This window comes from Ursus americanus, chromosome 3, assembly GCF_024610735.1.
Source record: "Ursus americanus isolate L20-20 chromosome 3, mUrsAme1.1.p, whole genome shotgun sequence".
NCBI classification, from domain to species: domain Eukaryota; kingdom Metazoa; phylum Chordata; class Mammalia; order Carnivora; family Ursidae; genus Ursus; species Ursus americanus.
In genome coordinates, this window is record NC_142129.1 from 85,314,645 (window position 1) to 86,244,664 (window position 930,020).

Genomic DNA, 930,020 nt, shown 5'->3' on the forward strand with positions numbered 1-930,020 from the left:
AAAAAAAAAATGGTCTTTTCTCATGCCTAATAAATACTCAATTTTGGGTGGGAGGCGGGGTATATAAAGGAATTGCAACCCTTGTTTTATAATTAGAATAAGAGAGGTTGACAGACTGGCCTGGCCTGGCCCCGTGCCAGGTGGCATAGTAGTTACTTTGGCCAGGGAGGAAGACATGTGTGTAGTCAGTGATTGGAGAACAGGATAGGCCTTGAGAAGGTGCTGTTCCGATGTGCAGGTGACAAAGGTCGTTGGTGCCCGAGCAGGCCAGGGTTGCTGCCACAGCAGCGGAGGGCTCAGGACACTGGAGAAATTTGAGCTGGGCTGGGAAGGGGGGGGGGGAGGACATGAATAGCCTGTGGGCAGAGTATGCATGGGAGACAGTGGCCTTCTTAAGTGAGAGCCTCAGGTCACATAGACAATAATTCCCTACAACAAAGCCCTTAGTGGAAAATAGGCAAGTCACAAGGGGATTTGGAATCAGAAGGGTTTGAAAGTGTTACACAACGTTTCCAAGATTAAAATCTACAGTATGAGATAACTTGAGTATAATACTGTGTGTTCTTCGGCAAGTGGCAGATTTCTTCGAGAAATACTCTTTGTCAAGAACGAATCTCTAAAATGAGGGCTCTGCGGATAGGAGCTCATCAGGTGAGAAACTTGAACTTTTTAAGATTCTTTAGCCATCTGGCCGGCATGTTTAGAAATGACACCTGACTGTACTTTTGATAAAAGGGAACTCTGTGTTTGTGATTTACTCTAATACTCTAACCCTGGGTTGTTTTCAAAGGCAAGTTAAACAGATTTTTCATCCTAAGTAGGATGACGACATGGCTGAGTTTGCCTGGGGAGTCCCGGATTATACAAAATTATTAATAGCTTGTCCTTTCAGTCTCAAAAGTGTCCTGGTTTTGGTGATAAATTATATGGCTACCCTAATTCTAAGTGATTCATTACGGACTACTTTTGCTTAGTCTGCGAATCCTCAGTGACCAAAAGGGATGCTTCCACCTTAATGATATTTGCCCACATGTGCGTTCTGTCTTTTTGAAATGGTTGTATTTTTCTCCTTGCATATAAAGTAATTTTTACAAAGCATTTGGAAGAAAAACAAGCAGCATAAATGAGTTACCACAAACATAGAAATAAGTGTTAATATTTTGATCTATCTATATAACTATATCTGTCATATATTTATGTATTTTTAGATCCCAATCTCCAAACTAAATGATTTTACTCAGAGTAGCATTCCATATATACATACATAGATATGGATACTACATAAAATTATATATATAGAACTATATAATAATGTAGTCAACATATATAGATGAAATCACCCTTTTAAAATAACTTTTTAAAAATTTATTTATTTTAGAGAGAGAGAGCACGTGAGCATGAGTAGGGGGAGGGGCAGAGATAGAGGGAGAGAGAATCTCAAGCAGACTCCATCCTAAGCACAGAGCCCAACTCGGGGCTCAATTACACAACCTTGAGATCAAGATCTGAGCCGAAACCAAGAGTCGGACACTTAACTGATTGCACCAGCCAGGTGCCCCCTTTAAATAACCACTTTTAAAGACTACATTGTATCCTAGTTCTTAAACTATAATATATTTAAATCCTCAATTTGGGGCATTTAGTTGTTTCATTTATATATTTTATTAACAATGTTATAATAAATGTTTTCTAGCCAAATCTTTTCTCACATTCATGGTTATTTGGGAGGTTTCTTATATATGAAATTGACAAGTCAGAGGGGATATGCATTTAAAATTTTGAATTTGTCAAACAGTGTGTGTGAAAATTCCCACTCCCTGCCTCATCTGGGGTGTATCTTTGATTCTTTTTTCATTTTTCAGCCCAGCTGGGAAGAATTTCAGCTCTTACTTATTTTGGTTGTATCTCTGATTATTGATGATTATTTCTTTTTTAATAAATCACTTATTTTTCTATCAGAGTGTTGAACTTTCTCTTATTGAATTATGAAAGCTCTTTATATATTAAATAAAGTAAACCTTTGTGTTTAAGCTGCAAGATTTTTTTCCTATACTATTTGTCTTTTAATTTTATTTCTGGTGGATTTGTGTATGCACATGTGTATGAATGGATTCAGAAGATTTTTATGCTGTTACACCTATCAGTCTTTTCCTTTGTGGAGTTATATACTTTTTTAAAGGACCAAGTTTTCAGGAATTAACCCGTGAAATTTTCATAATCGGATCTGGTGCTCTCAAACCCCTTGAGCTCCTTGTTTCAAATTTACCAGTGTGGGCATTATATCAGATGAGGTGCAGTGTTGTTTCCATTTCTCCAGTTCAGGCTGTCTCCCAGAAGGGGTTCAATCCCTTCATAAACTCACAGATAAGTTACTGCAAGTAAGAACTGGTGATAGGCATTCTTTTTCTCAACCACAAAATATGTATGCCTCCCTTCAGGAAAAGCCGTAATGGGAATTAGAAAGGACTAGTTTGTTTAGATTCTTTGCGGAGTGAATCATCACTGCCTCATTGATATGCTTTATAATTGCACTGATGTGTTCTCAGGAAAACTGTGGCATCAACCCTAAGTTCTAATTACTACGCAGACAAAGAAACGCCATGGCCTGCCACAGCTCCCTCGAAGCAAGCAGCTTTCCATGGAATGATGCCCCTTCATGGCAGCGTTACTACTCTGATGAGGAGGGCATCGCCGGCAAACACACATCTTGTCCTAGCTACTGGGACTGTTGTGGGCGAGCTGGTCTCTGGGCTGCTCTGCTGGCATGCTGGGCTGAGCCACATGTGAGCCTCAATCCCTTCTTCATGCTTCAAGTTAGACCTGTGCCTCCTGCTCTCTCCCCGGCCCTCTCGCTTGCCTGTTTGGCCCTCTCGGTGTTTATTCCAGGGAGCAGGGAGAGAAGAGAATCCTCTTCCCTTACAGACCTCAGGGAAGTCCCCTTGATTGTCCTCAACCCCACACCCCTTTCAGCCAAAGTCCTTCCTGCAGGGTGATGCAGGGGAGGTCTTGAGCACCACTGAGGTTGAGCGTAAGATCGGAAGATCGATGATCCCCATCACCACGATGGTGCCATGGGACGACCTGTCTCTGTTCTCAGCTGTCAGAGCTTTTTCCCTGCTGCTTAGCCAGGGTGCATCCCAGCCCAGATGCAATCTCAGGCTACCAAACCCCACCAACTGACACCTTCTCCAGAGAACCCTATCATGGTGGGAGTGTGGGGATAGGGACCAAGGCCCTACATCAGGAGGTCTTTGCTCTCTGGTTTTGCCAAGGAAGTATTAAAACATAATACATGCAGGGCACCTGGGTGGTTCAATTGGTTGAGTGTCTGCCTTCGGCTCAGGTCATGATCCCAGGATCCTAGGATCGAGCCCCACGTTGGGCTCCCTGCTCAGCAGAGAGTCTGCTTCTCCCTCTCCCTCTGCCTGCTGCTCTCCCTGTTTGTGCTCTGTCAAATAAATAAAATCTTAAAAAAACAAACAAACAACCCTAATACATGCAATAACTGTAGACTAGCCAGCTCCTATCAGCAGGGAGTCAGGTGTATGGTACCACACTGGGAGCCAGACCAGGGACTTGAAAATAGTTTTTACTATGGAATGACCCTCTTATGGATCTAAGCAGCCCCTGCCCCAGAGGCTGCCCTTTTAGATGAAGTCCATCGGGGGTCCCCTCAATTTGGGAAAGACACACTCATTTCCCTTCTGCCTCGTCAGTGCCCTTTGGTCTCTCCCTGTTCTCTTATCCAATATCACGAAAGCCAAAGAACTAATTTGGCTGCAACACAACCCTCCTCAGAGTGCTGGAGAGGGAGAGAAACCAAATGTGAGCACAGCCCAAACCCTCTTTAGTGGGCAAGGCTCATTCGTAAATAATTTTAGTCTTGTTACCCATTCAGTAATCATATATCCTTCCCGATGGGTATTGGCAGCATGTCAGATGGAGCTCACTTATGAAAAGACTCCAGTTTCCAAACCCATTCTGGCTTCTTGAGAATCTGTGAATTGGGGAAACCAGCTCTACTAAAGGAACTATAAGCCCATTTTTTCCCCTCCTTTTGAGGGCTGGGGTGGGGAGTGGGTGAGCCGAACAACATCTATACGTTTATTCATTCAGGAAACATTTACTGAGCTCTCCTCTGTGGCAAGTGCCACCAGAGGAGCGGGAAAGAGAAATCCTGGACGTGTGATGCGGCCCCATTTTGCAAAGGCATTTCTCAGAGTCACTAATGACACCTGCAGGGGGCTGAATGGTGGTCCCCAAAGATACTGGGTGCTAAACCCTGAAACCTATGAATGTACTACCTATGGTAGTATGTGGTCAAGTCTTGCAGATGTGATTGAGTGAAGTGTCTTGAGCAGGAGAGATTATCCCGGATTATCCAGCTGGGCCCTAAATGCCATCACCTGGATCCTTTTAAGAGGGAGGCAGAGGGAGATGTTACAAGGACCCAAAAAGGGAGAAGGTGATGTAAAGATGGAACAGATAAAGATTTGAAGGTGCTGGCCTTGAAGATCAGGGTGATGCAGCCCCATGCCAGGGAACACGAGCAGCCACCGGAAGCTGGAAGAGGCAAGCAGCAGATTGCCTCCTAGAGCCCCCGGAAGGAGCGCTGCCCTTTTGACATCTCGATTTTGGACTTCTGGCCTCCGGAATTAGGAGAGAATAAACTGTGGTTGTTTGAAGCCCCCAGACTTGTGGTAATTTATTACAGCAGCCCCAGGAAACTAATAAAACATCCTCGCAGATAAAATGGGGACAAGGGTCTACAGGACAGTTGTCAGGCAGCTGGAGTCACAGGTATCTGACAAGGTCTGTTTATTCATTCCCCTGGCAAATATTTATTGAGTAAGTACAGTGTTCCAGGCATAGGAGATAGAGAATAGGGCTGACGATGTCCCCTCTGACACCAGGTGGAGGGAGCGAGCAGGTTATAGAGAGGTAAATGAGAAATATGAACCAGGTTAACTTTAGGTATTACTAAGTGCTTTAAAGAAAACAAAACAAGGTAATGTGGAGTTGAGGAGGGAATTATTTTAGATTGGGCAGTAGGAGAGCCTTTCTGATGAGAGCTCTTAGAGCTAAGCCCTGAATATCAAGAAGGAGTTACCATCTGGACAAAGCTTTCCAATTGGCAAGAGTTGTAAGTGCAAAGGCCCTGAGGTAGGAACAAGCTTAATTGTGCTTGAGCTTAACTGTGCACAGAAAGACCAGATCCTTCCATGTCAACGTGGAGAGCCATCTCTCACAGAGGGCTGCAGGGTTCTGTTGGAGGCCCTGTCCTGTGCCGTTTTCTTTATTTATAACTAAATTGGAAGTAAACATGTAAGTCATATAAATTGTAAAATCAAGTGTGGGTAATATAAAGCTAGTAGGACTTATATTTAGTTAGATGTCAGGAATTGGGTTGTAAAATACGTTGGCAGGTGTGAACAAAATGTTAAAGATAAAATCTGACAGTGACAAAATATAAAATTATGTGCCTAAATCAGTATTCGTGTGAAGGCCCTAAAGCTCCATATCAGCAAACAACTGATGGTGAAACACTTTTACGGCTTTTTACAGAATGGAGTACAGCTTAAGAGAGGAGGCAGCCACCGGTCTGTTTCTGGAGTATTGAGTGGGCACCACGTTTTATGGGGCCACAGAAACAGTTACATTCATTCATTTATTCATTCAATGAACAAACGTTTAGTGGTCACCTTCTATGTACCTGGCCCTGGCTAGGCTGTGGCGGAACAACACTGCATAGGATAAAGGACTTGCTGACCTCAGAGAGCTTACACTCTAGGGAGAAGAGTCTAGATTTAATTATGTAGCTGTGATTTTTCTTTCTGCATTAAATATTTTTTCAGATTATAAATTGTGGTAATAAAAGAGCAAAAATCAAACATCGCAGAAACATATAACATAGAAAAGAAAAATCCCCTGTTAACTCATCTTGCTTCCCCAGAGATAGCCACTGTCAATAGGTTTGTGCATTTTCCCCAACTTTTAAAAATACAGGTGCCTTATATTTTAAAAACATAAAAATGGAACCATAGTCTTTTTAATTTTTTTTAGCTTGATATATCTTAGACATCCTTTCCCATGAATACAAAGAGATCTACCCTGTTCTTTTAAATGGCTGGCCGAGTCATACTCCATTTTATGAACGTACCACAGTTTAACTAGTGTCTCATTGATATGCGTACTGTTTCCACATTTCACAATTATAAACAATGTTATAAACTTGTTCTGCATAACCTTCCCAATGAACTGGTGGGAGTATTTCTTTCTAAAGGATAAATTTGTGGAGGTGGAAATGCTGGGGCAAAAGGTCTGCAACATTTAAATGACAGTTGTTGCCATACTTCCTACCATTTAGGTGGCACCTCAATGAGAGTGCAAATCAGAGTGCATGTTTTCTTGCAGCCTCAACACAGGATTTTATCAATAATCATAATCTTTGCCTGTCTGATAAGCAGAAGACAATCCTATCTTGTTTGCACAAACCATGTTCAGCCTACAACTGAGATAACAGGTTTGCAGGGATGTGCAGGTCACCTGTGTACGTCAGAGAGGCCACACTGCTGAGGCCTGAAATAAACCAGGTGGGGTGTGGTGACAGGTGACCACAGCACAGCTGGTCAGCTCACATCGCAAGTGCAAAGGCCCTGTGGTGAGAGCGTGTCTGGCCTGTCAATAGGACTGGAAGGGTTCCCAGGGGAGCAAAGAGCAGGGAGCAAGGGGAAGAGAGGCAAGGGTTTCAAGGTAGCCGATGGTGGTAGTCTGCCCTGGGGCAGAACCTGGACTAGGGTGGAGGCCACAGTGTGTCTACCCTAGAGAGAGTGGGTAGACTTAGGAGAGAGATCGGATAGGGTTTGATAGGAATTGATGAGAACTGAGGCTTGGGTGGCTTGGGTGGGCTTGGGTGGGGAGTGTGGCATCCTGGAAGACACCCAGGAGTGTTGGGCAGACTGATTGGGATGATGTGAAAGGAGCAGGCGAGGGTTAGCTGGAAAAGCAAAGGTCGGGAGGAGACAGCAGCTTTGCAGAGCAGTCTCTCTGCTGAGTTCCCATATGCCCACGGCTCCACCCGAAGCAGGCTGACCCTGTGATTCCGCCACTCTGGCCACAGGAGGACTGGGAGAGCACTGGAGGCCTGGCCATGATGTGATTGGTGTGAAGCCCACCCATGATGGGGACAGTGCCAGATGGAGCTGACAACCTCCTTCGGGGAGTGACGACATCTGGAACTAGGGACATGGGAAAGGTCACACGAGGAGAGGGCAGAAAGTGGAAGCCATCAGGAAGGAAGAAGGAATGAAGAGAGGCGCAGGGGCAGAAGTAGCAGAAGGACTGCAGAGCATGGGAGAGGACTGACAGACCACCACCACCACCCCACAACCCCCCACGTGTGGCCAGAGAGCAGAGCCAGGTTTGCTTGCCCAGCTGTGAGGGTGATTCGCAGGGGGACCCCAGACAAGGCAGTGACTTCTCAAAGGCTCAGTTCTGTCTCCTCAACCATGAAACAGATGCCATAATATCTTTTTCTTCAGCTTGTGAGGATTAAAGAAGCACACGAGAGAGTGAAAGAAGGTATTTGCAACACGTAAGACCACTAGAGAACCAGGATCTAGAATTGAACTGGGGAAAATCAATAAGAAAAAGATAGCCAACTCCATGGACAAACAAGCAAAAGACTTGAACAAGAGCTTACCAAAAGAGGACAGAGCGTGTCTCGAAAATATATGGAAATACCCTCAACCTCATTAATGAGGGAAATCCAGTGAGGTTCCATATGCAACAAAAAAAGATGAATCCTATAAACACAGTGCTGAGCAAAAGTAGCAAGATTGAGATGAATGTATGAAGTAGGAGTCAATGTATTAAAACTAGGCATAAAAACTATAATTAAATACTACATATGCATGTCAGATTGGCAAATTTTGAAAAATCTGTTAATACCAAGTGTTGATGAAAAGCATGCAGAGAACCAGAAATCTCAATGCTGCTGGTGGGAGTGTAGATGAGTATAAGCATTTTGGAAAACACTTTAGCATTATCTATCAGCCTGAAGGTGGGCACATTGCACAACCCAGTAATTCTATTCTTGGAGATACACCTCTAAGAAGAACTTCTCATATACACTGCAATGTATACACAAGCTCGTCTATAACTTTGTTCATCACCTCATGCTAGGAACAACACAAAGATCCATCAGCTGTAGAGTGGATAGATTGCGATATAGTCATATGATGGAGTATTATACAGCACCAAAAAATGAACGGACTATGCTATGGGGAACAACATGAATGAATCTTACACACACAGTATTGAACAAAAGAAATAATACACACCATATGATTTTACTTTAAAATTTAAAAATTGGTAGCATGAAACTCTATATAATGGAGTTTATATTGTGTAGCATATATTGTTCAGCAAACAATCAAGAAAGGGAAGGAAGCGATGATCACAAAAGTTGGAAAGCTGGTTGCTTCCGGGGAGGGGAGCATTCTGGGATAGACGGGGATGCTTAGGGCAGGTGGGTCCTGCGGTACTTGAAGGTATTCTATTTCTTGACTGAGGAGGTCATTATTCTAGTGTTTGCTTTGTGATTGTTCATTATACTGTACATTTGTTTTGAACACTTTAATCTAAGAGTATTTTATTTCACAATTTAAACAGGTTTTTAAAAAAAAGATAGCTAACACTTGTAAAATGCTTGGCACAGTGCCTAGCCCATATTAAGAGCTCAACAGATGGCAATTTTATTTACTGTTAGAACCCAGTTGTTAGAGCCGCGTTGTATCCTAAGCAACCTTCCAGCTCCTGGATTGAGCGCAAGTCGCCATGAGGCCTGGCTTTGAGGTGGAGATTCTCGACTCCTCTATTTCCCAGGGTGGCCTCCAAATAAATCTTGTTGCTTAAGACACCACTTCTCACTTGATGTGGGGTGGTTTACTGCAGTGCCTCAAACTCTACCAAAGTGCGCTGCCAAATTTTGGCAAGATGTAAAATTTGTGTGTGTGTGTGTGTGTGTGTGTCTGTTGCTGTGCAATTCCAGAAAGTAAGACTGCTGAACTGAGCACCATGTGATGTGGTATACAGCCAGAGTCCAGCCTGGTGCTGGTCAGAGGTCAGGGGTCAAAGGTGGACCTGACGGCAAGCTGGTGCTAAAGAAATGAGGACATGTGAGAACTTGGCCTGCTGAGAATCCATCCGGGAAGAAGAGCCACACCCAAATAGTGCCGATTCAGGTGAATCCCAGGATAACCGTGGATGCCGTTTAAACCCTTCAAGCATGTGGCCCCCAAATCTAGTATTCCACCGGCAGGTTGACAGGCACTGATTTAAAGGAATCTGAGACTGTCTCTGCTCCTTGCACGCCTAATAATGGAATCACCATTTCATGGTTAAGGGAGGGGCTATTGTGTCTAATAGCTAGTTATATTAACAGCTAATAATTATGGGGTGCTAATCATATGCCGGGCATGGTGCTAACATTTCAGCAACTCAGTAACTTGCTGAAGGTCACATGGCTGCTAAGGGCTGGCGCCAGGAAGAAGGACCATTCTTATTTTCTGGTTCTAGAAGGAAGGCATAGCCCGATGTTTAGAAGTTACATAGGGGGCAGGTTTTGGTACCCAGATGCAAAACAGTGAAAAGGGGAGTTTGAGGGCACAGCAAATTCTCTCTCTCTAAGCAGAGGCAGCAAGTATGTTTCAGAAGAGATTCCTGCGTTGGATGGCAGGTTGGACTAAATGCCTTTCAAGGTCCTTTCAAAGAAGCCATAATCTAAGTTTGGGTCTTGGTAGAGCTTCCCATAGGGAACCGTGCTATATGCTTATTTTCATTTAAAATAGGAGCCTCCGAAGTTCAGTGCATACGCTGATGTGTAAGCTGTTTGAGCACACTTTCATGTGGATGTTCCCATGAACTTCCTCAGAACTGTTGAGGCACGGGAAAATGATTTTCCCTATGGGGTTGTTTTCTTTTCGTCTTTCAGCTGACAGTAGTTGTAAAGAGGCTCTCTGACCGACAACGAAGTAGCTTTCTTAGCTTTAGAAGAGAAAGAATTTGCATTCAACGCTCTCCCACACTTATTTCTTTAATTTCAGACCAGAGGTGCTGATCTTTTCATAGGGACTCTCCTGGTGCCCCTCCTACGGTCCGTGTGTGTTGTGTGAGGACGACGTGTGTGGCATGAGCAGTGGCGTTGGATAGCATTAGGGTTGCTTAGAATCTGCCCTTTAGAACTGAAATGATATGTCTGGCTTTGTTTCCAGGGTTACAGAAACTTCTTTGGTCTATTTCCATGACTGTGTCCAGTGGAAAGGCATTACTTTCTGCTTTTCAGACTGCACGACCCCCCTCCAGGATAATGGAGGCATACAGTGGCATCTCGACTTGGGAGTTGGCTGAGGTTGAGCCTTTGCCATTACCTGGCAAAGCCAGCTTTATTTTCTAAAGCAGTTTGAGGTTCACAGAAAATTCAGTAGTAGAAAGTACAGCGTTCCCAGCTACCCCCTGACCCACGCATGCACAGCCTGTCCCACTGCCAACATCCTGGACCAGAGTGTGCATTTGTTAGAATCCATGCACCTACGCTGACACCTTATTGTCATCCAAAGTCCGTAGTTTACATTATGGCTCACTCTTGGTGTTGTGCATTCTCTGGGTTTGGATGCTGATATAACGAAATGTATCCACCATTGTAGTGTCATACAGAATAATTTCATTCGCCTAAAAATCCTCTGTGCTCTGCCTATTTATCCCTCCCTCTTCCCAACCCCTGGTGATCACAAATCTTTTTACTGTCTCTGTGGTTTTGCCTTTTCCACAATGTCATAGAGTTGGGATCCTATGGTACGTAGCCTTTTCCGATGGACTTCTTTCACTGAGTAATATGCCTTTCAGCTTTCTCCATGTCCTTGTGTATCTTAACAACTCATTTCTTTTTAGCGCTGAATAATCCTCCATTGTCGGGATGTACCACAGTTTATTATTTATCCAGTCATCTACTAAAGGACATTTTGGTTGTTTCCAAGTTTTGGCAATTGTGAATAAAGGGGCTAGAAGCATCCATGTGCAGGTTTCTGTAGAAACGAGTTTTTAATTCATTTGGGGAAGCACCAAGGATCCTGAAAGCTGGATATATGGAGATAGCGTATTTCATTTTGTAAGAAAGTGCCATCCTGTCTCCCAGCGTGGCTGTACCGTTTTGCTTTCACATCAGCAATGAATGAGAGTCGCCGTTGCTGTGCATCCTCGCCAGGATTTGGTGATATTATGTTCTGGATTTTGGTGATTCTAACAGGTATATAGTAGAGTCTCATTGTTTTAATTTGCAATTCCCTCATGACAGAAGATGTTGAGAATCTTTTCCTGTGCTTATTTGCCATCTGTATAACTTCAGTGAGAGGTCTATTCCTATCTTTTGCCCATTTAAAAAACCGGGTTGTTTGATTTCTTATTGTTGAATTTTAGGAGTTCTTTGTATATTTTGGCTAACAGTCTTTTATCGGATATGTCTTTCGCAAGTATTTTCTCCCAGTCTGTGGCTTGTCTTCTCATGCTCTTGAACATACACTATTTTAACAGTGCTCTGCTAGGTGTTGTATGAGCATATAAAATATATTTAAGACAGAATTTCATGCTTTTAAGTTGCTTCTTGGGAAGTACCTATTTCCTGGATACCAAAGGATCCCCATTGCTTCTTTTATCGGTTACTAGTGAAGCTCTTAAGTGGATTGTGGGAGTGGGAAACACCCTGGAGAATCAGTATATTTGGGAAACTTGCTTGGATATTATTTTAGGCACCAAGAGTTCCATGGTAAATTATACTGTGGTGGCTTATGTATAGAAAAGCTGGAGCCTCTGACTTGTCTGGGCAGACAAAATGTTATCAGCATTCTGAGAAATGTCAGCGACTGATATTTATATATTCTTGTATAGGCTCCTTTGACGATATTACCTCACTGATGGTTGCACAGTGACTTATCCAAGGAAGAAACATGGCAACTGGGCCAAGGGAAAGAAATTTAATTCTATTTATCTGACCTTTTTAAAACTTTTGAATTATTTGAAAATATTTAACCAAAGGGGATCCTTTCTGCATAGCATAGAGTCACAGGTAGTAGCCCTCACATGACTTCACGTTTGGAGACAGCCTTTGCTTATACAGAATTACATAATGTCAGAAAATGAGCAGGACGTGCTCTAACTTCAGTAAATATTACACAGAACTCCTCAGTGTAGTCATTCGTAGGCACACAAACCAACAGAACGAAACAGGACCCGAAAACCCAGGGTGGACTGGATGTGGGGTCGGCTCAGTCTGGATACGCTGTCTCAGCACTGGTCCGCCGGTGCCAATGCCATTCTGGAGCATCACGTTCAACTGTACATCTTAAACGAAGAGGAGACTCAAACATTCAGCAGAGGAGTGGCACAAACATTAGGGAGACAGAGTAATTTGTTAAGGCAGACAACGAGCCGGATCCAATATCCAGGACAGATGCTCTTCACAATTGGTCCAGGCCCGAAGAGGAAGAGCGTCCAAGTGTCCACATGTGCCTGCCATTCCCCAGAGAAAGCCAGAGAGTGAGAGAGGGCAAGGCAAGGCAAGAAAGAGAGGGCACAGTAGTATCTCTGACCAGGAAGATATGCTGGGTCACCCAACTGCAGGCCCCTCTTCGTGGTTTGATATAAGTCTTCTTCAAAATTGCCCAAGCTGCGAGGTTCCCAAAGGCAAAGATTAAAAACAGGAGCTTCCGAACATTAATTAGGACATGTGGGATCTGCGGTCGGGGCTCAGTGTGGTGCAAAGCTCGTGGGTGGGGGATCTCTGCAGGCCTGGCTCCCAGTCTCAGCTGTGTCCTTATGAGTTACATGACGTTGGGCAACTTATTTAAATCTCTGGGCCTTGATTTCACCACTTGCAAAACCAGAATAATTATTTCTTCCATTCAATACCATTGCAGGGATGAAGAATAATTTACGTCAAATACCTGGCTCATAGCAAAGGCTCAGTAAAGGTTAGGTGATTTAAAAAAAGTCATCCACGCCTTATTCCATGTGTTTAATGAGTCCACTGTAAGGAAAGCCCAGATGCATTTTAAATACACTTCTGCTTCTACTGTTTCCTTTGGAAATGAAATACTGTGTACTAATGTATTACCTCCTTAAGAGTATTGGTAAGTATATAGCTACTAAGATGCTTTTGGTTACAAGTAGCAAACCCCTCACTTTAAATAAGCTTTAAAAATAAAGCAATTTGTTCATGTAACTGCAAAGTCCCATGATAAATTCCAGATTCAGGAAAAGCTTGATCCAGCAGCTCCATGATCTGTTGAAAGATCTGGTTTCTTTTGTTTCTGCTCTGCTACCATGGTATCAGCTTTATTCCAAGTGTGCCTTCCTTTGTGGCTACAAGATGTTTGTCAGCAGAAGTCTGCGTCCATCTATCAGAATTGAGTTTACTCTATGTGATGGGAAATCCACTATTACAGTGGTTATAACAAGAGAAATGTATATTTCTCCCCCATGTAAGAGAAATCCAGACGCAGGCAGTCCAGGGCTGGAATGGTGGCTCCCTCATGCCATGGGCCCAGATGTCTAACTTGAAGTTCCACGTCTCAGGGCATGGCTCCCTTTCTCAAGGTCTCCTCAAGGTCCAAAATGACTGTTGGAACTCTCACCATTATCTCTGAATTCTGGGCAAGAGGAAGGACCTTGAGAAAGTCTTGCCCCCTCACTCGTAAGGAGACTCGTTGGAATTACCACACAACCCTTTTGCTTGCATTTCATTGGCTGGATCGCAGTCACATAGGGCTGTTGCAAGACTGGGAAACAGAATCTTTTGCTGTACTCAAGTGTGCCTAGTCAGAAATTGAATCATTCTTATATCCAAGAAGAAAGGGAGAATGGATATTTGAAAGCTCCCATTAGTTGTTACCACTCAGGGCCACATGCTTCCTTATTCAGCCCCAGTGGATACAGTTATTATTTGGGGGCGGGGGGGGGGGAAGGGGTAGCTTCCATACAATGGAAGAGATTTTTTTTTCTCAGAAGACCCCAGGAAACACGCCTCATATCTCACTGGCTCAAAGTGGGTCTTACACTCACCCCCCTGCACGACTCACTGCGGGGGAGCATGTGTGGGAGATGCTCAGTGCTGACTGGCTTGAGCACATTAGCGCCCTCTCCTGGAACTGAGGGTGTGGCGAGCTCCCCCAGCCACAACCCGTGCGACACTCAAGGACCCATTAGGAAAAAGGAAAGGGGGCAATGAATATCACTACAAAGTTTTCCTCCCCTCGACACCGGCTCCCCAGCCCTCTTTTCACTACACTGAACAATTCTAGGATTTCTAGCCTCTTGATAAAAGCTGTGAATTTCAGATAACCTCTTTATCTTTATGGATCTTTTGTGAATCTTCTCCAGTCTTTCCTGACTCATACTGGGCACAGTGATGAGCAGGCAAATCTCCAAGCCTCTCTAAACCTCAGTTTCCCCATCTATAAAGTGATGAGGATCATAACACCCATCTTCAAAGAGCGAATGAGAGGATGCATGTAGGTTTGGTGCACAGTGAGCATTTTAAAAAGGTTCAGTAATGAACATAATAATACATCCTGATTCTTGGATCCTATTCTCCTATGTTTTTCTCTATCATGCTTGTGTTTCTTCACCTGGAGCCTTAAAGTTCTCTTTTTGCTCTGCTCCAGCTTCTGTTTCCGAAGATGCTTTCCTCTCCTTTGAAATTCTTCTCAGTAACAGCCCTGTGTCTATTTCTGACCTCATCTCTAATTTGCCAAGGTACCTTTCAGTGCCTGGAGGTATGACAATAAGAGAAAATGATTCGGGAGTGCAGAGAGGAGAACGGGAGCTGTGAGGAGCAGGTGGTGGGAAGCCTGGTATGGACCCCACCTGGGCGGCCGCCTCACCCCTGCTTAACCAGATGTTGACTGCTTGTTCCCAGGCTGGATTATTTGGAAAAGGAAGAAGAACGTGTCCTATTTGTTCACATGGATTTACATAAGAAACACATTCTCAGTCTTCAGGCCACAGAGCTCATTTGCCAACAGACGGCTGAAGAGTTGAGCTTGTGGGTTTATTTAGTTTGGAAATTCAAATGTTGAGGCTCTCTCTGCCTTGAGAAAGCAGGTGCATCTAAGATAGTTCGTCCTCACCCTCTTCCCTCCTTCCAGCCTTCCCTCCTTGCTTCGGCTTGGAGGGGGCTTGGGAGGACTCACGCTCAAGTTTCCCACACAAAGAGCTGCTCACAAATTCTTGCCCTCGCCCACCCTGGGGGAGACTGAAGTTTCCCAGAGTGCGGCTTGCTGCTCAGTCTTCATAATTGGCAGGCGGGGGGGGGGGGGGGGATGATGATAGCCAGTGGCCATTGCCGGCCACTCCAAGCATTTGCACGTAGAATAATAGCAGTGGGAAGAGCTGACGGTTAATACGGTGCTTCCCATGTGCCAAGCTAGTTGAAATCATTCAATCGTATATTAATTTATGTTATTTCTCCTCGAAAGGAGTAGCTACCAGCATCCTTATTCTACAGATGAAGACTTAGGCTCAAAAAGGTTAAAAAACTTGTTCAGGGGGCGCCTGGGTGGCACAGCGGTTAAGCGTCTGCCTTCGGCTCAGGGCGTGATCCCGGCGTTATGGGATTGAGCCCCACATCAGGCTCCTCCGCTATGAGCCTGCTTCTTCCTCTCCCACTCCCCCTGCTTGTGTTCCCTCTCTCGCTGGCTGTCTCTATCTCTGTTGAATAGAGAAATAAAATCTTTTAAAAAAAACCCAAAAACTTGTTCAGGTCATTCAGCTCATGTCAGAGCCTGGATTCGAAGATGGTTGGGCTCTGCGTTCTTAACCAGTACTGCACTTCCTTCCCATGAAGGGAGGATTCTCAGCATACCCATTTTATAGATAAGGAGACTGAGGCACAGTGAGAAGAAGGCCAGAGACTGCAGAGCCTGGGTCTTATCTGCGATGTCATGCTGCCGTCTCCAGGGAACATCTCCCGACCCCACACTTCACGTGGGAAGTAAGCGGAAGATATCACTAGGCCGGAGCAAGTAGTGGCAAGGCTGAGAATGCAGACCCCATCAGTCCTGGTACTGCTTCTGAGGCCCTGTGATCAACAAATCATGTCCCAGGCACCAGGAGCCGCATTCTCCTTGCTTTTGCTGCTTCCTGATCTCTTCATTTTCACCAGGGCTGTTAGTCAGGGTGTCCTGGGATCCTAGTCCCACCGGTTAAATAAGGGAACTAGGAAGGGAAGGCATCTTTTAAAATGTGATTCGCTTATTTATCCCATGACTTGTTCCTCCAAGGACTTGTGACAGTACACAAAAATGCCTCACCTTCTAGGAAAGAACATCAGTTAGGGGTGTGTGATGGGGTGGCTGGAATCCCAGCACTCCCATTCCCTCACCAGAGACCTGGATGGATCCCACCCTCTCCCTTCCCTGGGGTTTCTTTACTTGGAGATTGGCGATCACGTATCCCTGGTGGATTTGGGCGAACATCAATGACAGTTCACATAAAGCTCCTAGCACTGGCCTGGCCTACAGAAGGTGCTCAGTGGCTCAGTGGATCATGATGATGATGATGATGATGAATTATCATTCCCAGGCAGAGAATGATGCCACATAAGGAAAACAAGGGGTAGGCTCATAAACCGAAGCCAGCCATGAGGCCCATGTGAAGATACCTACTGCAAAGTTGTACTTGCTTTCTCAGGGCCCGGGTGAGGCCAGACACCTGATTGTTAAATCATTCATGGCGCTCATAAGATGAAAAGAGCGCTCAGGAGAGGCGACTTCCCAGACTAAGGTGGAAAGAAAGATCTCTAGAGCCCTTCTAAGGAGGACACGGCAACGTTATAAACAGTGCATGGGGGGAGGGGCAGAGGGAGAGAAACAACTTCTTTAGAGTAAATGCAGTACCAAGTGCCACTGGTTGTCCCTTAACAGAGGCTAATGGCAACAAGGCACAGCACAATCCAATAGAAAGCATTCCACTGAGAGCCAACATAATAGAGTCCTCGGCTGTAGTGGCTTCACCAGAGGCAGTAATTGCTAATGCTTACTGGGCACTATGAGGGGCCAGTGAGGGCGCTGAGCCCTCTGTGTGGATCACCTCACTTACGTCTCTCTGCAACCATGTGAAATTGGTACTACGATAGCCCAATTTTGCAGATGAGTAAACCGAGGCCCAGAAAAAAATGTTAAGAGAGCTCCCCAGGGTCACAGAGCTCATAGCCAGGCTTCACACCTAGGCAGGCAGGCTCCTGGGTCCATGCCACTGCCCCTCTCGCTTTGGAAAACTTCTTGGACTCAACATCCTTGTAATGGTCCTTGTCAGCTGAGGCTTTGACAGATCTTGGGCAGCAGTGAATTCAAGGGAATGTCTAAATCTTGAGAAGTTCCTACGGAGCAGACATTCTGTGGGTTGGGTGAGTGTGGTGCAGTGTGGTTTCTCTGTTGGCCAAGATGGGATAGAACCAACAGATTCAGAAGGGCTTGAACTGAAGGTGCTCATGACCTTGCTCAGAAAAGGGGAGAGTAAACAGGGGAACAGGTCCAAGATCCACCTTAGCAGGGGATCTTCAGGGGTGCCTGGGTGGCTCAGTTGGTTGACCATCTGACTTTTGGTTTTGGCTCAGGTCATGGTCTCAGGGTCATGGGACTGAGCCCCACGTGGGGCTCTACACTCAGCAGAGAGTCTGTTTCTCTCCCTCTGCCCCTCCCCCCATGCACAGGCTCTCTCCCTCTCTCTCTAAAATAAATTAATCTAAAAAAAAAAAAAGAAAGAAAGAAAGGGATCTTCAGTCCACTTGAATGCGCAGACATATGGATGACGAAGGACCCAAAATTCTCTGTATATCATGGCTGTAATAATTTTAGTCTGAAAAAGTGTCAAGGCAGTGAAGTTCCTGTTTTGGCTATTTCAAAAAAATGAATATACGGCACCCATAGGATACTCAATGCACATTCCTTTTATTGTGATTTTTGCCTAAGATATTGGCCTCCTACACTATCTGGTGGGAAGCACTCCTAAACCCCCCCGCCCCATCTCAACCACCATCACAGCAAAATGATCCAGAAAGGCCAAACATAGCATTTGTGCTGTTTCTGCACAGTAGACATTGTGTGATCGTAATTGTAAAACAAGCAGGATTCTAAATGGTCCAGCCTCCTGGGCTCATCCTCTTTTTGTGATCCAGTGCAATTAGCAGAGTCCTGTCTCGCCTTCTGGGCAATCCAGGCCCTCCTCAGGATTTCCAGACACTCTCTGAGGGCTAGTGGTCTCCTGCTCAGCGCACTGGGGCTTCTCAGTCCCAGGGGTGACTGCGTTTTCCTTGCCCCTGTCACCCTCTGCTGTACAAAGCCCCAAGTCCCTTGTCCTTTGTGCCTTAGGTTTTGTGCTTGGTCTAAGCAGAGGAACTGGGGCACAGCAGATAGAGGCAATAGTAGAGAGCCGACTGTCCTGTCCCTTATCAGGATTACTGACCATGTTCCCTTAAGGCCCTGGCTTAGCATCATCTTCACGGGCTTGCTCTTCCTCAGGAGCTGTTGTCGGCCCAGCTGACTAGTTCCTCCAACCCTAAATTCCAGTTACTTCCTTACAGAACGGAGTTTAGCTCATTCTTCATTTTCCCCTTTACTTCCCAGGCCAAGCCCAGAGCTTGATTTTCTCACCCCAAAAGTCTCATCAAGGCCCATATAGCATGTTTCTTTTTTTTTTTTAAGATTTTATTTATTTATTTATTTATTTGAGAGAGAGAGAGAGGGAGAGAGAGCACAGAGGGAGAATGAGAGGGAGAAGCAGACTCCCCCCTGAGCAGGAAGCCCAATGAGGGACTCGATCCCAGGACCCCGGGATCATGACCTGAGCCAAAGGCAGATGTTTAACTGACTGAGCCATCCAGGCACCCCCAGAGTCATGGTTTTAAATAACATTTCCCCCCTGCTATATCATACACATCAGAGCTTACAGAATCGTTGGGAATTAAATTCTTACAAAGTAAAGACAAAATAAGAATATAATACAAATGATCAGAAATGAGCTTGTGAACCATGAGAAGTTCCTAAGTGCATGTTCCTAAGTGAAAGAAGGCAACCTGAAAAGGCTACATACTGCATGATTCCAATTCTGTGACATTCTGGAGAAGGCAAGACTACAGACACAGTGACAGGATATGTGCTTGCCAGGGCTTGTGGGGAGGGAGAAACGAACAGGTGGAGCACAGGGGAGTTTTAGGCCAGTGAAACTGTTCTTGATGACGCCGTAATGGTGGATACATGGCATTATACACGTGCCTGAACCCATAAAACGTACAAGAACAAACTCTAATGTAAAGGATGAGCTCTGGGTAATACTGATGTGTCGCCGTGGATCCTCAACAAAGGTCTCACTCTGGCGGGGGACACTGATAATGGGGGCGGCTGTGTGTGTGAGGGGGGCAAGGGGTGGAGGAGAAATCTCTGTACTGTCTGCTCAGGTTTGCTATGAACTGAAAACTGCTCTAAAAAGGGTGTTGATTTATTTATATATTTTTTTATTTTTTATTTTTTTTTAAAGATCATATTTATTTATTTGTGAGAGAGAGAGAGAGCACGCACAAGCAGGGGGAGTGGCAGGGAGAGGGAGAAGCAGGCTCCCCGCTGAGCAGGGAGCCCGATGAGGGACTTGATCCCAGGACCCCAGGATCATGACCTGAACCAAAGGCATATGCTTAACCAACGGAGCCACCCAGGCATCCTGGTGTCTATTTTTTAAAACAATGATCCCAAACTGATGATGGCCATACGATATGACTAAATAAGGGATGGGGGCACTGGAAACCAGGGGGAAGAGATGGCTGTTGGCTGGCATGGCCCCTCCTAGGCTTTCAGGAGAGAAGGTGGAAGTGGGGCTGAATAAGGAGGGACAGATGAGATCAGATGAGTGGGGAGTTGGGGGGGCGTGTCACAGCCTGAGCAAAGGTGCAGAGGTGCCATGACCCCTGGCCCCCAGGATGGACAGGTGAGCAGGGGTGCGACTGGCGGGAAGAGCAGGGACCCTCCCAGGTGGGAAGGAGAAGCAGAAAGCCGAGGACTGTGGAGCCCCTGCCAATTGTTTTCTGGTAGCTTCTCTGAAGTGAGCATGTTGATTGCGGTTCCCTGTGTATGAGACACTCAACAATGTAAACTGCTAGGATGCAGTTCTCTAATTAAGTCTATTTCCTTACAACATGTGTTTGTTTATTACAGAGAGCTGTGATAACACAAGGGAGTCATGTCAACCTTGTCTCATGCACCAGCTGAACTCGGTGACACTAGCAACTTGGATCCCGACAGGCGGGGTGTTATGACTGCACCATCAGGGCTGGACCCCACTGCTCTGAAGGTGCTTCGTGTGCAGTGTGGGGCAGCTTGACCTGAGCGAAAGCAGCAAATGCGCCTCGAGTTGGAACCCCAGCCAGAGTCAGTAACACAGTGGTTCTCAAACTTCAGCCTGTGTCTGAGTCACCTGCAGAACGTGTTAAAACATGGAGTCTTATAACCACTTCCCCCAGAGACTCTGATTCAGTCAGTCTAGGGCAGGGATGGAGATTTTGCATTTCTAGCAAGTTCCTAAGTGCTGCTGGTTGGGAGATCACACTTTGAAAATTACAAGCCTGCTCCAGACCCTTCACTTAGAAAGCTCTTCCTCTCTAGGTCTTCTGTGCCCTAAAGGACTTCAGAGCTGCGGAGAAAAGTGAATGGAAGCCAAGAGATGGAAACAACTACAGCATGCATCAACAGGTGAATGGATAAGCAGAAGGCAGCATATCCATACAATGGAATACTATTCTGCCAGGAAAAGGAATGAGATACTGACACACGCTACAACATGGATGAACCTCGAAGGCATTATGCAGAGTGGAAGCAGCCAGCTGCTGGGGCCATGCAGTCCATGATTGCATAGGTAGGAGATGCCCAGGAAAAGCACATTCATAGAGACAGAAAGCAAATCGGTGGTTACCAGGAAGTAGGAGGGAATGGGGAGCTGCTGCCGATTAGGTTTCCATTTGGGATGGTGCAAAGGAACACAAGCAGGGGGAGTGGGAGAGGGAGAAGCAGGCTTTCCGCTGAGCGAGAAGCCCGATGCGGGATTCGATCCCAGGACCCTGGGATCGTGACCAGAGCCAAAGGCAGATGCTTAACAAACTGAGCCACCCAAGTGCCCCTCTTTTCTCCTTTGGAAAGAACACATTCTAGAGGGTTTTTTGTTTGTTTTTTTAAGATTTTACTTATTTATTGACAGAGAGAGACAGCCAGTGAGAGAGGGAACACAAGCAGGGGGAGTGGGAGAGGAAGAAGCAGGCTCCCAGCGGAGGAGTCCGATGTGGGGCTCAATCCCAGAACCCTGGGATCACGCCCTGAGCTGAAGGCAGAGGCTTAACGACTGAGCCACCCATCTAGAGGGTTTTGTGAGGCTTACATGACACAGGCCAGTTTGCCAGTTATAACAAGTGCCAGACACTGCTTGTATCTCCTTCTAGACCGGAATGGAGACACCATGCCTGATTTGTGTGAAAACCCTAGCATTGCAGTGTCTTGTACTGTGAGTTCAAATTTCTCCCTCCCCCTGAGAAGAGGGACATGTTTAGATTGAGAATTCATGATAACGGCCTCTCAAATCCATAATATGCAAGTGGAGGCAGAAATCCTCCCTGTGCTCACGTTCGGACTTTCTTTTGTGTACCAAGCTTTATCATGATGTAAACATACTCTAGGATAAAAACAGATAAATTCACACAAAAATTCCTAACAATAAATAAAATCCTTTGGATTTTTTTCATGTTTCCATACAGCCCTTATCTGTAGGTAATATAGGTAATATATTTTTATTCCTCTATAATTATGGCATTGATACATTCACATATTGCTTTTTTTCACTCAGTACTTTCTCTTCTGCATTCGTCACGTTTCTATATTCTTTATTATTAACATTTTATAGGGTACATAGTATTTTGTTGAGTAACCTTACTATGATTTACCTTTATATTCCTCTATTGTTAAGCCTTTTGATTGCTTCTAAAGTTTCAATATTAGAAATGGTGCACCATGAAATTATTTCTGCATATAACTTTAACTTCCTTTGGCTTATTTACTCAAAATAAATTTCCCATAAATGTTTGGATCAAGGGGCCTGAACATTTTAAGGCTCTTGAATGCACCATTAAATTGCTTTGGTAAAGGACTCTATCAATTTAGGCTGCCAGCATGGGGGGGTAGGGGTGGGTGCATCATTTTCAACAATGTGCCAGCACCGAATTTCATCATTTGAAAAAGGTTTCCAAACTGTACAGCTAGAATCTAATTTAATAGAAGCTAATAAGTTACTGGGTCCGACTTTGCGCATGCATAACCTTTCTTCTCCATTCCCACTCTTTTGTAAACTCCTGGAGGGCAGCTTACAAAGCTTGCACATCGTAGAAAATCAATGATTACTTTTTGAAAGCGATGAAGGATTCAGGCAATCCTCTTCCTGATAATTCTTTGTTTTCTAATAGCTGTCTTTTTAAAAAATCAAGTAAATTACACTTTATTTCACTTATGTTTGTAGCCTCAGAGAGCTGTTTGCTGGAAAAACGTATGAAGATTTTGACTTGGTGGGAAGCAGACCTCCCCACCACAGAAAGAAGGTGGCTATATCCACGCTCTTTTCTCCAGCCCCTCTTTGTGTCTCCTGTCTCCCAACACCTGAAGAGCCGGCTCCAGGTGAAGCCAGAGAAAGCTATTTGCAGAGTGTATGGGAGGAAAAGGAACAGAGACAGGCCCCTGCTAAGCTATGGAGCTCAGTTTTGACTCCTGCAAGCAGAAAAGGGTTGGTGCATGTCCCCATGTACTTGTATTTGGTCCCATCGATTGAGATCTTGGGGATGAAAAACTGCTGTGAGTTCAGTAATGTTTTTAAGTAACTACCTATGTATTCTATTGATTACAATAGGGTCCACGTCAAGTTCAAAAATAGTAGTAAAAATCTGCAGGAGGCCAACTTATGCAGCCATGCACACAATGTTTGGTGTACATTTGCATTCTCGAGTTCTTTAGGTGTCCTTCTTTGCCCAAGTTGGGAAATGCTGCTCTGAGAATAAGCCAATGTCTTAATATAATGGAGAGGTGCTTACTGAGTTCAGATGACTTGTAACCAGTAATTGACTAGTATTTAATACTCTAAGCTACACCCTCCTCCCAAGCCTAGGAGCTCCTCCTTACTCTTTAATATTTATTTATTTGAGAGAGAGTGAGCAAGAGAGAGAAAGAGAGAGTACGAGCCAGGGGAAGGGCAGAGAAGCAGACCCCCCACCGATCAGGGAGCCCGACGCAGGGCTCGATCCCAGGACCCTGGAATCAAGACCTGAGCTGAAGGCAGATGATTTACTGACTGAGCCACCCAGGCACCCAACTCAGCATATATCATATCACAGATTCTTAAACTCAAGGAAACAGAGAGGTCATAATCCAGAGGTATCCAGGCCTGGCTCTCCATCAGTCTCTTGGCAAGCTTTACTAACAGACATATTCTGACCCCTGACTTGTCCAGACTCATCGGGACTGCATGTGGACCTGAAACCTGCACGTGGGAAAGCTCTCCTTGTGCCTCTAATGATCAGCCTGGGTTCGGAACCACTGACCGCCCCCAACTCCCAAGGCCGGCTTCCCTTGACTATCCTCTCTGGCGGGTGGTTGCACAAGCGTCACTGCATGACCTCTGACCCTGGCACACTCACAGCTTTTCACAAGTGGTCGGAGTTGAACCAGTTCTTCCTTAGGGCAAATTGAAAGACATTTCCCCTACAAACGTTTCTATGGATTGGTCTCAACGGTACCTTTTAGAGCAACACAGAAAAACGTTTCTCCTGTTTTTTCCCCCAAACACGTAAAGATAGCTACTGTTTTCCTTCTCAAGATCTCTGTTCTCATTTCTGGGCTCTGAGTCCTGATTGCTCTGCCCTGAATATGGTTAAAGTGAGGCAGTTTCAGTGACAAGGTGGGTGGCTGGTTAAGTGCATAAGCTGGACTGGTTAATTAGAGTGGATACTTGACTAGCAGTCAGTGGGATGAGCTCAAGGATCCACCCTACAGATGCATCAAGGGGCCAGGACAGATCAAGAATGGGACAAAAGCAGATGTTCCTTCAGGGAGCAAAACCGGGAAGCAGGAGAAGACTGGAGGCTGATGTTTGATTGAAACTAAGAAGCCTAGAAAATCTAAGAGTCGGGAGGGTGAGGCTGATGTGAGTTAAGAGTGGGGATGGAGGGGCGCCTGGGTGGCACAGCGGTTAAGCGTCTGCCTTCGGCTCAGGGCATGATCCCGGCGTTGTGGGATCGAGCCCCACATCAGGCTCCTCCGCTATGAGCCTGCTTCTTCCTCTCCCACTCCCCTTGCTTGTGTTCCCTCTCTCGCTGGCTGTCTCTATCTCTGTCAAATAAATAAATAAAATCTTAAAAAAAAAAAAAAGAGTGGGGATGGATCTTGGAGGAATAAGCTGCCTCCTTGGGTCTTGTATAATAGGACAACTTCATTCCCTGCCTCAGCAAATGACACCAACTACCCAACTGTCCAAACCAGAAATTTGGGGGTTCTCCTACAGTGCCCCTGCTTCCCATTGGCCAGTTTAATCACCAAGCCCTATTCTTTCTACCTCTAATATTTCCCCAAACTGCCTGTTTCTCTCCAGTGCTCTGTCTTCACCCTGGCCATTGTCATCTCACTCTGGTTTTGTTTTTGTTTTTTTTAAGTAATCTCTATGCTCAATGTGGGGCTTAAACTCAGGACCTCAAGGTCAAGAGTCAAGTGCTTTCTCGCTGAGCCAACCAGGCACCCCTGTCATCTCACTCTTGAATCACTACACAGCCACCTCATTGGTCCTCTTGCCTACAGATTTGGCTTCCTATTAAGTCTCCACAATGTGGATTCAGTCCTTATTTTGAAACACAAAGTGGATCATATCTCTCCCCTGCTTCAACAGCCTTCATTGGTTTTCCTATGACCTTCAGAATGAAATCATGCCCTTTAGCATGAAATGGCTGCTCCTCCTTGGGGGTACCTCACGTCCCATTTCCTCCCACCTTATTTCACCCACCTCAGGCTCTGGTCATCTGTGTTCTGGGTGGTCATTTCATAGATGCTACTGAACATATTGCCCCTGGCACCAGAAATACCTGCCCCAACCTTACCCCCATGCACCTGACTCATTGCTAGTCTGCTCAGCGTGCCTCCCCTGCCTACCACCTGCTCCCTCTCCCCATTATAAAGAACGTGACCCTCTCCAAGTGCCCTTATCTTATTTCTTTCACAGGATATAGTTACTGCGTATTGTAATAATTGGTTTATTTGCTTGCCTCTCCTCTACAGTGTGAGCTTCTTGAGGGCCAGAAAACATCTTGGAATCCCTAGTGCTTAGCACAGAGCTTGGCACATCAAGGTAAATGAAAAATATTCATCAAATCTAGGCACTCATACATTCACTATTAATGAATGAACAGTCCCTTTGAAATACCAGCCCTTTAAATGGTCTCTATCTTGAAACATTATGTCCCCCTATCCAAGTTCAGTCTATTGGGTCATGATACTTATTGGTGACAGAGGGCATTGTTATTTAGAGGTTATGTATGTAGAAGGTACAATACCAGGTCACATCTCCTAGTTCACCAGGAATTAAAACTTTTTTGGAATCCTTTCATATCTTTCATCAGGAGCGGAGGCAGCCAGGTGCTATGGGCATGACATGGAATCAAGCTTGGTTGCCAAGAGGAGGGGATGATGAAGAAGCAGATGAATTTGAGGGGTAAGGAGGATCTATGGCCCCAGTCCCCCAGAGTGGATGACTTAGGCAATGGGAAATAGGACTAGAGAAGAGTCAGTCACCATCTTAGAGTTTTGGGTACATAGCAGAAATGGCAGAATTGGAGCATTTTGGTGGGTATCTGCACTAGGTTCCTAACATGGAGAATTTCTCCAGAGAGACAGTTTGTTCACCCTAATCTCATAGACAGACCTGATCTGGTGCAAGATTATGTATGAATTGGCCTGGCAATGGGACATTTGCACTGGCAGTTATTTTTAACATGATGGCTTTAAGAGATCTGGGGGCTGGCAGGAACTGGCATAAATGTAGCAGAACAAATGGGTATGAGAGGGGAAATTTACCTGTGGGGAGAAGGGATAGCTTGGTGATGGTGGTAGTGGAGCATAGAGAAAAAGTCATCTTTAATTTCTGCTTTGCAACAATTGGGGTATAAACTGAGGCTACAGTACAGAGGAACCCACTTGGGAGGATTCATGAAAATGAAATGCATTTCACATACGCATCTGGGCAGTCATAGCTGCCGTGGGTTTCTTGTAGGCCTGATAGAAAATGAGCTATGTTAGTAGATGCATTAGCCAATATGATGAATAGTGGTGAAAGACTCTGCCTTGGGGAGCTCGGGATAACACCAGTTACACCCACAGCCTAGTTACTGGGTTAAATTACTGGGAATGTGGCAGAGACTCAATGAAGAGCTGACCCAAGAACACTCCTTGAATATGTCCATTTTTTGTTGGCATCTCCTTATAGAACTGCCAGAAGGTCCAATTTATAAAATATAATGGTGGTGCCAACTGAGAAATAAGACACAGCCATGGTGTCTGGGAGTTAGAAAGTGCACCCTGGGGGTACCTGTGTGGCTCAGTCGGTTAAGCATCTGCCTTTGGCTCAGTTCATGATTCTGGGGTCCGGGGATCAAGCCCCGCGTTGGGCTCCCTGTTCAGTGAGGAGTCTGCTTCTCCCTCTGCCCCTCTCCCCACTTGTGCTCTCTCTCAATCTCTCTCTTAAGTAAATAAATAAAATTAAAAAAAAAAAGAAGGTGTACTCTATGGTTGCCTCAGTGGCCAAACAGTGGCCGCTGGTCTGTGCCTTTTGCTGCTGCTCTCTGCTGAAAAATGCAAAGACAGCAAGGATGAGTTGTGACAAATTTCTGGGCAATCTTGTGCATTGAGCCTGCTGCCTTGAACTGGCCGGGGAGGCAGTCCTCTGGGCCAGAAGAGAAAACCTATGTTTCCGGACGCTCAGGATGCTGTGTGTGGTGATGTTGAAACAGTAGGTCTGATGCTTGGTCTCAGCATCTTAGACTCTGGAAATGGGTTTGCAGTGGTCCATGCACAGTGGTATGATAGACTGTCTGATTCCTATCCCTCTAGGTGGGATCTACAGCATCAAAATGTGACCTTGATGGCCAAGTTCTCCTTTTTCCCAGATGGTCTCAACCTGCCCTGTCCAATATGGAAGCCAGTAGCCACATTTATATTAAATTGAAATTGATGAATCAAAATTAAAAATTTGGTTGCTAAGTCACACTAGCTGCATTTGAAATGCTCTGTAGCCACATGTGGCTACTTGCTCCTGTATTGATCAATGCTGATTACAGAACATTTTCATCACTGAAGAAAGTTCTGTGCGACAGCATTGGTCTAGATCTCTTTGAAGGAGAAGAATTTGTAGAAAGTCATGCTCCTGCAGGGTCGCCATGTTGGTGATATCTAGACCAGGAAAGGACAGGAGATAGGGAAGGGGTTCTCCTTCTCCCTGGAAAGGTTGCTGTGAGTCAGAACAGAGGTAAATAATTTCTTCAGGTCTTTAAAGATCCAGTGGATAACTCCTCAAAGGTATAAAATTTTGGTAGCTGCTTTTTGTGGAAGGTCCTCAAAATATAAACACGGCTCATCTTGGAGCTGAGTGGGATAGGTGTGTAGGGGATGGTGTTGATCCATCTGGATGCCATACTTGAAGTTGATACGATCCAGAAATTTGACTCCCACCAGTGAAAAAAATGTATTTCTATAGTTTTGTATTTCACCTGTAAATCCAGAGGCATGTCAGGGCCTTTTAGATAAGGGGTGAGAAATTAATAGATACTGAAATCGTTTCCCTAAAAGATCATGCCTAGATGATAGCCCTCCCTCACAGTGTGGGTCTCAATAAATACTCTTTGATGAATAATTTGTTCCATAATGCTATTAAGCCTGATAAATGAAAGATGGCCCTTCCCTTAAAAAATTGAAATAGATGATACCAATCTCATAAACTCTAATTCACAAACCCAGGGATTATGAGAGGCACTGAAAGTATGAATGGCGTTAAGATTACTTTTTATCTTTGGGGTAGGCAGAATAGTGGCCCCCAAAGATATCCATGTTCTAATCAACAGAATCTGTGAATATGTTACTTTACATGGGAAAGCAGACTTTGCAGATGTGATAAAGTTAAGGATTTTGAGATGGGGCAATTTTCCTGGATTATCCAGGTGGGGTCAATGTCATTACATGAGTCTTTAAGAGCAAAAGTGGAGAACCTTTCTGAGTTGTGGCCCATAAAGAAATGTGACGAACACAAGAAGAATCAGAGAATTGTAACATTGCTGGGTTTGGAGACAGAGGAAAGGGCACGGGCCAAGCAATGCAGGTGGATGGCCTTTGGAAGCTGGAAAAGACAAGGAGACAGATTCTCTCATAGAGCCGCTGGCAAAAATACAGCCCTGCCCACCTTGATTTTAGACTTCTGATCTACGGAACTCTAAGATGATAGCTTTGTGTTGTTGAACTTGCTACCTTTGTGGTAATTGTTAATAGTGGCAGTAGGAAACTAATTCATTTTGTATAGAGTAGATTATTAAATAACTTATTTTGAAAAATATAACTGTTAAGAAGATAGAATATTCATGTTCACTAATTAGTACATTCTTAGCTTGTAACAATTATGTATGAAGCCAAATTATAATACAATCATTGCTTGGTGAGCACAGAAAGCTTGCTTAGTGATTAGGCTGAGCCCAGAGGCTATTATGTCTGCTTCTATCCTTTACTTATCTGGGGTATAAGGCCTCTGAGAGTGTAATCTGGTAAAGAACACGACTGCCAAGACCTGGCCTGGTGAATTAGGCAGCAGCCATGCATGACTGTGGCATTGAAAGCCTTCTACCCGTTTCATAGCCTTAGCTCCCTGGTATTATTTTTTTCACAAAGATGACCAAAGAAGATAGATGGCAAAACTTGGTTTTGATGAACTCTTCATGGCGGTGGTGGGTGGGTCGCATGGGATCTGCGTCCCAGTGCACACCAGTGTGACCTTGGTAGTAATGTTCATCATGGGCAACAAAGTCAGGATCATGGCTTCTGAGGACTCCGCACGTTTCAGTTCCCACACACAAAATAATTAATAAAATTGATATTCATTCTTAGCCTTGGCTCAGATGAGAATACCCCTGAGCCTCCTAGGCTCTCCAAGTGTCCTCGATAGACCATGGCTACGACTCAGGGAGATGGAGCTCAGCAAATGATCCCTTATTTTGCTATGGCACAACCCCTGCTTGACTTCCAGAAGGCATCGCTTCACCTTTGTGGAGAAAAGATGTGATAGCTGCCATGAGGGACTCAGGAATTCCGCCCACCAATTCCAACTTCTACTGGCTGGCTGACCATTTGCCCGCTTTTTTCCCTGTTTGTATGTGAACTTGACTTCACATACAAAGTTAGAACGGCAATTATACTTAAAATGAACGCATTAAAAAGTTGAAATATCATCTTATAGACAAGCACTCTCCAAAATTCCAGAAGGTATTTAAATAGGTAACAGATATTGCCACCCATCTCTGGACAGAGAGAATAACAGCATTACTGAAACTGGCTCCCAGACAAGTATGGACCATCTGCTTCCATGTCTTAGCAAAGAGACGAGGTCATGATGTAGGCATTGTTGGTGCAGGAATTCATGGATAGTGGTTCCTTATAACAATGCAAAATTGGGCTCGCATTTTTTTTTTTTTTACTTTGCAAGGGAGCTAATGACTTTTGTCCTGTCCCTTGAGAGCTACCACTTAGAGTATTGACATTATAGCCATTTATTCCAAAAGACACCAGAGCTGGGGATGAATATAAGCCTCTTCACAAAACAAGGCACCTCAAGTTCATAAATGGTGTCCGATGTTGGTCTACGACTGATCTTAGTTAATATGACAACATCACTTCCTGAAAGTGATGAAGACTTGGTCTCCTTTACCTCTGGCAGGGGGGACCAGGAGTGCTTCCATTTCATGGCTCAATCTGCTATGCCTGGGGCTTGAGCCAGGACAGGGTCCTGATTCCTGCTGCGGGGCTGGGCTGGGCAAGGCACGGCTGGGTATACAGATGAGAGGAAGGCAGAATTGAGGCTGCAGGTAGGAGTGGTGCTGGGTAAGGGGCTGGCTAGCTTAGAAGGAGGATGGCAAACATTCGGTCAACAGGGCTGGGAATTAAGACTGAGGACTGGACTGAGGGTAGGTTAGGGGTCCCGGCAGCAACACAGTCGGGACGAGGGGAGAAGCATGCAAGCAAAGCTAGGCTGAAAGAGGTCTGAGATGGAGCTGAAGCTGGCTAAGTAAGTACACAGCAGGTAAGCTGAGGTGGCAGTAGGAGGCGGTGGGTGGGGTGCCATGGTCAAGAGCATGGGTTTTTCATTACATGGAAGACTTGAGCTTAATCCTGTCCTGCCAGTTACTAGCAATGTGATTTGGGTCAACTTACTTAAATCTGTCCCAGTTAAATCATCTCTAAAATTAGAATAATAATACATATCCTGCTGGTGATTTTAAGAATTAGAAATAATGCAGGGCGCCTGAGTGGCTCGGTTGTTTAAGCATCCGACTCTTGATTTTGGTTCAGGTCATGATCTCAGGGTTGTGCAATGGGGCCCCATGTCAGGCTCTGCACTGGGTGTGGAGCCTGCTTGGGATTCTCTCTCTTCTTCTCCCTCTGTCCCTCCCACCCCCTCTCCTCCTCTCTTAAAAAAAAAAAAATTAGAAATAATGCATATGAAGCCCCTTACACACTATTTCTTCAACTGGGTTCATGGTTGTACTTTTAGGAGTCCAAATGTTCTCTACAAAATTTTTGTTCTCTGTTCTTAGCTTATTTTTTTAAACACAGACTTTATTTTTTAGGGGACTTTTCAGTTCATAGCAAAATTGAGCAGAAAACAGAGTTCCTATATACCCCTACCCCACACATGCACGGCTTCCCCCAAAATCAACACCCCCCAGCACATTTGTTACAGTCAATGAACCTACACTGACACATCAATATCATCCAAAGTCCCTAGTTTCCATAAGGGCTCACTCTTGGCGGTGGCGCGCATTCTGTGGGTTTGGACAAGCGCACCATGACGTGTATCCACCACTGAAGTATCACACATAGTCGTTACACTCCCCCAAAATCCGCTGTGCTCTTCCTATCCCCCTTCCTCCCCCCAACCCCTGGCAACCACTGATCTTTTTACTGTCTCTATAGTTTTGCCTTTTGCAGAATGTCATATAGTTGGAATCATATAGTATCTAGTCTTTTCGGATTGGCCTCTTTTTACTTAGTAACATGCATTTAACATTCCTCCATGTCTTTTTGTGTCTTGATAGCTCATTTCGTTTTCAAACTGAATACTATTCAGCAGAATACTATTCTGCTGTCTGGCTGTATTTAGCCACTCACTACCCAGTGCTTTGCAAACAAGCAATCTATGGATCTCTGTCTGGGATGAGTGTGGATTCTTGAGGACTCAAGAGTTTAGAATTTGAGAAACACGAGCCTGGCATATAGTAGGTACTCAATAAATGTAAATAATTAACAGCAGGATTATTACTCCTATAAGAGAAGCTAAAGGTATAGTGAAGCAGGGCTGGGCCGAGACCTGCGTTCATAAGATCTAGCCTGGCAAGGAGAGTCTTGTCAACTGGGTTTGTAGGCAGACCTGCTTTTTTGTGTGCAGGGCGGGTTTGGGCTTCCCTGGACAGCTGCCTCAGGCTGCCCAGTCTTCAAGGGGCCCATCCCCGGGGCACATGCGGGACACTGCCATGACCTGACGGTTGCTGACAGCCCTTGCTTTGAAACTTGGAGCATTTTTTTCCTCCTGGGTTTTCTGGCCATGTTCCCTCAGTCCATGATTTTCAGAGATTACAGTGTGATTCCTCAATTACCCCTGCGAGGTCTTCCTGTTCCCTGGACTGTAATTCATGAGGCCTGAAAACCTGAGCTCATTTAGAGCTGCTCGGGGCTGCCTCTCCGTGTCCCCATCCATCTTCAGCTGCCGGTCCCTCTTCGCCGCCTGTGTTCTCTTTCACTGGTGCTGTACATTCTGCTTCCAGATGGCAGGGGACAGAAGGACAAGCGTGCCTGGGCAGATCCGTCATCTGTTCCTCATCTACTCCAAGCCCTCGTCTTTCTTGTTCATCTTCTTGTCCCAAACACCATGTTACAAGGTCCATTTTTTGCTCTCTGGGTGTTTCAAGGAGCTGTCAAGCCCACAGCCTCTTCCGCCCCGTCCTCCTTCTGTACCCCTCTCCCCACCCCCTCACCGAAACATCCCCTGCACTGACACAGGGGGTTTTAAGGTATCTCCTTAATGCTCATTTGGATTATGCCGTGTTATATTTCCAGAATTTCATTTTTTAGAGCCCTCTATATTTCGAGTCGTATTGCCTCTTAGTGCTGGTGTTCTCGACCTTGGCTGTACATGGGAAGGATTCAAGCAACCTTTCAAAAGCACCGATGCTTGGTCCCAATCCAGACCAATTGAACCAGATCTCTCGTGCCCGGGCATGGGTATTTTTACTTTAAGTTTGCCCAGACGATCACAAAAGAAAAAAAAAAGGTAAAAATGGACTTCGTCAAAATTAAAAACTTCTACTCATCAAAAAGACTGTTAAGAAGGTATAAGTCACAGACTGGTTGAAAATATTTACCACATATATCTGAGAAACAACTTGTATCCAGCATATCGTAGCAATTCCTATAATTCAGTAACAAGACAACCAGCGGCCAAAAAGCTTGAATAGGCACTTCACAAAGGAAAATATGTAAGTGGCCAATCAGCATGTGAAAATGTGTTCAGCACCACTGGGCATCAGAGAAGGGCAAAGTAAAACCAAAATCAAAAGCCCACTAACAGTTAAAGTAAAAGACAAACCTGACAACATGAGGATGGAAAGTGCTAGACCCCTCACAGGCTTCTGCTAGGGGACCAGAATGGTGTGACCATGTTGGTCTGGCAGTTCCTCACAGAGTGAAACACACACCCACCTCAGGACAGAAACACAACATCTGTTTTTATCCAAGAGAAACCAAAACACACGTACACTCAAAGACTTCACAGCCACATTAATAACAGCCCCAAATTGGAAACAATCCATATGTCCCTCAACTGGAGACAGAAGGAGCAAACTGTGGTCTGTCCCCACTGTTACAGAGAAGAGGTCCCGATTCATGTGACAACATGGATGGACCTGGGAAACATGAGGCCGAGTGAAGAAGCCACACACAAAAGATGACCTACTCTGTGATTCCGTTTATATGAAGTTCAAGAACCATCATAACCAAGATACAGAGAAAGGAACAGAACGGACGTTGCCTGTAGGAAGGCACAGCCCATTTGTGACCAGGAAGTGAGTGAGGGATTTTTCTGGGGTGACAGACATATCCTATATCTTGATAGCAGGATGGGTGACAAGCATATGCATTCATCTAAGCTCATATGCAGTGTGGGGTCTTAAAGATTGTACATTTAGTTTATTTAAATTTTACCTCAACCAAGGAAATTCGATGAATAAATATTCCCCACATGATTTTGCTGCTCAGGAAGGGTTGAGAGTCACTGCTAGGCCTCAGTTCATAAAATGTCTTCTGTCTTTTCCCTACAGTGTGAAAACCTTCTTTCTCCAGGCCCCTTGTTTGCCAGCACCCTGCATTCCAATCTCTTGTGCTGGGGAACCCCGGACCACCATGAGCATCAGACAGGAGAGGTCTCTCATTTCCAACACATCAACTACACTTCGTTGTTGGTCAAAATGAAATGGAAAATGGGGTCTCCTTGCTGAGAGAGGGAACTGTCAGTAAGACAACAGGAAAGGTGACCACCTGCTCTTCATGTGGGTCACCGAGACGTTAACAGATGTCTGGGGAGTCGAGGCCCTCTGGCCTCTTTATGCAAAGTTTCGTATTATGTTTTAGGAAAACATCTTTCATTCACTTCATCAGATGAGCATTTTTTCCCTCCTAGACTTACTGATTTTTCTGAACGTGTTCTTATTTAAAGTTCTGTGTCTCTTTTTGTTAGGTGCACTTCTCTAGAATAAAACGTGCTTTTAAAAATGACCATTTCCACTCGTGATTCTTTCCCACCAAGATCCCGGGGTGTCCGGGAGGATGTTTTTACCATGGTGTGCTATATTTTCGGGCTACTTAATGCCCAGCTCCTAGGTCTTGCCATATTTTCTGATCTCTGGAAAATGCTGAGATCTGATTTAGGATCTTTTTTGATCTTTTATCAAACAGCTGTGAGCAATACAGAAGTAATACATCATCTACTCAACAGCCTTAACCGCCCAGGATTCAGCTAATAACTAAAAAGTAAACCACAACGAGGCTTTGAAGACGCAAAATAGGTGGCACAAATTCCATACACTGTAATCAGAGGTGAGCCCCTTGGATTCTCATGGCCAATTGACTCTTACCTGAGACACAGGTGTAACAATCTTCACAGCCGGGTTAGAAGCGCCAAGTCAGAAGCAGAACAGAGGTACACTGATGGCTGTAAAAAGCTACAGCTGATGGGAAAGAAGATTGTCTTCCACTTTCATCTTATCCTGTTAAAAAAGAACAATCTAGTGACCATCTGGCTTAGGAGCACACATGTAAAATAATTCCCAAATCTCTGGAGGCATGACCACATTTGAGCTCAACCCAAAATTGTCCCTGATGACCTTTAAGTCATCAGGAAAAGGCTAAATGTACCTTGCATTTCTCTCCTGAAAGAGGCAGAGGAGTGTTTCTAACAAATTGGTTGGAAATAAACGTTTTGACAGTTCTCGTGAACCAATTTCAGGATCCCAAACCTTGCCTGTACCGCGCGGCACCCTCCCTGGCAGCGCTGACGTGATGACGTCACACCGCCCAGGTGGCGCGGCTCCCTCCCTGGCAGCTCTGGCCTGATGACGTCACACCGCCCAAGTGGCGAGAGCAGAGGCCAGACGGGTTGACCCTGTTCTCCTCCATAACCAGCCCTTCCCCCACTCTGGACATCAGCTAGGGACCTCCCCTTCCTGCGACTGCAGCCCCCAAGTATGGCTCTGAGCCTCTAATCTGCCATTCTCAATGGTTACTCAACACCTGCTGCCTTTCTTCCTTGCAGCCTCCCCAACTGCCCTCCCCTGTCTCCTTGTACCTCCAAATCCGTGAGATTATCTCTCGTTGTCTCTGGGTGGACTCTTCACTCTACAAATCCATCTGAGGCTCCTGTTAATCCCCTGAATCTGAAAGAAAAATATGTGATGTACACAGAAATTTTACAAATGAAATGATGATGCATGGATTTTTTTTTATTAAGTTTTAAATTTTAACTCTAGGATAGTTAACATACAGTGGCATATCAGTTTCAGGTGTACAATATAGTGATTCAACAATTTGATACATTACTCCGTGTCCATCATGGTGAGTGTTGGAATTTGTTTTTAAATAATCCATCAGGAGTGGGGGAAGGAAAGGCATAGATAAGACAAGATAGTTATTGAAACAGCCGGAGGTGGATGTCATGGGAGCATGTCATATCATGTGCTCTCTTAGTGTATATTAGGAAAGGCCCATCAAAAAAGTTGCAAAAGAAAATATGTGATGTCATATAACCTAATTTAAAGTTCTTGTTCTCATTTTCATGTGAGGCCAGAGAGGGAGCATATATTGACTTTACCATTAGCCCAAGATCACCCAAAATTGTTTCCCCGAGGACTTCGTCCAGGAAGCAAAATATTAGAATTATTTTTATTTTAAAAAGAATCTCATCATAATTATAACAATTTTTAAAAGTTTAATTATGGACACTTTCAAACATATAAATGTCTGTCTAATATAAGGAACCCTTAGCCTCAATGGATGTTCACATGTGACCAGGCTCCCTTTATCTGTCCCCCCCAACTCCACATTACATTAAAACAAGTTTAAGGCATCATATTGTTTCATCTGTAAATAAGTCAGTAGTATCTCTAAGAGATAAGATCTGCCTTTCCTTTTTTAAACATAATCACAATACCATTATCACATCTAAAAACATAAAACATTAATTTGTTAAAATAAAATATCCAGGAAGCGCTCAAATTTCCCTGATTATCTCGTGATTTCTTTTTATTCTTAGTTTGCTTGAGTCAGGATCCAAATAAGATCCACACTTTGTATCCAGTTGAAATGTCTTGTCTTTCAAATATATAGGCTTTCTTGACCTCGTTTTCCCCCCTTTTGGTATTTATTTATTTATTTATAGATTTTATTTATTTATTTGAGAGAGAGAGAGCACAGAAGGAGGGGCAGAAGGAGAGGGAGAGAAAGACTCCTAAGCAGACTCTGCTTTGAGTATGCAGGACTCTATCTCAGACCCTGAGATCATGACCTGAGCTGAAATCAAGAGTTGGACACCCAAGTGACTGAGCCACCCAGCTGCCCCTACTTTGGTATTTATTTATTGAAGAAACTGGGCTATTTGTCTTGTGTAATTTTCAACATTCTGGATTTTGTGACTGCATCCCCACGGTATTGTTTATCATGTTCCTCTATTACCTGTAATTCCTGTAAACTGATAGCTATACCTGGAGACTTGTCATCATTATTGGCAATATCAAAAACTTCACTTCCAAGACTGACAATTTCCATGAAATGTCAATTGTATGACATCTCACCACAGTGAGTAAGGTAGGTTCTAAACTCTCCTGAGGCAACAGAAAAGGGGGTAAGTCTCTTGCAGTAAGGTCAAGTCTAATCCCCGTTGCCTTAATGAAACACATCTGGCCAGAATCCATCATTAGCTCTAGGGCGACTGTCAACTAGAACATGTTGGGCCTCTGTTCTATGTATTTGAGTGAACACACACAGGTGGAGAGAATGTGAACTTGGGAGTCAGCCCTAGGTTTGAATTCTGGCTTTATCTTTCATTAAGTACATGCCTTTTCTAGTTACTTAATATTTCTTAGTCTCAGATTCCTTCCATATGAGGATAATGTCTATCTTACCAGGCCACTGAGATGCACTTGTTGTGTAGTATGTGTTCAATAATTGCTTGTTTCTTTTCCAATGTGGGTTAAAAATGAGAATTTGTGTTGAAAACTACAATTCTATAGAGTTTGTTTAGATCCAAATGCAAATATGGCATTTACCAGCTTCATAAATTATAGAGGCTTTCAAGTAAACCTTAAGGAAGGACATGCAGAAAGAGGAAGGGATATGAGAACAGGAAATATTGCTCTCTTCCCTCCTTCTCGTACTCAGAAAATTCAGGAAATTCTTCCCAAAGAAAGCATGACCTATTTCAGCCTAAAACTTTGCTATTCTCTGGACTGTGCTGGCTTGAGAACATATTTCTTTTACCAAAAGATGAGTTCACAGTAAATGACTCAGAAACATATGGATGAAATTTCCCTTAAGCCACTCAGGGGATTTGAAATTAAGGGAAAGAGTACTTGGCAGAATGCGTTTGGGGTTTTGCCAGACCCAAACCAACTGAGAAACAGTTAAGACACAAGGCAGATCTCGAATGCTGCCAAGTTTACCCATCTTAGCAGGACAGGGATTTATAATCAGAGCTGCTCAGAAAAGCACTGCCTCACGGGTGGCAAAGGACAGAAAAGCCTTTGTCCTCAACGTCTCAACTTGGGTGCTATTTCCCAGACAGATCCTCTGCGATGCACACACCCTCTTAATCATCAGGATCCTCAAAGCCCCCTGGAGGCCACAGGTTCCTCTTGCACACCAAGCCCCTGACTTCTCTCCAGGCCGCTTTTGTTTCCAGGACAGCCTGGATGTTTCTCACTGTGAATTCCTGAAGGAGAGAGAACAGCTCTTGAGGAGCATTCTGTAATCACGGTGAAGGGCTGAAAGGGGAAAATGTGACAAAGCACTTTCCTTCTCTAACATATACTTTTTTGTCTTCATCTCTTACCTTTGTCACCTTTCCACATTTCTTTGCTTTCCGTGGGGTTCTTTGTCTGTAAAATGAAGGGACCGGATGAGCTGTTTTCACACTGTGCTGCTTTGAACCTTTTAAAGTCTTGCCAGGGCCCAGGGGTTGGGGTGAGGAGGTAGAGAAAGGGGGTCTCTTCGTGACGGTGGAGGGTCTCCAGCTTAATTAAGATCCAGTGACCCAAGGGCTCTGGGAAAACAGTTGGAGAACCGTGACACCAGTCAGTGTTGTATGCAGTACTTCTCAGCCTCCACGCACTGCATCAAATATCACCATAGATGGGCACCAGTTTTTCTCTCCAGCATTTGTCAGAGGACTCCTGTGAGCCAGGCATGGTGCTAGGCACTGGGCATTTAGCAGTGAACAAAACAGACCGGGTCCCCACGCTCATGGAGCCAACAGACTAGTTGGGGAGATTGGCATCAAGGAAACAAATGAGTATGTACATCTAAATCAAGATATATCCACCCCGAAAGATAAGGTCATGGTTGACGTTTGAGCAGGCCTGGGGTTTGAGAGAAACTACAGAAAGCTTCCTGATCAAAGCAGCTCCCCCACCAGCCTGGCTTGCCACTTGCCCCTCGGCAGAGTCGCTAATCATTGTGAAGTCATTGAGGGTTTCTGTTAAAAATATGCCTCTTCTACCTGACAGGGGAGGTCAAGGAACACAGACTACAGTGTCGCTGATGGATGTAACTAGCTGTTACTGCAGAAAGTCAGGGGGATGAACTTGAGAGAACAGACCGGGGGCTTTCCGTGGGCGAGGCTGGGAGGGTTTACAGCTTGGTGGGCCTGGAGGGGTATGAGAGGTTCAGAAAGGAGGTGACCCAGAGTGCAAGGTTCAGGCCATGCTATGACTCCCCTTCATGCAGTTCACTGTTGTATATAGAACTCTCCTTAATTTCTTTTCCCCATTCCTCACAGAGTTCAATATGTTCTACACAGTAAATGTTAACTCTGGCCTAAATCTTAATTCTGTTACTGTTCTTGCTGTATCTAGCTCTTTCTCTTTGTGCATTTTGTAAAGAGAAAAGGGATTAAAAAACTTCTGGAGACACTTCCATAATTCCTCCTGTAGGTAAGGGGACTGTGCTCACCAGTCCTGGCCTGCGGTGTGTCTGACCTCTGGTCTGGGAGAGGGGGGGATGAAGCTGGGGGAGGCTGGTTTGTTGTCTCAAAGAGTGAAGACTCCTATGGGGCACTAGATGGCAACATTTCTCCAAATCTAAACTCGGCAAAGGCGAGGACCTGTTGACAGAAGGTCAACCCTGCACAGCTGCCAATCCCAACACATTCGATGAAACCAGAACTTCTGGAGATGAGAGGACTGAAGCCAGATCTGGTGGAGGGGGAAGCCTCCACAGCGTGTCTCTCAGGGCTGGTCCATAGAGGGGTTTAGAGGTGTACGCTCTTCTTTCTACTACTACCTCTCTAACCACCACCACCTGCACCAACACCGTCATTGTCTCCACCTGGAGCACCCCCAGCTTCACCTCCTCTGCCTCCACTCCCGGACCTCAAACTCCCCCTCACCACCACCTGTACCTCTTCTACCACCTCCACCCCCTCCTCCACCTCCACTACCTCCTCTACCTCTGCTACCACTTCCACCCCACCACCTCCTCTGCCTCCTCCACCATCACCACCTCCTCCACCATCATCACCACCTCTTCTGCCTCTTCCACCTCCGCCACCTCCTCCACCATCATCACCACCCCCGCCACTACCTCCACCACCTCCTCTGCCTCCTCCACCTTCACCACCTCCTCCACCATCATCACCACCCCTGCCACCACCTCCTCTGCCTCCTCCACCTCCACCACCTCTTCCACCATCACCACTACTGAGTCACACAGGTTGCTATTGTTTCTGTAGGTGCTGAAAAATGAAAACTTCACATAAACCAATTCTGGGAGGAGAGATTTAATTAGAGATACATTTCTTTTTCTTTTTCTGCATATCTATGCTACAAGTATATTAGCAAAGTGCTGAACGGTTTAGAAATGGAGGAGAATTGCTTTAATGAAGAATGATTTGTACTTGACACACTAGTTTTTTGGTAAATAGGTAGTTGCTTCTTATCTAATTAAGCAATATTTGAAAACAGAGTGTCCTTCTATGTGGACTTAAAACATCCTCTGGAGTTTTGTTTGCTTTATCAATTTATTTAGTGTACTCTTTCTGCTTAGCAGTCACCCCCACTCGCCAGGCCTTGTCCTTTTAATTAGCAACCTGTCACTATATTTCAGTGTTTCTGTTGAGAAACACCAACTAACCCATGAAGAATCAAAACATACCCCTTGACATAAAACAACATCTACTGAAGTTCTCATGCAATTGGACTGGTCAGATGAACTATTTCCTGGGGACCAGAAATTGAACCTTCTTTATGTGGAAGACCAAGGATCAAGATGCTTAAAAGGGTGAGAATGGCAAAGGTTAGGGTGGTAAAGCAGGCTTACAGACCAAAAGTTGACAGCTGACCACTTGTTTTTAAAGTATCTCTTTTGTGCCTTAAAACCCCAGTGTCCCATAGCTGCCACCTGACAGGTGTAGATCTTCTGCATAGGTCCGTTCATATATTCGATCAACACATAATGATTAACTTCTAACATAGGCCCAGTATGGCTCCATGCTCTAAGGACAAAGCTGTGAGCAAGGCATATAGCCTACTGATGCTCACATACTGGCAGAGGAGGAAAACAAACCAAATAAAAAATTGCTAAATATCATTCAGGTTTGATAAGTGCCATTAAGAATAATGAAGCAGGATTTGGACATAGTGACAGATAATGGCGTATGTGTGTACTCATGTGTGTGTATGCCCAATGGCTAATGTAGTTAGATTCACCAGGGAAGGCTGCTCAGAAGGGATGACATTTGAACAGTAAGACCTGAATGAAATGAAGTGGTGAGTCATGGGAGAGTCCCTGAGCTAAAATGAAGCTACACATCACTGTCATTATGAACTGACCTACGTCAACTTGGTCATGATGCCCTTAGGTTCTTGGTAGTGATGACAGCTATTAAAGGAGATCAAGGTAAATAAAGGTGAACTGCTCCCCTATAACTTTGCTCCCAGTTTGTAAAGAGACCAAATCTTCTACCAAATTTGGTCATGCATAAGAAATGTATAAAATGCTTTTTTATTAACAGGTTCAAATAGTTTACACAAACTATTTGGTAAACTCAATGGAGACTCAACACTCGGTTCTTTTAAGAGCTCTTACCACCGCCTTGCATGAGAGGGTCATTCGAAGTGGGGGAACAATACCCCAGAGGCAGGATTCTGTTACGCTGGGACTCAGCAACAGGTGGCCAGAGCTCCCCTGAACCAATGCACAGACACTGAGCCGTACTGGAGCAAGCCTCAGGGGCCATCTGTCAGGGCACACATTTGTGATGGTTAATTTTATGTGTCAACTTGGTTAGGCTATGGTGCCCAGTTGTTCAGTCAAACACCAGTCTAGATGTTACTGTGAAGACATTTTTTTTAGATGTGATTAACACTTAGATTAGAAAACTTTGAGTAAAGTTTGAGTTAAGTAGATTACCCTCCATAATGTAGCTGGGCCTCATCCAAACAGTTGAAGGCTTTAAGAGCAAAGACTGAGATGCCCCAAAGAGGAAGAAATTCTAACTCCCGACTGCAAATAGAGATACAGCTTGAGTTTCCAGGCTTCAGACTCATCAGTTGACTCAAGAGTTGCAACAATAACTCTTACTTGAATTACCAGCCCCCAGCTTGCCCTTTGAATTTTAGATTTGCTACCCCCACAACCATGTGAGCCAATTTCTTAAAATAAATCTCAATCTCTCTATATCTAGATCTTTATCTCCTATTGGTTCTATTTCTTTGGAGAACACTGACGAATACTGGGAAGTGGGCCGCAGGTGTAACAAATCCCTTAAAATGTGAAAGTGGCTTTGGAATGGGGTAAGGGTAGGGAAATGGACAAATTTAAAGCACAGGACAGAAAAAGCCTAGATTGCCTTGAAGAGATCATTTGTGGAAATATGGGTGTGAAAGTGGTTTGGGTGAGAGCTCAGGAGGGAAAGAGCTGGAGAGCAGTTTCTATTGTCTTGGAGCATACACATACCATCATGAACAGAATGCTGCTCGGAATAGGAATGTTAATGGTGCTTCTGGTGAGATCTCAGACAGAATTTTGGACACAGACATAGACACGCATAGAGGGAAGATGTCATGGAGACACAGGGAGGAGACAGCCATCAACAAACCACGGAGAGAGGCCCGGGACAGATGCTTTCCCTACAGTCCTTGGAAGGAACCAACCCTGCCAACATCTTCATTTGGGATGAGCTGTGTGACAGTTACTATCTGTTGTTGAAGCCACCCAGTCTCTGGTGCTTTGTCATGGCAGCCTGAGCGCGCTAATACAGGGCTGTAAGCCTCAGTGGTGCCCTACACCATTTGTCACCATTCAAGCTCTCTGTGATCAGGTGCTGAGACAGAGTTTGGGGTGGAAAATATTTGTTAGGGACTAAATCCCATAAAAGAAAGGGGGGAAAGAACCATCATCAAAAACAGAATGGAACTGACATGAAATGAATTAACATACAGGGCTGGCTTGTTTGGCTTTTTAAAAAAAGCTCAAAATTGAATATCGCAGAGTATCGATTATACTTACTGCATGTGTTTTCCCTTCCTAGTTTATGAAGAATATGATGTAATCTATTTTCATATTGATGGAGCTTTATAATCCACAAATTGAACAGCATTATGTCAATAACTTAATATAGTATGAATGCTAAAAAATAATAGTTATTATTTACTAGTTAATAATAACTGCTTTATTTGAATCTACTTCAGTTAGAAGGATTTCAATTCAATACAATTTAAGGTAAATTTTTTTAGAATGGAGGGTGAAAGAATAGAGACTGAGCAGAGGGAAAATATGAACATATGTACATCGGAGGAGGGATCAAGCAACCCAGTGTTGAGCTCTGGACTGAAGGCTGCCCATCAGGGTTGTCTTGCCTTCTGTCAAAATGGCTGGGACTTTATCCCTACCAGGGTCAATCAATCCACTGGATAAGGGCTGCCCCAGGAGGGTGGACTCCTGCAAGGAGGCTCTCTACAACTGAAGCTGACCCTGAGGGAGTGGCTGGAGATGTCTGCCGACTGCACTCCTTGCAGCAAGCCCTTCCTGGGAGGGGGACCCTGGGCACACATCTCCATGTCTACTGTGCTGCTCATGGAACAGTGAAGGATGGTACAGGACTAAAATATTTCAGCCAATCCACCTATCTTGAATACCTTAATTTCACCAACGAGAGTTCATTTCTAATATTCATCGTACCTATTAACAATGTACTAATTTAAACAATAAAACTCCATTTCTGACATTCACTATGCTAATTAACAAAGCCTCAGGTATTCAGTGAGACATTGATCACAGAAGCACTTGAAGTGGCTGCTTCTGGAGTGTGGCTTTTCTGATAAAATACTAGCTGACTGCCCTAGAGTGGAATTTTCCATTAGAGCAACTGACAGCCCTTAGAGAAAAAGCTCAAAGCTTAAATGAACCGGCACACGTGTTGTATGACTGACTCTACCTTACCAAAATCAGACATCCTAATGATCCCCATATAGGTACGCTTGTCTTTGTGGTCTTGGACACCTATCCTCTCATTTTGTCCAATCATACTGCTTTAGGGATTATTTTGTTGCAAGAAACAGAAACTACTCAAACTGGTTTGAGTTTAATGGGGGCTAAAGGTTTGACACTGAGATTAGCAATGAAGGCTCTTTGGATCACTCGGAGTGGACCTGGGGTGTTGAGATCTCAAGCTTCCCCTGCCTCTCTCACAGGTCCACAGACTCTTCTCTTCTCTGCTTTCATCTGAGTGTCTGCTTCTGTCTCCTGCTTCTCTTTCCTTTTCTACTTACTTATCAGCCCACTTCCCCAATCTTTTCTTGAGATTTTATTGTTAAGGGGCGCCTGGGTGGCTCATTTGGTTGAGCACCGGACTCTTGGTTTCAGTTGTAGTCGTAGTCTCAGGGTCATAGGATCGAGCCCCGGGTAGGCTCCATGCTCAGCAGGGAGTCTGCTTGGGGTTCTCTCTCCCTCTCCCTTCCGCTCTGCCCCTCCCCTTGCTTGTGCTCACTCGTACATGCATGCACACCCTCTCTCTCTCTCAAATACATACATACATGCATACATAAATTCCTTTAAAAATTTTTATTTTTAAGTAATCTCTATGTCCAACATGGGGCTCGAACTTGCAACCCTGAGATCAAGAGCCACATGCTCTACCAGCTGAGCCAGCCAGGTACCTCACACTTCCCCTATCTTGATTCTACATAACTACCATCATTTGACCATGTCCATGTCTCTTAGGTCAATGTCTTGAAAGGAAAAAAACGAAAGAGCAAATATGACTGGCACAGCCCTGTCTATGGCCTGGGGTCCTTTGAGTTGGTTGAGCACTGTGCTCCAATCATCTGTGGCTATGGGTGGTATGAGCAGGGTAAATGAGGCTTCTCCTTCTGGGGATCATGGGAGGCCAAATTCCCCAAGAAGATGAAGATGGGAAGGCTGTGACCAGCATCTCTCCCATGCCCATCCCAATCCTACTGACCGGTAGTGTAGTATCTTGCCAAAAAATTCCCTTGTATGCATACTGTGTGTGTGTGTGTGTGTGTGTGTGTGTGTGTGTGCGCGCACACACAGGTACATGCACACATACCACATATAGTTGATTAAGCCGATCCAGGAGTTACTGCCAAAGGCCATGTATTCAAATTAAGATATTCAAACATACACATACTGTGTCTTCTTGAATCAGTTCATGAAGAAATGTCTTCTTGTTATCATTTTCTGAAACCTCACCTGCTACAAATATCACCTTCTTGGAGCACCTGGGTGGCTCAGCTGGTTAAGCGTCTGCCTCTTGATCTCAGCTCAGCTCTTGATCTCAGGGTTGTGAGTTCAGGCCCCTGCACTGGGCTCCACACTGGGTGGAGAGGCTACTTAAAAACAACCACCACAAGCATCACCTTCTCAGCTGCAACCCAAGGAGGTCTGAATTGGTTCCTCGTCAGTGATGGTTACTGCCACCACCTCTGGGTGCCGCCATGGCTAGAATGGCGCTGTCTCTCCCTCACAGACCACACATTGTCAAGGCTGTGAGTCATAGAACCTAGTTCTATGGTGGACTCTCCAAGGAAACTCTGGCCTCCATCTCGGCTCTAACAATTAGACCTCAGCATAAGTTAGCAACCCACGGATTTGATTCACGAAAGCAGAGCTGTCCTCCAGGCTGGGTACATAGAAACCCCAGATCGTTCTCAGTTTTCTTTCATGCTTGCTTGCATTGACTTCTTGGAGTTTCCCAGGGACACTGGTATGTCAACTAATGTATCAGCCAGGCGCCCTTAAGCAGACACAGTGATGAAGCGAAGAGAGCCCTGTGTCCAGCTTACTGCAGCTGCTCACTTCTGCCTAGGGCAGACTCTCTCATTCCCCATGCCCTTTCCCCCTCGCCTGGTACCCCTTTAACAGAGGCAGAGGAAATGCAGAGAAAGTGGGAGACATCTCAGGCAGAAAGGACCTTGCTGAATCAAAGACCTCAGAAACACTTAAAGAGAAAAGGCTTACGGTTCCTTCCCAGTCCTCCCTTGTTAGGGTAGGAATAGGGGAAATCTGAGTAAAAACCTCTATTTGCCTGATACCACTTCCCCCTACTCCCCTCCAGTTCATATGCCTGGAGAACTTATTGACTCCCATGAACAATTACGTAAGTGTTTATTAGAATATTCTCTCCTGAAAGCCTGTTGGAGAAGTGTCCCAAACTGAGGGCACTGAATAAAAACTTTCTTTTCAGTTTTGCCTCAATCCAGCTGCTCTGATGAGTACTGTCAAGTGCCAAGGGTTAGGCTGGTGTACTGTCCCTTGCCACACGGCCAGGAGCCCTCCACCTGCCATGGAGCAGGGCCATGGGGCTCTCTGGCTGCTGCCTAGGTGTATGGCTGATTCCACTGCCCACTTGGCCATAGTGCCACTCACTTGTAAAGGGGTCCCATGGCTCTCAGATCAGCCATTGCCCTGAAGGGTCCCCTCAAAGCAGAGGCACTGACCTGGCTGACTCCATACCTGCTTTCACAGCCTCCTATCCAGGCCTTTGCCTCGGAGACCCCCAGGAGTTGGGGCTCTTCTTATCTCCGCAGACAAAGCCCACAAAAGGCATTCATTCATCTTGCCCCTTTTTCCCAGGGTCAACCTGGATGATTCATCGATAAGTGCCAAGTGGCCCATTCAGGAGGCCCGTGAGCTTAAAATACCAAAGAGCCTATCCCCTCAGTCTGAGAATCAGGAAAACCCAGACCTCAGAAACCCCTTCCGTTCCTTCCTGACGACCAAACCGCTCCACACCCCACCTGCTCAGTGATTGGCAGGGGAACTTCTTGTTAGAGCAGCAAACAACAAAGAAAGAACAAACCCAACCTAAACCAGATTTAATCTTGGTTCTTTAGGCTCTTCCCCTATACCCTGCCCCCCCCCCCACAGACGCCCTCCGAGTTACTTTTCTTTCCAAGGGATATGGGGGCAGGATTGAGGAAGAGGTGGTAGGAGAGGGAGGCACCATTCTATTTTAGAGGACCCATGTGCTATTTACATATGTGGTGGTTCTGTGGAGTTCAATAATTGGGACACACAGGCTGTCAAAAGAGTGCTCTGAAACCCAGACACTAGCGCCAAACTGCTCAGGTTTGAATCCTGGCTCTATCACTTCCTAGATTTGTAACCTTGGGCTGGTTACTGAACTTCCTGTGGCTTGCTTTCCCCATCTAGCAAAATGTCGGGATAGCATTTGTACAACTGTCTCACAGTGTAGGATTCATATCAATTTTTGACGCACAATAGAGGTTGTAAACAGTGAGCCTGACTTTAATTCAAACACTAAGTGATTATGTTTGACAAAGAAATGTAAACAGGGCTTTAATTGATCCTTTGCTTACAACCGGTGGTTCATTTATTACTGTCTTCTCTGTGAGAGCGACTGTCCGTGATCTAGGGCCTGGGTGGCTACACAGTCTTGCCCCTGGCTTGAGCTCAGGTCCAAGGCTCCTCTGTGGACTGACTCATTTGGTTAACAAGTTAATGGTGCTGTGACTCACACTGGGGTACAGTCGTGAATGAAGCAGATGTGGGCCCTTCCTCATGGCGCTCACAGTCTGATGGGCTGTTGGCAAATGACCTCAGGAAGAAATACACAGTGAAGGGGCGCCTGGGTGGCTCTGTTGGTTAAATGTCAGACTCTTGGTTTTGGCTCAGGTCATGATCTCAGGGTCGTGAGATTGAGCTCTATTGTCAGGCTCTGCACTGGATGTGGAGCCTGCTTAAGATTCTCTCTCTCCCTCTCCCACTGCCCCTCTCCTGCCCCCCACCCTGGCTCCGCTCATGTGCACGCATGCACACACTCTTTCTCTCTCTAAGAAAGGATACACAGCAAAGTGTGGTAAGAACCATGAATGAAAGGACCCAGGGTGCTTGGAGGGAGAGTGATTAAGGAAGCTGTCTTTGAAGAGAGACATTTTATCAGAGATCTGCAAGTTGAAAGTGGAGGGGAAAGTTCCAAACAGAGAAAGCAGCATATGCAAAGGCCCTGGGCCAGGAAGAGCTTGTATCTTGAGCCGATACAAAGCCAATGTGGCCGGAGGGAATGGAGGAAGGGGGCGAGCTGTTTGAGATGGGGTAGTTAACAGGAAATACAGGGATAATAGAAGCATTTTAAACAATACAATAAACAATACATTTTAAACAGTACTGAGGCTGGGTGGCTCAGTCATTAAGCGTCTGCCTTTGGCTCAGGTCATGATCCCAGGGTTCTGGGATTGAGCCCTGCATCGGGCTCCCTGCTCAGTGGGGAGCCTGTTTCTCCCTCTCTCTCTGCCTGCTGCTCCCCCTATTTGTGCTCTCTCTCTCTCAAATAAATCTTAAAAAAGAAAAAGAAAAACAAACAAACAAAAAAAACCAATACCTGTGAATATAATCATTAAAATAGAAACTGAGGGAATACCCGCAGGAAAAATGACCTAGTTTGACAAATGACAAATAATTTACAAGAGGAAAAATGGTAGAAAAAGGTAGAGGGGAACCTATAGATTAAGAGAGTTAAGATGACATGCCATGGATGTGGAGAAGTTGGAACCCACACGCATTGCTGGTGGGACTGACCAAATAGCTAGTGACTGACCAAATGGTGTTGTTGATGGTGACAACAGTCCTGGAGTATGGGACGTGCATAGCGTTAGTGGAAATGCCTGCCCCCTCATTGTCACACACACCATTCACTTGTACCTTGAATGCTTATGGATTGAATTCTCCCCCCAATAAAGATATGTTGAAGTTCTTACCCCCCCAAACCCCGTACCTCAGACTATAATTATATGAATACTAGTCAGTTTCTTCAGAGAAACAGAACTGATAGATATCTGTCTTTCTATCTGTATCTCTCTCTCTTTATCTATGGAGAGAGAGAGGTGAAATTGATTGATTTTAAGGACTTGGCTCATGTGGTTGTGAAGGCTTGGCAAGTCCCAAATCTGCAAAGGAGGCTGGCAGGCTGGGGACCCAAGGAGGAGTCATGGTTTGAGTCCAAAGGCAGGTTGCTGCCATATTTCTTCTTGCCTGGGGAAGGTCAGTCTCTTCCATGAAGGCCTTCAGATGATTGGACGCACCTCCGACACACGCATCATGGAGAGTCATCTGCTTTACTCAAAGCCTACTGATGTAAACATGAATCTCCAGTTAAAAAAAAACCAAACAAACCTTTGGAGAAACATCTAGCCTAATGTTTGACCAAATATCTGGATTCCATGGTCTAGTTAAGACATAAAATGAACTGTCACAGTGACCTTATTTGCAGATGTAATTAAATTAAAAGGGTCCTAATCCAATACAATCGGTGTCCTTATAAAAGAGGAAATTTGGACACAAAGACAGACATGCACACAGGGAGGAAGCCACATGAGGATGAAGGCAGAGATGGGGGTGGTGCCAGCAAATCCCCAGAAGCTAGGAGCGGGGCAAAGAACAGATTCAACCTCACAGCCTTCGAGAGGAGCCAACCCAGCTGACAACTTTGATCTCCTAGACTTCCAGCCTCCAGAACTGGAGGATAATAAAATGCCACCCAGTCTGTGGTACGTGGTTACATCAGCCTTTGCTTCCCATAATCCAAACTGCAGAAATCGAGAACAAAGCCTCAGAAGGCCTTCTCCAGACATAGACAGAAGGAAAATCTGAAAGAAGATGTGAGCAGAGAGCACCCATTTTTTCCCTGCCTTCTCTTTACTCACATCCTCCCTACTTCAGAGGCAATGGGTGAAACCCTTACCCTGAGTGGGGAAGGGAGAGCTGAAGGGGAAATAAGACAATTGGATGCAGTGTGGAAGTTGTGCCCCCTCCCGGTGCCCCCACGCTAGCCACCTTGCGGATGTGGGTGTGTCTGGTGGAGGCACACAGGGAGCTCCTATTGAGTTTGGACATCTGAGACTGGAGAGGACCTGTGCCCTGTCCAGAGAGATGGTAATCGGATCCATTGTTGTGGATCAGCCGTAGGGTAGAAATGGCAGCACGACATACAGGGCCAGAAGCTAGCCTGAGTTTCCTGTATTTCTGAAAGTGTGTGGATGGCTGTGGAATATGCCCAAGGCTCCTGAGTAAGACATGAAAGATATCTGGGAGGGAGCAAGCCCATGGAGCCGTGAGCCCAGAAGGAGGGAACACTATGTCAGAAAGCTGTAGCCCATGGACAGGACTGCAAAGCACCAAGAAATAGGTGCCCAGCCACCACCTCTCTCTCAAGCCCTCACCGCCATGTTGGCAAAAGTGAAAGTAGTTGGATATTAGTGTCAGCCTCAGGGATAAGGAGAAAGAGGGAGAAGAAAATCATGATTATGACTCGGTTATGAAACCAGAATGGCTAGGAAGTCACTGAAGTTGGGTAGATTTACCAGAAAATAGCTAGATAAGGTTTTCTATGTGAGTTCAAATGGGAATTCAAGATGAAAAGTCTCATTTCATGGCAATACCTTCACACACGAGCTGGTTCATGCATATACATTTGAAGGGTCCTTTTAAATACCTGTTGGCAGAGCCTTCTCTTCCTTCTTGACCATTGTCTTCTGGGTCCAAGCTCTCCAAATCTGGGAACCTCAGGTAAGCCACCCATATGCCATGCCCTGGGGAGTTGTTGATGCTGGTGATGATAATGTCCAAACAGCTAGTGACTGACCATCCATTCTCACTCCTCAGGCCCTTCCTCAGAACCCTGTTCAGCCGTGGTTCTTTGCCTACTAGGCAGCCACTGTTCTGCAAGCCAGATTTCTGTGGCACAATATCTATATTCTCACATTATCTGTTGAGGGAGACAGCCAGTAGCTTGAAACACTTAACTGGCAAATTCAAAGCATTGGTCAATGAAGTAGTCATAGCAGAAGGCATTATCTGCCCATAAAAGTGCTTTCTATGATGTAACACACACACATCATTTACTGCTGCTGGCGTGCTCTTCCTACTATTATCAACAACATTTTTAGAATGGGAGAAAGGCAGCAGGGAGAAGAACACAGAGGCCAGGCATCCGTCCATTCCTGGACCTCTACTAGCTACTTTGTGAGTTCGGGTAAGGCATTTAAACTGTTCTCCTAACCAGAAAATGCAAAGCTTATACAGTACCCAACTAGAAGATCTATGTGGCCCTTTCAGCCTCTAAGATTCTATAGTTCTAACACAGTTTTTACATTTTCTAGTCGTTTGAGGAAACTTCATGAATATAATCAGCTAAATGTCCAGAAAACTTAACAAGGGACAGATCTTAGCAGCTCAGAGGCAAAGGGTTTTCTTGTTTTTAATATAGTCAAGGCTTTAAATGCAGGTTATGGAGGGCCCACAGAGGCACAGAGGGCTGTTTATAGCCCAGCTGCTTGAATTGGAACTTATTTTTGAATGTGGGTTTATCCACCACACAAACACAATCACTCACATGCATGACATACGTACACAAAAGAATCTCATATTAAGAAATAATATGTTTCTTAAAAGATGCATATGAAGCTAAATTTTCATAAATTGAAATATTTAGACTGCACAAAGAAAGTATACTAATGTTTTTAAAAGGGTAGAAAATCCTAATAAGTCCTCAAAGTTAAGCAAAAACAAACCAAACTGGACCAATACAACTCTAAATTGGTCTTGTAAGAACGCTTAGTATTATTTATCTTTTTGAAAATTCAGATTTTTTTTTCCTTTGGAGATCAGTTTTCTTCATGAGACATACCTATACATGAGTATCATGAAACAATGATTTTCATATGCTATTTGCAAATTGTGCTATTTTAAAGTTGGGTTTCATATGTAGTAAGTGAGGTTACCTGACATTAAGCAGGAGTCTTGATTTATAGCCACTTCTATCAGATCTATTTAAGTGCTTTTGAAAAGACAACATAATGAGAAACTCTTTGATAATAATACTATCTGACTCAATGAATATCTTTTTCACTTGACAGTAGACCATTTGAGCTTTCAAAACAGTTTTCAGCCTGTTAGGTTTTCAAAACCAGGAAGTGGTAATGCATCTTCGAGAGCAGCTAAGCTTGTAGTCTCACAACAAAATTAGAATTTTGTAATTGCAGGACATGGAGGGTAACATGAAAACCTTAAAAGTCACTGGAAAGAAAAGACAGATTCCTCAAAACAAAACGCAGAACACCATTAGATTAACAAAAAACTACTATGGGTAGGACCTGATGGCAGAAGACAAGAGAGAGAGATATCCTCAAGGAGAGGAGGAAGAGTAACTGTGAAGCTAGACTTCTATACCCACCTAAACTATTATTTACACGTGAGGATGAAATAAACAATATTTCCAGAAATACAGAGCACTTATTGCTTACCGAGTCAGGCAGAACAAACTGCTAAAGTATTAAGTACGAAGAAAAATGAATCTAGAAAAAAAGCATTGAGATGCAAGAAGCAAAAATGTGAAAGGAATCTGCAGATTATGTGGGTAAATGTAAATACTGACAATATTGATGGTTAAAAATCATTTAGAAACAAGGAGAAACTTAACTTTAAATAACATAAAAAACAGACAAGATGGGAGAGGAAGTTTTAGAGAAGAGCTAAAAGAGCTAAAAGTAGCTAAGGTCTTTGTTCTGAGAGGAGGAAGATAAAAATAAGAATGATCTTCAGCTTTTGGGGAAAAATATAAAGTTATGTGTTCTATTAAAGTAAGCAAATCACCAAGTTAATGGGGTGGAGGAGAGGAAAAGAGATCTGTCAGGGGAAAAAAAAAACCAGAAAAATCTTGATTAATAATAAAAGGAAGAGTAGGAATGAAAATTGTCCTAATTAGTGACAATAAATGTAAATGAAATTATTTGTTAGAAGAAAGGGATTTTACGTTGAATTTTTAAAAACAAGATATAACTTACTAATCAGGAATCATGTCTAGGAGTGCCTGGCTGGCTCAGTCAGTGGAACATGTAACTCTTGATCTCAGGGTTGTGGGATCGAGCCCTACATTGCGTGTAGGGATTACTTAAAAAAAATAAAATCTTTTTTTAAAAAAAGAATCATGTCTAAAATTTACACAGAAAGTTTGAGAATAAAGAGATAGGAAAAGACATACCAGGGGCACCTGGGTGGCTCAGTCGGTTAAGCATCTGCCTTCAACTCGGGTCATGATCCTGGGGTCCTGGGATCGAGCCCCGCATCAGGCTCCCTGCTCCGTGGGGAGCCTGCTTCTCCTTCTCCCTCTGCCTGCTGCTCCCCCTGCTTCTACTCTCTCTGTCAAATAAATATATAAAATCTTAAAAAAAAAAAAAGACATACCAGAAAAACACTCATGAAAGCGTATTTGTTTCATTGCTCAAATAGCAAAATATCAGCCTTCGAGCTAGTTTGTTAGCTTCTTAAGGGCTTTTTTCATTCGTGCACTTCCCCTAATTAGCACAGGGCCTTACACATAGTAGGTATTCAACAAATGCTCACAGAGGGGTTGATAGGAAAGATTGGGAGAGTATTCGAAATGGCCTAGTCCCACCACTTAATTTTACATGTAAACTGATTATGGGGCGGGAAGTAGTTGACTTTCCCCAAGTTCCTCGGGTATTCCTACCGCTCCCAGTAAATAAACACCCTGTGCTTTACAGTTTACAGTGCACTCTTAAAATGTTTGTTTAGGTGTATTTATGTAAAATGGACTGTGTGCATTCAAAGTGTACAACTTGATGAGTTTTGACAACTGTATCCCATGAAAGCACCACCACGGTCAAGATACAAAACATTTTTATTACCTCCAGGCGAGCGTTCCTGCCTCTTTGCAGTTTACCCCCCTCTTCACCTCCAGCCCTGTGCGATCACTGATCTGTCTTTTGACACTGTAGGTTGGTTTTCATTTTCTGGAATTTTATATAAATGAAATCAAACAGTGCATACTCTTCTGTGTTTCACTTCTTTTGCTGCACATGATTTTGAGACGTATCCATGTTGATTGTATCAGTAATTCATTCTTTTTTTTTTTTCCTGAACTGTATTCTGTTTGTGGAATTGTGATGTACCACAAATGTTTATGCATTTGCCAGCTAATGAACATTTGGGTTGTTTCTAGCTTGTGGTTGCTATGAATAAAGCTGCTATGAGCATTTATGTGCAAGTCTTTGGGTGGACATACGTTCTCATTTCCTTTGGGTAAATACTTAGAAATGGAATGGCTGCATTGTATAGTGGGTTTATTTTTTAACAGCTTTATTAAGATATAATTCACATACCATACCATTTGTCCATTTAAAGTGTGTAATTCAGTGGCTTTTAGTGTATTCACAGAGTTATGCAACCAACATCACAATCGATTTTAGAACACTTTACCACCTCAAAAAGAAGCCCTCTGAGCTGTTATCCCTCCATCCCCTCAACCCCCATATTCCCGGCCCTAAGCAACCACTGGTCTACTTTACAGCTCTAAAGATTTCCTTATTCTAGAGTTTCATACGAATGGAGTTGTATAATATGTGATCTTTTGTAACTGGCTTATTTCACTCACCACAATGTTTTCATTGCTTCATTCATGTTATAGCATGTATTTTCATTCTTTTCATTTTAAGACTTATTTTTTATTTTTCTAATTTTCATTTTTTTAAAAGTAGACTCCATGCCCAGCATGGAGCCCAACATGGGGCTCGAACTCATGACCATGAGATCAAGACCTGAGCTGAGATCAAGAGTTGGACACTTAACCGACTGAGCCCCTTAAGACTTATTTTTTAGAGCAATTTTTGGTTCACAGCAAAATTGAAAGGAAGAGATTTCCCATATGTCTCCCAGCCCCACATATTTTCACCCCCATTATCACCATTTTTCACCAGAGTAGTACATTTGTTATAATTCATGAGTCTACACTGACCCATCATGACCACCCAAAGTCCATAGTTTACCTTAGGATTCACTTTTGGTGTTTCTTTGGCCAAATAATCTTCCACTGTGTGTGCATACCACATTTGTCTATCCACTTATCAGTTGATGAACATTTGGATAGTAGGTTTATTTCTAAGAAACTGCTGAACTCTTTTCCAAAGTGGTTGTACCATTCTATATTCCCACCAGCAGTGTACGAGCTTTCCAGCTGCCCCACATCCTCGTCAACACTTGTTATTTTCAGCCATTCCTGATGTTGTGAAGGGGTTCATGGCCGGAATCCTAACTTGAGGGCCGTGGGTCCTCAGCCGGAGGTCAGGCTCTCTCTGTTCTTGCGGCCTGGGGGCAGGTAAGTGGAGGAAGGACATGACTTCCAGCTGAGGCAAAGGTAGAGAGAGGGCCAGAGAACACTGAGTACCTCAGCCCGAAGATTTAGACTCAAGGGAGAGTTATGGACACTGATGGCCCAGTTCCCTATCTATTCAGCCCAATGCTTTGCATAGGATAGGATTGCTATGTACAAAGCTGAGGTGCCCAGAGCTTCCAGTCACCCACACTCATGCAAATGAAGGGAGAGAGGCCAGGAAAAGCAAGTAATGGCTTGATTCTTTCCTGCAGGGAGAAAGTCTCAGCTCTTTCAAGATCGACCCGTTCTGGGCTGGGGGAATCTCTCCCCTTCTTTTCTTCCAGGCATAGTGTGGAGCAGGCTAGAGGCACATTCCCTCAGCTAAATAGTTCTATCTTAAGCATAGCCACTCTTTGTATATGAAGAAAAAGGCATTCCAGTGTCCTTAAGTCTTTCAGCAGATCAGGAGGGTTCTGGCTAAGCTGCTTAAAGAGAACTCTGAGGCACCTGCTGGAAAGAGAAGATCCCTCTGGATCCTAACTCACACCTGAAGGAATTATTCCAAAGAAAGCAGAGGCCTGCATTTGAAAATAAAAATGATAAAAGTATGTTTTAGTCTATTCAGGCTGCTATAACAAAAAATACCACAGACTGGGGGGCTTATAAACAACAAAAATTTACTTCTCACAGTTCTGGACACCAGAGGTCTGAGATCAGAGTGCCAGCATGCTGGGTGAAAGCCTCTTCTTGTTGTACTCTCATTTGGTGGAAAGGGGGAGATAGCTCTCTGGGGCCTCTGTGGGGTGTCTTTCATGAGGGCACTAATTCCTTACATGTAGGACCCCACCCTCATGACCCAATCACTCCCCAAGGCCCTGGCTCCTAACACCATCATAAAACCTAGAAGCCACAGAACACAAGATGGTAAATTTGACTATGTAAAAACCTGAAAATTTTACATGGCAGGAATTCCTATAAACAAAGTCAAAAAATAAAATGGTTAGCTGGGACAATATTTGTAATGCACATTACAGAGTGCTAATTTCCTTAACCTATCAAGCCTTTCTAGAAGCCAGAAGGAAATATAAAAACAACCCAGTAGAAAAGTGGTAGAAGTTAACAAGTAATTCACAGAAAAGGAAACACTATTGATCCTTAAATATCAGAAAAAATGTTCAACTTCACTCATGAGAAGGGAAATGCAAATTGAAATGAGACACTGTTTTTTACTCAACAGATTGGCAAAAAGGAAAATGTCCGATAACACTGTGTTGGCAAGGGTTTGGGGGACTCTCCCATACACTCTCCATGTTGGTAGGAGCACAAAACGAAACAACCATTTGGAGGAATATTTTGGCAACATCTATCAAAAGGTAAAAACCACATTTTCTTCAATTCAGCAATTCTGTTTTTTTGGAATTTACTGATATAGTCTCACAGGTGTGCTATTAGGTATGTTTAAGGATATTTATTGCAGCATGATTTGTAGTAGAAAAGGATTGGAAACAAAGCAAATATCCATCAAAAGGGACTGGACAAATGATATATGCCAGATCCATACAATGGACTACTATGCACTTATCAAAAAGAATGAGACTTCTCTACATGCATTGATATGTTAGAATTTCCCAGATACAGTAAGACAAAAAAAGTAGGCAAAGTCCAGAGTAGACAGTATGCTTTCACTTGTACTAAAGCAAAGATAATGCAGATGAGTATATGTTTGTATATGCACAGACTGTCTCTAGAAGGACCACAAGACTCTGACAACAATGATTGCCTCTAAGGAGGGAAACAGTTTCTGGGGAACAGGGTGGTCAGGAAGATTTACTTTTCATTTATTATTCTTTTGAGCACTTGGAGTTTTGTACTGCATGCATGTATTACCTACCCCAAAAGAATTTGTTCTTCTTAAAAGTTGATCTCCTCCTGGGAGCTAGCACAATCTCATGGGGGGGAGTCATGCTATTTCATATCTCTACACTGTTTATTCCCTTTGCCTGGAATCGCCTTTCCCCTTCATTTCTCCAGTTCACACCTGCTCTTGGAAAACTTGTAGCAGCCTCCCTCCCATTCTGAATTTGATTCCATTTCTCCCGTGCTGCCATGCCTCCAGGGCCCCATGCATGCCTCCAGCATAGTACTTGGTCCACCTGATTGTAAAGGGGACTTACAAAACCAGTTTGTCTTTGCACTAGGTTTAAGCATCTCATTGGGAGACCCATGTCATATCAGACCTTGCAGTCCTAGCGCCCAGCACAGTGCCTGGCGCAGAGTAGGCTTCTAGAGGAGTGGTGGCTGATTGGATGGAAGGAAGGAGTGGTGCTTCTAGAGTGTCAGTTCCTTATGTACAGGGATTTGGGTCTGTTTTACTCTGTGCTATAATCTTAGCTTGCACAAAAGGCTCTGTCTCCCAGTAGCTATTCGGTATTTGCTGAATGAACACAGGAATGCCACCTAGAGGGAGGAGGGGGAAGAAGGGAGCAGCTGGAGGGATGCTCAAGCACGGTGGCAGAGAAGTTAGGTAGGAGGAGGACTACAGCTTCAGAAAGGGGCTCTAGAATTCTGCCCCCACTCAGCCCCCACACTGACCACGGCATCATGATCAACTAAGCCACCCAGGGCCCCTCTGAGATGATGGCAATGTGCCCCACATGCCAGCCACCCTAGGATCCCCCGGGGTCCAAGCTTGGAGAGGCTGAAGAGACTATGAGCACCTCTGTTGACAGGAAGAGGGCCCCCTTCCCTGTCAGCGGCCCCTATAAACATGTAAAAACCAACCACAGGAAAAAAAAAAAAAAGAGACAATGATGTGGCAGAGTTACCATATGACCTAGCAATTATACTCCTGGGTATATATCGAAGAGCAATGAGGACATATGTCCCTGCAAAAATTTAGACAGGAATGTTCATAGCATTTTTCATAAGAGCCAAAAAGTAGAAAAAAACCCCAAATGTCCATCACTGATGAATGGACAAATTACATGTGGGATATCCGAACCATGGAATATGATTCAGCAATCATAAGAAGTAAAGATTCCTGCTACAACAGGGATGAATCTTGAAAACATTTTGCAAAGTGAAAGAAGTCTGTCAGAAAGGCTACATATCATATCATCCCATTGATATGAAATGTCCAGAATAGGAAAGTCTATAGAGGCAGAACGTGGATGAGTGGTTGCTGGAGTGGTGGAAGGGAGCTGGTGAAACATGGAGAGTGAGAGCTAAGGGGTGTGGGGTGATGGAAGTGTCCTCAAATTCATGATGGCGATGGTCGCACAACTCTGTGAATATACTTAAAAACAACTGAATTGTACATATTAAGTGGGTGCACCATATGGCATGTGAATTATATCTCAGTAACGCTGTTATAGAAAACAAGAATGATCTGGAGTATCTTGCGGGTGAGAGCTGAGCCCAGGCCCATGTTGAGCTCCCTTGGAGCCAGGTAGGGCTAAGCTAAGGGAAGTCAAGCTCATTCACTCCTCCAGCCCTGGAGCCAGGCCTGCAGGGTGACAGACTATGTCACCCCAAAATATGACTGTAGAAGTTCAGGACCCGCGACCCCAAGAAATGCAGCTTTGGCATATTGATCATTTTGAGATGAGCTTGAAAAACAGCAAATACGGGGAGAGGCTTTCTTTGAATTCTCCTCATCTGCCTGAAGACAGATTCTCCAAAGAAACTCAATTGTCATAAATCCTCTCCCTGGGAGTTCCACCAACCATGGAAGATTGCTCATATCACAGGAGAGGAGTCTGAAGTCAACCCCACACCAGACAAAGTAGGTCACATACCTCTCATCTGTTCTTTTAAGGGCCCATTCATCTTGCTGAAAAATCAATTTCCTTCCCCTAAGATCATGAACATCCCCCTTCCCCTTTTCCTATTAAGATGGTATTTAATCCTGAATTCTGAGCCCCCTTGGGGAATTATCCATTGTTCCCCAGAAATCTCCCGTGTATCCAAGAAGTATATACATTAATAAACTTCTATTTGTTTTTCTCTTGTCAATCTGTCTTTTATCACTGGGGTCTCAGCCAAGGGCTCAGAAGGGTAGAGGGAAATTCTTTCTCCCCTTCTGCAGGGCCTCCGCCTCAGAGGAGCCCCTCCCATGCCGTTCACGGCCAGGAGTGAGTGCTGCTGGGGTTCTAGAAGTGAGGAGGGCTGCGGCACTGTTTTCCTTCTTTCCTCTGAAAGGCTTTCCCTGGATAGATGTTTGGAGGGGGGGGGGCGGGGAGGATGGCACAGGGCAAGGGAGTATAAAGCAATTTGGGGAATTTCACAACTTCTTTGGCACGTGCACCTGGCACGGGGTGACATGCAAACCAATTGGGAAGCAATGAAGTAGAAGAGCTTCTCTGGCCTGGAAAAGCTTGTGGGGACTGGCTGGACACCGCCAGTGAGAGAATTGAGGGAGTGTGGTCAGAAAGAGGGTGTGCCTGCTGGTACGCTGACCTGCACGGAAGACCTGGGAAGGTGGGTGTCCACTCCTACAAGGAGCTGCAGGCCATCAGCATGGCTACCGTCGCTGGGAGTGTGGGGTTGGCCTCGAGGATTCTCTTCCTAAGGGGGATCCACCATGCAGAGGTGCTGGAACAGTGGAGCCTGGGTGCCGTGTCCCTAAGTTTGGATCCCAGAAGCCCAGAGTTCCAGGACTGGATAAATGAGAGTTGTGGACAGAACTTGCCCAGTGATATAAAGGTGACCGGGGTCCCTGACTGGCCCCCAGTGCCCACGGAAGTGCTGAGGGGGCTCAATGTTTAAAAATCACAGCAGTGCTTCTCTGCTGCCTCTCAAGTCTATCATGTTTCCAGTGCATCATAGCTTACGCAAGGGTTTCTGGGCTGTGAACAATTAATCTGTAGGAAAGCATGTTCCAAATTCTAAGTCAACAAATCTTTGGAGCACAACTTCCTTGCTGGCAAATCAGACATTTGCAGTAGCTGGATCCCAGAAAAGTTGCTTTAAATACTCGAAGGACCTGAACCACTGCTGGGCCAGGCACAATGTAGGAGAAGGCTCCCAGGTCTTTCATGGGAAGCTGGACGGGTGCCTGCCCCAAAGGTTCCAGCCCCCTTCAAGTTCCTCTCGTTTATCTCAACTGGCTACGACCCTGGTGGGACTGGGAGGACTCAGCATGGCCACAGTCAGGAGCAGGAGAGCCAGGGGACTCAGGGTCCCGCCTCCACGTGACTCTGGTCCAGCTGGGTCCCTGGTGCCAGGACCACATGCTTAGAGAAGAAGACAGGAGCTGACGCACGGACCACAGAACATCATAATGGCAGAAACAACCTCAGCGCTAAAAACAGAAGCTGTAATTACAGGAGAACAAACCCACAACAAATTCTGAAATGTGACCCTTACGATCCCCGGACCAGAAAGGGGGAAGTTAAGTGGAGGTTCTCTGTATCCTGGTGAAAACAGCAGCATGAAGAATGCTGTGCAGTCAGGCTGAAAATTAAACAGATGTGAGTTCCTTTAATTCAAAGGCTTAATTATTCCGACGTTTTCCATAACTTAATCTGAGCCATCACTTCAACTTTAATTATGCATAATGAAATGGATTATTTACAGTAACTAATATGACAGGAAAAACTGAGAGGTGAGAATTGGTAACTTGGCAACTATTTATTCTTATGTTTTCAGCCTGTGTTTATGGAGTACCTACTAGGTTTTCCCCTTTGCCGTGGTCCTAGAGATGTCCTATTAGGAAAAAACAGTATTGTCGAGCATATCCAAGGGCCAGTTTCTACCTCTTCACTATCTTATGTGCCACTTGCAAGAATACTGCAAGACAGGCATAATCCTCCCTGATTTATAGAAGTCAAACTGAGATTCTGGAAGGTTAGGTAATTTGCTTAAGGTCACACAGCAAAACCAAGGGTTTTGTTTGTTTGTTTGTTTTTTGCCATCTACCTATTTCAGACAGAAACTTACAGGCTGACATTCAAATCTTCCTGCCTTACCCAGGAAAAGTCATCTTTTCCTAAGAGAAAGTTTGCTTGCTATTTTAAGCGGGAGAGTGAGTGACCAAAATTGTACTTCTGGGAAATGAACCTGAGGGTTTCCTCTAGGGTGCACCGGATGCTAGTGAGACAGTCCAGGTCAGAGGCCGGGACCTTAAGCCAGACTGGTGGCGGCAAAATTGGGAAAAGGGGCTGCAGGCAGACGGTGCTGGAGGGGGCTTGACGAAGGTTTGGATGCAGTGGCGAGGAAGGAGGCCGGCCTTGGTGCCCTAGGTTTGGGACATAGGAGACTCGAGTGCCAGCTTGGCCACGGACTGGCAGCTTGACCAGGGGCAGGCCACTCAGCCCTCTGAGTCCTTGCCCCATTGTGCCTGGAAAGGGCTGTACCAGCTTAGTTAGCGGTCTCACGTCGGGGGCAGATGAACTGAGATGGCCTACTGGCCTCCATGAAATCTCCCTTAAGATCTTACTTCCCAGTGGCTTCTAACTATTTATAGTCCATCATACTTCTATTTCCATCTCAGACTGGACCGAAGTCTCATTTCAAGGCAGGTGCAGCGTGAGCTGGGACTCCGAGAGACTGGGGCCTGGACGTGGGGTATGGTCAGGCTTCCTGCGTTTGCTTGGGGGCAGAAGGACGGGGAGGAGGCAGAGGGGAAGCCCTCATTGCTCTCTCTCTCGACTGGCCTTCCTCTGGCTCAGACTGACTAACTGGACAGTGGGGACCTCTGAGTGGCCAAATGCTGGTTCACTGGTGGGGCGCCCCCACTCCTGCCACCAGCCTTGGGCTCCTGGGCCCCCATCCAGCAGTGGGCAGTTCTTGCGGGTGAGGAGCAGGAGGGAGGGTCCAAGTCTGGCTTCCTTCCCATGTCAGCTTCTATTCTTACGGCACCACGTTGAGGGGTTGGGCCTCTTCACCCCCACCCTCCCTCTGCGCTGCCATTGCTTCTTCTCTGAGTGGAGGCTGGACTCCAGCCCAGTTGTGTTTCGCTCACAAGGACTTGCGGCCCCGTCTGGGGCCACATCACTCCCCAGTGGGCAGAAGCCTCACAACCCCAATCATCTTCCTCCACAGACTTCACTGGAGGCTAGAGGGCCGGTGGTGATGGGTGGGGGTCTATCACAGCCAGTTGGCCTTGAGGAGGTTCTGGTCCCAATTCTGAGCCCTGCTCCTCAATTCAGGACAGCAGAAAAATTTCCACTCCCCACCCCTGCCTCTGGGAGTGACGAGATACCTGGGTCCAGGTCCGTGGAGACCATCATGGATGTTGATGTCCTGCTTTTACCACCATCTCCGGGCCTCTGTTTTCTTTGCTCTTGTGGACTGTTAAGATAGACTCTGTGAGCCCACCAGGGCTGGCTGGTTGGACTCTTGGGCACCATGAGGTCACAGAAGCAGGTAATCAAAGAACAAACAGTCCTGTGGTGTTTGGAATCTCCCTGAGTTACCAGCAAAGCCTCTGTTTGATTTCTCACATGGCAACAAAACCAGGAGCTGAAGATGAGTGGCATCTGGAATAAACTTTGGGTGTGGGGTGGGACTCAGCTACTGGGTAGTATGCTGGATGTGCGCACAGAGGTGAACTCTCCAAGATGCAGGGAACAGTTTTTCTCCTGGTTCTCCTGGGTGCCATGTCAGGTAGGGAATCCATGTTGCCACCTTGTGATAACGTCCCCAAAGAAGAAATCGCCTTTGGGAGGTCTTCTTCAACTGTGAGCTAGTAGGCACTGGTGAATGAGATGATGCAGCAACTGGGAGCCCTTGGAGGCTGGGCGGGGGTCCTCTGGAGAAGAGGAGTGCCAAAGGAAGCCACAGTCTAGTCTCTGGTCTCTGTACAGACTTCACTTTCTCTCCTTGCTAACTGGGGGTCTAGGTCAGGAAAATGAGTTTCACAGCAGAGTTTGTGTGAATATCAAGTCAGTCTTTGTGGAGTTCTGGCTTTTCTCTGGAGCCTTCTGGGGGCAACGGGAAGTTGGCAAGTCATCCTATGGGAAAACCGAGGTATCAAGGGGCTATTGTCTTAGTCTTGAACAAAGAAAACACCTTTTGATTGAAGAACCGGATTCAACCTAGTGCGTCTTATACTTGCTCTTCCTTACCCAAGAGCTTGGAGAATCTTGGGTGAACCTTTTAATGTCGTCAGCTTGGATTATGGAAATTGTGCTTTTTAAATTCAATCTTATTTTTGAATAGGTAGTATATGCATAATGTATGGAATTGAATCATGTGAAATTTGCAGATTAATTTAGGGATAATTTACATATTTGATGAGTTATATAGTAACACACTTGGAAGAATATCTGGTACATGGTAAATGCTTAGTAAATGTTAGTGATTATTACGTAGGACGTTGAGCCTTTCTGTTCAACAGTTCTAGATACTTGTTCAAGTCTCTGTTTTCTTCCGGAGTATTTTAAGATTTCCTTCACAGAGATCTTGCACATTGTGATTATGTTTATTTCTAGTTCTTTCTTTTCCTTTTTCTTTTTCCATATTTGTGAATAGCATCTTTTCTTCCCTTGTCTGTTTTAATTGATTGTCATACAATGGATGGAAGTCTACTAATGACTTATCTTATTATTTGTCATGGTTTTCCAGGTGACTCTCACACATTTTCCAAGTTTCCAAATGTTGAAAATAACCAACATTTACACTTTTCCTTGCCTGTTTTTCTTTTTCTTTTTTTTAATAATAATTTTTGTATTATGTCATGTTAGTCACCATACAGTATATCCTTAGTTTTTGATGTAGTGTTCCATGATTCATTATTTGTGTATAACACCCAGTGCACCACGCAATATGTGCCCTCCTTAATATCCATCACCAGCCTATCCCAGTCTTCCCCCCCGCCCCGAAGCCCTCAGTTTGTTTGCCAGAGTCCATAGTCTCTTGTGGTTCATTCCCCTTTCTGTAAACTTGGCTCAAAAAAATCCAATCTCAAGAATGTAGATTACAGGAGATTACTGACTCAATGAAACGTTACAAAGTCAGAATCATCGGCAATCCCCGAGGGAGTGGAGAAAGAGAGAGGTCTACAAGAGATATTTGAACAAATTGTAGCTGAGAACTTCCCTAATCTGGCAAAGGAAACAAGCATTCGTGTCCAAGAGGCAGAGAGGACCCCTCCCAAGATCGAAGAGAACAGGCCTACACCACGTCACGTCATAGTGCAATTTGCAAATATTAGATCCAAGGACACAATATTGAAAGCAGCCAGGGGGAAGAAAATCCTTACCTACAGAGGGAAAAAATATTAGAATAATGTCAGACCTGTCTACAGAGACCTGACAGGCTAGGAAGGGTTCACAGGGTATTTTTAAAGCTCTATCTGAGAAGAACAGGCAGCCAAGGATCCTTTATCCAGCAAGGCTGTCATTCAGAATTGATGGAGAGATAAGGACCTTCCAAGATAGGCAGAAACTGAAGGAATTTGTAACCACCAAACCAGCCCTACATGAGATATTAAGGGGGGTTCTATAAAAGTAAAAAGGCCCCAAGAGTGATACAGAACAGAAAGTTACAATCTATAGAAACAAAGACTTTACAGACAACATGACATCATTAAAATCATATTTCTCAATAATCACTCTCAATGTGAATGGCCTAAATGCTCCCATAAATGCCACAGGGTGGCAGATTGGATAAAAAAAGATTGCTGTCTTCAAGAGACTCATTTTGAACCTAAAGATACATCCAGACTGAAAGTGAAGGGGTGGAAAACCATTTTTCATGCCAATGGACCTCAAAAGAAAGCTGGGGTAGCAATTCTCATAACAGACAGATTAGATTTTAAAGACTGTAGTTAGAGATTAGAGAAGGACACTATATTATTCTTAAAGGATGTATCCAACAAGTGGATATGACAATTATAAATATCTATGCCCCCAACAGGGGAGCAGTTAGATACATAAGCCAACTCTTAACCAGAATAAAAAGACATATAGATAATAATACGTTAATAGTAGGGGACCTCAACACTCTGCTCTCAGCAATAGACAGATCACCTAAGCAGAAAATCAACAAAGAAACAAGAGCTTTGAATGACATACTGAACCAGATGGACCTCATAGAACACTACACCCCAGAACAACAGTATACTCATTCTTTTCAAATGCACATGGAACTTTCTCCAGAATAGACCATATACTGGGTCACAAAACAGGTCTCAACCGATACCAAAAGACTGAGATTATTCCTTGCCTGTTTTTCTATCTTGTATTTCTTTCTCTTATCTAATTACCAGGCCCATACCTTCAGGCTGTTGTTGAACAATGATAAGAATGTACACTCTTGTCTTATTCCCCATTAAGCACGATGTTAACTTTTGGTATGAAACAGAAATGTTTTATATGTTAAGGAGGTAACTTTTATTTTTTTTCAGGTATTTCTTTCTGAATCACAGTGGATTTTTAAATCAAAAATTTTTTCAGATTTATGGAAATGACCACTTAATTTTCCCCTTTGATCTGTTAAGAACATAAATAAATGACTGGGTTTCCTAATACTGAACCCTCTTTAATCTTGGGGTCTTCTACCTGACAGAGGGTGAGAGGAGCTGGTAATGTGAGGCCGGTCTTGAGCAGCTCAGACTCTCCCTTGAAGTAAACATTTCAGATTTTCCCAGAATTATAGGCTTTTTGGACCACAATCATTTGAGTTAAGAGGTGATATTTGTTGCCACTGGAGGAAGAGTGAAGTTAGGAAGAAACCAGTGTCTCATGCTGAACATTATCATTTGGAACTTTATCATCAGACGTGTGTGTGTGTAAGGGACAGATCACAATGGTTTGCAAGAAATATTTGAAATTCTCTGTCAAAACCACACTCATATCCCTCCATCTCCAAAAGACCATGCACTGTACCCTGCTTTTGCTTCCATGGGGCAAATCCTGGTTTCCTGAAGGTCTGCTGTGATGCAGACTGTTTCCCTCTCACCTTCTCTTGGAGTCTGAGAACCTGATTCTTATCCTGGCTCTCCAACACCAGAGTCACAGGGCATGAAGGGCAGGGGTGGGCAATGACACTAGTAGCTGCCTTCAGGCTGTTGGAAGCAGGCATCACCGTAATAATTTCAAACAAAGTAACATGCTCCAGTATCCTCTTTCCTCTCATCTGGTCTAAGTCCTCTCCATCCTTTAACACCCAAGTCAAGTGCCACCTCCCCCACGGAGCCTGCCTGGATTGCCCCAACTCCTGGTGGGTGTTCTACCCACTGCACCCTGGAGCTCCTCTTGTCCACATGCGGAATGTATGCCCAGGTTTGATTACAGTGCCCTACACAAAATAAGCGCTTAACAACAGGTAGCATTAGTTATTCTGTAATTCAACTGCTACGTGTCTGTCATGTTTCCTCAAGGGGAATGTCAGCCCTGCAGTCACGGGTTTGGTTTCTCTTCCTGCTCTGTGGTCCCTGCGTGCCACACATATATATATGGGAGCTGATAAATATTTGTTGTTTTCATTGATCATCATCCCTTTTGGGATCTTTTTTTTCATATTTACTGATACCCCTCCAAATGCAGAAATTGAGATCTCATGTCTGCTTAGATTGGCATTTAAATGAGCTTCTGTCCTTCCCACCACCTAGTAAGAGGAGAGAAATGAAACCATTTCTCTTCGGGATGCTCCGGATGCCACAGTGTCCCATTCCCACAACGGCTTACCCAGGAAGACCCCAGCAGAACACAAACTAGACAGACTGCCCAAGCTCACTGGTGGAGGAGTGGAGATAAAACAGTCTTCTGGTTTCCTCCGTACTGAAGGACCACGCATCGTTCCTGAACCTGGAGGACTTAGCAAGGACCCCTGGGTATATTTAAATCCACTACATACTGGAGTCGTCTACATTTTGAGAAAGTTCCTCCAGGGAACTAACTTTGGTATTACTCTCTTAGAAATGAGAAATGCCAAGGAGTTTAATGCAAGAAGGGTTCCTTGATAGCTGGAAGATCCACGTGAGCCTGAAAAAGGTACCAGCCCCACTGGCCTGAGTTTTCTCCGCCAAGCACCAGACAGGAGGCTAACTCATGTCTCTGTAGGAAGATAGCCCTCCCCCAAGCCTGCCATCGCACCTGACCCTCTGCAAGGCAATGTCGGGAAATCAAAAAGAGGCCCAAGGCTCAGTGTCTCAGGCTCCTTGAGGAACTAGGTACAACCCTTCCTTATCCAGGCTCTCATCATTTGAAAAGGCAGGAAGACAGAGTCCATCTCCAGAAAGTCTTTCAGTTGGCTGATTAATCCTATATAGGGAGTCCAACACACATTGCAAAAGGTTTCTACTTTTCCTATAACGTCAATTTCCTGTTCAGAGTCGACGTCAGAAAAGCAAAAGGTGTCCCTCCTCTCAGTTCTCTTCCCATCCCCTTTCCCGTGGCAATCTGGCTGTCTTCCTCTCTCCAGCACCACTCTCCAAGCACCCAGTCTCTGGAGCCCATCTGTGTTTCCACAGAAGAAGTGGAAGAGGTTTGCAAGAAACCATCCCTTTTCAGGCCAACACCAGGATGCTGCTCCAAGACAAACACATCTTTCTCCTGCTACCTATGACCTAGTGTAATGTACAGAATTGCAAGTCGAGTCACCTTTTCTTCTGTGTCCTCCTAAGGGCTCCCTCCCATTAGCCTTCCCTGGCATGGATCGCCCCCCCCGCCCCGTCCCAGACTGTGGGTGAGCATCCCATCCAGGGAAGTATACATCATGTAAATTAAAGGTATAGGAAGACACTGCAAGTAATGAAACCGCATTCTATAATGTTTTATGGTTTATTGAGTATATGCAGGTTTAGTATATGGTATCCATCCTGTGAGAGTGAATTCTAGTAAGCCTGGAATTAGCCTGAGTTGCTTCGCTGAAGTTTCTGCACAGAACTGACTTCTGGTCAAGGCAAGAAGCACGCCAATGAACAGTGGTGCTTTGGAGCCAGGGGTCCGGGGAGTTTCGGAATGGTTTGTGTGGGCCTGTAAGCATTGTTCGTGGATGACAGTGACATTGATGATTTGCACCTGGCTTGGAAGGCTCTGCTGCTGAGGCTGGTTACATAACAAGGTGGTGCTGACATGACCAGCAAAATATAAAAACGTCCAGCAGAGACTCTATTCTGGGTTCCCAGTTGTGAGGCTACATCGGTGGTTTCTGATCTGAGCGAGTGCATTCTGATATGGCCCCTAGAGAAAAGAGGATGATGGAAGCTGACCCCCAGCCCCTCTGGCCCTCAAGCTAGGAGGCAGTCTTCAGCTGTGGTGCAATCTGTAATATTGCTGTCAACCTGCCCCCTTTTTCTGTAATAAATCATAGATTTGTAAGCTTTCCCTTCGGGTCCTAGGCACCTTCTTTAGCAATTGAATTCTGTTCAACGGCCACTGGTAGTGTGGCACCACAGCCCTGAATGGCAGGGCCCCAGAGAGGCTAAGGGACCAGCCCAAGGTCACACAGTCAAGTGGTGGCAGAGCTCAAACCTAAAGCAAAAGCTCTGATTGCAAATCCTGTGCTCTTTTCACAACACTCCCCGATCTCTCTCACTACCATTTTTATTAGTTACTGGAGAGAATGAAAAGGTATTTATTGTGGGACAGTCTTGGGCGAGGACTGCCCTGTGTATTGAAGTCACACTTTACAGCATGAGAGCAACTGCATCCCTAAAGGGAGAAGGTCGCATCCCCCACGCTTTCTGAAGCACATCACCACTTTGGTGTGGGAGGCTTAGGCTGGCCAGCTTCTTCCCCCCCAGCTGAGGCCGCAGAGGCCTTAATTATGCCAACACAGGCTCCCAGGAGGAGGCCTTGTTGGTCCATATCTGGCAAGGCGGTGATTTTGCCCGTTTTGAAACAAGCGAGCCCATCAGGCATCCAGATCTCCACCGCAAGCAAGATGTTTCAGTGGGCTCGGTGACTGATAATAAATCTTCTGCATGCTTTCTTTTTCAAAGCGTACGCTTCAAGCAATTCTAATCTGATCCTTAATTAAGATGCATGTGTAAGTCAAACGCCATTAAAGCCTCCTTCTTGGTCTCCAGCACTCGGACCACTGGAGAAAGTTCGGAAGACCAGCATCGGAATGCAAGTGTGTAGGGTCTTAGAGCCATTCCCTGGCTTCTAACCTTCCCTCTGCCACTGACTAGCTGAGTACCTTTGGGCACATCCCTTAAACTGATCTGTATAATGAATTTTGTGTCTTATTAAATGTTCTATTTTTAGGGTATGGACCCTAGCCATCAGTTATTATTACTATGGCTATTAATATTGCTATTACTACTTTTTTAATAGCAAAAGAGCTGGAAGAACTGGTTGTTGAACTGAGTTGGGAGATCCCAGCTTGACTACCTTTCTTACCAGTGTCCCTGGAGTATCTGCCACAGAGTTTTTAGGATTCAGTGGCACACCCCTGGTGCACGTGACCTTGCCTTGGGAACAGAGGCCACTGAATAAAGCACAAAACATCTCCAGCAAGAATGTCAGCAGAGGGCTGCTCGGTGGCTCAGTCGGTTATGCGTCTAACTCTCGATCTCAGCACAGGCCTTGACCTCAGGGTTGTAAGTTCAAGCCCCCAAGTGTACTTAAAAAAAAGAGAGAGAGAGAGAATAATGCTGGCAGGAAGGACCTATCCAAGGACACAGCCTGGCCTTAGCCATACACAAAACAGGCAGTTCCTAGCACAAATTGCTTGAGAAGCACTAAATATATCCACTTCTGTCTCCAACATATCTCCCTCACTGCCATGCAAAATATGACCATTCAAGGAGGACTATGAAAAGGTCTATAAATACAAGGAGGAAAAAGTCTATAAATGTCTGGAGTGGTGCAAGGAGCCCTGGCCTTGGAGTCAGATGCCTTGGATTGGAAGGCTGGTTCTTTCATGGAATCAGTTTCTGGAACCCAGGGCTTACCAAAGTTAAAATGAGCACAACAAGATCAAAGGACACACTCCCTGCAGAGCAAACTAGGAGCTATTAGCGGGGGTGTTTGAAGAGCACGGCTTGGCTAGCCTGCTCGGTTCCTCGAAGGAGACACACCCAGGTTGGTGGCCCTGGGAAGATGCCTGTTCAGGGCGAGGCTGCAGAAAGCCTCTCACACCCGAGCCCACATCAAGCTAATACTGAGGTGTGATTCCTTATCTTGTTCCCCCAAACAGCCTCTCACAGATTGTATCACCATGACCTAACACCTGGGTGGAGGGGCCGATGTCTTACCAGACCCCAGCACCATCTGGCTACCATCTTAGAATAACCATGAGGCATTACGTGTGCGTGGTCACCTGACAGGCACGCGACACACTGTCTGTAGTAGGTACATACACCTGTTAGCTAGGTCTAACAGGCCTACCACGGCATCTCGCTGAGTGTGCAGCCTCGGGCGTGTGACATGGTGACGGGGACAGCTCTACCACAGGGCTGTGTTCAGAAGGGCTGAGAGCAGGCAGGAGAGCCGCACAACGCCTGGTGAGTAGGAGCTCAGTCAATGCAAGTGGTGACTCGTTTGGGTCTGTTCGTTTGGGCTGGGCACGTACCTAACCGCAGGCGATTGAGAAAAACCGAGTAAGTTCTGTCTTTGCTTAAATATGAGCAGAGGCTTCCTTGCTTCCTTCCTCCTTGACTGGGGGTGGGGGACGAGTCACGGGGGTGAGTGGGAGAGGGCAAGAGAAGGTGAGGGTTTCCTTGAAATTACCAAGCTCCCATTTTGCTTACGACTGCCCCGTCCTGCTGAACAGAGAGGAAGCCGTCTGGTGAACAGCTCAGGGGGGCCCTGATGACTTCCGGTTGTGGGAAAAGAGGGCGTGAGGGAATGATGCCTAAAAAAAACCCAAGCACCAAAGCAACTGATTAATTTGCTCATTTTAAAAAACTATTTTGGGGGACTTTTTTTTTTTTTTTTTTGCCTCTAAATAGCTTACTATTTGGCTCCTAATTTTTATCAAGAGGATGCTATAATATTAAAGTCAATTTTACTAGATTAAAAAAAATCTATTCATATCCATGTCACCCTAAACCTCCGCTGTTTTGTTATTTCTGAGCCCTTGCTCCGTCTGTGTCCACAAAACTGGAAAATTCTGGGAGCAAAAATAACTTATGCATAATGAACTTTAGTCTCTAAACTAAATAAGATGATTTTAGATTTATGAAAGCTTGTACAAATGTGTTTGTATTTCAGTTTTTTCTACATTTGCACCCACTTCTCTGCATCCCCTCCCCCAAATCTGAAATAAAAACATTCTCTTACAAAAGCCAGCACTTCCCCATGGCTTGTTTGTTTCCAGAAGTTCTACACCTTTTGGTAGGACACATCCTTTTCCTGTCCCCTGTACCTCCCTCCCATTCCAAGTGGCTTGTCCCCAGGAAGCTGGCTGAGAAGTAGGACTTCAGTGTAAATTTTGGTTTTGTTACTTACTATTATTCAGGTCTGTTGCCTCATCTGTAAAATGGTGCCACTAATACCTATCTGAGAGGATCGTTTTGGGGGAGTAAACGAGAGAAAGGATTTTACATTGTGCACTTACTTGGAACATGGTATAAATGGTCATTGCATTGACTTCCCAGAGCTCCCATAATAAACTCCCACAAACTGGATGGCTGTAAGCAACAGAAATGTATTCTCTCATAGTTCAGGAGATCCGAGGTATGAAGTCAAGGTGTTGACAGGGTTGGTTCCTTCTAGAAACTCTGAGGGAGATCTGTTCTCCATGGACTTCCTAGCTTTTGGTGGTTGCTTGCTGTTCCTTGGCTCTAGCTGCACCAGTTCAACTTCTGTCTCTATCGTAACACAGCTTTCTTCCTCCTCTGTGTCTCTGTGTCCGGTCCTCCTCTTAGAAGGACACCATTTGGTGGATTAGGGTCCACCCCAATCCAGAATGACCTCCTCTTAACCAATTAATCTGCAAAGACTCTATTTCCAAATAAGGTACATTCTGAGGTTCTGAGTGAACATGGATTTATTTTGCAGGGGAACACTTTTCACCCCCCTAGAGTAACCATCACTATGGAAGCGTGAAAGAACATGACCTGCTGCTCTCCTCTGTACCGGCAAAATCTTGCAGAGAATCAAGGAGACCGTAGAATGTCCCAAGGCTTTCTTGGAAGAAACACCCTTTCTCTTAAATTGTAAAACACCCCGTCTGAGACGCAGCCCAAGGCAATGGGCATGCCCTCCCTGAGTCTCTTGTTTCCTTCCCTGTGAAATGGGAGTTAATCTATCAATGAAGATGTACTGATGGACCCTCTACATGACACCCCCCCCCCCCGCATCCCATAATGACAAACAACTGTCCTTGAGATCACTTACAGATGCGGGGAGATCTACCATGATTTTGGAGTGTGGAGATCATGCACACTAATTTTTTGGTGAATCGCTGAATCAAACGCTGACGCAGACAAGGAAAATAAACTCCTGTAAATTCCTCAGTCTTGTGAGACAGGATGTCATCACCGGACTTGGTCCTTCAAGTGGATGTCTGTCCCCTGAAGCATCACGTTCATCTTTCCCTAGCTCTTCACAAAGGCTTCGAGAAAAGAGAAGGGGTGCAGGGAGACAGGAGAAAAGCAGCAGCTTTATTTACAGAATGACAGAAGCAGATTTCATGGTTGTTGGGTGGTGGTTGTTTTCTTGGCTCCCAGATGATCTATTTCCATTTCCAGTCCTTGGCAAGGGTATTTGTTCTTGGGGAGTGACCAGGTTCCATCAGCACTCCAAGCTACGGGTTGAAGCCACAGACCAAGCTGTTAAGTCCTTGTTCCCAGCACAAGGCTTTATGTTCATGGCATTTTGCATCCTTCTTAAACCCACAGGGAGAGAAGCGCTACGCCTAATCCACTTGCCTGCTACCAGCACTGTGGCCGAGAATTCTCCACCTGAGACTCCAGTGCACAAGTTTTCCGTGAACTTATCAGCCTCGCTGTCGCCTGTGATCCCAGGGTTGCCCCTGATTATCAACACAAGTCCCCTCACTGACGGCTTCAGGGTGAACTGGCTGTCAGGCATCGACTTCGAGGCAAGCCCATCTCCTTGCGAGTTGTTCACCGAGGGGGTTCCTGAAGATGAGGGTGGATGGGATTCTAGATCGGTGACCATTTCCTCCCCTTTCCCTGGTCCACTCACCCCTCTAGTAAGACCCAGAAGGCCCGTCTGGGGCATCCGAGAGCCCTCTGTGCGAGAGGCTCCTAAACACTTTGGACCTTCTTTCTCCACTTAATCCAGTGCGATGAGTAATATGCTCCAATTGTTACAAATCAAAGTCCTGTTTCTTATTGCCACCCGTGGTCACGTGACGTCAGGTGTCAGGTGTGCGCTGACAGTATCGAAACCCTTTGGGTGGCATAGTATGGATATTCATCTCCTCAAAATCCAGGCCCTGATGAATTTGTGTCTGGTGATTCTGCTTTTCTCGAATTCTGTGATTTTCCAGACGGAAATCTGAGGAGACTTCTAGAACACACCCTTCATAAAAATGCAAGCCTGAATGTCCAGCCACGCTGCGTGAATGTTTCTTCTTGGATAATTCAGACCCAGTCATTCACATTGAGGAGCCCTGCCACCTCCGCTCTTTTTTCTAGTTTGTCACTTGAGTCTTTTCCAAAGCGGGCATTCCTCCTTGGGTAGGACAGACTTACCTGCGTGTTTTCCACTGTACCTTCGAGGCCGTTCCAGGGATGTCTTTAGGATCCAGGTGTTTGAACCACCTCCCCCCCACCCCTGCCCTTCCCTCGATCGGCTTAGGAACCTCTGGTGGTTATCATTAGCCCTGACTCGGGTCCTCCCTGCCATTGCCCTAGGGATCTGATGGGACCCCATGGGCTCAGCCTGCTTGGTCGAGGCTCGGTTGCCTCCTTGAGGTACACACTAGGTGTTCCTAAACACAGCTGATCATGAGAGTCCCAAGGGGAGCTCTTAAAAAGTGTGCATGTCTGGGCCCCAGAGCAGACCTGGAGAACCCAGGAGGTGCAGGCAGAGCTCAGGAAGGCAGTATTCTCAGCACCGCTGGGGGCAGGTTTTTCGGTGCATACGGAGCACACATTAGGACAGGCTTCACCTCAGCATCCAGTGTAGAGTCCCCGGCCCCCGGGGCCGGGTCTGCGACTCATCTGCCCTATCTCCCTGGCCCCAGACATCTGGCTTGTCTTCCACAGCTGCTGCTCATCTGGTCCTAGAAGCCCTGCCAACGGCTTGCACGTGTACAGCATGGAGTATATGCTGGATGCCGTGGAACACGCGTCATGTGTGTCTCCTCTTGTAATATTCAAACAATCTGATGATTCTATTTCTATTTCTATCCCCTTTTTACAGGTGGAGCAAACTGAAGCAAAATTTGTTAAATATCTTGCCCTGGGTTGCGCAGCTCTTTGGGGGCTGAGCTGAACCTGGAACCCAGGCAGTCTGACTTCAGACCTCTGCCTATTTTTGGAAACAATGTAATTCATACAGCACACAATTCACACCTTGAAAATGTACAATTCAATGGTTTTTACTGCATTCACAGACCATCACCACCATCTAATTTTAGAACACTGTCCCTATTTTCCCCCAGTGCCTGGCACCCACTGATCTCCTTTCTGCCTTAATAGATTTGCCTATCCTGGGCATCGTCTATGAATGGATTCACATTGGACGTGGTCTTTAGTGACTGGCTAGTTTCCTTTAAGCCTGGATCAACACTTCCTTCCTTTTCATGGCTGAGTCATATTCCACTGTATGGACAGACCACGTTTGTCTATCCGTTCAGCAATTATCAGACATCAGGGTTGCTCCCCATTGAGAGCTCTCACCCTCAGCCTCTAGGGTCTACTGCCTTTGATGAGGAGGATGGTGACCATGTGGCATCTGGTGTGTGGAGGTCCCATTGCACATTCACATCCTGACCTCTGGATTGTCACTACCGACACTGACACTACCATCACTGAAAGGCTTTATTCCTATTTTCGAACTAAGATCACAGAGAGACAGCAAGGTTAGCTGGTGTGTCCGAGATCACGTAGCCATAGCAGATGAAATAAGAACTTAACTCAGGTCTTCTGACGGCCAGTCCTAGGCTCTTTCTCCCACATTGCCCTGTGCATCTGTTGCTGGTTTGGTGAGTCCCCAAATCAGGTGGAAGAAGCTAGCCTTTCCACATTTGATGTGATTCAAACAGGGCTGACAGTCAAGGATGAATTCCATCCTGTGTCTGACCTCTAGGAACGGTGACTTTCTTAGCACCTCAGCTGACATAGGCTCCAGTGTTCGGTGTACTGTCCCAGGCCTGGTGCCCTCCTGGACGCTGTGTCGCTACTAGGATGGGCCACACGTTCATGGGTCCTGAAGCATTGGTTACTTCTCCCCAGAAACCACCGAATACCATCAACTATCCCCTCCAAAAAGATCCTATTGTCCAACCCAAAATGCTCGCAAGAGCTGCTTCTGCTGCCTACAGAACAGGTCAGTGCCATACCCGTGGCAGAACCTGACTCCTCCTTGGGCTGACTTGACAATCTGCAGGATAAAGCTAGCGATGAGGTTTTTGGGTCTCTGGCCCAGCGGTCTGGTCACTGTTGGCCTTGGGACTCAGTTGTACAAGGCTTTCTGAGGGTAACCTCTGAATCATGCCAGGGACCAGGCCTCTCTGGTTTCAAACACAGCTTCTGGGACTTCTGGGGGCCCTGGGAAGGTAAGGATGGTGAACAATGATGATGCTAATGATAACAACTCCTATTTATGGTGCATTGATCATATACCAGGAATCCCCCTAAATATGTTGTGAATTCATTTATTTAATCCCCATAACAGCACCACGAAGTGGTGTACTACTATTAAATACATGTTAGAAGTGGGGAACCGAGGCATGGAGAGGTCTCACCTGCCACATGCCAAGCATGGAGACAGGTCATCTCCACATATGTGGGTGCCAGGCTGACCCTGCCCACAGGTAGAGACGAGACTACCTCATTTCCTCTCTCAACCCTCCTCCACACTTTCTCCGTCCACTGCATGCACTCATTCCCATCTGTGGCTGTCTTCTCGCAACTGGTGGAGAGCTTGCAAAGCCTCCTCCATGAAGCCTTCCCTGACTACACACAGCTCACAATGAACTTTGTCCACAATACCCTGATCTACTGTTTTGTTATAGTACCCTGTATTATGCTTCATCTGTTTAACTAGGTCAAGGAGTATTTACCTAATTATAATCATGTGGAAACAAAATCAGGGAAAGGTAAAGGACTTTCCCAAGGTCACACCAAAGTTCAGCTTGACAGTGTGACTGGAGCTAAGCACTCTCACCATGAGAGACTGAATGCCACCTGGCCCCAGTCATATTTATAAACAAAAAGTTCCATTAGCATAATTAAGACACTTATGAAATTTAGTCCTTGAGGTCCCAAAGGGCTCTGGGCGCTCCGTGGTCTAAGCTGGTGGCAGGAGTTGCATGTAGGCATGCGAGGTCACAGGTTGGCCTCCAGTTAGCCTCAGCAGGACCCTCCCATCGTGGACCAGCCAGGTTCCCGCTGATTCCGGTGATGTTTCTCTGGCCCTGGTTCTTGATGTCTCTCCCACATCTCCAAAACACTTATAGTGCAGGGGACAAGTTTCCACCAGTGGGAGAATGTGTGGAAATGCACAAAAACACTGAACCGGCTGTTGATGTAAGTATATATTGTTCCTTATTTCTGCAGATGTATCCTTCCCTTGTTTATTCACAGACATGGCCTTGGGAAAATTACCATGGAGCACCGAGTCAAGACAGCAATCCCAGGAAAGTGCAGTGGCTTCTTCTTAAAGCCCAGAAAGTCCAACTATCTTCAGGGTTGCTAAGGAACTTGTCTAGGTGCCTCCCCCAAGTAGTGATAGGGTTTTAATTCCCGGCTTTCCATCTCCGGTCGTTGGAAACAGAATGTTGCCTAAATATTTTTCTTTCCTCTGAAAAGCAGCATCACGTGCAGGAGTCCCTTTGGTGAAATGTCATGGGGCTTATGTTGGAAGAACTAAGGCAAAACAACCGGTTCCTCTGACGGTGAGGGAAAGATGGTTTCCAGGATTCTGGCTGCTTCCTTCCTAGTAACATCCCTTTGCAAAATGCACGCATACAAAACAGATCTCCTTTCACATGGTTACTAAGAATTCTGCCTTTGCTCTTAGGTTGTCACCACTGGCAAGGAACAACTAGACTTTGAAACTGGACCAAACATATTTGATTTGCAGATTTATGTTAAGGATGACGTCGGTGTCACTGACCTACAGATCCTGACTGTCCAGGTAACAGATGTGAACGAGCCGCCTCAGTTTCAAGGCAACTTGGCAAAAGGTAAGATGCACTGGGCTGTGCAGTGCAGCCCAGACAGTGGCATGAGGGGGGGTACACTGGGGGACAGAGGGAAACAGAAAAGTAAGTGAACCAGCAGCTGTTTGCCTGGAAAAGGCAGCTGCTTAATGAGCAGGGAATAAACGAAATGTCCTCCAGCACAGGACTCCCCAAAATGATGCCCAACAATTTACAAAGCCCCTCACCTCCGTGGTTTCTCTTGGACCCCTCTCGGTCCTGGGGAGGAAAATGAGGTTCAGGGACCTTGAGTGGGTCATTCTGGAGGAAGCCAAGCCGAGCCCATCAGAGGTTCATCCCTGTGTGCTGTGGTCATTGACTGACCTGTTCATTCTCACCATGGACCCCTGGAGGGCAGTGTGTGACTGGGGTCTGCTGCAGAGCAGGGACAGTATAAAGGACTGGAGCATAGGGTGACTTCCTGCATGATCTCTCCCGGGCTCCTGACTTTGACCGCTATCCATACTGACAACGTCCAACTCTGTCATTTTAGTCCACCTTCTCCTCTGAGCTCCTGATTCAAATATCCAGCCGTCTTATCCCACAACTCTGTCTGCTATGTCTAATAGGCATCTGGGATGTGGTGAGGTGACTTTTGGAATGCCCTCAGGTCGCCTAAGTGTGAGGGTTGGTTGCCAGTGGAGCCAACCATGTAAATAGAAGGTTGGAACTTTCAGTCCCCCACTCAGTCTCACCCCCACCTCTGTGGAGGGGAAGAGGGTAGAGATGGAGCTCAACTGCTGATGGCCAATGATGTAATCAATCGTGCCTATGTAATCAAGCCTCCATGAAAACACCAAAGGATGGGGTTTGGAGAGCTTCCAGGCTGGTGAACCACCTCGCCCTTCCAGGAGAGTAGTGTGCCCAGAGAGCATGGAAGCTCTGTGTTCCTTTCCCTTCATATCATGCCCTATGCCTCCCTTACATCTCTCTGCTCCTGAGTTATCCTTTTGCAATAAACCTGTAATCTAGTAAGCAAAGTATTTCCCTGAGTTTTGAGATCCCCTCTAGCAAATTCATTGAACCCAAAGAGGGGATGGTGGGAAACTCGGATTTATAGCTCATGGGTCAGAAGCATGGGTGACAACCTGAACTTGAAATTGGTATCTGAAGTGGGGGTTGGGGGTGTCTCGTGGCAGTGAGTCCTTGGTCTGTGGAATCTGAAGGCTGTCTCTGGGTAGACAGTATCAGAATTGAGTTGAATTGCAGAACCCCCAGCTGGTGTCGGAGGATTGCTTGGTGGTGTAGGAAAATCCCCCACACATTGGAACTGGTGTCAGAACATGACATCTCAAACTTAACATGCATGTTAAGATCAAACTCTTGACTTCCACTCCACCCCCAGCCCCCACCATCGCCCCCCCAATCTGCATCTCTCGCCTTTCCCATTTTAGCTAACGGCAACCTCACCCTTCCAGTGGCTTGGGCCAAAACTTCGAAGTCAGCCTTGACTCCTCTGCCTTTTACACCCAACATCAAATCAAATCCATGAGGAAATCTTGCCACTTCCAAATCTATGCAGTCTGACTGCTCCCTGGCATCTCCATCGCGACCCCCACGGTGCAAGCCACTAGTCATGTGTCACCTGGATTACTGTGATGGCGGGCTCACTGGCCTCCCTGCTCTGCTCTTGCCTCCGTCAGTCTATTCTCCACATAGCAGCCAGAGGAGCCTGTTGACTGTCAGTCAAATCAAGGCACTCTTCTGCTTCAAACCCCACAAGAACTTCCCATCTCCCTCAAGAGGATAGCCAGAGTCTCCTTAAGGCACCATCAAATCTGGCCCCCTCCCACCTACACTGTGTCCTCTTCCACACACTCCCCCCCCCATATGGCAGTCCTGGCCTCCTCACCGGGCTCTGAACGCCCCCTGTACAACCCTCACTGGCATCTTCACAGTTGCTCTTTGCCCCATCCCCCTTATCTCTACAATCCTCATTTCTTTAAGAATCTAGACTCAAGTGTCGCGAATCTTCCACGACCACTCCATTTCACACTGTAACCTAACCCACAACATTCCATTCCCTGATTTTCTCCAGGACATTGCTCAGTAACGTGCACATATTTTGCTCATTTTATTATCTGTATCTTCCCACTACCGTGCAAACTCCACAAGAGTGGGGTTTCCTGTTCGGTGAACTGCTGTGTTCCCAGGGCGTGGATAGACCAGTGTCTGGTACGGAGTGAGAACTCAGTAAATGTCGTTTTGAGTGCAAGCACGAACAGTGATAAAGGTGAATGAGAGCTGGAGCTCAGATCTAACATAGGCAGGACTTGAATTTTTATACTCTCACCTCCTTCCTCGCTGAGACAATCTCCTAACTTCCCCGAGGCCGTTTCCTCGTTTGTGAAGTGGAGAGCATTACAATACCTGCGTGCAGGGGGTTATGGTCATAAAGGAGAAAACATAAGCCCTCAGCGCAGTGGTCCCAAAGAGTGAGCTGCCGTGCACATTCTCAGTCCTCACGCAGAAGGACCAGCGCTTGGAGAGAGAGGCCAGAGCGGAGGGTGACGGCCCCTCAGACCGGGCTGGTGGTGCCAGGTGCCCGCTGGCTGCCCAGAACTCCGAAGGAGATGAAGGCAATTTCTGGTCCCCTTCGTGAGCCTCTGTAGCCCTCTCCCTTATTCCTGCATAAGTCCTTTCGGCTGACATGCTAAGTGCACTTCAATAGGTGACCTGGGCTCGGTTTTGGAGGAATTTGCACGTGAAAGTGAATCAGGCACACGGAGCAGCCTCACGCGGAGGTTCCTCCCCTAGATCATCTCTCAGCAGAGGAAATGTGGCAAGATGTGATGCCAGCTTGGCCACCCGAGTACTTTATAAATTCCCATAAGCCATCAGCTCACGCCAGGCAGCCTGCGGGCTGACGCCCGGCCTGTATTCCCGCAGCCGTCCTTCCCATGATGCCCATGCACTTGGTTCTCCTTGGCTGGGTACGGCTGTCCTGGTTCTGTAATTCCTCATTTGTTTGATCTAATAAAATTCCTCTTCTTCCACTTTGGACGCTGATCTAAGGTCTCGACCTCTACATACTGGAAGGAGCAAACCCGGGATTCATTTACCAGGTGGAGGCCTTTGATCCAGAAGACACAAACCGAAATATACCCCTCAGTGTAAGTCTCCTTGATACATGGGCTGGGCTTCTCCGTGCTGCCTTTGACACGGTGGACTGGAGCCTCAGCCGGGGGCTTGGGCAGTGGTGAGGGGAGGATTAGGTGTTCCCCCACCATAGCATAGAGTACGGGGGATGTTGGAATGGGTGAGGGAGCTCCGGACGTAGACACCCCAGATCAGACCCGTGGCTCTGTGTGATCTTGGACATGGTCTTAACCTCTCTGAGCTTCCATTTCTTCATCTATAAAATGGAAGAAGGGCACCTACAGCTGGGGGATTGTAAGTATGAGATATGCACGTAAAGCCACTTAGCACAGTGCCTGGCATAGTAAAATTGCTCAGTATTTTTAATTCTAAGGTGATAAAAACCCAGCTGTATTCTTTTAAAAGTAAGCAAAAAATGTGTACTCCAAAGGCCGGCATTACCACTTCCTTTTCAAGACACGATGTCAAGCTGCCTGGAGCCAAGGTAAAGAATAAAAAAGTTAAAAGAGAATCCCAGAAATTCCAAAGAAGCGGGGGGGAATCCCACAGAGAAAAACAGGAGACTAGGTCTGGAGCCTTCCTTCACAGTTCGGCCTGTGACAGCTGATCTCTCTTCTCTTCCTTCTAACTCCATTTCCTTCATGCAGTAATCAGTGGAGCTCTTGTAACCACGAACCCTCAGGCGAAGGAGCCTCTTGGCTTGTCTGGGCCAGGACACCGTGGCTCCTAGCTCTGTTCCCCCAAGCAGCCCATGCACCCTGCAGCTGGGCAGCCCAGGCTGGAGAAAAAAACCAAAGCTCACACCAGCCAGACAACTAACCTTGGAGCAGGCATCCCTCCTGCAAAGCCCGCCTTACAGAGAAGCGGGTACTTGATATACGACACTCAGGGAATTGGTAACACCGGGAGGCTGTTTCTGCTGTTGGGGGCTTGATTTGCAGCTTTAACGGGGCGACTTTTTCTAACAGGAGGAAGTGAGCCTTGGAAATAACATCCATGACCCATATAATACGGTCTGCAGTGTTTGAAACAAAACTGTTTTCAAATTAGCAGACACATCTTGAGTTAGGGAATAGTCTGTTCTTATCAGAAGATGACCCTTCTGTCCTCAAAATCATTTATTCAAGGTTCTACTTGCATGAATAAATGGAAAAGGCAAACACTTAATGGGTCCCTACTATGTGCTAAGAACAATACGAGGTGCTTTAAATGCATACTTATGAATAACATCCTTGTTATATCACTTATAAGTATGTTTGACTGAAAATAACAGAAACCCACAGTGGCGGATGTGGGATTTTTCTTTTTTCTCTCCCATGACAAGAAGTGCAGAGGTTGACAGGTGGTCCAGGGCTGGCACATCTGCTGCTGTCAGAAACATGGGCTCTAGCTTTCTGCTCTTCCACCCACAGTATGTTGGTTTTGTCCTTTTTGTTCACCTTATGATTACAATATGGCTGCTGCACCTCCAGACTTTACCTTTAAAGTTCCAGGCACGAAGAAGGAAAAAAAAAAAGCAGGAAGGGAGCAGGCCAGTGCAGTCAGTATCTCAAAGATCCTCCTGGAGGCCCTATCCAGAGGACTTCTGTTTACTACTCACCGGCCAGAATGGTTGGCCACTGTTGTTTGATGGTGACCAGGTGAAAAGAGATTCTGGATGGGCCAGCAACACAAAATACAGTACCTCGTTTATACATTTAGTTCTTTTCAACATTCACCAAGAATCCACTATGTTCCAGGCTTTTTATTAGATACTTTGGGCACAAAGATGAGTAAGACACATCTTTGTACCTCAAGAAGTTTATAGTCTGGGTGGGAGATGATCATGCATACACCAAATTATTATAATTCAATAAGATAATTACTATAAAGTTCATACAAGATGCAGTGGGGGCCAAGTGGAAGGACACTCAAGTGTCAAGAAAAATGTTTGTTTTTAAATCTCCATCTTTAAATTATGCAGAAGGAATAATGTCAAGGCAGCCCCTTTAAAAACACCTTGTAGATCAGGTTGTTACACTTTCTGATGAAGGGAAGCGGCGGCAGGTGGGGAGCAAACGCAGCAGCAGGCCTTGTTCCTTTAAAAGAAAATGTACTGCCATCCAAAGAGGTCTGAGAGCAGCTGCAGGGCGTGGGACCTGGAACCAGGGGGCTGCGCCTGTGGTTTCTGCCATGTGTTTAGGAGTTATTTGGGGAGGGGGCGCTTCCCCACGCGGCAGAGAGTGTTAATGAAGTCTCTCACACCTGCGCTAGAACATACAGCTGCACAGAAAGTTAACAGCCAGCCTGCAGGGGCAGTGAGCACAATCTAGAAAGAACCTTTCTCAGACTAGAAAAACGTACTAACAGTTTAGGAAGTGAGGCCTCTGTACTTAGACATTTTATTCTGGGTGCTCGGGAGGCACGAAAGGACATATTTTGCTCTATATAAGGAGAAAGGAGATGGGTTGATTTACTATGACCAAACCCGTGCTTCTCACTGAAGCCTGTGGCTGTAAATTGAAACCAGCAGATGAACTTTAAAAAACAACAGATATCTGGGTCCCCCCCGCCCAGGAGTCTGATGTGATTGTCCTGGGGTGTGACCCAGGCCTCAGGCTTTTTGAGCCCCGAGCTGAATCTCTCGCACAGCGGGCACTGAGAACCACCACTTGAAGACATGGTTTCCCAAATTTCCCAAGTCTCTCTCAGACTTTCCAGTCCTGGGGGCCTGGTAGGGGCCTGGGAGTCTGCATATTTGCGGAATATCCTAGGGCCGGTCTTTTGGTCTGAATGGTTGGGAGGGCTTCTCAGAAGGTGTTCAGGCCCCTGCATGAGAATATATTTAGGCTGCTTTTTAAAAAAACACAGATTCTGACGGTTCAAGCAGCCGACTCTGATCTCAGCTCAGGTTCTGACCTCAGGTTCTGAGTTCAGACCTCAAACTGGGCTCCCTGCTAGGCGCGGAGCCTACTTAAAAAATATATTAATTAATGTAATTAAATAAATGAAAAAACACGGATTCCTGGAGCACAAACTTCCCAGGTGATTCTGATGTTCTATACCCTTCGAGAACCACTGAACAGAAGAAACAAGTAGAGGCTTTAAGGAAACACCAGAGCAGGGCCAGGAGCCATGGCATGGACCCACTGCTGCTTCTGCTGCTATTCTGGCTGGGGCTGAGCTGCCACTGGCCCTGCGGGGACCAGCTGTCCAAGCTGGGGCTCAGGACAGACTCCACGCCTTATGAGTACCTGTCCTCATCGCATCTGCCCAAGAGCTGAGACTGGTGCAAGGTAAATGGGGTCACTCTGCCAGTGTCCCCGGAACCACCCCATCCCCAGGACTGTGGCTCCTGCTGGGTCCACGGCAGCACCAGCCCCACAGCGGAGAGGGTCAACATCAAGAGGAAGGGGGCGTGGCCCCCACCCTGCTGGCTGTGCTCATGGGCTCCCACAAGCATGGTGGGCACCGACCTGCCCATGTGGGGGTCAGCGCACAAGCTGGGGGCGACATGACCTGCAACAACCAACAGGCCAAGGACCAAGAGTAGGACAAGTTTAACCAATGTGGAACATGCACTGACCTCACAGCGCCATGCCGTCCAGAGCTACAGCCTCTGGAAAGCTATGGCTCCCTTTCGGAGGGGGAGAAGAGGATGGCAGAAACCCACTCCAACGGCCCCATCAGCTGCTGTTAGCGGCTCACTACACAGGGGGCGTCTACGGGGAGCACCGTGGCATAAACCATGTCATTTCTGTGGTTGGCTGGGTTGTCAGCCATGGCACCGAGTACTGCATTGTCCGGAATTCGTGGGGAGAACCGTGGGCTGAGAGCAAGGCTGGGTGAGGATAGTGACCAGCCCCTATAAAGATGGGAACGGTGCCCACGACAACCTTGCTGTTGAGCAGTCCTCTCTGTTTGCGGGCCCCATCCTTTAAGACACAGGTCTTCCGAAGAGCGGTGTTTGAAGAAACGGTATTATGAGCCATCATCAGAGGGGATCCTACTGTTAGGGGCGCTGGGTTGGTACTGCCACGGTCTGAAGGATCCGGCGGCTGGTCTGGTCATGGCACTTCGCAGCTAGTGGGTGCTGCTGTGGTGCTGGCTGCAAGGGGAGTCCTGAGGGAAGAGTCTGAAAGGGGATGGCGGAGACTCCTGGCTCCCCTGCCACTGCGACGGCAGCCAACCCTCTACCCGGCGAGGGTGTGATCCGCAAGGCAATTATGTGACCTCTGTTCTGACCTACCACCAGTTCCTGTATCACCTCGGAATCACTGGTGGGGGTGGAGAGAGAAGATGGCCATTTCCGATTGCCCAAAAGGGGTGAATACAATACGCGACTTCCCACAGGAAGAGCACAAAACCAAACCAGAACAAGAACAAAGCACCACAGCATGCGCGGGAAGCCACCTTGGCTTGGTTGGCACCTAACCGTCTCTCCGGCGCCTTCCAAGGAGTTGCCTTGCCGGCGGGAACCACAACAGAGGGAGGATGGATTAAACAATAGCTCCAGGACGTCTCCAGAAACCCCTTAAACAACAAACCCTACAAGCCCTATCCAGCTTAACAAATGGAAACCGTGTCGCAGATAAGGTAAAAGTGGGGCTAATGCAGAAACCACTGGTATTCGCTCCCTCCTTTCCAAAGACGTTTTAAAAGCGTGTAGTTGTATGTTGTTTGGACCGGCAGGGCCCCACAGAGCTGGCGCGCGAGCCAGGAACGACGGCTGTGTCTGTCACTTAAATGTCCCAGTAGCCGCGGGAAAAAGTACACTGGAACAGGGGAAACTAGTTTGAATATACTTTTTAAATTGTAAATACTCTTACCCAAACTACTATCCTTTCAACACGTCATCACATAAAAACGATTCACGAGCTAGTTTACCTCCTCTTTTAGTCCCACGTCTCCGGCCTCACTGGGTCCGCTACAGTAACTTAGAGCTCACCTCCTTTCAGACCCGCCACGCTGCGAGCGCTCGGTCGTCGCAGGGGCCCGTGGCTGGTGGCTCGTGGTGCAGGGCGCAGGCCTGGCTCCGGCAGCAGCGCCCCTCCCCGGGCGCCTTCCGTGTTGTGAGGGGGGCGGGGGGCGGGGGTCCTCAGAGGTGCGCAGTAATACTGCGCTCAGATGGGTTTGTCTGCGAATAACCCTATCGACTGGCATTTCTTTGCTGGGCCCCCTCCCCCAGCGCTCTCCCTACCTCTTGAAGGGGGTTCAGTGAGATCCAACCCCCTCCCACCCAACTCCCACACTGCACCTCCCCCGGCTCGGAAATGGCCGCCGCGACCGCCGCGAAGCCTCCGTGGAGACTCTCGGGACGTTAATCAGTTTCGCAGCTGGAGGCAAAGTGATCCAGTGCAGCGATTCCTCCATTAAGGAGCTTTCTCCCGGCCTTTCCATTAGGGAAGGACTTTTGCATAAAGTGAAACGTACTTTGTCTCCACCAGGGCAGACAAAGGATTAAATTAAAAGAGCAATAACCTTGCTACTAGCTGGGCTAGCAGGAGGGCAACAGGGGAAGTCATGGTCTCCCAGCCTCTGTCGTGCACGTGGCTCTGAGACTGGGGCGAGCTGTTGTCTTTCTCTCTTCTTGGGTATAAAGTGGTTTAACCCCAGTGCTGGCTGGTTGGGCCTTTTCAGGTGCATTGAGCAGCCCCTTGTTTCCAGATGAGGGAAGGAGCTGAGGCCTTTGCCTGGGTCCTGGAACTCTAGTGAGAACCGAGGTCCCCTGGCCCAACCCCTGCTCCTTCCCTTCTACCTTGTTCTGGCAAATTCCTATCCTTGGTGTCCCATCCCTTGATTTCCCGAGTCACAGCACCCTTCCTGCTCTCCACATGTCTCTACCCCCACCACACACACACAGATGCACACCACTTGTTCAATGCCCCCTAGCATCTGCCTGCTAACTCAGGAGTCTTTGCAAAATGCTTTCTACTCCAGGTTCTTCTTGTTAAAATGCTCCAGAAAGGAAAAAGGCGTGGTATTGGACAATTCCCATTCCAAATACATCACCACTGATGAGTGTTCATATGTTGGGGGAGACACTTCCTCAAATAGCTGGAGATTGTTGTCCTTAAGATCAGTGAAGCCTGAATCAGAGACTAGGACCCAGGCTGATTATGGAAAAGGAATGACAACATGAGAGGGTAGAATCCTTGGCAGCTTTACCAGTAAAGGATTACATACCTATAGCATTTTCATTTGTAAATGTGGCTCTTCTTAAAAACATTCAAATACTTCCCTATCATCCACTTACCTCACCCTCATAACAATACCTCACAAGCCAAGCCAAGCCTTTGCTTGCAGCAGGATTTTTTTTATGTTTTTTTTTTTTCTTTTTTTCTCCTAGGCACCATTCCCTCCTTCTTCTGTCCCTCACTTCCTATCTCTGAGCTGGGATAGGGGTGGAACAGGGGAAGAAAAAGGAATTAAGGCTTTTATAAAATAGTCACCTTACACTGAAAAAATGCAGTGGGAATGTGGCCCCGTATTTATAACCTGCCACAGCGGTTAGAAGATGATGTCATGGGCTGTGGGTCCTCTGGGTGGGTTTGGGGGCATGGTCTCTGGGGCTTGCTGAGCCATTGGCACTCCTGGCCTTCGGAGGCATAAGGGTCCTTCCTCCCCCCTGGACACTTGGCCCCTGAAAGCTGAAGGCTCTGTTCTCGGGAGACTGGAGGCTGAATTCTTGTCACTTGATTCCACGGCAGGCCCGAAAGCCACGGATGGCCGCCACCCAGCACAGGTTGGATCACGATTTGCCTGTGGCTCTGGCTGCCGTGAGCGAGCCCCACCGAGGTGGCATGCTCTCCCCAGGGAGCTTGACATTTCAGGAAACTGGGCCAGCTTCCTCTCACCCTCCTTTCTCCTGACACTAGCGACGCAATAAAGGGGGAATGGGGCCGGAAGCTCGGGCTCTGTTGTCTTGCACACTGAAGCCTTTGTGTCCCTGAGCAAACTGTAGCCGGCAAGGGGCTGCAAATAGAGAGACCTGGGGAGGCCGTAAAGGAATATTCCCAGCGGGGACACTCCAGCGCTTGTCTGGCAAGCATTTGTTCACTGAATTGATCTGATTACTCAGGACTTTTTCTTAGCCGGTGGTGGAGCAGAGAGGGGCTGCAGTGGCTTCTCATTCTATTTAATTTCTGTTTTCCAAGAATGAATATCAAGGGAGCAGCTTTGATTAAACAAGCCTTTAAAAAGGGGAGAGAACGCCAGGTTTTACAGAAAGCTTTACCGAGTTGCTGGCAAATGGCCACATGACACAATATTTTTAGTCTATGGATATTATCTCCTTTCTAAGTACAAAACTGCTATTCCCATTAACACAGGCTCGAAGGTTCAGGGATAAGGAAATTAGCCTGGTGTTAAAAGAAAAAAAAAATCAGGATTCCAGGAAATCAGCCTCTTAATAAAAATGAAAAAGAAATTCCCCAGGTTCCCAATTCTATAGTGGTCCGCCCTTTCTGTCTGCTGCTGTTTCGTTTTTCTTCCTTGCTGAGACGTAGGCAGAACTGGGGGAGCTGTCAGAATCTAGCCTCGCCTTACCAAAGTAAAACAGATTTTTTTTAATTCGACAAGATTTTCATTGTTGCCATTTTGTTTTGTTTTAAGATTCTTAAAGGTGGGAACACTGGAATCTGATGGGAAATAGGCAAGAAGAAAACCCTGATACTTAACATTTAACAAACATATATTGATTGAGAAAAACATTTATTGAGCACCTATTATGTGTTAGGCACTACAGATGTAGTAACGAATAAAATGAAGCCCTTTACCTCATGGATCTTACACTCTAACCGACAGTGGCAGTTAACCTCAACTGAGGGCTTGCCATGTTCCAGGCACTGTTCTAGAACTTTATGTGATAACCCCTTGGACATGCCCTATTATTATTACTCTTTGTTGCACAAGCTCTTACAGATGGAAAGTAGTAGAACCAGGGTTCAGACTCAGCAGTCTGGCTCCAGAGGCACCACATTTAACTCAACCACCCCCATTCGGGACCCTTCTATTCTAGATGGGGTTAAGTCCCCCTTCTCTGTTCCCATCATATCCTATGTTTGTCTCTCTCTGAGCACGTCTCCCACATTTCCCTTGTATGTTCCATCAGTTGCCCATCAGCTTCTGGAGAACAGGGTTTGTCTGTCTGTCACCTCTGTATCCCAAGACTTTCTCCTGTTTGAGACTAACCAGAACTGGAGACCTATCTCCTAGAGCATTAAACACATTGGAAAGGCATCCCTATCCAGGTGCATATAGTAAATGCCCCCCATGGGTCTATAAACCGTGCCATTCCATCACATCCAGCTTGAGCCTCTGATCTATGGCTACGCGAGGGTTCTCTGCAGGGAAGGCTCAGCTCAAAGGCACAGAACGGCGCTGCGTGTCTAGGCAGCTGCTGCCCAGGCTGTGAGCTGGAGAGACAGTGGGGGGCCTTGGGATTTAAACATCGTAACTTTGAGTGCTGCCAAGCTCTTTATACAATTTGGGGGGCTGGAAGAAGGGTGTTCCTTGGTGTTGCCCAAATATTCCCCCTTAAAAATGGGTAAGAACCACTTAAGTGACCAGCAGGAAAGACTCAGTAAAGTAAGCCCTACAGTAGAAGGCTGTGCCATCATTAAACAGCCAGGCAGTAAGATAAGAGTTAAGAATATGGGGATGTGCTCAGGCTACAAAGGAAAAGAACAAGAGAATGGAATTTTGACTGGAGCATCATCTCAATTTGTCTGGAGGGTATCCATTTGCATAGAAAAGAACAGAGGGCTATTCGTGAAAATCATAAGATTTTATAGGTAACTAATCTTGAGGGTTTTTTTTTTTTTTACATTTTTCTGTCTTTCCTAATTTGTATGTAAAAAGTATGTTTTATTACAATTAGGAAAATGGTTAAAAACCTTATAGTGGCCCCAAATGAGATCTTTAATCTATTTTCTGTGCATTCTGTCTTCTCCTATGGGGGGCTTAGCTGCGATCACACAACATAGGAAATCGCTGGGTTGGAAGCCTTGGCTGGCGTTTCCTTTGATTCTAGACTTCAGGGGCTGTGGCTCTGATTGCAAAATTTCCACTGATTATCTGATCCAGAGATCTAAGGCCTTGAGGATAGATCATCTCTCATCCTAGTAGTTAATAACGAAACCTTCGAAACTTAAAGCCCTTTGGAACAAATGGCTATAAACATATAAGCCTTGTGTGTTGCTGTGGTGCTTCGCATTTTCCGGTGTGCCTTCTGATTTAATCCTCACAAAAACATGGAGGAGCAGTTGGTGGTATCGTCCCTATATTACAGGCAAGGAAGGGACTTGTCCCAGATCCTGTGGTGAGGACAAGAACTTGGACTCAGCTCTTCTGATCCAGGTCCTTCGCCTGCTTCGTTGATGCCATCATGGCAGCAAGGAAGCAATCTTGATGAGCACCCATGGATAGCACAGGGGTGGTCCTCCCATGGGCTGCCCTTAGTGGGCTGTGTAAATAAGCCTGTGATCCCATCAGAGCAAGTGGGCTAGGCAGGGGGTCACCAAGAGAGCCGGGATGGGCACTGGGAGCCATAAAGGATTAGATTCTTAACACCCCCAAGATATGGAAAGACTTGACCAGTGGCCATAAACCTGAGATCAGATTCTAAAACAGCCCTTCTGTAGCTCCAAACCAGCCCAACTTGGACTTGAGGCCCTGCTAAGTTTCTTCTCTCTCATGCCTGTCCCTTTCCTTTTCTCTCTCATCATGTCAGTGAATGATGTTTGTGAACATTTTTGCACCCTCCTATATCATAAGTTCTTTCAATGGTAGAGACCAGGTCTTATTTATGGTAGTATTGACCTGTTGCTTAATGCATGGTAGCCATGTTTAAATAGCGTTTGTCAAGGCCAAGACCTGGACTTAACCCCAAAAGTCATCCTGAGAAGCATAAGTGAGAACATGGTGACAGGGAGAAGGAGACTGGACTCAGAAGCAGGGTGCCTCGACAGGGGGCCTTTACACTCGCTCTGTCATTGAAGCAGGACCCAGTGACCAGCTCCTCAGGGTGTGGCTTCTCAGATCAGAGGCTCAGGCCAGCAGATCCAGAACTTTCTTGCTTCAAGAACCATCAAGTCTGAGAACTGTGCATTGGGCCTCATCTTGATGCATCGAGGATGTTCCATGGGCCAAGAATATAAAATGGGAATGGAACAAACTAGTCGCCTGGCGAAAGATGAATAGGTACTCGCAGTTACATTCTTTTTTTTCCTTGTTTTTTAGTATTTCCTGATCGTCCCCTCAGTGAACTTCAGACTGTCTGCTAATGGGACCCTCTTCTCCACAACAGAATTTGACTTTGAAGCAGGACACAAAAGGTAGCCTTTGCCAATGACCTTGGTTGAAGTACCGTCTATCTGAGGGTTGAGGAGCAGGCTTGGTGCAGCCCGTGGGCAGCGAGGGAGGCCCCGAGTGTTTTGCTGCCCTCCTACTGAGTTCAGAGGGCAGTAAGCCCCCCCCCCCAAAGGAAGAGGGACTAAGGCAATTATCTGGAAGGCCTCCTTCTCCCTTCATCTCCACATAATAAGAATGGAGGGATGGGAGAAGTCTCCCCAGGAATCTGGAGAATTGCCTCGGAGCCTTTCTGGCTTGGGAGAGGCAGCTGTCAGAGCTGCTTGCTAACATCAGAGCAGCAGGGTGGAGGCGAGCAGGTGGCTGAGGAAAGAGGTGAGGAGAGACCAGGGTTTGAGGATGAAAACACACAGGGTGACCTTGGCTCCTCACCTCACCATGCTGGTTCCTTGATCCCTGGCAGCCTTGGTCTCCTCACATGGGCGTAACACACGTGCGCAGGGATATTGTGAGGAAGGACACAGAGACATGGTGTATAACATGGCGGATGTGAGCAGCCATGGGGGAGATGATGGCCAGGAATAACAACTATAGGGTGAGAGAAAAGTGGAGGGGTGGGTTTGCAGAGACGAGGAAGGAAGGGCTGACATGGCAGTCCTGACTCTGCATGTTTGTCTGAAGGAGGGTGGCCAGAAAAGGGCAGACCCTTCCCTCTCTCCTCCCCCCCCCCATTTTTCCCCACTCCATTTTGAGGTAGTGTCAGCAAAGCCTGAGTCCCTCACTTGGGGGGGTTCCCTGACAGTTTCCATCTGGCTGCGGGAGTGAGAGATAGCCAAGGGCTCGGAGCCGCCACGACGATCCAGGTGAACATTGTGAACATCAATGACGAAATCCCTCGCTTTACCAGGTAGGCCTGAGGGCGTGCTGGGCTCCATGGGGTGCAGCCGCCGTCTCTCCTGGGGGGCCCGGCTTTCTCAGATGCATTTAATACAACACAGAGGGATGCCCTTTGCCCTGGTCCAGAGGAGAGACAAGAGGCCTGAGCTCTTCAGCGTCCTTTCTCTGAGCCTCCGGATGTCCCCCTGCCAGCTTCGCTCCCCTTTCCTCTGCACCATGGGATTGTGGGTATGGTGGGGAGTGGGGAGAGGGGCTGGACATGACAGCCCTGGGGCGGGGTGGCTGCTGGGCCTGTGTAGAAGGTAAATATAAGGCAGGTACTGTTATAATAGAGTGTTCAGCATGAATAATAGCAAAATCCTAGGGCACGCGCCACCGGTCAAGGCTCTATAAAGCCCACTCTCAGAATGGTGTCCTCTCTGACGGAGGAGAGGTCTCTTTTGACGGTGCCTAAGAAGCGTGCCCACTGCGGGGTATTCTAGATTTCTTCCTGCCGTGGTGGGTCCAGGAAAGAGGACTGGCTGTGTCTGGCAGCTCCTACATCCAGCAGGGGTGAGGAGGGTGAGTGAGTCTGGTGCAAGCAGCCTCTGGGAATGGGCCTGGCAGCAGCCCAGGCACAAAGGGGAGACCCAAGCCCGTTCCAGGTCGGGCTACCGGAGGGGAAGATGGGATTCTGAGCCAGTGTGCGACCCTGCAAACTGCCCAGCTTCCTGGGTACCAGACTTTCCCTGCCCCGGTTGCTGAGGCAGGCTCAGGAGCCAGCCCGAGCAAACCGGCAAAATCACCTGCCTGGTAAGTGATAGTAACTATTTCGTGAATAAATCCAGCTCCGGAGACTCCACCAACAGAAAGCCCCGGGCCCAGAACTACAGAGAATGCTTGCAAAAGTATTCTGAGAGTGGGAGTATTAAGACCACCCTATTCACAGGCTACGCTGCTGCCGCTTGGCCAAACACACCACAGTTGTGCAATTCTGGATGTGCACAGTCTCCAGCCCGGTGGCTGGATGTCCACGTGGAGGAGAGAGCAGCAGACACACTCCCCCATCACGCTTCCCAACGATGCCCGTTACCACGTGAAGCTCGCAAGGATGAGGCAACGCGTTCCTGCCCACGGGTTCCTCCAGGAGCACAGCACGGGCAGTTTACAAATAGCTGTGACACCCCAGCCTGGGTTCAGACTCCAGCATTTGCCGGCCCAGCGATGCAGACTCATCAGTAACCCCGGGGGCAGGCGACGGCTGCGGGGCCGGAGCCCACGCCGTCTGCCATGTTGCCCCCACGTTCCAGTCTGTGAGGTGGGGACGCAGGCTAACGGGGTCGCAAAGGGGAAAGTAAGTTCTCCCAAGGGGCAGACTATCTGGTTTGGACGACATCTTCCAAAAACAAGCAATTAGCCTCAGCACAAAGAGAACATGGCCTTGGCTGGTTGCTGGGGCCCCCAGAGATGGGTCTGGAACTCTGGTTCTCCTTTCTGGTTTGAGAAATAATCCCGTTAGGCCCCATGCCAGACAGAGGGTCTGAGTGACCTTTTAACCATTTCATACCAAATCATGAGGCTCTACGTCTAACAGCGATCCGTGGGTGTTGACAGGGATGAGTCTGCAAGAGCCTGACCCTGGAAGCACTGGGGCAGGGGGGCGGCCCTGACTTCACCCACGTGCTCAGTTAAAGTCGACCGCGTCCGTCAGTCACCCGTGGTTTGCAAGCGTCCTCTCGGTTTCAAAGCAGGTACTGATTTTGAGGGCTTTCATGGTTCCCTTGAGCCATGATCCTTCTTTTCCTTCCAAATCAGTGCCAGGACGAGCCTTAAGTTCTTCAATTCAGAATTAACACAATTAAACCCTTGAACTGATTCAGCTACACTGAGCTCGAGGGTAAAGCGGAACTGCAGAATGTGGAAACAACTCTTCTGTCTTTACTAGTTGGTAAAGTCCTACAATTAATACAGCCAACGCGAGCGCTATTTCTGTCGTTGAGAGCTCACCATTTTATCCCTGGGTGGTGGCAAACATCTGAATGCTTTGTGGCCTCCCGATGTGTACTCGAGGATTCTGCTATTATGACAGTCGAGCACCTCATTATAGAAGTACTTGACTTATATTTACTCTCTACCTAGCAAGCACAATGCTTGCTGCTTTGACAGAGCACTTTACCTTACACTCTCTCCCACAGCTCGTTTCTTCTGCATTTACCTGCCATCCTTTTCAACCGGGTGCCTCGCAGTGCATACACACTTTTATGCTCCTACTGCATACTCCTTCATAACACTGAAGCCATCCTCCGGGATTCATGCCCTTCCCCATGAGTGTGGCCACTGGCCCTTGTCTCCCCCTTGCCCAGGGCCCTGGTAATCCGGTGTTATGTGTGGGATGGGTGGGGGGGGGGATGTAATTGATATCAGACCTTGACCCTATCTGGTGGCTGCAGGGCCCCTGACGGAATAGATCATAACCGTGGGCCATGGGTCACACCTTTATGTTAAATGATATTTTACACACACTTGGGTTTTGGGTCCCCAGGCCAAATAAACCGAAGATTTGTTGCCTTCTGCCAGGCTCACTATCAGGTGAGCCAAGGAGAGAATGGTACACTCGAGGAGCCGTGTACTCACCAGTAGCCTGACTGGTTCCCGTCACAGCGCCCTGATTTCCTGGAGCGCCCGGCTGGGCCCGAAGAACCTGCAGAATGGGGTGCTGTAAACAGTTGCACTGAGGATGTTCCCTGTGGGGGGCGCTGACCTGTGCGCTGTGGGGGGTAGAGGGAGCTGCCTCCCTGGGCTTTACCCCCTGGAGGCCAGAAGCAGCCCCTGCCTCCACTTGTGACAACCAACACATTCACCCCCAGCTGAGAACTGCTGTTTTAGAGGAAGGGGATTCTCCTCCCAAGGGGTCCTCTGTCCTATGACAGCCTGGGTATCTGTGGTTGTCACCTCTGGTGAATCCTTATAGGAGCTCTTCTCACACTTTCAAAGTGCAGACAGATCCCCTGGTCATCTTGTGAAAACACCGATCTCGATGTGGCAGTCTGGAGCTGGCCTAAGCTCTGCGTTCAGATCCAGAATCCCCAGGGAGCCTGTGAAACATGCGGGGACCACACTCGGAATAGCAGGGCCAAGGGGTAAAGGTAGCACAGAAGCCTTAGCAACCTCTTTGTTCCAAGTCGACGGAAGCCACTCAAAGTAACCAAAACAAAAATAGAAAGCGTTGGAAACAGAGGCTCTCCCATAACGGACACAAGGGCTTAGTCTAGCTCTGGGAGCTGGTGCTACCTTCCTCTCTCCTCCGGCTCTGGGTTTGGTGCCTGCCACCCCTGCCTCCTTGGCCCCACCCTGCTTTGCCTATTCCTGTCCCACGATGGGCCACAGACCACAGTCCCCTAGAAAGGGTCAGGCAAGTAAGTGCATCAGTGAGGAGCCCCAGTGAGGCTGCATGGGGAAAGGAACAGAGCCCCGGGGTAGCCTCTTGGCCTGAGCGAGATTACTGTCCCCCACACTGGGGCACACCGACAGGACGTCACCTCAAGAACAGAGGGCAGACCCAGAACCCAGGCAGGAGCCCCGGTGAGCAAGGGCCTGGTCGCAGTCTCTGTCTGCCTGCCTGTCTGATGTTAGCTGGACGTTCCCTCTCCTTTCTCTCCCCTCTGGTCCCATCTACCCTACGAGGAGGACGAAACAGAACTGCAGAAAAATTCTGAGCTCACAAAATGCATGCGATCATTTAGACCTGAGATATGCTTCCCTTAAGGAAGGGAAAATCCAAACTTAGGAACCTAGTAAATCAGAGGGTGATGATTTGCCCCACTGAAATGATTTTCCCTCAGCAGAAGGATCTCCTGCAGGGTCATTCTAAACAATAAGCCTCATTTGGTGCATTCAAAATTCCTCAGTTGACCCAAGTTGTGTGGTTAAAACTTTGAACCTATCTGCCTTGTTATCAGCCTGTTCCCAAAGCACTGGAGGCTGAAGGAAGATGGCTAAGTTGGCGATTCGGGGTTACCTTGTAAGAAGTCACCCTTGGAGGGCAGTGACCTTGGCTTCTCCGTGCAGAGAGCTGACCTTAATGATAAATGCAGCTCAGGAAGGTGTACAAGTTCTGCTCCCGCAGGCAAAAACAGAGCAAAACAAAAAGACAAAGAAGAAATAAAAAGTATTTATAGTTTACTACCATAGCTTCTGGTGGCCGCCAGGGGATGGGAGTCAGGAACCTGCGTCCAGATGGATTTTTAAAATCGCTCAGGGAGCTTTTGCACAAGAATTGGAGAGGGAAGGGAGATGGCTGGATGGGCCAAGTACCCTGATTATAAGAGATGTGAAAGCCCCGGCCGATCTGAATCGGAGTCAGAGGCCCAGGCCCCTGCACACGGTGGCATCCGCGGGGACGTGATCTTTGGAAATACAAAAGCCGGTCCCCCCTCCTTTCAGCTGCTGGGCTTTCTCGGAGCATGTGGATGCAACTTCAGAAGCTCAGTGCTATATTTAGCACTAACCAAAATATCCGCCTTGCAGGCTCCACCCTCCCGTGCCCCTGAAAATGAGCTGTGTCTGCTGTATTTCTGCTCCAGCCCAGCGCGCGTGTACACGATTCCCGAGGAGCTGGCTTCGGGCACCATTGTGGCCAACATCACAGCGGAGGACCCGGATGATAAAGGTTTTACCGGCTTCCTTCTCTACAGCATCACGACCGCTAACCGCTATTTCGTGATCAACCAGCGTAAGTCACACACACACACACACACACGCACACACACACACACACACACACACACACCCTTCTGTGCATCCTTTAATCCAGCCATTTGGATTCTTTCACAAATATGTGATCTGTCTTCTGTTCTGGAGCGTGCCTTTCTGTCTAGAATATCATGACTTACCGGGTAATAGATGCGTTAAAAGCAGCTGATGTTAGGGGTCTGGGAAACTGAACAGGGTCCCAAGGTCACCAGCCAAATCACTCCTTCATCCCTAAAGCAGGTGGCTCTCTAGCAACGGATGAGTTCACTATCCTGGGGGTACCTGGAAGTCTTCTGAAAAGAGGATCCAGACCAGTACTGTCCAAAAAATAAACAGAGCGGAAGCCACATCTGTAATTTTAAAGTCTAGTAGTCTAGTATTTTTAAAAAGCAACAAGAAACAGGTGAAATTAACTTCGATAAGGCATTTGAGTGACCCCAACATGTCCAAAATATTGTCATGAACATTAAAGTTATTAGAGACATATTTGATGTTATCATTTATTGTACCAAGTCTTTGAAGTTCGCTGTGTGTTTTATATTTACCACACATCTCAGTTTGGACTGGCCACATTTCAAGTGCTGAATGGCCACATGTGGCTAGTGGTTACCATACCGGACTGCATCAATCTGGAGCCATCTGCTGGGCTGCTGGGGGTTATCTTCCCATCTAAGTATGTCAGGGCAGAGAAGGAGAGTTCCCCCTCCTAGAACAGCCATCTTTTATGGGGGTCTTAGCATATAGCAGGTGCTATCTAAGTGACCCACTTGTATTCCATTTCACGTACTCAGCACAACCCAATGAACTATTTTAATCCACACTTTATAGATGAGGGAACTGAGGCTTAGAGAGAGACTTGGACAAGACAAATGACTTGTCCAAGGCCTCGCAGCTTGTGGGTGTGAAGCAGATTCAAACCAAAGACCATGACCCCAGGGACCACTCCTAGGCAATACCACCTCATAAGTTCCTATCGCATCCTTCCAAAGGGCTTTGCTTTACATGATGACTTTGTGGAGGCGAGCATTGGACAATCCCAGAAAGACAATGTGTTATTTGCCCCATTGGCTTTACGGCAAAGGACGCCTGGAGGGCTAAGGTCATAATTGTGCTCTATCTCTGAGCACTTTCTAGTGTCCTGTCATCAAAGACCTCACTGAGCTAACGGTGGAAGGATGGACAGCCATGGTTTAGAATTCTGTTCACTCTACTATTGCAAATGTAACTTCTAAGAAATGCAGTGGTTTTTGGAGCATATTTATTAAGACTCTGGTCTTAAGTAACAGAAATGAAGGCACGCCAAAGCAGGCACAGAGAAAAAAAAAAAAAAAAGATAGGGGATACCTACCAGCAGGGTCCTGGGGATCCCATGAGAACCAGTGGGCGGGTCACAGGAAGGGTGGGATCCGGGCCTCAGCCAGCGTCACGGCGGAGGTGCCCTCCCACCCCCATGATCCGGGCCTCCGGGCAGCGAGAATTCGGGCCTCTGATCTGTAACTCCACTGATAACCTGACTTGTGTCTCTCGGTGACACACTCTCCAGTGAGACAACTCAGAGGGTCAAGCTGGAGTCAGCTGTCTACCAGTCTCGTCACTCTGGGCAAGGCCTGCTGCCAGGGGCCCAACCCTGAAGTTTGAGGTGAGAGTTCTGGAAGGGTCAGCCCGGGCATCCCAATCAATGTCTAACACAGGAACTTACACGAGTTTTTTAAAAATGTGTTTGTATAGAAGGTATTCTCCTGGCAAGCCAGTCCTCACACCAGAACAATCTTTCCAATTGCCTCCAAGTCTCCAAGAGTCGTGTTCTCCCTTTGCCTTCTCAGTGACCGGTACGCTCCAAGTGGCCCACAGGCTAGACCGAGATGCAGGTGAATTAAGACAAAATCCCACCATTTCTCTGGAAGTTCTGGTGAAGGACAGACCCTCGGGGGGTCAAGAGAACCGCATGCAGATCACCTTCATTGTGGAGGACATTAATGACAACCCTGCCGCGTGCACCAAGACCACCTTCAGGTATATTCACGTGCCGGGTGCCCCCCCCGCCTCCGTGCTCGGTGGGCCTACACTCTTCGGCTTCTTTGGCAGGAACCGAAGAATCACGGGCAGCCGGGACATGCCTCAATAACAGAAACCCACCTGAGCTGTCCGATTTCAGAGACAGGTTTTCCTTTCTTGATCCTTTTCTCTTCCCTGTCTTCATTTTCTTTCTTTTTCCTTGTTTCCCTTTTGTGCTTTTGCACTCTGGCAAAAAATAAAAAAAAATATATATATATATATTGCTCTCTCCTATAGCATGTCCATCTTTGTTGGTGAAACGTACCATGGAGACTTGTTAGGCCCTCTCTGGACTTTGCCTTTTCTTTCTTTGTTGCCACCGGTGGCAAGACGGTGCTGCTAGTTAGCAGTTATAATAGATACTCGAGACTTAGGATTAGCAGCTGGGAGCTCCCCGAGAAACACGCCACCCGTAATAGGAATAAATCACACCACGTATTTACTTAAAATAAAACAAAGCCTCGAATTCACCTTACACAACTTAATTGCCAGTAAATCAAAGGCAACAAAAAGGGAGAAGATGCAGAAACAAGTTATTTTGTCCATTTTGACTTATTCTTCGTGTCACAACCTCTTTGGTGTTATTTAAAAATAAAGTCCATCGTGGTTCTGCGTTAATATGCCTTTTGGCAAACAGCACTGTGTCTCTACTAGCAATTCTGTCTAAATGCCACACGAGTCGCTGCCAGGGTTGGTTTCATCTCTGTGGCTTCCCGCTTGCCAGTCTCCTGCTTCTCGGGACCGTGACGCTGGCTGAGCGCATGCCTGCTCTGGAGCGAAGTTCAAGACCAGAGCATGTTCCCCTTTCAGATGTCCCCACGGAGAGAGTCATCCTCGGAGGTCACCTTTGACAGGTTCTGCAAGGTCACTTTTTAAGCTCTAGGTGACTTTGGACACAGATGTAATCCATGGTGTGGCCATGCAAGGGACCCTAGGACAAAGGACAAAGACTGTCGAGGGTTGGCAATAGAACTATTGCTTATACTTATGAATGTCTCCCTGTTTTCTCAATTGGCGTGCCCAGCATGATGCTAAAACTCAGTGTGGCCTGGAGTCTGATATTGAAACAGTTAAACCCAGTTTTGGACGGACCCTATTTGCCCACTTCGGATCCAGCTTCCAGACGTCCCCGCCCTGCTCTGTGCCCCAGGGGTATGGATATGACCTATAAGGTTATCCACTGGCTCCCTTGCCCTGCACCTTCTGGGTGGCCAATGGGAAGACCTAGAATGAAGGTGAGAGTCAAGTCAGGGTATTTACCCTCCTGGCTCCCTGCCTGTCAGCTGGAGAAATCCCTCCACCTCCTGCAGTTCCCAGATCGCACACAGCAATCTCTGTTCCAGCTTCAGGAACTGCTCCCTGCACCGGCCCCTCTGGGGCTAGAGGAGGTAAGGGAGCTCCACTCTTACTTGCCCTGAAACACTGCACCATCCCTTGAGATTTCCATATACCCTGTGTGCACCTCTGTAATAGTCCCTTTACTAAACCCTTCCTAGAGTCTTCCTAACTGTTCATCTGCTTCCCGCTGAGGCCCTGATCAAGTCAGTACGAGCCTTGACCGTGTGATAGGTTTCTATCCCGTAACCATAACCTCAGAGTCCGTTTGATGGGTGGGGCTGATTGCAGCGGGTAGTTCGGGTTCTGACTTCTACACTATTACACGCTTAAATGGAACCCACCTCTGTCAACTGAGCCTGGGCGGTGGGGATGGAGTCAAGATGCCATGTGCAGTCCCACTTCGATTTTCTTTGACAATCTAAATCTAGCATTCTTGGGTGGCTCTAGTGGCTGGGGGCGATGTCCTGTCCTCATGCCCTGCCCTTCCAGGCCCGCCTGCTCTTCTTTGTTCCTCCACCCTGAGAGGTGGAGGGCATGGGTTGAGGAGTAAGAACTCTGGGAATCAATGACTGGCGAGGACCGTGCTGTCTCCAAGTTTCCTTGTCCGTTTCCTCACCTCCTGGTCACTTCTGCTGAGTGCATACTGTGGCTTGCTGTGGTCTAGGCTCCCCCAATGTGTGGCATGACAGCTTGCAGACTGCATTCCATATTGGCTGGGAAAACCACAGTTTGATGATCTGAGACTGTCCAGGCAAGGCCACACAGAGTCCCACTCTTGATAATCTCTCCAAATTAGCCCTGAAGGTCAACGCCAGGCAGTAACTAGACTAATTGTACTGATTACTGTAGGTAACTCTAAACAGCGTTCAAGTCCCGCTTCTGGCTTTTCCATCTTGCAGGCATCCTGTGAAAGCCACGATCTGAGGAGGGGAAACAAAAGGGCTCCTTCCTCTGCAGCTGCGGGAGGTGGAAATCTTTATTCCAGAAACCCAGCCTCATTTGCAAACTCCAGGGGCTGGGAAACCTGACCCAGTATCGCCTGCCACCGATCCTTACCACCTTCCCCGTTCCCACCATGCCAGAGCACACGGGTGCGTCCAAACCAAACAGAACAGGACTGGTGCTGCTCCCAGCTCAGACAACACGCATCCCTGAATATTTATTCCTTCTTCAGGGCTTTTGGCATGGTCCCTGCCAGGGAGTTTGGGAGAGCAGGTGCAAGAGAGGGGGAGGGCGCCAGCACCCAGTGGGTTGGAGGCAGGTGGCTGCGTGCCCGGCCCCCTGCTGCCCCCGTGGGTCGCATGGGTCCTGTAGGCTCTCAGGCCAGCCTGGTGATGGAAGCAGCCCTTAGCACTGAGGCCCCTGCGGCTTTCCCAGGCTGGTGATGAATGAGCCCAGTGCCTGATGGAGGCATCAAAGGCACCGTGACAGCCCCCACTCTGGTTGTAAATTGTCCTGCGCTTGGCTGAAAGCGCTCGGCAAGCTGTTTGTGAGCCAGAGGCGGAGAAGGTCAGCCGGCTCAGACTGTGGCTGGGCCAGTCACCTTTGCGCGGGGAGGGAGCATGGTCAGATGGCTGGGAGCAAGGGCAGCCAGCCTTTGAGGCTGGGCCTTGATGAATGAGGGGGAGTGGTTCTCCAACTCATGCGTTTGGGGGAAAAATAGCAAGCGTCGGGGAGGGAAGAATGGCAAGACCATGCTAGGCAGCCCCGGGATGCTGAAACGAGCCCCTGGCTGCAGGAAGCAGGGTTCTTTGGATGATGCAACACTCTGGCTTCCAGAGTCGGAATCAAGGTCTGGATCCCCAAACTGTCTGTAGGCCTGGAGATTCATTGCCGGAACTTACAGCCAGATTTACTAACACAGACAAGAGAGAAGCGTGCCTGCCTGCGCCAGCTTTCTTGGACAGGTCTTGAAACCACTCTGAACCGCTCTTTCTTCACCTGTGAAATGGGGACAACAATCCAGAGCGCTTGAGGATGAGGGAATTAGAGGTAGATTTTCAAGTGTTTCTTTTGTTACCACACGTAGTGGTGTTTAATAAGTGATGTCTGTTCTAAGTACTTAGGAATGACACCACGACATGGTAGCCAAGGCAGGAACGGGACCCCAATCCCGCTGAAACAGAGGCTGTCTCTGCCGAAGAGGCACCTGTCAGAAAAACCGCTTTCCAGGAAGCAAGCCCAGTTATCCTCAGCAGCCCAACGCCCTCCTTGCTGTCAGACGTTGGTCTGCCTTCGCAGAGCCCAGAGCCCACGTTAGCTGCCCTGAAGAGATGACGTGGGATATAGAAGGGACCGTAGTTTAGTGCAGAGAGAGGTGATCGTGCGGAAGATTAGGCAACATAACACATGCTAGTCTGGTGTTCTGAGAACAGGACACCAAGACAGGATAAATGTGTGAGGCTTTCATTAGGGGACACGCCTGGGGAGAAAATGGGGAGAGGCAGACAAGGCTGAGCAAGTCATCAGACCACAACACAAGTCTGACCTCAGTGAAGGGAAGAGGGAAGGAGGGTGGGCAGAAATGTTCTAGCCTGCTGTGTAGTCTCTGGAAGGTTTGGCTAGGGCATCAAGGAGTCCTAGTGCCAGCGTCAGCCATCATGGGACGGGAATGAGCCTGCCTTAGTATGTCTGCGACACCAAGTCGCAGGCACGCGGCCTCACAGCATACGAAGCAATGGATTTCAGAGCACAGCAGCACAGGGTCTGTGATCAGTCACGTTCCTCGGCTGAGGGTCTTCCAGACACATTCTCACGGCAGCCACGATGTATTTTTGTAAGACAGAAATGATTGAGGTAGACAGCAAAAACCAAACCAAACACCAGCCACAAATTCCTCTCTGTCTGCACCCACACCCCTTTGCAATGCGATTCTGCCGTTGCTCCCATCAAGAGATGGGTTTCTCTTTCTACTCCTTGGATCTGGACCTACCATGTCAGTTGCTTTGGCCGCTGGAACACTCACAAATGGGATGCAGCAGAGGATCAAACGGGGTGCATGCACTGGGACTTGCCGTCTTTTGCTACTTTTGGGAACCTGAGATGTCCATGCAAAGAACCTGGACCTGTCTCGTGGAGGGTTATCGACAACATGAAGCAGACACCTGCTGCCCTCCCGCCAGCAGGCATGTGATCGCGGCCATCCCAGACCAGCCAGCCCCAGCTGAACGGCCAGATAACAGGGATCAGCCAAGCCAGACTAGAACCCAGAGAACGCATGGATAGCCCTTAGTATTGCAAGAAATAATAAGTGCCTTGTTTTAAGCCACTGCATTTTTGGGCCAGTTTGTTATAAAGCAAAAGCTAACTGACATGATTTATGTCTAGATTATAGATGGAAAACCTGACACCTGGAGACACAATAAAGTTCCTGAATGAACTGAAGCCTAAAAGTGTTAATCACGCTTCCTCAGGGCCTCCCACACCGAGCTCAGCTGGACCAGATGGCTCCGAGTGTGGCGGCAGCTTTCCTCGTTTGTGCTACTGGAGTCAACTGAGATCGGGACTCCCAAATTCAACCCTTAATAAAGCTCTGTTGGGTGAATGACACTAACGTGTCAGGGGGCCCTTTTATGACGTCAAAGTCCATTAGAACACAAGTGGTGGAAATCCTGAGTTTCAAAGCGTGGGAGGTGAGGAGCTTAGGTGCCCAGTGATTTTCCCTAACTAGGTCATAAGCGCCTGGCAGGCAGGGCAAGATTTCTGTTTCTCTTATATTCTTCTTCACGGCTGTGCTAGTCTCATAAGTCACCATTCACTCATTCGACAGACATTAGCGAGCGTGCCAAGAACAGAGCAAAGATTTCTGTCCTCTTGGAGCTTACATTGCAGGAGGGAAGCAGGAGATAAACAGGATAAATAAGTAGATGGGAAAGGGTAAGTGCTAAGAATTTAAAATAAAGCAGGGAGCTGGAGATGGGCACCTGGGTGGGCTCCCGAGGAGGCGACCTTGACTGGAGACTCAAGAAAGTGAATGAGCAAGCCGGGTGGGCATTTGTGGGGAGAGCGTTTGCACAGCTAGTGGGATGGCCTGAGGCCTGACTTCCAGGAGCATCGGGAGAGTTCCAGGAGCACCGGGAGGCCCGATGGCGGGAGCCGACAGGGAGCCTTGCAGCAGGACCTGAGTTCAGACAGGTAAGGTGAGGCAGGGCGCACACCTCCTGAAGACCCCCTAGATCAAAGGGAAATAGAAGCCATTGGGATTTAGGAGCAGAGGAGTGGCGTGACCCGACAACGTTTTAACGGGATCCCTCTGGCTGCTGTGTTAAGAAGAGTCTGAAAGGAGGCAAGGGCAGAGCAGGGAACCCATTAGGCAGTGACTGTAGTCACCGTGGACTAGCTTTGAACTGAAATTAAAGCAGAGGTGTCTAGCCTAGGGCCTATGTCAGGAGGAACACTCAATCACCATTTGTTGGGGAAAATACTGAATCGTGTCTTTTCGCCAGCATTATGGTGCCTGAAAGAGCAGCCAAGGGGACGTTGCTTCTGGACCTGAACAAGTTCTGCTTTGATGATGACAGCGAAGCCCCAAACAACCGATTCAACTTCACCACGCCATCTGGAGTAGGGAGCAGTGGCAGATTTTCACAGGATCCAGCTGGCTCTGGGAAAATCGTGGTCAGTTAATGGTCATTGCATCATTGAAAGGGCATTGGGGAAGCTGGTGTAACATGCATAGTGCTTTTGCTGCCCCGCAGAGAGACATTTCCAAGGTAACTCCCTCTCAAAGCGACTGTAACTGACAAACTTAATAGTGACTCTGTTCTCCCCGTTCGCTCTTTATTTTACCCAAGTTCCGGGAATCATTTGTTCTGCATAGTTGTGCCTGGGGCGCTAAGGACTGGATTCTTTCCTGCAAAGCTCGCAGTGTGCCCATCACGTCCCATTAGTGCCCTCTGGCCTCAAGCACTTCTGTGTACTTGAGTGCTCATCTCTGGCCCGGAGAGGTGTGAGGTGAGAGAGAGGCAGCCCAGCGCCCTGACTGTGGAAGCCCTGGAGACCCAGCAGAGAATACGGGAGTGGGGGTGTGTAGGTGTCCCCCTCCCCAGCAGCTTCACAGGGGCATAAAAGCAGGATTGGTAGGTGGGTGGGTCTAAAAGGCAGGTCCCAATGAGCTGTGTGAGACCTTTACCTACAGGGTTCCCCCGGAGGGTGATGAGGAAGGAGGAGAAGGAAGTGGAAGGGCAGAAGGGTCTGGGAGTGGGGGGAGGTCTTGGCATTAGGGATAGAGAGTGGCCCACCGGGCATTCTCTCTCCACCTCCCATGCCAAGCCCTTCTTCTACCCCCAAGAAAGTCTTGCCAATTTTATGCACATGTATCAACTAAAAAATAATTTCTATTTTTTCTGTTTAGGAAATGAATACATCTTCACTGTAGAACGTAGAAAACACAGAACAGCATTACCATTCAGTGATAACCACTATTAACGTTTTGATATGTTATGGATTTTTATGTATATTCCATACATAGATGCATAGATATTTTAAATGATGGACATATCCCTGCCTATAGGATTCTATAGCATGCTTCTCTTCAGCTAACCTGAAGTCTTAAGCCTATGCTGTTGGGCAATAGTGCTTACTGAACATCTTTAAACACAGATTCTCTCTCCTGGTCAAGTCCTTTGAATAAATTCTCTAGCAGTGAGCAAAGGTATGGATGTAACTTGTTTAAAGCTCCTCTTATGGGCAAAATGCTTTGCAAAAAAGGTTTTGCAATTTACGTATCCCTTAACAGTACATGAAAATGTCTCTGTCGGTTTAATTAAAAGGATTGTTTATTCTGTGTAATATGATATCTCTGTTTTAATCTAGCTGATTGGTGACCTAGATTATGAAAATTCAAGTAATCTAGCCGCCGGCAATAAGTACACTGTGATAATCCAGGTGCAGGACATTGCCCTTCCTTACTATAAAAGCAAGTATTATTTTGATTCATTTCATGAAGTATCTCCCTTGAGTAGCAACAGCTAAACTGTACTGGGCAGCCTCAGTATTGGCCTAGGCATTTGTGTTCAAAAGGAGACTTCAAAAACCCTAACACTTGGGAATCAGCCCAGCATCCTCCGGTCATTTGCCAGGCACTTTTGATCTGTCTCTGAGTCCTTTCTTCAACTAAAATCTCAAGGATCTGCGGCCCCTCTTGCCCCACCCCCCTCTAGCAGTAGGGCTCGAACACAGGACCTCCCCTTTCTTGGCTCAATGACAACACTCAGAGTCTTCTAAGGATCTTTCTGTCTGGCTTTTGTCTTGCCATTTTCCAGTGCACCCTCCACATTCTGACAGTGATTTTCAGGAAATGCAAATACCATTATATTACTTCTTCGCTGAAAGCCCTCCGCGTGTCTCCCCGTAGCTGTCAAGTTTAAGTTCAAACTCGGACCTGGCACACAAGGACTTTCATCTCTGGCCCCTGCTTAACTCTCTGCCATCAGCTCTGGTTGCCCACCTCTAAGTTCCCCTTTTTCCAAACTGCAGTTTCGCTGAGACGGTCATGCCGTTCTCTACCTCGGTATCCTCACACGTGCCCACAACTCCCTCCCACTCCACCCTGGCCCGTTTGTGTAACTCTAAATATCCCTACAAGCCAGCTTCTCCCGGCGTCCGCAGTGACCTGCACACGTGTTCAGCCGAAGGCAGCTAACTACTCTAAGCATCGTGAAGGCAGGACCTACCAGGTCTTCTCCACCTTGTATCCCCTCCATTCTGCACAGAGCCTGGGACACAGCAGGTGCTTTAAAAATGGTGAATAAACAATGTGTCCTGAGTGGGGTGTTGCAGTTTAATTTTTTTTCTATCTCTGCTTTCAGACAACATCTACATTTATATCTTCACAAAGCCTGAAAATGAGTTTCCTCTTACCTTTGACAGGCCATCCTACGTATTCGAGGTGTCAGAATTAAGGCCAGGTAAGGAGCCGACAGGGCACAGATCCCAGGGCTCTTGTGGACTCCTTCATCCACACGCGTGGTCCACGGAGCAGAAGCCGCCTTCAGCTCAGGGGGTCCCGAGTGGCGTTGTGCAGGGCAATTCACAGCTCATTCGTGTTTACTGCATCTCTCATTTCTTTTGAAATTGTCCTCCCTGCTGAGGAGCTCTTCAGGTGAAACCTAAATTTTGAAAACTGTTGTTTAAGCTGCGTTTCTCCGAACCCCTGATCGCTTCCTTATCTGCGTGCCTGATTCTGCTCATCTTCCCTTTCTGTGGCCTAAGTTTTCCCTCGGTCTCCACTGTGATTTTTATCCCACTTGCGCAGAGAATTGAAATTTAAAAATAGAGAACAGATTTCCCATTTGTAGATCTCCTTCATTTAAAAACAAAGTAAGGACATTTTCTCGCCCGTAATGGGAGTCCCTGGAGGCCTCTTGTGCCCTCTGCTGACAACTCGATTTCTGTAGGTTCTTCCCCTCTTTCAGCTTCTCCCCATCTCCCCTGACTTCAAGGTGGGACCGTTAACTCTAGTATCATCACACTTCAGCCCCGCTTTTGATCCTTTACTCATGGCTACGTCCTCTTCTCTGTTCAACCAAGCAACCAACCCAAACACTCCCTCTAAAAGGATCTTCTCTCCATATTACTTTCTGTCTTGAGGATGGTCTCCATTTCCTGGCCTGAAGTTTTAAACAAAGCACAAGAAGAGGCTCTGAGGAGAATGCTTTTAATTCCTTATACCTTATCCAGTGAATAACACATGCCGCGGAGATTGGGTTCATTATTCTTCACAGATCTTTTCACGATTAGCGATCACCTACTTTGGGTCAAGCACTTAGTGCTGGGGCTGTACAGCGAAATAAGAGGTTCCTGCCCTACAGGAGTGCGATGTGTGAGAAAGACCCACGGAAGAAGCCAGCCAGAACTCCAGCAGCCCCACCAACAAGCTTTGTAAAATGAGCAAAATGCAACAGTCTTTAAAACCCTTTTAAAAACTGTTTATTTTTCATCTTGTTTATAAGAGCAATTCACGCTCATTACAGAAAATTTGAAAGAGACAAAAAGACAAAATTTGAAATAGACAAAGCTGTGGCAAACCAAGTATGTGTGAGGATGTTCTTTGCAGTGTTGCTTACAAACACGTAACATGAGCACGTAATTGGCGTGCTCGGAGTCCATATAAAGGTATGAATTGTCTTTCACGCCTTACAATTCACGCCTTACTCTATAGCTTGGATCATAGGGCCAGTTACCCGGTACGTGCTCATTAGCATAATTTGATTTTAATAGACTTGAAGACATACACCGTACAGAGTTTGAACAGCAAAGACACCTCCAAAAGCCCTTCTGCCGGTGATGGTGGGAATGTCTGCTCCTGGAGTCTCCCCCCCCCCCAAGTAGGACTAATCGCAGGTACTTGATTCTTCCAGCTCAAACCCGAGTTGGCCTAGTGCACGCCGCTGATCAGGACCACCCCCAGAAAAGGGTCGTGTACTCCATTTCCACCGGAGGAGCCAGCCCGCAGTACCCAAACATATTTTGGATCAATCCCCAGACGGGAGAACTCCAGCTGGTGACGAGAGCAGACTACGAAACAACCCCCATCTATATTCTCAGAATCCAGGCCACCAACGGCGAGGACAGCAGCTCAGTCACTGTGAGTGGGGCTGTGGGTGTGTTCACACCAGCCCAACTGTTGACTTAAGATCTCTCTGGCATTTTCCAGGTGTGGCTGTAGCGATAAGGAATCTTAACAGGGCATATCCCACAGATGGAAATGACTAGTGGTGTCCAGGACAGCACATTTGGACACACCTAGAGCCTAGGAAGTAAAGATGGGCATCTGTAGGCCCAAGTCTGTGGGTGTCTGGGGGGCGTGCCAAGACTGATGACCGCTCTGCGCGGCCAGCTTCCTCCCGTTACCCTTTAGATCTCTCTTCGCTTTGGCAGTGGCTGGGGTGAGATGCATGCCTCCAGAAGTGGGGTGTAGTTTCGTAGCTATGCATTTCCCCCTCCCCAGTAGTTCTGCCATGTTTCTACCCCACCCGCATCACATCAGGTAGGGTAGACTTTCACACGATGTGGCTTGAACCAGGGCTCTGCTGCTTCTCAACCTTGGTGTTGCTCACCTGGTTAAATGCAGACGCTGAGTCGGGAGGTCTGAGTGGGCCTCGGAATCTGCATTTCTAACACGTTTCCACATTTCCACTGGTGCAGCTGGTCCGTGGCCACACTTTGAGTAACAAGGGTTTAACAGGTCTGTGCTGTCCATGGTTAAGATGATCTGAAGGTAATATGATGGCCACAAAGATGGAATTATTTCTTGGTCTTTCTCATTAGTAAAGTGAAGAAGCATAAGGCAAATGAACTCCTGGCTAGCGGTAGGCAGCCCCGTGTGATACAGAGAACGACTGGTTCAGTCAGGAGACGGAGTTCATTTCTCAACTTTGATCCCAATTTTCCAAGGGGGTCTGAGCAATGCTCATCTTTGTGTCCCCATTTCTCTCTCTCTTAAATGGAGAGTCACCTGATAACCCATCGCCTGAACAGTCCAGTTCCTCTGATGACTGGCTTTGAATTAATGGGACATTTTTTTAATGAGGTGTGAGGCTCGACATTGCTGGCTGAGCAAAAGACGTGCTAAGTTGAAGATAATTGTCGTGTTTGTTAGGCTGGCTTTTTGAGAAAAATGAATGGACTCCACTTTGGGAGCTAACTGGAGTGAACATTTCAATTTATTCCTGGGCTCAGAAATAGCTGAAATCCCCAAATTTCAAAGGTAGAATGAATACGACTCAAAATTCATAAGCCTTTAAAAAGGGTGATGATCACATAAGTCCCTTTCAGGGCTGACGTTCTGTGATTCCGTGCTGGCAGGCGTCCCAGTCCATATTCCAATTCACCACGCATAAAAGACAACGATGAAACAGAAGAGGCCGGCTCCTGCTTGTGGCAGTTTAGGGCACTGGCTTCATGCGGTGCTAATAGCCCAGGTCACAGATGAGATCCCGGCTTAGCCAGGTCGACTCCTTCTCTCCCAGTGGTTCTCAACCCTGGCTGCATATTAGAATCAGCTGGAGAACATTTACAGAAGTGCCTGGACCCCACCCTCCCGAGAGTCCAAGTCATCTGGTCTGGAGTGGGCCTACCAAAGTGGAACCAGAGCCAAGAACCATTGTTCTATATTCCAAAGTTCAAGACAGAACTTCCAATTCACAAGGGCAATGGGCAAGGAACTATAGGGGGTCACCATAAATTCATCATCATCCCTGGGAAAACAACTCCGCATCCTGTGGGGATGAGCCCATGTGTCTAGATGCATGTGGGTGCGTGGGGGGGATGTGAATGTGTATATTTATTCACACTAGCACGCGCGTGCACACACACACACACACACACACACACACACACAGAACAGAGGTTAATAGCCCAGGACTTGGAGTAGGACAGACTTGAGTTCAGATTGCCTGAACTGTGCCTCTCACCAAATGGAATGACCTGAGGTCTACTACCTAATCTCCCTAAGCCTCTGTTTCCTCGTCTGGAGAATGGGAATAATCATATCGTCTAGCTCAGAGGAGGTTCCATGAGCTGGTCCACCAAAAGCACCTAGCCCAGGGTCTGGCACACAGTAAATTCTCTGTGAGCTCTAGCTGTTATTCCTGGCTGCCTTCTTGCTGTTCTAGGTAACTGTGAACATCCTTGAAGAAAATGATGAAAAGCCGATTTGTACCCCAAACTCTTATTTCTTGGCCATCCCAGTGGATCTGAAAGTTGGCACAAACATTCAGAATTTCAAGCTGACGTGTACTGACCTTGATTCCAGCCCCAGGTCGTTTCGTTACTCCATGGGCCCAGGTACACAGTTTCCAAGGGCCCTTGGTGTTGGAGGCCTTAGCAGCTGTTTAGGGGGAAAGGGGTCTCTTTTCACACACTGATTGGAACACAGTGTAGGGGGGGTGGGGGTGAGGGGGTATTTTGAATGAGGGAAGCAAGGTTGAGGAGTGTAATGGTCCTGTGCCTCCAAGCCCTCTGGCTTCCCCGTCTCACCTAATGCTTCCCAGACTCCCATCCGTGGTTGCCCAAAGACCCAAGGAAGAGTGAACCCCACGGATGGCACCCCCACCCTCCACAATTCCCACCATCATGGTGCATGAACCATATTAGTGTAGTTTAAATTTTTTTAGTCCCCCTCCTCAACCACCTCTTTTCCTGCCAGCTTGTAATGGGGGCGGGGAATCCCAATCCTCTCTCTGGATAATAATAGATTAAATAGATTAAATGCATTCTGAAACGTGTCCTCAGGAATTCTCTTTTACTCCACTCACTTTCTCTCTTTAAAAATATACCACTGTGGGGGGGAGGAGAGCACCCCTCAATGGAAATGAGACCAAAATAGCTCATCTAATGAAGTGCTGGGGCCAGAGATTGAAACCCAAACAAGCAGAGCAATTCCATGTGAAAGAGTGAAAATCTATCCGGGCTGCCCGCTGAGCCCTGGCGGAGCGGGAACTCCAGCGCTAGGGAGCCTCGCGAGCAGGCTGTGTCACAAACCCAGGGGCAGAGACTGCCTCCAAACAGCAGTTGCCGAGATGGAAATAATCCATACTGAGAACCCTCAGGCCTTTACGGAGCTCTTCGCTGCTAAGGGAGTAGAAATTACATCATCTCCTGCTCCATTTACTGGTTTGCCGTTGGTAATGAGTTTGGAGCCACCAGAGAACTGAGCAAGGGCTGCTTGGGTGGCAGCCTTTCTGCCCCGGGCACTCTAAGCTGTGAGCCTTGAGCCCCAACCAAGCCGTGGGGGAGGCGGGTACAGGGTGGATGCAGGAGGACCTGGGACAGCGATCCCGGCCGAGCCAGGAGGTACCACCGGGGTGGCCACCAGGGGGGCCAGCCAGGTTCCACCAAAGGCAACGGAGTGCATTTGGCCTATGGCTGGAGAGGCGGCCTTTCTATCCTCTTCCAGCCCACCTGCTGGTCTGAGTGTGAGTTACCCACTGTTTTCAAACAAACGCTGTCCAGGAGGGTGGGCTGGAGAGGCTGCCCCCGGGATTATTAAATCTCTGGCTGATGCCCAGAAAGATGGCAGCCATTCTCCTGGGATGGGCGTGCTGCTGTTCCTTTCTACCTCATTCTTGTTACAGCCACACTGTTTGTGAGCAAGAGTTCTTCTTCTTATTTTCTTTTTTAAGATTTTATTTATGTATTTGAGAGACAGCATGAGCAGGGGGAGAGGCAGAGGGAGAGGGAGAAGCAGACTCCCCATGGAGCAGGGAGCCTGATGCGGGGCTCCATCCCAGGAGCCCAGGATCATGACCTGAGCTGAAGGCAGACGCTTGACCGACTGAGCCACCCAGGTGTCCCACAAGAGTTCTTCTGTGCCCATGAGATCTCTGGTGTAGTTATGGCCCATATCATATCACTGACCTGGCTCTGGTGTGTCAGAAACACAGCTGATACCTGAGGCATGGATGTTGGAGGAAATGATGGAATACAGTTTTCTTCTAAACCCTTATCTCATTCTCTTTTCTTTCTTTTCCCCCAATCCTTGTATCAAATCACATTTAGGCAACATCAACAGTCATTTCACCTTCTCTCCCAACGCTGGGTCCAACATTACAAGCCTGCTCCTCGCGACACGCTTCGACTATGCCGGTGGGCTTGACAAGATCTGGGACTACAAACTACTTGTCTACATAACTGATGACAACTTGCTGTCTGGCAGGAAGAAAGCTCAGGCTCACGTTGAAACAGGGACGGTGACACTGAGTATTAGAGTCATTCCTCACCCCACCACAATTGTCACCACAACCCCCAGGGTAAGGGCTTTGGGACCTGGTCTCCCCAGATACCTCCCTTGTGATGTACATCGATGGAGCCCCTTAACCCAGGAGAAATATGGGATGGGCTGAAAAGAGTTGAGGGGTTAGGATGTTGCCAGGAAAGCTAACTAGGGGCTGGACTGAAGTAGTCACTGGGTGGTAGACAAAGGTCTGAGTGAGACCTTGGATTTGGGGAACCACGAACTTTTCCTATGCTGCTAAAGAAGAATGTGCATTTCTGCACCGACTTGTGACAGGTCAGGTACTGAGCACATATGGTGCTTGTGGCACAGGAGCCAACCTGGACATGGGGCCAGCAGCTACCTTTACAACCCCCTTAGGAGCCTTTGCAAGTCAATGTCCATAAAGGCAGGTAGCTGCTTTTATGCTCTTCTCCACTTCTTTTGAAGAATCCCTATGCATCACTCTGTACCCTACTTCCTACCCCCAATCCAAAAAATTCACTGGTTCCATCTACAAATATTGATTGAATACCTATAATATGCCAAGCTCTTTGGTGAACAAGCCAAAAATGATCTCTGCTGTCGTGGAGCTTCTAGTAGGTCAGTGGTCCCCAGACCATCAGCAACCACATCACCTGGAAACCTGTTAGAAATGCAAATTCGTAGGCTCACCCCAGAATATTGAAGTTGTGATGACCATGACCTCTAGGGAAAGATATTGGAACCCGGAGTCCCCAGCCATATCCCCAGAACTACTGGCTCAGAAGCTCTGGGAGTGGGACCCAGCAATCTGTGTTTTTAATAAGCCAGCAAGGGGATTCTGATGTGCTCTAAAGTTGGAGAGCTGCTGATCTAGAGAGCGAGACAGATGACAGGTATCTAAATTCACGCATTAACTTCAGATCGTAGTAGATAGTAAGAAGCAAACAAGCAAGTGCCCTAATCAGACCAGGGTGATGAAGGAAGGACGAGGCTTGGAGTCTGTCAATGGGATTATCTTCCCTTGGAGGGACTGGCTTATATTTGTGCTCTTTTGTCCCCTTCCTTCCTGCTCCTAAGGAAAATTGTGCCCTTAGTAGGCAGCCCCACACGTGCAGTGAGCTGGAGGAGAAGTCACCAGAACCTTAGCTACCTGTGACAGGTGGTCAAATTTTGCTTGTCAGAGTCCTACCACGCGCTGGTGGGTGCTCATCTCCCGTGTGCTGGAGTCAATATTACCCCAATGAACAGAGGCACAAGATAATCTTAAGAGGCTTTCTGTTGTGGTAGGAGCCAGTAGGCTCCCTTGAGTAAGGAGCTGCCACCCTTCTAGGGCTTACATGACCCGACGGTGACATCTCCGGCCCCTGAATCTCCATACCTTGTTTGGTATCTGTCTCCCTCTCTAGGAAGCAAACGCCAAGCTTGAGGTTCCACGGCGCTATCAGCCCTGTGTGATCTGGCAGAGTCGCTTGTAGCCAGGGAGCACTGCACAGCCTACAAAGTGTTAAAAAGAACAACTTTCGTGGCACATGCCTTCCCAGTGAGAGACAATGGCTATATTCGTCCCAGGGTTATGCCATGATTTGGCAGGGAAAAAAGCCAATGGGATTTTTAGTGTTTGGGAAGGGGAAGAAAGAGAGTAAAAATAGGCCTGGAGTTGCTTTTCAGTTCCCTAAATTTTCTGGGTTTTGATCTCCTGGGTGCTTGGAAAGACTATAAATAAGGTGATGGGTTGAAGCAGCAAGAAATGTGAGCACATGGCTGCCCCGGTGTACAAAGCAAGAACAAAGAGCAGAACCAACACTTGACCTGAGAGAGTGCTGATGTCAAAAATGGCTCCCAAACCACCCTCCACTCACCTGCCCCCCTCTGTCATTCAAGCCCAGGGTCATCTACCAGGTCCTAAGAAAGAACATTTACTCTCCATCAGCGTGGTATGTGCCTTTTGTCATCACTTTGGGCTCCATATTGCTTCTGGGCCTCCTGGTGTCCCTGTTTGTCCTGTTGGCCAAAGCCATCCACAGACACTGTCTCCACAAGACTGGGAAGCACCAGAAACTTCCGTAAGTTGTCAGTGGGCTGGGCCCTTTCCATCACTTCCTTTAGGACATCGTTTCCAGTGATGTCAGGAGAGGGAATGAAAGGAATTAGGATTTCTCTCCAGTGTAGAGAGGGAGCCTGGAGTGAAGGAAGGAGAAGTGGGTGGGGGGAAGGAATCCCAGCTCCCCTCAGTCCTGGTACCCTCTTCATCACCTGCTGGGCCAGGAAATGGCTCCTTTGGTTTTCCCGGGCACCTGCCCTGTCCTTGATACATTCCCTATGAAACTGGGGCTTCATCCTCCGGTGACCCTGCCCTAGATAAACGCTTCAGGAAAAAAAAGCCTGGTTGTGAGTAGTGATAGAATATGCTGTGCTGGTATTTGTAGAATATTTAAAGGATGGGGTGGAATTAGAGGAAGCACAGAAAACTGATAAGGGAATTAAGCTTTTGGCTCCAGTGACTCACTGGGCTTTTGTGTGACTAAATCATCATTGTTCTTTTGCATGTGACCCCAATCTCTCACTCTCCAGGGCTGGAAGCAGAAGCCTGTTTCCCCTCCCTCCAGTTCCCTCCTGCTCACTCACGTGCCTCTCACCATGTACTCCGTGGAGTGTCTTTTACTGGCTGAAGTGAGACACCAGAGTGAAATGGAGAGAGCGCTTCATTGTTCCAAGCTTCCCCAAGACCCAGTTTCTTGAGTCTCAGAGGCTCCCACCATGACAGCATGATGGTTCTGAGCCTGGGCTTTGGAGAGAGACAAGGCCTGGTTCGGATCTGGGCTCACCGTGTTCTATATGGCCTTAGACAGGTGGCGACCTCTGGGAATGTCAATTCCTTATTTGAAAAGTAAACAATCAAATGAGCAAAGGCAAAGCAAGCACTTAGCACTGTTCCCCATGTTGAGTCAACCCTTCATATAGGGCTTGTTGAGTCTTGTTGCATTATTTTTTGTGGCTGAGTCCTAGTGAGCTCAGAATTCTAGATTCCAAGCTTAGTTCTATGCTCAAGTATCTTGGGATGTTGGAACCTGAGTTTTGGCACCACGAGGGAGTGACGAGACTTCATATACCTTTTAAAGGTATTCTGAAGATGAACTAGTACTGTCAAATAATTTAAAATCGATGGATGAAGAAAGCCTGTACAAAAGTAGAAGGCATTAGCATAAGGATGTGCATTGCATTTTGCCATATTTATCGGGGAAGTTTGTTGCTATTGGCAACCTTGACTTCAAGGTAAGAAATCCTCGAGCATCTGCTGAAATTAAAAGAGGCATTTTTGTTTGGGCTCTACTCACAAATGGATTTGGAAGAAAAAATTGGCTCCAATAGAGTGACGCTTAAGCTTGTAGGGATGGTGGTGCTCCGTAATGGGGTTTAGAAGTCCGTAAAGGAAGGCATCCACTAGACACTGCAGCCGCCTAGCCCTTTATGGTTCAGTGCACCTTGAACCCGACTGCCTTAACTTACAGCCTAAATATTAACCATTTCCAACATGGTTGACTTAAAAAAGAAAAACTAGCCATTAATACAGACTCAGGCCTGGCCTCTCTGGAAATTAGGTGTACCATATGGCAGCCAACATTTGCACAACGGCAAAGAATAAAATTAGAGTCACAGAATTACGGAACCCAAGGTTATCATGGGAAGGGGCTTGGCCTCCAAATCCAGGTCTTCCTGTTAAAGGAAAACTGGGTTTCACTGCCAGCCCTTGAAGCTTCCTGCTCTGAGCCAAGCCTTCTGCTCAAGCTGACTACTGGGGAGAAAGAGGAGGCAGGAAGAATTGCCAGGCCCGCTGGTCATGCCCTCACCTGTGCTGTCAGAGAAAATACATTCCCTCAAGTTCTCTAAGGCAACAGTTTCAAACTTAGCACACTCCCAGAACCTCTTTAGTCCCACACCAGCAGTGATGGAGCTGCTCCGTTTGGAGCAGGGGTGGGAGCCCAGCCTTCATTTTAGTCCCCATGCGTGGCCCCTCTTTTAATCAATCCCTGAATCCCAAGGAACACAGTTGACCAAAGGCCCTAAGTTATCGTGTGTGAACCAGAGCAGAACACTCTCAGGTTAATTCCTGTCCTTCTCTTGTTTTTCCCCATAGGGTGAAGAAAGGAGGTATGTACCATGCCTATCCCCTTTGTTTGTGGCTGTTGTGGTTGGGTTTTGCTTGCTCTCTTGTACTAAATAAAAGGGTTCCAACTCAGCAGAGAATCAGGGTGCAGTTCTGTCTCGGTGTGTTTCCAGTCGCGGCTTCTGCGGCTAAAATGACGCAGAGGTCAGCTGTAGCCGGAGAAAGAGAAGGGCAGGGCAGGGCACATGGCGCCATTAGGGCGCTCGGATCTCTCCTCTGAGTCCTGCCTGTTCCCTACCCAGACTTGCCTCCAGCTGGCTGAACTGAGGCACCTAGAGGTCTGCTCCCCGCCAAGGGCGCCAGGAGGGAAGAACTCCCCATGAGAGAAACACAGACAGTATCTACTTTCTGTGGCACGTGGAGGGGTGGGACTGCTCCCGAGGACAGCTGAGGCTCTGTATTGGACAGATGCCTCTTTTGCAAGAACAAATGACACTTTATTCTCAGATTGTAATGGATTTGATCATTTTCACAAGTTATTTGGGTCAGGCGAGTCGGAAAGGGGGGCGGGGTGCAGTCAGATGGGTGGGGAGAGCTGGGGCACTGGTGAGTTGAGCAAGTTTCCATCTGAATAACAATGCCAAGCCCAAGGGGACGTCAGCACCCACCCTGAAAGTTGCTGCCTCGAGGGGAAGACAGGCTATGGGGAGAGACAGGACAGAGAATTGGAAAGTGTGTTTAAGATTTTATTTATTTATTTGAGAGAGAGACAGCATGAGAGGGAGTAGGGTCAGAGGGAGAAGCAGACTCCGCACTGAGCAGGGAGCCTGATGTGGGACTCAATCCTAGGACTCCAGGATCATGACCTGAGCAAAAGGCAGTTGCTTAACTGACTGAGCCACCCAGCACCCAAAAAAGATTGCTTTAATCACTCAATCCATAGCCATGCGAGTCTGACATGCACAAGGCACTAAGCGGGGTTAGAAATTTGATTATAATGGTTATTGATCATATCAAGTGAAATGATTCTAATGAGGTCTTCACAGACGGTCACCCACCCTAGTTACTTTTTAAAAAGGGCATAGGGAATGGATGCAAAGAAAATGGCACATTACAAACAAAGGTATCAACTGGATCTTTCTTATCTTTCAGTAAAAAGCTAATTTCCCAGGTCCAGTAATAGCAATAAATTGGGAAAAGAGTAACACTTAAAAAAACTTCTGTATATTATTATTATGTGTGTGCATGTACGTGTGTGTGTGTGTGTGTGTATTTTTCTGAGAAGGTAGAAAACTGTCAATAAACATTTCTACAGAGAGAGAATTCTTGTTGTGTCAGCAATACTAAGTTCAAAGCCTGTTTAAGAGAAATCCCATCGCGGAGGTAGGATTTTAAGGTCAATTTGGTGTCCAAGGAGCTTCACTTCTATCTGTTCTGTTCCCTGCAGAAATGAAGACTACAAAGACAGAGGTTTTGGTGGTAAGTGTGGTGGCCGCGGGGCATGTGGCTTGGGTGGCGTGTGGTGGGCCTATCCCGTCCCCTCTCAGGCAGACCCTGCCACAGCCTCATGGGAGTGTTTATCATTCAGGGAGATGCTTGCATTTGGCCACTGGAACAGATTGCTGTGTGACGAGCTCCTGATAGAATTTGTTCCCTCCACTGAACATGTCTGCTGATATATTTGCAGAAGAAGTGGATTTCATAAATATTGAATAGTGGCGTTTATTATCTACACCAGCTCTCTAGGAGAGTGGGTTGGAGGGAGAAGGGCTTAAAGACCAGAACTCGAGCCTCAGCTTTCGGTGGGACTTATTTTTTCTTTGCTGTTTCACAACCTTGCAGAGAAGCGAGGAAGACAGGTCACCTCTTGGGCCAGGGGTGGGCTCTGCACACTTGGCAGACTCCCTCAGCCTCTTTGAGCCTTAGATTCCTCATCTGTAAAATGGGAGTAAGAACACCTGCCCTGGGGTCGCAGGTGGGGAACTACCTTGAGAACTGTTAAGAGTCACACAGATGCCAAGTGTAACAAGATAGCTGGAGAGTCTCCCCGCCGCCCCCCTTATCTCCTTTTTTTTCTTTACTGCACCTGATCTGCCTCCTGGGAAGTGACAGAACTTGAAGGTGACCCCTCCCCATCTCCCTCACCCCCTGATAGTAAGAGTCTGTGATGATCCAAGACCCACCAATCGGGGGAATGATATGCACAATGACGAACACAAGGCCGGGCTCCAGAACTTCTGCTTCAGGTCCGTCACCTAAGTGCTTATCCAGACGGGCCTGTCTACACTCAGGAGGAAGAGGGGATCTCTTATCTCCTTAGTCGTAGTGTCTAAGGCAAGAACCCCCCGTGATGCCACTCAGAGAGCACCTCAGAAGTATGTACTATTAAATTAATCAATTAAATAAGTAAATCCCCATGACCATGAAAAGCGCAGCTGCTGAGCTGTTGGAATGGATAAAACCCATCTGGTCTCCATTTCCTCTGTCGTGGGAGTTGGGGAGCCGTGGGCCAGTGCGTAGACGATGGCTGGTGTGATGTGAACCGGTGCCGGAGGGACCCCCTAGACTCCAAACACTATCCTCATCAGCGAGCTAAAGAAGGGCACCTCTGGAGGGCACCTTGTGAGACAGGGGGTGTTCCTTGGGGACAGAGCTCAGGTCCCGGAGGGTGGCACAGAGAGCAGGGGAAGGAGGGGAGGTGGAGCACAGGACGTAGGGAAGGCAGGCCAGGCCCAGATGCGACCCTGTGTTGGCCTAGGCAAGGGGACACAGCCAGAGCCCATGGGTGGGAGCACGTGAGTGCCACTCTCTGCCTGCCTTGCCCACCGGCCTGACAGGGGGTCTCAGCCAAGGTCGTGTGGCATTTCTGCTCTTCTTTCTGTGCGGCTTACACAGCATTCACTCGGGATGCTTTCCTGCCTCCCAAGCTGGGTTAGCTGTCCTCCTGGCCCTCCTGCGGCCCCCGAGCACGCCAGCGTCCCTCGGTCCGCCTCACCACTCTATGCCGTGCACCTGTTGGCGGGGCTCTCACTGCCTGCAGACTTTGTGCAGGCAGCCCCCGCGCCTGCCGTGCTCCCTGCCATGCCCCCAGCATCTAGCACGGTGCCTAGCGAGTAGACAAGGGTCAAGAAGGCCCTGGGTAAGGAACGCAGCCCGTTGTGAGGAGGAGAAGCCTGGCCCGTGGCAGGTGTGTCAGGATTGTGCCTGAAGCTGTCTCTTTCCCCCCCTCAGGAAACGATTCACATGAACTCTGTCTTTGACGGAGAAGCCATCGACCCAGGTAATTAAGGGGCAATGCCATCCATCCAAAGGTGTTTTTCCTTTTCCAGGCGGGTAGACTCATAGAGGACCCTATGCCAGGTCCTGCCCTTAACTCAGTTTGTGCCTTCATCTGAATATGTGGCCTGGCCCTTCCTGCCGCTGTCCCGCGGGACGGCACCCCGAGCGGGCAGACGCTCAAGCCTCGGGCCACACGTGAGGCCCCGGCGCATTTCCACCGAAGGCCTCGGCCCTCGCTAGGCGCCCTTCCTAAATCCCAAGCCGGCTCAGGGGATTGGTGAATCCTGCCTGCTCTTTGGAGCGCAACCTCCCCCCGCCGTCCTTTCCGAATGCTGCTCACACCGTCCTGTGGGTAGTGAGCGCGGTGGAGAAATGGCAGGCTTGGCTCCCTTCTTCCCCTCGATCGGGGCCAAGAATTTCTTCTTGGTCGGCGAGATGAACATAAGGTAAAGCTGGCCTCCAGAGCTCCCCTCACCCCCATGAAATCAGCTCCAAATTTAGCTCCTTTACACACATCCCTCCACTTACAAAGGCTCAATTATAGATGTGAATAAAGGGAAGGAAACCAAACTCGGGAGGCAAGTGTGCTGGCTGCCTGCCACCCTCACATGCAATCGACTCGGTCCTTCTCGGAAGGATGGCTCCTCTCCAGGAGAGGCTGCTGCTGCTGCTGGAATTAAATTTCCCTCTATTATTAGGTACTTGTTACCATAATGTGCCCACATTAGCATAAGTGCTGGTGGGATCTTCTGCCGAGAGCCACTCATGCCGCAGGGAAACGGCAGGAGCGGGGCATCGCCTGGGACTCCATCTTCTGGGGCAAAAGCCAGGGAGGACCAAGGCTGTGATCCACATTTATGTGCTTGAGAGAAGGAAACAAGGAAGAAATGAGCCAACTGCACTAACGGGAACAAACACACCAATTAGTGCTGGCCGCTGACACAGTCAAGATGGCTCCCTCGCGCCGTCTCCACAGAGGCCCGACTCCCTGTCCGCGTCTCCGAATCTCCGCTAACCTAACCGAAATTAAAGTCAGAGTCCTTTCCTCCTTCCTCGGTGACTTTCTTCTTGTGTCTGGGATGCAGGGGGTTTTTAAAACAAGCCCATCAGGGGTGCCTGGGTGGCTCCGTCAGTTAAGCGTCTGCCTTCGGCTCAGGTCCTGATCTCAGGGTCGTGGGATCAAATCCCACTTTGGGTTCCCTGCTCAGCGGGAAGTCTGCTTCTCCCCCCACCCCACCCCCCAGCTTGGGCTCTCTTGCTCGCTCTCTCTCTCTCAAAAAAATAAATAAAATCTTTAAAAAAAAATCAGAACATAATGGGTAACCCCATTAGAAACTGAACCAAATTTATCCAAAGCCAATATGTAATTCAAGACTTCTGTAGCTTTTTAATCTTGCAACCGAGAGCCTGTCCTAAGCCTTTCTATCCAGGGGGGCATGATATTTGCATGTGATTTGCATGATACCTGTGTGGCCGGAGCCCTGTAGCTCAGAGAAAGGGCAGGCTGGGGAAGATGGTGCCATTCACCAGCCTGCTTCCTCTCTCCATGACTCACCCCTCCTAGGGCCTTTCCTCTTTCCCTGGGGGTAAGAACGGAGCGGGGTGGAGATGGGAGAGGCGAGCATTTGAATTCCCTCATTTATATGGCGATTGTGTATTTTTTTCCCCTAGTTACTGGGGCAGTATATGAATTCAACTCAAACACAGGAGCCAGAAAATGGAAAGATCCCTCAACCCAAATGCCAAGATGGAAAGAGCCCGGCCCCCAGAGAGCTGCTCCGAGTAGAGCTGTCACTGGGGAAGGGACCAGGCCACCAAGGAGCACCGGTGAGCAAGACGGGCTGAGCAGCAAAGCGCTGGCTGAGGACACAAGCCCTGGTTCCAGAAACCAGGATGGCAAGCTGGGTACCCCAAAGAGCAGAAACCCAGCCCTCACGAGCTGGGCTTCCCCCAAACCGCACCCGGGAAAGTAACAGGTATCTGGGTGCGGGCCCCACAGTGCAGCACGTGGGAGGGGCCTTGAGTATCCCTGGGACACTGCCTCGCCCTATTCCCTTGAGGGCAGGGGTGGAAGCACCAGGGTGAAAACATGGGTTGAAGGACTTGGAGAGCCAGGGCCCCAAACGGGAGAAGTTTCTCTTGGGTCTCTGTCCTCCGATCAGATGAACCGTTAACTTTTGGATGTGGAATCATGTTTCTTCCTCGTGCTGACTGCTGGGAAGCTCCGTAGGAAGTGCTCAGGACTTCCTGATATAAATACTGAGGGCTCCCCTCATAGCGGGTTTCATCCAGATCCCCTGCCCTTAGTGTAGCACCGCTCCGATTTCTTCCCTGATGAACACACTCAAAGCCACACACCTTTGTAAGTCCCCTCAAATCTTTCAAAAGAAGCAGAGCAGTGAAAAAAAAATGGATGAATACATAATGAGTTATTCATCTGGGAAGAAGAAAACACAACGGACACCTTCTTGTATTCTTTTTTCAGGGAGGTATAACTTACATTCTATCAAGTGCACAGATCTAAGCTATTCCACTCATCATAGGCTCCCCTCCGAGGCAGCCACTATTCTGATCTTTATCATCACAGATTAGTTTTTGCCTTTTCTGAATTTCATATAAACACAATCACACAGAAATGTTCTTTTGTGTCTGGCTTTTTTTTTTTAAGATGTAGTTATTCTAGAGAGAGAGAAAGAGGTGGGGAGGGGCAGAGAGAGAGAGAGAATCTCAAGCAGACTCCCCACGGAGCTCAGATCTGGACTCGGGGCTCGATCCCACAACCTTGAGATCATGATGGGCCGAAACCAAGAGTTGATGCTTATCCGACTGAGCCACCTAGGCCCCTCTATGTGTGGCTTCTTTTTCTCAGCAATATGCCTCAGTGTATTTGTCCATTTGCACTTGGGTGGCTGCTTCGGTATTTTACTATTATAAATCCCATCGCTATGAACTTTCTCGTGCAGGTTTTTTGCTGAGCACAAAACCCTGTTTCTTCTGAGCATATTCTTAAGAGTAGAACTGTCAGAGCCATTGGTGGGATCGGCCAAGAATCCCAAAGTTGGTGGCTCTGATGTACAACTCCACCAGCAGTGACGGACAGTTCCAGTTGCTTTACTTCCTTGCCCACACTTGGTGTTGTCAGTCCTTTCCATCTTAGCCATCCTGGTTAAAATTTCTCTTGAAATGAAGTCACTCTTTCTCAAAGCTCAAACAGCACCCACCTTACCACCTCCCTGCCTGTTCCTCCCCTACCTCCTGCCGCTGGAGGGAACCACAGGACCCAGAGCGGAGATACAGTGGAAAGCGCTAACCAACCAAACAATTGGGACTTTCCCCAGTGGGCGTGAACAGTACGGAAAATAAACGGTAGCATGACGGAGCAGAAAATGGAACTTTCTAGTGTGTGCCTAGCGGAGGCTGAGCGGGTCTTGCTCTAGCTCTATGTCCTGCCCGCCCCCACCCCCCGCCCCCAGCTGCTACGTTCCTAGTCCAGTAACCACAAGAAAGGCCCAGGCGAGAGTCTATTAGAGCAGCAAACCCCCTTCTCGGTTGGGGAGCCAGCTGAGAACTCCCCAGGCCCACAATTCTGCAAATGCAGAACTTTGAGGGAGCAGCTGTGTGTTTATTGTGTGCCTGTGCGCCAGTGTGACTTCTCAAGAGAAAGAAACGTTTAAAAAATGCCCTGTCCTGGCCTAGAGCAGGCGTGATTTATTAATAAGGGTTGGTTGCCAGGGAACTCCCTTGAATGGATTTAAATTTTGCAAAAGGAGGCAGAGCTGTTCATTTGTGGAGGTTAAAGTGGGTGAAGTGGCTGATTACCCATTTAAGACTCCACAAGTCTGTGGAGCCCTGAGTAAGACGCCTTCCTCAGAAGCTCTCAGCCTCAATGCAAGTAAAATGAGGCTCAGGGAAGGCTGAAGGGGGACCTAATAACTGTTTATGAGCCCATTAAGGATGATTAAAAGGAGAGCAGCGAGCAGCTGTTCCCCCTTCTCCAGTGATGACAGGGCAAGGGGGAATTGGGCTTCTCGGCCAGAAGAGATTTAAGTCAGACACAGGGAGGGACTTCCTGAAGGCTGGGGTCTGTTCAAGGGGCTCAGTTTCTTCCCACGATGGGAGCCCGGAGGAAGCCAAGACAGGGGGGCAGGAGCGGCATGAGGTGAGACGTTCTTTGGCCAAGAGAAAATCTGCTTTTTCCTTTGCATATTTAGCTCCCGGGTGAGAGGAAAGCAGAACTCTGAGGTCCAGGGCTGAGGCCATTTGTTTTCTAACATTTACCAGGTTTGGGGGAAAAAAACTTATCTGAATAAAAGAAAGCCAGGGAGTGCTATGGATCTTGTGAAAATTTTCTCACATTTCCCTTTCAAGGCCTTAAACACATATGGACTTCTGCAGCTAATGTTGAGTTGCCTGCCTCTGAGTCATAAAATTGGGACAGAGACGTTCAGGGATTAGACCACAGAGGGACCCATAATTGTTGAGGGATTTGAAACCACGTGGTGAATTCCAGAGTTCAAGCTCTCCGTGGTGCTCCGTGGGAAGCGTGAACAGAAACCGGGCAGGGACACTCACTCCTCAGAGCCCTCTTTCGCATCTGTACTTCTATCGTTTGCCTTTTTTTTATGTAATGTGCGTTGTGATGGCTGAGAAAACCAAAGCGACAAAATGAGTGAATATTGAAAACAATCCCTATTGAAACGTGGCGTTTCTCATTTCAAACTTAATGTGCGTGTTTGTAACTCCCATTCATTCAATAAATATTTATGGAGCATCTACTGTATGCCAGGTGTTGATTCAGGAGTAAACACAGCTGCCCCACATCCCTGCCCTTGAGGGGCTTACGTTCCATCTGCCACTCTGACCTTAGCCTGCTGATAAGCACCCCCCAAAGATTCTGCTCCCTGTACCATCCTGGACTATTCGTTTCTTGGTTCCTCGAGTGTGTGTGTTTAAGATTTATTTATTTGAGCGACAGACAGAGAGAGCGAGAGTGTGGGAGCAGGAGGACGGGCAGAGGGAGAGTGAAAGAGAGAATCCCAAGCAGACTCCATGCTGAGCACCGAGCCTGACTCGGGGCTCGATCTCACGACCCTGAGATCATGCCCTGAGCTGAAACCAAGGGTCAGGATGCTTAACTGACTGAGCCACCCAGGTGCCCCCGGCCTAGAGGGTTCTGTCTGAAAGATAAATTAACTCAAACCTTTCTGGAAGAACAGGTAACTCAGAACTATTTAAATATTTCTGTAAAAGACTTCAAGGGGAGCCCTTGTCAGAAAATAATTAAGATGTGTGAGTAGGGGGCCCCAGCCATGGGCTGTCAGGCCAGCATACATGTCCGAATGGCAGCGCTGAGCCAGGGGGGATTTCGTGCGTGGAAAATGGAAGTATCCCGGGGCCAGTTAGACACCTGATCCGGACCTCAGGGGAAAAAAAGGTCAAACATAGGAGGGGTGGGGGGATGGGCAGAGACTCAGACCCCCAAGACTTTCCTGTGTGTCACCTGTTTTGGGGGTGAGAGGCAGCTTCTGCTCTAAAAGGGAATAAATAATCCAACTGAGAAGATCACCATCTCCTTAAAAACACAAGCAGCTACCACACGGGCACGTTGTGGGGACTGAATGAGCCTCACCGGCGGTCCGTGCTGGAGAAAGCAGGGGTGGCCCCAGCAGTCTCCGAGGATAATGCAGGACCTAGAACCCGTGGGACCTTAAAGGTAGAGAGGAGTTCAAACTGGGAGAGAAGAGAAGCTCCGAGCAAAGGCGAAAGCACTGGGAATCCCGGTCTTCGATCCACGCTCAGCCGCCGCGTGTGCTGTGTAAGCTGAGTAACCACAGCCCACCAGAGCCTCCGTTGTGCAGCGAGCGCTCAGCGAACATTCGCACAGTGGGACTGAACTCTGCACGCTTGCTCTGGGCTTGCTCCCCAGGCCACGCGGCACAGCCACGGCGTTTCCGATGAGATCCGGACCCGGACGAACACTAGGACAGTCAACAGCAAACAGCCACCGCGTGCCTGCGAGGCACCAGATGCTATTTCAGGCTCTGGGGATAGAGCAGTAAATAAAACAGTGTTCTTACCGTGTATATCCTCGTGAAGGACGAGAGACTGAATGTACACACGAACAACGCTCGGACCGTGGATAAAAACAGAACTCTGACCCACCACCTGCAGGAAACCAAGGCCTGATCCACAAGGAGCGGCCCAGGAGGCTGGCCTTTTGTAACTCAGGCTCGCCGGAAGCCAAGTCGCTCTCTTTAGTCTCAGTCTAGGACGGTGAGCGATAACTTCTGTAACAGGCTGCCCGGAATGGCCAGGGCCTGATGAATTACTGAAGCTTCCCTAACTTGATGTCCACTTCCAACTGAGGTCCGACCACAGAAAGCCAGGTATCACTCCCCACCAATCGCAGAAGATGCGCCCCCTCCAGTGAGCCTGCTTACGGCCTCCCCACGCCGGCAGCCTCCCCACGCCCGCAGCCTCGGGTCAGACCATACCTGAAGCCCTCCCTTTGTTCCACCTACAGCTTTCCCGCTCCTCTGCCTGCCTTTGAGTCTCTGCTAGAATTCGAGTGGCCTGGCGGACTACCTTGCTGGAGTGAGCTATGAACAAGTCGTAGCTTTTGCTCTTCTCATAGGGTTGGTCTTCGTTTATTTCCACAGGAATGATAGACAAATGGATTCTACACATTACATATGTGTATCTGTAGACACATAATCCACATGTATATGCATGAAGTGTTGATGGTGGCAAATGCCACTGAGAAGAATGAACAGGGTCAGGGTTACGGAGGGAGGGGACGGCCACGTGAACGAGGGTGCTCAAGGAGCGCCCCCACGGTAAGTGAGGTGAGAAGCAGTGGCTGCAAGTGGGGAAAGAGCCACGCAGGGAGCTGGGAAGAGCCTCCAGGCTGGAAATACAAAGGCAGGGGCAAGTCGAGGATCGGTAAGAAGAACAGGGTGATGAGCATAAAGACTGCAGGTGACTGCAGAGGGGTGTTTGTGGGGGAGGGAGCATGTATCTGTGGGGACAGGCTGGGAATGTGTGTCTGTGGGCGTGTATGGGGAGGGGTCGGGGGATCGTATAATCATCACGTAGGGTTTTGGGGACGCTAGTAAGGACTTTGGTTCTTACTCCAAGTATGATGGGAGCCCTTGCAGGGCTTTCAGGGGTGATACCATTTATGTTTTAAAAGCATCTCTCTTGGGGGTGCCTGCGTGGCATAGTTTGTTAAGCGGCGGACTCTTGGTTTCGGCTCAGGTGGTGATCTCTGGGCCGTGGGATTGAGCCCCGAGGTGGGCTCTGGGGGCGTATCTGCTTGTCCCTCTCCCTCCCCCTCCCAGCTTAAATAAATAAATAAATAAATAAATAAATAAATAAATAAATCTTGAAAAAAAAGGCATCTCTCTGCTGATTTGAGAATAGACATATGGGGGGCAGGGAACAGGGCTGGAAGTAGACCAATGAAGTGGCTATTGGATTAATCCAGATATGAATGTCGGTAGCTTGGTCCAGGGTGGCAGAGGTGGGGGATGGTGGGTATAAGGAAACTTCTTGAACGAGTGTCTCAGATAGGAAGGAAGTTCTGAGTTCTCTCAGGCCCTATTCCATATTAGAGAAAAGGGCCACAGCAGGGGTTAGTGGAAACTACCAGCCATTTCAGAGAACACTGAACAGTTCCTCCCAAATGTAACTGCCCCCATGCCTCATCTGTGACATCTGTCACTACCAGGGGATGGTGGTCATGTGTGTGTTGGGGAAGTAAAGAGAACCCCTCAGCATTTCTGCTGCACTGAACTTCCTGTCAATATTCCAAACAGGCTTGGAGGAAACAGGAAACATGCATAGATTTTCTAGGTCTGGAGTCAGTGCCCTGCCACGGGAGAGGTTACAGGCACCTCATTCAGCCCAAGCACTGCATTACATTTGCTCCCAGTCTAAAAAGTACAGTAGTCCCCTCATCCATGGGGGGTACATTCCAAGACACCCCACCCCGTGGATGACTGAAATGGCAGATAGTACCAAACGTTATTTGTACTATATTTTTCCTATACATTCATAAAGTTTATGATGAAGTTTAATTTATAAAAGAGGCATAGTAAGAGATTACTAACGATAAGTAATAATAAAACAGGACAATTATATCAATATGCACATCAATAAAAATTAGGTGAATGTGGTCTCTCTCTCTCAAAATATCGTATTGTCCTGTACTCACCCTTCTGCTTGTGATGATGAGAGATGATGATGTGAATGGCATGGGCACTGTGACACTGAGGTACCACCGACCTTCTGGCAACATGCCAGAAGGAGGATCATTGCTTCTGGACCGTAGTCAACCGCAGGTAATGAAAATCTCTGAAAGCGAAATCACAGATAAGGGTTGACCACTGTCCAGTTCTGATTAAACACCTTTCCCCAGGAGACCTGAGTTGTAGGAAAAAAATGTTCCCTGGGACTCCCCAAAGGGTCTAAGCTCTTAGGAAACCTGTCTGCTTAGAGGGGAAAAAGGCAGATGAGTGTGTCCAGGAAAACTGAAGCCTTATGATCAGGTCTGGGGAGACGGTCCTACCTTAAAATGGTATTTCCTACTGTCCCCATGAGCACAAACTGTAATTATCAGTCCTGATTTGGAGTTTGGAAAACATGATCCTTGTAAATCTTAAGACCAAAGCAAAGCACGCTTAGGAGCTTTTTTCTTCCTATGTGTTTCCTGCTGGGTGGGGCTGGCCCAGTGCTTGGAGGCGAGCCTCCTGCTGCCCCCACGCTGAGCCCCAGCATCCCCGCAGCTCTTTGATTTCTGTGGTGTTGAGAAAACGCGGAGGCAGCCCTAGCCCCTTCAGAGCCAGGCAGGGCTGAGGGAGGGAAGCTGGTTAATCTGATTTATAGGCAAGGCTCTCTAGCCCTCCCCGCACTGCCCATCTCGTTTCTCCTTCCACAGTAAGAGCACACTCCAGCTGGCATGCGAAACTGTCCCTTTTTTTTTTCGGTAACCATTTTATTATCCATATTGTGATTTAATTCACATCCCATAAAATTCAGTGGGTTTTTAGTATATTCACAAAGTGGTATGACCACCAGCACTACCTAATTCTAAAATAGTTTCATCTTCCTCCAAATAAATCCCAGTCCCATACGCGGTCATTCCCCGTCCCCAGGCCCTGGTACCTACGAATCCATCTGTCTCCATGGATTTGCCTATTCTGGACGTTCCACGGAAATAGAATCCTAGAGTATTTGTCCTTTTGTGTCTTGGCTTATTTCATTGGACATAACGTTACCAAGATCCGTTTCGGCTGCAGCAGGCACCGCACTTCTTTCCCAGCCATGGCCGAGGGACGTTCTCCCGGGGGAGCACATGGCGCTGTGCTTATCCATTCATCAGCTGCTGGATCCAGCTGTGTGCGCCTCGCGGCTATTATGAATGATGCTGCAATGGACGTTCACGTGCAAGTACTTTTGCAGGCCTAGGTTCTAATTTCTCTTGGACTGTCTCTAAGAGTGGACTTGCTGGGTCATGTGCTAATTCTGTATCTTTCTGAGAACCTGCCAGAGTGTTCCAAAGGGGCTGTACCATTTTGCCTTCTCAGCACCAAGGCATGAGGGTTTTCCAAATTTGTCAAAGAAAGCGAGGCACCCTCAGTCTAGGCCGTGGTGTGGGGCATTCGGCCCTTCCCAGATCCTGGGCAGGAGGAGTCTAAGCGTGCTCTGGAATGTGGGTTGACCTCACCGAGCTTCTCCGTGGCGGCTTCCTCTGCACCCCCGGGGGGTCTGCAGCTATCTCTCTACCAACCTCAGGACGGGACCGTGTGTCTAAGATGTGCTGGGCACTGCTTTGCGGCTGGTCCCGTCCCCTGCATTTTACAGAGGAGAAAGCTGAGGGCTGGAGAGATGAGGGGACTTGCCCAGAGGTCACAGAACCAGGACAGGAACCTGGGGGTTCCTGGGGGTGCCTGCTCCGAGCCTGAGTGGGAAGAGTTCAGTGATGCCCCTTGATTTGCATTCCGGTGGGAAAAGGTGTCAGATGACTGAACACTCTGGTGGATCCTCTGACCGAATAACTCTTTTCCTTGAAAGTCCAAGGCTTCTTTTGGCTGCAGAAATCAAGCTGTCACAGGTACAGTGTCAACACCAGCTTCTGGACCAGGACATACACCCCCAGAGTGTCTGTCCTCTTCTGCCTGCCTTGGGTTGGGATCTGAAATGGCCACTGGCCTCCCAGAGTCCTGCCAAGCTCAGAGCACTCAGCGTTGGGCGGCATAAAAGGCAGTCTACTCTTTCCTCCGTTCTGTACACATTCCCGACCTGTCTGCGGCTCAATGAGACAGGCTCATCTTGGCTCTGAGTATTCCAGGGCCTTCCAAAGACAGTCAATCAAGATCTGGGTCACTCAGAATGAGCCCCCTCTTCCAAAGGCGGATGGATGGGGCTGCAGTTACTAATCTGGACCAGCAGGGGCTCTTTTTACCATTTAGCTTCTTCCTCCAGTAGTCTAGAAACGCCTCCGGTAAAAGACCCGGCTCTGCCTTCTTTCCACCTTTCCCCCAAGCTCTCCAGGGTGTGTAGCCTCAGGGCCTGCAGAGCTGCCACAGGGCACCCACAGTCGGGATTCTGCCGTGTGGTCACCCACGAAACCCCACAGCAGCAGTGTGGTAGCTGGAAGCCAGGGAGTGGTGTACCAAACCTTCGGGAGGGGGGAGGGAGGGGCGGCTCCGCCCACAAGTGGCCTTTTCCCAGAAGGCCCCAGGACCTCGATCAGGGCATTTTGCCAAGCAAGCTACTGCTATTGACCAAGACAGCTCCCAGCTGGGCTCAGAACAACTTCATCACTGTTGACATGAGTAGAGAGGGTTAGAATCAGCCGCGGTGCTTGGCATCTCTGACCAAGTGCCCCCAGATTTTGTTTCCTTAACACACCATCTTACCACAGGTTCAGGAGAACGAGGGCCTAAGTTCTGTACCTTTGGCTGAGTGTGTGCTAACGCGTCTGCATAAGTGTCCATGCAATAATAATTAAAATCACTTTGCATTTATAGAATGCTTGCAGTGTGCAAGATCTCACGGGGCCCTTTGTACTTATAATTTTATTTAATGGATGCATCAGGAGGTACTATCTAATTTACCTCTGAAGAATGGAAACTCAGAAAGCTCTCACAGCTAAGGAAGGCCAGAGGTCTCACGGTTTAGCAAGTGGCAGAGGGAGGTGGGGGGGTCTGAAAGCAGGGGTGGCTTCCAACCCCTTTACGCCAGGACTAGGGTCCGAAACTCACAGTAAGATATCTTTGCGTCTTGTTGCTCCCATTCCAACACTGCCTTAATTTTGTGGCTGCTTTGGAGAAAAGGGGCAAGGCCAGGGGTAAAATCAAAAGGGGAAGGGGAAGGTGGAATGTGAGCATGGAATTTGCAAGCTAGTTGATGTGGGAGCTGGTGTGCGTGCCTTGAAATTCACCAGGACAAGGCTTCTAGCATGAGGCCCTTTGCACAGAGCCCCTGAGGGCTCATTAGTGTCACTGGGCACCGGGAGAGAAAGATAAAAAGAGGAGTGAAGAGGCAGAAAGGGAGGGGGAGAGCAAGGCTGAGGCCAGGGTTGTTCACAGGAGGAACCGGGAAGGAGTGGCACTGTAGCTGGTGGTCCAAAGACCCTTGCCAGGGGGGCCCCAGCCTGGGGGGCTGGGAGAGCAAGCACAGTCTTCATGTTCTCAAGCAGGGCCAACAAAGGGCAGCTGAATCGCAGGATTTCTCAAGAAATAAAAATTCCTAGCACACCCCTGGGGCCTCGCGGAGGAAAACTGACAACGTGTTGATTGAAAACAGACCAAGCTCAACTGTGCCCGCGGCGTGAGGCCCGGCTCTCGCGGGTTCACAGCGACACCTAGCGGTCCTCGTGGGCACCTGCCGCCTCCGTGGGACCGGCCAGGCCTCTGGTCAGAGGAAAGTATTTGGGGTCTAGAGCAAACATTTCCCCTTTTCACTTGCTCTCAAAGCCCGTATTTTGCTTTGTGGAACATTTCAATACTCTGAGGGGAGTTCCACACACCGCCAGGGTGGAGGGCCAGTTATGTGTATCCAGGTGACTGCACTGGCTGGGTTTTCTCAGGTGGTCATTATTTGCTCCAAGTTTACACTTTTCATTTATTATAAAATTAAATATATTTAATGGTGAGAACTTTGAAAGACTTTTACACAAAGGAATGATCTGATCAGAGACATTTCTTTGTTAGACTCTGTGTTTGGAAAGCATAATGACTATACTCCTATATTATTATTATTATTATTATTATTATTATTATTATTTTCTTTTTAAATTTTAGACGGGGAGAGAGAAGGGTCCAGGGGCAGAAGGAGAGGGAGGGAGAGAGAGAATCTTAAGCAAACTCCACGCCCAGGGCAGACCCCGACTCAGGGCTTGATCTCAGAACCCTGAGATCGTGACCTGAGCCGAAATCAAGAGTCAGACGCTCAGCTGACAGAGCCACCCAGGTGCCCCTATGTGCCTGTATTATTAAGTCAAAGACCTCAGCTTCTGAAGTGACCCTGATCAATAAGTCTGTAAAAATGAAAACCATGTCTCTCTTTCTGGATAATGGTGCTTGAACATTTTCATTCTCATCCTTGCCTCACGTTGCTGCAGTTAAGCTTTGGCGAGATACTTGTCTGAAGTGTCCCTGGAGGCCGCGTACATCCAGGGTCAGTACAATAGTACAATGCCTGGCACATAGTTGATACTCAAAATCTATATATATTTTTAAGTTTAATTAAGTAATCTCCACGCCTGTTGTGGGGCTCGAACTCACAACCCTGAGATCAAGAGTCGCTAGCTCCACCAACTGAGCCAGTCAGGCGCCCCTCAAAAATCTTCTTAATTTAATCACTTGAGCTCCTAAGAGCAGTGGGGAGCCACAGGAAGGAGGTCAGATAACCCAGTCCCCTGGGAAGTGCTGCTGTAGGATTCCAAACTTTGAAGGACATTTATCACATGGGGAAGGCCTTGCCAGGGAGCCCCCTCCTGGCAACCCGTTTCTTACCAATGGCTGGGGATGGTCTGTGGTGAAACAGTGGCCCAGTGTGGCATTCGTAGAGTTCTGGAACAAGGCCTGTTAAATGTCTGTGGGCTGGCACTCCTGGGAAGGCTCCGCGTGGCCATGCTTTGCAGGCACCTTCAGAAGCCCCACTGAAGACTCTCCTCTTGAAGAAGAAATCTCAGCATTAGTGATGCAATCTGGCTGGGAAGGAAACACTCCCCCAAGCTAAATTTTCTCCAAATTGCATTGGCCAAACTGCTTGCGTTAACGGCCTTCCATTGGTTGCAAAGATCAGAGACTCACAGATTTATTGGCAGGACACATGCGGAAATAAAGAGTCTTGACCCCGTGACTTGATCTCTCCGGAACCCAGAAGACATATAAGCCCCGACTGTTTGAAGTGTGGCCTCGTGGATGTGGGTCATATTGGTGCCAGTCCGGCATCATTTGAACAGCCTTTCTAACTTAGGAAAGTAGGCCGTGTTTCAGGCATTACTTCACCGGGGTGGAGATCAGAACTCAGTTTCCCAGACTCACTCTGCAGCTAGGACACGGGCTCTGCCAACTGGCCGTAGCAACACGAAACTTCAATCAGGAAGAATGAAGAGCGAGGAAGCCGCTGCGGCACGGGCTTGCGTCTTGGCGACAGAGCGGAGCGCGGCAGTGGACGTGCAGCCCCTGGAGGCAGCGGGGACAGAGACGCTCCCAGGAGCCTGCGACAGGGGTGGTGGGCTCGAGCCTGTGCCCGGACGAGTGGGCAGTGGGGTATTGTTCGTGGCAGAGCCTCAAGCCCCATTCTCTGACTCTGCTGGAGATTCTGGGAGCCACTAATATCCTTTAACATATTTTTTTCTGTTTAAACAAACCAGAGTGGATTCTTTTTGTAGGTAAGAACCTAATAAACCCGTTATTAATAAACCCAAAATATTGTTTATCCTCCCTCACGGAACTGGGAACAGAAAGTCATTGAGCATTGGCTATAGGAGGTTAACGTCAGGAGTTCAAGGCTCATGACTCTGGAGAGATTGAGCTCAGCCATTTTGTTTGGGGCTAAGGTGGCATCTGTTGTCACTGCCTGTTCAACATCCATCCCTCCAGTAACAACCATTTTCTGTAGTAGGCTCTGTGCTCCGGTAGGATGACGTCATTCCCTAGCGCGGAGCTGGACACGTGATCCAACCCAGGCCAATCAGAGCGCTGCTTTTCCCTGGTCCCAGTGATTGGTTCAGAAATCAATCCGTGTCCCAAGGTGGACCACTGAGAGCTGTCCGTGGGACGTAGGTAATACTTGTAGGCATTACTCTTTGCCTACTGAGGCTGCTCAGCGGGAAGGAGGGAAGCATGAAGTATGAAGTCAATGTTGGCTACCTTTTTTTTTTAATTTTTTTTATTACATTATGTTAGTCACCATACAGTACAATGTTGACCACCTTGTCAAGTGTGGGAAGAGCCTACCAACCAAAGCAGAGAGCCAACTGGAGGAAAGCGGAGTAAGAGAGAAGGGGTAACTCCTAATTTTGCACATGTGGATCCAGGACTAAAGTCAGTTCTGTCTTTACGTTTTTCAATTATATGAGCCATCTAGTTCCTTCAAAAGTTCATTTGAGTTGAATTTCTGTCACTTGAAACCAAAAGAGCCCTAATACAGTGGTGCACGTTCAAATACTAGAATTTTTGTCAAGTCTTTAAAGGAATTAAATCCCATCCCCACTTGTCATCCCATTCACTTGGTTACTCTTCAAGCCTTCAGATGTATTTTATTTGAGGATAAGTATTATGGCCCCAACTGCTGTCTTCTATACTCAACAGGACCAAACTTGCACACCTGTGCAAAACACAACTCCATTGCACACTTTGTCATTATGCTCCAGCTCTTCCCTCCAAAGCACCCACTTGGGGTTCTCCATTCTGCCTGAAGCACTCCTCTCAACATCCTGTCTGACAAACACTGTTTAACAATATACATCTTCAGTTGCAACAAAAGGTACATCCTCCACCTTGTGCACAATGTGGTCGCCACCTGTGAGGGTACATTGCCAGCCCGCGCAGGGAGACATCTGTGTTAGAACTGGTCCTGGTGCTCCCCGGCATCAGGGTGACTTGGTGACTGCACTCCTCACTCACCTCTTCTAAGTGTTCCTTCATGATTCGTGTCCTGCTACCAGCCGGCTCATTTTCTCTTTATTTCCAAAATCAATTCCCTAAGAGAGAAAGATATAATTTGGTTGATCTACTTGCTAATTCTCTCATTTGGGTAGGGTCAGTTGACATGGGCTTCATCAAACAATACCAGCCAGTTCCCCATGGGTGGCACGTCCTGGGCAAGGCATCCACTCCTGTTCAATCACATTTGGCAAAGAGACGGTCACGTGGTAAAAACAATCAAACATTGGATCAGGAACAGCTGGGGACAATTCCCTCCTTGGGCGCTACGACTGGGGCAGTTTTTCTTAGCCAGGAATCATGGGTATGATAGCTTCCATGATCGATGTGTCTGGTACCTTCTCCTATCCTAAAATCGTGATGGTGATTGGAGTGGGATGTTCCTAATAATTGTCAAGGGTTGGCTGCACCTTGAACACCTCTGTTCTCCCTGCATCACGCTTACTGGCTATCTCTGTGAATGTTATCCATTTTTATTTTCCTATAAGCCAAAGGCTGCCTGGGCTCATGCTCTTTGAGGGACTCTGCGGAGAGAAGGATTACTGAGCATCATTTTAATACTCCTTTTCCCTGACACAGAGCACCCAGCTGCCACCTGGTTTATTCTGGAGTGTTGTGTCAACTCTCTAAATGCCAACTCCGGAGCCTCCAGCTACAAGCCTAAGTGCTTTCAAAAAACCAGGAGGGAGGTGCCTGGCTGGTTCAGTTGGTGGAGCAGTGGAACGTGTGATTGTTGATCTCAGGGCTGTAAGTTCAAGCCCCACGTTGGGTGTAGAGAGTCCTTAAAAATAAAATATTTTTAAAAAATAACAACAACAACAACAAAGACACACAGAAAACTATAAAATAGGAGGTTCATACCTGGGAAGCCCCAGACCAGCCATGCATATGGTGTATTGGAAGCTCTGCCATTATCCCGCCGTGATTTTGTCAATCACCAGAATGCCTCCCTTCTTGATAGAATGACATAACCACCACGGTTGGCAGTGGCAGACAATCTGGTGAGGAGGTCCCTATTTCACCTAGCACAGTTCAGCTGGAGCGTTAAACTGGGAAAGCCACCTCTCTGCCTGGACTGACTTCTTCCCAGCCCTAAAAAGCTGTCCCTAAGGTCTAATTCCTCCTCAAAGGCTCCTAGAATCCTAGAGATAAATGACTTCTCAAACCTCAGTAGCTCATTTCTCCAAAGCTGCCAGGTCTTTGTTCGAGTTTTATTTATTTAACCCACCAAGTTCTGGTGACTCTTTTGACTTTGCTGCCAAACAGTGTCTCAAGACAGAACAAGATCTCTGGTCACATGAAGGCACCAAGCTGACCTGTCCCTACTCTGGGGAAGGCATAGTAGAGTGTCGACTCTGATAGTAGATACACAAATACTGGTGCTTTGTGACCTTGAGTAAAGTTATTTAACATCTTTGTGCTTCCATTTCAATGACGGTGATGATGATGATGGTGGTGATGATGATGATGATGTGATGACCATAGCGGCACCAGCCTGCCCCGTCGTGGGGTGTGTATATTAAACAAGATCATGTACATAATAAGCAGCCAAAATTCAGTTTTTTCTAGCTAGGTGGGGTTTCCTTGGGGAGCATCAGCCCTTTTTCCTAGAGACCTTGCTGGGGCTTGTGCACTTGGGGGCCCCTTTAGGTGAAGGTGACAGAAACATCATAGCTGGGTGCTATGGGATCCTCCTCCTGGCTCAGTTCCTCCTGCCTCTCCAAGGACCTCAGGCCAAACATCACTGGTTCCGGAGAAGATGACCAAGACAATGGCCGACTTGGAACATGCAAGTCTGGACTTGGGCCATTCACCGAGTGGAAAGTGTGCTAAGCACTGAGTGACCCACCACTCTTCAGTTGGGGGTCTTCTTTTAGTGCATAGTGCTTGCTGCTGGATGTCACTGGGCATTCAGTACAGGATGGACTGGGGGAGGAGCCCCCACCACCTGGTCTGTGACTGTCACCGGGCTCCGAGAAAGTGTTTCAACAGAACAGGCCCCAAGTCCAGTCTCTGAGAAACCGAATCCAGGCTCAGCCAGGCTTTTGTTAACTCTCTGATCTAAGAAGCTGGAAAATCCATTAAGAACAGTATCTGCGAGGTGACGGCCCAGGCAGATCCAGAGCTCACAGACTCACCATCATCAGAAGAGCTAATGTGTGTGGTACCTTTCCGTTTGCAGGGGGCTTTCACACACCCAGTGCCAATCTCCGAATGATCCCATGCACTGGACAGAGTTTAGAGAAGACACAACTGTCCATGGAGTTTTATTTATTTAACTTTATTTTTTAAGATTTATTGATTTATTTGAGAGACAGTGAAAGCAAGACAGATCACAGAGGGAGAGGGAGAAGCAGACTCACCAGTAAGCGGAGAGCCCGATTCGGGGCTTGATCCCAGGACCCTGAGATCATGATCCAAGCTGAAGGTGGACGCTTAACCCACAGAGCCACCCAGGCGCCCCTGTCCGTGGAGTTTTAAATCTACAAAAAGCTTTGAGGTCATCTGCGCCGACCCCCCCTTTGTTATGCAAATAAACAGAGGGAAGCGCAGAGAGGGCAAGATGACTGAGCCAATTAGGAGCAGTGCTAGACCCAGCACTGGGACCTCTGTCCTTCCATCACATCACGTCATACCTGAGCCGGGGAGGCCTGTGCTCCGCTGGGAAGACAACTGCCCCAAAAGCCCATGTGAACATTTGGGCTGCTTCGTACCTTAGCCCACACCCCTGTCCTTGCTGGAGCGGTGGGGGTGGGGCTACAGCTGTCCTGCTCCAGCTTCCAGCTCCCCTAAGGAACATCTCTGGGTCTAGGCAAATCCCAAACTGGGAATGTGTCAGGCAAGCATTCTTCAACCCTGAGGATGAGTCAACCCAGGCTTCGAGAGCATTCCTTGGCCTATCCGGCTCTTCCCAGAATCCCCAAAAGTGCTGGAACTACGTTTGGCTGGAACTTGAAAGATTCATCCCTGGTTTTAATCCATCAGAATTGTTAAGCAAAGAGTATTTTCCCAGCACTGGACTGGTGCGTGCCACTCGAGCTCAGGGGCTGTCCTTGGCGCCACGTGGAGGGGACGGAGACAGGTGGTGTTTTCACATTCAGTTCCCCCGAGAGCTTCTTCCAGGGCACAACTTACAAGGTTGGCTGTGCCTGTGGTTTGTCTTGGGGTCCCGCCGGGTGGCAAGGCACGGACTGGAGGTGCCTTTCGGGCGATGTCGCCTGTATAAGCACGTTTCCTCAGACACACATCTGCTCCACTGCATAAAAACAGCATCTTTGCTGACTTACTTAGTGTCCATTAAGTTCACATTCAAATGAGCCGGCAGGCTAGGAGAGGGGCGGGGTTACAACACCCACAGGAGGTGGCGGAGACATTTAAAATGTGTGAAGATCTGTGTACCAGATGTTTGTTTCACCCAAAGAAAATAAAATAATAAAACAAGCCAGAACACAGCACCACAACCAAACACTGAGAGCTGGAAGGGAAAGTTTGGGTCTCTGCAACCTGCCTCCTTGGGGTCCACTGCAAGTCCACACTGGGGGCCACCACCTGTCTGTCCACTGGTGGGCAGTACACAGTCAGGAGTCCCAGCTCTTACTAGGATGTGTCAGGTCTGAGGCCATCAGTACACACAATGGATTTTCCAAAATCTTGAAAGACTCAGGAGGTCCTTGCACATGGAGGGTCTCAAAGAATTGGCGGGCTATTCAGAAGGCTGGGCGGGAGGCGGACGGAAATACTGAGGAGCACGAGGTCTCCCCTGGGTTGGGCAGAGCAGGTGGAGGGGATCAGAGGGAGCCCCTGGGAGCTCTCTGCAATGCTTGGATGGGAGCTAGCTGGGACCCCGCCCTGCCCGAGGGGCTGGCCCCAAGCTCGCCAGACCGGGGGCTTCCTGTCTGCCCTTCATCGGTGCCTAGGGAGCACTGAGCACCCACGACAATGCCTGTGTACCTCCTCCCTGAAGCCAAGTAGCCTGTGTACTGCCCCAGCCAGCCCTGGGGGGGCCGGCCCTCCGCTGGGAGGACACCTCGCCTGGAGGCCCAGCTCACCCTGCCCCACGAAGGATGGCAGAAGGGTGCCTGCTTGTTTCTTCCTGCTCTCCTTTGGCCTTGTGACTTTCCCCTCTCTCTTCCCAAAGCCTATTCCCTAGTCCCTGCTGTGTGGTGTTATGCCATTGTCTCAAATCTGGTTCATGAAGGGAGGAGACCCAGAGAGTGGCAGTCACCCTCTGGGGCTGCCTCCAGCCACCGCACTTAGAACCACCAGTGCCTGTGAATGTCAATGCCACCACTGTGCCTGGAGGCCCAAAGCCAGAGGAAGGCTAGAGATCTGGAAGGAGCTTGCGGGGAGGACCTCTGCAAGCAGCAAGGGCAAGGGTTGTAGCTGCTTCTGCCAGCACCCCTGGGACAGTCCTCCTTGGTCTCCCTTCTAAGAGCCCCCTGCCCCACCCGGCCCAGCCCCGCCTGTGAAGGCACCACTCAGCCCACCTCAGCCTGCTTTGCCATTCTCAGTCTCCCGGAAATGGGGAATTCTGCTGGGTTGCTGGGACGCACTTCTACATCTTTCTGAAGCCTTCGTGATAACTAGCATTTCTCACTGAGTAATGCAGATGGCCCTCTCTTCATGCCAAGGTGAGCTCTTCCAAATGTTTGCACGGACCTCATGTCCCTTGGAGAATAAGCCCCTTTGCTCCCTGACAAAAGGGAGGAGGCATGTGCTCTGCCTCAGACCCCCTACTAGGCCCTAATGCGCAGTGCGTGTAAGCTGAGGCGGCGGGGGGGGGGGGGGTAGCTGGCAGAACAGCCACTAAGTCTCTCTCACTGAGTTTCTCTCGGTTCCGCAATTGCACTGTGCTCCCTTCTGCCACAGAGCATTTGCACCTGCAAGCCTGCTGTCTGGAATTCATTCAACAAACATTTGCCGAGCTTCTCTTAGGCACCAGGCACTCCGTCTCCACGGTGTTGAGTGAGCGGCACTCAGTGTCGTGGTGGGGTGCAGAGGAAGGCAGTGAGGTGTGGCCTGTGTCTTCTTCGTCTCTGGTACCCCATGTGCCAGAGCACCACGGTGAGGACCCCTGACCAGCGGTTCTCAGGGTCGATCAGCAAAGAAATCCACAGGGATGCAGGAGCAGAGAGAGAAATGTCAGACTCGGAGGGCTGGAAATTCAACCTCTCTCTTTCCCAATATTCACCAGAGTGTGGTCTTTTTAACCATGATCCACTATCAGAAATACATCTCCCATTACAATCCAGTATGCACATAGGCGTGTAAGTGCAGATGTATCAGTATACACACCACTGGCAACATTTTATAAGGTATAATCTTTGTTACGTGCGATGGACTCTGCTATATTTTTTATCCTAGTCTAGCCTATTCTATCCTATGTTTTCCAAAATGCCGTTCATGAATTTTGCATCCCACTAATGGACGACAAATGTCAGTCTGAGAAACACCAAAGGAGGGAAAGGAAGAAAGGTAGCCGTGAGTGTGGCAGGAAGAAGTTGCAATCAAATCTTATTTGAAATGCACTCAAGACATCCTCTACTTAGATTCTTCTATAAATCAAATCAACCTCCTCTTAATTTGCATTTATGAAGTCCCAACCTTCTGCTTTGGGCTTTGCTTAAAGCAAAGTATGGCCTGTCAGCCAAATCCAGCCCTCTGTCTGTTTTTGTAGGCCTGTGAGCTAAGAATGATTTTAAATGGGGGGAAAAAATCAAAATAAGAACACTTTCACAACATATGAGAAGTATATGAAATTCAAATCTCAGTGTCTCTAATTATTGGCTCACAGCCACACTCGTTCCTTTGCATGTCGTCTGTGGCTACAGTGGCAGACCTGGGCATGGCCTGCAAAGCCTGAAATATTTGCTCTCGGGCCCTTTACAGAATGAGTGTGGCCACCCTGGGCTCAAAGCACAGCATTTCTCATGCTAGTGATGGGCTGACCCCAAAAGGAATGGTTTTGCTGCCGTGGGGCCTTGAAAAGACCAGCTGGCTGGGAACATCTGGCTTTGCTGCGGTCTCCCTCTCTGAGCCTCTCTCGGGCCGGCAGGAGCGTCAGGCCGGCGTGGCGGGCAAACTTGAGCCACCCGACAGCCTGGGCAGTGACCATCTGGCAGCTGCTCCGAGACTCCTGACTCTCAGGCACCGCGCGGCCGAGCCTGGGGCCTGGGGCTGGGGCTGGACTGGGGCTCAGAGAGAGCCGCCTTTGAAAAATCAGCCAGCCCTGATCTCTGGCTTCCCCACGTGACCTTTCTCTTCCCTCTTTGCCTTGCTATCGACACTTTTCTCTAGTCTTGCTCTATCTTACTTTGAGCTCATGTGACGTCTAGGTCACCGCTTCCTAACGAAGTATGCAGCAAAGCCAATTTTTTGAAAGATTCATAAATGCCTGATTCTCCTTGTTCTTTTTTTTTTTTTTTTTTTTTAACCCTCCTCTCCTCAAACTCCCTGTCACCCCCAGGAGCCAGGCTGTTCTGTGTTCTTGTCTCAAGAGAGTTGGGGGTGGGGGGGACAGGGACTTTAACTTCCAGCATAGGGGAGGTATTGAAAACTCTCAGCAAAATCTGTTTCAGGGGAACAGGAAGGGAGAGAGCAAGGCTCCCGCATCTCTGTTCTCTGGTGCGAAATAGAATGGGATGCTGTGTGTGGAGACACCAGTAGGCTGAGGGAGGGAGACGCGGCCCCTGCAGGCAGCACTCGGGCTTGTCAGCACAAGGCCACCTTGACCTTAAGCCTTCACGGAAGTAAGCACCACTCAGGGCCACTGGCTGGCCTGCATTCGCCTCTATAGTGCACGACACCATCCTAGCTCCACTGTAGCTCTGTGTCCTTCCCACCCGCCCTAAGAACTCCCTGCCTGGATCTGATTTAGTTCCAGATCCGGGGGTTGGGGGGGCTGCTGGACGTGTAGTGGGCTAGAGTCAGCCCGAGAGTTCGTCCGACCTGGGAAATTCTTGGTGTCTCGAGGGGACCGCATATCCTGGGGCTTCACGGTTCCCATTGCCAGATTTGGGACTGGATGTGTGTGTGTGTACGTGTGTGTGTGTGTGTACCTGTGCACTCATGTGAGTTTGTGTGTCCGTGAGGGTATCTGGTGGGATCTGGGGGAGGACGAGAATGAATGGATGGAGGGACAAGTAGCCGGACACATGACCGGGAGGAGCAGAAAGGATGGCCGCTCTCCATACAAGTGTCCAATCTGCTGGGCCTGGAAGGTGCTGGGCCCAGAGCCCCTCACCCTGGCCTCAAGACACAGTCCCTGCTTTTTCTGCTCCATTCTTAATGTTGGTTCTTCCCACTTCTCCGGCCCCACCTGTGGTAACTTTTTCTAATTTGAGAGGCAGAGAGCTTCTCCAGCCCTGCTCCTGCTAATGGACAGGAGGACAATAGGCAAACTTCCTTCCTCATCTGCCAGGGTTTAAAAGCTTGACCTGCATTTCACAGAAGTCTGCTTGAGTTCAATTACAGTAGATCGCCTGATCTCATTTAGTTTCTCCTGTATACTTGAAGTTAGGACAGTTTTAATTTGAAATGGAAATTTATGCAAATGATATGTAAATTAGGTCATTCCCAGATTAACTGGGGGAAAAAATCTGGTCGCCTTAGCAGGCACCATCTGTTCCCTCCTCATTCTTTCCATATCTGTACCCCACCCCCCTTTTCCAATCCACTTTGAAACTTGTTTTCCTGGGGCTGAGAAAAGAGATCTTTCAAGAGAAGGAAACAAATCACCCAGCACTTTTCTAGGGGGGCCGCTCGCTTGTCCATTCCTTCCCTGTGGGAGGTGTGCAGGTGAGGGTAGGCAGAGCTTTGGGGGTAACTGCAGGCTGCTGGCACTTCCTTTAAGAAGAGAGCCCCTGGGGCTGGCCGTGCTGGCCGGTTTGTCCCGAGGGGCAGAAGCCCGGAGTCTTGGAGCACACGTGTGCCAAGCCCCCTCGTTCCCTCTCTCTTCCTGGCCTCCTCTTCCCCTAGGATTCTCCCGGTCCTCTTCTTTGCCTTTGCCTGAAGCTTTCTAATGGCATCCAGAAGCCCTCTTACTCCCTTTTGGGCAGTTGAGGTAGGAAGGTTTGGGAGCTGTTGCAGTCTTAGGCACTTTGGGGTCCAGGTGGATGGTGTTTGGGACGCTCCCGTCCCTCCCCGATGGCCACAGCCCACTCCTGCTTTAGGGCAGTGATCATTTTTCCGTCCTGCTCTGGGGAGACGGCGCCTAGTATCCTTACAGCTGGAGGAAGTTTCTACTCCGCGACCCTGCAGACTTCCCTTCCTCATGAAGGTCGTTAATGGGAAGGCAGTGCAGGGGCTCCTGGCTCCTTGGTTCAGTGTCACCCTCTCCTTGAAGGGGGTGAAAGAGTAGACTGAGCAGCAGTCCCTTAGGTCCTCCTCCTGCCATGAAGAGGCGTCAGGGGCAGAGCCACAGCTGATTCGCAGGGAATAAACAACTCTGTTTATTTAACAGAGTACTGCTGTTGCTGCTAGCCACTGTGACTGTGAGGTTGGTTGTCATTGCAGCCACATGTAATGAGAGCTGACTAATACACCCTCTATTATCTGCATTAAAGCTCCCTCAAATTTCAAAAAATTCTTTAATGTGCTCATTGTGATATTTTCTCAATCTAAGGCCAAATAAGAATGAAAGCATCCTCATAAAAATTTACACTTTTTGGACTCATAATATGACAATACAAACTGCCTTTGCATAAATGGTTTCAAAATCAGACCTCCAGGCAGTAGGAATAGTAATGCAAAGGCCTTGAGGCAGAAATGTAAGGAGCTTGGTATAGTTGGGTCAGAGCAGGCAAGTGGGAGAGTAGTAAGAAATGAAGTCAGAACACGAGACAGGGTGGCTTTATACCACTCCTCACAGTCACGGGTCCCCACACATGCGAAGGAAGAGGAGGAGACAAAGACCACTGCCCCCACTCAAAGCCTGCTGCCAGGGAATCAAAGTCCAGCAGGTGCTAAGCAAATCATAAACCACAGACTCTTAGAACTTGAACTTCCTGAGATCTCTTGATCTAGCTGATAGCCAACATGGGCTCCGTGACACCTGTGGAGGGACTCCAGGATTCTGGGAATCCCTTGAATTGTAAAATTGTAAAATGCACTTTTCATAGGAAATCTCCAAAGCTTTACTCTGGAGTTCTGCATTCCAGCAAAAGGAAAAAAAAAAAAAAGGGCAAAGAACTTCTGATCCAACCAGTCCACCATCCAAGACCAGACTTGGCCGGGAGCCTGGGCTGAATCCACATTTTACCACATTTTACTGGGCACCCTGGAGACCCGGATCTCTATGCCCTGTCCTCTCTGGTGGAGGAACCCGGAGAATGCCCTGAACCTCCAGGCGGGGGGACACTGGGGTTCCCTTCCAGAAACCCGAGCTTTTGTGAGCGTCTTCAAACTCACAGGCATACTCCCCACTGTCCTTAGACCAAACAGACAGCAAACTTGCACCTACTGGATTGTTGCTTTTCAAAGGTGCCCGGATGGTCCTTTGATAAAGAAAATGTCGATGCACTTCATGGGGTTACTGAATTCACAGGCACTTTCATCAGTATACAGTTTCTCACCCACTGGATGCTCTGTGTAAGTCTCGTCTATGATTAGTCTAACATACAGATTCCGTATAAGTCCATTGTAACAGGGTGGGGGGTTATTTTGAGCTAGCTGGGAAACTATATTCAAAATGGTCAGAACCACAGTCTGTGGCCAGAGAGAGGAGGGGTGGTGGAGTCTGATAAGCACGGGCCGGGCAGAGGATGGCCCCCCCGGGGGGTAGCTGCCGTGGGCAGCAGCGGAGCGGGAAGGCAGAAGTGAGACTTGGCCCAGAACTGCTCAGATGGGGCCACAGACAGAGTCAAAGCTCCCTCCTCGCTCGTCTGATAGGAAAGATGCAAATTTTTAATTCAGCATCTTGTGTTATTTTTTTAAACAAAACCCCCAAACCCTGATACTTCTCTATTAGTTACTGGTGTTTTAAAATACCAATTGAATACCACATGAACCAGTGTTCTGGAAGCCCGACTGCCCCTCCTCCCCTGAGAGCAGGGCTCAGAGAACCCCAGCCTCAGGTGGTCAGACCTGCAGGTGGATGGTTCCCCCGGGGAGGCTCTTAAACCAACCTCCCCCCACCCCCAGCAGAAAGGAGAGGCTGAGGATGGGCTTTCCTCTCAGGGCCTCCTCCTGGTGTCTCCTTACTTCACTGCTGAGGCCTGTCCCCTGGGAGAAGGCTCGGGGGGGCTGACTCTACAAGGGCTTCCTGCCGGACGTGGGAGACCGAGAACAGTCAAGTCAGGCCCAGGCCGGTGTCTGTGGAGCCTGCCTGGGTGCTCGCCAGATTCTCAAGGTTCAGGTTGTCCGGTTTACTCTGGGGAATCATGCCCCGCCTGCCACCCAGCTCGGGAGGCATGTGCGGACCTGGCCGCTGCTGCCCAGCTGGCGTTTCGTTGCCATTCTCCACACCGACCTCACTGCCAGCGCGGCCCCGTCTGTGGCTCCATTGTCCGCCGTGGCCTGGGCTGACCAGCCGGGCCTGGAGCCCTGCCCTGGGAGGACGCGGGCTACTGCAGCATCACAAAGCGCAGCTTTGTGGCCCTGACAGGAGGGTTTGTCATTAGCTGTGAGATGGTCCCTGGCAGATCCTGGCATGTGGTGAGCAGACAGCTCTGTGCTGGTCACAGTATTTCCAGCACCCCCCCGTTGGATGCAGCGTCCAAACCATCCACAATGTGTTGCCTCTACCTCCCCGTGGACCCCTATGGACTCCAATGCACTGGCCCCTTCGTGCTGAGCCGGGGCAGGGTGGGGGGAGGGGGGCGCGCAGGAGGATTGGTCTGTGCCCAGTGCCCATTGTCATGCAGGTAGACGGCAGGGGCACCATTAGGATGGTACAGGGCCCTTCCTGATGTCAAGGTATGCCGAGAGCCTGCCCATCCCCACCTTGGGGCAGGGGCACAGGTCTCACAGTGGCAGCAGCTTCCTGAGGGTGGGACATCCAACCAGAACAAAATGGAACAAGACACACACAGGCAATCGCAAGCCATGAAAGATTCATAATTTCAACTGCATTAAGTTTAAGAATCTCAGCTTATCACAGATGTTTTCAAGAATTTCAAAAGATAAGATGTATATAACCCAGAAGTGACAAAGGATTAGAATCAAGAATAGATCAAGGGTCTGCGGACTCCAGGAGGGACACAGGGAGCAGGAAAGAGACCAGCAGTTCAATAGAAAAATAGGCAAAAATGATACACAGGCATGTCACAGAAGAAGAAACACAGAGGGCCAAGTACACATATGGAATGCTGACCGTGGCAGTGTCCAGGAAAATGCCATCCCAGACCATTATGGGATCTGTTTCTTCCAGTGCAGGCAGGCATCCTGGACCCTCCCTGCCTGGAGAGCTCTCCTGGGATGGTTTTCAGTGACCCTGGGCCCTTCCCCGGAAGCCTGGCCTACTGGGCTCTGCAGAGCCTCTGTTGACCCCTGCATTTTCCCTTCTTCTCACCACGGTGGGGGGTGGGAGGCAGAGATCCCTCCCGCACCCCCACTCTCAGGGCCCTCCCTTGGCTCTTCTCTCAGGTTTCAGCCTGGCCAGTGGGGCTGCAAGGACAATTTTTGAAACCGAAAATCAGTCCACGTCACCTCACAAGCCCATGGGGAACTGAGGGCAGACTATTTACGACAAGGTAAATCCGCCGACAATTAGCACCTTCTAGACCAAGTCCAGGTGAAAGAGGGGCTCCCCCAACTGGCCCCCAATACCCCCTCCTCCCCGTGGGCAGCGGGGTCATGCCACTGGCTGAGGCGGGCCTCGTGTGACAGGGAGCACGGCAGCCTGGGGCCGGCCTGGAGGAGGCCCCACCCCGATGGGCTGCCGCCTTGCTCTGCCCACACAGACTCTCACTTACACTTTTCCCTTGGGGCTTACCTGGCTCAGAAACCTTTAAGAACTAAACAGGCCGCTGAAAGAATATCCTGAAATGACTGAGCCCACACTTGGAATGAGAACTCGATGCCGCTGAGCCCATCGGGAATTTCCGCATAATTACATGTTCAACAAATAAACACTGAATAGCGGGTTCGGCGCCGCTTCCAGACTCGCTGGTGAGACCTCACTCAGGCGTGACCGAGGGAGTGCCGTGGTCACCTTCTGCTCTCCTTGCTGCTCTGCTCTCAGAAATCTGGACCGTGGCCCTCTGCCCCCTCAGAGGGGGGGCACCCCCTGTGCATGCCCTGTGCATGCCAAGCCAGCTCAGGCCACCGCGGCCGCCGTGGCCTCTGTAAAGGAGGCAGGGAGCGTCCAGGTAGCGAACGTACAGAGATTCGGGGAGAATGGGGCACCTGCCTGCGCTCCGCACCCTGCCCCCATACCTTGCCCTGTGCATCTCCTCCCTCTGGCTACTCCTGAGTTTTATCCTTTTATAATACATTGGTGATCCAGGAGGCAGCTCAGAGAAGGTCAGCCCGAGTTCAACATCAGGAATACAGCCCCAGTGACCGTCCGCTTTGGCTTGGCTAGGATTGCAAAGGCAAGCCTCTTACAGAGCAACACGACATAACACCACTTAAAGAAGATGTAGGCCGGAGAGTGACAGTGTCAACATCCAGTAGTGAAGACGAAGTGGGATGACCTTCAGCCTCAAGCTGAAAGAATGAAAAATCTAGAACTTGACAGCTTCATTTGATGAAAGTATTTTTACCAGCGGGATCTCAACAGAGCAAACAGGAGGCAAATCATCTCCTGATTCTTATTCCAACGGCAAATGTTTCTAAATACATCATTAGTTCTTCTGTCTAATATTCATGATTTTTTTTTTTAAGCCAAATAAAAAAACCCAAATCCGAAAACAAAACCAACAGGCAGGGTAGCTCTTTGATCCGCAGTGGTTCCCCTGGACCATCGTCAGCTTCATTCCTAAAGAGATTTTACTTCTTTCTCTCAGTCTCTCACTCTCTTTTTTTCTGTCTCTCTTTCAGCCAACAAACCGAGCTTTCATTTTGCACCAGATGGTCTTCTAGGCACCGAGGACACATCGGTGAACAGTCACAAATCCCTGCCCTCATGGAAATGCTATTCCAGCAGGAGAGACAGGACATTGAACGGTGAAGCCTACGACATGTTATGCGATGAGCAGCTCTGAGAACACCTTCTATTTGCACCGCACAACAGCTGTGGGAAGAGTTAACTTTGCTGACCTTGGAGTGACAGTGAACGTGGACTGAGCAAACACCAGAGCAGCACTGCCACGAGTGACTCAGGTGCATTATCTCATTTAAATTGCTTAGTAACTCCTGTAGTAGGTGCTATTTTTTTTTTTTTAAGATTTTATTCATTTATTTGAGAGAGAGAGAGCATGAGCAGGGGTAGGGGCAGAGGGAGAGGGAGAAGCAGATTCCCCACTGGGCAGGGAGCCTGATTCAGGGCTTGATTCCAGGACCCTGAGATCATGACCTGAGCCAAAGGCAGATGCTTGATGGACTGAGCCACCCAGGAGCCCCTGGTAGGTGCTATTATTATCCCCAGTTTCCAAATAAGGAAACTGGAAAATAGGGAGGTTCAGTGACTTCCCAAGATCACCCTGTTGCTAAGAAAGGGAGTCAGGATTTGAATCTAAAACCATGGGACTCTGAGATCTGTTTTTATGCCTCTTGGCTCTGCCCTGACCCTCCTCCACACTCTGCAGCCTGTGGGCCGGGCCACACCACAGTGGCGGGGGAGGGAGTAGCCCCTGAACGTGTGGGTGCTGAGAGTTCACTGGGTCTGAAGTGACTGCTCTCCCCCTTCCATGCAGAAGGCCTCGCCTGGTCCTGGCAGTAGCTGCCCGGTGGTGCCCTCTACCCCTGCCCGGTGTGTTGACCTGGGCCCTGGCTTGCAGCGGCCTGAGATAGGGCACCAGTCACAGATGTCTCCCGTGGCACCATCGCCCAGCACCTCACCAAGCAAGGCCTAGGGGAGACCCTGGCTCTGTGGGGACAGCCTGAATGGGTCTAGGGCCAGGCTCAAGGCGGTCTCAGACTCCAGAGAAGCCACCACCGCCGCAGCCCCTGCATACTGTTTTTCCAAAGTGGACTGTACAGTATGGGGGAGGGTCCTCTCCATGTCCCTTCCCTGCCCTTGGTGACAGGAAGCGGAACCTTGGAAGAAACAGAGCACGTGCGTGTACCCATGTGCCCGTGTATGTATGCAAATGTCTTGCCAGAGCTCAGAGCGTGAGGCTGAACAACGAGGCTCCCTCCTCTCTGCCTTTAACGGGCCAAGTCTGCACAAGGGAATGCGTTCCAGTCCTTCTGCTAATAAGCCATGTGACCTCTCTGGGACTCAATGCCTTTGTCCATAAAAAGAGGAGGACCCTTTCCCTGCCCGCTCCCTGGTTTACAGTGAGGAGCGCAGGAAATAGTGTACTGAGTGGGCTTTGTCATCACACTGGTAAAGTGACAGGCGCATCCATCCACCTCGTAGGGTTGGACACATGGAGTCCCAGCAGCAGGAAGCACCAGGAGGCCTGCTGAGGGGCAGGACAATCAGGGGTTAACATTCCCTCTCACTGAAAGGCGTGTGTTGGAACGCCTGCACTCTGTTCTAAAGCACTGTGTCAGACCTGTCCCTCTCCTTGCCAGCAGGTGAGAAGCTGGGCAGGTAGGAGAGGCCAGCGAGCTTCAGAGAAGCCGGAGGTCTGTCTTCCACAGGGGGGGTCCTCACTCCCTGCTGTGTTTAAACAGGGCCCTCCTGCACATGTCACCCCCGTGGGGCCCCAGCCTCAGCATGAGGCCTCTTCCCAAGCTAAGATGTGCCTCCTTGGCTCTCCAGAGTGACAGATGTGACCCTAAAACCAGCGAGGTCCTTGCTCCGACCAGGCTCCCCAGCTTCTCACCCCTTCCCTAGAGGGAAGGAAGTGATCAGGGATTCCAGGTGCTTGGAAAAAGAGAACTCTCGTTTATTTATTGGGCCCCCCTCCTGCTTCCCATATGCTGCTTGGTTTAACCCATCCATGGGCTCTGTGAAGTATTCGCCTCATTTTCTCTCCGAGAAGCGGAGGCGGGGAGGGCCCGAGGCATCTACCTGGGCTCCAAAGAGCCCCTGGGAACCCCTCTGGACCTCGTCGTGGGCGCTGACGGGGCTCATTATGAACCAGGCAGTAAATACCTCCGAGTACCTGTTGGTCCCGGAGCTGCGGAGGCTCTGAGCAGGGGAGGGGGCAAACCCACAGCCCAGACGAACCCCTCCAGGGGCTTGCGGGTCCTGCAGCCCCCCCGCTGTGGCCAGCCACGGGCGCTCACGTGAGGAAGGTTCCGCCTTCCGCTGGGACTTCCACTCCCAACCCAGTGCTGTCTCTCCTCCTCCTCCCACCTCAGGGAGCTGGGCCTTCGAGGGGTGCGGTGGGCGTTGTGGCCACCGAGGGACCAGGGCCGGGGTCGGGGTGGGGGGGGCAGGGCCTGGGGCTCCGCCTCTCGCTCTGGCCGTGGAGCTGACCTGCGCTTGCCAAGCCCACTGGCCCGGGTGAGCGGCTGTTTCCACTTGGGCCGCAGCCCGGCTTCTGGGAGCCAGGCCAGCATTCACAGCCTTTCCCCTCCTTTTCCTTTCTGTAAAAGGGAAAACGGCTCGGGGCTGCCAGAGGCAGCAGCTTGCTGCCGGGTGCGTTGCCCACCTCTTGGCTGGACTGGAGGGTGAGGCCTCTTGGAAGCCCCTTTCTCTCTGGGTCTGGCCACGTGAGGCCTTCCCCTCCTACAGCAGCTGGAATCCACTCTCTGTGGCTCCCTACCCTTACGGGGCTCTCTCTTCCCAGTCCTAACCCCTGTGTCCTTTGTCCCTGAAAGCAAGCAGGCTGATATCTCCAGTGGACAGGGGGTCTCCTGGTAGACTGTCCCCAGACAGGGCCTACTGACTATGGTGACCTGGGTGACTTGACCTGAGACACTCTGAAGTATGTCTGAGAGCCGAGTCTGAAGCACCCTCTTCCTCTATCTCCAGGGCTCACTGCTCCTATTTGAAATCCAGTGTCCTGGGGTTCCTTTCTAGAATGATCGGGGGCCCATTTGTTCACTCCTCTGGAAGGCTTCTCACAACCTGAGTGTCCCACGCTAACTACACAGAGCATTCAAATGTTCGTTTACAAGTCTTTTGTTTTCTGACGTGATTTTCTATGACTTTCCCAGGAGGCTTTTATCTACATAAGCTATTCTTCTAGGCAAGCAGGAGGGGAGACGGATTCACTACCCTCAGAAATTAGGAAGCATGAAATTATTCAGGCTCTGCTACTGCAGGGCTCCTGGGAGAGGGGAGACGCTAATCACAGCCCTGTGGGGCTGTCACAGTCCGAGGGGTCAGGCCCCAGCTGGTCTGTGCCCTTCTGCACCTTTCTGACAGTTGGGGAGATCCCTGCCCCACCCGCCCAGCCCACCCGGAGAATGCAGGTTTTCCTTGAGGTGAACAGGCACTAACTCCTGTCCCAGGCCCCTCTGAAGGTTAAGAAGTATGAGAGGAAGGCCAGAGAAGCCAGCCCTGGGCAATTCTACGCTTTGAATAGAATGTTCTAGGTTTTGACAGAATTCCCCCAAAGGGAACCCCCTTTGGCCTGCAGGTTTGTGGAAGTCCCCATCATACACTGGTGTCACGTTAAGCTTTTTAACATTGGGCCATGTGTGATTCTGGGTTGGTGTTACTTTAACCTCAAGATCTATGATTATTTTCCATGTAATAAAGTTATAAAAGGACAGTAGAATTCCACAGAGCTATTTGAAAGCACAGCACTGTTTTTAGACCCAGAAACAGTGTGATCCAGGCGAGGAGGTCTGGTCAGACACACACAGTCCCTAAGGGGCCGTGTGTTGGACAAGAAAGAGTCAAACGTGTCTGAGATCAGTCCTGGCTCTGGTGTGTGATTTGGGGCAAGTTAATTAACCTCGCTGCACTTCTGTTTCCTCTTCTGTCAAAGTTGAACGATGACCCCCACCTCCCTGTGTTGTTGTGAAGATTGAATAAGAAAAGGGATATAAACTCCCCCACACAATACCTGGCACATAGCCAGGCTTGATCAAGAATTCCCTTTCTCTTCTAAAATGCCTGAGGAGTCTAGCATTAGGAATCTCAGCATTTACTGGTGGAGTTGTGGGAGAGATCAGAAGTGTTTGGGAAGCGGCTTAGAAGGGAAATAGGGTCTATGAGAATGTCATGCTGTCACCAGCAATCAGGGGTGCGAAAAGTCCTTTAGCAGAAATGAGGAGATGGCCTCTTTCATCTGAATCCTCATGATGGCTGCTTATACTATGAGCATGATTACACAGAAGTGGAAATATTTTTCATTTATGATATGGGAAAACCATCTCCTTGACTTAGGGCCACAGGCTGTAGGGAGCTCAGTGCCACTCTCCAGGTCCACAGGGCCCCATCCTATATCCTGGGTCCATCTCCTTCCCCAGCTCTGGTCCTTGGGAAGTATATAAAAGTCTCCTAAGTGCATGAAAACAGTTGCTCAAGACCACTGGTATGTTTCCCCCAAATCCCCATGATCTTTGATAAAACAGAAACAGTTGAGGTAACATGACATTACCCCCAGTCACTGAGAATTGAGTTCCTGTCTGGTGTTTTTTAGACCTGCCGATCCCTAACACTGCCCCAGGCAGAAACCCACAGCAAGTTCAAGGCCTGGTCAGGAAGGGTTTCCTTTAATAACACCCACTCATACACAGGAAACACGGGCTTCCCTGGAATTATCAAATGAGAACGGACACAAAAAGGCTTAAACAAGAAAGTTCTTGTAGCTTTACTCCAAATAACCCAAATGCCCACCAACAGGAGAGTGGAAGGCAAACTGTGGCATATTTACACAATGGAGTATTACACAGCTATAAAAAAGAGCACATTTCTGAAACACGCAACAACATGAACCTCACAGTCATGCTGAGAGAAAGAAGCTACACACAAGAAAGTAGGGTTCCAGAATCAGCAAGAATAATCTCAGAGAACAGAGGTCAGAACAGTGGTGAGTTGGGGTGGATTGTGACTTTGGACTTGGAAGAGGCACAGAAAACTTTCCAGGGAGATGGGACATTCTGCATCCTGGTTTGAAGGGTGGTTATAGGAGTGTATACAGAGCTAACAATTCATAGAGATGTGTACTCAAGAACTGGGCATTTTAGTGCATGTAAATAAAAGTTTAAAATTTTCATAATGTCAATGAAAGTATTTTTAAAAAAGATTTTATTTATTTGTTTGACAGAGAGATAGAGAGAGCCAGAGAGCATAAGCAGGGGGAATGGCAGAGGGAGAGGGAGAAGTGAGCAGGGAGCCCGATGCGGGACTCGATCCCAGGACCCTGGGATCATGACCTGAGCTGAAGGCAGATGCTTAACTGACTGAGCCACCCAGGCGCCCCATCAATGAAAGTATTGAAAAGAAAAAGAGAAATTGGAGAAGGTATGAAAACGCCAAGTTAAATGGGGACTGTCTGGCCTCAGTCATCAGGAAGCCCTGTAACCTGCTTCTCCTTGGGGGTCTCCCCTGCTGAGTCACATTCTGACCTTGGAGACAGCAACAAACCACTTGCCATTGGATTTATGTCAAGCAATGTTTACAGGCTTTCCCCACAGTTTAAGCCAAAATTTTGCCACTTTGAAACTCTCCCCTGAGGAGAGCCCCATTTCCCCTGAACTCCCTGAACCAATCACCTCATCACCCTAATGGCCACCTGTGACCTTCACTCACCTGCAGCCCACATCCAATCAATCAACAAGTCCTGTCAATTATACATCCTTCGTAGCTTTAACATTCATCCATTTCTCTCCACTCCTAATATCCTAAATCCAGATTAGCACCATCCTTCTAGACTATGCACCAACCTCCTATCTGGTCTTTCAGCCTCCAGTGGTCTTGCTCTCTTTCAATGAACTCCTCACACTGCTAAAGGGATCGTTACTCTAAAATGCAAACACAATACTTTAAAGGATCTCGATCGCTCCCAGATGGACAGGACGGTCATAGATAGGACAGTCAAGGAAGATCACTCTACTGAAGTGATATTTGAGCAAAAGCCTGAAGGAAGAAATTACTTGCCACCCCACACCCCAAGTGTATGCCATAGTCATGCTGATCTGGCAATTCCTAGAACAGGCTGTGCTCCCTCAGGCCTCAGGACCTTTGCATATACAGCTTCTTCTACCTGCAATGCCCTACGCTGTCAAGAACTGTGAAGGGCCTGGGATTTTGCCCTCCTTATAGGCTAATAAATCAGTGTGCCACAACTGCATGGATGTTGGTGGAAGACATGAGACTCTTGGGCCAGAGAAAGACAGTTTCGTTACTCCTAGAAATAGTAGTGGCCAGAGTCTCAGCATTTTTCCCCCTAGCTTTCTCACCCCAGATGACCCAACGCCACCATTTGGTAAGGTAGATGAAATAAGTACAGGGCTGTGGAAGGAATTGAGACCATAAAAAGTAATATGAGAAAAGCTGAGAACAGAGTACTTGGAATTGATTACAGCATTCCCAGTACTTGGGTATTGGTAGAGGCCTCGGTGTTAGGTGATGGACACCCTGCACTGAACCATTCCTGCCCTGAGAACCTGCTCAGGGCCTGGTGGGGAGAAGAACAGGTCCACAGATAAACTGCGAGGCTGTGCTCTTAAGCTCGGTGGACATATGCACACAGGATTATGGAAGCCCACAGGTGGGATAGGAGGAGGCCACTGAGGCTCGATCTTGAACAGATGGTGGAATTCCTCAGGACTTAAATACTGGCCTTGAAAATGGCACTGCCTGCAGGAGGAGGACAGGAGCCTTTCCGAAGCCAGCCGGAGTCGCTTACGTTTCACATCTACATAAAATGGTGCATGTGTTTTGGTGGGGGGCAGGGTGCGAGGTGCCCACCCCTAGCTGCCCAGATGAGCTGACATTCCTTTCAGGGACTGCCAGCAAGGAACTGGGAAGAGGGGGCTGCGGGGGCTGGGGCAGTGGGGCAGGCTCTCTAGGGTGGGTTTGGCTGCCGTGCTCACCACCCCGGAACAAATCTTTAGCACCTTTGCCACAGAGAGAATGGACCCGGGTTTGTCTGGTGAGAACATGCCCTGAATTCCACCAGGCCTGCTCATCGCCCCGGTTGGCAGGATTTCAGAATCAATGCTGCCAACAGCCTACGGCCGCCCATCCCCCTCCCCGCAAGGCAATCTCTGACCGTCTGAGGCCAGCAGGCGCTGCTGTCGGTTCCTAGAGCGTCAGGACGGCCTGGCTTACCCTCTACCCCCCACCACCTGAACTGCCCTGGGGCTGGGTTCTGTCTCCTGAGAGCAAACAGCCCTGCACAGGTGCAAGCCAGCGCAGGCAGAATCCAGAGGTCCCCTGAGCCTCTAAGCCCTTTACCCAGCAGGTGAAGAAATGGAGGCCCTGGGAGGACAAGGGGCCTGACCAGGGTAGTGTAACTGCTTACTAAGCCAGCTGTCTCCTGACCCCAACGCCATGCTCTGCTCCCTCTTTCCAGCTCCTCCTAAGGTCCCTGCCGCCCTGCAGAACCCAGTCAGAGCCCCAGCCTTTCACAATGAAGAACCCTGTGAACTCGCCTCCACCTCGCTAGGCTGGGAGCTCCCTGAGCAGAGCACCCCAACTTTCTGAGCAGGCCTGGTGGAATTCAGGGCATGTTCTCACCAGACAAACCCGGGTCCATCCTCTCTGTGGCCAAGGTGCTAAAGATTTGTTCCAGGGTGGTGAGCGCGGCAGCCAAACCCACCCTAGAGAGCCTGCCCCACTGCCCCACTGCCCCCAGCCCCCGCAGCCCCCTCTTCCCATTCCTTGCTAGTCAGTCCCTGAAAGGAACGTCACCTCATCTGGGCAGCTAGGGGTGGGCACCTCACACCCTGCCCCCCACCAAACAAGGGCAGCACTGTCACTGGGTCATTGCTTCTTAAACACAGACGATGGGGGGCTTAGCTGGACCCAACTTCAGAAAAACAAGGGTTAATTTAAAAAGTGACATTACAGGTTTAAAAACTCAATCTTTCCTCTCAGAATCTTTGAGTAGAATTGAGATGATGCCACTTCATTCTTCCCACCCCACTCATCCTCCAGCCCCACAGTCTGTCCTCCTCCATACTCAGTACCCCAGCTTGAGGAGCAGGGTTTGGGGAAGCTGGGCTGGGCAGGTGACTTATTCACTCCATCCTTCTTTCACTGCCTGTTGGTCAGAGCTCCCCACCCCCATCGGTTCTCGGCTGGGCTGGTCCATTTGGCCTTCAACGGGAAGGAGGGAGTAAGAAGCTCAGGGGCCGGGTGGGGAACACGAGCGAGGGAAATCCAGCAGTGTCTGGCCTCCTGTGCAACATGGCCTGGAGCAGTTCCCCAAGGAGCTGGGACCCTGCCCCCTGCCTCTCCATCCCTGAGCAGACAGCTTTCCCCCGGGGAAGGAGGGAGGGGGAGCAGGGAGGGATCGAGCCCCTGCTGTGTTGCCCATCCTATCTCTTTTTGACGCCTTAGCCTTCCCCCCTCACCTTAGCCTTCCCCCCTCATTGACACCTTCCACACGGCTGTGGTGAGTTCTACAGGAAACAGGAAACTTGGTTTAGCAGACATCCCCTTATGCCCCAGGAGTAGCCGGCTGTACCGCAACCGTTAGCTACAGGCTAGAATGAAGTTTTGCATAATAAATGAACACCAGATTCCACCAGAGGGTTCTTGCCCCCAGACACTTTCCGTGGTTGGCAGCCACTGGCACCCCGAGGGCACGTGTACGTTCTGTTCTTCTGACTTCTTAGGAAATGCACTTTGTGGGCATTAAAAAAGCAATACTTCAAGTTCCTTTTCTGAGCCTCTTCATTAAGCGGCATGAAAAACTAAAGACCAATCCCAGGAACGGGTGCTGGTTGGTTTCCCCCAACCAAAGGTGGGCCCTGCCACGCTCGCCCAACCCGAGGGCCCGAGGAGAGGGTCACCTCTGAGCCGCACCAGGCCGGCGGCAGGCATGGTGCTCACGGTCAAGCACAAAGGTAAACAGAACAGAGGAGTGGGTAAAGGGATCCTTTATCTTCCTGCCGATGACAGACATGAGCTTTGGCCCGGGGCCCAAACTTCTTATCCTTGAAAAACACATTTTACAGATTGCTGGCAAAAACAGCCAACCCAGATTAAGCTGCCAGACCTAACTATTTTCGATCTTCCTCCTACTCCTCTTGAAAAAATAAGAGAGAAAGATTTTCTAGGATGCTTCTTCCCTTGTCTTCCCCGAAAAACAGTGAGATCAACTAAAAGAAATCGGGGAGGGGCCGTATGAGGGGTTTGCTGCCTCCGAAAGCCCCAAGAGCCCCTTGGGTAAAACTTCAGGCCGGCTCCGTAACAAGGAAGGTATTTGCGTTTCGGAAGGATTCTTCCGTTTCTGATAGGATTCCTTCACGTGGCGGATCCCTGAGGATAGTTAAGGATTTATTTACAGATCGTTAACTTACTCGTCAAGAAGCTGAAGAGCGGACATTTTGGGAGTGCCGCCCTCAAAGAGAGATCAAGCAGAAAGAAAGATCAAGTGCTTTTGAAATGATAATGTGAAGTCGTGGGGACAAGTGTTTGCTTCAGAGGCACCGGTTTACCCTCCGTGGCGTCAAGTGAAGCCCACACTCATTGCTCCACATAGACTATTACTATTTCAGTGACCGGCAATCCTCGGGGGTCGCCAAAACACTTTTCTAGAAGCCACCACGTGAACTGGATCATCATAAAACAGGTTTCTGCAGAGTGGATTATACTTTTTATCACAGGGACAACGTTCTAAACGCGGAGCCACACTCCTGCTTAGGGACTTGACATCAAACATATCGGATAGGATTTGATGAGTTCCGTTAGAAACGCAAAAATAAATGAACTTCGAACTCCGTGGTCATTATACACAGTAACATCGTGCTCCAAGCGCGATAAAGTGGGTGTAAAAGAACTATGCACCCCAGGGGTCTGCCGTTCTTCCTCCTTGACTACTGACTGTCCACGTGTAGAACCATGTAGGCATCGTCACGCTGACCGGGAGGCAGGGAAGGCAGGTGCTGGTGCCTGAAGTTCACCAGATGGGGAAGTGGGATTCTAAAGGCTCAGCGGATTGGACCCACAGCAGGGACTTACGGTATGGGGTTCCTTTCTTTTCCTAAGTGCAGTCACTTCGAACCGTAGCACAGAGTTCCCGAGAGATGGTGGACAGTGTGTATTTGCTTGTTTGCCCTCTTGGAGAACAGAGTGCTTACTGCTTTAAATGCACCTATATACTAGCCCCCCAAACTCCATTTTTGGTTGCTCCTTCTAATTTTTTTTTTTTTTTAATAAACTCTATGTGCAACGTGGGGCTCAAACTCATGACCCAGAGATCAAGTCACATGCTCTGCCGACTGAGCCAGCCAGGTGCCCCTAGTTGCTACTTCTAAATCAAAATGCCTTTCTATGTTTTTATGAGGAAGCCAAGGGCTATATAAAGTTATAAAGAGAATTTTAATAATGGCTCACACAGAAGGAAAGTGCAAGGCGTGTTACAATATAAATGTGACCTGAAACTCTGACATTTAAAATAAACATTGACTTTGCAATACTCCTATTTGTTTTTTCTAGAATTTAAATGAGACTTTTGGAACCAGATTTTTAAAATAAACTGTGAACTGTCCCTAGGGAGCCTTCGCTGACACCTTTTTTTGTTTCCTTCCTAAAATTCCCAGCCAAGGTTTTCAGAATCATTCCCCTGACCTTCGAGCTGCTGGAAATGCAGTTTGACAGTTTGTTGACAAGAACAGCAACACTTCACACTTCATTGGAAAGCCATAAAAGCATGTTCCAGGTCATTAACTGAGACTTTTAAGAGGAGTTGCTTGCAGCATTTGGGTAGTGGGATTAAGGAAAATTTCTTTTACGGTTTTCATGGCCTTCAAAAAAATAAATAATTTAAAACATGGGTTTCACATGCGCAGAATGCAATTAAAATCCTGGATTTATGGCACACTCTCATCATGGGTGCATGCACGGCCCACTTTTACTTCATGTTATTTTTCTTTGCTAATCAACACCTGCTGAAACTAACACCCAACCAAGAACTAGCATATCACCAGCGTTTTTCCTTGACCTAAGTAAGGGCGACACCTCTGTCCTGCTCTCTGCTTCTTACCCAGATCATTCCTCTCCTAAATTCGGTGTTTGCCATTCCTTTGTCTTTTGAAAGGAATTTTACCAAATACGCTCGTACACCTAAATAAAGACATAACTGGGCTTGCTTGGTTAATAAAATTAGTATCGCACTGTATTTACTTCTCAGTGCTGTTTCTCAGACATCTACATGGTTAGTAAAACTGCAGTTCATTAATTTTCAACTCTGTATTATAGTTCATTGCGTGACTCTACCAAATTGTATTTATGTTTTCTCCTGCCAGTAGAGAGTTGGGCTATTTCTATTTCTTTTTCTAATATAAACTTTCTGGCTATGAACCTTCTCCTATCTATTTTATATCACACAGGGGCTAATTTTTCATGGGGGGCAAATACCTAGACTGGGTCCTAAAGCATGAACAACTTTACCAGATGGCAGGCTAATTTTCCAAGTGGTTATATTAAGTTTACATTTCTACCAGCAATGTGATCACATCAATTCATATTCCCTTCAAACTTGTTGTTGCCAGACTTCGCCATTTTTATCGATAGTCGTATAATGATACCTCTGTGTGGTTTTGACTTACATTTCCCCAATAACAAGGTTGAGAGTGTTTCATGTTTATCAGCTGTATCTGTTTCCTCTTCTGTGAAAGGCCTGTTTGAATCCTTAGCACAGTTTTCTATCAGGTTTACTCTTCTTTTTCTTATTTGTTTGGTAGGAATCTTTATATATTCTGCGTGGTAATTCTTCTACTTGCAACTTTTAGCTTCTTTACGGTATGTTGATGACATGTGTTGATGACTCATTTTAATGTCTCTGAATTTGTTACTAATACCTTTTATGATTAGTGTGCTTCTGTATGTTGTTTAGAAAACTCTTCCCTATCTTAAGATCAGAAAGATTTTTGCTTACATATTCTTCTAAAGGCTAAAGTTGGCTTTTGACATTTAAGCTTTTAATGCCTCTAGGTTTGATTTTTGTATAAGATGTGAAATAAGTTCAGATTTCATTTTTTGGGCCCCATTTGTTATTCAGTGTTTCCTTTTCCCACTTTCTACTTCCAAAATGTCTTAAAAATTCAAATATGCATGGGTCTGATTGTGGGCTCTCTATTCTATCCATTGGTGAGTTTCTTTTTTCCTACATCAGTACCACACTGTCTTCATTATTATAGCTTTACAATAAATCGTTATATCGGCTAGGATAATTCCCCTCATTATTTTTCTTCTTCAAAAATATCTATCCTTCGCCTTTTGCTCCTCCATATATATTAGAATCAACTTCTCATGTTCTATGAAAAACCTTGTTGAGATTTTTTACTGTAATTGATTTGCAGTATATGTGAAGATCAATTTGGAGAGAACTGGCATATTTATGCTAAAATCTTCTTATTCATAAAGATGGGATATTTCTCCATTTAGGTATTCTTTGATATTTTTTTGCTAAAATTTTCTAATTCTCTATGCATAGATTTTGCACATCTTTTGTTAATTTTTCCCCTAGAATTTTTCTAGTTTTATAGTATTGTAAATCAATAATATTGATATTAAGAAATAAATTATTTTTTAAATTGTGTCTGGTATATGGAAATGAAATTGAATTTATCATATAAAGTTTTCTTTTATGTTTAATAATTTATTTTAAAATTATTTAGGGGATTTCTATCTAGATAATCATATCGTCTGCAAATAATAAGAGTTTTACTTCCTCCTTCTCAATCCTTAATGTGTTTAATTTCTTTTTCATGACCTTTTGTGTTGCACAGGATCTCTATAAAGTGCTGAACTGAAGCGATAAGAGCAGGCACCTTTACTTCATTCCCGATTTTCAAAGGAAAATTTCCAATGTTTTCCTACTTAGCATGATTTTTATTGTAGGAGTTTTATTTAAGATTGGACTTTTTAAAGTTTGTTTTTTTTTAAGATTTATTCATTTTAGAGAGGGAGAAAGAGTACGAGGAGGGGTAGAGGGAACGAATCTCCAACCAGACTCCCCACTGAGCATGAAGCCCAGTGTAGGGCTTGATCTCATGACCCATGAGATCATGACCTGAGTCAAAACCAAGAGTCAGACGCTTAACTGACTGAGCCACCAGGCACCCCTAAGATCAGATTTTAATGAGACTTTTGGAGTCTGATAAAACATTCTGTTTTCATTTCATTGGCCAGAATTTAGCCATCAAGCTGCAAGAGAGGCTGGGATATAGTCTTTTAGTTGGGTGGCAAAGAGCGAATGGAGTTCTGTTAATTTATTTATTTATTTATTTATTTTATTTTTTTATTTTTTTTAAAGATTTTATTTATTTATTCGACAGAGAGAGACAGCCAGCGAGAGAGGGAACACAAGCAGGGGGAGTGGGAGAGGAAGAAGCAGGCTCATAGCGGAAGAGCCTGATGTGGGACTCGATCCCGTAACGCCGGGATCACGCCCTGAGCCGAAGGCAGACGATTAACCGCTGTGCCACCCAGGCGCCCCGAGTTCTGTTAATTTAAGATAGAAAGGAAGGAAAGGATATTTGGTCTTTACCACATCTTGGGGATGTGGTCCAGAAACCAAGATGGGCAGTTAGGCTAGTATCACACGGATATCTTGCAAGATGGAAAAATGTCTTATAAAAATGTCTTTCCATGAAATTATAAAAATAAATAGTAACACTACAAAAAAGCTGCAAGCCATTTCTTTAACCCACAGGTCAACCTTATCTACTTCCTGATCTCAGAGCTCCAATCTAGGGCAAACCCAAGACTCTTCTCTTGTCAGAGAGGGCAGAATTGAAAGCATATCACTGTTCATTTATTTATTTACTTACTTATTTACTTATTTATGTTTGTTTTTACTGTTCATTTATTTTAAAATGCTCAATGTGGGAGCGCCTGGCTGGCTCAGTCGGTGGCACATGAGACTCTTGATCTCAGGGTCATGAGTTCAAGCCCTTCCCGATTGCTGGTCCTGCTGGTCTACCACGACTTCCTCATAGCACCAGTTGCACAGGCGACCTTCCTCCCCAGGCTTTGTCACCAGCTTCCCAGACTGCACGGGGCCCAACCCTTTTAACAAATCCCTTTGGATGCTGATACACTTGCACACGTGAGACGTGTTCCCCCCTCAGCACCTTTGTCCTAGCTGTTCCCTCTAGGTGCTGTTCCCTGATAACCTCAGGACCAACACCCTTGTATTCACGCCACCTTTTCAAAGAGGCCTGTCTTAACCACCTAAAAATTTTAGTCTCTCTTCTCCAAACCTCCCTCAAAGTTTTGAACCAGCTTTGTCTTTTCTCTTCTGTTTCTGTCACAAAATTTTACCTAATTGGTTGGTAACACACCTTTTTTATTTACTGAGATTAGGTGTATTCTTTGTTGTTTGTCCTTCCTCTAAAATATAAGCACCACGAGGCGGTTTTTCTGTTTGGCTCACTGATGCATCCCCGGCACAAAGTAATACTTAATAAACATTTGTTAACTGTATCAGTTATTACAGTATTATGTTTATATTTTTAAGTTAATTATGGGGGACATAAAAACATGTCTTTTACTGAAAAAATGAAAAGCCATGACGCTTTAAAGAAGGCAATAACTGGTTGAACAAACCAATATAGGACTTTTTCCTGTAGGTCTGTGTTTCTTCTGGTAAATCATCTGATTTTGCCAGCCAGGCAGCATAATTAACTGCAACTAAAACCTCACACACATATATGAGCAATTTTCCTTTTTTTCTCCAAAATAAATTACATAGGGTTTTTTGTTTTTGTTTTTTGCAGTGCGGGAGAGATGGGCACAGGAGTGACTGTGATGCTTTGCTCCTCAGGGCAGAATTCCACCTGCAGTGAAGGAATTACTACATGTGCATGTGAAGGAAGAGAAGGCAGAGCTAAGTTCCTACTGTCACTAGTGCAGCCAGAGAAAAACACTGTAACTCAACCCTACTGCCAGGAACTAGAGTGGTTTTGATAGCAATGAGGAGGTTGAGATGAAGGTGGGACAGATAGAGACAGGAAGCCAGTAGGACGACAGCTAGTACCTTGCCTTGAACAAGATGGTAGACATTGAGAGGGGAGCAGAGTGGGATGCTGTTGATTAGACAGTAAACAATGAGTTAAGCTGAGAAGAGCCATAGATGCCTCTATTCACAGCCATTGTCTGCAAGTCTTACTGTGCACATGTTACCATGTATTTTTTTCTCCCTTAAATGTTTTCCTTATGGGGTATTTGATACATTTGAAAGAGTGTATGCAACAGCCTTCGTTATGAAGTATAATAAAACACTAAACACACAAGAACCCGCCACCCAATTTGTGAACTAGAGCATTATCAGTGCTTTTGAAATCCCCATGTGCTCCTCCTAGATCCCAATCCCTTTTCTCCCTCCAAGGTTATCATGTTTTAAATTTTATGTTTATCAATTCCCTTGCTTCTTTAGAAAGAAAATGTTTAACCATGTATCACTGTATACCTACACAAGTTTGCATTGCTTCTTTCTGAGCTTAATAGTATCACATCAATAGCCTTCTATGATTTGCTATTTTTACTTTGCTTTGTTTCTAAGATACACATGTTGTTGTATATAGACGCAATTTATTCATTTTCACAGCAGCGAAGTCCCAAACTTTAATATAGTTGAATTTGTCAGTTACCTCATTTATAGTGAACATTTTTTGTATCTGTTTGAGAAATCCATCCCTACCCTGAAGTCTAAAAAATATTGTTCCACAGACTGTTCTAAAATTTTTAAAGTTTTACCTTCACATTTAGGGTTTGGTTTTTTTTTTTTTTTTTTAAGTTTTATTTATTTAAGTAATCTCTACATCCCATGTGGGGCTCCAACTCATGACCCCAAGATCAAAAGTCACAAGTTTTTCCAACTGAATCAGCCAGGTACTCTCTCATTTAGGTTTTTATTTGATCTGAAATTGATTTTAATTACAGTCTGAGGGAGGAATCTAATTTTTTAAAATATGGATAACCCATAGTCCCATCATCAAATATTAAAAAGCTCATACTTTTTCTACTCACTCATTTATCTAAACATTAATTCAATGAATATATACTGATCACCCATTATGTGCTAGGCATTTTATACACACTAAATCTGCAATATCTTCTACATCATGCATCAAATTTACTTATTTGCATAGTTTCTTTCTTAAATAATTTATTTTCTTCTATTGGTCAGTTTGTCTCTCCTTCACATCATACCATATTAATTACAATAGCTTTACACTAAGTGTTACTACTTAATCCCCTCTAGGAGTGTCTTGGTAATCTGAGGGCTTTTGCTCTTCCATAAGAATCAGGTTGTCAAGATTTTCCATAAACTTTGGAATTTTTATTGTAATTGAACAAAATCTGTTTACTCAACAGAGCAGTTTTACAGTTTTCTTACTAATAATCTTGCATATTAGCTTTATCTCTCACTTCCTAGCTCTCTGTTACTTTAGATTATATGTTTTCTTAAATTATGTTTTATAATTGTTACTCTATATAGAAATGCAGCTTTTGTATATTGATCTTATATTCAGTTATCTTCCTAAACTCATTAATTCTAGTACTTAGTACTCATTTTGGATTTTCTATGTGGATACGTGTTAGGTATTAATAACAGCTTAGTTTCTTGCTTTCTTATATGTACAACTTCTTTCCTTATCTTACTGAATTGGCTAGGATCCCCCTACAATACCATTTCATTTTTATGCACTCTATTTCATATGTTCTCCCCTCCATTCAAACCTCTACACCTCCTCTCTCCTCATTCTCACTTAGTGACCTTGCTTTTAGTTCATGTTCAGAAACAGGTGCAGGGGTGCCTGGGTGGCTCAGTCAGTTAAGCCTCCAACTCTTGATCTCAGCTCAGGACTTGATCTCACGATCATGAGCTTAAGCTCCACATTTGGCTCCACGTCGGGCATGGAACCAACTTAAAAAAAAAAAAAAAAAAAAAAAGAAACAGGTGCAACCAAAGAGAAATTCTTCAGTCTAATTACCAAAATCTGTAAACAAAACTTTAAAAATTCTGTTTTTCTCTCCTAATATAATGGATGAACTGTTTGCTCTCACCAAGATCAGCCTTTGCTTTGGGTATCAGATCCCTTCTTCTCTTACATTCGCAAGGACTCAGCTCTTCAATCATCCCTCCTCTCCTTGCATCATCTGTTTTTTTTTAGTCCTAAAGTGAATCAATCCTCTCAGCTTAAAAACATGTTGTAGGGGTGCCTGGGTGGCTCAGTCAGTTGAAGGACCAACTCTTGATTTTGGTTCAGGTCATGATGTAAGGGTTGTGAGATCGAGTCCTGTGTCCTGTTCTGTACTTGGCAGGGAGTCTGCTTGAGATTCTTTCTCCCTCTCCCTCTGTCCCTCTCCCCCAGCGTGCTCCCTATGGCTCTCTGAAATAAATAAATCTTAAAAGAAAAAAAACCCACATGCTATAATATCTTAAATCTTAAGGACACAAAAATGCCCCACATCCACCTTCAGCTCTTCCAGGTCTCTGCCCAACTTTATAGCAAAACACCTCAGGAGTCATCTATACTTGCTAGTTTCCACTCTCACCACAAATCATTCTGTTGGACTACCTAGGCTGTTCCCAGAACTCCACTGAAATGGACTTAATCAAAGGCAATACACTCCACATTGTCAAATGCAAAGGCTGATTCTCAGTCCTCATCTTATCTCTCAGCATTTGACAGTTGATCTTGTGTGTGTGTGTGTGTGTGTGTGTAGGAGGTATAAATACATGGGGTTTGTGCATTTATTCACAATTTATTTTTTCAAAGAGGTAAAGCATTGTATGATACAGACCACCTCTACTTAAACCACTAAAGGATGGTTTCTGTTATTTGCAACCAATTGTATTCCTTGCTGATTTATATAGTTTTCTTAAAAATCCCAATAAAAGAAACCCTAGAAGCTAACAGTTATTAAGAGCAAATAGTACAGTGGAAGGAAAAACTGAGTTGAGAGTCCAGATTTACTTTCCTTTTGGGACCAGAGTGGATGTTACTTCCACTTTCAAGCTTGCTATACTTCACATCCCATTTATAAAGTGACTAAGTTCTATCTCTAAAGCAATGATTTTTAAAATTATCTCCTCTCAGATCATGGGTAAAATCAGGAGCATGCACACGACCTCTGATTTAAAATGAAATTATACACTGACTATTTGGTTTGAGTTCCCGGTAAAAGGAAAATTTATGTCAAAACGATTTCTATACCTTGATGATTGTTCCAGCACGTCTGGTCATTGTGCTAAGCAGGAAGAAAACAATTACTTAGGGAGAACAGTCATTTTTTCTCTACTGACCTTCCCTCCTCTGACTAAACATGTAGTTTGACAAATAAGAAAATAAGGAGAATTTCTGCTTCCCATAAGACGGAAGAGATGTACCTTTCCCTATTTCTCTAGCAAAGAACAACTAAAAACCTGGAACATTATATATAAAACGATCGTAAGAAGTTTCTGAAAGATGGAGAGATGATCAAACAGTAGCCAGGGGCCTTGGGACCCAAGGAACACACAACACAGTGGTGCGTTCCCTGGATTTTCTATTTACCTCATACATCCCAGACTTGGAGCTGAAGAAGCTGGCAATCTGGAAATGCCAACAGGTGCAGACCAAAAAAAAAAAAAAAAAAAAAAAAAAAAAAAATCCCAGCGAAAGCTGGCTTTCTCTAGTCAAAGGATAAGAAAAAGGGTGGTCTAGCAAGACAGAAAATGTTCAGACAATAACCACTCTACTCCAGCCAAACAGCACAGGGAAAGTCTGTGGCCCTACCAATACCCACACCAGCAAAAGAGAAGGAGGAGCCAACAGCTGCACCCGTGTGAGGTGATCAAGAGGTGGCCCGACCTCTCTCTGCTGGAACAGAGTCAGAGGAGGCCTGTTAAAACAGAAAGCTGACAAAAGCACCAGAGTCTCATAACGTGATGCCCAAAATGTCCAGGTTTCAAGTAAAAATCACTCATCACACCCAGAACCAGTTAGATCTTCAAATGAATGAGAAGACAATGAGAACTCTGAAATGATAGAGATGTTAGAATTACCTGACAAAGATTTTGAAGCAGTTCTAATACAGATGCTTCAACAAGCAACTATAAACGTTCTGGAAGCAAATGAAAAAACAGCAAAGAAGTAGTAAGTCTCAGTAAATAAGGACCTAAATGGAAATTTTATTCTTTTAAAGTTTATTTATTTAAGTAATCTTTATAACCAACACGGGGCTCAAACTCACAACCCCAAGATCAAGAGTCACATACTCTTCTGAGCCAGCCAGGCACCCCCCCAAATGGAAATTTTATTTTTATTTTTATTTTTTTTAAAAGATTTTATTTATTTATTTGACAGAGAGACAGCCAGAGAGAGAGGGATCACAAGCAGTGGGAGAGGAAGAAGCAGGCTCCCAGCAGAGGAGCCTGATGCAGGGCTCGATCCCATAACGCCGGGATCACGCCCTGAGCTGAAGGCAGACACTTAACGACTGAGCCACCCAGGCGCCCCCCAAATGGAAATTTTAAAACTGAAAAATACAACATCTGAACAACGGACGGACTCAACTGCAGAATCAAAGACACAGAGGAAAGAATCAGTAACCTAGAACACAGATGTTACACAACTTCTAGGGAGAAAATAGACTATACAAAGCAAAACAAGAACAGATCTTTGATACCTGCAGAACTGCAACAAAAAAGTCTAACATTTATGTCATGATCATCCTAGGAGAAAGAGGGCAGAGCTGAAGAAGGACTAGAAGAAATAATGGCTGAAAACTCCCATATTTTGCAAAGGATATAAACCTATAGATTTAAGAAGCTGAGCAAATCCCTAACAGGTAAACTTGTTTAGCCTGATCTTTTTTTTTAATCATTGTTTTATTTTTAATGTATTGTATCCTATTTTACATATGCTTTAGTTAACATATAGATTTAAATAATAAAATTAATAACCTAATACATCAGGCAAACCATAGAACACCACACTCAATAGAATATACGTTCCTTCAAGCACATGAAATAACATTTTTGATCATAAACTAGGTCAAAAAGCAAGCCAAAGCAAATGTCAAAGAGGACTGATCATTGCAGAGACTGCAATGCAATTACCTTAGAAGCCAATAAAAAAAGAATTAGAAAAATCCATTTTGGGAAACACATTACCAAATTACCAACAGATCAAAGAATTGTAATGTAAAATGTGAATACATTTAGAACTAAAATGATACAAATACCACACATGGAAAACTTGTGGGATAAAGCTAAAACAGTGGAAAATATAAAATCACAAATGTGCCTATTAGGGAAAAAGGTAGAAAAATTAACGAGCTAAGTAACCACTTCAAGTTAGGGAAAAAAATACAGCAAAGCAAACCCAAAGAAAGTAGAAGGAAAGGGCTAATGAAGGTAAGAGCAGAAATTAAAGAAAACAAACTAACAAGGATCAATAGTCAAAACTGATCCTTTAAAAATATGAATCAAATTCCATGCTAATGAATTTGAAAACTGAGATGCAATGGAAAAATTCCTCAAAATATTACTGATTCAAGAAAAACTTAAAAACCTGAATAATCCTATAATTACAAATAAGACTGAGACATTGATTTAAAAATAATCTTCTCACAAAGAGAATTCTAGGCCCCAGTGATATTACCGGTGAGCTCTACAAAATATTCAAGGAACGAACAATCCCAGTCTTACACAAATTATTTCAGAGTAAAGAATAAAAGCAAACACTTCTTGACTTATTTTAGGTACCTAGGGAAAAGTATTTGTGAAAGGAACAGTATCCAGAGTGTTACGGAACTATAACAAATCAGTAAGAAAAAAGGCAGAAACAACAAAAATAGTAATTTTACAGAAAGGAGAAGAGCAATGTTAAGAAGGGATGCTTAAGCTCATTCATCATCAGGGATGTTAAATCCAGTGTGAAATATTTCATAGTCACTGAACTGGCAAAAATTGAACGTCGAAACAACTCCAACTGTCTGTAAGACCATGAAACAATGGGCTCCCTCATCCACTACCAGAGGAAATGTAAACTGGTGTAACCATTTTGAGAAATGGTTTACCTCACTTAAGTTGAACAGGCATCTACCCTACAACTCGGCAATTCACTGTACCACGCATAATAGCAAAAGCTCCCAATAATCCAAATGTCTACCAATTTGGTATATTTATATAATGAAACTATACTGTGAGGATTAATAAACTACAGCGAAATTCATCGACAGGGATAAATTTCAAAAAAATGTCCAAGAAAGTAAGAAAAAAACCAAACCAAACCAAAACCCCAAACCATTTTGTTTTTATAAACTTCAAAAGCAGCAATCGAAACCGCATATTCTTTAGGATGTAAAAGCTACCAAAAAAAAAAAAAGAGGAAGAATTACTACAACATTTGGAATTGAAGATCCAATCAGGGAGGGGAAGTGAAAGGAATTTGAGGGGCATCGATAACATCCTGTTTCTTGGTTGGACAGCTGTGCATTTTCATATACTTTTATATGTGCTGTATTTAATAACAGAATTATTTTTGAATGGTATAGTAGGTTGAATAATGGCCACCCCAAAATGTCAAATCCTGATCCTTGGAGTTGTAAACGTTACCTTGGTAAAAGGGTCTTTGCAGCTGTGATGAAGAATCTTGAGATGAGATCACTTTGGATACTTAGTGTGCCCCAAATGCTGTCATAATTAGCCTTAGGAGAGGCAGAGAGATTTCACAGACATATAAGAGAAGGCGACGTAACTGTAACTACGTAGGCAACGATTAAGAGTGATGGAGCCCCAAGCCAAGGAAGCTAGGAACCACCAGAAGCCATCTGGCAAAGAGCGGATTCTCCCTGAGGGCCTCTGGAGGGAGTGCAGCTCTGCCTACACCTTGATTTCCCAGAGGAAAACAGATTTTGGCCTTCGAGCCTTCAGAACTGAGAGAGAACAAATTTCTGTTGTGTCAAGAAGTCAGGTTTGTAGCGATTTCTTCTAGCAGCCTCAGGAAATGCATACACATGGAGAATGGATGAGAGTTGCCTGGGAAGGATGGCTAAGGAGACCCAGCAAAATTCTACATGTTCAACGTCATATGAGTCTGCACAGCTGAATGATTTTTCCAGCAGTACTCAGCAGTCTGAAGGTAGGACTAGAGAAAGCCGACAGAATAATCTGTGGTTGGGAATCTGCTAGGCAAGGAAGTCAAGAATATTGGCAGGAGGGAGGAGTCGCCAGGTGGGGAAGAAAGTCAAACTAGAAGCAAAACCAGAGGAGATGAGGAGGAAAGGAAGGACTGGCCAGCAGTCCTTGTAAGCTCAGAGAACAGATGCAGTGGGAAAGATGGCAGGTTTTGTTTGATCAGAAAGAAATCAGAGGAGGGGCGGTCAGAGTAAAGAGGTCTAGGGTGTGGTTAAGGAGGTGAGTGAAGCAAGTGTAATGGAGACGAGGGAAAGCAAAGCACTCCCTGCTTCTTGAGGATGGTATTGTGAGTAAGGCCCTATTCACTTATCTGAGGTCTCTACCTGGGTCTTACAGCCTCCTTCTCAGTTCTGACGATAGGTCAATACATGCTGTAAAAAGACTAAAACGTATGTAAATCAATTTCTCTATTTCTTCAAACAACCTAGCAACGGGCACAAAAGTCTTTATAGTCCTTTTATGGGATAATGGCTTGAAATTCCTTTCGATAAATTACACACAAAGCTAGTTTTTCAGATCTGCCCAGAGTAAAGGATCTGCAAGGGCGCTTTTTGTCGACAGGAACCAATGCTATTCAACCTTTAATACGCATGCAAATCATCAGGGGGATGTTAAAATGCAGAGTCAGGGTCAGCAGGTGTGGAGTGGGGCCTGAGATTCTGCACTGCTTCCGGCTCCAAAGTGACCCTGATGGCTGCTCATCAGTGGATGAATCAGACGAATTATTCTCCCTCTAAAAAAGGGATCCTGAAAAGCACGTCCCCTTTGAAAGTTATCTTCCAATCAAGGAAATACGCTTCAGCAGAACCTATGATGAATCTGTCATTTTGATCTCCTGGGATGATGATGATGGCTAATGGGATTGTGACAGGTAACCAAACTGCACCTTGGAATGGAAACATGAGATTGCTCCTATCTACTAGTATAAGTCAGGTTAGCAAGGTTATAGCATACAACCTTAATATGTGTAACAGACATATTAATATGCAAAAGTAAATTATATTTCTATATAAAAATAATGACACAAAAATATTAACTACTGAGGGATAAATCTGACAAAACATGTAAGACTCTGTACACTGAAAACTACAGAACACTGTTGAGAGAAATTAAAAACCTATACAAATAGCATTCTATCATGTTCACAAGTTGAAGCCTCAATATAAGATGTCAATTCTTTCTGAATTGTCTATAGGCTCAACACAATTCCAGTCAAAACCCCAGTAGGCATTTTTGTAGAAACTGAGCTGATTCTAACATTCATATGGAAATGCAAGACCTCTAACAGCCAAAACAACTTGGAAAAAAAAAAAGCTGCAGGACTCACACTATCTGATTTCAACACTTATTATAAAGTTACAGTAATCAAGATAGTGTGGTATCAGCATCAAGATTGACAAATAGGTCAGTGGAACAGAACATAGTGCAACTGACACACGTATACGGACAGCTATTTTTTTCTTTTTTTCTTTTTTTTTTAACAACGGTGCAAAAGCAATTTGGTGGAGGAAGGACAGCTTTTCAACAAATGGTGCTGGAACTACTGGATATCCATATGCAAAAAAAAAAAAAAAAAGTAACTTTGATCAATATCATGCACACTTAAAACTAAACTCAAAATGGACCATAGTCCAAAACGTAAAACCTAAAACTACAAAACTTTTAGAGAAAAAAAAAAAACAAACACCAAAATATTTATGACCTCGAGTTACACAAAGATTTCACAGATGCAACACCAAAAGCACAATCCATAAGGAAAACATGATACATTTGAATTCATCAAAATTAAAAACTTGTGGGACACCTGGCTGGCTCAGTCGGTAGAGCACGCGACTCTTGACATCAGGGTTGTGAGTCTGAGCCCCATGTTGGGTACAGAGATTACATAAAACAAAACCTTAAAAAAACAAATTAAAAACTCATGCTCTTTGAAAGACTGAGAATTAAATGACAAGTCCAATAACGGACTTGTGTCTAGACTATCTAAAGAAGTCTCAAAACTCAGTAAGAAAAACACAATCAGTGGGCAAAAGTTTTGAACAGATACTTAACTAAAGATATACAAATGGCACATAAGTACATGAAAATATGCTCCACATCACTAGCCATTACAGAAATGCAAATTAGAACCATGATGAGATCCATGCCCATTAGAATGGCTACAGTTAAAACACTGACCATACTAAGTGTTGATGAAGATAAGATGTGAAGTAACTCAACTCTCATACACTGCTGGTGGGAATTTAGAATTGTGCAACCACTGTGGCATTTCTTAAAAAGTTAAATATAATCCTACCACATGATTCAGCTATCACACTCCTAGCTATTGACCCCTGAGAGAGACATATGTCCATAAAAAGCCATTTATGTGGACATTCACAGCAACTTTACTTGTATTAGCCTCAAACCAGAAAAAGCCCAAATATCTACCAGGTGAACATATACACCAATTGAGTACAACGGAACACTCAGCACTAAAAAGGAATGGGCTGTTGATATATGCAACATGAATCTCAAAATAATCATGCTGGGTGAAAGAAGTCCCACAAAAAGAACAAATACTGTATGAATCCATTTATATACAACTCGAGAAAATGCAAACTTAACAGCGACGAAAATCCATGGCAGCTGGGAAATAAGTGGGATGGATGGGTGAGAGAGTCATGAGAACATTTTGGGTTTGACTTATATAATTACCTTGATGTGGTGACAGTTTCACAGATATATATAGATTTATTAAATTGTATACTCTATATAGTATGTCAATTATACCTGAAACTTTTTAAGAAAGTATATTAACTGTATTTTTCAAATGTGACTGGCAAGCAAGGTTTCATTTGTAATTACTATTTTTGTGCAAGCAAAATTCAAATTCTAACAGTCAGAAATTGACTCTGATGGCAGTATTGTAAAATATACCATGTAATAGTACTGTCTTTTGATCAATTTAATTTTTTTTTTTAAGAATTATTTGAGAGAGAGAGCGAGCAAGCATGATCTGGGGGGAAAGAGGAGCAGGGTAGAGGGAGAAGCAGATTCTCTGCCGAGCAGGGAACCCAATGAGGGGGCTCAGTCCCAGAGTCCTGGGGTCATGACCTGAGCCAAAGGCAGACACTTAACTGACTGAGCCACCCAGGTGCCCCCTAACTGGTATTTTCAGTTTGTCTGTTCCACAACATAAGAATTGTTGACAGTGATCGAATTTTATACATTACTAGCATGACCAAGATACAAGATGGTATAAATTTGCGGTTAAGTTTGCTATCCTGAAACAAAATGGTAGCTGTTGTATTTTCAAATGAACATATATTTTCTATTTTTCATAGATTTCAATGACAATCACCATGCAACTATAATTAAAGAAAGATAATAGGAGAAAAAAGGCTCAGCTTCCAAACAAAACGAAGAAACTATTATTATTTATATATGGCATCATTTGCCACATAAAAAGGAGAATCTACAAATTATCAAAATTAACTAGGCTTAGAAAGGTTACCTTATAGAAAAATCAATAGAGAAAAGTCAAAAGTCCTATAGACCAGCAACGAAAATAATTTGGAATATAACTTAAATGTTACTATGTATAATAGTAACAAAGGCCACAAGGCACACAGATATAAATCTAAATCTTTATGTAGAAAATTATAACTTTGATAGACATGAAAGACCTAAATGGAGAGATACACTGTGTTCATAAATACAAAGCCTCAGTAATATAAATATGATCATTTCCCCAAGTTGACCCATTAATTGAATGCAATTCTTTACAACTGAAGTCCCACAAAGGTTTTTAAGAACTTGACCAGCTGATCCTAAAATTTATACAAAAGAGTATAGGGCTCACAACAGCTAAGACAACTGAGTAAAAATAATGATGGTGCTCTGGTACTTATTCTATCAGACAGTAATTCTTACTGGAAAGTTACATATAATTAAAGAAAGATAGGGGTAAATACGGTGCTGGTATAGGGCATACAGAAGAGTTACAAATTAATATGGAAACTTGATATATGACAGGTGACTAAAAGACGAACTATTATTTTTAAATTTTTTTAAAGATTTATTTATTTGAGAAAGAGAAGAATGCATGTGCATGGGGGCTGTGGGCAGAGGGAGAGAGAAACTCAAGCAGACTCCATGCTGAGCATGGAGCCTGATGTGGGGGCTCCATCCCAGCACCCTGAGACGGTGCAGCACCTGAGCAGAAACCAAGTCAGACATTCGACTGCATCACTCAGGTGTCCTTTATTTATTTATTTATTTATAAATAAATTTAGATTTATTTATTTACTTTAGAGAAAGATATATACTTTATATCTTATATATATATATCTTATATATATTATCTTATATATATCTTATATATATATCTTATAAAGATATATACTTTAGAGAAAGAAATAAGCGGGGGTGGGGGGTGGGAGAAGAGGATGGAGAGGGAGGGAGAGAAAGAGTCCCCAAGCAGACTCCCTACTGAGCATGGAGCCCAAGGCAGTGCTTGATTCCAGGACCCCGAGATCGTGACCTAAGCCAAAACCAAGAGCTGGCTGCTTAACTGACTGAGTCACCCAGGCGCCCCTAAAAGATGAGCTTTTAAATAAAGGGTACTCTGAAAATTGGGTACGAGTATTGAAAAATATAAAAATTAGATCCCTACCTCAAAATACATTGCCAATGGCTTAAAGACCTAAAAGTAAAAAACAAATCTAACGTATTCAGGAAACAGAAGTGAATATCTTTATGACACTGAGAATTTCTTAAGACACAATAAGCACAAACCATGAGGAAAGTTAAATCAGGGTTAAGATAAACTTTTGTATGACAAAAAAATATTAAGTGAAAATACAAGCCATGGACAGGGAGAAGACATCTGCAATCCATATACGTATCAAGAAATTAGTATCCAGAACAAAGAACACCTCAAATCTACAGGAAAAAGAAACACAATAGAAAAACTGGCAAAGGATATGAACAGGCAATAGAGTAGGAGAAAACTAAATGTCCAATAAATACACAAAGATCACGAAACTCTGTAGTCATTAGAGAAATACGAATTAAAAACACACCAGAGACACTATTTCAAACCCATCAGATTAGCAATAGTCCAATAACATCAAGTGGCAAGAATGGGGGTCACATATTGTTGGTGGGAGACGAAATCAGTACAGGCACTTTATTGACCAATTTGAAATACCTAAGTTACAACTGAAAATGTGAATTATTTCACATTCCAACAGTTCCACTTCTAGTGATACGTCCTAGAGAAGCCTTCATATGGTTCACAAAAATGTTTATTTCAGTACTATCTTGCAAGAGTAAAAGTGCAAAAAAAATCTAACTGTATTTCAGTAAGGAAAAGGCGGTATCTGTATCTGTAATGTTTTATTTCCTTAAAAAGTCAAAACCAACAAATCTGACACAAATAAAACAAAATGTTAGCATTTGTTCAATCTAGTGGTGGGGGACTTCGTTATATTCTATTTCTTATACTTCTCTATCTGCAATACTACGTAGTTAAAAAATTTAAATTAAGTGTGAAACATAAAGTACATAAGAAGCACCACTGCCCTTAACATTTACAGCAGGTTAAAAATTACTTTAAGTATCCTTATCCAAATGACCTGAATTCACAAAAACATTAGTAATGATGCTGTTTATAAATAATTCTCTGCAACCTATCACCTAGAAAGTCGAAGCTTTTATTTACTTTTTAAAAAAAAAAAGATTTATTTTAAGTAATCTCTATACCCAACGTGGGGGCTCCAACTCACAACCCCGAGATCAAGAGTCGCATGCTCTACCAACTGAGCCAGCCGGGTGGCCCAGAGCTTTTACTACTTCTGTCCTAGAAATTATCCTATAAATTGCTTAACCCTGTGATGTTGACTCAAAACCAGAATCAAAATTGCAAAGTGAAAAAGCAACAGAAAGGACTCCTTCCTGGATTTGCTGTAATCTCAACAGCTATTAACTTTCAACGTCATTAACTTTAAGTACAACTACCACCAACGAAAAATAAATGCTAAAACATCCAGGACTCTGAGGAATATAAAGGGAGAGCTATGTAATCCTGAAGCATACCTTGCCTTTCTGCTCAAGACCACCACATTCCCCTCTCCAGCTCTAGAGACTCCAAAATTTACAAATAAGCATTTTTAAAACAAGACTGAAAGTAAAAAGGATAGAACCAGGGTCTCCAAAGAATTTTTCGTCTTTTATTTCTTGCCAAACATTTTAAAAAAATTATTCCTACTTTGGAAATCAATTCCATTTTGCATTGCTCCTGCCTTTAAGATGAAGTTTCTCTGTAATATAACAATCAGTGCACTCTTTCTTTTAACTTCTTTATTAAGTTTGTTGCATAAAAGATATACATTCTCATATTGACAATTCTTGTCATGAACAAAAGCAACAAAAAATAAGGCAATAGCAAGATGTGCTTCACATATAAACAATCATGTGGTAAGAACAAGAAATCTGGCCCTGTACAACAAAAAGATTAGGAAGCAAAATGTGAATAATCCCTGTATTCAGAATATACCCAAATGTGCGTGCAAAGACAGTGCAGCCATAATACAGCTCACTTAAATTCCTGTTTATGATGCATAATTCCTTAATCATCCATTGTGAAATAAGAATGAACATTAAGAAACATGAAATCCAAATTGCATTTATTTTCACAATATCAATGCTACACTCAAAATAGCAACTTCATTGAATCTAAACGTTAAATGTTTCCAAAGTAAAAGGCAATCTTAATTTTTTTTAACCCTATGAAAGGGTCTGCAAAAAACAGGTGGTTTATTTTATTCCACTTGCAAGGAGACTAGGTCTCAGCCTGCACTTAAGTAGGATGAACAAAAGGACAGCAAACAAATACCACTAAGAGTAATGCCCATACATATCAAAATATCTAGCTGAACCATGTTCTTTCTTATACAGCAAGTCTATTAAACGACCAGCATAATGGAAGCTTACACCTCATGCGACAGAATCACTAAATTAACTATACATCTATCAGAAATTTCCGAACCGCATTCCCAAAACAGTTTTAGTACACCTATTAAGTACTGTAGGTCACTTAGAAAAACAGAAATAAAACATACAACCAGTCTTTGCAATTAAAAAATTTTCATAACATATAAACAATGTTCAGATACAAATTCTGAACTAAATATGTTTTTCTAAATATGATTTATGTAATCAAGGCTTTCTTAAACAAAGACAGGTCTTAGGTATGTGATCTGTACAAACTTACAGTAGTGTATATTCCAAACAGAGATTTTCTTCCTATTATGATATGAAAATGTAACTCTTTTCTGAGTGAAGATATATGTTAAGGCTTAAGGTGTAAACACTTTGGAAGGCAAACAACTTAGTAAAGAAATAACCAATCATTTAAAAATGTGTATCATCTCATAATAGGCCCCTGAATTTTCAAATTTACATGTGAGAATACACTTACATCTTAAATTTCTAGGAAAGGCACAGGCTTTATATAAAAAAGCAGCAAAATTTTAAACCCACCAATTTATTGAAAAAGCCATTACTTTTATTAGAAACAAATAATGCTTCTCAAGATGTTGGCAACAGGTCATAGTATAGACATGTATTTCATACAGTGTACTTCTCCCTTTAATTATATTCCAGAAGGAGGTGGAATACCTCCTTGGCTGTGGGAAGTAGAAGTATTTGATGGACTGTGTAAACTGGTCTCCTTGTACACAAACCATGCATTTCCTCCCCAAAGTATCATATTCAGAAAGCCAAAGATCTAAGAAAGAGAAAAAAAAAACCATGAAATCTAGTATCTACTTAAAAATTTATACCCGTCTTAGTTTTCCTTTAAATATTTAACACTTCTAGGCAGTATACCATTATTTCATTTAAAATGTAAACTACATATAAAGTAGAATAAAAAAGGAAGACTTTCCATTTCAATGCCAAATTTGTATACATAATGATTTATTCCCAATGAAATAAAGCTAAAATCTCTAAATCTGTAACATACAAATCATGACTAAAAGAAAGCTTACCTTTGCATGCTCAACAATACCCAGAAGATGGGATTAAATTTGAGAAAAATAAGTAAAACCCTACTATTACTTTGTAATCAGACTTTAGTGCTTTCAGGTGAAGAGGAACAGAAATCCATGCTTCCTTCTTTGGGGGCTTTCACTTTTCTCCATTTGAATGGTTATTAACTGGCCCTGGGTATCTTTTCCTATTTCCCTTCTATCTCCCCTACTACTTACTATCTCTCCTACTCCAACAGCTGCAGCCAGAAGAGAAAAAGAGTCACACAAGAACTTTACATCACATCCTACATTAGTCAATGTAAAAGAAATTAGTCTTCCCAGTTACAAATCTGACAAGATCGAAGTCTCAGAGATAAAAAGTCTTCAGCATAAACTGAAGCTACCCTCTTTTCATATTTTTTTCCTCCAAACATAAAAACAATAGTGACTTATATGATGTAAGACTGGGGTAAAGAGCTTGAGAGTGGTATCATATTACCAAAGGCCAAATTCTTTGTATTTTTTGCATATTTGCGTAAAAGACAACATTTCTGAAATTGTCCATCTCAGATCATGATCAATATAAATGCAAAAAAAGACTTTAAAGCTGTAACACAAAAACTTGGCCAAATTTCTCTACAAGGCATGCTAACTTCATCCACTGGAAAAATATTTTCTTGAAAAGACAGAAGACTTCCTTAAACATAATATATGCAGTATATTAATAACATATTTACTAATACATTTATCTGTATTTTGGTAAAATAGACTAAATATTATCTAAATTTATATATACCAATTTTTTTAGATAATTTAAGAAACCATAAAAGTACTACTTTCATAGACCCAGAGCAAGTCAGACCAGAGAACGGGCCCTAAGTCAGATCTGGTCCACACACTGACTTGCCAACTTACTAGCTATGTTACCTTGAACAAATTAACGCATGAGCTACATTTTTTCCCAGTTGTGAAATGAAGATAATAATACTATCTCCTGCATTCCTCTTAGGGTTACTGGATAAGTTAAACAAGATGAGTGTAACGTAATGCCCTTGGCACAATGCCTGAAAGGTAGTCTTTATAAATGTTAGTGACTACTATTAGTGTCTTTCCGGTAAAAGTCTTGCCTAGTCAATGTTAATGAAAAGAAAGGCTCAATCACGATCTTGTTCAAACCTGTTAACAAGTAATAATTTTCCTGACAAACTTTTCTTCACTGTTATAAAGGTAAAGACTATCTGGTAGCTAGGATTCTGATAGCTTAGTAAAAATGAAAACAATACGTTCATCCAGAGATTAAAAACTATTGCTTTCTTATATCACTAGTAAGGTTTTTCTACGTGAAATAAAATACCTCATAAATACTGCATACGTACCACAGATACATTTAGGGATCCCATACTAGTCACAGAGCCAAAATAACACATCACTTCTTGATTACAAGGCTGAAGTTCCTTGATAATACCGTGACCGGTAGCTATTTTAATATCTGTAAGAGCTTTAGCCCAGGCTGAAGTGCTCACCAACCACAGAAAAGCGGCAACAAGAGTAACAACAAAGTCCTAAAGCAAAAATAAGTATGAGTTAATAATGAAGAGTTAATTTAAACATATTACATTTCAGATCCATGATGAAGGAACTGAGATCACATTGAACTTATGGTACTGAGAAGTGACCTGCATGACATTCTTTATAAAAAAGGCCACAGTCAGCAGCTGTTTACCATCACTAGCCCTGTGCCTGAGCAAAGCAGTGAACAAGACTCAATCATCTATGCAGCAGCCTATGATTTTGACACAAGAACTCAGTTTCACATAGCCCTCACCACAACCCTGACTAAGCCACTCACTCCCACTCACACCTCAAACCCTGTTATCACCAGTAACTATCCCCTCATAATCCCAGTTTCACTCCCCCCACTTCCCAATAGCATCTCTCTTATCAGCGCATGCTCCTTCAGGCACCCCAACTTCAAAAATCCTTTGACACCGCTGAGACCTATAATCTGATTTTACCACTATTTTACTGTCTCTCAACCTCACTCATGCTCTCATTTCCCCTTTAATTTCTATTCTAAGGTCCTTCGTTACAACCCCTTGCACACACTCAACTCCCTCACCTTCTCCTGCTTTCTCATACTGTTCTGGCAAAACTCTAACTTCAGTTAAATCTAATCCCCCATGACTGGAAGGAATTAAAATAAAAAACTTAAAAAAAAATCTAGCTGTCCATGATCTGGATAATGAAATGGCGAAAAGCATGCATCCAGGATGACTTGTTTCTTTTAAAATTCATGACCCTAAAATTTTAAGAATACTCATTATATTAAGGACAAAAAAATAATAATCTCTCAAGGCATCTTCTCACTAGTAATTTTCTTCTGAAGTCTTTGCTACTTACTACATTTCCAAGAATAGCACTAAAGTTTTAAATATTCTGGATAGCTTCTTATTGAATAAGATGAAGAAAGAAAAAAATGTATTCTCTTTACTCCATCTATTCTGCTGGGGAACTAAAATTTTGTTAACTAGCATGGGTTACAAAAATCTAAATAAGACTTTTTAAAGAATGCATTTGTATAATATAAAGTGTAAGTCCCACCTTGTCTGGTTTTCCTTTAAATTAACCGCCAAAGTGGAAATAATGTAAAATTTGTCTCTTTTAATGTTCTGTATTCTTAGCATTCAGGTACACCCAAAGCTACGGTTCTTACATATCTGTAGCAAAAAGCTCTGCAAACTCAGAAATGGGTTTTGGAGCTTATCAGAGAAGTGTTCCTCCCCCCCCCCCCCCGCAAATAAATGGGATTGGTTTTTAATTACTTTTTCCAACCAGCTTTTAGTCATTTATTGAGACCAAACACCAGTAACCACTTATGACATACAGAAACTCTACTATATATAGCTTATCCACCAGGTCAAAATGGCAATGAATAAATGCCTTGTGATCACAAGGGACCAAAAACAATGACTAATTTTACAAAGATGGAGGTATTTGCATTCTGCATTTGAGCTTTCCACTGCTCCTGGTCTTCTTTTAAAAAAATGTAGATCAAAGAAAAAAGGACAGAAATATGGCTTCCATGTTTTGCCCTGGGTGGGGGGTACTCTCCTTTTCGCTTCTGCACTTGGCTGCACTTTCGCTGCAGGTAGGTATTTTCTAAACACTTGCTAGAAACACAATGCTTTTGGAGAACTGATAAATAGTACAAGGTTATCACACTTAAACAAGTTCTCTCTGGGCTAAAGTTCATAGCTTTGATCCATATATGTCAAATCCTTTAAATTTCCAGGTTTCTTCCTTCCAACTTCCTAATTAAAAAACATACCAATGTTTTTCTGATTATGCTCTTTTAAATCTATTTTGCTGCTGGCATGACAAATTATATTTCAAAAGCAGGGAAGTTTTCTGACAATGATGCACAAAGTAACCTCCGGGGGTCGGGAGGTGTGGGAAATGAGGGCCTCTGAAATAATCTCTGCCGTACTCAGGACTCTGTTTTTAGGGTGTGGCCCACCCGCAGTTCTGCAGTGCACAACCTTATTGGCCTGTGGCAGCTTTGGTCCCACCAATGAGTTGGGATAGGATTCCTAACAGATTTTTAGAATTTGGGATACTTTATCTTTGTTTGGTTTCAGTTTTTTGGATATTTCGGATTCTCCACATGTCCTAGAACCCTCAAGTTCCTGCTATTTAAAACCAAAAAAATGCTATATTTACTTAAAAAGGGAAGTTGATTTTAAATGCCACAACTGAAATGCTCCTAGAAATACCTTAGTAGAGAATTGAGAACATTGCCAGAAAGGCACGTCCTCATTTACAAAGAGTACTTTAAAAAAAAAACCAATGTCCTGTTTGGCTATATTTTAAATTTGAGTATCTCAAGAAAACTTTTTTACATTTATATGGTTAAATTAAAAGTAGAATTCAAAATTTAATTTAGAAGCTTGAATTTTTACAGACAAGAAGCATCCTTTATATATTGTATCACCACCACCAACAAAAAACATCTAAAGGGTTAGTGCTGGATTACCTATGACCACTAATTGATCACTCCGAGATGGAAAATTTCTTTTGACTTCCTGAATGATGCACCAAGATCAGTTTTTTGGTTTTTTTTTTAAAAGATTTTATTTATTTGTCAGAGAGAGCGCGCACACGCACAAGCGGGGGAGTGGCAGGCACAGGGAGAAGTAGGCTCCCCACTAAGCAAGGAGCCCCAAGTGGGACTAGACCCCAGGACTCTAGGATCATGACCGGAGCCGAAGGCAGACGCTTAACCGACTGCGCCACCCAGGCGTCCCTAGATCAGTTTTATAGTTTTAAGAGAAAAACCCTCTACAAAAATAGATTTAGATGCTGCCTTAGAAAGTGTCATTTTTTAAAAACTCACTAAACAAAATATGAAACATAAAGGGCTCATTGTTAGTTAACTTAAAAGTTTGTTGGGATAATGACAAAATGGCGAGAACTGTCTTTAGTATTTAAATTATAAAGAATTTTAATAAAAGATAGTATCTATATGATTATCATAGTTCCTTTTTTTTTTTTTTAAAAGTAGGCTCCATGGGGGCCTTGAACTCCCCTCCAATGAGGGGCTTGAACTCACGACCCTGAGATCAAGATCCGAGCCGAGATCAAAAGTTGGATGCTTAACTGACTGAGTCACCCCGGCACCCTTCCACAGTTCATTTTTAAGTAAGTCTTGGAAAGTCTATACAAGTTACAGATTCTTAATTTCTGGTGATTAAGCACTGAAAATTAAAATAATTGATGTTTATCTCTTTGAAAGACGTCCAAGAAAATATTTCATGAAAACGTCAGGTTTGAGAATCTCTTTTCAGATACAAGAAACAAAATAAATAAGAATTTTAGCAGACTGTTTTATTCCTTACTTACCATTTGTATTCTTATGATCCAGGCAGCAAAAATTAAAAATAAATAATAAATAAAACCTGTTATCTTATTTAATAATTTCTTCATACCCAAATAGCCTTCCCTTTAAAGTAACTTCACAAATTATCAGCAGGTTACAGGGTTTTCTCAAGATATAAATGACTGGTATCTCAAAAGCACCTCTGTTCTCCCTTTAAGTCAGTAACACCTAAAACTGACTTTGTAGTTATTCTTTTGTTGTGGACGTCTAGCTTAAAACCATGGCTTATCTCTGCATTTGCACCAATAATCCAGAGATTCTACTACCTAAATCTCGAGATTATTTTTATTTCTAGTTCAGAAGACTCTGAAGCCAAGAAAGGTGTTAGGACTTCAAATCCAAATCCTTTGTTGCCATCTCCAAGATTCAAAATTAGCTCATGAACATCACTAGCGAGAATTCTCTAATTGTTACAGAATTATCTGGGTCAGATTTTAAATTAAGGAATTTAGGAATACAGCCCCGGAGTCAGCATTTTCCTGAAATGGGCCAGACAGTAAATACGTTTGGTCTCTCTCACTAAACTCTGCCACTATAACACGTGAGCAGTTATAGACAGTATGGAAATGTTTGGGTATGGCTGTGTTATAAAACAAGAAAACAAAAACCCAAAACTTTATTTAAAAAAAACACAATGAATCAGATTTGGCTTGTGGGCCATAGTTTGCTGATTTCCGATACTGGCTATTAAGCTCAATAAAACATTGCAGAGACATAAAAAGGGGGTCTTTGAGAAAAGAGAAAAAAGGTAAGAAGTAGGAACACCATCATAAGACTACTAGTATGGTCAGCAATTCCTCAAATTAAAGGCATTAATTTCTACTTAATTTCTCTACTTGCAACCTAATATGCTCTATATGTTTGAGATCTTTCCAGGTTAAAGTAAGATTTAGAAACAAACAGACTTCTGTATTCCCTAGAGTACAGAGAAAGCGTTGCAAACTGGCTCAAATAATTAGGTTCAATGTGACAACCAGAGAAAGCTCAACCTCAGATCAAACCTCTAACACAAACTCAGATCAAAATATGTTTACCTGGTTTATGCCAAGAATTTTGATTTCCAGTGTAAGAAAATCTATATTTAACTCCAAATATAAGGTACACTTGTACAAATGATTTTTGTATAAAAATAAAGTATTTACTTACAATCATGGGAAGTTTTCGATTATCCCGATACAGGCTCGTATAACCAACATAGAGCAGAAGAGCAGCAATGCAGTACAGGAAGACAAAGACTGCAAAGGTAACATAAAATTGTGCAGAAGAAGAGTAATCTCCGATAAGGACATAGCTTTTCCAATTTACATTACACACATTTACATCTGGATGTGCCTGAAATGATGCTTCGTTCAACCTATTAAAAAAAGGCTCAAATAAATTTGTGAATTACTTGGGACTCTCCCAATAGAGACAGAAATACATAAGCAGAATACTGAAATGACATTTCAAAAAACACTCCCAAAATATATCACGGACATTTTCTTTTGGGGAAAAAAGGGGGAAAATTCAAATATTTAAAGTTTCCTAAGAAATGTACATAAATTATGCCTTGTAATTGGTTTATGATAGACTGAATATAGATTGCATTAAACACTTTCACACCCAGCTACTATCTTCCTATAATAAGAATTTAGCAGATTAAGAGAGCTGATACAAAATAGTTTGCAATTTGAGACATGATATTCCATTCTAGGAGGCAGAGTATGTGTGACTAGCACCAGGAGAGCCAATTATGATTCACATTTTAACCCTAGATTAACTAGCTGCTAACTTTAGATTGTTTTTAAATTTCCTTACCTATAAATTGCAAAAGCACTTATCACTAAATGTGCCATAACAGTTCCTCATATAGGAACTTTATAAGAGAAGGGCTGGGAAGTGGAGAGGCCATGATTCATAACCAGGCCCTTGCTATCTGACATATTTTTAGTGTAAGGGTTTATTTGATCATCAAAACAACCCTAAAAGGTAAGATTTCCAAGTCAATGGATAGAAATTTCAAGTCCTAGAGAGGTCAGATAAGTAGTAAGTGAAACAAGATTTATACCATGGCTTAAGCACAGGACATATTCAATAAACTTTTCAATAAACACTGAAGATAAACAGAAGAATTCACAAAATATTCATTTTAGTCTGAGTAAGAAAATAAACACAAACTCCTTGCTTTAAATACATGTCTTAAAATGATATAAAGAATGCTATTATTTAGTAATTGCAAATACATGAGAAATTTGAATTTTCTTAAGCTGTGATTGCTTCCACATCATGGCTTCTCCCACTAAGGTAATAGAGCAGTCTCTGTTTTGTTTTTAAATTTTCGATTCACTGTGAGATGACAGAATAAAAATGTCAAGGCAAGGTCATATAAAAGTTTCTAAATGCTTACTCTTGTTTTCTATACTTAATTCATCACAGGCCAGGAACACAGTTTGCAGACAGACTCTGCTCCATGTGCCACAGTTTGAGGAGCAATGATCACCACTTACAAATGAGCATGTATGCAATTTAAAATATTCCCCCCCAGACTGCTGGAAATCTTACAGTCAATATGAAAGTAAAAAGTTTTTAACCATAAAAACAAATAAATATCTTACCTGAATGGATAACCAAAAGCAGCTGTGATCGTTTTATTTTCGTTAAGTTTAGGGCAAGTCACTTGAATTTCTGTTTTGCCCTTAAAACCTCCACAGGTGGCAAAAGCAAAGATAGAAGCAATCTATACAAAGTGAGACCAAAAAAGGGGGAAGAAGCATTACTGTACCCAAAATATGGGTCATTAAAGCCTAAATATATTACCAAAAACTGGCTCACTAACATTCTAGAAATTCTTACTTACAAATTAAATGCAGATGGTGAAAAACACTTAAAACTCACTTCCAACTGTCAACAAATGATTTTCTTTTCCCCTGAGTATAATACAGAAGTTAGTATACCAGTCCATAGAATACTTCTTTTGCTCATACTGAAGTGTACCTACTAAATATTAGTATGAAATTCAAACGAAGTCTTATTTATTAGTATCAAAATCAAAAGGGGTGATTTGGAGGTATATTTTTAATGGTAACTGTTAAGCCAAGAGACTGGCAAGCAAAGAGGAGATGCTATTTCATGAGCTTGTAGGACCTCATTTTTGAGTATTTCAGTATTTCCAGGTCTCAAAAAGTACTTGGAAATTTGTTTTCCTGATCAAGCACATACTTAAAAGAATGCAATATTCTCTTAAATGCTATTAACAGGAAAAAACTGGGAGCATCCTAAATGTTGATATGGAATCAAATGAAATGTAATTCATTCATAGGATGGAACATTACGCAGTCATTAAAATGTTGGCAAATATTTAATGATACTGAAAAACATTCATTACATATAAAGTTTGTTTATGGGGCGCCTGGCTGGCTCAGTTGGTAGAGCATGCAACTCTTGATTTCAGGGTTGTGAGTTTGAGCCCCCTTTGGGGGTAGAGTTTAATTTAAAAAAAGTTTGTTTACACATGCATTGTGCATGTCTACGCTACACATATGAAGCACACTACAAAAACATTATACATCAAAATTTCAACAGTGGTCACCTCTGAACAGAAAATAAAGATAATTCTTTTTTCTATTTGTATCTTCTAAATTTTCTACAAAACAAAACAAACAAAAAACCCCACATACAGTGCAGTGACCAAAAGCTCAATCATTCAGCAAATTCTGATAGCTCTATTTAAAAAACATATTTGGGAACCAATCACCACCATCATAACATCCTGATCTAAACCACCATTATTACCTCTTGCCCAAATTATATTCTAACAGCCTTCTAAATAATCCTGCTTCTGTCCTCGTCCCTCCTTCAGTCTACTGTCAATATACCAACCAGGGTGGTCTTTTAAAAATACAAGGCAAAAAACTTTATAGCCTTTGCTCAAAATTCTCCAACGGCTTCTGAGTTCTCTCTGAATAAAAATCAAAGTTCATATAATGGTCTACAAGATCCTTTCTTCCCTTAATAATTCTGATCACACATCGCCACCTTTCCCCTTGTCAAATCTCTTTACATAAAATGGTCTCCTTGCTATTCCTTAAAGATAAGGGGTAAACTTCTATAGAGCCCTGGCACTGGCTACACTCTCTGCCTGGAATACTTCCTACTTCATAGCTCCCTGTTCCAATAGGACTTTTATCAGAGAGGCCTTTCCTAACCACACTACATTAATAATGCCCCAACACCACAGTATCTATTCCCTTAATTCATGCTGCTCTGGTTTTCTGCCACTGTAATTACCACTGCCTATCAGTACTCAAGTATTTGTCCGTTTTTCACTAGAATATAAACTCAAAGGCAGGGACTTTGTTTTGTTCAAGGTTACATTCATCTAGCGAACAGACAGAATACAGTGCAGGTCGGATATCAAAGCCTATACTGTTAAACACTAATATACTGCCTCTCACAGATTAATACAGGGTGTTAAATCAGGCCATAACCAGGATCATAACTATCAAGAGTTTTTTTTTTTTTTTCCTGTAAAGAAGAGATATATGAAAAGGAATGTGGTTACAGATATGAAGAGTCTGAGGACAGCACACAGTTTGGAATCTTCAGTTAAGAGTTCACAGGTAAAGACAGAATGGATATTCTCTACACATAAATGTTCATGAATAAAGAATGAAAACAATAAAGGATGAAAACAGAAGGCTTGAAAATTGGGTATACACCCATTTAGGAATAGAAAAAAGAAACAGGAGACACAAATTTAACCGATGTACAATAAGGAGGCCAGAAAGAGACCTGTGTGTAACTAGATAAATTCTATCTAACAAAGCTGGCATTGCAGATCACCAAGGAAAGGAGTGTAGTGGTTTGAAAGATATGCCCACAAAATCTGATACTCCTCCCCTCAAAAGGCAAAGATTAATTTTCCTCCCTTTAAGTGTGGGCTTCTTCTAGTAAATTGAATATAGTAGAAGGAATGGAACATCCTTTCTGAGACTAGGTGATAAAGAGACTACAATTTACCTTCCTTTCTTTCTTCAATCACTGGCTCTGGAGGAAGCCAGCTGCCATGTTGGGAAGATACTTAGGCAACTTACAGAGAAACTCTTATGTTGAGGAACCACGGACTATCAGCAACCATGTGAGTGAGCCTGGAAGTGTATCATCTGAGGCTTGCCAAAGACCATGTGAATGAGCTGGGTGCTAGAGATGACTCAATCCCAGCCAACAGCTTGACTGCACACAGGGAGACTCTGGGCTGAAACCCCTCAGGCTAAGCCACTCCCAGATTCCTGACCCACACTAACTGAAATAATAAACCGAGTGCTGTCTTAAGTGCTAAGGTTGGGGTAATTTATTATGTAGCAACAGATAACTAATACAGAGAAGGACTTCAATAAATGGTCCAGGGGCGCCTGGGTGGCTCAGTTGGTTAAGTGGCTTTGGCTCAGGTCATGCATGATCCCAACGTCCTGGGATCAACCCCCACGCTGGGCTCCCTGCGCAGTGGGGAGTCTGCTTCTTCCTCTCCCCTCTGCTCTTGCTCTCTCTCTCAAATAAATAAAATGAAATCTTAAAAAAAAAAAAAAAGTCCAGATAGGCTAAAAACAAATCCAAAATGCAAGTCTTTAAAAATTTTTTAAGACAGTATAAAAGAAAATTTGTGACCACAGAGAAAGGAAAAACTTAAGATTAAAAATGAAAACACACTACAAAAGACTGTTAAATTCAACTACAGGAAAAGAACTTTTGAAATCAAAAGTCAGCTTTTGAATGTAAAACAAGCTACAAACTAGGCGAAAGTATTTGCAATAACGTCACAAAGGATTAGTATTTACTAGTATATATAGATCTAAGAGCAATTCTTACCCATGTGTACTACAGAACATGCACAAGAATGTTCAGAGTGACATGGTTTATAGTATCAAAATATAGAAAAAGTGGGAGCACCAGGAAAATGGATAAAACCTAATAGTATACACTTACAATGGGCAGTTTAATAGCAATAAAGATAGAGGAACTACAGCTGCCCACATCAATATGGATGAAACCTAGAAATTTAATGCTGAGTGGAAAAAAAAAAGTTGCCTAAGTCTTCATACAGTACGATGACATTCTTTTAAAAGCTTTGGTTACTTACCTAACCACTCCTGCCACTATTTTTGTTCAGGCCTTCACCATTTTTCACAGGGATTAACCCAACAGACTCTTCCTCTTATTTCTAATCTCTTCTGTAGCATGGGCTCATCTGCTCTCGAGCACTTTAAAAATGTCTCGTCTTGGACTGCCTGGGTAGTTCAGTCCTTTAAGCAACTGGCTCTTGATTTTGACTCGGGTCATGATATCAGGGTCCTGAGATTGAGCCCTGTGTGTGTTGGGGGGGGGGAGTCTGTGCTCAGCGGGGAATCTGCTTGTGATTCTCTCCCTCCCGCTCTGCAAATTGCACACCTCCCCCATGCTCCCTCTCTAAAATAAAATAAATCTTTAAAAAAATAAAATAGAGGGGAGGGGGGTGGGGGAATGGGATAGGCCGGTGATGGGTAGTAAGGAGGGCACATATTGCATGGTGCGCTGGGTGTTATACACAACTAATGAATCATCGAGCCTTACATCGAAAACCGGGGATGTACTGTATGGTGACTAACATAATATAATAAAAAATCATTATAAAAAAATAAAATAAAATAAAATAAAATAAAATAAAATAAAATAAAATAAAATGGCTTGCCTGAATTAAGATAGCTGTGAGTGTAAACCAGACAATGAATTACAAAGATTTACTATACAAAATGTAAAATATCTCATCAATAACTGTTTATATTGACTACCTGTTGAAACAATATTTGGATTTATAAATAAAATATACTATTAAAATTAATTTCACCTGTTTCTTTTCACTTTTTTAGTGTGGCTAGCACACTTAAAAATTATTGTGGCTTGCATTTGTAGTTTGCATCTGTTTCTACTGGACAGGTGCTTTACAGTGATGTCACACCGATCTGAAATGAAGATCTGGTCACATTACTCCCCTGTTTAAAGGGATTTCCGCAACGACCTTCCAGAACTAAATTTAAGAAAAGAAAAAAACCCCAAACTTCTAAATTTGGCCTAACAGGCATGGCTGAGGTACCCTCAACCTTATCCTTCTAGATTTATACGCACTATACTCCCTGCCAGGTACTGTATGACTCTGTCACACGGTACTACTACTTACCACTGCCCCTGAAACACATCATGTATTTATGTCTCCAGTGTATTTGTTTCTTCTGCCAGGAATTTTCCACCCCCAAATTGTTCTCCAACAAGCTCACCTTAAAAAGCCCTACCCAGTTTCTTATGGCAGAACTGTTCTGTCTCCTGGGCTGCCACGGACTTGGGTTCATTAATTCCACTATAGGCATTTTTCTTGTGTCTTGACTTACTTAAAAACAAAACAAAACAAAACCTGAAACAAAAATAAAAACTAGTTCTAACTAAATACAAAAATTAGTAAATAAATGGCATACTGGGGGTGCCTGGGTGGCTCAGTCGTTAAGCGTCTGCCTTCGGCTCAGGGCGTGATCCCAGGGTCCTGGGATCGAGCCCCGCATCCGGCTTCCTGCTCTGCTGGGAGCCTGTTTCTTCCTCTCCCACTCCCCCTGCTTGTGCTCCCTCTCTCGCTGGCTGTCTCTCTCTGTCAAATAAATAAATTAAAAAAAAAAATGGCATACTGTACTTATTGCTCTTAAGCCTAATGCCTTTCCCTGTCCCTTGGCAGACTGTGATGTCTTTGCACTTGGTCTTACTCAAGATTTTCTGTGCCTACCTAGCAGAAGGTCTGGCACATGGCAAATGCTCATTAAATAACAGCTAAATTAAGGGAAAAAAAACCAATTTCCAATAATCTACAAATAAAATCATATTTCAAGTCTTACATAACCATCATTTCAAAGCTATCTTTTTGTTGTAATAAATGTCATCTTTGCAATTCTGGTCTTTATCTCAAGGGAAAAAGAGACAAGATACACACTTTTTACTACATGAATTACAAAACAACCTGAGGGTAAAGTATCGGACTATCTCACTTCTCCCTATTTTCTACTGCTATTTTGATTTAAATTCGAAGTTATATATTGGCAGCCCACGGTGAAACCTGGCCTGAAGGTAATATTTGTGTGATCTTCCCAGAATCCATAAAAAAATACGAATTTGTTGTTTGTATTTTAATACCAGCATACTGCTCATAAAAATTTGATTTCCTGCTTTTCCTTACTGGAGGGAAACTGAAAATATGGCAGCATCAGACCCATAGACCCATAAAGCAACAACCGTGTGGAACTGAGTGACAGATGACACGTAAGATGGGGCATGTGCTTCTTCCAGACTGTTGCCACTCTACTGTCTCAACAATCCTCAGGATGCATGTTAGTTACCAGGAATCAATGAACTTTTACCATTGTTTTTCTTCCAAACAGCTTGTTTCACTCACTCACTTTATGAGGATGGTTCTTATGTGCACTTACTTCAGTCTGTATTCCTCGTCTAAACAAGGAGCACTGGCATGTTCATTTCTATTGCCTTGCCACTTATGAAATTCATTTTCCCATTCCTCTCTATTCCATGAAGAACGGCTAAAACTGCTAATATGAAATTCCATCTGTATAGTAGCTAGTAAGAATCCAAGGACAGGATGATAGCAAGCTTCTCTTCAGGTCAAAAGGTTCCATATTTCATTATGACAGACTCAAGTTGCCAAAGAAACAGTGCCACTTAACTCTCTACCCACCAGACCAATACTAGACACATGGTAGATCCCTCAGGAATTCTGAGGTTTGTAACTTTGAAGTTAACATTTCAGCTTGGTTCTCTAGAACACCACTCTGCAAAATAAACTGCAGTAGTCAGTTAATTGGTATATGAGAAGAAAATATTTGAACATCTATTTACTTTTAGACTTAAACAAGGAATTAAAGCGTTACTGAAATTAATACATCACTGCAACCCATGCTGGATCTGTAGGCCTGAGTCACATGCCAGTGCAGCATGCTGGGTATCCTGAAGGTAAGAGGAGTCCCATGACATGCAAGGACAGTGATACCTTCACCTATTCTTTCCCTTTTAGTGTTCATGTATTACAACGTGAGTGTGCCTGGCTCAGTGAGTTTATGGAACAAGTTATCTAGTTTTAACCAAACCAACCTTTGCAAAACAGACCAATGGCTTAAAAACGTCTTCAAAGAAACTATAGACTAATAATACAAAAACTCATGTCCAAAAGAGAAAATAGAAGCATTAACCACCCTATAAGCTATATTCATTCATTAGCCACATTCCAAAGAAAAACAGATTCTACTTAATCAGATCACAAGAAGATGGCATGTATATCTATATATCTATGTATCAGATGAATGTTTGAAATAAGGATTTAAAAACATGAATGAAATTTACCCCAAGCATATAATATGCCTTAAGATACTGACATAGTGGGGTGCCTGGGTGGCTCAGTCAGTTAAATGTCCGACTCTTGATCTCAGCTCAGGTCTTGATCTTAGCTCAGGTCTTGCTCTCAGGGTCAAGAGTTCAAGCCCTAAGTTAGCCCACTTGAAGAAAAAAAAAAAGATACTGACATAGTAAAATATCCATCTAAGTTATGGATGCATATTGGGGTTCTATGCATAAAATTTTACACTGACAGGGATTCATGATTTAAAAAAAGTTTGGAGACCCCTGGTATTTTCAATGAGTTATTTAGCCTATAGCCAGAGTCGCGGTCCTTGATCCTATTTCTAGACACTGCTCAGCTCACTGATGCTTCTATTGCGAACACTGGTAGTCATCTATACATGGGTGTCTTTTACAAATTTCTGCCTGCTATTTGGTTTCATCATTAATCTGATGTCATTTACTTAAATTTCTTTCTGTCCAAGGTTTAGTCTAGAAACTGATATAACTGAAATCTTCAGAAAGAGATCTACAAGAAAAAAAAAGAAATAGACCTAAAAGTATATTGTATATGAGTGTTTACATGCAAAATCAAATGTATGCTGTTTTACTAAATCAAACAACCACTCAGTGCTGAAAATGAACTATCACAGCATATTTGCCTTTACAATCAGTAAGATTAGATGCCTAGAACCAAAGCACTGATTTTCATGAGTTAAAGTCCTCATGCATTTACTAAAGTCATTCATTTTTAAAAAAATTTTTAAGAGATTTATTTGACAGAGAGGGGGGAGAGAGCATGCGCACACGCTCACAAGCAGGGGGAGCGGCAGGGAGAGGGAGAACCAGGCTCCCCGCTGAGCAGAGAGCCAGATGAAAGGCTAACCCTAACCCAGACCCTGGGATCATGACCTGAGCTGAAGGCAGACGCTTAAGCGACTGAGCCACCCAGCCGCCCCAAGACATGCATTTAAAAAAATGTTTTGTTATCGATGCTGCTATTTCAGTTTATTCCCACTGTGCAGCAAGCAGTGAAGTCTAGTACAAGGTGCTTCAGTTTCATTCTTCTGTTGATCTCCCTCTGCTTGCAAAGTACAATCACAGAAAGTTCCAAACAGCTTGCTAGTACAGTTCTATAACCCTTATAAATTTGGATCATGAGAAGTAAACTTGAGCTCCTGCTGGAAGAACAGAGGTTTTTTTGCTAACTCTTAACTATTATATGTTGAATATATCTTTTTTAAATTTTATTTTTAAGTAATCTCTATGCCCAGCATGGGGCTCAAAATCACGACCCTGCAATCAAGAGTTGCATGCTCTACCCACTGAGCCAGGCAGGTGACGCTGTTGAAAACACCTTTATGTCACCTTCATCCTTCAATAATTGTTAAGCTATTGAATACAGAACTAGAAATCTCTGAGGAACTTAAATATATTTATTTAAAAATCATTTCAGACTGTCCTACTTTTATGTTTTTTGGAGTAAATCCATATCTTGATTGTTGATCTGGCTAGCTGTCCTGAAGTGTATCTGTACCACTGATTTTGACCTTTTAAGCGAAAATTAGTTTTCTTCATGTGTTTTAGGATATCTGATGAAGGCGCAGATTGAGTTTATTTTTTTCCCCTTTTTCTATCCCTGTCTAGTAGTTTTACATTCATTTCTACATGGCTGCAAATACCACATCTTATGATGGGACCCCCAAACTACCAACATATGAGCATACTGAAGTGTTCACAAATTCAGATCTCGAGCTAGCAGGTAGACTGATTCAGGTCCTAGTTAGAAGGCTGTATCTCTCTCTTTCCACTTGCTTAAGTACTTGGCTCTATGTAAGTCATAAATACAGACAACAGGTTGAAGCTTTTATCCAGATCTGTTTCCCAGATCATGAACACTCCTTCTTCCATCCACATTTTGTTTCATTTCTGATCCCCAATGATGTTTACTGCATTAGAACAGCAATTCTCCACGTGTGGTCTGTGGTGCCTTGGGAGTACCCAAGACTCTTTCAGAAAGTCCATGAAGTCAAAAATATTTTCATATTATTAAGACATTATTTGCCTTTTACACTGTGTTGACATTTGCACTGATTTGAGCAAAAGCATTTGTGGGTGACACTTGTTGGGCTTCAGTAAGAATAAGCAAGAGCATCGAAGTTATTTCATTGCCATGCACTTGCAGTTTAAAAAAAGCCAGTTTTACTTAAGAATGTCTTTGATGAAGCAGCAAAAATTATGATTTTTATTAAATCCTGACCCTTGAGTCTTCTTAATATTCTCTACGATGAAACAGAATGTGCAAATACTTTAACCGCACACAATGGCTGTCTCCAGGGAAAGCATTTAAAATAACTGAGTTATACGCTGAACTTGTTTTTTTTCATGAAACACCATTTTTACTTGAAAGAATAATAGACAAAAAATAGTTACTCAGATGTGGGTATATGGCAGATACTTTTCTCGAAAACAACTGGCAGCATTTGTTGCACTGCTGCAATTCAAGTTTTTAAGTGAATTATTATTGTGTTTTAAAATAAATGTTCCCTTAAAAGCCTCTGCTTAAATTTCTGATGTGGTAAATATCAATAGATAAAACCCACATAAACCAAAGCTCTTTGAGATCCTCAATATTTAAAAGCATAAAGGGGTTCTGAGACCAAAGTGTTTGAGAACCACTGTATTAGACACTGTTCTGTTATCTTAATTTTCCCTTTTATATTTTATCAGAGATTGCTATTTGTATGTGTGGGTGAGTGTGTATGAGTGTGTGTGTATGTTCACAAAGCACATACAACATATATATGTTGTCTATGAAAATTATATCTGATCTACCTTACAGGGGTGCTCATGGTAAATAATCAAGAATCAGGTAGAAGAAACAGAGAGCAAAGGCACAGGGGTGAGTCTGTAAGTCTATTAACAAGCTTTAAGTACAGAGAGTCCTAGTAGGCATAAAATGCTATCTGAAATCCTTTCCATTATGGGGGCAGAATGGGGTGGGGGGAGGAGGAAGTATACCCAAATGGCAGGGCTAAGAGAAAGGTAAGTTTCCTAAAGAGTAGTCTTCTACAGACTGATAGCCTGAACATGTAAAAATTAAGCAAACGGATGAAACATCAGTTTATATATGCCCTGTCCCTCACGCCATGCAATACAAACAATCTATTTTCTTGAGTGCTCCTCTGTGCTATTTTTGAACCAAAAAATTAGGATAAAACATGGCCTGCTTGCAAAAATTTTATAGGTTACTTGGGATGACTAAATTTTAAGTATTTTATATAAGCTACTGTGTATATTTGAAAATGTGTTGTTTAAACAAGTTGGTATGTGCAATACTCAAAGAATTACAGGTTTTCTTGTTTACCATTTTTCACGCTAATTTTCTTGGATAATAATTTGACCCAAAGTAATGTTTTTAAGTGTCTTTTGAATTTGCACATTAATTGTAAGTATAAAATCAGAAAAAAACATTCAAACTTAATAAAAGAATCAAGAACATCCTACTTGTTAATTCCTAAGATCTTTTTATAAACATGCATCTAACAAACAAGAAAAAAAGCACTTCAGGTACCTTAGGCTTTTGTTTCTTAAGCCTTTGGTAATCTTTTTATTAATTTATTAAAAGGCCAATTAGAAACACAAAGGTAGTTATCAAAATGACTAAGAACAGAGTGTTAGAGTCCTGGATGTAGTAATCATAATCATGGACACTGTGTAAGTTACCTCCTTTCTCTAACATGGAGATATCAACCCTCATAGGTTGTCAGAGGATTAAATGAGAAAATACAAGTAAAGCCCTGGCACATACATGTCTATTCAATAAATATGTTAACACCGAGGATACATTCGACCAGCAATTAGTGAGTAATTCCTTCTATACTCCCCAAACAGTATCTCTTCCACAATTCTGTGTGTGTGGACTGAGGAAAGCATACTACTTAGATTCATTAAGGGCTAAATATTTGTTCAGCATCCACCCTACGAAGGATAGCAACAAGAAAGTCCAAAACACAGTGTTTAATATTTTAAAAGGATAAAATCATTTCAATGAAAAACTTTTACCTAAATGTTAGGGATATTTGGCCACAAATGAAGAACTAAGTTAAAATTTACCAGAGAAATTTTAAATACTTTAAAAAGCTGCTTTGATAAAATTAATCTTTGACTTTTACTTCTATGTTCTACTTCTACACATGGGGCATTTATTCTAACCTAAATTTTATATTGTCACCTTGAGAGGCTTCTAAAGGCCTATCAAAACATGCAGACAAGTGAAAAGCATGCAATACATCATTTCTAAAGCTTAAAATATGTGATAGGGAACTGAGCAATCTTGAAGGACCAGGAGATATGTATGTTAATCATACGGGGCTCAAGTCTATCCACTGCCTCGGTCTAGTCTTTTGGGGGCGGGGGCGGTCCTAGTGTTCTTAGAAACGCAGCATCTCAGTGCTGAAGAACCTATTAAGAACTATTCAAGCACATTATAATCATTCACATAATTAAATACTAACTCAATCATTCCAATAGCCCTACAAATTATTGCTATTCCCATATAAGTGCAACAAAAATTCAACCTTCACTGAGTACTTACTACACAAAGAGAACTAAGACAACGTCACTGCCAGGCACTATAACTAGGTGCCAGGGGTAGTTTAAAAAAAAAAGAAAAAGAAAAGAGAAGGGATACAAAATGTACAACATGATGGCTGCAGTTTAGAAGCAAAGTGCAAATACTTCTCTGCTCTGGCGATTGTATTTTTATTCTGTCAATAAATATTTATTGGGCATCTAATCCCTTGAAAGTTACATATCATCAGGTTATATCTTAGTCTAACATATTCTAGAACCTTGCTAAAGATAAGCTGACTGAGGGGACTGTTGTATTTAGTTATATAGATGGTAAGCAGCCCTTATCTAGATTTTAGATTTGTTTATAAACTTATTTGTTGACTGTTTTTAGAAGTAACCTGCCACACCTCAATCAATGCTTTATGAAACTTGAACAATTAATACAGATTTAAAAATTCCTACGATGGGCCCTTCTCCTCTAGAACCTTGTTTTACCATTTTTCCCCTCTCTGCCTCTGTTTTTAACCTCCAACAATTCTATTCACAAGTCTCTTCTCTCAAGCCCACGAACACATTCAGTCTTTCCCATCTTTCAGATGGATTACCACCAAATCCCTCCCACCTTCAAGGTCAAATAGTGGTTTACTCTCACTATTTTCACTTTCTTAGCATTTCTTACCACATCCATTTGGCCTACTACCATCTGGTTTCTGAACTTACTGACGCTGCTCTTACAAAGCCACCAATAGCCTCTGGATTACCAAAACCAAGGTGTGCATTTTAGTCCTTATTTTACTTACCTTGCTCTTGCACCTCTTGATACTGATGAACAGTATTCTTTTCTTTAAATTCTAATAGTGATGCCAAGATGTTGTTTTTCTCCATTGTCTTAACCATTTCTTCTCTCCCCTGCTGGCAGATATCTGCTCAATCTCCGGCCCATTCTTGCCTTTTTATTAAACTCTATACCCATATAACTACTTGCCTAAAGGATATCTCCTTTTTATGACCTAGAGACCACAAACTCAATACATCTAAAACTGTACTGAGCTTCAACCAAAAATGTGCTTCTTCTCTTTAGTGATGTATCTTGGACAGAGGTACCACTACCAACCTGTCAGAAATATGGCAGTCATCTTAGAGTCCTCCCTCTTCTTCACCCTCCAAATACATTCTAATTTCTAAACCTCTCTTCTCTATTCCCACTGCACTTAACTTCAGGCCCTCATAATTTCTCAAGCAACACAGCTCCCTTCCTTCAATTATGACCTAATCCATCCTCTACACTACTGACAAAATGAAAATTTCTAAAAAATAAATCTAATTATATTATTCAATTGTTTTAAACCCTTAAATGAGTCCCCAGTCCAAATGGTAGACATTCTGGGCTTAAGTAGAAACTATCTGATAAACAACTCCAAATTCTGTACCCTACAAGTATGCATTTTCCTAAAGAAAGGACAAGGTTAACCCCACAGGATTAAGATTGGCCCACAGGATAAACTCCTAACTCTTCTGCAAGCCCTATGAAATCTTCCAGAATAATCTCAAACTACACCCTCTTTCCCAGTATAAGCTTAAGCCAACCCCAACTACTTTAAGTTCTCAAATGGGGCTATGCTGCTTCAACTTTCCACACCACTAAACTTAAGTTTCTCTTTGCCTGGAAAGCCACTCCCCACATCCTCCCCAAGTGAACAAGTATTCATTCAAGTGTTCTTCCATCTAAGAAATCCTCCCTAGTTCCTCCAAACAACTGATTTCTCCTCTCTCTCACCTACTACACTTTGCCTATACTTTTATTAAAATATTTATCAGGCTTTCTTGTGTAATGATACGTCGTTCAAACTGAAAGTAGTATTTCTTTAAAAAGCTTAAACAGGATATTTTGCAAAACATATCAGACCTATGATCACTAATAAGCTTATCACTAATGTTTTAAAATATTAAGGAAAAAAGTTATATCTATGTTTTATTTAAAGAAGACTGACAATGTGAGCACAAACATAAACAACGGTCTCATTAAGTGAAAACTTTAATTATAAATGTAATTAAAACCCTCAATAAGATTTTTTCTTAACCTTTATATTTGATAAATCTAACTAAACATGATTTTCCTCCTGCAATTTCAAATTTTTATACACTCAAGTATTTTTCTTTTATATTTTACAGAACCCTAAGTGTGTGTATGTGTGTGTGTGTGTGTAAAATATATATAACATATATTTATGTGTCTTCAAGTAGACATTTGTGTGAAATCAGCACTATTTCAGTTTTCAGAAAACAAGTAAAACTTTGGGGGAAAGGTAGGCACCTTTTTGAAAATCAGCTTGAGTACCCATTGGGGAATTCGAGTTTCTGTGTTACTTTTAAAATAAACATCCTCAGTAAGTTATTTAACACAGAAAATTGGAAGTTCTCACTCTTCACCACTTGATCACTAAAATATAGGGTTAAAGAATTACGGATGTAAATGTTGCTGGCCATAAAAACAACTTGCCTGCACAGTGGACAAATGCCAGCTGCCTATTAATCCGGGCCTGAAAATCAACACTGAAACATGTTACTAGGCCACGAAATCTGAAGCAAATGTGCAGCGCTTATGTATTCGCTAACTCCTCCAAGTGACTGATCACTGCCAAGGTCGAATTAAGTCTCCTTTGATGTTAATGATTGAGAGTGCTCCCAGGAAAGGACTAAAAGCTGACTGCGGGATGTTGTTTGGAAATACCTAAATAAACTTGATGGCGATTCTTACCCTGTGCTTGAGTGGACAGGACTGATTAGACGCGTTTTGTAAAAGACCTTCTCCCCCAACCTCCGTCCGCTTGCCCGACCCGCAGTTTATTTTTATCCATTTTTAACTTGGAGCCATCTCAAAAGCTAACTAAGAAATGATTGCTCGTCAGGTCACTTGGAGAAGGCACAACCAGCTTTCGACGGAGCGCGGCCTGCTGTCAGTACCGGGCAGAACACAGGACCAGCAGAGACAGCGCCGGCCGGGGCGCGACTCCGGCCCCCCAGGTTTCGGTTAGACCGCAACAGGAAGTTTTCTTTTCCCTTGCGGGAAGCTGTGCAACCAAAGAGAAATTTGAACTCCCACTCCCACGGGAGCACCCAGAGGTGAGTTCGGTGTGGGAGCGCGGCCTCGGCCGAGACCGAGGCGGCCGAGGGACTCGTGATTCGACGCGGAGCGCGGCGTCCCCGCCCCGCGCAGGCCCAGCCCGCGGCCTCCCGTCCCCGACCCTCCCGGGGGCGGCGGCGGCGGCCTCGGGGCCCGCGGTGGCCCGGCCGCCCCTGCTCTCGCTCCCGGGGCCCGGGGCCTCCCAGCCGAGGGCGCCGGCCCGGCCGGAGCAGGCGCGGGCGCGGTCACGGTCACGGCGGCGCGATTCCAGGCCTCGCTGGCGCGGGCTGCACTCACCCACTCGAGGACCTTGATGAAGCCGAGCGGCTCCTTGAGCGGGTTAATGTTGAGCTGGAAGGAGGACATCCTCTGAGGGAAGGAGGGAGAAAGAGTCAGGACTGCGGGGAGGAGCAGGAGGGGGCTCGACGAGACCGAGCAGCAGGGCAGCGAAGAAGGCCAGGCGGGGCGGGCTCTGGGAGGTGGGTCCGGGAGGCCGCGGGGCGGGGCGGGGCGGGGCAGCGGCAGTTGAGCCGCTCGCCGAGGCTCTGAGGCGGGGACGGAAGAGGGGCGGTGCCGGGAGGCGAGGGGTGGGCAGGGGCTGGGAAGGGGAGGTGCCTCTCTGGGCCGCACCTGGCCGAGCCGGCTGATCCGCTGGCGAACCAAGTAGATATTGGACGCCATGCTGCGTGCGCCGCGCCCCCTTCCTGGATGCCGGGCCCCCCGGCGCTCTGTCTCCTCCCGCGCATGTGCGCGCCCACCCCCGCACCTGCGCAGCACGGTCTGCTGCCGCGCGCGAAGTCTACGCTGCGGGGGTAGTCTCGCGCCCACTGCCTCGGCCGGGGCTTTCTTCCAGCCGCTTCCGTTCACAGTTCTCAATTTGTAGATGGACTTACAAAATATTGTTACAGATGAAGCCACGTTTCAACGATGGTGTTAGGGGTCTTTTACTAAAATGGTGGAAAGTTGTTGCAGAACAACTCGGAAGCGTGATTCATCACACATTCTTACAGAAATTGAGTTTATTGCGAAAATTATCGCTGGAGTCAGGGTTGAAGGATATATATCGAATAGAAAAAGGCTTGGCCGGACAGCCTCCTCCTGACTCACCTACCCACCGCCTACCCTATCGGGCATGTGCTCAGCTTGGGGGGGCTCTAGGTGTTTTTCTACAGAAGGCTAATTCCTGCTCCGTTTTCAAGATTCGGCTCAGGTGACGGTTACCCCTTGGCACCCAGTCATTGGAGTCCCTAAGTTGTGATCTCCTTGGAGGCTTCCCCAATATCTTGAAGTTCTTGGAGAGCTGGAATGGTGGCCTGTTGCCGTATATGGTAAGATGGTTAACACCATATAACACTTAGAAAATGAAGAAATCAATTTAGCACAATAGGATCCCAGTATCAACTTTCAAGCACTTACCTATGAGTTATTATTCTAGGAGGGTTAAAGTTATTCTAGGAGGGTTTGACAACTGCTGTTGGGCATCTTTTTAAGTGCACCTGAGACCACTATTAAGTGGTAGTCCCAAGTCTTCCTCTGCTTCTTTTGTTTTTCTTTTCTATTCCGTTTCTGCACCTTTTCTCCTGGCACTCAGTTATCGGAGCTCGAACGTAGTGATCTCCTTACTGGCTTTCTTGCTGCTCTACTCTTTGTATTCTCTTTAGTCCATTTTTCTAAACTTTTATTTCCATTTTGTTGAGGCCTGAGAGTGGGTTGTGGATAGTAGTGCTATTTTGGCTTGGGTTTCATAGTCACAAATACTCAGTGTTAGGTTAGACGCTAACATTTCCGAATGAGCTATACACTGCCAGATCAGAACGCTGTTCACTTTGCAATTTTATTTATTAACTTTAAAAATCTAAAATAGACTGTAATTTAGTAACCCAGTTTTGGCATTTCGTTTTTCATTTTTTGAAGGTCTAAGAAATCAGAATTGGACAGACCCTTTCTCAGCTTCTGAGAAGCTTGATTTTGTGTTTCCTCTTTTGTGTCCCTCCTTGGTTTCTCTCCTGCTTCTCCTTCACACCCAACAGTGGGAGGCACGGTTGTTTCTCTCCAGAAAACCTTTAGTGCTAGAACTTTCACCCTGAACTAAGAAATTCTCTTCCTTGGCTATGTGTTGCTGGTTTTGAAAAGATAGAGACTGCTTAATGAGGTGAGCAGAAGAGCAGTATCTGGTCACTTGCCAGGACTAATTCACAGGCTCTGACCGGGCCACACAAAGGAGTTAAGTATTACAGTTACTTTGAGTTATGTAGAGCTTAGCACTGCTATTACCAGTCATCTCCGTTCAGAGGAACTCCCACTTTCCTGAGACGGAACTGGTAGTGGCTGGCAGAACAAGTAAGATCTGATTAGGCAACCAGATAGTTGTAAATTTTTTTGATCCTGGAAAAACAAGAGTGTTTAAACAACAGCATCTTCATTGAAGGCACAACTGTTCAAACTCTGGGAAGAATGTTCAGATGACTATCACATTGACTCCAACACTGGTCATTTTCTGATTTGTTCTTCAAATCTGAGCTAAGAGCCAGGAGCTCTGAGCACAACACGTTCCACTCTCTACCAGGGCTGTTATGGAAAATAATACTTGTAATGCAAAATTGTCCTGTCTGAGGTAGTATTATTATGGCTGAGTTGTCTACCTAACTTGTCATTATTTTACTTCTCTTCGCTGTTTATAAAACATGTACCAGGTTATGATACTTAGGATTTAAGGATGTCAAGAGGTGGAAAGGAATCTGTGTTAGGGAAATTATATTGTTGGCAAACTAGAACATTCCTTCGTGTTTGTCAATGGTAATACCAAGTTCTGGTCATTTTACTAGGAAGATGAGACTTTGTAACTCATTCTCAACCAATATCTGTCTTTCTCCTGAAAAGATAGTGTTTATTACTGCTGAGTTCAAAGCCTGAATTTTGCCAGTAAATACAGTTCTTTTCTTTTCGCTGATGTATTTAACAATCATTTTAGGAAGATGTAAAAGTTGGGGTCCCTGCGTGACCCAGTTGGTTAAATGTCTGCCTGTGGCTCAGGTCATGATCTTGGGGTCCTAGGATTGAGCTCCACATTGAGCTCTACAGTGGGCTCCCTGCTCAGCAGGGAACCTGCTTCTCCTTCTCCTTCTGTCTCTGCCTTGCTTGTGCGCTCTCTCTCTCTCTTATGTAAATAAATAAAAAATCTTTTAAAAAACTGTTTTAGAAAAATGTAAAAATCATTCTTTAAATTGTGCAATAGATTAACTCAGTGGGCCCAGTAAATTAGTCTTAAAATAATTAAACTGAAGTCTTTTTTAAATTAAATTTTATTTTTTAAAATATTTTTAGATTTACAGAAAAGTTGCAGAGTTCCTATATACATTTCACCCAGCTTCTCCTTATGTTACATCTTCCATTACCAAGAGACATGTGTCAAAACAAGGAAATTAACATTGGTGTATTAATATTAACTAAGCTACAGAATTTTTCAAACCTCACCAGTTGTCCACTAATGTTTTTTACTGCCTCAGGATCCAATCTGGGATACCACATTTAACCCATTGAGATCTTTATTGAAGGGGTGTTCAGGAATGGAGGGAAATGAATAAGACAAAATCATTTTCCATTCTGTTGAAGACTGAACAAAATGCATGAGGATTCGGTATATGGCAAATTGCTTTGACCCCCGTAGGCCCCTGCTCAGTGGCTACCTGGGTGTTAGCACCTGCCTCCCCATGGTTGTCTCCCTTCGGTATCCATCTCCCAATGGGTGGCCATGACCCACTGCGACATATCATTGATCCAGGTGCACGCCTAAAGCCTGGTGTCTGCTCTGATAGCCTTGGGCTCCACCACCCATTGCACTAAATGTAAGTTTCTGGAGTGCAAGGGAGCCTTCTTGCTGCTCTGAAGTCTATTAGAGCAGTGGTTACTATTCAGTGGTCAGTAGCAGGGCTGTGTTGTCAGACTCCTGGGTTTAAGCCCTGCCTCTACTTTGTGACTTTCAGCAAGGACTTTAATGTTTAAGTTTCCCTTTTCTCATTCCCATTTTGCAGAGAGGAAATGAGAGTTGTAGTGAGGTTTAAATTTTATAATTTTCAGAGATCATAGGGAAGAGTGCCCAGTATAGAGTAAGCACTTAGTAAATGTTACCTGTTACTATGACTATGTTCCAGAAACCGTGACTGGCCCAATCTACCAACTGGGTGGTAAAGAAGTAACCGAGACTCAATTTTAGAGCAAAAGCATAGGGAAATCAAACTTTTATTTATTGTCCAGAAGAGGATGAGAGTTCTAAGGAAGACTATTCCATTGATAAAAGGAAAGAAATATGAAACCTGATAATAGGATTTTAGAAAGCAACGAAAATGAAAATTTTCACTGCTCCAAACATGTGGCTCAGAGGTCACGCTAATCCTCTTTGCGTGGTTCCAGTTTTAACCTATTGTGGCTGAAGTTGAGCATAGTTCTCATCACCATCTTAAGCTTAGCTCACATTTAAGCAATGAATAAGCAGGAAAAATGACCTAATTTGTAGAGGTTAATTTTATAGTGATCATCACAAGCACTTCAATTAGGTTTCTAAAGAAAAAAAGCGTATTGTATAATAACTTTTACAATAACATAACTCAGAATTTGCATAGCGTTTGGCATTTTTCAGAGACCTTTCATATTCCCATTTTCATGTGACTCTTGAACTAAGGGTCGGTGTAGAAATTATGGCATACGTTTTGTTGAGACAGAAGCTCAGAGGGATGAAAGCATATCAGAAAGGACCTCTTGGCAGAAGTGACGCAGCTCCAAAGTTTGAGGGACGTGAAGGGGGTTCTCCAGGTAGATGGGAGGGGGTCCAGATAGAAGTGCCACAGAAGGTAGGGAATGGTGAGACAGGAGAGGGGAATTCTTTGGTGGTACCAAATACCTCAATATATCTGCTGCTTTGACTAAGGGGAGCAATGTAGAGGCAGGGCTTTATATGTTTGGTCTTTATTCTCTGGCAGTGAGTTGCTTTGAGGCAAAGGACAATAACACGCTCAGGTTTCGGTTTAGGAATATCACTATGGCAGTAGTATAAAAGATAAACTCAAAAGATAGTTAGTGGGTAGGTTCAAGAGAGCTGATGTTTTCTAAACCCGTTGGTCATGGAATCTCAGGTCCCCGATGGGTGACAATGAGCAGAAGCAGCCAGCCAGGTTAGCACCAGCCTGCGACAAAAGCAGGAGATTCAGGTGCAGAAACCACTCGCTCCTGTTCTGGCTTTGTCGGGTTTAGAAATTCTGAAGCATTACCATTTAATTTCCTTCTGCTTACCCCTGTGTGATGAGAGTGCAGTGTTTGTATCGTATCAACCGAAGGATGTTAATTAACATCGATGGAGTACTTCCAACAACAAATGAGGACTTGGGAATGAAGGCAAATGTAAAAATGTCTTAGGCTGGTCCCAGAATCCTCTCCAGGATAGAGGGTTCAGCAAGGTGCCTAAGCTATATAGCTGGGTGGATATGGAGAGTTTAGAATACCATTTTGAGCCGCTTCTCTCATAAGTAATGATTCAGAGAACTTCCACGTTTTATTGTCTTCCTGGAAAGTAGAGTGGCCCCAAAGAGTTATACAGAGATTTCAAGTTTAGTGTTGTGTTATACCCAGGGATCTCTCTTGAAACCTGGTAGGAAACAAAACAAAATGTCTACTAGTTCTGTATGGATGGTTTGTTTATTCTGTTTGCAAGTGCAGAGAACTGACTTCCTGCCAGTGAGAGAACAGGGTGTGATAGATCTGGGACAGTAAACGGAGCAGATGAAGTGCTTTGTTTTTAGCATGCTGGACAGGATCGCCCCAGGACCTGAACTTTCTGTATCTAACATAGGAAACCCAAAGAAATGCCCTTTCCTCCTGATTCTGGTCTTGTGGATTTTGTGTCGGGACCTCCATGATCTTGTGAGTGACTTTGCAGCACTTAGTAAGAGAGAACAGGCTACCACAGGGGACCACTTTCAAAGCTGAGCAGTCACATGCCCGGAGGTCTGTCATCTTATCAACAAATAAGTCCATTTCCTAACATGATATGAAGAGGGTAAATACAGAAATTCCCGAGTAGAGGCTGGCCAGGGAAATTCTGATGCTGACGAAATTCTGGCAATGGAAGTTTGTTTACAATTTCTCTTGGAGGCAGAAGAAAGTATTTCATACAGTAGGATGGTTTCTAGACAGTTAACTGTAAATGTAATTTTTGCAAGTGGAATTTTACTTTAAATGTACTTCAGGAGTTAGCTGTTTTAAGGATTGTTTTGGAGAACCTCCTCGTGATCATTCTTTATCCTTCATAGGTTTATATTTTTTATGCTCTTTGCCCATCTGATTTTTCTAAAGCAACAATTATTTGTAATTGTCTTACAAGCTCATAAATTGGTCTTGGCTTTCTGAAACAATTTCTTTGGTCTTTTCTTTTTTCCCCCTTTTTTTAGATAAAAGGAAGGTTTTTTGTTTGTGTTTAAAATCCTGTTTTCTTATTTCTTTTCTTTTCTTTTCTTTTCATTTCCCAGGATGACCATATGATAAGAAGTCTAAGAATTTATTGACTTTGTCTTTTTTATCAAGGCAAAACCCAAAGAGAAGGAGAACAGCCCCAGCCACCCTACCACCCGCCTATGGAAATATACATGCATCCTACTGCCTTGTCATAGGGATCCTGAAATGCCATCCCAATACTTACCTTATGTTTACAGCTTTGTATTTTATCTTTTAAAAGGATTTTATTTTTAAGTGATCTCTACATCCACCTTGGGGCCCGAACCCACAACCCCAAGATCAAGAGTCACACCGTCCACTAATTGAGCCAGCCAGGCACCCCTAGAGCTTCATATTTTAAAATACCAAGACCCTGGAGAATTATTGCACTTAATGGTCTATTATAACATAACACTTAATGGAAAATTATCACATTTCTTTTTCTCCTGGCAGTGAGAAAAATGGGAATTTTAATGGGAGTGTAGGGGAAAAAAGGGTAATCTTGGAATCTGGGGCACCATCCTAGAAAGACAGGTGTAACTAAAGGAGAAAGTTCCAGGCTGCCAAAAAGCTGCAGAAAGGATACTGAGTGCCTGGGAAGTATGCTGGAAAAGCTGTTCAGTATGGAAGAAAAGGAAAATGGGAGGCAGAACTAAAGTAAACTTGGATTCCTGCACAGTTTAATTTAAGGAAGACTGGATTTTCTTTCTTTTTTTTTTTTTTTTAAAGATTTTATTTTATTTATGTGACAGAGACAGCCAGCGAGAGAGGGAACATGAGCAGGGGGAGTGGGAGAGGAAGAAGCAGGCTCCCAGCAGAGGAGCCTGATGTGGGGCTCGATCCCAGAACGCCAGGATCACGCCCTCAGCCGAAGGCAGATGCTTAACGACTGCTCCACCCAGGCGCCCCAGGAAGACTGGATTTTCTTAGCACATTTAATTTCAGTAGTTGCCAACCATTTGAGAAGAAAGAGAGACCTGAATAGAGACCTATTCTTTCCAATATTTATTGATCACCCATATGGACCAGGCACTTTGCTAAGGCTCATCATACAAAGTAGAACTGGATATTTTTGTCCTCGGAGAATTTATATCCTATTTTTTAAAAAAGATTTTATTAACTTATTCGACAGAGATAGAGACAGCCAGCGAGAGAGGGAACACAAGCAGGGGGAGTGGGAGAGGACGAAGCAGGCTCCCGGCGGAGGAGCCTGATGCGGGGCTCGATCCCATAATGCCAGGATCACGCCCTGAGCCGAAGGCAGCTGCTTAACCGCTGTGCCACCCTGGTGCCCCAGAATTTATATTCTAAAAGGAAAGGCCAAAAGTATAAAAAACTAAGGGAAAATATATTTTCAAGTTGCAATATATGCAATGAAGAATACAAAACCTATGCTTTTTGTATTTTTTGTCTTCCACTCTACAATTTGACTACCTTGCAAAATCTGTGGTGCAACACAGATAGGTTGGCAATGGCTACAATCTTCATGATTTACATCATCAACTACTATTGACGTAGGTACCATGTAAGAAATTCTGTGTAGGATTTCTAGGGATAATCTTAGGGCACTCTCAGAACCCTTTGAAATTCTGACTCAACATTCTTAGCACTGAGGGGCTCCCCAGAGCCAGCTATAATCCTTAAGTAGGTAAGGTGGACCACTGTCTATGAGGTTTGATTTCAGGATTTCTCTTCTGTCTGCTATCCCCACCCTAACACAGTGCCCATCCTTCAGCTGCATCTCCAGAAATTCCAGGGTTGAGAATTCTAATAGACTGGCCTATGGAAAAGAAAACAGAGAAAAGCGATTAGTTATGGAGCTGCTGATTATAAGAAGAGAGAGGCATGAGGAATATACCGAGAGCCCCAGAAAAAAAGGTATTGAGAAAACTGCTGGAAAATGCTCCATATGGGAGAGTGGACTCAGGACACTTCCAGATCAGTAACTCAGGTAAAGAGTAGAGTGGGGAACAACATTCCTCCTAAACTTTAACGGTAGAGTGGGGAACCACTTGAGGTCCCTGCTTGCTCAACTGTTAGAGGAGACTGTAAATCTCTATTTTGCTAGGCTGCATGTGCAGTCCTAAACATTCTTTTATGCATGTGATTACTAAAGCCACTACAAGGAGAAGCCAGGCAGATGACTTAAGTTATTTCTCTGTTACAAGGATCATTGTGCTACAGTTGATAGAATACCGAGGGACAACGTAAAATATGGTTATGCCTTGTCTCTCACTAGTGAAAGACGTAATAAGAGGAATGTGAACTAGAGTCATCAAGTAAAACTGCTTCTTGAGCCTTTCCATGGGCACCCATTTTTTTATCTGCCTGGCATCCTTTTGGGGGAACACATTCCCTTCCCTCTTTCCAAAGTATTCCTCGTCAGGTGGTTTGGCCCAAGGACGGGTATGTGATCCAGATTCAGTCAATCAGGGTATTTTATCTTTCTAGTCACAGTGATTAGTTCCTGAAAGGGTATTTAGCCAGAAGTCTCTCTGGTAATTTACCAGCTATCCAGAAAAATACCCTTTTTCCAGGATCATGGGCTCTAGGAACTCCAGAGGTCTGAGGCAACCAGAGTCCATCTGACTGACACATGGAGTCAGCTTGAAGATGAAGCCAAGCAGAGGCAAACGGGGTAGGGAACGAGGGCGGAGAGGTCCTAACCTATACTGTATCCACTCTAAGAGATCCTTGTGTGGGTGAAGCTGAGTAGAAGGACAGGTTTCTACCAGTCTCTACAAATGGGGCAATCAGGTCTCAGACTCACCATAGAACCAGTTGTCCTTGTCAGAAGGTGACAATTTCTCCTGAGATTTTTTTGTGGAAGGGGACTGATGATATCAAATAACCAGGAGGGACTATTTGAAGCTATTTGCCTTTGGGTAACTTCAAGTTTACTGTATACCTGTCCGCTCTCTCTGAAGCCTTCTGTGTACCATACTCCCACTCCTACCCCTGCCCCGCTCTCTTCTGTCTACCCGCATTACCATTCACCTAGGGGAAAAAAGAGTGAGGAAGAAGAGTGAGAGAGCATCCAAACCCAACATAATTAGTCTTCTTGTCTATCTCAGACATCAGACTTTAGAATGTTTGAAGGCAGAGCTGTGTCTCCCACTCCTGGATCAAGGTGTTACACAGCCCCAGAACTTAGTAAGCGAGTCAGTGAACCTGAGTGAATCTGGAAGGGCCTCTAGAGATAGAGACCCTGCAGTATTCAGCCTGAGAAAGTCATTGCTTTGGATGAAAGCACTGCCTCTCCAAGCACCCTCTTAAATGCAAATACTCAGAGGAAACGTAAGGTACTGCCCTGTTGCCCAGCAATTCTTGGTTTTGGCAGCTATCAGAACAAGGGGAAGTACAAACATTGGATTTTAGAGAAGAGTCTGAGTATGATAGGGCACAAATTTGGTTAACTAATTTGGAAAATGGTTTGGCGTACCTCCTAAAGTTGAACATTTGTATGGGTATAATCCAACAATTCATTCCAAGGGATGGACCCAAGGGAAACTCATGCAGATTTGCAACAGGACACATGTGCAAGAATGTTCACAGTTGCACTGATCACAGTGTGAAAACCTGGCAACAGCTCAAATGCCCATCAACAGGAGAGTGGATAGATGAATTGTACTATATTCACGTAGCTGAATATTACATGGCAATAAAAACAAATGAACTATGCTAATTCACTATGATGTGGATAAATCCTAGCAATGAAACAATAAAACATTAAGTGAAGAAAATAGATGTTCTAAAAGTATATGCTATCATATAATTTGTATAGACTTGCAAACAACTAATATAAGAATATACTTTATCATCTTAAATCTTAGTTCATTCAAACACTGCCTGAAGTCATTGTAAGGATTGATAGAAGAGGTAAAACTTGAATCATAAATATAGTTGGATTGACAGAAAAGGAGTGATCTGTGCCAGTGTGTGATTAAGCATAGACTGAGGTGGGAATATGTTTGGTGACTAAGAGGATAAAAAGATGATACTATCAAGAATACACCTAGACTGTGAGCTTTCTACAAGCTGGTATTGTATGTTATTTATCCTTGTATCCCCCGGCCTGGCACGGTACCTAGAAAAATAGAGTTCAACAATTGTTTGTTGTTTAAGTGGATTAAATAAATGAATAAAAGCATAACTTAAAAGAATATACTTTATAGAAATGCATGTAGATGCAATAAAACTACATGTTTAAAAAGAAAAGGAATTCTGGATGGTGGTTGTATTGGGTGGGGACATGAGGGGAGTGGGATGGGGGACCGCATGGTTAGATGAAGGTTATATCAAGGTTCTAGCTTTAGTTTGGGATTGCAGGTACCAAACACATTATTAAGAACAACAAAATAAGACAGAGCTGGAAAGCTGGGTCCCAGGCTTGCTTTATTTAGAAAGCACAATCTGTGAGCAATGATGATGAGGGAAAAGTGAAGGGAGGTAGGGAAAGGTCCTGGGAGTAATGCTGGGGATGAATTAGCATTGCTTCCCAAAGAGCTCGGAAGACACAGGGCTGGTAAGTGGACAGGTGTGTCTGTTCAGCCACGGGGGAGGTCTTCAAGGAGGATGTTTAGAGAGATTGTGCCTTGGAGGTGTCCTCGTAAGGGAGGAGGGTGAAGAACACTGTCTGACTGGTCTCTCCCATGCGGAGATAACTCACCCTGGACACCTCTTCTGGGCTGCTTCTGTGGCTCCTTTTGGTAGCAGTTAGGGAAATCAGATCGCATAGCCTGTGTTTCAGCTGAGCCTGGACGTGGTGGGAGAAGCCACAATGTCAAGGTATGTGGCTTATCGGCCTGACTGCCCAGCAGCAGCAAGGGGAAGGTCCTGACTCTCCCAGGCACGACTCCAGCTGGCTCCAGGTGGTGGAAGTTCCTGGGCTGTGGAGGCCACTGAGCCAGAGCTGGGGGTAGAGGGTCCAGGCCCGAGGGGCACCAAGGGAAACAAAGAGGAGCATAAAATGTGTCCTGTGTGAGCAGGGGCTTGAGAGGTCAGACCCAGCCTTGAACCCCCGTGTGAATTTGGATACATTTCTTAATATCCCTCACACCTCATAGGGAATGTGTGAATGGTGAACACTACCACTGTGGGCTGTGAGGATTCGAAAGAAATAATGTGTATAATGCAACCAGCAGTCTTTGGCACCTCAGAAGTCCTCAAAAAATGGGATTCCCCTTTGTGCCGCCCCATGCCATGAGGCATAAGTGAGACGGTACTGGATGGGGGAGCAGGCCCGGCTTCATTATCCTTCTCTTCTCCTTGTCCCACCTCACCCTTTTCCCTACCCGGGGCAGCCCGGGGGCACTAGGCGCCTGTGTTAAAGGATGAAAGAGAGAAGACAGTGTTTACCCCCTTCCCGACCTTGATGGTCCCAGCCTGTACCTCCCCCTGTGCTCTTGGCTTGTGAAGCTATTGGGTGTGAAGAGGCACCCCAAACAAAATGGGTGCTTCGGGCAGGCAAATAATTCGCCACCCCCCCCTTGCAATGATATTCTTTACATACTTGTCTAATATTTACTTTGGTTGGGGGCAGAGCTGGCCCCAGCAGGACAGAGGCACCTTTTTATCAGTGTGTCAGGAGTCGGGCCTGGGGACTGGAGGTCACTGATGCAGATTTCCATTCCTTTCAGGAATGTGTTATCCTTGATGACTTACTACCTGACGACCTGGTCGTTCCTTTACGAGTCTAGAGCCCCTCAGAGGGTGACTGGACCTCTCAGTGCCTGATGGAGGTCATTTTAATCAGAACCCCTTTTCGCTTTGGTCCTTTAAGAATATCCATTTCCTGGTTTGTTGCCTCACCCAATGATGTGACAGTGCCTGTCATAACATCCCCGCACATTCCTGTGCCTGAATACTTGCCAGGTACTAAAATAAATGCACAGTGCTATCTTCGCCCGTGAAAGGTAGTATTGTGTAAGTGGAGCTTTCGATTTGGCGGCTCTGAACAAGTGACTTAAAGTTTTCCTTTCTTGCTCTTAATTTGTTGTCTAATTTGGGGGTAAAATGAAATTATATGGGGATTGGAAGAAAGCTCTCAAAAGGGGCACTCCTTATCATTAGAGCCTATTTTACCCACGCCCCAACTCCAAGACATGCCTCCCCAAGAGCCCTTCGAGGACAGAGAACATTCCTAATCACTAGATTGCCTCTCTTCCCTTTGAGTTATCCCTGTGTCCCCCACAAACATGTAAAAAATTCTGGAGGAGTGGCACTCCTGTGCACTCTTTGCAAATTTTCTTTGGTCTCCCTCCAATGTCCACAGATTCAGTTGGCCCCAACTTCTTTCTAATGGACAATGGGCAAGGAAGTAGGAAGTTATCTAAAGAATTCATAGGGGCACCTGGGTGGCTCAGTTGGTTAAGCATCTGCCTTCGGCTTGGGTCATGATCCCAGGGTCCTGGGATCGAGCCCCACGTCAGGCTCTCTGCTCAGTGGGGAGCCTGCTTCTCCCTCTCCCTCTGCTGCTCCCCCTCCTTGTGCTCTCTCACTCTGTCAAATAAATAAATAAATAAAATCTTAAAAAAAAATTCATACCACTGACTGCAAGTGTTACTGGAGAAATAACCTTCTGCCTGCTCCCATAGTACCTCTTGGGCCCCCAAAAGCGAAGCCTGGAATTCTACTATTAGAATTTCTTTCCTTTGGCTAAATCTTGAATGTTCCTAAAAGAACACTGTATTAGAGGACTGGCATTTTAAGGTGTCCTGAGTTATCTCTATCTTTAATGTGAATGGGGAGCAGCTTGGAGCGGAGGCTCGGAGGACAGCTGGAGGATAGAGACAGCTAAAGGATGGAGGAGGAAGGAAGTCTGTAATCAGGTAGCTCAGGACCCAAAGAGAGCTTCCACTTTGATAGGAGCCGTCCAGGGCCTACTTACAGGTGGCAAGTAACATGTTGACATAAATTCCCTCTCTCTTGCTGGCAGAGGTGCTCCCTGCCTTCAACTTTCAAATTAGAAATGTCTATTTATGGTAGAAGTGGAAAATTGTGTAGGCTAGCAAAGTCAGCAGAGTTTGAAAACCCCTAGAAAAAATAATAGGAAAGTGTCACCCAAAACCCAACTTATTTTTTAAAAAGTTAAACACCAAAAAAACCGTGAGAGCCAAGAAAAAAGGCTCCTCGAAAGACAGAAACACTCACTGACATTTTCTGCCCTCTATCTTTTTATGCCCTGTGATATTAGGCCATCTTTTATGAAGGTCATCGTTTCTGAAAATCAATAACTTTAACTAATTGTTGGGATGTCTCCTGAGGCGATAGGAGATAATATGGTAAGTAAACACTAGGCAGTTGCTGAATCAGAGGAAGGGATCATTCCAGACGCAGTTAAAGCCCAGCACAGGTGCCCCCTTTTAATCAGGTCCCTCACTCTCTGTGGGGCTCACCCTTTGGCCCAGACTTCATTGAGTTGCTGTATTAAAGGCATGAGAGTTGAGTTTCATTTTGTTTCATGTCTAATTTTAGAGAAGCCATTTATTCCTTTTACCAATTTTCAGGACCAGTTCCAGGCAGTGTTGAGAATTGCGTGTGAATCGTGATTACTAATGTTATATGGTTCTTTGCAGTTTGCAAAGCACATTTATATGCATTGTTGCATTTGGTCCTTCCAACCAGTCTGCATAATTATGTTATTATCATTGTCACAATTTTGCACCCAGGAAAACAAAAGGCTGAAGAGATTCTGTGACTGGTCTAAAATCATAGAGAAAGGGATGGTTCTAAACTTGGGTTTTCTCCCCCAGGTCCTGTTGCCCTGCAGTTCACATTGATTCTGAGGAGAGGCCAATTGTCCAGCACACTCCTCACTCCTAACTTTATTAATAATAACAGTGGCAATAGTGACCGACACCTGGGATGGTCACATGATGCCAGGTACATCTCATTGCATCCTTGTACCAGTCCTATGCTATAGATTTTATAACTCAATTTATTTTACAGTTGAGTAAACTGAGGCTCAGAGAGGTTAGGTATGCTATCCCAGGTGCATAGGTAGAAAATGACGGAGACAGGATTCAAATCAAGGCCTGTTTGACTTCTCAGCTCTTAACCACGCACATTACTATGACCCTGCTGTGTCCTTTGGTTGCTCTTTCAAGGTTTCCGCCTCCTTCCAAATGTCTGATTCAACAGAGCAGAAGCACACAGAGTGCTTTCAAGGGCAAAGAACAAACTACAGGCTATAGGAGGACATGGAATGAACATGAACCATGGGCCTTCCAGGACTTATTCCAGTGGGAGACATAACTGATTTGTGGAGCAAAGCTGTAACAACAGATGCTTTAGTCTGGGGGGTGGGCATGGAGCTCACTGGGGGTACAGGGAAAATGGGACTGACCAACCCACACTGAGGCATTAAGTCCCTCACTAAGGGACTCACTATGGATCCTCTACCCTGAATCATTCACTTTTTATAACATGATGGGGTGCTTAACACCCCAGGCATCCTTTACTAATAACAACCTATGGCAAGGCACAAGGGCAGCGTCACCAGCTGGGTGTGAAGGCAGCAACCCATTCTGAACACATGGCACACACCGAGGACTGTAAGACCCTCTGCTTGGTGACAGATGCTCCGGGGCTGAGTAAATCCTAAAAGATAAACTTCGAGGTAAAGGCCATAATACACTTAAGTGCTGCTTAGGGTTTGACTTCAGTTAAACACAATCCAAAGTTCCCGGCTGCCTTTTCAAGATATTTAGCTCATTTCCTCGCTGAACGATGCTGGCAGAGGGGTACGGGAAGTTGGTGAGAGAAGGTCTGGGAACAAGACAATTTGTCCAACCCCATGAAAAGAAAGCCTTTGAAGATTTGGAGGAGGTGGGAGAATCCATGTTGTCTTCTATCTTCCGCCATTCCCTGGGGAAGCAGTGGAGTAATTCTTCTCTCTGTCGAGGTTCATGGTTCTCAGCCCTGGCTGCACATTAGAATCACCTGGGGGACTTTTTCAATCTACCCATGCCTGGGACCCACCACCCCCAAATCTCCGGGGGTGTAGCCCAGGTACTGTCATTGTTATAAGCGCTCCAGAGGATATTAGTGCTCTAGAATACCAGAATCAGAAACAAAAGAACTGACACAAGTGTCCAATTAAACGTTCTACTCTTCTGCTGCGTTTGGAAGGGAAACAGTCATCATAGGTTACTTTTAAAGAGGGCAAGAGAGGCAGAAAGAGGAGATGCAATTTGTCAGGACGGAGGGCTGGTGAGGGTCGGGGTGGGGTAGGAGGAGCCTCCTTTTCTTTTTGGTCTCACACATCCTTTTTTCTAGTAGCATATTACAATATCAGCAGTCCTGACAGCTTAGCTTTATATGTTCCCAGGCAGGAGGTCTCTACTCCTTCCCTGGCGTGACCTTTCCAGTGAGAACTATACTACTGTTCTAATGTGTTTGTTGGTAAGGAAAACCCACATCTTCCTTTTCTAAATCTCAGCTCTTTGCAAGCCCAAGCAGTGGGTCATGAGATGCCTGCATCGGTTTAGAAGGAGTCAGGGACCACGTTTAGTGGATTCTGTGCAGAGTGCAACACGTGCAAAGGCAGTGAAAACACATTCAGATCTACTCCGGTCTCAGCTTCCCATGCAGCTGTAAACCCAGCGTGTCTGCCACTGAATGGACAGCAGCTAATTCGTTTAGAGCGCAGAGCTAATCTCCCAGGGGGCCCAGCCTGTAGAGGCCGCCTGGATTGCTGCCTGCTTAAAGGTGCACTCGTGTTTCTTGATTTAACCGGGTCAGTTCAGTTGTTTATTTCTGCCATTCGGTTTCAGGGCCGAGCTGGCTTCTGCGGGCTGGCAATTCCCACAGATAGCGGGCTCTGAGTGACTGGGGCAGGTGTTCAGTAACCCCCCCATGAGTATTAGTTAATTTTGTTCCTCCCCCAGGCTCACAGTTTATGTATGAGTTGTCATGTGACCGAGTTCTATTTTTAACTGCAAACACGCTCTGTTCCACGGGAATCATGTTCTTCAGACACCGCATTATGCAAGCTGGCTCCACAGTTTGCCAGGAGTGCTCAGCTAAACTGTGACAATTCCCAGCCGTCGTCACTGAAACCCCCCCAGTGACGCAAACAGCAGGCTTCCTTGCTGCAGAAGAGAGTCGCAGTTAAGGAACTGCCCGGCGCTCCCTGATGGGAAGGCCGCGTCTGGCCGCTTCGATCAGCTCCTCTCATCTTGTCTCCTGCCTAATCCCAGAATAAATCCTGCGGGTTTTGCGGGGAGGGCGTTCACAGGCTGCTGGTGAAGAAGATGAAACGTGAAACCAATCGTGATGAGGTGCAAGCATCGTCAGGCTCATTGTGAAGAATCTCCTCGGGTTGCAATCCGGGGAGGAGAAACGGCGGTTTAGATGGAGGGCATTCAGCGGAGAAGCCGCTCTCATGGAGGTGTTCCTGTTGAGTCCTTCATTATCCTAAAGGGAGTACATTAGATAAGTCCCAGGTTGTTTTCTCAGGGTAATGAGAGAGAAGTGGCCTTCGAGAGTTGCACAGAGCCTGGGGGTTTCCCTCTGACTTCTTCTGGAGTACCAGCATCTGGCTTACCCAAGATGACCTAGAGAAGGGGCAGAGCCAGCAGTCTCTGAAAGGGAGAATGTTAGCATCAGTCAGGATTCTTTGGTGGCAAGCAATAGAAGGCAACTCTTTAATAAGAATTAGCCTCCTTGAGAAGAAAAGGACTTTTTAGAAAATAGGTTCTAGGAGAGCAGGGTCACCTTGTTCACAGCTGCCTCCACGGCCGAACAGACCTTGAACCTAGTAGGTGCTCAGTAAATGTTTGTGTCCTGAAAGAAGATATGGGGTGGATCAAAGAATTGTTAGGAAAAGCTGAGAACCAGTTTCAGAAATGGAGAAGAGTGAAGCATCTCTGGAGGAGTTTAGGTAGCAGGACTGAGGTCCCTGACGGTTTCCTCGGGACATTGCTGCTTAAACAAATGCTCCCCAGCTACTTGTATGTTTTTGAGTGTGTATACCCATGCATCAAAATCCAGAGGAGGAGAGGGAGAGTGTGTTAGAGTTTTCCAGAGGAAAAGCAGAACCAATAGAATATACACAGAAAGGGGTGGGGGACAGGGGAGAGAGAGAGAGGGGGGGAGCGAGGGAGAGAGAATTATGATAAGGCATGGGCTCACACAATTATGGAGGCTAGCAAGCCTAATCTGCAAGGTGGGTTGGAGTTGGAGATCCAGGAAGAGCTGATGTTTCACTACAAGGTCCATCAGGTAGGAAGAGCTGATGTTGCAGGTGAAGCCCAAAGGCAATCTGCTGGAGAATCCTCCCCTACTCAGGGGAGGGTTGGTCTTTTTGTTTGATTCAGACCTTCAACAGATTGGGCAAGCCCCACCCACATATGATTAAAATGTAAATCTCATCCAAAAACGCCTTTGCAGAAACTCCCAGAATAATGTTTGACCAAATAGCTGGGCATCCCATAGCCCAGTAGACACAGTAAATTAACCATCACAGTGAGCAGGAGAGAGAGAGAGAGAGAACACATCTGGCCTAGTTTGCATCATGGGACCATCCCTTTGGCCAGTAGAAGGCAGGTTGCTTTGTTGGGCAATTCCAGAGACTTTGCACAATGGAGCAGAACTTATTTCCCAAAGGGAAAGTGGGGAGCTATTACCAGGCGAAAGGGGAATGGATACTGGAAAGCCACAAGACAAACAGCTGGCTCTTCTTCAAAGAGTCTTACTTCATCACTTGCTTCTGTGTGGGTTAACAGCAAAACACATCTCTCTGCTTTGACCGCCTCTTTCAGCTCCTCTTCTGTGTGTGAAAGGGAGACCAGCTGGGATGGGTAAAGAAAGAATTTCTGTCCCTTTGCTCCTTTACCTCCAGTCACGAGTAGACTCAACTATTTGAGGATAGACCGTCAGCTCCAGACCCTTACTCTTAAAGCTTTGTTCTAATGCTTCAGTGCTCAAACGCTGGGTCACTGAAAAGGCTCCCCAACTGTAAAGGGTGTTCATAAGACAGCTCTGTCCCAGAAGAAGTTTGAATCTATTGTATTCTGTGTATTTTCCTTCTTTTCCATTCTTTAATACAAGTGTCATTAGCTGTGGCTGCTTCTAAGCCATGTAGTACATTTGTGGAATTAAAAAGCCACCCATTCCTTGATGCTTTACATCCATTGGTCAGAAATTGTCATAATGGACTGATTTTGTTAGAACATGATCCTGCTATATACCAGAATATTGTCACAATAAGTCTAACATGCATACAATGTCAATGATGCCTCCCTAGGTATGGCACTCTTGTGCAGTGTGCAACTTGTCCACCCATACATGGCAGGCCTGAATAATCAAGGGAGAGGTAGACCACCAGAGACCAGGAAAGCACAATTTGTTCAGTGCTCTTGTGAATGGGGTATGTGTGTGTGTGTGCAAGGACGGGGTGTTCCTTTTTTTTGGGGTTTTGACCAATAGCTGAGCCACTGATCAGATTCAAGATAGAATTATGAATCTAAGACTCCTCTAGCATGGCAAGTCCACCATACTCCCCCAAAAAATTGCCTGCAAGGAATTAGGGGCTTCTGCTCTCCTACTAGGAGAGTTCCTAAGAGACATACATAGCTCAGACCACACCAGCAGGGAGAGTCAATGGACAGATATTGCCACTCAAGGGCACATCCTCTGGATAACCTTTTCAGAGGTTTATAAACCTGACCTCTGATTAGCATGAATGGACTGACTCATTGCAAATTCCATGGATTCATAGTGGGGTAGACAAGATCAATAGTCCAAAATGAAAACAGAGAAGATAAAAATAAAAGAAATTCTAATGTGGTTCACCCCTCCCCCATATCTCAATGGATCATATATACATGCTGAGATAAGCATGGTCCACTTTGTGGATCACTGATCTAGAACAGGTTACCCTCCCTTACAGCACCTGTGGAGACAAGGCTAATTACAACACTACCCCTGAGCCTGAAGGCATCATTATACTTCCTTACAACACAGTGGTCTTTAGGGTAGGGGTTGGCAAGCTATGGCCCTCAGGCCTGCTGCCCATTTTTATAAATAAAGTTTTATTGGGACACAGCCACAACTCACTCGTTTATGTATTGTCCCTGGCTGCTTTCATAATCCGATGGCAGGGCTGAGTAACTGGCCACAAAGTCTAAAATACTTACCGACCTTTTACAAATATGAAATCCAACTCAGGCTCTGGGCAGTCAGTATTGATTCTTTCCTGTTGGAAATGAAAGGTCAAACTTGTTTGCCATCCCTGCTCTAGAGTTAGGCTATTGTCTGGAGAACAGTTCACTGTGCTAAGGAGGCCAGGTTAGGCCTTGATTTCTTTCCTGGGTATCTAATCTTTGCTAGCTTCGTTAGGAATCTAATCCCTTGGCCCCAAGGGCGCAGAGAAGCAAGTGTGGATGCAACTGGGTCCCTAAAGCTCACATCCTGCACAGTACGGTCAGCAGCGTCCACTCCCCCCTCAGCCCCTAGCGATGGCCTCCAGGTGGATGTGTGTGCTTCTGCTCACGGTTAACATCAACCACCCCGCTAGAGGGCTGCAAAGACGCTGCACATCACCAAAGGGGCGTGGGAATCTGTGTCGAAATGTTTGAATTTCTCAAAGATTTTTTTTTTTTTTTAATTTCAGGTTTGAGTTGGCAGATGGGGCAGGAACTGAAATGGCTTAGTTTCTGCTGATCCTGACAATTGCCAACTCTAAGGACACTCCCTCATCCCTTCCTCTTTGGCTTCGGCAGTAGGAAGGGAGAAAAGGAGTCCGAGTTGAGAGAGGAGGGCAAGAGAAAAGGCGGGCAGGATGACGGGGTAATTATGTTCTGAAATTCTCAAAGTACTTAAATACACCGCGGTGGTTGAATTTGAAGCTTAATCAAGTGCCTCCCCCCCCCCCCCCCCCGTCAGATTCGGGCAACTGTCACAAACGGTGAGGGAGCAGCCGGGGCCCTTGAGGAGGGGGGGCGCTGAGCGGCGTCTGGGAGGAGGGGCCGTTGGACCCCCGCCCACGGCTCGCCCGGGCCCGCCCCCTCGCGCCGGCGCCGAGCCCCCCCAGCTGCGCGCCGGGCCGGCTGGCAGGAGAGAAAAACGGCAGCCACCGGCTCCGGGTCGCTCTGCCAAGCCAGGGTCACGAGGGCGCCGTCTGGTCCCGTCGACGGGGCTGCGGCACGAAGAAGGCAGCGGCGGTCCTCTCTCGTGGCCCTGTGGCTTCGGCTGGCCGCCTGCTCAGAAGGCCCGACGCGTGGCGGGCGCCCCGAGATGCCTCCGGCGGCAGCCGCAAGGCACCCCCACAGCTTCTCGGGAAGACATGAGGAGAGCCAGAGCAGGACGAGGGAAACGCGGACCCCCGGCTTGCGGCGTGCGCACGTGAGTACCGCGGGCCGGGTGATGCCCAGCTCCAGCGAGTTCAAGGCCGCCCACCTGTGCTTTGCTTCTTATGTCCACATTTTTGTTTATCTCTGCACCCCTGTGGTGGGAACTGATAATTTCCCGCTCCAGAAGGTTCTGTGGAGCTGTTAACGATGCGGCTTTGGCTTTCTCGCCACAGAGGTGGTCCCTGTTGGGAGAGAGCTTTTAGATGCCTTGCGTGTATGTTAAAAAGGCAAAATCCTCATGGCTCTATGCTGGTGACCATGTGTCAGGTTTGTTGATGCGGCCCGTAACCTTGTGAGACAGGGTGCTGTCTCCTGCGGACAAAGAGCAGGCTTGCTTGCTATAAAAGCAGTGGAGCCCCCCCAAGCTCGGTGCACCTGTGCTGTGGGGCACACTCTATGTGTATGGAGTATCTTTCTGGGTTATGCGGTCGGGCTGCTCCGGTGAGGCTCGGAGTGAGGAGGACCCACGCAAAGACGCTGATGTTCCCGCCGGGTGCTGTGCTGTAAGTAGTAAGACCTCTCTTCTCTGAACTATCCCTTCTCTTTGGCAGCTTGCAAGAAACAGCCACGGGCCAACTGACTAGCTTGAAAGTAGGGTAAAAATCTAAGTACAAACAGGGTGGACATTTGGTTTCCATAAATGGACCTAAACGGGGCTTCTGTAAGGTCCTTTTTAGGGATGGATGTGGCTCTCGGAGAGAAAATGGTGTGCATTTCCCCAAGTTTGCCAATTGTGTAGACAGTGAACTGGCAGCTATAAATGTAGGGGCTTGATTCATACTTTATAAGTGCAGTTACTGCACCTGTTACCCACATCCCCTCTCTTTAGGACTTTGGCGTGATGTGAATTGTAAATATTAACCCGGATTCAAACGCTAACCTGCTGTGCGCTCTCCTCTCCACCTGCTGGCGATGAAAACCGCTCCCCTTCTCACTTTTTCCTGTCAGCTGGGGAAGTGTGTTTGGGTGCAAGTGAATTTCTCACCCTCAGTTCTGAGAACAAGTTGACCAAAAAAGTGAAAAACTGTAAAAGTGAATGCCACAGTAGAGCAAACAGTTTTGTAGTCTGGGGCCTGGATAGCCTAGGGTATATGTCCCCAAGCACTGAAACTGCCATGGCATTGAACCTGTGTCTGAATGGTTCAGCACCTGCCTCTCTGCCAGGACACTTGCTCTACGCCCCCTCTAGCTGTATACCCAACTTGCAGGTGAACTCTGTGAGCCCATTGGATGCATTGCCTGGGTAGTGCCACTAGATGGGCCTCTACCTATTTAATTTCCAGCTGTATGGTTCTGGGTGGTGGTTTTTACTTCAGAACCCAGGTCCTAGGCTTTCTGTAATTGAGATTTCAGTACTGTGTGGGAAAACTGAGGTTCATTTGAGATGTCCTGACCCACATTTGTATGTAGAGACAACCATAAAAATCTACATTTTGTTGGTGGGGGTGTCTTTTAGTAAATTGTTCACCCAGGGATGGAGTGAGTCCTGTTGGATTTCGCTTGCTCAGGAGAGTGTCTTTTTGTACTTTGCACAGGAGTGCCACATGTCCTAATGCTGGCTCTGGTTTGGGGCCACCGGGAAAAGGCCAAGAGAATCACAGAAAAGTCTCGTGCTTCTCCTCTGCCCCCTCCCTTCCCTTCCAATCACTGAAGCAACACCAGCACTCACCTTGAGATTCATTGTTAGAGAAAATGAAAACCTCACCTTGTTCTCTTGGGTTCTATTACTCACAGCTGAATGAAATTCCTTACTGATGAATGAGAAAATTAAGGAAAAGCGCTAAGTGAAGGGAAACAGCTTTCCTTCTAGGAACATGGAATGATGTACCTGGCCTGGGTTGAGGTCCAGACCTGTGCCCCGAACCAGTCACTCTACTCCCAGGTCTCAGTGTCAAGGCAGGACGACTGTGCTCTGAATCCTCCTACCCCACCCCACTTTGTGATGTTCTCGATGTATGTTCTGCCTTGGACTGTAGGTCCTCGGTGTAATAAGGACAGGAGATTTTTCACCCTCCTTCATGGAGTTTACAGGCTGGGGGAATAAGAATTACTTCTCTGGTAGGATGAGCACATTTCCAGAAAGAAACAAATACTTTAGCTTTTTTCATGGACACTGGAGCTCGGGGTCTGATGACAACTCACTAGTCCCTTTGCAGCAAGGGCAATGGAAATCCACAGAGGCTTAAACCTATTTCATTTCAAAGGACATCTTCTCCCAGGTAAACATGGTGGAAAGGAGTCGTCCCTGATAACAATGAGGGGTTTCAGGCCAGATTTTTATTTTTTCTGCTGATTGTTTTTGACATTTATTTTAACTCTTGTGAATTCTAACACCATATAGAAAAATAAATTAATTATAATGTATACTTGAACGTTTTAAAACCTAAAATAAGCCTGGGATCAAGCCCATCATTAGGCTCCCTGCTCAGCAGGGAGTCTGCTTCTCTCTCTCTCTCCCTTGCCCCTCCCCACACTTGTGATTTTTTTTTTCTCTCAAATAAATAAAATCTTTAAAAAATTTCAAACATAAGGAATAAAAGAACACCCACATACCTACCACTAAGTCAATAATTAACATTTTGGTGTCCTCCTTTGGGGACAGCCTCCTGGAGGGAGAATGAGCTCTGGAGTCTGATTTTTGGGTTCAGCTTTGGGATATACCATTTACTAGCCTATATCACTTACCAGCCGTGGGACCCTGGGCAAGTTAGTGAACCTCCCTGGCTTCAATTTCTGTCTCAGTAAAATGGGGTATTAGTATCTATATCATGGGTGTTGATAGGGATTAAACAAGATCATATGTAAAAAACGCCTGGCATCGAATAAGTGCTTGGTAAATGTTAGCCATGATTATTCTTGAGAGGAATTCCTCTTCCTTCCAAGGGCTCTGAGACTTACCAAGGAGAATGACAAAAACAACATTCCTTTTGCATTTCTGAGATGCAGGAGGCTTTACTCCTTGCAAACTCTACAAGGTGTTCCTAATATAATTACCTGCCCCTCAGCAGTGTGAAAGGAAAACAATTGATTTGTGTCCTTGGCTGAAAATCACTTATTCTCAACTCCTCTAGTTCTTTGAACCTAACATTTTTGAGATCCTGGATAGTACGACTGGAGAGAGTCAGAGTCACACCCAGGGTCCTGTTCCAGATCTATTCAACAGCAGTTTTAAATCCGCCTTTGCCTGCTTGCTGGCGTAGAGAGGTTTTTACCACCCTGTGGACCTCTCTCAGGTCAGGGGTGTGTGCACACAGCATCAAGGAGCGTTTGGTTCTTAGGGCTGCTGTAAATCCCACCAAGGAGAGTTTGGTTCTCAGGGCTGCTGTAATGCAGGGAGAAACCTATGGTTTGTTAGTTGAGCAACCAAAATGAAAGAGCCCAGTGGAGTGGAGCAAGGAGTTGATGCCTCTAACAGACTGGGAAGTGCCCGGAGAGAGAGGTACCTCCAGATCACACTGGATGGGGCGAAGACCTGGGGAAGAGTAGAGCGATGTGGTCTTGGGAAAGTCGAGGGGTTGGGGTGTGGGAACCTCAGGAGGCAGTTGGTGTCAGGCTGGTCTGCACACCCAGGGGCAGCCGGCCAACCCGCCACTGTCCCAAGCCATGGCAGCCGATAGCAGTGTAGAGAAGTGGCTTCTGCTCTCCTGGCCCCAAGGCCATCCTCTGAAGGGCGCCACCACCTCGAAAGCCTTTCTAGAAACAGGGAAGTGGGGATATGGGAGGGACAGTCTTAGGTCTAGTACCTGTGTGAAGCTGGACAGGGGGCAGGCCACCCTTGTTATATTGAAATGGAAAGATGTCTCTGATGCCCTGTAGAGAGATTGCAATTAGAGTTGCATAACTGTACCTATGGTATGATCCCATCTAATAAATGCATGTATGTATGTATGTATGTATATCTGCCAAAAAGGACCTGGGTGTTTACTTCCATAGGATTAAAAGTAATTGTCTTGGGGTGGAATTATTGTTTTTTAAAAAATATGTCTATTTTCTGTGTTTATCTGCACATTTTCCTGGTTAAAGGAGTTTTTGTATTTTGTAATTAGAATAAAAAAAGGGAACATTACTGGGATTGTCTCCTTTAACCTAACTAACTCTGCAGATAGGGGGAGGGAAATGAATTCATGAATTACCATTAGAATCAGCATTTATGATCAACCCACTCATACACATAATAGTATCATATACACCTGTAACATGTAACCCTCCACATGTTGGTTACTAATCAGTTGCTAAAATGTGAGGTTCCCTCTAGTTTGAGGACAGGACCAGAAGATCCCCTTGCCCCCCGCCGCCGAAGGTTCTGGCTGAGGTTATTTCCATAGCAGTATGGGGAATAAATTAGAAGAAGTCTGTCTGGATTGGACAGAGGAGGTATGAGGGCATTTTTCTTTCTGGTTTTCGTCAGTGTCTAGCAGTGACATATCCTTGGTCAAGGTTGGCTCCTGTAGCCTATTGTGGGGATCAGTGTCACTTCCTTAAGAAAATTAGGGATTTATCCTCTCAAGTACCAGAAGGAAGCAGGAGTCCGGGGCTGATAGGGTGGCTTCTGAAGGTTGTTAGTACCCAGGGTCCTCCAGTCCTTGCCCTGCCACTCCTGGTGGGTGACTCTTGGCACTGAGCTCACAAGACCATGGCCGGACCTTCAACTGTCATGTCCTTGTTTCAGCTGCAATTAGAGGAGAGGTGGAGGTGGGCCTTCCAAGAAGCCTCACCTAAGGCTTGCCCTCCTTTTCGGTAGCTCCCAATTTGTACAAGAGGCTCTGAATATAGCTTATTTTTATTCTCTTTATTTATATATTTATATGTTTATGAATTTACTCATATATGTGCACATCTATACAGAATCTGGCACATTGCCTAAGAGTTCTATCACTACAAAAAAAGAGAGAAAGTACCCTGCGCAGGCAACAAGCAATCTGTCTAAAAGCTCTCCTTTTTTTTTTTTTTGCTGTGAAGTCCATAATTTACACATGCTCCAAAGATTTCAGGATCAGACGGGATTTTTGAAAAATTGAAAAACCAGAGGTGCTCTAAAGACTCCCATGGGAAGATCTGCTCACCAAGACGGTTCTTTTGCTGCAGTTAATCAGCCAGGCTCTTCTCTGGTTCACGTGAGGGCTCAGCGTAGCAGATCCGCCGCTTGGCGCCAGTGCCCAGCTGTCTCAGCACAGCTGACCCATGGAACCCTGTATTTCCCTCTGTCCCTGTATGGCTGGGTACACTCGTGTTCTTTTGATAGTCACTAAAGTCACAGACATGCTTGTCATTCGATTTTTCAGAAGGAACCTTGGACCCTTCTGAGGATGAGGAGGTCCATGAGCAGTGAGGGCCAGAGATGGGCTTCGTGTAATAAGACAAATGCTTAGAGTAAAAGTGTCATGGAATTTCCTTTTTAAACACGTACTCCTTCAAGTTTGAAATAAAATTTGTGCTAATATGTTAGCTGGGCCTGAAACAAGGATGGTCTCTTTCAAAACCTGAGTGGGTCAGCCTTTCACTAGAAAGGATCTGCTGACTGGAATTAGTTAAGGCAGGGGGCGGTTCACAGATGAGAACCCACAGCTGCCTCAAAAACTGGCCCTGTTCTCGGAGAACAAAGGGGAAATCGCCTCTGGGAGGAATTCCTGGAGAGAAGTAGTATTCAGCAATAAGGTGGTTTTTTCAGGAGGCTGATTTTGTTTCCGGAGAAAGGTCACTTCTGGATATTTCGTAAAAGGAAATGGAGCCCTCTCACTTCCTACCCTCAGCCCCCTTAGTCTAAACTTTAGACAAGTGCAGATCCCACCAGGGCTGTGGTCTCTCTGGGATCCAAGAGGCTTGTGGAACATACTAGCTTTGCTTAGTCTCTTAACTCTGGAAACCTGCTTTGAAATGGGAGCTTTTCCCAGGCCCACCTGCCCTGACTCAGCCCAGAAATGCATCCTGGAGCCCTGAGGCAGGTTGCCGCCCTTCCCTTGGCTCTCTGCTGCCCTCTGATGGAATGGTGCTGCCAGCACCACTAGAATTTATCACCAAAGTTTCTAGGGCTCTCAGCCAATTCTTGTTACGTGCAGAGATGCTGACAAGCAAGTTGCAGACTTTAGTGACTTGTAACTGGATCCTAAGGTACAATCAATATTGTGTTATCACAGCATGAGCAACATGGCGGTTGTAAAAAGTAACCGATGAAGATAGTTAAGTCAACTTAATTATTAACCAAGAAAGAAAAGACATTTCTTGTACATAAAGTGGGGGAAAAGCCCATCGATGACTATACTGTCTAAGATATTGTGCTTATCCTTTACACATAGAATGAGTTACACAGTTTTTCTCTATAGTGAGTTTATAATCCTATCATCCAGGAGGAAGGGAAATAATTATAGAATAAGACAGTTTAAGGTAAACCCCACAAAGAGAGTAGCAGAGAGTGATGGGGCTCTGATGAGAGCGAGCTCTGATTCAGTTAGCCATCAGGGGAGGTCTCAGAAAAGCAGAGTGCGGCTGGCTGTGAGGAAGTCTGAGTATTCCATCAAAGGAACAGCAGGAACAAGGTCTAGAATGGAGGGAAGGAGAGAGATGGCATTTGGGATCGGGGAATGGTCAAGTGTAGGCAGAGATTAGCGCATACGTGCTTTGGCACAAGGAAGCTGGGGGAGGTAGGTAGGAATTTAGTTCTTTTTCCCCTTTATTCTATATTCTGGTACTGTTGGAAGTTTCTTACTGTTACTCTGTGTGTGTGTGTGTGTGTATATATATAAGTATAAAAGACTATATCTATAAATCTGTACTTATGTTCATTTTACGAACAGGAGAGTGGTATGTGGTTTCCTTGGGCTTCTTGGAGACTTGATACTGAGATCTATCAAATGCTTCACGTGGAATTGGATCAGTAAAGACTGTGGTACAATAATAATTTGAGGGATGAATCCTTTTTCCTCTACCTTTTTTCATTTAATTGTAGAATAATACCAGATATGAAAACTACAGAAAAGTGAACATCTGTGTTATTTTAGACACTGTAGTTTAGCAGTGTCCCCCACCCCCAGCTTCTTAAAAATGATTGATTCCTTCAAGTCACTCTACAGGTGCCCCCTCCATCCTTTTATTTTCCTTAAAATTTATTGATAGCCCAGGGCAACTTGACCTGGGCAGCTTGACCTTTGATTTGGATCTTGTGATTGTGCATGTTTGTCATCTCTTGTGTTCCTGTGTTTCCTGTAGATTGAGAGCTGAATCACACTTGGTTTGAGCCTGTTGGCAAGATACTAGGTGATGAGACTTCTTTTATCTCATAACTTCTGTGATGTTTGCAGCCATTGATTCTCGATGTCTAGATCCACTAATTCACTGGGCTTTGAGAAATGGTGACATTCTAAAACTATCATTTCCTTTTCATTTCATTTATTAGACTACATCTGTAAGGAGCTGTTTTCCCACGGCAGGAGTTCTTTAGAGAAACGTAATGCTAACATCCTACGCAATCCTGGGATACTCAAACCTTCCTAAGCCCGACCCCTTAGCCGTCTGCTCTCTCAGGACTTTACAAAACCCAAGCTGGCCCCAGAGACATTGGCCCACTTGTTCTGGCATTGGACACATGTAGACTTAGAATCAAAGGCCGCGTACCCTTCCTGGTGACCCCCTCTCCGTGGAGTAGGATGGCGTTTTCTGTTCATATGGCAGACTAGATAGTCTGAGTGAATGCTAGGTAAATGTTTTAAAGATGGGTTAAGCTTCTCTAAGATATGCAGAGGTCAAAAACGAAAAAAGAAAAGCAGAAACCGTATAATGACAAAGCTGGCTTGTGCGTAGAGGGTTTTTGCTGAAGTGAGGAGACCATGAGCTTCCTCTTTGATAGTTGCAGGGAGCTTGGGGGATAGCAGATAAGACTAGGCCATGCCCGAGGAGAAACCATTCTGCATAAGGATGGGGATCCAACAGGCTGCAATCTGAGGGTAAGCATGAGCAAGAAATAAACCTGGTGTGTTGTAGAGGACAGTAAGGAGACTAGACTAATGCAAACTTGACACCAGATGGAAGGAATAAAAAATCTCCCCTGAGAATTTGCAGTGACAAGCTGGCTCTCTTAGTTGTGGTTCAAATTTATGTAACATGTGTGGTTTAAAAAAAAACCTCAAACAGATCATTAAATTTAGAATGGTTCTCAGTTCATAGTACCTCCAGGGAAATGGCAGAATCAAACAACCTTTTCTGGAGGAGTGCAACCTCAGCAACGGCTTCTTTAGCGGCAACTTTCTATAGAGAATTTCTTCACTTCCAAGTGAGCGAGTAGTTTCAGATAGAAAATTTAAAGTTGGGGGTGGGAGATGAGGCACATGGCTGAGACCCAGTTGAAAAAAAGAGATAACAGAAATAGACCCTAAAGACTTTTGATACTAGAATTATCAGATCCTAACGATAAAAAGGGACATATTTAATGTGTTCAAAGAAAAGATTGGAAAAGACTGTTAAGGAATATCCAAGTAAATTTGAAGAAATGGAATTTCTAGCAATAAAGTATTAATTGAACATAAAAATCCCAAGGATGGTTTAAATATCAGATTTTAGGTGAAGCTGAAGAGAGAAATAGTGAACTAGAAAATAAATTCAAAGAAATTATCCATAATGCAGATCAGAGGGACAAAGACAAAAGAAATGAGAGAGGTAAGACTTGGAGAAAGATGATCTAACAGATCTTCTAGCCAGAATTCTAGAAGGGAGATGTGTCAGTGAGGGCAACATTCAAAGAGACAATGGCTAAGAATTTTCCAAATCTGATAGAAGCAACCAATCTTCATATTCAGGAAGCCCAAGAAATCTCCACTAGCACAGATAAACAGAAATTTACCAAGATACATCAGAGGCAAACCATAGAACATCAATACAAAGAGGAGAGCTTAAAAACAGCTATATTAAAAAGGAACAGCATTATAGAACCTGGATTCTTAACAGCAAAAATGGAAGCCCAAAGACAATGGCATAATAGCTTCAATTTATTAGTAGAAAATTCAAACTAGAATTCTTTACTCAGAATGTTTCTCAGGATATTTCTCAAGGGGCGCGTGGGTGGCTTAGTTGGTTAAGTGTCCCACCCTTGGTTTTGGCTCAGGTCACGATTTCAGGGTCGTGAGATCAAGCCCCGTGTTGGGCTCCCTGCTCAGTGGGGAGTCTGCTCGAGATTCTCTTCCTCTTCCTCTCTCTTTGATAGGGATTGCATTGTATTGTATCTACAAATGGCTTTGGGGTTATACGGACATTTTAACAATATTCAGTCTTCCAATCCATGAACATGGAGTATCTTTCCATTTATTTGTGTCTTCAATATATTTTATCATTGTCTTACAGTTTTCAGAGTACAAGTCTTTCACCTCTTTGGTTAAATATATTCCTAGGTATTTTATTCTTGTTGTCAATGGGATTATGTACTTCTCTCTCTGGTAGTTATTACTGTATAAAACGTAACTGATTTTGTATAATGATTTTTGTATCCTGCAAGTTTACTGAATTCATTTACTCTGATTTTTTTTTTTTTTGGTAGAGTCTTTAAGGTTTTCTATATATGGCATGTCGTGTAAATAATAGTTTTACTTCTTTTAAAATCGTTACCAATTTGGATGCATTTTTTGGGGGGGATGTCTTTTATTTCTTGTCTGATTGCTGTGTATAAGGCCTCCAGTACTATGTTGAATAACAGTGGTGAGAATGGATATCCTTGTTTTGTTCTTAATCTTAGAGAAAAAATTCTCAGCTCTTCGTTGTTAAATATGTTAGCAGTGAGCTTATCATATGAGCCTTTTGACATGGTGAGATGTATTTCTTCTGTGCCCACTTTGTTGAGAGTTCTTTTCATGAATGGATGTTGAATATTGGCAGGTACTTTATCTGCATTTATTGAGATGAACTGAAGATTTTTAGCTTTGCTTTTGTTAATGTGGTGTATCATGTTGATTGATTTCTTGGATACTGAACCATCCTTGCCTCCCTGGAATAAATGTCATTTGATTGTGGTGAATGATCCTTTACTGTATTGTTGAATTCAGTGTGCTAATATTTTGTTGAAGATTTTTGCATCTGTGTTCATCAGGGATACTCGTCTGTAATTTTCTTCCTTTTTCTTTTTTCAGGATCTATGTCTGGATTTGGTATCAGGGTAATGTTGGCCTCATAGAAGGAATTTGGAACCATTCTTTATCTTCAACTCTTGGGGAATAGTTTTAGAAGGATAGATACTAATTCTTCTTTAAATGTTTGGTAGAATTCCCCTGTGAAGTTGTTTGGTCCTGGACTAATGCATGTTGGGAGTCTTTGATTACTGATTCAATTTCATTAGTAGTAATGGTCTGTTTATATTTTCTATTCCTGATTCAATCTTGGGAGATTTTATGCTCTTGAGAATTTATCAATTTCTTCTAGATTTTTGTTGGTGTGTTTGCAGTAGTCTATGACAGTCCTTTGCATTTCTGTGGTGTCAGTTGCAACTTCTCTTTTTCCACCTGATTTTGAGTTCCCTCTTGGTAACTTGAGGAGTGTGGCTAAAGGTTTATCAGTTTTGTTTCAAATAATCAGCTCTTGGCTCACTGATATTTTCTATTTTTTTTTTTTTGTCTTCATTTCATTTATTTCTGCTCTGATCTTTATTTCCTCCTGTATTTGGGCTTTGTTCTTTTTCTAGTTCCATTAGGTTGGCTTTTTGAGATTTCTGTTTTTCTTGAGGTAAACTCTTAGAACTGCTTTTGCTGCATGCCAAAGATTTTGGAATGTTGTGTTTTTATTTTCATTTATCTCCAGGTATTTTTTTGATTTTCTATTTGATTTATTCATTGACCTATTGGATGTTTATTAGTATGTTGTTCAATCTCCGTGTTTGTGTTTTTTCCAGTTTTTTTTTTCTTGTAATTTTTAGTTTCATACCCTTATGGTTGGAAAAGATGCTTGATAAAATTTCAGTCCTCTTAAATTTTTTGGGACTTGTGTGGCCTATTATGTGATCTATCCTTTGTGCACTTGTAGACAATGTGTTTTCTGCTGTTTTTGGATTGAATTTTCTGTATATATCTGTTAGGTCCATCTGGTCTAATGTGTCATTCAAAGCCACTCTCATGTGTCATTCAAAGCCACTGTTTCCATGTTGATTTTTCTGACTGGATGACCTATTCGTTGATGGAAATGGGGTATTAAAGTCCCCTACTGTTATCGTATTATACTGTCAATCTCTCCCTTTGTGAATATGTGCTTTGTACATCTAGGTGCTCCTATGTTGGGTGCATAGATGTTTCTAATTGCTATATTCTTTTGTTGGATTGATCCCTGTATCAATATGTAGTGCCCTTCTTTATCTTCCATTAATGTCTGTTTTAATGTCTCTTTTGCCTGATAAGTATTGCTACCCTGGCTTTTTTTTTTTTTCCCCACTTCCATTTGCATGGAATATGTTTTTCCATTGCTTTGCTTTCTGTCCATATGTGTCTTCAGGTCTGATGTGAATCTCTTATAGGCAGGATATAGATTTTTTTTTTTAAGTCCAGTCACACTATCGTTTGGAGCAATTAGTCAATTTACATTTAAAGTGATTATTGATAGTTATGTACTTACTGCTAATTTGTTAATTGTTTTCTGGTTGTTTTTCTGTTTTTTTTTTTTCTGTTCCTTTTTTTTTTGCTCTCATTTCTTGTGTCTTAACTTCCTTTAGTGTTATGCTTGGACTCCTATTTATTTATTTATTGTAATTATTATAGGTTTTTGGTTTGTGGCCAGCCTGAGGTTCATATGTAACACCTTATGTATGTAGCAGTGTATTTTAAGTTGGGAGTTGTTTAAGTTCAAACACATTCTAAAAGTACCACATTTTTTAGCTCCCCACCTACATTTTATATATTTGATGTCTTATTTAAAATTTTCATTATTGTTTATCCCTTAACTAATTAACATAGATATAATTTGTTTTACTAATATTGTCAACCTTCATACTACCGTTATTAGTGATCAGTCTACTACCTTTAGTGTATGATTGCTTTTAATAAGGAAACTTTTTCTTGCTTAATCTTCTTCTAGTCATTGTTTCTTCTTTTTTGCTTAAAGAATCCTTTTTAACATTTCTTGTAAGGCTAGTTTAATGGTGATGAACTCCTTTATCTTTTGTTTGTCTGGGAAACTATCTCTTCTTCATAGAGAGATATGATTCCTGGACCTGGATGTCTGTTTTCTTCCCCAGATTGGGGAAGTTTCCAGCTGTTACTTTTTGCAATAAGTTTCCTGCCTTCTCTCTCTCTTTCTTCCTTCTGGGATCCCCATAATGTGAATGTTTGTTAGTATGTTTAATGTTGTCACAGAGGTCCCTTAACTTACCCTCATTTAAAAAAAATTTTTTTTCTTTTTGCTGTTCAGTTTGGATGACTTCTACTACCCTACCTTTCAGATAGCTGATCCATTCTTGCATATCTCATGGGCTGTTGATTCCCTCTAGCATAGTTTTCATTTCAGTTATTTTTCAGCAGTGATTGGTTCTTTCTTGTATTTTCTGTCTTTGCTGAAGGTCTCACTGAGTTTATCCATTCTTCTCCCAAGTTCAGGGAGCATCTTTACGACCCTTATTTTGAACTCTTTATTTGGTAGATTGCTTATCTCTGTTTCAACTCCGTTCTTTTTCTGAGGTTTTTGTCTTGTTCTTTTATTTGGAACCTATTCCTCTGTCTTCTTAGTTTGTCTCTGTTTCTGTGTATTAGGTAGTTCACCGGCCTTTTCTGTTCTTGACTGTAGGGGCCTTATGGAGGAGGCATCCTGTGGGGCGCACTGGCAAAATCCTCTGTCTGCATCAGAACTAGGTGCTCCAGGGTGAACCCTGTATGGGGAATACGCAACCTCCTGTTGTTACTGGGCTGTAACTGCTGTGGATACACTGGTGGGTGGGATTTGTCCCCAGAGTGGCTGACTGTGAGGCCTGGCTGTGACTGTTTCAGGCTGGCTGGTGGGTGGGACTGCAAGTCACTTGGGAAGGGCACTGGTCCTGGCTGAGTCCTGCTTCAGAGAGTGTCAGCTGGTGTTTCTCATCACTGGGCCAGCTAAACTGAAGGCAAGAAAGATGAAGCCCGATAACACTGCTGTTCCTGGAAAAAGTTCCTACAGATCCCTGCCTCTCTGGCACATGCCCGAAAATTAAATAAATTCGGTAAATCTCCTTCACATATAGCTCAGGTGCTTTTCAAACTGCTGCCTTTGTGCTGGGTCCCTGAGCAAGCCATAGTGTATGCTGGCCCTTTACAAGTAGAGTCTTGGGTTTCTTTAGCCCCCTGGCTCTCCTGGAGTCCAGCCCTGCTGATTTCCAAAGCTAGACATTATGGGGGCTCATCTGCTTGGTGCAGACCCCCGGGATCAGGAGTGTCCTATGTGTGGCTTAAATCCCTTGCTTCTCAGGACTTCCGTGCCTGTGATATTCCTCCTGCTTGTGGGTTGCTGCACCAGTCGCATCTCTGCCTCTCCTACCCTTGGGGCTTTTTTTTTTTTTTTTTTTTTTTTTTAATCTTTAGCTGTGGAAAAGCTGCTCTGGTAGTCTTCAGGTCTCTTTCAGTGAATTGCACTCTAAGTAGTTGGAGACTTGGTGTGTCTGTGGGAGGAGGTGAGCCTGAGATTTTCCTACTCCCTCATCTTCCCCTCTTTCTGTGAAGTTAGTTCCATCTAGGCAGCATATAACTGAGACTTGCTTTTTTTTTTTTTTTTTTTTTTTTAATAAATCCATTCAGCCGCTCTGTCTTTTCATTAGAGAATTTAGTCCATTTACGTTTCAACTAATTATCAATAGGTATGGATTTACTTTGCCATTTTATTAATTGAGTTCTTGTTTTGGTCTTTTCTTTCTTTCTCTCTTCTTTGTGATGTGATCATTTTCTGTGGTGGTGTGCTTAGATTCCTTTCTCTTTTTCTGGTGTATCTACTATAGGTTTTTGCTTTGTGTTTAACGTGTTTACATAAAAACAGCTTCTATTTACAATTGTCTATTTTAATCTGTTAACAACTTAACTTAGTAGTCATAAAAAGCTCTATGTTTTTACTCTCTACCTACCCCTACATTTTATGTTTTTGAAGTCACAAACTATATCTTTTTACTTTGTGTATCCATTGATAAATAATTAAATTAGTTATTTTTAATACTTTTGTTAATGTTTAGACTGGAGTTATAAGCAATTTACCCACCACCTTTACAACATTAGCATATTCTGCATTTAACTATACATTTACCTTTGCCAGTGATTTTTATACTTTCATATGTTTTCCTGTTACTGATTAGCATTCTTTGGTTTCAGCTTTGAGTGTTCCCTTTAACATGTCTCATAAAGCCAGTCTAGTGCTGATGAACTCCTTCAGCTTTTGCTTGTCTTTAAAATTCTTTGTGTCTCCCTCAATTCTGAAGGAAAACTTTGCTAAGCAGATTATTCTTGGTTGGCAGTTTTTTTCTTTTAGCACTTTGAATATATCATCCTGTTCCCTTCTGGCCTGCAAAATTTGTGATGAGAAATATGGCAATGGGGTTACTCATTGTATGGTACGGTTTGTTTTGTTTTGTTTTTTACTGCTTTTAAGATTCACTCCTGTCTAGCTTTTGACCATTTAATGTATCTTGGGTCGGGTTTGTTTATGTTTATATATGTGTTATGTGTGTGTGTGTGTGTATAATTTTATTTTTACATAATCTCTACACTCAGTGTGGGCTTGGAACCACAACTCTGAGATCAAGAGTTGCAGGCTCCACCGACTGAGCCAGCCAGGCACCCCTTAGGTTGGATCTTTTGAGATGAATCTTATAGATAATCTTTGGGTTTGGGATGTCTCTTTTTTTCCCCTAGGAAAGGGAAGATTTCAGCCATTATTTCTTTTAAAAATCTTGTTTGCATCTCTCTGTTTTTTCTGGGATTTTCACAATGTAAATCTGGTCTTCTTCATGGTATCCCAAAAGTGTTCTTTTGTGTTCTTCCCTCTTTTTCATTTTTTCTTTTTGTCCCTCTGCTTGGATGAATTTTGCTGCCGTGTCCTTGAGTTCACTGATCCATTCTTTTGTTTGATCTGTTCTGTTTAAACCTGCTATTGAACTTTTCAGTTTAGTATTCTTCAGCTCTTCGATTTCTGTTTGGTACTTTTAAACTGTTTCCTTTGTTGAAATTTTTACTTTGTTCGTGCATAGATTTTCGTGAGCATCCTGTTGACCATTACTTTGAACTCTTTGTCAGGTAAATAACTTCTCTCCATTTCATTAAGATCTGTTTCAGGAGTTTTATCTTGTTCTTTTGTTTGGAATATGTTCTTCTTTTCCTTCATTTCCTTGGACTCCTAAGTGTTGGTTTCTGTGCATTAGATAAAATAGCCACTTCTTCTAGTCTTGATAGAGTGGTCTTGTGTAGGAGATAAACCTCATCAAGGATCGTGGCTCCTGGGTGTCTCTCAAATTTTTGTGGTGTCCAAACTGCTTTCCTTGTTCTTATTGGCTCCAAGTAGTTGAGGATGTGCCAAAACCCACCAGTGTCCTAAAGAGGGGAGGATCACAGTCAGCATCTAGATTCAGGCCGCTTGGAAGCCTGACCGACCTTTAGGCAGCAGCTGGAAAAATACGTAGGCAGGCCTCTTCCAGGGAAGAATTGTCAGACAGGCATTTTTGCTTGCTTCCTGTGCACTGGGCCTGGGCATACAGCTGTGGAAAGGTGCTCCTGAGCCTTTTAAGAACTTCTTGCTTGCTGTAGTCCTTTGGGACTCCTGAATGCAAACCCCATTGGCTCTCAGAGCCAGGTGACCCAGGAAGCTGCTTTTCAGGTGGCAGCAGCAAAAACCGGGGCGTCACGTGTGTATACGAACTCCTTCCAGGGAGCTACTGGTGACCTGGAGTGGGCTAGAGTGAAAGAGTAGGGGAGCTGTCCACAGACCTCCCTGGTCTCAGCTGAGAATCACAGTCCCTAGATACATGCTAAAGTAGAAGCCTGACTGTCAGACAGCAGCTATTCCAGTATGCAAATAGACCCCTTTCAGGAAAAGGCTGGGAGATAGGCATTTCTGCCTGCCCCCTCCGCCCTTAGCCCCTGGGGGATAGCCATGGCAAGTGCTAATGCCTGTTGCTATCTGCTTCTTTGCTTACACTGGTCTTAGGGATCTCGTGGATGCAAGCCCTTTTGGCTTGTGGAAGTAGGTGTTTTGGGAACCTGTCCTTCACATGGGAGTCTTAAAGTTGGGGCTGTAAATGAAGAGTCCAAACACTTTACTGATCGGGAGAAGCTGGGATTGTATGGCACTGGGCTGCAGTGGCGTTTGTGGCCAGAGCGTGTCTCGGCCTTTCCTACCCATTTGGTGCAGTATTTTTTTTTTTTTTCCATTTGCCCCATGTGTAGGAGTTGCCCAGGTAGTTTCTGGGTTTCTCTCAGAGGGAATTGCTCCATGTGTAGTCGTTCATTCAGTGAGTCCATGGGAGGAGGGGAGCCCTGGAGCCTCCTGCGTTGCCATCTTTGAAGACTGCCTTCGATGATATTGACTTCTGTTCCACCTTTTAAGTCATGTATAGGTGCTTCCAGTGGAAAAACGTAATTCACTTTCAGCTGCAAGGGGATCTGACCTATGAAGCTTTTATCTTTTCAGGCTTTGCTGGATTAGAAGGCAACTAGAAAGAGACTTGGCATGGATGAGAAATGCCAACTTCCCAAATCCTCCACAACTCATGGGTCAAAGAAAAAAAGGTTGTAAATTTAAAATTATTTAGTATTGAACAATAAAACACTATGTATCAAAACTTGTGAGGTACAGTTAAAAAGACACTCAGAAATTGACAGCATCAGTGTTGTCAGGAAAGATCAGCATTGGGGCGCCTGGGTGGCTCAGTCGGTTAAGTGTCTGCCTTGGGCTCAAGTCATGAACCCAGGGTCCTGGGAAAGAGCCCCACATCGGGCTTCCTGCTCAGCGGGAAGCTTGCTTCTCCCTCCCTCTCTGCCTACTGCTCTACTTACTTGTGCTTTCTCTTTCAAACAAATCTTTAAAGAAAAAAATCAACATTAATGTTATAAGATTCCAACTTGATAAATTAAATAAACTAGCATATCCTACCCAAAGAAATACAGCAATTTAGAAATAATAATATTATTGACAAAGGAAATAAAGCTACAATAGAGAAGATAAATAAAACCAGGAATTGGTTCACAGCAATAAAGTAGAGTTCAGGGAAAATTTTCCCATACAAGGGAAAAAAAGAAGATACAAATAAGTAGTAGGAATGAAAAGGGGAAAAACTATAGATGCCGTAGAATTTATGATGGTAAAGGATTATTATATAAAAAAACTTTTTGTTAATATGTTTTGAAGACGTAGTTTAAATTATTACTTTCATAGAAAAATATAACTTACTTAAATTGACCCAAGAATAAATAGAAAATGTTTTATGTTCCTTAAATAAGTTGAAATCTGATCCTTTAAAGAACATCTTTAACGTGATCCTTTAAAGAAAACATCAAGTTCAGAAGGTTTTATAGGTGACTTTCTTCAAACTTTCAAAGACTAGAGATAATTCTAAGTAAACCTTTTCACTTATTTCAGCAAGAGCTGGGTTTTTAAAAACATATAACTATCCCTATTTTTACGTGTTGGCAACTATTGAAACATTTTTGTTGGTACAGGCAAAACAAAATATGTCTGTAAGCTGCTTTTGGCCTATAGTCTGCCACTTTGCAACCCTTGATCTAAATTTTACAGAGAGAGCTGATCCAAGTCATAGTGCAATTAAATTGGACAATTTAGTTCTAACAAAGAAAACTCACAGACAGAATCATGAGACACTGACATGCATTGCCAGAAGAGGTTGTGGAAATATTCTCTGAAGACTAAAAATCACAGCTGAGTATGGTATTCCTAATAAGGCTGGTATGCACCCCTGCTTGGAGGCAGAGGGATGGACAAGACGACCTTTTGTTTCATGGACGCTTTTAGCTTTTCTAATAAATGCAGTTTTCTTAATACTACTTATCTGTATTTCCACCTAATCCAATAATGAACATAGTGATTTGATGCTTATTCTAGACACTCAGGCTTCAGGAAAAAAGCCATTATTATTTAGGTCTAATTTAGAGCCCAGTATCTTCTAGCCCATCCAATTACTTTCATCTCTTTTATTAGCAGAGGTAATCTAATGTAGTGATTAATAGCATGGACTTTAGAGCCAGACTTTTAGTTCAACTCCTGGCTCTACCATTTCATACCTGTGTGACCTCTCCATACCTTAATTTCCTCACCAGAAAAGAGTAAGACAGACAGGATCCCTATTTTTAGAGCCTTCATGTTTTAGCTGTGGGAGACAATTTAAAAAGACACGTAGTGTATGTCAGCAGACTCTGTGGTCCTGTCTTGGAATCTGGACTTGAGTGTGTGATTTGGTTTGGACACTGGAATAAGGCAGAAGTGATGGTGCTCCGGTTCTAAGCCTGGGCCTCAAGAGTTTTTGTGTGTTTCTTGTACTTCTGTTATTTCCATGAGAGGCATATGCTGGACTTTCTTGCTAATCCCAGGAGAAGGATGAAACAGTAGGGGAAGCAGAGCTAAATTCAGCTAGACTACTCAGTTCTTAGCTGGCTATCCGCTGAGACCAGCAGAACTGCCCAGCCAAGCCCGACCGAGATTTGCCATCTCCCCAGCTTAACTGGCAGATGAGTGAGAATTAACAAATGGTGGTGGTTTTAACTCTGAGTTTTGGGTGTTTTGTTACACAGCAATAGCTGACAGATAAAAGGATCTAGGTCTACTCTAGGTCCTTTGGGCCCAAGACTCATTTGATTAAATAATATTTAATATTTAATGGAATTTTGATATAGTATAATAAAAATATTAAAGTCTCAGTTTGTGTGGAAAAATTTGAAATGAAGCAAATATCTATATCACCCCACCTCCCCTCAACTCCAACCAAATTTTGTCAAGAATCCTGTAACTTCAAGGTTGGTTGGTTGAATGCGTTGTGAACTATGCCAGCTTGAGACAACAGAAATGCTTGATATTTGTCTGGATCAACCTTCAAATATTGAGTCTTCCATAATGTGAGGCCACCATTGAGCCCATCACATAAAATGCAACTACCTTGGACTGCTGTCATTATCTTCAGATGAGGAAACTAAGATGTGTACAGGTTGAGATCACACGGTAAATGGCAAGTGCCTTCTAGGATGATGGGCAGTACAGAAAGTTAGAGCAATCCCGATTGCCCAGAATGTGTGTTCTTTACTGCAGGACTCCGTTCAGGAATGTATAGTCACTACTGGTGGTTTGAGTCCGTTCTTTGCTCTTGCCAAGTGGGGCAGCCCAGTTTAACGGACTGTGTGCCCTCTGCTTACTGTATTCAGAATCTCAAATTTCTAGTGAATTATGACTTCGGTTTCTGCATATTTTTTATGGTCCTTGATGTTTCCAATCTTGCATTTAACATTCCTAGGAACATGTTCTCTGATCCTTGTATCCATGCCTTTTAAGTGTTTCCTGCCTTATCTATTCTCTGCTGCTCTGGATCGACATTTTGTACTTCCCCAGTTCTATCTTTATCAGTTCTTTGGAATAAGGTTTCACCTCTGCCTTTTGGGTCATGCAGACTTGGCCTAAATAGGAGTTAGGTCATTCCTACCCCCTCACTAGACTTTGTTGGCTCTTCAATAAATTCCCGGCCCTTTGTGGCCCTCTAGTGGCTTCCTGATTTACTGCTTTATTTTATGACCTGCTTAACCCTCTGTTAACTGAAAGGAGTTTTTGGGACCAGCGGTTTTAAAGGATGTGGTTAATGACTGCCATTTCATCTTTGGCCAGATTCTGCCCCCTTCATAATGCTGTTATGTGACTAGAGAATGTATAATCATTTATATTCAAGATTTGAAGAAAATTAATGAAAATTATTGCTGAGATCCCAAGGAAAAGTCTACTCTAATAATGTTTTGACCTCCATTTGATCCCTATTCTAACAGATGTTTTCCTCTCAGTATTAAGGAGTCAGGAAGTCAGTCAACAAACATTTATCAAACATTTACCAAGTACTTCACACTCTTCTTGGATACTAGGATCCAGCTGGAAGAAAATGGTCTCCATTGTATTTCAAAAACAATTCTGTTAACATCATTAAAACAACAGAAACCCCCTCCAACAACTTACATGACTTATGTGAAGAGATGTTCATCTTGTCGTTCCGATTCCAAGTGAATCTGTGCCACTTTTTTTTTTTTTTTTTTTTTTTTAAGATTTTGTTCATTTGAGAGAGAGAGAGAGGGAGAAGCAGGCTCCTCACTGAGCAGGGAACCCGATGTGGGGCTTGATCCCGGGACCCTGAGATCATGACTTGGGCTGAAGGCAAATGCTTAACTGACTGAGCCATGCAGGCATCCCGCCACTTTTTATAGTGCTGGCCTGGTTTGTTGCAATAAGATCAGGCATCATAGGTAGCAGTATGAACAATACAAGATTGATTGCAAACCAAGTTTTCCACAACAAATGTGCAACGAGTAAATTCAGTTTTTTCCAGCAAAACCTGAAACAAATGTTGTAGGTGAAGTATCCAGGTTAAGGGTTATGTAATAGTAAATCTCTGCAGGTAAAATAGAATTTCACAAGAACACTTGTAGCAAACCACCCAATTTTATCATTTGGCTTTAAAGGTCCTTCATTCCACCTTGGCTAAGATTTCTATTTTTGGTGTCTTCAAGACTTGCTCTGGGCTTGGTATTCTCAAAACATTTGTGATGATAGTATTATCCTTAAAGTTCCTTAACCATTTTTGGAATGTGTAATCTCTGATTTCAACTATAATCTTAACCAAGATTGTATCAGGTTTCCAAGTTGTGTAATTTTCTGTTTTTGCACAGATGTAACACTGATGGCCAAAGTTGCTGACCTCAAGGAGTCTATATCCTTGTAGGGGAGAGAGCTGATGAACATAAAAATAAATATATAAGTCTTGGGGAGCCTCCTGTGCCTGGATGAAAGTCATTTGCCTCTAGTCAAAGCTGGTCAGACCCCACCAGTTTTCTCTGTCTCCATCCCCAGATCCTTTTGCTTCCAAGGAGAATATTGAAAATACTCCTGGATTCAACAGCTGCTGTGGTACAGGCAGCGGCTGTTGTTTCTTATAAGCAGCTACTGACCCTGGCTGGCTTCATCCAGCCCTCAGTCCTGGAGGGAGTAGAAGTCGGGGCTCGTGGGAAGGCCACTTCCTCATGCCATCCCTGAGGGCCTACAACTTTCCCCTGGGAACTGAGCGCTTTGAACACTTTCTAGAAGGTCAGAACCTTTCAGTGAGTTTCTGCCCATTTGCGAGAGGTAGGAGGGGGGGAGTCAGTCTCAGGACATGTTGACCCCTACCCTTGTATTGCCTTCTCTCAAGGCCTTTCCCATGAAGGCTAATACCATGGGGGCAGATCCAAGTGTTGTAGACCCAGAAACTTAGATAAATTGTGTGTGTGTGTGGGGGGGGGTGCAATTTGAGGATAACAACACAAAATAGTTACTAGATATGGAAGTATTTAGAATGAGAGGTCATAACAAATTAAACATTTTTTGAGGCTGGCCAATAACAGAAATGTCACATAAATCTAGCAAAATAACAAAAGACATTTATTACTTGTCCAACATCCCTGTACAGTACTTTTTCCCCTATGTTCGTGGCTGCGTACTCTTTGAGCACATCTCCCTATGTAAAAGATTTTGATTTCTAAGAGACGGCAGAAGGATGGTGCTATGGACTGAATGTTTTTGTTCCCCTTAGATTCAGGTGTTGAAGACTAACCCCCAATGTGATGGTGTTAGGAGGTGATTAGGTCTGAGGCCAGAGCCCTCACTAATGGGATGAGTTCACTTAGGCCTCAGAGAGCTCTCTTGTCCCTTCTGCCCAGTGAGGACACGAAGAAAAGACGGCCGTCTATGAACCAGGAGTCAGGCTTTCACTGGACATGAATATGCCAGCATTTTAATCTGAGACTTCTCAGCTTCCAGGACTGTGAGAGACAAATATTTGTTCTTGAAGCCACACCATCTCTGTTTTTTTATTTGTTTGTTTTGTTTTTGTTTTTGCGGTAGCCTGAATAGGCTAAGACAGATACATACATACATCACTCCTTTTAGCATGGTTAGATCAAAATTCCTTTAAAAAAAAAAGAGTTTAGAGAAGTTATTTATAGCTTCATAATTCATTATTGGTAATGTAATTTAGAACTTTAGAATTAACCTATAAAATTTGGGAAATCCTTGAACAATTTTCTTCATGTATGAGTTATGAAAGTTGGAAGAATTTTCCATAGTTTAGCTTCTGCTTCTCTACATTTCAAGTTCAGTTTCTCCCTAACTATCCACATACTTCCAGAGCTGGACACCAAAAGGCATGATCATACGGTCAAACAAAAGACCTTTGGGCCCCCAGGTCATGACCCTGGTTAAGTAGTCAGGGTAGATGGTCGGAATGTTCCAGGAAGATATTCTTATATGGGGACAGTTAACAGCTGAGCTCTGTATGGAAGTAACTGTAAACCACCTAAGTGTATCCCACTAAACTCAAACCAGGTTCGTTCTCAACTTCTCTTTAGTTGGATCCCCAGAGCCGGTGTTCACTCCAACATAACTGGCAGGAGAACTAGGAGGGGAAGCCAGAAGTGGAGGCGACAGTGGTCTTAATCAATTGCAACTCAAATATCTTTTGCAAATTTTACAAAAACATGCCCATGTAAACCCATTACTGGGGCCTCTCCCAGGGCCTGGCAGGGTCCATGCAGGTGAGAGGCCTGAAGACTAAGATTTTATTCATGGTAAATATTCCTCTGCCCTTACCTGCCCTTATTGAGGAACGTTTCTTCCAGCCTGGAACGCTTTTTCATCATCTATTTAGTCTGGAAAGAATTTCTCTCACCTCCCATCCTTGGAATCCTCTTACAGGTACTCCCCAGCTCTGGCCTTGCGCTTCCTCATCTCTCCACCGACACCACCTCTGTGAGGCTGTCAGCAAATTCTGAGTTGTAACAACTCTTTCCAGGCTGTTTTACTGGCCCTCCCCACTGTATATTACACTGTTGAGAGTTTTCCCTTCTGGAAACACCTCCTTTGGCTTCTGTGGTGTAACCCTTGCCCTTCACCTGCTCTGATCTACTCTTCCACCACTCTGTTCTCTGTTCCTAAAAGTTGGTGTTCCTGCAGGTTCCATCCTTTCTCAGCTTGTCAGTCTACGCAGAGCCCCAGAGCGCTGGCATCCATTCCCATGATGGCAGCTGGTACTCCTGTGCTCTGGCTTCTGAGGCTGGATCTCAGCCTAGGCCTCTGTAACCATCCATTTGTGGCTGTCTCTTTCCCTAGACTGTGGCCTTGAGGCAGGAACCATATATTATTTAAGTTTGCATCCCCAGTTCCTAGCAGGTACTTAATAAATGTCTGCATGAATGAATGAAGTAGGGAATGCTGTCTAGTGAGACTTTGGTTACAGGTTAAGTTGGGATGCTCAACCATGTATGGAGCACTATATGCAGAGCGGAAAACACAGCCATTCCACCCAGCGACTTGCAGTCATCCCATTTCATTCTTCATCAGAGAAGGGAAGCCCTAACACAGGAAGAAATGAAAATAAAAGAAGCCAGCAGCAGATCAATTCTATTTCAAATGGAGATCAAAATAAAGATGGCAGTATTTTCATTAGAAACCCATGGAAACCACTCTCTACAGTCTTCTACTCTGAGAGATTCTGAAAAATTTGCTTTAGCAGTCTGGTGAATGAAGGCAAAGAAAAGCAGCATTTCTTTAAACACTTTTTTTTTTTTTTCTATTCATTTACAGTTGACAACAACTTCAAATTTTCTTAGCCTGACATAGAAAATTGGATGGTATTTCTTTGTGCAACTAATAAAGTAAATTATTTCATCTGTTCTGAATATATTTTCTCCTTGAAGTCTGATTATATGCCTAGGCTCTGTCTAAACACAAATTGCAAAAAAGAAAAAAACATACTTAAGAAACCTTGTCCCTGAATAGCACTAAAATCTTGTTTGTTTAAATTTTTTTAAACTTTTTCCAAGCAATTGTTTACTACAATTAGAAAATTGAACTCAGTTGAATTAATATATCTTTTAGGTAATAAAATTCCCTTAGGCTATATAATCAAGATTCTAATCTCTTGCTAGTACCTTAAGTTCAAAGATCTAGCCCCAATTTTGTTACTCCTTCAACAAGAGGTCAGATGGTACCCATACCCTCACTTTTTAAAAAATTTAAATTCGATTAATTAACATATAGTGTATTATTAGTGTCGAAGGTAGAGTTCAGTGATTCATCAGTTGTATATAACAGCCAGTGCTCATCACATCGCATGCCCTCCTTAAGGTCCCTCACTCAGTTACCCCATCTCCCCACCCACCTCCCCTCCAGCAACCCTCAGTTTATTTTCTGTGGTTAAGAGTCTCTTATGTTTTGTCTCCCTCTCTGATTATGTCTTGTTTTCTTTTTCCCTCCCTTCCTCTATACTCCTCTGTTTTGTTTCTTAAATTGCACATATGAGTGAAATCATATAATTGTCCTTCTCTGATTGACTTATTTCACTTAGCATAATACCCTCTAGTTCCATCCACGTCGTTACAAATGGCAAGATTTCATTATTTTTGATGGCTAATATTCCATTGTGTGTGTGTGTGTGTGTGTGTGTGTGTGTGTATATATACCACGTCTTCTTCTTCTTCTTCTTTTTTTTTTTTTTAAAGACTTTGTCTATCCATTTGCCAGAGAGAGAGAGAGCACAAGCAGGGGGAGTGGCAGGCAGAGAGAGAAGTAGGCCCCCCGCTGAGCAAGGAGCCTGATGTGGGATGCGGGATTCAGTGTGGGGTGTGGGACTCAGTCCCAAGACTCTGGGATCATTACCTAAGCCGAAGGCAGAGGCCCAACTGACTCAACAGCTCAGGTGTCCGTATACCACATATTCTTTATCCATTCATCTGTTGATGGACATCTGGGCTCTTTCCATGGTTTGGCTATTGTGGACAATGCTGCTATAAACATTGGGGTGCAGGTGCTGCTTTGGAGCAATACATTTGTATCTTTGCGCACTTTTTAAAGTGAAACTGTAAAAATCCTTCAGTGACTGAGAAATCTAAAATTCTTTGAGGAAGTTAGTAGCATGCACAGGTTGCCTTTCTTGGAGGCTAGGAGAAGTGTCAGGAGTGGAAAGAGAAGGGTATTGGATAAGAACTATGAGTTCTTCGTGCCCAGAAGGTGGGAGCCTTAGAGGCTGTGGGAATCAGCACTGTGCCTGTAAGTAGCTGTGGAAGGAGCCTGGTTCTCAGGGGTGGTCCCCGATCACCACCAGAAGCATCACCTGGGAACTTGATAGAAGAGCAGATTCCAGGCCCTCACCCCAGACTAACTTTATCAGAAATTCTGGGGGTGAGGCCCAGCCATCTGTATTGTAGCAAGCCCCTAGATGATTTGGAAGTATGGTCAAGTTTGACAGTACTTGATTTAGAAGGAAATGGAACACCTCTGTGCATGTGAAAATGTTCTGTTAAGAAGATAGTGAAATTTTTTTGTTAAAAATAATAGGCAGTACTATACAAGTTATGTTTTCTAAAGCAAACTGATTTTTTAAATAATTTTTTATTATGTTAGTTACCATACAGTACACCCCTAGTTTTTGATGTAAAGTTCCATGATTCATTACTTGTGTATAACACCCAGTACACCATGCAGTATGTGCCCTCCTTAAAACCCATCACCAGCCTATCCCAATCCCCCCCCCGAAGCCCTCAGTTTGTTTCCCAGAGTCCATAGTCTCTCATGGTTCATTCCCCCTTCTGTTTACCCCCCCTTCCTTCTTCCCTTTCCTCTCCTACTGATCTTCCTACTTCTTATGTTCCATAAATGAGTGAAACCATATGATAATTGTCTTTCTCTGCTTGACTTATTTCGCTTAAGGGGATTCCTCTTACATTATTGGTGGGAATGCAAGTTGGTACAGCCACTTTGGAAAACAGTGTGGAGGTCCCTTAAAAAGTTAAAAATTGAGCTACCCTATGATCCAGCAATTGCACTACTGGGTATTTACCCCAAAGATACAGATGTAGTGAAGAGAAGGGCCATGTGCACCCCAATGTTCATAGCAGCATTGTCCACAATAGCTAAACTATGGAAGGAGCCGAGATGCCCTTCAACGGATGACTGGATTAAGAAGATGTGGTCCATATATACAATGGAATATTACTCAGCCATCAAAAAGAATGATTTCACAACATTTGCAGCAACATGGATGGGACTGGAGGAGATAAAGCAAACTGATTTATCTGACAGTTTTTCTCATGGTTGAGTGACATCCTCTACCATGACTGGTTGCTAAATAGAATACAGAAGACCTCCCCACCTTATCCACAGGGGATACATTCCAAGACCCCTCTGTGGATGTCTGAAACCATGCAAAGTACTGAACCCTATGTGTACTACGTTTTTTCCTATACCTGTATACCGTGATAAAGTTCAATTTGTAAATTAGGCACAGCATGAGATTAACAACAACAAGAATAAAATAGAACAATTATAACACTATTCTGTAATAGAAGTTATGTCAGTGTGGTCTTTCTCAAAATGTTGTGCTGTACTCACACATGTGATGATGTGAGATAAAATGCCTGTGTGGTGAGATGAGGTGAGGAGAACGATGTAGGCACTGTGATGTAGTGTTAGGCTACTATTGACCTTCTGACAATATGTCAGAGGGTCATTTGCTTTTGAACTGCGTAACTAAAACCAAGAAAGTGACACTGGGGGGGGGGGACTACTGTCCATTTTAAGGATGGGTTTAGAAGGAAAGATTCCCACTGACTGTTGTCTACATTACAGTTTCTCAGCCACAGACACATGATAGCTTGTCTTTCCGGTAAAATTATGCAAGTGCTTATCAGATTTTCACATCATTTGTGTATAGGTACTATTTTCGTAGGCACTGCAAACAAAAAACCCCGTCAAATTTGAGTTTGTTTGCCTTTAACTGAGCTAAACTTATTTTTATTTTAACTTTCCATTTTTTTCAAGCTTTTCCTTCTGTGTTCATGGTTAGAGTGTTAATAGGTCAAACTAGTTGCACTCCCGATGGTCTAATTCTATTCACCATCATTTTTTGGCAGTGAATTCTGATTTTGGCATGCTCTCACAATGACACAAGCATGCTAAATTAGCTAAGAAGAGCATCAGAATGCCAGAATAAATCCAGGCAGAATAAATCCAAAAATATCATCAAAGATCGCAAGGACATTTAAGAATACTGGTTGGCTTACATATCCACTCCAAGGAAAACTTGTTTTGATGACTTCACCGTTGCCACTTTGGTTCTGTTGATGATGGTGTTTGTTTTCAGTGTGTATACTAACATATTAGTGAAGGACCCCTTGGGCTACACGTGAGTTGACCGAAACCCTACTCAAACTGATTGCAGCAAAGAGAAGTAACTCTCATAACTGAAAAGACCAGAAGTATCTGTCTTCAGGCATGGCTTGGCTCCAATCCAGGGTCTCAAATAATGTGTTTAGGCAGTCTCTAAAATGTTTCCTAATGATCCTTTCCTCCTGGTATTCATGCCGTGTGTAATCCCTTTACCTTGAGTGTAGGTTGGATCTAGAGACTTGCTTTCAACAGGTAGAAATTGGCGACAGGAATGGGGTGTCATTTCCAAGATTAGGTTGTAAAAGGACTGTGACTTCTGTCTGGCCTGCCATTGCTTGCTCACACTGTCCTAGAGCTCGTTCTCTGGGAGAGTCAAGCTGCCATGTTGTGAGTAGCCCTGTGGAGAGGCCCAGGTGGCAAGAAATGAGTGTTTCCAGCCAACAGGAACCTGAGACATGCCAAAGGCCACATGAGTGAGCTTGAAAGTGGGTTCTCTGTGACCTGTGGACATCCATGTGAATGCAGCTCTTCCCCAGTGGAGCCTGCAGAAGACTGTAGTCCTGGTCATTATCTTAACTGCTGAACTAGAACCACCCAACTAAGCCCCACTGCGTTCCTGCCCATCAGCTACTGCAAGATAATCAATGGTTGCTTTTCATTGCTATGTTTTGGGGTAATTCATTATATAGCAACAAATAGCAAGTACAGGTATCATTCACCCTAGGATTTGCTCTCTGGCTCCCAGCAACGCTTTCCTCTGTGTGGCCTTTATTACCAGCTAGACCTTCCTTATGTGGTGGCAGATGTGCTGGTAGCTCCAGGCTCATAGCCTAGCTCCCTCAAAGAGTAAGTGTCTTTCTCCTTTGCAGTGGATAAAGGAAAATTCCTGGGATTCAGCCTCATGAAACTGACTTGGATCATTTCCTGCTGGAGCATTTAGCAGTACTTTTTCCTCATGCTGCTCCCTCTGGTGGTTTGGAAACACCTGAGTAATTATAACTGGAGAGTAGAGTTCAAGGTTGATCTACCTACCTGCTCCACTTTCAGCCTCTCTGAGTTTGAGTTCTACGTTAGGCCAGAGGTGACCCCAGAGTATCGTCTGCTTGTTTTTTGCCATAGGTGAACTTCCAGTAAAATCTAGGTGGTGGAACAGAGCACAGATGACTCAGACGGGCAGCGGTAAGTGTGTCCACAAGATGTCAGTTTATGTATAGACTATATCTATTAATAGCCATTATATGACTGTTAAGGTGTTCATAGTTCTCATTTTATAAAATTTATTTAAATTCAATTACCCAACATATAGTTTTTGATGTAGTGTTCAATGATGCATTAGTTGCATATAACACCCAGTGCTCATCACAACACATGCCTACCTTAATGCCCATCACCCATTACTCATTTTTATTTTCTATCTTCATGACCAATTGTTGACTTGTTTATATCAGCTTTCTGGGCCCAGTTCAACTCCTGAAATCCTAGGAATGTACCACGTGTTGTTTGCTGCAGGAGTTCTGTTCCCAGTGGTTCTCACTGTTGGAACATTCTTCTCCAGCTTGGTCTTTCTTTGGCCGCCCTTCAGTTGGGAGTGGTAGAATGTCATAATCAAGAGCCAGGGCTTTACATCTAGAGACCTGGGTTTGAGCCCTGGCTAGGCTGTTTACAAGCTGTGCTGCCATGTTTTCTCTGAATTGTAGTTTCTTATGAAGTGGAGCTTTTAGTACCTGCCTCATAAGAACTAACGTTACAATGTCCTTCTTCCAATGCAGAAACCAGATTGGAACATGGTACTTCAGATAACCCAATTAGCTCACCATCTTCTGAACTCTTGTAATGATATATCTTAGTCTGTAATAAATCTTTTTTTCGGTGGGGGGCAAGGGGTAGCCACATCATACTGCTCATTTGAATTGATCTTCTAAGGAAAAAATCCTCAGTTCTTTTTCACACGAACTGCTAATAAACCACATCCCTCCTATTCTGTACTCGTCCCACTGAAAATTTGTACTTAAACATTTGGCTTCATATTGATGCCTATAATATTGTTTTGTTGTTCTTTTACCTGCCTAGTCTCTTTGAGTCTTTTGCTTCATTCAGTGAATCAGTTGGATGGGCACTGTGTTGGGTGATGGAGTTGCCCACTGGGTGAGTAGGGTGTCTGTTCTGTCACTCAAGATATTGACGAAACACAGTCTACACTCCTTTTGCATGGTATTGGCTGATTAATCAATCTGAACTCTTTGTTTATGTAGCTAGCTGTGAGTGCCCTAATTGTTCTAATTATCAATCCACATAGCTTCAGATTCTCCTCCTGGATGTCATGAAAGTCTTTTTCAAATACTTTGTTAAAAATCATAGCCTATGTGTGATCTACATTATTATAACTTTATCAAAAAAGAAAATGAAAGGTCTCCTCACTTTCATATCGTCAGCTGTCTCTTGGTCAGTAAGAAGTCCTGAGAGGCGGGTCCCTTTTTTACTTGTGAATAATACTATTGCTGATGTGTAAGAGTTCCAGCTCTTCTGTTTTTTTTTTTTTTGCCAACACACAGTATGATCAGAAGTCCTTTTTGTCAGTTTTCTGAGGGTGAAACAGTTTCTTATCATTATCATTAGAAATCCTTAATTATTGCTGAGATTGACAGTTTGGGTTTTCTTTCCTATAGTTTCTTTGCCTCTTTGTATTTTTTGGTCATTTTTCTGAACTTTGATTTTTTTTTAAATTTAAGTTCAATCTTGGAGATCTTTCTATACCTGTACATGTATAGAGTGTAATTTCTTTTTTAACGATTGCAAAATGTCTCATTTCATGGATAGAGCATGATTTACTTAACAATGTCCTAATATTTAGGTTATTACCCATTTTTTAAAAAAATATTTTTTTTTTATTCGAGAGACAGCACACAAGTGGGGAGGGGCAGAGGGGGAGGGAGAGAGAATCTGAAGCAGACTCTGCACTGAGCACAGAGCACAGGTCGATCCCATGACCATGAGATTATAACCTGAACCGAAATCAACAGTCTTAACTGACTGAGCCACCCAGGTGCCCTGGTTATTACCCATCTTTATTTCCTACAGTAAACACTGCTTTGTGATTTGCTTAGTACACTCACAGATACAATTCTAAGAGACAAATTGTCAATCAAAAAGTATGTGCATTTTGCTTTTAAGAAAAAAAAAAAGGTTTATTTGTCAGTGCAAGGGGGAGGGGCAGAGGGAGAGGTAGAGTCTTTTTTTTTTTTTTTTTTGCTTTGAAATGTTTTATTGAAGTTTTTTTTTTTAAAGAGCAATAATTTATGCCGTGAACCGGAAGAGTAAGACGGCGTCTTCCAGCCCCACCCGTCACCCCCAGGGGTGGCCTACCGACCTGGTTTGGGGTCCCCCTGGGAACAGGACAGTGGGCGGGGGCCAGGACCCTGGCGGGAGGAGGCCTGCGCTGCTGGGGCGGCTGCAGAGTCAGGGAGAGGTAGAGTCTTAAGCAGACTCTGTCCTGAGTATGGAGCCCAACATGGGGCCTGATCTCATGACCCTGAGATCATGACTTGAGCCGAAACCAAGAGTCAGCCGCTTAACCTACTACTGCAGCACCCAGGTGGCCCTGCATTTTGTATTTCAATGAGTATTGCTGAACAACCTTCCAAAAATGTTGTGCCAGTTTTATTCTTCCTTCAACAAGACTGTCTTCCACTGGGATCAGGAACATGCTCTGTGTGCTCAGCTGACGAGGCCGTTTGTTCTACAAGCCTTTAGCATCATCATCACTTCTGTCTCTTCCTTTATCATTACCTGAGTACCCTCCAAGGGGAGATCATCCTCTTGTGCCTAGCTTCCCACATGATCGGGACAGATGACCTTTTTATTTAGCAAGTATTTATTCTTCCTTCATTCCTACCCTTTCTCCCCACGCCCCTCACATCCTCATAGGAAGAGTGTATTTCCTTATCCCACTAATTTTGGACTGGCCATGTGACTTGCTTCCAGCAGTGGAGTGTGCATGTGTGAGACAGGTGCAGAAGTTTTTTTCTCCTGTTTCTGTTTGCTTTTTTTAATTGAGATTATTTTTTTATTGAGATAACTGATACATAACATTGCATACGTTTAAGGTATACAGTGTATTGATTTGATTTATATATTGCAGTATGATTACCACTGTGACATTAGGTAACACCTCAATCACAGACCTAATTTTCATTTCTTTTTTCGTAGTGAGAACAATTAAGATCTCATCTCTTAGAAATTTGAAGTTCAGAATACAGTATTGTTGACTTTAATCACTTATGCTGTGCATTAGATCTCCAGAACTTACTTACTTACTAGTTGCAAGTTTGTACCCTTAAACAACAACTCCCTCATTTCTCTACCCTCCAGCCCCTGGTAACCACCTGTTTTGTGGTGATCTCAGCCTGTCAATAACCAATATTGTGGCCAGACCAAACTTTGTGATTCTAATGATTTCAAGATGTTCTTTTGTAATAATGACCAGGAAACTTTATTACTTACAGGACCTGGAAATTGCACAGCATTCCTGGGGCCACACAGTGGGGCTGCGGGTGGAGAGGGTGTGCGTGAGCCTAGGGGTGTTTTTATTGGGATGGAAGGTGGGGGACTAGGGTTTTGCGCACTCCCTCTTTATTAGTGAATTTGAAACAAACATCAGAGCAGGAATTTGAAACTCAGGCGGGGAAGAAACAAGTTGCCCAAATGATCGTGTAGAAATTAACCAGGATCTCTAAAACAAAGGAGCCTCAATGGGGACAGGTGGCCTGGCTCTTGATTTGGTGATGTAATTGGCAATGTGTTTATTCGGGATAGCTATCTTTTAAGTGAACTCCTCTCTGAAGTGGATGCCTTGGCAATAAAAGCTTTAGTCAGACACTTGAAATTACAAAAAGGAAAAAAAAAACTGTTAGGGTCTACACTACAGTCCACTCTGATTCCAAGGCATAAGAGTCAACAGTGAGGATGTTAATCTCCTGGGTAGTTGATATGCTAAATATCAGGAAGAGGGCACTTTGTAAGCCAGAAAGTATGTCTCTAAATAGGATTATAGTAGTGAATCTTACGATAATTATATAGGCAATAGTCTGAAATCCAGTCTAGATCTGTTGTCCCAAACTTGAAAGGTCCTGCAGTAAAACTAAGTCTCAGGGACTCTAGGAATTTCTTCAAAGATTTGGGTAGTATTGGGAAATATTTTTTAATTAATTAATTAATTATGAGAGATGGGGAAGGGGGAGAGGGAGTGAGAGACTCTTAAACAGGCTCCATGCCCAGTGTGGAGCCTGACATCGGGTTTGATCTTATGACCCTGAGATCGTGACCTGAGCCGAAATCAAGAGTTGTATGCTTAACTAACTGAGCCGCACAGGCACCCCAGCATTGGGAAATATTTTAACATCTTGGGCCATTTGGTGTAAGTCTGAACCTGTCCTGAGTTGGTAGATTGTTCCATATCTCATCGAACTGGTCTCTTAGTCCTGAGGATAGTTAGTTAAAGGTTGTGTCTCCTTTCAGGAGGTGGTGATGCAGGGGGGCTCCCAAAGTTAGGCTTATTTTGTACAAGTATTTGCATTAGGTATATAATAAGAGACATTTCTATGGAAACCAAAATCAAAACACAAAGATTAATGATCAGAGCAAGTTGTAATCCCAGTTTCTGTGTTCTGAAGGCAGCCACTCAAGAAGATTTTTAGATATTGGGCTGGAAGCATCTTCAGATGGAGGGAAGGCAGATAGTGACAATCTGATAGATTTTCCTGGTCTGCAGCTTGAATGTCCCTGATGATCTTTCTCAGTGGCCTGCACAGCAGCAGGTGTGAAGATTGTCCATACATGAGCTGTTGTGATTTCTCTGACGTTTATATCAAATTGTCCAGTGTTAGCTTGCATGGCTTTGGGTAAAGGGCAGTTTTAGTGCTCAAAGATTCCAAGTCAGAGGGTGGGAGAAAAACTGGAGATATTAGTTTGGAGAGTTAGTCAGATATTGGAGCAAATGTGAAGAATTTAGCAGCCAGTCTAGTTTGCAGGTAGAAAAAAACCCTCAAAGACAATTAATAGGACCAAAATCCGATATCCACAAGGGTGTACTATAGTTTTCCACTGAAACATAGTTTTTTTTTTTTTCTCTAAAATTAGTCCTGTTTCTATCAGAGATTAAGTAAGACTAATTTGTTATCAAAGTAAGTCTAGTCTCATTAAACTTGGCCTGATTATTTACATAGGTCCTGTTTTGTGACCATACAGGCTCCTTTAGGTCTGGTTTGCTGGAACTTTTCATAAATCTCAGATTGAACTTTTGAAAATTTTGATTACTGTAACTTTGTAATGTAGCTTGAAGTCTGGAATTGTGATACCTCAAGTTTTGTTTTTCTTTAAGATTGCTTTGTGGTACCATACAAATTTTAGGATTGGTTGTTCTAGTTGTGTGAAAAATGCTGGTGATATTTTGATTGGGATTGCATTAAATGTGTAGGTTGCTTTGGGTAGTATAGACATTTTAACAATATTTGTTCTTCTAGTCCATAAGCATAGAATGTCTTCCCATTTCTTTGTGTCCTCTTCAGTTTTTTTCATCAGTGTTTTATAGTTTTCAGAGTACAAGTCTTTCACCTCTTTGATTAAATTTATTCCTAGGTACTTGATTATTTTTGGTGCAATTGTAAATGTGATTGTTTTCTTAATTTCTCTTTCTGCTACTTCATTATTAGTGTATAGAAATGCAACAGATTTCTGTACATTGATTTTATATCTGGTGATCTTACTGAATTCATTTATCAGTTCTGGTCATTTTTTGGAGGAGTCTTTAGGGTTTTCTATATGTAATTTCATGTAATCTGCAAATAGTGTATGTTTTACTTATTTCTTATTTGGATGCCTTTTATTGCTTTTTGTCATCTGATCGCTGTGCCTAGGGCTTCCAGTACCATGTTGAATAAGAATATGTTTGCTATGGGTTTTTCACATAAGGTCTTTTTTATGTCGAGAAATGTGCCCTCTAAACCTACTTCATTGATGTAGGTCAACAGGGATGTAGGTTCCCTCTAAATGTAGGTTACATCATGAATGGTTGTCGTACTTTGTCAAATGCTTTTTCTGCATCTATTGAAATGATCATATAGTTTTTATCCTTATTGATGTGATGTTTTACGTTGATTGACTTGCAAATATTGAACCACCCTTGTATCCCAGGAATAAATCCCACTTAATTGTGGCAAATAATTTTTTTTAATGTATTGTTGGATTTTAGTTTGCTAGTATTTTGTTGAGGATTTTTACATCTATGCTCATCAGAGATATTGGCCTATAGTTCTCTTTTTTGTGTGGTGTCTCTATCTGGTTTTGATATCAGGGTAATGCTGGCCTCATAGCATGAATTTGGAAGTCTTCCTTCTTCTATTTTTTGGAATAGTTTGAGAAGAATAGGTATTAACTCTTCTTTAAATATTTGGTAGAATTCACCTGGACTTCTGTTCGTTGGGAGTTTTTTGATTACTGATTTAATTTCACTGCTGCTGATTGGTCTTTCTAATTTTCTGTTTCTTCCTGCTCCAGTTTTCATATTTTATAAGTTTCTAGGAATTTATCCACTTCTTCTAGGTTGTCCCATTTGTCGGTGTATAATTTTTTACAATATTTTCTTAAAATCGTTTGTATTTCTGTGGTGTCAGTTGTTATTTCTCCATTTCTCCTCTTTCATTTGTGATTTTATTTATTTGAGACCCCTCTACTCTTTTTTTTTTTTTTTATGAGTCTGGCTAGAGGTTTATCAATTTTGTTGATTTTTTTTTTTAAGAATTTTTAAAAAATTGCTGAACTCTACCTCTGAAACTAATAATACCCTATGTGTTAATTAATTGAATTTAAATAAAATAAAAATATAAAAAATAAAGAAATTTCTTTTTTTAAAAATATATTTTTAAAGTTTTTATTTTTAAGGAATCTGTACAGCCAACATGGGGCTCAAACTTACAACCCCAAAATTGAGAGTTGCATGCTCTACTGACTGAGCCAGCTAGGTGCCCCAATTTCGTTAATCTTTTCAAAGGACCAGCTCCTGGTTTCATTGATCTGTTCTATTAGTTTTGTTTTCTTTTCATTTCTATATCATTTATTTCTGCTCTGATCTTCATTATGTCCTTTCTTCTGCTTGGTTTTGGGTTTTGTTTGTTCTTCTATCTCCTTTAAGTGTATGTTTATAGCATAACTTCTTATTTGACAGTGCTTCCCATGTAATTTAACATGTCAAGTAAGCCTAATTTATCTTTTCTCTTTTTATGGAAACAAATATTTTTAGATATATTAGGGACCCTCTAAGAAGTCCCAAAGTTAATTTGAGGTCAGAAAGACTTCATTTAGAATTTGATTTTTGGAAAGTTTGTCAAAAATATCAAAATGATTTAATACACTTGATCATAAGTCACTGTGAAATGATACTTATCCTTTTAACCAAAGTGACAGACTTCTCAGGCAATTACAGGAAGTTACATAGCTGTAATGGTACTGGCACAAAAACAGACACATAGACCAATGGAACAGAATAGAGAGCCCAGAAATGGACCCTCAGCTCTTTGGGCAACTAATATTTGATAAAGCAGGAAAAAACATCCGGTGGGAAAAAGACAGTCTCTTCAATAAATGGTGCTGGGAAAATTGGACAGCTACATGCAAAAGAATGAAACTTGACCACTATCTCACACCATACACAAAAATAAACTCCAAATGGATGAAAGACCTCGATGTGAGACAGGAATCCATCAAAATTCTAGAGGAGAACATACGACATCGGCCAAAGCAACCTTTTTCATGACACATCCCCAAAGGCAAGAGAAACAAAAGATAAAATGAATTTATGGGACTTCATCAAGATTAAAAGTTTCTGCACATCCAAGGAAACAGAAAAACTAAGAGGCAGCCCACGGAATGGGAGAATATATTTGCAAATGACACTACAGATAAAGGACTGGTATCCAAGATCTACAAAGAACTTCTCAAACTCAATACACGAGAAACAAATAAATCAAAAAATGGGCAGAAGATATGAACAGACACTTTTCCAATGAAGACATACAAATGGCTAACAGACACATGAAAAAATGTTCAAAATCATTAGCCATCAAGGAAATTCAAATCAAAACCACACTGAGATACCACCTTACGCCAGTTAGAATGGCAAAAATAGACAAGGCAAGAAACAACAATTGTTGGAGAGGATGTGGAGAAAGGGGATCTCTCCTACATTGTTGGTGGGAATGCAAGTTGGTACAGCCACTCTGGAAAACCGTGTGGAGGTCCCTTAAAAAGTTAAAAATTGAGCTACCCTATGATCCAGCCATTGCACTACTGGGTGTTTACCCCAAAGATACAGACGTAGTGAAGAGAAGGGCCATATGCACCCCAATGTTCATAGCAGCAATGTCCACAATAGCTAAATCGTGGAAGGAGCCGAGATGCCCTGCAACAGATGACTGGATTAAGAAGTTGTGGTCCATATATACAATGGAATATTACTCAGCAATCAGAAAGAATGAGTTCTCAACATTTGCTACAACATGGACGGCACTGGAGGAGATAATGCTTAGTGAAATAAGTCAAGCAGAGAAAGACAACTATCATATGATTTCTCTCATCTATGGAACATAAGAACTAGAATGATCAGTAGGGGAAGAAAGGGATAAAGAAAGGGGGGGTAATCAGAAGGGGGAATGAAACATGAGAGACTATGGACTATGAGATACAAACTGAGGGCTACAGAGGGGAGGGGGGTGGGGGAATGGGATAGACCGGTGATGGGTAGTAAGGAGGGCACATATTGCATGGTGCACTGGGTGTTATACACAACTAATGAATCATCGAGCCTTACATCGAAAACCGGGGATGTACTGTATGGTGACTTAACATAATATAATAAAAAATCATTATTAAAATAAAAAAAAAAAAAGGAAGTTACATAGCTGTAAAACAAAACAAAACCAACAACTTCAGCTCTTAATTGAGAAGACTTAGTTTTCTTAAGTAATCAAAGACCTGATAAAGACAGCATGAAGCACAGGGAATTATTTTGATTAAACAAAGAATCTCTGTTTCTAGGCAGATTACTTACAAGATAAAGAAAAACTTTTTACATTCTTACAAGAAGACCAGTAGTCCAAGAAAACACTGTCCTTGTAGCATAGGAAAGAAAATTAGATTTTTGTTTATATAAGTACACTGTTGATAATGAAAAGTCATTTTAAAAATTCTTGTAATAACAATTCAGTTTTAGTTAGCTTGATTACACAAGATAAAATTCTTTTTTCCCCTGGCTGTCTTTCCCCAACTTCCTATACCATTTTGTACTTCATTTTCCTCTATCTCATTCTGAAATAACCAGTTTTACTTTAGGACAAATTTACTTTCTCTTCCCTTAATAACAGGCATCTCCATACCTCATACCCTTTCTTAGCCAAAATTACATTCTATTTTCCTTGCAAACAGAGTTTTTCCCCCTTATTTCTAGAAGGTTTAGTTATGTATATTAATTAGAATTCTTAACCTTGAAACCTTAATTTCTAATGAAAACTAAAAATTTCTAATGAAAACAATTGTGAACTGTCAGGCCAGCATCTTTTAGATTGGCAAATTTATGAATACATTTCAAAATTTCTAGGAAAACGCATTCCCTCACGGTACAATATTTCAGTGTGGCACAAACATGTTTACTTATAGACCCAAATATTTCTAGTTCCTCTGAATAAGAGATTTAGAGTAGATACACTTGTTTAGTAATTAATGTTTCAGTATTTTATCTTATTTGGAAATGATCTAGACATTTAATGAATTTCCACCATTTAACTTAGCAAAACACTGAGATTTGGGAACCCATTTAAGTAGACCTATCATAACACATAATTGTTGGAAAGTTTACTTAAAAACTTTTATTTCACTTACACTTATTTAATGTACTTTTTCTTAACAATTATATTTAGATTACTCATGAAAATCTGGTGAGACATTAAAAGAGCTATCCATCAGCTTATTTTTCTTACTGACAAAATTTTTTTTGCAACAGAGATAACATGAGCAATATTATTTGGCTTATGAACCCAGGTAGAATAAAAGTTGTATGTCCCCATTTTATTTCTCTGAAGACATGCTTATTTTAATTATACCAACGAACTTTAGCTTTTATTTACCAAAGATTCTCCTAGATCATGTGAACTTGAATGTTTCTATTACATTTCTGAGAGTCTGGAAATATTTAATTTGATAAGTGTTTATTTTTCTTTGAGCTAGTTAGATGGAGCTGTTTTACAAATTAAATTTGGCAGTATCATCCACAGGTAGAGAGGAAAAAAAATCACCTATACACAGTATAAGTTTATACATATACATAAACAAGCAGACAGACACAGACCCTGTAGCTTTCATTTTAAATTTTCAGCTGTGGATCGGGTTACAACAACATAAAACTCAGTAGTTTATAAATAACATTTTAATCCAAATTGTGTCCGGCAGACAGAACCAGTAAAGGTTACCCAATCCAATGGCTAAAACTTTTTACTAATACTTGTGGAGAAGATTTTTAAGATCTGTATTTGTCCTTGACAAGTAACCTTAGGAGGCTAGATTAAGGTGGACTAGATCTTGGGCAAGAGATCTCTTATAGCACTTTGTATTTTAAAAGGCTTCTCCATTCATTGTATTTCTTTAGTCTCAGGGGATTGTGGGCAGTTTTAATTACTGCCTGGGTGTTTACATTTCAAAAGCATGGCAAGATTTACATCTTCAAAGGACAGAGAAAGTTTTTTCCTAGGAGTTCTAGTGCCTTTTGGATGATTCTGGCATTCCCAATTAAAATGTGGTAGCGCCAGCCAGTAATTAGGGGGAGAACCTTAGAAAGAATAATTCTCTGGACTCAGGGTCAAATGGGGTCTCTTCAGGGTTGGAAATGAAGAGGCAGTCATTCGGGTCACTATGGTCATGGAAGTGATCAACCTATTGAACCACGCCAGTTTTGTGTAGCAGGAGATGGGCCTCATCTAATGTTATCCACTTACTGTAAGCCTTAGCAGTGATCATTATGATGGAAGGATGGGCACAGCCCCAGGCAATAAATATGCCGGTTAGGAGAGGGAGGGCCCTGCTCTGGGGGCCTTTGCCTTCCCTTCCCCCTCTTCATCCTCTCTAGAGGCCTTGATTACCCTGTCAGCTTTTCCTTTGGTGGCAGGGACATCTTGTGAGGCATTATTTTTTCGTTCTGCCCCATTCATGGGAAAGCCTAGGGGGCTCAGGATCTATGGTATCTCAGAGGAAATGAGCACACAACTTTAAGAAAGTGAAGGGCTTCAGGGTCTTTAGAAATACCAGCCAGATGATGGATTTTGCCTGCCATGGAGGACAGTTCAGAGCCCATTTCAAATAAGCAAAAAACCTGAAATAGCCAGTTAGCTCCCCTCTGTCCTTCCTGCTGCATGAAATCTTTAAGGAAGCTTTGAATTTCAGATAAGGTAGTTTTTGATCAGTTTCAACTTTTTGATTTTCTCCTGTTAACTTAATCTTATGTGTTACTGGAAAATTTGGGGTAATGTCACTGTGAGCCCTCTTCATAAGCGGTCACTTTCCTTTACAGGGTGTCCTAAGCGACCTCTCTGGGATTGGGGACCACCTCCACTAGTGTGCCACACAAAGAGTCTTGGGGAAAAGCTCTTAGGCCTCTGGAGCCTAAACTAGAGTCTTGGCATGGTATGCATGGCACTGAGCAATGCCTGGGAAGCTTCATGGGGTTTGCATTTATTAGGAAGCTGGGGTACCTCTTCAGGGTTCTTAGGAGGCGGTGGGACCAGATGTTCAGGATATTTATATTTGTCCATTAATTTTTTTTTTTTTTTTTTTTTTTGCGATATCACACCAGGGATTGGACCCATAATATCTCATTGGGTCAGGGGACAAGGAGTGATAGCAGTGAGTGAAGTGGTGACACAGACCATAGGCTTCTGTTGCATTTTCTCTCCGGTGGCTATTCCACTCTTCTGGGTTAGGACATGTAGTCCAGCCATGACCGACTGACTCAGTGATTGGAGGCAGAGGTCTCCCATGCTCCTCACCTACTGCAATCTTTTCCTTGTACCTTTACCCTAGAGCCTCACCTTGCACTGTGACAGTAGCCTTGCAATCCAGCGCACCCTTCTTAGCTGTTCTTGGCCTTGAGGAGTGAAGGGCCCTCATGCACATTAATAGCCAATTCAGGTCTCTAGAATTCGAGAGTAGTGGGCTAATCACCTTGTTAGACTACATACCCTTGATCAGGCTGCTCAGGGGAGATTGCTGGACTATTATGGCAGCTATGATCTTTTGGGTTGGCTGCTGCAGGCAACCTGTGACAGGGGCAATATGCCAAAGCGCATAGCAGAGCCGCAGACCCCCAGCAAGTGGTGCTGGTTTTCCAGATGGTGTTACGCACCTGAGTTAGGCGCTTAGTAAGCAAGTTGCAGCTATAGGGCATTCCCCTTGGTGAACTGAAAGGGCAGTATTCATTCATGCTGACTAAGGCAGTTATTTTGTGTTGCTGTCAGCCTGGCAATAACCAATGTGGTGGCTGGATTAGCTTTTGTGGTTCTTTTTTTTTATAATGATTTTTTATTATATTATGTTAGTCACCATACAGTACATCCCCGGTTTCCGATGTAAGGCTCGATGATTCATTAGTTGCGTATAATACCCAGTGCACCATGCAATACGTGCCCTCCTTACTACTCATCACCGGCCTATCCCATTCCCCCACCCCCCTCCCCTCTGTAGCCCTCAGTTTGTTTCTCATAGTCCATAGCAGAGAAAGACAACTACCATATGATTTCTCTCATCTATGGAACATAAGAACTAGAATGATCAGTAGGGGAAGAAGGGGATAAAGAAAGGGGGGGTAATCAGAAGGGGGAATGAAACATGAGAGCTTTTGTGGTTCTTAAATTGCAAGATGCCCTCCAGCAATAACCAATCAGGAAACATAGGAAAAAGAGGGTTTATTACTTACAGGGCCTGAACATGGCACAGCACACCTGGGGCTACACAGACACACGCACACACGCACACAGCGTAAGCACACAGGCATAGGGTTCTGCTTTTATTAGAGGTAGAGGATGGGGGCCTAGGGTTATATGGGCTCACTTTTTATTGGTGAATTTAAAGTGCAAGAAGAGGAAAAATAAGTGCCCCAAATAGTTATCAAAATCACCCAGGAACTCTAAGACAAAGGAGCCTCAGTGTGGGGAGGTGGCCTGTCTCTTTATCTAGACCTGTGGCTGGCAGTGTTTTTAATGAGATAGCGATCTTTGAAGTAAGTGCCTCTTTGAAGTGGATGAGTTGGCCATCAAAACTTAAGTCAGGCACTTGCTTTACAGAAAAGAAAGAAACCTCAAATGTCAGGGTTTATACTAAACCACCATTTTACTCTTCTTTGAGTTTGTTTTTCAGATTCCACATATGAGATCATGCGGTCTATGTCTTTCTCTGCTGACTTATTTCATTTAGCATAATGCCTTCAGGTTCATCCATGTTGTCACACATCGCAGGATTTCCTTTTTTCTCATGGTCGAATAACATTCCATTGTGTAGTGTTGTTTCTGTATTTTAGCTATTGTGAATAATTCCACAGTGAACATGGGGTGCAGATACCTTTTTGATGTCCTGTTTTCATTTCCTCTGGATATATACCCAGAAATAGGATTGCTGGGTCACATGGCAGTTTTATTTTTAACTTTTTGAGGAACCTCCCTACTGTTTTCCATAGTAGCTATGCCAATTTACATTCCCACAATAGTACACAGAAGTTTTCTTCACATCTTTGCAAATGCCTGCTGTCTCTTTTCTTCTCCATGATAGGTGTTCTAACAAGTGTAAGGTGATACCTCATTGTGGTTTTGATTCTCATTTCCCTGATGATTGGTAATGTTGAGCACCTTTTCATGTGCCTGTTGGCATTTGTACTGTCTATCCACTTCCTCTGCCCATTTTTTTTTTTTTTTAAGTAGGCTCCACGCCCAGCATGGAGCCCAGTGTGGGGCTTGAACTCATGACCCTGAGATCAAGATCTGAGCTGAGATCGAGTCGGTCGCTTAACTAACTGAGCCACCCAAGCACCCCTGCCCATTTTTTTAATAGGGTTGTTTCTTCTTGTTGTTATTGAGTTGGAGGAGTTAATTACATATTTTGGGTATTAACTTCTTATCTGACACATGATTTGCAGATATTTTCTTCCATTCTGTAGGTTGACTTTTCATTTTGTTGATTTTGCTGTGCTGAAGCTTTTTGGTTTCATGCAGTCCCAGTTGTTTATTTTTGCTTTTGTTGCTTGTATTTTTGGTGTTAACCAAAATCATTGTTAAGACCAATGTTAAGGAGCTTCTTCCCTATGTTTTCTTCTAGGAGTTTTATGGTTTCAGGTCTTATGTTTAAATTTTTAATCCATTTTGAGTTAATTTTTGTGAATGGTGTAAGATAGGGGCCTAGCTGCATTTTTCTGCATGTAATTATCCAGTTTTTCAAACATCATTTGTTGAAGAAACTATCCTTTCCCCCTTGAATCTTCTTGGCTCCCTTGTCAAATATTAGTTGACCACATGTATATGGGTTTATTTTTGAGCTCTCTATTCTATTCTGTTTGTCTAAGTGTCTATTTTTATGCCAATACCATGCTATTTTAATTATTTCAGCTTTGTAGTATAGTTTGGAATCAGGAAAAATGGTGCCTTTGGCTTTGTTCTTTGTCAGGATTCTTTAGCTATTGGGGGTCTTTTGTGGTTCCATACACATTTTAGCATTTTTTTTCTATTTCTGTGAAAAATGCCATTGAAATTTTGATAGGGATTATATTGAATTTATAAATGGCTTTGTGTACTGTGGACATTTGAACAATATTCATACAAAACATGAACACACAATATCTTTCCATTTATTTGTGTCAGCTTCAGTTTCTTTCATCAGTCTTGTGATTTTCATAATATAGATCTTTTACCTCTCTGGTTAAATTTATTCCTAAGTGATTCATTGTTTCTGATGCAATTGTGAATGGGATAGTTTTTAAAAAATGTTTTTCATTATTAGTGTATAGAAATGCAATTGATTTCTGCATGCTGGTTGTTCTATCCGACTCTACTGAATTTGATTAGTTTCAACACTGTTTTGGTTGAGTCTCTGGATTTTCTCTATATAAAATATATCAACTGCAAATAGTGACAATTTTATATCTTCCTTTCCAATTTGGATGCCTTTTATTTTTCTTGTCTGTTTGCTCTGGCTAGGTCTTCCAGTACTATGCTGAGTAAGTGGTGAGAGTGGGCAACCTTGTCTTGTGCCTGATCTTAGAGAAAATGTTTTCAGTCTTTCACCATTAAGTATGTTAGCTGTAGGTTTGTTGTATATGGTCTTTATTATGTTGAGGTATATTCCTTCCATACCCAATTTGTTAAGGTTTTATTTTTTTATTTTTTTATTTATTTTTATAAAAGATTAATTTTTCTGAGGGAAATAGAGCATGTGAGTACAAGAGGGGAAGGGGCAGAGGGAGAGGGATAAGCAGACTGCCCATTGAGCAGGGAGGCAGGGAGCCTGAGGTGGGGGTCGTGGGGGGGATCATGACCTGAGCCGAAGGCCGATGCTTTAACGTTAACCGACTGAGCTACCCAGGCACCTTATTGAGGGTTTTATAATGAAGGGATTTTGTATTTTGTCAAATGCGTTTTCTGCATCTATAGAGATAATCATATGATTTTTATCTTTCATTCTATTAATGTGGTATATCACACTTATTGATTTGTATATATTGAACCTTTCATCCCAGGGATAAATCCCATTTGGTCATGGTGTATGCTCTTTTTCATGTGCTATGAATTTTGTTTGCAAATATTTTGTTGAGAATTTTTGCGTCTTAGGTTCATCAGGAATATTGGTCTATAGTTGTTCTTCTTGTAGTGTCCTTATCTGGCTTTGGTATCAGGGTAATACTGGCCCTGTAAACTGAATTTGAGTGTTCCCTCTTTTTCAAAAAATTTTTTGGAAGAGTTTGAGAAGGATTGGCATTAATTCTTCAGTAAATGTTTGGTAGAATTTGCCAGTGAAGCCATCTGGTCCTGGACTTTTTTTGTGTTGGAGGTTTTTTGATTACCGATTCAATCTCATTTTCTTTATTGGTTGGTTTGTATTTTTTATTTCTTCTTGATTCAGTCATGGTAGAATGTATTGTTTTTAGGATTTTATCCATTTCTTCTAGGTTGTCCAGTTTGTTAGCATATAATTGTTGATAATTTCTTACAATCATATGTATTTCTGTAGTTGTAATATCTTTTTCATTTCTGATTTTGAGTCTTCTCTCCTTCTTTGTTTTGTTTTGTTAGTCTAGCTAAAAGTTTGCCAACTTTATTCATCAAAAAACCTAGTTCTTAGTTTTGTTGATCTTTTCTGTTATTTTTCTGGTCTATGTTTCATTTATTTCTGCTCTGATCTTTTTTATTACCTTCCTTCTCCTAACTTCGGGCTTGGTCTGTTCTTTTTCTAGTTCCTTGAGGTGTAAAGTTAGGTTGAGATTTTTTCTGTTTTCCTAATACATTTATTGGTATCAGCTTTCCCCTTAGAACTGCTTTTGTAGCATTCCATAGGTTTTGGTGTGTTGTATTTCCATTTTAATTTGTTTTGAGGTAATTTTAATTTTAATTTTTAATTTTTAAGATTTTATTTATTTATTTGAGATAGAGTGCATGCACAAGCAGGGGGTGGGGGGAGAAGTAGACGGAGAGGGAGAAGCAGGCTCTTCACTGAAAAGGGACCCCGATGCAGGGCTCCATCCCAGGACTCTGGGATCATGACCTGAGCTGAAGGCAGATGCTTAACTGACTGAGCCACCCAGGCGCCCCTTGAGGTAATTTCTTTTTTGACTTCTTCTTTGATCCATTGGTGGTTTAGGAGTGTGTTGTTTAGTTTCTACATGCTTATAAAATTTCTGGCTTTTCTCTTGTCGATTTGTAGTTTATAGCATTGTGGTCAGAAAAAGATACTTGGTATGATTTTAATCTTCTTAAATTTGTTAAAACTTGTTTTATTACCTATTGTATGAACTATCCTGGAGAATGTTCAGTGTACACTTGAGAAGAGTATGCATTCTGCTGTTATTAGATGGAGTGTTCTGTAAATGTCTGTTAGGTCCATTTGGGTTAATGTATGGTGCTAGTCCAGTGTTTCTTGAATTTCTGTCTGGTTGATCTGTCCACTGATGAAAGTGAGGTATCGAAGTCCCTTGATATTATTGTATTGTATTATATTATTTCTCCCTTCAGATCTGTTAGTATTTGCTTAATATATTTAGGTGTTATGATGTTGGGTGTGTGTATATGCTTATGATGGTTATATCTTCTTGATGAATTGACTCCTTTATCATTATTTGGTGACCTTGTCTTTCGTTACTGTGTTTTTTGGCTTGAGGTACATTTTGTCTCATGTAAATAAAGCTACCCCTGCTTTATTTTGGTCTCCACTTGCGTGCTATAAATTTTTCTATCACTTCACTTTGAACCTATGTGTATCTTAAATCAGAAGTGGGTCTCTTGTAAGCAGTTTATAGTTGGGGCTTGTTTTTTAATCCATCTAGCCATTCTGTGTATTTTGATTGGTGAAGTCAATCCATTTATATTTAAAGTAAGTCTCTCTCTGTGTGTATGTGTGTGTGTGTCTCTCTCTCTATGTATGTGCGTGTGTGTGTGTGTGTGTGTGTGTGTGTGTGTATAGGAACTTATTCTTACCATGTTATTGCCATTTTGTAGTTCTATTACCTTTTTCTCTGTTTCTGTCTATCTTTATAAATTGGTGGTGTTTTTGTGGTGGTATGCTCTGTTTCCCCTTTATTTTTATGAATGTAGTCTGGGTTTTTGCTTTGTAGTTATCATGAGGCTTACATAAAACATTTTATAGATAAAATAGTCCGTTTTAAGCTGATAGCAACTTTGCATACAAAACTTCACCCTTTTACTCTCCCCTTTTATGTATTGGATGTCATAATTTACTTTTTATATTGTGTATTTGTTTTCAAATTATAGTAGCTGTAGTTATTTTTAATATTCTCTTTAACCTTTACACTACAGTTAAGTGGCTAACATATTATCCTGTTATAGACTTGGTTTTCTAAATCTGACTATATGTTTACCTTTGCCAACGTGTTGTATACTTTCATATGTTTTCATATCACTATTTAGCTTCTTTTTATTTCAGCTTGAGGAATTCCTTTCTGTATTTCTTGCAGGTTAAGTGGTGAAGAACTCCTTCAATTTTTGTTGTTTGGAAAAGTACTTCAAATATATAAATATATATGTATATATAATAGATAATATTTACATTTATATTATTTTTTGTATGCTTTATATGACATCTATAAAGGATAATTTTGGATAGAGTATTGTTGGCTGGCAATTTTTTCTTTCAACACTTTGAATATGTCATTCCACTCTCCTAGCCTATAGGAGTTTCTGCTGAGAAATCCACTGACAGGCTATTAGTCTTTTCTTTTTTCTTTTCTTTTCTTTTCTTTTCTTTTCTTTTCTTTTCTTTTCTTTTCTTTTTTCTTTTCTTTTCTTTCTTTTTTCCCTTTCCTTTCCTTTCCTTGCCTTTCATTTCCTTTCCTTTCCTTTTTTTGTAAGTTACAATCTTTTCTTTCTCTGGCTGCCTTTAGGGTTCTTTTTACCTTTGGTTTTTGACATTCTCATTATAATGTGTCTTGGAGAAGGTCTTTTTGCATTGAGATACTAAGGTGATCTATTAGCTTCATGAACTTGGATGTCCATGTCTTTCCTCAGGTTTTTGAGTTTCTTAGCTCTTATTTCTTTAAATAAACGTTCTGCCCCTTCTCCCTCTCTCCTCCTCTGGAACCCCAATTACTTGAATATCTGTGTTTGATGGAGTCCCGTATATCATGTAGTCTCTCTTTGTTCTTTCATTTTTCTTCTCTGATGGGGCTGTTTAACACTGTCTATCCTCTAGCTTGCTTTATTCTGTCTTCCACTTGGTCTGCTCTGCTGTAGATATTCTCTATTGCACTGCACTTCTCATTTCATTCATTGAATTCCTCAGCTCCAGAATTTCTTTGGTTCTTTTTTTATGATTTCTATCTTTGTTAAATTTCTTATTTTGTTCATGTATTGTTTTCCCGATGTTGTTGACTTGTCTGTTTTCTTGTTGCTTATTGAGTTTCCTCAAAAAATTTCTTTAATTCTTTAACAGCTAGATCAGAAGATACTGTGCCTTTGAATTTGCTTATTAGAGGATTATTATCTTTGGTGATGGCATGCTTTCTTGATTCTTCATGTTCCTTATCGTTTTGTGTTGTTTCCCTTGCATTTGAGGTACCCAGTATTTTCTCAAATCTTTACTATCAGCTTTCAGGTGGGATATATGATTTGTTGGTTCCGTTAAATCTGGGGTTTTCCTCAACCTTGTATCAATACACCTGTTCCATACTTCTTGCTCGTGACAGAATTCTTAAGCATGTATATATCTTCCCTCATTCTTACAACTTACCAGACTGGCAGCTGGAAACCTCTCTTTAATTTTCCAGAAGGTGGTGCTGCAGGTCAAGTTTGTGGTTTCTTCCTTGCTCACGAGGTCTGTTTTTCTGAGAGCACACCATTTACTGGATTCTTGCAGCTGCACTCTAGAGCACAGATAAGGAGCTGCCTTCAGAATTAGGGAGAGTGTGGGTGTAGCACTCAGGATGCTGGGGGTGCCCCTGGGCCACTGGGCAGGTCTTCAGGTCAGGTTCACCCAGAGGCTGTGGGCAGACTTCCTGCTCAAGTCCTGAGCACTGTCAGCAGAAATCACATCCCTTTACTACCCTTTGGCATTCTTACCTGCCTCTTTTCTGAACTCCTCCCTCCTGCCAGTCATAGGAGGTCCCACCTCAGCAGTCTGGGTGTTGCTAAGAAGGGGTTTTTCTGGCAGCATCCAGCATGGCTGGGGAAGCTGAACCCTTACTCGCTGTTCTTTTCTTATCCTGTGGGGGAGGTGGTAAGGGCTCTTTAGGTCAGCCCTGCACAGTGTGGCCTAGGAGCAGGGGTAGTGCTGGTGCAATTCCTCGTACCTTCTCCAGTGTGGCAAAACTTGTATTTTTACCCCCAAAGCCATGCTGAAATCCCCTCTGGAAGGCTGGACTTTTACAAAGTCTCTTTTGTTGTGGGTTTCTGTCTAAGTCAGCACTTTCTAGGTTTTCCAGACCACAGCCTAGAGGGGTTGGGGCAGACTTACTGGCTCCTGCTGGTTTTACAGTCTATGCCAATGTCTCTCTGCCTGTTACTGGCTGCACAGGTGGTGAGACTTCTTCGGGGTCCCTTGACATAAGGTGCTGGATCCCACAGTTCCCACAGAGGCACTCTTCATGGATAGATGCCTAATGAGTTGTTAAAAAGTGGGACAAAAAAAGAAGACATCTTATGCTGTCATGATAGTGACATCAGTCCATGAACAGATTTGAATGTGCTTGCATGGGTTAGCTTGACCTCTTGTGCTGCTGTCCTTATCCATGAGAACCACATGTCCCAGATAGTTCTGGTTTCAGAATGAGAGTCACAGGGAGCTGACCTACAGCCCAAAGGAGTTATACTTGTCTGTCCATAGATCTATGAGTGAGAAAAAGATGCCTTTTTTTGTATGTCATTGAGATTTTGGGTTTGGTTTGTTATACAACATTATTACAATGTTGACTAATAAGCTCTTAACTGTTTTATATATATATATATTTAAAGATTTTATTTATTTATTTGACAGAGAGACAGCCAGCGAGAGAGGGAACACAAGCAGGGGGAGTGGGAGAGGAAGAAACAGGCTCATAGCGGAGGAGCCTGATGTGGGGCTCAATCCCGTAACGCCGGGATCACGCCCTGAGCCGAAGGCAGATGCTTTAACCGCTGTGCCACCCAGGCGCCCCGATATATATTTTTAAAAAGATTTTATTTATCTCTTTTAGAGAGAGAGCACAAGTCGGGTAGGAGCAGAGGGAGGGAGACAAACCAACTCCGTGCTGAGCTCGGTGTCCGATGTGGTGCTCTCGATCTCACGACCCTGAGACCACGACCCATGCAGAAACCAAAAGTCAGGTGCTCAACTGACTGAGCCACCCAGGCACCGCTTAACTGTTATATTTTACGAAATTCTGTATACACAGAAACATATATATAAATTTTACGTAAGTGCATAGCATAATTATGATTGTTTCACATTTTTTTTCTTGTCCTTATTAGGTTGGCTACCCCTCTTTTTCTCCCCCAGGTCTACCCAGATAAGCCACCTTTTCCTTCCCAAGTAATCTATGTTAAGAGCCTAGTTTGTACCTGTCTGGATTTTTCTCCGTATTTCTTATGTCCTCCTACACAATAACATGAAGGAGTACTCATACGCAGACATGCAGGAGTGCCATTCGAAACATGTAGCAACCAGTATCGCAGAGTACGAATCAACATTCAGTGTGGCTCCATCAGTGTATACTGGCCGAATGTGAACTCTGGCCGTGCATGTATGCACACACACGTGTGCATGCCCACAACACATACACACGTGCGACCAAAGTTTTTGTCACTGTTTTACAAAAATGACAATATTATAAACATTTTTTGCCTTATTTTTCTACCACAATACCTAATCCCTAAAATTTGAATGGTGATATGGCTTTTATTCATTCTTCCTAATTGCTGTATAAAATCATATTAAGTGGGCTAGATGTATCAACATTAATTCAGTAGTGCTATATTAACAGACTTTCCCTTTATTACCAATGTTTTTGTTACCACGAACAATGCCATAGTTAACATTCCTGAACATACATCATTATGTACTATTGTTTTCAAGCTGTAGGGCATCAAGGCCCAGGAATGGAACAGGTGAATTGAATGATGAGTGATAAATTTTGTTAGAAGGTATCAGATAGCTTTTCAAAGTTCTATGATAATTTACATTTTTACCATCAAGATTTAAAGAAATCCGTTTTCCCTATATCCTACCAAGCAGTAGGTGCATGGTTTTCTGATTTTTGCCAACCTCATGGGTTTAAAGTAATAATCTGCATTTCCCAAACCACTAGCGAGCTCACCCACCTTTTCATGTGTTGGCTGTTTAGGTTATTTCCTCATATCTTTGCTCATTTCTCTATTGTGTTGTTTGTGTCTTTGCCAATATGTAAGAGGTTTTGCATATCGTAGATGATAACCCCATGCCTCGACTGAAAAGGTTTTTCTTTACCAGGGACTCGTCCATTGATTTGGTTTAGGTTGTCTCTTGCCATACCACAATGTTAGTCCAGTCATGAGAATGTGCCTTCCTTCCCCATCTCTGTTTCTCCCCCATCTTTCTCTGTGTGTGCATGAGCATGTGCGTGCCTCTGTTTCCCTTCCCCTCTTTCTGCCTTTCTGTGTGTTTCTTAGTCTCTCTTTTTCTCTTGTTCTCCGTCTACTCCCTCTTACCTGGCTCTTTACCCCTCACTTTTTCAGCTCTGCGTGAACACTAATTTTCAGTGCAGGGAGCACTTTTTCTTGCTTGCGTTGTTTACAAAGCTAAGATGGACCCAGGAGGTGACTAGAGCCAGCACAGTAAGGGATAAAGCAACGTGTTTTCAAAATTGGCTGAATTGGGGATCCCTTGAGGTTTTTGGTTTTTTTTTTATATAGATTTTCCAGTCTATCCTCTGAGATTCTGTCTGTAGGTCTGGAGTAGGGTGTGATATACAAATGGCTATTTATTTTAAAACCCCTCCAGGGTATTCCAGTACACTGTCAGGGCTAGAAATCTGTGTAAATGCTGGATCCGAGAGGATAACCAGATGCCCCCCAGTGCAGGCAGCTTGCTTGGGTGATGGGACAAGCTAGGGCATTACAGTCTCAGGTTACCCTCAACAACCACCTAGCTCAGCACAAGACTGCATGAGGGGCTCACGTGGAGTAGAAATGATGAAGTAAGTCTACTGGCCTCATATTGCAGGATCTCAAATGGCAAAAGAGAAAAAGGCCAGGGGTGAATCAGTGTAAGAGCGGCTGCAGTGTGGCAAATGGACACTGGGGGGCAGTGTGGCCCCATGTGGCTTGGAAACCCTCTAACTCAAAATTGGGGCAGTTCTCAGCTTCCAGGAAGGCTCTGGTGGGTGAAAGGCTGTCCCACCACCTACCTCCCCTACTACTCTTTGTCCCTGTCCTACAGAACTTGGCTCTCAGATGATTAAAGTTCATACAACATTTACTGTGTATAAATTATCTCATGTTCAATACCGTCCGGAGTTATTTAATCTCTATAGCAGTCCAAGGTAGGCATATTATTTTTCTTCTACCAAAGAGGAACCTGCAGCTTAGGGAAGGAAGTTAATTTCCTAGTGGGTGTTCAAAGCCAGGGTTTAAACTCAAGACTTCTGACTCTAAGCCAAGTGTTCTTTGCAGTCAACAATTGCTACTTTATACAGCTAACATTTAATTCGTTCTGAACATATTAATAAATGCTTATTTACCAATTAATTAATTTATATATGCTGATCATTTCTTTTCTTCTTCCTTTCTTTCTGAAACAAAGGGATCAGTCAGGATAACTGAGTTAGCTAAGAAATCTTAAAGCCCATGACCATTGGCATTTTAACAAGAGACGGAAGAAAGAAAGAATGAATGGCCATGGGGTTGCCTACTCCACACAGGTAGACCCTGGAGTCACACTGAAAGTCGGCAGACATAAAACAGGATTTTATTTGGCTAACATGGCTAAATTTCGGTGGATTTGGAGGGGACATTGCCTTGCAAATAGGCACGGTCACCACCATCTTCTTTCCATTTTTGTGCCTCACTCATCTGTGTTGATGGCAGCACCGGGCTGATGGGTCCTGGCAGGGCTACCTCGAGAGACCTGCCTTTGGGCCTCGAACCTCCCCCCACTCCATCTCCCTTCCCTTGCTCTCCTTCACACTGGCTGTTGCACGTAGCTGGAGGTTCTCACACCTGTGATGGGTGCATTCGTGGGTCCACTCTGCTGCTTCGAGCTCCCAGGCTGCCTGGGTTTGCCAGGGCTAAATTTAACTGCAGCTGCTCCATCACATGCTCTGGTATTTTCAGCCCCAGGAACACAGGATGGCTGAGCTGGAAGTTCCCGAGGGCAGCTGGCCAGGGCTCACCAAACCCACTGTTATGAGAAACAAACTGAGGGCTTCAGAGGGGAGGGGGGTGGAGGAATGGGACAGACTGGTGATGGGTAGTAAGGAGGGCACGTATTGCATGGTGCACTGGGTGTTATACGCAACTAATGAATCATCAAACTTTACATCAGAAACCAGGGATGTACTGTATGGTGACTAACATAATATAATAAAAAAACATTAAAATAAAAAAAAAATTAGCATCCAGGTTTTCCAAGGGCTTGGTTCTCCACACCCCTGCCCCCTTTTATTTTCTTAGTTGGAGTGGAGAAGAAAGGAGAAGGCAAGAAGTGATAGAGAGTAAGACAATACAAGATAGACCCTGGGGGCCCTCTGAATTTGCTTGGTCATTTCTCCATTCTTCACAACTGTCACTGTTAGGACATGTGAGTGCTGGGAGGTTGTGAGCTGGACACCATCCTTTCCAGCTAAGCCCAGTGAAGGTGATGGACGTGGCCAGAGTCACCCTTGATCGGTGGCCAAGAGGAGGGTATGGTCTGCATTGCACAATGATGGACTTTCTGCTGGCCTGTTTTTACCCTGCCTGCTACCTCTGAGTCACTGTCCAAGGAATTGCCAGCCTTGCTCCAGTGTTCTTCAAGTGTCATCCAGTGTCCTTTCCTGACCTGAGTGTTATTGGACAGAGGGTACGTTCCCGAAAGCCTTGGCCCATAGCCCCTGGAAGTTCCCAGCGAGCGTATGCTGTGGTGCTGGTAGTCTGTCTGGCCAAGAGAGCAGATGTATGTGCAAAATCATAGGCTTTTAGTGGCAATTACAAATAGATGAAAATGGGCCCAGAGATGGAGCTGGTGGCATTGAGGGTGTGGGGAGGAGAGATGCACAGAAAGGGGGCATGTGACTCCTCCGTGCTGAGGCCCTGGGCAAGGGGGAGGCCTGCCGGATCACGGGAACCACCCTGGTTGTTCTCAGTTGGTGCACTTGGCTGTGAGATGTCAGACCTCCTGTGAATCCAAGTGAAACTGTATCCTCCCCCTCTCTCTAACTCACACATGTCTGAAGCAGGAGAAATTCTGACTACTTCTTGGGCCCAGCTCCTGGCACTCAGGGTAAGTAGTAGTTGTCCACTAGAAGGCACCTCTAGCCCATGGCTCTCCTACTGGAAGGGGCCCTGGGATCCTCTGTTTTGATCTGCTCATGTTACAAAAGGCAAGCTGCAGCTCTCAGAGGTGGTTAGTTTTCTGTCTGGCTTCCTGACCTCTCCCTGATGTCCTCTGAACCTTTCTCTTTGCCATGCCAGTATGAACAAGAACTAACAATCAGGACTTGGCACCAGGCGAGTTTTAAACACTTTGCATATGTTAACTCATTTACACCTTCCATCAGACCTATCTATGGGGCAGGCACTGCTGTTGTTCCCCTTTACTGATAAGGGCATGGAGGCCCAGAGAAGTTAAGTGACTGGCCCAGAGTCACACAGGATTTGAATATGTGTGTTCCGGCTCCAGAGCTTTTTGCCCCCAGCGTATACTGCCTCGTATCATCCTTCACTGGGACTGCCTGTTTGTTGTCCATCTCCTACCCCAGACTGTGAACACCTTGATGCAAGAGATTGTTTTAATCTCTTTCGATCCCAAGATCTAACCCAGAGCCCAGCACAAAGAGAAGCTCAAACAAATATTTGTTGAATGAATGAAAGAACAAAAGCGCCAGTGAAACCACTGTTTCTTGCCCTGCGTTTTGTAGACCTAATGTCTGAGGGGTTTGCAAGTACTGAGTGGGAAACTCTAGCCTCTGGGGTGGGCAGGGGGGCACTGGCTGGGAGATCCCAGCAACCCTTACTGGTCCACCTGTTTTTTTCTCTCCAGCCACTACCTTCTCACCCCACCTGCCGTGCAGCACTCATCCCTGAGCGCTGTAGGTCTTCCGCTGCAGAGCAGACCCACAGACTGATTGTTCTGGAGACTGCCTGCAGTCTGACAAGCCCGCTGGGCGTCTGGCGCACAGACCCTGGCAGTGGTGGCAGCAGCCTCCTCAGTGATGAGCCAGAGGCAGGGAAGGCAGTAAAGGCTCCCTGCTTCCTTACCTCACTGGTGCCTCAGAAAGTGATCTGTGTGTTTGCTTCATTCTTGATGCCCAAGTTGCCCTGCAGGAGGTCTCTGAGTGTGCCGGCTTGTGAGGCCAAAGCACTCGCGAGCTGGGGAATGAGGTGGGGAATGAGGGAGGCGGCACCACATGTGCCACCAGATTTGTTAAATCCCCAAAATGGCAAGAGAAGTGACTAAAGCCTGAAGATGTGTCTGTGAAGCTGAAACAGGTGAAACAGAAGTGGTTCTCAAGGTGTGGTTCCCCCATCATAGCTTGTGGTGCCTGGGAGCTTGTTAGAAACACGCATCCTCAGCCCCACTCCAGACCTCCTGAGTCAGCCACCCTGGGGCCGGGACCCAGAAATCTGTTGTAAAAACCCTCAGGTGATTCTGATGCGGGCGAAAGTGTGAGAAGTGCGGTTCCAGACTCTCATTGGCAGGAACAACTAAGGACTTCGATGAGTATTTACTGAATTCTGCCCTTCGTAGGGAGCCAATCAGGCATGTCATCGATTGGACACAATCCTTGTTTCCCTCTTCCCCACCCTGGTGGGTTCTCTGGACTGAGGATGAGAGCAGTAACGAAGGACAAATTACAGAGCCGCTCATTACATGGCCCAAAGAAAGGGGGAATCACAAGAGAGGTTTCTTATCCAAGATGAGTCACATCTGTTGTCTGCCAATGTTTAGCAAAGGAAGAATACATTAAACCCATGTCCTCCAGTCTTCTTCCAAATGATAAAATGCTAGTAAGTCATGGGTTAAATTACAAATCGCCCCTTCCCCTGGACTCTCAATACATAGTTACTTAAGAGCAATAATTTAGAAGCCTTGGGTATAAAAGATTCTGGCTAGCACAATGTATCATTCAACGAGTACCTCCAAGCAGGTAGTTTCATTCCAAGAACCTCCAAATAGGACAAGATGCTTATTTAAAAAACTCTTAATTTAGATAGATTATTAATTTAAAAATTAACACAGGATTCTATCTTGGATCATCATTTATGTAAAATTACATCAGTAAGTATCCCAGGTTTTAACTCATACCTATTCAAGGCAGATCATTGATTTACTAACATTATAATTTTTCCAGATCAGGCAAGTTTGCCCCCAGTAGGTCTCTTTTTGTTTGTTTTAATTAGCGTGCTTCCTCCACTTTCCCTTTATTTGCATATGCCTGGTATCCCTTGCCCACTCCATTATTTGCAACTTTTTTTTTTCATACAGTACATGACTGTTGTGTTGTTGTTGTTGTTTTTAAGATTTATAGATTTATTTTAGATAGAGAGTGCGGGAGGGAGGGGCAGAGGCAGATGGAGAGAGAAACTCAATCTGACTCCACACTGAGTGCGGAGCCTGACATGGGGCTCAGTCTCCCGAGATCATGACCTGAGCCAAAACCAAGGGTCGGATGCTTGACCAGCTGAGCCACTCAGGCCCCCCTGGATTTGTTTTTAAGGCAATTTGATAATCTCTGTCTTTTAACAGGTTATTTCAGTTTATTTACATTTAATGACAGTTGATAACGCTCATCTTCTGCCAACTTACATTGTTTGTTATTTTATTTCGCTGATTCCTCTTTATCCCTTTTCTTACTTTTACTGGTTTAATCAAGCTAGCATTTATTTTCTTTTTGCCTTTATTTTTTTGTTTTTTTACCAACTCCACTGAGGTATAAAGGACCTAGAATAAACTACACATTTTAGAGCCTTCAGTTGAATGTTTTTGTCATATGTATATGTCCACGAAACTATCACCACCCATCTGCACTTTAAGAATTTTATAGAAACAGAATCAAAGTTTTTTTTTATTACTTCTTGCACTCAGCATTATTATTTTGAGATTATATTTGAGTGTTGTACATATCAATAGCTCATTCCTTTTTATTACTGATGAAGAGTTTTGGCTCTTACACATTGAGCTGCTGTGAACACTTATGCACCATGGATGTCTGCTCTCATTTTTTGGCGAAATATTAGGAGTTGAATGGTTGGGTCATATGGCAGAGTATGTTTACCATTTTAAGAAACTAACATATTGTTGTCTAATGCAGTTCTCCATTTTGCATTCAGTGTATGAGAGTAGTAGTTCCTTTACACCACACCAAGTTCAGTATGTTTACTTTTTAACATTTTAGCAGTTCTAGTAGGTGTATAATGGTGTCTCACTGTGACTTGAATTTGAGTTTCATGCCTAATGATGTTGAGCAGTTTTTTTAAATGTGTTTGTTTGCCATCTTTGTATCATCTTTGATGAATTGTCCATTCAAATCTTTTGCCCATTTTTTTATGGTTTGTTGTTCTCTAGCTATTGAGTTTTTGCAGTTTATTATATATTCTGGTTATAAGTCCTTTATCAGATGTGTGATTTGTAAATAATTTTTCCAAATATGTGGTTTGTCTTTTCATTCTTAAGAGTATCTTTCAAAGAGGGGTGCCTGGGTGGCTCAGTCCGGTCAGCATTTGACAGGCTCAGCAGGGAGTCGGCTTCTCCCTCCCCCTCTGCTTCCTTCCCTCTGCCCCCCTATACTCTCTCTCTCTCTGTCAAGTAAATAAATAAAATCTTTTTAAAGGGTATCTTTGAAAGAGAAGTTTTTATTTCTAATGAAGTCTGGTTTATTAATTTTTTCTGGTTATGGATTGTGCACTTAGTATTATAGCTAAGAAATCTTCACCTAACACATGTCACAAAAATGTTCTCCTAGGTTTCCTTCTATCAGTTTTATAGTTCCAGGTTTATATTTAGATATGATTCATTTTTTTATTTTATTTTATTTTATTTTTTAAGAGGGAGAGAGAGAGGATCGGGGGGAGGGGCAAAGGTAGAGAGAGAATCTTAAGCAGGCTTCACCCCCAGCGGGGAGCCTGACACAGGGCTCCATCTCATAATCCTGCGATCATGACTTGATCTGAAATCAGGAGTTGGAATACTTAACCAGTTGAGCCACCCAGGCGTTCCAGTTTTGAGTTAATTCTTAAATATGTGTGATGTATGGATCAAAGTCTCTGTGTGTGTGTGTGTGTGTGCGTGTGTGTATATACAATTGTTTCATCATCATTTATTGAGAAGACTATCCTTTCTCCTCTGAATTGCTTTCGTACCTTCTTTGAAAATCAACTGTTCACACACACATGTGTGATTCTGTTTCTGGACTCTGTGGTCTTCCATTGATCTATTTGTCTATCTTTACACTAACATCACGCTGCCTTGATATCTGTAGCTTTATAATAAACATTGAAATCAGGTGATATTAATCCTTCAGTTTTCTTTTTCTTTTTCAGAGCTGTTTGTCTATTCTATGTACACATTTCTGTGCGAATTTAGTCTTACTCCTCATCTGATGTTAATGATAGGTTTTTCATAGGTGCTCTCTATCTGATTAAGAAAGTTACCTTCTGTTTTCTTCTTTGTCTAGAGTTTTTAGCAGAAGTAATGTTGGATTTTTTTTTTTTAAAGATTTTATTCATTTATTTGACAGAGATAGAGACAGCCAGCAAGAGAGGGAACACAAGCAGGGGGAGTGGGAGAGGAAGAAGCAGGCTCATAGTGGAGGAGCCTGATGTGGGGCTCGATCCCATAACGCCGGGATCACGCCCTGAGCCGAAGGCAGAGGCTTAACTGCTGTGCCACCCAGGCGCCCCATAATGTTGGATTTTATTACGTGTTTCTTCTGTATCTATTGAGATGATCGTGTGGTTTTTAAATTTTAATATGCTAATATGGTGAATTATATTTATAAAATGTTGATTGATTCTTCAGTGTTAAATTAACCTTGCATTCTTGGGGTTAAACTCCACTCCCCTTGGTCATGAAATATTATCCATTTTAAACAGGGAATTGTCTTAAAGAGTTAGTAAGCAAAAAAAAAAAAAAAAATCTTAGGAACATATTTACTGTTTCCCAGGTGTTCAGTCTTTAGTATGGATTCACATTTCCAAGTGACATCATTTCCTTTCCATTTCTTCCCTTCCTCATTCTTACCTTCCTAAAGGACTTCCTTTATCCCTTTTCTATGTCTCAATGTCTATTTCATTTATATTCTTAAAAGAGATTCCCACGGAGTGTAGACTGTTTTCTTCTTTCAGTACTTTAAAGACGTTGCTTTGTTGTTAACCTCCTTTATTTCTTACAAAAAAAATTCATGCTTGTCTTTGTTCCTCTGAATGTAAGGTGTCTTTTTCTCTATCTGGTTTTGAGATTTTCCCTTTAACACTGGCTTTCAGAAATTTGATGTATAATATGCCTTGGTATAGTTTTATTTATGTGTCTTATGTTTGTGCAGAAGTTTGAACTTCTTGGAATTTTGAAAAATTAAGAAATTTGGAAAATTTGAAAAAATGCAGGTGTGATTTATTCACACATTTCTGTTTCTTCCTCTCTTTTGTCTCCTTTGGAGACTGTAATAATTATATGTATATTAGGCTCCTTGATGTTTTCCCACAGTTTAATGATACTCTGTTCATTTATGTTTGAGTCTTTATCCTCCCTGTGTTTTATTTTGAATAGCTTCTTCTGGTGTGTTTTCAAATTCACTAGTCTTTTTTTCTGTAATGTTTAATCTGCTTTAAATCACATCTAATGTATTTTTCATCACAGATGTTGTAATTTTAATCTCTGGAAGTTGAGTCTTTTAAAAATATCTTCATGTCTCTCCTTTAGCGTGTTCAGTATGCTCTCCAGCTTTCTGCACATAGCAATATAGGTATGATAACTATTGTAAACTACTTTTCTGCAGCTGTAGCAAGTGTATCCATTCTGGGTTTGCTTCATCTCAGTGTTTTTTCTCCTTATAATGAATTGTAGTTTTCTGCTTCTTTTCATGTCTAGTGATTTTGATTGGATCTTATAAGATTTACCTTGTTGGATACTGGATATTTATATATTTTTATAAATATGCATGAGCTATGTTCTGGGATGCAGTTAATTTACTTGGAACAGTTGGATCCTTTCAGAGCTTGCCTTTTAGATTGTTAGGCAGAGCTAGAACTGTCTTTAGTTTAGGGTTAATTATTCCTCACTACTGATGCTCAGCACTTTTGAGTATCTGCCACGCAGCCCGTGAATGATCATGTTTTCTGGTGTGGTTGGCAGGAACAGGCACTAATCCTGGGTCTGTGTGTGTGCCAGGCACTGTTCCCTCTGACCGTACGGGCAGTTCTCACACTCATGCTCTTATCAGTACTCTGCTGAGTACTCCAGGGGAACTCCCCCTGCAGATCTCTGGAGCATGCACTCGTGCTCTCCCTCTTTCTCTGTGCAGTTCTCTCCTTAACCAGTGTGTTCTGCCCTGTGCACAGATCACGGGCATCCTGGCTGACATGGTCTTCTTGGCATTTCAGCTGTGTTTCTTTGACTCCGAATCTGTCACGCTTGCCTGGGTTCATTTCTTGTTCGTTTCCTCTCTTTAAGGGATCGCTTTCTTTGTTGCATATGGTGTCCAGTGTCTTGTAAACCAGAGTTTCATATATATATAATTTTTTAAAAGTTTTTTCAAGATTGAGAATAAATACATTCCCTGTCACTCCATCTTGGTGAGAAGCAGAAATTTCCAGATTCTGTCACTAAAGTCAAGGCCTTGATGAAATCTGGGGAAAATTACTTCATGTATTCAACTTCAGACGGAAGGTCTTCCTACCATCTTCCCTTCTGGCTGAATCGGGGCATCTGGGGCTTTGACTCAGCTGGGGGCTTGGGACTGGGCTTGGGGTGAGGAGTTGCAAAACCCAACCCTTCCTGTGGGGTGAGAAGGGGCAATACTATTTATATTCCAGATGAGTGAGCATCAGTCTAGGTATAATTTTTTTCTTTAAAAAAATAACTTTTTAAAAAAGTTTTATTTACTTATTTGAGAGAGAGAGAGTGAGTGAGTGAGTGTGGGTGCACGAGGAGGGAGATGGGCAGAGGAAGAGGGAGAGACAGAATCTCAAGCAGACTCCATGCTGAGCGCAGAGCCTGATGTGGGGCTTGATCCCACAACGCTGAGATCATGACCTGACCTGAAATCAAGTGTCGGACGCTTAACAGATTGTACCACCCAAGTGCCCCTAAAGTATTACTTTCTATATTACTAAGTCTAACATTTCTTTAGGCCCTTGTTTTCTGATTCAGTACTTGCAAGTGAAATCCTGCTTCTCAAGTAGGAAGTCCGATGGAGAAGGAACTCTGGGTAGATTAGAGGATTGGGCCCGAGGAGTTGGTAAGCGAAACAGTACAGCTAATTAGAAACTTTTCAGATAAGCTTGGAAACAGAAAGCACTTAGCAGGATGAAGTCCTGGCCTATATTTTGAAATTATAACATGTTTGTGTGTTAAAAAAATTCTTTTGAGCCAGTTAGATTTCCAGCACTTCTCTTCTATGTAATGCATTCCTCAAAAGCCTCTGAACACTTTTTATTCTAATTGGTCTTCAGGGGTAGTTTAAATTGAGAACTGCTACTTTAAAAGTTGTATAAATGTTCCTTTTTCTTTGTCAGACAGAATATCCTTAGACTCCATGTCTGTGTCTTCTCCATTTATGCCTCAAAGCAAATACATCAATAAATGTGACAAAGTCCTTGCCTTCCAGAATGCTGTTAGAGATTTATTATTGGCAGAAACAAAAATGGATCTGAAACTTCAAACTCCAGGGTATAGGTCTACAGACAGAACAAACAAAATAGAGCAAGTGGATTTAGGTGAAGAGAAGTTTTAGATTTCTGGAACTGGAGGGCTGTGTATGTCTTGAAGGTACACGTCCGAGTCTCAGAGGGGCTGGAAGCTACAGGATGAACACCACGTATTGTAGAACATCAATTTTACCAGTTGGTGAAAATTTAAAATATTGTTTAAAAGCACAGACATATGATATAAACTGTAAATTTTCTTGAATTTTAAAATAAAAATCAGACTTAGAAAAAATACTGCGCTTGGGTTACCTTAAGCCACGCCCCCAGACTTTGGAAGGGAAGGAAAGTTCTGACCATTCTCCTGCATAGAAAGGGTGCTTCAGTGGAAAAAATTGAGAAGTCTTGCTGCTCTAAAATTACAGTGCCCCTAAGAAAAGGAAAGGGGAGTGGTGTCCCTTATGGAAGACTCGCAACTGTACAGTGGGCTTGGAGAGAGATGTTGATGGGCCAGGCCCATGGAGACACCAAGAGCTTGAAATGGAGACAAGACCATCACTCCATCCCTTCCTCCACCTATCCATGTATTGTATAAGGCTAAATTAAACGCCTTCTATATATCTAGGAGAGTAATAAGCAATGAGGACAAAAATAAGAAATAGATGGTGATCTCAAAGAATTTAATGTCTAGTGTAAGAGTTCTCAAAGTTGCTCTTGCCCCAACATATATAATTACAAAAATATTTGCTGGATCTATTGAGCAGTGCCAGACACAATTCCAAGTGACTTATATGAAATAACTATTTTAACATTTAAAGTAACTTTATGGTGTAAGTACTATTATCGTTTCCATTGTATAACTGAGGAGCAGGTGGACTGTGTTCTGCAGACTGAGTCATTGTCTGGAAGGACAGACATGTTTATAAATAATTATAATGCTATAAGTGTGATTGGAACACAAGAAGAGTGAGGCAGTGGAGATCCCTGATTTCAGACGGAAGACCAACTGAGCATGGAAACTTCAATATGGAATTCCTTCTTTTTCCTGCCAATTATCACAGAATCCAGAATTTCAGGCCTGATATATGACTTTTCACAGCATCTGGCCTGTTTTGAACAACTTCGGTGGCACAGCACTCCTGACCTCACAAGACAGCTCATTGTCTTTGGCTAGCCTGAATGGTAGGAGATATTATATACTGTATCAAAGTCCACCTCCTGGTAATTTCAGAAAACCAGCCCCAGTTTGGTTTCTTAGGGCAGCTTTTCCCAATGTTCTGTGTATGAGATGCTGGTAGGCACTATATGCGGAAATGAAAGAGAGGATTGTAGTGCATATTAAGGATGGTAAGTAAACTCTGACAAAGATTTCTTTATAAGAGGATTTTCTCAGAATCTTTTGTATGCTAACGTGCCTTGTGAATCTCAGAGGGGGATTGCCTTTGTAGCATTTTCCAAATGTATTCACCCACGCAACTCTTTTCTTGATAGCCACATATTAATATTCCATTGGCAATGGCTTGCGAGAGTAAGGCTCGGGTGTCCCTCAGTTAGAATGAGCATGGTCCTCCTCTCCCAGGACAGCTTTTCAAATCCTGAGCATGCGCTCCAAGTATAGTCTTCTCCAAACTGAACGTCACTGCCTCTTTCAGTCTGCTGCATGGTTGGGTTTTCAGACCTTTCTCTCTCGGGTCGCCCTTCCCTGGGCAGCTCCAGTTTGCTGAAGTCCCTCCTAAAGTGTGGGGTTCAGCACTGAATAGAGTAGTCCTCCAGTGGTTTTTGGCGTGGTTCCACTGGGCGCAGTTAGAACCCTTGGAACACTATCATTCTGTCTATTTCCAGCCTGACAGGGTGGGCTAATCAACTCTCGGCACAGAAATGATGGGTGCCAGAGGCAAGAGAAGCTTGTGGAATTTGGAGCAGTTCAGAGAACAAATAGAAAGATTTTTATTTTTGAAGGTTTGACATGTCTTAAATAAGCAAACATTGGCGAGCCTATTACATGCAAGGCACTACGGAGGGTAGAGGAGATGTAAGCCATTAGTCTTTCACTCAAAGAACTGATCATTGAACTAGGGTGATGGTTAACAGAAAAGGTCAAAAATACAAGATAGTATCAACAAATGCCAAACTATGCAGATTAACTACAGTGGTGGGAATTCAAGGAAGATTAACCACTAGCTGTTTGCATATTGCCTCCACAAAATTCCATACATCCATTGAGGACAAATAAACATTGCTGATGGGCTGAAAGAAGTGCCTTGTCTTGAGGAGTCTGTGGGCCTCCAAAGAGCTTGGCAGTGAAGTTTTGATTACTGAATACTTTTTCCCAATGATATTTTATAATGTTAGAAGTGTGTTTCCTGGAAGAAAGTAATGTTTACTCTACGTCAGAAATCATGTCCTGAACTGGAGTCAACTTCTAAAAAAGACCTATGCTTAAATGCCAAAGAGGGGAGGAAATTTTTTAGGGTACAAAGTATTATTCTGAGTAAGTTGAGAAATACAGATACTTTCTTCTCAAGACAACTCCCACGACCAAAGCCAAGAGCACAGACACTAAAGCCAGATTGCCTTGTTGCCATCCTTGCTTTTGTACTCAGTGAGTTAGTGGCCCTGGCTAAGCACTTCATTTTGCACTGCCTTGTTTTCTTTTGTTTTAAATATGGGGCTACTAAAAGAAAATACTGGCAGTAATCTCTTTGACATGGGCCTTTGTAACATTTTTCCAGATATGTCTCGTCAGGCAAGGGAAACAAAAGCAAAAATACACTTTTGGGGCTACACCAAAATAAAAAGCTCTCACAGCAACAGAACAAAAAGGCAACCTACTGACTGGGAAAAGATATTTGCAAATGATATATCTGATGAGGGGTTAGTATCCAAAATATATAAAGAACTTATACAACTCAATAACAAAAACCCAAATAAAAAATGAACAGAGGACCTGAGTAAACATTTTTCCAAAGAAGACATATAGATGGTCAACAGACACATAAAAAGATGCTCATATCACTAATCACAGGGAAATGTAAATCAGAAGAACAGTGAGATACCACATCACACCTGTCAGAACAGCTAGAATCAAACAGACGAAAAAAAAAAAAAAACCACCAAGTGTTGATGAGAATGTGGAGAAAAAGGAACCTTCATACTCTGTTGGTGGGAATGCAAACTGGTGCGGCCACTGTGGAAACAGTATGGAGGCTCCTCAAAAAATTAAAAATAGAAATACCATATGATCCAATAATTCCACTACTGGGTATTTACCCAAAGAAAACAAAAACACTAGTTTGAAAAGATATCTGCATACCTGTGTTTATTGCAGTATTATTTATAAAAGCCAAGATATGGAAGCAATCTAAGTATCCATTAGTAGACACACCCACACCCACACACTATTATTATTAAGGACTATTAAGCCATAAAAAGGATGAGATCTGGCTATTTATGACAGCATGGATGGACCTAGAGGGTATTATATTAAGTGAAATAAATCAGAGAAAGACAAATGCCCTATGATTTTACTTATATGTAGAATCTAAACAAAAACGAACAAAGAAAGACGAATAGACTCTGTCATTAAGACAGAGAGCAAACTGATGGTTGCCAGAGGGGAGGGGAGTGAGGGGTGGGCAAAATGTGTGAAGGGAGTGGGAAGTATAGGCTTCTAGTTATGGAGTCAATAAGTCACAGGGACTAAGGTACAGCATAGGGATTATAGTCAATGGTATTTTAATAGTGTGTGGTGACAGATGGCAACTACGCTCATAGCGACTGTAGCACAACGTACAGGATTGTGGAATCACTGTGTTGTACACCTGAAACTAATGTAACATCGTATGTCAATGTTATCTTCAATTAAAAAACCAGCTATTAGAGAAAAAAATCAGATGTTAGTGTGGGGAAATAATCAAATATGAAGCTATACATCAAATTCCTGTTCATTCATCTAGGTTAAATCTGAATAGAAGAGTACAGTTAATTTAATATTTTTACGAGATGGAAAAAGGAAGTTGGGCAAACACCAACTTCAGGAGTGAAAAAAAAACAAACTTGTGTTTGAACTCACCTCCACCCCTCACCTGCTGTGTGGCCTCAGACAAGTGATATAACCTCTGAGTCTTGGTTTCTTATCTGATGAATGCTGATGATAATTCCCAACCAATAGGGTTACGGTGATTGTGAAATTCAATGGTACTTATGTACCAGGGATGGCGGGTGCTCAATAAATACATTCATATTTTAATGCATGCAAAATAGCAGAAAGCAAGGATGAGCAAAAACTGTAGCCCTCAGAATCAAGTTCCTTGAGTTCAAGTCCTAATGAGTTTCGGGAGCCCACTGTTGGTCAACTACACAACTGGGAAATGTTCACAAGGCTTTAAAGGGAGGGAGGGCCAGCTTGTGGTTGTTTACAGCCAGTCATTGCTGATTATGTGTGTTCAATGGCCACCTAGGTTGTCTTTGAACGTTGATCAGAATTAAAGAGAAAAAATCCAGATGACAGGACAGTCTAGAATCTTTTTTTTTTTTTTTCAGAGAATACTGGATCATTTTCAGAATCTTTAAATAGACCCTAAGAGTAAGAAATCTGAAACATGGAAATTATATACGTACATGATAGGTGTTGCATAATTATTTTTTTACCAATGTTTGTGCTACTGTGGGTCAAGTTACTTTAGAAAAATTGTGTAATTGAGGTGGTTTTGGTGGCAAGTTATTTCATAAGTAAATGCACAGATTAATAAATCAACTGAAATGCATTTAAAGGATGGGCAAGGGGGCTCAGTTTCCTCTTGTGGTAACCTGGGAACAGAATCAGTAAGTAAGGTAAATGCTCCCAGGGGCACAGATGACTGATTCATTGACGCAAAGACAACGCAAAATGCCAGGGACCAGAAGATGGAACAAAAAGGGCAGTGTTATCAGGAGGTACCCCAGGAGAGGAGCAGGGGAGGTTCTATTTTGCAGAAAGCAAGAAACCACCCTGGCAATTTCCAAACCAAAAAGCTGGTGTATCAGGAGTGACATAAAGCAGTGCCAGAGGATGCCTCTGTGGAACCCAAGTTTATGTAGAGTGAGGCACACTCCACACCCACAAAGATGTGAACCCAGAAGACCAGAGCATAGGAAAAGCAGTTGAGATTTGGCTTAGAATCCATTTATCCAAGTCACTCCTCACCCGACTTTTCTTTTTTCAAATCCTGAATTACTCTTCAACTATTAAGAGATGATATTTTGCTTTTAAAGAGAGATACCTGATAGCCACTTACTAAATATTTGTTTTGCCCTGTCAATATCTGTGTCTGTTCTCTTACGTCCCTCAAGCTAATGTTTAACCAGCAGCCCACTCTTCCTGTCCTAACAAACACCCTAATTTCCAAAGTTTGGCTAAGTCTTCATTTTTTATTTCTTTGTTTTACTCTTTAAAGTGGAGGCAGAACCTACTTAGTTAAATAGATAGACGTATAATAGTAGAATGTGAATGTGGGAGGGAGCCCTGCTTGTCACCCAGCTCAAGTTTTACAGATAAATAAATGGAAGCTCAGGAAGGTTTACTTTCTAAACATTCTCAAGGCTGTTAATAGACTGTACTCATCTTACTACATCATGCTGGGGCGTTGAGCAAAGATTTTCCCTGAGGGAATGGAAAAAATATATATTGGGCTACTAAACTGTGCTTACTCACACTATTGGTATGAGTGTTAATGAGTTTCTATATGTGAAGCTGTGAGAATATTCAGAATCTTCCTTCTTATTATTTATTTATTGCTGTATAACAAATGCCAGCACTTAGCTTAAAACAAGAATCATGTACTTTCTTTCACAGTTTCTGAGGGCCTAGAATTCCAGAGCAGCTTAGCTGGGTGATTCTGGCTTGTGATTTCTCATGAAGTTGTAGTCAGATGTGTTGTGGGGCTGTGGTCTTCAGAAGGTCTGATTCAGGCTGGGGGACCCACTTGCACACACATGGCTGTTAGCAGGAGCCCTCCGTGCACTTCCACATGGGCCTCTCCACAGGACTGCTTGAGTGGCCTCGTGACGTGGCTGTGGGCTTCCCCTAGAAGGAGCGATTAAAGAGACCAAGGTGAAACTGTGATGGCTTTTATAACCTGGCTTTGGAAATCACTCACGGTCGCTTCTCCTTTGTCCCATTCATATTCATTGTGGGAGGGACTACGGAAGGGCATGATTACGAGGAGGTGACCCACAGTGGGGCAATCTTGGAGGCTGGATACTACACTCTTCAAGGAAGCACTGGGTATGCATACTTAAAGATAGAATATTTTTCAATTATGCACTGCATATGGACACCCAGCATTGTTTTCTCAAAGAAGAGTTTTGTTTCCATGATTGCATTGCTATAACTTCTATAACAAGTGTTTTGGTTTGGATTCTCTTGAAAGCAGAACATGAGGCAAGGACTTGGGTAGAGGGAGTTCATTTGGGAGGTGATCCCAGGAAGCAGGAGGGAGGGAGTAGGAACAGTGGGGCAGGGGAGAAGGGAAAGCCTGTCTAAGGGTGCATTGTGGGGGGTGTTGCTATGACCATTTCATTCCTCTGGGACCTGCTAAGAAGGCTACAGAAGGAGGCTGAGACATTTATGCACTAGCTCAGAGCTCCCAGTGACTGAGCATTTTCACCTGGGAGGTAAGCATCCCCTACATGTCAGATCTGTGCTTGCCTTCAGACCAGGGGCCCTTGTGGTGGTGGGGAAGGCTCTGAGATACAGTAGAAACCTTGATTCTTGCTTGAGGCAGGATGCTGTCAGCACCTGGTGAGTGTGTGCTCACACAGGTGGGCTGAAGGATGTGATGTAGACACTGGAGGCATTTACTACATCAGGTTTACAGGAGGTGGGCAGCAAGCAGGTGTGTTAGTTCAGCCCCACCAAGAAGCAGATGTTGAGATAGGATTAGAAGTGCAAGGAATTTGGGGAATGTGCCTTGAGGAAAATGGGGAGGGAGCTGAAAAAGGCTGGGAGAGCAGTCAAAGTGGTAAGTCTGACCTGGGGAGGAGAAGGGAAAGTGGGAAGGTTGGGTAGAAAGAGTCTTAGATTGTGCTGCTGCTCTAAGAAGGCTTCAGTCAGGCTGATGTGGACGCCTCGAGCCAAAACCTCCCATTGAACAAGCCCCGGGTTTCACACGAATGGGCTTTCCCTTATGTCCAGTGTATGTGAAGCATGGCCTCAGTGCAAATGCAGTGGTGGGTTCACCTCCGCTCAGGCACTTACGCTGCCTGCAGTCCTAGATCCGGGCGGCATGCCCTGGTGACAGCCACAGTTGGCAGCCCAGTTACTTTCGTGCATGGACAGCACAGGGAGTCACGACAAGTCTTGTATTGGGTGAACCATAGGTCATTCACCCCGAGATACCAAGAGTTCCTTCCTCCTGTCTGCCACACTGAAATCTACCATAAGAGAGTCATCCCTTTGTTTAATTGTTGTCTTCTTTCCCGGGTCAACTCTGGGAAAAACAACATTTGAGCCACTAACACTTTACTGTGAACAAATTGTCCAAAATATTTTCTGTGATCAAAGGGATCTGGGGCAACATGAGGGCATGTGGCATTTGGGTGAATTGCGTTTAAGGAAAAGGGCACAAATAAGCGGACCACACTGGGTCGGCTTCCCTGTGGTGTTACTGGCTTGCCCCTGCTAGAAATGGAACAAAACCGACAATCAGACTCTCTATAGTGAAAAAACAAGTCAGATGTGCCTGAAACACATGTCACCACCATTTGTCCAGTGCCACTTTTCCCTACTTCTGGAGTATTTTGAAGGAGGGTATATTTTTCTGGATGATTTGAGAAATCAAGTAAGTGTTGTCCAGGTGGCTGGAATATTTGAGTTGGGAAGGAGGGAAGACACCCTAAACTTTTTCAGACCTTGGTTCAGGAGTCACCTCAACAGAATCCCTAGAGCTCAAGAATGTGTTTTTCCTCCCTCCCCAACCCCCATCCATGTTCTTTTAGCTAAGGGTTTCTCCTGACACTTGTAGGAGCACGTGCTCTTAGACTTGCATGCTTCTGAGATTTCAGACTCTGATTAGTTGGCTTTGCAACTTTGTAAAAGCTGTTGAAGGAATTTCTGTGACTTCAAAGACCCTTTCCTCTATCCTTTCACTGGACTTTCAAAACTCTTTAGGGGTCCATCTGAAGACACTTAGCATGACGTCCCTCTGAAGACGGGTAGCATAGGCTCCCTTACAGTATTCTATTTCAGTCAAGCCAGCAGATTTCTTAAGTATCTCTGTGCTCTGCTTGAGGGAATAGAAGTAAAAGAGATAAAGGCTTGGTCTTTGCCTCTCAGGCTTTTGGTGGAGCCACGAGCTTGAGGCCTCCATCAGAATGATAAGCAGACATAACACCAGCGGAGACTGCTTCTCCCGGTGGGGCTGACCAGCCAGGCTACAAAAACAAGGTGGGCTGCAAGGAGGGTGGGATGAGTTTCCCTGCAGGAGGGGAAAGGGAAGAGGTTCCTCAGGAGATGAAGTCTGAGGTGGGCTGGACCAAGTGCTGTGTTAGGGGTGGGGAAGGGAAAAGCTATTTTTGCAGCAAAGAGAGCTCAGGCTGTGGGCAGGGTGAAGTCACACCTTGTTTATGGCTTTTGGAGGAAGCTCCACACGCTGGAGGTGAGTGGGGAGTGCTGGGGGAAGGGTGGAAATGTAGGAAGAGTCAGGATTAAATGGAGAGGACTTTGTCATACTTAGGGAAAGGTTTTGAAGGAGGGGCTGCATGACCTGCTTCCAGTGATGGTCTGCCGTGGTGTGGGGGTGGGCGGGAATCCTAACCCACCATCTGGTCTGATCTAATCTGCTTTTCTAGAAGGAAATTTCTGCCTGGAGCTGACCATCTCTCATTTAGCTTTGTGTGCCAGGCTGTGCTCAGCTTAGACGTTCTGTAAACAGACATTGAATAAGTGTTTATACACACACCCACCTGTATACACACCAACTTATTATCTCTCTTTTTCTTTTCTTGGGTGTTTTCTTTTAAGTAGGAAATTAGGAATAGATTGCGGTCCTGGGAGGAAATACTCTGATCTCACACTTCTTGCGGGCTGGCATGAAGTTGTGGAGGGCATGCTCCAGTCTTTGCACATTGGTTTACTCATTGTAAGATGAAAGCCTTTCCTCTTCTTCCTCTGTCACAGGTGCCATCAAAATTTTGACTGCTCCAAGCATCTTCCGGTCCAAACACATGCATGGTCCTCATGACAACACATTTTAGGAGTGGATTAACACAGAGATCCATATGGCCAGGTATTAGGGATGCCGTGCTCCAGGCTGAGTAGCGGTAAAAGGGAAAAACAGATGCATTTTCTGGCATCCTGGATCTCTTTCAATTTTCTCAACCGTAAAACAATTCACAAACTCAATAGAAAAAAGCATATTCTTATTTTTTAACTTTTTTTTTCTTAAGTTTTTATCTTAATTCTGGTAGAGTTAACATGCAGCGTTATATTAGTTTACAATAGAGTGATACAGCAATTCTGTACATTACTCAGTGCTCATCATGACAGGTGCACTCCTTCAGTCCCTCACCTCTTTCACCCATTCCTTCCCCTCTGCCCTTCCCTCTGGTTACCATCAGTTTGTTCTCTATAGTTGAGAGTGTTTCTTGGTTTTCTCTCTCTTTTTCCTTTCTTTGTTTGTTTTGTTTCTTAAACTCCACATATGAGTGAAATCATATGGTATTTGTCTGACTTAATTTGCTTAGCATTATACTCTCTAGCTCCATCTATGTTGTTGCAAATGGCAAGACTTCATTCTTTTCTGTGGCTGAGTAGTACCCCATTGTATATATACACTACATGTTTATCCATTCATCTATCAGCGTGCACTTGGGCTGCTTCCATAGATTGGCTGTTGTAAATAATGCTGCAATAAACATAGGAGGACACGTATATCCCTTTGATTTAGTGTTCTTGTATTCTTTGGGTAAATATCCAACAGTGTGATTACTAGATCATAGGGTAGTTCATTTTTTAATTTTTTCAAGAACCTTCATACTGTCTTCCACAGTGGCTGTGCTAGTTTGCATTCCCCCCAACAGTACACAAGGGTTCCTTTTTCCCCAACTCCTCACCAACACTCATTGTTTTTGTGTTATTTATTTCAGCCATTCTGACAGGTGTAAGGTGATACTTCATTGTGGTTTTGATTTGCATTTCCCTGATGTTAAGTGATGTTGAGCATCTTTTCATCTCTCTGTTGACCATCTGTATGTCTTCTTTGAGAAATGCCTACTCATGTCTTCTGCCCATTTTTAATTGGATAGTTTTCTGGGTGTTGTATAAGTTCTTTATATATTTTGGATACTATCCCTTTATTGGATATGTCATTTGCAAATACCTTCTCCCATTCAGTAGGTTGCCTTTTATTTTTGTTGATTGTTTCTTTCACTCTGCAGAAGCTTTTTATTTTGATGCTATCCTAATAGTTTATTTTTGCTTTTATTTTTCTTGTCTCAGGAAACATATCTAGAAAAATGTTGCTATGGCCAATGTCTGAGAAATTACTGCCTGTGCTCTCTTAGGGGATTTTTATAGTTTCAGGTCTCACATTTAGGTCTTTAATCCATTTTGAATTTATTTTTTTTGTGTGGTGTAGGACAGTGGTCCAGTTTCATAATTTTGCAGGTAGCTGTTCAGTTTTTCGAACACCATTTGCTGAAGAGACTGTCTTTTTCCCATTGGATATTCCTTCCTGCTTTCTTGAAGATTAATTGACCATATAACTGTGGGTTTGTTTCTAGATTTTCTGTTCTGTTCTATTGATCTACGTGTCTATTTTTTTGTATCAGTACTATACTGTTTTGATTACTGCAACTTTGTAATATAACTTGAGGTCTGCAGTCATGATGACTCCAGCTTTGCTTTTCTTTTTCAAGATTGCTTTGGCTATTTGGGGTCTTTTGTGGTTCCATACAAATTTTAGGACTGATTGTTCTTCTGTGAAAAATGCTGTTGGTATTTTGATAGAGATTGCATTAGATGTGTGAATTGCATTGGGTTATATAGACATTTTAACAATATTTGTTCTTCCAATCCATGAACATGGAATGTCTTTCCATTTCTTTGTGTCATCTTCAGTTTCTTTCATCAGTGTTTTACAGTTTTCAGAGTACAGGTCTTTCACTTCTTTGGTTAAATTTATTCCTAGGTACTTTATTATTTTTGGTGTAGTTGTAAATGGAATTTAATTTCTCTTTCTGCTGTTTCACTGTTAGTATATAGAAATGCAACAGATTTCTGTACATTGATTTTTATATCCCGTGATCTTACTGAATTCATTTGTCAGTTCTGTTAGTTTTTTGGTGGAGTCTTTACTGTTTTCTATATATAATATCATGTCATCTGCAAATAGGGAAAGCTTTACTTCTTCCTTACCAATTTGGATGTCTTTTATACCTTTTTCTTGTCTGATTGCTGTGGCATGGACTTCTAGTACTATGTTGAATAAGGGTGGTGAGAGTGGACATCCTTGTCTTGTTCTTGACCTTAGGGGAAAAGCTCTCCGGTTTTCCACATTGAGGACAATGTTTGCTGTGAGTTTTTCACATAAGGCCTTTATTATGTTGAGGTATGTTCCCTCTAGGCCTCCTTTGCAGAGGGTTTTTATCATGAATGGTTGTTGTACTTTGCTAAATGCTTTTTCTGCATCTATTTAAATAAGCATATGGTTTCTGTCCTTTCACTTACTGACGTGACATATAACATTGATTTGTGAATATTGAACCACCCTTGCATCCTGGGAATAATCTCACTTACTCGTGGTGAATGATTTTGTTAATATATTGTTGGATTCGATTTATTAGTATTTTGTTGAGGATTTTTTCATCTATGTTCATCAGAGATCTCGGTCTGAAGTTCTCTTTTTTAGTGGTGTCTTTATCTGGTTTTGGTACCAGGGTGATGTTGTCCTTATAGGATGAATTCAGCGGTTTTCCTTCCTTTTCTATTTTATGAGATAGTTTGAGAAGAATAGATAACTCTTCTTTACATATTTGGTAGAATTTGCCTGGGAAGCTGTCTGGTCGTGAACTTTTGTTTGTTGGGAGTTTTGTGTTACTGATTCAATTTCTTTGCTAGTAATCAGTCTGTTATAATTTTGTTTCTTCCCATTTCAGTTTTGGTAGTTTACATGTTTCTAGGAATTTATCCATTTCTTCTAGGTTGTCCAGTTTGTTGGCATATGTTTTTCATAATATTCTCTAAAAATTCTTTGCATTTCTGTGGTGTTGTTATTTCTCATCTCTCATTTGTGATTTTATTTATTCGAGTCCTTTCCCTTTTTCTCTTGATGAATCTGGCGGGAGGTTTATCACTTCTGTTGAGTTTTTTCAAAGACCCAGCTCCTGGTTTCATTAATCTGTTCTATTATTTTTTAAGTTTCTCTATCATTTATATCTGCTCTAATCTTTATTATTTCCTTCCTTCTGCTCATTTGGGTTTTGTTTGTTCTCTTTCCAGATCCTTTGGATATAAGATTACGTTGCTTATTTGAGATTTTTCTTGCTTCTTGAGGTAGGTGTGTATTGCTATAAACCTCCCTCTTAGAACCACTTTTGCTGCATCCCAAAGATTTTGGTCTCTTGTCTATTTTCATTGTCATTTGTTTACATGTAATTTTTTATTCTTTGATTCGTTGTTTAGTAGCATGTTATTTAACTTCTATGTATTTGTGGTCTTTCCAGATTTTTTCTTGTGGCTGATTTCTAGTTTCATAGCACTGTGGTCAGAAAAGATGCATAGTATGACTTTGATTGAAAAAGTATATTCTTAAAAAAAAAAAAGAAAACAACAACAAAACAATAAATACCAATTGCAGTTTCGAGGAATGGAAATGATAGATTTTTTCTTTTTCGCTTGACATAATTGTTATTCATTTTTAGAAGTGTGAACCCTTGCTTACCACATTTTATTGATGTTGATAGATTTATTTTCAGAGAGAGAGAGAGACTGAGAAACCTTCAGATAGTTAGCTATTTGTCTGCACAAGAGAGTTTATTGAGATACAGAATAAAAATTAGCAGGAAGCAAATATTATCCAAGTGCCAAAGCTTAATCCATGGCCAAACAACTTGGTTTGGCACTTAGAGGTAAAGGTTATCTCCTTTCTCCATATGCTGAAAGCTGATCTATTTCTCCATTTTCTTGGCATCATTTTCCCAAAGCACATACACTGCTTCACTGATGGTTGTAGATGGAATTCTGTCCTTCTACCCAGCTTCAACCCAAGAGATTATTAACCATTTTAAACTTATTCAAGAATAAAAAATTCAGCCAATGGAGAAATAACTTTATAGGTCTTTATTATGCTCTATTTATATTTATTAAGTCCTCACTTATCCTAGGAAAATGATGAAGTCTTACATTTTTGTATTTTAAAGTTTACAAAGCATGTTTCATCCATTACCGCCATGAACATCTTACTGTATAAGAGAAGACATTTTTATTTGATTTTATAGTTTAAGAAACCCAAGCTTCTGATATTTCTTGAGATCACTTGCTAGCACTCGATAGTCTTTATATCCTGACTCTTAAGCCAGGATTTCCTCCCAAAAATGGACTGACAAGATTTGCAAGTGTACTGCATTTTTTAAACAGGGAAATCAATTGTGTTCTAATTACTAAATATAGTTGACCCTTGGATAATATAGGGGTTAGGGGAGCTGACTTTCATGTAGTTGAAAATTCCTGTTTAACTTTGGACTCACCCAAAATTTAATACTAATAACCTACTGTTGACTAGAAGCCTTACTGATAAAATAGTCAATTAGCACATATTTTGTATGTTTTATGTATTATATATATTCTTAAAATAAAGTAAGCTAGAGAAAAAAAATGTTATTAAGGAAATCATAAGGGGGCACCTGGGTAGCTCAGTTGGTTAAGCGTCTGACTCTTGATGTCACCTCAGTTCATAATCTCAGGGTTGTGAGATCAAGCCCTGTGTCAGGCTCTGTGCTGGGTGTGGAGTCTGTTTGAGATTCTTTCTCTCCCTCTCCCTTTGCTGCTTCCCCCACCTCTCTCTCTCTCTCCCTCTCAAAAAATCATAAGAGAAAATACATTAAAAGTACTATATACTGTATTTATTGAAAAAAATCTGTAAGTGGGCCTGCATAGTTCAACCCTGTGTTGTTCAAGGGTCAGCTATACTTGATTTGAGCAGAAATTGAAATAAAAAGTATAAAATGAAAGTTAAAAAAATAAGCCACTAACATTTATTGAACACTTACTAATGTGCTAGGCACTGGAGAGGCCATGCATTATCTCATTTAATCCTGCCAACAGCCTTAAGAAGTGGGGTACTATAGTCCTATTATTACAGATTTAAAAAAGGGCTCATAGAGGTTTAGAAAAAAATCAAAGGTCACATGGTTAGTGAATATCAGAACTGTATTTGAACCCAAGTGTGTGTTAGATGCCAGAGCTAAGGACTTAACCACTCTTCCGACTGTCAAGGAGAGTCCATCAAGATGTTTTTTTCATGACACACAAAACAGACATAGATCATGTTTACTGAGTGTTTCCTCTGTGTAGACCTAGTGCCACATGTTTTACATGTAGTTTCTCATTTGCTTCTTAAAACAAACTTGTGAAGGAAGCATAGTTACTGCTCCCATTTTACAGAGTACAGGGGAGGCACAGAGAAGTGAAGTATCTTGCTCATAAATGGCAGTTTGGATCTGAATCCAAATAATAATCTGCCCAGAATCCGAGCACTTCCCATCTATCTAATGCTTCAACTCAGTCTTTTCTCATTCTGTTTTGGTCAAAAGCTGGGAAGATGTGTGATTGTTCAGAGAGCTCACGTTCTTGGGCACGTCAAGGGAGCAACTTTGTCTTCTTGGAAGCTGGTAATAAGCAAACTTTTGCTATAAGAAAATAGTTTAGTAGGAGCTTTCTATAAGGACTCAGCATGAAGAATCATCTGGAAATACCACATTTTTGTGCTTTCGCAGTAAATATGCTTCAAAGATTTTACTGTAAGGCAGGGGTTTGCACAAGTTAGAAGTGTGTTTACTCCCATGAGTCTGAAAAGAGAACAAGGTTAGGTTAAGTAGCTATTAATAACAGATGATAAGAAAAAATAATTTTGAGACTGTGGTTGTCAGTTTCTTAAATAGATTATTGGGGTAATACTTGCTCCTTGTTTATTTTGTATTAATTTCAGGCGCACACAGTTAGATTAATAGTCTTAATTACATACTGTCTACACTGGTCCTTGTGACTTGTTCATACAGACTATCAATTTAACCCTATTTTAAAGCAAATTGAGAACCTATTCTAGTGGATGCTCCCAGAGCTATAGCTCTGGCGTGTGGTTTATCTGTGGAATCTTTTCTCACACTTCACACACAAGACTAAGAGTGAAATGGCTTTGGAGGGTCCACCCTGAAGCCCAGAACATGGTGGCAAATGACCATGTCATTGATAAGAAGCTTCTCTCCTTTCCACCAGGAGTTAATAAGTAAGATTTCAGGGCAGAGTCAGCCACAGGCTTGGTGAGAACACAGTATTAATGACATTCTCTCCAAATTCTAAGGAGATAAAACAAACAAGTGATGATTTCTCAGGAAAATTGAGGCCATGTTTCTAGCGCCCTTAGAATCTCGTAAAGTACCGCTCCTCTGCCAATTAAAAAAGTTGCTCACACCATCAGTGCTTTTCCTTGGGAGGGCCAGTTGGGGTGAGGCCAGAAAACTGCTTCTGTTTGGAAACTTGGGGAACCTTATCTTGTCTGTAGCTTGTTTGGAACTCTCTCACCAGGAATTTACAGAAAAAACTTGAGGTTGCTTAGGAGAGAAATCTCTTCCCAAGCCATCCATCCAGCAAAAACTTTCATACTTGTCTCTTCCTCATCATGACTTCCTCTTTCTGTTGCTATGGAAAACGTATGTATTCCAACTTCCCTTCCCCCAAGGTGGATTTTAATTGTGAAACCAAAGCGGGGCTGGACATTTTGTATTTCTCGTAGTTGATGTCATTGTAAAGACTATTCCTCTGTCGAGGGCATTTGGGTTAGTTTTCTCTTTTGGTTTATTTGTCTTTAGTTTGGCAGAACATTGCAGTGACTAAGAGCGTGAACTCTGCAGTAATATTGACAGTTTCAAGTTCCAACTCCAACATTGACTAGGACATTTCAAAACAAATCTTTGGTAACTACCTCCTAAAGTTGTCGTAAGGATTAATTCGGATGTCCTTTGTAGCACATTTAGCACAGCTCTTGGCACATAGTAAGCATTCAGTAAATGTTAGTTGCTGACATTATGAAAAAATGCTATTATGATATCAGTATGAAATATATATAATTACTATTATATATCTTAATAAATTTAGACTTTTTTTTTTCTCCTGGCTTGATGCCCTGAAGTAGGATTTTGGGTCCAAGAGTGTATAGCTTACAATTTTTATACATGGTGCCTAATTACTATCTAAAAAGTTTACAGTTCTACTGTTACTGAATGGGAGTGGCCTTCTTACTAGCATGGGAGATTAGAAATCATCTCAGTTTTGGCTAATATGATGGTTAGATATGGTTTCTTTACCATTTTAACTTGCAATTTACTGACCTCTAAAAAGACTTAGCATCTGTAGCTTTTTGGCCATTTTCAGCTTTTCTTCTAGGTCTGAACAGGCTGTGTCTGTTCATAGCTTTTGTCTGTGGGATTTTACAAATATTGCTATTTTGAATAAATATTGCTAATTTATAAAAACTTGCCATGAATTAAGGATATTATATAAGTTGAAAATATTTCTCTCATTATTTGTATTCCTTTTCTTTTGTGACTTTTTGCTATACTGCCATTTCTATTTTTCATATAGACTGATATAACTTTATGTCTTCTGGGTATTCTGCTATTAGACACTTTTGAATGCTGTGTATGTGCTAGAATCATGTTTTTTTATTTTGTCCGTTTTTCATTTTGTTACATCAGTGGCTCTCAGTTTTCCGTGGGCATCAGAATTACTTGTGAAACTTTTTAAAACTAAGTTTTTTGGGGGGTTTGATCACAGAATTTCCTGAGGTGGGGCTTAGCCACAGGTCCATTAAAAAGGAGAGTCTCATTTTGAAAAATGAGTGCTGCTTTAAAGTAGGTTTTTAAACTGTCAAAACACTAGTGTAGCTGTTGAAGCTGGAATATCTGTGTCTCCTCAAACTGATGTGTTGAAGTCCTGACCCCCCAGTGTGTTGGTTTTAGGAGACTGGGCCTTGGGGAGGTGATTCTGTTAGGGTCGATTCTTCCTGAGAGGGATTAGTACCCTTATAAAAGAGACCTGAGAGAGTTCCTTCACCCCTTCCCCTATGTGGGGACACAGGGAGAAGATGGCTGTCTTTGCACAAGCAAGAGGGCTCTTGCCAGAATCTGACCATGGTTGCACCCTGATCTTGGCCTCCAGAGCTGTGAGAAAACAAATTTCTGTTGTTTATAGGCCACCCAGTCTGTACTATTCTGTTATAGCAGCCCAGATGGACTCAGACATGGGGTGACAGGCGCACGAGGGCTCATTATACTGTTCTCTTTACTTTTGAATATGTTTGAAGATTTTCATAAGTAGTAGCTTTAAAAGAAAAGGTTCTGATAGCATGCAAAGCCCATCAAAATTGCTGCACTAATCAGAGTTGGCTAAGTAGCAGAGATGTTGTGTGTTAAATCGACCTGGAAGGCCAACTAGGAAGGGGCATGGCCTTATCATGGTGGTGTTGAGCAATAGGGCAGGCTGCCCAAAGTGGGAGCAGAGCCAGAGCCCGAGTAGCCTGCCAGGACTGTGCTGTACCCTTGGACCCTGCACAACAGGCCTCTCCCCTCTCAGACTGCTTTATGGCTTCTCAGTTCTGTAGGACCCCATGGAGTGGCAGGAGCAGATATTTCTGCTTCTTCGGGAGGCAAGTAAAACATGGAAATCAGCCTACATGTCTCTCTGGGAGGACAGCAGCAGGTGGTGGTGCAGGGTCTTTGGTGATCAGTAAGTTGGAAGTGTTCCCATTTCCTATCATACCGACATATCCGCCGCCCCCTTCCCATTAAAAATACTTTGTCAATCACCATCTTAAATTCACCCTAAACCTTCCAGTTTTATCTCTCTCTTTTTTTACCCCCAGCACAATACTTTTTTCCTAGTCCTACAGAATTCTTTGCCTTGACTGTGATTTGCTTACTTCTGCCCCCACAATAAGCACAAAACAATCAACCTGGGATGCCTCACTCAGACTTTGCCAATCTCTAGTCCTCACCTCTCAAAATACTGCTCAAAGTGCAGCTCAGGGGAAGCCCAGGGCAAACTGGTCCTCATCTAAGGACAAAGGTAACCAGGGAATTAAAGAAAAGCATCAGCACAAAGGAGTCAAAGAAATAGAAAAGCCTACCCTTAGGGTAAATGGAGAGAAGGCTGGAAGGAGGAGAACTTTTAAGGTCTCATTAGAACCCAATGAGAGGGGCGCCTGGCTGGCTCAGTCAGTAGAGCATGTCAGTTCAAGCCCCATGCTGGGTGCAGAGATTACTTCAAAATAAAATCTTAAAAAAAACACAACAAAAACCCAAAGCTGTGGAGAGATTGAAGAGGATTTTCTATCTGTACATTGAAAATATGTGGCCATTGAAAGGAATAATCAGAAAACCAGAATTCCTCAAAGTGGAATCTTGAAAATATGATTACCAAAATTAACTTTGAAATTTCATGGAAGTCTAAAAACTAGAAGCAGCCAAGGACTGAATTAGTAACCTGGAAGATAAATTGAAAAAAAAAAATTCCAAAGCTTAGATATGCGATGTAAAAAGAGATGAGAAAGAGAAGGAGGCTGAGGAGAGATCCAAGCAGTTTACCCTCTGTGCGCTCCAGTGGGAGTCTCAGGATGGAAAGAACGCAGAGGACATAACTTTTTTCAAAATAGAAAAATGATTCGGGTTTTCAGATCGAAAGGGTCCATCTGGATACATACTGGTGAAATTTCTGCCCTGCAAGGATAAAAAGAATATCCTTAAAGTTCTCAGAGCAAATACAAGCTTGTCTGTGAAGTCAAACTGGATCAGACTCCCATCAGCAATGCTGGATTTTGAAAGACAATGGGGTGGGGAGTTCCACATTCTGAGGGAAATGATTTGAACACCAAAATATATCCCAGCGAGACTAAGCGTAAAAATATTTTCAGATGCAGGGAAGGAGTCAGAAAGATTGTCTTTTAAATACTTTTTCTGGGAGAGTTACTTACAGCCATACTAGAGCCAAGCAGAAACAGAGCCGAAGAAAGAGGAAAATGGGGGATCCGAGACACCAATCTAGGAGGATAGCCTATGACGATGACAGTTGCTTCACGTGCTTAGACAGCAGTGAGTCCAAATTAGAACAGGAAATCAGAAGGATCCATGGAAACAGTCTTCAGGAAAAAGTGGGTAACACTACACAGACCTTGTGATTAGGATCTGGAAGTGTCACTATAGCTTGTTATCAATGACACAGTGGTGTAAGTCTATCTTTTTTTTCCACAACAGAAAGAATGGCCACTACATCATCTGAGAAACAGAATAAAACGCTCTACAGGAAAGTCATGGTCCAAATATGAAGCAAGCTGGATTTTGAACAGTTGGTGTAAAACAAAGTGGTGGACTCTCAGAATTAAATGCATTTGAATTTGTAATGAGTAGAGAGTATAAACATTTCCCTGTGTTGACTGTGGTTCTTTTACTCCTGAAACTGGATTGCTGTTTTTATAGCACATTATTCTTTAGAGATCAGAATTTCCCCCCAATAATTCTTTTGAAGAATCATCCAGGGAGTAAACTTAGATATAAAGTTTTGTTCTCATTTTCTCTTTTGGTTTCCCTGTCAAAAAAAACATATGATTTTGTTGATTTTAGCATAGCAAAGGTGACCTTGGATTTTGACCGAATAGTCACCTAAACCTGAATATTTGGAAACAAACTGTGGCCATTAAGAAGCATAAGCTTTAAAAAACATGCATTGACACTAGTGTCAAAGCTTCATGTTTTAGCAATTTATTTGAAGAGTTCCTTAGTAACTAATAGCTTGTTTTGAAGAAATATGTACATAAAATTCAGCTCCTTTAGTTTCACTTCATCTTTTTTTCCTGCTAAATCCAAGTAAAATTAAATGGAATAATTTTTAAAGAAATATTTACAACAGCTTTCTCTGTATTGTGGGATTGGAATGATTGGAATATATACGATTTTCCTGACTTTCCTACCAAGAATATGTGTTGCTGTTAATATGAGAACATCCCATAAAATTTAACAAGAATAGACTTTTTCTGCTAAGGAAGACCTTGTTCATGCCCCACTTTCCACTAATCATTACTATCAGTCTTGCAAACTCATTTTTGAAAGGAGCTCACCTTCTTACTGATAGCAGGTATAGCTTTGCATATTGATTGCTCCTACCTGTAAGATTTTTGGTTTCTCAAGGACTAGGCCTGGGTATCTACACCATTGCTAGTCTCCTGATGGGCTCAGCACAGCCTCAGGCTGCTCCCACTGGGTCCTGGAAGGCATCCTGGGTAGAGGCAGAGCTGCTTGGCCTGCACCCCAAGCTCTTTCCCAGAGCCCCCTGTGGGGTGAAAGAGAAGGGAAGGCAGTAGATTCAGGCTCACGCAAGCATGGTAATGGAATCCACAGGGCAATAGCTTCAAGTTCTCCACACCAATCATTAGGCTTTCAAAATTGCATGGAGTATAAATTAGAAGCCCAAATCCTTACCTATGTGTTGAATCAGCGCAATAAACAAATAATCAAATGGTAGGAACAGACTAAACTCAGAGCCTCTTCCCATGAATAGTATTTGTGGGCACAAAGCATTTTTTGGAGAAGTGGAGCAGCTCCCATGTTTGTAGAGATTTAGGAAATGGTCACAAGGGAGTGAGAAGACAGCGAACACAGGAAACTCTGAAATGCTCGTGTTCTCATGGAAAAAGCCTTTCATGGAAAACAGATAATTACACAAAATTTTCTTCCTCCCCTTAAACCATGGACCCTTCTCCTTGCCACGCTTTCCTGCAGACAAGGAAGACCTCCAGAAGAGAGTAGGAAGAAGGAAAGGAGAAAAGGGAGATAGGGCCTGGGAGCTTGAGATGAGGATGAAACTCTGAGAAACAGGCAATACTTCAAACTGGACAGTGAGTCATGCAGGGTGGAGCAGGTCAGAGCTGCTAACTTACTGTTTGAAGGGCTAAGAAACTTCAAAATGATTCAGTTTTAAATTAGGCTATTTGTGAATCTCCTGTTTCCTTGCTCAGACCCCTGGGGATCAGTTGGGGCAGAGGATGAAGATAGGACCCAAGCCAAGCCCGTTTGCTCATGACTTTGAACAGGCACATCTCTCACTAGGACACTCCAGTTCATTACAAAGCAGCAGGCAGCAGGTCACGGAAGGAAAGAAAGAAAAGGAGGAGAGGAGCCAAGAATTAGAAAACCAATGACTTAAACTTCCTGTGCTCGCTTGGCCAGCATGCATACTAAAATTGGAACAATGCAGAGAAGATTAGCATGTCCCCTGTGCAAGGATGACACACAAACTCATGAAGCATCCCATATTTTTTCAGAGATGATGAAAACGTTCTGGAGGTGGACAGTGGTGGATGGTTGTACAACAACGTGAATGCACTTAATGTTATTAAACTATACACTTAAAAATAGCTGAATGTGATGATCACTGGGTTTTATATAAAATTAATGAATCACTGAACACTACACCATAAAGTAATGTACTGTATGTTGGCTGATTGAATTTAAATTTAAAAAATTTTTTTAAAAAGTTCAAAAAAATAGCTGAATGGTAAATTTTATCTTATATTTTACCGCAATTTATAAAAAACAAACAAACATGGCCCCTAGGATTGGATAAAGATGTCAAAAGGAAAAATCAGCAAGTAAAAGTCATGCAATTAACAAAATAAGAGCAGAAAAAAATCTAAAACACAAATGCAAGCCCTCAGTCATTGTGGATACCACGGTATCAGCATACACTAGTGGAAAGAGCTAACTTGGCTATTACTTGATTCAAAGTCTCACTCTGCCACTTACTAGCCATGTGACCTTGGACAAAACACCTAAATGTCCTTGAACTTGTTTCTTGCTTAAAATAATGAAATGACTTTGGACTCACAGACCTATTGGGAGGATTAAGATATTATAGGCAAGGCATTTAACATAGTAAATGACTCGTACTAGGCATTCACACTGTGTTTCCTTTCCCTTTCTGCATGTGGAAGATTGCAAAAGCAATGTGTTGTGGGACACAGAATCTAACTTGAAAGATGGTAAGGATAAATTTTTAAAAAATGAAATTATACGGAGATAGTATTTGGGCAGTAGTTCCTGAGAGAGGCAGACCAGGTGTAGAAAGGACCCTCTCATTGCTGAAAAAGACTTAAGACTTGTTACTAGAGTACTGAGTTAGCTGTTGTAACTAAGTAACCACCCCCCCTCCAATACGGTGACTGAAATAAGACGGAAGCTTATTTTTCCTCTGTATAATACTCCAGAGGTAAGCTATTTAAGGCCGACAAAGCAGCTCTGTCATTCTCAACACACAAGATTTCCATCATTGGATCCAAAGTGGTTGCTTTAGAGTCTTGACATCATCTGGGTAGTGGAAGGGTTTGGGGGGAAGGGCCAGTGGTGGCATCTACCTTTCTTTTTAAGAGTATGACTTAGAAATGACACACCTCATTTTTCCACCCACACCACATTGACCAAATCCTTGCTGTAAAGGATGCCAGGGGAAGTAAACTCCAGCTTGAGTCCTATTACTAAGAAGAGGAGTTTGGATGTCGCTGTATACTTAGCCATCTCAACCACATAGCTCACATTATATTTTCTCTAGTTTGCAACCACCGACTTTCAAAATAACAAAGCTAACACATTCCCCCAAATGGAAGCATAATTTCTTGCTTATTAATATATTCAGTAAATATTTATAGACTACTTCTATGTGTTAGGTACGATTCAAAACATCACAGATACAGAAGACTGCAAAACAGATGAAGTTCCTGATGTCATTAAGCTAAATTTTGGGGTGCCTGGCTGGCTCAACTGGTAGAACATGTGACTTTTAATCTCAGAGTCATAAGTTCAAGCCCCATGTTGGATATGGAGCCTATTTAAAATAAAAAAAAAACCCAAATGTCATTAAACTAAATAGGGGGAGAAAGTAAACAAAAATTGGTAGAAAAACACTAGATACCAATAAGTGCAAAGATGAAAACTAAGGGATGTGGGAACAAGCAACCAGATGTTTATTTAGATGGGGTGGTTAGGGCTGCCCTCGCTGGGGAAATGATGTATAAGTTGAACCATTTGAAGAACAGGAAGCAAAACATGCCAGGAATGGGGAGCTTCACGTGCAGAGGTCCTGATGGGGGAAAGATCCAGAAGGGTTTGTGGTACATAAGGGCCAGTGTGGATTTAGCAGGAGAGGGACAGAGAATGTAATGTCAGGAAGGAAGGCGGGAGCAGTTTGTTCTTTGGCATTTCCCAGTGCTGAGGACAGTGCGCATAGGTCGGTACACCATGAGTGTTTGATAAATGAATAAGCTAGAAGATAAAGATCAGAGGCTGTTGGCAAGTAGCCTCTAATTCATAGCTGTCCTCTGCTATGGATTGCCCTCTGCTTATGCTACACCCATCGCTCAGCCCCTGTCTCTCAGAATCTCAGACTCTTTTTATCCTTGGAGTTGCTTCCACTGTCTTTGGTAGCCTGATGTCCTCTTATTAAAAATGGAGTTAGGGAAGGAATTTGGGAAGGAGATAGATATCTGAATACAAAGATTACGTCTCCTTTTTGGCTTTCTCTGCTCTTTGCTAAATAGCTCTAGTTCTCTTAATTTTTCTCTGTGTGGTTTTCCAGATCTGGAACCAGCCTAACAACCTGATACTTACAAGTGTCACGTTTGGAGAGATGATACGATTAATGGAGTGCGGAGATGGGGTGGTCGTCAAGGCTGTAACCTTTGGAGCCAAACTTCCTGGTGTGAATCCCAATTGTTATTGTTTGGGTCACTCTGAGTAAAGTACTAAATCACTCTGGTCATCTGTTTACTTTCTATTAAGTGGGGGTTAATGGTGATTTCTGACCATGAATTGAAAGAATTAATATTGTTAAAATGTCCATGCTACCCACAGTGATCTACAGATTCAGTGCAATCCCTATCAAAATACCAACACTACTTTTCATAGAACGAGAACAATTAATCCTAAAAAACTGTACATAATCACAAAAGACCCCAAAGAGCCAAAGCAACCTTGAGAAAGAACAAAACAGCTGGAGGTATCCAGATTTCAAATAGGACAAAGCTACAGTAATCAAAAAAGTATGGCAGTAATAAAAAAAAAAACAGACATAAAAGATGAATGGAACAGAGTCCAGAATTAAACTCGTGCTTATATGGTTAATTATAACAAAGGAGGGGTGCCTGGGTGGCTCAGTTGTTAAGCACTTGCCTTCAGCCCAGGTCATGATCCCAGGGTCCTGGGATCGAGCTCCTCATTGGACTCCCTGATCAGCGGGAAGCCTGCTTCTCCCTCACCCGCTCCCCCTGCTTGTGTTCCCATTCTTGCTGTGTGTCTCTGTCAAATAAATAAATAAAATCTTAAAAAAAATTATAATGAAACAAGAATATGCAATGGGGAAAAGATAGTATCTTTCCATCTATTTTTGTCATCTTCAATTTCTTTAATCAGTGTCTTATAATTTTTGTATTACTGGTGTATCACCTCCTTGGATAAATTTATTCTTAGGTATAATTATTATTTTTGATGCATTGTTAATGGGATTGTTTTCTTAATTTCTATTTCTGCAACTTTGCTGTAAGTGTACAGAAACACAATAGATTTCTGTACATTAATTTCATTTCTTGCAACTTTATGGAATGCATTTATTCCAATAGTTTTTTTAGAGAGTCTTTAGGGTTTTCTATGTAAAATATCCTGTCATCTGCAAATAGTGACAGTTTACTTCTTCCTTATCAATTTGAATGCCTTTTGTTTCTTATTGCTGTGGCTAGGACTTATGGTACTATGTTGAATAAAGGTGGCAAGAATGGACATCCTTGTTTTGTTCCTGATCTTAGAGAAAAAGCTTTCAGCCTTTCACCATTGAGTATAATGTTAGTTGTGGGCTTGTCATAGATGGCCTTTATGATGTTGAGATATTTTTTCAATACTCTCTTCATTGAGTTTTTACCATGGATATTGAATTTTGTCAAATGCTTTTGCTGCTTCTGTTGAGATGATCATAATTTTTATCAATCATGTTGATTGATGTGTGGATTTTTCAGATTAAACCATACTTGCATCTCTGGAATAAATTACACTTGATTGTGGTGAATAATCCTTTAAATGTATTTGGTAATGGATTTGATTTTCTACTATTTGCATCTATGCTCATCAGGAATATTGACCTCTAATTTTTTTATTTTTTTTATTTTTGTATTGTCTTTGATTTTTGTTTCAGGGTAATGCTGGCCTTGTGGAATGTATTTGGAAGCTTTCCTTTCTCTTCTATTTTTTGGAGTAGTTTGAGAAGGATAGGTACTAACTCTTATTTAAATGTTAGATATATTTCACCTGTCAAGCCATCTGTTCCTGGACTTAGTGTTTTGGGAATTTTTTGATTACTGATTCAATTTTGTTACTAGTGATTGGTCTATTCAGATTTCCTATTTTTTCTTGATTCAGTCGTAGAAGATTGTATATTTCTAGGAATCTATGTCTTCTAGGTTGTCCAGTTTGTTGGCATATATTTTTTTCTAGCAGTCTCTTATATCTTTTGTATTTCTGTGGTGTAAGTTGTAATTTCTCTTACATTCCAATTTTTAGTTTTCTGGTGTTTTTTTTTTTTTTTTTTCTTTATGAGCCTCACTAAAGGTTTATCGTGTTTATTATTTCAAAGAACCAGTTCTTGGCTTCATTGATCTTTTCTATTTTTCATTCTCTTTTTATTTGTCTCTTTTTATTTAGTCTCTTTCATTTATGATCTGATCTTTATTATTTCCTTTCTTTTAACTTTGGACTTTGTCTTTCTTTTTCTAGTTCCTTTAGGTGTAAGGTAAGATTGTTCATTTCATATTTTTTTGTTTCTTGACGTAGGTCTGTATTGCTATTAACTTCCTTCCTAGAACTGTTTTTGCTGCCTCCCAAAGGTTTTGAACTGTAATATTTACATTTTCATTTGTCTCCAGTTATTTTTTTTATTTCTCTTTGATGTATTCATTGATCCATTGGTTGTTTAGTAGCATGTTGTTTAGCCTCCCTGTGTTTGTATTTTTTCCTTTTTTTTTTGTTTTTGTTTTACTGATTTCTAGTTTCGTACTGATGCAGTCGGAAGGTTCTTGATATTGTCCTCTAAAAGTTTTTGGGAATATTTCATGGTCTAATATATGATCTATCTTGGAGAATGTTCCATTTGCAACTGAAAAAAATGCATATTCATTTTTGGATGGAATGTTTTGTATATATGTTAAAACTCTCTGGTCTATTGTGTTGTCAAAGCCTCTGTTTCCTTGTTGATTTTCTTTCTGGATGATATATCCATTGATATGAGGTGGAGTGTTCAAGTCCCCAACTACTATTGTATTACTATCAAATTTTTCCTTTATGTCTGTTAATATTTGCTTTATGTAATTAGATGCTCCAATGTTGGGTACATAGATATTTATAATTGTCATATACTTTTGTTAGATTGATCCTTTTATCTTTATGTAGTGCCCTTCTTTGTCTCTTGTTACAGTCTTTGTTTTAAAGTCCATTTTGTCTAATATAAGTATTGTTACCCTGGCTTTGTGTGTGTGTGTGTATGTGTGTGTGTGTGCGTATCTGTGTCTGTGTGCATTTATTTGTATAGTACATGTTTTTCTATCCCTTCACTCTCAATCTGAAGTGAGTTTCTTATAGGCAGAATACAGACGGATTTCTTTTTTTTTTTTTTTTTTTAATCTGTTCAGTCACCTATGTCTCTTGGAGCATTAGGCTGCTTACATTTAAAGTAGTTATCCATATTGCCATTTTGTTGATTGTTTTTTAGTTGTTTTTTGTAGTTCTTTTCTGTTTATTTTTATCTTGCTCTCTTCCTTTGTGGTTTTATGGCTTTCTTTAGTTATGCTTGGATCCCTTTCTCTTTATTTTTGTGTATCTGTTATAGGTTTCTGGTTTGTGGTTACCATGAGGTTCATATATAACATCTTAAATATATAGTAATCTATATTAAGTTAATGGTCATTTAAGTTCAAACAAATTCTAGAATCACTACATTTTTACTTCTCCTCCTTCATGTTTTACGTATGTGATGTCACATTTTACATCTGTTTATTTTGTGAATCCCTTAAAGCATTTTTCACAGATGCGTTATTGACCCTTGAACAACGAGGGTTTGAAATGCATGACTCCCCTCATATGTGGAAGTTTTACACTACAGGACTGTAAAGCATATTTCCTCTTCCTTATGATCTTTTTCTTAAATCTAAATTTTAGGTAGTTAACATACAGTGCAATATTGGTTTCTAGAGTAGAATTCAGTGATTTATCTCTTACATACAACACCAAGTGCTCATCATAACAAGTGCCTTCCTTAACACCCATCACCCATCTAGCCCACCCCCTACCCACCTCTCTCTATCAACCCTCAGTTTGTTCTCTATCATTAAGAGTCTCTTATGGCTTGTTTCCCTCTCTCCTTTTTTTCTTTCCCCTCTTCCCATATGTTCATCTGTTTTCTTTCTTAAATTCCACATATGAGTGAGATCACTTGGTATTTGTCTTTTTCTGACTGACTCATTTCACTTAGCATAATACACTCTAGCTCCATCCATGTCATTGTAAATGGCAAGATTTCATTCTTTTGGATGGCTGAGTAATATTCCACTGTGTATATGTCTATGTGTGTGTGTGTGTATACACACACACACACACACACACACACCAACCACATCATCTTTATCCATTCATCAGTCGCTTAGTGGACATATGGGCTCTCCATAGTTTGGCTATTGTTGATAATGCTGCTGTAAACTTCAGGGTGCTGTATCCGTTAGAATCTGTATTTTTGTATCCTTTGAGTAAATACTTAGTAGTGCAATTGCTGGATCATAGGGTAGTTCTATTTTTAGCTTTTTGAGAAACTGCCATACTGTTCTCCAGAATGGCTACAACACTTTGCATTCCCACCAACAGTGCAACCAACAGTGTCCCCTTTCTCTGCATCCTCACCAACATCTGTTGTTTCTTGTGTTGTTAATTTTAACCGTTCTGACAGGTGTGAGATGATATCGTGGTTTTGCTTTGTAGTTACCTGATGATGAGTGATGTTGAGCATATTTTCATGTGTCTGTTAGCTACCCGAATGTCTTTTTTTTGGAAAAGTGTCTATTCATATCTTCTGCCCATCTCTTAACTGGGTAATTTTTTTGGGGGGGGGGTGTTGAGTTTGATTAGTTCTTTGTAGATTTTGGATACTAACCCTTTATCAGATATGTCATTTGCAAATATCCTTTCCCATTCTATTTTGTAGGCTGCCTTTTTGTTTTGTTGATTGTTTCCTTTGCTGTGCAGAAGTCTTTTATCTTGGGGTGCCTGGGTGGCTCAGTCGTTAATTGTCTGCCTTCGGCTCAGGGCGTGATCCCAGAGTCCTGGGATTGAGCCCCACATCAGGCTCCTCTGCTGGGAGCCTGCTTCTTCCTCTCCCACTCCCCCTGCCTGTGTTTCCTCTCTCCCTGGCTGTCTCTTTCTCTGTCAAATAAATAAATAAAATCTTTAAAAAAGAAAAAAAAAAAGAAGTCTTTTATCTTGATGAAGTCCCAATAGTTCATTTTTGCTTATGTTTTCCTTGCTTGTGGTGATCTGTCTAGTAAGAAGTTGCTATAGCTGAGGTCAAGGAGGTTTCTCTCTAGGATTTTGATGGTTTCCCATCTCACATTAAGGTCTTTCATCCATTTTGAATTTCTTTTTGTGTATGATGTAAGAAAGTTGTCTAGTTTCATTTTTCTGCATGTTGCTGTCCAGTTTTCCCAAACACCATTTGTTGAAAAGACTGTCTTTTTTCCATTGGATGTTCTTTGCTGCTTTGTCAAAGATTAATTGACCATATGGTTGCAGGTCCATTTCTGGTTTCTCTATTCTGTTCCATTGATCTATGTGTCTGCTTTTGTGTCAGTACCATACTGTCTTGATGACTACAGATTTGTAATGTAGCTTGAAATCTGGAATTGTGATGTCTCCAGTTTTTTTTTTCTTTTTTGGAATTGCTTTGGCTATTCAGGGTCTTTTGTGGTTCCATACAAATTTTAGGATTGTTTGTTCTAGCTCTGCGAAAAATGCTCGTAATATTTTGATGGGGATTGCATTAAATGTGTAGATTGCTTTGGGTACTTATAGACATTTTAACAATGTTCTTCCAATCCATGAGCATGGAATGTGTTTCCCTTTCTTTGTGTCCTCTTCAATTTCTTTCATAAGTGTTCTATATTTTTAGAGTATAGATCTTTTACTCCTTTGGTTAGATTTATTCCAGTATTTTATTGGTTTTGGTATAATTGCAAATGGGATTGATTCCTTGATTTCTTTTTTTGCTGCTTTGTTATTAGTGTATAGAAATACAACAGATTTCTGCACGTTAATTTAATATCTTGCAACTTTGCTGAATTCATGTATCAGTTCTAGTAATTTTTTGGTGGAGTTTTTCAGGTTTTCTACATAGAGTATCGTGTTGTCTGCAAAGAGTGAAAGTTTGACATCCTTCTTGCCAGTTCGGATGCCTTTTATTTCTTTTTGTTGCCTGATTGCTGAGGCTCAGACTTCCAGTACTATATTAAATAGTAATGATGAAAGTGGATATCCTTGTCTTGTTCTTCACTGTAGGGGAAAGGCTCTCAGTTTTTGGCTTCGTAGAATGAGTTTGGAAGTTTTCCTTCCATTTCTATTTTTGGAATAGTTTGAGAAGAATAGGTATTAACTCTTCTTTAAATGTGTGGTAGAATTCCCCCAGGACATTAGTCATCTGGCCCAGGACCTGTTGTTTGTTGGGAGATTTTTTTATTTTTGATTACTGATTCAATTTATTTTTCTGGTTATGGGTCTGTTCAAATTTTCTATTTCTTCCTGTTTCAGTTTCGGTAGTTTGTAAGTTTGTAGGAATCTGTCCATTTCTTCTAGGTTGCCCAGTTCGTTGGAATATCATTTTTCATAATATCCTCTTATAATTGTATTTCTGTGGTATTGGTTGTGATCTGTCTTCTATCATTCATGATTTTATCTATTTGAGTCTTTTTTTCTTTTTGATAAGTCTAGCCAGGGGTTATCAATTTTATTAATTTTTTCAATAAACTAGCTCTTATTTTCATTAATCTTTTCTGGGATTTTTTCTTTTTAGATTTTATTTATGTGAGAGAGAGATAACAAGAGCATGTGGAGAGCGAGGGGCAGACGGAGAAGCAGACTCTCCGTTGAGGATGTGAGTCTCAATCCTGAGGTGAAGGCAGATGCTTAACTGACCAAGCCACCCATGTGTCCTGGTTTTTTGTTTCTATATCATTTATTTCTACTCAAATCTTTATTATTTCCCTTCTTATGCTGGCTTTAGGCTTTATTTGCCATTCCTTTTCTAGCTCCTTTAGGTGTAAAATTAGGCTGTGTATTTGAGACTTTTCTTGCTTCTTGAGGTAGGCCTATATTGCAATATACTTCCCTCTTAGGATTGCTTTTGCTGCTTCCCAAAGGTTTTGGCCTGTCATGCTTTCATTTTCATTTGCTTCCATGTATTTTTTAAATTCTTTTTTAATTTCCTGGTTAACTCCTTCGTTCTTTAATAGGATGTTCTTTAACCTCCAAGTATTTGAGGTCTTTCCCAATTTTTTGTGGTTGACTTTAAGTTTCATAGCACTGTGGTCTGAAAATATGCATGGTATGATCTCGATCATTTTGTACTTGTTGAGTGCTGATTTGTGACCCAGTGTGCTATCTATTCTGGAGAATGTTCCATGTACACTTGAGAAGAATGTGTATTTTGCTTTAGGGTGAAATGTTCTGAATATATCTCTTAAGTTCATCCAGTCCAGTGTGTCATTCAAAGCCATTGTTTCCTTGTTGATTTTCTGCTTCGATTGTCTGTCCATTCTTGTAAATAAGGTGTTAAAATTTCCTGCTATTATTGTATTATCATCAATGGGTTTCTTTATGTTTGTTATTAATTGATTTATATATTAGGGTTCTCCCAAGGTGGGGGCATGAATATTTACAATTAGTTAGATCTTCTTGATGGATAGAACCCTTAGTTATGATATAATGCCCTTCTTCAGCTGTTGTTACAGACTTTGGTTTAAAATCCAGTTTGTCTGATATAAAGTATGGCTACTCCGGCTTTCTTTTGACATCTACTGGCATGACAGATGGTTCTCCATTCCCTCACTTTCAATCTGCAGGTGTCTTTTGATCTAAAATGAGTCTCTTGTAGGCAGCATATAGATGGATCTTGTTTTTAATCCATTCTGATACCCTGTATCTTTTGATTGGTGCATTTAGTCCATTTACATTCAGAGTGAAAGATATGAATTTAGTGTGATTGTGTTACCTATAATTTGGTGTTTCCGGTGATGTTCTCTGGTCCTTTCTAGTTTTTTTTTTTTTTTTTAAAGATTTTTATTTATTTATGTGACAGAGAGACAGCCAGCGAGAGAGGGAACACAGCAGGGGGAGTGAGAGAGGAAGAAGCAGGCTCCCAGCGGAGGAGCCTGATGTGGGACTCGATCCCAGAACGCCAGGATCACGCCCTGAGCCAAAGGCAGACGCTTTAATGACTGCGCTACCCAGGCGCCCCGGTCCTTTCTAGTTTTTGTTGCTTTTGGTCTTTTTTTCTCCACTCAAGGAGTCTCCCTTAAAATTTCCTGCAGGGCTGGTTTAGTGGTAATGAACTCCTTTAGTTTTTGCTTGTCTTGGAAACTCTTTCTCTGTCCTTCTATTTTGAATGACAGCCTTGCTGGATAAAGATTTCTTGGCTGTATATTTTTCCCATTCTGCACACTGAAAATTTCCTTCTATTCCTTTCTGGCCTGCCAGGTCTCTGTGGACAGATCTGCTGTGAAACTAATTTGTCTTTCCTTGTATGTTAAGGGCCTTTTTTCCCTTGCTGCTTTCAGGATTCTTTCCTTGTCTATTTTGTTGAATTTCATGGGAGTTCTCTGTGCTTCCTGGATTTTGATGTCTGTGTCCTTCCCCAAATTAGGAATTTTTCAGCTATAACTTTTTTTGACTTAACCTTCGGCCCCTTTATCTCTCTCTTCATTTTCTGGGACTCCTATGATACAAATGTAACTACATTTACCAAGTCATCGAGTTCTCTAAGCCTACCTTCGTGGTCCATTACTTTTCTCCCCCCCCTCCCCCCTCCTCTTCCTCTTCTTTTTAAGATTTTTTTTTTTTGTCAGAGAGAATGCACAAGCAGGGGAAGGGGCAGGCAGAGGAAGAAGCAGGCTCCCCGCTGAGCCAGGAGCCTGATATGGGACTCAATCCTGGGACCCCAGGATCATGACCTGAGCTCAAGGCAGATGCTTAATCGACTGAGCCACCCAGGCATCCCCATCTTCCTTCTGCTTTTTGACTTCATTATTTTCCATAATTTTGTCGTCTGTATCCCAGCTTTGCTCCTCTGCTTTGTCCATTCTTGTTCTTATAGTCTCCATTTGTGTTTGCATTTTGGTTATAGCATTTTTAAAATTTTGGCCTGACTAGATTTTAGTTCTTTTATCTTTGTAGTAAGGGATTCTCTAGTGTCTCCCATGGTTTTTTTGAGTTCATCTAGTATCCTTAAAATTGTTGTTTAAAATTCTAGTTCAGACATCTTACTTATGTCTGTATTGATTAAATTCCTGGCCGTGAGTTCTACCTTGTGTACTTTCTTGTGGGGTGAATTTCTCCATCTCATTGTTTCATCCAGAAAAGAAAGAAAAACAACAAGTAAAACAGTAAAACCCAACAAAAAACAAACAGCGAAGAACAGAAAAAGAAAAAAAAAAAAAACGAGAAAAACAAAAACACAAAACAAGAAAACCAAAAACCAAAAACAACAAATAGATCCCGAGTGTGTTTGATCTGTTGTTAAAAGAATTTAGATATCAAAATAAAAAATATAAAATAAAATGAAAGTAGACAAAAAAAATCTATATTAAAAGTATGCATATAAAAATTAAAATTAAGAAAAATTTTAAAAGGAATTGGAAAATATAAGAAAATAAATGAAAAAATAATAAAAATAAAAGAAAGAATAAAAGTAAAAAGGAAGCTCAGGGGCGCCTGGGTGGCACAGCGGTTAAGCATCTGCCTTTGGCTCAGGGCGTGATCCCAGCATTATGGGATCGAGCCCCACATCAGGCTCTTCCGCTATGAGCCTGCTTCTTCCTCTCCCACTCCCCCTGCTTGTGTTCCCTCTCTCGCTGGCTGTCTCTCTCTCTGTCAAATAAATAAATAAAATCTTAAAAAAAAAAAAAAAAGTAAAAAGGAAGCTCAATCCTATTTCCCCTAGAGCTGAAGCTTTGCAGCACTTTATGATCAATAAACTTGCTGAGATCTAGTTGTTTGTGCTGGTCTTCTGGGGGAGGGGCCTGCTGCACTGATTCTGAGGCCTGCTTGTTTCAGTGGAAATGTTCTCCAGGGCTCTGGGGGGTAGGGGTTTGTGTCAGCAGCTTGGCCTCCACTAGGTGGGGTTGTTTTGCTCCCCAGAGTCTTTCAGCTCTGATGCCCAGGATGAAAATGGCTGTGCCCAGCTGTCTAACCCTGGAGCTGAAAGTTTGTGCCGCCTAATCTTCATTGAGACCTCACAGAAAAGCAATCAGTGACCCTGTTTTTTTCCTTGGTTTCCATCTGAACCCTGCATTCACCCTGCCTGTGTCTGAGCCTTTTTATTTCAGGTGCATGACTGAGTTTCAAAACTCCAAATTTCAGGGATACCCTTGGTGCAGACCTGCACTGTTCCTCTTGGGAAGGGTATCCCCACACTTGCTGTCTCGTCCCAGAATGTGGTCCCGTGACCACACATTGCTTTGCAGTTTATAACAGAAAGCCTGCACCAAGACCCACTGCTCTGGGCCAGCTTCCTGGTCTTGTGACTGGGAGTAGCGCTGCACTTTGGCACCACCCATTATTTCCGCAAGCAGGGTATCCTCAGAGCACCCTGTCACTCCTCGGATTCTGCCCCTCTTCAACACCTGAGCACCTTTAATTCAGGCATGTCCCCCACAGTAGTGAACTTAAAAGTTGAGATTTTGCACTCAACCAATTCTAATACTTTGTCGTAGCCTCTGTAAGCAGGCTCCCTCCACGCCGCCCCCACAGCTGTGTCTCCCCCAAGTGAACTTCCGCACTTTCTACCTTCCAAAAGGTGGTTGCTTTTCTACTTGTAGACTTACAGTTTTTGTTCTCTCAGAACTCTGATTGACTTCTGGGTGTGCAGAATAATTTGATAACTATTTAATGCTGTGTTCAAGGGGTGAGACAAGCTTAGGGTCCTCCTGTTTCATCATCTTAACGCCTCTCCCTCTTCCTTATGGTCTTAATAACGATTCTTTTCTCTGGCTTACCTTATTTTAAGAATACAGTATATATACATACAATATACAAAATGTGTGTTATTCAACTATCTGTGTTATTGGTAAGGTATCTGATTCACAATTAGTAGTGGAGATTTGGAGAGTAAAAAGTTATATTCAGGTCTTCAGCTGCACAGGAAGTATCTCTAACCCCTGCGTTGTTCAAGAGTCAACTGTAATTGATTTTACTATTTTTGTCTTTTAATCTTTATACTAATTTTGTAAATGATTGATCTACTTTTACTATATGTTTGCTTTTACCAATGATGTTTTATTTCATTTCATAATTTTCTACTTACGGTGTTTTCTTTTCCACTTAAAGATGTTCCTTTGACAGTTTATTGTAAGCTAGTTTAGTGGTGAAGAACTCCTTTCACTTTTATTTGTCGGGGAAACTCATTATCTCTCCTTCAATTCTGAATGAAACCTTGTGAGATAGAGTTTTCTTGGTTTTAGGTTTTTCCTTTTACCACTTGGAATATATCATGAAACTCCCTCTGATGTATAAAGTTTCTGCTGAAAAATCAGCTGACAAGTCTTATGGGATTTTCCCTGTGTGTAACGAGTTGCTTTTCTCTTGATGCTTTTTAAGATTCTCTCTTTATCTTTAATTTATGTCATTTTAATTATTATGTGTCTTTGGGTTCATCTTGTTTGGGGTTCTCTATACTTCCTGGACTTGGATGTCTGTTTCCTTCCACAGGTTAGGGAAGTTTCCAGCTATTTCTTCAAATTTTTTTACCCTTTCTTCTTCTCCTTCTGAGATCCCTATAGTGTGAATTAACATTACTCCTGATGTTGTCCCAGAAGTCCCTTCATCAATCTCATTAAAAAATTTTTTTTATTGCTGTTCAGTTTGAATGCTTTCCATTACCCTGTCTTCCAGATTACTGATCTGTTCTTCTGCATCCTCTAATCTGCTGTTGATTTTCTCTAGTGCATTTTTCAGTATCAGATGTAGTGGTCAGGAATTCATCAGTTTCATATAACACCCAGTGCTCATCACAACACATGCCCTCCTTAATGCCCATCACCCAGTTACCCCATCTCCCCACCCACCTCCCTTCCAGCAACCCTCAATTTGTTTCCTATAGTTAAGAGCCTCTCATGGTTTTTCTTCCTCTCTGATGACTTCCATTCAGTTTTCTCTCCCTTCCTTTATGATCCTCTCTGCTGTTTCTTATATTCCACATATAAGTGAAACCATATAATAACTGTCTTTCTCTGATTGACTTATTTTGCTCAGCATAGTACCCTCCGGTTCCATCTACGTCAGTGTAAATGGTAGGTATTCATCCTTTCTGATGGTTGAGTAATACTCCATTGTATATATATTTACCACATCATCTTTATCCATTCATCTGTCAGTGGACATCTTGGCTTTTTCCACAGTTTGGCTATTGTGGACATTGCTGCTATGTGCAGGTGCCCCTTCAGATCATTACATTTGTAACTTTGGGGGTAAATACCTAGTAATGCAATTGCTAGGTTTTAGGGTAGCTCTATTATTAACATCTTGAGGAACCTCCATACTGTTTTCCAGAGTGGCTGTACCAGCTTGCATTCCCACCAAGAGTTGTAAGAGGGTTCCCATTTCTCTGCATCCTTGGCAACATATGTCATTTCCTGACTTGTCAATTTTAGCCATTCTGACTGGTGTAAGGTGGTATCTCATTTTGATTTGTATTTCTCTGATGGCAAGTGATGTGGAGCATTTTTTCATGTGTCGGTCATTTGTAGGTCTTCTTTGGAGAAGTGTCTGTTCATGTCTTCTGCCCATTTTTGACTGGATTTTTTTTGGGGGTGTTGAGTTTAATAAGTTCTTTATAGATCTTGAATAGTAGCCCTTTATCTGATAAGTCATTTGCAAATATCTTCTCCCATTACATAGGTTGTCTTTTAGTTTTGTTGACTGTTTTCTTTGCTGCGCAGAGGCTTTTTATCTTGATGAAGTCCCAATCATTCATTTTTGCTTTTGTTTCCCTTGTCTTTTGAGATGTGTCTAGCAAGATGTTGTGGAGGCTGAGGTTGAAGAGATTACTGCCTGTGTTCTCTAGGTTTTTGATGGATTTGTATCTCGCATTTATTTAGGTCTTTCATCCATTTTGAATTTATCTTTGTGTATGGTGTAAGAAAATGGTCCAGTTTCATCCTTCTCATGTGGTTGTCCAGTTTTCCCAACACCATTTGTTGAAGGGAACCAGCCTTCAGCCGTTGGATAATCCTTCCTGCTTTGTCGAAGATTAGTTGACCATAGAGTTGAAGGTCCATTACTGGATTCTCTATTCTGTTCCATTGATCTGTGTGTCTGTTTTGTGTCAGTATCATACTGTCTTGATGATTACAGCTTTGTAATATACCTTGAAGTCTGGCATTGTGATGCCACCAGCTTTAGTTTTCTTGTTCAACATTCCTCTGGATATTTGGGATATTTTCTGGTTCTGTACAAATTTTAGAATTATTTGTTCCAGCTCTGTGAAAAATGTCAATGGTATTTTGATAGGGATTGCATTGAATGTTTAGATTGCTCTGCATATTATAGATATTTTAACAATATTTATTCTTCCAATCCATGAGCATGGAATGTTTTTCCATTTCTTTGTGTCTTCCTCAATTTCTTTCATAAGTGTTCTGTAGTTTGTAGAATACAGTCCCTTTACCTCTTTGGTTGGGTTTATTCCTAGGTATTTTATGGGTTTTGGAGCAATTGTAAATGGGATCAAGTGCTTAATTTCTCTTTCTTCTGTCTCATCGTTAGCGTATAGAAATGCAAATGATTTCTGTGCATGATTCATATTGCTGAATTCCTGTGTGAATTCTAGCAGTTTTGGGTGGAGTCTTTTGGGTTTTCCACATAAGCATCGTGACATATGTAGAGTGAGAGTTTGACTACTTCTTTGCCAATTTGAATGCCTTTTATTTCTATTTGTTGTCTGATTGCTGAGGCTATGCCATCTAGTACTATATTGAACGGCAGTGGTGAGAGTTGTGTTCCTGACCTTGGGGGGAAAGCTCTCAGTTTTTCTCCATTGAGAATGATATTTGCCTTGGGTTTTTCATAAATGGCTTTTATGAGATTGAGGTATGTTCCCTCTATCCCTACACTGTGGAGAGTTTTAATCAAGAAAGGATGCTCTATTTTGTCAAATGCTTTTTCTGCATCAGTTGAGAGAATCATATGATTTTTGTCCTTTCTTTTATTAATGTGATGGATCATGTTGATTGATTTGTGAATGTTGTACCCTTGTAGCCCAGGAATAAATCCCGCTTGGTCTTGGTGAATAATCCTTTTAATGTACTGTTGGATTCTATTGGCTAGTATCTTGATGAATATTTTGGCATTCATGTTCATCAGGGATATTGGTCTGTAATTCTCCTTTTTGGTGGGGTCTTTGGTTTTGGGATCAAGATAATGCTGGCCTCATAAAAAGCGTTTGGAAGTTTTTCTTCCATTTCTATTTTTTTGAAACAGCTTCTGAAGAATAGGTATAATTTCTTCTTTAAATGTTTGGCAGAAATCCCCTGGGAAGCCATCTGGCCCTGGTGGACTCTTGTTTGTTGGGAGATTTTGATTATTGCTTCAATTTCCTGGCTGATTATGGGTCTTCAGGTTTTCTGTTTCTTCGTGTTTCAGTTTTCACAGTTTTTAAGTTCCCAGGAATTCATTCATTTCTTCCAGATTGCCTAATTTGCTGGCATATAGTTGCTCATAATATGTTTTTAAAATTGTATTTCCTTGGTCGTGATCTCTCCTCTTTCATAATTTTATTAATTTGGGTCTTTTCTCCTTTCTTTTTAATAAGTCTGGCAAGGAGTTTATCGATCTTATTAATTCTTTCAAAGAACCAGCTTCTAGTTTCGTCAATCTGTTCTGTTCTTTTGGTTTCTATCTCATTGACTTCTGCTCTAATCTTTAGTATTTCTCTTCTCCTGCTTGATTTAGGCTTTATTTGCTGTTCTTTCTCAGCTCCTTTAGGTGTAAGGTTAGCTTGTGTATTTGAGACTTTTCTAATTTTTTGAGAAAGACTTGTATTGCTATGTACTTCCCTATTAGGACAGTCTTTGCTGTATTCCAAAGGTTTTGAACAGTTGTGTTTTCATGTTCATTTGTTTCCATGAATTTTAAAAATTCTTCTTTAATTTCCTGGTTTGACCCATTCAGTCTTTAGGAGGATGCTCTTTAACCTCTAAGTGTTTGAGTTCCTTCCAAATTTCCTCTTGTGTTTGACTTCAAGTTTCACAGCATTGTGGTCTGAAAATATGCAAGGAATATTCCCAGTCTTTTGGTACCTGTTGAGACCTGATTTTTTACCCAGTATGTTATCTATTTTGGAGAAAGTTCCATATGCACTTGAGAAGAATGTGTATTCTCTTGCTTTAGGATGGAATTCTCTGTATATATCTGTGAAGTCCATCTGCCCCAGTATGTTATTCAAAGCCCTTGTTTCTTTGTTGATCTTCTGCTTAAATGATCTGTCCATTGCTGTGTGGGGTGTTGAAGTCCCCTACTATTATTATGTTATTATTTTTGTGTTTAATTTGGTTATGAATTGGTTAATATAATTGGCTACTCCCAAATTAGGAGCATAAATATTTATACTTGTTAGATCTTCTTGTTGGATAGACACTTTAAGTATGATATAGTGTTCCTCTTCATCTCTTACTACAGTCTTTGGTTTAAAATCTAATTTGTGTGATGTGAGATTTGCTTCCCCAGCTTTCTTTTGAGGTCCATTAGCATGATAAATGATTCTCCACCCCCTCACTTTCAGTCTGGAGGTATCTTCAGATCTAGAATGAGTCTCATGTAGACAACATATGGATGGGTCTTGCTTTTTTATCCAGTGTGATACCCAGTGTCTTTCGATTGAAGCATTTAGCCCATTTACATTCAGAGTAACTACTGAGAGAGATGAATTTGGTGTCATTGTATTACCTGTAAAGTCCCTGTTTCTGTAGATTGTTTCTTTCTGGTGTGTTACTTTTGGGCTCTCTCTTTGCTTACAGGATCCCCTTTAATATTTCTTGCAGGGCTGGTTTAGTGATCACAGATTCTTTTAGTTTCTGTTTGTCCTGGAAGCTCTTTATCTCTCCTTCCATTCTGAATGAGAGCCTTGCTGGATAAAGTATTCTTGGCTGCGTGTTTTTCTCATTTAGTATCCTGAATATATCATGCCAGCCCTTTCTGGCCTGCCAGGTCTCTGTGGATAGGTCTGATGCCAGTCTACTATTTCTACCATTGTAGGTTAAGGAGCTCTTGCCTTAAGCTGCTTTCAGGATTGTCTCTTTATCTCTGAAATTTGTAAGCTTCACTATTACGTGTCAGGGTGTTGATCTATTTTTATTGATTTTGGGGGGTGTTCTCTCTACCTCTTAGACTTGAATGCCTGTTTCCTTCACCAGATTTGGGAAGTTCTCAGCTTTGATTTGCTCAAATATACCTTCTTTCTGCCTCTTTCTTTTTCCTCTGGGACCCCAATAATTCTAATATCATCTTGTTTTATGGTATCACTGATTTCTCAAAGCCTCCCCTCATGGTCCATTAGTTGTTTTTCTCTCTTCTCCTTGGCTTCCTTCCTTTCTCTCATCTTGTCTTCTATGTCACTGACTCTCTCTCTTCTGCCTCAAGTATCCATTTTAGACTGCATCTCAGCTAAAGCATTTTTAATTTTGGCCTGATTAGATTTTATTTCTGCTCTAAGAGATTCAGTAGTGTCTTTTATGCTTTTTTCAAGACCAGCTAGTACATTTATAATCGTTATACTGAATTGTAGCTTTGACATTTTACTTATGTCCATATTGATTAGATCTGTGACAAAGAGTATTACCTCCTGTTCGTTCGTTCTTTCTTTCTTTCTTTCTTTCTTTCTTTCTTTCTTTCTTTCTTTCTTTCTTTCTTTCTTTTTAAGATTTTATTTATTTGAGAGGGAGAGAGAAAGCACTAGAAGGGGCAGGAGCAGAGGGAGGGAGAAGCAGACTCCCCACGGAACAGAGAGCCCAATCCAGGGCTCAGTCTGAGGCCAAAATATAAATGTGAAGATGAAAATTAAGGGATGTCTGGGTGGGTCAGTCAGTTAAGCGGCTGCCTTCAGCTCAGGTCATGATCCCAGGGTCCTGGGATCAAGCCCTGCATCGGGCACCTTGCTCAGCAGGGAGCCTGCTTCTTCCTCTGCCTACTGCTTCCCTGCTTGTGTGTGCATGCGCTCTCTCTCTCTCTCTCACAAATAAATAAGTAAATAAAATCTTTTAAGAAAAAGAAAATTAACAAAGACTTAAAAACAAATCATTGATAAAAGAAGAAACTTGTTGAAAGGGAAAAAAAGGAGAATAGGAGAACTCTCGCCTGGATCTAAAGCCTGAAGCTAGAGGCAGGAGCCCTCCGAAAATCTCGACAAGTCTTGTGTGTACCTCTCGCCATACCTCAGCTCCAGACATGCTTCTTCACTGACAAGAAATATGCGGTAGATGATATTCCCTATTCAGTTCCTGCATCCTCTGAAGTTGCGGACTTTAGTAACATCAATAAATCGCTGGAGGCCAAAAATGAGTTCCACAAACACGTGGAGTTCGATTTCCTTATCAAGGGCCAGTTTCTGCAAATGCCTTTGCTGAAACACATGGAACTGGAGAACATGCCCTCAGAAGAGGTTGTGGAACTGGAATATGTGGAGAGGTACACTGATGCTCCGCCAGGGCAATGCTGGTTCCTTCTTGACTGGATCTGTTCATGCTGAGGCGCGGAGGAATGGATCTTGACTGGTTCTTATGATAAGACTTCTCAGATCTGGCCCTTGGAAGGAGAGTCAATAATGACAATCATGGACCACAGAGACATTGTAAAAGATGTGGCCTGGGTGAAAAGGGAGAGTTTGTCTTGCTTACTACTGAGCGCTTCTATGGCTCAGACGATTCTCTTATGGGAGTAGAATGTGGAGAGAAAGTGCAAGCCCTGCGCTGCTGCAGAGCTTGTGCTGGAAGCGCAGATTCTCTAGCTGTTGGTAGCATGGGAACTAAATTTTGCAGTGACTCCTGGGATAAGATGCTAAAGATCTGTTCTACAGTTCCTACAGATGAAGATGATGAAGTGGAGGAATCCACAAATCAGCCAAGAAAGAAACAGAAAGCAGAGCAGTCAGGACTAACAAGGACTCCCACAGTGACCCTCTCTGGCCACAAGGAAGCAATTTCCTCGGTTCTGTGGTCAGATGCTGAAGAAATCTGCAGTGCCGCTTGGGACCACACAGTTAGAGTGTGGGATGTGGAGTCTAGCAGTCTTAAATCAAGTTTGACAGGAAATAAAGTGTTTAATTATGTCCTCTATTCTCTCCTTTGTAAACGTTTAGCATCTGGAAGCACAGATAGGCATAACAGACTGTGGGATCCCCGAACGAAAGATGGTTCTTTGGTGTCGCTGTCGCTCACCTCACATGCAGGCTGGGTCACGTCATGAAAGTGATCTCCTGTCCATGAGCAGCAGCTGATTTCAGGTTCTTTAGATAACATCGTCAAACTGTGGGGTACAAGAAGTTGTAAGGCTCCTCTCTCTGATCTGCTGCTCACGAAGACAAAGTTCTGAGTGTAGACTGGACAGACACCGGGTTACTACTGAGTGCAGGAGCAGACACTACTCATGTGGGGCATGAAAGTGAATGGTACATTTGACCACAGAGATTGTTTCTGTAAATGAAGTTGATAAAAAATCCTCAGATTACATCAGCGATGGTTCAGGAAGCAGCTCAGCCTCTTTAAGTTTCTGTAGTGTTTTTATCTTTGATAATAGCTATCACCGTCTAGTTCTTTACTTCGTATTCATTATATAATAGTTTGTGTTATTAAAATATAAAATGTGACTTGCCTTCTCTGCCATATGCAGACTCTTGAAACTAAACTGATTTTTTTATTTCCTTTTCTAGGTATTCGTTTGAATTAAGATTTCTTTTGAAATGCTGTAAAAGCATTTATTAAAAATATAGTAATTGTCCAGATTTTTATTTCTAATGGGGAAACTTAAGTTTTCCTACGTTAGCTGTTTTAAAAAAAGTATCTTAAGGAAACTAATAAATTCTAATAGAGAAAAAATTAGAAATACAGTTTGCTTTGGGTAAAATAAGTGATGTCTAACTATAATAAGGCTTTGTGGGTATTCAGAACATTAAAACATGTAGATGCTGCCAACTGAGAGTTTGTTGAAATATTTTAAGTGAAGTACTTTGTATTAAAGATATGTTACAGTCCTTTAGAAATTGCATACACATTTCATGGTAACCAGGAATCTTTCTCCCCAACCTGTCCTTATAGAGAATAGAATCTTTAGACAAAACCTTTCAGTCAGTATTAGATAATAAACATTCTATAAATTAAAGGAGAAAAAGAAAATTTTAAACTGAAAGACTAAAGGCACATGCAAAAAACCCTCTACTTCTAAATAATATTTTCCTCTAGCGCAGTTTTTCGGTTCTGAGTAATTTATAAACTTGGTGTTTGCCTGAGGAGCCTGCTGGTCTTCTGGGGGCGGGGCCTGCTGCACTGATTGTCAGGTGTCTTTGCCTGGGCAGAGTTGTCCACCCCTTGCCAGGGGGCTGGGCTCAGTGTAAGCTGCTTTAGGTTGCTCTGTGTGGCTTTTGTTCCCTGAAGGCTTTTCAAGCAGCTTGAAAGGCTGGGGAAAAAAAGTAAAAAATAGCAGCGCCCTGATCTCCAGGCCTGGAGCTGAAGGATCGCAGCCCCCACTCTTCAGTGAGCCCTCAGGGAAAAGCAGTCCAACCCTTTCGTGTTTGCCAAACTCCCCAGACTCCTGTGATGCACACGGGCACCAATCCCCCCCCAGGGGAGGGAGAGGTGTCTCACCGCAGCCCCGCTGCTCCCTGGGCCCCTGTTCCGGCAGGCAGCGTGGCGTTTGCCTGATCCTGTGCCTGCCCATACAGCTCCTCCTGGGGGAAGGAGCTGGAACTCTCAGCAGTTGTTGCTTGCTGAGCCCCTGCTCGGAGAGCGGTTGCCTGAATGTGCTGTGGTTCATGGTTTATGGCATCACCCGGCTGAGAGGCCACTTGGGAGCTTGCTAATTGTAGCCAGCTTCCCTGCCCCAAAGCTTGTGAACTCTGCTGCACTCAGGCACCCCCGTTCTTTCTGTGACCTTGGGCATCCTGAGACCACACTGTCCCACCTAGGATTCCGCCCTGCTTCACCACCTGAGCACCTTTCAGGCGGGGACGTCTCTCACTGCGGCAGACTTCTAGAAGTTCCAATTTTACCCTCCGCTGCTTTATCACTCTCCAGTGGCTAGCTTATGGAGGCTTCCTCCCCCCGGGCTTATCTTCCAATAGATCCCCTCGGATTCACATCTCCACACCTCCTACCTTACAAAAAGTGGTCGTTTTTCTATCTGTAGACTTGCAGCAATTCTTTTCTTAGAGCTCAGGTTGAATTCACAGGTGTTCAGAATGATTTGATAGGTACCTAGCTGAATTCAGGGACCAAATGAAATGTGGGTCCCCTACTCTTCCACCGTCTTCCTTTGAGAGCTAGAAAGCATCTTCCTCATTTCAGTTATTGTATTCTTCAACTCTGGGGTGTGTGTGTGTGTGTGTGTGTGTGTGTGTGTGTGTAGAATATATGTGCATTTATTCTATCTTTATGTTGAAGTTCTGAGTTCATCCACTCTTATCTCAAGTCTGGTGAGCATCTCTATGACCATTACTTTGAACTCTATCAGGTTAATTGCTTATCTCTGTTCTGTAAATTTTCCCAGTTTTTCTTGTTCTTTCATTTGGAGTATAATCCTTGGTCTCCTTACTTCATTTGACTTTCTCTGTTCGTTTTACTGTTTTAAGCAAAACCTCTACCTCTTCCAGTCTTGAAGGAGTGGCCCTGTGTAGGAACATCACTGGTACAGACTGCGTGTGCCTGTTAGTGCTGGCTGGCTGGTGCTGGCGCGGCTGCAGGCCAGGAGTCCTGAGACACTCTGCACTGGGACCACCCTCTTGGAATGGCTTGAGTTGGAATGGGCTCAGGCCAGGTGTTCCCAGGGTGCTGTGCACTGGGGCTGCCCTAGTGGGAAGGTAGAGCTGAAATGAGCATGGGCTGAGCTCTTCATTGGGGCTACCCTAATAGGATGTCTGGAATGGGCATAGGCCAGAGATTTTCATACGGGGGGACACGCTGGTGGGATGGCTGGGGCTAGAGAAAGTGTGGACATGGGGTCCCCTTTGGGGGATTGTGGGAGCTTGTGTGGGCTAGGGTCTGGGCTCACTGAGGTGGCAGGCCAGCTAGAGCATCCAGATCCTACTCTGGTCTGTGCTATCAGAGTGGAGGCAGAATGTAAACAGTGGTGCTTGCCAGCACCTCTGACCCCAGAGATACTTCCAGCAGACACCTCACCATATGGCCCATGCTCTAGGATTAGTAAATGGGTTTCCTTCACATGTAGGCTAGTTGCCCTTTAAAAATTTGGTGGTGGTGGTGGTGGTTGTTTTGTTGTTGTGGGTTTTGTTTTGTTTTTTGTTTTTTACTGTGCCCCAGGCCAGGCAAATCACATGGGCCCCTCAGTGCTATCCCCACTCCTGCAGTTGGTAGCATCAGGAGTGGGGTTCCTGTCATAACTATGTCTCTGTCTTTCCTGATGCTCTCTATGTGATCCCTCAGCCCTTTGTTCTGCCGAAGCTGTTCAATCAGCCCTCAGTTCTTCTTCAGGAAGTATTGCTCTATGTGTGGGTATAGATTCTATATGTAGGACGTTCTTCCTACTCCACCATCTTGAACCCCGCCCCTGAAACGAAGGTTTCTACTAAATCGCTTGAGAGCAAAATCTTGCCTGAGTTGACGTGAACCTATTTGGCAGAAAAACTTGATATGAAACTATTAGCTTCTTTAACTCACTTTTAAAAATATTTGTGCATTTTCCTACAGGAATATTAATGTGTTTGATTAGCGGACAGCCCTAGACCCTGCTAAGGGTGTTATGTAATTTATAATGAATGGGTCATACTTTTTAAAAATGAAAAATTTTGAGTTCTAAAAGCATTGGTCCTCAAAAGGATCAGATAAGGGACTGTGACCTATTACTGTCCTTAAAACATAGCGGCTAGAATGAATGCAAGACGGGTTGTCATCAGTGTACCAGCTCGAAGTGAAGTAGTGGTGATCAGAGTGTTTGGGTGTCATCAAGTCATCCTAGAAACTCAGATTTTAGCCTTATGAGCAAGGCAATAAAATGTGGCTGGAAAGATACAATTAGGTAGATTTGCAGGGCTTTCTGGGAGATGCTTTCAGGGGAGTCCCAGTGGTTTCATGGATGGTTTCTGGTAAATGAGGACGTCTGGCAATAAGCAACAGAAGTCTATGTGAGCTAGCTCAAGCCAAAGGGTTCTCAAGGAACACAAGATGAAGGGGCAGCTGGCTCTTAGAGACGCTATGGAACCAGGAATTAAAGCCCCAGTGGAATTTAAGGGTTCCCTCACTGTCTTTTTTCTGCTTGTCTGCAAGTCCACTTTATCCATCTCTCTTGCTAACGAGCAGTTTTCTTTACTTTCCAATCTCCTTGGCAGAAAATGACCATTGCCAACAGCTCCTGTGCTGTATCTCCTCCATTTACCAGCACAGCCTGCTTGGGGTCTAGCGTCTCAGTTTAAATTCCAAATTCCTCAGGAGGGGACGTTGTCAGGTCCAATAGGCTATAGGGGTGTTGTGGCTAGAGGAACAGGGGTATTTTGTCCAAACATGGGTCCTCTCTCAGTTAACTATGTGGATGAGGAGGAGATGGGCAACTCCTGGTAAAGTGTGTCAAGGTTGGAGAATGGAAGGTGGGGCAGATACTGCCCTCTGCCACAAAAAAAAAAACACACACACACACACACAAAAACACACACATGCACACACGCATGAGATGCGTGAGCTTGGGCTGCTATAACAAATACCATAGCCTGGGTGGCTTAAACAACAGATGTATTTTTTCCTCACAGTTCTGGAAGCTGAAGGTCTGAGATCAGGGTGGCAGCATGGTTGAGTTCTGGTACAAACCTTCTTCTTGGCTTACAGACAGCCGCCTCCTCACTGTGTCTTCACATGGTGGAGAGAGATCTTTTGTCTCCTCTACTTAAAAGGGAATTAATCCCATCATGAGAACCCCACCATCATGACATCATCTAACCCTAATAACCTCCCCAAAGCCCCATCTCCAAATACCATCATATTACACAGTGGGTTGGGCTTCAGCATAGGAGTATTTGGGTATACAGACACTCAGTCCACAGTGTGTGTGTATATATGTAATATATTAAGTATCTACCTAAAAGACATGGCAAGGATAGTTATTTACTTCTGGACCCATGTAATCCTCTTTGAAGCCCAGAAATGTACAAAGTGACTGGGAAGGTAGGTCAGGCTACAAGCAGAGAAAACTCTTGAAACAAAACAGACCACACATTTGCCTTCACTGCCATGTCTGCACCAAGCTGAAAATAGTGATTTAAAGAAGGCAAGGTGTGGGACACCTGGGTGGCACAGTAGGTTAAGTGTCTGACTCTTGGTTTCCACTCAGGTCATGATCTCAGGGTTCTGAGATCGAACCCCACGTTGGGCTCTGAGCTCAATTTGGAGTTTGCTTGAGATTCTCTCTCCTTCTGCCCCTCCCCCACTCTAAAATAAATTAATCTTTAAAAAATAAAAAAAAAAAGGCAAGGTGAGAATCTGATTATTGTTGGGGTAGGAGTAGGGTGTGAGAAGGCATAAGAAGGATGATAGGTCAGCAGCTCTGGAGAAAACAGGTGAACTCTGCTTCATGCCCTCAGTGCCCAAATTGTGCCTACTTTCCTTCCGAGGTCCTGTGTCTGAGCATCTGAACCAAGGACTGGTGCCCTTCTGTACAGATCCTTCCAAGATCCAAGACCCTTCCTTGACCATGCAACTCTACAAAACTAGCTCTGCCTTCTTCTTCCTGCTGCGAGACCAAATAAAGAGAAACTCATCAGGGAGACAGTAGGAGAAAGAGTCCCTCTCCTTTTTTCCTTCACTCTGAATTGGTAGTGAAAACCAAAACCATGCTTTATTCACCAGGGTTTTACTTAACTGCTGCCCCTTTAAATGTGTAATTATTGGGCACTCAGCATGTTTACTGGGAGGGACAGAAATCAAGGGTCTGCTTGAGCCAGCCCCCTTTGTGAAGTTGTTTTCCTCTTGTACCTTTTTTTTTTTTTAAGATTTATTTATTTATTTTAGAGAGAAAACACATGAGAGGGGGAAGGAGCAGAGGGAGAGAAAGAATCTCAAGCAGACTCCACGCTGAGCATGGAGCCTGCTGTGGGGTGCGATCCCATGACCCTAAGATGATGACCTGAGATGAAACCAAGAGTTGGATGCTTAACCAACTGAGCCACACAGGCGCCCCTCCTCTTGTACTTTTTGAGGACTTTTGGAGAGGAAACTAACCTAAATGCCTGCTGACTTGGAAGGACAAGCCACTTAAACTCCAGGCCTCTGTTCGGCAATCTGAAGGCTGGGGATAAGTAGCACAGTACTGTCTTTTCATATAAATGTAGAGGAGATGAAAAAAAAAAAGCCTCCATTCTTTAACATTTACCTGGGCATCAGAAAGTTATTCTCAGCTGAATTCCATAAGATCTAGAAAATACATGTTGTAGTCACTGTTATTTTTTTTCTTGGCATTTGAGCTAATGTGAAATCCTTTCCAACTCTCTCAGTTCCATTGTCTGACCATCTGGTCAGGGTTACAGAGAAGGGAGGTGGGGAAGGACCAGCAACACAGCGTGTCTGCAGACAGCAGGTGCTTCTGGTCCTCCCAGATGTGGCCTTCCTGATGCAGTGCTTGGTTAGATTCTCTAGAGAATAAAATGACATGCCCCGCCAATTGCCATGCCACTGAGATATAACTAATTCCAGCCTAAGGTATCACCCTTAAGATGTATGCATCAGCATGCCGTTATTCAAGAGCTGTCTTTGCAGTTTTGGTACCTTCAGGTCTTGGTGGAAAGAGCTGGGGCCTGGAAGTTAGGATGCCTGGGTTTTAGTTATGTCTGCCACTGTGAGAACTTGGGCAAACTGCCTACTCTTCCTGACTTGCAGTTTTCTTGCCTGTAAAATGAAAGTTGTATTCAGTGACCTCTGTGATTGTCTCATGCTCTGATTTGATTTTGAGTTTCGTAATAGAGCACTCCAGACCTTTATTAGAAAGTGTGTATCAGGAAAAGGGTGAAACTCAGAATAGCCAGTTGTATTAGTTTGCTAGGGCGACTGTAACAAAATACCACACACTGGCTGGCTTAAAAAAATAGAAATTTGCTGTCCTATAGTTGTGGAGTTGCAAAGTCCCAGATCAGGCTAACTGCAGGTTTGGTTCCTCCTGAGGGCTTTGAAGGAAAATCCATTCCCTCACTCTTTCCTAGCTTCTGGTGGTTTACTAGCAATCTTTGGCCTTTCTTGACTTATAGATGGATTACGCAGATCTCTGCCTTTGTCGTTACATAGCATTTTCCCTGTGTGACTGTCTTTGTGTCTAAATTCACCCCCCTTCTTTTTTTTATAAAGGCACTAGTCATATTGGATTAGAGTCCACCCTGATGATCTTACTTTAACTTGGTTACCTCTGTAAAGACCTTATTTCCAAAGAAGGTCACATTTTGAGGTACTGGGAGTTAGGGCTTCAACATGTCTTTTTGGGAGGACACAATTCAGCAGCCCATAACACCAGTTTTAATGCTTGGTTAAATATATCTGCATGGAAGAAATTTAAAAAATGGAATAAATATAGGTCTTTGAATTATTTTCGATTAGGTGATACCTTTCTCTTATTTTTATGGAATACTTGGAGTTGAGTTTATTAGGTGTTACCAAGTTTACGATGTAGTGTCCCTTCAACTAGTTCTCAGGAAATAATATGTTCCTTTTTGTGTCTCCAATTCCAGTTGTATTAATTCCTACTCCATTTCCCCTCCATTCTTCCTACCTGGATCTTGGAAAATAAAGAAAAATCCATTCTTAATTCTCTAGTTCACTGTCCAGAGTAAACATGCAGCCATCATCATCACTGAATCATCACTTCCTCTTTCACAGCCTCTTTCCTTCCTCCCACTTTTCCAGGGACTTGGAAATTTTGGGATTAGAAGGGAGCAGATATGTTTTCTGAGCCCGTATGTGGCTTGAGTCTCCTTGAAAGGCCTACATTTTTAGACCATCTCTAAGGTGACCATCTCTACTTCTGAGGCATATGATTGATGACTTCTTTTATCAAGTTAAAATCCATTTCCACATTCTATCACCAGTGAGCTCTCTAGAGCATAACAGATCAAAGTCATTTCGTCTTCCATGGGAAGCCCTTGGAAACAACACCAGCTACTCATTTTTAGACTCCTATTAACACTCAAGAGGCTGATTTCTCTTGTTCTAGTAGTTAATCTGTCAACTTCAAGCTGGTACAGCCACTCTGGAAGACAGTATGGAGGTTCCTCAAGACATTAAAAATAGAGCTACGCCACCACCCAGCAATTGCACAGGTAAATACTGGGTATTTGCCCCAAAGATTCAGATGTAGTGAAAAGGGCACCTGCACCCCAATGTTCATAGCAGCAATGTCCACAATAGCCAAACTGTGGAAGGAGCTGAGATGCCCTTCAACAAATGACTGGATAAAGAAGATGTGATTCATATATACAATAGAATATTACTCAGCCATCAGAAAGGATGAATACCCACCATTTGCGTTGACATGGATGGAACTGGAGGGGATTATGCTAAGTGAAATAAGTCAAGCAGAGAAAGACAATTATCATATGGTTTTACTCATATGTGGAACATAGGAATAGTGCAGAGGACCACAGGGGAAGGGAGGGAAAACTGGGAAGAAATCAGAGAGGGAGACAAATCATGAGAGACTCTGGACTCCAGGAAACAAATTTAGGGTTACAGAAGGGGGGGCAGGAGGATGGGGTAACCAGGTGATGGATATTAAGGAGGGCACATGTGGTGATGAGCACTGGGTGTTATACGCAGCTATGAATCATTGAACACAACATCAAAAACTAATGATGCACTATATGTTGACTAATTGAACAAAATTAAAATACACAAAAAATATATAAATAAAATACACAATTTTTAATATCAAAAAAGTGTCAACTTCAGGGTCTGCAACTAATTAGTTGAGATAACTTGGGCAGATGATGAAACCTCTTTGAACCTAAGAATCCACATCTTCGAATTAGGTTATAACAAAAAGACTTGAATTTCAAGGGCTTGCTCTTTCCATTTCTAGCTTCGCTTTAATGAATCTTAATCTGTAAATCTATAGAAAGACCATAATACTTGCATTCTGTCATAGGATTACTTGGAAATCAGATGTGATAATTTTTGTCAGACTGATTTGGTGCCTATTACTGCTGTTACTATTATCAAGGGCCTGGGTGGGAGGTCCTTTTTCTAGACTGGATTAAAACAGAAAGTGAATAAAAAAACTTGGTACAAGACACCCTGAACTTCTAGGAAGTATTTGTGGACAGGATGTTTGGGAAAGCCAGAAGCATTTTTCAAAGAATTATTTTCCAATCTGTGTCCCAAGTTCTGATTTTTAGGTTCTGGAGCTGCCTGGGAAGTGGCCAAGTTCGCTTAGAAGATCAAATCAGTGAGAAGTACACTTATTGTTTTGGGAGAAATCAAGCAAAATGTAGGAGGGGTAGGCATCGTTTTGATCCCCTCCCTCATCCAAACCAAGAACTAGCTTCTTTTGATTTCAGAAACTCTAAGAAAAAAAGTATAGAGAAGAATTATTTTGTAGTGAATCACAAGAAAAGAAAATGATGGATGTTTATTTCTTCCTGGCCTGCCCTCTTTCTCACACATATCTCTTCTGACATTAAGCAGAATAGAACCTTGTGTGGACAAATTACAGTGCAGTTATCAGTAGAACTGGAATGGGCTCTCCCTCACAGCTGTAGTCCAGAGGCTCCCACTGAACTGTATTGATGGCCAGTTAGGTCCTTTCCAAAGAACCACTGAACCTTCTGTTTCATCCTTAGGCCCCGTAAGGTGCATTGTAGCTATTCTGGGCCTCTTGTTGCCCTGATCTAGTATCTAAGAGAGCATTTAGTGGTCCTTTCAGCCCCTCTAAGGGTGAGAGAAAGGTTGCTTCAGGAGCCTGAGGGCTTGCCATCTGCCATGCTTATACGTGAATGATTTTAGTATCCAGAGAATCACATCAGGAGCTAATTAGAGCCAATTTTAAATTATTTATCAAGGTCAGCTTTTTGTTTACTCTCTTATTCAATACAAAGGATTATTGCTTTGATAGTATTATTAAACATTGTAATGAATCTTAAATGTTTGATTTGTGCCTCTCTGGTATCCTAATTGTTAATTTTTGTTTGGGATCTGACCTTGGTATAAAAGATCTACAAAATTTACCCCAATCCTTGCTACCATGGGTGTAATCAACTGAAAAATTGTTAGATTGCTTTGGTGAAATCATCTGGTGGTGGTATGAGTGTATATTTAGAGATGACAGAAATAAGGACTTTGAACTTTTATTATTTAAAAAACAAAATATAAAAGGTTAAGGTATCCATATTAAGCTTTTCTATTTATCAGGGTTACTATGGTAGGTCCATGATGCAGCCTTTCAAAATTTGCTTTTTAGAAAAGCTCTACTGGTGGTTCTGATAGGCTCCATTCCACAAACCAGTCCATTTATATTTTTTAAGTTTAAACCTTACCAGCAGGGGCCCATCAAAGTATGATAATTTTGTTCTCACTAACCCAATTATTTTTGTTAATTTTAGTTACAAACATAAGCTGCACTTACTTAGCACATGCTTTAAAACTTTTACACTAATTTACAGAATCTTAGGTACAGTATTCTTTTGTTCACAAAGTAATTTTGCTTATATCCCTTGTTAAGCTTTTATTTCTTTTATTGGTCTTTAATCCCCTTATAGCTAAAAAGAAAAAAAAATAGACTTAGTAGGGAATAATTTGAGAAAAATCCTTTAAATGGCCATGCACGTGTATTTTCATGAATACAACTCTGATTTTTTTTGGGGGGGGTTGAAATATCAGAATCCACCTTAAATGAGCTCAAGCAGAGAAAAGTGGATTTATTAGAGTAAGATTGTAAAGTGGATTTAACTGCAAAATCCAGGGATGCAGCTGTCTCTAGTTGATTCAGAAGTTTCATTAATTACTCCAACTTCCTTCAGAATTTGAGCCTCTTTTCCTCTCATTGTAAACAGGTTTCCTTAATGTGACCAAGAGTAGTGGCCACCAGCCACCTGACATCCACAGCTAAGCACTCCAGTAGAAAGACCTTTCTCCTAATATCTGCATATCAACTCCAGGAAAGACTTCAATTTATTATCTTCTGCTTGAGTCACATCTCACTGCTATAATGGTACATAGCACCACCTAGACCACATGGAATGGGGAGTAACCTCTAGACAAAAGGAGTTACTTATAGGACAGGCTTGATAAACTTTTCTGTAAAGGGCGAGATAGATAATATATATATATTAGGCTTTATGGGCTGCATACAATCTCTGCTACATATTTTTTTCTCCTATTAGACTTTCTCAGTACCACACTGAGGAAAGAAATACTGGGAGTAGACTAGATATTGAGCAGAAACAATAGTGAAAAGGAAAGATAGAATGAAGAAAAATGGACTAGGGTATGTAGAAACATATTTCAGAAAGTATTAAAGCCATATTATCACAAAATGACAAAACAGAAGGAGCTCTAGAGATGTGAAGCTAGAAAAACTGTTACTGGCTATCCATCCTTTACAAAAGTAAAGGGAAAATTCATTTCACTTAATTACAAGCAACGAGAAAAGGCCGCAAAGTCCATACAAAATTCTTATAAGAAGAAATATAAGGAGCACAATAACATTCCTTCAGACAATGAAACACATAAAAAGGACATGCTCATAAAAGAGACGAAAACTCTAAGCTAATATTTAAAATAAGCTAAAATAAGAAAATGATAAAAACTAGGAAAGAACAACATAAATCTAAGGTAGAGACTTAAAAAGCCAATAGGAATACCTGAAAATGGAGGTGACAGAACTACTTCAGACAAGAATTAGAAATTTAGAAAATTATTTCAGAAATGAAGATTAAACTATATTGAACATAAGAACAAATAAACACATTTAAAAAATATTGAAAAATTTTGAAATTAAAAAATGGCGTTAGGATTCGGCAGAAAATAATAGAAGATATGTAAAGAAGATCAAACACATGTATAATAGGAATTCCTGTAAAAGAAAACCAATCAATGGAAAAGAAATGCTAAAAATTATAATTCAAGAAAAACTACCTTAAAAAATAAACCTCAAAACTGTATCTTGAAAGAATGGCTTAGTACAGATTTAACTGAGACATACACATAAAATTATTGGAATTAAAAAAATTATTGTAATTAAAAATATTTTTGGATTTTCAGATAAAAGGACTAAGATATTTCTTAAAGACTTAAATTATCATCACATTTTCTGACAGCATTGTTTTATGTCAGCAGGGAAAATAAAACATGAGCCAAAGACTCTATCTAAATCACGCTGACATTCAGTTTTAAAGTCTTCAGGAAAATTATTTTAGGGATGTGAGAACTTAGGAAATACTATTTTAAAGACATTTCCTGAGGAAACTACTAAAGAACAGTTTTCAGACAACAAAATGAAGGTGGAACAATGACATAAATACAAGTGGTAAGCATTAAGTGCGTGTCTATGGCACTAAATCTAAATGAAGATTATAAAGGTATATGTGTAAGTATGATGTGTGATAGCTATGGGTTCTGATAGTGTTATAGAGTGCTGCTTATAGAGTAAGAATAGGGTGAATATATGAAAAACAGATTAAGCTCACTGATCACCTTATAGGTATTATATGGAAGTAAAACAGTATTACTTCAAATTAGGTGCTGAGGGAGAAGATTTATTTACTTGAGAGAGAAAGAGCATGCGTGTGTGAGTGAGTGGGGGGAGGGGCAGAGGGAGAGAAACTCAAGCGGACTCTCTGCCAAGCAAAGAGCCCAACATGGGGCTCAGTCCCACAACCCATGAGATCATGACCTGAGCTGAAATCACGACTCCACTGCTTAACCAACTGAGCCACCCAGGTACCCCCCCCAAATCTGATATTTTAAGTATTAGTGTGAATTCATGATTTTCTCCTATAAAAATGTTTCCAGAATTCCAGCTTCTGGAATGGTGGATTAAAGCTCTCCAAAATTTTTCTTCTTTATAAAAGCAATAGGAATAGTGACAAAAACTGTCAAACTTTTTCAGGACTCTATAAATTAAAAGCTTGCAACAATTCAAGGAGAGTTTATTAAAAAAAAAATTACTGGGGGTGCCTGGGTGGCTCAGTGGTTAAGAATCTGCCTTTGGCTCAGGGCGTGATCCTGGCGTTCTGGGATCGAGTCCCACATCGGGCTCCTCCGCTGAGAGCCTGCTTCTTCCTCTCCCACTCCCCCTGCTTGTGTTCCCTCTCTCACTGGCTGTCTCTATCTCTGTCAAATGAATAAATAAAATCTTAAAAAAAATTACTGACTTTTGGTAAGAACAGTGAGCTATGTGGCATTTAACTTGCCCTAATCCCGTCCCCCTAACCCCTGACTCCATCGTAGCTTGCAACTGTGATAGTTTTGAAGACTAGCAGGCACTGGAAGAGGCAGAACTGTTCAAAGCGTCCCAAAAACCCACACCCAGAGAATTGTCCCTATTTGATGTGTTTGGAAACTCACTGGAAAGCTCCATTTTCAGAGCATGTCTTTATTTGACCTGACTTTGCTTTGTGTGAACAGCTCTGTCCTTCGGATATTTGTTTAAAACAATCATCAACAACTGTAACAGTTCACTTGCCCAAAGCAGCATTGCTAGTTGGGGCTAACAAGGCTGATCAAAAACATAAGGAGAAACTGGGGAATGAGATTTCCATAGGGACTTTGAAAAAGCTCCAACATGATCGGAAAGCTGTGTGCTTATGCTTATGTATGCCTAGCAAAGATCAGAGGCCCTACTCTCTGACCTCTGGCTGACCTGAGGTGTTGCACAGGCAAGAGTGAAGGTGATGGAGCGTTGAAGGTGTGTCCCAACACACACAGACAGACACACACAGAGTTCTCAGAAAAGGGTGAGACTGCTGGCTCAGGCATGAAGAAATCTGTGTCCTGTTATTAGCTGATCACTAAGTGAAATGAGCAGATTTCAGTGGCCACACTGAAGATCAAAGAATACAGATTTTTCAGAATTTGTTCAGAAGAACCACTAAATAAGAACACACCATCAACAATAACAATAAATAACAAAAAAATCATTGGTGGGGGGTATAATTTCCAGATGTGCCACATAATATTATTTAAAATGCCTATTTTTCAACCAAAAAATAAGATATGCAAAGAATCAGGGAAGCTTCCTACTCTGTCTATTGGAAGGCCTAGAAAAAATGATAAATCCAATTGCAATGAGTACCCTTAGTGCCAAAATTGTGGTGTCTAAATATGATTTCTTATGTAAAGGAATAAGCAAAAACTAAGGCTTTTTGGAGAAGTGGTTGATCCCAAGTTGAGGAAGTACATACACAAAATGAACCTGAAACATCTTGTCATATCAGAAAGAAAGAAAACAGTGTCGTGTCAAAGAGGCTCAGAAACAGCTTGAATAGACTCCTACTGACCATAGATGGGATCATTAGAGTTTTCTATAAAGGTAATAATTGCAGTAGGTTAAAAGTCACTAAACACACCTGAGTCTATCCTAAGTGGGGTACTCCCCCAAAGCAGAATATGAGACATAGAATTGGATACTGGTAGTTTGTTTGAGAAGTTATTGCAGGCAACACAAATCAGAGAATGAGGAAAATAAGACAGAGAAGTGAAAATAGTGAATCAGATATACGTATATCTCAATGAGTGGAAGACCCTCTCATAAGTTATGTACAATATCTCTTAAGAATTGTCCCACCAAGGGGGAGGGGAAGCAGCCCTTCATTGGTGATTAAAGGTTGTCTCTTGAGGCATTAAATCTCTGTCATTTCTGGTTGTTCTATGGGTGTGCTGAGCAAACTCCGATGGCATTGGAGAAAACTCTCAAAAAAGCAAAGTGGAGAGTGACGTGGGAAGCTGTCAGCATGCATAGTTACTGTTTACTATAAATCTGACAGGATACAAACATCTGCTAAAAATCTTTGAGTTCTTAATGATAATGATAGTAAAATAACAAAGACTACCTCACTGGTTACCTTTAAAGAATTAAGAAAAACGGCTTATTATTTTGAAAACTGGTAAATGGAAAGACTCAAGCATTTATCCTGCTTTTCCTATATGAGATGTACCGTACTCAGGGAAATCATGTGGATGATGAATCATATGGTTGATTCTTGTATAGATGCATCCCTGATAATAAATGACATATAAATATGAGCGCTAGAATATCCCCAATTTTTAATGCCAGTTGAAGTAATGGATGTAGACATAGATCATAAATGTCTGCTACCATTACAAAAAGAGACAGCTGAACATTATGCACCTCTTCATGAAAGCCCACAAACTACCAATGAAGGGGCGCCTGGGTGGCACAGCGGTTAAGTGTCTGCCTTCGGCTCAGGGCGTGATCCCGGCATTGTGGGATCGAGCCCCACATCAGGCTCCTCTGCTGTGAGCCTGTTTCTTCCTCTCCCACTCCCCCTGCTTGTGTTCCCTCTCTCGCTGGCTGTCTCTATCTCTGTCAAATAAATAAATAAAATCTTTAAAAAAAAAACTACCAATGAAGTAATATTAACAAAAATATTAAACCGAAACATGATCAAGCCTATAGATTGAATGCCTGTTTACAGAAAATATTGCATTTTCTGTAATGCAGGGAAGAAACAACTACAGGGAGATAATCAACAAATTTGTCAGACTGTAGGAAAGTATCCAGGACTAAGTTCATTCAACAAAATAAATGCAATTAAAGGATTTGGGGGAAGGGGGAGGTTGAAGAAACCTCCATAGATTAAAATAGCATAGAGACCTGGACAGCATAGACATTTTAACAGTGTTTGTTCTTCAAATCCATGAGCATGGAATGTTTTTCCATCTTTTCGTGTCTTCAATTTCTTTTGTAAGTGTTCTGTAGTTTCTGGAGTATAGATCCTTGACTTCTTTGGTTAGGTTTATTCCTAGGAATCTTCTGGTTTTTGGTGCTATCGTAATTGGAATCGATTCCCTAATTTTTCTTTCTACAGTTACATTGTTAGTGTATAGAAAAGCAACTGATTTCTGTGCATTGATTTTGTATCCTGCCACATTACTGAATTGCTGTGAGTTCTAGTAATTTGGGGGTGGAGTCTTTTGGGCTTTCCACATAAAGTATCATGTCATCTGCGAAGAGAGAGAGTTTGACTTCTTCTTTGCCAATTCAAATACATTTTATTTCCTTTTGTTGTATGACTGCTAATGCTAGGACTTCTAGTACTATGTTGAGGAATAGTGGGGAGAGTGGGCATCCTTGTCGCGTTCCTAATCTTAAGGGAAAAGCTCTCAGCTTTTCCCCATTGAGAATGATGTTCACTGTGGGCTTTTCATAGATGGTTTTTATGAAATTGAGGAATGTTCCCTCTATCCCTACACTCTGAAGAGTCTTAATCAGGAAAGGATGTTGTATTTTGTCAAATGCTTTTTCTGCATCGATTGAGAGGATCATATGGTTCTTGGCTCTTCTTTTCTTAATGTGTTTTATCACCTTCATTGATTTGTGAATGTTGAACCACCCTTGTGTCCCAGGGTGTCCCAGAATAAATACCACTTAGTTGTGATGGGTAATTCTTTTAATGTACTGTTGGATCCTATTGGCTAGGATCTTTTTTTTTTTTTTAAAGATTTTTTATTTATTTATTTGACGGAGAGACAGCCAGCGAGAGAGGGAACACAAGCAGGGGGAGTGGGAGAGGAAGAAGCAGGCTCCCAGCGGAGGAGCCCGATGTGGGACTCGATCCCGGAACGCCGGGATCACGCCCCGAGCAGAAGGCAGATGCCCAACGACTGCGCCACCCAGGCGCCCCCCTATTGGCTAGGATCTCGTTGAGAATTTTGGCATCCATATTCATCAGGGATATTGGTCTTTAATTCTCCTTTTTGATGGGTGCTTTGCCTGGTTTTGGGATCAAGGTAATGCTGGCCTCATAGAACAAGTTTGGAAGTTTTCCTTCTGTTTCTATTTTTTGAAACAGCTTCAGTAGAATAGGTATCATTTCTTCCTTAAATGTTTGGTAGAATTCCCCTGGGAATCCATCAGGCCCTGGACTCCTGTTTTTTCGGAGGTTATTGATCACTGCTTCAGTTTCATTACTAGTTATTGGTCTATTCAGATTGTCATTTTCTTACTGTTTCAGTCTTGGTAGTTTATAGGTTTCCAGGAGGGCATCCATTTCTTCCAGGTTGCTTACTTTATTGGCATATAGTTGCTGATAATAAGTTCTGAGAATTGTTTCTATTTCCTTGGTGTTAGTCGTGATCTCTCCCCTTTCATTCATAATTTTATTAATTTGGGTCCTTTTCTTTTGGATAAGTCTGACCAGTGGTTTATTGATCTTATTAATTCTTTCGAAGAACCAGCTTCTAGTTTTGTTGATCTGCTCTACTATATTTCTGGTTTCTAATTCATTGATCTCTGCTCTAATCTTTATTATTTCTCTTCTCCTGCTTGGTTTAGGTTTTATTTGTTGTTCTTTCTCCAATTCCTTAAGGTGTAAGGTTAGCTTGTGTATTTGGGATTTTTCTAATTTTTTTTTGATTTTTTATTATATTATGTTAGTCACCATACAGTACATCCCTTGTTTCCGATGTAAGGCTCAATGATTCATTAGTTGTGTATAACACCCAGTGCACCATGCAATACGTGCCCTCCTTACTACCCATCACCAGCCTATCCCATTCCCCCACCCCACTCCCCACTGAGGCCCTCAGTTTGTTTCTCATAGTCCATAGTCTCTCATGTTTCATTCCCCCTTCTGATTACCCCCCCTTTCTTTATCCCTTTCTTCCCCTACCGATCATCCTAGTTCTTATGTTCCATAGATGAGAGAAATCATATGATAGTTGTCTTTCTCTGCTTGACTTATTTCACTTAGCATTATCTCCTCCAGTGCTGTCCATGTTGTAGCAAATGTTGAGAACTCATTCTTTCTGATAGCTGAGTAATATTCCATTGTATATATGGACCACAACTTCTTAATCCAGTCATCTGTTGAAGGGCATCTCGGCTCCTTCCACGATTTAGCTATTGTGGACATTGCTGCTATGAACATTGGGGTGCATATGGCCCTTCTCTTCACTACATCTGTATCTTTGGGGTAAACACCCAGTAGTGCAATGGCTGGATCATAGGGGAGCTCAATTTTTAACTTTTTAAGGGACCTCCACACTGTTTTCCCGAGTGGCTGTACCAACTTGCATTCCCACCAACAGTGTAGGAGGGATCCCCTTTCTCCACATCCTCTCCAACAATTGTTTCTTGCCTTGTCTATTTTTGCCATTCTAACTGGCGTAAGGTGGTATCTCAGTGTGGTTTTGATTTGGATTTCCTTGATGGCTAATGATTTTGAACATTTTTTCATGTGTCTGTTAGCCATTTGTATGTCTTCATTGGAAAAGTGTTCATATCTTCTGCCCATTTTTTGATTTGTTTATTTGTTTCTCATGTATTGAGTTTGAGAAGTTCTTTGTAGATCTTTTTGAGTGAGGCTTGGATGGCTATGTATTTCTCCCTTAGGACTGCCTTTGCAGTATCCCATAGGTTTTGGACTGATGTGTTTTCATTCTCATTGGTTTCCATGACTAGTTCAAGTTCTTCTTTAATTTCCTGGTTAACCCAACATTCTTAAACAGGATGGTCTTTAGCTTCCAAGTGTTTGAATTCCTTCTAATTTTTTTTTGTGTGTGTGTGATTTTCAGTTTCAAAGCATATCTATGCTGCCTAGAGCAATCTATACTTTCAACACCATCCCAATCAAAATACCAATGGCATTTTTCAAAGAGCTGGAACAAACAGTCCTAAAATTTGTATGGACCAGAAAAGACCCTGAATCACCAAGGAAATATTGAAAAAGAAAAACAAAGCTGGGGGTATCATGTTGTCTGATTTCAAGCTATATTACAAAGCTGTGATCACTAAGACAGCATGGTACTAGCACAAAAACACACACATAGGTCAATGGAACAGAATAGAGAGCCTCAACTCTATGATCAACTAATCTACAACAAAGCAGGAAAAAATATCCAATGGAAAAAAGACAGTCTCTTCAATAAATGGTGCTCGGAAAATTGGACAGCTATATACAGAAGAATGAAACTCGACCATTCTCCTACACCACACACAAAGATAAACTCTAAATGGATGAAAGACCTCAATGTGAGACATGAATCCATCAAAATCCTAGAGGAGAACATAGGCAGTAACCTCTTTGACATCAGCCACAGCAACTTCTTTCAAGACACATCCCCAAAGGCATGGGAAACAAAAGCAAAAATGAACTTTTGGGACTTCATCAAGATAAAAAGCTTCTGCACAGCAAAGGAAACAATCAACAAAACAAAGAGGCAACCCACGGAATGGGAGAAGATATTTGCAAATGACATGACAACTAAAGGGCTGGTATCCAAGATCTATAAAGAACTTCTCAAACTCAACACCCAAAAAACAAATAATCCAGTCAAAAAATGGGCAGAAGACATGAACAGACACTTCCCCAAAGAAGACGTATGAATGGCTAACAGACACATGAAAAAATGTTCAACATCATTAGCCATCAGGGAAATTCAAATCAAAACCACATCGAGATACCACCTTCCACCAGTTAGAATGACAAAAATTAACAAGGCAGGAAACAACAAATGTTGGAGAGGATGTGGAGAAAGGGGAACCCTCTTACACTGTTGGTGGGAATGCAAGTTGGTATAGCTACTTTGGAAAATAGTATGGAGGTTCCTCAAGACGTTAAAAATAGAGCTACCCTGTGACCCAGCAATTGTACTACTGAGTGTTTACCCCAAAGATACAGATGTAGTGAAAAGAAGGGGCACATGCACCCCAATGTTCATAGCAGCAATGTTCATGATAGCCAAACTGTGGAAGGAACCGAGATGCCCTTCAACAGACTAGTGAATAAAGAAGATGTGAGATACACACACACACACACACACACACACACACACACACACACACAATGGAATATTACTCAGCCATCAGAAAGGATGAAAACCCACCATTTGCACTGATATGGATGGAACTGGAGGGGATTATGCTAAGCGAAATCAGTCAAACAGAGAAAGACAATTATCATATGATTTCACCTATATGTGGACCATAAGGCATAGCATGGAGGACATTAGGAGAAGGAAGGGAAAAATGAAGGGGTTGGAAATCAGAGGGAGAGATGAACTATGAAAGACTATGGAATCTAGGAAACAAACTGAGGGTTTCAGAGGGGAGGGGGAGGAGGGGATGGGTTAGCCCAGTGATGGGTATTAAGGAGGGCACGTATTCCAATGAACACTGGGTGTTATATGCAAACAATGAATCATGGAACACTATATCAAAAACTAATGAAGTACCATATGGTGACTAACATAAGAAAAAATTTTTAAAAATCCATCCATGGAAAAAAAATAGCACAGAGACCAATTGGAATTTATGAACTTATCTAAATGGTGACTCCCAATAGACTTAAAAAATTGAGATATAATTGACACATAACATTGTATTGGTTTTAGGTGTATAGCATAATGACTTGGTATATGTATATATTGTGAGATGATTACCATAATATAATATCCATCACCTCAAGAAATTATAAATTCTTTTTTCTGGTGCTAAGAATGTTTAAGTTTTACTCTTAGCCACTTTCAAATATACAATACAGTTTTGTTAATGATAGTCACTATACTGTATATTAAATCTCCAGGACTTGCTTGTAACTGGAAACTTGGTATATTTTGACCACCTTTACCTATTTTGCCCACCTCCATCCTCCCCAACCTCTGGCAACCACCAATCTGTTCTCTATATCTGTGGGTTCAGGGATTTTGTTTTATCTTTATGTGTGTGTGTGTGTGTGTTTTGTGTTTAGGTTGCACAAAAAAAGTGATACCACACCACTTTTTGTCTTTGTCTGACTTATTTCACTTAGTATAATACCCTGAAGAACCATCTTTGTTATCACAAAGAGCAGGATTTCCTTCTTTTTTGTGGCTGTATAATATTACACTCTATATATTAGTATACAACATTTTTAAAATTCATTCATCTGTTGAAGGACCTTTAGGTTGTTTCTATATCTTGGTTATTGTAAATAATGCTGCAGTGAACATGGGGGTGCAGATATCTTTTAGAAGTAATGCTTTTGGGGGTGCCTGGGTGGCTCAGTCATTAAGCGTCTGCCTTCTGCTCAGGTCATGATCCCAACGTTCTGGGTTCGAGCCCCGCATCGGGCTCCCTGCTCAGCGGGAAGCCCGCTTCTCCCTCTCCCACTCCCCCTGCTTGTGTTCCCTCTTTCGCTGCCTCTCTCTCTGTCAAATAAATAAATAAAATCCTTAAAAAAAGAAATAATGATTTTGTATTCTTGGGATAAATACCAGAAGTGGAATTTCTGGATTATATGGTAGTTCTATTTTTAATTTTTTGAAGAATCTCCATACTGTTTTTTGTAGTGGTTGCACCAATTCACAGTCCCCCCAACAATGTACAAGGCTTCTCTTTTCTCCACATCCTCAGTAATGCTTGTTACTTCTTGTCTTTTTTTAACAGCCATTTTTATAAGTGTGAGGTGATACCTCATTGTGGTTTTGATTTACAGTTCCCTGATGATTAGTCAAGTTCAGCATCTTTTTATATACATTTTGGCCATCTATATGTCCCTGGAAAAATATCTCTTCAGATCCTCTTACCATTTTTTAAATCAAGTTGCTTATTTTTTGTTATTGAGTTGTGAGAGTTCATGTGTGTGTGTGTGTGTGTGTGTGTGTGTACGTATAGTTTTTATTTAAATTCCAGTTAACATGCTGTGTAATATTAGTTTCAGGTGTACAATGTAGTGATTCAGCACTTCCATACAATGCCTATGCTCATCACAGCAAGTGTACTAGTATATATTTTGAATATCAAACCTTTATCAAATAAGTGATTTATACACGTTTTCTCTCTTTTTGTAGGTTGCCTTTTCATTTTGTTGGTAGTTTCCTTTACTGTGCAGAAGCCTGTTAGTTTGATGTAGTCCCACTTGTTTGTTTTTGCTTTTGTTTCCTTTTTGCTTTTTGTTGCCTTTGCTTTTGGTGTGAAATTGAAAAAAATCACTGCTAAGACCAATGTCAAGGAGCTTATGTTTTCTTCTAGGAGTTTTATGGTTTCAGGTCTTATATTCAAGTCATTAATGCATTTTGAGTTGATTTTTGTGTATGGTGTAAGATAGTGATCCAGTTCCATTCCTTTGGATGTGGCTATCCAGTTTTCCCTTCACCATTTATGGAGGAGAATATCCCTTCTTTATTACGTATTCTTGGCTCCTTTGTCTTAAATTAATTGACCATATATATGTGGGTTTATATCTGGGCTCTGTATTGTGTTCTATTGATCTATGTGTCTGTTTTTATGCCAGTACCATTCTGGTTTTATTACTGTAGCTTTATAATATAGTTAGAAATCAGGACATATGATGCTTCCAGCTTTGTTCTCTCCAAAGATCGCTTTGGCTATTTGAAGTCATTTGTAGTTGCTTAAAAATTTTAGGATAGATTGTTCTATTTCCATTAAACAGTACCATTGGAATTTTCACAGGGATTGTATTGAACTTGTAGATTGCTTTGGGTAGTATGAACAATTTATGAATATTAATTCTTCAGTCCATGAGCACAGAATATCTTCCCATTTATCTATGATTTTCAATTTCTTTAATTGTGCTCCTTTCAATTTCTTTCTTTTCAGTGTGCAGATTTTTCACCTCCTTGGTTAAATTTATTCCTAGATATTTTATTCTTTTTGATGCAATTGTAAATGGGATTATTTTTTAATTTCTGTTTCTGATAATTATTAGTGTATAGAAACACTACTGATTTTTTTGTATATTAACTTTGTATTCTGTAATTTTACTGAATTCATTGATTAGTTTTAATAGTTTTTTGGAGTCTTTAAGGTTTTCCATATGTAGTGTCATGTCATCTGAAAATAGTGACAGTTTTACTTCCTCTTTTCCAATTTGGATGCTTTTTATTTCTTGTGTGTTGTGGTTAGGATTTACAGTACTACGTTGATTAAAAGTGGTGAGAGTGGAAATCTTTGTCTTGTTCCTGATCTTAGAGGAAAAACTTTCAGTTTTTATTTATTTTTTTACCATTGAGTATTATGTTTGCTTGGGCTTGTCATATATGGCCTTTGTTTTGTTGAAGAACATTACCTCTATACCCATTTGTTAAAAGTTTTTATCATGAGTGGATGTTGAATTTTGTCAAATTCTTTTTCTGCATCTGTTGAGATGATCAGAGGATTTTTAGCCTTCATTTTGTTCATGTGATAGATCATATTGCTGTGTGGATGTTGAACCATACTTGCATCCCTGAAGAAATCCCTGCTTGATCATGATGTATGATCCTGCTAATGCACTTCCGAGGCTGGTTTGTTCACATTTGGCTGGGCTGTTTTACATCTGTGTTCATCAGGGATATATATAGGCTTGTACTTTCCTCATAGTGTCCTTTTGGGGTTTTGGTATCAAGATAATGCTGGCCTTGTGAAATGAGTTTGTACGTGTTCCCTCCTCTTTAATTTTTTGGAAGAATTTGAGAAGGATTGATATTAATTCTTTAAGTGTTTGTTGGAGTTCACCAGTGAAGCCACTGGGTTCTGGATTTCTCTTTGTTGGGAGGTGTTTGAATACTGAATCAATTTTCCTTCTAATAATTGTTCTATTGAGATTTTCTATTTCTTCATGATTCATTCTTCTTAGGTTGTATGTTTCTAGAAATATATCTGTTTCTTCTAGGTTGTCCTGGCGGTTGGTGTATAATTCTTCATAGCAGTCTCTCATGATCCTTTGTATTTCTGTGGTATCAGTGGTAATACCTCCGCTTTGATTTCTCAGTTGAGTCCTCTCTCTCTTTTCCTGGTGAGTCTGGCTAAAGGTGTATCTATTTTGTTTATCTTAAAAAAAAAAAACAACCCACCTCTTAATTTCATCAGTCTTTTCTGTTTTCAGTATTTCATTTATTTTCATTCTGATTCTTGCTGTTTCCCTCATAATAACTTTGGTATTAATTTGTTCTTTTTCTAGTTCTTTGAGGTATATAGTTAAGCTGTTTGAGACCTTAAGTAGGAATTTATCTCTATGGACTTCCCTTTTAGAAGTGTTTTTACATGCTGCACATGTTCCGCAATAACTTTCGATTTCTCTATTTTTCCTTTTTTGTCTGATATATTTTGTATTGTATATTTTGAAGCAATGTTTGTAGAAGCATACAGATTAATAATCTTAGTACCTTCCTATTAGATTGACAATTTTATCATTATAAAATATATCTATCTCTAGTAATAAAAAGAAGTGTTTTTGCTATGTCCAATAAATTTTGGTATATTGCATTTCTTTTTTTCATTTGTCTCAAGATATTTTTTTTATTTCTCTTTTGATTTCTTCTTTGACTCACTGGTTTTGTTCAGTAGCATGCTGTTTAATCTTCACATATTTGTGAATTTTCCAGTTTTCTTCTTGTAACTGAGTTCTAATTTCATACCATTGCGGTTGGAAAAGATGCTTGATATGATTTCAGTCTTCTTAAATTTATTAAGACTTATTTTGTGATCTAACATATGATATGTCCTGGAGAATGCTTCATGTGCACTTCCAGTAGACTTGTAAAAATTATGAGACAATTGAAATTTGCACACTGACTCAATAATTTATATTAAGAATTGTTATTTTTAGGTGTGAAGAAATAACTATAAATAATGAAGTTTGGATTTCATTTAGAATGGGATGAAAATGAACCCTTTCTCAATTCTGCTGTCATAGGAATCAGCTCATAGATAATGCTGAAAATGTTTGGAATAGATGTTACTGCCCCTCATCAAGAAATGTGTCCATAGATAAATGGATTATTTGTCAAAAACTTTTGAAACAGAGCTAGCTGTGAACACAGACACATCAATTTTCAGATTGTAAAAAGCTGAACCATTGACTATACTGTAAAACGTTAATATTTTTCTCTTATTACTCTGAAAAGCAGAGAAAGGCTAAAAAACTATTTCCTGTTAGTCTATGGCAAGGCAAAAATACCTGTTCAGATTATTTGGAAAAGCCTCATTTGTTCTTTTTGGCTAGAGTCCATTTGAGCAAAGTTATGAATTCATACAAAAGAAGAACTGTGAAAGACAATTTTTCTCTAAAGTACTAATTATCATTCCTAATGTGTGGGGATGTATTTAGAGTGAAAACATTGAGTATAATCTCTCTGATTATTCTACATAGCCATATATTTTTTTCTGTATGTCTGTACATATCTACATTCTCTCTACATATCCTTAAGCCAGTAGTTATAGAAAAGTTTTTAAAAGTGAGAATGGATCAGGATGCATGCCACACTGGCACCTGGGCAGTTAGACACTTGGAGTATTACCATCTGAAGAAGGACATATTCCAACAAAAGGAATTTGCCTCGTTTCTGTTAGGCTGATCCCCGCATATACCATGATATGAGTGCAGAGTGCTTCTCCAAGTGTATAGCCTAGGAGAGTTGCTCTCAGTTTCCCATGGTGCCATGGATACGAGAAATCCTTTGAGGAAAGCTGAAGGAGGAAGTCAGGGAGGGGAACCAATCTTTGGTTCTGTACGTGGTTTTGCTCTTAGGGGTTGGTTGGTTGCTAATTTGTTTAAGAGTGCCATCCTTCCCTCTTTATAGTCTTTGCTTTCTTTTCTCCCACCGCCTCAGCTGGCTGAGGTGGCAGTCTGGATTACGGTGGGCAGTCTGGATTGCTTGCTCTTTATTTCCCCACTTGGAAAGCTACGCACATATGATTTCTTATTTTCAGTCCTTGTCGCAAAACTGCAGACAGCTGCCTGAGAAGTCATTTTGATGAGGCTGATACAGCCCTTCCCATCTTCTCTCTTCAGTGAACAGTCTAGGTCAGTGTGAGAAGGAACTAAAAATAGCTACAAATGGTCTAGCGAGTCCTCCTTAAGTCACTGGGTCCCGTGAGGCACCGGAAGAGAGAATCCTGGAGTCTGATGTGCAGCTCCAAGAGCTGCAAGTGCCTGTTCCCTGAAAGCCTGTGTGTGGTTTCGACAGAAGAACAGTAGCTGCACACACATGTGCGCACACACTGGTATTGTGTGCACACTGCACACGCAGTGACCAGGCACTGCAGAATCTCATGGAAAAATAAAGTGCCAGTCATGTATCTAGAGGCTGACAAATAGTGCCTTCTTGGAGGGCTCTGCCTGGGGAAAGGGATATAAAGCCAGATCTGGGGGTACCAGGTTGTCTGGCTTAGTTGGTAGAGCATGCAACTCTTGATCTCAGGGTTGTGAATTTGAACCCCATGTTGGGCATAGAGATTACTTAAAATCTTAAATAAAGCCAGAGCTGGAATGAGAAGCCATATGTGGACAGACACAAGGGAAAATATCCTTCCCCTCGGCTGATGCAGGGCGTTCAGGGAGATGAGCGTGGTAGCCCGTGGAGTCACATAGCCCTGGCTGGACACCACACCGGTTCCCTGCTAGCTGTGTGGCCTTAGATATGTTGCTTTTTGTCTGTGCTCATCAGTTTTTTTCACCTCTGAAGTGGGGGTGCTTCCTACCATAGAGAGTTGTTGAAGAGCTGAAGGAAGACCATTTATGCAAACTACCTAGCATGCCTAGCACAGAGTTGGCAAGCATAATTGTTCATTTCTTTCCCTTCTAGTCTCTCTTTACCTGGAAACGGCGCGGTGAGAAAGTCTGTTAACTCACTACGTTACTGGAGCTCACCTGGTTATACTTGCAGCCCCTAAATTTGGCTTAGGAGCTGCTTGATGCGGTGATTTTGTGAACGTAGGCCCAGGGTGGGTGAGTACTTGGGTCAGTGGAGGTCAGTGTTTTTCAGTCGCAGGTCATGACGATGAGTGGTTCGAGCTGGAACCAGCATTGGAGTACCGTAGAGGAGAAGAGACCCAGACAGAACGGAGCAGCAGTGTCAGAGGCAGGGCGCGAAGGGAGGGTTTCAGTAAAACGTGTGTGTGTGAGCGGCTTGTACTTTGGGAGCTCTAACTACCCTGAGAGGTCAGGCCTTCTGAACAGTGAAATCCTGAGAGCTTCATGCCACTTGTAGTTTTGGGGGGCTGTTGGGAAATGATCAAATTTGACCTTTTCTGGGTAAAGGAGATGGAAATGCTAGTCTGAAATTCCCCCACAAGATACAGATAATCAAGAGCTGCTTGAATGGTTGACCAGTTTCCACCGATCACTTTTTTTTTGCCTTAAAAAACATCAGCATTTGGCCCAGGTTAATGAGAATCTGGAGGGGTAAGCAGTGGAAGAGGCAGCCGGGGAATGAGATGTGGCTCGACAGCGGAGGGGTGGTGTGAGCTGGAAGTGAGGTAGGATGATGAAACTCCACCCGCTCAGCATGTAATCGTTCCTGTCTGCTGTGCCCCACAGAAGCCTTGGGAAGGTAAACAGGTCAGGCATGTTCCTGCCCTCAGAGAGTGCAGTATCTGGGGGTGGAAACAGATGAGGACCTGCCAAAGAAATTGTTTTATCCAATGAATCATAGTTTTTGCCTATCAAGATTTGGTGGCAAACCTTCAGTATTTGGTGGTCTGAAAATGTCTTTATTTTATTCTCATTCCTGGATACAACATGGGATTGAAACAGCTTCTTAACTGTTTGTGGTGCATATATTGATTATTTTGTTTTCTGTTTTTAGTTTCAAAGCTAGCTAAGGAGGAGAGGAATGAGTCTATGTGCATGCTTATATATGTATATAAAATGTGTGTGTATATATATACACACACATGCACATGTATACATGTATAAATACACACGTATATATGCACACATACGTATGCACACAATGCTAAATTAAGTTGCTTTTCAGTTACATCGTCCTGTGTTTTTGTTTAATGGGCCAGTGGCCCTTAGTAGCTGAAAGCTCTCCTTACCCACCTCTGGCAGTTGGAAAAACTCATTTCCAAAGGAGTCCTGGGTCCGGCACTGTCTTGTCTTAGGAGGCCAGTACTTGTAATTCCACCTATCAAAAATGCTTGCCTTTCTTGATAATAACAGTTACACTTGCCCCTTTTACAGAATATATGTAACAGAAAAGTATATACTCAGAACTCTTCTGTACGTGGAAATTGTTGCTAGAAGTCTCCTTAGAGGTTTATTTTTCCAGGTTATCATATCTGAAGAGGAGTGGAAAGGACACATTTTGACATGTTAATAGATTTTCAGAGCCTGGAAATAATTTGAAATGTGTCGTTTTCCCAGAGCTAAGTCATTCTCCTCTTTGCTACCTGTAGGAAAAATACGGTGACACTCCTTCCTCCAGCAGGGTAGGGTGATGGCAAGTTGTATAAATCTCACAGAGCCGTTCTGGGCCATCTTTCACTCTGCGTTGCTCTCTAAGCAGAAGGGAGAACACTGCTGAAGGTTTAGAGTAGAGGTGATACGCTTTATAGGAGCACACAGGAATAAAGTCCTGAATCAATATTTGGGCACTGTTTTATATAGTGGTTCTCAACCAGAGATGATGGTGTTTAAGAATTCTCTGGTGGTTTATCCAAGTTACCCAGGCCTTTTCTGCTGTCATATCGTGGTAATTATCAAATGTTCAGGAATAAATATGGTTCAGAAAAACCCCACAGATAATTCTCATCCTGTCCCTTTCCCACTCCACCTACTTACACAAAGTGTAATGCCCGTAAACCCTGCTGAAAGGTACAGAGAATGCATGTAAAAAATATAAAAATTGGATACAAAAGAGTCTAGAGAAAGAATGAACAACAGGCACTATTTCTCAGAATGCATTCTTTCCTGCGCTAAAATGTCCTCTGGCATTCCTAACGCGGCTTCCTGGGCATCACCACACTCTGGAGGGAGACCAAAAGAGCTCTTTGCCAGAGGCACATGTTATCCACAAAACTTGTAAATAAAGCCAGGAGCACATAGCTGGAATGCTGTGTTCCTTGTGAGTGCCGCTTAGCTGGCACCATTCCAGAGCCCAGTGATGCAATGTGTTGTTTCAGCCTGCCTTGGTCAGCAACGCTGAGCAAACAGGCCATCTGATTAAAAGGAAAATAGCAATTATTTTTTAAATAAATTGCTAAATTTCGAAAATATTTTCAACATTTTTGCATCTTAAACTTTAGATGTGTCTCTTATAAGCAGCAAATACTTAGATTAAAAAAAAACCCAAACCAGGGGTGCCTCGGTGGCACAGCGGTTAAGCATCTGCCTTCGGCTCAGGGCGTGATCCCGGCGTTATGGGATCGAGCCCCACATCAGGCTCCTCCGCTAGGAGCCTGCTTCTTCCTCTCCCACTCCCCCTGCTTGTGTTCCCTCTCTCTCTGGCTGTCTCTATCTCTGTCGAATAAATAAATAAAATCTTAAAAAAAAAACAAAACAAAACCATTCTATCAGTTAAAAAACTGATTTTATGTGCATATAGGATATATGTATATATAATTCACATGTTACCTATATATAGAATGTATCATTCATCTTTTAATTTTGCTATTTGTCTTGTTTTTATTCCTTTTTCTTCCATTTCTAGCTTTCTTCTGAAGATGTTAACCTTCTCTGTTTGAAAGTAACATACTTTGTTCCTATTCCTATCAATTCAGTATATATACTTAACCAAGTCTAAAATCAATGAATACATTTAATCTCCTCTGACAATTCAAGGGCCTCAGAACACCTATAACTCCCATTTACCTTGTTCCTGAGTTAGGCTATACTTGAGATTTTAAGTATTATTTAATTTAAATCCATAAGACACTATCTTATTTCATATAGCCAGTTTCATTTAGCTTATCCATAAATATTTACTACTTTTATTGTTATTTATTCCTTCTTCTCTTAGAATTTCCCTTGGTGAAGATATGTTGGTGGCAAACCTTCAGTGTTTGGTGATCTGAAAATGTCTTTATTTTATTCTCATTCCTGAAAGATATTTTTAGTGGGAATAGGGTTCTGTGTTGGCAGATATTTCCCTTTAAGACTGTGGAAGGAGGTGAGATGTCCTTCAACAGATGAATGGACAAAGAAGATGTGGTTCATATATACAATGAAACATTACTCAGCCATCAGAAAGGATGAATACCCGCCATTTGCATGGACATGGATGGAACTGGAGTGGATTATGCTAAGTGAAATATAATAAAAAAAATCATGCAAACCGAGAGTGGTATGGAGAGGGCGAGGTGAAATAATGCAAGTAGAGTGCACGCACGCATACACACACACACACACACACACACACACATATGCACAAAGTCGTCCTTTTGGGACACAGCATTATCTTCTGGCTTCTATTGTTGAGAGTTCAGCCTAAGTCTCTTTCCTTAGAATGCCAACTTTTTTCCTCTGGCTGTTTTTAAGATCCTTTGTCATGTTGATTTGCAGTTTCACAGTGATGGGTCTGGATGCTTTTGATTCATTGAGCTTCTCTAATCTTTCGATTGTTGTTTCTTTCTTATAAATTTGGATAAATTCTGAGTGCTTATATCCTGAAATGTAGCTTCTAGCCCATTTTCTCTCTTCTTCTGCAGCTCTGATTAGACACATATTTTAGTCCCTTTCACTCTTCCACATTGCTTAACTTCTTTTTGATTTTGTCCATTTTGAGAGAGAGCAAGAATGAGAGAGTGAACAAGTGAATGGGGAAGGAGGGAACAAAGGGAGAGGGAGGGAGAATCTTAAGTGGGGCTCTATCTTACGAGCCTGAGATCATGACTTGAGCCAAAATCAAGAGTCAGATGCTTAACCTCCTGAGCTACCCAGATGCCCTTGTCCATTTCTTTTGTGCTGATTCTGAAAAATGCCTTCTGAGCTGTCTTCCCTTCAGTTCCCTCTGCAGCTATCTAATCTGATTTATTTCTGCATTTTTCATTTCCATAAATTGTGTTAATCTATTAATTTTCAAATCTTCTGGGTCATTTAAAAAATTTTCTGTTCCCTGTAGATATTTTCAAGCTATTATATTTTTAAGAAAACATCAAGCATAGTTATTTTAGAAAATCTCATAATTTTAATATCTGAGCCTTTTATGGATCCATTTTCTGTCACCCTCATTCATGGTGTCTTGTTTCCTTGTGTAATTACTTTGTGAACTGCTCATTCGCCTTGGAAAACTATTCTGGCAATTCTTTGAGACTTAGGATGAGAGTCCTATCAGAGAGGACTTGCATTCTGTCAGGCATTTAGGGAACTCTACCAGTCTAGTTTAATCTAAATGTACAACATGAGGTTTCTGTAACATGCAGGGGGTGTGGACTTCAGTCAGATGCAAGGGCTAGCTTTCAGCAATAACTTCTTAGGGATTTTTTTTTTTTCCAACCCTGCCTACCTAAAGCAACTTTTCTTGCAGTGCGCTCGTGGTGCAGTGGTAGATTTACCGTTGATTCATCCTCATCCTGAAGTGTAGCTCTTTGGGGGCCTGCTTTATTGACGGAGGGTCTTTGATTTCTGTTTACCATGTCCTGTCAGGCCCTAAAAACTGAAGCTCATAGTCCCCAGGTTTGGTAAATGCTACAGGACAAAACCACCTTTAGTGCTTGGTTCTTTCTCCAGGGTCCCGTTTTCACTTGGATTTTGATCTGGTCATTTCTTACTGTCCTGTTAGATCATTACTTCTAAAACAACAATTAAAAAAAAATACTCATTAGTTTTTGTTGTTTTCAGTGGTAGGAGGATCAGAATTAGCTAGCTTGTTAACATTTCTGGAAACAAAATCTTCTGGTGATAAAATACAAAAGAAGCTTTTGTCAAAAGTTTGAGGCTGCTGATTTGGACGGAAGATTCCTGGGTTTTCTTCTAAATCTTCCCACATCACACGGTCAGATTTCTTAATTTTGCTTCCTAAACTTCTGTTTCTATATCCAAAAGAAAATAAAATTTTAAATAGCCACCAGTTTTGGAATCTGCATCAGTGAAGTCTGCAGAATCTTGTTAAGAAGGACACAGCAGGCCCAAAATGAAGTCATTTGTGTTAAACCCTACATCAGCAAACCAAGACTAAATGCCCATCCTTTATTTAAATTAAATTCTAATCAGTTGACGTACAATTCAATATTAGTTTCAGGAGTAGAGTTCAGTGGTTTATCATTTACATATAACACCCAGTGCTCAACATCACAAGTGTGTTCCTTAATATCCACCACCCGTCTGTCCCATCTTCCACCCACCTCCCTCCATCAACCCTATTTGTTCTCTGTAGTTGTCTCTCATGACTTGTCTCCCTCTATTTTCTCCCCCTTCTGTAAGTTCATCCATTTTGTTTCTTAAATTCCACGAGTGAAATCATACAGTGTCTTTCTCTGATTGACTTAGTTTACTTAACATAATACACCTAGCTCCATCCACATCGTTGCAAATGGCAAGGCTTCATTCTTTTTGATGGCCGAGTGGTATTCCATTGTATACACCGCATCTTCTCTATCCATTCATCATTCGATAGGCATTTGGGCTCTTTCCATAGTTTGGCTATAGTTGATAATGCTGCTATAAACATAGGGTGCATGTACTCTTTCAAACGTGTATTTTTGTATCCTTTTGGTAAATACATAGATAGTACTGCAATTGCTGGATCATAGGGTAGTTCCGTTTTTAGCTTTTAGAGGAACTGCCATGCTGTTCTTCAGAGTGGCTGTGTTCCCACCAGCAGTGCAAGAGGGTTCCCTTTCTCTGCATCCTTGCATTCAATTCCTGTTGTCTCCTGTGTTAATTTTAGCCATTCTGACAGGTGTGAAGTGTTATCTCATCATAGTCTTTTGATTTGTATTTCCCCGATGATGAGTGATGTTGAGCATCTTTTCATGTGTCTGTTAGCTATCTGGATGTCTTCTCTGGAAAAATGTTTATGCATGTCTTCTGCCCATTTGTTAACTGGATTATTTGTCTTTTGGGCGTTGAATTTAATAAGTCCTTTTTGGATTTTGAATACTAACCCCTTATCAGATATGTCATTTGCAAATATCTTCATCCATTCTGTTCTGTAGGCTGCTTTTTAGTTTAGTTGATTTGTTTCCTTTGCTGTGCAGAAGTCATTTATCTTGTTGAAGTCCCAGTAGTTCATTTTTGGTTTTGTTTCCCTTGCCCCCAGCAACGTGTCTATTAAGAAATTCCTACGGCCTAAGTCAAGGAGGTTTCTGCCTGTGTTCTTCCCTAGAATTTTGATGGTTTCCTGTCTCACGTTTAGGTCTTTCATTCATTTTTAATTTATTTTTGTGTATGATGTAAGAAAGTGATCCAGTTTCATTTTTCTGCATGTTGCTGTCCAATTTTCCAAACACCATTTGTTGAAGAGACTGTCCTTTTTCCATTGGATATTCTTTGCTGCTTTGTCAAAGATTAATTGGTCATATAGTTGTGGGTCCATTTCTGGGTTCTCTCTTCTATGTGTCTGTTTTTGTGCCAGTACCATATTGTCTTGATGACTACAGCTTTGTAATGGAGCTTGAAACCTGGAATTGCGATCCCTCCAGTTTTTTCTTTTTTGGAATTGCTTTGGTTATTTGGGGTCTTTTGCGGTTCAAATTTTATGGTTTGCTTGTTATAGTTCTGTGAAAAATGCTGGTGGTATGTTGATGGGGATTGCATTAAATGTGTAGATTGCTTTGGGTACTATAGGCATTTTAACAAGGTTTGTTCTTCCAGTCCATGAGCATGGAATGTGTTTCTCTTTCTTTGTGTCCTCTTCAATTTCTTTCCAGAAGTATTGTATAGTTTTCGGAGTACAGATCTTCCACCTCTTTTGTTAGGTTTTTTCCTAGGTATCTTATGGTTTTTGGTGCAATTGCAAATGGGATTGATTCCTTGATTTCTCTTTCTGCTGCTTCATTGTTGTCATACAGAAATGCAGCAGATTTCTGTTCATTGATTTTATATCCTGCAACTTTGCTGAATTCATGTATCTGTTCTAGTACTTTTTTGGTGGATTCTTTCAGGTTTTCTACATAGAGTATCATGTTGTCTGCAAAGAGTGAAAATTCGATTTCTTCCTTGCCAATTTGGATGCCTTTTATTGCTTAATGTTGCCTGATTGCTGAGGCCAAAACTTCCAGTACTATGTTAAATAGTAATGGTGAGAATAGATACCCACATCTTTCCTGACCACAGAGGAAAAGGTCTTAGTTTTTTCCCATCGAGGATGATATTAACTGGGTCTTTCATACCTAGCTTTTATGATGTTGAGATATATTCCATCTATACCTACTTTGTTGAGGGTTTTTATCAAGAATGGATGCTGTATTTTGTCAAATGCTTTTTCTGCATCTATTGACAGGATCATATGGTTCTTATCCTTCCCTTTATTAATATTGTGTATCATGTTGATTGATTTGTGAATATTGAACCACCCCTGCAGCTCAGGATTAAGTACCACTTGAACATGGTGAATAATTCTTTTAATGTAATGTTGGATTTGACTTGCAAGTATCTTGTTTAGAATTTTTGCATCCATGTTCATTGGGCCTATTGGCCTGTAATTCTCCTTTTTAGTGAGGTTTTTGTCTGGTTTTGGAATCAAGCTAATGCTGGCCTCATAGGAGGAGTTTTGGAGTTTTCTTTCCATTTCTATTTTTGGAACAGTTTGAGAAGAATAGGTATTAACTCTCTTTTAAATGTCTGGTAGAATTCCCCGGGTGAGTGATCAGCCCAGGACTTTTTTGTTGGGAGATTTTTGGTTACTGATTCAATTTCTTTGTTAGTTATGGGTCTGTTCAAATTCTCTATTTCTTCTTGTTTCAGCTTTGGTAGTTTGTATGTTTCTAGGAATTGCCCAGTTTATTGGCATATAATTTTTCATAATCTCTTATAATTGTATTTCTGTGGTGTTGTGATCTCTCCTCTTTCATATGTGATTTTATTTATTTGGATTCTTTCTCTTTTTGATTAGTCTGGCTAGGGGTTTATCAATTTTATTAATGTTTCTGAAGAACCAGCTCTTAGTTTCATTAGTCTGTTCTACAGTTTTTAAAAATTTCAATATCATTTATATGAGCTCTAACTTTCTTTCCCTTCTGCTGGCTTTAGGCTTTATTTGCTATTCTTTCGTAGCTCCTTTAGGTGTAAGGTTAGGTTATGTATTTGAGACTCTTCTTGCTTCTTGAGGTAGGCCTGTATTGCAATATACTTCTCCCTTAGGACTGTCTTTGCTGCATTCCAAAGGTTTTGGACTGTCGTGCTTTCATTTGTTTCCGTGTACTTTTAAAATTTCGTTAAAAATTTCCTGGTTAACCCATTCATTCTTTAGTAGGATGTTCTTTAACTTCCATGTATCTGTGCTCTTTCCAAATGTTTTCTTGTGGTTGACTTCAAGTTTCATAGTGTTGTCATCTGAAAATATGCACAGCATGATCTTCATCTTTGTGTACTTGTCGAGGGCTGATTTGTGACCCAGCATGTGATCTATTCTGGAGAATGTTTTATGTGCACTGGAGAAGAATGTGTATTCTGATGCGTTAGGATGAAATGTTCTGAATATATCTAAGTCCATCCAGTCCAGTGTGTCACTCAACCATTGTTCCTTGTTTTCTGCTTCAGGGATCTGTCCGTTGCTGTAAGTAGGGTGTTAAAGTTGCCTACTATAATTGTATTATCATCAATGAGTTTCTTTGTTATTAATTGATTTATATATTAGGGTGCTCCCAAGGTGGGGGCATGAATATTTACAATTAGATCTTCTTGACGGATAGAACCCTTAGTTATGATATAATGCTCTTCTTCATCTGTTGTTACAGACTGGTTTAAAATCTAGTTTGTCTGATATAAGTATGGCTACTCCGGCTTTCTTTTGACATCTATTGGCATGACAGATGGTTCTCCATTCCCTCACTTTCAATTTACAAGTATCTTTAGGTCTAAAATAAGTCTCTTGTAGGTAATATATAGATGGATCTTGGTTCTGTTTTTTTTTTAAAATCCATTCTGATACCCTGTGTCTTTTGATTGGCACATTTAGAGTGATTATTTACATTCTTGATCTTTCTTTTGGGGAGAATTCCTTTGTCTTCCACAATGTGGTGGGGTTTCTTTTTTTTCAGCTCTAGTTGTTATTTCTTGGGTGTTCAAAATGATTTTATGTTTATCTAGCTGTGTTCAAGGGATGAGGCAAGCCTAGGGTCTCCCTCCTCCTCCACCATCTTAACTCATTGCTCCTTAATGCCTATTCTATCTGCAGTTTCAACCCCTCAGGAATGAAACATTTAACCAGTCATTTTGAAGTCACGTGGCCAGCACTAGTGAAGTGTTCCACGTCATAGGCCCTTCTCTTCCCCTTAGGAGAACGACCTTGCCTTGACACAGTGCATTCTTTGCTAGTAATTTTTTTCTGCCCCCTTTCTGCCTTTAAAGAATGTTGACTTCTCTAAAGCTCCGTGGAACTCCTTTCTCTGGGATGCTGCCTGCTTTCCATGAATTGTTTGATCTTTAAATTTACTCAGTTGAATCTTTATTATTCAACAACCCTCGAGAGTTGAGTTAAAGTTATATTTACTTTGCCTTGTTACAAAAACAATTGAAGGTGATTAAAATCTTAAAATTCCTAAGAGCACCACTAGAAGTTCTAAGAGAGATAAGGGCATTTGGTAGAGCCTTGAATGCTATCTCTGCTCTGCAACTAACCAGAGTTCTCAGTGTGGAGTCTGTGGAACAACCTGCTAAGCTCTGTGCAAATTGTTTATTTGCAAATAAGAGTTTTTCTGCCAAGAGAGTACATAGCTTTAAGGAAATTCTCAGAGGTCTAAGACCCAAGAAACATTAATAGTTAGTGAACTACATAAAAAAAAAATTGTCCTTTTTATACCTTAGTTTTTTAATCTGTATTTTGTTTTATTTTTTTATTTGGGGCTTTTAAAATTTTTATTTTAACTCTAGTTAGTTAACATAGCTAACATAATTCTAGTTAGTTAACATAATATACAGTGTTATATTAGTTTTGGGTGTACAATATAGTGATTCAACAATTCCATACATCACTTGGTGCTTATGACAGGTGCACTCCTTTTTCCCCACCACCTATTTACCCCCCCCCCCCACCTCCCCTCTGGTAACCACGTTTGTTCTCTGTAGATAAGAGTCTGTTTCTTGATTTCTCTCTTTTTTCTCCCTTTGTTTTGTTTCTTAAGTTCCACCTATAAGTAAAATCATATGGTATTTGTCTTTTTCTGACTGACTTGTTTTGCTTAGCATTATACTATACTGTCTAGCTCCATTCATGTCATTGCAAATGGCAAGAATTCATTTTTTGATTGCTGAATAATATTCCAGTGTGAGTGTGTGTGTGTGTGCGCACACACACCGCATCTTTATCCATTTATCAATCCATGGATGGACACTTGGGCTGCTTTCATATCTAGGGTATCGTAAATAATGCTGCAAAAATTTTTCTTAATTTCTCTTTCTGCTGCTTCATTATTGGTGTATAGAGATGCAACAGATTTCTGTACGTTGATTTTATATACTGAAACTTTACTGAATTTATCAGTTCTGGCAGTTTTTTGGTGGTCTTTTGGGTTTTCTATATAGAGTATCCTGCCATCTGCAAATAGTGAAAGTTTTACTTTTTCCTTACCAATTTGGATGCCTTTAATCCTTTTTCTTGGATGATTGCTGTGTTTGTCTGATTGCTAGTACCATGTTGAATAAGAGTGGTGAGAGTGGACATCCTTGTCTTGTTCCTGACCCTAGGGGAAAAGCTCTCAGTTTTACACCATCGAGGATGATGTTCACTATGGGTTTTTTATATTAGGCCTTTATTATGTTGAGGCATGTTCCATCTAAACCTACTTTATTGACTTTTTTTTAAGATTTTATTAATTTATTTGAGAGAGTGAGAGAAAGCATGAGAGCGGGGAAGGTCAGAGGGAGAAGCAGATTCCCCACTGAGTGGGAAGCCTGATGCGGGACTTGATCCTGAGACTCCGGGATCACGCCCTGAGCCAAAGGCAGACACTTAACTGACTGAGCCACCCACGCGCCCTGAAGGTTTTTATCATGAATGGATGTTGTTCTTTGTCAAATGCTTTTTCTGCATCTGTCGAAATGATCATATGGTTCTTATCCTTCCTCTTCTTGATGTGATGTAACATGGTGATTGATTTGAGAATATTGGACCATCCTTGCAACCCAGGAATAAATCCCACTTGATCCGTGGTGAATAATTTTTAAATGTATTGTTGGATTCGGTTTGCTAGTATTTTATTAAGGATTTTTGCATCTATGTTTATTAGGGATACTGGCTTGTAGTTCTCTTTTTTAAAAAGTGGTGTATTTTCCTGGTTTTGGACTCAGGGTAATGCTGGCCGCATAGAATGAATTTGGACATTTTCCTTATCTATTTTTTGGAATAGTTTGAGAAGAATAAATAGTAACTCTTTTTTAAATGTTTGGTAGAATTTGCCTGTAAACCCATCTGGTCAAGGACTTTCGTTTATTAGGAGTTTTTTGATTACTGACTCAATTTCTTGCTGGTTATTGGTTTATTCAAATTGTCTGTTATCTTCCTGTTACAGTTTTGTAGTTTCTGTGTTTCCAGGAAGTTATTCATATCGTCTAGGTTATCCATTTTGTTGTCATATACTTTTTCATAATACTCTCATAATTGTTTGTATATCTGTGCTGTTGTTGCTGTTTCTACTCTCTCATTTGTGGCTTTACTTTTTAAAGTCATTTCTCTTTTTTTCTTTGTGAGGCTGGCTAGAGGTTTATCAATTTTACTGATCTTTTCAAAGAACCAGCTCCTGGTTTCATTGTTCTGTCGTTTTCTTAGTTACTGTATCATTTAATTCTGCTCGAACCTTTATTATTTCCTTTCTTCTGTTTTGGGGTTTTGTTTGTTGTTCTTTTTCTAGCTCTATTAAGGTGTAAAGTTAGGTTGTTTGAGACTTTTCTTGCTTCTCAAATGAGGCCTGTATTGCTATAAACTTACCTCTTAGAACTGCCTTTGCTGCATCCCAAGGGTTTTGGACCACTGTGTTTTCATTTTCATTTGTTTCCGTGTACTTTTAAATTTATTCTTTGATTTCCTGGTTGACCCATTCATTGTTTAGTAGCATGCTGTTTAACCTCCATGTATTTGTCATCTTTCTAGATTTTTTCTTATGGTTGGTTTCTAGTTTCACAGCATTGTGGTCAAAACGATGCACGGTGTGACTTCAGTCTTCTTGAATTTGTTGAGGCTTGTTTTGTGGCCTAACGTGATCTATTCTGGAGAATGTTCTGTGTGCACTTGAATGTGTATTCCGCTGTCTTAGTATGAAATGTTCTGAATATATCTGTCAGATCCATCTGTTCCAGTGTGTCATTCAGAGCATTGTTTCCTTGCTGATTTTCTGTTTAGATGATCTGTCCATTGACGTACCTGCAGTGTTAAAGTGCCCCACTGCTATTGAATTATTGGCTAGTTCCTTTATGTTTGTTATTACCTGTTTTATGTATTTGCGTGCTCTATGTTGGGTGAATACTTAAAATTATACCTTCTTGGATTGTCCCTTTTATCATTATATAGTGTCCTCTCATTTCTTGTTATAGTTTTTGTTGTAAAGGCTATTTTGTCTAAGTATTGCTACTCCAGTTTTATTTTGCCATCCATTTGTAGAATAAATGTTTCTCCATTCCCTCACTTCAATCTGTCTTTAGATCTAAAAGGAGTTTCTTGTAGGCAGGACGTAGATGGGTCTTGTTTATTTTATCCATTCTGTCACCCTGTGTCTTTTGATAGGGGTGTTTAGTCCATTTACATTCCAAGTAATTACTGATAGGTATGTATTTATTGTCACTGTATTTTTTTGTGTGTGGTTGTTTCTGAGGATTTTCTCTGATTTTTTGTCTTTCATGGTTTGCTGATTTTCTTTAATGATATATTTAGATTTCTTCTCTTCATTGCATATTTATTAGTGGTTTTTGATATATGGTTACCATTAGGTTTGTATATAAACTCTTTTGCATATAGCAGTCAATATGTTAAGTTAATGGTTGTTTAAGTGAACCCATTCTTTACTCCTCCCACGTTTTAGGTATATGTTGTCATGTTTTACATCCTTTTGTGAGTTCCTTTACAGATGTTTTAGAGAAATATTCATTTTAACTGCTTTTGTGTTTCCTACCTTTATACTGTCATTTTTGGTCTCTCCTTTCTGCTCAGAAGAGTCCCCTTTAATATTTCTTGCAGGGCTGGTTTAGTGATCATGAACTCCTTTAGTCTTTGTTGTCTGGGAAACTATCTGTCCTTCTATTCTGAATGATAGCCTTGCTTGATTAAATATTTTTGGCTGCAGATTTTTCCCATTCAGCACTTTAAATAGTTCATGCCACTCCCTTTTTGCTTGTTAAGTTTCTGCTGAAAAAGCCCTTGATAGACTTATGGAGTTTTCCTTGTAAGTTACTGTCTTATTTTGTGTTGCTACTTTAAAAGGTTTTTCTTTGTCACTATATTTTACTAGCTTAATTACAATATGTCTTTGTGTGGATCTGCTTTTGTTGATTTTTGGGGGGGGGTCCTCTGTGTCTCCTAGATCTGGGTGTTTCCTTTGCCAGATGAGGTAAGTTTTCAGCTATTATTTCTTCAAATAATTTTTTCCTCCTTTTCTCTCTTTCTTCTGAGACTCCTATAACATGAGTCTTATTACATTTGATGGAATCACGGAGTTCCCTAAGTCTACTGTCATTCTGCATAACTCTTTTTTCTCTTTTGTTCAGCTTGATTACTTTCCATTACTCTGTCTTCTGGCTTATTAATTTATTCATCTTCTTCCAGCCTGCTGCTCATTCTATCAAGCAGACTTGTCATTTATGTTTCTTAAGCCCTTTATCTGTGCTATATTATTCCTTATCTGTGTTAACGGTCTAATGATGCCTTCCACTCTTGAGTCCAGTATCTTTATGAACATTACTTTAAATTCTCTATCAGACATGTTACTTACATCTTTCGCTTGGATTTCTGCCCATTGCCTGTCCTGTTCTTTCACTTGGGACAAGTAACTCTGTCTTCTCATTTTTTCCTAAGTCTCTGTGCCCATTCGTGTGTGTCAGGAAAGTCAACTGCATCTCCTGTTCTTGAGGGCGATGGCCTCAGGAGGAGGTCCAGTAGGGCCGTGCCATGTGGCGTCCTGTCCCCAGGGCCTGGCGCTTCTGGGAGTGTCTCCGGTGTGTGCTGCGCGCGCAGCTGTTGTGTTCTGGCTGCTTTGCCCTTCAGGCCACTCATCTGCAGTGTCTGCCTTTGCCTGTTGTGGGAGCTGTTTGGCTCCTGGCCTGAATATGGCGTGTTTTAACTAGGTGTGCTCTGGTCTGTTTGTGAAATGAGACCAGTCACCACCACTGTCAGAAGCGAGGCTCCACAGAACTCCCATATAGGTAGACACAGTGTGAGCAGGAGTTTGGGCAAGTCTTTTGGTGGAGGGGGCTGGCTGTGCTGGGACTGAAGTAAGCACAGCTGGGAAGGGTGGTTGCCCGACAGCATTTGGTGGTAAGGCTTGGGGTAAGTAATTTAGGTAGGGAGAGTGGATGCTGCGCTGGTTCCCACGGGAGGTCCTGTGGTTAGGCTGAGCGGTGGCAGAGAGAAATGGCAGTTCCTTTGTTACCAGAAAGGTCTCCACAGATTTTGTCTCTCTGGGATGTGCTCCAAGATGAGCAAATAACCTCCCCACAATGTGCCCCAGGTGCTCTTCAGATCACTGTTTCCAAGTTGACGTTCATGGGTTGTTTGACTACATTCTCTCCAAGAGCAGCACAGTGCCCTTGTGGCTCTGTATCAGCCAAGCCCGCTGACCTTTAAAACTCCAGGCTTTAAGTCCTGCTGGTTTCAAGAACTTACAAAATTTGGCCCTTCTCACTTTTGAAGCCAGTTGCTGTGGGGATTCATTTTCCTGTGTGCTCTCCTGTGTGTTAGTCTGTCTCTAGCCTTTCTCCTCAACCACAGCTCCCTCCCCACCACATTGGCCACAGTCCATTTCTCTCCCAAACTGCATCTCCCCCCTTCCCACCTTCTTCAATGTGGCTTCTATTCCTTTGGTTGTAGAGTTTGTTCTGCTAGTGTTCAGGTCAATTTCTGGGGTATTTAGGATGATTTGATAGTTATTTTATTCATGGGATGAGGCGAGCCTAGGGTCGTCCTACTCCATGCCATTGTCCAACCTCTGGGGTCTAATCTATATTTTGATTAAACACCTTGTTTCATGAATGTACTGTAATGACTTTTCAAAAAGACAGTAATATGTGAACATGCTTTGAAAGTTATCAATCTTTTAAAAAAATGGTAAAATGTTCTTTTTTTTAATACTTAGTAAAATGTTCAGGGTATCAGCGTTACATAGGGTACCAAAACATTACAGAAAAGTGTTTATCTTAATGACATTTATTCAACAAAGATTTGTATGTCTACTGTGCGCCGAATGCAGGAAAGAGGGACGAGTAAAACACCACTGCACACATCCTACACCACAGGACACAGACCATGGACTGCAGCTGCATCCGAGAAATACACTCAGTACCTATGGAGCCTAGAGGAAGGGCGTATGGAGTGAGGGTGGCAGATGAGTGAGCTGCTGAATGCTTCTTGGAGGCGTTATCACCTAATCACCTAAAATGAGTCGGCCAAAGGAAGGCATTGCTGACTGAGGAGTCAGCATGAGCAAAGGCAGAGAAAACAGAACACAGTGTATTGTGAGCATGTGTGCATGAGTGTGTGTAAGGTAGAGCAAGTCAGTTAATCCTGGCACAGAAAATGAAAAGTAAAACAAGAGGCTGTCTGTGTCTCGTGGGCCAGATCAAGGAGGGTTTTGTGGGTTAGGCTGGATTCTGAGCATTATTTTGGAGGCTAGAGGGAGCTTCAAATGTTTTAAGCAGGGGACTGAAACTACTGGATTTTGTTAAAACTATCCTGGTAGTACAATGGGAGGGGAGGGACTGGGATAGGAAAACTAGTTAAATTTTTTTGGCATTGTTTCAGAAGAGATTTGCAAGTCTGAAATGGGAGTCTGAGGGAAGACAGGTCATAACATTTAGTAGGCAAATTAACAGGACTGTGAGTTTGATCACATGTGTGGGGTGGGAAATCTCAGTTGGGTGGCTGGCTGAACCCCCAAATGAGGTAGATCTTCAAGAATATGCTAAGTTTGGACCTGCTGTATTTGAGTAGCTAGTACCCGGGTGACAAGGCATCACAGATAGAAAAATTCAGAGATCTGGGCTGGAGATATCAATGCATAGCTTTAGTAGATAGGTGACAGCTGAGACCAAGAGAATGGCTAAGATCAACCAAGATGAATGTGGAGATAAATGGGACAGGACAACATTTAAAAGGCTTAAGTGTGTGAAGAAAAGCCCAAGAGAGAGAAGGGGCCCCCATCATATTACAACATGGACAACAAAGGAGTAGTTTTAATTATTAGCAGTTGCAAATAGAGGCAAGATCCTCTGGTAAGAAAAGAACTAAACACACTCAGGTGGCAATCGAGAGGTCACTATGTATGAGGGATGAGGACCAGATGGGATAAACACGGAGTGAAGCGGTAATGCGCACAGCTTGAGAACTCTGGATATGAATGGGAGAAGGGAGAGTAGAGCTAGTGTTATCAAGGGACTTAGTGTTTTTTTAAAAGGATGAGAGAAATAGGAACATGTTTGTTTCTGAGGAGAGAGTAACTGAAAGTCAGAAGCTGAAAATAAAGAGTTATTCCCCCCCGCCCCCAGCTCAGAAATCTGGTAGAAATCTTCAGGCTACTCAGGAAGACCTCATCAGAATTAAACTTGTAGCCAGTTAATTCATCAGGATTGCTCATAAGCACAAGAGCTAACCCATCTTAAGTTAAAAACTATGTCTTCCCGAAGTCAAAGAAGTAACAGCTCAGTGACCAATTACAGAATAAAACAAAAAAAAATAAAGTTGGTGAGGATAACTTTTTAAATTGAATTTTGTTGTCAACAAAGAATGGCGCTTCATTTCTCCGGGATGAATATAAATCAGTGTAAACCAAATTGTGTTTTTCTGCAGAGACAATGCTATAAACCAGTAGAAAAGTCAGCTGGCAGCTTCTGCTCAACAAGAGAGTAGCCCAGGCCCTGTAGCATGGTCAAAGCCCCCTGTCACCTGTGAAGACTCGTTAAGTCACCAAGAGTCTTTTCTGTCAAGGCGAAGGCTCAGTTACACCTGTGGTAGTCTACAGGCAAATCTCCTGATTATCAAGGACCCACTTCTATGTTCACTAGATTTTGGTGAAGTTGGTAATTTGATTCTAAAATTCCTTTTGAGAACATATTTCTCTTTGCTAGAATAACCTGAACAAATATTTTCGTAAGTTTTAACAGAACAAAGAGCTGTGAACCAAATTAAAGATGGAGTTGTCTCGGGGAACAGGTAACAATTAGAGAAACTTAAAACAGTCATTTGAAACGAGGTGGGAAGAACCAGACTACATGAGAGGTGACTGGTTTTATTTGGCTGCAGAATGCTTTGGCTGCTCTTTTTAAAAAACTAAACAAAATGTAAATCGTAAAACGTTCAAAACAAAACAATTTCAAAAATGCATTTAAAGGCTTGAACACTTGGGCCTGTGTCAGTGGAAGGCGTGTTTGTAGCACGCTAATGAAATCAAGAAATTTTTTATCGAGATTATTCCTTCCCTTCATTCATTACGTCAACAAATATTGACTGAGTACCTGGTAAAGGACATCAAACCTTTGGCAATACACAAAGTGCTTTTTATCGGTTTGTACTTGTCCGGGTGTGCGTGGACACTGGCTGAGCTCCTCCTCTTGCGGGCTGGCCTGGGTCGGGGTCTCACTGCCCCATCCCTTTAGGCGCACACCACTCACTGCTGCAGCCTCCTCCTGACCTCCCGGCTCCTTCCCTTCCTTCACTGAACATGCTGGTGGTGCCCGATACAACTTCTGCCATCTTTCTGGATGATTTTAGTGTCCACTGTCCAACCCAACTGCCCTGTCAGGTTTCCTGATCTTGTTTTGTGTCTCATGATCTTCTGCATTTAGCCACTGCCAAGGTCACAGCTTGCAAAGTACGACACCGTGAACTTGCTCCTCTCTGATCATTAATCCAAGCATCCCGGTCTGTGACTAGTGTTTCCTGTCCTTTCAAACCTGCCTGTTCCAGCAACTCCCAGCAGATCAGAGCTGCTATCGGCCTGTCCATCCTGCCTTCCCAGGGCTCTGTGGCTCCTCCTCATGTCCTTACCTACCCGGTTTAGATATGGAGGACCATTATTTCAGCAACTATTCTATCAGCACCCCTTTGTTTTAGCAGACTCATCTGCCACGCACCACGTACCTCCCCGTCCTCTGTGTAGGGTGCTCCTATGGAGGGAACAGAAGGATCACAATAGGCCAACTCTCAAGTTCTCAGTCACCAGACAGTCGGGTCCTCCACAATGTCCTACAGTCCTACTATGCCTCAGGTCACTTTACTCTCCACAGAAACTATTTTAAAACCTCCTTTTTCAAAAGCCCAATTCCCCTTGGTCTCTGACTTCACAGAGAACACCACGGTCTGCGTGTGCACCTACCCCGTTCCCATCTGAAAGCCTGCCAGTCTCTCCACCAGTGCTTTGGACCCCATCATCTTCCACCCTCTTTGGACCCCAACACCATCACAGATTCCTTCTGCTCTGTTATCTTCAACTTCTCCCTCTTTCCCGAGTCCTTTTCAGATATAAAGCAGTAGCTAAAAAGGGAAAGGAAGACACATTGTTGCCTCACTTCTTGCCTCCTTTTCACATCCAGAATTTAGAGTTTTGTAAGGCAGCTGCCTGCTGCCATGTACTGCGTCTCCAGCTGCGGAGGGAATGTTTGTAAGCTGCTAGTTATTTCCAGGTTCAACCCAGCTGATGCTCTTACTCCCTCCTCACTCTACTTGGTCTCTCAGCAGCATTCGACACCGCGCAGAAACACTGCCTTCTTTCATCCTTCCTTTACTCCTCCGGCTTTCCTTTCATCTCTTTAGCTACTACTTGTCCGTCTTCTTTGCCGTAGCTTCTGCCACTTAACTTTTTTGGAGCTCCTCTGGGTTTGCCCTCAGTCCTCTTTTCCTGTTCTATCCTCCAGCAGAGATTGGCACATTTTTTCTTTAAAGGGCCGTAAATTTAGGCTTTGTAGGCCTTAAGGTCTCTGTTGCAACCTCTCCGCTCTGCCCCTGCAGCATGGAAGCAGCCGCAGGCACTAATCAGACTCATGCACGTGGCTTGTTCCGATCAAACTGCATTTACAAAAACATAGTCTGTCTCCCTAGAGAAGTACCCTTTCCTGTGTCTCTCATGACCAGCTATACATCAAATTCATACCTGGAGACCCTCCAGTCCCCAAGTCTGTATATCGAACTACCTAAATCAACCACATTTAAATGTCTCTGTGGCATCTCAGATCTTTACCTAGGAATTGTGCCCTTTCCCCCAAATCTGGTCTCCCTCTAGTGTCCTTAGTAAGTGGCAGTGCCATTCAGATGGCTGCACAAGGCAGAAAACAGAGGAGTCGTCCCTGATGCCTCTCATTTTCTAATTCTTTGAATTGGAGGAATTCCTAAAAGAGGGTAAATCTAGAAATGGCCAGTATTTGAAGCACACAGTCAAATTTAACATTTCACTAATAGAAGCTAAACTTTATTTCCATATTTATTACATGTTTATCTTTGATGTTGTATACATATTAGACTTAAACATACAACTTGGGAGAAAAGCTGGACATTCTCCACTGAATGGGTTAAAAAGGAATGTAAAACTATAAAATACTTGTTTAAGTGTTGAATTCTGAATTATGGCAAACAGAACAATAATTACCTTGCCATTTTTCTCTTTCTAGTTTTCCAAGATGAATTTCATTATTTTCGTAACATTTATTTCAAGAAAGGAAATTAGGGATAATCATTAAAACCATCTGACTTGAAGTACAGAGTACAAATAAAGAGTCTTCAACACAGAACTCCTACCTTCTATTTAAAATACAAATACTTCAGGATATTGTGAATCGAGAGGGATTAATTGACGTCAACTGCAAATCTAATGACTTAAGCAAACCCATACATGCCATTTGCTTTTGTCTGGAAGAGTCAGGCTGATTTAAAGGTGACACAGAGCAGAATTCTCTTTGATAACTATGTCAACCATTTGCTACTCAGAATGGGATGGCCAAATATTAAGTGCTTAGTCACAGAAATTCAGATTAATCAGTTCCAAGTGGCTAACGGAATTAATCATCCCACCCCCTCTCTAATCTATGGCCATGTACTAACGTACAGGTTTTAGCATTCACTGCTAAGTTTTAAAATAACACTGCTCTAGCTGCTCTGAAACTGCTGAGATTCACAGTACACAATACTCTGTGTAGTAGAATTCCAATGTTTAAACAAAATCAAACTTATAGGTGGTTATCAAAGTTATTTGGTAATAAATATGGTTTTTTAATTCTCTATAAGCCCCTTAGCACATTTTGTGAAGACAGCTGTGTTTTTAATAGTACTAATTTTTACTTAGATACATTTAAAAGAATCAGCTTATTTTCCACCAGGAACTACAGGATGAAAACTCTTCAACAAGTGTTTAGAATCACCTGCAAAAACCATGTTCTTTAAGAGACGTTATTCTACTGATAAATACCTTTCTCATGTAACTGTTTAGGACAGATGATTTATGGCTTTTCAATTTTTAAAATTTCACATTTAATGTCATGTTGTTAAAGCTTTCAGAATCGGTCTTCCAAGATCAAATTCTTAAATAAGAACAGAAATGACAAAAGACAAGCTCCTTATCAACATTTCTCTTAAACTTCAAGGCACACACTCCTTTTCTTAGACCCCAAGGGTCGACAAACTTTTTCTGCAAAGGGCCAGGTAATAAACTTTTCAGGCTTTCTCGGTCATATGGTCACTATGTAACTACTCCATTTCTGCATTGTCCTGAGAACACAGTCATAGACATAGACAAGTCATTTACAAAAAGGAGAGAGCAGTCTGAACTTGGCCTGTGGGCCATAGTCGGCCAACTCCTACCTTAGAACAGATGTAAATAGAATCATGAAACAAATTGACTCAGAACCTAATCACTCTAGAACATTTTGATGTTGAACACTTTGAATATAGCCAACTTACGACTCTTGGTTAAGATTCTTCTATTCAAACTCATATCATCATGCTTTAATTTATCCTCATTTATGAACTTGCTTGAGCATTATTTACTGAGGGATTCAGTTTAAAATTAATTAATAAATGATGTCCATACAATTTAATATCCAATTTAATTTTTGAAAAACTTAATGAAAAATATAACAGAATCAAAACATTTAAAATAAGTACACTCACTACCCATTCCAGTAATTCATTTAAGTCATATCAACTATAGAATAGGAAAAATAAATTCAGAAGTGTAATTACTTTAAAATACACTACTTCCACTTTTGTTAATATTTTACATTTATGTATATATTCTATAGTGGAAGCAGAAATTCTCTCTAAAAACATCTCCTTAAAATCTTGAGGTGCATGTTAGAGCCACAGGCAATATCTGACATATAAAATTGCAGTACAGGCCTTCAGATTTGGCATTTCACTGGTACAATACAATGACCAACGTATAATCACTGTACAGTGCCTAGACATTCCAGTAAGAACCATTATTTTCTTTAATGTAGAATGATTAATACATATTCTACAAGGGGCAGTGAGGTTAGTAATTCTATAGGGTATGTCCCGACATAATTTTCAAATTGTACAATAACACAAACAACTCTGTTAAGGCCATGTTTTATTTGCTGATTAATGGACAAAAGGCAATGTAATTTATTTTCAAGTATTTTCTTGAAAGTCTGTGCTCATAAAAATCATGAAAAGTTGGAAAGACTGTTAAATCACTGAAACTTTAAATATATCTTACACAATCTTGTTTGTACAAAAATACAAGTTAAATATAAACATAAAGCAATCAATGATAATTTTATGCAAATCTGTTTTATGTGATCTTCAGTTATATATAAAAGTTTCTGGGTTCTGTTATTTGTGAAAAGATCGATACCAGATTGAATTACTATCTATTGGCAAAGGGCCCTAAAAAGCTTACTTTAGCATTAATCCTTTACATGGTTAAGTGCATTTCCTAATTTGAGATCACCTAAACACTGGAAAAAAAAAATGAAAGGGCAGTATGTCCATAAACCAACAAATAATTTGGCTGTAATGTATCATAAAACACAAGGAACCCCCACACATCTGTACAATAAACATTACATACTCACACGCAGGTGTGCAGGTGCGTGCATGCACGTACACACACACACACACACACGCAGTCATAAAGCCTAATGAGGTGCTACTTCCAGTTCGATATTCAGCTCTGCGTTTTTTCGTATTTCATCAAATGAATAGCTTTTTGTCACCTTCCCATTCTTGAAGACCGTATGGAGAAGATCCTGCACAAACATAACAATACTAAGATGTAACGGTCATATTAGACTATCAAGCACAGTACTTCAGAATGCTTTGATGAATCAGACTGACTAGTCAAATAGACGTCCGATGGTGTTCAGATTATGAAATGACTTGGTGGAGCAGGCAGAGCGCATGGCAGTATCCAAAAAGGCTATGTAAAAATATTTAGCTTTCAAAGCAGCAATGATCTAAATATTCTTAAAATTTTTCCTTGAAGGGAAAACAACCCCACTAGCTGATCCATCTCTGTCTTCAGGTAGAAGATGCTTGTTGCTCAGCTGCCTGGAAGAGTCATGGCTGACAGTGAGCAAGGGAAGCCTGCCAGACCTTCCCTTGTTCCTAGACAACAGGTTCAACACTGATTAAACTTACCAAACCCTGGAATTTAATAAATTTCCTAGTCACTGAGTTTTGGACTAAAAAACAAGAAACCAAACCAGAAACAAAAGTAAGTATTGATTTCTTGATGAATGCACAGTGACCGATTTAAAAACTGTGTATACTGCAGAAGTGACTGATACATGTAATCCATTTGATCTATGCAGGGCTACCAACGGCCGAGATTAAACCTACACCCCCTTTTGAGTCTGGTAAATAAGGAACTATCCGCCTGCCTTCAGTTTCTCTTTAAAATACCCACAGACATAATCTGTCATGCCTAAGTTTTCCATCAAGATTGAGGTGCATGACCTTTCATAAAGTTAAGTACTATGAAAGAATGGTGATTCCTACTCTTAAATCAAAATGCCACTTAGGATTATAATTGATTACTGCCTCAAACGTTCTAGAGTATCATCTATATACTCTTAAAATCAGTGCCTTTTTAAAGTCAAGTTAGGACTGCGTCTTAAGTGACTCTAGTCCATCTGGAATTCAGCAAACTCTTGGGAGCTATAAGAGTGAAGTGAAGGTTACCAAAGCCCTACACAGCAGGCTAGACCTAAAAGTTTAGGGACTAATACTTTTCATTAAAGACAAGAATATCAGATATGGTATTAAGAATCATAGTGATGTGTAAACTTTTTTTTTTTTTGGTACTACTTCTGAGAACATGAACGCTCATGAGTAGTTGCCCTCTACAAGTGAATGTTTTCAATCCAGTGGCTTAAAATTTTGTAACTTCTGAGTTCACAAATATAAGTGTACTTCTGCATGTTAAGGACCATTAGATCACATGGCCCACTTCAGCACAATATTAATTTTTATAGTTTGGTTGATTTGAATCAGAAAACTTGGTTAAGTCTAGGTTTCACCAATTATTATAATGCCATCAGAATCCAGTCCTGAGCTTTTCATATCGTAAGATAACTAAGATAACATAATTTGCTTTTTTTTTAATAAGCCCAGATTTGCTCTGAGAATCACAAGACTAAAGAAAACCATCTCGACTGGATTCTGTTAAGTTTAAAAAAATGCAATTATCTTTAACATCTCAGAATTTGGACAGCCCTTCCTTTATTAAAATTACCGAAGTTTTACTATAGCATAAATAGCTTCCTTTAAGTATTCTTGGCTATTCCTCTTCAGAAATTATTTGCTGCTAAATTGGCAGTAAGAGTAAGATCAAATACACAAAACCTTGTTGAAGATATCAATCACTACCCTGTGGGTCACTACCTGGAAGAACTTTTATCTTTTTTTTTTTTTAATGTTATAAAGTTTTTCACCCATTGTATGCACAAACTCACTTATGATCTAGCCCCTTCATCTAATTTTGGTAGGCTAGGTCAGCATTTGTACACTTTTTACAACAAAAGTACTTTGTCCTTCAAGAAAAAATTTGTTCTGAAAATTTAAAAATACAACATAAGAGTCCCCTTTAATTTGGAAAGCTAACCTACTGTTAAAAAAAAAAGATCAGCATAGATAACATACATGACCGTATTCCTCAAGGTCTCCTTTTCCTTCCTCAAGTGTAACAAAATTCCCTGCTGGTGTCCTATGTAAAGATAATCGACCCTTTTTGGATCTTTTGTTGGGATCAGCAACTGGGTCCTTGAAGACATTAATCTGGAAGAAAGAGAAATAAGGAGACTACTCAATTGCCATTAAAGAAGAAAGCTTATACATAATTCGTACATAAACTTCAGGTACTTTTTGGTATAACGAAACAAATCTACATCCAGCTTTTAGAAGTATACCTCCAGCCAGTGTTGGAGGACACAGTGTTCTGTTACGTACGTACGAACAAAATCCAAGTCTTGAATATCCTTCCTTACCACTGTAGATACCTACTACTCTAGCTGTAGGAAGTCGCTGAAGTTAACATGTGACCCTTCAGGGATCTTTCATATTTTGAATTACCCTTAAGTGACTCAGGTACAGCACATGCATGCTGCTGGGGGGAAAATAACTATGTCAACTGTACATTATCTGTGGCAAGGGAACTAGGATTTTTACTAAGGTAAAGGCTTCCATTCCATTACTTGATAACCTTTCCTTTTGTTACTTTAGTCTTTGTTACTGTGAAAAGCAAAGAGGATCTAGAGAACCTGAAGAGAACAGAAGGTTTGTTTAAAGATCAGAAAGGTAGGAGGCCAACATAACATAAGCAAGTAGTGAATCAACCCCAGAACTTTCCAAAGACGGGCAGAATGAGGTAAAGCAGGGAACCAGCCCAGGTGTCCTGAGGAGATCTTAGTCTCCCCCACTCCCACCTTTGGATTTTATAGATTCTCAAGAGTCTATGAAGGGCCAGGGTGACTGCAGTTCAGATGCCTGAAACAGGCACGTTGGGTTCTCCTGTTTTAAGGCTAGTCGAACAGGATTCTGGTATCACAACTCCAGCTTCATGCTCCACCTTCCTAAACCACTTGACAGTGCTTACACACTCACTTATCTTTAATCTGTGATGGCTAGGTGAGCTGACATTCCCACTTGAAATGGGTCAGCTTTTGGACTCAAAAGTGTAATACTGAAGCTGTAAGAAATGACTGGACTGCCTCATCTCTCAGATGTTATTTTTCCTCCTCTCTCCAAGTCCTGTCTCTTTTCTTTCCTTGTTTAGAGTCAAGGTCAGTGGTACATGACAACATATTATGAGTTTAGGACCATATCCTTTGGTAGAATGCAGGTATTCAATGCAATAGACACAGAAAGAAGTTACTAACGGGTGTGGAAGTCGGAGGACATACCCCAAGGCCGTTGGTTACAACGTAACTACACTTGAAGGAACAATTCAGGAGATCTCTCGTTAACTTCTGTAGCAAAGCTCCACCAGAACCGAAGGCAATGTTTTCAATACTCCATTTTTTTTGCTTCATGCCTTCTACAATCTAGAGGATTAAAAAACAAAAACTAAGTGATCTGAAAGAGGAAGGTTATTTTCCCTGAGCCATACTGATGAATAAAAACATCCTAGAGCCATTTTGTAACACCATACATGGTGAGGTAAGAGTAAGGCCTATAGAGTTACACTCCAAATTTTCTCTTTTAAAAGAAAAGGTGTAAGTGTGAAAGGAGGGGATTTCATTCCAAGCGCCTGCATGTGTGGTGTTTCCACCGTGACTGTGGTTAGGGTTGGGGGAATGAAAGATATGAGGGAATGAGAAACAGCTGGTGAGAAAACATTTCAAGTTTCGTGTCTATCACAAAAGGGGATTCTGCCTCTTTTCCTAAGTAAGTAGACTGATTCCGGTATACAGAAACCTAGGGCAGGGTTATATCATCAACTCCATGAGACGTTACAGGGAAGACTGACCATGAAGAGCCAAGTTCAAGAGTGAGGCTGACAGGGAAGTCTGTTGTTTGTGAAGTTAAGTTTTTCATCATTTTCAAAATTAAGGCGTCTAGTGTATGTAGAAAGCAAAACTGCTACAATTCCTTTTCCTGCTTCTGAAAACTTATTTCAACCCCCTCCAAGATGAAGAAAGCAGGTATTCCCCTCTAGGTCACACAACACACAAGTGCATCTGCATTAACAGACTACTCATCTCTGACCAAGGCTGCACCAAGGCCAAAGAGTATCTGTCTCGATATTTAACTTCTTGTTCGTAAAGTTAAAAACAAAAAACCAAACCTCAAGTTGATTCTCAAAATTTATTTAAAAAAAAAAAGAAAACTGAAGAGTTTCAGTTTTTACAGGGAAGTTCACAAACCCGACTGAACAAGCTAGCTGACTGCCGGGTGTGAGCCATGGGAAGGACCCTGCGCTGATGGGCTCTCTGGAAATGGCACAGGCCCCTCCCTGCCCATGATTTTTCATGTAAAAAGGGGAGAAATGTGTGTGAGGGCACCTGCTAAACTGGCTAAAGTGTAGGTATGGGGAGCAGCTCTTAACCGATACCAAGGTAAGAAACCTTTAATTTAGCGGAGCTAAGGAGACAAGAGCAATTAAAAATGCCCGCTGAGATCTCTGTACTCAGGTCTTCCTTCTCACTGCAGACTTCTGTCTTCCTTCCTTTTCACAAGAAAGCCCCTAACATCCCCACACCAAATGTCTTAGAGTTGTTTGGGGAGTTTCCACTTTCATTTAGGTAAGGCAGTTTGGGAGAGCTGGTGAGAAAAACCCTCACTTCTGTAACTGCAAGAGATCTGTTCCAGAAACCTTGCTCTGGAACTCTGAATGCACATCACCACAGAACTACACTTTGTTATACGCCATAGCTCTTTCTTTTAAATGGATCTTTGGGACACAAACTAGTTCCAATTTGGGTACTGACCTTACTCTCACCACACCAAAATTCTTGCAAACAAAAAAATCCTTTGGTAGACTTGTGGGTGCTAGCGGAGATGGATGGACAGTAAAACACCAGTGCTTAACAACAGCGGACAGTGTACAGCATGGCATCAGTGACAGCCTTCATTTTTATGGAGTATTTTAGGTATTAAAGTTATAGCACTTTAAAAGCTTATTTGAGCAAAAAGGCAAAAATGTTAAGATAACAGAGGCTACATCTACCAATAGTGATGACAGTCAATGCTTAATTTAGAAGAGGTGACAAACCATTCTGTACTTTCCGAGAAAGCACATAGTAATACCACTGGAATTTCATAGTCTATTCCAATAAAACACACCTTTTCAAGCTGTGTCTAGACTTTTCATTTTATATACAAGGAAGTGTTCCTTAACTGGCATTTTCCTGTTTCATAGTGACACTTCATTAGTCACAGCATCAAGGATGCCCAATGAGGACAGAGAGTAGTAAGTGTGGTCTGGCTGCTACATCTAGACTTGTATTTTCTCTTCCTTATAATTTTCTTAATATTTTCTTTTCTCTAGGTTATTTTATTCTAGGAATATAGTGTATAACACATAGAATAGAAAAATATGTGTTCACTGACTTGTTATTGGTAAGGTTTCTGGTCAATAGGCTATTTGGAGCTAAGTGTTGGGGGAGTCAGGAGTTATATATGGATTTCAGACTGTGCTGGGTGGAGGGGGTATCGGCACCCCAACCCATGCATTATTCAAGGATCAACTGTGTTTATAAATAAGCACTTAACAGAAAAGACAGGATCATAAACATTTATGAAAAGAATCAGAGCTGTACTTAAATTATTAATGTGCTATTTATCAAACTGGTAAGGAACTTGATTGCTTTATTGAAACTTTAATATAAAATACATACCTCTTGTAAGGTATTAATATCTACTCCGTCCCCTTGAATAATTCGAAGATAAGGTGGCAGCAACTTGTAGCCCTTTGAGTTCTCAGTAACAGGGAACTTCTTACCCAAAATATCCAAAACCTGTAGGGGAAAATACACACCCAACATAAAATAACTAAAACTGAAAAAAAAAAAAAAAAAAAGTATAGAAGCTTTCCACAGTTAAAAAAAAATGACTGCTTTCTAGACAATCTTGAGAATATAAAAATGGATCAAATTACTTAAAAAGTTTTACAACACTATATACAAGCCTTCTAAAATTTAGTCTCAATTCCTTTTGATTATATTAGAAACAGGCATGCTATTTTTCTGTCATGTCAATTTATACCATAGAGTTGCTCAAAATACAAGTTTTCTACTTCCCATCTTTCAAATTGTACAGATTCAAGAAAAAAAATCTTTAGGAAATTAAAACAGTAAATATAAGTGAACAGAGTGGCCCAGTCAAAGCATGCTGGGCCTGTGACCCAGAGGTCAATGAATCAAAAACAGTAAATACCATATTTTTAATAGGTATATAATACATCATTTGACAAACCTATAATTATGATTTGGATTTATTCTGCCTATGCCCAACAGTTTGTTTGGCTCATTTACTTTTTAGATTTATTTGAGAGAGCGCAAGCATGAGCAGGAGGGGCAGAGGGAGAGAGAGAATCTGAAGTAGACGCCGCACTGCGCGAGGATGCAGGACTCCATCCCGCGACCCTGAGATCATGACCTGAGCCGAAATCAAGAACTGGAGGCTTAACCAAATGTGCCACCCAGGTGCCCAGTTTAGCTTCTTTCATCTGACAGAACCCAAGTATGAATCCAACCGAATTACAAACCTCAAGGAAATTATCATCTACAAAGCTGAAAATGAAGCGTATACAACCCAAGTTTCTCTGAAGTTCTCATTTAAAGGTGATACCCATTTTTTAAAGACAAACTGCATATTATGCAAATCATCCCACTCATTCATTGCCTACTAAGTTTTAGAACAGCTGAAATTCCTAAACACTGATCTAAAATTTCTCAGAAAGCTTGGTCAGAGATACAAAGACCTACCAGACACATATTTACCCCCAATCACTCCTTTTTCCTAAATAAAGATTTTACCAATGAGAAAATTCCATATTGATGACTTGGTTTATTCTTAACTAGGTCAGTACATTTTTATTAGGTAACAGGGAAAACATGAAACCTGTTAAGTTTGCTAAAACCAAATCTGTTAGTATTTCAGACTAAGACCTTCAAAATGGCCTGTCACTGAACGGGATAGGAAAAGACTTCCTTGGTTCTATATCCACCTTTCTCAAGGGGTAAGTAATTTATCATCTGATCACTTAGCTGGGAGAGTGTGGTAAGAAAGCCAGAAAGATCTATGTTGGACACTTGGCATATTTTACATGTTGTGTGACCTTTAGCAAGTTATTTTAACCTAAGCCTGTTGTTTTGTCTATAAAAAAGAGTACTATTTATCATAAGGTCTTCATAGAGATTAAATGACACAGCTTAAGTAAAGCACCTAACACAGTATTTTTCTAGTGGTAGGCATCAAATAACCTCTTACTAATGATTTTCAGAGAAGGCAAACTAAGTCGACTTACTGAACGCTAAAAAAAAAAACCCAACAAAAACAAAAAAAGAAAAGAAAAAAAATGCAGCAACGCTACATTGAGGGTCAACAGTATCTCCAAAGAATCACTACCTGAAAAGTATTTTCGAGTTCTTTTTATTCCATGTCACCTTGCATGTATTTCTTCTGCACTAAAAACTTCAAAGGTATAGCAATGATTTGTAGGTAAAGAAAAACCACAAACTTGATAACCAAATCACAGGATTAATTTAATTTTCAAGCAGAAAATATCTGTTCGATGTTATTATCTATTTGATGATACAAAAATAACCCCAGAACTGTGGGTATCCTTGGACAAATTTATTACTCTCCCTGGGCTGCAATTCTAAAATAGACAGTTCTGAAATGGCATGTGCACAAATGAAATTAAAACAGTCCTGATATAGCTCATCTACAGGCATTTTAATAATCAAGTTATGTGTTAAAATTTACCTTTAATACAGTGTCCAGAGGATTTCCAGAATCAGGTCTGATTATTAGTGGTGCCTCTGTACTTCTTGACAGTATTAAGTGTCTTAGGTCTTCACCCCATATTTTTTCACATGCGTTGTAAATGTCATAGCTATCACTGACCACAGATACAGGCACTGATGAAAACTGTGTTACTATATGTTCAAAAGCATCTTTTTCACGGTCTTTCCCCCAAGCTGTTATGGTACTAGGAAACAAAATGAAAACAGAGATTTACTTAGGCAGACACATTATCTATTCCTGAATCACATCTCATGTACTATATTTACACCATCAATCCCACAAAGAAGGTGAGTGAGCTTAATGAATACACATCATAAGGTTCACTGACTATTTGGGGCACACCACCCCTTGGCTGATGTTTAAGACTATAAGAAATCTTATTCCTGTCCCATAGTTATTTTAACTCTTAAAGTCATAGTCACCCAACTTTTTTTGTATTCCTAAACCTACTCATTTAAAATCAGTTCACTAGGGGTGCATGGCTGGCTCAGTCAGTAGAGCATGTGACTCTTGATCTCAGGGTTATGAGTTCAAGCCCCATGTTGGGTGTAGCGTTTACTTAAAAAAATCAAATCAGATCAGTTAACTACAAAAAGCCCCTGCTGAATGCATGCTGTACATTATGCCAAGATGTCAGAAAGAATGGACACATATTCCTATTATTTTGCTAGACAATGCAAGCATTTGGCTCCCTTCTGTGAATTTTCAAAACCATACACCAATAATAGCAGGGACAATATGTCTTTTTCAACTTTAAAAATCTTAAAGGCAATTACTTAGGCAATTATTTGTACTGTACCATATATACGTATAGTCAGCTAACCCTTTACTGGTTATATCTTCAAATTGCCAGTAACAGGCAGCCATTTATTTCATCTATAGAGTATCCACTACTAATTAATACATACCCAGGGAATGTAAGAATTTTAATACTTAGCTTGGGCAAAACATAATTAAGATGGGAAATAAAATGTGAGAGTTTCTATTAGGCAAAAACTGCTGATTCTTCTTATTGACTAGAATAATATGTAACAAGTACTTCTTGGTTAATAAATGTAAGTCAAACAATTTAATAATGAATCTGAAAACTGTTAGCAGCTCCTCATGCCAAGAATTTTTCCTTCTCCCTAATTTCCTAGTTTTCATCTCTACCCCGTCCATTTTTCTAAGTAAAATAAGGGGAAGACAACCCATTCATTTATTGTATAACCCCATGCGGGTACAAGTTTATCTCAAAACTGTTTGAAGAGTCATACTAATCTATGATTGAAACTGTCATTTCATCACGGGTTTTGTTTTTCCCTCTAAAGGACTGGAGTAAACTATTTCCCCATGCTGTCGATGAAATGCTGGTGCTAACAGAGCATGTACACTTCAGGGTTAGAAAGACTTAGCGACCCAGAGACTATTTTGTCTGAAATGGAGAGACAGCACGTCTATTCACATAAAACTCATTTTAGAGGGAACACTCTTCCTGACCAGGACAGAGGCTGCCAGGAGCTACGAAGCCAACTCCCTACTTCATGCCAGCATCTGCAGACTAAAGGGAAAATTAAGACATGGATAAAGACAAGTCCCTTCTTCACATCAAGAACTACTGTCTTTTTAAGGATGGAGAGAATTGAGCTCAAAGAATAATACCAACACTAGAGAGCTTTGCAATAGGAGGATGAACTCATAGAGGTAAAGCTGGTCACCTACACAGTGATGTTTTCGCAGTGTTGTTATCAATACAGTTACCTAACTCTGCTCTTTGTATCACCCACCACACTTCACTGTTCGTTTTTAGTCTTTTATCTTACTTGCTTTCTCTTTGGCACCTGAACTTTCTTGAAGCTTTCCTTCCCACGACCTCAGTGACCTCTCCCCCATTTTTATTTTTTTCCTATTTCTATGGTTCCTCTTCAGTCTCCCTCAGAGGCTGTGTTCTCCTTCAATCTAACCATAGGCTCTGATCCCGTGCATGCTTTCCTCCATCTATCTCCGTGTGAAAAACACTCAAAGCTTAAAAAAAAAAAAAAAAAATCCCTTTGTGGTAAGGGTTTCCAAAATCTATATCTTAGTCCATATGTAGACATTTCCTCCATAATCCAATTATAACACCTTTTCTTCTGATAATAGTATTTGGTATATGGAGCTCATAAATATTTGTTCAGTGAATTCTAATGCTATTATTCCAGTTTCTAGCATCAAATCAAAATGATATCTTTCCAAAGTTGAGGGAAAGGTTATGTAATACCATATTTATTTATTTTCCTCCTTAATGTTCCATTGATTTATTTTTGTTTTACTTATATAGTTTAACAAGGCAGTTTTACATAAGCTCAAAAAAGTAAGCATTTTCTTAACCACATGATGTACAATTTTAAATTGGGTTCCACATTAAATAGTATAATACCTCTTAAATTTTTTGGTCAACCAAACTTTCCCCACATCTTTGGGTTCAGTGGGGTTTTTAAAAATGTGTTATTACTGGCTATAAGAAAGCATGGCTTTGCTTTGGTCACTCTCAGAGTAAGTAAATCAGGAATGTGAAAACCATTATATGACCAGGGCAAAATTAGAATCTGAGTATGTGAACTGACAGTGTATTGGGAAGAAAACAGAAAAGTCCTATTAAAACAAATGATAACAGCATATATTTAAGTCCAGATTTGTACATTCCTTAAAATATTTGTAGCAACAACGGCAATGCTCTTTTAGAGTTCTCTTATTGTGAAATTATTTCACACGTTAGCTCATTTATCCTCACTGACCTTCTGATGTTGGAGACCTGGGGTTTTAGCTCTTCCTTTTGTTTGGCTGGCTGGATGAACTGAGGAAGGGAGAGAGAAATGACTTGCCCAAGCCACCCAGACTGTCAGCTGTAGGGTTCACTGGGTCACTCAGATTTCCCAGCTTTCAGTCCAAAGCTCCTTTCACTATACCATGCTATTGTTTAAGAGACTTTTCTATTTAAGACCACCTGAAATATTCTTATAGATTAAAGAGTCAAATACACAAAAGTAGTAAATATTATGAGACTTTAAAATGGATTTCACCCTGTTTTAACATGAAAACCCTAAGGAAGACATATCTATCTTTATTCTCAGATTTATAGTATCACACTCGTGATGTTACTGCTGTGGAAACCAAACCATCAGTGAAGAGTCTAATATATGCATACTACTTACATTTTTGTTTTTTTGGTGTTTTTTTTTTTTTATTTATTTGAGAGAGCATGAACAGGGGGAGGAGCAGAGGGAGAGGGACAAGCAGACTTCCTGCTGAATGCGGAACCAGACGCAGGCCTTGATCCCAAGACCCTGAGATCATAACCTGAGCCAAAACGAAAAGCCAGCTGCTCAATGCACTGGGCTATCCAGGCACCCGCAGTATACTAAAAACTTAAGTTTTTAGAAGATGTACATACATCTAGGTCCAAAATAAAAATACTGTAATCCTAGAACCTTCATCTGTTCATGACTTCCCTGTGTTCTCACTTTCGTGAGTCTTGACTGTGAGAGTATTTAACAAGGCCCTACTGATACAGCAATGCCCCTGAATGTTTGCAGAATCCACCTTCTACCAGCCCCAATCCAATCATCAAGTTCTAGCACTTTCATCTCCCAAGCCATTGCTCAGGTTTAGCCACTTCTTTCCGATCACTGAGCCACTGGGTTCTGCACCTTGTCATCTCTCCAAACTATTGCAACTGCTTCCTATTCAGCCTCCTAACTTCTTGTTTCTGTCAATTCATAGGCTATCCTGCTATCTAAACAATCTTCCTAAAATATTTCTCTGATGACAAAACTCCTTATGCTCAAAACTTCAATGCTCACTTCCCATTTGAAGAAGTAATGAGATTAACCTAGCATCATGTGCAGTTAACATTCAATGTCAAATGAATTTGAGGGCTTTTACTAACCTGTCTTCTGAGTCTACCCTATGTTCCCAACAAAATCCCTTTTATGTTTCAGCCTCTAAACACATTCACTCGACTCTTTCAGGACAATGCTTGACTTGTAGTAGGCATGCAATAAAGATTTACTCAGAGAATGCTCAATCTCCCATGTCTGCCATTAAATTCTGCCATTCCTTCAAGAAGTGAAGATTTCACACAACCATCTCTACAAAAGATTTCTTTCTTTCTTTCTTTTTTTTTTTTTTTGAAGATTTATTTGACAGTGAGAGAGGGAACACAAGCAGGGGGGAGTTGCAGAGGGAGAAGCAGGCTCCTCGCTGAGCAGGGAGCCCGATTTGGGGCTCGATCCCAGAACAGTGGGATTATGACCTGAGCCGAAGGCAGACACTTAATGGATGAGCCACCCAGGCGCCCCTACAAAAGCTTTCTTGATCCTGCCAGTGAGATAACACCTCCCTTTCCTTCCCTTGCACCACTAGAGCACTTAAACCCCTTTAAAAGTACTACATCAACAGAGGCAGAATGTTGCTAGTGTAGTATTTTTATACTGAAGATATGGTCAATTTCTTGTATCTTTCTATCCCTTATAGCACCCAGTAGATTGCCTTGGATAAAAGCTCAGCTTTATTCTAAAACTCACTGCTGGTTTTAGCACCCTGTGAAATCCAAATATCAACAGAACTTAATAAACTTTCCCAAACTGATTACAGTAAATAATTTTTGTTATTAAGAACCAGAAATCAGGTTTGGCATACACTGTAAAAACTCCACTTTCAATACAGTTACTCTGGGAGCAGAGCGGCCGCACTCTGGGTCATAACTGCCTTCTAGTTTAACTTGAGCTGGCTTAGCCATAACCGATAAGGGAGCATAAAGAGAATCTCAACTCTCTTCCTTTCATCAAAGGGCCTTGCTCTTCTCCAATCGAGGGTACTGCATCCAGGTGGCTACTTGCAGGGCACGTAGAAAGCAGGAACCGGGAAAAAGTGACCAAGTTTTACAGGGAGTGTTCCTAGATTTACAAATAAAACATGTGGCAATAGAGCAGCTGAAAAAGTTCTTGAAACTTACATGCAATGTAAGTCAAAAGAAAAGCTCTTTAATAGTTTTTATTAGGATGGCTCAAAGTTCTCTACCTCTCTGATACTAATCTTTAATACCTAGTATAAATACTGAATTTGTATTGCTTACATTTGTGAAGATTTACTATAGTTCCTGGCTTATAAGCAAAACATCACTGGATCATCAATACAAAAGTGAAAAAAGTCATTTTAGAAAACAAATGTTTAGGAGGACAAAAACAGACTTGTACCTGTGTTCTGCTGCTGGAACAGAATAGCCTGGAACAGGATCTTTCGTTCCATAGTATTTTTTAACAAAAGCAATTCCCGCTACTGTATCTGTTCCTTTGAAGTTAACCAAATGAGCAGATGCTCCTATGCCAGCAGTCTGGAAAAGAGACCACAAACCAAAGTCCAACAGAAGAAAAAGACCTATACTTTGAGGTATAGAGTGGATCTCTCAAAGGAGTTGCTGTCTTCATCTATTCTTGGAGAGATATTTAACTATTATCAGAGGTAACAGTTCCTATGACAAAGATTCAGTTTTTCCTAAATATTTAAGGAGTCAACTGTTACCTCCTGCAAGAGACTTACTGAATAGTGACCCACCCTCATTTCCCACCAGCCTCTTTTCCGTTACTCTGCCTTGTGCTTTTCTGTGTTATCTGACACCTGCTATATTTATTATAATATATAACATTATCTTACTGTCTGTCCATCCATTCCAATATATTAAGGATAGGGACATTCATTGAAAGCTTCATTCCACATACTGTGAACAGAGGCTCTAACACATAGGAGCTACTAAATGTGCATCTACTGACTGAATGTTGGAATTTCAAAATGTAGCCTATTCAGAACCAAGATCAGTATCAGTAACTTCCCCCAAATTTATAATGGTAATCTTAACCAACAAACCACATTCTATTAAATGAAGTTCATTTCAGTTTCTTACCTCTTGGGAAGAAACTCCTCTGTAGCCAAAATCATGTAACTTGTATTCCAGACCATTTAAGTTACCAGATGTCTCCAGCAAATATTTGGCCAATATTTTCTTCTGCTCTCTAGAATTTGTGGCCACTGTGATTGGATACCAGGACTGAACAAGAATAGTCTGTAGTGATAAAATTAATCATAAGTATTAGAATATAAAATATCGAGTTCTTTCTGAGGAACACCCCTGCTTTCTCTGGAGGTATGTCCCAGACCTCCATACTACCTGAAATGCCAGCTAGACATCTGAACTGTATAGCAAGACGCCCATCATGTGTGTTCCAGATACAGTGCATTTCTTAGCTCTCAAATTAGCAACAAAGGATAAACACGGCAGGACCTCAATAGTAGAGAACATCAGATTACCTAGTTTCTATCCCAAAGTGCCAATGAAGCAAATAATATTTAGAAAAACTTTCTGTGATAAAGGACCTTTTTTTAAATTTTCAATCTGTCATGGACAAATAGTTTTATAAAATACACTCGCACTTAGGTGTTGAGGGAATTACCATGAAAGTTTCTAAAAAATTTGGTTATCCTCAATTTCTTTATTTAATGTGGACCTGCATCAAATAGTTTATGGGCCAACATGGGAATACACTTTGAATAGTATGGGTCTAAAGAATTAAGCATTTACTCTTCTACATAGTCTTGGATCTAATTTTTCCTTAGATCGATTACATGACTACTGGTAAGTTATTTAGTTCAGAGATGCTTTCGCTTGGCACTAGAGAATTCTATTCACTGAGTTATGCTTTATGTCCTTGGCTTTTATCAAGTCATTTTAAGAAAGCTACATGAAACATTTCTGCATACGCTGTAAAACTGTGAGGTCACTATTTTATAATTCTTTCTAACAGCAAAAAGGTTTGGTTTTGCTTTTTGGTTGGAAGAGATGGTTACGTTTAGCCCAATGTGTTCATTCCTCAGTGCTCTGTATGTCTGAGACATCTTTGCAGAACCCTTGAGCTCTTCTAAACACGTTTTGAAATCTGATTTAAGAACTAAGTCTTCTTCTAGCACCAATATTGATGTTGATAAAGCTATTCAATAATTTTAGTGGGTTTTAAAATTCAGTGTATGGTGAATAGCAAAGGATATTAGCAATAACTTTGAACACACACTGGGAAAGGTCATTGTAAGGAATACTATTTAGTACTATTTAAAATGTTTTAAATCAAGGATTGCCTGGAGACCATCTTTAAGTTTGTAAGTAACAAGTTTGCTGGATTTGGTAACAGACTTCATTTATAAGGTGGTAAACTTGGGGATGGATAAGATTAGGATAAACCTCCTCCTACCCTTGCAACAGAAACCCAGGAAGGATGCAAAGTTACTATGTAGAAGTCTCTTCTGGAGACTTGGTATTTAAACAGTTTTTTATAAAACACAGGATCTATCAGAAACTATAACAGGGATTGTGTCAGACCATAAACTAGTGTGGCTTAGATAAAAATAGCTAATAAGGACTGAAATTATTTAAGATCATATATATTAATAGAGTAGAAAGTAAATTTGACAGAAGTTCTGTTTTAGGTTCTAAACAATTAAAACAAGGAACTATGTAATTTGTCTTCCCCTTCAAAAACGAACAGTCTCATGTTGGATTTTACATTTAATCATTTTTAAATTAAAAATGGTATTTATTTGCTAACAAACTACGGCTCTACGATGTCTATATGTAACATTTTAAACTTTATAGTTTTTTAGTGAAATACACCAATATAACGATTATTACAACAGGGTTTTTGTTGTTGTTTTTAAAGGTTAGTGTTTTTTTCACTTTCTGAAGAAGATAAAAACATACATGAAGCAAGGTGAGCTGGGAATTAGTCCTCTATGTCCATAAGTATCTGCTTTATGGAAGTTCAATTAGACACAAGGAACAAGAACTTACAGACTAAATGAGAAAATAAATTTAAAAAGTGAAAAAAATTACCTAAAGATGATGATTTTCAAAATAAGATGTATCTGTTTGGGATCTTTTGGCATTGAAGGTAAAAGGATAGATGGATAACTCTTTCTCTTGTGTTTTTATAATACCATCCTCTTAAAATCTATTATTTCCCAATATAAATACTATAACAACTGTACAAAAACTAATCGTAAGTTTTGAGCTCACAGTTTAATTCAAAGTTTTAAGACAGCAGTAAAATATTTAAAGTCTTCGTTTTGGGTAATTGGATATTTTTTTCTGGGCCTATTAGCCTACTATAAGTTGATGTCCCATAAAGAGTCTAATTAAGAGCTTTAAATTGTGCCAACTTAGAAAATGTATTTCAAACATATTCTTGGACCTCTTACTTCTTCTAAATTTTCCAGTCCTTATAAATAACCCCAAATGTATTATTTTACAATATAACAAGTTAGTTTAACCAATAAACTACTAAGATAAAGAGTTCTAAGCACTGGGTAAACGCCTCTCACATAGTAAGGTGGTATTTCTATAGTCACTTTCTAAGGTATTTCCTCTAGTAGAGAAAATCTAAATTAAGCCGTTGAGAAGCTAAGTAGATTATTAATGTCAAAACTAGGAGCATGTGAAAACAGGACTCCTTCGGTACAGATGAAAGGAAAACAAAGAGCCCTGCAGTATAAACTCAAGAGTTTCTAGTGTATCCATCCTCCTTTTTAGGCTTAGAAATTAAACAAAATGATCAGCAAGTCTTGAGTGTGTTTAGATGAGAAATATCAGGTGGTAAAGCGTAGGCTCTAAACTGATTAGATAATGAAGAAAGCTGTTATTAAAGATCTGAACAAAATTCCTTTAGAACAGACTATCCACAAAATAAATCTTAAGTTACTAAAAATAAACCTGTGTTCCTTTTCTCAGTTTTCTCTATGATAATATACATTTAGGATTGCAACAAACAAGATGGAAGCCAACTGAGATTTAACAGTAATAGTTCTTAATAATTTCACTTAGATAAAGTCTCAGAACATGAAATTTCACTGGAAGGAACCTTAAAATTATTTAATCCAACTGTCACTTTATAAATGAGAAAACTGAGGTCTGGAAAGGTTTAGTAAACTGTAGATTACACAACTTTATTAGTAGCAATTTTAAAATCAGAATCCCAGTTGAATGGTTTTTACATCTTCAGCTGATGTTAAATAATAATTAAAATAAAACAATTCACCTCAATCCAATTTGTAAGCCAGTAACACTCTGGATCTGTGTTTTCCACTGTGAAGAGAACATTTCCTCGGGGAATGACATAGCCCTCAGGAACAGCTTTTATTTCTATTGGAAGATGCCCATCATATTTCTGGTAACAGACAATAATGAATTTATTCATTCAACAGATGATATGCAGTTACTTGTTTTAATAAGGTTCTTTATATTTTACAGAAGCTAAACTTACTGTCATAGAAACTGCAGTTGTCCATGTTACTATATTGCTAGTAACAGAGTCAGAAAATCCTTATTCTCTTTAAAGAAGATTAGCTAAAATGATTTACAGTTTAGGCACTGATATTAATTTTTAAATATTATCAGAGTACTTCTGCTAAGAACATTTCTCACTAGAAGATAATCTCAAACTGATCCAAAGGAAAAAAAAATTTTTTTCCCATTCTTTCAAAAAGAGTTTATTCTGATATGTTCCAAAAATATTCCAAGAACACTATCTTTCTTCTAAGTAGTCATTTTCATAAAAGAAAAGCTAAAGGCTAAAAGACCAAATAAGGGATTGCTATTAGCAAGACAAACAAAATAACAACAAACAGAAAAGAAAAGAGAGGATGCCCCGGTGGCTCAGTGAGCTAAGTGTCTGCCTTCCGGCTCAGGTCATGATCCCAGGAACCTGGGATAGAGCCCCGCATCGGACTCCCTGCTCAGTGGGGAGCCTGCTTCCCTCTCCTCCCTGCTTGTGATCTCTCTCGCTATCTCTGTCTCTTCCTCTCAAATAAATAAGTAAAATCTTAAAAAAAAAAAAAAAAAAAAGAAAAGAGAGAATTTTAAATAGGTTTTCTCTTTATTCTGATAGTAGACCGAAACCACTTTAGGAAAAGATCATTAGGTGTACTTTCTAAAGCTTTGGCAATCAATATCCAAGTGCAACAGTTCTTTCCAAAATTAGCCTGAAATATACTTGCTATGGAGTATGTTATTGGATATTTAATTATACCTCCCTTCTTTAAAACATAAAAGCTGTGGCTAAATTTTGGCTAGGAAGGCAAATTATTTCAGAAAGTCTAATAGTTTTTATGTGATTTGGGACAGATAACTAGATAACAGAAAAATCTGTTTAATGAGAAGCATTGGAAGGCTTCAGGATATAGCAGAAAGAACACGGCCTTAGAAATCCTAGCACGGACTCAAAAATACTGACTTGGACTTTGGGAAAGTCATTTAACATCTCTAGGTCTCAGACTCTATTCTTAAAACAGAATTAGGTAAGACTAGATTAGATTCCTAAAATTCTCTGAACGTAAAATCAAAAGATTTATCACCCTGGCTACTGGGAATTATATTAATAAGCTTAACATCTATTACTGTTCTCTTCCCAACAAACGAAATGGGGTGAGTGCAGGAGTTAGCCAACAGATTTTACTGACCTTACTTAAGATACAGGGAAGTACAGCACATAGTGCTTATGTGACTCTTCAAAGACCCATAAGTAAAAAATAGTAAAAGTCAGTATTACAATATAGGCCTGAAAGTTAAAGTACTTCTAATTATTTTGTATTTGATAGTCTACAATGGAAAAGACATTTGTTTTTAAGACATAAATTAACACTTTACATGGCAAGATGCCAAAAGATCCCATTCCCAATCTATCATCGTAGTAGAGACCTCCACCAGAGGACATTCAACTCTTATAACTCAGTTGCCAGGTCTTTGGATGCTCAAAAGGTTAAGTAATCGATCCAAACATGCTAGGTATGACTATTACAGGACGACAAAGAATAAAAATCGACTTTATGGATCAACATGGAACCATTCCAATGATTCAGTCAGGGAAATTTCCCAAATTATTGTGTAGTGATTGACACACTACATCTATTCCCTTAAATAATCTATAGCTAAGAGAAAAGACCTAAATTTTAAAACTGTCAAATAACCATGCCCTTTCTTAATTGCAGTGCATTTTCAAAGATTAAATCACCTTTCTGAAAAATGCTAGTGATTTAAATTGTAATTCATTAATACTATAAACAACTATTTAGACCTGCTATAGAAAAAAATTTAAATGTCACCCTTAACTTTTCACAAGAATATCTAAAATAGCCATTATATTTGGGTCACAGATGGAAAAAAAGTTGTAATTATAGTCTTCTATTCAAATTCCTTTGTAAGAAATTTTGAACTAAAAGCAAAACATAAAAACCATTTTTTTACCTCAAGAATGTAGTTCCATCCCTTTTCATTAAAGACATCATCCTGGAAATGCTCTCTATACACCTCTTTGGCTTCCTGGATCTTCTCTTTGGTCACTACTTTCCCTGAAAAGACAAGTTTCTCCTGTTTACATTTCTAAAGGCATTCCATAAATTGCTAAATTGCTGTAGGATTAATCCCTCTAGCTATTTCACCATTCTGTGGATAAAAAACCAAGAACTGAGAGGTTAAATGATCACCCAGAGTCAACAGCACAGCCAGGAAAGGAATTTGCTCTTCTGCTCATTCACCCTAAGCATATATAATAAGCTCTTATTTGAAAAGCAGATGTGCAGAAGAAATTATTACACATGTAGTATTTTTTTAATCACAGTAATGTTAAATTCTAAGATATTTTTTCTATAATTATTAATATATATATACTCTTCAAATTTGATACAAATAATCTTCCAGGTTAACCTTTTTACTTTATTCAAAAGGGTGTCTTCAGGGCTGATAATTGATAATCCAGTAATTTTCACAAGGACTAAGTTTTGGCTCCTCAAATACACTTTTAGTTCTCTTTAGCTGTAAAATGAGGATAATAGTAGAGCACCTACTTACAGGATGACTGTGAGGACTAAGTGAGTTAAAATATATGAAGCATTTAGCATAATGCTGGCCTATAATAGGCAATTAATAGATTTTAGCTATAATTAATAAAGTTTTTAAGCTGTAGAACTGAAGTATGACATCAATCTTTAGTAACTTTTTCTATGTAAGGTCACTTAGTAAACTCGTTTAAAATATCTCGGTAAGTCTTACTGCAAAGTACTTTGGATACTCAAGTAGGTTTTTAATGGTGTAACATATCTGAACTATCTGATCTTAAATGCCGAGATTATGGGAAAAGGTTATTATCTGTGTAAAATTCAACTTAATCTGTATTCATTTCTGAGACTATTTTTATTTGAAAAGGCTTCAGAGATGAAATTTTCCAAAATGTATAAAACCTCTGTGAACTGTTTTTGCCCAAGAAATACCATCATAAAACAAACTAGACATGGACTTTCAAATACAAAAGCACAGAAATTATTTTGGGGGTTTTTCCATTTTAACACTTGAGACTAAGGCCACAGTGTCAGGCAGTTCTGAAAAATAGGCTTTTAAGATAAAACAGACTATGACAAAAATATTCTGTTACCATAATTCAAAATGAATTCCCAGATGAATAATGAATCCTTTACTGTGAATGACTTAAACCTATTAACATACCAAATTAGCCTCAGAAAATTGACTTTTCTAAACTTATTCCCGAATTTTTTAGTTTCAGAAAATCTTTCTCATACTTGGAACAATAAGCACATACACCAAATTATAAGATTTAATGCATTCAAATTAACAGATTTTTTTATAATTCTAATACAACCCCTAAAATAGTCAAAGTAGTTAAGTAAATATCAAAATTAAACTTGAGTTATTTCAAATCATAGAATATAATATAGATAAAAAATTATGAAGCATTACATAAAAGCAGCATTTTAAACATACTAGGAAAAATAATACCTTTTAAGTACTTATTAAGAATGTACTGCAACCCGTAAAATACTGTTTCCTCGTATTTCACTTTCTTTATTTTGGAGTTTTCTGTCTTCTTTTCACGGCATTCAAAGTAGGAATAAACTTTGCTTGTATTGGGTGGGTACTGTTTATAGTGAGTAACCTAAAGAAAAGAGAAATACTTGAGTTAGAGAACATAAGAAAAGAATATAAATCATGACAGAAACCAGAGAAATTACACTTATTTCCTCTGATCAGCTTCTTTTCCTAGCTGTAAAGAATACAAAAATAAGCATCATACTTATTAGGATACTTTTTTATAGTTCAGTATCTTAATTTCAAAACCACAGGAGACTATTAAATTAACAGAACTTAACGAAGTATGAGGCCTCTAAGGGGACAGACGGGCACTTCAAAGTTCGAACGAAGAGAGGTATCTCATTTGGTCTTGAGGAATGGTCTTCCTTCAGGGAAAGGGAGATGTAGCTGCCTGGGGGGGCATACCCATGTTATAAAAAATGAATTGGAAGCAGAATTTGGTAGTGTTACTATCCAAATGTACCATGTTTGGTAAGTCAATAGTCAATGACTTCCCATGGCTCTACTTCATCTGTATAGTGAGGCAGTGAGAATGACTACTTCCAGCCTTCATTGTAACACTATGAAAACCTGGATGAAAGCAGCAGCAGCAGCAAAAAAAAAAAAAAAAAAAAAAATCCTGTTTTATAATATTACTTTTTCTCAAATTTCCTCTGAATTGGGAAATAAATGTCCAGGGCATCATCAAATCCTTAGGAGTTGAAATACATGAAGAAGTATTATTTCTTTTCCATGAATTTGGGTTAGAGTCACTGTTGAAAGTTAGTATGTCTTTGTTTTAAGAAAAAAGTGAGTTCATTATAATTTGTATTTTCTTATATTTTAAAGTGGTTAAAACATTTTACCAATAGAAAATAACTGGAAGAATAATATGTATGTGCTCTGTTGAAACAGTAGGAATGAAAATGCCTTAAAGCTTAAGGGAGAGGGCGGTCAAGCGGGTAATGAAATGATCGTTGCAGAACAAGTTCCATGGATGACCACTGTGAACATAAACCATTCTTCCTGTTTAGCTCTGATCCTCAGTTTAGGGAAACTAATGCTTTTCTTGTTTGGATGCACAATCTTAAAGTAAAACTTGGCTTTAATCTAAAAAATCTTTGTAGCTTAGCACAGAAATTCTAAAATAAAAATACTCTATATAGAGAGCAAAAAAAAAAAAATCACAAATGTTTGATAAATGTTTCTTCTCCAAAAGAAGCAAATTGCAACTCTATGAAAACAGCACCCTTATGCTGTTTGAAGGCAACCTGAGAGAAGAATCTTAAACGTAGAGGTAGACACCAGGGTTTGGTTTGGGTTTTTATTCTTGTTTTTTTTAGGTTAGAACCTAGAGACTGATACTACTACTGGAAGCTGAAGTAGTAGCCCCATGAAATAGCTAAAACAAAACCCAGGGCAGTTCAGTCTATGAACCAATTCATCAAAATGCAAAGACAACATATATATATGAATAATACCCTAGGAATAAATCACTACTATTTCAACTACTCAGGAAACGAATTAGAAAAAGGTAATACCACCTAAAAACATACCCAAGATGTACGTAAGAATGAAAATGTCCAGTTCACAATATAAGTAACTCCAACTCCTTTAGTGGGAATAAGCAGTGAGGTAGAAGAAAAGTCAACTAGGATGAAGTAAAAATCAAGTAAAGGTCTGGATCACATTAGGCAAGTTTACAGAAGTCAGATTCATAGCTGTGACTCTGTTTGTTTGACCTTTTTGCAGTTCAGATACTTAAGGGTGCATCTTTATAAATTAACTTTTTCTATGTCAGATTTAAAAGTATGAGAAGGCAAATAAATAATTTTCGTCTTCCGAGTAGACCAAACAGTCAAAAGCTGAATGGAAATGTTCCTAAACTATTTAACTCCACACTGGTCTAAAAGTATACTAAAACTTTTCGATCATACAAATACAGTTCCAGTTCTGGACAATGACTGAATATGTTTATAATTTTAAAGCTTTACTTCTGTCGTGTTCTTTAATTATATATTACAACCTTTGCATAAGTATTCAGAATGCCTCCTCTGAAAACAAATGTCATTAAAAACACAAAATTGTCTAGGCTGCTTAATTAGAAATGAAGTGTGACTTCTAAAATCTTCTTAGGAGAACTTTCGAGAACTAGTCTAGAATTTAGCTGAAGATGCTAATTCTCAGGCAATTAACCACCTACCAAGGAACACCCAATATATTTAAAGAATCAAATAGTATGTTCAGATCTATTTATATTGGCTTATACCATTGTTTTAACGGGAAATTTTTTTCCAAACAGAGCTTCTTAAGAAGTAAATACTATTCTAAGAATATAACCAATAGAAAATTTATAATGGTTTCAGTTTTGCTAGGTTTACTACCCTTTTCATTTTACTTTCTGGTAAACCGCTCTCTCTGAACCACTTGGAACCTTCACTAGAAAATGAGGTGATACAGCAGAAAATTAAATTAATAAACTGTTATTTATTTTGTAAATAGTTTATTCATAAATATATACTGTGTATCCACTATGTATCAGGCACTGTTTCAGGTACTGAGGATGGGGAAGTAAATGGGCTAAGGTGGTTTTTATTCTCAAAGGGCTAATGAGGACTGGGAGGTCAGAGAAAAACATATAAATCAAAATAACTTCAGATCTAGATGTAGGTTTTAAAAATTAAAAGAAAATGAAGGGCTACAGGGGGCCTGACACACTGCTGTAAAGAGAGGGCCAGGAAGGCTTCTCTGAGATGGTGACAGGACCTTAAACTACAAGGAGATAGGAAATACACTGATTTAAGGGACAGAACACAACACCAGTGTGGTTGGCGCATGAGAGAGTGGGGAGGAGGAGTCCCAAGTACATGGTAAGGTTACAGAGAGATGCAGGGACAAGATCGTGTAAGGCTTGTATGTTACTGCAAGGAGCTTGAATATTAAATCAAGTGTGAATATGATCTTCATATTTTATGAGGATCAGCTTGACAGGTCGAGAATGGATTACAGGGTGACCAAAGAGGAAGCAGGACCATCAGGTGAGAGGCTAAAGACTAGCTTAGATGATGGAAGTGGCTCATTTGGAGGTAAAGGAGAATTAGGCTAATAGATTATAATTGGGGGATGGGAGGGGGGAGGAATTAATGTTTCCTACATTTTTTGCTTGAGCAACTGGGTGAATAACGGTGCCATTTCCTGAGATGACGAAGGCTGTGGAAGGAATGGATTGGGAAATCAAGAGCTCAGTTTTAAATGTATCAAGTAATACTAACAAAATTCCATAGTATTCAAAATTAAACTGAACTACAAAAAGGGAGTTATTAAACATGTTGGTTTTATTAGCACTACTTTGCCTTCTATCAATAGAGAAAATGGTTCTACAATAAATTTAACATTATCTGTAAGATGAAAATAGCTAACTTCTCATAATATCCTCAGCAAACCTTATCTCTAAAAATGTTTCCTAAACTAGCATGATTTTCCTACACCTGACAGAGCACACTACCAGTATGTGAATACGTGTGTGGTAAAGAACACAGGCACACAGGAGAAATTCGCTCTTTTAATAGAAGTTAATTTCACAGTCTTGTGATTGATTTACTTCATGAAAAGCTAAAAATTATAATCAATCCCTAGGCTACATATCCTTGTCCCAAGTATGACATTTCAATAGAAATATGAGGAGTGCTTGGGTGGCTCAGTCAGTTAAGCATCCGACTCTTGGTTTCAGCTCAGGTCATAATCTCAGGGTCATAGGACTGGGCCCTGCACAGGGCTTGGCGCTGAGCATGGAGCCTGCTTAAGAGTCTCTCTCTTTCCCTGTCCCTCTCCTCCTCCCCCCACCTAAAAATAATTTAAAAATGAAAAGAAATAGAAGTATTTAAGTTGCACAGAATCTTTCTGTGAGAACAGACTTTTTCCTGAGCCTCTTCAGATTTCCCATGAAGCTGATCTGATGTTTTTTCAAGAGCTTTTCTTTCTTTTCTTTTTTTTTTAAAGATTTTATTTATTTATTCGACAGAGATAGAGACAGCCAGGGAGAGGGAACACAAGCAGGGGGAGTGGGAGAGGAAGAAGCAGGCTCATAGCGTTGGAACCTGATGTGGGGCTCGATCCCGTAACACCGGGATCACGCCCTGAGCCGAAGGCAGACGCTTAACCACTGTGCCACCCAGGCGCCCCAAGAGCTTTTCTTTTACAATGGGATCACAAGACCAAAGGCAACCACTACTAACATACTTTATCAGTTATAATTTTAACAGATAGGAAATAATCATAAGCCAACATTTTAACAATACCATGTGTATATAAGAGCACATGGGAAAATATATATAATGTCACAAATAACTTATATTATCTATATAATTTATAAGGGCACTCAAAAGAGGATCCACTCAGCCTTACAATGGCTAAGACTTTCTGCCTCGTGAATGCTAATGTACTAAAAATAGCAAAAAAGTTAACTGATTCTTACTTCTTAAAGATTTTTCAAGCCTTGGAAATACTTCTACTGCTGAAGAAAATAAATAGTTTTTTGCTATTTGGCTTTTGAAGCAACTTCAGAACTTTAAAATAACTTCAAAAGTATGGCTTAAAGATTTTTGGTTTGTATTTTGGGGAAGAGAGGAAATTGTTAAATCAACTATAATCATACTGCCCCTTCCCCTAAACCTCCTGGCACAGAGTTCCTGATAATTTGTACCTTTTTTTTTTTTGGCACACCTTTGAAAAAGATGTAGTCAGCTAACAAGAGGACACCAGCTTCTGGTATCTTTGTCTTGCAAAATATTATATAACTACTACTGATCTGAGTTAATCTTCTTATGAAGCACATTCATGATTTACATATAGAATTTTATTTCTGTTGCCTGAGCTTTTCCTATAATTTATAATATAAAACTCACTGGAAAATTGCATCATGCGAATGCACAGGTTATCTCGGACATACACACAAACTGTAACAGTACTCCACTCCTCACAAGGCTCAGGCTGCCCTGAGAGTCGCTGTGACATAACTTAAGTGTTTGTTCAGAAGCAACGAAAAAGCAGCAACCATGAAAAACAGGAACAGCTCAGACACTGGGTAGCTAAAGTTCCAGCCAGGACTAACTTGCCAGTAAGATCTGTCCCCAGCTCTCTTTCCAAAAAGCCCAAACCTTTAAAGTTTGTTAATCTGCCATTAATGCGGCGGCAAAATCTTTTTTAAAAAAGCTACCTTGGGTGACTAATCACCATACATAAATTATACAACCTTCTGTAACTTCTCTAAAACCAACTTTCACCCATGCTGGATTTTAAGAGACATCTTTTGTCTTTTACAGTACTTAGGAGATCTCCAATATTTATTAAATGAATTAATGAAAATGGGCTGAGTTCCAGATAACCAGTTTACAAATGAACTTTTGAGAAGCAACACACTGGATAGCACAATTCATAACAAGGGGTGATGTGTAAATTGCTTAGAGATTACTATCGTACACTATATATATTTTTCAACTCAATTGATAACATCTTCCATTTTGATCTGCTAATTGGTAAAATGTTCAAAAATAATAAATCTATTCTCTGCTATAGTTTGTTACTAACATTATCTACGTAGAAGCAAGGGAAAGGAACAAGGAACAGAAATGCACCTCTTAATGAGCCAGGTATTTGTAAACTTATCAATGGCTACCCCAGGGGTAGGTGGGAAAAAACCCTCAAAACAAAAATCTGATCTCCTTTACAAAAAGTTCCAAATGCTTTTTAAGTACTGCAATGGCTAAAGCAGCCCAATGCACCTTTCCCTAGCCGGCATAGCACAACATAAATACAACCCACTACTTTATGCCATTTTGAAAATGATTAAACAAGAACCCAGGATGAAAATGGAAGAAACAACCACATTTACCTGTTTCTCAGTTCCTTATTGTGTATAATATAGTATAGATTACAGAAATGAATATATATTTTCAAAGCTCCTCCTCTGGTCCAAATTGTCTTGAACCCTCCAGAGAGGATACAAGTAAAAACAAAATAACCATGTTGGCATGTGCCTGGACACTACTCTACTACTTGCAAAAAACCTTTTTGTAGTCCTCAGACAACCAACTATTCTTTCTTTGGTTTTAGAAAGAAGAAATCCACAATATTCTCTCTCCCATCAACACGTCTAAAACCACTAGGTTCCCTACCTACTTTAACTGGCCAGTAGTTTGTAAGTATTGATAAGAATATGTAATAGTTTCATGTAATTGCCAAATAAAAATTTCATTACTTCTAACTTCAGGATTATCATTTCTATCTCTTCTTCATCTAAGAAGATAAAAAGGTAAAAATGGAATACTGGTTATAAGGACCACAAAATATGTAAGACAAATGAAACTTAAAAATGTCAGTGTGGAATACACCATCCATTTTAGTATACTGGTATAAAACACATCAACCTGACTGAATCCTCTTGAGGGATTTTTGGGGAGGAAAAATGAAAAATCTTTTTTTTTTAATTTTTAGTAAGATTTTATTTGAGAGAGAACATACAAGCAGGGAGGGGGAGAGAGGGAGAAGCAGGGAGCCTAACATGAAGCTTGATCCCAGGACCCTGAGATCACAACCTGAGCCGAAGGCAGATGCTTAACTAACTGAGGCACCCAGGTGCCCCAAGATAAAAATCTTCTTAAAAGGTTTTATTTATATTAGACAAACTTGGAAGATGGTGGCAGAGTAGGACGACACAGGCTTGCCTCATCCTACAACTTAGATACTAATCATCCTAAATACCCTGGAAATCCACCTGAAGACTGTCAGAACAAATTCCACAACTAAAAGTCAAGAAGATGCCACATTGAAGGAGGCAGGAAGTACAGAGACCAGGTTTGGAATGAAAAGATCACGGCCACTGCAGTGGAAGAAAGAAGGGCTAGAGACAGACTAGCACACAGGGGAGCACACTGGAATAAAAATCCCCATAGCATCTTGCCTGGAAAGCAAGAGGAGCCAAATTTCGTGAGTTCTTGCAGGTAGCAAGAGTTTTAAAGACCCGAGTTTTAAAGGTCAGCAGGCTTGGCTAGGTTAGAGCCCAGAGGGCATTGCATTGCATTGCTCTTGGATAGAAGGCAAGTCAAACAGCCCATGAACATAGTGTGGAAACAGTGATCTGAAGAGAGCGTGGGGCACACAGTGGGGAGGTTACCTGCTCATCTTGGAGCATGTCTCAGAGGGGCAGTGTCCACGGAAAGACCCCTCTGGGAACAAAGGAACTGACAGGAGCCATTTCCCTCTCCCTGCCCCTCATAATAAGCATAGGACCACCTATGGGAACCAGTGCAGCATCCACATTCCCTACCTAACCTGATTACACCCCCTCCCCCCAAGCACGCTTGGATGGAACTGCCTCTCCTGCTCACATTTGTCTCAGTGCTAGCACTGTGGGCCCCCTCACGCAGACCAGCCCAAATGCCTGCTCACACAGTGCCTTCAGAGACGGAGATTTGCAGGGCCTCGGTTCCAGTGGCAGTGGCAACAGGCCTCATTCCACAAGCAGAACCAAGCACACCTAGTTAAAACATGCTACATTCAGGGCGGGGGACAAAACACTGCCCAAAACAAGTAAAGACAGCCTCTGCAGATAACTGGCCTAAAGGATAAAGCAGCCAGGACACAACAGCTGAGCACATGTGGCACACACTGGAGACACTCTCAGAAGTGCCAGATCCTGGGGAACAGGGGACACTACAAGGCACGGCACTACAGAACCTCTGTTTCATTACCTTCAAGAACAGGACATGCAGCTGATTTTCCCAATACACAGAAGCAGGCACAGATACTAAGACAAAATGGGAAGACAGACGAACTTGTCCCAAATGAAAGAACAGGACAAGGCCTGGGGAGAGATCTAAGTGAAACAAATATATGTAACATGCTAGAAAGAGAATTTAAAGTAATGATCATAAAAATACTGGACTTGAGGAAAGAGTAGAAGGCATCAGTGAGATCATTAACACAGAGTTAAGGAATAACATAGGAGAGATAAAGGGCTCGATAAACAAAATAAGAAGCATGCTTAATGAAATGAACAAGCTGGAAGAAGCAGAGAAACAAATTAATGACCTAGGAGACAGAAAGAGAGAAAAAAATAATTACCCAAAACAGGGACATAAGGAACTCAGTAACTCCATCAAACGTATTAACATTCATATTCTAGGAGTTCCAGATGAAAAAAAGAGTGAAAAAGGGGAAGAAAATTTATTTGAAGAAATTATAATAGCTGAAAACTTACCTCAAACTGGGGAAGGAAACAGACATTCAGGTCCAGGAGACACGGACCACCCCCCCCGCCCCCCCCCCCCCAAATCAACAAAAGCAGATCCACAGCAAGACATACAGTAATTAAATTGTCAAAATATAGTGATAAAACATTTTAAAAGCAGCATGACAAAAGAATATAGTCACGTACAAGGGAGACCCTATAAGTCTATTAGCAGATCATTGAGCAGCAACTTTCTAAGCCAGAAGAGCACAATATATTCAAAGTGCCTGAATGGAAAAAATCTGCAGGCAAGAATACTCTATTCAGCAAGGCTATCATTCAGAATAGAAGTAGAGATAGTTTCCCAAAGACTAAGGGAGCTCATGATCACTAAACCAGCCCTGCAAGAAATATTAAAGGGGAATCTCTGAGCGGAACACAGAGACCAAATGTGACAGTATAAAGGTACAAAATACAAAAGCAGTAAACAGTTCTGGAAAAAAATCAGTCGAGGAACTCACAAAATAAAAGGATGGACAATATGACAACATATACTTAAAATGTGGGAAGAGGAGTAAAGAATGGGTTCAAACTTAAATGACCATCAACTTAATATGAACTGCTAAACGCCAAAGAGATTACATACAAACCTAATGGTAAGCACAAACATAAAACCACTAATAAATAGGCAAAGAATAAAGACAAATAAATCCAAATATATCACTAAAGAAAACCAGCAAACCATAAAAGACAAGAACAGATCAGAGAATATTGTCAGAAACAACCACTCCCCAAAAATAAATAAATAAAATGGCAATAAATACATATCTACCAATAATTACTTTGAATGTAAATGGACTAAACACTCCAATCAAAAGGCAGGAGGTGACAGAAGGGATAAAAACACCAGATCCATCTACATCCTGCCTATAAGAGACTCCTTTTAGACCTAAAGACACCTGCAGATTGAAAGTGAGGGGATGGAGAGACATCTATCATGCAAATGGAGGTCAAAAGAAAGCCAGAGTATACTTTTATTGGGCAAATTAGACTTTATTTTTATTTATTTATTATTTATTTATTTATTTTAAAGATTTTATTTATTTATTTGACAGAGAGAGAAACAGCCAGCGAGAGAGGGAACACAAGCAGGGGGAGTGGGAGAGGAAGAAGCAGGCTCCCAGTGGAGCAGGGAGCCTGATGCGGGACTCGATCCCAGGTCCCTGGGATCACGCCCTGGGCGGAAGGCAGAGGCTTAACGACTGAGGCACCCAGGCGCCCCTGGGCAAATTAGACTGTAAAACAACAGACAAAGAAGGACACTATATAATAATATAAGGGACAATCCAACAAGAAGATATAACAATTGTAAATATTTATGCACCCAACATAGGAACACCAAATACATAAAAGTTAATAATAAACACAAAGGAACTAATGGAAAATAATACAATAATAATAGGGGACTTTAAGAGCCCATGTACATCAATGTACTGATCATCTAAACAGAAAATCAACAAGGAAACAATGGCTTTGAATGGACAGATGGATGTAACAGATGAATTCATAGCATTCTATCCTAAGACAGCAGAATACATATCCTTTTCAGGTGCACACAGAACATTCTCCAGAACAGATTACATATTAGGCCACAAAACAAGCCTCAACAAATTCAAGAAGATCCAAGTCACACCACGCCATCTTTTCTGACCACAACACTATGAAGCTAGAAGTCAACCACCAGAAAAAATCTGGCAAGATGACAAATACATGGAATTTAAATAACAAGCTACTCAACAATGATGGGTCAACCAGGAAATCAAAAAATAAAAAGTACATGGAAACCAATGAAAAAACAATGGTCCAAAACTTCTGGGATGCAACAAAAACAATTCTGAGAGGCAAGTTTATAGAAATACAAGACTATCTCAAAAAGAAAAATCTCAAACATCCTAATCTTACACCTAAAGGAGCTTGGAAAAAAAAAAAAACCTACAAACAACACCTAAAAACAGCAGAAAGAAGTAAATAATAGAGATTACAGCAGAAATAAGTGATACAGAAACTTAAAAAAGCCAATGGAATGGAGCAATGAAACCAGGAGCTGGTTCTCTGAAAAACTCAACAAAATTGATAAACCTCTATCAAGACTCATCAAGAAAAAAAGAGAAAGGATGCAAATAAATAAAATCACAAATAAGAGAGAAGAAATAACAACTGACACCACAGAAATACAAGCAATTATAAGAGAATACCATGAAAAACTATATGCCAACAAACTGGACAACCTAGAAGAAATGGCTAAATATACGGAAACATCTGAAGTACAAAACTGAAACAGGACGAAATAGAAAATTAGAAAAGAGTGATTATTAGGCAAAGAAATTGAGTCAGTAATCAAAAAACTCCTAACAAACAAGAGCCCAGGATCAGATGGGTTTACAGGCAAATTCCACCAAATATTTAAAGAAGAGTTAATATTATTCTTCTCAAACTATTCCAAAAAATAGAAAAGGAAGGAAAACTTCCAAATTCATTCTATGAGGCATTACCCTGCAACCAAAACCAGATAAACACACCACTAAAAAAGAGAACTACAGGCCAATATCTCTACTGAACATAGACAGAAATCTTCAATAAAATACTAACAAACCAAATCCAACAATACATTAAAAAAATTATTCACCACGATCAAGTGGGATTTATTCCTGGGTTGCGAGGGTAGTTGAATATTTGCAAATGAATCAACGTGTGATACATCAATAAGAGAAAGAGTAAGAACCATAGGATCATTTCAGTAGATGCAGAAAAAGCATTTTAACAAAGTACAACTCATGATAAAAAGCATCAACAAAGCAGGTTTAGAGGGAACATACCTCAACATAATAAAGGCCATATCTGAAAACCTACAGTGAACATCATCCTCAATGGGGAAAAACTGAGAGCTTTTCCCAAACCTAAGGTCTAGAACAAGACAAGGATATTCATCCACTCTCACTACTTTCATTCAGCATTATTACTGAAAGTTCACAGCACAGTAGTCAGACAAGAAAAAGGAATAAAACACATCCAAACTGGTAAAGAAGTCAAATATTCACTATTTGCAGATGGCACCATTTATAGAAAACCCAAAAGACTCCACCAAATAGCTACTATAACTGATAAAAGAATTCAGTGAAGTCTCAGGATACAAAATATATGGAAATCCTGCATTTCTATGCATTAATACTGAAGCAACAGCAGCAGGAGAAATTAAGAAAACAATCCCATTTACATTTGCACCCAAAATAATAAGACACCTAAGAATAAATCTAACCAAAGAGGTGAAAGACCTATACTCTGAAAACTATAAAACACTGATGAAAGAAACTGAAGATGACACAAAGAAATGGAAAGACATTCCATGTTCATGGATTGGAAGAACAAATATTGTTGAAGTGTCTATACTCCCAATGCAATTCACACATTTAATGCAATCTCAATCAAAATCCCAAGAGCATTTTTAAGAGAAACAGAGCAATGCTAAAATTTCTGTGGAACTACAAAAGACCCTGAATAGCCAAAGCAATCTTGAAACAGGAAAGCAAAGCTGGAGATATCACAATTCTGGAGTTCAAGATATATTACAAAGCTGTAGTAATCAAAACAGTATTGTACTAGCACAAAAGTAGATACACAGATGAGTGGAACAGAATAGAAAGCCCAGAAATATACCCGTAACTACATGGTCAATTAATCTTTGATAAAGCAGGAAAAAACATCCAATGGGAAAAGACAGTCTCTTCAACAAATGGTGCTGGGAAAACTGGATCGCTACATGCAAAGAGTGAAACTGGACCACTTTCTTATACCACACACAAAATACATTCAAAATGGATTAAAGACCTAAACGTGAGACCTGAAACCATAAAAATCCTAGAAAAGAACACGAGCAGTAACTTCTCGACATCAGCCGATGCAACTTCTTTCTGGGTATGGTTCCTGAGGCAAGGGGGAAAAAAAGCAAAAATAAACTATTGGGACTACATCTAAACAAAAAGCTGCTGCTTCTCTTTTTTTTTTTTTTTTTTTTTTAAAGATTTTATTTATTCATTTGACAGAGACAGCCAGCGAGAGAGGGAACACAAGTAGGGGGAGTGGGAGAGGAAAAAGCAGGCTCCTAGCAGAGGAGCCTGATGTGGGGCTCGATCCCAGAACACTGGGATCACGCCCTGAGCGGAAGGCAGATGCTTAACTACTGCACCACCCAGGCGCCCCTAAACAAAAAGCTTCTGCACAGCAAACAATCAACAAAACTAGAAGGCAGCTTACTGAAAGGGAGGATGTCATTAGCAAATGACATGTCCTATGAAAGAGTTAGTATCCAAAATATATAAAGAACTTATACAACTCAACACCCACAAAACACATCATCCAATTTGAATAATGGGCAGAAGACATGAACAGACAGTTCTCCAACGAAGAGATACAGATGGCCGAAAGACACATGAAAAGATCCTCAACATCACTTACCATCAGGGAAATGCAAACCAAAAACTATAATGAGCTATCACCTCACACCTGTCAAAATGGCTAAAATCAACAACCCAAGAAACAACAGGTGTTGGCGATGTGGAGAAAAAGGAACCCTCTTGCACTGCTGGTGGGAATGCAAACTGGTGCAGTCAATCTGGAAAACAGTATGGAGATTCCTCAAAAAGTTAAACATATAACTACCCTACAATCCAGTAATTTTTACTACTGGATACTTGCCCCAAAATACAAAAACACTAATTCGAAGGGATACATGCACCCCTATGTTTATAGCAGCATTATTTACAATAGCCAAGATATGGAAGCAGCCCAAGTACCCTTGACTGACGAATAAAGAGGGGTGGTATATATATAAAATGGATTACTGAGCCATAAAAAAGAATGAAATCTTGCCATTTGCAAGGACATGGATGGAGCTCGAAAGTATCATGCTAAGCAAAATATATCAGTTAAAGACAAATACTGTATGATTTCACTCATATGTGGAATTTAAGAAACAAAACAAAAACGAGCAAAGGGGAAAAAGAGAGAGAGACAAACCAAAAAACGGACTCTTGATTATGGAGAACAAACATAGTTACCAGAGGGGAGGTGGGTGATGGGATGGGTTAAACAGGCAATGGGGATTAAGGAGTACACCTGTCCTGATGAGCACTGGGTGATGATATGAAGTACTGAATCACTATATTGTACACCTGAAACAAATACTACACTTTGTTACCTAACTAGAATTAAAACAAAAACTCAAAACCACATATAAGAAAATAAAAAGGTTTCACAGGAGAAAAATAAAACATATTGGTCTGATTTGAAAATGGGCAGGAATAAACTTTATTAAACAGATGCAAATTCTAATAGTGCATTCAGTATGCCCTGTTAGATGAGAAAACTTTAAGGTAATTCACTCTTCTAATTAAAAGCATCCCAGAAAACTGATGTTAAGGCAATTTTACACTCCTTATGTATAAATGCTAGAGTAACTACAAACTAAAGGAATTTGTACTTCTTTTGTTTTTAAAAGTTAGACCAATCAACCTGTTTACATTTCCCATTTCCAATCAAATAATTAATTGCCACATTAAGAAAACTTCTGGAAATCATTTTAAAGATTTAGTTAGGAAAAAAAATTAGTAAAAGAAATTTAAGAAAAAACTATGAATGAGACCATTCTAAAATCACTACTGAAGATAAAACACTAGGAGCTAAGTAAGACAAGAGAAAGTTTTAAGGCCAAGTAAACCATACTTGATAATACTTTGATCTCCTTGCAATGGTGTAGATTTCTACTTTAAAATTCCACTTAAAGACCAGTTGTTAATGAAACTTAGCTCTAATTTAAATAAGTACCTGTCTAAATTATCTTAAGTAGAATCTTAAAGCGAGAGAGATGAACAGAACCTAAGTAAAATGGGATTCTCCAAAATACTTTCTCCAAATATTTAAGGAAAGAAACAAAAAGCAAAAATTCACAACCAAAACCACAAATATGAAAGCATTATGCTTTCCTTCATATTCCAAACTACCATGTTGTCAAGTAAATACTAAAATTTATTTTGTTCAAGTGGGGTGTCTGGCTTGACATTTCATCTTTCAAGTGCGTTGGCCAAAACAGCTTAGCAAAGTATAGTTCAGTTCACTTCATGTAATTTGGAAACTAGGGGAAAGAACATTCGCCAGATTTTCCTCTAATCACCCCGTCCTTTACTAATTTGTGTGAGTTTCAAACAAAACTAATGGGGCAGCAAGACATTCACGTGTCCAATAGGCATATGAACATACATGTGTCATTTCTCTGTGAGCTCTCCAGGGTTAAAACTACAATTCATTCAACTCGTGTTTTCACTTTCCTTTTCACAGAAATCCTGTAGTAGCCCTAATGGAATAAGGGCAGCGTATCGGCCTTTACGACAAGGGATAAGGAGTATGGGTGATCACTAGGAGCCATGGAGTTTGAAAGGGAGCCCAGGGGAGTGGGTCGAGGGAATCCAGCACTTCTACCGAGGGCAGATAAGTGTCCTCCACACCCCGGCCACAGGCAGAAGAACGTGGCTGGCTGCTGCGGCACCCCTACTAAGTCCTCGCCCACCTCTTCCTTGGGAAGGGACGTACCTGCCCAGCAAGGGGGGGGGGGGCCGCACTCGATTCAGCTTGGCGAGAATACCCACTTCCAAACCCCATTCCCTTTCTCCATGGCGGAGCCCCAGGGGCCGTTACCTAACTGACCCGCCCCTCTGGCGACCTTTCTCCCAGGCCGGCCCAGCCCGGCCCGGCCCAAGGCCAAAAGGCCGCGCTCCTGGGGAAGGCGTGCGCTCGGCCGGGGACGCCTAAGCTTCCCTGGCCCCGACCCCGCCGCGGCCTCCGGAGCCCAGAGCCCCGCGCCCCGCCGCGGGCAGGCGGCGCCGGCTCAGGCCCGCCTCAGCCCCTCGCCGCGCCCCCCCCCACCACGCACCCTAAAGCCCCGCCTCCTGCCGTCCATCCCTCCATCCCTCCATCCCTCCTCCATCCACCTCCTCCCCACTGCGGCTCCAGCTTCACCTGCCTCAGCCCGCCGTCTCCGCCGCCACCCGCCCGCTCCTTCCCTCGGGATCGTGCCGCGCCACGACCCCAGAGCGGTGCCCCCCGCCCCACAGCTCCGCGCTCGTCCCGGACGCGCCTTCTCCTCCTCCTTCACCTGCCCCCGCCCCGAACCTCTACCTTGTAGGAGTCGGTGGCCAGGAGGATGTTGAACTCGGCGTCTGCCGCAGCATTCATCTCGGGCGGGAGTGTGCGGGCCACGCGCCGCGAGCTGCCCGGCGCGGCGGCGAGGAAGGAGAAAAATGGGCTTCACCGCGCTCCGTTGCTTAAGTCACCGCTCGGTCGGAGGGGCGGGGGAGAGGAGGGGGAAGCGGAGTGGGGAGGAGGGGCCACAGGAGGGCGGGCCCGGGAGCCGTGACGCGACGGGGGTGGTGGCGCCGGTAGCTCTCGAGCTCTCAGCCCAGGGACTCCGACCGACTCCTCACCTCGGCTCCCCGCCCCCGCCCCCATCACCCCGGAGGGGACGCGAGGGGCGGGGCGCCGCGGCGCGTGCGCAGCGCGCGGGGGGCGGGGCTGGGCGGAGAGGACGTGAGGCACGCGCTCTTTCTCCGGGACGCCCGCTTCGGGAAACCGGAGGCTTCCGGGCAATCCCGGCGTGGGACCCTCGTCCCTGCCTTGATTTCATTTCCCGGCACGGCGGAGCGGAGAGGGGCGGGGAGGGGGGATTCCCAGCCTCGTCCCTCCTGCGATTAAGCAATTCGCTCGCCCGGCTGACACCTTCCTGTCCTGACTCATTTTCTGAGTCCTGAAGTCACGCCACCCGGCTGGGGGCAGAGAAGCCTCTCTCTGCCGGTCTCCCCATCCCTCTCGCGCGGTTCCTCACCTTTGTCTCCGGCTGGGATTGAGGAGCGAACCTTTAGCCTGCATCCCTCTTGTCCCTCCTGGTCCTCCTAAGCCTCTCTTTAAAATTCGAAGAGCTGCGGTGAGGAAGGTCGGAGGGGCCCTTTTGCTCTGCCGCATGGACCCCGCTTTCCTCTGCCTCTGTGGCTGAGCTCTTTGATCCGTTGAATGATGTTCTGACTTTCCCGGAGAAAACAGCCTGCACGTGAAGGCGGGGGTTGAATTCAGTCTTCACAGATAATGAAAGTACGAGGCCTAATTGAATCTAATACTGCCGAGAAGTAAACGGCAACGGGCCAAGTTTTGACACGGTGCAAAACTGTTTTCGTCATTGTTTTAATCGTTAAATCTTGGGAAATGGTTTGGTAACCTCCAAAGAAGAAGGGAAACGACGTCAGATGACTTCACCTAAGTGCAGACCGTCCACTTATGCAATTCTCATACGTGATTTCATTTTTGCGTAAAACTAAGATTTCCTTTGTCCACATGGTCAGTAGCTGCTGCTGCTTCCCCCTTTTTTTTTTTTTTTTTAATTCCAAGATTTAGGTTTTACAAGATACAAGTAGCTGGGGAAAAAAAGCGGTTCAATGAAAAGTGGTGCAGGAACTTTACAGACTATTTTTAAAGTTAGTGAAAATCTCATTTTATCTGGGGGGTGGGGTGGGATGGGAAGGGGTACGCTGTGAATTGAGAGATTCATTATAACAAAACGGAGACCTCTTCAATTAAAAGCAACCTGGGTCCAGACTGTGGTCTTGGAATAAGTACAGACTCTTGACAGTTGCCTCCACTTATACATGCAAAGATCACGGAAGTGGTGAGATACCAAGGTGGTAATAATACACTCACCAAGGTAGTAAATAATAATACAGAATAATAGAATAATTTTAAGCAAAAAGGTTGAAAACAAAAGAGGCTTTTTTTTTTTTTTTGGTTGATCCTGTGTTTACTGGGCAAAATTATTTTTTAAAACAAGTAGGTAAATGATTTATTTTTTTTATTTTGGCATATTTTATTAAGTCAAGCAGTGTGATTCAAAGGAAGGTGATCCTTTATGCCTCTCTTGATTTGGTGCTTTTTTCTTGATTTAGAATTTCTATAACCTACCTTACTTAAAAGACAAATTCTTTTGGCTTATCTTCCTGGAATCTGTGTATGTATAACTGACCATTGTTCTGTGCTGCCTTGTGCAGGAAAAAAAAAATGGGTTCTGATTACAAAATGGGCTTTGTTTATGGTAGCATTTTCTTTAAAGCAAAATAAAATTTGATCTTGCAGTCTTTGAGTTGAATTTGCATTTTTAAGGTGAAAACGTTTAATATCAATACAAGCAAAAATGTTAATATTGCATTGACATTGTTTGTTAAATGTAAGAAAGTCACAAGCCCTGCACGCATATTAGTGACTTAAACCCTCACAGCTATCTCCATAGGAAAAGAAGTTATGTTAGCAATTTAAAAAAAAAGTCACCATTTGCCTAAGAATCAGGCACACTCTATGTAACTACCTACATGCTTAACACTGGACCAATTTTGAATTAATTGGACTTCAGAACTATGAAATGATCACCAAATACAAAGTTAAGATTTCATCTTTAAATGGCCTCCCTCAAAAGTTTAACAGCTAGCATTTAGTATGGTTAGTAGCATGTAAAAGTTTCTGAGAAACTTTCTCATGGGTACCCACACATGACAAATAACGTCATTACAAAGACTCAATTGGGTCCCCTCACTTTATTCAAAGCCCTGGAGTAAACTACCATTCCTACCAAATGGTGAGTCAAGCAAGGTAAATCGGGCATCCAGCTTCTGATTTATATCCCTCAGAGTGCTAGGAAAGCTTGCCACTCATATATTTGATCAGGCAAAGTGGGGGTTACTGCACCACTCCTGTTTCCACACACTCTTCCAGACAGACTTTGGTACACGTTTGTATTTCAGAGTTGCCTGAGATATTCCAATCTGACCTGGTATCACTTCAGTAAGAAACACAGTTTAAAAAAAAATTTAAAAAATTTTTTAACCTAGAGAAGTAGGTGTGGGATTCACCCATCTGCAACTCCTGACAATGGTCCTATCCATCCCCCTTTATACTTCATCTAGTTCTACCAAGCAGCAACAACTGTCACGAAGACAAATGTAAAGAAGAACTTTTTCATTAAACTTACGCCTTTTTTTAATTCAAACTTCCATGGTGCTTTGGGGACCTCTCAGAATTGTAATTTCCCAAGGAAAAGGACTCATCTACAGAAAGATGTGGGTCTTCATGGATCTGACTGCAAGTGCTGCCCACCCTTGACGCACTCTTGATGACTCAGTCTGCTGGGTCCTCTTCCGTCACACAGAAACACACAGAAAATTGCTGAGTCTTCTGAAAATACAGAAGTGATAGCGTAAGAGTAATCCACAAACAGGAAGGATTAGCACATGGACTTGTTCACAGAATTGCACTGCAAATGTCCTTGTGGTTTGACTGCTACACCCACCATATACCTGGACAATGCTGGGTTCATCACCCATCTGATGTGAAGCCCTCTTCAACTCTTACATCCTTCAGGAAGTCTCCCCAGCCTCTGTATGCTGCCTCAGTTTTCCCATCTTTCTTAGTTGTGTTGTTTCCCATTGTATCCAAACATAAATGTTTCTAATTCCAACCATATAAAGTGGGAAGTAATGGTAGAGAGCAAAAAGAAAAAGGTTTGAGTTTTTAAAAGTAAGACAGATGCGCACAAGTTTAGATGCTATGTGTGAGGATTTGGGTGTCATAATTACTTAAGCATTTTCCCAACAGTCACCTTAAGACTCGATGGCCAAAATCAATGACTGAGAGAATGAGACCACTAGAACTATAAAAACTGTCAACATTTTTTTAATGCAGTATTTTCTTGAGTGTGGTTTGCTTATCACTGGTGGTATATGAGATGCGTGTCAGTGGTACGCAGATAAACGCTTCTCATTTCAGTAATGATGTATTTATTTCTAATGGAGTTTAGAAAAATATAATTAGCATATAAGACTCGATTTTTCTTGGGCATTAATACTGAGGATGAAGCCAAAGTAGGTGCACAGACTGGTGAAACTTACTATTTTCCTTGCCTTTCCTAACTTATGACTGAGGATTTTCATATCCTCGCTATAAGACCGGTTTTCTTGAAGAAAGCTAAGCATGAAAGGCTACATACTGTATGATTTCATTTGTATAAAATTTTAGAAAGGCAAAACTATAGTGAAAGCAGATCCATGACTGTTAAGGGAGGCAGACTGACTGTAAAGGGGCAAACTTTGAGGAAACTTTTTGGGTTGATGGAAATTATAAATGGGTTAGTGATTCTACAATTGTATACATCTGTCAAAATAAATTGCATTCTATACTTAAAATTGGTGAATTTTATCATATATAAATTGTATCTCAATAAAACTGAATTTTATAAGAGACTGGTTTTCTTGAAACCATTTTAAATATTTTCCTGTTCCATTTTCTTATGTTTCCATTTACAGGTTTTATTGCTTCCATCTTACTTTACATGATTTAGGGATGCGCTCCATTTTACCCTCCTCAGAGAAAGGATAGTGTTGAAGCTGGTGAACACGTAGAATGCTCAAAGGGAGTTTTCCTGCTGTTGAGCAGGAAGCAGGAACAATAATTAATCCCAATGTGATTCGATTCAACACGAATGTATACACACGCCCAAAGCAGCATTGCAGGACTTCAAGAAGAAATGTCATATTTATCCTCAGTTCTTTTCCAAAGCAGCTATGAAATCACTGGGATCTGGTGTGAAGGGAGACAAAAAAATATTGGTAGTTACTTCGTTATCCCCAGCAAACTCAGCATGGGCTTGTGAGCTCAACAGCAAGTTGCCTGTGGACATGACCCCGAGCTGCAGGGACTACTGCAGAACAAGGCCCGAAGAAAGACCTACCAGCGCCACCCACGCCCAGGCCCTGGAGTATATCTGTACCAAGAAAGGCTCTACCTGTGAAACCTTCGATCGCAGACTTGCATTCTGGGCCAGTACACCTGCCTTTCTAGTTCACTCACTGTCCTCCTAAACTTAGCTCTCAGGACCCAGCACCTGCCCGGATGACTTTCCTTTTCTCTTTATGGAGACCAAGTCTAGACCCCATTCCTTCCTATTATTCACATCATCCCTGGCTCTTATCACCTCCCAGCTGGTCCCAAATCCTAACCTTTTCTGCTCCGAGAGCATCCAGGCAACTGAGTGTTCATGGGAAACCACACAGCCATGAATTTGCATCCACAGAGGGACGTGTAGGGCTGCTGTTCCATGCCGTTCCCTCCATTCAGCTTTCTTTCCCATTTTCCTCAGAGGCTATCTGAAATGTTTACCTCTCTCCTCAAACCTATTACCTCGAAAGAACTCCCTCCCTCTCAGATGGGGGGTCCCCTGTGTCAGTGAAGCAAAGCAAGGCCATCAGCAGGAACTCCCTAAATGGCCTCTGATACGACAGCACGTCTGTCTTCTTCGGAGAGCCGAGTGTAGCAGCAGGCACACAGGAGGGGCTCAGCAAACAGTTAATGAATGAAGGAGTAACTTCTATCAGCTTGTACTGTTTGCTCCAAATCAGCCCTTTTTCTGTGTCCCTCTTGTGCTGAGCTCAGGCGTGACGATGGGAGTTGCTTTAGCCATGAAACGTGCACCGAGCGAATGCGCATCACTCCCGGCAGAAGCTTCAAGAGCTCGGGCACGGTTCGTCATTCTCTCTTCCTTCTGCCCCTAAGTCTGCAGTTTTCCGCACAGGGCCTGATCCATGTGCCTAAATCCTGAAACGCAGACAACCCAGAACCAAGTCAGAGCCAGCTGGCGCTGGACACGTCGTGTGAGCGAGAAATAACCCTTTCCCGCCGTGAGCCGTGGAGATTTCGGAGGTTGCTACCACAAGCACCCCGGGTTTACCCTGATGGATACAGGCCTCCACTCGCTGTGTTTTCTTTTCTTCTCCAGGCTCGGGGAAAGAGGAGGCCCTCCTTCCGCCTCAGGTGAATCTCTTTCCTCGGTATTCTGGGTCCACCCCTCCCTGCCCACCCCCACTCAGTCTCCGCCGGTCCTGCTCAACTAGACATCACCCCTTTCTCTTCTGAACCTTTAAACACCCCCTTCCTGTTGACTTCTTCTTGGCACATGCGCATGTTTGGATTTCTCTCCTCTTAAAGAACAGAACTGAAAGAGCCAAACTTCCTTTTCCAGTTATCACCATATCTCTCTCCTTTTCCAGAAAAAGAGGTCTCTGCCTCCCATCTCTGCTTTCTTTCCTCATCTTACCCACCTCAGTCTGTGTGGCACTGACCCTTTGGCCAGACAAGCTGGAGACCCAGTGGTTATATTTCACAGATACTGGCTAGTAACCCCAGTAAAAAGAAAAAAACAAAAACCTTTCTTTTCTTCCTTTAACCATCATCCCTCTTGTGTTTCCCTCTGACACCAGGGTGACAGCATTTTCTCCAAAGAAGTCTGAACCTATCATTCCACACTTCCTTTTGGCACGGAACTTGACTATAGGTCCCAGAAGAAACCATCTGCTATCTACCCCAAAATTTACCTGGGCCTGGACTAGGGGCCTCTTTCTTTCCCAGGGGTGAATTTTCTGTTCACCTACAGCTTCTGTTAATTAGAAGATAGGGAACATTTTGAAATGAATAAATAAAATCTAAAAAAAAAAAAAAAAAAAAAGGCAGCAGCAGCAGCAGCTAGGGAACATTTTGGATCCCATCTGTATCCAGGGGTGTTAATCATACTTACCTGGGGCCAACTTCAGTCCCAAAGAGCTTTTCCCTATTTTTCAGAGGAGGCCGAGGGGCTCCTTGTGCATAGTGGAATCCCTGTGGCCTTCTCTGAAATCCAGAATTCTGAGTTGGGCACATGGACTGGACTTCCCACAGACACTTCATGCTATAAGCTGCATATAAGGATATTAATCTGCTCTTCAAATTCATCCGAACTCAGTAAGAATGAACATGGGCACCACCCCGAAAACTGAGCAGTGCGTCTGTATACACTATTCAATTAAAATAATCCAATTTAATTAAAGCTCATGGTGCTTGCCAAGGCTTTTTAAGTGTTCTGTTCTGCTGAACCACACCTACGATACCACAGACGCTCACACAATAAACTGTTCTAGATCTTCTTTTCTTTCTCCAGGTCCCACCAACCTTGTGGGATAATCAAGAACTCATGAAACAAACGTGGTTTAGGACTTGAAGTCTTCTCTTCTCTTCTCTTCCAAATGGTCCCAGATCCTCCCTTCTCAAGGTTTCAGAGAGACTCACTTCAGTGCACTGATTGCTCTTGGATTTTGGGGTCACTGTCTCTGCTCTTTGGTATGGCTGGTGGTGGACTCTTCTAGCCTCCTTGTCGCCCTTCTTCAGCCACATGTCCTGCCCTCATGCTCATTTGGTGGCTTTGTACTTCTGTGAATTGTGGTGCTGGGTAAGGCTCTTGGACCACCAGTGATTATACCTCAGAATAGACCCTTAAAAAGAATTCTGGCTTTTGCTGTTTTCTCATCTCAGATACTTAGGACAACTTTTCAAGGGCTTACTTACCTAGAGGATATTTAAACGGTACCATCCTTTCTTAAGAAGAAGGTCTCCTTCACTTTTCTCAGAGAGAATGTTTTTGGTTCCAGGTAACAAAACTATTAAAAGTGGCTTAAGGAATAGGGGTTTAATTTCATCCACAACAGGGAGTCTTAAGGTAGGTTTTTCTAGGGCGGGCTCAGTAACTCAAGAATATCAAGATTCCTGGCTCTTCTTCATTTTCTCCCCTGTTACTCTCAAAATATTGAAGATGTGTCTTTGTTACACAAGTCACAGGATGACTGCCATGGCTCTAACTATTACAACCTCACACAAGAACACACAGAAGCAAGAAGAGAAAGTGGGGTTTTGTTTTGAACGCATCTCTCTCTTTATTAGATACAAAAACCTATCCCAAGAGGCCCTCACAGACTTCCCTTGGGCCCTACTGGCCAGAGCTGGATGTATGCCCATGCCCTAGCTGTAAGGGAGGATGAAAAAGTGAGAATGCTGGCACATTCAGTCTGTACAATGGGAGGAAAGCCCCACCTGCAAGAAAGAAGGGGGTTAGGAATGTCTGTTGTGGTGAGGCACCTGGGTGGCTCAGATGGTTGAGCATCCGCCTTCCACTCAGGTCATGATCTCACGGTCCTGGGATCGAGCCCCACGTCAGGCTCCCTGTTCAGAAAAGAGCCTGCTTCTCCCTCTCCCTCTGCCTCTCCCCTCTGCTCATGTGCTCTCCCTCTCTTTCTCTCAAATAAATAAAATATATATTTTTAAGATTTTATTTATTTATTTGACAGACAGAGAGAGAGCCAGCGAGAGAGGGAACACAAGCAAGGGGAGTGGGAGAGGAAGAAGCAGGCTCCCAGCGGAGCAGGGAGCCCAATGCGGGGCTCGATCCCAGGACTCTGGGATCACGCCCTGAGCCGAAGGCAGATGTTTAACAACTGAGCCACTCAGGCGCCCCAATAAATAAAATCTTTTTCTAACAAAAAAAAAAAAAAAAAGAAAGAAAGAAAGAAAAGGATTGTCTGTTGCATGGGTAACAACAGTAATCACCATATCACTAGCAGCTAGGAGCCCAGATGCCTCAGAGGTCTTCTGTCTCAGGGTGAATTAATTGCTAACCCCCTTCTTTCTTGCAGGTGGAGCTTTCCTAGTGGCCTTCCTGGTACTCTAGAATCAACCTGAGTAGAATGTGTAGAATGAATCCTATCTCTGTCACTTATCCTCCCATGCTGCCCTGCCCCCTGCCTCTGGTTTTGCTACAGTAAAGCAACAGAAGGCCATGTTTACTCCTTATGCAGGCTCAGAAAAATGTGTGTGGGCTAGCAAAAATGTTTATACTTTTTTCTAGTGTGAACATTACAATCTCTGAGGAGTAAGCACAAAATAATGACTTACTCTCATAGACATTTATTCAACTAGTTTCATTATAATCTTACATCATGTGCCCACTGTATCATTACACTAAATCTACCACAGTATTGGCTCTCATATTGTCAACAGTAGTTTTTAGGTATCACCTAGATACTTGTTCATGTATTAATGCTTAGACTTAAAAATTAATGTGAGCTTCTGTTCAATAAATTGTTATCACTAGCATCCCAAAGCATTTATGAAAGCACTGAATTCCATGTAGTATTATTCTAGCTGGTATATAAACAAAAAAATGCAACACATTTACAGAAAGGTTTTTGGTTTTTTTAAGATTTTATTTATTTGACAGAGGGAGAGTGAGAGAGCACAAGCAGGGGGAGCAGCAGAGGGAGAGAGGGAGAGAGGGAGAAGCAGACTCCCCACTGAGCAGGGAACCTGATGTGCGGCTCGCTCCCAAGACCCTGGGATCAGGACCTAAACCGAAGGCAGACGCTTAACCGACTGAGCCACCCAGGTGCCCCTATGCAGAGGTTTCATACTGAACATAGGAAAGTAACTGATCGAGTTAAAAATTCATCATTTTCACTGACAAAGAGGGAGGCCAAGCTCAGGTTGGGCTCAAAGGGATGGCTGCCTCTCAGGCCTTTACTGAACGCCATCGTTTCATGAGCAGCTACTATGCCCAACACCTTGTTGGACCTACAGGGATTTATGTGATAGAAACTGCCTTCTAGAGGCGAACACTCTTACGGGGAAACCCCAGAATCAGTTTTGCCTCCTTCCCGTCCCCTCAGAAATGGCGCACTTGAACCTTGCTCTGCGGACACCCCACCTCCAACCATGGCTCACTTGCTCCTCCTAGAGCCTGATGCGCAGACTACGGCCTCCTTCTGCGCCACGGGGCCCTGTCTGAAAGGGCCACCATGGAAGGCCGAGAAACATGGGCTAGGCTTTGCCTCTTTGAAAGCATGTCCCTTGTGAGAGCACATTATTCCATCTGGAGTCTGTATTTGGATGCAGCCACACTCGGTTGGACCAGAAACCAAAACCAAACCAAAGCAAACCAAACCAAGACAAAACCCAATAAACAGTGCCCTAAATAAGATGTAAGTTTACTTCTTTCTCTGAGCATAAGCAATGCAGAAATGACATAATGCTTTGGGCATTCATGCTCTTTCTCTGACCTCCTGCTCTGCTATCTTCAGTGAAACGCTTTGATCCTCGGGTCTAAATCGGTCGCTTTACCTCTGGTCTTCCACTTGGCAACGACACAGCTGCTGGATGCAGAAGAGACTATAAGGGATAGGAGAGGAAGTGTGGAGACCAGCTAAGTGGTCACTGCAGTCCACATGAGAGATGGTAGTGGCTTGGATTAAGATGGCAGCCATGGAAAGAGAAAAAAAAAAGTGGGCGGATCTGAGATCTTTGGAAATAGAGCTAACAGGACTTGCTGAGACATAAGACGTCTGTGGGGAGCAGGAGGAGATTCATGAGAACTGGATGGAGAAGAATGGAATCAATGATTATTCTTAGGTTTTGGCTTTAACTACAGGGTAGTTTCATTAAGTGAGTTGTGGACAACTTCAGAGAGATTTAGGGGATCAAATTAAAAGTTCAATTTGGGCTTTAAGCTTGAGATTTCTATTAGGTAATTATAGGATTACCTGCTTGCTTACTGAGTTTTTGACTACTTGGATTTCTCCTTTCTATGTCCTGATGGCTAAATGGATACCTGGTCCTAAAGGCTTCCATGATTATGAATAAATTTGTGCGCCTATCCATTCCTCAGTTGTTTTTTCTGGACCTTCCTGGCCATTTGTTTTCAGACTAGTCGTTGTTGTTCTCACTGTTCCAAGCTCCATTCTGCCTGGTACTGGTTTTCTGTCCCCAGAGTGAGCTCTGACCCTGTTGTTTCTGTAGTCACAGAATACCCTGGGACTATGCAAATCAAGTCTACACAGACGAAGCTGCTAGGGATAGACAAGTCATTTTTTCAACTGAAACAAGATCTTGGAAATTTTTGTCTTGTGTAATTTTCTTCTCCTTTTGTCCATTCAGTGGGTGTAAACAAAGAAATAAAAAATATTTTTAGAAAATGGCCAAATACTAAATAAATATTAGTAACTTGGATATTTATTATTGATATTTTCTTATTAGAGAGTAAATATCTATTGCAAATGAAGAGAGAAACACCAGAAAAGCCATTATGTTCTTCATATAAAAAATATCTGAAGGGTCTCTACATGGTCCTAGAGCTGGTCCAGAAAGAGTTCTATCAATTACTTGTTCAAAACTGATTAAACTATAGAGACCATGAAACACCAACTAAGCTTACAAGCAACTTCAAGGTTGGTCACTTCAAGGGAAAATTTAATAAACCGCAATGTGAAACAAACCTGACTTGACAATGGGATTCTGTTATCTGTATAGCAGTTTCCCCTGAAAACAAGTTTACATATTAGTAATTTGGTTGGCAGATACAGAATAAGACACAGAGTGTTAGATGCTCTCAAAAGATATCTTCACTAAGCCATTTAAGTCTGGAAAATTAGCTTTCTTTATTCTGGCAATAATATGGTCAGATTAGGGCTGTTGGTCTTCTAGAACCAAAGCGCCTCCTGGGTAGTATCAGAAAACAGTGCAAATCCCACAGGTACCATTTCAGTGTGCCAGGCAAGCTACAATGCAGTTGGAGAGGGGGAACAGTTTCGTTTTACATCAGTGACATATGAACCGTGTCTTCCTGACACAGGAATTAACCATTTTCCAAATCAGGCAACACATTTGTAAACCATTTTTCAGCTTTTAGCGTTATGATTACATTGCTTTCTGTTTTCACTTTCAGGTGATTTTTTCCTTATGCTATCCCCATATTCTAGATATTCTTGTGTAGTCCTTCACGTGCCAACAGTTTTTAAATTTTAAGAGTGACTTTAAAGCTCTGTGCCAGATTACATTTACTGAAAATTCACAAGTTTCTTCACAATGGAATGATACAAACTAATTACTGATGTATATGAATCTGATGAAATGTGACGACTTACTTAATTTGGGAAGGCATAAATAGGCAAAAGTGTTCCATGGGTCCCAAATTCTAATTGGTATATGGATATGTGTTGAAAATAAAATAGGAAGTAAATTTATACAGATTATATCTTTCCAATTATTTTTACACATTTAGAAGTTTGTATTATTTTTGATCACATGATAAATGCTGGGGTGACAAAGATATAAAAGTAGTGAACTGGAAAATTATGCAATAAATTTGATCAATATAACTTATTGATCATCTATGCATTATTTAATTTTTTTAATTAAACAACTATTACAGTAGGCAACAGTGGCTTTGAACAACACATTAGACCAGATGGACTTAACGTATATATAGAACGTTCCATCCCAAAACAGCAGAATCTACATTCTTTACAAGTACACATGGAACATTCTCCATTACAGGTGACATATTAAGCCACAAAACAAGTCTCAATAAATTTAAAAAGACTGAAATCTTATCAAGCATCTTTTCCGATCACAAGGATATAAAACTAGAAATCAATTACAAGAGAAAAACTAAAAAACCTCATAAACACAGAGAGGCTAAATGACAAATGGGTCAATGAAGAAATAAAAAAAGAAATAAAATATACTTGAAGACAAATGAAAATGAAAACACAAACGTTCCAAAATCTTTGGGACGCAGCAGAAACAATTTTAAGAGAAAAGTTTATAGTGACACAGGCCTTCCTTAAGAAACAAGAAAAATCTCAAATAAACAATCTACTTTATACTGAAAGAAAACAGAAAAAAAAAAAAAAGAATAAACAAGCCCAAAGTGAGTAGAAGGAAAGAAATGCTAAAGATCAGAGTGGGGATAAATGAAATAGAGACTCAAAAAAAAAAAAAAAATCAATGAAACTAAGATGGTTCTTTGGAAAGGTAAACAAAATTGACAGACCTTTAGTCAGATTCATCAAGGAAAAAAAAAGAGAGAAAGAACCTAAATAAAATCAGAAAAAGAGAGAAGGTGCAATTTCCACCATATAAATACAAAGGATTAAGAGACTACTATTAAAAATCATATGCCAACATATTGGACAACCTGGAAGAAATGGATAAAGTCTTAGAAACATACAATCTTCCAAGACTGAATCGGGAAAAGAGAAAATCTGAACAGACGGGTAACTAACAATGAAATCGAATTGGTAATCAAAATACTACCGACAAACAGAAGAAGCCTAATATCAGATGGCTTCACAGGGAAACCGTACCAAACATTTAAAGAAGAGTTAATACTTATCCTTCTCGAACTATTCCAAAAAACTGGAGAGGAACGGCTGCTTTCAAATGTAATCTATGAGGCCATCATCAACCCTGTTGCAAAAACAGACAGACAGTACGAGTCCAATATCCTTGACAAACATAGATGCAAAAGTACTCAATATTCAAAATATTGGAAAACCAAATTCAACAATACATTAGAAGGATCATGCACTAACGTCAAGTGGGATTTATTCCAGGGATCCAGGGATGGGTCAATATCTCAAATCAATCAATGCGATACACCAAAAGCACAACATGAATGATAAAAATCGTATCAACAGGGGCACCTGGGTGGCACAGCAGTTAAGCGTCTGCCTTCGGCTCAGGGCGCGATCCCGGCGCTATGAGATCGAGCCCCACATCAGGCTCCTCCACTATGAGCCTGCTTCTTCCTCTCCCACTCCCCCTGCTTGTGTTCCCTCTCTCGCTGGCTGTCTCTATCCTGTCGAATAAATAAATAAAATCTTTAAAAAAAAATGAAAAATCGTATCAACATCTCATTGATGCAGAAAAAGCACGTGACAAAATTCAACATCCATTCATGATAAAAACTTCAATAAACTTGGTATAGAGGGAACACACCTCACCGTATCAGGCCATATATGACAAACTCACAGACAGCATATTCAATTGTGAAAAGCTGAAATTTTTTCCGCTGCGATGAGGAACAAGACAAGGATGTCCACCTCTCACCACTTTTATTCAACACAGTACTAGAAGTCAGAGTCAGGAAATCAGGCAAGAAAAAAGAAAGAAAAGGCACCCAAACTGCTAAGGAAGAAGTACATCTGTCACTCCTTGCAGATGACATGATGTTACACATAGACAATCCTAAGAAGTCCAACAACAACAACAAAAACTATTAGAAGTAATAAAAGAATTCAGTGAAGTTGTAGGATACAAAGTCAATATACAGATCCATTGCATTTCTATATACTAATAACAAACTAGCAGAAAGGAAAATAAAGAAAACAATCCCATTTACAGATTGTACCAAAAAGAATAAAATACCTAGGAATAAACTTAACCAAAGAGGTGAAAGACCTGTCCTCTGAAAACTAAAACACTGATGAAAGAAACCAAAGAGGACATACATGAAGGAAAAAATACCCCATGCTCATGAACTGGAAGAATTAATATTGCTAAACTGTTCATACTACCCAAAACAAATACATATTCAATGTAATCCCTATCAAAATACCAACAGAATTTTTCACAGAACTAAAACAAGCCTAAAATGTGTACGGAGCCACAAAAGACATGAGTAACCAAGGTAATCTTGAGAAAGAACAAAGCTGGAGGCGTCACGATCCCAGATTTCAAGCTATACTGTCAGGCTGTTGTAATCAAAACAGTACAGTATTGGCACAAAAACAGAGACATAGATTAATGGAACAAAAGAGAGAGCCCAAAACTAAACCTGTACTTATATGGCCAATTAATCTGTGACAATCGTGGCAAGAATATGCAATGGGAAAAAGGCAGTCTCTTCAATCAATGGTGTTGGGGAAACTGGGCAGCTACATGTAGAAGAATGAAACTGGGCCACATTCTTACACCATGCACAAAAATAAACTCAAAATGGGTTAAAGACCTACATGTGAGACCTGAAACCATTAAACTCCCAGAAGAAAACATAGGTAGTCATGTCTTGGACATCAGCCTTAGTAGTATTTTTCTGGATTTGCCTCCTAAGGCAAAGGAAACAAAACCAAAAATCAACTACTGGGTACACACCAAAATAAAAAGTTTGTGCACAGTGAAGGAAACTAAAAACAAAATAAAACGGCAGCCCACTGAATGGGAGGAGATATTTGCAAATGATGTATCTAATAAGGGGTTAGTATCCAAAATATATAAAGAAGTCCTGCAACTGAACACTAAAAAACAAACAATCTGATTAAAAAATGGGAAGAGGACCTGAAAATACATTTTCCCAAAGAAGACATTTAGGTGGCCAACAGATACATAAAATGATACTCAACATCACTAACCATGAGGGAAATGCAAATCAAAACCACAATGAGTATTGCCTTAACCTGTTGGAATGATTAGTATCAAAAAGACAAGAAATCAGTGTTGGCCAGGATGTGGAGAAAAAGAGCTCTTGTGCACTGTTGGGAGAAATGTAAAATGGTGTAGCCACTATGGAAAATAGCATGGAGTTCTTCAAAAAAGTTAAAAACAGAAATACCATATGATCCAGTAATTCCAATACTGAATATTTGCCCAAATAAAGGAAAAACACTAATGCAAAAAAGACATATGCATCCCTATCTTTATCGCAGCATTATTTACAATAGCCACAATGTGAAAGCAACTCAAGTGTCCTTTGACAGATGAATGGATAAAGAAGTAGTGTACACGTAAACACACACACGCACACACACACGCACATGTCGGGATATTACTCAGCAGTAAAAAAGAATGAGATCTTTCCACTTGCGGCATCATGTAATAACACGTATTGGGTATTATGCTAAGTGAAATAAGTCAGACAGAGAAAGACAAAAACTTCATGATTTTATGTGTGGAATTTAATTATTGTGTGTGGAATTTAAAAAACAAAGAAACAAAAAAACAAAAAGACCCATAAATACAGAGAATAAACTGAAACAAGGGGTTGGTGGGATGGGCAAAATGGGTGAAATGGGAAATACAGGCTTGCAGTCATGGAATGAAGAAGTCATGAGCATAGGGAATATAGCAAATGGTATTTTAATGGTGTTATATTGCCACAGGTGGTAGCCACACATGCAATGAGCATAGGATGTTTTTAGAGAGTTGTTGAGTCACTACGTTGTACACCTGTAACTAATATAACATTGTGTGTCAGCCATACTTCAGTAAAAAACACAAATATAGATAGATAGACAGACAGATAAAGTCACAGAGATGAAAATTACAGCAGACAGAGTATAGTCAATAATCCTGTAATAATATTGCCTGGTGCCAGGTGGTAACTACACTTATGGTGGTGAGCATTCTGCAAGTATATAATTTTCAAATTACTATGTTGAACACCTGAAACTAATATAATATTATGTGTCAACTAACTATTCTTAAATTAAAAATAATAAATTACATACAAAATGGACCAAACCTTGGGCTCTGTCTTACACCCTAGGAGTGGAGCAGGTATCCATTTTTCTTTCCTCTTCTTGCTCTGCCCTCTTTGAAGTAAGAGATAGTGTCACCACCCATCTTCACCTCTGCTGAATTTTGTTCTCTTCCCTGTCCTTCACTGTTCAGTTGCATTGGCCTGTGCTGGGCCTGAGAACTTCCCACCCTCCCTACCAGGTATATTAAACCCATAATATTTATAGAATTCAGGACTATATATGGTGAAGAGTGTACGTTGATTTTTTTTGAGTATTGCTGATACACAATGTTACATTGGTTTCAGGTGTGCCACTTAGTGATCTGACACATTTCCACATCATGCTATATTTACCACCAGGGGAGCTACCATCTGTTCTGTTACATTGTAAATTGATTTTTATGTTCTGGTTTGCTATGCATTTGTTTCTAAAACATGAATAGGCATTGACTTTTCTAAAATACTTTTTGGTATCTGGTGAAGTGGCTTTATCTTTTAATCTTTCAGAGCAATAAGTTATACAGAATAATTTCCTAATATTGAACTGACTCTGTTTACCTGGAGTAAACCTTACTTATGTATTATTCTTTAATATATTGCTACATTCCATTTGTTAATATTATACCTAGGACTTTCACAATTGTGTTCAGGAATGATATTAGCCTAGAGTTGTCTTTTTTAATACTATATCCTTGTGTGGTTTTAATATTAGAGTTATACCAATCTCAAAGAATGAGCTGAGAACTTTGCATCTTTTCCTGTGTTCTCGAAAAGTTTATACAATGTAACAGTTCCTTTTTGGAATTCTTCTGTGAACAGACTTGGCCCAGTACATTTCTTTCTTTTGTTTGTTTCTTTTAAGTAACTTTGTAATTGTAAACTTCAAACATACACAAAAATAGAGAGCATGGCATTATACAACTTGATGCACACACCACCCAGCTCCGACAACTGTCAGCTCGGGGTCAATCTTATTAAATCTAACACTTTCAATATTATTTTGAAGAAAATCCTAGATACTACACCATTTTATGTATAAATATTTCAATAAGGATCTCTAAGAGATGAATACTCTCTATTAAAATATATCCACAATACCAATATCAAACAAAACATAACGACTCCTTAGTATAAAATCAGTGCTCACATATCCAATCGTCTCATGAATCAAACTCTCAGTCCATTTTTTTCAGTTTTCTTAAAGAATCAATTATTGGGAGCTTTATCTTTCCAGATTAAATCTATCAGCACTGCAGAGGACATCGCAGAGTTCTATACTCTTTCCCAACCACCTTTTGGTCATAAAAGGTTCATAAACATGTCACTGGAGATTTTATTTATATTGATTTCTTTCCTCCTCTGAGTCCTTTTATATTTATTACATGAGACATAGAATTAATATCTTTTTTTACCTCTTACTGCCTGCCTTGCACAAAAAAACACCATTACTGACTTGTTTATTCTGCATCGACTTTGTATCAACTGCTGTGCCTGGTGCTTGGACTATCCTGCTGATGGAAACATTGAAGCTGCTTCTGCTCTCATGGAGTTTACAGTCAGTCTGGGAAGCCAGAGGGATCAAACACTGAAACACTAGCCATGGAAAGTGGCGTGAAAGAAAGATACAAGAGGCTGAAATTATGTCTAAAAGACGGTCCTGACCTGGGTGGTAGTTCTGGGAATGCTCTGCCGAAAGAGTATTGTTTGAGTTAAAATCTGCAGGAACAGAAGGAACTAACTTGGTAAACATGAGGAGAAGAAAAGTGTATTTGGGAGAGAGAAAACACTATGCAATGCCTTGAGGCAGGATTGAGCATGGCATATTCTGGGAACTGGAAGAAGGCCAGAATGAACAGAGGTCTGACAGTCACTCCCATGCGGGAAGAGTATTGAGAAATGAGGCTGGAAAGGGGACAGGGGTCACATTATGTATAACGCAAATTTTTTCCTAATCTTTAGAATAATTGGAATCCACTGATAGGCTTTTAAGGTGGGAAATGACATGCTCACATCTAGATTAAATTAAAGAGAAATCAATTTGCCAACAAAGTAGACAATTGGATGGAAGATCTGAGGTGACCAGGTAAGAGGCTGTTACAATGGTCCAGGGGAGAGCTGGGGCTGGACTGGGCAAGAGACGAGATAAAACGAAACTGACTGAGATAATCAGAAGGTAACATGAACAACTCTTTGTGGTCATTTGGATATTGACGATGAGTAAGTGTTGGGTAGAAAGGACAAGCCCCAAGCTTCTGGCTTGCTCAGTTGAATGGATTTTGGTGCCATTTACTGAAATATAAGACACCATAGATGAACTAAGTTGGGGGATAGTTCATGCGCTCAATTTGGAACTAACTGGACTTTTTGGACCTGGGTGTCTGTTTCCTTCCCCAGGTTAGGGGACTTTGCAGACATTATTTCCTCAAATAAGCTCCTATCTCTCTCTCTTTTCTTCTGGGACCTCTGTGATGCAATATTGGTCTACCTGATGTTGCCCAGTAAGTCCCTTAAGCTATCTTCACCATTTTTCATTCTTTTTTCTTTTTGCTGCTCTGGGTGATTTCCTCTGCCCTGTCTTCAAGTTCACTGATGCTTTCTTCTGCCTCATTTAGTCTTCTGTAGAAACCCTCCACTGTTATTTTTCAGTTCAATTACTGTATTAGTCAGCTCTGAGATTGCCCTTTGGTACTTTTTAAAAAAATATATTCCCTCTCTTGAAGTGCTGGCTGTGTTCATCCATTCTTCTCCCAAGTTCACTGAGCATATTTATGACCACTACCATAAACTCTTTACCAGGTAAATTACTTATCTCCATTTTATTAGGTTCGCCCCCCCACCCCGAGCTTTTATCTTTTTCCTTTGGAACATATTCCTCTGTTTCATCATTTTCCTTGACTTTCTGTGTGGGTTTCTTTCTTTTTTTATTTAAATTCAACTAGCCAACATACAGTACATCATTAGTGTCAGATGGAGTGTTCAATAATTTATCACTTGCATATAACACCCAGTGCTCATCACATCACGTGCCCTAATTAATGCCAATCACCCAGTTACCCCATCCCCTCGCCAACCTCTCCTTCAACCCTCAGTTTGTTTCCCACAGTTTAGAGTATCTCAGGGTTTGTCTCCCTCTGGTTTCTTCCCATTCAGTTTTCCCTACCTTCCCTTATGGTCCTCTGTGCTGTTTCTTATATTCCACATGAGTGAAACCATATGATAATCGTCTTTCTCTAATTGACTTATTTCACTTAGCATAATCCCCTCCAGTTCCATCCATGTCGATGCAAATGTTGGGTATTCATCCTTTCTGATGGCTGAGTAATATTCCATTGTATATATGAACCACATCTTCTTTATCCATTCGTCTGTTGAAGGGCATCTCGCCTCCTTCCACAGTTTGGCTATTGTGGACATTGCTGCTATGAACATTGGGGAGCAGGTGCCCCTTTGTTTCACTACATCTGTATCTTTGGGGGTAAATACCTAGTAGTGCAATTGCTGGTCGTAGGGTAGCTCTATTTTCAACTTTTTGAGGAACATCCATACAGTTTTCCAGAGTGGCTGCACCAGCTTGCATTCCCACCAACAGTGTAACAGGGCTCCCCTTTCTTTGCATCCTCGCCAACATTTGTTGTTTCCTGACTTGTAAATTTTAGCCATTCTGACTGGTGTAAGGTGGTATCTCATTGTGGTTTTGATTTGTATTTCTCTAATGACAAGTGATATGGAGCATTTTTTCATGTCTGTTAGCCATTTGTATGTTTTCTTTGGAGAAATCTCTGTTCATGTCTTCTGCCCATTTCTTGACTGGACTCTTTGTTTTTTGGGTGTTGAGTTTGATAAGCTCTTCATAGATCTTGGATACTAACCCTTTATCTCGTATGTCATTTGCAAATATCTTCTCCCACTCCACAGTTTGCCTTTCAGTTTTGTTGACTGTTTTCTCTGCTGTGGAAAAGCTTTTTATCTTGATGAAGTCCCACTAGTTCATTTTTGCTTTTGTTTCCCTTGCCTTTGGAGGCATGTCTAGCATGAAGTTGCTGCAGCCAAGGTTGAAGAGGTTTCTGCCTGTGTTCTCCTCTAGGGTTTTGATGGATTCCTGTCTCACATTTAGGACTTTCATCCATTTTGAGTTTATCTTTGTGTACTGTGTAAGAAAATGGTCCAGTTTCATTCTTCTACATGTGGCTGTCCAGTTTTCCCAGCACCATTTATTGAAAAGACTGTCTTTTTTCCATTGGCCATTCTTTCCTGCTCTGTCAAATATTAGTTGACCATAGAGTTGAGGGTCCATTTCTGGGTTCTCTATTCTATTCCACTGATCTATGTGTCTGTTTTTGTGCCAGTACCATAATGTCTTGGTTACAGCTCTGTAATATACCTTGAAGTCTGGCATTGTGATGCTATCAGCTTTGGTTTTCTTCTTCAACATTCCTCTGGCTATTTGGAGTATTTTCTGGGTCCATACAAATTTTAGGATTATTTGTTCCAGCTCTGTGAAAAATGTTGATGGTATTTTGATAGGGATTGCATTGAATGTGTAGATTGCTCTGGGTAGCATAGACATTTTAACATTTATTCTTCCAATCCATGAGCATGGAATGTTTTTCCATCTCTTCATTTCTTCTTCAATGTCTTTCATAAGTATTCGGTAGTTTCTAGAGTACAGATCCTTTACGCCTTTGGTTAAGTTTACTCCTGGGTATCTCATGGGTTTTGGTGCACTTGTAAATGGGACTGCTGCCTTAATTTCTCTTTCTTCTGTCTCATTGTTAGTGTATAGAAAAGCAAATGATTTCTGTGCATTGATTTTGTATTCTGCCACATTACTGAATTGCTGTATGAGTTCTAGTAATTTGGGGGTGGAGTCTTTTGCGTTTTCCACATAAAATATCACGTCATCTGCAAAGAGTGAGAGTTTGACTTCTTCCTTGCCAATTTGAATACCTTTTATTTCTTTTTGTTGTCTGATTACCAATGCTAGGACTTCTAGTACTATGTTGGACAGCAGTGGTGAGAGTGGGCATCCCTGTTGTGTTCCTGACCTTAGGGAAAAAGCTCTCAGCTTTTCCCCACTGAGAATGGTATTCGCTGTGGGCTTTTTGAAGATGATTTTTTTGAGATTGAGATATGTTCCCTCTATCCCTACACTGTGAAGTTTTAATCAGGAAATGACACTGTATTTTGTTAAATGCTTTTTCTGCATCAATTGAGAGGATCATATAGCTCTCATCCTTTCTTTTATTAATGTGATGTGTCACACTGATTGATTTGTGAACATTGAACCACACTTGCAATCCAGGAATAAATCCCACTTGGTTGTGACAAATTATCCTTTTAATGTACTGTTGGATCCTTTTGGCTAGTATCTTAGGGAGTATTTTTACATCCATTCACAGGGATATTGGTCTATAATTCTCCTTTTTGGTGGGGTCTTTGGTTTTGGGATCGAGGTAATGCTAGCCTCATAGAACGAGTTTGGAAGTTTTCCCTCCATTTCTATTTTGAAACAACTTCAGAAGAATAGGTATTATTTCTTCTTTAAATGTTTGGTAGAATTCCCCTGGGAAGCCCTGGCCCTGGACTCTTGTTTTTTGGGAGGTTTTTGATTACTGCTTCAATTTCTTTGCTGGCTATGGGTCTGTTCAGATTTTCTATTCCTTCCTGCTTCAGTTTTGGTAGTTTATACATCTCTAGGAATGCATCCATTTTTTCCGAATTGCCTAATTTGTTGGGCATATAGTTGCTCATATTACGTTCTTAAAACTGCATTTCCTTGGTGCTGGTCGTGATTTCTCCCTTTCATTCATGATTTTATTAATTTGAGTCCTTTCTCTTTCCTTTTTGATAGGTTTGGATAGGAGTTTATCGGTCTTATTAATTATTTCAAAGAATCAGCTTCTAGATTTGTTGATCTGTTCTACTGTTCTTCTGGTTTCTATTTCGTTGACTTCTGCTCTCATCTTTATTATTTCTCTTCTCCTGCTTGGCTTAGGCTTTATTTGCTGTTCTTTCTCCAGCTACCTGAGGTATAAGGTTAGCTTGTGTATTAGACATTTTTCTAATTTTTTTTCAGAGAGCCTTGTATTGCAATGTACTTTCCTCTTAGGATCGCCTTGCTGTATCCCAACGGTTTTGAACAGTTGTGTTTTCATGTTTCCATGAACTTTTTAAAAATTCTTTTTAAAATTCTTTTCCTGCTTGACCCGTTCATTCTTTAGGAGGATACTCTTTAACCTCTAATTGTTTGAGTTCCTTCCAAATTTCCTCTTGTGTTTGACTCCAAGTTTCAAAGCACCGTGGTCTGAAAATATGCAGGGAAAAATCCTAATCTTTTGTTATCAGTTGAGACCTGATTTGTGACCCAGTATGTAATCTAGTCTGGAGAAAGTTCCATGTGCACTCAAGAATATGCATTCTGTTGCTTTAGGATGGAATGCTTTGAATATATCTGTGAAGACCACCCGGTCCAATGTGTCATTCAAAGCCCTTGTTTCCTTGTAGATCTTCTGCTTAGATGATCTGTCCATTGCTGTGAGTGGGGTGTTGAAGTCCCTACTATTATTGTATTATGATCTATGTATTTCTTTAATTTGGCTATGAATTGGTTAATATAATTGGCTGCTCCCAAATTAGGAGCATAAATATTCATAATTGTTAGATCTTCTTGTTGGGTAAACCCTTTAAGTATGATAGTGTCTCTCTTCATCTCTTACTACAGTCTTTAGTTTAAAACTGAATTTATCTGATATGAGGATTGCTACCCCAGCTGTCCTTTGAGGTCCATTAGCATGATAAATCGTTCTCCACCCCCTCACTTTCAGTCTGGAGCTGTCTTTGGGTCTAAAGTGAGTCTCTTGTAGACAACCTATGGATGGGTCTTGCTTTTTATTCCATCTGCTACTCTGTGTCTTTTGACTGGACCATTTAGACCACTTACATTCAGAGTAACTATTGCAGACATGAATTTAGTGCCATTGTATTACCTGTAAAGTCCCTGTTTCTGTAGATTGTCTCTGTTACTCTTGGGGTCTCTCTTTGCTTACGGGACCCCCCCTTAATATTTCTTGCAGGGCTGGCTTGGTGGTCATATATTCTTTCAGTTTCGGTCTGTCCTGGAAGCTCTTTATCTCTCCTTCCATTCTGAATGACAGCCTTGCTGGATAAAGTATTCTTGGATGTATGTTTTTCTCATTTAGTATCCTGAATATATCATGCCAGCCCTTTCTGGCCTGCCAGGTCTACGTGGACAGGTCTGATGCCAGTCTAATGTTCCTCACCATGTAGATTAGGGACCTCTTGTCTCAAGCTGCTTTCAGGATTTTCTCTATCTCTGAAATTTGCAAGCTTCACTGTTACATATCAGGGTGTTGATCTATTTTTATTGATTTGGGGAGGGGTCCTCTCTACCTCTTGGACATGAATGACGTTTCCTTCCCCAGATTAGAGAAGCTCTCAATTATGATTTGCTCAAACACACCTTCTGGCCCCCTCTCTCTTTCTTCTCTGACACCCCAATAATTCTTATATTGTTTCATTTTATGGCTTTGCTGATTTCTCATAGCCTCCCTTTAGTCGTCCGTTAGTTGACTTTCTCTCTTTACCTCAGCTTCCTTTATTTCCATCAATGTGGGTTCTATGTCACTGACTCCCTCTTCCGCCTCATTTACCCTAGCTGTTAGAGCATCCAATTTAAACTACATCTCAGCTACAGCATTTTTTTCAGCCTGATTAGATCTCATTTCTCCACTAAGAGATTCTCTAGTGTCCTTTTTGCTTTTCTCACGCCCACCCAGTAACTCTGTAATTGTATCCTGAATTCCATCTCTGACATTTTACTTGTATCTATATGGATTAGATCAGTGGTAGACAGTATTACCTCTGGTTCTTTCTTTTGTCGTGAATTTTCCTTATAGTCATTTTGCCCAGAGAAGAACGGCTGAATGAGTGAGCACCATCAAAAATACCAATTATGACCCAAGCGAAATACACACCTGACAAATCTGATGAGGTCAGAAATCAGTAAAGAACAGAAAAAAGAAAAAAAGGTGGAGGAAGAGAGAATATAATTTCACAGGGTAGATGAAACAAGGTGATCCACTTGGTCCTGAGTATATTTAGGTCTCTGTATTAGAAGACATTAAATTCCAAAATTGTAAAGAATGCAATTTTTGTGTGTGTGTGTGTATACCATATGTAAATTTTATATAATAAATTGAATAGTGAAAAGAAGCCAAAAATGAAGAATATATCTATAAAATGTAAGTGTAAAAAATGAAAGCTAAAAAAAGACTCAAAAACAAAGAGTTGATAAAATAAGAAACTAGTTGAAAAGGGAAAAAAGAAATTGAGCTACCCTATGATCCAGCCATTGCACTACTGGGTGTTTATCCCAAAGATACAGACGTAGTGAAGAGAAGGGCCATATGCACCCCAATGTTCATAGCAGCATTGTCCACAATAGCTAAATCGTGGAAGGAACCGAGATGCCCTTCAACAGATGACTGGATTAAGAAGATGTGGTCCATATATACAATGGAATATTACTCAGCTATCAAAAAGAACGATTTCTAACATTTGCTGCAACATGGACGGCACTGGAGGAGATAATGCTAAGTGAAATATGTCAAGCAGAGAAAGACAATTATCATATTGTTTCTCTCATCTACAGAACATAAGAACTAGGAAGATCGTTAGGAAAAGAAAGGGATAAAGAAAGGGGGGCTAATCAGAAGGGGGAATGAAGCATGAGAGACTATGGACTCTGAGAAACAAACTGAGGGCTTTAGAGGGGAGGGGGGTGGGGGAATGGGATAGACTGGTGATGGGTAGTAAGGAGGGCACGTATTGCATGGTGCACTGGGTGTTATACGCAACTAATGAATCATCGAACTTTACATCAAAAACCAGGGATGTACTGTATGGTGACTAATATAATAAAAAAATTTTTTTTAAAAAGGAATGGAAAAATTTAAACTGAAAGATAAACGAATCATGAGAAAAGAACCTCCAATTCTATGTACCATTTTCCCCTGGCGCTGGAGTTTTACAGTCCTGTGTGGTCCATAAAGTTGCTTTCACCTGTTCTTCCAGTTGGTCTTTTGGGGGAGGGGCCTGCCGTGCTGATTCTCAGGTGTCTTTGCCTGGGTGGAATGGCATCACCCCCTTGCCAGGTGGCAGGCTCCGTGTAAGCTGCGTTTGGTTGCTCTGTGTGGTTTTTGTTCCCTGAAGGCTTTCTGTGCCTCTTTAGAGAATCAAAAAATGAAAATGGCTGTGCCCAATCTCCAGCCCTGGAGCCAAAAGATCATGGTCCCCTCTCTTCAGTAAATCCTCAGGGGGGAAGGCAGACAGTCACCACTTTCCTGTCAAAAATTCTGCAGGGCTCCGGCACTAAGAGCTGTCCCCTGGTTGTGTGCACGCCTGCTCCACCTCTTCCAGGGGAAGGCAGAGGGTCCCTGTGTTCCTGTCCTTTGCAGGGTCCCCATGCAGAGCAGTCACCCGATGGGACCACAGCTCACAGTTCATGGCAAACTGAACTGAGAGCCCCCTCCTGGGCTCACTGACCGTAACCATTTTCCCCACTCCAATTCTTGGGAACTCTACCAGCTCAGGCACCCCCATTCTTTCTCTGACTCCAGGGATCCTGAGACCACACTGTCCCACCTAGAATTCTGCCCTGTTTCACCACCTGAGCACCTTTCAGGCAGGGATGTCTCTCACTGGAGCAGATTTCTAAGGGTTCCAAATTTTGCCCTCCAGGGATATATCACTTTCCAGTAGCCAGCTTACTGAGGCTCCCTCCCCCTGCCATTTATCTTGTGATATATCCCCTCAGAATCACTTCTTGGCATGTCCTACCTTGCAGAAATTGGTCGCTTTTCTACTTGTAGAGTTCCAGATATTCTTTTCTTACATCTCAAGTTGAATTCATGGGTGTTCAGAATGATTTGATAGTTATCTAGCTAAATTCAAGGGACCAGATAAAATGAGGCCCCCTACTCTTCCACCATCTTGCCTCAGAAGCCCTCTGTGTTGGTTTCTATCATTAAATGAATAAGCCACGTCTCCTACTCTTGAAGGTCTGGCCTTGTGTAGGAGATGAACCTTATCACTCAACTCCAGCTTAGCTTCTGGTTGTCTCTCAAGCACTTATGATTTTCCAAGCAGCCTATTTTATTATTCATAGCTCCCAGTAGCTGAGGGTATGCCAAGACCCGTCAGTGTCCCAAAAGGAGGATTTCAGTGAGCACCTAGACTCAGGCTGATTGGAAGCCAGACCAGCAGGCAACAGCCTTTAGGAATTCAAACACATAGTCCCACAGGACCACAAGTATAAGCCCCAAGGCCACGAGGGCCAGCATATCTGAAGGGGTCTCCTGTGGCAGTTGAAAATATCAGGGCTCCAGAGGAGTGTATAAATTCCTTTCTGGGGGATACCAGTGAGCTGTAGTGAAGAGCATGAAGATAGCATCTTCTGGCCCATGCAGCTCAAGAGCGGCTCCATCGCCTCCAGGTGTGTGCCAAACCTGAAGCCCGCTCCTAACAGAACTGCAGGACAAGCAAGAAGGCTTCTTCCACAGAAAGGCTGGGGGCGTGTCCTGGTATGCTCTCTCTGCGGAACCCTGGGAACTGCAGTCTGTCAAGAACTGCCTCTTTGATTGTTACAATCCTATGGGACCCTGGAACGCAAGCCTCTGTGGTCACCAGATGTAAAATCTGGGGCACCAGCTGTGAGCAGAAGTCCCCCTCTGGGAGATCTTTCACTCAGGAGCACAGCAGAGGGTGAGCGTGACGATGGGGCCACTGGCTGGTGAAAGGCAGAGGAGACGTGCAAAGATGGCATTTGCTGAATAAAGAAAAATAATTTTAAAAGGGAAAAAAAAGAATACTAAAGAAAAAGAAAAAGATGGTGTCTGCTGGCTTTAGCAAGGCAGAGAGAAAGCAGGAAGATGGCTTGGAAAGTAACTCCCAGGCCCCTATGCCTCAGACCAACACTTCAAAATTAGCAAATGAGTTTTTCATAGTAAGTCTGGGTGCTTTTCAAAGGGCTGCTACAAGATGGATGGACCTAGACGGCATCATGTTAAATGAAATAAGTCAGACAAAGACAAATACCATGTGATTTCACTTAGACGTGGAATCTAAAAAACAGAACCAACCAACCCACCCACCCCAGAAACAGACTCATAAATATAGAGAACAACTTGGTGGCTGCCAGGGGAAGAGGGCAGCAGATTGACAAACTAGGTAAAGGGGATTAAGAGGTATACACTTCTAGTTATAAAATAAATAACTATCAGGCATCCAGGGATGAAAAATACAGCATACTGTAATAACTTTGTATGGCGACAGATGGTAACCACTTTCTGTGGTGAGCATTTTGTAATGTATATAATTGTTGAATCACTATGTTGTTCACCTGAAACTAATATATCAACTATAATTAAAAGCAAAAAAACAAAGTGTTATCCATAAAAAATGATCTATGGTAATTATGATGTGGGACTGCCTAACAAGGTATAGTAGTCCCCACCTTGGCCAGGGGAGGGGTACGTTCCAAGACCCCCAGGGGATGCCTGAAACCATGGACAGTACTGAACCCTGCATACACTATGTTTTTTCCCTATACATATGCACATCCACGCAAACCTACGTATATAAGGAAATGGCGTCAGCGCTGTAACCAATATCTTTGATAAGTTTGGTGGTGAGGGAGCATCTTCAGAAGGGAAGTGAATTTAAAATTTTTTTTCTTTTCTTGTTTTTATTCTTTATTTTTAATGTGAGAAAACGGAGTGTGCTTAAAGGAGATAGAAAGATTCAGAAGAGACCAGTAAGTTAAGATCCTGGAGGGAAAAGAAAATAGGCCTGAAGCCACGGAAAGTCACTGACCTTCCATAGTCGCAGCCCTCAGAGTGCTTAGGACAGTTTATCTTCTGCAGCACTACTGTTCAGGGGGAGGTATGTCCATGACTACTTTCTGCTTATTGTTTTTGGCTCAGTGAATGATAATGAAATGGAACAGGACCATTTAGGTCATTTGTTCTTGACATCACTCTAACATTATGCACACAGTCTTTTTCTTTTTAAAATACCTTTGTGGCACGTGCTTTTTAGGGCATGAGGCCCCTCCTATCAGGACTCTTTGCCAATGTTGTTTTATATCTCCCCTAGCTCCCTTTGTGGGATTCAACGTATTGCCTAAAGTCTGGTTCAGACTGAAGATTCACGGGGAAGATGGGGTACAGAAGGTTCTTTTTCATCAGTACTACTGGCTTATTGGCACTACCAGTACCTCCCGCCTCTCTGTAACCCTGCAGGCAGTGGTTTCTGTGGAAGTCCAAGTGGTGCAAACATATGAACGACTGGAGTACCGCACGCGACTGTCAAGAGTTTAATCTCAATGTGAGGAAAGGCTTGGTCTTCAGGATACATTACATTTAAAGCCTCGTTAATCTGTAACTGAAGATGGGTATCTCATCTTTTATCAGCTAGCAAGAAATCTAAAGTCCCATTCCATATTAATTAGATTAGCTATTCTAGAATTAAGTAGAAAAACTAAGCACTTGAAAAAAAAGATGTCATTCTTGTATCTTTTTTTTTTTTTTTGGCATATTACTTAGTGACATTATTCAGCTAAATAAGGGTGAGAAACCAGGAAAAAGTGTGAAATGAAAGAATTAACCTAGTAATACAATTACTTACATTTCTTCTAATCATTTTTTACACAAAAAAAATCTCAGAATGGCAGTTGTTTGGCAGGCCCAGAAAGCAGTAATTCAAATTAAAAAGGAAATCCAGTGTTCTTTAAGAAGAAAACTGGAATGACCTCCATGTAATAGCATGAGTAAGAAGCTGACATCCGTTCATAACACGGAGAAGGGAAATTTTTATTCTCTATACGAGAAAACGCAATCAGAAATACTAGAAACACAAAAAAACTCTACAAGAAACTCAAAGTCCCAACATGCAATCTAAAATGTGTAATGCTTTTTAATAATTGGTGGAGAGGAAGAAAGAAGAATTCATTCGACCTTGACTCTAGCACATGCTTTTCTGAGCAGCACTGGAGTTAGGGTGTTGGTATCATACAGAAGAAAGGCACACTTGACCATGACTGTGCTTCTCTCTATCAAAGGTTACAGTTCATCCCTTCAGCCACAGCTCTCCCTGAAAATTCTGGTAACTACTCTTACCCTTGTCACTTCTGACTTAGAGACAGCCAACTGTGGGGAATCACCATTCCTTGCTGGTTTCTTTTAATCCTGCCCACATTTTTGTAAAGGGATCCTTCACTAATCTCTCTTAACCACCCCTTTTGAGAGTATTTACTAGTACCCTAGCACCAAGGAAGAGTGGAGTAAGACTTCAAATTCCACCCACTGGTGATTGCAGGCCATGAGTTAAGCGTAAACTGAGATGAGGGACACAAATCTCCTGGGGGCACCTGGGTGGCTCAGTCAGTTAAGCATCTGCTCAGGTCATGATCTCAGGGTCCTGGATGGCCTCATTCAGGCTCCCTGCTCAGTGGGGGCGTCTGCTTCTCCCTCTCTCTCTCTGTCCCCCCACCCCCATGAGCTCTCTCTCTCTCAAATAAATAAAATCTTTTTAAAAATCTCCTTTTCCCTTTGTCCCATGCCCATGACTCTTGCAGCGTGCTCCTCTTGTGCCAGGTATGGTTCCAGTGTTAGGTACAAAAGGCTTCTGAAACAAACATACTTGGGCTTAAGCGAATTCCTTAAGCTTAAGTGAATAAACAGATCAATTCCCACAGCCATTATCAACTCATTTAGAACAGCTGTGCAAGTTACTAAACAGCTCCTCTCCTGCATCCTGGTGAGATCAGGCTAGATCTGTCCCCACTCCCTCCCCTGGAGAGCTTGTGTGGGCAAGGCACAGCCTCCATTACCACCTGCGGTGGCCCTGCCTGTCCCTATGCCAGAGGAAAGACTGGTTATGTTGAACCCACGGAAAAGCCGTTCAGTCTTGAACTTTCAAGGCTGATGAAATAAAATACCGAACTCTCAATAGCCCCCAAACCAAGGATAACCTTCCAAATCAACCTGGTCTAACCATGTTGTGCTACAAAAAGGGATTTGTCAGATGTTTCCATGTGATACGAACACATCTCAGCAAGAGCCCAAATGCGGGCATAAGGCTTACTGGCGAGTGACTGAATTTTCTGTTTTTCATAAAGATGGAATTTCTTGGTGTTCAGGTCAGTTCAGATGGTAAAGAGCACTGCCTCTCCTTCCTCCCAACTACAGATCTACTTCTATTTTGGCAGCCTTTCTCTCACTTGCTCAACGCCAAGGCCCTTCCGCGTCCGTTTCACTCAGTGACCCAGAGGCAACCACACTGAACACATCAAAGTTTCTTCCCACCCTGCTTTCAAATGCCCGTGGGAATCGTGACTCAGTTGTGACATGGACGGCATGCACTTCGAATCTGCCCATTCTGGGTCCTTTTCTCCTTCTTTGGTGCTCCCTTTCCCCGTCTCAAGGTTTCAAGCTCTTTTTGCTTGGAAGCAAAACCCACTCTGCCTGAAAGGGCTTAAAAAGTTATTTGTATTTAAGTCTGAGTCTCTAATAATGATACATCTTCGCATCAAATACGTAAGGTTTGCTTTGTGGTACTTCCATGTGGCTGCGGTGCTATCACATGATTATCATTTTTGAGCCCGTGTGGGTGTGGTCAGACTCCGCTGCTGGCTGTTCACAGAGCATAAATCATCTTTTTTTCATTGAGAGCAATTAAAGGGCTCATTTCTACCCAGCACCAACCTAGTGCTTACCATTAAGTATACGGGTCGGTGTGCGCCAGGCGCTGGGTGGGGTACTCGGTATCTGCCGGCCCAGTCAATGCTCGCAATCACTTTGCTGCTTTCAGGATCATCACTGTAAAAGAAGAGACTAAGGCTCTTCCTTCTTCCTAATACTACGAAGTGTCCGTTTCCTTCTTTCTCTTTGGAATGTAGCCTTCTTTTGTCTTTAGGACAAAGGTTATTCCAAATAAAAAGAGGAACAATTACTGCTATTTATTGAGCACTTACTATGTACAAGGCATTGTGGCAAACATTTTACAAAAATAACCCAACTGTACTCTTTTTTTTAATTTCAAGTTTATATTTAAACTCTAGGTAGTTAACATGTATGGTAAAATTGGTTTCAGGAGTAGAATTTAGTGATTCATCACTTACATATAACTCCCAGTGCTCATCACAAGTGCCCTCCTTAAGACCCATCACAGATTAAGCCCATCCCTGTCCGTCTCCCTGCAGCAACCCTCAGTTTGTTCTCTATTGTTAAGAGTCTCTTAGGGTTTGCTTCCCTCTCTTTTTTCCCCCTTCCCCTATGTTCATCTGTTTTGTTTCTCAAATTCCACATATGAGTGAGATCATATGGTATTTGTCTTTCTTGGACTGACTTGTCTCACTTAGCGTAATAGATTCTAGCTCCATCCATGTCATTGCAAATGGCAAGATTTCATTCTTTCTGATGGCTGAGGAATATTCCATTGTATTTACACACAACAACTTCTTTATCCATTCATCAGTTGATGCATATTTGGGCTCTTTCCACAGCTTGGTTACTGTTGATAATGCTGCTATAAACATTGGGGTGCAGGTGCCTCTTTGAATCTGTAATTTTGTATCCTTTGGGTAAATCCTTAATAGGGCAATTGCTGGGTCACAGGGTAGCTCTATTTTTAACTTTTTGAAGACTCTCCATACTGTGGTCCAGAGTGCCTGCACCAGTTAGAATTCCCACCAACAGTGCAAGAGGGTCCCCCTTTCTCCGCATCCTCACCAACATCTGTTGTTTCCTGTGTTAACTGTAGTCGTTCTGACAGGTGTGAGGTGGTGTCTCACCGTGGCTTTGATTTGCATTCCCTGATCATGAGTGACGTGGAGCACCTCTCCGTGTGTCTGTGAGCCATCTCGGTGTCTTCTTTGGAAAAATGTCTATTCATGTCTTCTGCCTATTTATCAACTGGATTATTTAGTTTTTGGGTGTTGAGTTTGATAAGTTCTTTATGGATTTTGGATAGTAGCCCTTTATCTGATATGCCATTTGCAAATATCTTCTTCTGTTCTGCAGGCTGTCTTTTAGTTTTGTTGACTGTTTCCTTTGCTGTGAAGAAGTTTTTATCTTGAGGAAGTCCCAGAAGTTCACTTTTGCTTTTGTTTCCCCTGCCTCCGGAGACATGTCTAGTAAGACGTTGCTGCGGCCGAGGTCAAAGAGGTTGCTGTCTGTGTTTTCCTCAGGATTTTGATGGTTTCCTGTCTTGCATGTAGGTCTTTCATCTGTTTTGAGTTTATTTTTGTGTGTGGTGTAAGAAAGTGGTCCAGTTTCATTCTTCTGCATGTGGCTGTCCAGTTTTCCCAACACCATTTGTTGAAGAGACTGTCTTTTTTTTCCATTGGATATTCTTTCCTGCTTTGTTGAAGATTAGTTGATCATACAGTTGTGGGTTTTCTATTTTGTTCCACTGATCTGTGTATCTGTTTTTATGCCAATACCATACTGTCTTGATGACTTTAGCTTTGCAATACAGCTCAAAGTCCAGAATTGTGATGCCTCCTGCTCTGCTTTGCTTTTTCAAGATTGCTTTGGCTATTCAGGGTCTTTTGCAGTTCCATACAAATCTTGGGATTATTTGTTCCAGCTCTGTGAAATATGCCGGTGGTGTTTTGATAATGATTGCACTAAATGTGTAGATTTTTGGTACTACTGATATTATAACAATGCTTATTCTTCCAATCCATGAGCATGGAATATTTTTCCCTTTCTTTGTGTCCTCTTCTATTTCTTTCATTAGTGTTCTATAGTTTTTAGAGTACTGATCTTTCACCTCTTTGGTTAGGTTTATTCCTGGGTATCTTATGGTTTTTTTGGTGCAATTGTAAATGGGATCGATTCCTTGATATCTCTTTCTGCTGCTTCATTACTGATATATAGAAAGGCAACAGGATTCTGCACATTGATTTTATATCCTGCAACTTTGCTGAATTCATGTGTCAGTTCCAGTAATTTTTTGATGGCGTCTTTTTGGTTTTCTACATAGAGCCATCCTACTGAACGTTTGACCTCTTCCTTACGTCATTTACTCTTTATACCAATCCTTTGAGATGGGGATTACTTTCTAAGAACAAAGAGATTGTATACTTTGTTTTGAATTTCACATCTAGCAAGTGGTGCAGTGGGGTTAGAACCTGGAACAATCTGGTTCTAGCCCTCTACACTAGTGTCGCCCAAGTTACTACGTGGATCACTCAATAAGAAATGAAACACGATGTAAGTTATGAAGTATGTCATAAAAATCACTTCATCTTGGCTAACTGCATAATAGAGCATCCGTGGAGCTGGAAAAGGAAAATTTCAAGTTTTGCAAATAGCACCTACTAAGAAAATGGGAAACATAGCACTCGGGATTTTATTTGAGTTTAAAGTACACAAAGTGAACACAAAAATTCATCAGTGCCTTCGGTCTGTGTTGTGTTCCCTTCCTGATTTGTCACTTTTCTCTGCGAAATATTAACAAAATCTCCTACAGCATCTCCTTAAAAAAATGGTTTACCCAATAGATTCTTGAAATTCTATATAGGAGCACTGGAGGCTAATTACTTGGTTGCTTGCCTTACAGAACTTTTATTTTCCCTCCTACGCACAACTCCGATGTTCATAAACCAAATTTTGTGCAACTTGCACCAGAGAGAGGCTGGTCTCAGATACTCAGGAGATACGATGTCCTAAATCGAAAGAGCCCCTCAGTCTGTACATTTCATGCTATTCTTTTCTTTCAACTTCTTTCTCCAAAGTTTCTTTTCTCTTCTTGAAAAGTTCCTTAAACTTGCTACTTAATTCTTCTTTTCTGCTGCTTCTCATATCCTTGCTCACTTCCTCAAAAATTAAATTAGAGCCATTCCCCAAGGGTTCTTCCATGACTCTGTGTCTTTAATTCCATTTTAAGTCAGCAGTCCCTTGCGTAAATTCCTGTACCCTGACTCTGACTTCCTAGAACAAGCTCTTTATTCCTCTGTCACTTGCTTTCTTTTATTTTTTCCACAACACTGATTGTTTCTGTTTTATGTTCATTTGCCTTTTTCAAGCTTTTTGCTCTACTCTCTGATCCTTTCATTTTTGACTATTTGACTGGCAAGACCGAGTAGCCCCTTTCTGCTTTTCATTTCTGTATGATCCAAATTAAAGAAGTATTGATTTTAAGCCCAATTGCCCTCTCTCTCTCTCTCTCCTCTTCTCCCAAGGTTAGAGTCCTGGCTTCTGTTGGCTTATGAAACACAGTTTCTTCCTGCATGATTGTAGAACAGTAGTTATCTGATTGACCTGGGGGACATTCCTAAATAAGTATATCTGACCTTCCCATTTCTTCTACCCTTCCTCTGATATTCCAGGATTGAGGTGGTATGGGGGATAGAAAGCAGGTACAAGGGTTTTTGTTTTTGGGTTTTTTTCGTTTTGTTTTGTTTTTTGACAAAGTGCCACATGTGATTTTTCTGCTATGACCTTCTAGCTTGCAGTCCTGCCTCTGACTGATATCCTCCACTCTAGAAGCTTCCATTCCCTGGGTCAGAAATAGATACATTTGTTTAGGTAGCATTTTTTTTTATTATGTTATGTTAGTTACCATACAGTACTTCATTCGTTTTTGATGTAGTGTTCCATGACTCGTTGGCATGTAACACCCAGTGCTCATTGCAATACATGCCCCCCTTAATACCCATCAGGCTAACCCATCCCCCCACCAACCTCCCCTCTAAAACCCTCAGTTTGTTTCCCAGAGTCCATAGTCTCTCATGGTTTGTGTCCCCCTCTCGATTTCCTCGCCCTCTTCATTTTCCCCTTCCTTCTCCTGATGTCCTCCATGCTATTCCTTATGTTCCACATATAAGTGAAACTATATGACCATTGTCTTTCTCTGATTGACTTATTTCACTTAGCATAATCCCCTCCAGTTCCCTCCATGTCAGTGCAAATGGTGGGTAATCATCCTTTCTGAAGGCTGAGTAATATTCTGTTGTATATATGGACCACATCTTCTTTATCCATTCATCTGTTGAAGGGCATCTTGGCTCCTTCCACAGTTTGGGTACTGTGGACATTGCTGCTATGAACATTGGGGTGCATGTGTCCCTTCTTTTCACTACATCTGTATCTTTGGGGTAAACACTCAGTAGTGCAATTGCTGGGTCACGGGGTAGCTCTATTTTTAACGTCTTGAGGAACCTCCACACTGCTTTCCAAAGTGGCTGTACCAACTTGCATTCCCACCAACAGTGTAAGAGGGTTCCCCTTTCTCCATATCCTCTCAACATTTGTTGATTCCTGCCTTGTTAATTTTTGCCATTCTAACTGGTGGAAGGTGGTATCTCATTGTGGTTTTGATTTGAATTTCCCTGATGGCTAATGATGTTGAACATTTTTTCATGTGTCTGTTAGCCATTCATATGTCTTCTTTGGAGAAGTGTCTGTTCATGTCTTCTGCCCATTTTTTGACTGGATTATTTGTTTTTTGGGTGTTGAGTTTGAGAAGTTCTTTATAGATCTTGGATATCAGCCCGTTTTCTGTAACGTCATTTGCAAATATCTTGTCCCATTCTGTGGGTTGCCTCTTTGTTTTGTTGACTGTTTCCTTTGCTGTGCAGAAGCTTTTTATCTTGATGAAGTCCCAAAAGTTCATTTTTGCTTTTGTTTCCCTTGCCTTTGGGGACATGTCTTGAAAGAAGTTGCTGTGGCCGATGTCAAAGAGGTACTGCCTATGTTCTCCTGTAGGATTTTGATGGATTCCTGTCTCACACTGAGGTCTTTCATTCATTTAGAGTTTATCTTTGTGCGTGGTGTAAGAGAATGGTCGAGTTTCATTCTTCTGTACATAGCTGTCCAATTTTCCGAGCACCATTTATTGAAGAGACTGTCTTTTTTCTATTGGATATTTTTTCCTACTTTGTTGAAGATTAGTTGACCATAGACTTGAGGCTCTGTTCCATTATCTAAGTGTGTGTTTTTGTGCCAGGACCATGCTGTCTTGGTGATCACAGCTTTGTAATATAGCTTGAAATCAGGCAACATGATGCCCCCAGCTTTTTCTTTTCAACATTTCCTTGGTGATTTGGGGTCTTTTGTAGTTCCATACAAATTTTAGGATTGCTTGTCCCAGTTCTTTGAAAAACGCCATTGGTATTTTGATTGGGATGGTGTTGAAAGTATAGATTGCTCTGGGTAGCACAGACCTTTTAACAATGTTTATTCTTCCAATCCATGAGTGTGGAATGTTTGTCCATCTCTTTGTGTCTTCTTCAGTTTCTTTTGTAAGTGTTCTGTAGTTTCTAGAGTATAGATCCTTTACCTCTTTGATTAGGTTTGTTCCAAGGTATCTTATAGTTTTCAGTGCTATTGTAAATGGAACTGATTTCCTAATTTCTCTTTCTACAATTACATTGTTAGTGTATAGAAAAGCAACTGATTTCTGTGCACTGATTTTGTATCCTGCCACATTACTGAACTGCTGAATGAGTTCTAGCAATTTGGGGGTGGAGTCTTTTGGGTTTTCCACCTAAAGTATCATGTCATCTGCGAAGAGAGAGAGTTTGACTACTTCTTTGCCAATTTGAATACCTTTTATTTCTTTTTGTTGTCTGATTGCCAATGCTAGGACTTCTAGTACTATGTTGTTGTGTTCCTGATCTTAAGGGAAAAGCTGAGTGGGCTTTTCATAGATGGTTTTTTACGAAATTGAGGAATGTTCCCTCTATCCCTACACTGTAAAGAGTTTTAATCAGGAAAGGAAGCTGTATTTTGTCAAATGCTTTTTCTGCATCAATTGAGAAGATCATATGGTTCTTGTCTCTTCTGTTATTAATGTATTCTATCACACTGATTGATTTGCAAATGTTGAACCACTCCTGCATCCCAGGAATAAATTCCACCGGGTTGTGGTGGATGATCCTTTTAATGTACTGCTGGATCCAGTGGCTAGGTGATGAATGGGTTATCAGTTCAGTAATCAGCAAGTGGAATGCTTTTGGGCGCAAGATGTGAGTGGCACGTGGAAAGGATCAAAAGGTCCTTTTCCATCTGCTGCAGAGTAATTCACTTGTTTGATGCAAGGGTTAAGGTTGGGCCAGGATTCATTTTATTATAATTAAAAGTAATTCTATACATTGCAATAGAAGTTACTTATATTTTGATTGAGTAACTTATTGAACTTCTGGCTCACATATAGAATCAGCCCCAAATTCTTCAAGAATTGAAAGTTTACTGAGTCCAAAGAAAAGTACTGAAACAGGGATGCATGGGTGGCTCAGCCGGTTAAGTGTCTGCCTTCTGCTCAGGTCATGATCCCCTGGGATCAAGCCCTGTGTTGGGGTCTCTACTTATGGGGGAGCCTGTTTCTCCCTTTCCCTCTGCCATTTACCCTGCTTGTGCTTGCTCTCTCTCTCAAATAAAGAAATAAATAAAATCTTAAAAAAAAAAAAGAAGAGCACTGAAACAAGTGTTCTTCAAGCAATATCTAGAGGTTTTCTACAAATAAAAGAATGCAAAATGACATTTATTGATTGGTCTGATCATGATTCAGATTGTGAAACTGATGACCACAGTTTAAAACAAGGTTTTGATTATAACTGAGATACCACTTTACCTGAGAAAACATCCTAGATGAAATCAAACAGGCAACCACAAGTCTTAGGCAAAAATTACTTCTAAAATTGCTAAAAGTTATTAATGACAGTTTATATTATTATGAACAGGATTCATGAAGGGAAAAGGATGAAAACAAACACACGGCCATAAAGAACTTGACAAGATGATTCATATGGAAATTCAAGGTACCCAGAACTGCCAAAATATTGGAAAAGAAAAACAAAGTTGAAGGACTCACGCACTCTACAAAGCTACAGTAATCAAGACAGTGTGGTACTGGCATATAGATAGCCATTTGGATGAATGAAACAGAATTGAGAATCTAGAAAGAAAACTTATGTGATCAGCTGATTTTTGAAAAGTGTGCCAAGTGTTCCCACTCAATAGGGAAAAAAATCGTCTTTTCAACAAACGATGCTGGCTAGCCACATGCAAAAGAATGAAACCGAACCTTTATCTCACACCACACACAAAATTTATCCAAAATGGATCAAACATTTAAATGCAAGAGTTTAAAACTATAAAGCTCAGAAGAAAACATAGGCATAAATCCTTGTGAACTTGGATTAGGCAATCATTTCTTATATGATATCAAAAAACAAGTGATGAAAAATAGTATACTGAAGTTTATGAAACATTAAAACTTTTGCATTTCAAAGCACACCAACAAAAAAGGAAAAAGACAACCCAGAAAGTGGGAGAAATATTTGCAAATCATATATGTGATAATGAACTTGTAACTAGAATACATAAAGGACTTAAGTTGCTACTAAAAAGACAACCCAATTTTAAAAATGGGCAAAGCATATGAACAGGTATTCCTCAAAAGAAAATATACAAATGGACAATAGCACATAAAAAGATGGTTGACATCATTAGCCACCAAGGAAATGCAAATAAAAACCCCAGTGAGATACTACCTCACACCCACTAGGGTGGTTATAGTCAAAATGACAGATAGTAACAAGTGTGGAGTTCATGACCTGAGCTGAAATCAAGTGTCAAACGCTTAACCAACTGAGGCACCCAGGCGCCCTGAATTGAACACTTTAAATGGATGAATTATATAACATGTGAATTTTTATTATATGTTAGTCACCATATAGTACATCATTAGCTTTTGATGTAGAGTTCCATGATTTATTGTTTGCATATATCTTGATAAAGCTGTTATAAAAAAAATTGCTGTTCTGTTGGTACAGAATAAATCCCTTAAAAACTAGTTCTGAAGACACTTTCCTGCATAGAACCTCAAGGCAACACTAGTGACAGCCCACTGACTGCGAAGTTCTCATGGATGTTATGACAGAATGCTGGAGGAAACTAAGGAAACGGGGCAAATTAAACAGAGCGTAATTGAAAACGACCTCTTTCTGACTTCAAAATTTCTATTCTCGGTAGCAAGATTTTCTTCCTCAGTTTTCTTACTTCTGCTTTTTGAATTGCAATTTATAAGAAAAAAAGAGAGGAAAGAGTGGAAATGCTATTCCATCATGGTTTGGGGCAAAGAAAATGAACTTTTGCATCAGACGGACCCGTGTTCCAATCCCGACTCAGCTTCCTGTAGGGCAACAAATGACAAAGTTACCAGCTAACTACAGTCATGGCTGAGAAAGACTTGAACTCTGTTTTCTCACACATAGTCTAGGGATAATTTGCTATTTATTGTTTAGCTAGCTGGTATCCATTGGCCCTTCTTTTCCTATCAGTATCCAGAAACGTCTCTGGTGGTGGTGGGGAATATCCTCTCCAACGCTTTTCTATCTGGTATTTTGATTTCCTTCCTGATTTTCCATAGATGTGCCTCTAGCCTGGCTGATCAGCACATTCCATGTTTCAGGGTTGGGAACAAATCAAATTGAGCCACTGGGATTAAGCTTAAAACCTTTGTTCAAGTTGTTGAAGTGGAGTTTTTTCTCTGCTGCTGCTGCTGCTGAATTGATTCGGACAGGGTACATGTATGGAGCTGCTCTACCTTTGTGCCCGTATGAGGCCTGAGAGTGTGGCCAGCACGGAGATGACAGAGTGGAGACAGGCAGAGGTCCCGGGCCTTGGGGACATCATATACGGCTCTTGTTAAAAGCATGGCAGCATCAACCCTGGACTTTTCAGTTATATAATCTGATACCTTTTAAGCTTAAACAAGTAAGTTGACTTTTCAATTACCTACACCCCAATGAACCCTAAGAGTAACATGATCTACTGTTCTAGTTACTATAACTGTAGAACAAATGACCCCAAAGCTTCATGGTTTAAAACAAGAAAACGTCATGGTTTTAAACAGGAAAACATTTATTTTGCCAAACCTGGGCAGAGACTGGAGGGTGTGGCTTGTTTCTGCTCTATTTGGTGTCGGCTGTGGTGGTTTGGAGACTGGGGGGCTGGAATTATCTGGAGGTTTACTCACTCACGTGTCTGCTAGCTCGGCTGGGAAGACTCAGCTGGGACTGGAGAACTTAGGCCCCTTAGGTCTCTCTCTTTTCCTTCCTCTCTCCATCCCTCTCTCCCTCCCTCCATAGTCTCTCCATGTGACCTTTCCAGCGTGGCCACTTTAGGATAGTTGAAATTCTTACGTGTCAGTTGAAGGCACCCAAAGCACTTGTCCCAAGGGACAAAAAGCTGGGGAGAGCTCTACTGCCTTTTGTGTCCTAGCCTTAGAAGCCACACAGGGTCACGTCCACCATAGTTCCAGGCCCACCCAAATTCAAAAGGAGCAAACAGGACCCCACCTATTAATGGAGTCAACATCATGCGATAAGATGAACATATGGATTGAGATATATTGATGCGACCATCTTTGAGAATACAACAGGCCACACATTGTGGGGTATTTGTGAAGATTAAATGAGAAATATCTCAAAAGACTGTATTACAAAAAATATAATATAGAGCTGAAGATCTGAATGGGCTGAGGGGCCCCTAAGGAGATCAATGTGAACTAGAAATACTTCTCTAGTCATGTCAGGAAAATACTAGTGAGGACAGAAGAGAGGTGGAGTTGAGAGGGAGATGAGTGGAGAAAACAATCAGCCAAATTTTACCATGTTGAGCTTTAAAGGCAACATACACAGAAACTTGAGAAAGGAAATGTGAAAATAACATTTATGTCATGAATCTGCTGTTGTTTCTACATATGCTAGTATTTCTGATTAAAACTGTGTATTTACTAGGGCTCCTGGGTAGCTCAGTTGGTTAAACACTGGACTCTTGATTTCGGCTCAGATCATATCGCAGGCTTGTGGGATTGAGCCCTCTGTCCAGCTCTGTGCTCAGCGGGGAGTGTGCTTGAGATTCTCTCTCCCTCTACCTCTGCCCCTCCCCCAACACGGGCACATGAAGGCACACAAACTCTCTAATACATCTTAAAAAAATAAAATAAAATTGTGTATTTACTTATTTTTGCAATCATGCTTGAGTAATAAGAGATGGCAGGAAATGGAGCCAGCCTCCTCTCCCGGTTCAAAATTCCTGTGACCGAAGTTTTACTCTATTAATCCCATGACAAGAGCGAGCTGCCAACATCAGTGTTCCTAAAATGTATCTATGATACTTTCTTGAGAAGTCAATATTAAGTATTTTGGAAGCTAATGCTATCAAATTAAAGTTACATAATATCAGCCAATGTTAAATACGCATATAAAAATTGAATCAGATAATTGCCTAAGATTAAAATAGAACGATAAAATAAGCAAAACCACGGCAAATATAAAATTTACTGATGAAGCAATTGCAATTAAACTGACCAACTAAGTTACAGTAATAACAAGCCCTTTTAGATTTGAAGTCTAAAATAATCCAAAGGAACTAGCTCTCCAATTTTGCGAAAGTTCGACTTCTTTATGGACAAAATGAGGGAGTTGGGTTAGAGATTGTTGGCTTTTGTAGGGAGGGTGTTAGAGTTCTTTCATAATCAGATGGAAGTTCTGGACCTTCTTCCCAGAGATGCACCGACACAAACATTTTCCATATGGTATTAGTGGTACGTTCTCGAGTCCAACTTTAAAACTCCTGGATTGCTTATGGTCTTTTTTTTTTTTTTTTAAGATTTTATTTATTTATTTGACAGAGAGAGAGACAGCCAGTGAGAGAGGGAACACAAGTAGGGGGAATGGGAGAGGGAGAAGCAGGCTCTCAGTGGAGGAGCCCGATGTGGGGCTCGATCCTAGTACCCCAGGATCATGCCCTGAGCCAAAGGCAGACACTTAACGACTGAGCCACCCAGGTGCCCCACTTACTGTATTTTTTAATTCTAAGTTCTGTGAGTAAGGATAGTTGATTTTAGCACTACCTTCATACATTCTCAGGCTTGGGAGGAATCAAAGCCCTCTTGAGTTCACTGTCAATTCTCTGACCCAGGGCCAGCTACCTCAGGTGTTATCTGGCAAGAGCCTCACTCTATTGTCACCATCTTGACATTCTTAATTTGTGGACAAAGAGCCCCATATTTTCATTTTGCACTGGGACCCACAAATGATGTAACTGGACCAGCTCGGGCCACCCTCTGAGACGCTACTCTCCCTTTTTACATTCTTGAGAAGTAGGCATCTGGTCTGTGTGCACTCAGAGAGCAAGGAGGAACTAGACACTTTTTGGGGCAGCCTATGTCAGTCCTGGAATCTACCTCCTTATAACAACACCCATCAGAGTCTTCTGTGTGGGACAAGTTTCTTTTAACATAAAAATGCCTTACATATTTGAAGACAGCTACCATTCTTCACCACCCCAGAAGAAATCTAATAATGAATTGAATCTTCCCTTGTTTGGTTGATCAACGGAAGAAGAAAGGCTGTCAAAACCTCACATGAGATGAAAGGGCCAAATACAAAAAGGAAATAAAATGATTAGGATTGATGCCCTAGGACGACAAACCAGGAAAAAAATATTAAAGAGGAACAGCAGGGTTCGTATTTCTGAAATGGAAACAAGCCTTAGGTTTTTTTTTTTTTTCCCCCATCACACACACACAAAAACCCCCAAAGAATGAACTATGCTAATGCAATGTACTCTCATTCTGATATTGGTAAGAAATATGACTGAGCTTCGGTTGTCTCCGAGGCTTTGTTTTTAAGTATGTATCTCAAACAAACAAGTAACATGAAGGACCAGGTTTAGCATCATCATGCCAAAATATGTGTAGGCATTTCCGGTCTCCTTAGGGAGAGACTTTGATTTTGTTTACCTGTTTTCCTTCTTTCTTTCCTTTTTTTTTTCTTTTAAACCTGTGTTTTGTTTAACTGTGTAATCTGGTACATAGCACAGTGCCCGGCGCACAGACGGCTGTCCATCGTGTATGTTTCTGTGTCTGGAGAGAGAAGGTGACCCTCCTGCAGGCACAGGTATGCAAAGATGACTCTGCACTGAGCGGATGGAGGGGCCGACTGAGTACCACACGCCTAATGACCCCCTTCACTGGGCATCAGTTCTGAGCAAGTAGGAGGCAGACAGGGTGCGGAAGCTGGAGATCTTGGAACAGCTTTAAGGATGACTTTTTCCTTTTTATTTGGTTCTCATTACAAAGAGAAAGGCAGAATCTACTGTTGATATGCTTACTGAAAGTGTTTCTGGGAATATAAATTTGGACTAGTATTTTAAATAGAGGCATCCTTGGGACGCCTGGGTGGCTCAGTCAGTTAAGTGTCTGCCTTTGGCTCAAGTCATCATCCCAGGGTCCTGGGATCGAGCCCTACATCGGGCTCCCTGTTGAGCCTGCTTCTCCCTCTGCCTGCTCTGCCTGCCAGTCCTCCTGCTTGTGCTCTCTCTCTCCGACAAATAAATAAATAAAACCTTTAAAAAAAATAAATAGAGCCATCCTCACATCTAAATTCTGCATTTTCAAAATAACCTTCTTTTTATTATAAAATTTATACATAAAGTCTGGCCAGAAACCTGTGTCCTATTCATTCTTTTTTCCAGCTATCACTTAGTGATTTTATAATTTTAAAATGTTTTAGTAAGTTTTACTTTTTTACAAGGTGTCATATGGGTCAAAATGTAAAAATATAAATGAGCATATAGTGAAAAGTTTCCCTCTAACCGTTGTACCCTGCCCATTCAGCTTTCCTGCAGGCAATCGGCATTACTGCTTTCTTGTCTATCCTTTCTTGATTTTTTGTGAGAGCTTGAGTGATTAAATCTCAATTCATTTCCATTTTACTCGGAATGGGGCCGTTACTAACATTGTTTTGTGTGTGTTGGGCAGAGAAGGATAAGAACTTAGCCTAGTCTTTCAAGATTTTCTGCTTTGATCTCCTATCTTCAGAATTGTAAAATTAGCCCCGAGCAGCCAGTGACCCATTACCATTGTGCTCTCTACTCCTCTGTCCCAAAAGAGCATAGCTAGAATGTAATAAAGTCTTCATGAAGCCACAATAAAGCAAATATAACTGTATTAGGGCAGGACCACTCTGAGTTATTTTCTATTGCTCTCTCTGATATGATTAATCTTCAATGGCTACGGCAAAATGTTTCCCTGGCAAGATATCAAGAGATAAAAATCTTAGCTTGTCCCTCACTCAATTTAGGGAGCTCTGTCTCTTGTTTCCCTCTCTTCTGAAGAGTGGGGAAAAAAGAATGTTGCCTTTTAAAAAGTTCACTACCAAACAATGATTCAGAGTTCGTAAGCCTGCTTATGAGGAGAACTTTCTATGCTTCATTTCTCTCTACACTTGCCCTCATCAGGGTTGGAGGAAAGACCTTGAGTGGGTTTGAGGGTTTTAGAGAAAAATTTTACCACTGGGTTGTTGACTGGATTCCATTATTTTGTGCCCCCAGAACTCACCCACTTCCTCTTCTGTGTACTGCCTCCTTTTTCTAGGAATCATCCCTTCTTCCTGTTCACTCACATGGTCAATTTGGGAGTGGCAATGTTGGTTCAAACGCAGTTTACGCCTTGGCCAAAATTTATTGGTCTAGAGATGGACACCAGATCCAATCTGGGCCAACACAGTTGCTTTACAGGATATTTAGACTTTCATCTGAGACTCAAGTCATTATTTTTCCAGATGGTTGAACCTGCCAGTAACATGTAAAGTTCAGGATCTTCAGGCTATGTTTGTTGTCATGAGGACGAAAGAAATAGAGGCAGATAGTCTAAAGAGAGGAAGAAAAGGAACAAGCAGAGATAAAATGGAGAGTCACTGACAGCATTCCTGTTTCTGGATCCAGCTGTTGCTGCCCTTGCTTACCATGAGACATCTTAATTTTCTTTTGGCATAAGCTATTTCAGGTTGGTTTTCTGTTCCTTGTAGCCAGAGTCTAACAAATAAAGAGGAATGTGGACACAATTTAGCAAGATGGTGGAGTAGGAGGACGCTGAGCTCCCTTTGTTCCACCCACACACTGAGACAACAACTAGACGTACTGCAACTCTTCCTGAAAATGACCCAAAGACTCAGAACAGATCTTCCATAGCTGGTCATAGAGAGAAGGCCACATCCAAAAGGATACAAGGGGTGGAGATGTGGTGGGGAACCAACCCCCCAGTATGACTAATCACCAACAGGAGGGATATCACAAGCATGGAGGAGTGAGGGGATCAGACCCCAACCTGGGCATCCCTGGTCCTGAAGATCAATATTGGAAAGACAAGTCCCCATAACGTCTAGCTTTGAAAATCAGCAGGGCTTAACTCCAGTAGCTTTAAAAATTAGTGGGGCTTTACTCAGGGAGCTTTAAAAACTAGCAAGGCTGAACTCTAGGAGAGCCTAAGGGCAAAAAGGAAACTGAGTCTCCACCCTTAAAGAGCCAGCATGCCACGTAGACTACAAGCTGATTTTTTAGTAGAAACTTTGTCAGATAAATTCAAAGTACTGAAAGAAAAAAACCTACAACCAAGAATGCTTTCCCTGGCAAGACGTTCATTCAGAATGGAAGCAGAGATAAAGAGTTTTCCAGACAAACAAAAGTTAAAGAAGGTCATTACCATTACGCCAGCCTTACAAGAAATGTTAAAGGGACTCTTCAAATATAAAGAAAGGGCCACAACTGGAAGTAAGAAAATTATGAAAGAAAAAAAAATCACCAGTAAAAGCAAACAATAATAAAGGTAGATTACTTACTTATAAAGCCAGTATGGAGGTTAAAAGCCAAAAACTCGTAAAGTCAAGGGATGCAGAGAATTAAGATAGGACATCAGATACATAAACCATGGAGGAGGGAGTAAACACTAAATAGTGCTTTTATAATGGGTTCAAACTTAAGCAACCATCACCTTCACATGGACTGCCACAAAGATGTCACATATTAGCCCTGTAGTCACCACCAACCAAAAACCTATAATAGATCAACAAAACAAAAGGAGAAAGGAATCCAAGCATAACACTAGAGAAAGTCACTATGTCACAAGGAAAGAGAGCAAGAGAAGAAAGGAATATAGAAGAACTACAAATACAACCAGAAAACAATGAACAAAATGGCAGTAAGTACATATTTATCAATAATCACTTTAAATATAAGTAGACTAAATGCTCAATCAAAAGACATAGGGTGACTGAAGGGATAAAAAAGCAAGACTCATCTATACCTGTCTACAAGAGACTCACTTCAGACTTAAAGACATATACAGATTGAGAGTGAAGGGATGGAAACAGATATTTCATGCTCATGGAAGCCAAAAAAATGCCGGGGTACTGATACTCCTATCAGAGAAAATAAACTTTAAAACAGACTGTAACAAGAGACAAAAGTGATCATTACACGATGATAAAGGCATCCATCCATCAAGAGGATAAAACAAATATAAATATCTATGCACCCAACAACGTAGGAGCACCTAAATATATAAAGCAAATATTAACAGACATGAAGGGAGAAACCGACAGATATGCAATAATTGCAGAAGACTTTAACACCCCACTTACATTGATGGATAGGTCATCTGGTGAGAAAATCAACAAAGGAACAGTGGCTTGAAATGACACATTAGATCAGACGGACATAAAAGAGATATATAGAACATTCCATCCGAAAACAGCAGAATACACTCTTTTCAAGTGCACATGAAATACTTTCTAGGATGGATACATGTTAGGCCACAAAACAAGTCTCAATAAATTTAAGAAGACTGAAATCACATCAGGCAGCTTTACTGACCATGAAAGTATGAAACTAGAAATTAATTACAAAAAAAAAAAAAGGAAGAAACAGAAATATGTGGGGACTAAATAACATGGTACTAAAGAAATAATGGGTCAACACAAAAGTCAAAGAGCAAATAAAAAAATACCTAGAGACAAATGAAAATAAAAACATAACAGTTCCAAATCATTGGGATGAAGCAAAAGAGGAAAGTGACTAGTGATACAGGACTACCTCAAGAAACAAGAAAATCTCAGATTAAAATCTAACCTTACAACTGAAAGAAACATATAAAGAAGAATAAACAAAGTCCAAAGTTAACAGAAGGAAGGAAATAATAACGATCAGAGCAGAAATAAATGATAGAGACTGAAGAAAAAAATAGAAAAGATCAATAATACAAAGAGCTGGTTCTTTGAAAAGCTAAATAAAAATGATAAACCTTAGCCAGACTAAACAAGAAAAAAGAGAGTACTTAAATCAATAAAATCAGAAATGAAAGAAGAGAAGTTATAACTGACACCTCAAAAATACCAAGGATTTTAATGGATTACTATAAAAAAATGACATGCCAACAAACTGGACAGCCTAGAAGATACAGATAAATTCCTAGAAACATACAATCTCCCATTACTAAATCAGAAGGAATAGAAAATATGAATGGAGCAATTACTAGTAATGAAATTGAATCAGTAATCAAAAAGCTCCCAATGAACAAAAGTCCAGGATGAGATGACTTCACAGGTGAATTCTATCAAACATTTAAAGAAGAACTGAACTTCTTAAACTATTCCAAAAAATTGAAGAGGAAGGAATGTTTCCAAATTTATTCTATGAGGAAAGCATTGTTCTGATACAAAAACTAAACACACTACAGAGAAGGAAAAATACAAACCAGTATCTTTGATGAACACAGATGCAAAAATACCCAACAAAATATTAGCAAACTAAATTCAACAATACATTAAAAAGATCATTCCCCTGGATCAATTGGGATTTATTCCGGGGATGCAAAGATGGCTCAATATATGCATATAAGTCAGCGTGGTACAGCACATTTAAAAAATGAAGGACAAAAACCATATGATCATCTCAACAGATGTAGAGAAAGCATTTTACAAAACTCAACATCCATTCATGATAAAAATTCTCAACAAGGTGAGTTTAGAGGGAACACAGTAAAGTCCGTATATGACAAACCCATAGCTAACATCATGCTCAAAGGTGAAAAACTGAGAGCTTTGGAAAAGACATCCAAATTGGTAAGGAAAAAGTAAAACTGTCACTATTTGCAGATGACATGATATTATATATAGGAAACCCAAAAGACTCCACCAAAAAACTGTTAGAACTAACCAATGAATTCAGTGAAGTGCCAGGATACAAAATCAATATACAGAAATCTGTTGCAGTTCTATACATTAATAATGAGTTAGCAGGATGGAAAATAAAGAAAACAATTCCATTTACAATTGCCTCAAAGAGAACAAAATACCTATGGATGAATTTAACCAGGGAGATGAAAGACCTGTACTCTGAAAATTATAAGACGGTGATGAAAGAAATCAAAGGTGACTACAAATAAATAGAAAAATATACCATGCTCATGGATTGGAAGAATTAATATTGTCAGAATGTCCCTACTATACAAAGTAATCTATAGATTTAATGCAATCCTATCAAAAAACCTATAGTATTTTTCACAGAACTAGAACAAAAAATCCTAAAATTTGTATGGAACCACAAAAGCCCCTAAATGGCCAAAGCAACCTTGGGAAAGAAGAACAAAGCTGAAGGTATCACAATCCCTGATTTCACACCATACTATAAAGCTATAATAATCAAAACAACATAGTACTGGCACAAAAAAGACACATAGGTCAAAAGAACAGAACTGAGAGTTCAGAAGTAAACCTACCCATATACGTCAATTCACTTACAACAAAGGAGGCAAGAATATACAATGGGGAAAAGACAGCCTCTTCAATAAATGGTGCTGGGAAAACTGGACAGCAATATGCAAAGAATGAAATTGGACCACTCTCTTACACCAAACACAAAAATAAACTCAAAATGGATTAAAGACCTCCGAAAGAAAATACAGGCAGTAATCTCTTGGACATTGGCCTTAGCAATATTTCTCTGGATCTACTTCCTTAGGCAAAAGAAACAAAAACAAAAATAAACAACTGGGACTATTATCAAACTAACTGAAGGAAATCATCAACAAAACAAAAAGGCAACTCACTGAATGGGAGAAGATATTTGCAAGTGATATATCTGATAAGGGGTTAATACTCAAAATATATAAAGAACTTCTACAACTTAACACCAAAAAACCCAAATAATTTGATTTAAAAATAGGCACAAGACCTGAATAGACATTTCCCCAAAGAAAACATGCAGATGGCCAACAGACAAAGGAAAAGGTGCTTAACATCACTCATCGTTAGAGAAACGCAAATCAAAACCACAATGAAATGTCACCTCACAATTGTCAGAATAGCCATTATCAAAAAGCCAAGAAGTAACAAATGTTGGTGAGGATGTGGAGAAAAAGGGAACCCTTGTGCACTGCTGGTGGGCATGTAAATTGGTACAGCCACTATGGAAAATAGTATGGAGGTTCCTGAAAAAACTAAAAATAGAAGTACCATACAATCCAGTAATTACACTTCCGGGTATTTACCTGAAAAAAAATGAAAACACTAATTTGAAAAGATATATGCAGCCCTATGTTTATTGCAGCATTATTCACAATAGCCTGGATATGGAAGCCACCCAAGTGTCCATCAATAGATGAATAAAGAAGTGGTCTATATATACACTGGAACGTTACCCAGCCATAAAAAGAATGAAATCTTGCCATTTGTGACAATATGAATAGATATCGAGGGTATTATGCTAAATGAAATAAGCCAGACAGAGAAAGACAAATACCATATGATTTCACTTACATGTGGAACTTTAAAAACAAACGTCCAAAGAAACAGACAACAGCAACAATAAAAGAGAGAGTAACAGACTCTTCAATATAGAGAACTGGTGGCTGTCAAAGGTGAGGGGTGTGTGGGGATAGGCAAGACGGGTGGAGGAGATTGACAGGTACAAACCTGCAGTTATAAAATAAATAACCCATGGGATGAAAAGTATAGCACAGGGAATAGAGTCATTAATGCTGTTACACATCTGCAGGGGTGAGCACTTCACGACGTATGTAATTGCTGAAGCACTATGGTGTATGCTGAAACTAACATGTCAATTCTACTTCAATCAAAAATAAAAAATTTAAAATAAATATGCAAAAAGGGGTGTGTGGCAGCAACAGCTATCCCTGTGACCTACCTGGTAGGCTCTGAGATCTCGCATAATTCTCTACAGCATCTCCTCTGCCGTCTGAAGTCTGTATTCTTTTAAAAACTTACTCAGATCACGTGTCTAACTGAAATATCTACCTGAAATGGTTCTTCTTGTATACATGTTAATTACAGTAGACTAACATTGACACTTTGTTTATGTGACAGGAAACACGTCTGAGATCTTTAACTTGTGCATGTTTTCTCTTCAGTATTTCCCCTTCTCCTGTTCAAGCAAAGCTTTAGCAATGTTCAGAGAAAAGCTACAGAATCTCCTGACTCTTGGGGGTGAAAACCTGAGTCCATAAGCGAGGTCCTTCTGGGGAAATTTGTCAAAACCAAGCGGGGACTCCCCACCACACCCCAGAGTATCCAGGAGCAGAGAAACTAGTTAACAAGCAGAGCCCCTGGGAGGTGGCAATACCCCAGGACAAAATGTGGAAACGGCCTATCTGGGTAGACAGGCAGGCGTAGACAGCTCTGCTGAGATCTGTATGCTCCAGAGAGGCAAAGAAATAGCAGAAAAATGCCTGTGCCTGTGCTCATCTCAGGAAGTAGGGCAGAGGAAGGCTGGACATACAGGGGCTGTGACGAGAGGAATGGGGATCTCAGTCCTGACCTGTGAGGGCCATACCCAAGACCACACATGTAGATGTCTCAGTGGACACTGTGGAGATAGAGAACTGGACAAGATGCCCCCATCTCTGCCACACCACCCAGTGCGTTGGCTCCTCTGATGCCTCCTGGGACTTAATACAGACCTTGAGAAATGGAGACTCTAAACTGACGAAGTTTCCATCACCCTAGCAGAATATAAGCCAGAAAGAGGAATTAAGCAGAATAATAGAAAAATACAGCTACTTTTATGCTTGAGTTTCTGGACTGTGATTCATACATGGATACCTGTCACTCCATTACTTTCCTTTATATTTAAGGCAAACAATATATTTCCAAACACAATTCTATTCAGTTAAAATCTGTAGTGACAATCTAATAAACTGCTGTTTGTTCTGTTCACAATAACCCTCAAGCACTTCCATTTTGCCAAGCATTGTGTTAAGGACTTTAAATTCATTATTATATTCAATATTTGTAATAAGTTTAAAGGGTAGAAATTTTTAATATTAGTATTTTATAGATGAGAAAATTTATTGAGTGAATAAAAAACTTGCTCCCTTAGGCATAAAGAATTTCATCCTATCTGTGGCCATGGCTTCTTTCAAGGGACTATTTAGATGCAATATTTATGCTAGAATAAGAGCTCTCTAGGGATTCCAAAGCAACTACATGGTGTAGGAAGCCAAGATCATCAATAAGTAGCTTTTATAAATTGTTCTTAGAATGGAAAGGCATTCACTGAGGGCCAATCTGAACTGGAAACCACGCCAGAACTAGGGTTAACGATGGCATCCTCTCCTTCAAACAAGCCTGGCTAACATGGTGTTATTAAAAAGCTTGTCAGGATACAATCTAGACCTAATTTCTCAAGCAGACTAGCTGTTCTCTCAGGAAACCACACAACTTTCAGAACTTAGAAGGATCACTAAAAATCAGCTCAGCAAGCCTGGAACCTCAGATGGGCAGGGCACCACCATCCTACTTCTACTGGTGCCACAATCAAGTCCCTGAGTGATCAAGGCGTGTAATGGGCACTAATTGTCTTGTCTCTTGATACGGCACTCTTTCCACACTACCACCTTGTCCCTCACTTGCTCCAGAAGATAATTATTTCTTTTGTGACAAACCCTTGAGAGGATTCATATTACATGAGATGACAAAAGGCAGACAATGGAGATTTACATACTATTCTCTATAGGTATCTGGTTCAATCACACCAAAATATCAGCACATTTGTCAGGGTTGTCCAGAGAAGTAGAACCAGTAAGAATCTCTCTTCCTCCGCCTCTCCTCTCCTTCCCTTCCATCTATCTGAGATTGCTTTATTTTAAGGAACTGGTTCATGCCACTGTGGGGGCTGGCAAATCTGAAATCCACAGAGGGCGTTGGCAGTCTGGGAATTCAGGTAGGAGTGGATGCAATTTTGAATCCAAAATACACATGGCAGGCCATGAAGGCTGGGAACCCAAGCAGGGTTTCTATGTTGCACTCCTCAGGCCAAATCCCCTCTTCGGAAAACCTCAGCCTTTGCTCTTAAGACATTCAACTGTTAGGATGGGGCCCACCCACATTATGGGAGAATGATCTGCTCAAACTGGTTTAAATATTAATCCCATCTAAAAATTACCTTCACAGCAACATCTAGACTGGTGTTTGACAAGGCCAACTAAAATCGCTGACATATGAAGCTAGAAAGACTCCTCTGGTTCAAGGTTCCACCTAAAAAAGACTGCATGGATTTTTATTAAGTATTCCACCCAAAAGATATCCATGCCAACACTTTTTTGGTTTAAACGATGTCAAACACATTCATTTATTACAGAAAGCCTTTATGCTGTTCAATATACTGGGAATCCCCTAAGTAGGGACAACAGTTTGCGGTGATCTCTGGATCACATAATCATATAATCTTTTTGTGTGTGAAAGTCAGCTCTGAACCAGTGTTTCCTGATGCAGACACGATGATCAAAATCATTCTCTCCTTTTTTGCAGCTGAGGAAACTGAGGCACAGAGAGGGGGTGAATGTCCTTGGGTCAAGAGAGTTAGTGGCAATTATAGACCCAAGTTTACTGACTTCAGTGTTCTTGCCAAACGTAAAAATATAAAATATACTAGCTGGCAGTTAAGTGGTGCATTTTGGAGCTTTTCCTAGGTAGGTGTTTGAGCTGGGAAAGGCAACTGTGACTGATTCTGTAACTGTCCAACATTTCTACAGAGCGGAAGTTAGGCCTGATTAGAATAGATGGTTACATGGCAGAAATGACAGCCCAGCTGGCTTTGTTTGAATGAAGATTGTGTGTGTAGATTACCAGCTGGTAGAATCCTCTTCTTTTCCTGGGGTCTATTTCTCTAGTGACAGCCCAGTGGCCAGCAGGGGGTGGTGGGAAGACAGGAGAGGGTGAGTGGATCAATTCTGGGGTTTTAGGCAATCGCCTCCATTTGCTGTATTTTGAGCATGAAGATGATAGGAATTCCCATGTAGTTGAATACATGGTAAGAAAGGTTATGAATTGATAATGGCATGTCGCTAAGAGAAAGCTGTCAGAGTTAAAATTAGAATATCTCCAGAAGTTCTTTACTAGGAAAGTAAAAATCATTCTTATATTGATTCTTTTTTCTTGGCCATGGACTTGGGCAGAGGATACAAAAGCTATGATTTCAGATTTGTCATACACACACACACACACACACACACACTATATTTATATGTATATGTATACATATATATGTATTATACATACATTATATATATGTACATATATATGACATATGTACATATGTATGTATAATGCCCCAATGTGTGAATTTCCTGGACTCACTTTTATCTTTACATTAAAGCTTCCTGGGAACTCTTCAGGGATCCCATGTCAGATAACACCATATAACCCTGTACATATTTTCTTCTTTGATAGAACCATCAAATATAGGTGCATTACCTAATTTATTATGCCATGTGTCCTAACGCTCTCAGAAAACTAGTTAGGACTGAGACATATACTAAAACCATAAAATTATCCCATAGGGTCAAACTAGTGTTGCAAAGAGTCTGAAATGACTTATAGTAGTACTTCAGAAAATAATCATGAAAATAAGGAGATAATCATCTATGCATCCCCCTTTCCTCTCTATGACTGGTACGGGACCATGATTTGCCCCCAGATCTTCATGACTCTCAAGTTTTTCTCTTAGGGTTAAGAGAATTTACATACTTAATAACCATGCCATATTCTTAGTGGGGTTCTCACCACTGTACCCTATCTGAGGCAATCATGGTTTCTGAAAAATGCAGTGGGATAGATGCTGCAGGCATATGTGCTTTCCTTAAACCTGGTGTCTTAGGCTGGGTTTCCTCGTAGCAGAATCTGTGGCAGGGATTCTTGCCCCAGTGATCTACCGTGGGAGTGATCTCTGGTGAACTCTGCAGGGGAGTAAGGGAGGACAGTACAGAGGAGAAAGCTAAACGAGACGTGGTTACAGCTGAAGTCTGGCCTGTCTGATCCCACGGCGGAACTCTGGGGCAAGGATGGCACCACAAAAATAGAGGCTTTGGGTTTTGTTTTGTTTTTGTATTCCCTACATCACTGAGCTAACGGCTGCAGGTCGTCTTTGGGGAAGTGTAACCCCTCGGCCGTTTGCGGGTGAGGGGTGTCACAGCAGTTCCCTCGAGAAGGAGCGGCAGCTAGGGAAACGTGCATTGATCCAGTAAAGGGGATCTGGCTAGGTCACCAAGAACGTCTGTTATACCTAGACAGCCTTATTGTCCTGAATCCCTGCTTCCCTTCTTATTCTGCCGGCCTGAGCTGAACTGCCTGGAAAGAACTGTAAAGGCATCATACACGGTACTCTCTTGAGTTTAGGGGAAAAAGCCAGCTCTTGGCATTCAGCTCTCCCCTGTACCCTGACCCACCAACGAGAGGTCCTAACTTTGAATCCCAAAGTTAACCCTCACATCCTCAAGCCTTGAAACCCGTTTATCTTTTCTGGGTTTATCAGCTCTTCACTTCATTGACGAGAGTTTCTATTCACCAGTCTCGGTCCTGGTAGGGCAGTATATTAGTTCCTGACTGCTAGGTAATAAATTACCCAAAAACTTAGTAGCTGAAAACAAAATGTTCACCTCCTTATAGCTTTCGTGGCCTGGCTGGGTTTTTTGGCTCAGGACTTTTTTCTTGTGAGGAATTTTATTCAGATGTTGGCTGGGGCTGCAACCATTTGAATCCTTCATTGGAAATGGAGTATTTCTTCAGAGGCGGCCTGCTCATATGGCTGGCAAGTTGCTACTGGTGGCTGGTGGGAGGCTTCCATTACTTCCCATGTGGCCTTGGACAGAGGGCTGCTTGAGTGTCCTTTTGGCATGGCGGCTAACTTCCCCAGAAAGAGTAATCCAACAGAACAAGGAAAAACTCCAATGGCTTTTATGCCCTATCCTCAGAAGTTGTGTACTGTTGTTTTAACAATCGGTCCCACAGTCCAGCTCTGATTCAGTGGGGAGGAGAGAGCACAAGAGTGTGAACAGAAGAAGGCAAGGATCAAGGGCCGTCATAAAGGTAGGCTATAAGAGGGTAGTATATTTTTCTATTCCTTCTCAATATTTTCCTGCCTTCCCCCTCTGCCTGTTTGCCAAGAATATGGTGGCTCTTTACCTCTCTACCCATAATTTTTCATTGTGTATCCCTGGTATTTCTCAAGACTGCTACTTGAATGGAGTCATACAGAATGTGAAACCAAAAGTTTATTTAAATTAATTTCTAGCAATTTCTAAGCTTTCAGAGCTGTCTACTAACATTGGAGGAGTTGGTGCCAACCCCATATTCTCCTCATCTCTAAGCTTCATCATTATATAATCTTCAATTATCCCTACTTCTGGCCTTCATGATTTCCTGGAAAGTCCTCAATTATAAAGCATATCTGTCCTCTCGTAGCTATACCTCTGTTCTCTCCCTGGGTCTTCAACCATCCACTCTAGTTCTTTATCTACTTAACCGCAAAGATTCCACAATAAGATCTCCTTCCTGCAAGGTGGCAATGCTGAGGTATGGCTGTAGTTGAGCTTGAACTGTAATTGCAAAAGTAGGCAGGTTAGCAGGGGAAAGCTAGTGCTGGACAGCAGAGAGACCCAATCTCTGAAGGGAGCAAAGCTTCTGACCCAAAGCTAGCTTCTGTGATGTCAGATGTCAAGGGAGAGTGATTTTTTTCTTTCACGGCAGGGGATCTAATAGAGTTGTAAAATTCTGACTGTACAGACAGGAGCACCACAAACAGTTTATATGAGCCTCTTTGCTGATCCATACGGGCTCTGAGTCATTAATGAGAATTTGGCGAAGCCTGACCACTCTACTGTCTGTGGGCCTCATTCTCTTCCCACTTTTGTGATACTTTTCGACTGTCCTGAGACAGAAGAACTGTTCTACTGACACAGGCAATAGTCCCAACCCTGCCAGCTGGCTTACAAAGTGTGTCATTGGTCACTAGAGGAAATGAAAGGAAGCATATATATTCTTTCTTGGCTCAAAACAAATTTCAACTCAAGATAGTGAATATTTTAGGCTTTGCAGACCACATATGGTCTTTGTCACATATTCTTCTGTATTTGTTTGTTTACAACTTTTTAAAAACTTAAAAACCAATCTCAGCTCTGAGGGATGTATAAATACAGGCTTCTGGAGGGATTTAGCCCATGGACTGCAATTTCCTAACCCCTGCTATGTCAAACAACTTAAATGTGGCAATGGCTCCTATAAAATTGGGGAAAAAACCCACTTAAATACAAGTCACAGCCATTTGAAAAGAAAAGGTGCTGATTACTTTAAACAACTATTATAATCCAAAATAAACAGGAAAACGTCTTGTTAAAAACACGTTCATTCAGTGAAAAGGACGAGGAAGTGAATTATTCGTTAACAGAACTTATTGCCCAAACAGGAAGTCACACAGTTGGTCACATTATTAAGATGTGACCACATTATTAAGATCATATTGATGTGAGCATGTACAATTACTGTACATAAAATGCTAGGACAACAAGCAGGACCAGAAACGGAAAAGGTTCCACAGTCTCAAGCAGTGTGACAAGTTGAAGTACTGATGACACATTACATGAACTTGAAGAGGTTTTGTGAAATAAACTGCAAGGCTACACAGCTTCTTTATTTAGACTGATGAAGCAGATTTCCCCAATAAATGCCATGCATTGGTAAGATACACAAGTAACTGTGAAATTCAAGAACAGAAAGTATTGCCGACAAGAAGTGAAGGCCAAGATATAATTAATGTTTAGCCTTCATATCTACAAACAAAAGTTCTCTCTTGGGAGAACTGTGTTGATTTTTGTACTAATGATCCCTTGTTAATGGTTGATTTTTACATCTTGCTAAAAAAAAATGTCCTCACATTGTCGTAACACACTACCTTCTTCACAGCGAAGTGCTATTACCAAACATTCTTGGTGACGAAACAAAAGAAAGTTGAGGATGCTGCTATGAGATGGCTAACTTTGATATACAAAACTATTCACCTGAGAATATAAAGTGTGGGAAAACCTGGACGGCCTCATAAGTATCATGCTATACACATAAATTTGGTGATTTACTAGAGGAAGAGTTTTCAACAAGGTTTTTGAGCTTAAAGATGAAATTTAGAAGTGCTTTCAAGATAATATGGGCCAGATTTTGCTAAATGCTTTGAAGAGGAACAATGGCTACACAAACATAGCCTTCTCAGCAGATACTTTTCATTGTGTGAACCAGTTGAACAAGTTTCTGCAAGACTCTGAAGAAAGTATTTGACCTCAAGTGACAAGATTCTTGAAATTAAAAGAGGGATTTCTGATTAGGTGATGATGGAATAAGACTGTTCTGGAAAAATTCCCTGCAATAAATAACTATAAAACCTGGACACAAAGCAAAAAACCCCCAATGATTTGAAGACACTGGAGAGAGAACAGAAGCAGACAGACACTGGTGAGGAATAAATACTTGGAGGAGGGGAGCTGTATGAAGTAACTTTCCAGTTATCTGTTGCTTTTAGCCTGGTTAGATGGCCAGTGCATGGTGGTGAAGGTGTCACGAGGAAATCTACTCCCTTTAGTGGGGAAATCATAGATGATGAAGAGAGTTGAAATATCCCAGGAGAGGAGACAGAAAGAACATTCATAAATTCTATCTACCAGATTCTCTGGCATATTCCTCAACCACCTATACGTAAAACAGACTCAAGTCATCTGAGCTAAAGACAGATGATTTGAACTGAGACTGGAGTTGCCATGCAAGAAACAGAGTTACATAAGCAAAAGAAAATCACTGGTCAGAGAGAACAACAAAATAAAGAATTTATACAACTTACCATTCACAAACTCCAGGATAAATCCAAAATTTCCCAACATAAAAAGAACCATGAAAATTAAACACATTCTCAGGAGAAAAGAAAACCAATTGAGTCAGTACTTTAGAGCAACTAGATATTAGAGATAACAGAGACAAGGACTTTTAAACAGCTATTATAATGGTTCTCAATGAAGTAAAACAAAATATGAGCTCAATAAACGAGAAAAGTAGAAAATTTCAAAAGAGAAATAAAAATAAAGAAAACAAAATGAAAATTCTAGGACTGAAAAATACAGTATCTGAAATAAGAAATTCACTGAATGGACTTAGCTGGAGATGACAGGGTACGTGATTCAATAGTAATTCTCATTTTTTACTATTCTTTTCTCTTTTTGCTGTTCAGCTTGGTTGCTTTTCATTATTGTCTTTCAGGTTGCTGATCCATTCATCGGCCTCCTCTAATCTACTACTGTATTTTTTTTTTTTACAGTTATTGAGTCCTTCATCTCTGTTTTGTTTTGTTTTTTTTTTATTTCCTATCTCTTTGTTGAAGTTCACACTGAGATCCTTCACTCTTTTCTCAAGTCCAGGGAGTATCCTTATGACCATTACTTTGAATTCTCTATCAGGCCTATTGATTATCTACATTTCATTTAGCTCTTTTGCCTGTCAGAATGGCTAAAATAAATAACGAGTGTTGGCAGGGATGTGGAAAAAAAGGAACCCTCATGCATTGTTGGTGGAAATGCAAACTGGCACAGCCACTATGGAAAATAATATGGAGTTTCCTCAGAAAATCAAAAATAAGATTTACCATATGATCCAGTGATTTCACTACTTGGTACTTACCCAATGAAAAGAAAACATTAATTCAAAAAGATATGTGCACCTCCATGTTTATAGCACTAGTATTTACAGTAGCCAAAAGAAAGAAGCAATACAAGTGTCCACTGACAGATGAACGTATAAAGAAGACGTGGTATATACAAACAATGGAATACTACTCATAAGAAAGGATGAAGTCTTGCCATTTGCAACAACATGGACAGACTGAGAGGGTATAATGCTAAGTGAAATATGTCAGTCAGAGAAAGACAAATACCATATGATTTCACTCATATGTGGAATTTAATAAACAAAACACATGAACAGAGAAAAAAAAAGAAACAAAAACCAGACTCTTAAATACATAGAACAGACTGGTGGCTGCCAGAGGGGAGGTGGGAGGATAGATGAAACAGGCAAAGGGGATTAAGAGTACATATATTTGATGAACACAGAGAAATGTATAGAATTTTTGAATTATTATATTGTACACCTGAAAGAAATATAACACTGTCTGTTAATTATACTTCAGTTAAAAAACCCAAGTAGTTATGATCCAATGTGAACAAAAAAGAAAAAAGATTGAAAAAAGAAAAAGAACAGAAACTTTTACATAAATACAAAGTGCTCTAACATCTGTAAAATAGGAATCCCAGAAGAGAGAAAAAAAGTTTAACAGAAAATGGCACGTGTTGTGATGAGCACTGGGTGTTATACATAACTAATGAATTGTTGAAAACTACGACGTGAACTAATGATGTACTATATGCTAACTGAACATAATAAAAAAATAAAGTTTAAAATGTTCAAAGTTGGGGAAGAAATATTACACTTTTGGTATTTTTTCTATGGTTTTTTTTTTAACATAGTATAAAACCAAAAAGTCATATATCACAGCAAGTCATAATTGATGGGAAACCCAAACTGTGAGTAACTTGAATCTATATATTTTTATTAAATAAAGAAATACCTGATTAAAAAATGGCAAAAAAAGAGGGGCGCCTGGGTGGCACAGCGGTTAAGCGCCTGCCTTCGGCTCAGGGCGTGATCCCGGCGTTGTGGGATCGAGCCCCACATCAGGCTCTTCAGCTATGAGCCTGCTTCTTCCTCTCCCGCTCCCCCTGCTTGTGTTCCCTCTCTCGCTGGCTGTCTCTATCTCTGTCAAATAAATAAATAAAATCTTTAAAAAAAAATGGCAAAAAAATTTCCCCAAATTTGATAAAAGGTAGAAATTTATAGATAAAACATGTTTTGAGGGACATCAAATAGAATTAAGTATTAAGAATCTGACATTAAAACACATCATGGCCAAACTGTTGAAAGTCAAAGAGAGAGAAAGTCTTTAAAGCATGCAGAGAAAGACAGCAACAACACATTATATAAAAGGGAACAATAATTTAATTAATGGCTGTGTTTTCATCAGAAACCACAGAAGACGGAGGAGGGTGAACTATCTTTAAAGTGCTGAAAAAAAAAATAATCCAGTTTCTATCTCCAGAGTAAAATATCCTTCCAGCATGAAAATAAAAAGAAGATATTTTCAGAAGAAGACGACTAAAAGTATCATCACCAGCAGACATGAACTATAAAATTGCTAAAGGAAGTTTCTCAAGCTGAAGGTAAATAATACTAGATGGATATTTGTATCTCTACAAAAGAACAAATAACATATACTTGCAAATGTAAAAGCATATTTTTTTGTTTTCTTAATTTCTTTATATGAATCACATAACTCTATTTAAAGAAAAATTATAATGGTGTGTAATTTATAATAAACATAGATGCATTATATATAATAATTGTAACATAAGTCATGGGGACATATGGAAAAAATGGCTTCAAAATTTCTGTTGAGTGGTATATTTAATGTAAGTGGATTATGAAAAGTTAAGAATGTAAGAGCAATTACTAAAATAATAATACAAGGAAGTATAGCAAATTTTAGTAAGATGGAGTACTAGGACAGGATATACCTTCCTGTCTAAAATAATCAGAAAACTAGGAAAAGGATACAATCATAAAGACATTGGATGGCAAGAAATAAAAAACAGCGTTCTCTAAGAGATGGGAAATAGAACAAGTCTTACAATTACCTCAGCTAACTATCTGGAGAGAGTTTCAGGTGATAGTGCAGAGAAGGGGAAGACAGAAAGAACCCAGTTACTTCCTGAGTTGAAGACTCAGAGCTAGAGAGTGGAGAGATGAAGGCAGCTGGAGTTTGAAGGGCAGGATGGGCAGTGGAGGGGGACAGGGAGAGGGAAAACATGAGCACATTCTGGAGATTGGCACTGGGTACCCTTAAGTCTTCAGCTGAATACTGATCAGTAACTGCATATGTCTGAAACTAGCTGAAGTTGGAGAAAAAAACTACCCAAAAGGAATCAGAAGGAATAATATCTAGAGATAGCACAGGGCCTGTTCCTGTTCCCAGTAGAGTGGGAAATCTCATTATTTATGGAGAATCAGGTAAGATATTAGTCTCAGTAGCCAGGAAAAAAAATAGTCTTAGACTAAACACTGCTCCGATTCTGCATAAGAAAGCTTTAAAAGCATCTCCTAAAACGATCGAATTGTTGCCAAGTAACCAAACTGTGTCTGAAAGGACAAGGTCAAGAATATTTTCAGGAACAAAAATTAAGCAAGTTAAAATTAATAATACCTGGCATACAATAAACCATTACCAAATATATTAATTTTCTATTGCTTCATAGCAAATTACCACAAACTTTCTAGCTTACCACAACACCCATTTATTGTCTTATGGTTCTGTGGGTCAGAAGTCTGGGAAGGCTCATTTGAGTTCTCTGCTCAAGTCTCACAAATCTGTAATCAAGGCGTTGGCCAGGGCTGAAGTCTCACCCGAGGCCCCGCTCCTTTTTCAAGTTCATTTGACTGTTGGCAGAATTCATTTCCTTGGAGCTGTAGAACTCATGGAGACTGTGTCTTCTTCAAGGCCAACAGAAACAGATCTTTGTGACTTCTAGATTCCTTGTTTGGAGCTTAACTAAATAGGTCAGGTTCCAAAGACAATTTATCTCTTGATGAATTCAATTGATTTGGGATTTAAATTTCATCTGCATTATAGGAGTCCAGAAGGAAAAGAGAAATGGGCAGAAAATTTATTTGAAGAAATAATGCTGAAAACTTCCCAAATGTGGGGAAGGAAACAGATATCCAGGTTCAGGAAGCACAGAGAATCCCAAACAAGATAAACTCAAAGGAGTCCACAACAAGACACATAATAATTAAAATGGCAAAGATTAAAGAAAACGAATCTTAAAAGCAGCAAGAGAAAAGCAACTACTTATTTACAAGGGAAACTCCATAAGGCTATCAGCTGATTGTTCAGGAGGAACCTTGCAGGCCAGAAGACAGTGGCATGGTATATTCAGAGTGCTGAAGGAAAAACCGAGAACCAAGAATATTTTACTTAGCAAGACTATCATTCAGAATAGAAAGAGAGATAAAGAGTTTCCCAAACAAACAAAAGTTAATCACCACTAAACAGCCTTGCAAGAAATATCAAAGGAACTTTGTTAGGCAGAAAAGTCCACAGATAAAAGTGAGAAAATTATGAAAGGAAAAATTTCACTAGTAAAAGCAAATGTATAGTAAAGGTAGTAGATCAATCACTTATGGAGTTAGTGTGAAGACTAAAGACAAGAATAGTAAAATCAATTATATCTACAATAATTAGTTAAGGGTGAAACCATATAATTGTTTTTCTCTGCTTGACTTATTTCACCTAGCATAATCTCCTCCAGTTCCGTCCATGTTGCTGCAAATGTTGGGTAATATTTCTTTCTGATGGCTGAGTAATATTCCATTGCATATATGGACCACATCTTCTTAATCCAGTCATCTGTTGAAGGGCATCCTGGCTCCTTCCACAGTTTAGCTATTGTGGACAATGCTGCTATGAACATTGGGGTGCATATGGCCCTTCTCTTCACTACGTCTGTATCTTTGGGGTAAACACCCAGTAGTGCAATTGCTGGATCATAGGGTAGCTCAATTCTTAATTTTTAAGGGACCTCCACACTGTTTTCCAAAGTGGCTGTACCAACTTGCATTCCCACCAACAGTGGAACCTAAGATACAGCAGGAAGATCGGTAGGAGAAGGAAGGGAAGAATGAAGGCGGCGGTAAACAGAAGGGGGAATGAACCATGAGAGGCTATGGACTCTGGGAAACAAACTGAAGGCTTCAGAGGGGAGGGGCGTGGGGGATTGGGATAGGCTGGTGATGGGTATTAAGGAGGGCACATACTGCATGGAGCACTGGGTGTTATATGCAAATAATGAATCATGGAACACTATATCAAAAACTAATGATGTACTGTATGGTGACTAACATAACATAATCAAAATTATTAAAAAAACTAGTTAAGGGATACACAAAATAGAAAGATATAAAATATGGTATCAAATACATAAAATATGGAGGGGATTAAAAATGTAGAGCTTGCAGATTTGTGTTCAAACTTGAGCAATCACTAACTTAAAATAGTCTTTTATATAGACAGGATACTAACTGTGAACCTCATGGTAACCACAAACCAGAAACCTGCAACAGACACACAAAAAATAAAGAAAAGAATGGCAAATTTACTCTCTCACAGTTCTGAAGATTAGAAGTGAGAAATCATTGTGTCAGCAGGGCCATGTTTCCTCTGAAACCTGAAGGAGAGAATCCTTCCTTGCCTCTTCTAGCTTCTGGCATTTGCTGGCGATGTTTATTTACTGTTTGGCTTGGAGGTGTATCGTTCCAGCCTCTGCCTCTTTAATGACATGGCTGTCTTCTCCAAACATCTGTGCCTTCACACGGTACCAGGGGTTAGGACATCAACATATCTTTCTGGGGACAGAATTCAACCCATAGCAGTGGTCTGTTCATACAATAGTGTATAAAGATTAAAAACCATTCCGGTGTGCAGTTTTTTAAGAAATAGCTTTTGTGAGGTTGAACTAATGAATCTCAATGAAGTGCACAATTTGAATGCCCAGTTTGATCAATTTTGACAAGTGTACACAGTGATAACCTCACCACAATCGAGATAACGAGCACGCTCATCACCCCCAAGCTTCCTCATGCCCATTTACAAATCCTCTAGCATCCCTAGAGACTTTGATCTGCTTTTTGTCACTCTAGATTACTTTGTATTTTTTAGACTTTCATATAAACAGAATCATACAATAATGTTTCCTTTGTTTTAACTGACTTTTTAACTCAGCATACTTATTTTGAGATCCATCCATGTTGTTGCCTGTGTCAGCAGTCCATTCCATTGTACCTTTGAGTGACGTTCCATTTTAGGGGTATGCTATAATCTGTTTAGCCAGTTGCTTGTTGGTTGACATTTGAGTTGGTTCCAGTTTTTGGCTATTACAAATAAAGCAGCTGTGAACATTCTTGTACCAAAAAAAAAAAAAAAGGAAAGCTAAGCATAACACTAAAGAAAGTCATCAAATCACAAAAAGAGAGAGCAAGAGAAAAAAGGAACAGAGAAGAACTAAAAAACAACAAGAAAACAATTAATAAAATGGCATAGCTACATACCCATCAATAATTATTACTTTTTATGGTGAAAAAATTTAGATTTAGATTTAGTCAATTGGACTCAATTTAGATGGTCCCAATTTTGTTGGCAACATCCAAAGCATCATATGCCTTGCAATGATGTGGCCAAGCAAACATATGCCTTCTTCTCTCCATCAGGACTGATCGGGGTGTTGACCTTGGTCACATCAATGCCACAGAGCTTCTTCACAGCCTGTTTGATTTGGTACTTGTTGGCCTTGACATCCGCAATGAACAAAAGTGTATTACCTTCTATTTTCTTCATGGATGACTTGGTAGTTAGGGGAACTTGACGATGGCATAGTGGTCAAGCTTGTTTCTCCTGGGGGGGTGCTCTTTCCAGTATATTTGGGCTGCCTTCAGAGACATAGTGTCTTGGGCCATTGAAAAGTAGGTGACTAGGGGATTTGTTTTTTGTGTGACTATGGATGCCTAAGGGCATCACTTTCTTGGCCTTCAAAACCTTTACTTTGGCTTCAGCTTTGGGAGGGGCAGGAGCTTCCTTCTTTGCCTTTGGTGCCATCTTTGTGAAAGGTCAATAATTACTTTAAATGTTAATGGACTAAATGCTCCATAAAGAAATGGGGTGACTGAATGGATAAAAACAAAGACTATATGCTGTCTACACTATAGGCTGTCTACAAGAGACTCACTTCAGACCTAAGGACACATACAGACTGAAAGTGAAGGGACAGAATTAGATATTCCATGCAAACGGAAGCCAAGAAAAAATAAACAAACAAGACAAAACAGACTTTAAAATAAAGACTCTAACAAGAGACAAAAAAAGGCATTGCATAAAATAAGGGGATCATTCCATCAAGAGGATATAACAATTGTTAAATATCTATGTACCCAACATAGGAGTGCCTAAATGAAGAAAATATTAACATACATGAAGGGAGAAAGTGACGGTAATACAGTAATAGTAGAGGACACCCAACTTAACATCAACAGACAGATCATCCATACAGAAAAACAGTTAAGAAATAGTGGCTGTAAACAACACACTAGACCAGAAGGAAATTAAAGATATATACAAAGCAGCCCATCCCCAAACGGCAGAGTACACCTTCTTTTCAAAAGCACATAATACATTCTCCCGGGTAGGTCACATATTAGGCCATAAAACAAGCCCCAATAAATTTAAGAAGACAAATTTCATCAAGCATCTTTTTCAAACACAACTACATGAAACTAAAAATCAATTACAAAAAAAAATTGGAAAAAAACCCATAAACATGTGCAGGCTAAACAACATGCTACTAAACAACTAGTGGGTCAATGAAAAAACCGAAGATGGAATCAAAATACATCTTAAGACAAATGATAATGGAAACTCAATGGTTCAAAATCTTTGGGCTGTAGCAAAAGCTGGGTTTTTTAAAAATTTTATTTATTTATTTGACAGAGAGAGAGAGAGAGAACATAAGCAGGGGGAGTGGCAGCCAGAGGAGAGGAAGAGGGAGAAGCAGGCTCCCTACTGATCAAGGAGCCTGATGTGGGGCTCGATCCCAGGACCTTGGGATTATGACGTGAGCCGAAGGCAGACGCTTAACTGGCTGAGCCACCCAGGCGTCCCAAAGCTCTCATACGGAAGTTTACAGTGATATAGGCCCACCTCAAGAAACAAGAAAAATCTAAATAATCTAATCTTATACCTAAAGGAACTTAAAAAAAAAAAAGCGCAAAGTTGGTAGAAGGAAGGAAATAATAAAGAACAGAACTGAATAGAGACAAAAAAAAACAGAGAAGATCAATAAAACGAAGACCTTTTCTTTGAAAAGATAAACAAAATTTATAAACTTTAGCCAGACTCATCAAAAGAGAGAGAGAGGGAGGAAGGGAGAGAAAGGATGGAAAGGACTCTAGTAAGAAAAATGAAAAAGAAGTTACAATGACACCACAGAAATTCAAAAGCTTATAAAAGATGACCAGAGAAAATTATATGCCAACAAACTGGACAACCCAGAAGAAACTGATAAAATCCTAGAAACATACAATCTTCCAAGACTGAGTCATGAAGAAATAGAAAATCTAAACAAATTACCAGTAAAAAAAGTGAACCAGTAATCAAAAAAAAAACTTTTAACAAGCAAAAGTCCAGGACCAAAATGGATTCACAAATGAATTCTAATAAATATTTAAATAAGACTTAATACCTATCTTCTCCAACTGTTCTAAGAAATAGATGAAGAGGGTCCATTTCCAAAGTTGTTTTACAAGGCCAGTGTTGCCTTGATACCAAAATTGGGCAAATACATTATCAAAAAAGGATAATTACGAGTTCTCAACATTTGCTGCAAAGTGGACGGCACTGGAGGAGATAATGCTAAGTGAAATAAGTCAAGCAGAGAAAGACAATTATCATATGATTTCTCTCATCTATGGAACATAAGAACTAGGAAGATCGGTAGGGGAAGAAAGGGATAAAAAAGGGGGGTAATGAGAAGGGGGAATGAAGCATGAGAGACTATGAACTCTGAGAAACAAACTGAGGGCTTCAGAGGGGAGGGAGTGGGGGAATGGGATAGGCTGGTGATGGGTAGCAAGGAGGGCACGTATTGCAGGTATTGGGTGTTATACGCAACTAATGAATCATCGAACTTTACATCAAAAACCAGGGATGTACTGTATGGTGACTAACACAATGTAACAAAAAAACATTAAAAGAAAAAAAAAGGATAATTACAAACCAATATCCCTGCTTTAAAGAGATGCAAAAATCCGTAAACATGCTGGCAAACCAAATTCAACAACACATTAAAAGGATCATTCACCACAATCCAGTGGGATTTATTCCAGAGATGCAAGGACAGTTTAATAGCTGCAAATTAATCATTTTATACCACATTAACATAATGAAGGATAAAAACCATATGATCATCTCAAAAGATGCAGAAAAAGTATTTAACAAAATTCAACATCCATTCGTGATAAAAACTCTCACCAAAGTAGGTTTAAAGGGAACACACCTCAACATGATAAAAGCCATATATGACAAACTGATAGCTAATATCATACACAATGGTGAAAAGCTGTAAGCTTTTCCCCTAAGATCAGGAGCAAGACAAGGATGTCCACTCTTGCCACTTACATTCAACATTGTATTAGAAGCCCTTGCCATAGAAATCATGTAAGAAAGAGAAATAAAATGCACCCAAATTGCTAAGGAAGAGGTAAAACTGTCTCTAATTGCAGATGACAAGATACTATTATGTAGAAAATCCTAAGGACTCCACCAAAAAACTATTAGAAGTAATAAGTCAATTCAAAATTCAAAATAAGTTTCAGAATACAAAATTAATATACAGAAATTGCTTGGATTTCTATACTCTAGTAAGGAAGTAGCAGAAAGAGTAATAAAGAAAACAATCCCATTTATAATTGCATCACAAAGTATAAAATATCTAGGAATAAATTTAACTAAGGAGATGAAAGACCTGTACTCTAATAACTAAAAGATAGTGATGAAAGAAACTGAAAACAACACAAATAAATGAGAAGATACATTATGCTCATGGATTGGAAGAATTAATATTGTTAAAATGTTCATACTACACAAAGCAATACATAGGTTCAAAGCAATGTCTATAAAAATATCAATAGTATTTACAGAGCTAGAACAAAAAAAAATCCTAAAATTTATACGGAATCATGAAAGACCCCAAAGAGCCAAGGAAACTTTCAGAAAGAACAAAGCTAGAGGTATCACAATCCCAGTTTTCAAGCTATACTACAAAGTTATAATAATCAAAATAGTACAGTACTGGCAAAAAGTAGAGTCATAGATCAATGAAATAAGACAGAGAGCCCAGAAATAAACCCACCCATATATGATCTAATAATCTGTGATGAAGAAGCCAAGAATATACAATGGGGAAAAACAGTCTCTTCAATAAATGGTGCCAGAAAACCAGACAGCTACATGCAAAAGAATGAAACTTGACCATTTTCTTACCCTGTGTACAAAAAAAAAAAAAAAAAAAAAAAAGGATTACATACCTAAGTGTAACACTTAAAATAATAAAACTCCTAAAAGAAAACATAAGCACTAAACTCTTGGATATCAGCCTTAGCTGATACATACACATACACATACACACACACACACACACACACACACACACACACACACACTTATGTATATACATATACATAATTTATATATACATATATATGCAAATATATTTGGATGTGTCTCCTCAGGAAAGGGCAATGAAAGCAAAAATAAGCAATGGGACTGCATCAAACTAAATATCTTTTGCACAGAGAAAGAAATCATCAATAAAATAAAAAATCAGCCTACTGAATGAGAGAAGGTATTTGCAAATGATTCATCTGATAAGGGGTTAATTTCCAAAATATATAAAGAACTCATCCAACGCAACACTGAAAGAATAATCTAATTTAAAAACGGACAAAGGACATGAAAGACATTTTTTCGAACAAGATGTACGGATGGCTAAGAGACATATGAAAAAATGTTCAACATCACTAGTCATCAGGGAAATGCAAATCAAACTCCAATGAGATATCCCACCATTCAGAATAGCTATTATTGAAAAGACAAGAAACAAGTGTTGGCAGGGATGTGGAGAAAAAGGGAGCCTTGTGCACTGTTGATGGGAATGTAAACTGGTACAGCCACTTTCCAAAGAAAATGAAAACACTAATTTAAAACGATTTATGGTGCGCTTGGATGGCTCAGTTAGTTGAACATCAGACTCTTGGTTTTGGCTCAGGTCATGCCCTTTCGGGCTCCATGCTCAATGGGGAGTCTGCTTGAGATTCTCTCCCACTCCCTCAGTCCCTCACCTTGTGCTCTTTCTCTAAAATAAATAAATAAAAAGATTTATATACTCCTATGTTTACTGCAGTATTACTTACAATAGCCAAGATATTGAAGTCACCTACATGTCCACTGGTAGATGAATGGATAAAGAAGATGTGGCACATGTGCCCACACACACACGCACACACACACACGCACACACGAATATTACTCAGTCATAAAAAGAAAGAAATCTTGCAACAACATGAATGGACTTAGAAGGTATTATTTTAAGTGAAATAAGTCAGGTAGAGAAAGACGAATATGATTTCACTTATATGTGGAATCTAAAAAACGAAACCAACCACTAAAACAGAAAACCAGAAACAGCCTCATACATAATGGGGACACACTGGTAGGACTATAAGTGAGGGATGTGGCAGGTGGGGCAAAATAAGTGAAGGGATTAAGAGGTACAAACTTCCAAACAGAAGTCAGTCACAGGAATGAAAAATAGAGCATAGAGAATATAGTGATAATATTGTAATAACTTCATAAGGTAACAGATTATAACTACACTTATCATGATGAGCGCTTCTTAATGTATGGTAATGTAGAATCAGTATGTTATATACCTGAAATTAATACAACATTGTATGTCAATTATATTTCCATTCAAAATAAAAAAATTAGAAAAAAAAGAAAAAAGGGGTCAAATCACTGACTTCTTATGCTTTCACTTTTAAGAAATTAGAAGAGGAGAAAATTAAACCTCAACTAAGTAGAAGAAAGGAAATAAAAAAGATTACAGTGTTAATCAGTGATTTAGAAAACAGAAAAAAATAGAGATAATTAAAAACCAAAAACATGTTCTTTGAGAAGATCAATAAAACTGATAAATTTTTAGGCTAATCAGAAAAAAAAAATGAGCAGACACAAATTACCAGTATTGGGAATGAACGTGGTAACATAACTACAGATCCTACAGTTAATAAAAAGACAAAAAGGGATCATAATTCATTAGATTAATACATCTGATAACTTAGATGAAATTGATATATTTTTGATAGATACAAACTACCAAAGGTCACTTAAGAAGAAATTAAAAACCTGAATATCCCTACATATTTTAAGAAATTGAATTGTAGTTAAAATAGTCCAAGAAAGAAAATTTCAGGGTCACATGGCTCTACTCATGAATTATACCAAACATTTACTGAAGAACTAATATCAATTGTATGTAAGCTCTTCCAGAAAAGTGAAGAGAAGGAAATAATTTCCAACTCATTGTGTAAGACCAGCATTACCTTCATAATAAAATCAGATAAAGACACTGCAAGTAAAGAAAACTACAGCCCAATATCTGCCATGAACATAGATGCAAAAATTCTAAACTAAAATTTATAAATCCAACAATATATTAAAGGGATAATACGAACAGCAAGGTTTATCTTAGAAATTCAAGATTGGTTTAATTTTAAAAAATTAGTGTAACTCACCATTTAACAGACTGAAAAGGAAAAACCATGATTATTAGAATTGATAGAGAACAAACATTTGGAAAAATTAAAAATCCGTTCCTGATAAGACTCAACGAAGGAGATACTATAATAGGACGCTCCCAACCTGATAAAAAGCGTCTATGAAAAACACACAGATAACATCATACTAAATGGTGAAAGACTGAATGCTTGCCCCCTAAAATCAGGACAAGAGAATGATATTCATTTTTACCATTGCTATTCAACGTTGTACTGGAAATTCTGGGAGCAAAAGTGACCTGGAGAGAATAGAGCATTGTGTTGTGAGTGGAGTCTACAACTACAGTTGGAGTGAGATTTGGGGATATGTGTGCTTTACTTGGAAGTTTCCCAGAGGAACATGCGTTTGGGACGGGGACCTGCTAAACCACAGGACTTCACGTGGTCAAATGGGATGAGGATTCAGACTGTTGGTAAGAATATGAATCCTTGAGGGACTCAGTCAGTTAGGCTTCCAACTCTTGATTTCGGCTCAGGTCATGATCTCAGGGTCATGAGATTGTGCCCTGCATCAGGCTCCGTACTCAGCAGGGAGTCTGCCTGAGATTCTCTCCCTACCCCCCGCCCCTCCCTCTCAAATAAATAAATAAATCTTAAAAAAAAAAAAAAAAGAATATAAAACCTAGAAGAAGAACTTAACACATCTAGGTAACGTTTGTATGTATCAACTTACTGCTCTTAGTTGAGGATAAATACTTCATGATCAAGGAGCTTGCCTTTGTCTTTACTCCCTTCACCAATCTGTCTTGAATACAGCAGATGCTCATGGCTGTTTGCTGACTGAATGAAGGAAGGAAGGAAAGAATACGTACATAAATAGCAACATGGACTCTTGACAGAAATAGCATTAAAATTCCTTCAAATGCTCTTACTTTAGAACACTTTTTAATTGGGATGATTTCCATGTTGCTCAATCGAATACACCGCAAAATATTTTCATTATGTCTGGCACTGAAAATTATTGACACAGTATTTATGGGCAACAACATCTCTGGTATCTTATTGGCTTCAGAAGGCTAATTTTGAAAGACCAGTTTCAAAATCCGCCCAGCGTACTCAGGAAGAGCAGAGCAAGAGAAATCATTTTCTTTAATTAGGGAAACTTTCACTAGAAAGAATGCTCTACGGAGGCATGACATTGCCAGTCTCGAGCATATACTCCCAGTTCCTAGAACAGTGCCTAGAATAAGTAAATACTCGGTAAATATTTTTGGATAAATGCCCAAGTGGTTGCCCACTAAGTTAATAGGATGAGGATTTGTTGACCTATAGGCATGCATCCAAAATTTGTCTTCTCATTGCCCCCAAGGTTGCTCACAAGATAAATCCTCCTTTGCAAGGCTTCTGAAAGCTAAGCCTCTATCTGGTGGTGGGGCTGTTGGAAGTGAGGAACAGACATTTTGCTGAAATATAATTGGGAGGTCTTAAGACTATTAAAATTATTCCAAAAGCAATGCACATTTATTACAAGAATTTAGATATAATAAAATTACATAAAGTAAAAGGTGAAAGAAAGGTTGTGGAGTCTTAAGATTTTTTGGGAATTACTGCAAAAGTAAAACTTATTGCAAAAATTCAGATGCCACAGAATTATGTAAAGTAAAAGGTGAAAATTTCCCTTCTCCCTTTTTTCAATCTGTTATCTTGAGAAATCACCGTTGCTGGTTTGGAAGACATCTTAGGCTTTCCTCCATGCCCAATCCTGACTATAATAATAATTTTCAAAATGAGTCATGCAACTTTTAAATAATCTTAATATATCTTGAATATCCTTCCACGTCAACGCATGTATATCAAATGCATTATTTTAATGGCTGGTTACTAATTCATTGTATAAGTAGTCTATAATTTATTTAAACTATCCCTATTGATTGACATTTGGACAGTTTCTTATTTTTTGCTATTATTAACTGCACTCTGATGAAACATACATTTAAAAAAATAGCTTTATGTGTATTTCTATAAGATAAATTTTAGAAGTGGAAGTGCTGATTCAATTAGAAACCAGGTAAGGGTTAGATCTTTAAGCAAAAGGCAGACAGGCCCCAGGTTCTGACTCTTTGCCAGAGAGGGACTTGTGCTTTCTAGCAGCCACAGCAAAGAAGGAAACAGAATCGTTCACAGGATTCCCTGTCCTTAGGAGAGATGTTGAAAGGAAAAGCTACCTTTGGGAACAATTAGTGGAATAAGCACTAAAGAAAGGCAGAGCTCAGTCATTTCGGGTGAGAGCTGACCTGTGACAGAGAGAGCAGACCCACTTTCCTTTCTTTCAGAAACAACAGGTGCAGTTTGCTGGAAAGAGCCTAGGCCAGGGGGCTGAACTGTGGGAGGTTTCTGCTATCTACCAGCCTGACAGCGTACATACAATTGAAAACCTGAGAGTCACACAGCTTTCCTGCTTGTATTGTGTGAGAGGCATGGAGATGGGAGAACAAAAAGCGAAGTTAATCAAACCATCAAGTAGTAGCTGGTCCTGGGAGGTGTAGACCCAACTCACCAGTATCAAAATAATAATAATAATAATAATAATAATAATAATAATAATAATGTCTGACCATGAGCTAGGCCCTATGCTACACACTTCTCACAAATGGTCATATTTACTGTTCACTCATTAAACCCATTTTATAGATATTGAGCCAGGGGAACAGAAAAGTTAAGTAATTTTCCTATGGTCACACAGCCAGGAATGGGCAATCTGAGATCCATGTCCAGGCTTGGCACAGAAGGCACCTAGCAAGTGTGCTCTGAATAACATGGTAAGACGAGCAGATCAAGAGAGGACAGGGACTTCGACCGTGTGAGGGGTCTGGAGCGTACTACAGCAACCTGGGAGAGTCAGGAAGCCCGAGATCCTCCCCAGCGTTCACAGAAGGAGAGCAGGAGTCCATGCTGTGCCTGCCCAGATACTTAGGTTCCAAAAGGTGCCACATAAACTCTCATCACCTACTGGAAACCAGAAACAGGGTCTGGTGAAGAGACTGGGCTCATGTTTCCATCAGCAAAAAGAAAGAGTGTTTGCTCTTCAATTTACCATCCTTGAGCTACTCTGCCCATTTGCATCCCAGAGGACACACACTCTAAAGGGTTTGTTGACTCCACCGCCACTCTCTCTGGGGATTACTGCACAATCCTATGTCACCATGGGAAGACCTCACTGTCTTTGAAATATACCATCCCCCACACTTCACTTCTTTAAAGTCTATACCACATTATTCTAAGATAGTTTACTGAATGCTTACAATTCCCAAAGAGGAGACAGTGCAGCAGGATGGAGCTCTGCTTTCAGGCGACAGTAGAACGTGTATCCCTCATTTCCTTTCTGTCTTGGAGATAACTGTGATGGGATTAGGAGAGTCACTAATTTTTAAAGCCACTGAGGGCAAAATACAAAGTACGTGATCATAGCAGTCATTGCCCTATCACTGCTTTGCTAATTTAAAAGAAGGAAGAATGTTAACAGGGCTGTCTTACTTTTAATATGATGATTTATTCATTCATTTCACAAAGGTTTACTGGGTGAGGGCCAGGCTCTTTGCTAAGTGTTGCAGATACAGAAATGAGACTCAATGTCTTAAATTTCACACAAAAGATCTGGCAAAGCTGTGTGTGAATTCCACTGGCAACGTTACTGGCAATCTGCAGGATTAAGTTATGCTTTTATTTTTCAGCTCCCTCCATTCTATAGTTGCAAGGTGTAAGAATTTCTTGCTGCACAGTCATGGAGAGTCCCTAGTTTCAGTCCTTAAAGAAAGAATGTCATCATCCTCAAATTTCTCATGTCTTTCAAACTATTTTATGGTGGCAGCAATTCAGTGTCCCCAAAGCCCTGGCTTCAGTGGAGACCTGATGCTTGGTGATCACGGATAGTAAGTAATTTGTTTACTATCAGCAACTCCTCTCCTGCATGCCATAGACTGCCGGTTGCAAAAAAAAACAGAAATCAATCTCCGGTTAATTGGAAAAGAGAAAGGCTGTATTAGCTGTGTATCTGGTAGCTTCTACAGTTCATGAGAAGTCCAGAGAACTGGGTTTAGGAAAGAAATAGGAATGGTGGCTGGGCAGCTTAGATAAGCAGAATCTGTTTATAATGCAAACACGGGCACCACTCCCATCCATTCTGGGTCCTGGCTGCCACTGCCACCGCGGTCCTAAACCCTCCCGCTTCTTTGTCTCTCTCTGACTCCATCTGAGGCAGGAGCAGCTAACTGGCCAAGCAGGTCTAGTACCCAAACCCTAGCTTTCAGAGGGCCAAGAAGCCAAGTAATTGGATCCTCACCAAGATTCACACAGTGGCAGTTTCTTCAAGACAGAAAGGAGTTCAGATCCAGCTCCCAAATCACAGATTGCCTTTATAGATAGACAGGAAGTAACAGGACCCCTATGACTATCAGGAAGCAGCTTGGATGATGGATTATAATGATTTGAGACTTTATGGGGACTGATGGGGAGTGCCTTTTGAACCTGGCATTATGGAGCTCAGTAATTTACTGGATGTGAAGGAGGAGAGAGAGAGAAGGCAAGAGTGGGGTCTAGGACCACTCAAGTTTCTGGCTAGGCTGCCTAGGTGATTGGCTATGCTATTGATCTTACAAAAAATACCAACAAGTGGGGTTAGATTCTAGGTCCCTAACTCTAAGACAGGCAATATGGCATACCAGTGGAGAGACTCTGAACACAGTCTTCTTTGGTTCAACTCCTAGCTGACTATCTTCCAGCTGTACGATTTTGGATGTATGACTTAACTACACTATGCTTCAGTTTCTGCATCTTAAAATGAGGGTAGTAATAATATCTGTCTTAAAGAGCGGTTGCCAGGCTGAATGAGCATGCACATTAAAGAACTTAGAACAGTGCCTGACACTATTAAGTTCTCAATAAATGTTGATTACTGTGGCTAGCTATTATCAATTCAGTACTCTCTCCAATTAATACAAAGAGTTTGGGGGTTCTTTATACCCCTATGACAAGGCTGATCCGAAAAACACAGCAACAACAGAGTGGTCTTGGGCAGTTAGGGTCTACTGGTCATACTCTCCACGGAGAAATGCAGACTAGCCTGAGGACAGCCACTCACAGCCATTCATACAGGCAAGACAGCAGCCACTTAATTAAAGACAGTGCTCCACAGCACCTTGATCAGAAATTAAAAAAAAAAAAACAAACTTTTGCAGATCTAAGACCACGTCTTCTGCATATTCTGATTTCACTTTGTGAAAACTACTAACTCACAAGTTACTTCTACCAAGGGAGTGACACAGCATTCTGAAACCTCTACTCTAACACGAGCAAGTCAAACAGGTTTCTTACATAATAAGAGCTCCGGCATTTCACCGAGGGATTGGCTCCCTGCCAGCTCCTCCATCCCCTGGAGAAAGGTACCAACATATTTGCACAGCCGGGTTTGATCCAAGCTTAGGGCACAGGGCATAGTGCAATGAGCAGGTCAAGGCAGAAAGAGGCCAGTTCTACTGCGGCTCAGAGCAACTCTGGAATGTGTGAGGTTGAATGCAAGTGGGAGGCAAATGCTTAGAGACCCCTGGTGTTTCCAATTCCATTTGGGCATGATTGGGGGAATTCTGGGTCTAGACTGAGCTGAATCCAATGGAACCTTCAAAACTCAACCTCCAGGAGCTATCTGGCAGTTCTGTATCAAATCATTAACGTGGGAACTACCCTGATGCTTACAACCCGGAGAAGCAGCATGCAGCTCTTTTCCCCACATTGAACAGCTTGCGTAACAGAGCAGATCTAAATTTCCTAAAGAATGGGAGAACCCGGGGCCAAGAAAGATAAAGATCAGCTTTCAGGCTGGAAAACAAATATCCTTCTCTGCCAGACTAATGCAAAAACGAACTAAAAATTCTAAAAATTTACCGAAGCCTTTAGCACAAACCTTCCGTTCACTTCTTACTCTGAACTGCTGGAATAATCACAGAATACTCATCTGGTGACCATGAGACCTGGCTGGAAAAGGCTAGTCAGTTCTATGAAACATATGACCTCTCTACTTTTCTGAGTTCTCTTACTGACTTTGAGACCGAGTGGATCCCTACTTCTGGTGTATGATCTAAAATTTGGGGTGTTTTTATGTTAGGGAAATTAATTTATCAGGATAATGTTATTTTTGACATTACATTGAAAAAGGGAGACAAAATGTAAGCCCCATATCAAGAGGACAAATATTCCATTTTGAGCAATTTTTAGTGGAAGAAGTCTTGCTGACCAGGTAGGATATTTCTACCTTAATAATGAGGCTTGTACTACTTATTTTCAGGTATTGTCCTTGGCACTTTGCATGCATTCTCTCTAATTCTCATAATTAACCTGCAAGGTACGCATTACTACTCCATTACGGGGATGCGGAATGGGTTCGGAGAGGTTACTCTGGCTGGTGAGGAACAGACTTGCACCAACGTTATTTCGCTGTACCAGGATGCCTTTCCCTAAAGAAAGGAAACTGCCATAGAGTGAGGGTATTTTCTGGTTAAGGTAATTCAGAACAGACTCGAACTTGGTGCAACCATTTGCCAAATAGCATTTTGGGGCTGGAATCACACTTCCATAAAGTTCAAAGATTTGAGGGTCCCCCCCCCACCCTTTGCTCAAGTGCGTCAATCAGAGCAGATCAGCATGGAAATACCTAAAATTTATGAGCAGCTCCTGGGCAAATGCTGTCGAGACCAATACCCAGTCCACCCAGACCTTGTCCTGAAGGCTGTGTCTGAGAGAAGCTCTGGGAAAGTCTGTTCCCCTTTGGGGTACTTCCTGCAAATGCACAATCTTTTTCATCTACGCAAAAAGAGCCAATTCATCCACCAACCAACCCCCATGCCCTTCTAGCCCAAACCTATCAACAGTGACATTCCTGGAGGACAGAATCTCTACAGGCAGACCTCGGACATATCGCAGGTTTGGTTCCAGACCACCACAGTACAGCAAATCTTGCAATAAAGTGAGTCCAATGAATTTTCTGGGTTTCCCACTGTATATGAAAGTTATATTTACACTACACTGTAGACTGTTAAGTCTGCAACAGCATGATGTCTAAAAAGCCAATGTACACATCTGAGTTTAAAGCTACCTTATTGCTAAAAAATGTCAACCATCATCTAAGCTTGCAGTGAGGTGTAATCTTTTTGCTGGTGGAAGGTCTTGCCTCAGTGTTGAAGGCTGGTGATGATTAGGGTGGTGGTCGCTCAAGGCTGGGGTAGCTGTGGCAGTTTCCTAAGATAAAACAATGAAGTTTGCCACATCAATTGATTCTTCCTTTCACGAGTGATTTCGCTGTAGCATGCGACGCCGTTTGATAGCATTTTACCCACAGAAGAACGTCTTTCAAAATTAAGAGTCGATCCTCTCAAACTCTGGTGCTGTCTTACTCACTAAGTTTATGTCATATTCTAAACCCTTTGTTGTCACTTCCACAGTCTTCACAGCATCTCCTCCAGGAGCAGAGTCCATCTCAAGAAACCACTTTCTTTGCACGTCCGTCAGAAGCAATTCCTCATCCATTCACGGTCTAGCATGAGATCGCGACAATTCAGTGACAGCTTCAGGCCCCACTTCTAATCCTAGTCCCCGTGCTATTTCCACCGTGTCTGCAGTCACTTCTTCGCCTGAAGTCTCAGACCCCTCAAAGTCACCCAGGAGGGTTGGGATCAGCTTCTTCCAAACTCCTGTTAATGTTGGTATTTTGACTTCTTCCTATGAATCATGAATGTTCCTTTTATAAAAAAAATTCCAGTATAGTTAATATACAGTGTTATATTAGTTTCAGGTGTACAATACAGTGATTCAACAATTCTGTGCATTACTCAGTGCTTGTCAAGTTAAGTGTGCTCTTAATCTCTTTCACCTATTTCACCCATCCCCCCCACCCATCTCTCCTCTGGGAATCACCAAGTTGTTCTCTATATTTAGGAGTCTGTTTATCTCTTCTTTATTTTGTTCATTTGTTTTGTTTCTTAAATTCCATGTATGAATGAAATCGTATGGTATTTGTCTTTCTCTGACTTATTTCACTTAGCATTATACCCTTTAGGTCCATCCATGTTTTTGCAAATGGCAAGATTTCATTCTTTTTTTATTTATTAATTTTTCAAAGTTCCATGATTTATTACTTGCATATAATTCATTCTTTTTTGTGGCTGAGTAATCTTTCTTTTTCTTTCTTTCTTTCTTTTTCTTTCCTTTTCTCTCTCTCTCTATCTATCCCACCTCTACTTTATTCATCTACAATTGTGAATAATTTCCATAAGGTCTTCAATTGACTTTGCCCAGATCCATTAGAGGAATCATTATCTATGGCAGCTATAGCCTTATGAAAGTTATTTCTTAAACAAGAAGACTATAAAATCAAAATTACTCCTTGGTCCATGAGCTGCAGAATGGATGTTGTGTTAGCGTTATGATACCAACATTAATTTCACTGTACATCTCCACCAGAGCTCTTGGGTAACCAGGTATAATGTCCATGAACAGTAATATTTTGAAAGAAATATTTTTTTTCTGAGCAGGTCTCATCGGTGGGCTTCGAATATTCAGGAAACTGTGTTGCAAACTGACGTGCTGTCACCCAGGTTTTGTTGCTCCATTTACAGAGCACAGGCAGAATAGACTTAGCATAGTTCTTAAGGGCCCTTCTATTTTCAGAATGGTAAATGAACACTGGTTTCAAATTAAAGTCTCCAGCTGCATTAGCCCCTAACAAGACAGTCAGCCTGTCCTTTGAGGCTTTGAAGCCAGGCGTTGACCCCTCATTGACAATCTGTTGTTTAACGTAGCTACCCTCATTCATGATCTTAGCTAGATCTTCTGGAATAACTTGGTGCAGCTCCTACATCAGCACTTGCTGCTTTGCCTTACACTTTCATGTTATGGAGATGGCTTCTTTCCTTAAACCTCATGAATCGACCTCTGCTAGTTCTCAGCCTTCATAGAATTGAAGAGGGTTAGGGCCTTGTCTTGAAATAGGCTTTGGCTGAGGGGAACATTGTGGCTGGTTTGATCTTTTGTCCAGATCAGTAGAACTTTGTATCAGCAATAAGGCTGTTCTCTTTCTCTACATTCGTGTGTTCACTGGAGTCACACTTGATTTTCCTTCAAGAACCTTTTCTTTGCATTCACAACTTGGCTAACTATTTGACACAAGAGGCCTAGCTTTCAGCTATCCCGGCTTTCAACATGCCTTCCTCACTAAGGTTAATAATTTCTAGCTTCTGGGGGCACCAGGGTGGCTCAGTTGGTTAGTCTGCCTTCGGCTCGGGTCGTGATCTCAGGGTCCCGGGATCGAGTCCCGCATCGGGCTCCCTGCTCAGCAGGGAGTCTGCTTCTTCTTCTGCCCCTCATCTGCTTGTGCGTGCTCTCTCTTTCTCTCTCCCTCTGACAAATAAATAAGTAAATCCTTTAATAAATAAAAAATAATAATAATTTCTAGCTTTTGGTTTAAAGTGAGGGATGTGCGACTTCTCCTTTCACTTGAACACTTAGAGGCCCTTGTGGGGTTATTAACCGGCCTAATTTCAATACTGTTGTGTCTCAGGGAATAGGGAGGCCTGAGGAGAGGGAGACATGGGGGAAGAGCTGGTCAGTGGAGCAAACAGAACACATACAATGTTATCAGTAAAGTTCCCCACCTTACAGGGAACAATCGCGGTGCCCTACACAATGACAATGGTAACATCAACGATCACTGACCACGGACCACAACAAATATAGTAATAATGAAAAAGTTTGAAATACTGTAAGAAATGCGACACAGAGACACAAAGTGAGCAAATGCTGTTGGAAAAATGGCACCAACAGACTTGCTTGATGCAGGTTCCCACAAGCCCTCAGGTTGTTAAAAAAAAAAAAAATCTGTGAAGCACAATAAAGCACAGCAATAAAACGAGATATGCCCGTACCTGATTCATCTTTGTATCTCTCATACAACACTTATCACAGGCCTGCTGGTAACGGAGGGTCCACAGACGTCTGTGGACCCAACAGGTGGATATGAAGCAAGACGTTACATGCTACAAATAATTCATACTTCTGTTCTCAAGAAAACTGCTGCTCTAATGGGGTGATAAGAAACCACCAGAAAAAAAAAATCAGCTAGTATTTGAATGTGGGATCTAAGTTACTTTCATGGTAAAAATCACAAATGCAGGAGGGAGGACTGTGGGCTAGAGTCCTCAGGGATACTTCATGCAAGAGGAGAAAGCTGGAGAGTGGATAGGGATGGGGTAGGTGGGGGTGGTATGGTGGATGAGGGGAGCAAACATGAGGAGTGAGGGACGGGGAAGAAGAAAAGCATGTTAAGTGGAGGAAACAGCATCTCTCTCAGTATTCCTTCTGCTGTCTTCCTCCCAGCATTCCTTATTGCATCTATTCAAGTTGGTTCTGTCCACAAGTTTTTGTTGTGTTCCCATTTCTATACAAGAGCCCCGATGATGTGGTGAGGTATGGGGGAGGGAAAGCATGCTACAGTCCTTTGAGGAGGGCTCAGTCTTTTCCTGAGCCTCTGTCCCCAGGCCATGCCCTTCTCAAGTGCTTCTCAATCCTCCCTCTTAGGTGAGGCACGATGGCTAGAATGGGCTGGAGCTCGGTATTTCCCTCCCCCTCGGTCACTTAGGCTCCAGTAAAACCCCAGGTGATTAGATTCTGGACAACAGTTTCACATGAGGGCAGGCCATATTAAGAAGAGTGGTCTGGCATATTTCAAAATGGCTGCTCTCCCCTCCTCCTACTGGAAATTGGAAGCCCGAGGGGATTTTTCTCCCATCTTCTCTTTGAGAACCTAGTAGTGCTCCTGGGGGTAAAACTAACAAAAGTGTGGGGGGACTCCTCTAAAGACTATCTTTCCCTGGAGTTTTTCTCTCTCCAACTTGTTCACACTAAGCCTCCAACAACGCATCCGTTAGAGTTCAGATTTTCCTACCTCGCACTTCCCACAGAGGTTTCTGCTCTGGTAACCTGTGATTCTCTGTATCTGCTTGTGTGCTTCTCTCCAATGTCAGGGATAGCAGTTTGCCCTCTGCTCTCAATTCTACAATGGATGGAAGAGGAGTTGTTGGTTTTTAATTTGTTCAGCTTTTTCGTTGTGGGTACTGGAGTGATAACCTCCAAGCTCCTTACATGTAGGATACAAACACATGTTTCCAAAGCAGCATTTTCCTGCAGTGCATCCTTCAAAACACGAATCTGATGGAGTTCTACAGAATGTTAGTAGTGTTTAGTAACAGAAGGGGTCCATGTTCAAGTAGCTTTGCACAACACTGGGTTTCTTTATAGCAGGACTTTTCAGTGCCTTTGTTATACTAATATGCACCTGATTCTATTTTATGGACTACAGATGACATTGTTTCCTAAACTGATATGACTATGAAGTTCCTTTGGGAAAGAGTATTTCCTAAGACTATATTCCTCAGAACTTGGGAAATGCTGAATTATTGTCTTTCTGAATACCTTCCCCTTGCCTCTAGTTGCCCCACCTCTGTAGGCACAGTTGACGTAATTAGTCCTTTTTAGGTTCATTCATCCCACAGGCAGTATGACAGCTCTGGTGGGTGAATCTTAAATGTTTGGAACATGGTGCCTTTTAGAGCTTAGAGTTTGGTAGGGAAGGTGAGAAAGACATGCACAGAAAGAACTCTAATTCAAGTCTTCAAAGAAAGAACTGCTTCCCCAACATTTCCGCCTTTTACAAAAGATAAAACAAATTACATCTAGAGAGCCAAAACTGAAAACAAAAAAAATTTTTTTTACGAAAGCTGTTCACTTCCCACATTTCAATTGAGGTGCCAAATTGGCTTCAAGAATGAAAAAAGCTTACGGATCAAGTTTCTGGGCAGATCTTCAGAATATCATTCTGCACAGAGTTGCCCATGACTTGCCACCTCATTCACTGACCTGTGCCCACTGCAACATCTCCTTCTGATGTTTCTAGGGGTCCCTGTGGACAAAAATCTAACAGGCAGGAAACGAAGGGCCCGGTGACTTACTCCACATGCGTATTCTCAGCAGGTGTTAGGGCTTTGCAGAGGAGTGAAGGGAAGGGTCTGTGGCACCATTCACCCATCAGCCTCTTGCCTGACTTTGGGACACAACGTTTTTACACTAAAGGACCATTCTCCAGAGCATCGCTCTAGCTTTGACTTATTGGCAATACAAGGAAACAAAAGAGAGCTGCTTTTGCACCAGGCACAAGAGTCAAGAGAAACAAAAATTGGTCCTACACTTGATCTTAGCCCAGAGGCCGAGAAGTGATAGAAGAAACAAAAATTGGTAATGAGTAACCAGTGTATCAATTATTATGAAGAGAAGTGACTGTGTATCCGGTACACAGTTTAGTGCAATCTAAGAGGCCTGTGAAAATGCTGTCCCAGGCCTTTTTCCCTACCTGGCTCCCTCACCGGATGCAGCTGTGCCTGAAATCTACCCTCAGGCAGCTTTCTTTGGCTTAAGCAGCTCTTCTCCGGCAATCATCTCTCTAAAAGGCACAGACCTAAGGAGAGGAGGACACGACTTAATATGACAGCCTTTGCGTGACTGTTACCAAACAACAACTTCGTAGCATAAAAGGAAACAAGGGCAAATTACTTTGTCTCTTTTTCCTCAGGTTCCTTGTTTGTAAAATTACAAAGTTGAATCAAGAAAGTTCTAAGTCATGCTTCCATTTTATGACTAATGACCGCTCTCAGGCTCGAGACAGAATCAAGGTGCTGGTAACTCAGGGGGAAAGGAGGGGAAAGCCTCACAGGCATGAAATCCAGTTAGTGGGCATTTATTTTTTATAATGGATGAGGATAGAGAAAACTAGATTGTATGTAAAAAAAAAAAAAAGTATTATTTTGTGAATATAAGATGTATACTGTATCCACTGGGATTCTCTCCGGAGAAACAAACAAAAGAGAAAGAGATTGACAATCTGGAGGCAGAATTCGCTCTTCCCTGGGGCACCTCAGTCTGTTTTCTCTTAAGTCCGTCAACTGACTGAATAAGCCCCCCTACATTATGGAGGATAATCTGCTTTACTCAAAGTGTACAGCTTTAAATGTTAATCTCATCTAAAAAAATACCTTCACAGCAACAATCAGTTTGATATTTGACCAAATATTTGGATATTGTTGCCTAACTAAACTTACACAAAAATTTAACTATCACATGTATACACGTGTGTGTGTGTGTGTGTGTGTGTGTGTACTGGGTAGTAGAAAAACGTATTTCTTATAATGGATTGTGGCCAAGAAGGTTGAAAACTCCTGTTGAGTCCACAAAATCATTCTTGACCCTGCTTCTAAGACAGTACTGCCCCTACCACAAGAAGGGGTACTGTACCCCCAAACGTAAAAGCGTGCTTCACAGCCTGCCTCTGTGACACCATTTACAGCCTGCTTCTTGAACATCATCTCAGACTTCCCCACTGCTCATTTTGCTTTAAGTACATGGCCCCTGTTCCCAGCCTGTCATGTGTTCCCACCTCAGGGCCTTTGCATTTCCTCTTTCCTCTACCTGGAAGGCTCTTCCCCAGGCTTTCACAGTAGCTGACTCCTCCTCTCTCAGATTCCCACCCAATTACTGCTACCTCCTCAGAGGACCTTCCTTGGCCCATACATTCCCCAGTAACCCTCTATCCTATTACACAATCTTATTTTCTCCCTTGCTCTTATCATTATCTAAAATATCTGTTTGTTTTTGGTCATTCTCCAACACAAAGGTAAGTTCCAAGTCTTTCCTGCTCACCTTTTATCTTCAATACCTGGCTCGTGCTGGCACACATAAACCCCCCATAAATGGTTACAGGATGACTGAATGGTTGTACGATGGACATTTGTCCATGATTTGGCTATCCATCACCTGAGCCCCCTTTCTATTTTAGGGAGTGCCCACTTTATGACTCTTGATGGGAGAAAGCAGTTGACAATGACACTCATTTTCCCATCCCTCTTTGGCGTGAGGCATGGACATGTGACCCAGGCTCAGCCAATCACATACACCCTCCCTGGAAGCCCCCTTGTCTCTCCCCTTTTCTCTTCTTCCTTATCAATCTTCTTGATCTTTTCATGTCCTTCCTCCTGACAAAATTTTATAAGCATCGGGGACTTGGACAAGTCTTGGCAGTTACCTTTTGCTAAAAGCAACAAAGGCCTCTGTGGTGTAGTCTCTCTACATACTACCAGCAAGGGTGGGAAGGACTGAAGAATACTGTGTGGATCAGAGTCAATCATTGACATTTCTTGGATTCATCAATTAATGATTTGAATTCTAAGCCTTTGAGTTGGTTGGGACCTACCAAGGGATCACTATTTGTAGCACCTGGCGTAGTGTATTTAGGGCTCTTTATAAATGCAACACATGTGGTTTAACCTCAAGGAATTTCTATAAACTAAAAGAAGAGAGAAACATCACATGATTTTTTTTTAAAGGAGGTGGCAGATTGTACCTTCTAAATATGGCCACAACAATATCTTCTATGTGCTCTTCTTCAGGGCTGTCTTCCCAAATCCAGTCAAGACTTGGACTCTTATCTCTCAATTCTCTTGAATCTGGATGGGACCCACGACTACTTCAACCAACAGAATACAGCTAAGTGATGTCGTGCCACCTCTGGGCATAGTGCTTAACTGGCCCGACAGCTTCTGCTTCCTGCCTTTTGGGAGCCAACTACCATTTAAGAAATAGGACACACTGACTGATGTTGTATAGGTTGCTGCCTATGTTCTCCTCTAGGATTTTGATGGATTCCTGTCTCACATCAAGAAGGGCCATATGCACCCCAATGTTCATAGCAGCAATGTCCACAATAGCCAAAGCGTGGAAGGAACCAAGATGCCCTTCAACAGATGACTGGATTAAGAAGTTGTGGTCCATATATACAATGGAATATTACTCAGCTATCAAAAAGAATGAGTTCTCAACATTTGCTGCAACATGGACGGGACTGGAGGAGATAATGCTAAGTGAAATAAGTCAAGCAGAGAAAGATAATTATCATATGATTTCTCTCATCTATGGAACATAAGAACTGGGAAGATCGGTAGGGGAAGAAAGGGATAAAGAAAGGGGGGGTAATCAGAAGGGGGAATGAAGCATGAGAGACTATGGACTATAAAAAACAAACTGAGGGCCTCAGAGGGGAGGGGGGTGGGGGAATGGGATAGACCGGTGATGGGTAGTAAGGAGGGCATGTATTGCATGGTGCACTGGGTGTTATACGCAACTAATGAATCATTGAACTTTACGTCGGAAACCGGGGATGTACTGTATGGTGACTAACATAATATAATAAAAAAACATTAAAAAAACATTAAAAAAATAAAAGATGAAATAAGAAGAAAAAAATAAAAGATGAAATAAGAAGAAAAAAAAAAAAGATGAAATAAGAAAAAAAAAAAAAAAGAAATAGGACACATTGAGACCATGACACCGTAAGAAGCCTAAGCCGTGTGGAGAGGCCCTAGAGGAAGACGTACTGTGTGGGGAGGGAGAGAGAGAAGAAAGTGTACCAAAGTACCAGACTCATGAGTGAAGTAGCCCTATCAAAGCTGGATCCTTCAGCCCGACCTGCCTCAGCTGATGCTGTGTAGACCACAGCACCACGCTGAGCCTTTTCTGAATTCCTAACCCATACAACTATCAGTGAGATAAAATGATCCTTTAAGCCACTGCATTTTGGAATGGTTATGTAGTACCAGATACTAGAACAAAGGGCATATATATGTAATGCTTCTAAGCATCTGGATGTGTCCATGTAGAGTGTTTTGTGTAAGTGCAGAAAGTCTGGGGTGCTAAGGACCCCAGAGCAGATGTTTCAGTCTCCTGGGTGTAATCAGCACCCTTGGAAAAGCCAGCCTTCAAATAAGAGGAAATCTATACCTGTTCAAGACTGAAAAGGATCTTGCAGTCAGATGCTAGTGATTTCTGGGCTCTTTATTCTGTTCCACTGATCTATGTACCTGTTATGTCAATACCATACTATTTTGACTACTATGGCTTTGTGATATGGCCCGAAACTGGACTGTGATACCTCTGGCTTTGTTCTTTTTCAAGATTGCTTTGGCTATTTGGGGTCTTTTGTGGCAATGTGGGATCTATTTTTTCCAGTTTTGTGAAAAATGCCATTGCAATTTTGATAGGGATTTCATTGAATCTGTAGATGCTTTAGGTATATGGATATTTTAAATGATTAATTCTTCCAATCTATGAGTGTGATATATATTTCCATTTATTTTTTTCATCTTCAATTTCTTTCATTAATGTCTTAACAGTTTTCAGTGTATAGGTCTTTCACCTCCTTGATTAAATTTATTCCTAGGTATTTTATTCTTTTTGATGCAATCATAAATGGGATTATTTCTTTATTTCTCTAATAGTTCATTATTAACATACAGAAATGCAACTGATTCTGTATCCTGAAACTTTACTAAATTCATTTAATTCTAATAGTTTTTTTGTGGAATCTTTAGGGTTTTCTAGATATAGTATCATATCACCTGGAAATAGTGACAGTTTTACTTCTTCCTTTCCAGTGTGGATGCTTTTTACTTCTTTTCTCTTGTCTTACTGCTTTGGCTAAAACTTTTAATACTATGTTGAATAAAAGTGGCAAGAGTAGACATCTTTGTCTTGTTACTGATCTTAGAAGTAAAGCTTTCAGCTTTTCACCATTGACTATGATGTTAGCTGTGGGTTTGCCATATGTGACTTTTTCTATTTTGAGGTATGTGTTCTCTATACTCACCTTGTTGGGAGTTTTTATCATGGATGGGTGTTGAAATTTGTCAGTTTTTCTGCATCTGTTGAGATGATCGTATGATTTTTTATCTTCCATTTTGTTAATGTGATGTATCATGTTGGTTGATTTGCAGATATTGAAATATCCTTGTATCCCTGGAATAAATCCCACTTGATCATGGCATATGATCTTTACAATGTGTTGAGTTCAGTTTGCTAATATTTTGTTGATAATTTTCCATCTAATTTAATCAGAAATATTGGCCTATAATTTTCTTTTCTTGTGGTATCTTTGGTTTTGGTATCACGATAATGCTGGCCTTTTAAAATGAGTTTCAAAGTGTTCCCTCCTTTTCAATCAAAAAAAAATAGTTCAAAAAGATGGCTTTTCAATCTTTGAATGTTGGTAGAATTCATCAGTGAAGCCATCTGGTCCTACACTTTTGTTTTTTGGGAGATTCTGATTATTGATTCAGTTTCCTAACTAGTCTATTCAGCTTTTCTGTTTCTTCAAAATTCAGTCTTGGAAGATTGTATGTTTCTAGGAATTTACCATTTCTTCTGGGTTGTGCAATTTGCTGGTGATAACTGTTCATAGTAGTCTGTTAAGATTTGTTGTATTTCTGTGGTATTAGTTGTAACTTCTCTTCTTTCATTTCTGATATTATTTGAGCCCTCTCTCTTCTTTTATTGGTGAATGTAGCTAAAGGTTTGTCCTTTTTATCTTTTAAAAGAAATAGCTCTTAGTTCCATTGATTGTTTCTATTATAATTTTAGTCTCAATATTATTTATTTCCACTCTTATCTTTATAATTCTCTTCCTTCTAACTTTGGGTTTCACTTGTTCTTCTTTTTCTAGTCCCTTTAGGTATAAAGTTAGCTTATTTGAGATTTTTCTTGTTTCTTAGGGTAGGTCTGTATTGCTATGAACTTCCCTGTTAGAACCACCTTTGCCACATCCTATAGATTTTGGTATGCTGTATTTCTGTTCTCATTTGTCTCTAGTACTTTATTTATTCCTTTTTTTTTTTTTTGATGACCCACTGGTTGTTCAGTAGCATACTGTTAAATTTCCACATTTTTGTGGTTTTTCCAGTTTTCTTCTTGTAACTGATTTCTAGTTTCATACCACTGTGGTAAGAAAAGATTCTTGATATATTTCAGTCTTCTTGAATTTATTGAGACTTATTTTGTGGTTTACCATGTGAGCCATCCTGGAGAATGTTCCATGTGCACTTGAGAAGAATGTGTATTCTGCTTTTGCATGTGATGTTCTGTATATAGCTGTAAGTCCTTCTAGTCTAATATGTCATTTAAAGTTGATATTTCCTCAATGATTTTCTGTCTGGACAATCCCTCCATTAATATAAGTGGGATGTTAAAGTCCTCTACTATTACTGTATTGCTAACAGTTTTTAAAGTTCGTTATTTGCTTTACATATTTTGGTGCTCTTATGTTGAGTGCATATGTTCATAAATGTTTTATCTTTTTGCTGAGTTGACCCCATTATCATGTAATGCCCTCTTTTGGTCTTTTATTACAGTATTTGTTTTAAAATCTAGCCACTTTGGAAAACAGTGTGGAGGTCCCTTAAAAAGTTAAAAATTGAGCTACCCTATGATCCAGCAATTGCACTACTGGGTATTTACCCCAAAGATACAGATGTAGTGAAGAGAAGAGCCACATGCACCCCGATGTTCATAGCAGCATTGTCCACAATAGCTAAATCATGGAAGGAGCCTAGTTGCCCTTCAACAGATGACTGGATTAAGAAGATGTGGGCCATATAAACAATGGAATATTACTCAGCCATCAAAAAGAATGATTTCACAACATTTGCAGCAACATGGATGGGACTGGAGGAGATAATGCTAAGCGAAATAAGTCAAGCAGAGAAAGACAATTACATATGGTTTTACTCATATAAGGAACATAAGAAGTAGAAAAATCGGTAGGAGAAGAAAGGGAAGAAGGAAGGGAGGCGTAAAAAGAAGGGGGAATAAACCATGAGAGACTATGGACTCTGGGAAACAAACTGAGGGCTTTAGAGGGGAGGGGGGTGGGGGATTGGGATAGGCCGGTGATGGGTATTAAGGAGGGCACGTATTGCATGGTGTGTTGGGTGTTATATGCAAGTAATGAATCATGGAACTTTGCATCAAAAACTTGGGATGTACTGTATGGTGACTAACATAAAAATAAATAAAAATCACAAAAAAATCTATTTTATCTAACATAAGTATTGCTACAACAGCTTTCTTTTCATTTCCATTCATCTGCACTATCTTTTTCTATCCCTTCACTTTTAGTCTGTGTCCTTACTTCTGAAGTGAGTCTCTGCAGGTAGCATATATATGAGACTTTTTAAAAAAATCCACTCAGCCACTCTATGTCTTTTTACTGGAGTCCATTTAAATTTAAAGTAATTATTGATAGGTATGCACTTATTGCCATTTTGTATGGGATAGACTCATAGATGAGTCTTATTAAAAAATTCATTCAGTCATTCTATGTGTTTTTACTGGAGTCCATTTAAATTTAAAGTAATTTTTGATAGGTATGCACTCATTGTCATTTTGTAATTCTTTTCTGGCTGTTTTTGTAGTTGTCCTGTTTTTTTCTTCTTCTCTTTCTTCCTTTGTGGTCTGATAAATTTCTGTAGTGCTATGTTTAGATTACTTTCTTATTTTCTTTCGTGTATTTACTGTAAGTTTTTCCTTTGTGGTTACTATGAGGTTCCCATATAACATCCTATGTATATAACAGTCAATTTTAAGTAGATAGCAACTTAAATTTGAATGCATTCCAAAACTACATTTTTATTCCATGTTTTTTTTTTAATATTTTATTTTTTGAGAGAGAAAGAGAAAAAACGAGCAGTGGGGAGGGGCAGAGGGAAAGAAAGAGAGAGAGAGAGAGAGAGAGAGAGAGAGAGAGAAGCAGACTCCCGGCTAAGCAGAAAGCCCATTGCGGGGCTTGATCCCAGGACCCTGGGATCATGACCTGAGCTGAAGGCAGACGCTTAGCTGACTGAGCCACCCAGGCCTTCCCCCCTATATTTATTTTTTGATGTTACATTTTACATCTTTATTTTGTGTATCTCAACTTATTACTGTAATTTTAGTTATTTTTACTTTTGTCTTTTTACCATCATAGTAACTTTATAACTGGTTAATCTACTATGTTTGCTATATATATCTACCTTTTTCAGTGAGATTTTTACTTTCATATGTTTTCTTGTCTTTAATTAGTTTTCAGCTTAAAGAAGTCACTTAAACATTTCTTGTAAGCCTGGCTTAGTGGTGATAAACTCCTTTAACTTTTGCTTATCTGGAAAACTCTCTCTCTCCTTTTATTCTGAATGACATTCTTGATGGTTATTCATGATTGGAAGATTTTTCCTTTCAGTACTTTGAGTATGTTATGCCAGTCTCTTTTGGCCTGCAAATTTTCTGCTGAAAATCTGCTGGTAGTCTTAATGAATTTTCCCTTGTCCATAAAAAAATTGCTTTTCTCTTTCTGCTTTTAAGATTCTCTCTTTAACTTTGAAGATATTCATTATAATGTGTCCTGTTGTGGATTTCTTTGGATTCATCTTATTTGGAGTCTTATAGGCTTCCTGGACCAGAACGTCTGTTTCTTTTCTCAAATCAGAGAAATTTTCAGCCATTATCTTCAAATACATTTTCTGCCTCTTTCTTTCTCTTTTCTTTTCCTGGGACCTCTACAGTGCAAATGTTATTCTGCTTGATGTTACTATTACGATATCATCACTAAGAAAAAAATTTTTTTTTTCCTTTTGCTGCTCTGTCTGGTTAAGTTTTATTGGTTTGGGTTCTAGCTCACTGACCCATTCTTCTGCTTTATCCAATCTGCTGTTGAACCCCTCTACTGTATTTTTTTAGTTTAGTTATTGTACTCTTCAACTCTGTGACTTCTGTTTGGTACTTTCTCATATTTTTTCTTTGTTGAAAGTTTGACTGTGTTCATTCATTCTTCTCTCAATTTTAGTGAGCATCTTTATTATCATTATTTCGAACTCTTTATCAGGTATGGTCTTGTGTAAGAGATGACCTATGGGGCCAGAAGCACAATCCCTCCTGGCCACCAGAGCCAGGCACTCAAGTATGGGCTGCACATACCTGTCAGCTGTGGTGGGGCTGGGGCTCCTGAACAGAAGGGGGTAAGGCGCCCAGCACGTTGTAGTGCAGCAGAAGCATGGGGAAGCAAGGTACAACCATCAGTGCTAGCAAGTTAGAGGGAGACTGCCAAAATAGCGCCTGACAGCACTGGCATGAGCAACATAGAATGAGATCACAAAAATGGTACCTACTAGTGCTTCTGTCCCCAGAGAGTCCTAACAGGTTCTGGCCTCTTTAGCAGTCGCTTTAAGATTAATAAGTGGGTCTCTTTCACATATAGTCTAGATGCTTTTCAAACCATGCTTTTATGTTGAGTCCCAGAGTGAGTGAGTCTTTGTGTCAAACATTTAAGAGCAGATTCTCCATTTTCTACCGGTCTATGGTACTCCGAGATATAATCCTTGTTGGCTTCATGTGTTGTGGGCTTGTCTCTCCAACACAGGACCCAAGGACTGGGGTGCTTGATGTGGGGTACAAATCCCTTATCCCTCAGGAAAAACTTTTGTATTTTTGAGGTCCCTCCCAATTGTGGGTCACTGCACCTGTGGTAGGGTTTTGCTGAGAATGTTTCTCTGCCTCTCCTGCCTTCATGCTGTCCTTTAATCTTTTGTTGTGGAGGTGCTGTTCATATAGTTTTTCAGACTTTTTAAGTGTAAATTATTCCATAGGTAGCTATAGATTTGTTGTGTCTGTGGGAGGAGGTGAGTTCAGTATTTCCCTACTTGCCATCTTGAACTTCTTGCCAGGCACAAGTGATTTCTGACATCACTGAGAGAGGGCTGGCATGGATCAAGAAGAGACAATATCATCATCAGAACTACTAAAAGCCCTTTACCATCTGAAGAGGCACAGTTATCAGCTCTCAGCTCCATACACCTAATGGTATCAATTCTTGGAATCCTTCAGCTTCTTGGTTGTGGATGGATCAAGGAGATTTTTTTCCTGACTTCTTCATTCCCCTCCAAAATTTAAGCCTTGGGGAAAATCAGACTGCAACCAAACATCACTATAACAGGCACATATACTATGGTGCATTTTATGGAAGAAAATTAAAATGTTAAGGCATTATATGTTAAGTCCTCAAGGAAACATGATTCGAAAAATCTCTTATGTATTTAATGCCCTGCTTATGTTTCTCCCAGAAACACTCTCTACAACTTTCACTAGAAGAAAAAAAAGATTGTTGTTTTGTCTCATCTGTGGACTCCTTATGTTGGGTTTGGTAGCAACTACCAGGTGAAATCTGTGTGTTTCCGAGTTAAGCTGGAAGCAGGTAATTCCACAAGGGGGCCCTACACCACATGGCTTTGTGACGTATGCAGGTACTATAGGACATGTTTGCTTTTGTAAATCTCTAGGTAAGGTACGTTCTGTCTATCTCCTACCCAGGAGCCATTCCTTACCGTACATCTTTGATTTTTTAAACGTAGCTAGTGACCATCTCCTTCACTGGGAGTTCAGACAGTCCCTCAGCCCAAGTAAGTGAATTTTGATTAAGTCAGTGAATCAAATTCCATCCTATTTGTCAGTAACTGGTTTAGGAATAGGAATGTGACACAGTGCTGGCCGATGAGGGCTAGAAGTCTGCTGTGGGACTTTGGGGAAAGTTCTCCTATCTTTATAACAGGCAACCAAAGGAGGGATATTCTCCATTTCTGTCTTCTGCCAGAAGGTTACTATGTGAACGTGTGATGCCTAGAGACACCATCTTTTCCACCATGAGGGGAGCCAGTCCAAAAGAAAAGTCAAGGAACTGACCAGAGTGGTGAGAGGAAAGAACCCATGTCCTTTATTGTATTATGAGCTGCTGAGTTAACCTACCTTGGAATTACCCTAACTCTAGGCTTCTTATGTAAAAATGTATTTCTTAAATTTATTTAAGTCAGTCTCAGTTGAATTTTTTGTTTTGCAACTCATAGCATTCTCATATAGTAATTAAGAATAAGAACTAACAAATGTACTAAAGGGAAAACCATCTTTGGCACTGGGGAGGTAAAGATATCGCATGCTTTTGGATAGGGAAGGCTAGAACATTATGTTGGGTTGTCAGCTGCCTTTGGGGAGATCCATGTTAGTTAGAACAGCAAAGGAAGCCACCTTAGGAGCATCTGAATTAAACTCAGTTTTGAAGAGCTCAAAATAAGGGAGTCAAGAGCAAAAAGCCACTGTTATGCAGTGTTTCTGTAAGGCTTCGTTAGTTCACAAGGAAAACGCAGAGTATCCAGAAGGTCTGAAAGCCTGAAATGAGGGTGTCATAGCATCTGTGAAGAAGATACATGTGGATGTGTGTAGGCAAGGATGGAATAAGATGGGGAAAGTAGGATTTTAATTACTGTAGCACCTAGTGATATGACTCAGAGTGAGTGCACGTTTACGGAGTTCCTCTATGGGATAGTAAAGAAAATTCTTTGCATAACAGCTCTGGATGGCTGTCCCCAAAGAGTTATCCCAAGCTATGGGGCTCTTGGAGATGTACCAACAACCTGACTGGTGTCTGGACACACTGCCATCAGTTCCTTTGAGAACAACCAGAATGATGAAAACACTCTTGACACTTGGAACTGCTCATATTTTAATTCTCTTGTCACAGGATAAGTATGTTGCCTCTGTGCTCTGAACCAAATCCTGACGTAGTTCTTGGAATGAAGGAAACATAAATTTTCTAATCTTACAGAGAACAGCAACTTCTCAATAAGCAGCAAAGGAAGGCTGAAATGGAAGACTGGCCACTTTCTCATAGCCCCCTAGAAGGCAATTTGAGTAAAATGGAGGCTTTTAAAAAATTATTGATTTCTTTTAGAAGCTCCTGTAAAAGGGAAAAGCAGCCCCTGACAACCTGGAGCTGGTGTGGCCCTCACAACTGGGCCTTGCTGTTATTCTGTTGAGGACAAACAAATTTCACAGAACATCAACATGAGACAAGGCCACTCTGTGATCATGGTAGATCGAGACAGAAACAAGTCTACCTTATAATCACATGGGAACACAGACACAATCTGAACGCTGTTCAAGTTACAATACGCCAAGTGTTCCACTCTCCTGGCTAATGGGAGTGACCACTCCTCCTTTACCAATTACAACTGTAGCCTTGCTCTATTCTACTCTCCCTCTAAAGATTTATTAGGATATTGTATTAGTTTCCTAGGGCTGCCATAACAAATTACCACAAACTTGGTGTCTCAAAACAGCAGACATTCATTTTCTCACAGCTCTGGAGACTCAAAGTATGAAATCAAGGTGCCAGCAGGATTGGTTCCCTCTGGGGGGTCTGAGGGAGAATCTCTTCCATGCCTACCTCCTCGCTTCTGGTGGCTGCTGGTAATTCTTAGTGTTCTTTAGCTTATAGGTATATTCCAATGTGTGCCTCTTTCTTCACATTGCCTTCTCCCCTGTGTCTCTCCTCTTTGTTTCTGTCTTCTCTTATAAGGATTCTTGTCATTGGATTTAGGGCCCACCTGGTTAATCTGGGATGACCTTGTTTCTAGAGCTTTTGTTTCATTACATTTGCAAGGACCCTTTTTCCAAACAAGGTCACACTCACAGGTACTGGGGATTAAGAATAGGGCATACCTTTTGGGGGACCATAATTTAACCCACTACAGATCCCTAACTGTAGAATTACCCCAGCTTCCTGACAGCATCCAATCCAGAGCAAAGCCTCTCTTCCTTAAACCCTCTCCAAAATACCTAACATAAATCTTACTGTAAGTCTTTTCTAACACTCTCTTACTGAGGCAGCCTACAGTTCACTGTTGTGTATTCCCCCTTGCTGCAATGAGTAATGAACCAACTTTTTCAACTATAGGAATAGTCATATTCCGGGTGGTCTCTGGCTGGAGGGCACTGATATCCCCTAATACTTAACATCTACTGAGCACTCTAATGTGTTAGGCACCATGTCAATGCTCAAATGCAAGAATGCATTGAATCTTTGTAGCAACTCTATTATGAGTAGGTACTATTAATCCTCATTTTACAGCTGAGAAAATTGAGGCTTAGAAAAATTAGTACCTTATTAGTCAGGATCCTCCAGAGAAACAGAACCAAAAGGAGTTAGAGAGGGAGGAAGAGAGGGAATCAAGATTTATTATTTATTATAAAGAATCTGCTATGTGATCATAGAGGCTAAGAAGTCCCAAGACCTGTAGCTGGCCAGCTAGAGACTCAGGACAACCAACAGTTTTGTTCTAGTCTGAGTCTAAAGGCCTGAGAACCAAGAGAGCCAATGGTGTGGTTATAGTCCTAAAACTCGTAGGCTCGAGACCCATTAAGAGCCAGTGTTTCACTTGAGTCCAAAAGCAGAGAAAGAGCTGATATCCCAGTTCTAAGGCAGTCAGGTGTGAAGAACCCTCTCTTCTTCAGAGGAGAGTCAGCCATTTTGTTCTGTTCAAGTCTTCAACTGATTGGATAAGGCCCACCCACATTAGAGAGGACAATCAGGTTTACTCATTCTGGTTTAAATGTTAATCTTATCCAAAAACACGTTCACAGCAACACCCAGGATATTCTTTGACCAAATATTTGGGCACTCTGTGGTCAAGTTGACACATAAAATTAATCATCACAACATCTCTCTCAAGATCCCAGAGCAAGTAACTGGTGGAGTCAGAACTCAGAGCCCAGGTAGTCTGCCTCTCCAGTTCATATTCTGCCATAATACTCCTCAGTGATCTCCCTTTTCACAGGTGGGCTTCATCCAGAGACAATCTTCAATGGATTCTATGCTAATTCTCTCTGATCTCAGACTCTGCAACACACAACTTAGAACTGGATTATGTATTGTTTCATGTCTTCACTGTTGTTTCATGTGTGATTTTTCTCCCTTCTATCATTAGATTAATCCCATTGGGAACAAGGACTGTGTCTTAGGTTTTAATAATAGCTAGCATTATTAAATACTTATTATGGATGTATTTATCCATTTAATATTCACAACAATACACAAGATAGCTACCTTTGTTTTCCCCATTTTACAGATAAGAAGACTAGACCCCAGATACTGACCTACCTACACAGGGCTACAGGATAACCCAGGTGATTTGGCCCCAGACCCGGTGTTCTTAAAACCTCTCTGCCATGCATCCTGTATCTCTTTCCTCCAGTTGGCCCCCATTCTCAGTATCCATCTCGGTGGGTGGCGCACACAGGGCACCTCGGGACTCTCTCTAGGGAGTTGGTTTCAGGGAACAAGAGCTCTTTGGGGGTGCCGAATGGCTTTGAAATTGGCTGACCAGGTGTGTGGGGTGGAACCCCGTCTGCAGAGTAATCTGGCTTGAGGTTGGGCTGGTGCTCTCTCTGGGGTTCCCCTGCTCCTTTGCTGGCCTCAGCTCAAGAATGTACTTTCTGAGAAGCCGTGGTTGAGCAAGCCCTGTGACATGTCCTCTAGAGAGGTGCTCAGGTTATTCTCACCTGCCTGCATCCCGGTGCCAAGACTAGGCCTTGAAAATGCAACGTCATCTTGCTAAGCATCAGCTGGCTCCTGTTGTTAGGAAACACTGTCCCACCAGGAGCTGTACGAACAGGTTCTTTGCAGAGAGGAGATCTACGGTGCTGGCTGGCTACAGTGCAGTGCTGGCTGGCACAGTGCCTGGGTGTGGGGCACTGGGGGAGGGTGTATTTAGTCCTCTCTGAGGCTGCTGGAGCAAATGCTAACCCAACCCTTCGGGGGTCAGAGCAGAGGATCCATCCCCCAACTCCCCACACACGCACATCCACGTTACCTGAACAAGCAGGTGCCTTTTCAACTCCCCTAAAGCTGAATTATGCCTTAAGTATTCCAGGAAGACTTAAATGACCCAAATATAGTGAAAATCTGAATGAGTGTGTAGTTTTCAAAGGAAGGTACGTCTCCTTGGTTCCTCTAAAGTACCGGTCACAGCTCTTTCATTACTGAGTCATTACCTTCTTTCTCAAAGGCTGGACCATGAGCTTTTTAAGAGAAGAACCATGTTATTGGTGTTTGTGTTTCTGGCACCAAATACAGGGCCTGCAATATTGGGGTCACTTAGGAACATCGTTCTGAATGGTAATATTTGTAGGATTTCCCCCCTGATTTTTATTCATGTTGCCATTATCAAAAAAACCTTGTTATATGGGAAGAAGGCCTGACAAGAAGGCAGGAGGTTGTGGTTATGTCTCAACTCTGGGATAAAAAAGCTATACAACCTAAGCAATGTAAGTTGACTTTCAGATCTCAGCTTATTTATCTGAGTGAACAAAGTTGAATTTGAGAAAGTCTAAGGTCCCTGCTAGTTTAGTCCTAGGACTCTGCATGTGACATGCTTGGCACTGAGAGGGTGTTATAGGAATGTGGTTCCTGCTATACCTGAGTTCGTAGCCCAAGAGTGATAATGTGGGCACAGACACACTGACGTGCCCTTCCCCCTCCTGCTCTGAAGCTAGTGTCTACAGGAAATGACCGCAAAAGGGGTGGACTTGATTGGCAGGTGATAGCTTTCCAGAGCCTTTGAGGAGCTTGCCATGGGGCCCCTGCTTCATGGTCATGGCACCTGCTGCCAGAATGCCTACATTACAGACCTTGCCTGGAGCTCCCTATGTCTCTCCCACTGCTAATCTCTGTAACCCTGCTGTCAGAATATGACGCAGGCTCTCCACCTTAGGCCATATGGTTGGGAAAAACATCCTTCTTGCAGAGATTCCTGCGGGGAAAGGAAGGACACAGCTCTTTGATCTTGATCCCTAACAAAGAATTTGTCTTGGGATCTTTGAAATCTTGGGAGGAAAAAAAAAAAAAGACCTGTACTTTCAGAGCTTTCCTTATTTGATATATAATAAACAGGAGGACAAACAGAACTCTGAGGCAACTATTCCTTTGTTCTGGGAGACATTACAGTGGCTATTTGGTCATTAAAAGGGAAATCAAGTACTCTAGAATGCTGAAACTTAGACCTTGCCTTCCAAGGGGCTCCTGGGTTATAAGCTGTTTTTATCATGGGTAGAATTGCAGCTCTGCAAATTGTTTTCTATAAGGAAATGTTTCATTTTTAAAGAAGAGTTAGTCTTCAGAGTCTCTGATAGTTGTTCCCTGCTCTTGAACATGTGGTTGTTCTTACGGGAATGAAGGCTGGAATCTGGGTGTGGGTGCAGGTGGGGGTGATGGAAACTTGCCCTCACTGAGGCGGCTGGAGGCATCACCAAGAGGGCCAGACTGGGCAGCTTAAGGCCCCACTGCTCATGTGCTTGAAGCCCAACACTTTGCAATTTTCTAGACTAATCAACCCGGACTTTGGAAAAGGACCGATGCTTACTTTATTGCCTTCCAGTTCATTTTCTGGTTAGGGGCCCAGAGGCAAGACGAAGCTTCTTGAGTGGCGAGGACATTTCCACTGTTAATCATGTTGAGACATGCCAGAAGGGGACAGAAAATGGGAGAGTGCTTGGGGGACAGTGAAGCAGGGATTAGCAGCCAAGTGCCCCATGGAAAGAACCACCACCTCTCTGATGGAAGGAAATACCCAGTGTCTAGGACTGGGGAAGCAGGCTAGGATGGGTGGTGGCCAGCAGAGCTTATACAGGGAGAGGTCTGACCTGTGAACCTTATGATTCCTCATTTCTAGAACCAGTTTTAACGCTCTCAGAGTTGTAATTCCTGTCTATTATCTCCGAATGCGTATTAGCGTCTTGTTACTCATGAATGCTTGGGGTTAGCTGTTGGGGCCTGAATGACCACAACACCTGACAGCTCTAAGAGCCAAGGCAGCAAAGTGAATGGGGTCTACAGAGGAACAGAAGCTAGAGACAGGGAGGGACTGAATGTTGGAGGCATAACTATGGTTTCAGATTAATGAGGCAGCTGCTGTGAGATATCCCCTCCCCCAAATATACTGGAGGGAAAGTGTCTTCAAAGAGGGAGACCGGGACCTACTATTTATGCTGGTGGGGAAACTGAGTCAGCAAACAAGTGAGACGGAGGGCAAAGGGTTGCAGGGCTCCATCCTTGATGAGAAGGAGGGGATTCCGAGGGCAGGGATCATCACACAGAAGGCGGGATGGGAGAGTAATAATGATGAGGATGAGTGTGCGGACAGAGGTTTTTGTTCTGGAAGCAGCAAAGTAGAGCAGACAGAGCATCAGAGACCAGCGTCTTGTCCTAACTTTGCTACAAGTGAGGTGCAGTCACTTATCTTCCTCTAGACTCCGATTTCCCCCACAGAGAGCGATTTGTTTACTTAGGATGCTGTCCCCCTCTGTGTTCCTTCCTAAGCCAATCTACCACCATCAATGAGCAACTGGACCTCTCTCCTCTCTAGTCTTACTTCCTTTGTGGAGATTTCCAGGGACTCTGGAGCAATTCTAACCACAGGACCTAATGGTTGAAGTAGGAAGTCCCTCTATGGAGCTGTGCTCCTGGGTCTAGTTACCCAAATCCAGATTTGATAGTTTAGGGAAAAAGACGCTCAAAGGGCTTCACCGGAATCATATGTCCCAACAGTTACAGCACTGGGAAGGATGGACCTTGCCATTTCAGATGCCTGTTTCAATTTTGGAAGAAAGTACTTTGTGTCTTAGAACCTGAGTTAAATGTGACAGACGTATCTGACTACTCAACTGTGAACTCTGGGCTCTGGTCTCCTTGAATCTTCAATGACAACATTATCCTGGCACATGTGTGCACTCAACATGTACTGGATAAATGAGTTAATGGAATCTACAAATAGTTATGAGATTCAGATTTTCTAAGCCAACCATCAGGCTATATTGTCTGCAAAGAGTCTTATGCTGCTTCCAGATGTGTGAAGGACTTTGAGAGATGTCATGAAATGCTGAAACTGGAATTTGGAGGCCATTTTGGAGGTTTCTGGGGACTGACAGATCAGTAGCATCCTTAAAAAAATAGGTGTATAATTACCGCATAGTACTTCAATGTTCTCCTTGCCCATAAAGCTTATTACCACCCTCAAAGCAGGGTCCTGAGACAAGTGGGCATCATTCTCACTCAGCCTTTCCAGTTCTTCTTCTGAACTCTCCTTCCCCACAGGCTGGTGACTTTACTCCCTTCCAGGTGACCCAGGACCGCTCCACAGGTCACTCTACTTTCCCCACACTGACACGGGCCCAGAACCTTCCTGACATCCTTCCTTGTTTTTTCCCCTCAACTGATATGAAGAACATTCACCATGTTCTTATTCTTCTTGTGGTTCCCCCTAAGTTTCTGTGGTCTTTGAATGAGAAGGAGGAGAGAGAAGTCCTCGTGCCTCATCAAAGCAGTCTGGAGCCCTACAGACATCTTCTGGAGACCTCAGGATGGCTACATGCTTCAGTCCACCCAGGAACCAAACCATATGCTCTGACCTAGCATTAATTCCAAGCTTCCTTTGTCACTTCATTCTTCTTTATTTTGAGGGATGTATGCATTTTCTCCCAGAGAATCGGTTGAAGACAAATATTTGTTTCCTGAATCTAGTAACAAGGGGAGCCTGGAGGAGTATTCCAGGTGTGAGGGTGGAGAGCTGCCTTGACAAAAGTTGGGGCCCTGGTGAATAGAGCCTGGCGGTTTTTGTTTTTCCACTCGGATAAAAAAACAAAACAAAACATGCATCCCACCTTTCCATTACATACCTTGATGGATTGGTTGGCCTTGGATTGCTACAGTAAGGTTTTCAGGGAAATGTAAGCAGGTCTGGTAGGGCGAGAGCTGGAAAGGCAGAGTAGAGAGTCATGGTTAAAAGTCTGATGTGGGAGATGATTGCCTGGCTTCAAATCCTGGCCCAACCATGCAAAAGCGAGTGCCCTCAGGCAGGTTCCTTAACCTCCTTCAAGGTGCTTTTCTCATCTGTAAAATACATACCTCGTACAACTGTAGTTACCACAACAAAAAAATACTTAAAATAGTTTCCAGGTATGACATATAAGTGCGTGCTACTACCATTCTAGGTATCCATGCTGTGTGGGGCCTGGGAGACTGGTACACAGTGGGCTTTGGTGTCGGCCCCAACCAGACCCCCTCCTTTCCACAGAGAGTCCTATATCTGAGTGGTTACCATTGTTCTTGGAGTCAGGGCCTTTTCCAGGTTCATGGCTACACTTCTTCTTGCCCGTAAATGAGAATGAAAAGCCCATAGACCTTTACATGGTGAGTGCCCTGATCTTAAACAGGTGAGCCCATGCATGCAGCCTGATGGATGCTTCTCCTAATTTTGGAGGTTGAGCTGAACAAAGTCACTAAGAACTCCTAATTGTTTTGACCATGTGTCCTTCAAAAGCTCCTGAAATTCTTAGAGAATAACACTTCTCTTGGAAACTGGACATCAGACAGAGACGAGCCATCAAAACTTGAGCTGAAATCCTCTCGAGTCTTACACATTTAAAGATTAAAAAGCAATTTCCTTTAAATAATCATTCTATCACCCACTTATGGGTTCTATTTCAATATCTTCTTTTAGGAGGCTTATTCCATTATCTCAGTAAGGAAAAAGCAATAGGAACTAATGAAAGTAAAGGGCAAAATTTCCTATTAAGCTCATCCCTAATGTAAAAGATGGGGTTTTATGGAAAAAACTGTCTAATAATAGTTATTAAAATGTCTTTGGATAAACAAACAACGCTGTACACATCAAAATGCTTGACATCAGGTTAAAAGGGAAAAGTGCGTGCTAGAAAAACCAGGTAGCACGGCCTGGGCATGTCTATTAAGGAGCAGCTCAGGGCATCCGTGTGCACTGGAACACAGCTCCCCGCACAGGCAGCCCAACCACCACTGTGGCCAAAAGGGCAGATGGAAAGGCCGTTAACCCTACGAGAGCCTGAGGCAGGGTGAACTAGAAGAGCTTACACCGACACAGAAATTCTGATTTTCCAAAGAACACTCAAGAAAGAAAAAGGCACATCTCATTCCTCTGATCTGCTCATTCTGCAACTTTCTACCTCCCACATCTCAGATCACACAAATAAGAACCGAATCATATGACTTTAAAAAACACAATATTCCTAAACGGACAGGTAAACTTCAGCAGACCGAATATAGTTTTCAACTAGTTTATCCTACCAACGCTATGGAGTGATGCCGTGAGCAAGATCATGTCATTTACGAGTTGGCACAGGCTTGCTCTGTCCTACCCTTGGTCTTCACTGATGGGGAAAATCACTCTGTTTCCTTTAACAAATGTTCATTGTTCACCTATCATCTGTTAGGCATGGGGCAAGGCGTGACTAAGTCAGATCTGATCTTTGCCTCACAGCACAGGCTCACGGCAGAGGAAGAGAAGCAGTAAAAACACACTGTAATGAGTCCTGTGATGGTCCATGGAGACACATGACGGCGTGGGCTGTCAGGATGGGCAGGTGAAGGATGAGGAGGAATAACTGGGAGGTGAACTCCAGACAGAGGAAGTAGCATCTGCTCAGGGGTTGGAAATGAGAAAATGGCCCTTTGGGGGAAGACAGGTGACCAGATGAACGTCACACAGTTCGTGGATAACTGCAGAGCTGAGTCTTGTCAAGGACTGAGGCTCTGATTGTGTTTAGACTTAACGCTTGTGAAAAAGCAGTTCTTTTTGACTCAGGCTTGCTGTAAACAACAGTGGCCGGAAGATACAATTAGGAAGAGCTGTGTAAGTACCCCAAGTCACAGGAATGTTTTTTTATATTCTATAAAACAAAGGAATGAGCGCAGAAAAGAACTGTCCAGCTCTTTAATAATATAAATTATAACAAATAAAATTAGTGATAAACTTCTGTGATTTCATTGAAAATGCCTTTATTTTTGAAGTGATTAACAACAGATACAACATATATTTCACTATCTCCTTCACTTGACTTTTGTACTTTTCACAATTATCTAAAATATGTTTTTCAAAATCTTTCAGTCCAGATATATGTATGTTTTAGGTAGATTAAAACAGGCTCTGTAATAAAACTTTGTAAGAATTTCCTTCTGTTTATACTGAATGTCAGGTCTTCAACAAGTATTTTTTGAGCGCGTATGTGTAGCAGACAGTGTTCTAGGTCCTGGGGACACAGAAATGACCAGAACATATAGAGTAGCTGCTCTCAGGGAGCCTGTATTCTAGTTGGGAACATGTTATGCACCAGCCAACCAATAACATGTCAGGTGGGACTGATGTTATGAAGCAAAATAAAGGAAGGTGGGGGGGTATAGGGAGAAAGAGAGGTACTGTTTGTAGGAAGGTCAGGAACCGTCTCTGAAGCTGGCTCACACCTGAGTGGTGGTAGCAGAATGTCGTGAGAGGTGGGGGATTCGTGATAGATTTCAAATGTAGAACCTGCATATCTGCGAAGGATGGAAGAGGCTGCAAGAGAGACGACGCTTAGGTCAGGGCGGGAAGGGGAAGATTTGGAGGATTTTGCTCAATGCAGACCTAGACCAGAAGGCAAATGTCTGGAGGCTGGGGTTGGCTGTGACATCGGGTTAGATTAGGAACACACAGGGCCATACGATGATGACGGCCAGGATGACGGTGACAGCCCAGATTCTTGGGCTGCTTGGGTGACTGAGGTGATTGGGGATGTAGGACATAGGGTTGCTCCTGGTGGTCTCCAGAGCAGGCTGTGGGGATCAGGTCGTAAAGTGACAGAAGAGGATAAGGTGAAGCTCCAAGGAGCACACAGGGCTCGGCGAGACCTCACCTCATGGCACCAAGGCGGTGTCAACTCTGGCGGAGGGGTGATGGCTGGAGTAAGTCAAGCTCTAACGTTACTTTCTGGCACCAGGGCTGCCCCTAGGACATGTGGGGCCCTAGGCAAACATGTTTTGTTGGGCCCCTACCTACAAAAACAACTTATTGGTTAAAAGATGTTTCACAAAATTCATGGGTCCATGGGAGATACAGGATTATAGTATAGATATCGGTATAGGGTTTATTCTCAAAAACTTGGAATAATCAGCAGGGAACTGGTACTTAAGTATTTTTAAATTTTCCAATCAGAGCTTGCGATGATTCTTCATAGTGTCTCTATGACAGTAGGTTCGTAGAAACCCTCTCTTCCTATTCAGGTCCAGAAACCATATTATTCATCTCTTTTCTTGTCAAATGTGCTCTTCTTGACTAATTTCACATCTCCCACCACAAGGAAATAGTGGTAATGCATTAATTATCCACAAAGGCATGGGCCTTCAGATCCTTGAAACAATGTGACTCTTTTTGGCTCTGCAGTTCCTTTATACCATCTACTTAACGCTGGTTATGTCATAACTCATGGTGTGACATCATTTGTCATGTGACTCCCGCATGCTGGCTTCCAATGACTCTGTGTTTCATTGATGGGGACCACAAATGCAAGTCTTAACTGGAGTATGCAGAAAAATGATTGATAATCTACTCTTTGGTCATGTTGAATTTATTTTTTAGAATTCGATAACGCAAACATAAAAACCACATCTTACACAAATTCTCCTGAATTCTGTAGGCCATGATTACTGCATTCCTAGAATATGATCTCTTTCGATGCTGGCTGCACTCTGACCTTCCCATGGCCATCAGTGAGGGGGACAGGCCAGTGGCTCATGGGCAGAGCCACTAGAGTAGTTCCATTAGCCAATGTGTGGAATCTCTGATCCTTTCTTCTAGGAGGTTAGGACAGACCTGGGATCTTGACGTCATGGTATCAATCAGAGGCAAAAGAGGACTTCGACTAGAAAGGCCTGTTGTCATTCCCAAGCAACGGTTTCAAAAGCCCTTGGGGAAACAGGTGTGGCCAGCCACAGAGCGCGTAGCTAGACATAGAGGGTAGAGCCTGTGAGACTGTGGGGTGATCATGGGTGGTAGCTAGAGAGGCAGCGCAGGTAAAGGACGCCTGCTGCCGCCCCTACTGCCCTCAGATACTGTAGAATGGACGCAGCATCAGAGCCAACACACAAATAGGTGAGATCTGACTGGTGGGCTCACATGGGTAGCTCAAGCCCATCGGTCAGCAGCAGATAGCTCGTAGCCCGGAGTCCTGAACTTGTCCTCTAACATAAATGAAAAGCACCCCAAATCAGTATTTCAGTACCAGTGTGGTGGTCCAAGCTCACAAGAAATCCTCTCTAGCCAACAGGATTGGTCAACTCAGCTGGCTCCTTACTTGGGACAGACACAGGTAATGGGACTTCAGATAATCCTATAGGACCAAGTCCTGGAGCAACACCAGGCATCTCATCAATCCCAAACAGGAGGTATTTTAGAGGGTTGGAGAGCGACTAAAGAGAAACGAAAACCAGGCCCATACTACATGGTTCCCAGGTCGGGCTCATGGACCCTACCTGGTTGACAGCCAAGGGTGGGAGACTTGTACTCTCAAGTGTGTGCTCCCAACCCCTTCCCCTTCCTCCTCTGTGCTTGCCCAGGTCTAGTGGTGATTGTCTGACATCACAGCTCAAAATCAAATGTAATTTTGCTTCAGACTTTTGCCTCCAACTTCTTAGCAAAACAGACCTCTGATTAGTCCCTGGGTTATAAATATTCTGCATCTTTCCATAGTTTTATCAGCACAGAAAAGGTATTTACAACATTTACCTGGCTAAACAAAGTGCTTTTTAAATCCAAGGGATTTACTTCTCAGTTTCCTTTTCATCAAAGCTGATTCCCTTTTTAAAGAGAGACTTGTATTTCTGAGATTATATTTGTTTCTGAAAGTGAGGGCTTACCTACACTACCCTTGTCCACGGGCTAGAATGCTGAACTCCTGGTACTAAGGCCAGGATCACCTAGGACACAGACACATTTGTGAGTTTCTCTTAAGTATTGGAGGCCATGGCAACACAGTGGGAGTGAACTCAAGCCGCACTTCACCTCTGCCACACCCAATTCTGAAACAGCAGAGGGCTTTCCCTGGCCACACTCTCTGCCGGTGAGCACCTTTGCTGGGAGTCCTGCCCAAGTTTAGAAGTTTTGGTCTATTTCACAGCCTCATATTTTACTCCTGCTCCACCTTTGCTCACTCCAATTGTTCTTACTATTTGGGCAGAGTCCAAATCTATACTTTCAGAGAAATTCACAAAGTTTTGTGAAAAATTAATTTTTTGAATTTAAGGATTTCCCCTTAAAGTAATGCTACAATTTTTTAATGTTTTACCTTTCATTTAAGATGTCACCAGTGGCTATTCTTCAAAGAGATTTAGGCAGTCCCTGACCTTGACACAACTATTGCAAGGTCTCCCCACTGTCACATCACCGGACATTTATGCCCCAGCTGACAAACAGATGTTAAGCCATTTTATGGTGGTTCTGTCTGCCTCCTCGCATTCTATTTCTGGCAATCATTATTTGTGGGTACGTATCCAAGTATCTGCATATCAACCGTATTTTGCTTTTATTTTCTTGTAAAAATGAACGGGAGGTGGTAAAATCAAAGTGCCAACACCAGTAATGACGCGGTTAGGGCTGCTGAAGGCAGGTAATCCTGACCTTCAGTAGACATTCCACGGAGCGCAAATGGTTGTGAGTTTAGTTGCAGAGAAAAGCAACCAACTGAAGACTACAGATGGTGTATCAACGGAGAAACTGGCTTATCTGCGTAAGTATGATTGAGGATGAGCAGTGACCCAAACGCGGGGAGAAGTGCACAAGGCTGCCGTCGACGTCTTCTCAGAGAAGATGACGGCAGGCCTTCCACCTTCTCTTAAAAACCATTTCAAGAAAACTTATCTGACACCATTAAATAGAATCCCTACCAGCTAGTCCTTACTCAGGCTTTAAGTAAGTTTTCTCTCTAGGCTGAGACAACTGGCAGCTGAGGTAAGAAATAATTTCAAAATCTGTAATTTATTATCTCTATGTGATGTTTACTGTTTTTAATGCATTAAATGTATAAGCAATCTGTACACATTGCATATTCATGCAAAAAATGGTGCCTTTAATCACAAGCATACATTTTATAATGTGAGCTCTCAAGAAGCAGAACCCCCCATGTGCCTACTGTTAGACTTTCAGATCCTTGACTTTCAAATATGTGTTCAGGAGTTCATTATATACCCATGTAAAGGACTTTAATTATATATGATTTATTGGGGTGATCTGTCTCTCTTGTTAAGAATGCTGTGGTGTTCTTTTGAAAAAGGATGTTCTCTCTGAACAATGCAAATGTTGAATCTGTTTTCTGTACGTTTCCATAAATAAATGAAGCAGAAGTGCCCTTCAGTATCCAGGTCAGTCACTTGCTCGGTGGCTTTCGGGACACTCACTTCTGCCGGGAGACATTTAAAAGGCAATGAACAAATAACACTCCAAAGCACTGACAGTCATGGGTCTGACCACGTGCTAGGGACACTGTCACCATGATTCAAGTAGAAATGACCATTGTACGTTGAAGAAACTAAGAATCAAGAGGACGCTTTTTAAAAATCTTTACAGGCAACATGGAGGCAGACCCCCACACCCATCCCTGTGCCCTGGAATCTCAGGTTTGAACAAAATCAAAACTTAAAAAAAAAATGCTCATTGACCTTCAAAGTAGATCAAGTACAGATTCCTTTGCCAACAGAGCTGTTTTTACTTCTCTCAAATTATGTTACAGTGGTCTCTCACAGCTCAAAATAGTCCAAAGCTTCTGGTGACCTATTTTTTAAACAGTTCTAAAAATATAGATTTCTAAATACATGTTATCTTAAGTAGTTTGTATTTTAAAGTTATAATCCCTAGCCTATGACTAAATGTTTAGAGATATCGAAGTAAAGGTTTTTGGTATAAAGATATATCTCATTTGGATTTTGAAGAAACTTAAAGCATAAGTTTAAAAATCTAAATATTTAATAATTGCACCCATAAATTTTAAAATCTAAATGTTTAATAATTGACTTTTTAGGTTAGGCTGTGTTTGAAAGACTGGACCAAATTGTTAGTGGAAGCTGAAGGTATTCCCCTAGGAGACAATGTACTTGAAACATTACCTAAAATGATGATAGACGAGGCTTAGGCAAAGGGTCAGAAATTTGAGAAAGTGCAACCGAGACCATAATATATGAAACCAATTTTGAAAATATATATGCACAGGAAAGAAAAATTTGGAAGGATTAACACTAAATTGTTAACAATGGTTATACCTGGTTTATGGGATTATGTGTTTCATTTCATTTTCTGTCCTTAAAATTTTTATAACAAAAATGTGTTTGTAAGTAAAAACAAACAATACTTTTTTAATATGGAAACGAAACATTTTGGAGTAGGGAATTCGTGCTGTCACAGCCCCGCTGTTCCTCTGGCTCTTGGTGGTTTCTCAATTGAAAGAGATGTGAGAGAGGCTTAAGGAGCAAAGGATTTTAAACTTTGCATTATTCCATCAACAATGTAATAATCCCACTTTGCATTTCATCTGGGAAGTTTTAATGCTTTCTTTACACCTAACAATAGAGCTTAAAGTCACCAAATAGCTTAAGTCCTAAACCTAAGGTTTTAAAATTAAAAAAAAAAAAAAAAAAATCCAGAGCCAACAGTGAGGTGAAGGTGCTTATGTTCAGGCATAATTAGATATTTGTAGGTATTTACTACAGACAAAATATATACTGAGGCCAAAGAGCCAATCTTAAAAGGCTAATGAATTAACTGATTCATTAATTGTGAGAACAAGGTTGTGACCTAAGAATTTTTTACAGCACTAGTTTGGTGACTGGAAAGATGTGAGTTGGTGTTAACGTGGTTTCTTATTCTCTGTCAATGCAGACAAGGAGGTTTTTAGGGTATTTCAGTTTGCTTTTCTGTAAAGTGAGTGGCTTTTCCAGTGGAGGCCGCAATCAGTGCCAGCTCCCCTTGGGTCTGGGGCTACTGGGACTATTTTAAACTGTCATGCTAGCCTACACCAGGGCTTTGAGAATATAGCAAGTTTTTAGCTCGCTGCTTCCTACTTGTTTTCCTGCTGGCCCCCTCGGCCTACCTTGCTCTGCCAAGGGTGAAGCCGGTCACTTGTCCAGCGGCCTCTCTCCGGAATGCAGTTTACCTGGTTGTCTTGTGATCTCGGTTTTGGATGGATTCAAGAAAATGCATGATTTTGTAACATGCCCACCAGCTCTGTCTCGTCAGTGTGGGAGCAAAGTTCTCCGGAAGCTTTCTATATCCTAAGTGGAAGCCAAACCGAAGTCACCTCCATCCTGTTTCTCACAGTTGGGGTCTAGAAAAAACTGGCTTTTCCGGTTCTACAGCACTCTGGATTTCTGCACACTCGCCACTGACTTTTGTTTTGGTCTGCCACTTCTTCCTTGAGCTCCTCTCGTCGGGTAACACCCAGCCAAAGACAGCCAACATACACTATTTACGTGCCGTTTTCTAACGTGCTCCAGAACTGTTGGCATGCTACGTTTATGCGCTCCCTCCCCAAGTGACTGCAGGTGGAAGCTGTAGAAAACATCTTGCTCACGCATAACTTGGATCAGCAGCGTTTTCGTCTCTAACGTCTGTGTCTTCCCTGCTTTCCAGCAAAGAAAATGCAAGAAAACGTCTCCAGTGTTTGTTATGCTGCGTCCACAAGGGACCAACCTCTAGTCAGGGTAAGTTACGCTACGCCGTGCAAATCTCTGGCTTAGCACAGAGGGTTTTGTCTCTCACACAAGTCTGATGCACAGGGGGATCCCATCTCTATCTGATAGCATTTGGGACGCATGGCCTCAAAAGCTGCTATGTCAATAGAAGGATGGAGGAAGCGCACCAGCTTTTGAGCACCTTGACCTAAAAGTGACTCCTGTCACTTCTCACGTTCGCTGGTCAGAATTACTCACGGCCCCAACCTAGATGCCACGATGCTAAGAAACGGGAGGAAATGGATATTACCTTTGTTACCCTGTACTCTGTTATTCCAATACTCGATCAACAAAGGAACCAGACTGCCCTTTCTCTTATTAGATTTGAAATAGAGTTAGTAAATGTATGTCAGATGGAACATTGTCTCGTAATGCACAAGGCAGGGCTCAGGCCACCTGAAATTGGTCCTTAGCTCTGCCCTCCCCCTGCCCCACAGTTTCTCATGAGGCTCAAATGCAACTAACCCTGGAGGACACGTGAGCTCATACAGCTCTCCAGGCCCGTACATCACTACAAACCATTTTCAGGCCTCCAAAGCACTGACAATCAGAGGTGACATTAGACTGGCACACACCAGTGTGGCACGCCGCCCTTTCGACCTGACAGCCGTTCTGACTGGTTGAGTATCCCTCCTGATGGGTCAGTGCCCATGCCTTATGATTACTCATTATACCGACGATCACTCCTGCTTACTATTCAAATACACCAAATTACTTCTAGATCCTACGAGATCCTGCTGGTGCTCAGTGTTTTGTTTTCGATTTTAGAAAACACCAGTCCAAACCAAACAGCCCGAAAAATAATGTAAAGATTTATGTTACGTTTCCTTAAAAAGGCAGCTCAGAAGGTTTGCTTAGAGCATATCACCTGAACCTTTCTACACATCCTCTTTAAACATCTTTTCCTCATTTAGAATTTTTCACTCATGGCAACAGACAAAATTTCCGTTTTCTCTCTCTCTGGGTGCGCAGTCCTATTTCTATGAAGTGGCTTTTTGAGTTCATATTCTTTCCCTGTCCTGCCTCCTTTTCCTCTGTAAATCTTACACCTGGCCCTCCCTGCTGCCCAAGGCCATGTGGTAAGTAGCCTGATCCCATTTGGGCTGCTTTACCAGTACTTGGAAATCTGGTGAATATATTCATCAGTCACTATTTTATCTCAGAGCATACCAATTGTTTCATCAATGATATTCAGATTTTTGTCACAAGAAAAAAATAAGATGACACCCCTCTCAAGATGCTAACATTTTCTGCCACAAGCAGAAGCTGAGCAGCTGGCTCACCACACTGCATCAAGCAGGGTTTCAGAAGAGTGTTTCTATCTCAGTCATTGCTGATGAAACCTTCCATGAGAGCGGAATCTGCCAACTTCATCACAAACGTATGTGAATGACAGATTTTCCCTGCCTCAGACATTAACAAACTGCAGATGATAAATAGTTCTTCGCTTTAAATGCTAGATTTATTTCTCAGTCTGTTAAAATGCAAATACCCAAAAAAGAACACAGCTCCTTTCCCCCACGGGTTTCCCAAGGTCTTTGTTCTCAAATAATCTTAAATATAACTGCCCTTTGAGAAGTTATGCTCTTGCAATAAGCAACATTTAATGCTTGGGTAATCAAACGGATTTTGTCCATGATACTATTATAATTTTTAAGAGAAAAATAGTGCCAATCCTCGTAGAAACTGCCCTTCTCTAATAGGTAGTTTGAAGTTGCAATTCTTTTGTTCTTCCCTCCCAAACAAGACAGATAGATAGATGATAGACAGATAGATGATAGACAATTATTTAACAGATAAAGGGGATGAATGGATAAGTGCAAATGGAGCAGAAACTGACATCACATAGAACCACTGTGCCCAGGTCACTGGGGCTGAGGCACCGGTATGACAGTGAAGAACTGACAAGGGTTCTTCTGGTCCAAATGGTGATGTAAGAAGACTCTGAACGCACCTCCTTAATGGACACACAAAATCTACACTTACTTATAAAGTAATTTCTCCTGAAGAAGAACTGAGGGCAGACTGAACACCTTCTGCACAACAGAAGATAAAGAGACCACACAGAGAACAGCAAGAGAGATGGAGACATGGTAATGAAGACAACCTGACCAAGGTTGCCAGCCGCAGTGGGGAGAGATAGTACCGAAGGACTGTGAACAGATTTGTCTGCCTGGGGCCCAGAAAAAAAAAAAAAAAAAAAGCTGTGCTTAAAAGAGCAACTTGAGGGGCGCCTGGGTGGCACAGTGGTTAAGCGTCTGCCTTCGGCTCAGGGCGTGATCCCGGCGTTATGGGATCGAGCCCCACATCAGGCTCTTCCGCTGTGAGCCTGCTTCTTCCTCTCCCACTCCCCCTGCTTGTGTTCCCTCTCTCGCTGGCTGTCTCTGTCTAATAAATAAATAAATCTTAAAAAAAAAAAAAAAAGAGCAACTTGACTATATTGGAACGAACACTAGAACCCTGCCAAATGGGGGGGGGGTTGTGCAGGGGTTGCTGGGACTCTCTCCAAGTCAGAGGGGCTGGTGAGTGCCATGGTTTACATTCTCTGTCCACCTTTCTAGAACAGGCTGGAGCAGGGTCCAGGGGCCACAGTTGTCTTGCTTAAGTGAGCCCCAGGCCCCTAACCCACACCAGTCCAAGCTGTCCCACCAAGACAGTTCCAGTGCAGCATACACCCCGATACCCATCATCAGTGCTCACTACAGCTCCAACCATCTTGTCAAGGTGAGACAGGCAGAAGGTACCCTGAAACACTCCAGACCTACCACACTTCAGCTCCAAATGATGTGGTTGGGTACCCTTGATGCAGAGCACTCTGGGACCTTCTGACCAGTGCCTGCTTTGGCTCCAGCTGCCTTTGGCTCCAGCTAGCCCTCCAGGGTGCCCTGCGTGAGGAGTGCCCTCGAACTCCTTGGGTCCAACTACCCTGCCTGAGCAAACCCTGTGCCGAGCACCCCAGGACACCTCTGCTTGAACCCATTTCAGTTTCAGCTGTTCTGCCAGGATGTCCTCTGTGCAGAGAGCCATGGAACCCCATGACTAGCACCCCCTTTAGCTTCACCAGTCCTGCCAGGGCACCCTCTGCATTAAGAGCCCCAGAACTATGCCCACTTCAGCTCTGGCCATACCACCAAGGGCAGCTCCAGCACAGAGTGCTCTGGGACCCCCAGCCAAACAGTATCAAAGTAGAAATCAATTGCAAGAAAGAAACTGGAAAACCACATGTGGAGGCTAAACAACATGCTGCTAAACAACCAATGGGTCAACAAAGAAATTAAAAAGAAAACTAAAAAAATACACAGAGACAAATGAAAATGAAAACATAATGGTCCTACGTCTTTGGGATGCCATGAAAGCAGTTCAAAGAGGGAAATTTATAGTGATACACACCTACTTCAAGAAACAAGAAAAATTTCAAATTAAAAAATCTAACCTTGTACCCAAAGGAACTAGAAAAGTAAGAATAAATAAAGCCCAAGGAAAGCAGAAGGAAGGCAATAATAAAGATCAACAGAAATAAATGAAATAAAGACAAAAAAAATAGAAAAGATCAAAGAAACCAAGTGCTGGTTCTTTGAAAAGATAAATAAAATTGATAAATCTTTAGCCAGAGTTATCAAGAAAAGAGAGAGAGGACCGAAATAAATAACATGAGAAATGAAAGAGGAGAAGTAACAGCCAGCAGCACAGAAATACAAAGGATTATGAGTGACTATGAAAAATTATATGCCAACAAATTAGAGAACCTAGAAAAAACGAATTCATAGAAACACGTAGTCTTCGAAGATTAAATCAGGAATAAACAGAAAATCTGAAAAGACCAATTACTAGTAATAAAATTAAACCAGCAATCAAAAACTCCCAACAAACAAATGTCTAGGACCAAATAGATTCAAAGGTGATTTTTACCAAACATTTAAAAAATAATTAATACCTATTTTCCTCAAACTATTCCAAAAAATAGAAGAGGAAAGAAAACCAAATACATTCTACAAGGTCAGCATTACCCTGATATCAAAACCAGACAAGATACTACCAAAAAAAAAAAAAAAAAAAAAAAAAAAAATGAAAGAAAGAAAGAAAACTAAATGCCAATAGCCAAATGAATGCAAATGTAAAAATCCTCAACAAAATATCAGGAAAGCACAGTCAACAATATACTAAAAAGGTCAATCTCCATGATCAAGTGGAATTTATTCTGGGGACGCAAGGATGGTTTAATATATGCAAATCAATCAATGTGATCCATTATATTAACAAATGAAAGATAAAAATAATATCTTTTCATTAAATGCAGAAAAAAACATTTGACAAAATTCAACATCCATTCATGATAAAAACTCTTAACAAAGTGAGTTTAGAGGAAACATAACCTCAACATAATAAAGGTCGTGCATGACAAACTTACAGCTAACATCATACTCAGTAGTGAAAATGGAAAGCTTTTCCTTTAAGATCAGGAATAAGACAAGCAAGTCCACTCTTGCCACTCTGACAAGAAAAAGAAATAAAAGGCATCCAAATGGTAAGGAAGAAGTAAAATTCTCACTATTTGCAGGTGACATAACACTATATATAGATAATCCTAGAGACTCCACCAAAAAGCTATTAGAAGTGATAAATGAATTAAGTTGTAGGATACAAAATTAATATACAAAAATCTATTGCACTTCTATACACTAACAATGAAGTAGCAGAAAGAGAAATTAAGACAACAATTCCACTTACAATTTCACCAAAAAGAATAAAATACCAAAAATTTATTCTTTTTTCACCAGGAAGAATAAACCTAAATAAGGAGATGAAATATCTGTACTCTGAAAAACAGAAAACACTCATGAAAGAAATTTAAGACAACAGAAACAAATGGAAAGACATACCACTCTCATGGATTGGAAGAATTAGTATTGTTAAAATGACCATACTACCCGAAGCAATCTATGATTTCAATGCAATCCCTATCAAAATGCCAACAGTACTTTTCACAGAACAGAACAAATAATCTTAAAATTTGTATAAAACCACAAAAGACCCTGTAGCCAAAACTGTCTTGAGAAAGAGGAACAAAGCTGGAGGTATCACAATTTCAAATTTCAAAATATACCACAAGCTATAGTAATCTAAACAGTATGGTACTGGTACAAAAACAGACACATAGATCAATGGAACATAATTAAGAGCCCAGAAGTAAACCCATATCCATATGGTCAACTAATTTATGACAAACGAGGCAAGAATATACAACGGGCAAAGGACAGTCTCTTCAATAAATGGTGCTATGAAAAATGAACAGCTATATGAAGAAGAATGAAGCTGGACTACTATTTTACACCATATACAAAAATAAACTCAAAATGGATGAAAGATCTAAATGTAAGATCTGAAACCATAAAATGCCTAGAAGAAATCATAGGTGGTAATCTCTTTGCCATTGCCATAGCAGTATTTTTCTAGATATGTCTTCTTAGGCAAGGGAAACAGAAGCAAAAATAAGCTATTGGGGTAAATACCCAGAAGTGCAATTGCTGGATCATAGAGTAGCTCAATTTTTAACTTTTTAAGGGACCTCCACACTGTTTTCCAAAGTGGCTATACCAACTTGCATTCCCACCAACAATGTAAGAGGGATCCCCTTTCTCCACAGTCTGGGTATTTACCCCAAAGATACAGACGTAGTGAAGAGAAGGGCCATATGCACCCCAATGTTCATAGCAGCAATGTCCACAATAGCCAAATTGTGGAAGGAGCTGAGATGCCCTTCAACAGATGACTGAATTAAGAAGATGTGGTCCATATATACAATGGAATATTACTCAGCCATCGAAAAGAACAATTTCTCAACATTTGCTGCAACATGGACGGGACTGGAGGAAATAATGCTAAGTGAAATAAGTCAAGCAGAGAAAGACAATTATCATATGGTTTCTCTCATCTATGGAACATAAGAAGTAGGAAGATCGGTAGGAGAAGAAAGAGAAGGAAGAAGGGGGGGAAAGAAGGGGGAATGAACCATGTGATACTATGGACTCTGGGAAACAAACTGAGGGCTTTAGAGGGGAGGGGGTGGGGGATTGGGATAGGCTGGTGATGGGTACTAAGGAGGGCACGTAGTGCATGGTGCACTGGGTGTTATACGCAAGTGATGGATCATGGAACTTTGCATCAAGAACTTGGGATGTACTGTATGGTGACTAACATAACATAATGAAAAGTTTTTGTAATAAAAAAATAAGCTATTGGGACTACATCAAAATAAAAAGTTTTTTCATAGCAAAGGTAACCATTCACAAAATAAAAAGGCAACCTACTGAATGGGAAAAGATATTTGCAAATGATATATACAATAAGGGGTTAATATCTAAAATATATAAAGAAAATTGTACTACTCAAAACAAAACCATAATCCAAATTAGAAAATGGGCAAAGGACCTGAATAGAGATTTTTCCAAAGAAGACATACAATGGCCAACAGACACATGGAAAGTTGTCTAACATCACTAATTATCACAGAAATGCAAATCAAAACCACAATGAGGTATCTGGTAGAATGGCTAAAGTCAAAGTGACAAGAAATAACAAACGTTCAAGAGAATGTGGAGAAAAAGGAACCATTGCGCATGTTGGCGGGAATATAAATTAGTGTGGCCACTTTGGAAAACAGTATGTAGTTTCCTCAAAAATTTAAAAATAGAAAAAACATATGATCTAATAATTCCACTACTGAGTATTTACCCAAAGAAAAGGAAAACACTATTTCAAAAAATCATATGCACTCCTATAATTATTGCAAGATTATTTACAATAGACAAGATACAGAAGCAACCTAAGTGTCCATCAGTAACTGAATGGATAAAGAAGATGTGGTATATATACACGATGGAATATTACTCAGCCATTAAAAAGAATGAGATCCTGGGGCACCTGGGTGGCTCAGTCAGTTAAGCATCCGACTCTTGGTTTTGGCTCAGGTTGTGATCCCAGGGTCCTGGGACTGAGCCCCATGTTGGGCTCTGTGCTCAGCATGGAGTCTGCTTGGGATTCTCTCCCTCTCCCTCTGCCCCTTCTCTCTCTGTCTCTCTCAAATAAATAGATCAAAAAACAACATGGATGGACCTAGAGGGTATTATAAGTGAAAAAAGTCAGAGAAAGAGAAATACCATATGATTTCACTAATATGTGGTCTCTAAAAAAATGAACAAAGGAACAAAATGCAGAAACAGACCCATAAAGACAGAGAACTAATGGCTGCGAGAGGGAAGGGGCTGTGTGGATGCGTAAAATGGGTGAAGGGTAGTGAGAGATAGAGGCTTCCAGACATGGAATTGATAAGTCACAGTGATGAAAGGTACAGTTTATGAAATACAATCAATGGTACTGAAACAGCATTGCATGGTGACAGATGGTAGCTACACTTGTGGTGAGCATAGCATATCTTACAGAGTTGTCGAATCACCATATTGCACACCTGAAACTAATATAACATTATGTGTCATTTTTTAAAAAAAGGCAAAACAAAAACTTGGAACAGGCACATCACAAAAGATGTTAAACATATGGCAACGAAACAAATGAAAACGTTCTTAAATCATTAGTTATCAGGGAGATGCAAATTAGAACAACAACGACATATCACTACACTTCCACAAGACTAAAATTAAAAATACTATTAGTGCCAAGTGTTGGCAAGGGTGTGGAGTAACTGAAACTGTCCAGCACCACTGGCAGCAGTGTAAATTGGTATAACCAATTTGGAAAACAATTTATCATATGAAGGAATAAACACTACGGATTCCACTTAAAAAGAGCTCAAATTTTATCCATGATATTATTTATCTATGATATTGGAATTCAGGATAGCGGTTACCATTAGGAAGAAAGATGGAGATAATAACCGGGAAGGGGCACAGGGGTCTTTTGGGTGCTAGTAGTGTTGTTTTTCTCCATCTGGGGGACTGTTTACACAGTTTTGCTCACTTTATGATAATCATAAAGCACACAGTTTTTTAAAATATCTTTATAATTGTTATACTTGAATAGAGTTCATTGTATTTTATTTTAAAGATTTTTTAAAATAATTTTAAGATTTATTTATTTTAGAGAGAGAGTGTGTGAGCAGGGGGAGGGGCAAAGGGAGAGGGAGAGAAGTCCTCAAGCAGACTCCCCACTGAGTGCTGAACCCTACGTGGGGGGGATGGGGGATTCAGCTTGATCTTAAAACCCTGAGATCACTACCTGAGCTGAAATCAAGAGTTGGAGGCTTAACTGGCTGAGCTACCCAGGTGCCCTGAATACAGTTTATTTTTAAAAAAGAATTAACTGGAAAAGAAACAGTAGTTAAATTGCTCCCATAGAAGAGCTGAGAACAGCGTGGGGAAGGTAGCCTGCCTGCGCATTCTGATAAAAGGAAGACTTGAACATATAAGTCAGGATTGAGAAATAAACTAGCCTATAAAATCTGAGAATTTGAAAGGAAAACAATTAAGCCTGTTCCCCGGGTTTGAGCCTGGACAGAATTCTGTTTGGTTGAGGATCTATTACTGTGAGAGACTGCTTGCCTATAATCACACAGCTGGAAACCGGTAGAGCCAGGAATTGAACTTGGGTCCTTCGGATCCCAGAGTTGCTGCCTTTCACTACACCATATAGCCTCATATTAAATCAGGAGAAAAGGACTATAAGAAGAATGAGGAGGAGGAATAGGAGGGAGAGAGGAGAGGAAGAAAAGGAGGAGGGAGGGAGGGAGGGAGGGAGGGAGGAAGAAAACAAAACTAAAATGAATAAAGAGTCATGGTGGTGAGCATCCCAAAATGTAATACAAACAAACAAATCACCAGCATGAAGTCATGACTTTAATATAGATTTAAGATATAGAAATAGATACAAATAAGTGTTTATAAATATATTTAGAATCACATATATTTAGAACACCTTTATTTCTAAATACCATTTTCCCATAAAAGAACTAGCAATTTTTGGGAAAATGGTTGACTCTGGGCTGGGGCAGGGAAAATACTTGAGCCTAGAACACCTTCTGGTTCTAAATAGTAAGAAAATGCTCAAAAAATGAGGACATATCAGGGCATGTAGAAGCCAGCTCAAACAGGCTTCCACTACTAAACTGAGGACAAGTTGAGTAAAAAAATTAATAATAAAAAATGGTAGCAATGGATTATAAACCATGGCATAGAATAGTCCACAAATTTATAACTATATAAATAATTTTAAAAATAAACAAACAGCAGAAATAGAAAAGCTCTTCCTTACAGCAGAGTTCCAACAGATATAGAAAGAATGATGGAAACTGGAAATCACTATTTGACTGAATTCCACAGAATAAGTAAGAATCACTAATAGATGCTAATATTAGTGGGTGAAAATGTGATAGGATACATGATATTTGCAGTCTCAAAGTGTCTTTTAACAACATACCTATTTAGTTACAAAAGGGAAAATAATATTGGAAGATTCCACTTCAACCAACAAACATAGTTAACATCATTGGTAGTGAGATCAATTCAAATTTTGTGCCTATTGATACGATGCACTGAGGAGGACACAATATCACTTCTGTGATATTCTTGCCCCCAATTCACTATATAAATTTAACACTTAGAAACATCAGACAAATCCAAACTGAGGAACATTCTACAAAATAACTGGCCAATACTCTACAGATGCTTCAAGATCAAAGTGGTTCTCAACCTTGGCTGCTCACTGGGATCATCTGGGGAGTTAAAACATTTCCCGAAGCCTAAAAGCCTAGAGAGACTGACCGAACTGAAGAAATGGAAATTCAAGAGGCTAGAAGGTGAGGGTGAAGAATGAAATACAAGGAAGGTATTTTCAAGGTATCGTTTGGAGATATCAAATGAAGGGATGAACTCCCCTTCATTGGTCAACTCCTTTTGAGCACCTATTATGACTAGGTGCTCTTCAAAATCTTGAGGACACAGCAGTGAGCAAAACAAACTTCTTGCTTTCATGGGCTCACCTTCTAGATGGGGAGATGGAAGATTAAACATAAATATTTACCATATATATAATTTGAAACTGGGCTAAGAACCACAAAGAAAAATAAACCCAGGTAATGGAATAGACAATGATGGAAGTAAGGGTGGTGAAGGCCTCTTGGAAATGGTCACATCTGAATGAAGGGAAGGCAGTAAGAATGTTCCAGTCCAAGGGCATAGCAAGTGAGATAGGAAGATGTTTGGGCAGCGGGAAGGATGGTGAGGCCAGTGTGCCTAATGTGGAGTGATGAGATAGCAGAGTGGTGGAAAATTTCTGAGATATCATTGCAGGGCCCTGCGGGCTGAGATAAGGAATTTGAATTTTATTTCAAGTACAATAGGAAACTATGAGAAGGTTTAAATGGGGGGATAAAATTATTTGATATACATTTTAAAAACTTCTCTGGAACCTGGGTGAAAAATGGACTGGAGATACCAGAGCAGGGATTGGGAAGCCAGACAGAGGCTGTGGTTTAGGTAAGAGATGAAGGTGGAGGCAGAAGAAGTAATTAGATTTGGGGTACATTTGGAAGGCAGAGTGCATAAAAATCATTGCTACATTAGATTCAGGATATGAGGGAAAGGAAAGTCACATATGACTCCCACGTTTTAGCCTCAGCAACAGGGGGGATGGTACCAGCAATGAAGATGGGACGACCCAACGTTACTTTGTCTGGAGGGGCTCACTTATTTGTGGCGAGAGAACAAACAGAACAAACAAAGGGATGCTCTTGAGCCACCCCCAGCTGAATCTGCATTATTCCCTTCTAATGCATTTCCCCCATTCTCTTGCTCTGGTGAGATGCTAGTCCCTTAGTCTTCAGTAAGAGCCTGGACTGAGCTGGCCAGACCTGAATGGAGAGAAGGCTTCTATGAGTAGGAAAGCTAAGGGACTATGAGACCGGTTCCAGTTCCTCTTCCCAGAGGACTCAGTGCAGTGACTGACTGGCATTTCCTTTTTTCCAAGACATCGTGACCAACAAATGGTGAAGAATAAGCACATAGGAACTAAGATTAATCCAATGATCAAATAACACTTCCAAATAAAACTCAGACATATTTTGTGCTATGCATAATTACTGTGCAACATGGTAGATTGGCATACATTTTGTAAATTTCTGCAGTTAGAATTGCTTTCATATGGTCACGCTGACCAATATAGAATCACTTCTGGTCTGAGATGCCCAGGAAAACCTCTGAATCCCAGGCGAAGTTCCCTCTTTAGGGAAGTAGACAAGAGGAGCTCTAGAGTGCATAGTACTCTTTCTTCTCCCTTGTCTTTCTTCTGGTGGTAGGGAGTACTTAAAAGAGGGGCAATTTCAGAGAATTGGGGTGATCTAGAGAGAGAAAAGGGAAGCAGAACAGACTCATGATAAATGTATTACTCTTTGTTAAGCACCCCCTAAGCACCAGGCAGTAGACTAGCTGCTCTGCATATATGTTGTCTGGTAATGATAATGACCTTTCAAAGAGGATACTACCACCTACCTTATGTATAAGGAAGCTGAGGCTTAGACAAAACCAGTACTATTTCCTAAAGGCAATTGAACTGCAGATAAAGTACTCATGACCTCACACCAGGCAACCCTGAGCCATCCAGAATGGGACAAAGAATCCAGTGGCATTAGAATGATCCTGCAGAGGAAGCATGACAGATGGCTTTCTCTCTCAAAGATGACGTACACACACAACTGGTCGCACAGGACTTTTATGTGGGGGATCCTGTGCACACAGAATCCGCTAATCTCCTCTCTAAACTCTCCTACTTCTGGAGAGATCAATACCAGTTCTTTCTCCTCTTCAATGGGGTCTATGGTTTGCTGAGTCTGAGAGTCCACAACCTGTGTACCCCTTATGTCCCTCATTCGAAGTTCTGGAAAGACCACCTACACAGAGAAGAAAGACCATCTACACCAAGAAAACACTGATCTTTAAAGAGAGAAAGAGAGTACTTAGGAGTAAGCAGGGATAGCCATCCCTTCAGAGCATGTGAAGAATTCCCACGATGCCAAGCACTGGTTGGCTTCTGTGGATGGAGGCCATGGCTGAGCCCCAGCAAAAGGTGCTGGGACATCTCTCTGACCAGGCTTCAGTGCTGATATATCAAGAGCAGAGCTGGGAGGTTTAAGCACTGAGTTTTACAGTCATGTAAATGAAACCCGATGGACGAGCAGTTTCTACCACACATGAAGGAGACTACAACTTTTCCATCATGGAGAAGAGAATTCAAGGAATTAAAAAATGATATTCTGTGGGATGAAACTAAAGTAGAAGGGATTTTGCACCATCATCCCCTGGGGTTGGGTAGTGCTAGATGATAGAAACCCAAATCCAAACCTCAGGCTGGTTGAAGCAGAGTCCAAGAACATCTGGGCTTTTGCTCCAATTTGGTCCTCCTTATTGTGTCTTGAATTCTGTTCTCCAAAAAGACAAGGCAATGTCCTAAGTCCCAGTTTCTGTGAATGTGATCTTATTTGGAAATAGGGTCTGTGTAGTTGCAATCAAGTTAAACTGAGGTCATATGGGATTAGGGTTGGCCCTAATCCAATGACTGATTCTTCTAAGAAAAGGGAAATTTGGGCATAGGGACACCAAAGGGGAACACCACGTGATGACAGAGGCAGGTGCAGCTGCAAGCCAAAGAATGCCAAGGGTCTGCCAGCAACCACAAGAGGCTAAAGAGAGACATGGAACTGATTCTTTCTTCAGAAAGAACAAATCTTGATGATACTTTGATTTTAGACTTCCAACTTCCAGAACTGTGAAAGAATAATTTCAGTTGTTTTAAGCCACATAGAATGTGGACATTTGTTGGGAAAGCCCTAGGAGACTAATTCACTCCTGCTATATCCAACAAGTGGTGGGTATGGTAGGAGACCCCTGCTGGGGAGAAGTGTCTGCACTGGATTAATGAGGCTGTGGGTAGGATGGAAGAGAGAACAAGAGATTCCTATGTGATGCCATAAGGAACATAACAAGTGATGAGAGGACCTCATAAGTGGAGAGCCTCAGAAGTTAGTAGTTTGTGTGAGAGCAAAGATGTTTGCAAATATTTTTTCCACTCCGTAGGTTGCCTTTTCTCTCTTGTTTCCTTTGCTGTGCAGAAGCTTTTCAGTCTGATGTAGTCCCACTTATCTAGTTTTGTTTTTGTTGCCTGTGCTTTTGGTGTCATATCCAAGAAATTATTGCCAAGACCAACGTCAAAGAGCTTTTCCTTTATGTTTTCTCCTAGGAGTTCTACAACTTCAGGTTTTACATTTAAGTCTTTAATACACTTTGGGTTGATATTTGTGTATGGTGTGAGATAAGGGTCCAAGTTTTTTTTATTATGTTATGTTAGTCACCCCACAGCACATCATTAGTTTTTGATGTAGTGTTCCATGATTCATTGTTTGCGTATAACACTCACTGCTCCATGCAATACGTGCCTTCCTTCATACCCATCCTGGCCTAACCCATCCCCTCACCACCTTCCTTCTAAAACCATCAGTTTGTTTCCCAGGTCCATAGTTTCTCATGGTTTGTCTCCCTCTCTGTTTCCCCCCCGGCCGCTTCATTTTTCCCTTCCTTCTCCTAATGTCCTCCTTGCTATTCCTTATGTTCCACAAATAAGTGAAACCATATGATAATTGTCTTTCACTGATTGACCTATTTCACTTAGCATAATCTCCTCCAGTTCCATCCATGTTGATGCAGATGTTGGGTAATCATCCTTTCTGATGGCTGAGTAATATTCCATTGTATAGATGGACCATATCTTCTTTATCCATTCGTCTGTTGAAGGGCATCTCGGCTCCTTCCACAGTTTGGTTATTGTGGACATTGCTGCTATGACATTGGGGTGCATATGGCCCTTCTTTTCACTACGTCTGTATCGTTGGGGTAAATACCCAGTAGTGCAATTGCTGGGTCATAGGGTAGCTCTATTTTTAACTTTTTGAGGGACATCCACACTGTTTTCCAAAGTGGCTGTACCAACTTGCATTCCCACCAATAGTGTAAGAGGTTCTCCTTTCTCCACATCCTCTCCAACATTTGCTGCTTCTTGACTTGTCAATGGCAAAAATTGATAAGGGTCCAATTTTATTCTTTTGCATGTGAATATCCATTTCCCCAACACCATTCTGGGTATCCATCCAAAAGAACTGAAATCAAGATCTCAAAGAGATATTTGCACTCCCTTATTCATTACAACATTATTCTCCATAGACAAAATGTAGAAACAACCTAAATTCAGCAATGAATAAATGGATTAAATGTCCATTAATGAATAAATGGATAAAAAATGTAGCATATACATAAAACGGAATATTATTCAGCATTAAAAAGGAAGGAAATTCTGCCATAGGCAACAACATTATAAGTCTTGAGGATGTTATATTAGGTAAAATAAGTCAGTCACAGAAGAACAAATACTGCATGATACCACCTACATGAGGTATAAAAAACAAAGAGAAGCAGAGAGTAGAATTATGGTTGCCAGGATTTGAGGGGAGTGGAAAATGGGCAGTTGCTACTCAACCAGCATAAAGTTTCAGTTATGCAAGACGATTAAGTTCTGGAGATATTCAAACAACACTGTGCCTGTAGTTAACATTACTGCATTGTATGCTTGAAATTTTTGTTAAGAGGGTAGATCTCACGTTGTTTTCTTACTGCAATAAAAAGGGAACAATTTTTTTAAGAGTTGATATGGGGCATCCAGTCAGCAGGGGGAGAGAGTTGTGCTCCCCAAGAGCAATCATTATTTGTTGCTAAAATCAAAACAATCAAACAAAAATTAGACCAGTTATTGAAATTTCAGCAAAGCGTACAGGAGGACAGCAACTGAAGTCCAAACACTAGGAAACATGAACTACACTTCAGTGTGATCTCAGTGGTCCAGAGAAGGACCAAGAGAGAACAAGAAGCTCTTTACCCCTGTCACCTTGAACACCCACAAGTTCCTTCTGTGCCCACGTGCCATCTGGGGAGGACAGAGAAGCCCTGAAGGACTGAGCAATTACCCAAATGGGATTAAATTTACCTGAAGTAGACTTTAAAGCTAAAAGAGATTGGGCTACCACAAATGGACAAGCTTTAATCATCCCACCATCACTGCTGGCCAGCACTGGGACAAGGTTCCAGAGCAAGATGAGATACGTTCATTCTTTAACTCACATGTGTTGACTGGCTACTAGGAGTCTTCAGAATTCTAGATCAGTTACAGAAAATACAGTTACATTACTTTTCATATGTGAATTGTAGTGCATACATATAAACCCTGCTACATCTAGTAAGCCAATCCAGACTTACCTCCCTCCCATCCTTGAGGGAGGGACTGGCCTAGGCTGGTGGTCAGGGGACACCAAGTGAGGGAGTATTCTTTTGGTATATATCTCTTGAACACTTGCCCTGTGTAAGACACCATGGTAAGGAGAGTGAAGAGGAAGACCACACAATACGGGAAAGAGTGAGGCAGGACTGTGTTAGGAGAAGTATCTTTCTTCCCCCATCCCCTACTTTTGCAAAAAGCCTTCATGAATATCTCTTATAAATCTCAACCTAGTACAAGGAGAATGGAAGACCTAGACTAGAAGCTTTGGGCCAACATTTTGATGGTTCTAAAGAAAAGACCCAAACTAAATCAGGCTACAAGTTCCCTCCATGCTCTCCCTAGAGTCCCCTGGATTCTTAGGGGATTTTAGGATGGGCTGCAAAGGAGAAAGGAAAGGACAAAGTTAATTCTAAGACACACAAAATAGAAGGAAACATTCCTTGCCCAACCCTTTCCTGGAAGCACGCTGATGAGCCTGAAATCATCCTCGAGTTGGCGATAATGCAAGACAGCCTAACTGAGGCCAAGTAGGCTATCAGAACCATTTGTACAGCTAAGAAAAATAGAACACTGGCAAAAGCCAGCTCAAAATGAGTAAATATTTACCCAATTCATAATCAAGCAAACATGGCATGGGACAAGAACCAAAGAAAATTCTTAAATGCGTTTTTAGCACCCTAAAGTAAACCTGTTGACATTCTTTTATAACAAACTATTTTATTCAAATTCTTAATTGAAGATTTTGCTTAAAGGGAAATGGCTATTTCATTACAAGGATAGGATCTGATGTTTTGGCTTGCTTAGAAAAACCTGTTCTTCATTTTATATGGTAAATACAGATTGTGCCAAATGCTAATATAAGCATTCCATATATATCAAGCAAAGGCATGAGATATGTAATTTTTTTTTTTTTACTACACTGACAGCTATATTGTGGAAAAAATACGAGCTAATATTTCAAAACCTTGTTTCATCAACCACAATTCTGATGGGGATTAAAATAAGTGAAATAAGAATAAGCAATGATCACATTAAATATTCTGGGGGAAGGAAGGGCTAGGTTATGACTGGCCATTTCCTGAATTCCTGCTTTGGCAAACATATAGTATAACCCAGAGACGACCTTGACTTTCATTTCTACAAAAACTGTAACAAAAGAAAAGGAGATTTATTCCAAGAATCTTACCTCAAACAGACAAATTTATAGTAAGCAATGACGACCACACTGTTAAGAAGATTGTTAATGATGAAAGAAAGGTGGCATCTTTAAATTCTGATGGACAGGGTTTAGGTAAAAATAAGATGTTCTGGACCTGGTCAAATTCTAGACAGGTATAGGCTTTCTCAGATTAACTGGATTTTTTATTTTATGAAAAATTGGCTCTGATCACTAGGAAGAGGGATTAAATTTATTTGATGTCGACCTAGAGGTCAGAATAGGATCCAAAGTTTCAATAATGAAGGAACTGAGCCAATTAGCTTGTCCCACAATGCAGTAGGTGGCTCTCTAATTTAGTCACCTCCTGGTTCCTTAAAATACTCAGATACCCTGTATAAAATCACGTAAGATTTTGAAATCAGAAAGATGGTCATACAAATCTGTGGCAAAGCTTTGATCATTTCTCAAAAATAGCATCTTCCCTCCAGAAGACTGGGTGATCATTAGTGTGAAGCAGGTCGTCAAAGTGACATGGACATTACTGGCAGGTAACTGCACAGAACCTGATCATTCAGATGTGTCAGATTTTGCCTTTTGTCCTTAGACAGTACGTTAAGAGCTTCTATTACAGTGGTGGGGTTGTGATCCCACCCTTTCTGTTCATGGAGAAAAACAGCTCTGCATGATGCATTTTCCTGGTTTTGAACTCTCTAGCTAATGACCACAGTAGAGGCCAGTTGTCTTGTTAGTGTCTGTGTCAAGTTTTATTCCCTGATAAAAGGATTCTGTAAGGTCACTGCTTCCTAGGAAAAAGCTGCAGGATGAGCCATCAAAGAGAACATAAGATATTTGTTGCCAAGCTAACTCCCTCCTTCACTGAACACAGCCCCTCTTCTTCTCCATCTCAGCTCCAAGGGCTCTCTCTGAGAAGAAACAAGAATTTTGTGGGTGGACCAGTAGGAGGCTTGTCCTGGGATCTGAAGGAAATAAAGGCATCTTCTGGCTTTTGGAAAAACCAGGTACAATACAGAAGAGGCTTCTACCATCAGAGACAGGGGTGCTTTAAAGGTTAGACCCAAAGCAAGCCAGAAAATGATTCTTACAGTATATCTTTAAGTAAAAAATAAATAAATAAATAAATAAATAAATAAATAAATAAATAATGCTACATATTTTCTGCAGATTCAAATATTTTTAGTAAATGCAAAGAAACATTTTGGAAGGATTTATGCTGTGTTGATGCTAGATTACTCAAAGTGGTTACATTTGGGAAGAGACTGGCATTGGAGAGATTGTCAAAGAGGACCTAAACTACTTTGTATTGTTTTAACTTGTAGAAGGAAATAATATTCATGCATTACTTATATAATTAAAAATCAACTTAAAGAATGTACACATGAGGGGGGTGGGGGATTGGGATAGGCCGGTGATGGGTATTAAGGAGGGCACACACTGCATGGTGCACTGGGTGTTACACGCAAATAATGAATCATGGAACACTATATCAGAAACTAAGGATATACTGTACGGTGACTAACATAATAAAAAATTATTATAAAAAAATAAAGAATGTACACACATACACATGTGTATATATAATATACTTGTACATACATAAAATATCTCTGAAAAAATTTTAAGAAGTTGATAAGGGACGCCTGGGTGGCTCAGTTGGTTGAGCATCTGCCTTTGGCTCAGCATGATCCTGGGGTCCTGGGATCGAGTCCCCCATTGGGCTCCTTGCTCAGCAGGGAGCCTGTTTCTCCCTCTGCCTGCTGTTCCCCCTGCTTGTGCTCTCTAATTTTCTCTCACGATGAATAAATGGATAAAATCTTTTAAAAAAAGAAGGTGATAAAGAGTTTCTGATTCTGGGAAGGAAAACCAATTGGCTGGGAAGCAGGGCTTGGGAGGGAGACATACTTTTGACTACAAGGCCTTTTGTACGTTATGAATTTTGCACCATATGCATGTATTAGATAAAACAAATCAATAAATCATTCAACATAAGTTAATACTTTGAAAAGATAATTTTAAACATTAACAATAGTGAAATCAGAAATGAACTAAAATACTGTTTAAGGATTTGATGCATAGTTTAGAACAATAATGCAGGACTGAGCTTTGCAGAAGAGTAGAACTTGGTTAGGGAAAGAGGGAGATCCACTGTCAGGTTGTTGGTGCTATGATAGGTCAGAGGCTAATGGCATCTGAAGGTCCAAATCCAGGGACAGAATCCTTTAAGCCAGATGCAAAAAATACTTAGTATGCATACCAACCCCGAATTGCCTCAAGTTAAGGCAGGCAGGCAGGCAGGCAGGCAGGCAGGAAGGAAGGAAGGAAGGATAAAAGAAAGGAGTGAAATGCGAAAGGAAAGAAGAAAGAAAAAAAGAGACAGGGAGACAGACACACTTAGAGGGAGGGAGGGCAACTTAGTTTTTTTTAATAGAATAAAAAATCCCTGATGGTAAATGCTCTGTTTCTGTATTTTCTAATTTTAATTTTTAAAAATTGCCTGTTAATTATTAAGGGATCCGTTAGCACCTAAGTCACGATAGCTGGCGATTACACACACAGAGACTCCTGGTCTGGCAACTCCAAGTGTGTGTGCTGGAAAAGCTGGTGGACCAGAGATAGGTAAGAAGTGAAATAAATAAAAAGAAATAAATGCCAACAATGGAAGTGGGATGGTGATGAAAGGTGGCTACAAGTGGAATTCTGCAAGAGGTTTGGATTCCCAAGTCCTAATCAGCAGCTATTCCCTGGCCTGGGTAGCAGGCCATTTTACCCAGGGCTGGACAGAAGCAAATGAAGGATGAAGGCAAAGGCATCCGGCTTTCCTAAGCAGTGCTGTATCGCCATTCCCTTAAACAACATCCTTCTAAACCTGACAACAAAAGTAAAAGGGTGGGGGACTTGTGGTTAACCGCAGATTTCATTCTCCAGGAGCCCACTTAGTTTCAGGGACAGAAGTGGACCTCACCACCTACATATGGCAGGAATTCTCAGTAGAGGTCAGGGTTCTTAGAAATCTGGATACTTCTCACAGATCTTCAAATTGAAAGTTATCTACTATGCTGTACCATCTCGGAACGGCTTGCTAGACACCTTTGTCAGTTGGCTTAAATTGTGGCAAAATAACAATATGATGCTATGAACTTGCACTGACATCCTCAGCTAGGCTGGAGGATATGGTGGGAAGAGGGTTCCTGCCAGTCCATATGCCTAATGGCGCCCCATCATCTCTATACTCTCCTGCTTTGATGGATGGTCTTTGTTTAGTATCACAGAGAATTTCTTGATATTTTCTTAGCCCCCGACCTTGTATTTAATATTTAATCCTATCTCCTTTCCTGCCATCAACTTAGATGGTTTCCAGAATTTATGAGTTACTTACATGTGGAAGAATGTAAATCACTTTCTACTTTTCAATAACTTCACACAACATTCATGCTCCAATTCACTGCCATTGGAACCAAGAAAATATTGTTGTTGTCAAGAATGAAGAGTTAGATGAGAGAGGATGTTCTCCCAAAGCTCTCCACCTTTCGTTAACATCTGAAGTGTCCATTACAAATGAGTTTCTTATGTTTTGTCAATAAACTGAGAAATATTCCCCAGTTTTGCAACCTGCTCTAATTTTTCCAATGATTCACAATCCTGAGAGGAGGGATAGGATTTGTTCAAGAAAAGAACCATTTACTTAACAGAGGGAAGCTCTGAACTGACCACAGGTTTAAGAAACAGCAAATAAGCAGGCAGGCAGCTCTGCGGTCTTCCCGTTACCAGAGACACAGTGGTAATGCCAGTCTATGCCTAGAATTCAGAAAAATGCCCAAAACATGCAGCTAGATGGCATGTTATCATGTGGCCTGAAAACAAAGAATGGATTTTGCCAACTTCTGGCCTGTAGAAGCAGGTGTGCTTAGGATTATGAATTTGGCTTGAAGTTACTTTCATCGAAAGCTTTTGATTCATTTATTAAATCTGAAGTTTTAAAATAAGAGGTATAGCAAGGATTGGAACTCATGTTGACTTGGCTCTAAACCCTGTAGTCTGACCTGTATCATATGGTTTCTCAAGCTGCATTACACTCAGGAGGAGTGTAATAGTTTATAGTTTATAGTCTATACTTTTAGACACTTAAAAGTATAAAGTACCTTTAGCATGCTGGAACAAGACACATTCCCTACAAAAGCCCATTAGAGAAGACCAAAGACAAAGGTGGTTGAGCCCTAAACACAGCATGTGTTTTTCAGGATATAGGGAGGGACAAGTTTAAAAAGGCAGAACCACAAGTCTGTTCTGTTTCCTTTTTATTTTTTGTTTTGTTTTGTTTTTTCAGAAGTTAATCTTGTTTACATACACCACTTAGACCGGTGGTTTTGCTACTTCTTTCTCTTTTCATCTGGGCTAGAGACGAAAGTGCTTCCGGAAAGACTGCTTCGCCCCTTGAAGTTTTATTCTTGATATAATTATAGGCTTAATTCCAACTGCAGATCTGCCATGGACAACACCAGCTTTCCAATACACCTGGGAATAAAAGCCTGCTTTCAAAGCATAACACTTTTCTCTCATCTCAGTTCCAAAAAAGTCATTCAGGGAACGTATATCCTGAGGCTAGAAAAGGATGCTCCTTTTTCTTTCTTTTCACAGGGGGCAGAGATGATTAATCCAAGGTCAAACTGGAGACATTTGGGTTTAATAATTTTTTTAAATAACCCTTTATTTACCAGGGCTATGTAGACAGGAAAGAAAAAAAGACTAAATATTCTCCTCACATCTCTGCAATTCTATGGCAAAACAAAGCTGGTGAAGTCAATTTAATTTCATGTAAAAGGAGAGTAAAACCATTAGTTTTTGTATAAGATACCAGGTTGCTGAGAGTAACTCAAGGCTGATAGTCATGCAAAATTATGGAGACCAGATGAAAGTATAACATCTTTAAAGCATTTTTTTAAAGAAAATTATTTATTTATTAGAGAGAGAGAACGTGAGCGAGCTCGAGTGGGGGGAGGGGCAGAGAGAGAAGCAGGCTCCCAGCTCCCAGGACCTCAAGATCATGACCTGACAAAAGCAGATGCTTAACTGACTGAGCCACCCAGGTGCTCTGAAAGCATAACATCTTTAAAGGCTGGAAAGAAACACACACACAAGACTTGAAAACCCAGAATTCTACAGTCAATGAAAATAGCCTCCAATACTGGAGATAAATTAAAGAAATTTTCAAATAAAACAAAAATAAGGGAATTAGTTTCAAGCAGAAGTGCATTACAAGAAATACTAAAGAAAGTACTTCATGCTGGAGGAAAATGATGTCAGATAAAATCTCAGATCCCAAGAAAAGAATGAAGAACATCAAAAATAGTAACTATCTGGATAAATGATTTTACCTTCTTCCTCTTAATATCTTTATTATACATACATTTATTTAAAACAAAAAATGTGCGGAATTAAAATATGTAGAAGTAATACATATGATAGCTATGGCATAAAGATATGGGATGGAAATAGATGGACCAGGCCAGTATGACTGCAAGATTTCCATACATATTACATGAAGTAGTACTATATTATTAGTTGACTATAAAAAGTTGAAGATGTACATTATAATTTCTACAGCAATCATTAAAAACATATAATACAGAGAAGTATGGCAAAAAGCCAGTAGGAAAATCCAAATAAAGTTCAGAAATCATTACAATAATCCAAAAAATAAAGGAAAGAGAGAATAGAACAGAAAACAGAAGAGACAGAAAACAAATGATAAAATGATAGACTCAAACTCAACCATATTAATAATCATGTTAAATGATAATGGACTAAACTCTCCAACTATAAGGTAGAAAATGTCAGAATGGGTAAAAATGCATGACTCAACTATATGCTGTCACTAAGAGATGACTTTTAAATATAAAGACCCAGACAGGCTGAGACTAAATGAATGGGAAAAGACAAACCATGCAAAGAGTAAGCATAAAAACACTGCATTGTATGTATCTATACAGTGTGTCATTCAAAGCAAGATCTTGTCTTTGTTGATCTTCTGCTTAGATGATCTGTCTACTGCTGAGAGTGGAGTGTTGAGGTCCCCTACTATTAAAGTCTTATTATCATTATGTTTCTTTATTTTGGTTAACAGTTGGCTTATGTAGTTGGCTACTCCCATGCCGGGGGCACAGATATTTACAATTGTTAGACCTTCTTGTTGGATAGACCCTTTAAGAATGATATAGTGTCCTTCTGTATCTCTAACCACAGTCTTTAGCTTAAAATCTAATTTGTCTGATATGAGAACTGCTACCCCAGCTTTCTTTTGAGGTATGCTGGCATGAAAAATGGTTCTCCATCCCTTCACTTTCAGTCTGGATGTATTTAGGTTCAAAATGAGTCTCTTGTAGACAGCAAATGGATGGGTCATGTCTTTTTATCCAGTCTGCAACCCTGTGCTGTTTCATGGGAGCATTTAGGCCATTCATGGTGAGAGTGATTATTGAAAGATAAGATTTTATTGCCATCATGTTGCCTGCAAAGTCCTTGTTTCTATAGATTGTCTCTGTAAATTTCTGGTCTATATTACTCTTGGGGTCTTTCTTCTTTTACAGAACCCCCCCTTAATATTTCTTGCAGGGCCAGCATGGTGGGCACATATTCTTTCAGCTTCTGCCGGTCTTGGAAGCTCCTTGTCTCTCCATCCATTCTGAATGACAGCCTTGCTGGATACAGTATCCTTGGCTGCATGTTCTTCTCATTTAGTACCCTGAATATGTCTTGCCAGCCCTTTCTGACTACATCAAAAACTAAGGATGTACTGTATGGTGACTAATGTAACATAATAAAAACAAAACACTGCATTATACTGATGCCAGACAATAGATTCCTATACTATAAAATTCCTATACTATAAAAATTACCAGATACAAAGCGGGACATTTTGTAATGCTAAAAATGTCAGTTTATTAGGAAGAAAAAACAATAATAAATGTGTGTGTGGCTAATGTAAGAGCTTCAAAATACATGAAATGAAAACTGACAAAATTAAAGAGGGAAATAGACATATTTCACAATAATAGTTGGAGATTTTAATACTGCTCAAAAAAGATCTGAACATTACTCATCACCTTGACTTACTTAGGTATTTATTGAACAGTACATAGAATAATGGAAAAATACAGCTCTCAGGTTCACATTCTATATTTGCCAAAATAGACCCTATGCTGGGCAATAGAAGTCTCATACACCCATTTATGAAAAAAGCTCTCATCTATGTGGGTTTAGAAAAGATGGGACTGGAGGAGATTATGCTAAGTGGAATAAGCCAAGCAGAGAAAGACAATTATCATATGGTTTCACTCATTTATGGAACATAAGAAATAGGAAGATCGTTAGGAGAAGGAAGGGAAGAATGAAGGGGGGGTAAACAGAAGGGGGAATGAACCATGAGAGACTGTGGACTCTGGGAAACAAACTGAGGGCTTCGGGGGGGGAGGGATTGGGATAGACCAGCGATGGGTATTAAGGAGGGCACATATTGCATGGTGCCCTGGGTGTTATATGGAAATAATGAATCATGGAACATTGCATCAAAAACTGGGGATGTACTGTATGGTGACTAACATAACATAATAAAAATTATTTTAAAAAAAGAATTTTTTTTTTTTTTTAGAAAAGAATGTCCTTAACATGATTAGGTAGATAAGGTACGCCTACTAAAAAAAAGTCTATACCTAAATTCATACACAGCACTGAATGTCTATTTTCTACTTAGTAGCAAGGCAAAGATGTTCACTCTCACCACTTCTATTCAACATTGTTTTGGAGATTGTAGTCAGTGCAGTAAAATAAGAAAAAGGATTAAAATACATAAAGATTAGAAAGAAAGAAGTAAAAAAGTTTCTAGTCTCTATTTGCAGATGATATGATAATGTATGTTGAAAATTTTAAGGAATCTACTAATAAGCTTCTATAACTAATAAATTAATTTAACAAGGTCACAGAATGCAAGGTAAATATACAGGAACCAACTGTATTTTTAGACATTAGCAATGAATAATTAGAAAATAAAATGTGTAAATTTCATTTACAGTGGCATTAAAACAACAAAATACTTAGGAATAAAGTTATCAAAAGATGTCTCAGATAATGCACATTGGCAACTATAAAACATTGCAAAGGGTAATCGAGGAAGATCTAAATAAATGGGGAGCTATATCACGTTCATGGATTGGAATTCTTGATATTCTTAAGATAATTTTCCCCAAATTGATCAACAGATTGAATGCAATCTGAATAAAAATACTAGCAAATTAAAAAATATAAATGACAAGCAGATGCTAAAAAATTAAACGTGAAAGCAAAGGACCTGGATTAGCTAACATTTTTTTTTAAAAGAAGGTAGAAGGATTTATACTACTATGTTTCAAGACTTACTATAAAGTAATAATAATCTGGACAGTGTGGTATTGGTGTAAAGATAAGCATATAGGTCAATGAAACATGACAGAAAGGCTAGAAACTGACCTACAAAGGTACCAACATAATTCAGTGGCACCTGGATATCTGTATGGGAGTAAATAAAACAAAACAAAACAAAACAAAACCAACCAACCAACAAAAAAAACACCTGTCCTTTAACTTTTGCTATGCGTAAAAATTAATTCAAAGTACATCATATACCCAAATTTAAGAGCTAAAACAATTAAGCTTAGAGAAGAAAACGATAGTGAAAATCTTTGTGACAATGGATAGGCATAAGTTCTTAAACAAAAAGCACAAACCATAAAAGAAAATTAATAGATTTTGTTAAAATGAAAAGTGTCTACTCTTCAAAAGACACAGTTAAGAACATATAAAACAAGAAAATGTAAAAACAGAGAGGTAAAAAATATTTTACAACCTGTATCTGACAAGGGCTTACATTCAGAATATACTAAAAACTCTTACAATTCAATAATAAGAGTATGAATATCGCAATTTTAAAAAAACGGGTACAAGATTTAGACAGATACTCACAAAAATATATGCAAATGGCGAATAATTACATTAAAAGATTCTCGTCATCCCTAGTCACCAGGAAATTTTAAATTAAAACCATAATGAGATATTATGAGATGATCTCTAGAATGGCTAAATTTTATAAAGATGAAAGATCAAGTATTGGTGAGGATGTGGAGAAATTGAAATTTTCATATGCTGCTTATAGAAATGTAAAATGGTAGTCACTTTGGAAAACAGCATGACAGTACCTTTGAAAGTTAATATAGTAATAATCTGATCTAGCATTATCACTCATAGCTACTTATCCAAGTGGAGTGGAAACATATATATATCCACAAAAACCTGTATACAAATGTTCATATCAGAATTATTCATAATAGCCCTAAACTGGAAACAACTGGTGAATTGATAAATTGTGGTACAATGGAACACTGCTCAGCAGCAACAATGAATGCATATTAATACATACAACAACATAGGGAACCTTGGTGGTTCAGTTGGTTGAGCAGCCGGCTCTTAGTTTTGGCTCAGGTCATGATCTCAGGGTCCTGGGATCGAGCCCCACATTGGGCTCTGCACTCAGTGTGGAGTCTGTTTGTGGATTCTGTCTCCTTTTCCTTCTGCCCCTCCCCCTACTTATGTGCTCTCTCTCCCTCTCTCAAATAAATAAATCAATCCTCATAAAAATACATACAACAACATGACGACTCTGAAATATACCATATTAAGTGAAAGAAGTCACACACAAAGCTACATATTGTAGGATTCCATTTATGTAAAATTCTAGAATGGACAAAATTATAATGACAGAAAGCAGAGTAGAGACTGCTTGGAGCTATAGTTTGGAAAGGGAATCTGTAAGAGAACTTCCTAAGTCAATGGAAATGTTCTATATGTTGATTAGAGTGGTGGTGGTTACATGGGTGTATATGTTTGTCAGAAATCAGCAAACCATACACTTACAAAGGGTAAAGTTTATTGTATGTATATTATACATCAATAAGAATGAAAAAAATCATCCCTGGCTCTAGATAGATAAAAAAAATTTTTTTAAAAGAAAGAAAGAGTAACAGCCACACGCAAACAAATGAAACTGGACTTCTAGCTTACGCAAAGATCAACTCCACATGAATTAAAGACTTGATTATAAGGCCTAAAACTCCTAGAAGAAAATATAGGGGGTTAGCTCCTTGACATTGTTCTTTGCAATTATTTTTTAATTTGACACCAAAAGCTAAGGTAACAAAAGCCAAAATAAATAAGTGGGATTATATCAAAGTAAAAAGCTTCTGTATAGCAAAGGAAACCGTCAACAAAATGAAAAGGCAACCTATGGAATGGGAGAAAATATTTGCAAATCATTTTTCTGAGAAGGGGTTAAATCCAAAATATATAAAGAACACATACAACTCAATTAAAAAAAAAACAATCTGGGTAAAGATTGGACAAAAGAACTGAATAGACATCTTTTCAAAGAAGACATGACATTCAGTTTGGCCAAGAGTAACAGAAAAAGGTGCTCAGTATCACCAATCAACAGGGAAATGCAAATCAAATCCACAGCGAGAAATTACCTCCCATCTGTTAGAATAGTTATCATCAAAAAGACAAACGTAAATCAAAACTACAATGAGATATCCTCCTCACACCTGTCAGAATGGCTAAAATCAACAACACAAGAAACAACAGGTGTTGGCCAGAATGTGGAGAAAAGAGAACACTCACGCGCTGTTGGTGGGAATGCAAACTGGTGCAGCAGCTGAGGAAAACAGGACGGAGGTTCCTCAAAACGTTAAAAATAGAGCTACCTTTGATTCAGCAATCTTATAGCAGCATTATTTACAACAGCCAAGAAAGCATCCCAAGTGTCCCTCAACTGACGGATGGATAAATAAGATGTGATGTCTGATAGATATCAGACCATATAGTATGTCTGTGTGTGTGTATATATATCCACAAACACACACACACACACACACACACGCAGTGGACTATTATTCAGTCATAAAAAGAAATGAAAGCCGGGGCGCCTGGGTGGCACAGCAGTTAAGCGTCTGCCTTTGGCTCAGGGCGTGATCCCGGCGTTGTGGGATCGAGCCCCACATCAGGCTCTTCCGCTAGGAGCCTGCTTCTTCCTCTCCCACTCCCCCTGCTTGTGTTCCCTCTCTCGCTGGCTGTCTCTATCTCTGTCAAATAAATAAATAAAGTCTTTAAAAAAAAAAAAAGAAATGAAATCCTGCCATTTGCAATGACATAGATGGAGCTAGGGAATATAATGGTAAGTGAAGTAAGTCAGAGAAAGACAAATACCACATGATTTCACTCATATGTGGAATTTAAGAAACAAAACAAACAAGCAAAGAGAAAAAAGTGAGAGAGAGAGAGAGAGAGAAATCAAGAAACAGACTCTTAATTATGGAGAACAAACATGGTTACCAGATGGGAGGCAGGTGGGGGATGGGTTAAATTGGTGATGGGGATTAAGGAGTGCACTTGTCTCGATGAGCACTGGGTGATGTATGGAAGTGCTGAATCACTGTATTGCACACCTGAAACTAATATAATACTGTATGTTCACTAACTGGAATTAAAATAAAAACTTAAAAAAAAAGAAACAAGAAAAGCAGTAAGTGTTGATGCAACCCTTGTGCACTGTCGGCGGGAGTTGTAAACTGGTGCAGCCTCTGTGGAAAACAGCATGGCATTTCCTCAAAAAATAAAAACAGAACTACAATATGATCCAGCAATTTAACTTATCTGTTGAGGGATGAATGAATGAATGAATACAGAAAAGGTGGTATATATATATATATATATACACTTACAATGGAATATTATTCAGCCATAAAAATAAGGGAAATCCTGCCATTTTCAACTACATGGATACCCTGAGGGCATTACACTAAGTGAAATAAGTCAGAGAAAGACAAATACTGTATGTGGAACCTTTAAAAAAAATGAACATATAGATACAGAAAACAGACGGGTGACTGCCAGAGGCAGGGGGTGGGGACTGAGGGGTGAGGGGACTGGGTGAAGGAGGTCAAAAGGTACAAACTTCCGGTTGTAAGATAAATAAGTCTTGAGGACGTAATGTACAGCATGGTGATTTTTTTTTTTTTTAATTGAAAAAGAGAGCAAGAGAAAACAAAAGAATAGTAACAAGGGCACTACACTTTAAAACCAATGTCTTGGTCCTGCTCCTCCAAGAAAAGGGCGCCATGAGCAGACTGGATGTGCAAGGATTTTCTTAGGGGAAATATCTACATGAAAGGAAAGAGGGAGGCAGTCAGGAAAGGTGAGGAGCGCCATCAGACCAAGGTGCAAGGCACAATCAGATAAATATTTATTGAAGAAATTAGAAGCTTCTTGAAGAAATGAAGTCATGGGGCAAAATAAAAGAGTTATATTTACACAGCTTCTTATAGATAGTGACATTAAAGAATTCTAGTGAAGAAAAAGATCTTAGACATAAACCAATCCTGTGTCACAGCTGTGAGAGCAAGGCTTTGAGTAGGAACATGGGCATCACAGGGTCTGTGCTGGGAACAGCCACTGGGCTGGACTGAAGCAGGTAGCTAATTTACTCGGGTGGTCAGAAGCAGGCAAGTGCAAAGAGGGTGAGTGGGAGGTGTAGACAAGACAAGCCAAGTCAATACAGGGTTGATGCATCAAGTCTGAGGGGACATAAATAGGAGATGAGTCAAATAATCAGTCCAGAAAATCAGGAAAAAAGAAGTGCTAGATGGACTGAAACAAAACAATTCAATTTTCAGGTGGTGAGTAAGGCAAGTGTTTTAGGGATCCCCCCCTTTTTTTCCTTCTAAAGACAGCTTTAGGTTACAAGAAAAAGCCAGGTGGCATTACATGTTATTGATAAAGTCCACAAAGATGAAAGAGATACTTAATTCCACACAAGTAAACACCCTTAAGATAGCTGGTGTGCTAAGCAGCCATCACAAAGACAGTTTTATTAAACACTGGCCATGGGGTACTCCAATCAAGTCCATGAAATGCGTTTAGAATAATATATGCTATGTGCCGCATTTAAAGACTTTCAAGGACTGCTCTGAGTAATGTATTTCAATGTGAGTGAAAAGGTTAAGATGAAAGAAAAGAAGGCAGAAACCTTTCAGGGCTGGCACAAAACACAAGGAGATTAAAAATTAAGCCTTGAAGCCATTTTTATAATATTGATCTGGTGCACTGGAGAGTACAGCATTAATTGTAACTCAATACAAGGCTAATCAGGGATAATGGTGCATCCATCAATTTAAGAATTTAACATGCTCTGGCAACGGTTTCTCAATACTTGAGGTTTTTCCAAAAAATAAAATGTACCATCTCCCAAGAATTTTTCCTATTATTGATTGGATTTTTAAAAATAATATGATTCTGTGTAAAACTTAGACAATCGATTTGAGCAGGAGAAAACCAGAGTTGGGGGAAATCAAGTAGGAAGTTGTGGCTTAAATTCCTGGAAGAGATTATGGCGGTCTAAAAAGGAGACATTATGCAAGGCAATGGAAAGACATTGATGACTTAAAGATATGTGGTAGGAGGATGAGGACTTGGTAGTTGCTTGAGTAAGAGGAGAAAGGATCAGGAGTTAACGAGGGCACACAGTGGTTTGGGAAGCCATGTTGGCAGTCTACCTCTAGGACATCCCTATGGAGACACACTGTTAGGCAGCTGACTACAAGGGCCCAGGGGTTCTTCCCCCCCCTTATGGAAATTTGCATATTTGTGCTCTCTGTCTAAACTTTTTTTCTCAAACTCACATCATTGGGACCCACCCCATCTAACATGCTTCTCTACTCCTCCTTATGCTCCGTTCATTTCTTTCTCTAGTACTCCTAAAGCATCCAAGGGTCATGCTCATCTTGAAAGTCCTCACAAAATCATCCCTTTCAGATTTTCTCCTTCCTCCTCATTTTCAACAGTCCAGCTAAAATGAGCCACCTCACTGTCTTGCACAGGAAGAAGCCTTAATATAGACAGAGCTCTGTCTCCATTCATCTCTCCCTGGGAGCATTTCTTTCTCCTATCTTTACTAACCCTACTATCAGTTAAAACCACAATAACAACCCAACAGAAAAACAGTAGTCTGGAAACAGTGGTTCAACTGTATATGACAAATTCATTTCCAAATTAGAACACCACAATTTCCAAACAAACAATGGGTGGGGGTGCCTGGGTGGCTCAGGCAGTTAAGCGTCTGCCTTCAGCTCAGGTCATGATCCCGGGGTCCTGGGATCGAGTCCCACATTGGGCTGTCTGCTCAGCGGGGAGTCTGCTTCTCCCTCTTACTCTCCCTCTGCGTTCTCCCCTTCTCTCTCTCAAATAAATAAAATAAAATAAAAATGGGCGTATTCTTATATTTACTTTCATGAACCTTAAGAACACTTTCAGGTGATCTTTTTGTAAAACTAAGTAATAATCTTCCACAAAGGTGAGTCAAAATCTCACTCTTTAAAGGGGGACACTGCTTGCAACGTTTAGAAGATAGCTCCCTTTCCTAATCCCCATTTCATTATATAAAATACGTCCCAATGATTTATGATAAATATATTTTAACAAATTGTTATCATATTATATACAGTGACCCTTGAATGATGTAGAAGTTAGGGGCACTAACGTCCTGTGCACATATAATTCTATAAATCCACATATAACTTTTGATCCCCCAAAAACTTTACTACTAATAGTCTACTACTGACTAGAAGCTTTACTGACAACATAAACAATCAATACATACTTTGTATGTTATATATATTATATACTGTATTCTTACAATAAAGTAGGCTACAGAAAAGACAATGTTATTAACATTATTGAGAGAAAATACATTTATAGTACTGTTGTAAAAAATCTGCATGTAAAGTTACTTGTGCGGTTCAAATCTGTGTTATTCCAGGGTCAACTATACAGGAAAGCAGAAAAAAGGTTAAAGTCTTAGAAGAAAAATCTTTGGCCTATACAAGTTAGAGTTAGATCTGGCTGTGGATAACAGAGACCCAAATACCGGCTTGAACATGAAGGAAGCTTATTTTTCTCTCAGCTCCAAGTCTGGAAATGGGTATTCCGAGGTTACCATGGGGGTTCTGCCCTTCAACTTCTAGTGACCCTTGACTCCATACAACTTGTCACTCTACTATCTAGGCTGTGGACTCTGCCCTCATGGTCCAAAATGACATCAGGAAGTCTAGGTTTCACATCCATGTTCTGGACAGAAGGATGGAGAGACTCCCCCCCCCCCCCGCCGCCCCCCCCCCCCCCCGCCCGGCCAAAGGAAAGTGTGTAAAACAGGTGATCTTTTAGAAACTGAATTTAGGAATTATTGCAGGACTCTTACTAGACAGAACTTGGCTATACACCATGCCTAGGCATTAAGAGGGGCTGAAAAAGATAGTCTCTTTTCTGGATGGCCACCTGCTAGCAAAAATGTACAGTTTCTATTACTAAGGAAAAAGGGAAAAATAGATTTGGGGGGTTAGCCAGTAGTTCTGCCACAGACTAAACTTCTGAACATTTTCTTAAAACAGATTTCTAGATTACAGAGTTAAAATGCATATATATTTTTAAGGGTTCTAGATGAAACAGCTAACCACTTGTCAAAATGGACATTCTTCTCTTCTCTCTGGGCACACAAACTATACCTCCCAGTCTCCCTTGCAGTAAGATATGGTCGTTACTAAATGGTAGCTAATGGGATTTGAATACAAGTGACGTGTGTCATTTCCTTGCCTGGTCCTAGAAAGCCTTGCATATTTCCACCTTTCCAGTGTCTCAGAATGGAGATGTGCCCCACACAAACTTGGCAGACACATATTAACAATGGGAGAGCTGGCAGTACCTGTTCTCCCATCTGGTATTCATTACGTGTACCAGAAATAAACTTCAACTGTTTAAGTCATTTTATTTGGGGGGATATTTTTGTTATAAGAATTAATTCATCTACCTTAACTGAGATAAGGATCTTAACAAATACTGTGAAATTATTTCTAGAAAGATTCTATTTCCATCCCACCAAGAGACATACAGACCTCGCTTCCTTAACACAGTGAATATTATAATCTAAAAAATTTTTGCTAATTTGATAGAAAAACACTTCACAGTTTATTTAAACAGTTCTTTGTTTTCTTGTGAGGCTGAGCATTTGGAAATGTTTACTATCTTGTGTAACTTTGCTCCCCTCTTTTTGGTTGTAATCACAAACTTCGTATTTTTTAAATGATTGATTTTTGTTAGATTAATAACCCTCATAGTCAAGATTGTTCCTACACTGGACAAAGCCAGCAAATGAACATCTTTCTTAATATGAAAGATAAAGAGTTGAGGATTTATTTGTTTTGTAAAGCAAAAAGAATTCAGCCTAAAATAGAGGACAGGAAATAAGCTGGAGATTGAGAGAACTGCTTTCAAGTAAAATAGTAAATAGCCAGAAGAGCCCAAACTCATACATTTGCCACAGTACAGATTCTGAAGTCCTTCATTCAATTAAGTAATAAGAAAGTTTATTTTTCTCATCTCATACTTAGGGACTAGGCCGGAAGTTCATCTGAGGGTCTATTACTGTTCCTTTTCTTTCTTTCTTTCTTTTTTAATGATTTTTTATTATATTATGTTAGTCACCATACAGTACATCCCCAGTTTCCGATGTTATTACTGTTCCTTCTCTATCAGCTGTTATTGGTTATAGTTATATCCTGGCTTCTGGAATTCTTTACTTACATGCATGAGACATTCTTTCGTAACCTTTCCTATCCCTGATTCTCCTACTTTTTTCACATACCACAACTTGTCCAACAGCAAATATTATTGCACTACAGATTTCTGGGGTGGCTCATCCTTATTGCACTACAGATTTCTGTGGGGGCTCATCCTTATTGCACTACAGATTTCTGGGGTGGCTCATCCTTATTACACTACAGATTTCTGTGGGGGCTCATCCTTATTGCACTACAGATTTCTGGGGTGGCTCATCCTTATTGCACTACAGATTTCTGGGGTGGCTCATCCTTATTGCACTACAGATTTCTGTGGGGGCTCATCCTTATTACACTACAGATTTCTGGGGTGGCTCATCCTTATTGCACTACAGATTTCTGGGGTGGCTCATCCTTATTGCACTACAGATTTCTGTGGGGGCTCATCCTTATTGCACTACAGATTTCTGGGGTGGCTCATCCTTATTGCACTACAGATTTCTGTGGGGGCTCATCCTTATTGCACTACAGATTTCTGGGGTGGCTCATCCTTATTGCACTACAGATTTCTGTGGGGGCTCATCCTTATTACACTACAGATTTCTGGGGTGGCTCATCCTTATTGCACTACAGATTTCTGGGGTGGCTCATCCTTATTGCACTACAGATTTCTGGGGTGGCTCATCCTTATTGCACTACAGATTTCTGTGGGGGCTCATCCTTATTGCACTACAGATTTCTGGGGTGGCTCATCCTTATTGCACTACAGATTTCTGTGGGGGCTCATCCTTATTGCACTACAGATTTCTGGGGTGGCTCATCCTTATTGCACTACAGATTTCTGGGGTGGCTCATCCTTATTGCACTACAGATTTCTGGGGTGGCTCATCCTTATTGCACTACAGATTTCTGGGGGGGCTCATCCTTACCCGTACTACTTTTCACTGTTGACTTGGTGTATTTTAGAACCACTTCCCGGGAGATGGGATGGGGACAGAAACCGATTGTGGGATGAGACAGAGCTAACTTAAAACGGTGTAGTAGGTTGTATTTGTTTCTATTAGGCAGATACCTACAGTTGGCCCTGCCGGGTTCACTTCGTACTCTTCTCCAGCTCCCCGCTCCTCAGCGGAGATGGGTCACAGTAACAGGCTCCACTGCCCTTGGTGTCCAGGTTAGTTCTGCCAGTGGGTGTCCCAGAAGGAGGGAGAAGAGCTAGGTCAGGGTGCTAATTCTCTTGGCTCCTTCCCTGTGGATTTGCCTCGGACTGCCTGTGTCCCACAACAGATGCACTTATAGGACTCTCTCTCCTTCCAAGTTCCCTTCCTTTCTCTATCCCATCAGGTCTAGAGACGTAGGAACTGTGCTATGGCTAGTCCTGTGTTCCTGAAATACTCTTCTGGTCTCCTCTATTTTGCCCACATTTTTGACTTAGATATAAATAAACCCTTCTCGAATTATTCTATCTTAAACGTGTCATCTATTTTCTGTTGAGATGCTGATTTACACCATCTTGATGAAATATGTGTCACTGTTGCCCCACTGCGTAATAGTCATAAGTCTCATTATTCATTTTCATTCCACTGAATTCATGTTTTAAGGAACTCTTTATTTTTTAATTTTTTTTGTTTAAATTCAATTAACCAACACATAGTACCTCATTAGTTTCAGATTTAGTGTTCAGTAATTCATCAGTTACGTACACCACCCAGTTCTCATTACAGCATGTGCCCTCCTCAGTGCCCATCACCCAGTTATCCCATCCCCTCACCCACCTCCCCTTCAGCAACCCTCAGTTTGTTTCCCATAGTTAAGAGTCTCTCATGGTTTGTCTCCCTCTGATTTCTTCCCATTCAGTTTTCCCTACCTTCCCCTAGAGTCCTCTGCACTGTTTCTTATAGTCCACATATGAGTGAAACCATATAATTGTCTTTCTCTGACTGACTTATTTCACTTAGCATAATCCCTCCAGTTCCATCCATGTCAATGTAAATGGTAGGTATTTATCCTTTCTGATGGCTGAGTAACATTCTACCATATATATGAACCACATCTTCTTTATCCATTCACTGTTGAAGGGCATCTCGGCTCCTTCCACAGTTTGGCTATTGTGGACACTGCTGCTCTGAACACTGGGGTGCAGGTGCCCCTTCATTTCACTACATTTGTATCTTTGGGGTAAATACCCAGTAGTGCAATTGCTGGGTCTTAGGGTAGCTCTATTTCTAACTTCTTGAGGAACCTCCCTGCTGTTTTCCAGAGTGGCTATACCAGCCTGCATCCCCACCAACACTGTAAGAGGGTTCCTCTTCCTCCACAATCTCGCTAACATTTGTTGTTTCCTGTCCTGTTAATTTTAGCCATTCTGACTGGTGTAAGGTGGTATCTCATTGAGGTTTTGATTTGTATTTCCCTGATGACAAGTGATGTGTATTTTTTCAGGGTTCTGTTGGCCATTTGTATGTCTTCTTTGGAGAAAACTCTGTTCATGCCTTCTGCCCATTTCTTGACCGGATTGTTTTTTGGGTGATGAGTTTCATAAGTTCTTTATGGATCTTGGATACTAGCCCTTTATTCTGATATGTCAGTTGCAAATATCTTTTCCCATTACATAGGTTGCCTTTAAGTTTGTTGACTGTCTCCTCTGCTGTGAAGAAGTTTCTTATCTTGGTGAAGTCCCAATAGTTCATTTTTGCTTTTGTTTCCTTTTCTGTGGAGAGGTGTCTAGCAAGAAGTTGCTGTGGCCGAGGTCACAGAGGTTGCTGCCTGTGTTCTCCTCTAAGATTTTGATGGATTCCTGTCTCATAATTAGCTCTTTCATCCATTTTGAGTTTATTTTTGTGTATGGTGTGAAAAAATGGTCCAGTTTCATTCTTCTACATGGGGCTGTCCAATTTTCCCAGCACCATTTATTGAAGAGATCATTCTTTTTCCATTGGATATTCCTTTTGGCTTTGTTAAAGATTAGTTGACCATAGAGTTGAGGGTCCATTTCTGGGCTCTCTATTCAGTTCCACTGATCTATGTGTCTGTTTTTTGTGCAGTACCATGTTGTCTTGATGATCACAGCTCTGTAATATAGTGTGAAGTCAGGCATTGTGACGCCACCAGTATTGGCTTTCTTTTTCAACATTCCTCTGGCTATTTAGGGTCTTTTCTGGTTCCATACAAATTTTAGGATTATTTGTTTCAGCTCTGTGAAAAATGCCAATGGTACTTTGATAAGGATTGCATTGAATGTGTAGATTGCTCTGGGCAGCATAGACATTTTTTTTTTTTTGCAGCATAGACATTTTAACAATATTTATTTTTCTAATCCATGAGCATGCTTTTCCACCTCTTTGTGTCTTCAATTTTTTTATAAGCTTTCTGCAGTTTTTATTTTATTTTATTTTTTTTATTTTTATTTTTTTTTAAAGATTTTATTTATTTATTCAACAGAGATAGAGACAGCCAGCGAGAGAGGGAACACAAGCAGGGGGAGTGGGAGAGGAAGAAGCAGGCTCATAGCAGAAGAGCCTGATGTGGGGCTCGATCCCAGATCGCCGGGATCACGCCCTGAGCCGAAGGCAGACGCTTAACCGCTGTGCCACCCAGGCGCCCCTCTGCAGTTTTTAGAGTACAGATCCTTTACCTCTTTGGTTAGGCTTATTCCTAGGTATCTTATGGTTTTTGGTGCAATTATAAATGGGATAGATTACTTAATTTCTCTGTCTTCTGTCTCACTGTTGGTGTATAGAAATGCAACTGATTTCTGTGCATTGATTTTGTATCCTGCCACGTTGCTGAATTCCTGTATGAGTTCTAGCACTTTGGGGGTGGAATCTTTTGGATTTTCCACGTAAAGTATCATGTCACCTGCAAAGAGTGAGAGTTTGACTTCTTCTTTGCCAATTTGGATGTCTTTTATTTCTTTTTGTTGTCTGATTGCTGTGGCTAGGACTTCTAGCACTATGCTGAACAACGGTGGTGACAGTGGGCATCCCTTTTGTGTCCCTGACCTTAGGGGGAAAGCTCTCAGTTTTTCCCCATTGAGAAATATATTCATTGTGGTCTTTTTGTAGATGGCTTTTAGAGATTGAGATATGTTCCCTCTATCTCTACACTGTGGAGAGTTTTAATCAAGAAAGGATATTGTATTTTGTCAAATGCTTTTTCTGCACCAGTTGAGAGGATCATATGATTCTTGTCCTTTCTTTTATTTTTGTGATGTATCATGGTGATCGATTTGTGAATGTGGAACCACCCTTGCAATCCAAGAATAAATCCCACTTGGTTGTGGTGATTAATCCTTTTAGTGTACTATTGGATCCTATTGGCTAGCATCTTGGTGAGAATTTCGGTGTCCATATTCATCAGGGATATTGGTCTGTAATTCTTCTTTTTGATGGGGTCTTTGTGTGGTTTTGGGATCAAGGTAATGCTGGCCTCATAGAATGAGTTTGGAAGTTTTCCTTTCAGTTCTATTATTTGAAATAGCTTCAGTATAACAGGTATTATTTCTTCTTAAAACGTTTGGTAGCATTCCCCAGGGAAGCCATCTGGCCGTGGACTCTTGTTTGTTGGGAGGTTTTTGATTACTGCTTCAATTTCTTTGCTAGTTATGGGTCTGTTCAGATCTTCTATTTCTTCCTGTTTCAGTTTTGGTAGGACTGCATCTATTTCTTCCAAATTGCCTAACTTGTTGGCATATATTTGCTCTAATATGTTCTTAAAATTGTTTGTATTTCTTTGGTGTTGCTTGTGATTCTTCCTCTTTCATTCATGATTTTATTAATTTGGGTCCTTTCTCTTTTCTTTTGGATAAGTCTGGCTAGGGGGTTTATTGGTCTTATTTATTCTTTCAAAGAACTAGCTTCTAGTATTGTTGATCTATTCTACTGTTCTCCTGGTTTCTATTTCATTGATTTCTGCTCTAATCATTATTATTTCTCTTCTCCTGCTTGGTTTAGGCTTTATTTGCTGTTCTTTATCCAGCTCCTTTAGGTGGAAAGTTAGCTTGTGTATTTGAGATTTTTCTAATTTTTTGAGAGAGGCTTGTATTGCAATGTACTTCCCTCTCAGGATCGCCTTTGCTGCTGTATCCCAAAGGTTTGGAACAGTTGTGTTTTCATTTTCATTTGTTTCCACGAGTTTTTTTAAATTCTTCTTTACTTTCCTGGTTGACCCATTCATTCTTTAGTAGGATGCTCCTTAACCTCCAAGCGCTTGAGTTCCTTCCAAATTTCCTTTTGTGATTGAGCTCGAGTTTCAAAGCACTGTAATCTGAAAATACGAAGGGAATAATCCCAGTTTTTTGGTATTGGTTGAGACCTGATTTATGACACACTATGTCATCTATTCTGGAGAAAGTTCCATGTGCACTTGAGAGGAATGTGTATTCTGTTGCTTTAGGATGGAATGCTCTGAACATATCTGTGAAGTCCATCTGGTCCAGTGTGTCATTCAAAGCCCTTGTTTCCTGTTGATCTTCTGCTTAAATGATCTGTCCATTGCTGTGTGTGGGGTGTTGAAGTCCCCTACTATTATTGCATTATCTGCTTCTTTAATTTGGTTATTAACTGGTCTATATAATTGGCTGCTCCCAAATTAGGGGAATAAATATTTTTAATTATTAAATATTCTTGTTGGATAGTAAGTATGATATAGTATTCTTCATCTCTTACTACAGTCTTGGTTTAAAATCTAATTTGTCTGATATGAGGATTGCTACTGCAGCTTTCTTTTGAGGTCCATTAGCATGATAAATGGTCCTCCACCTCCTCACTTTCGGTCTAGAGGGGTCTTTAGGTCTAACGTGAGTCTCTTGTAGACAACATATGGATGGGTCTTGCTTTTTTCCTCCAATCTGCTACCCTGTGTCTTTTGATTGGAGCACTTAGTCCATTTACATTCAGAGGAACTACTGAAAGATATGAATTTAGTGCCATTGTATTACCTGTAAAGTCTCTGTTTCTATAGATTGTCTGTTTCTTTCTGGTTTATGTTATTTTTGGGCTCTCTCTTCGCTTACAGGATCCCCCTTTATATTTCTTGCAGGGTTGGCTTGGTGGTCACATATTCTTTCAGTCTCTGTCTGTCCTGGAAGCTCTTTATCTCTCCTTCCATTCTGAATGACAGCGTTGCTGGATAAAGTATTCTTGGATGCATGTTCTTCTCATTTAGAACCCTGAAAATATCATTCCAGCCCTTTGTGACCTGCCAGGTCTCTGTGGATAGGTCTGATCTATGTCTAATGCTCCTACCTCTGTAGGTTAGGAATCTCTTGTCTTGAGCTGCTTTCAGGATTTTCTCTTTATCTCTGGTATTTGCAAGCTTCATTATTATATGTCACGGTGTTGATCTATTTTTATTGATTATGGGAGGGGTCCTCTCTACCTCTTGGACATGAATGCCTGTTTCCTTCCCCAGATTAGGGAAGTTCTCAGCTATGATTTGCTCAAATACACTTTCTGGCCCTTTCTCCCTCAGGCATCCTATAATTCTGATGTTGATATGTTTTATAGCATCACTGATTTCTCAAAGCCTCTCCTCATGGCCTACTAATTGTATTTTCTCTCTTTACCTCAGCTTCCTTCCTTTCCATCAACTTGTCTTCTATGTCACTGACTCTCTATTCTGAGTCATTTACCTTAGCTGTTAGAGCATCAAATTTAGACTGTATCTCAGTTAATGCATTTTTAATTTCAGCCTGATTAGATCTCATTTCTGCATGAAGAGATTCTCTAGTGTCTTTTATACTTTTTTTCGAGTCCAACTAGTAACTTTGTAATTGTTATCCTGAATTCCAGCTCTGACATTTTACTTATAACCATATCGATGAGATCTGTGGCAGAGTATTACCTCTGGTTCTTTCTTTTGTTGCGAATTCCTCCTTCTAGTCATTTTGCCCAGAGAAGAATGGCGGAACAGAGCACTATCAAAAATATCAACCACGACCCAAGCAAAATACACACCTGACAAATCCGAAGAGGTCAGAAACCAAAAAGAAAAGTAAAAGCAAAAGAAAAAAAAGGGGGGGGGGAGGAGGAGAATATAATCTCACAGGGTGGACAAAAGAGGGTGATCTAGTTGGTCCTGAGTGTATTTTGGTCTCTGTGTTAGAAGACACTAAATCCCCAAACTGTAATGAAAACAGAACTTCTATATATACAAAAATAAAATTGAATACAGTGAAAAGAAGCCAAAAATGAAAACTACATCTATACAATGTGAATGTAAAAAATGGAAGTTAAAAAAGACTTATAAACAAAGAGTTGATAAAATAAGAAACTACCTGAAAAGGGAAAAAAGAAAAAAGGAAATGGAAAATTTTAAACTGGAAGATAAATGAGTCATGAGAAAAAAAACCCTCGAATTCTATATACTGTTTTCCCCTAGCACTGGAGTTTTACAGTCTTGTGTGCTAAATCTGCTGTGCAACTGTTCTTCCAGTTGGTGTTCTGGGGGAGGGGCCTGCTGCACTGCTCATCAGGTGTCTTTGCTTGGTCGGAGTTGCACTGCCCCTTGCCAGGGGGCTGGGCTCAGCGTAAGCTGGTCCTCTGTGTGGATTTTGTTCCCTGAAGGCTTTCTGTGCCTCTTCAGAGGATCAAAATAAAAATGGCCATGCCCTGATCTCCAGTCCCAGAGTCAAAAGATCGTGGTCCCCTCTCTTCAGTAAACCCTAGTGATAAATAGTCTTCACTCTCGTGTGTGCCAAGCTCTGCAGACTCCTGCAGTGCATGTCTACATCGATCCTCCCAGGGGAAGGCAGAGGGTCCCCCGTTACTGCACTTTGTAGGGCCCTGGCGCAGAGAGCAGTCGCCTAATTGTGCACGCACCTACTCCACCCCTCCAGAGGGAAGGTGAAGGGGCCCCTGAGCTCCTGTTCTTTGCAGTGTCCCCACGCAGAGAGTGGCCCCTTGATGGAACTGTGGCTAGCAGTTTATGGTGAACTGAGCTCAGAGCCCCCTCCTGGGCTCACTGACCATAACCAGTTTCCCTGCTCCAATGCTTGGGAACTCTACTGGTTCAGGCACCCCCCTTATTTCTCTGCCTCTAGGGATCCTGAGTCCACACTGTCCCACCTAGATTTTTGCCCCATTTCACTACGTGAGCTCCTTACAGTCAGGGCTATCTCTCACTAGAGAAGATTTCTAAGGGTTCCAATTTTGCCCTCTGGGGATAGATCACTTTCCGGTAGCTGGCTTACTGAGTCCCCCACCCCCACCCCTGCTAATTATCTTCCTATAAATCCCCCCAGATTTACTTCTCCGCACCTCCTACCTTGTAGAAAGTGGTTGCTTTTCTACTTGTAGATTTCCAGATATTCCTTTCCTACATCTCAGGATGAATTCATGGGTGTTCAGAACGATTTGATAGTTATCTAGCTACATTCAATGGACCAGATGAAACGAGGTCCCCTATTCTTCCTCCATCTTGCCTCCTCTGATAGAAGCCTTAGGGAATTTTTTAATGTTTGACAGTTATCAAGTGTGATAAGTAGCTTTCAGGAATGCAATAACCATATAGCTTTGTGTGTTTTATACATATGTTTAAAATATTTGTCAACTATATATATAGTGCACATTTACCATTGGTACAAATCACACTCACCTGAGGAGTTTTTTTTTTTTTTTTTTTTTTTTTTTTACCATGATACTTAGACCTTACCCCAGATTTACTGGATAAGAATTTCTGGAGTAAGACTAAAACAAATGTAGTTTCCAAAATTTTGATGTGCACTCCTATTTAAGATCTACTATATATGATAGAGCCACAGCGACTTAAGCTTCTACAAGAGTAACCACATGCTCAATGTCATATAGATGGCATTTAATAAGCCCTCTGTGTATGTTGAATAGTAGCAATACATTTTACTTATAAAATACACTCATTCTAGGACATCTTTTAGAGTATCGCTGATAAGGTAAAATTGATATCCTATCATTCCATAGGATAAGGACCATATTCCATAGGATAAGGATCATATTCCATAGGATAAGGACCATATTCCATAGGATAAGGATCATATTCCATAGGATAAGTGATTTCACTTAGGCATCCATTTTACAATGAAGATAAGTAAGGGAGCCATTTCAAGAACATTAGTGGAGGACTCTGAACTTCAACTTAATGGCATGATATGAAGAATCAAGTTCTCATTTGGGGGGAACAGAGCCAAAATTACTAAACATCTGAGTAATCTGTCTTTAAGCATTTTCATGAATATTAGTAAGAAGGGTAGCATATACCAACAGCAAATTAAAGGATGAAGAATGGATCAATGATCTAGAGGACAGGGAAATGGAAAGCAACCAAGTTGAACAGCAAAAAGTAAAAAGAATAATAAAAAATTAGAATAGGTTAAAAGATCTCTCTGAAATCAAGTGTAATAATATTCATATTATTCATAATAATATTCATAGGGATCCAAGAAGAAGAGAGAGACAAGGTGGTTAGAAACTTATTTGAAGAAATAATAGGTGAAAATTTCCCAAATCTTCAAAAGAAAACAGATATCTAGGTCTAGGAAGCACAGAAAGCCCCAAACAAGATGAACCCAAGAAGGTCCACACCAAGACACGTATTAATTAAAATGGCAAATATTAAAGATAAAGAAACAATCTTAAAGGCAGCAAGAAAAAAAGCATTTACATAGAAAGGAAAGCCCATATATGAACTGATTTTCAGCAGAAACTTTACATGGCCAGAAACTTTGCATGATACGTTCAAAGTGCTGATAGGAAAAGACCTATAACCAGCAAGGTTGTCATTCTGAGCAGATGCAGAAAAAGCATTTGATAAAATTCAACATCGGTTCATAACAAAAATTCAACAAAGTGGGTTTAGAAGGACGATACCTCAGTATAATAAAGGCCATATACGACAGAGTAGAGAGCCCAGAAATAAACCCATGCTCATGTGGTCAATTTATCTGTAACAAAGGAGGTAAAAATACATAATGGGGAGAAGATAGTCTATTCAATGATAGGTGTTGAGAAAACCAGAAAGCTACATGCAAAAGAAGCTGGGAAGGGGAGTCAGATTTTACCTCAGTACTTTACCAACTTGGGGTGAATTTCTTGGCTTTTATGTGCCTAATTTTTTCATCTATAAAATGGGAATAATAATACATAACTTGTACTGTTGTGAAGATTAAATGAATAGTCATTTGATCTTTTCTAAAAACTAGATTTTAATTTCATTGATTTTTTTTTCTCTATTGTTTGGCTATTCTATTCTCTATTCTCTATTTCATTGATTTTTTTTTTAACTAAGATCTTCTTTTATTTTTTTAATTTAAATTCAATTAGCCATCATACAGTACATCATTAGTTTCAGATGTAGTGTCCAATGTTATTGATTTTCATTCTTATTTTTAAAAAGATTTTATTTATTTATTTGAGAGAGAGAGAGAGAGTGTGAGAGTGAGTGGGGGTAGGGGGAGAGGGAGGGAGAGAATCTTAAGCACATTCCGTGCTGAGTGGGGAGCCCGACTTGGGGCACTATCTCACGACCTTGAGATCATGACTTGAGCCAAAATCAAGAGTTGGACACTTAACCAACTGAGCCACCCAGGTGCCCCAATTTTCATTCTTGTTTTTATCATTTATTCTACTTTGGGCTTAATTTGCTTCTTAAGATGGAAGCTTAAATCATTTCTTTCAGACCTTTCTTTTTTCCTAATATAAGCATTTAGAGCTGTAATTTTCCCTCAGCAACTGCTTTTTCTAAACCTTCCAATATTTGCAATAATTTTTTTCTGCCCAGCACCAGGCAGCAAGATGCAAACTCGCCTCCCTCTCTCTTCCCGTCTTTCTTCCAGTCTAGAGGAGCAGGAAGAGGGAGAAGCAATGAAACACAAAAAGTGCCACAGGCCTGTGTCTGATTTTTAGCTCAATCCTGAGTAGCTCCCAGCTAAGAGCAAATTGCTAATGAGAAATTGAGAAAACGCAGATGAGCAGACTGAAATTCCATTTAGACACTCTTAACCAGCTGTGCTTTATGCACAATAGCTCAGAGGCCTGTATGCTGTTACAGAGGTCGGGGAGTGCTGGGTTACTGAGCTATTCAGTTTTGCCAGGCTCCTCCTGATGGGTCTTTCTTGGCTGAATCACAGTCTGACCAACACAAAGTATCTGCTACTTCCCCCAGCCTCTCGAGCAAACAGCATCTAATATGTACCCCGTAAACCTGGGCCTCTGCTGAGGACATGCGAGGAGGCGGAGCCCACAGCAGCCCCAAGAGTCTGCAGCTTGAAATCTCAGAATGTCTTTATCACTCAGGGGTGAACACCAGCCCGTGAATGGAGCAGTGAAAAGAACCGGGATATTCTGGGGCCTAATCTCATTCCTGTGCAGTGGTTGCTTGGTTCATTCCCTGGGTGTGACTAATTAGAATTCTCCTGCTGTGGTTTTCTTTTCTAGGAGGCTGAGTCTGAAGCTCAACCTTAATTCTGACATCTTGCCGTGACTGTGCACTCAAACAGGCTCTATTTAAATTACTCAGGCTGCTATAACTCAAGTGCTTGGTTGTTTCTGCGGAAGCAGAAATTTATCTTTCTAAAAATGAAGTAACAAATACTTAGCTCCTTTATTTCACATTTTTGGTTAAACATTTATATTAGAGCTACTTTTTGCAATGATATTACTGAGAAAGCGTTCTAATACAGCTTATTTTGTTAGCAAACTTCCATGCGCACACTACTGCTTTGACCTTACTACATTGTGCCTTACAGATTTTATATGAATAAGCATTTGTTTTAGTCCCTGAGACATTCTAAGATAATTAAGTGACAAACTAAAAAAAAATGGGTTCAATTACTAGGTTCACATACTAAACACTGAATAAGCCGTTAGCCTAAATTTTCCACCTTCCCGACTGGTGACTATTGCAACACATACACAAAACTTCAGCTTCCTGACAGGGCATTCAATCAACAAAACTGAGTGCCTGCTAGGCTATTAGCCCTGGGACATTGTTTTGCGCAATTATGAAGTCACTGCTTTCATGGACATATGACCAATAATAGATAAGTAAACAAGCAAATTAAAGAAGAAAATTTCAAATAATGGTAAGTGCTTCAGGGAAAATGAAGTAATGTGATGCAGTGGAGAGTTCCTGTAGGCTAGTCTAGGAATGCAGCCACGTGAAGACCTGTGGGAGAATTCCAGATGAGTGAGCAAGCAGAGCAATGTTCTTGTGGCAAGAATGCGTCAAGAATGCACGTGGCTGAACCAAGCCTCCAGCACCCTCATTCACTCATTTGCTCAACCAAAGGGAGTAACCAAGGGGCCCTAGCCTCCGTCCTGGAGTCTAACTTATCTCTGCAAATTTAGGGAAGTCACTCTTTTCTGTCAGCCCTTAGCCCTAAGATGCCTAGGGTCACACCCACGTCTCCATCTGTGGTTCTTCTAGCTCCTTAGTGGGAAATCTACATAATCGGGGCTTGCTTGGCTCAGCTACCATGCGTCTCCCTCCTTGATTTTCCAAGAAGGTCTTCTGTTTACACACTTCAATGCCTGGTACCAGTTGGCTGTGAGGTTCATTCACTGGAACCTCGGCCACGCCTCTCCATTTAGCCCTCTCACTCTTTCTTCATAAATCTATTACTGCCACTTCTGTTCCATTTACGTTGACATGGATTGTGGTAAAATACCGAGGACAGAAGGGATTAAAAGCACAGACCTTCCAAGTTGAAGGAGAAGTCGGCATTGTCTTTTGTGAGACATGTGGTTTCTGTGGCAAAGGCCCCGGATGCTCTGCTCTAAGGAGCCTGGACAGGGAAGGATCTGGAAGCGGCTGACAGTCTCAACATTTCCAGCCTAATTCCTTTCCAAGAATTTCAAGTTGTGCCATACTCTTTGGTTGCTCACTGCCTAGACTATGATTTCTGAAAAGCTTACAAATAAAGTGCCAGGCCTTTTCTGAGAATTCCTGGGGAGCTTCCAGATTTGTTCCTTGGTCAGCCAGCCCCTGACGTTTCTTCCTTTGTCTTGACTGTATGGCTTTTGAAGGTTTCTTCACTGGAAAACTTGACGGAAAGGGGATGGGATTATTAGCCAGGGACCCCTTAAATGCAAGCAGGCCTTTGTTTTTCAAATATCTCTGGAATCCATCCACTTCATTCCCTTACCACCACTTGAGTCTACCACCTCCTCTCACTAGACTCAAAACAAGTCTCCCTTCATTTAATCCATTCTCCACTCAGCAGCCAGTGTCCTCTTCAAAATGCAATGCTGATTTTGCGCTGTCCATGCTTAATACCTTTCAGTGATGTTCCTTGCTCTATGAAAAAGATAAAATGCACAAATTCCTATATGTTCTGGCCTCCTTGTCTCCGTGGCCACCTTCCACACCTGCTTCCTTGCTGTGCGACCTTGGGCAATTCACTCAACATCTCTGGGCTACAGTTCCTTCCCCTATAAAATGAAGAGAGTAACACCTATCAGCAACTGAGGTCGTGGGCTCAAAAGCTCAGCACATGTGCGGGAGGCCCAAGGCAAAGAGGAGACAATCATGGTAACTCCATGTGGTTCCTCATCTCAGCACAGACTCAGAGCTAAGCAGCCATTCCTCCTGGGACCAAGGACCCACCTGGTGTGGAATAGCTCTGGCCCACAGGTTCTGACCCTACCAGGTGAGTGCCCCGGGCCTCAGGGTTTCCAAACTGGAGGAGGTGATCCAGGCTGGAGAGATGATGGAGGAGGGAGTGCCGAACCTGGTTACAGCCATGATACATCAGTCTGCTCCTTCTTGGCCTTGTTCTCCTTGGGCTCCTGCCTCTAGGTTGCCAAGGAGGGTCCCTCAAGCGCAGTCCTACTGCAGCGTCATTTATTACTTTATGCCATGTCAAACAGCCTTGAAAAGTTGAGTAATTGCCAGACAGTCAAGGCTCTGTTTCAAGGACAGCAGAGTCAGAGCTATTTATCAAGGATAAGCTCTTTGGTCCTGGGTGGACAAATTTCCTCTAGCATCTTATAGCCTCCCAGTGACTCCTAGTTTCTCCATCTCTGCTTATTTCTTGAGTTGGAGCCAATCTATAACTCCAGCTTAAAATAGCAGTGGCTGGCCAGTATTCTGGTGAGGTCTGATCTGCCAACGGAGAGCACGCACAAGCAGCCAGTCCTGGAGCTCGTAGGGACCCTGCAGGAGGTGGGAGTCATGGCTGCAGTACTGTGTAGCTCCCGACCCACGGGAACCAGCTGCAGAATTTCACTAGGACACACTCATACCCTCATGCATTAAGTGCAAGCTCCTCTGCTAGCCCTTTTTTTTTTTTAATTCAAGTATAATTAACATACGGGGTTGTATTAGTTCCAGGGGTACAGGATAGTGACTCAACAATGCTACGCATTACTCAGTGCTCATCATGATAAATGTACTGTTAATCCCCATCACCTAGTTCCCCAATCCACCCACCCAGCTGTCCTCTGGCAACCACCAGTTTGTCCTCTATATTTAAGAGTCTGTCTCTGTTTGCCTTTTAAAGAAAACCTACAGCACTTTCTACTTGCCAGACACTGTCTAAGCACTTTATGCGTAATAACTCAATTAATCTTTACCACAAATCTATGAAGTAGAAACAATGACGACTCTTACTCTACAGACGAGGAAAGAGCCACTGAGCGATTAAATGATTTACCTAAGGTCACTTAACTAATAAACGGCAGGCGCCGATTCCAGAGCCCCCACTTAGAATCCAGCCACCATCTAGACCGCCCGACCACATGAACTGCACAAGTCAGTAAGTCTAAAGCACTCACAACAGGCCCAGCAGTGCCTGGCACAGAGTGAGTGCTCGGCAAACGTCTTTCCATTCGTGGAGCAGCACCACGGAGTCATGATGAGAAGCATGGACTTCGAGCCAGGCAGGCAGCTCGGCCACCAGACACGGGATCTTGGCAGGCTACACCATGTCTTTTTCTTTCAATTACCTCATCTGTGAACTCGCAGTTATTTCCCAGGGTCACTGTTAGTATTCAATAAGTTAATATTTATCAAGCACTTAGGACAGGGCCTGGAACTTACTAGTTGCTGCATTTTCTAGACCACACAGAGGTACACATGCACAAGTAAGCAACGCGGTGGGCATGGACTTTGTGTTCCTAAGCCCTGGATTTCAAGTCGTGGTTCTGTTATACTGTCTGGGTCACTGTGGATAACCAACCTGTCCTGTCGAGCCCTCAGTTTCCTTACCTATAGAATAGAACCAATCTATACAGCTTCTTGAGAATGAAATGAGGTAAGGTATACATGAAAGTATAGAACTAGACACATGTTGGGTGCTTAATAAATGTTTTTTTCTTCCCTTTCCCCTAGCAGGTCTCTTCTTGTATCTCACAAACACATAAGCTAATTTCTACTCTCAAAACTTTGCTGTCTCACCAGCAATGCTCTTAAAAAAAAAAAAAAAAAAAAGGTTTTATATTTAAGTAATCTCTACACCCAACGTGGGACCTGAGCTCACAACCCCAAGACCAAGAGTCACGTGCTCTACTGGCTAGGCCAGCCAGGTGTCCCAGCCACGCTCCCCTGTTTCCTGTTCTCCACATCACCCTCTGCTCGGCTACCTTGGGAACACTCTAGCTCTAACTCTCTATAATATTCTGGGGTCCTTGGAAATTCTTCGAGATATCTAACTATGGCAGTTTTGAATTTCTAAGGGGCCAAAGCAGACCACAGATCAGCTGCCATTTTCCTAGACCTTCCCACACTGACAGAAGGACAGGATTGTGTGTGTGTGTGTGTGTGTGCGTGTGTGTGTGTGTGTGTCCCCCTCCCAGACAGGTGTGGGCCGTATTCTGCCCCCTCTGGACATGCAAATATTGATTGCAGTTGTCAGCAGGACCCATGTGGGATCCATCTAGTGCCAGTCTCTCCTTTGGTTCTGTCTCTAGGAATGATTTTACTTTGGAAATATAAAAACATCGACAAGAATTAAGGAAAAAGAACTGTCATTTCTTTGATACCTGCTTCGATTTGCCAACGCGCTCTGTGTTCCTCATTCAAGGCCCGTTACCTTTTTATCCACCCGTCACGTCTAGCAATTAGATTCCTGTATTTATCAAACCCATTTAAACTGAGATGATTCACCCATTAAGCGTTCAGGCCGAGACAGACAGTTTAGAGGAGTAAGGTTCCCAAATCTACATGAGCACTGGAGTCTTCTGGAATGCTAGAAAAATCAGGGTGAGCTACCATTCCACACCTAGCCAAGCAGGGGCTATGCAGCTGGAACACAGAGGTGGAGGGTATGTCCAAATGCTGGCCCTGCACACAAGTGTGGCCCTGGCCCTCTCTGCCTTGTGGTCTCACCTGTGCGGTGGAGATCACTGCACCTGTCCTCCCATCTACCCGCACCACTGTGAGGAGGAAAGGAGGCAGACAGGTACGAGCACTGGCCACGAATACAGGGGTTTCCAGCTCCCTCAGGGACACGTGTAACCCCAGCTTGGCACTTGGTTTGCTGAATTTTAGAGTTGTTTGTGGCACTGGGGCAGGAATGTAATCATCAGAGTTTCCCAACAACCTACTGAAACTAAGTTCAACGACTCCAGGTAGCTCTCTAACCACACAGAACTATAGAAACCACGGGAGGTGCCTGGGTGGCTCAGTCAGTTAAGTGCCTGCCTTCAGCTCAGGTCATGAGCCCAGGGTTCTGGGATCGAGCCCCGCATCGGGCTCCTTGCTCAGCGGGGAACCCGCAGAAACTTTGGGCCTAGTAATCCATTTGGGGGGGATAAAAGCATCTCTGCCTGAATAACCGAATTTCCCTTTGTTTGCATCTTGATTGGGCACAGAGTTTGCACTGTCAAGAATGAAACCCAAAAGAGATAAGGGTTTCAAGTCAAGCAAGAACATTTGCTTGACTAGGTTTTCTAATGCAACATCTCTTTTCTTCCCTTCCTTCTAGTCTTTATTTCTTGACTACGGTTCTTTTACTTTCATTTTGAAAAATTAGCCCTTTCACACCTGAGGCTTTCATGTAAGGCTCCTGCAAGGCCTTCTTGGAGCTAAGTTGGCTTTAAGGATGTGTAACAAGCTGTGTCCCCCGAGCTCAGCTGCTGGAGCTGGACCTTCAGTACAAGAGACACGAAAGAGTGTTCTCCGGGTTTACCAAATGTGCTCTGTGGATACCCCCACCACACAGCCTTACATCAAGCTTATCGCCAAGTCCGGGATTCTTCAGGGATTTTCTTACAGATACTGGGCATGACAGCCCTGCCACTACATGTGGCACCTGTCACTTTCTTCCTCACCTGCTGGTGCTTACTGGGCTGTCTCCACTGCTGCTGACACTGAAAGTGGCCTTTCGAGGCGTCACCTCCATGCTTGTGTCCACCACGGCCCAAGCCAAAGCGGGGCCTGCCCAGGTGGACACAGGCTAACATCTGCCTGGCTCTGGGCTGCTGTGGCTGCTGTGGCAGCTGCTGCTGCTGCTTTCTGTAAACTTGGGGTGTCTGAGTGAATAGGTCTTTTAGTTTTTACTCGTGCTTTTATTCCAACATCCTCAGCTTCGGACTCAGGCACAAGTTCTGGGGTGCTAGGCCAGAAGACATCTGAGTGACAGTCACTATGCTGTTTCCAAAATCCCACCAGGACCACCCCAAAGCACACCCTAGTCCTGGTCTGTTGCCACTGAATTTTAAGTAGGTGTCCTCCCCTTTGTCTTCCTGGGGAGTGAGTCTTTCTGGGAGACTGCTGTCCCTCAGGAACATAGGCCCATGGTACACATCATCCAGGCATCCTCAGACTTAAGTCTAAATCCTAATGGTGAAAGGGGTGCTCATTAGCTTAGGCCCAGACTCCAGATACATTGTAACAGATGAATAATTGGAAAAATTAATGAACAAAAGAGTGAGAAAGGAAGAGAGGGAAAAGAAAAATAGAAAATTTTAAAAAGTTCAAGACTTGGGAAAGCAGATCTTAATCCCAGTTCTAAACTCTCTCATTCAGTCATGGCAGGGTGGGGAAGGCAGAGAAAGAGAAGAGGGGAGATCCCACCACTTCGGTGTAAGTATCAATAGCTAGGTGTAGAAAAGAAAAAAAAAAAACCACAAGCAAATAGGAGGCCTAAAGCTCGCTAAGGTTGAGTAAGGCCCTCTGCTCATGCCTGATTCTCAAGAAATCCTGGGGAAGGCAGGCAAACAGGAGCAAGCTTTCACCACTTGTCAATTTATCACTCTGGTAAGACAGCCTTGATACTTGTTCTGGGATTTCCCCAGATCATCAAATGGCAATGATTTTTTTTTTTTTTCAAGCATAATTTCATATATGCTGCTTGGAAGTTCTGTGACTTCCTGGAATAAGGGTTCAGATATTCAAGCAACGAATTTGAGATGCCAGAGCCTCTTCAACACTGCCCCACAGCTTAGCAACCCCAAACTGGCACAGCGCCACCCATGTAAGGCTCGGAAAGAGTCAGAGAAGAGGAGGACCCAATGAGGCCCTCTTTGTCAGTCTTTGTGGTGAGATGAGTCATCTCGTTACTGAGTACAGAAAGGCCTGGAGAACAAGCTGCTTACCTCCTTTGACCTTCTGCTTCAGGTTTGGAAGATCTCAGGCTTCCATATACAGCTCGGTCAAGAATCTGGAAACATGCAGGCCTCCAGCCTGGCCCACTCCACACATGCAGAGCTGTCGGTATAAGATCGTAAGTGAACGTGAACACGGAGAACGTGCGCCTTCCCGGGAAGATCTTCACACCCGGCCCTAGCCTGGCTGCCACCAGGGGAAGGGTCGGAGGATGGCCCCACCCTGCCTCTCCTCCGCCCACCCTTTACTTATTCTGGCTTTGCATTCACCCATCCTGCTGCAGCCCTTGCAGGCCTCATCCCCTTTCCTTTAGGAAGAGGTCAGAGGGCCACTGGAGAACAGAGAAGGGCATCCAGGGTTAGGTGGTGTTCGACAGCTGCTGGTGAATGAACAAATAATTGGTTCTAAATAGGCACATTAAAAAAACATTTATAAATAACAATTTCTCTATCTCTATTGCACTGGGGGAGTGAGGATCAGTATCTTGTTGAAGTTTAAGGAAGATACTCTCTTATACGTGATTCCAGCATTAAAGAAAATTAGGAGGAGTTTTATTTGGCCAGGGTAGGGGAAAGGAAGGGAGAGACCTGGAAAACGGGAGGAGTTCTCCTTGGTAGAGTGGAGGTTGACATCTAATGTTCTACCCCCACCCAAATAATTCCTAAGAGCCAACTCCCAATTCTCAAGGCAGGCTTGGTGGATGGATGATACCTGATTTGACAGCCCACAGTGCTTCTCCCCAGGGTCTGCGGACTCTGAGCATGTTGTTCTTCCCCATTGCTTGGCTTTTAATGTTGAATTCATATGTAGAAACCCCAGCCCTTAAAGATTATGGTATTAGAAGGTGGGACCTTTGGGAGGTGCTTAGGTCTGAAGGTAGAGCCCACACAAATGGGATTAGTGGCCTTATAAAAGAGGCCCCCCGAGATCCCAGGCCCCTTCTACCATGCGAGTACACAGAAGTTTCTTCCTGATTCTATAAATCAGGAAGAAGGTTCTTCCCCCCCCCCCAAGATTTTAATTTATTTGAGATAGAGAGAATGAGCGACAGAGCAGGAGCAGGGGAGGAAAGGGAGAAGCAGGCTCCCTGCTGAGCAGCGAGCCCAATACGGGACTCAATCCTGGAACCCTGGGATCACAACCCGAGCTGAAGGCAGCCGCTTAACTGACTGAGCCACTTGGGTGCCCCAGGAAGAGGGTTCTTAGCAAACCCCAGCCTACTGACACCTTCATCTTGGGCTTCCAGCCTCCAGAACCGTGAGAAACAAATTTCTGTTGTGTCTAAGCCACCTAGTCCCTGGCACTTTGTTGTAGCAGCCTGCATGGACTCAGACAGCTACTATCTTCCGTCTTCCTTTCCAACTCAAACTTTGCATCAGACTGAAAAGCTAGTCTGGACCTACTTTCCTGATGGATTAAAGCTTCCTGGTTTCAGAATCTGTAGGCACCCCCTTGCTAATACAGCACCTTTGTAAGAATGAGAAACAGGGGCTCCTATGACAATCATTGCTCCACAGGTGCACGGATAAGTGAAGGAAGATGTTGTTTTGTGTTAATCAGAAAAATATTCTGAATCAGTTCTGGTTCTGGCAAGAAGCCAAAGACAACTTGAAACTGAATGATTGAGGAGAGTGTAAGGAACACACCATTTAAAAAGGTGTGGGCAGGATTTAGGGAAATCCACAAGAAACGGCACAGCACTCTGGGGCTAGCAATGGTGGGAAGTCACTACCATTCCATCCTTGAGGGGCAAGAGGAGAGAACCCTGTGCTCAAAACACGACAGGAGCTGTAGTTATGCGAGCTGTGACCATCGATAGCCACCTAGTAGAGAGGGAGCTGAGAGAAATTGAAACTCTTCCCTTTGATCCGACCAGTGCCTACAGAACCAGCCAGAAGGTGGGGTCAAGGAATGCAGTCCATGCCGGCCAGCCACCCAGGGAACAGAGGAGAGTGAAGGGCGGGAACCGGATCTAGAAAGCATCCAGCACACGTGCCCCTGCCTCCAGGCAGACATACCCCTGGCCAGACACACCTAAGGAGTGTGTATAGACCACATGTCAGCCCCACTTACCCTCATTGGCCAGACACCCTTTTGCAGGACATAGGCCACACAACCATATGGGAGGTCCTCACCTTTGAGGACCATACTATTTTTCATATGCAGAAATTTTATAAAAGGATTCCCATGTCCCAAAGATAAATACAGAAAAATAAAACATTCCAAGTAGATTTCTCCTCCAACCATATTTCGACTCTTCTTCCAATTCTGCTCTACCTTCTCCATGAACTTCTTTCCTTTCTCTTCCAAATGACACAATCATCCACCTGGCCCATCTCCTCCCTTGTCTTCCACATTCAAACAATGGGGTCACCAGCACATTGGTTCCCCGTTAGGAATCTCTCACCTCTTCTCTATCGCTACTGTACTGCCACAGGTCATTTATCCTCTACCCCCGACTCAGCAAACTGAGCTCCGTGCATGCACACATATCCCATCCTGCTTTTTCTTCCACTCTCACACCACGGGCAGAGGTATCCTTCTAGAAAGCACTGGTAGGATTGCATCATCCCACTGCTTAAAATCCTTCTGTGACTTACCTCTTCCCCTCAGGCAAGTTCAATACACCAGTGTGACACAGAAGGCTCCATAGGACCCTGCCCCCACTAATTCCTGCAGCCGCATTGCTCACCACATCCTGCGTGTTCGCCTTGCTCCTGAACGCTGACCCTCTTGCAATCCCTCCAAAGCACCATGCTCCCTCCCACCCCTGGGGCTTATCCCAGGTTATTCTCTCTGCCTAAAATGACCTCTCCCCTTTACACCATCCAACTAAGGTCTATTCCTCCACCAAGGCGTAGGCGAAGTATCTCTTCTTTTTGGAAAACAACCTTGGCCCTTCTCTCTTCTCCTGCAAGATGACTTAGGTGCCCTTTACTCGTACCCATATTCCGCACTCCGTTAACACCTCTGTGCAGCTCTCTTGACAGCATTTATGACACTTGCCCTCACTGCTAATTTTCTTGTCTGTCACCCTCACTACCCCTGCAGCCCCACTGCCTGACACTGACTGGCCCTACCTATCACCGGACCTGCAAGTGCTAATGGAAATGAAGCAGCCTGTAATGAAATGAAATCCTCCCTGGCTGGCTCTGCGTTGAGTTCAATCCAGTTAATCTGCTACCATGTGTGACGACGGACTCTGTCAACATGCTAGCCCTGCTTTATGGTTTATGACTGAATGTGATGTCCCCTGCTCTCCCCGGGGTTTAGAAGCTTTTAAGACAGAGAGAACCCTATCTTCTAATTCTGAATGATTTCTCACTCAAACTCTGTTTGGATATTTTTGTCAGACACTGGGCAAAACCAAAGGAAATTAAGCCCATTAATGAGGTCACATTCCATAGGCAAATAAACCCTTCCCCAGCTCTCTTCTCTTAAGGGCACGGCCTCAATAAATTCTTCAAGGTAGCTGTTCCAAAAGTATCTCTTCTTCCACCATTTACTTCGTTCACATCTAACTGAATGGGGAATAAACCTAGACTGAGTGAGGGAAATGTAGTTTTTCAATCGTACATGGGTAGGAACCTTGAGAAAAGAGCCTGGGATACCTCTGTGTTTGCTCCCTCACTCCCCTTCCTTATTCACGTAACTCACATTGTTTTTAATATTTTTTTATTATATTATGTTAGTCACCATACAGTACATCCCTAGTTTTTGATGTAACGTTCCATGATTCATTACTTGCGTATAACACCCAGTTCACATTTGTTTTTAATTGTGTACCAAGTGTTTCCTGAGGTCATAGACTGAAGATTGCTGTGACGCAACAGTGGCTAGTACTTGCCCAGGTGTTGCCCAGATACTGCCACTGCCACATGGGGCATCTCATTTAACTTCCCCGTGCCGGAAAGGTGGGCGTTGCTACTGCATCTGTTTTCCCGACGAGGGTATCAGACGCCTCAACTTTAAAAACCCTCCCATCATACCCCTCACTCCAGTCACTGCCTCATCAGCCAGCTCTGTGAGCGACTGTCCAGCTTCACTCAGGTACGACTGGACGGCATCTGTCCTCGTGTGTGCACTCCTGCTTCCTGCCCTGGAGTGTCTCTGACATCTCAGATGGGCAGCCTGCTGCATCTACGGGGAGGCTGAAATACTGTCAAACTCAGGAATGAAGGGGGGTTCTGTGCTCATGTGGGTTCCCTCTGTCATCAGAGAACCATTTTAAAGGGCTCCTCCCAAGGTTTAGGGGTCCATTGCTTGCAGCAGTGGCCAACTCAATAACACATCCTTGTGTTGGCTCTTCCTTCTTCTCCCTTTCACTGTCCAGCCCTCACTTCTACTCCTTGCAGTTTCTTCCCAAATAAACGACCTGGACACAGCCTTTATACCTCCGGCTCTGCTTCCGCGGAACCTGGACTAAAATCACGAGCTCGGATGACTCTCCAAGTGTCCCAGTATTTACAGGGAGGACTGTAATTCACACTTAGGTTCACGGACTCCCAGATTCCATCTGCTCTGCGCTCTACGCTCTTTGCAGCGAGAGAACTAACAGTCTAAGTAGAGCCTTAGATACAGAAACAACTAACTGTGAAAGAGAGGCGTCAAGTCAAAAGTAGAAGCAAATGACTTTGGAGCGCAGGAAGGAGTGACTGATTGAGTGGGGGCGGGGTGTGGGCTGCTGAGGAAATGCTTCACAGGGCAGGTGGCCAGGAGGCCTCTCCTCATCACTCTCTACAGTCAGTCCCATTGGGTGTTTTCTCTGCTAACACAGTCATTTCCTTCTTAGCACGTCCCACAGTGTGTAAGTAAATATTTGTTTCTATAAGTTTATTGTCTCTCTCTCCCAAGAGGGCAGGTATCACATCAGTTTTGGTTACCACAACATCCCTGGCATCCAGTACAGTGACTAGAACATAATTGGCAATCCATCAATCAACTAGCAAATTGAAAAATCAATCTTAATTGGCGAATAAATCAATAGATTTGTTCTGGAGTGAACACATGAATCAGTAAAGGAATGGTATCACAGGCACACTGAACAAAATAAAGAAAGGCATGGAAGAGCACGAGAACGCACTCTTCCCAGAGAAATGTCTGCACTTGGTTGTATAGGATGCACTTGTTCGGAAGAGTGGAAAGGCCAGAAGTAGCTGAGGGAAGTTATTTCGTACAGCAGCACGGAGGCCACGGAAGTGTTGTAGCTACATCCTTTGTATGGGCAGATAACATCGCCTGATAACTGGATATATAACTTGGGTTCTATACTGCAGTAAGTGTGATTTCTGCTCTGTCAGACAGTGCGGACAGGTGTTGGCAGGGCTGGACCTTGTCTGCAGGTGTGGGCCCTGCATCGCAGGTACGCCTTGGATTATCTGCTGCCACTGCTGGCCATCGTATTTCGTGCAGTTTTTACCGGCAGACCCTGTCCTAAGTCCCACCTGCTGGCTGTACTTCCAGGGCTGCCTACCTCAGAGTTTCTGTTTAGGAGTCTTGCTGCCCTTCATTCCCTGCCCTGCCTTTCTCATCTGACTCTTACAGCATATAACACCAGCCTTTGGACCTCTAAGAACAACACAAGGTGGTACAGGATACCTTTTAATTCCTTTATTCAAGCACAGATTCATGGCATCCTATGGGACAGACACCATGCTGGGTGCATGTCTCTCCTGGTTGACTCTTGATTCTGTGCACTCTGCACTGTTCAACTGCCTTGTTTCTCACGTGATGATTCAGAGAGTTACCGCTGCTTTCTCTCCACCCTGGTTTGCTGGGGTGGGCTCCCCTAACCTCCATTCCTTTCCCGTGGACCATGCTGGCTAAGGACGCTGCTTCGAAATTATGACGGGATCACTATTTCCCTGCTGCCCTGCCTTCAATGCAATTCAAGAAAAAAATCAAAATATTCCAGCAACCACCCCCCCCCCCCAGTGTCTGTTCTCACTCTCAGAAGTCCAGTTACAAGTGGACGGCTACCTGTTCCTTTCTGGCTCCTTGACAGCTAAGATTATATCCCTGGTGTACGGACATTCCAGGAACAAATGAAAGTCACCTTACCACTGCTTATTTTTAGTGTCTCTGCATTTATATTTAGAAAAGAAGTTCTGACGGGCCTCCAAGAGCAACATTCTCACAATTTTTGCTGGAGCATGGGGAGGCCACAGGGAGGGAAAGTAAGTCATGCTTGTCATTCGCTGTTTATTTCCTGGACCTCGTGCCACTGCACAGGCACATGTAAAAAAAGAGGCAAAGTGAGAGCAAGAGCCAGGGCTCACCTCCAGGTGCTCACACCCGGCCATCCGGCAAGCCTCCCGGCTGGCACACGCTAGCTTCACTTGCAGGGTTCCTAAGAGGAAGGGCGGGCCAGAAGGACCCAAAGTGGTGCTGACTAAAAACTGAAGTGAAATCACTCCCAACCTACAACTTGACATATTTTTTCTTCTTTTCAGTTCCTACAAAACATGTTCCTGCGTATTTTTAAAAATTTCTAAAATAAGTATTATATTCATATAGTATAAAACTCAAAGGAAGATTCTGTCACATCTATCACAGACAAAGGGTTAATAACTCTTAATACCTCTTGGACAGTAAGGGACAAAAGGCCAAAAACTTGAGAGAAAAATGAACACAAGACATGAACAAACAATGACAGGGACGTGTGAAAAGGACATGCTGGCCACATTCAAGTGGCTCTTCTGAATGGTGAAACCTGGGATAATTTGAGCAACAGAATAAATGTTGATAGATTATAACACAGAGAATAAAATAAATATCTGAGTCCAAAGTTTGAGAAGCACTTCTCTAGAATGAAAAAGGATAAAGAGTATTAGGCATAGACTTTTTTATTGGGGTGAAAGGAGCATATAGTAAACTGCACATATTTAAACTGTACAACTGGATAACTCTGCCATGTTTTCTCCCATGAAATGATCACCACAGTCAACAGAGTGAACATACCCATCATCCCTCATCATCTCCTTTTATAATCTCTCTTTTCTGCCTCTCCCCCAAACTCTTCCATCCCCAGGTCACCAGAGATCAGCTGTCATTATAGATTAGTTTACATTTTTGAGTGTTTTATATATATTGATTGTGTCTGGCTTCTTTCACTCATGTAATCATTTAGAGATTCATATGTATCATGCATGTATTAGTAATTTGTTCCTTTTTACTGCTGAATAGTATCTCATTATTTGGTTATATCAAATTTGTTTATCCGTTTTTCTACCTACAGACATTTGGGGTTGTTTTAGTTTTTGGCTATTAAAAATAAAGAAGCTATGGGCATTGTATATAAGTCTTTGTATGAACATATGATTATATTTCTCTTGGGTAAATACCTGAGTGGAATGGGGTGGGTCATACAGTATCCTTAACCTAAGTGCCACATTACCTAAATGACTTTGGAAATGAGTGGAGTCTACAAGACTAAAGGCAAAAGAAACTGCACATAAGCACTGTATTCTAGTGGATAAAGTTGTTTCCTTAACAATTCTGATCCTACAACACGTGTATTCTGGAATTACACAATTAAAAAAATGGACAGTGGGTGGTAAGAGCCAGGTTTCTCACTGTTGAAGTGAGAATTTATAGATAAGCAAGGGAAGGTGGCCAGAATGATCCTGGTGCTAACAGATTAAAATTGAAGACATAAGTATGAACTCATGTTTAGTTTAACACAGATACACATGGTTACATACAGAAATATTTATTGATATGCATATATATGCAGGTAAGTATATACACATATATTTTCTTGGTCAGCTGAGAGGGCCTAGAACAATGAGCACTCATAGAGTCCAAATTTTGATTTCTAAAACCCTTCTCTAATAAAAGGAACCAGGGCTCCTTGGAGAAATGGCTACTCCTAGGACTGGGCAGGAAATATAAAAATGTACTTGGAGTATCTTATAGACCCACGAAGCAAGGGAATACTCAAAAACCACCCACCATAACGATGGGGCATATAAAAGGCACACAGAAGCAAACTGGAAAAATTTCCAATAGCCATATTTTAGAGATACATACATACTGAAATACTGACAGAACAAATATGATATGATATCTGGAATTTGCTGTCAAATAACCTAAGGTAAGGGGTGAGTAGGAGTATAGTGGAAACAAGGTTGGTCATAAACTGATAGTTTTTGAAGCTGGGTGATAGTTACATGGAAGTCAAACTATTCTGTCTACTTTTGTAAGTGTTTGAAAATGTCCACTGAAAAAGGATGAGAGAGAAAGAAATTTTTCAGCAACTCAAGTTCCAAGAGAAACAACGGTGCCCTCCAAGGATATCAAACTTGTATCTTCTTCTTTTACCTGCCTATTATAAGGCTTTTCTGATTTTAGCCCCTATTAGCCAAGACTGCAGTTACACAACCGTATCCTGGATGCCCAGGGCCGCCTTTAATTTCCATATTTTATATAAGTGAGATTTGGTGCCCAGGCGCACGTTTGCCAGAGGAAACAGGGAAGCTTTTGACAGCATACCGGGAAAGATCTGGAAGCCTCCATATGAATTATGGAACCTCCAGAAACAGATACTTGAGCAATTAAAGCTCACCCTAGAGTTTCCAACACAATGTGGCCTTGCAGCTCCATAGAATCAGGCTCACAAGGACCAACTTTTCAACGGGGACATAAATCTATCTCCAGACCGACTGCCAGCAACATATGAAGGTATACTTTTACTCAAGAAAGAGGGAGATATAAAGAGAGGAAAAGAAAAAAGAAGACAAGGATGAGAGAATACTTTTTGCATTTTCTCCTTTGCAGACCACAGTAAAATGAGTATCAACAAAATAATCATTAGAAAATGGGCACTTCCAACAAGTTCAAAGGAATTTTGGAAGTTAATTGGAAGTTAACGAAGGGTTGAAGTGGAATCACTGAGGTCTTGATAGTACTAAAAATTCTTAAATATTCTCAAATTCTTTTTAAGAAATTATTGAGACATAATTTACATACAGTAAAATCCAATCTTTTACTGTATGATTCTATTTGACAAATGTATTCAGTAGTATAATCATCACCACAATGAAGATATGTACAGTTCCATCGTTTTCCCCAATTTCCCTGTATTTCTTTCTAATTAGCCCTTTACTACCTCTACTAGCTCCTGTTAACCACTGCTCTGATTTTTTGTTTGGTTTTGCCTTTACCAGAATACCATGAAGTAAGTAGACTTTAGAGTCTGATTTTATTCACTTAACCATAATCCATCTGGAATTCAGTCATGTTGTTCTATGTATCACCGTTTCATTCCTTTTTACTGTACAGTATTTTACAAGTTCATCTATTCATCAGTTGAGGTTCACTTCGGTTATTTCCAGTTTTTGATGATAATGAATAAAACTGCTACAAACATTTACGAACAGGTTTTTGTTGGAACGTACGTTTTTATTGATCTTAATTACCCGAGTAAGTTTGCTGGGTCTTATGGGAAGTAGATATTTAACTTTATAAGAAACTGCTCATCTGTTTTCAAAAGTGGCTGTACCATTTTGTGTTCCCAACAGCAACTTACGAGAGTCCCAGGTGCTCTGTATCCTCAACTGACATTTGGTATCCTCAGTTTTTCCCTTTATTCTAACAGGTATACTCTTGCACCTCATTGTGGTCTTAATTTGCAGTTCCCTAATGACTGATGATATCGAACATGTTCATGTTTTTTTTCCTACATCTCTTTTGGTAAAGTGTCTGTTCAAATCTTTTGCCCAATTTTTAATTATTTCCCTTCTGAGAGTTATGTATTCTGGACACAAGTCCTTCACACCAGATGTTTGCTGTGCAAATATTTTCACTCTGATTATGACTTGTCCTTTCATTTTCTTAACAGTGCCTGGATGGTTAATTTTATGTGTGAACCGATTGGATTTTAAGATTAAGTATTATTTCTGGGTGTGTCTATAAGGACATTTCCAGATGAGACTAGCTTCTGAGTTGGTGGATTCAGTAGAATAAACTGCTCTCTTCATTGTGGGTGGGCATCATCCAACCCACTGAGGGCCGAAACAGGAGAAAAGGCAGAAAAAGGAGGAATTCACCCTTTTCTCTTTATGTCTGATTGCTTGAGCTGAGGCATCGATCTTCTTCTGCCTTGGTGCTCTTGGTTCTGTCTTCAAGCTGGACAGCAATCTCCACCTTCAGCTCTCCTGGTTCTCAGACATTTTTGGATTTGGTACTGAATCATACCACTAGCTTTTCTGATCTCCAGACTTCAGAGTGCAGCCCATGGAACCTCTCAGCCTTCTTAATTGCGTGACAGCCAATTTCCTGTAATAAATGTTTATATCTACCCACCTACCTACCTACCTACCTTGATAGATATTGTATCTTGACATACAATGGCTTTTGAATAGAACATTTTAATTTTGATAGTTTTAGCAATTTTTAAAAATGTCATAGTTTGTGCTTTTTGTGTCCTCTTTAAGGAGTTTTTTGCCTAGCACAAAAATCATAAAGATACTCTTCTATTTTCTCTTTTAGAAATTGTATAGTTTTAGGTTACATTTAGGTTTATAACCGAATTTGAGTTGATTTATGGTGTGAAGTAATAGTACAGTGTCATTTTATTTGTTACATTTGGATGTCCAATTATTCCAGCATTATTCATTGAAAAGACTATTCCTTCTCCTTTGAATTATCTTGTCACATTTGTCAAAATCAATTGACTGTATATATGAAGGCCTATTTCTGGACCCTCAATTCTGCTCCACTGGATTATACGTCTATTCTTAGGCCCAAGCCACACTGTCCTCATTACTATAGCTTTCCAGTAAGTCCTGAAATCAGGTTGTGTGAGCCTTCCAACTTTGTCCTTCTTTTTCAAAATTGTTTGGCTATTCTAGAACTATTGACTTTCCATATACACTTTAGGATCAAGTTTGCCAAAATAGAAAAAAAAAAAAAACCTGCTGGGATTTTGACTGGGACTGCAATCTATAGCTCAATTTGGGAGAAATACATCTTAACAATATTGGGTCTTCTAATTCATGACCATAGGATCTCTCTGCATTTAGTTGTGTTTTTTTTTCTTATCAAAGTTGTTTAATTACTAACATGTAAGACTTGCATATACAGTTGGTCCTTGAACAATGTGGGGGTGAGGAGTGCCAAAATAAATGCATAACTTTTGACTTCGCCCAAACTTAGCTACTAACAGCCTCCTGTTGACTAGAGTAGCCTTACTGGTAACATAAGCAGTTGATTAGCACACGTGTGGTATGCCGTATGTATTATATACCGTATTCTTACACTGAACTGGAGAAAAGGTTAGGAAAATCATAAGGAAGATAAAATACATTTACAGTACTGTACTTATCAACAAAGTTCCGCATTTAAGTAGACCTGTGCAGCTCAAAACCACGCTGTCCAAGGATCAACTATATTTTGTTAAATGTATCGCTAAGCACTTTAGGTTTTTTGATGCTATTATAAACAATTCTGTCCCAATTAATTCAATTCTCAATGTTCCAGTGCTCATTTATGTGCAACTGATTTCCGTATATTACTCTTATACCCTGAGAAGCTGTCACAGGATAAGGAGGGGCAGGTTACATGGGGTTGGGTGAATGGGAAGAAGACAGAACATCTGAAGCAAAGGTACTGAGACATGAACAAGATAAAGCAGGCAGGACAGCAACCCTAAAGCATTCTACATTAATCCCAGTGCCAAAAGCAAAGCAGGAGGTGGCAGGAGGTGACTCTTCAAAGGGTAAATTACAGAGGGCGCTGAAGCGAAGCTAAGCAGGTAAGAGGTTTGGAGTTCACTCGGTAGAGAGTGGGTAAGCCACTGACAACGTTTTAAACCACCAAGTTTCATAGTAGGTTGTGTTTCAGAGAGAATGCACTGATGATTACGAACAGAATGGATCTGACGCAGGGAGAGAGGAGAGTGATGAGAGAAGTATGTGAGGCTGGGGGTTTGGTTAGGGAGCTATTAAAATAATTCAGGACATAAGATGATAGGGCAGGAACTAAGAGGATGATGGCTGTGAAACAGGAGATTCCTGATACATCTGAGGCTGAATCAGGTTTTGGAGCCTCTGCACTCAGGTGCCATTCTCTTCTTATTGCCCGAGAAGACCCCGTCCGCAACGTACGATAACGCCAAGTCTCCCTAAGCTTGGAAATTATCATAATTCTGTGTTATGCTGTCTGTAAATTACTTTTAAATACTTTAGGATATGCGTTGTGTCACATATAGGTGGGTACGTTAGTTCTAATTCAAATCTGAGAGATGGTTAATTATCATTTAAAGAGCCCTAATCAGAAATAAACTTTGCAAGGGGATTAGCATTTGAGGTTAGCTCTCCAATGTTCTCTGTGTAAATACACACCAGGAGGAGAGGTGGCTAACAAGAAGGGAATCAGAAATGTGGTTTCATTAGTGAAACTTAAGTATATATGAATTGACTAGACATCCCCTCACTAGCTTGATTTAGGAACAGCAAATTAATGGGTACAGTAGCCTAACTTTCTCTGAAGAGCATTCCAGGCCTAGGGTTCCCTTTGGGTTTGTATTCTATCACTTAACAAGGGATTCTGATCCAAGAGAAGTCTAGTGGATTCTCCTGCCACATACATACTGTTACATCTGTTCTGAGTGAACCTTTCACGCAAAGCTCTCGTCAAGTGCCTAAAGATTAGAGAGTGGGGAGTGGGTTTAACAAAAAAGTTGTGACTACTGTTGTCCTGCCTGTTAAGACAGACTTGTCTGGGGGGCCTAATTCCACCTGCTTTCACCGTAGCCCAGCTCCAGGCAATGAGGCTGGAAAAAAGGGTCCTAGGGCTCTCACTCAATCATTTGGTGTCTGTAACCTAAAGCCAATCACCTTTGATCAGCAATCAGCAACACTTGCATTCCTTTCAGAAATTTCCAAACTCCCAATGCTGTCCGCACCAAACTCTGCTCACGTAGTCTGTCCCCCTGGCTGGTTCTTCTGGGGCAGAGCTTTCTGGTCCTCCCAGTCCCCGGATAGTCCCTCTCCAAGTTGTGTCGTATCTCCTCAGGGCATCTTGTGCTCTCTGAATGTCACAGCTATCAGCTTAGCTGCTTATGGTTCTCAGATTATTCCCTATGTGTTCATCTGACCTCCCCAACTGTGAGACAAACCTTTAGAGGAACGGGATTCCCCTGTCCCTTCCTCCTTTCCATATTTTAAATACTTTGGTCAGGCACTACCCTTGGCACTGGTGAACAAGGCAAACAGCTGCCCTAAGACAATGTTCAGTTGAGTTAGCAAGACAGACAAGAAAATGAGCAATTTCGAGAGATCACGATAAGGGCAGGAATTCACTCATTAACTCATTCATTCACCTGCTCTGCTCATTTCACAAATGCGTACTGAGCTAATTCTATTTTAGCCACTGGGGGACACTGCTCAAGAACGAGCCTGACCTCACTGACTCATAGTCCACGAAAGGGACGAGCCCACACTCAGAAGAGAAGAAGGAAGTTGAATCCTGAAGGACAGACAGTTGCGAGGAAAAGCTGATAACCACCAGTTAGCTGGTGCTGAGTGGTGCTTTAAATTGCTGGGAATCATCAGCTCCATCTTCCCACCACAAATCTCTAATTCAGGCTTTCTTCCTGGAGAAAAATAAAACCAAGAAATACTACCCAATGTTTTCACATGTGTCATGTTGTGCGGTGAGGGGCACCTCCCTCCCCAGGCTAAAGTTCTCCGGGGAAGCAGCTTCTGAGGTGGAAATCCCCAGAGAGTCAACCAGCTTGCGAGGGGGAAATCCGCATTTTCAATAGCTAGGTGTTGTTCTTCCTCTGGACCCTACTAAGAAGCCCTAAACTAAATTTACAGTTAACCCACAGGAATCTCTTTCTTCTCAAAGTAATAGCCTACTTGATAAAATAGGTTTATCAATGGGAATGAATACAGCAAAATGTAGCAAGACCAGTGGGTTCACCCCTCAGTTCTTTATCTCGATTTCAGAGTTAAACGGCACCAGAGTCCTCTCACCTGAACAAAGCCTGCATGCAGGCCACAGTCCTGGAGCTCTGCTGGGCCCAGCTTCCTGTCTGTATCACACAGTCTAGGGTGTTTCCAGTGAACCCATCCCCCTCCTCTGTTAAGAATTCCCCTGTCTGAGGATGAATCAGCAGAATTTTGCGGCAGTTTGAGGTGGGAGGGACCTCCCATGGTGTCTCTATTACGGTTGGGAAGCTGTGAGCTCATCTTTCCAGCTGGCCCACTCTCAAGTTTGCCGAGGACTTGCCTTTCTGCGGTGCAAAAGCTCAGTCCCAACATGACTTGATCTGGGTGTTAAAGAAATTCAACTGAGTAAATTTGAAGACCTAATTGGCTTTATTCGATGATTCATAAATTGGGCAGCCTCCCATCTAGCCAACAGAAAAGAGCTCTGAAGAGCTGTAGAAAGGGAAAGTTTTTAAAGGCAGAAAGGGGCTGGGAAAAGTTTATTAGAGTGCATGGTTTCAAGCACCTTCCTCCTAAGGGGGGTGGAAAGGGTGTATTGGGTGAATTTCCTCCCTAGTGCTGATCAGGTAATTCTGGATTGGTCGGTTAAAGGTCACATTCCAGGAGAGGCTGAATTTCCAATTTGCTGAGTAAAGCTTGGCATAAGGGACTCCATTTTGGGCCTGTAGTCTCTTTTTTAACAGTTTCCTCTTTTGACTAGATTCTCAGCTAAACTGAGAGATATGAAAAAATTTTAAGGCATTAACAGCACTCCCTGAAGTACTCCGTATTTTCTTTAAATCTTCTGTGTGGTACGCACAGGTCACGGCCTTTTGTCGTCGTTCTTTTGTTTTGCTTAATCTCTGTGCCATTCACAGACCATGACTTCATGTTCACAATTTTTTAGGTTGATCATTCTCTTCATTCCTTTTCTGATCGTCCAGCCTTAGGGAGAGCATTTGCTGGGTGGTTAGTAACTGTGAAGATGTACTGAAAACCTTTGAGAGAGTACCATGTGCTAGGGAGACTACTATGATTATTATAAGTAGGATAACTTTCAATGTTTGAAATACCCTTTGGAGCCATGGTCCCCAAGACCCAAAACAATCAAAATCAAGTAAGTCAAAGGAGCTGCCACTGAAGGAGTCATTTTTATACCAAATGGTTTGCTCAGTGATCTTATGTAACTGCGTTTCAACTTCCCCAGAGTGCTAAACCAGGTGTAATAGTTGATGTTAGCAGAGCAGAGACAATCCTCACTCAGCTGAGAGATAATTAGCACTGTTATTATCGACAACTTCGGCCAGGGTCTAAGGATTTTTGTTGGGCAGCTATTGTCTTGGCAATGGACTCCACAACACTTTTCAAGAGTTGGAAAAGGAAAGGTCCTAGATGGTAACATAGGAAGACCGTGAACTCACTTTCTTCACAGACACACCAAATCTATACCTATTTATAGAGCAATTCTTCCTGAAGAACTGAGGGCTGACTGAAAGCATCCGTACAACAAAAGATACAGAGACCACATAAAGAAGAGCAATAGAGACAGAGACACAGTAACAAACAGAACTCCCAGCTCCCTCACCCCATGTGGCAAACTGCACTGCGGAGGGATAGACCTGAGGGACTGTGAGCTGATTCCTCTGCTCTAGGACACAGAAAAATTGCCGTGGGTTTAAAGGCCAACTAGAGTATGAAGGATCCAGCCCTAAATTGTGCCAAAAAGTGGGGGGTTCTCTCTGGGTTGGAGAGGCTGACAAGCATCATGGCTTATGTTCCCCCTCCACCTTGACAGTGCAGATGGAATGAGGGTCCTGGCATCCTAGCCAGCCTACCATCTGAGCAGCTCCAGACCTCTAGCCCACACCAACTCCAGTGACCCTATCAAGGTGGCCCTGGAGCAGCACACACCAAGACACCTCTGGTCAGCCCTCACTACAGCTGTAGCCTCCTCTCTGAAGTGACAGAGGCAGAAAGAGCCCTGAAGCACTCCAGGCCTGTACCACTTTGGCTCCAGACAACTCATCAGGGTAGCTTAGGTGCAGAGTGCCCTGGGGATCTCCAAGCCCCCATTTGCTTTGGCTCCAGAGGACTGGTCAGATGATCCCATGCACGGAGCATCCCAGGATTCCCCAGCCCCGTGCCCACCTTGGCTGCTCGGGCACCCCTGCATGGAACACCTGTGGACACCCTCGTTTGCACCCACTTCAGCTTCAGCTGTCCTACTAAAGTGCCCTCTGCACAGACAGTCCCAGGACCACCCCAGCCCATACCCACTTTAGCTCTGGCTAGCCCACCAGGGCTGCTACAGCACAGAGTGCTTTGGGACCCCTAGCCCAAGCTGGCCACAGCGCCAGCTAGCCAGTCAAAATCACCAGGCACACATAGTCTACACAGGAGACAGAGGAATATGATCCAAATGAAAGAAAAAGACAAAACCTCAGAAAAAGAATTTAAAAAAAATAGAATAATCTACCTGATAAAGACTTCAAAGTAATAGTCATAAAGATGCAACTGGACTAGAGAAAGGAGTGGATGAACCCAGTGAGAATTTCACCAAAGAGACTGAAAATCTAAAAAAGAACCAATTAGAGTTGCAGAATACAATATTGAAATGAAAATGAACTACTAGAGGGAATCGACAATAGATCAGAGTGTGCAGAAGAACAGATCGGTGACGTGGAAGACAGAAAATGGAAAGCTAAACAGGAAAAAGAAAAATGAATAAACAAATGAGGACAGGCTAAAGGATATCTTGGACAACATCAAGCAAACACTTAAATTATAGGGGGCCCCTGGGGGAAAAGAGAGAAAGGAGCAGAGAATTTATTTTAAGAACTAAGAGTTGAGGGATGCCTGGGTGGCTCAGCCGGTTAGGAAGCTGCCTTCGGTTCTAGGATCAAGTCCCACATCAGGCTCCTTGCTTGGTGGGGACCTGCTTCTCCCTCTGCCTGCCTCTCCCCCTGCTTGTACTGTCTCTCTGACAAACAACTAAATGAAATCTTAAAAAGGGGGGGGAGGGGAGGGAAGGGAAGGGAAGATAGTTGAGGGGCACCCAGGTAGCTCAGATGGTTAAGCGTGTGCTTTCAGCTCAGGTCATGATCTCCAGGTCCTGCAATCAAGCCCCGCATTGGGCTCCCAGCTTAGTGGGGAGTCTGCTTCTCCCTCTCCTTCTGCCCCTCCCCCTGACTCTCCCCCTGCTTGTGCTCTGTCTTTCTCTCTCTCTCAAATGAATAAATAAAATCTTTAAAAAAAAAAAAAAGAAAGAAAGAAAGAATAGATGAAAAGTTCCCTAGTCTGGGGAAAGAAGCAGACATCTAGGTTTGGAAAGCATAGAGAGTTCCAAACAAGATGAACCCAAGGGGGTCCATAATACAATACAATAGAATTAAAATGTCACAGATTAAAGATAAACAGAACATTTTAACAGCAGCAAAACAAAGGAACTACTTATGTACAAAACCCCTAAGTCTATTAGCTTATTTTTCAGCAGAAACATTGCAGGCCAGAGGGAGTGGCATCATGTATTCAAAGTGCTGAAAGAAAAAGAAAAACCTACATTGAGGAATACTTTTCCTGGCAAGTTTATCATTCAGAATGGAAGGAAAGATGAAGTGTTACCCAGAAAAACAAAAGGTAAAGGGGTTCGTCACCACTAAACCAGTCTGGCAAGAAATGTTAAGGGGATTTTTTTAGATGGCAAAGAAAAGGCAATAATTGGAAGTGAAAAAATGATAAAAGGAAAAAATTTCATGAGTAAAAGCAAGCATACAGTGAAGGCAGCAGAGCAATCACTTATAAAGCAACTTTGAAGGTTAAAAGACCAAAGCAGTAAAATAGGTGGTATCTAAAAACTCAGTGAAGAGAACTCACAAAATAAAAAGATATAAAATATGACAACATTTACATGAAATATAGAGGGGGCAAAAATGAAGTTCTTTTAGAATGCGTTTAAAGTTAAGTGACCATCAAATTAATATCAGCTGCTCTATACTTAGTACGTTACATACGAACCTCACGGTAACCACGAACCAGAAACCCGTATTACATATACAGAACATAAAGAGAAAGAAAACCAAATATAACACTAGAGAAAGTCATCAACCACAAGGAAAAGAACAAGAGAAGAAGAAAGGTACAGAGAACTACAAAAAACAGCTACAAAACAATTAGCAAGGTGGCAATAAGTATATACCTATCAATAATTAGTTTAAATGTAAATGGATGGTCTGAATGCTCCAATCAAAAGACGTAGGGCAACAGAATGTATATAAAAACAAGACCCATCTGTCTGTTGCCTGTAAGAGGTTCACTTTAGACCTAAAGACACACACAGACTGAAAGTGAAGGGAAGGAAAAATTTTATTCCGTGCAAACAGAACTGGGAAAAAAAAAAAAAAAAAAAAGCCAGAGTAGTAATGCTTACTTGTATCAGACAAAGTAGACTTAAAAACAAAGATAACAAGAGACAAGAAAGGGCATTACATAATGATAAACGGATCCATCCAACAAGAAGATATAAAAAATGTAAATGTCTGTACGTTCAGCATCAGAGCATCTAAATGCATAAAGAACATATTAGCAGACATAAAGAAATTGACAGTAATACTACAATAGGGGACTTCAGCACCCCACTTACATCAATGGATAGATCATCCAGTCAGAAAATCAACAGGGGAACAGTGGCTTTAAATGGTACATTAGACCAGATGGACTTAATAGACAGGCAGACAGACAGACAGATAGATAGAAACACTCCTTCCAAAAAAACCAAAATACACATTCTTTTCAAGTGCATACAGAACATTCTCCGGGACAATCCCATGTTAGGGGGTACGGCCTTCCAGTATGGAACATGTAAGTCACAGGGATGAAAGGCACAGCACTGGGAATGTAGTCAACGGTGTCGCAGCACTGTTGATGGTGACAGATTAGCATACTTGTGGTATAGAGTTGTCCAATCATTGTATTATACACCGTGTTGTCCTCTGAAAACCAAATTCTAATTTTGCGCCAGCTTACTTCTGATGTTAAAATTCATTTGGCTTAATTTCTTCTAATCATAGCCAGCTTGACCACACATTAAAATTTCTGTCCAAAGATTCCTTTTCCATAAACTCTGTACGTTTCTTTTTTACATTCAGATTTTGTCCTTTGTTTTTCTTTGTTTGTATTCTGAAATAACCAGCCTCAGCTCAGGACAAAATCATTTTCTTTTACCTTAATGAAAATGTATTTCCATTTCTCATATTTTCTTTTACCAAGAACGTGCCAGGTTTCCAGGATCATGACCTGAGCCAAAGGCAGATGCTTAATCAACTGAGCCCCCCCAGGCACCCCTCAAGCATGACTTCTGATCAGAAAGATCTATCACCCAGGAACGGATAAGGTAGGGACAAGATATTTCTTTATTTCACTTTAGTTGAAGAAATTTCTCTATTGCTTTTGTATGAATTTTTTTTCTCCTGCAATTAATCTGCCACCTTGTGGCCTAACTGAGAAATTTCAGGTCCCATAGACTATAGAGAGAGGATTGATGAAGCAGGAATCAATATTCTTTTGGCTAATACAAGCACACACAGTGCTGGCTGTCACAAGTGAATACATCAATAGAAGGATGCCTTCCCCTATATAATGCCTCTCTTCCCTGCCATACAGAAGGCATTTTATAATTTTCCAAGAATTCATGGAATAATAAAGAAGTGCTGAAATCATAAACACTGTTTACATCTGTATGCTTTTGACTCCATAAAATGAAAACTAGAGTATGGTCCTTATATTTTAATGGGAAGAGAAATTGCCCTAAAAGCTATAGAGTTCCATAAGATTAATTTCAACTTATAAAATATCCCTTAAAAGTAATGAGATGAATTTACAAACATAGATACAACCTGGACACTGAGGAGACACCCACTAAACTAGAAGAAAGAGTAAACACAAGCGGGTAAATGAAATCTCTTTTCTTTAGGTGAGTCCTGAGCCAGTACGCAATGATCTTGAGAGACTGAGATGGCTACTTCTATGTGAGATGGGTTGTCCTTCAATCGGATCACTTCTTAGATTCTGCACAAAACAAATAAGCATTGACCATATCCCACTGTTGTGCAGACTTGTACCCTTTTAGTTGCTGGATACTAGGGAGGCGGGGAGAGGAGTCCCAGAGAAGGGATGGGTGGGGGTGCTGGAGAGCCAGGCTAGTACAGACTGGTTGAACTTCAGCCTTGCCCTTAGTTCAACCTGTTCTCAACTTCAGAAATGCTGCCTAGAGATAGACATCTTCTTTCAAAATTGAGATACAGCTGACATGTAACATTAGGAGCTCAGTTCTTATCAGCTGGTAGGAGAGCAATAATTAATTTTGCCACCTGAACGTACAATTTATCCGGCACGCTCCCGTTCCCAGACAGCGACATTTTCCCTTCTCCCCATGTTCTCCCAATTGGTGTTTCTGGGTATCATTCCAGTCCCTGCTGGGACCAAAATCATGCTCAACATTTCCATCCCGCTTTACTGGGACTCACTTTTCCCCAGAGCTGAACTGTGACATCTTGTCACTAGCTAGCTAAGAACCTGCTGCAGCCTGACAGATCTCACTGTCGGCTCACCACGTGGGACGCCTCTGGTACCAACCCCAGCTTGGAAAGAGCGAAGGTCCCAGAATCCTCTAGGCAAGGGGATTTGAATTGCTTGCCCTTCCCGTTGGGCCATCCTACGTTTGGGTAACGTTTTGAAGACTGGCTGCCTCCCCTTTCCCATTGGCTCCCTGCTGCTTCAACACTGAAGCCAAATGGTCAGAGCTCAAAATCATGCACTCTGCTTGTGGGAGGGTAAAACCTGAGCACTCCTCAGGGGGTTCAGATGTTTTGAGAAGTCTGCGAGAAGGTACTTGAAGAACACATACTGATTCTTCATGAACTCAATAACTGGAGTCACAATAAAGTCTTCTGAAGGGCAGAAAGGGATGGGGGCAACAAAGATAGAAGCTATGAAGGCAACGGAACTGGAAAGGAGAGGGGTGCTCCGCTTAGAAAAATTGTCTAAAGCCCAAGTATGGCATCGGAGTCCCTAACAGATCTTCCCATGTCCATGGCAGACATCACTCACTGATTCCAGCATTCCTGCCTGCTGCACCCAGACTTGGACTTAGAAAATCTATCTTCATATAGCGTTCCAAGTGCTCACTATGAATTAGTTGTCATGCAAGTTGAGAACTACCAGCCAACTGGATTTAAGGGAAGCAGTCAGTACCTTTCTTCTTCCTAAGCCATGAACATGATATAAGGCATGCATGGAGGAGGGAAAGTCCAACAGGAAACCAAAGAGGAAGGCTGTGCTAGGGAGAAGCAAACTAACTTTTCAAGGCCTTGTGGTATTAGAATTTAGGACTTTTCTTATTTAATTATGAGCATTTCACACATTTTTTCTTTTCTTCTAATTGCCTTCTTATGCCCAATACCATTTCCCCTCAATGCAGTCTCTCCTACAATCCCTTTTCCCCCTCATTCCCAACCCCCTTCCCAATTGACTGGTGTGCTGCAGAGCTGAAAAAGGAACATGGTTGCCTGGAAGTCCCTCCTGACCCACAGGCAGCCTGCCAAGTTAAGTCTGTGGACAGGAAAGGTGACTTGGGAGCAGTCACGAGAGTCAAGGATGCCTGTCCACGCTGAGTGGCCATTTGTGCCTACTGGAATCTAATTTGTGATCCTGCCCCAAACCCTGCAAAAGTTGAGGTTCTGCAGCTACCAAATGTTCCCTGAATGTGTCCTTTTGCTCAAAATCAAAAAGAAAAACAAGAACATAACAGGAGATTGTTTAACCTAGCCCCAAGGAAAAGAAAGGGAAAACACTAGAACGTGAAAGACTGCTTTCAGTGCAGCTCCAGGTGGGGGTGGGGGTTATATTAAATTAAATATTCCTATTATCCCTTTAGAATCTAGGAAGCACAGCCTGGCAGCTACTCCTGGTTAAAGCTGGTCTCAGATCTCTAACTGGCAGCAAAAGGTATCCACTTAGACTCTTACTGTCACCTATGAATGTTACCACCCTCTACCACCCAAAATCGAAGCCTCAGAATCATCACTGATGCCCCCTTTTTTCTTAATAATCAGAATATAACTGCCTCAATGTCCAACAGATTCTCTCAAGAGGTCTCTGGATCCACTCCTTTCTCTATGACTGCCCCCTTGTCCTTAGCTTCATCACTACCTCACCCTTGTATTACTGGACCCATTTGGTCTCACTCACCCTCCAGCTTCAATCCCCTCCTTACTACTAAACCAATATTTCTAAATTCAGATTTCATCTTTTTACTACCCTAATTCCATAAACCTCTCCAATGGATTCCCATGCTGACATTCAAAGCCTAAAACTCTCTGGGCTGCTATGCAAACCCTCAATAACCAGTCACCATATTTCCTCTCTACATTATTATTAACTATTTCCTACTGGTATGCATGTGCTCCCAAAATTATGTTTCCACACACAGAGTGAGCCTCTTGCTGGAGTACAAGTGGTCTTCTGCTTGCCTTTTAGGATTAAGCAGGAGTTCAAGTGAGATCCTACGGCTTTGTGTGTTCCTAGCAAGACCTCCCCACCCTCACCTTGTCATTACCATCAAGGCTATTTTCACTCTGCCTTTTAGCTATGTGTGTGTTTCCTTACAAATTCCAGGTCTCCTTGTTCTTCCCCACCTCCCTTACTCTAATACTCACATGAGCCTACACATCCCCTTTTTTGACCCCATCTCCCACTGTTCCTCACCTTCTGAAACAGCTTCAATGTGCTGTTTGGAACTTACTATCCAGCAGCAGCAAAACTGCCTACATCCTCAACTTCTCTGAGTATTTTCATTTTCTTTCCCTCACTGAAAGTTGACTCTCCCCTGAGGATAAAGTTTGGATAAAGCTGCTTATGTAGCTTTCTCAAAAGGAGCTGCTTTCTCTTCTACATCTCCCTGGCCAGTAGGTCTGAGGGAGAGGGGCTTTGGTGTCCTCCTTATTCCTCTTTGCTCGTTCTCGACTATTCCCTTCCCTCTTCTCTAAATGCATCTGGCTTTGATGTTATGTCATTATATTATACTACCTATTTCCCTACCTTGTGACAGTCACGTATCAACCCACTGGTTACAGTCCATCATTCTTTGAAGACTTTACTCCTGAGTCATTGTCACCCTCCCTAATATATTCTTGTACTCCTGCTATGGTTCTTGATGTTGTTGTAAGCAATTCTCCCAGCTGACTCCTCAGCTCCTTGACCTCATCTCTTCCAAAAATCATACTATAAATTTTATTTTTACCAACAACTACAATCTTATATCAATTTCCAGTCATTACTATCTATCTCTCTAGCTTACTTCCTTTAGTACCCGGCCTCCAAGAATCTTCTACCACACCCAACCTACAATGCATTGTTTTTTCCACCTTTTTACTGACCTTTACTCCCCTCTTATCCTCATGTACCTCCTTTCCCAGATCCAATTCTATGGTCATTCGTTATATTTACTCCCTTGCATACAGCCTCAGCTCCCTTGCCTCTCTCTCTCTCATTTTGTTGTGCATCCTTGTGTTAAAGCATAATTTTTTAAAACCAGACCCTGCTGAAAATATTAAATGAATGCAGATCAAATATTTTATTCAGTTAATTAGTTAATGAGTGAATCAGGAAGAAGTTATAGCCAGTTCAAAAAGCACTTAAGAAGCTGAGTACAGGATTGCTAGATGAGGTATAACCTGGTTAACATTCAACAAGGATCATAAACTATGTGTTCCACTAGGCAGTAATTATGTACATCCCTGCTGGACAAAAAACTACATTATGCACCTTCACATATTACCTGGTACCTTGAATCAATGGTTAACTGTGAGCTGAACTAAATTTGTTCCCCTACATAATCCCTGGGTAGCCACATGACAAAGAAGGACATTAGACCCAGTTTTGCCCTATTTTAGAAAATAATAATGTTTTTTCAAAGAAACAATTTTCTGGGGACACCTGAGTGGCTCAGCTGGCTGAGTGGCCAACTCTTGGTTTCAGCTCAGGTCATGATCTCAGGATCCTGCGATCGAGCCCTGCATTAGGCTCTGCACTCACTGGGGAGTCTCCTGAAGGATTTTCTCCCTCTCTCCCTCTGTCCCTTCCCCCACTCATGTGTGTGCTCTCTCTCTCTCTTCCTCTCTCTCCCTCAAATACATAAATAAATAAATAAATCATAAAAAAGAAAAGAACAGAAAAATTTTTCTGACATTCCATAAAACTACAAAGTGGTTCAACCCAACCACTATGGACTTGTACTGCACAGCTAAACATGTCTGGAGAAAAACAAAACTAAAGCTCTGACATGAAATTCATGATCAGCAGTTCAAGAAGACTATCCTGAACAGCAACCAGATTCCATTATCTAGTTTAATCACTCTCTCCCACTCTCCTAGGTGACTACATCACACTTTCTCTCCACCAAACCTCGCACACCTCTTTTCCTACCCCTGCTCTAAGCCAGTAATTTTGTAACTTATTTCACTTGAGAAAATACAAGCAATAAAAACAAAAATTCTAAACTGCCGCTACCACATTTCTCTACCTATATGCATCTGTGCCCATACATTTCACTTTCTCTTCTATTACTGCAGATGAACTGTCCTCACTCCTAGAAAAGGTCAAGCACTCAACTTTCAGTTACCAGCCATATGGGGTAACAGGTTTGGACTTAACATTTTTTCTTAAATAACATGAAAATGAAATAAAATGTATGAAAGAGCAGCCTTCAGGCATTTAACAACAGGCAGCACAGAATAGTGATGTCCAAGAGAAGGGAAACAAATAAAATGAGCCTTATTATTGCCCCAGTTTACTGTCCAGAGAACTTTGTAGGCCATAGTGCCAGGAATGGAATCACAATAAGAGCCTAATAGTCTTTCTGAGTTAAGGAGACACTGGAGTTTTGGGAGGCCAAGACAGCTAGAAAAATAACAGGAGGGAGATGCAGAGCAAGAACTGTGATGATCTACAGAGAAGTCCCTTTGAGTCTTGGACCAAGTACTGCACATTTGTATGAGTAAACTATCCAAAGCTTGGCAAGAACCACAGGAAAAGAGTAAGTGGAACAAATCTCTAGGGGTCACACCAAATTGATTATAATTTGTATTAGCACTAGCCAGAGTAGAAAGATTTCCTAATATGTAGGACATTTGGTAATGTGCTCAGAAGGGTACTGCCTTAGCAGTGGGGTTAAATTAGCCCTGAAGTATAAGCCTTGAAAGGGTCAAAATGATTCCAAGTAACTCAACATGTCCCAGAACAAAGCCCAAAGATATTAAAAGCAATACTTTAAATCTGGCACCCAATAATGTAAAATTCACAATGTCAGGCATCCAATAAAAAAATACCAGGGATACAAAGAAGCTGGAAAATGTGGCCTACAAACAGAAAAAAGACAAAAGCTGTCAATAGACTAAAAAATGACAGATATACAATTAGCTCACAATGAAACTAAACCGCTATTATAAATATACTCCATATGCTCAAGAACAAAAGCAGAACATGCACATGATGAGAGAAAAGGAAGATATTTTAAAAGACCCATGTTGAAATTATAGAAATAAAAATACCTGAAATAAAAAACACCCCGGATGGTAGTAATAATAGATTAGACACTGTAGACGAAAAATAAGTGAATTTGAAGACATAGTATTAGAAACTACTCAAACTAAACACACCAGAGGAAAAAAACAAACAAACAGAGCATAAATGACCTGTGGGAAAAAAACTGAACAGCCTACTATATACATGTGATTGGACTCCTGGAAGGAGAGGAGATGGGAAGAAATTAAAAAATATTTGAAGACCCAGTAGACAAAAAATTTCTAAACTTGCTGTAAACTAAAACCTCACAGTTCTAAGAAGCTTAATAAAGAAAAACCACATAAAGAAAAGCTTAATAAAGAAAAACCACACAAGCATGTCATAATCAAAGGCTGAAACCCTACAAAAAAAGGGGGGGGGGTAATCAACCAGAGGAAAAAGGACACATTACATATATAGAAACAAAGGTAAGATTTCAGCAGACTTGCCTCAGACTTGCAAGTCAGATACTATCTGTAAGCTACTGAAAGAAAAAAGGTGTCAACCCAAAATTCTGCACTGGCCAAACTAAGGCAAAACCCAAGAGAAATGAAGGCATATTTCCAAAGACATGCACACAGTATGGTTCACAGCAGCTTTATTTGTAATAGCTGAAACCTGGAAACAACCTATATGTCCATTAATAGGATAAATAGATAAACAAGTTGTGGTATAAAACTGTCAATACATGACAACAGTAGTGAAACTCTAATAATTATGCTAAGCGAAAGAAGCCAGATTTAAATGAGTACATAATTATGATTCCATTTACATAAATTCTAACATGAAATGCAAATTAACTGGTACTAACAGAAAGTAAATCAGTTCCTGCCTAGGGGAGCAGGGGCTAGGAGCAATGGAAAGAAGCTACAAAAAGAAATAAGAAACTCTTGGGGGTGATGGGTATGTTCATTACTTTAGTTGTAGTGATAATGTCACAGGTGTGTACACATTTCAAAGTTTATTAAATTATACCCTGTAAATTTGTGCAGTTCATTATAGGACAATTATACCTCAAAAAAGTTGCTTTAAGGGGTGCCTGGGTGGCTCAGTTGGTTAAGCAACTGCTTTTGGCTCAGGTCATGGTCTCAGGGTCCTGGCATCAAGTCCTGCATCCCTTCCACTCCCCCTGCTTGTGCTCTCTCTCTCTGTCAAACAAACAGAATCTTATTTTTTAAAAAAAGATTGTCTTAAAAAAAAACTGCTTTAAAAAATTGTATCAAAGACATTTCAGACCAAAAAAAAGAGAGAGAGAGAGAGAGAGAGAGAGAGAGAGAGAAAGAGTTCATTACCAACAGACTTGTACTATAAGAAATGGTAAAGGAAGTTCTTTAGAAGAAGAAAAAACACCAGAGTAAGGAGTAAGAAGAATTGACTATTGGATTTAATGAGGTGAAGATCATTGGTGATTACAAGGTGTAAGGAGCAACAAAAACTTTAAGCATATAAGCAAATATAACAGATTGCTTCTCATTATAAAAATATCTTGAAAAAATAGACTGTCTCAAATAAAAATAAAATATTAAGTTCATACACATGGAGAAGTAAAATGTATGACAATTGAAGAAAGGATGAGAAAAGAATGTGAGTTTACTTCTGTAAGATTTTTACCATCTATGTGAAGTCACATAATATTTGATGGTAGACTTTGTTAAGATAAAGAAATATACTTTAAAGCCTAGGGAAATGACACAAAACAAAAAAACCAAAGAGGTATAATTAAGAAGCCTACAAATGAAATAATTTAAAAACGCTGAATCCAAAAGAAGACAGGAAAAAAAGGGAGAAAAGAAACAAAGAACATAGAAGACAAGTTGATAAAACTACAAGATGGTATATTTATACTCAATTATATTGATGTTACATTAAATGTAAATGGTTACACTTTCCAACTAAAATAGGTTGTCAGATTAGATAAGAAGGCTAGATCCAACTTGATTCTGTTTACAAGAAGCACTTTAAATATAATGGCATTTAGAGGCTAAAAGGATAGAAAATGATATATCATACTAACATTAATTAAAAGAAAACTGGAGTGGCTAGATAATCCTCAGAAGATAGACTTGAGAACAAGGAAAAAAATCAGAAATAAAGAGAATATTTTAGAATAAAAGAGTAACTTCATCAAGAGGATATATCGATCCTAGTAAATCCCAACCACTAATCTATAAACTAGATCCCATCCCCATTAACCTACTCAAGGTTAACCCTTGAACAAACTATTACCTCTCCTTAAAACCAGTTTTTCTTCTTTACTGGAACTTTTGTATTACCATATAAAGATGCTGTCATTTATCCTATTTAAAAAAAAGATACATTCTCTCTTGACCCCAGATCTTCCTCCAGCTAATGTTCAACTCTCTTTTTTCTTTAAATAAAATTTCTGTTAAAGGTTCTTTATACTTGCTCTCAATTCTTTCGTCTCATTCACTCTCAAATCCATTCCCATCAGAACTCTACTAAAACATTTTTGTCAAGGTCACCAATGATCTTTACCTCATTAAATCCAATAGTCAATTCTCAGCCTGATTTACTTGATCTAACAATAGGATTTAAGACAAGTGATCACTCTCTACTCCTTTATAAGCTTTCTTTTCTTGACTTCCAACACTCTCTTGGTTTTCTGCTGCCTCCTTCTCAGTCTTGTTTCCCTTCCTGGTTTATTTCTAAGATCAAAACATTACAGTGCTCTAGGGATCAGACTTTAGTCCTCTTTTCTTTTTTATCTACACTCACGTCCTTGGTGATTTCACTGAGTCTTACAGCTTTAAATGCCATCTATATGCTTGCTAATGATTTCCAAATTTATATCTCTAGACTAAACTCACTTGTTACAGGGACTTGAATATTTAATTACCTATTCATCATCTCTAACCAGATGTTTATTGACGATTTCAAATTTAACATGTCAAAAATTGAACTGGCTCTACTTGGTCATGATCTGGGAGAACCTGGTGAACACTGATTTAATACAATCGCTCACAGATGAGAGAGCCTTTGTGCCTGGTTTTCAGCGAAGTTCCAGCACTCCATTAGAGCCAAGAAAAAAAAAATTACGAGTTTGAATGCACTGGAGAGGATAAGGAGGACAGTTTGACTTAACCTACATCACCCCTTCCCCCAAGGCAGCATGGCATAGGGCCAAGAAAGATTTTCCCTGGCTTTTGGTTTATTCTGCAGGTAAAAGAGAGAGCATGTGAGTGAGCCCCTCTTTCTCCAGTATATAGGACAATGCCAAAGGGACTCATTTTTCTCTCATCCTATCCAGAGTGCTAATCAAAAGTTCTATGATTCAGAAGGTGGGAAGAGGTGAGGAGAGTGACAGAATTCTTGCAGGACATTAAAGGGATACAGATCCTAAACTGTCTTGTGGATTTCATCAAGAAGCCTGCCCATAAGCTGCCTGGAGAGACTCACCCACGGGCCAACCCCAACTGGCCCACAGGTAACCACAGTGTTGTGCAAGCCTCACACTACACACCTCCACCCAGGGCCAGCTCCCTCTGTGTGCTCCTAACAGTGGCACAAGTGGGTTTTGGCAGACTGCCAAAGAGCATACACAGAAAATTGACTGAATCTTCAGGCTAAAGAAAGACCACAAAACTGAGGTTTAGGGCCATGTGTGGGAAAACAAAAGAGAGGCTGTGAGTACAGAGTATGCTGTAGGATCCAGAGAAGACATACAAGTTTAAGAACTGTGCCACAAAATGGAGCAAGGAGCAGGGGTACCCACAGAAGTCCTGAGTAGCCTCAGAATCTCTAGCAGGACTAATAAAAAGTATCTTTCTCCCAAATGCAAATTAGTAAAATTGTAGGAGGTGATGGCTTCTATGAACACAAAGACATCAATGCATAACTTCAAGGAACATGCAAAATCAAGGTAACAAGGCACCACCAAAGAGTCACAATAACCTTCTGGTAACAGAGCACAAAGACATGGAGATGAATGATTTATCTGATTAAGAATTCAAAAAAGCTGTTTTAAGGAAATTCAATGAGTTACAAGAAAACACAGACAATTCAACAGGAAATTCAGAAAGCAATACATAAACTAAATGAGAAATTTAACAAAGAGATAGAAATGATTTTAAAAAATACTGAGCAGATACTGTAGAGCTGAAGAATTTTCTCAAAACTCTTCCAAAAAATTGAAGAGAATACTCCTGAGCTCATTTTATGAGGCCAGCATTACTTTGATACCAAAGCCAGATAAGAACAATTCAAGGAAACTAAAGACAAATACCCCTGATAAACATAGACAAATTCTCAACAAATACTAGCAAACCAAATTCAACACTATATTTAAAGGACCATACATCAACGACAAGTAGGATTTATTCCACGAATGCAAGGATGGTTCAACATAGGCAATAAATGACGTATCACAGTAAGAGAATGAAAGGTAAAAATCTTACAATCATCTCAATACATGCAGAAAAAGCATTTCACAATAATATAGCATCCTTTCATAATAAAAACTCTCAATGAATTGGGTATAGAAGGAGCATACCTCAACACAATAAGGGCCATATATGACAAGCCCACAGCTAACATCACACTCAGTAGCAAAAGGTTGGAAGCTTTTCCTCTAAAATCAGGAACAAGACACAGGTGCCCACTCTCACCATTCTTAATTTGACATAGTTACTGGAAATTCTACCCAGAGCAACCAGAGTAGAAAAAGAAGTAAAAGGCATCCAAATTGGAAGAAAGAATTAAAATTATCTTTGTTTGCAGATGATATTATATATAGAAAATCCAAGATTCCACTGAAAAACTGTTAGAGCTAATCAACAAATTCAGTAGTTGCAGGATACAAAGTCATCATACAGAAATCAGTTGCATTTCTATACACTAACAATCAGATATCTAAGAAATAAAGAAAACAATTCAATAATACTGTACTAGACACATGGAAGTTGCCAAAGGAGCAAATCTAAGTGTTCTCACCACAAAAAAGTAATGGTAATTATGTGCTGTGATGGAGGTGCTAGCTATATAACGTGGTAATCACTCTGCAATATACAAGCGTATCAAATCAGTACACTGTACCTCTTAAACTTACAGAATGTTACATGTCAATTATATCAAAAAGTTGAGAAGAAAAAGAAGAGTCAAGTGGATATCAAGATTATAGGAGTCTTGTAAATGAATGCTTAGGTCATCTATGTTCAGTCTTTGTTCTTTCAAAATATAAGCATTTAATTCCATGCATTTCTCTCCAAATATTTGTTATATCCATGAGTTTTGAAATGAGGTATATTCATTATTATTAAGTTCTAATTTCCCTCCCTAACTTCCATTACATTTCTTCATGAGTTACCTTGAAGAACATTTTATGTACTTTGGAACTCTTGTTTTTAGATGTGCAAATTTATAATTTTTATATATTTATAAAATTTATATATTTATAATTTTTATATATTCCTGATTTATTGACCTTTTTATTAAAATGAAATAGCACACTCCATTTCTACTGATTTTTTTTTTTTTTTTTTTTTTTTTTTTTGCCTTAAAATCTATTTTATCTGGGGTGCCTGCATGGCTAAGTCCGTTAAAGCATCTGTCTTCAGCTCAGGTCATGATCCTGGAGTCCTGATCAAACACTGCACTGGGATCCCTACTCAGTGGGGAGTCTGCTTCTCCTTCTGCCCCTCACCACTCTGTGCCCTTTCTTGATCACTCTCATTCATTCATTAAAAATAAATAAATAAATAAATAAATAAATAAATAAATAAATAAATAAATAAATAAAATCTTAAAAATTTATTTTATCTGAAATTACTATAGTCACCCAGGTCTTCTTATGGTTACTATTTGCATGATATATCTCTTTCCACCTTTTTTCTTTCAAACTATTTGTATCTTTGAATCTAAAGTGTGTTTCTTATAGCAAACTTATTTGTGGGATCATGCTTTAAAAAAAAATCCAGTCTGACAATCTGTCTTTGGATTGGGGTATAATCCATTTACATTTAATATAATTATTGATACAGTTGGATTTATGTTTGCCATTTTTTCTATTTGTTTTCCATATGTCTCATATCATCTCCTTTACTGACTTCTTTTGTGTCACATATTTATTTTTGAGGATACCATTTTAACTCATCTGTTGATTTTTAATTATTTTTTTCAGTTATTTTCTTAGTGGTTGGGATTACAATATGTATGCTAACACCAAATACATCAGGTTAATAGTGAATTAATTCTTGTAAAAATTGCTCTGATATAGATTCATTTCCTCCTCTCTCCTTTCTGCTATTATTGTCATGTATATCTCTATATGCCATAAACCAATAATATGGTATTATAATTAGTGTTATATGCAAATTTATTTTTTAAAAAGAAGATTTATTTGAGAATGTCTTTATTTTGCCATTTTTTGAAGGACACTTTTGCTTACTATAGAAACTGCCTTGGTTGACAGTGTTTTTACTAGTTTTTAAACGTCATTCCATTGCCTTCTGGTCTTCATGGTTTCTCATGAGAAGTCACCAAAAACTCATATCATTCTCCCCCCCCCACCCCAATACATAAGTAATCTTCTCTTACTGCTTTTAGGATTTCTTTTTATCTTGTTTGACTTTTAGCAGTTTGATTATGATGTGTGTAGGCACAGATCTTTCTATTCTGACAAAAGAGTTAATGGAGTTCACTGAGCTATCTGAATCTCTCTATATATGTTTTTCATTAAATTTGGTAACCTTTATCCATTATTCTAACTTTTTTTTTTTTTTAAGATTTTTATATTTATTCGATGGAGATAGAGACAGCCAGCGAGAGAGGGAACACAAGCAGGGGGAGTGGGAGAGGAAGAAGCAGGCTCATAGCGGAAGAGCCTGATGTGGGGCTCGATCCCATAACGCCGGGATCACACCCTGAGCCGAAGGCAGACGCCCAACCGCTGTGCCACCCAGGCGCCCCTATTCTAACGTTTTTTTTCTGCCTCTTTTTCTCTTTCTTCTCCTTCTGGGATTCCACACACACATGAAAGATGTTAATGAAAGGGTCTCTGAACCTCTCTTTTTAAAATCTTTTTCCTCTCTGTTCTTCAGAATAGGTAATTACTATTGTTCTGTGTTCAAGGTTAGTTTCTTACTTCCACTATCTCAAATTTACTGTTAAGACCATCTAGTGACTATTTAATTTTGATTATCATTTGGTTCTCTTTTCAGAGTTTGTTTCTTTACTGATGTTGCTTGTGCGTCATTATATTTCCCTTAAAATTATTTAAGCATAGCTTCACTCTATTCTTTTAACATAATTGTAAGAGGAGCTTTGAAGTCTTTGCTTCTAAGTCCAACATCAGAGTCCGTGTCTGATTGCCTTTTCCTCTTATGAGACACATTTCCTGTTTCCTTTGCACGTCTCAGAATTTTGTGATGGAAATTAGACATTTGAAATAAAATATTGCAGCAACTCTGAATTCTGCTACGTATATATTTATTAACCCTTGAAGGTTGCTGTTGTTTTAATAACTTGACTACATTTAACCTGAAGAATCTTTCTCCTCTGCAGTGTATAGCTGCTCATGTCTCTGCTTGGTTTTTGTTTGTTTTACCCTTTTGCTTATAATTTTATTCTGACTCCCTGGGAATTGCACCTGTTTGCGCATGGCTTAGTGGTCAGCTAACAGCTGCTCAGAAGTTTGTGTTCAAACAACTCTAGCTCATAAGCCTTCCACTCTATGTCAATGGAGCTGTGTGTGGGTTGGACAGCACATTCAAAATTCGGGCATTTTGAAGTCAGCTTCAACTTTTACTTTCTAATGGACTCTTCTGAGCTTCCTGAAGCGGGTACAAGCATTCTGGTTGGTCAGGGATGTATAAAGAGAGTTTGTCTAATACTTTAATGATGCCCTCATTTCCAGTCTCTCTCTATACATTTCTGGCTGGTTTGCCACTCACTCTAATCAGACTACACCCTAGTCTAACAGGGCTTTGGGTTTTTCCTGTTTGTTTCCTAAGTTTGTTACTTATAATGACAGTGACTCTGGGCATGGATTTTTGCTCTCTGCTTCCAGTCCTCTCTGGTTGTGAAGCTTCAGGTTTTACTATGGAAAAATGACACCAACTGAGCTGGAGGGGAGGGAGCAGCCCCAGACAAGAAGGCTGGAAACTCCCACTATTCTTACTCACTGTGCTTAAGATTTTCATGAGCATGCTTCTTAATTTGTTATTTGCTTTTGGTTAACTTCCAGAGCCCTTAATGACTATTTTTCTTTTTTTACAGTTTTGTCCAGTATCATACTTGTTTTTTGGAGGGAGACTTTTCTAATCTCTTCACTATAGTTGCAAGTCCTTCCTCCAAATACATTTTTACAACAATTTTTGGTTAAATCAATATTCAGCAAATACTGTAAATACACAAATGATTTTATATCTGAAGTAGATAGCAAACTATGCTTATTGTTCACTTTAGTTCTTCCTGTAATTAAAAAATACTTTATATTTTATTTGCTTAGATTAAATTTTCCAAGGCCATCATCTCAATAGAGTTTTACTATGATCAAATATATCAGATAAAGTAACCATTCTTCCTCCCCCCCACCCCCACTCCCCAAGATATTTCTCTTAGAGTCCTTAGTTACTTTTTTTCCAATCTTAACTTTTTTCTTTGGGTCTCCTGTACAGCTGTTCTGAGAATTTTCTATCTCTATTCCATATTGAGCACATTGTTTCCTGGGTTAAATGTCTTTGTCTTGGAGGCCTATGTAAAATAGTGACCTAAAACATGGGCTCTGGAGTTAGATTGCCTGAGTTCAGACTCCAGCTCTACATTATTAGTTGTGCTACCTTGGAGACATTGTTTATGCCTCAATTTTCCCATCTGTCAAATGGTGGTGAAAAGACAGACTTACTTCATTCAGTTGCCCTGAAGATCAGATGAGCAAATATATAAAAACTACTATTGGGAGAGTAGGTATTGGTGGAGCACATGTAGGTCTTTGAGAAATGTGCAGAAGTATAATTTTTGAGACTTGTATAGCTAATAATTCTAACACCTGGTTATCTGATTGGGTACAGAATTTTAGGTTGAAAATATTCTGTCCTCAGAATTTTAAAGGTATTGTGCTATGTCTTATAGCTTCCAGTATTGTTATTGATAAGTCCGATGACATTCTGACTGCCATCCTTTTTAATAAGTGTTCATTTTTTTTCTTTTTGGAAGTTTTTAGAATGCCTTATTCTTGGCGATTTGAAATTTCATCCTGATGTGTCTTGGAGCATTTATTCTTTTATTCATTGTGCCAGCTACCCTGTTGATCCATTACTCTAAAAATTTCTCTTCTGCTATTTCTTTGATAATTTTCTTTCTCTGTTCTCTCTGTTCAGGCTTCCTGGAACTCATATTCATTAGAGATTGGATCTTAGGGATTGATGCTCTAATCAGATTATCCTTTTACTCCTATTGTCTCTATTTTAAAAATTTTTTATTCATTCTGTTAGAGTGCTCCCCCAATCTTTCTATTGAGTTATTTTAAATTTCTGCTATCATGTCTTTCATTTACAGGAGCTCTTGACAATGTTATTTTTTATTTTATGCAGCTTTCTGTTTTCTTTCATGGATAGAATGTCTCTTATCTCTCTGATGATACTTTCTTTGCTCCTGCTCCATGATTATCTGTGTTTTTTCTGAGTTCTTTGTTTTTTTTTTTTTTTTTCTTGTTGGCTTTGTACCTGGCCTCTCAAATTGGAGGCTTCCTCAAATATGTGGTATCTTTACCTCTCCTTTGTCATATAAGAGTGATGCTCTAAAATTTCAGAGAGAGCAAGATTGTTGATTGAATTACCAGAAGACTTTTTGATAATGTGATCCCTAAATATCAATATAGGTCTTTTCTTTGAGGCTGATCAGTGTCACAACAGTTAGCTTAGCTAGGATAGGCTAGATTACCTGCAGGAATAAGTTAAATTTAAAAGCCAAATCTCAATGGTTTAACACAGTAAATACTGACCATTCCACCATATGCCCAGTATTATTGGTGGTGAGCTTGGCTCCAGGTACTGAATTACTTCAAACTATCTTACGGTGCCACTGATATTGAAGTGTTTGTCACAGCAGGAAAAAAGCAATCATGAGAGTTACACATTGCCTCTTGAACGCTTTACCCAGAAGTAATATACATGACTTCTCATATGTCATTGACTAAAGCAAATCACATGTCTGCTAACTACAAAGAGTAGGAACTGAAGTCTTTCCCAGTGCTCAGAGACAGAGAAGAACCAGCAATACTAGACAGGAGCACTAATGTTTACCACATGGGCTGTGTCACTCCCTTAAAAATCTTATTCATGGTTTCCTCATTGCCTCTTACTGGATTATGCAGACACTCGGCATCCGCTTGCTCAAGTTATTGGGAAGTTGCCCCTTTTTTTCCTGATGAATACGGTATGTTGATGAAATAGAAATCAAGAAAAGCTAGATGTAAACAAAAAGATTCCTCTGACTACTGAACTTTCTGCAGAGGTTAGAAAACAACAGAAAGTCTTCAGTTTTTCTTTTTCCTTCATTTTGTGTCTTTCTAAAGTCACTCTTGATCTCATCACAGCACCAGTTAGGAGACAAAACCAGGTAGAGATGAAGGTAGCAGCAAATGGAGTTGGAGTTTGGATCCGGTCGTCGCCAGCTTCCCAGGGACTAGTTTTGTAATTTACAATTGACTTTATGCAGTTACACCCAAAAGGGAGTGAGGTTGATAAAAGAGGCTGGGCTAACATTAGGCAAGTGTTTCAGGATCCAGAGCCATGAACAACAAGATGCTTTATCTGCAGGTACCCAGGCAGTGATGGTGGACTTCAGGTTTCCTGGGCAGATGTAATTTAGATTCTTCAGTGATAAAGAATAAAGTCTGAATTTGAAGGCATCTCCCTCTTAAAGCCAGCAATACCCTGGAGAGTGAACAGGTCCCAGGCACTACTGTTTTGGAATACTGGATACAAAAGTGATTGTAAACCAGACAAAACTGTCTGTGCAAGTTCATCAGAAGACTTTAAAACCCACCTGTTTTTCTGTGTCTGGTTCCAAAGGAACTAATTGCTTAGTTGCAAATAAATGGTGCCTGTTTCTGTTTCCCTCCCTTATGCTACAGGATGGTAAGTTGAAAATAAACTGTTATATATTTTTACTGAGCAAATATATGAAGTTAAAATTAGCATCCTCATCATAGAACATAGATTTGTGCCAAAATTTGAAGCTAGACTGGTCAGCAAATAAACGAATGCCCTAGCTAGGTCACCCTAAGTCAGCTCTCTGAGCCCCATGAGCACAGGCCACCCCAGACTCATTCCCCACTGTGAGTGGAGAGTTGTCAAGAAAGTTCCTAGCCTACTGCTGGGCCTCCAGAAGTGGTCTTCTGGCATACATTCTTCTCAACTACAAACAACCCACACCTACTGCTCTACGCACTTGGCACTGTACAGAGTTCCTCGACCACCTCTGAAATGCAAATTTGTATGAAATTTTATGAAAGGTGCCATTTATACCTTTAAGGCCCTATACAATGCAGCAGCTCATTTGCTAACTGAGGTCCCCACATTGATCAGTCACTAGATGCAGGCCGCATTGGGGCAGGGCATAACCTTGGAGGAGATGGCTCTTTGCAGATGAGACAGTCCCTAAAGGAGCTAACAATTGAGGTCTGCTGTCCCAAGGCACTCCCAGGAGCTGGGACATGAATCTTCATGGAAGGGGATCTGAGTAATGCATCCCGTTGCCCACAACACTGCTGTATCAGGTCCTTTCTCCCTGCAGAGTCTCTAACCAGATTTCAAAGTTCCTCAAATTTCTGCCTCAGATTCACTCTGTCCACAGTTATCAGACCAATATCACTTGTTCCCAAACTTTCAATTCTTTCCTTTCCACCTCATTATTTTCCCACTTTATCTCTGATTTGTCATACTGTCTCCTGGGTAAGCTCAGCTCCACCTTTATGTTTATATTCGCTTAGTAACTTTCCTCTAGTGTTGTAATAACCAGCTCTGTGTCTATAAAAACAAAGAATCAGGCTCCAAATAGTAAAATACTTGCTGAACACATCCAACTTTTCACCTTCAAAACTGTTCTCCTTGTATAACTAGGGTGCAGAGGGTGGAGTAATTGACTTTCAGCTCAACTTGTTGCTTCTATAGATTTGGTTCCTTTTGTGTTTGTCATGAACCAAACTCCACTTAATTTACTGCAAAAAGTGTATTGCTGTCAGTTTATTCCCGTCACCAGAGAAATGTACTTGTCTTTCTAAGGGAGAAGAGGACTCATTTTCCCAAAATGACAAGGTAGAAACTAGGCCAGTTAGAGTTAGAAAATCTCCTTTAAATCTCCTCCAATGGCCATTAAGCTGGGAAGATGAGTTAATAACTTGCTCACTGCCATCCCCACAGTAGCTTTAGCAATATGAACTTTCATTGGGATAAACAGCTTCTGAGTTTCAGTTTTTACCTAATGGCATCTGAGTGCGTTCTTTAAGTTCAGTGATTAATCATTTCAGCACTCTGTGGCTGCATCCATTGGCACTCCATGTACTATAGGACAAATTAGGAAATCCATTTTCTGGCACTGATTCCATTTAATTGAATACCTCCCCATATTTAGTGGTAATCTCTAAGTATTGTCCAGCATAAATGGTCTGTGTAAGAATTGAGACTTTCTCCCCAACATCGTCTCTTTTCCAAGCATAATTATATCCTAGGCTTAAAGGCTCACACACCCCTTACCAGGGCACAAGGCAAGACACCAACCTTGATTTTCTGGTCTTTGGACAACCTCTTCTATCACCTCCAATTCCTGATAAAATGTTCCTATTTCTAAGCAAGTACAAGTACTTTCCAAGTACACATGAACCAAAAATGCACAGAGAGACTGCAGAACAAAGTGAGATCCAAAGTAACTGTCAAGGAATACTTGGGGGGACGGGGTGGGACAGGCAGATATATTTGGAGATATTTGAAAAGTTAAGTGAGACAGAAGATGTACGTATACAACCCAAATTATCTCTGTTTCCACGTGCTCTATAAAGAGAGAAAATTGGATTGACACTTCCGAACTTTGCAACCTTAAGAAGATACTACCACTTAATCATCATCAAAGGAGAATCCTTTTGATTTTCTTTATTTATTAAGTAAACTCTACACCTAACATGGGGCTCAAACTCACAACCCTGAGATCAAGAGTCATATGCTCTACTGACTGAGCCAGCCAGGTGCCCCTAAGGGAAATCCTTTTGAAATTCCAGTTGTAGGGACTGGTTAACATGAGAACTATGAGGATACTCCTCTTTTGTCTGTAATTAAAAGCACACTAGATCTGCACAGTGAGGTACTGCTAAGGGCCTGGTGTTGAACAGGAAAGCAGGTTTTCTCTGGGATGCTGCTTCACACATGGAACCCAAAGTGGAGCACCTGGTACCATTTTCTCATCAGCTATTTGGCTTAGGAGGAGCTAATAATGGAAAGAAAGGGTTTTATTGTTTTTATTGTTGCTGTTGGTGTGTTCAGTAACTTTAAGTTATATTATTACATAAGACTTTAAAATTTATTGAGAATCTATGGACAATGGAAAAGACACCAAAAATGTAAAGCAGTAAAGACATGTTCTCTGTTCTTGAGAAACACAGCATCTATTTCGAGAAACTTCAGGATGAAAGATTTCATTCCTTTTTGGATTTGGAAGGGACTTAAAGATCTCTTAGTTCCAGTCCCTCATTTCAGAAAAGGAGAATGCAGCACTGAGCGTTGACGGGATTTGTGATTTATTTAGAATCACATGGTCTGCAATGGTTCAAGATGAATCTATGAGTCAGTTCAACCTAAAACAACTTTTTCTTCCACTTTTATTTTGTTAAGAAGATTTCAGATATACAAAAAAGTACCAAGAATAATATATTGAGGCTCCTGTATCCAGCTTAAGAAATATTATCTATATATATTATAGTCATTATAGAATCTCTCTGTATCCCTCTTTAATCTCTTTCCTATAAATCCCTCTCAAGAGGTAACCAGCATCCTGAATTTGCTGTTTATCATTTCCATGCATATTTTAAACTTGACTACATATATATATATATATATATATATATATATATATATATATATATATATTCATAAGTAATATATAGTATTATTTTCCATTTTTTAAAGCTTTATAAATGGTGCCATACTGTATATGTTATTCTGAACCCTACTCTTTTTGCTCAACATATATTTGAGATCCATGGATATTTATAAATGTAATTCTCATTCAGTTTTGCTGCTATATACCACCACTTACTTTTTATTTTTCTTGTCCATAAATAAGTAGATGAACTCCAATTCTTTGTCATTTCATTAACACTTGCATACTGTTACCTTGGGTACATTGAGGATATGTACTAGGAGTCAAACTGGTAGGTCACATAGTATGCACATCTTTAAATTTGCTGGGTTCTAATTTCAGCTCTAGACTGCTCAACTTCACTGTGTTTGACTTTGTAAATCTATGTGCTTACTTCCATACTACTGACTTTTGAGCTGAGTGCAAGTATGAGACTTTAATGAGGAAGGAACTTAACAGAAGTAGCTACCTATTGAAGACTGAACAGGAAGGGTTGCTTTACATCTGCGTAACATTCTTGGAAATGCAAACAGACAGAAGTCGCTGATTGAGCTGGTTAATTTATCAGGGCTTATGGTGAGCTTCAAAGGGAGAATTAACATATGTGCCTTCAAATGAAGAGACCGTTCCCTTGTGTCATCCTGGGGACATAGTAGGGAAGTATACTCTTAACCAGTAAGAACAGAGCCAGCCTTTCTGTAAGGGTAGTAAAGAGTGATTATGGGATACAAGTTGCTTGACACTACAAGATCTTCTTCCCAAAGCACTTTCCCTGTGTTTGTTCCTGAAATTCAGTGATTCATTTATCTTTTTTTTTTTTTTAAGATTTTATTTATTTGACAGAGAGAGCAAGAGAGAGAACACAAGCAAGGGGAGTATGAGAGGCAGAAGCAGGCCTCCCACTGAGCAGGGAGCCTGATACAGGGCTCGATCCCAGGACCCTGGGATCATGACCTGAGCCAAAGGCAGATGCTTAACAGCTGAGCCACCTAGGCGCCTCACAGTGATTCATTTATCTAATACAGTCCTCTTAAAATGCAAAGAACGGGACAAGAGGGCTCAAATCAATTACTAAGATATAATATTATTTATATCTTAATCAGAAGGACATTGGTGGGAGAGAGGATGAGGTGAGGTATAAAATCTAAGAAAAAATATGCCTAGAGGGTAACAGTGATGAAAGCATAGCTGGGCTGTCTTTAAAACCCATTTTGTTTACATCTCCATGAAACACTCCCCACTACCTCTGTCTACAAGTCATCTCTCTGCTCTGATCTCCTACAGTACTTTGTACCTCTTTTATAACAATTACCACACACTGAATTTTATTATAATACATAAGATCAGGGGCCCACGTGTAACGGATCACATATCTGTTGCTGCATAAGGAACCACCCCCAGACTTAGTGGCTTAAAGCAACCATTTATCTGCTCATAGTTCTGCAGTTCAGTCAGGACTCTACTAGGTTAGTTCATTGTAGCTTCATGTGGTACCAGCTAGAGGCCGTTGTGTGGCTGCACTCAGCTAGGGTTGTAATGTCTGGGGTGTCCTGCCATTTTCCTGGATTTCTCTCCATGTCATCTCTCTTGTAGGATAGCAGAGATCTCTTTACATGGTGGCTGGCTTCTACAAAAGCACAAGCGAGGCCTCCAGGCCCAGTAAGGTTAGACCCACACTGGAGGCAGTGTCACTTCTGCTACATCACACTCATTAAAGTAAGCCACAAAACCAGCTCAGTTTTAAGGAAAGGAGAAATATATTCCATGTCTTGGTGGGAAGAACAACATCAATATTCAGAAATGGAAGGATTTGCTGGAGGACATCTTTCACGATAACACACCAGGTATAGCATCTTAGATCAAATATTTGATCAATAAGTGAACAAAAGTGCTGTTTCCTAAGTACTGGTCAAGGGTGCTGAAGAAAATCATGCCTTTGAGGCCACCAGTGAATGAGAAAAAGTTAGTCTATACCATCTCTGGTAGCATGACACCCAGAAATGGAACCACCAATGGACTTGCCTTCAAAGCAGTGCTCACCCAATTCGCTTGGCTGAAGCATAGCGTGGTAGTAATTAGCTGTTCACAAAAATTCCCATTCTTTCCCTTGCAAAATGCACTCCTCTACTCACTCTGAAATTAGATGTGGTCATGTGATTTGCTACGGCCAATAAAATGCGAGCAGACAAAATCTGTCACATCTAGACAGAAATTTTAGGTACCAATGTGCAACGCTCCTCGCTTTCCTTTTCCTACTCTGGGGAGATGAAGGATCTGTCAATCCGGGTCCCTGAGTAAGTACAATGAGATTCTCACATTTTCCATATTAATACCATAGGCTTTCTTAGAAATAATTTAAAAATCTGCATTGATAAGCTTTAAACTGTTCATTATCCTAAACTTAGTAAACTCAATTCCTAATATAATCAAAATAAATGCTCATTTTTACGCACAAAGGGAAGGACTGCAAGGTTCCTTATTAAATGAAAATACTGACATACTGATGTAGCAAATGAAAATACATCGATATTTAACCTCAGAGGACTAGGTAAATAAATTAAACCAGGTCTGTATTATGGACTGTTATGTAGCCATTAAAAATTACATTTTTGAAAGATATTTAAAGACATGATATTATGAACATTACGTTAAGTTACTAAATAGGATATAAAGTATATAAAAAGAATTATTTGATTTAAAAGTAAGTATATACATGGAAGTACATAAAGAAAATATGACAATTTCAATTGTTTATATCAAAGTGAAAGAACTGTTATTTACTTTTTGTTGTTTATTTTCCAAATTTCAGCAATGAAATTATATTGCTTATAAAACCAGAAAAACAATAAATGTTATTATTTTAGAGCTTACAATAAATTGCTTGCACCTCTAGCACTTTCAGGGAAGCCATTCATAAGGTATTAATAGTACACAATAAAAATGTTCTCATTTATTTGTGAAAGAAGGCAATAATTTGTTGGCTTGGTTTGCACGTCTCCAAGTACCTGAAAGCTGCAGAATTTATAAATGATTTAATTATCCAGACTTTGGGGCCAATGTAGACCAATTCTAAACTAGTCTGCATTTTCTGAATCATCAAAAGTATGTGCGGTTGGACAACCTAGAAGACACATAAAATCTTCCAAGACCAAATCACGAAGACACAGAAAACCTGATTGGACCAATTACTAGAAAGGGGGTTGAATCAGTAATCAAAAACCTCCCAAAAACAGAAGTCCAGGACCAGACGTCTTCACTGGTGAATTCTACCAAACATACAAAGTAGTATTAATATCAATGCTTCTCAAACTCTTCCAAAAACAGAAGAGGGAATACTTCCAAACTCATTTTACAAGGCCAGCATTACCCTGCTACTAAAACCAGACAAGAACCATAAGAAAAAAATTACAGGCTAATATCCCTGATGAACACAGATGCAAAAATTCTCAACACAATATTAGCAAACTCCATTCAACAAACCATATGAGACTCTTGACTCTGGGAAACAAACTGAGGGTTGCAGAAAGGGAAGGGTAGGGGAATGGAGTAACTGGATGATGGGAATTAAAGAGGGCATGCGATACGAAGAGCACTGGGTGATATACTCAACTAGTGACTCGTTGAACATTATATCAAACACGAATGATGTACTATACCTTGGCTAATTGAATTTAAATTAAAAAAACACAATACATTAAAAGAATCATATATCATGATCAAGTAGGATTTGTTCCAGGAAGGCAAGAATGCTTCAATATCTACAAATCAAGCAATGTGATACACATTAACAAATAAAGAATAAAAATTATATGATCACTTCAACAGAAACAGAAAAAGCATCCGAGACACTTTAATATGCATTTATGATAAAAATTCTCAACATAGTTGGTATACAAGGAACATACCTCAACATAATAAAGACCATATATGACAAACCCACGGTGAACATCATAGTGGTAAAAGCTGATTAAAAAGTTTTTCAGGACCAAGATACGGATGCCTATTCTTAGAACGTTTTTCAATATAGTATTGGAAGTCCTAGCTAGCAATTAGGCAAGAAAAAGAAATAAAGGCATCCAAATTAAAAAGGAAGAAGTAAAACTACCACTATTTGCAAATGCAGGATATTAAACAGGGAAAACCCCGAAGATTCCATCAAAAAACTGTTAGAACTAATGAATAAGTTCAGTAAAGCTGTAGGATACAAAATTAATATACAAAAGTCAATTGTGTTTCTACACACTAATAATGAACTATCAGAAAGAGAAATTAACTTAAGAAAATAATCCTATTTATAACTACATCAAAAAGAATAAGATACCTAGGAATTAAGTTAACCAAGGTGGTGAAAGATCTGTACACTGAAAACTGTAAGACATTGATTAAAGGAATCTGATTAAAAAATGGGCAGAGAATCTGAATAAACATTTTTCCAAAAATGCACACAGATGGCAACAAGCACATGAAAAGATGCTCAACATCACTAACCCTCAGAGAGATGCAAATCAAAACCACAAAGGGGATACTCCCTCCTACCTGTTAGAATGGCTATCATCAAAAAGACAAGGGGCGCCTGGGTAGCTCAGTCAGTTAAGCATCTGCCTTCAGCTCAGGTCATGATCCCAGCGTTCTGGGATCGAGCACCGCATCAGGCTCCCTGCTCAGCGGGAAGCCTGCTTCTTCCTCTTCCACTCCCCCTGCTTGTGTTCCCTCTCTGTCTCTCTCCGTCAAATAAATACATAAAAATCTTTAAAAAAAATGTCTTTGGAGTGCCTGGCTTATTCAGTCAGTAAAGCATGTGACTCTTAAAAAAAAATAAAAATTGAACTACTGTATGTACCGTTAATCCATTTCTGAGTATCTGAAGAAAACAAGAACACTAATTTACAAACATACACGCATCTCCATGTTCATTGCAGCATTATTTTCAACAGCCAAGGTATGGAAACAACCTAAGTGTCCACTGATAGATGATGGATAAAGAAGATGTGGTGTGTGTACACACACACACACACACACACACACACACACACACGCAATGGAATACTACTCAACCATAAGAAAGAAAATCTTGCCATCAGTCACAACATAAATGACCCTGAAGGCACTATGCTAAGTGACGTAAGTCTGACAAAGAAAGACAAATGCCGTATGATCTCACTTACAGGTGCAACTTATACAACAACAACAACAACAACAACCAGCACCCAAGCTCATAGACATGGAGGACAGACTGGTGACTGCCAGAGGTGAGGGGCGAAGGGAGTCAAAAGGTACAAACTTCCAGCTGTAAAACGATTAAGTCACGGGGATGGAATATACAGCATAGTAGCCATAGTTGATAATTCTGTACTGCATATTTGAAAGCTGCAAAGAGAGTAGATCTAAAATCTCTCTGTATTACAAAAAAAAATTTTTGTAACTGTGTCTGATGATGGATATTAACGAGACTTATTGTAACCATTTCACAATACATACAAAGATTGAATCATTATGCTGTATACCTAAATTCATATAATGTTATATGTCAATTATAGCTCAATAAAAAAAAAAGAAAATTAAAAAAAACTTGCATGGACCTTGTTTGGATCCTGATTCAATTAAAATAGCCATGAAAGAGAGTTTGAGACAATTCTGAAATATGGCCTTGCACTGGGTAATATGTGATGTTAAGGAATTATTATTTTGTTAAAAATGAAAGTGGCATTTTGGTAGTTTGTTTACTTAAGGACTGACTTCTGAAAAATTTATAGATGATATGATGTGATGTAAGGTGGAAGATGAACCATGATTGACAGAATGTTGATGTTTGTTATGTCAGTGTGTGGAATTCATTCTATACTCGCTCGACTTCTCTGCACGATTAAAATTTTCCATAATAAAACTTTTAAAAGAAAAGCTTACTAAACTTCACCATCAAGAAATCTAAAAACAGACCTTCCCTGGGTTCGGATTTCAAACAATCTTGTGCACTGAAGGTGGACAAAAAGAGAAGGACCTGCATCGACAGAAGGGGAGTGAGGGGCAGGAGACCAGTGGGGACACACTGTCCATTTGTCCAAGATACAGCCTCTCAGCCCCAGGCCCATTTCTTCTAGAGCTCATAAAAAGGTAACTGTTAAGAATCCCCAGTGAGCTGCCCAAATTTGGGATCAGGAAGGACAATGTTCCCCATAAGTGTAAAAAGCAATTTCTATTCTTGGTGTGTGGCTCCCCCCCCCCCCCCCATCATCAAAGATACCTCTGCCTAAGCCCATGGCCCCTGGAGTTGCTGCCTTATTTGTTTGCGAAGCAAGCAGATGAACAGACAGAGACTAATTAAACCTATCATCATTGAGAAGTTAGCAAAATGTGGAAGAGGCTTGAAAAATAGGACTCCCTATGGTTCAGCTACAGGGACCAGCAGGCTTTTGAAGTCCAACATGTAGATGTATAATATAATAAAGGCTGAAGTTAGGGGAAAAGCAAGGGATCTCGTGAATGTATACAGTCTGCTTTCCTGTCATGACAAGGGTAGTCTCCTTATAACTGGCTGTTTTGCAGGTTTGTGTATGTTTCTTTGTTTTGAAAAAGATGAGTGGAGAAGTCAGTAAGTTAAAATACGGAAAGTGTTAGAATTACTTTTTTAAAAGCCTGTTCTTCATAAAAATCAACAGACTAGGCAAACTATTAGCTAGTTACTCAAAAGAAATAAAAGCAAAAAGCACAAATGCACAAAATAAGGAATGACGAAAGGGAAATCATTATAGGAAAAAAGCCATAAGAGATTATTTTTTAACAATTCTAAGGAAATAAATTGGAAAACCTAGATGAATTTTCTAGGAAAACAGGACTTATCAAAACTGAATGTAGTGAAGATCAAAGAGAAAAAACTTCTAGAGAAGAAAGAGAGAAAATTATCAAGGAGCTATAACCCTCAAAAAGCACCAATCAGGGGTGCCTGGGTGGCTCAGTCAGTTAGGTGTCTGACTCTTGATTTCAGTTCAGGTCATGATCTCAGGATCATGAGACTGAGCCCCAAATTGGGCTCCCACTGGGCTTGGACCCTGCTTAAGATTCTCTCTCTTCCTCTCCCATTGTCCCCTGCCCCACCAACTCGTACATGCACATTCTCTCTAAAATACAAAACAAAACCAAACACCTAGCAAACCTCCAGAGACCAGATATCGCCAATGTTGTTTGAACTCCTTCTGAACAGACGTCAAGAAGAAAAACTTCCAACGCTTTTTATTAAACGAGTATAACATTGATAAACTTGATGAGTTTTGCATTAAAAAGTGCAGGCAGAAATTTAGTATTTGATAAAGGTGATCTATCAAATCATTTTAGAAGATAGACATTTCTATAACAAGTACTGAGAAAAGTAACTATTTGGGAAAAGTTAAGACTGAATCCATATTTCACACTGTATGTCAGGATAAACTCCAAGCGGATCAGAGATCTAACTGCGAAAGATCATACCATACGAGTTCTTCGAGAAATCATGGGTGAATTCATCTACTACCAGGGACTGGGGGACAATCCAAAAACGATAAAGGAAAATAGTTTCAAACTCTAAAAAATTAAAACTTAAAATATTCTGCATAGCTAAGAACATCATAATCAAATGAAAAAGAAAAATGTCCAGCTGGGAGTAAATATTTCTATTTATATGACAAAAAGGGATTGGTATCCCTAACATATCAAGAGCTCTTAAAAATCTAGTCGAAAAGGACCAGAAATCTATAAAAATGTTAGGCAAAAGACCAGAACAAACACATCAGAGAAAAATAAATGTAAATAGCAATTAAATGCACAAAAAAGATCCATAAATCTCATTCACATGAGAAATACACAGACAATTTCATTGATTTAACGTTTCTTATATGGGTAAAAAATCTAGAAGTTTGAAAATATATATTGTTGGTGAGGGCACAGAGAGGCACGCACTGCTGTTGGGAAAATCCTACGACTCCACATCAAGGATTTGGCAATACCTGACCACATTTTATATGAATTTATACTTAGAGTAATCCCACTTTTAGACTGCACCAGGAAGATATACTACTGTAAAGAAAATAATATATGCACAACGTTATTCATAATGGCACTATTTGTACTATCAAAATATTATAAACAACTCAAACATCGACTAAAATAAAGGACTGGTTAAATAAACTATAGTTACTCCCACAAAATGATGTACAACGTAGCTGTAAAAACAAAATGAACAAGCTCTCTAGGTGTCAATACAGTGTTCTTGCTGGAAACAGCAAAATGCAGAACGTAGATAAGTATGCTTCTTTTGTGCCAGAAAGGAAGAGGACAGATAGGCAGATAGCGAGATGATAAGTAGTAGAGAGAGAGAGATCTGCTCATTTGCTTATTATTTTCAAAACGAGACACTAGAAAAATAAATCAGAAACTAAGAAAATAGGCTATCCATGTGGGAAACAGAGTAGAAGGGGTAAGAATGGAGACAGTACCCATTTTATATAGTCTCTCCCTGGAGTCACATGTTTTACTGTGCTATAAAACCTAAATGAAGGCTTGATGGGATGTGCTGCCTTGACATCTGATAAAATCAGGAGGGTCTTAAACTGAAGTTCCCCTCCCTACTCTGCTCCTGGGGATATGAGGGCCTTTAGCCACACGGCCCTCTTTTTCAAAGGGACCAGGCAACGTTCTTATTTATCCCAGAGCACAGGGTTTCAGTTTTCTGCCAGCCCACAAAATTATTCGAATGAGCCAATCACATCCTCCCGCAGGAGCCAATCATGTCCTTTGCAGGAACCAGGGTGCAGCCCACCCCCTTGATACTACAAAAGCCACAGCTCCTTGCCATTCACTGTTCTTGAATACAACCCCTGTGTGACCCTGCATGAAGTACGCATCCTTCTCCCCCATGCTGTGAGCATAAGTGACTAATAAACTGCTATCTATCCCACTGGTCCAGTGTCAGGTATTCCGTGTCTGGTTATCCCCCTAATCCTGGGGGCAAGAATCTCTCCCTCATCAATGGGGTGAATAGGAAGCAGTTAATACTTAAAAAAGTCAAACCAAAAAATTGAAAACAAACTGAAACCAAATATGACATATATTCTTATATCAGAAAAAGAATTATTTCAAAGGAATTTGTTTATTTCTAGTGGAATATATTTCAAGATTTAATGGTAACAGTACTATAATTGTGAAATTATTTTATGTATCTGTAGGACAGAGAAAATTAGGAAATAGATTACCAGGGACCCAGATTTTCAGTGGAACAAAAAGAGCCACAAATAGAACATCAAAGAAAAACTGTAATGTTAAATGTGAATTTGAAATAGCAATGAAGATTCATGATTTTTTATAGGTATGTCTATAGATCTCTGTCCATTAACCTCAATGCAGTTATCATCCTCATAGTAATGAGCATCACTAGTCCGATTACCTTGATTTCCACATACTATCCCCCAGTTGAAGGAACCGGGACTTCCTGGAGAAATGGCTTAAGTACAAGGTGAGAGTAGAGCATCTTCTTGTGCAGAAAACACAGAAGTGCTCCAATATGATGTACAAGCCAATGGACAGGAGCTACCACCGGTAATATCTGGCCTCTTTTAAACATCAAGAAGGATAAGGACTATAATTCACTGAACATGTTGAATCCATAAAAGTCCACAAGTCCATGCTTATACTTAAAAAAACCCAAAAACCCCAGAGTCCCAGCCGGTTCCTACCACAGTCGCACAGTTGCCCACCTCCTCTTTCCTTTCAACATGACAGATGTCATTCTGTCCTTCACCAAGGACTTCCTGGGGAGTGGCGTGGCTGCGGTCATCTCCAAGATGACCACTGAGTGGGTACGCTGCTGCTGCAGGTGCAGCCTGCCAGCGAGCAAATCACCGCGGATAAGCAATACAAGGGCATTACGGACTGTGTGGTTTGTATCCCTATAGAGCAGCGATTCCTGTCCTTCTGCCTGGTAACCTGGCCAATGTCAACAGATACTTCCCTGCTCAGGCTCTCAACCTGGCCTTCAAAGATAAATACAAGCAGATCTTCCTGGGTGGTGTGGACAAGGGAACCCGGTTTTGGTGCTACTTTGCAGGGAATCTGGCATCCAGTGGTGCCACTGGGGACACATCCTTGTGTTTTGTGTATCCTCTTGATTTTGTGCTTACCAGGCTAGCCGTGGGTGTGGGCAAAGCTGGAGCTGAAAGGGAATTCAGAGGCCTCCTGACTGCCTGGCTAAGATCTACAATCTGGTGGAATTAAGGGCCTAAATCAAGTTTAACGTGTCTGTGCAGGGTATGCTCATCCACCGAGCTGCCTACTTCTGTAATGAGGACACCGCACAGGGAATGCTTCCAATCCCAAGCATACCACCAACTTCATCAGCTGAATGATCGCACAGTCTGTCACGGTGGTTGCTGGGTTGACTTCCTCTCCGTCTGACACTGTTCGTGGCCGTACAACGGGGCACTCAGGGCACAAAGGAACTGACATCATGTATAAGGCATGCTTGCCTGCTGGAGGAAGATTGCTTGTGATGAAGGAGCCAAAGCTTGTTTCAAGGGAGCAAGGATCAATGTTATCAGAGGCACGGGTGTTGCTTTTGTGCTTGTCTTATATGATGAAATCAAGACGTTCCGGTGAGTTATTTCCTAGTTTTTGCCCCTTGTGAACAGGCATGTGGTATCATATAATGTATCTGGAACATTCTTGACAGACTGTTGGCTGTCTGTTTATCAACAGCAACTATTTACTGGCTGAAAATGAGAAGTGATAATATTTATCTGACCAGTTTTCTCGTAAAGCCATTTCCATGATGGTGGGACTCAATTGTATTTTTTATTTCAGCCACTCCTGATAAATAAGTTTGAAGAAATAAAAAATCTGAAATTTAAAAATAAAAAATGAAAATGAAAAAAATTTAACCTATTTGCCAGCATTAAAGGTGATATATCATCTCCTTATTCAGGCAATCAGTAATTTCAGGGTAACTAGAATTTATCCTCCATCACTGGAAGGAAGTAGAGTGCATCCTCAGATGACAATGGGAAGTTTTTAAAAATGTTTTGAAACAGAAAGAAAGGCATGCCTGATAATGAATGAAGAAGGAATAACAGAAGTAGAAAATTACCCATACGACAAACTTCAACAAGATGTATTCGGGCAAAAATTATCAATAAATACTAAATCCAGTAAGTAAAAGTTTGGGGGGGGGAAGAGGACATCAACACAGCGCCAATGACCTGGCAATGACAAAGGGAAAACATATTTGTACAATGGAAAGAATCTGTCACCACCTTAACCTAGTGATCAAATTAGCATCACTAGCGGTGTAGCTGTGAGAGACCACGTGCCTCTTGAAATAATGCAAATGAACTATGCAGATCATCTACATCGTGTCCTTACCCAAAATATTTACTCTGACTCTACTGTCTAGCATCTTCACATTGCGAATGTAATGAATAAAAGAGGCTAGGTTAAAAGAAACAGTAAGCAACGCATGATTTTATCACAGTTGGATGACACTGCTACAGACGGTATTTTGGAGACAATGGAAATGTGTATTATAGACTAGTCAGCCAAGGACATAAGAAAACCATTCATCTTTTTGGGTGCAATATGGTACATAATATAAGGAAATATTCTTATTTTTAGAAGATATTTGCTGAATTGTTTGTAATGGAACTGCCAAAAGACTGCAAATTACTCTAAAATGGTTCAGCAAAAGTTTGATAGATGACAGAGCAAACAGAGCAACATGGCAGTGTTTTCCAGTGTGAGTGATAGACATATGATTCACTATTCTTTCAACTGTTCTGTGCAACCGAAAACATTCATAATAAAAATGTATAAGATTGCCATTTTATATCAACTACTTTTTAAAAACACAGAAGGCACGGCCAAGCTTGCAGCTGGCCAATGGTCCCGCTGAGAAAAACCAAATGGGGTAAACTTCAAAAATCCTCTAATGTGTAAAGGCATCCAAGAGTTGCTGATACAACCAGAATTAGAGGGCACAGGATTCTAGAGCAAGGAGAACTGCGCAGAGATGTGCTGACTTCGGCAGCCTCTTTTGTTCTAGGAGATATCTGCCAAATCTGGGCTCAGGGCAAGAGGCTGTGCACCTGGACTTTGCCTAAGCACAGGGTCACTGCTGGAGGACAGAGAAACCAGAGAACTTCAGGGGTCTCACTGACACACAAGACCAAAGACTTGAAGGGCTGATGCCAGGTAGTAACAGAAGGGAGAACTGAGCGTCATACACAGGATATTTTCTCCCCAAGACGTTTGTCAAACTCTGGAGCCTTTGAGGGCATTAGGCTAAAAGCCATGAAGAAACCTGCTGAAAAGCTGAGTGGGGTTTTCTGCAGCGTCCCTGTGATGTGCGTGAGGATTCACGTTCAAGACCACCAGGGGAAGGTACCCCAGTGAACATACAAGGCTCTCAGTTAAAAGATCTTAAAAACTATCCTTTGGGTACAGAAGAAAATTAGAGGTGGACAGAATCTTTGAGAAACTGCAACCAGTCTTAACTCTGCCTAATCCCTGACTGGATTAGAGGAATCAGCTATCACTCTATCCGCTGACAGAGATAAAATGATAAAGCCTCTGAGAGCAATTAACGTCATCTGGACCCTTTACAACGCCTACCACAGGTCTCAGTGTCACATAAAGATGACAACGTCCAGAAGCATAAAAAGAAGCATCCCTTTTTTGCCACTTTAAGAGGAAGGGGAGGGTTGCCTGGGTGGTTCAGTCGGTTAAGTGGCAGACTCTTGGTTTGGGCTCAGGTCATAGTCTTAGTGTCGTGGTGGGGCTCCAGGCTCAGTACAGAGTCTGTTTGAAATTCTCTCTTCCTCTCCTTCTGCCTCTCCCCCAACTCATGCTCTCTAAATAAATAAATGATCTTTAAAAAAAAAAAAGAGCAAGGGGAAACTTCCCCAAACTTAATCCTCTGACTTCTCCTCACAGCTCCTTGCCAGTGCCTACACCAATCATTTGGTAAGAATGATGGGATGCTCGTGACTGATTTAAACTGATGAAGGCTCATCATTCCCCTCACTCCCAGTGGCCCTGGAGAGGGACTCAGCCTCTTTAGAAAGACATGGACTCTTAGAGAAGGATGAACCCAATCAGGCTCTGTTAGCAAGAAAAGAGGGAATGACAATTGAGAAGGTGACCAACAATGTCGCTACATCACCTACCACACGTTAGTATGGGACATCGGGCAAGCTACTCAATCTCTTTGAGCTACAATTTTCTCATCTGTAAAATTTAGATAATAGCTCAAAAAGACCGCTGTACATATTCAATAAAATTATACATATGTGTGTATATACATATATAAAATATATTTTTAATTACCAAATTTATATATTTTAAATTATATAAATATATATAAATATAAATTTTATATATATAAAATATATTTATATATATTTTTTAAATTACCAAATGTCTAGCTTATTTTTAGTGCTTCAAAACTGTGGGCTAATATTGTTTGCCATGGTTCTGAGTCCCTTCTTTAGACATCTTCCAGCTGTCAGTGGTCTTTTTAAGCATGACAACCCAACCCCAACCCATTTGTCAGGTGTGTGCCAAATGGCCCAGACAGTAGGACTCATATCTGTCTTGCTCTTGCTCCTCAATGGGCTATTCTGACACCTGGAGAGGCATCTCCAGGCAAGTGGGCCATCAGAGTGTGAATTCAGGCCCACCGGGAAGACAGTTCTTTCCCCGTCATCACCTACTCCCTCTCAGGTCCCCATTCTCCCTTTAATAGTGTATTAATTTATTACTTTTCAATCAATAAAAGTACAGGACTCAGAGGTAAGCTGGTGGATATATGAACCACAGGACAATGACTCATGTTCTAAGAGCTCCATTTTTACTGAAAGATTTGGGATGGGTGGGGATGAGGGTTAAATAATTTAAAATGATTTATACTCTAATCAAGTTTTAGGAAAGTAACTTTAATGCCAAAGTAAATGTGATATGGAGAACACAAAATTATCATGGATTTTACAAATAATATGCAAGATTGAGGAAAATTTCTGTTTGGAGTGACTGACCACCTTCCCCTGCCTTTAGGGTCACAGTGTAGGAAAGGCTTCAGAGCACTGTGCTTCTGAATAAATGTGTATTCTGGACTTTTTCTTTTTAAGGCAAATACTAGGAATCCTTACTGAGTTTAGTACAGATTTTTTTCCCCCTTGAATAACAGGAGCAAAGGGAAAGCATGCTGGCAAGGGATACCTGTGGGGAAGGTGTCGATCCCTGAAGAGCTTGGACAAAGGTCTCAAATGAGGGAGAGAAGGGAGCAGACACTATTTAGTCTAGGGCCACTCTCAGAGGTTTAGCGAAATCTGATGAAGCAATAAACGGTAGATGCTACGCGTGTGGACAAATGCTCGTGGCTACACCATCTGTTGGTATCACTGCAGCCAAAGTGCTCTAAGCCTTGGTTCCTTCTAGTGCCCAATGGGCACAATGGCGCCTCCTTTACTGTGTTCACAGTGAGAATCAAGTTAAGGAAGCTGATGTATGCAAAGTATGGAGGACATTTCCTGGCAGGAAGTGACGTTGTGACATAACCTATAAGCTTACCTTACCAACTCAAGGGTTCAAAAAGTTTCTTTTTGTAATTACTGAAATTCCTATCTATGAGTGAGGATTCTGTGATCACAAGGAATGTTATTTCTCCCTTACTGGGGGGACATGCCTGGCTGTGATAATTCTAACACCAGGGGCATATTTTGTGCAAGGAATTATCCCAAGATAATTCAGTCTGATCCTTGATCATGTACTAATTACTCTCAGTAACCTGCTCCGAAACAGGAGAGATGATGATTCCTTTACTAGTTAGTACAATCAAGTGAGCTGGATATAAGCAGGCTGGAGGCAACAAAGATAAAACAGACATAGACCCACTTTTAAAACAACTCACCCTCAAAAAAAAAAAAAAAAAAAAAACAAAAAAACAAAAAACCCTAACTAACTCATTGGCCAGGAGGGGAGATCAGACTGTTAGTATCCATCACAGCAGGATAGAAAGTGCTAAGTGCCTCAAGGTTACAAATAAAATACCATGAGAGTTACAAAGAAACCACATGTTGCCTCCACTTCAAAGCCAGATTAGTTACAAATAAAGGGGAACAAGATTTTTTTTTTTTTAAGAATTTATTTGTTTGTCAGAGAGAGCGAGCGCACGCACAAGCAGGGGGAGCAGCAGGCAGAGGGAGAAGCAGACTCCCCCACTGAGTAGGGAGCCCGATGTGGGGCTCGATCCCAGGACCCTGGGAACATGACCTGAGCTGAAAGCAGATGCTTCACCGACTGAGCCACCCAGGTGTCCCGGGGAACAAGATTTAAAGGAGGAATATTTTCATCCAACGATTATATTTGCAAGAAACAGACACTCAGTTGGTTTAATACAGTAAGGCTGTGGTCTTGATATTCTTAATTTTTGAACAAGGAATCTCACATTGTCCCTTTTCACTGGGTCCTGCAAATCACGTAGCTGTTCCTCGATGGGTCCAGGAAAGTAGGCTGGGGACAGGACAGGGTTCAGGGTCTATCAGAGCAGAGATGGCAAAGCAGCTGCTCTCAGGGCCCTGAGTTCCTCCATGTCTGCCTACTACCCTGCTACCGACAATGAATTACCTCACAGGTTACTGCAATTATCTTCTGGATTTTGCTTAATTATGGCTTTTGCTTGCTGGTAACTTCTCAAGGACCTGTTGCCTCATGGCCTCTTTGCCTGCCTCCACTAACTGTGCAGCTATTTCTGTAGCTTACACGAACCTGCCTAACAGAGAATGTGATATACAGTCACTCGGTCCTTCCAACAGCCCTCTGAGGAAATACTGCCATTACCCCCATTTTACACATGAGGACCCCTGAATTGTATACAATCATGGTAAAAGCTACACCATACCGAGGAACAAAGTGCTCTCAGAGAAAATATAAATACCTGAACAACTATAACTTTGGTGGTTAGGCTTATGATTTCCAGGAGGAAGTAACAACTGAGCTGAGGCTTTAAAGATCAGAAGGCTTTTTTTTTTTTTTTTGGCGAAGAAAGGCAGGAGGTCATTCCAGGCAAAGGGAACAGCATTAGCAAAGGCATAGAGAAAGAGAATGTGTCTTCTGGACGAGGTACATCTACTGGGGCTGAACCTAGAGTCCCCAAGAGCTAGTCTCTGAGGAAGGGATGGCGTGGGTAAAGAAACTGGGAATATACCTTGAGGTCACGCATAGGAATTTGGATTATCCCATCGAGTACCATAAAGTATTGGATATTGGGGGGAAGAGTGGCATGAGCAGTTGTTTTTAAAAGAAAACTTTGGCATAAGAATGGAGAGTCAGGGGGAAGTGGGGTTGAGGCAAAGAAGCAAAGGATAAAGGGAGAGGCAGTAATGGTTTCAATGGTTTGAACTGGTGCAGTGAGGAAATTGATGCAACGCGCACTCCAAGGGGAACCCTGACAGAAGTTACTGAGCCCTTCCAGAGGTGTGAAGACAGAATTCAAAGTGGTCAGAACTGAGGGGAGGCTCTGCAATGACACAGGGATGGACAAGGGTCAATGGTGACCATTGGAAAAGAGAGTAATTAAAATCAATGTTTTTTCATGTTAATGACTGTCAACGAATCCTCATCAAAATGCTCTGCTTTGGCGATAGGACAAGAGACCAGGAGTAGTGAGAGGCCTGGGAGAAGCTGAAAAGGAATTTAATTCCTCCAGTCTGTCAGAGCTGGGGGAGAGGAAGAGTAGGCAAGGGACCAGTATGGTTGTCAACAACCTCCCGGCATTTTCTCTGGCTTCCCCGCCGTCTAGAGACTAGAATCCCTTGCAACATCCATCTTCCAGGTACACTGCACTTCACCATCATGATAAATTAAATTCCTTTTCAGCTTTGATTTTCTTTGTGCTCACAGCAGAATACAGCGTGCAAAGTACAAAGTCAGCCGGTCTGACTTACGAGAGGCTGGGACATCCTGTTCCATAAACATCTGTCATGAGACCAAAATAACCCATGTCTTTAGTGGCCAAATTTTAACAGCTATAAACTGCTTCCTGCTTTTAGTACAGAATCACTGACAAATTCTTATTTTGGGGGGTCCCACTGTTTAAAATAAAGGGGCACCTGAGTGGCTCAGTTGGTTAAGCATTTAACTCTTGATTTCGGCTCAGGTCAGGATTTCAGGGTTGTGAGATCAAGCCCCATGCTGGGCTCCAGGCTCAGTGGGGAATCTGCTTCTCTTCCTCTTCCTCTCCCTCTGCCCCTTTCCCTGCTTGCCCTCTCTCTCTCTAAAATAAATAAAGCTTTTTAAAAAAATAAAAAATAAAAACATTTTTAAAAATACAAATAAATGCATTTTGGAAAATACAAATATGTGTGAAGAAGAAATTAAGTGTCATCCACAATATCATCACCTAATGAAGACCACCAATAACATAACCAGCCTTCTCCATACGCACATTCTTATTATATCTTGCAGTCATACACTCTGTACAATTTTGCCACTTTTTTCTTACCAATTTTTTGTGTCTCCATTAACAAGACAATGAATGTGATTTTACATTATTCCTAATTGTAGAACATCCCCACATGTAAATGTTAAAAGTGATTTTTTAAAAGTAATCTCTATCGCCAACATGGGGCTCAAATTTACGACCCCAAGATCAAGAGGGGCACACCCTAGAAGTAAGTGTTTTAATCTGGTTGTATTTATACTTCTTGTACCTAATATTTGATTTTCTGTATTCTCACTCTCTTAAATCCTCCATGTCAGTCAATCTTGTGCTTTTATTTGCCCAGGTCAATAGGTTCTGCATGTTTCACACCCGGGCCAGGGCTTCCTGCTCATTCAGAAAGTCCAGTCTCACACTGACCTAGCCTGTGATGCTCCCTCCCCAGACTTGCTGCCACCCGGCTCACTTCCCAAGACTCCCCTAGCTCTGCCTGCAGAACACGTTCCTGTTCAGTCATCTAGCATTTTTAACAAGGGTAGCGTGCTCTGGAGATCATGGTCTTCTATTCACGTAAGGCCCAACACAGAGAAAAACCTTCCTTTCCCAGACCGTACCTCTAAGTGCAATCTGTCCCAACCATCTTGCAAATACCTTCTTCTGGAGGAAGGAGAGAAAAGAAGAGGGGTGGGGGGAAGGAGGAAGACAGAAGGAATGGCTGGCTAGTTCATTGCAAATTCATTGCCACTGTGAAACAACATAAACACCAAAGCCTACTGGTGCTCAACCTATAGCATCAGCCTTATTTTATACCAGACCCAGCTCTACTTGTCTTTAGTTTCAAGTCTTTAATCTTGGGGAAATGACAGCATAAAAGCCCTGTGACGTTAAGTGTTACGTGACTAACTGGCAATTCACTGATATCTCAGGATTGATGCCAGTGGGTAAGGAGAGGTACTAAAGAGAGGAAGGCTATCTGACATCACCAAGTTGTGGAAGGAACAGGTAAGGAAAGTTGTGTAATCTTGGGTGACTTACATAACTCCTCTACATAATTTCCCGGATCTATAAAATTGCGTGGTATACAGTAAGTGCTCAAGAAATGGTAGTCTTTTTTTTCCCCCAGTACCTCACAGGTACGTATTTCAGACTATTCCATAGTCTGATAAAATAAACGAAAGCAGATGACAATCATTGTTCTGATTCTGCGTTGTCCAAGCAATCTTCTGACAAATTTGAGTTGTCTCGGGGCAGGCATGCCCAAGCATTCTGATTATTAGAAAAGACTATTCCTCTTTTAAAATGAATAAGCATTATCTTGCTTGATTTGTGTCAGTCAATCCTTTAGAACCTGGTCAATTCTGGGTGGATTATAGTGTGTGCTCCACAAATATTTGTTGAATAGATAGAAGAATGAATAAATAAATTTGAGTTCTGATTCTTGGAAGATAAACCATTATGTACTGTTGATTCCATATTAATTTGGTTTTCTCTATTTAAATCAGGGATAAACAGTGCTTGGCTCCACTAACCAACTCTCTTGGATGCAAGAAGAAGCATGAAGGAATTAATCATCACCATCATCTGGTTATAGAGTTGAAAGGAAAAGTGGAACAATTGTGCACAGTAAAGTTTCCCTAACGTCATGAAATGTAAAATCTGAAGTCACTTTCCAGGTGTTTTTCAGCCTCATTCTTCTCCCCACACACAGGCACATCTTCTCTACTTCCAAGCTCTAAACCAGTTTCTTCCATAGCAAAGAGCTCCCATAACACAGCCTACATTATATATTTTGGAATAACTTTGGACACGGTTACAACGGTAATGAGATTCAGAATCTATAGGAATAGTGAGTCACCTAAGTTTTAGGACAATTGATACCAGAAAAATGTTGCTTTTAATCCTCCTTATCTGGACATTTTTTATGATATAGAACTCCATATTCAGGGGAATCAACACTCTTACTGTTATTTCCTGTAGATTAGTAACTGGACTAACATTTCTAAATGTAGACAGTTGTTAATGAGACTGCTGGAGACACGATTATTGGCTACTCAAAAAAGGTTAAAAAAATTGCATGTGGGATAAATCATGTTGCTGCTGGGACGATGGCGGTTCTTCAGAGTAGAACTTAAAATCATAAATCCTTATCCACACCTCTCAACTCACATCCTCCCCCAACAATGACTGGATGACATGATTTTTAAGGAGACTATAGACTCTGAAATTTGATGATCATAAATTTACATTTTTACCTAAGGTGGCTTTGGGTAATAAATATAATTGTGTGTGTGTGTATATATATATGGAATGTGGGGGAAGGGACATTGAGAAGATAGTTACTAAGAGGAACTGCTTTCAGGTATGGGTAGAGGATAAGAGGAATAAAGTGAGTGTAAGAAGTTTGGAAATTACATATACCCTTAATAATGCTCAAAAACTAAAAAATGCAACTAAAATTTAACTACTTTTATTGGAGAGGCTATATACTTTTACTCTAATGCAACTCTAATGCTGAAAAATATGGTTCAAGACTTCATAAGCATTATATTTGTAGAGATGTTCGGATGATATTTGACAGTAAGATTAACAGGTTGGTGGAAATCTCTAGATAGACTCCAGGGGAAGATATAAAAATAATAAAATGATGAGGGGCACCTGGGTGGCTCCATCGGTTAAGCAGCTCACTCTTTATTTCGGTGCAGGTCATGATCTCAGTGTTGTGGGATCGAGCCCAGCATCAGGCTCAGTGCTCAGCAGGGAATCTCCTTGGGATTCTCTCTCTCCTTCTGCCCCTCCCCCTGCTTGTGTGCTCTCTCTCTCTAAAAATAAATAAATAAAATCTTTTAAAAAAATAATAAAATGATGATAGTAAAAATGATAGCTACTGTTAACCGAGCCTTTCCTAAGTGCCAGGCACTATGCTAAGACCTATATAATTTCATTTCAACTTTACCACCATCCCACATCACTCTTACAGACGAGGGAACTGAGGCTTGAGAGATGGAGTAAACCACCCGACATCTCAAAGCTGCTAAGTGCTAATGCAAGAATTGCAACATAAATTTATCTTCCTCAAAAACCCCATGACTTTCTCCACCATAGATGCCCATGTTTGAGTCTTTGCTTGGCTACTTCCTGGCTTTTACCAGAAGCAAATAACACGAACTCTTCTTATCTGTAAAATAATCAAGATACTAGTATCTACTTCATAAGATTGTTGGGAGGATTAAATTACCTAACGTTTTTTAAAGTACTTAAAACATGATCTTGTTGCAATAAGTGTTAGCTGTTTACCCACGGTAATGCCACTAGCTTCCTGTGTGGGCAGGGATAACCACCGAACTTTTAGAAGCATTTTTTTTTCTCGTGGATAAAATCAAGAAGTTGGGCTATGTGATCTTACAAGTTTTTCCAGTTCTAACCTTCTTACCTTGTTTTTCCTTTCTGAAAAAACAAAGGTAGGTAGCCAGGAATAACCCCAGCAGCAGGTGGAAGGAGAGACGAAGAGGTAGGAAAGCACTCCTTCCAGAAAACTCCTGCTCCTGGAGAGTGGGTCAGAACTGAACAATAAGACAGACTCAAATTTGTAAAGGTTAAGTCCCAGAGCAAATTCTACAAGCAGCAAAGGAGATCTTTATCATAATTTCTACTTAATTTCATTTTCAAACTGGTTTGAGAGCTGTTCTTATTTCCTTCTCAGAATTATAAACCACAATGAGCTTCTTTAATTCTTTATCTCCTTGCTCTTGATCTTAAAGAAGGAAAAAAAATAGACACATTTATTGTGGCCAACTCCACAAGAATATATAGCCTGCAAGTAGACCGACTTGTCCTATGTGAATGTCAGCTCTGGATATGTGGAGCTGAACTGTTTCCATGGTTTGCTTTACTGCATGTGGCTTATATTTTTTTCCTGCCATGAAAACTACATTTGGCAATGCTGCTATTCTGTCACCATGACAATTTAATGTCAAAGAAAATCCACAGGAAGAAAAAGGAACCCATTTAATGCACTGAGAGTTGACCCACGAGCTTCGCAGTTCAAAACGTATCATCATAGCAAGTTGTGCTGACATATTTTGACAATTCAGGACAACTGTTTACTCAGTAGCCACCACACTTTTATCAACAAGGCTTTTGTAAAACTACTTTTAATCAGCAACATCAGAATTTATAAATTCCTGTAAAGCCCCAGAATAATTTAGAACAGAAGGGAGCCACAGAGAAAAGCTAAAAGACATTTAGCTGAGAGTCATAGGTGGAACAGCTGATGTCAACTATATATTTCGATTCTTGTTTCTTCATTAAAAAAATTAGAAAAATCCTTTCAAGGTAATTATCAGGGTTAATAACTTTAGTTTTAATACGAATGTTCACTCGCCTGCCGGAATGTACATTTTCTTGTCCCTGGTGGCTGTCTGCCTGAGCTTCCCTGTCACCTGTCTTTCCTTGGAGATAAGGAAGTATTTTCCTGATATTTTTATAGTAATTATGCACCAAGAGCTTGGAGTGATTCAAGATAAAACAGAAGCTGATCAACTAGTTGTAACCACTGTCCTCCTCATCAAACCTCATACTTCCCTGGGCACCATGCCAACCACACCCAAGTCCAGTGTCCCTACTGTGACCTGTCCCTTTGGGAAGTACCCTGTCTGGATTCAAAATCATCCCTCGTCACTGAAACACTACTCTGATTTCCCAAGGTGTGAAGAATTACATAGTATCATAGACTTTCTGGAATATGGCTTCCAGCTTCATTAATTTATTCATCTATTCAATAGATATATTTGAGTGCCTATTTTAATAGGCCTCTTCCATACACTTACTCTCTACAGTTTATGAATCAATCATTTATCTACAACGTATCTATCATTTCTCATGTATGTACTTAGCCATGTTGACCACATCCAGGGTTCAGAACTCCATTATTCCTTAAGGCAGTGTGTTACAACTTTCAAAGGCGTTGTTAGAAATTACGTATTTATATTGAGACAAAGTTATCTTCTTGAAGTTTCTGCCATGAGTATTCATTTTCTTCTTTTTTCATCCTTAATTCCCTCCATTTTCACATGATAAAACTATGAATTCATTTACCTTCATCTGAACGTGCTCTAAGGCCGCCTTTTTTTTTTTTTTTAAGATTTTATTTATTTATTCGACAGAGATAGAGACAGCCAGCGAGAGAGGGAATACAAGCAGGGGGAGTGGGAGAGGAAGAAGCAGGCTCATAGCGGAGGAGCCTGATGTGGGGCTCGATCCCATAACGCCGGGATCACGCCCTGAGCCGAAGGCAGACGCTTAACCGCTGTGCCACCCAGGCGCCCCATAAGGCCTTCTTAAAGTATAGTGCCAAAGAAGCCAAAAAAAAAAAAAAAATCCCTCAGATATGGCCAAATTGCCCATCAAGAAGAGCATCCCCCAAATTATGTGCACCCCCTCCTCTCAGTTGTGAGGTTAAAATAATAAATAGAATAGCTACTATTATTGAATGCTAGACATTGTGCCAAAAAAGAAAAATACTTTGGGGACATGTTATCCAAGAGGGATTTTTTCCTATCATCCCACCACCGGGGTTAAGACCTCAAAGCTGAGTCAGACTACGCTAAGTTAAAGCAGTAGCATAGTGCTACCATATAAAGAAGACTGAGTATGCTAATACATGTGACTATTTCAATCCCTGCCCTTAAATGCCTAAAGATAGGGTAGTCGGGGGGGAAGGGGCTCTTCAAGAAAATCACTAGCAAAGGCTGGAGTGTCTACAGGAGGAGGGACTGGTAGTCCATACTCCAGGACATTTGCTCACATCTCTCCCATGCTACCATTCGCTTTACCTCAGTGGGACTCAGCCCCTGTCAGGTTCCCTGCTTTGTCTGTGTTTTCTACCACTCGGAACTCACTTGATTCTACTTGCCAAACTCATACTCATTTAGTTATGAAAACTGAAGATTCAAGACACCAGAGTTTACATCCCAGCTCAACCAGCTCAAAACCACTGTTTATCCAGATGACCTTGGGCAATTCACTCAAACTCTCCGGGTCCCAATTCCTTTGATCTACAGTATGAGAAAAACTCCTCGGGCTGTGATTACTGAATGAGTTATTATATTCAAAGTGCTGTACCAAGTGCCTCACACATAATAGGAGTGTCCTAAGAGTTCTTTCATATATCGCTCTATTAATTTTATTTTTATTACTACCTGTAGACCCTATTTGTGAACCCCTTTCAATTTTGCTCTTTTTCTTGTAACTCTTGTCCAGTCTCCTAGGGTAGTTTTTTAAATACTCTTTACCAGCTTTTTTTTTTTTTTTAACTTATAATTATTCTCTTTGCAAGCCTAATGGCGGGCTGATAAAAAACAGAAGTACCACTACTGAGACATCAAAGCAAAACAACACACTTTAAAGAGAAATTGGGCAATAAACGAGCAAACAAAAACTAATGCTACTAACCGTTAGAGAGCCCAGTTAAGAGTCCATGAACCTGTTCCTTTTTTTTTTTTTTTTTTTTTTTTACCTCTACTCGCTTCTCAAGACACGCCAGTGTGGCTTCTATTCCCACCAATACCACTACAACGGTTCCTGCAAGGTCCACCAACAGCATCCACTTTCACCTAGCAGGGAATCTTTTTTCCATTCCTTATCTTCCTGGACCACACAGCAACATTCAGCAGCAAGGACTACTGCTTCTTCCTTGAAACTCTTCCTTCTTCCCAACCTTCCATGACACCACAATCTCCGGGTTATTTTTTGTTCTGTTTTGGTTTTACACCTCCCTGGCCACTCCTCTGCAGGTTTATCAGGCTCATCCTCCTGTACTTGCCATTAATATTGAAGTTTCCCGAGCATTTGTCCCAGAACTTCTTCTCTTTCACTGTAAATTCTCATCCCACGGCATTACTTATGCGTAAAGCTTCAGTAATAATCTGGACACTGATGACCTTAACTTGTACCTGCAGTTCAAACTACTCCAGTGAATTCGGGATGTGTTTTTCCATCGGCCTGCCTCAATATCTCCACTTTGATATCTCAAACTCAATGTGTCTAAGAACAAACTCATGAGCTTCCCCCCCAGGAGCTGGTCCTTTCCACCGTTTTTAATTATAGGCATAACCATTACCCAGCGTACAAGACAGAAGCCCAAGACATCTTCTGTGATACCCACTCCCCACAGCCAATCCACTAACAACTTCCAAAGCATCTTTGGAATTTGTTTTCTTCTCACCTTTTCCACTTCTCTACCCTAGTCCAAGAGGCCAGTAAACCTCATTCGCGGTGCTGCAAAAACTTCCAAACTTTATCTACATCTACTCGGTCACCTTGCAATCTGCTCACATTGCTACCAGTGATCTCTCTCTCTCTCTCTCACACACACACACACACTTATTCCAATTACGATTTTAAACTAAAGATCAACGTCATTACACAAGTGTCTGCAAGGATCTGGACTCCCTCCCTAGTCTCTTCTGCCATCTGCCACTTCAACTTCTGTGCTCCAGCCACGCTGGCCTTCTTCCCATTTCTCAGCCAGAGACGTGCCTCCTCCTTTTTAGACCTTTGTTCACACAATCCCCTTAGAATGCCCTCAGCCCCAGCCACCTGCAGCGGTCCACCAATCACACCTCACTGAGACAACTTCATTCAGATCTCAGCCCAAGTATCACCTCCTCAGGGAAGTTTTCCCCCATCGCCCCCCCCCCAAAACTAAGTCATTCGCTTTATACTTTTTCTTCCCAGCGCTTCCCTCAATTTGTGATTATTTATTCATTTAGTGTGTTAATCTGATTAACATCTGCCTCCTCCGATGACTATAAACTTTGGGAGGAATTAGTGGTCCTCCCATCTAAATTAGTGCCTGTCTCAAAGGAGGACCTCAAATGGTATTTGTGGAGAGGATAAATGAATCATCACCTCTTTATTCTACTCTAAATAAATTGCTTTCCAATGTACACCACACTAGATATGTTTTGTAAATCTAGTCTAAATATTTTCTCTTAGCTTGGAACTTTTATTTTACTATTTTTCATCTAAAATATCTGCTATTTCAGTCCATTATGGGTTAAACTACCTTTATAGTATGCTTCTCACTGCATCTGTATCCCCTGCGGATTTATTTGCAAATGCAGATCCACAGACCCCCTGCGGAGTTTCTGTGCCCATACATCCCTGAGTGGGGTTGAGATTTTTTTTTTTTTTTTGGAGATTTTAACACACTTCATTGAGTAATTGACAGTATAATCAGAAAAACATCAGCAAGGATTTAGGAGATACAAAAAAACACTATTAATCAAATTTACCTGAATAACATTTATATAACATTATACCCCAAAAGTACAGAATTTGTTCTCAAATACACAAGAAACATTCATCAAAGTAGACTATATACTGAACCATAAAGCAAGTTGCAATAATTTTTAAGAAGAGAAATCATAGGGAATATTGTTTTTTTTTAAATATTTATTTTGTTATATTAGTCACCATACAGTACATCCCCAGTTTAATTTTTTTTTTTAACAAGTACCACTACATGATTTTTCTACACACTAAAATTTCAGCACAAATACTTTTTTTGGTTCAGACTAGAAATCAATGAGAAAACGTATTCATAGTCCTAAACAACTTCTACACAGACTTCAAGAATGAGGCCTGCTTCTAAGTGGGAGAATGGCTTTACAACATTCTACAAAAAGGTCACCCTGTTTTTGCTTCGGTGAGTAAGCAGAAACAAAATGATGAAACCCCAAATATCGATCGCTTTCCATTGGCTTGACCCAAAAACCATATGGAACAGTAAGCCAAAGGAATTCCAACATGACTTATGAGACAATGAGCAAAGGGTTTGGCCAGAAGTAACACCTGAACATAAATTTGCATTAAAGTCAAGCTAATTCCATCTTGTTTTGCAACTTGGGGTTTAAAAGTTACTTTCCTGTTAGTTTAAAAAGACTAACAAACAAGTTTGGTTTCCAGCAGTCAGGAAGGTGGGTTCCAACCCATTCTCTTTCTCATCTTTTCAGGCTCTTTGTTAAAAAAAAAAAAAAAAAAAAAAAGACTCATATTTTGAACACTGTCCCTGGTAGAGCCAGACACACTGTTTCACACCTTGTCATGGAATGCAGGCAGCACACACTTCCTAATTGTACAAGCAGAAACAGAAACCAAGAAAAATATTTGCTCCCTACTGTCAGCAACTAAGGGTCTCTCTGCTCGGCGGGCCCATGTGACTAAGCAGCAAACATTTGGGAGAATAAGATGGGAAGCAGCAAACTGCTTAAGGCAGGCTTTGAGATGATGTGAAGTGGGTCCTTTTCTCCTTCATTTTGAAGATGCTTATGAGAGATCGAATGGGTAGGAGAGCAGTGGTCACCTAACTTTCCACACCACTAAACCTCCCTATCTGTTCTCCAGGATCATTGGCCACTCATTGATTTATTTACCTGTTTGTTTACTTCTGAACCCTAGCTAGAAACCAAGGCAACGCCGTGTGGAGAAGAATCAAAGGGTTGGGGTCACAGCCAGAATGGAGACATAAAGCTAGAAGCAGAGGTAATGACCTGGCAAGTATGCAGTTTACTAAGTTCTGGCTTGTGAATCACAGCTAAAAAATTGGGGACTGTAGGGGCAATGTCTTTGGATAAACATTCAAGACTACTGATATCCAATTTATAATCCTTATTGGGGAAAGACTTTTGAAAAATTGCCCACAATCTATAAATATTTACTTATTTATAAATTATATGTATGTATTACCCTAGTTTTACATGATGAAAATTAGAAGACAAAGACAGACATTGAATTAGAAAACTGAAACACTAATTCCAATGTTTTTTCCATATCCCTAAATATTGTTTTATTGCACTCAACTCCGGAGACCACTGATTTAGACAGACAGTTGCTTCTATACGTATGCTAAAGGAACTAGACTGAGGGTAGGTTTTATGACTTGTATTTCTCAGGAGTTTGGGTCATTAAGTTTTAGTTGGAATGCCACAATGGACCCATTCATGTTGAGATGAGAGAGATCTCATTATGAATCATCAAAATGTTACAGCAGCATTAAGTAAATAGGAAAATAAATGCAACAAGTCAAATATTAAACAATAAAGGATTGGTTAAATAAATGCCACTGTATTTGTAATATGAAATATTTTATTTCCAATGAAAATGAAAGCTGCAAGGATGCCTTAATGCTACATGGTGTTATATGGGTTGAACTGTATTCTTCCCAAATTCATATATTGAAGTCCAAATCCTCAGTACCATAGAATGTGACATTATTTGGAAATAGGGTTGTTGCAAATGCAATTGGTTAATATGTGGCTATGGTGGAGTTGGGTGGACCCCGAATCCAATATGACTGGTGTCCATATAAAAAGGGAAAATTTGCACAGAGGGAGATCACTATGGGAATACTGGGGCTCTGCTTCCATAAGCTACGCAACACCAAATATTGCTGGCAAACCACTAAAAGGTAGGAGAGAGGCTTGGAACAGATTTTCCCTCACAGCCTTCAGAAAGAATCAACCCCACAAAAACCTGATCTTGGGCTCTAGCCTCCACAACTTTGAGAAAACAGATTCCTGTTTAAGCCACTCAGCCTGGGTACTTTTATGGCAGCCCTACCAGAAAAAAAACAGGTGCCATGCTAGGACATCAGTTGAATTAAAAAGACCCCACATAAAACGCCTACATAGTGTGATCTCAATTGTGAATACACGCACTCCCACACACGTATGTAGATAAAACCCTGGAAAGGTTATTGTTTACTTTTGTGTTGCAGGTAACTTTTCATGTCTGTTTCTTCATTTGCCCCCTAGATTTTCTAAGTTTTCTACAAAAGGGTTAAAGTTTGTGTGGATATCTATACTTCCTACATTATTTTTACAATAAAACGGTTTTGTAAGCTTTTAAATTTTTTATTCTGTAAAAAATTAGTTACTCCAAAGAAACTACCTCTACTGCTCCTAAGGTAGATGATGATGACTAGATAATTCGATGTGGACATCTCTGGGACATACACTCTCCCCCGTGTGCGGCTTTTGAAGTTCTCAATGAAGAGACACGATTCAGCCGTCATCCCTGATATTCGGCCCTGCTCAGTCATCTTTGTCCCTCTTCGTTCTTCTCTTACTCGTGAACAGTCTTTACGTAAGTTACTGGAGTTTCAGAAAGTTCCGCTTCCTCATCTGTAAACTGAGAGCCTGGGTACTCTGCCTCCCTAACCCCAAACAAGGTAACGTTTGTGGAAGTGTCCTGATGAAAGATACAGCCCAACAACCACGAGGTGGTAGTTGTGCTGGTAACAATGTTAGGGAAAGATAGTCCGACACCCGGACGCAGCTACCTGGCCTGCTCTAAGAGCAGACGACAGCGGGGGCTCCACAGTGCAGCGGGTGCTCTATCCAGGCAGCAGCAAACTCCAGCAGGAACACTGCCTGACGGACAAGCCCAGGGACCACTGCCTATCGCTGTCCTAAGACATGGTTGAAAGACCTGCTCACTTCTCCTGGGAACCCCACTCCTCAGAGGGTCGACTGCTAAATCAGGTTCTCTGCTTGGCATCAAAACTTTTCCACTCTTTGTTTTCTTTGTCCTTATCTTTTCTTTAACAGCAGTAGCTGTGGTAGTAATAGCAGACGGAGGGAAATATCCACGGTACACTCTCACCCACTGACTTCCTCTTGCCAGGACTTACCGTCTTGTCCTGTCGTTCAGTGGTCCTTAAGGAAACATAAGCAGAGAGCAAATTAATGGCTGTCTTTTTTTCTTAAAAAATCTGCTATTCTCCCAAACACCTCCACCTAATACATCCCAAAGAAAAAATTTTTGAGGGGAAAAATAAAAGATGGAAAAGGATAAAGCTGAGTAAAAAAATTCCGTTTCCTCACTTCCCTAAGATCACTAACATCACAAAGAGGTTGACCTAACTTTATATAACACACATTAGGGAACCGTAAGAAACGTGAGAAACTTTTGCTGCACATCCTAGGGTGTAAAGTTTCTCATGTTTCTTCTATTTCCCTAATTCAATTTCATCTGCTCTGAGGCCCTATCTCACTAGGCTTTTAGGAAAATTCCATCTCAATTATTATGGTGGCTTCTCTCCTCCCTCCAGGTTCAATGTGAAAGTTTCTGGGGTTATACAGATCAAAACGTTTAGGGAGGGCCACTGTGCCATTTCCTGGGGTGTTAGGAGGAGTTCGGGATGGGGGTCACTGATGTTAGCCGAGGACCACCCCACCCGCCCACACACGACCCCTTCCTGGTTTCCTCCAAGCGCTCAAGGCTGTCCAGGTTTGTTCACTCCCACCTCAGAACTCAAGAAGACACTTGCCTTTCTTCCTAGAGACAATTCTTTGAAAACAAAAGCCTCTTAATTTTGCCCTAAGGGCAAGGAAAGGTTCTGTTCTTCAGGACTGGAAGCCTGGACTGCCCTTCGATTTGGGGGTGTAGGAGAGAGAGTGAGCGGGGATGAAAAGGGAAGACATGTTATAGTCTTCTCTTCTACATCAGTCAGAACGAAACACAAGCAATATCTCAGTAAATCATCGGCCACTTTTAGAATAATCAAGGATTCAAGGCCCATGTGCTTTTAGAAAGGCAAACAAAGAACTTAATCCTGAGAGCACCTTGGACAGTCATCAGGCCATGATTATCAATGTGAGGTGCCTGTCTTCACTAAGATTGGCACCAATGTTTACCCTAGTCTTAAAATTATATCCTCCTTTTATGACTTAGAGAGGGTAAGTGGAGGGCAGACCGTCCGAAAAGGAGCATGGCTCAGCAGGTACAGAGACAAATTAGAACCTGGAAATTCTGGCAGCTCACAATCATCCCAACAGCCTGCTTCCTGGCTTTGTCGGCCTATTTCAATCAAGGCTATTGCCGGGAAAGGGATTAAAGTTTGTGCAGATTATCTATACTCCCTAAGTTTTTGTTTTTATAATAAAAGTTTTTTAAGCTTTTAACTTTTTTATTAAAAGGGGAGTTGGCACGGCCCAAGGAACAGAAGGGATTTGCGGGTCCTCAGGAAGCCTGTGCTGTAATACTGGTCACAACCACAGGACCCTGAAGCCCAGGAGTGAAGACGTTAGTGGGTGATGCCAAATAAATTCACAAGATACAGGGTTTGCTGATGCAGGCCGGGTGGTATGTGGGGTGGCGCTGTGCCAAGCATGACACAGCGCCCGTCATGTGAGTCCAACCGCGGCACCTTCGGGGACTGAAACTGGCAGAGCCCGGAGGCCTTCCCAGAGCTCACGGAAGTATTATCGGCCCCGCAGTTCCCTCAGCGAATGTACCTGGCCAAGCAGGCCTCCTGTGCAGCGCATGCTTTTTTTTTTTTTTTTTTTTTAATTTATTTATTTGACAGAGAGACAGCCAGCGAGAGAGGGAACACAAGCAGGGGGAGTGGGAGAGGAAGAAGCAGGCTCCCAGAGGAGAAGCCTGATGTGGGGCTGGATTCCAGGACCCCGGGATCACGCCCTGAGCCAAAGGCAGACGCTTAACGACTGAGCCACCAGGCGCCTCCCCCACTTTTTTTTTTTTTTTAACTCTACTTTCCACTTGAGAATCCACAAAGTGTTTTTGTGTGTGTTTTTGCCTCCCACAGGAAAATAACTTTGTTTGTGACTGAATATAAAAATTACAGTGGTGTTCTGTAAAATGTTCAAGCAACATAAGACAGTATCCAGATGAGGAAGAAAGCCCTGTCCCGATTTCATCCAAGCACCACCAGGCCACGCAAGTGCCCGGGCAAGCCATGATTAGGCCTCCTAGGTCCTGGCACTCCGTAACATTTAGCTACCATTTCTTGACAAGGGTGGGCTTGGTGAAAGTGACAAGTGTTTATGGTATTGTTTTTTTTTTCCCAAGGATACTCTTCCATCTGATGGGATGAACATCGGCCATCATGACATACCCCTCTGGTGGAATGGAAAATGAATGTTCCCTACTTAATGAGTTCTGTGTGGAGAACTGAGTTACCTGTTTCTGGCTGATTCCAACCATCTTTCAGTGGCTCTATCTCATTTCATCTTTAGTCCAGCTATGACCCGAGGTCACAGATGTATCCATTTTTAAATGTCTGGTATGTGTTCTTTCAGATTTTTGTTCTATGTATGTATAAATTTATATATACAAATGAACCACAAAAGGGGGGTAACACTGTATATATTGATCTGGCTTTTCCTCTCCCCAACTCCTCTAAGAGTTGAGTGTCTGATTGAGCCTAACTCTGTGACATGGATGGGGTCAAAGTCAAAGGTCATGCACATGGTCATGCCTCCCTGGATACCCTCTTTGTGCTGCTTTCCTTTGTGTGGTGACCCTGAGGCTGGACCTCAGAGTGCATCGAGTCTCGCTTTCTCTTATTTGTTTGCTCCAGTGTTTGCCATTTGGATCACAAGTGGTAAGATTCAGGTTTCTGAGGAGACCCCCCACCTAACCCTCAATATAAACCACATAATCCAGCCCAATTTACCAGAAAGCTCTTCTGGCAGAAGACCGCTCACGAGCAGTGATAACAGAGTGGTATCTTAACGTGAGATTTATGTTTGTTCTTGGACGTTTTGCTCCCTCATGAACTTGAAAGTGAGCATGAGTGGCAGGGATAAAGCAGGAGTTTAGCCTTCCTGGGTCCCATGCTTGTCATCTCATTCACTCTTTTCAAGCCTCCCATCCTTCACTGTTTTATTTACATCACACTACCTGTGGACAGTTTCCCACAGCAATACATGCACGCCTACCTCAGCTTGTCAAATGTGACTGCAGCAGATACCCTGACACACTGTCCAGACCCCCCTTCAGGGACAGATTCATTGCCCCAGAGCGGGGAATGCTGTCTGCAGACTACCTCTGGCTGTCAGTTATTTCAGGGTGTGTCAGGGTTGTGGAGCACTGCCTTGCCCAAGCTCACACCCCTGCTGGGGTAGCCCACGGTCAGTGACTGGTCAAGTGGGAGTCTAACGGTCAGGTTGTTGTGGCCACATTCAGAGCAGTCCTGACAGGGCTCCCCTTGGCGTCCATCAGAGCTGTCACTGAAGAGTGGCCACAGGATAGAGCCTTGAGCAACAAGCTATCACCACAAGTCTGATGGCAATTTCTGGGAATTTTCCATTTTCTTAACAGAAATATTACCTACTCTAATTGGTTTCTGTGAGTGGTGGAACAATGCCCTCTGCCAAGATAGCCACATCCTAATCCCTGGAATCTATGACCGTGTTACCTACACAGAAAAAGGGATTTTTCAGATGTGATTAAGTTAAGCTTCTTGACATGGGGAGATTATCCTGGATGATCCAGGAAGGTCCAACGTAATCACAAGTGTTCTTGCAAGAGGGAGGCAGGAGGGTCTGTAGTCAGGGAAGATGTGATGATGGAAGCAGGGGTCGCACTCAGAGATAAAGGTCTGAAGAGCTGTGTCACCAGCTTGAAGATGGAGGAAGAGGCTATGAGCCAAGGAACGACGAAGCCCCTAGAAACTAGAGAAGGCAAGGAATGGATTCTCCTGAGAGCCTCCAAAGGGAACACAGCCTTGGTATTAGCACAGTGAAACTGATTTCAGCCTTCTGACTTCCAAAACTAAGATGATAAAGCTGTGCTGTTTTAAGGGCCTACGTCTGGTAATTTGTTAAGGCGGCAATAAGAAACCAGCATATAGCTTCCTTTCCCCTTTTTCCTCCCTCCAATCTAGACGGCGGCTGAAATGGATGGAACTACAGCAACTACTTTAAGATCAGGGGAGAAAAGGTCAAAAGACACACAGAGAACTTGCCTTGAAATCTCTGAGCCATTGAACTAATGCCATTTAACTTCCTACCTCTAGATTCCCTTGTTCATAAAGAAACAAAACAAAAATAAAATTAAAAAACCCTTCCTGACATCCTCATATCACTTCAGTTACATGATACATAGTTTAGTACGATCCCGTGAGATATATACTTATATATATATGGTGTTGTATATATTATTATATATGTTATTTATAAAAAATAACTTCTAAGGTTATATTCCAAAATGTTAATTGAGGTTTGCCATACTTTTGGTATGTTATTTAGCTTCTCCGCTATATTCTGTTTTTGCAATAAAAGTACAGTAAGAATTTTTAACACTTTTTCAAGGAAAGGAGATGAGGGCAGGAAGGATTTGCCAAAAGCAGTTGTGGGATGAATAAGAAATTGACAAGCATCAATGTTTATGTTTGGGTTGAAGAAAAAAAAAAAAAAAGACTGGTTGATAATGAGAGGTTTTGTAATAAGAAGGGGATGTTGCAAAGGCCAGGCCAGGCAGGCAACCGTGCCCTTATAAATTTATCATAGGGGAGCGTCACAAAAGTAAGTGAGAACACCAGCCAAAGACTCAGAAAACCGCTTATGCTGTATCAACAAATAATGTAAAACATTTGGTCAAAGTTATATACTGTAACACTTTCTAAATAATAGCCATGCCTTCAATGCCATCTCCTTCTGGTGTCCCCTGTTCTCCTCCCCCACTTTACTGTTCCTTATAGCACTGGTCTGCCCTGCCCTATTGTTTATCTTTATTATCAGTCTCCCTCCATTAGAATTTAAGCTCCATGAAAGAAGGTTATTCTGCCTCTCGAGTTCACTGCTCTACTCTCACCTAGAACAGCACCTGGCACAACAACAGACGTCAGCAAATATCCAACAAATGAACGAACCACATAGCAAGGGCTGGTAAATACTTTCTGTAGGGTCAGATCATATTTTAGATGTTGCAGGCCAGGAGGCAGAATCGAGACTGTGATGAGGGTCCTTGTGTAACCACCATGAAAAATGTAAAAACCACTCTCAGCTCAGAGTCCTGTAAAAACAGGGAGCGCTCCGGGTTTGCCCTACAGGCCATGGTTTGTCAGTTCCCGAACTGAAAGATTAACAACTCAACAAAAATGAATAATATCCTTCAACTATCCTGAATCTCACACATCATTTCTGGTAACTTTCAGGAACTCAGCCAATCACGCAAATGTGGAAGCAACATGACAGTTACCAAATGTGTCTTTTTGGAATAAGAGACAGCACTCATTCGGCTCTACGTATTATGAGGTGATAATTTAGGATAGAACCAGCACATAGTAGTGTTTATTACTAAAGCCCCATTCTGTGCAATGCACTATGCCAAGAACACGTGGGACACTTAACGTTTAAAATCCAGCAACGGGATTTATTCTTAACACTTGGAGAAAAGTAGGCATTTGGGTTCAGTTTACTCAGGCACCTGAGTGAATTCCATATTTAAAATTTCCATACAGGGCACAGATTTAAAAAAATGGGTCAACGCGATTCTAGAATGGCATTGTGCTAGATGGTATTCTGTCCTATTTTTCACCTGCCTGATGTCTTTATCCTGTAATATACATTTATCTCATCACTTTTAACTACAGCTTGATATGCTCAGGATAGATCCACCACATTTTACTTATTCTCTAGTGCAGTGGCGGACCCTTGTGTTGGGTCTACTCCCCGCGACCACGAACACACCGTAACGGACACAGTCTCCTTGGAGACCTGGGTGAGGTTGTATCAAGGATGCGTTCCCAAGCGGGTCCCCTGTTCATTATACTTAAATCTTTAATTGTGAAGTAGTCAAATTTTGTGCTTTTCGGTTTTTTAAAAGAAAACCTCCCTTATTCAGAGGACATAAAGATTCTCTCACATTTTTTTTCCTGGCTTTGTCCTTTACCAGTTTTCTCTTTTATACTAAGGTCTTTAATCCCCCTGAAGATTATTTCTGTACATGTGAGACCCCATATTGTCTCCACAATTTTATGAAGTCTCTACTATCCTATGCCAAGTTTATATATATTAATATTTGTATGTTAAATATGTGTAATATAGCATTTTAGGAGGGAATGGAGGAGAAGACCTGATAAACTGTTTCCAAAATATATAAAGAAGAATAAAGGTCCACAAAGGCAAGTCTACAAAGGAAAAACTTCAAAAGCAGAATTCCTACTACCAGATATTAAAACATTTAACAAAGTCAAAGTGAAAAAAAGTGGTACTTGCAAATAGACTAAAGTAATAAAATAGAGAACAGAAAAATATAGATATATAGATATGTTTATAATATATCTGCATTTACATATAGATGTATCTATGTATTTCAGCTATTTTGTTATTCAAAAAACCTCTGCTGGAATTTGGACTGGAATTTCAATGAAATTATAAATTTGGGAATCAACTGATATCTCTAAAATGTTGAGTTGTTTCACTCATGAAACACAGAGAATCTCTCTAGACATCCAGGCCTCCCTTTATCCTTTCGGATGCATTCCCAGAACCAGTCTAGCAATCAGGGTTCAGTTAAGAAAAGGGAAACCCCAGGAGACATTTCACGTAGAGGGGATTTAATTCAGGGAATTAGAAACCTACACAACATTTGGAAGAGTAGGAAGAAAGATCAGGCAAAAACTTCAGCTGGCTTTCAGGAAATCCAGAGGAGCAAGGATGTAAGAAATTGCGGGAATTTCAGGAATAGCCAGGAAGCTGCTACTGTCCCCTCTCAGCCACCTGCAGCCCCCAAAGCCCTTGTTTACCCAGAAGCTTTGACAACCTCATGCCTGCCAACAGTCCCCCCTTCTGTCCACAGCCCTTACCCGGGAATGTTGGCTTTTCCGATTACTTCCCCTCCCAAATGTCAAACAAATCCTTCTCATTGGCAGAATGTGAACCAGAACTAGCCTGGCAAGAGAGAGAGATGACACCAAGTTGACAAACAACCACCCAGCACAAAAGAAAAACAAAGAGCTTCAGAAATGTGAAGGGATTCGTGACACATTAACATTTAAAACACACGATAACAAAATTATTCTACGTATGATTCAAAGGAAGCACATTTTCACTGATTCCATGTATGGCACAGCATTTCACTTGGAAGTAATACAAAGATAACATTTGCAGAGTTTCAAAATACAGTGAATTTTTCACGAGGAGCACTATCTCTGCAAAGATCATAGGCAACGTGACACAATGATCCCTCACTCTTGGGCCCTGGCTGTACCTTCATGAAACCGTGTCTAGTTAGAACTCCACAGTTGGAGGGGCACGGAGAATCTGATGACTACTCAGGCAACAGTAGTAGCAATAAAAAGGATTCAGGAAGGGGGGTGAACAGGACTTATTTTACGCAGCACACACACACACACACACACACACACACACACAGTGCTGGTATATGACAGTAATAATTCTATAAGTAGGATGGGTATCTAGCATGGTGGTCTTCAAACTCTTCTGATAACACACCCTTGTCAATAAAGACGCCTTGATACACACAGAAATTAGAAGAATGAAATAGAAAGAGAGGTGCTAACATTTTCTTCCAGGATCCCAAAGGATCATTTTAAGGAGGCCTGGAGGTGCACGCTCTCCACTGGAGAAAGGACGGACTTGTCTGCTCCCCCGTTTTCTCTGTATCCGCCATCAAGCTGCTCAAAGCCAGAACCTGCAGCAATGTTGCTCATTACATACAGCACAGCACCCCAAGACCTAGAGTCTACACCTGCAAGTCAAGTTCATGCGAACGACATTAGAGCTGCCAGGAGAGGGCAGATGCGAGCAGGGCAGAAGGAAATCCCTACCCAGAGGTCTAGAGCATGAAAGGAAGGCAGCTGGAGCAAAGAGGGGCACAGGTTCTAGGAAAAACACTGAAGGGAGCCAAAGAAAAGCTACAAGTGGAAAGAGAAATGAAGTCTAAGAAACACTGAGCTATAACCAGGCCACAGAAAACAGCTGCCAAAGGCACCGTAAGAAAGATGCTGGGGACTTACCGGTGTGTGGTTCATCTTAGGGATAAAAAGGAGACAGAGATTGGGGGGTGGGAGGAGGAGTGAGCAAGAGCTCTAAATCCAGAAGCCAGAAGGCCCAACGCCAGAATCAGGGAGAGCTTCAGTGTCAGATCAAATTTCAGGAGCTGGGCAGGAACTGTCAGAGTTTCTAGGGCTAAGTTTATAAGGCAATTATCCTGAAAATATGCCCAGGAGTAAGACTTTTGAGACAACAAACCATTATTCTCAGTCTTGTGATTTCTGATCTTGAAGATTTTTTCATCCTTTCCAAACTAGGAAGGTATGGAAGGTTCTGGCAGACATTTTGAAATGTTACAGAGCTCAAAATACAAGTAGTTCTAGGGCATGGCCTGGCAGAGAGCACACCGTCCCTGAAGGTATGTTGAACACTGATTTATCCTAGATGAGCAGTGCTGCACAGAAGGACACCGTATATAAAGTGTACCCCAGGAATGAGAGCCCCTGGCGTTACACAACGTGCAGGCTTGGTGTTCTCCTGGGGCGAGGTGCTGTTCCAGGCCTCAGGGACACAGCACTGAAGAAGAGAGAAAACAGCCCTGCCCCCACAAGACTTGTATTCTAGTGGGACAATCACAAGTAAGCAGAGTCTTACCTGAATAATGTGAGCAACCCCCGTGAACCTCTGAAGGAAAAAGTACTCCAGGTAAAGGAAGTAACAAGCACAAAGTTCTTAAGGAAGACCTGTTCTTGGCGCATCTGAAGACACAGCAGGAAGGCCAAATGTGCTTGGAGAGGACGAAGCAAAGGGAAGAGTGTTTAGGAAGTGAGACTGGAAAGACAGGAAGAGCTAAACCTTGAAGGACCTTGAAGGTCACGGTGAAAAGTCTAGATTTTAGTCTAAGTGTGTGGGGGAGGGGGCAAGCCAATTTCTGCTTTTTCAAGACCACTCTGGCTGCAGTGGGGGAGGGGGGGGCGGCGGGGAATCTCTGGCTGCAGGAGCCAGAGAGAGGACGTCATGGTGTGCTGGAGCCAAAGAGCCCGACGGTCAAATTTTCAGCAGTTTGGGGAACTTCTTGTTAAACACAAACATTATTTAAAAAAAATCAAATTGTATGGTGACTAACATAATAAAAAAATTTTTTTAAAACCACTGAACAATACCGACACAAAAAGTAAAAATCAAACTGTGTAAACTCACAATTAAATGATACTGAAAGCAAAGCTCATAATGAAAAGTCACTGCTTCGTAACTATTTTACTCCATTTAACCATTACCAACGACCTTGAGGGTGTACGTATTTTTTCATGTGTAATGGGGAAATACTATAAAACGGGGTGCTGTGTTCTCTTGCCAACTCCACGCTCAGTGGGGCTCACGTAGGTAGCTCGAAAACGGCCACGGCGGGAGTGTTTACACTGCAGGACGGCAAAGGCTACACGCAGGGCTTCCCGCCCCACATTACTGTGCCGGTTAAACATTTACCGGCACACTGATGACCCTGACGGAGGCAAAATGACAGGGGCCTGCAGGAGGGTGGTGGCAGTGGTGGGGTCCCACGTGACGAAGGTGGAGTCAACAGAACTTGCCGACGTACGGGATGTGCAGCGAAGTGAAGAGAGGTGTACATAATAAGCTAAGAGTTTGAATGTGAGTTTGGATGCAGGCACTAATTATACAGTTTCTTGAGAAATTCCCTTCTCTGGGGTGTTCTGTCAAGGCTTTGAAGATAGGTATCCTTTCCACAAGACAGCAGTCATCACACACTTGACGTGGACAGAAACTGTGGATGTGGTAACCGCAAACTCAGGATTGGGCTCTATCTTCCCAGCATTTAGTAGGGCGCCTGGCTGGAACACAGTAGGTGGCCAGTGTCTAAGGCGGTCACGCCCATAGTATATGACGCATCCCTATGTATTTGGGAAGCTAGAGGAAAAGCCACAGTGATATTATCAGCTTAGTTGAAAGCAGTAGGTGAAAAGAACCGAGTCCCCTCCCGAGGCACCGGTTCCTCTGACCAGTTCTGTGTACTTGCTGGGCTCTAGTCACGGTACTAAAGACTGTGCTTTTGGGGAGATGGTATCCTATAGCAAAAATACCTTGTTTAGGGGGGTAATTTAAATTCAAGTTAGTTATCATACAGTGTATTACTAGTTTCAGGGGTAGAACTTAGTGACTCTTCAGTTACATGTAACACCCAGGGCTCATTACATCTACTGCCTTCCTTAATATCCGTCACCCAATTACCCCATCCCCCACCTGCATCTCCTCCAGCAGCCCTCAGTTTGTTTCCTATAGTTAAGAGTCTCTTACGGTTTCCCTCCCTTTCTGTTTTTTTCCCTCCTTTCCCCTATATTCATCTGTTTTGTTTCTTAAATTCCACATATAAGTGAGCTCATAGGATATTTGTCTTTCTCGGACCTATTTCACTTAGCATAATACCCTCTAGCTCCATTCGCATCATTGTAAATGGCAAGATTTCACCCTTTTAATGGCCGATTCCACTGTATATAAGCGCCACATCTTCTTTAGCCATTCGTCTATTGATGGACATCTGGGCTCTTTCCATATTTTGGCTATTGTGGATACTGCTGCCATAAACTTTGGGGTGCAGGTGCCCCTTCTGATCACTACGTCTGTATCCTTTGGAATAAATACCTGGTAGTGCACTTGCTGGGTCATAGGGTAGTTCTATTTTTAACTTTTTAAGGAACCTCCATACTGTTTTCCACCAAAACACTGCGGCTGCACCAGTCTGCGTTCCCATCAACAATGTAAGAGTGTGTCTCCATATGCCCACCAACATCTGTTGTTTCCTCAGTTGTTAATTTCAGCCATTCTGACAGGTGTGAGGGGGTGTCTCCTTGTGATCTTGGTTTGCATTTCCCTGATGAGTGATATTGAGCATTTTTTCACGTGTCTGTTAGCCATTTGTATTTCTTCTTTAGAGAAATGTCTAAGAACGCCTTGTTTTTAAAGAAAATTAGACCAAGATTTGTGAACTAGCATTTCCACTTTAGTGCCTCATTTGGTAAGAATGGGAACAACAGACTTATAAAGTGCAACTTTAAATGTCCATTAACTGCCTTCCAGGACCTTCCATCCAAAGTTGATGTCTGAATCATCTGCAGTTTTATTCTACTGCATCATTCAATTTATTTTTTTTAAGGCACTTATCACATTTTAAATCAGCTTCATTATTTACTGGCTTATTAATCACTTGCCTCCTTCATTTGATTTTCAACTGTATAAGGACAGAGACCTAGTCTGTATTAGGCAGACTGTCGTAGTTCAAGCACCTAGTACAGTGATGAGCACATAGTAGAATCTCAATTATTATTCAGGGAATCAAAGACTTAATTAGTTAAGTAAGAAGCATAGAAAGGCACAAGAGTCCTGAAAGGTATAAAAGCATTTTTCCATTTAGCAATTAGCAAAACTTTGCACTGTATCAAATTAACAAACAGCTACTCTACTGAGGTCTAGTGAACAGAGCTTTATGAATGAAACACATAAACCACTCCTACTGGACATGCTGAAGAACATCTTCTGGTTTGAGAGGTAGGGGACAGGGTGTCTTTGTAAAATTTTCGAAGGTGTTGCAAACAGAATCCACTCGAGTTAGTTTAGCAAAGAGCAAATATATTAATAAATACTAGGTAGCTTATAGAATCTCTAGTAGAGATACAGAAACAGGCCTGGATCCGAGGACAGCTCCCTAAAACTTACTGCTCCCCGTGGCCAAACATAAAGCAAGCGGCATGCACCCCTAGCACGGAACACAAGCGTGGCTACTACCTCCAAAGCATGGATTCTAGATGGTGACTGATCCTTCACACCATTCTCTTCTACAACCCAGTCTTGTTTGGGTACAGCTGATGTCAGAATCCAGGCCCACATGTAGATCCCAGGTAGAGGCAGAAATTCCTCTTTGGAGAGTTGGACACATCATGTGGAAATTACCAACCAAAACTGGACAGGGAAGTGAGTTGGGTGGATGAAAACATGACACATGCCCACTACGTCCACTCTTTCTTCCGAACTTCCGGATTATAACTACACTACCACCACTGACAACAAAATGGCCAAGTTAGCATAACCCAACTCTCCATTGTACAAACAAACAAAAGCACACCCTCTCCTCAAAAGCAGAGGAAAGAAAGTCTTATCAATCACTGCATCTGCGTGAAGTCCAGGATTTCTGGAAGACAGACCCTCCTAATTCTGTCATGATTCTATCTGTATATTCTGAATCCGGTAAGCTCAACTATCAGTTTAACCAATACATTCCATGTAACAACAACAACAAAAAAGAATAGGAGAGGGAGAAAATGGACAATTATTTAAAATATATATTGGGGGCGCATGGGTGGTGCAGTCGTTGAGCGTCTGCCTTCGGCTCAGGGCGTGATCCCAGCATTATGGGATCGAGCCCCACATCAGGCTCCTCTGCTAGGAGCCTGCTTCTTCCTCTCCCACTCCCCCTGCTTGTGTTCCCTCTCTCGCTGTCTCTGTCAACTAAATAAATAAAATCTTTAAAAAATAATAATAATAAAATAAAATAAAATAAAATAAAATATATATTGATATGATGCAGGAAGAAAGAAAATATGGGTAGGCATCATAATCCTCATTTCTGCATCCCTGCACATGGCCACGGTTGATCTTTATGCTTTCTACCCCTCATTATTCCTTTCAAGTTCTTTGTCCTCAGCACCTCAGGTGGTTGGGGTTCCTCTCTCACTAGGTTGAATCACACTATCTTCCTAAAGCCCTGGGTAGTCCTGCCTATGTTAGATTGCTATTGTCTTCTCATAACTTTCATTACAAGATATAGTCCACCAAAGAGAACCACAGGAGATTCAACATAATACTCCCTGCCCCCACTGTGTAGCAAGTACACTATTTTTCCTTAGTAAGCAAGAGCAATTACCCTAGCCAAGTCCCGTTTATTTTTTGCCTGCTTATCCAATGGCATCTGCTTGCTTATCCAAAACATCTGGGCAGCTGTCTCAGCTCCAAGTGAAGCCATTTTTGGATGTCCTGGTGGAAGCATTCCTTCCTTGGGCACTCGGGCCTCTACACCAACAAAGGCCAGTGCTATGGCGCTCAGAAGTAAATACTGAGTTGATCATTAGGAATAATAGTGAAATGTGCCATTTTCACCTCCATCCTTGGTTGTCTGCCACATGCTTTGGCCAGGGGAGGAACTGTTTTGAGTATTGTATAGGGGTAGAAGAGGCCCTTGTCTAATTTGTTTTTGCAAAGTCTTACCAACAACTTATTGCTTGTAAAGCCACTCTAAATGCTCCAACATCATTAATTATCAAAGCTAAATATTTTACCTCATGCATATGTGTCGCCTTTGAGATTTTTTCAGTAAACAGCCCTCTAGGCTTCCAAGTCATCATGTTTCAATGAAATCCTAATTATGAAATCAACCGAGGATGAATCCGTGGAAATAAGAGTTCTAGAATTCTTACAGAAATCAGATATCTAAGCAAAGAAATGGCAAGGGGACATGAGAACTTTTGTTTCTACCATTTCAGAATAATGCCCCGTATTAGTAAGTTTATCTTAGAATGCTAACACATAGCCTCCAGATCTCAAAGGTTTACAATAATAAATAATTATTTTTTGGTCACATTATATATTAGCTTCAGTTTGGCTGTGACTCACTTTCACATCTTCAATCAAGCACCAAGTAAGAACAGACCTTAAATATTTTGGGACATGCAACTCAGGTGGGAGAGAGAAAAAACAAATGAAAAATGGCAGAACCTCACTAAAGAATCTTAATATTTTGCTCAAAGAAAAAAATGCCACGTGTCAGTTTTACTTACATTGGCCAAAGCAAATCAAATGGCCTGGCGTGGGATGGGAGCATCCTGAAGTTGGTGAGGATGGGGAAGTCCACACCTCACAAACAGCTGGTAACAGGACCATCTGTCACATGTCCTAACACTAGTATCTACTCCATTCAAGGCAGTTTAAACTATAATGTCTTTTTAAAATTGTCCATACATACAATGGAATGTTACTCAGCCATCAGAAAGGATGATTACCCAACATTTGCATCAACATGGATGGAACTGGAGGGGATTATGCTAAGTGAAATAAGTCAAGCAGAAAAAGACAATTATCATATGGTTTCACTTATATGTGGAACATAAGCAATAGCATGGAGGACATTAGGAGAAAGAAGGGAAAAATGAAGGGGGGGATTCAGAGGGGGGAGATGAACCATGAGAGACTATGGACTCTGGGAAACAAACTGAGGATTTTTGGCGGGGGCGGGGGGGATGCAGGGATGGACTAGTCTGTGAAGGGTATTAAGGAGGGCACGTACTGCATGGAGCACTGGGTGTTATATGCAAACAATGAATCATGGAACACTATATCAAAAGCTAATGATATACTGTATGGTGGCTAACATATCATAATAATTAAAATAAAAGATGTTTTATACTTTTAATTTGATTGGATTAAATACATTTAAAAGATCAACTATTTTCTTGGGATGGTTTAATTCCTTCATACTTTTCTTCCATAAAAAGCAGTAATCAGTAAGCTCTTTTATCCTTTTTTTTTTTTTATTGGTATTATAATATCAGTACGAAAATGCTCTCCAAAGTCAAGATGTTGGCTTTTCAGTCTCCATTAATACGTCATAAAGAATCCTAAGATTTAGACCAGAGTATTATTTTTTTTAAAGATTTTATTTATTTATTCGACAGAGATAGAGACAGCCAGCGAGAGAGGGAACACAAGCAGGGGGAGTGGGAGAGGAAGAAGCAGGCTCATAGCGGAGGAGCCTGATGTGGGGCTCGATCCCAGAATGCCGGGATCACGTCCTGAGCCGAAGGCAGCTGCTTAACCGCTGTGCCACCCAGGCGCCCCTAGACCAGAGTATTATTGCATTAATGTTCAGAGAGGTTAAGCAAATTTCCTGAGGTCATGATCACATTCAACAGTATATCCCAGGTTCTAATCAAAGACTCATATATTTAACACATAATTCTTCCCATTTCAGAGTGATAAAGAAATTCTTGTTATTTCCTCGTTACTGTGTGAGTTGAGAATTTCTATGATTTCTTTGTACCTTTGATATTTTTAAACCTCCTTGGGGACTTTACTTAAGAATAAACCTAAGTCCTTAATTATGTCACCATGGATGCTGCCCTGGTTTATTCCGCTTAATGGTTATGATGACATGTTTGACTACAAGCTTGAAACAGGCCTAATGCTTGAGCCAGCTGCTACTGGAAATACCAAAATATATTATATTGTTTCCATCAGAAAATCTATTTCATTGATTTACTGCTTTGAGTTGATCAAAGAATACTCTGTAAAGTTCCATGACAGATCTATACGTATTGAATGCATGTGAATGGGATGATGAGCAAGGAAAATGCTCACAGAAATCAAATTGTTCTCCAGCTATCAACATGATTATCTTCATATAAAAGATACATGTTATAAGAGAATTTTTTCTTCTAAATTTCAGCAGGCAGTTGATAATTTACCTTAACCATATTACATAAAGCACATTGGGGAATTGTTGCATGAAAGCATTGACTAGAAGCTGCATCTGGAATTGATTTTTATGTTTTAAAATACTCTAAAGGGATATCTTTTATAGGCTTTACTACTCAACACAATCCACCGGAGGAATTTTTTTTTTTCCTGCATGAGGAATAGTGAGGAATCCTAGTGTAACATACATATTGAATTTCTAAAATTATTTTCACGGAAAAGACATCAGCAGTAGATGCCTTGTTAACAGGACTTAAAGTAGCCTATGCAACCTCAGGTTTGTTTTGTGTTGTTTTTAAGGGAACTTGAAAATACTATTCTAAATGCCATCTGGAAAATACATATAAAGGAGTGACCTGGAAAGGTAGAGAGGTAAGAAAAGTAGAAAAGAAAGACTTGCCTGCCAACTATTAAAACGCACCATAAAGTTACAGAAATTAAAAGTCAGAACTGAGCCAATGTAGGGAAACCAATCAATGGATCAGAATGGAGTAGTAAAATAGTCCCATGGACATATGAGAATTTAGTATATGACAAAGATGCGTTTCAAATCTGCTGAGAAAATGTGGTCCATTTAATAAATGGTACTGTGACAACTGACTAGTATTCTAGGAGAAAACATCTGGATTTCTGTATCACTCTTGGACCAAATAAATTCCATATGGAACAAGTATTTAAATATTAAAATACAGATTTAAAAATAAAAAGTACTAATCATGAGTTATTATTTTTGTAAGGTAATATCCTTTTTCTTTTCTGTGTTTGACATTAAGATATATATTTTATCAGGACAAGGACTATCTTTACATCAATCTCCATTTTATCCTAATACCTAGCACAGTATCAGGCATACCCACAGAATAGTTATCAAATAAATGAAATTTATTGTTTACCACTTAGGATTATTAGATACTACTGTTTCATACAGTGGGACTGCATATCCACTAGTTCTGTCTGAGACAGTTAGAACTAGGAAGGAAACTAAAGGTGGACTCTCATCATTGTGGAGAAAAGATTAAACATGCTCCGAGGTAGATTGTTGGGGCAAATAAGACTTGGGTAGGTTTCTTATCACTCAGTTACTCTGCAAGCTTCAACAAGAGTCAATTCTGCTGAATTACTCAAGGGTTGACACACTGAGAATCTGCCTTTTCTATCCCCATCAGATTAATGGACAACTTATAAAACAAACCAGAACAGACGCTGATTTACCTACATCTGAGCATCATTCTCTTGTTTTAACCACAAACATTGGTCTTTGCAAGGTAGTATGATATAAATTCCCACCACTCTTAATGTCCAAGAAGATCTATTATGTACGTCTTAGAAGACCTACAAGATTGTCCAGTATGGCATTCTCTTGCTGATGATCAACCATAATGAAGTTCATTCAATATGGCAGAGAAGAATGTATTGATAGGACTGTTGTTGTTATTCCTGAAGACTCATCATAATGACAAATGGAGAAAACAACAGTTTCTTTCACACCATGACTGCTAAAACAGAGTCACCTGGTATTTTAACACTGTTAGCTGTAGTAGGTAGAGCACAGGCATGACCAAAGTGTACCCAGGTCTAAACCTTGATTTAGACACATACCAGGGCCATTGTGGGTTTTTTTTCCTCTTTGAGAGAGTTGGTTGAAGGTCTGTCCCTCCCTGGCTAGTGCACTGCTGATCCCTGTGACACTATGAATCACAGACACTGTAAGACCATCTCCCACTTTGGTCCCCACCCGTCTGTGCAGAGCCACTGTCCCTTGACGCCAGGCTCAGGGAGAGGAAAGCGATGTTAAGAGTTGTGAACATAAAATGATAAACTCTCTCTAGCCCACCAGGAAAAAGCCAGAATATCTAAAGAAAGAGTCATACGGGAAGGCAAGTTAATACAATTAAACAGAGTGAAGGGGTAAACTAGAGAAATGGTAGAAAAAAGAAGAAAGAACTTAAGCACAGGGGCGCCTGGGTGGCACAGCGGTTAAGCGTCTGCCTTCGGCTCAGGGCGTGATCCCAGCGTTATGGGATCGAGCCCCACGTCAGGCTCCTCTGCTATGAGCCTGCTTCTTCCTCCTCCACTCCCCCTGCTTGTGTTCCCTCTCTCGCTGGCTGTCTCTATCTCTCTGTCAAATAAATAAATAAAAATCTTTAAAAAAAAAAAAAAAAAAAAAAAGAACTTAAGCACAAACTGAATGGTCCAAGGCCTAGGTCCTTCCATGAGAGCTGGAATTAAGTGGATGAACACATAAACCTGAGGAAAAAAAAATTACAGTTGTGTGGTCACAGTAACTGGGAAAAAGCAACTGAGCCAGTTTCGGCAATGAAACAAAGAGGAAAAAAAACTCCAGAATGGACATTGTGGGCTAGGAAAGAGAGGTAAAAATTAGAGAATATTGAGAACCCAGTATAAAAGACAGTAAAGGAAGAATTAATGCTATGGGAAAGAAGTCAGAGAAAGACACTATTATGATTTTACTTATAGGTGAAATCTAAAGGAAACAAAGAAACCTCACAAAACACCAAATACATAGAAAAAGAGATTGGACTTGTGGTTACCGGAGGCAGGGGACGTGGGGGACGTGGGTGAAGGTGGTCGAAAGATACGGACTTCCAGTTATAAGATAATCAGTACCAGGGATGCAATGTACAACATGATGACTCCAGCTAACACCACTGTACCGTATATTTGAAAACTGTGAAGAGAGATCTTCAGAGAAAAATCACAAGAAAATAAACATTTTTTTCTTCAACTTTTTTGAATCTATACGAGATACTGGATATTAACCAAATTATTGGGGTTATCATTGAATACAAGTACACCTTAAATTTATACCATGCCGTGTATCAATTATATCTCAGTAAAACTGAGGAAAGGGCAAGAGAAAAGGAAAATTAGGTAAGAAGACATTTTGAAGAAAGATAAAAAAAAAGAAATTATAAGATTTTATTTATTTGACAAAAGAGAGAGAGCAAGAGAGGGAACACAAGCAGGAGGAGTGGGAGAGGGAGAAGCTGGCTTCCCACTGAGCAGAGAGCCCGACGCAGGGCTCGATCCCAGGACCCTGGGATCATGACCTGAGCCAAAGGCAGACACTTAATGACTGAGCCACCCAGGCACCCCTAATTTATTTTTTTCTTAAGATCTTACCTCTGCATAAGGTCTTAGTGGGGAATTGCCAAAGAGATGGGTGTCTTACTTGCCTCACGAGGTGCCTGGCACAGTGTCCCAGGCACAGAACCACTTATAAAGGACATTTCCCATTCCTCATGGCTGATCTATGAGCCCCCCAGACTCAGATGCATCACCCTGAGTTGCAGTGAAGGCTACATTATGACACTTTTTCAAAGCCTGTGAGGGTCTTGAGATATGGCTGAATGTTGGGCAGTTATTGATAGACTGCAAAGCCAGCCATGCCCTTCTTCACATCATTCACTCCATCAGCCTGTCATTCAGTACGTACTGAGTACCCTTGCCTTCAAGAGGCAAGGCACAGAAGAGGGAATGTCTACCCTCAAGAAGCCTGCCCTCTAGTACTCAACTGCCTTCCCACCTGGAGGGAGGAGAATACACCCTCCCCCTTCTGAGCAGATGGTTCCCCAACTCCTCCTCTGTACTCTGCCCTCTCTAGAACTTCTCCCATCCAAACCGGCTCTGAGAAAATAATTTGATATCGTAGGGAGTGTTCTAGGAGCAGTAGAGATTTTCTGTGCCCTCAAGTCATTCCAAATAACCTCCTCCCCTCTTACCTCCAGGTCAGTCTCATTCTTTATTCTTTTTTTTTTTAAAGATTTTATTTATTTATTTGACAGAGATAGAGACAGCCAGCGAGAGAGGGAACACAAACAGGGGGAGTGGGAGAGGAAGAAGCAGGCTCATAGCGGAGGAGCCCGATGTGGGGCTCGATCCCATAACGCTGGGATCACGCCCTGAGCCGAAGGCAGACGCTTAACCGCTGTGCCACCCAGGCGCCCTTCATTCTTTATTCTTACATCTGCTGCTTTTGCGGGAATCTACCTTATAGTCAGTGCTACCATCAACATGGACTCTGACCATCCACAGTATCAGTCAAAATCCTATCTTCACTGGAAAGGAACACCTGGCTTACCTTACTGGATCCCCAAGTTCAACATTACCTAAGAACATTAGCTACTCATTCACTACAATAATCAAATCATCTGCTTCTCAGAGAGCAGTGCTCTGAAGGAACGAGCAAAGGGCAGGGTGTTTTAGAAGAGACACGGAATATGACAGAGTGGATGGGATGGGGGGGGGGGTGAGGCACTTTAGAGATGAGTCTTTAGTAGCCAGAGTGCTGGGTGCTAGGAATAGATGCTTGAAGGCTCACTGAAAAAGACTGAAACAGAGAGAGAAAACAAAAACAAAAAAACAAAAATCTTAGAACCAAGATGAACTTTGCCTACCTCTGAACCTCTGTGAGGTCCTACTCAGTATATAGTTTGGAAAAATAGAGTCAAACCAGATCCCTTAAGCCCTACCTATGCAAAGATCACTGTCTGTCCCCTTCCTTTGAGCCAATTAAATTGGTATAGGGCCAAACCAAATTTGGACACAGTTAGAAAATAAAAATTGATTTCCATATCCATGATTATTCAAAGAGCTTATGATGGTTCATAATTGTATTAAGCCTTTCTAGTAATTAGAAAAGAAGTTTCAGGGAATAGCATCCCCCCATACACACACTCCCCAGCAATACGTTCGAAATTCAGAAATGGATCAAAGTAACTCATATATGGGATGGGTCTTAAATCCCTTTACCTAGAGCAGAAAAAGTCCTGGCACGAGTGACTGCCAGGGCCAGTGCTCACTCCTCACAGAAACTCAGAGGGGCATAGGTATCAAGCTACCTAGAAGTGATTATACCAAAAAGAAATGTGGGGATGGGAGAGAGAAAACCCATGCTCTAAGACCAGCAATAGCCGATAAAAACATAATGCAAGCCACATAATGAACATTTAAATTTTTTTAGTAACCACATTTAAAAAGTAAAGAAACAAGGAAAAATTAAGTTTAAAGGTGTATTCTATTATATTAAAACCCTGAACTATGAGATACAGAGAACTTCCAGGTTGGTGAACACATCAAAGTGCTGGGAGGGTGAAATGCCCAGATATGACAAGGGTGCTCTGTGCCCCAAGCCTTGCAATACTTCGCCCCACGCGTCTCTTCTAGTTAAATTACACCCTTTATAATAAACCAGGAATGATAAGTAAAGTGCCTTCCTGAGTTCTGTGAGCCAGTCTAGCAAATTATTGAAACCGAGATGGGGTTCATGGGAACTTCCAATGCGTAGCCAAGTCAAACAGAAGTATGGGTACCCTGGTTACCCAATATTTGCAACTGGTGTGTGATACGGAGAGGCAGGTAGCTAGTGCCAAAATTGAATTAAGTCAATCGATGCCTAACTGGTGTCCGGAGAGCTGGAGAATTGGTTGATTTTGTGGGGAGGGGAACCTACACATTCAGTGTCAGACGTGTCCTGCTGTTAGAAACAGATCTTAGCCTCAGGACAAACCCCAATAACTGGCCAGTATTTTTGAAAGTGTCAAGGTCAAAAGACACAGAGAAAGGCTGAGGGATTCTCTCAGATTGGAGGACATGAAGGAGGATATTAGGAGACATAAAAACTAAATGTTCTTGGGATACTAGCTGGATCTTTGGAACAATCAAAAGGATATTAGTGGAAAGAACTGGTGACATTCAAATAAAGCACTCGGACTGGTTAAGAGTGTTATGCCCATGTTAACTTTTTCATTTTGATATCCAGAACACAGTTCTGTACAACGAATATTAGGGGAAGCTAGGTGAAGCGTATATAGGAACTCTACTATTTCATAGGTTTTCTGAAAGTCTAAAATTATTTCAAAATAAAAAGTTAAAATTTCTTTTTCTTCAAACACTTCCAAATCATAGCAGTGACACATTGTGAGTACCATGTGGGTTTTAAAAAAAGACAAATCTGGTTTTGAATTCAGGCTCTGCCACTTTCTGGCTCCATGAGTCCAACAAGTAAGTCTCTTAGCCTTTCTGAGCCTCAGTTCCCTCATCTCACAGCACCGCTGTGAGCATTAGTGATAATGTGTATTTACTATAAGCACCGTGGCCAGCAGAGAATTTTTGGAATGCTCAGGAAATGTTAAATTGTTGGTTCTTAAGAAATAAATATCTCTTATAATGAAAGATATTATAAAACAAATGTTTTTATAATAAAAGATATGCATTTATTTATGGCTCCCTGAAGCTTTTCAAATAAAGTTCCTATTTCTAAACATGTTTCCAGCCCCTTCGCAGCAGTCCCGAACTGCCTCGGCAGCACCATCCCAAGGTCCCCACCCCAAGGCCCAGCCATCCTAACTGGCTGCTCAGAGCTCCACATACTCTGTGTTCACTCCGTTATATGCTCATGCCATCCCCCCCGAGGTGCATTATTTGCCCCCAAAAGGGCCGAAGGTATAAAATAAGCAATGCAATCTGCCAATGACCTGGGTTTGAGTCTAGCTTCATCAAGGACTCGGTGACCTTCAACACATCCTTACCTTTCTGTGTCTCCGTGTCAAAATTGGAGCCTCCGTGAAGTAGGATAGCAACAGTAATACCTTAAAGCACAGGGGGGAATCAATGGAGCTTGAGCAAGTACCTTGTAAAATGCAATCTGAACCTGAGCACCTAGAGGTTCTCAACCTTGGCTGCCTACGAAAATAACCCAAGGAGCTGTTTCTCGTTTGATAGTAATATCTTGGTGTCCTCCTGAGAGTTTTTTGGTAAAAAGTTTTTAAGTTGCCCAGAGGATTCTAAAGTGAAGTCAAACCAGGGTGAACTACTGATCTTAACTTAGTCCTTCTCAAAGTGTGTTCCTTGGACCAGCACCATCAGTATCACGTGGGAAACTGTCAGACATACAGATTTTCAAGCCCCACCCAGACATACCGAATCAGAATCTCTGTGGATGGAGCCCAGTAGTCCATGTTTCAGCATGTCCCCAGATGGTTCCGAGGTACTGCTAAAGGTTGAGAATGTGTGCCATAAACAATTTTCCAACTCCAACTGACAAAATATGACTCACACTTCATGGCACACCCCACATGTCCCTTCCTCTACAAGGCCTTCCCACTCTTCCAGTCAGAATCTCCTGCCCAGCCTCTAGGAGCCTTATTGTGGTACGATTTCTCTTAAAATGCTTATCACAGTGTGACTTCTTGATGAATCCTTACATCACAGCTTTCCTAAGCTCTTGGGAGCTATTTAGGGGCAGAGTCCGTATTTGTATCCTATTCTACAAAGAGCAGGTCACAACCCACTATGTATGAGAGCTGCTTAACAACTGTTGAATTGAAGAGATCTCTTTAAATCTCCTTAAGGAAAGGCTTAATGAGCTGGGTGGGAAGTAGCTGATATAGAGAAAAAGAAAAGAGGAAAGCTAAGTGTGTAAAAGGGAAAAAATTTAATGTCTAAAATACCCTTCTTCATATAATAACTACTATGTAGCCCTTGCTTTATCCCAAGGCCTAACCTAAGTGTTTTAAATGGCAACTGAAGCATATGTCTCATTTAAGTCTCACAAGAGCCATATGTGATACCTACTATTATTGTCATTATTATTGACATGGCAACTGAAGCACGAAGAAGTAAAGTAATTGGCCCAAGGTCACACAGCTTATAAGTAGTAGTTGAATTTGAACTCAGGTAATCTGTCTTCCCACGTGGGCTAAATACCCCGCTCTACTACCATTTTATGGCAATATATTATCAATTCATATTATTATTAATAGTCTTGTCTTCTATTTTACTTTTAGAAACTATGGATAATACTCAACTATCAACCTTTCCTTACCCAGTTCTCCCTAAGATAATGATTACACTAATGGCAGAGATTTTTATAATGCTTTCCATGTGCTGGCTCTGTTCTAAGTGCTTTATAAATAAATTTATTTAATTCTCCAATGGTCCTATGAAGTAGGTATTGTTATCATCTCCCATTTCACGTATAAGATAAAGGAGGCACAGAGAAGTCAAGTAACCTGCTCCAGTCATGCTGACAGTGAATGGTGAATCTGGATCTGAACCCACGCAACCTGGCTTCAGGGTCTATCTCTTCACTACTCTGTGAAGGAGCCTTTCTTTGTAAAGGGGTTTGGGAACCATGGTCATTGTTGTTTTGTTATATTAATACATCCTTGTAAGGCTGGTGTGAGAACTATATTATCAATAAATAGAGAGCACTCAAACAGAACCAAACACATAGTAAGGATTGTGCTGATAGTTCTTATTATTTTGAAATTTTTAGATAGCTCATCTGGCTTATTAGATCACAGGTCTGGACTCATAAGCCCAATTTAAAAATCAGGATATCATGACCTTTTTCCCGTGGAATCCTAAGCAACCATGGCTGGTTCTACTTGGGAGAGGGAGGCAAACCCACTTTTGGCTTTCTTCCCAAATTTCCTGTTGGGAGTGATATTCATATGTTAGTAAAGAACCTTAAGCTGAGATTTATATAATGCCAAAGTATGCTCATGGGAAGTACAGTGTGTACCCTGGCACAAATGTAAACAGCAATTTGAACAAGTAACATAAATCAAGGTATACCAACCCATGTGTGCTCAACTGCCTTTCAAGGGAAATATCCCATTCAATCCATGGCTGTGACACTCTGTCCCACTGCTGATTAAGGCCAAGAAGTCAAGACCATCTGAGCATCACCAATGCCAGAGTGGGAAGTTCTCTACAGAGCATGCATCTGCCTTCAGACTCCAAGCTTCAGGGAGGCTGGCCTGTCTAATTTTATTCATATGGGATATGACTACCAAACCTCAGCATCCAATCCTTTCTTAAATTTGTCAACTTTGTGATGGGATCTGCTGACCTAATAAACAAACCTCCCTGGCCCCCAATCACCATGTCTCTCAAGCAACAATGTTCGATGTTCACTAGCTGAAAAGAAAGAGTTCCAACTTCTGTTATTCCATTGGTGCCAACTGAAATTTCTAGCTCTTCAGGTTGGTCTTTAGTCTTCTCTAGGCTTAGCAAATCCTCTCAGCTATTTGTCTCATGTCCACCTCTCCATGCCAATCTAGTCTGCTTCCCAACCTGCACATCCTCCTATATAATATTTCACTCAAGGCAATGGGGCCTTCTAAATGGAAGGATGAACCTTCCTTTCTTCAATCCATTGAAAAGACTCCTAGGAAACAGGTGACAGGTTACAGACACTCTATGAAAATTTCCACCCCAGCTCTTTAGATAAGAATTTCTAACAATGATTCTCAACCCTGGAAGCAAGTTAGAATTATCCGGGGGAGATTTTTAAAAGTATGTTCCAGGTTTTCATTTCAAGATGGCAACATAGCAGGCTCTTCCTCCCATAGACACACGTAACCTACAGCTACACATGGAACAAGTCCCTTTGAAAGTCAGAAACTAGCTGAGCAACTCCTGTGCACCAGGTAAACACGGAGAAAACCCCACACTGAAATAGGTAGGAGAGGTGGAGATACAATCTTGCCATAAACCCAACCCCCAGCAAAGGGACATATACTCGAGAAAGAACTCACAACTCCCAGCTTCTCCCTGAGAAGTGAAGGGTTTGGACCCACTCAACATCTAGCACCCCAACTTTTAGGACTTCCTCCCAAGGAATGGGTCCCAAAACACCCAGCTCTGAAGCCAATGGGGTTTCCATCCATGAGATCCACAAGGCTATAGAAAACAAAAGGACTCCTACAGACTCACAGTGGTTATCCCCACCCAGGGCTCAGTACAGAGGAATCAAATGGAAATGCCCATTCCCAGTCTTTTCCAGAAAAACAAAACAAAACAAAACAAAACAAAACAACCTTTTGCTCATCTTAAAAGCACAGACTGAGGGTCAGGCTCCTAATTTAGCGCAAATCTAGGACAGACTACAGTCCTCTCCAGAGCTAGACTGTTGGGTACTATATGTTCTCCATCTGCCCAGCTTATGCACACATCCGGTGCACTGGATTTTGCAGTTGTTGCCCAGGGAATGCACCCCCTTGATCACCTGGCTTTGCTGGCCAGTGGGCTTATGTTCACAGGTTCAACAGGAGTGTAGCAAACTTAACTGGCTATCCCCTCAAGGCTCAGCACAGAGGCAGCAGTCAAAAATGGCTAATTCCCAATTTTTCCAAGTAACAAGCCTATTTGTATATCTTAAAAGGTGCACCCTGAAGGTCAGGTTTCAAATTTCACATACATCTAGGAGCCACTTGCTGGTAGGTACCACCTTTGGGCTATCTCTTTACCTTGCACTAGATTGTTGGTATCTCCCTAGAAGAAGATTTGCACATGTCTGGTGTCCCAGCTTCTATAGCTGCCACCTGTGGGACACACCTCTTGATTTCCTGGCTCTGGTAGCCAGGAGAACTTACATTCACCAGTACCATAGGATTGTAGCCAAGAATCAGTTCTTCATTGGCTATTCCCCAAGGGCTCAGCACAGAGGGAACAGAGAAATACCCATCTCCCAGTCTTTGCCCCAAAGAGGTCTAGTTGCAAACTTAAAAAGATGCTGAGGGCCTGGCTTCCAGACAGCCTGCATCCAGGTGCTGACTGAGATCCTCCCATTTGGGACACTGTCAGATCTTGACAGAGATCAACTCCTGGGAGCCATTAAGAATAAAGAGAGTTGCCTGGATAATCACAAAGGTTTGAGAGACAGTCACAAAGGTTTGAGAACTAGGGACAGGCTGAATGGTAAGGTTCATTTTCTATGGAGGGCCCCTTCCTTCAAGACTGGGGGAGGTGGCTATTTAATCTAATGCACAGAAAACAACACAGGGAGTCAAGTAAAATGAAGGATTAGAGAACTATGTTCCAAACGAAAGAACAAGATAAAAATTCAGAAACAGACCTTAAGGAGATGAAAATCAGTGAATTACCTGATAACAGAGCTCAAATAATGGTCACGAAGATGCTCACTGAGGTCAGGAGAACAGCGTGTGGACAACGTGATAATTTCAACAAAGAGACGGAAAATATAAGAAAGTACAAACAAAAGCTGAAGAATAACTGAACTTAAAAATTCAACAGAAGGGAGCCTGGGTGGCTCAGTCAGTTGAGTATGCAACTCAGTTTTGGCTCAGGTCATGATCTCATGGGTCGTGGAATCAAGCCCCGTGTTGGGCTCCCCATTTAGCAGGGAGTCTGCTTGAAGATTCTCTCCCTCCCCCACCCCACTCAAGCTCGCTCTCTCTCTCTCTCTCAAATAAATGAATAAATCTTTTTAAACAGATTTTTCAAAACATCTTTAAAAGTCTTTTAAAAACCTATTCTGATGTGATTCCCTCTACTGAACTTTTAAAAAACAGGTAATAGATTAAGCAGAGAAAGAATCAGTTGATCTTAAGCAGAGAAAGAATCACTGGAAGACAGGGCAGTGGAATTCATTCAGGCAGAGTAGAAAAAAGAAAAAAGGAATGAAGATAGCTTAAGAGACCTATGGGATACCATCAAGTAGACCAATATTTTCATTTTAAGGGTCTGAGAAGGAGAAGAGAGACAGAAAGCTTATTCAAAGAAATAATGGCTGACGGTTTTCTGGGTGGCTCAGTCGGTTAAGCATCTGCCTTCAGCTCAGGTCATGATCCCAGGGTCCTGGGATCGAGCCTCACATCAGGCTCCCTGCTGAGCAGAGAGCCTGCTTCTCCCTCTCCCTCTGCCCCCCACTCATGCTTGTTCTGTCTCTCTAGTGCTCTCTCTCTCAAATAAATACATAAAATCTTTGAAAAAGAAAGGAAGGAAGGAAGAAGGAAGGAAGAAAAGGAGAGGAAAGAAAGCTGAAAACTCCCCTAACCGGAATAAAGAACAGACATCTAGATCCAGAAAGCCCAGAGAGTTTCAAATAAGATGAATCTAAAGAGACAGGTGCCAAGACACATTATAATTAAGAAGTCAAAAGTTAAGGAAAGAATCTTAAAAATAGCAAGAAAAACAACAACAACAACAACACCTTGCTACATACAAGGAAACCCCCCATAAGACTAGCAGCAAAATTTTCAGCAGAAACTTTGCAGGCCAGAAGAGACAGCATAATATATTCAAAGTTGTCCTTCAGAATTGAAAAAGAGATAAAGAGTTTTCTAGGAGGCAAAAGCTGAAGGAGTTCATCACCACAACACTGGTCTTACTAGTAATGTTAAAGGGATGCCTTCAAGCTCAAATGAAAGGATGTAAGTAGTAACAGGACAACACATGAAAGTTTAAGTCTCATCAGTGAAGGTCAATATATAGTTAAATTCAGAATACTCTAATGTTATAATGGTGACGGTTAAATCACATATAAAGCTGGCATGACAGTTACAAGACAAATGTGTTAAAAAATAACTATAACTATGTAATTTGCTAAGGAAAACACAATTAAAAGATGTAAACTGTGACATCAAAAAGATAACATGTCAGGAGTAAAGTAAAAATGTAGAGTTTTTGTATAAGTTCAAACATGTTATTACTAAAAATAGACAATTATAATTGTTTTATATAAGCCTCATGGTAACCACAAAGCAGAAAACTACAGTAAATTCACAAAAAAGAGAAAGGAATCTACGCATACTACTATAGGAAGTCATCAAATCACAAAGGAAGAGAGTGGGAGAAAACAAAGGAACCAATCAATAAAATGGAATAGCAAGTTCATACCCCATTAATAATTCTTTTTAATCTAAGTGGAATAAGTTCTCCAATTAAAAGACACGGAGTAGCTGAATAGATAAAAAAATAAAACACAACTATCTGCTGCCCACAAAAGACTCACTTGAGCCTCAAAGATGTAAACAGGCTTAAAGTGAAGGATGGAGAAAGATATTCATGCAAATGGAAACCAAGAGACAGCAAGGTTGGCTATACTTAAGACAAACAGAATTTAATACAAAGACTGCCACGAGACAAAGAAGGTAATTATGTAATGATAAATGGGTCAATTCAACAAGAGGATGTAATGTTTGTAAATATATATGCATCCACTAAGGGAGCACCAGAATATATAAAGCAAATATTAACAGACCTAAAGGGAGAAATAGACACTGATACATGTATAGTGGGGGGCTTCAATAACTCCTTTTCAACAATGGATAGATCATTCAGAAAGAAAATCCAGAAAGAAACATTGGACTTAATACATTAGACCAGATGGAGGTAACAGACATTTATAGACCATTCCATTCAAAAGCAGAATACATATTCTTCTCAAGTGGAACACTGAAACATTCTCCAGGAAAGCACATCTATTAGGTCACAAAACAAGTCTCAATGAATTCAAGAAAACTGAAATCATATCAAGCACCTTTTCTGATCACAGTGGTATTAAACTAGAAGTCAATTACAAGAAAAAAACCTAGAAAAACAAAAATGTGGAGACTAAAAAAAAAAAAAAAACTACTATTCAACAACTAATAGGTCAAAGAAATGAAAGAAGAAGTAAAAAATATCTACAAATGAAAACAAAACAATGACATGCCAAAATCTATGAATGTAGCTAAAGCAGTTCTAAAAGGAAAGTCAGTAGCAATACAGACTTACAGACAAGAAACAAGAAAAATCTTTGAAAGTCTAACTTTATACCTAAAGAGATAAGAAAAAGAAAACAAAGTCCAAAGTTAGTAAAAGGAAGGGAATAATAAAGATCAGAGTGTCAATAAGTAAAGACCAAAAGACAATAGGAAAGACCAACAAAACTAATAGTTGATTCTTTGAAAAGAAACAAAACTGACAAACCTTCAGCTAGACTAACAAACACACCAAAAAAAAAAACACAAGATGACTCAAATAAAATCAGAAATGAAAGAGTAATTACAACTGACACCACAGAAATACTAAAGATCTTAGGAGATGACTTCAACAATTATATGACACTTGGAAGAAATGGGTAACTTCCTAGGAAAGTATAATCTTGAAGAAATAGAAAATCTGAATAGATCAATTCCTAGTAAGGAGACTGAATTAGTAATCAAAAACCTTCCAAAGGGGCTCCTGGGTGGCACAGCGGTTAAGCGTCTGCCTTCGGCTCAGGGAATGATCCCGGCGTTGTGGAATCAAGCCCCACATCAGGCTCCTCCGCTATGAGCCTGCTTCTTCCTCTCCCACTCCCCCTGCTTGTGTTCCCTCTCTTGCTGGCTATCTCTATCTCTGTCAAATAAATAAATAAAATCTTTAAAAAACAAAAAACAAAACAAAACAAAAAAACCTTCCAAAAAACAAAAGTCCAGAACCAGATGGCTTCACTGGTGACTTCTAACAAACACATAAAGGATTAATAACAATCCTTCTCAAACTCTTCCAAAAAAGCAGAAAAGGAGGGAACACTTCCAAATTCATTTTACAAGACCAGCATTACCCTGACACCAAACCAGACAAGGGCACCCTTAAAAGTAAATAAATTATTAAAGAGAATTACAGGCCAATATCCCTGATGAACATAGATGGAAAAATCTTCAACAAAATATTGCCAAATTCAACTGAACAATACATTAAAAGGACCATATACCATTATCAGGTGAGATTTATTCCAGGGATGCAAGGATGGTTCAGCATATGCAAATCAATCAATGTAATATATAACAAAATGAAGGATAAAAACTATAGGATACTCTCAATAGATGCAGAAAAAGCATTTGACAAAATCAACATCTATTCATGATAAAAACTCTCAACAAACCGTTATAGAGGAACATAATAAAGGCCATAGATGACAAATCTACAGCTAACATCATTCTCAATGCTCTATGATCAGGACTCTCCCTCACTTTTATTCAACACAGTATGGAAAGGTCTAGGCAGAACAATTAGGCAAAAATAAGTAAATAAATAAATAAGTAAATGAATGAATGAATAAAATTAAAGGCATTCAGGTGGAAAGGAGGAAGTAAAATGTCACTATTTACAGATGACATGTTAGAGAAAATGTCAAAGACTTTACCAAAAAAAACCCTGTTAGAATAAATGAATTCAATAAAGTTGCAGGAAACAAAAATAAACATGAAAGTCTGTTGCATTCCAATACACTAATAGTGAACAATTAGAAAGAGAATTAAGAACATAATCCTACTGTCAACTGCATCAAAAATAATAAAATACCTATGAGTAATTTTAACCAAGAAGGCAACAGATCTATACACTGAAAACTGTAAGACATTGATGAAAAAATGGAGGACAACACAAACAAATGGAAAGATTCCATGCTCATGGATTGAAAGAACACTGTGAAAATGTACATGTTACCCAAAGCAATGTACAGATTCAATGTACTCCCTAATGAAATTCCAATGCCATTTTTCACAATAGAAAAAAAAAATCTTAAAATTTTATGGAACCACAAAAGACCCCAAAGAACCAAAGCAATCATAAGAAGAAGAACAAGCTGGATATACCAATTTCCCTGATTTTGAACTGTATTACAAAGCCAGAGTAATCAAAACAATATAGCACTGGCATAAAAACAGACATAAATCAATGGACTACAGAGCCCAGAAATAAACCCATGCTTTTATGGTCAATTAACTTATGATAGAGGGGCCAAGAATATACAATGGAGAAAGGAAAGTCTTTTCAATAAATGGGTGTTGGGAACCTGGACTGCAACATGTGAAAGAATGAAATTGGACCCCTGTCTTACACCATGCACAAAAGCAACTCAAAATGGATTAAAGACTTGAATACAAGACCTGAAGCCATAAAACTCCTAGAAAAAAACATTGGGGTTAAGCTCTTTGACACTTGTCTTGCCAATTAGTTTTTAAGAGCTGATATCAAAAGCAAAGCCAAAAAAAGCAAAAATAAACAAGCGGGACTACATCAAACTAAACCACTGATAAAGGACCACTGTCCTTTACAGGTAAAAGGAACCATAAAGACCATGAGTCTACAAAGACAGACGGTAACATAAGGTCGGGTTAGTGATCTGCTAAGTTTTTGGAGTGTCAGTAGCTTGTAAGGGACAGGGCATCCCTGCAGATGTATACTATGGACTAGCCTCTGTCTGGAATCATGGCCCTCTTCATCTAGAAAGTTTTCTCCCATGACACTCTGGTTAATCAACCAAGCCATGGTGAGCCAAGTTCTGAGATGTGTCATTAAAACATGTTAATTGGTTGGTTTGTGGCTGGTTCGTCCTTCCTTCCTTCCTTCCTTCCTTCCTTCCTTCCTTCCTTCCTTCCTTTCTTAAGATTTTATTTATTTGAGAGAGAGAGAGAGAAAGCATGAGCAGGGAGGAGGGGAGAGGGAGAGAGAGAAGCAGACCCCCGGCTGAGCAGGGAGCGCGGTGAGGGACTGGATCCCAGGACCCTGGGATCATGACCTGAGCTGAAGGCAGACACTTAACCAAGTGGGCCACCCAGGCGCCCTGGCTGGTTGTTTCTTTTAAGGATAGAAATACCAAAAAATACTTACAAAAAGAAGGAAAACTAAGATTCAAAATACCAGAGTCTCACAATACCAAAACAAACACAAAATACCAAAGAACAAAGTTAATTTTACTCAATTTACTCATTAAAATTAAAGAAAACTTGAATAAATGGAGAAAGTTATTATGTTCCTAGATGTTAAGAAGGGCAGTTTCCTTAAAATTAACTGGTAAGTTTGAAAAGTTTCCAGTCAAAATCATAATGAGACAGAAAAATATGTAGCTTTACTAAGTGACTGTAAAGTTCATTTGGAAAAAGGAATGGAGAAGAATGTGTAAGAAAACACTGAAAAAGAGAAAAGAACAAGGACAGTGAGTTTGTGATGCCAACTTTTAATGTGTATTCTAAGTCCACAATGATTAAAATTATGTTGTAACAGTGAAAAAATGGGCATTATAATGGGAAGAACACTTGTAAAACAAAGCCAACCATATCTGATAGTGTCATGAAGAAAGCATTTCACATCAGTGAAAATATAAAGGATAATTTTTAAAATATATTGGAACAATTAGTTCAGTATTTGGAAACAATTTTTAATTTTTATCTCAAACCATCCACTAAAATAGAAACCAATGAGATACAAATCAATTTAATACTTAAAACTACAAAGAACAAGTAAAAAATACCCAAAAGATTTAGACATACACTCACAAAAGATATGAATGACTAATATGTACGTGAAAAAGGGTTCAACGTTAGTCTTCAGCAAAATGCAAACTAAAACCACAAAAGAAACCATCTGTCAAAATGGCTAAAATTAAAAACACTGACAATACCAAATGTTGGCAGGGATTTAGAGCAACTGGTACTCTTACCATTGTTGCTGAGAGTATAAAATCATATAAATTTTTTTTTAAGTTCTAGCAGTTTCTTATAAAACTAAATATACACTTTCCCAACGGTTCATTAACTCTACTTCTGGATATTTGCTCAAAAGGAATAAAAGCATGTGTCCACAAGAAGACTTGTGCAAGAATTCATTTATAAGAGCCTAGAACTGAAATCTGGTAAGCATCAACCAGGCGATAGTAACATTCGACACAATGGAGTATCAGCAACAAAAAGGAATGAACTACTGATACTAAAAATAATAATCATCATCATAATAAAAGCTGAGTGCAAGAGGCCTTCCATGAAAGTGCACGCTGAATAACTCCATTTATATCAAGATTTATGAGATGTAAAACTAATCTAAAATGCAAAGGAAAGAAACCAAAACACAAAAACAAAACCAAAACCAACAACCTCAGAACAGTGGTTAGGAAGGGCCATGATAGACAATGTTAACGTTCCATTCCTTGATAGGATTTTGGGTTACACAGGTGTATGCATTTGCTAACAATTCAGCAAATGCATGTTTTAAATTTGTGCAATTTCTTGTATGTAAAATTTAGCACAAAATTAAAAAAAAAAAAAAACAACTGAGGACTTGCCTATGGTTTTACTGTAACTTGCTCATCCCAGATTCCAATTCTCTGCTATTCCTGGAAAACCCAGTTTTGTGGTTAAAAGAATGGTTTCTAAGCTGTAAACAAATAAAGGTCTACTTTATGACACGCTAACTTAGGGTGAAGTATACTAACATCTGCTATTCTGAAATACATCCAAAAAAAGGTAAATTGATAAAGATGTATAAAGAGGTAGCTATTTGGCAAAGAAAGGATAATAAAGTATCGTGACGGGCAGAATAAGGTTCTTCCAAATATGTCCACATCCTAATTCCCATGTGACTATTAGGGTGGCGGATGGAATTAAGTCGGCTGATCTGTTGATTCTGAGATAAGGAGGTTATCCTGTATTATCTGGGGGCCCAATGCAATCACAAGGGTCAGTAGGAGTGGGAGAGGGGGCAGGAGAGGAGAATCAAAGAGAGATATAACTATTGTTGGAGAGGATGTGGAGAAAGGGGATCCCTCCTACATTGTTGGTGGGAATGCAAGTTGGTACAGCCACTCTGGAAAACAGTGTGGAGGTCCCTTAAAAAGTTAAAAATTGAGCTACCCTATGATCCAGCCATTGCACTACTGGGTATTTACCCCAAAGATACAGACGTAGTGAAGAGAAGGGCCATATGCACCCCAATGTTCATAGCAGCAATGTCCACAATAGCTAAATCATGGAAGGAGCCGAGATGCCCTTCAACAGATGACTGGATTAAGAAGCTGTGGTCCATATATACAATGGAATATTACTCAGCTATCAGAAAGAACAAATTCTCAACATTTGCTGCAACATGGACGGCACTGGAGGAGATAATGCTAAGTGAAATAAGTCAAGCAGAGAAAGACAACTATCATATGATTTCTCTCATCTATGGAACATAAGAACTAGGATGATCAGTAGGGGAAGAAAGGGATAAAGAAAGGGGGGGTAATCAGAAGGGGGAATGAAGCATGAGAGACTATGGACTGTGAGAGGCAAACTGGGGGCCTCAGAGGGGTGGGGTGGGGGAATGGGATGGACCGGTGATGGGTGGTGGGGAGGGCATGTATTGCATGGTGCACTGGGTGTCATACGCAACCAATGAATCATCGAGCCTTGCGTCAGAAGCCGGGGATGTGCTGTATGGTGACTAACATAATATAATAAAAAATTATTAAAAAAAAAAAGAGAGAGATGTAACTATGGAAGAAGGTTCAGAAGGATGCCAGTGGCTGCCTTTAAAACTGGAGGAAGGAAAGCACAAGCCAACGAACGTAGCTGTCTTTAACTTATGCAACCATCTCTGTATAAAATACATGGTTATCAATTCAAGGGAAAGTGACAAGAAATTTTTCATATCAGTCGGGGGGGGGAATACCCTAATAGAAAAAACAATGGGAAAAACAAGCAAAAATCACCAAAAAAAGATAGAGTCAATAAGCTCATGAAAAAAATACTTGCCCTTTTTCAGTACTTAAATGTATTCAAACTGAAATGGGAATTAAACAAGGTCTTAGCAAAGATCCACTTTTTTTATTATTGTAATAGTGTGAAGACACAGGGAAGTGGTATCCTCATATGGCCCTGGTGAGACTGAAAAATAATCAGCCTTCTGAAGTATTTTTTTATATTGAGGGTCTTAAACATGTTCATGATGTATAAGCTGAAAACGTGGTCCTCAGAAATTTCACAGGGAGATGTGAAAAAAAGGTCTTAAGTATATTCATGGAGGCACTGTTCCTAATTCAAAACACTGAACACAATCTGAACATTTCACAACGGAAGGATGATTGGACTCTGTTTCCCATATAAAATGGAAAACTATGCCACCACTTACAGTATAATTTTTGACAAACCTCGAATGGTAGGATGCTGGGGGGAAAAGCAAGGTAGAAAGTCATCGACAATATAATCCCATTTTTGCTTAAAATTATATGTATACATATTATTAGAAAGGTTATACACCTAATTGTAAGTGGTTATTATCTCTTGTAAGTGGTGGGGCTAAAAGGGTTCTTTTTCCTTTTAGTGAGGATTCCCAGTGCCCTAATAGATAAAACCTGACTTGGATATGCCTCCCTGGATGAGATTAACTGAAAGGCAAAAAAAAGGAGGAGGGCCCGGAACGCTTGCTGGGTCTCCTCTGAAGTCTGTTGGCTGCACACGTCCGGATTCTTACTGGGAACCCGGTCTTATCCAGGGTCTTCAAGGGTCTCATCCAGACAGTAAATGCTTAACTGCAGGCACCTGTTGTGGTCACATTACTTCATGAACTCCTTGCCTCGCTCCTCACAATACAAGCAGACACAGAGTTTGGTTCAAGGCCTTTTGCCGCTAGAGCGTCTGGTCCCCCAGGCCTCTCCGTTCTCCTACTAAGGTGCTGGGAGTAATCCTTTCTTTCATTTTTGTAACACTTTATGCAATATTCATCTACTGCAGCAGAATGTAAGCCCCTTGAGGGTAAGAAACAACTCTTGTTCACCTTCACACCTTTAGCTTCTGACCGCGTCCAGCGGAGGAAGAGAGCCCCGCAAGCCTTGATGGACTTATACACTGAATAGTTTTCCCTTTATTTCTAAATTTTCTGTCATCAGAATTTTTGTTAACAAAATAGTCTTAACACAAGTATCTTTTTTTAAAAGGAAAAAAAAACAGTAAGACAAAACACAAGTAGGTTTATGAGTAAAAATCTAGCACAATTCAAGTGCCCAGTAGTTATTTTAAAATGTTGATTTTAAGTGTTTGGTGACCACTGGAAAATGCTTATTATAGAACATGAAGGAAAAATTAGGAAATGAAATTATACATGTAATATGATCTTTATACGTGAACAAGTATCTCACAGAGAAAAGACTAAAAAATACGGAATATTAACCCTAGTTTTTGGAGGTTGGTGTTATTGGAGTTATCTCTTCCTTCTTTATCCTTTATCTCCTTTCTAAATTTCTGACAGGAAGAATGCATTATTCACATAGTTACAAAATGTTTAGGTTAAGTTCTTAAAAACTAAACCACCAGAAAGAAGAGGCGGCAAAATAAAGTGGGTGAGAGAAGGAGCTAGAACAAACTGTCCGGACTGGAAGCTGGCTCCTCCCAGCTGTGACCTTGAGTGTTTGGCTGAACTGTCTCCTTTCCTGTAAAGTGAGGAAAATAAAGAACCTACTTCACAAAGTCTATCATCATAGTTGTTTTTGCTTTACTTAAAAAAGTTAATACACAGCACTTAAAATAGCACCTAGCGCATAATAAAAAGGTATACAAGTGTTTGTTAAAGGGCGCCTGGATGGCTCAGTTGGTTAAGCGTCTGCCTTCGGCTCAGGTCACGATCCCAGGGTCCTGGGATCGAGTCCCACATCCGGCTCCTTGCTCAGAGGGGAGCCTGCTTCTCTCTCTGCCTGCCGCTCCCCCTGCTTGTGCTTGCCCTCTCTCTCTCTAACAAATAAATAAAATCTTAAAAAAAGATAAGAAAAAGAAGTCTTTGTTAAAGTAAGTAATTAATGAACCAAGTCTCTGGAGAACCGAGAGAGCCACGTGCTAACCACATTTCTTTTCCTCCTTACCTTCCTTCCTTCCCTCTTCCTTTCTTCTGTCTCCCACCGGTTCCTTTTCCTTTGCAGAAGGACATGTAGTCAGGGACAATGGGGCAACAGATTATCTAAGTCAAGATACTGAGACAGCAGCAAACAAGAACTTAATGACAGGGCACAATATTGGAAATCAGAAGTAATGTGTCAATGTTTCTGTATGTGCTGATACGAAGAATTCGGGGCAGCAGGGGTGGGGAGACTGAAGACAAGATGAGCTAGGAGAAGGTCAGGAACCTGGGGCTTCATACCTCAATCATAGCATATACCGAGCGGCCAGCCTAGCTTGGATCATTCCAACTGAAGCTGTGAGGGCATTTGTAGAGAAGGTATACGCCCATCCCCTCCACAAGGCAGCACTTTGACCAAGAGCAAGCTGTGTGCAGGCAGGGGAGGCCCTAATTAGTCCCTTGCAGCCCTATCCTTACCCAGTGTCCTGAGACATTTCTGCCCCCAATTGTGGCTTCCTGGTGCCTAGGTTACGCTGGGTCTGAGTCCGCGCACGGAACCCCAGTGTGTTTTCCATAAGGATGACTGCTCCACTGTTTTCTCAGCAGAATGACACCAGCACTTGGAAAAAAGGAAAACGTGTATCTCGTGTTGGTTCTGCTTCATTTTTAGAAAGCTACCACTTCTTCTTTCTGTAATAATGTGTACACCAGCATTATTCTCCACAGTGGTACTTGCTGGGTCTATTTTTAACATTCCCTTTCAAAGGGTTAACCGTACATTAATCAAATTAAGAAAGAAGGTGTAAGTGAAACCCACAGTCACACAACCTCTCTAGATAAATCTTAGAAAATTGAAAATAAACAGTTTAACCTGCAAATCAATTATCCAGGGAACACCAAGGCACCCTCTCTTTAATTTTTTCAGATTACATCAAAATGCTGGCTTCAGATCAGAACTGCAGAATGCTTGCAGGCTAGTGAGCTTGGAACCCATTGCAAGTCGATCCCATTACTCTTCCTTAAATGTCAAAACAGTGAGCACAGCATCTCCTGAGAACCATAAACAGCCCTCTGAGACTTAACACCAAGATGAACCCTTTCCAGACACTGGTTCCAACGAGTCCCCTCTTTTTACTATTTAATTAAGATTACAGTTTGGATCTAACATGAACACTTGCCAGACCCTTTCCACCAGAGCTCTGAAGACCCACATTCCTCTGGGTCCTTTGAGGAAGACTTTGTGATCCACCACATTTGGACCAAAAGGATGGCAGTTGCTGGCCTGCAGTCCCTCAAGAGAAGGAGGAAATCCACCTAAGTGAGCAGACAGTCAAGCATTAGAAAATACATGGCTTAACTTTAGGCTCAGAGAACTTTCTAAAAAGAGGAGAGTCCAGCTCAGTGACTTCCCCAGTCAGTTCTCAAAAGCAACAATCTGGTGGAAAGAAAGAAGAAAAGAAAAGAAAAGAAAAGAAAAGAAAAGAAAAGAAAAGAAAAGAAAAGAAAAGAAAAGAAAAGAAAAGAAAAAAGAAAAGAAAAGAAAAGGAAAGAAAGAAAAGGAAAGAAAGAAAAGGAAAGAAAGAAAGAAGAAAAGAAAGAAAGAAAGAAAGAAAGAAAGAAAGAAAGAAAGAGAAAAGAAAGAAAGAAAAGAAAGAAAGAAAGAAAAGAAAGAAAGAAAAGAAAGAAAAGAAAAGAAAGAAAAAAGAAAGAAAAGGAAGGAAGGAAGGAAGAAAGAAAAAGAAAGAAAGAAAGAAAGAAAGAAAGAAAGAAAGAAAGAAAAGAGAAAGACAGAGAAAGAAAGAAAGAAAAGAAAGAAAAGAGAGAGAGAGAAAGAAAGAGAGAGAGAGAAAGAAAGAGAGAGAGAGAAAGAAAGAGAGAGAGAAAGAAAGAGAGAGAGAAAGAAAGAGAGAAAGAGAGAAAGAGAGAAAGAGAGAAAGAGAGAAAGAGAGAAAGAGAGAAAGAAAGAAAGAAAGAAAGAAAGAAAGAAAGAAAGAAAAAGAAAAAGCTGGACCTCATTTGGGTTGGCATAACCATAACCCAGAGTGGCCTGGGGAGGCCCAGGCACAGACGTCCAGAGCTGGGGATGTCCAAGAATAGGTTAAATTTGGGTGTTGAAAGCCATCAGGAGCTGTGGGGCTGAGAACAGTCAGACGGCTGTGCCAAGCATGTCACACCCAGCCTGTAGTAAGTGATCAGTGCTTTTGGCACATAAATAAGCCAATTAAGCTCTATTAGCTAATTAAACTATAATCTAGGCTTTTGATTTCGTAGCAATAGTTACAGTTCAGGAGTTCCGGGGTTTATCTTTTTAGAACTTCTTACAAACCAATGAATAACCTGATTCTTAGCCAGTACCAAGGGTGTTGGTCTGGGGAAAAAAATATACTTTGGGGGGCCTTCTTGACCCATTCCATTTTAGCCAAAGGCAACAATTAATGGCAGAGTTTTGTTTGGTGACTCACGTCATTTACTAGGTTTGTGTGAAAGTAGTACTAGGACTGATGGCCAGAACTTAACACAGAATTTTGTCTCCTTCCCCCAATATGGTTCCCAGTTAGTCAACCCAACATCAGAGCACATGACCATAAACAGACACACACCAAACCACCACCGCCTGGCTTTTGCATCATGATAACCCTACAGAGCTAACCAAGTCTTCCTTTGGGTACTTACAATCTCAGTCACTCATCTGCTAGATGATACAGTTAATAAAACAAGAATGCCCTGGGGCTGTTATCTAGAGAGCTCACCAGAAACTATGTTGTCAATTTACCTACACAAGTGGACTCAGGGGACTGATTCAACAGAAGCTAACATAAAGTGGCCCATCATTTATTCCACTGCAGAGAAAATACAATTTCCCAGTGGGCAATATGCCCATGAGAGCTTGTCAAAACTCAAAATATCCTCCCCACAGGGAAATCTTTTTGCAGAGAAGATTTACAATCAGAAGGTTGTTGGATAAGCATCAAATCTAAGCAAGAGGGATTTTCTTGATGGTATTAATGATAGGTGCTCTCAAGTATTACCAGTCAGAACGTTGCCTCCCTTTCCACTAATGGGCACAATCCCAAACCATGTGAGTGGCCTGGAGAGTTGGGACTCCCCCTGTCACTATTAAAGGTACACTGACACATTTTATCTTCTGATCCACTTGCCCCAATTCCATGGGACACCAGCCTTCTACCGAGATATTCTTGCTCATGCAATCTGGCCTCAGCTACCTGAATTCCTACTTCTTTTCATTAAATAATTTCTTTGGCGGGGAGTGGGGGAGTACTACTGATCATTCATTTCATCTCTTACATGTTGGTTCTTCCTAATTTCAGTCTCTGAGGGTTAAAGTTTTTATATACTACTTTGTTGTCTTTTAATTATCTTTACATCAACAGATAGATCAAAATTGCAGTTACAGATTTTGGACCCGTTATGCAGCTGTCAGTGGTAGTGTGCACAGATTAAGAGAGGCTAAGAGGGATTCCACCCTCGGGCCACACAACTAAACACTTGAATTCAGAATTCACCGTGCAATCGTTTGTCCTTTAGCCACCATGAGCTCCCTGTGGTTCTTAAGTTTGGTTCCAATAACCAGACATCCACTCAAATTAGCTTAAGTAAAAAGGTCAGGGGTGGTTCTCAAGACTACTTTCTCACAGAAACTAACATGACAGGCCTAAAGTGAGTGGGAACATGGAAGTGGGCCATGAGATTGGTGTTTCTGAGTGGTCTGACACTCTTTCATCTCTTTCCGATGATCAAGGGCTATGTGGTCACCTCATCCCACATCTTTATCTCCGCTCACCTTGGTCTATTTTCTTTAGTGTGTATGGCTCCACTAGGCCATCAGCCCCAAGGCTATAGAACCTACACAAGTCTCCAGCTCCATGTTCCCAAATTAATTTCAGATGGACGTTAAGATGTTTGTATAAATGAGGGGTAGAATAGAACTAAAGTATGGTAAGGCTACTCAAGGGACTGAAGTATAAACATGGCTCTGAACTTACAGGATTTCTTTACTGCCTTACAGAAGGATTTTTAAAATCTGCTATTTGATTTTTTTTTAATACATACCCACATTGTATTCATCTCCTAGATCTGCCACAACCAAGTACCACAAACTGGGTGGCTTAAAACAGAATTCTGTCAACTCACAGTTCTGGAGGCTAGTAGTGTGAAATCAAGGTGATGGCAGGGTCCTGCTCCTTCTGAAACACGCAGGGGACTCCTTGCTTGCCTCTCCCTGTGGTTAGTCAGCAATCTTTGGCATCCCTTGGCTTGTGGATCAGTCACTCCAATCCTCCCTCTTCACATGGCGCTCTACACAAGCGGACATCATCTTCCCTGTATGCGTGTCTGACTTTGTGTCAAAATTTCTCCTTTTTAAAAGGACACCAGTATCCTTTTAAAAGGATACTGAATGAAGACCCACCCTAATGACCTCATGTTGGATTTGAGTACCTCCGTGAAGACTATTTCCTAATAAAGTTGTATTGAGGTGCTGGGGGTGGCAATGTCCTATCTTCTTTTAGCGGAACAATTCAACCCTTAAATCACATACACAGAATTTTATATAAAGGCTAAATATGATCCTATGCACAGAGCTTCATTTTTAGTCAAGTGTTTTACTTTTTTCCCCTAAATTTGGCTACATACCTCCCTTCTCCCTTTTCTACTTTCATTCATCTTTATCACGCCACCTTTCTCCTCTTACCAAGGTAACCAATTTTTACAACCTAGTATGTATCGTTCCTGAGTGTTCTCTGTAATTCCATGTTCTCATTCAGACACATATACACACTTGTCAATTCTTTTCCCTCAAAAATAGAATCATTTTATGCACTTTTCTCAATACTATCTTATGAGAATTTCCTCCACATGGTCTGGTTTAATTTCAATTCCTTTTTTATTGATTGCAAACATATTCCTTTGTGTGAGATGTATCATAAATTATTAAGCTACTCCTCGGTTGATGGGCATGCCCTCTTTTTCCTGTTTTACACAATGCTGGAGTAAACCTCCTTAGACATAGATCCTTAAAACTGCTTTTATTTCTATGGGCTACAGTTAGGTATTGAACTGCTGGGTCAAGGAGTACATGTACTTTTTGTTTTAATAGATATTGTCAAATTTCTTTCCTGGAAGATTTTAGCATATCACATTTTACCAACAAAGTATCAGAGTACATCCCCCCCCCCCACCCTCTCTCCTCACCAGAATATGGTATTGTGGCTTTTTCTGCCAGTCTAAGTATAAAATGGTGTTTTATCATTAACTTGAATTTGCCTTTCTCTGACAACTAGTGAATCTAAGCATCCTGATATGTTTATTGGCGTGTCGGCCATTGGAATTTATTCTTCAGTGAACTGTTGATTTGTATCTTATCTTTCATCATCCTATTTTTCTCTCAAATTTAAGAGTTTATATTAAAGATATAAACCTGTTACATTACAAACGTACTTTTCTTATGATTTATCTATTGACTTTATAATTTTAAAAACTAAATGGTGCTGTCTTTTATAGCTTCTTCTGGTCTGGACTTAAAACGGTCTCTCTCACCCTCGGAATGTTCACGTACCCTACCAGATCTTAAAACAATCCCTTCGTTGTTATATTTTTTACATTTAAATATTTAATATATTTGAAGTGGATTTTTCCATGTAGTATCAGGTAGGAGTCCATCTGTATTGTTTTCCAAATTGAGAGGCAGTACCATCTATCGTATCTTGTATCTTTTCTCCATAGTTCTATATTAAATCCTTCCTTCTACTGGGATTTGTATCTGGCTCTTTCTCACAGCCAATTCAAAGAGAAAGCGCGAAAGCCTGGAAGGGTAACTGACATTTTGGCTAGGATAGCCATGTACTCTGATTTTTCCTAGAACAAGCATGCATTACTGGTAGAGCAAAAATAAATAAAGGGGAGAAAACAGTAAACACAACTAGTTTCATCATCCATAGTGTCCTGGGACAAAAACAAACTTCAGCTAGGAAGCAGCTCTACTATTCCTGGAAGAGACACCTGAGGTTTCCTCCCTGCGGGGAAGGGGGCGGGGCGGGGAGACGGGGACATGCAATAGGTCTGTTCCCACAGGACCCTGGAAAATCCCTTTCAAGGCCAGTTTTCCCCAAGGAGGGGACTCATTAAGTTCGGGAGGTCATTTCACTTTGGCAGTTCATTGTGAAACGGGTGCTGGGGTGGTGATTAAAGTGCGACCGGCAGGCAACTGGTGTTGAGGCGCAACGCCATTCAGGCGTCGAATGGATTGGCAGAGCAGGTTGTTCTGAGCTGATGCAATCACCGCTGGGGCTGGGTGTGGGGTTTCCGTGTGTGAAATGACGCAATAATTGCCCGTGGGAAACAGCAGCTGAAACACGAGCAGCTATTTCAGCGCTGCAGACAGACCTTTGAATTGGCCATGAGAGCGCACAAATTCCATCAAAGTGACCCTATCGCCGTAACCCCAGGCTGCAGCATCCGTCCCCAAAGTGTCAGGGGTCAGTTGACGCTCTGGAGTCTCGGTCAAACAGGGCCATGACGTAAACTTGCAGAGTCATGCTTGTGGACTGCCTGAACGAAGCAGTGGTGGGGTCCCCTTCCAGGGCAAGGAACCACCATCAGCACTGCCCAAGTAACCTCAGAAACTCCCCCAGGCTGTTCCCCTGGTGCATGGCGCTGGGGAAGGTCACAGTGTGAGGGGTGGGCCAAAACCTCCCACACCCCCCTGCAAGGCCCGGGACTTGGGGCCTCAGGGCTGACAGCCGGGGGGGGCGGGGGGGGGGGGCGGGGTGAGTGTGCCAATAAACATGCATTCCAGAATTCTAGTTAATGCAGGAGGAATCCGAAAACAACCTTGAACAGCTTCTCTAAAACGACCTGGATACGTGCAGCATCACATTTCTTGGTACTGCTTCTGATGCGGCTCCTTAGAGTTCGCAACTGGGGGCCCAGGAAAACGAACTAGTGGGAAGCAGCTGTTCCCTGAGGGTCTGTCAACCAAGGATAAATTTCCCAGTGCACTTCCTGAAAACACTACTTCTCAGAACTGAGTCCTTGACAATTACTGGCCCTCCGTTTCAATGAGAGATAATATTCCCGATGTATCTTTGCAATAGGGCTAGCCAGTGATGACGGTAAAATACAAAACAAAATGTTTTGGCAATCAGCCAAGTGGGGGGGGGGAGAGGACACTCTTAACTGACAGCTGGAGGGCCTCTTGGGGTCTGCATGCAAGGCCAGTCCACCTGCTTCCCGAAGCAGCATAGGGATGGAGCAATTTTGGGCCCCTCTACTGCCAAACAGACACTAAGGCTCTGGAGTTTTACTTTATCATGATCATAATTTCCATCTTAAACATTTTAAAGCAGGTGTTTTCACATATCCACCTGGACCATTAAACAAACAATAAAAATCTCAAAGCTCCTGTAGCTGTTTTAGCTTAGAGAAATAAAACAGAGCTTCCTGGTGTTCCTTCCAAGACAAACTGGCCAGGAGATAAGTGCCTAGTTAAATATTGGGGGATGGCTTCCAAAAATTATTACTTTGTTTTGGAACCATTTGTATGAATTCCATTGTTTATCTCAGAAATGGATAAAACCGAAAGGGCCTTAAGTTCCCTTCTAGGTGATTGCCTTGAATTATTTTTTACTTCTCATCACTTAATGAAGCTGGCAGGGTTTTATTATTATTATCATTATTATTTGAATATAGTTGACACACAATGTTACAATAGTTTCAGGTGTACAACAAGGTGATTCAACAACTCTATATAAGCTCACCACGAGCGCAGCTACCCTCCGTCACCACAGAGCACACAACACCCTTACAATATCTTTGACTATATTCCCTGCGTGTACCTTTTATTCCCATGACTTATTCATTCCATCACTAAAAGCCTGTACTTCTCACTCCCCTTCGCCCATTTTGCCCATCCCTCCATCCTGGCCATGTTTTCTCACTTGTGCTTGAGGAGTTTTCCTATGGTTTGTGCTCTTTCCTCGTTTCTCCCCCTCTTTCCTAGTTGTTTATGTGCTGGTGGACAGTCTATCAAATCTGGCAGTTGAAGCTGCAGTCCCAGATGTGCCAGACCATTATGCAAATCAAACTAGGTTTAAATTAGTAGCAACACCCTTGACAGCAGGTAAGAGACAGTCCTTCTTCAAGAAACATGAAGTAGACTTGCATAAAGTTCCAATGTGGCAGCAGGGCATCAAGAGAGTTTATAAACCTCCCCATCCCTGATGTCCTGGGAGCATAGTCTGTCCTCCAGGACTGGGATTCAGTATTTACCAACTTGGGAAAATGTAGATTTTCTTGATGTGATGGCCTAAAGCAATGAAGTTGCTAGTGCTCCAAACTCCCCCACACCCACCTCACACAGTCGCCCTGTCCCCTCCTGGGTCCTACCCGTCAGACCGGTTTTCCCATTTTGTGTAAGATAATCAGATGGAAAAGCTGAGGAGGAGGGGAGTCTTCAAGCTGGAGAGAACGGTGTTGAGGGCTGCTGTGGTCTGTGAGAGGGTGGAATTGGATAATTAACCAGGAACTTTAAGAAGGGCTGCTGAAAACTTCCACATGACTCTCATGTCGAACAACACAAAAAAACCAAATCAAAACCAACAACAACAACAAAAACCCCACAAACAATTAGGGCTTCAATTCTTCTGATCATTGTCGGAGATATAGACAGCGTCTGCTCTTTTCACCTTGTCCATCACCAACTCCGCCTTGTTCACTCCATCAGCCTCACTGTCTTTTGGTGGGGGTGGTCACCTTACCTTCAGACTCTGAGTTTTGGGCAGGAAGCTCCAGGCCCCTTTTCCCCATCCCTGGTTTAGGCCAGCATAGGACCCCAACAGCCAGTCAACACTCCCAGGTCCCTGGAATATGCGCAAGCCACTGTGAATGAGATGGCTCTCATCGGAGTCAATGGCTCAGCTACTGGCTGCGACCTGGGACACCAACACTCACTTCTCCACATGGCACTCAGAGCCCTTAAAGTGGGGAGGCCAGCACCATACTGACACAGAAACCAAGGATGGAGATGGGTATTTAACAACATAATGGGAATCCAGGGGTGACTGAAGTCATTCCATCCCTGGCTTCTTAGGTCCTGGTTATGTCCCCCCTTTGTCTTGATCATCTTATTTGTATTGGGGGGGTTCCTTCCCCTGAAGCAGAGAGTTCAGTGCTGACCACACTGCTTTGGGGAACAAGTCATGTGGGTGTGAAGTATACCTCTTGTAGCTTTCTCTCATTGGCACTATTCTCCTGGAACCAAGAGAATAAATCTCTTCCCTCAGACAGGTGACTCCTGTCAAAGTTTCTCTTTCTAACACTCTCTTCTTCTGGCCAATACTCCCAGTTCCTTTCTATTTTATGGTATCTACTCAACAAAAGGTAAAAGAACAGATGTCAAATTCTCTCCTCAAAAGCCTGGGAAGTTCCTCAGCTCTGACTTGCTTTTCTTGGGAACATGAGAACTAGCTGAAGCCATCCGTATTTGCTTAAATAAAAAAGAAAAGGGCATTCCAAGCAAGCAGTACCACATGAGCCATTAAATTTCAGATTATTGCCTACAAGTCACAGCAGCATGACCCACGCCATTCACTACTTACACGTACGTTAGCAAATAATGTACTTTAAAAATAATTTTCTGTAACTTAGAAAAGATAAAAGTTCTCTCTCAAATAGTGCTTTTATCCATTGGCCTTCTCTTCTCTCTTAAGAGAGAAAGGAAGAGGAGGGTGCATCCCAGATTATAACTGGCAGGCTAACAAATGAGTGAACAATCATCCATCATTTGTGTCAAGGGATTACAAGGGTAGATAACACTGTCCCGGATTAGAAGCTCTTTGAGGAGGGGGTTGAATCTTATATGCCCTTGTGTTTGCAGAACCTGGTTCACAGCCTAACAATGGTGTATATGAGTAATGAATAATTGACAAACACACGAATGAACAAGTATGTGCAATCCTGGGGCAATAACAAGAGTAACTTGGTAAGAGCTAGGTCACCTTCTATCAGATTTCTCAGCAGAAACTTTTCAGGCCAGAAGGGAGTGGCAGGATATATTTAAAGTGCTGAAAGGAAAAAAAAAAAACAAAAACAAAAAAACAAAACCCAAGAATAGTCTTCCAAGCAAGGTTATCACTCAGAGTTGAAGGAAGGATAAAAAGTTTCCCAGACAAGCAAAAACTAAAGGAGTTCATCACCACTAAGCCAGTCTTACAAGAAATGTTAAAGGGTCTTCACTAAGCAGAAAGACCATAACTAAAAATAAAATATACAAAAGAAAATATCACACTGGTAAAGCCAAATATACAGTAAAGGCACTGATCAGCTACTTTTAAAAAGCTAGTATAAAAAGGTTAAAAAACAAAAATAGTAAAAATCAACTGTAACCACAGTAAGTAGTTAAGGAATACACAAAACAAAAAGATGAAATAGGATGTCAAAACATGAAACACTGCAGGGGTAGGGGAGTAAAGATAAAATGCATTTGAATTTGAGTGATTCAAGCATTACATTAGCTTGAAACAGATATACATCAAAATATATGAACCTCATGGTAACCAAAAAACCAAAAACCCGTAATAGATACACAAAAAAATAAAGAGAAAGGAACGTAAACATAACACTAAAGAAAATCATCAAATCACAAGTGAAAAGAGAGAAGGAACAGAGAACTACAGAAGTAACAAGAAAATAATCAACAAAATAGCAATAAGCACATACCTATAAAAATTCCTTTAAATGTAAATGTACTGAATGCTCTAATCAAAAGACATAGGGTGGGTGACTGAATGGACAAAACAACAACAACAACAACAACAACAACAACAAGACTCATCTATAAGCTGCCCACAAGAGACTTACTTCAGATCGAAGGACATATGCAGACTGAAAGTGAAGGGATGGTTTTCCAAGCAAATGGTAATGAAAAGTGGAGTTAGCAATTCTCATATCAGACAAAATAGACCTTAAAATAAAGATAACAAAAAAAGGGCATTCCATAATGATAAAGGGGTCAATCCACGAAGAGGATATAACATTTGTAATTATTTATGCACTCAAAACAGGGTCACCTAAATATATAAAGTAAGTATTAACAGACAAAGGTAGAGAGAGACAGTAACAATAATAGTTGGGGATTTTAATACCCTACTTACATCAATAGATAGATCATCCAGACAGAAAATCATTAAGGAAACAATGGCCTGCCTTAAACAATACATTAGACCAGGTGGACTTTCCATCCAAAACCAACTCAATGTACATTCTTCTGGAGTGCACATGCAACATTCTCCAGGATAGATCTACATGTTAGACCACAAACCAAGTCTCAAATTCAAGACAACTGAAATCATATCAAGTATCTTTTCCAACTACAATGGTATGAAACTAGAATTAAAAGACAAATGGAAAAAATACCAACACATGGATACTAAGCAACATGCTACTGAAGAACCAATGTGTCAGAGAAATCAAAAAATACCTAAGACAAGTGAAAATGGAAACACCACTTTCCAAAAATCTATGGAATGTAGCAAAAGCTGTTCTAAGAGGGAAGTTCACAGCATTACAGGCCAACTTCAACAAACAAGAAAAATCCCAAACAATCTGACTTTCACCTAAAGAAATTAGAAAAAAGAAGCCCAAAGTTAGTAGAAGGAAGACAATATCAAAGCAGAAATAAATAAAATGGAGACTGAAAAAAACAAGAGAGAAGATCAATGAAACTAAAAACTGCTGGTTCTTTGAAAAGACAAACAAAAATAGGTAAACCTCCAGCCACATTCATCAAGAAAAAGAAAGGGTCCAAATAGTAAAATTAGAAATGAAACTTCTGACATCACAGAAGCAAAAAGGATCCTATGATGTTACTATGGCAATTACACACCAAATTGGACAACCTAAAAGAAATGGAAAAATTCCTAAAAACATACAATCGTTCAAGACTGAATCATGAAGACATAGAAAATTTGAATACAATAATTAGTAGAAAGGAGATTGAAAGTAATCAGAAGCATCCCAAACAGAAGTCCAGGGCAAGAGAGCTTCACTGGTGAATTCTACCAAACATGCAAAGCACATTTAATAACTATCCTCAAAATCTTCCAAAAAAATGAAGACAAAAAACACTTCCTCTTAAACACACTTAATGAGGCCAGCATTACCCTGATACCAAAACTAGATGAAGACACTAAAAAACAAGTACAGGCCAATATGCCTGATGAAAATAGATGCAAAAATCCTCAATAAAACATCAGCAAACCAAATTCAACAATGTGTTAAAAGGATCATATACTATGATCAACTGGAATTATTCTAGGGATGCAAGAATAGTTCAGAACCCACAAATCAACCAACCCACAATCAATGTGACACACAGCATTAACAGAATGAATAAGAATTGTGCGATCACCTCAATAGACACAGTCAAAACATTTGACAAAATTTAACATCCATCTATGAAAAAAACTCTCAACAGAATGGGCACAGGAGAAATGTATATCACCATAATAAGTTCTAGCCACAGCAATTAGACAAGAAATAAAAGGCATCCAAACTGGAAAGGAAGATGTAAAATGGTTACCATTTGTACTTGACATGATATTGCAGAGAGAAAAACCATAAAGACCACCAAAACTGTTAGAACTAGTAATTCAGCAAACTTGTGGGATACAAAATTAACATACAGAAATTTGTTGCATTCCCATACCCTTTTAATGATCTATCAGTAAGAAATTAAGAAAACAATCCCATTTACAATTGCAACAAAAACAATAAAACACCTAGGAATAAATTTAGCCAAGAAGGTGAAAGACCTATACACTGAAAACTGTAAGACATTGATTAAAGAAACTGAAAAAATAGAAAGATATTCCATGTTCATGGACTGGAAGAACACTGTTAAAATGTCTATATTGCCCAAAGCAATCTATACATTCAGTGTAATCCCTATCAAAATTCCACTGGCATTTTTCACAGAACTGGAACAAACAATTATAAAATTTGTATGGAACCACAATAGACCCTAAGTAGCCAAAGCAATCTGAGATCGAATAAAACTGGATGTATCACAATCTCTGATTTCAAACTGTAGTGCAAAGCTATAGTAATCAAAACAGTATGGTACCTGCACAAAAACAGACATACACATATCAACAGAACAAAATAGCCTATGGTTATTATAATAGCCCACACACATATGGTTAATTAATTTGTGAAAACGAAGGCCAGAATATACAATGGGGAAAGAACAGTCTTTTCAATAAATGGTGTTGGGAAAACTGGCTGACTATATGCAAAAGAATGAAACTGGACCACTCTTTTATACCATATACAAAAATTAACTCAAAATGGATTAAAGACTTGAATGTTAAGACCTGAAACCATTAAATTCATAGAAGAAAACATAGGTAGTAAGCTTCTTGACATTGGTCTTAACGATGTTTTTTTGGATCTGACTCCAAAAGCAAGGGCAACAAAGCAAAATTAAACAAATGGAACTATGTCAAACTACTTAGCTTTTGCTCAGCAAAAGAAACCATCAACAAAATGAAAAGGTGACCTACTGAGTAGAAGATACCACAAATCACACATCCAAAGAGAGGTTACTATCCAAAATATATAAGGAACTCATACAACCACGTAACAAAAACCCCCAAACAATTCAATTAAAAAATGGGCTGAGGGTCTGAATAGACTTTTTTCCAAAGAAGATATAAAGATGGTCAACAGGAACAGGAAAAATTTCTCCACTCATCAGGGACATGCAGATTGAAACTAAGATATCACCCCGTACCTGTCAGAATAGCTAGTATCAAATATGTGTGTGTGTGTTGGTCAGGATGTAAAGAAAACCCTCATTCACCATTGGAGTCAACACAAACTGGTGTAACCCTATGGAAAACAATAGGAGGTTCCTCAAAAAATTTTAAAAAGAACTACCACGTGGTCTAGCAATTCCACTACTGGGTATTTATCTGAAAAAAAGGAAAACCCTAATTTGAGAAGATATATGCACCCTTATGTTCACTGTAGAATTATTTACAATAGCCAAGATATGGAAGCAACGTAAGTGCTCATCAACAGATGAATGGATAAAGATGTACACACACACACACACACACACACACACACACATACTGGAATGCTACTCAGCCATAAAAAAATGAAATCTTGCCATTTGTGACGACATGGATGGAACCTGAGGGCATTATGTAAGTGGAAAAAAGTCAGACAGAGAAAGGCAAATACTGCATGTTTTCATTTAGAGGTGTAATCTTAAAAAAAAAAAAAAACCACAAAGAAATAATACGAAATAAAACCTATACTCAGAACAGAGTGGTGGCTGCCAGAGGTGAGGGCGTTAGGGGACGAGGGGCGCAAAATGGGCAAAGGGGATCAAAATCTACAGGCTACCAATTATAAAATAACTAAGTCAAAAAGAATGACTAGGGGCGCCTGGGTGGCACAGCGGTTAAGCGTCTGCCTTCGGCTCAGGGCGTGATCCCGGCGTTATGGGATCGAGCCCCACATCAGGCTCCTCCGCTGGGAGCCTGCTTCTTCCTCTCCCACTCCCCCTGCTTGTGTTCCCTCTCTCGCTGGCTGTCTCTATCTCTGTCGAATAAATAAATAAAATCTTTAAAAAAAAAAAAAAAAGAATGACTAAGTCAGGGGGATGTAACGTGCAACATGAAAATACAATAAATATTGCATTCATTTTGTATGACGACGGACGGGAACTAGACATATTGTGTTGATCAGTTCACAATGTATACAAACACGGAATCACCATTTCGTATACCTGAAACTAACATGATGCTCTGCCAATTACGTTTCCCGAAAATGTAGTATATACACACACAGTGGATTATTCAGCCATTAAAAAAGGAAATCCTGCCATGTGCGACATGAAATATGTCAGGGAAAGACAAATACCATATAATATCACTATTTATGGTAGAACGGCAACAAAAAAACCTGAGTATACAGATACAGAGAACAGACTGGTGGTTGGCAGAGGCCAGGAGTAGGAGGTGGGAGAAATGAATGAATGCAATCAAAAGGTACAATTTCCAGTTATAAAATAAATAAGTCAGAGGATGTAACGTACAGCATGGTGAGTATAGCTAATGCTACCGTGTTGTATTATTTGAAAGTTGCTAAGAAAATAGATCTTAAAAGTTGTCATCACCAGGAAAAAATTTTGCAACTGTGCATGACAACAGATGTTAACTAGACTTACTGTGGTCATCGGTTTGCAATATATACAAAACAGAATCATTATTTTATGCACCTGAAACTAACAGGTTATGTAGTTATGTACATTACAGTCAGTTTTTTTAAAACCACATTTTCAATTATTTGGAATTTGAAGTGTATTTCTTTTCATAAGAGAATATATCCTATGGTTTGCCTCCCAGCCAAGCCCCGAGATACTATGGTTAAAACAAAACAGGATAACACGAACACATCAAAACTCTGTTTCTCTTAATGCAATTTTGATGGAGGAGAAAAGCTAAGAAAATTATTGTTTCAGTCCTCTTGTTTGTTTAGTTTTATTTGAGATCTGAAGCAACAGATTGGATTTTTCAAAGGTTTTAGACATTTAAGGAATCTTTTATTACGTCCATTTTCACTCCCTTGTTCTTAATGCTATAGTTTTATTGTCAATAATCTTAGGGGTTACCAGACACAATCAGCCCATGGGGATAGGGCTCTACACCAGAGGAAAGAAGAGTGAGAAATTTTTGAAAGAGGTAACCTGTCAGGAAACTGAGGAGGAATGGGCGAGAAAAAAGGAGTAAAGTGAGGGGTGTGTTCTGATAAAGGAGGTACCTGAGGAAGAGCTAACAGGGCTCTGAGAGGAGGAAGATGGACAAAATTGCCCTGAAAAGGAGGGAGAAGGAGGCAGAAATCCAAACCCAAATGCCTTCACGGGCCGGACAGACGAACAAAAGAAGTAGCCCGGGTATGAAGGAACTGAAAACAGCAGGAACTGTAGCAAGCTCGCATTTCAGAAACTCAGATTTAACTTTTCATACCACGAGGATGTGAGCCAAACAGATACATCTCCAGGCTGAGTTCTGTCAGAATCTCGGGCATTAGAAGCAGGAGATCTGGAGTCAGACTGTCTGGGTTCACAACTCTGTCTCATTACTCAGTGGTTCCGTGAGCTTAGTTTCCTCATCTGTGTAAAGATAATCTTCATGTCAATCCTATGAAGTAAGAACTAAGTAAGATAACAGAGGTCAGGTGTTTTTCACTGGCCCAGCAGGCCCCCCAGTAAGCGCTCGATAAGCATCCACTAGGACATAATCCCCGGGTCCGTCTGTTGCTCTATCTGCAGTGCCTACCATAGTGTCTGGCACATAGTAGGTACTCACTAAATACCTGTTAAAGGAAGGCATAAAGAGAAGAAGGAGATGCAGGGTCACCAAGCCCCCCCCCCCCCCAGACTCTGAGTCAGCTCAGGCTGGAGTGATTCCTAGGCTGTGTTTTTGACAGGATCGAGCAGGAGGGTTTCAGGAACTCGAAAACTCTCAGAACTAGAACGCAGTGAGTCTTGTTTCTGGTCTGTGATGGTTAATTTGATGTGTCAACTTGATCAGGCCATGGGATGCCTAGATGTCTGATTTAAGATTATTTCTGGGTGTCTGTAAGGGTGTTTCTGGAGGGATTAGCATTTGAATCAGCAGACTGAGTTAAGTAGATGGTCCTCCCCAATGTGGGTGGGCATCAGCTAATGTGTGAAGGGCCTGAAAAAAATAAAAAGGTTGATGAAGTTTGAATTTGTTCCCTGCTTGACTGCACAGGCTGGACCTCAATCTTCTCCTGTGCTCAGCATTCCTGGTTCTCGGGCCTTGAGACTCAGACCGGAATCTACAGCATCAGCTGTCTGGCTCTCACGCCTTCAACTCCACACCAGCTTTCCTGGGTTTCCAGCTTGCAGATGGCAGATCATGGGACTTGTAAGCATCCGTCATCATGCGAGTCGACACCTTATAATACATCTTTAAGTTTGTGTGTACACACACGTACATATACACGTACACCTCATATCCCATCGGTTCTGTTTCTCCAGAGACACCAGACTAATGCATGGTCCAGCCTTTTCCTTTTACAAGTGAGGAAAACAAGACCCAGAGAGACTAAAGCGAAGTGTGCAAACCAGGTAGCCATAAAGGAGGAAGTAACTTTTGGTATGTTTGTGAGCTTTGGCCTCTGAATTATATGGGGCATCATGGGCCAGATTTATCCTCCCACCTGAAACTACTAAAAAAAGCAGACAAAATATGTGGGAAAAAAATCTTTCCCAAGACTTAGACATTAGGCAACTAAGGACTACGCAATGGGTGAAAAATAAGGACTAAGCAAAGGGCTCTACAATTGCCCCTTCTTACTGCAGTGGGTTTTATAGGCCATAATAGGGAACCCAGAGTCCAGCAGACTCCCAGAGTTGCAAAGACAGAGCTGAATCTGGGGATACCAAGGCAGCTCAAGTTTGCAGGAGAGCACTAGACAGGAGAACGCTGTAAGAGAACTCCGGAAGTCTGCAGAGGGTCCTGTTTGAGCATTCGGCAGACTACTGACATGTATGTGAGGACTCATACAAGGCCTGAAATAGTGACTATTCCTACAAGCCAGACAGGAAAGTCTCAAAGTTCATGGGGCACTAGGTAGAGAACTCAAGGAGTCTTGCCTCAGGGAAGTAAGTAGCTCTAGACAAAATGCTGCTTTGGTCCTGCCTAAAAAAGCTTAAGAGCCATGGATGGAGCTTGAGGGCATTATCCTAAATGAAATAAGCCAGAGAAAGACAAATACTGTATGGTATCAATTTTTTATTTTTTTTAATTCTACACCAGCCAAACTCATAGAAACAGAGGGAAAAAAACGGTTGCCAGGGTGTGGGGGTTGAGGGAAAGAAGAGGTTGGTAAAAGTGCACAACCTTTCGGGTACAAGACAAATAATTTCTAAAAATCTAATGCAAAGCATCTGACTCTTTGGTTCGTAACACTGTATTATATAATTTAAATTTTCTAAGAAAGTAGAACTTAAATGTTCCCGCCAAAAGAAAAAACAAAAAGATAAATTGTGAGCTGATGGACGTGTTAATTAACCAGACAGCAAAGTCCTCTCACGGTGTGTAACACGAGCATCAAATCACCACAAGGTCACTTGAAATATCTCCCAATTTGTCAATTATCCCTCGGCAAAGCTGGGGAAGAAGCTAAAGAGCAAGATCTAAAAGGATAAAAGCGTTTCCCAGTAACTCTGCATCCCAGAACACCAGGAGTATTTATAGAAACACAAAAATAACCAGCATCCCACAAGGTAAACTTTATAATGTTTGCTATCCAATAAAAAACTACCAGGCATTCAAGTGAGCAAGAAAATCTAATCCATGAGAAGAACAATCAATCAAAACCAATCCACAGTTGTCAGCATTAGCAGACCAGAACATTAAAATAGTTACCATTGTGTTCTCTATATTCAAAAAACTAGAAGAAAGATTGAGTTTGTTAAGTGGAGACATGAATGGTATTTTTAAAGACTCAGATTGAATTTCTGAAGAAAATTACAACATGTGAGATTTAAAAAATACACTTGATAGGATTAATGGAAGCTTAGATATTGCAGAAGAAAGAAATGAACTTGAAGACAGCAACAGAAATTACCTAAAAGAGAGAAAATATACTGAAAAAAGAATGATCAGCAGGATTTATCCCAAATATACAAGCCTGATTCAACATCTGAAAATCACTTAATGTAATCCATCACATCAACAAGCTAAAGAAAATCATATGACCATATCACTAAATGCAGAAAGAGTATTTGACAAAACCCAATACCCCTTAATAATAAAAATTCTTAGTGAACTAGGAATAGAGGGAACTTCCTTAGATTGTTAAAAATATATATATATATATCTACAAAAAGCCTACAGATAATATATTTAATATATTTAATGGTGAGAAATTCAAAGCTTTCCTACTAAGGTCAGGTACAAGAATAAAAAATGTCCTCTCGTACCACTCCTTTTCAACATTATACTGCAAGTTCTAGCTAATGCAATTAAAAAACAAGGAAATAAAAGATATACAGATTTAGAAGGAAAAAATAAAACTCGTTGTTTGCAGAGGACATGATCATCTATGTAGAAAATCTGAAAGAACTGATTACAAACAACGACCACCTGGAAGCAGTAAGTAAACATGGCAGGGTTGCAGGGTGCAAGGTTAATACATAAAAGTCCGTCGCTGGGGCGCCTCGGCTCAGGTCATGATTTCAGGGTCCTAGAGTCAAGCCCTGCATCTGGTTCCCTGCTCAGCCGGGGTGTGCTTGTCCCTCCCCCTCCCCATGCATATGCCTAATAAATAAGATCTTTTTTAAAAATTCGATCACTTTCTATATACTAGCAATGAATAAGTGGAATTTGAAACTAAGAACACAATAATACCATTTACCTTAGAATGCTCCCTCCCAGAATTATATCCTTAGGTATAAATCTAACAAAATACAGAATTTATATGATGAGAAATACAAAACTCTAATGAAAATCAAAAAATTAAGTGGAAAGAAATTCCATGTTCATGGATAGGAAGACCCAATATTGTCAAAATGTGAATTCTTTCCAGCTTAATCTACAGATTCAGTGCAATCCCCATCAAAATTCTAGCACATTATATTGTATCAACGAACTGATTCTAAAGTTTATAGGGAGAAGCAAAAGACCCAGAATAACCAAAACAATATTGAAGAACAAAGCTGGAATACTGGAACTAACTGACTTCAAGACTTATGATAAAGCTATGGTAATTAAGATAGTGGTACTGGTAAAAGAATAGACAAACAGGTCAATGAAACAGAATACAGAGCCCAGAAATAGACCCATATAAATAGAGTCAACTGATCTTTGACAAGGGAGCAGAAGCAATACAAAGGAGCAAAGAGAGTCTTCTCAACAAACGGTGCTAGAACAACTGAACATCCACATGCAAAATAATGTCTCTAGACACAGACCTTACATCCTTCACAAGAATTAACTCGAAATAGATCACAGACTCAAATGTAAAATGCAAAACTATAAAACTCCAACTCCTCTAGTAACACAGGAGATCATTCTAGAAGGATCTTTGGGCATGACAAAGACGTCTAAACACAACACCAAAGGCACCATCCACAAAAGAAATAAGTGATAACTGGTTATACACAAAGGAATGAAGAGCACCAGAAATGGGTTGAATTCCTTCTCTGTAACTTGGCTTTGGCAGTTGTGGGTTTGTAGGTTTTCGTTACTCCTTATCACAGGACCAACATCTTTGTTTATATAGGTTATACATTGTACAAATATATGACTCAACCCTATGAATCATTCCAGACTTCAAAGACTTTCTCTTTTTGGGGGATGATGCTAAGGAAAGTCCCTGGGAAGTTGGGGCAGTCTGGAGGGTGAACTTGCTTGATATTTTGATCTAGCAGAAATAGTATATTGACTGAACCAATTCGTAAGCTGAGGTATCCAAACAGAGGTAGCTTGAACAGGTTTGGGAAGATTTATTTCACCTTGGAAAAACATGAGCCTAGCCAGCCATAGGATCACATCAATATATTTATTATGTTTTATTATATTCACGGCACCATGCCCAGTATTGTAAATGCGGTCATCCTTTACTCACACTGTGATACAGTGGACAGGCAACCAAAAACCCTTGTACTATAATTTCCTTCTCTTCCAAATAAGGGTAACATTGCCTAGTTTACAGAGTTGTAACCAGAATTAAATGAGATAGGGCACAGAAAGTCTTTGGCATAGTTCCTAACAAAGAGTAGGTATTTTACAATAAATGCTCTAATACCAACTCACTGGTTTGCCATTAGGCTAGACTCTTCTCCAGGGGAATGGTGGTTGAATGGGACACAGATTACAATCCAGAATCTTGCTGTGCAGTGTGGTGCTAAAACCAGAAGCACCACTGCCTGGGAGCTTTTTAGAAATGCTGCATTTCAAGACACAGCCCAGGCCAACTGAATCAGAATTAGGGGATTTGTATGTGCATTCAAGTTTGAACATTTTTCTAGAAAAAAAATTACCCTTTCCAGCACCTACCTTTCCAGCCTGGACAACATCTCTGAACTTCCAAGCAACTCTACCTAGATAATCTGCCATCCCCTTTCACCTGCTTCTCAGGTCTCTGTGCTCCTTCCCATTTTTTCCAGCAGACAAGAGGAGGAAGCATTTGCTCAAGCCCGCAGCCTCTGTGTGAGACTGGTTACAAAATGGCTATGGTTCTATTCCCTTCCCTGATCTATACCTGTCACAATGTCACTCTGTGGCTCCTCCCATCAAGAAGCAGAGTCCATTTCCCCCAGGCCTTGAATCCATTGGCCCTGTACCTAGCTTGGGCACAGAATCTGATGGAAGTGATGGTGTGCTGGTTCTGAGCTTAGGCCTCTAGGGACCTTGCACATATCCACTCTCTCTAGGAATCCTGCCACCACTATGTAAACAAACCCAAGCTAGCCTGCTAGATAATGAAAGACACATGGCTTGGTCACCTGTTGATTCATCCGACATCCAGCCAACAGCCAGATGTATGAGGCCTAGACCAGCTAGCCCAAGAATAGCCAACTGATACACGGAGAATGTTGAAAAGCTGTTTTTCGTTCTGGTCAGTAATTCTCCTAGTTACCTTCTACTTTCCAGCGGACCACAGCCTCAATTTTATATTTTAAGAGTCAAGAGGGAAAAAAATAAAGACCTCATATTTTTCTTGACACAGACCTTGGGGAGGAGTTCAAAGGAATTAATCCACTTGCATAATTGATTTTTTCCAGGCTTACTGGCAATTAATAAGAAAAATATTAGTGTTATACCTGCATGCTAATCAAAGACTTCACTAAAACCCTTAGTTATGAAAACATTACCCAAAAACCTGACCTGCTTTATACTAAAGAGAGAATATGCACGCTTTCAAGGGTCATTTAACAAAAGCAACTTATTCTAGGTACTGAGTTAATACCAAAATGGTAGTATCAAGTATGTCACTATGTATAATGATAGGATAATAAGTGTTTTAGTTAGAAGTAGATTGAGTTGCAAATGACAGAAAGCCCCCAAATAACAATAGCTTAAACAGCACTGCAGTTTCTCTCTCTTCCATACACATCCCTGAAGGAAGATCAGGATTTGGGGCTTCATGGTGCTAGGGGGCCAGGCTTCTTCTATCTGGTTACACTGCTATCAGTGGCCCTGACCCCATGAACCAAGATGGTAGCATGTGCATTCCAAGTGCAAATGGACAGAACAAAAAGCAACACAAGGCCCCACATCCAAGTTCCCCCTAATACATATTGCACACATACCATCAAACAGCACTAATGCCAGCATCTCATTAGCCCATCAGTCACCAGTCATACCTAGCTGCAAGGAAGGCTCACAAAGGTAATCTCTACTTTGAGAGACCATGTGCTCAGCTAAAAATTGTATTGCTACAGAATCTGGAAGACAACTAAGTCTCTGCCTCAGAATGCTTAATATTATCAGCTGACAGATTTCTACTATGTGTCACTCAGGAAATCCTTTAACTTTCAAGGGAGTTGGGTTCCTAATTATGTTGTTTGTAACCTGGAATGCAATTCCTCACAAAACAATATTATTTCTAATGGTTGGCTTACCAGACCAATACACAAAGCCTATTTTCGTCTACCACGTCCTGGAAGATGGTTTTCCATGTACACTCAATAACCCTCTATTGCATAATTTTAAGGGGAGAAAATACATTTTTAGTGACTGCAGATTGTCTGTCCCTGTCTCCAGAGAAGGGCTTCCTGAAACAGCAAAGGCTGAAGGAAGATGTGTATGTCCTACAATTGCATCAGACAAAATTTCCTGTCTGGGGCATACGTTATTCTCCAAGTTGTGACTTAGGGAACATAGGACCCCAGTAAGGGATGACCACACTATGTCCCATTTTAACCTATTCATACTTTGTTATTGGAACTACACTCCTGGAGACCACTGGCCTAGACATGCTTACACGATCCATGAGAATGGGTGCAGTGCTGAGCTATCCAGGAGCCCAAGGCAGTCCTCTGGCTTCACTCTGCCCCAGTTCCAGGTTTCACCAAATTCTACTGCAGGAACATTCAGCCTCCCATGAAGGCCAGTCCTTGCCCAAGTTCATGACTGGCCTCACCTGAAGACTCCGTGGCTGGCTTTATGTGAAACACATCACATCCCGGAAATGCAGAGACCAAGAAGCAAAGGACAGAGCAAGAAGAAGAGACAGTACTATTTGAAAACCATAGCAGCTGGATTCTATCATTTTGTGGACATGAAGTTTGTACATGAGGCATTTCTAACTCACAGACCTTTGGAATGATTTAATTTTGCAGTTTATGTTGTTTCCTCCTCCTAAACACTTCACCATTGGTGACAGATGTCTTTCATGAATATCCCTGAAAGCCTTGCTACTTTGAAAGCTATTGATTAATGCGTCTGTCTTCCCCTCCTTGGAAACCTTTTCACTAGGCTTCTTGGGAGACTTGATTTAAAAGTCTTCATATTTTCAAGCCTTCTGAAAATCCTTATTCAACTATACAGACCATATGGGGAAGAGAAATAAAGGTTTCCAGGGACAAGTTTTAAACGGGTATAACTTTTTTGTGGCGTACTCTTCAGAAATTTGCTTTACTAACTGGCCAAAGGGCATGCCTAATTATTAACACAGCCTCCTTTTAACCCACTTTCCAATGGACAAAGGCTGGGTGGCTTAGTCTGTTTACTAAAAAAAAGAAGACAAAGTTTCTTTTGAAAGGTTGGGTTTGACTCAACCTCAATCCCAAGAAAATTCCCAGAACTTTCCTTCTGGTATGTACAGAATTACTTTATTATATTTCACTATATTGGTAGTCCGTGGTACAAATCTGTCCATAACATCTCTTGCCACTTGCTGTGGGGAGGCTGTCATACTGTACCCACTATCACAGGGTTCCAAGAATGGGAACAATTTGCTCCAGTCCAAGGTGACAAAAGGCTGAAAGCAAATGAGATGGGCATTGTGAGATCCAGGCTGCTTCTAGCAGAGCTACACCTGCCTTCTCTTCCAATAACCAAATAAACACTACCACCCTACCCGAGGTGTTCCTCAACTTTCTTCTTTTTTCCCTGGGCATTCAATACCATTGAGCAAACCCTAGCCTTCTGTGATTATGGGGTCTCAACTTCCTTTCAAGGATTTAGAGATGTTCAAAAATCTATTTTCCAATGAGTAACTAAGGATTCAGAACATAAGTACCTTGTACAGCACTTCTCACACCAATAAAATAGGTTAGTTGGTTTGTCCCTTGGTAAAAAAAAAAAAAAAAAAAAAAAAAAGTTTTGTCAAAATGTCTGACAACACATGAAACACAGCAGTCATCAATCCAAATGGATACTGACCAGTGTTAGCTCAGTACATACCACAGAATGTTGGTCTTGTCATAAGTGGGGAGACATCCCCCACGGCTGATCTCCAGGTTGCAAGATTCCTCCCTTGTTACCATCTTTCTTAAAAAGAGGGCATACTTCTTTGTGGCCTGGGGCTCTTTATTTTAGAGGATTCATTCTTCCTTGTTCAGGAAGTTTATAACTGGTTAAGGCTGAGAATCTATTTGTAAATTCCAAGCACATTCGTGCTTTGTAGAATGCCCCCTGCTTCCAAATCAGTCACTACGGCTTGTCAATTCTACTTTCTAAATAGGCTCAAATCACTCTTGCATTTTTCTCCTCTGTGACTTAGGCCAGATCACGCATCGTGTCCTGTCTGGATTTCTCTTAACGTGTCCCCTGGGTGGGCATGCGCTTCTAATCCAGCCTGCACATGCTTACGGTGAGGGTCTTCTAAGCAGAAATGTGACTGTGTCGCTTCAGTGGTTAAAATAATTAAATGCTGCTCTGAAGGACAAAAGCCTCTAATATTTTCAGGCACTTTGTGATATCCCCCCCCAATTCTCCCTCACTCCCCAATCCAAGGCCAACGGTCGAGCCAAGTCCAACTATGTAAAGATCCCTGAAGGCACAGCTCTTCCCCTTCCTCTGCACGAGCTGCTCCCCCAGCAGGGAGTGTGGGCTGGAGGTCTTACCTGATCTCTCTAGGACTTTGTCCTCTACCATCTCAGATTCTCACCACAAGACATCTACTGAGGTATTCTTTATAATCAGCACACTGTGTCTTTGTCCCAACACCTCACCCCACAAAGTGGCAAGACCCCAAAGAGTATTTAGGAATAAATTAGACCTTTACTTTTGGATTGAGTGGATTAGTACAAAGAACTTGGGTTTGGGGTCTTAGGAGAATACTTACTACCTAGGTTAAACTTCGTTAATTCACTTAGTCTCTATTAGGTTAGAGCATATGACATTGTCATTTTACAAGTCATAAATGATAAAATATCAGCAATTTCATATAGTTCAACCTAATATAAACCAAAATTTCCTGTCCTGAAATGCAGCTCTTAATCCTCACCTGCCACGTCTGTTGTGAGGTAGTTTCACATGGTAGTTGAAAACCTGGAGGGTAAACCAGAACTGGGTTAGTGTTCCAGCTCGGACCACCAGCTGAGTGTGACCCTGGGCCAGTTACTTGCCTTTCTAGGGCCTCAGTTTCCTTGTCTATAAAAAAAAAAAAAAATAGGGAAAATAGCAATGTCTTCTCCATAGACAGGTAGTGAAAATAATTTGCATGAAGAATTGAATTCACAGTAAACACTTTCTAAATGGCAGTTATTGTGAGCAAATACAATACCATATATAGCTCTAATGTTGGCAAAATGCTCTGATGTTAATTGCTGCGTGTATAGCTTAACAATACAACTCATCTGCAATGACTGTTTAGTTGATGAACATGATCATTAGACCCCGAACACCTTCCTCATCATTTAAAAGCCTCCATTCCCACTCAGTATTGATCAGGATTCTGGGTGGATGTGTCTATGTGTTGTTTCCTTCTCCCTCCTTCCCTCTTGCAGCCAAAGTGCTACCCATTATGACCTCAAATGGTTGGAACAGAATTACTGAAGACACCTGTCCCATTCCCTTTCTCAGATTCCAATTAACTCCCGAAAAAGCCAAAGTAGCAATGAAAAAGCAGTATTTGGACAAGTATGTTAAGAGGCTCTTTTACTTGCCTCTTCACCCAAGTTTACCCAAGACAGCAGTTAAACCATCCCTGGTGCCCACAGTAAGTCATAAGATGGCCATTCTACTCTGTGGAGTGTATCCCGACTTGGTCTCCATGTTCACAAGGCCATGTGAAGCCTCAAGCTTGGGTCCCCAAGCTACTTCTCCTACTGGCTCTGCTCACTACTCCACGGATAAAGATACTCACAAAGTAACCTGGGCAGCCCAGGCTGGGTCCAGCATCTTAAAGCACATCATCTCATCCACCTTTTACTGTTCGGCTTTCCTGACCCTTTAGCAAAGGCCCATTAGAATTGGAACATGTGGTTCTCCTCTTGCCTACTTCAGAAATGGCCTGGTGATACCTAGGTCTTCTCTGATTTTGAGGAGAGACTGTTATCTTTCTGAAAGCCTTCACTTTGAAGTTGAATGTGTGGGAAAGAAGACATACATTCTCTGAGGTGATTCAAAGCCCAAGTTCAGAGGAACCACCGTGCCAGCTACCCTGAGCTTGTCCTTATGTCCTGGGATTCCTCTGACTTGTTCTGACTTGTTTGGGCCCCTGTTCTGATAACTGGCCTCCACGTGGTTAAGGTAAACAGGTCCCACCTGTTCCCAGTTCCACTATCATTTGCCCGACACTTCAGGTCTAAAGGTAACACCTGTCTAGCTCCCACCAGCTCTCCCAAGGACCAGGGCCTCCATCTTGAATCACAACCAGATTCTGGGTCTATTCTGAAAAATAAAATACAACTTGATTTTACCCATATGATCACTGGAGAAATCTCAGGCTTTGAGAGAGAGAGAGAGAGAGAGAGAGAGAGAGAGAGAGAGAAAGAAAAAGAGAGCGTGCACACGCAATGTTAGGAGGCAACAAACAAAGTTACACTAAGCATTCCTTCTCAGCTATTGTTTTTAACACAGGGTGTGCACCTGTGAGCCAGCAAAGACACTCCCAATTACTGCCTTTAAAAAATGCCTAGCTTGTTTCCACCTCCTTGCCTCCTTTTTAACTTTGCCAAAATGTGTACCTTGGAGGAGTGGCTCTTCAGCCTGATCTCAACCACTGTGACACCTCCGTCTACAGCTGGGGTCCCTGGAGTTGTGCCTGTAGAGTCCCAGGAGCTGGACATGGTAGCCCTGCACTTGAGTCCATGGTTTCTCCCCCTGCGTGAGAACCTTCTCTTGACTGGGTCAGTTTTCTGGGTCTATTCAGGAAGCATGCACTGGAGATCCTCAATCGTTTATCAAAATCTTGTTAAAATATGAATTTAGCACATTCTCTCCTGTTTCTGTCACTATTGCTCCTGGCAGGATTTGCTTCCTGTAGCATTCCACCTCTCACCTCTACTACTACTACTACTAACCCGCTGAGATGTAGATATGCTAATAATAATGGTGCTAAGGGCTTTATAGGTATTATCTAATTCTCACAATCTGTGGTATTGCTAATTCTAGGCTTCTATTTCTAGCAATAGGACAGAAAAGAGATCTCGGAAAACTTTTTACTGCAAAACACCTAGAAATAATTTATGAAGTATAACAAGCAGACTTGTCGATACAATCTGAGCTAGTGAGAAACAGAAGGAATTCCCCAGGAGTGAAAACAACAAAGACGCTGAAGGCCAGGGTGGTCAGCAAGCCCTCACAGCTTTGGCTACCCTGTAGCGTTGGCTGGTCCCCCAAAAACTGGGTGTGGGTTTTCACAGCCATTTTGGGAAGGGAAGACTAAGTCTTGAGCTCACTGCAGAGAGAACGCCGGAACTGAAATGTCTGTATCAGAACAGGAGGTTAAAAAAAAAAAAATCGATAATCTAAGCATTCATATTGAGAAATTAGATGAAGAACTGCAAACGAAATCCAAACAAGTGGAATAAAAGAAGTCATAAAAAGCAGAAACGAACCGCACCAAACACAACCATGCCGCCTAATAAAGCACATTGAAGATTCACATCAGTGGAAAGGGGATTAGAAAAAGCGCTGTCCGTGGGCAAAGGAAGACTGCAAAGAAACTTGCCTATCTTGGCCTGGTTTGAGATGAAGGACCAAAAGCCTCTTGGAATTCATAAACAGGGGCCTCCCCTGGCTCAGGTCAGACCAAGTAAACAACAAAGGAATAAATAAGCATAGACAACATTCCTGGCTGGCAAGGCCCCTAGAGCAACCAGCACAAGCAAAGGCAAGGCCTCTGACACAGGACAGGCCTCCAAACATGCCGCATGTACTCACCAGGAGGGGAGATGGAGCCCGAAAAGCTGTCCGGTGCAGTCACCCCTCCAGGCCTCCAGGCCCACCTCCGCCTTCATCCCTGAAAGCACTGATTCTCCTAGTGTGGTGCTGGGACCAAATGTATTAGCATCACCTGGAACTTGTTAGAAATGCAAATCATCAGCCCCCAGGCTCAGACCTCCCGACTCAGGAACTCAGGACAGAGCCCAGCTGTCTGTGTTTAACAAGCCTTCCAGGTGATTTTGATGCACTCAGTTGGAGAAATCTATACCCATTCTTCCTCCCGAGACTGCCACCAAGACAAACATATTCGATAAGTTCCAGTAAGATTGGGAATTATTGCTCTTGATCTTAAGTATATCTTATACCTACCAAACCTTAACAAATATAATTTTTAGAACACCAGATAGAATTTTTATTTTTAAATCACTGAAAAGACTGAGGCATTCTTTTCATGTTTTTGTTCTTTTTTAATTTTAAATCCAGTAGACTTAATGTACAGTGTTAGTCTTTCCTTGTTTTTAATACAATAAAGCAATAGACCCTTTAAATATGTAGGGTTTCAGCTTAAAAAATGAAATCTTCGCCCATGATTATTTATAATCTATTTATGTAATAATTAGCATACGACTGAGAGATACCAATTACTTTAACATGAATAGAGTAGGCATTTACATAAATTATAATGCTAATAATCTTCTATTTTCAGTCCAGAATTTGGGTGTATGTGCTGTGTTTTTACTTGGGTAAAAAGAACCACTACCTCTTAAGTAAAATGAACATTTGCTCTGAATCCATGAATAATTTTGAAATTAGGACATTTTGCTTGGGACACAACTAACTCATCTGGTCATGTCTGATTCTTCACACTCTGGTTGTTAGTTCTTACAGTTGTTCATAGTGTTTATTTCAACTTCATGCAGGTCTGAAATGGTGACAGCTCTCATAAAAACAGCTCTCATAAAAATAAGAATTTTATTTCATAGAGGCTATGACATCATGTTTCCTATTCCATACTGTTATTTCATCGGAAAACATGTTCCATAAATTCTTCTGCGCCATATTGTGAAAAAGACAGAGACAACATGCTGCTTTAAGCAGGATCTTAAAATACTAGGGGGGTCCTTTGTATTGGTAGAGCTACTATAAACTAGAATTTGTTTGCTCAGTCCTAGGAATCTAGAATTGAAGTACTAATGAGGCCCCAGATATCCTGCCTAATTTCAAGATGTCTGACTATACAATCAGTGATCAGAACGGTCTTTTATTTTTATTTCTTTATAAAGATTTTATTTATTTGAGAGAGAGAGCACGAGTCAGGGGCAGAGGGTGAGGGAGAAGCAGACTCCGTGCTGAGGAGGGAGCCAGATCCAGGGCTCGATCCCAGGACCCCAAGATCATGACCTGAGCTGAAGGCAGACGCTTAACTGACTGAGCCACCCAGGCGCCCCAGAATGGTTTTTTATACCATCTGCTTCCATTCCTTCCACTATGCATGGGGGAAGGGTCTATTGGCATATGTGTAATAGATGTAAGAGCAGAGTAATTCTGAGAACTGCCATACATGGAGCAAATGTTGATAGGCAGGCAGCCTGCTCTGCCCAAGCCCTTGCTGGGGACTGAACTTCAACTTGAGTCTCCTCCCCTACATCTCCTGTTCCTGAAAACTACTCCCTTGGTTGCCTCAAATGTGTTATCTATTCTCCATACCCAATAGTCAGGCCTTCTGCTCTTGACAGAAGTATTTGACCCAGGGCATCCAGGCAAATTCTGGCCCCTGTCATTCCATCTCAACTGGCAGAAGGATGAGTCATCAGAGAGAACAGCTCCACTTCTGCTACCAAAATCATACACATCTCGTATATCTCTCCCTAGTATCAACATCTCCTTCCTTTTTCCTTATCCCCAACATCAACAACCTCATCAAAACACCAATGGGTCATTCACATCATCAACACCATCATTATCACGATCTGCGTGCCATCACTGTTTTCCACATGCTAAGAAGTGATGTGATATGTTGCCAAAAGAAAAGGAGCTCTGAAGTCGAGCTGAAATACTTTCAAATAATAGCTGTAGCTCTCACCATGTGCGAGAGCTTGAGCAAGTTCCGCCCTTTGAATGTCATTCCTTGTCTGTAAATAAATGGGGATAATACCTTCCTCATACAGTTTGTGGAAAGATTAAACGAAATACATAAAACATCTTACACAGCAGAGACTCCTATAGGTGCTCAACAAATCTTGGTAATTTTTTTATACTGTGGGAACACAAACACGGAACTAGTGGCTGAACAAACAAATTAGTGAACAAAAGGAACTGGATGTTCTTTACTTTTTTTAAGATTTTATTTATTTATTGGAGAGAGAGAGCACAAGTGGGGGAAGGGACAGAAGGAGAGGGAGAAACAGACTCCCTGCTGAGCAGGGAGCCCAACGAGGGGCTCAATCCCAGGACTCCAGGATCATGACCTGAGCAAAAGGCAGATGCTTAACTCACTGAGCCACCCAGGCGCCCTAGAACTGAATGTTCTTAAAGAGCATTTCATCGAGGTGAGAGACTGTCATTTAGTTGTTGTTAATAGCAAAAACCTTGCTTCAAGTAAAATCTAATGCAGAAAGTCAACATTGAAAACAAGAAAAATTGAGCTGCTTCAAAAAAAAGCAAGTGGGGGGGGGGGGTCCTATGGTCCTTTTACTCAGACCCCTTTGTTCTCTTCATTGCATACCAGGTCAACTTTGCCCTGAAACTCCAAAAAGCACAGTGTGCAAATCACAGATCTAGGCTATCTTCTCTAAGCTAAATTTTATTATACCCTTTATCTGGATTCCACATTTTTTTTGTAAGTTCTATTTGCTCTTTGTTAATAACCTAAGTGAAATCTTTATCATTACATCTTCTAACTTGTATTGTTGTTGATACACAGGAAAGCTGCCTTTGTAGATAAGTAAATTCTCTTAAAAATTCTTCAGATGTTTGTTTATTCTCCTGGGGTTTTCCAAGTACATAATCGTATTGCTTATGAATAATTTTTATCTCCACCTGGCCAATATTTTTATCTCGTATTTGTTTCATGTTTTAGAGTATGCACCATAACCTCCAAAATCATGCTATGTAAAAATGGTCGTGATATGCATCCTACTTTAGTTCTTGATTTTAATTAGCTTTCTGTACGCCAGTTATTCTCTACTTTGTTGCTGGAGTCCCAACCCTCTGAGATTCTGATTTTATTGATCAGGGAAAGGTCTCAGGCATCACAAGGTCTTAAAAGCTCCCCAGGTGATTCTTATGTTCAGAGAATTGCGACCCTCAACCAGCTGATTTATCATGGAGTACAATGTTGGCTGTTTACTTGATATAGAATATCTTTGACATGTTTAGGAAGAATTTTCTGTTCCTAAATGTCTACTGTTTATGTGTGTTTTTGTTCATTTGTTTGTTTTTTAGTTTAGAAATAGTGTTGCAATGATCTGTTAAGATTATTACATTATACATATATTCTTATCGGATATATTAAAGTGATGAATAAACATCCTGTATTCCTAGGTTAAACTCAACTTGGCCATGGTGGATTATTATGTTATTGTTCTGAATTCAGTTGACATTTACATTTATAATCTACAATGCCTTTTTTCCTTTGTGTGGACATGTATAGTCATCATTTTGGGTAGAGTTCTAGGAGTAGAGTTGCTGGGTCATGTGATAAGTCTGTGTTTCATTCTTAAAGAAGTTTCTGTATTGTTTTCCAAACAAACTTGTTTTGAGAGAGAAACTCAATTTGTATATCATACACATGATCATGTTTTGTATTTATTTTTCTCTAAAATAAATATTTTTCATAAATTGGTCAAAAAATTAGGTCTCTTGTTTTTTCCATGATTTAATTTTGAAACTTTATTGGCAAAACTGTTCTAATACCTTATAATACCTTAAGCCAAGATTTTTTTAAAAAACTATCTCAAAACTGTCACTTGATATTAGATAATGTAAAACCTTTTAAATATTGATTTGTATAAAACTGGGATGACAAATTTTAAAGTCAATATCTAAACAGTTCTCAAATTCATTGCACCTGAAAATACCTCAAACATTTTCTTCATGAACGATTTATCCATTAGGAACCCTTTCTGATTCCCAATACTGCTTAGAACATTAAAAGAAAAAGCAAAGGCTCTACTTATATTGGACAAAATAGACTTTGAAACAAAGACTGTAAAAAGAGACAAAGAAGGAAACTGTATAATAATAAAGGGATCAATCCAACAAGAAGATATAATCATTGTAAATATTTATGCACTCAATGTGGGAGCACCCAAATACACAAAACAGTTAATAACAAACATAAAGGAATGAATCAATAATAATACAAATAGTAGGGGACTTGAACAAACCACTAACATCAATGGACACATCATCTAAACAGAAAATCAACAAGGAAACAATGGCTTTGAATGACACACTGGACCAGATGGATTCCACAGATATATACAGAACATTCCATCCTGAAAGAGCAGAATATACGTTCTTTTAAAGTGCACACAGAACATTCTCCAGAATAGATCACAAAACAAACCTCAACAAATTCAAGAAAATTGAAGTCATACACGAGAAAAAAATCTGAAAAGACCACAAACACATGGTGCTTCAATAATGTTACTAAACACTGAATGGATCAACTAGGAAATAAAAGAAGAAATTTAAAAAGTACATGGAAACAAATGAAAATGAAAACACAAGAGTCCAAAACCTTTGGGATGCAGCAAAAATGGTCATAAGAGGGAAGTATATAGCAATACAGGTATACTTCAGGAAGTAAGAAAAATCTCAAATAAACAACGTGAACTTACATCTAAAGAGCTAGAAAAAATGACAACAAATGAAGTCTAAAGCCAGCAGAAGGAAAGAAGTAATAAAGATTAGAACAGAAATAAATTATACAGAAACTAAAAAACAGTTGAACAGATCAATGAAACCAGGAGCTGACTCTGGCTCAATAAAGTCAATAAAATTGTCAATAAAATTGATAAATCTCTAATCAGACTTATCAAAAAAAGATAAAGGACTCAAATAAATAAAATAACAAATGGGAGAGTAGAAATAACAATTAACACATCAGAAATACAAACAATTATAAGAGACTATTATGAAAAACAATATACCAACAAATTGGACAACCTGGAAGAAATTAATAAATTCCTAGAAACATATAAACTACCAAACAGAAAGAAATAGAAAATTTAAACAAACTGATAACCAGCAAGAAAAAAAAAAAAAAGAATCAGTAATCAAAAAACTCCCAACAAATAAAAGTCCAGGATCAGATGGCATCACAGGTGAATTCTACCAAACATTTAAAGAAGAGTTAATACTTATTCTTCTCAAACTATTTCAAAAAAGAGAAAAGGAAGGAAAACTTCCAAATTCATTCCATGAGGCCAGCATTACCCTGAGACTAAAACACCACTGAAAAAGAGAACTACAGGCCAATATCCCTGATAGACCTGGATGCAAAAATCCTCAACAAAAAATACTAGCATACTGAATCCAACAATTCATTTAAAAAATTGTTCACGATCAAGTGGGTTTTATTCCTGAGTTGCAAGAGTGGTTCAATATTCACAAATCAATAAATGTGATATGAGAAAGGATAAGAACTATATGACCATTTTAATAGATGCAGAAAAAGCACTTGACAAAGTACATCTTCCATTCACGATAAAAAAAAAAAAAAGAAAACCCTCAACAAAGTTGGTTTACAGGGACTATACCTCAGCATAATAAAGGCCATCTATGAAGAAGTCATAGCTAAAATCATACTTAATGGGGTAAAACTGAGAGCTTTTCCCCTAAGGTCAGGAAAAGGTAAAGATGCCCACTTTCACCACTTTTATTCAACATAGTACTGGCAGTCCTAGCCACAGCAATGACACAAAAAGAAATAAAAGTTACCCAAACTCGTAAGGAAGAAGTAAAACTTCTACTATTTGCAATGACATAATACTCTACATAGAAAACCTGAAACACTGCACCAAAAAAACATCAGAATCGATAAATGAAATCAGTAAAGTCGCAGGATACAAAATCAATATAGAGAAATCTATTGCATTTTTATACACTAATAATGAAGAAGCAGAAAGACAAATTAAGAAAACAATACCATTTATAATTGCACCAAAAATAATAAACTATCTAGGGATAAACCTAATCAAAGAGGTGAGAGACTCATACTCTGAAAACTATAAAACAAAGAAGAAAGAAACGAAGATGATACAAAGAAATGTAAAGACATTCCATTCTCATGGATTGAAAGAACAAATACTGTTAAAATGTCTATACTACCCAAAGCAATCTACACACTTAATGCAACCCCTAACAAAATACCAACAGCATTTTTCACAGAACTAGAACAAAGAATCCTAAAATTTGTCTGGAACCACAAAAGACCCTGAATAGCCAAAGCAATCTTGAAAAAGAAAAGCAAAGCTGGAAGCATCACAGTTTCAGACTTCAAGGTGTACTACAAAGCTGTAGTAATCAGAACTGCACAGTGCTGGCACAAAACAGGCACACCGATCAATGGAGCGGAATAAAAAACCCAGAAATGAACCCACAACTGTATCGTCAACTGATCTTCGACAAAGCAGGAAAGAGCATCCAATGGCAAAAAGACAGTCTCTTCAACAAATGATGATGGGAAAACTGGATAGCAACGTGCGAAAGAATGAAACTGGACCACTTTCTTACACCATACACAAAAAATACATTCAAATGGATTAAGAACCTAAATGTAAGATCTGAAACCATAAAAAGCACAAGCAGTAATTTCTCTGATACTGGTTGTAACATCTTTCTAGATATGTCCCCCGAGGCATGGGAAACAAAAGCAAAAATAAACTACTGGGACTACATCAAAATAAAAAGCATTTGCACAGAGAAGGAAACAATCAACAAAACTAAAAGGCAACCTGCAGAATAGGAGAGGATATTTGCAAATGACATCCAGTAAAGGATTAGTATCCTAAATATATAAAGAACTTATTAAACTCAACACCCCAAAAATAAATAATCCAATTAAAAATGGGCAGAAGACATGAGCAGACATTTCTCCAATGAAGACATACAGATGGCCAACAGACACAGGAGAAGATATTAATCATCACTTACCATCAGGGAAATGCAAAGCAAAACCACAATGAGATATCACCTCACACTAGTCAGAATGGCTAAAATCAACAACACAAGAAACAACAGGTGTTGAAGAAGAAAGTGGAGAAAAAGGAACACGTGCCCTTCGGTAGGAATGCAAATCACTGCAGCCAATGTGAAACATATGGAGGTTCTCAAAAAGTTCAAAATTCAGCTACCCTACGATCCAGCAATCACACCACTGGGTATTTACCCAAATACAAAAACACTAATCCCTATAGCAGCATTATGTACAACAGCCAAGATATGGAAGCAGCCCAAGTGTCCATTGATTGATGAATGGATAAAGAAGATGCGGTGTTCATATACAATGGAATATTACTCAGCCATAATAAAAAAAATGAAATCTTGCCATTTGCAACAACCTGGATGGAGCTAGAGGGTATCATGCTAAGCAAATAAGTCAGTGAGAGAAAGACAAATACCAGATGATTTCACTCATATGTAGAACTTTAGAAACACAATAGATGAGCAAAGGGGGGAAAAAAGAGAGAGAGAGAGACAAATCAAGAAACAGACTCTTAACTATAGAGAACAAACTGATGGTTACCAGTGGTAAGGAAGTAAAGGGTGGGTTAAACAGGTGATGGAGATTAAGGAGTGTATTTCTGATGAGTACTGGGTGACATATGGAATTGCTGAATCACTATATTGTACACCTGAAACTAATATAACACTGTAGGTGAAAAATAAATTAAAAAAAAAAAAGAAAATCCAAAGCACACATTAGTATACTTAATTAAATTCCTGGATTTTCTGATATTTTAGGTATCAAGAAATTAAATTGTGTACATATATGTGAATGATATCTTTTTATGTATTCTGTGTCCCGTTTTAGTATCATTAGCAGTAATAATCACATTATGTTTAAGGGGTGTTTGCTATGTTCCAGATACTGTCCTAAACTCTATACGATTACTGTATTCATTTCTTAGTCTTACACTTTTGAGCACTGAAGCACAAAAGTGTTAAAAATTGTCTTCCTACAACTAGAACATGGTGAGGCAGCACATGAAAGTGGATATGTTCGCACTAGAGGATAGACATGCTTTAGGACACTATTTCATGCCACCTCTCAAGGCCATCACATGCTACTTGTGTGACCTTGGGAGCAGACAAGTTCTTTAACCTCTAAATTTCTTCAGTTTGCTCCTTTGTAAAAGGAGGTAATAGTAATCCCTCCCTCATTGGGCCTTTAGGAGAAGTACGCAGAGTAACTGTGAAACGCTCAGAACCACACCTGCCATGAGTAAGAACTAAGTAGGTGTTGGTTAAAAAGATCCCAGCCAGGCTAGCTGGTCCCCAGGTCTTGCCCATTGGCCTGGTGTCAAGGTAATGCTAACTTGTTTGTTTGTTTAGTTATGCTAGTTTTAAAAAAGACAAGTAGCTTTCATTCTTTTGCTACTTTTTTTAAATCAGATTTAGTCATTTATATTTTCTCCCACACCATTCATACTCCATTTTATTGGCATAAGTATATAGGACTTTGTTTTTAAATAATAAAAAGCTCTATACTGTTACCACATTTTACTTTTCGAATTTTGTTTGCTTGAATTTTCTCTGTTTGCAAAAAAAGAAAAAACAATTTTCACTAGTCTTTACTGATTCTGTTTCCGTTATTTTTTTAAGAAAAGGTCCTTGTATTTATAGAAAGCATTTAACACCTTAAATTTGCCTGTGTACAACTTTGATCATATCCAACAATTTTTTACTGATGCTATTCCTAACCAACCTGCTTTTTGGGTGTTACCCCAATCACTTCATTCACAGTGTGTTCCTTTCTGGGTCACATTTGTTCCCTCCCCAGTTGCTCTCAGGCTACTGTCACCTCAGGGGTTTCTCTCCTAAGACTCGACTCCGTTTATCTACTTCCAACATATGGGGATTGTTGTTGGGTTGTTTTTTTTTTTTTTTTTTTAAGACGTTGATTTATTTCACAGAGAGAGAGCATAAATAGGGAGAGCTGCAGGCAGAGGGAGGGGGAGAGGCAGACTTCCTGCTGAGCAGGGAGCCCAATGCGGGGCTCGATTCCAAGACCATGACCTGAGCTGAAGGCAGCCACTTAGCCAACTGAGCCACCCAGGCGCACCCCAACATATGGGGATTGTGCATCACTGCAACGAGGGAAGGAAGATCAGATTTTCATGAGTTTTCCTTAACCAGTTACATGATCCAGGTTTACAAAGTGACAATTGATAGTCCTTCCATACACACAAGAAGTAATTACAAATATAATTAAAGAATTGGTGCCATTTGCCCTAACAGAAGAAAAGGGAGTGGGAGGAGAAGGGAAGGAAGGAACAGAGGGAGGAAGGCAGGAAGGAATAAACTTAACAAGGAATATGCAAGAAATATATAAAGAAGACTTTCAGAAAACTAAAACTCTTCTGAGAGATAATTTTTAAAAAAAACAGTTTGAATATAAACATAGAGCTATTCCCTGTATTGGAATAGGAAAAGTTAATACTGTAAGAATGCTAATTATCTCTAAATTAATATGTTAATTTGTTGCAACCCCAATAAAATATTGATTTTTTTAAAATCAGAGCAGCTGGTTCTAAGATTATTATATAAATATCAAAATTCGAGCTTAGCCAGAAAAAATTTTCTGAAACGGAAGCATAAGAATTAAGCAAATTCTACCAGATAATAAAGTATGTTACAAAGCAAATGTGGCGAAGCTAAATGAATGAATCATGACAGAGATTCCAGAACTAGACTCAAAGGCATATGCAAATTTCGCATATAACCAAGGCAACATTTCAAAGCAAATGCATTCTTCAGATAATAGTAATAATGATATTATTCATAAAGTTATAATACTTTTCTTTAAATGTTTTAATTTTTATTATGTTATACACTTATTATATGTTACAATATTTGTTACATATGTTATTCAGCTTTTTATAAAAACGAATCTGTAAAATCCTAGGGAAAAAACAGGGAAGTTATCTTTATATTCTGGATTGGAAAAAGCCTTTTTAATATTTGCTGATCATTTGTTGCTAAGAAATTTTTAAGCACTCTCAATATATTTATTTATTTAATCCTCACACTATGTTATAATGTCCATTTGGCAGAAGAGAAAGCAAAGCACAAAAAAGTGAAGGAAACTTGGCTTTTGTCCCCATAGCTCAAGACTGGAAGTACATAGTCAAATAGTTTTACTCTAGAGCTTGTGTTCTCAACCATTGTGATAACAAGTGACAACCCCCCACCCCCCACCCCCACCCCCGCCGGCAAAAAGAAACAAAGATGGAGCCTAGTGGCAGGTCCGCAAGTGGGAAGGCTCCTGGCATGCTTTGTTTAAAATGTATCTATTTTACATTGGCTCAAAGTAAACTACAACTTACTTATGTAGGATTCATGTGTCAGAGGGCTCATTTTTGTCAACCTTCCAACACCGTAGTCTGCAGGATTACTTCAAATCTTACCTCACTGCCTACCCCAAGTTATATTCCAATCTATAAAGTCCTAGGAGAAAACATGACAGAATTGTTTTTATAATCCAGAGTCAGATCTTCCTAAAATAGGGACATTAGGGACACCTGGGTGGCTCAGTTGGTTAAGCATCTGTCATCAGCTCAGGTCATGAACCCAGGGTCCTGGGATCCAGTCCTGCATCAGGGCCCTGGCTCAGTGGGGAGTCTGCTTCTCCCTCTGCCTGGCATTCCCCTGCTTGTGCTCGCTCTCCCTCTCTGACAAATAAATAAATAAATAAAATCTTAAATAAATAAGATAGGGACATTAAAGGGCACCAGGGTGGCTCTGACCATTAAGCATCCAACTCTTGGTCTCAGCTCAGGTCATGATCTCAGGGTCCTGAGATCGAGCCCCCTGTCAGCCTCCATGCTCAGTAGGGAATATGCTTAAGGATTCTCTCTCTCCCTCTCCCTCTGCCCACCCCCGCTCACATACATGCACACATACTCTGTCTCTAAAATAAGTAAATAAATCTTTAAAAAAATACTAAAATAAAATAACAGTAAACTCAGATATTATGATGGTAGAGAAGGATCATTTTTATGATACTGAAATTTAAAAAATGTTGTATAGAAAAATAAAGTCAAAAAGCAAATGAAAATCAGGGAAAACATTTGCACCACCCACAGCAGACAAAAGGCAAATTTCCATAATGCTTGAATTGTTTTTTTAAAAAAGATACACCACAAAACAAAACAAAAATCCAACAGAGTGAACAGAGGACACAAAAAGGAAGTTCACCAGAAAATAAATATAAAAGGATTTTTTAAAAATGTAAAGATGTACAACCTCATAATTTTAGAAAGCATTTTAAAATAAAAAGGAAATACCACTATTCATCTATTAGACAAAAATCTTTGCTAATGCACAGTATTAATAAGGGAAGACGAAAAAGATATTTCAGACATTTAATAGACTCACTGGTACATCTCCTTTAGAGGACAATTAAACATGATAATGGTAATAATGGTAATAACTTATATTTACTGATAGTTTGTTACATTACACAGACACCAGTCTAAATTTCGGATATTTTCATTTAGTTATTCCTCATACCAACCAAATGCAGTACTTTCTATCATTATCCCTATGAGAAAACTGAGGCACAAGAAGTTAAGAAATCTGCTCAAGGTCACATGTGTAGTGAATGGGGTGGCTGGATTCAAACTCAGTCTGGAAAAGTTAGTTTAATTATGCATTCCTTAGGATTAGATTTGACTGCACAACACAGACAAGAAAATAACTATGATTTAAACAAGGTAAAAGTATATTTCTCTCCCAAGTAAATGAAGTCTGGAGGTGTGCAGTTTAAGACTGGTAGGGCAACTAACTATAGGCTGTGAAGTGCTCAGAAATCTGGTTCCTTCCATTTCCCCCTCTACTCACCATCCAAAGGGTGTGGCCCTAGAGCTCCTGGTCCAAGGCAGCATGTAAATTACATCAAAGAATAAATAACAAAGGACAAAGGCATGCATCAGCTATCTCTCAAGTTTCTCAGAAGCTGCCACATGACACTTCCTCTTATATTGCTTTGGCTGCAAGGGAAGCTGGGAAATGTAGTCCTAATTCTGAGTAGCCATAGGCATAGCTGAGCACTGGTAATAACCATGAAAGGAAGGTGGTGGGGGAATGGATGTGGAGGACGGTCTTTCCTTCCTGCTGACACTACAATTCCAGTTCTAAGAAATTTCCCAACATTTGTGCAAAAATATATTACAGATCTTCCTCAATTTACAATGGAGTTATCTCCAGATAAACTCATTGTAAGTTAAAAATATTCTAAGTCAAACATGCATCGAATGCACCTAGCGTACTGAACATCACGGCTTAGGCGAGCCCATCTTACCTGTGCTCCGTTGTATTAGCGGAGGGCTGAGAGACATCCTCTAGCACAAAACCTACGCTACAATAAAGTGTTAACAGTGTCATGTACTGCTTTGAATACTGTGCTGACAGTGAAAAACAGAATGGTTGTCTGGGTGCAGAATGGTTGTAAGTGTACAGGTTGTTCACACTCGTGATCGTGTGGCTAAGGGGAAGCCGTGGCTGGCTGCTCTGTCCCGCATCCTCCTATCACCAGCACTTAAGATCAAAATTCAAGGTACAGTTTCTACGCAATGCTATCATTTTCACACCATTGTGAAGTCTCATCACCGTGAGTCGAGGAAGCTTAAGTCAGGGACTGGTTAGTCTCCATTTATCCTTCCAGATGTGTTTTTGAGCCTACTCTGCCTGCCTGTATCCTGTGATCTGACCTCCTTGGACTGCAACACTGGGGCGTCCTTGTCCTCAGTCTCCCATTTGTAGCTGGAAGAAGTACCAGTAGGCAACCAGAGAGCAAGAAGAGAGAGCAGTCAGGGTATTTACTCGAAGGCTGTAGTTTGGGCAGTGACTGTGTTCCTCCATCTGTGGCCACGTCTCCTGTTGGGTGGCCTTTCTCACAGTGGCGGGCTCACTGGCTTCTACTAACACTGCTCCCTCCCCTTAGCCCTCTGGGCCTATGGGAGGTGAAGGCTTCTCTTGCTAGTCCCCAAGTACTCAACTGTTTACTGCTGGGCCTCTTAATCCTGCCAGCACCTGTGTTCCTCATTCCTCCAGTAAATTCTCTTCAGGTAAGCTTTTAGAGACACCATCTGCTTTCTGCTGGACGCTGGAAGACACACATATGTACAAGGATTTTCACTGCAGCACTGCTTAAAATAGCAACAGACTAGAAAAAAATAGTCATCAACAGGGGACCAATTAAATACCTATAATGCAGTCAGAGTAGGAATATCATGAAGTATATTTAAAAAATAATGTCTCGCTATACTATACACTTAAATTTTTAAAAAGGTAGATTTCATGTTATGTGTTCTTACCACCACGAAAAATGTCTCTGTGAACTAAAATGGAGAGCTCTTGATGATAGGATGCGACCAACTATGTTTAAAATACAGATATAAATATATAATTAGATTTGCATTTAGGTAGATAGATTTGCATGTGAGATGGCTATATTAATATGTATTATATATGTAACATACATTTATATACTTAAAGGTTCTGGGAAAAAACTAGAAACTGTTAATAGTGGTTACCTCTGGGGAAGAATAATAGAGGCCTAGGGTAGGACACAGATTTGCTTTCAATGAATACCCTTTGATACTACTACAGGAATTTTTGCCATGTATATATTACCTTTTAAAAAACTAGTTGGGGGGCACCTGGGTGGCTCAGTTGGTTAAGCATCTGCCTTTGGCTCAGGTCACGATCTCGAGGTCCTGGAATGGAGCCCTGCATCAGGCTCCCTGCCTAGTGGGGAGTCTGTTTCTCCCTCTCCCTCTGCCTCTCCCCCTGCTTGTGCACTTTCTCTCTCTCTGTCAAATAAATAAATAAAAATCTTAAAAAAAAAAAAAAATACTAGTTAGGGAAAAAAAATACTGTTTTCCTCAGGATACATACAGGGAAGTGTATGAATGGGACAACAGCATTCCTTTGATAGTCCAATAATGTAATTTGGATTCCAACTTCCTCTTCTCCCCACTGTCCTCCCTTTATCCTCTCCCCCCATAGAAGTCCACTAAACCCTCCTTTTTCAGAAAGGGCAGCCCCCCTGGGGCTACTGTGGTCCCGCCCCCCCCCCCCCATCATGTGGTTACTGCTCTCACTGCACTAAGTCTATCCTCTTAGGAAATTAAACTACCTATCAGACTTCTGCAAAAAGATTATTCTCTTAGCTTACAACTTTTGGGACATGGTGAATTCTCTCAGGATTGGCCAAAATTACCCTCCAATTGAATTCAAACACTCGAGTTCTACTCTGGGTTGAATTCAAAAGTACCAAGCTCCTTATTGAGTCTTCTGCCTTTGGATCCCATTCCTTCCTTCGTCAATTTAGCATCAATTTATGACGTGTCTACTTTGTTCTAAAACTGTAGGAGGTGCTAGAAATTAAGAGACAAATGAGCCCTATCCTCAGAAAAATGAAGCCTTACGGTGGGGACATGAAAGTGTAAGAGGTGTCAATTGTGAATATAGAGATTAGAGTCAGGGCACAGACAGTGTAGACTGTAACTGGGATTTCTAAGTACGGGAGATGGGGGGTGGTAATAAAAGGTGAGTAGGGGTGCCTAAGGAAGAAAAGGGAAAGGGAAGGACATGTAATGCATCAGAAGCAATGTAACTTGAAGCAGGACACTTAAGGTAACTCACAACTGTTGACGGGAGATTGAAACGGGGAGTTAATCTTTCAGAGGTCATTGGTGTCATCATCACCCCGGAAAGACTAAAAGGGAAAGGTGAAGGAGTGAGTTCAGAGTGTCTACTACAGCAACAGATACACTGCAGATGCTCAATATCAGTAATCATCAGAGAAATCTGAATCAAAACGACAATCAGGTATCACCTCATACCTGTCAGAATCCTACCAAAGACAAGAAATAACAAGTGCTGGGGAGGATGTAGAGAAAAAAAAAAACAACACTCATGCACTGTTGGTGGGAATGTAAACTGGTGCAGCCACTCTGGAAAACAGTATGGAGGTTCCTAAAAAATCAAAAACAGAAATCCCATGATCCAAATATGATCCAATAATTCCACTAATGGGTATTGACCCCCCAAAAAAAGGAAAACACTAATTTGAAAAGATATATGCACCCCTGTGTTTACTGTAGCATTATTTAACAATAGCTGAGATACAGAAGCAACCTAAGTGTCCACTGATAGATGAATTAAGAAGTGTGGTATACAGGGGTGCCTGGGCAGCTCAGTCGTTAAGCATCTGCCTTTGGCTCAGGTCACGATCCCAGGGTCCTGGGATCAAGCCCCGCATCGGGCTCCCTCCTCAGTGGGGAGCCTGCTTCTCCCTCTCCCACTTCCCCTGCTTGTGTTCTCTCTCTCTTGCTGGCTGTCTCTCCCTCTCTGTCAAATAAATAAATAAAATCTTTAAAAAAAAGAACAAGAATAATTCAATTTCTTATTTTCACTTATACCCTCTTCCTATATTCAATGTCACTTTTCCCTGCCCCCTAATCCTTGACCCTCCAGCCTCCTTCCCACTCTAACTTTGCCTAATTAACACCTACTCACTCTTTAAGGATTAGCGCAAGCCACCACCCCATCTGAAAAGTCCCTCATGACACTTCAGGTCCTTCCCATGAAAGCTGAGTTAGGTGACCCTACATCGTCTTCATCTCTAATATCCTCAGCATATAGCACAGTGCTTGTTAGGACGCATGTAGCTCTCAGTGATGACTGACTGAACGAATGACTCTCGAGTGGGAAAAGGAAAACATCTTTTTCTCAGACTGAGGTTGAGAAATATTGGAGTGTGTTGAAGGTTGTGTTTATAGGGGACTGAGTGAAAGTTTGAAGGTGTCTATAATCTACATTCTATCTATGATGTTAAGAGTCATTTCCCAAGAAAAGGTGAAAAAGATGGGTTGCAGAAAATGATGGAGGTTTGGAATAGCTGCTGTGGGGAGTGGAAATGGGAGATGACCAGACCCCTTTAAGACTGGCAAGGAACCCTTAGGGTCAGCTAAGATCAGCAACCGTAACGTTAGAGTGAGTGACACCAGTGACCGTGATTCCCTCTAGCGGCTCCGTAAGCTGACTGTGAGGGACGAGGGGCTAAGAAAGGAGGGGACTCATCCAAGCTTCAAGGCCAGCAAGGCAGATGCCGCAGAGGACAAGGAGACTCCGACACAAAGTGACACACTGTGGGCTGTACACTGGATTAGGAAGGAGGTGGAGCCACGAAGGACAACAGACAGGGAAACGAGAGTGAGGGAGTAAGGACCACAAGTGTCTGTCAGGCTGAAGAAGAGAAGCTGTGGGGTTATGGGGTGGGACACCTGGTCAGGGGAGGCTCTTTTGAGAGATGAGCGTGTTAAGTCTGGTTTCCAGCATGCGACAGCTGAGCGACGGTAGAGCCCGGAGCACAGCTACGGAAGTCAGCTGCTAAAGGGAACTGGTAGTTAAGGTTGTGGGAGTCAGAAAATTTAAAGAACGCTGAAGCTATACTGTTGGGCCAATTACACCAGGATTCTGAAATTGTCCACAAAAGAGGCATGAGCAAGGTGAGAAGAGTATGAAGGGGATCCCAGAGAGTTCAATGAAAAAAGGGTGCTGCCCTGGGATTGAATAGACGGGCGACGTGGATAGAGACAGGAATTTCAGGGCAGCAGAAAGATAATGGCCCAGAGGTGGTAACAAAGGGCCTATAGGACACTTCCCAGCCTCTCCCCTAACTCTGAAGGAGTTTTCTCCCTGCTGGAGCAAACTATCCAACCTCTAGAGATTAGAGAGCCCTGATCTTTGCTCTTCATTCCTACATCTTGATTCTGCTTTCTGAGACATCTCTTAACTTGAGTCCCCAGTCTGGTGCTCTTATTTTGCTTTTTCATGGGCATCACTCCATGTCCCAGACTGTTATGATCATCAAAACTAACCTGTCCTGTTTTTCATTCCTTCATGTCACTAATATGACCATTTCTACTGGACATAAGCTGAGTTTTACCCTAGAGGATAATGGAACAACAAGCTGCTCTGCCCAAGAAATATACTTGCATCTTAGAAGATCCTCCCAGAAATGTGTTGCCCAACCCACGCCACAAAGTCAGCAGTAAGGCAACCTTCTTGGTATACGCCAAAATGCAGCAGCTATGCGCTTTCCAGGGCTGTTGCTTTTAGCACATGAGCAGGCAGACCAAAGGCAATACTGTAAGTTATTTTAAGTTAAGGAGTGAAAGGAAGATAAACTGCCATAAAGGTGTTTTAAATTGTTGGGAAGAAGGGGTAGAATAACAGTGTCCCAAACTCATCGTCATTCATGCAGGACATTCTATGTTCCCAGGATTTCCAGTTAAGCAACATGTGATTTATATAGGAAAAGCTCTAACTTTGCCTTTCTCATTATGCTCTGTCGATACCCGATCTCCACGAAAGTGTCTGACATCTACTAACGAACCCAATCAATAACAGATGGTAACTGTGAACCCATAAAATACTGTGGTAGGCATGGGTGGGCAGAGGGTATGAAGAGCATGGTCCCTGCCCTTAAGAAACTTAACATTTAAGGGAAATCACGTGAAGCCAAGTTTACATGAACAATTAACTAACAATAAAAGTCAGAACCTGGGGGCGCCTGGGTGGCACAGCGGTTAAGCGTCTGCCTTCGGCTCAGGGCATGATCCCGGCGTTATGGGATCGAGCCCCACATCAGGCTCCTCCGCTATGAGCCTGCTGCTTCCTCTCCCATTCCCCCTGCTTGTGTTCCCTCTCTCGTTGGCTGTCTCTATCTCTGTGGAATAAATAAATAAAAAAAAAAATAAAAAAAAAAAAAGTCAGAACCTGTGTGAAAACAATACTACTTGTAGTCAGCATCAAAAATCAAACACTTCACTGCTTTGGAATTGTTAACACTGTCAATATGTTAGAAAGTTCTCTTGAGTTTTAGAATGTTGCGGAAGGTTGGCCTTTTCTGAGCACAGGCATTTCCCCAACCTGTGCATTGTGATACGAGCCAGTCAGATCAGCAGGCTCCTTACCCTCTGCTTCCTGCAGAATGAGCTGGCACTTTTGTCTATGACACCACCTGGCTTGGTAAAGTAGGTCACATTAGGGCTCTTGGCTCAGAGACAATGAGAGGCAGTGGAACACGCTGTAACTGAAAGAGACCGTGAAGCTATCTTCCAAAGAGACTTCTTAAGGTAGAAAGGCCAACAAGAGGATTATAGCTATAATCACTCTTTTTATTTTTAACCCATCCTTCTCTTCCTTCATTATACAGTCTATACTGCAGTAAAATACACAAATTCAACACATTTCTTTTATCTTGGCACAGAGTGCTGTAAGAAATAGTGTCTCACATTATGTGGTACATTTTCATTTACAAAATCCTTCTGCATATATGAACTATTTTGATCCTCAAAGCAAACTCTATAGAAGTGAGTATTACTGACCCAGTTTGCAGAAGTTCATGTGGAGTGCCAGCCCCATTCACTCCACCACTAGAGGTGAGTTAGCAGTTACCTTACCCACCCTCAGGGGCAGGAGCTCCCTCCTTATAGAGCAGCCGAGTCTGGTCCTGAATGTCACCACTCTGTCACCATACCACCTCTCCTACCAGCCAACTCTTCCTGCTCATTCTCTCCATGGAATTCAATTCAGTTCAACTCAATAGGCAATTAACGAATGCCAACTATAAGCCAAACACTATAGTAGGAATTGCAATGACCAAACTGACCCTGTCAAGGAGTGGCCAAATTAACTAGGGAGAGAGGGGAGCAAAATATTATAATATGGCAACGATTACAATAGAGAGATGCATCATGGAAGCACAAGAGTTCCAAGAAGGGAGTAATGAACTTTGCCTGGTAGTCTTAAGTAAGTGGTGGTTGAGACAAAAGTTGAAAGATGAGTAAATAGGGTAGAGAGGGCATTCCAGGCAGATGCAACCTTACCCACGCAAAGGTAAAGGAGTGGGGAACTGCAAGAAGTTCAATTTAACTTGCCTCTTATCCATATCAACACCCCAAGTAATGAGAGAAAAACACGAAACAGTCATTTGAGGGCTACTGACCTAAAGCGAGGTCATAGGCTGCTCACTCACAGACTATTACTTCAACAAGTTCCTTCTCCGCAAACCTCCACCTGTTCCCAACCTCTTCCTCACTCCTATTTTAAAACTTTGCCTACTATTGCACTGAGAAAATCGAATCAGTGAGAAGAAACTTACAGAATCACCAGCTACCACATCTACTATTTCACCTACATCTATTTCCTTGTGCTCTGCTTTCATCGGCATTAGTATGAATGATCTGTTCATCCCTCTCTGAGCCAACTCTTCTTTGGACACTAGACTCAAAGCACTCTCACCTTCTAAAGGACATTGAGGTAAGTTAATTCTTCCCCACTCTCCCCCATCATCATTTCCATCAGCAAAATGGAAAATACAAAAATGCTGTTACTTCTCAAATTTTAAAGAGGAAAAAAATAAGCACTCTCTTGACCCCGCTTCCTTCCCTTCCCACACTGCCTCATTTTTCTCCATGACTTTGTTACAAAACTCCTTGAAAGAACTGCCTTACCCACCATCTGCAGTCCCTCTCCTCCACTCCTCTGTTGAACCCACTCCGATTAGGCTTTTCCCCAGTGCCACTGAAATGTCTCTTGTCACGTGTTCATGATCGCCACACTGCAAAATCCAGTGATCATTTTTTGTGACCTCATCCTATTTGACCTGACCTGCCATCAGCACCTGACCCATCTGATCCCTCCCTCCTTGAAACACATTCCTCACTAGGCTTTCAGGACTTGACACCCTCCTGATGGTCTCTCCTGCTCTCAGTGGCCACTCCCTCCAGTTTCCTTTACTGCTTTCTTCCTATCTTCCAGAACTTTAAGAGCTGGAGACCCCAGTGCTCATCCTTGCGTGACTTCTCTTCCTCATCTACTCTCACTCCCTAGGTGATCTCACTGCAATGTCACAGCTTCAAATACCAAGTAAAACACCCATGAGTCCTGCCTCAACCTCTCTTCTAACCCCACATGCCTACATCTAGCTGCATGCGTAAAATGCATGTTGGACGTCTGACAGGCATCTTAAAATCACCATGTTAAAAAAGTGACTCCTGGGTGTCTGGGTGACACAGTCAGTTAAGCATCAGACTCTTGGTTCCAGCTCAGGCCATGATCTCATGGATAGTGAGATCGAGCCCCATGTCAGGCTCCCAAGGAGTCTGCGTGAAGATTCTCTCTGTCCTTCCCCTCTCTCTAAAATATTATTTTTTAAAAAAACTATCTCCATCCTGTGACCCAGCCCAAACCTTGGTGTCGTCCTTGATACCTTGTTTTACTTATATCCTAAATTCGATTCACTAGCAATCCTATCATATCCACTTTAAAATATATAAAGGATCAAATCCTTCTCACTATCACCACCACTTCCATGCTGATCCATGCTACAGTTATTTCTGGATTATTACAATAACCTCCTTATTTGTCTCAATGCTTACATGCTTGCCCCCCACCCCATTTTACTCCCCAGACGGCAGCCAGTGATTCTTTTAAAATGTAAATTAGATCAGACCACACAACTGACATTCCATCTCACCTAGAATAAAAGCCAAAGTCCTTATAACGAACTTCACATGCTACATGATATTGCACCCCCACACAAACATACCTCTCTGACGAAATAAGTGAATGAGTAAATGAGTGAGTGGATGGTAGGGAAGAGGAAAATGGGATGAGAGTAATCCTAAAGAGTTAGATGATAACCTTCTAACCAAGCCAAGAAATGGCTTCAGATTTATTTGAATATAATGGGTACTCAACAAAGATTAAGGATTCTAGTACAATAACTATCTCCCGTAAGCTCTTGTTTCTAGAATTCAACTCGTGTGTTACCTTCTGTACAAATCCTCTCTACCAATCCTCCGTCCCCCCGGAAAACCAGCCACAGAGAACTTTTTGCTACTCCTTTAATGTGTCACATTTTCAAACTTTCATGCCTTTGCCCCGTTTCATCTGCCTGGAATGCCCTTCCTTAGTTTTTCTGTTTGAGACACATCTACTCTAGAAAACCATCAAGTGCCATCATTTTTGTAAAGCACTCCCTGGCTGCCCCAGAGAGCCATGTGTTTTCTTCTTTGGGCTTCCAGAGTACATTTATTCACCCCTATTACAGATGTTATCAACTCACTATAGTTAATTCATTTACATATTGGCAAATCCCTGGAGGACAAGGTCCACGATCAGTTCTTGATAAGGCCTCTGCCCTTTGCATACAATGTCTACAACCTAGTACATGCTTAATACATGTTTGATGAATGAAAATGAGCCAGCAAAATAGAATGAAAATCAGTAGAGGAGATACAGAAGAGAAACCAGGAGAGAGAAATGTCACCAAGAACAAAAGAAGAGGGATTTTCAAGAAGTAAGGAGTGGTCAGTTCTTCAGAATTTTAAATAAGCTGACAGATGTCATTATATTTAAATAGTAGCAAGATTTGGAAATAAAGCAGTCAAGGTTCAGTAGCATATAACAGAAATTATATCTAAGCAGTGATTTAATATGAGCAATTGGGTGCTCAAAACGTCATTAGAAGAACCGATAAATGGGTTGTCGACTACACTACCAGAATCCAAGAACGACACTGAGGAACTGTCTTGCCAGAGTCACCCCAGCCTCTGTCACAATGGGAAAGCTAGAAACAAGGAGGCCACCATTGGAACTGTTGGCCATTACACTTGCTAGGTCTGCACCAGCCAAAACATGTCCTGCACCCTGTCTCCTGATACCAGTGACTGGCCCCTAAATCTCTGCTAATGCTGTCGCAGGAAAACACATCTCCATGACTAAGTGCATTAGTTTTCAACCACCATGTAACAGATTACCACAAATTCTTAAAACAACACCCATTTATTATCCCAATTCTGTAGGTCCAAAGTCCAGGCAGACTCAACCAGGTGGTTCTCTGTTTCGGGTTTCACCAGACAGGAGTCACGGTGTCAGGAGGCTGGATTCTTATCTGGAGGCCCTAGAGAGGAATCTACTTCTAAGCTCATTTGAGTTTGGCAGAATTCAGATCCTTGCAATTGTAGAACTGAGGTCTTTGTTTTCTGACTGTGGACTAGGGGTCACTTTCAACTTCTGGAGGCCATTCACAGCACCTTACACAGGCCTTCTTACATGGCCTCCTACAGCGTCACAGCGGGGACAAGATCCCTCCTGTGGAGTCTCCCTCACACTAACCCCTCTGATTTCCATTACTGTCTCTAGCCAGAGAAAACTCTCTGCTTTTACATGGGTTTATATGATGAGATTAGGCCCACCCAGATAATCTCTCTATATAACATAACACAATGACAGAAATGGTATCTTTTCATATTCACAGAATCCCAGGATTAGGGTACGGAACCTTGAGAACTGTTTTTTTAGAATTCTGCCTACCACCCTGTGTTTGCCAAAAAAAGGCAGTAGAACCAATTTGACCTTCTGAATTAGTCTAGATTCTCCAGAGAAACAGAACCGATAAGATGTATATATACAGAAAGAGATGTATTCTAAGGAACTGGGTCACATGATTGTAGAGGCTGACAAGTCCCAAGATCTGCAGGGTAAGCTGGCAAGCTGAAGACCCAGGAGAGCTGTTGGTATAGTTCTGATCCAAAGGCTGGCAGGCTCAAATCCCAGGAAGAGCCCATGTTTCATTTTGAGTCTGAGGAAGAAACCAACGTCCCAGTTAAAGGCATCCAGGCAGTAGGAATTCCCTATTATCCATGGGAGGGTCAGACTTTTTATTCTATTCAGGCCTTCAATTGATTGGATGAGGCCCACCTACATTACAGAAAGTATCTGCTTTATTCAGTCTACAGATTCAGATATTACTCTCATCCAGAACACAGCACAGAACAGCCAGAATACTGTTTAACCAAACATCTGGACCCCCGTGGCCCAGTCAAACTGACGCATAAAATTAACCATCATACCTTCCAAATTTCATGCAAGTACATCCAACCGAATGAACCTAAGTCCTCTCCAGAAGCCCAGCTACAGGGGTGTGGGCAGCTTGGGAAGGTGTGTTAGAACAGCATCTTCCAAACATTTTGACCCCATCTACTATAAGAAACACATATTTCATCACAACCCAGTATAAGCACACATACACACACACACACACACACACACACACACACACACACACAAATAAATGAAATAAAATTTCATGAAACGTTAGTTATCCCAAGTGTAACGTACTTTTATATTTTCTTTATGGTTCTATTTCATTTCAAACCATGCTGATCTTGAGCCACTGAATAGTTTCAGGACCTTCCAAAAAACAAGGCATCATTAGGAAGGTGGACTGATTTTGCGGGTCAATCTTTGGGAAGTAATATTCCTTCATTTATAGGTCTCACAATGTCTCATATGGAATACCAAATTTGTTAAGTTGAACTGAGTACAGACAATAGGCTTTCAATTCAATCTTAAAAGAGACTAAGAAAATTCTGAGTCCTTTTACAAGAGTAGGTCTATAACTATCCAATAAAATCGAACAACGGATATCAAGGGATGCCCTTTTGCCATCTCCCACCCCATTCAGGGAGGCTAAATTTGCAAGTCCACTGAAATAAATGAGACCTATTTTTCAGGAGGAAAATGACCAACAAGGAGGCATTCATGTGCAAAGCACAGACACAATGAATTATTATAAATAGGTGTTGAAGCATGTAGAAATTGTCCACTTCTGGGCCACTTATAACAAGTGCTTGGGTGCCTGGGTGGTTCAGTTGGCTAAGTGCCTGCCTTCAGTTCAGGGCATGATCCCAGGGTCCTGGAATCGAGTCCCGCATTGGGCTCCCTGCTTGGTGGAGAGTCTGCTTCTCCCTCTAAGCTTCCCTCTGCTTGTACTCTCTCTCGCTCTCTCTCTCTCTCTCTCATGCTCTCTTTCATGCTTTCTCTAATAAATAAATAAAATCTTTAAAAAAAAACCAAGTGCTTGACTCCCTTTGATTATCATGTCAATGCTTAAGGCACAGCTTAGAGAATGCTGTTGCTCAACAACGCAGCTCTTGGTTTCATGTTTCTGTTAAACCCCCAAGCCCCAGAGGGTGAACTGTGTCTCTGCCATGGGAAAGACCCTAAAGAAGAATTCATCCACTTCCCAATCTCCCTTACTAAGCTGTTCTCCTGGGAAATGACTTACTTGTTTAGATGCCTGGTTTTTGCTCCTTGGATAAGCAGTAAGCATGTTTCTGAGTGCAGCATTTCCATTTAACTGGACTCATGCCCGAGTCAGCTTACAAGGATCAGCCCGGGGAGTCAACTTGAATCGATCCTCTTCATCTCGTATTGCCACATCACTGGCAGAGTTTCACACAGATTCACTTCTCTCCAACTGAGAAAAAAATGAGGAATTTGGCCTTCCTAAACAAAGATCATATTATGGCGTCGTCTTCATTCAGCTGCACAGGAGTGTGAATGAGAAGACAGGGGCATTGTATGATCCAGGAAATGAGGCTGTAGGACCAGCTTGTGGTGGTTGTACAAAACATCACCATTACCAGAAGAAAAGAACACTTTGAAACTGCTGAAATTGTGATGGTTTGGGGACTCTTACCATAAGGACTGTCAAAAATCTGGATATATGTTCTATACAGAAGCAATAAAAATTACTCGTTTAATATAGATTTAATGAACACCTACTATGTGATATTTAGAGCTCTACTCTAAACACAGAAGTAATCAAGACAGACCAAGTTCCTCCTTATAGAGTAGAGGAAGCCAGAGGACCACTAACTGTAAACAAGTCATTAAGAAATGGGAAAAGTAAATCGGGTCCTGGGACTCAGCATCTGGGACCTACCACAAGCTCCAAGTTGCCTAAAACAAATATATCCTATGTCACCCATCTCATCTGTGGGCCATAGTTCTAACAGTTGTAACACATCTATAATTGCTACACATTGTAACTGCCTCGGTATCACCCTTTTCTCCTAATTACATTTATTTTTAAGAAATGATGTGAATTATTGAAAGATACTGGGGATACAAAGAATCAGTAGATGCTGGAGGACCACATTTGAAATAACAGTCCCGAAGGTCAAAAGGCACAATAGCTAATCATGTTTTCTTTATAAATAGCTTAATTAAAGTATAACTGACATACAATAAACTGCACATATTTAAGGTCTATAATTTGGAAGTTCTGACATACCTATACATACATATCGCATCAAGGAAAAAAACATATCTGTCACCTCTGAAAATTTCCTTGCTCCCCTTAATCATCCCTCCATCCCCTACACCTCCCCAATTCCCATTCCTTGGCAATCACTGTTCTGTTTTCTGTCAGTATATATTATCTCGTATTTTCTAGAATATTATACAAATAAAATAAAACATACTCTTTCTTTTTGGGGGGGTCTGGCTTCTTCCACTCAGCATTCTGAATTTTATCCAATCCGTTGTGTGCACCAACAGTCCACTACTGTTTCGTCTATCCATTAACATGTCAATGGACATTTGGGTTATCCCCACATTTGGCCTATTTTAAACAAAGCTTCTATAAACAATCATGTAAAAGTTTTGGTATGGACATATACTTTGATCTCTTTTGGAAAAACACCTAAAAGTAGATTTGGCTGAGTCATACGCTAGGCTGCATGTTCAACTTTCTAAGACACTGTAAACCTGTTTTCCAAAGTGGTTGTACTCTTACATTCCCATCAACAACGTCAGAGACTTCCAGTTATCCCAGATCCTAGCTAACACTTGGCAGCCCAGTCTTGTAATTTTAGACATTCTAGTTTTTTTTTTTAATCTCATTGTAGTTTTTATTTGCATTTCCTCTTATGATGTTGAACACCTTTTCACATCTGCCACACATGTATCTTTTTTGGTAATGTGTCTTTTCAAATCTTTTGCCCATTTTTTATTGGATTCTTTATCTTCACAATATTGAGTCTTGAGAATCATCTATATATTCGAGATGATCATCCACCTACCTAGACACCCAAGTCCTGTGTCTCACACATACGATTTGCAAATATTTTCTCCCAGTCTCTGTTTTGTCATCTCAAACTCTTAACAGTTCTTTGAAAAGCAAAAGTTCTTAGTTTGATAAAGTGCCATCATATATTTTTTTCTTGTAATGAATCATGTTCCTGGTGTTGTAGGTAAGAAATCTTTACCTAATCTAAGATAGTAACAATTCTTCTTTAGGTACTTTAAAAATGTTGTTCTACTACATTCTAGATTACATTGTTCTGATGAGAAAACTGCTTTCATTTTTATCTTTTTCCTCTGTATCTCTGGATTGAAGCAATTTGATCATGGTGTGCCTCCGTGTAGTTCTTCTCATGTTTCCTGTGGTTGGGGTTTATTGACCTTATTGGATCTATGTATTTATAGTTTTCATAAACTTTGGAAAGTTTTGTCCATTATTTATTCAACTAGTTTTCTTGCCTGTCCTCTTCCTTAGAGATCCAATTACATGTGTATTAGGCCATCCGAGGTCTTATTTTCTGTGTGTGTTTCATTTTAGGTGGTTTCCGTTGCTATGTCTTTGAGTTCACTAATCTTTTCTTCTGTGGTGTCTATATGCCATTAATCCCATTCAGTAACCATAGATCAGATTTCTCATTGTAGTCTTTGAAGTTTTCATCTTAGAAGTTTGATTTAGGTTAGGGTACCTGGGTGGCTCAGTCAGTTAAGGGTCTGCCTTCGGCTCAGGTCTGGATCCCAGAGTCCTGGGATCAAGCCCCATATCAGGCTCCCTGCTCAGTGGGGAATCTGTTTCTTTCCCTTCTCCTCCTACTCTCCCTCCCCCTGTGCTCTGCTTTCTCTTTCTCTCTCAAATAAATAAACAAAATTTAAAAAAAAAAGTTTGATTTAAGTCTTATTTATTACTTGCATGTCTTTATTTAACATGCTCAATCCTCTAATTTCTTGAATATATGAATATGGTTATAATAACTATTTTAATGTTCTTATCTACTAATACTATTTGTGTAATTTCTCAATCAGTTTCAACTGATTGATTTCCCCCTTCATTATGGGTTTTATTTTCTTGTTTCTCTGCATGCCCAATAATTTTTTATTGGTTGCCAAACATTGTGAATTTTACCTGGTCAAGTGCTAGATATTTTCAGATTCCTATAAATATGCTTGGGGTCTTTATTTTGGAATATAGTTTAGTTACTCAGAAATAGTTTGATCCTTTCAGGTATTGCTTTAAGCTCTTTTAGGCAGGGCAAGAGCATAACTTAGTTGAGGGATAATTTTTTCCCAGTATTGACATAAGACAACCATTTTCCAAATGGCATATAAATTATGAGGTCTTCCACACTGGCCTTGTGTTACACGGGGTATTCCCTCCCATCCTTTTGAGTGTTTCTTCCCATGGCCTCAGGTAGCTTCCTCATATACAGGAGTGATCAATACTCAGTGGAGTATTCAAGGCATTCTGATGATCGCTGGAGTTCTCTCTGTGAACAACGTTCTCCTCTCTGATACTCTGCCCTGTTCAGGCAGGCTTCTAGATTTCACAGGTCAGAGTATCAGAGAGGAGAAAGTTGCTCCCTCCCTACAAGCAAGGGAAACTGCTGAGCTTTGCCAATTTCCTCCTCCCTGTACCACAGCCTAAAAGCTCTTCCCAGGCAATAAGCTAGGGCACTGCTGTGATCACTTGACTTATTTCCCAATTTCAGGGATCACTGTCCTTCATTGCCTGATGTCTGATGTCTTGAGAACAGTTATTTTCATACAGTTTGTCTACTCTTTAGCTGTTTCTAGAAGGAGTATAAATCCAGTTCCACTACGATATTTGGCTGAAAGTAGAAGTGTTAATTCCAAATTACAGTCTTATTTCTGTGGTTTTGTTTTTTAATTTTTTCTTCTTAGATGGTAGATTTAATGTGGACATATAGAGAATGACAATTGCTAGACATGGAGAGAAACTAGAGGGTATGAGTTGGCAGATGGGAAGTACAGTTAAAAAAAGAAAACAGTAAAGAATGAGAATAGGCAGTCAAATATTAAAGAAAGGAACTGATGGAAATTATCAAAGCCACTTGAAATCCTAGCTGTCACCTTCAACCCACCTAAGATGTGACTGCAGGAGGGTCCACGCTACTCTCTTCTGCTGGGGAATTTTAATCTGCCAGTGACCTTTACTAAGTTTTACTGGTCTTCATAACACAACAACAAAGGCAAAGCTTAAGAATTTGTCATCTCTGTTTCCCCAGAGAGAAAATCACCAAACCTATTGAGTAAGCAACAAACTCAAAGTCACCCAGAGTACAGTGCCTGGGTGAAAAACCAGAAGTCTTAAATATATCTTTTTACTACTTTGTTCAAATGATTATTCAGCATTGTTTGCCTTGGGAGAGAGTGAGCTGTGGCACAGAGGACACTCTGGATGTGGAGCAGGAGTCTAGGGTTGCGGTCCAACACGGTGACTAAGGAGCTAAGGGACCTTGAGGAAGTCACTTTACTTTCCTAGGTGTCAACTTCCTCAAGTGGAAACATGCAGGGCCGATGTGAGATGAATGAGGTGATGCGTGTCAAATTTTACAGAGCCTGACCCTTAACATTACACGTAAGGTTCTGTATACTATCTCTTCTACAGGGATTTGCCTTCTTTTTTTTTTTTTTCTGGAAGGAAAGATATGAATCTGCAACAAAATAGGATCTGGATAGAGGACTGGCTTACTGGTCCACTGCCTTCTACTCATCTGGCCATCTTGGCCCTAAGCTCCCTCCAAATCAAAGAATCAATGTCGAAAGACCTGAGATTCACCCCCTAGGTGTCCACGACAGATTATTTAGCCTCTCGTCACTGTTAAAATGAGGATAATGACAGCTGTCATTCATGGAGCACTTGTTCTGTGTTGTCGGGTGCCATATTAAGCACTTTGCACATACTGCCATTTACTCCTCACAACCCTTTGTTGTTATGTCCGTTTCATAGACAACTGAGGTTCAGAGATGTTAAGTAACTTGTTCAGGATCACGCACAATTCAAGTGTCAGCAGGCTGAATAAAACACCAAAGAAATCCTAGCCTTCTAGGCGAAGGACCAAGAATAGGATCCTTTTGGAGTTTTTTGTTTTTTGTCTTTTAATTTTTTATTTGAGTGTAGTTAACACACAACGTTACACTTGTCTCAGGTGTACAATACAGTGATTCAGCAAGTTTCTACATTATGCTATGCCCACCACAAATGTAGCTACCATCTGTCACCATACAACACTATTACAATACTATTGACTATATTCTTCATGCTGTGTCTTTTATTCCCATGACTTCTTCATTCCATAACCAGAAGCCTGTATCTCCCACTTCCCTTCACCTGTTTTGCCCATTCCTCCATTTTCCCTCCCCTCTGGCACCTATCAGGTTGTTTTCTATTTACAGGTTTGATTCTGCTTTTTATTTGTTTATTCATTTTAAAAATTCCACACATGAATGAAATCATATGGTATTTGTCTTTCTCAGCCTGACTTATTTCACATAGCATGATACCCTCTAGGTCCATCCATGTTGTCACAAACGGCATGATCTCATCGCTTTCCTGGTTGCATAATATTCCATTGCACACATATACCCCATGTTCCTTACCCATTCGTCTATCGATGGACACTTAGGTTGCTTCCATATCTTCACTATTGTAAATAATGCTGCAGTACACATAGGGCGGCATCTCTGCTTGAATTAGTGTTTTTGTTTTCTTTGGGTATACTCAGTAGTGGAATTATTGGATCATATGGTATCGCAATTTTTAAATTTCTGAGGAACTTCCACACTGTTTTCTACAATGGCTGCACTAATTTACATTCCTGTCAACAGTGTACAAGTGTAACTTTTTCTCCACATCTTTGCCAACACTTGTTATTTGTTGTATTTTTGGTTTTAGCCATTCTGACAGGTGTAAGGTGATACCGCACTGTGGTTTTGATTTGCATTTCCCTGATGGTTAGTAACGTTGAGCATCTTTTCATGTGTCTACTTGCCATCTGTATGTCTTCTAATTCAGGTCCTCTGCCTATTTTTTAATTGGATTTTTTTTTTTTTTTTTTTTTGGTGTTGAGTTGTACAAGTTCTTTATATATAATTTTGGATATTAACCCCTTACTGGATATATCATTTGCAAATATTTTCTCCCATTTATTGTTGCCTTTTTATTTTGTTAATGATTTCCTTTGCTGTGCAAAAGCTTTTTATTTTGCTATTATCTTAATAGTTCATTTTTGCTTTGGTTTCCCTTGCCTTAGGAGACATATCTAGAAAAATGTTTCTGTGGTTGATGTTAGAGAAATTACTGCCTGTTTACACTTCTAGAATTTTTATGGTTTCAGGTCTCACATTTAAGTCTTTAATCCATTTTGAGCTTATTTTTGTGTCTGGTGTAAAGCAGTGTGTGTGGGGCACAGGAGGTCCTCGAGCTCTCTGCAAAGAGGATGCTTGGACCAGAAAGCTGAAACAAGTGGGTGCAAACTGAAGGTACCTGGGGCTCTGCATGCAGAGGACACCTTAACAGGATAGCTGAAACTGAAGTGGACATAAACTGGGGTGTACCAGGACTTTCCACACAGAGGGTGCCCTGAAGGGTGGCGGGAACTGAGGTGGGGTACAGTCCAGGACTGGCTCTTTTATATGCTAGTTGCTCTTTTAAGCTGCAGCTTTTTAAAGAAAAAAGAAAAAAACAGCTGCCTTTTTAAAATTTTCTATATCCCAGTGCAACTGAGGCTGGTGTGTGTCTGTGGACCTGGGCCTTGCTGAGGCAGTAAGCCCACTATGGAACTAGGCCCTACTCTGCCCCGTGCTTTTAAGGTGGATGGAGAATATAAACCTGTCATTCTCCAGTCCCTATGACCCAGAGAGCGTTCCCATGGCTCCTCTGCTGTTGTTGGAGTTCTAGTACTCTCTTTTATATGCCAGTTGTTGATTTAAACTGCAGCTTTTTTTCTGTGCCAAAGGACAGAAGAATCTGTTCCACTGCCGTTCACCGCGTGGGGAAGGAGGACCACCCTTTGCTACCCTCTCTGTCTCTCTCGCTGTTGTCTTTTGACATTCTATCTTTTCTCGTGTAGAAGCTGTTCAGTTGGTCCTCAGTTCTTCTTCAGAGGATCTGTTCTATAAACAGGTGTAATCCCAAGGGGGCTGGAGAAATTGCACCAAAAACTGTAGCCAGGGAGCTAAGGTGCAAGGGCATCTAGCTCCAGAGGACAGAGAAAGATCACGTTTGGCTATTCACCACTAAGAAAATCCAAGGGCAGAGAAACGAGTCGTGGTGAACAAGAAAGGAATTTATTCAGTGAGGTTAACACCAGGAAGGCAGTGGACTAAAGTCTCAAAGACTGTCTCTAGAGTGCCAAAAATACTTTCAGGTTTATATAAGGAAAATGCGGGACAAAGTATTCAGTGAGCAGTAGAGGTTGGGTCAATCATTGTCTTGGGAGTCAAGAGCGTCGGGAGTCTTGCTGGCTCTTGGCAATCCTTATTGCTTGAGGGTGTGGTTTCAGTTCCCATCAGAGGATGCCTTGCCCTCAGGGTCTTTCGCTTGCATTAAGATAAGAGCCGGAAAGAAGAACTTAATCAATTGGAATGTTTGAGGTCAAAATGTGGGCAGCTCAAGTCCTCTTTCACCTTGGAGGAGGTAAGTTCAAGGTCTTCCTATTTTGCCATCTTGGACTGAAACTAGAATAGGACCCCTCTGAAAGTGGAAACTGTGGGACAAATCCAAGAAAGAAGAGAATCAAAGAAGGGAATCCCCTAATTCTGTGTTTGAACCAACACAAATGCCAGTACTTCCCCTGAGTGCTACCTACCCTGAGCATGGTATGGACACAGTGTACATAGAAAAGGCTTACAGATTGGAAAGAAAAATAAAACTATATCAACTCTTGAATGACATGATTATTAACATGAAAAAATCCTAATGAGCTATACAAAAAAGTTTCTAGAACTCATCAATACTTTAATAAGCCCCAGAATATAAGGTCACTATATAAAATCAGTTTTATTTTTACATGCTAGCAATGAACAATGACAATAGGAAAATTTTTAAAGTACCACTTAAAATCATACCAAAAAATTAAATACTTAGATTTAAATCTACCAAAACATGTACAGGATCTGTATGCTGAAAGCTATAGAGGCTGATTGGAGAAATCAAGGAAGATATATATAAACGGAGAGGTATGTCATGTCCATCCATGGAAGCCTCAGTATTGTTAAGATACCAATTCTTCTCAAATTGATCTGTAGAGTCAACATAATCCTGATCAAAATTCTAGAAATTTTGTGGATATCAACAAACTGATTCTAAAATGTATATGAAAAGACAAAGGAACTAGAAAGCCAAAACAGCTTTGAAAAAGAACAAAGTTGGAGAACTCACATTACCCAATTTTAAGACTTACTATAAACCTACAGTAATCAAGGCAGTGTTGTATTGAAGAAAGAATGGACACACAGATCAAGGAGACAGAGCATAGAATCCAGAAATTTAGCCTATACACGAGCACAGTCACCCAATTTCTGACAAAGATGCATAGCCAATCTAATGAGAAAAGGACACTGTTTCCACAAATGTTACTGAAACAATTAAATATCTGTAGGCAATAATAATAATAAGCCTTGACATAAACTCATAACTTATGAATGTTGGGCCTCTGACTCTTGGTTTTGGCTCAGGTCATGATCTCAGGGTCATGAGATCAAGCCCCACATGGGCTCCCTGCAGCAGGGAGTCGGCTTCACCACTCTCCTCCTCCCTCTGCCTCTCCTCCCACTCGTGCACTCTTTTCTCTCTCTCTCTCTCTAAAATACAAAATAAATCTTTAAAAAAATTAATTCCAATGGATTATAGATGTAAAGTGCAAAACTATAAAGCTTTTATAAGAAAAAAGGAGGAAATCTTCAGAAAGTCAAGTCAGGCAAACAGTTCTTAGATATGACATGAAAAAGCATGACCCATACATTTTTAAAAAATAGCAGTTTGGCTTCAACAAAATTAAAAGCCTCTGCTCGGGAAAAGACACTGTTAAGAGAATAAAAAGAGAAGCTACAAACTGGGAGAATATATTCATAGATCACATATCTGACCAAAGGTATGCATCCAGAATATAGTAATCTAAATGGTAAAATAACAATCCAAATAGAAAATGGGCGAGAGCTTAACTGACCCCTCACCAAAGAAAATGTACAGATAGTAAATAAGCGTGTGAAAAGCTGCTTAGCAGCATTAGTCATTAGAGAAATGCAAACCACAACTTCACACCCACAAGGAAGGATATAATAAAATAAGACAAACAATAACAACTGTTGGCAGAGGGGTGCCGAGTTCAGAGCCCTCGTGTTCTGCTGGCGGAAATGTAAAATGGTTGCTTCGGAAAACAGTGTGGCACTTCTTTAAATACTTTCACATAGACCTACCCGATGACCCAGCAATTCCACCCCTATGCATATACCCCCCAAAATGAAAACATACGTCCACTCAAAAACTTATACACAAGAGTTCAGAGCAGCATTATTCATAATAGCCAAAAAGTAGGGGGGAAACCCACATTCATTGTTGGTAAATGGATAAATAAAATGTAGCATACCCATAAAATGGAACATTATCTGGGAGCAAAAGGAAATATAGTACTGATACGTGTTACGACATGGAAAAACTTCGAAATCATCACACTGAATGAAAGCAGCAAGTCACAAAAGCCATACTGATAGAGAACAGATTAATGGCTGGCTAGGGCTGGGAGGAGGGGTGAATGGCCAGTGACTGCTTAATAGGAAAAGAACTACCTTTTAGGTGATAAAGTATCTTGGAACTAGACAGAGGGGATGGTTGCACAACGCTGTGAATGCACTAAATGCCACCGGATAGGACACTTTAGACTGGTTAATGGTTAATTTTATGTTACATGAATTTTACCTCAATATTTTTTTTTAAAAAGCCTGAAATCCAGGGCTAATCATTTTAACCATGCTCTCAGGAACACCCCATAGTTCACCTACACTTTTGGTCTTCTGCTCCACTGGCTCTTACTTAGAATTTCCTAACCATGGATTCGTCTACTGACTGACTAAACACTGGTGGTTCTTTGACTGTCAGTCTTCGTGAGGTCCTTAACAATGCCAGTTGCAGAAGTTGTTTCAAACTCTTACTGCCTTTCTAAGCTATAACCATACTCCGCTTCCCAAATGGCATTCACGTTATAATGCAGAGTAAGTAGAACTATCGATTATCTGGTACTTAGCAGGAGCTCAATAAACAAGTACTGAGTAGATGAACGACTCTCTCCTCTCTCTCACACGTCACTACCACCAATAGCAATATCTGAATCTTTTGCTCCCTTTCCTCTTGTCCAAAAAAAGAAGTGTTGCTTAATATGCCTCCTTCCCAAGCTAGCCTACCTGTCACCTTCCACGGCTTCTTTTGCCCCCAGGAGGAGTCCGGACTCCTCCTTGGGCACTTCCAGCTTTACTTTCCCTTACCTCCTGTCACAGGAACTTTCTTCTACCTTGACTTGGTATATTCACAATCAGTCCTCAACATCCACTTCAATGCCCATGAAGCCTTCCCCAGTTCCTTCAGCTGATGAAACTTGCCATTGGATTTGACAGTGATTGGGAAGTTACTGGTAACAAGCAAAAACCATCAGGAACCTTTGGGAAGTCTGAGTACACATGACGAACTAAAATGGCATGGTGGGTAGATTACATAATAATAATAATAATAAGACATTATTTACCTTTTCACTCTCCCTCTCTCATGAGTGGACAGTGAAGTATTCTAGAGGCTACACAGAAGGCTACATCTCAACAGACTGAAAGGGGAAGCAGATATGAGAATCCAGCTGTCTTCTATTAAACCAATCATTAAAGAGCTTAGCAAAAATGTAAAACAATGCTCACCTTCTCATTGATTTTTGGGGTAAAATATTGTTATTTTTCATGAAAATATGTTATTTGTGTTAACACATATTGATTTTATTGTTACTTTTAAATGATTTAAATGTGCTTGAAATTTCTTGGTTTTAATTTCTAAACATCAATATGTATGATGCACAAAACAAAAGTTCTCTGGGGCCTCAATAATTTAGTACAAAAGGGGTTCTGAGATCAAAAAAATAAAAAACCACTCCATGCCGGGACTGCTAAGCAGAGCTGCGTGAGGCTGGGTACTGCGTATTTGCAACGGAGCTGGCCACTTGGTTTTCCTCAACAGTGCCGATGACTTTTGGAGCAGGAGGAGGAACAAGGAAAATGTACGCTTGAGTGGATCAGCAGTGCCGTTTGGCAGAGCTGCTATGGGCAGACGAGGTCAGGCTGTCTTGTCCTTCTAGATAAGGGGGCTAACCCCTGTCATCTTAATAAATTACTCTTCACATTTTGCAAGAACTGGGAAGATTAAGAGGTTCCTTAACCCCGAATTTCCTTTTCCTTCATTAATCCCTTCTGAATCACTTTAATCTGGATAATTATGTACTCAGAGCAGTTTTTCCAGCTTCTTATTGTCCAGCTCTTATGTTCAGTGACATAAACAAAGACCATCTATTCAATTTCATGGTCTCATCTGTCTGAGGATACACTCTGAGTGAGTTACTTCCAATAATGGAGTCTGTTATGTACCCCATTGCTCTGACTGGACTATAAATTTCCATACAGCATGAATATTCAATAAAAGATTCCTGATGGAGATGGGCTGTTGATGGTGATTATGACGACAGTGAAGTTGATTCATTGATTCATTCAGTAAAATTTTTTTTGAGCATTTAGAATGAGACAGCACAGTCCGGACACTGAGGATTCAGCAGCGAACGAAAGGAGCAAGATCCCTGTGCTCATGGTGCTTAACAGTCCAGTGCGGGAGACCGACTAGGAAAGATAATGGGAATAGAAACTATGGTGGTTAATAATGAATGCTAGAGGGGAAAAAAAGTAAATAAATCTTGGAGATGATGTAAGAATTGGGGTTATGTGGGTGAAATGCTAGACTGGGTGACCAGAGAAGGTCTTAGTGAAAAGGTAACATTTAAATAAAGGCCTCAAGGAAGTGAAGGAGCCACGTGGTGACAGGAAAGTGATCCAGGCTAAGGAGCCACAAATTCCCAAAGGTAGGAGAGTAAACTACATGTACTGATGGGCAGCAAGGAGGCTAGTGTGGCCAGAGAAGAGGAGGAGGAGGAGAAGGAAGAAGAAAGAGGTAGGAAGGGGGAAGGGAGAAAAAAGAAGAGGAAGAGGGAGAGAAAGATGTAAAGACTGCCAGCAATAGACAAGGTAGCAAAATTTGGTCATGCCAGCTCCTCCCCCTCATGTTACCCGCTGTAGTTCTTTTTCTTTTTTAAATTGAGATATAACTAACATTCCTTAGCCTGTTTTCTACACCATTGCAAGGCTCAATCTATTCTTAGCATCTAATGGAAGCAAGAAAATGGAAAACCCTAAATGTCCAACAACAGAGTTTAAGTAAGTTATGGCACACTAAGTGACCTTTAAAATTCATAGCCATGCAGAACACTGATGACTTAGCAAGATGCTTATAGCTCTAGATGAAAAAAAAAAATGGGACTCGAAGCTATACAGCTAATTTTGTTTAAATTCATGTACGTATACATCTTCCCAGAGGATTATATGCGGTATTAGAAGTGCTTGCCTCCAGGTGGTTGATTATGAGCATTTTTCTTTTGATTATTTCCTAACTTTCCTACAACCAACCTACATTACTGCCAAAATCAGAAAACAACATTTAGAAGTGAATTATTCAGTCCAGTATCACTTGAATCAATAAAATGTTTCAACTCATAAATTTATTAGGCACCTTCAAGATATCAAGGGTGGTTTAAAATAGTCCAGTGTTAACCTTGCTACTGTCCATAGTGCAGTGTGAGTCTAGAAGATACTACACTTACTTGAAAATCATATAATTGGCTTTATACCAGATGCTAGTTGCTTTAGAACAGAATTAAATAAACAGATGCATCTTGGACCCTCATTTACTGTGACTAATACATTAACTTCCAAAATATTGTCTTAAGTACGTCTGTCTCCAAAACTGCATTATATTTAAAAAAACCAAGAACCAGTAGAAAATCAAGACCCATAATGATAAATGTCACTGTAAACTTCCCTTATTATTATTATTTGATCAAACAGCTTCTTCCAAAAGATTATATTGTTTGATTTTATAGGTGAACTTCGTAATTATTTCAGCATACAGACTTTAGAACATACTGAAATGATAAAGCAAAAGCGTAATTTTATGTTGTATAACCTTAGGCCTCTAACTTCCACAAAGCTCAAAAGAGAGGACATTAGCAGTACCGTGGATTCTTTCCATGTGATCACTCCCAATTACTTCCCCATCTCCCTGCCCAAACTTAATCAATATCCTGACTTATAACAACATAGGTCACATTTGTCCATGTTTGAATTTTATAAAAATATAATGAAACAATATGCATTATGTCTGGCTTCTTTCATTCCACATCAGGAGGCTCATCTATGCTGTTTTGAGTAGCTGTAAGTCAGCTTTCTATACTGCTATATTGTATCCCCTTGTATGAGTATTCCATGATTTCATTTTCCATTCTACTGTTGATGGACATTTGGCTTGTTTCCAGACAAGCTATTGTAATGAAGGCTACTATGAACTTTCCCATTCCACTGTGCTTAGACAGAAGCGTATCTGCTACAGCGTGTTAATGTTTAGTTAGCTGCCTTAGTCTCAAACCCTGGCTGCACAGTACAATCACCTTGGCATCTGGATGCCTGTTCCACAGATCATTCTAGTTTGACCTTTGGTTAAGAACCACTGAGCTAGATGTTGAAATCCCCAGACAAAAGGAGGAGAGGAATCCAGTTCAAGGAATTCTGAATGGTTTCCGTAAGGAGAACAATAAAATGCAATATAAAAATTAGGCTGTGTCCATACTGACACTGTCTTTCCTTTTTTTCCTTTGAGCTCCTGAACAAAAAGACGACACGTACTGGCTTTATGATACTGCAAATGGCTTCCAGATTATTTTGAACATTCCCCAAATTCTCAAAGTAAAGAATTTAGACATGTTTTGAAGATGTGTGTGTCATGATTTGGCACACTTTGGATTGGGGTTTAGGGCATCAAAAATCTAGACAAACACTAGTTTGGTTTCCCAGCTCTATAAATACTGAGACTTGAAAAGGCAAGAGTTAATTTTCCGTGGTCCAGATCACAGCCCAGAATTGAATGAGATCTGCTTAATAGTTATTGTAACAACTGAAAATTTGGTTGGTGCTATTTAATTCCCTGGTTTCTTGAAACTGTTTTTTGGCTCCATGCCCAGAAGCTGTCTTGAATATATTTCAGAGAATGAAAAACAAAAACGAACAATGTGGCTCTAGAAAGTATAGGAACAGATAGCAGTGAAATATCACAAAGCTCTAAAAATATGTTCTCCTTCAAGCTCAATCTCTAACATACATTGATAGATAGGAGAAAACAGAAGCCACAATATAATTCTTTTGTGATATGTACAGAAACAATATTATTTATGTGTAGTCAGGCAGTTGCTTTTAATTTGTAGTATGGGTGTCTTAAGGTCCCACCTGACCCAAAATATTGCTTCACCAGGCTTCCCTCTCACCTAACCTGACATGAACTCAACCACTTGACCAAGAAACATTTTTAAACTCTCACCACGTGTGAGGAGGACTTATGAAAGTTTCTAGAGGCATACAAAGACCTCATCCTCGCCTTCAAGGAACTTACAATGTTTGGGGGCAGAAAAGACCCACACTCATACATATACAAAGAAAACTGAAATTACAAGGTCAAGTTTGATATATCAAAGGAAGCCCACTGAGCTGAGCTGATCCATAAGGGCTTCTCAGAGACAATAGCATAAACTGAATCTAAAAGGATGGTCAGACTTCAAATTGGCTGGCAGGCAGGCAGGATGAAGGCATTGCAGACAAGGACAAAGGCCTTGGTGGGGCAGAAAGGGGCAGATGGGGGCGCCTGGGTAGCGCAGTCATTAAGGTGTCTGCCTTCGGCTCAGGGCGTGATCCTGGCATCCCAGGATCAAGTCCCACATCAGGCTCTGCCGCTGGGAGCCTGCTTCTTCCTCTCCCACTCCCCCTGCTGTGTTCCCTCTCTCGCTGGCTGTCTCTCTGTCACATAAATAATAAATAAAATCTTTAAAAAAAAAAAAAAGATTTAAAAAAAAAGGGGCAGATGTTCAGAGACCAATGAGAACAATCCTGTTGGAGTCTGAGATTCTTCTAAAGCAGTGATTATTACAGATTTGTGATGATAACTAAGGCAGAGTGAAGACCAGTTCCATACTCTTGTGTAAGAAGATCTTACTGACAGCAAAGAATTGGAGACCATTAGCTAGACAATCAAGATGCTAACCACTAAGCGATTTGGTAGAAACAAAACAATCAAGAAAGAAAATCCTAAGCAAAATTCTCTAAGTATATGAATTAATACCCAAAATTGCAGCAATTGAAATCGATGACCAATGACCACTCTAGTGATGCTCTGTTAATGGGGCATTGTTTTCAGCTGCTCAAGCAGGAAACAGAACTCATCATCTGTCCCTCCCTCATCCTCTTTTCTGTGATCCGTCCAGCAGCAGGTGCTCTCGGCTCCGCCTCCACCCTATGCCAAGCCAGCTGGTCTCCACCTTCCACCTAGTCCTCCCGCTTTCTTTCTTAACCTCCTTGCCACCCTCATCCTTCCCACGCAAACCCAATTCCTTCTTTTTATTGTAGCTGAATGTCATCTAAAAATTCTGAATCTAAGCAGTTCATTTTCCTGCTTAAAACATTCCTATCATCCCCACTGTACACAAAATAACATACAGAACCTGTAACATGACCACAGGACCTTGGCGGTCCTGCAATGCCACCCCTCTGCCATCTTTCCTCATGCCCTTTTTCACTAGGTGACTGGGACTTTCTCGTCTCCTGGTTTCTTAAACTAGATTCAATTTCCCCAGGCTCCACTTAGAATGCATTTTGTATCCGTTCTTTTCCTGATTAGCTCCTGGCATAGGTCAAAGCTTGAACAACAGCCTGCTTTGACCAATCCTCCCATCTACATTTTCTCCCCTGTGTCATTCCTTCTCATAGCCTTTCGTCTTTTATTTCATGGCACTTACACAATTTGTAATTAAAACATGCAACTTTTGTGTTAAAGTTTGACGCATCATGAAAATACGGACCATGTATGTTTGATTCATCACTGTGCACCTGAGCCCAGCAGCACCTGACACCCGAGGTGTTCCACATATAGATTCACAATGCATGCAATGGGGGAATTTCAACTACCTCTCTGGGCGCTACCCTACAATACAGATTCAAGGCTTTGATGATCTCTACCACCAAATTACGTGGCTCGTTTGATTACTTGTAAGTATTCGTATATAGAAAAGGGAAGGGTCACATCCCTCAAGCACAGAAGACAAAATTTGCATTTGTGATAGCTTCAAACTCCCATGGATGACATTTTGACCTACAAAAAGGGCTTACCCTTGAGATACTGTACGTATGGAAGTAGTGGGAAATAAAAGGAAATCAAAACAATACTACAGTGTTTTTTGACTGTAATGTGCCAGGCTTTCTGCCACACCTTTTACAGGCATTCTCTATAATCTCACAGCTATCCTGAATTTAGGTATAATAATCTCCATTTACAAATTAGAAGAGTAAACTCTGAGAGATTATTTGCCCAAAACCTCAGAGCTAGTTGGCAGATGGAATTGATGGAGCAAAGTCTTTTTTAAAATCCACATTTTGCCCAATATAATCTTTGTGAAATTAGAAAACCAGTGTGGAGTTTCCACTTCTATAGATATTTCCCCTTCTGGTTGAAAGGACATTTAGCAATTCTCATCTTATTTTTCGTAAGAACCATAAATGCATTTTGAATAATAAAAAATACAATTCACAAATAAACATTTTCTGATCCCAAAGTTTTGGCTGGAGAAACTTTAGGATTCAAAAAAATCAAATTAAGATAAATTAATAAAGAGTATGTATCTGACCCAAATGATAAAAAATAGGCTTTGACCCATATACTTGGGAAATGCATGTGGCTCCCTGGTATGTGCCAGCGAGTCTGTGGGCTGGGTGAGCAAACATTTAAGCATGAGTAAGAGCAATAATGGCCCCTTTGGAAGTCCTAAATGCACTAGCATGCACTAAAACCATAAATATTCAACGAGATGCAGTACTGGAAAAGAGAGAAACCCAAGTTGACCTGGCATGAAGCAGATGGGACTGAGAGCTTTTGAAACTTCTTCAGACTAGGACATTCTAAGATTCCTGGAAAGGAGATAGTCTGCAAAAATCCAGGAGTCCTGCCAGGTAATCCTGACTTGGGGAATACAATTAAATTCCTTTCTTTACGAGTCTTAAACCAAAGTTCTAAACACCACCAGACTATGTTACAGAGAAATGCCATATTCCCGTTAGACGGAAAAGTCTTCCTATAAGAATTAAGAGAAACAGAACTACTATAAGCAGGGATTTTATATATTTTATTTATTCTCTGAAGGTGGAATTATTTCTCACTTATGGATGAGGAAGCTGTGGTCTAGATAATTTAATTAATTAACCCAAATTCAAAAAACTTGTAACAGGGCTAGGATTTGAACATAGACTAATTGATTTCAGATACCTCTTTCTTTGGTAGTCAACTGTTGTGCATGGCTGAAGAAAGATTGGTGGATTTATCATCTAATGGGGAAAACTACAGAATCACAAGATTCTGCAGTTAAAAGATAATGTAATTTCAGCACTATGTCATATTTATCTTTGCATCTCTTAACAGTGCCGGATGCCTTATAGATAGATACTCAATGTGTTGGTAGGATGATGGATGGATGGATGGATGGATGGATGGATGGATGGATGGATGGAGGGAAGGATGGATGAACTCCCTATTCCTGGGCTATTCCAATTGCCTATCTTTTCCATCTTGAGAGACAATTTCCCAGAGGACAGCAGACAGTAGCCAATAGAATAATATTGTGTCTCTTCCTCTGGGCAAATGCACAGAGGTAAAATAGAAAAAATGTTTAACAATTTATCACTAATTTTTTTAACCACTTTTCTGGGAAGTTAAATATTCATGTTGATTATTGTAGCTGTTTATGTCCTGTGAATAAAAAGAGCATCTCACCACTTAATTTAAAAAGGTGAACTATACCTTATCCGCAGCTGCTATAGTACAGTGAATGTAGGGAGTTTACTGCGCCTCCTTCTGTTAGGCTGTCCCACCTCCCTTTCTGGTCTCACTCCCTTTGGCAAAGTTCTACACCTAGCATTAGTCCTGGGAAGCCAGCTGTCTTCTCTCTTTCACTCAGTGCCACAGGTTAAATTCTTGCCAAAGCCATCCCCAAGGTGCCCAACCAATTCTGAATGTATCTAAGGTGGGCTTCATGTAAATATCACCATAGATGCTAAAGAACGTTCAATGAGATTCAGCCAGTATTATTCTTTCCTAGTCTTGCCATTGTCTAACACAGACTGGGTACAAGCAATGGGGAAAAGAGACAGCAACTGAGGCCATCATTAGAAGAGCTCCATCTTCATTCTGGTCTCGGCTCCCTTGTGGTCAGCAGAGAGGGTGTTCTTGGGAACAGGCCAGCATCACTATGCTTGCATGTGCATATGTCCTCTCTTCCCCCTCTCCCCCCACCGACATCCACATCTCATCATCATTCTTATTTCTCCCAGGAGACTGTGTTTCCTTCCTTGGTACTTATGTTGGGTCTCTGCAGACTAGATTATTCTCTCTTGGCCAAGGAGAGTCTTATTTCACAGTCTTTTCCAGGAGGAAGTTTTAAATTCTGCTCAGGAAGTGCTTGAGAATGGTAATAAATCTCATCTCTGAGTCTTTTTTTCTTAAAAAAAGTTCCAAGTCATCAATTTGAGATGGTATAATTAGTCATTCTTCTTAGTTACTTGATATTCACAAGCAATATTGTAAGTTCATCCAATGGCAAAGCCTGTGGGTCAGGAGACATGAGAACTAATCGTACCATTCTAAATAGCTCCAGCATCCCAACTATCATTTCCTGCTGGAATCGGAGCAGGCGGAGCATGTGGCCATAGCCAGAGCTGGCAAAAGGGTGGGGGTGGTCAAGAACCCTTTCACCATCACATTCAGGGAAGGAACATGTTGATAAGGGGCAACTCCTATCCCAAGGCTGATTTTGCCTTAAGGAATATAGGTAGGAGACACTCTTTGAAAAGGTAAACCATTTGTCCAATTCTAGGTGAAGGATGGAATGTCTTGTGAAAAACTGAGGGGAATTCACCTCAGAAAATGAGAAGATTATTTAAAGTAGAAAATTACAATAAAACTGTGTGTGTGTATGGAGAGAGACTCTAAATCCTCAATAATAAATAGTCTTCAGAGCACCAAATATGATCTTTCTAACCTTAAAGTTAGAGAGAAGCTATCTCTTGATTTACTCCAAATAGCCAATTATCAGATAAATCTTTTCTCTAGGTCACCACCTTGGTAGAACAACTGATGCTGGCCCTATCATGGGTGAAGAGTGGTCCCCGATAAAGACAGATCCAAGTCCTAACTCCTATACCTACAAATGTGACCGTATTTGGAAATAGGATTTTGCAGACATAATTAGGGATCTTGAGATCATCCTAGATTCAGGGCGGGCCCCAAATCCGATGATTGGTGTCCTTATAAGAGAAAGGAAAGGGGGATTTAACACACAGACATGGGTAAGAAGAACTGTGAAGACGGAGGCAGACATTGGAGTTAGGCCAGAAGCCAAGGAATGCCAAGAGTGGCCAGCAGCCACCAGAACCTAGAGGAGAAGCACGGAACGGATACTTTCGCACAGCCTCCAGAAAGAACTGACCTTGATGACACTTTTATTTTGGACTTCTGGCCTCTAGAATTGTAAGAGAATAAACGTCTGTTGTTTTAAGCCCTCCAGTTTTTTAATTAATGGTAGCAGCCCCAGGAAACAATACAGGCCCCAAACCTCAGGTCTGACTATAGAAGTGAATAGGAAATGACATACAGAAAATACTACTTTGAACTACTGCAGGAACCTGTTTTACCAGGATTTATACAATACTTGAACAAGAATAATTTCTATATTAGACAGAAGGATATGTCTAAATTCTAGCAATCTTATCTGAAAACTTTATGGCATTGAAGTAAGAGGCCAGTGAAAAGACTTATGCTCATACCCTTGGTTGACTTCAGGATGCCTGAGTGGGCCCATTAGGGTTTTATTTGCAGGAAAGCCCCAAAAGCTTCATGAGGACAGTGGTTGGAACCCAGTGGTGCTCGCAGGCATCCTGTAGGATGAATACTTCAAGTGGGTGGAGACTGGGAGCTGCTTCCTCTCCTCTAGGACTATATCCTGGCTGGAGAAGGTACTTGCATTAGGAGAGGAGGAGGAAGTGATGGAGAACAGGCTTAGCCTGCAAAGGGGGACAATGATGGAATGCAGCCCGGTCTTGTAACTTCTACCTTATTTTCTGGCCCTTCCCCTTGTGTCAGGTAGAGAGGGCACAACAGTAGACTGAAATGCATCAAATGATTGATTCAGTGGACAAGTGGAACCAGTGGAAAAGAGGCCGTGAGTATACAGTGGTGCTGCTGGGGACGGATGGGCAGTGGGAGGAGGGTGATTTCCTCACTCGGGGCTTGATGGCCATTGGAGCAGAACACACACTCTATCACGTTATCCCCACATTCGAACATGTGCAGCTAGGCTGACCTGCCGAAACACAGTTCACATTCCATGCTGCTGAGCAAAGCCTGAAGATACCTGCTCCTATGTGACTAAGTCTATAAAATAAATTGTCCTTTAATGTTTAGGGCCTGATGGGTATCTTAAGCCATCTGGTTGGAAAATAAAAAACCTGGAACTTAATCTGACTCCCTCTCTCCTTTGTATCTAGCACCCCTTGGCCAGGTCTTCTTCATTCTGCCTCCATGGTATGTTTAGATCTACCCCTTCCACTCTACTCACGAGTCTATTTCAAGTCTCCCAGTTGGGTTTAGCAACAACCTCCTTACTCATCTCGCTGCCTCTAGGATCACTCCTTCTAGACTCATCTTTCCCAGGGCTGCCAGAGGGATTCTGCAAAAAAGCAAGTCTGAGCATGTCCCAGCTCTGAGAACCTTCCAGCAGCTGTCAGTTGGCTCCAGCATGTGCTCCCCAAGGCTTGAAAGGTTGAAAGAATCCCCCCACCAGCCCCATTCTTGGGACCAGCCTGACTCTCTATCTCACCTCCTACCTCCTGCCAATTCCCAGCTCCTGATACATCTTCCAAATGTTACCCTCCAGCAATATTAATAATCATCTTCTGAACACGCTGTCTCATGTCTATGATTTTTCACATACTTTCCCTGAGTCGGAAAATGCCCTTCTGACTTGCCAACCTGACAAACTCTAGTTAGCTTTCCAAACTCAGCTAAGACCAGACACTTCTCTTAGCTCTCCATCCCACCTCCATCCCACTCTGAATAAATGAACCTCTCCTCCCTCGCTACTACCTCTTTCATTTAAACATTATTCTAGGTGCATGTCACATGGCTTGAAAATTTGAACTTTTTTTATATGCTTCACTTTCCTGTAGAACTGAGGTTTCCTGGGGCACCTGGGTGGCTCAGTCACTTAAGAGTCTGCCTTTGGCCTCAGGTCATGATCCCAGGGTCCGGTCGGACTCTCTGCTCAGCGGGGAGCCTGCTTCTCCCTCTCCCTGCCACTCCCCCTGCTTGTGCGCTTTCTCCCTCTCTCTCTGTCTCTCCCCCCCACAACCAAATCAACCAATCAACCCATCAATCTTTAAAAAAAAGAAAGGAACTGAGGTTTCTTAAGAGTACTGCATACTTACTATGTGATAAATGTTTCTGTCAGTCAAGGAATTTCTACAGTTTCAAGGAACTCCAGACCTCACCTGGTCCTGTTTGTCAGCCAATTGTATCAGAGTATCAGGATTTGGGGCCTGGGCATCAGCATTTTTAAAGCTAACTGGAAGAAAGGACTTCAAAACCACTGGTAGTCAAGTTTTAAAAACTCTGATCTTATCTATTCACCTATGAGTGGATAGTAACTTTCTGTATACATTCCAGGAAGACAGACATGTCATTACTTTTTTATCTTTTTAATCTATGGGGACACAATGCTAGACCCTCCCTTACCCTATAAAATAGCGTTCCTCTTTAAAATAAACAAATAAAATCAGGATTTAAAAGAAACTTGTGGCTATCAGAATTTATTTTTCAAATACAAGATTGTTTTTGTAATCTTAAAACAGTTTTGAAGTTCTTTTCTGAGCAGCTGATCTTTTATCCCCTGTTTGGCATGATGTTTTCTTAATTTGCTATCTGTTTGAAAAATACTTTCAGCATTACTGTTTCCTAAGAAGTATGGGGTCATGACAGAATGAGCTGGCTAGCAGAGTTTATTTTTAGCCTAGTGATTCTCATCCAAGGTCCATAGCAAGTGGTAATGCTCAACTTCTTTCTCCTAACCTGACACTTTCTATGCCCGTGGGCAAATCATCCTTTTCAGGGAACATCCCATCTCTGAAATGTTTTCATGGCTACAAATATTTCTTAGCTTGCAAGCCGAAGTGAAGCCTTTACCACCCCTACATACAAAACTTTGAGAGGTCCTTTCAGCATGTTGTGTTCTGTATTACGAACAAGGGCATCTGTGTAGGAGGCCATCTGGAAGGAATGATGATTACGAAGATCACTCGGGAATGTTCTGAATCTGAAAAATTGCATGAAAATCCTAAGTTCTGTCATTAATTTAAGAAAACATCACCTTTTTCCTACAAACTTAAATCACTTTTATTTAAAATCTCAGGCCCAAACCAGAATTCATCTTTTACAATCATCTCCAAAACACATGCCTGGAACAGAACGGAAGCACAGAATGCTGTCTGACTTCTCATTCGCTCCAGGTGTACCGTCACCCATTCCTTCATGATCTTTCTTGCATCCATCCTTTCCTCCATTTCTCCACTGTTCCCCTCATTGCCCCCAAGTGTTATCTCCCATTTCTCTACAGCTTCTTTCCCTTCAGCCATGACCAGGACTCACCCTCCTAGCTATAGGAACAAGTCCAGCTAGCTCTCTTCCTTGCTTTCTATGCTGCTGTGACAAATTACCACAAACTTAGCAAATTAAAACCATACACCATTATTCTCTTATGGTTCCGGGGGGTCAGAAGTCCAAAATGACTCTGATGAGGCTAAAACTGAGGTGTGGAGAGGGCTGCATTCCTTCTGGAAGCTCCACAAAGAAACCATTTCCTTTTCTCTTCCAGTTTCTGGAGGCGGCCAGCATTCCTTGGCTCATTGTCCCTTCTTCCTTCTTCAAAGCTCATCGTTCCCATTTCTGCTTCTGTCATTCCATCTTCTTCTACCTCTGACTCTCCTGTCACCCTCCTTTAAAGGCCCTTGTGACTACACTGGGCTCATCCAGATCCTCAAACACAATCTCCACGTGTGAAAGTCCTCAGCTGAATTACATCAGCAAAGTCCTCTTTGACATATAAAGCAACATGTTCACAGCTTTCAGAGATTAGAATGCGAATGCCTTGGGGAGAAGGAGCACTTTTCTCTCTTCTACATGTTCTGAAGATTTCTAGCCAAGAACCATTCTGGATCACTTCCTCCTTTTACTGCTAAAATGAACTAAGTTGAATTGTGCCCCCCACCCCTGCCAAATTCATGTCTACTTACAACCTCGGAATGTGACTTTTGGAAATAGGGTCTTTGTAGGCGTAATCAGCTAAGATACGATGAAATCATACTGGACTGGAGTGGGCCCTAAATCCACATGACTGACACCGTTTCAAAAAGAGAAGATTTGGACACAGAGACACAGGGAAGACTTCACGTGACAGCAGAGGTAGAAACAGGAGCAATGAAGCTACAAACCTGAGGATTACTGGCAACCACCGGAAGCTAAACAGAGCCAAAATGGGATTCTTTTCTAGAACTTCAGAGGCAGCATGGCCCTCCCAACAACTTGATTTCAGACTGTTGGTCTCCAGAACTGGGGAGAATAAGTTTCTATTGTTTCAAGTCTCCAGTTTGTGGTACTCTGTTACAGTGGCTCTAAGAAACTAATACAGATGTGTTGAAAAAGAGGTCCCCTATTTTGTTCATGTGCCAGGTTTTACTGGGAGATAGTCTGACATGGTAGCTGACCAGCCCCTAAATGCTTTCTTTGTTCCATTTATAACGTATAAGGATCTTTGTAGATTATTGCCTCTGTGTCTGGGGCTTCTTCATTTGAGGCCCACAGATCGTCTTCTAGCACACAGGAAGTCAAGAGTGTCTAAGTCAGGGGTCAGCAAACAGTTTCTATAAAGGGACAGATAGTAAATATTTTAGGCTTTGTGGACCAAGAAGCAAAATCAAGAATGTTATAGAGATACTTAGATAGAGAGAAAGAAACAAATTTCCACACGTTTTTTACCGACAAAATTTAAAACGTAATAATAACTTGGTACATTTTTTTGGTAACAAGCCTAGAACGTAATTTTTTGTATAGGTCTATAATGAGTAGAAAAAATTCTTTCTGGGGTGCTAACATTTCATTTAATTGGGGCTCAAATGTAACTGGCGCATCATCATTGCTAACGCTCATCTGGTAACACCGATCTGTAACGAGATTTTACCTCACTATTTCGATTCAAAAATGAATATTGCATCTTTGAAAATGTCTTCTCACACAGGAAAGTCTTGCCAAATACTGATATCAATTCATGAGCAGACAATTTTAATTGAGCATACTGACTGCTTGAAAGGCATTTATAGAGTTCTACTAAATTTTTTCTGTTGATATTTGTCTTTTAGCATATCATTACTTTGCAGATTAATCACTTCCAATTGAAGGTAAGATGGAAACTCCTCAATTGCTCAGTTAAATTGATTCTGAAATATGGAAATCTTTACACTTGCATTTGGGTCCAAAACCTGCTGCTGGAACCCAAGTTTGAACTCAGAAAACATACCCACTGCAAATTTGCATGGAACTGAAGATCTCACTTCTTGTTTTATCTTTTGACACCACTGTAAGTGCATAAGGCAGCCCGAGGCGAACAATGTTAATTGTCAAAATGACTTAGAGCACTCTAAGTTTCTCATACCAGCGTTTGGCTTTGTGATTTCAGTTTGAATTCATTAAAAAACATCAAGAAAGCAGCAAAAACTAATTTTCAGAGCCACTCAGTGTTCAAGAGTGGCAGCTGAAGGCAGTGCTTCTCATTTCAAAAAATTTCAATCTCAGCCCCGAGCTCAAAAAATTGCAATAAAACCTTACCACTGCCATTGAACTGCTGTTTGGCACAAGTCAGGGTATTCAGTTTCTTTTTCTGGCAAAAATTTATGGACCTAACTATGGTTACATCCATGAGAGTAAATGAGTTCAGCAATGGCGCTACTGGATGGAGCTACCCATGATAGATTCAAGTATTTTCTGCCAAGTACCAGCTAATGAATAACACAATAAATAACCACAGGCTCTGAACACTTCACAGTCATTCCATTGCACTGAAAGGCTAAAAGTCTCAAGTTTATTTTCTCTGGACACACTTCTTTGCTGCAATCAATCATAATTTAGTTAACTCACCACTGGAAAGCAGCTTTCCTTGCTTGGCTAACAAGTGGGCCACTCAGAAATGTTCTTTGGTAATAGGCTCATTTTCATTGTATTATTTATTTATTTTTAAAAGATTTTATTTATTTATTTGACAGAGAGAGCACAAACGGGGAGGGGCAGGCAGAGAGAGAAAGAGAGAGAGAGAGAGAAAAGCAGGCTCCCCGCTGAGCAGGGAGCCCAATGTGGGGCTCAATCCCAGGGTCCCAGGATCGTAACCTGAGCCAAAGGCAGACACCCAACCAACTGAGCCACCCAGGAGCCCCCCGCCGTTTTATTTTTGTGAAGAAATTCTACTGTGATGAGAAACTGTGTTACGTTTTTCTAATTTTTCTAACCATTGCTTTCCTCTGAGCTAAAGATACTGTGATGATGAGTCTGGCTGACAAGACACTGAATTCTTTTAGTATAACTATGTCATTGCGCAATACACAGAATGCTTTGCCGCCTAATTCTGTGAGAAAATCATGCGAACTCCATTTTGTCTTACAAGCATGATTCGAAGTCCACTTTTCGTTTCTTGTTTTGACTTAATGGATATTTATGGTAAATGTAAATGAATAAATGAGGGGAAGAGAAAGAAAGAAGGAAAGGAAAGAAAGGAAAAGAAGGAAGAAAGAAACAAAAGAAGAAGGAAGGTAGGTGGCAGGGAGGGAGGAAGGGCAAAAGGGAGGGACAGATGTCATCATATGACATTTAAAATTCTGTGGAGCTGTAACTGCACCACTGCAATCTGCAGGGTCCCAAGCATCAGTCCAAAGTGATGAGAGTGCCACACAGACTCTCACAGGACAACTACTCAATTCTGCCAGTATAGCTTGAGAGCATACAGACAAAATGTAAACAAATGAATATGGCTAGTCCCAATAAAACAGTACTTGTGGACAATGAAATTTGAATTTCATGTAACTTTCATGTGTCATACAATTTTTTTATTTTCTAATCATTTATATATATAAGTCACTCTCAGCCTGTCAACCACATAAAAGCAGATGGTATACAAGATGTGGCTGGTGGGTTAGAGTTTGGTGACTCCTCTGTAGGTTCTTTGGTCATTTCCAAAGTTCATCCAGCTCAGTATCCTAAGATGCCCTTGAGAGAGCAGTCACTGTCGTCACTTCCTTTGCACCGGGCACCTGTATACTACTGTTACTTGACTATTTCAAACAAAGAGCTATGAGATTTGTTTTAAAACTGAACTTTGTTTTTTACCATTTTGTCTATTTGTTTAAACTTTTGCTGAATTTATTCTTTATTTTATTTCTGTTTGCTAATTGTTTACTTTTTTTTTTTTTTTAAGTGACAGCACAGGGGGCGCCTGGGTAGCTCCGTTGGTTAAGGGTCTGCCTTCGGCTTGGGTTCTGGGATTGAGCCCTGGGTCGGGCTCCCTGTTCAGCTGGGAGTCTGCTTCTCCCTCTCCCTCTGCCTGCTGCTCCACCTACCTGTGCTCTCTCCCTCTCTCTGTGTCAAATAAATAAATAAAATCTCTAAATAAATAAATAAAATAAATAAATAAATAAATAAATAAATAAATAAATAAATAAATAAAGTGACAGCACAGAGTTGGAAGCCATAGTGCAGTACATTACCTGGGATTTACACAAAGGAGGTTTCCTTTTTGAGCTATTTCATGTCCCAAAATACACATCCCGTGACAGTCCCAGAAGGTTCCCAGTCCCAACATGCAAAGAATTTGAAAGCCATCACTCCCGCCCTCACAACAAGATAAAAACTGAACTGAAAACGAATGACTTCTTAGATCCATCAGAAGACTGAGGTCACATGGCAAACACTAACCAAGCTAACACTAGAGAGATGGGAGAATACAAAGAACCAAGGTTGAGATCAGGTTACTGGGAGCAGAAGACATTAGAGCTAGTAACTGGTAGGAACATTTAAACCATAATTGATGCATTCCTGGAGGCTGAGTGTGGACTAACTTCAGACTTAAAAACCCTGGGGGCTCAGTCTTAGGAAACCTCCACATTTTCATGGGTCTATCTCTAGAAGCCCAACATGCTCTCAAGATAAAAATTGGAGAAAAAAGTTCTCTTGTATCTTTCTGGCACAGAGGGAAGAAGCAAACATTTTTGAACTACACCCTGATTTTCTCCATAACAAAGGCCAACCCTAAAGGGAAACTATCAGAGGCTTAGCCACCTGGTGAGAGGGCAATTAAGACAACTCCAGTCCCCTCTAGCCTTCCTATCTCCTCTAAGAGGAGAAAAAAGGCTAAGAAATGCTTCAGAGGGTCATAACCTAGAGACTGGGACCACTAAAAAAAATTGAGATTTAATATAAAATCATAACATTTTCCTGCTCTCTTTTACCACATCAACTGGGCTCTAATATAATAAAAATAGATTACAACAGAGAGAAACACAAGACACAAACTCTGTTTATGAAGAAAGTCTTAGGGAAACCCAAAGACAATAAGTTGGGGTGGGGGATGGGCACCAAGTGGGGAAACAAAGAAACTTAAACCTCTGGAACCTATAGCTACAGAAAACATTAAACACAGCCAGTCTAAAAAGACAAAACAAGCATCAGAACCTGAATTAAAGATGGCATCGATTTTGGAATTTAAAGGTAGGGAGTTTAACTATGACTAATATGTCAAGGACTCTAATGGAAAAAGAAAAAGCAGACAACATCCAAGAACAGATGGGTAATGTAAACAGAAATGAAAATTGTAAGAAAGAAAGAAAACACCTTATCTATAGAGAAAAAAAGATAAGAATTACATAGGATATCTCTTCAGAAACCATGCAAGCAAGAAGACAGTGTAATGAAATATTTAAAGCGTTGAAAGGACAATTGAGAATTTTATATCCAGCAACATTATCTTTCAAAATTGAAGGAAAAACACTTTCTCAAACAAAAATGGAGGGACTTTATCACTACTAGGCCTGCTTTCAAGAAATGTTAAAGGTCTTTAGAGAAAAGGAAAACGATATAGATCAGAAAGTCAAATCTACATTAAAAGAAGATTAGAGAAGGAATAAAAGAAGATAAAATAAAGTCTTTCATTTTTCTCATTCCTAATCAATCTAATAGATAACCTTTCATTTAAAGTAATAACAGCAGCAATATATTGGGTGATTATAGCATGTGGATAAGTGAAGCAGATGACATCAGTATTAAAAGGGACAGGAGGGAGGAATCGGGAACGCTCTGTTTTAAGTTACCTGCACTACCTGTGAAGTCGTATAGTGTTATTTAAAAGTGGACTTTGATTAGTTGTAAATGTGTAACGCAAACAAAAAGGAAACTATTACAACTTTTTAAAACAGAAGTATAATCAAGACGCTAAGAGAAAGAAAAAAAGGAAATAATATAAACTACTCAAGTAGAATCAGATAAGGCAGAAAAAAGGGAAAGATTAAAAAGAAGCAAAGTATAAATGCAGTAAATACAAAAAAAGTTACAAATGTTATATTAATCCAACTATATCAACAATCACATCAAATGTGAATGGTCTAAATATCCCAATTAAGAATCAGAGATTGTCAGAGGAAATACAAAAACAAGATCCAACTATACATTGTCTTCAAGAAACTCACTTCAAATATAAAGATACAGACAGATTAAAGGTAAAAGGATGAAGATATACCATGCTAACACTAATTAAAAGAAAGCTGGAGGGGCGCCTGGGTGGCGCAGTCGTTAAGCGTCTGCCTTCGGCTCAGGGCGTGATCCTGGCGTTATGGGATCAAGCCCCACATCAGGCTCCTCTGCTATGAGCCTGCTTCTTCCTCTCCCACTCCCCCTGCTCGTGTTCCCTCTCTCACTGGCTGTCTCTATCTCTGTCAAATAAATAAATAAAATCTTTAAAAAAAAAAAAAAAGAAAGCTGGAGTAATTATATTAATTTCAGGCAAAGCAGACTTCAGAACAAAAAAATTCAGAGAGTAAAGAGGGTCATCATATAATGATAAAGGGGTCAGTTCTCCAAGAAGATGTAACAATCCCTAACTTATCTATACCCAACAATAGAGTATCAAAAAATTTAATGGAAAAACTCATAGAACTTCAAGGAGAAAGAGAAAAATCCATTATTATAGTTGGAGACTTCAACACCCCTCTGTCAGTGATTGGCAGCTCCAGAAGCATATAGGTAAGGATACAGGTGAACTAAACAACAGCATCAATTAACCAGATCCAACCGATATGTACAGAATATTTCATCCAATAGTTGATCAAACATTTTTCTCAAGTTCGCACAAAACATTCACCAAGACAGACCACATTCTGGGCCATAAAACATGTCTGAGCAAATTTGGAACAGAAACCATACAAAATATGTTCTCAGGCCACACTGGAATTAAACTGGAAATCAATAACCGAAAGATACCTGGAAAAATCCCCAAATATTTGGAGATTGAACAACACACTCCTAAATAACACACAGGTCAAAGAAGGAATTTAAAAGTAGTTTGAACTTGACTGCAGCTGTAGCAACTCCTTACTAGACACATCTCTGGAGGCAAGGGAAACAAAAGCAAAAGTGAACTACTGGGACTTCACCAAGACAAAAGCTTCTGCACAGTGAAAGAAACAATCAACAAAACAAAAAGGCAGCCTATGGAATGGAGAAGATATTTGCAAATGACATGATGGATAAAGGGCTAGTATCCAGAATCTATAAAGAACTTACCAAACTCAACACCCAAAAATAAATAAGCCAGTTAAGACGTGGGCAGAAGACATGAACAGACATTTCTCCAAAAAAAGGCATACAAATGGCAAACACACACGTGAAAAAATGCTCCATATGACTCAACATCAGGGAAATACAAATCAAAACCACAAGATACCACCTCACACCTGTCAGAATGGCTAAAATTAACAACACAAAAACAACAGATGTTGGTGAGGATGCAGAAAAAGGGGAACCCTCTTACACTGTTGGTGGGAATGCAAACTGGTGCAGCCACTGTGGAAAACAGTATGGAGGTTCCTCAAAAAGTTAAAAATAGAGCTACCCTATGACCCAGTAATTGCACTACTAGGTATTTATCCAAAAGATACAAAAATACTGATTCAAATGGGCACATGCACCCCAATATTTACAGCAGCAATGTCCACAATAGCCAAACTATGGAAAGAGCCCAGATGTCCATCGACAGATGAATGGATAAAGAAGATGTGGTGTATATATATATATATACAATGGAATATTACTCGGCCATCAGAAAGAATGAAATCTTGCCATCTGCAATAACTGGATAGAACTAGAGGGTATTATGCTAAGCAAAATAAGTCAGAGAAAGACAAATATCAGATGATTTCACTCATGTAATTTAAGAAACAAAACAGATGAACATAGGGGAAGGGAAGGAAAAATGAAATATGATAAAAAACAGTGAGGGAGACAAACCCTAAGAAACTCTTGACTACAGAGAACAAACTGAAGGTTGATGGAGGGAAGTGGGCGGGGCATGGGCTAAATGGGTGATGGGGATTAAGGGGGCACTTGTTGTGATGAGCACTGGGTATTACATTAAGTGATGAATCACTAAATTCTACTCCTGAAACTAATACTGCACTATATGTTGACTAACTTTAAATAAAATCTTGGAAGAAAAAAAAGTAGTTTGGACTACATGAAAATGAAAATACAATGTATTAAAATGTGTGAGAGGCAGTGAAAGCTAAGAGTGAAACTTACAGCATTGAATGCATATATTAGAAAAGAAGAAAGATCTTACAGGAGTAGCCCAAATTTCCAACTTAGGAAACTAGAGGAGGAGGTACAAATGAAGGCTGAACCAAGCATAAGAAAATAAATAATAAAAATTAGAACAGGTATCAGTAAAATAAAAGACAGGAAATTAGAAAAGAAAATCAACAGAGGCCCCCAGTTGGGCTCCCTGCTCAAAGAAGAGTCTGCTTCTCCCTCTTCCTCTCCCTCGCCCTTCCCCCCACCCACTTGTGTGCTCTCTCTCTCAAATAAATAAATCAAATCTTTAAAAAAAAAAAAAAAGAAAGTCAATAGAGAATCAAAAGCTGGTTCTTTGAAAAGATCAATAATATTAATAAACCCCTAGGAAGGCTATCCAAAAAAAAAAAGGCACAAATTGCTAATATCAGAAATGAAAGCGGGGAAACCACTACTAATTCCATAGACATCAAAAGGATAATAAAAAATGTTATGAACAACTCTATGCCCCCAAATGTCATAACTTAGATGAAAGAGATCAATTCTTTAAAAGACACAAACTACTAAAACTCACACAAGGAAAAATAGATTAATTAGATAGGCCTATACATATTAAAAAATACAATCAAGAATTAATAACCTTCCAAAAAGAAAAGTGCCAGGTCCGAATGCTTTCACTGATGAATTCTACCAAACATTTAAAGGAAAAATGACGCTAGTCCTCTACAATCTCCTCCCGAAAATAAAAGCAGAGGGAATACGTCCTAACTCATTCTAGGAGGCCAGCATTCACAAAACAAGATAAAGACATTATAAGAAAGGAAAACCAGAGACCAGTATCGTTCATTTACACAGATGCAAAATCCCCAATAAAATGTTAGCAAATCAAATCCAACAATACATAAAAAGCATTATACACCCATAACCAAGTCTGCAAGACTGCCTCAATATCCAAAAATCAATTAGTGTAATCCATCACAACAACAGGCTAAAGAAGAAAAATCATATGATCTTAACAAGAGATGCAAAGAAAACAACTGGCAAAACCTAACACCCATTGATAAAAAGTAAAAAAATACTCTCAGTAAACTAGGAATACAGGGAGACGTAACTTGATAAAGGACCTGTCTATTTAAAACACACACACACACACACACACACACACACACACACACACACACACAGCCTAAGACTCCAGGTCATGGTGAAAAATGATCTGAAATCACACTGTCGCTAATTACAAAGAGGCCAGCTAGGTGGAAGACACTAGGAAAGATCACCTTTCCTGTAATAACTTCCTGGGCTTACTTACCAAACAAAAAACACCTGTTGGTTCCACCATTTTGTATGCTACCATTTCTTAGAGTGGGATCAATAGCCCCCCAGTAAACAAGTCCCTACCCTCATCCCTCAAATCACTTCTTTGGATTCTCCATGCAGTGATCCCTTCTTTATTATTACTATTAATAATTTTTATTTATTTATGAGAGAGAAAGAATGAGCCAGGGGAGGGTCAGATGGAGAGGGAGAAGCAGTGTCCCCACTGAGCAGGATTATGACCTGAGCCAAAGGCAGACGCTTAACCCAGGCACCCCAGTGATCCCTTCTTAAATATCTTTTTACTTCCTGTGATATTAGACACCCACTCCTCCCAAACCTTAAGCCCTCTTTACCAACGTCTCCATTTAACTTAAACTCATTCCCAAGATACAACCTTATTATGGGCCTTCTCTACGTAAAAACATAATCCACCTGATTTTGAATAAAAACAACTCAAAAGCAGGATGCTTGCTCATCCTTCCCTATCCCTGCGTCTGGAGCCTGTACTGATGAAGATGATGACGCTGTAACATATCTAGAGCAGCTCTGTTCTGTTGACTCCTCCTGGTCCTGCTGCAACACTATTGATTAATTAACAGTTTGTGATCCCATCTTTAACTGGGAGCAAGTATTCAGACTATACTAAATCTCACAGTACTGAATGGTACATTCATATTGTCAGAGGGAAGTCATGTGCCACCTCAGAGTTCACTCAGAGCTACTCAGAGTTAATAATGAATTACTCACGGCCAAAATATTCCCTGGAAAGGGCATTTCTGTCTTTATATTCTATTACTTTTTTTCCTTTTAATATTCTGATTTTTTTTTTTTTTTTTTTTTTTTTGCAAATCCAGAGTGCATAATGGATGATGCTACAAATCTTAAGTTTTTAGTCATTTATTTAGACATGAGTTTCAAAACCATGGCTGTCTAGACAGTAAAAAATGGCTGGCTGCTCAGAGTTTCCAATTTCCATAAATGCGAATTAATAGGAAGAGAAAGCTAAGGACACAAGCCTGACAGCATGATGTTGCTGGAACCCCAAGGATGGGCCATCGGCTAGTTGAGAGTCAGCAGGAACAAGTTAGCTTTAGATGGTTAATCTACAGGAGCTTCTTAAATATAGCTTCCATATGGACTCCACATAAGAAATAAACGGCAAGAGAAGTAAAACAGAATCACAGCAATCAAAGCAGTCTGTGGAGTAGAGAAGACACCCAAAGAGATAATGTATGGTTGTACAAGTTGAACACTTACAGCTTTTGGGGTTACCATTCACACTGTAGTCCATATAAATCATGCCTCCTAGAATTGTGCAGTGCACAACTTGTGCAACTATAACCAACAACCTGAAAACATCCTGATGCTAGTATTTAATAACAAATGCATGGCCATAAAGAGCACGAATTTATGTCTAAAGTTATAAGCTTTATAAATTGGATTTATTTAAAAGAAAAAATTCAATAAATTGGACTTCAACAATATTTAAACTTTTGATGTGTAAAAGACACTGTTAAAAGAACAAAAAGACAAGCTACAGACTGGGAGAATATTTGCAAACCATATACCCAACAAAGGTCCCATATCCAGAATATCATATACTGAAGTTCGTGAAAAGATGCTCAACATCATTAGGCTTTAGGGAAACGCAAATTAAAACCACAATGAGATACCACTATACACCTACTGAAATAATTTCTTTTTAAGGCAATACCAAATACTTGCAAGGATGCAGACCAGCTGCAACCTTCATGCACTGCTGGTGGGAACACAAAATGCTACATCCATCCACCTTGGAAAATAGTTTGGCAGTTTCTCATAAAGTTAAACATACACATCATATGACCCATTAATCCCACTCCTAGCTATTTACTCTAAAATGTGAAAACGTATGTTTATACAAAAACACGCACACAAACGTTTACAGCAGTTCTACTCCTAACTGCCAAAACGGAATAACACAAATGTCCTTCAGGAAATAGCTACACGAAGCCCAGTATGTCCATACAATGAAATACTAAGAAATTGATATACTGTAAAAGGCATTCTGTTGAATGAAAGAAACCCATCTCAAAAAGTTAACTAAAGTAAGGTTCCATTTATATGACATTACAGATGGAGATGGGCGGTTGTCAGGACTTAGCGGTGGGGCAGGGGTTGACCACAACATGAGGGAATTCTGGGAGGTGACGGAACTGTTCCACAGTATGACTGGGGTGGTGTCTACGTGACTCTATACATTTGTTAAAACTCAAAGCACTATACGCCAAAAAGAAAGTTATTTTCATAGAATATTAATTAAATGACAAAAACATTTTTTTTTAAATCCCAAGCTTCCTCATCTCTCCATTTCCTGCCCCTCACATCAGCCCTGTCATTTTCAGTTCTCCTGGCCAACTTTAATAACTCCTTACTGGATTTCCTCCCAATTACAATCTTCAAATCTGTTTTTCTAATTAGTTAATTACAAAATTAACTACTGTACAAAAGGTTATGAAGAAAAAAAAAAGTCAGTCACAGATCTAAACAGCTGTACCCCCTTTAGACTAAGCATGTACCCACTCCCTATGGTATCTCTGAAACTGAGACCCAATGTGAAATCAAAATAAGCAGCCAAAGTAACATGGGTTTGTGGTATGTTACACACTTACCCCATAGTTCAACAAAAGCAAAGAAAACTTGACTGTCATTCTGGAAAGAGTTTTTTTCTTATACCCAGCCCATCTTTCTCACTTCTGGTTCATTTCTGGTCTCCTGCTCTGAACATGGTGCCCACTGCCTCTAGTAGGTGCTAACCTAATCCTAGCTGAGTTGAATTTCTAGCTGTTTCAACTCAGTAGCTTCTTTATCCTGTTGGCTTTGTCATGCGATGTGGAGCAAAAGTCAGTGAAAGAATTAATACCCCAGGCCAGGCATGACAATACTACGCCTGGCAAAGAGCAACACCTCCCAGAGAGAGCAACTATTAAAAAATGAACTGTCTGTTTAGGAAACATGAGCCAGAAGAAAGAAGAAACAGAACATCCCAAAGGAATGCTTAAAAAAAAAAAAAAAAAAAGAAAAAAAAAAAGCACCAGAGTTAAAAAGTGAAGAAAAGTAAAACAAAAGAATTTCATCTCAATGTTATTGCAGGTGTTTCTGGTTTGACTAGATGAACCTGAGGCGAATGATTTCAAAAGTACAACAAAAAAAAGTTTTTAAATGTGCATTGGTATAATTTAGCAGGAAATCAGAGCTGCAGAAAACTACCTGTATGTGGGAATAATTAGTACACCAGAGCTACTCAGAGGAAACTCACTCACTGCTCTAACTGACGCTCAGGTGGTGCTGATGATTCTATCACCCAAAACTAATTAAAGGTCTTAAAAAGGAGGAGGGAACCCGCACAGGAAAACAGAGATGACTGAACAGATGGGGTGCCTCGAGGGCTCAGTGAAACGGGAAGCCTTCGTGGCAAAGTGAACAATTAGCCTGAGAATGCAGGCAGTTCAGGCACACACACAGGCCTCCAGGTCCCCTGGCCTGAGAGATGGGAATACACGGAGCAAAGGGATGAACTGACTGACGGCGACTGACCACTTCCTCTGGGTGCGTGAGCGGACAGGAGCCGCCCAAATGCCCCCCTGGGCAGAAGAAAGAATTGAGGCCATAGGAGGCTTTGTAATCTGCTCAAGGTCACACAGCTAAGAAAGTTACGGAGATGGCCTTTAAACACAGGCACTCTGACTCCTTAGTCCATGACCTTCACCATCACATGCTACGTGTCAAGTATGCAAAACCAGGGGCGCCTGGGTGGCACAGCGGTTAAGCAGCTGCCTTCGGCTCAGGGCGTTATCCCAGCGTTCTGGGATCCAGCCCCACATCAGGCTCTTCTGCTATGAGCCTGCTTCTTCCTCTCCCACTCCCCCTGCTTGTGTTCCCTCTCTCGCTGGCTGTCTCTATCTCTGTCAAATAAATAAATAACATCTTTAAAAAAAAAAAAAAGTATGCAAAACCAAGCCTTGGTAACCCTTTTACCATCTTTGATAACCAGTTTCACAAGTACAAGTCTTGGCCTCTGTTCAGAAAATTTCTACCTGCAACCCTCTCTTTCAGAATTTACTCGTTTTCAGAGCTCTGGTCTTTGAGCTGGGATAATATGCAAAATACATTTAAAAATCAGTAATTGGTTAACATATTAGTATATTATCCCTTGATCTTAGCAATGTATTTACAACTCTCAGAAATATAACGTTATAATAAAAGACAGAGCTCTAATTTCACACATGGAAGCAAAACCCTGGAGGAGAAATTTTGGGGCCAGCACACGATTTTCTTTAGTCATTCATCCTCACCCCATAAAAGCCAGAAAATAGAAGAAACAGAACTTCCCAATGGATGCTTTAAAAAACTGCACTGCAGTTAAAAATCGATTTTTTTTTTTTTTTTTTTTTTTTTTTTTTTTTTTACTGTGTTAGGTTTGCTAGTAAGTTTCCTTTAGGTTGCAAGAAACAGAGATCCACTCAAGTTGTCTTAAGTAATGAGGGTTTATTGTAAGGGTAGATGCGGAAGTAGAAGGTACAGGATTCTCAACTTCTGGACTAAACCACATGGAAAAAGAGGAACCACAACACAGGTTTTTTTATATTTAGGAGAAGGAAGGGAAAAATGAAGGGGGGAAATCAGAGGGGGAGACCAACCATGAGAGACTATGGACTCCAGGAAGCAAACTGAGGGTTTGGGGGGGGGAGGGGCTAGCCTGTTGATGGGTATTAAGGAGGGCACGTACTGCATGGAGCACTGGGTATTATACACAAACAATGAATCATGGAACACTACATCCAAAACTAATGATGTACTACATGGTGACTAACATAATTTAAATATATATATATATATTAATATATATAAATTATATACAAATTATATGTAAATATATATTTATATACATATAAATATATGCAAATATAAATTATATATGTTATAGTTATATATACAAATGTTTTATTATATAATAAAATAAAAATATATAATATATGTGATATAAATATATATATTAATAAAAGGTCTATTCAGCAAATAGTGCTAGAAAAACTGAATGCCACACAGGAAAAAAAATAAATCTCAACATTACTTCAGATCATACACAAAAATTAATTGAAAATGTATCATAGACCAAAACCTGAAAGCTAAAACTACACAATTTCTACATAAAACCATCCTACAGAAAATTTCTACCATAAATCATTGTGACTTTGGGACAAAGACTTCCTAGATAAGACACGAAAAACATAAACCGTATTCGTTTCTTGTGACAAATGAACCATATTTACATTAATACAGGGAAAGTGGGTTGGGGTGTATGAGATCTCTTTGTGTTATTTTCACAATTTCTTTTATAAATCTAAAACTATTCAAACTAAGAAGTTCATTACAAAAAAGTATGAACCATAAAATTAAAAATAGCTAAGCTGATAAAATAAAAACTTGTGCTCATTAAAAAGACACTATTAGGAAACTGAAAAGACAAGCCATAAACTAGGAAAACTATCTGCAAATCACATATCTGACAAAGGAATTATATACAGCATATATAAAGAACTCTCAAAACTCAATAAAAAACCAACTACATTTTAAGAGCTTTAAAATAGACATTTCACTAGAGAAAATATATGGATCGCTTATAAGCACATGGAAAGATACTTGGCATTAATTACTAGGAAAATGAGAGTTTTGGATATAGTGTTCCATGATTCATTGTTTGTTCATTACACACCTACTAGAATGGCTAAAATTTTTAAACAGACAATTTCATGAGTGTAGAGGATGAAAGCAATTGGAACTCTCATTACTGGTAGGAATGCAAAATGGTATAGACACTCTTTAACAGAGATAGCATTATCTTAAACTTACACTCACCCTATGACCCAGTAATCTTCCCATGGTGTCTACCCAAGAGAAATAAAAATGTTATGTCGTCTACTCAATGGTTCACCATCCCCAGAACCTGGAAACAATTCAAATGTCTGTGGCCCAGTGATTGAACAAATGTCTATACAATGTCATGGCGCTCTACAACAGAAGGAGTAAAGGGACGCCTGGGTGGCTCGGCTGGTTAAGCAACCAACCCCTGATTTCAGCTCAGGTCATGATCTCAGGGTTGTGAGACCAAGCCCCACACAGGGCTCCATGCTGGGCATGTGTGGAGCCTGCTTAGGATTCTCTCCCACTCCCTCTGCCCCTCCCCCTTCCTTCCCTCTTTAAAAAAAAAAAGAAAGAAAGAAAGGAATAAAATACTGATGTGCACAATACAGGTAAATCTCAGAGATGAAGGAAGCCAGATGCACGGGGCAACATACTGCATGATTCTATCTACCTGACATTCTGGAAAACACAAAACTGTAGTTTGCCAAGGACTGAGAGCAGAGGAAGAGTATTGGCTACAAAGGACAAGAGGAAACTTTTTGGGGTGGTAGAGTTTGTATCTCGATTGTGGTGGTTATTAAATGACTGTACACATTTGTCAAAACTAATCAAAGTATATACCTGAACAGGGAACATTATACTGTATGTAAATCATACCTCAGACTACTTTGGTTAAAAGAAAACTGGGAATGTATCTCCTATATTACTACTTCACATACTTTACATACTTCTTCCCTTTTTTCATTTAACATCAGAGCACCAAATGGGCTATAGAAACGGGACTTTAACGACCACATGCAATTTCACGGTGTGGGTATATTGTGACATGATCATTGTCCCACTATTGGATGTTGTTCGTTTCCAGTTTTCCTATGTATGATCTTACATGAACATCGCTGTACACCAGTTTAGTCTTTAATCTCTGATTATTGCATTAGAACAAAATTCCAGATGTGAAATTACTGAGCTGAAGCATGTGCAGCAGATTAAGTTTCTGAATATTTATTGTCGATTTGCTCTCCAGAAAAGGCGGAGAACAGCTTCCATGCCCATCATGTAACAGTGGGTCTATCTTAGAAGTCTTCAATACATCTTTTTATAAAATATGAAGCAATCATACAAGACTTACTCTACACATCTGAGGGACACAGCACCCCGTCAGATCTAGAACGCCAAACTGAAAGATCAGAAAAAGGTCTATGGGGGAGTGAGAAAATGAACAAATCTACAGAAAAGAGGACCCTCTGTGAAATTTCCAGGAGCCCTTTTTAAGCACAGTTTTCTCGAACAACATTTTTTCTCAAGAAGAGAGATTAGTTTTTCCATTTATAATATATTATTTTGTGTAATAGAGAACAATTAGCAAAACAATTGATCGGAATCCTTTTTTTAAAAAAGATAGTATTTATTTGAGAGAGCACAGGAACGGGGGGTAGCAGCAGAGGGAGAGGGAGAAGCAGGCCCCTGTTAGAATCCTAATTATGCTCCTATTTTCAAGAGCAATCATGTACTTCAACCAAGATCTCCCTCTCCTTTTACCCATCAGTGCTACTCAGTCAGAATGTTGGAATTTTGGGGCACCTGGGTGGCTCAGCCAGTTAAGCATCTGCCTTCGGCTCAGGTCATGATCCCAGGTTCCTGGGACTGAGGCCCGCATCGGGCTCCTTGCTCAGTGGGGAGCCTGCTTCTCCCTCTGCCTGCCATTCTCTCTCTCTCTCTCTGACAAAGAAATAAATAAAATCTCAAAAAAAAAAAAAAGAACGTTGGAATTCTGATAATCATCTTTCACCATAACAAATACCGCATTCCACAACAGAATCCTAGACTGACAATATTTTTTCCATGTGCTGGTTCCTATCTTCAAAGCACAGTTTATGCTAATAGAGGACTCCTTTATATTAGAAACAGAAAAACCTTATGCATTAATTTTCTAGTGATGTCTCTATTCAGACATTAGCTCTGCCATTACTAAGATAAACATGGCTTACCAAACACTGTAACTAACAAGTGACCAAAACAAAAGACCTAAACCCGGACAATGTTAAATTCAGTTTCAAAATGTCCTCATGGTGAATGAATCACATTTCTGAACCTTGGCCATCTGATCCTGGAGTTCCAATCATCATTTTCCATCACTGCCTTGAAAGATGAACACTGTCTGTCTGAATAATTCTATCGGAAACCCTCTTCTCTCAATGACTCATGCAGATGGGAATTTTGATTGTACAGAATTCATGTAAAACTTTAACCTGCGTCATGAAATTCTAGAATAGAAAGAACCCTATGTCGCTAAAATCCTCACAGTGGGTTGGTAGTTGTGCTGACTGTGAACTCAGCTTCCAAACCCTTCACTTTCTGTACTCACCCCATCCCGCCTTGCTCTCTGCTCCACTCCGACTGGAATAATTCATTTGACTGTACGTTTCAGGTTTCTCCTGCCAGAATGCTCCATCTCTGAAATGAATAAAAAATCACACCAATAAATACAGAAAAACAAAATGATCGTTGCCAGAGGGGAGGAAGATAGGAGGATGGGCGAAATGGGTGAAGGGGAGTGGGAGGCACAGGCTTCCAGTGATGGAATGAATAAGTCATGACGATAGAAGGTACAGTGCAGAGAATATAGTCAATGATACTGTAACAGCGTTGCGTGGGGACAGATGGTAGCCATGCTTGTGGTGAGCACAGCATCATGGACAGAGTTGTCAAATCACGATGTTGCATACCTGAAACTAGTTTAACACTGTGTGTCAACTATACTCAAAAAAAAAAAAAAAAAAAAAATCACACCATGAAGGTGCCATTCCAGACCATCTTTAATATTCCATTACGTCTTCTGGGATTCAGAGACAAAAGCCAACTTCTAAAATCAAAGAAACATATTTAGAAGGATTTTTTTAAACAATGCACTTCAAGTTCTAGGTCTCATTTTATTATTTATTAACATTATTATTTTTTTAGGACTTCCTTTTATTTTTAGGAAAATGCCCCATGATTTGAATCATTTAAAAATGATTTGAATAGGCAATCAGAATAAATATCACACCCCCCTACTGTGATCTCCTTTCCTTCTCTCTCTCTCTCTCTCTCTCACACACACACACACACACACACACACACACACACACGCATACCTATTTCCCACAGACTGTCAGGAACATACACAAGGTGCCCTATCCCCGAGGCCATTGCCAGTACACAAAATCCACCAGCACTCAGGACCAGACATCCTGACTAAGGCCAGCCCAGAACAAAATAGAAGGAAACAAAGCGTCCCTCAAACCCACTCTCCTGCCGCTTCCCTGTTCTCTCTGCTGCCAGGTCTCCCCGCCTCCCACCCGACTTCGCTATCACAGCCCATTCTATAAGCACCTGAGAAACCTACCTTGTGTTTGATTCCTGCAGCAAAACACAATAAATGTCCAAAAAGGGCTAAGCCCTCCTAGGCAAATGAGTCGGCAGAAAAAAACACTAGACTGAGAACGAGACTATGAGAATTCTCATTCCAGCTGTACTGCTTCCTCGCTGAGGACAGACAGTGAGGCTCTCAGCCAACAGCAGTCTAGCTCCACATTCGGAGGCCCTAGAGCCCAACTGCATTTGCTCCCAGGTTTGGGAACTCATCCAACAACTTTGTCTCTTGAGCCCCCTCTGGACTGTTTCCCTCTAAAATATCTAGCTCCAGAGTAAACTAACTTTTGAAAAAAAAAGTATGCACGATTCACCAAGATAATAGACCCATCTGGGAGCCCGTTCACTATAATCATCCATATCCCCGAAGCACTGAATTCCACCCTGTACGTAATTAGAGAGAAGAAGCAGGCAGACACCTGCCAAATGACAAAGAAAAAGCAACAGGTGGTTATGCAGCGACCCGCCTGGTAGAGTAGCTGCAAGCACCGGACAGAAGAGTCACCCCCCAGCACCACCGAGGCAGGCGTTTACCTCTACAACGGGTCCTGGCACAGAGAGGCCCTCAATCAATGTTTGCTGAGTGGCTGCATAAAGCCATGGGTGAATAAATCACCAGAAGAAAGCCTGCAAAGTCTGGCAGAGGAAAATCTACCTGTTCCATGGTGTGATAAAGAAAGTGCCCTTAGCAATAGCAGCCAGAGGGTCAACATTATAGGGCAGGAGGAGGAGTGGATTCTGTCGATGGTGTTTTCTCCCCTGATCGCTGGGGCAGCCGAGCCAGCCTCTGGCCGTGAAGTGGATACCATGCTCCAGGGACATGGCGCAAAGGGACACAAGTGGCAACTTCCCCCTTTGCCAGAGCATCAGCTTCCATTCAAAGACCCTCCAAGTGCCCCCTCTGCCTCTCTTACTTCCCCACTTATCCCCACACATCCCATCCTTACTGCAGCACACCCCTGCTTCCACGTCTACTACTCCCTTTTGTTTTGTTGTGTTTGTCAGCTCCGTAGTTCATCGAAGTGAAACCTGTATTTCTCAGAGTATACAGCATAAGTGTTCGGTATTTGTGAAATGAGTAGAACTTTACGAAGGTGTTCAGGAGGCAGAAGGGAACTGGGATACACTCAGAACCTAGCCCACGTGCTCCCCTGTAGCGGCCTACGGAGCTGATGTCGTCATCAATCAGGACAGGTGTGTGCAGTGGGGCGTGCAGGGTTCCAGGACACAGCAGCTTTGGGACGGCATCTGTGCGGTGGGGGGAAGAAGGGTTTCAAACAGCACATGATCCCACTGATTACATCTGTGGTCTGCTTTTTTACTGGCCTACAAGTAATTTGAGACAAACGTTATATTAAATAACCTTCTCTTTCACCTGCTAAGACAGCTACAGCAGGAAGCACATACAATGGCTTCAGACGTAAGCCAGACTGCCCTGAGAGCCTCAGCCAAACTAAACAATCTCATCACAGAGGCATGGAATCACACTCCTGGTCATTCATTCATAAACTTACTCACTTCACAAATACTGCACACCAATGCTGTATACCATGAGAAATACAATGGTGAACAGAATAGCGTTCTTAAATTGGTTGTTTCCACCTTGGGATCTCATTGTCCTATAGTATCCAGTCCTATTACCGCCCAGGGCACGATTAATTTATTTCACTTCCAAAGACGTTTATAACGATTAGCGGAAGGAGGGCATATGACAGATGCAGGTTCAAATCCTAGCTCTACTGCATAGATGTGATGTTTGGCCGATTTCTCAACCTTTCTAAGTTTTAGTTTGTCTATTAAATGGGAATAATAATAGCTATCTCATAGGACTATGAGTTTTGCTTGAAAGAAAAACAAACCTAAAGTGCAGAGAATAGTACCTGGTAATCAAAGTGAGTTTGTTCCTTCTATCCTATGATTTCTGACCATCTTGTGATCAGTTTGTACCGAGGGCAAGTCCTACGCATCCCTGTGCCTTAGTGCCCCCTTTTGTACTTACCACCATCAGTCAACTTGACCTCATTTTCCCAAAGAACTTTGACGCTAACATGGCGCTTTACACACCGTGGCTGTTCTTTGCTTCCAACACATGCCAATATGAAAATTTTAAGTAAGCAAGCAGAGACTTCCTAAAGTTTTTTAATTACTACTAATAAAGGCTGACACTTACTGACTTGAAGCTCACAGAGTTCCGGGCACGACTCTAGGTCTTTTGCCTGTGTTACCTCACTGAATCCACTAAGAGCGCTATGAGGTGGGTGCTATGTTGTGCCTATTTTTACAGCTGAGGAATCTGAGCAGCTTGGCCAAAGATCTGCCACTAGTCAGAGAGCGAGGCAGGATTTTAGAACCCAGGCAGCCTGGCTCCAGGGGCCACCGTCTCCATCACTGTACTGTATTGCTTCTTAAGGGACCCGAGGAGAGTGATTATGAAGTGTTACTGGGAAGCAAGTAAGATGGTAAGAGGTGGCAAGGTTTTCAGCCAATTCATTTGACCACAAAATGCAAAGAATTAATCAAAAGTTTATTATACAGGTGTTTGTAAAGAGAGAGAGAGAGAGGATCTCCATTACAGATGGCTCTGTTACACATAAAACGGAAGTGACTCCAATGGTTCTGTAAAATTGGGAAGCCTATGTTCTGGGTTTGTCTGAACTCCGTAAGCGCACTGCCTTCATTCCATATCTACCAGGTCTTCAGCACATGGCTGGCACCGTTGTGATAATACAAAAGACAGAGGTGAGTCCTACCAGTGAGGGACACCTGGTCTAGGAGGGGCACGAGAGCTCCATGATGGGGTTAATCACAACACAACTGGTGTGGAGAAGTATTGTGGACACACAAAGGTGAAGTGAGTATCCCCCAAGACCATTTACTTAACAAAGCAAAGGTACAAGTCCTCTTGGAGTTCTAGAAGCATCCTTCATGTGGGTTCTCATGAGTGTATTATTCACTAATTCCACAACAATGGAGAGCTGAGCCCTGCTGAGCCAAGAGACAGGACCTTCCTCTGCTCACGCTCAGTTGGCTTCAAGTAAACCTGAGTATTCTGCACTTCTGCAGTCCCCCTCTCCCACCACCCAACCTCCAGTCCTCTCCATGCAACATGTAAGGTCAAATCAGACAGTTCCCTCCAGAGACAGTGTCTCCACCATGTTATGCATTATTTCAATGGAATCCTGCCCTAAGGGCTGGACAAGGAACTCCAAGATAGAAATGCAAAGTCTCCTCAAATGCTAGGTTTTATGAGATGTTAAATTCACTGGGCTCGGGTTAGCAATAGTCAATGTTATTCCCAATCTTAGAGCTGGTTTTGTACAAACGATGGAGAGAAAAGGAATTAATACATAAAAGACTTTTTAAACAGCTCAGCTTTATAAATGGCAAGAAGAAAATATAGGGGGAAAATGTCTTTTCATTTCATGTTAAAAGCCGAAGAAAAAAACTTCTCCAGCTTTGAAGAACAAAGGAGTAGCAGTATACAAAGCAAACTTTAAAGATAAGTTTTATAATCTTATTAGCAGCAACTTTTTAGTACAAAATTTATAGATTATGGTATTTCTCGTAACTCCTTGCTGCCCTAGGGAAAAAATACTTAATTGCCTAATTTTATCTGAGTTCATGGCTATCTCTCCTTTTATTTTTTTAAAGAACAGCTTATTTTAATTAATCACATTAAAAGTTTATCTTTTTTGATGACAGAAATCTGATTTACACCCCTGACCTTCTTGTTCCCTTGTTCCCTCCTGGCAGTACCTAGCATGCTGCCTTCCTTATGTGCAAAGAAGAAAAAAAGAAAAAGAAAAAGACATTGGTTTACTTATTCACCTTCCACAGAGAGAACTAACTCCTATCAGAAATAGTAAGATATTTGGGTACTGAACCTGTCAGCACTCTTAAATGTTCATATTCAATTTGAGGAAAAGTTTATTTGACAAGTTTGGCCAAATGCCTAACAGAACAATGCAAAGGAAGTAAAGAAAGCTCTGGAGAAAACAGCAGTGAAAGGTAATGAAAAACTGGAGAGCAGGATTCAGATCTCAAAAAATCTTGAAATTTATACTCACAAAGACCTTACAGAGCTTTGCTAACCAGGTTAATAACAGGGCTTTGAAGACCCAAAGAGCTAAAACTTTCTAAGGCAGGGTTTCTTGAAGCATGATACCCCTCCCCCCTCAACAGAACCGTGGAGTGCTTAATAAAGGTACAGATTCCAAGGTCTCACCCCTACATTTTTAGGTAATTCACCATTTTGGGGTAAGATACCCAAAACTGGTACCAGCATTCCCACCTGCAAAGGATACACAAGCCCCATTTTTTTTTTTTATCATAAAGTTTAGGTTCATTTGATAAATGGATGAAGATGACAAAAATACATCAGCTGGCAGGGAGAAGCGAAACCTTGAAATGCTTGAAACTCAGACTGCCCCTTTCTCAGGCAGGGCACAGACACTGCTCGATGGCCCCCAAACCAGGTGCTTCTGTGAGAACTAGCCCCGCTCCTCAGGCCACAGCCAACCATAAAGATTATCAGGGAAACGATCTGTATCCGAATATGCTCGATCTGTATCCGAATATGCTCGAGACTCACCGGAGACTCACTGCAGATGCTCACTGCTGAAGGGGCTGGGAGGGAGACAAAGGGAGAGAAGCAGACAAGCCCAAGTGGCCAAGAACGGGATGGAGTCCACCCTAACTGCTACCATGACCACATTGAAGTTTCCAGAGCTGATGCTACACCTGGGCCACTATCGTTCTGTAATGACATCACAGTGGTTATATGACGGTAAAATTAAACCCAATGAAACTTGTTAACTTAGCAAACATTAGAAAATGTCACCAAGAAGACAAAGTAAAATCCTTTGTTTTTACTTTGATAATTATTAATAGATATGTAAAAGTTACAGTGCCTCCTGGGAGGCAAGGTTCTTGCCAATCAACAGAACTATGTCCACAAGAGCACCTTCCGAGGGTCCATTCTGAAAGTATACTGAACAGCGTAGATCTTTAATGTGATCTGAAAAGTCTGGACTGGTTTCTCCACAATCCGTAAGTATCAGATTCTTAGAATTCTTATAAATTTGATGCATTGATAAGCAAAGGAAACCTGGGAGGGATTTTGGTGAAGCCATGTGCCCTTAAAAATACTACAGCTAATTTTTGACTTGGAGAAGAAGAAAAGGGATGACTTCCAAAAGACATTACCATTCCACCTCATCGACTAGCTGTGAGCCTGAAATGCTCATACACGTAATGCACCCGGAAGAGGGCAAATGGTAAATGACCAGTAAATATTGGTATTATTAGTATTAATGATTGCTAACATTTTTTCTAATATTTTACAGTAAATCATAAAGAAGTTGGCGGTTCTGCCATTCCCTGCGGCGTGCTGCAGATGACATTACTGCCTGAATGTAATGCAGCCTGCCACCTTTTTGTAAGTAAAACTCTCTTTGTGTAAGCCACTGGTGGCAGCTTTCTGTGACTTTCAGCTGAACACATCCCTAATGATACTACTTGCATTTAGTCAGTACCATTGAAATATAGCCTTAGATTTCAGTAGCACAAATACAATCAACAATATAACCTTTATTGAAGGTGAAATTATTAACTTAACAACAAAACCTAACAGATGGGGTGCCTGGGTGGCTCAGTCGGTTAAGCATCTGCCTTCAGCTCAGGTCATGATCCCAGGGTCCCAGGATCGAGCCCCACATCAGGCTCCCTGCTTAGCAAGGAGTCTGCTTCTCCCTCTCCCACTGCCCCTCCTCCTGCTTGTGCTCTCTCACTCACTCTCTCAAATAAATAAAATCTTTAAAGAAAACAAAAAACAGATGACATTTGAAAAAAAGATGCCAGAAAAGTTTCCTAAATGAAGTAGAGTCTTGGAGAAACCCAATATCCTGTGACATAAGCACACCCTCACAGAGTCAACCGTAGGGCCTATGGTTCTCTTTGTTACTACACAACTGGAAGGTCAGGAGTATTGTTCTTCATCAGTCTTAGCAGATGGTACAGAAGGGTTTACTTAGAAGAATCCCAGAGTGTAACATCAACGAGGGCTTTTGACCCACAAACCCCTACAATCAGTAAGTACACTGAGAGAACCATGTGGCTGCAGACACAGGCTACCTTTCATGAGAAAGAAGGAATGACTTAGAGGGTGAAAGCAAGATCCCAGCAGGAGCTAGAATCATAGAAAATTATTCCCAGGCCTTGAGTCCCTATGAAGGGACTGCCTCTCTGTGCCCGCTGAATTTCAGAATTGCTATGGACCAGTGATTCATGAGAACCTCCTACTTCCCTCCTTTTTGAACAGTAGTGTCTACTCTGCTTATCCTGTGCCTGTTCCACCACTAAGTGCTGGTTGTACCCTTAATTCATAGGTCTTCAGATTGAGAGAAATGTATGAAACTGCACCAGGAAACTCATCCACACCTGGACCTAATTTAGATGACAGCATTCTGATCTTTGAGCTTATGTTATAAAGGGTTGGGCCTTGGGGATTGTTGGGGCCAGCTGAAGACATTTTGCATGTAGGATGAAAGTAAGTCATTTGAGGCCAGAGGGCAGACTCTGTCAGTCCAAAATACGTTAATAAATCCTCTTTTAAAGCCCTTCAAAAAGTAGACCTTCATTCCATTTGACTTGAGCGGAGGCTGGATTTAGTGAATGATTCTGAAAACAACAGGAGAAGGTGAAAGTCACAGTGAGTTAGAATCACTATAAAGAGTAGATATGGTAGTTCCAGTGGTGTTATAGTGTGGGGCCATTTGGGAAGGGACAACTAGTCATTACAACCTAGAATTCTAAACCTATCAAAATTGTCAATTTAATGTGAGAACAGAATAAAGATATTTTCAGACATGCAAAGTCTCAGAACATTTAACTCTATTCATTCTATTTTAGAAAGTTATCTGAGGATGTACTCCTGCAAAACAAGGGGAGGAGAAATAACAAAAAAATATAATTAAGAATAGTTAACATTAACTGAGTGCTTATTTTTTGTGCCAGGCACTCAGTTCTGAGTGCTTTTCACACATTACTGCATTTAACCATACAACAAGCCTATGAAGTATATACTATTACTATTATTATCTTACAGATGAGAAAATTGTGTTATAAAGAAGCCAAATAACTTATCTAAGGTCACACAGTTGGTGAGTGATAGAACTAGGGTTTAATCCTAGGCAGTCTGGCTCAAGAGCCCAGACTCTTCAATACTCCCTACCTTCCCCGAGACTCATGTTATCATAACTAAGGAACCAAACTGGGACAGCCGCAAAGGAAAGCCCAGTACGAGAGCTATGAAGCAGATCTACCGAGTCACCAGGCTAACCTGGGGCAAGAAGACAGAAGGGTCCAATAAGACAACTCTAAGGGAGAAATGAGATGTCTTCATACGTGGCATGATTTGAGAACACTGGAAGAGTGCAAGAAAACAAAGAAATGCAATCAGAAAATTAAGGAAAGCCAAAAAATATGCATAAGATGGTCTTAGTCTGAATGAGCCAACCAAAATATGGCATGGGTTTTCTTTGTTTTGCTTTTTCTAAAGATTTTGTTTATTTGAGAGAAACCACACATGCGAGAGTGAAAGCATGAGCAGGGTGGGGGGAGGAGCTGAGGGACAGGGAAAAGCAGGCTCTCCACTGAACAGGGAGCCCTATGCGGGGCTCAATCCCAGGATCCCCTGTCACCCAGGTACCCCTGCCTGGTTTAAAGCACTGATGGAGCACAAAGAAAAAGAATCCATTTCACCTTGATGCTAGAGCTGTCCTCATTCAAGAGGTCCAAGGGTTGTAAGAAAAGATCAGTAATTCTAAGATTTGAATACTATTTACATAATTCAGTAATGTGAACCATTTATTGGTTTTCAAGTTTTAGAATCAACCTATGAACAATCTGAGAGAGACTTGATTGCAGGGCAAAAAAATGATGTTGACATGACAACGAAGTCCAAAGTTGGGGCACCTGGGTGGCTCAGCTGGTTAAGCATCTGCCTTTGACTCAGGTCATGATCTCAGAGTCCTGGGTCAAACTCCCCGTTCAGCAGGAAGTCTACTTCTCCCTCTCCCTCTGTCTCCCTCTCCCTCTCCCTCAAGTAAATAAAATCTTAAAAAAAAAAAAGTAAGTCCAAAGCTGATGGAGGTGGGAGAGAAAGTGCCAAAAGGATAAGGAAGACCTTTATCTTACAAGGTAGGGAATGAAAACTGATACAAGTAAGAGAAATTTAAGTATCTAGTTTAAAATTACATCTTGTGATGGTTAATTTCATGTTTCATGTGACTAAGCCACAGGGTGCCCAGATATTTGGTAAACATTATTTCTAGTGAGTCTATGAGGATGTTTCTGGGTACAATTAACCACTGAATCAGTAGACTAAGCGAAACAGATTGCCCTCCCAAATACAGGTGGGCCTCGTCTCATCTATTGAAGACCTGAGTAGAACAAAAGGCTGTGTAAAAAGAACCCACTCTCTCTGTCTTCAAGTAGGGATATTGGTCTTTTCCTGCCTTCAGACAGACTTGGACTGCAACATATATCATAAGCTCTTCTGATTCGTAGGCTTTTGGACTCAGACTGGAACTACACCATTGGCTCTGCTGGGTCTGCCCCTCTCAGCCTCCATGATCATGTGAGCCTATTCCTATTGATCCTGATTCTCTGGAGAACCCTACCTAATACATATATGGAACCTCATCCATTTGCCCACAGATCCAGTTCCCACACTTCTCCTACAAACTCTATTTCCTAGGTTCCTTGCCAACTGGCTATAGAGTGGTTTGACCAACGGAAGCTTGACTGGAGAGAGGGAGGAAGGTATAAGCTCAAATAGTTCCCCCTCTCCCATTCCATTTTCTAGCAAGGATTTTATCTCCTCAGAGATTCTAGCGCCTCTCCAAGCAGCCTCTCGTCCTATATTCCCAGCTCCTACCAGGCATGGTTCTATGTTTCTGCAGCCCTGGGGCTGGAAACAGCTTTCTGATGATGCTAATTCCTGATTGCTTCACCATCCTTCGTTTGGCTTCTGGGGCGTCCCATCACATGTGTAACTGTTTAAAATACCTATAGTGACTCATTTTCTGGCTAGACCCTGACTGAAACAGTAATAAAGACAAGAATTCAGTAACATAAGTATATCGGAAGGTGAAGAGAGAGAAGAAAGGTGGTGTGAGTGAACTATATATCGTCTTCATAGAGGAAGTCAGCAGATGGTGCCTACAACTGATAAATCATAAATAGCAGTAAGTATACTATTTAGAATTACGAAGATAACCAACAAAAGAATAAAAACCTGAAACAGTTAAAAGCGTTGCCTCAAATTATTGAGACAGTAAAGAGGGCTGTGGTTGCCAGGGACTGGGGGTGTGGGGGTGGGGAGGGAGAGATGAACAGATGAAGCATAGCACATTTTTACGGCAGTGAAACTAGACTGTATGATAGTGAAATGCTTAGAAACATGACATTATACATTTGTCAAAACTCACAAAACTTCACAACACGAACAGTGCACTCTAAGATAAACTATGGACTTCAATTAATAATAGTCTTAATATTGGCTCATCAATTGTAACAAATGCACTACACTAATGCAAGATGTTTATAATAGGGGGAAATATGTGTTGGCGGGGGGCAGGAGGGAGAACAGGGGAACTCTCTGTACTTTCCAGTCAATTTGTCTGTAAACCTAAAACTGTTTTAAAAACTAAACTCCCTTAATGAAAAAGGAAGGAAGGAAGGGAGGGAGGAGGAGGAGGAGGGAGGGAGGGAGGAAGGAAGGGAGCTATCTAAAAGCCATGGAGGAAACTTAAATGCATATTACTAAGGGAAGGAAGCCCATCTGAAAAAGCTACATGCTTTATGATTCCAACTATAATGACATTCTGAAAAAAGCAAAACTACGGAGACAGTTAAAGAGACCAGTGGTTTTCAGGGTTTAGGGGGAGAGAGGAAGTGGTGAATAGGTGGAGCACAGGGCATTTTTAGGGTGGTGTAACTATTCTGAATAATACTGTAATGGTAGATACATGACATTACGTATTTGTCAAAACTTAAGAAACTATACAACACATGGAGTCAATCCTAACATTAATGATAATGTGCCAGTAATGGCTTACCCATCAGTTGTAACAAAGAAACCCACGTGAATGCATGGTGTAACTGTAGAAACTCGTGGGGGTGGGGAGACTGTACTTTCTTTGCAATTGATCTTTAAACTTAAAACTGTCCTTTAAAAAACAGCCTGTTTGAAAAAAGCCTGAGTTGTTTTTTTTTTTAAAGTGTTGCCTCTAAGGGAAGAGGTGTTTGTGGGTGAAACAGAGCCTTTTGTTTTTCTTATTGCAGTCCTTCTGTGCAATTTAAGGTGTTGTGTTTGTTTTTTGGTTGGTTTGTTTTTTTCCATTTGTATACATTACTCAGACTGAAATTTTTAATTAAAAAAAAAAAAATCTGTTTATCTGCCGGGATAGCTAAAATGAAAAAGACCAAAGATAGCAAGTGTCACAAGGCTATGAAGTATCCAGAACTCTCGGGCACTACTATAGAAGTCCATGTAAATTGTTATAACCACTATGGAAAACTGTTTGGCAGTATCTTACCAAAACTGATCATTTGTAAAACATGTGACCCAGCGAATTCACTTCTAGATTAATACTATTTTAAAAAAAGGTTCACCAAAGGACATGTTCTAATGTTCACTGAAGCTTTATTCGTAATTGCCCTAAAACAGAATCTATCTTAATGCCCACCAAGAGTTGCAGAAACATTGTAGATTATTCACACAATGGAATTCTGCACACCAACAAGAATAAAGGATTTAATGCTACATACAATAACATGAATATCACAAACATAATTTTGAGTGAAAGAAGCTAGGACACATAATTCCATTTCTATAAAGTCCAAAAACAGGCAAAAGTTATCTATGTTGTAAGAGGTCAGAATAAATGTTATCCTCAAGGGGATACAGATAGTGACTGAAAGAGGCATGGGGGGGGGGTCCCCTGGGGTACTGGTAATGCTCTGTTGTTGTTTTTTTTAATGAGTGCTGGTTCTACGAGTATATTGAATTTATGCAATTTCATCAAGCCATGCTTACAATACTTTTAATATATGTACATTTTATATGTATACTATGCTTCAATAATTTCATTAACCTGAGAATGCAGACCCCCTAAGTCACACCCTTTTTTCTCTATTCTATTAACCTTTAAAATTAAAAATATATATACTTGTAAAAAATCCCAGGAGAGAGAAATATATATACATTTTACATAGTTAATTTCAGTACTTGGAAGAATCTCAACATTAACATTTCTATGAATACTTTCAAAAGCAAGAGAAGTCCAGTTTTGAGTCCAGTAGAGTATTTATTCGAACTTGCTGGGAAGCCATACTGTTTGGTGTTGTTATGAGTACTGCCTTCCAGTTGGGCTCTGGATATGTTCATCATGTTATAAATTACAGTTTAGGGTGACATTTACCAAGACAAGTGAGCGCTGACAATGAGAAGTCATTGCTCTTGCGAAATCTGCAATCAGGCTCAGTTCTGGGCTTCTTACCACTGGATAATGTCCATCTAGGGAAATTCTTTTTGTGTTAATTTCAGAAACTGCAACTTTGGCTTGCTCACCAAGTTAGAATACATTGTTATTCTTTGTGCTGGGAAGAATCAGAGCTAAATCACAAGCACGAGACCCAAAATCTAAAGATGAGTGTGTCAGTGCTTCAAATATAAGGATATTTTTTTACTTTTGGTAATAAAGTAATAACATTCTGCTGTTTCAAACCTAACTACTGCACTCATTCATTTCCTTTGACACAGGAAGTACAAAGCTCACACAAATTGATTCTACGTTAGTTCTGTAGTGTAAATTAACATGGTTTTTAAGCGAGCCTTACTGAGCTTACTCTAAGTGAAAATTTAGTGTTGAAATTTGGCAAGTTCTTGATCAGTAACTATTACTTTTATTAAGTCTCAGCATATACATAACAGCATATTTCAAGTATCTTTCAGAGATATGATAAGAGGGCCCAACATTTTTAAGAAAGCCTGGAAAACCTCCAACAGTGAAAACTACCTAATAAATCAACTTAATCCAACCTCCTGCTGCCCCTGAATTAAATGTAATTCACCCACAAATTACCTTCTCATAATTTGTCTTTTGGGTTTCCCAGACCACACTCTACTTTCAGGATGCTAAACTCCCAAAGGACCACTCAGCATATATACTTATTCTCAGCACACATGCCTCCAATTAATAGCATTTATTAAGCATTTCCTATGTGTTCCCCCATTAACACTTTTTAATCCTTTCAATGACCCAATAGTTTCCTTTACTAACCACATTTGATACTAAGGAAACTAAAGCACAGAACGTTCCTGTAACTTACCTAAAGTTCTAATGCTTAAGTGGTAAAGCTTTAATCCCATCCCAGGCAATGCGACCCATAGCCATTACACCACCGCCGCCGATTATTGGTAGGGACTCAGATAACAAAGGGAAATTCAGACCACAACGTACTATTAATCCTTGCCTTTGCTAGCACTCCACTTCTACCCTCTAGACTGCAATGAAAATTCTGGCTCTACTCTATTCTATAGAACAGCCCTACAGCTGCTACTCACATAGAGCACGCCTACTTTCTTCCGTAATATGCAAAAACATGAGCATTAGACCTTTTATCACTACCACGGGGGGGGGGGGGGGGATCGGGGTCAGGACTCAAAAGTGAATTTTGAGGCATTTTTAAAGTCTTTATTGATGGCAAACTGGGTAATGGCTTGCGTTTGGGCATGAAGGACTGTTCTGAAGACTGACTAGATCATCGGAGTTGATGTAACACTGACTCCGAACATAGCAGAAAACATTATCTCAGGACTTCCTAGATTCTGAAGTCCACAAAAGAAATCAAAATATATCACACTGTAAAAATCCTTCCCAATTCACATCCAAACATAAAATACCGTTTCAAAAACTTTCAACATCATTAGAAAAACCAGACACTGTATATTCTCTAAAATTTATTTACAGTTAATAAATTAAAAAGTACAACCAGATTGTAAATCTTAATCATATGCGCACATCAAACTGTCCAAGAAAACAATTCAGTTCCATTACAAACAATCGCCTTCTAATGCACTTAAGACATAACAGTCTATCAAAAAATATTTTAAACACATCAATAAAGTAAATATATGTATATATGTCCATTAAAAAACACCAATGTAAAGAGTGCTGTGGCAATCCTTAAAACAACAAAAACTTTGAGTTCAAAATTACTCAGATTTTTTGTATTCAAATATTTTTCATGTGTTTTTATTGAATAGTTTCCAGAAAAATAGTACTATTATTTGCACATAGCAAATCAGTATGTGTCAGCCACCAGCTTAAATTACACTTGTCCAATCGGGTACTCCAACTTGGACAAAATAAATACACACCACAACAGTGACACTTTGCACTAACAACAATGAAGCTTGCCTTCAACAATCAGAACATTACTGGATTCGGTAAGGAAAAATAAGTTGCTGGTTGACAAGCAGGAGGATAAAAATGACATCAGGAATTCAAAAGGTTATTTGAGGTGCCGCTTACCACATTTAGGCACTCGAGATTCAATAAGAGCATAGCAAGGTGATAAACTTCCTCCTAGCTTCCCCCTTTACTTGTGCCATGTGAGATATAAAGGGAAGAGAATGAATAAAGATCATGAGACTTCTTCCAAAAAACTATATACAAGCTAAGTTACAGACTCACTTTAGAAGACAGTTAAATGAATGCCTCACCATAAAGGCCACCGTGCCAAGTTCCTTTTCACATTCTGCCCAAAAGTATCCATAAAATACTTTCATTTTCCTATTATATACTAATCAACTATATTAGTTGTTTCTTCACATTTTATACGTTGTAAAACAACTAACTTTAGCAAGGTTTTGCTAAAGAAAACTTGGCAAAAATAAAGATTTGTTTACATATTATTTCGCCAACTAGAAATGGCATGATTTTTCAATAGACCAGATAAATAGCATAGTGAATTTAGGATGGGCAATCAGATCCAAACTGAAATCAGATAGCCCAAATAATCCGAAGCATTATGCAAGTTCAAGTGCACTAAAGTAACAAGGCATAAGAGGAAAAAAATAAGATTCTCAGTTAAAATAAATGCATGGTGTCAATGGTTATGTTTCAATTTTGTGCTGAGCAAAGTTATCCTCCCAGCTACATCTAATTTCAAAATCCTCTGGGAAGCTATCTAGATAAGCTATATGTTGAAATTACATTCTAATATGGCCATTGGATTTATTTTTTAATTATAAAATTATATACAATAGTGAAGTGGTACAAATACATATTTTTTCCTCAGGTGCTAATTAGCTAAAAAAGTTAACAATTTGGGAAGAGGGGAAGAAAACCCTATGCATTTAAGTACAATTGGCAATGGAAGCTAATAACCAAAAGAATATATATAAGCTTCCTATCACACAAATATAATTTAACACTCTCCATTTTCTAAGTAATTATTCACTTTTATTTACTCATGTGACAGTATTTGTAACAACACATTATCATTGAGTAGTGAATAAAAGAATATGAGGCTTACTGGGAAACTGGCATAAAGTCATATATATCTTTTTTCTTTTCTTCTTCTTTTTTTTTTTTTTTTTACAAAACAGGAACACTGAAATTAAAGTCACAAAACTCCTACTATGAACTATTAAACTTGAAAAATTCATTTCAGAAAGCTATGCCATTTGAATTCTAAAAACACAAGAGTCAAAATCGCAACTCTCATTATTCCCCTAAGAAGCTGCCAAGCAGAGAGAAACCTTAATATTGAAGATTTCATATGTCATGTTCCAGCCTGGTATGGATGGTTCCATGGCAGAATACTTAAATTTGAAATAATAGTGGTACAAAATCACTACTTGACCCTTTAGATATTGCAGTAAAATCTGGCTGCGGCACCACTGGCTAAAAACCATTAAGTCTTGCTGCCACCAATGACCAAAGGCACTTGGATAGTCAAGAATCCCACACTGGGCCGTATGATATAAACACTATTATAAAAGTGTAAAAGAAGGGTCAGTACTCTTGTGTGGCTCGCCTGTTTAATTCCTGTGGTCTTCAGCTGTCAAACAAAAGACCAATAACTGCAAACATAATTATGAATGGAAATAAGATAATAAAGGAAACACGTGAAGCAAAACAGTCAACTAATTATCATGATGTCTTTAAGAGTGATGGACAGTGATCTGGACATTTCTTGTTATCCAACAACAAAAACAAAAATAAGGAAGGAAAATCTATTTTGCCCAAAGTTAACTTCCACCAGTTATCTGATACCAAGAAATGCCCCACCCCTCTAGATCATTAATACTTTTGAGAATTCCAATGGGTATTCTGTGTGGCATTTTAATCACAGCATTTACACATACTCATTTTGTCTACGTGATTTCCATTTTAAAATAAATTATCCTTGAAATATTCCCAGATCTGTATGTTAGGCTAGTACAAAGAGGCCAAATCATTTCCAATCGGATTCCATCCATCTCTTTAACCAACACCAGTTCTTTATAATTCATTCTTTTTTTATCACAAGCCATGTGGTTTCAGTGCACTTTACATTTTATTCAATTAAAAAGAATTTAACAAGTCAACTTTTCCTAAACAAAACTTCATGAGTTTCTACCATTTCCTTTAGGAGCTCAGTAAATATAAACATTAAATTTCAATATAAAATCTTTAGAAACAACCTCAAAAATGTTTAAACAATTGTACGTTGCATCTCTTTGTTTGTAATCACTGAGCCCATGAAATTCAAAGCCATACAAATCCTTACACTATTAACAGTCATAAGCTTGAATTTCTTAGAAAATATCCTTGGTCAAAGCTTTGGAATCCAGTTGAAATTCGGAAACGACTGGGATTCAGAATACCCTGAGCACAAACTAGTGCAACACCTTTCAAAAAAACATATTCAATCTTCCTCCAGAAAGAGGGGTGGCAGTCAAAAAAGAGAAAAGGGGGAGCAGGGAGGTGGATGAACAGCAAGTAAATTCTAGCTTTATTACACAAGCACGAAACCAAATTCCTTTGGAAAAAGAATGACTTCGGAGGACTTCCAGACCAGTGAGGTAGAGAGTCCAAAAGGGAGAAAACGGATCTGCCCCTATAGTCCTGGAGACGTCTCAATCTGGGGTTAGGAAGAAAGGGGACCTCCCTTGCGGGTCCATCTGTCTCCTCCCTCCGAAAACCCGGTGCTGGGAGGCAGCAGAGGGCACACCTGCCCCGGAGTCCCAGACGGCGGCGCCGCATCCCGGGGACGCGGGCCGGGAAAGACCATCCGGTGCTTCTTCGCCCGTAAAGTGCACTAGGGGACGCGGTCCAGGCCGGATCTGTAAACACTCGACTGTCACTTGTTTATCCCTCCAGGCGGAAGCCGTCCCGGGGCGGAGGGGCTGCGGCGCCGGGGCCCCGACTCACGCCCGGGGCACCGGGAAGCGGCGAAGCCTCACCACGGGTTCCAGGTTCACTCGCAGGACTTGGCGCGCTCGGCGCCGCGCCGCCGCCAGGCTGCGCTCGCCCCACACGTCGCCGCCGACGCGGATGGTGGGGAAGGTGGTCAGCGTCGGGGTGGCCGCCCTCCAGATTTCCTCCAGGGTGCGGCCCCCGAAGCAGGGCCCGGGGGCCGCGGGCTTGGCGGGGCAGCTGTCCTCGGGGGCCGGCGGCGGCGGGGACGGCGGGGACCCCCTCCGGCGGGCGGCGGCCGCCCGGGCTCCGCGGCGCCTCCTCCTGGCCGGCGGCCTGCGCGTCTGGCCGCGGGCGGCGGGGGGTGGCGGGGGGTCGGGGACCAGGGCCCGGCAGGAGGAGTAGCCGTAGACGTCCTTGCTGCGCAGGATGTGCGGGGAGAACTGGTGCTTGAGGCTGCAGAGGAAGCTCCAGAGCTCCGCGTCCGAGCTCATGAACTCCGTGCTGCGGGGCATGAACAGCTTGAAGGCGTCGCCCAGCGCCTTGGTGCTGTCGGCCAGCGACAGTTGCGACCGCGAGTACACCACCTTCTCCTCCCGCGCCTCCAGCTCGGCCCCTCCTCCGGCCCTAAAGCCGCCGCCCGGGGTAGCCGGGGCCGGGGCCGCCGGGGGCCGGCGCCGCCGCCTCTTCACGCTGCGCCGCATCGGAGGCCGCTCGGGGCCGCCCGCGCTCGCTGGGTCTCGCCGCCGCCGCCCCCGCCCGTGTCCGGCTCCGCGGCGGCGGCCGCTGCTGGCGCCTCCGGGCCGGCGCGTCTCTCGCTACTTTTCTCGCCTCGGCCGCCGCCCCTCCCCCTCCGAGGGCGGAAGACGCGGGTGAATATCCTGCCGCCCGGTACAAGATGGCGGCCGGCGCCCACCCCTGGGCTTTGTCATTGGACGGCGCCTGGCCCCCTGGTTTCTTTCTTCTCCTCTCTAGCCTCCTTTCGCCCTCTGCCTTTCTTTAAATGCGCCCGCCTCGGGCCCCTCCCACCACAGCCCCGACTCCACCCATTGGGTGCTCTCAGAAGAGGGGCGGGGACTAATGGGGGAGAGGCCAGTTCCTGGAAGATGGTGCTGGGGTGGGTGGTGGTGGTGGCCCTTGAACGCCAGTCAACAGTTGGGTGGGTGTGTGTGGAGGATGCCATGTCTACAGTAAGAGGTGGACTTCAGCTCCACCTTGGGGAGAGTCCCTCACAGAGTGAGTGGGTGCGTTTGTGGATGGAGCTGGGTGCATAACAAAGGGAGAACTGCCCAAAGGCTGTCCCTCCTATCACAGCAAGGGAATTTGGGGGTAAATCTGGAAGGAATGGGTCTTTCCTTCCAAACCTTCAAAGACCTCTTTTGGCATCTTCAACTCTTCCCTCTTTTGGCCCTGATCCATCTCAAGCAACCAACAATAATCCAGAATCATTCAGGTAATACGGGAAGCATTGGTGAGACTATGTCCTTCTAGACAATGGAACCATCTTCATATTTAAGAGATACTCTGCTTATCGGGAAAGCAAAGCCTATTATGCTTGTAACACGAAATAATTCTCTTTGCTCAAGTTGATCAGAGATCAATTACAACAAAGCCATTCTCCTTAACGAAAATATCCATGTTTTCAAATATGTAGTTCTTTCGAAGTGACTGCACTTCACTTTTCACTTTAGTTTCAATATGTTCATTTGCAGCACCATCTCTATCATTCAGAAGAGACGCAGCATCCCAATCAAAAATGTTCTCTTGATAATAATACATTGTTAAGAACACATTCCCTTCTGTGTTTGAGGGGAGAACTATGAAGGTTTAGAGAATGGCAGTCATTTGCTAGTCCTCTTTTCTATCCTGACGGGCACTCTAATGGGCACTCCGTGTTTTTTAAGTAAATCAGTAAAATACTGATTATTTGCAATGAAGTGAGAAAGAAGGATATAGTGAAATTGCTTAGAACAGCATAATTTTATATTTCACATTTATTATGCAATTTTCTCTTAACTCCCTTAAATTTTTAAAGTTAAAAAAAACTCTCAATACTTAAACTTTAAGGTAAGCATGCAAATTTTATCCTTCAGTGAGCATCTTACTTTGCAGTAGAAAACTGATAAAACACAGTTTAGTGACGTGATTTGCATACAGTTGCTAATAGTTCCCTCCAATATCTGAGCTGGAAGATACCAAATTCGGTCTCCTTATTTCACAGATGAAGAAATCTGGACCCACAGAGGTTCAGTAATAACGGCTTGTTGATAGCAGGACCAGGACTGTGGTTTAGGTTATTGCATTCCTAACCTAGTGATCTTTATATTTCACTGGAGGCTTTTCAAATTGTGCTGCCCAGACTCAGAGGTTCAATAGAAAATGCTTAATGCATGAGTGAAGTGACCAAGGGACACAGCTGTACCCCTCTTTCTACTTCAACTCTACCCAGAATGGAGCAGTTTTTATCAGTCTTGTATTGGGCTAAACAGATATTTTGTTTGAACCAGATAATATTTTGATTGTTTAATTTCAATAAACACTAAACCAAAACGATTTGCAAGTTGTTTCTATACACCGGAGCACGCTCCCCACACAATGGGTTTATGGCACAAACAGAACTTCGTGTCAGGAGACCAGTCCTCTGCCTACCAAAAATCATGGCAACTTTCTGAAGAGAAAATCATTTTCCTAAAAAAGCACACCTGATCTCAGACCAAGATTAAGGAGCCAGTTACCAGCTTCCTAAGTCCTTATAAAAAAAATATTACAACTTTTTATATCACAATTAGTTTTCTTGATCGTTCTGGTAACACACAGTAATGTGAAATTTGAATAACTTCCATTGGAATGCCCCTGCAGACTGACATAGAAAATCTCAGAGTGAGCCAGCAGAATGATAAGGGGACTTCATAATAAAAGAAGAGGGTAAAATAAGGATTTATTTATTCCTGGCTTCTCATTTTGTTTTACTCCCTTTCTTCCATGTTAATCATATTCTAAGTACGTCAGGGTCTTTTGCCACATAAATACTTAACAGGCATCTATACAAACTTACGGATTTGATTTCAATTAAGAGGCTAGGCTAGATCTTTCTTTAATGCAATTTTGATTCTAAGAAAACATGAGATTTCAACAAACTGCAAAGTATTAAACAGTTCTTTTACAATACATGCTCATTTAACTTAGTTAAAATGAAACAATTTTATGTAATATTTTTAGGAATTAGTATCATGTTAAATTGCTTAAATTATCATATACTTTTAAACATGGCATTTGTCTGCTCTATTCTTCTGTTTTCTCTCTTTCTTTTTCTCTTACATTTCTTCTGGACCTCTAGCTTTAGATTAACTGAAATTCTTACCCATTCTCTATAAGTAAGTAAAATTTAGTCATAAAGATAATACATTTCTTCTGTTCCTGGGACTGTCTTGAGACACTATAAAGTTTATGGAAAGTTGTCAAATTAAATTTTTGTTCTTAAGGAATGACTGTCTGAAATCCTGAGTTTATTCCTTTACCTTTCAAGGGGCACGATGTTTCCTATATCAGATAACTAAGTAGTGGATAATGAGAATGAACAGAAAAAACACTAGCTATATCTGTATATTTTCTGAATATATAAGTAATATAGCTTAAAAAATAAATCCAAGCAGAATAAAGTGGTTGGAGAAAACTAAAATAAAATACATCTCCTAGTGACCTAGACGTCTGCTTTAAGACCCCACATCTATAAAACAATTTGCTTCTTGAAGAGTGGTCAGAAAATAAAAAGTGTATGTTAAGTGAATATAGTCAACTAATTCATGACAAAGGAGACAAGAATATATCACAATAAGGAAAAGATAATCTCTTCAATATAGAGTATTGGGAAAACTGGACCACTTTCTTACACCATACACAAAAATAAACTTAGAATGAAATAAAGATCTAAATGTGAGACATGAAACCATAAAACTCCCAGAAGAAAACATAGGCAGTAATCTCTTTGACATCAGCCTTACAAACATTTTTCTAGATATGTCTTCTCCTCAGGCAAGGGAAATAAAAGCAAAATTAAACTACTGGGACTATATCCAAATAAAAAGCTTTTGCACAGCAAAGGAAACCATCAACAAAACAAAAACACAACCCACAAAATGGGAGAAGATATTTGTAAATGATAAATCTGATAAAGGGTTAATATCCAAAATATATAAAGAACTTACACAAATCAATAGCAAAAAAACAATCCAGTGAAAAATATGGGCAGAGGACCCGAACACACTTTTCCCAAAGAAGACATACGATGGCCAATACACACATGAAAAGATGCTCATCATCACTAATTATCAGGGAAATTCAAATCAAAACCACAATAAGATATCACCTCACACCTGTCAGAATGGCCGGTATCAGAAAGACGACAAATAACAAGTGTGGTGAGGATGTGGAGAAAAAAGAACCATGCACCTTTAGTGGGATTGCAAGCTGGTGCAACCACTGTGGAAAACAATGTGTAGGTTCCTCAAAAAAATTAAAAACAGAAATATCATACCATTCAGTAATTCTGCTACTGTGTTTTTAACCAAAGAAAACAAAAACACTAATTTGAAAATATATATGCACCCCTATGTTTATTTCAGCATTATTTACAACAGCCAAGATACGGAAGCAACCCAAGTGTCCACTGTAGATGAACGGATAAAAAAGAAATGGTATGTATATACACTGGAATATTACTCAACCATTAAAAAGAATAAGATGTTGTCATTTGCAACAATATAGATTTACCAAGAAGGCATTATGCTAACTGAAATAAGTTAGACCAAGAAAGACAAATACCATATGACTTCACTTATATGTGGAATCTAAAAAAAATAAAACAAATGAACAAACAAAAAAGCAAAACTACACCCATAAATACAGAGAACTGCTGGTTGCCAGAAGGAAGGGTGGGGGATGGGCAAAATGGGTGAAGGGAGTGGGAGGTACAGGCTTCTAGTTATGGAATAAGTCATGAAGATGAAAAGTACAGCATAGGGAATATAATCGTTGGTACTGTAATAGTCTTGTATTGTGACAGGTGACAGCTACACTTGTGGTGAGCACAGCATAATGTATAGAGTTTGTCAAATCACTTTTTTGTACACCTAAAACTAATATAACATTGTATATCAACTACACATCAGTTTTTTTAAAAGCTATGTTTTAAAAATATATATAAGTGGTTGTGAACATCAGTTTTGGAATCAAGTAGCTTTTTATTTTTAAAAAATCCTCAGGAAAAAAATATCCTGAGACATATTTTTTAACCTTTCTAAGCCTTATTTCCTCATCTATAAAATGGATATAATCTCTATTTTAATTGATTGTTTTGAAGACTGGATGAGATAACACTCATAAACCACTTACTATAGTGCCTGGATCACAGTAAGCATCCAATAAATAATAGCTATCCTTATTTTTCTTATCAAGTCGTAAGTATTTTACTTGATTTAACCAATATATTTCAAACCCTGTATTGTGGTGGGAGCCTAGAGATTTTTTTTAAGTAATAAATTGTTGAGAGGAAAGTCAAATACTATTGTTAGAAGGAAATTTAAAGATCATCTAATGAGCTCAACACTCTTAATCCAGATGAGAATACTGAGATGCCAAGAAATCTACCCAAGTTCACATGGCTGGATAGTGGAAGACTGTGAACTAGAACCTAGATTTCTGTTAGTCTAGAGTCATTTCTAATGTTCTTGTATTTAGTCCAAAGAGATAGCATTAATTTTTAGTTCAAATGAAATTAAACAGAGCATGACTCATCAAGAAAAATTTCAGCCTTTTCATTAGAACCATTCTAAAGTAATTTAGACTTTTCTACAAAAGTTATTTCAAAGCTCTGATATGCTCTAATTAATACTGCTAATGTGAAATACAGAAAGACCATATTAACTGAGAGGCTAGGACTTCTACTTCCAGGAGGATAAAATACATTGACTTTACCTATTCCTCCTGCTACTTACAACTTTAAACTCTGGACATGCAATGAACATAAGAAGACTGAAAAATGGAGAGGAGAAAGCAGACAGGCTAGGGACCTCAGAGCCCAAAGAATAACACAGCAATGAGTTCTCTGGATTTTCTTTTTTTTCTCTTTTCCACACACATCTCAGACTGACTGCTGGAGAAGCCAATGACCCAGAAATGCCAACAGATGTAGATATAAAAAGCCCCAACAAAATTTTGTTCTAACTATAGGTCCAGGAAAGGAGCAGCCTGGCAAGACAAAAAACTTTTAGAAAATAATCAATCTACTACAGCAAAACACCACCCAAAAAAACGATGGCTTTTACCCTCACCAGCTGTAAAAAGGCACCCACTAACCCTGCTGCAGTGTCAGAGAAAGCTAAGTAGGGGATCACAACTCTCATCCCTGCTGGGCAGTAAAGAGGCACTCCTTCCCCATAGTGTCAGTGTAGACAATGGGGAGAGCAGTAACAAGATCCTTCTATCCCTCCCAGCCAGGGATAGATCAGTAAAGGTCTGGTGGGGAGCTAGCATGCCTACTCCAATCCAGCAGAATTGAGACGTCTCTTTCCCTGACTTGGGTGACACCGGAGACACGGTAGGAAACCTGGACCTCTACTCAGCAGTACAGAGGCAGTATCCCTCCCATTCTATTGGGACAGTGTTGGAGAAAACCAGATAAAACAGTTTAAATAATATCCAGAGTATCATGACACGATATCCAAAAGATCCAGGTTTCTATTAAAATCACTTATCATACCAAGAACCAGAAAGATCTCAAATGGAATATAAAAAAGACAATCAATAGATGCCAACACTGAGATGAGAAAGATGTTAGCATTATATACAATTATATACATTAGAATTATATACAATTGTATACACACAAGAATATATATACAATTACTTAAATCGCCATCATAAAGACACTTTAACAAGCAATTATGAGCATTCTTGAAACAAAAAAAGAAAAAGCTGCTATAAAGAAATAAAACATCTCAGCAAAGAAAAAGGAAATATAAAGAAGAATCAAGTGGACATTTTAGAACTGAAAAATACAATAATTGAAATAAAGAGCTTAGTAAATGGTCTGATCTCACTAGAAGAATAGAGGATGGAGGAAAGAATTGGTGAACTTGAAGACAGAACAATAAATATTCTCCAATCTGAACAACAGAGAGAAAATAAGACTAAAAAACCAAACAGAACAGAGCCTCAGGGACCTGTGGAACTATAAGATCTAATATTTGTGTCATCAGAGGCCTGCAAGGAGAGGAGAAAGAAAGTGGGACTGAAAAATTATGTGAAATAATGTGAAATAATGGCTGAAAATGTTCCAAATTTGGCAAAGACACAAACCTACAGATTCAAGAAGCTAAACAAACCTAAATAAGATAAAGCCCAAAAAATCCACATCAAGTCACATCATTGTCAAACTTCTGAAAACCAAAGACAATGAAAACATCCTGAATATAATGAGATAAATATGACACCTTAACTGTAAGGGAGAAACCATTTGAATGACCAGATTCCTCAAGAAAAACCATGGAGACCAGAAGAAAGTGGCTCAACATTTTTCAAGTGCTGAAAGAAAAGAGCTGTCAACCCAGATTCCTATGCCCAGTGAAAATACCCTTCTACAATAAAGAGGAAATGGCTCTTTTCCTCACATGAAGCAAAATAATGGCTAAAGGAAGTTCTCTAACAGAAGAGAACCAATAAAAGAAGGAACCTTGGGGGGGTGCCCGGGTAGCGCAGTCGTTAAGCGTCTGCCTTCGGCTCAGGGCGTGATCCCAGCTTTCCGGGATCAAGTCCCACATCAGGCTCCTCCGCTGGGAGCCTGCTTCTTCCTCTCCCTCTCCCCTGCTGTGTTCCCTCTCTCGCTGGCTGTCTCTCTGTCACATAAATAAATAAAATCTTTAAAAAAAAAAAAAGAAGGAACCTTGGAACATCAGGAAGGAAATAAGAACTACAGTAAGCAGATATATGTGTAAACATGACAGACTTTTTCTTTTCCTATTGAGTTTGCTAAATTAGGTTGGATGGTTATTATGAACTGGATATGCTCTTCCAAATTCATAAGCTGAAGCCCTAACCACTAAGGTGACCCCCTCCAGGGTTTCTAAGCAGGTATTAAGGTTAAAAAAGTGTGGGGCCCTATTCCCATGGGGCTGGTATCCTTGTAAGAGGAAGAGACACCAGAGTTGTCTCTCTCTACCATGTGAGGACAGAGAGAGAAAGCAACCATCAGCAAATCAGGAAAAGAGCTCTCATGAGGAATTGAATCAGATGGGATCTTGATCTTGGACTTGTCAGACTCCAGAACTGTGAGAAAAGTAATTTCTGTTGTTGAAGCCACACTGTCTGTGGTATTTCGTTATGGCAGCCCAAGTAGACTCATACACAACAGTTGAAGTAAAAATGATAATACTTTTCAATGTGGTTCTAAATGTATGTAAAGGAAATATTTAAAACAAATACATTAGTAACAGGGAGGATAAAGAGACATAAAGGGAGGTAAGTTTTCTATATTTCACTGGAACTGGTAAAATGACACCGACAGACTGCAGTACGTTACGTATATATGGCATCATGCCTAGAGCAGCCACTAAAAGCCTACAGAAAAAGACATACTCAAAACACTGTAGATAAATTGTGCTCACTATGGTGGCACATACGCTAAAATTGGAACAATAAAGGTAAGATTAAGAATGTACAATGGGAAAAAGTCTATTCAACAAATGGTGTTGGGAAAACTGGACAGCAACATGCAAAAGAATGAAACTGGACCACTTTCTTACATTATACACAAAAATTAACTCAGAATGGATTAAAGACCTAAATGTGAGACCTGAAACCATAAAATGCTCCTAGAAGAAACCAAAGGCAGTAATCTCTTTGATATCAGCCGGAGAAACACTTTCCTAGATATGTGTCCTCAGGTGAGGGAAACAGAAGCAAAATTAAACTATTGGGACTACAGCAAAATAGAAAGTTTTTTTTTTTTTTAAACACAGCAAAGGAAACCATCGACAAAATAAAACAAAACAAAAACCCATTAAATGGGAAAGATATTTGCAAATGATATATCCAATAAGGGATTAATATCTAAAATATGCAAAGAAACTATATAACTCAACACCAAAAAATAATCTAACTAAAAAATGGCAGAAGCCATGAATAGATAATGTTCCAAAGAAGATGTACAACAGCCAACAGACACATAAAAAGATGCTCAACATCACTCATCATCAGGGAAATATGAATCCAAACCACAATGAGATATCAGCTCATACTTGTCAGAACGGCTAGTAACAAAAAGACAAGAAACAAGTGTTGGTGAAGATGTGGGGAAAAAAGGAGCCCTCATGCACTGTTGGTAGGACTGCAAACTGGTGCAACCACTGTAAGAGACAATACGTAGGTTCCTCAAAAAACTTAGAAAACAGAAATATCATACAATCTAGTAATTCCACTACTAGGTATTTACCCAAAGAAAACAAAACATTAATTTGAAAAGATATATGCACTCCTATGTTTATTTCAGCATTATTTACAACAGCCAAGTATGGAAGCAATGTATCCACCCATATATGAATGGATAAAAAAAAAAAAAAAAGGACACACACACACACACACACACACACACACACAAACCCATGCGCTAGAATATCACTCAGCCATAAAAAAAGAATGAGATCTTGCTATTTGCAACAACACAGATGGATCTAGAGGGTATAGAATAATGCTCACTGCAATAAATCCAACAGAGAAATGCAAATACCCTATGATTTTATTCATATGTGACTTTAAAAAACAAAGCAAACAAAGAAAAAAAAAGAGATGAACAAAAAATTGACTCTCAAAGAAAAATGTTGGTTTCCAGAAGGAAGGTGGGCAAGGGTGAAATAGGTGAAGGGGATTAAGAGCACACTTGTGTACTGAGTAATGCATAGAATTGTTGAATCCTTATATTGTACACTTGAAACTAACATAACACTGTATGCTAGTTATACTTGAATTAAAAAATAAATTTTTAAAATTATAGATAAATCAAAATAGAACTCTAAAAAAATGTTTAACCCAGAGAAAGGCAGGAAATGAAAATAAAGAAATGAAAAATAGACAACAGGCAGTTAAATAAATAAGACAGTAAATCTACAACATAACATTGTATATTAACATTTACTGATGAATGATTGATCAAATCAGAAATTGTCCAAATGGAAAATGGACCAAGAAACTGGTCCAACATAAAATTAGCCAGGCCTGAAATTAACTAAAATTCTTTGTTCCTTGTATCTAGTTAAAAGATTTTTCTTTTGTTTATTTAATATCTACTTTTCTTTCTTTCTTTTTTTTTTTTTAATTTATTTGACAGAGATAGAGACAGCCAGTGAGAGAGGGAACACAAGCAGGAGATGTGGGAGAGGAAGAAGCAGGCTCCCAGCAGAGGAGCCTGATGTGGGGCTCGATCCAAGAACACCAGGATCATGCCCTGAGCCAAAGGCAGACGCTTAACGACTGAGCCACCCAGGCGCCCCAATATCTACTTTCATTTTATTTTTATCCACTGTCGGTCTTCTAGAACTTCACAGAACCAATCTCAAAAACTAAATTTTAGATTGTCAAAACTTCAAAGTAAGCAACTTCTTCATACTATTAACTCATATAAATTTAAAGTCAAATAAAAATCTTAAATTTTTTTCCCACGTGAACTTCTCCAAAATTACGCGTGCTGTATACTATACTGTACTTGGAAGACTTTACACTTATCCTTACTAAATTTCATTTTATTAGCTTCTGTCCAATACTCCTACCTATTGTGATACTTTGGAATCTGGATTCTGTTATGTCTGATTTCAGTTAATCCTTTTAGAAAATTAAACAAGCATCCTTCCACCTTAACAAAGCCATTTATTAGCACAGCTTGACGAGAAAGGCCTACATCATTCTAATGGGGAGTTCTCCATGCTGACACATGTCCACTTTTTGAGTATGGGTGATTCATTAGCCTCAAGCCTGCCTTATATTATCATCATCTAACTCACACTCTCTTATTCAGGAAGATATTATTAAGAACTTTGTCACATTTTGTTGAAATCAAAATATACATGTCTGCGGGCTTTTCCCTCATCTACAAAACCTGGTATCCCTATCCAAAAAATTAAGTCATCACAATTTTTTATAAGCTCTCCAACTGTTCCATCTCAGTTGTAGATTCCACTTGTTCTACTCCTTTCCTTAGTAACTTTGGAACTCAGCTGTAATTACATGTAAAAATAATCAGCGACTTAGAGAGTATTAGTAACAGATTGGAAAAATATTAACATATTGAATCATAAATATGGAAAAAGAGAACGAAGTATTAAAATGAACTAGATGAACTGTTCAGTCAATGAATTAGTGGCATAACTTTAAAAACAATATTGTTGGGACACCTTGGTGGCTCAGTTGGTTGGGTGTCTGCCTTCGGTTCAGGTCAGGATCTCAGGGCTCTGGGATCGAGTCCTGCATTGGGCTCAATGCTCTCAGGGGAGAGCCTGCTTCTCCCTGTGCCTGCAGCTCCCCTTGCTTGTGCTCTTTCTGACACATAAAATCTTAAAAAAAAAAAAATCAAAAAACAAACAAAAAACAATACTGCTTCTTAGGCACATAAATAGGTTTATGAAGTAATTTTTTGTGTGTGTAATTTTACTTAATACTGCCCAAACTAAACTCCTAACACGCAGTTCCAATCCTACCCCTTTAATACTCAGAAATCCTCAGTGGACCTCCACTGACTTCCAAATTAAGAATAAACTCTGTAGCCTGATATTTAGAACTTTCAAATTACGACCCTAACGAACCTCCAAGACTGACTTATGCCTAGAACAAAGCAAAACCTTCTGCCAAACTTCACCACAATATATTCCTAGAATGCCTATTCAATCAATCTTTCAAATAATTTGAGGGTCTACTATCTACCAAGCTGCATGCCGGAAACGAACAATAAGCAGAACTGTATCAGAACCTACAGCACGAGGCTTCCAGACTAGTATTACTAGTGTCTTATCGCTGCTTTAACAAATTACCACAAACCTGGTGCCTTAAAACACCACCAATGTATTAGTGTAAAGTACTGGGGTCTGCAGTGTGACGCTCGACTCACTGGGCTACAATTAAGGTGCCAGCAGGGCTGCATGCCTCCCTGGAGGTTTTAGGGTTGGCTCTATTTCCTTGCTCTCTCCAGCTTCTTCTGGGAGTCAGCCTCACTCCCTAGTTTACGTCCTCTTCCACCACCTTCAAAGGCAGCAACGTTACATCTCTAATTCTTCTTCAATATTCACATCTTCTGGCTCTTCTGCTTCCTTCTTGAACTTTTCAGGACCCTTGTGATTACACTGAGCCTACCAAGATGATGACCCCTCCAGGGTCATCTCCCAACTTCACAGTCCGCTGATGAGCAACTCCAGTTTCATCTGCAACCTTAATTTCCCTGTGCCATGTAACTGAACATATTTGTATGTTCCACAGACTAGGGTGTGAACATATTGGGGGGGACCATTACTCTGCATATGTGATTACAGGTTTAACTAGTAATAACACAGGTTTAACATACACTGAATATTCATATAGCCAGTATTTACCAGCCACTCAGCAGTGAATTCAAAACAAAACAAAACAAAACCATTTACCCCTCTCACACTAACCACAGAGTCACTTCATTTCATCTTCTCGACAGTTCCATGACGTAAATACTATTCTATATGTCCCATTTTACAAAGAGCAGTCTAGAACCATTCTTTCCCATCTAAGTTTCTTTGCTCATTTTCCCCATCTTCCTCCTTGTATCCATCTTTTGAGGCGCCTCAGTACAGTCATGTGACCTCCTATGTGGTCTCTTCCTTTTCTGAGGCTGTATCACTTTGCTTTTATCTCCCTTGTAACATGCCTCATCTATTCGCCACCATACTCTCACCTCCAGGAAAACCACTAATACTGAGGGATTCCCTGAATTGTGTCGCAACAGAAGAACAGTTGTGAACCATCTAGATTATAAACTCCTTCACAGCAAGACACATTAAAAGGCAGAAACATTAAAAGGTATGTCTTTCTCATCTTTCTACTTGTCATTTATTTGTCATGTATATGGCAATAACGTCTTAATATTTTTCTCAGCATATAGTACTTTATAGTGTAAAAATACTTTAGCTATTTGATCCTCAAAGAGCCAGGTGAGGGAAACAAGAAAAAAATATTATACTCATTTTATGGACGAGGAAATGGAAGCCCAAGAAATGTAACTATTGTGTTCAAGAGTAAAATGATAAAGCTGGATCCTGAACCAGTTTGCTGATAGAAAGACCAGTATTCTTTTCTGCACTGTTTCTCCCTGTTCATGGTAAAAACAATCAACAATTATTTTGAAGCAATTCTTTTTTTTTTTTTTTTTAGATTTATTTTTGAAAGAGAGAGAGAGCACACGAGCACAGGAGTGGGGGGAGGGGCAGAGGGAGAAGGAGAAGCAGACTCCTTGCTGAGCGCGGAGCCTCAATCCCAGGACCCTGGGATCATGACCTGAGCTAAAGGCAGACACTCAGCTGACTGAGCCACCCAGGTAACCCTTGTAGCAATTCTTTTAATGTCTAAGATTATAGAATCTTCTTTGGCTATCTTTGTGACTTTGCCTTTCCCGTTCTCATTTTATTCTAATTTTAGCCTTCAGTGACATGAATAAACTAGAGAGCCCTTTCTCTCTCAAATCTTTGAACAAAAGGGATAGAAAATAAATTACTTTTCAAAGATGAGAGACATAAAAAGTAAAACATTATGGAGTAGTGGTTCTCAACTAGCTGGGGCAACAAGCCCATGCAGCTAATGCAGTGGCCCGGGGTCCACGGCCAGGTCCCCTAACAACTGTGTCCAGTGTGGGAGGCACCAGCCTGGGTGGACACAGAGGCTCCTCAACTGGGGTGAGAGCTTCCATAGCAATGGCTTCCCTTGGCGGTGGCTGCCACACCCTAGCCTGGGCACTGGAGAATTCTCAAGGAATAACATTTTGGTGTGATTTGGGAAAAGGAAAGAAAGGGAAAAGATAGACTGATCCTAGTTTGTGGGCCTTTGTAAGAGCTACCAAAGAACCTTAGGGTGTAAGCTCAAGTCTGCGCTGTCTCAGGCACTTAGAATTTGCCTGCCATTCAGGGGTGAATTCAGAACAAAACAAAACCAAACCATTTACCCCTCTCATTGCCGCTGCCCTTTAAGCCCTACCCTCACACAAGAACTAGTCCCTCGAGAGACAAACTCAGCCCCTTTGCTGGAGGAGCTTCTTCTTAGCCCTGCACAGAGGGCGGTCCACAGCAGACTTTGCTTGGAAGCTTATTTTTACTACCTGACCATGATAATCCTCAGTTTACCCAACCCAACCCAACCTCTAAGGGACACGATGCACTAGTTTTTTCTGCTTTGTACTCCAGAGGGGGAACCACGATGGCTGAACTTTTTGTAGCCCTCTTCCAAGTGTGAAGTGAAACCCTGGGGATGAAATGCAAGCTAGGGATGGTGGGGAGGGCGAGAGTCCAGATCCTCAATGGCATTGCTGATAATCGAATCAACCCCGAGACTGCCCACCTCCAGACATCTAGGTAAGGAATCAGTAGACGTCCTTGTGACTTCAACTACTATTATGTGAAGCCAAACACATCCTAACTGATACAGACTGCCTGGTTATTGGGAATGAGCTCCATCCCCACCCCCACAGATGTCCCCTAACACACCTGCCCCCACTGACTACCAATGTTAGAACTTCTGCCAAAACTGTTTTTTTGTTTCCAAATACATGGGAACGCAGACTGGTGCAGCAGCTGTGGAAAACAGTACGGAGGTTCCTCAAAAAGTTAAAATTAGAACTACCCTCTGATCCAGCAACTGCACTACTGGGTATTTACCCAAGGAATAGAAAAACACTAATTCAAAGGGATACGTGCACCCCAGTGTTTATAGCAGCATTATTGATGATAGCCAAATTATGGAAGCAGCCCACATACTCACGGACTGATGAATGGATAAAAAAGCTCAGTTATATGTAAAATACACACACACAAACACACAAACACACGCCACAATGGAATATTAGCCATAAAAAAGAATGAAATCTTGCCATTGGCAATGGCATGGATGGAGCTAGACAGTATGAGCTAAGCAAAGTCAGTCAGAAAAAGACAAATACCATGTGATTTCACTCATACGTGGAATTTAAGACACAAAACAAACAATGAAAGAAAAGACACACCAAAAAACAGACTCTTAACTATAGAGAACAAACTGATGGTTACCAGAGAGGAGGTGGGCGGGGGGTTAAATATGTGGTTGTGGGGAGCGCCTGGGTGGCTCAGTCGTTAAGCGTCTGCCTTCGGCTCAGGGCGTGATCCCAGCGTTATGGGATCGAGCCCCACATCAGGCTCCTCCGCTGGGAGCCTGCTTCTTCCTCTCCCACTCCGCCTGCCTGTGTTCCCTCTCCCTCTGGCTGTCTCTCTGTCAAATAAATAAATAAAATCTTCAAAAAAAACAATACGTGGTGGGGACTAAGAAGCCTATTTGCTGTGATGAGCACCGAGTGATGTATGGAAGTGTTCCATCACTATATTGTTCATCTGAAATTAACATAACGCTGTATGTTAACCAACTGGAATTTAAATAAAAACTATTTTTTAAAAAAAGAAGAAAAACAAAATAGGTGGAAATTTCCCTTTTGAGAAATTTCCCTACATTAGAATCTCATAGCAAATAATCACTGTCTCAAGCAATAAATGATTAACTTAGAAAATATGTTAGGGAAGAAAACACCAGAAAGACCACAGGGTTTTATCATGTGTAAAATATTCCACTCAAATTACTTAACTCTGATTTTTGGAGATTTGTAGCAAGACTTACTGGAACTGTTTTCCCCAAATTGTGGCCCGGTCACTATTTGAGCAACCCTCTCGCACTCTGTCTAGCAACTAGGCTTAACTCAGTGACCCTTCCTTTCCCTACAGGTGAAAAAGATCCAGGGTCCTCTCTCATACTGTTTTTACAGTTTCCATCACACTGCGCCCACCAATGATTTTTCAAACTAATCACACAGTAGCATATATGGTAGTGAACTTTAATATAGAATGCACTTATGGCAAAGATAGTATCACAGTAACATTAATTTTATTTAAAATTTACTCAGTAACATCAATATTCAATTATCTATTTTCATGTTTCCTCAGTTCTGTCCAATTTTATGTTCTCATATTGCTTTTCCACTTAATATACAATTATTTCTCCATATTTTTATACAGTTTTAATATTTGATGCCTCCCGCTGTCATCACAAAATATTTCTCTCATCAGGATGTTCAAATATAATATTTATAGGATATTTAGGACATAAGGACATTGTTTTCGGTTTTTCAGGATTATAAACAATGTTCAAATGCACCTTTTCAACATTTTTTCTTCTTTTCATTACTTTCCTAGGATAAACGTCCTGGGTCAAGAAGCAAGAAAAAAGTGTACACTCCTTAATACATATTATTATATTGATTTCTAAGAAGATCATACCAACTTACAATACTTGAGCAACATATGAGTATGGTTTTATCCAACCTTTCTAGCACTAGATGTTTTATATATTTTAAGTATTTTTGCCTATAATTATTTGATTTCCATTTATCTTATTCCTAGTAAGAGTGAATATTTTATATCTCTTCTATTTATCGTTGATTTTTCTCTTCATGCTCTTTCACAATTATTGATTTACCATGGTTTCTTGGTGGTAAATATTTAAAGGAAAACATATTGGTCTGTTATGCTGTTAAATAAACTCTTTTATTACATATCATTGTATATATTCCAAAGTTAGTAAAATTTTCACTGAAATTTAGAATTAAGGTCTACAGAGGTAATATTTTCTTGAAAGGTTTCTTATTATCACACTTACATAGGCATATACCTTGTTGTAAGGTTTCTGTTTAGGCTGTGAACAAGCAGTTTCCTATGCTCTGGCTTGTACCGTCTTCAATATTTTGATCTGTGATTCAACAGGATGCTAAGTGTGGCAGGCTTATCAAACACAGATCCCATGAAGTCATAAGATAGCTAATACTCTTCTAAATCCTCTGAAACAATGAACCAATTCTAAAACATGTCATTTCATAGAAATAAATCTAAAGTTTAAACCCGGGGTCTAATAACTATAAAAATAGAACATAAAAGAACCCTATCTTAATAGCAGCACATGTGTAAAGGAACGAGGGGGTTCAGCTGGCAGCAGGCTTAATAGGAGTCCATGGCAGACATTTGCTGCCCGAGACCTTATCTGGTCCTACAATTGTCCAACAAATAATCACTCTGCTCTGTACGCCTTAGACCATTCCTGGAGTACTGTGTATGGTTCTGGGACACGGGTGCACTGGAGTGTATTTCCCAGAACAATAAGGAACATGAAGTGACTCAACACGAGGTCATGGAAAGAATGGGAAGTTGGCTTGGGATATTTTGCCTGGAGACTAGCAGTCTCATGTAGGATGTTATTACTGACTTGCAAGCACTTTAGTATCTGCATGTTCCCTGAGGATCTAATTAGGGAAGCAACCAGCCATGGAGCCATCGTATGGTCAGAGAAAAGCACCCTCACTGGACGGATGCATTTGAGACAACATCGCAATCACACTTTGGGGCAGAGGATGGCTGCATTTCAGTCCCCATTTGTTCCTCTGGTCACTTACTTTTGTGTACAAATTGTTTAACTTTATACAGTGGCCCTAGTGCTAAAGAAGGGTCAATGAATTACGGTCATGGACCGAATCCAGCCTGTCGCCTGTTTTGGTAAATAAGTTTGCTGAAGGCAACCGCACTCCTGTGCACTGCCTGTGGCTGCTTCCCCACCACCATGGCAGAGCTGAGTAGTGGCGAAGGGCTGTACGATCCGCACAGCCTAACAGATTTACCGTCTGGCTCTTTACAGAAAAAGTTCACCAACTCCTGCTCTACAATGCTGTTTAATTTTCTTCTCTTCACAAATACCAGGATTCGGGGTGGCCATTAAGGACTTAAAGGGGGAGTGCTCATTTTTAAGATGTTGGAAAAAAAAATTTTTTTTTTGAAACTTCCCAAAGATTAGGCTGTTTGGTTGCCCTTCAGCAAAATGATGCTATTAGAGCACGTATGTGTTAGATGCTACCGCCTGTGAATAACAGGAATTCACTCGGCTTCGATTAAGCAGGCAGAGGTTACTGGAAGAGTAAGTAGCTTGGTATCTCTGAGAATCAGATGGCCTCAGATAAGGACCAGAAGCAGGGGCCAAGCCTTGGAAGGAATCTAGAAGTCCTTCCTTGATCTCCATTCCCTATCTCCGCTTCTCTCTCTGTAGCCAACTTACTTCACTCGTAATGATTTTTTAATTCAAAGGTATAATTATATAATTTTAAAACTCACTGTTCTATGAGACAAAGGAGCAGTTCCTGCCCCACTGCTTCTCACGCCTTGGGTGTCATTTCCCAGAAGCAACCATTTCCAACGTCTTCGGGCATTTCTTCCGCCCATGTTTCTAAATGACACGCTTATACTGTCATTTCTTGATTCTTCAGTTTAAATATTACTTTACGTATTTCTTACCATGGAAGATGGGGATGCTCCTTTCCTCCACCTCCTGTTTATATGACATATTTTTGCTAACCTGGTGTCTGACATTTACTTTGCTATGACTATGTGAATAAAGCAAACTTTCTAACAGTTAAACCCTTTCAAAAATGAAAGAAATATCTTGTGAACTTACTGAGTTCCTGGAAACTGTCTCTGGAAGGCAGGTATTTTATTTACTTTTATATCTCCAGTACCTTCCACAGTGCCAGTATATGTGAAGTAATCTTTCCATGGGAATGTATATTGTGAAAGAATCTGGCATTTATTATTTCCCAAAAAAGCATCAAAGTAGTAATCATAGGGAAAAACCCTGTCTTCACGGGAGTAGCACTTTTATTTCCCTTCAAGAACTTTTCCTTGATTCACAACTTGGCTAAGAGGTTCAGGAGGCCTACCTTTCGGCCTGTCTTGACTTTGGCTTCTTCACTAAGCTTACTCGTTTCTAGACTTTGATTGAAAGTGAGAGACATGGGACTCTTCCTTGCACTTGAACACCTAGAGGCCACTGCAAGGTTATTAACTGGCCTAATTTCAATGCTGTTTTGTCTCAGGGAACAGGGGGGCCCAGAGAGAGGGAGAGAGATGAGGGAATGGCCGGTCCGTGGAGCCGTCACACACATCCAACATGTATTAAGTTCACTGTCTTATATGGGTGCAGTCGTGGCACCCCAACACAATTACAATAGTAACATCAAAGATCACACATAATGAAAGAGTCTGAAATATTTCAAGAATTCCCAAATTTGACACAGAGACACGAAATGAGCAAATGCTGTGGGAAAAATGGCGCCAATCAACTTGTTTCACACAGGGTTGCCACAAACCTCCAATCTGCTAAAAAAATAAAGCAATACCTGTGAAGCACAACATAGCAAAGCTCAGTAAAATGAAGTATGCCTATATAGACAGGAGCAGATAGGAGGAAGATAGCCACAACCTTCCAGGGCTTCCAGCGTCCAAAGGGCATCCTGAGGCCCTGAACGTGTGATCTAGCACACGACTCCAGTAACGAGGACTGAGATGAAGTTACTAGCTTAAATTTAGGTTATTTTTACTTTGATCTACGGGGATGCCATATACATCTATAAAAACAATGCATGAATTTTTGTGACAACAAAGGTTACTAATGTTACAGAACCAGGAGCAGGGCAGGAAATCTGATTCTGTGCAGAACCAGATAAAAATTGTATGAAACTAAGAGGCCTACCAAAGTCAAGCCAGGGCCTTTATTTAATATTCAAGAATATCATCTTGACCTACGGGATTAACATGTTTGGGATCCTTATTATTACTGGGGTTTTATATTATAATTATTATTCACTTTGTTTTATAGTAGCGATGATTCCTTCATTCACCTGAAACTACACTGATTTCGTGTATCAGTTCCTCGCTTAGTGTAAAATGGGGGAGGAGAAAGAAAGAGTGCTTTTATTCAGCACAGTGCTAGACTGAGTAGGCTACTTTACCACACTGATTTAAGTAAGAGTCCATGAGAACCAAGAAAAAAACCCATCAGAAACTTCTGTACTTGAAGCTACAGAGTTGGTCTTTGGTGAAAGGACATGGACTTTCCCAAAAAGATTTTCTGAAAGATGAATTCCTGTTTTGATATAGGATGTAGCCTTTGGTCAGGGGTTGCAAATCCACAGAAATACTTCATTAAAACTGACACAGATTTAATAACCATGAAAGTGTAAAAGAATTCTGGTGCTCTATTTTTGAAAAATCGTCACTTCCGTCATTACTTGGTCCTCATTCAACCAGATCACAAGGGCTGGACCTGAACAGGTTTTATAACCTGAGTCCTCAGAAATATTTAAATTCACAATCCTGGGATTCTGAATCTCAACGTTATCAGATCAAAGCTCATGGCCTTAATACTGGTATTGCTTCACCCCACTTCACTATTTATCTAGTCTTGGGTAGCTTCAGGGAAGCGAAGTTACATCTTGGTGCTTTGACAAATTTTACGCTGTCCAATGGATACAGCTTTGTCATGATGATGTTTAGCAATTTACTTTTTTGACTCTGTCTTCTTGAAACTTGTTTTCTGTTTTTATTTGCTTGTTTGCGAAACTTTTAGACTATATTTATGAAGCCAAAGTTACTATGGGACATCCATTTCATTATAAAAGTAGGACAAGACAACATAGAGAAAAGATTCTTTTGATAGGCTACAACAGGGAAGATATTAAGTAAATGATTAATTAATCTTAGAAAAAACTATAGTAGTACCATGTTACAAGACATTATTTCCCTGAATTCCCTGAGGACCTTTATAAATCACTAAAGATACTTAGACCTCACTCTGAAAACCAGAAACTACAATGCAGAGTCACATCAGTAATAGTATGCTGATGCCTCTTGCCCACCCTTGAAGTCAGGATACAGTGAACAATCAGAAGACGGATGGGTAGAAGTTATTCTTTAATGTATTTTAAATGCCAAAGAGAAAACTAAGCATTACTCCCACCTGAAATAGGTAGAATTATAGTTAAAAAAAAAAAGAATTTTCTTATCTTGTTTTGTTAAGACTATTAGCACTGCTCCTTATGTAACTTTTTAATCCATATCTGAATTTTAGTACTTACAATGTTATTTTATAGTTGCTTACAGTTTCTTTTTCCTAAAAGTCTTAAAGACACACATTAAATACAACTTCCTTTGAATCCCCAGCTTTTAACAGAGTACTTAGGTGTTCAGTAAATATTTACTGAATGGATAAATATTATCAATTCACTAATTATACAAGAGAAAACTTTTGCGGTGATTACCGTTATTACTCAAATCTTCAAATCTTAAAACTTGAGTTCTAAAACAATTACATAATTGGTCTCTTCCTTAGTTTCGTGTGTGTGTGTGTGTGTGTGTGTGTGTGTGTGTGTGTTTCCCCTACCATCTTCCTTTTACTTGTCATCTTCTAAAGATGTTTATGTGGCTGATGTCATTCTACAGAAGACTGAGTCTTAAGCTTGACAAAATGCCCAGCCAGGCCCATGAAGCTCACTGAAGTTACAGTTCACTGCAATAAGCATGAAAGGTAGATTCTTAGCCAAGAATACCAGGATTTCAGTTTGGCTTCATGACCCTTACAGTGGGAGATTTGGGTTGATGGCAATAACAATCTGCTTGTCCCGGGGAAGGTCCTACCTACCAGATGCAGGAAACACTGAGTGGAACCTCTTCTACCCTCCAATAATGTCACTCTAAAACTCCAGCGTAATTACCTTAAGTGACTTGGGGAAATAAAAAGCTGCTTTTCACAAGCCAGATGAGCCGGACCTCCCATGCAGATGGCTGACACTATTTCTTGGTGTGCCACCAGCACCTTCTTGCTACATTGTCCCTCTGTTATACAACAGTAGCCACACATGAAATACGCTAGCTGCACCTGTGATGGTGACCAGTCTGCGGGCACACCCCCATAATCAGAGCAGTGGTTCTCTTAGCATTCATCAGAATGACGTGAGGAATCTGCTGGACATATACTCCCAGACTCCACTCCTAGATATTCTAATTTAGGAAGTCCAGGATGAAGCCAGTTAACTTCCAATTTCGACAAGCCCCTCAAGTGATTCTGATGAAGGTGGCTCACAGCTAACACTAAGATGGTTTCACTAGGGATGATATTATGTTTTATTGTGCACCTTTTCTTTTTTTTTCATTTATTTTTTAAATTTAAATTCAATTAATTAACATATAATGTATTACTGGTTTCAGAGGTAGAAGTCAGTGATTGATCAGTCTTATGTAATACCCAATGCTCATTATATCACATGCCCTCCGTAATGTCTATCACCCAGTTACCCCATAACCCCACCTCCTTACCCTCCAGCAACTCTCAGTTTGTTTCCTATGATTAAGAGTCTCTTATTGTTTGTCTCCCTCTCTGGTTTCATCTTATTTTATTTTTTCCTCTTTTCCCCTATGATCCTGTTTTGTTTCTTAAATTCCACATATCGGTGAGATCATATGATAATTGTCTTTCTTTAATTGACTTATTTTGCTTAGCATAATACCCTCTAGTTCCACCCACATAATTGCAAATGGCAAGATTTCATTTTTTGATGGCTGTGTAGTATCCCATTGTGTATATATATACCACATCTTCTTTATCCATTTGTCTGTCGATGGACATCTGGGCTCTTTCCATAGTTCGGCTATTGTGGACATTGCTGCTATAAACATTGGGGTGGGGTATCCCTTCAGGTCACTACATTTGTCTTTGGGGTAAATACCCAGTAGTGCAATTGCTGGGTCATAGGGTAGCTCTATTTTCAACTTTTTGAGGATCCTTCATACGGTTTCCCAGAGTGGCTATCCTAGTTTACATTCGCACCCCCAACAGTGTAGGAGGGCTCCCCTTTCTCTGCATCCTCGCCAACATGCCATTTCCTGATTTGTTAATTTTAGCCATTCTGACTGGTGTGAGGTGGTATCTCATTGTGGCTTTGATTTGTATTTCCCTGATGCCAAGTGATGTTGAGCATTTTTTCATGTGTCTGTTGGCCATTTAGATGTCTTCTTTGGCAAAATGTCTGTTCATGTCTTCTGCCCATTTCTTAACTGGAATATTTGTTTTGGGGGTGTTAAGTTTCATGAGATCTTTATAGATTTTGGATATTAAACCTTTATCAGATACGTCATTTGCAAATATAATCTCCCATTCTGTAGGCTGCCTTTTAGTTTTGTGGATTGTTTCCTTCACAGTGCAGAAGCTTTTTATCTTGATGAAGTCCCAACAGTTAATTTTTGGTTTTGTTTCCCTTGTCTCCAGAGATGTGTCTAGCAAGAAGTTGCTGCTGCCAAGGTCGAAGAGGTTGCTGCCTGTGTTCTCCTCTAGATTTTGATGGATTCCTGTCTCACATTTAGGTCTTTCATTGTATTATGCACCTTTTCAATGGCAGCAATCCACTGGCCATTTTCACTCCCACCTTCCAGATCTCCATATATTTTTTATGAATCTTTCTCTCATTGTAACTCAGTTTTCTATATAAGCACAAACATATAGCTATTTCCTTACTGTTTTTAGTATCTTCTATATAATTCTAGACCAGCAATTTTTATGATATGTTCCATGGAAATTCAGGATTGTATGAAGCTTTCCTATAGGGTTTTAAATTACTCATAGGAAAAGAAATGTTTTCCTTTGATGTATACTTTATTTGGAGACACACAAAATATGCACAATTTCGACCACCTTGAAAAGGACAAACAGAAAGCTGCTAGAATAGCTGACAACTTTATAATACATTTATGAATGTCTGCTTAGTTTAAAAAAATGCTTAAAAGCTTGAGATCAGTGTTTCCCATACAAAACTTCCAAGAAAATTCACAGGTGACAAAAGAGTAAGTCAGTTAAGATGATATCCTAGGTTCACTGCACACCAGCCAGTCTCCCCATAAATCTTTGATTGCTTTGTAGCTATATGCACTCTCCAATCAGACACAGACTCTAATCTTTATAGTGTTAAGGGTTTAGCCTTCATTTATAATATTTGAAGTATGGGAATTAAAGGCAGGGTAGAGTTTCCAGGAGCCTATATTTTCATTAAACCAAATTCTTCCATGCATCTGTGCTTCCTGTTTTCAAATGCTTTGCATTCCTTTGTGAGGGTCTGGTCCATTAAGATGTCTGAAATGTGCATCCTTTGGGTGTGCTTAAGTAAAAGCCCTGCATGGCTGGTCTGCCAGAGTCCATCCCCTGTGAATGAAGTTGAATGCACTTGAATAAGCAATGATGTATGAATACCTTAAAAAGAACAGCACTGGTGATGAAGTTTCAGCTCCATTCTAAGCAATGAACCCTTCAAGATGCAATGGAGCAATCTCCACCAAGTCAAATGGGAACAGAATGTAAACCATCCGAATCTGTTTAGACAGCCAGAGAAGGAGGACAATAAACCCACGCATATGATGAGGTTTTAGTGGGCCTTTAAGAACAAGTCATGCTAAATCAGCAAATATTTATTAAGCACATTCCATGTGCAAGACTATTAATGCAAATGTTTAATATTAATGCAAATGTATATAATATTATATATATATATATATATATATATATATATATATATATATATATATATATATATACACACACACACACACTAAATATTTATATTACTGTAGGACCCAGAAATATATACCCCAATCTCTAGGCTTATCTGCAGGGGACTTGAAAAGAGATCTGTCTGGTCCAATGTGAGATGGTCCCATTGGACCCTGCTCAACCCCAAACCACTTCAAGACTCCTATGAGAATAATTGGCCAAAGGGTCAAATCCACTTGTAAGTCCTGCCAGTTCTCCCATTTCAGGCTCCACTAAAACTTCTTTTCCAGCTACTCCTTCTGGTTGTCCTCTAACCTATTACAAATAGTAAGTCTAAGCACTGTTCCATGAAATATGTTAGTTGTGTGGGAGGAGAGAATGAGAGAAAGAGAAGAGAAAAAGAGTGTGTGCATGTGTGTGTGCGTGCGTGTGCATGCACAAGCCCTAACTTTTATACAAATATGTTCTAATGGTGAGTAATGGTCCAAAAAGTTTGAAGGCTACTGAACAAATGATCTACTAAAATCTTTTCCAAAACAAGATCCTGCAGCTCTCAAATTTTCTAATTTATACATGATTTTTAAATTACTTTGTAACAGTTATACTTGTATATAGTTTCAAAATTCAAATAATTCTACAAAATTTTAAGAAAACAATCAAAACTCCAAATGTTACCTCTTCCCTTCCCACTTCCATTCCCTAAGGAAAGTAGTAAATGTTTACATTAATCTACAGGTGAGAGATCACTTTTCTATTTATAGTTGTTATTCTAGTAGTTAGCGCAATATTTCTAAACAGTATGCTGTTACACTGTTTTATCTTTTTAATCTTAAACATTATCTATTGATTTTTCCACTGAAAGATGAGTCTAGCTCCCTTATACCACACACATGCGCACACACGCACACTGCCTTCTCCAAAATCTAACCCCATTCGTATCATGATTATGTTTAAATCAATTGTCACTACTTACATTAAATGTCTATATGACTATTATTTCCAGCTGAAAATATGGAGTAATTTGATTATATATCTTTGCTTATTTTTTATTGTCCCTGGAGTTATTCATAGCTTCTTTTTTTTCCTTCAAATTTTTATTTAAATTCTAGTTAGTTAACATATAGTGTAATATTGGTTTCAGGAGTAGAATTTAGTGATCCATCAGTTACATATAAATACCCAGTGATCAACACAACAAGTGCCCTCCTTAGCACCAATCACCCATTTTGTCCATCCCCCACCCACCTCCCCTCTAGCAATCCTGTTTGTTCTCATAGTTATTAGTCTCTTATGGTTTGCTTCTCTTTTTTTCCCTCCCCTATGTTCATCTGTTTTGTGTCTCAAATTCCACATATGAGTGAAATCATATGGTATTTGTCTTTCTCTGACCAACTTATTTCACTTAGCATAATACACTCTAGCTTCATCCATGTCATTGCAAATGGCAAGATTTCATTCTTTTTTATGGCTGAGTAATATTCCATTATGTATGTATACCACATCTGCTTTATCCATTCATCAGTTGATGGACATTAGGGCTTTCCATAATTTGGCTATTGTTGATAATGCTGCTATAAACATCAGGGTGCATGTATCTCTGCAAATTAGTATTTTGGTGGCCTTTGGGTAAATACCTAGTATTGCAATTGCTGAGTCATAGGGTAGTTCTATTTTTAACTTTTTGAGGAACCTCCATACTGTTTTCCAGAGTAGCTGTACCAGTCTGCATTCCCACCAATAGTGTAAGGGGGTTCCCCTATCTCCACATTCTCACCAACATCTGTTGTTTCCTGAACTGTTAATTTTAGCCATTCTGACAGGTGTGAGGTGGTATCTCATTTGTGGTTTTGATTTGTATTTCCTGATGATGAGTGGTGTTAAGCATCTTTTCAGGTGTCTGTTAGCCATCTGGATGTCTTCTTTGGAAAAATGGCCGTTCATGTCTTCTCCCGATTTCTTAACTGGATTGTTTATTTTGGGGGTGTTGAGTTTGATAAGTTCTTTATAGATTTTGGATATTAACCCTTTATCAGATATGTCATTTGCAAATATAAATCTCCCACTCTGTAGGATGTCTTTTAGGTTTGTTGATTGTTTCTTTCACTGTGCAGAAACATTTTATCTTGATGAAGTCCCAACAGTTAATTTTTGCTTTTGTTTCCCTTGTCTCCAGAGATGTGTCTAGTAAGAATTTGGTACGGCCAAGGTCAAAGAGACTGCTGCCTGTATTTTCCTCTAGGATTTCAATAGTTTCCTGTCTCACATTTAGCTCTTTCATCCATTTTGAATTTATTTTTGTGTATGGTGTAAGAAAGTAGTCCAGTTTCATTCTTCTATATGTGGCTGTCCAGTTTTCCCAACACCATTTGTTGAAGACACTGTCTTTTTCCATTGGATATTCTTTCCTGCTCTGTCAAAGATTACTTGACCATGGAGTTGTGGGTCCATTTCTGGGTTTTCACTTCTGATCCACTGACCTATGTGTTTTTGTGCCAGTACCATACTGTCTTGATGACTTCAGCTTTGTAATATAGCTTGAAGTCCAGAATTGTGATGCCTCCAGCCTTGCTTTTCTTTTTCAAGATTGCTCTGGCTATACAAAACTAAGAGTTGGTTCTTTGAAAGCACTGATAAACCCCTAGCCAGAGTTATCAAAAAGAAAAAAGACCCAAATAAAATCACAAATGAAAGAGGAACGATCACAACCAATATCATAGAAATACCAATAATTATAAGAGAATATTATGAAAAATTATATGCCAACAAACTGAGCAATCTGGAAGAAATGGATAAATTCCTAAAACCATACAAACTACCAAAGCTGAAACAGGAAAAATCAAGAATTTAAACAGACCCATAACTAACAAAGAAACTGAATCAGTAATCGAAAATCTCCCAATAAACAAAAGTCCATAGCCAGATGACTCCCGAGCATAATTCTACTAGAGATTTAAAGAAGAGTTAATACCTATTCTTCTCAAACTGTCCAAAAAATAGAAATGGAAGGAAAACTTCCAAACTCCTTCTACGAGGCCAGCATTACCTTGATTCCAAAACCAGAAAAAAACCCACTAAAAAGGAGAATTACAGGCCAATATTCCTGATGAACATGGATGCAACAGTTTTCAAGAAGATACTAGCAAACAGAATCCAACAGTACATTAAAAAAATTATTCAACATGATCAAGTGGGATTTATTCCTAAGTTGCAGGGGTGATTCAAAATTCACAAATTAATCAACATGATACACCACATTAATGAAAGAACGGATAAGAACCATATGATCCTCTCAATAGATGCAGAAAAAAGCATTGGACAAAAAACAGCATCCATTCTTGATAAAAACCCTCAAAGAGGGAACATACCTCAACACCATAGAGGCCATAATATGAAAGACCCACAGCTAATATCATCCTCAATGCGGGAAACTGAGATCTTTTCCTCTATGGTCAGGAACAAGACAGAGATGGCCACTCTCACCATTGTTATTTAAGGTAGTACTGGAAGTCCTAGCCTCAGCAATCAGGCAACAAAAAGAAATAAAAGGCATCCAAATCGGCAAGGAAGAAGTCAAACTTTCACTATTCGCAGACAGCATGTTAGCCTTTGTAGATAACCCATAAGACTCCACCAAAAAAGCTCCTAGCACTGACACATGAATTCAGCAAAGTCACAAGGACACAAAATCAACATACTGAAATTTGTTTCATTTCAATATACCAATAATGAAGCAGCAAAAAGAAAAATTGAGAAATCGATCCCCTTTACCACTGCACCAAAAACCATAAGATACCTAGGAATAAGCCTAACCAAAGAGGTAAAAGAGCTGTACTCTGAAAACTATAGAACCCTTATTAAAGAAATCAAAGAGAACATAATGAAATGGAAAAACATGCCATGCTGATGAATTGGAAGAATAGCTATTGTTAAAATGTCCATCCTACCCAAAGCAATCTGTACATTTAATGCAATCCCTATCAAAATACCACCAGCATTTTTCACAGAGCTAGAACAATCTTAAAATTTGTAAAGAACCAAGAAAGACCCCAAATATTCATAGCTTCTTTTTCATTTCTTTAGTTTCTATATACACCTACCAATCTTATTCATATACAGACTTTCAACAAAACTATAAATACTCTCCAAACTGTTAAATGCATCTGGCAAAATGTCAGTTTCATGACTTCTTAGGGACTTCCCTTTTGGTATCCTCAACCCTCATGGGCTATACTGAATTACTGAATCAGTTTTGTTTTGTTTTGTTTTTGTTTTTTAAACCTGCTTCTCTGCTGTCGCCCTGGATTATCTCTCTACCACCAGCCTGGGAAATCTCGGCGTCCCTCTCCCGTGTTGGGTTTCTGTGATACCTGGATCCTGTGTCATCAACTTTCTCCGTTTAGTCCTTCATTTAGTGGAACACCTCCTCCAGTAGCTTCTTGGGGAAAAAAAGGTGCATATACATTAAATTTTTTGAGGGTTTGTACCTAATTCTCACAATTCATGAGAAGTTTGAGAACAGAATTCTGGGTTGGTAAGTACTTTCCCTCAGCGCTTTAAGGAGACTACTCCACCTCCTTCCAGTTTCCAATTTTACTGCAGAGAAACCTAATGCCATTCTGATTCCTGAAACTTTGTATTTGACCTGTTTTCTCTTTCTGGAAGCATTAACATCCTCACTTTGTTGTCGGAGGTCTCAAAACTGATGATTACTGTTTTGTTGTGGGGTTTTTTCCCCCATGCATCGTGCTGGGGACTTAGTATGGAAACTCAAATGTTTCCATTCTGGGAATTTTTTGTACTTTCTTAATTTTCTCCCTTCTGTTTTCCTATCGCTCTATTTCTGGAACTGCTTTCCTTTGCCTAATTTTATTTCTTTTCTTTCTATCCCTTTTATTTATATTCTGCATATTGAAAGCTTTCAATTTTATCTTCTAACTCATTAAATTTTTTACTTCCGCTCTCATATACTTTATTTTTAAGATTCCTGCTGTTGCTCTCTGAATATTTCTTTCCATTTATTTTCTCTTACCGCTCAAATTTTAATTATAACTTTCAAGTGTTTTCTGCCCCTTGCCTTGTCTGTGCGCCCTTCAAGTTCCTTTTTATGTTTTTCTTCCAAGTTTGTATTTAGATTCCAGTTAACACAGTGTGTAATATTAGTTTCAGGCGTACAATACAGTGATCCAACACTTCCATACATTACCAGGTGCTCATGACAACAAGTGCACTCCTTAATCCCCCCCCCCCCATTTAACCCATCACCCCACCTACCTCCCCTCTGGTAACCATCGGTTTGTTCTCTATAGTTAAGAGTCTGTTTCTTGGGATGCCTGTGTGGCTCAGTCAGTTAAGCATCTGCCTTCAGGTCATGACCCCAGGGTCCTGGGATCGAGTCCCGCATCGGGCTCCTTGCTCAGCGGGAAGACTGCTTCTCCCTCTGCTTCTCCCCCCTGCTTATTCTCTTTAATAAATGAATAAAATCTTTTTAAAAAGACAGAGAGTCTTTCTTGGTTTCTCTCTCTTTTCCCCCTCCATGTTCATATATTTTGTTTTAGATTCCACATGCGAGTGAAATCATATGGTATTTGTCTTTCTCTGACTGATTTATTTTGCTTAGCATAATATCCTCTAGTTCCATCCATGACGTTGCAAATGGCAAGATTTCGTTCTTTTTATGGCTGAGTAATATTCCTGTGTGTGCACATGCGTGCACACGTGTGTATTCCACAGCTTCTTTATCCACTCATCAGTTGATGACTATTTGGGCTGTTTCCATAATGTGGTTATTATAGATGATGTTGCTATAAACATCAGGGTGCTGTATCCCTTTGAATTAGAATTTTTGTATCCTTTGAGTAAATACCTCGTAGTGTAATTTCTGGATTGTAGGGCAGTTCTATTTGTAACTTTCTGAGGAACCTAGATACTGTTTTCCAGAGTGGCTACAACAGTTTGCATTCCCACCAACAATATAAGAGTGTTCCTTTCTCCTCACAGCCTTGCCAACACCTGTTGTTTCCTGTGTTAATTTTAGCCATTCTGACTAGTTCCAAGTTCCTTTTAAAACTTTTTTCCTTCAGTTCTATATATTCTATTTCATGTTGGAGGGGTTCTTCAATTCTCTGCTGGTCCTTGGATCTTTCATCATATTTAAAGATGAAGCACTGAAAATCAGACACTGAGTAGACAGGGCTTTTAAACTTCTCTTGGGTGGAGACAGAGCCATTTGTTGGGAATCCCAAACCAACAGTATCTGTTGGCTTTTCTCTTGATCAGTCCCCAAAAAGGAATGCACCAAATTCCTGCTTGGGGTGTATAAGCCTCTCTGTCAACATCTTCTCTATAGACAGGGCACTTGGGGTGCCTGTCTTTTTTTGGGGGGGGTAGGCTCGATGCCTAGTGTGGGGCTTGATCTCGTGGCCCTGAGATCAAGAGTCACATGCTCTACCAACTGAGCCAGCCAGGTACCCTTCTGTCAACATTTTCTTGGAGCTCTGTAGGCTGCAGGAAGAAAGAATCTCATCTATTTAATGGATAGAATTACCCTCTTTTCAGGACAGTGCTCTGTCCACAGGTGTGCCTGTTGTCCCTGAGGCCACAGTCCTTCTGATTCAAAGAGTTACCTTCCATCTTCCTCCAGGCTGGGAGAGGAGTAGTTGCCTGGTATTGGGGTATAGGAAAGAGATCTAGGGGCTGAAGAGATTCTCACTTGAGAGTTTCAACCCAATTCACTTTCAGATCCAATTTCTAGATCTTTCTGAGGTACTGCAGCAAATCTTACCTGCTCTTGGGCATTCTTCATTTTTAAATTAGTCTTTAGCTTTATGTGGTCTCACCATTTGTTTTTGTACTCCCAAAATTTTTTTACAGTTGTCTTCCCCTTCATCCACTTTGTCTTTTGGGGGTTAATGCCTTTAAATTTTTATTTTGGTAGAGTTAGCATAGGTTAATAGGTGCCATGTTTTCTTAGCTTTTTAAAAGATTATGTGTAATGCCATGGTTTACATATGATTTTGACAAATCAACTTTCAACCATAAATTCCAATATAATGCAATAAATTTAGGGTGGGCAGGAGGTTAAATTGGCCTAACAGTCATATTTTTAAATGCAGTTTGGCACTGGATTGTCAATATAGCATTTTTACTAGAGAATCAGTTTAAGTTAAACTAGACAATTCTGTCTGATTTTCAACAATGGAAAGCAGCATTACATAGAAGGGTATAGTTTTCATTCCCTCCTTACTCCATTCCCAAGGCACTGAGCCACACACACGTTACACAGATACTTTGTTTTCAAGCATAACTTGGGACCTAAGGGAGAATGCAGATGACAGCAAAGCAGAAAACAAACTGTCGAATGTACTTATCTGGCAATGCCTGCTTTGCAGTCAATCTGTACGTACTTTCTGTATCAGAGGAGAACTTTTGGTTGTTTTACTAGCTTCCTTTTCTCACCGTACTTATGTTTAAGTGGCACCAAAATCCTGCTACTGGGTGCAGGGTGCTATGCAAGGAAAATGAGCAAGCAAGCAGGGTGGAAAGGATTTTTCCTGACTCAGTGTCTAAACTACCTATTAATTGCAACCTCCTGGAAGCAAAGAAAAGACTGGGGCAAAACATCAGCAACCAGAATAGAAAATAGTTTTCCATAAGGGAGAATGAGATGAGAAAACACATCTCTTGTCAAATTGCCCTTTTTCTTTCTTTTCCTCTTTTTAGACTACAGGTGCATTGCCTAGACTGAAAAGTTCCTCCTCAGTGCACTCGTGAAGTCTCTTACCCATATCCTTCATTAACCCCTATAAATACTTCAGAGCTCCAAGGAATAAAGGATTTTATGATTCTACTTTTTCATCCAAAGTTATAGAGGTAGAGACTACGGACTGAGAAACAAACTGAGGGCTTCAGAGGGCAGGGGGCTGGGGGAATGGGATAGGCTGGTGATGGGTAGTAAGGAGGGCACGTATTGCATGGTGCACTGGGTGTTATACGCAACTAATGAATCATCCAACTTTACATCAAAAACCAGGGATGTACTGTATGGTGACTAACATAATAAAAAAATATTATTATAAAAAAATGTTTAAGTAAACCTGATATACTTTACTATTCATTTCTGAGATTCCCTTAGGTTTCTCAACATACACTTCTTGTCATGGATGAAGTCTGAAATTTGTATAACCAACCTAACTATTCTGGGAGGCAGTCTTGCTCCCCAGATTGGATAACTGTGAGCAGCATGAATGCACCCTCCCATCCCACTGTGAGAGGAGGAGGGGGTCTGGAGTGGTAGAAGGAACACCAGCTCTGGGAGCAGATATATTCAAACTCTGGCTCTGTCATTTATGAGCTGGTTGATTCTGGTTGACTATGAATTCATGTGTCCTTTCAACAGAAGCTGAAAGCTATGTAACTTAATTGCTTCCTTTCTTTGCCTTAGTCTCCAGAAAATCTGGAGCTAAATCCATCACTCCATTGTACCAGATGACTCATTTCAGGTGGCTGGCAAAGTCTCTTCCCTTCGTTTCCTTAAATGATCTTTACTGTGTTTGACTGCCAGCGTCTCATTTTATATTTCAGTCTACTTTAAGCCGGATAAAGTCATCAGGTATGAATCTAAAATAATCTTTCTGCCATTGGTGTCTCTATAAGCTGTGGCTAATCTAGGCTGACCTTTCTCTAGATGGCTCTTGATGCTCTACTCTCCCTCTGACAATTTTGCCTAAGTGAGTGGTATGATGTACTGATTTCATTTAATTTTATATTCTGCCTTTATAGAAAGGTGGGCTGGTTGGTGCTGATATTTGAAAGTCTGATTTTCAAAGTTGTAGAGTTTTCTGAAAACTAATGCAAAAGGGGAAGCACATGGAGCTCCGTAGCTTTCACTTCCTATCAGAAGAAATCATACAAGTTCACAAACATAAACTTGACTTAGAGCTACCACCAAGAATTAATTTCCATTTCTTTTAAGTATTCACGTAATTTATTCAACAAGCATTAAATATCTATTATGTGCCACACTTGTACTAGTCTCTCAGAATACAGACATGGAAAGACAGACCTTGTTGCTGAAATATCTGGCAGTCTAGTGGGAAAAACTAATAAGAAAATAAGCAAGTACAATAAAGTAAGATGAATGCTATAATAAAATGCTGTGGGAACACGGAGTTGAAGCCAACTATTTCTAACAGGAATTAGAATTCTGATTCTTGAATGGTTTTGAATACATTTAGCTTTCGTAGATACCAGTTTTCCAAAGGTGAAATTGGAAAAAAGAAAAAAGTTGAAATTGGTTGAGACAATTTATTGTCTTACCAGCAACGCATTTATGCTTTAGTAACTTCACATTCTCACCAACTCTTGCTATGGTAAATTTTCTTACTTTAGCCATTCTGGTAGGTATGTATGTCATGGTAACGCATTCTCGTTTTAATTTGCATTTCCCAGATGAGTAGATGTTGGGAGAGGCCACAGGTGGGAAAGGGTGGAGGGAAGAGACGGCTTTGGTTGTTTGTTCGTGGTCTCCTTCACTGACAGAGAAACCAACATATCTAGGAAGACACAGAGGCCAGAGATAATGGTATGTTTGGCAGTTTCAAAGGATGACAAGAGATGAGACAAGAGAGAAGGAGGAATATGAAAGGTTTTGCATAGCATGCTAAGAAGGCTGAACTTTTCATAAAATCAATGGAAAACTAGCCATCAAGATTTTTAAGTGGGAGATAAATATAACCAGACCTACAGTTAAATGATCCCTCCGACAACAATGTGGAGGTCAGACTGGAGGAAGCAATACTGGAGGAAACAGCCAGGAAAGGAGATAAATAGGGCCTGGAAGACACAATAACACCAAGGACCATGCAAAGAAGGTAGTTTTAAGAGACATTTAGATAACAGAACCAACAGAATTGGCTGGACAAAGGAGGCACAAGGGATTCTGGCCTGGGCAACTGGTTCGATGATGATGGTATTTACCAGCTTTGGAATAAAGAAAAGAAGCACACACAGGGTAGGATGTGATGGTAGCAAAAGAGGGTAACAAAATTCATTTGGGGGGGCGCCTGGGTGGCACAGTCATTAAGCGTCTGCCTTCAGCTCAGGGCGTGATCCCAGCATTCTGGGATTGAGCCCCACATCAGGCTCCTCGGCTAGGAGCCTGCTTCTTCCTCTCCCACTCCCCCTGCTTGTGTTCCCTCTCTCACTGGCTGTCTCTCTCTCTGTGTCAAATGAATAAATAAATAAATCTTTTTTAAAAAAAATTCATTTGGGACATGTTATATTGGAAGTGGTGGTAGAACATCCAGTTAGAAAGGTATTTCTCCCTCCGCAACCTCAAACACCCAGAAATCCAGCAGTACATCTTGGAGACCTGATAGTGCCTTGCCTTAGAAAAAAGTTGAGAGGATTTTGTTTTCGAAGCTTAATCTATAGGAGTGACAGGCCTATACTTCCAAAGGGGAAAATAGTCTTGAGGGTTGAAAGAGGAGATGAACATCAAGTGCCACGGCCTTCAAGAGGAGCAAAAGCCAAATTCTGAAAAATAAAGAGGAACGCTACGAGGCGCCCTGCTGTATCTCTCTCAGAGCAGTTGGCAGTAGTCAAAAGCAAGACTGCAGAGCACAAAACTTAGTCTAAGATGCTGGTCTCTGTAGATTACATATGGGTCCATCACCCTGTGTAAGGTGACTAATGCCATGGAAAAGGGTGAGCTCACTCTAGGTTTACTTATAGGGTGGGAGGAGAAAAGGGCCAAAGAATGGGAAACATCATTGTTTAAGGAGTTGACAATGGAATAGGAAGAGTCCAAAAGAGAATGTGAAGAGAGGCAAGACGAGAAGCAGCAAAGAACAATGTCATGAAAGCAAGGAAGAGAGCGTTTCAGGAAGGAAATGATCAATATGGCCAAGTGCTGGAAAAGAAGTTAAATAAGGTAAGGATTTTGAAGAGTTAGAAAGTCATTAATGACTTTGCCAGAGCCGTTTCACTGGATTGACGGCAGATGAGCCTGATTATGAAGAGCTGTAAAGTGAATGAACAATGAAGAGCAGGAGGATGTTTTATATTCTTTTATGAGGTTTAATAATGAAGTGAAAAAAATGTAGAGTGATCTCTGACAGAGATGACAAGTTTGGGGGAGAGAATTATCCTTTAATATAGTAGAAACTTTAGCATGATGAAAGGCTATAGAGAGGAAGCTAATCATGACAGAGAAATTGAAAAAGATGGGAGTAGAGGCTAAGAAGGAGTAACTGAAGCATTAGAGGGAAAACCAACAGAGAAGTCTATGGGATGAGGTTTTTTCCAACCAACTGGTTTTAAAAAGTGATAAAACTTAAGAGGAGAATATAGTTTGCTATATTTGTCAACTAAGACATCAGTAATGGCTTTTTTTTGAGAAAGGCTGAGTTTCAGAGGCAGAAGCAAGAGTGCAAGGAACTGAGATCTAAAGGGAATATGGGGGGGAGCGCCTGGGTGGCACAGCGGTTAAGCGTCTGCCTTCGGCTCAGGGCGTGATCCCGGCGTTCTGGGATCGAGCCCCACATCAGGCTCCTCCGCTATGAGCCTGCTTCTTCCTCTCCCACTCCCCCTGCTTGTGTTCCCTCTCTCGCTGGCTGTCTCTGTCTCTGTCGAATAAATAAATAAAATCTTTAAAAAAAAAAAAAAAAGAGTCTGCCTTCAGCTCAGGGCGTGATCCCAGAGTCCTGGGATGGAGCCCCGCATCAGGCTCCTCCTCTGGGAGCCTGCTTCTTCCTCTCCCACTCCCCCTGCTTGTGTTCCCTCTCTCGCTGGCTGTCTCTCTCTCTGTCGAATAAATAGTCTTAAAAAAAATCTAAAAAAAAAAAAAATAAAGGGAATATGGGGAACTGAAAACACAAAAGTTTAAGATGATGTTTTCAAGATACCCTGACTGTGATTGGAAAAGGTAAATGTACTAAACCTGTCTAAAATCCCTGCTGGGCTCATGGTCTCCATGAGTGGCCAGTATACTAACAACCTTGCCTTGTTTATAGGACTGAGACGGGCACTGGTCAAGGGAAGTGAACTTTACAGGCACAGGTATCAATCAAGGTGGGGCACGTAAAGTAACACATGTTTGCATGGTCTTGGTGAACCCCTTTCTGAGGGAAATTAAAAGTCTACTCATGATTCAATGACACATGCACAGCAACACTACTAGAAGAGATTCTTATGTTTTTGGAGAAACACTCCCTTTTTTCTTGAAGATTAATTGATCTCCAAGATACTCAGCGGTCCAAATAATGTTCAGAGACATAGTACCTGTTGGGTGCCCCTCAGAGATCACATCTTTCTTTTTCCATACTTCCCATTATTTTAACCCATGAATAAGAAAGCCATTAAGGAACCTATAAACCCAATATTTTTATTTACATTATCATGATCTCAGAATTATCTAAATAATCAGTCAATCAAAAAAAAAAAAAGCCAAGTTAACAATCATTAATGAAGTCTGACTTGTTATTGTACCAACCTACTCATTCTGTAAGCATGGGTACTTATAATTATGTCCTTAAAGCTAACCAGGATTTTCAAAAGTCAAGTAGAACCATGGGCTGTGGCTTTTATTAGTCACAGCCTCCAGAAGTGTTGATTCAGCTGAGCAGGAAGCAATAGGAGGATTCACTCTGACTTAGTAGTTATGTGTGGGGGAAGGGTACAGGGCTGGATAGAAGATGAAAGAAAAATAAGTAAATGTTTTTTAAAATTACATTTTAAAAAAAGCACCTACTAGGATTCAGAAAGTAGCATTTTTTTATACTGTAATGTCTTCAGCTTCATAATGGGTTATAAGTTTGCTATATTATTTTAATGGTATCTGAGCAGAGCAAGAGGAGGGAGGAAATTACCAAGCATGAGAGTAGCCAATTGGTGCTAAATATTTTTGCACCATTAAAAATATTTAACACCCTCTGTCTTTATTGTTCAAGGGTATACTATCATTTCATTATCATTTTTTAAATGTTACAACTCAAGTCGTTGAGAAACCATGTCTAATCTATTAGAAATGAAGAAAACAAAACCATCATTACTGAAAAATCCCCAACAAATTAATATTCATCAATTTGGAGACACCCAGCCTTTCTGAGTACTTGAGAACATTCTTTAAAAATGTTACGACACACAAACAAAAGCCAAGGCTAACTCAAGATAAACATTTCAAGAATCCTGTGAGTATGAATAGATTTAATCTATCTGAGAGAAAAGGTCTTTTGGGCCCACTTTTATTTTTTTATTTTGGGTTTTTTTTTAATTTAAATTCCATTAATTAACATATAGTGTATTATTAGTTTCAGAGGTAGAGGTCAGTGACTCATCAGTCTTATATAATACCCAGTGCTCATTACATCATGTGCCTTCCTTAATGCCCATCACCCAGTTACCCCATCCCTCCACACCCCTCCCCTCCAGCAACCCTCGGTTTGTTTCCTTTGATTAAGAGTCTCTTATGGTTTTTCTCCCTGATTTTTTCTTGCTTTATTCTCCCCAGGTTTGTTTCTTTTAGTAACCAGAATCATGTTGCATGTGTTGTTCTTTGATGTGCTTATTGGAGATGTTCTCAGCCTAGCACACTCCTTTTATCCATTATATATTCCACAAAATTAGTGTCACTATTTGGGTTGCTTCGCTCTGCTATTATAACTTTGCCCACTTTTGTGCATAAACTTGAGCACAGGGGCTGGAATCTGAGGGGAAGAGTGTCAGTTTGAGTCCTTGTCAATCTGAGGTGAAGGCGTGTTGACTTGGCATTGAGCAGGTGGCAGGCAGTGCATGCTGACTCGGGCAGGAGGGTGGCTGGACTGTGGATTTGGGACCCCAAAGCTGATGGCATCATATGTGATGGGGATGTGGCTGATTTCACTCCTGGTCATGAATTCCTTTAGCTTTGTTTTTCTAGGAAACTCTGTCTCTCCTTTTCTGAATGAAAGCCCTGCTGGATAGAGTATTCTTAGCTATAGATTTTTTTCCTTTTAACACTTTGATTATATCAGACCACTCCCTTCTGGCCTGCAAAATTTCTGCTGAGAAACCTACTGATAGCCTTATGGGGTTTCCCTTATGTGTAACTGCTTTCCTTTTTCTTGCTGCTTTTAAAATTTTCTCTTTATCACTACTTTGGCCATATTATTGACTTTGTGTCTTGGTGCAGACCTCTTTGGGTTGGTTTGGTTGGGGACTCTCTGTGCCTCCTGGATCCAGGTTTCTCCTTCCGTCCCCAGATTCAGGAAGTCTTCAGCTACTATTTCTTCAAATAAATCTTCTGCCCCTTTTCTCGCTCCCACAGTAAAAAGGTCTGGGTCCTACCTGATGACCCTATACCCAAAGCCCTCCATCAAAAAGCCCAACCTCTACACACACAGCCTCCCATTATATTTTAGTACCTGCCTGCAAATATGGGCAGACCGTCAAAGATCATCAGACATTTGAGGAAAGCCTCCAATGTGAAAGATGGAATCCAAAACAAACCACAACAACTCAAGAGCAAATTGGGAAGAAACACAAATTAAGGAGCAATAATTTCTTGTATCATAACTGATATCTTTAGGAAAATATCAGAAAAGATGATGCATTCAAAGTCAGAGATAGAAGGTCATTGAGAGGGACATTCAGAGAATGGAAGAAATTTAAAAGTGATATTAGAAATATAAAACTCATTAGAAAAGGTATATGACAAACTTGAGGAAATTTCCTAGAAAGTAAAACCAAGAGGATGACTATAGATTATCTAGCTTTCAAACCACATGAGTTCCAGAAAACGAGAACAAAAAAGGAAGGAAAGTATCAGTAATTCCCAAAATTTGAAGATAAAAGCTTCCAAATTATGAGTGTCCAGAGGGCCCAGCAAAACATCACAAATATTCCGAATCCAGAAACAAAGGGAAGCTCTAAAGTCCTCGGGGTAGTAAGTGGGGGACAATTACCTTCAAGTGATCTAGAATCAAGAAGACATCAGACTTATATTGTACAACTAATGCCAAAAAGACAATGAATGAACAATGCTCCCCAAATGTGGAGGAAAATTTACTTCAACCTAGAATTCTATGCTCACACAAAATATCAATCAAGTGGTAGAGACTAGAGACATTTTAAGACATCCAAGGTCTCAAAACATTCACTTCTCTAGCACCCTTTCTGAGACTGGTACCGGAGCACATGCTCCCTTGAAACAAAAGAATGAGTCAAGGAAGAGGAAGGCAAGTGACACACAGTTATTAGAGATCTTACAGAAGAGAGGGGACAGGGAAGCCACCGGGTGATAGCAAAGGGAAATTTCAGGATGGCAGCAGATGCAGGCCCAGAGAGCATTCAGGCCAGGCAAGAACAAAACAAATCACACTGCAAGAAATACTCCCCCCAAAATAAAATAGAATATCTGAGTGTCTGAATGTACTGAGAAAAGATATAAATTTTCCAGACAGCTTAAACATGAAACAGTGAAACATAAAAGTAAACCAAAAGTGAGGGAGATTAAAACAAAAAAACTGTACAAGAAAGGAGGCGAGTAAGTAGTACACCACATGGCTCAGGTGGAAATATTGGCAACAGAGTCAGAATATTGTACATGGTGAGTACTGACCTAACTAAAAAGGTAACCACATTGGGAGAGAAAAGGTGAGGAGGATGTGTACCATGCCTTGAGGGGTGAAAGATGGTAAGGGAGCAAGAAATACTTATTTTCTATAATCAGAATTCAACAGATAGGTCGAAATGGGGGGGGGGGATCAGAAGAAAGCACTATAAGGATGCTACTTAGAAAAAAGCAGCATATACCACCAGAAACTTCTTAAAGACTTCAAAGTAGCTGCCTCCAGGAGGCAGAAATAGGGGTGCATGCCCAGAAGAAACCTGATTTTTATTCTTAAAAAAGCCAAAAAACAGAGAATTACACTTTACTGGATCTCAATGTACCAAGATGTACTATTTTAAGTACCACTAAGAAAAAAACCGGAAAAATTAGGACAAAATGCTCTCCCACAGCTTAGACTCCTTTATTGACCGAAAGAACTATTTGGGGCTTTTTGTAGATATATTTTATATCTTGTACATATATAAAAAAAGAAAATGTAAATGAAATAAATTAGCAATAGTATTTCTAAAGATTCTTCTACAGTCTAACTCTTCTGAGTTCTCTTGGATGCAAAGTGGTTGACCTCTGTATTTTTCCAGACAGTATTGATCTCTGTTGCTATCCAGAGTATTAGCAAACATACAGCATCTATTAAAAGAGGGCTTACTCTGCCTTTCTAAGTAAGCCACTTGATACTTTAATATTATCTTTGGATTTTTTTCCAAGCTGCTGACACCCATTCTGTAGCTTTTGATGCTGTCATGACTTGATTTTACCAGAAGGTGTCAATAAAAGTTTATTATACAACAGTCAGGACTCGTTTTCCTTCCTCAAATGGTCCTTGAATGATTGTTCAATAAAACACCAGGGAGTTGCAGTTGTGCAGTGATATCACCAAATAACAATCAAGTTTATGCAAGCAGATGATGATTACTATGTTGAAACAGCTTCCTGGCTGACCTCAGGTAGGACCTACCAACAACTGTAGGATAAATCCCAATTTCAGACATGTGAAAATGTAAGACCACACCAAAAACACAACCATCTTCAATATATATTTTAAAGCCTAGAAGAAGAAAAGGAGGAAGGTGAAGAAAAAGAGAGAGAAGACAAGACTATTCTAAGAATCCAGACAAAAACTAAGACACAAGCAGTGGGGATGGAGAGAAAGAGACTGGGCTCAAGGCATATTTGGAAATTGGAATTGACAGGTCTTGTTGCTGATGGAAAGTTGAGGATCAGGGCAGCCTCTGTGGATGAGGCTAAGGCTTCTAGGTTATACACCAGGACAGGAAGCAGAAAAACTATTGGCGGGGGGGAGCAGTTCAATTTTGGATACACTGAATTTGAGGTTTCATTTGACATTCTAGATAAAGAAGTCCAGTAGGCAACTGGGAATATAAACCTGCCACTTAAAAGAGTTGCATGATCTACAGATATAAAATTAGGAGAAACCAATCTATGGTAACTGGCTAACACTGCCCCTGGAGAGTCCACTGAATTTAAAACAAAGCCAAAAACCCAATACTGTATTAGTCATTGTTTACACAGTTTATACAAAGCAAAGAATTTACTGTGACCAGTTTAAGAGGAAAGGAGTTTATTACAGAATATTAAGTAGCCTACTTAGGAAGACTAATGGAAAAGACTCCATCCAGAGCCACACTGCAGAACTGGGCAGCTAAAGAGGCTGCTGCCTTTAACATGATCAGAGATGTATAAAATCAGGACATCGTCTGCCACATCAGAAACTACTGTTACAGGTACTTTCTCCAAAACCACACACATTATGGCCATTTGAATCTGTACCAGCAAAAACATGCCCCTATGCCCTGACTCTCTACACTCAAATTAACTCTAAATCCAAATCTCAGACAAGTGTATCTATCCGACTGGCAGAACTTAAATTACAAACAGAACTCGACAGCATATGAAAAATGTTTTGCTTTGTTGATTTGCTTTCTTGGGGGGTAGGTGTTGTTTGGTTAGTTTTCTGGCTTCCACATGTCAGGAGGAGTCTGATCTGAAACGTACAATGAGAGAGCCAAAGCACACTACCTACCCAAAAGATCAAAAACATCCCACTGGGGAAAATGAACACTGAAAGTGTGAGAAACCAGTAAGGAGACAGAGAAGGCACGGTCAGAACGGTGAGCGTCATAATGAGCACACTGCAATGGAAGCCAATAGAATGGGGAATTTTTAGAAGAAATGAGTGGTAAACAGTGTCAGAAGCTGCTAAGAAATAAAACGTTTGAACAGCCACATGAGATCTGAAGACTATCTGACAGAGTTAGCAAAAACGATATCCTTTAATGACCTTGGCAAGGAGCAATTTCAGGGAAGTGGTTAAGGGGAATGTTTGAGATGGGTTAAAAAGTGAATGGAAAGCATAGACTGATTTTATGGAGTTTAGCCTCTTCTTAAATATGAAGCAGCCTCTGGGAGCCTGAGGTTCCTCATCTGGTGGAATGAATTTGTACACACCTTGTAGGTTTGTTCTAAGTGTAACTTAGTGTGGCCAGGACTTTACCACTATAGTGGAGATTTTAAAAAATAATAACTTCACTTTTGCACCTGGGGTCTCCCCATGTACCTCCTGTTTGGTATTTCGGGGAGCTCAATCCTTCACCCCCTCATCGCTTCTAGCTCCTTTCTCCATAGGTCATGACCTATGGCGATCAAAGTATCAACTTTATTAACAGAAAAGTTGGAATGAGAAAAACAGCTTGGGCTTGAGGCCGAACTGAACATGCACCCCCAGCCAGGGAAAGGAACCAGACCCTGCCTGGCCTGTTTGCCACAGTCCTTACCCATCTTTGAGGCAAGGAGTAGGAGGGCAAAAACCAGGAGATAAGGCTATATGGGAGGAGTGACCCTGTCTGGCAAGCAAACAGGAGCAGCCCAGAAAAGGATGGAGAGAACAATGAATGTCTCCTCCATGGTACATCCCCAAGAAGGTGAAAGTGTCTGTAGAAACCATAGAGGGGAAGAGAAAGGTTCTCTCCACCTAAGCAGTAGAGGCGACTCTCACTGCCCATGAACAAGATGGCTTCCACATCATAATCCATGCAGGGTGGAGAACAGCTCTCCTCCAGCTGGTTCTTCATTTGCCACAAAAGCTCACAAGGAAATGAACAGAGGGTAGCCTGACCAACAGCCTTCACGATACCTGCCACTCTAGACTAATAAGTAGGCAAATTTAATTCACTAAGTAAGAGAGTTAGGATGCATAAAGAGACACTGAGATACTCCAATTCCCTTTGCTGAACAACAGCCAGGATTCCAACTGCAGACGGCCTCCAGCTGACATCGTCTTCAGAGTCTGAGTCAGCTTCCGAGAGCCTCCTCACCTGACTTCGCATCATTCCCAAGCAGCCTACATCCAGTGACTAATTAAAGCAGGGGTATAAAAATCCTGGCCTTTCGGTCAGACGTGAAACCACTCTGATGAGCAGTATTTAGTCCACAGTTTTGACGTGGCCTTCCTGGGCTGACCTGCAGTTCACTTTTGGCTCATCTTGCTTTGTCTCCCTGTCCTTCACAGATGTTGGTCGTTAATAAATGTCTGGATCCCAAACTCTATGCCTGTATCAGCATCTAGACAATCCCACCCTCATCAATAGTGTAGGGCAAATCAAGATCAAATTAATAGCAAACGTGGCTATTCCCTTTCATTTCCCCAGAGAAGAAGCGGCTTCCAGACCAGCTTTCATAAAGAGGCTGTTCCCCAATCCTTGTGATCCTGTACCCCAACCTTTCTGCCCCACTTTAATTTCCCATCCCCCATGACCCAGTCTTCCTTTCAATATTCTCAGTTTGGGGATTCAACTCGCCTCCCTGACAAAAGTCCATCTCATCCCTTAGGAGGCTGTGGCACTCCTGCTCTCATTCCATATCTGCTGTCAGATGCAAAGTCTCATGACTTCGGCTGGAGGCTTGTTGAGGCTCTCCTCTGTTAGTCACCACTGATCTCTGAAGGTGCAGAACCAAAGGGCTGGGATTCAAGGGTCAGCAAGGTGGGTATGAGTGCTTTAAGCCCAGTTCAGGGTTTCCACTAGAGAGAACTGTGACTCCCATATACATGATAAAGGACTTGTGTCTGGATATATGAAGAACTCTCCCAATTCAATGTTAGATAACACAATTTTTCAATGGGCAAAGGATCTGAACAGATGTTTCTCAAAAAAAGAGGTACAAATGGCCAATATGCACATGAAAAAATACTCAATATCATTACCCATCAGAGAAAAACCACATTGAGTGAAAGTTTTTCAAGTACACTCTGATTACACTAAGAATTACGGACATCATAGTTTCATACCCATTATAATGTCTACAATCAAAAGGTCAGAGAATAACAAGTGCTGACAAGTCAGTGAAGAAACTGGAAACTTCATACACTGCTGGTGGAAATGTAAAATAGTACTGCCACTTCCTCAAACAGTTTAGTTATCGTATGACCCAGCAATTCCACTCTTAGGTATATACCCAAGAAAACTAAAAATATGCGTCTACATACAACCTCACCCAATGTCCACAGTAGCATTACTCACAATAAGGTAGATGTAATCCAAATGGCCATTAAGTGATGAATGGATGAACAATGAGGTATATTCATACACTGAAATACTATTCAACCATTAAAAAGGCACGAAGTACTGACACATGTTAACACATGGATGACCCTTGAAAACATGAGGCTGAGTGAAAGAAGCCAGTCATGCAGGGCCACACATTGCATGATCCTATTTATATGAAATGGCAAGGGTAGGCAAATTTATAGAGAAAGAAAGTAAATTAGTGGTTTCCCAGGATTGGAACAAGGGGAGCACAGGGGGGTGATGGCTAAGGAGTTTCTTTTTTGTGGTGATGAAAATTTCTGAAAACTGATTGTGGTGACGGTTGCACAACTCTGTGAATATATTAAAAACCGCTGAATTGTACACTTTAAGTGGGTGAATCATATCGTATGTGATTTATATTTCAGTAGCGCACTGCTTCGGAAACTGAATAAAAGAAGTGAAAGAGGTTGTAAAGTATAAATAAGTTCATTGGTTGGGGTCAAAAAATGGAAATTCCTAACTGACCACCTCAGGGTTCTTGTTGAAATAGAAGGCAAAGCGTCTGCTAAGGAGTTTATAATATGTCCAAGGTAAAGACGACAGAGGTGGTCCAGTTTCTTGAAATCAAGTTCCAATGTGTGCCATGAGAGTAAGGGGCCAACGTGGAGTGGAGAGATGGGTGTGGGGGCCCAGGGAGACCTGAGGCTTAACTCACCTCGAAAGTATTCATTTGAATCAAAAAGTACTTCCCCTGCTAGTCCTAGTATGAGACAGCATTAAGGTGTCACTATAGCCTTAAAGATTTTAGAAATTGTCACTACATTTGCCCTAGGAAAATCTTCTTTTCGTTCTACTAAATTCAGGGATAGTTATAGGAGTTCGAATGGAGACCATACTCAAGTTATCTTTCTTTCATGGAGGAAAAAAAAAGAAAAAGGTTTTTCAAGTACATTATGATTGCACAAAAAAACACAAAAACTGCTTAGGAGAATAAGCATCCAGATAGTTAGAGGCAAAACAACACATACTGAGAACAATAAATAAAATATAAACACCTTCATCTACTGATGGGGGAAAGTCACCGGAGACCCTCTTCCTTTATCGCTCCAAGGTAAGGAGAGTTACAGGAGACATCTGGGAGCCCTGAAGACATTTCCCCCTCACCCTAACCCAGAGCACCTTCTTGGGTCCCAGCTGGGATTCCTGGGATCAGCCAGGTTTCTTTCCAGAGAGACCACCATTCTCTCTCACCTGTGGGGTCCCTACACTCCCCATCTTAAAATAAGGCTTGAAGTTGACATAATGTCCACACTTCCCTTGCCCCCAAATCAGTCCCCGCCCATTACTAACACACAATGTCAATAAGAGCTCAAGGTTTCAAGAGAAACCAGTCTAGTTATATTAATAAAGGAATTTATTAAAGGGAATTGAATGTTTACAAGTTAACTAGAATGGCTGGAGGAGCCGGCTCTAGGCTGAGCCTCCAGGAATAAGTCCCAGAACAATGTAGAACTGGCCAGCCAGGCAAGCTACCAGCCCTGCAACCATCAGGATGGTGAGCAATCAGTAAGCAGATACTGCAACTATTGATTTCATGAACCCTGTGGTTCACCACCATCGCTGCGATGCAGGGATCAGGAAGGAAGAATGGAAGCTACTGTCACCATGCTACAACTGCCCCTCCACACCCATGAAGCTAGTGGCTGCACATTAGAACCCCACTTCAGAAAAACCTGCAAGCTCTTGTCCACCAGCAGAAAAACAACCAAAAACCAGAAGGGAGACGACTTCTGTTTCACTTCTGCTTTCTACATGTAAACCAAAATATAATCATAAAAGACATGCGGAAGAGTCCAAGCAAATGTAATTTCCTTCTTTGCAGCCTCTGCAGGACTGGAAGATACCAAATGAGATAGAAATGGATGCTGAGCGCCAATCGGCCATGTACAATGCACATACGCACGCATGCACGCCACACACGCACCACACACGCATGCACACTCACCACCCACAAAGGCGAGGTTACCGACCCTTTTGTTATGCAAACTTTCCCCATAACCCTCACAGGAAACGTACCGGAAATATAAATGAAAAACATGGAAAATTCTAAAAGTTCCAACATTTCACATGAGCTAGAGTGCCAGCCTCTAGAGTCCCTGGTTATTGATCTCCTCTAAGGGATTAAGGAAATGTCTGATGAACAGCCCTGCGCTTTTAATACTCTGAAGGTCTAGGCTCACCAATGTTCTCTGCTACACGGTAAGAAAGAGATGGACGCCATTTTTTACATTTGACGGCTGACAACATTCAAGCCCTTCCACTCCCCCTTCCCCTTTTGCCCCACATCTGGGCAGTTGATAAAACTCATATGCTCCCTTCTTTGGCCCTGGGAGGAAGTTCGGACCATGCAAATCTTGGCCTGTGTGAGGGGAGGGACCCCTCACTCCAGCCTCACCTTCTAACCATTATAAACCCAAGCCAGTCACCCCTCTCTGCTCTCTCAAGCCCTTTTCGGACCTACTTGGGAGCTTGCCTTCTCTCCCAAAAAAGTCACATCATATGAATAATAAATCTTTCATACCCTCTTGGTCTGTATGTGGCATCATCAGTCTTGATGTCGGAACCAAGTTTTGTATGGGAGGTCCATCTTGCCCCAAGGGACGCCCACAACACACTTTACCCTACCACCACACACCGCAATCCTCCTACACCATACATTTCTGACCCCATCTTTGCTTCCCAATGGTCCCTGGTTCCTCCCTACAGACGCCATCTAGGCAGAGTGATGTCTCTTTGTTGTAAGTGGGGAGCTGACCTCCCTGCAGGACAAGATTGCATGAGTCCCAGTTAACCAGGGCTCTGCCCAGGAATGTGTCTCCCAAGAGCATTTCCTCCCAGGGACCACATTATCTTTCCTCCTGTTGCCAAATCCAGATTAACACCTCTTGCCCGTGTGAAACTCTCTTAACGGATAATTCATTCACAATCACTTGCTGTTGTCATCTCTGTCTGTCGTTCACTCTGCTATGTTCTTGGGAAGACTGATGCCTCATTTAGCACCTTCATCTCACTTCAAGACTCTTTCAAACTGGGAGCACAAGTGATGCTACCCACCAAGTTCAGACACATTTAATTCCAATGTCATTTACCTACAAACAACTAATACCAGCAACCCGCCTTTCGTCAGTTATCTCTCACTGCCACTGCCAGTCCAGATGCAGAGCTCTCCAGTCTCCTGTCTTCTCCCACGGTTTCTTCTTAATACTGCTCATTCTGCCTGGAATAAATTGCTTTTACATCTTCATCTGGTTAACTCCTTCCTGTCCTCCCAGACTCTGTTGAGAGCTCTCTCTTCTTTGCCAGCTAAGACTGCCCTTCCTTTGTCCCAAATAGAAAGGTAAAATAAATAAAAGATAACAGGAATTGCAAATTGGCAACTTACAGTCTGATTCTGGCTAGAAGCTATATTTTATTTGGCCTGCAGAGGGTTTAAAAAAACAACCACACTTTTTTTCCAAAAGAACTCAAAGCAGGATCTCAAAGAGATATTCGCACACTCATGCTTACTGCAGCATTATTCACAACAGTCGAGAGGGGGAAGCAACCAAATGTCCATCAACAGATGAATGGATAAAGAAAATGTGGTACACAATGGAATATGGCATAAAATACCTTTCATCTTTTAAAAAGTAGGAAATCCTGTCACGTGGATAAAACTTGAAGACACTATGCTAATGCTGAACCATATCTAAATTGTTTGAGTAAAATTTATTCACTTTGCATATATGGTTCCTTTAATATTTTGCTGTTATTCTCTTTTCTAATTATTAATTTGTATATATTATTTATATAATTTCATAAGAAATTGGTAAGTAGTTTTTGTCATTATGCTGTTTTCTCAAATTTCAGAACTATGTTAATGATAATTTTCTTTCCATACTCTCAAAGAGCTTAAAATTTAAAAAAAAAAATTATTTGCTCCCTGAATATTTAGAACAACTTACCTGTAAACCTTCTGAACATGGAGGCATTTTGGGGAAAATTCTTTAAATTTTTCCAATGTCTTTTCTTAACATATTCACATTTTACAGTTCTCTTTCAGTAAAATTTAGAACTTTTTATTTTCAAATTTATCAACACGGAATTTTATCTATTTTCCCATTTTAAATATTGTCTTCTTCATGAGGATGCAAGCAGCCAAATTAAGAATGTGGAAAACTCAGGGGACACAGAACTTTGTTTCTTTAACAAGTAAATAGTGCATGGGGGAAAAGGGCTGGAATAGCTACTGTAGGCTTGAGCAACAGAATAACTAAATGCATTGTGTGAACCTTGTTTAGATACTGATTGGATTTAAAAAGAAAAAAAAGTTTGAGACCATCAGGCAAAGTTGAGCACTAACTGGATATTAGACAGTATTAAGAAATTATGAATTTGTTCTATGTAACAATGTCATAATTAAGGTATACATTTCAAAGTCCTAATTGTTAAGGATATATACTGAAGTGTATATGGTTAAAATGCTATGTTGCATGAATTTTCCTAAAATATTCCAAAGGAAAAAGAAGTGGGGACTAGAGAAAGAAAGAAAGGCATAAGTAACGAGAATGACAATGTTGATAACTGCTTACATTGACTGATAGGCACATGGGGGTTCACTGTACTATTTAAAATATGTGACATGTCTAAAATTGTTCCCTCTGTATTTATGGGTCATCCCTTGCATCATTCTGTTATTTAGGCTTTCTCCATGTCTTCCTCTTCTGGAGACATTTTCATTTTGTTGTGCTTTTAGAGAACAAGCTTTTAAATTTGTTGACTACTTATTCTGCTTTAAAAGTTAGGTGGGGGGCGTCTGGGTGGCACAGCGGTTAAGCATCTGCCTTCGGCTCAGGGCGTTATCCCGGCGTTATGGGATCGAGCCCCACATCAGGCTCCTCCGCTGGGAGCCTGCTTCTTCCTCTCCCACTCCCCCTGCTTGTGTTCCCTCTCTCGCTGGCTGTCTCTATCTCTGTCAAATAAATAAATAAAATCTTAAAAAAAAAATAATAAATAAATAAAAGTTAGGTGGGCTTTTATCCAAAAATGAATTCATTTTACTTTTTAAGTTAATTTTGTTCTTTGTACAGCTTCTTGAGTTGAATAATTTATTTATTTTCATTACTAACCGAAGTACTTAAGGCTATGGTTTTCTCTAGGACGGTGTTAGTGTATCTCTTAAGCTTTGACAGGCACCATCTTTAAGGAGTGAGAGGAGACGTACGGTAGACCGGGTCTCAGTACTCATCCTCCTGGGCTTCCTGATGTGCCTTCCTGAACTGGAGAACCCGAGAAGCTAGCAGCTGCATTTCCCAGATTCCCCGAAGATAGGGTTCTTGGCCAATCAGAGGCATCCATGCAAGTTTAGGAAGACAGAAGAAAGGTGCTTCTGCTGTTGGGCATTGTTGCAAGCGAGTCATCTGTCTGCAGCCGAATTAGCAGAGGCCCCCGCGCTGTTCACTAGCTTTATGAGTGTCACACGGCAGGCCACACGGCATCATTTGACTGGTGCAGATCACAGCAGAGGCTGTCTGGTTCTAGCGCCTGTAGCGGTAAGGACGGTTTCCTGTTGCGGTGGCCTCCTGTACGGGACTGTATGTTTCTGTGGCAGTGGCTTGACGATGTGGAGGATACAGTAGCTGCTTTGGTGACACCGTTTGCAGTGTGGTTTTCAAAGTCATTGCTGAAAGCTCAACAGCGTCTGGTCTTCAGCATACTCTTAACATTTCTCTAAGTCACGTAATTCCCTTTAATAATTCCCTTCCTTAACTGGCCTGAATGAATTCTGTTCTCTGTAATGGAACCTTGGCTAATATAATAAATGAAATCAGCGGTGTGGCTTTACATGACTTATGACCTGAGATCAGTTGCACTTGACAGACATAAAGTAGCAATGGCTTTAAAAAAAAAGCTACAACTATATTTCTCTATAGTATAAATGTCTGAGCTGGTGTGGCTGTTTTGCTCTGCAAAGTTTAGGCCCTTTCTATCTTCTTGCTCTGATGTCCCTCTGTTGTTGCCCTGGTCCATATGGTCCAAAACAGCTCACCGCTATGTGTGTCCAGCCAGAGAGAAGAGAAAGAAGGGGAGGGAACATCCTCTTAAAGGCATAATCCAAAAGATGCTCACATCCCATGGGCCAGAACTCTATCACATGGCCACAACTTGGTTGCTAGGGGCAGCGGTCTCTTTTACACTGGTCTCTGCCTCTTATTATCTTGACATATCTTATTATGATAAAAAAAAAAAAAAAGGCCTGGCCTAGAAAGGAGAAACATCCTTGACTGTGCCATACCCTTTACTGCTTATCATTTTCTAAATACGTTGAGGTAGTAGTTTTCCTCTCCTTTCATCCAAGACTACACCTTGCTATTCAAAGCGTGCTCTGCGGGGATCGGGAGCATGAGCACCCCGTGGGAGCTTACTTCAACACAGGAACGCAGGCCTGACCTCAGACCTCCTGAATCAGAATCCACATTTTACACAAGTATTGGTTCCAAAGTCAGACATCTACCTCCAGACCTAGAAGTAGCGGAAGCAGCGGCACTCCTACCCTCTTCCCCCACTCAACCCGCCCTACTCTGGAAGACGGCTTGGGGGAACCTATGAGGAGTCAATCTGCTGGGAGCCCCACCTGTGGTGAACACAGCAATATAAGACAATAAGGTGTCACTGGAATTTGCTAGGGCTCGATTCTAGTCTTTTTCTGTGCTCACTCTACCAGCCTTCTCTGATTTGTATCAACTAGCATGACTTTCTTCCCTTCCACCCTTACCTCTCCCTCACCCTTTCTCTCATGCTCTCTTCTCTCTTTCCCATTTCTTTATTTTCGGGGTTATGACTCGTTGCCCAGGGCCCGGGTTCACAGGTTTTGATTGACTGTCATATTATGTTAAGAAAATCTGAGTTTGAATGCCTTTAGATAAGCATGTGCTCTTGAGGGCACCGCACTCCCCACCAATCCCTAGAGTCTGGCACCCTGCCCACCCTGCCACCGAGTCACTAAGTTGCATTAATGAGTTCCCTGACCCCTAGGAACATTTGAGTCTGTGCATCAGGCAGTGGTCCTTTTTCTTATGCCTGCTGGAATCCCTTTAGGTTTGAAGAGTTTATCATCTCCCCCTGAAGGGATCAGTACGCTGCTGCTGACCAATTCCTTTCCATTTATTTCCCCCCTTTTTTTGTTTTTTGTTTTAATTTTTGCATTTGGGAGTTTTTTTTTTTTAACATTTTTATTTATTTGAGAGACAGTGCACACTGGATCGAGTGGGGGGAGGGGCAGAGGGAGAGGAGAGGGAGAAGCAGACTCCCTGCTGAGCTGAAGGCAGAGAGCGAACCGAATGAGCCACCCCCGACACCCCTATTTTTTTAGTTCTTATTTTGATTCCAGTGTAATTCACATACAGTGCTGTACTGGTTTTAGGTGTACAATACAGCGATTCCACTGCACACCTCACCCAGTGCTCACCATAATACATGCACTCTTATTTCCCTTATTTTTATTATGGAATTCCCCACATCAGTTATTTCCTTTCTCTCTCTGAGATTCTATCACATCATCTCTAGTTTAGTCTCTATTACACCATGTCCTAGGAATGTGACCTGATAAGCCAGTATCACTGGATGTGAATTTTAAAACAGTTTGTAACTAATCATTCCCGGCACCTTACTCACTCAATTTCGGTCATCACTGACCTTATGAGACCCACAACGGAATTATTTTCTTCACCATACTTTCTCAGTAGATTGTTCTTCATTCTTTTGGAAATCAGATATTTTTTATATTCAAAATCCACATTAAAAGTACAGAGTTACCATAAGCTTCAGTAATTCCACTGCTGGGTATATACCCAAGAGGAATGAAAACATTTGTCCACGCACAAACTCACATACAAACGTGTAGAGCAGTATTATTCACCACAGTCAAAAGGTGGAAACAACCCAAACGTCCATCACAGATGAATAAAATGTGGCATATCCACACAGTGGAGTATTATTCATGTATAAAAAAGGAAGGAGGTACTCACACACGCTACAATGTGGAGGACACTCGAAAACACTGTGGTAAGTGAAAGAAGGCAGCCACAAAGGGCCACACGTTATAGGATTCCTTTTGTAGGCAATGTCCAAAATAGGTAAATCCATGGTGACAAAGGGTATATTAATAGTTGCCTAGGGCTGAGGTCGGGGGTGGTGGTTTGAAGGTGGAAGGTAACAGCCAAGGGGTCTGGGGTTTCTTTCTGAGGTGATAAAGTATTTTAAAAATGATTGTGGTGATGGGTGCATAACTCCATTCAGTATTTAATGACTATACTAAAAAGCCATTGAATTGTATAATTAAAGTGGGTGAATTATAGGGTAGGTGAGTTAGATCTCAATAAGGCTGCTATATATAAAACATCACAGATACAGTCAAATGATTTTTAACAAGGGTGCCAACCCCATTCACTGGGGGAAAGGATAGTCTTTTCAATAAATGTTTTTGGGGAAACCGGATATCTATGCGCAAAAGAGTAAATCTGGATCCCAACCTTATACCTCAAAAATTAACTCAGAACAGATCCAAGATCCACAACTATAAAACTCTTAGAAGAAAACAAAGAAGAAAAACTTTACTTCCTTGGATATGGCAATGATTTCTTAGATATGACCCCAAAAGACCAGGCAACGGAAGTGGAAACAAACTGCACTACATCAAAATGTAAAACTTCTCGACTTCAAAGGACACAATCAACAGAGTGGCAAGGAAACCTCCAGAATAGAAGACAATACTTGTCAATCATGTATGTGGTAAGGGGTTAATATCCCGAATACATAAAGAACTTCTACAACTCAAAACAAAAAACAATCTGATTAAAAAATGGGCAGAGGACCTGCACAGGCATTTCTCTAAAGAAGATATACAAATGACCAACAAGTATATAAAGAAATGTTCAACACCACTAATCATCAGGAAAATGCAAATCGAAACCACAATGAGGTATCACCTCATCCCCATTAGGAGAGCTGCTATCAGGGAAAAAAAAAAAAAGGCAGCCAGTAATAACTGTCCGCGGTGAGGTTGCAGAGAAAAGGGAATCCTTGAGCACTGTTGGTAATTCGGAATGTAAAATCATCCACTGTACAAAACAGGGTTACAGTTCCTCAAAAAATTAAAAACAGAATTACCATATGACCCAGCAATAGACTTATGGGTATAGCTCCCAAAAAACTAACAGTCTTGAAGAAATGTTTGCACACCCATGTTCACAGCAGCATTATTGACAAGAGCCAGAAGTGGAAACAACCTAAAAGCCCATCAACGAATGGGTGTCTACACACCCAATGCGGTGTCTACACACAAGGCAATACCATTCGGTCTTTAGCAGGAAGGCAATTCTGACACATGCCATAAGACAAATGAACTCTGAGGATATTATGCTGTTAGATGAGCCAGTCACAAAAAAACAAATACTGTATTCCAATTGTATAAGCTATCTAGAGACATCAAATTCATAAAGACGGAAAGTAGAATGGTAGTTGCCAGGGACTGAAAGGAGGGAGGAATGGGGAGTTGTTCAATGGGCACAGAGTTTTAGTTTTGCAAGATAAAAAAGTTCTAGATATTCATTGTACAGCAATGTGACTATATTTAACCTACTGAATTATAGGCTTACAAACGGTTAACAAATTTTGTTATATTTTACTACAATCAAAAATAAACTAAATAAGTGGGTGCCTGGGTGGCTCAGTCAGTTAAGCGTCGGACTCTTGGTTTCGGCTCAGGTCATGATCTCAAGGTCGTGGGATCAAGCCCCACGTCAGGCTCTGGTTGGGTTCCACACTCAGCACAGAATCTGCTTGAGAGATTTTCTCTCTTTTCCTCTTTCTTCCCCTCTGCCCCTTCCCCACACTCGTATGTGTGCAGAGGCACTCTCTCTTTAAAAAGTCTTGTAAAAAGTTAATAAAACAAAATAAATAACAAATGCATATACATTGGCCTGAGACCAGGTAAGTGATCCCTCATTTACTGGCTTGACTATTACTTGAAAAAAGAAAGACGGTAGTTGCCTTAAGTAGAGCCGGCCCTTCCACTGGTTCAAGGTAGTTTTGTGTTTATTTTTAAAATTAGAACAGTATGCAGCATGTGCTCTCTGCTAACCTTAATGTTTTCTTGGGAAGGTTTCTTTTTTTTTTTTTAAGATTTTATTTATTGGGGCAACTGCGTGGCTGTGCCAGTTAAGCGTCTGCCTGCGGCTCAGGTCATGATCCCACGGTCCTCGGATCCAGCTCTGGTCGGGCTCCCTGCTCAGCGGGGAGTCTGCTTCTCCCTCTGCCTGCCCCCTTCCCCGGCTTGTGCTCTCTCTCAAATAAAATCTTAAAAAAAAAAAAAAAGAGAGAGAGAGAGATTTTATTTATTTGACAGGGAGAGAGCGCACAAGCAGGGGGAGCAGCAGGCAGAGGGAAAAAGAGAAGCAGAATCCCGGCTGAACAGGGAACCCAACGTGGGGCTTGATACCAGGACCCTGGGATCATGACCTAAGCTGAAGGCAGACACTTAACCAACTGAGCCACCAGGTGCCCCGGGAAGCCGCCTTTTTAAATAGTTATTTGCAATACCATCAGTATTCAGGAAATATCAACAAAGGTACTCAAAACGAATACTTTGCTTCTGGAGCAAGTACAGTGCTCGACCCTCTCAGCCCCACATAAGTTTTTTTTGACTCCAGAATCCCTGTAGCCTGAAATGGCTCCTTCTACCTGTCAACCTACCCAAATTTAGCTTAGCTTCCTGTCTCCCCACTCAGGGAGCAGGCCAGGTATGGGCTAGCACAGTGCTTCTGCAGCCTTACGTCAACGTCTTTCAGAGATGAGAAGTTGTTAACTAAAACCTCCTAGAACTCATCCCTGATTCAGAAAAGTACTAGCATCTTCCTTGTTGGGGGTAGAAGGTCAAGAGAGAATCAAGAGCTCCTTCTTCTAGATTCCTCCCCTCCATTCTTTTCTGTGCTCTTGCCTGCCAAATTCTCTGCACCCCCTCGGTTCTCATGACTCTTCTGACACCTGCTCCCTTGCTTCGGCATATTTTCTGTTCGTTTTCCCCTTTGCCTCCTGATCCTTTGTTTGGGATTATCCATACATTTTGCTATGAACAGTGGCAATGGGTGAACCCCAACTCTAGATACTTACCTGATTCTAGACACTTCAAGCTCCTCTCCTAAGCCACCTGCTTATGACTGGTTTGAGGCCACAGTGGTTTCTTTCTTTTCTTTTCTTTTTTTTTTTTAGATTCTATTTATTTATTTGAGAGAGAGCAAGTGAGCAAGCATGAACAGGGAGGAGCAGAGGTTGAGGCAGAGGGACAAGCAGACTCCCCACTGAGCAGGGAGCCCAATGCGGGACTCGATCCCAGGACACCAAGATCATGACCTGAGCGGAAGGCAGACACTTAACCGACTGAGCCACCCAGGTGCCCCTAGCCCCAGCTGTTTCCTAACTCACGGCTTCCAGTGATAGGTACACATCCAGTGAGAGTTAAACACCCTTCCAAATTAGCAGTTCCAGGTGTGGGGCTCAGGAACGGGTCTTATTAAAAGGACCTCAGAGATTTCTGATGCCAAGCATCGAGCTAGAAACCAGTGTTACCGCCTTTTCTCTTCCTGGATTGGCCTTCAGAACCACTCTTCTCCATCGATTCCCATCCCCATTAAGTCCCTGAAATTAGTCTTCCTTTAGTCAGAGGCAGGTATAATAAAATAATATTTAGTTTAAATCTGGAGTAATTTATTTTTACCCCATGGCCTTTCTACCACTGAAACTAGATAACAGGGCTGAGTGACACTAAGAAAGGCAGATCATGGAGAACAAAAGACAGACTGGGGCTCTTCATTTCTGAAACAGGTTCTTGAATGATTGGAAAGCCAAGGAATTCCATACCAAGAGTATATTCTTTTGGGGGTCTATTCAGATCTGTAAAGGAAAGGACTTGGTTTATGCCGTAAGCAAAAAAGCTGGGCAGATTCCCTGACTGAAGAGGATCCAATGTTCCTGCTTCAAAGGAATTCAAGTTAGTCTAGCATAAGAGATGGAAGAAATTTAGTGACTGGGACCTTGTGCCCCACCTCTGCTCAGCAAAGCCATGGGAGGGGACCCAAGGGAAACCCAACAGGTTTGAGTCCTATCCCAGGGACACCCAGGGAGGCAGCAGGCTTCCCGGAGCCGTCCTTGTCTTCAACCAGGAGGAGCAGCCAAGTGACAGAAATGGCATCAAGTGTGTCAGCTAATTTTCTAGTCTCCCTTAGAACCAGAGGGACAAGACTTCTCAAGGTTTTCCAGGCCTCCAGGAGGGTTGCAAAAGTGGCAGAAAGAGAGGTGATGGATGAGAAGGGGCTCTGGGGCCATAAGGAGAGGATGCCATCAGAGGGAGTGGCCTGGGTGACACAGGCTGGCATCCACGGCTGGACCCCTGGTTTCTGCAGCACAACAGAGGCTGCCGACCAACAACCAGACAGACAACTTAACATCCCAGCAGAAACTGGAGAGGACAGAGAAGCATCCAGAATCTGACACTCCTTCCCGTGGGTGCCTTCAGCTCCTCCCCTCACCTGCCCCGCTCCCGAAAATAGGCAGAACTCCAGGGAGACAGGGGGAGATGGAGCTCTGAATTAACTGGGAAATCTCTGAGGTGACTCAATCTGACTGGGTTACATTTTTGCTGTCAGCAGAAATGCGGGCTTGAGGTAAGGTTAAATTTAGTCATGGTGGGGAGAGGGGAAGTTACATGCCTGAAACTGGCAGATTGCAATCATTCTTAGTGGATACGCAGGAACCCAAAAATAGTGCTGAATCATATATATTCAGTAATAATGGGATTCTTAATTGTGCATTTTGTTGGACACTTTGGAAGACTCAGTGGCAAATACGCTGACAGAGGTACTTTGAGCCAGTCTTGGTCCCAAAGGAAAATGAGCACTGCTGGAAATTTATAGAAGCTTTCAGAAGGCTGTCCTAGCAACTGAGAGAGCAGTATGTTCAGGGATCCTGTGGTTTATTTTTATCTGAAGCCCAAATCTGTATAGAGATGTCATTAGTGCTGCCTAATGATTTTCAAATGATTATTCTGGGCCCTGATTTATCAGACAGAGTGGCAGTTATTGTTAAATTTCTAAAAATTAAATTTTCAAGTATGGATCTTAAAGCCAGCTTGGTAGATCTTATATGGTCTATGGCTGCGGTCTTCAGACTTCCCTATCAGTAAGATAAATAAATAGCTAAGTCATTCGGAGCAAGCAGCCTCAGTAATTGTGAGCCTGCAGTCCCAAATCCAGCCCCACAATGGCTAACTTCAGGGGGCCTTTAGTAACACTTGCCAATCCTACCACATCCATTGGTTTATTCACTTTTCCTATCCTAGGTGATTATTTTCACCCCTTCTTCACTCTCCTTAAACCTCTATTTCTCCCCAAGCTCACTCAGCTGTTGACCTTGCTTTATAATTCACTGAAAAAACACAGCAGTCTAAAGAAAACCTCCACTTCCTCCATCCCCACATCCGCCCAGACACCCACTCTATGCCCTATATTCTGCTTTCCCTCTAGTTACTAGGAATGAACTGGGTGCTCGGATAAACCAACTGGCTGCCTCTCACCTACTCCATGACATGGCTCCAAGTGAGCACCCTCTTACATTCCGCACCCACACTGTCTTGCTTGCCTCACCAAGTCCTGGCTCCACCTACTGGCACCACCTCGAAAAACATATGCGGCATCCGCTACTTCCGACCTACTCTACTGCTACTGACCTTGGCCTCACTTAAACCAGGACAACAGCTCCTGTAACTAGTGAACTAGCTGGTCTTTCCACTTCACCACCCTTGCTGCCTATTCTCAATAGGGTAGACCCAGTTCTTGTTCAGTGTTAGTCTCATGAGGTCACTCTTCTCTGCAGGCCCTCCACAGACCTCCCCTCTACTCAAAGCAAAAGCAAAGTCTGGCAGTGGCCTAAGGGCCAACAGGAAGACACGACCTGGAGCTATCTACTCCTCCCACCTCAGCTCCTGCCACACAGCTCTCTGCATCACCCCAACGCCACCCCAGCCCCAGCCACCCTGGACTCCCTGCTAGACCTTGAGTGTAGTAAGCACGCCCCCGGGCAAGGCCTTTGCTTTTACAGCTTCTTCTGCCTGCACTGCTCTTCCCCCTTCCCTACTCCCCAACCCCCGCCCCATACCTTCACGGTGTGGTCCCTGTTTTTGACATCTCTGTACAATTCATTCCCTATCAGAAAGGCTTTCTCTGACCTTTTCCACCTAGAAGAATCCCCTTTATCCTGAGGGATTGTCCTCCATGATTTTACCACCATCTGGCAAACTTCATTCTCTCTTTCCTTCCATTTCCACCCAACTAGAATGTAAGCTGTATGGCACCTCGTCTGCCATTTTGTCCACTGATGCATATACTAGGCCCTCAATAAACAGGTCTTAAATTAACATATCCATACTTATAATTATTTTCATGCACACCTATCAATCCATATATACAGTATTAATAAGTATTTCTTCATTTTAGGATAAAATTAAGTTCTAATATTCCCCTTTCTCTTCACACCATCTTATTCAATTAAGCTTCTTTAGCAGGACTACCATGCCCAGTCCATGCACCAGCCCCCGTCGGTCCCTTATCATGGTGACCCACTCTTCTGGGGGGCTGGTGCCATCCTTTCCCTGCACACTCAGGAGAAAAGTAGGATGAGAACTACTGGCTCAGAATTTACTGTTATTTTTACCATAACATTTCAGAAATGGTCTACTGCTTCTATCAAGGAAATACAGCTGTTCTCTAGAATTACATTTTTAAGCCACAAAAACATCTTGACTTCCCTCACCCCATTCAGTGATGATGAATTTATTCAAATCTAAATTAAAAATTAGGAAAAAAATCATTTCTATATAAACATATTCATACTGGTATATAATATGTGTATAGATAAAAATGCTGCTACTTATATAAATGCATATACATGTTTAACAACCTATCAACTTTGCATACATGCATCCCTTAAAAAACAAAGCTGCTATCAATTAAAAATTAACTGTAAAAAGCCACAAAAATTAACACCAACTGTTTTTGGCCCAAATGAAGTGTTTTTAAAATGAAATCTGGGGGGCACCTGGGTGGCTCAGTCAGTTAAACATCTGACTCCTGATTTCGGCTCAGGTCATGATCCCGAGGTCCTGAGATCAAGCCCTGGGTCAGGCTCCACACTGGGCACGGAGCTTGCTTCTCCCTCTCCCTCTGCTCCTCCCCCACCCCCTCTCTCAAATAAATCAATAAAATCTTTTTTAAAAAAGTAAGTGTAATCTGGGTGTTGCAAAATGCAAAGCTTTCAAGGGTGGCATTCATCCTAAAGCAGAAACGCCCCAGAAGTCAACCAAAGACACTTTTTCCCCTGCAGTTTCCTTATGTGGAAATAAATAATCAGAGTCCTGGCTACCCCTGCTGCACCTCTGCTTTGTGACCAGGGACTTTTTCATCTTCCACCTTTCGGCTCCGTGCAGAAGGCACAGGAGCGATGAGGACAGTGAGCCCCCGGAGCAAATGCACTGTGTTCCACTCAGGGCAGGAATCCAGGTGGCTGGGGAGAGGGGACAGGGCTTGATCTTGATTTTTCTAGCAAAAAAAAGAGATGATGCGTATGCTTCTCCATGGAGAGGATGTCCCCAGAGGTGCCAAGTCCGTGCGAATGGAGAATTCCACAGGGGGAGTGGCAATAAACAGGCATGGGGGGAGAAGGGAACTGCCCCGAATTCTCCTTCCGCTTTAACAGTTTTGAAGGGCACAGGCAACCTGACTTTAGTCTGTTTTCCTTTTCTTTCGAAACAAAAGGCAGCACCAAGGGTAAGCGGGGGTCAGAACCCACTCATGAGCTCAGGGACGCTTACATAATCATAAAGACGAGCTCCTGAGACCTGGGTCCTGAGCAGACAGACCCTCTGCAACTGAGCACGGGAGGCCCTCCTGTGGGCTTTGATCACTCCATCAACCTGCCCCTCCAATGCACACCTCTGCTTCCTAAGTCCCTACACGACGGTACCCGCCACAGGCCCTCAACGTGCTGAAGCGCACGAGCGACGGAAGGGAGGTGGAACTCGCTCTAACCGGTTCATTTTCAAAAAGCCAAAATGGAGGCTCACAGCCGCAACAGGCCGGTGGACAACACTCGCCCCCAACCCCTCCCGAGGGGCGAGGGCAGTGCAGCTGCCTTCTTGGTGTTTCCACACTTACCTGGTCGCTGCTCCCTCCAATGTCGCCTCTTTGGGCCTGCTCACCAGGTGACCCAGGAGAAGGGACAGGAGAAGAAAATCAAGCCAGAGGACAGGAGTCAAAAATCCCAGCTCCGCAGCCTCTCTCCCCTCCACCTCGGAGGCGGCTCTTAGCGGCAGGTGAGAGCCCTTCCCTTCCGCACGCCCTTCCCTCCCCGCGGGGCAGGGCGAACTCAACGGCAGCTTGCATCAGGCGCGGGGAGACTTGGTATACAGAGGTCTGCAAACGTGACAAATCAGGGCGCTCGTTCTTGGGCGGGTTTGGGTGGGGCTGGGGCGGTGGGGGCGAGCGCTCTGTTATGCCCTCAACCAGCACGTGCTTGTCGTCCACCCGCACCTGTGACTGACGCTTTCAAACGCCGAGGTGCCCCCATAGCTAATTCTGAAAGCACAATCCCAAATTCAAGTAAGGGCTCTCGGACACGTAACGACTCTTAAGGATTTCAGTCTAATGCTGAGAAAGTAGCAAGAGGAACACTCCACTTTTAAAAAGTTTTCTTTTTTAATTGAAATAGTTTTTATTGGTCAGATTACGATATCGCTGGGAAAATTTTAGATCACACAGAACAGTACAACGAATGTACAAATCTTCAAGCTTACTGCCCTGGAGATCAACCTTGGAGATATTTGTTATGTGGCTCTTCTAGCCGTGTGTGTGTGTGTGTGTGTGTGTGTGTGTGTGTGTGTGTGTGGTAACCACCTTTTCCTACTGTAATTATTTTTGCAAAATAATACTTACTGTAAAATAAGTATTTTCTTTACTAATTTGTAAACACTTATTTACAAAACAATATTTGCCCATCGATACAAATTTCAAACAATGTCAGGGAGGTCAAAAGACCTGTCGTCAACTTCTCCACCCTCCCCTTCAAACTCCTACTCCCTAGTGTAACCACCATCCACGGTTTGTGGAATATTCTTCTAGAACCTTCCCAGAAAGAGGGTTAGACTTTTTTTCATAACTAAAGGCTGCATCATATATAAATACCGTTTCATAGAAGGGGGAATGAACCATGAGAGACTATGGACTCTGGGAAACTGAGGGCTTCAGAGGGGTGGGGGGTGGGGGAATGGGATAGGCCAGTGATGGGTACTAAGGAGGGCACGTATTCCATGGAGCACTGGGTGTTATACGCAAGTAATGAATCATGGAACTTTACATCAAAAACTAGGGATGTACTGTATGGTGACTAACATAACAAAAAATTATTATAAAAAAATAAAAATAAATAAATACTGTTTCATAACCTGGTTTTCACACAATAAAATAGTATAGATATATTTCCATGTCAATACATATCGATTTGTCTGGGATTTTTTAATTACTGTTGGAGCTTCATAATAAAAGCATACTGTATCTTATCCAAGCATTCCCCTGCTGGTGCAGATTGTCTGTCTCCCTTCCTTCCTTCATCCATTATTCAGGTTTGCTGTTAAAAACAATCCTGCAATGACCATCTCTGCACCCATACTTCAAACACCTGCTTGAGAGCTCCCCTTTGTCACTGTTGAAGGTGAATTCCCACAACCTGGTGGTCTGGGTTTCCCTAGAGTCGGGTGGTCCTGCTTCCCCTGCGTGAGGACTGACTGCAGGCTCCATGCTAGTGAACAGGTACTTCATTAGGCTGATTCCTCTGAGATCCATGGTAAGAACCCCCAAAGTTGGCAGAACATTGGCCAAAGTTCTCCTGCATTTGATTGTTTTTTCCTTAGTCACTGACGTGGACACCTGGTACTTTGCTGAAGCTCAGTTGTTCATTCGTCAGGCCCAACATCTATCCAAGGGGCCCTCCCACCTCCCGACCAGTCCCTTGCCCAGCTGTATCTGCAATCTGGCCGTGGCACTAGCCATTCCCTGTGCACTGTTTGAGGAAGCTCTGGAATCTGGTGGATCCTGTGTTCCCGATGCCCTCTTAGTACCAGTTCATTGCCCTGCTCATTACTTTACAAGCCATCCCTGCTTTTCATATTCCCTGATTCTGACCTTAGAGCTTAATGGTGTTCCTTGGAAAGAACATATCTTTGATGTTTTGGCTCTTGTGTTTTGTTGTTGTTGTTCTGGTTTTCTCTATTAATTTATATATGATCCTATCTAATTTTTATCTTCTAGGAGTTTCCCAAATTTTCTGTTCTGCCAATCGCATGTTTAATACTGGGCATTTTAAATACTCTACGGTAATTAAAAGACCCAGACAAATCTACACGGCATGTGCCCTTGTTTTGCAATGCTATTTGATTTCATTCTTTATAGAAAAATTAATTTTTCTATACTTTTAATAGTGCCTAGAGGGAAAAGGGTAGTTGACGAATATTCTCAGTCTGCCATCTTGAATTTGATAATATTATAACCTATTGGGTTTTTTTAATTTTATCTTAAAATTCATAATATATGAATGCTCTTATTGTACGAGTTTTTAAATATGTAATTAGGTAGACTAAAATATGAACTTATTCCTTTGCCCACCCATCCTCACTCCCAAACTCTTCTTAGGAGATTACTACTTTTAAACTTCAGTGGGCATCCTTTTAGTTCTTCTTGGCACGTATATGTAATACATTTATATGCTATAAGAGGGAACACGCTGGAAGGACTGTTCTGTGACAAAACTTTTTTCACTGACGGTAGTTCCTACAGATATTTTCATTCAATGCATGTATGTTTATCTCATTCTTTTAAACAGCTGCATTGGATTCCATATTATAAATTTGCCACAGTGTATTAAGCCACACCTACCTTAATTGGTTATTTTCAATTATTTTGTATTATATTAAAACAATGTTACAATGCACATCCGTGCACATACATCTTTGTGCACGTTTTTCCATAGGATAAAGTTCTAGGGATATAATGCTGACTCAGAATTACTCACATTTAAAAGTTTAATGGATCTTACCAAACTGCCTTCCAAAAAGATCCCACTAACAGACACCCCTCCAATAACAGGAACGTTCATTTCCCTTTATCTTGATCATATCCATCTATTAAATTTTTGCCATTCTTACAGGTAAAAAGATCTCCTTTTAAGGTCGTAGTGCATTGATTGCTAATGAAACATGTCTTTTCTTTCTAAAGATTTATATATTTATTTGGGGGAGGGGCAAAGGGAGAGGGAGAGGAAGTCTTAATCAGGGCCCAATCCCATAACACTGAGATCACAACCTGAGCCAAAACCAAAAGTCCAACACTTAACTGACTGCGCCACCCAGACGCCCCATAAAACTTATGTTCCTTTGCCATTTATAATTCTTCTTCCACAGATTGTTTTGTTTACATTCTTTGCTGGTTTTACTAACAATACTGTCCTTATACCTTACTGATTATGGAGCTACTTTTATAATCTGGGTAATATATGTTTTGTATAAAATGTATGTTAACTATTTTTTCCACAGCTTTCCACTTTAAACTTGTTTATGTTTTGTGTGAACAGGTTATTATCTTTGTGGGGGTTTGTTTGTTGTTACTACAATGAATACATATATGTCAGTATGTTGTTTTAAAACCTATGATTTTTGTACATTATTTGGAAAGGCCATCCCCACCTTCAGCTGATTAAAAATATTCTCCTATATTTGTTTCAAATACATACATAAGTGCTTTTTAGCTCCTTTTCTGAAATTTACTTGGAAGTATCGTATGAGGTGTAAGTCTAATGTGATCCTTTTTAAAAGTGGTTAGTGATTTTCATAACACAGTGTATTGAATGGTCAGTTCTTTCCTCACCGATTTAAATTTCCCTTTTAATATAAACTAAATCCCCAGGTTGGTTTCTGAATCTTCATGTTCTCTTGATCTGTTTGTCTCTTCCTATGCCAATACCACACTGTTTATTTAACTACAATGTGGTGGCAGCTGCTAAGATGGCTCCCAATGATTCCTGCCTCCTGGCATCCACCATCTCATATAGTCCCCACTGTTGTACCAAGGTTGGTCTGTGTCATCAATAGCATATAACAGAAGTGATGGCATGTCACTTCCATTTTGGATTTCCCTCTCTCTCATCACTTGCTCTGGGAAAAACCAGATGCCATGTCCTGTAAACAGCCCTGTACAGAGGCCACTATGACAAAGAACAGAAGCCTCCTGCCAACAGTGTGAGCTTGGAAATCGATTCTCCAATCCCTTCTGATGACTGCAGTGCTGGCCCACATCTTGACCCAACTTCAAAATAGAGCCTGAGTCAGCTAAGCCACTCTGGATTCCTGATCCTCAGAAGCTGATTGAGACAATAAATATTTGTTGTTTTAAACAAGCAGTGCCAACCAGTGTCAAATCTAGGGGCACTTTGTTACACAGCAATAGATAAATAGTACGCATTGCTTTATAATTCATCTCAGTATTTTATAGAACAAGTCTTCCACTAAAGCTTATTTTCCCCCAACAATTTCTTAGCAATATCTGCTCATTTTATGAACTTCAAAATTCACTTTGCAAGTTTCGTAAAGAATCCTCAGGATTGGAACTGAAACTACACTGATTTTAGAGATTAAATTTGAGATACTGGACAACTATACAACATTGGTTCTTCCCATCTGGGAGCCTGGGTATGTCTCTCCATTTATTCAGGTGTTTTTCATATCGTTCAGAAAAGCTTTATAGTTCTCTTCATAAAAGTCCTTTGTATTTATTAAATTTATTTCTAGGTCTTTTACGGGGCTTAATGCTATTGTGATATCTTTTCTCCCATCACATTTTTTTAATTGTTTATTGTTAATGTGTAGGGAAATTACTGAGTTTTGTACCTTGATCTTGATCCTTTCTCTTTTACTTTAAACTCTCAGTTTAAGTAGTTCTACCATAGAGTCGCTTGAATTTTTTTAGGGAGGAAAATATCACCTGCAAATAGTGACCATTTGACTCTTTCTTTCCAAGATTGATTCCTCTTCTGTTTATGTCTTATGACGCTAAGAGCCCCAAAATAATGTTAATTAGAAGCAGAGACAGTAAGCTTGCTGTGACTCTAGTGGAAATGAGCAAGGGCTTCACAGTTAAGATTGATTTCACTGCACTTTTCCAGTAGACAGCATTTACCAGGTTGAGGAATTTTCCTTACATTCGTGGCTTACCGATGGTTATTTTTGTTGTTTTTTTCCAAATGCTTTTTTGAGCATCTATTCAGATAATGATATTCTTTTTCCTTTAATCTATTATTATATTCATATACTGATAGTGAACCTTCCATGTACAATGTGATTAATCCTATTATATCATGATTTATTAGTCTTTTAATATTCTGCTGGATTCTGTTTTCTGATTTTTATTTCATAAATGAGACTAGATTATAGTCTTTTTGTGCTATTTATTACATGGTTTTGCTATTGAGACTATGGTAGGACGGAATGAGTTAGAAAGCTTCTCTACATTTTGTATAATCTGGAAGAGTTTCCATAGTATAAGAATTTTTTCTTATAGGAATGGAAGAGTTTCACAATTAAACTATCTGTAACTGTATTTCCAATTTCTTTTATGTTCTTGAACTATTCCACTTTTTAGTTCTTCAGTAGATTTTGATTATCCAATTTTTGCTAGAAAAGCATCTCATTTTGTTTAAATATTCATATTGGTTGCCACACAATGTATTAGATAATCTCTTACAATCATAAAAACATTCCTCTGCATTTATGGTTGTCTTTTGTCATTCATAATATTTATTAGTTATTTCTCTCTTCCTTTTCTTCATCAGACTTGTCATGGTTTGTCTATTTTACTGGTCTTTTATAGAACCATACTCTGTATTGCTCAGCATTACAATCTTGGAAGGATTTTGCTTGTTAGTTATTTTTTAAATTATTTTTAAAAACCAATCAGAGATGAAGAACACAATAAATGAAGTTAAAAATATGCTAGATGGAATAAATAGCACACTAGAGGAAGCAGAAGAATGAGTCAGTGACCTGGAGGACAGAGTAATGGAAAGTAATTCTAGCTGAGCAGGTGATAGGAAAAAAAAATGCAAAAGGGAATAGACTTAGGAAACTTAGTGACACCATCAGGCTTAATAATATTCACATTATAGGGATTTCAGAAGGGGGAAAGAGAGGAAAGGGGGCACAAAATTTATTTGAAAAAACAATGGCTGAAAACTTCCTGAATCTGTGGAATAAAACAGAAATCCAGGAGACACAGAGATCCCTCCAAAAAATTAATCCAAGAGGCCCACACCAAGACACATAGTAATTCAAATGGCAAAAAGTAGTGATAAAGAGTGAATTATAAGAGCAGCAAGAGAAAAGAAAATGGGTATGTACAAGGGAAACTCCATAAGGCTATCAGCAGGTTTTTCAGCAGAAACTTTGTAGGTCAGCAAAAAGTGGCATGGTACATTCAAAGTGCTGAAGGGAAAAATATGCACCCAAGAATACTCTATCCAGCAAAGCTATAATCAGAATAGAAGGAGAGATAAAGAGTTTCCCACACAGACAAAAGTTGAAGACCTATTAGAAAAATAAAGGGGATTTTTGCATGGAAAGGAAAGACCATAAGTAAAACTAAGAAAAGTAGGAAACACAAAAGCAGTAAAAATAAGTATATCTATAAAAATCAGTCAAAGGAATCACAAAATAAAAGGATATAAAGTATGACACCATATACCTAAAACATGGGGGAGGGGGAGAGGAGTTAATGTGTTCAAACTTAAGCAACCATCAACTTAATATAGACTTCTACATGCAGAAGTTATATACACACCTAATGGTAACGACAAATCAAAAGGCAGCAAGAGATGTGCAAAAAATAAAGAGAAGGAAACCCAAGTATATCACTAAACAAAGTCAACTTATTGTGAGAGAAGAGAACAAGGGAAGAAAGGAACAGAGAAGAACTACAAAAACAACCATAAAACAAGTAACAAAATGGCAATAAGTACACATCTGTCAAAAATTACTTTGAGTATAAATGTCTAATCAAAAGACATAGGGTGATGAAATAGATTTAAAAAAAAAGACCCATCTATATGCCTACAAGAGACTCCTTTCCATTCTAAAGACACATGCAGATTGAAAGTGAAGGGATGGGGAAGCATTTATCATGCAAACAGATGTGAAAAGAAATCTGGGGTAGGAATACTTACATTGGACAAAATAGATTTGAAAACAAACACTGTAAAAAGACACAAAGAAGGACACTATATAATCATAAAGGGGATAATCCAACAAGAAGATATACCAGTTGAAAATATTTATGCATCCAATATGGGGTGACCCAAATACATAAAACAGTTAATAGCAAACACAAAGGAATAATCAATAGTAATGCAATAATAATAGGGGACTCTAACACTCCACCTACACCAATGGACAGATCATCCAAATGGAAAATAAACAAGGAAACAGTGGCTGTGAATGACACATTGGACCAGATGGATTTAACAGATATATTCAGAACATTTCATCCTAAAACAATAGAATATACATTCTTTTCAAGTGCACATGGAACATTCTCCAGAATAGATCACATAGCCCACAAAACAAGTCTCAACAAAGTAAAAAAATCAAAGTCATACCATGCATCTTTTCTGACCACAACACCATGAAACTAGAAATCAACCGCAAGAAAAAAATCTGAAAAGTGCACAAATACATGGAGATTAAATAATATGCTACTAAACGATGAGTGGGTCAATCAAGAAATCAAAGAGGAAATAAAAAAAATACACAGAGACAAATGAAAATGAAAACACTATGGTCCAAAATCTTAGGGATGCAGCAAAAGCTGTTCTAAGAGGGAATTTTATAGCAATACAGCTCTACCTCAAGAAGCAAGAAAAATCTCAAATAAACAACCTTACCTTAACACCTAAAGGCGCTAGGACAAGAAGAACCAACAAAACCCAAAACCAGTAGAAGGAAGGCAATAATAAAGATTAGAGCAGAAATAAACAAAATAGAAACTAAATAAGCAGTAGAACTGATCAATGAAACCAAGAGCTAATTCTTTGAAAAGATAAACAAAATTGATAAACCTCTAGCCAGACTCATCAAAAGGAGAGAGAGAGAGAGAGAGGACTCAAAATCAGAAATGAAGGAGGAGACGTAACAACTGACATCACAGAAATACAATGGATTGTAGAAGAATATTATGAAAAATTACATGCCAACAAAATTAGACAACCTAAAAGAAATGGATAAATTCCTAGAAACATATAAACCACCAAAACTGAAACAGGGATAAATAGAAAATTTGAACAGAACAATTACCACCAATGAAATTGAATCAAAAAACTCATAACAAACAAGTCCAGGACCAGACGGCTTCACAAGCAAATTCTTTCAAACATTTAAAGAAGAGTTAATACCTATTCTTCTCAATCTATTCCAAAAAATCCAAAAGGAAGGATAACTTCCAAATTCATTCTACAAGGTTGGCATTACTCTGATCTCAAAACCAGATAAATACACCACTAAAAAAGAGAATTACAGGCCAGTATCTCTGCTGACCATCAATGCAAATCCTCAACAAAATATTAGCAAATCAAATTTAACAATACATTAAAAAATCATTCACCACAATCAAGTGGGGTTTATTCCTGGGATGCAAGGATGGTTCAATATTCACAAATCAATCAATGTGATACAACACATCAATAAGAGAAAGGATAAAAAAAACCCATATGATCATTTCAGTAGATGCAGAAAAAACATTTGACAAAGAAAAAGGAATAAAAGGCATCCAAGTTGGTAAGGAAGAGGTAAAACTTTCACTGTTTGCAGATGATATGAAACTATATATAGAAAACCCAAAAGACTGCACCAAAAAATTACTAGAACTGATATGAATTCAGTAAGGTTGTGGGATGCAAAATCAATGTACAGAAATCTGTTGCATTTCTACACACTAATAATGAAGCAGCAGCAGAAGAAAATAAGAACAATCCCATTTACAATTGCCCAAAATAATAAGATACCTAGGAATAAACTTAACCAAGGCCTACTCTAAAACTACGATACATTGATGAAAGAAATTGAAGATGAGATAAATAAATGGAAGGATATTCCATGCTCATGGATTGGAAGAACAAATATTGTTAAAATGTCTATATTACCCAAAGCAATCTACATGTTTAATGCAATGCCTATCAAAATACCAACAGTATTTTTTACAGAACTAGAACAAATAATCCTAAAATTTGTATAGAACCACAAAAGACCCTGAATAGCCAAAGCAATCTTGAAAAAGAAAAACAAAAATGGAGGCATCTCATTCCAGATTTCAAGTTATACTGCAAAGCTGTAGAAATCAAAACAGTATGGTACTGGCACAAAAGTAGACACGTAAATCAACAGAACAGAATAGAGAGCCCAGAAACAAATGCACAATTATGTGGTCAATTAAAAGTGCCAGAGTATCCATTTTTATAAACATTAAAGAGTTTAAGAAGTCTATTATTTTCTCTTAGATTTTTATATTGTTTTGTTTTTTATATTTCAATCTTTAAATTTATCTGGAATTTACTTTGGTATCATATGTGAGGAAGATGTTTAACTTTGTTTTTATTGAAATCATTATCCAGTTATCCCAGCACCATTTACTAAATAATCTAATATGAAACAGTCTCTCACCAGCCATGGTATCTATAATACAGTATTTGTATTTCTGTGAATTACCATAGTTGACTAAATCACAGTTATCAAGAGCAGGTTTTCATAGAAAACAGGGAATTTCTTGGCAGAACATGGCATAAAAAACAAGAACCATAATAAATAAATATTCTAGGAAATAGAATCCAATTTTGAAATAGAATCCAATTTTAAACAAAATCAGTTTGGGTTGGTAAAGTTATCACTGTTAACAATATACCAAATTATTCCATAGTACTTACTGAGTGCCAGGCATTGTTCTAAAAACTTGTTGTATCAAATGCCTCATAATAAGCCTCTGATGTAGGCATGGTAGTTATCCCCGTTTTACGGACAATGAAAGTAAGACACACAGAGGTTATGTAATCAAAATACATTCACCCATCTCTGGGCTATCTGTTTAATTTTATGGATCCTTCTAGTTCTATACCTCAGTTCTCATTTTCAAGGCTCTAAAATATATTTTAATATCTGGTAGGGTTTAGTTTCCCCTCATAATTCTTCTTCAAAAATTCCTAGCTAATCTTATATGCATATTCTTCCCAGGTAGATTTTTAAAATAATTTTCTTCAACTTACAAAAAATCCATTAGGATTCTTATGAGATTGCATTTATTATTATAATTTCCACTAAATTAAGCCATTGACTCTACGGATACTTTCCGTCCAGGTTGTTTTTTTTTTTTCCTTTGATTAGGTCTTTTTTATTTCCTTCAATAAAATTCATAGTGTTGTCATATAAGCCCTGCACAATCCTTATTAAATTTGTTCCTAAGTATTCTATATATTTTTTCTTATCTAGCTTATTTTTCATTATACTGCTTAGTTGTTAATAGAGATAGAAATTAATTTTTTAGTATTTATAGTCTATCTGACCTCTACTGACACTTTTATTAGTTTGTGTGTTCCTCTTTTCTGCTTTCTAGACAGACAATTGTATGCACTGTAAATAATAATTTTATCTTTCCAATAATTATGTGTCATTTATTATACCTTTTTTCCCCTTATATTGGCTACAGCTTCAAGAACAATTAAAATGCTTCTGTAAATGACATATGGTTCAACCATATTATCCCCAAAAGCTTTCCTATACTACTTAAGAAGGCAAATTCAACTGTGAGCTACATGTTTAATGCATGACTATTTTTGCTGGTTTATGCTATTTCCAAGTCGTAGTACATATAATATTATATATTAATGATTACATTCCTGTACCCTCATTAGGGATGATCACTTTATGCACATGGTATAAAATGTATAATGTAAGTTTCATATTCAAAATAATCACAGAACTTATAATGGTTACATCATTGTTTTCATGATAAATTATTAATTGAATCTATATATGCTGGCTCATGAACATAAATCTCATATATAATGTTTCTATGGAAAAGTACAGTCTGCTTTTTGACCATCCACTTTATTTCGGTTTCCAAGATTATATTCTAGCAAAAAGCAGGAGCTACACATATAAAGTTAGCTTTAGATATTAAAAGCCTTCTATAAACTTTTGGATCTCACGAGGGAATTCTGGGGGTATGTTAATATTGGACTAGTGAGCTAGGGGCCAAGTTGGGGTATCCTAAAAGCAGGAGAGTCACAAATATTTCAAGCCAATGAGGCCAAACACAATAATATAGCTAACAAAGAAAATCTCCCAGGACCTATAATGACGATTCCATACATTAAATATGAACTCAAGAGAGAATTTCCCTAATTGTTCAGATCGCAGTTAGACAGTTTCTGCAGATTGCTTAATCAAGGCCATACAGAGTAAATGGTGTACAGATTGGCATTTCCTGATGTCTGGTTTTTGAGGGTGATTCCTCACCCCAAAATCCCAGAACATATTTTAACAATTTAATTACCGAATTCTATTAAGGTAGCTTCAGTTTAACTCCTTTGTTCCTTGCCTTGAGTAATCAGTGACCCATGGGACACCCCAAACCCATCCTGAATCACTCCCCTCTCCTCTTGTGCTCTTTTATGACAGAAAGCAAGCAGCCCTGGTGTAGGAGGTGGAGTTGAAAACAAGTTTGGAGGGCAATGTTCTAGGTCAGCTGGAGTTAGCAGTCCCCTGCCCAGGGAGGGTGAGTTCTGGGATCGGTCCTGATGGACCTCTGAGCTGTGGGCTATACCATCTCTCCGAAGCATTGATGGAAATATAGTTCCTGGTTGCACTCAGCCCTCCTGAGGCACAAAATAGCAAATGGGATTGGGATGCAGTTCCTCTCTCCAAAGAAGGTAGAAAAGATGGCTGCCTACAGCTCTGACGTTAAGAGATATAAGAAAAGCCCCAATAAATGCCCAAGACTGACCAATCTCTCTGTTGACCTGTTTTCAGTTGTTAGTCAATAATGTCTCCAAAATACAAGAAGTTCACAAAAACTTTAACAATAAATTTTAGTCAAAGAGACTATGGTCAAAGAGATCAAATTTCCTGATTTTATTTCTCTGGAAACCAAGACTGTGTTTCATTCTGCGAGCACAGCCAATTACCCTGGGGAAGTGATTCCTTCATGGTAAATAGTCAACCTGCCAAGATCTGTGAAAAGTGATATTATATTCTACGTGCAAACTAACAAATTAGCTATTACTATTTCATGGAGGCTGGAAGACGGGACAAGACTTCTAAGTCAGAGACAAAGAACTCTATCACTCAGAGCATAGAAGGCAGCATGAATTTCATGTTCATGTCAGTTCCCCTGCCCCCCAATCCCGCAGAGCAGCCTAGGCGGGTGCTGCACACTCAGATTTGCATTACAGCTGAGAATTCCAAGTTTAAGGAACCCTGATCTTTTCTAATGAGCTGTAAGCAAACCTGTCTGATTTTTTCCTCCAAGGAGAAATCTTCTTTATTATATGAGGCAGTAAATAAATCTGCCCTCTGCTCCATAGGGAGACATTATCTTATTCTTCTAATGCTGTTCGCTGTACAAATATCCTTGAAAAGATAATCCACAAAATGTCATACACCTAAAACTAATACAATGTGATATGTCAACTATCCCTTGATTTTTTTTAAAAAACAGAAATTAAAGAAGAGACATAAATGCAAATCCCATGGGTGGGGGAGGGAGATAATCCAGAACAAAGACAGACAGTGCCTCTACGTGCAAAATGTGCAGAAATGTTAGAGACCTGTCTTAGTCAGTTCAGGCTGCTGTAGCAAAAATAGCATATACTGGTTGGCTTAAGCAACAAACATTTATTTCTCGCAGTTCAGGAGGCTGGGAAGTTGAAAATCAAGGTGCCAACAGATTCAGTGTCTGGTAAAGGTCCAGTTCCTGGTTCACTGATGGTCATCTTTTCACTGTGTTCTTTTCTGGCAGAAGGGGTGAGGGAGGTCTCTGCGGTCTCTTGTATGAGGAAACTAATTACACTCAAAATGGCTCCATCCTCATGACCTAATCGCCTCCTAAACGCCCACCTGCACATATCATTACAATGGCGATAAGGTTTAAACATATGATTGGGCCAGGGTGGCACAAGCTTTCAGTCTGCAGCAAGACCTATGAAGAATTGTCTCCCCACACAACTCTATGAATCAAGCTCTCAGCAAAACCAAGATCTATAGACTCACCTCTGATATTTTATCTCACACTGAGGGGTATTAGGGAAGAGTATTTTCTCCCTCTTCACAAGAGAGTTTCAAAAGAGAACCATAGCTTGATTTGGAAGGGAATAAGGAACATGATGGCGGCAGTGTACTGTTCTCCTTTTGCTATTCTCTGTCTCAGGGCTCACAACGTTACAAGCCCAGCTGTTAACCACATGTGATCACTTGAGCCACAAAGAGTGTGAGAATAAAAATATTGGCATTATTTCCATGGCTTTGGATTCACATGGTTATTATAGAAATAACCAGCCTCAGCATACTACGATATTTATTTTGCTCTTGAATGTTGTAACAGCCTGAGGGGGAAATTATCTTTATTTGAGAAGAGTTTAAAATGAAAGTACCTGTTATATATCTTTGCTGGAAAATGATGGGAAATGAATTTGCTGAAATCAGATGGAAGGCAAGAAGGAATCAATTTGAAACAGAAATCTAAAAACAGAGAGAGAGAGACAACCACAGTATGGTAATCATACTATGGAAATGGGTATCAGGGATCCATACAAAATATGTTTCCTAAAATTCAAGGTTCCATATGTCATCAGCTAATTCTACTTTTTTAAAAAAGATTTATTTATTTATTTGAGAGAGAGAGAGAGAGCATGAGCAGGGGGGAAGGACAGAGGCAGGGGGAGAAGCAGACTCCCTGCTGAACAGGGTGGTCCACATGGAGCTCCATCCCAGGACCCTGAGATCATAACCTGAGCCAAAGGCAGACCCCTAACCGACTGAGCCACCCAGGTGTCCCAGCTAATTCTACTTTTGACTGAGAACATATGGTTCTGACCAATTATCTTTAATTGTTCCCAATCTGAATTATTATTTGCCTTCGTGATGAAATGGAGATAATAATTGAACTGGGAAGTCAGGGAACATTATTGGAAGTCTTCTCAGAATGACTTTGGGTCTTAGTTTCCCCATCAGTAAAATGTAAATGTATCAAGTTCTCCAGCTCTCAAATGCTAGTGCACACTCCAGAGAAGGGAATTTAATTCATTTTAATTTAGCCCCATTATTAATTGCTGCATAGTCATATGCCTAAATGAACCATGCATGCCTGAAAATTATCATGAAGGAAATCACAGCCTAAAGTGGTGAAATCCAGAGAAGGTGAACAAATTCACATGAATTCTTACAGCTTATCTACTTCAACATCCCATTTAATGCTGTATGTGCATTCCTTTTTTGTCAGTATAACTTTAGAGGACTCTCCACACTACCCCCAGAACAAAAGTCATCCCTTTAGAATGAAATGATTGAGAAAACACATAACACAAAACAACCAGTCTGAATTCCATAATGCTTTTAAAATTAAAACCTATTTTACTTATTACATATATTTGAAAAATAGTAAATAATTCACATTATTGAAGTGACTATAGTACTTTGGGTGTATATGATCTCGCAGACTCACTGCAGTAACCAGTGTCTTTTTCCTCTCACTAACCCCATCCCTAAGGGTCTTCAACCCATATGCCAAGACCTACTCCCCTACAAAATGCCACCATGGACTACTTTTAGAGATAAAGGGACTTCCATTAATACTTTTATTTTATAGACTGTTAGAAATGGAATATCAGAAAATTATCAGTAGCAAAACTAAAGCTAGATGTCAGGTGTCTTGATTCTTTATTTCATTTCTATTCTGGAATATGACCAGTCATCCTTTTGTAGTAGGTGCTATTGGTGTCCTACCCAGATCCCATTCACCTGGCCAATAATTTGGTCCTTCAACTGCTATATTGGCTGCAACCAGCTCACAGATGAACCCCTCACCTGAGAATTGCCTCCAACAGAGTTGCCTTGTCTGGAAATCCTATTAAGGTTATGCCTCACCACACACACACACACGGGCATCCTATAGGCAATAATGGACAGATGTGGAGGCACAAAAGACCCACCTCCCTTGTCTCAAGGCAGGACAACTCTGTGATACCACTCATGCTCCAGAACTCTGTGGGGTCAGGTTGAGGTTAGACTTTAGCCGAACCTTCATCTTTGCCCAGCTACCTCCCCTGCTTCCCTTCTCTACAAGTTTCTTCTGAGAGTACTCTGTTAATGAATCACTCACACAAAAATCCCCATTTGAGGCTCTGCTTCTAGAGAACATGACCTAAGACACTCTCCTTCAACTTTTCCAGAAATAGCGCTGACAACCCTGCAAAGCATGCCACTCTGTTTTTGGGCAGCTCCGATCATTAAAAAGTATGATGATGATGATGATGACGACGACGACGATGGCAACAACATCTGCCTCTGTACTTGTCACCTATGACTCTATGTAAAGTGAATCTCATTCTTTTGCCACATGGCAACCCCTCATATTTAAGAAGGCAAAAAACATGATGTCCTACTTAAATCTTGTTTTCTAGGCTGTGAGGAAAAAAGAAAAGTCTTTTGTTGTTTTTTTTAATCACGGAATGATATTTTAAGGGTAATGTCTGTCTGACAACCAAATTGCATGAAAATGAAAAATCTACCAGAAGAAAATTTGAAGAAGGCTATGTTCGAATCGTGGGGGTTGGAAGGAGTGTGGAGAGACCAACCCAGTACAGGAATGAAGAGAAAATTAAGTCTCAGAAAAACAAATCAGGCATTAATTACTTAAAACTAGACACAGTGAAAGGCTGCAAAGATCCCATGGAAGAGAAACCTTCTCATAGAAGTAGGTCAGGAAGAAACCTTAGAACTCAAACATCTATATGTCCACGCACACAGCATGTATATATTTAAGATTTTTAGATAAGGAGAGGTAAATAGTGTCACAGAATCATCAAGATTCATTGATGAGACACATGCCCAGAATACAGCAATAAAAGAGCATAGGCCTTCTCAAAAGGAATATTTCATTGAAAAGATAGGATAGGAAAACTGTGTCAATAATGTATGTAGTCTTCCTATCCCATCCTTTCAATTCCCTTTTGAGCAAGACATACTATACTCTTATTGTCATATTCTAGACATGCATCTCCTAAAAAAAAAAAAGAATGCATACATTCTTATGAAAAAACATACTTGAAGCTTTCGCATGAACTGGGAAGAAATATTACTAGGTGACTTTTCAGAGTCTTCTAACTCTAAGATTGAACAAAGCAAGTGTCTTAAAGTTTAAATGGTGTGAAAAGGGATTCCCGAGAATCATCGACTCTTAAAGCTATAAGAAAGCTTTGAAGCCATCGGCATTCCAAATTAAAGAAGTTGTAGTCTAAAGCCGAATTCACTTATTTTTAATTCTATTAGGAACGTATGAAACCCTTGGAGCACTTCCCTTATTTTGTTTCATCTATTCTTAGAGTGTTTCTCAGAGGTAGAGCGGGCATCAATATCCCTGTTTTATTGACCGGAAAATGGAAGTAATTCCCCAGCTAATGTGTGGCCAGGCAGGATGGAAAGTCAGTTCCTGCAGGCATCTGGTAATCTTCCTATATCATCACTGTTTTCCCAGCTACCACTTATCTCAGCAGATCTTGCCAAAGTTTTCTAAAATCAAATAAACAAAACAAAAATTAATTTTTATTCTCTTTAAAACACAAATATGATACGTATAAGAAACACATTCAAGAAAAAAAAACTGATAGGGAGTTACAACTCTAAAAAGACTGGAAGTCAATATTTATTTAAGGCTTTCAGTCATTCAATACCACTTTGTCAGACGTTTAGTCACGGGACTTGGATCTCCTTCTACATGGTTCCGTGGAAATTCATTAGAAGCTAGTTTATAAGAGCAGTGTTTAAATGCGAATTTGAAAAGGCAGTCCTGGAAAGTCCAGGCCAGCACCAAAATTCCAGGTCTTCCCTTGCAAATGAAGCTCTCTGCTGGAAACCCAGGGTCCTATTCTAGCCTGGCTCTGCACTGAGCCATGTGACCTCGGGTGAATCAAGTAAACGCTTTGCACCTCAACTTCTTGGTTTCTAAAATTGATAAAGGGCTTCAACTACACGGATCCCTAATGGTTCTCCCAACCTGCAACATCTCTAAGTCATTGCCTATCAGGAACCTTGATTTACTTGTGATGGCCCTCCCCTCTGCCACAGCCCATGGCCCGGTGTAGCTTCTAATCCTCTTGATCTGTAATGTTTGATAGCCGGGTCACGTCAGCAGGAAGCTCGCATGTATGGTTAGCTTGATTTCAGCCATACTTTTAATCTAATAAACTTAGCCAAGCAATTTTTTTTATTAGTACAATTTGAGATAACATTTTTAAAGAGAATATAACTCTGTAACTTTTGACTGTACTACTATTTTGGTTCAGCAATATGCTGCTTCTTCCCTCCTCCCCGCCTCACCCATATTCAGCAATGTTAAAATATGCTGTCACACTAGAGACTCATGGGGGATTTAACGCCAGACTTCGTATTTTGGCACCCATAAATAGTCAGCCACAGTTCCAATCCGAGAAATATATAGATGTATCTCGAGTCTATCTATTGGCTCTCAGCTGGTAGCTTCTCAAAGGTCTCCATTTCCCTCAGCCCCTTCACACTCACTACCAAGCAAATGGGTAGGTTTCTAGTGAGAGTAACTGCTGGGTAATGACATGAAATTGTGTGGTAGGCTGAACTAAAATGACCTAGATGAAAATAAAGCCCCCTGTCTTTCTCCACCCCATCCCCTGGCTGCCCCACCACCTGGTTCAGTGGGCCTGAGTTCACAGCCCTCAATGGATCTCCTGCAGAGAAGCCAAGGGGAGCTGAGACCCAACTCCTCAGGCTCCTGGGGGATCTCATGCCCCCCAGCAGCCCCCAGACTTTGTCCCTGACACCCAGGCCCCAGTGGTGGCTGGAGCTCTTCTCACTGCGTTGACCTAACTCCCTGATGGACCCCACACAGCCATTGTCCATAGTCCCTCTGGGAGCAGAGTGGGCCCCTACTCCACAGGGCAGGGTCTGTTGACAATAAAACAGTATCGGTTTGCAAAAAAACAAAAACAAAAACAAACAAAAAACACCTCCCCCCAAAATCTCTGTAGTTAAGTATATGTTACTAACCTTGGACTTTCAGTTTCTTAAAAGAAAAACAAACCAAAAATAGGGAAAGTGTACATCTCACTCATTACATCTAATTCTTTACCAACAAGAATATTCAAGTTTCAGTATTCAATTGGGTACTCAAATTAGGACATCTTTCTAAGGAAAATTTTCATAATGTCATGACCTAGTAGAGTTCATTTTTTTCCACATTTTGATTTGCTACCATAAATACAAATAAAAATTAAGTAGTCAGAAGGTTGTATCACCTTAAAATAATTTAAGTAGCCAATGACTATATAACTTGTGTATTTGTGTATTTGATATAAGGTTTTCTAAGTACAGAGTAATATATAGGTGTTTCTTTGGGTGAATTTTCACAAGGTATCAGTGACAAATTTTGTGGGGGAGGGATTCTGGCTGGCTAGGGGAGCCCAAGAATGTTTCCTTTGCTGCCTCTCTTTATTCACTGTAAATATTTCAGTTAAAAGAAAGTCATATAAGAACAGGTGGTTGGATCTTTCTGTTTAAAAGCGGAAAGCAGTTTTGCTTTCATCACCCATTTATCAATGGCTGCCTAACCTTGCTTCCTGATGTAATGCAAGAAATGGGTGCTTTTAGATACCAAGCTCTTACACACGTTCACTGTTTTCATCCCTTGATCCCTCACCTCTCTGCTGCTTTGTGATGTCAAAATGCCTCAAAGCTTTGACTCAAGTGGTGTCAAAACATCAAGACACACAGTGTTGAATCAGCTCGTGAGTCCTCAAAACAAGTTATTCCACCCCAGCCATGTGTCCGCCATTTGCAACAGAGTAGTGAATCACTGGGCAGGGAAATGAATCACAGCCATGCTGAGAGTTCCCCTTTTTATTCTCCTAGCTGTTTCTGAAGAATTGTAGACATCTGAGTTCGATGTGTGCCCAGAAAGTATTGAGATGGACTTTTACGTATGTACAACACATCAGAAACTATATATACAATAAACCACCTTCAAAGCAGTCTGTTCATTTACAAAAAAGAGTAAGCATGTTTCTAGAATGTATTTCCAACAGCTACAGAAAACAATTTATTGACTTTATTATAGTCGCAGCCCATGTTGCCCCCGTGCGGTCCGTTTTCCCCTATTTCCTCTTTCCTCACTTTGTTGCACTAAACTGACCCTATCACTCCTTTTTTACCATCTTGTCCTCCCTTCCCTCCTGTGCAGCCCTGAGGGGTTGCCCCAGGGTTGGGTAAAAATCCAAGAAAATTCCTGGGATTCCAAATTTAGTGGGGTCAGAAAAGCCTGACACAGAGAACCTGGAAGGACAGAGTGGTTCCTGTAAGTCCATCCATGTGGTCCAAGTGGGTGTGGTAATTGGATGACAAACGTAAATGTAAAATGCTAAAATTCAAAATCTCTATGAAACAGCCAATTCTGTAAAAGAATTACCTGCTTTTCAACAATTGGTTCGCTCCATGTCTGTCCTGCCAATCTTCCCATCATTCGTGACTTCATCTTTCCATTGTTGTTTCCTGACCTTGGGCAAACCTGGTCACTTCACACATCTAATACACTGAAGTAAGTTCACTTGTCCATCTTTGTAGGGGCTGAGGATAACCCAGATAAAAGAAAAAATTCACTAGCACTAGAAACCAAACTAAAAGGTGTACCTAATTAGAGTGAAAACCAAGCAACACACACACATACACACGAAAGCGACCTTCTACAAGTTGGAGTCAACAACCCACAGGGATACAAGTGCGTAGTTTGAGGGTCACACCCCTCTTTAGTGCTGGTGCCAATGTCCATGTTTTAGATGTTGCCTGGCTCCAATGTGGGCTTTTACAGAACTTCAAATAATACACATATATGTAGATAACGATCTGTAAATATAAAAATCAGCAATGCTTTTTTTCTAACAGCTCACTCTTCCCAAGAAGTGTTCCTACAACAACTAAATGAACAAGAAGTGTTTACTTCCCTCTCACCCTAAATTGTGGCCTATTATTCTGTGGGACAGTGATCAGTTACCAAGCAAGCAGGGACACTGGAACATCATCAGTGAAACCTGTCACCACAGCAACTCCAGTCTACCCCAACACTATCAAGGGATAAGGGCATGTGTGTTTATAAAGCTATTTTTTTAAAAGCACCTTTAGACGCAGACAGACCCCGACTTGCACAGACCCTGATTGGGCCCATAGAGTGAAATAACCAGGCCTGCCCGCCCTGTAGCTTCTTCACATTAATGCCCCCCACCCAGTTGCTCTCCAAAACAGGGTTTCATTGGGGAAGAGGTCGTGTCTATCACCCAGTACTTTCTAAAAGCAACAAAGGAGTACTCACTGAATTGTGCTTAGGAATAAGCCAATTTAATTACTTAATCAAATCACATATCAACTTTATGCCACGGCTTTCAAGTGGCATCTAGATAAAACTGCAGAGTGTTTCTGGTATTGATTAGATAACTTCCTTCACAGCACTCTAGGTCACATCCACCATCCTCCTTTGGCCAGCCCATTCTCTGTTATTGCCAAGTTCTGGGTATCCCTCCATTCATTCACCAAATATTTGTTGAGCACATATTAGGTGTTGACAGTGTTCTAGGCTCAAGGAAGAAAAGAAGCACCAATAAACATCATCGAACTTGTTGGGGCGCCTGGGTTACACAGTTGGTTAAGCTTCCAACTCTTGGCTTTGGCTCAGATCATGATCTCAGGGTCGTGAGATCAAGCCCCGCATTGGGCTCCATGCTCATCACAGTCTGCTTGAGTTTCTCTCTCCCTCTACTTTTGCCCCTCCCCACTGTGCTCTGTCTCTCTCTCTTTCACACGAAAATAAATAAAGAAATCTTTTTTAAAAAAGTCATGGAACTTGCATTCTACTGGGTGACACACGGAATAGCCAACAAACATAATACACAAGTACATCACATAGCATATGAGGACGTAAAACATGCTACAGAAAAACGCAGCAGGATGGGGGAGAGCCAGGATGATGGGCAGGGTCTGGAACTTTAAACAGGGAGGCCAGAGAGGCCTCACTGAGAAGCTGACATCTGAGCAAAGACTGAAGGTGATGAGGAAAGAAGACATAACATTACTTAAGGAGAGGGCAGGGAAGGGAGGAAGAGCAGTCTGGGAAGAGAAGGAAAACCAGGGAAGAGGAGGAGGGGTGGTCAGGAAAGTCATGGTGGTCCCCAGATCTGGTAGGACTTTGGCTTTTACTCCAAATGAAGCAGAGAGCCACTGTAGTGTTTGAGGAGAGGAGGGATGGATCTGGCTGAAGTGTCACACAGATCATTCTGGCTGCTGCCCTGGAAACAGACTGCAGAGATGAGAGGCTAGTCAGAGACTGAGGCCATCATGGCGTGATGCTGGTGGGGGCCAGGTGGACACAGTGGGCATGGTGAGAAGGCATTGAACTCTAGACACACTCTGAAGGGAGAGTCAGCACAAGTCCTGTGAGCTGTGAGGGGAGGGAGGCTGACTCTGGGGTAGTGGCCTGAGCAAGGAAAGGATGGATGCAGCCCTAGAAATAGGGTGCTAGTGGGAGTGCACTGGAGTGGGGGTGGGGGAGTGGGACCCAGGCATCACAATCACAGATAGCATACACAAGGGGTAATGACAGGGTCTGGTATGACCTTGGAAGTGACAAAAGGTGACAGACCACACTATGAGAGGAGAGGTAGACAGAGAACTGAGACACCAGGGGAATGGAGGGACAATCTACCTGTAGATTAAAATTGCCAAGATCCCAGACTGGAATTGGACCACAACGGTGAGGCCAGAGCACCAAGGAACCACCTGGAGACAACAGATGTCAGTGAAGTGAGAGGAAGAGGTGGCATGACCTGACTACCTGAGTTTTGATACAAGACATCTTTAGGGAGAAAAGAGAATGATGCAGAAGTGACAAGGAGGAGCAGAAAGAAAATGCATGCCATCTCCAGGTCCACTAGCACAAAACTGTGGGGGAAAAAAACACAGCCACCATGTGACAGGGATGCAGGAGAATAGCAAGGTAGTGTTTTCAGTGAAGAGCTGGGTTTTCATTAGAGCAAGATGGCGGCGAGAGCATTCAAGGGTGGGGGGGTTGGGGATATTGAGCTTTGCTGACAAAGGACTGACAGGACTGGGACAGGGGAAGAAAAATTCTCCTCTGTGTTCTTGAGCAATGCTGATCCATACTGAACTAATTACCTGCTTTGCTCAAAACATGTATTAGTAACAATAAATATGCAGTCTCCAGCTGCAGTTGCTCACTTTATCTTAGAGAAGACTTGTCAAAACAAAAGTTATTGGGTGTTTAAAGGAATATTTCCATTAAAGTACGTGGTGCATGACATCAAGAAGAGTGAGTGTCATGTAATGAGTCCTTTTACACCTTTCAGTCTGTTTGAAACATATAAAAAATAAATCAAAGTTTGCTTTGTTAATCCACTTGTAAAATAGTTGATATAACTCTGAACAAGTCTTTTTTTTTTTTTTTAACATGCAACTGTGGTTGAAAATACTTTAAAGTCATTCTGAAAAATGTTAATATTTCCCAACTCTATATTCCTCTAAGAGCAAGTCAGGGCAACTTGACTGATGAGGGAGAGGCTGGAATCCCGGAAAGAAGATTAGACAACCCGGGTTCTGGCTCATCCAAAATAGCTGAAAGGGGCCAGTTCAGCAGAAGAGAATTATGCCCACCCCGACCCCACCCTTAGAGGAGAGGACAGCAGGCAGGCTTGCAAAGGCTGCACCGAGATTCCCCCTGCCCCACAGGCCTGATTCGCTCCCTCACTGGGCCACGCAGCATGGCCAAGTCCGAGATCACATTTTCTTTTCCTTCTCATCCATTTTTCCTTCCCCCAGGCTTAGCTCAAAGGACAGTTTCTTGATCAGAAGAAACCAATTCTAAGACATTAATAATTTGAACACATTGATCAATCAGGTGTGCCTCCACCATCTGTGGGACCTGAGGCAAGCATACGATGAAGGCCCAGAAACCCTACGTCTACATACTTAGCAGTTATAAATCAAAGCTAAAGAGCTGCTGAATGAAACATGGTCTGTTCTCCTACCTCATAAATACGCCTTCCAAAGCACCTGGAACACCAGGTGTAAGAATGCAGGTGTGCCGTGGGAGCCTGGCCCAAAGCCTACACTCCAGCTCTGCCCAGAGCCTGGCCTCTGCTTGGGGCTTCCTCTGGCTGCTCGTAGACGTTGCAGTTCACAAGGGGGCGCTTCACCCACATCCCCACAAACAGCTGCCGCCAGCCTCCCCTGAGGCCTAAGGCTGTCTTCCGCAAGGTATGCCTCCTGGAGGTCAGGTCTGGGGCAAAGCCCAGGCAAAACCGGGGTATCAGCTCGGTGCCATTTGAGCAGAACATTCCAGGGACCCAGTACCCTGAACATGGTCTATAAGTTCAGTCCTAGGCTGAATCTCTCTGAGATTCCCCATTGTAAAGGACGTGGCCAGAGCAGGTCCCCTAAACCACAGAGCCCAAACTAGCTCTTCTGGCCACGATCGAAGGGTAGTACTATCCATTGTCTAATTTTTATCTTAGTCACTTCAGTGAGTCTAATCTTCTCAAAATGTGGTCCAGAAGAAGCCTCTTAAAATATATATTCCTGGGGCACCTGGGTAGCTCAGTCAGTTACGTGTCTGGCTCTTGGTTTTTGGCTCAGGTCATGATCTCAGGGGCGTGAGATCGAGCCCCGCGTCGGGCTCCACACTCAGCGCAGAATCTGCGTGTCCCTCTCCCTCTGCTCTTCCCCCTGCTTGCTCTCTTTCTCTCTCTCTCTCTCTCTCTCTAATAAATAAATAACAGCTAGGGGTTGAAGCAAAGTAAACTGCTTTTCATACCAAGTCCACCAACTTTATCCCCCAAAAGCTGGGCCCCTGAATGAACTGATAAACTGCTCTCCCTTCTAGAGACATTGCTATCTCGATAACCCCGTTGGCCCTCCAGAAGCTGAGGCCAGACTGTCCCGCACGGTGTTAGATAAACACTGAGCACATCGTACTCTCCAATTCCAGGAAACCGTTACTTCATCGCCGGCAAGCCGCAGTGTCATTGGAGCAGGTTGCAGCTTCTTCACAGCAGACGCAGTCAGCCAACTTCCTGGGAACACCAGGGTCTCTTGAAGATCCTGGAAACAGGCATGGTTTCCCAATAGTAGTGTGGCAATTTTTTATTATTATTATTAAAATATGTACTTTCAAATTCCTGTTACCCTTTCCTTTCACCCACTATCCAGCTGCCAATGGGTACTTTCTGTTCATAACACCTCAAGGTAGGGTCATGCAGGCAGAACACAAACCATGAAAGAATAGAAGGTTTCTCCTTTTTTCTTCCTTTTAAATACCAGCAGTTTAACTTTAAATATCAAGATCCAAACACCAAGGATTCAGAGCACCTTACACCAGGAACCATTGATGGGAGAAGAATGTACATGTAGATTAAAAGTAGATAGAAACTTAGGGGCACCTGGGTGGCTTAGTCGTTGAGCGTTTGCCTTTGGCTCAGGGCGTGATTCTAGGGTCCTGGGATCGAGCCCCACATTGGGCTCCCTTCTCCGCTGGGAGCCTGCTTCTTCCTCTCCCACTCCCACTGCTTGTGTTCCCTCTCTCACTGGCTGTCAATCTCTCTCTGTCAAATGAATAAATAAAATCTTTAAAGAAAAAAAAGTAGGGGTGCATGGGTGGCACAGCGGTTGAGCGTCTGCCTTCGGCTCAGGGCGTGATCCCGGCATTATGGGATCGAGCCCCACATCAGGCTCCTCCACTAGGAGGCTGCTTCTTCCTCTCCCACTCCCCCTGCTTGTGTTCCCTCTCTCGCTGGCTGTCTCTATCTCTGTCAAATAAATAAATAAAATCTTTAAAAAAAAAAAAAGAAAAGAAAAAAAAGTAGATAGAAATTTAATAAATGGGAAAAAATAGATAACACAGAGGATATAACTGGAATTCAGACACTGGTAAGACCCTGAGAGGGCCCCAAGCTCTCATCCCCAACATGCAAGTTCAAAAGGGGACATGGGGATTAGCAAGTTAGACGTTTGGATAGAAACATCAGATACATTCAGGGCTCTAAAGGAGAAGGGCCAGAACCTGGCATTCTAGTGAGTGCAAGCTTCCTAGAGAAACCCCAAGTCCAACCTGGCACATGAATGATAGCTTGAGCAATGGTGGAGGCCAATAGCCAAGCAGATGGGCCTCAAAGAGCCCCGCACACCCCAGCTGGGCACAAGAAATGGAACTAAGAGGGACCAAATGCTGGGAAACGGTACTCAAACCAGAAGGGGTCCCTGACAGAGAAGAACACGCAGTATATGAACATAGCAACTGAAGGCCATGATGGCGCCAGAGATGTCACTGTCCATGCAGCAAAAGGAGACAAGATGCCCAAGACCAGGTGGGATGAGTCACACCTCAGCAGAGGCCAGCAGGGACAGAGAGTACCTTCGCCTGAATTTACCTCATTCCACCCCACCCCATGGTAGCCGGGGAGAAATGAAGAAGAGCGAGGAGGAAAGGAATCTGAGTTCAAATTTGAAGCAGTTGTCACCTTTGTCAATTTCCATTATCTACCATTGGCAGAGATTAGAACCAGAAAGCAAAGTTAAATTTCATTACAGAGAAATAAGATTACGTTTTTGCACGTTGGGGTTACGTAGTCTGACACCATAACATACGTAAAATACCAAACCTGCTAGAGAAGCAAAAAATCTCTCGGACCTCGTCTGCTCTGTGTGTGGCTATTTCTAGACAAGTGTGTGTCGATTTTTGCCAGCCTCCTTTTGTGAGGCCTCTTTCCTGACTCTCAGATTCCTGAATTCAGACTTGGGGTATACCCCACTGAAAGCCCTATATGAGTCCCATCGTACCTTACACATCCTTACACACCATCCTCAGTCATCTTGCAAATACATGTCATTGTCATGTCAGGTCTAAGATTGGATTTTATTCTGCATACAAGCTAATCAGTGGCTCTGTTACTATTTCGTGGATGCTGGCAGAAGACGCGAGGCTTGTAGGCCAAAGACAAAGGACTTGATTACTCCCAGCACAGTAAGAAGCATGAGTTTATATTTCCCAGTATATATTTGAGTTTATATTTATCAGTATACTTGCTTTGGTTACGATTGCCCTCAAAACCCACAGGGAATTGTGATGGTCCCAGACAGATGATAGGTATGCAGTTGGTTTCTGTCATAACTGACTTTGGGGAATCCATACTTTTATAGCAAATAGTAAGGTAGATTTATAGTTCGGGGTGCTTGTTACCTGATCTTCTCCTGGTTACCAGTTCTGTAAACAACCTTGAGAAATGGCCCAGTTAAAAGAGTGGTCAGGGCCTTGCAAACTCGGTATAATCGCATGAGGTGTCAGAACTGAAGAGGCTCAAAGGGGACTGTCTTTCCCACGGTGCAGGACAGGAAACCCAGTGACTCAGGCTACAGCACAGTCTTATGGGCAAAGTGCCAAAGTAGGTCCTCCTCAGTTCCATCCTGTTCTGCCACTTAGTAACCACACGGTGTGGTCAAACCTAATCCTTCTAGGCCATAGTGTTTTCATCTCTGAAGTGAGAGTAATAGCACAGGTCTTGTCTGCCACAAAGGGTTTTGTTAAGATCAATTAAGTTATTTTATGTGAAATCACCTTATAAGCTATAAAACATTATACACGTATAAGGAGTTGTTATAATGATGACAAATCCATCGCCACCTTCTTTAAAAATAACTCAAATGACATGTACTTCAAATATTTTGTGCAGAGAAGCATTGGATATAAATGAAAAGTACTCAGAGCACATTTTCAGTGACTTTCAACTTAAGATGATATTAACTTCCGGTTTTCTTCTACGCCATACACTCCTTGAGAGATCTTGTCACGTTCATCTTTGTGTCTCCAGCATCTAGCACAGTGCCAGGCACATAGGAATCATGGGTATGATAATGGAGTCTTGGTCTGCAACCCAATTAAATCCATCAGAAAAGAGAACCAATTTTAACATAAAATCTGCTTTGCGAAAGCTCGTCAATAATGCATGAAGCCATGTCTCAAATATGCCGGCGAAACATTCAGAACTTTGGGAACTGTGTACAATTTTGTTATTTTTTTTTCTTAATTATTTCACCAGCTCTCCTTTTCTGTCACAAGAGCTCATATCAACAGCACACCCGGGTCTGCCCTTCTCTAGGCTTTAAATTTTTCTGTCCACTTTTCCCCCATGATGTCCATCATCATTGATTGTTGAAATTGTAAAGATTTGACACATTAAATCAGTGGTCTTCAAACTTTTTCTCTCATACCTCCTAAAAGAATTTTGAAAAGCTTTGTATCCCCTTGTGCATTTTCAAGTAGACACCTAAAATTTTTCATCATAAACTTGAATAGCTTCAAAATATGTACTTCCTAGCATGTTGTAAATATTGATTTTTATTGTTTTATTATTTATTTATTTATTTTCATTTTTATTTTCTTAAGTAGGCTCCATACCCAGTGTGGAGCCCAATGCGGGGCTTGAACTCTCGACCCTAAGATAGAGATCTGAGCTGACTTCAAGAATTGGATGCTCGACTGAGCCACCCAGATGCACTATAAATATCTATTTTTATATAAAACTTGTATCGGAGTTTCTATCCAATGGACTCTAAGTGCCAAAGTAATTTGATACCCATTCTCACTCATTTAACAAATTCACAGACAAGTTCTTTTTTGACAATTGGAAAGTGCATGTCATTCCTTTTTCTCCTTGGTCTCTTATTTCCCAGAAAAGGATCTCATTAATGTAATACATTTTTATATTTGAAAGATTTTATCTGATCACTCTATTAACTTCACAATAACAAAAATAATTGTCTTGGGTTGAAATTTAAACATGGTAATTTTGTATGACCATAAGGTTCTAAGTATTTTTAAAGTTTTCTGCGTTATCTGCACAATGATTTTTAGTATAAAATTGACTAAAGTAACATAAATACATAACATATTTTGAGAAATAATTATCAAAAATATCAAGTTTTATCAGAAAATTAGTATAAATGAATCAGTGAATCTTGTTTAATAAGTTCATATACTTTTGGCTGTTACTATAAGAATGAGACAGGATTCAGCAGGAATTTTCTTCCTATTTTTCAATTTTATATACATAAGCCCTGAGAAAACTTGTTCGATTAAGTAAGTAATGAGAATGCTAGGCATTTTCTCATGGAAATATCAGTCTTTTATTTGAATGCCTTCTTCATTATAAGTAAAAAAATGCATAGTGATCTATTATCAAAAAATTTTTTCATTATCTATCTGATGACAACTTGGTTAGGTCCTCCTTTAATTTTCTTGAAAACAGAGCATTGGAAACCACCTAATTAAAAAACAAAACAAAACAAAACCATTGTTACACAGTCTCTAGAGTTCTGCATTTTCTCAGTTCTAGGAAGTATGACCAAAAAAATTTTTAACCCAGACTTATCACGTGACTATTGATTATACTCTTCATCTTTTACTTAGGGGCCTCTTGCTTATGGAGCTAACATAGATAAAACTAGGGTTAAAAACAAAATTATAAATTGTGCGTTTTAGGACTTTTCTCCTTGACTATGAACAAAGACTTATATACTAATGTCTAATGTCACATTTCATTTTTCAAGGACGTCTCAAAATGTGTACTAAAGATATGACAGAAAGACGGACACAGACAGACACTGGAGGATCTTTATCTCTGTATTAGTGATTTCTTCCCAAAGTTGGTTGAAGTCAATTATGTTTATGTAATTATACATTTCACAGAATTGGACTCAGTATGTCAACATCTGAAAGGGAGAAATTAATACTAATTAAATCAAACCAGTTTTGTAAAGCTTAGGTCATTCTATACTAGATTTGCACCTGGGAAAAATTATGACTTGTTTTTGAACCTAAATAGGTGTTCTGCTCTTAAGAGTACAGTTTAAATATTTTATGTAAATTGATAGGAAGAGAAAAAAAACCCAGTTACTAGTAAGTAGAAGCTTACAAAAAATACATTAAGGATTGTTGAGCACATTATTTAGAGTATAATTTGCAACACATTCCTGTTAAGTTAAACCCAATGTTATGGACTGAATTGTGCCCCCCTCCCCCTGCCCCGTATTGCTGTGTATCAAAGCCCTAACCCCCAGGGTATTTGGAGACAGGGCTTGTAAGGAGGCGATAAAGGTGAAAGGAGGTCATAAGGGTGGAGCTCTAACCCAATAGGTGCCTTTATAAGAAAAGGAAAAGACACCAGAGTTCTCTCTCTCCACCATGTGAAGACACTGGGAGAAGGTGACTGCCTGCAAGCCAGAAAGAACCCTCATTAGAACCATGCCTGTCCCCTGATCTTGACCTTTGCTTCCAGAAGCGTGAGAAAACCGTTTTCTGTTGGTTAAGCCATCCTGTGTGTGGTATTTTGCTATGGCAGTCAGAGCTGTCTAATACTCCTAATAAGCACATGGTAGGATTCAATATATGAGCAGAAAAGTCGTTGGTAAGTGACAGTGAGCAGGAGACTGGTACCTTCATAAAAATGATGATGGATTTCATATTTTGCTAACTTTTGGCAAAAATCAATGCAAATGTTTCTCCTGTGAATTTGAATATTCAAGAAAATACAAAATATTAACGTACCTCTAATATATGTGTCTTATTAGAAAATGCAACATTGATATGTTGGAAGAAATTGTTGGTCTTTTCATCTTGAAATCATGCAAATTATACCACTGAGATGAGACTAAGATGTAGATAAATGAGAGTATTCACTGAACTCATCCTCATTATGGAGATGGTAAAATTGCGGCGAGAGTACAGTTCATAGCGGACTGGCATTTCCCAGGATGCTTCTAAAAATCTTGCACATTTTAAGCTAGCTAGCTGAAGTACAGAAACCTATCATGAGTTTGTCACCTGGGCGAATAACTGTGCTGCCATCATTGATATCTCCAGGAGATGTTCTTTTTACTCCATTCGCAAGGGATTCTTTCCTCAAGAACAATACCTTCTTTGCCAGTAGTGAATACGCCCACTCAGAAAAGCCATCATTATCCACCCCACCCCACCCCCCACCTAATCCATAATACACTTGAAAGCCAAACATCTAAGTAAGTGTCAGCACACCTGTTTATAGTGTTGTCTTGGTTCAGGATGCCACAACAAATTATCGTAGACTGTGGGGCTTAAACAAGAAACATCAATTTCTCACAGTCCTGAAAGTCAGGAAGCCCAGGATCAAGGGGCTGGAAGATCTGGTGTCTGATGAGCACCGTCTTCCCGGTTTGCAGATGCCCGTCTTTTCATCCTATCCCCACGTGGCAGATAGCTGAGAGGGAGAAGGCTCCTCTACCCCTTCCTCAGGGCTTCACCCTCAGGACCTAATTATCTCCCAAAGTCCCCGCCTCCTAATCCATTCACTTTGGGTGTTAAAATGTCAATGAATGACCTTCAGTGAATGAATGGGGAGAGAAGCAAACATTCAGTTCCCAACAGTTACGCTTTGCCCTTAACAGAGAGAAGCGTGAGACAGGGAAAGACACGGTGCCGTATTATGTTTGGTTCCTGGTGCCATTTTGATTAAAGGAGGCTCTCAAAAACCTACAGACTAAGTTGCCTTTGCTTGGTATCCCAGAGCTTTTGACACCCATGGCAATGTACCATAGTATGATTTGGGTTGGATGCGAAATTTGTCTCTTTCTCTTGAAAGGCAGAAGAGGGGAAACTGTAAAAGGAAAGATGGAAAAGGAGAAACAGCCTGATGAAGGTGTATTTGCAAGCAGATGAATAGAAGTATAAAATCTGACACATTTAACAAATAAAAACTGAGGATCTGCTGTGGGCCAGAACATTCTAGAAACTGTGTCCTTTCATGTCTAGATCCTGTTTTTATTTGTTAAATATGCCAGGAATTAGGTCTCAATATATAAGGACATTTACCACATGGCAAGATTGAATTTCAATTTTGTTAGAGAAGGTTGAATTGCTAAAATGCAGGCAGAAAGGGGAATAAAAAGAAGACGAAAAACTTAAAAAAAAGAAGTGTAGAATCTGGAAATTGTCTTTCTTAAAGTTATCTGAATCTGTCTACCTCTTTAATGTCTTCATGTACCTCCAAAGCTAAACAAACCCCAGTCTGAATTAAATATTGCTGCTATTGCTAATAGGTATCATTGCAATATGCCAAGAGCCTACTTTAGTTAGTTAGTTACTTAGTTATTTTAGAGAGGGGGGCGGTGGGGGGCAGGCAGAGGGAGAGGGAGAGAAAGAATCTTAAGCAGGCTCCATGCTCAGCACAGACCCCAACACAGGGATCTCACGACCCTGAGATCATGACCTGAACCAGAAACAAGAGTCAGATGCTTAACCTACCGAGCCACCCAGGCGCCCCCCAAGATCCTACTTTAAAGTAAGTATTGCATTGGGTTCTTCAAATATGCCAGCTCATTTAAATTGGGTCTTTCGTGCAACAGCCATTATTAACCCCATTTTACAGATGAAGAAATTGGGACTCAGAGAAGGTAAGTAGTTTGCCCAGAATCTCAGAGCTAATAAGCGCCAAAGCCAAATTCAGTGTAGCTCCATCGGACTCCAGAGCCTGTGTTTTGTGATAATCCTGTGTGGCTTGTGTATGTGCTCTTAACTGACAGCAGCTTCGTATGGCTCCCTCCTGGAGAGCCGGTACTCCCCTAAAAATGGTTCTCTAATGGTGGATTCTCAGGATTTTGTGGCACACTTTTGAGAGATATTTTCATCAAGACAGTCTTCCTAGTGCTTCCTCAAATCATGAAAAAAAAAGATACACATATTACTCTATTTCTTAATTTTAATGAGGTTGCAATGGGGAACTCAAATATGAATAGCAAAGAAGCATTCAAATTAAGAAAGTTTGAGATTATTCCAAGGTCTTTATATGGCCCACTATTAGAAATTCTCTCCTCGTGTTTTCATGCTTACTTTGTGGTCACTGGATTTTTTTCCCCCAAAGGACTAATTCTTTAACTTTCAATTTTTGGTCTAAATGTGTGAATGCATCTGAAAGTACTTTTATTGATTAACCCCATAGTTAAAAATTGAAGGCAATGATTATCATAATGCCCATAAGAACAAACCCTAAAAAATACTCTACTGTTTTCTGCAAAAAATGAACAAATTTACGGTACTTAAAAAAAACAACAACAGTACTCTCTTCAAACTATTCCACACATGTGCACACACAACTTTCCATGAAACTGTGAGGACAGTGAATGTAGAGTTGTATTTCATAATATGGACTGAACTAATATTCATCTGTTTATTCTTTCAAGACAAATCCAAGCTTGTTCCTTGAGTAGACTCAGGGCCCGTGTTTTTCAGGCATAAAGACATCTGAGAAGTAGCGAGGCATAGGGTGAATAAACCAGGTCAGTCTCCTACATTACAGATTTAGGAGAGGAGAGTAAGCTTAAGGATCTAACTAGAAACATGGTAGAGCAGTTACATGGTAGAGCCAGCCATGCTGTCCTGCTGAGACACTGCTGATAAGATGGAGAGGGGAACCAAAAAACCTAAGGCCAAGGGAGGAGAGAGAGAGGGAGATTGTGCTAATTCTTAAGGTATATTCCATAAAAAGAATGAACAAAGATATATGTATATATATATTTGGTCCACGGTGAAGTAACACAATGTCATATATTTATGTTTTGCTTCAAGAACTTTCACGTAAATTTGTAACAGCCCACAGAGTGCGAAGGCCAGATATTCTAGTCGTTATGAGCCAGAAAAGGAAACCCAGGCACGGAGAGAGTGGATGAACAGCCCATCGTCCCTGAGCTACTTCTCGGAAAAATAATGACCAAACAGACTCTAGTCCAAGGGAGGCCCACCTCTTTCTAGTAATCAGAGGCACTCTTCACTTCCTCTGTCTTCCCTCTCTCTTTTAATGTCTAGTATTTGTAATAGTTTCTTCCTCTCACTTCTAGGAACCTCTTTCTCCACCTAGTCAACTCTCCTATATCTCCATCTTCCTCTTTTCCTCATTTTCAGCAAAGATAGAGACCATAAGAAATATCCATGTCGTAACAACATTCTGCTAGTGGTCCCAAGGGCTGGGGGCCTGGAAGTCCCCACTGTGAGAGGCTGAACATCTGCATTAAACCACATCAGGTTATAAATATGAACTCTGGCAATGGCCTTTTTTCCTCCTGCTGGGTTATGATACCTGCACAGAAATTGTGACCATTTTCTAGTAGCTGATAATCTAAAATAATGACTTTGCTTTGTAAAATGTCAACAAGAATATGAAAAATGCATTTGAGTATCTATACAGTCCTAAAAATGGACTCTTGTTTTTACTGAATGGATTTAAATTCCTTGTTATTTTGACCCTATGTAAGCCTTGCTATTTCTAAATGAAGACATGTTTATAAGCATATACAACTGGACAAAAATTGTGCAAAGATTTAAGTTAAAAATTTCAAGTAAGGGGGCGCCTGGGTGGCTCAGTCGGTTAAGCATCTGCCTTCGCTCAGTTCATGATCTCAGGGTCCTGGGATGGAGCCCCACATTGGGCTCCCTGCTCAATGGGGAGTCTGCTTCTCCTTCTCCCTCTCCCTCTGCTGCTCCCCCTGCTTGTGCTCTCTCTCTCTCTCTCAAATAAATAAATTAAATCTTTTTAAAATTTTCAAGTAAATTAGGTTAACCTCTCCACTTCTTTGTATATACCTGGATTTTTTCCACATGCACTCCCTCCTTTGTCAGGTCTCCTCTCCTCTGTAACTGCCCAAATTTTATATAATAATAGGAAGCATTTCTTCAAGGACACTAAGAGCTTGTTGTATTATCTCATTAAGTTCTCAAAACAACCCTCTAAGGCAAGTACTCTCATTAATCCCATTTTGCAGATGCAGAAACTAAGAGAGATTACCAGAGCTCCCTAGGACTCCAGGTAGGGGGGGCAGGCATTTGAAAGCAAGCAGTCTGGCTCTAGCACCCACATTCTCAACCATCACACTTAACTCTGATATTGCATGCTTACAATTTTTTTTTTCTTTTAGAGATGGAGAGAGAGGGGGGAGATGGGCAGAGGAAGAGGGAGAGAGAAAATCTTACGCAGGCTCCATGCCCAGTGTGGAGCCAGTCTTAAGACCCCGAGATCATGACCTGAGCCAAAATTAAGAGTCCGATGCTTAACTGACTGAGCTACCCAGGTGCCCCTGCATGCTTATAAATTTTGTCTTCCTAGCTTATCCTATATTCCAGGGGCTTGTATCACCTTCACACCTATCTTATCTTCAACCTCTTTGACCTTAAAAGTTGAGCATATTAACCTACAGTGGCTAATGGACTGAAATGTAAAATGTAAAATGATAAAACTTTTAGAAAATAGACAGGAGGACCTCTTCAGGTTTAGGTGAAGAAATTTTAGATTTTTACACCAAAATCATGATCCGTTAAAGGAAAACTTGATAAATTGGACCTCATCAAAATATAAAACTTCTGCAAAAGACACTGTTGAGAGGATACGAAGATCAATTATACACTGGGAGAAAATATTTGCAAATCCCATACATGATAAAGGACTTGTATCTAGAATATATAAGGAAGTCTCAAAACCCAACAGTAGGAAACAAATAATCCAATTCAATCCAATTAGAAAATGCACAAAGATATGAACAAAGATTTCACGGAGGAGTACATAGAGAGCAAATATACATGTGAAAAGATGTTCAACATTTTAGCCATTAGGAAAATGCAAATTAAAACCTCAATGAGGTATTACTATACACATACCAGAATGGCTAAAATTAAAAAGAGTGATAACACCAAATGCTGGCCAGGAAGCAGAGAAACTGGATCACATATGCACTGCTGATGGGAATGTAAATGGCACAGCTACTTTGGATAGTAATTTGCTGAATCATTAAAATTAAACATAATTATCATATAACCCAGCAGTTGCATTCTCAGGCACTTATCCCACAGAAATTAAAACTTATGCTCAAAAACCTGTATAAAAACGTCCAAAAAGCTTCATTAATAATAGCCCCAAACTGGAAAGAACCCAAATATCCTTTAGCAGGTGAATGGTTAAACTGTGGTATGTCCATACAATGAACTACTACTCAGCAATAAAAAGCAACAAACTACTGATACACAAGACTTTGTTGGATCTCAAGGAAATTATACTCATCAAAAAAAGCCAACCTCAAACATTACATACTGTATGATTCTATTTATATGACATTCTTGAAATAACTGGATTATAGAGGGAAGAACAGATAAGTGGTTGTCAGATAAGGGTTAGGGATGGGGTGTGGGTGTGGCTGTAAAGAGATAGCAAGACAGGGCGTCATGGTGACAATTCTAGATCTTGCTTGTGGTGGGGTTACATGAATTTATACATGTAGTAAAGTTGCACAGAGTTACACACACACTCAAAGACATCACGAAATCTGAATAAACCCTGGATTGTACCAATACCACTTTTCTGGTTTTGATGTCACACTATAGATATACAAAATGTTATCAATGAAAGAAACAGAGCGAAGCATATGTGCTTCTATACATTTTTTATAACTTCCTGTGAATTTATAGTTATTTCAAAATAAATCATAAAAAAAAAGTTGAACGGTCAGGCCTAAGACCTTAATCCTATGGCACTCCACTCTACCTCATTCTAGGGGGAAAAATGACATAATCAACGCTATTTGAACAAAGTTATTTCTATCAGCTGAAATTAACCTAATAGTATGATTGAGTCTGCATTTCACCATCTCAACCAAAAAAAAAAAAAAAAATCAAGGGGTACTTTAATTGCTTTTCTGAAATTAAGATCGATTCTGTTCACAGCCTTCCTCCAACCTACAAGTCTGAAGACTCCATCAGTGAGATTACTGGCAAGACAAGCCCTTGATGAAGTCATCTGAGAGCTTGTTTGGAGGTTCTAGCAGGGGAGCGCAGCTACTCGTATACCGTTGACCGAAGAACGGTCCTCCTCTATCGGGGAAGGTCGTCCTCTTCGACCAAGCGCGCAGCTTCGGGAGGGACACACATGAAGCAGTGAGGGAGGAAGGGGACACCCACCTAGCCAGCCAGATCAGCTGAATCAATCCTGGCGATCAATGGGGTGACAGATGTCACAGCCAGATCGCCCTCACATCCTGATGAAGCCATTTGGGTCCTGGTGATGACTCCTTCTCTAAAGGCTCATAAACCACCTTTAGTCAAGTTGTCTGATTTCCCCCATTTTCCCTTACCTATTGGTTGGCCTTAACTTCCTTTTGTTCTTTCATTTATTCATTAATTCATCACACACTTAGTAAATGTTCATCTTGCACGAACTGCTGCTCCTGCATGGGGCCCTCTGCCTTTCTTCTATCCCTTGGCTCCAATTGCTCTCTACCTTTCTGTGGAAACAGAGGATGGAACAACTAATTCAGCCTGGAGATACCAAGCATCTTCCCAATGGGGGCATTTAAGTTGGTTCATCAGGACTTTTTTCTCCCTCTTCCAGAAAACTGAGTGGGAAAGCTTTCTTGATCAAGGCAGCAATTCTTTTGCCAAACAAATTCTTCTCACTCTTTGAAAGGATCCACTCTGTTATGTTTGGCTAAGATCCAAGAAATGTAATCTACTTCTCTAAGCCAACAACAAAAGCCAACTCTTCCTTTCCTGAGTCCCTTTCTTCCAAAATCAACTGAAAAGAAAAAATAAATGAAAACTCTTATCTATTCTCTAAAGCCCTCTATTTTCTATTCAAAACTCCAACAACAGAGATAAAATTCCAACTTCTTCTTACAGTCATGGAATTTTGTATCAGAAATGAATGGTAGAGGCCAGCCTCCTCATTATGGAGAAGAAGAAACAGCCTTCCTTGGAGGAGTGGTGCAGCATGCTGGGAGTTGGGCAGCCTAGAGAACACAGACTCTCTCCCAGCCAGTGCCCCCTCCACTCTGCCATGTTTTCTAAATCTTTTCTTGCCAATACTTCTTGGTATCACACGTTAGGATAGCTGCTCTTGGAAGAGGAAGAGGGCTCATCCCCTGATGGACTGTATTAGATTCTCCACTACTCTCTTGTGTTCCTAAGAAACAGGATAGGCTTCTTGAAGGTAACATCTGAACTTCTCTGTGCTTCTCTCTCTCTCTTTAAATGCTTCTTAGGGGCTGAGTCTCAAGAGGTCAACATTTACAAGGTTCCCACTGCCTGACAGAGGAAATCAAAAGGGAAGCCCACCAACATTCTAAGCTCCAGATAAGATCAAGGAACTCCTCCCCACATTCTCTTCCACAGTGCCTTTGGCGGGGGACTGTTCATGCTTCTGGCAAGAGCCCAATCGACCAACTCTCCAACCCTCCCGGTCCACACCACTCTCTTCCTTGAGACCATCAAGACCAACCTCAGCATACTTTTAACCCTCTTTGTGTCACCACAAGAAGCCCAGAGCTCCTTGTCCCCCTTATAGCTCTATAGCAACCATCTCCCCCCAATACACACACACACACACACACACACACACACACACACACACACACACAATTCCTATCACTTTTCTTGCCCCATTTTTTTCCTTAGCATTTTTTGGTCATCTGACAAATCATATGTTTTACTTGCTTTTCCATCCTCCTCTCCTAGAATAAAAGCTCTATAAGGTCAAGAATTTTTATAGTTTTATTCACTGCTCTACCCCGAGTGCTGGCACTTTGCAGGAGCTCACATTTGTTTAACAAATAAATCCCTATGACCATTTTTTAAAGTCTGAAACAGACAATATGAGGACCAAAGTTTGTCTGAGAAGTCTGAGAGAAAAACAAGAGGTCATTTTCGACAACCAGAAAACAGGAAGAGAGGAAGGCTTGAGCTCAGGCTTAGACCCTGGGTGCTGTCTTCCTCTCTTCTCTTTTTTCAGCTCTACTGAAGTATAATTAACAAATAAAATCATATGTATCTAAAGTGTACCACATGATTTGATTTATCTATACATGGTGAAATGTTTGCCACAGTCAAGCTAATTAACATAACCACCACTCACATAGTTATCCTGTGCGTGGGGGTGTGTTGAGAACACTTAAGATCTACTCTTAGCAAATTTCAAAAAGACAATGCAGCATTATTAACTAGAGTCACCATGCTGTACATTACATCCTCAAAAGTTATTCATCTTATAACTGAAAGTTTGTAACCTTTGACCCATGTCTCATTTCCCCAATTTCCCAGGTCCTGGAAACCACCATTCTATTGTCTGTTTCCATGAGTCTAACTTCCTTGACTTTTTTTTTTTTTTCGAGATCCCGTATATAAGTGATACCATGCAGTATTTGTCTTTTTCTGGCTGGCTTATTTCATTTGGCGTAATGCCCTCCACATGTATCCACACTGTCACCAAAAATGGCAGAATTTCCTTCTTTTGTATGGCTGAATAATATTCTATTATACGTACACACACACACACACACACACACACACACACACACCCACACCCACATGAGATAAACTAGAAGCCATTAGAAAGTACTTTTAATGATTACATTATTTTTTCCCAAATCAATACAGCTTTTATTGCATCTTTAAAATATCACAAATAGGGGAGTCTACTTCTCCCTCCCCCTGCTCTTACGCTCTCTCTCAAATAAATAAAATCTGAAAAAAATAAAGAAAATATCACAAATAAACCTGAAAAAACACCCGGCATCTTGTTCTTTCTGTAGCTGGACAACTTAGATCTTATTTATCAGCCTGCTGAACACCTGCTTCTTCAGAAACATGGATTCCATCCGAAAATTTTCTGATGTCCTTGTTTCTAACCATGGTGGCTTGTCTGAATCAAAGCAGCAGAGTTGAGACAAGTTCAATGCCATTCCCTTCAAGAATTAACTCATCTTTCTGGACGTGAGCTACCGAACAAGGAACACCTGGCCTCACCAAACCCTGCAGAGAGAGTTTTCCACCCAAGGAATTTCAGATTTCAACAAAAGAACCATTCTCCTGAATAACAATCTTGATGGGGAAGTGAGCATACACAGACCTGATCTTGTAAGGGAAGCCCAGCGTAACACCCTCGATCATGTTCTGTACATGACTACAGACAGTGCAAACAGTAGCCAGTGCTTTTCTAGTTCCCCACCATTTGTCATCCCAGAGCCTCTTCTTTTTCTTTCTGAAGAGACGGAACTCTACATTGATGTGATTGCAGTCTCTTCACAGTGTTCCTCTGGGGCCCTCTCAATAACAGTGCGTCCCTTCAGAGTGATGGCGACATTTTCTGGAATGTCGACAGTCTGATCGCTGAGAATGGTCTTCATTCTCTCAGTAGATATAGCAAAACTGATTACATGATTAACTAAAGAAAAAGTACAGTGCAAAGGGTTTAGGGGCATCTGGCTGGCTCAGTCAGTAGAGTATATAACTCTTGATTCCTGGGTCATGAGTTCAAGTCCTGTGTTGGGCGTAGAGCCCACTTAAATATATATATATTATATCTATAATATAGATATATAATACTACATTATAAAACATTATATAATATATATGTATATATATGTATATGTATATAATACTACTGCCTAATTCTAACACCAGTTAAGGGCTCACTCTGTGCCAGCAAATGGATTGGTAAGGAGCTAATTAGAATATAACCTATTGGTATATTTTGTAAAGTTTTCATGAGTAGAATTTGATTAATCATTTCCAAAACTTAGGAGAAGAAACAAAAGGAACTTTAAGATAAAATCAGGGGAGGGATGGTTTTGTAACACAGTCGCATGAGGATGATGAAACACTTGGATGAATTTTTTCTGGGGTCATGGTTCCCCAGAGAAACCTTCAAGGAAAGAATTTTCCACGTTCATCATGGATGGTTCTTTCTGCCTTCGTGGAGAGCTTTTGATCCAGATCAGAGGGCATCTGGCTGCTCACACCAATGGGGGAATCAAGGAAGAAGAATGTCCCCATACTCTGCATTGGACCCACTTGACATCAGCTTTTCACAGCTGCAATGCTTGCAGAATTAAGGTCACATTTAATGAGTGTGATTATTGTTCATCATTAAATGGTAAGTATATCTGTGGAATGACATTGATTAAAGGTATTTTGGGCTCTTCACATGTTAACTGGATGAAATCATCACACCCGAGAAACCTAAAATTTAATACAGACCTTTACATCTAGTAGGAGATGTGGGCAATGAAAGCCTAAAACTAGGAGAGTTGTAAGAAGGATGCTTCTTAAAGATAAACGCATCAGGGAAGACAGAACTTCAGGGCTCCTAGCTGTAAGTGACACCAGTATGGCTGATACCCGTTCTTTTCCCACCTGCCCAGCAGGTGTCAGTGTAAGACAATGTTCCTGCAATGGACCGAGCTTTGGAGCAGAAACGAAAAAAAGAGTATCAAGTTATAAACCAGAGAAGACATAATAAACATGAGGCTACCAAAATTTCACATGAGCCTTTAAATGTCATCATCTGAAGAGAGCTGACCTCAACAAAGTTTCCTCATGACTAGGGTGACAGAGCTGGACTGCAGGGCCTCAGAAGACCCCATCTGGCGCCCACAGTCCTTGTCTACTCCACAGGAGTTCCTGGAGCACCTCCCAGGGCTAGACAGGACTCGGCACTGCTGCAAGAGTCAGTCACCCCGAACTAGTACAGTAACCAATGAGCGCTCCAGGGAAGCAAAGCCATGTTCAGCCAAGTGTACTTCCTCTGAAAAATAAGTATGATCCCCACTACCCAGAGACAATATAACATAGAAATCTGTCATCCACAGGAATATATCTTATAAGGCTTACAACAGTGGAAAAGAGAGGGGAGTCAAAGTTTGTATGTGGGTTTTGCGGAATGTGTTGAGTCAGTCAGGGTGAGCTTCCTGGAGTAATGGCCTTTGAACCATGACAGAAGAAAAGAGGGGCACACCAGAGCTACACCCTAGCCCCACCTTTCCGCTTTGTATTTGGTTTTTCTCCAAATACAACCACCCTATACTCTGATAAAGGTAACCAATAAAGAGAAAGAAAATACACACGGATTATTTTAAAAATTCACTACGTAAAGGTACTATTGATATTTTAAAGGGAAAATGGTAGGAGGAGGATGATATTTATTGAGTACGTAATATATGTGTCATAAAATCCTTACTAAATTCCTGAATGTAAGTGGTGTTATTCTCATTTTTGGTAAAGAATCTAAGACTCACAGAAGTTCTTTAACTCACCCAAGATTATGATATCTCATATTTATGAGTGATGACTCTGCACCATTATTCAACTAAGTGCACTCACAACAATCTAATGAAGAAATGACTTATTATTCCCATTTTGCAGAGATGGAGATTGAGTCTAACAGAAAATAAATTGCTTCCTCAAGATCACAGGACTCCTAATTAGTTGAAATTCAAATTCATGTGTTGCAAGTTGGGTTTGGGAAGCAGGCTAATAATGGACTAAGGCTGTGGCTGTTTATCAGGGAATACTTTTAGGATTAGCACCTGTGGAAGGAAGGGACTGGAAGCAGGTTTGGGAGACGCAGCTGAGTCACCCACACTGTGCCAAATAGCTGAGCCTGTATACACCTGCCTCAGTCACTGGATATGGACATGGCCCTGGGGGAGACCCCGAAGGGCTGACAGGTGACACCTGTCTGCTGACAGCACTCCCAGGGCTGGGACCTCCTTCCTGGGAAGGACATCTGGGCAGCATATCTCCATGCCCTTTGGACCATGTCCGTATAGTACTCCCAGCTCATGTTTTTCTGCTATCCCACGAGGGTGAGGGCCAGAAAGGAGGCAGGGTTGTCATGGTGAGGTTGCAGAGTGGTGAGCCCGGGCCCCAGGCTTCATGGGGAGGTGAACACCAAGCTCTCATCCCTTATAGCCCTCAAATAGCATCAGCTAGAAATCGAGAAAGGGGTGGAGGGAGGGAGCGCAGAGTCAACAGCAGGATCAGTCATTAAATGCTTGTTGTTCGGTTGATTGACAACTTCCAGGTGGTCTAGTAAGGGAGGCACCAAGCCACGTGCAGACCCAACAGTTGGTCGGGCCACTTATGCTATTTAGTAACATCTGATCTCCTGCTGCATGCCTCCCACTCACCCCAGAGGCCACCCAAGACGGCAAATCCACCTGGTGCGCCAAGTGCCCCTGCCCTAGGCGAGAGGAGCACGGAGGGTGCCGTGTTCCCCGTAAAACAGAGTCAGCTCCTGGTATCACAAGTGGTAAGAACGGCAACCTTCCAGCCTGAGTGGCAACCAATTCTGATCCTTCTGCTTGAATTCAGAGGACAGCTGACTTGACAGAAGGCGGAAAGCTGGGGAGTTTCGTTCACTCAGTGACAAGTGAGCACAAAGCAAAACCAGCTTTCCACAGTGAAATTCTTCTCGAATGTCATCCTGGTGGCGCATGGAAAAGAGAAGCCTGAGAGACGGCTGAACGGCCATGCACAAGGGAGAAGACGTGTCTGTGGCACGTGTCTGCCTGACACCTCAGTGCTGTCGGCTCCTCCCTGTGCTACAGTCACTGGCCCCCCATGCACTTCATGGCCTTGGACCAAGCCGCTCCTTGCTCTTGGAACACCGCCTCCCTTTTGCCACAGGTAGCAAAATCCAGCCAAAGCCTTGGTTCAAATTTTCCTCCGTGCAACTGCCCATCCCCACCCTCCAGCCAAAAGCAATTTCTCTTACAATTCATTCGGTACCTACTACAAAGCAGAGGGAGTTCTAACACTTTAACTTGTGCTTAAGAATCACCAGACGTGCTTGATTCAAAGCCAGAGTCTTTGGCTCTGGGCTCCAGACATTCTGATTCATCGGGAATAGGGAGGCCTGGCAATCTGCAATTTTCACAGTCAGCTCTGATATTCCTGTTGGGTTTGGTGTGCAGAGAATACTTTGAAGAAGACTGACATGCTTTTAAAAGATTTCTTCCCTCCAAAAGAAGGGAGTGAGGCACGTGCTGCAGAGTCTCTGTCCTCTGAAGTGCCTGTTCCACGGCACTAGGGGGACAGAGACCCTGGCTTCTTCAGCACTCTCCTACAGTATGCATCTAGCATAGTGATTCGCATACAGTAGGTGCTCCAACATTGCTTTTTGGTCAACTAAGAGTCTTTCTGGTCTCCTAATTTTCTTTTCACTCTTCTAAATGGTTGGAGGTCGGTAGGGAAACCTGCCTCTCACTCCTGTTTCCCACATTCTTCCTCCCGTGCTCCCTCCTGCTCCAAGCTCTAGCCTGCGCTGCACTCGACCTGCCCTTCCGTGGTCCTCCTTTAGTCGATCTTTTAGTTATTTAACAAGATTGGGGCATGATTTTTTTTTAATCTCTATTTTATGAAAGATCATATTCTAATTTTTTAAATATCCATATTCATTGGGCATGTTCTAGAAAATAGAGTTGACCCTTGAACAACATGGGTGGGAACTATGTGGCCCCACTTACACGCAAATTTTTTTGATAAATACAGTATGGTACTGTAAATGCATTGCGTCTTCTTTTTTATTTTCTTCACATTTTCTTTTCTCCAGCTTATTTTATTGTACAAGGATAGTATGTAATACACATATGTAACACATATACAAAATATGTGTTAATAGACTGTTATCGGTAAGGCTTTTGGTCAACAATATGCTATTCGGAGTTAGCTTTGGGGGGAATCAAAAGTTATATGCAGATTTTCAACTGCTTGGGGGTGGGCACCCCTAACCCCTACATTGTTCAAGGATAAACTGCATAAGTATTAAGAGGAAAGCTTACCTGTAATCCCCATTTCCTATTTAATGCACATTTTCACACATCCTGAAAAGACCCATCTTTCTGGGGGCTATGTCACAATCTTCTTTACCTTTGGACCCCTCCCTCTTTTCTAAGAAAGCCAGGATATTATTACAGATTAAGAAGGGGAGGAGAGCCAGGCTGGCTCAATCACATAGAGCATGCGACTCTTGATATCAGGGTTGAAGGTTCAAACCCCACGTTGGATGAGGGGATTATTTAAAAGTGAAATTTAAAAAAGAAGAAGAAGTGGAAGAAGGAGTAGGAGGAGAGGGTTTGAGGAGAGGAGAGAATCTAAAGTCTATTTTAAAAGAACAAAAGTTGTTCTATGATTTACGCCCCCCTCCCCACCCATCAAACGTTAAACAAATATGAAACCAGTGGACCAACTTTGACCAAGCACACTGCACACGGAACAGACATTTGGGCAATAGTATTTAGAAACTCAGTCTCTTCCTGGCTTTCAGAATCCACTTAGCGCAACAGGTAGAGAGGGTGTCTACAGTATACATAATAATGGCAACAAAACAGCGAACATATCTTTCTCTCTATGTGTTGGGCATCCAGATAAATGATTCTACACATTAACTTATCTAACTTCACAGCAGCCCTGTCAGGCACGAATTTTTGCCACCATTTTACAACTGAGGAAAAGAGTCCCAGAGAGGTTAAGTAATTTGCCCAAGTGCACACAGCTAGTAAGTGGCAGAGTCTTTGAACCTAATCCGGTTGCAGAGTCTATGTTCTTAACCACTAACTGCAAGTTAACTAGTGTTGCCCAACAGTTAGAACATTTTAATCATTTAGAGACCTTAAGTGACACTGGGCTTGAACTTTTGTCCAAGACCCCAAATATTTCAGAGTGTTTTCCTGGGAAACAAGCCCACAGTTAAGCCTCAATCAGACAATTGTTCCACTCATAATTACTCTCGTCCACTCTTATCTGACGGAGCTTGCCTACAGCCTGGTTGAACAGCCACACTTTGAGAAGATGTCCCTTTTATTCCTGGACTCGGTTGTTCTTCTGAATTCTTTTCAGCAACTAATTTATCGAGCAGCTATTATGTGCCAGGCATCATTCTAGGTTCCTGGCCCAGAAGATCAACGAGCTGTGTTGTTTACCCACCAAGAGAGGACTCGGCCTCTACTGGATCCATGGTCATGGACAGACAAAGAGGTAGGGATGGGTGGCGCATTCATACATGAGAAAAAGGGCTAGGCCACAGGGGAGCTTGGCCTTAAAGCTAGCACTCTATATAACTAACTATGGCATGTCTGAAACATAAGAAACCCAAGCACCAGGACAGAAGAACAGGCATTTTTGGTTTTGCTCCCAGTGGGAAGAGCCACAGGCATAACCATGGTCACAGCCGATTACCCACCCAGCACCAGTGTCTCCTGACCCTCAGAGCTGGGGGAGGAAGGGCCCTGGTTCCCTGTGTTGATTTGCAAACCATCCCCTCTTCCTAACATCATCTTCTTCCAGCTTCCCTGTCTTTTTTTTTTTTTTAAAGATTTCATTTATTTACTTGACAGAGATAGAGACAGCCAGCGAGAGAGGGAACACAAGCAGGGGGAGTGGGAGAGGAAGAAGCAGGCTCATAGCGGAGGAGCCTGATGTGGGGCTCGATCCCACAACGCCGGGATCACGCCCTGAGCCGAAGGCATGCGCTTAACCGCTGTGCCACCCAGGCGCCCCTAATTTGCTGAAGTATTAAATACTTCATGTGCTGTCACTGAAATAGCCAACCAGTACAGCCAGTGAATAAATGAAGATCTCTGCCCATGTGGAATGTACATTCCAATGGGGGAGGCCAGCTGTAAAAGAGAAAAATAGGAGGTAAAGAAATATGAGGTAAAAAAATAAACAATATGGTAGGTTGAAAGGTAACACGTGCTTGTGGGAAACAGGTAGGGCAAGGTAATGGGGGTCAAAGGTGCTGAGGGGGGAGGGGAAAGGGTACCACCTCCCTGAGAGGGTGGTATTTGAGCAAAAATTTGAAGGAGGAGTCTGATCTGAGGCTCTCTGGAGAAGAACAGGCTCAGCAGAGAGAAGGGCTCTGAGAGAAGCCCGAAGGGGAGAAGCTGGCTGCTGAGCTGAGGAAGAGCAAGGAGGTGAGTGGGAGAGAACACGCTGAGCAAGGAGGAGAATGGGGACAGAGGAGGAGAGAGGTAACGGGCACCAGTCATGCTAGCTCATGAAACGAAGAACCATTGCAGGGTTTTGAACAGAGACATGAAACAGGTTTTAACAGGATTTCTCTGGCTGCTTTCCTGAGAATTGACCCTAGAAGGCTGAGGAAAGAAGCAGGGAGACCAGTAAGCCGCTGTGGTAGTAATCCAAGCATGGGAAGATGATGGCTCGAACCAGGGTAAGAGTAGAAGTGATCGGAGTCTGGATACTTTCTAAAGGGGAAGGACACTGGTCAGAAGGGGTACTTGTGCTGCAGTCACAAGAGAACCCCCAAGCCAGTAGCTTACAACACTTCATGGCTGGTGCGAGGTGTGAGTCGGCTGTGGCTCTTCTCCTCGGGACTTGGCTCTGGGTCCAGGTCCAGGCTAGCTGAGCAACCTCTGTCTGGAACATCGTGGACTATTGTGGAGAGGAGAAAAGTCACCCAGGAGAGTGAAAGAATAAATGGAGAAGAAAAGTATGGCATTAAAGGTTCATGTGAGGTTTACGGTTGTTAATTCAATTAACACCGGGGTGATGGTGTGTATTCACCTGCCACGATCTGCTGTGGAGGGGCAGGGCAGCCTCGGTTGATCCAGGGCTATGGTTTGGCCAAGCAGGTAGTGTGATGTGGGAGAGCTATGCAAGGGGGGTTTCTTGCGACTGACCACAGTGATTATGGTTTTCAAAACAGGGCTTTATAGCATGGGGACTGTACATCAAATCCACTGGCAGTTTAAAATAGACATCATGGCTATCAAGGTAGAAACACCCAGGTATTTTAGTGAAAATACTTTCTTGTTGATCGATCATGTAATCAGCATCACTGATGCTTTTAATCATCTCTGATTGCATCTTATTCTGTTAAATATATTCATGTGCTCTTTGAAGAGATACTATTCCAGGGAAGAGGTCCTCCTTTGGAAGGACAGGCAGAAATACATTATTCACCACATGCACGTTTTCTGGCTATCCACCACGTGAGCCAATGATGGCGGCCATCTTTGCCTTTCTGGGTTATGAGTAGTAAATCCTGCCATTGTCCTCTGCCAGGGCTTGCCTCATGGTAGATGGAGTGAATCATGGCCCAGAGGATGTGATTCCAGAAGTGCAGCTAAATGTTTTACTCCCAAATACATTTCTTGCCTAATGTCTTGGGCAATGTCTAAATGTCACCAGAATTATAGTCTTCCAGCGTGAGGCTTTAGTCATAAATTATAACTCAAGTGATCTTGTTATCAGTAAGTTATACTTTACACTTGAAATTTTCCCGTCTTTTCTTCTGCATTTCTACCATGTTTTGACAGAAGGCTGAAGGGTTGAGAAACTCCTAAGACAAAGAGTTCTGTTTCAGGACTGACGGTCTCAGTACCCCTCTTTCTGCTGAGGACCCCACCCATGGTCTCGCTGCTCCGAGGCGAGGTCTGCAGGCATGGCATAAATGCTCTCTTTTGCTGCCTTGACCCTGCAACCCAGTTCCCCTAATTCACCTACACCAACCTTTACTGAAGGGTGAAGGTAATTTTTTTTTTAAGCTGAATGCTAGGTTTGATTTTCTTCAGAATCCAGAGGCAACAGGAACCTAAGCTGTTAACTGCACCACAGGGTCCCCGCTTGGGCTCAAAACCAACCTGTTCATGTCCTGAATCCAGTGCCCTCATATCTAAATGTCTCCCTCAAAGAGATTCTGCCTCTAGTTCTCAGAAGGAAAAGCTCCACAACTTCTGGAAAATTGTTCCCCTCACCCAGAGGGATCCATTCTCACCCCAGAATCCATGCCCCGCGCCCCCTTTAGAGCACATCCCACATCCGGGCCTTTCAGCAGGGGCTCCAGTAAGATGGGCGACAATGTCTATTGATGCCCCCATGTGCCTTGACAGTTGGGAGGCAAGGGGCTGTTCAGGGTGGGTTCCTCACAAGGGTGAGCTGAGGGCACTCACCTGTTTACTTAACACCTATTCATTCCAAGGTGGACCCATGACACCAGCTCCATCCACACATCCTTCAGGGACAAACATTCGTGCTTATCGACAGTCTAAAGCCATAACGAAGAAGAAAATATTTACTGAAATCATTGCAATTTTTCCTTCCATAGAGTCAGGAAGTCACATTATTACACAGAAGAGAATCCAGTTTTCTTTCTTACACCCATATTGTTGGTGGACACGTCCTTGGTTAAACGCAAAATGCTTGAGGTAAGCATCTGTGGAGGGTTTGCTCTTACTCTCCTCAGCTCTCATCTTGTGTGAAGCAAGACGGTGGTCTGTTTGGCTCGTCTCCACACTGATGATGTCTGAGTGTCAGGTGATAGGATTTCCTAGTCCTCCCCCTCCCCCTCCTCACATGGGCTCCCCACCACCACACTGAAGAGATCAGTGTGGGCCAAGAAGCGTTTACGGCATGGCAACACAGAGGAGGCGTGAACTTTGCAGAACTCAGATGGGGCCCCGAAGCTGGGGGAAAGCCTGTAGTGGGGTGACAGGCGCAAGCTTTAATGGCACACAGAGTTAGGTCATGAACAGACTGACAGGCCACCCTGTTCCTAGTCCTTCGACAATAGAAGGAAGAAATTCTGAGGCCTTGCTTTGTCAGACTGCTAGCCCGTCGGTGGCCTAGAAGGCTTTCACAGAAATAAAACTTTGTGGTCTGTGGATTTCCCAGTATGTTTTTTGTTTCTGAGTAACAAAGAAACAACACAAAACAAAAATTTACCAACACTTTGTTCAACATGCACAGAGAATAACAATGACAATTTTTCAGAAATATTGATAAGCCTGCTGAATAAAATGGAGAAGCAGTGGTCAGGAAGTCAATTGGTGACGAAACATTAGTATACCGTATAGTAAGCGACAGATGAAACAGCACACCCAATAATGAAAATTCAAGAGCTACTATAAAGTGCCAGTACCTTGACACCGAAATCCTGATTCTATGAAAGTTTCTTCACCACTATTTTTTTCTAAATCCTAGTTGTTAATAATACCACCTGACGTTTGCCCAGAAAAATGCTTTCACCTATAGTACTTCACAAAAAACCCTGTAAGCAGAGCGTTATCACCATTTCTGCCTGTGAGAAAAGAGCTCAAAGAATTCAGTGGTTTGCCCGAAGTTACATAGCAAAAATGAGACAGCGCCCACATCAAGGGGACTCAGCCTGTTCCTGCCACAGGACCTTTGACCTAACCATTTCCTTTGCTTGGAACGCTTTTCCCCATGCTTCACAGTTCACCCCAAATGTTGCCTGCTCAGAGGAGTCTTCTCTAACAGCCGGGTCTAAGGTCACCATGCCCCACTCCAAGTAGCACTCCACTCCGGGAGGCATCAGGAGGCATCAGGAGGCATCAAACTACATTTGCAGGCCAAAGCTGCCCACCTGTTGTGGGTTGGTGTGTGGGGGGGAGGTCGTTTGTTTGTCTATTTGTTTTTGTAAACCGGGTTTTACCGGAACACAGCCATGCCCATTCATTTCCATACTGCCTCTGGTTGGTTTCGCACTGCAGCTGCAGACCTGAGTAGTCGAAACAGATCATACAACCGGCAAGCCTAACATGTTTGCCATCTGGCCTTTCACAGAATAAGTTGGCCAACCCTTGCTCTGTCCTGTCACTCCATTTATTTCCTTCAGCATACTTCTTATCATGTGTGTGTGTCTATATCCTGCCTCTAGAAGATCAGCTCCATGGCTGTGGTCTTCGCCATTGTATCTCTAGCGCCTAGATCAGTAGACAATCAATATATACTTGTTGCGTGATAAATGGCTCTTGGTGTGTTCTACCGTCATAGTCCCCAGGCAGTTTTCTCTTTACGGTTAAACTGACCAAAGGAGAAAAATATTGGCCCCCCCCCTTTGCTGTTATATATTTCATTGTCCATCACCAGCACTGTTTCTGCTTTTCACATAGGTGTCTGAAGGGCACTGCCTCAGTTCATTTCCATACTCTTACATTAAATTATTCAAAGTAATTGATTAGTGCTTCATTTTTAAATTATAATGAGTACTGGCATTTTGATAATGATGTTAATGCTCATTAATGGAGTTTCAAAATCCATAATCCACTTAGTTTCTTAACATGATGTATATGTTTCTAATAAAACAAAGCTGGGAAGCATTACCTACTAAAAATGACACAGCATGACCATGATAATCCATGTCCTATCCTCTGTCTTCCCTACTAGAAAAGCCCTGAAACATTTATCATGGAAAATAAGAAAGGAAACTATTCATTCCTCTAGCAAATTCCTATTTCACTCCTTATATCATTACCTCTTGACATCTCTGGCCCAAAAGACCAAAGAGCAAGACAGTAGGTAAATGAGCTTTACCAGAAATTTCTTCAGGTGAAATAGGAGGATGAATTTCTAAACCAGCACTCCCCAGTAAGATCCCCTACCAGCGTAATCCCAGACGTTAATAGATTGGCAATCTCTTGAGTTTTAGCTTGAATCAGTGTCAGGAGTCCAGTCACCCATAAAAAAAGGAGACTATCTAGTACTTGACCTTGAATATTCTCTCTGCAACACTATGGCCTCAGCACACACTTTTCTTTCAAATGTCTACTGTGTCATTTGTTTAAAGATTTTATTTATTTATTTTTGTCAGAGAAAAAAAGGGGGGCAGGCAGAATGAGAAGCAGGCTCCTCCCTGAGCAGGGAGAACGACGCAGAACTCCATCCCAGGACCCCAGGATCATGACCTGAGTCACCCAGGTGCCCCATACTGTGTCATTTAGATTCTCCGAGATCTTCAGTTTTAAACATCAAGGCTATCTTTATGTTCTTAGCCAGATGACTATGTTTTCCTCCTTCTCTACTCATTATCCCCCAAATAACTTAGATTTTTTTTAAAGTTCTCACTCAGAATAGAGATGCTTTCCAATGTACATTATTATCAGAATTCCTAGCATCCAGAACCAGTTTTCTTTTTCCTTTGCTTCCCCAAATATTTGCCTTCAGAACATTTAAAAATAAATGCAGAGGGGGAAAAAATTTTTTTAAGGCATTTTATTTTATGTTTGTCGTTCCTATGCCAAGAATACCCATTGTGATGGTTTTATTCAAAGAGAAGGCTCACTTCCCTTTTCAGAGCTCCCTGTGAAAGAGGTTCCCAGGGTTAGGGAGAAACAATACACAATGCCAGTACTTCCGAAGGATAGCCCCCTGGAAACGCAAATACATCTCTTGTATAATTTGTTCATTTAACTTCCCCTGACGACCCTGTCTAATCTGGTGCAACCCAGTCAAGGTCTATTCCCTTGCCCTGCTTTATATTCTTCCTAACACGTATCACCGTGTGACCGTCCTTCACGGAATACCTTACTTCTGTTCTTTGTGTTCCCTCACTAGCATAGAAGCCCGAGCCTTATATTCCACTCACTTCTCAGGCTCCGAACAGTATCCACCGAACAGTAGGTGCTCAATAAATATTCGCCGAGTGCAGAGGACACTTTGGGTTCTCCTTCCTAACCACATCCTTTTTATTCTTGCGTTTCTTTGCATCCTTTTTTTTTTTTTTTTAAGATTTTAGTTGTTTATTCATGATGAGAGACAAAGAGAGAAAGGCAGAGGCAGAGGGAGAAGCAGGCTCCCCGAAAAGCAGGGAGCCCAATGTGCAACTCGATCCCATGACCCCGGAATCATGACCTGAGGCCAAGGAAGACGCTTAACCCACTGAACCAACCAGGCACCCGTCTTTACATCCCTTTATGTGCTTTTGATTTCCAATGGCCCCATCCCTTTGATTCATCTTCGGAACCCTGCCCTGGGGCTACCAGAGCTGTTTCCCCACATCCTGCCGAGGACCTGGGTGCCTGGCATTTACACCTCCGCTGGGCAGCCCACAGCCAGGGACTGACCGACGCGCGGGTGTGCGAGCACAGCTCCCCTGCCCACAAGCGTTCAGCTCGGTATCTGTTTCCAAGGAGCCCGACCGAAGACACTGGGTGAGCGAGTGAGCATGCTAGCATCATACACGAACCCAGATCATTCCCTGCAAATTTCACAGTCAGAGCAAAAATATCAACCACATTGTTCTGGATTCTCCTCAAAACAGTAAGGGATGGACATTTACCACCTGCACCTACGGTAAAATTAATTACCTGGGGCACTTTAGAAAGGGCTCGGCTTCAAAAGTCATTTCCTGAACAACAGCTATGAAGTATTGGAAAAAAGAAATGACTGAGCCAGCACCTGTTAACCGTGCAGAATTATACGTCTTTGAATTAATGCTATGACTTGAAAAGCATTGCTCTTTTAGAAACAACAGAATTATAACAAAGAATTTTAAATGTATTTGCCTTCGATGTTGGCTGCTTCTCACAACTCCCGCTAATATGCTCATGTCTCAGTCCAAATGCGGGTAAAATAAGTTTCTTTTGCATTCTTCAGAGTATCATTAGCAAAAACGATAGCATCTCCGCATGACTAATTTTGATCAAATTGTGCTTCATCTAAATATCTAAAATGCCTAGTTTGCTTTTCAAACGTCCTTGACGTAGCTTGCACTGCCTCCCACGTTCATTTTCCTCTACTCAGGTGGGAAAAGGACACCACATCAAAGGCCAGATCCCAGCCATTACTGGCAGATCCGGAAGTAGATAATGGTAGCATTTGCAAGTCCAGGTAAATCTAATTTTCTGAAATCTATTCTAATAAAAAAGACAACCAGTTACGTTTCCACTTCCCTGACCTGTGGATCTTGCAGCTATGCCAGCAGCCAGTCTCTTCCAGTAATGCTTTTAGGATCGTGACTCACATTTAAAGAAATAAAGGCTGACAGTTTTTATAAGCAGTAGCTGGAATCAGCTCTAGTGACAAATTACGCATACCTCCATTTTTATACATTCGGTTTTCGTATATGTATTTTCCATAGCTTCTGTCAGCTTGTGACTTTAGCAAAGTCTTTCTCTGTAACCCTCCTGACATGAATTAAGAGTTATTCTCCACAAAAATCTATAGTGGCTTTGGGCGCCTGGGTGGCTCAGTCGGTTAAGCGTCCGACTCTTGATTTCGATTCAGGTCATGATCTCGAGGTCATGAGGTTGAGCTCGGAGTTGGGCTCCATGCTCAGCACAGAGTCTGCTTGAGGATTCTCTCTCTCCTCTCCCTCTCCTTCTGCCCCTCTCCTTGCTCATGCTCTCTCTCTCTCTTTTTCTCAAATAAATAAATCTTGAAAATAATTCATAGTGCCTCATCCTATTGTGTACGCATTTCTCCTGAAGTCCCAGCTGTAGCCATAATACCACCTCTTCACAGGATTGCTCTCTCTGGTGTCAGCTCTGAAGCATTGATTTTAGAGCCTAAGTCTCAAAAGACTTTGTTCACTTCATGCTTTTTGCTTACACGGACTTAGTGCGGACCCATGTTCACCACAGTCACTTCTGGTGCCAGCACCCAAGACAATGGGGTGTTTCTACAAGGGCCTTGACCACCCCCATGGCTTTACACAGGCACTTCCTCCACACTTGAGGGGACCCCAACTGGACCTCCAGGGCATGGCATAGCTGGCCCATTCTCAACGACCTCATCAAAAATTTCCATAGAAAAATATCTATGGAGAGAAATCAACGCTAGGAACATCATGTAGTCGCAGAAAATACATCCTCTATTTGGTGCAGACAAGCATGTGGCCTGTGCAGTAAACTATGATACTTGTGTGTCTGTAACCTGAGTTCAGTGTTACCAAAACCATGCAGGAAAGCTCATTCAGCACCTTCGTGGATGCATCTAACATTTTGCTGCATAGTAATTATGCACAATTGGTCAGCAGTTCTCGTAAGTTGCCGTGATCACTTTGGCCAGACCAAGTGTGACAGTTTATGTTGTTGGGATGTTTGTTTTTTCTGTGTGCGTGTGGTTGGATAATGTTTGTAAATGTCAATATCAGCAAATTTCCCTAACATCATATAAACCCAAACAATAAAAGACACCAGTCCAAAGACTGACCCCCACCCCTCCAGTTGCTGGGGCTCCATGGGCAGCAGACCTCACCCACTGACCCTAAAACCAGATATTGTGTTCTTATCTTCAGTGTGCTCTTATCCTCCAGACTGGTCATCTCCCAGCCTATTCCCACCAGTGCTTACTCAACTTGAAAGAAGCATTAGAGAGTCTGTTAACACTGTCCTTCTTCCAGAAAGCTGGAAGGCCCCACGAGTTATAAAAGCTCAAAAAAACAATGTATCAGAGAACCCAAGGTCCCCTCTGTCCCTCAGAGTCTAGTATTCAGAACTGACACATTATAACCCATAATCCTAAGCACCCATTCCCACGGCTCACCCCATAACAGATTCCAGGGCAATATTTCTTTACATGTCTTGTCCTATGCCCCGTGATCTCAAAACGAAAGCTAATTGCCACTGAACGACGTGAAAGTTTATGGGATATATCTTTGCTGACTCCCGAGACACCGCTTTGACTTTGAGGGAGATCTAAGATACAGAGGCACTTCAGTAAGACAAAATACAAATTAATTTCTCAAATCTTTTCTCTCCAAGTGGATGCAGTAGATTCTTGTATTCACCAATGATGCCAAAGCTTCTCTTCAGGTTCCAACCCAGAGGGATTAGTTCTGGGGTGTACGCAAATTACTATTATCTTGGCAACACTTGTATATCGGCCTTAGGAATATATGTCTGGTAATATCGGGCAGCTCATGTTACTCTTAAATCACATACATGCAGGTTTGGATGTGACATTCCTGAAACATGTTGCTATTTTTTAATACTGCTGCATGACTCTAGATATTGCTTTAAGAACGAATAAGTCACAATTCTATGTGATAGTCACTTGTATGACACAGAATGTGATATTGTGTGAACTTTTGGCCCCCAAACCAAAAAGTGTCTCAAAACAGTAGACTCTGACTGTAAAGAACTTTTAACAATACTTTTGACGATTTCCTTCGCTTCTATTTTTCTTTCCTGCGTACAATCAAATGGCGTTCTCAAGGTGTGCCTGAGACCGCCTGAAAGTTCCAAAACACTTTCCAGAGACCCGCAACATCAAATTTATTTTCAGAATAATACTAAAATGTTATTCTTTCCACTGTGCTAACATTTGCCCAGATGGCACGAGCGCAGTGATGGATACGACTGCTGGTACCGTAGCACAAATCAACGAATGGCATGGAATCTAGTAGCAATTGCTGTATTCTTCACCACTGTACACTCAGATTAAAAAATAAAAAGAGAGGCGCCTGGCTGGCTCAGTCAGTGGAACTTGTGACTCTTGATCTTGGAGTTGTGAGTTCGAGCCCCACATTGGGTGCAAGATTACTTAAAAATAAAATCTTACAAAAAAAAGAAAGAACACAGGCATACCTCAGACCAGTGCAGTAAAGGCAATATCATAATAAAGTGAGTCAAATGAATTTTTTTGGTTTCTTAGTACATATAAAAGTTATGTTTATGCTATTAAGTGTGCAATAGCATTATGTCTAAAAGAACAAGGTACCTAGCGTTAAATTTAGAAATCTTTTATGGCTAAGAAATGCTAAGCATCATCTGAGCTTTCAGCAAGTCATGACGTTTTTTGCTGGTGGAAGGTCTTGCCTGGAGGTGGGTGGCTGCTGACCGATCGGAGTGGCGGTTGCAGAAGACTGGGGTGGCTGTAGCAATTTCTTAAAGTAAGACAATGATGAAGTTTGCCACATCGATGGACTCTTCCTTTCATGAATGATTTCTCTGTAGCATGAGATGCTGTTTGATAGCATTTTATCCACAGAACTCCTTTCAGCATTGGAGACCATCCTGTCAAACCTGCCACTGTTTTATCCACTAGGTTTCTGCCGTATTCTCAATCCTTTGCTGTCATTTCCAGTCTTCACAGCATCTTCTCCAGGAGTAGCTTCCATCTCAGAAAACCACTCTCTCTGCTCCTCCATCAGAAGTGACTCCTCATCCGTTCGAGCTCTAGCATGAGGTGGGAACATTCGGCCACGTCTTCGGGCTCCACTTCTCATCCTGATTCTCTGGCTGTTTCCACCCCCGCAGTTACTTCCTCCCCTGAAGTCTCAGCCTCAGAGTCATCCATGAGGGTTGGAATCAACCTGTTCCAAACTCCTGTGAATGTTGCTATTTTGACTTCTTCCCACGAATCACGAATGTTCTTAATGGAATCTAGACTGGTGAATCCTTTCCAGAAGGTTTTCAATTGACTTTGACCCATCAGAATCATCACTATCAATGGCAGCTATAGCCTTATGAAAAGTTATTTCTTAAACAAGAAGACTATAAAGTCAAAATTACTCTTTGAGCCATGGGCTACAGGCAAGCAAACATTAGTTTCTTTAAAAAAAAAAAAGATTTTATTTATTCATTTGAGAGGGAGAGAGAGAAAGAACACAGTGCAGGAGAGGCAGAAGGAGAGAGAGAAGCAGACTCCCCGCTGAGCTGGGAACCTGATGTGGGGCTCGATCCCAGAACCCAGAGATCATGACCTGAGCCAAAGGAGAGGTAGAGAGGTGAGGAACAGTCAGTGGAGCAGTCAGAACACATACATTTATCAGTTAAGAACTCCGTCTTATGTGGGGTGCAGTTTGTGATGCCCCAAAACAATCACGATAGTAACATCAACTATCACTGATCAAGGATCACCACAACAAATATAATAAAAATGAAAAAGTCTGAAATAGTATGAGAATTATCAAAACGTGATACAGAGACATGAAGTGAGCAGATGCTGTTGGAAAAATGGCGCCCATAGACTTACCCCATGCAGGGCTACCACACTTACCACAACAAATTTCATGTCTGCTCTATTGAAGAATATAAAGAGCCGCATCTGTTCTGATATGGAGGTGAAAATGTTAAGCCCTAGTGCCATTAAAAATTTCTTTAATATGAGATTATCCTCAATTTTCTACAAACAGTAGAGAAACAAACAGTAACAAGTCCTAATTCTTTTTTCTAATACACTACAGAAAAAAGCAAAGGTCTCAGGCTGTGTGATTACACCAAACCGTACCTGCCTGTGCTGACAGCATAGACGGCTGAGCTTATGAGCTGGTAGAATGGGCCTTGAGGACACAGGAGGACCCTTTTAGCCCCTTTTCCCTTGCCACACCTTCAGGCCTAAAATTCCAAGATTAGAGATTGATTGGCTTAACATTAAAATAAAAATCCCCTTGAGAGAGGTGAAACGTTTGAGTCCTTCTGCCCTTTGTAAATAGTGGAATTGAGTTTATTGGTTTCTCCCCTAAAGTCGTGGGGCCTAGGAACCTTCAAGAGGGTGCCTTTGCTCCCTCTGCCTGGATATCCTGAGCAGTTTCACTCAGGGCTCCTATCGCCTCCCCATGCACTTCCAGGAAGCTGAGTCTAGGCCTTTGTACTCTATGCACCCACTTCTGTCTTCTCTCTTCCCACCAAGCACTGGGGATGGGGAGAAATGGGAGGTTATATTTTTAGTCTAAGGTAAAGTCTTCCCTGCTATTACTTCTGACCTAGACAAGTTGTCTTTCCCACAATCCACTTCACAATCTATTCATAAAGTTATGGGAACAAGATCAAGAATTTTCAATCTCAGGATGCCTGGGTGGCTCAGTCAGTTAACTTGCCTGCCTTTGGCTCAGGTCATGATCCCAGGGTCCTGGGATTGAGCCCTGCATTGGGTTCCCTGCTCAGCGGGGGGTCTACTTCTCCCTCCCTCTCTCTCTCTCTGCCCCTCCCCCACTCACACACACTCTCTCAAATAAATAAATAAAATCTTAAAAAAAAATAATTTCCAGGGCGCCTGGGTGGCTCAGTCGTTAAGCGTCTGCCTTCGGCTCAAGGCGTGATTCCAGGGTCCTGGGATCGAGCCCCGCATCAGGCTCCTCCACTGGGAGCCTGCTTCTTCCTCTCCCACTCCCCCTGCTTGTGTTCCCTCTCTCGCTGGCTGTCTGTCTCTCTCTGTCAAATAAATAAAAAATCTTTTAAAAAAATAATAATTTTCATTCTCTTGTCTTCCATATCCCTTCCTTGAAGCAATGGGCACAAAACAAAAAATCCATGATAATATGCTCTATGATATCAGAATTCATCCATAACATGACTGCCATGAACTCTAGTCCTCCATCTAGCCCCCATCCTCAAACAAGGATAGGTTAATTGTGGCAACTTCCTAGGAGAGGCAGAGGAATGACATGGAAGTAAGAGGGAGGCTGAATGGGAAGATGGTAGGCAACCCCGGATCAGAGGGCAGGAAGGAAGGTAGACTTCCGTGAACAAACCTGGAAATTTCTGCCATCACCATTGTAGTCCCAGAAGTCCTAGCCAGGAACAGGACTCAGAACCGCCCCCACTGATAGGTCAGCTGTAGTGAACCACTACCATCGGGATGTAGAGGCAGCCCCATGCAATTCCTGATGAGCTAGCCCTGCAGACCCACCCCAGGCATTTTCCTAGTCATGAAATAACCCAACCCCACAGTCCGTTACTGATGTCTGTAGATCTTGCTCTTCCTATTCTTTGTGGTAGATATTCACTGCAGATATTACTGATCCTCCCTCACTGGGGAAGAGGAAAAGGAAAGACACAGAAATAAAATAAATACATATCTTTATCTCAAATAATATCCTACTGCAGAGGATGTAGGAGGTCAGGTAGCATTAGATCCCTTAGCTACTACATGGCGACACCTCGGACTACAGTTGTGGCAGTGGGACAGAACCATGAGGATGTATACTGAGTATTTTGGAATTAGACACAGCAGAATCTGAGGCTGGCTGGATCCAGTTTATGAGAAGCAAGAAGGGTCAAAGAGAAACCCCAGGTTTCTGGCTATGCATCTGGGCAGATGGTGGTATCATTTAGTGAAAATAGGGAGCACAGGAAAAGAGGGGGTTTCAGCTGGGAGAATGATGCGTTCCTCTATGGACCATTGGTTTTGAGATGCCTGTGGGCCATCTTAGCAGACTTCAAGGACACAGCTGAGAATCAGAAGAGGAAGCAGCCAGCTGTGTCAGGAGTGGCAAATGGGGCCATCTTGGGTTCTCTGCAGCAGGGGCGGGGGGGGGGGGGTGCTCTTAAAGACGGGCCTGGCTGATTGGTAATTAAGTACATCGGAGTAGAGGCATACATCTCCATTAGAGTGGCTGCAGGCCATTAACATACTCTGCAGCACTCTTAACACTGCTCTCAAACAAAAAGCACATCTGGCAAGTTAATGCCAATTCCATGGCCAGTAGGGTCTGCAAATCAAAACTTGTCTGTCAGTAACATGCAGAGTGAAACAAAATGGCATTCAAAGCAGCTAAGCGATTGTTCCATGCTAAGTGATGCTATTCATGAAACCTCATAAAGTGTCTGCTTGTCATTGTTCATTAACAACCCACCTTGCTCAGTCCATAATCCAAAACCCTGGGTGACATTTGCTAGTGTCACATTCCAGGGGAAATCACAGACACAATTCAGCAGGATGCTGATTAATAAACTCATGGCAATATATTGTCTAACACATCAACAACAGCAATTGCCCCCCTGTGACACAGGGCTTGACAAAAAGAATCTCCTTTTTCCTGAAACTGAAACCCAATGTAAGCTGAAAAATATTTTGATCCCCTCTATAAGACAAGGATATCAGTATGTCTAGATTGCAAACTAACCTAAACTAATTTGATCCATCAACAAATTGTCAGATTAGAAGTAAGTAAGGCTGTCACTCTACAAACTCACCATTAGGTGGATGATACAGTAGAAATCTCAAACCTAGTGTTGCCATACATATGAATTTATTAGTAATCAGGAGCAAAACCTGGTTACTCTAAGAGATCCTGGGATTGAGCCCTGCATCGGGCTCCCTGCTGAGCAGGGAGTCTGCTTCTCCCTCTGCCCCTCCCCCTGCTTGTGCTCTCTCACTCTTTCTCTCTCAAATAAACAAATAAAATATTTTTAAATTGTTGAAAAGTAAGACACTAGTGCTCACCTTCTTGGAATGTGGATTCCCAGTTAGAAGGCTCAAAGTGTTCATGAAGCAACCCTGCCTAAAATGTGTATTCTTGATTAAGTCATCTCAAAATGTTAGTTCAAGGCCCTAGGATTTAGATTAACGTTAACTTATACCCATATATATCACACACTGGAATTTTTTGAGAGAGATAGAGCGCAAGCAAGGAGGGGCAGAGGGAAAAGGAGAGAGAGAAACCCAAGCAGGGTCCACGCCCAGCATGAAGCCCATTGTAGTGCTACGACCCTGAGACCATGACCCAATCAGAAATCAAAATTAGACGCCCAACCGACTGAGCCACCCAGGTGCCCCTCGCATACTGAACTATTTAAAGTGAAAATCACACATAGACAACATGACATTTGGGTTTTTATTTTTGTCCTTGCTTTGATGTTAAAAATAAAACCAAAACTCATAGCATGGGCTATGTTCCAATTAACTTTTACTATGTAACAAACTATCTCAAAACTTAATAGAATCTAGTGTCAAACGTCATGATTACAATTAATAATACTGTATTATATACTTGAAAGTCACTAAAGGAGTAGATCTTAAATGTTCTCACCACAAAAAGAGAAAAATGGTAATGATGCAGTGTGATAAATGTCTTAGCTAACGACTCTGGTGGTGATCATCTGGCAACACGCGAGTGTATCAAATCAACATGCCGTGCACCATAACCTTGCACAGTATTATCTATCAGTTATATCTCGGGGGAAAACGCTCATACAGCAAAACCCCACTAATCGTCATCTATTTTGTTCACAAGTCTACAATTTGATCATGGCCAGTTGGAGGCAGTAACTGCTCTGTCCCACAGCATCTGGGGCCCCGGCTGAAGGACTCGGAACAACAGGGTGGGGAGTCAGGTCTAGAATCATAGGAAGGCTTCTTGACTCACCTATCTGACGCCCGCACTGGGAAGACTCGAGCATGAGCTCAGCGGGCACCTTCAATCTGATATATGTTTTGGGCTTCCGACAGAATGGTGGCTGGGTTTCCAGAGGGAGCATCCCCAGAGTGAGTGTTACAAGAGAACCAGAGAGCATGGCCTTTTCAGACCTCCGCTCAGAAATCACACGTCCTCACTCCCACGATGTTCTATGGTGACGGGCCACCCCAGATGCAAGGGAGCGGGATGAGACCTTGCCTCTAGAAGGGTAGGGGTTGATCCCACCGCAGAAGAGCATGGGGGACGGAAGATGGTGGCACGGCCAACCCTTCGAAAAAGCAATCTGTCACAGGCTAGGACTAAAAATGAGTAATATGTGGTCACTGGGTCTTTATCCTGAAAGAACTCATAATTTAATTGTGGAAACTGAAAAATAAGCTAATAATTACAATACAAGATGGTGGTAGATCAGGGATCAGCAAACTGTGAGTTGCCTCCTGTTTTGCAAATACATTTTTTCAGAACATAACCATGCTTATTCATTTACATATTTTCTGTGGCTGCTTTTGTGCTATGATGGCAGAGTCAAGTAATTATGACAGAGACCATATGGCCCACAAAGCCTAAAATATTTACTTTCTGGTCCATTAGAGAAAAAGCTGCTAACCCCTACAATAGACTCAAGTAAAAGAATAAAAAAATTAAAAAAATAAAGACTTTGGCAGTGCTCAGGAGGGGAAAATTAACTTTTTATAGGAATTTCAAAGACATAGGAAAGGTAAAATTTAGACTGAATTTTATTCAATGACTTATTCCCTATTTGCCTTGTCTGAGAAAAGATTCAGGGCAGTTGACAAGGATGTGGAAAGGATAACCAGGCGTTCACCTGGCAGTGGTGTTGGAGAAAGGACATTCCAGGCAAAAGGAGTGACACACATACAACATGTCTAAGGAAATGAAAGGGTGGTCTGTTCAGAGAACTATAAAGAATTCAGTGCAGTGCACCCCAGGGCCAGAAAGGAGTGAGAAGTTATGTGAGACCAAGAAATATGAAGTCTGGAGCCTGAAAACTCTCAGGAGAATCGTGATGAAGACTGGACCCAGGCAGAGCCAGTAGGAATGCAGAAGCCGGTTATGCCCAGACACCCAGGGGATCATTCCCTCAGTTACTCAGCTGTCTCTTCATTTGTGACCTCATCAGAGATGTCTTCTCCAATCAATGCATCCAAAATGGCAACTCCCTTCTATTAACCTGTGTTCCCTTACCTTGCTTTATTTTTTTTTCCTAACAATTAGTACCAGCCACCATTATGCATTTATTTGTCTGTTGCCTATTTCCCCCCCTCAGATATAAGTTTCAAGAGCATGGTCTTTATCTGTTTTGTTTGTTGCCATTACCCCAATGTCCAACAGCAATACACTAATTTGTTGAATGAATGAATGAATGAATGAATGAATGAATGGCCAAACAACTAGGAAAATATCAAAGAGTGGAGTGACTGCAATTCAAAAACAAACCGGATATGGGAGGTGGGAGGTGGGAAGGGGAAAGCATGAGGGTTGCTCCAAGATTTCTAGTTCAGTACTGGGTAGATGCTGATGCCATCAACTAAGGGAAGTAGGACAGGTGTGGTGGGGAATCAGGCACTGGGTGAGGGGACTGCAAGTTTGGTTTTAGACTGTTGAGTTCAAGGTGCCTCATAAAACCATTCAGAGTAGCTATTCAGTGGGCACCTGGAACATGGATATTAAGTTTAGGAGAAAGGAACTGAGCGTGAAGATCTGACATCACCTGAAGATAGGTGATAGGTGATACCATGACAAGATATGAGATTAGAAAAAAATAGGCAAAAAAGAAGAAGAGAGCTGGTGACTGTATCTGGGAAGAGAAAACATCCTTTAAGAGGTTGGTGGAGAAAAAGGAGCCAAGGAGACTTAGGGGACAGTCAAAGAAGAAGAGAACCAGAGGAGTTAGTGCTGGTGAGCCGAGAGAGCACATTTTCAAGAGAGAGAATGGCCAACAAATTCAGATGCAGCAGACGACTCTGATAGAAGGACTGGTAAGGGATCCCCAAGGAGATCCAAAATGTTCCCATGATGACTCTTACTGTTGGGCATTTTTCTCCTGTAGAGATTAAATTTTTTTCTGCCTCCCTCAGAGAAGTAAGATTCATCGATCTAGAGACCAAAATTCTACTTCTGCAGTTGACAGCCTATGTTGTCTCTCTGACCAGGTCAATCCCTAGTAAAGGGAATGTTAATCCAAATCATGGTAATAATACCACAACTCCAACTACATGCGCTGATATCAGGGTGTCCACTCACTAGCTAACGAACTCCTGTCTTGGGTAATTAAAATAACAATATGGAGTCACTGTTTTGACTGTGAATCACAGCCACGAATAGATTTGCTTCAGTCATTAACTGAAGTAAACAAGGCATTGCAAGGGAACCAGCAGTGAATACTCAGCTAAAGGTGGTAATTCCTTTCTGGATCTCAACCTCTGTTTTTATTTACTCTCCTTTTGTTCTTTCAGATCCACTCTCACCTCAATATGACATCTCTTCTCCCTGCCCCCTCAAAACCATTCTCCTCACGTTATGACCAAACACTTCCTGATGAAATTCAGTGATCTATTCAGCACCTCCATCTGCTGCTTCTTACCTGGCTGGTCACCAGCCACCTTTACCCTCTCCTGGAAGGCTCTCCTCCTTTGGTTTCTCTGCCATCAGGTTCTCCTGGTTCTTCTATTTCTCTGTGTATTTCTTCTTATTTCTTTGAATGGCTGGATTTCCCCCTTTGCCCCTAAACTGTGGTTGTCTCCTAACATCCAGTCTTCATTCTTCTCGCCTTCTACTACACTCATCCTTGTCTGCTCCACTTCTCCGTCCTCCTTCTGCCTTCCAGCTGGTTGTATAGCTTATATTTCCTGCGATTGTTGTCATTGTATGGGACATCAGCACATGTAGTTATATACAAAACATTACCTACAATGTATTGGTAAGAATGCTCATAGCAGCATTGTCCACAATAGCTAAATCATGGAAGGAGCCGAGATGCCCTTCAACAGATGACTGGATTAAGAAGATGTGGTCCATATATACAATGGAATATTACTCAGCCATCAAAAAGAACGATGTCTCAACATTTGCTGCAACATGAACGGGACTGGAGGAGATAATGCTAAGCGAAATAAGTCAAGCAGAGAAAGACAATTACCATATGGTTTCACTCATTTATGGAACACAAGAAGTAGGAAGATCGGTAAGAGAAGAAAGGGAAGAAGAAAGGGGGGGTAAACAGAAGGGGGAATGAACCATGAGAGACAATGGACTCTGGGAAACAAACTGAGGGCTTCAGAGGGGAGCGGGGTGGGGGAATGGGATAGGCTGGTTGTGGGTATTAAGGAGGGCACGTATTGTATGGTGTACTGGGTGTTATATGTAAGTAATGAATCATGGAACGTTACATCAAAAACTTGGGATGTACTGTATGGTGACTGACATAATAAAAAATTATTATAAAAAAAAATAGAATGCTGCCTGTTGAAGGCATGGGCCAGTTCGGGTCATCTTTTTTTTTTTTTTTTTTTTTTTTTAAGGATTTTATTTATTTATGTGTGAGAGAGCGAGAGAAAGCATGAGCTGGGGGAGAGACAGATGGAGAGGAAGAAGCAGGCTCCCCGCTGAGGAGGGAGTGTGATGCGGGGCTCCATCCCAGGACCCTGAGATCATGACCTGAGCTGAAGGCAGACACTTAACTGACTGAGCCACCCAGGCATCCCTGAGGTCATCTTTTTATATTAAAGTCAAAGATGATATTCTGAATTATGATATAAACAAAGCATTTTGAGACAGAATTTCCTCTCATCTGAGGATGAGATTGGGCAGAGTTTAATTCAGACTTGGGACTAGACTAGTTCAATTAAGAAAACATTGACTCAGAGGAAAATTGCATTAAAATTAAATACCTTTAGGGCACAATGCTAGGTGCTCATTTACATATATTAACAAGGCAATTGTATGAAGCCAATTAAAGCTACTTCTACAATAGAATTCACTACAGAGGTTAAAAGTTCATCATCTCACATGTTTCCTTTAATAAGAATTTAATTCATTTAATGCTACCTATGTTTATTTTGCTACGTATTTAAAGTTTATCTTTTGTCTGTACCCTTTAAGACGCTTAACTTTTTTAAATAATTTTTTTCAGATGAAAAGTGTATATTATACATTTATAATATCACCAAATTTTCAGTCATTCCTATCACATATTAGGTTTATCTGGTAAACCCTTCAGCCAAAGTAAAGCATCTATTTGTTTAAAGGAACAGCAGGAAGGGGGAAGTCAGTTGATCCCAGTTAAAAATTAACGTGAGCACCAAATATAAAAAGTGACGTTCGAGATGCTGGCGCCTCAAGTGGGATCTTTTTCTAATTTTCCCATTTCCGCCAAAAGTAACATTTTCCTTGTCTACAGGCTTAATATCGTTGAGATTCCTTTGTCTCTTCCCACTCCTTTCTTACTTATCTCCAGCCTGTCTGCAATTATTACTCATTCTTCTTTATTTTCAGAGCCACTATCTAATCTAGGCCATGGATACTTCAACAAGGGGAATGAAATGGCTTCTCCCTGGTCCTCTTGCTCCCCATCTCTCACTCGCTCAGCTATTGCTCACCGGGTAACTCTTTCATATGATCCCATGACTGCCCGAGTTTAAGAGAGCTCAAGGAATTTTTAAAAACATCATTTTGAGATAAACTTTTTTAATCATCTGAGATAAACACTTTATATGTGCGGGTAAATACACGTCAACGTTGTGTTCTTTTGATTAGTTATATATAATTGGAGAGAACATTTGTTTTTTCCATTCTTGCCTCTATCTTTGTGACATTTGGCTCTTCAACTTCTGAATGCTTCTATTATTTAACTGAAAATTCCATCTTAAGTTGAAGATGGAAACAGGAGAAATAGGCCACACAATGAACTACTTGATATACGTCTAGGAATAGAGGCATGAAGATAATCAATTATCTTGAGAGGTGGAAAAGTAAAAAAATATAGACTCAAGAAGGAGTTAGATATATTTGGGGGTGAGGGATCCATAATGAGTTATCAATGCACATTCAGGGGTTTATCCATCGTCATCAGGATATTATCATGCACAGCATCACAGAAGATGTCATACAAGTTTGCTGTCATGAACTACTGATTGTTTCCTGGACAGTGTGCTTCAAAGGCTCTCTGTTGCCTGTCATATAAAATCCAAACTAAGAATCTGAGCTTCAGTTTCTTCAATTATGAAATGGCCATGCTGGTCTTGAAGAGTGGTCTTCAAAATTTAGAGCAACCCAAGACAGAAACCAGGTTAAGGTAGAGCCATCAGATGAAAGCATTCACAGGAACCACATCTTACCACTCCATCGTGCCCTTTCCCCCTGCCCAGCAGCCTCCACAGATAAATCACCAATGTGGAAGATCTCTAAGGAGTCTCTCCCGAACTTAGGTTTCAATGTCCTCCATTAAATGGTCTTGCCTTCCTTTACCAAACATGGTTTTCTCCATTCCCCCTCAAGGTTCAGGATACAAACCCACATGCCCATGGACAAGGTGGAAATTGAGGCAACCCAGAAGCTCATCCCTCATCTAAAGGGCTTACTGGTCCAGAGTTGCCAGATCTTTCCATTTGTCCAAAGAGTCTAGAAATCCAGCTCTTCCTTTTAAAATCTAGAGATTTTTTAACTGTTGGTAGCTATGATGGTTAATTTATGTGTTAACTTGCTACATTATGGTGCCTTATTGTTTAGTCAAACGCTAGTCTAGGTTTTGCTATTAGGGTACTTTGTGGATGTGGTTAACATCCACAGTCAGTAGACTTTGCAAAGGAGATTACCTTCGATAATACAGGAGGGCCTCATTCAATCAGTTGAAGGTCTTCACAGCAAAAACAAAAAACAAAAAAACCTGAGGCTTTCTGGAGAACAAAGAGTAAGGAATTCTGTCTCAAAAATGTAAATAGAGGGGCACCTGGGTGGCTCAGTCATTAAGCGTCTGCCTTCTGCTTTGGCTCAGGGCATGATCCCAGGGTCCTGGGCCCTCTCTCGCTGGCTGTCTCTCTCTCTGTCAAATAAATAAATAAATAAAATCCTTTTAAAAAAAGGTAAATAGAAATCCTATCTGAATTTCCAGTCAGCCAACCTGCTCCAGAGATTTCAGACTTGCCACACAGACACACGTTCTTGGTTCTGTTTCTCTAAAGAACCATGACAGATAAAGCAGCTAATTCAAACTTTTGTGAATCTCTGTAGGTAAAACAAAAGACATGCACAAACCCAGACTGTACTTGCAAGCCACCAGTACATGACCTCAGTGCCCTGACATCCAGCCCATCTTCCTGGGAGCCCCTATTTTATGTACACCTGGTCATACACCTGGCTTTCACATGAGGAAAGCCTTTCCCATTTTATATTCCCAGTCAAATCCAATGCTACCCAAAGGCACTACGCTCAAGGCTCTTTTCTTTCAGGAAGCTTCTATAATAATTTGCGCCATGATGATCTCTATGCATTACTTTTAATTCTATCTACATTTAATGTTCATAGATAGAATGTGCTATGTGATGCCATCTTTGTGATTTTTTAAATTGCTCTCAAAACATTATTCACCTTGTCTCTCAAGGACTAATAAAGGTCTCACCTTTAGAGATTGTCTGCCATCATTCAACAACTTGTACCAAAAACAAATTGCTCTAGAAATTAAAAGACAGGATGAGTTCCAGTCTCAGCTCTGTCACAAGTTAAGGACATTACCTTGGAAAGGTCTCCAGGCATCTCTGTGAAACAGGATAAAACTAATTAATGGCTAAAATTTACCCACCGCTCACCATAATCCAGTACTACAAGCTTTACACGCTTTGGTTCATTTAATCCTTAAAATTTTATGAGGTAGGTACTATTGTATAGAATAAACTAAGACACAGAAATATAAAGCAATTTGCCCAGGGGCTAGCTTGCAAGCAATGGAACCAGCACTTGGACCCAAGCAGCCTGGTTCCTTAGCCCGCATTCCTAACCACTACACTAAGAAGACTCAAAACACATATTGCATAATTTCCAGCAGCTCTAAAATTCTATGATTTTACTTCTGAGATCACCTTCACTCAGTATGCTCTTTATTATAAGACACAATAAGGACTCACTAAATGTTTGTTAAAATGAGTCAACTACTTTTCAGTTAATTTCAGTTTCATTACCATGATGGTGGGTCAGGTTGTGTGAGTGTGGGGGACTAGGTTTGACTGAGTCATAAGTCACTAGCAATAGGTTTTGATCACAAGGACTGACTTGACCATCAAATGCCCCACCTATACTTCATCCTATTCTTAGACTCATAAGTCCCATGAGGTTAGATTATACTGAACATCATTTGTTTCTTGCAAAGCAAGATGAACAGTTATCTCCAGAATTAGTTTGTAAGGCAAGCCCTTGCCCAAAGAAAATGAAAACGTTAATTCAAAAAGATCTATGCACTTCTATGTTCATTGCAGAATTATTTACAATAGTCAAGATATGGAAATAAGCCAAGTCTCCGTAGATAGATAAACGGATAAAGAAGATGTGGTATACTGGAATATTACTCAGCCATAAAAAGGATGAGATCTTTCCATTTGCAACAATGTGGATGGACCTAGAGGGTATAATGCTAAGGGAAATAAGTCAGGCAAGGCAAATAAAATATACTATCACCCACGTGTGGAATTTAAGAAACAAAGTAAGCAAACAAAGAAAAAGAAAGAAAAAAAAAAAAAACGGACTCTTAAATGTGGAGAACAAACTGGTGGTTGCCAGAGGGGAGGTAGGTGAGCAGATGGGTGATAGATAAAGGAGATTAAGAGTACACTTATCATGTTGAGCACTAAGTAATGTACAGAATTACTGAATCATACCTGAAACTACTATAACACTGCATGTTAATAATACTTCAATTTAAAAAAATAAGTAAATAAAAATTTTTTAAAATCTTTAATCAGTGGCACACCTGGGTGGCTAGGTCAGTTGGGCATCTGACTCTTGATTTTGGCTCAAGTCATAATCAGGGTTATGAGGTCAAGTCCTGCATCGGGCTTTGCTCTCAGCATGGAATCTGCTTGAGATTCTCTCTTTCTCCCTCTGCCCCCAGCACTCGCACTCTCTAAATAAATAAACAAACAAATAAAATCTTTTTAAAAAATAAATAAATAAGAGTGTCCGGGTGGCTAAGTCGGTTAAGTATCTACCTTCGGCTCAGGTCATGATCCCAGGGTTCTGGGATTGAGCCCTACATCAGGCTCCCTGCTCAACGGGGAGTCTGCTTCTCCTTCTCCCTCTGCCCCTCTCCCCTGTTCATGCAGTCTCTCTCTCTCTCAAATAAATAAAATCTATCAACTAAATAAATAAAATCTTCAACCAGCCAAAAAAAAAAAAGTACATTACGTGCTATGACTGGTCATACAGTTGAGGTCAAAATAGACAGTTCCAGATGGTGACACAACCACAGAATAAGAGTTAACTATTTGTCAACAGGGGCAGAAACAACGACCTTAAAAGATGGGAGTTTAGCTGGTTATGGCAGATGTTGTCAATAACCCACTCATATCCTCTTGGCCCAACCACCCCCCCAACCCAGGTCTTCAGGAAATGGTTCCCACAATATCAACAGCTTCTAGCCTCAAGCGCCTGTGTCTCTCTGCCGAACGGCATGCACAGGCCAAGCCCAAGAAGGGCCAGAAGTGCAGGAGGACTTATGCAGCCAGGAGCAACCCCCCACCAATGAGGGATAAATAATCAACATCCTCCCCTGTCGGTAGGCTATTCCTGGGGCTGCTGCACATATTTTTTTTGGAGTATCCCAGAGGGATTGAGCCCCTGTGCCCACAGTGGTCATCAAATAGCCTTTATCGACCTTCCCCCACTCTCTGTCTCTCCATCTAATTCTATCACTCTGCTTCCTGGGATCCTTTTCCAAATAAACTTCTGGCACCCAAATTCTTGTCTCAGTTTGGAGGCTGTTGTTTTGAAGGAACATAAACTAAGACACCAAACCTTCCATTCCCAGTTTGTCCTCTCCTACATCTCAGTTTCTAAAGCTGAAATCTTTAAATCAACATGGCATCGTACTCCCCAGAAGAGCCGCGTAATAGTCAGCGCTTTGAGTCTGCCATTTGGGGAAGCCACCCAATCGTGCATGACGCTGCTTGGTAAGACTGTGTAAGTACACATGTATACACATGCACATAGAGAAGCAGCAAAATCACATGGGCCAACATTTCCCAAAATATATTCCAGAGAATAGTATTTTCATAAATTTTGCTTGAAAAATCGTTTTAATGTCAAATTAAATTTTTAATGACAAATTAAATTTTTTAATGTCAAATTAAATTTTGGGCTGGGTTGCTTAAAGGATAGAGAGGTATATTGTACATACCATGATTCTGTTGTGCAAAGACAAAAATGTATCTATTTGCTATAACAGACTTCTCTTTTTCTTGAGCCTCTAGTCTCACCAACAGGGAAGAATTAAACATACCAATTAGAAGTTCCTCAGTCTTGTCAATTTTTAAAAGTCTCTTTTGGGGGGGCCTAGGTGGCATAGCCAGTTAAGCGGCCAATTCTTTGCTTTGGCTCAGGTCATGATCTCAAGTTCGTGAGACTGAGCCCCATGTTGGGCTCCCCGCTCAGCACAGAGTCTGCTTGAGATTCTCTCTGCCTCTGCCCCTCCCCTCCACACTCTCTCTCTCTCTCACCTCAAAAAAAAAAAAAAAAAAAGAAAAAGTCTCTTTGGGGTAAATATTCAGTTAACTCATAGTTCAGACTTTCTATCAGAAGTTTCTCTCTCTCTCCCTCAAAGGATCTCACCATCTCACATCCTAAGTGGTTTAGGGGCACAGAGGCAAGCACACATATCCTCACGGCCAAGAAAGGATGGAGAGGGCATACTGCCCTCTGGAGGGACCCCTATGGCCTTGGCTGAGGTGGACCCAGCCGCCCACCAGAATTAACTGTAGAGATTTATTAAAAATGCAGATTCCCAGGTCCTCTCTCTGGAAGTGTTGATTCAGGAGAATGGAGTAAAACCAACGATCTATGTTTTTGATAAGTTTTCCAGAGGGTTCTGACGTAGCCAGAGCGAAGCCTGGTATTTGGGAAATGCAAAGGTAGCCCGTCCTGTTGCCCACCAAGGTTTGAGCTTCCTGCCATACTATAAAATAGGAAAGACTTACAACCTATTGTCTCACACCGAGGTATACGATCAAGCACTGTCGTCATCTTTATTTGTCACGAGGCATATTGGGGCAGAGGATGTAAGGTTTCCATGTGAGTGTTGGCCCTGGTGGTAAATATACTGACACTGTAATTTAAATATGGTAATCATAGAATTTTTAAAGCAGAACTGAGGAAATAAAAGGAGAAAAAGATCCTCTGGTTATTAATTCCAGTCATTTCAAGACCATTAAGAAGGAGTGAGTTTTGGGGCACCTGGGTGGCTCAGTCAGTTAAGCGTCCAGCTCTTGCTTTTGGCTCCAGTCATGATCTCAGGGACCTGGGATAGAGCGCAGGCTCTGTGCTCAGCTGGGAGTTTGCTTGGCAATTTCTCTCCCTCTGCCCCTCCCCCCTGCTCGAGTGCATGCTTACATGAACTCTCTCTCTCACATACTCTCTTTCTCTCTATGATAAATTTAAATATCTTAAAAAAAAAAAAAAGGAGTAAGTGCTAAGAAAAGCCACACAAAATCCCTGAGGGGAAAGAGGAACAGTTTTATGAACAAAGACCAAAAAAAAAAAAAAATTATGTATAATTTACTTAATAAAATCTACATCTAAAACCCTGAAAATTACATCTCATTTAAAATCTGCTAGAAAAAGAAGTTGGATGTTATTTTTTCTATAAATGTGTACTTTAAAAAACAGATAAAATGCTGTTTCTTTGGTATTCTTTATAATAAAGAAGTTTATTCTTTTTTATCACTTTTCATCACTGTATTATCACTTTATCAGCACTTTTGAAGTTATTTTTAAGTTGGATATTGTATCTTAATAAATACATAGGATTGGTTTATACCACTTAAAGTTCCTATCAACAAAATCTTTCACCCAAAACAGCTTTGCATTTCAAATTCCCTAGAGTGAAATTTAACCTTTTAAAATCTGATCCAGAATATCATGTCAGCCTGTTTTTTCAAGGCCAACCTTTACCTGACGGAGCAGTGAGAACATGCTAGGTTGGATTTTGGTTATAAACAACTGCAAGATTTCAGTAGCCTGACCCACGAACAGTGCATTCCCTGCCCATGTGCGCACTCAACGTGAGTGAACTGGGGAGCTCTGCTGGTCCCAGCCTTCCAGGGGCCGTGTTCACAAGGTTGCATTTCGATGTGAACTCATGTGTTCCAAGTTTTCCACAGCAGAGGGGAGGAAACATAACGCTTGTGAAGCAGTTCTGCTCACATTTCATTGGTCAAAGCAAATCAATGATCATCTTCACTTCAAAGTGGGTGGGAGAATACGGTCTTGCCCACCGCCTTTTAGAACTGAAGACTCTGTCACTGGCCCTACTGACTGTCACTTCTGCTTTGTGTCCTACTCCTCTGCACATTGGCACCAGATAACAATCCACACTATCTATCCCTCTGTTTGGGACTCATAACAAACTTACATTATCAATCCAACAACAGCAAAATATTTCATCCTTTTAGACCCATCCTATTAAAAGCAAAATCTTTTTTCTCAAAACCAACATCCTTCGTATATCACATTTGGGTAGAGCCAGGGTACGTAGGTACGTTTTAAAAAAAAAATAATAAAATAAAAAAATAAAAAAAAAAAAAGAGAAGTTGGTAGCCCCGCTGTGGCAGAGATGACTAGCTGGTCACCAGAGATGGATGACCTTCCCCATCACCACCACTGGGAGGTCACTGGTGAGTTGCAACAGAGGCTGTATTTCTCAGACTCCTGCAATAGGCGTAGTTACATGACTCAGTTCTGGTGCATGAAATGTAGATGGAAGAGTCATTTCCCACTTTCACGCCCTGCCCATAAAAATCTCCCGTCCCATATGCCACTCTCCACTTCGGCTGGATGCTGGCGCGTGCGCACTCTAGAAAGCCGCATGTTGAAGACGGTAGAGCCTCTGTCAGCCTGGTCTCCAAAGGACAGCGTGACCCACACGCTGCTGATGATACATATAAACGTTTTACTAAAAATAGTTTTATTTTTTACATGTATAAAAATGAACTTGGGTTATGATAAACTTTAAGATAGTATAATAACTGACAAAATACTCTAAAAGTATGATTTTTAAAAGCTTTTGGTTGGCCTCAACTAATGTAACTCCTTAGCTATTTAGGAATCTCTCTCCGTTCTCTGATGCGTATTCTCAGGATAACAGCACCGCCTGATCAGAAGAGAACGTCCCAGCAAATGCAGGAAGAACTGCACTGTTTTTGATGGTCAGGAGAAGGCTACAGGGGGACCGCCAGTGTCTGGTTTGGGAAAAGCCTTTACTCATCACTTAGCACTTCCCGTAGAGAGGAGATACCATCGAAACATCAGTGACGGTCCAGCGCGGATGGGCCACATTCTAAGTGTCTCATGACAGAATCCATTTAACACGTGAACTGAGACACACGATACTACTTAAATTCTGTCCTGCTGCTCAAAGCCCTATAGACTCTACCACGTTGCTGCAAACAGAATGCTGTTTCTTTCCCCCCCAGGGCACACAGATAGGCTGTGTTCCCCCAGCCACCCTTGGTGGTTTGGTGGGTCATGTGACAGAATTCTGACCAATGAGGTGACGACACAAGAGCTGCGAGCCCTTCTCAGACCCCATGGAGGCCTCAAGGCCCAAGGGGAGAGCAAACTGCTAGCTGGACGGAGCTGGTTCCCGAATGAACGCTTGGAACAGCGCCCTCCGCACCCGACCAGCTCGGGGCTGTGAGGAGAGAAAGCAATAAACCACTGAGATTTTGTTCTGCGATTAGCACAGTCAGCACACCCTCCTAAATGTATTAGGACTGTTGCCTTTGCCCCAGAGAACCACGAGCAAGGTTAAAACTAAGGGAATGGCATGTAAATTATACCTCAATAAAGCTGTTAATTTTAAAAAGAAAGTTCAGGGGTCCCTAGTGATGTATTCCAACCTGGCCCCTACTTTAGTTTGGCTCTTCCAAACTAAAGTTGAACAACTCCGACAGAATGCTGCTTACCGCCGCTGTCAGGAATACCAGGCCTTGGCCACAGCCCACCCTCTCTTGTCCTCCTCTTGCATTCTAGGCTACTTAAGGAAATTTCAGTTTTCTGAACTTTGCCTGCCTATATTATGCCCTCTGCTAGAATGCTCTTCCCCCCTCACCTCTGCCTGCCCAACTCCACCTGTGCTCCCTGCCACCCCTACTGAGGCCTTCCCTCTGGAGGGCTCAGATGGGAAAGACAGCTCTGAACTCCTACAACCCTTTTTTCTGGACAGCTTTGAGGGTTCACCTATGTTCCCCCATCTCATCTACGTGTGATGACAGTAGGTGGCCATCTCTGCCCTGCTAAGGGGCAAGCTCCCTGCAGACAGGGACTCCATCTGCCAGCACACGGACGCTATTCAATAATAAACATTAAACGAATGCATGCTTCGTGGGAAGCAGACGTGACTGATGGTCCCGCACTGGCCCCCACCCGGAACGTCCAGATTCACAAAGCAAGGAGTCTGCCACCAAGGCGGAGAAAAAAGAAGAAAAACACTCTTAATTAAGAAAGTATGGAATGTAGCTTAAATTTTAGACATTTTTAAAATAAAAATGACCTTAGGTAAATACTATTTTTGATCTATATTGATGTGTAACATGCACACAGCAAAGTGACCATCGAGGGTAGAGCTTGATGAATGCGCAACAAAGCGGTCGCCCGGAGCAGCCCGCGCATCAAGAAACAGAATGTTCTCAGCAATCCAGAAGCCCCTCCCCGCTCAAGTCAGTAAATACTATTTTAAAAAAAAGGAAGGAAGGGGAGGGGGGCAGGCATCCACTTAAAAAGAAAATGAGAAACACTGCGACAGGCAGGGGGTGGGGGCGACTCACGCCCTCGTGGAGACACGCCCATCGGGGCTTTTCCGGACCCGTGGAAAATTCTCACGGGATTAAACAAACCCACGAGGTGGGTAATAGCAACGCGGTGGGCCGAGCTTTGGAGGCGAAGAGGATTCCTCATAGGCGCCCAGACCGAGCGAGGCCGCGGGGGCCGCCCAGTCGGGGCGCCCAGCAGGGAACGGAGTGCGGGGTGGGAGGCCGGGCACGTGACCCCGCGCCCCAGGTCCCGTCCGCTGCCCAGGAGGGCGGTGGCCTCGCTGCGTCCCCAGCCGGGAAGGGCTTGGCTCGGGGCCAGCGCTCCCGCCCCACTCTGAACCTGGAGAGGCAGGGCATCGTCTGCGCTTCCTTCCAAGGGGATGTGCCTGTGCCAGATCCTAAGCAGAGAACCCAGGGCTTTGGAAGGAACAAAGTCCCCTATAAAAGCCTGAGAAGCAGCTTCTGTTACAATGTCACTGCAGGCCTGGACCAGCGCTGGAGAGCAGGCTCTGTTCAAGCCTGTCTGCTGAGCCTCCCCTGTGCCCTGGAGCAGGGAAATCAGGAATCATCTTTGGTTTGGAAGCTTCGCTCCCTGTTGCCGTTTTGTCTGTCAGGACCTCGGTATGTGAGATAGAGACAGGCGTGTGATGAGAGAGTAGATAGGTGTGTAGGTAGTTAGATAAAAATTCTAGACTGTCTGCAAGTAATTCTGAAGGCAAGGTCCCAGGGCTGGGGCTGGGCCACCACGACATGGATTTTTTTGGTTTACAAAGATGGGTGGTACAGGCAGTTTGGGGTCTTATATTTCAGTTCCTTATATTAAGGGAATAACAAAGAGAACTCATAAATTGGATCAGGCAGAGGGGCAATAAAGGGGATGTTTCTAAAGCATTATAGTTCCTTACAATCTTAAACTGGGTTTCTTCCCACTTTCCACAGTCTGCACACCATTTTCCTCCCTTATTTCCTGTTCTGAAGTTTCCAGAGGAGGCTTTGGGTTACTTGGTTAGATGGGAGGAAGGGGATGCCTGGGTTTTGTTGATTCGGGAGACTTCAGGAGGATCACCCAATACTCCTGTTGCATCCTGTAAATGCAAGGGAATCCACTGATTTCCTCCTCCTCCTTTTTTTTTTTTTTTTTAAGGATTTTATTTGTCAGAGAGAGAGCGAGCACGAGCAGGGGGAGTGGCAGGCAGAGGGAGAAATAGACTCCTTGATGAGCAAGGAGCCTGATGCGGGACTAGATCCCAGGACTCTGGGTCATGGCCTGAGCCAAAGGCAGACACTTCACTGACTAAGCCACCCAGTCATCCCTCCACTGATTTTCAAAACAGAGATATTCTACACAAATTATCCATTCCACAGATATTTATCAAGGCTCTTGCTTTGCATGTGTCAAGCACTGTTTTAGGCCCTGGGAAATTCAGTGATGAGGAAAGCAGTCACTGTCCCCAAGAGCTCACAGTCTGGTAGAGGAGACAGCGCATTAAAACAGTTATCGTTCCCTGGAAGAAGCACTGTGACAGCTGCCACTTCCCAGCTGTGGGACCCGGGGCAAGTCACCTAACTTTTCCGTGCATTATTTTCATTATCTGTGAATGGGGATAATAGGAGTGCCCCTCCTTGCGATGTTATGAGGATTAAATAAAGTAATGTATTTAAAGTGCTTGGGATAGGGGCTCCTGGGTGGCGCAGCCATTAAGCGTCTGCGTTCAGCTCAGGGCGTGATCCCGGTGTTCCAGGATGGAGCCCCACATCAGGCTCCTCCACTATGAGCCTGCTTCTTCCTCTCACACTCCCCCTGCTTGTGTTCCCTCTCTCGCTGGCTGTCTGTCTCTCTGTCAAATAAATCAATAAAATCTTTAAAAAAAATAATAAAAAAATGAAGTGCTTGGGACAAAGTAAGTCACAAAGCAAGTGGTATGGGAGAGTTTGTTCTTGTGGGTGATGATAGTATTGTTATTCTGGGGTGCTTACTGATGGAGAGAAAAGCTTCCGTCACTCTGTGCTTTCCTAAACCAGAGAGCCCTCTCCAGGGAGATCAGGCAAATGGGGTACTGAAGAAGAGGAGTTGGTCATATGGCTGAGGGGATCAGGGGACAGGGAAAGAGTGGGGAGGGAAGACCAAGGGGAAGAGATACAGCAGAGAGGACAGACTGGAAAGGCACAGAGGTGTAGAGAGCACAGCAAGTATGAGAGCAGAAAACGGTTTCATTCACATGAGAGTGGATTTAGAAGATAAGGCATCAAGTTCAGGGTAGACCCTAAGGGACAGATCACAAAGGGTCAGATGCATCCTGCTAAGGAACTGGGATTTTACAAAATCCATTTACAGAAAAACCTTTTCTAGAAATTTGTGACGTGCTTACTCAGCTGTATCGGCAAAAGTGAGTGCCCTCCAGGGCCAGTTTCTGATAATAAGAGTGGAAAGTGCGTGGAAGAGCCCACAGGTACCTGGCTCTGCTTGTAGATCCTTGGGGTTGTGTTGACTGTGATGAGTTCCCGTAGCTTCTTTTCTGTACACCTGGAGTGGCTTCCCTCTACGCACATGGCATGATAATAGCCTACCTCCCTAATGGCACTCAAGGCTCTGACAGACCCTCCTGCTGTCCTTCCCAGCACCCCTTTGTCCTTACTGTCAGAGCCCTGACATTTTGTTCTGGTGTCCACACTTCTCTGCCATCCAGGAACTCAGCAGAGAAGATCCTGATTAGCTGAGGGATAGGTGGGCACTTGCCACAATTCTGGCCAGGGACAAGAGGGAAGCCAGAAACTTCTGGGAAAGTTCTCTCTCTGAAAAAGAAATGCAGACGCAGGCATACCTCTTCTTCCTCTGTGTCGGTTGAGTGACACCTGGAACTGTGTGTCCTCCAGAACACCCAACACAATGTGTTGCATAGTGTAGTTCGATGAGTTTATCTTCCGTTGAGATGTGAAGATTTACAACAACTTCCTATGAGATAATTAGCGTAGTTGTTACCCGTTTGGTAGATTAGGAAGCTGAGAGAGATGAACGAGTAAATATCAGGCCCAGAGAATAAGCAGGAATGAACCCAGGTCTCACGATTGCTAGTGTTTCTACAACACCAGGATGCTTCTCTCCCATCTTACCAGACATGGGCCAAAAAGCTTCACAAAGATTGGAATTTGTGCCCAGACACCGAAACAAGGTATCGAAGGAAAGTAAATTGCTATAGTAAAATAACTTTTGCATTTTTGCTCACATTGGATAAGCCATCTGAGGCTGAACTAAAACATGTGAAAAAATGGATTCTGGTACTTTTTCAAGCCAAAGAAATACCCACGTGTCTCCATCAGAGAGCTGCCCCAACCAGGAACAACAACTAATAACAGAGCTTGCCAACGAATGTGCCCCCAAAAGTACTGAGGCCCTTGGGAGACAGGAACTGTCTCATGGTTTGAGAAGCCTCTTTGCTTGACCTCAGTGGCACAGTCAGTTTGAGCTGCTATCACCAAGTACTATAGACTGGAAGGCCGATAAACAATCGACATGTATTTCTCACTCTTCTGAAGGTTAGACATCCAAGATCAGGGTACCTTTTGCTCAGGTTCTAGTGAGGGCCATCTTCCAGGCTGCCATATTCTCATGTGTGCTCACAAGGCAGAAGGGGGCCAGAGAGCTCTGTGGGGTTCCTTTTACAAAAGCACGAATCCCCAAAGGCCCCCACCTAATACTACTACATTGGGGGTTAAGATTTCCATACCTGAATCGCCAGGGGGACACAAACATTCAGTCCATCGTACCCAGTGCGCCATACAAATGTTGTTACTATTCACATGTGCCAGGACATGAAATATGTTTGGGAAGCACATGCCAGTCTTCCCATGTCTTTCCCCAAATCTCTGCATGTCCCACTGCTGTCTTTCATAAACCCCCCCATTTCAGCAAACTGATCTATTCACTGTCCCCCAAATACTTTGAGGCTTGGAAACCTTCCCCTCTGATTCCTCCTCCTACCTTAAATCCTAGGCTTCCCTCTGCATATTAAGAAAATTTTTAAAATCCCATCCCAGGTGATTTCCTCCCTCAAATGGTTGTATTTTTGTAACAAACATTATATAATGTACTTAATCTGACCTATATGTACTATCATACTGTGCATCTTAGCTTTGCTTCTGTACATCTTCTCTCTCCAACTAGACCGTAAATAATCTCTCTGAAGGCTATCACAATGAGCTTTCCTCATAGCAAATGATTCATTCTTAATCTGTTTATTGACCACTGACAGATCTTACTGGGTTTTTTTCTCATTGGTTCTACCTTCTCATTCCTGCGATGGTTGGAAGCGATATAGAAGGTCATGTATGTCTACTGATAATGAAACATGGTTCTAGATGCATGGAGATCCAAAGAAGGGGGGGGGGGAAGAGAAGAGAAACATATCAATAAAGCAGGTTAATGATGAAGCCTAGGGGTCTTATGAGGATGAAAGAGGCCCTAACTTGTAAAGGATTCCTCTGCAAGGAGGAAGCATCCACAGAAAGGAAGGAGACATTGACCATGACTTCTGCCTTGGAACGCTTATGACATATAGTCAAATTTTAGTGGCTATATTAGGATTTGGGGAAGGGCATGGTATTTTTAATCTCAAACCACCAATAAAGCCTGAACTGTTTGCGAGTTTAGTCATAGAACAGACAATATTTGCATAATCGGACTTAGCTGAGTAGTTCTTCAGCGGCAAGGAGACCCAAGAGCCAGCGTCAAGCACTTCGGAATAACTAATGTGTGGGTATGGGGCGCGGGGCACAGGGTGCGGGGGTGGGGGTGAACAGGTTGGGATGTGGCCCCCTGAGTGTGACTGAGCCAGGGCTAGGAAGGGATCTATTGAATGGTCTGGGAACAGAGCTGGCCAAGCTCGTGGTCCCTCTGTGGTTAGCTCACCTGCCCCCATCAGCCCCTCCTTTGACACTCTGGGTGAAGCGCAGCTTGGACAGCTCCTCCAGATGGGTCCTTGGACAGAATCAACCAGAAGGGCCAGCTCTGAGGCTTCTAAATGCCACCCTCCTAAGAGAGTATTCCTAAGTAGGAATATACTTTGGGAAGCTGACAAGGTCCTTCTAAATATTTGGGAAGTAGTCTTTGAATCAAATGGTTTGCCTGCTGCTGTCAACGATTATAGGTCCTATTTGAGGGTTTGTAGAGACTATTTGCAGAAAGCTAAGACCCAAGGGGTCTATGTGAAAGGAGATCGATCAGATCAACAGTAATTTATCTTGATGTCAGGGTAATTCAGAGAACCTCTCAATTACATACCTCCAAGAAAGCTGTGAGACCAGTGCCATCCTCCCTGTTGTTCCTGGGGCTCAGCTGGCATCCAGAAGAGCCCAGATTGGGGATGAACTCTAGTCTAGGAAACCCTGGGTTAGAGGAGAGGGGACACTGCTTCAAGATCTGAGTGGGCTCAGGGGTTACAGAAGGAAATGAGGTCCCCTGGAAAATATAGAACTGCTCTAAAAATTATTTAGGATGGCTTTTCTATGGCTTCTCTACTCCCATGGGACTCAGGAGCGATCTCTCAGTGACTATCTATCTGATGGTGTGACAGTGCTCTGCTCGCCAATTCTCCCATGACACCAAGAAACCTTCTATTTTTTCTGCAGCCAATCATTGCTCACAGTAAGTCTCCCCCTACAACACACATGGACACACACACACACACACACACACACCAGTGATATTTTGGACCCTGAATGCTCTGACAACATATAGAAAGGAAGCAAGCTCCAAGACCTTGTCTTTGAAAATGTTCAGCTTGATAACTCAGGCCTTTAGATCACTAGGTTTCTCTACCCCCCACCCCTCAGTTATAGCATAT

General features: G+C 41.5%; 4 protein-coding genes, 3 long non-coding RNA genes, 1 other non-coding gene and 4 pseudogenes across 16 annotated transcripts; 7 read left to right on the forward strand and 5 right to left on the reverse strand.

Annotated features, from left to right (window-relative positions):
* Window positions 1-355: 355 nt before the first annotated feature.
* LOC148110419 (uncharacterized) lies at window positions 356-34,193 on the forward strand. Its single transcript, XR_015724044.1, has 3 exons — window positions 356-651; window positions 20,259-20,955; window positions 33,740-34,193. It is a non-coding gene; the product is annotated as an uncharacterized LOC148110419 (long non-coding RNA).
* A 38,350-nt stretch (window positions 34,194-72,543) lies between these two features.
* CDHR3 (cadherin related family member 3) lies at window positions 72,544-122,177 on the forward strand. The gene is made up of 18 exons (XM_045792188.2): window positions 72,544-72,777; window positions 76,893-77,058; window positions 80,089-80,186; window positions 90,394-90,488; window positions 91,265-91,369; window positions 95,922-96,070; window positions 97,914-98,103; window positions 103,929-104,100; window positions 105,298-105,400; window positions 106,293-106,391; window positions 107,844-108,070; window positions 110,100-110,271; window positions 111,985-112,235; window positions 114,065-114,246; window positions 116,319-116,332; window positions 117,736-117,767; window positions 119,520-119,568; window positions 121,239-122,177. Exons 1-18 carry the CDS (start codon window positions 72,544-72,546, stop codon window positions 121,538-121,540), a joined length of 2,640 nt encoding a protein of 879 aa, XP_045648144.2. The 3' UTR covers window positions 121,541-122,177.
* LOC123789506 (cathepsin Z pseudogene) lies at window positions 83,292-84,134 on the forward strand (annotated as a pseudogene).
* A 54,167-nt stretch (window positions 122,178-176,344) lies between the features above and the next one.
* On the reverse strand, window positions 176,345-200,541 carry SYPL1 (synaptophysin like 1). The gene is made up of 5 exons (XM_045793448.2): window positions 200,363-200,541; window positions 185,565-185,686; window positions 184,117-184,324; window positions 179,411-179,596; window positions 176,345-177,790 (listed from the first exon to the last, which is right to left on the reverse strand). The coding sequence occupies exons 1-5, from the start codon at window positions 200,429-200,431 to the stop codon at window positions 177,656-177,658; spliced, it is 720 nt and encodes a 239-aa protein (XP_045649404.1). The 5' UTR covers window positions 200,432-200,541; the 3' UTR covers window positions 176,345-177,655.
* On the forward strand, window positions 199,601-390,919 carry LOC148110420 (uncharacterized). 9 transcript variants are annotated; one of them, XR_015724046.1, is made up of 6 exons: window positions 199,601-200,064; window positions 201,265-201,393; window positions 294,553-294,606; window positions 373,563-373,754; window positions 379,520-380,219; window positions 382,321-390,919. It is a non-coding gene; the product is annotated as an uncharacterized LOC148110420 (long non-coding RNA). The 9 variants fall into 9 exon arrangements; XR_015724048.1 differs by lacking the exons at window positions 294,553-294,606; window positions 373,563-373,754 and adding an exon at window positions 220,167-220,897; XR_015724050.1 differs by lacking the exon at window positions 373,563-373,754.
* On the forward strand, window positions 301,343-328,525 carry LOC148110421 (ribosome biogenesis protein WDR12 pseudogene; annotated as a pseudogene).
* LOC123789717 (U6 spliceosomal RNA) lies at window positions 303,530-303,636 on the forward strand. The gene has a single exon (XR_006778882.1). It is a non-coding gene; the product is annotated as a U6 spliceosomal RNA (small nuclear RNA).
* NAMPT (nicotinamide phosphoribosyltransferase) lies at window positions 370,462-409,572 on the reverse strand. Its single transcript, XM_045793449.2, has 11 exons — window positions 409,384-409,572; window positions 393,858-394,014; window positions 392,313-392,416; window positions 390,109-390,237; window positions 386,931-387,089; window positions 386,227-386,363; window positions 380,969-381,194; window positions 378,877-378,996; window positions 376,441-376,581; window positions 375,182-375,316; window positions 370,462-373,287 (listed from the first exon to the last, which is right to left on the reverse strand). Exons 1-11 carry the CDS (start codon window positions 409,438-409,440, stop codon window positions 373,177-373,179), a joined length of 1,476 nt encoding a protein of 491 aa, XP_045649405.1. The 5' UTR covers window positions 409,441-409,572; the 3' UTR covers window positions 370,462-373,176.
* A 1,032-nt stretch (window positions 409,573-410,604) lies between these two features.
* Window positions 410,605-771,622, reverse strand: LOC123789395 (uncharacterized). Its single transcript, XR_015724054.1, has 7 exons — window positions 771,535-771,622; window positions 770,515-770,603; window positions 571,227-571,338; window positions 510,642-510,717; window positions 480,871-480,977; window positions 412,271-413,874; window positions 410,605-411,287 (listed from the first exon to the last, which is right to left on the reverse strand). It is a non-coding gene; the product is annotated as an uncharacterized LOC123789395 (long non-coding RNA).
* Window positions 620,618-621,515, forward strand: LOC123789393 (ADP/ATP translocase 2 pseudogene; annotated as a pseudogene).
* A 12,952-nt stretch (window positions 771,623-784,574) lies between the features above and the next one.
* CCDC71L (coiled-coil domain containing 71 like) lies at window positions 784,575-789,042 on the reverse strand. The gene has a single exon (XM_045793450.2). It carries the CDS (start codon window positions 788,737-788,739, stop codon window positions 788,047-788,049), a length of 693 nt encoding a protein of 230 aa, XP_045649406.1. The 5' UTR covers window positions 788,740-789,042; the 3' UTR covers window positions 784,575-788,046.
* Window positions 789,043-888,072: 99,030 nt separating this feature from the next.
* Window positions 888,073-888,650, reverse strand: LOC123789616 (large ribosomal subunit protein uL6 pseudogene; annotated as a pseudogene).
* Between the last annotated feature and the right edge of the window lie 41,370 nt (window positions 888,651-930,020).

Excerpts from the sequence above, each read along its gene's own strand:
- CDHR3 (XM_045792188.2), top strand. The coding sequence starts at position 72,544 with ATGGCATTTTGCATCCTTCTTAAACCCACAGGGAGAGAAGCGCTACGC. Across the intron at positions 106,392-107,843 it reads GGTGTCAGAATTAAGGCCAG|CTCAAACCCGAGTTGGCCTA; the intron begins GTAAGGAGCCGA and ends TGATTCTTCCAG. Across the intron at positions 117,768-119,519 it reads CAAAGACAGAGGTTTTGGTG|GAAACGATTCACATGAACTC; the intron begins GTAAGTGTGGTG and ends TCCCCCCCTCAG.
- SYPL1 (XM_045793448.2), bottom strand. The coding sequence starts at position 200,431 with ATGTCCTCCTTCCAGCTCAACATTAACCCGCTCAAGGAGCCGCTCGGC. Across the intron at positions 184,325-185,564 it reads GCTTTTGGTTATCCATTCAG|GTTGAACGAAGCATCATTTC; the intron begins GTAAGATATTTA and ends TTTTTTTAATAG. Across the intron at positions 179,597-184,116 it reads ATCGAAAACTTCCCATGATT|GACTTTGTTGTTACTCTTGT; the intron begins GTAAGTAAATAC and ends TTTTTGCTTTAG.
- NAMPT (XM_045793449.2), bottom strand. The coding sequence starts at position 409,440 with ATGAATGCTGCGGCAGACGCCGAGTTCAACATCCTCCTGGCCACCGAC. Across the intron at positions 394,015-409,383 it reads TGGCCACCGACTCCTACAAG|GTTACTCACTATAAACAGTA; the intron begins GTAGAGGTTCGG and ends TCTTTTCTTTAG. Across the intron at positions 381,195-386,226 it reads GTTCCAGCAGCAGAACACAG|TACCATAACAGCTTGGGGGA; the intron begins GTACAAGTCTGT and ends TTTGTTTCCTAG.
- CCDC71L (XM_045793450.2), bottom strand. The coding sequence starts at position 788,739 with ATGCGGCGCAGCGTGAAGAGGCGGCGGCGCCGGCCCCCGGCGGCCCCG.